The 1,072,353-nt window shown below is 38.9% G+C and overlaps 4 protein-coding genes across 7 annotated transcripts; 1 reads left to right on the forward strand and 3 right to left on the reverse strand.

Moving 5' to 3' along the window:
- The first annotated feature begins 45,132 nt into the window (after positions 1-45,132).
- On the forward strand, positions 45,133-849,121 carry TENM1 (teneurin transmembrane protein 1). Of its 4 annotated transcripts, XM_059050043.2 has the most exons (35): positions 45,153-45,658; positions 61,355-61,421; positions 281,363-281,636; positions 363,270-363,530; positions 365,159-365,215; positions 496,102-496,342; positions 519,968-520,206; positions 552,998-553,150; positions 577,426-577,625; positions 578,782-578,992; positions 584,066-584,167; positions 585,826-586,020; positions 589,765-589,965; positions 656,756-656,941; positions 658,529-658,552; positions 660,586-660,732; positions 672,160-672,376; positions 689,522-689,641; positions 696,173-696,434; positions 706,622-706,889; positions 721,623-721,766; positions 729,596-729,845; positions 737,724-737,744; positions 742,795-743,027; positions 771,534-771,688; positions 803,245-803,611; positions 805,037-805,547; positions 817,376-817,548; positions 818,608-818,843; positions 830,929-831,225; positions 837,608-837,995; positions 838,848-839,035; positions 839,855-840,068; positions 840,648-840,790; positions 845,993-849,121. In XM_059050043.2, exons 3-35 carry the CDS (start codon positions 281,420-281,422, stop codon positions 846,749-846,751), a joined length of 7,380 nt encoding a protein of 2,459 aa, XP_058906026.1. In that variant the 5' UTR covers positions 45,153-45,658; positions 61,355-61,421; positions 281,363-281,419; the 3' UTR covers positions 846,752-849,121. The 4 variants fall into 4 exon arrangements, with proteins under 4 accessions (XP_058906021.1, XP_058906026.1, XP_058906015.1 ...); XM_059050032.2 differs by having other exon boundaries at positions 838,848-840,068; XM_059050038.2 differs by lacking the exon at positions 61,355-61,421 and having other exon boundaries at positions 45,133-45,658; positions 838,848-840,068.
- A 4,408-nt stretch (positions 849,122-853,529) lies between these two features.
- Positions 853,530-875,313, reverse strand: SH2D1A (SH2 domain containing 1A). Its single transcript, XM_059050084.2, has 4 exons — positions 875,097-875,313; positions 861,716-861,779; positions 856,985-857,129; positions 853,530-855,987 (listed from the first exon to the last, which is right to left on the reverse strand). The coding sequence occupies exons 1-4, from the start codon at positions 875,231-875,233 to the stop codon at positions 855,947-855,949; spliced, it is 387 nt and encodes a 128-aa protein (XP_058906067.1). The 5' UTR covers positions 875,234-875,313; the 3' UTR covers positions 853,530-855,946.
- An 11,617-nt stretch (positions 875,314-886,930) lies between these two features.
- On the reverse strand, positions 886,931-888,433 carry LOC136793376 (putative testis-expressed protein 13C). Its single transcript, XM_067023152.1, has one exon. The coding sequence runs from the start codon at positions 888,431-888,433 to the stop codon at positions 886,931-886,933; it is 1,503 nt and encodes a 500-aa protein (XP_066879253.1).
- A 149,398-nt stretch (positions 888,434-1,037,831) lies between these two features.
- Positions 1,037,832-1,037,966, reverse strand: LOC131748024 (thymosin beta-4-like). Its single transcript, XM_059050133.2, has one exon. The coding sequence runs from the start codon at positions 1,037,964-1,037,966 to the stop codon at positions 1,037,832-1,037,834; it is 135 nt and encodes a 44-aa protein (XP_058906116.2).
- Between the last annotated feature and the right edge of the window lie 34,387 nt (positions 1,037,967-1,072,353).

Genomic DNA, 1,072,353 nt, shown 5'->3' on the forward strand with positions numbered 1-1,072,353 from the left:
ATATTTAGGGTGAAATGACTGTCACAAAGCAGGTTAAATTAAGTCCTTGGAAAAGTAGGACACTTGGAAAAGTTTACAGGTACCCCACCCAGGCACAGGTGTCTTTTTCAGAATAGGGAAAAAAACATGTGGATTCTCTCTAGCCACCTGGCCAACCAAAACAATTAGCTTTCTGGGGATATCCTGCCTTGTTTCGTATCAGACAGCTAAAGTGCTCTTCTATGGTTTTTAATTTTTTTGCCAATGGTCCTCAATCCTGCCCTGGAGGACCCACCTCCTTTTTGTTTTCTTGGTTTGTTAAGGAGCTCTGAATGGGATCTGTGGCTCCTATAGGGGTATATGGATGGTTTCAGAGATGTGGTTATTAAACTCCCTGAAACTGTCTACAAATGTGTAAGAATGTACAATTGATTAATTGAGTGTCCATATATATCCAGTGACTCAAAGTTGACTTTGAAGACACAAAGGCATAGAATTATGATGATTATAGTATTTACAATGCCTTACATACTATCACACATCACATACCTTACAAACTACTTTCATACAAGGGTCTATCGATGAAGAGCTTATATCTCAGTTGGGACAAAAAATATACACTTCAATTGTTTAATAAATATTTATTAAGTTTCTACTATGTGCCAGGCTCTGTTCTAAGTACTCGAGAAACACCCGTCAATAAAACAAAGATCTCTGACCTAGAAGATCATCTTACATTCTGCATTTAACAAACATAAAACATGAGAAGAGTTTGAAAGCTATATATACTCTTATGCAAAGTGAATAGCAAAATGGTTATAGGCTGCAGAGTAAAGAACTTATATTTAAACCTCTACTCTTAAAAAAAAGCACTATCTTATATATCAGAAATATCCTGCCTTTCACACTGCTTCCTACTTTCAAATAATGTTAAGGAATTAAGTTTGAAACTTGCCTGGCCCTAAATCCTAGACTTAGCCTTAACAGCCTTCAGTATTTTTTATTATGGATCTTCTCATTCAGGTTGATTGTAGAAACAGCTGGTCTATTTCAACACAAAAGCCTAGAGGTGAAAGTAGCCATGATTTTTTTTTTTTTTGCCTCTTTACTAGAATAATACATTATTTCATAGTGGTACAAACTTAGACCATGTATATTACAAAGTATCTCTTCCTATTTGGGTTTTGTGCCCTGCTGGCACTATGCCTGATAAAAGTGGTAAACAAAGCAATATCATTTTTTCTTTCCAATTAATAAGAAGGTAGCAATTTATTTTTAGGAGCACAGAAAATAGAATGTACACATTTATTTAACTTGTGAAGAATACCAAGAAAAAAAGCATTTGCTGACAAAGCCTAAGAAATTTAGATGGTGATGTATATAAAACCATTGCAGATGAAAGAAATTTTAGTCAAACATATTAATTATTCAATATGTAGTTTCTGGGTTCTTAAAAGAAACTCATGCCTGAAAAGGAAAAGCTGACATGCTAAAATATTATGATGTTTAATTATAAATATTATATTACTAAATATTCTTACTAGTGGACTTTTTATCTTTTGGTCTGGACTAGTCAGTCTGCCTAATGTAAGCTAGAATACAGAATTGCCAATTTGTTCCTTTTAGAGGATGTTTGGTAACCAGAGAGAAAATCTCTTTTCCTTTGTCACGGTTACCCCCCTCATTAGCCACTGTGCAAATGCATGTATTTAGGGGAGTGCGGAGGGCTCAAAACAGAGTATCGCCTTGTCTAGGAGAGAAACAACACTGTTCCTAATAAATGAGCCACAGGTGTCACCTTCATGTACAAAAGACAGTATGTACTGTCTTTGCATCATGCTCGTGACTCAGATTACCAGAACTCTTACCAGTTTTATTCTCCCCCCCACTCCCTTCTACATAGAGTATGTATTAGTTTAGCCTGAATGCTCAGTTCCTAATATTACAGAAGGTGTTAATCTTTTCTCTAAGGGTCAGAATAGGTTCTGGTAAATCATAAAACTGATGTTCTGGGAAGAACTGCTGTTCTAACAGAGTTCTCTGTGTCTTTGTATCTATGGAGGGAAGAGAAATTTTTCCCTTTACTAATTGTCTTTCCTTCTCCTTAGAGTGCCGATTTCATTTAGTAGGACAATTTTAAAACTATTCTTTAGAAAATGATTTTTGTCATTCTTTAAAATATCTAATTCTTATGGGGCTCATTATACAGGTTCTCCAGTGCGGCTTTCTACCCGTGGGACAACACACAAACAACATTTTCTCTTCTCCATTTTCACATCCTTAATACGTCTATACTCTCTACTATGAAAATATATCTACTTTTGCTTTAATCCCTATCTCTTTATCTGTTGTTACCTTGAGGTCTATCATGAAATAACTTTAAATCCAATAAATAAAATCATATTTTTAAAGTGCTCAGAATTGGAAGAATGCTATTACTGAGAAAGTGGCTATCAGAACCCACCTAACATGGCCTTGAGACACCTCTCAGCCCTAATAAACCAGAAGAGCCAGAGGTAAGAGCCCCCAACTCAGAGCTTCAGATGAGCTCACCCGCAGAGTCAATTATCTCTTTGGCTCTTCTCCAGCTGCTCAGGTTCATGGAGCAGTCTGCTTGGGTTGCCACAACAAAATACCATAGACTGGGGTGTCTTAAACAAAAAATATGTATTTTCTCACAGTCTGGAGTCTGAAAGTCCAAGATCAAGGTGCCACCAGAGTTGATTCCTGCTGAGAGCTCTCTCTCTTCCTGACTTGTAGATGGCCACCTTCTCACTATGTCCTCACATGGCTTTTCCTCTGCCTGAAGAGAGATCTTTAGTGTCTTTTCCTCTTCTTAAAAGGCCACCAGTCCCATCGGATTATGGCCCTACCTTTATGACCTCATTTAACCTTAATTACGTCCTTAAAGTCCCATCTCCAAATACAATCACAATGGGAGTTAGGGCTTCAACATACAAATTTTGGGGAGACAACGTTCAGTGCATAACAGTACTATTCTTCTGTATCCTTGAATCTCTATTCTGAGGATTCAGTTCTCCCCCCGCCCCGCTTCCACAGTATAACTTACCTTGGCATGCCTCTTAGGTGACATTAATTGTACTGGGCTTTTCATTTTACTGTCTCTCTATTCCTGGTTCTTGGTTCCTTTGCCTCTATGTTTCAGGTACCACTTCTGTAGGCCTGTGTATTTAGACTGTTCAATGAGTTGTCTCCCCAGCTCTTCCCTCAGGAGACAGATTTTTCTAAGAAATGATAGAATGATTTTTATTTGATAGTAACATTCTAGTTGAATTCCCTTAAAGATAGGTGAACCTCACCCATTACCTACCTCCTACACACCTGATATTGCTTATATGTGAAATCTAAAAAAAAATGGTACAAATGAACCACACAAGCACCTGACCCTGCTCCTCCCTGTCCTGCCGTCAGTTACTGTAACCCTAAATTCCAGTCAGGAAGCCCTGCCCTGTCCTGCCTGACTTCTCTGAATCCCACATAAACATCAAACAAACCACATACCCTATAGTTTCATTTGTTGCTTTGTTTTTAATAATAACCAAAGTAGCACTGCCATTCAGTGGTAACCCATGAAAGCTCAGTTTTTTGAAGGGTAAAATACAGTTATTTTTAACATTGAACCTGAACCTGAAGAGATGAAGTCACTCACTGACAACACTATCATGAGATTTGTTTAAATTAATTAAATTTTTCATGTCTTTTACTAAATTTTAATATATCATTGTTCCCACCCCTCATCAACCGTACTTTTAAAAAATTGAGCCATATATCAGATGATACATCTCTGTACTCTAAACTCTTATATAACAAAATAAATCTTTCCATGGTTTTGTGATATAGTTTCTTCTGTAACAGTTTTTGGAATCTTTTCACTATCAAGTTTTATGAAAATTCCAGGTAAATGGCTTAGATTTTTGAGGGATAAGAAGGTGGCGTGGGTAAAGGAGAAACTATTTCTAATGAGAAAAAGAATCCTCTGAAGAACTTTGTACACCAGTGAATACCAAAGGGAAAATTGAAATTGATGTCTCTGGGGCAAAACAGCTCATATAGCCTTAGGCAAAATTCTACCTACCTATCTGAACACATCTACCTGATGAGAGACTATGTTCCTTGAGATTCTTCTGTTTTTCTAAATGTGCTTAACTTAGATTTCTATATCCTTTGTGCTTTCAGTGGAAATCCTCCAGTAAGAATTGCAGTGATTTAAAAATAGATACTTGCCACACTTTTCTTTGAATAGTTCAGTGGCATCTGACTACAGATTATTTGAAGAGTTCAAATTCCAAAATATCCTAAACCTGCATTGAAAACAAACAAAAATCTATGAGTTCTGTGTGTTCATTGTTAATGTACAGCTCTTGAAAACAAGAATTTCATATGTGTCTATCACAAAATCCAGGAAAAAAAAAATGTGTACTTGATGCTTCAGTGTCTAAAAGACTGCCTGGGCTTCCCTGGTGGCACAGTAGTTAAGAATCCATCTGCCAATGCAGGGGACATGGGCTCGAGCCCTGATCCGGGAAGATCCCACATGCCACGGAGCAACTAAGCCCGTGTGCCACAACTACTGAGCCCGCGTGCCACAACTAGTGAAGCCTGCACGCCTAGAGCCCGTGCTCTGCAACAAGAGAAGCCATTGCAATGAGAAGCCCACGCACCGCAATGAAGAGTAGACCCCGCTCACTGCAACTAGAGAAAGCCCGCGTGCAGCAATGAAGACCCAATGCAGCCAAAAATAAATAAATAAATAAATTCATAAAAAATAAATAAAATAAAAGACTGCCTAATGCTGATGGATGAATAAAATTTGTCTTCAGAATTATTGTTTCTTTAGATCATATTATTTCTTTAATTGACAAGATTTTAAAAATAACATAGATGTTGCAAGAAGATTACTGTGCCAAACCCTTTTTTATGGATTTTTTTCTTTTTAATGTTTCCACACTGATTATAAAAATTATGTGTAGTCATTCTGTAAATTTTGTGAAAATGTATCAGGAAAAGAAATAGCCTTTTCATAAACCCACCAACTTGAGATGATTACTGCTAACATTTTGACAGATTTCTTTCCAAATATTTCTATAAATATTATAGACTTTAAATATATGATTTTTGTATTATTTTAACTTAAGATTATGTCATAAGTATCTTCTTATATTACTAAAAAGGTTTTTTTAAATATAATATTAAATGGCTATGTAATTTTCTTTCATAGGGACAGTCCATAAATTTTTAACCATTCCTCTAATGTTGAGAATTTAGTTTGCTTTTAATTTTTCATTATTATAAATAACACTGTATAAATCTTGATACTTAAATTTCTGTACAATTTCCTCATTATTTCCTCAGGGTAAATTCCTAGATGAGGAACTATTGGATGAATTAAAACATCTGTTGGAAAATAAAAAATACTTAATGCTGAGGTTTCTAACCTCTTTGGGTTTGCAGATACCTCTGAGAATCTGATATAAATTTTGCCTTACTTCCAGAAAATGCTAGCAATTATAGTTTCCTTCACATAAAGATACTATAAAATATTTTTTTAAGTTATGTCTGCCTTACTCATGAAAACACATTGAAATTCTGAAAATAACAAAAAGCAAATTTTAATTTTGCTCAAAAGTAAATTTCAAAGAGAATGTCTTTGTTTCAAATCAGTTTAAAATTCAGATGACAGCACATGCAATTTGAGTCACCAAGTGACTTTTGATGGCCACAAGTGCTGAAAACTCTGACAAAATTATGTTGAATAACAAATTGAATCACACAGCTTTGCTGGATGAAAGTAGACTTGTGTCAATGAGCCTCAGAATTCTCCAGAATTCTTCCAGTTGAAATCATGTCCCAACATGTTGTTTGTTCTCAAATGAATAAAGACATCTTCTGTCAGAAGATGTAATTTTTTACTTCGTTGATGCTGTCCATTTTACTAAGGGAGAGTTTAGAAATCAATACTTCAGAGACTTCCCTGGTGGCGCAGTGGTTAAGAATCTGCCTCCCAGTGCAGGGGACATGGGTTCGAGCCCTGGTCCGAGAAGATCCCACATGCCGCAGAGCAACTACGCCCATGAGCCACAACTACTACCCGCGAGCCTAGAGGCCGCGCTCCACAACAAGAGAAGCTACCGCAATGAGAAGCCCGCACACTGCAACGAAGAGTAGCCCCTGTTCGCAGAAACTAGAGAAAGCCCGCGTGCAGCAACGAAGACCCAATGCAGCCAAAAATAAAGAAAGAAATTTATTTTAAAAATCAATACTTCAGTTTCAACATCATCTGAGCAAGAACTTTCAAAGAATTAGGTAATGTTTTTAAGTATCAGCAAATTTCTGCCTGTAGAAAAATTGACCCAGTTTTGGCAGTCTTGGCTCCACCCAGCAGAAGTTTCTCAAAGTTTGAAAAGTTTGTAAAGTTGCCTGCTTCCAATCCCCTCTTCCGGAGTAGCAAGCTTGGCAAAACAAAACAACAACAATAGCAACAAAATTTTTATGTTTTTTCCATGGCAACCATAGTTGTGACTGCAGGACTTTGAGTGAAAAGATTTTTCTTAATCCTGCGGCCAAAAATCTTCAAATAAACCAAACTGTCATCTATAAGTTAATTAATCAATCAAACACTCTAGAACTTGTTTTGTGGAAAGCCTATGTAGTCAAAAATTTCAAATTCTGTTCACCTTTCTTCACAAAGCCTCTTGAAAAGAAGGTGCTTCCAGGTTCAGGCTTTCAGAAAGTTAACAAATTCTACAATATCTTAGGTCTAGCCAAAAAAGAACAGAAGGGGTAAGTCTCCTGGTGCCAATCTACAGGTGCACCACAAAGATGGCAACTTAGGCTTGGCTGCAGTCTCCCTTTATTTGCAGGGGATACATTCCAAGACCCCCAGGGGATGCTTAAAACAGAAGATAGTATGAAATATATATACACACACATATATATATACACACATGTATATGTATACACACACAGATATATATATATACACATATATATACTATGTTTTCCTGTACATACATATGTATGATGAAGTTTAATCTATAATTTAGGCAACCATTACTAAAGTAGAACAATTATGCCAATATACTGTAATAAAAGTTATGTGAATGTGGCCTATCTCAAATGTCTCATTGTATAAATTTAATGCCTTTTCCATCTTAACTAAGCACTTGTCATGCACTGTGGCTGTAACTTTTGCAGTTTGAAGTGTGACAGCAAAACTAGCATGAATTTCTTTTTCCTTCCTTCTTCACAGTTCTTCTTCACAGTTTCATGGAGAGAAGGTTCGTTCTTTTTTTTTTTTTTTTTTTTTTTTTGGCTGTGTTGGGTCTTCATTGCCTGCAGGCTTTCTCCAGTTGCGGTGAGTGTGGGCTACTCTTCGTTGCGGTGCACGGGCTTCTCTTGCTGCCAGGCTCTAGGCATGCAGGCTTCAGTAGCTGTGGCACACAGGTTCAGTAGTTGTGGCTCATGGGCTCTAGACTGCAGGCTCAGTAGTTGTGGTGCATGGTCTTAGTTACTCCACAGCATGTGGGATTTTCCCGGACCAGGGATTGAACCTGTGTCCCCGGCATTGGCAGGTGGATTCTTAACTGCTGTGCCACCAGAGAAGTCCTGAGAAAAGTTGTTCTTACCATAGATATTAGCAATTTAGAACTTATGAATTGTTTATTTCTGGAATTTTCTATTTAGTGTTTTCGGACCTCTGTCGACCTTGGGTAATAGAAATGGCAAATAAAGGGGGACTACGGTATAGAGATTGAGCTTCCTATACAGTGAATGTGTCCCTCCAAATTTGTAAGTTGAAATCTAATATCTGATGTGATGGTATTAGGAGGTGGGGCCTTTGGGAGGTGATTAGGTCATGAGAGCAGAGCCCTCGTGAATGGGTTTCTTGCCCTTATAAAAGACACCCTAGAAAAGTTCATTGCCCCTTCTGCCATAGGAGGGTGCAACAAGAAGTCCATCTATGAACAAGGAAGCAGGCTCTCACCATACACCAAACCTCACCAGACAGATTCTGCTGGTGCCTTGGTCTTGAACTTCCAGTCTTTAGAATTGTGAGAAACAAAATTTCTGCTGTTTATAAGCCACCCAGTCTATGGTATTTTGTAAAACCAGATGTACAGTCAAGCATTGCAGATACTGTATAAAAGACTACTAAGGGCTTCCCTGGTGGCGCAGTGGTTGAGAGTCCGCCTGCCGATGCAGGGGACACGGGTTCGTGCCCCGGTCCAGGAGGATCCCACATGCCGCGGAGCGGCTGGGCCCGTGAGCCGTGGCCGCTGAGCCTGCGCGTCCGGAGCCTGTGCTCCGCAATGGGAGAGGCCACAACAGTGAGAGGCCCGCGTACCGAAAAAAAAAAAAAGACTACCAAGATTGTTTCCCCTATTGAACTTTTGCTTGGCAAATAACCTTCCATTTTAAAGACAGCAACAACATGTGAGTTTCTAAAAGGGGCTCACAAAAACAGGAATTCTTTTATGACATTAGCATGCATATAACATATAAATACTAGATGCAGTCTGCACTGAGAGATGTGAGTGATGCTATCCAGTTCCAGTTCTTGCTGGAGGCAAACGTTTTAGCTGCCTATTTCTTCATGTCTCATTTCAAAATATTTGAAGAAAAATCATCAATTATGGAGTCGATGGGTTTGACAGAAACACTGCTCATATTTTCTCTGGTTTCCCTAAGTCATAATCCAGTGCAGCCTTTTCCAGAGCACATGGCTTCACCAAATCCCTCAAAGTATATGTGGCTTCTTTTGACTGACAACGTGACAAGCAATCTTATAGGAAAATACTAGAAAGGTTTTTGTGCTGAGGCAAATTTAAGTCCTGGTTATTTCCTTGTCTTTTCAAACTGAACTATCTTTTTAAAAATCCACACTGTTGGCTTCATGTTTCCACTGACAGAATCTTTGGCACATAGTTAAGTATTATGGCTTTGTGTTACATCATATTCAGTAATGAAAGTGAAACCAAAGTACACCTTAAGTATTTTAATACATTATTTTAATTTTTTTGTGTGTTTTCCCACTTAGGCTTGGGCAAATATAAACAACAATATGTCCTGTATTGTTAACTATGTTTTCTTTAATTTAAATTAACATTAAATTGTATGAAAAGTCAGAGCATTGTAATATTACCTGATGTGACCTTTCATTCCACCCCACAGTTAATAACATAGTTAGGATAAAATATTTCAACACAGTTTTCAAAATCAAAGGGAAAATATATTCAGACACATGTAAGTACACACATCTATAGACACACATATATATTTCATACCTCATGACATTTAACATTATTTGAATACATTTTTTCACACAATTTCTAAATAGGAAAAACACTGAAGTTATAGATATTTACACATATATGTTTATGTATGCATGTGTGTGCATATGTGTGTGTGTACACATATAATTTTACCCTGTTAACAATTAACAGTAACTGCTATACACTTTTACAGCTCCTATGAACATGACTATATAGTAGAGATCACAGAATATGGGTGTTCATAATGAGGACCTAGAATCATTATCTCAATTGCAGTTATATTCAGTAGACTATAAATTCAGAGGATGAGTAATCCTTTCTATAAATATTTCCATCAAAAATAAAGTAATTTTCAAAATGCACAGATATGCTCTTTCAGTTTTCATTGGCTAGAACTGTGTCACATTAGAAGTGTCACAGTTTTTGTATTCTATCATGCACTGCAATGAAAGGAAATCAATGCATACTTAGACATTGCTGTGCTTTCTTACTTTGGAAATTTTCTAACTTAAGCTAGGTTCATTGTAAACAAAAGCAATCATCTGTGATTATAATAGCTGGATACATTTTCTTTAATTCCTAACAAGAGAAATAATTCTAGATGTTATAATGTGGCAATAATAAGGATCATATACTGATGGTGCTCATTTAGCATACCGGGCCACCTATATTAATCAGAATAGGCTAGGCTGGTGTAGCATTAACAACCATACCTTAATGGCCTAACACAGAACATATTTAGTTCTCATTCCCACAAAATCCAGTGCGGGTTGAGACAAGTCTCCAGGGCAGTCCCCCTCCATGTGGTGGTGATTCCTGCAATAATTAGACTAAACTCCTGCAATAACTTGACTCAACTATTTATTTACTTATTTATTTTTATTTAAAAATTTTTATTGGAGTATAGTTGATTTACAATGTTGTGTTAATTTCAGGTGTACAGAAAAATGAATCAGTTATACACATACATATATCCACTCTTTTTTAGATTCTTTTAGGTCATTACAGAGTATTGAGTAGAGTTCCCTGTGCTATACAGTAGGTTCTTATTAGTTATCTATTTTTTATTAATTTTTGAATTTTATTTTATTTATTTTTTTATACTGCAGGTTCTTATTAGTCATCAATTTTATACACATCAGTGTATACATGTCAATCCCAATCTCCCAATTCATCCCATCACCACTCCCACCCCCACCCCCCACTACTTTCCCCCCTTGGTGTCCATATGTTTGTTCTCTACATCTGTGTCTCTATTTCTGCCCTGCAAACTGGTTCTTCTGTACCATTTTTCTAGGTTCCACATATATGCATTAATATACGATATTTCTTTTTCCCTTTCTGACTTACTTCACTCTGTATGACAGTCTCTAGGTCCAACCACGTCTCTACAAATGACTCAATTTCGTTTTTTATGGCTGAGTAATATTCCATTGTATATATATACCACATCTTTTTTATCCATTCCTCTGTCGATGGACATTTAGGTTGCTTCCATGACCTGGCTATTGTAAATAGTGCTGCAATGAACACTGGGGTGCATGTGTCTTTTTGAATTATGGTTTTCTCTGGGTATATGCCCAGTAGTGGGATTGCTGGATCATATGGTAATTCTATTTTTAGTTTTTTAAGGAACCTCCATACTGTTCTCCATAGTGGCTGTATCAACTTACATTCCCACCAGCAGTGCAACAGGGTTCCTTTTTCTCCACACCCTCTCCAGCATTTGTTGTCTGTAGATTTTATGATGATGCCCATTCTAACTGGTGTGAGGTGATACCTCATCGTAGTTTTGATTTGCATTTCTCTAATAATTAGTGATGTTGAGCAGCTTTTCACATGCTTCTTGGCCATTTGTATGTCTTCTTTGAAGAAATGTCTGTTTCAGTCTTCTGCCCATTTTGGATTGGGTTGTTTGTTTCTTTAATATTCAGCTGCATGAGCTGTTTATATATTTTGGAGAGTAATCCTTTGTCCATTGATTCATTTGCAAATATTTTCTCCCATTCTGAGGGCTGTCTTTTTGTCTTGTTTATGGTTTCCTTTGCTGTGCAAAAGCTTTGAGTTTCATTTGGTCCCATTTGTTTATTTTTGGTTTTATTTCCATTACTCTAGGAGGTGGATCAAAAAAGATCTTGCTGTGATTTATGTCAAAGAGTGTTCTTCCTTGGGCTTCCCTGGTGCCACAGTGGTTGCCAGTCCGCCTGCTGATGCAGGGGACACAGGTTCGTGCCCTGGTCTGGGAAGATCCCACATGCCGCAGAGCGGCTGGGCCTGTGAGCCAGAGCCTGTGCTCTGCAACGGAAGAGGCCACAACAGTGAGAGGCCCACGTACCAAAAAAAAAAAAAAAAAAAAAAAAAAAAAAAAAAATTGTTCTTCCTATGTTTTCCTCTAAGAGTTTTATAGTGTCTGGTCTTACATTTAGGTCTCTAATCCATTTTGAGTTTATTTTTGTGTATGGTGTTAGGAAGTGTTCTAATTTCATTCTTTTACATGTAGCTGTCCAGTTTTCCCAGCACCACTTATTGAAGAGACTGTCTTTTCTCCATTGTATATCCTTGCCTCCTTTGTCATAGATTGGTCAACCATAGGTGTGTGGGTTTATCTCTGGGCTTTCTATCTTGTTCCATTGATCTATGTTTCTGTTTTTGTGCCAGTACCATATTGTCTTGATTACTGTAACTTTATAGTATAGTCTGAAGTCAGGGAGTCTGATTCCTCCAGCTCTGTTTTTTTCCCTCAAGACTGCTTTGGCTATTTGGGGTCTTTTGTGTCTCCATACAAATTTTAAGATTTTTTGTTGTAGTTCCATAAAAAATGCCATTGGTAATTTGATAGGGATTGCATTGAATCTGTAGATTGCTTTGGGCAGTATAGTCATGTTCACAATATTGATTCTTCCAATCCAAGAACATGGTATATGTCTCCATCTGTTGGTATCATCTTTAATTTCTTTCATCAGTGTCTTATAGTTGTCTGCATACAGGTCTTTTGTCTCCCTAGGTAGGTTTATTCCTAGGTATTTTATTCTTTTTGTTTCAATGGTGAATGGGATTGTTTCCTTAATTTCGCTTTCTGATCTTTTGTTGTTAGTGTATAGGAATGCAAGAGATTTCTGTGCATTAATTTTGTATCCTGCAACTTTACTAAATTCATTGATTAGCTCTAGTAGTTTTCTGGTGGCATCTTTAGGATTCTCTATGTAGAGTATCATGTCATCTGCAAACAGTGACAATTTTACTTCTTCTTTTCCAGCTTGTATTCTTTTTATTTCTTTTTCTTCTCTGATTGCCGTGGCTAGGACTTCCACAACTATGTTGAATAATAGTGGTGAGAGTGGACATCCTTGTCTTGTTCTTGATCTTAGAGGAAATGCTTTCAGTTTTTCACCATTGAGAATGATGTTTGCTGTGGGCTTGTCATATATGGCCTTTATTATGTTGAGGAAAGTTCCCTCTATGCCCACTTTCTGGAGAGTTTTTATCATAAATGGGTGTTGAATTTTGTCAAAAGCTTTATCTGCATCTATTGAGATGATCATATGGTTTTTCTCCTTCAATTTGTTAATATGGTGTATCACATTGATTGATTTGCGTACATTGAAGAATCCTTGCATCCCTGGGATAAATCCCACTTGGTCATGGTGTATGATCCTTTTAATGTGTTGTTGGATTCTGTTTGCTAGTATTTTGTTGAGGATGTTTGCATCTATATTCATCAATGATATTGGTGTGTAATTTTCTTTTTTTGGTAGTATCTTTTTCTGGTTTTGGTATCAGGGTGATGCTGGCCTCATAGAATGAGTTTGGGAGTGTTCCTTCCTCTGCAATTTTTTGGAAGAGTTTGAGAAGGATGGGTGTTAGCTCTTCTCTAAATGTTTGATAGAATTCACCTGTGAAGCCATCTGGTCCTGGACTTTTGTTTATTGGAAGATTTTTAATCACAGTTTCAATTTCATTACTTGTGATTGGTCTGTTCCTATTTTCTATTTCTTCCTGGTTCAGTCTTGGAAGGTTATACCTTTCTGAGAATTTGTCCATTTCTTCCAGGTTGTCCATTTAATTGGCATAGAGTTGCTCGTAGCAGTCTCTTAGGATGCTTTGAATTTCTGCGGTGTCTGTTGTAACATCTCCTTTTTCATTTCTAATATTATTGATTTCAGTCCTCTCCCTGCTTCTCTTGATTGACTCAACCATTTAAACAGAAGGTTCCAGAATTGCCAAAGAAGTAGGAACTGAGAATTGTGCACTATGTCATAAGTGTTTCAGCCCAGAAGTAACACACAGCATGTTTGCACAGCCCTTTGAACAGAAATATGAAGATGACCCCACCTACATGTGAGGGATCTGGGAAGTATAGTTTTACAGTTACTCAGAGGAGAACAGAACTGGATATTGGTGAGTAGCAATAATGTCTACTATACTCTTCTAGACTCCCTTAGAATGAAGAGAAATATTCTTCAAAGAACTGGGAAGGAAATCAAAGACACTATAGTGATCTTTGGGATCCTAGTTAAGGACTCTTGACTTACTTTCTAAAAGTTATAAATCCAAGTTTCACTCAACTGATTCCAATAAGAAACAGAATCATTTAATGAATTTAACATGAATTTTGTGTTTAATTCTCAAGTTCACCGTATACTAACTCTGTGAGCGTGTGTTCTTGAACAAATGACTTAGTATCTCTAATCTTTGATTTTCTCATCCGTAGAAGGAAGATGATAATGCCGAACTTCCATGGTAATTTTGAAGAGTAAATGAGATATTATGGAAAATGAACTAGCATTGTCTCTGGCACACACCAGATTCTTAATAAATACTAGTTCTTTTCTCTATCTCCTCTTCCTTCTTCCCTCACTTTTCTAAATATTAGCCCTTTCCAGGGAGAAGAAAGAACTTGTGTGGTTATAGGATTAAACTCTGAAAATACTAAGGTTGCATCTTAGCTGTTGCTCACTAGTGCATAATCTTGGGAAAATTACTTAAACCTCCTGACCTTCAACATTCTTATCTATAAACTAAGGGTCAATAATTACCTCATAGGGTTTTTAGAAGGATTAAATTATATAACTTCTATAGAATATTTAACAAATTTATCAATAAATGTTGGCAATTATCATTATTAACAATGCAGTGCATCTGCAGATTCATGTCAGAAATTTGGCCTGCTTAAGTCAAGCTTTGGGTAATGCATTAATAACCAGTTATTCAAAATATAACCCATGGACCAGCAGAATTGGCAAATTTTAGGAGGTTGTTAGAAATGTAAACCCTGCCCCAGACGTACAGAATCAGAATCTATTGTTTAAAGAGATTTCCAGGTGATTCTTATACATGCTGAAGTTTGAGAAGCACTGCCCTACTATATATGTGGTGGTTGAGTGTTTTCATGTAATGTAAATATTATCAGAGTGGTGACAAATAGGATGTCCAAGAAGGTAGCACAGCGTTTTGGAAAGGGAATTGAATTGGGAGTCAGAAAATCAACGTTTACATTTGAATCTTCCACTGACAAGCTGATTGACCTTATACAAATAATTTATTTCAGCCCTTTTCCTCATTTACGAAATGAAAGACTTAAACTGTACCTATGGTTCTTAACCAGGAACACACATCAGAATTCACAGAGGGAGTTATTACAAAATATCTGACAAGCCTGCGACACACGAAGAGTCTAGTTCATTAGATCTGGAGGCAACGATCTCCAGAGGTGGGAAGAGTAATAAACTGGAGAGGGGACACCTGTAAAATAACCTCAGAAAAGAGCAGAGGGTGGGAACCTGGAAGCCAACATGCATCATGCAACAGACATTAACAAGCACTCCAGTGCAAGAACAAAATCCCATGAATAAGTCAGGCTGGAGAGCTATTATGCTCAGTGATCTTGTGGGTGTAAAAGAAATTACGTGGGAGAAGCACTTAGCCTAGAGCCTTGCACAAAACAGACTCTCAATAACTTTTCCTTCTCTTTCCTATTTTCCTCCTTGAGGAAGTTCCCAATTCACTTCAGAACTATCTAACTGATTTCCAAATGTGCCCCCTACTTTAACTCATTTAGGTGCAAGAAACTATATATTCTTAAAAAGAAACCTAATAAGTAATTTAGGCAAGTCAAACAGAACAATTAATGTCTTACTTTATTAAACAACAGAGTTTTGATGTTGTAATACTAAGACTTTAGACCAGTTATATTATTTGAGGGGCCCAGTGCAAAATGAATATGTGGGAACTCTTTAATCAAAAAAGTATTTTAAAAAGGGGGGTAGGGATAAATTGGGAGATTGGGACTGACATATACACACTACTATATATAAAAGAGATAACTAATAAGGACCTACTGTATAGCACAGGGAACTCTACTCAATACTCTGTAATGGCCTATATGGGAAAAGAATCTAAAAAAAGTGGATAGATGTATATGTATAACATATTCGCTTTGCTGTACACTTGAAACTAACACAGCGTTGTAAATCAACTATATCCCAATAAAATTTTTTTAATGTAGTAAGAATTTCAAGGCAGTGACAGCAGAGCATTAAACCAAGTGTAGGTCCCTTCTGCACATGGACCCTTGGAGAATGCACAGGTCACATACCCTGCAAGACTAAAGGAATCCTGGACTTGAAGTCTGAATGCCTGGAAAATATGCTAGCTAGGCAACGTTTTTTGCCAGTTGATCTGAACCCCATCACTTTGTTTCTCTGGGCCTTAAAATTTTCCACACCTGTAAGAACAGCTCTGATATTCTATGAGTCTATGGTACACACTGGAATTTCCTAGAAAATACATAACTTAATTTTTCACTCCGTTGAATAAATTTTTAAATGACATTGGGCCCATGAAACAAATTAATTCAGAACTTTGTTTTGCCCTCTGACCTGTCTTTTATTTAATGTGTGTTACTCACCATGGAAGCAAGGCAATACAGGGCTAACATAACTAACAAAAATAAAAAGTATTTTTCCGATGTCTGAGTGCAAAGAATCCAGATTTTTCAGGTAATAGGGCTTATGGGGAGTAGCCAAGCAAGCAGTTGCAGGTGCCAACACTCCACTGGGAGAAGGGTAAAGATTTACATGGAAAAATAGTGGAGGTAAACATCAAAGTCTGGTGTTAATACACACGCATTACTTGGATTCATCTCAATTAACTGAAATATTCAGTCATACCAATAGCTTTGTTCCCATTATATTCAGTTTGCTATAGACTAAAACAGTGACTGTTTCAAAAACACAAGGCTACACGAATGTTTATCCTCCTCCTCGTTATCAAAGACCTTCACTATACAGACTAATCAAAGAGGAGAATTTGGAAAAGCACCAGTGAGACACAAGCTTAGCATGTGTGACCAAGATTAACTCAAAATTACTAGAAGGGAGACAGAAAAAAATAAATTAATCCATACCCCCTGCAAGGGATTTAAAAAGTGAGCAAAAAGCTTGATTAAAAAAAAAAATCTCGAAATCAAAAAAGACTATTTGAACAAAAGCAGCACTTGAACAAGATGAAACAGAATACCCCAGGCAGAACAGAAATGGTATCCACTGGAAAGCTAATGTTCCCCGAAGAAGGAAACTCCCCAGAAATTCAGAACAAAGATAAAGGCATAAAGAATCAAAGTGCACATTAAGAATATTAAATTCTTCTAAGTGAACAAAGTGCTTGATTCATAAACAAGCACAGTAAGGAAGCTCTCTACCGAGTATTGTGTTCTGCCTGAAAATGCAGACGAGTGAAAATAGCCACACAAGGCCATGTGGAGACCAACACCTTACTATGATGTCGCCTTTGCGGTTCATGGCATGGGACCATACTGTAAATGAAATGGTGTCTCAGTGGGGTTGCTATGGACTGAATGTGGCCCATCCCCAATTCACATGTTAAAGCCCTAATGCCCAATGTGATAGTATTTAGAGGTGGGGCCTTTGGAGGTAATTAGGTTTGGAGGAGATCATGAGACTGGAGCCCCCATGATGTGATTATAAGATCAGACCTCTCTCTGTCTCTGCCTTGTGAGGACACAGCAAGCTGGAAGAGGGCTCTCATCATACACCCATTACCACCAGCACCTTGATGGTAGACCTCCTGGCCTCCAAAACTATGACAAATGTTTGTGGTTTAACCCAGCCACTCTATGGTATTTATTATAGCAGCCCATGTTGATGTGGACAAGGATTCTTTTCAGACTTACAGGGATAATATCCACTCCCCACCCCCTGAAATTAAAAGGCATCAAGATAGAACTAACTTAAGCTGTTTTGTATAGTTTTTAAAAGATCTGTTAAACATCATCACTTTTTATGTTTGCTTCAATTTATCACATATTTACTGAGCACTTACTATCTGCCAGGCTCTGCACTAGGCATAGAAGATATAGAGATAAATAAGGCAGGGCCCATATCTTAAAGTACCTTAAAATCCAGTACAGGAGACTATAGGAGACCAGATGGTATTAATACATAGTATACAATCTTTAAACTTCATTTTAACAGGTGCATAATATTCTACTGCATGCATTTGCCAGCGTGGACTAATCATCCTCCTATTGTGAGATATTTAGGCTTTCCCCTGACTTTTAGCAACCATAAGCAATAATGCATAAAATACAATTGTATACTTTATATTTTCCATATATGTGTGAATGCATGTTTAGGGCAAATTCCCATGCATGAATTGGTTTATCAAAGCTTATATATTTTTTAGTTTTTATATTTTTAAAGAACTGTTTTATTCAGATAAAATTCACATAACCACACAATTCTCCTATTTAAAGTGTACAACTCAATGGTTTTTCGTGTATTCACAGTTGTTCAACCATCACCACAATCAATTTTAGAACATTCTCATTACCCGCCCTTCCCACAAAAAATCACACTCATTAGCTGTCACTCCCCATCTCCACCGACCCTTCTGCAAGCCACTAATCTACTCTCTATCGCTATGGATTTTGCCTATTCTGGACATTTCAAATAAATGGAACCATACTGTATATGGTCTTTTGTGACTAGCTTCTTTCACTTAGCATAAAGTTTTTAAAGTTTATCCATGTTGTAGCAAGTGTCAATATTTCATTTCTTTTTGCCAAATAGTATTTTATTGTATGAATATACCATAATTTTTTAACCATTCATCAGTTGATGGACATTTGGGTTGTTTCTAATTTGGGGCTATTATAAATATGCTGCTGTGGACATTCATGTTCAAGTTTTTGTGTGGATACGTTTTTATTTCTCTTGGGTATATACCTAGGAGTGGAATTGCTGGGTCATATGGTTACGCTATGGTTAGCCTTTTGAGGAAGTACTAGACTGTTTTCAAAAGCAGCTGCACCATTTTACATTCTCAGCAGCAGCAGTTGCTTAGGATACTAATTTCTCCACATCCTTGCCATTATTATTATCTTTCCTTCTTATTATCTGTTTTTTGGTTATAGTCATGCTAGTGGATGTGAAATGGTATCACATTGTGGTTCTGATTTGCATTCCCCTGATTACTAACGATGCTGAGTATCTTTCCATGAGCTTGTCATTTGTATATCTTCTTTGGAGAAATATGGAGAAAATTTAGTCAGATCCTTTGCCCATATTTTAAATGGATTATTTGTGTTGATACTGATGTGTTGTGAGAGTTCTTTATGTTTTCCAGATAAACATTCCTTATCAGTTATATGAGTCAATATTTTCTCTCCTTCTATGGGTTGTCACTTCACTTCTTAATGGTGAAGCACAAAAGGTTTTTTTTTTGTTGTAGTCGTTTTTTCATTGGAGTATAGTTGTTTTACACTGCTGTGTCAGTTTCTGCTGTACAGCAAAGTGAATCAGCCATACATATACATATACCCCCTCTTTTTTGGATTTCCTTCCCATGTAGGTCACCACAGAGCACTGAGTAGAGTTCCCTGTGCTCTACAGTAGGTTCTCATTAGTTATCTATTTTATACATAGTAGTGTATATATGTCGATCCCAATCTCCCAATTCATCCCACCCCCCCTTCCCCCTTGGTATCCAAATGTTTGTTCTCTATGTATGTGTCTCTATTTCTGCTTTGCAAATATGATCATCTTTACCATTTTTCTAGATTCTACATATATGCATTGATATACGATATTTGTTTTTCTCTTTCTGACTTACTTCACTCTGTATGACAGTCTCTAGGTCCATCCACATCTCTGCAAATGACCCAATTTTGTTCCTTTTTATGGCTGAGTAATATTCCATTGTATATATGTACCACATCTTCTTTATCCATTCCTCCGTCGATGGACATTTAGGTTGCTTTCATGCCCTGGCTATTGTAAGTAGTGCTGCAATGAACATTGGGGTGCATGTGTCTTTTTGAATTATGGTTTTCTCTGGGTATATGCTCAGTAGTAGGACTGCTGGGTCATATGGTAGTTCTGTTTTTAGTTTTTTAAGGAACCTCTATATTGTTCTCCGTAGTAAAGCCTATGTATAATTTTTAAAATTTGCAAAATTTTCTCTCAAAGGGCTTGACACATGCAGGCATAGAAATAGTACATGCTTCCTCAAACTCACATAATTTTCAAGACTTTTACATATCAATATGATGAGTGAAATATTATATCAAAATGTGATTTGGATTTGTTTTTCACTAAAAATAAATTTCAATTATTTTTTAAAAAATATATGGTACAGGGCTTCCCTGGTGGCGCAGTGGTTGAGAATCCGCCTGCGGATGCGGGGGACGCGGGTTCGTGCCCCGGTCCAGGAAGATCCCATGTGCCGCGGAGCGGCTGGGCCCGTGAGCCATGGCCGCTGGGCCTGTGTGTCCGGAGCCTGTGCTCCACAACAGGAGAGGCCACGGCAGTGAGAGGCCCGCGTACCACCACCACCAAAAAAAAAATATATATATATATATATATATATATATATATATATATATATATATATATATATATATATATGGTACAGATGGAAAGGTAATACCAGTGACAGAAGTATGAACCTTGGCCCTCCACTAAGTTATCAGAAGGAATCTCCTTATACTGTTAGCAGTTTACGAGCCTTTAGGCCTCTTGGCCATACGTTCTTTTTTTTCCCCATAATATCACCTTTGCTAGGTAAAGATACTGCCTACGTGAACAGGACGTAAACAAAACAAAACAAACCTCTCCAAAACAACCCGGTGCCTTGGATGGGGAAGCTAAAGCAATCCTATCGCCCATAATTAACGGCCATCAGTGGACAAGATTGACTTCAAGTAATATCGCAAAGCTAGTGAGGTTTCCTTTGGCTCCTTCTCGCTCTTTTTTTCAGAATCCACCATTCTAGACTCTCAGTACCAACTTGTGCCTCTAGGACCCGAAAAGGAGCTTTTAATTCCTCATCTTGCTCCTTTTCAAAACAGACAGCTTGTTGGAGATCATTAAAATAACAATTAAGGCTACTATGGCATATTGAGCATTTTGTAAGTGTCAAGCTCCTCTCTTAACATTTCCATATAATATCTCATTTAATTTTCACAATCCTAGGAAAATATTTTATTCCTCATTTTATGGTTAAGGAAACAGGCTCAGTGAAGTTAATTCAGCTGATATTCCATAGCTCCTATGTGGAAGAACAGGATTCCAACCCAGATCTATCTAACTTTTAAAGTCCTGTCGTTAACCCTAAAGGATGCTGAGTCTATAAACAAATTCTGGTCGTTGTGTTAATGATTAAGAGTAAAGGAAATTGTTATCTTCTTCACAAGGTGTCTGTATTTCAAAAGACAACATTGGAGAATGCAAAAATTCATACCAAAGGAATGATTCTCTAATGTTGGGATTGCTAGCACTAAAAAAGAACAGGTAGGCACTATTTTTAGCCACATGGGACTATTGACTGTACTTCTAAAACTACATTGGGTAGATAGGCACTTTCTCCACTTGCGTAGAGGCTGACGTCCAGTTCTTTAACCTGTCACATCTTTTAACTACAGCATCCACAGTTTCTGGTATGATAACGGTGGTTGTTTAGTTCATTCATTCATTCATTTAGTCATCCATTTAAGAAATACTAAGAGTCATACACTGTGCAAGGTACTGGAAATGCAATGGTGAATGAGACTGATATTGCCTTTGGCCTCAGGGTTATAGAATAATTAGACATGATGAATTTCTAAGTATAAATATTACTTAGAACATACAGCAATGGCTATTTCTGTCCACATATATATTAGAGGCAAAGATATTCTTATAGCCTAGTTGTAAAATAATCTAAATCACTCTGCAGACATGCTTAGCTTTCACATGAAGAAGAAATTAATTTTTTAAATCCACAAGAAAGTATTGTGAATTAGAAAGCATTCTTCTGCGATGAATTACTTTTTGAATGAGGAACTTTGGAGAATGTTCAAATCAATATGGTTTATCGGGTTCTATGAATTTGGAAAGGAAATTGACTGGATTATGTTAAAAAAAATAAGGGCACTACCTCCCCACTTCTTGTTAAACTCTAGAATACACATCTCTTTAAAAATGAGCAAAGGGACAGGTATTTTCCAAGTCATTCAGCATTTAAATGGATCAATCTCACTGAAAACCATTGAGATTCAAAGATATTAAATGTTTTTAATTAATTAATTAATTTTTGGCTGTGTTGGGTCTTCTTTGCTGCGTGTGGGCTTTCTCTAGTTGTGGTGAGCAGGGGCCACTCTTTATTGCGGTGCGTAGGCTTCTCATTGCTGTGGCCTCTCTTGTTGCAGAGCATGCGCTGTAGGCACACGGGCTTCAGTAGTTGTGGCGCATAGGCTTAGTTGCTCCATGGCATGTGGGATCTTCCCAGACCAGGGCTTGAACCTGTGTCCCTTGCATTGGCAGGCGGATTCTTAACCACTGCACTACCAGGGAAGCCCAAAGATATTAAGTTTTAAAGCAAGGATACTGTTGAATGCAGAGCTTACAGTAAGAAATCTGTAGCAACACATTAAGACTACTTCTTTGACATATCACATTCAGTAGATGCCCTTTTCGGGAGAACACTTAACTCTGTCCATTTAACAACCCATTCCTTGCCTTTTGCTTTTGAAAGTGCACTGACATTTGCCCTTCTTATTTCTGTAAGCAGTGTCACAAAGCTTAATTTCAATCACAAGGTTCAGCAGCTCAGAAAATTTGTACCCTTCCATTCCTCTTGTGATGAAAAGAAATACATTTTTTTCCAGCAGGGAAAGGGGTAATGAGGTAAAGATTTAGTGTTCATGCTTATGAGTGGTTTCTGTGGTTAATCAACTTGTCTTTTTAAAAAGTGTCTTTGTCTATATGTTGCAAGTATAATTGATGTTGATATAAAGCATATTTTTTAGCTTCTGTTAATTTTAGACAAAATTTTATCATTGGTTAATTAGCATTAACAAAACACAAGTGCTACTAACTCATTTAACCGTAATTCATTTTAGTTTCAAACATACTGACAATTTTTGCTTTATTTAAATATTCTGAATGGATAATTCTTTCATCAGTGTTTATTATTTTTCATACCATTTATTTTTCTTTTTCAGTACAAATGGGAAAATGTACTTAAGGAATAAACAGATTCAAATTAAAGTTGAGTACACTTTGTATTAGTTTCCTATGGCTGCTATAACAAATTACTACAAACTAGGTAACTTAGAACAACAGACATTTGTCCTGTTACAATTTGGGAGGCTAGAATTGTGAAGACCGTTTCGCTGGGCCTAAATTAAGGTACTGGCAGATCCATCCATGCTCCCTCCAGAGGCTGTAGGGGAGAATCCATTCCTTGCTTCTTCCAGCTTCTAGTAGCTGTCCGCATTCCTTGGCTTGTGGCCACATCACTCCAATCTCTCCCTCCGTGGTCATACCGCCTTCTTCTCTTCTGTGCGTCAAACTTTCCTCTGCCTCCCTCTTATGAGGATACATGTGATTACATTTAAGGTCTGCCCAGATAATCCAAGGTAGTCTTCTCATCTCAAGATTCTTAATTTAACCACACCTGCAAAGTTCTTTTTTTCCATATAAGGCAACATTCACAGGTTCCAGGGATTAAGACATCGATATCTTTGGGGGGGCCACTATTCAACCTACCATTCCCTTCTGAAGTACATACAGGGCCACATATGATTTCTGTGGGCCATAGACACTTTTGTTATTGTGGTCCGTTCCTCCAAAAAGAAATTTAAAATTATATTTTGACTGGAGTGATATAAACATAAATATTCATATATTCACTGTTATCATTAATATATGTGTATTATTATTGTGTTCATTTTTTCTTCTGATATTAAAAGAAATTAAAATGAAAACATTTTTGTGGACCTCTAAAAGTGCTATGGGCTCTAGGAACTCTGCCTAATGGAAAAGTCAGTCCTGTATATAGAAAACCTACAAGGTCTCTGGACCTCAGCAGCTGATAAAATTGTAAAGTACACAAGCGGTCTTCCCTGGTGGTGCAATGGTTAAGAACCCACCTGCCCATGCAGGGGACACAAGTTCAATCCCTGGCCTGGGAAGATCCCACATGCTGTGGAGCAACTAAGCCCGTGCGCCACAACTACTGAGCCTGTGCTCTAGAGCCCGCGAGCCACAACTACTGAATCCCGCGCACCTACAGCCTGGGCTCTGCAACAAGAGAAGCCACCACAATGAGAAGCCCATGCACCACAATGAAGAGTAGCCCCTGCTCACCACAACTAAAGGAAAGCCAACAGGTAGCAACGAGGACCCAATGCAGCCATAAATAAATAAATAAATTTACTTTAAAAAATAATTAAAAAATAAAAGTACACAAGCTCGGGAAAGAATTATAATATATACATACGTTTCTTAATTGCTCTTGGGTTTTCAAAATTCACATGATTTCTGCTCCAGTTTAGATGTTTTTCATTTTCTAAGCTCTATCATTTTTCTATCATGTAATCATTAAAAAGAAAAAGACAAAATATTTTTAAGGTCTATTTCTTCCATACCTCACTGATATGAAAACTGAGAAAAATAATGTGTATGATTTTTTTTAATGTGATAAAAATTGTTTCATTCTGTGTCATCTCACTGTAGATTCTGCATGTAACAATACATACCCCATTGTGTTTGCTTTCTTTTAAAATTTTAAAGATTAGGTGTAAGAGAGAAGTAACACTAATAACATTGAATTAAATCACACAGCTTCAATGTGACCTGGTTGGACGTCACCCAATTTACGCCTTGTCCAAATTAGGTTTCTCAACAATAATGTTGTTCTACTATCAAATGGTTCATAATTGTTAACACAGTTCATTTGTGGTTTGCAGAACTACATTTCCTTTGGCAATACAAGGAGAGTGAGAAATCATACAAATTTTTATTTTCACTGTGTTATGAAAGATTATGTTAATCAAAAAAATCAAGCTTGGGTATCTAACAGGAAATCAAAGTTTGTTTTTTTCTCCTTTAGTAGGAAAATGCTATTATTATTGTGCATGGCTTTTCAACTAGGAATTCAACAACCACATATTTTTTTAATATGTAAGCTTTGTTTCACAAACTCAGTTCATTAGTTTTAATAAGCTCTTCTGATTTACATAATGCAACAGATGATATTTTATATTATATTTTATTACCTCCAGGACAGTTTTAGCTACACCCAAACTAAAATGTGCTATTGCACATTTTATATTTATTCACTGCTTTCTTTGGGAGAACAGAATGAGTAATTATATATGGAAAGGATAGATGAATATATCATAAAATATACTTATTAAAGACTATTCCTATGTTTATTTTCAAATTGAATTAAATTTTTCATGCTATTATATAGTTTACAACTATATAATACAATACAAATTGTTGTATATAATATATACAATTCTCAGTCTCACATAGTTATGAAATCAGAGTAGCAATAACAATAGTTAAACTTTTGGCTTCACATGTATTATCTCATTCATTGCTCATGACAAAATTTGAAAGTTTCTTTCATTATTCCATTTTATTGGTGAGGACACTGAGGCACAGAGCAGTTAAGTAATTTGTAAAGATCACAAATATAGTAAGTAATGAAGTTGGGATTTAACCCTAAGTCAGGTCTGTCTGCCTACAGAGCTTATACATTTAACCACCATATTATACTGCTTCCACATAGACTATCTTTCCATGTTATTATAATATTTTAGTATTCTACTTTTCTGTTGAAACTGCCAATGATCATACAAAGTTTGCGATGACTGCAAAGTAATAACCAAATTCAATTAGTAAGACACATGTATGTCATGAATCAAATGCAGAATACACTCAGCAAGTTAACTAAAGTTTGCAGTTTAGTGGGCTGAAGAATGGGATTAAAAATGACAAAATTTTGATAGCCTTGTAGATAAAGCTGTTTGTTTTACTTTGTTACAAAGTAACACACTGGACCAGTAACCCCATCAGTTTCATAAATATATGGAAGGCACAAAAAGGATTTGGGCAGAGAAGATGAACAACTCATAACAAATCTGTTGTTTCTACTAAAAAGGATACCAAAGATTATGTCCCACTGAGGAGGTAACAGTAGTGCCACATTACAATCAGAGGACAACATTAAAACATAAAAGAGCCAAAGACTTTAATTGAAAGCACTGTTTGCTATCCATTGCTGTTTTAAAAATGGGGGTATCTCTATTACTACATGATACCAGAAGAAGTAAGATAATAATAATAAGAAAAATAATAATAATACATGTATGAATGTTTGCAGAATGCCAAAGCACTCTTTGGCTCACCCCCTCATGCTGCTCAAATTCACAAATCGTTTTGATACCATAGAATCTAGGAGTTGGAAGAGATTGTGAGAGTTCCTGAGCACAGCTTATGAGCAGTGCAGAGTTTCCCTCTACATTATGCCTGGTAGGTAGATATCCAGTCTCTGCTTAACACTGCCAGTGACAAGCAGCATGAAAAGTAGTCCATTCCATTATTGTACAGTAATTTTGTTGTTTTAGCAGACTGTCTGTACGTCCATTTATTAGGCCTAGTTGGCTTTCTGAAGAAGACAAAATTAGACGTAATCTGTTCTCCACATGACAGTATTTTAAGGTAGCAATTATGTTTTTTTCTCTTCCTTTGGCTAATCACTGCAGATTATGTTAACCACTCTTCATATGGAATGTTTTAATAGAAAGAACATGCAACTCTTAATTTACTTCCCCATTTATTCTGGGCCAAAGATCACAAGATGAACCTTGTAAGTTTAAGAGAGAAAGGAGTCCCCTGTTTCATATCTGCAGCTTTCCCTCAATTCTGAAGTTATTATCTATTTTTTTCCTGAAGCAGATCTCATGAGAAAAACATCTTCCTCTGATATTTCACTATGCATGTTCTTAAGCAATCTGAAAAGAGAATGTCTTTGCCAAAATTCTTACTTGATTCAGAGGCATTTGAATTTGTTGTATCTGATCATGCATCCATGCAGTTAAAAGGTTTTCCACCTCATGTATCAGCCCAGAACACTTTCTTTTAACTGTTGATTATATTGGCTTTGTGCCTACCTTACAGTTTTATCCTCATACTGGCATCAATTACAGTCCGTAGGATGCCATAAACATGAGTTTTTTTTTTTTCCACTGTGTGGATCTGAGTCAAGACGAGGTGAGGAGAAGGCTTGAAAGTCAAGCATTCAAAAATTAAGGATAACCTATCTTTTATCCCCTGAGACCAACATTCTATTCAGAAACCTGAAGCCATTTACTTGTCTCCAATCTTCTCATCACATATGCTTTCTCAAACTCTCAACCCTCTATTGCCTTGAACTTCCTCCTTCCTCCCATTCTTCCAATGGGGATAGGGTTCCCTTCTCCAACCTTCCAACATCTTCCTCCCTTACAACGCTTTCCACTATGCCAATCTGTTTCATGATGAACAACCTACCTCTTCTCCTTTGTTCCTATTGTTTGTTCTCTCCCAAAGACAAGGAAGTTTCCTCTAAGAAGTCCTCTGGAGGAAAAACTACTCATCCTTATGCTTTGGGTGAGGGGAGAGGACAGGGTGTTCCTGGGAAAAAGTATTAGCTAGCTCTCCGTTACTGCTTTCAAAACTTTACTTCACCTTCCTGTTAACGTATCTTGTTCTTGAGGATGGCTTTACCATTCTCTAACATACTCCATTACTATAATCCACAGATTTCCCAGTCAGTTTTCCACTGTTTAGTTTTTAGCTCAATCAGCTTGCAGATGCTTTTTCTGGGAGAGAAGACAGTTATATCTGGAAGTTAGGATGAAACAAACAAAAATTTGTAGGACTGAGTTTGGAGTCTGTTGCCACCTGCTACTGACTCTCCTGAGTATATTTTTTATACATATATATATATATATATATATATATATATATAAAATTCATTGTCTTCATTTATGCTTCCTTGCCTCCTTTTGCTAAACTACCCTAGGCAACAATCAGGATTTGCAAGTAAGCGGTTCTCACCAAGGTCTTCAATGTCTACTTGTTGACAAATCCAGTTGATATATATTTTTTTTAGACATACCAGTCAAAGGCTGTAGGTCATTCTTAAATGATCTCTTACTTTGGCTCTTATGACACTATTTTTCTCTAGGTTATCCTTTTATCTCTTATACTCCTCTGACCATACCCTACATGTTGATGTTCCTCCCATTCTGTCCTAGAGTCTCTTCTGTTTTTACTTTAAAAAAAAAAAATAAATAAATAAATAAATAATTTTATTTTTGGCTGCATTGGGTCTTCGTTGCTGTGTGTGGGCTTTCTCTAGTTGTGGTGAGTGGGGGCTACTCTTTGATGTGGTGCACGGGCTTCTCATTGCGGCAGCTTCTCTTCTTGTGGAGCACGGGCTCCAGGTGTGTGGGCTTCAGTAGTTGTGGCTTGGAGGCTCTAGAGCATCGGTTCAGTAGTTGTGGCACACAGGCTTAGTTGCTCCGTGGCATGTGGGATCTTCCTGGACTAGGTCTCGAACCCGTGTCCGCTGCATTGGCAGGCGGATTCTCAACCACTGCACCACCAGGGAAGCCCCTCTTCTGTTTTTACTTTATACCCTTTCTTTTGGAAACAGAATCCCTTTCTTCTCATCTCACTCCATTCACCACCATTCCCCTGATTCTGAACCTGCCTGTTCTCTCTGGTCCTTCAAGGTTCAGCCCAGGAGTTCTTTCCTCTAAGGACTCTTTCTTGACTCATTTCCCTTCTACCTCTTAGAGCCTCCTACAGTTCTTTGCTTTTAGAATATATATTCATTAGATCTTAACTTTATTTTGTCTTAACTTTTTGAATGTTACTTTCCTTAAGGTCTATGGTATGTTAACTGTCTACGTTTTTTTTTTCCTTGTTTATTCAGTTTAAAAGAGGTCATTCTCTCTGAATGCATCTATTGCTATCATTTCCTCAGTTAGTTCTGCATTGTTAGTAAATATAAAGTCCAAAGCAATGTTTCCCATTGGTGCTTTCTCCTTCTTTCCTTGTGAGGAATTAAATTGTCAACAACAATTAAGATAGGAATATATAAGTGTTTTCACTTTCAGCATAAATAACTCTAAAATATGTATATAGGTGAAACTCTAATCCCTATGATGTCTTGCCTATGTAAGAACTGGGGTATTTTAAAACAGATATCTACCATAGTCTCTGTCTATTTGGGTCGTGTATATATGCTTTTAAAAATCATGTAAATTCTCCCTCTTTTTCCTTTAACCTAATAAAATATCTGCACCACATTTCTACACTAAGATTCTTGGATTTTCAAATGGGTGCTCATTTTGATGAACTGTGTCATAACACAATTCTTAATCTTTATTTCCATCATTGCCTTCTAATTATGAATCACATTTGTAGTAGGCAGCATTCTAAGATGGGCCCAAAGATTCCTTCCCTCTGGTGTACAGGCCTTACATAAGCTCCTCCTCTTAAATACGATCAAACCTATGAATATGATGAGATATCACTTCTCTGATTAGGTTACTAATCAGTTGACTGTGAGTCAATCAAAAGCAAATGGGCTTGGCATAATCAGGTGAGCTCTTTAAAAGAAGGTGAAACATCAGAGAGACGCTTCTGCTGGCCCAGAAAATTCACTTTCTCCACTTTTCTGAGCCTATCACTACTACAGTTTAACAGTGTTTCCCAAATTTCCCTGATGATAAGAATCCATGTTGTGAACCTCCATCAGTGATAAATCACATGACAAGGAAATATGGGCAGCTTTAAGACCCCACACCCAGTGAATAAGGATCTTCAGGAGGAGGGGCTTGGTTATCTGTTTTGTCAATAATTCCTTCTAGTGAATCTTAGCCAGGAAATTGGGGAAATGCTGGTTTATACCATGGTCCAGAAAACCAGCTTATCTTATTTGACACAGCTATGGAACCACCTGATAGGTCACCATATTCCTTAATGCTTACAAAAATCATGATATTCAACTGGAAAAAATGAAAATTCCACTTGTGTCCCAACACCCTCCATTTCCTACCCCAAATTGAAAAATGACTGGAGATTTTATTATTGTTTAGTCTGGTAATAAAACGTATTCTACAAGGCCTCACTATGTTTGGATTTCATCCTCTTCACCCTACTGGTGAGGGAGGTATTCCCACCCTAGGGTTATGGAGAAGGCTGAACACATTACACCCAACACAGGACAGATGAGATTAGAAGCAGTTTATTAATCACATATACTCACAGTCTGGGGCAGGAGACACCATGTGCTATGCAACATCATACAGAGTGGGGATGGGGTTGTACTCAGGAACCAAGTGAAGAACCAGGGGCTGCAGGAAGCAGGCTTTATATTATCAGGAGGGAGGGGTGATCCCTGGTGCCCTTGGAGGATGTGATTGGTTTGTTTGAATAATTCCACAGACTGACAAAGAACTGAAGCTCACTACTAAGGGATAAGCAGGAACTGTGCCTGCTCTCCTAGATAAGGATGGTTGTTAGACAAGGTCCTCCTCCATGGGAGCAGAGTGGGGAGGAAAAATATGGTTGGGTTATTTGAGGCTCTCCTGGTTTCACGAGATACCAAAGCAGCACATAATTCACAGCCTTAATTTTAGGCCTTACACCACACCCAATCTCTAATGAACAGTGGCAGGCAAGACCCTCAGTATACCCTGAATATGTGTACCTAGAAGGGCTTATGCCCCACTTAACCATGCTGGATGAGTGAACCTTTAATGTATATTTACATGTAACTATATTTTATTTGCAATATTGATAACAATAAAAAAATTATATTCTTGACTCCTAGCTGAATGCATATCATGCATTTATCCCCCGTTAAAATATCAAATTTTCAAAATTATTAATGGAAGCAGGATATTAAACTATGTTACCATGAAGTTAAAGTCTTCTTTCAAAATAATTCATTTCAACTGTACTTAAAATATCTCGCAGAATAGAAACATTGAGAAGACCATAATGCATTATATCAAATAAATTTGTGCCCGTCTTATTTCTAGGAAGTTGTTAAAGGACATATTTATCTAAATAAATTTACCCCTGGCTCCAGCTTCAGAAACAAAGAGCAGAAATTAGCCACAAAACTTTTTTTCACTTTCCATAGCACTTGCAAAACTTTTCAAACCTGACACATATGCCCTCTTCTTTTCCTCCCTTTCTGCCCCACCTTATGATATTACCCGCTAGAGGAGGTTGTTTCCTTGGTAAAGAATCATTGCTGTAGCCTTCAATATAGCCATGAGTATGATTAGAGACAGAGCAGTTGATAACCACTGTGTAATAGTATAGTATTTCCCTCCCTTTCCCCCTCCTTCCCTTCCTCTTCCCTCCTCCTTTTTCTCTCCCCTATTTTCACCTTACTATTGTTGCAACTTAATTGAAACTTATAAAAAGGACTTCAGCTTCAGGTTATGAAAGAAGGCAGTAAGATAAATGAGTCTTGAAGTGACGTTCTCATGGCCTAGAGTCGCAAGAGGCTTAAAAGTCTGAAGTCTTAGAGCTGTAGAACTTCTCTGGGGTGGATATAATTCTAAAACACAATTCAGGGTGATCTAATGAGTAGTATTATCAAAACAACCAAACTGAGAATTAAGAATAAGTTTAAAGTGTTGCTTCCGTTGAGGATTTCTGGAATGTTCAGATATTTTCTTCCCCAAAAGCTTACTTTATAACCATAATCTTTAAATATTAAATATTTAAAGTATATCTATAAATAGCTTATAAAGAAGAAAAATAAAGGTATATCTATTTGAGACACAGGGGAAAACATTAGTGTTTGGACCCAGTATTCCTATTCATAGTACCTTTTCCAACTGGGAATAGTGATCATATTTGTGATAGAAGCAACTAAATGAAAAAAACCCTAACTCTAGTGAGCTGAACTTACAAACCTCAAGTTATACAGTAATTGCAAACATTATGTATGTCAATGTAATAGTTGCAAATGTGAAACATGATCTACTTTAAATCATAATTAATGAGATGGGCAGTGGTTCAGAAATGTAATGTTTCCATTTAAAAGATGTTAAAATTCATTACTATATTAGCGTTATATTTTTAAATTTTTTGGACACTGGGTTTAGGCCCAGAGGAATTTTGAAAATCAAAATTGACAGTACATATTTAACTACCATAACCACTCAGCAGTTATGCTCAGCTGCTATATTCTCATCCAATAACTCCACAATCTAGGAACTTCTGTGCATATTGCGATTCCTATGGAAGTTATAGCATTAATGAAATTGAGTTTTAAATTTCCCTAGGCTCAACCTAGACATTAAGAATATAAATGTAAATTAACAGAGAACTAGCAGTCCTGAATACTAACACTCAAATCACATTCATTTCCATTTAAATTTTACGTAGACATCAGGGAAACAATTTCTCCTCCTTTCCTCCAAAGAAATTATATTAATAATTTTGGCAGTCTTCCTGTGAAAGTACAATGTGCAACATCTTTACCTTACTTAGGAAACAGGCATATTGTAAACTAACTTGATAGATCACATTTGCTTTGCTAGTGGACAATTTTAGAGGCTATACTTAAATAGGCTACTCCTGCTTTGAGGAGATTCTAAGTTTAAAAATATGAGTTGAATATACTTACTAACCAATAGTTTGTTAACGGCATATAGTACTACCAGGCATATCAAAAAGAAGCATAAAGTAAATAGTCAAAACAACAACAACTCTGCATAATGATATAACTAGTAGCTCCCCCCATCTTTCTAGAAGATTCTGCCATGATGAGAATGTTGTATGTCTCTTACGTGGCTTTACTCATCCTTCTTTCTTCCTCCTCTCCTTCAGATTAGACAAACAAAAGAAAAGGGGGAAAGAGTAACAAACTGCTGGCTACTTAGTGTTTGGTTTACTTGATGTTTGGTAAAGGAGGGTGTCTACTATAGGTAGACGGACAGGTCCAAGTAGTTTGGGGCTCCTGGGGGACGGGTGGATACCAAGAGCAATCCCTGGTGAAAGTGAAAGTTGTCCAGTGAGTAGCTCCATTCCAAAGTTGTTTATTTGAAACATGTATTAGGCATGGTTGAGTAAGTAGGACAATGAGAGCAAGAAGCTTAGCTTATGTGTCCTAGCTCTTGGGTCCTTCACTCAAAATAATAATTTGATCCTCTTTATCTGCCTCATGGGGGTCTCCCCACCGAATTTCTCTGTGAATTTCTCACATGGACTCTCTTTTCTGATGAAAATTTATTCCTTGGTGTTACAGATAATTTTCTTCTGGGAAATACATTATCATATACTGTTATATAACAACAATCCAAATTCATAATCAATTTTCCAGGGCATTCCTGATAGACATGTGGGGTCATTATAAAAAATTCTGTGTAGTAGAAAGATCTTGAAAGTTCATATAGGTGAAAATTGTGCACAAATACTCTTCTTTTTCTTAACCACAAAAAAAGTTTAAAAAAGAAGGATGAGAGAGGAAGCGGGATGCCTTCCTGGAGAGATGTCAAAACACACTATAAAACAATGTTAATATAGGATGGTATTCATTCAGGAAAGTCAGTCAAATCCATGGAGCATAACTGAGAATTTTTTTAAAAGATGTAGGGCTTCCCTGGTGGTGCAGTGGTTAAGAATCCACTTGCCAATGCAGGGGACACGGGTTAGAGCCCTAGTCTGGGAAGATCCCACATGCCACGGAACAGCTAAGCTTGTGCGCCACAACTACTGAGCCTGTGCTCTAGAGCCCATGTGCCACAGCTACTGAGCCCACATGCTGCAACTACTGAAGCCTGTGCACCTAGAGCCTGTGCTCCGCAACAAGAGAAGCCACCGCAATGAGAAGCCTGTGCACCGCAACGAAGAGTAGCCCCTGCTCCCCACAACTAGAGACAGCCTGCACACAGCAATGAAGACCCAAAGTAGCCAAAAATAAATAAATTAAATAAATAAAAATTTTTAAAATGTATAAAGGTATGCTCATTTGGTTTATAATAAACTTCAGATTACTGAGAAAAGGACGGACCTGTCATTAAAGGTTTTGGGACAAGTGGCCAATCAAATGGACAAAAAAAAAAAAAAAAAAAAAAGGCTGTACCCTAAATAGAAGCCACTAACAAAAATAAACATTAGAGTCATGGTTTTAAAACATATTGAAAATAGTAGAAGAAAAGAATGGATATTCTAAAAATATGTGGGTGGTAAAGTATTCTTAAGCAAAAATACAAAACCCAGACTCCATGAAATAAAAGACTGACAGATTTGACAACACCAAATGATAGACTGAGAGAAGATACTGACAACATATACAAAAGAGTAACGTCTAGAATATAACAGAATTCCAATAAACCCATGAGGAAAAGGAAGATAATTAGAAAAATGAGACAATAACATAGGTACTTCACAAAAGAAATTTTAAAAGGCAATAATCATATGAAAAAAAGTTCAGCAAATATGTAGTAATCAAGCAAATACGTAGTAAAACGTCAATGAGAAAAACCAAACAACAACAAAGCAATAAGATATTTTTGTCCACCAAATTTAAAATGTTTGATGATGTACAATGTTGTTGAGTATAGGGGAAATGCACACTTTCACACACTTTTGCCTTTTTGAAGGGAAATTTGGCAGTATAGAGCTCGGTCTTTAACTCATCACAGCCACTCTTGGAATCCATTCCAAGGAAATTCTCATACAAGTATGCAAAGATTTCTAATGAATAAAAAAAGAACGAATTCAAGAATGTTTATTATAGCATTATTTGTAAAAGGAAATAATTCGAAACTACCAGCATGTCCATCAATTGAAAATGGTTAAATAAATTATAGTACATCCACAAAATGGAATACTATGCAGCTGTTTAAAAAAGGAGATAGATCTGTAGATACTGATATATTGCCTTGACTGATTTTTAAGTAGAAAAGGCAAGTTTCAGAATCCAGCATATAACGTGATCCAATTTAGGTAAGGAAAATGCATCTGAACATATTTATATACATAAATGTGTAGAACTAGGACTAAAGAAATGCATATCAAATTGTCAACAGGGTGAAAGTAGCAGCAAGATTAAGGAGAGTTATAGCAGAGTAGTTAAGTACATAGGCTCTGTGGTCACAGAATTCAGTGGCCTGCTACTTACTAGCTATGTGACCTTGGCAAGTTAGACCTCTAAGTTAAGCTCTCTGTGCCTCAATTTCTTTATCTACAAGATGGTGGTGATATTATTGCTTACCTCAAAGACTTCCGAGGTTTAACTGAGGCAATGTTATTTAAAGCACTTAAAATGAAGCCTGGTCATAGTATAAGCTTACTGTGTAAGAGTGCTATTATTGTATGCCTTAAACATTTTGCAGGAAGAATGCACTCATGGATTTCTTATTATCAAAAAAAAGGAAAAAAAATGAGAATGGGACTGAAATGCTTCTAAATAAAAAAGGGAAAAAAGGAAAAAATTATATCACCTGCACTGGAATTTTAACTATATCAGAATCCAGTAGAACACTGAATTTATAATAATTCATAACTGAAATTGTGCCTGTGGTACAAAGAAAAGCATGGCCACATTATTTTGCAGCTCCTCATATCAAGAGATGAACAGTCTATTTCTCCAGTCCTGTGATTTTCTTTGAATAATAGAACCCAGCAGAAGCAACACTGTGTGTGTTCTAGAGCCTAGGCCTTTCCAGGCCTTGTAGCTTCTACATTTGCCATTCTGGGACGCTGCTCTGACACCAGCATTTGAGGCAGCTGGTGTAGCCTACTCTAGAAAAAGAGATCATGTGGAGAAGAACTGACAACTAAGGCATGCAGACCGCACCCAGTACCTATTCCCACCTTGTACCTTTGAGCCCAGCCAACCCTCCTGCTGAATGTAGCCACATGAATGTGTCAAGGAAAAATCAGCAGAGTAAACGTGTAGTTAACCTACAGAATCATGAGAAATGATAAACTGCTGTTGTTTTAAGCCACTAAGTTTTAGGGTCATTGGTTATGCAACAATAGTTAACTGATACAGAGGATATGGCATCTCATGGAGACACCACACGGAGAGAGGTTAACACCTCAGTTGTTCGTGCCAACCCAGCTAAGTCACCAGACACATAAGGCCATGTGACCTGCCAACTGAATGCAGCTACTTGAGTGAGCCCAGACAAGACCAGCAGAAAAAAATTCCCATCATCTCACGTGCAAAATTGTGAGAAATGGTAAAATGTTTTAAGCTATGAAGTTTTGAGGTAATTTGTCATGCAGCAGTAGATAATTGACATCATATCCAAAAAGCCTAATTTATTAGATACATAGAGAGAATCTCTTTCAAGCACAATATTACCTCTTAGACATTCCCACGGCATGGACTAAGGACTGTGTTAAATCAAGGCACCAGATTTTAAAGAATATGAGGTAGGAAGCTTGATAATTACAATTAAACTTGATCAAAAAAACCATATTACAGACTTCTCTTAATTCTTCTCATTATTTGAATCCTTTGCTTTAGAAATAAAGTTGTTAAATTCAAGATTTATCCCCAGTTATTTCTCAAGGACCTACTATGTATAACTAAGACATATAGAAGGCCATGCCCCTGCCCTTGAAGAAATAAAAGTACAATGGGAGAAATAAGCATCTAAATGACTAACTGTAATACAAAGGAGAATGGGATAAGGGCCAAGAGAGGAAAAGTACTTTAGCAATTCAGAAGAGAGAGAGCATTTCAGGATGGAAGTTCAGGGAGGGCTTCTTGGAAAAGGTAGTAATGGATATAAGTCTGATAAATATGAATAGACAGCTAGAGATGGAGAAGGAGGAGCATACTGGACAGATGCAGGATTCTTTTTACCTATAGAATTTATAGGTTTTATTCACAATTGTACTTGAACGGAAGGATAGACTGCCCCACTGTAACTAAGTGTCCATTTGATGGCCCGTGGGAGAAAATGTACTTTACACAATATCAAGAAAGACAGAGAGGGGGAGAACTTCAAGATGGCGGAAGAGTAAGACACGGAGATCACCTTTCTCCCCACAGATACATCAGAAATACATCTACACGTGGAACAACTCCTACAGAACACCTACTGAACGCTGGCAGAAGACCTCAGACCTCCCAAAAGGCAAGAAACTCCCCACGTACCTGGGTAGGGCAAAAGAAAAAAGAATAAACAGAGACAAAAGACTAGGGACGGGACCTGCACCAGTGGGAGGGAGCCGTGAAGGAGGAAAGGTTTCCACATACTTGAAGCCCCTTCACGGGCGGAGACTGCGGGTGGCGGAGGGGGGAGCTTCGGAGCCACGGAGGAGAGCGCAGCGACAGGGGTGTGGAGGGCAAAGCGGAGAGATTCCCGCACAGAGGATCGGGGCCGACCAGCACTCACCAGCCCGAGAGGCCTGTCTGCTCACGCGCCAGGGTGGGCGGGGCCTGGGAGCTGAGGCTCGGGGCTTCGGTTGGGAGCTGAGGCTCGGGGCTTTGGTCGGAAGCCGGAAGCCGGAAGCTGGAAGAGGACTGGGATTGGCGGCGTGAACACAGCCTGAAGGGGTTAGCGCGCCACGGCTAGCCGGGAGCGAGTCCCTGAGAAAACCATAATTCAAAAGGAGCCATGTACCACAATGTTCATTGCAGCACTATTTACAAAGCGTCCACCAACAGATGAATGGATAAAGAAGATGTGGCACATAGATACAACGGAGTATTACTCAGCCATAAAAAGAAACGAAATTGAGTTATTCGTAGTGAGGTGGATGGACCTAGAGACTGTCATACAGAGTGAGGTAAGTCAGAAAGAGAAAAACAAATACCGTATGCTAACACAGGTATATGGAATCTAAAAAAAAAAAAAAAAAAAAAGGTTCTGAAGAACCTAGGGGCAGGACAGGAATAAAGACACAGAGGTAGAGAATGGACTTGAGGACACGGGGAGGGGGAAGGGTAAGCTGTCACCAAGTGAGAGAGTGGCATGGACCTATATTCAATACCAAACGTAAAATAGCTAGCTAGTAGGAAGCAGCCGCATAACATAGGGAGATGAGCTCGGTGCTTTGTGACCACCTAGAGGGGTGGGATAGGGAGACTGGGAGGGAGACACAAGAGGGAGGAGATCTGGGGATATATGTATATATACAGCTGATTCACTTCGTCATAAAGCAGAAACTAACACAACATTGTAAAGCAATTATACTCCAATAAAGATGTTGAAAAAAAAGAGAGAGAGAGAACCGCAGTAGCCTATAGCATGTAGAACTTCAACCAATGTATTTGGTGTCTTAGAAAATTGATGAACCTACTTTGTGGTAGTATGTGACTCCTACCTATACCCATCCTGCAATTGGAATTCCTTTGGTAATAAAATAAAGTGGTCTTGGAGGAGTGTGCATTATTAAAATGATCATGACTGAAAAAATGTGTTTAAAGCAAATCTTGAGATAAATAAAATCATACCTTTAAATGAAAGGCATGAAGACATATAGGATATGTAAGGAAGATTAGTTCTGTTTTAATTTTTTAATTGTAACTTTCTGATTATGAATTAGTACATACTTATGGAAAATTAAATATAGAAATAGAAAAAGGAAAATTAAAACTACTAACAATCCCATGAATCACTATTAATATTGTGATTTCCTTTTCCTAGTCCTTTCTCCATGCATCTATTTGTAAATAATTTATTTTTAGTCAATTTATATAAATCTCAGATTACATGCTTTTGTAATCTCCCATATTTCCTATTTAAAAATATTTGGGGGATCAGTTCAGTTTTAAACAAGTTGAGTTGGAGGTAATTGTGAAATATTAAGGAGGAAATGTCTAGCCAGCTGTTAGAGGTGGCACCTGGGAGGAATGCTGGGACAGGGAATATGGTCTCAAAGGTATCAAACTAGAAGTAATTATTGCAACCTGGAAATGGGGTGAGATCACCCACACTTTTTACTGGGTTAAGAAAGCAATTGATTTGGTTGGAATAGAATAGATAATTTCAAAATGCATCACAGAGTAGTTGTAAGTAATCATTCTGGATTGCAATGTAAAAGTCAATTTCTTATTATAAATCTAAGACTGAGCCTTTAGGAACAGAAAAATATACTGATAGGAGGGAAACCACAAGCAGTTTTAAGAAAAGAAGAAGATCAGTGGTTGGCACTGGTCTCTGGACCCCTTTATACTCTAAAAATTTTTTGAAGACCCCACAGTGCCGTTGTCTTTGTGGGTTATCTCTATTGATATTTATTTATCAGAAGTTAAAGCAGAAAGAAATTAAATATTTATGTACTGATGCACTTAATATAACAGTAATAAACTTAATACATGTTAAAATAAATACGAGTTTCATGAAAAAGTACTATATTTTCCCAATTATTGAGAAGTTACATTGTTATCTTTAATAACTGGCTTAATAGAACACAGCTAAATTCTCATATTTGTTTTTGCATTCAATTAATTGATGTACATTTGTAAGAGAATGTGAGTGAAAGGCAAATATTATCTTGGTATTATTGTGAAAATAATGTTGACTACATAGACACCTTAAGTCTCTAAGGAACTCCCAGGAGTCTCTGGACCAGAGAGAGGTCAGGAAGAATAAGGATAGAAAAGGGGTTACTATTTGAGAGTTGGCAAGTATCAGAATTTGACGCAGGTAAAGAACCATTGAACTGTAAATCAGATCATAACACATCCTCCCATTGTCCTTAGGGCAAAATCTAAAATCCTTATCAAGGCCCCTAAACCCTTGTATGATTTGGCTCCTTCCTGCCTGCCTCTCCTTCCTCATCTTATGTCACTCTCCGCCACCCGCCACCCCCAGGACACTACTTATGTTCACTACACTCCAGATGCACAGGCTGTCCTTGTGTACCTTGACATTGCATATTTCTCATGTCGAATACCATAGATTCTTTACTCGGTGCCTGGAATGCTAACTACTACTCATTCATGCCTCAGATTAGTAGCCGCTGCCTCAGGGACGCCTACCTCAATCTAAATGGAGTCTCTTCTGTTCTCTTGCCAATACTGTGTTCCTTTCTTTCAGAGCCCTCATCGTGGGATTGGTTTTGTCCATCTCCTGCCAGTGGACTGTAATCTCCACAAAGGCAGGAACAGATGTTTTCTTTATCACTCTCTTCCCAGTACTTAGCACTGAGTAGGCACATAGTAGTTATTCTATAAATCTTTGCCTAATGAAAGTATGAATGAGAGAATGAAGATACGTATGGAGAGCCTGTTTCCTTAATCTGAGAAGAAATTTTCCGTGTTTATTGTGTTGCATGGAAAATGATAGAATATTAGTTCCCAATTTTCTTATAAAATGTGTTTAAAATCTGTTTATGATAGACTATCCTAATAATTGTTAGCATCTAATAGCAATTGTTAATGTATGTGGCTATAAAAGTCTTCTTATGGCCATGATTAAGCATGCATTTTAGAAGCACTAAATGCTTTAGTTATTTCAATACAAATTAATAGTTAACTGTAAGTCGATCATGATAATAATTCACTTAAAAGGTTATGACGATGAGGTCAAAAGTTAGAGAGAAGTTCAAGTGCATTTAAATGCCAACAGAACAATCCTAATTGTTCTATACTCTTTTCACATTCTTTTTCTGGAGTGTCATTTCATCTCTCAAACGGAAATCATGGTACATTTTGAAATCAGTATTTCCCCTTTTCAACAACTGTGATAGTTAAAATGTGCCAAAAAGTAATATTCTTAAAAGTATTTACAATAAAAAGGCAAACACTAGCATAAAGCCAGCTTTCAGATCTGCAAGGGAAGGTACTATGTCATCTTTATGAGGGTACAAATTATTGTTATTGCCATATTTTTATGTGTATGCATATCAAATATAAGTGAATTTCATATAAATTAAAGACCAAGGTGCCATTCTTTTAACTGTCTATAATTTTAAATTTAGGCAATTATTTGAATCCATTATATCAATAATAACAAATGAATTGCCACTACACCCTACTGAGAAACCTTGGTTTCTGAAGGTTATGATCAATCTGTATTAGGGATACATTTTATTTTGAGAGTAAGGTGCAGAGAGTAAGGTGCAGAAGCATTGATGGAGCCCTTCCAGTAAGGGATATTCTGTATGAATGTACACTTCCATGAATAGGGCTTGCTATATGGAATACAAAGCGACTTGCTAAAGCCCAAAGTGAAAAAAAAAAGTATTTTGCTTCTCCTTGGAACTCTAGCCAGAGAAATGGATCCAGAGGATCCATTTGGGTACTAAATAGGGATGGGTAAAGAGAAGACTTTAATTGGCTTGTCTGTGGTTCTCCTGAGGCTTGAGTGTGAAAAATGTGTCTATCTGCTCTGAACATATGGATGCAGAATCATGGCCACAACCTGTTCACATCCAGGCTCAAGTGAACTTCCTTCAATGTGGCTGCTTCCCCCAGAGGGGCCCGTAGCTAACTGGAAATGGGCACTCTAGCAGCAAACTGGTGACTGCAATTTTACAACTCTGTTTATGAAAACTGTTTGGGTAGAAAATCATTAAGCTACCTTTCCTGCTTCCAATCACTGTAGCCAAAAGTTGAGGTGCCAGCACCATTCATAATCTCTGGTAGTTAATCTCTAGATGACACTGTTATCAGTTGCAATAGGAAATAATGGTTCACCACAACAAGTATGTATTGAAGGTGTGCCTTTGAAATCATCTTCCCATTTGTTTGCTTCCCAAGCAACCAAACAAAACTCCTCCATTTCAGATGGTTCACATTGATTTTCTTTATGTAATTGTTATTGACTCTAGTCTTTTAATATTATTGTACTTACACTTTTACTTATGAGGGTACTTTGAAACAAGATTGAAATAAGTGATATTTTCCATTTTCCATTCTTTGCAGAGAATGCAACCTATGGATTAAACAAATACTTAAAAAAATCAAATCTAAATACTATTCTCTAGGACTGAATTGTTCTAGGTACATGGTAACAGTCACTCATTTTATGCTTGTTGATTAGTGAATTGTTCACAAATCTTTGAACATATCTTAGCTTCTGTAATTTCTTTACCTATTCTCAGTGCTGGCACAGTTCCTGGCACATAGTAGATGCTCCATAAGCATTTGCTGAATTGAATTAGGTAATTACATTAGTTCTGGGAATAAATGTATAATGGTGGGTATGCATGCATGTCTGTGGTCTTTGTTAATGAAAAGGCAAATCTCTTTAACAATTCCTAGCAAATTATTTGAATAATATAACCCAGGCAACTGGGTAACTGTCTTATACAGACAGCATGCTCCATTACAATTGGTAATATTTTCCTTCACATTGGCCATTCTGAAACTGTCAATTTAGTGTGGCTTCTTCCTGATATCCACATTTGAAATAGAAATTCTTGGTCCCATGAGCAAAACGACTTAAAAATTCTGCAATTTCCTGTTGCTTAAATGTGTCTGGGGAATCTCTAAAGTTGAATAAACGCTTTAGGAAATCCACCTACAGTATCAGGCTATGGACCTCCAGAAGCAGTAAATCAGTTCTTTGGAAATGGAGAAAAGTCACAGAGCCCTCTGTACTTTGGAATTAGAAAGGGAAACAATGTTTTTGAAGGGACTAAAGGGAGACAGGCGCAGACCAAATGAATTAAGGACCCCGGGGAGCTGCGGAAGATGGATAAGGAAAATGAGAGGGAAGAATGTGAGAGAAAACATAAGGAGGAGGTGGTAGAGGAGAGAGTTTTCTAAAAATGATTAAACAGACTGCCGAATCGCCCGGAGAGAAACAAGCTGAGTCTCCTTTCATGAAATCCCTGGGGATCAACTGTCCCTTCCTCCCTATGTCTTCGAAAAGAGTAACAAAGAGGCAGCCAGTGTGAGTGTGAAGATGATTATGATTTTAAATCGTATATTCCATTTCCATGGCTGTTATGATTTGTCCAAGTCTCATTCTGCCAAAATTCCCTTTTCATTAATGAGGAGCTCTTTCTTTAATCATTGGTGACAGAGTTTCCTTAGACTCAGAGTGTTTCCAGGCACTGGAGAACTAACTGGCCAGATGTTTCTTTTTCCTCCTTCCAGAACTCTTAGCTGGGAATTGGGGAGGTATCCTGAAAGTCTTTTCCCTCCACAGTTCATGGTTCAAGTAGTTCTTAATGAGAAATCTTTATTTTATTTAGGAGATATATGTAAACATATATCTCCTAAATATACGTTTTCGTTTTGTTTTGGAGGAGAGTAGGGGGTTTTAGGAAGGTTCGTTTACATATCGGTGGCTAGACACAGGTTTTATAGCCATCCCTTCCCCGATGCTTATTCAACCGCCCAACAGAGAGATGGTTCTGGAAGCAGTTGCTATGCCCCTACAGAGTCGAGTTGTCATCTTTTGTTTCTTTGTCGGCAGAGCGATGGGGTGGGCGTGGGAGGGGTGATGGTGAGCGGCTGGGATCCAAACGATTCCTGCCCGAAGCTGAAGGCAGTGTTTAAAAAGGGACGATGGGAATAAACATGCTCTTGCTTCCCCGATTCTTACCCTGAGAGTGTTCAGCTCGCTATATTTCCTCCCCTCGTTAGTGTGCTGGGCTTATCCCTCTTTGCAAATACCTGTATCAAAAACCAGGAAGATGGGAACACACGGTTCCGAGATCTATCCCTGGCGTCACCCTATACTCTCTCTTTTTAGGAAACTGAATCCGGCCCCCCTGCTAGGGAGCGCAGAGACCATCCAGACCGGAAGCCGTTCTCACGCAGCTGCCACCACCCAGGGAGTAGAACAGCTGGAAGCTTTGGTGCGCGCCCACCGCGCCGCGAGCAACTCTTCCCGGTAATTAGCGGCAGCCAAGGCTCCAAATGTGCCTTACTGCAACCCCTAGCGGGCTCTTAACTCAGCAGTAGCTTCTCGCTTTCCTGTCCCTGCTCTTGAGGAGAAAAATTACAAACATGCGTGCACACATACACATTCACACATGCCCTTCTTTCTTCACTCAAGGAAACCATCAGTAACGTCTGTCTCCTAAAGATTCAACTCTTCGCGCTCTCTTTTTCTTTACCTAGAGGCTAGCTGTCCCTGCAAACACACACGAGGCTCTCTTCGCTGCTTTGCGCGCCCCCTACCTGCCTACGGCGGGGGTGGCGCTGGGGGGAAAGGGGTCTGGGAGTACGCTAGGCTCCCGTTGGTGCAGCTCCCCTGGCTCGGCACTTGGTATCTCCCATGGTCTTCCTCTAGCTGGGAAGCCAGGAAGGAGAAGGCGACTGTTGGCGTCGCCGCCGCCCTTCACGGAACCGGAGCCAAACCCCAATCCCGGACCAACTTCTCCCACCTCAGACTCACATCTGGCCCAGCCGTGTAGATGCTGGCGGCTGGAGAGTTCCTCCACGCGGGGCGCCCCAAGTCCTGAGCATGCCCAGTAGGACTCCTTAGGCTCCCAAAGCGAGTTTCTGGGCATGCAGATTCCGCTTTTCCGCTTTTTCGAGGAAGCTGAAGACAGCGGGCAGGGAGGGATCCAGGGCTTGGGGCAGCGCGCGGGGTTCGTCCGGGTACTTGCCCTCGTGCCTGGCTGGGTGAGGGGCGGAGCGGGTTGGGGAGCCCAAGGACCTGGGCGGCCAGGCTGGGTCGAAGCTGGAGCGCAGGGCCCCTCTCCAGGGGGAGATTGTCAGCGCTGACCCGACGCGCCGCCAGGAGGCTGCTGCATGTGGCCGGCTGGCCTTGGCGCGCTGGGGTCACACTGTCAGCGGGAGGCAGTCGGCGGTGCTCTCACACGCACGCTCGCTAGGAAGCTTGCGGGTCTCTTACGCACCGCACTCACGGGCTTGGCTTTTCTGGAAGGCGGGGAAGAGGGGGAAAGGAGGAATCCAAACAATTTTCTCTCTCTCTCTTTCTCTCTCTCTCGGTCTCTCGCTCGCTCGCTTTTTTTCTTTTTTTTTTTTTTTTTTTGCCAAAGTTATACTGGGAAGAGACTTTGCATTCTTTCTAAGTCAGTCCTCAGGCTTTACACATCGCTGTAGCGTTCGCGCTTCTGTGTGTGTGTGTGTGTGTGTGTGTGTGTGTGTGTGTGTGTGTGTGTGTGCGCAACAGCGCGCGCGTTTGTGTATGTCATGACTATAAAACACTGTTCCAGGTTGCTTTGGGGATGACAAACACTCCTCCGAACCACCCCTACCCCACCTAATCCTCCGGAAAAAATAGAATCTGGTCATGAGAGTACCCTGGCCGGGAACTCATTGTGGTACGAAATCTAAATTTTGTTGATCCTTATTTCCTTCCTCTGCTTCCACCCCCAGCTTTCTCCTTCCCTCTCTGCACCCTCTAACACCCTGATCTTTCTCATCTCGATTTCCCTTCCTTTGCCCGCTACCTGGTCCCTAAGCCCTCCTCCTCCGGAGCTCCCCCCCCCGCCCCCCCATCTCAGCTGCGGCTAAAACCTGGAGTCTTAGTGGAAAAGGAAAAAAAAAAAAAAAAAAAAAAAAAAAACCTTGGCTGTGGAGCTGTCAAACCGGGCATGCTCAGTAGACAGGGCAGGTTTTTTGGTCTCCAGTAGCGGAGAAACATTTTTTTGCACCACCGCGACCAGCCTTAGAGCGCGGCGGCGGCGGCCACGGCAACATCAGCACAGCCATCAGCCGTGCAGAGGCCCCGCACCCGGGAGCGCGGCGGGCTCCGGCTTAGCCCGGAGTTCACCTCCGAGTGCCCCGGGGGCTGGGCTCACCCCTTCTGCTCGCACACACACGCACACTCTCTCTTTCACGGACACAAACGCGTATACACACTCTCGCACCCACGTACGACCCCGGGCGCAAGCACCCTCCTGGCAGCGATCGTCCGCTGGCGCGGTAGTAGCCAGGTTCGGTCCCTGCCCCCGGCGGCTGCCGGCTGAGAGCACCGCCGCCACCAACCGGAGGAGAGCGATGCGGGGGCCCGAGCGGCAGCTCGAACAGTAATGTGGATTTACAGTCGTTTCCCGCAGGAACCGGCTGAGACGCCTGAGGTCCCGGGCACGGGCAGCGCCCGGCGGGGTTGAGCACCTGGCGAGGGGGCGGGGAACCGCACCTGGGGACGCCATCGAAACTTACGCCTGGACTAGGTAGGTGCGTTGTTGCCGGCTCCCACCTCCTTCCCTGTGGCTCGCGGCCCCCAACCCCCACTTCCCACCCCAAGGACTCCCGGCGAACTTCGCCCCAAGGCTGCAGGCGTTGGATGGCGGTTCCCGGCCGTGAGTGGCGGGCAGCGTCTGCTCTGGGAATCCTGCCTAAGGTGGCATAACCTCGGCTTCTTCTTCTCTTGGTATTCGCCCGGCCCGGGGCTCTGGACCACCCGGGGGAGATGGGAGGTCGGCCTTGTTCGCAGTTCAAGCTTTCAGCGGGCCTTGGGGGCGCTGCCCTTCGAGGGCTCATTAGGCTTCTCAGGCGACACTTTTGCCAACCAACTCCTCCAGTTCTGAAAGGGGGGCCCTTTCCTCAGCTGTCGCTCAGAGCCCTGGCGCTCTAACAAGTGGACCTGGACGCTGGGAAGGGGGGTGGGCTCGGTACGAGAAGAGACAAGGGGGCGCCTCTCCTCCAGCATCCTTTCCACCTGGAGCGTCCGCCAGGGGCTCGGCCACTCGGGTCGCGCTCCTGCCGTCTCTCTGAGAGAAGATGCTCAGGGGCTAGGAGGCACTTTAGTACCAGTTTGCTTTTGAATTTCTCTTTGAACCTCCCTCGGGGAGCCCATGTTCCGGGGGGAACTGCAGGACCTCCTTCTAACCTACGCCGTCTGGGGCCCTACCCAATGCGTCCTTCCTACACCCCAAACTCTGTCATAAGAGTCAGTCATTACGCAGCAGTCGGTGCTCTGGGAGCCGTCGGTGTTGGCTTTAACCACGCGCTTAAGCTGCGCGGGTTTGTGTGTTTTCGCATTTCATCCTGAGACATGGTACCGGCAATCTAGCAGCGGCCAGCACCTCTGCGGACTGCCAAGTACCCACTAGGCATGCCTGAGGAAATGTAACCTCACTTTCTTCCATTCCACAACGGGCGGATTGCCAGTTCAGTTTTAGGATGCTTTTCCTAGAGGTGGAGAAGGGGAGACTGTTAGCGCGACTTGGTGAGTGGATGTGTTTGCAGTCAGGAGTGTATTTTAAGATTTCAGCAAACCCAGTGCAGCCGGTTGTTTACAATTGCGGAGACAGACGATCTCACTCCACTAGTACAAGTCTTCTCGACATCTATTTCGCCACCGGGAGAGTAGGGGCGGGGGCGGGGGCTGGTTTGCAGCTCATGCTTGCCGTCGGCAGCTTTGGGTTTTGCGGATCTGCATCAGTGCTACGGGCGATATGATAATATGGGTAGCTCTTCAAAATGATGCAATTGGTCAGGAGACGTCCTGAACTTTCCCGGTTTTTTTCCCTGGGATGTTAATCCGGAGGAGTATTTGAGGTGGCCCGAAGAAATACAAAGAGAAGTTCCTAGTGCCATAGAAGGGAAATTAGTAGCCACTCGGGTTTAGAAACCAAAAGGAAACGAAACACTCCAGTGGATCCTGTTAGGTACTGTTACATTAGCACTTAATTGATCGCGTTCGTGGTGAGGGTCACAGACAGCTTCCTTGAATTTTAGATTGTTGTTCTATGATTATAATTAACAAACCAGGTACACTGTACTGTGAGAATCAATCGCTACTCTTAACCTGTTTGGGGAAAACATTGCAAATGTCTGCTCTATTATTATCTTTTGGCTGAAATATCCTTGTGCATCTTCTTAGTCCGAAGACTTCCGATTTGGAGCATAGGGTACTCCAGTGCTGCCAAGAAAGATGACAGTCTAAGAAGAAAAGGCTTATGATGATGCTGCTGCTGATGATGAGATCCACAGCTTTACATTCTGCTCCATGGTTACCCCGCATTTGCTTGCTTGCTCACCGCCCCCTCACCCTTGTTCTTAATATTTTCAACGTGGGGAAAAATGAATTTTCATAAGGCATAGTATGACCCTTTAAGTAGTTAACTGGAAGAGCAGAATCCTAGTTTTGCCATTTTTGTCCAAGTTCATAAGACTTTTTATGTGTGTGATGCGTTAAATAATTTACCCTTGCAAAGTTTTTTTTTTAAAGATAGTTAAAAGCTTGCAAGTATGCCAGAGTCATGTTGGAACCTTTTAATGATAATGAAAGAAAGTCACAAGATGCATTTTAAAGGGGTTTGGGTAATTTCTAAAATGAATCCATGCTCTAAATGTTATTTAAAAGTTTTCAGATTGTCCCCCAGAATGTTTTTGAAAAACAGGTGTTTCTGGGAAAACAACTCAATGAACAAATGTTAACACTTGTATAATAAAACCAATAGAGTCTAGTCCCTAGAACCATGCCAGACACATAGTAGAAAATGAGTATTTTTTGAACACATGAATTAGTATTTACCATTAGTTCTAAGTCCCCATTATGAATTAAGAACCATCATGTCATTTGACAAAATATACAATGGAGCTGAAGGAAAGGATGTTTTGTGGAATCATTGTACTGTAAGATTAAGTGAGATTCCAAATATTCAATCAAATAGGTGTGTTAAAAAGTAAAATCAGATTATATGTTAACTACCATCTCTTTCAAAGGCCTAATTAGAAATCTGAGTCTAAAGGTCTCGGTGTTTCATTTCAGCTGTCATATGTGTAAATAATGCTGACATGATCATAGTTTCCCTTATAGTCATTGTACCTTTCTGATGCTTTTAATACAAAGATTCTTGCTGAAGCAGAACAGTCCAACATTCAAGTTTATTCTGTACAATATGACTTTAAATTGTCAAACTGCAAAATATTCTTTTGATATGTTGCCTCTGAAAACAGAAGGCTTAGTGGAAATTTATTTTCCATGACAGCCTTAAAAACTTGGAAATGGTAAGAAGGTTCAGTATTAACAAAGATTTTTTTTCCATTTTATGTTAGAGATAGCAATTAGAGTCCATGTAATTTTTACTTGAAGCTTGCTTTTCTGGAAAGTCCATCAGTTTCAGTTTTCAGTATAGTTATCAAGTACTTGGTATAGATTATGGTTAATAAATTTCCTAAGATTTCCCAAACAAGTGATTTATTTATCTATTTATTTACTTACGTACTTACTGACCTGAGGTTAAAAGAAGACCAGTACTTTGAATACTTGACACAATGATTAATTATTTTAACGAAAACAGATTTTCTTATAATATTCACATATTTGTTCTAGCACTCTCACATACACACACACACTTTTAGAAGCAATCTCATGAGAATGCCATGTGTCAGATATGAGACATGTATAATTTTATTAATATTACATATATTTAAGTTCCTGTCGATTTACCCTTAAGAGTAGTAATCCATGCGTGCTTTTTTTTTTTTTTTTTTTTAAAGAAGCTTCCCATCCTTTAGCAGAGTGGTTTGAATTGGATTACTAGCACAACTACAGGCAGATTAAATGATGAAGAGTATGGTAAGGGATAGTAGTTAGCAGTTATGATCAACAACATATATCAATAGCTAGAAATATAGCTGCTGATTATAAAAAATTAAAAGGAATCAGATTTCAGAACTGTTTCCATATACAAAAACTGCTTTAAATCATCTGCAGATTCTGAGTACTAGATTAAATCACTATTTTGAATTGAAATTAGTCTGTTTCCTTCCCCTAAACAGTAAAACATTCTGAATCCTGGCTTAATATATTATTTCTTTTCCTTTCTGTTTTCCATTGATTTTTTTTTTTTTTTTTTTTTTTAGAACTGAGGAAAGTAAATATCAAATAGAACCAGCTAGAATTGTGCTTAGTTTGAGCAGGTGAATGCTATAAAAGCTTTCACACAGCTGTTGATTATTCCTAACAACCTTGATGGTCCAACCATATGTGTCTCTTCCAAATGTGGTACCCTGTTAGGAAAATTTATATAATGTATAGAGATTTTGTAGTTTGCTAGTTGTACTATGGTACAATTTATCAAGACCAATGAAATTGCTTACATTTGGAACCCATGAAAAATAGGGCTGAGGAAATTGGAATATAATGGCATAAACTGAAAATTGTTTTATAACAATATTTGTACTAATTGTACTGCTAACGTTTCTATATATAATCAAAGCAAACTAGTTTTAATTGGAGCTAGTTAATATTTTTACAATTGATGTTGGATCACTAATGTTTTAAAAATAATAATTTAGAGTCTGATAAATAAAGCCTGTTAAATTCTTATGTAACTTCAGGACACATTTCTAGACCTGGGAGTATAATCTTGGATAATTTACAACTTAAAAAAAATTCTGACTTTTACTTCCTGTCCAGGCCTCTACTTTAGGTAAACAATAGCATATGGTGAAACATGCATATATGCCAACTAACCACTGTCTCTTGGATGATGTTTTCAATGTGATGTAATGATTCTGAAATATTGGGTTCTCCACTCCCACCTACTCTAAGTGGAGTGGAGAAGGTAATTGGAAAATGGACACAGGAAAATGTGTTAAATCATCTCTTTTTATATCAGTGAATTACGCCCTGTGAAGCTCTTACTCAGAGCCTTCATATCTGTGTTTATGGTAGGTATGTGCCAAGATTAATATTTTTTTCCTGAGTACTTATGACAGGTCTCTATGGCTGTATCTAGGTGACACCCAAATATGTGAGTGAAAAGTTCCGTCAACCATCCAGCTGTTTGAGGTGATGCAAACAAACATCTGGTTGGTTGAGAGAATTTTTTACTTAGTTTCTGGATGTTTTGGAGTCATTTAACAGGCTGATGAATCTTAATATCTATGTCAAAAAAGAAAGAAAAACATAAAATGAAACGCTTTAAAATACATGTAGAGACCCTTAAACATTCTTGGGTTACTATAAAATACACAATGAGCCAAATGCCATCCTGAATCTACAGCCTTCTATGGAATGTGTAAGGAGCTGTTGCTTGCATCCCTCAGCAGTGACAAAAACAGAAACACACTGCCCTTTTCAAAAAGCCAGGAAATAAAACACTTTAACTTCAGTTCTACCTCCCCCCACCCCACCCCGCCCCCGGTACTGATTCATCAGCTTAAAGAAATCGACTTAAAGAGTTTGATATGTTGGCTTCTTACAATTTCCTGCACCTCACTTTTCACCGATTCTTCTACTGCCATGGAAACTAGATGGGACAGACAGCTGGGAGTCACTAATTCAGGATGGGAACCTGCTTGTTAATTTAATTTCATGCCAGCCTGTTGGTCCCTGAGAGTAACTGTAAAAGGCTGGGGGATTGAATTTGCGAGCAATAAATGATTAAGAATAAAAATCAGTGCCATCTCTGTCATTTTCCTGAAGATTTTATGCAACCTGCCTTGTCCCTACTCAATCAGTTCTTTAAAAATAATCACAGAAATAGAGCTTTGATTTGTGCATTCCTGTTGGTATTTATGTATATGCTACAGAGAGTTTTTTGTTCTATGAGGACATTCACAGCTGTAAAATAGTTTCATAATAGGTATTACATTGAACAAATATGTTCAGTCAAATTATGATTTTGTAGACTTTGAAGAAGCCTAGTTAGAGATCACAGTAAAGTTAAATATAAATGATGCTTGAATTTTCTGGTAAGATTAGTTATTTTTCCTTTTCAAGTATAAAAACAATTTTATTAATATATCTGTACCTCACTTTTTTTAATTACAGAGACCAAATGGATTTGAATACATTTATTTGAAATCTGTAAAACACTCATTTTACCCATCACCATAAAGCATACTGATTGTTTTAATTTTAATTGACTAAGTTGTCAGTCGATAAGTAGTCAACAATGAGGAAATTACCTTTTAATGTTTCTCATATTCTGTTGTAACATTTTTGTGGCTGATTATGACTTGCAAAATTGAACTTTGGGATCACAAACTCTTATATGAGCTGAATTTCAATCCATGTTAAGCCTTTTGCAATATTATCAGCTATGGGTTCTGATAAACTAATTTTTTTTGTCTGAATTTATAGCTGTAAACAAATTTCTGTATTATGGCTAAGAAAGAGTGATTCCCAAAAAGAATTTTGGTAAGGAAAAAAAGAATGGAGATCTAAATCTATATCTATATTTATATGTCACCAGGTAATTTTCTGTTTTAAAGTGACTATAATTTCAAAATATAAATGTCCCAGACAGAATTATTAAATATAGAATGAAGTAGGATTTAAAAGTTTAGGAAAAGTTGGGAATTGCCTGGCAGTCTAGTGGTTAGGACTCCATGCTCCCACTGCAGGGGGCCCAGGTTCAATCCATGGTCAGGGAATTGAGATCCTGCATGCCACGCTGTGCAGCCAAAAAAAAAATTTAGGCAAAATAATATTTTCATTTTTACATGCTAGGGAATATTCTTGATATCGGTATCCAGTTATTGGGTATTGAATTGCATATATTTTGTTAACTGGTTTATTTTTGTTACTTGAGCTGTATCTGAGTAAAAATACCAAAATATCTGAGTAAAACATGAAAAATTCAGTCAATCATCATTATTGAACATGTAGATTTCCTAGTATCTATCTATGTCATATCTTCTTTGTCATGTCGATTTCCTCTAACCTTTCAGCAGATGCTTGGCATTTGGATGTACAGTGAAAAAAAAAAAAATTAGTCAATCATCTGAATAGTTCCAAAGATCTGATCAATGAATTTTAACTGTTCATCCAAATGATATTGTTAAGATACAGCCTCAGTTTCCCTTTAGAAATGACTGTATATTTACTTTTAAATCGTTTTCCTATTTAGATGAAAGGTACTGTAGATATTCAGAATGTTGATCGCATATATATATATGTGTGTGTGTGCATGTATATGTGTGTGACTTTAAATAGAACCCCTGTATGGTTTTATCAAAGGAAATCCAGTTTCATTTTAATGTTTGGAATCACTGCTTAGTGTTTTTAACTGCCTGTGTGAATGAGGGTTTTTAAAGCAACCAAAATAAAAAATACATTGCTATTAGTTTGCATACATCAGGGAAAATATGGTCGCAGGCTAAGATCAAGGAGAAAATTTCCCAGCTCCAAGGTTTTGTATATATAATTGGTGGATTCTAAGTGTTTATATTACTTCTAATGCCTCTATCTGGTTTAGACACCTGTCAAAGAGAAGGTGCCAGATTAGTTGGACAATTGGTTTATTAGATATTGCCTTCCCTGTGTCCCAGATGTATACAGACATTTTAAGAAAACTCTTCAGTTGTTCAGGGAAATTAGAAAAAGATACTGCAGATGGCCTATCTCAGTAATCCAGGTTTTTTCAGGTACATTTAAAATTAAATGTCCTGAGAGATGATTAATTCAGGAAAGTTATTGATAATGAACTCATGCTACACATCCTTTGCACCTATGATGATGCCTTATTAAAGGTGTCTCAATCTTGCTAATTACCACCTGTGTTTAAATATAGAGGTGTATAAATACACTACAACCACACAGTGGCTGGAAGCTTTCTAAACCCAAAGTGTTCCTAGCTAACTCAATTGCTATCAACAAAATGTTTCTCATCAACATTTTGAATTTATATCTGTGCATTACCCCCCTTTAGCATTAATGATTTTCTTTTTTTAAAGATGCTGTGCTTAATTGCAGGCATTTCAGTGATATTGATATGTGATCTCCTGCTCCATTAACTAGCCCCCAAATATATTTGTATTTATGTGTGGGGGGATGGGATTTTTTGACTAAAGGAATATTTATTAAAAATTATGTGTACATTTTTGATGTGGATTTTGCAAGCATCGTTCACAGAAACATACATCACCTATTTGCTTACTGCATGCCTGAAATGAATATATTTTTGTGATTGTGACTCATATCTTTAGAGCTTTAAGCAATGTAGGGAAGCATTGACAGAATTGCTGTGCAAGTCAAATAAGAAACTCCTTTTATAAATTTCACTAATGAGATCTAGTGACCTCTAAGGGAGAAGGCTGTGCAGTTGATTGGCCACTTGATACCTATTACTTTGACTTAAGAAGGCTCTTGTACCTTGAAATACCAATAACCTCACTCTCTTTTCTTCCTCCCTCCTTCCCTTCCTTCCTTTCTTTTACTTTCTCTTTCTTTCTTTCAGCGATTTCCAAGAGTTGAGGTAGTATATAGATTTATGAGAAAAGAAGCTCTGGGACATTCAAGTTTTTGGAGTGATTATTCTTTTTATTCTTTTTCTAAATCTGACCAATTCCTTAGGTATATACTAGCGAATATAAGTATAAAGTGAAATATTATTTTTTATATTGTTTTTGGCTCATACATTCTTTCAATTATCTTGGGTAGGAGCTAAAATAACATACCGATTTTCTGTATTGGTACCCTTTATTACAGATTTATTCTGTGCATGTATCCATTCATTGTGAGTGCATTTGTGATTGATCTTTCATGTTTAGTCTAATAAAATGTCAACCCTTAGGTGTGACATCATTATTTTTGGTTTCAAATACATGAGTGTTAACACAAGAGTGCTACATTTTCTTCTTTGTTTTGTTCTTTTCCCCTGTTTGAGCCATTGCCTTGATGAAACATTGGACAACTTGTGAAAGTGAGGTAATTTTAATATAAACAATTAGAAATCAGTGCAAGGGAAATATTTTAAGGGTAATGTAACACGGAATAGAGAAAAATTGAATGATATATTTCTGCTAAACATGGAGTAAAACATGTTGAAGAAAATGTGTAAAACAGCACTAGACTTAGTAAGAAGGAAACACTGGTCCTAGACATTTAGCAAATTGCTTGGGGCTGCTTTGTTGTTGAAAAGGCAGAAGAAGAATCAATGTTTACCCAGAGTTCTAGGACAATGGGTCTTGAAATCTCAAGTGTTTTCCACAAAGACTCTCCAAGTCTCATGGACTGGCTTCTTTTTTTACTGAAGACCTCAGTATTACAGGGTTTTGGTTATACATCATAAAACAGTCTTCACGAAGAAAGAACTTCATATGTTCAATCATTCATTCATTGATCAAAACTTTTTAAATATCTCTGCTTACCCAGTGCTACAAAGACATTTTAAAAACTTACCATCTAATGAGGGAGACAGACATTTGAATTGGCTCTTAAAGAATAGCTAAGAATTTTTCAGTCAGAGAATATGGAGACCCACAGTCCCCAGGGCTAAAAGATCGTGAAAGGGTACAAGGCTAAATTAGCATTGGGGAATACCAACCCAGTAAAATAGAGTGTCATTTTATTTCCTACCCAGGTCTGGGGAACAGACGTTGGGGATAATGTCTTATTTTATTTCCTTACATGTGTCTGACACCCAGAGGGGGCTTAGTACATATTTATTGAATGATTGGATGTGTTAGGATTTTCCTGCATGGAGAATTATATTGGAGAATTGTGGTTTTTATGATGTTTATCCAAAATTACACAATGTAATGCATTGTAGCAGAATCTACTGAATTAGATGAAGGGCTTTAAAGTGAGGAGGGCAGGTCAGCAACTTTGAGTTTTAGAAAGATGGCACCTGTATGAAGGATGGGTTGAAGTGCATTAAGAGTAGTAGCAGTGAGACATTAAGGGGCTATGTTGCAACTGTGAGCGGTTATGAAGGTGTGAACCATGGCAGTGACAGTAAAGATGGAGAGGAGGGGGAAAATTTGAAAGCCACTCATAAGGTAACATCAGTGGGATGTGGAAATTGATTACATTTAGAGGCTGAGGGAGAGAGAGGAAAGACACTGAGGCTTTTGGCTTGGAAAATTAGGTAATGCCATTAAGCAATACAGGGAACATAGAAGAAAAAGCCAGTTTGGGTGCGAATGATGAGGTGAGGTTTGGATTTACTTAATATGAGGCACTATCTTGACATCCAGATAGAGATGATTTGTCACAGATGGAAATTACAGACCTGAAGATCAGGTCTAGAAGTAGAGATGTGTGTGTCATCAGTTAATGTAGTAGTTGAAATCATAGGAAGGTGGGTTCACCTAGGGAGTATATGTAGAGGGAGAAGAGAAGTAAGGATGAAATCTCGAGACACACTGAACTAAAGAGGTTGGTGAAGTAAGAGGAGACTTCAAGAGAGAGCAGGTCAAGAATAAGGTCAGAGAGGTAGGAGGCAAACCAGGAAATAATGAAATAGAAGCTAAGGGAGGAAAGGATTTTATAAGTGCCATCTGGGCAAAGGCGTGGAAAGCTAATTCATAAGAGGCAATTAAAATGGCTAGTAAATGTGAAAAAAGCTCAGTCTTCAGTAATCAGAATAAATGCAAATTAGAAAAAATAAATACAAGGGTTTTTTGTTTGTTTGTTTTGTAAGATAATGCTCGGTGTAATTGCTCAAGTCCCAAACCTTAGAGTTTTCTTGATTCCTCTTTTTGTTCACACCTGACATGACTCTACCTTCAAGCCATATCCTTTGAATCATTTGCTTCTCCTCTCACTCACCATTAGTGTTTTAGTCTAAACCACCATCACCGCTAACCTGGACTACTGAAATAACCTTCTAATTGATGCCCTTACATACGTTTTTGCCTCACGTAGTTTTCCACACAGCAGCTAGGGTGATCCTTTTAAAAAATAAATAAGTTCTTCAGATTTCCCCACTCTCTGCCCTCTGATGGCTGGCTTCCTATCACACATAAGATAAAATTTTTAAAATAAGTTAAAAAATCTTTACCATGTCCTACACAGTCCTACAGGATTTGTTCCCTATTTATCCAGTCTCATATCATTCCATTTTTCCCACCAAACCTTGCTCATAACATTCTAGCCAAACTGCCTTCCATTCTGTTCCGTAAACATGAGATGCATTTTTGTCTCTCAGGGCTTTTGCACTTGCTATTTCCTCTGCCTGAAATGAATTCTCACTTCATTCAAGTCTTTGATCAAATTTTCCTTCATCATAGAGGCCTTCCCGGACCATCTTATGTAAAGAGTCCTATCGTGGTTTATTTTCTATGCCTTTATCCGCTTCTGTTTTTCCTCATATTACTCATCAGTACCTGGTATCACACTGTATGTTTGTTTATTTAGATTTATGAAATCTACTAACATACTAGCTACCTGAGGGCATGGACTTGATGTCTGTTTTGCTCACTACTGCATCCATATCACCTAGCAAGCACAGTGCCTGGTACACAGTAGGTGTTTAATAAGAATTGGTTGAATAAATGAATGAATAATAAGGACATGATGAAATGTTAGTTGGTATAGATTTGGCAGTTTGCAGCAGAAGCATTAAAAATGCTCATACCATTTGACCCAGTAATTCTACTTCTGGGAATTTGTCCTAAAGAAATAATGTGAAAGGCAGAAAAAGCATTATTTGCAAAGATTTTCACCAAGCATTATTTGTAATAGTGCAAAAAATGAAGGAACTTAAATGTTCAACAAGGGAATTGCTAAGTGATTTATAGTACGTTTAGACAATGTAATATTTTATGGCCGTTACAGATGATGTTTACAAATATTTTATGATAAAAGGAGAACATTTATGTTATACTATCAAGTGGTAAAGCAGGATACCAAATTATATATACCCAATAGGTAAGAAAAGAAAGACTGGAAAAAGATGCACAAAAGTGCCAAAAATTATTATCTCTGTTTGGAGGAGGTGGGTAATAGGTGATATTTTTCCTTTCTGTATTTTTCAGATTTTCTGTAATAAGTCCATATAACTCTCACTACAGAAAAAATACATTTACAAAACAAAGAGGAAACAAAAACACAAATATAAATATTGCCACCTTACAAGTGAGGTTTAGGTAATAAAAAACAAGGAGTATAAACCTATTCTCCTTGAGAGACGGTGCTGGAGGGAGAGGAATATACCAATTGTAATTGGGGCCAACTGTTCTGTGGCAGCTTTACTTTGAAGAGGTCCACAGCCAGGGAAAATAATTGAGATCCACTGATCCAATCTAGTCTTCACTCACTGGAGAACCAAGGAGGGTTGAGTTTATCATGTCAGGATTTAAACAGGATGTTCGAGGGAGATTAGGCAAGTTAAGCCTTCTTCATATTGCTGTGGAAAGCACTAGCAATTTGCTTCATGTGAAACAGAAGTGATTACTCACTATATTTCTTCATGTCATGTAGTAAAAACAATTAAGTGAAGTTAGACTATAGATTACTTGGCTATTCAGCCACAGTCACCTCTAATGGAAAAGAAGAAAAATAGCATTGACAAGTTTTGGCAGGTCTCATCATTACAAATGCCCATATTGCCAGAAAAAAAAGAAGCTGCAGCCAATAATGTAAACCTAGATATTCTCTAGGCCCTGAGGAAGAAAGTGACGATACAGAGTGTTGCAGCATTAATTGTCTGAGAGCACTGATCATTGTAATGGGGAAACTGTCTCTGTTATTAACACAATTATTTTCTACAACGTCTTTGAGTAAACGTCCCATTGGAAAAATAGAATTAGGGGTGTCAAAGCATGTGTAGCAATATGTAAAGATACACTCATTAGTAAAATAAAGTGTGACCTGTATGCATCCCAGAGTCCTTTGAAAATATAGTGTTAATATAGGTGTTATAGTTATAATTAGTTTATAATTGAGTAATTATTGAAAAGCAAGTTTAAAAAGTCCCATTTTCTAAATGAGTAGGAATTATACTTTTTAAATGCATCTGAGAAAGATATCTATCTATACACACATATGTGCATGTTCATATATATGTATATATATTTTGAACCAGAGTTTTAGACCTTTCTGCTCACCTCCAGTTTATGCATTTTATCTCCATAGCCAGTCTCAAATGATAGTTTCATTTTAAGAAGCTGAGAACTGAAGGATGTAGTATATTATTCTCTAGGTGGGCCCAAACAAGAGGTAGTGGCACTAATGAAAGTTTGGGTCAGATGATCCCTTGATGAGCTTTTCCAATTTGGATTTATGACTAGAGCTTGTTCTGTGAGATGCATTTCTAACATTTGTGGCTCCTGCTGTTTTTGCCTCTGGTATGCATTATTTGGTTGAGTTCAATGATGGTCCTGTCAAACATTCTAACTTGTTTTTTCTCTAAGGGTAGCTAGCCCTCATGCAGTATTAAGACAGTCAACAGTTTCTTTTGTGGAAATGAATTCTTGAGTCGAACAAAAAGGTAAAAGGTGAGGGAAGTGGTACATGTTGGGAACTGGTAAGTGATGGCAAGTAACTTGGGGTATCTTATATAGATCGTGTGAACTGGCCTTCTCTAATCATGAAGGGGGAGATAGACTCCTAAAGGCTTCAGTCAGAAGGCAATTGAGAAGTGAGCAGAGAAGAGCTGTATGATTTTAAAGCCCTCTTGCTTCCCAGTCCTCTGTGGATCTCACCCAGGCAAAATGCTGCATATAGGGCAGTCTGTTTTTTAAAGCAATTTTGCTAGCTGCCTTGCAGAATCAGCCTGATGAGTATGAAGCCAATTTCTACAGACTTGCTCTGGTATATGTGGCAGAAGAGCCAGAAATACTTTTTGTAGTCTAGATCTAAGTACTTTCTGAAATGTCTTCCCTTAAAAGATTCTATCTTAGCACTATTATGGAACTACATGAACACTTGAGCAGAACCATGTCTTTTTTGAGCAACATTAACAGTGATGAAAAATGCACATCGGGCAATTAGATTGCAACTAATCAAGAGCACCACTTTAGTCTATTATGAATGATTTATATATAGTGTACTGGATATGGAGATCATTACTAATAATATTATACTCTATTATCATTGCAAGGTCACCTTGGTGATCTTTGTCAAAGGTGACAATAATGTTATTGACCTACATTTTTAAAAAATTTCATTTAGATATTGTCTTCCGTCTTGATTCACTGTGTAGAAATTTTAAATTGTTTGCCCTTATTACTAAGATTTTTGCCTCAAATATTAAAAAAATAGGTTTGGGAATTACTTGATTGATAAATTGGGGCCATCAGGTTAATTAAGTACCAATCACAAAATATTGGAATGTTAATGTTTTCCTTTTTCTTTATTATTCATCACACCGCCTTTTCTTTTCTTTTTTTAAATTAACTAATTTATTTTTGGCTGCGTTGGGTCTTCGTCGCTGCGTGCAGGCTTCCTCTCGTTGTGGCGAGCAGGGGCTACTCTTCACTGAGGTGCGCAGGCTTCTCGTTGCGGTGGGCTCTAGGCGCGTGGGCTTCAGTGGTTGTGGCACATGGGCTTAGTTGCCCCGCGGCATATGGGATCTTCCCAGACCAGGGCTCGAACCCATGTCCCCTGCATTGGCAGGCGGATTCTTAACCACTGCACCACCGGCGAAGTCCCCACACTGCCTTTTCTAAAATGGATTTTTGAAGAATTTAAAACATGTAGCTTTTTAATATATGGGTGATATAAGTTCATTTTAGTGAAATTAGAAAATAATGTGCTTTTTTGTTTATCAATATATTGTTAACATATTTCTATTTCAATAAAATATATTATATATGTATACACACACACATACAGAGACGGAGACACAGAGAGGTGAAAAAACAACCAAAACTGTAAAAGAATAATTGTAATTCTCCACTCCCCCAGCTCTTCCAGAGTATAGTTTAAAAGCAGCAAATTAAGCCATAAGTAGAGATGATATGGAATGACAATTAATATCCTGACAGTTCTCACATCATATTTAATGGCTTCTTAGTAAAACATCCTATGGTTGTTCCTTCATTTATTTAACCAAACTCCAATTATTGGGCATTTAGGTAATTTCCAGTATTTATGTAAAAACATCATGAAAAAATTCTTATACTTCTTTGTATACATCTCTGATAATTGCCTTATAAATATATAAACATGGATTGAAGGGAACACATTTGGTACGCGGGCCTCTCACTGCCGTGGCCTCTCCTGTTGTGGAGCACAGGCTCCGGACGCGCACGCCCAGGGGCCATGGCACACGGGCCCAGCCGCTCCGCGGCACGTGGGATCCTCCCGGACCGGGGCACGAACCCGCGTCCCCTGCATCGGCAGGCGGACTCTCAACCACTGTGCCACCAGGGAAGCCCAGGAGCACATATTTTTAAGGCTTTTGGTACCTATTGACAAGTTCCCCTCCAAAAATACTGTACCAATTTATATTACTGCTGAAGGGTTTTTTAAAGTTCATATGTTAAACATCTATGTGACTTCATATTGGTCCCTGTATAAATCAGAGAGAGAAGTATATCTGTCAGGTGGAATAAATTAATGGGGATCATTATAGGGTACACTTCCTGCCCTGTTGCCCAGTACCAGGTGTGGCACATGGAGACATATGCTCCATTTTATAACTTGAATAAAGGAAGTCACGTGGAACTGGGAAACCAAAGTGAGGAGACATGGATTCTAGTCCTGGCTCTGCCACTAACCACATTATGTGACTTTATGCAAGCCATTAACCCCTCTGGGCCTCACTTTGCTGAGAATTAAATGAAATGTATATATGAAGGTTTTCTGTAAATTGTAAAGGACTCTTTTAATATAAGAAATTACAATTATTATAAATTGTTTACATTGGTGAAAATTTCTTGAAATTGTGGGCATTTCATCTCAAAATGAGTGGTATATTGAGCAAAAATTGAATAGTATTAAGTTGGAAGAGTCTTTGTAGGTGAGAATTCCAAAGCCCTCCAGGTATACTCATTCGTAATTAAGAAATTCTTGATTAGCAGCATAGTTAATATAATTGTTTGGAGTTTCAAGCAGATCTTTTAAGAAACTGACCCCTTTATCCTTTGTGAATTGCAAAATGAAGCCTTATATTCACAACTCCCATGCCCACTCCCAACCCCCACCCCACGTGTCTCTTTCTTTCCCTCATATAAGGACTGCTTTGGACCTGGTTGTATATATGTTTGAAGGATAATTTGGCCTAATTTGTTTACAGGAATTACAAGGGTGACCTTTATTCAGCTGTCTCCTTTTTGATTCCCATAACTTCTGGATCTATCAAGGTATGTGCATTCTACACTCAAATTTACTTTGGAAATTGAACACATAGATATATAATGTGAAAAGAACAGAATGTTCCACCTTTATAATCAGTTATATTTATTGCGTGCCATGTGAAGAATGAAGTACATTGTTTTAAACTTTAAAAAACCCATCCGGCCGTTGTATAGATAAGCTTGTATCTGTACTCCATAATTGCTTGAGTCTTTGCAAAACCAAATGTGCAGGCCGCCCTCTGTATTTAAACGATTCTGTGACCTTTTCCACACACAGCTACTAAAACCAGGAGACTCTTTAACTAATGGGAATATCTGCAGAGTACAAGGGAACAGCAGTGGCCAATGAGGATGTTTGCTAAACCATTTAGTAGTTAACATTGACTGCAAATAAACATGGCATTTCTCCATAACAATGGCAAAAGTATTTCCATTCAGATAATTTTACTGACAAAACAAATATTTGCCTCCTGAAAAGAATGTTTTAATTTTTTAGGAAAGTCTGAAGTAAAATATCTGTATTGTCATGGTATTACATTAATTTATTTACCCCTCCATTTTTCCTTCCTTTCATCTATCCATCTGTTGAACCATACTTGTTGCAAGTCATTGTGTCTTTTCTTTTGGTAAATATGCCAATGTAGATAGAATTCACCTGGAATATTGAAAAAGTGACTGCTTCTATGTTCAGTCCTATGTTAGGTGAAATATGTGAGAAAATGTGGCAAGATGGGGGAGATTTTCAGATTAATCAAAATCTTCAGTTACTTAAAAGACTTCCCTCATTGCACTTCATTCTTATTAAAAATATTCATCATTGTTAAGTTCTTAGTAAGTAGGGAATAGGAAGCATTGATATTTTTCCTTTAATACCCGTATCTGGCAGTGCTATGTATCATTATTCAAATATGAATTCTCACCCCACTTACAAAAAAAATCAAAAGAATGACCTGAATTTGTGTTAAGTTTTTGGAATCACTTGATACTTCCTTTAAAGAACATTAAACAATGAAATTACATAAAAAATGAAATCTTTAAAATATTGGAATTTGCATTGCCCTTCAAAAAATACAGTACAAATACGTTAAGGGTTTTTTGTTTTTGTTTTTGTTTTTTGATTGGGTTCCAGTTAATTGAGATTAGTCTGTTAGGGAAATTTAAAATGGATTTGCCAGTTTTAACTCTGCACTTAGTTCTATTTGCCATTCTTCTAGAGGTACTGCCTTTAAGGGGATACCATTGCCAAATGTTCATTTCACTACAGGAAAAAAAAAAAAGTAAGATCAGAAAATAAAATGACATTAAAAAAGAAACTTACTGGGAAGGAATAAGAGATTTTTGCATATTGTGTCATTTGTGAAAATTTTCTTAATTTGGTAACTGTGAGTCTGCCAGTTGTGTAATATTAACTGAAAGGTATTTTTTCATACTAAAAAGCTTTAAATGTGTGAAAAATGATGGTCTTGCAAAGCTAATGTGAATGAAAAATCAGAATGGAGGAAAAATGCCTAGCAGGCCAAAAGAATGCACACTTATGAAAATAATTGGCGCTAGATATTTAAAAGGTTCAGAGAGCAGCTACTTTCCCTCCCTTAGAGAGACAACATGGTATAGCAGAAAAGCCCTTGCCTGTCAATCAGAAAACATAGTATCTACTCCCAGTCTTATAAGAGCGATATGGTCCTCCTAGGTCACTTATCTGCTCTGAGACTTGGTTTTCTCACATCTATAATAAAAGCTTTCTTCCTGATAAAACAGTCGATGATTTTTAAAAAATTAAGGGCTCTTCTCAAGTATGCAAAATGGAGTCAAGATTGGCCATTAAGTTGGAATACACACACCAGTTGTTAAAATGACTGCTGCTTGTTTAAGTGGTTTAGTGCATTGGTAATAGGGCATTTATTTACTTTTTATCTTAAAGCAACTGTGTACGCTAACACCATTGCTCACCCCCCTACGCTCCACTGTGCACACCAGTATTGGCATTATACTAAATAGATTCAAGTAGAAGTTTAGTTAGTAGTCTCATTTGCCTCCTTGATAAAAATGCTCAACTTTGGGGTGCTGCTGTGCCTCTCCTCTGTCAGTCTCTTGAAGTTCAGCAAAACTGTATGTTTTCTCCCTCTTGCAAGGTGGTCATTCAAGGTCAAGTATCTCTGAAACTTGGAACCAGCCAAGTGCATAACCCGATGACTTCAGACTCCAATGCTTTCAATCTGGCACCCTTCATGAGCATTGAATTCATATTAAAGCACTTAAAATATATTCTCCTCCATCTACATATCACAGCAATAACACCCTAGGCACAGGACAGTGCCTGGGAGCAAATAACCACTTGGAGTTAATGATCTGAGGGGCAGCTGAAGGTCCATTGACTCTTCCTAGTCAGTCCTTCATCCCTATAAAATGCCTATTCCTGAGATGCCAAGCCTTCAATAATTTTTCTGTCTCATATCAGATTAAGTAGTAGCCATAAATAATGGCATTTAATACATAATAATGAGATGTGGTAATGCAATAAAATGTCAACAATTCTAGTACTATATAAAGATGTCTATTCTGATCAAACCAAGAGAAGGAGTGGTAAATGAAGTTCATGAATCATAATATTTTAGAAGTGACTTTCCCCTTATTGGTTGAAATGAAATATAAGTGAGAATTCATATGGTTTAGGGGAACAGTTCCCTTTCTTTTGCTTCTTATTCCACTGATGAATGATCCATTTTAGAAATAATTTAAAAATACCTCTGACATCTATTTTTAATAGATTTTTAAAAATCGTGTATGTTCAGCTTCCTTCTCCCTTTTTAGCAGTAGATTCAGCTTTCGAGATATGTACAGCTCTGAAATAAGTAACAAATACAACTCTATGATTTTTTTTTCACAGAGGAAGCATTTTTCATTTATTTATTACTGTGATAACAATAAGCTTCCACAATGTGCCAGGCATGGTGCTAGTTGCTGGGGAAACAAAAATCAGTGCGGGACACGGTCCCCAATCACAAGCTATTGATACAGAGGTGAGGACTGACCTATATAGAAAGAAGTAAAATAATCAAGTGTTGTAGGTGTGGAATGCATATGAATTTATTTGCTCATGGCATTCATATTCTTTTTTCTAAATTAAACAATCTTCACACATCAGAACCTAACCAGTAGGGCAGTGAGATGTATAGTCTCAATAACCCCCCACTCAAAAACTCTATAGGTCATGGCCCCCAAACATGTCCATGCTTTAATCCCTGGAACCTGTGAATATGTTGCATCACATGGCAAAGGGGAATTAAGATTGCAGATGGATTTAAGGTTGCTATTCAGCTGACCTTAGAATAAGGAGATTATCCAGGTTAACTCGGCCTGATATCACTGGCTTTGAAGACAGTGGCCGTGAGCCAAGGAATGGGGGGTAGCCTCTAGAATCTGGAGAGAGTAAGGAAAAGGATTATCTCCTAGAGACTCTAGAAAGGAATGTAGCCCTGCTGACACCTTGATTTTAGCCCATCAAGACCCATTTATGACTTCTGACTTAGAGAACTGTAAGATAAGTCTGTGTTGTTTTATGCCACCAAGTCTGTGGTCGTTTATTACAGTGGTAATAGAGAACTAGTATATTGAGGTTTGCCCAGTACAGAAAATCTGGGGAGAAGTCTCTAGTTGTTAGCAATTGCTGTGGCTTGAAAGGTATGGTTTGTGCTGATCTTGCTACACAGAGATATTTGTCCAGTGATTATTTTTCCTGGATATCCATATCAGGCCCCTCTATTAGAAGTACAACCACTATGAGATCCCTGAAATACCTGGCAGTTCTCCTTTGCTCCCACCCGAGTCTCAAGGAGAATGTAGCCCTCTTTCCATCTTCTTCTGTAGACCACTTATGCCCTTTCCTCCCCTCCCCTGCTCTTCATCCCTGTGCCTTGAGGTCTAGGATGCAAGGTTTGTGGAGAAAAGTGGAAAATTATCTTTCTTTCATGGGGTACCTACAGCAGTGAGAAAGATGCAGGCACTACTATCTAATAAATGATCCCGCCAGGGGCTTTACGACAAGCATAAAGTTGGGAATTGAATATAGTATGAAACAGGAGTCTCAAGCTAGTGGCCTACTCCTCAGGATCATTCCTCAGGTATATTTTGTTTGCATCCCAGGACTCTTCTTTTCTTCACTCCTTCCTCCCCTCTCCCCTTCCTTTTTAAAATGCTTATAGCTTGGGTGTGCCCTGTTCAATTCCGTAGTGTCTGCCACCCCCCTACTGTCTTATTCCTTGCTTACCCGACTTGTGTGTTATGATCCTGGTCCCTGTGCTATGGAGGTTAAGTGCAAATGCTTTGGAGTTTAAATAGGTGAGATGATTCAATTCTGCCACATATTGGCTGTACAGCTTGGGCAAGTAGAAAAAGCATAGTCTTTCTAACTTTAGTCTTCTCACCTCTAAAATGGGCTAATAATTATACCTCACACCTCATAGACTTGTGAAGCTTAAAATAGCCTGCACATGACACATAAAGCACTTTGCACATGCAACATAGTACATCCTCAATAAATATTAATTGTCACTCCCACTACTATTATCACCACTGTGAGGGCACAGAGGGGGGTTGATCAAGTCCATCTAGTAAAAGGATGAGAAGCAGGCATCTGAAAAGTTTTCATGGAGAAGGTAATGCTAGTACTGGAGCTGTTCTGTAAGTATGCACTGGTGGGGGGTAGGGACTAGCAATTTGGTATTATCTGATGAACAAATGGTGGAGATGGGCAGATGTTCTATGCAAAAGAAGCAGTGGCACAAAAACACCAAATAGCCTGGTCTCTTAGAGGAACTGCAATCATCCTGTTCAGCTAAAGGGTGATGTAGAAGGTAAACATGAGACAAGATGAGACTGGAGAGGTAGGCTGGGGACAGATGAAGAGGGACTTCTCTGACCTAAGAACATCTCCTTTTTCCGGGAGGCCAGTGTTTTTTTTTTTTTTTTTTTTTTTTTGCGGTACGCGGGCCTCTCACTGTTGTGGCCTCTCCCGTTGCGGAGCACAGGCTCCGGACGCGCAGGCTCAGCGGCCATGGCTCACGGGCCCAGCCGCTCCGCGGCATGTGGGATCTTCCCGGACCGGGGCACGAACCCGTGTCCCCTGCATCGGCAGGCGGACTGTCAACCACTGCGCCACCAGAGAAGCCCAGGCCAGTGTTTTTTTTAACGCTACTATGAACTTTGAAGTTTGGTGTACTGCCCACTGAGCTTTTGTCTTGTCTGTCAGGCAACCCTTGAAACAGGTTTACCTAGGGACACAGCTTAAAAGCCACTTCTATAGTCATAGAGGAACCAGAAAAGGACTTTAATAATCATATTTGTGATATAGAGGGTTCACCCTGGTGATAGTATGGAGAATGGATTGGAGGGGGCAGAACTTCTGATGGCCAGGAAACCAGTTAGGAAGCTATCATTATAGGCCAGATGAGAGATGACGAGGGCCAGGTGGCCATTAGCAGTGGGAACAATGATAAGGGGATAGGTTTGAACAGTGGTTCTCAAACTTGACGGTTTGTTGGAGGGCTTGTTAAGTTGCAAATCTCTAGACCCTGCCTACTCTTGAGTTTCTGTTTCAGTTAGTCTGGGGTGGGGCCCAAGAATTTGCATTTCTAACAAGTTCTCAGGGGATGCTGATGCCACTGGTTCAGGGACTACAGTTTGGGAATCTTGAGGTTTGAGATATGCTAACTGTAGAACTGACAGGCATGGGTCACGCAGTAGATACGGGGAGTAGGGGAAAGCTTTCTGGCTTGGGAGACTGAGCGGATGGTGATACCATTCAGTGTTACTGAGATCAAGCTTAGGCTGAGTTGAAAAATTCTTTTTCATGACCCTAGCAAGGGAAGCTCAGCTAAAAATCTTTAAATAGGATTTGTAGTCAGATGCTGGGCCCTCTTTTTTTTTTTGCGGTGCGCGGGCCTCTCACTGCTGTGGCCTCTCCCGTTGCGGAGCACAGGCTCCGGATGCGCAGGCTCAGCGGCCATGGCTCACGGGCCCAGCCGCTCCACGGCACGTGGGATCTTCCCGGACCGGGGCACGAACCCGCGTCCCCTGCATCGGCAGGCGGACTCTCAACCACTGCGCCACCAGGGAAGCCCTGGGCCCTCTTTTAGATATCTTGACCCTGTACTTTTGTACCAGTTTTTCCCAACCTTACCGCACCGCACCCCAATCCCATTTACCTGCCTTGGTGATAGAAGTGAAAGTAGAGGTCTAGGGGAGGTAGGTTAAGGAGTTCCATTTTATACCTGTTTGTTTAAAGAGCCTATGGAGCATCTAAATGAGGGAATCCCAAAATGATAATTAAAGCTTTAGGATTTTTTGAATTTAAAATAAGTTTATCTCCTTATTTCAGTTTGGTCATCATCTTTTCTTTATGTAAAATCAGAATAGTCAAGGTACAGGTCCTGTAGTTAGATTGAGCTTTCATCTAGTGACTTCCTGTATATTTGCAGTCAATCCTATAAGGATTTCTCAGTGCTAAATTTGCTCGTAGCTGACATTCATCCTTTTTATAGTATAGATCGGTGAATCCAAACATGTTCATTTTTAAATTCCCCTTGAACCCTCCAGTGACCTAGCTTTCTCTATATAGCCGCTTCACCTAAAAGAAAAATCAAAGTATGGCAGAATATCCATGCTGTTAAGTAGGGGAGAGTAAGAGAGTATCATTTAGGTTGCCTTTTTTCCTACTTTTCTTTTCTTTTTTTTTGTGTGTGTGGCCTATTTCAGTAATGGTCAGATTTTTCACCAAAGCCACAAGCTATCTCTGTAAGGTTGAGAGTAGGCAAAGAAAAGATCTTACAATAGGATGAAGTACCTACGTGCAACAGTGAGATGAGGAATAAAACAGCCTATTAGACTTTGGAGAAGCAGAAGAAGTGGATACTAAGCAAGAAGAATTAAACTGATAGACTTGATTTTGTTGCAAGGGGGCAGTTGTACAGGTAAGTCGATCCTTTCTGGCATAGAGTATATCCTTACAGATATAGATAGATAGATAGATAGCAACAGGTAGATAGAAATATATAGATATATATAGATTCCCAATTCACTTGTCAACTTATAGTTCCATGAAACTTTAGAATTATCTTAATTTGGGAGCAGAAATACTTAACTTGTAGATTCAATTCATTTTCTTGTAGCATTTAGCTCTAATCTTTTAAGGAAAATGGAAGTATTGCTTAGTTGGTACTTATTCCTCTACTCCAGGAAACACACACATACACACACACATACACACACACACACACACATACACACACACACACACACAAAACAGTCACAAAACTGAAAACAAAGCCTTGGGCTTTTCCTAAGTGTTTCTAGATAAGCCAGAATCTGAAATGCATCCATTATTTCCCAACAGAAAGTCCAACATTGGATGTTTAAGATATGGAATCAGAGTTAATAGAAATGGCTCTTAGGGTTTCTGGAAAATCTCTTTGAGCAGATGATCTTCCTTAGGAGTGTTATTTCAGCCCCATAATATTGCTAACCTGACAGCCGAAAGTGGCAAAGTGTCTTTTGGGTGAGGCAAAGTCCAGCCCTCCCTCCATCTCACCATTATAAATTTGAAATCACTATTTCTTCAGCCTAACATACTTCCAAAGTATATTGAGAATCATTATATATTATTTTTTAAAAGGTAAAAAAAAATGAAAAATCAATGACAAAAGTTCTGAAATAAGTATAAAGGGGCAATGTAATCCCTTGCCGTGTGGTGCACTATCCGAAGTAGTCAGGGTCTTTTCTATAGGATAGGCATTGAATTGGTGACCTTCAAATATCGTCCTACTTTCGCTAGATGTCTGACATATGTCAGATGAAACTATTCAACTTATATGATTTTAAATAGCTGTTTTCCGAGAACACATCAGCTACCTATTTTGTCCCAGACTCATCTGTACGACTGCATGCGAACTTTAATTTTGAAAGATACACTTTAAGTGACATGGTTGACTATCACTGTGTTTAATAGATGACTGATTTGTTCTCTTCTACCATTTGCAAAATTCTCACCTGGTTAAATGGGTTAGCTATAATTCATAGTGTATGATGTAAACCTTCAATGATAAATTAATGTAAAGAATACAAGTTTTCAATGCCCTTCTTAATTTTATTTAATTTTACACACTGCTTTGTTCAAAAGCACTCTGATTCATGCTTGACTCTTTTGTATCTTGTGTGTGAACACAAAATGAAAGATGCACTTCTTTGCATGCCGTGATCTAAGCTTGCATCTACATACTGTATGATGTGAATGCTACCTATGAGTACTAATTTGCATCAAGCTTATAGTTTTAATCATAAGAGAGCACATGAAGTTACTACTCATTTTATTGTTGACAGTAGTTTGAGGAGGTGGAGGAAGGAGCTGAAAGAAGACTGGTAATCTAAGAAAGGCTGATTTTCAGTTAAGTACATTTTTGTAAGTCATTCTGTCATTTGGTAAACACACAATGATTATTCCTTCAGACAGATGAAATATTCATTAGAAAGAGTAGTGAGGAAATCACAGTACTATTAAAGAATAGCAAGGGAGTGGGAGGCCTGTCAAGAATATTCTGACCCTAGGAAAAAAAAATCAGAATTGCCATAGAGAGGGACCACAGAATGCAAACTTTCAAAAAGGTTATTTCCATAAAGTCTGAGGAAATCTTGGCCTCCATTAAGATTTTTGTCCCTGAGAGCCTGAAGTGTAAGTATGGTATCTGCTTTGTCTGCAGAATAAAAAAGATCTTCACTTAATCATTATCCTGGGAGCTGAACATCCTGCTACATTTGAATAAAAATGCCTACTTCATTACTGATGGGAACACAGAGTTCGGTGTGCCAAATGATCTACAGTAGAGCTTACTGACAGGGGTACCTTATAAATGAACAGGCTGTTTAAAGAATACTAGCTATTAATGTGTTTAGTATTAGATGAAGCCCTAAGAAATCTACCAAATGAGTGCTGTCTAGTAAAAAAGTAGCTCTATCATACCTTTAGGTAAAATGGAAAATGATGATATAGAAAATAGATTTCTGATGCGTCAACAATGCCATCAGTTTTTTTCTCTAGTGAAATCTCTAAAAATGATGGAAAACATAGAGCTATGAAATAATTGAGCTGCAGAGGACCTTGAGAAATCATTTGCTCTAGGCTTCTGCTTTCAAGCATGTGAATGTCTATACAAAGGGTAAGGGAGTCATGTTGTCAGCATTACGAGTATAGAATTCTTTATTTAGCAAATATGTGTATATATATATATATATATATATATATATAATATATATATAACATTTGTGTGTCAGGCACTGTTCTGAGCACTTAACAAACATTAACTGGACACATTTGTCATGGCATTGCTTTTCCCTCCTTCTAGTCTTTCTTTTTTCCCGTATTTTTTCTTAGTACATCATTTTCTGCTTCCCTTTTCCACTGCTTGTTTCTTCGTTTTGCCACAGGCCTTCCTTAGCACTCTTCCAGGGTAATGAGGTTACTGAACTCTAACGTAAGCCTCCTTTTTTCTCATTGCTTTTAAGAATGTCATGTAATTGAAGTCAAATTTCTTATAGAAATCAAAATAGATTATTTTATAATTCTGCCTTCATCTCTGTGACTTGTCATTTTATCTTGGAAAGGGATAAAATTGGCCTAGAATAATTTGATATCCACGTAGCATTGATAGTTACTTCCAGTGTCTTAAGATCATTTCTTTAATGATAGTACTTTTGGATAAGACTAGAATTGGAAAGGGGACTGCATATAGACTATTCCTTAAATAATGATTTCCCATCTTAAATTTCCAGTTTGCCAAATCACATGAGAATCTTTTTTTCTCATTCTTGACATTTGGCAAAAGAGGGTGAATATACTTTCTTCATTTTATATTTTCTCTTCTCATTCTTGAGTTTGTGTTTTTTAAATTTTATAAACTTAGTAGGTCTTTATAAATAATTTTTCATCTTGTTCTCTCAGTTTTCTGCTTAGAAGATAGATAATCCTATATGACTGACATACTTGTATTTTACATAATAGTAGAAAATTCAGTTTTTGACCTAGTATTTAAAAAATCATGTAGAATTTTCTATGTGTTGCTTATTGACACGTGTGATATAACAAATTATGAATAATTGCTTTATGCCAAGAACTATTCCATTCATTTTACACCTGTTATCTCATTTAATCCCCACAATAACTTTATGAAGCCGGTACTACTATCATCTCCAGTTATAAAGTTTAGAAGACTGAGGCCAAGAGAGGTTAAGTAATTTGGCTCAGGTTACATAGAAACTAAGTGGTATGGCCAGTATACAAATATGGTTTCAGCTACTCTTCTATCTCTATTTGTTACTAAATCAATTAAGAAAAGAAATCTAGTTTTAAAAAATCTGACTTGTTTTTCTTGTTTTCTGACTTGTTTTCAAATTCCAAAGTTTGGAATTCCTAAGTTAAGTCATCTGAATATTGGACTGGACCTTTGGATATGGCAGATGAATTTCAGACACCCGCACAGAGAGTGCTTTTATTGTAGAATACCTCAACTAAAGGATCCTAATGTGATGCCTCCAAAGTATAATTCTAGTAGGTATATTCTGAAATATAGTCTTAAAAATGTTTGCAATAGTCTGAATAAAAAGAAAGGAAGAAAGAGAAAGAAAGAAAGGAAGAAAGAGAGGAAGGAAGGAAAGAAGAAGGAAGGAAGGAAGGAAGGAAGGAAGGAAAAGTGAATCAGAGTAACTTGGTTTTTTGGTGTCCCCTAATCTTTTGCCTACTCATATCACCACACAAGTGGTGAGAAGAACTTGTTTGTTTTCTCTTTGCCTGAAATCAGTGTTGTTCATTTCCTGTGATGTTTCCTTGGGTAACGAAAATGGAGATTTCTTCCTAGATTATTTTGTTTCTTATACTCAAACTATGGCTATACTCAAGATCCATTATTTTTCTTCCTCTACCTTTTCTTCCTTGGAGATTTCATCTACCTTTATGAGTCTAACTACCATTTCTTATATAAATTATTTTTTAAAAATCTGTTTCCTGCACTATGGTCCCGTAATGTCCAACTTCCTGCCACATGTGTATGCTTGGATATTCTGCTGATGTGGGAAACGCATCGCGTTTCTAAAGGTGAACATATCATTTTTCTAAGGTTGGAAACATAGAGGTTGGATCCCCTATTCACCTTCTCACTTTCTGTCAGAAATTCCATTATTCTTCTAGCTACCCAGGCTTAAAACCTTGAGGCTTTCTTTGCCCCCTCCTTGTACTTTGCTTTCTGTATATAATCAGTCGCTGTGCCCCATTGGTGGTTCGTAATGTCTTTCACTTCCCTCCTTTCTTTTTTATATCACTGCCCTGAGATTTACCTCTAGTTTAGACAGTTTAGCATCTTGCTCATTAGTGCCCTACCAAAGCTTAGTGTGTTGCCTTGCCCATAGCATGAACTCAGTGTATTTTGGTTTTGTGATTGACTGAGGCACAAGTTCCCTCCTACCTCTAGCAACAACGAGCAAGTCACTTTTGGAACCAGATTTTTTGAAGTCCATCTTTTCCTGCACGTGTGCAATATTCCTTTTGTAGCCAAGTGTGTATATTTTATCAGGGTCAGTATTATATATCTATCTTTCGTGAGCTGCTAGGGGGAAAGGGATTTAAATAGATCCTGAATTAATGAGTTCCAATGCTTTAGAAGGACAATCAGTACAAGACAAATTTTTAGAGCAGTTCAAAGTTCACAGCAAAATTGAGAGAATTCCCATATGCCCCCTGCCTGCCCACCCCCCCAGATGCGCAGCCTCCCCCAGCATCAGCATCCCCATAGTGTGGACATTTGTTACAAATGATGAACCTACGCCGACATGTCATAATCACTTAAATCCCACAGTTTACATCAGCATCATTCTGGGTAGTATACGTTCTGTGGGTTTGGACAAATGTAAAATGACATGAATCCACCATAATAGTATCACACAGAGTAGTTCCACTGCCCTAAAAATCCTCTGTGCACCCACCCCCCATATTCATCCCTCCCCTTCCTTCCCCAGGCCCTGGCACCACTGATCTTTTTACTTTCTCCATAGTTTTGCCTTTTCCAGAACGTCCTATAGTTGAAATCCTCTTCAGATTGGCTTCTTTGACTTAGTAATATGCACTTAAGGTTTCTCCATAGTTTTTTCATGCCTTGACAGCTCATTTCTTTTTGGCCTTGAATAATATTCCATTGTCTGAATGTACCATAGTTTATTTATCCATCACTGAAGGACTGAAGGACATCTTTTGGTTGCTTCCGTTTGGCAATTATGAGTAAAGCTGCTATACGCATCTCTGTGCAGGTTTTTGTGTGAACATAAGTTTCCATTTCCTTTGGAGAAGTACCAAGGAGTGTGATTGCTGGATCGTCTGGTAAAACTATGTTTAGTTTTTTAAGAAAGCACCAAAATGTCTTCCTAAGTGGCTGCACCATTTTTGCGTTCCTGCCAGCAATGAATGAGAGTTCCTGTTGACAATCAGTACATTTTATCTAGTGAGGGTGAGATAATAATCTCCATGACGGTGGAAACTATCTAGACTTTATTCACTGCCAGATCCCCAGCACCTAGCTATGTACCTAGCATCTAGTAAGTATTTACAAATATATGTTGGATGAATTAATGAATAAATGCCAATGTTAATTATAACTATGCTGTCCCCAAATGGGAGAACAAAAGTCTCCTGACGACTTGCCTTATTCGCTCTAATATATTAGACTGAGGGGATTGTACCAAACATACTGAGATTTTTCCACACAGTCATATATTTAAGGCAATAATGGAATCTTTAAGTAGAATTTATGTCCATTCTAAATTATGCTTCTTGTGGGATATCATGGCATGATTCTGCCTGGGCACTACAAATTATATTGATGGGGTGAAATGTGTTTTCATGTCCGTTTGTGAAATGTGGAATGTTATTGAATTCCTTTAAGTGTCATGTTTGAGATGAGTTTAGGCTGGTTTCTTTGAGTTTGACACATTTCAGTCTGTCATCCTGTCCTTAGAGATGCTGGAAATTAAATGGGGATACTTAAATAATTTAATTTATAAGCTTGCTTACAGCTATGTGGTTTATCAAGCCAGATGTCGGTAGCCTCAGTTTCTTGCAGCTCAGATGCTGCCAGAACATAAATTAAAATGGTTTCTGTGTGTCAGGGATTAGCATGTAAAAACAGATGACACCTTCTATCAGAGGGCCAATAGTCTCTGCTGGGCAGTGCCGTTTTTGTTAACCATTGGCTAATTTTGAAAAAAGAAAAAAGTATAATTCACTTGTAATACAAGCTCAATTATATTTCTGGAGAACTCTTGTTTCCTATGTATGTGATGATGTAACTCATCTCTATAACACAAAGTCTATAATAGAAATGTTATTCTGGTTTTATGCCTCTCCCTCCCCAGAAGTCATTTTCTGTTGTTGTTTAAATGCAATAGATTTACTCAAGTTTTTATGATTATATTGTCAACATTTCCAGGTTCTCTTTTAGAAATTGGTATAGACAATTTTTTTTTTTTTACGATACACGGGCCTCTCACCGCTGTGGCCTCTCCCGTTGCGGAGCACGGGCTCCGGACGCGCAGGCTCAGCGGCCATGGCTCACGGGCCCAGCCGCTCCGCGGCATGTGGGATCTTCCCGGACCGGGGCACGAACCCGTGTCCCCTGCATCGGCAGGCTGACTCCCAACCACTGCGCCACCAGGGAATTCCCTAGACAATGTTTTAACAGGGCGTTTTTCCTAGCAAAAAAGTATGCATCTGAGACCTACTAGAGAATGGACTTGAGGATACGGGGAGGGGGGAGGGTAAGCTGCGACAAAGTGAGAGAGTGGCATGGACATATATACACTACCAAATGTAAAATAGGAAGCAGCCACATAGCACAGGGAGATCAGCTCCATGCTTTGTGACCACCTAGAGGGGTGGGATAGGGAGGTTGGGAGGGAGGGAGACGCAAGAGGGAAGAGATGTGGGGATATATGTATATGTATAACTGATTCACTTTGTTATAAAGCAAAAACTAACACACCATTGTAAAGCAATTATACTCCAATAAAGATGTTAAAAAAAAAGTATGCCTCTGATCACATCTTCCCCCACATAAATAGAAAACAAATAGCCTCTATGTAATTTAAGTGAGTTTGTAGGAGACTACTTGAGGTGATAGGCTCAATGAAGATTCTCTCCCAGCATTGCACACATCCACTGTGGGACCTTGGGTAAGTCAGTTTCTCTATCTGGGTTTATTTTTTATATAAAATACGGAGTTTAGGAAAAATCATCTCTTAATTTCCTTGCATGGTCTAGAATTCTTTGAGATGTTTTTAAGTCTTAGGCAGCCTTTATTTCAACTCTCTTTGCATTATTAAATTCTTTCCATCCTTTCAGGCCCATGAAATGTTCTAAGCTGCATGACTCTAACTTGACTTTCCCGTTTTTTGAATTTGTACAGCTTTTATATAGTCAGAATGCAGAATTTTGCATGTTTGTATAGTCATATTTTATCTAATTTGGGGGGGGGCATTAAAAAGATCTCCCCCACTATATTGCAGGAGTTTTTAATATAAGAATATGTCTTATATTTCTCCTATTTCCTTCATTAAATCTGTTACATTATGAAGTACATAAAATTATTAATTGATTTGGATGAGATGTGAATCACTTATCACCTGTATTGAAAGAATTTGGTGTATAAACAAAGATAGCCTCTTTTCATGGGCGGTTGATTCTTTGGTAGCTAAAAAAGGGTATAGAGGCCTCCTCTGAAATTACTGCTCTAGAGCCCTTAAATTGAAGTAATATTCCAACCAAAAAGAATGTTTCTGGTTCTTTATATCTGGGGGATTCCATTTGTGAGAAACAAGTACCTGTTTGGCAAGAAAGAGCTATTTTGGTTATTTTTCTTCTCTGGACCTCTAATATCAATTTTCTAATCCAATCTGGCCAACATAAATTGAGCACACACTATGGTCATGTTCTGTTGTAGACACTGTGATGGGTTTGGAGGAAGACTGGTGTGTGTAAAGAGTGATGGGACATCATTTTTGGCCTCAAGATGTTCACAGTGTGGAAGTTGAGGTACAACTGACATAAAAACAAACAAAACCCCCTACAATATAATGTAAAATGAACAGTAATAGAGGTATATATGAAGTGATTTAGAATCACAGAGAAGGAAGTTTCTGACTGTACCTCATGTTTTATATCTGGGAATATACTATAGAAAGGTGACATTTATTTGGACTTTAGAAAATGACTAGGAACTTGGCTGTTAGAAAAGATAGAAAAGTGAATCTAACTTGGATATATTATAATAAGTAAAAGCATAAAGGCATGCAATCTATGGTATGTCTGAGGGGCCATCTGGTATGGCTAAATTATAGGATGTTTAAGGAAAACGTTTCAGAAGAATGGACTGGAGTAGCAGGCCTGCTTCCTAGCTTATCACTGATCTTCCAAGTACATTTAATTTCCTAGAGGATATATATCATTGAGCATTTTCTAAAAGTGATGAAGGCCATGCAGTGGGGGAGATAGTATACAAGAGGAACTTGTGGAAATATATTCCTTTCTGCCATAAAATTTTCAGTCAACTTCTTCAACTGTTCTATATACTCCACGCAGTAATTTTTTGTCCTTTTCCATTGCATTAGGAATGATGAGATTGTCTTAATTCATTTTAATGACTAATTACAATGGAAGAAACAAGTATGCACCTGAAACTGAAATCTTACAACTCATAGCAGTAGGCAGCCACCCAGACAGCTGACACTACATCACATTCAGGCTTGAATACAGAAAAATTCTTCAGCCAGTTCGGAATGCGGATCTCGCTTTCTTGTGTACTTTTTCAAGTCTCAGTGGTGGATGTCTCCTATTCCCTCAGGCAACCAGGGAATTTAAGTTTACCCTCTTCCTTTGTGCCTACTCCCTGGAAAACATAAAGCCTACTTTCAGAAAAGAAGCTGATAAACTTTGTCATTTGGAACCCTAAAGCGACTTAAGGCTCTGAGGGATGGTCTCCCAGTGCTGTTTGCATTTTAACAAGGGGATAAAGGCCTTGCTTAACTTAAATAACAGACTTTAGAATTCCCTAGTAGTTGCTACCTCAACATTAACAAGAAGTCACTGATAACACTTTATGTCCTTTCATCTTGTCCCATAATATTAAGCTACTTGAGGTTTGATATTTCTTGCAACTGAAATGAGAATATATAGCTAGATTTCTATAATAAAAACTATATGAAGGATTTGATTCTCCATACTGTTTCCCACACTTATTGTTTCCCTTTATAGTAATGAATAAACAATATTTTAGCTGGAGAGAAATCTGCCCCATTGGGAATGAGACTGAAATCACCAAATCATTTCATATAGGCTATTGCACAACTGACAGTGATGATAATAAATTTCAGGACACTGCTGTCTGCTTTTTCAGACTGAATGAAGAAATGGTTTTCCGGGCCTTGGGTTCTTTCCTATAAGACCTTTACTTTGGCTTCTCCTACATGTTGCTGGGTTTAAGAAACTGATCTTTGATTGGCAAGGAGAGTGTTAAGGTTTTGAATAGAAACGTAGCTATTAAGAGAACTGCATTTTTTGTAAGGAAATTAGCATGGGCTCGGGGTGTTTAGTTTTAAGATAAAACTAAATCTCTTAAAAACTATCCTAGGGTCAGATAGGAAATAGATAATTCCGTTACTTTAAAAGCAAAGCTGTAGCCTGACTGAGAAGCAAATTAAGAAAGAGGAAAATAATTCTGATTTATACCAGCCATGTGTGGCCACCATAGCCAGTTTGTTAGTCAGTTCATTGTAATTGGATTGCTGAATTATTTTTTTTCATCTTACATTATTGCCATCTTTAAAAGGAATGTGGTCATTTTTCAGCTTCATGCATTGATAAGTAGGTACACAACTGCCACTGTTTTTCATGTGTGCCTAATTTTTGCCACTCTGCTGAAAAATATGTGACAAAACAGAAGTCAGTATATTGCGTTTTACTTCCTCAGTAGAAAACAGTTTCAGCAGGAAGTACAGTATAATACCTAGTGCTCACAAGTAGAAACGATTTATTTCAGCCTGCAAGTATGCCTGTGCTGTGTGCTTGGCTGGGCACTTGGCACTGAGAGAGAGTGAAAGCAAAAGATGTGCTTTCTTCCCTCAAAGTGTTTATCCTCTAGGATGAGAAGTATGATCTGTACACACACAGCGTGTACTGATTTTCTATGGCCCTGTAACAAATGATCACACCCTGAGTGGCTGAAAATGACACCAATTTATTAGCTCACAATTTCTCTGAGTCAGACGTCTGGGCATGACTTCCATGATTTCTCTGCTCAGAATCTCACAAGGGTGCACTCAGGTTGTTGTCTGGGCTTGTTCTCATCTGGAGGCTAGATTGGGGAAAAAAAATCCACTTCCAACTCCCTTATGTTGTTGTTGGAGTTAATTTCTTTCCAACTATAAAATTCATGGCAGGTTGGTTCTTCAAAGTCAGCCACAGAGAGAGAGAGAGAGAGAGAGAGAGACTCTGCTACTTCAAATCGATGGCCTTAAATGGTGTTTTAAAGGGCTCTCCTGTCCACATTAGGTCTACCCGGGATAATCTCTCTTTTGATTAAACTAAAGTCAACTCATTAGGTGGTCCTAATTATACCTGAAAAATCCTTTTGCCTTTTCCATTTTCTATTGATTAGAAGCAAGTGACAGATTCTGTCCACACACAAGGGGTGGGGATTACATAAGGGCATGACTTATTGGGTGTTATCCTAGGATGTGTTTGCCATGTACAGCAGACACTAAATACAAGTAAAGGCTATACAAGTACCTTGGTCCAGACAACAAATATAAGTGTAAAGTGTGCACAGGGACTGAGGGAACACCGAAAAAATGGGTAAACCCTGCATGGGGGTAGCTCATTTATTCAGCAAATGTTAGTACTGTATGCTTACCATACACCAGGCCCTCTGTTAAGCTCTAAGGCTGAAGTAAATGCTGAATGGCAAGTACCTTAGGTTACTCTTGAAGACAATGTTCAATTCCAGAAAACTCCAGAACCCTATTAGATGTATTTGTCTGAAAAAGAAATACTAAATAAATAAATGATAATAATATGTTTACTTATAGCCATGAGTTCTTTATATCTTGCTGTGGAGGTACAATACAGACAGACACAGGCACACACATAAGCATGTCAACAAAGCAACATAAGTGAGTTTGACTGTATATAACAATCTGCAGATATATCCTCGGACACAAAATTGTGATTGCTTTATTCTGGCCTCTTTATTTAGTTTGTGAGGAAGGTAGGAAATTGTAATGATCCAGGCCAGGGTTTGAAGTTCTCACTATTGAGTCTATTCAGGTAATGTATGTGGTGAGCAAAGAAACTTCTCAGATCAGTCAGGGCATTTAACATATCACTTACAATTTGTTTGACTCTTGGATCTGAATCCTATCACATACACAGAGAAAATTCCACTCCCACTTTACAGAGGAATTCTTTGTCCAGAATTACATAAACAATATAGCAGAAAACAAGGGCAAAAACCTAGATCTCTCTTATTCCAAATCCAGAGTTTTCTATAGGATACTTACAATTTAACAGGAAGGAAGTAAGGTGGAGAGAAAAAAATAGTATAGAAAACAAAAGTATCCAGCTTCTCTAGTTCTATTTTGTAATACAAGATTTCCCATTTTATTCTGTGTTTGGTGGCCCCTTTTTTAACCTTGTTCATTTTGAAGGCCCAAATCATGGAGGTTGGAGTTCTTTACGGAGTCAGAGTATTTATACTCAAGAGTTTATGAAAGTAAAAGTCATTGTCCCTAGAAAGTGTCCTCAGACACACCTAGAGGGACCACTTCTTACGATTAGGTTCTCCATGCCCCATAAGTTTCTTGATATTTCTACTGAGACTACAAACAAGCGTACCGTTTTCACAGTGATTGTAATGATGTGAATATCTGCCCCATTGGGAATGAGACTGAAATCACCAAATCATTTCATATAGGCTATTGCACAACTGACAGTGATGATAATAAATTTCAGGACACTGCTGTCTGCTTTTTCAAATCTACTTTGGGATGTTTGCAGTTCATCCAGTTTTGCCCCAGATTTTATGTGCTAAATATTATTCAGACTACTTTAGGCCAAATGTTTAGTCAGTTTTTAATTTTGTATCCTTACTGTCTGCATCCAGACTTTACATGGTATACTGGAGATACTGCTTAGTCACCTAGAGCTGCCTCATCCTGTCAGTGGGAGAGTGTGCTGGGCACTAAATCCTGAGAGGAATGGGCATTTGCTTCATATAGGTATCTCGAAAGGTAATTGCAAAAGCCCTCTCAGGATTCTATTGCAATGTTCGTTTGTTTTCTGCAGGTGAAGCTCAAAGATTAAACAACAGTGTCATATCTGGCTGAAGCTAACAGCTGCAAACCAAACTAGGTTATGGGGATTTGATTATGGGGAAATGGAATTTATGATTCCATAGCCATTTAGATACCACCTAATATGCAATTTTATCTGTCTTCAATTATTTGTATCTCATTTCACAGACACATTGAAGTTATACCAACCCTTACAGCCAACCATTTTTGGTATCCTGTTTCTCTAAAAATCTCTTTAAGAAGAATAAATTGAAGTGTTTCTAGTTTTTTAATATTTAATATGTTATAGTGTAAACATAATGAGCTTTTCATTTTACACTGTAAGTACGTTAAATTAGTAATCTGGGTCCTTTAATTTCAATTGCTGACTTTATTACTAACTAGCTGGGTGACATTGAAGAATTCACATAACCTCTAGACCTTGGTTTTCTAGTTTATTTCCCAAGGCTACTGTGATGAAAAAAATCAAGATAGTGTGTGCAGAAATACTCTGCATAAAATGAAGTGGAGTGGAAAGAGTAGCTATTAATAATAATAGCAAATGTTGATAACTTGGTTGGGGTTACTATTTAAATTCATATGGTAAATTCATATGGTAAAACTTTTGTAAATGGTGTTCATTCCCTAGTGTGAATATGAGCATTCTTAAGTTAACATTGCTTCATCTGAACCGTCAATGTTGTTTCCTAAAGAGGTTATGATGTTTTAAAGTTATCAGGTGTAAATGAAAAGGGCCAAGTTTCTCAAAGATTCCTAATGATATGTTTTTTTTTAAATAAGGCATTGTATGTTACTAGGTTCTACTTCCTAACAAGTAGGGTACAGAATGAGGAGCAAATATTGGTTTGTTCTGCTTGCAATGCTATTGTGCATCCATATGCATTTCAAAACATGCTCTATGTCAGTATATATCACATGTGCAAAACTTGAATGTCATCAGCACCAAGTCATTTGATTCATTCTTTACTAAGATTGTTTTTCTCTCTAATAGCAAGAATTGTGGCTCTTGAAGCACCCAGAAAGTACCTCAGACCAACCATGATGGCTTAAAAATGTGACTACTTTGTTAATTATAGTAGTGATAAAATATATGGTGAACAGGGAGAAGACAAAATGTTTTCCCAGAAAAAAAAAAGTCCATGTAATTTTCACTACCTGTGTTCTCTGTTGAAGCAAGCTTAAGGAGTTAGCATAATGCTCTTCCTGAATTGTGGACCTGGTACCACCCGTCTCTCAAAAGTTGAACAGAAAAGTAGCTCAGCTTTTGTCTTCCTACTGTCATTAAAAGCGTCTCTGCTTCTCTTCCCCCTACCTGTATCCATGGGAGTCTCACCACATCAAGGAATATTACCTGTCATTGTGATGCCTTTATGATGCAGATGTCTAAATATTTCTTTTTCCACTTTTTATTTCATGCAGTGTAGTAAATTTAGTCTTCCTATGGAGAGGACATCTTATAAATAAAATAATGTCTCAGATCTGCATGTACATTTCTCTATGTTAGTGTCTGATGATTTTGTTTTGAACCATTGGTGTATTGTCTATTAATAGAGCCGAAGAATATGGCAAAAATCCAACTTCCTCCACATTTCTGTTTAATATGCAAAACCAATCCTTCTCCATCCTGTTCTTTCCCGCCTTCTCCTCCTGTGTCTCTTCTATCCTCATAATGGTGTTAAGAATTGGTATAATTTCATTAAATAGAGGTTGTGCAAATTAATACAGAAGGTTTCTTTTGATGGCCCAGATAATGTGAATGAGAATCGTTTTCTTACTGTAAACTAATCTGTAATGATACTCAATGTCATTTGTGTCACTGACAGTTTTTTATGCCAGCTTTAGCAACCCTTGTCCTACTGAATCAAGTCTGTTTTCTAGTCATAAACATGATATTCAGTCATGAATACCTCTTTGGTAGAAGTTGAATGGAGGAGGTGGTTGGTATTGGAAGTAAGCCCTAACTCCTTCTCCAGAAACTTACTGCCCATTGCAGGCTGACCCACTCTGTTATGTCTTCAGCAATAGAACAGTGCCTACAACTATGGTGTACTTATACAAATTAACATTGATTCAGTGGAGAATTAAAGGCACATTAAAGGAAAGGAGATTTTTCTCTGCTATTTACTAAGTGAAGTATAATTTTGAAGGTTGTTGTCACACCTTAGGTGCATTCTTATTCCATTGGAAGAAGTCGATGAGGCAAGTTTACAGGTGTCCATGGAGCATCTACTATGTGCTAGGTACTCTGTTAGGTACTTTGCCAGGTACAGAGCAATAATTTTGACACGTGTTTTTCACGTGTTAACTTTCTGTTCTTTAGATTTTCAGTGAAATACATACTCAGAGAAGATAAACTTAATGCCACTGTAGTAGGTATGGTTGCTTTTGTAGAGGAGTTGAGACACTGGGGCTTGAGGAGAATCTATAATCTGGAGAGATTGAGAAGAAGAGTGAAAATTTTCCATTTGGGCAGAATGACATAATCAAAGGCTCAGACTTTATTTGTAGGCAAGAAAAAATTACTTGAGGATTTTAAGCAGGTATGTGACATGATAAATGATAGTATTGGAGGGATTGAAAGTGGCTTGGGAGGATGGGGGTTTATTGTTTAAAAGGGTATCACAGTAAGCTATGTTTGTACATTACTTAAACAAATGGCCGGTTCAGGCTTTGTGTTCACACGTGACTGCAATAAGTCAAAGACCTAGTTGTGTTGAAATTAAGTGACTTGGAACTGTTGTGAAAACAACCAGTTTGATTGAATTCAGTTGGTTCTCTCCAAATCAGCTCATTATTACAGAAACACTATGTGTTAATTACAGTCAGAAAAAAAATCACTTAAGCTTGTTGTTTCATGGCTCACAAGCAAACCAGCTTGTAGATTACCTAAAAATTTGGCTTTTCAACTGGAAGTTTCAGTGTTGTGTCGATACAGCCTTTTAAGAGTTACATAAGATATTGGCAGGCAGTACTGAGATATGTTAGAATTTCTAGGTGTTAGGAAAGACTTAAGTTATCACCCGTAGCAAAATAAATCCTTCAGCAAAGAAATTACAAAAACCCATATGGTATATTAAATTACTTTCAGTGGTTTAGAATTTGCTAACTTATAAATTAAAATTTACAGAATGGAGACTGGTTGAGGAGAAAAAGGTGACTTAAAAGCACTTTATTTTATATATCATGTTGAAAATAATCCATATTGAAGAATACGCTATTGCTAGGAAACAGTCTTTTCTGAAGAGAAGTTCATTTGTCAAAACCATATTCCAAAGGGTTAGTACCATGCTAAACATTAAGCAGAGGTCATGAATATTTTTTTAAATACTCATTTTCTCAGATCTGAATGATGTTTCAAACTTACTCTTCCTGAAGGAATACCAACCAACTGCTCTATCCTTAATGATATCCTGGGACATCTTTATTTTTGCTTCTCATAGCCAATCTACATAGAATAGTTAGTTATATCAGTCTCTCTTGAACATTAGCTATCAATGCTTTCTAGATAGCTGTTATGATGACATTGTCAATGCTGAGTAAGTTAATCTGGTTGTGACAACCAATGGCAAGGGTTACTCACTGACTAATGGCATGTGCCCTAGGGTAAGTGGGGCAATATGAAGCAAGAAAGTCCCTTTGAGAAAAGAAGCACTTCTCTGTAGCAGTTCTTGCCCAATAACCACATGCTGCCACTACTAATTTATTTCCAGCTTCCAGTTTATAGCTAATCAGTAATACAGCATCCAGAGAGACTAGAGGCAGGAATACTCTTTAAGAGGCCATTGGCACAGCCCAGGAAAGAGTTGACCTTTGTCCAAATTAAAGTATTGGCAGTGCGGGTAGTTAAGAGATGGACATATGATTGAGACATTCAAACTTTGGTAACTCTGGGAATATGCAATGTTAAGAGTGAGAGGGAAGGTAAAATGACTCCAAAGTTTCAGTCTTGGGCAACTGGGAGTGTGGGTACCATTAAATGAAATTGGATATTTAGGAGGTGGAGTACGTTTGTGAAGGGGAAAGATGTTCCATCCTGGACATGTCTTTGAGGTGCCCAAGGGGGTAAAAGTCAACTGACTGTTGGGATTGTGAGATTGGGGTTTAGGTAAGAGATTAGGGCTGGAGATGTAGATATGGAAGTCATCAGTATATTCAGAGTTTGGGTGTTAACTGAATCTGTGGCAATGGATACAATTGCCCATGGAGAGAATATAGAGAGCAAAGAAAACAAAACAAAATAAAATGGACTGAGGAAAAGACCTTGAGGTGCTGGTGGAGGAAGAGTAGCCAATCAAAGAGTTAGTGAAGGGGCAGTCAAAGAGATAGAATGAGAACCATGATAATGTAGTGTTTTGGAGTCTAAGGGAAAAGAGGGAATCAAGAGGTGTGAGGGTGGTCAGCACTATGAAATATTGCAGAAAAGTTGAAGAGACTGAGGACTGAAAAAGGCACTTGGCATTTTGACACTTTGGTGACCTTTATTTCAGGAGCCATTTCAGTGGAGTGGAAAGAGCAGATATCAGATTGCAATGAGTTATTGAAGAAGTAGAAGTAGGAAATATGTGCTAGGGCACATATCATCAGTGATAGGAACTATGGTGATAAAGCAAAAAGAAATACGAAAACTGCCTTAAGGTTATGGATTTTAATTCTGACAGTGCACAAATGCTTCGTTAGGTATATCCCCAAGTCCATATGTTTATCTCCCATGAATCCAGTATAGCACTGTGAAATTCTGTCAACAGCCATTGTAATTTTCGCAGCCAAAACAGGGAGCAACAGAGATGAAGTCAAGGAAGCCATTCCCTTAGTGAATCCTTTTCTGAGTTCCTCTGGGTCTCCCAGCACCTGGCACATAGTAGGCACTCAACAACTGTTAGTTGAATTGAATCAACTCCCTTGAGAATCTCTGTCTTAACACACTGATTGCCTTAGGGAAAAACAGCCAAATAAATGCTTTTCCACTGGCAAGGGCTCACACGTGCTCCCATGTCTTTTGAGAAAGGAGAAGTTGACATTTTTTTTCTTCAGTGCCAGTGTTTGGTACTGGGCTTGTGGTGAAATGCCCCTAGTTTCTTTGTCTGTTTTTTCAAAGCAATTGTAATAACTAAGGACTTCATGCATATTAGCAAATGATCTTAACAGAAACTCCCTCACCTAAATACACATGTATACACACTGACTTAAAGTCTATTGTGAAATGGAGGCTTTTCTGTCTAGAACTGAGAATGATTTAGAGTTTTGTTTCATTAAATATTTGTCATGATTTCTCAGACAAAACATTGCTGACATTCTTTCATCTAACTGGTTTATCATCCAGACTTAAGCATCTGCATCAAATCTACTTAACATGGTTATTATCATTAGAACTACTTGTTAACTTACAAATTCTAAACATTTGTAGTGTCTAAAATTTACACCACCAGTGGTTTTGCATGTTTCTATATAATGTTAAGATTTTTCACATTAGGTTATATACAAGGAAGAACTTTCCGAGAGATCTGTTAAACACTGAAAAGTGATGGAGAGAGAGGAATACATTCATTCTCTAAAAGTCTACTAATGATTTAAATAATCATCATCTCTTCAATAATGGAGTGCAGGGTTCACTGTCAGATAGGGTTGATGGACATGGTAATATGAGCTCCTAAAGACTTTTCTAACTCTTAAATTTAAACGATTATTTAGGTACTTCAAGTGATTTTGGTATAAGACGGAATGTAAATAAATATTTTTTATTATTTAGGATGTTCTCAACTACAAATTGAAAAAAATGCAACTCAGAGTGGCTTTAACAATGAAGAGATTTATTATCTCACCAAAACAAGAACTCCAAAGATAGTGTTTTTCATTTCTGTAGCATAAAGACATCATTTTATTTCCTGCTCTTCCATCCACAATATGTAGAGTAATTTGCCCCTCATAATATCAATATGGCTGCAACAGCTCCAGGTATCACATCGTCGTACAGCAATGCAGAAAGGGGCAGAAAAAAGAATGATTTGTTTCTTGTAAGTCTCTAAGTGCCAAGAAATCTTTCTCATCCTTTTATCCTCAAGAAACCATTCCCTTATATCCTATTGGCTAACATTGGGTCACATGAGTTTTCCTTAGCCAATTGCTGACCAAAGAAAGTGGAGTTACCATAATCTACATACTCTAATCAAGAGTGACACTCAGTGATTGAGTCTGGGTCTGAGTCTGGGCTTGCAGCCTTAGCTGGGACTGAGGACAGGGCTGTGGATGGACTTTTTTAAACAGCTTTATTGAGATATAACTCACAATACAATTCACACATTTAATGTGTACAATTCAATGGTTTTGGTCTATTCACAGAGTAGTGCAACCATTACCACAGTCAATTTTAGAACATTTATATCACCCCTAAAGGAAATCCTATACCCTTTAAGTAGTTACTCTCTAGTCCCCCTTCAACTTTATATTCTATACATTTCTTTGAATTCTCAGAATTTCTCAGTTACTGACTCAAGAAAGATTCAGTATAATAAGCAAACATATCTGGATATAATCATCCTTTTTTAAAACTGAAATATAGTTGATTTACAATGTTATATTAATTTCAGGTATACAACATAGTTATTCAATATTTTTATAGACTATATTCCATTTAAAGTTATTATCAAATATTGGTTATATTGTCTGTGCTATACATTACATCCTTGTGTCTTATGTATTTTATACCTAGTAGTTTGTACCTCTTAATCCCATTCCCCAATCTTGCCCCTCTCCCCACCCCCTCCCCCCGGCAACCACTAGTTTGTTCTCTGTATCTATGAGTTTTCCTGTTTTGTTATATTCATTCATTTGTTTTATTTTTTAGATTCCACTAAAAGTGATAACATACAGTATTTGTCTTTCTCTGTCTGATTTACTTCACTAAGCACAATACCTTCGAGGTCCATCCATGTTGTTGCAAATGGCAAAATTTCATGCTTTTCTATATAATAATAATGAACTACCAGAAAGAGAAAGCAAGAAAACAATACCACTTATAATTGCATCAAAAGAATAAAATACCTAGGAATAAGCTTAACCAAGGAGGTGAAAGACCTATACTCTGAAAACTATAAGGTATTGATGAAGGAAATTGAAGATGATACAAATAAATGGAAAGATATACCATGTTCATGGATTGGAAGAATTAATATTGTTAAAATGTCCATACTACCCAAGGCAATCTACAGATTGCCTTAGTGCAATCCCTATGAAAATACCCAAGACATTTTTCACAGAACCAGAACAAATAGTCCTAAAACTTGTGTAGAACCACAAAAGATCCCAAATAGCTAAAGCAATCTTAAGAAAAAAGAACAAAACTGGAGGTATCAAGCTCCCTGACTTCAGACTATAATACAATGCTACAGAAGTCAAAACAGCATGGTACTGGCATGAAAACAGACACATAGGTCCATGGAACAGAATAGAGAGCCCCAAAATAAACTCATGCATATATGGTCAATTAACCTATGACAAAGGAAGCAAAAATATGCAATGGGGAAAAGACAGTCTCTTCAATAAGTAGTGTTGGGAAAACTGGATGGCCACATGTAAAAGAATGTAATTAGAACATCTTCTCACAACATGTACAAAAATAAACTCAAAATGGATGAAAGACCAAATGTAAGACCATGAATAATCAATTCTATAACTAAAATATGGTATGAAAAATATAACTCTTCAAATTCATTTGGGCTGATATATTAATTACCCTCAGTAGATGGTATGAATGATACAAGAAATGATCAATGTTATAACATCAATTCCCAGAAGACAAGAATATTTGTCAGGTCCATTTATCCCAGGACTGGGAGTTGGGTTTGGTGAAGAATGGCAAAGTTAAATTTTTTTAGAAACATGATCATGTACATAGGAAGACTTATTCAGGAGATGGGGTTGTGAGTCCTGTAAATCCATAGGCCAAAGCTAAATTCAGTCTGAGAATGTCAAGGGGGCTAACATGAGAAGTTAAGGGATTTAAAACCAAATGAGAGTCTATAGCTTCTTTCTTGTGATTAGCAATTATATGCCCATAGTGCTTTATGTGTACCTCCCTGATTATTTATGGGTCATTGTACAATTTCTTTTTTGACTGAACTTGGTTTCCTACAGGTTAGTTGTGCCCTTTATGGAGCTCAAAATCTCACCTCTTCATGTGTTTATGGACTGTTTCTGCCTTGGCTCTCCTACACAGCTTGGATCTCTGAAGATGACTCTAACTCTCCTTGTTTGAATAAGCACATAAATAAGATCAGATACCACTACTTGCCTATCCAACAACCATCTGCTCTTCCTTTTTTGTTAACGTAATATCAGATATTTTTCAGGAATCCTAGAATCCTAGAGTCATAATCATACTTGATATTTTATACATGGAGGGAACTTAAAAGTCATTTATTCCTCATTTTCTAACTGTAGGAACTACATTCAAGCCTATAGGTTTGGCATCTCAAACACTAACCTCTATTAGTAGTCAGGTTCACACTTACATAGTGGTTCCTTGAAACAGGTCTGAGCATCATATTTTTCCTACTAATACCATATGGGCCCTTGCTCTCTCTTGGGAACCTATTAAATCAGAATCTCTAGGAGTGGAACCCAAAATTGGTACTTTACGAGCTCCCAAGAGTAATTAAAATGTGCATCTAGTGTTGAGAGCTGCTAGCTAGTCTAACTTCCTAAAAAATTGCTTTGAGAAGTATGGATATTAATGCCATAAAGGGCTATGCTCGGATACTACCCTAAATTTTTCTGGTTGTTATCATGTAGACACTCACAACCCTTCATCTCTACTCCCAAATGCTCCTTGATACCTCTACAAAGACCATCTTGCCTGGGAAGGACCCTATTGATTCAGTTTGGTATTTTCTGTGATTTAAAAAATATATATTTGTTATCTATGTCAGGATGTAGGTAAGAACACATCCAAAAAAATACTCCTTCCCATCCATAAATTCAATGTCTTTATTTTTGGTTTAGGGATGTGTATCATAGAAAGTTCAGTTTCTTCACATTGGTGTGATATATGCTGTATACATTCAGTTGACAAGATGGGTTTTAGGAATACTGAAGCATATTGAGTATTCTGCTCTTTTACTTTTTATCAGCTAGTGAGTTTGTTCAAATGATGACCCTTTTCCCCTGATTTAGTGAGATTATTGCTCAGATATATGTCCCGTGTAGTGTGCTGGGGAACATATTTTGGCATTTCTAGGTTTTCTTTTGTGAATTGTAATCTAATTAAGCTCTGAATAACATGATTTTATTTTTATACCTTGGTTGTGGACTCCTTTCACTTTAGAAAGGCATTCCAAACACAGCCATCAGTGTTGAATTCATAATGCAAAATTATTTGGAAATTGCAGCATGTTTGTTCACACCAGATAGACTTGTTAGGAGGTCAGCCATTCTTGGAAATTACTCCCAGAGAAAACGATCATCATCAAGTTTTATTACATGTGCATAGTGTAAAGTGCTCCAAAATCTATAAGAGCAACAAAAACGTGATATCAGTCGATGGATACAAGAGTATGTGTAATGTATAAGTGTCTATCTGCATGCAGCCTTGTGCTGAGTACTTGGCTTGTGACCTGGTGCTGCTATTTTCAAACTGTATTGCATATTGGGGTGATCGCTATAACAAGCTGGTTAAACAGAAGTATAACATTGTCCCAGTGCTTCTAATATAAGGCAAACAGTCTATGTCTACATGTATGGCTACCTCAACTCTGCCTGCATATTAGGATCTGCTAGGGAAATTTAAAAAAAATAATGACACTCACTCTCTGCTCTCACCAATTCTGATTTAATTGGTCTGGAGTGGGGCCCAGGCATCAGTATTTTTTTTAAGTCCCCAAGATGATTCTAATGTTGAACCAAAGTTGAGAGTTGCTGGGCTTAACTGTATGCTTTGTGAGGATAGGCCAGTGCCTGACACAATAAATACTTGTTAAATGCAAAGTTATCAGCAGATGAGTTGGTAGAAAGATGAACATTTAGAGTCAGTTTTTTAGGCATTCAAATAGCAACATTTGCTAAATGTTTAATGAGAGCTGTGAGTGGTTACAAAGAATATAATCTCACAAAAGCCCTCATTAGGAGGGTTTCTTAACTAATGGCCCATTATGTTTGTGTCTTGCCTAAAATGCAAAAGTGTCAAAAACAAAAATATACAGGATTTGGCCTCAAGGTGTTTGTAACCTACATAGTTTTACTAATTTTCCATGTTCTCCATTTTGTGTGCTCTCCTTCCTGGTCTTTACTCCCTTAAGAAATGGGAACAAATACTACCTCAGGTGGGTCTGCTTTTTCTTTTCATAATAATATAAAGAGGAGGAAGGTGAAAATATTTTGAGTAAACGGAGCAAGAGACCTCTGTAGAATTTTCAAGGTAGTTTCTAAGTCTGGTAGTAATGTCTCTGGTTTATATTCTTGGTATAACTTCCTATTTTGAGATCTAGCTTACTCTTAATTGCATCTCAGAAACTTCTCCAAACAGAAAATTTTCAAACTAGTTTCCATCTCTTACTCTTTGTCATAACTTCAATGACTTCAGAGTCTTATCCCATACCCCGGGGTTATGACTCCTATTTAAATATGTAAATTCAAGAAATGTAATGCCAGTGCCCTTTCTTTTTAGTATAGATTGGCTCCAAATGCTGGCATAGCTGGGATTTGGTAATTACTTTGGCCTATAGTAAATCTAGTTGGGTAGTGAATCAGGTAACATTTAACTAATTGATTGTATTTTCTTTTTATTAATTCCATGTTTGCAATTGAGTTATGTATGAAGCAGTAAAAACATCCCGCTGTTCTTTGAGAATGGTGTTATATTTTATCACACAGTGTCTTGAGAATACTAATGTTTAAGGAGACGACGTGAGGATTAAAATGCAGTTTTAGCTTATGGAAGAAATACCGCTCAACAATAGTCAATACAACTTACATGCAGTGAAAATGACAATCAACTGATCTATTAAGTGTGGAGACAGATGTCTTGTGTAAAAGATTTCTGTGCCATTGCTGGAAGACGTGAGTGTGCATTATTCATCTCTGCTCAGACACTACATTCAAATCCTTTCCAAGTGTTCCCTTTTGAAGCACTTTCATGCTGAATTACTGTCTGTGAATTTGTGCCTTACATTTAACACCCAATTTGACTTTTAGCAGAATCACAGTACCAGAGTAGGGAGAAACAAAGGGTCAAAGAATAGCTTAATCTGAAAATCCCAGCTTTATGTAGATACAGTTGGTATAAGAGGACTCCAGTGAGGAAGTGCTTTGTGAAAATGAAAGCTTCAGCATGTTAGATGGGGTTATTGTACTCAAATATGCTTGGCATTAAAACACCTTCTTTTTTGCTGATTAGTAAACTTTCTCTGATTACCCATCAAGAAACAGGGGGAAAAAAAGAAGTAACTTTCACTTCTGTTGTAGTAGACTCACCTGAGGAATTTAAGCCAGTTAGGCTTTTTTAATTATTATTTTTCACTCAGGAAATTAATTCAGTTTACATCTAAAAGCGGAAAAGACCTTTTCCTCCGAAGGATTGAACTAGTGTAGAAAGGCCTATAATTAATGCAGTGATTCTGGAAACTGCGTTTGAATAGAATCCCTGTCCCCCCATCCCCCTCCCCCCGCCAGTCATATACCCCAAGGGCATTCTAACAGTTGAAACTCGGAGAACTCAGCTTGTTTTACCTTTCCAGTGTTAAAAAAGAACACTTGGTGGCAGTCCTTCTTAAGCACCAAATTTCCTTGATTTAGCTCTTTCTTGGGGAAACAAGAGTCTCCCTGAAGCTTTTCCTGGGCTCCTGACAGGTTCCTTTCTCCTTTAAGCGGTAACTGAATTACTAAGACATTTCTTCCGGTGAGGAAACAGCGGTTGGGGGACTCTAGCCTTACGATTTGCTTTTTCATTTGAGACTCAGCTTGCTCAGGAAGGAATTGTTTCTTTGGGATTTTAAGACTCACCTCCTTTTTTTGCATTATCACTGACTTAATGGTTCTCTATTCCTTCCCTCTTTTCCCTTTTCTGAAGCAACATTTCCAGTGTGTATACTTTGGATTAGCCTTGTCATATGGTCCTCTTTAATAACATCTACCAGCTTCTTGACCATATAACACATCTTGAATCCAGAAGGTATTTTTGGGTGGCAGTAATCTTGGTCTTCACAAGCTGCCTTCTTCACAATATCATAGTTTGCACAAACTAGTCAGGCAAATCTGCTTCTGTGTATTCCTAGAACTATATGGCTGTAGCTCTCTTCTTTGAAATTTTTTTATGTAATGATGGCTCCTAAGTCATATGGAAAGCTTTCTTTGAATATTGTGAACAGAGATTCAAAGTGCATGTGTTGTTTTTGACCAAATGAACAAAAATAATCATTTTTCTGTTATATAATTCATGTCTTCTCCTTTAATTACAACTAAGTAGTATTCCATACGTGTGACTTTTTTTTCCTCTTCAACCATATCTGCATTGTGTGGGAGAGGAAAAATAATTTCCCCTGTACCTTTCTGGGTTCTTGGCTGAGACCTCCCTTAATAAACGACACGTTAACAGGAGAAGAACAAACAGAAGTGGAATACCATGTATACCTCCTGTATACATGGGGGATACCCAGGAAAACTGAATAACTCCAGGCCCAAGCCAGCATCTTAAATACCATCTCCAGCTAAAGACAAAAGAAGATTTGGGTGGGGGGCAGTTATGGGAGGTTACCAGGGAAAGCACAGTAAACAAGGGTATGGTTGTTATGCAGATTTAAGTCCTTGCCTTCTCCATTGATAAGAGTTTCTAGAGATTTAGAGTCTTGTTTCTCTTCCTTATACAGAGACAGAGACACCCTTACAGATGGAGATTTCCCTTGTAAATACCTCTTACAAAAGGGGTTTTCAAGCTTTCCCTTTGTCTGCTATTTCATTCATTTATTTATTTATTAAAATTTTTAATTGAAGTATAATTGACTTACAATATTACAATATTTAGTTTCAGATGTACAACATAGTGATTTGATATTTTTATACGTTACAAAATGATCACCACAATAAGTCTAGTTACCATCTGTCATCATACAAAATTATTACAATAGTATTGACTGTATTCACTGTGCTGTACATCACATGCCCCTGATTATTTAGTCTGTATCTGGAAGTTTGTACCTCTTAATTTCCCTCACCTATTTCACTTATCCCCCCACTTCCCTCCCCTCTGGCAACCACCTGTTTATTCTCTGTGAGTCTGTTTTGTTATGTTTGTTTTGTTTTTTAGATTTCACATATAAGTGAAATCATACTGTATTTGTCTTTCTCTGTCTGACTTGTTTCACTTAGCACAGTACCCTCTAGGTCCAACCGTGTTGTCACAAATGGGAAGATTTCATTCTTTTTATGGCTGAGTAATATTCCACTGTGTGTGTGTGTGTGTGTGTGTGTGTGTGTGTGTGTGTGTGTGTAATGTATATAGCACATCTTCATCTATCGATGGACACAGATTTCTTCCATAGCTTAGCTATTGTAAATAAGGCTGCAATGAACATAGGGGTGCATATATCTTTTCAAATTGGTGTTTTTGTTTCCTTTGTGGAAATACCCAGAAGTGGAAATCCTGGATCGTATGGTAGTTCTATTTTTAATTTTTTGAAGAAACTCCATACTGTTCTCCATAGTGGCTGCACCAATTTCAATCCCACTAACAGTGCACAAGTGTTCCCTTTTCTCCAACAGTCTCACCAACACTTTGTTATTTGTGGTCTTTTCAATGATAGCCATTCTGACAGGTGTGAGGTGATATCTCATGGTGCTTTTGATTTGCATTTCCCTGATAATTAGTGATGTTGCACACCTTTTCGTGTGTCTGTTGGCCATCTGTATGTCTTCTTTGGAAAAATGTCTGTTCAGGTCCTGTGCCCACTTTTTAACTGGGTTGTTTGTTTTTCTGATGTTAATTTGTATGCATTCTTTGTATATTTTAGGTATCAACCCCTTATCAGATGTACCGCTTGCAAATATTTTCTCGCATTTAGTCGGCTGCGTTGCAGTTCTGTTGATAGTTTCCTTTACTGTGCAAAAGCCTTTTCGTTTGATGTAGTCCCATTGGTTTATTTTTTATTTTGTTTCCCTTGCCTGAAGAGCCTATATCTGCTGTTTCTTACAAATAATCAGCCTAGAATAATTCTTACGCCAAAGAGGCACATTTGGGGATGGTATATTCTGCTCCCCTTCAATTGATCCAGTCATTTCTTATCTTCTTAAACCCACTCACATTCACACACATATTCCTCTGCACATCCACAGTACTTCTGACTCTTCACTGCCTTCCATGGCGTATACTGCCCTACTAGATGAATACACAGAGTAGATTTATTATAATGCTTTCTAGGAAGACACATATATTAAAAGTAAAATCAACTCCTAGGTAAAAATATCTTTTCATATGTTTTGTACAGTGCTTGGACATGAGATCTAAGATGGTATCCTTTGTGACAAATTTCAGTTGATGTTATCTAAGGTTTGTGAGGTCTTGGTATAGTCACTTAGGACAGGGTTTCTCTGCAGGGGCACTATTGATATTTGGGGTTGGCAATCCTTTGTTGTGAGGAAGTTGTCCTCTGTGTTGTAGGATGTTTAGCAATATCCCTGGCCTCTACTTGCTACATTCCAGTAGCATATCCCCCACTAACTGTGACAATCAGAAATTTCTCCAGACATTGTCAAATGTCCCTGTGCAGGGGGTGGGGGGTGTTGGGGACAAAATTTCCTCCAGTTGATACCTACTGGGTTTGAGTATCTTGGGCCTGGCCTTTCATTAAAAAGATACAATCACTTTCCAGTATAAACTATATATACAATACCCTCATGACTCTGAATATACTTCCTATATTTGAAGAGTTAAAAATAGCCTCATCTCTTTTCTATGACTGTGACATGATTATCAAAGTAATTTATAATATCCTTACCCAAGCCCCATTGTCAAGCATTTTCTCTTACAAAGCAATAATCTATAATATACCACAAACAGGTCATCTGTGTCGTTTTCTGCATTGGTCTCTGATCCATGTGTCATGCTGACTTGCCATTATTTTTAAAGCAGTGATGCTAAACTATTTTGGATAAATACTTTCAATGCTTTGTAACTTTGCTGGAAAGATTAAAGACACTTTATTTTAATATTTTGGGGGATTTCTTTTCTACTAAGGATTTTTAACCAGCATTGCTTTTTAAGATATCATGTTCTGATGATTTATTTGTTAAGTGTACCCTTTCAACATAACTGCTGCTATAAGCTTGAGATGCATCGTACATTTTCAAGACCAGTCAGCCCACTAAAATTTCGATTTTTTTCCCGTCACATTTGCAGGAATTTTATACAGACAGATTTCCTGTTTAAAGATAACTTTGATTTTGTATAAACCTCACTGTGCCATTTAAGTAATAAATATTGCTGCATGAACTGGTTTGACTTTCTGCTGAGAACTGCTAAAAGCCTTTTAATAGAAAACAATAGGGAATGTCAAACATTGAATCACGATCTCACTGAAACAATTTTTCTTAGAAAGACTTTCATCACACAGAAGTTTTCTCCGTGCTCAAGTTTTGCTAGAAATTATGTCTGGTTAAAATCTATTGCGATGCTTTGTCCTGCTTGTTTACCCATATTTTTATGAATAAAAAGCATACTTTTAATATGTTGATAGCTTTTAATTGATTAAATCTTTATCTGAAGATATATTTAGAGACAAAACGAGATTACAACTTTATTTTAGGTAAATATTCACTAGGAGATGTGGTAGAATAGCCACATGTATGTTTAATAGTATATGACTGGTTGCTTTGAAGCAAATAAGCTAGAATTCCCCCAAATGAGCCACCTATTTTCACTCTGTCTTCTTGCCAGTCTGTGCCCTCTTACCCAGGCCAGCTGTCACAACAGAGACCATGTGAAAGGAGTGTAGACTCGGCAGAGTTCAGTCACCATAGAGAAAATTTGCTAGAATAATATAAAGTACTAGGTTTATTTACTTTAGTATTTTTCAACTACAATGTGCTTTCTGTGAGTTTTGACTAGGCCTTAATTTTTACAGCTCGTGTAGATCTATTTAGAACAGTTGAGAGGAGGAAATAGAAGTGAAAACCAAATAATAACTCAGATTATTCATTCCGGTTTTACGTAAACAGTCTGTGTTTGCTATGTGAAAAGTCCCTTTTCACAGGTAACCACCATTTTGGACTTTTCCTTATCTCCCTCCCTCTCTTCCTTCCTTCCATTTCTTATAGAAATATTTAGCTAGTGATGATCCTCATTATACATTTTACAAACATGTGTTCGTTGCTGAAATAATGGTATAATTAGGCTAAAAAATAAGAATGTTGTCTGTGTTGGACCCTAGAGGAAGTGGGTCCTCAGACACCTAAAAGATGTAAGTTGTGGTTAGATTGTATGTTATATTCCCTCATTGTACACTTCCATCCTAGTTCAGTGCCTCACATATGAAAGGTACTTTTATTTCCTTTGATTAGAGTATTCTTACATTAGAAGTGAAAAATGATTCTGTTTTCTTCTCCATTTACTTCCTTCAGTGATCACAGTTAACTCCTCTTCCCAGATGGGGACAGAAAAATGTTTTATATAGCATTAAAGTACGATAGCTTAGATATGCTCGATTCCATAGCACTCGAGGTATATTAGAATTTATCCTTTGTTGCATGGAAGTACCTGACTTGTTTGACATCTGTGTCATATGTTCCAGTGTTGCATTGGGACAATTTAAAGTTTATAATACTAGAAAGATAGAACCTCGAATGCCAATTAATGAATTTGGACTTTATTTTGTAGGCATAGAGAGCCATTGGAAGTGTTTTAAGCAGGATTCTGGCATGATCTCCATTTTATAGAGAGAATTTTGGTAGCAGTATTGAAGATGCATTAGAGGGAAAGGATATGGGATGGAAATGAATCAGTTAGGAGTTCACTGCAATTATACAGGTGATAGATAATGAGTGTCTGAATTAGTTCATGGGCAATGTAAATGGAAAGGAAGAAATATTTTGTAAATATGGTAGACAGAACTTAGTAACTAATTACATTTGAGGCATAATGAACAATAGAGAAGAATGACCCAAAGGCTTCAGCTACCACCTAGGGGAATTCAGGAGGAGGAGGAGGAGGAGGTTTGATTGGGGAAGGTGAAGCTGGATGTGTTTGTTATAAGATTACTGTAGAACGCTAGGCATGCAGAACATTCAGAACAATGGAACTGGAGTTCAAGAGAGAATTTAGAGCCAGACACAGATTTGAGAGTCATCAGCATAGACGGGGTAGTTAAAACCATGACCTGAGTGAAATTGCTCAGTGAGAGCATATAGAATTGTGAAGAGTGCAGGGAAGAGGACAAAACTCAGGGGAAAGACAGGTTTTAAGAAGCTGGTAGAGAAAAAGAAGCAGGTAAAGCTAGAGGTGTCATGATCAGACTAGAGGAGAACTAGGATACAGTGCTGCTGAGGGACTTGAAAGAAGAGAATGAGAAGAGAGAAATTAAGAAAGGGAGAGAGATTGAGAGAGAAATTGAGACAGAGAGTGATTGAGAAAGATACTGAATGCTGAAGGGAGAGAGAGAGCAAGAGAGAGAAAGATAGATAGATAGATAGATAGATAGATAGATAGATAGACACACACAGAGTTAGAGACAGAATTTTGAAAGGAAATATAACGGACAGGGCAAATTTTCAGAAAAGACCATACAGGTGAGATGGAATTAAAAGCACAGATGTGGGAAGATTCTTGGAAAATACGGAGGACATTTCTTCCTCTGATGCAGAAAAAGAGTAAGAATAGATGAAAATACATTTTGAAGGTATAGGTAAGGGAATTTGAGAGTTCAGACCTGATGACCCTTGATTTCTATAAGAATAAGGGAAAAAGTCATCCATGACCAAGAGAGTGAGTTGGCCTGAATGAAGTAGGGCTGAGTAAAAGCATCAATGTTAGATTTTTAAGGACCAACGGTTGTTAAAAAAAAAAAAAAAAAATTCCAGCTCCACAGTGGAACCAATCAGCAAGGACATGTGGGTTTTCTCTTGCTTTCAGCTGCCTGTGAGTTTGAAGAGTTAAAAAAAAAAAGAAGAAAACAAAAAACGAAGGAGGGATGGGTGCAGGGTTGTGAACTGGCAGGTCCGATGTGTTGGCAGGTCAGGGGCATAAGGGAACTGTGATTACTGATGAGGGTCAGGTGGGCATGTAAGGGTAGTCAGGAAGAGGCTGCTAGACTAGGATGTGATTGGAGGTTTCATTGAGGTTGAAAAACAGATTTAGCGGGAGTGAGTGAAAAAGTAAATTTTAACGTCTAATTATAATGTTAGAGTCTTGCAGATGTAAACAGAGAGTCTATTATGGCTCAACTAATTTTTCTAACTAAAAAGTAATGTTGAGTAAAACATGAAAAGAATCTTTAGACTCCCATGAAGTGTGTGTGCCTGTGATTAGAGTTGCACAAGTTTATAGGAGTAAAATAAGAAAAACTGAAGCTGGAAATGGAATACTCTTTCTCTCTCTGTATATATATTGTGTGTGTTTATATATACACAAACATATATACATTGTTATATATATATTAATATTTATTATATATGATATATATTATATATTTTTCTTTCAGCCTATTTGAAACAAGAAAAGCTTGAAAAAAATCGATGAATCTGTGTTTAACTGAAAAGGGAAAGATTGGACCTGAGAGAAGCTAACAGAAACTATTAGGGGCTATGCTTAGATTCTTGGTAGGTGGGCTTAGAATTCAAAAATGACTTTTATATATTGAAGAAATGGTTAGAAATCAACCAAATTCAATTATGGCATATTTTGGGGTAACTGGGAGGCAAAAACGAACCATGGATGAGGAAGGTCTGGCTTGCTAATCATGAACCTTCTAAGTTTTTTTACACCTCACTAAATATGTGTTGCATTAACTTAAAATGTGAATAAATTTTCCTTATTAATATGAAAAAACTGCCAATTAACTCTACCCTTCACTCTATTTACCATTAACTCTCTCTCATCCCCTATCCAGTTGGTCCCTGATTATGGTTGATTCTACCTCAGAAACGTCTTCTTGAATTGATCTTTATACCTCTATGTTGATGTATTGACTTCGTGTTTGTGTAAAATTCACATATGTTGCCTTGTAAAATTTGCTGATCATTTGTGCTGATTAAAAGGTATAAAGGCTCTCTCTGAAAAGGGACAGCATTCTAGTTAGTTTTGCTATCATAGTGTCCTGAATCAATATGGTTTCCATGATTAAGAAAGTTAGAAAGCAAGTTGTAAAAATTTAACTTTGTCCTATGCCAGTGAACCCAACCTTGATCAAACTCGAGTTCTCAGATCTAAGAGGGCATTTGTTCTCAGTGTTTTCTGCTTGATTTCCCTCAGTGGAAATGAAATGGATGAGGAATTTTAATTTGTCTTTTTTGCATTCAAATATAAAAAGCCATTGAGTGTTAGTTGAAAATTTATGAAGTGACAGTCTTGTTAATAAAGATAAATGAGATGGCTTGTTTTATTAATATTAAAGTTGCACATAATGTAGCTTTGCTAAATAAATACAAGGTTACATTTTGCAAATTTTGCAAACTAAGAATCTATAGCAATTATAGAGCTTAAGGCTAAGTTGTAATTTTCAGGTGCATTTTATTTGTTGGTAAATTTTTAAAAATTGGAGAATCACTTGGATTTATTTGAAATATTTATGAGAAAATCTGGTTATAGCTTTGATGATTTCCAGTATTTGTAGTGATGTCTCAATCATCATACTTAAACAATGAGGACTAATGTAAAACATACAGGTATCTGGTAATTGAAAAGCAGAAACCTCCATGCTCTAATACAAGTCAGTCCCACCACTATGAACCCCATAAGGGAGTCACATGTTCTGGCTGCAGTGAAATGCTTACAGCCTCAAAGAAAAAATCAGGCCCAGATTTTCTGTGGGAGATGGGAGTTAAAATAATAGTTAGGGGGGAAATGGAAAATGGGAAAGGAGAAAGCCTTGGACATGTCTTCATTTCACTCATTCCTTCATTAAATATTTGTGAGTACTTTTATTATGAGTCAGGTCTATAATGGGTCCTGTGAATAATATATATCCCTTTACTTCTCAAATGTGGTGCTCATGTGCTTCTATGGTATTGTTAGTTGTTTGGGGAATGTGGCTGGATCTTTCTGGTCAAAGTCCTAACTTAGTAAAGATGATTAAGATGTAGAGGTGGCGAGAAGGGAGGAGAGTTATTGCTGAACAAAACTGATGTGAAGAACTTAGCTGTTCTCTCCTTACCTCTTTCCCTTTTTGACTGCCTGCCTAAACTTTCACAATGGATTAGCAAATAGGATGTGTTCTATAGGCAGCACAGGACTTCATTTCAAGTTTTTCATGATTGTTTGGGAAAGTGACAGGCATTAGAAGCCCAGTTTGGCTACACAGGAGGTAGAAGTGACATTTATTCCAGACCATTTTTTTTCTTATTTTAGTTTTGTGATGTAAGCTGTGATTATGAATGTAACTGTTTTATTCAGTGTTTACATTTTTATATATTATCAGAACAAGTATTAATGTATAAGAGAGGAACAATGTAAAAAGTGAGCTACATCTTTGGATTTATTGGAAGGTTAGTTTTCCTAACTTATAAATGACTCAGGATCACTAACAATGCTAATGAATTTGACCAAAAGTTATCATCAGAATGATCCTCAGACATCGTGTACATTTGGATTTAGTAACATACCATTCTGTACATTAATAGGGAACAAAAACATTTCAAAATCATTCTGTTTTGAGGAATTTAGTTACTTCTTGCTCTCTTAAATAAAATGATTTGCATTATGACTCAGAATTCCTCAGTGTCAATAAGATATCAGAAATATTCCTGACGAACTTATGGTTACCAGGGGGGGAAGGGTTGGCAGGAGGGATAAATTAGGAGTTTGGCATTAAAATATACACACTACTATATATAAAATAGATGACCAACAAAGACCTACTGTAGAGCACAGGGAACTCTGCTCAATATTCTATAATAAGCTAAATGGAAAAAGAATTTGAAAAAGAATAGATATATGTATATGTATAACTGAATCACTTTGCTGTACACTGAAACTAACACAACATTGTTAATCAACTATGCTCCAGCATAAAATAAAAATCTTTTAAAAACTCTGAAAAATAAAAGAGTATAAATTATCCATATGTTTTTTGAGACATCCAGGTGTTTAATTTCATGGTCTAGGAAAATTAACCTCTACATTGTCTATTTTTCCCAAATCTGCTATTGATACTTTAGATAATGTAAAGGGAGAAAAAGTAAATGCTATATTAGTCTCTTTTCCAAGACGACTTATGGCTTTTTTTCTGATATTTTTCTTCATGGGATTAATCATTACAGTATTAGAAAAATTCTTGTTTCACAATCTAGACTGTTATGTGCCTTTGCTCTGTGTAGAGAATAGTTAATTTCTCTTTGACAGAATTTCAGATTTCTAATACCTCTATGTTAGCATGTAGGTATTTTGGTGATAGGTACTTTAAAGAAAGTCACAAATGGTTGCACTACTTTTACCTAGTAGCTAACATTAGTTTCCATGGCAGAAGATACACAAGCTATTGTCAGTCTTGACAATATAGAAATAAGATCAGCTTTTCTCAAGAAAGTTTTCATTTAGGTTTAATAATATTAGAGTAACATCCCAGCTGAGTCTATATTGGGAAATCTTTTATGCTCTGGTATCATTACACATTCAGGAATAACAACCTTTCCTTTAAATAAAATTAGAGAGAGTTAGTTTGAGACTGAGTAAAAAAATATATTGGAATACTGTGTACAGTGGAGATACATACTCTTGCTCTGTTGGGAACGCATTTATCTGTGACTCTGAGACTAATCATGTTATTAATAGTCATACACACTCTGGGCAACTTGAAAAACAATCAGTTTGTTCTGTTCCAGAAGGACCCTCTGAGATAGCTTCTCTTGCCTGAAAAACCCTGTTTGACTCTCTTTCTGAGATTATTATTTTTTACATTTTTTGCTTGTGCATGTGTATGTATCCCACAATGATGCTTCATACTTGAACTGTCTTCAGTGTTCATATGCTTTTATCTCATTCTTTTTTCTCCTTTGGTGGACCCTGTCGAGTATTACTGATCATTAACGGACATTTTCTTGGAGAGCCAGTTCAGGGGCCTGCATATTATTTCCAAAGGGTTCTTGCATACCACTGGTCTGGTGAATCCAAGCCCCGACTGCTATTTCCTTTGTATAAGTTTGTTCATGACTGTGTTTGGGCAGCATACACTTATACCAGTATACTTAAGGTAGGTTATATTTTCAGATAGCAATTCTGATCCATGTTAGGATGACCTGAAGCCTTATGGTTATAACTGTACTAGAATGAGATGGCTAGAAATGTGGAAGAGTTAGACTCAAGTGGAATTGCAGACCAGGCTTGACTGTCCATGCCAAGGGAAAGAGGCCATGTTGTATAGCAGTGGGGTTTTACAGCTTTTTTCCTTAAAGAAATACAACCATCTTTTAAAGTAAAATCCTATGTGGAATTCCAATATCTAAAATAATTAAGAAAATGAACTTGCCTGGATTAGAGCAGTCTCTCATCTGCTCTGCCTTCTGCTTGACCTCCTCGTCACCCCATACCTCTCTTTGGAGTCCTGAGTGCTCTGAAAAATGAGATTGAAAACCACTGGGGTAATAATACAATTTTTTTGAAAATCATTGATCATTGACTTTGGAATGTTTAAAAGGTGTTTTTTTGTTGTTTGTTTTGTTTGTTTTTTTGTGTGTGTGGTACATGGGCCTCTCACTGTTGTGACCTCTCCCATTGCGGAGCACAGGCTCTGGACGCACAGGCTCAGCGGCTACGGCTCACGGGCCCAGCCGCTCCGTGGCACGTGGGATCTTCCCGGACCGGGGCACGAACCCGCGTCCCCTGCATCGGCAGGCGGACTCTCAACCACTGCGCCACCAGGAAAGCCCTAAAAGGTTTTTTTAACATTTTAAAATTGGAGTGTCAGCTGTTTAGGAAAGTCATATCAGTTCACATAAAAATAACAGTCCTGCTATGCAAACTGGATGCAAGAAGAATTAAAAACCTGTCCATCTTTACCATCTTAACAAAAGATTAAGTAAATATATGAAAATGTGATGAAGTGTCATGTAATTTGAAAACTGGATTCCACACCTACCCCGCTGGCAGGAGGGGAACTAATTTTTGCTGAGCATCTACGGCCTGCCAGGTGCCCTGCCGTGTGTATTATATTCTCTAATTTAATTCTTACAACAACCCTGGGAGATAGCCATTATTCTTAACAAATAATGAAAATTTGGCTTGTAGAGATCAAGAAATTTATCTAAGGTCACACAGCTAGGAAGTGAAGAATCTGGATTCTGAACCCTAAACTGGCTGGCTGACACCCCAATACCCTTTCCCCAGTGTTATGCTACCTTCCCAATAATATAATGAGGGGAGGCGAGGATATCATGAAAGGGAAATACAAGAGAGTTCTGGAAAATCTGCATAGGGATGCCTTTGACCACAAATGCAGTCTTTTTCATTTACTGCCTGTGTACTGCTATGTTAGTACCTCTTCCTTTCATTTGCAATATATTTAGTATATTCTTTCTCCTTACTCCTTTCCCTTCTCTCTCAGTAGGGAGAGAGTTGCTCAGTCTTAAGGGGGCTAGGTCCTCTTCTCCTCTAGTCAAGGTTCTTTCTGATTACAAAAAATGGAAATTCACTTAAGATAGTAAAGTGGGGAGGTTATTGAAAAAAACATAGAGCTATCTCACAGAACGCAAAGGCAAGACACAAATACTGGGGACTTCCCTGGCAGTCCAGTGGTTAGGGCTTCTCGCTTCCACTGCAGGGGACATGGGTTCGATCTCTGGCCGGGGAGCTAAGATCCCACATGCTGCGTGGCACGACCAAAAAACAAACAAACAAACCAAGAAGACTATATTAGAAACTTAGGCATCTCTTTCCACCTCTCTGCAAGTGCATGGTTTTTCTTATGCCCACTTCTTTCTCCCGGATTCTCACTGAACATCTGCTCTTTCTCCCCCTTAATTGGATTCCTCTTCTTAGTCCTCGGAAGCCTTGGTCACTATGGATGTCCAGGCCCTAACTTGGCATGAGCTTTCAGATCCAGTACCTGGACTTTTCCTCCACATCTCTAGGTTTAAATTCCTGATGGCTTATAATTGGCTCGGCCCAGCTCCGGAAGAGTCCCTCCTTCTGGCATTAGGTATTCACCCCTGGTCCAGTCAGCTATATTGGTGTGGCAGCTCACAGGTTCAGATATAGTCCGTTCGGTAGAGGCTCTAGGTAGGGCCTGAACCCCAAGACATGTCATGTATACTTTCCTTTATGCTGGACTTTGCTTCCACGTGTACTCTTCTCCCCTGTACCCGAATTACTCTAGGATAGGAGGGAAGGAGGGACTGTGGTAGCTAGCAGGACTTTCTCCTACAAAGGAGGTCACATAGTTCCATGCAGGACTCGTAGTAGGAGACATGTTTAGTTCAACTGGACCCGGGCATCCCAGAGGGTGGCAGAGGGCTCAGAAACCTTTGCAGGAAAATAAAAGGAAAACAATGTTCTTGGGTATTTGTTTTTGTATGGAGTCAATCCTTATTGAACTACTTTTTGAATTAGAATGAACAACATAAAAAGCCTTTACCATGTTGAACAGTTGCTTCAGACATGGGTAAGAAACATGAATGTAGTCCACCTTGCCTGGGGTTTTCTTACTTGTGCAAATAGTAGGAAACGTATTTCTATGAATAAGATGTACTGGATGCTTTGTTTCTCGTAGGTTCATCCATACTTGAAAGAGAAGTATCTATAATGCTGCTGCCGTTTAAGGCCCAGGACTTCAAAGAACATCCTCAAACAGTGCAGCCCTTTTATACTCGTGTGTGTGTGTGTGTGTGTGTGTGTGTGTCTATGTTGAGAATGGAGAATTGCAGTGTGAGGCTGGAGTAATGCTTTCATTATAGGCTAATAAGGTTATATCAAACTTTGACCCTTATGATTTAACTGGATGATAAGAGTTGTGATATATAAGGAAGTGGTTAAGATAATTCTAGGGTACATGAGTCTAGTCTTGATGTATCATGTTGTGAGTTTGCAACTCTTTAATTTTCTAAAAAGCCTAAAAAGGCTTCCTTGGTACTCCTCGGGCATCTTTCACTATGAACATTTTTAACTGAGGAAGTAAAGAAGATGGTCATAATCAACAACTTCTCAAACTTGGCAGCATATCATTTTCAGGTTTGAGAGTTTTTCCTGGAGATGCTTTGCTTCTAGATACTACGTCTTGCCTTCCCCACAGTGTCAGCAGGTTTAGTGCTAGCTTAGAGAGGGCTAGCCACTCTGTGGTTGCTCAAGCTTTCCTACCTCAGGGCCTTCATATGTGATGAGTCCCCTAGACTTCATGGATGATGACTTGTCACTACAGGGAGGCCCTCCCCAACTATCCTGTCTACAACAGACCTCCTCATCCCTCCTATTAGCTCACTTTACACTCTCTTTAATTTTCTACATTTTCTTTATCACAATCTACAGCTATTTAATCATTTTATGCTTTATTGAATGTTTTCCCATCAGACCGTAAGCTCTGAGAGGGCAAGGACCATATCTATGTCAGTCACCATTGGTATCCCCAGTGCTTTACACAGTGCCTCGCACGTAAAAGGTGCTCAGTAAGTATTTGATGTATGGATGAATGACGAAAGCAATGGAACACTATCACCCATGATTACAAAGGAGCCACATAAGCCATTGTTTCACTTTAGAAAACATAGAAGAAATCTATTGCCACACTGGCTGTGTCTCTCATATTCACTTGGTTAGTTTTAGTGTCATCCATGCAGAAAGGGATGAGGAATTTGAGCAAATCTTACTACATGGAGAGTCCTCACGCCTACCTTTTAAAAATAATATTTATCAAAGTTTAATATAAATATAGGAAGGCTCCCTTATTATAAATGTGCAGGCCAATGTTTTTCGTACATTGAGCATGTAACCAACACACATATCAAGAAACTGAATATCCCCAATACCCTGGAAGTTCCCCTTATGCTTTCTTCCAATTATTGTCCCTTCAGGGTTAACCACCATCTTGTCTTCTAACAGCATACATTATTTGTCCACTTTAACTTTATATAAATGGAATCATAGTTTGTACCCTTTCAATATCGTGTTTGTGAGATTCATCCATCAGCCATATTGTTGCATGTCCACACTTATTCTTTTTAAATAGTGGAAGTGAATCCCAAGACATAGTGAGAGGCCAAGGTAATGGGAGAAGGAGGTTAGTCATGCAGGCTGAAGATTGGAGATTTATGTGCTGAGGTGAGCCATATTCTATTAAATTCATTTGGCCTTCTTTGCTTCCTCTACCCTTGCTTCCCAAATCTTAGACATGTAGCTTACAAATATTTTCCTTTGGGAAAAATACTTACTGATCCACTGAAGTCCATCTCTCTGCTACTGCAAGAAAATAAAAAATCTTTTGAGCCCATGCTCTCTCCCTGAGTTGTGTCAGTAGTACCACTTCTTTATACCAGGGGCAGCATTTAATTATTGATTCTTAATGCATATGTCCTGAAGGTGTTTATTAAACTGAGTTTTGGAACATTGTTCTTTCCTTCTCAGTGCATTAGGTTATGAGAAGACCTAGGAGGGAGGGGGGAGGGACGATGAAAAAACTGATTAAGTTTCTGGATTTTAACACAGAGACAGATAAAAATAGGATACTATGTGTGATTTAAAATTGGCAAGGAAAGGCCTTCGGGATGAAGAAATCTCTTCGAGTTATTAATCATGAGTTATATGTTTTTGTGACAGTGAAAGGTAGAAGCTTTAATTAAATACACCTTAATAACTTTCCCTTAGAAAATCTCTTTTTAAAAATACATGTGGCATCAAATAATCTATGGAAGGTGAGGAGTAACTCTTCTAGAGTCCAATATAATGAGGAAGCACTCCCTGACAGACAAGGTTGCCAAACACTTGCACAAATTACTGAAGAAAGCTGGGGAATCTGTGGCCATCTGTTCAGCGTTAGTCTCAGGCAAGTGTGCCTGGAGCCAGGGGGCTGGTTGACATGATCTTAGAAGGAAAAGGCCTTTCGCTTTACATTTGATGGTGATTCGGGTTCTTCAAGCCTTAAAAATGCTTTAAAACTTAAGGAATGAAATAAGATGTGCCTTTGGCTCATGCAGTGTGTCTGTCTCCCTCTCAAGCATTTTCAGACTTTATGCCAGAGACCACTTGGAGGCAAAAGACACCATTTATTTTCCTCCTTCCACTCTTAGTACCGCACTTTAAGAAAAAAAAAAGGTGTTGTGCTGTTGCTTGAGTAAAGAGCTATTATTTACTGGGCCTCATTTTTAAATGTTTTTATTGCTTTTTAAAGTGGTCAAAATGACACTTTTAAAACCCACAATTTTGTGTGACCTGCATATTGAACCAGGCCAGACACCACTTGAGAGGTCTTTGTAGGCCACTATGGCTCCATACACAATAGTAATCAATACCACTTAGACTACTTATTGGGTGTATACTAGGTGCCGGGAACTGGTAGGCACTTTACATATATTATCTCATTTAATTCTCTCAATGACCCAGCAAAACAGGTATCATTATTACTTACTTCCCTTATAAATGAGGGAAGTATGTCTTGGCCAAGTCTGATAACTAGCCCTCAGTCACATAGCTGGTTTTTCCAAGCACTGAATTATGAACTCAGGTCTATCTGACTCCAAGGCCCACATTTCTTTCCTGCATTATACTTTCCTAATACTTTGAGAACCCTGGCGTATTTAAAATAAGTCTCTGAAACAAACACAACTGCTGATTTGGATATATTTCTAGACTCAACTGATTTGTTTCCCAGTCATTTTTGACATATTGGTAAGACTGGGTTTTAGAATTGGCTAGTCCTAGGTTTGAAGCCTGCCTTTTCCTCCTGTCACCTATGTGACCTGTAGCAAGTTAGTTAACCTCTTTGGACTTCAGCTTCCTCTTCTGTGAAGTAGATCAAATAATAGAACCAACCTCACAGAGCTAGCTTAAGGATTAAATGAGATGATGCAAGTGAAAGCATATATCAAAATAATAAAGAGCACATAGTAAGTGTTCAAGAAATATTAATAACAATGATACTAGGAATGGTTTTTGAACTCATAGGACCTTTTCAGTCTCTCTTCCCCTGCTCAATATTTAACTTGGTTGCCTCCCTCAGAAGGCTTTTTTGTTCCAACAGGGCCAGAAAATGTTTCTTATCACCCAGAGTTTAGGTTCACCAGTTCAATGGAGGCTGTCATTGCAAAAGAATCTTGTTTCTCAAACTTAGATTTTTTTAGGAGCCTGTCTTCACATCCTTAAGGTCCAAAGAATAACCACAAAAATATAAACTAACCCCAATCAAATCAATTTATATGTGTTCTAGCACTATAAACCTTTAAAATGTTGTAAGAGCAGAATTCACACCTATTTACCTGGCCCTGTGATTCTTATATATTCCAAAACAAAGATTGGGACACATGGTCTAACAAAGAATATTTTTTCAGATTTTTAGTCTGATATATAGGCTAAGATTTATGGAGGTTTAACAATTAAATTGCGTTTATACATTTTATGCATCACTTTTATGGGAAAAAATATAGGAATTCCATAGAGTTGAACTCTCCCGAAGATCAGGGACGTGTGCTACTCCACATCCTTCTTTCCAGTAAAAGCCTATCAGTGATCTTTCGAATCTCCTTGAAAAGTAGAAGGTAGAAGGTGATTAACATCTATTGCACATCTATTGCAATGTTAATAACTTCATTCTAGAGTTTCCTTGGATTTCTGGTGTATAGCTTCACTTGTAGAACTCTTATTAATGCAATGCTCAGTTTACAGAAACACATGCTTTGCCTAAATTTTGGTGTTGATAAAAGTGATGCATATTCAGAGGGGGGAAAAAGATAATTAGCCCCAGGGTTTGATAGACATCATTTAGTAGTCATCCAGTGAATCCAAAATCCTGCATATAACCAATTACCATTGTAACGAGAACTTTAATTTTTAAACTTCCTATCCAATTTCTTTCAATCATTGCTGCAAAACATTTGAGAGCCAACAATGCAGAATTTGCTCTATAGGCCTGTGTTAGAAACAGTCAGATCCCCAGGGAGCTAAAACACAGATCACACGTGTAGAATGATCTTCCTTTTACTCTGAATGTTATATCATTTAGGCTTTTGAAAAAGTTGTATTAATAAGGAGGAAACCCAGCAACTTTCAGTGATAAAAAACACTTTGCAATCATGTTCATAGAATACCCACCCAACACCATTATTTCTCCTGATTTTTCTAAAGAAATTGCACTAACTGAAGTGAATCTAGATAAAGGATGTTGAAGGCAGGGGGTGTTAGTAAGATTCTTGTTTGGTTTCTGCAGGTCTCTCTGTGCCTTTTGCTATTCAGGGCCTTTTCTGCTTCTCCTCCCCCATCAACTTTCCTTTTCTACCTGTTCTTAAAGACATTGCCCTGTTAGTTGAGGGTGATTCATTTCTACTGGTGGTGAAAAGGCATTTTCTTCCACCACTCTGAAGTAGTATTAATCTGCTAAGCCTTCATAAATTTCATTGTGAAGGGACTTAATTTGTTTCCATTATGAGAACTGAGCACATTCAGTTATCATAATCAAAAAGCACTTAACTGCGTGTGTGCTATGCCAAGAGAGTTACAGAGACACATTTTCTGCCCTTTGAGTGTTCAAGTTTAAGAGTAAGTGCCAGGTTTGGTGGATCACTGTGCAAAAGGGCGAGGTGATGTGTGATCTTGGTGAGCAAACTTGGGGTCAGGCTGTCAGTTCAAACCAGAGGACCTGTGTCACAATTGGGAATGTCAGGGGAGCTGGGAGGCCATATAAGAAGTCTAGCCATGATAGGGACACAAATGGAAGCCTGGTTAGTTTGTGTAGATGGGAGAAAGAACTGCATCCAGAGGATCAAGCACAGCTAGAGGGTAGAGGCAGGAATGGAGTCCAAGTACATTCATGTCAGATAAAAAGAAACAGGTGATAGAGTTTTGAGCCAGATTCAAAATAGATAGGCATGTGTACTTAATAACATAGCCATGGTGGGAATCTATATTCCTCCCCTTGCCCTGATTTTAAACAACTTTTCTGATATATTTGGTTTAGGAATACTGGTTTGGGCTACTTCCTCAGGTGAGGCAGGCTGCTACTGATCCTGGGTATTGCAACACAGACTGGGATCCTGGAGTGAGCTCTTGTAATTTTACCTTTGACACCATATTAATATGAATAAACATTCATTTGAAGGTCAAATGATATCCAGTGTCTGAGGGCTACAGTGAATTGGACCTTTTCTTACAATTCCTTCTTTCTTGGCAATGAAATACAGAATATAGGCTGACTCCCATCAAAGCAGCTTTTAACATTTAGAACAGAGGAAACCAATTGGTATCTGAATATAACTTTATTCCCATCTCTTAGTCTCTAAGGACAGTAGATTTCCCAGAAAGGGCTCTTAGATTGTGGTAAATTCCAGGTGATCAGTGAATCTGTTAAGTACAGTGGTAAGTACCAAATTAGTCCCTGTTTAAAAATTTGTTTTCAATTTTTATTTATTGTAAAATATTCAACTTGTACTTCTAGTCATCATTTAGTTTGATGCACATTGGCTACTATACTGGTTTCAACTTAGACAGTGACGTACATTATTTCTTCGTAGTGTCAACTGTGATTTGATAAACAGATACTAGTGCCCTTTCTGGAATAAAGGCAAACATAAGCCCTTGGGTGAGTGAGAGGGGAAGGAGGCAAGGTCTTTAAGGGGATGTTTAACAAGCTGCTAATTACTTTTGATGGCATTATGCCATTGTACATGCATTAAGGATTATCTTGATGTTGAAGCAATGAACCAGAGAGTATCAGTTGGAACCCTGAGGGCAGGAAAGATGATAGGGGAGACTGCCCTAAAGAATTCTGGGGCAGTAAGTCCAAGAAAGTTAGGGCTCGCAAGAGGGAAGAGATATGGGAACATATGTATATGTATAACTGATTCACTTTGTTGTAAAGCAGAAACTAACACACCATTGTAAAACAGTTATACTCCAATAAAGATGTTAAAAGAAAGAAGAAAGTTAGGGCTCCACTTGAGTATAATGAAAATAAGTTCTCAGCGATACCTGAAGAATTGAAGCTTCTCCTGGGTTCCTAAGAAATGGAGAGGGAGAAATGGGAGAGAAAACCACCCACCGTTTGTGCATTTGATCTTCATAATAACATTATGAGTTGGTATATATTATCATCCTTGTTTGAGTAAAGTGGATGCTCAGTTTACAGTTGAGTAAACTGAAGCTCAGAGAGGTTAAGTAACTCGGTTAAACATTGTGGTTAAGAATTAGGGCCCTGGAGGCAGAGGAAGCTGAGTTTGAATTCTAGCTTCCCCTAATTTCTAGCAGTATGACCTTGGGACAGATCATTAAACTTTCTCTGTACCTTGTTTTCACCATCTCTGAAATAACCATTTTAATAGCACCTATAATCAAAGGCATTTTGTGGATATTTAATGACATATGTGTCTAAGTCACTTAGCACTGTCCCATACTGTTAGTAAGTGCTCAGAAAGGGTATCTATCTACTCAAAATCGTCATCATCACTACCCTTTTACCACCCAAACATGTCAGGCACCAAAGCTCTTGCTATTTCCACAATATTATAGTGCTTCCAAGTGGTAAGAGTGTTGGTAAGAAGAGCCAGGGAAAGTCAGCGTTTACAAGCAGAAGATGAAAAGATAAGGCAGTGAGAAAAAAATAAGGGCAAAATTTAAAAACAAAGATAAAGGGAACTGTATACTAAGAGGCACCGTCACTAGAAAGCCACTGACTAGCAATTGTTTCAGGTGCCACACTCAGTGTGTCCTACACTAAAACAACCCCTCCTTTCTAAACCCCTAAGGTCATTAGATTGTAGAGAAAAACAACAACAACAACATGTGATCCATCAATGAGATTGAGCGATCGGCCTTCATTAAGCCCTGTTTGAGAAACCCACTATGTAAAATTCATCTAATATTCTGGCCTGTAACTCAAAGGGGGTTCAAAACTAGTTGTAAGGCCATGCACATGCAGTGGAAAATAATGGTCAACCCAACATGTTTATCTGTCTTAATGACTGAATTCAATCAGTTCCATGACCTCTGAGATGTAAGGAATGATCATTAAGTATTAAATTGATCAATTAAATCTATTGAACTTTCAAATCCATGGATTTTTTGTGTGCCAAATATTATTCAAATTGTGCAAAAGCTATGTGAAACTATTAGGTTGGGCCACTTTAACCCAATTTCAAATCATTTGCCTGAACGTCCATGTTTCTTCTTACAGCACTCAACAAAGTAACCACCTGTGTGCAGATGGAACTAAATTAGCCTGATGAATTCATCCTTCCTGCGATTGCTGGTTTGACCTTCATTTTAATATAAAAGTGAGAATAAATAGGATCCTTTTCACTTGTTCCTCTAGTAATTGATCACCATTTCTACTAATTCATTCTTAGTCTCTACACCATTTTCCAAGGGTATCCAGCCAGATGCCTTCTACCTGAGAAATTCCTGGTTCCAAGCTTGAGTTACTTTCATGAGTATTGAAGTTCAACATACAGAATTATTGGACAATAGCTGATGAGGAGTTAACCATTTTTGGTCAAGTGGGACTTTTAAGTTCTGAGTAGAAATTTCCCACATTCTGAGACTTGGACTTTTGACCTGTGGGGCGGTTGATACCGTAATCAAAGTAGTGTTCTCTTTATTCACTAGGTGGCAGGAGATCCTTAATATAAATGTAAAAGATTTCTATAAATGCATGTTTAGACCAATGCATCAATAAAGCTGTCATTTTAGAGAAAGGAGAATACATGAAAATGTGAGTCCATGAAATATTGAAACAGAGCCTATGAGGAAAGAAATCCTTTTTGTTAAGCACAGCAGTCTAGGATTTAACAATAATAAAACAAGGTTACTGTTCCTTTACATAATGCCATTTTGAAGAAATTCCAGTAGTAAGTTAACCAAAATGGAGTGATAACACTACAGTTTACTAGCATTTTACTATTTAATTTCAGTTTTTATTTCTGTTTTGAGCAGTTGTGTAGCATTTTCTGGTGTCTCTTTTTATAAGGACATCAGTCCTGTTGGATCAGGACCTGCCCTTATGATCTTATTTAACCTTAATTATTTCCTTAGAGGCCCTATCTCCAAATATAGCCACACTGGGGGTTAGGGCTTCAACATAAGAATTTGAGCAGGGGCACAAACATTGAATCCATAACAAACTGCAAGAGCATTACCACAGTAATGTTTAGAGTAACTTTTATTAAGCACTTTTGGGGATGTGTCAGGTACTGCAATAGGCACTTTAAATGAATTATCTCATTGTAGTAGTCAAATATTTTGATAACTTCCCACAATAAATATTTATTTGACATTCACATCACAATCCCATGAGGGTCAGTGAGAGGAGCTCTTTTCCATGCAATTATTTAAAACACAGACTCTTTCCATCTCATGGCTCTGGTTTCCTCTAAGCCCTAGGAGTCTAGCTAGTGGATGATTAAAAAAGAGTGAGGATTGCAAAAGGGAGGTTTTTATGGTCTATGTCTGAAAATGATACTTTACCACTTTTCATTAGCAAGAACTTAATCACATGGTTATACCTAACGTCTGAGAGATGCAGTCTACCTGTGTGTTGAGGAAGAGGACAACAAAGAAATACAGATCTTGGTGAGCTTTAGCAATCTCTAGCATACTCATTTATCTTCACAGTAACCCACTGAGGTAGGTACCATCATTGTGCTTATTTTACCAATGAAGAAAGGATGAGTCATTTGCTGAAAGTAACACAACTACTAATTTGAGGTTGAACTCAGTCTAACTTCAGAGGTTTGCTTTTAAACACTGTGCTGTTCTTTCTGAACTAAGGATAAAAGTATTATTTCATTACTATAGGGAATGTTTGAAATGTTTCAACCATCCCTCAAAGATGTTTTAGCAAGTTGCTATGTTTGGATAATAGATCAGTTTGTTTAGTTTTAATTTGTTTTGTTGCTGAAGGAAGGAAGGAAGGAAACAAAACAGGAAAGAAGAAAGGAAATAAAGGAAGGAGAGAGGGAGAACAAACAAGAATAACAAGCTTTTGGTGGAAGTGTTGGATGCTGTTCATTATAGTCAATCTTATGTGTACTTGTTAATAGAAGCTTATTCACCATTAGGGTCTTTTCCTCACTGGCATAAATTAATAGAGTTACTTTGAATGTGTTTAGGATATGATGGTGATATCGAAGTATATGAAGTCTTTTGTCTGTCCCCCCATAACTACCTCTTCAACAAAGGAGCTTGTACTGTCCAGAGAGACCACGCAAACTCATCTCGGAATCTGAATCCATTTGTCTGTGTTGACCAGAAGTTGAAAGGTCAAGAACTAGGATACTGCTTCCCACTGAGCTAAGAGGTTCCTGAAGTGATCCAAGACAGGAGGGGATAAGAGACTCCCCCATCCCTTTTATCTAAGTGAATACAGTACTGAATATAAATGACAATAGGCTGCCAATTGTTTTTTGTATCTGGGGTGACTTACAGCCACTTGGATTGGGCTTCCTTTCCATTGTACCACATTAAATGGTGCATTGGTTGACTTGCAATATTCAACAAACATCTGTTTTTTCCATTCTTATATTGTAGTTGAGAGTTAAAAAAAATTTTTTTTATTGAAGTATAGGTGACTTACAGTATTATATTAGTTTCAGGTGTACAACATAGTGATTCAAATTTTTATGGATTATACTCATTTAAAGTTATTATATAAAATATTGGCTATATTCTTTGTCCTGTACAATATATCCTTGTAGCTTATTTACTTTATACATACTAGTTTGTACCTGTTAATCCCCTACACCTATCTTTTCCCTCTCCACTTCCCTCTCCCCACTGGTAACAACTAATTTTTTCTCTATATTTGTGAGTCTATTTCTGTTTTGCTACATTCATTCATTTGTTTTATTTTTTAGATTTCACATATAAGTGAAAACATATCATATTTGTCTTTCTCTGTCCTAATTATTTCACTTAGCATAATACCCTCCAGGTCCATCCATGTTGTTGCAAATGGCAAAATTTCATTCTTTTTTATGAATGAGTAGTATTCCATTGTATATATATACTATTGATACATCTTCTTTATCCATTCATCTGTTGATGGACACATGGGTTGCTTCCATATATTGGCTATTGTAAATAATACTGCTGTGAACATTTGGTTGCATGTATCTTTTTGAATTAGTGTTTTTGTTTTTCCCAGATATATACAAAAGAGTGGAATTTTTGGATCCTATGGTAGTTCTATTTTTAGTTTTTTGAGGAACTTCCATACGTTTTCCATAGTGGCTGCACCAATTTACATCCCCACCAACAGTGTACAAGGGTTCCCTCTTTTCCACATCTTTGCCAGCATTTGTTATTTGTGGTCTTTTTCATGATTGTCATTCTGACAGATGTGAGGTGATATCTAATTGTGGTTTTGATTTGCGTTTCCCTGATGATTAGTAATGCTGAGCATCTTTTCATGTGCCTGTTGGTCATCTGTATGTCTTCTTTGGAAAAATGTCTATTCAGATCTTCTGCCCATTTTTTAATTGCATTGTTTTTTTTTTTTGATATTGAGTTTTATGGGCTGTTAATAAATTTTGGAATTTAATCCCAATCAGTCACATTATTTGCAAATATTTTCTCCCATTCAATAGGTTGTCTGTTTGTTTTGTTGATGGTTTCCTTTGCAGTGCAAAAGCTTTCAAGTTTAATTAGGTCTCATTTATTTTTGCTTTTATTTCTTTTCCCTTAGGAGACAGATCCAAAAATATATTGCTACAATTCATGTCAAAGAGTGTTCTGCCTATGTTCTCTTCTAGAAGTTTTATGGTTTCCGATCTTACGTTTAGGTCTATAATCCATTTTGACTTCATTTTTGTATGTGATGTGAGAAAATGTTCTAATTTCATTCTCTTACATGTAGCTGTCCAGTTTTCCTAGCAGCAATTATTGAAGAGAGTGCCTTTGCCCCATTGTATATTCTTGCTTCCTTTGTTGTAGATTAATTCACCATAAGTGACTGGGTTTATTTCTGGGCTGTCTAGTCTGTTCCACTGATCTATGTGTTTGTCTTTGTGCCAGTACTATACTATTTTAATTACTGTAGCTTTGTAATCTAGTCTGACGTCAGGAAGCATGATATCTCCAGCTCTGTTCTTCTTTCTCAGGATTGCTTTGGCAATTCAGGGTCTTTTGTGTTTTCATACAAATTTTAGAATCATTAGTTCTATTTCTGTGAAAAAATGCCATTGGTATTTTGACAGGGATTGCATTGAACCTGTAGATTGCCTTGGGTAGTATGATCATTTTAACAGTATTAATTCTTCCAGTCTATGAAAAGAGTTCATTTTCTTTTGATAGCTAGTACAATACTATCCTAACTCTAGCTAAATTGCACTAACAAACTACAGAATATGAAATTCTAAGCTCCTAAAAGTTATTTTTCTACCATTCAGATGGTATGTTTCTTAAAAATGCCAACATATCTCAAAGACAATTTAATTTAGCCTTCTTGAAGCACAAGAAGGAAGTATTGCTCTAGTAAAGCTGTTCTCCTACCATATTAAGTGAAATCTCTCCAATACTATAATAGTTCTGGTAGCTTTTGAAGGTGGAGGGAGATAAAGTGTTTAGGCAGAGTGTGAAAGAGCTTAAATGTTTCCTCCCTATATTAAGGAGAGTAGCACACTGGGATACTTTCATTTTTTTTTTTTTTTTTGGTGGTACGCGGGCCTCTCACTGTTGTGGCCTCTCCCATTGCGGAGCACAGGCAGGCTCCGGACGCGCAGGCTCAATGGCCATGGCTCACGGGCCTAGCCACTCCGCGGCATGTGGGATCTTCCCGGACCGGGGCACGAACCCGTGTCCCCTGCATCGGCAGGCGGATTCTCAACCACTGTGCCACCAGGGAAGCCCGATACTTTCATCTTAAAATAAATTTGTGTTCTGTGGTTGTTGGTAAAGAGATAGGGAAGTGCACTGGACTGACCTGTTCCATAATTAAAAGCTAAGTCCAGATTGTTGCCTGTGCATATATATGTGGTCAAATGAGCGTTCATAGACAATGACATTACAACATTAGGCTTTCATCTGGTGCTGTTGATAGTAGCAATAATATGGATCAGGCCTGTCTTACCAATTCTGAAACACTTTGTAATCTGAGAAAACATTGAAACCAGACTTGTAGAACTGAATGAGAGATGTGTGGATATTAAAATACTCCATCCAACCCATTTCCACATGTACCATCTGTTGTTTCCAGATGTACTGCTTCCTAGAGGCAGTATTCATGGGCATGGCATTATAACAACAACAAATCGGCATTCCTAGTTCTGGGACTTAATTCCCAGAAATACAAGTTTTCATGGGCTGCACTTCAGGGAATTAGACTCCTCTGTGGCTAGGGACATGCCATTACAACCATGGTAATGGAAATAGACCAATTCAGAACCTATAAGGCATTAGGCAGCCTTCAAGTTGGGAACAGCACAAAGTTTCTCTTATGTGTCTGTAACTCAAGGTAAGTTGAGCAACACTATTAACGTTCCCCCCTTGTTGATTAGATATGCCTAGCTCATTGTAGATAAGGTGTCGGAGGTATCTCTTCTATGTTAAGTTTGATAAGGAAAGTTATAAAACGCTCCAAAGGCTCTAGAGTATATGTTGAAAGCCTCGTATATTGTCCAGCACCTTAATCTGGTGCTGTCTGTAAACCAATGGGCTGTCACCTCCCTCAAGACCACTGCTTGCCTCATTAATACCACTGGAACAAATTATCACTTCACAGCCCAGAAATCTTCTATAGCAGTTGTGGTGATTGATGTAACAAGGCTAAAAAATAATGATGAAATGCATGTTCCAGAAGACAGATTCAAATGGCAGGAGCTTCAAAGGCAATTAAATGTGACACAGAAGGAGTCTTCCTGGAATAAAGTATTTTCAAATAAATGGTAAGATAAGTGTGATAATCTCCTAGACTCACATTACACATAAATTGGCTTGCTATGAATAATTATTTCTGAAGGCTTAGTGTGCATTAAAGTAAAAGTTTAGAAACAGCCAGTTTGAACTATTTTAAAAATATATTTTTGAGTTTAAGATGGGGGAAAAAAAAGCAATGCTTTGGGACTGGCATATAGGCTCATAGGCTTGTGATGGGATTTATTTATTTGTAGCCATAGTATTTGAATGACATCTTTTGATAGGCTTTAAAGTTTCCTGTTGGTTGGAAAGTAAAGAATCATGACTACAGATGTCAAGTTTACCTGCCTTCCTCCAAAGTGAGTCAAACAATTCTTATGATGTATTGATTCTATACCACTAAGTTACTAACTATGCTGTGGGAGGAACCTGCCTACTCAAGAGAGTGCAGCTGTACATTAGACAGGCACATTAAGGTCGCCGTAAAGGGGAAATTTAAGACATGTGGAAGTAACTGGAACAGCTGGGCAATGTTAAAGCACTCTGGCATCTAAAGCCTTGGAAAAGGTAAACCTCAAACTGCCATTTTGGCTCTGTAAGTGCCCTTGTTTTCTTGAAATTTGAACATAGGACAAATAGGTGAGCACTGGCTCAGATGTAGCAAGAGAGAGGTTATTTTTATAGGAATTCTCCACTAAAAGGTTAGTTAATCATAGGACTGGGCTTCCGAAGAGAGTTTTAAGAATAACTTCTAAATAGTAATTTTAAAAAATCATGTTGTTTGAATTTGGTGTAAAATTATCTGGGATTGCATTGGATACTTGTTTAAAGTTATTTCTTCACTAGTCTATTATTAGCCAAACCCAATGAGGTCATTTGTCGATCTCTCGGCAGGATCAAAGGAACACATTTATTTAAGGTAGATTATGTGTCGCTCTCACTCAGAATTATCTAGATATGAGTCAATGCAAGTCAACAACCATTCATTACACTTTAAATAATCAGTTTGACATTTATTTATTTTTAATGATATCTTTACCATCCTTTTCAGTGAAATGATCAAATGATTCAGAAATGTTTTTCTAATTGTTCAGGCCATCATTAACACTGTTATTTACTCTCCGTGGGGGGTTGAAGTGTCCTTTTGAAATAAAAATTAAGGACTATTTTGACCTAGTTCTTTAAAATAAGTAGCACTTTTATGCCAGGACACTGGTTAATATGTAGACCACAGACAGAAATATTCACCAACTGTCAAAAGAGGCTTAGAGGTTATTTCCACTTTCAGATGTCTACAATTCACTAGGTTAGACAAAGGTACATAAACATGAAGCAAGTGACTTTTTTCCTTAAATTGCTTTAGCTTTAAAAAATTGCATTTGCCTCTTAAAAACTTCGAGTTTGGACTTAGGAAATTCTGCCTTTTACTTACCTGTCTTGTTAACTGGTCAGAAATATTGAAAATACATACTTATGTATCATGGATGGCAGAAAACACATATGACTAAGATGACAGCTGCTTGAAATGGAAAAGGCAATACAATGACTTTGTACTTATATGACACCTTTATAGGCTGGTAATAAAGCTCCTTCCTAATCTCATTCTCTCATCACAGCACCCAAGTGATTTGTGTCATAATTATTTAATCTATCTTTTTAAACAATGGAAAAGCCAGAAGATGAACCTAATGACCCAGCATTCATTTTTATTGTTACCTGAATGCATACTCATAGTCATTTTGAAGAAAACCCTGGGTTTTTTAGTCCAATGCAAAACGCATGTCACTAAGTTCTCAGATCTTGTGACGATTGACCAAGAATAGCTCGAGTGTATTTTTTATACTAACTGATTTTAAACAATGTTGAGAATTGGTTGCTTATATAGGGTAGTTAAATTAAAACACAGAGATAAGCCTTTTTAACTGAATACTTGGAAGCACCCCATTCCAAATTAGTCATGTAATATTTTGAGAAAGGAAATATACTTACGTGCACTGAGTGCCTGCTCTGGGCCAAACACTGTCATGTATGTAAACTTATTTAACAGCAACTTCACAACAACATTGTGCGGTAGTTATTTTTATCGCTCTTTTTTATAGAGGAAGAAACCCAACCTCAGAGATGTTAAGGAGCTTCTCCAGTGACACACCAGCTACTCAGTGGCAGAGCCAATATTCAAATGTACATCTGCCTGGTTCTCACTACCACATTACATAGCTTTTAAATAAACGTGGAGAATATGTTTGATAATAGTGGTTATATTGTAATACATTGGAGTAAATCTGTATAATACCATTCATCAAGGTAAAGTATGTGTTTAGTTTGTTAAATTGCTTTATTTAAGCTGCTGGAATAAATTAAATGCATGAATGATATCAGAATGTACAGAATGGAGTTTATTATATTCATGCTATTTTATAAATTATAGTAATGATTTTCATATAGGAACAGTCTACACAACTACTTAATGGAAAAAATAAAGTTATTTGCACCCACACATAGATAAAATTATGGGTTTTAAAGCTGGAATTTCTATCTTCTACAACCTCACATATAAAATAAGCCAACTACCAAAACTGAAAAATGATATTGCTTCAGATTTGAACTATCTGTTGCTAGGTGTGAGGATTGTTAAAGATAGTCTGATGCAAATTACTCTTTAAAAAGAGGACTTAAATTAAATATGTTTAATTGTATAATATACTTTTGGCTTTAGGGTGTAATACAATTATTTCACTGCAATTTAATATTGACATATTTCTGCTGGAGAAAGAGGCCAATTACTATGGAAAGCAATTGTATCATTCTACATGTGTAGAAGTCTTGCAATATAACTGCATTCCTGTTATTTTGCTACTAATCATTTATGAATGTTTTTATTTTTTTTTTTCACTTTCAATTTAAATGACACTTTTTTTGCAGACATAGAAAGCATAGCCTAAACTTAGAAATGTATTTATTAGAAATAGTAACTATGCCAGAAAGTGCAGCAAAATAAGTTCCTATTTCTTTACCAGATGAATCAGTGCTCAGTACCTATGATAACCCTTGAAGTCCATATGACCTTGTAGTTCTGTAAACTCTCTGAGGCCATAGCTTTCCTTTCTTATCTATGAAATGGGGTAATAACTACGACTCTGGGCTGCTATGATAATTACACGATATAGTGTACAAGAGGGTAATGAACAGTGCCTAGCAATGAGTAGCTATCAGATTATTATGGAATCAATTAATGTTTGTGCATATAATTTAGCATTTTTGAAATATGATTTAGGAATGTCTTAAAATTTCATGCAGAAATTGATTTTTTAAATGCATGAACCCTCAATTACACTGAAGCTGCTTTTCAGATCCCTTTGATAGCTTCCCCAACATTGATCAAAATGACATAGACCTCTCAAGAGCATGCCCCTTTACCACATCTTACCCTATACTTTCCCTCTTGTGTTTCACTAGTTTCCCTCTCAAAGCAGAGCGTTTTGATATGGCTCTTTGACATGACTATTTTGATAGAGCATATTGACATAACCACATCTAAATAATACGTTCAAATATAAAATCACTGGTTTTTTTTCCTTCCAAGGATTGTATATCATATCAAACATTACTGAACCTAGTTCTATCTTTACCACTCAGACTGCATGGCTCTTTCTCTTCCTGCTTTACTCGTATTTAAATTGTTTGATTTTTTTTTTTCATTAAAATGTATTGCTTGAGGGCTTCCCTGGTGGCGCAGTGGTTGAGAGTCCACCTGCCGATGCAGGGGATACGGGTTCGTGTCCCGGTCCGGGAAGATCCCACATGCCGCGGAGCGGCTGGGCCCGTGAGCCATGGCTGCTGAGCCTGCGCGTCCGGAGCCTGTGCTCCGCAACGGGAGAGGCCACAACAGTGAGAGGCCCGCGTATCGCAAAAAAAAAAAAAAATAAATAAAATAAAATAAAATAAAATAAAATAAAAATATGTATTGCTTGTATAGTCATAAAAAAGAGAACTATGTAAAAAATGCATACACGTGATTTAACCTCCAAGGGAGAGGGGTGGTTTTGTCTTCCAAAACGATGATTATGAGAGTGCTACCGTATAATGTATGTATACCACTGTGGAAATCGTTAGAAGAATTATTCTCATCCATCATCCCTAGTGCCTTATGGGGTTAGCAAAATCAAGAAACCTACCAAAAACCAAATAGCCATTTAAAAAACATATTCTACTGGAAAACATGACAAATTCCATGATTACAAGGCTAAATCTGTATATCACTAGAGATTAAGTATGACCATTGTAACTTTAAGAGATCATCCAATTTAAAATGGTGACCATTCAGCAAACAAAATGAATTATGACTGATACTCCGTTGTGAGAAGAGCATGTGTGATGAGCACGTGACTCCTAGTCTTATGGCATGTGGATGCCAGATGGTGCCGAAGGCCAACCTCATCTTTTACTCTATTTCTGAGCTTCTTGTCATCTCATACTCTTCCGGCATGTAGATCAGGGATGGGGTGAGGCTCAAAGACAGGCTGAGGATGACTGCTTCACATATTGCTTGCTTTAAAATAATCTGAATATTTAATAATTTTGTTGGTTAATTTTGTTGGTTAAACCTTGTCACATTATTAAAATATAAGGTACCCTCTTCCTTTCTTTTCAATATTCTTGTCTCCTCTCTCTACCAAAGTAGCAAGTGGTTGATAGTTGTTGTGCTACAGGTCGGGGTTGGTAGATGGGGATGGAGTAAAGAATGATGTATGCAGTTGGTATAGGAGGCTGGGCATCATTTTCCTTGATTTTTAAAAAATTTTGATTTCCTGCTTCTGTGTCATAAAACAGGTAAAAATTATAAAATTGTGTAACTAAAGAACTGTAAGATATTGCTAAATAATAAAGAATATTAAAATGTGCTTTTGAAGTAAAAATTAATCTCTATTCAAAGAGAATGTCTTGGAAAATGCAGTGGAAAGGCCAGAACATCTGCAAGAGATACAGATGAGAGAGATTTGGAGAGATATTTGTATTAAAAAACAGGCCCTATTTTTGCAAACAACCTGCCTGACTATAGTTATATAGTAACAGACAAAGATTTGAGTGAGTAGAGTGATAATAGAAAATGCCAATACATGTATATGTATAACTGAATCACTTTGATGTGCACCTGAAATCAACACAACATTGTAAATCAACTATACTCCAATAAAAAGAAAGAAAAGAAAATACCAATATGGAACAAGCTGGTGATATACTTTATTTATTTATTTTTAACATCTTTATTTGAGTATAACTGTTTTACAATAGTGTGTTAGTTTCTCCTTTACAACAAAGTGAATCAGTTATACATATACATATGTTCCCATATCTCTTCCCTCTTGCGTCACCCTCTCTCCCACCCTCCCTATCCCGCCCCTCTAGGTGGTCACAAAGCACAGAGGTGATCTCCCTGTGCTATGCAGTAGCTTCCCACTAGCTATCTAATTTACATTTGGTAGTGTATATATGTCCCTGCCACTCTCTCACTTCTTCACAGCTTACCCTTCCCCCTCCCCATATCCTCAAGTCCATGCTCTAGTCGGTCTGTGTTTTATTCCCGTCCTACCACTAATCTCTTCATGACATTTTTTTTTCTTAGATTCCATATATATGTGTTAGCATATGGTATTTGTTTTTCTCCTTCTAACTTACTTTACTCTGTATGACAGACTCCAGGTCTATCCACCTCATTACAAATAACTCAGTTTCATTTCTTTTTATGGCTGAGTAATATTCCATTGTATATATGTGCCACATCTTCTTTATCCATTCATCTGTTGATGGACACTTAGGTTGCTTCCATGTTCTGGCTATTGTAAATAGAGCTGCAATAAACATTTTGGTGCATGACTCTTTTTGAATTATGGTTTTCTCAGGGTATATGCCTAGTAGTGAGATTGCGGGGTCATATGGTAGTTCTATTTGTAGTTTTTTAAGGAACCTCCATACTGGTGATATACTTTATAAGGCCACGTTGGCCATGGCATATCCCGTACAACAGGGAGATGTTAAAATAGTGTCAATAATTATGCATTTGTTGAGGACCTATGAGCAGTGTGTTTTTATAATGTAATGGATGCAGGCATTTTGATTCTTGCCTTTAGACAACTTTCAGTCTAGAGGGGACCACATGACACTGTAAAGAACAATTTTTTAAATGTTGCTCAGACAGATATTTAAATATTGTTAGTGCATTGAATTGTTATAATCCGGATTAATCCGGAAAAGGTCTCTGAACCAAGTGAACCTTAAGAGGAAATTTCTAGGAAAGGGCTTTGTTACTCGTACTTTTGAATCAGAGGTATTGAAGACTGCTCAAGGAACCCTGCAATCTATATTACCTTCTAAGTCCAGGGTGGAAGAGTGCTGTCATAAGAAAAAGTTCATGAAGAAAGACTGTTGGAGGCTTTGGTTGGGTTTAGTACATGCTGATTTTATGGTAACGGTATGTCATCAACTGGTGCTGTAAAGATTATTACTCACTACTCACACAATTAGAAGATAGCAACCATTCATTTCCATTTTGATCATCTTCATTTTTTTCTAGGATATTTATAGCTTGTAAAATAGGATAACCTGATTAAATTTAGTCCCTTGAATCACAAGGAATTCTAGATTATTTCCTTTTTAATTCTGGGAGAACTTAAGCCATCTGTTGCCTTGAAGCAGAGAGATTTAGTAATCAGGCACAGCAGTAAGAAGGTATTTGTCTAGGGATGCTATTAATTAACAAACTTGGAAAGCATTCTGCATTTCTTACCTTAAAGTCAAAGCACCCCTAACAAGTACATTGGACACTTAGATGAGAAAATCTGTCTTGGGTCAGATGCTCTTTATGTTCTGCTTTGGGTAGTACAGAAGAAAATGTGAATAGAAGGTGTTAGATCCATTACCACGGAGAGAAAAAGCACTAAATGACAAAAATTGTTGATTCTGAGATCCCAGAGAAGTGTGCATTTAGAAAACCCCAATATGTCTAAATAAGTATTATGATATTTTCATATAATCCTTTTTCGTGTAAAAGTAACTCTCCTGGTGTTCCTTCTAATTAATTACTAAATTTAAATTGGAAAATTTGTGCAAAAATTTTGAGGGAATTAGAGAACATTTTTTGTTCCTTTTTAAATCAACTTTATTTAAGTATAATTACATACAATAAAATGTATTCATCTTAAGTACATACATTAATGAGTTTTGATAAATATATATACCCATAAAATCACCACCACTGCTCAAGACTTTCCATCATCTCTTAAGATAGATTTCTTTTTTTTTTTTTTTTTTTTTTTTGCCCCTTCCTGGTCAATTCTGCACTATCCCCAGTCTCAGAGAATCACTGATCTGCCTTCTGTCACCATAGATTAAATTTGCCTTTTCTAGAATTTCATATTAGTGTAATCGTATAGTATTTACTCTTCTGTATATGACTTCTTTCACTTAGAATGAGGGGTTTTGGGGGCTTATTTTTCCATCTTTACTGAGGTATAACTGACAAATAAAAAATTGTGTATGTTTAAGGTGTACACCTTGATGTTTTGATACATGTCTACATTGTGAAATAGTCAGCACAGTCAAGCTATTTAACTTACCTATCACCTCACAAAGTTACCGTTTTCCCTCCCCTCCTTCCTTTCTCCCTCCCCCCTTCCCTTCCTTCCTTTCTGTGAGAATACTTAAGATCTTCCCTCTAGGCAAATTGCAAGTATTCATTACAGTATTGTTAACTATATTCACCTTGCTGCACGTTAGATCTCGAGACCTTATTCATTTTCCATAACTGAAACTTTGTACCTTTTGACCAACATCACCCATTTCCTCCTCCCCCCAGCCCCTGACAACCACCATTCTACTCTTTGCTTCTATGAGTTCAACTATTCAGATTCCATGTAAGTGCAACTATGCAGTCTTTCTGTGTTTGGCTTGTTTCACTTAGCCAAAAGTCCTCCAGGTTCATCCGTGTTGTTGCAAATGGCAGAATTTTCTTCTTTTTAAAAGCAAAATAATATTCCACTGTATATATATGTTTCATATACCACATTTTCTTTATCCATTCATCCATCAACACTTACGTTGTTTCCATATTTTTGAATAGCATGAACAATGCTGCAATGAACATAGGAGTGCAGGTATCTCTTTGAGATCCTGATTTCTTTTCTTTGGATTTATACCCAGAAGTGGGATTTCTGGATCACAGAGTAGTTCTATTTTTAATATTTTGAGGAACCTTCACACTATCTTCAAAAATGGTCATACCAATTTACATTCCTACCAGCAGAGTACAAGGGTTCTGTTCCGTTTTCTCCACATCCTTGCCAGTACTTATCCCTTGTTTTTTTTTTTTTGATAATAGCCATCCTAAGAGGTGTGAGGTGATATCTTATTGTGATTTAGATTTGGATTTCCCTGATGATTAGTAACATTGAGCACTTTTTCATGTAACTGTTGGCCATTTGTATATCGTCTCTGGAAAAGTGTCTATACTCAGATCCTTTTCCCATTTTTCAGTCAGGTTTTTTTTTTTTTTTTTGCTATTGAGCTGTGTGAGTTTTTGTATATATTTTGGATACTAACCCCTTATCAGATAGATGGTTTGCAAATACCTTCTCCCATTCCGTAGGTTGCCTTTTCATTTTGTTGAGTTTCTGTCCTCAAATGCCTCCAGGGTACATAAGTAAATCAAGAATATCCAGTCTAGACTTTGACATCAAGCAGACTAGCATTTGAGCCCCAGCTCTTCCATTTACTACCTTTTTACTTTTGAAAGTTACTTAACCACGCTAAAGCATTGCTTTCTTAACTCAGAATTAATGATAGTGCTTTATGGATATATTATTATTGCTAGGATTGAATGAGTTAATGTATATAAAATGCTTTTATAATAATGACTGCCACATAGATGTTTCCCACAAATGTTAGTCCTTCTCTTCTGTCCCCCTAAGAATTGACTTTATTCTTCAATAAACTTCTATACATCCCATCCTTCCCCAGTCCAGACTATCCTGTATACTACAACCATAGCAATCTCCTAAAAATAGCTTTTGGATCCTACTGTGCCCTGCCACACAGTGTCCAATGGTGTTCTATTATCTACTGGGTAAAATTCAAACTTCTTAGCTCAAAATTCAAGGCCCTCCACAATCTGACCCCAGCTGTTTCCTCCCTACCACTCTATGTGAACAGTTCACTCAAGCTCAATTAGTAGACCCCAGGGTTTCTTCAGTAGGTCAGAGGGCTTGTTGTTTAAGGATAGGGAGGTTTGGTATTGCAGGGGTGGATGGTGGTGTGATGATGGGAGTGCTGATAGCATTTCAGAGAGGGGAGGGCAGGATTGAGAAAAAATTTTCTCTTTTTCTCTCTGCTCCCCTCTCCCAGTAAGATATCCTTTTATGAAGTATGTCCAGGTTGTCTCAGCTAGGGAGTGTTACTTTAAAAGACCAGGTACTGAGCGCCAACTCTGTGCGTAAGATATTACCTTAGAAATGAGGACCAAAGTGACCTGAGAGTTCATCACAAACAGGAGACACACATGAGAACAAGTTTTACAAATTGTAATATGATGTGGTACTACCCTCCTGTGTGTGTGCGCGTGTGTGTGTGTGTGTGTACCCTTGTGTGTGTCTTCTATGGAAACACAGAGGGAGGTGTGGCAAATGGATGTAGGTAATCATTCACTAAGAAGGTAACATTTGAGTGTGAACCTGAGGTATGTAAAATTTCAAGGTGAATAAGAGCACTGAATAATGGTAAGACAGGGAGGACATTTGAGACAGAGGGAACAGAAGATGCAGAAGGATTGAGGATGTGAAAGGGTTCTGTGTGTCCAGGGAATCACAGAATCTAATGAGGTTTCAGTATAGAATTGGGGTGAGGAGGGAGTGGAAAATAATGACAAATGAGGCTCTGAAGGTAGATTAGAGCCGGTTTATGGATCATATTACCGTAATAATTGCAATTATAATTTATTGAACACCTGCTGTGTGTTAAATGCTGTATATACATTGCCTTTTCCAAAGATTTCTATCAGCCATATGAGATATAAGGAATATTATTATCCCCATTTTATAGTTGAGGAAACTGAGGCAGAAAATAAGTAGTTGCCCAAGATCACCAACTGGAAAAGGCAGAGCTAAGACTCAAACCTAGGTCTGAATGACCGCAGAGTCCATGAACATGAATGAATGAGGCAGTGACATTAGCAACATGGATATAGAGCAGGGGGGGTTGCATCCTATGAGGCATCCTATGAGGTAGAAAGATAGTGTTGATGTGGCTTGGTAATTGGCTTGATGTAGAGTGAGGCATAGAGGATGATTCTAAGGTTTCCACCTGGGGAGATGTGGTTTTGGAGACATGGTAAACCCATTTGCATTAGGAGGGAGAGGAGTGGTGGGAAGCATTCATGAATTTGGATTTGGATGTTTCATAAACTTCAGGATCTTCCAGGGGATTGAAGCTGGTCACTAGAGATTTATAAATACACATAGAGAGATCTGGACTGGATATACAGATCTGGAACCATCAGTGTATTGGCAATAATAGGAGTTTAGTGTAAAAGTAAACGAGCGGAGAACCAAGGATAGAATGCTCCTTCCTTTGAAAATTGTTTACATTTTCCTTGCTAAATAGCATAAGCTTCCTAGTGTTATATAGAGTTTTGTTTTAAATCTGTCTGATGTCTGTGGATTATCAGCTACTTGAGGACTGAGACTGTTCTGATTAATTTCTGCACGCATTTAGCAGAGAGCCTTGTGCATAGTGTGAATTCATTATATTGGATTGCCTGGGAACATGGGATGGTGTTAGAGATAGGACGCTGAGAAACCATAAATGAGGGGCTTTGGGTGAGAGCTGTGCATCGGGAGCAATGGAATCGAGGAGAAAGTGTCTACTGCTCCAGTCTTACCAAGGGTTGGGCTACTTACCTCATTTAAATGTGGAAATATAGTCATTTCCAAAAGTATTAATTTTGTGTTTTGTTAAGTAAATATTCTCAGGCTTGATGTTTGATAGAATTTAATGGAGGCAGAGAGAAGTCTTCATTTTGAGCTTTCACATTGTGAAGAAAACTTCCGCAAAGTTTTGACAAACTGATTAAATGACAAACTGAGTTGTTTTTTTTTTTAATTGAAGTATAGTTGACTTAGAATATTGTGTTAGTTTCAGGTGTAGAGCAAAGTGATTCGTATATATATATATATATATATTCTTTTTTTTTAATTCTTTTCCATTATAGGTTATTACAAGATATTGAACAAACTGAGTTTTTATTTGTTTTAAAATTTAGGAATAATATTTCAACTATGCCTCACAATGCAACTGTTTAAATGAACGATTCACTGGTTATTCTGGGATTTGAGAAGACTCAGGGCACCGAATAAAAGCCGACTGTTATTTCATTGTTGCTAAAAGACAAAATCAATACTTGATTACTCTGAATTAGTACATGCAACCATGCAAATCTTTAACCTCAGATTAACTAAATGTGGAACCATGACCCAACCTACAACAGTAACATTTAGAAATAGAGAATTAACTGATGCAGAGCACATTTGGAAAGCGTGCAGTTGCACTGATGCCGAAGCTATTAATAGTTTTCTATCATTCTATCTGAAGCAGTGGCAGAATTATGGCAAGCAGAACGTTAACTAATTGGCATTTCCGTGCTCCTTCCCCTTCTCCCTATCCCTACTACCCATTTTATTTTTTTAAGATATTTTTTGGTGTGGACCAATTTTAAAGTCTTTATTGAATTTGTTACAATATTGCTTCTGTTTTATGTTTTGGTTTTTTGGCTGAGAGGCATGTGGGATCTTAGCTCCCTGACCAGGGATGGAAGCCACACCCTGTGCATTGGAAGGCGAAGCCTTAACCACTGGACGGCCAGGGAAGTCCCCCCTACTACCCATTTTATAACACAGCTCGTAAATGAGATCTGCCTACCCCCAGTGGCATTTTGCATCATAGTAAAGGTTGTTTCCTTTCTTAATATCCCAGATAGTTTTACAAATTGCCATTTCTCATGTCCTGAAATATTCATTAAATCATTCAAACCTTAACAATTGTATATTGAGTACCGGCTATGTATCAGGTACTATAGTAGTACACTAGGCATTGGAGCTGTCGTGGTGAGCAAAACTGGCAAGGATCCTGACTGTACATTCTGTAATGAGACAGAAAGGTAATAGACAAACAAATACATAAGTAAATGAGGTAATTTCAGATTAGTGTCATGTAGACAATAGAACAAGATAACGGGATAGAATGATTTGGTGGTGGCGTTATTGGAGAGCTGGGAAACATCAGCTAAGATTGTTGTCAGAGAAGCCCCCTCCCCATGAGGCGGTGACATTTGAGCTGAAACCTGAATGGGGGGAAGGACTCGGCCAGGCAAAGATATAGAAGATATAGGAGAAGAGGGTCCCAGACGGGAGGAAGAGCAGGTGCACAGACTCCAGGCTGGGAATGATTTGGCAGGTCTAGAGAAGGTCAGTGTGGACGGAGCTAGTGATGGGGTGGGGGGAGTGAGTATATGAGGTGATGTTGGAGAAGCAAGCGGAGTCTGGGTCACTTGGGGCCTCAAGGGCTATGCAGCTTGGGTTTGATTCCAAGGACAGTGGGGAGAGTCCATGTTGGGTTTACAAGTCCGGCTTCTGAGATTTGCCTTTGGGCCCCCTGGTGCCCCTCATCCTGCTTCTTTCTATAGTGAATGACGCCTGGTTTTTACTGTCCCAGAGGAATGCTTGGATCTCCGGTATTCTAGAACCATCCATTCTATGCTGTCACTGCCCCTCCCCAATTTCACCCCTGCCCCGGGAACCCCTCATTGTTCTCAACAGAGGGGCACAGCTGGAACTGGGGGACCAGGTCAGAAAAAGACCCCCCCCCCAAGATGGAAGGTAACATGAATCTTCCTGGAGTAGGTCAGTGCCACTTCTTGCAGCCGAACCTCAAGACAGAGGAGTGAAGGTGCAGCTGCGGGGGGCGGGGGGTGGGGAGTGTCTGACACCAGAAAGGGCAGTGTCTCCAGGAGGGTGTTCATCTCAGAGGGAGCTCATGGCAGAGACCCTGCAGCCAGCATCAGTCATTTCAGCATGTGCTTCGTGAGGAGACAGCGGGAGGATGGAAGCTTTGGGTGTCTAATAAGGAATTTTGAAAAAGGTGTTAGAGACTGAGATTTCTCTACATGTCCAAGGCACAAAGACTACATGTGGTGGCTTTGAGTCCTTAGAAAAGCTGTCTCTATAGTGCAGTAAGGATTTTTTTTTTTTTTTTTGGTTCCACCAGAGTGGGGATAATATTGCCTACTGAATTCTCCAAGCCCCTTTCTCAGATTCTATGCCCACCAAACTGCCTTCTTATTGTTAAAAGTAACTTCTATTTGTACTATGCTCACAAATATTGCCATATATGCAATCTAGTTTAGTCATCAAACCAATCCTATAAGGTAGGGTTTATTATATGTCAAAGATTATGAAATTAAAGCTCACAGAAAGTGCCCCCAAGAAAATATCAATCTTTATATAAAATGTAGGGAAATGAACAAAAAATGTGGTGAATATCTTGTAAATAGAGCCAAGAGGATATTTTTTTATGGATTAGATGTGGAAGATGAATAATATAGCTGCTTTGTCATTGTTACAGACAGAGAAATTGAATGTTAGGGTTAGTCTATAGTTCTTGCTAGAAAGCAGCTATTAATTCTTCCAACACATTGTTGTGTTTAGGTTTCCAACAACTAAAATAAAAACTTTTAGGAAGGCTTTTCTTTTTTTTTTCCTTTCTAGTTATTTCATCCTTGGGGTAGCTCTAGATTAAGTCATCCAATTGTAAGTATTCTGTTTGCTTATAAGTACTGTTTACTAATGTAAAACTTTCTTTTTTAATGTGAGGAAATTGGTTGTTTCCCTTAGTGGGTTGATATGGTTGAGGATGGAGGGAATTGGATCTTTGAAGAAGCTCTCACTAATGAAGAGAACACTTCAGCTATACAGTGACAAATTGGATCCAAGGAGGTCCAGAATTTTGTGAAGGACATTTGACAATATCTTAAATGAAGGATGGAGTTAGAGATAGATCTTAGTTTCCCTAGGCTTTTGTAATCAGTGATGTGCTACATGTAGATCACCTCCCTTTCAGAGTTGTTGGTCTTAAGGAAAAGTTTTGGAAGTAACTGGGAAAGAACAATTGAACTCAGATTTATAGACCTCCTACAATGTGCCAGGAACTGTTGCAAGATTTTTCTAAATATTCTCCCGTCCACTTTCCACAAAAACACTGGGAGGAAATATAAAGCCCTCTTAACAGATGAAAGGATGCTACTCACCCTTAAAGAGTTTAAGGGTGCTGAAGGGACAAAGCTGGTAAGTGGCAGATTCCTGATTCAAACCACAGCCTACCTTCTCTTTACACTACAGCCCTTGTGATGATATGAATGAACTACCTTATTTAAAATCGCTGGTTTGTTTGTAGTTTTAAATGTGCATCATAACTAAGCTTCTGACTGTAAGTCAGTCTTAATTTTACATTAAGCAAGCCATATTGACCTCCCTAACTCTGGAAATTAGATGGTTGAATTATGGAAAGATACTTTATGGAACCACTCTATATGATACTTCATTTTGCTGTCAAGTTTAGGAGCCCAATCCCTCTTAATATCACAGTTTTGGGCTATGTGATTAGCTTTTTCTTGGGATTGTCAAAAATATCTAAAGGGTTATAATGAAAATAGAGCCCTAAAAATGTGAACAATTACACCATGGGACAAAGAGAACTCCAAACACTAGCCAACATGGGAACCAAGGCATCTGATTATGTACTGAGGTATCATTAGACCTGAAGTGTTAGCTCCAAATGAGAACAAAATGGGACTAGAAATGTTCACAGCTTTCATGATGAATTTATAATATTGAAACCAAATTTTTGACTTGGGGTACCATTTTACAATACCTATGTCAAAAAGAAAATTACTAGAGCTGGGAGAATCTAAGAAAAACCAATAAGAACTAAAATGGAGGGCTTCCCTGGTGGTGCTTCGGTTAAGAATCCACCTGCCAATGCAGGGGACATGGGTTCGAGCCCTAGTCCGGGAAGATCCCACATGCGGCGGAGCAAATTAGCCCTTGCGCCACAACTACTAAGCCTGTGCTCTAGAACCTGTGAGCCACAACTACTGAAGCCCGCACGCCTAGAGCCCGTGCTCCGCACAAGAGAAGCCACGGCAATGAGAAGCCCACGCACCGCAATGAAGAGTAGCCCCCGCTCGCCACAACCAGAAAAAACCCGTGTGCAGCAACAAAGGCCCAATGCATGTGGTGTGATGAACTGGGAGATTGGGGTTGACGTGTATACACTGATGTGTATAAAATGGATGACTAATAAGAAAATAAATAAATAAATAAACATTAAAAAATAATAATAAAATAAAATAAAATATGACACACACACATTACCCAATGCAGCCAAAAAATAAAATAAATATAATACATAAATTTTAAAAAACTAAAATGGAAAATCTTTATATTTGGATTTTTTAAAATTAAGAGTATATAAATTCAACACACACACTTACCTTTTGCATTATAGTTTAAAAAATTTTTGATTACAAAGGAAAATATATGTGCAATGTCAAGTCTGCTACCTCAACGAGGATAATTTATTGAGAGTCAAAATGTGGGATTTAAAAATCATTTCAGATTAGAATTATTTTCATCATGACATTTGTTAGTTTGTTTCTTATACTTCAGCAGAAATTTCCTCACTGTTTTGGCTTAAGTTTCCATCTCCAGGACATAATCTTGCAAGATCAGCTGTCACCCTTATCTCTTGGTGACTGGGTACTGAGATGGGACATTATGAACTTGATCTGACAACTTAATAAGATGTAATATGACCTGAAATAGGGGCAGTGCCCTCTCAACTGAGAAAATCTAGATAGGTACAGAATCTTTTCAAGGGTATGTCTAACTAAATTCCCTTTAAGACTTCCCTTTAAAGCATTAAATGTCTTTTCCTGTTTCAAACTAGAATGTGATCAGTTGGAATATTGGCGAGGAACAGGTCATTAGCAAAAACTCCAATGAAGACAGTTGGCTTTGGGTTTGATTTTCCTGTTTTTGCGGTTAGCTTAGCACCAGATGGTGCCCTCGTGAGTTCTGTATAAATAATACAATCATAGGGTTGAGTGATTCTCTACCAGTCACAGACTCAAGCAGAAAATAACACTTGTCTTTCCACACAAGCCTGTGTAGATTCTCTTATTGCAGAATTGTTCTTATGCAGCTCTAACCCTCAAGTTGTTATGGTTGATGGTTTTTTTTTCTATTTCTTTATTGGGCAAGCAAGCAGCCAAATCCTCACTGTGACCCAGAGGGAAGGGCTACTGTTTTGAGGCTCTTTAGCTGTTACATCCATCCGTTGCAGAGAGGAGGAGAGGCAAAGAAGCAAAAATCTCTGCATTTCCTCTATTGTTCCTGAAAAGGAAGAGTGGCCCCAATACTCCCTTGACAGTTGGTACACATTAGGGGGTGAACTGGCTTTGCTTACAGAAGCCCTGTGGCAACCCCCTTACAGGCTTTCAAGGTCCAGCTCAAGTGCCAACTCCAGCCCATGATGCTCAGTGATCTTTCCTCTTTCTCTGGGTTCATATGACTGTTACAGTTTGTTCCTCAAGATCTAGCTCTTCATTAGGTACTCTTTGGTATACTTTTCCCGCACTTCTCCCTTTGGATATATCTTATCTCACCTGCAGGATTCTAAGTTGCTCAAATCTGTTTTCCTACAACCTGAACTACTTAGCACAGAATTGGGCATTTAATAACTGTTGTTGAATTGATGACACATATGTGGGTCACAGCTCCCACGCACTAGAGCACAGTTTTAATGGTCAGTACCCCATTCAATGAGCAGAGTTCATCTATTGTGACACAAGGATTCTAGTTAATTAAGAGTGATAGAGAAAAAATGAAAAACCTCCCCCACTTTTCCCCTTTCACTTTACTGTCCTGAAGATTTGACCCATATAGTAACAAACCACAGAAAAGGTGATGTAGCACACTGGGGAAAATAGGCAGAATCACTAAGAACCTTTCTTCTTTTGAAAGCTGCCTGTATTTTTTACTTTGGAAGCACAAATAACCATACAATGTGTCCGACATTCACAGAGACCTGCAATAAAATTGACCCACTCAAGTGTTTTCCTGAGCTTGGGGCTCCATTTCCAAGTCTTTGTTACTTCCTATGTATTAGATGTTTTGGGTGACCTCAAAAAGGTGCTTAGGAATTCAGATCAGACTATTTAAACCAGTAATTTATTAATTATATGCCTAAATAACTTATTTCACATATTTCCCAAAATATTTTATGGTCTGCAGCAGAGTTCCCAAAGTGTGTCCTATGGAATATTAGTATTTCATGAGATATGAATAGATGCTTCCTGAAAAAATAACTGCTTGCTTGGTTGCTGGGAGAAATGTGACATACTCTGCCTCTCGGAGCATCACATAGCATATTAAAGGCTCCAAAGAGTCTTGCAGCAAAAAGTTCTGTTTAATTTGTTTAACTTGACATTTAACAAACATATTTGATCTTAGGAAGAGAAATAACATTTAGTGAGTATTCTGCGTTAGGTATATATTAGCTTATCGAATTTTCACAATAAGACTCTAAATTAGATATTACTATCTATATTTAAAGATAGGGAACTGAGGTTCCGCTATATTAAATGATTTGTTCCAGATCAAACAGTGACAGAGTCTTGTATAGTGGGTTCTCATGTTTGACTCTGCCACCAATTAGCTATGTACGACCGTTTTGGACAAATCAGTCAATCTTGCCTTAATTTCCTTATCTATGAGTCACATCAAAATAATAATGTTGGTTTAAAGATGAAAGGAATTGAATTTATATTACCATATTTTGACAAAAAAGTGCCACACAAGTAGCATTTGTACTTTACAAAAATAGGAGGAGGAGGAGGAAGAAGAGGGCAACAACTAGTCCCAGGAAACACGTTCACTCATAACATATAATGCTAAGTGCTAGACTTTTAAGAACACACACACACACACACACACACACACACACACACACACACAGCTGCAGCTGCCCTGAATGTTTACCAGAGCACATATATTTCCATTTTGTAAATGCTTTTGGTAAAGATTCTCAGATTCACGGATTGATCAAATTGGGTAGTACAGCATTAAAGCACCCAGTGGTACTGTTTTGAAATGTTAAGACTAGAAATACATTATGACTAGATATTGGAACTTTGATCCTTAACTGCAACTTTCTTTGCTTCTGTGGCTTTAAGCCTCACTCTACCAATTCTACCTTATGGTACCTGATTCTTAGGACTCTGTTGTCTTTCTTAATTTATCAAGTTCACCATATGAGATAAACTCATTTCTACTCAGCCCCTTGCAAGCTTAATTTTGAGTAATTTGGATGTAGATACATTTCCCCCCTAAATTTCAAGAGCCTTTGAAAACGTGTTCTACCTGTAAATTCTACAGATAAATAAATAACACAATGTATAACACATAATTCCAGTTCTCTCCAAACTTACTCCACATACTGACCTGAATGTGGTGATGGGTTTATGACAAAGAGGAAGAAGACTGCTAATTAGATGTCTACCTTGCCAAATTGGAAACTGATTTCCTTGTTACCTAAGCTGAACTGAATCCTGTTTCCAATCTAGAAGTAATTACCAAGGCAGTGCACAACTGAACTGAGGCAGACTGAATTTTGCATTCTGTATCCCTAAACTATCATTAGCTGGTATCATAAATATTGATATATAGTATAATACTCCACCAAGTTTATTAAAAGAATAATTTAAAAGTCCATGGTGGTTTTATCATCCGGGGTTCTACCATTCTCAGAAGTGTGGTGTTTCCGTGGGTTTCCTAGATTTTGTATTTATGAGTTGTTTATGGCTCTGACATTACTTTATGCCAGAATTCATTAACCTTTAAAAAGTTTCTGATATGATTAGGCACTATTGTCACCTCTGGTTTCTAGACACACAGAATGCATCCTAAAAAGAGGAGATGGAACAGATAGCATTCAGATTCACCGAAAGCTGCTTTCTTTGGCCACTTAGTCTCTGAGGTGTAGTGCCAGATGTACTGGAGAGGGCAGAACTGCCTTTGATGTGATGACATTCCAGGTCTTTTGTTAGAGCCTCAAATTACAAGCTTCATTCTCTGATAACTGTGATTTCTTGAAAGGTGTGCATCTGTATCTTTACTGTAAATAATAGAAGAGAAATAATGCCACTGTTTAAAGAATGGTTTCAATATATAAAAAAGGGTAATTGCCATGGAATCTGTACATAGCCTAAACGAGCTTATACTCTGATAAAAGCATTTCTCTAAAGGCAACCGCATGGGTAGGGTAGATTAATGCTACCGTCTGGGTTCTGCTCAATAGAGCTTATGGGACTGAATGGGATGGACAATAAAAAACAAACAGACAGACATAAAAATAAAAACCTCTTTCACTCTTTTCTAAACCCTTTGGTCTTTATGCAGCTCAAAAGATGAAGCAAGTATCAGAAGTACTTCTTAACACTCATTAAATACTGAGTCTCTGCTGCTAAGCAGTGACTTAGGAAGGACTGAGGTTGAAGTAAGATCTATGCTAATATTGATTCTGGCCTGAAATAAATGTTTATGTCCTTGAAGTAATTTGCTGGTGGTTGTTTATTCATTATTTTCTTTATATATTATATAGAAAGTCCTTTGGTCTCCTTCAAGTTCTGGATGGGCTAGTTAGCCATTTTGTAAACCAATATAGTACAATATTTCATCTGGATAAATTAATTTATAGTCTTGCATTGAAATGTAATTAAAATGTTGTTACAACTAGTTTTTAGTCCCTAATCAGCGATTGCTGTTACTCTTTACATGAATTGGATGGTAAATTTCATTAGCTTGTTTTCCTGGGCAAAAGATAGTGTCTAATCACAGTCTCTGATCCACAGAGCTGCAGAACAAAACCTTGGCTTCAGCTTGCTAAGCAAAAGTTTTCCATGCCCTGTAAAGATATAGGGACGAAGATGCTCCTTTTTGCTTTGATAATATGTTTTTCATTTCCTTGATGCTTTCTGTAGGCTTGATAATCCCTACTTATGAACTTGAAAAGAAATAAGGCTATTTTTGGCCGCAATTTAAGCCAATATTCACTTATTTTGTTCTTCCTACATGAGTGTCAAGTACAATTACAATCAATCCATCAGTTTGTCTACCAGTGCGATTTAAAAGTAAATTTCAACATTGAAACTTATCAATTCACTCATTTATTCTGTCACTCAACAAATATTTATGTCTGACTGCATTTTTCAAGGCATTGTGCTAAATATACCTTATGATGCTTTTTGCGAACATAGCAGGACAATTTTTTAAGTTTAAAATTTGAAGTTAATAAAATTAAAAATTTTTAATATCAGATTTTTAGCAGAATGAGGCCAAATTGGTGGCAATATTTATCAGTAAGCATGGTATATTTTCAAAACTTTAATACTTAGTAACTGTGTAAAGAGCAACATATTTGCTGAATTAGTGACTTTTTTAGAAATTTAAATTGCTTGACTGGTAGCCTTTTAAGAAAACACTGACAGACTTTTCTGTAATGGTCTGTGTAATCATGTGATTTACATTGCTAAGCTTTTTTCCTGGGAAGACACATTACCTCAGGATCAAAATAAGAAATACTGTACTATGTTTGTGTCACAGACCTCAATTTTAATACAGTTAGTAAATAAAATTGAACAAATTAAAAATCAGTGAGGCTTTTGGGTTGTGAGAAGGTTATTTGGAATTTTTGGTAACAGGTCTTTGCACCTTAGGTGAGATTTTTAAAAATGCTTAATGTTGCTTTACAACATTGTTTGAATTTGTAGAAATGGGGCTTTGTGATTGTTTCTACACACACACACACACACACACACACACACACACACACACACACACACCAGTTGAGCCTCCAGTTGAGAAAAGAAGGTTGGATTCAGTCAAAACTGGTAGACACAATATAGTTAATGAATCCACTTGTCTAATTCAATGTATACCTTCCTGATTGGTTATGGTGTAGGCCAGCAAAATATTCTGGAGTTTGAGCTAGTTTGTAAAGAAGGAACAGAAAATAGCCTCTCACGTCAACTTGTTATCAGGCATCAGGTCACAACTACCACTCAGTACCAGAAACCCAGTCTTCAGTAGGTAGGCCCAGATGAGGAGCCAGCTTTCTAGTATGAGGGTCAGGTAGTGGTGGCTGGGTGAATGTGGAGACCGGACAGCCCTGGAGCACAGGGCCGCACTCTTCTATGGTGGCTGAGCACACGAAACACGGTGCCACTCTTTAACCAGCTTTTCTGTGACTTACCGGGCTCTTGTTTTCACACTGCTGTCTCTTTTCACCAATCTTAATAATCCTTCTCATAATATTTTACCATTAAGATAGTTGAAAAGATAGCCTTTTTTTCCCTAAATGTCAGTGTGTATTTGTGCACGTGTGTTTATCATACAGCCTGAGTGATTGCATCTTAAATGTATTTTTTTTTAAAGAAGACCATTTTTAAAGTCTTTATTGAATTTGTTACAATATTACTTCTGTTTTTTTACGTTTTGGTTTTTTGGCCATGAGGCATGTGGGATCTTAGCTCCCTGACCAGGGATCGAACCCGCACCCCCTGCATTGGAAGGTGAAGTCTTAACCACTGGACGGCCTGGGAAGTCCCAAGATAGCCTTTCTGAAGCATGTGCTTGTTGGAGAAACTGTTTTTCCCATCACTCTGCTACTGTGGTAGTTCTCCAGAGAAATTTTCCTCACTAGATACTCTGTTCCAGGTGTCATAGGGACTTAGTGCTATGTATTAGGTCTAGTTAATCAGGTATCACAGACTTCCACGGTAGGAGGCAACCTTCTGGTCTTTAGGCCAACATTCATCTGATGTTTGGATGTCTTCTGTTTTTAAAAAGAATCTCACAAGGAGCTCATTGCCTCCTGAGACAGCCCTTATTCAGTGTTTCCTCAGGGGTATCCTCTTTAGTGGCAGTCCCACGAGGTACTTTACAAAAAGAAGTGGTCCATGGTCAAATAAGTTTGAGAAGTAATGGTCACCATTTAGTCTCTGAGTATTCCTACAGAAAATAGACTTGTTTAAATTCACCTAGAGCTTCCCTCAACCGATTTGGTCATGAAACCTCTTTCTCCCATATAACATATTTTAATATCCATTCTACAGAAAATGCTTCAGTATATGTCTTTCCAGATAATACATATTTATTAAAGCAACTTAAAATTGCATTGACTTTTTGGACTCATATCAAGCTGACCTTAGACTCCTTGAGTCTTATTCTCTACTACAACTTGCTGTTCAGTCACATCTTCCTGTTTTGCTGCACTTGGCTTTTTGGATTCAAATATTGGTCTTCTTTTTTACATTTCATCTTATTGGATCCAGCCCACCTCTCCAGCTTGCCTTTTTGGATCCTGACTGTGCCATCCCATACATTCAGCAGCAGTCTGATATCTGTGCTATTCACTGATGTCATGAGCATACCATCTACATCTTTATTCAAATTGTTCATTAGAAATGATGAACAGGACTGGGCAAGGTTGGTATCATTCCATAAACCATCACCCTTTGGTTCTGATTGCTAATTTCCCTAATCAGTAACAAATCCTTGAGAAGAGAATTTCCAGTTGCCCGGGCCTCTGGTCTTTGTGGTTTGCAAACCTTTTTTTTTTTTTCAAGAGGCAAATCATCTTTTCCTATTATTAGCTCTCCCAATTTTTTCCAGAGCAAAACTGGTAATAATTTTGTTTCTAGATATAGTGGCTCATCAACTCTTCATAAAGCCAATGCCACCTCTTTTCAGGAAGTAATGTTGGTCAATATCCTGCTTTATTTTTGCAGAAAATATTTTTGGGATGTCTTATAACACTGGGGTGTCTTTCTGTGCCTAGATAATTTAGTTGGTGTGGTTTCAGTATACTTGTATTGTAATTTTCTATCTGGAGGAATAGTCTTTTGAAATTGTATGCACTAATTAGTGTAGTTTGTAAAATAATAGATATTTTTGAACGTGTGGGAGGTAAGGCTTTCAAATGCAGCATTTAAAAATAATTGCTCTTTAAATATCATTTCACTTAAAAGACATGTATTAATTAATTTTTCTTATAACTGCAGGTTTGGGGTGGTCTATTGTTATATTTATTTATTCATTTATTTTTGGTTGCGTTGGGTCTTAGTTGCGGCATGCGGGCTAAGTTGCCCTACAGCATGTGGGATCTTGGCTCCCCCACCAGGGATCGAACCCGCGTCTCCTACATTGGAAGGCGGATGCTTAACCACTGGACCACCAGGGAGGTCCCTGGGGGGGTCTACTTTAATTAATCTCCGCACAAACCAAAAAAAAAAAAAATCCAATGATTTCCCAAACTTGCCCCAAATATCCTATTTTTAATATAGTTTATTTATATTTGTGCAAGTATACTTGCAAAAGTTTAGCCCCAGCTATTTATTTCCACCAGATCGAATCCTGGAGAAGAATTTTTGCATTATGTGCAAATCACTAGGGTAGTATTATTGAGATTTTGAATCTACTTTTCAGTATCAGAGCATCTTTATATTTTCATTGTTATGGTTGACTTAGAAAGGAGCGTGTTAGAAGCAGTAGAAACCTCAAGTTCTGAGACTGAAAACAAGTGAGTTCATAATTGACACCATGCAATTTTCTAGCTGAGGTACCTGGAATAAGTTATTTAATGTGTCTGAACCTCAGTTCTTCATTTATGAGATGAGGATGGTGATGGATACTTACCTCATAGGATTGCTTTAAAGATTACATGAGGAATATTTATAGAAAGCACTTACCACATTGCTTTACACACATTGAGAATTGGATGAGTGATAATCAATCTGTTCAGTTTCATCTATAAGCAAAACTCTTAAAATGTCCAGAAAAATTTGGCATATTATGTCAAAGTTTTATTTCCACAGCGCTCTGGCAATCAAAATGGTTATATTTCTCCAAAGTCTTCAATTTTCATGATGACTGTGGATTTATATTATCTGAGTCACAGTCATACAACATGGCAGCATAGTTGGAATTCAGACCGTTCTAGACAGTCTATTTCATATAGCCACCATCCAATAATATCCAAAACATCTCAATCACAGCACTTACCACAGTGCTATTCAGTCTGTAGGAAAAAACAAAACAAAACAAAACGACAGGCCCTTTCCGTGGGGCATCTGACTAGTCTGAATTTGTCAAAGTGCAAATGGGCTTTTTTAAGTTAATTTAAGTTTAGGACATGGTTCTGGATATTTTATTTCCCTATCCAAGCCAGCTAGTTTGATTAAAATTTTTTCTGGGTATTTTTCATTTCTTAGGAACAGCCTAAGTTACAAAAATACAGCAGGGTGCATCATGGCTCAGAGTAAAATGTCTTTGGGTAGAGTAGACCCCTATTTAATATTAAAAGGACAATGAGGTTTGTCGATTGAAAAAAAATACACAACCTAAAAGTTGAGAATGATGTTTTATTTGGGGCATTACTGAGGACTGTAAGCCTGGGATACAGCCATGTAGAGAGCTCTGAGAAACTGTTCAATGAGGTGAGGGAGGAGCCAGAATTTGTAGGAGTTTTTGCTGGAAAAAAAAAACCCATGTAGTTGGACATCAAAAGATTACTGCTAATCACAAAAAACAGACATCTCAAGTTAATAATTTTAGTGCTTTTCTACGGATGGGAAGAGGCAAGAGTCTGGGCTAATTGAAATTATTCCTTTGATATAAACCTAAACTATCTAGCGCCAGTATCCTGTCTTTTTCCATCTTGAATTCCCTTCAGGGTGCACCAGGGGCAGGTGGCTTTATGGCCACATCCTTTGTTTACTGAAGTGGCTGGCGATATACAGGATTATTGATCACCAATCCTGTGAGGACCTAAGGTGAAAATACCAGCCAACAGCCCAAGTCCTCTGGAGTGATAGCTCCAGAGAACAAATCCAATAGATGATTTTAGGCAGTCAGCAGGGCCTCACAGATGCTTGTGCGATTTGCTTTGTGTATAAGGATGCCCTACTGAGGGAACATGAATTTGGGTTGAAATTTAGTCTGTGCTCCACTCACTGTGGGCCCTTTGTAGTTGTTCTGCCTGGAGATGGTACCCTGTGGTAATTCCTCCAACTCGAGAGAGTGTCTTGCTCTATTTTGCACAAAGATATTTCTACTCTCATGTGCCTCTGACTGTACCTTGAAGATACAGAACACTTTCATGGAGAACTTGTGCTATGGTAAGGGCTGAAAAGGCATAACCTGGTCCCTCTTGGTTTCTGTGATATTGTGATTTATAAGAAAAATATATATTTGGTCACTTAGATGACCAAAATATATTTCTCATATATATTTGGCCATTATCCATGGTGTCTGGATCTCAGCTCCCCACACCCTTGGAATTTCAAGTGTTGAGCGAGATTAAGGTGTTTTTTGTTATGTTAATGATTGCTTTTGGAAAGAGCCTAAGGGCGGGGGCTGGTTGCTGGTAGAGCCAACCTAGTGATTGAGGGTTGGAACTTTTATTTCCACCCCACCCTCCAACCTACAATAGCCAATGACCTAACTGAACATTACTACATTACGAAGCCTCCATGAAACCCTAACAGGCAATCTTCTGGTTTGGTGAACACATGGAGATTTGGGGAGAATGGCGAGCTCTGAGAGGGAATGCAGGCTTCCTCGCCGTTTTCCACATACCTTGCCCTATGCATCTCTTGCAGCTGGCTGTTCCTGAGTTATATCCTTTCATAATGAACCAGTAACACAGTAAGTAAAATGTTTCTCTGAGTTCTGTGAGCCGCTCTAGCAAATTAATCAAACCTGAGGAGGTGGTCATGGGAACCTCTGATTTATAACCAGTTGGCCAGAAGTACAGGTAATAACCTGAACTTGCAACTTCCCTCTGAAGTTGGGGGAGGGGGCGGCAGTGGGACAGTCTTGTGGGACTGAGCCTTTTACCTGTGGGGAATCTGATTCTGATCTCGGGTGGCCTCGGCCTGCAGCAGCTTGAAGCAGGATTTTGGTTCCCAGCCAGAGATTGAGTCAGGCCGTGGCAGTGAGAGCGCTGAATCCTAGCCACTAGACCAACAAGGACCAGTGGCCAGTGACAAGGCCCTGGCCCATCAGCTGTGTAGAAATGAATTTCAACATACAGATGGAAAGTAGTGAAACAAGTAAAGTGTTTATTAGGAGGAAAAAGGGTACAAGTTGATAGACACTCGGGTGGACTCAGAGAGTCAAGCCCTTGTGGTAGTTTGAATCACTTTTATGGGGCATTTCTCACAGGTTTCCTTTGGTCAGTCATCTTGCTTTGCCTGGTTCTGAGTCCATATTTGGTTTATCTCAGAGTCCTCCCATGTGTGTGCGTGGGCATCATTTAGCCAAGATGGATTCTAGTGAAGAGGCCTATGGGTAGGTTGACATCACCTACTTTGGGTGGCGTCCCCTCCCTTTTTGACGAAGGTCTTCTTGACTTCAGGAATGAGGAATAAGTGGTCTTTTATCTCTTATCGGGGCAGGGCTTAGCTTCTCCTCCCTCCTGTTATTGTCTTTATCTTGGAGAATCTGTCCACAGGGGATGAACTCCAGCTGCTCAGCCTGGGGCCCATCTACTTGCTGCCTCAATTATGTCTCCAGGTGGGTAGTGTCAGAATTGAGTTAAACTGTAGGACACCCAGCTGGTGTTCCCCCACTCCCCCACCCCCGCCCATTGGAAATTGAGTCTCAGAATACCAAAAGAGTTCCATAATATTTCTAGAAATCATACAAGGATCACGTTAGTGTTATAAGAGAAAGAACTGAGACTTTGTAGTCAGAAAGCCCAGGATTTTAATCCTAATTTCAACAGTTACTGCTTTGTGACCTTGGTCAAGTTAATGAAAAATTTGGGATATACGTCATCTTTTTAGCATTTTAAATGACCATATATGCTGTGAATTTTACTAAATTTTGGTGAAATTTTGTACATAAGTAGAAAGAAATGATTTTTGAGACAAATAAATGCTTTTTTTCTTTGCTATTTTAAATGATTGCTGTTTTAAAGCAATTGCTTTTTAAAATGATTGCTATTTTAAAGCGAACTAGTCATCCTGCCTACGATATTTGCTATAGGTAAAAATCACCTCTGGTTCACGTTGACTGATATATATGTATGATTCTTAAAACTATGTGAATTCTGGAATTCAGAGAATCATCTCTTATATAATGACTACCTCTAGGATTTAGAGGGAGTGACTCCCCATGCTGTTATCTGGCCCACTGGGGTCTGAGCTGCAGAGGGGTGATGCCCTACACTACTACATTTTGAATAGCTTGAGATTCAAGAGCAGCAAACCAGGTCACATTGCAACGTCCACTGTGCCAGCCTTACAAGTATATTTCAGAAATGGATAGGTGACCTACAAAAATACTATTCTGTTAACAAAGTTTTTTGTGTTTTCCTGTAATGTTCCAAATAGAGATAGTTCTCTGGGGGAAGAGCCTATTGCATATAGAATACACTTATCAGCAACAATATTCCAAGGTTCTTGTTTACACAGGAATGGGAAAAACCAACTGAAGGTTCTAGGTGGTTTTCATCATTTGAATATGCAGTGTATATAGATTCTGCAGTTGTTAGTCAGGCACAAGTTGTTCTGCAGGAATCCTGAGGTGTAACCTAAGAAATACATAACTAAAAATATCAAGCTCCAATAATATCCCCATAATTCTTACTAGCTCTAGGAATATGAGAAGAAGCCTTACAAAAAATTATTTCCTTTCATGTAAATACTTTTAGTAAACAACATTGAATCATAGAGAATGTTCTGCGTGTTGTTTGCTAGTTGTTTTTATAATTTGATCTGTGACTCATACATTTAGTTCTGTTCCATATATGATCCTTGTTATTTTCTGGTGTTACTTGGGTCAGAACCCATATTAACTTGTAGTTTCCCTGGTTCACAAATTTGTACTTTTGTGGAGCACCTTACTCCCATATTAGACCATAGAATTAAGCTTCATCCAAAAACTGGTTTTCGTAGCATCTACATTCCTTGAAATCACATCTGCAGTTGGGTTTTATGTTCCTGCAGAATACTGTCTTTCAAATGACTACTTTTAATATGTCCTTGGTTTTTTATTGTTGCCTTTATTGACAACATTTTTGGAAGAAATGTTAAATTAGTTCTGCAATCTTTTTGGCTGCTATAAAGTCTACAAACCTTTAACTAAAAAGTAATATTGGCAAAAATAGTAATTTTATAATGCATAAGACACTTAAATTTAATTTGAACTTTCCCTTTCATTTTCTTTTTTTTTGAGTGTTTTTTTTCAAAAATTTTTAAACATCTTCATTGGAGCATAATTGCTTTACAATGTTGTGTTAGTTTCTGCTCTATAACAAAGTTAATCATCTGTATGCATACATATATCCCCATATCCCCTCCCTCTTGTATCTCCCTCCCCCACCATTCATCTAGGTGGTCACAGAGCACCAAGCTGATCTCCTTGTACTATGCAGCTGCTTCCCACTAGCTATCTATTTTACATTTGGTAATGTGTATATGTCAATGTTACTCTCTCACTTCGTCCCAGCTTCCCCTTCCCCGTCCACATGTCCTCAGGTCCATTCTCTATGTCTGCATCTTTATTCCTGTCCTGCCCCTAGGTTCATCAGAACAATTTTTTTTTTACAGTCCCTATATATGTGTCAGCATACGGTATTTGTTTTTCTCTTTCTAACTTACTTCACTCTGTATGACAGACTCTAGGTCCATCCACCTCACTACAAATAACTCAGTTTCATTTCTTTTTATGGCTGAATAATACTCCATTGTATATATGTGCCACATCTTCTTTATCCATTCATCTGTCGATGGACACTTAGGTTGCTTCCATATCCTGGCTATTGTAAATAGAGCTGCAATGAACATTGTGGTACATGACACTTTTTGAATTATGGTTTTCTCAGGGTATATGCTGAGTAGTGAGATTGCTGGGTCGTATGGTAGTTCTATTTGTAGTTTTTTAAGGAACCTCCATACTGTTCTCCATAGTGGCTGTATCAATTTACATTCCCACCAACAGTGCAAGAGGGTTCCCTTTTCTCCACACCCTCTCTAGCATTCATTGTTTCTAGATTTTTTGATGATGGCCATTCTGACCGGTGTGAGGTGATACCTCATTGTAGTGTGGATTTGCATTTCTTTAATGATTAGTGATGTTGAGCATCTTTTCATGTGTTTGTTGGCAATCTGTATATCTTCTTGGGAGAAATGTCTATTTAAGTCTTCTGCCCATTTTTGGATTGGGTTGTTTTGTTTTTTTGATATGAGCTGCATGAGCTGCTTGTATATTTTGGAGATTAATCCATTGTCAGTTGCTTCATTTGCAAATATTTTCTCCCATTCTGAGGGTTGTCTTTTGGTCTTGTTTATGGTATCCTTTGCTGTGCAAAAGCTTTTAAGTTTCATTAGGTCCCATTTGTTTATTTTTGGTTTTATTTGCATTTCTCTAGGAGGTGGGTCATAAAGGATCTTGCTGTGATTTATGTCATAGAGGGTTCTGCCTATGTTTTCCTCTAAGAGTTTGATAGTGTCTGGCCTTACATTTCGGTCTTTAATCCATTTTGAGTTTGTTTTGTGTATGGTGTTGGGAAGTGTTTTAATTTCATTCTTTTACACATAGCTGTCCAGTTTTCCCAACACCACTTATTTAAGAGGCTGTCTTTTCTCCATTGTATACTCTTGCTTTCTTTATCAAAGATAAGGTGACCATATGTACATGGGTTTATCTCTGGGCTTTCTATCTTGTTCCATTGACCTGTATTTCTTTTTTTGTACCAGTACCATACAGTCTTGAGTACTGTAGCTTTTTAGTACAGTCTGAATCAGGGAGGCTGATTCCTCCAGCTCCATTTTGCTTTCTCAAGATTGCTTTGGCTATTCGGGGTCTTTTGTGCTTCCATACAAATTATGAACGTTTTTGTTCTAATCCTGTGAAAAGTGCCATTGGTAGTTTGATAGCGATTGCACTGAATGTGTAGATTGCTTTGGGTAGTATATTCATTTTCACAATGTTGATTCTTCCAGACCAAGAACATGGTATATCTCCCTATCTGTCTGTATCATCTTTAATTTCTTTCATCAGTGTCTTATAGTTTTCTGCATACAGGTCTTTTGTCTCCTTAGGTAGGTTTATTCCTAGGTATTTTATTATTTTTGTTGCAATGGTAAATGGGAGTGTTTCCTTAATTTCTCATTCAGATTTTTCATCATTAGTGTGTAGGAGGGCAAGAGATTTCTGTGCATTAATTTTGATTCCTGCTACTTTACCAAATTCATTGATTAGCTCTAGTAGTTTTCTGGTAGCATCTTTAGGATTCTCTATGTATAGTATCATGTCATCTGCAAACAGTGACAGTTTTACTTCTTCTTTTCCAATTTCGATTCCTTCGATTTCTTTTTCTTCTCTGATTGCTGTGGCTAAAACTTCCAAAACTATGTTGAATAAGAGTAGTGAGAGTGGGCAACCTTGTCTTATTCCTGATCTTAGAGGAAATGGTTTCAGTTTTTCACCATTGAGAATGACATTGGCTGTGGGTTTGTCATATATGACCTTTATTATGTTGAGGTAGGTTCCCTCCATGCCTACTTTCTGGAGGGTTTTTATCATAAATGGGTGTTGAATTTTGTCAAAAGCTTTTTCTGCACCTATTGAGATGATCATATGATTTTTCTCCTTCAGTTTGTTAATATGGTGTATCACATTGATTGATTTGCATATATTGAAAAATCCTTGCATTCCTGGGATAACCCCAACTTGATTATGGTGTCTGATCATTTAAAGGTGTGTTGGATTCTGTTTGCTAGTATTTTGTTGAGGATTTTTGCATCTATATTCATCAGTGATATTGGTCTATAATTTTCTTTTTTTTTTAGTATCTTTTTCTGGTTTTGGTATCAGGGTGACGGTGGCCTCATAGAATGACTTTGGGAGTGTTCCTCCTTCTGCTATATTTTGGAAGAGTTTGAGAAGGATAGGAGTTAGTGCTTCTCTAAATATTTGATAGAATTCGCCTGTGAAGCCATCTGGTTCTGGGCTTTTGTTTGTTGGAAGATTTTTAATCACAGTTTCAGTTTCAGTGCTTGTGATTGGTCTGTTTATACTTTCTATTTCTTCCTGGTTCGGTCTCAGAAGGTTGTGCATTTCTAAGAATTTGTCCATTTCTTCCAGGTTGCCCATTTTATTGGCGTATAGTTGCTTGTAGTAATCTCTCATGATCCTTTGTATTTCTGCAGTGTCAGTTGTTACTTCTCCTTTTTCATTTCTAATTCTATTGATTTGAGTCTTCTCCCTTTCTTTCTTTCTTTTTTTTTTTTTTCCTGGTACGTGGGCCTCTCACTGTTTTGGCCTCTCCCATTGCGGAGCACAGGCTCCGGACATGCAGGCTCAGTGGCCATGGCTCACGGGCCAAGCTGCTCCGCGGCATGTGGGATCTTCCCGGACCAGGGCACGAACCCCTGTTCCCTGAATTGGCAGGCGGACTCTCAACCACTGTGCCACCAGGGAAGCCCTCCCTTTCTTTCTTGATGAGTCTGGCTAATGGTTTATCATTTTTGTTTATCTTCTCAAAGGACCAGCTTTTAGTTTTATAGATCTTTGCTATTGTTTCCTTCATTTCTTTTTCATTTATTTCTGATCTGATCTTTATGATTTCTTTCCTTCTGCTAACTTTGCGGGGTTTTTGTTCTTCTTTCTCTAATAGCTTTGGGTGTCAGGTTAGGTTGTTTATTTGAGGTGTTTCTTGTTTCTTGAGGTAGGATTGTATTGGTATAAACTTACCTGTTAGAACTGGTTTTGCTGCATCCCATAGGTTTTGGGTTTTCGTGTTTTCATTGTCATTTGTTTCTAGCTCTTTTTTGATTTCCTCTTTGATTTCTTCTGTGATCTCTTGGTTATTTATTAATGTATTATTTAGCCTCCATGTGTCTGTTTTTTTACAGTTTTTTTTTCCTGTAAATGTTATCTAGTCTCATAGCATTGTGTTCAGAAAAGATAATTGATATGATTTCTATTTTCTTAAATTTACCAAGGCTTAATTTGTGACCCAAGATATGGTCTACCCTGGAGAATGTTCCATGAGCACTTGAGAAGAAAGTGTATTCTGTTGTTTTTGGATGGAATGTCCTATAAATATCAATTAAGTCCATCTTGTTTAATGTGTCTTTTAAAGCTTGTGTTTCCTGATTTATTTTCATTTTGGATGATCTGTCCATTGGTCAAAGTGGGGTGTTAAAGTCCCGTACTCTGATTGTGTTACTGTTGATTTCCCCTTTTATGGCTGTTAGCATTTGCCTTATGTACAGAGGTGCTCCTATGTTGGGTGCATATAGCTTTACAACTATTATATCTTCTTGGATTGATCCCTTGATCATTATGTAGTGTCCTTCTTTGTCTCTTGTAATAGTCTTTATTTTAAAGTCTATTTTGTCTGATATGAGAATTGCTACTCCAGCTTTCTTTTGATTTCCATTTGCATGGAATACCTTTTTTTTTTTTTGTGGTACGCGGACCTCTCACTGTTGTGGCCTCTCCTGTTGCGGAGCACAGGCTCCGGACGTGCAGGCTCAGCAGCCATGGCTCATGGGCCCAGCCGCTCCACGGCATGTGGAATCTTCCCAGACCGGGGCACGAACCTGTGTCCCCTGCATCGGCAGGTGGATTCTCAACCACTGCGCCACCAGGGAAGCCCTCCCCTCACTTTCTGTCTGTATGTGTCCCTAGGTCTGAAGTGGGTCTCTTGTAGACAGCATATATATGGATCTTGTTTTTGTATCCATTCAGCCAGTTTGTGTCTTTTGGTTGGAGCATTTAATCCATTTTCATGTAAGGTAATTATCAATAAGTATGTTCCTATTACCATTTTCTTAATTGTTTTGGGTTTGTTTTTGTAGGTCTTTTCCTTCTCTTGTGTTTCCTGCCTAGAGAAGTTCCTGTAGCGTTTGTTGTAAAGCTGGTTTGGTGGTGCTGAATTCTCTTAGCTTTTGCTTGTATGTAAAGGTTTTAATTTCTCTGTTGAATCTGAATGAGATCCTTGCTGGGTGGAGTAATCTTGGTTGTAGGTTTTTCCCTTTCATCACTTTAAATATGTCCTGTCACTCCCTCCTGGCTTTCAGAGTTTCTGCTGAGAGTTCAGCTGTTAACCTTATGGGGGATTCCCTTGTATGTTATTTGTTGCTTTTCCCTTGCTGCTTTTTATATTTTGTCTTTGTATTTAACTTTTGATAGTTTGATTAATATGTGTCTCGGCTTGTTTCTCTTTGGATTTATCCTGTGTGGGACTCTCTGCGCTTCCTGGAGTTAATTTACTATTTCCTTTCCCATGTTAGGGAAGTTTTCGACTATAATCTTTTCAAATATTTTCTCAGACCCTTTCTTTTTTTCCTTCTTCTCCTGGACCCCTATAATTTAAATGTTGGTGCGTGTAGTGTTGTCCCAGAGGTCTCTGAGACTGTCCTCAATTCTTTTCATTCTTTTTCTTTATTCTGCTCCCTGGCAGTTATTTCCACCATTTTCTCTTCCAGCTCACTTATCTGTTCTTCTACCTCAATTATTCTGCTATTGATTCCTTCTATAGTATTTTTAATTTCAGTTATTGTGTTGTTCATCTCTGTTTGATTGCTCTTTCATTCTTCTAGATCCTTGTTAAATGTTTCTTGTATTTTCTCCATTCTGTTTCCAAAATTTTGGATCATCTTTACTATCATTACTCTGAATTCTTTTTTAGGTAGGTTGCCTATTTCGTCTTCATTTATTTGATCTTGTAGGATTTTACCTTGCTCCTTCATCTGTAACATATTTTTTTGTTGTTTCTTTTTTTATTTTTGATGGATGGGGCTGTATTCCTTTCTCACTGGTTGTTTGGCTTGAGGTGTCCAGCACTGGAGTTTGCAGGCATTTGGATTGAGCTGGGTCTTCATGCTGAGCTTAGAACCTCCAGGAGGCCTCATTCCAATTAATAGTCCCTGGGGTCTGAGGTTCTCTATTAGTTCAGTGGTTTGGACTTGGAGCTCCCACCACAGGAGCTCAGGTCAACATCCGGCCTGGGAACCAAGATCCCACCAGCTGCATAGCATGGAAAAAAAAGGAAACAAGAAAAAAAAGGAGCAGTACAATTTCAAAGAATAAAAAACAAAATTAAATTAGAAAGATAATAATATAGTAGGAAAAAATAAAATTATAATTAAAACACCTGCAACAAGTTAAAATAAAACCACAACAGAAAAAAGAAATAAAAAATAGGGGGTGTGGGGGGAACAAGCCAAAAGGAAAGAACAATAAGAAAGTATAAAGAATAAAATAAAATTAGAATAGTAAAAGATTTATTAGGAGAAGTAAAAATATAAATGAATCGAGAACAATGAATCAATGAGGTAAAACAGAACACCAGTGTAAAAGAGGAAAAAACAAAGCCTTGTCTATTGGGGTGGAGTTCAGGCAGGGGTGGAACTTAGGCAGGGGTGGGGTGTAGGGTGGGGCGGGACCTAGGCACAGGACCCATGCAGCCAGAAAAGGCCTTGGGGGTGGGGCTTAGGCAGGGCAACATTCAAGTTCAAGCATGGGGCAGGGCCTCTGCTTAGGACTTGAGTGGAAGGGGAGAGGCAGCACATGGAAAGGAGGGCCTCTGGAGTGTGGAGTTCCAGAGTTTGGAGGTAGGGCCCTGAGTGAGGGTGTGTGGCTGGGGTTTAGGCCTGGCCCATTGGAGGGGGTCTCTGAGTGTAGAGGTGGGGCCCTGGCTGGAGGTGTAGGGGTGGGGCTTGGGCTCTGCAGGGCAGGAGGGAGGCTCGAGGGCAGAGGATTTGGCCTGGGAGTCCAACAGGCTTCCCGGTGCCTAAGTGGGTAGGGAAAGAGCTGGTCCCCTTCCCTTCCATTCCTTCGTGCCCCTCCCCACCATCTCCCCCAGGGTCTCCCCCATCCCTGCTGTACCCGTAACTGTGGGTGGGTCCCGCTGGGTGTAGGAACTCCTCCCCTCCCCCAGCCGCCCCTCAGGGGTGCCGGTCCTGGAGGTCCAGCCTTTACTTTTGCTCCCCCTTCCCTCCCTCCCCCTCCCTCAGGACCCGTGCAGGCTGGAGGGGCCTCGGTGGGCAGAGGATCAGACCCGGGATCTCAGCAGGCTCCTGGGGGTCCAAGTGGGCAGGGGAAAACTGGCCACGCTCCCTTTTGATCCTCTGCCCTCCCAGTGGTCCCCCAGTTTCCCCCTTCCGACATGGGATCCTGTCCCCTCCCCCAGCTGCCCCTCAGGGGCGCCAGTCCCATCCTGCCTCCACTTCTCCTCCCCCTTAACTCCCCCCATGGCCCACATCCTACCCAGTCACTGGGGGTTACTCCCATCCCTTTAGGTGTCCGTGGTCCCCCACTGGTGCCTGATAGGTGCCCTAGTTGTGTGGAGTTGCGAATTCCACATCCTCCTAGTCCGCCATCTTGCCCCCCCCTTTGTTTTCTTGATTGAATAGCTTCCTTCTGTTGGGATCCTTAGATTGATAAGCTAGTTAAGCAAGGCATGTGTTTGGTAGATTGTTTGAGTTGTCACATTCTAGAGAGTTTCATTTGATGTGTGCTTTGATTGAAAGAATTTATATACAGGGGTGGGACAAGATTTCTGCAGTTGGTAGGGATTATTTGGACATTTTCTTTTCCTACTTTCATGTGGATATCTTTCTATTCAATACATCACTTTGGCAGATAATGGTGTAAATATCCCAAGCCAAAAAAAAAAAAAAGTTTTAACAATCCTTTGTCCTAATTACCACAAAATCATCCATTTCTCTCCTTAGAAATACTACTCATTTTTTAAATTATAGGTCCACATTAGATGCAAAGGAAACACTTTCTCTTCTATCCTATGTTCCTTAGCTGATAGATTTGGATCTTATGACTATTGTGAATGAACATTGGGCTAGCCCTCCTGACCTCTAGATGGCCTTCTTGGTATTCTGTCTGCTTGGGAGCAGGTTTCTGGCCACCTGTCTTTATGCTCCCCCATGGATCAATTCTCCTGACACTCTGTGTCATTTACTTAACACACTTAACCTACCTGGTCTCCTGTGAGTTGACTATACTACCATTTAACACTTCTCAACTTAGCTGAGCTCTCTGCATTTCTTTTATAAGACAAGCTTCTTTTTCCATTCCTTTCAATAATGGAAGTTGTCAAGCATGAACGCCCTCAACTTTCCTCACCTGTATGTTCAAATATGCTTCAAAATAGGCTTAAATATATGCTCAAAGCATTTTTCCTCTTTCCCTGTTTTTGAGTAACAAACCTGTTTTGCCAGCATTTGCTCATTTGTCCTTTTGCTTTCTACTTTCTTGCTACAATCCCATAATTCAGACTGTCATCATCTGTCATCTTATAACTACCATTGTCTCCAGTCTTGTCCCCCAGCCCACCGATCTATTCTCTTCAGTGTAGCCAGAGTGATTTGCCACTCGAGTGGTAATTTTATATCTCTGTGCTTTCCTCATGAAGCTATCTCTATTCCCTTTTCCTACAATGTCTTACCCATCTTCTGGACATAGTAAGTTCCTACTCATCCTACAAGACTTCGTTTAAATATTGCCTCCATGTGAAGCCTTTTCAAGACCACCTCTAGGCAGCATTCAATTTCTATACATTTCCATGGCCCCGTTTGCATATTTCTGTACAGGGTCTCCACATTGCCTTTGATTATGTGTTTACATGCCTTTCTATCCTCACTAGCCTGGTGAGCATCGTGTCCTAATCATGTTTGTTTCTCAATTTTCTAGCAGAGTGCCTGACATGCATTGGATACTCCATATTATTGAATGAGCAAGTAGAAGAACTACAAGTGAGCAGAACAGGTTTCATTTTGGATAGTCAAGCATAACTTGAAGCCTCAAACTCCAGACACTTGAAAAGATAAACAGCATTACAACAAAATTGGCAAAGTCAAAGTTGGAGATGACATGGATAGTGGCAGAGATAGTTATGGGATTGCTAAAGCCGTACACAAGCTGAGGCGTTTGTGTTGGTGGTGGGGGAGTAGGGGTGCAGGGATAGAAAGAGAAACAGGGAGGCAGAATGGCCGACAATGATGGGTCCCCTCTCCATCCCATGACTTCCACACACGCTTCTAGATTTTCTATCTGGCACTTCCTATAATCCTCTTAGATGGATATAGGAAGTCCGTATCTTTCATTTCTCTCCAGAAATACTTTCCCAAAGGGTCATATTTACCGCTTGACTGTGGTGTTCCTGAATGTCCTTCCTTGTGCTTCTCCATGGTAGAAACACCAAAAGGAGGATGGTTCAACTTACTCCCTTCCTCACCTGCTATCATCATCGGACTCCTCCCATTTGGCTTTATCCCATACAGCATGCCTAATATTTTTATTGACTTCTGTCTCAAAAGACTCTAAATAGATCTAACCACCCACTAAGAGGTATAACATGAGTTTAAATTATGAGCTTCTAAACCAAATGTGTTGAGAGACTGCCCCATTTATTCATTAATTCAACAGTCAGATTAAGAGGACCTACTGTGTGCCAAACCACAGAGTATTCAGAAAAATGTTCATCATGCCCTATGTGGATGTCATATTCTCATATACTAGTTTGAAATGATGCATTCTTCTTGCTTTTTTATTTTTAAGTAGTTTTTTGGAATTTAGTTTCCAGCCATTTATAAGAGTGATTAAAGTTAGGTGGTACTAATCAATAGTCTTAGAGCCAACAGTCTTAAAAGTATCTTAGTGCAGGTAACTCCAAGAAAAGTTTGGCAAAATAGGGTCTTACAAAGTAATTGCTAAAACCATAACAGAGGGATCTTTAACTGTGAGGATGACCCTGATAATTTATGAACCTTCTCTGGAGATCTTTATAAAAGATCAACACCCCAGTAAAATGTTACAGACAATAATAAACTTGCACCAGATGATCTTTTTGAGGTCGTTTGAGGTCTAAGATCCTATGGTTAGAATGCATGCTTGATATCATACATTCTAGGACAAACCTCTATTCAGCTCTCTTATCCCTTTTTTGGCATCCCATTTAGGAAAGTGAACAGTCTTTGGGCTAATTTGGAATACAGTGAGCCCTCTTTACATCACTGGTGATGGGGGAGAACTGTTTTATATCAAGATTTTACTGTGTATAGTGATTTTTGAAGCTATGATTTGACTCATGATATATGAATTTATTCATATTGTAATTTATCCTACTGTAATGAGCTATGTTATGACATTGACATTTAGATGAAGTAGATTTGATGTTAGGAAAAGCTTGTCTGGTGTTGTCTTTATAACCATTTTCCTCCAAGAGGTCCAGGAGTTCAGTTTTTTCCTCTTTCTTCACTATAATCTCCTAATTTTTCTGACCTCTGCTGTTTTACAAAATGAAGTAAAAAAATTAATAGGCTATGTTTAGAATAGTTTTAGGTTCACAGAAAAATTAAGCAGATAGTACACAGATTTGCCTTTATACCCCACCCCCCACACACAGAATTTCCCCTCTTATTAACGTCCTGCATTATTATGGTACATTTGTTACAATTAGTGAAACTTACATTGATTCATTAACTAAAGTCCATAGTTTATTCAGATTTCCTTAGTTTTTACCGATGTCTTTTTTCTGTTCCAGGATCCCATCCAGGTTACCACATTAGAGTTACTTGTCATGTCTCCCTATATTCCTCTTAGCTGTGACAGTTTCTCAGATTTTTTGTTTTTTGATGATTTGGACAGTTTTGAGGAGTATAGGTCAGGCATTTTGTTGAATGGCCTTCTACTGGAATGTGTATTATGTTTTCCTCATGATTAGACTGGGGTCATGGGTGTTTGGGAGGAAGACCACAGAGGCAAATAAAATCTTCTTCACAAATGATCACAGGTACATATTATCGACAAGACTTATTGTTGATATTGGCCTTGCATCATCTTACTGGGATAGTGTTTGTTAGGGTTCTCCACTGTAAACTTACTCTTTTTCCCCCTTTCTATAGTATACTCTCTGGAAAGAAATCATTATGTGCAGCCCACACTTAATGAGTAGAGTTAGAGTCTACCTCCTTGAATGTAGAATATCTATACAAGTTATTTGCAATACCAGTACAGGATATTTGTCTCTTCTCCCCCATTCATTTATTTATTCAATCATTCATTTATATCAGTAGGGACTCATGGATATTTATTTTATACTTTGGGTTATAGTCCAATACTATTTTTTTTGTTGCTCAAATTGTTCCAACTTAGGAGATCTTTCACTTGGTTCCTGCAACCCTCTGACATACTCCCATCAATGTCGGTTATTTTTTTTTTAAGCATTTACTTATTTTTTGGAACAATGGGATGCTCCTGTTTTTCATTTCCATTTCATTTTGTACATTCAGCTTGTTGCTTTTAATCTTACTGATTTTTGTGAAGCTGTTAGATGATCACAGATGACCAAAACAAGCTGATTAATAGTTTAGAAAAGTAGGATGACTTAAGCCTTTACTAGTCTCTCATCTATGACTTCAGATTGCAGTTAACAAGAATTCTTCTTGTGCTTTATGTTGATTTCCCCCAAAATTAAACTGTTTTCTATACTACTAAACTGGAATTTGTGGGTGATGACTTTCATAAATTTACAAAGCCTTCTGTGGATTTTAGATTCACTGAATCAACCTTAGTCTTTAGAAAAAAGTAGTTGATATGTTTGTGCCCAGACATCATAGGCATTAGTTATAATTAATGATTTAGAAGAAGACATTTTTCAGTATAAAATATTGAAAATATGATATATTGTCTAAATAATTGAAAGGCTATATAGATTGATTATGTCCTAATAGTAACTTTAAGGGAGACAATGGACACTGGATATGATAAATAAGAAAATGATTTTCAGAAAAAAACCCACCTTATCAGTTTACATATACTGCCTATGTATACAGAGATTGTCACTTACACATAAGTGACATTAGAGGTGCTCACGATACTACAGTCTTCTCATAAGGTCTGTCAGCATTTTCATTGCAAACTTGCTTTTCAAGGGCATATAACATCTCTAAAATTTCATTTGGGATTTAAACTTGCCAAACACAATTGCAAACTGTGAAAATTTCCTTTGAAAATTTAATCAGAATCATTGTTTTTGTCCCAGTGCTTTGACTTGTGGGTAGCTACTTTCTTCTTGTGTCTTGATAAATGGTTTCTCTCTCATCTGAGAATGATGACTGTGGAATGAGAACATGGCCTTAAATTCTCTGAGTTTGATGGGTGATGTGTAATATCATAACTCTTTGATTCTACAGAAGGCAACTTCCAGCAGAGAATATGTTTCTGAAATGACAGTGTTTCATCTTCCTTTTTTTTTTAATGGCCTATTAATATAGTCCCTGTGGGCTGTGCTATACTTCTCTGTTGATGTACCCACAATAACCAGTTAGAAATTATAAATATGAAAAAAGAGTTTATTGGCAATACTTAAAAATAAATATCTTCAAATTCTAAGGACAGTTTTAACAAGAAAGATATAAGGCCTATATTTTCTTCAAAATTACTGAAATTTCTGGAGAAACATAAAGTAAAATTTGATTAAATGGAAAGATGCATCATGTTCTTGGCTAGGATATCTGAATATCTAAAATATGTAAGTTTTTTCCAATTTAATTTATTTATAGGTTTACAAGTATAGGATATTAAAAATTAATTTGTAAGTTTCATATAAATTCAACAAAAATTTCTGTTTACCTTTTGGACAATGTTTCTTAAGTTCATTTTAGAAGGATAAGCAGATTTTAATAGTTAAAATGTGTTTTTAAAACATCAATAAAAATATTAAAATGTATCACAGAGTTATAATTATTAGTGTGGTAAGGTTGTAAGAATGGAAAGGTGAATAAAATGAACCAGATAGCCTTGAAAAAGTATTATTTTTATGATAAAAAACATGAAAAATGGGGAAAAGAATAATTCAATAAATAGTTCTTTGAAAATTGGCTGTTTGAGAGGTGAGGGAATTTACTGTAGAATCTCAGGTTAGAACCTCACTTCACACTATATGCCTAAATAAATTTTTGAAACATTTGAGTTAAATGTTTTAAAAGTTTAAAAATAAAAACATATAGAGTTGGCTATTAACTAATTTTTTGATGAGAAGAAATCCCAGAAGAAAAGGTTGATGGGTTTAAATCTATAACAACCAATATTTTTTCTTAAAAAATATAATTAACAAAATGAAAAGGCAAATCATAACCATGCAAAATATATGCAATGTATATAACGAAGGCCGAATAATATATAAATATCTCTTATAAATCATTAAGAAAAAGGTGAACACCCCTGTAGGAAAAAGGCAAAGATCTGAGTAGGAAATGCAAAGAAATGCACATGGACAATAAACATTTGGAAAAGCAGATTTTTTTTTTTTCAAAGAGATTATTTCTTGTGAAGTTCTTGTGAAGGTACTGTGAGACAGGCAATCTCCTGTACTTCTAGAAGAGTGTAAATTAATATATTTTTTCTGGAAAGCAAATGGTAATATGTACAAAGAGCTTTACAAAGCTATTAAGCTTTAATCCAGGAATCTTGTACCTAGAAAACAATCAAGAGAAAATGATCAGGATGCAGACAGATATTTGAAAGGTCAGTCATTTTATTATTATTACCAGTGGTGAAAGACTGGGGAAAATCTAAATGCCTACAAGATAGAAATATTCAAAGAAAATTATAGTACACCCATTAGAATAATGTGCAGGCATTTACAACCATGTGGCTTACATGATTTGAGTTGTTATTTAAGTAGGTAACTTTTTCTCATCCTGCACTTTTCATCCTTGAGCCTTATCAAATTAAAAGATTGATATTTGAATCAAGGAAACTTTATAGAATTTCCAAAACTATACACAGGTGCTATTCACTGTTTCCAGTTGGATATTTTGACCTGGGTCAGGACTGTGCTTTTTTGCTGTTTTGTAGGTATCAAATTACACTTGCACTTGCGACCTGCTTAGATCACCTAACTCTGAAAAGATCTCAGAAACTATGTCCCAGCAAAGAACTCAGTTTCTGCTTCCAAGTAGGTACATCAAAAGGTTGATCATTCACTTTCCTGAAACTCTCTTTTCCTTACTGCTGGGTCGCTACTCTTTCTGGTTGTTCACCCATATTTCAAATTGGTCCTCTACTGTCTCCCTAGTATGAAGGGGGAGATAGCATGTAGATCTCCCAAACAACCCTCTGCCATTGAAAATGACTGTGCTTTGGGTTAAGACACTTAATCTATCATGAAACAGAATGATGAGCATAGAATTTGGGGTCAGATATACCTAGCTTTGCTACCAGCTAGGTAGTGACTTTAGGCAAATGGCTTAACCTCTCTGAGCCTTAGTTTGTTATGGATTAAAAGATAAAATATGTATAAAACACTTAGTTCACCGCCTGAGATATAGTGGGCGATTAAAATGGTAGCTATTGTTACTACTATTGTATATCAGGGACTGCAGGAAACAATGCATTTCTAAAGAAAATACTGAGGTTTTTAGGAAAAGGTACTTTATTGTTATCATTAGCAGCTAATGCTACCAGAAGGACAGAATATCAGCTGAGCTGCCAGTCTAAGTACTTAAGTTATAAAGGAAAGAAGTAGCTCTCAGGAAATGTTCCAAGCAAGTAGCTCTTAGAGACTTCATCTATTTCTTCCATTTCTCTATCCCCAGCACCTAGCACAGTTCCCAGCAGGTAGTAGTACACAAAGATTTGTTGAATAGATGGATGGCTGCCTGGCTGCCTGGCTGGCTGAGGTGTGACAAATCAAAGCCCCTGGTAGCCAGGGAGTGGTGTGAAGGAATACAGTGCATGTGTGCCTGGAGAAGAGAGGACATACATAACTGGGAAGAGACGGGAAAGGTAATATAAAGGGAGATGCAAGGGTGTGAAAAGACACCTTCAACTTTTTGAATTACGATCCTCATGTCCTTTATGTTGTTTTCACACCCAACTAAAATAGCATGGAACATACTGTAAGAAAGGCAAACTCTTATGGCCTTACTGATGGACTTGAGAATCCCCTCCTTCACTTCCACCCTCCTAGTGAAAATTAGTGACAAGATGACAAGGCAGAGATTACTCCAGGGAGCTATTTGTGAAGTCTGTGGGGATCCAGAATCTAGGCTAACAGAGCAAAAGGACCATGGCCAGAGTGACCTATTTTCTGAGCCTTAAATTGGGACACATGGTCTGACCAAAGATTTTTTAAAAATATGTGAATGCATTCATGGTGACCATCTCAAAAGATATATATGTCATATATCCTTTAATAAATTACCATTATTGGAAATAATAAAATTCTCTGAAATTAGGGCTGTCCTAAAAAGTTTGGAAGCACATGGTTGCCATGGTGTTTGGAATCTTTTAAATACAAGGATTCTGAGGGGCTTTCAAAAAATTCAGTAATCTCCCAGATTACACACACACACACACACACACACACATTTCTTTATTGTAGGAAGTCCTATGAGGATTTCAGACTGCTAGATTTTTCCATAGTCATGACCAGGTTACAAAAGCCCAGGTAGGACACGTTCAGCTTCAGAAGTGGTGGAGGAGTGGGGGCCAATAGATGTGATGTTAAGCGGACTTGACTGATAAGGGTAACATAATAGAATCTAGACCCCAGGAATTCAGGAGTAAAAATGGGACTCGAAGGGAGGATTAAGCATTTATTGGGATTGGAGTATGATGATTATGTATGCTTTGTAAATAAACCAAAAAGTACATACACTTGTTCAAAGAGAAAGTGAATCTTTGTGGAAAGACCACAAGAGATGTCAGGCTTTATGAAAGAGGAAAAGGGCACATACTTAGTTGGCTTGAAAAGAGAATACTAGAATGAGGAAGGTTTCAAAGACAAAGGTGGTGTCCGCCAGTATTCATTCAGTTACCAGATATTTTTGGCGTGCCCTCCATGTGCCAGGTAGTGTTCTAGGCACGAGGGATACAACAGTAAGCAAGATCTACCAAGTTCCTGCTTTCATGGAACTTGCATTCTAATGGGAAGACAAACAATAAATGAATAAACAAATACATGTATAATGTGTTAGCTAGGGATAAATGTTATAAAGAAAATAAACCAAGACAAGGGGATAAAGAATGGTATAGTGCAGTTGGAGTGTTATTTTGGCTATGATGGTCATCAGGGGCCTTCTTCCTGAGGAGGTGACACTTGAACAGAGACATGAATGAAGTGCAGGAGGCAGCCATACAAAGCCTAGCAGGGAAGGGACCGGGATTGCAAACAGATTGATCAATAAATGAATATGCCCTGGGGTGGTGTTAAGCTTGGAGTGTTAGAAGAACAGAAAGGAAGCCGGTGAGGTTGGGGCTGAGTGATTTTGAAGGAGGCAGGGGCAGTTTGTATGGGACCCTGTAGGCCATGGTGGGGAATTCACTTCAAGTTTGATGGAAAGCCATTGGAGGCCTTTGAGCAGAGGAGTTAGGTGATCTGATTTATGTTTTAAAAAGATTACCCTGGTTGCTGGGTAGGAAGAGACTTTAGGGAGGCAAGAACTGAAACAGTGAGGCCAGTTAAGAGGTTATTGCCATAGTCTAGGTGCAGGCTAATGGTGGTGTGGATGAGAGTGGGTGTGGTGAGGCCTGGCTAGATTCAGATGTTTTGAAGGTAAACTTGATACAATTTGCTGACTGAGTGGCTGTGGGATGGAAGGGAGAGAGGAACCAGGGAGGGCACCAAGGTTTTTGGTCTGAGTAAACTGGGTAAGTAGTGATGCCATTTATAGAGGTGGGGTTATAAAGGTGGGGAAGGTTTGGGATGCAAATCAAGGGACAGATTTTGAACACGTTAAATTTGAGATGTCTGTACTGTTACCAAGTGGCCATTAGGAGTAAGTAGTTGGATCCATGAGTTCAGGGTACGGTCAGGATTGAAGTTACAGTCTGAGGAGTGGATACATAGTATTTAAACTGTGGGACTGGATGTAATAATCTAGGGAATGGGTGTAGATAGAGACAAGCTGCAACAGATATGCATTCCACAGAAATTGCTCTCACTGAGATTTATTTGTTTAGTCAGCAAATGTTTCTGAGCGCTTATTACAGGTTAGGCACTGTTCTAAACTCTGGGAATATAGTGGAGAACCAAATAGAGCTTCTGTCCTTACAGAGCTTAGAATGAAAAGCTGCATGGCTGATAAAAGGATCAGGAGAAAAGTTTCGCCCAGAAAGATAGATTAAAACGTTGAGCTTTACAAAGAATAAAACAAACATAACAATTGCTAAGTCAATATCCTCCAGTTAAACCAGAAGACAGAGAAAATAAGTATTCAGGATATGTGTGGGGAAGCAGAAGAGGATCAGAGTCAGTGACCCCTCCAGAAGTGAGGTTAGGTATCTCTGGAGAACATACAGGCAGAGGAAGCCTTGGGTAGAAGTTTTTGAGTCTATGGGAAAATATCTTTCTTACTCAGGGTAGATGTGGAATAGAAGCACATTCACATTGTGCCAGAAAAGGCATCCTAGGGTCACAAGTAGAGAAAAGATCAAAAAGGCTGTAACTGGTTACGAGCTCAGGTTCCAAAGTCACGTGTGGATTAAAGTGAAAAGTATGGAAAAGTACGGAAAGTATCTAAGAAGTTGCCTGGTATATGGTACGCAGTGAATAAATGTTATCTTATAATAATACTGCTTCTGATGATAATAAAGTTGGAGAATATTCTACAGCTGAGCTAGTATTGCTTTCCATCAGTCTGATATTTCCTCCCAACAAACTGAGGGAAGAAACGGGGTTAATTGAGGCTCATAGGTAATCGATGTCAATGCTTGGTAAATATGTCTGGTTTTGTACTTTTAAATTTCTTTCTTAATTTCATCCTTTCATTTTTCATTGTTTGTGGGTCAAGATCTTTTCATATGTCCCCTCTCAGCTATCTCAGAGAGAAAGAAAATATTTTCTTCAACTGGGCATCTTACTATCTTTAGAGCAGTGCTTCTTAAATGTGCTCAGGAATCACCATGGGATCTTGTTACAATGCCCATCTCAATTCAGCAGGTCTAGGGTGGGGCTTCAGATTCTGCATTTCTAACAAGTTCCCAGGAGTTGCTGATGCTGGTTCTGCTTTCCATGAACCAAACTCTGAGTAGCATTGAGCTAGGAAACCTATCTGGAGAACACTAGAAAATATAGAGCTGGGACAGTCAGTGATGTGAGCCTCAAATAAGTGAGGCACACTTGCCATAATTAATTCTGCTTCTCATCTCAGCCTCAAGTGGTTCTCTCACATTACACCCCATGTAAGGAGAGCATTTCGGGGTGGGGAACCCCGGTAACAAAAACAAGAACGCTGCATGTGATCCCTTACTCCCTCCGTGTTGTCCTGAAACAGATGTGAGTGCACGGCTGTCTACTACAAAGAGAGATTCTGGGGAAAGTCTCCATGGAGCAATATATCTTACTTTTATCATTTTCCTCCTTCTGATGTTTTCTCGATTCCATGAAAAATCACATAATGGGATTTTATTGTAACCTGTTTGAATGGATAGGACAATGGAGAAATAATGTAGCCAAGAAAGTGTTCCCACAACTAAAAGAAGTTTATCTGAGAAGTGTTTGTGGCAAAACATAAGCAACCATTAAAAATGAAATTCGGGCAAGTTGAAAAATTATTCAATATAAATTGCATATTGTTTATCAGAAATATTTGTAACGTACAGAAAGACTTTCATTATGATTATTGAGATAAAAAATGTGGCTTTCAAATATATTGTTCCAATATGACCAGCATATTTTCTTGCAAAAATAGTCCTTCCTCAAGAAAGGCCTCTGATAAATGGAGATTGAAATAGACAGTATATTCAGATACTGCTGAATATCCTCAGATATCTTGGTCTTTTCAACATGATCCACCCTTTTAATGAATAAAATGTTGAGTTTTATCCCATTACTTTAGAGGCATTTATTATCTTTGTATATTGTTCAGTCTTTCTTTGTTGTTTAAAATTGTTTGGTTTTCAATCCACAGCCCTTTAGGAATTTTTTCTGTACTTGACTGATTGATACACGAGGCATTGCCATTGCTACTTATTACCTGTGTGACTTTGGAGAACTAACTTAAGGTCCTGATGTCAGTTTCTTCCTCTGTGAAATGATGAATAATAATAGTCACAGGAATAATAATAGTCCTTAATTTATAGAGTTGTTGTAAGTAATAAATGAGTTAATACTTTAAACCAGCCTAAACTATGACCAGTGTGCTTGTGAACACTTACTAAGCAATTCAAAATATTTTGGATAATCTGATTAATGATGTTAAATGGTAAATCATTTCATATCAGTGCTCATGTTTTATCTCCCCAGCCAGACTACAAATACATTTTAATTATGGGAGCAATATCTTTTATTTTCTGTTTATTTCCTTCAATGCATTATTATTTCTGTATGTTTGCCATCATCACTTTAGATTTGGTTTGCAGATGCAACTACCATGAAGTAAATTATACATAAAAAATTAGAAACTGCTATTAGGAAACGCTGCCATCAATAAGCAAGTAATGAGGTGGGGTAAATGGAAAACATTTTCTCACCAATAATTAATACTAATTATAATAATCCTATTTATCAAGTACCTGCTTTACTGTGTTAGACACTATGTCATACCCTTTGTTCTTCACATTAATTATATGAATTAGAAAGCTGAAACCCACAGAATTTTAGTAGCAAGTTTCAGGCCACTCAAATAGGATTCAAACTGATTACTTACTAATTGCAAATACTCCTTTGCCTTATCCCTTTAAAAAAAATTTGAGATATGATTCTTGGTTAAAACAGCTGAACTGAGTTCACATAACAGTTCTGCTTCTCACTAACCACGTGACAACTTGGAATTCAGAACCCATGTTTGTACAGAAAGACTCTCTAAATCTAAATCTGAGGCTTCTTCGGTTTTTTTGTTTTGTTTTTTTTTGTTTTTGCGGTATGTGGGCCTCTCACTGTTGTGGCCTCTCCCATTGCGGAGCCCAGGCTCCGGACGCGCAGGTTCAGCGGCCGTGGCTCACGGGCCCACCCGCTCCGCGGCCTGTGGGATCTTCCCGGACCGGGGCACGAACCCGTGTCCCCTGCATCGGCGGGCGGACTCTCAACCACTGCGCCACCAGGGAAGGGAAGCCCTCTGAGACTTCTTTGTAAAAGACTTCATCCTTTGCCATTTCCCTGCTAGGCTGCTGCTCTTGCCTCCAGAACCACATGGGTTGACCATTTCCTCCAAATTAGCTAGTTACTGCCAACCCAAGACGGCACATCCTCTGTTATTATGCCCCAGGATTTGTCTTCTTTTTCTTCATAGGTATGAGTTATGATAATGCATTTCTGATTTTCCATTCAGTGAGAATAATCCAAATGTGAAAACATTGTATTTCTCCATCTATTTCAATACTTGGGCTAGCGATCACATTTTAATTAGTAAGTACTACTCTGAAGCAGTGGTCCGGAACAGGAAGAGAATGATCAATACTGCTGGTTCAAGTGCAGTTGTACTATAATGAGTATCTTGGCTATAAATAGGATTACTTCGGTTGACTTATAGTCTTGGCATTGGCAGATTATTAAACCACTAATAATCTCCTAGTTCTACTTTGCCTGGGGCCAATAATTTCAAGAGTTTTTCCTTTCTCTCCTGATCACTTCTATTTCTTACTATTCTTATGGGGTGTGTATTCATTGGGGGAGTTGGTCAAGGCTAGGTATAGAGATGGTGATAGATCAGAGAGTAGGAAGATCCTGAACGTACTTTTTTATGCCCAAGTATCCTTAGTATGAGAATATACTTTGCCTTATATTGATTCAGTCACCTGAATAATATGTGTCTTTAAGGTTTTGATTACAGTTCCTTCATCATTTGCTTTTCTTCCAATTTGAGTATCATTTGCAGACTAGGAAATGTTTTCAATATCCTCATCCAAATAATTACATTCATATAAAAAATCTGTTAATGAAACATTAGCACTAAGGGCTTAATTGCTGAAAAATCAACTCTCAGAGCTAGAAAATTCAGTTAAGGTTCCATGGCAACAAGATCTATTATTAACTGTATGAATGTTATCTAATAACATTTTGAAATTAACATGCTAGTTTAGGTACTTTCAAGACTATATATAAAGGTAAGGTGCTGTTAAAAAAATAAAAAAATAAAAGTCTCTTTAAATGGTTTCTCTGGATGAAAATTTTGGAAAACTTCCAGTTTCTCTCAATTATTTTATTCCTTATCAAATTTTATGCTCGTTTTTCTATCAGTTAATGAGAAAAGGCTCCATTTCTTTTGAAATACGACAGCATTTAATGTCCAAGTCTTATTTCTGTCTCAGTTTTTTCTGAAGAAAAAAACTAGCAGAAAAGAAAAATGCAAACACAAACATAATGACGTGGGATAGTTGCTATAGGATGTGTCTAAGAAGGGAATCCAGGAGAGCAGATTGTCCTTTGAAGGAAAGAATTTTAGACATGAGAAAATATTTTTGCAATTTGAAAGTATGATAAGGATACAAAAGTATCTCAAGTTGAGTGAAAGATATTACATACTTATTTACCACAAAGAAGTGAAAACAGGCCCAGGTTAATAAAAATGAATTTAGGAAGGCAATAAGAGTTTTTAGTTACCACATCATTAATATAAGGCAAAAATGATTGAATATTGAAACTATTGAATGTATAACTGAGGACTTCTAGTAAGCATATTGAACAGACGATTCAGGAGTGGGAAGCGCTGATGAGATTTTTCTCATTCAAACGATGCCCATGCTACAGATGGCAAAACAGGGGCCCAGGGCTGGGCAGCAATTTTTCCAAAGGCACACAGCGAAATAGTAGCAGCCTCAGCATATAGAAGAATGCCAAGCTCCACTCTTCTAGAGAAAAATAACACATCCTCATGAGAGATGATGGTAGTATGCAAACACTGGAAGAAGCATTTATTAGAAACATGCTGTTTATTCATCACTATGCTGTTTAACACAGGGGATCCAAAACAAAAAGACCTGGTATTTGCCCATGAGAAGCTTTTTATCAATTAGGGAAGACAAGGGTCTAACATATTTACAGCAACACCTAGAGGACAAGTCCAAGTTCAGGTAAAACATAAGGCTCTAAAAGACTGCCTGGAGCAGACTAAATACATGTTGTTGGAGCAATTCCGAGTAAAGGTAGATTGTTATGGGGTGAGGTGACTAAGCTATGATGGTGCTTCAGTTGCTGGAAAAGACTGAATATTGACCTTAATACGAGTAAGATGTAGGTTAATATTAAGGAATAACTTTCATTAATTAAAAAAAAATACTGAGCTCTGTTTATACTACTTTCTGGGACTGAGGAGAAGTTAAAGGAAATATAGTAAGTGGTTCTGCCTTACCCACGGTTTCGCTTTTCATGGTTTCAGTTACCTGCAGTCAACTGTGGTCTGAAAATATTAAATGGAAAATTCCAGAAATAAACAATTCATGTTTTAAATTACGTGCCATTTTGAGTAGCGTGTTTCAGTAGCCCCCTCGAGTATCAGATCAACAGGTAACCCTTATTTTGCTTGATAATGGCCTCAAAGCGCGAGTGGAGTGATGCTGGCAATTCTGATGTGCTAAAGAGAATCTGTGGAGTGCTCCTTTTAAGTGAAAAGGTGAAAGTTCTTGACTTCATAAGGAAAGAAAAAAAATTGCATGCTGAGGTTGCTAAGCTCTATGGTAAGAACAAACCTCTCCACAAAACTGTGGAGAAACAAAAAGAAATGTGTGCTAGTTTTGCTGTTGCACCTCAGACGGCTAAAGTTATGGCCACGGTGCATGATAAGTGGTTAGTTAAGATGGAAAAGACATTAAATCTGTACAAGAAGGTATTTTCAGAGAGAGATCACATTCACATAACTTTTATTACAGTATATTGTTATAATTGTTCTATTTATTATTAGTTGTTGTTAATCTCTCACTCTACTTAATTTATAGATTAAACTTTATCATAGGTATGTATGTATAGGAGAAAAGGTATGTATAGGGTTTGGTACTATTCGAGATTTCAGGCATACACTTGGCCTTGTGGAACATATCCCCTCATCACCCCCCCAAGGATAAGGGGCGGGCTACTGTACGTACTTCTTGCTCTTCATAAACTTACGGTTTGGTCGTAGATACAAGGCATTTGTTTTGAAGTGTAAGACATAGATAAGGAAGTTGATGATTAAATACTGAAGGAAAGATGTAAACAGGAAATCAAGTGAATATCCTAGAGTGATCTCAAAGAAGAGGATTAGTGACTACATGGTGATGTGGAAATATTGTGAGCTATGGAATCATACAGATTGTGTTCAAATGCAGGCTCTGATGCTTAGTGGGTGTGTGACTTTGCTGATCCTCTGTTTCTTTATCTGTAAAACTAGAGGTGTAATACCTAACTTGTAGGGGAGCCTGTGAAGATTGTCAATAATGGATGCATTGGTTTGGGACTTCATTTTGGGGTAGTGAAAATGTCCAGAAGTTGATTGTGGTGATGGTTGCACAACTCTGTTAATATATTAAAATCCATTGAATTGTATACTTTAAATGGGTGAATTGTAAGGTGATATATATATATATATATATATATATATATCCAAAAAGTTAAACATAAATTTACCAAATTGAAAAAATTTACTATATGATCCAATAATTCTACTCCTAGGTATAGAGACAAGAATAATAAAAACATATTTGAATGTTCGTAACAGTGTCATTACTAATAGCCCCAAAGCAGGCACAACCCAAATGTCTATCAGCTGGTGAACTGATGAGTAAAATGTAAAATATCCACACAATGGAATATTATTCAGCCATAAAAAGGAATGAAGTTCTGATGGATAAATCTCAAAAATGTCATGGTAAGGGAAAGAAGCCAGATGCAAAAGACCACATATCGTATGATTCCATTCATAGGTAATGTCCTGAAAAGGCAAATCCGTAGAGACAAATAATAGATTAGTCGTTGCCAGGTGCTGGGGGTGGGGACAGGGAGTGACTGCTAATGGGCACAAAGGGTATTTGGGGGGTAATATAAGTATTGTACAATTGGTTTATGGTGATGGTTGCACAGCTCAGTAAGTTAACTAAAAACCATTGAATCGTACATTCCAAGTAGGTGCATTTTATGGTCTGTAAATTATACCTCAATAAAACTGTAATGGATTCAAAGTGTCAAGTAATATATGCTTAATAGATTATAATATAATTACTTTTATCTCTGTTGAAGCAATCAGGGAAGGCCTTCTGAAGAAAGGGACCTTTGATGATGGGTGGTGGGTAGGTTTGGGCTAGATAATGGGGAAGGAAAGAAGGAAGGATAAGGAAATAGTGTGAGTAGTGGCCTGGAGTGAGAAGTAGGCCTAATGTAATGAGTGTTGCTTTAGAGCTAACTACAGTATGGAGTCTACTAGGGGCTCTTGGGAGATAAGGAACTGCTGCAATCAGCCTGAAGACTGGTAGTGCACAGCTGACACATACCAGTGATGAGTAGGTAGAAATGAAGAGGTCTGAGTGATAGAGGACCCAGGTGATAGTGACAGTTTGTCAGCTGGCTGGTGCTGATCCAAACCATTTAGAGGTTGACTTCGTTCGGAAGAGATTAGGTGATAGGATGTGATGCTGGTGGGGTGTGATGTGGTGTGACAGGTGTCTAAGCAGTAACTTACATAGTAAGATCAGTTTTATGTCTGAGCAAGTATGCTAGAAGGGCCAGCCTGAGGAGTCAGGCCCAGAGTGACTAGCTTGGGAGCAGGGAAGGTAGATAGAGTTGTGGAGACATGTAGGTAAAAAAAAGTGCTAAAAAAAAAAAAAAAAGTGCTGATCCAGCTGGCTATGTTTTCTCTGGCTGCTCCGGAATTAGGTAAGAAGCGCTGACTACACTACCTTCCAGTCTTATGAGTTAATTTCATAAGCAGCCCCGTCAACATTATGGCTTTACAACAAATTCAGTGAGGTCTCTGGGGGAGAAGTCTCCACATGTCTTCTCGAAGTTGTCTAGAATTTTAAAGATTTCCCACCCAACTTGAAGCAAATCCTTACAGTGCTTAATCTAAGCGATGTGATAAGATCATGACCTTTTCAGAAATGCCCTTGCTGTCAATCCTAATTCCACTAAATTTTATGTGACAGGGGAAGAATGAAACATTATAAGCTAGTTTGTCAAGCATCTCAGTAATCTACTGTGGCAATAATCTGCTGCAACTCAGCTCTGCAATGATGGGGTCTGGTGAGTGATGTTCTTTAACTTGGAAGGAAATTATTAAGTATTTGGCCATTGATTAATGAAGTAAGAATGCACTAAGTAGACCTTGAAGTGATAAACTAAATAGAAACCTTGACAGCCCTTAGTTCCTCCTGCCCACTATCCATACTGTGATTTATTTTGAAAATGATGATGGTTCATTTTCTTACCCACATACCTCCAGTGACTCAGAAAAACCAGCGTTGACAATCAACAGATACAGAAATGAAAAATACTGCGGGTAACTCCTATCTTGAGTTTTAATCACCATTATAAAAGTGAAAAAAAGTGCCTATAAAGGATTAGAGTTGTGAAAGCCCATCTTTCCTCAAACGGCTGTTCTGATGTATAAATTAAAGAGCTATGCTATCATTTTTTGATAATATAAACATAAAAGATCAAGGAAGTTGAAATTGCATCTTTAGTTTTTCAGGTACACTTTATGATTGGTCATAACAACAAAGTAAGTATGTGATATTTTTGAGTTGATCACCCATTAAGTTTTAGAATGCTTTTAATCTCTTCTTCATCAATGTGTCCCATTTTCCCAAAGACCATAGATACTACAGTTCACAAACTGAAGAAATGGGATTATTTTGGTCATTATTGCTTTTCTTAATATTCTCATGAGTTATCAAGTTTCTTTTCTGTTAAAATTTCCCTCTGTATCCACAAAGATTATTGAGTGCTTAGAGGATTGACAGCATACAGCATATTCGTTTTTCTGCCTCCTGCTTTTGTGCCTCAATGTGATACACAGGGTACAGTCTGAAATATTTGATACTCTTATAGACTAGTAGCTCATGAATCCCTATTGAGGCTTGTTTGCCATGAGTAACTTTTTTTTTTTTTTTTGTCCAGGTTAGATTTTAGCATGTCGTTCCAGACTATATATAGTTTATGAAACTTCTTTCTAGAGCTATTCTCTCGATGTAATCATAAGGCAAATGAATGAAAACCTCCCCCTTCATCATAAAAAGGCTTTACCAAACATGACCATAATGTAACATTCATAATGGTCAAAACCAAATGAGATGTAAAACCGAGGTGGCATGGAAGATTCCACTAGAGATGGAAGGCTTACCAGTGTTGCCTTGAAGTTTCTTGCCTAGACTTCGAACGTTTATTGTTCATTACAGCCCCTCAAAATTTGAATACTACAGCCCCAAACCTTGCTTCATGACAGTCCCTGTGTGGGCAACTCATTTACCAAGAATTAAAATTTCTTAAAAAGAAAGTGAGAAGATACTAGTTTGATAACACAAATCAATTCTTCATATCGTGGTGCTCAACAGGTATGCTTATGAATTACTGATATATAATAGTAGATGGCAGTTCCTGCATTACTGCCACTAAAAGATAAATCTATGATGTATTATTACAGCTTTTATTGTCTCTTAAAACATCATCAGATTGATTTTTAGAGTAGCAAGAATGTAATATTAAATACACAAGATACCCTTCTCATAAAGGAGAGGAAAACCAACCTTCTTTGTGCTTGAGCACTCTAGTGTCAAGATGGAATGACATTTCTGAGAAACTTCTTGTTTCAGCACAAAAAAATGTATACCTATTTCATACTTGACTTTAAAAAATGCAGAGCCAGTTTGTTGTAGAAGAAAAATCACAGGACCAAGAGAAAGAAAAGCCAATGTTTCAGTCCTACCGCTATCACTAACAAGCTGTATGACCTTTAACAAGCCACTTAAGTTCTCTGCACCTTAGTTTCCACCTCTGTACAATTTTATGGTCAAATTAGATGACCTTCAGGTTCCCTTTTGGTTTTAATATCTTATAGTCTAAAATGATTAATGTACATAATACATATGTACCTTATTTATAATTATGTACCTTAGTTGTATGACGTGACGGCAATATAGAAGTGAAAATGAAATAGTCCCTTTCCCTTCACACATAATAGTGAAGGACATGGTTCTATAATCTAGAAAATTCTTGACTAACTAGATACTTAGGGAAAGGGATGTTAATTGAGGCTTTTAAAAAATTAAGTAGTACAGCTATCTTTTATTTCAGTCTTTGTGTTTAAAACATTTTATAAAACTGTAGTCCATTTTACTACCTTCATAAGTACAGTTTAGTGAACATAATTGAGTTTTACTTTAGTATTTGGAATATTTTTTCAGGGTCTCAAGTTCATAATTCTGAAATAAGTCCTTACTGTACAGGAAAAGCAAGAGATTGTGATGGATTTATATTGGACCACACCATTTCTTAGGAGATGAGTTTGGTTTTCTTTAAGTACATTCAAGATATCTGCTTGCTTAGTCACCATGTTTCTTTTTCTCATAAAAGTTGAGTATAGAACATGAAAGAAAATGTTTCATCAATTTGGCTTCAGTTAATTAAGGTTTTACTCTACATAAAATCCTAATTAGTAACATGGGAATCTGGTTGGGTTTTTGGGAATTAGTACATTCAGCTTTCAGTGCCAGGTTTGGTTAGGAACATGGGCTGACTACATGATGGTATCCAGAAGAGACCAACCAGAAAGTAAAGGTAAAACATGCGGGAGTTGCTATTTTTTACCCAGCTTTATTGAGATATAATTGGCATATAAGATTGTGTAAGTTTAAGATGTATTATGCAAAATGGATAAAGAAATTTAAAATATATGTGTTGAGGGAATTCCCTGGGAGTCCAGTGGTTAGGACTTGGTGCTCTCACTGCCGTGGCCCGGATTCAATCCCTGATTGGGGAACTGAGATCCTGCAAGCTGCGTGGCACAGCCAAAAAAAAAAAAAAAAAAAATTAAAACTATTTCTCTCTGTGTGTGTGTGTGTGTGTGTGTGTGTGTGTGTGTATACACACACACATACATACATACACACATATATATTCCAGTTGAAGAAAAAAGAGCAGGAGATAGATCTATCTTTCATCTCTTTGAAGAGCTCTCTTATGGAAGAGTGAGTAGAATTCCACTTGGAAGGAATCTGAAAAATTGTCTATGCCAATACCTCCTCTTATACATATCCATATAATATTTGAATCCCTTCTACAGCATTCCATTAAGTGACTGAGATCATCTGGAGAACTTCTGACGCAGCCCATTCCACCCATGACTGCCCTTGTTAGCTTTTCATTATGTTGATCTCAAATATGTCCATCTGCTTGCTGCTTTAAGCTGTACAGAATATGGCTTTCATACCATACCCCTTTCATACCATAACCCCTCAGATACTTGAATAACAGTTAATCATGTCTTCTTATTGGATCTGATGTTTTGCCCCAGAATCTTAACAAGTAGACTGGTTCTCCAGAGGGTGGAGGTAGCACCAAGAACACTCCACTGCTTAAAATCTGCTGTTGGCTCTCTGTTGCCCGAGATATTGTACCAAGTTCCTTATCATGGCATTTAAGGATCTGCCTACCTTTGGCCTTAATTCCCATTATTTCTCCCATGCCGGCTTTACTCCAACCTCCTTTGACCTTTCTCTGTTTTATTAATGAGTTATTTATTTTGTTTTCATTCATGTCCCTCTTCTAGAATAGCCTTCTTTCCCTTCTGAGACCAGTGAACTTTCAAGTTCAAGGTCCAGGTCAAATGTCCTCTCTTTTCTCAAATATTCCTATGCTTCTCTTCATTCCCATCTCCTTCCATCAGAAAACTATTCCCTAATGTGTTCTTTAAAAAAAAAAAATTCTTTTTTATGGCTGAGTTATATTCCATTGTATATATGTACAACATCTTTTGTTTTGTTTTGTTTTGAGTTTTGGCCACGCCACATGTGGGATCTTAGTTCCCTGACCGGGGATCGAACCCATGCATTGGAAGCAAGGAGTCTTAACCACTGGACTGCCAGGGAAGTCCCCTAATATGTTCTTATACTCACAGCCCATAACTCTTTTAAATCATTTATAACATTTTAACATGTTTAGGTTTTATGTATTTGCCCAGCTGGTATGTGAACTCTTGAGGTTAAATATCGTATCTTGTTCATATTTCTTTCCCATAGATTTAACATATTTGAAAAAAATTAATGTATAAATGATATATAAAGTAGTATTTCATTTCATTGGTCATAAACTTCATTCATCAGTTTCATAGGATGTTACCTAATTTTACCTTTCTGAAATGTGATTCATTCAATCTGTAACTTCTTTTGTTAGATTTCTATCATACACTTTTCTTCTCAACATTTGTCTTTCCAGATTGAAGAACCTTTTTTTTCCCCTCCAGTTTTTTTCTGGATCTTTTCCATAACTGTTGTGGAGCAGACCACTGAGCAGGAATAATTGGGGTAGGGTTGGGGAGAGAGGCACCATGGCAACTGATAGCACCATTCATCCTAGGTGAAAATTCTCAGCATTGTTCTACTACCATCACTACTTCTTTCATTCTTGCTTGCTTCCCGCAGGACAACTTCTGATTCTCACTGAATCACATAGCAGTTGTGATTATTTCCAAGTCAGTGGCTTATTATTAGTTTGTCTTTTTTTGCTCAATAATGCAAATCCAGAGAGTGTCGTCTTTAAAATTATGTGCATTTTAGTGTGTGGTACTAGAATGTTAGTTCTTACTCTTCCTTTGAACATGCATCTTCCAAAGCATTGCAGATCAATTCTAAATCAACTTTTCACTGGAATTTATATAAAATTACAGGATATTTCAAAGCCAACTTTTATTCTCTCAAAAAAGGAGAGGAAGGATGAGAAGGAAAAGTATAAAGGTTGAATGGGAGCCTGAAGTCAGTTTCTTTATGTAAAAGCTTGAAAACAGAAACAGTCTCCTTCTGAAACAAAAAACAAAACAAAAACAAGAAACAACCACCTAGAGAGGCCATTTCAAACTTTGGCAGTAGTAAGAAAGCTGTGGCCTGCTACATAGATTAGACATGATAGAAGTTTGCCTGCCTCACCTATCTTTGAATAGCAATTCCTTTTAATGACTGAACTTGAGTTACTGAAAGCCCCGATAAGTGATAATAGTCGATCAACTGGAACCCAAGAAGTGATGAGCAAGTTGAATGGTTTTTAAAATACAGGGGAGCAATAGGAAAAGCTTTCATTAGATAAACTATATTTTCCCTTCCCTGTCAACAAATAGTACTTCAAATTCTTTAACCTAGAGTCTCTGGCAAAACGTCCCTTACCCAGAAGGCTCCAACATGATAAACTGAAATCTATTTGAACCCCAATGTTATTTTGGGAATAAATGCCCTAAAATGCTTGGGAAGCTCTTCATGTCATTGGATTTTTTATGAGACTGGATTTTCCCCCATATCCCTTGACTTGAATTCTAAGGAGAATGAACCCTTTCTTGGGGGTGTTGAGGCAAGAATGAGCTGTTAACATTTGGTGTGCATCTCTGCAAACCGATGTATTATTATGGTGAGAAGTGAACATTGATCTCTGAGCTGCCATTTCTATTTCTGAGAAAAATTACATTTGAAAGTCACTGAAAATGAAGCATTTATGCTTTAAATTCTATATCTATAAATACTGTATGTTTAGGCCTTTTACTTTTTCCTTATGTGAGATATTTCTGCCTTTAAATAAATGACACATTTAAGTTCAAATATGTAACTAGAAGGAGCTATTCTAATTTGAAGAAACCCTGCTTGGGAAAATTCATAGCAGGCTCACTCTTCTTCTGTGGCCTTTTAGGGCTTCTGACCTTCTGTCTCAAGCATAGAATTTTGGCTCCAAGTTCCTTTTTGGCTTGTCCTGGCATTTGCTCTGCTAAGAGACAGCTCTTTAAAGGATAGTGTGAATTTCTACCAGATTGAACTAATGTTGTAAGAAAGGGACCTGAGTTTAAACCAACCAACCAAACAACAAACAAGAGACCATTTAAAGCAATTAGAACTGGAAATAAAACTATGTTTGCCTGAATTACCGAACTTAAAGTTCTTAGCATTCTCTGAACTGAATATGTAGTGTGGAGTTATTTCATTCAGTTTAATTCACTAAGTCAAATGATGGCTTATTTTCATGCTTTGTTACTGCCTTTGAAAAAAATCATAAGATATTCTTTAAAAATTCACACAATAGTGATAGAATTATAGTATATTTTCAATTTGAAAATGACCTTAGAGACTAATCTGACTGCCTCCTTTCTCAGATGACAAAATTGAGACCCAGAGAAAATGAATAAAGGCAGGTCTTATATAATCTTGGTATCCTCTCAGTTCAGTGATCTTTCCAATACTGCAAGTTGTTCCCTCTGTAGTCAACTCTTTGGGGATTGTAACTTGAAGAGAACAATAATGAAGGGTGTTAAAGGTTGCCACCAAGTTTCTGTTCTTCTTCATTAGCATAAGTAGCTAGGCTCAGAATCAGGCTTATTGGAGGGAGGGACTCTGGGCTAGAAGTCGGTAGTAGATGGAACTGGGGAAGGTTGTCACAGACCCTCTGAGTTTCAGAGAAAAGCTGACCCAGACAGAAATTTATCTGTGAAGTACCCTTAATTCTGTACCAAACTTGTGTGCCTTAGTTCCCAGCTTCCCACCAGTTTGCCTCTTTAAGGCACAGACTTAGGCTTGGCAAAATCCTTATAGGTATGTAAGTCATCTATTCCTGTTGTTTGAGTCCTTTCCACAACTTTCTTGACAAGTGGCAATTAAAAACATGCAGGGATGACATATCTTCATGCTGTTCAACTATCCTCATCACTCTCTTCTGAGCATGCTCTATTTGGTCCATGGCCTTTTAAAGAGGGGGAACCCATAGTTGAATACAACACTCTAAGTATAGTTTGGGCAGCCCAAATTAGATCAAGAATATCATATTTCTCTTCCTAGAGTCTACGTTTCCATTCACACAACCTATGCTCACGTCAGCCACATCATCCTGCCAACTCCCTGTGCTTACAGTCTACTAAAATCTCTTAGTCTCTATACACACACTCTTTTAAAGCCAATTTCTCCCACGAGGTACTTATGTAGTATAGATAGTTTTTAATGCAAACGCAAGATTTTATATATCTGTATGAAATTATAACATGTCATATTTGGTCCATAGTTCCATCCTGGCATGAATTTGGGGCATCATGATTGATAGTATGATTCAACATGTTAGCTATTCTGGCTAGCTCTGTGTCACCTAAAAACTACTTCCTCACCCGTGGCATGGATTTAAAAAAATGTTAACTAGGATGAAGGAAAGGAGATCGCTAGGGACAAATTAACCAAATTAAACCTTGGTATGGTTGTTCATTCATTTATGTGTTAATCGGCACCGTCATTTGTCTCATATATTGTTGAAACTCATCTAATAGTATATCACGAAATACTTTGCAGAATGCTTTGCTGAATATGAAACACATCTACCTATTTCCCTGTTCTGTCAATTAGTCAGCCTGCTCAAAAGGAAAGTGAAGTTAGTCTGTCAAGACATATTCAGAGTTGCCTAGGCTGGCTACTGGTTCTAGATGCATCCTACTCTCAGAGCTAAGTCAGTACTCTCAGAAGTCTCTCATGCGGGCCAAGAAACATAAGTGCTTTTAACAGTGCTTCCTCATGAATCCAGGGCTTCAATTTATTCTTACTAATGATTCTGTTATTCTTTCGAGTTCAAAAATCTCTTTGACAGAAAAGACAGATGCAAAATAGGAGTTATCTACTTAGTGATTCCAGGCTTTGTTTGACAACTATCATCATGACACCACTGACTCGAGCAGGGTTCATATTCACTCATTTTTCATCATGCCCTGGATATACCTTAAAAACCCCCCACCTCTGAATTTTTTGGCCTCCACATCTTTCCTAGGTTATATTAGGTTTAGCTAATTAGACCCTATTCTTGATGGTATGCTATTATCCTCATCTTTTAGCATCATCTTTAAAAAAAGTCTGACTTTGTGAAAAAGTTCCCAATTGTAGCCATATCTTAATCTTAAGGAAACTTCCCTTTTATCTCCTGTCAATAGTACCAAGATAATGATGATGAAGGTTATGAAAATGACAGTGACAACAACAGAAGTATTCTAGGAGCTAACAGCTATTAAGCACTTACTAGGTGCCAAGAGCTATTCTGTTTTAGTCTGTTCAGACTGCTGTAACAAAGTACCATAGACTGGATGGCTTATAAACAACAAGCATGTATTTCTCACAGTTCTGGAGGCTGCGAAGTCCAATATATATCAAGGTGCCTGCTGACTCAGGTTCTAGTGAGGGCCCACTTCTTTCTGTGCCTTCGCATGGTGGAAGGGGCAAGAGAGCTCTCTGGGGTCTCTTTTATAAGGGTCCTAATCCTGTTTATGAGGATTCCACCCAAATGACCTAATCTCCTTCCAAAGGCCCCACCTCCTAACATTGTCCCATTGGGGGTTGGGATTTCAACATGAGTTTTGTGTGCATGCAAACATTCAATCCATAACATATTCATAGTGCTTTTCCCTTGTTAATTCTTAATTTTTACAACAACCCTTTGAGATAAATCCTATCGTCTCCATTTCACACATGAGCATATGAGGGCATAGAGAGGTTAAGTAGCTTGCCCCAAATCCCATGGTTAGTAAGTCTCAGAGCTGGAAGCCCTGCATTCTGATTCCATAGCCTGGGATCTAAACTTTTACTCTACTGCTTGAGAACACAGGTCAGACACTGAAAGGTTGAATTGTCAGGGGAGTTCATGATGCAGTCTCAGAACATCTTACAGGCAAACTTGCGGGGTGTACAGAATTATATACTCTTTTGAACCATTAACCAATTGATCCAGTGTGTTAAAGTCTTTTATCCAGATCTGAGTCATAGTAATTATGCCAGCAGTTTACTATACTGTCTCATCACAAGTTCAATTAAAAACACACGTGTGGGGCTTCTCCGGTGGCGCAGTGCTTGAGAGTCCGCCCGCCGATGCAGGGGACACGGGTTCGTGCCCTGGTCCGGGAAGATCCCACATGCCGCGGAGCGGCTGGGCCCGTGAGCCGTGGCCGCTGAGCCTGCGCGTCCGGAGCCTGTGCTCAGCAACGGGAGAGGCCACAACAGTGAGAGGCCCGCGTACCGCAAAAAGCAAAACAAAAAACAAGTGTGTATCTGTATGGGATGTGTGTTTATCTATATAATCTCCAAAGACAGATGAGAATATTATGTGTTTTTTGTTTGGGTAAACAGATCAACTCGTAGTGTGTTTCAGGTAGGTGAATACAGTTCATTATCTTAGTATCTGGGTAAATCTTGAGGTAAAAATTGATTCAGACCTATTCAAATTTTAATATCAGACTTTAGACAAATCTTTTCATAACAAAAAATAAATGGAGAACATATGATGGCTTAGGTCTTTTATATATAATTATATGGTTCCCAGAGGGGAGTTATAATTGAATTATAAGCTGCCTCATGAGTATTCTAGCCAGTGTTTAGAGAACCACGAAGCAGAGCTGAGCAATTCTTTTTTCACCAGCTAGAATGTGAACAAGACACCCTGTAATTCAATTATAACTAGCCTCCAGGAACTATATAATCATATTATAAAGTAGTTTGGGGAAACAGAGAAACTGAATGTTTTTCAACACATTGTATATGTTTAAATGATAATTTGATAATTTTACTTCCCCTCTCACCTTTCCTGATCACACAGGTATGGGGACACATTTTGTGACATTAGTCTCATGTACTTAAAAATTTTTTTGGAATAAATTATCATCCTGGGAAGTCCTTAGCTTACTCTCCTTTGATTGTAGGATTATCTGTACATACATACACATCACTTAAACTCTTTGGTCCTCAATTTTCCCAACTATAAAATGATATATTCCAGTTAGATGATATTTAAAGTATTTTCCAACAATTAGGGTGCTTCAGAGAAGAAGACCAATAGGATCAATTGATTATTGATTGATCTATGATAAAAATATATATCATATATATAGAACTATACACACACACACACACACACACACACACATATATATATATATATATATATATGTAGAGAGAGAGAGAGAGAGAGAGAGAGAGAGAGTGGGAGTTTAAGGAATTGGCTCACATGCAGGGTAGGCTGGCAGACTGGAGACCCAGGGAAGAGTTAGTGTTGCAGCTTGAGTCTGAAGTCTGGAAGCAAAATTCCTTATTCCTCAGGCCACCTCAGTCTTTTCTCTTACGGCTTCAACTGATTGGATGGATGAGATTTATTCACATTATGGAAGATAATCTTCTTTACTCAAAGTCTAATGATTTAGATGTTAATCACATCCAAAAAAATACTTCCACAGCAACATCTAGACTGGTGTTTGACCAGTAAGTGAGTACTATGGCCTAGCCAAGTTTACACATAAAAGTAACCATCTAAGTCTTTATAGCAAGAGAATTTTATACTATTCGGGGTCTGCTTCTCCGGATTGTGGATTATCTTTTAGGAACGTGAATGTAAATTGGGAAGGTGAAACTTTAGCTCTGGAGCTTTAGTATAATTCAACATTGTCATGAATATAATATATAAAAGTAGATATTTTTATTTGTAACAAACTCATCCTAAGAAATATGCCTTCAGAAAAGAAAAACAACCTGTTTAAATCTGTTTCCTATTGAAGACTTCCTCGAATTTTCTATTCTATAAGTAACCGATGGTACAGTAACTCTCTGTAGAAAACCCACCCTTATCTGCTTTTCCACCATCTTACCATATTACGGAGGTTTCCTCTGAGTAACTAATAGTTGTGGTGGCTATATTAATTTTTAATATTTGAACTAGTTTTTATTTAAAAGTAATGCATACACATGTACATTAATGCTCATAGCAGCACTACTCTTAATAGCTAAAAAGTGGAAACAACCCAAATGTCCATCAACTGGTCAATAGATAAACAAAATGTGGTATACGCATACAATGGAATATTATTCAGCCATAAAAGAGGGTGCAGTTCTGATTCATGCTACAGTAATGATGAACATTGAAAACATGCTAAGTGAAATAAGACATTCACAAAAGACCACATATTGTATGATTCCATGTATATGAAGTATCATGAATAGGTAAATCATAGAGAAGAAACTAGATTGGTGGTTATCAGGGGCTGAGGGGGAGAGTGGGAAATGGGGAATGACTGCAAATGGGTACAGGGTTTCTTTCCAAGGTGAAGAAAATATTTTAAAATCAATTGTGGTGATGGTTGCACAACTCTGAAGAGACTAAAAACCACTGAACTGTGCATATTAAATAGGAGAATTGTATGGTATATGAAATATATCTCACTAAAGTTGTTGAAAAGTAATGTACACATAGGAGAAGTTTCAAACAACACTGAAGAATATATATTGGAAAGTTAAAGTCTCCCTTTCACTCCCATCCCAGTCTGCACTCACCCCAGGACTCATTCCTTACTGGTAACCACTGTTGATATGTCTTGTCTTTGATTTTTCACTCAGTGGTGAAACACTGTTTTGTCCCTTGATTTTTCACTCGATGTTTTAAAACTTTCTGTATCAGCACATATACAGCTTTAACATTCTTTTGAACAGCTGTCTAGTAGTCCTTTATGTGGGTACATCACAATCTTTTTAAACATTTCCCTCCCGCAGAATTCTTAGTTCTTCCCAGTTTTTGCAAAAATGCTGCATAGACATTCTTTCATATCTATTCACAAGACAGTAGAAACATATGCCTGTAAGATAAATTCTGAGACATGAAATTGTCTAGTGAAGGGGAATGTGCATTTTATTTTATTTTTGAATTTTATTTAATTTATTTTTTTATATAGCAGTTTCTTATTAGTCATCAATTTTATACACATCAGTGTATACATGTCAATCCCAATCGCCCAATTCAGCACACCACCACCACCAACCCCTGCCGCTTTCCCCCCTTGGTGTCCACAAATTTGTTCTCTGCATCTGTGTCTCTATTTCTGGAATGTGCATTTTAGATTTTGATAAGTATTGATTGCTTCATTGCCCTATACAATAGTTGGACCAATTAGACTCCCATTGACAGGGCTTGAGAGCACTTATTTCTCCTAATTAACACTGGGTATTATCAAACTCGTTAATCTTTGTCAATATGATGAGTAAAAAAATTTTTTTCTCATTTCAGTTTTTAATTGTGAAGAAAGTTGAACATCTTATATTTTCTCATGTGTTTTCTTCCTGTGAATTTTCTGTATGCTTTGTTCACATTTCTATTGGGCTATTGGTCTTTTTATTATTGATTTGTAAGAGCTCTCAAACATTAAGGAAATTAGCCCCTTGTCTGTCATAAATGCTGCCAAGATTGCCCACTTTTTCATTTTTCTTTATTGTCTGTTTATGACATTTTTTGAATGGGTACTTCTTTTAAGTGTTTGCTTTGTTGCTTTCAAATAGATTGGGATGTACAATAGAAAATATAGTTCACACTAAAATCACACCTTTATGTGACTTATTTTTTTTCGATGAGGCCATGAAGTCCCCTCTGGAGGAAACCCTCAAATTACCAGTGCTGTCAATACTCCACTTCACAGACCCTTGTCCTCATAGATATCAGATAGTCCTTAATTCTCATCCTCAAGTTTAAGGGTATTTTTTGGTTGTTTATTTTTTAATTGGACACAGATTGATCAATAAAAACATGATAACATGGAACAGATTTCAGATCATTTCTCTTTTGCCAGGGCATTCTCACTTCACTCAATATAACAGCTGCCACAGTGCTTACATTATATGCTAATTTAACTCTATTACTCTTTTCTTATATACCAGATAAGAGTCTTTACAACACACAATTTTATAATGGAGACAAAAAGGCACAGAAAATGGTTTAAAGTAGAAAATGCAATTAAAAACGCAGAAAACCTGACAATAGGGTATTAGCTATTAGTACTACTTTCCTTTTCTCTTCCCTTCCTCCCTCTCTTCATCTCTCCCTCCTCTCTCCCTCATTTCTATTTTAGTTTTTTCATTTTTGCTTTTTTTCCCCCTTCCCTCTTTCCTTTCTTCCTCCCTCCCTTCCTTGTTATGAAAGCAATTACACACACAGTAAAAAATGTGTGTGTGTGTGTGTGTGTGTGTAGATAGATATAGATATATCATTAGAAACAGGATACATAAAGTAAAACCTCCCCTACTCTGCATCCCCCCCAACTCTCCACTGAAATGCCCCAGAAGGTACAAGTTTTTTTAATGTATTTTTCTTGAAATTTCCTATGGAAGTACAAATGGGTATGTGGGTGTGGGTGTGCAGTATATCATCTTGCAAGAATATGTGCATACAGATGAGTGTGATTCCCTTAGGAATAATCATCTCAGCCTATACACTAAATCTAGTGCCATCACTGCTAAACATTTTCTTAGGGTTTCTTTCTGACGACTGCTTTTAGACCTTGCGAATTATCATGAAATGTACTCACTGGTGGAATTTGTTTTCTTTGAAGATGGAGCTGATTTGGGGGGAATAAGCAAATGCTATTTGGAGTCAAGTCTGTTGAATATAGGTGTTCAAAATATGTAGTATGACCTTTGATCAAAAACTCCGGAACAGTTAAGCTGATTTTTTAAGCAGCCCATAAACAAACACTGAAGAGAATCATCAAGGAGGAATTGTATTTTGAGTAATGACAACATTGTTTGTATGTTTATGGCATCACAAGACGACAGAATCAATGAAGGAGCCAAGGCTCATTTGAATGTATGAATTCCACTGTACTGGTTTTTGGATGTCAGAGTTCTACTTATAAAATTTGCCTTAATTCCCCTCCTTAAGAGAAGAAGCCTCATTCTAGGTCAGCAGTGTGGTACATCAAGCATAGACTTCTGCTTCTGACAGTAGCCCTGAGGGGTATAATGACAATCGCAGAGGTGAGGAAGAGCCCCCTGAATTTTTTTGGCAGTCTTTAATAACCTGTTGTACAAAGACTCTTTTTTTAAAAAAAGAAACCTATTTTTAAAAGGATGTCTGATTATAGTCTGTTTCTGACACAGATATATTGTTTTAGTTTGGCTTAAATTCATCTCCTATCTCTTCAGAGAAGTAAGATATACATCTTACGACATTCTCTATTATCATTCACATTGAGACACTTAAAAAAACTTTTCAAAAGCTGTCACTTAATGAAATCATTATTATGTCCTAATAGTCAAGAGTTTCTTGCTTCAGGACAGCTGCTATTTTCATTGACTTTGATGGCCTGTATAGAAGCTTAGGATTTAAATTAATGAAAGGCACAATAATAATCTATGGTCCATCTTTCCTAGTTTAGGTAAGAATTGTGGCACAAATAATTGCTTTTTGTTTTTCATTCTGTAACATGTACAAATGCTAGGTGCAGTAGAACTAGGAAAAATATTGCACTGTGATTATAAAGAGGATTTGTGGTACCATGTGTTGGGCATGAAAGAAAGTAATTATAAAAGCCATTCATAAGAAGTGAAACTTGGTTTCTAAATATGACAGGGTAGATAGGAGGAGGCCAATGATTTGGATTCTTAGTAAGAGCCCTGACTTTCAAAATGGAGAATAGTCCTCTAAGTTAACTGCACATTTCCATCAACATATTATTTTTTCAGATGAAATGTGATGGGGCAATCCTGTGCTGTTAATCTTATGTTGTTACTATGTTGCTTTAAATATACAACTGTTCACGTCTATATACAGTGAAGCCCATGTCAGGCAGTCCCAGTTCTTGTTAAATACAGGCTTCCATGTTTCTATTCACTACTTTGTTCCTTTTTGGAGCATGGCCCTTCACTGCAACTGAATGGGCAAAATGTGGGTAGAATCGTCTTCAGATGGTTTGATAGAATTTATGTTGACAAGATGTCATTCCTTCATTCATAAACCATGTGTTGAATACCTACTGTGTGCCCGTCACTGTGGTAGGTGCTGGGAATATAGAAATGAAGAAGATGGCATATGCCCTTGAGGAACTCATAGTCTGAGGACAGAGGTTGGAGTAAGGTGCTGAGAAAGAAGTGTCTTTATGGTATTGATTGACTATACTAAAGGCTTTCTCCATCTCCTCCTCCATTAAATACATAAAAGGCACACCTGAATTCAAATCCCATAATAATTACCTCACAGAATTTCAGTGAGCTTTACAATTTATGCATATAGTGAGACTAGTCTTTTGTGAACAGTCAATAAACGGTAAGTAAGATCATGATTATTAATATATAATTTGCTTATATGGATTGCAGTTGTGTGGCTGAGTTTTTTTTTTTTTTCTTTTCTTTTTGGAAGCATGATTTTTACGATTTAAAAAGTGACAAACGTTAGAAAAGAAAATGACTTTTCCCAAAGCCTTACAAGTGCTTATAGATCATAGCAAACATGCTTTTATGGTGACACATTTCCTGTCTGTCCAGCATGGAATGCATATTACGCTTGCCTTAAACACAACAATTTCATTTGCCACTTAACTCCTGTCTCACACATTTTTCCTTCATACTTCCCTTGTAAGGGTCATGCCAAGGAAAAGTGTGCACAGGAAAACATTACCCTCCCTTCCTCCACATGTCTCCTTTCTAGTCTCTGATATCTTCCCTGTCAAATTGAAGCCTTAAAATTGGACTCACTTTAGGATATGAAAAGCCAGCATTGAATAAAGAAACAGAAATACTTCAACCTGACTTATGGCAGAAAGTTTTATGTGCTGTTTTCCTGTCTCTGTCCTTTATGTCCCTGGTTTCAAGCTTTCTCTACTTAATGTTGAAACATTCAGTCATTGGGAAAAAATCAGCCAAATTAGTTGGCAGTTTATAGACAGATTTTTTTTTAACTGTCTGCATTTCTCGAGCTTTTTGACTTTATGATATGTTGGTACAGACTTAAATGTATCTTTCAAATGAGAGATAATATTTGCGTTGGAGTAGGAGTGTCAACTTAATCACATTTTGTTTTTGTTAACTGACTATTAAGCCTAAATTCAGTTTTAGTTTATTACTAGTAAAAAGCCCAGTAAGTAATTTTACTTCCTTAGTAAATTCAATAAAGACATGGATAGCACACTGTATATGTGTATATTAAGGAATACGTGTGTATCATGTGCCAGCTATTGTGAAACATACTGAGGAAGCAGATAAGATGCTACCTCCTTCCCTCATCTTGAAGAAGGGTCACAGTGTAAATAGAGACTTACTGTAGAAATCTGGTGAGCGCTATGATAGAAATATGAACAGGGCTTCCCTGGTGGCGCAGTGGTTGAGAATCCGCCTGCCGAAGCAGGGGTCACGGGTTCGTGCCCCGGTCCGGGAAGATCCCACATGCCAAGGAGCAGCTGGGCCGGTGTGCCATGGCCGCTGAGCCTGCGCGTCCAGAGCCTGTGCTCCGCAAAGGGAGAGGCCACAACAGTGAGGGGCCCTCGTACCACAAAAACAAAACAAAACAAAAAACAACAAAAAAAAGAAATATGAACAGATAAGATAGGGCAGCTATCTTTTCAATAACTATCATTCATTCATTTAAGAAATATTTTTGAGCACCTACTATATGCTAGTTACTATGCAAAGCATTGGGTAATTAGCAGTGAAAAAACAGACCCAGTCTCTGCTTTCTGGAATTAATAATGAGACAGACAAGAAATAGTTATAAAATTAAAATTGTAATAAGTATGCTGAAGGATAATTACCGAATGGTATAAAAATATATCAGAGGGGACTTCCCTGGCAGTCCAGTGGTTAAGACTCCACGATTCCACTGCAGGGGGTGCAGTTTGATCTGTGGTAGGGGAAGTAAGATCCCACATGCCGTGTGGCATGGCCCCCCAAAAAATAAAATAAAATAAAAAATATATAAATATATTAAAAAATATATATATATATATGGCCTTAAACTCATTCTGGTGGGCAGGGAAGTCTTCCCTAAGCAAGTGACATTTAAGTTGAAAGGTAGAGGAAAGGCAGGAATGATCAATGCAAAGAAAGGACAACAGTTTGTGTTGCATTAGGACAGTGGTTCTCAACTGAGGGTGATTTTACCCTCCAGAGGACATTTGGATATTCATGGAGACATATTTAATTGTCACAGCTTGGGGGTGGGATGCTACTTAGTATCTGGTGCACAGAGGCCAAGGATGCTGCTCAACATACAATGCACAGGGCTCCTCCCTCCCCCAACAAAGAATTATCCAGCCCCAAATGTCAAAAGTGCTGAGGTTGAGAAGCCTTGCATTAGATTCTAATAAAAGAAGGGAAGATCAGTGTACCGGGGAAAAATACAGAAATAGTACAAGAGAAACCTGAGTTCAGTTCAGCAAACTTCATTGAGTATGTATCGTGTACTAGGCATGAGGGTGAAAGACTTCGTTCCTCTCCTTAATGAGCTTAATCTACTAGGGAAAACATAGGTAAACTCCAGAAATAGTACAATGATATAAATAATTATACTGTGCAAAGGACACATTGAGAAGGGGTGACTAACACATTTTGTAGAGGTCAGGAAGAGCTTCCCTACAGATAAGACACTTGAATAGATTTTAAATTGTGAATAAGAATTAATCTTTCTGAAACCTTTGGAATCACTGAGGGCAGAGAATTAGAAAATGGACTACTGGGCTTCCCTGGTGGCGCAGTGGTTGAGAGTCCGCCTGCCGATGCAGGGGACACGGGTTCGTGCCCCGGTCCGGGAAGATTCCACGTGCCGCGGAGCTGCTGGGCCCGTGAGCCATGGCCGCTGGGCCTGCGCGTCCGGAGCCTGTGCTCCACAACGGGAGAGGCCACAGCAGTGAGAGGCCGGCGTACCACAAAAAAAAAAAAAAAAAAAGAAAATGGACTACAGAACCTTAGAAATGGACTAGGGAGCCAAAATTAAGGCTTAGGAACATAAGAGAAGGGTATGACATTCCCTAAGCTAGCAAGCAGGCTCATCCCAGTGGGTCCTGGAACAAAAATACAAATGTAGCCTCAGGCCTGCGAACTGACCCCCTTCCTTGCCATCCGCAGCTCTTTGTAGACAATTTGGGCAAAGAACTGTGGGGCACGACATGGTCTGGATGGAGGGAAAGATCAGGCTCAGTGTGGGCGTGGCTCCCTGGGCTCTGCAACATTCTCATTCTGTGAGCAGGAGAGTGTCTAGGGTCCTCTAAGGTGAGGTGCAAGGCCGGGGTGTCAGCAGCTGGAAAACCCAGAAAATGCAGCTAGAGGCTTGGAGTCAGTTAAGTAGTTACAAGTCAGGGCCCAGAAAACACAGATTACTTTAGGTAATGGATATAGCCTGGATTTAGGATAGCTTTTGGATAGTAAACATGAGACACTGTTAGCAAGGACATCTTCATCCTGAAGCCCCAACCTCTGAAACAACTGTCTCAACTAGAAGCTTCTTGTGTATCTCCTGCTAGTGAAGGAACAAATACAAAAGTATTGTAGATAAGTGAATATTTCTTCAAAATAATTCAAAATTGGGGGTATACAATGTTCATTCTTCTGAAACACTCTTTTTTTTTTGCTGTGCAGGATTGTACCTAGAGATGGTATAGGTGGTTCAGTTGATTGTATCTTGACCCTTGTGTCCATGCTGTAAATTCTGATGTTAATTTAATTAGCTCGTTGTAGATCTATGGAATTTTTTAAGGCTAAAGAGGTCTTTAGAGCTTATATAGTCTAATGGGGCTCAAAATTTTACCTTTTATTTTTTAAGCAACAGAAACTTCTGGTTTTGAGACAGCATAGCCGTAGTGGTGAACAGTGTGCATGGTGGAGCCAGACTGCCTGGGTTCAAATTTGCATCTTTTATTTACTGGCTATGAGAACGTGGGCAAGATCCTTAACTTCTCTGTGTCTCAATTGTCTCATCTGAAAAAATGGGGATCATGTGCTGATTAAATCAGCTAATGCATAAAAAAAGGCTTAGAACACTGCTTGGCACCCAAGAAAGTATCATTAAAATGTGTAATATTTTTCCAAAAAATAATCTTTTATAGAACCCAAACCTATACAGCAGACAAAAGAAAACCATTTTGGTTGAATGGGAGAGGGTGACAGATGTGACAGTGCTGCTCAGCCACACTCCACCCTACAGCCACTACCAATGTGGAGCCATTACTTTTTCTTCCAGTAGAGGCAGTCTGGAGAGACTTTGAAAACCTGGACATAATCTGAAAACCACCAGTCTAAGCCAGTCACCTGTTTTTGCAAATGAGAAAATTGCTTTAGGTGTATTAACTGAGTTAATCCTCACAAGAGTTCCCATTTTGAAAAAAGGTCAATAACTTGCTCAAGGTCATGCGACTAGTAAACTGCAGAGGTGGAATTTGAACCCATGCAGAAAAGCATGTCAAAGGATACAGGTATTTTTACATGTCGGCTCCCACATCTACCATCTTCCCCGAAGAGGACGTTGTCATAGATTAGATATTTGATTTTGAAGTCATCTCAACTTTGTTTAATCTCAATTAAATTAGAGCGTAGTAAATTAGAATATAGTAAACTGTCAATCAAGATTACCTAGTATTTTTCTTTCCTACAATTTTCAGTCACTTTCTACTGTTTTTTTATAATAGTTTCAGCAACTATCATGTCAACATGCTACCTTAAAATGTATTTAATTAAATTTGTGCCACTTTTGGAAAATGTGTCTGGGCGAACAACCATTTCTCTGCTTCTGTTTTCTGTTGGCAAAGCCTGAAACATTTGTGTTCTGCTCATAAAAGTACTTGGTGCTGGCAAGCAATGGAGTGGGAGTTGTATTGTCTGTTTTATTTGAGGGATCTATCCATTGGATTGCAGGTCTTTCAAAAATTTTTAACAATATTGGTCTTCATGTGCAAAATGAACTAAATGTCCTTTTCATATTATTATTGTTATGGTGATGATGATGGTGGTGATGTCTTTGAAGGAGGGGAGAAATCTGGTTGCTTGTTGTGCGGCACTGTGGTAGCAGTTGAGCTTGCTCTCTCCCGTATAAAATGTCTTCGGTTAAAACTGAATGCGTTAAATTTCCCCACTGCATCCAATTACTTCAGTAATTGAAAAGGATAGCATTCCACTGTAATTACGTTTTCTCGTTTCTGCATTTCTTTTAATTTATGGGAAGATAAAAAGTAAAGCAATGCAAAACACAACCATTTGAAGAGCCATTTGGTGCTGTTCCTGTTTGACCCCGTCCAGTTGAGATTTCCAGATTTTCTGTGATTTTGGTCTGTCTCCCTGAGCATGGTTGGTTAGCTTCACTCGTTATTTTCGACAGCACATTAAATGTCCCCTGAGACCCTGCTTTCTGGCTGACATTTGATACTGTTTCTGCTGTCACTTTGAAGAGTCTATACTTCTCCAGATGTTGGGTTCTGGAGTAACCTGCCTGTGCTGCTTGCATCAGAATCATTTAGAAATTACAAGGAAACATGAATGGGAATGTGATTGCATCAGTATTTCTAATGAGCACTTTTTCGCTTCCTATAGATGAAGTAATAGTAATAATAACAACAACAACAACAACAATAATAATAATGGAAGATGGAGGATGAAGGTGAAGGATGGGGAAGAGGAAGATACCATCAAGAAAGTGAAATGAATGGGGGAAATATTTGCAAACCGTGTGTCTGATAAAGGACTTATGTCCAGAATATATAAGGAACTCTTAGAAGTCAATAATATAAAAATAAATAACTCAATTAAAAAATGGGCAGATATCAGCAAGATGGTGGTATAGAAGGTATCACACTCATATGTCTCCTCAGCAACAATAATTTGACAGCCATCCAGGGACAAAAGCACCTTTGTGAGACCTTTGAGCTCCAGGTAGGAGATTATAAAACCTTGGTGGAGTTCGACACTGAGGAGGGCATTTTGAGAAGTCAGGCCCTGCCCAGGTGGCAGATTCCCCAACCATGGTCCCCCAAAAGAGTTCTGTCTCCTCGTGGACTCAGCTATAGCCCTGTTTGGCTTTGGTCCTGCCTTACCAGCACCATCTGCTGAAGAACTTAGCAGAAATCATGCCCACTTGTGCCCCAGATGACAGGCCTACTGAACTCAATCCTGACTGTGACTATGACCCGGCTCCAGTCCCACACAGTCATCAGTCCTGCCTGGGGACTGGGCAGGAGACATGCCTGACTGTGCCCTGAGACAAGCCTTCATATCCTGAAATGGGCCTATGACTCAGTTCCAGCCCTTCTCAGCCATGGGTTGACAACACATGGCAACATTAGCCATGGCCTGCTCAGAGACCGGGTGGGACATGCACCCATCCATGTCCCTGAAGCAGGCCCTGTGACATCGGTCCAACTGCAGATCCCTGTAACTCAGCTCAAGCCCCTCTCAGCCATGGGCCAAGAATATTCTTGTCTACCCAGGAGCCAACTGGGAGCCATGCCTGCCTGTGCCTTTGGAGGTAGAACCGTTGACCTTAGTCCAATTGTGGGCCTTGAAACAGTCCTGTAACCTGGCTCCAGCTCCTTGCAGCCATGGCCTGGGAATAGTTCTGTCTGCCCAGGGACCCAGAGGGAGATATGTCTGTCTGTGGCCCTGAGGCAGGCCTATAATCTTTGGTCCCAATTGTGGGCCCTGAAGAAGTCCTGTTACTCAGTTTCAGCCCCACTCAGCTGTGATCCGGGGCCAATCCCACCCACCCAGTAACCTGTTGGGAGCCTTTCCAGGGACTCAGAAGGAGCCACAACTGTTTGCATACCTGGAAAACAGGCTTGCTGTCTGAAGACACTGGGGAACGCTTGTCACAGTGCCAGTGCTACTGACCAAGGTCCTGGAGGCAGTCTCGTCCACTCAGGGACCAGACAGAATCCACACTCACCTGCGACCCTGGTCATAGGCCCGCCAACCATGCACTCCACTGTGGACTTAAAAACATCCACGTGACCTAGCTCCAAATGGCTTGACTATGACGCTGTACCATCAGATGAGGGACCTGACGTAAAGACGTTACCAGCCCAAAACTATTCCTTAAAGACTGGAAGAGATGTTTGCTTCTTCAAATGCACAAACACCAATGCAGGGCTATACAGATCATGAAGAATCAGGCAAACATGCTATCACCAAAAGAAACTAATAAAGTTTCAGTAAGTGACCCCAAAGAAATGGGGATCTATGAATTGCCTAACAAAGAATTCATATAATCCTCCTAAAGAAGCTCAATGAGTTGCAAGAGAACATGGATAGACAGCTAAAAAATAATCAGGAAAACAATGTGTTAATAAAATGAGAAGTTTAATAAAGAAATATAAACCATAAAAGAGTGGAATAAAAATCCTGAAGCTGAAGAATACAATGATAGGACAGAAAAATTCAGTAGAGAGCTTCAGCAGAAGACTCGATCATGCAGAAGGAAAAGTCATCAAACTCACAGAGGTCGTCTGAAATTAGCCAGTTGAAGGAACAAAAAGAAAAAAGAATGGAAACCCACACATATATAGCTAAAGGAGCCAAGAATATACAATAGGGAAAGGATAGTGTCTTCAATAAATGTTGTTGGGAAAACTGGATATCCACATGCAAAAGAATGAAATTGCACCCTTATCTTGTACCGTACACAAAAATTAACTTGAAATAGATTAATGACTTAAATGTAGGACCTACAACCATAAAACTTCTTGAAGAAGCATAAAGTAAAATCTTCTTGATATTGGTCTTGGCAATGATTTTCTTTTTTTAATGTACAATGCTTTTAGATATGACACCAAAGCACACGCAAACAAAGTAAAAATAAAAGTGTGGGATTATATCAAACTAAGAAGCTCTGTATAGCAAAGGTAACAATTGACAAAATTAAAAGGCAAACTAGGGGAAGGGAGAAAATATTTGAAAATCATGTATCTGATAAAGGGTTAATATCCAAATATAAAAGGATCACCTGCAACTCAATAGGTAAAAAACAAATAACGTGATTTAAAAAATGGACAGAGGACCTGAATAGACATGTTTCCAAATAAGACACAAATGCTCAGTATGTACGTGAAAAGGTGCTCAATATCAGTAATCATCAGGGAAATGCAAATCCAAACCACAATGAGATATTATCACCTCATACCTTTTAGGGTGGTTATTATCAAAAACACAAGAGATAACAGTTATTGGTGAGGGTGTGGAGAAAAGTGAACCCTTGTACACGGTTGGTGGGAATATAAACTGGTACAGCCATTATGGAAAACACTGTGGAGGTGCCTTAAAAAATTAAAAATAAATCTACGATACGATCCAGGAATCCACTTTTGGGTAGGTATCCGAAGAAATTGAAAACGCTAATTAGAAAAGATTTATGCACCCCATGTTCATTGTACCATTAGTTAGAATAGTCAAGACTTGGAAACAATGTAAGTGTCCACTGATGGATTAATGGAGAGACAAAATGTGATTTTATATATAAATACACACACATACACGCACACACACACACACATACAGTGGAATATTGTTCAGCCATAAAAAAAGAATGAAATCTTGCCATCTGTGAAATGGATAGACCTCGAGGGTATTATACTAAATGAAATGAGTCAGACAGTGAAAAACTAATACCCTATGATCCCACTTATATGTTGAACCTTAAAAAAAAGCCCCACGCTCCTAGATACAAAGAACAGATTGGTGGTTGCCAGAGGTGGAGGATAGGGGTTGGGCGAAACAGGTGGAGGGGGTCTAAAGGTACAAACATCCAGTTATAAAGTAAGTAAGTCATGGGGATGTAACGTACAGGTTGCATCTTTGGAAGTTGCTAAGAGTAAATTGTAAAAGTTCTCAACACAAAAAAATTGAAACTCTTTAGTGACAGATGTTAACTAGACATGTTGTGATCATTTCACAATGTATACAGATATCGAATCATGAATACACCTGAACCTAATATAATGTTCTGTTACTTATACCTCAATTTAAAATATAAATAAGTAAATAAAATAAAAGTAGATATTTTCCTTTTTCATAACTTAAAAAGATGATTTCATTTACTTTTATATTCTGTCAGTGATGAACGTTTAAAATGTTACCATTTTATCCTATACACATATCTTTGCCATTAAGACCATCTATGTTTATATGGGATGTTGGGTAGGAAGGCACACAGGAGTTTTGATTCCTCCTCTTGATGAAAAAAGCAACAGCAACAAAAAACATATGTCCATTTTACTTGAGTGTTCAAAGCAGAATTATTCATGATAGTGAAAAAATGGAAATTCACAAAATGTCCATCATGTGATGAATGGGTAAAACAAAATGTGAAATATCCTTACCAGGGAATATTATTCAGCCATAAAAAGGAATAAAGTTCTGATACATGCTGCAGTGTGGGTAAGCCTCAAAAAACATTATGCTAAGTGAAAAAGCCACACACAAAAGGCCATGTAGTATATGATTCCATTTATATGAAATGTCCAGAATAGCCAAATCCAAAGAGATAGACAGTAAGATTATTGGTTGCCACGGAGGGAGGAGAGGACAATGGAGAGTTACTGCTAATGAGTATGGGGTTTCTTTCTCAGGTGATGGGGATATTCTGGATTTAGATACTGGGGATAGTTGTTCAATTATGTGGTTATACTAAAAATCACTGAAATGTATACTTTTTTTAAAAAAAGGGTGAATTTTATAGTGTGTAAATTAGATCTCAATAAAGCTGTTAACTAGTTTTTTTTAAAGGGAGAGCATAATAGCCAACGTTGAGCACTTACTGGATTCTAGGCATTAGGCTAAGCATTTTGCAACACATGATCATATTTAATGTTCGGAACACCTGTATGTGCATAGATAATATACGTTTTCTCCTTTTTACAGATCTGAAAATTGAAGCTTAGTAACATTACTTAAGTTACTTCATAATGTACACAAGGTCCCATAGGCTAAAAAGTCCAAGCACTGGAATTTAACATCTAGATAGCCATCTGGCCATCTTGACTATGACATGTTCTTCCTGCCTATATTTTTTTATAATAACTTTAAGATATAATTAACATACCATACAGTTTGCCCATTTAAATGAACCTCCCATCAATGTTTGTTTGTTTCTTTGCTTGAGTATACTCACAGATATATGCGACTGTCAACGCTAGTCAATTTTAGGACATTTTCATCTTATAACACATACAACCCCTACCCCCACCCCCAGCCCTAAGTAACCACTAATCTGTCACTGTGCTGGTAGATTGATAATGCTACCTGTAGCCACTTGCATCACTGTATTATCTGTTAAAATTGTGTTAGTCGATATAGATACAACCAAGGAATTGAGACCGTAGAGTTCCTTTTAAAAATGGCTTGGAAACCTCCATGGCTAGAAAAGGGCATATCTGAATATGATTTAAATGGACCAAAGGCAAAGGAGGGACATTGCAGGTGTCGATTTGCCCAGTTCTGGAATTACATTATTTTACTGAGGAGCTGGGTCTAACCAAAGAAAAAGGAAATTTTGATTGCAAAAAGTATATTTTGCTTCTGAGCAAGGATACAGAAATTGTTAGGAACTTTCCTTGACTTTGAAATTGGCACAATGCCCTCTAGCTAAATGGTTTTGCTAAGTGGCTTTGCAAGAAAACCTTTCCTACCCTCCTTGTCCCGAAGCTACTGCTTTTCCTCCTGACCCTCTTGACTTCAGTTTGAGTGCATGTCTTCCAGTTAACAAGTAATTTGGGGGAGTGTCAAAAGGTAACTAGTGCCCCCTGGGTTACAATTAACCTAAAAATTAGAAGGTGGAGTTTAAAATCCTCATTAAGTATAAAAAAAAAACATGAAAGGGAGTTTCTAAATTGGAGTTGGATTTAGAAAGTCACCTTTGAATTAATGAAACTGACCGTACTTGACTAAGTACCAGGCTAGGTATTTGAGAGAGGGTATATGCTTGAGAGGGGCTCTGTAGTATAGTTTAGTAGGGATTAGTGGTTTAGGCAAAACGAGTAGAAAGATATTCTTTCTGGGAATCTTTTTCTGTGATCCCACTTACAGTGCACATACTGATGCCCTTGAGTTTTAATTACCACTAATTTCTGAAATATGTTTATGAGTGTTTTATTATTGGAATTAAGAATTAGTGTTTTCTCATTTAACCTGGCCAGATATTTGGCAATGTCATATTGCCCTGAGAAATTCTTCATGATTTATTTTTAAAGATAGCATAATAAATATAGCTGGGGTTTCTAAAAATGATTTATAGTGAACTTGCAGCTTAGTAGTGAATTCTAACTAATATGCATTACTCATAATGGAGGCCTAGAGCTTGTCAACTCTGAGCTAAAAGTGGGTAACAATATTGTTATTCTTATTACGTAAACCTTAAGCACCTATTTTGTGCTTGATATACTCAAAGCATGGTGGATGCTTAAAATATTTAATAATTCAGACCTGCCAGTGTTTTAAAAATAATTCTAAAAATTGGTTCTAAAGGCAACAAGGTTCTTACTCTAAAATAGCATTTAGAATCTCATTTTTTGGAAGTCAGTTTGTGACCTCTAGAAGCAGAAATATATAAATATAATCATCTACTGAACAGGAGACATTGGGGAAAGGATTGAAAAATACCACTGATCTTTTGGAATATTCAGAACTGAACTGTTCCCCCAGAAGTGCACATGCTCTCTTCTGGTATTTCTATTAAATGGTGCCTGGGTAGTAATAAGCCTCATTTACTTATTCAAATGTATTCCTCTCACCCCATCCCCCAACACACACGTTTGAATGAGCAGATACGCTGTGGGTTCCATTGTCTTAACCTTAGTTGCCAGGTTTTTAGGGACGTTCATTTGGAGGCATGGAAGGATTTAGAGGTGGAATGAAGATGACCCCACTGACCCACAGTCAGTAGGCCATGTCCCTTGAGTTTAGAAATGCAGATGACCTTGCCAGTTCCTCTGTTCCCTGTGGCGAACATTTCTGCAGCAGCTGGTTGGGGTTAGGCTTTCTTCTGTATCCATGGAAGAGAGAAAAGGGAACTGACCCATTTGAAGATCAGACCCCTACCTTGGCCTCATTAGTGCTGGGCTTTAACCAATGGATATGGGATTATATAGAAGTGAGCAAGTAGCAAAGGGCAACTAGCAAGTTCATGGCTATATGACAGAGATATAGTGTAGATATCTAGGACATTTTCTTCATTAGGAATGCCTCTGAAAGGCTCAAGCGCTTGAGTTCTTTGGAGAGCCATTTAAGATATCTCATGTGTAAGGTTTCAAACAGATTCAAACTGAATTCAGACACACTGTAGGTTTTTGGACTGAGGTGAAAGAAAGATTTTTAGTTGGTATGAGTTCATGGGCAAGTTTGTCTCTTTTTAAAATGCAGGCATAAAATAACACTTTATAACATAAAAATAACACTTTCTAAAAGGGTAGTGTTTCTGTACTTACTTCCTTCATTCTTTAATAACATCAATAAAAAGTGAACAGATTTGGTTACTTAGTGGACCTCCTCTCAGTTTAGTTTCTATCACCAGAAATGGATTGGCAAAATTTAGAATTTGAGGTTTTGTTTATTTTTAGTACTACTCTTCCAATATTTTGTTTTTTCCAAAGTACCTCCAAGTCAGGAGTGCAAATATAGGAAGTGGTTGCTCTGCTTCTTCAAGAGAAAAAGAAATGTTTCTAGTGTTTGTAAATGGAAAAAGGTATACTAATGCATATGAGAGTTTTCTTTTTTTTGTTTTGAATTTTTGAATTTTATTTATTTTTTTATACAGCAGGTTCTTATTAGTTATCCATTTTATACATATTAGTGTATCCCAATTAGTGTCAATCCCAATTTCCAGTTCATCACACCACTCCCCCCCAAGTTTTCTTTTTTTTAATTGAACTATAGTTGATTTACAATGTTGTGTTAGTTTCTGGTGTACAGCAAAGTGATCCAATTATATATATACTTTATATATATATATATATATATTCTTTTTCATATTTTTTTCCCTTATGGTTTATTAGAGGTTATAGTTCCCTGTGCTATACAGCAGGACCTTGTTGTTTATCTGTTTTATATTATATATAGTAGTTTGTATCTGCTAATCCCAAACTCCTAATTTATCCCACCCCCATCCCCTTTCCCCTTTTGTAACCATGTTTGTTTTCTGTGTCTGTGAGTCTATTGCTTTTTGTAAATAAGTTCATTTGTATCATTTTTTAAGATTCCACATGTAAGTGATATAATACGATATTTGTCTTTCTCAGTCTGACTTACTTCACTTAGTATGATGATCTCTAGGTCCATATGTGTTGCTGCAAATGGCATTATTTCCTTCTTTTTTTCATGGCTGAGTAATATTCCATTGTATATGTATACTGCATCTCATTTATCCATTCATCTGTCGATGGACACTTAGGTTGCTTCCATGTCTTGGCTGTTTTAAATAGTGCTGCAGTGAACATTGGGGTGCATGTATCTTTTCGAATCAGAGTTTTCTCTGGATATATGCCCAGGAATGAGATTGCTGGATCATATAGTAACTCTATTTTTAGCTTTTTAAGTAACCTTCATACTGTTTTCCATAGTGGCTGCATCAATTTACACTCCCACCAACAGTGTAGGAGGGTTCCCTTTTCCCCACACCCTCTCCAGCATTTATTATTTGTAGACTTTTTGATGATGGCCATTCTGACTGGTATGAGGTGGTACCTCATAGTAGTTTTGATTTGCATTTCTCTAATAATTAACAGTAATGAGCATCTTTTCATGTGCCTATTGGCCATCTGTATATCTTCTTTGGAGAAATGTCCAATTAGGTCTTCTGCCCATTTTTGGATTGGGTTGTTTGTTTTGTTTCTGAGTTGTATGAGCTGTTTGTATATTTTGGAAATTAAGCCTTTGTTGATCATATCGTTTGCAAATATTTTCTCAGGAGAGAAAATATTTTAATTAAAATTAAGTTGAAATTAATTGGTAAAACTGTTTTTGGCTTAAACTGAATGAGTCATTGATGTGCTTTAAACTCTCACAAAAATGAAGAATTTGATGGAGAAAAGAATCTGGAGCTGACTCGTGACAATAATTCAGTAACTTGAGTGTTGGGACTATTTTCTACTTTCACTGAAGTCACAACGATGGTCAGAATTTCCATTGACAAGAGTTATGCCTAACTGGCATAATGATTAAGGAATGTGGATTTGCTGAATCCTGAAGATAGATTTGATAATTTCTCTGGCATTTAATGCTGAGCTATAGCCACAGGTAGTAAAACAAACAAACAAACCTTAACTTAAAACAACTTAAAACAAACAAACATCGTTCCACCTTTCCCTTTGGATATATGCATAGGAATGGAATATGTCAATCTACAACCTAGTTTACTTTCAACCAACAACAAAACTAGAGACCACTCCGTAACTTTGAGATTTTGTAGAATATCATTAGTCTTAGGTATATTTAAGAAAGAAATCAAAGAACTAGCTATTAAGAATTGAATCAGTAATGGAATATGAACGTTAGTATAAAGATAATAAAGTCATTGTCATATCTTGTAACAAATTTGAAATTACTAATCAAGTTACAAGATTTGGTAGTATGTTAGCTCTCCATTCCTGCAAATGGTTCAGTTGTCATTTAATGTAGAAGAATATTCTTGTATAATGAGTTGGATTTAATAGAGAGATGTGAATGCTTTCTAGGCTTATAATACACCACGACCTGGAATTTATATAGTCTCTGTTGTGGTTAGTGAGGAATCCTTCTGCCAAAGAGATATATTTCTATTTCAGGGTTTATTAAGGAAGATTACATATGATTTGATGATTTTATAATTGTTAAATCTCTGTAATTTGTTAGATACCTACTCATGTTTAAAGATGAAGGTCAAATTAACCTGTTCCTAAACTTTATACCCAGATATGATTTTCTTGCCTTGTAATACCCTAATCTGTATAGTGTGCTGACCAACCTGTTGTTCAACTCTAGGCCTGAATCTGACTTTTGTCACCTACCATCCATCCCTCCAGGTATTTATTTATTTATTTATTTATTGCGGTACGCGGGCCTCTCACTGCTGTGGCCTCTCCCGTTGCGGAGCACAGGCTCCGGACGCGCAGGCTCAGCGGCCATGGCTCACGGGCCCAGCCGCTCCGCGGCATGTGGGATCTTCCCGGACCGGGGCACGAACCCGTGTCCCCTGCATCGGCAGGCGGACTCTCAACCACTGCGCCACCAGGGAAGCCCCCCTCCAGGTACTTTTTAAATGTCAGCGTCTAGTCAGAGTCTTGAACTTTGTTACCTAATGATATCCTCTTCTAATGGGTTGATCCTATTGCTTTTAAGAGCTCCACTTGGGATATATTATAAAAGAGGAGGAATTTCATATCAATGCCGTCTCCTTAAGTATCTACATATTTTTATTTTCTCCCCAAACATCTCTGACCAACCCCACTACTATGGTGCCTAAAATTCCTTCTTTTTTTTTTTTTTTTTGTGGTACGCGGGCCTCTCACTGCTGCGGCCCCTCCCGTTGCGGAGCGCAGGCTCCGGACGCACAGGCCCAGCGGCCATGGCTCACGGGCCCAGCCGCTCCGCGGCATGTGGGATCCTCCCGGACCGGGGCACGAACCCGTATCCCCTGCATCGGCAGGCGGACTCCCAACCACTGCGCCACCAGGGAAGCCCTAAAATTCCTTCTTGAGAGTTAAGGCATCATTGCTCTAGGAGTCCCATGCAATTACTTGTATTGACATATTTTGTTTGATTAGTTTATCCAAGTCATTTTCATGTTTCTCATTTGAGAGCAGAGTCCTAAGGGAAAGGTTATGTTTTGGCTTGGCTTGGGAATGAGGGGAACAAGTCTGAAGATCATATAATTGCCATTCTGCTATTAAGTGAGAAGACTGTTTAAAATTACTAGTGTTACCTATTAAGATAAACAAGGGGAGGGCTATAGAAACAGGGAAAGAGGACTTAGAAGGAAAAGCAGATCTGCAAAGACCAACATTACTTACTTTACTGTTCTGCCCAAGACTGATTCAAAAATGTAACTCAGCTCATTACTGGCATCCACTTCAAGGTATATTGCTGCTTTTAAACTTAAACTGTTTCTAATTCTGTTATGAAGAGAAATTAATGAACAACCTCAGCTTTTCAGTATTTTTTTAAAGTGCACTAGAGTCATACTTAAAGCTCTTGAATAGAAAGTGCCCATTAATTGAAGTATGGGATATGTGCTGATAAGAGAGGTTTTATTATCCTTTGGAAAGTACAATGAATAATCTTTAAAAGTCATTAAAGCGCACACATTCTACTTGACCTGCTATGTTTACATAAGCTTTGCCAGTATATACCTTTGTGGTTGTATCCTCTTCAATTTTTTTTTTTTTCTATTCTTTCTCCCTTTTATCCTCCTTACTATTCATTCACGCTTCCTTCAGCTGTTCTCATCATTGCCAGGGAGAACATTGTTCACAACAATATATAGTCCCCTGAGTGGTACCATTGAATGGTACCATTTGAGGGATGCCACAAGGTCTACTTGCTAGTGTCTTTTGTTCTGTCCTGCACTGGTGCCTGAAGTTTCCACCATTTTGGTTATGGTTTGTGGCTAAGCCTAAAAAATAAAAAAACAACAAACAAAAAACCCCATATGGGTAGTGCCTATGTCCAAAGTAAGTATACTTACATTTATTTCTTAGAAGGCAGAGAAAAGATTAAATGTTCCATTTCCTTAAGACTTAGGTAACCTGGCATGTTAGAGTTGGAAAGGATTTTTTTTTTTTTTTTTTTTTTTTTTTTTTTTTTGCGGTACGCGGTCCTCTCACTGTCGCGGAGCACAGGCTCCGGACGCGCAGGCTCAGTGGCCATGGCCCACAGGCGCAGCCGCTCCGCGGCACGTGGTATCTTCCCGGACCGGGGCGCGAACCCGTGTCCCCTGCATCGGCAGGCGGACTCTCAACCACTGCGCCACCAGGGAAGCCCTGGAAAGGATCTTTGAGGTCCTCTCCAGTTTTTAATGAAAGTTGGATTTTTTTGTTGTTGTTTCTTTTTGTTTTGTTTCAGAATCCTTTCATTCAATGAGATTTGATATGAAAGTTCAGTGAGTAAAATAGATGAATGAGAGAACATTAGGGCTCACCTTCTCTGGTCATTATCGGTTCCGTGGAAGCTTCGTTCTTCCATTTACTTTAAAATGAACTCATAGTCCCGGAACTTTTTGTGGAGAAAGGTAACACCTATTTTGTTACCTGATTCCTAATCAGGTTACCCTGATTCTGATTCCTAATCCATCCTCTTTCTATCCATTGAACTAGTCCAGTGATTACTTTTTGTTTAACTCACTCAAATTTCTTCTATTCTGTGAAAATATTCATATGAACATGCTACATAATAATACTGCAGTAATACTAAATAGAGAAATGACAACCATAGGGAAAATAATCCAAAGGGGAAGGAATAAGGGTAGTTCTGAAATAGAACCCTTCCTTGCAGGGTCTACAGCTTTTAAGAGAATCTCTGAAATATGGCTAGGAAGACTGGGGAAGGGGGTTGTATTATTAGCAATTTTTATTGTTTTTAATGACTCCCTAATTGACATTAAACAATATTCAATGAAAGTGGCCTTTAATAGAAAGGAGAGTGAATTGTAGGTCAGATTCTCCCAACTCTAGAAGACTACTTTCTGAAAACAAATAGCAATATCTGGTGAAAACCAGTTTACTGAGGTCATGTGCCTAAATTTTATTGCAAAGTTCCAAATGATGAATAGTATCAATTTTTTTCCTTCAGCTCAGATTTTTAAAATCAGAGGAAAGGATGTTATATATGGCAAAACAGATGTAATTAGTGAATCCAAATAGAGCAGTTATTGTGCAGTGAAACAGTGGATCCAAATGGAATCTTATTAATTAAAATATGTCATATTAATTAGGAAGACAGTTGATGTCATAATACGTATCTAGATGTTTTAAAATATTATAACTGATGAAAGTTGCCTATATTAAGCATCTGAATGGGTTTTTGCAATGAATGGGAGATTTCCCAGTTTTTGAGAACTGCAGTCGGAGCGTTAAAGAGGTTCTGACCATGAGGGAGAGAAATAATTATCATATCATTACGTTTAATTTCCATAGAGTTCCAATTATTCGGTTTTTGGTGTCCAAGTTTCTACAGCTTTTCCTTCAGAAACACTTCTGGAAGACATGCAGGCAGGTGAATATCCAGGTTTTTTGGAGGCCTGAGGTTTATACAATTTGGGGTCCCCTCTTTAAAAAAAGAATACAAGATCACAAATGCAAAATTAGATATGAAAGTGAATATTTAGAAGGGGCCTATGCAAGTGAGGTGCCCTGAGGCTTAAGCTTCAAGGTAAATCCACTCTGGCATGCAGAACACACCACTAAATAATTCAGTAGTTGATCAGTGAAGGAAAGGGAAATTTTTCAAAAGCCACAACCCTTTGATATTGGCAGCGTTTTTGATATGCTAATGACATGTATAAATACAAGTGACAAGATTGCAATCATTTGGTCAAAGAAAGATGAAATTATAATGCACAGTTTGATGAGATCTAAATTAGATCAATTAAACTTTGATAGTGCTGTGACAATCTGGTATATCTTTATGCAGTGCATCTTGAGGAGTTTAGTTACAATTATTTTAAATCATTGGTAGTATATTTTTTACCAATGAAATGGGAATTTCCAAGAAATACATTCAGTCTGATCAAGGTTAATAAGAAAAGGCTCAACATTTTCATAAATGCCCTCTAAAACAGATGGTCTTGTATAACATGTAAAATGAAATCTAGGATTAAAGTAATGATTCATTTTTTAATTTGTGATATATAGTCTGCAATTTAATCTAGAATCACTATAGTTTTAGGCATCTGAGTCTATTGTCTGGGCAGTTCACAAAGTAACAGCATCGAGTTGATTTCAGCTTCAATAAGAACCTTTGTACACACACTTTTTTATCTAACAGTTTCAAGTTTAATTATGTCTTTTTTTCTGTAATTCATTAGAAGCTTTTTTTAAGGTCTATGTATATCATTGCTAGCAGAAAAGTTAGAATATATGTTGATGGTTACTAATGGTGGATGAGCACAATTGATTCATGCTTTTGGCTCGCTGAGTAGTACCATTTGTGGGGCACCACAAGATCACTTGCAGAATGTCTCCCCCTCTGTTCTGCACTGGTGCCTGAAATTCTTCTCACCATTCTGGCTATGGTTTGGGGCTAAAACACTGGTCTGAAAACACAAATCATCAGAAAAATTAAGCCTACTGGAAGGAAAAAAACCTTATCTCATATCGATCTATGCCAAATATAAAACTGATAAGAGCTGGGCTATAAATCCAGTTAAAGGTGTGTAGTCAAGAAGAAGATAATGAATGTCATTGGAATCTATTCATACACACACAACTTGAATTTAGGGATATAAGTGTGATAAATTGGCTCATTGGGAATGGGACCTGAGTTCCACTCTTTGACTTGGTTACTAGCTAACTGTATGACTTCAGGAAAGTCACTTGAATTCTGTAAGTTGTCCCTCTCTGTAACACATAGGAATTAGTCCCTTCCAGTGACAAAAGCCTGTTTAGTTAAATACATGTTGAGCACGAAACTTTTTTAAGCTTAGTCTTGTGGAATATTAATCTGGAGTTCTTTAAACTGAGGTCTGTAAGCCACTTGCCACTGATGGGCCTTGCAGTCACCATCTGCTCATGCACTACTAAATTCATATTCACTCTCCCTTTTCTGCTATTCCCTTTTGGTATAGAGGTCTAGGTCAATTACAGTGGTTTCGTGAGATGAAAAATAAATTGAAAAATGACAACTTATAGGCTGATTTAAGATTTTAACTTGAAAATCGTCTACTGTAGACATGCATGTCATACTTCAAAACAGGTGTGAATGTTCCTGTGACCATGATATCTATTGCAGATAGTTAGATGTGGCCCTCAGGGAAAATTATAGTAGAGGTCTCAGTTTAAATAGCAGAGAATGCCATGTGCCTATAATAGCTGTTATAAACAATAAGGTGCTTTTTGTACAGTAAATGTATGTATATAGCACTTACTATGAGTCAGCCACCATTCTGAGTGCTTTAATATATTTACTGATTTACTCTTTTCAATACATCAGTGAGGTTTGGCACTCTTATTATCTCCATTTTACAGATGATAGAATTGAGACACAGAGAGGTTAAGTAACCTGTTTAAGCTCACAGAGCTCAAAGTGGCAGACGGAAGGATTGAACTTTCTGACTCCAGAGTCATATGAATAAAGGAAAACAAAGGAAGGCTAAGCTGTCAAAGGGCGTAGAAACATCTCTGGAAGTAGCCAAGCGAAGCTATTTCACATCTACAAAACTGTATTTAAAGAATATGTATTTATTAAGAGCTACTTATTATAATAATCTAGAAGAGCGGCTAGTATGAGACAGAGAGGAAATGTGAGACAAGCATGGCTGGAGAAGTGTGGAAAACAGGGCCGTGAGGCTCTGTTGTTTTGCTGATTCTGTCTTCCTGCCTTGGAATAATGATTACAGCCCCTGCAGAAATACACCTGTGAATGTGGTGTTCCATATACCAATGTGAAACAGATAAAGTTCTTTCCCGCTTGGCTCTGCCGTAATGTCATGAGGAAGACAGGGCAGCTTATAACAAAAGTCTGGGAGAAAGTAGTGCACAGTACTGAGAACATTTCAAGAGCCTAGAGAGACTAATTTATGGGGAAAGATTAAAAGGATTAATTATATACAGCTTGGTGAAGTAATGAGTAATGAGAAACATGAGACCTGTCTATAAGTATTTGAAGAACAAATATAACAAGGAGAGAAGGGATTTACTTATAGATGAACTACAAACATTAGTTGAAATTACAGAATGGATCATTTTGGTGTATAAACCTTCTCGACAGGTGATATCTACTATACTGTAAAATAGATTCAGAAAATAAAACAAAACATAAAAAGGCCCAATATGGGTTTTAAGAATATCAGGTTTTACAAGAAGGTGCAGTGACGTATATCAAGAAGTGTAGTCTAGGTTAAATACTCTGGTTCTAGAGTCTGATATCCCTTAGAGTTGGGAAGGTCATTGCCCATCTAGCTCATAACAACGTTATAGTGTGAGTTAAGGTTGTTATGTTTTTCTTTTTATTGCCCAGTGGCATGTCCAGTAGTTTTTGTGCCTGGTTCCCTGGATAGGTGTTGCTACAGCAAGAGGGGCACCAGTGAGAATCAAAACCTGTTCTCCTGCGGGAGGAAGTTGTTTCAAGCAGAGACCAGAGGCCGGAACTCAGGAGATTAGGCATTGCAAATTGGGCATTTTACTTAACATAGTAAGTATTCACTTATTTATAGACTGAATAAATGGATGAATGAACAAATCTCATTGAATCAAAATATCCTAATCTGTAAAACATGGTTAGCAAAAAATACATACTCATTAGGTCAGTTAACTACTGCGTGTGGAACCTGACATCTATCTATCTATCTATCTATCTATCTATATATATCTGGTGCTCTCTTCCTTTGACTACTCCCTGCTCTTGCACCCCTGATTATGCCTACCTTATCAGGAGGGTGTTGACAGAGGTCATAATACTTAAACTCCTTGGGGGAAGTCAGGACTTCAGAATGAGCCACTATTGAAGCACTCACTTTTGGATTCAAATTAAGTCATTCTGCACAGAGTAGAAGCCTGACGGTGCCACTGAAAAGAAAAATAAATCACCATGTTTCACAACATTGTTCTGGTAGAAGAAATGAAGGTTATTTTAATAGATTGCCAAAGCATTTGCTTATCCTTTTGATTCTCTATCACTAGAAATCAGCCATGTTCATTAAGTTGAAAGTCCCAGTTGACCATTCGAATATTCTCATAGACACTCCAAGTTGTGGTGGGCATTGCTGTACATGTAAATACAAGTGTATCGTGTCCTAACCTCTCCCCAGTCCCGTGTATTATAGTTGAATTCTGTGTTTTTTTGTTTTTGTTTTTTTTTGCGGTACGCGGGCCTCTCACCGCTGTGGCCTCTCCCGTTGCGGAGCACAGGCTCCGGGCGCAGCGGCCACGGCTCACGGGCCCAGCCGCTCCACGGCATGTGGGATCTTCCCGGAACGGGGCACGAACCCGCATCCCCTGCATTGGCAGGCGGACTCTCAACCACTGCGCCACCAGGGAAGCCCTCTATGGGGTTTTTGTCTTTGTTTCCCCTTTACAATTCTTTGCACATTTTGACACCTTAACTCGTAAACATTTCAAACTAAAATGTTTTTTTTTTAACTCTCAGATGTTTAAAATCAACACAAATATGTTGCAAAACCGTGATGCTTTATTTAGGGTGAAAAATCATTCTTTTTAAAGATACAGTGGATGAGCTTTCAACAAATGCATCCTTAAAATGAGTATAATAAAAGCAATACCAAGCATAAATTACATTCAAAGATAAATCAGGTGGAAATAGAAAATTTTGACTAAGTGCCAACTGCTACATAATGTTGCTAAGACTTAAAGAATACATTTACATTTATTTAGTAAAGATTAAAGGCATCTCTGTTTGTGAAATGTCTATTATTAAGGACCTGCAGTTTTTGTTAGAGTGAGCATGCATTTTAATTGTTTCTGTGGAATTTTAATTATGATTAGATTGTCCTTTTAACCCGATTCCTAGCCCTCAGTCTCCAGAGTAGCCTGAGATAATACACAAGATAGTTCTTGCAGTCTTTTTTTATAAAGTTGTCCATTGAGAGTGACATGCTATTGTTTCTAGTGGAGCACCGTAATGGGAGGACAGCACACCTTCTCCGTTCACGAGGGGTAGGTAGGCCCTGAGACCTTCTTGACTCCCCACGTCCTCAAATATCACTTTAGCATATAATTCCCCTCATAAAATGTAGTAAAGTATAGCTGAAAAGTTTAACAGACCCTTTTCAGACCATTAATGATTCTATAAATATAAGATCAAAGTCATTTACAAAGCCATTTTCTAGCTAAGAACTAGCACTTTCTTTTCACTGCCAGTATTCTCACTAGCAGTTGTTTTTCTTTTCAGGGCCATTTTTCGCACAGAAATAAAGTTAGCTTTTATCACTTCAGTAGACTTGCTGCATACACCCCAACACATATAGAAGGGCATAGAGTTTTGGATGCTGGGTAGTTGGCCAGCTACTCAGTAGCTATACCAACTTTAGTAGACCAGCCTCTCAACACCAAAGATCCAAATTCCTGTGTCAGCAACACACCCAGTTACTACAGGTCATGGACCCATGGAGTCACTTCATGAATAGTCGAACTTGCGAATGTTAAATCCATAAATTCCAAGGATCTACTGTATTTACTACCTTAATGAGCTTGGAAGTCACTCTTCACTGGTTATTAGAGCAGAGTATCAGAAGCATCTGAATCTTAACAGACTCTTGGTGCTAATATCAACTCTACAAAGACATCTAGAAAAATGTTTTACATCATAGGTGTTGAAGACCAGTACTGGCCTTTTTTAAAAGAATCAATGTATGTATATCAGTTCTAGTAAATTTTATTTATATTACTATTAAGAATTTAGAGAGCATTCTATTTATCTGAAAATTAGATGCTAAATAGCAGTATGTATAAGCCTTAACTACCTGCTATATCCAAACACTGTGCTTGGCACTACAGTGTATAAAGATATTAATATAGAAGCTTTCATTTGTTGTTCACTCACCATATGTCAGACATTGGGTAATCCCTTTACATGTATTATATCTTATTACTTTTAATGATGAGCATATGAGGGATTCTCCTTGCTCTTAAGGAGTCTGTAATCTGTTTGAAGTGATAAGTCATAAAAGTTACATCTGATTGGTTCCTTAGGATGGCCTGAGAGGCATAAGCGGTTTTACCCAAAAATAAACTGAAAGTCCAACATCCAGTTTTCCAAGTCAATTGCATTCTCATTTTTTTCCCAAACCAATTAATTTAGAATTTCTGGTAATTCAAGTAGGTGTCTCTGAAATTAAAACCTTTGTATGTCTAATTTTAAATGATTTATAGAATATTATAATGATTTATCAAGAATATAGTAGGATATTATAGTAAAATCTTAATCTTCATTTGACCAATCTGCCTTTGCGCTTTTTATTCCAAAGCTTTTCATTACATATAACAGGATCTTTATCTTCTATTAAGTAGTCTACAGCCCTGTTGGGTTTGTGTTAGTTTGTGAGTTTACTATAATCTTACCAGTGATCTTAGATCAAAATTTCATTTTTTTTCCATGGGAGTTGCAGGCATGAGGCAGTCCCAAGCTTGTTCCTTTAGAGCAGGCTCAACTTACTGAATTAGAATTTGTTGATCAGTGCATATTGATGCCAACTTTTGCAAATGACAATTTTTGGTCTCCCGCCTCCTCTGGTGTATAGTTAACTAAGAGCAGTATAACATAGAAAAATCCTGCAAAACCAAACAGATTGCAGAAGTCTAGCATCTCGGACGGTATGTAGATTTGTTGCTTTTCCTGGAGGACTCTTATCTGTGAAGCAATAAAGGCAGATAAATAAAGTCTCCTGAATTATATATATTGTCTAGGGAGTCAAGAACTCTAGCTTTTAGTCCAGGCCTTGACACAGACTATGTAACTTCTAGCAGGTTACTTTATCTCTAGGGTCCACGGTTTCTGTAGCTATAAAATGGGATGATGATGTCTATCTCATAGTGCTAGTATAAGGACAAATGCAAAAAAATAAAAAAATGTGTTCCTTTCAGAAGAAAGGCACAATATACATCCAAAGTGGTGTTCTTAGATATGCATGTATGATGTGTTTTTTCATTGTTGACATGTATAATGAAAACTATTTGTCATTTTATTTAACCGTTGCAGCCCAACAAGAGGTACAGATGAATAAAATTTGGTTATAAACAAAGGAAGAATATTGTGTAGATGAGCTGAGTACATTTTTCTTCTGCAATGCATGCAGTTTATGATTGTTATAGTCAGGAAGAGGATATGAAAAAAGAAAGTAAATCTGCAGTAATTCAGCACCAATCTCTATAAAGTAAAATGTTCTATAGCAAACGCATGGTTCAAGAGAAGGAACTGCGAATTCCACTGTTTTACCGACCCTTTGTTGTTCCCTGTCTCCTACTACTTATTTCCAGACGCTGCTTTTTCCACTCTTAAAACCCCATTGCTGTCCCTCAGGAGGTTTAGCAGGCTCTACTGTCACAGCTTTTTCTTCTTCACTGATTTTAACATGCAGTAAGGATGATATGATTATCTGTAGAACTATCCTTCCCCTGGATGACATAATAAACATTGAATTTTGGGTTTTTTTAAAAAAATAGATTTCAAGTCAGTAAGTCTTTACCTAGTGTCTACCGTGTATCCAGACTAGTGTTAGATAACCACAAGGGACTGATGGAAAATAACCAACACAGTCCTGACACCAAATAGTTTACATGTTGAGATGTGACATTTTTATGTATAACACTCATGCTATCTTCCCTTTGAACCAGTAAGCTCACTGAGGCCATGAGCCATGTCTCCTTCATCTTGGGGTCTTCACTCACCTTTTGGGAGGGAGAATTCTTCATATACGGGACTGCTCCACACCATTGCATGAGAATTATTATTCTTGGACCCTGTGCACTGAATGCCAGTAGCATCTCTCAGTCACTGTAACAACCAAAACCACCCCCGCACATTTCCACATTTGGGGTAACCGTCCCCTCAACTGAGAGTCACTGTTTTATAGACTCATAGATGTTACCTTGCACATGATGGGAGCTCAGTTAATATTTTCTGAAGGAATGAATTCATAAAACATAACAGTTGGAGAATAATTCAAAAGAACATGAAATCACATGTGAGAATCTTTGGAACAGAATACTGGTACGTTAGGGCTCTGGGAAGCAATACTGTATTATGTTGGGCTGTATGAATTGTTATCTTGGGCTGTGCCTTAAAGGCTAGGTACACTTTGAAAATTGAACGGGAGATTAGCAGCCCCTGTAAGTAAGAATAACAAAATTAAATTAAAGTAAGTTTTGGAAGGTGCCATGCTGACTGGGTTGGAAGACTGTTTGGGGAGATAGTATAAGAAATGTTTGTTTATGTAGGAGTGGACTGGACTGTAGACAGCCGAAGAGTCTAGACTTGAGCCTTGCTCCCAAAGGCTCGCGTACAAGGTTATAACAAGGTGAAAGCCTTATTTTATGAAGATGAATTTGGTTATTTGGGGATAATTTGGATATAAGAAGGCACATAGTGGTGACTAGTGAGGAATTGTTATCATAATCTAGTTGGAAAATATGTCATTCCCTCTTCTTTTTTGTTTTCCCATCCACATTTTTCTTTTACTGTTTCTTCATCTCTTTGGGGTATTTTGATACCAAAATTTGTTAATGTTTTTTTTTACTTCTCCTTGCCTTTCTAGTACCAATGGAACATATTCTATTACTTGCATAATTTTAAAAAATCTGCATAGTTTTATCTTCTAATCTTTATTTCACATTTTAAAACCTTAAAATTAAAGTACTGGAAGATGGAAACAAGAATCAACTCAGTCATCAATCTGCTCTGCTCCTGGGAGAAATGGGAGCATAAGAAGAAACATTTAACTCTAAAATTTAATTCTTAAATATGAGTGGATGAAGTTCACAGAGGAACAATGCCTTCTAGTTTCTGAAAAACAAAAAACTTGACGATGAATTAGACTGTATTAACTCGTGTTTTTCTTAGCAGATTCTTTTATTCAGTTGTCAGTGTTTTAAAATTTCAGTTGGAAGAGGGTTAGAAGAGGGAATGATATATGTCCTTACTTCTCAGAGCAATTGTTACTTACTTAAGGTAACCCGAAAAGGGGCAATATCGTTATTAATATAGCAATATAATATGGCAACAACTCATTAATGTCTATTAATTTACAAAACAATTCAGATTAATAGCTAATACAAGATTCCTAGGCTGGTGATTTAAACTTTGGAAGAAATACATTTCCAAAACATAGTTTTACTCAAGTGCCCATTTATATACAATCAATATACCAATTTCATATTATATTTATCTAGTCATTAAATGTCCCTAAGGGAACATCATGTAGCAGTTAACAAGAATCATTGTTTACAAATTAATGAAACTATTGCATTAATTAAAATATTTAAAAACTTACACCTTTAAAAAAAATTCACAATTTTCTTACACCACTAAGATTTTACCCTCTGTACGTTACACATGTTAACATATAACATTAAGCAGAACAACTGTTAGACTGTTTGGGTAGAGATAAATGAACTTCTGACATCTGTCATATATAGTTTGAAAGAGAATTCTGGGGAAAAGAAAACATAAGATTGAACGTTTTTCATGAACAGGTAGTTAAGAAAGTATGGAATACAAAATCCTACGTGGTATAGGAAGCCACTCTGGTGGCTCAAAACTAGAGTAGTGGCTTTTTACCTTGATAATTAAATTTTCTTTGACATCTTTTTGAACTGAAGTCTTTTGGGAAGCCGATAAAAGAATGGTTAAAGTAAATACATTTATGAAGCAAAGGCAACAATGTAGTTAAGAGTGAGAAATGTATTTTTCCCATAAGAGTTCATTTGAGCTTCATGTGTTCCTAAATGCCAACCTTTGAATCTTTCAGGATTTAATTTTGGTAATATTTAGCTAATTGTGATTCTGCAATTTGAAGAGGGGGAAACAGGCCTCCTAAAGTCTACCGTGGCCAATGTGACCCCTGCTTGGTAACATTGGTCCTCTGTTCTCATCAGTGCCCTACCTTGGGAACTGTGTTGGTCCATGTGTCAACTGCAAGGTTTCTATTTGCCTAGGCCATGGGCAGACTATAGGGATATGCAGTGCCACTTGTTTCCTCTTGGCTTTCTAGGAGGCCTGTGGTGAACTTGAGCCTGTGTTCCCTACAGGAGGACTCCGCAGCTTTCTTATTGTGCTGGTTGCATGAGTTCCAAAAAGTAGAAGAGCAGAGCAGTGTAATATTTACTTTTGAGGTTAACTAAGTTATCTTTTTTTTTTTTTTTTTTTTTTTGCGGTACGCAGACCTCTCACTGTTGTACTGTTGTGGCCTCTCCCGTTGCGGAGCACAGGCTCCGGATGCACAGGCTCAGCTGCCATAGCTCACGGGTCCAGCCGCTCCGCAGCATGTGGGATCTTCCCGGACCGGGGCATGAACCCGTGTCCTCTGCATCGGCAGGCGGATTCTCAACCACTACACCACCAGGGAAGCCCTAAGTTATCTTAAACGTAGGAGAGGAACATGGACTTTGTAATCAGACCAACCTAAATTCCAATCCCAGGTTTGACACACATGAGCTTTGCCATGTAACCTCAGGCAAGTTGCTATACCACTCTGAGTCTAGGCTCCCCATCTGTAAAATGGCCAAAAGTATGTCTGTTACCTGCTAGAATGCTTTGATTTTAAAGTGTGGCAAGACATAAGAAGAGATGGGGTATTTTCTGGATGTTGGAAAGAGTTGATATAATATAGACTGGTTCCAAGAATGGTTAATACCTGTTGTTGAGATTTAGCATGATGATAAAAATAAATAAGAACTATTCTTAACATCTGGCTTATGAATAGATTTAAGGAAAATCAAATAGAACATAGATCAGGATAAAAGTAAGACTTCAATGGACTGGAGCCAGAGAGCCCTCCAGAAGAAGGGTGAAAGAACTACCTATAAGTTCACCGTCAGGCAGCCTGAGGACCAACCTGAAGCCCAGTGTCATCAGTACTCAGTGTGCATCAGGGCAGGACCAGCAGTGTCCGAGGTATTTGCAGAGCAGGAATTCAGAATATTTCATGGCCAGCGTCTATAAAATGGAGGACTATACCAGGAAAACAAGAGTGATATTTTTATCTAATGACAATAGGATTCACATCCATAAAGCCAATTAATTCTCATCACAAATCTGTGGGAGAGGCATGACAGCTATTTTTAAAAAGTCTTTTTTAATAGACAGGAAACAGGTTTGGGGGAAGCAGTGAAAGGATAAAAGGTCAAGCCAGGCCCACCCCTAACATTTGCCAGGCCTCAGGGTAAGAATATATATATTATCATATGACTAAAAATTTTAAAGCTATATATTAAACTGATATACTTTGAAATAAAATGTATTATACCTTCCTGCCTATGAAATTTATCTTCATAGTGACCTAGAGGGTCAGGTTCAAATTTAGAACACTTCTAAGTGTCCTCACATATACACAGTTGACATTCTAGCCAATGTGTAAACTCCATCCACATCTCCTGCAAACAGCTACTTCTTGACCCCAGTGGACCTGGGGATATGGACACAGAAATCATGTCTGCCATTAGGGCTAAGGACTTGGGGAAGAAACCCTTAAAAATCTTGGAAATGGTTTCTAGCTCCTTGGGGAATTCCAGGGTTTTAGACACCCAGAACATACATAGTCTCTCGCTCCCTTCCTCCCTCCCTCTCCCTTATCTTCCTCTCCGTCTCTCTACTGTCTTCTTTATGTGAAGCTTTGGGTAATTACTGTGTAAGATATTTGACTAAAGTCAAATATCATTAAAGGGCATCTTTAACCTAGCAGCAATTCATAAGAAATTTTAAAATTTCTGCTCAGCTCACAATTTTTAGGCTTCTTTGGTTTCTGTTTTAACTGCTGCTGGGTTTTTTTGGGGGGGGCATTAAGATGCATTAATATATATTTAAACCAACTTCTCTGTTCATTTAAATCATTTGATGTTTTATAGAATTTGGTATCTTTGGAGTCAATATTTGGGAATCTTTAGTGGCATGTGAAGTCAGCATACAGCTGCTAAATGCCAACTTAACTAGTACCTCAGTATAAAACTTTTAATTCTGGAAGAGTTTATCCTGGGTTTTTAATGCCAGGCTGGTTTTTAAACTTGGGAGAAATTTTTAGGAACATTGGGTGAAATGGTTTTATTTTCCTCTAAATATTTTTATTAATGATGAAATATGTCAAATATACAGGAATTTCACATAGCAAATATGCGTACACCCATCGCTCTTTTCTCAGCTCAGATCTAACATGTCACCATATTTTCTTTAGATTTATTTTCAGGAAATAAAACATTACAGACAAAATTGAAACTTTTTATGTATCCCCCCGTCTCTTTTTCCTCCCTCTCAAATACAATTCTCAGATGTAACCAGTATCCTGAATTTGATATTTATCATTTTCATGTATACTTTTTTTTCAGCATCCACATAAGTTTTCATTAAATACATATCCCTCGTCAATGGTCTTTTGTCTCTTAACATTGTTTCTGTGATTTAACTATTCTGGTATGTGAGGCTCTGTTTCAATCTGTTAACTTATATAAATGGTCTATTAAATTAATATACTAATCCTCCCCTACTAATAGACATTTAGACTGTTCCTCAAATTTAATTTTACAAACAGCTGCAGTAGAAATTCTCATGAGTGTTTTTTGTGTGTATGTGTGAGAGAGTCTTTTAGAGTATATACCTAGAAGTGGAATTTCTGAGTCAAAGAGAATGAGTATCTTCAACTTTACTAGATATTGCCAAATTGCTCTCCAAAGTGCACGAGGTGAGACTTCCACCATCAGTACCTGAAATTCCTAATTCTCTATATTCTTATCAACATTTATTTTTGTTAAATTTTTGCCAGTCTGCATGCGTGTTATTGTTCCTCACTGATTTAATTTATATGTCATTGATTGCTTGTGAAGTAAAGGGCTTTTTCAGACTTCTTTGTCTGAGAATTGCCTGTTTGTATCATTTGTTTATTTTTCTACTTTTTTTTTTTACTTGTAGTTTTTAAAGAAATAAATCCTGGACACTAATCTTTGTAGTTAGGATCTTTGCAGTTTTTTGTTTCCAAGTTTGTGATTTGTGTTTTCAGTTTGTTTCTTTTGTGTCTTTGATTGATTGGCATTGCAACAGGTTTATAGATTAATTTGAGTACAGTTCATATCTTTCTGATATTGAGTCTTCCAATTCATGAACATATTTTAACTCGTCCATTCATTTATAATCTTTTATGTCCTTCAGTAACTTTTGCAGCTTACTCCTTAAAGGTTTTGCACAGCTTCTGCTGGATTTATTCTTAGGTTCTTTTCAGCTTTTGTTAATACTATAAATAGGATCTTACTTTTTTTTCTATTGAATTATCGAATTGGTTATTACTTGTATAGGGGTTTGCTATTGATTTTAGTATATTGATTTTGTTTCCAGAAACCTTGCTAAACTTTCTTGTTAGTTCTAGTAGTTTTTACTGAGTCTTGGATTTTTTTTTAATGTAGACAGTTATATCATTTGCAAATAATAAGTTTTGTCTCTTTTCCATTTTTATACCTGATTTATTTTCCTTATTTTACTGCATTGTCCAGGACCTCCATTAAAATGTTGAATAGAAGTAGTGAGAGTGGGTGTCTTTGTCCTGACTTTAATGGAAACACTTCCAAAATTATACCATTGATTATTCTGTTTACCACAGGTTTTTAATAGGTACCCTTTAAGAAGTTAAAGGACTACTGCTGTATTCCTAATTTGTTATATAAAAATAGATTTTTAAACATAAATAGATGCTGATTTTGTTAAATGCTATTTCTGTATCTATTCTGATAATATGCATTTTTGTTTCCATATTTGTTAATTTGGTTAATTACACTGATTAATTTTTCTAATGTGGAACCAGCCTTTCATTTCTTGGATAAACTCAGCTTGGCTATGATATATTATCTTTTCTTACACATTCCTGGATTGGTTTGTTCTTTTTTTTTTTTAAGGATTTTTGCATGAGTAAGATTAGTCTGTAATTCTCCTTTCTTAAATTGCCCTTGTCAGGTTTTTTTATCATGGTTATACAAGCCTCAGTGAATGAGTTGGATAGTTTTCCCTCTTTTTTTAGTCTCTGGAACTGTTTATATAGACAGAAGTTATCTATTCCTTGAAAGTCTTATAAATTTTGCATTTAAAATTGTGTGAGCCTGTTGTATCTTAGAGTGGGAGATTTTTGATTACACATTCCATTTGTATAATGGTTATTGTTCTTTTTTTTTTTTTTTTTTGTGGTACGCGGGCCTCTCACTGTTGTGGCCTCTCCCGTTGCGGAGCACAGGCTCCGGACGCGCAGGCGCAGCGGCCATGGCTCACGGGCCCAGCCGCTCCGCGGCATGTGGGATCTTCCCGGACCGGGGCACGAACCCGTGTCCCCTGCATCGGCAGGCGGACTCTCAACCACTGCGCCACCAGGGAAGCCCGGTTATTGTTCATTTTTAATTTTTAATTTCTTCCTTAAAGTGCTTTGGTAATTTACATTTTCCTAAAAATATTCCTTATATCTAATTTTTCAAATATATTTGCATAAAGATGTGTATTGTTATCTTTTATGGTTTTTGTAGTTTTTATTATATCAGTATTTTTTCTTTTTGGTCTTACTTTACCTTTTCTCCTTTTTTATTTATCAGTTTTGCCAAAGGATTGTTCATCTTATGTTTTTTTTTTAAATGAACCAGCTTTTAGCTTTACTGTTCCTTTCTCTGCTTTCTTTTTTCTATTGCAATAATTTCTGTGCATATTTCTATATTCCCTTCCTTTTACTTTCTGTAAGTTTAGTCTGAGGTTATTTTTCTAACTTTTTTTTTTTTGTGGTACGCGGGCCTCTCACTGTTGTGGCCTCTCCCTTTGCGGAGCACAGGCTCCGGACGCACAGGCTCAGCGGCCGTGGCTCACGGGCTCAGCCGCTCCGCGGCATGAACCTGTGTCCCCTGCATCGGCAGGCGGATTCTCAACCACTGCGCCACCAGGGAAGCCCCGTAACTTTTTGAGATAAATATTAACTCACTTATTTTTCCATCTTTCTTGTTAGTTAATAAAGGCATTTAATGCTCTCTCTTTCCTTCATTGTATAACTTTAGGTGTGTCCCATAGATGTTGATACTTGGATTCTTGCTGTCTCTAAGTTCTAAATGTGTTTTTTAATTTCCATTATGATTTCATATTTAACTCATTAGATATTTAGCAGTGCATTTAAAGTTTCCATACCTCTAGGGGTTAAGGACTGTCCTGTTAGCATTGATTTCTTAGTGCTCATCACTGTGTTCAAGGGCTCTCACTAATCCTGTCCCTGAGCCAGTGGGTACTTAGCTCAGTGCTGGTGTCTGTGCCTTGTTCTCTTTTCTCCCTAGGCCAGCAGTTTCTTATAAAACTGTGACCCTCAGGATGTTTTACTCTTCACCTAGCCTGCCTCAGAGCACTTTTATCGCTGACAGTCCTCTGGAACTGAAGTCTTGGTTAGCACCACATGCTTTTGGACTCAGAACCCAGCACGACATTTGCTTCATACCACTTTGCAGTTGCTCTTCTGTTCCTAGTCCAAGGAGATGCTAATCTCATCTTCGAATCCAGCAATGTTTTTTTTTCTGTTTTGCTTTTCCCTTTGTATGAATTATCTATCATTTCTGTGTATTTATTTATTTATTTATTATTTTATTTTTTGTGTGTGTGCTAGGCGGGCCTCTCACTGTTGTGGCCTCTCCCGTTGCGGAGCACAGGCTCCGGATGCGCAGGCTCAGCGGCCATGGCTCACGGGCCCAGCCGCTCCGCGGCATGTGGGATCTTCCCGGACCGGGGCATGAACCCGTGTCCCCTGCAACGGCAGGCGGATTCTCAACCACTGCGCCACCAGGGAAGCCCTCTGTGTATTTAGATTAGAGGGATGAGTCATTTTGACTTCCAGTAGCTTTCATATTGTTAAGGCATTTTATTCCTTTGTAAAGATAAAGAACTGGTATAACATCTTCACTTTCACTTCCCTGCCCCTCAAGTAACAGTATATATACTTATAGCCTCAATTAATCTTCTGTTTTGACTAAACACCCCTCTTCATGCAATGTTGAAAATTCCTCTTTGCTTTATGGTCAGGCAGCTCAATACTTATAGGAACATTGCCCTGGTTTTTTTGGAGCCTTCAGAAGTGATTATTCCCAAATAAAATAATACTTTTGTGTCGAATATTCTCAACATAATTTTTAAAAAACTTTCAACTTTTCAATATAAAACTGAAGGTCATGCTGCCTGTTGATAACCAGCTCACTCAAGTAGCAGTGAATCATAAGGCCAAGCAGAATTGATTGGGAATTGGCAGGACTCCGCATTCTCGGGGCTTATCAGGAGATTTAGTGAAAGCTAATCACTTCACTGCAAAAACAGCTAAAAATGTAAAGATCCCTTTTGCGTTAGGTAAAGCATATTGATAGTAATTAGATGAGAATAATAAAGCTAACTAACTGCATTATTCTAAGCATATTTTAATGGGTAGTAAGAGTATAGGTTTTGGGTTAAAGGAGGCATTGTAGAATGCATCTCCTCTACCAGCATCCATAACTGAGAACAGTGGCTACATGCTTTATACTGAATCATCTGGGAGCATTATTTATACCACTGACCCATCCAGTGAATTTTTTTTAGGTTCTTTTGTCTTTATTCATGAGGCACAATCTACTCAGTAAAAGTGTTTGCATGTTATCATCTGTCATCATCCAATGTTACTCTTCCGGAGCATTATTCCTTTCCAGAATCTTAACCTGCCCAGTTGATGAAGAGCTGTAAGACTCTGGTCAGTCTTCGAAATATATTGTCACATGTTCATGCCTAAAACTTAGCCAAATGGTGGATTTACAACCTGATACTTGTGGCTTTCAGAACTCATGTGGTCTAAAGCTTAGTGGACCACTTATTCCTTTAATCCTGCATATTATTTTTGTACATTCAATATGCAGAATATGTGATGTATAATAAATCTACATTTAAAAAGATAACATAAGAAAGAGAAATGAAAAAGTCTTACAGAATTAAGTTGTATTTCTTGGGGATCCACAGAGAATATATGCACATTTAATGCAGACCTAAGTTTCTCAAATATAAAATCAATTGTACTTTAACTCATACCTCGGAGGGATATATGGTCTGTTTTAGTAGAAAGTGCCTTACTCTAAATTAATTAAGCCCCTTGATGCTTGGGATGCTAAACAGAAAATTTTTAAAGTAATTTTGTAGTAGTCATAGAAGTGGTCTTTAAAAGGTTCATTATATATATATATCATATTTGAGACTGGAGGTTTTAGAGCATTGGGCTATTACTGAAGTTGCTAAGACCAAGCATCAAACTCTGTTTACTGTAAAAATTTTGCTATTTGGCCCCCATATTATAATGCCACCCGAATCTCTGAGGAGTTAACCTAAAACAAGATCATGTATTTTATACATTTTGACCTGAAAGCTTTCATCTTGTATTCAGCCTATTTTTATGGAACCCTGAGCACCACTTCTGCTAGTTCTTTGGCTTCCTCTTTGCAGAGGGACACTAGATGAGGTCAATACCAAGAAGACTGAAACCTGTAGGGTTCTGGTTTTATTTTTTTTCTACAATTTTAGTTTCTTTGGGTCTTTCAGCCACCGAGTATAGAGTCACTAAACTCTAAAGTGAGGTCTTTTTCCTTGTGGAAAAACTACTTATTTGCCCTACAGGGGTGAGGCACATATCAATTATTTGAATATTGGGGTGGAGGGGCTTGATGTTGCTAACACATTCATTTCTAGCCAAAGAAACACTCAACAAATAATTTGCTGAATGAATGAATGACCATATATTGTGCTAGTACTTGCTACAACTTCCTTAATTTTTTAGTGTTGTATCATCATCAGAGGAGAAAAGGATAATAATTTCTGCCATGTACAAGTGTCACGGAACAACTTAGAGCAGAGGTGGGCCAACTACAACCCTCAACCAGATGTAGCCTGCCTCCTGTTTTTTTTGTTTTTTGTTTTTTTGTGGTTTGTGAGCTAAGAAGGATTTTTGAATGGTCGAAACAAAAAAATCAAAAGGAGGATAATATTTTGTGATATGTAAAAATTATCTGAAATTCTAGTTTCTGTGCCCATAAACAAAGCTTTATTGAAACACAGCCATGTTCATTTACTTACATACTTACTGCTTTCACACTACAAAGGAAGAGCTGTGTATGACAGATACTATATGAACTGCAAAGCCTAAAAAATTTAGTATCTGGTTCTTTACATAAAAAAAAAAAGTTTACCAACCCCTGACTTAGAGGATTGATGAAATGGTTCTCATAAAGAAACCAACTAGGGGAAAAACAATGCAATATAAACACAAATCGTTATGACTTTCATTTCTAAATCTGTTGCTATTATTTCTGAGCTATTTGCTTGCAGGCCTTTTTAATGGTAACAGGTGCTAATGCACAAGAATAGAACAATAATTCCTACCATAATTGTCCACATTCATACAAAACTACAGGTATAGCTGCAGCCAGATGTTTAAAGAATAGGAACTGAAATGGAAATGTGAAAGTCTTCACTGGGAACAAAAAAGGATGAATGATAATAGGAATTGCACCAAAGACCTGTTAAGAAGCACAGGCAAAATAATTCTTTGTCTTTAATTCATGTGTATAATCCCTGGGGTGGATTTTTAATAGACAGTCCAACAAAAGCTCAATAAATTTTACTAGACCATAAAGCAGTTTTCTAAGGCAAAACCTTAACTTCCTTAAAATTTACATAACATCAACTAGTTCAAGTAAAAGTTACATTTTATTTTATTAACAATGAGTCATATAGAAAATTTTGGCAATTTATTTACAGTCACAACATAAAACCTTGGTGAGATATTTATATTCTTATGGGGTAAGCGTGTAACATATTAATTCAGTGGTGGAGGGAGAAAAAGAATGGAATATTAAATTTTGAATAATACAAGGAAAATTCGGCAGATTTTAGGACTACAGCCATTTTTAGGACTACAAACTTACAACATAGGCTATCTTAAAACTGCACAAATGGAAGTGAAGTTTAACTAATGGAGTTTGTTTAACTAATGTGGACACTAAAACCAGATACTTCACTCCCCAAATGGGATTACATTTTGGCAGTTACCTAGTTAATTTGATTCATGGGGATTTGTAAATTGGATCATTCAGAGTCCAAAGTGAAATGGTGATTTAAATGCAGCCCAATGGCCTCTGGAGAAATAATCAATTCTTTAGAATTCATCTGAAGACTTAAGTTTTATCCTAATTACTCACCTGGAGAATTAACTTGAATTTTGAAGCATTTGACTAGGAAAAAAAATAAATAAATCTGGGCCTTCCATTTAGAAAAACCCTCCAGGGAACAAGTTTGGAAACATTTGAGCCTAGAAGCGACAGGCCCAAACCCTTTCTTGATCAAAAAAAAAAAAAATTCAGTTATATTGCTTCATGGAGTTAGCAGATCTATTCACTTGTTTATTTAGTAAATATTTATGAAATCTTTCTATATACGAAGTACTTACGGAACTATTGGGAATACAGAGGTAAACATGTGGATAAGACAAATAGGTTCTCTGCCTCTTTGGAGCTCACATTCTTGTTGGGGGAGATAGATGAAAACTGTATTTAAAGAACTTGTTTCAGGAAGCAATGAGTTTCATGTAATTTTTAAAAAAAGGTCATTCCACAGAGACTGAGATAAGAGGTACTACTCTATGGTCAGCAAAGGCCTCCCTGAGGAATAGCTTTTGAGCTGAGACCTGAAAGATGAAAAGGAGCTGGTCATGGGGAATCTATAGAGAAGATACATGGAAATATGTGAAATTAACCCCGGTATGGAAGCAGATTTCATTCCAGAGACTATTTGATTTTGCTCAACATTGAAACCCAACCTATGTCTTCCAATCAATTCTCAAAAACACCTTCGAGGGACAATTATGACATGGATTTTATTGCTATCATTATTTTTGTTAGATTATGATTAAGATTTTATAACTCTTAGAGTTAAGGGATGTTTTCACATATATCATACCATTTGAACCTCAGGTGGTGTGGGTCCTAATAATATCCCCATTTTATAGAAAAGAAGACTTGGCATTCAGGGTGCTCAAGTAGCTTACCCAAATCTGCTCAGAGAACAGTTTAGTAATTGTGCACATAGGGCCTTGAATTCAGACTTTTTGTTCCAAATTTCCACATTGTTCATTTTATTATACCATTCCATCTTAAGCTATACCTAGAATTATAAATGTCTGAATACTAATTAATATCCACAACAGACAACGTATTTCTGTCTGATAAAATAAGATGGTTTAATATGTGCTACTTAGGAAAAACAATCAGAACGAAATTTTTCATCTGAAACTTCACAATAATTTGTGATCAAAATAGAGGATATGATTGATTTTATATAGTATCACACATGATTACCCATGTTTAATTTTATGGACTTCCTCTTTTCAAAGTAACTCAACATGTGTAAATATCAATATTGTTATTGGTTTATTTTTTAATGGGGAATGGTTCTTTGAACATAGAATTAGTCATAGTGTAAATTTGCAATTCAGTGCGGTTTGTTTGGTTTATTTTCTGTTTTGCTTTATTATTATTATTTTTTTATGTTTTTGTTTTATTTTATTTTATTTTTGCTGTACGTGGGCCTCTCACTGTTGTGGCCTCTCCCGTTGCAGAGCACAGGCTCCGGACGCGCAGGCTCAGCGGCCATGGCTCACGGGCCCAGCCGCTCCGCGGCATGTGGGATCTTCCCAGACCGGGGCACGAACCCATGTCCCCTGCATCGGCAGGCAGACTCTCAACCACTGCGCCACCAGGGAAGCCCTTGATTTTATTCTTGAGCCTCCCTGGCACTAATGCTAAAATGCCTACCTGCAGTGGCCTGGGTTTGTGGGGTATTCATTGACTGTATGTCCATACTGAAGTAGTGCACATTGTCTTATGTGCAAAACACATTTGGCTATGGTTGACAGGATTTTCATTTTCCATTCACAAATGTAAAGCATTTTCAATATAACACAAGCCTCAGCACAACAAAATCAGCAATTTATGAGAGTCATACAGCTCTGCTTACCTTTCATTTGTCAACGGTTGATGTGAAACATCTATATTGCTTGTTCAATCTGTTAATTGTATGTTTTCATCCAAGCTGAACTGACAAGCTAAGATCTGTCCACTCATATCAGTCTGCAGGGAGTTGCTTGTCAATAAGGCCTTTAAACTGCTTTACATGTGACCTATAATTCAAGTGATTCTTAATAAAACAATATTCAAAAGGTTAGCTACCCTTCAACATTACAGTTGTGACACACTCTAAAGAAAGGATGTAAATTTCAAAGGCTGCAGTGTCATCATCTCTAAGGTTTGTAACTTAGTTAATTTTAGATGGGTTTAGTATTAGTTTTGAGGAAGGAGTTAGGAAATTTACCATCGAAATAGTCTGCTTTTAATTTTTAAATTACTCAGACTTTTACAGAGAGTTTGGAGAAGTTTGGATAAGTAACGTTGTGAGTTTTAGAGATGTTTTTTCCCCTATAGATAAGACCTGAAAAGTCATTTCAAAATCCAAATTGTAGAATCTTCGAACCAGAAGCATAGTGGACTATTAGCCCCTTGAGAGGAGTGTCTCAACTGATTAGCTCTGGGTCTCGTGTATAAAAGGTGCTCAGTAAACAACTGATGAGTAAGTCAGTTGTCTAACATTATTATTTACTATTTTTGAACCTGGGGCCCAAAGAGGTGAAATGACTTTTACATGGTCACACAACAGGTTAATGGTAGAAGACGAAAGAATTGAATCCCCTTTCACTCACTGCCCTTTGCTCTACAGCACCATGTTTCTTTTAATTAATTTACCTTGCTTCCTCAATCCTAATTTCCAATGACTTGGGTTGGGTAGGTGATTGGCTATTTAGACTCTGTCCCAGTATAAGGCTGCACTCTCAAAACAAAGAAAGTATAGATAATATATCAAAGCATATATATGGAGCTTTTAAGGTTAATAATGATTCCTCCATAAAGGGGTCAGTTTTTATTTTATAGGTTGGATCTCAGCAGTGACAGCTGAAAGTAATGTGCAGCACAGCTTTTTCTCATTAAAGAGCTATTGGGCAACATTGGGAGCAAGAACATTTTCTGAATAAATGATCAAGTTGAGTTGCTTGCTCTGATATATTACATGTATGCTCTATGATATATTGCAGAATCCCTTGGGAAGTGTTATCTTATTGATGCACTAGAGGGAAGGTTTCACTAAGTGTTGCCAGATAAAATACAAGATGCCCAGTCAATTGTAACTTCAGAGAAACAACTAATATTTCTTTTTAGTGTAAGTATGTCCCATCTGAGACTTAGTTGCTGAATCTGGCAATCCTAGATTATCTACCATGTAAGGTTGTCTTGATTTGCTTTTTGACAGCCTGCTCTTCATTGTTTGATTTTGATAGTGGTGGTGATTGCTTTGCTCTCTGTTCTCTTTACTGTGTGTCAGTGAATCTTCAGAGCATCACTGTGGGCCAGTTGCTAATGCTAGCAATTTACAGGACCTGTTAACAGATTAGTGATCCAGGCATAACAGAAACCTTTCCCCAGAGCCTTTTGGGAGCTGGGGCTAAACCTTTGAACTATTTTTTAGCCTATTCAAACACATATCACCTTTTAGGAAACATAAAAACTTATGGCCCTGAACTCCCTTGAGAGTGTTATTTTCTGCAGATTCTTTTATGAAAATATTTAATCTTTTCCATTTTACAAATATAAAATTATATTAAGATAGTAAGTATGCTTTTTCAAGTTACACTCCATATAACATTGTTCTTGAGATTTTGAAATCCAACCCTGGAGAATTAGGCCCCCAATTGAGAATCAGTGGTCTAAGAGATGCCAAAACCAATCAGTGAAAAGTCAAGTAGTCAATCAAGCTACCCATTTAAATGTTTCTCTTTCTTTTTTGCTAAATCAGTGTTTCTCAAAGAGTAACTTCAACAAAGGTTAAATAATAATTATATAGTTATTTTAATGTGTATTACAAAATTACAGTTTTCCATTCTGTTGTAGAGATAGAAAGCTTCACTTTGGAAACCACTGGTCCATACGAAAGCCCAGAAATAGGGAAGCAGAAGACTGCTGCCTTTAAAAATGGCCACATACAAATCTGAAAAGCCTTTTATTGTTAACAAGTGTAAAATTATAATACCTTGCATTTTTTCTCAGTTTATCTTTTCAATACTGGGATATGATTATATTATTCCCATTTTGCAGATGAAAAAGCTAAAACTCAGAGTGGAGAGATACCTGGTTAAACTATTGAGGATCAGATCATAATCTTTATTATAAACCATAGCTTGTTTCTATTTCTGTTGAATTAATTTTAAAAATTACATTATTGCACATTTCTGTGCTTCAAGTGTCTATTGATATATGAACTATTAGATTTAAAGGAGGAAGTTTTTATGAGATTAATATCTAGGCAATTACAGCTCTAGGAAAGAAGCTTAGAGATATGTATTATTTCTCCTTGTAGATATTTGTTTTATTTTCATCCAAATGATAGGTTTAGCATCATGCAAAAAATATGTAATAGCAGGGTTTTGTATTGTATCATCCACTTGTGGATTAAGCTTGCTGAAATGCTGTAGCAGCCCAGGGTTCACATGCTTAATCGGGTTAGGCTGTTGCCTGCCAGTTAACTAGGACTTACTGACATTTTTCAGGTTGGATAGCGCTGTGACTCAGAAATCTTTACCCTTTGATTTAATCAACCTAAAATAAATACCAAACTTAAACTGATTTCTGAGTTTACCACATAATATCACTCAAGCACAGACCATCGTTTATAATTGTGGTGTATCCTAGCCTCCTAAATAAAGGAAAACACAAATTACCCCGTGAAATTTTTTGGTGGAAAGGTGTGAAAACACCATTTTACTAATTGACATCCAATATTATCTCTTCATGTTAACCAAAGGCAGAAATGAATAATCAGGGTCTTTAGTGGTTACTGTAATATGAATTATGTATTTTAAGGTTATTGCAGATTAACGTATTAAGCACTGATTATTATTAAAATTAAATACTAAGATATTTATCAGGCTCACTTTAAAATTCACTGTCTTGAAACAAAATTTCTACGGCAATAAAATTTAGATAAAATGTCTAAAATTCTAACCTAAAGCAAGCATTTTGTAGTTACTCTACATTTATGATTGCCCATCCCCATTTGCATAGACGTCTTGATTTTTGAGATAACCAGTTTTGTCTTTTCTGTTTATCATCATATAAATCTAAAAATGTTACCAGCTCCTTTGGAGATGAGGGACAGTGAGGTGCAGGAAGATTAGGTAACTTCATAAAGGACTTCTCGGAATCTTCATCTTCAGCCAGCACTAGACAGAATTGTAGATATTGAATATTTTGGTGTTCTGTCTTCCAGATAAAAAAAAACATTCATAGAAAAAGTGAAATGTTGCCTGTTAACTAGGTAGTCAATCTATACGATGCCCAACTTTCAGATACTTTGAAAATATCTGGTTGTTTATTTTCATCTGTAAATCAGACGCTTGACAAGCGTGTTGCCCTAGCCATCTCGTATATTTTTAGATAAAGGTAAAATACCATGTTAATCAATCAACTAGACACCAAATGACCTCAGCTAATATCCGTGAATTGTTTTGATCTCATGCACCTCCATCTTTGGTCTTGTGCCGTATCAGTGTTTTCATGTTTCCTTCCTTTAGCCTTTATTTAAATTGATTTTAGGGATAACAAAGTATAAATCGGGTTAAATATAATTCTCACTTGATTTAGAGTGTTTTTTGCAAATATAATTATTATACTATTCTGTGAATATCTAAGTCACTTTCCAATTTACTATAATGAGATTATCAAGATATATATCAAAAAGAACACTTTAATTAAATTATTACAACCGAAAAAAACTGGCTCTGGGCATGATGGTATGATTAAATTATTATAATTATATGATGCTTTTATTTTAAAGTACCATTATAAATATATTTAATTTGAAAATCTACTTTATTATTTTAAAGTTGTAAGGAGCCAATTCACTTCTACATGGGTAGTCTCATTTTAATATTTGAAAGTGGACAGGAATCTGTTCTTAGTTTCTATCACTGGAATATTACATCATTTTTCTTTGAAAGTTTTCTTCAACATGTAAAGTAAAGCAAACCCTAGATGCTCTTAGTGGAGCATTTATCAAAATGTTTTCTAGAGATACCCCTTAAACAACAAAAATAATACACACACACAGCAACAACAACAATCAAAATTTCATCGTTTAATACAATGGAGAAATACAGCATACAAACTGTAATATTATCTTGGAGATTCCCAATGTATATTAGTTAACTAGAGGCTCTATAAAGTTCTGCAACAAAGAAAACTGTTTATTTGAACCAGGGTTTCCCAAACTTATTTGACCGTAGCAGTCTTTTTGTGGGTGTGTGTAACACCTATTAGCATCCTAATGAATGAGTATTACGAGGAACACACTTTGGCTAATGCTGACTCAGTCTAATTTCTTTCATATTCTTTTGGAATGAATTTTGAACAGCAACTTAGTTTCCTGGAAAGGGCATCGAGCTAAGAGGCAGGCAAGTTGTCATTACCTTATTCCTAGTGCCTAGCCCAATGTCTGACACGGAAAAGGGATCCATCGTTTCTGTTCTGTTACAAACTTGCCATGGTATCTCGGACCAGTCTTTTGAACATTTTAAAAATTTCTTTGTCTTAAAAAAAGGAAGATCTCTTGACCTACGTTCTTAATCAATGTTGAGAAAATAGAAATTTAAATATTTTGAAAGTAAAAGTACAATATAAAAGGTTATGTTCTTTTTATATACAGAAATACTTCGGGGAGAGATATTTCTGGGATTTACTTTAAAATACTCCAGCAGGGCTTCCCTGGTGGCACAGTGGTTGGGAGTCCGCCTGCCGATGCAGGGGACGAGGGTTCGTGCCCCGGTCCGGGAAGATCCCACATGCCGCGGAGCGGCTGGGCCCGTGAGCCATGGCCGCTGAGCCTGCGCGTCCGGAGCCTGTGCTCCGCAACGGGAGAGGCCACAGAAGTGACAGGCCCGCGTACCGAAAAAAAGAAAAAAAAAAAAAAAACTCCAGCAAAAAAGAAAAATAAAGCAAAATGTTAATAATTATTCAATCTAGGTGATAGGTATGTGGGTGTCTATTTTACTATTCTATTTTTAATCTATGTTTGAAAATTTTTTGAATTAAAGTTTTAAAAATTAAAAAAAATGGTATGCCCTTTGTAAAGCTGGAGTTATAATTTAGACATGTTTGCATGATTGTACAGAACAGGGCATAAGATTACAGAGAAGCATGCCTATTTTGCCATCTTGTCCTCCCTGTAACCTAGGGCAGACAAATGTTGAACTATCATATCTGGTTAGGGTGATCACATCAGAATTTTTCTCTGTGTAAAACCAACTGATTGAAATGAGATTTTTTTTTTTTCACGCGGGCCTCTCACTGTTGTGGCCTCTCCCGTTGCGGAGCACAGGCTCCGGACGCACAGGCTCAGCGGCCGTGGCTCATGGGCCAAGCCGCTCCGTGGCACGTGGGATCTTCCCGGACCGGGGCACGAACCCGAGTCCCCTGCATCGGCAGGCGGACTCTCAACCACTGCGCCACCAGGGAAGCCCTGAAAGGAGATTTGAACTTAAAACCTTAGGCTGATTATGACCGTGCTCTAGCACAGTAATTCTCAAAGTGTGTTCCTTGAATCAGCAGCATTGACATCATCTGGGAACTTGCTCAAAATGCAAATCCACAGGTCCTATCGCAGACTTACTGAGTTAGAAACTCTGGGGGCGGAGTCTAGAAATCTGTGTTAACAAGCCCCCCCAAATGATTTTGATGCATGCTCAGTTTTTAAAGTCACAAATCACTGCTCTAACCTATAGTGTCGATCTGCATAGACTGGAGTGCAGTGTGAAAACTCTCTATCGTTAGCACTGTGTAAATTCTCTCTTAACTCTATACTAATAGGAAGAAGTTAACAGAGATTGTATCATTGCTTGACTTAACCTGCTGCTTCTCCATCTTTTGAGGACTGTTTACACAGGGTGAGTAGATTGAAGTAGGAGCTGAGAATGTGTCTACTATCTTGATGCCCTGAGAGCCTTGCTGCGTGCCACGATAGTCCCATCCACACAAGGCATGCTTATGGCATGCACTGAGAGCCTTTCATTGTGCAGGTATTGTTAGACGAGAGCCTTTCATTGTGCAGGTATTGTTAGACACATCTTCTGAGTTGTTGCGGACGGCTTATTGTTTTTTTGTGACAGGGATATTCTCTAGCAGGGTCTGCTTATCTACAGATGATGGCTCGCATCCCATCTCCATGCCCACAGCATATATAAAAGCACTCAAGTTACTGGATCACAGAGTTTGGGTTCAGTTACTGTTTAACTAGAACTAGTTACTAAAGTAGAAATGTCCTTCTCAGTTTTGATAAAAAGCAAAAGGAAACCATGGTCATCAGGTTGAGGCTTCCAAAAATTATAAAGCAGCCCAAACTCTGTCGCTTGAGGCTTTATGGTAGAGGTGGCTAACATCTTATAACTTGAAAATAAAATCCTAAATGAAGCTTCTGCAGAGGAATTCACAATGCTCTATATTCCTCTATTAACTTGTTGAATTAGAGAAGAGGAGAATTATTTCCATACGGGGGGGTGGGGGATTGATGAGAAAATGGAAATTTGGGAACTTTTCTCTAATTGCATACTTGGCATTATATATGTATTCTAAATGCAAAGCAATATAGCCCTCTGTTCTTACATTTCTTAATGAGGAAGGCCATTTTGTTGATCGTATTTCACTTTTTTTTTTTTTTTTTTTTTTTTTTTGCGGTATGCGGGCCTCTCACTGTTGTGGCCTCTCTCGTTGCGGAGCACAGGCTCCGGACGCGCAGGCTCAGCGGCCATGGCTCACGGGCCCAGCCGCTCCGCGGCACGTGGGATCCTCCCGGACCGGGGCACGAACCCGTGTCCCCTGCATCGGCAGGCGGACTCTCAACCACTGCGCCACCAGGGAAGCCCGTATTTCACTTTTTATGCTAACACTTGGCAAAAGTTCTTCCCAAATGTTCATGGACAGGTAATTTCCTCAAACCTTCTCCCTATTTCTGTTGCCCCATCAAAAAGTGGCAGAAGCTTTTGGCTTCGTAGACGGAAGGCCATTTTGTTGATCGTATTTCACTTTTTATGCTAACACTTGGCAAAAGTTCTTCCCAAATGTTCATGGACAGGTAATTTCCTCAAACCTTCTCCCTATTTCTGTTGCCCCATCAAAAACTGGCAGAAGCTTTTGGCTTCGTAGACACCATGGCCATTTCTAATCATGACAGCTGTAGTATGTGATTTACTGGCGCTATCCTGCTGGCAAATCAGGGGCATGTTCTCACTTTGTACAATGAGTCAGTATTGCAATAGGTTTTATCATTTACAATGTTTCCTTTCCTGCCTACTTTAAATTTATTCAATTCTCGAGCAATTAGGACTGTGAAAAATTTCCAGTTCCATTTAACAAATCTCTTGGGACAGTCAAGAGTTAAGTCAAGTTATGAAGAAGTGAATTGTAGAAACCAGAGGGCCCTTTAATTAGTTAGTAGAATCACTTGGGTGTGTAAAGGAAGGACCCATTTACTGGGTCTTTCTCTGGCAGTTGCTACAACAGAGTCTAGTAAAGAGGAAAAGATGAAGGAGCAGGTCTTATGGAAGTGATTAATTTTCTTCTTTTACTTTATTTTCATCTAAATCTATATAAAGTATTTTAACTGAAACCCATTTGGAAAGGGCTTTTGTGAGTCACATGTACACCAATAAATGCTGAGGCTATTTTTAAGTTTTATCGAGGTATAATTGACAAACAAAAATTGTATAATATTTGAGGCATACAACATGTGATTGGCTATATGTATACATTGAGAAATGTTGATCACAATCAAGCTAATTAGCACAGCTATCACCTCACATAGTTACCCTTTTTGTGTGGTGAGAACGCAAGATTTACTCTCAGCAAATTTCAGGTGCAAATTTCAGGTGCACCGTAGAGTATTGTTGACTATCGTCACCATGCTGCAGGGTCCCCAGAACTTATTCATCTTATAACTGGAAGTTTGTACCCTCTGACCAACATCTCCCTCATTCCCCCCACCCCCCAGCCCCTGGCCACCACCATTCTTAATGATATTGGGGACTCTGGCAGAAAACCAGGCTTTCAGTCTAGGACAGGTTACAGGCCAGTTTGCAATGAACAAGGACAAGGTTCAGGAGATTTGGGGGTACCAAGACACTTTTGAGCTTTGTCTTAAGCAGGAAAGGACCCTCCATCACTCAGGGGAAGGGAAAGCGACTTAGAGGGCAGGTCTGACTGAGGGCCTTTATGTACACAAGGCAAGAACTCTTTTGTTGGCCCCAGAAGGCATTCTCCACTTACGGTATGAAAACATTCACTGAGTTCAGACCTTAATTAATTAAACAAATACTTATTGAGCACCTTGCTCTCTAAAGAAGGAGACAGACAATATATAGCAATTACAGTATAAAGTGATAGGTGCAAGGATGGTGCAGGAAGCCCAGGTGAGAAGCACCATGCAATTTAAGGCCTCCTTCATTGACTAAACAAATATTTACTGGACACCTACTATGATCCTGGCACAAGGTACTGAGAAGGCAGTGATGAATATAAAAGACAGGACCCCTGCCTTCCTGGGGCTTATAGTCTGGGAGGGATGAAAATTCAATAGCTAGAGCTATACTCCCCAGTGTGATCAATTTCGTCATGGGGGTGGGGGGCTGGGGGTAGTGTAGATAGATACCTTCCTGATGAGCACTAGGGCCTCATGCTTTGACCTGAAGTGTGTGCGTGTGCCTGTGTGTGTGTAACCTCTTTAGACAAATAGAGGTAAAGGTATATGTAGAAGTATATACGAAGTTAGGGTAAGTAATACTGCTGTAACAAACCACCCTCAAATCACAGTGCTTAAACACAATTTAAGTTTATTTTTTTGCTTACTTCTTAGTCCAATGTGGATTGGTGGGAGTAGGAGTTAAGGGACTCCACTCTAGGCACCCATGCTTCTCATTTTGGTACATAGTAGCCTTTTCCTACCCTGAACTGTTTTGTATCCTTGTACGGATATAATCTTATTTCTCTAACTGGGTTTCTAGCCACCCGTAGAATCTTAGACCTCTTTGTCTCCCCAGTGCCTATCATATGTTTGTTGAAGATAATTTTCTAAATGTGTGTAGATTATTAAATCAAATGATAGAGCACATTTAAAGTGAGTCGAATCGTAGATGGTTAAAGCAGGGGAAAAAATTTGCACATCATTTAGTCCCAACTACCTCATTTTACAGACAAGGAAACTGAGGTCTAGCAAATAGTTCTAAGACTATCATTTCGGTCAATAAATCTCACCTGACACAGTCAGCCAAGTGTGTCCTAACTCGTATGGAAAGGATATTGTGGGACCAAAGGAGATGATAAAAGGTAGCTAACTATGGTGGGCCCTGCTTCCTTTTACTTTGCAAGGGAGGCTGGACGGGTGTTTTAGTTAGTCCACATTATTCACTGTTTCTGATGCTTGGATTCGCCTCCCTCATCTCATAAATTTATATGTATGAGGATCCTTTCAAATATATAGCAGAATTTGAAAAGAATTGAAATTAGACAAAAATAAATAAAAACAAGGTCACACATGTACGTATGGGATGACTGGAATACACTCTTAGGACAGCGGGCAAGCCCTTGGCAGGCTTGTAAGCAAAGTCCTCTCTGGAATTTAATCAAGACACTAATTTGAATTGAAACAGGTGGGGGAAAAAATTGAGCTCATTCAAGTACAGTAAATTGAATTCCAGTGGAGTCAGTCTCTGGTTGTGGTTAGAAGCCTTTGGAAGTCTCAAAAAGAAGAAACAGAACCCTCACCCTCATAGAGTCAGCAGCTCAAGGTGAGTTTGGGAAAGGCTTTATTTCAGAATATACTTCTTAGATGGCTGGGCTTGTGGGCCAGCAAGAAACCATCTGGCTGCAACAAATACAACATGTACATGGTCATTTCTCATTTTATATGAAAAAGCAGACTCAAACAGGGTTCAGAATTTTCCATACAGTTTATCACTTAGTGAAAAAAAACAAACTTACTGTTTTGATATTAAGGCAAACATCTTCTGTTCATACCAGACTCTAACTCGATGTACACTAACTTGCTCCTCTCATATTTGTAACATATGCATTTTGGAAGTATGATGGTTTTAAAGGAATTCTGGAACTATAAATTCCACAAAACAATGTAATTTTCTTTGTTCATGTATTCTATATTTTTCTATTCTGACATAAATAAAAAGATGGCCCCAGTGTTCAGAGACTTCTGTTATTCTCAACCATGAATTTCAGATGAACTTTCAAGTTTCAACATTTTCCTTCCTCTAGGTCAGATAATATTTTCAATTATTAAAATCATAATCTGGAAGATAAGCATAATTTTTGTAGCTTACTTGTAAATTTGTAATTTTAATGACTTAGTTTATGCTGAACATGAATAATAAACTATCACCTATTGAACCTGGAGAACACCAGAAGTTACTAATATGATTTACAATGCACTGTGAAATGGGATTCATTATTGTCTTGCATTTTAAAGATTTTCAGTAGAGTAGTGTAAACAAGTATTTAATTAAGGAAATAGCAAGGATTTTTTTAGGGCCATATTTTATATAGAAAATAATTATCCAATAACCAAGGAAACTCATACTTGGTAAAAAGAATTCTGTGCATGTACTGAATTCTACCTGAAAACTCGTTCATCCTTTTGAAAGCCAATAAGGCATTTCTAAAAGCTTATCTACACGCTGCTGATGGCCCCTTTTCGATCTTGCCAGCTCGCCCTGTCTTTAAAGCAAGGTCAGTGGGAGGGCCTTTACTCAAGGGAGAGAGAATTTGAAGTATCCATGTTACTTTTCTTTTCTTAAATTGCCTTTGTAGAGCAAGACATTTATTAGTGGGCCTTGACAGATCCTTGAGACTTACAAAATCACAGGTGGAGGGATAATAGGCTAACTTTATTTTTTTTCTACTTTTTTTTTTTTTTTTTTGGCTGCATTGGGTCTTCGTTGCTGTGCGCCGGCTTTCTCTAGTTGCAGCGAGCGGGGGCTACTCTTGGCTGCTCTTGGTTGCGGTGCACGGGCTTCGCATTGCGGCGCTCGGGCTTCAGTAGTTGTGGCGCACAGGCTTAGTTGCTCTGCAGCATGTGGGATCTTCCCAGACCAGGGAATGAACCTGTGTCCCCTGCATTGGGAGGCAGATTCTTAATCACTGCGCCCCAGGGAAGTCCCTAGGCTAACTTTAGATCATGCTCAAACTCCCCAGCTAGCATTCATTGGCAGCCCTCCTCCCCCTGTAATCTGGGTCTACCGTACTGTCTATGTTTGTCTCTCATTGTTCTCTGATATTAACATCTGCTTTTGTTGATGTTTTGTTTAAAAATGAGTTTCAGGTGGGCTATTTCATGGATTAGAATCTTTCTCAAGTCTATTTTTATTAACTCAAGTCAGATTTTTCTACACTACATGGAAGATCTTTTCCCTTATTTACTGAAATTTCCCTCGTTCTTCAAGCCCAGGTCATTCCTACAATCTCTCCAATAAAGCCCTTGTCAGCTAGTCTAGTCCTTACTGATCTCCACATAATTTGAATACCCATAGTATTTATAATGTATCTGTGCATGGATATCCACATGTAGGAATATTATTCTCTAATGGTCTTACATGAAATGCGTGATATAAAATGTATAACCTCTTAATTTTAATATAAAGATTTGCATTTTAATATGAGCGCACATACTAGAACCAGAATTTATAGAGTTAGGTTTTCTTCTAGGGAAGTTATTGCTGATTTTAAAGATGCTGCCACTGCTCCAGAATTTGGGAGGAGTGCTTTCAGAGAAAAATTCCATCATGTTCTTGATCCCCAATGAAATTGTATAGTTTGATAGCTTACTTCATTTGACAGACTTTATTCCAATTTATTTATTTATTTTTAGGTATTTACAAAATTTAAACTTCACCTCAAGGATCGAAGGTTTCCACTAGTGAATAGGATGAGTGTGTTTCAGGTTTAGAACACAGTCACTAAAAACAGAGTTTTGAAATGTTTGCAGCAGTGTAATAAGTATATGGCTCCCTAAGGTGACTACTTTGAACAAGACAGTCCTCATTTGTTTGTATAAATTCTGCTGTATCGTTAAAAATCATCCATGGTTGCTGTGTTCTCGGGAGGCATACGTTAAATTGCCTCAACCAGAATGTAACCTCATGCCTCAACCTGACATTTAATCTCAGGAAACTTACTTAAGTTCTCTGTGCCTTACTTTTCCCATAAGTCAAATGGTTATAATAAGGCCTGTCTCATAGGATACTGTGAACACTAAATACGAATACATAGAAAGCAGTTATACATTGAGCCTGCCATGCAGTAAATATTCAGTAAATATTAACTGCTCTTGTTATTGTTAACATTGGTTCTTTGTAAATCCTTGTTCATGTCTACCTTCTTTTCTCAAATCCTCTGGTCACATTTCATATTTTGGATCCCAGTCGTCTTATGTTGAGTGACCATGCACAACACTCCTGCTAAAATCATCTTTATCTGTTTCCGAGCTTTCTCTTATTCTTGAAACCTCTCAGTAGCTTCCTATTTAATTCTGTTCTAACTTAAAACCCCTTGATGCCAGTTTCAATGCTTATATCCTATTACACTCATTGAAGTCAGAGGCTATACGTCTTTATGGTATCTAGTAACATCATGTAAATTATGTTAATAAATAACAGTAATACCATAATGAGCTACATTGAAGAACAAGCAGCAACCAGAAAGGCACTTGTGGGGAACAATTTTTTTTTTCTGAAATGAAACTCCCCAGTTCAAAGCCACATGGTGATTGGCCATAATGTAGAATCACAGGTGAAGCAATTGAAAAACTCATCCCTTCTAAAATAAACATGGACAACTGATGCTGTTAATAAACAAACTCAGGGATCGTTGCCTTGACCTGGTACATAGATGAATACAGTGGTTTAGGAGGTGGAGGCTTTCCAGAGTGGTTTAAAAAATGGTCAGATGTTGTTCTACTTGAACAACCTTACTATCCATGTTGAAAATGGGACAAGGGAGCAATCAGATCTAAAGTCGAAAATTACAGCCCAGTTTGTGTTCAGGTCTCCTCTGTGTCTTCGTGTGGTGTCCAGAACGACTGCCTCACACCTGATTACACTAACTGTACCAGGGAATTTGAGACTTTGGCATTTGACAGAGCACATGGTCAAAGTTCTTATCATTCACTTGACCTAAATTAATGGAAGCATTTGTGATGAGAGCACACCAGTTATGTTAAAGCACATTAAACTGAGACCTTTTGTCTCTGCAGAATAATGTTCTGTTTTGAGATTTCTCATTACACAAAGTAATGAAACAGCCAAATCACTATGTACATCTGCGTTTGTTGATACTTGACATTTGGCTTTAAAGTGAGATTTAAGAGGACCCATATTTAATCTGGGTTGGACTCTCCTGTGATCCAATTTATTTGCTGCCATTTGGATTTCATTTCTATAGTTGAGCATCCTGTTGCCCCAACATAAAATTAAAAGGCCTTCTTCCTTTAATTAATTATACTTACCATATTCTCTACCATTATTCAACTCATTCACCTTGAAGAGTTGGAATTAACTGTATCTCTGGGCCATAGACAAATGGCACTCTCAGCTAAAGTTGTGCTTTGGAGAGGTTTTGGAATAGAGTTGCTAATTGCTATTGGCTCAAATTCAAACTCCTTAATCTACTAGCATTTCAGACCTTCCAAAATCTGGTCCCAATTTGCCTTTTCCTTTCATAAATTCTCTTGTAAGTTCCCTGCACAAGGTAGTTGCTTTATAAACCAAGTATGTTCCTCCTTTTCCCAGCTTTCCTTGTGCTTTAATCAAGCTGCTGTCTTCATACTTCTGTGCTTTCAAACTACCTGTCTTTTAAAGTCTACTGAAATCCCACCTTTTCTTGAAAGTTTTCCTTGTAGTATAGCCTCCTCTACTCTTTCCCTCTTTACTTTAATCTCTTTGGGGCTAGGTGCTAGATTCTGCTGGCTAGTTGATAAATGTTTTACAAAGATAGATCTTTTAAACAAGATTATAATGGCTAAAGGGGCAAGGACCACATCTTATTCACTTATAAATCCTCCAGAGTGCCCGGCACAGTGCTAAGCATATAAACAACACTTACTGATCTATGATCGAGTGGTTGATTGGCCTGATGTACCTTTGAAATTGTTTATTTGATGAGTATATATTGCCTACTATAAGGAGGATTCTGAGAAAGTGAGAATTTCATGATGAATGAAATACAGGGTTGAATTTCATTTGAAAATGCAATTGCATTATTCTGGAAGGATAAAAGTGGTTGGTTGGTGTGGTGGTGGTAGTTGTGGTGTTTTTATTTGTTAGTTTGGGTTTCTTTTGTTGTTGTTGTTATTTGGTTGTTTGCCTTTTAGCTGTAATGGAATCAGTTAATCCCCTTCTGATTTAACATGGAATCTGTTGGTAAGCAGCTGTTAGGTTTCTAATCCTGCAATCCAGAAAATAAAATTGGACTTTCGACTGGAATATCTATTTTTAGGAGTGCTGTATTAGACATATGTTTTCATATGGACTACTCAGAACCAAACTACATCTGTAAGATAGTTGCTAACATAGGGCAACCTGAATAAATTAGGTTTTTGTGTCACTAAAATATTTTCAGGGACTTAAGAGGGTTTGCAAAAAGCTAGGTCAAGAAGTTAATATGGGGAAGTATTAAAGAATTTGAAAGATCAGGCACCTATTAGATGATTTTAGTACTTCAGGATTATAACTTGGATTTTCTAAAGAATATGCACAATTCTCAGATTTCACTATTAAAAGTCTACTTATGAGTTTAAAATAAAAACCTTCTATAAGCAGTTTTTCCAGAAAAGCATTTCATCAATTTTCTTTATTATGTCACTTAGCTTTAAACATCTAAAAATGTAAACACATATTTCCACTTATGTTTTTTTAAGGAAGAACGGTGATCTGTTTTATTTTTTCCTTCCAAATAAGTAACAACTTAGTCTGTGAAAGGTTGTTTGTGATGTTTCTATAAAAACATTAGGCATCTTAAAGAAAAATGAAATTCAGAAACCCAGGTCAGCAAACTGAAAGTATTGAGGAAAAACTTTCAAAAGAAACTTAAATGCGCTTGTAATAGTACTACATTCTTTCCTTTTAAGGTTAATGCTCAAATACTTACCTTTAAAATTCACATATATACATACTACTTTGATGATAATAAAAACACTTTGTGCTCACATTCTTTAAAGCATGTGATTTATTGTTCTACCAACCAGTGGGACTGAGTTACTAATGCATTTGTACACTCCCCTTGGTGAAAAATGTCATACATATGTGTAGCAGCTGGCAGAAGTTAAGGGGTTAATATGAAGCCAAGAAATAGAAAAATGTCCCAATCCTGTGTTGTTGGCCTAAATAGAAGCAGCATTGTGCCATGAAGAGTTCCAAACTAAGACTCAGGAAACTTGAATTCTAACTCTGTGAACTTCTGGAAATTCATGCATTAATTTATTAAATTAATAATTATTGAGCTAAGGGCAGGCATTGAGCTGGATATTGGGGCTACAGTAAAATAAAATAGACAGGATCCCAGCCCTGATGGAACTTACAGTCTGGTGGTGAAGACAGACATTATTAAAATAATCACACATCTAAACTATAAAACTGTACCTGTGATAAGTACGTGAAAGGAAAGATACAGTGCTAAATAAAAGCATAAAATAGGGGAATTTGAACAAGTCAGGAAGGTCAAAACAAGCTTCCCTGAAGAAGTGATGATTAATATCTGAAGGTACAAATTAGGCAAAGAGGGGGAGGGAAGATCATTCCAGGCATAGGAAAAGCATGTGCAAAGGCCCTGTGGTGTGAGGGAGCTTGGCAAGTTTAAGGAACTGAAAGCAAGTTAGAATGATTAGAATGGAAAGAGTGAGGATGCAGGTGGAACAAGATGAGACTGCAGAGGTCTGCAGAGGCTAGATAGTCTAGGGCCTTTTGGGTCACATTAAAAGTTTATTGTTCATCCTAAGATCAATCAGAGGCCTTTGAAGACTTTTAGGCAGAGGTAAGTTGTGATCAGATTTGCATTGTGAAAAGATCACTCTGACTACAGCATGAAGAGCAAATCAGAGTAGGGCCAGAGAAGAAGCAGGGAGAGTGCTTAGGAGACTGTTGCAGTGGTACAGGGGATTGGTGGTGGCAGCTTGGACTAGAGTGGTGGCAGTGGGGAGAAGTGGAAAGATTCAGTAGGGAAGACACGAAATTGGAAGAGCTTAGACTGGATCTAGGGATGATATAGAGGGGTCTGTTAGATGACTGTGGATTTCAGGCTTGTCTAACTAGGTAGATGGTGTGTTGTTCCTTGAAATGAAGAACACTGTAGAAGAATTGTGATTATTTTATGGGTCCAGGAGGGTAACAAAAAACCATGCATTCTTAAATCAGATATATTGAATTGAAGTCATTTAACCTGTTTGGGCCTCAGTTTCCTAATCTATAAGATGAGGGTGATGATTCATTGAGGTCTTGGTCTCCTCTAGAGCAGAGGTTAGCAAGTTTTTTCTGTAAAGGACCAGACAGTATTTTTGACTTTGTGAAACATGCAGCCTCTGTTGCAACTACTCCACTTAGCTGTTGTAGCTGGATTAAAGCTTTCTACCTCAGTTATCAGGTATAACGTCCTTAGACCACATCAACATAAACCTGCCAACTGATTTGATCAATTGCAGGAAATAATCAGTCAATTCAATGAATGACTGTTTGTATATTCAGTTAATGAGTCAAATCAGTAAAATTAATTGAAGCTGTAGACTTGAATGGACATAAGTATATGTATTATGACTATAACAGACCCAGCTGCCAACTTAAGGGGTGGCAATCAGGAAGGTATGGATTACCTGAGGGCTGTACTAGGCATTTACTTTCTGAATAGAAGTTACTGTTTTTGCAGATGTTACTTCCTGTTCCAGTCATGGGTGTTGCCGTTGCCTCTTGTTTTGCAGCCTCAAATTAGTGGGACAGCCCAGGTACATAAATGATATGTGTGTACGTGCACGTTTGGCAAAATAAAACTATATGAAGAATATTATATTGTAATCTGATTTTTCAACTTAATGAATGTTTTGGACATCTCTTAATTTTATAAACTTTTTCTGTTGAAAAATGCTTATTCTTAGCTTCGTGAATTGTCTGTATTTAAGTCTCATTTGGCTTTATCCTTGCCACTCAAAGTTTTCTGAAATAGTTTCCTCTCATCCTTAATTGGTATATATCTTGTCTGTAGCCACTGCTCAATAAATGTTTGGAGGGGGCTTCCCTGGTGGCGCAGTGGTTGAGAGTCCGCCTGCCGATGCAGGGGACACGGGCTCGTGCCCCGGTCTGGGAAGATCCCACATGCCGCGGAGCGGCTGGGCCCGTGAGCCGTGGCCACTGAGCTTGCGCGTCCGGAGCCTGTGCTCCGCAACGGTGCGGGAGAGGCCACAACAGTGGGAGGCCCGCGTACTGCAAAAAAAAAAAAAAAGAATAAAAAAATGTTTGTGTGGGAATGGGGTAGAAGCATCATATAATGTACTCCCAAAGCTCAGAAGATTTAAGTTTTGAATAATATAGTATTGTTGATGAAATGGTTTTCTGCTCCTCACCATTAACAGGAATGATCAATGGTTAACCATGAACATGATTTATGCAATAGGTGTGCAAAATGAGGCTTCTGAGTATATGGACTATGGCAGTTGGGTGAATAATTGAGTATCTCAGGAAAAAGTAAAAATTTTAATCGAATCATACCCATAATTCATCCTTATGAAATACTAGTTCGTTTCCATTCTTTACAACTTGTCATGAATGAATGTAAGGAAGCTAAGCCTAAAACCAAAGATATTTTTCATAAAATTCTTTCCGTTTGAGACAGGTAGGTTGACATTTCCATGATTTATTTAGTGAGATACTTTTACTTCATGCTATATTATTGTTATTTTATATTTATTGAACACTATAGACTGAGATGGTTGCAGGGGGAAAAGAAGGGAGTTTGTCAAGTCTTAGTTGACACCAATTCTGAGCAAAAGTTTTGCTCTAGCATTGAGTCAAAGCCACTGTCTCTGCCTATCATGAGTGGAACATGACCAGCGGTGAGGGCAAACTAAAGAGGCCAAAATCTGGAAGCCAGGCAGATGGAGAGGGACTAGACAGAGCATTACAAAAAACCAGGAAGGCTTGGTTGTGGGGAATAAATAGAAGGAAATCTAGACATGTAGGGAATTGTCCTCAGGGAAACCAAGCAGTAAATAAAAGTCTAAATAAGCAAGTTTAACATGTATCAGAGAAGGCCAGTGACAGATATTTAGGTATTCTGGTAGTCGCTAGATGTCAGGTCTAGCTCTACCAGGAGGTGATGGGGCCTGAGATTCAGAGCCAGCATTCCATTCCCCAGAAATACTAGAGTGAAGGTACTAGCCATGACCGGGGAACTGTAGTTTTAGGCTAGAGAGTTATGAGAAGGCAAGACAAAGACTTGGTTCCTGGAACTAGGATCATAGGTGGGGCTTAATTGTAAAGGAGCAATAGTGAAATACTAAGAGTTCACAGGGTTAGAGCAAGTCTAGCAGCAAAGTTGATTGGATGCCAGACACTTGAGTCACTTAGAACTTAAAAAAATTTTTCCACTTGTCTAACTGGTCCCAGAGTCAAGGATGGGGGGGGGAGCATTGAACACAAATGTGGGTACCTAGTGACACTGGCTGCTCATATTAGAAGAATATGGAGTCAAGTATCCTATCATTGTCCGAGCAGGATGATAAGCTTCCCTTTTCCATCAATCATTTGACTGAAAATGATAGAGTCATAAGAACAACTTTGCTACATGAATTTGAATGCTCTTTCTCTTCCTCTCTGTCTCTCTCACACACACACACACACACACACACATGCACACGCACACGCACACACACCACTTCCACTCTCACAAATATATGGATCCACAAGAAGACAGCAGAGCCAGCCTCAAGTGTACATAGTCTTGTCTGTGGTGAGCTGTACTCTCCCCCAGCTGTATCCATTTCCGACTGTGACTGGCCTGAAATTGCTGCACTGGCTGCTCCTTTGGGAAGAAAAAGAGATGGTTGCTAAATGGTTTCTTTGAGATATTCCAGATATTTAAGGGAAGACACAGAAGAGGTAGCAAGTGTCGCTTTGTTCAGGGCTAGTCCTGTACAAAATTCTTAAGCAGGGGTGAAATCAATCGATGTTTGCCTCTCTCCCACCTCCCCTTTCATACCCTTCTTCCCAATTTGGCAAGTCTACCAAATTATATTCAGACTCCTCTGCATAATAACAAAACTCCCAATCATACAGCTTTAATCTCCCTATTTAGCTTTATCACTCCATGCTTTCCTATACTGTCCCTCTACTTCAGACAAATAGACCCAACATTCTGTGAATAACATCAGCATATTCCCACTACGCTGCATTCGCTCAAACTGTTCCCTATGCCTAGAAACCCCTCTTATTTATATCATGGTTCTTCCACTTACTGTGTGACTGTGAGCAAGTTATTTCACCTTCTGTAAACCTTAATTTCCTCATGTATAAAATGGTAATAATAGTCCCTTTCTTGTAGGGGGGTTGTGAGAATTAAAGGAGAAATGAATAAAAAGTGCAAAGCACAGTGCCTGACACATAGAATATGTTCAATATATAATAACTCTAATTAGTTTTATGATCATATCTTAAATACCCTATCTCTTTCATGAAATTTCTTCTTGATATTATTTCATGTGCTTTGGACCTATTTCAACATTTCCTTTCACTTCTAGAATTAACTTTTTAATTAACTGTCACTCAGTGATAATAGATAATTGTGATATTGTGATTTATAATAAGAAATAGATATTTAGTCTTCATCCACTTTTTCTGGCACAGAGCTCCTAAAACCCTCGGAGTTTCCTAAGTGATGAGAGCAATAAAGGCATCTCTTGTTATGTTCATGAGGTGACTTTTGGACCTCACCTAAAGATGGAGACTGGTTGCCAGGAGAACCAACCCTGTGACCACAGGTTGTAACTTACAGTCCTACTCCCCTGACTTCTGGGGAGGGGAAAGGGGCTGGAGATTGAGTTCAATCACCAAAGGCCAATGATTTAATTATTCATGCCTATGTAATAAAACCTCCATAAAACCTCAGAAGTATGGGGTTCAGAGAGCTTGCGGGTTGGTGAACACGTGGAGGTGCTGGGAGAGGGCATGGAAGCTCTGCAGCCTTTCTTCACACCTTGCCCTATGCTTCTCTTCCATCTGGTTGTTCCTGAGTTATATCCTTTTATAATAAACCAGTAATTAGTAAGTAAAATGTTTCTCTGAGTTCTGTGAGCTGCTCTAGCAAATGAATCGAACCCAAGGAGGGGGTCTTAGGATCCTCTGATTTACAGCCAGTTGGTCACAAGTACAGGTAACAACCTGGACTTGCAACTGCCATCTAAAGTCCAAGGAGTAGGTCATGGGAATCTCCAGTCTATAGCTGGTCTTTCAGAAGCACAGGTAAATAGTTTGGGCTTGCAACTGCTGGCCAGAGTGAGCAGGGGGGCAGTCTTAACCTGTGGAATCTAATGCTGTCCCCGGGTAGATAGGCGTTAGAATTGAGTTGAATTAATTGTAGGCCACCCAACTGGTGTCCTGAGAAGTGCTTGTTTGTGTGGGGACTCACCCCCACTGCCACATTGGAATTGGTACCAGAACCAATTTAATAATAATAATAGCAGCAAACATTTTTTGAGTTCTTATGTCATGCCAAGCACAATATTAAGCACTTAATGCATTATCACATTCAGTCTTTACCACAATTTTGTGAGGGAGGCACATTCTCTGTCTTTCCAGGCGCCAATTCTTCTCCATGTCTGTGAGGAAGGTGAAAAATGAATTTATTTTTGTTTCTAGCCTTAGTGACTAACATAGTGGCTGTCATGTTATAGGCACTCAATGGAAGATTACTGGTTGAGGGAGTGAATGCTGTTCCTTTGCTGCTCAAACTCCACCACCACCACAGTGCTCTACCTAGGTTTCAACACCTGAGCTCATCCCTAGCTCCACCCACATTAAGTTGTATCTTTCCTACATTAGATACCCTCAGGGCTTTTGTTTCTGCTGGACAGTTGATAAATTAATCCTGATAGGATGATAACAGCAGATAATTACTGTGAGTATGTTAATGTGTCACCCCTCCTACATACATTATTTGCATTTTAATGGAGGAATTCTGGAGATAATCCCTTAAGGCAAAAGACTGAATCTTGCCAGTAAGAAAGCCAGAGTCAGTGCCAAGCTGCAGTTGTAGGGGTGGGGAGGAAGGTGGTGATGTACATATCTCAGAAGTGACACCATATAGACAGCTACCTACTCCACTTATGTGTTGTGCCAGCTTTGATGAGTAATTTTTAAAAGCCAGAATTATGATCTATGGCTGTCCTTCCTTAGTATTTTATTAGATTTGTGGATTCTCTAGAGCAAAACCTCAAGCCCTTTTGGGCAACGATGAATGGCTAAGCCTAATAAGATGCATGATGCTGTGAAATTAGATTAATTAGCTAGGATTTGAATTGAAATTGTTTTCCAGATAAAATTTATCCAGAATGTATTCTTATGAAATGTTTGTTTGCAGTGCATACAGTATGCCACTTTGAATGTAATTTTTCTCTTGGTACTGGGAAGGGGAGCATGTAGTGGGACATCTTAGAAGAGGAGAAAAATATCTCACTCTATACCTTTCTGTTATCCAGGAGGCTTCAGATTAACTCACCATGGTGTATTCCATTTGGGGTCAATTATATCTTTAAGAGGTTTTAAGAGTAACCTTTAAAAATTGTATTTTAAAAAAGAGGTCATAAGAAGTATATTACCACAGATTTTAAAAGGTTTGCTAATTTTACCTTGCTAAGATATATGCACATAATCTGCTTTTACACATAAATGATTAATTTTGAGGTTGATGGAGTTAGATTATTTTCAAATAATATGATGATGTCAGTTACCACAGAGAATTAATTAAATTTATGCCAAATGGATTATTACCCTAGCGTGAATGCTTAAGATGGATTTATTCAACAAATGTTTGATGAATACCAACTATGTACCAGAACTGTGAAAGGTGTTATGGGGAATGTAAAGATTATTAATAAGTGAATACGTTTCATATATCCTCAAACCAGACCTGGAGTTTAAGACTTTTTTTCCTGCATGATGCTTCTTTAAGAAATTGCTTCCATTTGGTTCCATTGGTCTATTTGTCTTTTCTTACACCAGTACTATACATTCTTGGTTATTGCCATTTTGTAATGCATTTTAAAATCAAGTAGCATAACTCCTTCAACATTGCTCTTTTTCAAGATTGTTCTGACTATTCTGAGTTATGTATTTTTCTACCTAAATTTTAAAATCAGCTTGTCAGTTTCTACCAAAAAAAAGCCTGTTATTTTGATTGGGGAGGCAATTTGGGGAGAATCAACATCTTAATGATATATATCCATGAACATAGTATATTTCTTCATTTATCTAAATATTGTTTAGTTTCTCTCAGTAAAATTTCATAGTTTTAAGCATAGAGGTCTTGCACATTTTTGTTAAATTTTTTCTTAAATATTTTATGTTTTTGTTTATGCTATAGTTATTGGCATTTTAAATTTGATTTTCCAGTTGTTTGTTGCCAGTATGTAGAACTACAGCTGATTTTCATATATTGATCATGAATCATGTGACCCTCCTAAATTCACTTATTCGTTTCTAGTAGTCAATTTGTTAGCACCTTAGGATTCTCTATGTATCCTGTAATTTGCAAATAAAAGCAGTTTTACTTCCTTCTTCAAAACCAGTATCTCTTTTATTTTGTATTTTTGCTTACCTTATTGCATAGTCTAGGTCCTGTAGTATAATATTGACTAGAAGTGGTGAATCCATACATCCTTTGCTTGTTCCTTATCATAGGAGAAAAGTGTTTAGTCTTTCGTTATTATGATATTAACTATAAATTTTTTATAGATCCCCTTTACAGGTTGAGAAAGTTCCCTTTTTTAATACTTTGCCAAGAGGTTTTTTAAATCATAAATGAGTATTAATTTTTGTCAGATATTTTCTGCATGCATTTTTTGAGGTGATCATATGAATTTTATCTTTTATCCCCTCAATAGTGTGAATAACACTGACTGATTCTTGAATGTTGTATTAACCTTGCATCCCTGTGATAAACCCTATGTATTTATGATTTATTATCCTTCTTTATATATTGCTTGATTACCTTTGATAATATTACATTGATGATTTTATGTCTATGTTTATGACAGATAATGATGCATAATGTTTTTTCTTGTAATATCCTTGTCAAGTTTGGGTATTGGTGTTATAGTGGCCTTGTAAAATGAGTTGGGAATCTTTCCTCCTCTATTTTCTGAAATAGTCTAAGATGATTATTATTTATTTATGTTTTAAATGTCTGATAGAATCCACCAGTAAAACCATCTGGGTCAAAAGTTCTTTTCTGAAATTGGTTTGAAAACTACAAGTTCAATTTTTTTTTTTTTAACATCTTTATTGGAGTATAACTGTTTTACAATAGTGTGTTAGTTTCTGCTTTATAACAAAGTGAATCAGTTATACATATACATATGTTCCCATATCTCTTCCCTCTTGCATCACCCTCCCTCCCACCCTCCCTATCCCACCACTCTAGGTAGTCACAAAGCACAGAGGTGATCTCCCTGTGCTATACGGCAGCTTCCCACTAGCTATCTAATTTACATTTGGTAGTGTATATAAGTCCATGCCACTCTCTCAATTGGTCACAGCTTACCCTTCCCCCTCCCCATATCCTCAAGTCTATCCTCTAGTCGGTCTGTGTTTTAGTCTCGTCCTACCACTAATCTCTTCATGACATTTATTTTTCTTAGATTCCATATATATGTGTTAGCATATGGTATTTGTTTTTCTCCTTCTGACTTACTTCACTCTGTATGACAGACTCCAGGTCTATCCACCTCATTACAAATAACTCAGTTTCATTTCTTTTTATGGCTGAGTAATATTCCATTGTATATATGTGCCACATCTTCTTTATCCATTCATCTGTTGATGGACACTTAGGTTGCTTCCATGTCCTGGCTATCGTAAATAGAGCTGCAATGAACATTTTGGTACATGACCCTTTTTGAATTATGGTTTTCTCAGGGTATATGCCTAGTAGTGAGACTGCGGGGTCATATGGTAGTTCTATTTGTAGTTTTTTAAGGAACCTCCATACTATTCTCCATAGTGGCTGTATCATTTTACATTCCCACCAACAGTGCAAGAGTGTTCCCTTTTCTCCACACCCTCTCCAGCATTTATTGTTTCTAGAGTTTTTGATGATGGCCAATCTGACTGGTGTGAGATGATATCTCATTGTAGTTTTGATTTTCATTTCTCTAATGATTAATGATGTTGAGCATTCTTTCATGTGTTTGTTGGCAATCTGTATATCTTCTTTGGAGAAATGTCTATTTAGGTCTTCTTCTGCCCATTTTTGGATTGGGTTGTTTGTTTTTTTGTTATTGAGCTGCATGAGCTGTTAGTATATTTTGGAGATTAATCCTTTGTCAGTTGCTTCATTTGCAAATATTTTCTCCCATTATGAAGGTTGTCTTTTGGTCTTGTTTATGGCTTCCTTTGCTGTGCAAAAGCATTGAAGTTTCATTAGGTCCCATTTGTTTATTTTTGTTTTTATTTCTATTTCTCTACGAGGTGGTCAAAAAGGATCTTGCTGTGATTTATGTCATAGAGGGTTCTGCCTATGTTTTCCTCTAAGAGTTTGATAGTGTCTGGCCTTACATGTAGGTCTTTAACCCATTTTGAGTTTATTTTTGTGTGTGGTGTTAGGGAGTGTTCTAATTTCATACTTTTACATGTACCTGTCCAGTTTTCTCAGCACCACTTATTGAAGAGGCTGTCTTTTCTCCACTGTATATCCTTCCCTCCTTTATCAAAGATATGGTGACCATATGTGTGTGGGTTTATCCCTGGGCTTTCTATCCTGTTCCATTGATCTATATTTCTGTTTTTGTGCCAGTACCATACTGTCTTGATTACTGTAGCCTTGAAGTATAGTCTGAAGTCAGGGAGCCTAATTCCTCCAGCTCCATTTTTCATTCTCAAGATTGCTTTGGCTATTCGGGGTCTTTTGTGTTTCCATACAATTTGTGAAATTTTTTGTTCTAGTTCTGTAAAAAATGCCAGTGGTAGTTTGATAGGGATTGCATTGAATCTGTAGATTGCTTTGGGTAGTAGAGTCATTTTCACAATGTTGATTCTTCCAATCCAAGAACATGGTATATTTCTCCACCTATGTGTATCATCTTTAATTTCTTCCATCAGTGTCTTATAGTTTTCTGCATACAAGTCTTTTGTCTCCTTAGGTAGGTTTATTCCTAGATATTTTATTCTTTTTGTTGCAATGGTAAATGGGAGTGTTTTCTTAATTTCACTCTCAGATTTTTCATCATTAGTGTATAAGAATGCCAGAGATTTCTGTGCATTAATTTTGTATCCTGCTACTTTACCAAATTCATTGATTAGCTCTAATAGTTTCCTGGTAGCTTCCTTAGGATTCTCTATGTATAGTATCATGTCATCTGCAAACAATGACAGCTTTACTTCTTCCTTTCTGATTTGGATTCCTTTTATTTCTTTTTCTTCTCTGATTGCTGTGGCTAGAACTTCGAAAACTATGTTGAATAAGAGTGGTGAGAGTGGGCAACCTTGTCTTGTTCCTGATCTTAGTGGAAATGGTTTCAGTTTTTCAGCATTGAGAACGATGCTGGCTGTGGGTTTGTCATATATGGCCTTTATTATGTTGAGGAAAGTTCCCTCTATGCCTGCTTTCTGCAGGGTTTTTATCATAAATGGGTGTTGAATTTTGTCAAAAGCTTTCTCTGCATCTATTGAGATGATCATATGGTTTTTCTCCTTCAGTTTGTTGATATGGTGTATCACGTTGATTGATTTGCATATATTGAAGAATCCTTGCATTCCTGGGATAAACCCCACTTGATCATGGTGTATGATCCTTTTAATGTGCTCTTGGATTCTGTTTGCTAGTATTTTGTTGAGGATTTTTGCATCTATGTTCATCAGTGATATTGGCCTAGGACATTCCATCCAAAAACAACAGAATACACATTTTTCTCAAGTGCTCATGGAACATTCCCCAGATAGATTATATATTGAGTCACAAATCTAGCCTTGGCAAATTTAAGAAAATTGAAATTGTATCAAGTATTTTTTCCGACCACAACGCTATGAGACTCGATATCAATTATAGGAAAAGATCTGTAAAAAATACAAACACATGGAGGCTAAACAATACACTACTTAATAATGAAGTGAACACTGAAGAAAGCAAAGAGGAAATAAAAAAATACTTAGAAACAGATGACAATGGAGGCATGACCCAAAACCTATGGGATACAGCGAAAGCAGTTCTAAGAGGGAAGTTTATAGCAATACAATCATACCTTAAGAAACAGGAAACATCTCGAATAAACAACCTAACTTTGCACCTAAAGCAAGTAGAGAAAAAAGAGCAAAAAACCCCCAAATTTAACAGAAGGAAAGAAATCATAAAGATCAGATCAGAAGTAAATGAAAAAGAAATGAAGGAAACAATAGCAAAGATCAATAAAAGTAAAAGCTGGTTCCTTGAGAAGGTAAATAAAATTGATAAACCATTAGCCAGACTCATCAAGAAAATAAGGGAGAAGACTCAAATCAATAGAATTAGAAATGAGAAAGGAGATATAACAACTGACACTGCAGAAATACAAAAGATTATTAGAGATTACTACAAGCAACTCTATGCCAATAAAATGGACAACCTGGAAGAAATGGACAAATTCTTAGAAATGCACAAGCTGCCGAGACTGAACCAGGAAGAAATAAAAAATATGAACAGACCAATCACAAGCACTGAAATTGAAACTGTGATTCAAAATCTTCCAACAAATAAAAGCCCAGGACCAGATGGCTTCACAGGCGAATTCTATCAAACATTTAGAGAAGAGCTAACACCTATCCTTCTCAAACTCTTCCAAAAGATAGCAGAGGGAGGAACACTCCCAAACTCATTCTATGAGGCCACTATCACCCTGATACCAAAACCAGACAACGACGTCACAAAGAAAGTTCAATGTTTTTAATAGATATGGGTGTAATTAGATTTTCTATTGCTTCTTGTGTAAGTTTGCCAATTTTTAAGAGAGTTTGTCCATTTTATCTATGTTTTTATTGCTGTAAAGCTGTCCCTATCCTATTTAATGTCTATGGGATCTGTATTGATATCCCTACCTTCATTCCTGATATGTCTTCCAGTTTATTTGGTGGTAGTGAAGAAATAGGTCAATCCTGAATTCCATAGCCAGTGCTTCTTAAACTCTAGGCACTTGTTTTTCCTTCTCTTCAATAATCCACCACTCCATCCTTCCCAAGATTCTACATTACCCAGAAAAACCATTTAAAAAAATATTTTATTGAAGTGTAGTTGATTTAAAATGTTGTGTTAATTTCTGCTATACATCAAAGTGATTCATTTATACATATATATATTCTTTTCCATTATGGTTTATCACAGGATACTGAATATACTATAGTCCCCTCTGCTATACAGTAGGCCCTCATTATTTATCCATCCTATATATACTAGTTTGCATCTGCTAATCCTAAATTCCCAATCCTTCCCTCCCCCACCCCCAATCCCCCCTTGGCAACCACAGATTTATTCTCTATGTCTGTGACAGAAAAAGAATTTTTTTCTGTATAAACTACTGCTGTTTTTTTTCCAGGGAATTTTTAATCATTAAGAAACGATCCATTACCTTGAACCAATCAAACCTGACTCCAAAAATAGCTACCAGTTTGAACTTTAAGCTACAGTAAGTTTTCAGATTGTTTGAGGAACAACCAAATATCTGGTGTTAATGTAAATGCTTGAATTAATCAGCCAGAGTTCATGGTTCTGGAGACTGTTTTCTAAATTCCCAGGGGGAGAAACATAAATGTTGTTAGGAAGTATAAAATCTTTGCTGAAAATTACATAAATGTCTTTGAAGATAGTCTTATGCCATCTTTTAAAATTAAAAGATATATATAAAATGGAGAGCATGTGGACAATATATATCATCTATAGTTCCAGCATCTTAACTGCTGTCATTTTCATGCATTTTCATTTGGTCCTTTTTAGGTGTTTCCATTTGGTCCTTTTTATGCACAGATTTGTTTTGACTTAGTTACAAACAATAGGATATATTTCTTTTTCCTTCACTTAACAATATATCATATACATGTCTTTAAGTCTCTACATAGTTTTCGTTGCCTTCACTTTTTTTTTTTTGCGGTACACGGGCCTCCCACTGTTGTGGCCTCTCCCGCTGCAGAGCACAGGCTCCGGACGCACAGGCTCAGCAGCCATGGCTCACGGGCCCAGCTGCTCCACGGCATGTGGGATCCTCCTGGACCGGGGCACAAACCCACCTCCCCTGCATCAGCAGGTGGACTCTCAACCACTGCGCCACCAGGGAAGCCCTCGTTGCCTTCACCTTTAATGATGGCATCATAGTAAATCAAGTGGTATACCAAAATATAACTATTTCCCTACTTTGACCCATTGGATTTTTCCCCAAGTATTTCAGTTCTCTAAACAATGCTGAGATGAACATCTTCATATATATAACTTTCCCCAATATTTTGTCTCTTTTAATTAGGATGGGTTCATAGGGGTGAGATTATAATCAAGTGTTAAATAGGAAAGCCACCAGATTCTTTTTTAAAATTAGGCTAACTACAGAGACTGTGATCATGAACTTCTTACTGGAATTCCTTACATGTTGAAAATGATGATTAGTATTATTATCATGGAACCTCAATTTGGCATACTAAAAAAAAATTCTTGAGAGCGAAAGGTAAGATATAGTATAGCAGAAACACAGGAAAACTTTAAGCCTTTCAAGATCATGGATTTATAAGGAACCCAGGTCTAGGGGAAGGATGTGGTGAAGGAATCGTAGGGCAAGGTGTACAGTTAATTCCCCAGAAGAGTAAGAAGACATGTAGCCTCTTAAGGCCTGCTGCTGAGAGAGGTGAGATAAATCCGCTGGGAAGGCCCTTGTTTCATAGAAAAATCACTTAAATATTCTCTGTAAGAATTCAAAGCTTCAAATGCTTCTAAGGTTGTTGGACATTATACTGTCTTGTATTCAGAGGGAAACGTTTATAAGAGATTGCCTAAAAGAGAGTGTTGTACGATCAAGTAACCCCTAGGACAGCAGCCTCCACACTTGAGTCCAGGAGGCTTTCAAATTCTTCCTCAGCATAAGGTTTAAGTATTATTATGTGAAAGTGACAACTCCATTTCATTTCTTAATTAAGAGGAGAAAGGTCACCCTGACCATCATGCTCAGAAAGGTTCTTGAAAAAAATTCAAAAGTATATTATGTAATAACATTGGGCTAGCCTTTCCCAAAGCAACTGTACACCTTAGTTTTTCATTTTCACTGATGGAAAGGTCTTAGGTCAAAGAAAAGGGAATATAAGAAATAGAACATGAAATAACTCCTTGTTTAATATATATCTGATTATCTGATTTTGAATAGAGCTATTATTAGTAGTATTATTTTAAAAATTAATAGTGATCACCTCTCCTTATATTTCCCCTACTGTGTCAGCTCATACACCATTCTTTCTAACCTATGTCCTGAATGTCAGTAAGAGATTGCAAACTTTTAACTACCAGATTTCCCCCCATCACTGGCACTGCAGCTGAGCACATTTGATGTGCCACATTTAATTTTCCATGCTTTCCAGAATGATGTTTGAGTTGTGATGTTGTGTAGAAATGTCAGGGCTACTGACTTGTCAGCCTCATTATGCTGTGCTTTTCCCAAACGTTAATTACATTGCACAGAGACCATGTGTATTGTTTTCAGTTTTTTTCCCCTTAAACTATGAACTTTGAATTGCTTTAAAAATTAAATGCAGCCAATTAGTGTTTATAATATTCTCTTAATTAAGCACAGTTGGAGGTCCAGGCTACGTATTATATGAAACACTGACAGCATTGCCAAAAGATAGCCCACACCCAGTTCATTTTCTGTGACAAGGAGTTTGTAAATGATTACAGCTCATGCCACATTTGTCAACCTATGTGTATTCTGATGTCAAGATACTTTAGAGATACAAATGACTACTTATCTCTAAGCATAGTGGATGTCATCCATGTGTTAGTCACAGTTGCTCATGAGTAAATGTTTTAAGGTGACACTGCATCAAAGAAAGTTATAGTGGTCCTAGATGGTGATTCAGAGGTCTGTGTCTTGATGGCAGTGTTTTTATAATTTCAGTATGATTGAATAATCAGATGCCCAGCTTAATCAGATAATATGCTTTGTAGCACTTCCAAGGAATGAGAATTTAGTAAACAATATTTAAATGTAAAACTTCAATGAGTGGAGTACAGTCTTTCTTTGAATATTCAGAAGGCACTTCCAGTTGAGGCTCTTCTTCCGGGTCATCATTAGAATTATCTATTATAGTACTGGCTGAAGCCCCAATCAAGAGAGATATCTTACTGACAGAATGCCAGAACACAGAGTGTTGACTGTAATTCACATGCTTTGTTGATGACAAAAGGGTCAGAGTCAGTTACTGTGGGCATTTTTAACCTTAGATATTTGAAACAAACACTAAATGAGACTCCATGAAAAAAAAATTCTAGAAATACCAATTCCTTCTCAGTAACTTGAGGCCAGTAGCTTCTTCAGGACTCTTACAACATTGGCAGAGGGAGAAAGGAGCCCTAGCTTTGTATCACTGGATCCTATTAGAGGAATTTTATATAAGCACAGGAATACAACAATTCATAGGAAGTTACAAATTCTAAACCTTATTCATCAGTGTTAATTCATATGTTTAAGTAACCAGTGATGTAACACTGAGTCCCTCTGAGGCTGCAGAGGGGAAAAATCTGATCATTTGTTAGTTTCTATCTAGAGATGAGCTCAATTCTCCTCGCTTAATATTAAACCCATGGAAGACATTCCGTGAGGATTCAGGCCAGTCCTGTCTCTGCCCTAAGGCTTAAAGGATCATGTCTGGCTAGAACTCAGCCCTGTAAAGTTGGTGGTTGCTGGAATACTTTGACTTTAGAAGCACAAAGGAAAGCACTCTCTAGTCACAGGATGTCTTCTTTTTTTTTTTTGCGGTACGCGGGCCTCTCACCGTTGTGGCCTCTCCCGTTGCAGAGCATAGGCTCCGGACGCGCAGGCTCAGCGGCCATGGCTCATGGGCCCAGCCGCTCCACGGCATGTGGGATCTTCCCAGACCGGGGCACGAACCCGTGACCCCTGCATCGGCAGGCGGATTCTCAACCACTGCGCCACCAGGGAAGCCCAGGATGTCTTCTTAATGGTCTACTATGGGGCTTATTTTTCAAAACTAGAAATTAATACCTTTAGTCAAAGATGCTGAATTTCCAAAAGCCCTCTGTAAAAATTAACTTCGTCTGCTAGGGATAACCCATTTAGTTCTGATTAGTCATTAATCACTTTGAATAAGTTGTTGACAGGTAACATCTGGAAAAGACATGAGAGAAAGGGATATCAAGTAACCTTTGATGAAAGAGAGGAAAGAGGGGTAGATTTAGAGTGGGGATGAAGGAAAGGTGCTGTAGTCAGATCTTTTATTCAGTCTGGGAGCAGCAAAAAGCTACTGGAATTCCAAAGAAACAAGGGGAAGGGATCGTGGGTGTGGGTGTGGCTGCTCAGGCACCTATACAAGATTGAGAGAGAGAGAAAAGCTTTACCTACTGATGGAAATCTATGAGAATTGGCAAATTATTATTGAAGACTATTGTTATTCTTTAATTTTCAATATTGGAAATCCCTTCCTTTTCTTGATGTGATTTTATGACTCTGTCAAATCTTCATATAATTTCTTGCATACATTGTCCCCTTGTCAAAATTTTGCTCCATTTTAAGCAGTGTGATTGAGTGAGGGCTTACGTGTGGCTCAAGTTTGGGTTGGTGACTTTCTCAACCAAATCTACTTATTCATGATTCATAAAATGAGATGTGTTTATATATGTGTAGATTTCAAGCAGTATGTTAGGCATTTTGCTTGCTTCTGAGATACATGGAATTAATAAGTAAGCTACTAAACCTCTTTAGGCCTCTATTTTCACACCTGTAATAGGAAGAATAAGATGATGATGATATCAATGACAATGATGATGGCAGCCACCAATGAGGAATGAGTCCTTATTCTGTTCCCCACACTAGAATAGGAACTTCACATATATTATTTAAAAATAGTATGTGATATCCTTTTCCTCATTATAATATTAGAATGTGTTCATTGTAAGAAAAAATAAGATGATAAAAAAACAGTAAAAATTTGCCTTAGTGCTATTATTTAATAATTAACCTAAGAATTCTACCATCTTATCCATTGTTCATACCTTGATGATATATATACTTTCAAACTTTTTGCTACAAAATACATCCAGCGTTTTTTTGTTTTGTTTTGTTTTGTTTTGCGGTATGCGGGCCTCTCACTGTTGTGGCCTCTCCCGTTGCGGAGCACAGGCTCCGGACGCGCAGGCCCAGAGGCCATGGCTCACAGGCCCAGCCGCTCGGCGGCACGTGGGATCTTCCCAGACCGGGGCGCGAACCCGCGTCCCATGCATCGGCAGGCGGACTCTCAACCACTGCGCCACCAGGGAAGCCCTGTTTTTGTTAATTCTCACATCAACATTGCAAGGTAGATATTGTTATTCTAATTTTATAGATGAGCAAACATGAAGTTAAGCGAATGGAAGAGATGGTAGTAGAACCCAGGTCTGTCTGACTCAAGAGCATTCTCCAGTATGCTTCTTCTCATTCTTCTGTAATAGAGGTATTTGAGGATACATACTCCTACCTTTAGCCAAGTAGACGTCTGCACTTAGACTGAACTCCAAAATATTTCATTTCTTCCCCTATACAAAACAACTTGCCAGTAAGGAGTCATATGCATGTAAGACAAGGTTTACCAAATAAAAAAGATTGACCATACCTGCTGGAGGACCAAGTGACACTGTCATCCAAAGTGACAGTGATATTTCTGGAAAAGTCCCCTGTCTCACTCAGTGAACCCCTTCACTTAAACAGGAGGTATTTTCCCTGAGAGTTTTTATTAAACTGATAGCAAATGTTCTTGTAACAGATAAAGCAAAATTTTCTAATTCTTAAAAAATCTACAGAAATGTCTTCTTCATGGGACTTCCTTGGTGGTCCAGTGGTTGAGACTCTACGCTTCCACTGTAGGGGGCACGGGTTCAGTCCCTGGTCGGGGAACTAAGATCCCTCAAGCCATGTGGCGCAGCCAAATACAAACAGACAAAACCAGAAATGTCTTCTTCAGATATTCCACAGTGCCCTGCTCTCCAGCATCTTTCCTCCCTGTTAGAGAAGAAGTAGACTCACTTGCAATGATTAGATCCTTTGTATCAAACTAAGGGCTACTTGGAGATTTTACAACCTCCGAGGGCAAAAAGAGCAAAGATATTATTCTGCATAGGAGCCGTTAGCTACTTTTGCCCTTACGCTTTTAGTATTCCTGGTTGCTTCCTGGTTTAACTTTCATTTTCTTTCCTGGGGGTTACTTTCATTTTCTGAAATTATAAACCCCCATTCTCTAGCCAGAGAGAAACATAAGGCTCAGTTGTATCCCCACTTTCCTTGAACTGATGAAGAATACAGATGACCACCTAGAGTCCTTCTCCACAGTGGATAATCTGGATAGTTTGTACCCACAAATGGGTCAAGCATATTGCATTCAGTGTTCCATCAAGTCGTGCCAAGTCCATGCTCTCACAGGTTTAGATTTTAAAAGAAAGGGCTAGGAGGTTGGTGCATTTCCTGGCATGGAGTATACCTCTTAGTGAAATGAAAGACACTTTGCAGACCAAAAGCTGGCATGGAACATACCTTTGATTTCATCAGCAAGCATGCCATATGTCACAAAATTCTACTGCTTCCTCCCTGTTATTTCATCTGAGTGCCTCTTTCCTGCACATGGCTCTCAGTTGCAGTTAAGTAAAATGGATAGTACAGTTAATTGATGTAAATAACTTGAATTCATTTGGGCCTAAGTTAGTTATTTGCTAAATTAACAGTATTCTGAGTTTGATACTCTTTATGGGAGGTAACATGTTATAGTGAAAAGAGGAACAGACTAGGAATAATGAAACCTGGGTTCTCGTCCAAAGTCTGCTACTGCCTTGCTGTGTTTTGCAAATATGTGAGGCTCTTTTTTCTCATCTGAAAGTGGTAGTAATAATATCCTGCCAACGTGCTATGTCAGAGGGGTGTAAGCATATAAATTGTAATATTGTGTGTGAAATTCAAAAGTTGAAAATGTCTAAAGTGCTTGCAAAGTGCGAGGTACTCTTAATATATACCTTCTAATGAATGGCCAAAATAGCCATGCATATATGAACGTGGATAGGAAAAGCAGGAAGGACAGTAAAAATTTCAAGTTTTCCACACAAAACTTGTCATTCCTAATATTCTGGTGAAAAAGTAATACATCCTCAATGTAGAGAATAGGGAAAATATAAAGGAAATAAAAATCATTCATAGTCACACAACACAAAGATAATTGCCATTAGTATTTTGATGTATTTCCTTTAAGTTTTTAATTTTCAAAAATATAATTGGTAGTAAACCTCTGTGTATGAGGGGTACTGCTTTTCTGGTTAAAAACTAATAGAAGTTAATTATAGAAAATTTAATAGTTCTCTGTAATCAACCCCTCTTCCCATGAAACTAGTTTTAACAATTTTTCAGTATTTCAGTTGTGTACTTTAGTTTTTTCATTTAACATTGTATTCTACTGTTTCCCCAAATCATTAAAAATTCTCTGAAACTATTTTAACTTTTTAGTATGTAAAATTTTAAATATATATTGAAATAGAGAGCATGATTGAATGAATCCAATATTTAGCCATCACAACTTCAGTAATTTTCCATTCATGGGTAATCATGCTTTGTCTACACCTCACTCATATCCCTCTGTTGCCTCCCTAGATTTTTTTTGAAGTCTAAGATATCATATCATTTCATCCATAAAACTTTAGCATATAACTACAAGATATAAAGACTCTTCCTTAACCTAATTTTGATACTATATTGCACCTTAAAAATTAACAATAAATCTTTAATATCATCAGATATGCTGTACATTTTCAGATTTCTCAGACGATCTCATAAATGTATGTGTAGTTTTTCATTTCTTTGTTCAAATGAGAATCCTAGTAAGATGTACACATTACAATTTATAGCTATGTCTCTTAAATCTCTTTCAATTTCTGTATTTCCCCTCCTGCTATTAATTTTTTTCCTTGCAATTTATTTGTTGAGGAAACTGCATCATTTCTCACACTCTTGATTTTAATGTTTGCATTCCTGTTGCATTATTTGATGTGTTTCTCTGTCTTTAGTATTTCCTATTAACTGGATGTTAGATCTGGACTACCACTGGTTAATAGAAATATAATGCAGGACACATATGTAGTTTTTAAATTCTGGGAGCCACATTGAAAAAGGGGAAAAAAAACAGGTGAAATTAATTTTAATAATATATTTTACTTAACCCAATATGCCCAGTTGTTATCACATCAATATAAAATTATTAATGAGGCATTTAAAATAGTTTTTATTATATTCTTTGAAATACTAAGCAAAAAAGCTATAAATCCCTAATGTGTAGCATTTTTATAAAGTCCTGCCGTTAAAAGATCAGTGATTTGGGCTCGATTTCTGGCTGTGGCCTAGTAAGGATCTACAAAACCACTTCCTAAAAAACAGCTATAAACTATGAAGCTCTACAAGTTGACGAAAACAACCATTTAAGCACCCTGGAAATCAACTAAAAGCCTCCAACAATCCAAAAGGCACCTATACTTGAGTAAACTATTGGACTTTAAGTAATAGTAGTGGGACTCTGTGGTTTTTTGGCCTGGGAATACTCGTGCTCTACGCATACCCCTCCCCACTTCTTTACACACACACAAACACACACACACAGACTGGTCAGTGCCCATGGTGGGACAGGCAGTAAGAATTGTAGCTGCACTGCCATGGTTGACAATGGTGCACTTCATGTGGAGAGGTGCACGATGCCCACGTCCAGTGACATTGCTGGTATAAGTGATCATCTCAGTGGAGTTTGACCAGTGGGCCAACCGTTCTGCTAATCTGAGATTGTGGTAAGCATATTCCTGTCTGAGACTGTGCACATGCGCAGTAGGCAATGGAGACTTGAGAGAGCCTCAAGGCAGCTCTATTTATCAACCCTGAGGCAGTGCACAGAGGAGACGCGAAAAGGCCCAGTGGAAAATGAAAGCTTTGGCAAACTTAAAAATGCCATGAACTTTGAATGTGCTCCCTTTTCCACACACAGATCCATGGGCAGAAGATAGAACCCTTATAGATTCGAGGTGGTTGAGGACAGCCTCTTTGCAATTATTGACTGATCACAAAGCTACAGGGACACAGAGTTCACCCTTAGGAAACCAAGCTTAAAAAAGAATATAACAAAAATACTGACCAGAGAAATTAGCCGAACATCATCGGGTGACATATTGCACAGATTTTGCCCAGGCGGGTTAGTAAATAAATTTAAAAATCAGCAACAGTTACCTTCAGGGGAAAAGTCAGAATCCAGAATTGTTATATTTCCAAAATGTCCCGTTTTCAACACAAAATTATGAAATATGCAAAGAAAAAAATCAGTCAATATAAACTGTCTCTTAATATCTCCAGATGTTGTAATTAACAGACAAGACTTCAAAGTAGCTATTATAAATATGTTCAAAGAAGAAAAAGAAACCATGAATAAAGACAATGGAAATTGTGACAAAAATGAACAAACTAGTGATTTTCAACAAAGAAGTAGAAGTATAAAAAGAACGAAATGGAAATAATTGAAATAAAAAATTCACTAGAGGGACTCAACAGCAGATTCAAGATGGCAAAAGAAACAATCAGTTAACTTGAAGATTGATCTATAGAAATTATTTAATCTGAAGAACAGAGAGAAAAAAGAACACAGAAGAATGAACAGAGCCTCAGGGACATGTGGGACAACATTAAGAATGCAAAAAAAACCCCCAAAACAAAACAATACCAATATATACATACTATGAATCCCAGAAGGAAGTGGAAAAAGAAAGGGGTGGCAGAACATGCTTAACAAAAATATTTGCAAATTTAACACAACAACATACAAAAAGGATTATGTTCAGAAATAAAAAGGACATGAAAGACTGATAAATGCTCCAACATGGATGAACAAGAGCATTATGAAAGCATTGTGAAAGTAGCCAGATGCAAAAAGACCACATATTGTGTGATTCCATTTATAGAAAATGTCCAGAATAGGCAAATCCATAGACAGAAAGTGTATTAGTAGTTGCCAGGTGCTGGGGGGGAGGTTGAATTAGAAGTGACTGCTTGATGGATTTAGGGATTATTTTTAGGATGATGGAAATGTTTAAAAACTGGATGGTGGTGATGGTTTCACAACCCTATAAGTGAACTCTATAAATGTTATATAAATTATATATCTAAATAAAGCAGTTTAAAAAAGAAATAGTAAACCAACAACAGAAACAAAACAAAAAGATCAGTAACAATTGACTCCCTGAATATTATTTTTTCAAAACAATAGATAACCTAGGATTACTATATTTACAGTTGCAAAAGTCATTAATTAATAACCATAACTGTATAAATTGTTTTGCAGTTTACATGGGGCTTTCATATATTTCATATAGTTTATTGGAGTCATCTGCCAGTACTCTGGGGGAGGAAGGTCGTTTAGCCTTTATTATGCAAAAAGGAGAAGAGGTTAGCTGATTTATCCAATGCCATACAGTAAGTGACACAAGATGGGCCCAAACTCAGACTTTCTGACTCCAAGTTCAGTGCCCTTTCTGCTGTATTATATCAACCCCACTCTCTGTGGTAGCAACCCAATTGGACACCCAATTACATTGTACTACTCCCTGTAGGTAAATATGGAAACAGATATTAGAAGAGGGAATCACAAAGGTGAAAATTACAACTCAATCTGTGCTGTGTTCTTACTGAGCATTTGTTGGTAGGGAGGCTGAGGAAGTCTAGTAAACTTCCGGCTTGTGGCCTGAAATGGTGCAGAAATCTGTATCAAACTGATCACACGTTGACCCAGCAACACCAAGCCTGTTTTAGCCCTCTTTCATCTGGGTGTCTAGTAAAGGCAAAATGTGGTAGGCAGGAGAAATTGTGTTGGAGATTTATACCCAATAGCATTTGCAGAACAGCCATGTTTTTATAGGTTTACTGGTATCACTGATGGCATTGTAGGACCCTTCCACTTAGATCTAAATTCCTCCTTTCCTGGGCATCTTTATGCCGTCCTTGTCCGTGAAGCTTATTCTCTTTGTTACATATGCAATACCTTTCAGATGCTTTGTAGGATCTAGAAGCCACTTAGTCTCCTTCTAAGCGGCTAAACTGCAAGCTAAAATCTTGCCTGAGTTTCCCACTCTGGTTCCAGCAGCTTCCTCTGAATCTTATTTCGAAGAATCTGTGACCCTCATAGCAAAGAGATTAAGAGTACAGGCTATGGAGCTGGACATTTTGGATTTGAATTCTAGCTTCACTAGCTGTGTGATCTTGGTGAAATTACTTAACCTTTCAGTGCTTCTGTTTCTTTATCTGTCAATGAGGAAAACATATCTCATTATGAAAATTTTGAGGATTAAATGCAATCATGGATGTATATTGCTTAAAAGAGTTCCTGGATCTTCTTTTTAGTCCTTTTACTTCTGAGAATAATAAGAATAATAAGGAGGAGGAGGGGGAGGAGAAGAAGGAAGAAGAAGAAGAGGAAGAACTATTATTTAAGCAAGCTGAAAACTTGAACTTATACTACAGGCTTTCCTCTGGTACTTGTTTTTTAAAACTTTCAATCATATTATTTTCATGTGCTAGCCGTAACAGCCCTGTGAGGCTCGTAGGATTAATGATATTAGGTATTTTCCCCACTTTACAGAAAAGAAAATAGTGGTACACTACTTTGTCATAAAGCTGGGTCTGGAACACATAGCATTTGCCCAAAGGAGCAAAATACTTGGTGCAAAACTCAGCAATCATTATTAACCCCTGTATACACCTCTAAAATTAAGTCACTAAAGGGTCTACATCTTTGTAGCATATGTTATGTTAATTTGATTAGCTTCTCTTCCACCTAATAGTTAACATAATTGAATTTGAAGTTCAAGCAGTAAGTAGTGAAAATGTTTCTGCTCCCAATTGTTTTACATGAAACTTGAGAGGGTTACTGATAAAGTGTGAATTTCACTGAACTAATGTAGAAGATGGATGGCAACAGAAAGCTATGATTAATATTTGCTATTTGCAAACTATGGAAGAAAGTGATATCTCTGGTTGTTCAATGTCATATTTAAAGCCTGTTACTTTTCAAGATACTGTATTAAATTTGATGCTACATTTTGGATAAGGGTGTTAATGCTAAAATTACTATGAAATTTACAAAACCCCAGTGGATTTCATTGTAAGAAAAATGAATTGACTGTGATTGTTTATTTGGGGAAATAAGCAGCTATTGTTCTTCTCCAAAGAGTGAAAAGGCTTTTATACGTTGAGTTACCTTCAGTTTTTTTGAAGTGTTCCCCATATTAAGTGTTTAGCTGATTTACATAATCTGCCACAAAGGATATTGAGAAGTTATAAGAGAAAGATAATTTGAAATTACTTTAGGTAGTTTTTGGAGTTCCAAAAGAGGGATGGTGTGATGCAGATAGATGTCACTGCAACTCAGAGATGTATTATTATTTTCAAATTACTAAGGTATAGAGATGTGCTAGGTATTTGTACACAATTTAAAAAAAAATCCCTGCCTCAACAAACTTGAAATATGAACCAGAGATTCTGGGCCCTCATTTTTGGCATGTGGTAGGCTGTTGCCATTTATCTAATGGGATATTATGAAATACTCAATAAATCTTTAAAATTATGATATATATTGTTCCAGTTCCCAAGAACTTTGACCAAACGTCTGTGTGTGTGTGTCTGTGTGTCTGTGTCTGTGTGTGAGTTTTGGAGTCCAAGTTCCCTAAGCAGCAATGGGGAATACGAAATTAGAGTGTCTAAAATAATTGGTCTAGAATTCTAGATGTTTTTCTTTTAAAATCATTTTCCAGATTAGAGTGTTTTGTGGAGTCTGGCAACAACTCCAACTTTGCCATTCATTATTTCTTCTCTCTCCCTGCTTGTCTCATGTGATCTAGCATCCATATCCATAAAAGTGTTTAGAGTTTTTATCCAAAAATAATGAGAAAAAATAGACACAAGAAGCCAGAAGAAAATAGAGCGTCTACAGAAAGAGATGTGAGATTAATCATCAGTATTTAGTTGTGGAATTAAATGACTTCCATTTTTCTTTTTCAAAATGGCCTAAAGAGCCTGCCAAGGCACTGGGAGGAAATCCACTGAAGCTGTTCTCACAACTGAGGCAAATCAGTTTTAGAGGAATATTTTTCCAGGAGGGACCTTTCATGCTTCCATTGTAAGACTTTAAAAGCACTAATAGAACAATTAGGTTAAACAAACTCATGTGAACCAATGCGGTAAACAGAATTTCATTTCAGCTCTTGAGTGTTACCTCTTTGATATAATTGGATATCTGTGTACCACAAAAGCAGTCTACTTCTAAAGGTATCATTTCCTGGATAAGAAGCCCCATATGCAGTACGTAAAATTCTCAGCCTATCTCCTGAAAAATGATGATTTATTTCTCTTTTTATTTACTAAAATGTTATAGTAGCATCCATGAGACACCATAATACCTGGCCAATCCCATAACAAAGCAAACTAGTGCTTTAGGCTTTATGTACCTATCTAGGCTCTCATCATACACATATTGATAGGTTTTCTTTTTTTTTAAAATAATAGAATTCAGTCAAACTACAATTTATTTGGTGTATAAGTAAATGAAGTCAATCAAACAGCTGCTGGGTAGTTAGATACTAACAAATTGTTTTCAGAAAGACTCTTGGTTTTATCAAGTTTGTCATATTTTTCTAAAGCATCTAAAGCAACCGATTTATGTCCAGCCGGTGATCATGCTTTCCTCTTAGTATAAAGTTCATTCATCTAAAAAGGACAAAAATAAAAAGGGCAGACAACGAACTATGAAAGGCAGTTTCAGCAAATATTATAAAGGCTTAATTTATTTGCCGTATTGTACCAATATAGTCTAATTTTTTTTAGTTTAATTTTTTTAAAAAGTCACTAAGGACCCCAGTAGATAAATGCGCACAAAAGCCATAAATGGTTCACAAAAGAGGATAAAGAACTAGCAAACACATGCAGAGGAAATATTCAACATCACTAATAATCAAGGAAATGCAAAGTAAAAGTGAAGATACCTTTAATTTACTTATTTCAAGTAGACATTAAAAAATAATACTCGGGCTTCCCTGGTGGCGCAGTGGTTGAGAGTCCGCCTGCCGATGCAGGGGACGCGGGTTCGTGCCCCGGTCCGGGAAGATCCCACACGCCGCGGAGCGGCTGGGCCCGTGAGCCATGGCCGCTGAGCCTGCGCGTCCGGAGTCTGTGCTCCTCAACGGGAGAGGCCGCAAAAAAAAAAAAAAAATAATAATAATAATAATACTCAAGGTTGACAAGGGTACAGCGAAACGAGAGTGTTCCCATACATTGCTAATAGCAGGGTAAATCATTATAATCCTCCAAACCCTTTGACTCATTAATTCAACTTCTTGGCATCTACCCTAAGGAAATAATAAAAAATATCAAAGATGTTCATGTTATTTTTATATGACTCCAGTTAGAATGCTTGTAAATAGAAAGGGAAGAATATAAACACCCAATAATAGGGGAATGGGTGTGTAAGTTACAGTACATCCACCCTACACTGCTATTAAAAATGATGGTTACACAAATTCTACAGAAACATGCAAAAAACATCTACTGTGAAGGAAACAACATGAAAAAAATATATGTGTATATTATGACTGTAAGGAAATGGGCCAGAATGACAGCAGTCACTCTTACAGGCTGGTAGGATTATGGGGGAGATTTCTCCCTCAATTTTGCAAAGATGCAAGTGATTATGTTACTTTTAAAGCTTCCCCCCACGTGCCCCAACAGTTCACTACTTAAATGCTTACTTAAGAAAAACAAAGACAGGTGAGGGAAGAATCAGCCAAGAGTTCACATTTACTTCCTAAGTCCAATGTCTTCTGAGTCAGTCAATCTGCATTAAAATAAAAGGTCCCTATTAAGGAAAATTATTGTAATAATTCCAAAGAGTACGACCCCCCTTTTGCTAGCTGTTCTCCAGGTACTCGGTGGCCTCATTTGGTCTTGTCTGGTGTGCTATGAAGGCCTGTTTTCCTTGGGCAATATGCTCTGTACCCTTTAATTTTTTTTCTAGGGTGGAGTGAGCCTTTTTGGTGAAAGCCCCAACAGTTGCTATGAGTAGGACAAGTCTGTTTTCCGATTTGAGAGGGCAGCCATATACGATAAAAAACAAGATATGGAAAGAAAGTAACAGGAATAGAGGAAGAGGAAGAGAGGTTATCCTCAATGCATAGATGTATACACAGACCCACGGATTCAAAAGTAATATTTTACTTAAACTACCCTATAATAGATTGGAATGAGTGTGAAGGGTTGGGAAAAGGGAGGGGAAAGGAAGGAAGGCGAGCTGATAGGAGGAGGAATGATAAATAATGTAAACTTGGCTTTGAATATACCCACCATTTTGGGGGGCAATCAATTTAAGCTTCCCTTCAATTTCATATACAATCATGGGATTTTAGAGCTGGAAGAGCTCTTTGAGATAATCTAATCTCCTTTTATATTTAGGTAAACTAGAGGCCCCAAGAGAAGGAAGATGATGTACCTTAGGCCACTATTCCAGGTATTCTTCTGAAAGACAAAGTGGAATAGTGATCAAGAGTGTGGCCTTTGGAGACAGATTGTATGAATTGAAATCTCAGCTCTCCTGCTTACTAGCTGTGTGACCTTGGGCAAGTCACCTAACTGTTCTGTTCCTTGGTTTTCTTTATAAAATGGGTATAAAAGTACTACCTACCTCATAGGGTGCTATAAGAATGAAAAGAGGTAATATATGGAAAGCATTTACAGCATTGTCTGGTAGACCTGATACCTGGTAACTGCCCTGAGTTAGCTGCTGCTGGGGCAGCTGCTGCTTTTGTTGTTGTGATAATCCTGCCATTCCAAAGCCCGTGATTTCCCCATACCAGATTGTCTCTCCATAGCCTTATGTGACTAAAGAAATAAACATAAAACCTCCTTGGGTCTCCTCTGAAGTCACCTTGGAGTTATCTTGTTAGCAAGTCGAAAGTGGAAAACACAAGGGTAAACCACAGGTGGTGACATTTGAATTTATACTATGTGATCTATCTGAATGGATCTTCTGCAGTAGCAAAGATAATTGACTTCTTTGTTTTTTACTGTTACATTAGCAGCATGCGTATACCTATACAATTGCTTTTTTAAAAAAATTTATCATCAAAATAATAGAGAAATAAAAAATTATTTTGATGTGAATTGCATTATATGTACCTTTGGTTTTTCTACGAGTTGATAATGTCATCATCATGTCTAAATGACATTGGCTTGTCAGTGGACCTCCAGGCACTGAATGAAAAAGTCAACTAAGCAGATATGAGCCTATTCTTTAGAGTATTTAGAAGAGAATCTTTTCAGAATTATTGTGCTTTCAAACTTTGTTACATTTAAAATATTAATCTCTTTCTTAATGTTTTACCACTTTTTTATTTTCAAAAGGTGAACTAGTTTTGAGTAACGTCAAGCTCTGTCTCTCAAGACCTTGGTAAATCTTACAGTTATATACTTTCACAGCTCTAGGCACACGATTATGTATGCCTCCGTATCATGTGTCTAAAGAGAGATGGAGTATATCTTCTGCCATCTCTGTCTACTGACGTAGATTTTAACATAAGAAATTGTGGTTGAGGGTCAGGGAACAGGGAAAGATTATTTTCTCTTCGTTTTTACCAATTCGTGGTGTAAGATTGTTTCCAAGGGACACTCAATGATTATAGCTGTGAATAGCTGGGATTAGAACTTCAAGAATGGTTCAGAATGGCTATAGGAATCTCTCTCTCTCTCTCTTCTCATCTCATTTTCATGTTGCAAGTACACATACTGAGGGAAAAAAGAATGTCTAGATTTCCATACATAAAAATACAGGTGATTTTAACATGATAAATCATAGTAACCAAAACACAACGTTAGGCATTAAACTGAGATGTTTTTCATTTTTAAATTTAATTTGTCAGGTTCGAGTGGTGTAAATTTATAACCAGCTGAGGCTTAAGAGGGAGCATTATTTTGGCCATACCTCTGCTATGTTAATCCCAAGCAGAGTGAACCAAAGATTTTGCTGAAAGAGCAAGTGAGAGATCGGAAGTGTGCTTTAGAAAATAAAATAATATCTATTTATCTCCTTATTATAACATTTTATCAAGCATGTTATTGTTATTTTTAATTATAAGGTCCTTGATTAATATTTTTGCATTATCAATGACCTTATGTGGAAAATAGCTCTCCAGCCCTGCTCAGTAAACTTTCAGTCGTTAATGAACAAAGAACTGTATGTGTTGGTTAAAATGAAGTGAAGTGAATTTTATTGATGCCTCCTTTTCTGGGTGAAAGTCCAATCTTCAGCTGCAACAGTGCATCTCGGGAAGTCTGCTATTGGTACGTTTCTCACTTTGCACTGTTCGTAGCTAAGACAAGGCCTAAAATCCAGGAAACTGTTTACTTTCTGAAGAATATGCTATGGGAACTTAAGAAGAAAGAGATTAAAATTGGCTTTAGATGCTCAATGGAATTTCAGTGGTTGTGGTGATGGTGTTGGTGATGAACAAATAAGCAGTCCTTTCGCAATATCTTCATCTTTGGTGCTCAAACATTACTTTGTCTTTTTTTTTTTTAACATCTTTATTGGAGTATAACTGTTTTACAATGGGGTGTTAGTTTCTGCTTTACAACAAAGTGAATCAGTTATACATATACATATGTTCCCATATCTCTTCCCTCTTGCGTCTCGCTCCCTCCCACCCTCCCTATCCCACCCCTCTAGGTGGTCACAAAGCACCCAGCTGATCTCCCTGTGCTATGCAGCTGCTTCCCACTAGCTATCTATTTTACATTTGGTGGTGTACATACGTCCATGCCACTCTCTCACTGCATCACAGCTTCCTACCCTTCCCCCTCCCCATATCCTCAAGTCCATGCTCTAGTAGGTCTGTGTTTTATTCCCGTCCTACCACTAATCTCTTCATGACATTTTTTTTCTCAGATTCCATATATATGTGTTAGCATATGGTATTTGTTTTTCTCCTTCTGACTTACTTCACTCTGTATGACAGACTCCAGGTCTATCCACCTCATTACAAATAACTCAGTTTCATTTCTTTTTATGGCTGAGTAATATTCCATTGTATATATGTGCCACATCTTCTTTATGCATTCACCTGTTGATGGACACTTAGGTTGCTTGCATGTCCTGGCTATCGTAAATAGAGCTGCAATGAACATTTTGGTACATGACCCTTTTTGAATTATGGTTTTCTCAGGGTATATGCCTAGTAGTGAGACTGCGGGGTCATATGGTAGTTCTATTTGTAGTTTTTTAAGGAACCTCCATACTATTCTCCATAGTGGCTGTATCAATTTACATTCCCACCAGCAGTGCAAGAGGCTTCCCTTTTCTCCACACCCTCTCCAGCATTTATTGATTCTAGAGTTTTTGATGATGGCCAATCTCACAGGTGTGAGATGATATCTCATTGTAGTTTTGATTTGCATTTCTCTAATGATTAATGATGTTGAGCATTCTTTCATGTGTTTGTTGGCAATCTGTATATCTTCTTTGGAGAAATGTCTATTTAGGTCTTCTTCTGCCCATTTTTGGATTGGGTTGTTTGTTTTTTTGTTATTGAGCTGCATGAGTTGCTTATAAATTTTGGAGATTAATCCATTGTCAGTTGCTTCATTTGCAAATATTTTCTCCCATTATGAAGGTTGTCTTTTGGTCTTGTTTATGGCTTCCTTTGCTGTGCAAAAGTGTTGAAGTTTCATTAGGTCCCATTTGTTTATTTTTGTTTTTATTTCCATTTCTCTACGAGGTGGGTCAAAAAGGATCTTGCTGTGATTTATGTCATAGAGGGTTCTGCCTATGTTTTCCTCTAAGAGTTTGATAGTGTCTGGCCTTACATGTAGGTCTTTAACCCATTTTGAGTTTATTTTTGTGCGTGGTGTTAGGGAGTGTTCTAATTTCATTCTATTGCATGTAGCTGTCCAGTTTTCCCAGCACCACTTATTGAAGAGGCTGTCTTTTCTCCATTGTAAAACCTTGCCTCCTTTGTCATAGATTAGTTGACCATAGGTGCGTGGGTTTATCTCTGGGCTTTCTATCCTGTTCCATTGATCTATATTTCTGTTTTTGTGCCAGTACCATACTGTCTTGATTACTGTAGCCTTGTAGTATAGTCTGAAGTCAGGGAACCTGATTCCTCCAGCTCCATTTTTCATTCTCAAGAATGCTTTGGCTATTCGGGGTCTTTTGTGTTTCCATACAAATTGTGAAATTTTTTGTTCTAGTTCTGTGAAAAATGCCAGTGGTAGTTTGATAGGGATTGCATTGAATCTGTAGATTGCTTTGGGTAGTAGAGTCATTTTCACAACGCTGATTCTTCCAATCCAAGAACATGGTATATTTCTCCACCTATTTGTATCATCTTTAATTTCTTCCATCAGTGTCTTATCGTTTTCTGCATACAGGTTTTTTGTCTCCTTAGGTAGGTTTATTCCTAGATATTTTATTATTTTTGCTGCAACGGTAAATGGGAGTGTTTCCTTAATTTCTCTTTCAGATTTTTCATCATTAGTGTATAGGAATGCCAGAGATTTCTGTGCATTAATTTTGTATCCTGCTCCTTTACCAAATTCATTGATTAGCTCTAATAGTTTCCTGGTAGCATCCTTAGGATTCTCTATGTATAGTATCATGTCATCTGCAAACAGTGACAGCTTTACTTCTTCCTTTCCGATTTGGATTCCTTTTATTTCTTTTTCTTCTCTGATTGCTGTGGCTAGAACTTCGAAAACTATGTTGAATAAGAGTGGTGAGAGTGGGCAACCTTGTCTTGTTCCTGATCTTAGTGGAAATGGTTTCAGTTTTTCACCATTGAGAATGATGCTGGCTGTGGGTTTGTCATATATGGCCTTTATTATGTTGAGGAAAGTTCCCTCTATGCCTACTTTCTGCAGAGTTTTTATCATAAATGGGTGTTGAATTTTGTCAAAAGCTTTCTCTGCATCTATTGAGTTGATCATATGGTTTTTCTTCTTCAGTTTGTTGATATGGTGTATCACGTTGATTGATTTGCGTATATTGAAGAATCCTTGCATTCCTGGGATAAACCCCACTTGATCATGGTGTATGATCCTTTTAATGTGCTCTTGGATTCTGTTTGCTAGTATTTTGTTGAGGATTCTACATCTATGTTCATCAGTGATATTGGCCTGTAGTTTTCTTTCTTTGTGAGGTCTTTGTCTGGTTTTGGTATCAGGGTGATGGTGGCCTCATAGAATGAGTTTGGGAGTGTTCCTCCCTCAGCTATCTTTTGGAAGAGTTTGAGAAGGATAGGTGTTAGCTCTTCTCTAAATGTTTGATAGAATTCGCCTGTGAAGCCATCTGGCCCTGGGCTTTTGTTTGTTGGAAGATTTTGAATCACAGCTTCAATTTCAGTGCTTGTGATTGGTCTGTTCATATTTTCTATGTCTTACTGGTTCAGTCTCGGCAGGTTGTGCATTTCTAAGAAGTCCATTTCTTGCAGCTTGTCCATTTTACTGGCATATAGTTGCTTATAGTAATCTCTAATAATCTTTTGTATTTCTGCAGTGTCAGTTGTTATATCTCCTTTCTCATTTCTAATTCTATTGATTTGAGTCTTCTCCCATTTTTTTTTTTTTTGATGAGTCTGGCTAATGGTTTATCAATTTTATTTATCTTCTCAAAGAACCAGCTCTTAGTTTTATTGATCTTTGCTATCATTTCTTTCATTTCTTTTTCATTTATTTCTGATCTGATCTTTATGATTTCTTTCCTTCTGCTAAATTTGGGGTGTTTTTGTTCTTCTTTCTCTAATCGCTTTAGGTGCAAAGTTAGGTTGCTTATTCGAGATGTTTCCCGTTTCTTAAGGTAGGATTGTATTGCCATAAAATTCCCTCTTAGAACTACTTTTGCTGCATCCCATAGGTTTTGGGTCGTCGTGTCTCCATTGTCATTTGTTTCTAAGTATTTTTTGATTTCCTCTTTGATTTCTTCACTGATCACTTCGTTATTAAGTAGTGTATTGTTTAGCCTCCATGTGTTTGTATTTTTTACAGATCTTTTCCTGTAATTGATATTGAGTCTCATAGCATTGTGGTCGGAGAAGATACTTGATACGATTTCAATTTTCTTAAATTTACCAAGGCTAGTTTTGTGAATCAATATATGATCTATCCTGGAGAATGTTCCATGAGCATTTGAGAAAAATGTGTACTTTGTTGTTTTGGGATGGAATGTCCTATAAATATAAATTAAGTCCATCTTGTGTAATGTATCATTTAAAGCTTGTGTTTCCTTATTTAGTTTCATTTTGGATGATCTGTCCATTGTTGAAAGTGGGGTGTTAAAGTCCCCTACTATGATTGTGTTACTGTCAATTTCCCCTTTTATGGTTGTTAGTATTTGCCTTATGTACTGAGGTTTTCCTATGTTGGGTGCATAAATATTTACAATTGTTATATCTTCTTCATGGATTGATCCCTTGATCATTATGTAGTGTCCTTCTTTGTCTCTTGTAATCGTCTTTATGTTAAAGTCTATTTTGTCTGATATGAGAATTGCTACCCCAGCTTTCTTCTGATTTCCATTTGCATGGAATATCTTTTTCCATCCCCTCACTTTCAGTCTGTATGTGTCCCTAGGTCTGAAGTGGGTCTCTTGTAGACAGCATATGTATGGGTCTTGTTTTTGTATCCATTCAGCCAGTCTGTGTCTCTTGGTGGGAGCATTTAATCCATTTACATTTAAGGTAATTATCGATATGTATGTTCTATTACCATTTACTTAACTGTTTCAGGTTTGTTCTTGTAGGTCTTTTCCTTCTCTTGTGTTTCTTGCCTAGAGAAGTTCCTTTAGCATTTGTTGTAAAGCTGGTTTGGTGGTGCTGAACTCTCTCAGCTTTTGCTTGTCTGTAAAGGTTTTAATTTCTCCATCAAATCTGAATGAGATCCTTGCTGGGTAGAGTCATCTTGGTTGTAGGTTTTTTTCCTTCATCACTTTAAATATGTCCTGCCACTGCCTTCTGGCTTGTAGAGTTTCTGCTGAAAGATCAGCTGTTAACCTTATGGGGATTCCCTTGTGTGTTATTTGTTGTTTTTTCCTTGCTGCTGTTAATATGTTTTCTTTGTATTTAATTTTTCACAGTTTGATTATTATGTGTCTTGGCGTGTTTATCCTTGGATTTATCCTGTATGGGACTCTCTGTGCTTCCTGGACTTGATTGACTATTTTCTTTCCCATATGAGGGAAGTTTTCAACTCTAATCTCTTCAAATATTTTCTCAGTCCCTTTCTTTTTCTCATCTTCTTCTGGGACCCCTACAATTCGAATGTTGATATGTTTAATGTTGTCCCAGAGGTCTCTGAGACTGACCTCAGTTCTTTTCATTCTTTTATCTTTATTCTTCTCTGCAGTAGTTATTTCCACTATTTTATCTTCCAGGTCACTTATCCGTTCTTCTGCCTCAGTTATTCTGCTATTGATCCCATCTAGAGTATTTTTAATTTCATTTATTGTGTTGCTCATTGTTGCTTGCTTCCTCTTTATTTCTTCTAGGTCCTTGTTAAATATTTCTTGCCATTTGTCTATTCTATTTCCAAGATTTTGGATCATCTTTACTATCATTATTCTGAATTCTTTTTCAGGTAGGCTTCCTATTTCCTCTTCATTTGTTAGGTCTAGTGGGTTTTTACCTTGCTCCTTCATCTTCTGCGTGTTTTTCTGTCTTCTCATTTTGCTTATCTTACTGTTTTTGGGGTTTCCTTTTTTCAGACTGCGGGTTCGTAGTTCCTGTTGTTTTTGGTGGCTGTCCCCAGTGGATAAAGTTGGTTCAGTGGGTTGAGTAGGTTTCCTGGTTGGGGGAACTAGTGCCTCTGTTCTGGTGGATGAGGTTGGATCTTATCTTTCTGGTGGGCAAGTCCACGTCTGGTGGTGTGTTGTGGGATGTTAGTAGCCTTATTATGATTTTAGGCCGCCTCTCTACTAATTGATGGGGCTGTAGTCCTGTGTTGCTATTTGTTGGGCATAGGGTGTCCAGCACTGTACGTTGCTGGTCCTTGAATGAAGCTGGGTCTTGGCGTTGAGATGGAGATCTCTGGGAGATTTTCGCCATTTGATATTGCGTGGAGCTGGGCGGCCTCTTGTGGACCAGTGGACCAGTGTCCTGAGGTTGGTTCTCCCACCTCAGAGACACAGCCCTGACGCCTGGCTGGAGCGCCAAGAGCCTTTAATCCGCACGGCTCAAAATAAAAGGGAGAAAAAATAGAAAGGAAGGAAGGAAGGGAGGAAGGAAGGAAGGAAGAAAGGAAGGAAGAAATGAACAAAGCAAGAAAGGAAGGAACAGAGGAAGAAAGGGAGGAAGGAAGAAATGAAGGAAGGAAGAAGGAAGAGAGGAAGAAAGGGAGGAAGGAAGGGAGGAAGAAAGGAAGGAAGGAAAGAAGGGAGGAAGGGAGGAAGGAAGGAAGAAAGGAAGGAAGGAAGAAAGGAAGAAAGAAAGGAAGAAGACCAAATTAAGTCGGATAACATATAGCTATTAAAATAAAAAATAATTATTAAGAAGAAAAATTTTATAAAAAAACAAACAAAAAACGGGTCGGTCAGAACCCTAGGACAAATGGTGAAAGCAAAGCTATACAGACAAACTCTCACACAGCAGCACACACATACACACTCACAAAAAGAAAAAAAGGGGAAAATAATAATATATCTTGCTCCCAAAGTCCACCTCGTCAACTTGGGATATTTCGCTGTCTATTCAGGTTTTCCACAGATGCAGGGCACTTCAAGTTGATTGTGCAGCTTTAATCCGCTGCTTCTGAGGCTGCTGGGAGAGACCTCCCCCTCTCCTCTTTGTTCGCACAGCTCCTGGGGTTCAGCTGTGGACTTGGCCCCTCCTCTGCGCGTAGGTTGTCCTAGGGCGTCTGCTCTTCGCTCAGACAGGACGGGGTTAAAGGAGCAGCTGATTCGGGGGCTCTGGCACAGGCCGGGGGGAGGGAGGGGCACGTATGCGGGGCGAGCCTGTGGCAGTAGAGGCCGGCGTGACGGTGCACCGGCCCGAGGCGCGCCACGCGTTCTCCCAGGGAAGCTGTCCCTGGATCCCGGGACCCCGGCACTGGCGGGCTGCACGGGCTCCCGGGAGGGGCGGTGTGGAGAGTGACCTGTGCTCGCACACAGGCCTCTTGGTGGCGGCAGCAGCAGCCCTAGCGTCCCACACCCGTCTCTGGTGTCCTCGCCGACAGCCCCGGCTCGCGCCCGTTTCTGGAGCTCCTTTAAGCGGTGCGGTTAAACCCCTCTCCTCGCACACCGGGAAGAAAAGGTCTCTTGCCTCTTCGGCAGCTCCAGACCTTGTCCCGGACTCCCTCCCGGCTAGCCGTGGTGCACTAGCCCCCTTCAGGCTGTGTTCACGCCGCCAACCCCAGTACTCTCTCTGGGATCCGACTGAAGCCCGAGCCTCAGCTCCCGGCCCCCGCCCGCCCCGGCCGGTGAGCAGACAAGCCTCTCGGGCTGGTGAGTGCCGGTCGGCACTGACCTCTGTGCGGGAATCTCTCCGCTTTGCCCTCCGCACCCTGTTGCTGCGCTCTCCTCCGCGATGCCGAAGCTTCCCCCCTCCGTCACCCACAGTCTCGGCCCGCAAAGGGGCTTCTAGCGTGTGGAAACCTTTCCTCCTTCACGGCTCCCTCCCAGAGGTGCAGGTCCCGTCCCTAGTCTTTTGTCTCTGTTTTTTCTTTATTCTTTTGCCCTACCCAGGTACATGGGGAGTTTCTTGCCTTTTGGGAGGTCCGAGGTCTTCTGCCAGTGTTCAGCGGGTGTTGTATAGGAGCAGTTCCACGTGTAGATGTATTTCTGATGTATCTGTGGGGAGCAAGGTGATCTCCACGTCTTACTTTTCGCCATCTTCTTTCTTCCTCTTTTTAGTCATTTCATTCTGCTTTGTAGTAGAGTTGTTTATTTATCACTTATATTACATAACAACTGTGAGTTTCTTGGGGGCAGCGACTATGGCCTATTCATTTCTATATTCTCTCTGGCCCCTCTTGTGAGTCTTGGCAATGGTTTATTCATTTCATTTAACAGGTATTGATCAAATGTCTACTATATGCAAGGCACTGTGCTCATTTTGGGGATATAGGAATGAATAGAACAGATAAAATTATCTACCTTCATAGAGGTTGCATTTTAGGAGGGAGAGACAGGTGGCAGACAATAAACAAATAAAATATACAGTATATCATTTAGTGACAAGTGCTATGAAAGACAGGAAGGAGGATGAGAAATTACACTTTTCAGTGGTTTACAATGAGAGGTTGCAAAAGCCCTGAGGTGGATTCATGCCTGGTATTTTTGGAAACAGCAAGAAGGCTAATACATCTAGAGTGCGTGAGATGGGGAAAATATCAGAGGATGAGTTTGGAGACGTTAGGGGAGGGAGAGGTGGACATTGTAGGGGTCCACCTAGGTCATTGTAAGGATTTCAGCTTTTATTTTAAAGGCAGTGGGGCGCCATTGCTACTTTGGAGTCAAGAAGAGACATGATATGACTTAGATTTAAAAGCTTCATTCTGGCTGGACTGTGGGGAACGTGCTATAAGGGACTGATGGTGTAAGCAGCAGATAAATTAGGAGGCTATTGCAATAATCCTGGTGTGGTAGTGGGGAAGTGGAGAGACGTTGTTGGATTATGGATATATTTCAAAGGTAACACCTACAGGATGAACTGATAGATTGCATGTGGCATGTGAAAGACAGGAATCAAGGATGACTTCAAGTAGTGTGGCCTGAGCAAACAGAAGAATGAAGTTGCCATTTACCAAGGTGGAGAAGACTATGAAAGGAGCAGTTTTGGGAAGGGAAGCAGTTTTCAACATAGTAAGTTTGAGATACTTTTTAGATATCCAAGTAGAGACATTGAGTAAGCAGTTGGATATTCAAGTCTATGGCTCAGGGAAGGGACCTATGCTGCAGCTACAGATTGGGAGACTGAGAGTGTATAGTCAGTATGTGAAGCCATGAGATGGCATGAGCTTAGATTATTGTTGAATCATCAGTATATATTCATTTATAATACTTTATCTGCTTTCTCTCCAAGGATGCTCAACTCTGCTGTCAATTCAACCAAGCTAGGTGTCTCCGTGGGCCACTTAATGGAATTTGTAGATTCAGGAGTTAAACAGTTTTTTACTATGTATGTGCCTAGAGTAGTGCTAAGTGGTATGGGGAACATAAACAGGAATAAGACTCAGAGTCTGCCTTCAAGGACCTGGTTAGGGAACTAAGACTTCAACGGGTGAGACTTTGCTCATACTATGAAGCATTATGTACCATTGAAGGCATATCAGTCAATCGATAAGCTTTATTAAGTGATTTCAGTGTTCTTTTTGCTGTACATGCATTAGAAATTCCAAAAAGTGAGATACTGTACATGATAAAGGAGCCACTATCTAGATGCCTGAAGATTTCTTTGACAATGCATATGGTGAAGAGCTGAAGAAAAATAAGGGAGTCATTTTCACTGCAAAATAAAATCATGGCATTATTTGGTTTCCAGCTAGATTTCTTTAACATTGTATGAAAGGACCAAGTTGCAGAGTTGCAACAGTGGATGAAAATGATGATAAAATAATGCAGAGAATGAAAGTAAGAACATTTTGACAGGACTTTAAACTTTTCAGAAGACTTTGACGTCTCAGGTGGCGTTTGATCTTCTCAAACCGCTCTGTGCTAAGTAAGGTGGATAATGCCTCTATGGGTCTTAAGAGCCTTAGTGGCTCCTAGCTCAGCATTCTGTGGGGAAGGGGGGTTCTTTCAGTGATTTATCATGAAGTGTTAAATCTCTATTTCTAAACTCAATTTAGATCCTGCTGTTCCTACACCAGTATACTCACCAGAAGTGTTGTTTATATCCTCTCGGTACTATGAAGAACAAAAATTTACCACCACCTAACTCATTAAAAATGCTCTGCAAGCCTGAGGCACAGAAGCCACAGTATGAACACATAGAGCTCAGTCCCCCTTAAGGACACTTTATTTCATGAGCCTCTCTAACTCAGAATCATGCTCTTCCTAAGAGACCCTTTCTTTTTCTTTTTTTTTTTTTTTTTTTGCGGTGCGCGGGCCTCTCACTGCTGTGGCCTCTCCCGTTGCGCGGAGCACAGGCCCTGGAAGCGCAGGCTCAGCGGCCATGGCCCACGGGCCCAGCCGCTCTGCGGCACGTGGGATCCCACCGCACCGGGGCATGAACCCGCGTCTCCTGCATCGGCAGGCGGATTCTCAACCACTGTGCCACCAGGGAAGCCCCCAGAGCCCCTTTCTTAAATGCAATATTAAACCAGAGGCAAGTATGTGCTTTTTTCTGAATGTAGTTCTCTTACCAGTTTTCATTTCAGATGTAGGATATGCTGGGTTAATATTTGTACTTCTGGCCACTTTCAAATCTTATAATGTTTTTTTAATCTGACCACAGACTTTAACATTAAAAACATGCACACACCATAGAACAACGCTGTCCTTTATTTGCCTTCCGATACAAATACTTTTGAAGGCTCTCTTTCACCTTGAGTATTTTCTAATACTGCTACCTCCAGCTTAATCCTAACTGCTTGACAAGGTATGCATGTAACACAGTGTTATTATTGCCTCTGGCTAGCTTCATATCATCTAGTTTGTCTTTTGCTCCCCTCCTTTGACAGTATTATCAGGACCAATTATGAATCGGCCAGATGCATTTTCTCGCAAAAGGACAAATCTAAAGAGGGCTTGTGTTTTTCCCTCTTTCTTTCAGGACTGCTTACATTAAAGGAGTTCCTTTTTTCATGAAACTGAGCTTGCTTAATCAGACATGGAGCAAACAGACTGCAAACCCTATCAGCCTCTGCCAAAAGTCAAGCATGAAATGGACCTAGCTTATACTAGTTCTTCCGATGAGAGTGAAGATGGAAGGAAACCAAGACAGTCATACAACTCCAGAGAAACTCTGCAAGAGTATAACCAAGAGCTGAGGATGAATTACAATAGCCAGAGTAGGAAGAGGAAAGAAGTAGAGAAATCTACTCAAGGTATGTTTTTATTGGATTTTTATAGCTAATATTATTTCTCATTAGGGAATGCTTGTATGCATAAACATAAGTTTCAAAAACAAATTTGCTGATGTTAACTGGTTAATAATTCGCACTACTAACATATGCTTAGTGACTCTGTTTCATATGCCAATCCAGCTGAGGTTGTCGGATTGTGCATGAATTTGGATGCAACAATCCTCTTATCAGAGCATTCAAAATTTGTCTAATCCTACAAATAGCCATTTACAGACTGAAGGATAAATAATTTATAGTAAGATGAAAAGTAAACAGCTAAGTGCTTTTCAAGCCATTGCCTATATGGGACAAAAGTCTCAAATAAATATTTGGCATCTAAAAGAGCTTTAAAAAGGTTAGTGGGGGGCTTCCCTGGTGGCGCAGTGGTTGGGGGTCCACCTGCCAGTGCGGGGGACACGGGTTCGTGCCCCGGTCCGGGAGGATCCCACGTGCCGTGGAGCAGCTGGGCCCGTGACCCCTGGCCGCTGAGCCTGCGCGTCCGGAGCCTGTGCTCCGCGGCGGGAGAGGCCTCAGTGGTGAGAGGCCCGCGTATCGCAAAAAAAAAAGGTTAGTGGGGACTACCAAGCAAAGGTCCAGAAAGTTTGTCCACAGAATGCTGAAACCTTGTGCAACACAGTCCTAAGGGAAGGTAAGAATTGATTGGAACCCTTCCTACCACAGCCATAATGTGGGGCATATCCTTTGGACAGCCTTGGTTTTTCAATTATGGATTGACAAGACAGTTTCTAATAAATAGAAAACAGGTAGATAGAAATATTATTTCCTTATTTCTTTTCAATTGATAGATACGCGTATTAGACTATTTTAACTACACAGGAAAAAAAAGATACTGACATTGGCACAGGTTACTTTTTTTAAAAAAGAATAAGTCTGTGTTGAGACTTTTTAAAAAATTAATTTGATTATCTAGATCAGTGGTTCTCAAAGCATGTACCCTGGACCCACAGACTTGTTAGAAAGGCCAATTCTCAGGGACCACCACAGATCATGTAAAGTGTGGTTATTACAAATGAAAATTGCTGTATTCTAATTAGTATTGGAATCTTATGTTAGAAAAACTTTAAACGGAGCCAAAAATTTAAGATATTCATACCAACACTGAGATATACACTAAATGTTTATATTAACTATGTTACTCATTTTTTAGCTCTTAACATACTTGCTAAAGGTCTTACATCTGTCTTTTCAAGTAATTCATTTTAATCTCCCCTATTTATCCAGCTAAAGACTGAAACTTTGTTATGAGTAATTTTATTCTTCTGTGTAACTGGAAATTGGAAAATGTCTTCTTATGGGAATTTTTGAGGTGTGTTCTATTATGCTTTAAGAAATGTGTAGTTACCATTAAAATATTTCTCTATTAAGTTTGTCTTTACAGAATATGAACTTACAATTGTGAGTTGTGGTTTATGGAATTAGAGTGTAGAGTGCCTGACCTAATAATGTTGTGAATTTAAATAAGAATGTATTTCTGGTGACAGTTTGTTCTAAAAGTATAAGCAATTTTATATTAAGTCAATATAAAGAGCTAGCCAGCCTCGGATTTTGTCTCTCTGCATTGTGATCAAAATGAATTTTGAGATGAGAGAAGTTTGTCTTTAAAGATGTCATCCTAATTTCCCTTTAATAACCTATCATTAGTCAATAAGTTTATTTTTTAACATCTTTATTGGAGTATAATTGCTTTACAATGGTGTGTTAGTTCCTGCTGTATAACACAGTGAATCAGCTATATGCATACATATATTCCCATTTCTCCTCCCTCTTGTGTCTCCCTCCCACCCTCCCTATCCCGCCCCTCTAGGTGGTCACAAAGCACAGAGGTGATCTCCCTGTGCTATGCGGCTGCTTCCCACTAGCTATCTATTTTACATTTGGTAGTGTATATAGGTCCATGCCACACTCTCACTTTGTCCCAGCTTACCCTTCCACTTCCCCGTGTCCTCAAGTCCATTCTCTACATGTGCATCTTTATTCCTGTCCTGCCCCTAGGTTCTTCAGAACCATTTTTTTTAAGATCCATATATATGTGTTAGCATATGGTATTTGTTTTTCTCTTTCTGACTTACTTCACTCTGAATGACAGACTCTAGGTCCATCCACCTCACTACAGATAACTCAATTTCATTTCTTTTTATGGCTGAGTAATATTTCATTGTATATATGTGCCACATCTTCTTTATCCATTCATCTGTTGATGGACGTTTAGGTTGCTTCCATGTCCTGGCTATTGTAAACAGTGATGCAATGAACATTTTGGTACATGACTCTTTTTGAATTATGGTTTTCTCAGGGTATATGCCCAGTAGTGGGATTGCTGGGTCATATGGTAGTTCTATTTTAACTTTTTTTAAGGAACCTCCACACTGTTCTCCATAGTGGCTGTATCAATTTACATTCCCACCAACAGTGCAAGAGGGTTCCCTTTTCTCCAAACCCTGACCAGCATTTATTATTTGTACATTTTTTGGTGACGGCCATTCTGACCGATGTGAGGTGATGCCTCATTATACTTTTGATTTGCATTTCCCTAATGATTAATGATGTTGAGCATCCTTTCATGTGTCTGTTGGCGATCTGTATATCTTTGGAGAAATGTGTATTTAGGTCTCTTGCCCATTTTTGGATTGGGTTGTTTGTTTTTTTGATACTGAGCTGCATGAGCTGTTAGTATATTTTGGAGATTAATCCTTTGTCAGTTGCTTCATTTGCAAATATATTCTCCCATTCTGAGGGTTGTCTTTTTGTCTTGTTTATGGTTTCCTTTACTGTGTAAAAGCTTTTAAGTTGCATTAGGTCCCATTTGTTTGTTTTTATTTCCATTTCTCTAGGAAGTGGGTCAAAAAGGATCTTGCTGTGATTTATGTCATAGAGTGTTCTGCCTATGTTTTCCTCTAAGAATTTTATAGTGTTTGGCATTACATTTAGGTCTTTAATCCATTTTGAGTTTATTTTTGTGTATGGTGTTAGGGAGTGTTCTAATTTCATTGTTTTACATGTAGTTGTCCAGTTTTTCCCAGCACTACTTATTGAAGAGGCTGTCTTTTCTCCATTTTATATTCTTGCCTCCTTTATCAAAGATAAGGTGACCATAAGTGCATGGGTTCATCTCTGGGCTTTCTATCCTGTTCTATAGATCTATGTTTCTGTTTTTGTGCCAGTACCATACTGTCTTGATTAATGTAGTATAGTCTGAAGTGAAGGAGCCTGATTCCTCCATCTCCGTTTTTCTTTCTCAAGATTGCTTTGGCTATATGGGGTCTTTGGTGCTCCCATACAAATTGTGAAATTTTTTTCTAGTTCTGTGAAAAATGCCATTGGTAGTTTGGTAGGGATTGCACTGAATCTGTAGATTGCTTTGGGTAGTATAGTCATTTTCACAATGTTGATTCTTCCAATCCTAGAACATAGTATACTTCTCCACCTGTTTGTATCATCTTTAATTTCTTTCATCAGTGTCTTATAGTTTTCTGCATACAGGTCTTTTGTCTCCTTAGGTAGGTTTACTTCTAGGTATTTTATTCTTTTTGTTGCAGTGGAAAATGGGAGTGTTTCCTTAATTTATCTTTCAGATTTTTCATCATTAGTGTATAGGAATGCAAGAGATTTCTGTGCATTAATTTTGTATCCTCCAGTTTTACCAAATTCGTTGATTAACTCTAGTAGTTTTCTGGTGGCATCTTTAGGATTCTCTATGTATAGTATCATGTCATCTGCAGACAGTGGCAGTTTTATTTCTTCTTTTCTGATTTGGATTCCTTTTATTTTTTTTCTGCTGATTGCTGTGGCTAAAACATCCAAAACTATGTTGAATAAGAGTGGTGGGGTTCCCTGGTGGCGCAGTGGTTGAGAGTCTGCCTCCTGATGCAGGGGACACGGGTTCATGCCTCGGTCCGGGAAGATCCCACATGCTGCGGAGCAGCTGGGCCCATGAGCCATGGCTGCTGAGCCTGCGCATCTGGAGGCAACGGGAGAGGCCACAACAGCAGTGAGAGGCCCGCGTACAGCAAAAACAAACAAACAAACAACAAAAAAAAATTTGCGTCCGTAGGTCTGAAGTGGGTGTCTTGTAGACAGCATATATACGGGTCTTATTTTTGTACCCATTCAGCCAGTCTATGTCTTTTGGTTGGAGGATTTAATCCATTTACATTTAAGGTAATTATCAATATGTATATTCCTATGACCATTTTCTTAATTGTTTTGGGTTTATTATTGTAGGTCTTTTCCTTCTCTTGTGTTTCCTGCCTAGAGAAGTTCCTTTAGCATTTGTTGTAAAGCTGGTTTGGTGGTGCTGAATTCTCTAAGGTTTTGCTTGTCTGTAAAGCTTTTAATTTCTCCGTCAAATCTGAATGAGATCCTTGCTGGGTAATCCTGGTTGTAGGTTTTTCTCCTTCATCACTTTAAATATGTCCTGCCACTCCCTTCTGGCTTGTAGAGTTTCTGCTGAAAGATCAGCTGTTAACCTTATGGGGATTCCCTTATGTGTTATTTGTTGTTTTTCCCTTGCTGCTGTTAATATGTTTTCTTTGTATTTAATTTTTGACAGTTTGATTATTATGTGTCTTGGCGTGTTTATCCTTGGATATATCTTGTATGGGACTCTCTGTGCTTCCTGGACTTGATTAACTATTTGCTTTCCCATATTAGGGAAGTTTTCAACTATAATTTCTTCAAATATTTTCTCAGTCCCTTTCTTTTTCTCTTCTTCTTCTGGGACCCCTATAATTCGAATGTTGGTGTATTGAATGTTGTCCCAGAGGTCTCTGAGACTGTCCTCAGTTCTTTACATTCTTTTTTCTTTATTCTACTCTGCAGTAGTTATTTCCACTATTTTATCTTCCAGGTCACTTATCCGTTCTTCTGCCTCAGTTATTCTGCTATTGATCCCTTCTAGAGAATGTTTAATTTAGTTTTTTGTGTTGTTCATCATTGTTTGTTTGATCTTTAGTTCTTCTAGGTCCTTGTTAAACGTTTCTTGTATTTTCTCCATTCTGTTTCTGAGATTTTGTATATCTTTACTATCATTACTCTGAATTATTTTTCAGGTAGACTGCCTGTTTCCTCTTCATTTGTTTGGTCTGGTGGGTTTTTACTTTGCTCCTTCATCTGCTGTGTATTTCTCTGTCTTCTCATTTTGTTTAACTTACTGTGTTTGGGGGTCTCCTTTTCGCAGGCTGTAGGTTCGTATTTCCCATAGTGTTTGATGTCTGCCCCCAGTGGGTAAGTTTGGTTCAGTGAGTTTTGTAGGCTTCCTGGTGGGGGGCACTGGTGCCTGTGTTCTGGTGGATGAAGCTGGATCTTGTCTTCCTATTGGGCAGGTCCACGTCTGTGTGTTTTGTGGTGTCTGTGGCCTTATTATGATTTTAGGCAGCCTCTCTGCTAATGGGTGGGGTTGTGTTCCTGTCTTACTATTTGTTTGGCATGGGGTGTCCGGCACTGTTTCTCTTTGGTCGTTGAGTAGAGTTGGGTCTTAGTGTTGAGAGAGATATCTGGGAGAGCTCTCGCTGCCTGATATTACGTGGGGCCAGGAGGTCTGTCATGGTCCAGTGTCCTGAACTCAGCTCTCCCACCTCAGAGGCTCAGGCCTGACACCCAGATGGAGCACCAAGACCCTGTCAGCCACATGTCTCAGAAGAAAAGGGAAAAAAAAGAAAGAAAGAAAGAAAAATAAATAAAATAATTAAAATTTAAAAAATTATTAAAATTTTAAAAAAGTTTAAAAAGTAATAAAAAAGAGCAACCAAATGAATTATCAAATCCACCAATGATAACAAGTGCTAAAAACTATACTAAGATAGACAAAAAAAAATCAGAAACTAATCAGTTGGATACAGCTAACCCCAAGTCTACAGTTGCTCCAAAAATCCACCTCCTCAATTTTGGGATGATTTGTTTGATTTGTTGTCTATTCAGGTATTCCACACATGCAGGTTACATCAAGTTGATTGTGGGGATTTAATCCGCTGCTCCTGAGGCTGCTGGGAGAGATTTCCTTTTCTCTTCTTTGTTCGCACAGCTCCTGGGATTCAGCTTTGGAGTTGGACCCGCCTCTGCGTGTAGGTCACCCTCTGGGGTCTGTTCTTCGCCCAGCCAGGACGGGGTTCAAGAAGCAGCTGATTTGGGGGCTCTGGCTCACTCAGGCTGGGGGGAGGGAGGGGTATGGAATCCGGGGCGAGCCTGCAGCCGCAGAGGCCAATATGACGTTGCACCAGCCTGAGGCATGCCGTGTGTTCTCCCAGGGACGTTGTCCCTGAATCACAGGACCCTGGCAGTCGCGGGCTGCACAGGCTCCCGGGAGGGGAGGTGTGGGTAGTGACCTGTGCTTGCACACAGGCTTCTTGGTGGTGGCAGCAGCGGCCTTACCATCTCATGCCTGTCCATGGTGCCTGTGCTGATAGCCGTGGCTTGCGCCCATCTGTGGATCTTGTTTAGGCAGTACTCTGAATCTCCTCTCCTCGTGCACCCTGAAACAATGGTCTCTTGCCTCTTAGGCAGGTCCACACTTTTTCCCAGACTCCCTCCTGGCTAGCTGTGGCACAGTAGCCCCCTTCAGGCTGTGTTCACACAGCCAACCCCAGTCCTCTCCCTGGGATCTGATCTCCGAAGCCTGAGCCTCAGCTCCCAGCACCGCCCCCCTGCCCCGGTGGGTGAGCAGACAAACCTCTTAGGCTGGTGAGTGCTGGTCGGCACTGATCCTCTGTGTGGGAATCTCTCCGCTTTGCCCTCTCCACCCCTGTTGCTGCGCTCTTCTCCGTGGCTCTGAAGCTTCCCCCCTCCACCACCTGCAGTCTCCGTCCATGAAGGGACTTCCTAATGTGTGGAAACCTTTCCTCCTTCACAGCTCCCTCCCACTGGTGCAGGTCCCATCCCTATTCTTCTGTCTCTGTTTTTTCTTTTTTCTTTTGCCCTACCCAGGTATGTGGGGAGTTTCTTGCCTTTTGGGAGGTCTGAGGTCTTCTGCCAGCATTCTGTAGGTGTTCTGTAGGAGATGTTCCACATGTAGATGTATTTTTGATGTATTTGTGGGGAGGAAGATGATCTCCACTTCTTACTCCTCTGCCATCTTGAAGTGCTCTCTACTCATTACGTTTTTATTTAGCACTTGCTATGTGTCAGGCCCCAAGTCAGATGCTGGGGATGGAGATGATCATGATAGTTTCTGCTTGTAGGAAACTCATAATGTGGTGGAGAAAATAGACATCCAACAAATCTTTACAATTAAATGTAGTAAGTACTTTTACAGATAAAGTGCTATGGAAGTACATGGGTGAGTCAGGGTCCATAGAAAGGTGATGTTTGATCAAGGTCTTAACATTTGAATAAGAGTTTACTAGGAAAAGGACATTCGAAGAGGGTAGATTAGCAGGTGCAAAAGCATAAAACTGTGAAAAGGCCTAGCATGATGAAAATCTCAATATGAAAAGAGTGAGGCGCGTTTGAGCCAGATGACAAAAAGTCTTGCATGTCCAATTTAGGAGTTCCTTTTTTTCTTTAAACTTTTTTTTTAAAAAAGTTTTTAAGTGATAGAGAATTTCACGATGAATTATAATTTTTAGGATGATAATTGTAGAAGCAAATTGTAGATGTGTAAGCAGCAGTATAGAAGATTGATTGCAATTGGGGAAAATTGGGTGCAGGGAGACAATCTATGAAGGGACTGAATTAGCCCAGGCTAAGAATGGTGATGAATGTCTAAGCTCTGGCTGTATCAGTAGAGCTGAAGAAACATATTCAAGAGGTATTAGTGTGGTAGAATTGATAAGACTTAGTAATTGATTACTTGTCGAGGTTGAAAGAGATAACAGAGTCAAGGATGACTCTAAATTTCAAGGTTGGAAAACTGGGAGGATGGTGATCCATTTACCAAGAGAAGTAAAATAGGAGTGGGTTTGGAAGGGAAGAGAATGAGTTTCTTTCTGAATGTGTTAAGTGTAAGTTGCTTGGGTGACATCCAGGTAGATTTTCCTGTCAAGCAGTTGTTAATGTGTGCCTAGAGTTCAGGAAAGATCTGGACTGTCGATATAAGTAGATTTGAATTCACAGGTTTCTTATAGTATGAGATGCCTAGGGATGGATGAGATTACCCAGGTAGAATGTGTAGAGTGAGACCTGAAAAAAGTCAAGAACAAAAACCTGATTCTATCATCCATGAAGTGAAATAAATATGTTTTCAATCTATTTAAAATTTTTAACTAGCACCATCCTTTGCTATATTGACTTATGTAAAGTATAAAGATCCAGGAGGTGAAGGTCTAGAAACTTAGGGTCTTCTTGCCACTGACTTCATGATCTTTAGAGATACCTAGGAAGGAAAATATGTGCCTCTTTGGGGGAGAAATGAATTAACCTACATTAGGCAAAATTGTGGGCCCCATGATCATCTTTTTTGTGAAGTCTGGAATCCTCTTTGTTGTTCTAGTCCATATATTGCTACCTATGTGTAAAAAAAAAATGTTGATTTTTCACAAATATATGGTAGCATCTTGCATCAACCTAGCTAAAGGTGAGCCTGACATTATTATTATTATTTTATTTATTATTTTTTTTTGCGGTACGCGGGCCTCTCACTGTCGGGGCCTCTCCCGTTGCGGAGCACAGGCTCCGGACGCGCAGGCTCGGCAGCCACGGCTCACGGGCCCAGCCGCTCCGCGGCACGTGGGATCTTCCCGGACCGGGGCACGAACCCGTGTCCCCTGCATCGGCAGGCGGACTCTCAACCACTGCGCCACCAGGGAAGCCCCAGCAATATTATTTTTAAGGAACAAAATTCTCAGAAAATCATTGAGTTTTAAGATAGGAAGGAAGAAAAGTAACATAGTGTTGATTGGGCACCTGCTATAGTGCCAGACACTGTGCTAGATGCCTTTTAAGCTCACCAGCTGTGCAGCCTTAAGCAAGTTACTTCAGCCCTCTGAGCCTGTAAAGTTCACTGCAAAGTTGACTTCATCATCATCATCATCAACACCATAATCACAATAATAAAAATAAAAGTAGTAATAATGATAATAAAAAAACTTGAATAGTGCCTGCTCTGTTCCAGGACTCTGCTAGATGCTTAAATTTACTCCTCATGCATGCCTTATGAGATATGAGATGTTATCTCCAGTTTACCAGTGAGGTAACTGAAGCTTGGAGAGAAATACTTTGCCAGTTTCTGCAGCTAAGAAGTAATAAGAGTTGGGTTTGGATATCAAGTCTGTGACTCTCATATGTACATCATGAGGTTGTGATATGGATTAATTGTGATCATAAGTGTGAAAGTTTTTAGGGACTCAGTAATTGTTAGTTTCCCTTCACTTCCTTCCCTAAAAGCCTTGTCAGCCTCTTTGTGTTCCGATGACCAAGGGTTTACAAGGAGGTTTAAAAAGGCTTTCTGTTCTGATTTTCTTTAGTAAAGGGTGGGTGATATGCTATGTCATTTATAATGAAATATTCCTGAGTCTGTTTGTTGTTTTCCACTTTTTAGGGAAGTTACTGTGTCATTCAATTCAGGGCTTGTTGGGGGGAAACATTAATAAGAGGAAATACTTGATCCCATTTGAAAGTATCTTCATATTCTTACCTTATTTGCCAAGAAAGCAGAATCCCCCCTCCGCCATGTACACAGAGTGCTGGATTTTAAAACTGGTTTTCTTATTTTCCAAAAGCTTTCGAATTAAGAGATGGACGCTGATCTAATATTATTCACAATTCTTTGCTAATAGGATGAATGAGCCTTAGGCAAGCTTACTTTATATGATTTTTGGTAGTTCTGATAGCAGGGGTACATTTCCTGGAGGCACATAGGCTAGCAACCTTCCCAAGCAGCCTCACTTCCAAGGGAGGCATCCGTTAACTAAGAAATTAGTATAAAACAAATGAAAAAAATTATGGATATATAAATCAAGGATAATAATTTTAGTTATGAGAATTGCCCTATAATTTTAATAACAGGTAAGATTAGTTTTGAATATAGCCATTTTACTGAAAAGTAATTATGAAAGAAAGTCACCCATGCATAAAAAAAGGTATAGGGAGGACCTATTACAAATCCCAGAAGATCGTGGACTCCTGAGATACTGCAGCTGACACAGACATTTCATTTCTCCCTTCTTAACCTCTCTTTTGTGGCTTCTCTTTCTCCTAATATGTTTTTTTTTAACATCTTTATTGGAGTATAACTGTTTTACAATAGTGTGTTAGTTTCTCCTTTACATCAAAGTGAATCAGTTATGCATATACATATGTTCCCATATCTCTTCCCTCTTGCATCTCCCTCCCTCCCACTCTCCCTATCCCACCCCTCTAGGTGGTCGCAGAGCACCGAGTTGATCTCCCTGTGCTATACGGCTGCTTCCCACTAGCTATTTTACATTTGGTAGTGTATATATGTCCATGCCACTCTCTCACTTCGTCCCAGCTTACCCTTCCCACTCCCCATGACCTCAAGTCCATTCCCTACATCTGTGTCTTTATTCTTGTCCTGCCCCTAGGTTCTTCAGAACCATTTTTTTTAAGATTACATATATATGTGTTAGCATGCTGTATTTGTTTTTCTCTTTCTGACTTACTTCACTCTGTAGGACAAACTCTAGGTCCATCCACCTCACTACAAATAACTCAATTTTGTTTCTTTTTATGGCTGAGTAATATTCCATTGTATATATGTGCCACATCTTCTTTATCCATTTATCTGTTGATGGACACTCAGGTTGTTTCCATGTCCTGGCTATTGTAAATAGAGCTGCAATGAACATTTTGGTACATGACTCTTTTTGAATTATGGTTTTCTCAGGGTATATGCCCAGTAGTGGGATTGCTGGGTCGTATGGTAGTTCTATTTGTAGTTTTTTAAGGAACCTCCATACTGTTCTCCATAGTGGCTGTATCAATTTACATTCCCACCAGCACTGCAAGAGGGTTCCCTTTTCTCCACACCCTCTCCAGCATTTATTGTTTCTAGAGTTTTTGATGATGGCCAATCTGACCAGTGTGAGATGATATCTCATTGTAGTTTTGATTTGCATTTCTCTAATGATTAATGATGTTGAGCATCCTTTCATGTGTTTGTTGGCAATCTGTATATCTTCTTTGGAGAAGTGTCTATTTAGTTCTTCTGCCCACGGTTTTTGTTTGGTTGTTTTCTCCTTTCTGTATTACAACCTAAACCTAAATCTCACATTATCGCCATCTGGTGGAAAAAAACTAAAACTGCCAATCTGTATTTACCAAGATTACATGGGAGCAAAGCTTATCTGTCATCCATCTATCCATCCATCCATTTTTTCAGTTACTCATTTATGCATCAAACATAAATTTAGTGTCAACTGTTCCAGGTACTTTGTTAGGTGAATGCAGTTCATCTTGAAATAAATGGGCACAAGTGACTATTATTTTCCTCTTAATTGCCTGTGGCTAATAAGCCACTTCATCCCACAGCAGAAGCTGCTCAAACAGTATTGCCACTTGTGGGTTCAAGGTGTAGACAGAAGCCCAGATTTGAAAAGCACATTTCTTGACTCTTATTTCAAGCACTTATCAGTAGTATACACTATTGTTGGCTTATGTCTAAACAGTTTGGATAACAGTTCCTACAAAAATCTTGAAAGAACTCAACCTCAGAATCTGTATTTACATGGTAAATATCACAGATAGCAGATGTAATATAATGTTGCAAGGCCTATGAAATGAAAATTTCAACAGCATTTGATCACCTGTGATGAATTTTCTGCTGTAAGCATGTTATGCTTCTAGTTGTCACACGTTTCTAGCATAAAAATCTATAATGACTGCCCAAAAAATTAAACTCTAAGAGATAAGTAAGTTATTTAGCAACAACTCCAATTTGCTCATGTCTTTCAGCCTGTATAATTTGTTCATGGAAACTGAATCAATAAACAATTATTTATATAGCATCTAAAACTGGTATGTGCCACTGCTCTCTCTACCTGTCCCATGGCAGACATCCCTGATCAAACAGTGGTGCTCTTTCTTGTTGAGCCCAACTGCGGCCTCATCCTTATCAACACAGCATTCCATGCAAACATTGTCAGTCAATTAGAGTTGGCAAGAGAGATGAAACCTATTTCCTATCTATGGTCTGCTTATCTGTGCCAAGTTCTGTGTTAAACTCTGAAGGTATAGATGAATAAGAAGCAATCTTTGCCCTCAAAGAATTCGGAGTATGTTTAGGAAGGCAGGTATAAACCAGCTATAGTGCTGCAATATGATTGATGTTGCAATAGTGGTGTAGGTAAAGTACTATGAGAGTCTAGAAGCTAGAAACATGTACTCTCTTTGGGGAATGATAACGATGATTATAAGTGAAATATCTAATATTCATTAAGCACTAGGCATTGAGTAAGGCACTTTAGATGGTTATGTTATTTAATCTTCCCGATATGCTATGAGGTTGGGATCATTATTATCCCCATTGTAAAGATGAGTAAAGTGAGGCACAGAGTTGCTAAATAACTTGCCCAATATTATAGAGGTAGTAAGTCATAGGACTGGAATTGGAACCCAGGCAGTCTGACATTAGATCCAACTGCTGTATGCAGAGATAGCTCCAAATTCAGATCTTAAGTTCAAGGAAATGGTGTCACTGTGTGTGTGTGTGTGTGTGTGTGTGTGTGTGTGTGTGTGTGTGTGTGTTTTACGCATCCCAGTGTCAGCACTGTTTCTCAGACCAATTAAATCCGAATTTTCAGTGGTGAGACCCAGGCATTAAAAAAATCTCCTCAGGGAATTCCAATGTGCATCCAGATGAGGATCCACTGCCTTAGAGTAAACAGTTTCAATAATCTTAGAGAAAGATGCCAAATCCAAGGATTTGAAGAGTGAGTACAACTGAATATAATGACTGGAATAAGGCTCTACTGGAGAATGTTTCGGAACCTCAGGTGGAAGGAAAGGCTTTGAAAGGGTTCATTGCTTCCTCTGAGATAGGAAGTAAATTCCAAAACAGAGTGGCAAGTGTTGAAGTTCGAGTCTTGGATAAAGGAGGGGAAGGTTGTCTGCTGAAAGTGTGCCTCAAGTCAAGAGCTTCACATGAGTAATGAGGGAGGTTTTTGACCCGGCTAAGATGGAGTGTATATACATATCTGCAGCTCAGGTGAGGCAGGATGGAAGATGGAGATGTGGGAATATTAATGACAATAAATATTATTGACCACTATCTGTCAAGTAGTCTGCTGAGTGGGTTTGCATATCGCTTGTATTTAGTACTTGTCATAACCCTATGATGTAGTGATAATCGTCATGACCCCTATTTTATAGAAGTACATAGCTTGAGTAAATAGCAGAGCTAAAAAATAAATTCGTGACCGATGTTCTTTCCACTGCATGATTAGGTGCAGCCCTAGTACCTGATGTCCACACTGTGCTCCAAGCTTTCAGTATTTGTTCTCATTTGAAAAAATGGTTTCCAAACAGCATTGAGTGCCAAACTGAAGTTGGAAATTCTTTATTTTGGGGGGTGCCACTCTGTAACAGATTTAAAGGAGATAGGGTATTTACTTTATGTGTTAAATTTTCTTCTTCTAATGAAAAGGGAACTCCAGACTCTCCTCTATATCGTTACTGGGATCTTTATAAAAACACAAATCAGATCACACCATTCTTCTGAAAATCCTTCAGCATGTCCCAATGCCAAGAAGTGGTTCTTCACAGCAGCGGGTGGAGGGGGGCGCACTACTAAATGCCTTGAGAGTCTAGTCAAAGCTCTGTATCTTCTTTGCAGAAAAAAATGCACACACACACAATATCTGCCATGTATTTCAAGGGTTTAAGGAAGCTTGAAGTCATTCCACATCCGTGGACCATGGGTTAAGATTCTCTGCTAAGGGAATTTCATCTCCCCTGAGTTAATGCAACTTAGATCTTCCACGATCTAGTACTAAAAGTAGAAGCTACAAGGAGAAGCTGTTGGGGGTGGAAGGCTCAGCCCCTGAATTTCACCTTCCCTTGGCACTCAGTCACCTTGAGTTATTATGTTCATCATCAGCTAGGAAGTTTTCTACCCAGTGCTAAATCCACAGATGGTCTGCATTTTGTTTCCGACAAGGGAGACAATATTTCCTTATATAGACATTTATATAACACACCCCTACGTACAAATGATTTTAAGTTAGGTTGATGTGTGCAAAAATATATATTGCACAGGTAAGTTTGGAAGCCGACTTTGGAGAAGGGAAGAGAACCAAATAGGTGGAAAATTGGAGGAAGGATATTTACAGTGATGCACTATAGAAGTTGTACCTTCATGCAACCTTCAGGAAGTCCTCATTTCTGTAAAACTCTCCTTTGCTCTTCATCATTTAGCCACGAGTATAGATAGCCACAGTCAGTCACAATTCGTCACTTCCTAGATACCAAGTCATTATCAAATGGGAGGTTCAGCTAGTAGGGCTAAATTTCATGGAAGTAATGCTCTATATCAATTCTTTAACTTTATAAAACAATACGCAGTTACCACTAATTATAGACATATTACACAGTGTGGTTTTACTTTCGACCATCTCTCTTGTTGATGGACACTCTTTATCCAGGAATAGCTAGGTCAGTTTCCCAATTCTTCAGCCTTGCTGCTTCTGAGGCTACATGGCCTTTTGCTCTCAGTCTGAAAATATCTCATCTCTGCACACTCATCCATTTCACCTGCCTATCCCTGAGCCCACTTTGCTTAATACTTTTTTTAACCCTTTAATGCTTCTTTCTCAATCTAGATTTAAACCTACACCACGGTATGGAGAATAATTCTGGTGTTTTCTTCTTAAATAACTCTTTACTCAGTGGAATTACGTATTTTCCTTTGAGGATCTACATGATTTCAGAAGGAAAAGACTGGCTCCCCGGCTGAGTGTCACAGAAATGACTATGCCCTGGGAAACAAAGCAACTGTCCTCTTTTTAGGTGCATAATTTGGTTCCTCTTTTTGAACTGCTTCAGCTACAGGGCAGGCTCAAAGGGGATATATACCCTGGGGTTGTGAAGACTGGGGAAAAAAAGCTTTGTTCTTTTCCTTTTAACTCTTTAGGGCCCATTTATTATATGGTTAACACAAAGGCCGGACAAGGGTAAGTCAGATCATTTGAATGACAAACATGATAGATAACATGACTGAAGCAGAGAGACTATTGAAGATTGATGAAAAAGGGAGGTTGGTGAAATATAGAAGAAAGCAGTTGCTAAACCTAAAAAGTGAAGTAAAGGGGCATGGATTTGTTTCAATACATAACAGGGAAGCTGTGGCATCTTGAAGCATTCATAGAGTTGATTGAGACTATATCCATGTTACATGTTGATTCTCTTTTATTACAAAGATTTGAACAAGATTTCAGCATTGACATTTGAAAATGTAGCTTTATATTTCTGTGAACAGTAAGAAACAGTTTTAAATATCTGCAAAGGAATGACTGTGAGGTATGCCAACATGTCCGGTCAGGAAATCGCCCTGTCAGAAGACGGTTATTCTGCTTTTTTGGTCATCTATGATGCAGAACTAGCTCCATATACAAATAAGTTCTATTTATTATCTTCAACACTTTTCTTTCTCATTATAATTCTGAAAGGGTCTAGAGGTGACAGAAGATAAATCTTGAATCTTCTGGAACCTTGGAAATATTCTCATTTGAAGCCTTTATGCTAAAAGCTGAGGATTCTGCTATCCCGTCAGTATAAACTGAACCATATGCAGTGCTATCTTGGTGCCCCGTCATTCCTGTAACACATGAAGTATTTAATTTTATTACTCTTGAGCCTTGCCTTTAACTGTTTGAGCAAATGACCGTTTGTGTCTTTTATGTCATGTAAGAAGAAGTTAGAAATGAGCTCAAAGGCAAAAAAAAAAAAAAAAAAAAGAAATTAATAAGGACACGCCCAAACCTTTCATAAAATTTAAAGGTTTAAGGTAAGATTCATTTCTCTACCTTCAAGTAAGACATTTACAAGGCTTCGCTACTAAAGTCCAATTATGTCTCCTCATTAATGGTTCAAGTCTAGAGTTTCAAGAACAGTTAAAAAAATTATCACATTGACATACAAGTAGGCTGAATGCTAATGTGTCTGAAATTAATCAATAAATATGGTCCAAAACCACCTTCACTAATTGGAAAAAAAGTAATCTGTGGTATTGAAAAATGAGAGTCACAGGAAATGCAGAATTTTATTGTACATTTTCTATGTATAAATACACATATTTATATCATATACTTTGTGATCATCATTTATATGTATGTAACATAATTTATAGTTTTATATTTATATAATTTATATATGTAACTTAAAGAAACGGTGAGGTAGATTAATTTTTAATGGAACGGCTCTCTGATTCTTTTCCTATTGATTGCATTTTCTTAAGCAAGACATACTTGTATATAATAATGGAGAGGCAAAACAGAAGAGAAGCTATATGAAGTAGCATCTAAAATTCGAACATGGATACATGCCTCCTGTTTTTCCCGTAGTTTCCCGCTCCAAATGCTCTAAGCTCCAAGTACGCTCAGCAAGTGTTAGTGGCTGGCAAACTATGTGTTTCTCAATTGTTCCTCTCAAACTACCTCTTATATAGATGGCAATAAAGCTGATTTCTGCTACATCCTAACTGTAACACACTGCCAAGTCCATCAGTCAGCATGCTGTTTCCAAGCCACACTGTGATTGGCAGGGCCAATATATATGGTCAATGGGCTATGCAACCTGTCTGATCTATTTGACTTACAATTGGGCTGGCTATGCCATCTTTCTGCCACCATGCTTTTGGAATTAACTTTAGAGCCTAGAACAGTATTTGGCACATAATAGGTGTTTGATGAATATTTATTGAACAAATGAATTCATTAAATGTGTCGCACTTAATATTCTCTTCTGGTAAATTAAATTTGTAAGAGGCTCAAATTTGAATTTTGCCCACCTTGATTGCTATATATCTTTTTTACTTTTCATAGAAGAGTATTTGATAGCTTTAGTGTATGATGCTTTGTCTGAATGGTTTGTAGTCTTTGCCATACCATAAATAACAAGTTTAGATAAAATTGAAATATAAGTTCAAAACCTTTTGCAGTTAACAACAGCTAGCATGAAATTCATTGACAAAAAGCTTTCTAAAATGTGTGAGTCTTCTTTTTTCCCATGCGTTAGTTTGTAGAGTTGGATTTGGATGTGGGATTGGTTTAAGTGACTTTCTGTGTATGAGCAGGGTGTTATTCTGATCAGTTACTTCCAGTTTTATTGTACTAGGCTATAGATGTAGAAGCTGATGAAGAATGACCTCAGTGTAGAAATATAGAAACAAAGCTCAGAGGTGGCTTTGTATTGTTCATATTTATCTCATTCTTATCAATGCCAGCTGCCAGTGATGAGTGGAAAGGGAGATAATTCCAATTAAATGAGACTGCCTCTTATTTAGACTTTTAATCGTGGTCACACTGTACTAATAAGATGATCTAAAAGGTCTATTTGCAATTCTTATTTGCACATACTTAAATATTGTGGGATTGAAATGTACATTTCAGTATAAAGTCTGGAGCTCACGTTGTTAGGATTCTGCCTTCCTAAAAACACTGTGAAGGGCTGTTGTCCTGGATTTGTAATCTTATGCGATGTCCAGATTCAACAAGAGTACCATCAGAAAGTTACCTTTTCAACAAACTAAACAAACTCTCATGAGTCATTCTCTTGGTAAAACACTTGAACTTCTGCTAAAATAAAGCTTAAAAAAATAGAAGCTGTAAAAAGGAACCCAATTAAGCAGTTTTTATTACTCGGGCTCTGAACCAAAGTTCAAAGCACTTAAAATTGAATCACAAGGCTGCCAAGGACCTTCAGAGAACATGCCTTCAGGCAGGAACACACTAAACCTACCCCTCTAGGAGTTTTGTGAAATTTGGTTCTATTTCAGTTGTATCACCAAGCTTTGGTAATAGTGGGGTGTGTTGATTTTTCCCTCCCTATGTAAGTGTAGCAATTCTAATTATTCATTCTTTATACCCTAAGTCTCACCAGAGTTCAACGCAGTAATCATTGTTTTCCAGAGGAAGCATTCAATAAGTATTTGTTGATTATTGATTTTGAAGGCATCAAAGAATTTGTACCGTTTTCTAGTGTTTGACAATGTTTATTGCTGAGCATATTTTACCAGAATTCCACAGGTAGAACTTTAAGCCCCTTTCCCCTTGTCCCATCCTTGGAGATTATGGATTAAAACCAGACATTATTAACCAGTAACTGGGCATTTTTTGTAGTGTAATATTTTGCACATGGTGAGCCAGGAATTGAATAAATATTTATAAATTGAATTAAAAAGTTGAATACCTTGGTTTTGATGTATTTGTTGATAAATTATTCAGGATGGTATAAGAGAAAGACTACTGAACTCACAGTGATTTACTTAATAGCCTAGCACAGTGTCATTACAGAATAAGTGCTTAGTAACTATTTCCTCAAAGAATGAAGGCTAACAAAGACAGCACAGTAGGACCCTGTGAACAATTGTATTTCAGCAAATAAATGCTCATGCTTTCCCATTTTCAAGAACAAGAAGAGCTAATATTTATTATGTGTCAGACACTGTGCTAAGCATGAACTTTTAAGACAACCCTATGACATTTAGACACACTTATAATCCCAGTTCACAGGTGATGAAATTGAGACTTAGAGAGGGAAGTTACCTTTCCCAATATGACACATCTAGTAAGTGGCCTAGTTGAGACTTAAACATATGTCTGCTGGATACTAACGATCATGTCCTTTATTTATTTTTAAAACACAGGGTAAATACTTGCTTTATTTATAAAAATATTTATTTATTTATTTATTTACTTGGCTGCATCAGCTCTTAGTTGCGGCACGTGGGATCTTTAGTTGCGGCATGCGGGCTCCTAGTTGCGGCACACGGGACCTAGTTCCTTGACCAGGGATTGAACCTGGGCCCCCTGCGATGGGAATGTGGAGTCTTAGCCACTGGACCACCAGGGAAGTCCCTAAAGGTCATGTTCTTAATCAATATACTGTGTATATAAAATTCATTCATCAGATATAGTAGTTGATGTTCAAATAGGTCTATAATAGAAGATGATGCTCTTTACCTACCATTAGAAATATCTGTATGGTTTTCCTAGATATAGGGAAACACCCTGAGACTTCTTCCCTTTAATGTCAGGGATCCACTGTGATTGGCATCAGGCCAGCATGGCTGCGCATGACTACAGTGTGTGCCATGGCCATGGGACCGTGTTCTTTTCTTTGTCAGAATAGCTATCTAGGATTAAGGTCAAATTCTTGACTTTATTCTAACATTATGCTCTAACTACTTGAATTAACTGAGCCACAGGTAGTGTACTCACTGATAAACAATTTATTCCAGGCCTTCAGTTTAACAGCCTTTTTTTTTTTTTTGAAATTCATACCAGCTGACTTTTGTTTTCTCCTTCCTTCTGCCTCATTGAAGTGGTCTATCAATCTTCAGACTACTGACAGGTGTTTTTCAGTGTCTGAATGTTGCATCATTTCATTCTCTACTAATATCTACATGAAATCCAACATTGAGGTTAACAAGTTTTCTAACGTCTAACCCTTAGAGTTCTTTGGCATCTTTAGTAAATGCACTTGTCAAGATCACCAAGGCCTCCACGTTGCTAAATTCAGTGGTCAGTTCTTAGTTCTCATCTTGACCTTTCAGCAGCATTTGACACGGTTGATCACTCCTCCTTCCTCTTCACTTGATTTTCAGGATATCTATATTCTTCTGAGTCATCCTATGATTCTCTGTTGGATCTTCCTCATCTTCACAACCATGAAACATTGGAGGGCCCGAAGACTTCTTCTCTCATCTTTAAAAAAAATTAATTAATTAATTAATTTTTGGCTGTGTTGGGTCTTCATTTCTGTGCAAGGGCTTTCTGTAGTTGCGGCGAGCGGGGGTCACTCTTCATCGCGGTGCGCGGGCCTCTCACTATCGCGGCCTCTCTTGTTGCGGAGCACGGGCTCCAGACGCGCAGGCTCAGTAGTTGTGGCGCACGGGCTTAGTTGCTCCGCGGCATGTGGGATCTTCCCAGACCAGGGCTCGAACCTGTGTCCCCTGCACTGGCAGGCGGATTCTCAACCACTGCGCCACCTTCTCTTATCTTTGATACACTTATTCCCTCAGTCCTATCATCCTGTCTTATGATATTAATAACATTTATATGCTGAAAAAAAATTCACAGCTCCGGCTTGGAACTTTCCCCTCAAATTCAGATTCGTATATCCAGCTGGCTATTTTTCATCTCCACTTGGGTGGCTGATAAGTATCTCAAACTTAACATATCTATACCAAACACCTCTTGTTCTCCACCTCACATTCTCTCATCCCACCTTTTTATTCCAGCTGTTACTGCAGCTACCAGCTGTGTGCATATGTACACTACCAACATCTCCTCTCAGCTGCACCAGATAGCTCTATTTCCTGCCTTTTCTGCTACCTCTGTGTGGAATGCCTGTGGCAGCCCACTCAGTCAATCTGAAGCATGTGTAAACAGGGAAGTGCGAGAGAGTTAATATGGCATGGGACAATTCCTGACCTGTAAGAGACAGAAAGCCAGTCGTGAATGTCTCCCTCTTCTAAGTTCAAGCAGATAATCTTCCAGGCATTTTACAAACTCCTCAGAGGGCCCCCAGTAAGATTAAGCTTCAATTACCCATAGCTGTGACTGGCTCACCCTTGGATTGACTTTCCATACTGGTCTTCCATTCCCGTTTGGGAATCACTTCCCAAAGTTCACTCCCGGCAACACAATCTCTTGTCTCAGGTTCTGCTTTTTGGGAAACCTGACTGAGACATTATTCAAAACCAAACTCCTGGTTCTCCCTCCATAACTTACTTCTCTATCTCAGATTATGGCAATTCTTATTCCCAGGTCCTCTTATCAAAAACCTTGGTGAGGTCACTAACCTCGTCTGTGTTATCCAGACCTTGTCATCTCTACCTTCAAAATAGGTTCAGAATCTAATTTTTCCCACTTCCTCTGTTACTCTCCTAGTCTAAGCCAGTATCATTTTTCATATTGATTTTTGCAGTAGTCTTCTAACCTGTCTCCCTGCTTCTGCCCTTCTACTCCAACATTTATTCTCAATACAATTGTCAGAATGATAATTTTAAAACCTAAGTCAGATCATGCCCACCCCCCAGTCAAAAGCTGCAATGGCAGAACTTCCCTGGCGGTCCAGTGGTTAAGACTCTGCGCTCCCAACGCAGGGGGCACTGGTTTGATCCCTGGTCAGGGAACTAAGATCCCACATGCCACACGGTGCAGGAAAAAAAAAAAAAAGCTGCAATGGCTCTCCATCTAACTGAGAACACAAGAGTCTACAGAATGTGGTCTCCCTTCACATTTGTGACCTCATCTACTACTAATTTGTTCAGTCGTCCTGCTAAAACCACAGTGGCCTCTATGATAGTTCTCAGTACAGGCATATTTCTGCCTTAGTGCCTTTGTCATTGCTATTCCCTCTGCGTGGAATGTGCTTCCCCTTGATAACTACTAGGTTTGGTCTATCACCTGTGGAGGTCCATACTCAAATGTCACCTCACGGTGAGGCATCCCCTGGCCATACTACTGAAAATTACAATCTTCCCCCCATACACTCCTTTTCTGCTTTTTTTGTTTTTCATAGTTCTTATCACTTAGGTGACTGTATAATTTATTGTCCAAACTGGGACTTTTTTTTTTTTTTTTTTTTCGTGGTACACGGGCCTCTCACTGTTGTGGCCTCTCCCGTTGCGGAGCACAGGCTCCAGACGCACAGGCTCAGTGGCCATGGCTCACGGGCCCAGCCACTCCGCGGTATGTGGGATCTTCCTGGACCGGGGCACGAACCCGTGTCCCCTGCATCGGCAGGCGGATTCTCAACCACTGCGCCACCAGGGAAGTCCAAAACTGGGACATATTTGAGAGTGAAAGAGCTCACTAGGAAAAATCACACTAGGACCACAGATATAAGCCAAGACTGTTTAAGACAACGGAGATACTATGGTCACTCTACTTATCACCATCTGACATACTATTCTGCTTATTTTTATTTATATTTTATATATTTATACTTACTATGTATGTATACCATAATGTATAATTAAATACATAGTTATTTTTATTTTTACTATATTTTACTTTACTCTATTTTCTATCTCCTCCACTAGAATTAAGTTCTATGAGAGTAGGACTTTTTGTCTGTTTTGATTTCTGCTGAATCCTGGTACTTAGAACATTGCCTGGAACATAGTAGGCATCTGATAAATATTTATTGAATTAGTGCAAACCCACTAGAAGAGTGTCCTGTACATAATTAGCTCTCAATGAATATTAGTTATTGTTACCAATACTTATTATTTATCATCAAAGAGAAGTGATTGCTTTTAGCTCTGACTGAGAATGGTGTATTTTGGGTGGCATTACTCTATTTTATTTACTCTCCAGTAATATTTTCATGGGCCGCCTGTATAGAGATGCTTGCAACTGCCAAATAATTTTTATTGAAATGGCCTGCTCTCCCCCAGTTTTTTAATCAAGATGCCTCATAGTTGGGTGACTTACAATCCTTTGTGATTCCTGACACACTGATGAACTCTTCTTTTATTATACGTCAGAGCAGATTAAAAAAATTAGGTGGTAAAACGTTGTAGGAAGTTCGTGTTTTAGAACATTGGATTAGCTTATTTAAAGTCCACTTGTGAACATATTTTAAAAAAAGCTTGAACTTCTAATTGTAATAAAAAGTAGCACATCTCTTGTGCACTTTTTCCAGTTGGGAAATGTGGTTAAAAATATCTTAGAAGAGTGATTTTGAGTTCTTTCAGTAGAGTTCTAGAAATGCAAATTCAGGTAATTATAATGATCAATCATTTACTGGTATGTTAATTTCTTAATGCATTCAATTTATCAGCAGCAGGTTTTTCCTAATTCTAAAGAAGCAACGCTTAATTCTCTTTTTACTGATTAATCGTGGAGAATTATACTTCTGGCAGTTGACAAAGGGACTTACATGGCTTGCTTCAATACCATTCAAGACATAGGTAAATAATAAAAGTAAACAATTCATGAGAAGTGGAAACATAATTAACAGCAATCTTATAAATGTTTGTCTCCTCTTGCGAACACCTTGGCAAGCTATGGCATGAGCTTCCAGTTTTCTTTGGATGAGAAGTACTTGTTAGCTAATCAATGTATAATCCCAGATGCTCCGTAAACATTAAAAAATTGACATTAGCCAATTAGATAATTCAATTGGACAAGCATTTATGGGGCATTTACTGTTCAGAGAATTTCCTTTTGGTCACAGTCACAAATTAAATACAGCAGCAGCCCTTTGTAAAGCTAATGTTTGGAAGCATAACTGGTAGCTTTTTTATTTTGGCTTTTGTCTTACTGAGCCTTTGTATTTCAAGGCACAGGATTTCCTCTATAGTATATCTGTAGCCTTATAATCGTGGGCTGCGTTGTAACAGGATTGTGCTTTATTGAGATAGAATGGATGCATTGAAAGTTCACTTGGTAACTTCTTTTATTTTAATACAGAATTCCATGCCGAGAAGCCTTGTCTTCTAACCTTTTGTGCAGATAGTGTCCCTTATTCCCATTTGCCCCCTTTTGGATAGCCTCTACTATATTGTCTACCAGAAAGATGACATCGCCGGGTCAAGACTCATGCTTTCAATTTTGCTTCATTCACTCACTGAGTGACCTTAGGTCTTCTTTTAACTGCCTTTACTAGTATATTAATAGTCACCTGGGGTCTTGTGGCACAGTTAATCAAAGTCCTAAAAATAATTTGAAATGTGCAGCCCTCCCTTCTGCCTCTAGAGAGAATCTTTGAACCAAAGAAGAAAAGTGAAATGGAAAGGGAGATTTGCTAAGATAATCAACAATATCTCTGTGTGATGATTTTGTTTTTTGGCAACTGGCCTGTCTGATCCTCCTTAGTCTCCTAAAACTGAAATACTCATTTCTGAGATTCTTCTTTGTAATTCCTCATTTGAAGAACAGACCTTAGAAAATGATGAGACTGACACATATTTGAAATAAAAATAATAAAACTGGTGATATTTCTTTATGATGCCTGAGTTAAGGTACAAGAGAACAGCAATGACTTCCAATATATGCTAATCATATAATATCGGGCTTGATCTGCATATAGATAAGGTTCAGAAGAACTGATTGAACTCTAGCAATATCCAAATTGTAATAAGAAGTCAGGCAAGAATTTAATTCTCCTCTAAATTACATTTCCATCTCTTTTTCTCTACTGTTTTACCTCTTTGTCTAATGCTATTACCAATATTCAGTGACTTCTTATTGCTACGAATAGACTTCTACTTTACTTAGTTAATTACAGCCTTATCAAAATAACTTTGAAACATTCAAAGGTACATTTTTGAATCATTTATAATGAGCCTGGTGGGGGGAAAATGTACAGTCCTCAAGGTGGACTTTGGTGTATTTTAAACACATTCCTGTACGTTGGGGGAGATTTCCTAACTTTTGTGGTTTCTGTTGGGAATGTAGTGGGCCCATTGGAAGAGTAAAAAACAGGTTGAAAAGTTCCCAGTTAGGAAGGCGTTGCAATAATCCAGAGGAAGAGATGATGAAGAGCTTAACGTAAGCATTGAATTTCTGAGTAAAGAAAAGGAGACATACATGAGAGAGAAATTAGAGTTTGCAGGACTTGGTGGCTGACTGGATGTGGGTGATGAAGGAGAGAGAGGAGTGAAGGTTTCCATCTTTGGTAAGTGAGTGAAGAGGGGTGCTAACAATTAAGGTAGGGAAGCAAGAAAGACAGAGTTTTGGAGAAAAAGTGTTCTCATTTGAACATGACTTTGCAGGTTTTCTAGGTAGAAATATCTAGTATGAAGTTAGATATAAACTTGGAGTAGTGGTGCTGGAAAATGGATTTGGGAGTTGATGTATAATTGATACATGAGATTGGATATGATCACACAGAAAGAGCATATACAGTGAGAACACAGAAAAATGCAGATAATGGACAAAATCATAGTGTACACAAACATTTAAAGGACCGGTAGGAAGAGGAGCCCAGGAAAAGTGCTGAGTAGTTAGAGAACTAGATGGGGAATGAAGACAAAGTGGTATTACAGAAGTCAAAACAGAACAGAATCCAGAAAGAGGGCATAACAGTATCACATACGAAAAAAGGTCTCTGAAATCTTTACCAGATTTGGCAATTAGGAGTTCATTGCTGACTTCACCAAGAGAGTTTTTAATGGAATAGTAAAGGCAGAAGACAGATTCCAGTGGATTGAAGAATGAGAGGAAAGGAAAGAAGTAAGTACAAGCTTTTGATATGCTTGGCTGAGAAGGGATGGGATGGTCAAGGATAGGGGCAGTAGCTTAAGAGGGGCACAGGTTCCAGGAAGGAATTTTTCTTATCTTGTTTATTTATTTTATGGGAAAAAAAGAAAAACTTGAGCATGTAGGCTGGCCTAGTCCCGTATCTCCCACAGTGGCAATGAATAAATATTTGAAGTGTGAATGAATGGATGTTTATACAATGAAAGAAAAGGACTAATGAAGAAAGAAACTTTTAAGTGATAGGAAAGACAGGTAATAACTGATAGAGCAAGGTCCTGGAGAAAGCCAAAAGGGAGGGGACCTGGAATATAGATGAAAGAGTTAGTCTCTGAAACATGAGAGAAGGAGGGATAATTGAAGGCATTCATGATGTCTCTTAATATCTGTTTTCTGTGTTAAGTAGAAGACAATGTCATTTACCAATACTCAGTGAGAGATAGTTGTGAATGGAGTGTAAGACATTAGCAGAGTGAATAATTAAGACATTGAACAGACTAGGAATAAATATGCTAAGTGGTATGAGGATTGCAAGGAAGGTTAACATATAAATTAGGATCTTGGTTTTAAGTGATAAAAGTCAACTCAAACTAACCAAAGCAGAAAAGGGGAACTTATTTGTTCAGAGAATTTTAGAAAAAACTTTTGAATATCAAACTTTGGAAAAGGTAGGGTTGTGACTGACACCAAAAACAACTAGAGCTAATGAACCAAATATTACCAGCATAGTCTTTAAATCTTTCTAGTGGTCTTTATATTTAAGCTTCATTTTCTTTTATGCACATAGAATTTCTCCAGAGTCAGAAACATGGCTGGTAAGGGCTCATGAGCTTCTTCTCTTATAGTTCTAGCCACCCCGAGAGAAAAGGATTCTATTCTATGGGCTCTAAGTCCTAAAACAGTAAGCAGGACTCTGATGACTCCTGCATGGTTCAGTTGCCTACTTCTGGATCCATCAGTTATGACCAAGGGTGGGACCTGTGAAATGTACCTTGATTGATAAAACTTGGGTCAGGTGCTCACACATGAACTGATCAACTGTGGCAATTCATCACATCAATTCAATAAGTATTTATTGGGTGCTTAGAATGTGCCAGGTCTTGTTGTAGGTGTTGGTTACACAGTGATGAAAAGCATAGACATGGTCCCTATGGTCCCTACTTCTGGGAGCTTACACTCTAGTAAAGGGAGGCTGATAATAAACAAGATGTTTCTGGCTATTGATGGACTGAATAAAGTAAAACAGAATGGGGCTGATAGACTGGGAGAATAGGAAGATGTCCTCAGCCTTGTGGTTTTTGAACCACCAAATTGAAGAGTAGGTTTTACGGCCATGATAAAATCCATAGATAGAAGGGTAGGAAATCATTGTCAGAGGAGGATTTCCTAGTTAAAGGTGTTGTAATGCCCTTTCTCGTTCAGATGAATATTTGTTTTCATATTTTTACCTATGTCTAACCTACATGCTTGAATACTTTGTTAATGTACCCAGTTTCCAGGAACTTTCTGATGTGGGTTCAAAATACCCTCTCTTTTTCTCCCTCCATTTTTAAACTGTGATCTTTTCCATTATTAAACACTGGCTTTTTTCCCAGGGATGGTACTGAAGAAGAAAATCAATGACATATCTAGCCAGCCGCCTTGGACTGAATGGGCATTCAAATAGACTCCAAGGACCAAGTACAGATGGTGATTTATTGTGCATACAACTTCTACAGAATGCCTTCATTTGAGCATTGTTGTATATACAATTACTTAGCAGAATGCTGCAGTTTTACAATTTAGCCAGGAATCTGTGGAGAGATTATGTTCACTAAGAAATCCACAAATGCAGTTTTCGCCCTTTTCAGTAATTCTTCAAACTCTCAGTAGTCTTTTACATGAAGAAAAGAGATTTCAAAATAGTTCTTCCTTTTTACCATATTTCTCACTATCGTCATCCTTATGCAATTCTTATTTCAGAGCCAATTCTAATTTATTAAACCATGTTCTTCTCCTGACATGTAGGTAGATGGAGTTGCTAGATGCAAATCACTTACTGTGGCTATTGTGAAACCTAAAATTGTGGTAATCATCCACACATATCACAGGCCTGCTCATTGTAAAGATCGTTTTTGGCAATGTTTATATGATACTGAAATAGTCGCTTGAAAGTTGAACAGTTTAAATAAACCAGATACTTGACATCTCATAGGCAGAAAAAACACGAGGGCACTCCTAAATTCCTTTTTCTTATTGAAAACACTTTGAATTACCCAAGTTTGTCCTTATAATTTGAAGTTGAAATTGTAAGGGTATTACTACCTTTAAGAAGGTATTTTCCAAATCTTGCTTTATCTCTCTGGTCAAATATTACCCCATTGCTATGCTATTTTGGGGATGGCACCCATGTCCAAGCATTTACGAGTTTATATTATATTCGTGTTTTATAATATTATGGAGAATGGGTTGTTTACAACTGAAATTAAATTACATTTTTCTTTGCACCAACATATATGGCGTTCTATCACAATGTATTTTCTTTAGTAATTTGGCTAAATTTCAGAGAAAAAAACCTGTTAATCATTTTAATAGAAACCCTTCAGAGCACTCCTTAATGCAAACAATACACAGTCAAGATTAATAGAAGCTATAAATAAAAAGAAGCTGTGATAGTATTGATAAAAATCAGCTCAGCAAATGAAAATGAGGAAGTTCAATAACAAATAATATACTGCAATGACATAGCCCATCGAGTTGCTATATGAGGCAGCATGAATAATAGCCCTTGATTTATTTATGCACCTTACAGTATGATCAGCATCTTGGATGGTAAGCTACTAGAAGGGATAATCAAACTTAGTATACATACAGTGTTGAGCCTTGTACCACCCCTAAATTAAATGTGAATGTGCATTCGATGCCGCATGCTAGTGCTTCTCCTAGTGTGACTGTGCCCATCGTCACTGACTACGTTTCCAGTTCTCATTAGGGTTTTTTCTTCTTATCTATATTTTCTCTGTGCTTTCTCAGGGAATTTCTCCATTTGAATCTCAGTGTGAATTTCCTAATGGAAAAGTTCATGGTCTGTGTCTGTTAATACGGGGAGAAGCCCTGACATGAGCATCGTTTATTTGTTGAGCATTGCAATAGGCACTCTTGGAATGATACAAATAACATCTACAGTTGCTACTCTCCACGTATAGAGTCTATTCTCCATATACAGGAGGAATAAGCACATACCTGTGGAGGAGTTTACAGGCAGTTAAATATAATTTACCAAAACAAACAAAAAATAGTTCCATTTTATTTTTAACTGGATCCATCCATTTATGATAACAGTTCTTATACATATAGATTATCATAGTCATTATTGATTCCATATTACTATATCATTTGTTAAATGAATGACTGAATAAATGGGTGAATGTTTTCAGTGGTTCTTGCCAATACTTATGGGTGAGGTGTGGTGGATAAATGCTAAATAATTATAGGTCATTTTAAGAATTGTGACTAACCACTAAAGATCTATTTATTAAGAACACCCCTCCCCCATGATTAACCATATTTTGCTTTTGCACCGAAAACAGTGTCGTCATTATTTGTACTCTCCATCGGGATCTGTTATGCATTTGCTTAGGATTACATTTCAACATACTGCAATGTATGTGCTGACTATTGTGGTACATGAAAGAAATATAGATCCTACCTTCATTGAGTTAATGGTCTACTAGGGGATATACACAGCAAACAGTGTTGTAAAGGTAACCAACAGAGTGTACTGTTAGAAGATGTGAGATTGAGGCTAGAGGCCTACTTAGTGTGTTCAGGGTTGGCCTGTCAAAAGAAGTAATCTTTAAACTGAGATAAGAGAATAAGAAAGAGCCAAGCACGTGAAGAACCAGGGACAGAGCACTGTGAGCAGCGGGAACAGCATATGCAGAGTCTCAAAGTCATGCAAAAGGTTGGTTTGTTTTAGAAACTTTAAGGAGACCTCTGTGGCTGTAGTGCAAAGAAAGAGGGAAAAGGTGCTACTTGAAGCTGGGGAGATAGGAAAAGACCACACTTAGGGCTCTGTAGGTCATGCTAAAGATTTTAGTCTTTCTCTTAAGGGTAATAGGAAAATATTGATGGGTTTTAATCTGTAATAGGAGGGGATTTACACATTTAAAAGATTATTTTGGCTGCTGTTTGGATAATTACTGGAGAATACAAAAGATGGATAGGAGAAATCAATTATAAAGTTATTGCAGAGGTTCATGTAAGAGGTAAAGCTAGAGGGAAGTGGACTGAATTGATATATATATTCTGGAGATACAACCTATAGGACTTTCTGTTCCAGGTTATATTTAAGTGGAGAGGGAGGAGAAGAATCAAGAATGAGTCAGGTTTCTGGCTGGAGCAACTGATATTAAGAAGAATAAGAAATGAATGGGTTTTAGGGTGTGAATCAAGAATTTTGTTTTAAACATCGTCACATAGAGACACTCATTAGATATGTAAGAATATAAATAGGTATTTTTATTTACTAGACAATGATGTAGGAAGTTCCGAAGTTTCTTCCATGAAAATAATTGACAAGAGTGGTTTGGCTGTCATGCTTTAATTAATTCAGCAAACATTTGTTGAGTCTCTGCTATGTGGCAGGTATTGTACTAAGCACTAGGAATAGTAAGTCATAGTCACTGCCAATAAGGAGTTTATTATATCTAATGAGGAGACTGGAAAAAAACACATGAATAATTTAAAATCCAATGTGATAATAACAGGAGGAAGAACATCTAACTCCAATAGGGGGTTGGAAGGGTAAGGGAAAGATTCCTGGAAATATGATATCTCAGTTTGGTTCAAAAGTAAAATCCAGCCAGGCACAGAGAAGCAAAAGTCATTCCAGACTATCTTGATTGGAAAGAATTGTGTCAATAACGGACTTATGATAAATCTGGAAAGGAGGATTTTAGTATTTTTCTGACCACACAATATTTTATGTCTATACAGTATGATTATTGAATATGTCCCCAATATCAGAATCGTAGAAGTGAAAGCTGTTAGAAATCATCTGGCATAGCCACCTAGTTTTGTAGGTGTGGAATTAGACTGAGAAAAGAGGCCTGTCTAAAGAATCAATTCCACCGTTACTTTTTCGTTTACAAATATTGGAAGTATGCTGTAAATGCAAAGTCTAAGTGGTGCCCCAAAGCATTAATTTTTTTTATTTTATTGTTTTCCTTTTTCCTTAATTTAATTAATTTATTTATTAACATCTTTATTGGAGTTTAATTGTTTTACAATGTTGTGTTACTTTTTGCTGTATAACAAAGTGAATCAGCTGTATGTATACATGTATCTCCATATCTCCTCTCTCTTGCGTCTCCCTTCCACCCTCCCTATCCCACCCCTCTGGGTGGACACAAAGCACCGAGCTGATTTCCCTGTGCTATGCGGCTGCTTCCCACTAGCTATCTGTTTTACATTTGGTAGTGTATATAGGTCCATGCCACACTCATACTTTGTCCCAGCTTGTCCTTCCCCCTCCCCGTGTTCTCAAGTCCATTCTCTACATCTGTGTCTTTATTCCTGTCCTGCCCTTAGGTTCTTCAGAACCATTTTTTTGGTTTGTTTTTTAGGTTCCATATATATGTGCTAGCATACGGTATTTGTTTTTCTCTTTCTGACTTACTTAACTCTGTATGACAGACTCTAGCTCCACCCACCTCACTGCAAATAACACAATTTCGTTTCTTTTTATGGCTGAGTAATATTCCATTGTATATATGTGCCACATCTTCTTTATCCATTCATCCGATGATGGACACTTAGGTTGCTTCCATCTCCTGGCTATTGTAAATAGAGCTGCAATGAATATTTTGGTACATGACTCTTTTTGAATTATGGCCTTCTCAGGGTATATGCCCAGTAGTGGGATTGCTGGGTCGTATGGTAGTTCTATTTGTAGTTTTTTAAGGAACCCCCATACTGTTCTCCATAGTGGCTGTATCAATTTACATTCCCACCAGCAGTGCAAGAGGGTTCTCTTTTCTCCACACCCTCTCCAGCATTTATTGTTTGTAGATTTTTTGATGATGACCATTCTGACTGGTGTGAGGTGATACCTCATTGTAGTTTTGATTTGCATTACTCTAATGAATAGTGAAGTTGAGCATCCTTTCATGTGTTTGTTGGCAATCTGTATATCTTCTATGGAGAAATGTGTATTTAGGTCTTCTGCCCATTTTTGGATTGCGTTGTTTGTTATTTTGATACTGAGCTGCATGAGCTGCTTATAAATTTTGGAGTTTAATCCTTTGTCAGTTGTTTCATTTGAAAATATTTCCTCTCATTCTGGGGGTTGTCTTTTCGTCTTGTTTATGGTTACCTTTGCTGTACAAAAGCTTTTAAGTTTCATTCGGTCCTATCTGTTTATTTCAGTTTTTATTTCCATTTCTCTAAGAGGTGGGTCAAAAAGGATCTTGCTGTGATTTATGTCATAGAGTGTTCTGCCTGTGTTTTCCTCTAAGAGTTTTATAGTGTCTGGCCTTACATGTAGGTCTTTAATCCATTTTGAGTTTATTTTTGTGTATGGTGTTAAGGAGTGTTCTAATTTCATTCTTCTACATGTAGCTGTCCAGTTTTTCCCAGTACCACATATTGAAGAGGCTGTCTTTTCTCCATTGTATATTCTTGCCTCCTTTATCAAAGAGAAGGTGACCATATGTGCATGGGTTTACCTCGGGCTTTCTATCCTGTTCCATTGATCTATATTTCTGTTTTTGTGCCAGTACCATACTGTCTTGATTACTATAGCTTTGTAGTATAGTCTGAAGTCAGGGAGCCTGATTCTTCCAGCTCCGATTTTCCTTCTCAAGATTGCTTTGGCTAATAGGGGTCTTTTGTGTTTCCATACAAATTGTGCAATTTTTTGTTTTTGTTCTGTGAACAATGCCATTGGTAGTTTGATAGAGATTGAGTTGAATCTGTAGATTGCTTTGGGTTGTATAGTCATTTTCACAGTGTTGATTCTTCCAATCCAAAAACAGTATATCTCTCCATCTGTTTGTATCATCTTTAATTTCTTTCATCAATGTCTTATAGTTTTCTGCATACAGGTCTTTTACCTCCTTACATAGGTTTATTTCGAGGTATTTTATTCTTTTTGTTGCAGTGGTAAATGGGAATGTTTCCTTAATTTCTCTTTCAGATTTTTCATCATTAGTATATAGGAATGCAAGAGATTTCTGTGCATTAATTTTGTATCGTGCTACTTGACCAAATTCACTGATTAGCTCTAGTAGTTTTCTGGTAGCATTTTTAGGATTCTCGATGTATAGTATCATGTCATCTGCAAACAGTGACAGCTTTACTTCTTCTTTTCCTATTTGGATTCCTTTTATTTCTTTTTCTTCTCTGATTGCTGTGGCTAGAACTTCCAAAACTAGGTTGAATAAGAGTGGTGAGAGTGGGCAACCTTGTCTTGTTCCTTAGCTTAGTGGAAATGGTTATAGGTTTTCACCTCACAGAACGATGTTGGCTGTAGGTTTGTCATATATGGCCTTTATTATGTTAAGGTAAGTTCCCTGTATGCCTACTTTCTGGAGAGTTTTTATCACAAATGTGTGTTGAACTCTGTAGAATGCTTTTCCTGAATCTACTAAGATTATCATATGGTTTTTATCCTTCAGCTTGTTGATATGGTGTATCACGTTGATTGATTTGCATATATTGAAGAATCCTTGCATTCCTGGGATAAACCCCACTTGATCATGGTGTATGATCCTTTTAATGTGCTGTTGGATTCTGTTTGCTAGTATTTTGTTGAGGACTTTTGCATCCATGTTCATCAGTGATATTTGCCTCTAGTTCTCTTTTTTGGTGACATCTTTGTCTGGTTTTGGTATCAACATGATGGTGGCCTCATAGAATTAATTTGGGAGTGTTCCTCCCTCTGCTATATTTTGGAAGAGTTTGAGAAGGATAGGTGTTAGCTCTTCTCTCAATGTTTGATAGAATTCACCTGTGAAGCCATCTGGTCCTGGGCTTTTGTTTGTTGGAAGATTTTTAATCACAGCTTCAATTTCAGTGCTTGTGATTGGTCTGTTCATATTTTCTATGCCTTCCTGGTTCAGTCTCGGCAGCTTGTGCATTTCTAAGAATTTGTCCATTTCTTTCAGGTTGTCCATTATATTGGCATATAGTTACTCATACTAATCCCTCACGATCCTTTGTATTTCTGCAATATCAGTTGTTACTTCTCATTTTTCATTTCTAATTCTGTTGATTTGAATCTTCTCCCTTTTTTTCTTGATGAGTCTGGCTAATGGTTTATCAATTTTGTTTATCTTCTCAAAGAACCAGCTTTGAGTTTTACTGATCTTTGCTATTGTTTCCTTCATTTCTTTTTCATTTATTTTTGATCTGATCTTTATGATTTCTTTCCTTCTGCGAACTTTGGGGGTTTTTTTGTTCTTCTTTCTCTAGTTGCTTTAGGTGTAAGGTTAGGTTTTTATTTGAGATGCTCCTTGTTTATTGAGGTAGGATGGTATTGCTATAAAGTTCCCTCTTAGAACTGCTTTTGCTGCATCCCATAGGTTTTGGGTCATTGTGTTTTCATTGTCATTTGTTTCTAGGTATTTTTTGATTACCTCTTTGATTTCTTCAGTGATCTCTTGGTTATTTAGTAGCGTATTGTTTAGTCTCCATGTTCTTTCTATTTTTTACAGGGTTTTTTTTTCCTGTAATTGATATCTAGTCTCATAACATTCCAGTCGGAAAAGATAACTGATGTGATTTCAATTTTCTTAAATTTACCAAGGCTTGATTTTTAACCAAAGATATGATCTATCCTGGAGAATGTTCCATGAGCACGTGAGAAGAAAGTGTATTCTGTTGTTTTTGATGGAATGTCCTCTAAATCTCAATTAAGCCATCTTGTTTAATGTGTCATTTAAAGCTTGTGTTTCCTTATTTAGTTTCATTTTGGATGATCTGTCCATTGTTGAAAGTGGGGTGTTAAAAGTCCCCTACTATGATTGTGTTACTGTCGATTTTCCCTTTTATGGCTGTTAGTATTTGCCTTATGTATTGAGGTGCTCCTATGTTGGGTGCATAAATATTTACAATTGTTATATCTTCTTCTTGGATTGATCCCTTGATCATTTTGTAGTGTCCTTCTTTGTCTCTCTCTTTTTTTTTTTTTTTTTTTTTTGCGGTACGCAGGCCTCTCGCTGTTGTGGCCTCTCCCATTGCGGAGCGCAGGCTCCGGACGCACAGGCTCAGCGGCCATGGCTCACGGGCCCAGCCGCTCCGCGGCATGTGGGATCCTCCCGGACCGGGGCACGAACCCGTGTCCCCTGCATTGGCAGGCGGACTCCCAACCACTGCGCCACCAGGGAAGCCCCTTCTTTGTCTCTTGTAATCGTCTTTATGTTAAAGTCTATTTTGTCTGATATGAGAATTGCTCCTCCAGCTTTCTTCTGTTTTCCATTTGCATGGAATATCTTTTTCCATCCCCTCACTTTCAGTCTGTATGTGTCCCTAGGTCTGAAGTGGGTCCCTTGTAGACAGCATATATATGCGTCTTGTTTTTGTATCCATTCAGCCAGTCTGTGTCTTTTGGTGGGAGCATTTAATCCATTTACATTGAAGGTAATTATCGATATGTATGTTCCTATTACCATTTACTAAATTGTTTCAGGTTTGTTCTTGTAGGTCTTTTCCTTCCCTTGTGTTTGATGCATAGAGAAGTTCCTTTAGCATTTGTTGTAAAGCTGGTTAGCTTTTCCTTGTCTGTAAAGGTTTTACTTTCTCCGTCGTATCTGAATGAGATCCTTGCTGGGTAGCGTAATCTTGGCTGTAGGTTTTTCCCTTTCATCACTTTAGATATATCTTGCCACTGCCTTCTGGCTTGCAGAGTTTCTGCTGAAAGATCATCTGTTAACCTTATGGGGATTCCCTTTTCTGTTATTTGTTGCTTTTCCATTGCTGCTTTTAATACTTTTTCTTTTTATTTAATTTTTGATAGTTTAATTAATATGTGTCTTGGTGTGTTTCTCCTTGGATCTATCCTGAATGGAACTCTCTGTGCTTCCTGGACTTGATTTTGAATATTTCCTTTCCCATATGAGGGAAGTTTTCAACTATAATCTCTTCAAATATTTTCTCAGTTCCTTTCTGTTTATCTTCTTCTTCTGGGACCCCGATAGTTTGAATATTGGTACCTTTAATGTTGTCCCAGAAGTCTCTGAGACTGTCCTGAATTCTTCTCATTCTTTTTTCTTTGTTCTTCTCTGCAGTAGTTATTTCCACTATTTTATCTTCCAGGTCACTTATCAGTTCTTCTGCCTCAGTTATTCTGCTCTTGATTCCTTGCAGAGAATTTTTAATTTCATTTATTGTGTTGTTCATCATTGTTTGTTTGCTCTGTAGTTCTTCTAGTTCTTCTAGTTCCTTCTTGTATTTTCTCCATTCTATTTCCAAGATTTTGGATCATCTTTACTATCATTATTCTGAATTCCTTTTCAGGTAGATTGCTTATTTCCTCTTCATTTGTTAGTTCTGGTGTGTTTTTATCTTGCTCCTTCATCTGCTGTGTGTTTTTCGGTCTTCTCATTTTGCTTATCTTACTGTGTTTGGGGTCTCCTTTTCGCAGGGTGCATGTTCGTAGTTCCCGTTGTTTTTGGTGTCTGTCCCCAGTGGGTAAGGTTGGTTCAGTGGGCTGTGTGGGCTTCCTGGTGGAGGGGACTGGTGCCTGTTATCTGGTGGATGAGGCTGGATCTTGTCTTTCTGGTGGGCAGGGCTGTGTCTGTTGTGTGTTTTGGGGTATCTGTGAACTTAGTATGATTTTAGGCAGCCTCTCTTCTAATGGGTGGCGTTGTGTTCCTGTCTTACTAGTTGTTTGGCATGGGGCGTTCAGCACTGCAGCTTGCTGGCCATTGGGTGGAGCTAGGTCTTAGTGTTGAGATAGAGATCTCTGGGAGAGCTCTTGCAGATTGATATTATGTGGAGCTGGGAGGTCTCTGGTGGGCCAGTGTCCTGAACTCAGCTCTCCCACGTCAGAGGCTGGGGTCTGACAGCAGGCCGGAGCACCAAGACCTTGTCAGCCACATGGCTCAAAAGTAAGGCTGACTAATAAATAAATAAATAAATAAAGCTATTAAAATAAAAAAATAAAAAATAAAAGGAGAAGAGAGCAACCAAACCAATAAACAAATGCACCAATGATAACAGGTGCTAAAATCTCTACTAAGATAATAATGAAAATCAGAGACATGTCAGTCACAGACAGCAAATCCCAAGTCTACAGTTGCTCCCAAAGTCCACCTCCTCAATTTGGGATAATTCATTGTCTATTCAGGTTTTCCACAGATGCAGGGTACATCAAGTTGATTGTGGGGATTTAATCCGCTGCTCCTGAGGCTGCAAGGAGAAATTTCCCTTTCTCTTTGTTCGCACAGCTCCCGGGGTTCAGCTTTGGTTTTGGCCCCACCTCTGCGTGTAGGTTGCCCTCAGGCTTCTCCCCCCCCCCCCCCCCCGCAGACAGGATGGGGTTAAAGCAGCGGCTGTTTATGGGGCTCTTGCTCATTCAGGCCAGGGGGAGGGAGGGATACAGTAGTTATAATTGGAATGTGGGGCGAGCCTGCAGCGGCAGAGGCCAACATGTCATTGCAACAGCCTGAGGTGCGCTGTGTGTTCTCCCGGGGAAGTTGTCCCTGGATCATGGGACCCGGGCAATGGCGGGCTGCACAGGCTCCCGGGAGGGGAGGTGTGGAGAGTGACCTGTGTTCGCACACAGGCTTCTTGGTGGCTGAAGCAGCATTGTTAGTGTTTCTTGCCCATCTCAGGTGTTCGAGCTGATGGCCGTGGCTCATGCCCGTCTCTGGAGCTCGTCTAGGTGGTGCTTTGACTCCTGTGGGCAGACAGGAGAGGAATCCCCTCACCTCACTCACCCAAAAACAATGGTCTCTTGCCTCTTCAGCAGGTCCAGGCTTTTTCCCGGACTCCCTCCCGGCCAGCCGTGGCGCACTAGCCCCTTCAGGCTGTGTTCACGCCGCCAACCCCAGTCTTGTCCCTGGGGTCCGACCTCTGAAGCCCGAGCCTCAGCTCCCAGCCCCCGCCCGCCCCGGCGGGTGAGCAGACAAGCCACTCGGGCTGGTGAGTGCTAGTCGGCACCGATCCTCTGCTGAAACTCTCCGCTTTGCCCTCCGCACCCCTGTTGCTGCGCTCTCCTCTGCGGCTCCGAAACTTCCTCCCTCCGTCACCCACAGTCTCGGCCCGCAAAGGGGCTTCTAGCGTGTGGAAACCTTTCCTCCTTCACGGCTCCCTCCCACTGGTGCAGGCCCCGTCCCTAGTCTTTTGTCTCTGTTTATTCTTTTTTCTCTTGCCCTACCCAGGTACGTGGGGAGTTTCTTGCCTTTTGGGAGGTCTGAGGTCTTCTGCCAGCGTTCAGTGGGTGTTCTGTAGGAGTTGTTCCACATGTAGATGTATTTTTGATGTATCTGTGGGGAGGAAGGTGATCTCCTTGTGTTACTCCTCTGCTATCTTGAAGGCCCCTCTCCCAAAGCATTAATTGAAACCACTGAATTGTTCACTTATCACAAGAGTATTTTATTCTCAGGCAGATTGCGTTTATACCCCGATTCTGCTCTGTTATTTTTCCCCCTTAATTCACAGGGAATAATGTGAAGCAATCCTTCAGTGAGTGGTATATGCAGTTAAACAGTCTGTTTAACAATATAGGGCAACATTAACATATAGTCTTTCAAAAGAATGTTCTTAATTGTTAAGAATGTTAAACATTCTCTTTACCTCCTAAGCCATTTATGTTTCCATTTCTTCCACAGGACATACCAGTGTTTTGGGGGAAAGATGAAAGAACTGACTATTCATAGTTAAGTTACATTTGGTTGTCTCTTAGTCCTTTGTTTCTACTGCCGCTCTCCTTTGCCAGACTAACTCTGTTCAGCGGTACCATTGATTTCCTACTTGTTCTGCCACCATTGTTTCTAGTTTTGTACATACTAGGAAAAGCAGCTCCTCACAAACCATATAGTCAAAATAATACAAAAGCAGAGAACAACACAGTTTTCACCTTCTTCCTCTCCCTGTAATGCCAAACACAGTATAAATGAGCTGAAAACTAGCAAAGAGGGCAAAATATGTCACAGTAACATCAGTGTCTTCAGAATCAAAGGAAAGGATTGTATACTGGTCCTCACTAATTTAGACCAGTTGAGAAGAAGCTACTCAGAATGTTTGAATGTATTAGTAAGAATTGCAATCTTATTACTCTAAAATATAGAGAATCAGCACGCTTGTGTAATGCAAGTCCATGCAGTCTCTTTGGGGTAAGATTGTGCTAGTATCTGACAAAAACAAAATGGAATCATCTTAAATCTCTGTCAGTAGGGACTGGTTAAAAAAAACCAAACAATTCTTCCATATAATGGGATACTATGCAGCCCTTAAAAAGGATGTGGATGGATATATCTCCAAGATATTATATTGTTAAACAAAATTAACAAAGTATAGAATAGTCTATGTGAAAAGTTCCCATATTTTAGTTAAAATATATTATACATATACACATATAAAAAATACACATGCACTATACTTTGATCCACATATACAAGGTGCACACAGACAATTACAAACACATTTAGGTGTGTATATGCATAAAAGATACACAAATATTCTTAACTGTTACCTATGGAGAGTAGCGCTTAGGAACAGTGATAGAGGAAGTGTCACTTTTCATTCTATACTTTTTTTTATTCTTTTGGAAATGTTTACCATGTGCAAGTACTTTTTTTTATAATGAAAAAGTATGAAATAACATGTGAAAATATTTGTATGGAATATATATCATATAAAATAATATACATAGTGTTATATAGCTATATCAAAATTATGGAATAAGATATATCAAAATGATTTTTAAATGCAGAGGAACTTAAACTGGGTAAATAAAGTGTGGCCAAATAGAGATTCTTTGGTGTCTGCTTTAATGAACAGGTAAGAATGATTACCAATTGTTGGAAATGTAAATGCATGCCTTTAAAACACTTTTTAAAAGGATTATTTTAAATAGCTGAAGCTTTTTCTCTTCAAATTTTAATTTTGCAATTAATTTGTCTTACGTGTATTTTTTCACTAATAGTAAATTTCTGACAAAGCCTGTTGGAATTTTAACAAATTCTGGATTTGTAGACCATGAAAGAGGATTTTACCCATTTTTAAAAATTAACAATGGATAATGTCTAATCCCTCTTTTAAAGTACCCTTTGAAACACTGAATTGAATATTGTCTAAGTTGAGAAGTCACTCAAGATTGCTCTAATCACCCTTGATGTGTCTTTAGATTTATTTTTCCTCTTTGAAATCATAGGTATGTTCTGTTTGGTGAGCCAGATGCTTACAACTTTGGGTTGTTGAAAGAGGGCTTTCCCCGTTGGTAGACTGTGGGTGCCTTTCTTTCTGTGGCTACTGGCCTTTGGCCTTTTAGCTGCTCATTAACACCTTCCTGAGAGTGCTGGTAACTGAAAGCAGAGGTGAAATACAAACTGCTGCCCCCAGGATAAAACTCTAGGAGGAGGGTTCTATGAAAACCACAGGTTAATTTTCTCTACTGCTACCACATGAATAATCAAGAGTCAGAATCTGTAGAGTTGGAGGATTTGGTTTTACGATTACTCCTGGGGTTATTTTTAAACAGAATTTATGATTGATTTGAACATGAACTCACTAAGTGTACTGACTTTATTATGGAACACATTCAGAGGCACCTCTTGGAATTTTTTTTACTCTGGCACTGATTCTGATCTTGAATGGAAGTACGCAGAGATGCCTGAAATTTAATTAAAATAAAAATTTTAAAATTTATTTTTCTGTTTGCGTCATAGGCAAGTTTAGAAAAAACCCCACATGAGTTGTGATTTATTTCATTTTAATCTCTAGGGACTTTAATTTCCATATTAATAAGAATATCTCCACTGATTCTTCTACTCAAGAGTAAACATAGTAACTGTGACTCATGCTGAAGGTCATATTTGGAATCTCATATTTCCCCTGAGTTTTGGTTACAAACATTCTTTCTGGGATTCTTTCTTACATTTGCAAATCCTACCCATCCCTCAAGGCCTAACTCAAGTCTCCTGCCTTTGATAAAGTCTTCCTTCCCCACTTCCGCATGTATTGTGCACTGCCTTCTGTGAACTTCTATGGTTTTTATTGTCTGACATTCACAGTCTTGCAGTTGACTGTTTACTACTAACTTAAGCATTGTAATAAAGCTTGTCTCTCCAAAGAAATGGTAGCTTCCTTAAGGGTAGGAACTGTAAATAGTTCTAATTGTATTGACATAGAGGTCTGTTGAATTCCTTATAGAACCTAACATAGAGGACCTAGTGGGTGCTCAGTAATATTGGATTTATTTTTAGTCCATTTTCAGGCTGTTACAGAAGTTACATTAAAAATTCTTTATATCTCACTATTGCCACTGTCTCAATTAGTTCCATTGCTTACTATATCTTTTTATTTTTTTCTTTACAAAGCAGGACAAAATATTGCCACTGATACTGAACTCTAGTTTGGCTTATCTGCTGGCAGCAGGCTTTCCTGTAGGGCACTGTGAACGTTTACAAAGCTAGTATAGCTAATCTGTTATAGAGCTGTCTTACCCTTTTGGTCTGATTTATTTTCATGGGACTGCAGTATTCTCTAGGTGACTGTGGAAGCTCAGAATTCAACTTTTGCAAGCATCAGTGACCAGGTAGTAACTTTGTGGACCCAGAAATTATGGCATGTTCACAAGTGACCATCTACACTTTTAAAGGCCAAACACTTCCTGTGGTGACAAAGGGCCTTTTGGCCTCTTTATCTACCCTGCCAGTCCCAGTAGGCCTCATGCCACCTGAGCTCTAATACCTATGTCATATTTTAATATAGCACATAACAATTTATCTTCTTTCTCCAACGTAGGCCATAGAAAATGTTTGCCTCCCTCCCTCTGCTCAGATCTTTAAGAAATGTCCCTCTATCTGCCAGAAAAAAACAACTTGAGATACTATGAAATTTGAGAGACCTGCGTGGAATCTTATGCAAGCCAGCCCTGCCAAGGAAATAACTCCAGAGGAATCAGGGACAATAGTTCAGGGTCGCGAGAGGAATCCTATCGTGCGCTTGGGCGTTTTCTGCTGTTTCAGCCTCATGGTTCCTCTCCCTGAAAAGAACAGGTGTGCCTGACAGCAGGTGTGTTTGTTCTACTTTTCCTATGGCAGCTGTCACTCCCCAGGTAACTCCCTTTTCCAGGTGGTGAATTCTTACAACCCATCATCTTCTTTCCTGGCTACCATTACTTTAAAAATGGTTTGGCTGTCAACCGCCATCGTTGGACTTTATATTCTGTTGAAATGTCATTGTTGTCATTGTTGGTTGGTTTTTTGCCTTTGTGTTGTGGGTTGATTTTTTAAAAGGGAAAATATGTCTTCAGATGGATTCTATTTACAGTTCAGACAAACTTAATGTTTTCCTTTTAAAAGCCTCCATGAAAGTCTGCAGCCCTCTTTGATTTGGATTGTTTTGAAGGCTTCTTCTGTGACAGCTTTGGGTTTCTCCATTTTTGCCTTTTCCAGTAGATCTTGGGATCTGTCCTCAGTCAAGACACCTGCTGCTGGGACCGCCAGTCACAACATGCTTGGCTTTTATCCTCCCTTGTTTCTATTCATAGCGTGTACTTCTCATAACTCTAAAGGACTATTTGATGCCCCCATGTTGTTTAATATCTACATGATTAAAGCAGCTGAGAGAATTAGCACATGTCCTAAGCCTAAGGAAAAATCCAGTCCCGAGGAAATGATATTACAGACCCAGATCATTTTTAATAAGTACCGCTGCTCAATCTTACCTATGCCTCTGTTGGGCTCCCTTGGGCATTTTGTAGATATTTGAGAGTTAGCTTTAAAGGGATACTTTCAGGCATGCACTCAGCTCTCAGTATAACAACATTTACTGAGCCTGAACAGTGTGCCGGACCCTTATAGTGGTCCCCTGGTAAGATACAAAAGAAGCAAGCATACCTTTCCACACTCAAGGAATCAAGGGACCTGGAACTTAAGATGAACTGAGGGAGATAGAGTGCATACAAATAAAAGGCTTATGTGTATTTTGAAGGCACCGGATGGGTAAGAGTGAAACAAGTGCCCATCGGGTACATAAGGGGGGGATGCATAAAATGAATGTGTGATCACAGTTAGAAGGAGGTAGGTGTCTTTAGTGAGATCTTCAGAAGAGTGAAGGGTGTGAGTGGAAGAGCTTTTCTCATGAGACTTTGCAGGGACTTCAGTAAAGGTGATGAATGCACAGTGCAGAAAACAGGTTTGTCTTCTGATAGAGTTATAGGATGATAATAATAACTGCTACTATTTATTGAATTTTTACTCTGTGTCAGTGTAAAATGAGTGGAAAAATTAAGAGAACAAGAAAATATAAGCTTTAGAGAAATACATTGTTTAAAAAACTTTTTGGCTGCGCCACAGGGCTTGCGGGATCTTAGTCCCTTGAACAGGGATTGAACCCAGGCCATGGCAGTGGAGGCGCACAGTCCTAGCCACTGAACTGCAGGGAATTACCAAGAAATACATTCTTGAAGTGTTAAGTGTATGACCATGGGTTGCAGTCTACCTGGGGAGGTGGGTGGTGTGTGTGTGTGTGTGTGTGTGTGTGTGAGAGAGAGAGAGAGAGAGAGAGAGAGAGAGAGAGAGAGAGAGCTCCAGAGACAGATGGAAAGGGAGAGGGGCAGAGAAACAAAGGCAAACAAAGAGAGACAGAGAGAGGGAGAGAGAGAAACTTGGAGAATAGGGCAGGGTCTGGGAATTAGGGGTTACAGTATAGGTGAGTAGTAAGTTAAATGAGGAAAGGAGTACAAGAAAAGAGAGTGTGTTCAAAGAGAAGAATTCATAGTTCTAGATCTTGGAGTTAAATTCTTTACCTTCTGAATGGATTTGTCAGTGAAACCTTGGACTTATTTTGCTCATGCATAATGAAATAGAACATTTAAATTTGAAAATAGTGTTTTCACAGAAAATAGTGTTCCTTTAAAATGCTAAATTCTTGACTTCTAGAGTATGTCCAGTTTTTCCACATATTTGTAATCCATGGTTAGTCTAGGGCATAGCCTATTGGAAATAGAATGCCAAAGCCATGTCAGAAAACTAAGCAGGTAGAGATTTGCAGTGAATTATTTAAGAAACTCACATCATCACATTACACATGGCTTAGCTGTATTATGACACTGGAAAAGCTGGCATAAGAGCCTCCTAGAGCACCAAGTAATATGCCTGAGGTCCCTTTCCTGCAGGTGAATTCTCTAGTGGCTGTTATCACAATTTATGCCAGAGGCTTATTTTTATGCAGACATAATCTCTGGCAGAAATTTCACAGCCTCTGTTGACAAAACTGACAGTGTCTATCGGCCCAGGCTACTAGACAACACCAGCAATCAGTTAGCAGTCAGCAAATATTTATTATGTCCTGACCACGTGCCTAGCACCAAGCTGGAAATGAGGGGGGTATAAAAGAAGAGGCATACACAATCCCCTCAAATACTTTACTCTAGTTTGAGCAACTGAGCTGACATGCTTAAAGTAACTAAAATAGTGACAAGCCTATATTGAATCAAATGCCATGTTGGGAGAAGGGTGAGTATTTTAGGATGTTAGCAAAGGGAGAGATCAGTTAGCTCAATAGATTGGGGAAGTCTTCATGAAGGAAATAAACTGGTCCTATAACTCAAAAGATAGGTAGAATTTAAAGAAACAGAGTGGAAAAAGGAAATCTGTTTAATTCAAGGAATCTGAATAATTCAAAGGAAGGCAAAGAAGAAACCTGGTGTTTTTATAGTTTAACAAGGAGACTGGTTTGATTGGCATGGAAGACAGGTTTGAGATCAATAGAAAATAAGGTAGGGCCAGATTGTCAAAGGACCTTAACAACCAGGTCAAATATTTTGAATTAAATATATTGAGAAACGGGGAACCATTGATAGTTGCAAGATAGGAGTATAGCATGATCATTAAGGGAGTATCTTAAGAAGGTGAATATGATACTGATATACAGGACAGGTTAGAGAGGGGAGAGAAGGGTATACAAATATTACCATAGCTGTAAAAGAAGCACATATTTGACTTGAATCCCACCTTTCAAAGAAATCATGCAGGTCATTCCCAACAAAGTCCTAGATTCCATTGTTAGAGGGACCATGCACTTACCTAAGGGTAGAAAATCTCCAGTTCTTAATTTTGATTTGGTTTCTACAGATTTCCTTTTAGGAATTATCACTCCTTTTTATTAGAGCTACTGCTCAGATTTTCTCCATCTAAGGCTGATGAAATAGCTTGGCAACTCTTACTGTAGGAAAAGTGGAGTATATAAAAAAAGATGGAGTTCTTTTGTTTGTTTGTTTTTAGGAGAAACAGTATATTTCAAGAGGAAAATATAAGCAAATCAAAATAATTTAGGTGGGTGACCCAAAACCCAGGATGTAGCTGAAAATAGAAAAGCAAACAGTGCCATCCCAAAGAAAGACAAACTAGAATAAGAAGATGGGCACTGCAGAGAACTCAGGACATAAACTAAATATCACCGGAATTATACATAAACATTAAGACAATTAGTTATTTCAGTTTTGATTTATGCACTTGGTTATTTCCCTGTTAAACTTTGTAAGCGTAAACTTCGTTATATTTATATCATCATCAAAGGGTACTTGATTGCTAGATTTGAGGGAAGGAAGTACTTTTCTTTAAAAAATTGGAAATGAAGACTCAGGAAAGCTACTTCTCCAATGAAAACCTTTTAAAGATAATTGATATCAAGAAGAGAGGTTAATTAAATGACACTGTAAGGGAAAAAGTCAAGTATATCTTTACTTATTTGTCTTTTGCCTTCCTCTCTTCTTCCCCTACAGCATGATTTCTTTCCTTTCGACCAGTGGTTCTCAACGCTGGCTGTACACATTAGGATTTCTATGGGAACTTTCAAAAAATTTCACTGCCCGGACTCCACCCTAGATTAATTCAAGCTTTGGTATTTTCCAAAGCTCCCTAGGGAATTGTAATAGGTAGCCAGCATCTTTCCCTTTTCCCTCCTTATATAGTCCCTTAAGGCATAACACTTTTTGCAAAGGACATATATTTTAACGAGACTAAAAAGTAATGTTACACTGATGATTGAAAGCTCTCGAGGGCAGATCCTAGTTTTGTTCCCTTTTATGTCGCTCACTGGGCTGTGGTCAGTAAAGTTCGTTAAATTAATATTTAGTAGAGGTATAAGTGGTAACTGGGTGAGGGGCAGGAAAAATCCAGATTGTAGGAGGCACTCGTGGTGGCTCTAGCGGGAAAGTCCTGGCTAGATCCTGTGGATAGAAAATGCCACTTTAGAACTGTAGTCTATTGCTAGATCTTTTCGTTATTTGTATTGTGACTTTAGGTAAGGCACTTGTCACTGGATGTCTCTGATCTTTGTAAAATGAGGAAAAATAGTTTCAGCCCCATCTACTTCACAGGGTTGATGTGCAATTCAGTTGAAATTTATAGTTATGAGTGTTCATTTGACAGTATTTTTAAGTACAATAAGCTAGATATATGTAAAATTGTTATTATGATTTATAAAGCCAGCGAGTAGACTTTTTGTCAGGATGAAAAGCCTGGAAGAATCAATAGAGCACTATAAGTGCCTTTAACCATCAAATTCAGTAGAAGTGAAAGAAATAAACTGTTTTTGAAAGGCTTCTTTCCTCAAAGGTTGTGTTCTCTGTAAAGCTGAAAGAGGATTATGTCCATGTAGGACATTATGTAATTTTGGCAGCTTTCATTAGTGCTATGGAAATAATCCTAAAAGAAGAAAGTTGATATGAATTTAAGTTCCAGGTACAGTTATTAACTTGCATTTTGAACTTGGGCAGCATACACATACATGTACTTGCATTTGTTTATTCATTAAAGGGAAGGAGTCAAGGCATTATCATTTGTTGAAATCATTAATTAATCTATTCAGCCTTTATGTATTCAACACCTATTATATGCCCAGCAATATTTTAGAGCCTGGAATAAAGTAGTGAAAAAAATAGACACATGCCCTACCCTCATGAAACTTACTTTCTAGTTAAGAGGTGGGGCATAATATAACTACAGGTGCACAGAATTACTATTGGAAAAAAATAGAGAAGGGTAGGGTCATAGAGTGATGAATGAGGCTAAAATAGTGGATGTTTTCTATGTGTAAAGATCCACTATAGGTACCTCCCATATGTTATGTTTATATAATCTTCATAAGTATCTTATGTCATATATGTTATTACCTTTGTTTTAAGGAGAGAGAAACTAGGCTCAGAGTTTAAGAGACTTGCCTAAGGTTACATAGTAGCTATGTAACAGAATTAGAATTGAACTCAGATGTACCAGAGTTCAAATCCCATTTTCTTTCTGCTACATGTGGCTAAGTACTTAAGTGACTTCATCTATGTTTCCATATTCCTTTCTGTAAAAAAAGAATGTTGGACTTGATCAGAAATTTAAATCTGGCATGTTATGCACCCTATATGTCTTGCAGATAGTAACATTTAAAAAATTGAAGTAGTTAACATTTAAGTAAAGTATTTCATCTACAATTATTGATTTCCAACTTGTCTTTAAGTATTGGAAATACTTAACGCCCCCTCCGGGCCTGTATCACCACTTGTCAACACCAGCTGAAGCTGGCAGTAGCACCTCTTTCAGACGGAGTATGTTCTCTGGCTCTCCACCAATCCTTATGGCCATAACCCACCCACTTCCCTCGCTTAGATTACTTACTTGCCCAACCCATGCAGGTATTTGAATGTCACTCGCTAGACCACATGGTCTGAATAGCCCCTTCCAGTTCCAAAATATAATCCAACGTTGAAAATTCAGTTATAAGCGTTATATTTTTCTTTTAAGCTTTTAACTATTTATTTGACAGTCTTAGCTATATTTCAGTGAGTTTTCTTCCTTCATGTATTTCTCGCTTTGCTTATATTTTATGGTTTAGCAAACCATGTAAGTGGTAATCAAAACTGCACACTAACTCCTTTAGTTTTCCATTTAAAAATATGATCCAGTGAGTCTTTATGAAGGAAAAAAAATGTGAGACATGCTAAACACGTTAAGTCTCAAGCATGCATATAAAATATAAACAGCATAATTAACAAGTAATTCATAATGGTTGTTGAATTCTGCCAGTGTGGAAGCATGTAAGCCAGTTTAGAAGTCCACGTTTTAGTTAAGTCTTACTCACCATAACCTTTAAGATCCAAATAATTTATTAAGCTAATTTTGGCGAGAAGAGAAATCCAGTGATAATACTGAAAAGTGTGTGGGAAAAGATCTCTTTCATGAAAATCAATCAAAGTATAATTATTCTTAAGCACAGCATTATTAAAATGTACTTCTATAATATAAAAGTTTTTATTAGTATTCTGTGAAATAAGGTACCCTATTGCATTATTATGTTAAATTCTTTCTCTTTCCATATTTATAAGATTTATAGCATTTATTTTATAGTGGTAAACAATGGAACCTCTGCTAGAGTCGGAGTGAATTACAGTTGTGTTTAATGTTATGGGTACAAGTTGCTTTGTCATCTCACAGGCCCAATTATCTGTCTGTATAGTTGCCTTAGAGCTGCCCTGAGGCACAATCGCCTCTAAGTCTTCGTGGTTGGTGGTTCATACTCTGTTGTTACTTGTTTGATTTCACACAGGTGTAGTAGGAGCTCACTTACATAGGGCAGGGTGAAGTATGATGTGAAGTCCCCTTCCCTTGTCCCAGCCACAAATGTCTCCTTATGTAGCCAGACACAATGCCTGGGATTCCCAACCTTGGAGAGCCATTTCTTTGAGTAGAGTTATTGTTCCCTTTTGGAAAGCAAAACCGCTTAGGAAAAAAGGTGACGCCATTGTCCCCCATATAAATAATATATGTTTCATTAACAGCATGAACTTGTTCATTGCTTTGCCTGCCAAAGTGTCATGGAGCATAGAGCAAGTCCCTAGGGGAACAGGACACAGAACAGGTAACTCTTAAGGGAAGAGAGAGAATAATTGGATCCAGATATAAGATATTCACCAGGGAGGTCATGCCTGGAATGGGGCTCTTTGGTGGAGAGCCTTGAACAGTCCATCCCTGGTTGGGGATAAAGAAAAGGGACAGTAAAATGGGGAGGTAAAAGTGAAATAAGGTTAAATTTCACCTACTTCCTGCTACTCCCTCCCTGGGGCTAACCCTCATGTTATCTGTTGGTTATAAATTAAAAGGATAGTAAGACTTCAATTAGTATTAGTGCTTGAGGAATGGGCCACTATAACTGAAAGCTTTTGTTAATTTAGACTGAGATATACTGTAAGATAAAGATACCAGTAAAGTTGCAAATTGCTGTGAAGGGGCAGGTAAGGGAGAAAAAGCCAATTTAAAAATTAAATAAGAAAATGTAAAGAATAAATAACAAAGGTGAACATTAATATCCTTATTTAATTCTTGAATTGACTTTTTCTCTTTATCCATCTACCTCTCCCTTCTGCCCCCAGTAATTTGGAAACGTACCGTTATCTACATTTTACAATATTGTATTAGTTTTCTGTTGCTGCTGCAATAAAATTACCACAAACTTACTGGGTTTAAACAACAAAAATTTGTTATCTTACACTTCTGGAAGTCAGAAGTTTGTAATGAGTCTCACTGGGCTAAAATCAAGGCATCGGGATTAAGACATAGACATCGTTGGGAACCATTATCCTGCCAACCACAAATATAATAAATATAAATTATTATACTGATTAAGACATTGGGTTTGTCACAATAATAAAAATGGGTTGACAGCTCTTATTCCTGGAGTAAAACACACAGATTTATAAATTTTAACTATGTATGCTTAAAGGAGAGAAACATTAAACAAAATGGTGAAAATGTTTCAAAATAAAGAAACAAAGGGGTGTAAGAAAACTTTCAGTAAATAGTGAGTAGAGTAGAGAGATGCCAGTATCAGGTAATGTGGCATTTAAGGCCAAAAGCATTAAAGTAGAAACTACATGTATTCATTTATTCAAGAAATATTTATTATACATAACTTTGGAACGATACACAAATGATTTGGTAAAACTCCAAAACAGTTGTGGGATGCAACTCTCACCATTTGAAAAATAAGCAGGCAAAAAAGTAACAATACAATGTATTTGAATAATATAATTAAGAAACTTGACCTAATATTTTGACAAATACATAGAATTATAGACTTTAATGGAAAAGAATACACATTCATATCGTATGCCCTGGACCATTAAAAAAAAAATTGATCATGTACTTTGCCACAAGAAAAACCTGGATAAATTCCCAAGTAGAGAACTGACAGGTGACAATCTCTGATGAGAATTTTAGAAAGCTTAGAAATAAACAATACAAAATATGACAAAAAAGTAAATAGGAATAAACCTTGGAATCGTAAAGTACTTTTTGTAAATAATTTTTGGATGAGAAAGGAAGTCTAAACAAATTTAAAATTATTTAAAAATAAACAAAAATCAGATTGCTTCATAAAAAGCCTAAGGATATAGCTAAAAACAGCACAAAGGAAATTTTATAGCATTAAATGAATTTAAGGAAATATTGGAAAAAAAACATCCAATTCAAGGGAACAGAAAAAGAAAAAATATATCTATCACATGAAAGTAGTCATACGAAACTAAGGTAAAATTATTTAAAGAATTTAAAAGCCAAAAGTTGGTTCTACAAAAAGATGTGTAGAACAGGAGTTCTTTGTTTTACACTTAAACATACACTGATACATTTCCTGAACTCCAGGAATAACGAGAAAATCTTGCAGTGTTCCTGGCCGAAGGAGCAAGTTATCTACAAAGAAAAAAATTAAGACAGGTATTCGTTTTCTCATCTCTATTGTGGAAGCTAGAATATAATGTAATAGCATCTAGAAATTTCCAAGTAAAGAGGACAATCCAAGCATCTTATTCCCCAATCAGGATATCATTCACCTGTTTGATTCAGAGAGAGATGTTTGAGGATGTACCAGAATTCAGAAAGTATATCAGTGTCAGACAGCATTGAAAAAAAATATTTGAGAGAAAACTCAAACCAAACAATAAATTAATCAGAACAGAGACCTCAAGGTGAGAGAAGATAAATAAGGGAGGAAACAAGGATGAGCAATGAACTTCGCTCTCTGGAAGAATATTTAAATCTAAATAGAAAGGCAGATTGCTTCGGATAAAGGTCTAAATTAGTATTCTTTAAACAGAAAGGATATTTTATAAGGGAAATGTAGTAACATTCAGAACAGACTCTCCTATAGAAATATGAAATCTAATTTAAAACTCTTCAGTAAACATATTTTAAAAAGTAAAAAAGAGGGGCTTCCCTGGTGGCGCAGTGGTTGAGAGTCCGCCTGCCGATGCAGGAGACACGGGTTCGTGCCCCGGTCCGGGAAGATCCCACATGCCGTGGAGCGGCTGGGCCCGTGAGCCATGGCCGCTGAGCCTGCGCGTCCTGAGCCTGTGCTTCACAACGGGAAAAGCCACAACAGTGAGAGGCCCGCGTACCGCAAAACAAACAAACAAACAAAAAAGTAAAAAAGAAACATGAATATATTTTATTTAACTCAATATATCTAAAACACTTCAATGTGTAATCAGTGTAAAAAATTATTAATGAGATATTTTGCTTTCTTTTTTATGCTAAATCTTAGGAACCCCACATATGTATTGTATACTCGTAACGCATCTCATTTCAGACTAGCCACACTTCAAGTGCTCAATAGTCACAGGCTACCATAATTGGACAATGCAAACCTATAACTAAAAATACTAAACCATCTCAGCAAAACATAAGAGTTGGGGGTGAGGAAAAGGGGGGAAGTAACAGCACTCAGAAGATCTCATGAGGTCAGGAAGATAAGGGAGAAAGATATTGAATGTAATATCGTTTTTAGGGTTAACAATAATAAGAAAAAGAAACAACCTGGATATCTAGCAATAGAACACTAATTTAAATAATTAATGTCACATTCATAACATCGAATATTCCTAGATATGGAAAGCATGAATTAGATGCATATCCTATCATAGAAGAACATCCATATTATATCATTAAGTAAAATAAACAAGTGTAATGTAATTTATAAAATATCCCATTTTCATAAACATAAGAGGAAAGTCTCTTCATGTGTGTCTATATATTTGTATATATGTGTATGGGCCTAGAGAAAGGTAAGGAAAGACAGTCTCTCTATAATGAATATCAGTTGCCTTGTAATGGGATTGGAGGAGGCAGAGAAGGAGTTATTAATTCATTTTGTCTTTATGAACATCTGTATTGTTTGAATCGTTATAATGAGGAATGTTTTGGTAATTTCAAAAACATCTTATATAGTATAAATGGATTGAGAAAGAGAAATAAACAGCAATGGCTCTTGGTGACTAGAAAGGATTTGATCTCTTGATGGAGTCAAAGCCTGAGTTAATAGCATAATTCAGTCACTAATAAAGGGAGGGTGGGATTAAAGGTGAAAAAAGTGTAAAAACAATTCTGTTATATAGAAGGCCTTCCTAAGCAAAGCATGAAACCCAGAAGCTGTAAAGGATAAAACTTGACAAATTTGATAACATGGGAATTGAACACTCATAAGCAACAATAACGGAGAAGCGATAGGGTGAGAGATAATATTTGGCACATATAAAATGCAACAGGATAGCACATTCCATATACAAATGAAAGAATTACATATTACCAATAAGTATATTAAAAGATATTCAAATAAAAAGAATATAAATACATATCAATAAAATGCAAATAAAAATGAAATAACATTTTTACCTTCTTATTTGGCAAAAGGAACAAAAAGATGACTAAGATCTACTGTTGGCAAGGACATAAGGAAGCTGGCACTTGGGCACACTGTTGGTGGGAATGTGAATTAGAATAATCTTTTGTAGCATAACATGGCAGAACCTAACAAAACTTAAAAAGCATATATGCTGTGACCCAGGAATCAGGCTTTCAGGAATATATCTTACATGAAAATAGCAAGAGTGCAGAAAGATGTCTGTACAAGGAGAGTCACTGAACTTTGATTGTAATAGTAAATACTTCAAAACAAGCTAAATATGCAGGTATGGTTAAATAAATCATGATATCCTCAGACAATGGAATTCCTTGCAAGTGTTAAAAAGAAGGAAGTAGATCTATATATTCTGACATGGTAAAGGTCCATGATACAGTATTGAGAGGTGAAAGAGACAAGTTACAGAACTTGTGATATATATCAGTTAACATGATGCTTACAGAATGAGGAATTCAAGTAAATCCATATGTTTGGTTGATTCAGGGTTAACCATACTTTAAAAAAATTTCAACCTTTAATTGTTGAAAATATTTTAAAAATGATTCCTTTTCTGTCTGTGTGATATCTAGGAAACATTTCTGAACCCTCCTTCTATGACTGTCTGGTAGTAGAAGAAAGAGACAAACCAAAGAACTACTACAGGGCATTGAATAATGAGTATTTAGTAATGAGTAAAATAAAACTAAATAGAAGACTAAGTGGTTAGAACAAGACTTTGAAAAGAGATGATTTGAAGTGAGCCTTGAAAAATGATTATAACTTTCAACAGGCAAATATAGAGAGGTTGAAGTTTCTGTGCAAGAGTCACTTGAGTGCAAAAGTGGGAATTTAAGGACAATATTCAAATACTGAATAGCATAGGTGTGGTTGGAGTGTAGGTACTTGAAGGCCTGCCTTCCTCAGGCTAGGCAGGAACAGGCTTTAGAGTGAAACAGATATGTTTCTAGCTCCATTTTAATTCTATTCTAAAATTCTAGCTCCATTTAAAAAAATTGGCAATGTTACTTAACTTGCCAGGTTACTTAGCTTGACCCTGTTCTCTCATCTGTAAAATAAAGTTAATAATGGCTACCTCTCTGAGTAACTGTGATGACTATATCTTTAAATGTGAAATCTATGTAAAGCTCTTTCTCGGCACAAAGTAGGCCCTTACTGAAGTCAGTTCCCTTCTCTTCCTTGACATTGACTTGAGTAAGGCCTCTTTCACTTGGCTGAATAGGTAATGGGCAGTATATTTTTCTTGGAATTTCTCTTCAGGCTTAGAGCCCCACCATGACACTTTTCCTTGCTTCCGTTAGAAAACTGACTGCTCGCTGACTCAAGTTTTCAGCATCTTCATCGAGTTGTCTTCCTCTTCCTAATTCTTATATGTAAATATTAATTCCTGTACTTCAGAGACAGCCCAAGCCAGGATATGAAACTCAGTCCAAGGAGTTTGGATAGAAAGAAGGAAGAATGTAGACAAGGTTTTTGTTTGGTTAACCTGAGCTGAGAAACCAGCATCACAATTGGATTTGAGATTTGAGTCCCGATCAAACTACATGTTCCCTTTCTGTTTCATTCCTAGTGGGCAGAGCTGATGTCAGTGTATAGAGAGCTCTGAGTATATACATGACCTGGCTACCACAGAAGGGTGTTGAGCCAAGCGACTTAATTTTACTTGATAAAGGTGAGAAAGTCAGATGAGCCAGTGAATGTACTAGAAAGAAGCAGAGGGTGAATAAGTTAAACAGGGGTGTCCAGAGTTAAATCATATCATGCGATAGCAAAATAGTGTGACCAGCTAGCAGAACAAGCACATCAACAGAGTTTATTGGAGTTGAAGAGATAAGAAAATTAAAAATCTACAGGAGGAATCTACCACAATTCAATTCAACAGACAGTTATCAGGCACTGATTATGGACCAGGCTCTCCTCTTGGTCCTGGGATGTACAGGGAATACACCCAAGGACAGTGAAAAATCCAAGTCAAAAAACAAGAGCCAGTAAATCTGTGTGGGGTTAAGGGATGAGATACAAACATCCATTAGCAGAGACTTGACCATGAAGATATTTTCCAAATCCAACTCTACAACTATTTCCTCTGATTTTTTTTTAGTAGTCAGGACTCCGATTGCAGTGATGGAAACCCAACCCCAACTAGCTTAAGAAAAGAAAAGAATTTTTTTGGTTCATCTAACCAATCAACGAGGTGGACATGGTCTTAGGGAAAGCTAGAACACAGGCCAGAACCATGGACTTGAGGACAGTCAAGACCTCTTCTTAAGCCTAGCTCTCTCTGCATGTCAGCTTCATTGTGTACAAAAATTGGAAATCTGGCTGTGCTGACTGCTCTGGGCCATCAACCTACCTAGCTGACTAAGAGGAAAGCGTCCTCTTCTGCCTATTTGCAGAAAACATTTAAAAAGCAAAGGAAGAAAACCTGAGGACATACCTGGATTGTCCTGGCCTAGGTCCCAGACTAGATCAGCTGTCCACCTCTTGAATAATCGCTGTGGCTAAGACTGCAACAGAAAGGTAGGAGCTTGTTTTCCAAAAGCACAAGTCTAAAATGGTGATAAAAAGAATGGTTTCCTTAAAGAAGTGAGATTACAGATAGAGTGGTCACTGGGAAAATCACTGTGAGCCAGTCATTCAAGAGTGTGGCAGTTCCATTGGGCAGGAACCTTTCTAAACACAGCTGGTCTAGAGATACTGAAGGTTGGCACAGGTATTTGGAAACTCTAGGCTGAAATGGAGACTACATGAGCGATTGTGAGAGCAGCAAATACCAAGAGGCATGTCTGGACCACCTCAAGCCTTCAGTTGTTCTCTATTGCCTACAGAATAAATTCTGAAATACTTATCTTACTAATTAAGGTCCTTCATAATATTATCTTTCTTTTCACCCTCTATATGAACTCTCTAATCCAGCCAGACTAGTGTATTTCCTGAGCAGAGAACCATGTGCTGAAGCTACTCTCACGCTATCATCAGTCCCCTAGATTTGACATCCTCATTTGCATCTGTCTGCTTATGTTACTGTCTTCACTTAGAATGCTTTCCCAATGCAATCCTTTTTTCACCAAATATATATTGATGCTTCTTTGTATAAAAAGTTGTTTTGGGGCTTCCCTGGTGGCGCAGTGGTTGAGAGTCCGCCTGCCGATGCAGGGGACGCGGGTTCGTGCCCCGGTCCGGGAAGATCCCACGTGCCGCGGAGCGGCTGGGCCCGTGAGCCATGGCCGCTGGGCCTGCACGTCCGGAGCCTGTGCTCCGCAACGGGAGAGGCCACAACAGTGAGAGGCCCGCGTACCGCAAAAAAAAAAAAAATAAAAAATTAAAAAAAAAAAGTTGTTTTGGACACGGCTATATACAATGATATACAATGATGATCAAGACAGATGTGGTCCCTGCCCTCAAGGAATTCACACTCTGGTCATGTTAGACAGTCATTGCATAATTATATGAATAATCCAAAAATTATAACTGTGGTAAGTGCTATGAAGAAAGAAGGACCTAATCTAGGCTGAAGGGCCAAATAAGTGAGCTGAAATCTGAAAGATAAGAAGGAATTAACCAGGTAAAGAGTAAAGAGATGGGAAGGAGAAGAGGGAACGATATGTACAGATATCATGAGGTGAAGAGGAGGATGACACATCTGAGAAAGTGGAAAAATTACAAGGTTGCTGGAGGAAGAGAGTAAGAGGCTAGAGAAATAGATAGGGAGCCAAATCATATAGGGCTTTGAACAGTATATTAAGGACTTTAGGATTTACCCTAAACATTACAAGGAAATATTGAAGGGGTGATGTGGTTAGTTTTATCATATCTTTGGTGGCTATGCAGAGAGTGGATTGGAACGGAACAAGATTAGAAACAAGGAGACCAGTTAGGTTACTGCAGTCATCTAAGCCAGGGATTACTGAAAGTGGCAAAGGAAAGAACTGGATAGGTTCAAGGTATACTTAAGAGATAAAAATGACTGGGTTTGATGTTGTGTTGAATACGGGGGTGGGGGGATGCCTCCTAGGATTCTGGCTTCTGCAATTGTGTGGTTTCATTCACTAAAAGGCAATGCCAAGAGGAGGATCCGATTTGGAGGCAATAATAGTCATATTAGCTTTGGATATTTTCTTTTTATTTGAGGTACATTTTAAGCATCTAAGTTAGATGACAGATGAACAGTTGGATATACAAATCTGGAGCACAGCACTCATTCAGACCTTATCCATTCATTAAATCCTAGCTTAATCTACCACCACCATGAGATGTCACCAACCTATTTTTCTCTCTGACCTTCCTCTCCTCTCTGCTCTCCTAGTACTTATTGTCTGGACCATTCATTGGGCTCCAGTTTTATACTCTACCATGTGTATCTTCCTTGAAATTTGAGACCATGTTAGATTAGACTATGCTTCACTGCCACCACTAGCTCTACATGTAGTAAGAGTTCATTTTACCTGTAACAAAGTGAATGCATAGCCTTTCTGCTACTAGGTAGTATATAGTTAGAAGTAAAAGGTGTTAAATGACTGGGATTTGAATTTTGACTTCACTTCTAACTAGCAATGGTGGCTATAGTCAAGTATTTTAACCTCTTCTCAGTTTCCTCATTTGTTAATTCAGGATAATACTAATACCTCTCTCAGAGAGTTATTGTTAGGATTAAATGCATAATGTCTGCCAAGTGCATAGCATAGTGTTTGGCACATGGTAAGCATTAGAGTAACTGTTTGTTGTTGCTGTTGTTGTTATTATTATTTTGGTAAGGATCAGAAGGTACCATAATTTAATGTGACATCTAGTGGGCATCAGCCGTCAATTTGTTCTCATTATCCCTGGTTGGAGCTTGGCTCCTGGTTTTAGAGAACGTTCTAGTGGAGCCAGTCTCTTGGGTTTCAGAAAGCATAAGTTAAGGTATGGCTGGAAATCACAATGTATTGAGTTGTGTGCACATGTGGCTATATGTACATAAATATGTACCTATTAATCATTTTTATTAAGAGGACCCATTGCTTATGGTGCGTGCCATGTACTGGTTTTAATGTTGCTAACAACTAAAAAGAAATCACTCATTTTAGAGGAGAGAAGCATATTAACTCTTTAAACTAGTAGGGGGTGCTTTTATAAATTACTTGTTCCAGTTGCCTTAATGGTGCCCTAGTCACCACCGCCCCCGCCTCCCCCCTCCCAGTAATGTATCTCTGAAGACTAAGTAGTTTTCTGTCACCTCACCAGGAGAACTAGGATATTTCTTTTTTAACATGAAGAGCCTTGGGAGGCCGTGTGGATTTTTTCCCCTTATTTAAATTAATGAAATATTTATGTATGGAATCATGTTGGAAATGTATATAAGTGCATAGTAAACATAAATTGCTACCTCTGCTTATAAAAATCCAGTGTCTCTTTTAAATGAATAGTAGTAGTAGTAAAAAAAAAAAAAAGTTATGATAAACGTTTTTCCAGTCTTTTACATACCAACGAGTCTAATTTTTTTTTTTTTTTTTTTTTTTTTTTTGCGGTATGCGGGCCTCTCCCTTTGCGGAGCACAGGCTCCGGACGCGCAGGCTCAGCGGCCGTGGCTCACGGGCCCAGCCGCTCCGCGGCACGTGGGATCCTCCCGGACCGGGGCACGAACCCGCGTCCCCTGCATCGGCAGGCGGACTCGCAACCACTGCGCCACCAGGGAAGCCCCCCTCAACAAGTCTAATTTTATGCTTAAATTATTCTACTAATTCTTATTGTAAAGGGCTTTTTTATTGAAATGTGAATTTGGAATCCAGTTGCATTTTTAATATACCAGTAGATAATATATATTTCAATTTCATATATGAATAATTAGAATTCCAAATGGCCTTTCCAGTTTTCTTTTCACACTTCTCCTAAGGCCCATCTGAATTTTACGTAGGTTAAGAAATAAAACTGATTTCCTAGATGAGTGAAAGTTATCTTTCTATAATTTTAGCCTAATGCTAAAATTAAACTCTTCACAAATCGACTGTTTTAAATAACCCTGCCCAGACTTGAAATTCTTAGAGCAACTATTATTTGGTATTTAAATGGGACAACCTATCCAGAATGTACTTTTTTTATTGATTATATATCATGAAGTAGAACAGTGATATGCATATCATTTTATAGATAAACTGTGGAATAATTCAATTTTTCTCTTCCTCCCCACTACCAAATCCCAGTCACTGCAGGCTAGCCTCCCACTTCCTCCCCTGCACTCAAGATTATTTTAACCTCTCAAATATTCAGCCAAAAATAGTTTTGGAAGCAAAGTGAATACATATAGCAGGGCCAAATGTAGCATATCTCAGCCTAGCTTCCTGAGGTTCTCAACTTCCCTGCTGGAGGGTGCACAGAAGACATTGTTGTCACATAGTAGATTCAGGTGTTACAAGAAGCTAAATTCCTGCATGTCACTGCTTTCATATACACAAGGTTTAATGAAGCCTCTGGAAAGACCTTAAATTAATACCCAGTTGAAATACACAGACAATAATACACAGATTAATATACAGATGAAAATCTGTGTAATACTGAGACTGAGTTTGGTCTGAACACCATTCTTACAAATTTATTCCAACTAGAATATGAGCTCCATCATGGCAGGGATTTTTGTCTGTCTCGTTCGTTGCTTTTTCGCTAGTACCTAGAACAGTGCCTGCCACATTATATGGTTAATAAATATTTGCTTTAAAAAATGAATTTTCTTACATTCCGGATGAAAACTTAGAGCTCCAGAATTTCCAGGATGCTTCATAGATTTCTGAAAATTTCTTAAAATTTGATTATTTGTGTGTAATGATTCTGACACCCTTACATATAAGGCACAGTAAGCAGCATGGGATATAATTTGAGACAAGTAAGGCCCTTTGCAAACTGGCCCCTCTACCTATACGCCTATAGCATAGACACAGCAAATCATTTGCTATTCTTTGAATTTACCATTCCTTGCACATACCTTTGCCTTTCTCTCTGCTAGAAATGCTCTTACCACCTTTTTAACTTGCCAGAGGCATATTCATCCTTTTTTAAGGTGGGACTCAAAGTATCATCTCTTCTCTGAAGCCATTCTCAATCTTCCAGGCAGGAGGAGCCCCTCATGTCCCTTGGACTCCACAGTCCTTTATGCATGAATTTGTCATGGCATTTACCTCCTTGTCCTGTCATCATTTCCAGGTCTGCACTAGATTGTCAGCCCTTCAAGGGCAGAGGACATGTCTTTTTTCCCTTTCTTTCTTATCTGCCTGGGTCATATCATAGTGTATATCACACAGTAGGTGCTTAATAAATGCTTATTGAATAACTTATGAACTGAGTGTATGAAAACTAAAGGTGGGAGTGTTCTATAAAAACTGATAATATATAATTTGGCATGAGTTTGGAAAAAGTAAGTATACTAAACCTGGCTTAGATTTATCAGATTTGCTAGCACGGTGCTGTGGCCACACAAAGGGACAGTTGAAAAAGAAAGAGAATAAACACATGGAGTTAAAGTTCTAGGCAAGGAGGTGACACAGCACAAATAATGGATGCTGGATATGGAGTCAGAGAGGCTAACGGGCAAGTGGGTGGACAAAAGGAACAGACCTACCTTCGAATCATGCCTAGGACAAACCTTGGAACCAGTGAAAGAGCCAGTGACTATGTCGGAAGTGAGTATTCAACTAAGCAGATGTTCTGTCAATACAACATCAAATCACTGTTTGGCTGTTTGTGTAGGTTGATTTTTTCCCCCAAGGTGATGATTTGGTGACTGAATGGCGTTAAGTGTTCAGGCGTTATGTAGACTCGTATTATATCTGTCCTTATATCATTAATGTCGTTGGGCAATTCTCATAGACCGATTCACCCGCACATCTTTCCAAAATCTGTAAAATGAACACAATTGCATTCGTGTATATAGATTGACCATTGTGTTTTAAGTGCCTGAAATGTTCGTTTGCTTGTTTGGGTTAAATATTTAGGGCAACGTTAATAAGGAATTGGGCCATATGAATTTCCAATTCAAAAGCATTAATAATGTTATTGTTGCTGTTTGTATTTGCTTTCTAGCTTTAAGAGGTTTTGGAAAACACATTTTGCAGAAATCGCCTGCAGTGTTAGCACTAAATGATAGCTAAAGAGAAGCATGCCTTTATCTAATTTCATACCTCCTTGATAAATTTAAAATAAAGAGAAACTTCCTCAACATTTAATCAGAAACTGTGGAATATTTTGAACTCAGAGCCATTCTCTGAATGCTGTAATACATGACAAGTTCTGAATGTAGATCACTGATTTAGCCTCAATCTATTTAGCTTGAAATGGTAATGCTACCTTGTAAACAGGAAATGCCCCCAATTTTGATCTGATTGTCTCCTCTGGCAGGGTGATAATGTGATGAAGTAATACTCCAACACGCATTTCCCAATGAATAATATTCCTCTGAATTTTGTTAATGTTAAATAATTTCAAAAACTCAAGGCAGCTGCTGTGAGCTCGGGAACTAAACACAGGAGAGGCCAGCATTTTATTTGTCCGCCTGTAGACACAGATGTTGTTTGTGTTGTCTGGAAGCCTGGAATATCCTCTAAAATATCACTGTTATTTTCAGTGACTTAAAGTGCCATGATGGTGATGAAGTGAATCCATAAGAATTTGTACAAAGTGAAATAGTACTTCAAAAGGTATACAAATATATTAAACTCTTATAAGAACAATGAGCTTATATATGCATAGTTTAAGGATCTCTTTTTCATACTGTCAGTGACAAAGGGAATGCTCATTGCCTCCCAGCTGCCATATCCCTCAAAGTATTTTGGCGGCTGGCTGTGAAAATCCAGATGGAAACCGCAGCGAGGTGAATGAAACCTGGGAAGACGAGAAGCAGGAAGTTGTAGCACAAGCCTCATGAACACTGTACAAAAGAGGAAAACTAGGCTGTGAATTCGAATGTGCTACTTATAACTTCATATGCTGTATAAGGTGATTAGGACTCAGTGATAAAATTGTTCCAAGTTGGCTTTGCCACTTGGTATCTATGTGGCCTTGGACAATTTACATAGACTCTCTTTGAGCCTCAGTTGCTTTATTTGAATGATAGGGATAATAATAACCTTTCTCACAGGGCATACTGTGAGAATTATATAAAATAATGTATGTCTTGGGACCTGGTACATTGAAGATGCTAAATTTACGTCTGGATGTGATCTTGGTGGCCTCGGCCTGCGGTGGCTTGAAGCAGCATCTCAGTTCCCCGACCAGTGACTGAAGCCAGGCTGCGGCAGTGAGAGGGCTGAATCCTAGCCACTAGACCACGAGGGCCAGTGGCTGGTGATGAGGCCCTGCCTCGTCTACTTTGGAGAAAAGAATTTCAACAGAAAGACGGAAAGTAGTGAAACAAGTAAAGTGTTTACTAGGTGGAAAAAAGCACGTGTGGATAGACACACGTGGGCAGGCTCAGAGAAAGAGTCACGCCTTTGTGGTAGTTTAAATCACTTATATGGAGGCAATTCTTCCGAGTTTCCTCCGGCCAGTCATCTTGCTTTGCCAGGCTCTGTGTCCATATTTGGTCTCAGTCAGGGCCCTCCCCTCTGTGTGCACGCATCTTTTAGCCAGATGGATTCCAAGGGTTTCTGGAAAATAGACCAAACATATTATGGTCTGGTGCCCCCCTCCCTTCTCTGACCTCTGAGGAGCCTTCCTGTGCATGTGTAGTCTGGGAGGTCTCCTTGACCTCAAGAAGGAGAAATATGTGGTCTCTTTATCTTTTATCCAAGCAGGACTCAGCTCCTCCTTGCTCCTGCCATTATCTTTATCTTGGAGTATCAGCCTGGGGCCCATCTGTCTCCTGCCTCAGATGTACTTTTTTTTCAATACATGAAAAAAAAAGCAAAAAAAAACCCCTGCATGTTCCTTGGTAGCTTGAGTTCCATCCGCTTGTGCCCTAGGACTGGAGAATGTGTACTTTGAAATCAGAATTACTAGTCCAAGTGTTTAAGTCTAAAACCTTGTACTTTGTCAGTTACAAATGAATTTCCTGGTAAATGAGGTAGATTAGTTTTTCAATTTCCACAGCAAATAGAGAATGGCCTTTCTTTCTAAATATAGGTTTGTACAGGTAGGATTGTAATGTAAACACAACTCTCAAAAATAATTCTATTAGTTCAGTTGAACTGTACTTTAGAATGAGGTCAATACTGGCCCTGATTGCTAGAGTATTTGAGTATTGTGCTGCTGTTTCTGTATAATAACCTATTCTACCATTGACTATATATACACTGTGCTACTAAAGAGCCCTTGTAGAAATTAGTGGTAAACAAAGGGGACATTACTAACCTCCCATTAGTGAGAGGTAGCTTTTGAAGGTTAGGGCTGCATTTGCACTGAGTTAACCATTTCCTCTCATCTAAGTCTTCTTTGAAACAAATAACATGCATTTGGACAGAATAGTTAGCCAGGATTATGTGAGAAATCTATAGCTGTAGACTAAAACAAAAGCAACTAGCCTGTTAAGGTAGGAATGGCAAATGTGTGTCACTGGTATTGAGTCCACCTGACCTGTCGCGGGACTTTATCTCTGAGCTCAGATTGGCCCATGAATCCTTCCTGCCACATTAGGGTCATACCGAATTCGTTGCTCATGTTTGCATCAGTCTGTAACAATCAAAGCATTCAGGAATTTTAGTGTCTAGAATCGAAGCCCTTCTGATTTCACCATAATGAAGGCAAAATGGCAGACAAGTCAAGAGAAATTCACCTGTCATTTCCCTCATTCAAGGCGGTTTGTGAACACAGATTGGTTTTTCAGTCTTATCAATTATGTTACTTTGTTTCCCTGCTCCCAGTGTTCAATTGGGACATTTGAATCAGGCAAACAAAACATTCTTGTCTTCGCCATTTTCTAAAAACTTGCTTATTAAGGTATAATTAATATACAATAAAGTGTACATATTTATAGTGTGCAATTTGGCAAATTTTGACCCATGAAAACATCACCACATTCATCATAGTGAGCATATCGGTAACACCCCAAAGTTTCCTCTTGCCACTCTGTAATGCTTTTTCCTCTACCACTCCCAACCTACTCCACTACCAGGCAACCTGGGATCTGCTTTCTGTAGATTAGTTTGCATTTTCTAGAGTTTTACATAAATTGAAGCATATAGTATGTAGACTTTTTGACCCTTTAAAAAAATCCAGCATAGTCTGATATTTACCCATGTTTTTGTATGTATCGATAGTTCATTCCTTTTTATGGCTCAATAGTAGTCCATTGTATGGTTATATGAGAGTTTACAGTTATTCACCTGTTGATGGCTATTTGAGCTATTTCCAACTTCTGGCTATTACAAATAAAACTGTTGTTTATGTACAAGTCTTTGTATGGACACATGATTTCATTTCTCTTGGTTAGATTATATGATAGGTGTAAGTTTAACTTGATAACACATGAAGATCTAATTAGCCCTAGAGCAAATGTTGCACTCCACCCACCTAACAAGGCTTAATAGCAAGACCCAAAAGGATAAAACCGTTGCCAAGTCTAGACCACACACCAAAACAAAGTTCAATAATAGATATAGGAATGCAAAAAAAACCCTTTTTGCGTACTCTACTCAGCGCTCATGAATTATGAGGTTTTTCACTCTGGTTGAGAACAGGGACTGTTTGCAGTCCCGTTTCAGATTTGCAGCCCTGTTTCAGATTCAAAGTTGCTTCCTTTAATCCTTTCAGATGGTTCTTTCTCCAGTCTCAAGTGGTTTCCTCGCATCCACTTGCCGTTCCGGACTCCGGTGAACATCCAGGGGGACCCTCTGCAGACCTCTGGAATTTTCTTTCTCTGCAGCTCTCTCCTCTTTGGTACCCTGTACTGCCAACTCTAGCTGTCTTGGCTTTCCCAGACTACCAGGTCCGTCTCCACAACTCAGAGACTGCCTGTCTCCCCCTACAGTCTCCCTCCCCTGTGCTAAAGCCTGGAAACTCTTTGCAGGCAGTAAGCTGGCACACTCATAGGGCTCATCCCATTTGCTTCCCACATCTCAGGGATTACCGTCTTTTTTTTGCCCAATGTCTGAAAACCATTGTTTCATATATTCTGTCTGGTTTTTGTTGCTGCTGTTTCAGGCATGAGAAGAAATTTGGTCCCTGTCACACTGTCTTGACTGGAAGTGGAATTCTTCTCCAGAATTTAATGTTTTTCTCTAAACAGAATCCAAATTCAGAAGTCCCTGATGAGTATCCTAAAAGTTCTTTCTACAACTTTTGCCCATTTGGAAAGTTTCTTCTATCTCTGGGGAAAAAAAAAGACACATTCTCTGAGTTCATGAAAACAGAGTCTCTCAGAGGAGCCACCTATTTACTCCAGGACACTCTACAAATTTGCCAAGATAGTAATTTCTATCTGGTATATGGGATGGAACCAATGGGTAAGAAGAACAAAAGAAGTTTTGACTCAAGTCAGCTGAGAGATTGTCTTCTACCAAGGCTTTGTGGCTGGTTTGATCAAAGGCCTCCCAGTTCTATACCCTAGGGTATATTTTGAAGAATTTTAATAGGAATTAGTTTCCCAATTCTTTAAGCCAAAAAGAATAGTGAGGACAGCTTCCTTGGTGAGACTATCTCAGTCAGAAGATACAAGTACAGAGAACTTGTTCCCCATTAGTTTAATATTGCTATAAATTGGGTTTTTTCCCTAAATCCACAGCCAGCGTGTTGCTGTCTTTCTCTTTCTGCCACATTTGTGGAGCATCAGTCAAAATGTATAGCTAATTTACCAAAATAGCAATTTTTCAATTTGCAGTGGTAGGCATTGTTGTATGTTAAATAAAACCATCTCATATGTGTCAGAATTGGATTCAAGAATTTAACCCTTTCAAGAGTGGTTTCATATTAAGTACTGACTTTAAAACTTTGGTATTTTATGCTCACTCCTTGCCTTGAATTATTCTAAGGCTGGAAGGGATGGCAATACTACCATATATTTATATGTTCCTTCATAGATCATACAACACTTTGCAGAAATTATCTCATTTGATTTTGAGAGATACTAAAAAGTTCAGAAAACGCTAGGATCCGGAGGTCTGATTCAGGAGGTAATACAGATGATATACATATAGAGAAAAAAATGTAAAATCAGGCTTAAAGCCATGTAGTAAAGCATAGAAATGCTATAAGGAAGGATGAGATTATTGGGAGGAGGGAGAAGAAAGTCAGAGAATATTTTGTGAAGGTACTGACCCAAACTGGATATTAGGAATTAGATTGGTGAAAAATCAGAGGGCTGTATTCCTGGTGGTTGACACAACATGTCCAAAGATACCGAGGCACAAATAAATAGGTCGTCTTTGAAAGATGGTAACAGGAATCCCCTAATGGAGGAGAATGTAGTTTATTCAGTAGTTCTTTGTGGACAGTGACTCTGGTGCACAGTTCTACCTTGACATCTTTACTGAATCATCACAAAATAAATGCTTACAGATTAGGGCAGAATGTTATAGAAGTCACATTGTTTGCTTTTAGGAGTATGTGTTTGAAGCACTCTCAAGTGTTTTTAGTGGTCATCTAACTCTTTAGCTCACTGTTCTCACTTCTCTAGATGAAATTGTGCTGCAGATTAATGCAGTTTAACACACACACACATACACATACAAATACATACATTAAACAAACAGCTTCACATACTTTGTGAACATAATGAAAATATGGAAGTATACATGGAAGACCACAGTAGTCAATAAGGATTCAGGCTCCAAAGTGATATGAACAGCCAGAAAATTGGACCAGCACAGGTAAGAAATGAGAAATTTTTAGGGCCATTGAACATCATGCATTTTCAGTGTTCAGTAGCCCTGAAAATCTCTCATTTCACCAGGAAGTCTCAGTCTCATTTGAAATGTTGAAATAAAGAGAACATGCACAGGTTCTCATTGATCTAAATTTCTGCTGAAGTCCAGGACCTCCCACCATCTTTTCTAGTCCTTGATTCTTTTTCCAGACTCTTGTTATGAAGGCTGTAGAGTAGGCCTCACCTTTTTTTATTGTAGTGGTCACCGCTGTCTGAGTTAGCTTCAGAGCAAATTCTCCTGTCTTATGTGAGTACAGTCTAAGTTGGACCCTGCACTAAGATGAATATTAGTTCAAGGAAATAAATAGAAGTTGTTTATTCCCACATCAAATTGCCTTCCTTCTTAGATTGCTGAAGGATATTTTCATCTTTCTTTTTTTTTTTTTTTTGGCTTCATTGCTTTATTTCTTTTTTTCATCGGTGAACTTTGTTTTATTTTTTTTAACATCTTTATTGGAGTATAACTGTTTTACAGTGGTGCGTTTGTTTCTGCTTTACAACAAAGTGAATCAGTTATACATATACATATGTTCCCATATCTCTTCCCTGTTGCGTCTCCCTCCCTCCCACCCTCCCTATCCCACCCCTCTATGTGGTCACAAGGCACAGAGCTGATCTCCCTGTGCTATGCGGCTGCTTCCCTCTAGGTATCTATTTTACATTTGGTAGTGTATATATGTCCCTGCCACTCTCTCACTTCGTCACAGCTTACACTTCCCCCTCCCCATATCCTCAAGTCCATGCTCTAGTAGGTCTGTGTTTTATTCCCGTCCTACCACTAATCCCTTCATGACATTTTTTTTTCTTAGATTCCATATATATGTGTTAGCATACAGTATTTGCTCTTCTCCTTCTGACTTACTTCACTCTGTATGACAGACTCCAGGTCTACCCACCTCATTACAAATAACTCAGTTTCATTTCTTTTTATGGCTGAGTAATATTCCATTGTATATATGTGCCACATTTTCTTTATCCATTCATCTGTTGATGGACACTTAGGTTGCTTCCATCTCCTGGCTATTGTAAATAGAGCTGCAATGAACATTTTGGTACATGACTCTTTTTGAATTATGGTTTTCTCAGGGTATATGCCCAGTAGTGGGAATGCTGGGTAGTACGGTAGTTCCATTTGTAGTTTTTTAAAGAACCTCCATACTGTTCTCCATAGTGGCTATATCAATTTACATTCCCACCAGCAGTGCAAGAGTGTTCCCTTTTCTCTACACCCTCTCCAGCATTTATTGTTTCTAGAGTTTTTGATGATGGGCATTCTGTCCGGTGTGAGATGATATCTCATTGTAGTTTTGATTTGCATTTCTCTAATGATTAATGATGTTGAGCATTCTTTCATGTGTTTGTTGGCAATCTGTATATCTTCTTTGGAGAAATGTCTATTTAGGTCTTCTGACCATTTTTGGATTGGGTTGTTTGTTTTTTTGTTATTGAGCTGCATGAGTTGCTTATAAATTTTGGATATTAGTCCTTTGTCAGTTGCTTCATTTGCAAATATTTTCTACCATTCTGAGGGTTGTCCTTTGGTCTTGCTTATGGTATCCTTTGCTGTGCAAAAGCTTTTAAGTTTCCTTCGGTTCCACTTGTTTATTTTTGGTTTTATTTCCATTTCTCTAGAAGGTGGGTCAAAAAGGATCTTGCTGTGATTTATGTCATAGAGGGTTCTGCCTATGTTTTCCTTTAACAGTTTGATAGTGTCTTGCCTTACATGTAGGTCTTTAACCCATTTTGAGTTTATTTTTGTGTATGGTTTTAGGGACTGTTCTAATTTCATACTTTTACATGTAGCTGTCCAGTTTTCCCAGCACCACTTATTGAAGAGACTGTCTTTTCTCCATTGTATATCCTTGCCTCCTTTGTCATACATTAGTTGACCATATGTGCGTGGGTTTATCTCTGGGCTTTCTATCCTGTTCCATTGATCTATATTTCTGTTTTTGTGCCAGTACCATACTGTCTTGATTACTGCAGCTTTATAGTATAGTCTGAAGTCAGGGAGCCTGATTCCTCCAGCTCCATTTTTCGTTCTCAAGATTGCTTTGGCTATTCGGGGTCTTTTGTGTTTCCATACAAATTGTGAAATTTTTTGTTCTAGTTCTGTAAAAAATGCCAGTGGTAGTTTAATATGGATTGCATTGAATCTGTAGATTGCTTTGGGTAGTAGAGTCATTTTCACAATGTTGATTCTTCCAATCCAAGAACATGGTATATTTCTCCACCTACTTGTATCATCTTTAATTTCTTTCATCAGTGTCTTATAGTTTTCTGTATACAGGTCTTTTGTCTCCTTAGGTAGGTTTATTCCTAGATATTTTATTCTTTTTGTTGCAATAGTAAATGGGAGTGTTTTCTTAATTTCACTCTCAGATTTTTCATCATTAGTGTATAAGAATGCCAGAGATTTCTGTGCATTAATATTGTATCCTGCTACTTTACCAAGTTCATTGATTAGCTCTAGTAGTTTTCTGGTAGCATCCTTAGGATTCTCTATGGATAGTATCATGTCATCTGCAAACAGTGACAGCTTTACTTGTTCTTTTCCAATTTGGATTCCTTTTATTTCTTTTTCTTCTCTGATTGCTGTGGCTAGAACTTCCAAAACTATGTTGAATAAGAGTGGTGAGAGTGGGCAACCTTGTCTTGTTCCTGATCTTAGTGGAAATGGTTTCAGTTTTTCACCATTGAGAATGATGCTGGCTGTGGGTTTGTCCTATATGGCCTTTATTATGTTGAGGAAATTTCCCTCTATGCCTACTTTCTGCAGGATTTTTATCATAAATAGGTGTTGAATTTTGTCAAAAGCTTTCTCTGCATCTATTGAGATGATCATATGGTTTTTCTTCTTCAGTTTGTTGATATGGTGTATCATGTTGATTGATTTGCATATATTGAAGAATCCTTGCATTCCTGGGATAAACCCCACTTGATCATGGTGTATGATCCTTTTAATGTGCTGTTGGATTCTGTTTGCTAGTATTTTGTTGAGGACTTTTGCATCCATGTTCATCAGTGATATTTGCCTCTAGTTCTCTTTTTTGGTGACATCTTTGTCTGGTTTTGGTATCAACATGATGGTGGCCTCATAGAATTAATTTGGGAGTGTTCCTCCCTCTGCTATATTTTGGAAGAGTTTGAGAAGGATAGGTGTTAGCTCTTCTCTCAATGTTTGATAGAATTCACCTGTGAAGCCATCTGGTCCTGGGCTTTTGTTTGTTGGAAGATTTTTAATCACAGCTTCAATTTCAGTGCTTGTGATTGGTCTGTTCATATTTTCTATTTCTTCCTGGTTCAGTCTCGGCAGCTTGTGCATTTCTAATAATTTGTCCATTTCTTCCAGGTTGTCCATTTTATTGGCATACAGTTTCTTTTAGTAATCTCTAATAATCTTTTGTATTTCTGCAGCGTCAGTTGTTACGTCTCCTTTTTCATTTCTAATTCTATTGATTTGAGTCTTCTCCCGTTTTTTCTGGATGAGTCTGGCTAATGGTTTATCAATTTTATTTATCTTCTCAAGGAGCCAGCTTTTAGTTTTATTGATCTTTGCTATTGTTTCCTTCATTTCTTTTTCATTTATTTCTGATCTGATCTTTATGATTTCTTTCCTTCTGCTAAATTTGGGGTGTTTTTGTTCTTCTTTCTCTAATCGCTTTAGGTGCAAAGTCAGGTTGTTTATTCGAGATGTTTCCTGTTTCTTAAGGTAGGATTGTATTGCTATAAAATTCCCTCTTAGAACTACTTTTGCTGCATCCCATAGGCTTTGGGTCGTCGTGTCTCCATTGTCATTTGTTTCTAAGTATTTTTTGATTATCTCTTTGATTTCTTCACTAATCACTTCGTTATTAAGTAGTGTATTGTTTAGCCTCCATGTGTTTGTATTTTTTACAGATCTTTTCCTGTAATTGATATCGAGTCTCATAGCATTGTGGTTGGAGAAGATACTTGATACGATTTCAATTTTCTTAAATTTACCAAGGCTAGTTTTGTGAATCAATATATGATCTATCCTGGAGAATGTTCCATGAGCATTTGAGAAAAATGTGTATTCTGTTGTTTTGGGATGGAATGTCCTATAAATATAAATTAAGTCCATCTTGTGTAATGTATCATTTAAAGCTTGTGTTTCCTTATTTAGTTTCATTTTGGATGATCTGTCCATTGTTGAAAGTGGGGTGTTAAAGTCCCCTACTATGATTGTGTTACTGTCAATTTCCCCTTTTATGGCTGTTAGTATTTGCCTTATGTATTGAGGTGCTCCTATGTTGGGTGCATAAATATTTACAATTGTTATATCTTCTTCTTGGATCGATCCCTTGATCATTTTGTAGTGTCCTTCTTTGTCTCTTGTAATCGTCTTTATGTTAAAGTCTATTTTGTCTGATATGAGAATTGCTCCTCCAGCTTTCTTCTGATTTCCATTTGCATGGAATATCTTTTTCCATCCCCTCACTTTCAGTCTGTATGTGTCCCTAGGTCTGAAGTGGGTCCCTTGTAGACAGCATATATATGCGTCTTGTTTTTGCATCCATTCAGCCAGTCTGTGTCTTTTGGTGGGAGCATTTAATCCATTTACAGTTAAGGTAATTATCAATATGTATGTTCCTATTACCCTTTACTAAATTGTTTCAGGTTTGTTCTTGTAGGTCTTTTCCTTCTCTTGTGTTTGATGCATAGAGAAGTTCCTTTAGCATTTGTTGTAAAGCTCGTTTGGTGGTGCTGAACTCTCTCAGCTTTTGCTTGTCTGTAAAGGTTTTAATTTCTCCATCAAATCTGAATGAGATCCTTGCTGGGTAGAGTCATCTTGGTTGTAGGTTTTTTTCCTTCATCACTTTAAATATGTCCTGCCACTGCCTTCTGGCTTGTAGAGTTTCTGCTGAAAGATCAGATGTTCACCTTATGGGGATTCCCTTGTGTGTTATTTGTTGTTTTTCCCTTGCTGCTTTTAATATGTTTCCTTTGTATTTAATTTTTGATAGTTTGATTAATATGTGTCTTGGTGTGTTTCTCCTTGGATTTATCCTGTATGGGACTCTCTGTGCTTCCTGGACTTGATTGACTATTTCCTTTCCCATATGAGGGAAGTTTTCAACTCTAATCTCTTCAAATATTTTCTCAGTCCCTTTCTTTTTCTCATCTTCTTCTGGGACCCCTACAATTCGAATGTTGATGTGTTTAATGTTGTCCCAGAGGTCTCTGAGACTGACCTCAGTTCTTTTCATTCTTTTTTCTTTATTCTTCTCTGCAGTAGTTATTTCCATTATTTTATCTTCCAGGTCACTTATCCGTTCTTCTGCCTCAGTTATTCTGCTATTGATCCCATCTAGAGTATTTTTAATTTCATTTATTGTGTTGCTCATCGTTGCTTGCTTCCTCTTTATTTCTTCTAGGTCCTTGTTAAATGTTTCTTGCCATTTGTCTATTCTATTTCCAAGATTTTGGATCATCTTTACTATCATTATTCTGAATTCTTTTTCAGGTAGGCTTCCTATTTCCTCTTCATTTGTTAGGTCTGGTGTGTTTTTATCTTGCTCCTTCATCTGCTTTGTGTTTTTCTGTCTTCTAATCTTGCTTATCTTACTGTGTTTGGGGTCTCCTCTTTTTAAGGCTGCCAGTTCGTAGTTCCTGTTGTTTTTGGTGACTGTCCCCAGTGGATAAGGTTGGTTCAGTGGGTTGAGTAGGTTTCCTGGTTAGGGGGACTAGTGCCTATGTTCTGGTGGATGAGGCTGGATCTTGTCTTTCTGGTGGGCAGGTCCACGTCTGGTGGTGTGTTTTGGGATGTTAGTAGCCTTAATATGATTTTAGGCAGCGTCTCTGCTAATGGCTGGGGCTGTAGTCCTGTCTTGCTATTTGTTGGGCATAGGGTGTCCAGCACTGTACGTTGCTGGTCCTTGAATGAAGCTGGGTCTTGGTGTTGAGATGGAGATCTCTGGGAGATTTTTGCCGTTTGATATTGCATGGAGCTGGGAGGTCTCTTGTGGACCTGTGTCCTGAGGTTGGTTCTCCCACCTCAGAGACACAGCCCTGATGTCTGGTTGGAGCGCCAAGAGCCTTTAATCCACATGGCTCAAAATAAAAGGTAGAAAAAATAGAATGGAAAGAAAGAACGGAAGGAAGGAAGGAAGAAAGGTAGGGAGGAAGGAAGGAAGGAAGAAAGCAAGGAAGGAACGAAGGAAGAGAGGAAGAAAGGGTGGAAGGAAGGGAGGAAGAAAGGGAAGAAGGAAGGGAGGAAGAAAGGAAGGAAGGAAGGGAGGAAAGAAGGGAGGAAGGAAGGGAGGAAGGAAGGAAGGAAGGAATAAAGGAAGGGAGGGAGGAAGAAAGGAAGGGAAGGAGGAAGAAAGGAAGGAAGAAATGAAGGAAGGAAGGAAGAGACGAAGAAAGGAAAGAAGGAAGGGAGGAAGGAAGGGAGGAAAGAAGGAAGGAAGGAAGGGGGAAAGAAAGGAAGGAAGAAAGGAAGGAAGGAAGGAAGGAAGGGAGGAAAGAAGGAAAGAAGGGGGAAAGGAAGGAAGGAAGAAAGGAAGGAAGGAGGGAAGAAAGGAAGGAAGAAAGAATGGAAGAAGACAAAATGAAGTAGGATAAAATATAGTTATTAAAATAAAAAATAATTATTAAGAAGAAAAATTTTTTTTAAAGGGGTCGGTCAGAACCCCAGGACAAATGGTGAAAGCAAAGCTATACAGACAAAATCTCACACAGCAGCACACACATACACATTCACAAAAAGAAAAAAAGGGGAAAATAGTAATATACCTTGCTCCCAAAGTCCACCTCGTCAACTTGGGATATTTCGCTGTCAATTTAGGTTTTCCACAGATGCAGGGCACTTCAAGTTGATTGTGGATCTTTAATCCGCTGCTTCTGAGGCTGCTGGGAGAGACCTCCGCGTCTCCTCTTTGTTCGCACAGCTCCGGGGGTTCATCTTTGGACTTGGCCCCGCCTCTGCGTGTAGGTCGTCGGAGGGCGTCTGCTCTTCACTCAGACAGGACGAGGTTAAAGGAGCAGCTGATTCGTGGTCTCCGGCTCACTCAGGCCGGGGGAAAGGGAGGGGCACGTATGCGGGGCGAGCCTGCGGCGGCAGAGGCCGATGTGACGCTGAACCGGCCCGAGGCGCGCAGGCGCGCCGCGCGTTCTCCCGGGGAAGCTGTCCCGGGATCCGGGATCCCGGGACCCCGGCACTGGCGGGCTGCACGGGCTCCCAGGAGGGGAGGTGTGGAGAGTGACCTGTGCTCGCACACAGGCCTCTTGGTGGCGGCAGTAGCAGCTCTAGCGTCCCACACCCGTCTCTGGTGTCCTCGCCGACAGCCGCGGCTCGCGCCCGTTTCTGGAGCTCCTTTACGTGGTGTGCTTAATCCTGTCTCCTCGAGCCCCAGGAAGCAAAGAGGCAAGAAAAAGTCTCCTGTCTCTTCGGCAGCTCCGCGCCCGTTTCTGGAGGTACTTTACGCGGCGGTCTTAATCCCCTCTCCTCGCGCACCAGGAAGCAAAGAGGGAAGAAAAGGTCTCTTGCCTCTTCGGCAGCTCCAGACTTTTTCCCGGACTCCCTCCCAGCCAGCTGTGGCGCACTAACCCCTTCAGGCTGTGTTCATGCCGCCAACCCCGGTCCTCTCCCGGCATCCAACCGAAGCCCGAGCCTCAGCTCCCAGCCCCCGCCCGCCCCGGCGGGTGAGCAGACAAGCCACTCGGGCTGGTGAGTGCCGGTCGGCACCGATCCTCTGTGCGGGCATCTCTCCTCTTTGCCCTCCGCACCCCTGTGGCTGCGCTCGCCTCCGCGACTCCGAAGCTCCCCGCTCCGCCACCCACAGTCTCCGCCTGCGAAGGGGCTTCTAGTGTGTGGAAACCTTTCCTCCATGGCTCCCTCCCACTGGTGCAGGTTCCGTCCCTATTGTCTCTGTTTATTCTTTTTTCTTTTGCCCTACCCAGGTACGTGGGGAGTTTTCTTGCCTTTTGGGAGGTCCGAGGTCTTCTGCCAGCGTTCAGTGGGTGTTCTATAGGAGCAGTTCCACGTGTAGGTGTATTTCTGATGTATCTGTGAGGAGGAAGGTGATCTCCGCGTCTTACTCTTCCGCCATCTTCTCTAGTCCCCCCTCATCTCTTTCTAAATAAGATTGGAATCCCTTTTGATTTCTTCTAGGTTCCTATCTCATCTCCCTTTTGACTTTATGCTATAATTCTGTGTCCTCCTCTGGTTTGAGCCATTTTTACAGATTTGCAAATCAGTATACTTTTTTTAACTGTTTATTTTATATTGGAGTACAGTTGATTAACAGTGTTGTGTTAGTTTCAGGTGTACAACAAAGTGATTCAGTTATACATATACATGCATCTATTCTTTTTCAAATTCTTTTCCCGTTTAGGTTATTACAGAATATCGAGCAGAGTTCCCTGTGCTATACAGTACGTCCTTGTTGGTTATCCATTTTAAATATAGCAGTGTGTACAAATCACTGTACTTTTGAGAGAATCTTTTTTTTTTACATTAACGTAGTCTTTTAACTATGTTCTGGGATGGCTCCAGTTAGCCAATATCGGTCACAAAGGATGAATGTTTATACTTCGGGCTTTTAACTCTGCCAGATTTTTTGCCTTACTTTTCACTATGCTGACAGATGGGGAAATCTTGAAAATTAAATAAGGCAAAATTGGTAGGTCCTGAGTACCGAAATAATGGGTGCATTTGGAACAGTGAGGGGGGAGATTAGGTTTCAGGAAGCTTAGTTATTTAAGTCATCTGATATCCACAGGCTCCAGACTTGCATGTGGGAGCACTCCATCTCTCACTCTGGTGCCCCAGAAAAGGCTGATGAGCCCTGAGCAGAAAAACAAAGGTCAGGTCTGGGTGGTGTGCCTTTCATACTCTGTTGTCATTTGGACCTTTAAAAAGGCTCTCTGTGATACTTGCCAAAGGACATGACATGGTCCTGTTAACCACTCTGCTCAGTGCCTAGTACAGTACTGTGCATTTGATACAGCTTTTTCACATAGTAACAGAAGAGGAAATTAAATTGGGCTAATTTTCTAAGACTAGGAGAAATCAGAGAAGTCTATTTGTTTTGTTTTCTTGACTTGAAATGGAGTGGATGTTCAGCAGAGCTGTGTTTAAGTAAACTTAGATGAACTGATTTGACAATTTGATATCATTTCCCCTTCAAAGCCCCCAATCTGAGAAATATAAAATGGTACACAGTTGGGAAAATTATCTGCCTCCTGTCTAGTGTTGTTCCTCCCTTCCTTCCTCCTTCCCTCCCTCCATTCCTTCCTTCCTTTGTATTTCTTGCTTAAGACTGTAATAACTCATTGTATTTTTCCCTAGAGCCAGTAATGAATTATTAGTGGGGCTATAGTATTTTTTTAAATTAATTAATTTATTTATTTTAGTTTTGGCTGTGTTGGGTCTTCGTTTCTGTGCGAGGGCTTTCTCTAGTTGCGGCAAGCGGGGGCCACTCTTCGTCGCAGTGCGCGGGCCTCTCACTATCGTGGCCTCTCTTGTTGCGGAGCACAGGCTTCAGACGCTCAGGCTCAGTAGTTGTGGCTCACGGGCCCAGCTGCTCCGCGGCATGTGGGATCTTCCCAGACCAGGGCTCAAACCCGTGTCCCCTGCATTGGCAGGCGGATTCTCAACCACTGCGCCACCAGGGAAGCCCTGTAGTATTTTTAATTGTGTGGTTTTTTTATTCACTATGCCATAGAGTACAGTTTGTAATAGCCATGTTTATAAACTGATAATTACATGTTTGATGAGGAACTATTTATTAAGTAGACTTTTTACATGATATATTTTAGGTACTCTGTTTATTAATAATCTTGCAATTCACAATGGATACCTAGGCTGTATGAATACTTTAACATAGCAAGACTTGTAATCATGACACAAGATCTTATTTAGCTAATGTGACTGATTGTCTTTCACAGTAGAAGTATGAATAGCACTTGACTCATAAAACCACTATTTCTTTTCCCATTCCAATTTGAAAATATTAACCATTCCACATTTTGCCATAACAGGCTTAAGTTATCATTACAGAAATTTATAGAGGTCAAGGGAGGTCACTTAGAGATTTGTTTCTAGTTGGACCTGAACATTTTGCAAGTGAGAAAACTGAGGCTCCAAGATATTAAGTGACTTACCCCAAAACTGCATGGCTAATTAATAACAGCTGTCTTTGCATATAGTCTGTAAGGCTTGTTATGAATTACAGTAATTAAAGCTAACAATTTTATCCCCTCTCCCTCTTACTTATTTTGGAAATGGACTACACTCTTTGGAAGTTATATTCCAGGTCACTCAGGTCATGGCTAAGATCTACCATGCTTTTTGGCCTCCAGTTATTTATTTGGAGTGTGATGACTTAAAGCTCCATTTTCAGAGGAAGTGTGGATGGGTAGAATTTAAAGAAAAATAAAGTCTTGAGCTCATCAGAAACTCAGAAGTTCTAGAAAAATGCTGATATAAGTATTACTTTCCCTTTCAAGTTCTGATAAATGACTTCTCCAGGCTGAACACCTGAAGATCAATCCCTAGATTCAGAGAGAATATACAATAGTTCATTTGATTCAGCACTTCATAGAATTTTTTAAAATTATTAAATTATTAGCATTAATAGAGGCCTAAAGTGATCCTTCGTGCTGCCAATCCACTCAATCTAGTCACATGATTTCCAACTACAGAATGTTCTCTTAGCTTCTGAAAGCTGATCAGTGATCAGTTTCATCTTCAGTTTCCCCCCTAAAACTGGTTTTCGAAAAATGGTTTTCAATAATGTTCCTAGGAAAAAAGTGCTCCCTAGAGGATCAGTGAGAAATCATGAGTCACTTAACCTTGATTGCCTCTTGACTTATAAATAAGCAAAACAGAATTTTGACTACATTTTTTGTTCATATTACATGTGCTTTCTTCCACTAGGAGGAAAAAAGCAGGGCCTCCTTCTGGCTCAGAGACCCTTAGCTCCACCTATGAACACTAATGGATTCTCTAGTCTCCTCACTCTCTTACTATCTGGTGGGGTACAATCCACTAAAAAAACAATTATAGAGGTATAATTGAAGTACAATAAACTACACATACTCAAAGTGTACAATATGATAAACTTCGGTATGTATACACATGTGTAGCTATTGCCATAGTCAAGATAGCAGATATTTAGATCATCCCAAAGGTTTCCTTGTGCCCCTTTGTTCTCCATTTCTCCCTTATTGTCTTCCCCAGATAACCATTGATCTACTTTCTGTCACTATAGGTTGGTTTGCATTTTCTAGAACTTTATTTAAATGAAAACATGCATTACATACACATTCTGGTGGTCTTTTTTCACTCACTTATTTTGAGGTCCATGCATCTTGTTATATATCAATAGTTCATTTTTTTTGACTGAGTAGTATTCCATAGTGTGTATATACCACAGATGATTTATCATTTCAGCTATTCATAGACACTTGGGTTGTTTCTAATTTTTATCTGTTAATGAGTAAACCTGAACAACCTCGTACAGATTTTTGTGTGGACAGAAATTTTTATTTCTCCATGATAAATGACCAGAAGTGCCTTGCTCTCCTGTTGAATTTAGCTTTACCTTTTTAGGGAACTGCCAAACTGTTTTCCAAAGTGGTTGTACCATTTTACTTTCTTACCAGCAGTGTATGTAGTTGCTCCACACTTGGTGTGATCAGAATTTTTTAGCCGTTCTGGTACGTCTGTAGTTGTATCTCATTGTGGTTTTAGTTTGCACTTTCCTAATAAATAATGAGGTTGAGCATCTTTTCATTCACTTATTGGTCATTCCTGTATCTTTTTTTGTGAAGTATCTCTTCAAACCTTTTGCCCATTTAAAAAACTGGATTTCAACTCTTTATTAATTTGCTCAGATTTTGTCTCCTACAAGGCTGCAAAATAGGTTTTCTTTACAATAAGAATTAAATACATGTTTGTAAGGCCCACATACATCATTCACTTGGCAACATCTGTGTCTGTTTACTCCTGAAATGTAGTTTCTCATGTTTCCAGTCTATCCATTTAAATGGTAGATATTCTAAGATTGTACTTACATTTCTCTTGTGACTAGCTTTTTGGTAAGAATAGATCTATAGTAAATCCATTGAACTTTATCTTCTCTAGGGAATCTGTAGTATTTTAGGTAACAAGGTTATATGTGCAAGGCTAAAAACATCCACTTATGGTGCTTTGTAAGTGCTTTATAGAAAATGCATCCTGTGGGAATTTTGAACGCCACCAAGACATTTGTGTATTTAAGGAAATAATTTACAGTGGTAACATTGATTTCAAGAATGGGAAGCGAGGCTGTTCAATGAATAACAGTTACTGTAAATAAGTGAAACTTTTCCTTTTCTTTCTTTCCTTATTTATTTATTAATTTCTTTCTTTATCATTAAAAAATGAACAACTGATAACTTACTTGCATTGTTTCATTCAAAAGTTATTTATCGTCAAGGCAGTGTACTTTTATCTGACTGTATCTAAGAGAATGTGGGGTTTAGTCTTTGTATTCAAATCATAGTTCCAACAGAAATCTTATGTAATTTTTTATCATGTTACACCACATTTCCTTAGAAGGGAACACATCCATGTTCAAGTTTCTTTTTGAATGGGAAACAAATCTCTTTAACAAAGAGGGATTGTGCTTACATCCATCAGTGATCATTTTTAAAAACTTCTCTGTTATCTGAAATGACAGGTTAGCCATGTATTTATTTTTATGTGCTCATCCTTTTCCAATGAATGTCTTTACTATGACTCAGATGCTCATATTAAAATCTTTGGAAAGTCTCATCTCATATGCCATCGTATGAGTGAAAATAAATGAAAGTCTGTAAATTTATTTCCTAAATATTCCTAAAGTAAATTTAATTCACTAAAGTAAATTTAATTCCTAAAGTAAGCTTAATTCCTAAAGTAAATTTCCTAATTAGTGCCCTGAATCCATGGCAAGTACATGGGGGGTTGGGGGGGGGGCAGTTCACAGTAATTCAGTTCAAACACTTTCTTGCTTGTGTCTCCAAATAGAATTTGAGCTGTTGTTGAAAAATCTTTGGTAATGCCACAATAAGGTTGCTCTCTCACTTCTCCCCTTTTCCTGGCTCCCACTGATTTCAGAGAAATCTCTAGAGAAGCAGTTTTCAAAGTCCCTGGACAAATAGCGTAGGCCTTACCTGGGAACTTGTTAGAAATGCAGATCCTCTGGCCCTACTGCAGACCAGCTGAATCAGACACTGAAACTGTGGGTGTGGGGAGGGCAGGCCCAGCAGTCTGTGTTTTGACACGCCTTCCAGGTGATTCTGAAGCATGCCAAAGTTTGGGAACCACTGGTCTAGGGGAATGAAGGAAGTTGTGAATGCAGGCCTATATAAAATTCCTTTCCTACAGCTCCAAGCTGACAGGTTCATGATGAGGTTGCTGTAGCAACAGCTGCACAGTAGGACTGGATAATGAAACTTTGTGAAATTAAGAGGCATGAATATTAACCAATCCCATATTCTAGATCACTAAGATTTATATTGGGCAAAATGGATTTTTACTTTTAGCCTTATGTCAAGAAGCACAGTTTCATAAGGTTTTAGTTTGACAAGTGGAAACCATGCCATTTTTTAAATAATCACTCCTATAGAATTTAGACAATTTTGGTAGAAAAATAGAATTATTCTTAAAGACATTCATCACAGGACTTCCCTGGTGGCACAGTGGTTAAGAATCTGCCTGCCAATGCAGGGAACACGGGTCCTATCCCTGGTTCGGTAAGATCCCACATGCCACGGAGCAACGAAGCCCGTGCACCACAACTACTGAGCCTGCGCTCTAGAGCCCGCAAGCCACAACTGCTAAGCCCGCGTGCCACAACTGCTGAAGCCTGCGAGGCTAGAGCCCGTGCTCCACAACAAGAGAAGCCACTGCAATGAGAAGCCCGTGCACCACAATGAAGAGTAGCCCCCGCTCGCTGCAACTAGAGAAAGCCCGCACGCAGCAACGAAGACCCAATGTAGTCAAAAATAAATAAATAAAAGTAAATAAATTTATTAAAAAGAAAGACATTCATCACAGAAATCATAAGTAACATCCTCAACAGTGACGTATAACCCTGAAAGAATTTATAATTGACTTTTCATAATATAATATAGTAGCTTTATTTACCTGTAATACCTGTTTCACAGAACGCAGTGCTGGGTACCTAATGGCTGTTGAATAAGCATTAAGATTTAATTTGTTAAACCCTTGTTTGACAATTACATGTCACCAAAATTGCTATTTTAAAAAATATCTTTGTATTCTGTACTCTTCTTTCTAGTCTATGGTCAGTCTAAATTCTAGCACTTTCTGTATTCAAAGAATTAAATTCATTTTAGGGTTTGCATTTTATTGATATGTGCTAAGGATTAGATGCGCTCAGTTAAGCTTCTTCCTGGCCAAATGACATACACTGTCTCTGATGTCAGTCTGAGAAAATTCTATATAGTGTACAACATCCCCGGATTACCTTATCTAAGTATTACATGGACATTTCAGATGATATGTCTTGGCATGTGGTCATTTTTCATTAACTTATTAAGGTCTGTTAAAGCATCTTTTCCCCTTTTTTGACACCTTGCCATAATTGAATGCAAAATTGACTGTAAGACTGAATGAATGCCTGATATTCATGCAGTAAGTTGATGGGGCTTCCTTGGTGTCTAGCAGACACCATGCCCCGATGAGTGTTTTAGGAAAAGGGGCTCTGTTGCTATCTAACATTGGCTATGGACAAGTGACATCTACCCTGTGGACTTCATTTTCCTCAACTGGAAACAGAAGGGATTCATTACAGCATCTCTAAGATCTTAAACATTTTATGATTCTAAGACTTAGGGGAAATTGGGGGAGAGAATCCAAGCCTTGAAGCACTGCTGAGGTGCAATATACAATTGAAAGTTTTTTTATGTATTTCTTGAAAGAATGAATGAAACAGAATAATTAGCATAAAGTCAGCCTCATACTTCTTTGGAGACAATGGAAAATAGTGATGTTAAGTACTCTTAATTTTAGAGTTTAGAATAATGTGTTTTAGGAAAAATACTTTCCAAAAGTATACTTAAACTTAATGTTTTTTCCTCAGAGTTTTCACATTGAATTATTTATTCTTAACCCTAAGGTGTATTAAATACTTAGAAAAGCCAATAATTTTAATATTTTAAGCATAGGGGTGCTCTGCAGATCATATATATTCTTCCTAGAAGACAAATATCTGTTAAAGGACAGCTCTCTACACTTTATACTCCCCTGCACTCACGTATTTCATTACATTTGTGCAACCTAAAATTGTAGGTATAAAGCTATTTCGGGCATGCTTTTTCCAGAACCTTGTAAGAATCAACAGGAGCATCATTTTAAGCTACAGAAATGCAAAATAAGCACAGAATCCTAGCTACCATAAATATAAAGTCCAGAATTCTAACTTGGCAAAGACACATAAATACTAGCAATGGGGGAGAGGGACATAAGGACAAAAAGGTCGAATTTTACCAGGTATTTCTGTATGTTTATAAACCTTTTCTCTGAACTTTGTGTCTTCTCAGAGATGGAATTTTGTGAAACCCCTCACACTCTGTGCTCTGGCTACCAGACAGACATGCACAGTGTTTCTCGGCATGCCTACCAGCTAGAGATGGGGTCCGACGTGGACACGGAGACAGAAGGTGCCGCCTCACCTGACCATGCGCTGAGAATGTGGATAAGGGGGATGAAGTCAGAGCATAGTTCCTGTTTGTCCAGCCGGGCCAACTCTGCATTGTCCTTGACCGACACTGACCATGAAAGGAAGTCTGATGGAGAGAATGGTAATAGAACTATCTATATTGTTTACATAAAACTCAGAGAGGATGCAGGTTTTAGCCTTTGATTTGTTTTCCTTCCCTATGTCTGCCTACCCTTCATTTCGTCTGCAGAATGGAGATGCAGGTTACCAGGGTCCCATGGACAAGGCATGTACCTAAGTATCTGGCAAATAGACACATTCATTTACAATAATAGATGAAGTACTTTTTATTTCTGGTGATTCCCCCAAGGGAAAGAAATCTCATAGAGTCAGCAGTATTGTGCATGTCTTATTCATTACTCACCTTTTATTTTCATCTTTATTTTCCTGTGCAATACTAGTGATATTTATTTTAGAAGTACTCATGTCATGTATTTTGGCTTTGTATCAATATATGAACAATGAGACGAACGGCTGTATAGCAAGCTTATTCTGTATGTGCTCTCTATTTTGATTCAGATTAACCTGTCAAGTGTACAGACACAGGCAAATTAACCAGATTGGACTGAAATGATTAAAAAAAACCAGAGGATAAACATCAGCCATTTGCCAGACAATAAGTAGTAACAGCAGTATCATGAAATTGTAGTTATATATTATTTTCTTACAACTTTTAGACATGGAAAAGTTTTGTCATTTTGATTTGTTGGGAAGAGGTTAATTTATTTTGTTGTCTGCTTTTCTGTCCCCACCGAAGAACAAAGTCCTTTCATAAAAATCACATTAATGCTTATTAAACACATTAATCTCATCTCCTCCTCATTCTGTTTGTCTAAATTTGACAGGTCCCATCACCATGACCACAAAGCCTGGTCTGTTAGCAGTGGCTAATAAGTATTTTCTCAGGTGCCAGAGAGGTAGCCAGTAGCCCTGTACCTGCAGCTTTTTCTATTCTATCCTCCTCTGCCTCCTTCAGCCTGTAGGAGACATTGGCTGCAAGGATATAATCAGGAATGACATTTGTAATATCACTAAATATCCTATCACCAAATACCCTTGAGGGTCTTGATATTTTAGGTTTATTTTCATGTATGTATGTATGTATTGTTGACTTAGGCGAGGAGTGTAGAGGAGGTGAAGTGTGGAAGTGAGAAGGGAACATATTTGATCTATGTCATGCATATTCATGTAAGTGAAGCAGCATTAAGATGGAAGTTGGGAGACTTGGACTAGTCCCTTCAGTTTTGGGGCTTCAACTGTCAAACAGGAAAAATAACGACCAAATTTATGTGAAATGGGGTGGTAGAGGCTCTCCTGTATTTCAAAGACTTATTGTTCTTCCTCATCTCACTCCTGACATAAGGAAGTTATAGCCAGTTCACTGGGTTGAAACATTAAAATAAAAGGAAGGAATTTCCCCGTAGGGCTCCACCATTCTTCTACTCCTGCAAGACCCTAGGTATGGGGTTTCTTCTGGGATGATGAAACTTCTGGAATTAGATAGTGGTAGTAGTTGCACAACTCTGTGAAAATACTAAAAGCCACTGAATCGTACACTTTAATAAGAGTGTGAACATTATGGTATGTGAATCATATTTCACTGAGTTTGTTATTTAAAAAATACTACTGGATGAAGGGTAAGGAGTGAAGATTGAAGAATCCCAGATGACTTGGACAAGGATTAATTAGTAAAAATGTTTGCTATTACAGGTTTTAAATTCTCTCCTGTTTGTTGTGACATGGAGGCTCAAGCTGGGTCTACTCAAGGCAAGTGTTTCCAAATATTTGATGACAAATTATTTTACCTCACCCCATCCCTGACACCCACCCTACAACATTCAACCCTGCCCGTATGATAAACAACACACAGGCCTGGTTAATTAACCTGTCAAAGATTAGTTTATTGGTAGCTTGTTGGTTTGCTTCCCTCTGGAAGACTTCAGGTATGTGTATGTTGATAGTAATCAGGAGGTGCGGGGGGAGCTAGGTAGAATAGGGAAACGTTGATTTAGCATGAGGGCAGAGATTTAAATCAGGTTGGGTTGGTTTTGGCCTCATGACTTTCTGTTCTATCGATACATTATCTATGATTTTTTGCATGACTCTAGCCATTAACATAGTATAGTTCAGATACTGTCATAACTTTACACCTAGCAAATGGTCTTGGTCTTTTCCTTCCAGTGCTCTGGCTTGGCTTAAGAATCACACGATACCCATGTCATCAATTATAAATAACACCTTCCAATGAAGGAAATGGCGTTCATTCTTTTCTGTAGACCTGTTTTTATACTGTGTCATTCCTCAGTGAGGGGGACATTGGTGTCCTTTTGCTTTTGCCTTCATTGTGCTCATTGGGCTTTGCCCCTTTGCAGAGGGATACTGAAAGCAATATTTATTAATGATTTTAATGAAAATCAAACACTTTGTAGCAGAGGGAATCCTCACATCTGACCACAGGGCAATGACTCAAAATAAGCGAGGAACTGGGGGAAATGGATCAGAGGGAAGATATATTAGAATCAGCTTCATCAAAATGCACATTATCCTCCCCTTCTTCCACCATGAGAAGTGCTTACTGTGATGAGCCACTATACACACTGTGCTCACGTGCCACATCCCTTGGCTGTGTTAGGAACCTTCAGGAATGTTTGGGGCTGTTCCGTTTCGTTTCGCCTTCAGTCTATAATCACTTCAGTCTATAATCAACCATCTACCTTGATCATGTAACACTATTTACTGAGACAGAGTTGGAAGACTCAGGAGTAAAGGCCGTGTATCCTTTCTTTTCTTTATAGGTTTATTTTCCTTATGATTTATTTTAGGAACTGGATGCGCTACCACAAAATTGGGCAGGGCGTCAATATAAAACTATGATCCACTCTGCTAAAAACTAGTCCTTAACTGTAAGCCTCTTTTGACCCAATGTGCACCTCCAAGGAGGATTTCAATAGAACAGAGTGATAAAAAGTTTGTATTGTGAAGCCAGACAGCTTAGATTTAAATCCCAGCTGTGTGATCTTGGGAAAGTTGTCTAAAGTTTCTGTGCCTGAACTTCATCATTTGTAAAACAAGGAGAATATTACTATCTACCTCTAAGATTTTGTGATGATTGAATAAATTAAGGTATATAAAGGTTTAGAATAGTACTTGTAACATATAAGTACAATAAGAATGTTCACTATTCTTACTGATCAGCACTTCACAATTTCCAAACACACTTTTAGTATCTTTATCTCATTTCATCCTCATGACCCATCTGTGGAATGATTCTATTGTTAACAGCATTTTACATAGGAGGAAGAGTTAAACAGCAATTCAGAAACAAGTTAGCTAAATACAATTGATTGTTTTCCAAATAGCCACTTTTTTCCTCCCTTGGATCATGAATAAATATAAGATAGGAACTTGAACAACTTTTCTCTACTCAGAGTTCTGTAAGGTTTACTCTGCTCCTACTAGTAATTTTCAGTAAGGAGTATACAATTTGGAATCTTATGACCTAGAGTAAGATTTCACCAATTTCGATTCCAAAAATTTTTCAGTCAGTGCTAACCAGGCCTGGCCTGCCTTCAACATTTCCATAGATTCTCACAGAGGAGGTTTGAGTTGAGAGTGTAAATGGCTTTTCTAAAAACATGTTAATTTGAAAAAACAAGTTATTTTTAACAAATTAACATTTGTGTGCAAATGTGGCTATTTATTTCCCATTGATCTCATACATTCATGAAAGCAGGCCTAGCAAGGAATCTATTTCAGTAATTTGAGTTTCTATATACTATGTTTGAAAAGAGTAAATAGCTTAAAATCTGGGGGATTTATATACTTCACTACCTCAGACTCCATGCCACTCCATCCCTGTGTTTCAGTTAGTGTCAAGGACATTTTATTTTGTTTCTGTCTTCCTATACATTCTGATTTTTAGATTATTGATGAGGCAATGGACACAATATCATGGATCGGTTTAGAATGATTTAAGCTTCACTCCTGTAAATTTGAGAGAGAAGTGAAGATAGGGGAAATTGTTAATTTGGGTGTCCTGTTCAACTGAGAAAGATTCTGAGATGTGATTTCAAAGACACTTTCAATTCTATCCATCCTGGGCTATGATGTCTTGGATTTTCTACTTATATTTCCAAAATCATGTCTATAAGGACTTATTTCTTTCATTTAATTAATTGATCAAGGCTTTGAAAATATTTATTTTTTCTCATTTTCGTAAACTCTATTTGGTTACCCTTAATTGAATTGAAGTTTCTGATATGCTTTAACCCATGAAAAATTAAAATAAATAACCTTCCATTTCAGTACTGAAACAGACTGAGAGGTCTGCAGTACAAGGAAGGGAGAGCAGCAGGTAACAGAAGAGAATGTGGATTTCTCGTCTTTCACAGGGCAATCAGAACACTAATGCACTTTATTTCCGTTCCCTGAAATTTGTCCTAAGTAAACCCTTTGTTGTCTATTGACGCTTAATAGGCTGTTAGGAAAAATGCAGATTTACTCAAGTTAGCTTCAGCCGGAGGCCCATGAGCAGGACACTTTGATATCAGTCATAATGCTTTATTCATTTTACTCCTTTTCTACTCCCATTCCACGTTACTACCACCCTTACTATTCATTATAGTCTAATACTTGAGTTGTGTATTTTCTATCTTCATGATGGTTTTTAATAAGTACTAGATAGGAAGCTGCTTGAAGACAAAGCCTGGTTTATTCCATATTTTTGCTTCAGTACTTAGCCACTGGATCTGGAGCCCAGTAGGCACTAAATAAATGAAAAATATGCTTTGCTCTGAGGGGAAGAATTAAAGCTGAGAGATAATATATTTTGTAGATCTTCTCTAATAGAAATGCTACAGTGGGTCAAACCTCTGGTCATCTAACACACAACTCTGCCTCTGACAGGTGATCCAGTGGGCTTTTCTTAGAAGTATTTGGCAGTCCTACTTGAGCATTAGCCTCAGTGATTAGGGTGTTCCTCAATAATTACATTTGACTCTACATTAGGTTGGAGGAAAAAACTATATCAGCAGCTAAATCTGAATAATCAATTTCCAAGAATGTGTTTTTCACATATGGCCTAAATGAAACACTTGGATTAGAAAATGTGAAAATGAAATTGCTTATCAAGAAGCTAAATAGAGGGAAATAGGTAGAGAAAAGACATTTATAACCTTTAACTAATAAAGTATAAGCTGCAAAGAAATTATTTATGGCTATGCTCTTGTTGATAATGCTATTTCTGTGTAAGCAATATTTATTGCGCACTTACTCTTTGCCAGGCTCTGTATTGGAGACTGGGGATATATAAAAGATGACCAGTACACGATCTCCACCCTCAAGGAATTTACGGTCTAGTGGGCAAGATTGATGCCCTATTAATTAGGATTGTTTATTATTATTTATTATTGTTATTGCAGGTAACAGCTTGAGCTAACTTAAAGAGAGAAAAACAAATTCATAAAAAGGGCATGTGGATGCTTCATGGGACCAGGACAAAAGAAGGAACTAGATTAGAAGAATTGCCTGGGCTTTGCCTCTTGCTTCTGAATCCATTTCCTTCAGTCCTGTCTCTGCAGATTTACTTTCTCTAAATCTCCATCCACAAGGCAGGAATAAAACCTCATACAGTTCTCCAGTTTATATTTCTTCTGTTCAGGAAAGAAGTTGAGATTAACTGGATGTTTTTCAATGCCATTTCTAAATTCCAATGAGACAGATTAATTTTCCCAGCTTGAGTCAGATGTCTACCACTGGTCCCATCAGCTACAACCAGGGAGTAAGGTCAGCAGTACAAATGTTGCTTTCTGGGAACCCATCCACTGGATTCTTGGAGCAGTTTGCAATGCAGGCGGTCAGAGTCAAGTGGGCATGTATCCCCAGGGAGGTCTACCAGAGAAGATAAAGAGCTAACTTTAATACGATTTAGTTAGTACCCTGATAAAAAAAAATATGTGAAGCCTGCTATGAGAACACAAGGGATGTGAAATAATTTATTAAAGTAAAAATTGTTGTATTAATGCAATCTAAATAACAATGTTCTCCGGACGGTGAGTGATTAAGAACATGGACTGTGGTATAACGTAGACCTAGGTTTGTGCCCTGGTTCTGCCACTTTACTGTGTGTCCTTGGACAGGTAACTAAAGCTCTCCAAGCCTCAGTTTCCTTGTCTGTCAAATGGAGACATTATCTATTTTAGTTTTTGTATGTGAGGATTAAATGAGAAAATGGACATATAGCACTTTATAGTGTTTTATATTAAATTAAATGCTCAATAAATCTTAGTCGTGGTTATCTTTCACACAACAAGAATTTATTATGCATGTATTGTGAGGTAAGTGCTACAGGATGAAGTCTCTTTTATCAAGGATTAGCCAGACATGCAGTGTGGCTTCTGAAACATCTGGTGTCCCAGGAAACTCTAGCATAGCAGAGTTCAACCTACCTTCTCATTTCAAACTGGGTAAAATTCCTTGTACTTGTCTTACCTTAAATAATACATCATTTTAATAGCCAACAATCTTGTTCTGCTAAGTAGAAAAGACTATGATAGGGAATTCAATGAAGCACTTCAGACCTGGCTGAGGGTTAACTTTGTACTATTGTATGTCCTATTGTCATTGTAGTAGCCCCTTAAGTAGAGCTGGGATTTCAACTACTCAGAAGCCCCGTTGATTTCCATGATTGTTGGGCAGCTGAGCTCCCTATGCACTGCTCAGGAACTTTACAGGTAACGCATTATCTGATACAATCCCACGATAGCCAAAAAATCCGTTAGTAATACTCCCTATTGCTTCTGTACTGCATAAACCTGGTAATATACCATGTGCTACCAATAAACACCATACCATCACAGCCATGCATTTGTCGTTCTCAGAACCTGAATTGCTTCATCGGAACAGCGGGCAGGAGTGGTGAAAAAATAGTTAGCCTAACACCTGGGTTTCTTGAATGACATGTAATAGTTATACCCAAATGAGGAGTTATGCCTTCTGATATTTGACCATGTGGGGCCATTCATGTGCATTTAATGGAAGGGATTTGTTTGTTTTACACTTCTTTCTTTTGCTTTTTTTTTTGTTTGTTTTCCCTTGGTAGTGTAAGTTATACAGGACACTTCCATAGCCATGATAACAGTTCCTTGGGAACCATCTAAATGTCGAAGGAAGTGTGTGAAACAATGCAATGACTTGGTAATAGCTTTGGCAGGAACCCTGCCATATAACTGACATCCTAATGGCTCTGTTGGACCCATTAGGCATGTATAAGACAGTGCAGATGATTTTGTAATGGCTCCTTTGGAGATGTTACACAATCAGAGGAAGAGTAAGTCATTGGGATTACTTTATGTATGGGTGAGACACTTCTGTGATGACCATGATACTCTTACAGTTGAAAACAATTTTGATGATATTGAAATTTCAAGCCATTATAAAGTTAATATAACAAGCTTATATTTTCCTTTTTAGTAGGAAATTTTAACTACTATTTTTTTAGTATGAAAGTAATATCAGCTGATGGTTTAAAAATTAAAACAGTAAAAACATGTTTAATGTGAAAAATCATCTCCCTCTTTACACTTCTATATAAAGTATAAAAGTCATAGGATTACAAAGATTCCATCGTGCATATGCAAGAAAATAAAAATTATTAACCAGCATATAAATCTTTTAGGTAATTTTTTAACTAGGACTTCCAATTGTATCACCAGGGCAAGAAATTATCAAGACACTCGTGAGAGGTAGCCAGTGTTAACAGTGTATTATGTATCATTTCCCAAATGTTCTGTACGTGTACAAATGGGATAACATAGTAAAAAAAAGACCAATAACTTTTTTCTAGTTAATATTATACCTATATAATATATAATATTAAATATATAAGTATATAATAATAAGTTATATCTATATAATATATATAATATTATTATCTAGTTAATATTATATTTTCCCATGTTTGCAGTATAGATCTGCCTTATTCTTTGTTTTTTTTTTTGCCATGCTGAGTGGCTTGCGGGATCTTAGTTCCCTGACCAGGAATCGAACCCAGGCCCCGACAGTGAAAGCGCCGAGTCCTAACTGCTGGACCACCAGGGAATTCCCCTGCCTTATTCTTTTTAATAGCTGTATAGTATTCTGTTTCTGTATGTATCATTTTTTACTTAGTCCTCTGTTTATGGAAATCTAGGTTTCCAGGGCTTTGATATTAAAAACAATGCTGTACTTAACATCTTTGTACACATCTTTTTGCATACCTGTTGGATAATTTCTTAGAAGTAGAAATGATGGGCCGAGGATATGTACATTTGACATTTTTTATAGATATTACCAAATTTCTCCTTTAAACAACCAGTTTATCTTCCTACTAATGCTATATACTACAATGCGTCTATTTTCCTGTATCCTTTTTAACACTGGCAAGGAATGAAAAAGATTTCTAAAACCCAATCTGCTAGATGAAATATGGTATCTTTTTGTGCTGTTATTTTGCAATTTACTTATGAGTGAGCTTGGGCATCTTTTTGTATGTTAATGGACCATATACATTTCTTTTTCCTAAATGGTCTGTTGACATCCTTTACCAATTTTTTCTATTTCTTTTTAAATTAATTTTTTAAGTTGAAGTACAGTTGATTTACAAGGTTGTACTAATTTCTGCTGTACAGCAAAGTGACTCAGTTATATGCATACATACATTCTTTTTTTATATTCTTTTCCATTATGGTTTATCCCAGGATATTGAATATACTTCTCTGTGCTATACAATAGGACCTTGTTGTTTATCCATTCTATATGTAATACAAATTTTTGTATTTCTTACTAATTTTCAAGAACATTTTATATATAAGAGGTAAAAAAAAAAATATCTTGAATGCATTATGCATTTTTCCTAGTTTGTCATTTGCCTTTTGAAATAGGTTCATATGATGCATTTGTGTTTGTAGATATAGAGCTTTATATTTTTAAGTGGTCAAATTCAACCATCTATACTTTATAGCTTATGGAAGTATATGAAGATTAGATAGATAGATAGATAGTAGGTAAAGATACAGATATAATTGTTAACAATATTATAATGTCCCCAATTCTAATAGTAAACTGCTTGAAAATTTATTTTAATTTTAGGTAAGACTATAAATACTTACATACAGGTCATAAATCTAGATGGATGGTATGCATGCATGTAGTTGGCATCATGGTGATATTTACCTGAAAACAGACTTCAGTGTGGAAGTAGTTTCAGTATAAATACAGCATAAATAATATAATTTTAAAATTAGATTTAGGTTAGACTTCATGATTGATCTTGATATATTGTTTAATCACTTATTTATTAGTACATTAAATAATATACTAATGAGTAGTGTACTAAGAAGCCAAAATGAGTTAATGTGGGGAATTCCCTGGCAGTCCAGTGGTTAGGACTCAGCACTTTCACTGCTGAGGGCCCGGTTTCAATCACTGGTCGGAGAACTAAGATCCTGCAAGCCGTGAGGTGAGGCCAAAAAAAACTCAACCAGCCAACCAACCGAACAAACAAACAAGCAAAACCCAAAATGAGTTAATGTGCTTACAGTACATCATGTTACTTTATAAGGATCCATGCAAGTTGATATTTTAGTTGAATTAAAACATAGGCATGTTCATAGTATTTTAAAATATATTAGTTAAAATGAAAATATGTCTCATAAAAATCTAGAACTAATGAATAAATCCAAGAGCCAATTCTGGGATGGTGGGGCAATAAAATAGATAAGACAATCAAGAAAATGGGAGAAGATAAGAAATAAGCATGTCAAAATAACTATAAATAAAGAGGCAACTGATTCATAAGAGACTACTTTGTGTACTTCTTTTAAGATATGCTTGAAAACATGGGAGGAATAGATGATTTTATAGAATAAATATGAATGACCAAAATGCTCTGAGAAGGTAGATAAATATAAACTTTCTAATTTATATTATAGAAATAAAATTTCTAAAGAACCACCCAAAGCAAAAAACGTAGCAGATCTAGACATTTTCATAGACAAAATCTGCCAAAACTGTAAGGGACACATACATCATTTCAATGCTACTTAAATGTTTTCAGAGCATAACAAAAGTGGAAGCTTCCAAATCTTTTTTTAATTTTTTGAAAGGAAGAAAAGCAATGAGATCTAAAGCAGAAAAAGAAATCACAAAGTCTACAAACCAGTTGTAGTTGTGAATACTGATGCAAAATTTTTAAGTAAAATACTGGCAAACAAGGTCCAGCGATATAGTAAAAGAATAATACACTACAACTAAGTGCAGTTCATGCTAGGGAATGTAAGGATAGTTCAATATTAGGAATTCTGTTACTCTAATTTATCATATGAATAGATAAGTATAGACAAACCATATGAAAAGTTGCATAGATGACAAAAAGGCATTTCATAAAACCCAATGTTGTATTAAAAAACACATAATATTCACTCTCTGCTTGATACTGTTAAGTATTTTAGATATTAATGAGTTTAATTCTCACAACCACTCTATGACTTAGGTACTAATAACATCCCCATTTACAAATGTGGAAACTGAGGCACAGTGAGGATAAGTTGAAAGTCATTTAGCTAGTATGTGGCAAAGCCAGGATTTAAACCCAGTCCGATTCCAAACTCTTGCATTTATCCACTATAGTATACTACTGCTCATTAATTTTTGATAGAGACTCTTAATTTTAAAAAATATATAATATATATAATTTCGTATGTAAGATCACAAAATCCAGTTTTATTCTAAGTGAGGAAACACTACAAAGATTTCTGTTAGAGTCAAAAACAGAACAAGGATGTCCACTTTCACCAATTACTTTAAACTTATAATGAAGGTAGCAACTGTAGCCATGAGAAGAGAGACTGAACTGAGAGGAATAAAATTAGAAACAATGAGGTCAATTATTATTTGTAAGTTATACAGTTGTATATCTAAAAATATCTAAGAAAACTGAATAATAAATTAATACAAATGATAAAAATTCAGTAAATTAATTTGGTATAACATTAGGACACCAAATTAATAGTTTTCTTCCATACAAATCACAACCAATTAGAAAATGTGGTTGAATAAATTATTACTTTTACCAAAGCAACAATGACAACCAAAATGCCTAGGAATAAACCAGCAAAAAGACCAAGACACACACTCATATACACATACATTTACACACACAAACACAGACACACACACAACAATGCTATTGAGGAATATAGAAGACAACATGAATAAATGGAAAGCCTTTCCCTGTGCTTGGATGATAAGTATCACTATCATAAAATTCTCCCTAAATTAATCTGTAATTCTAACATAGCTCCAATAACAATATCAATTGGTCATATAAAAACTCTGATTTACTGGCGCTAATGTTCAAATTGGGGGAAAAAAGCCAACATGCAACAATACCTTGAAAATATTTGGAAAAAAAAACATAACGTTGTGATAATAAGTTTGCCAGATGTTTAAATATATTTAAGTTCATTTTAATTAAACTAATATTCTAATACATGAATAAAGTGTTAGAATGGCAAAGGAAGCCTGCAAATGGACCCAATACAAATAGGAATATAATATATGATAATGATAGCATTTCAGATCAATAGGGAAAACATGGATTGTTTAAAAAAGGTGTTGAGACAATTGGGTAGCTGTCGAGAAAGCAATAAAATTGATTCTCTACCTCACTCCCTACACCAAAATAAATTCTGGTGAATCAAATTTTAAATGTGAAAATAAATAGTAGAAGGAAATATGGGAGAATTTTGTCCTAACCTTAGAGTAGGAAAGCTTTTATAGATATAGCAACAAAAAAAAAGAAAAAGAAAAAAGAAGCCATAAACAAAAATGTTGTCATGCTATCTTTATTAGCATCCAAAGACAAAGGGTTAATTTCTCTTATGTAAAAAGTACTCATAGTCAATAAGAAAAAAGCCTCAACAATAAAATGAAAAATAAAGTGACTCTAGACCATAGAAAAGGAAATAAGAATGGTTCATGAGCATATGAAATATGTTAACCTCACTCCTAAGAGAAATGCATAATAGAACTATGTTATTTATCACTGATCACATTGGAAATAAAAAATTTGATAATATACTTTGTTGGTAAATGTGTATAAAATGTTGGTTATAGGAGTATAAATAGATACAATCTCTATGAAAGAAAATTTGGCAATATCTAGCAAAAAATATACCTCCTTTTACTTAGCAATTTCACTTCCTGGAATGTGTCCTACAGCTAGTCAATGGGTATGCAGTGAAACGTGTGAGGATGTTCATAGTAGCATCATTTGAAATATCAAAAAATCAGGGATATCAATCAAAATGTAAATCAATAGGAGGGTAGTTGTATAATTTATGATAGAGTCATGCAATGGAATACTCTGTAGCCTTACAAAGAGTGAATATACATGGTGGAAGGAGAAGTGGAATGCTTTAGCAGGAATTGCACAGGGGGATTTCAACTCTATTGACACTATATTTATTTGCATATTTATTTATAATATTTTATTTCTTAAACTAGGTGGTGGGGTACATTGGTGTTTACATTATTGCTCTTTATACTTTTTTATGAATGTCTGAAACATTTTTTCATAAATTTAACACAAACAAAATGAGACAACTATGATCGAAGTAAAACAATCTTCAACATACATCATTAAACAAAAACCACAGGGTTTGAGTCATCGTATACAGAAATGGCCTTTTTGTCTGTGACCCAGAGTAAGAAATAAAATTTACATTGTGACCCAGTTCTCAATGAATCTATAAACAAAAATAAAAACTAGAAAAAATTTTCATAAGACAATACTACCCTTACTATGAACAGTGCACTCTGACATTTTCTGTTGTTTTATTTCATGTCATTCTAGTGTTAACTGTGATCCAGTAAATTTATTTCTTAACCAATTCATAGGTCACAACCTGCAATTTAAAAACTGTGGTGTCCGGTACACTACACTTGATGTGTGATTTTTAATGGAACAACATGTATATATGCTTGTAGATGTATAGAATTTCTCTGGAAATATTAACAATAAATGGATTATTCTGATTGCATTTGTGGAAGGGAACTAGGTAACTGTGGGATAGGGTTGGAGGGAGATTTATTTTCATCTGTGCTCTTTTGTACTTATAGAACTTTGTACCATGTGTTATTAAAATTTTTAATTTAACATAACTAAAAAGTAAATAAAATGACAGTGGTATCAAGGAGGAATGAATCCAACTCACTTGCTTTCTAGACCACTTTTTAAAAATTACCAAATGTAAACTAGATAGCTAGTGGGAAGCAGCCACATAGTACAGGGAGATCAGCTCCGTGCTTTGTGACCACCTAGAAGGGTGGGATAAGGAGGGTGGGAGGGAGATGCAAGAGGGAAGAGACATGGAGATATATGTATATGTATAGCTGATTCACTTTGTTATACAGCAGAAACTAACACACCATTGTAAAGCAATTATACTCCAATAAAGATGTTTAAAGAAAAAAAAGAAAAATAACCAATAATTAATTGCTGCTTACAGGGTTCTTTCCAATGTTTGAAAATAAATGAAAAAAATAAAAGCTTCCCTAAAAAAAAATGAGCACAAGATTGTTAAATATTCCCTTTATGGCAATCTCCAGGTGTAGCTCTTGATTTATTTCTTTAACACAGCTTTTTTGGTGTGTGTTCCTTGTAAAAATAAGATGAGAAACAAATCTGTTAGACCAAGGGTAATATTTTGCTCTTTACATTACTATTAAGTCACTTGCTCATTTTAACTGTCATTATGAAATCAGAGACCCATCTATGGAAGAGCCATATTCTTCTATTTACTTGGAAAAAAGCTATGTTTGGAGATTGTTTCTGTCTTACAGATAAAGTAAGGAAGGCATGGAAGTATTGTTATCCAGCCGACCAGCAGTTTTATGTTTAAAAATTGTCTGCCAAAATTAGATGTTTTAAAACAAAGGCAGCTGAGAATTTCAAACCTTTCATGTACTATATACCATACTACTTTCCTCTGAAACCAAAAACATGTATTTGTCATTTAACAGTTTCAGCGGTGTACACATAATTGTGTTTGCATGAACAAATGACTATTATACTAGGCAGTTGACTTTAAATAGCATTTCTTTATTCTCCAAGGTCTGTATTTTTAATTTTTTGTTTTCAGTTTTATTCTCCTATCATCTAGAAATTTGTGTTTAAATAATTTTCATTTATTTTGTTGTTTGTAAGTGCAAAGCTAGTTTTTTTGAGATAACTTATCTTTTATTTTCATTGTCCCTTGGCAAGTTTATATTCGCTGAAATAATCCTGCAGCTAGAGAGATTGTGTGGCCTGTAGAAATCTTCTGTGCAAAAGTTTAATAACTTTTACTATGAGAAAATTGGCAGCCTTGTGAAATAATTCAAGCATTTCTCTTCTACCACATTTTTTATAAACCTTGGGTTACCTCTGCTAAAGTAGGGCCAAGACAAGAGAAGGTTAAAACTAAGGGAGTATCTCATTTCCTGATGAATTCGTGAGTTCTCTGTGCTTACTTCACCTGGCTTCCAGATTACCATGCTCCTAGTTTTCCTCTTATCTCAGTAGTCACTTCTCTGTGTTATTAGCTGATTCTTCCTCTTCTCTCTGACCTTTTAATACTGCAATGTCCCAGTTCTTTGTCCTAGAGTCTTCTCCATTTACACTCACTCACTGAGTGATCTCATTTGGTCTTGATGCTTAAAACACCGTCTAATACACAAATGAGTCCCAAATTCATATCTCAGCCAAGACCTCTCTTCCAACATCCACTTTCAACTTACTTGATGATTGCACCTTGATGGCTAATGGGTATCTTAAATTTCACTTGTCCAAAACTGAGCTCCTAATCCTCCCTCTACTTCAAACTTGCTCCACTTGCAGGCTCGCCCATTTCAGTTGATGGAAATGCCAGCCTACCACTTGCTCAGGCCAAAAACCTTGGCATCGTCCTGAAAGCTCTCTCACTCTCACACCTTACATCCACTCTACCAGCAAACACTGTTCCTTTACTACCAACACTACTGCTATCACCCTTGTCCAAACCACTGTCATCTCTCGCCTGGTTAATACCCCCAATAGGTCTCCCTCCTTCCTAGAATGGTCCTTTTAAAATGTCAGTCTACTCTGCTTAAACATATTGCAGTGGCTTCTCATTTCCCTCAGAGTAAAATATTTACAGTGGTCTAAAATTCCCTCCCTGATATCTCTGTGACCTCACTTCCTTCTACACTTCCCCTTATTATTTCTGCTCCCATTTCAATGGCATCTTTGTCCCTCTCCAGAAAAACGGGAGCACACTTCTGTCTTAGGGACTTTGCCTTAGCTAAGTCCTCTGCTTGGAACTCTCTTCCTCCAGATCTTGCATCTTTAACTCTCACACATCCTCAAGTCTTTGTTCAGATGTCTCCTTCTCAGTGAGGCCGACTCTGACCCATACTATATAATACTGCAACTTTCACCCAACCCCAAACTCCCAATACCCTTTACCCTGCCCTTTTTTCCCCCATAGCATGTATCATCTTCTATATAATTTACTTATGTACTTGATGATTGTTTATTGTCTGTTCCCCCCATCAGAATTACAAGTTCCACAAGGGCTGAGATCCTTGTCTGCTTTGTTCACTGAAGTATTTAAAGCTTCTGTCAGTAGAATAGTTTTGGACACTTAGTAAGTATTCAACAAATATTTTGAACAAATAAATAAATATAGAGATGTAATTCTTGCTATATATGTTTTGACTGTGTCTTTGCACAGAACTGAATAACTGTTTTTGATTGATTTGAACTGTTATTTCTTGCACAATTGATTTTCTTAGCACCTTGTCTATATGCGTAAACCAATTTGGTTTCTGAATGATTTCATCAGTCAGCTCAATAAACTCAGTAGTTTTTAAACCCCTTTGTTAATAGTTGAATCAGTCAGACCTGTTTACTTGTTTCCTGGATTTGTTTAGTTTCAGTTTGTGAGGACTGTACTGGCTTTTATAGGTAAAATATTCAAGCTAATTTATGCATGGAAAAACCACTTCAATTGATATGCCAAATCAATGCATGTAGACATAACCATATTCAATCACAATTAGACTACAAGTCAAATGAGTATTGTAGGAGAACTTTATAGTCAGCATAGTTCGTTTTAAGACTAAGAAATAGCAAATACCAATCGGTTGCGTATCCATAAATAAATAAGTAAGCGCATACATATATCTTTTTGAGTGATTTATGAAAATAAGCAAGTCAAAAAAAAAAAGAACATAAGCAAGTCAATCAAAATTGTCAAACAGTTTGATTCATTTAAGACATTGCCTAAATTGATATGTTGTCTGACTGAATTGCCTGGTCATTCTGGTGGAAGTTATTGAACCTTTTGTTTATGAAGACACAACCATATTTTGTCAAATGACGCATCAATCGATTTTTTTAAAAACCATTCCAATTAGAATTGATCAATCAATTCAGTCAAAACTGAAATGTGAGTCTATAGGACAGTCAAGTCTAAATTAAAACTAGGATAAGAAATTATATGAAGATGTTAAAGTGAGATTTTACTAATCCTGAGTCATGTCAGAGTTTGAGGAAGTGTCTGTACAAGTTGAAAAAACAGTGGGAAATGAAATTTCAACATTTCAGCCTTGAAAGAGTCATGAACCCATCAACTCATGACATTTTCACCAGTTCTCCCATACTTACTGGTGTCAAAACAGTGCCACAACCGATATTGAAGTACCTCAGGAAGGAAAAGCGAGACAAAACCAAACAAAACAACCACAAAAAAGAAAGAAAGGAAACAGTAGCTCTATGGATTAAGTACTTGATATATATGTGTTTACTTAACCCACAACATATGTACATAAATTATTTTAACCTTTGGCTGCTTTCATTTTAGTCCTGGATCTGTAGGATACCGTTTATTAATTTGTATAACTTGCACAGGAAGCAGTAAGGATTTGGAAAGTAATTTTATCTTTTCCCTCAAGTGTAGTTTTCTCCCTGAGCTCTGTCATTTGTACATCAAACTAACACTGCCATTTTTATCAGCTTCAGCCACAAGAAGGTTTATCAAGGTGTTTCTGTTTCACTTCTTGTTTCTAAGCAGCTGCCTAGAACTGGAGTCACGAGTCTGCTAAATTGGGCAGTCATTTGGAACTTGTTTTTATCACGTTCTTCTAAGAACCATAATTTTCTAAAAAGAAATTAGCCCAAGGTAAATCTCAGCAGAAAAGTGGTTTTTTTCTGATAATGGTTTGCCTCCAGTGAAGAGGTTGGTCTTTACCCACAAGAACTAGAAAGAATAATTTGGACATATTTTCTTGCACCTTATACCTTGGGCCTGTGAGACTTAAAGAAATATCTTGCCTTCCAACAAGTTAAGTTGCAGTTGTTCCAGATTGAATTAGTGTAAATAAAATAGAAAGAAGAGCCCTAGCAAATCAATACTGCATTGGTAGTAAACTGGAAAATACTGACAAATTATCCTTTTAGGCCTTAGCGAGGTTTAATCTAAACATCGTTTTCTCCTGACAGTACGAGAGAGAAGAGGGTAATTTATTACACAGTCCTGATATGGATGAGAAAAGACTGCTGCTTGTTCCTAACTGTTCTGGCTCTTTCCCTCTCCATGCCAGTTCAATTCTTGTTTTGCTTCAGAAAATCATTCTCCAATAATATATTTATAGGTCTTGTAACTTTAATGCATAGCAATTGCTGCCTTATCATGGTGCATTTGAGTACTTGCTAGCTTGTTTAAGAATGTAGATTTTTAAGTGCCCCTTTGAAGCTCAGGTGTCTCTTAATCCCTGCACGAAGCATGTTCTTAAAAAGCGTCATATGCAAGTCTTTTCATAGTTTACCTGCTGTAGGGGATCAGTATATAAACTGATTTTTTAGAAAATCTGGTCACATTATCATGCCAATAATTACCCTGCTTCAAAGTTGATGATTTTCATGACTTGGGCTTTTTGTCTGCTGGATTTATTTAAGGTGGCCCCTATTTCTAGTGCAGTTAAAACTTATTAGCCATTTGCAGAAAAGGAAAAATTTGTGTTTTTTGATGGAAAAATATTAATATTTAGTGTTTCTTTCAAGTTTCTTACGATTTTAATTGTATCATCATATAACTCTTATTCCATGTGATAGGTGTGAAGTTCAAATATGTGTGGGAGAAAAAATTAGGTCAGCAATTTGTTCATCTTTTTTTGTTAAATAAATTAGTTGTGTTAAATGTCACATTTTCTAACATGGATATGATAAAATAACATTTTTAATTAACCCAAGAGGTATATGGACATAAGAAAACCAAACACTTGCTCCAGGCAGGATCACTTCTCAAGATACTGCATTGTGAACAATATTTAAATTATTGGTTATATTTATCCCATGTCTTTTGCAAAACTTGAAGTCTTATATTAACAGTGCACCTCAACAGTTAGAGTAATAAAGAAATGAACCTCAAACTTTTCACACATTTTGGGGATAGTATATATATTAAGTAGTAATAAATGTTTTCCTACATGATGTAACCCATACCAAATTGAAGCCTTACTATGTTTAATTGCTCATCTAGACTCCATATTTAGACTCCCAGGTACCTCTAGCCAAAAGAGTAAAAAATTAAGATGGAAATGGTGAACATATTTACAAAAAGAGGAATTTTAGTAAGAAACTCAGTTAAATTTAGTTTTATTGGTTCAGAAGGGAAATAAATTTCTTTTGGAAAACATTTTCTAAAAGAGAAAAATGTATTATGGATATATGATTGGACTATTAAATATAAATGTTGCAATCTTAATCTTCTCTAGATCAAGCCATTGTGACAAGATTTCCCTATATAATTAGTAGCATGCTGCATATGCCAGTGAGTTAACAAGAGGAAAAGAATCAGTTTGATGCCTTAAACATAATTAACTACAATGTATGAATTTGCTTTACTTCAGATATTGTATGAAACATTATTACCATTTTGTGAGACTTCTAAAGTTATTAAACACTTTAAAATTCCCTTTGAGGGCAAGGTGTTGTTATAGGAAAGATACAGGGAGGTGTTGTGTGGGGAGAGATAAGGATTAAAAACAAATGTGGTCACAGGCCTTCTACTTAGCAACTTGTTTACTTGGACCTAATGGTGTTGATAAAAGTAATTCTGATGGCATTATTAGCCTACCTCTATACAACTAGGCCAATTGACCAAATATCAGTATTTTTTTCCCAATTGTCAAGACAGCCAATCACCACCCGTTTGATCGGATCACTGCACAGTTGATTCAATTCATTAGTTAAGATTGCTGAAATAAATCACACTTGGAGGAAACTCAAATGTAAGTTAGTAGGCAAGTACCATGTGGTGGAACAGTTCCATAAGAGCAAGCTCATCAAATGATTTCTGCAAGTCATTATTTATATCCAGAATTGATTCAGTGAGTAAAGTCATTTGAAGGGTCTTAAAGATACAAGTAGAAAAAGATGTTTTTAGCAATTTAAAGTGAAAACACTTGTTAGCATTTATTAAAGAATGTTTCAACACTAGAATTTATTTATTCAACAAGCATTTGTCAAGCACCTACCATATGCAAAGGACTGGGGACCCTAGTCCTAATGAATAATTAGGCATTTTCCCTGACTTTGAAAAGTTCACAGTCAGCTGGTAGGGTGGAGGAGCAGACAAACTAATAATTATGGTTTGATGTAGTAAGTTTTATAATAAAGATATAAGCAAAATGCATGCAATGAAAGCATAGAGAATAAAATAACAAACAGGGGAAATCTGGGAAGCCATCACACAGAAGGTGATATTTGAAGTATGAATACAGATTTACCAGGCATAAAAGGAAAGGAAGGATATTTCAGGCAGAGTGAACTGAATGTGCATAAGCACAGAGGCATTAAAGGGCATGGCATATTTTAGAAATTGCAAGAATTTGAGTCTGGCTAAGTGATAGCATACTAACAGAGACAGATAAAAGATGATACGTCAAGGTAATTTGGGTACAGTTTGCAAGGGCCTCATATGCTTGGCATTTTTCTCCTGAAAATATGGAGCTCCACCAATTTGTTAATGTGATAAGATTTGTACTTTAGAAAGACAACTTTAATGGCATTGCAGAATATTGATTGGAATTCATTCACTAATTCAACAGTATTTATTGAATACTTACCATTTGTCAAGCAAGTGGTAGAGATAAAAAGACCAATAAATCATAGCCCCTGCCCTAGAAAACTCAGCCTGGTTAGAAAGACAGATATGCAGATTACAATTCAACACAATATGTCCTTTATTATAACTATGCCCCAAATACAATGAGAACAGAGAGCAAAGAATGCCTAAGTTATCTTGAGGAAGTAAGATAACGTTTCAGAAAGTATGTTGACAGTTTAGCTAAGACTTAAAGAAAAGTAGAACTTTGTCACATGGCAGAGAAGAAAGATATTGTGGCATAAGGAAAATCTAGAGGTGACTTACATTTTTACAGTGGCATAGTAAAGTGGACCCTGCCCTTTCTTTTCTCTAAAATTACCCAAATACAAAAGGAGAATGAAAAGCAGAATAACCTTATGTCTGAATCACAATGAGTGGATAAAGCCTGCCAAGTGCCATAATGATCAAGGAGTGTGGGAAGATGCCTAGAGATGACTAGTTTTCAGACAAAGCAGAGCATACATTCCCAAAGTAATCAGCTCATACTGTGAAATAAACCAATAATCCTTTATTTAGAAAAATGAGAATAGGGTTATAGACTGTTGGTGGAAGCTTCCATGGGCCAAAGGGAGTTCAAGTCTGAATAAGGAAGCATGTACATACATCATCTTTGCAGTAATCATTTTGAGGAATGATAGAGGAGAGGGATTGAATTTTGAGTAGCCATTCAACTTCCAATATTCATTGACTGGAGATAAATAAAAGCTAAAACAATTGTCTCTTTCTGTTGCACAAACACACACACACACACACACACGCACACACACGCACACCCCATGTTGAAGGATCTTTATTCTGAACCAGGGAAAATTTCTGTTAGTCAGGAACAGTGCATTATCCTGTCCCCTACCTGAACCTATTACTAATAGCTGGTCTAGAAAGAACTAACCTTATTCAAAGATGAGTAAGAATCTAAATGGAACCAGAACATAATCTATACAAAGGAACTAGAAGAAAAATTAAAAATAGGGAAAACAAATGGCAGTTAAGCACTTGCTAGAGAAATATGACCCACAAGCAGAAAAAAGTTGGAACAAACAATATAGCCATGAAAGGACATAGTATATAAATCAGAGAGCTCAAAGAGAGTGATAAAGTTATAATCAAACAACATAAAGGGAAATAATGTGAGACAGTGAAGCTCATGAAAATAACAAAAGAGCAAAAAATAATCATGAAAATGAATAAAACATTGGAAGCAGCAGGAAGGAGAACAGACACTGCCAAAAATACAGTTAAGACACATGAAGAACAGAACAGAAAAAAGCAAAAGAAATTAATGGGATAAACAAATAGTTTTAAAGAAATAGAAAGTCAAATCTATTTAATGTGGACAAAGTAGATCCCATCTAAGTGCACATGTTATTCCCAAAGACAAGAACCAAACAAAAGTAACAAAAATATTGGAAGATAAAATTCAAGAAAACATTCTAGAAATTAACTTGAATTTGTAGGTTGAAAAAGCACAACATATCCCAGGAAAAGTGTTAAAAGGATGATCATTGAGACACACACTGGTAAAGTGTTGAGACTTCGAGAATCTTTAGCACATCTAGGTAAAACAGGGTGCCCTGAGACTACTTCACAATAAAGTTCAACACTAGTAAATAGTGAATCAGTGCCTACAAAGTCATTGGGGTAAAAAATAGAGCTCAAGAAATGTGAGGCAAGCAAGGTGTCTAGACCACTGAATTTAAGGTAGCACTCAATCTCAGGTGCCGACACTACTGTTCACAAAAGAGTTAATGCCTTCTTGAATTCTGTACTCTAGGAGCCTCACTTGCCTCTCCCTAATACCAGCCCCAGTTACTGGCTACAAAAGTATATAATATTTTATAAATATAAGTAAGTAATTTATAACTGCAAAGGTAACCATTCGTAGGTAATAGTAGAACTAAAAACAGAATACAAAACTTCCACATTATCAGAAGAAATATGCACACATAATACACACAGCAGAGAAAATATATACCATATCAATTAAGAGAAAAGAAGGCACCACTCTTAGCTCCTAGAGACACCTCTCAGGTCTTTGTCCTATAGCCTCTTCCATCTCAGCAACAGAGAACCTTCTTCACATTGAATCCCTTCTACTTCCTAATTTCTCTTATAATAAATTTAAACTTCCCTTCCTGGCATTTAAAATGGTCCATAATCTGAGTCCTCTTCATCTCTAAGTTAATTTCAACAATGTGAAAATTCTGTTATGGTCAGCTCTGTCTCTTTTTGATTTTACCTAGATTGTTCTACTGAGAATAGGCTTGAATCTTTTCTCTACTTAGGCATATCCTACCCTTTCTTCAAAGTGTATCTCATATATGGGGTCATCAGGAGTCTGCTTGTTATGTATTCTAGCCCACACTGACCTTTTCTTAACTCCTGCAGTACTCACATTTCGTTCTATCTCTGTTTTCTTAACTCTGTATACTATCTTTCATTGTTCTCTTTATGTGCGTGTTTGTGCACGTATTTTCCTCTGTCCCCATATAGTCTATAGGCTCCTAGACAGTAAGAATGCCTTATACAATCCCACAGGATTTAGCACAATGCTTTGTCTAATGTAGACATGCAGTATATGTAGTTATTCATTGATTTCAGGCAATGAGGCTAGTTTGTAATGTATTTGTTAGTCAAAAGGACCCTTGTTGATGCCTCTTCAAGTCAGACAATAACTGCCTTACCTGTCTATTCTGTAAATACATATATTTAATGAACTGTTACTAACCTAAATACATTATATGTTAGGCTCTTAGGTCCCTGTTTTGTTTTTGTTTTTTTAATTTTATTGATTTTCTTTTAAACTTTTTTTTTTTTTTTGCGGTATGCGGGCCTCTCACTGCCGCGGCCTCTCCCGTTGCGGAGCACAGGCTCTGGACACGCAGGCTCAGTGGCCATGGCTCACGGGCCTAGCCGCTCCACGGCATGTGGGATCTTCCCGGACTGGGGCACAAACCCGTGTCCCCTGCATCGGCAGGCAGACTCTCAACAACTGCGCCACCAGGGAAGCCCAACTTTTTTTTTTTTAATTAATTCATTTTTGGCTGTATTGGGTCTTTGTCGCTGTGTGCAGGCTTTCTCTAGTTGAAGCAAGCGGGGCCTACTCTTCATTGCGGTGCACAGGCTTCTCATTGCAGTGGCTTCTCTTGTTGCGGAGCATGGGCTCTAGGCACACGGACTTCAGTAGTTGTGGCACATGGGCTCAGTAGTTGTGGCTCACGGGCTCTAGAGTGCAGGCTCAGTAGCAGTGGCGCACAGGCTTAGTTGTTCCACGGCATGTGGGATCCTCCCGGACCAGGGCTCAAACCTATGTCCCCTGCACTGACAGGTGGACTCCCAACCACTGCACCATCAGGGAAGCCCCCTGTTTTGTTTTTTTCCCTCTTCCACACTTGTTTCCATATAGGTCTGTTTGGAAACAGAGAGGTACCTCTGATTTTGCTGAGTTAAGTTTTAAGTACATTTTTGCAATAATCCTATGTACTGCAAATACTAGGGGGTGGTGGTTTTGCACTTGAACTGAATTGATGAAGTGAGAGGCAGTTAAGGCTACTGTAGCAGGATGGATATACTTTTCAAGTAAATTGTACTTTTTCTTGTGGTTTCTAGGAAGTCTTATTCTCCTTACAACAAGCATCTGTATTTTTCCTTATTTTCTTGTATAAGTGTGTGTGTATGTATGTGTGTTTGTGCATACATGCATTAGTAATCTATATCAGTTAGTACTCTTCAGTTTGAGAGTGACGGATCACCTGATTTAATCCGGCCTAAGGACGAGGTGAATGTTGGACTTCAGGTTTATATTTGGCTTCAGATATGGCTTGATCAGGGCTCAATTTATGTCACCAAGATCTAATTTATCTCTGTTTCTTGGCTCAGGTCTACTCTTGGGGTCTTAGCTACATTGTCAGGCTATGTAGTGGTGACAGAAACTTTTCTGGAGCGGGGGGGGATATCTTCTTTCCCAGAAACTCTAGGAAATGTCTAAGTGCATCTCATTCCCTCTGGTTAGTGGTTAGTCATTTGCCCAACCCTGAACTAATCACCATGGCCAGAGGAGTGAGATTTGCTGATTGTTTAAGCCCATTAAGGGCCTACCTATGGAGCTGAGAATGAGATCAATCTCATCCAAAACATGAGAGTTGTAGAGGGGTAGTTTACAAAAAATTATTTAAGGTACAGTTTTACAAAAAGAAGGTTGAAAAGTACTGGCAAAAACAACAGCTCATCAACACTGTTGGGCTTAGTTGTTCTTTCTCCTGACCTGTGCTTAATATTGATACTCAGATTGCTACTGAGCCTCTTGTTTTTGAAGAATGTTCTTTGTTTTTTCAACAGCTTTATTGAGATATAGTTCACATGCCGTACAATTCACTGGTTTTCAGTATAGTCACAGTTATATGCAACCATAACCACAGTCAATTTTAGAACATTTTCATTACCACAAAAAGGAACTTCTACCCTTCTACCCTTCAAACCTCTAACTCTGTATCTCCCAACCCTATGAAACCACTAATCTGCTTGCTGTCTCTATAGATTTGCCTATTCTGAACATCTCACAGAAATGAAATCATATACTATGTGGCATTTTACATCTGGCTTCTTTCCCTTTGTACGTTTTCAAGGTTTGTTCATGGCATAATATGCATCAGCATTTCATTCCTTTTAATTGCCAAATAATGGTCCACTGTATGGATACAACACATCTATATATCTATCCACCAGTTCTTGGAAATTTTCACAGGGAGTTTACCCTTTTTTCTTTTATGTTTCTTTTGTTCCATCTTGCTGAATTTTTTTTTTTTTTTTTTTTTTTTTTTTTTTTTTTTTTTTTTTTTTTTTTTTGTGGTACGCGGGCCTCTCACTGTTGTGGCCTCTCCCGTTGCGGAGCAGAGGCTCCGGACGCGCAGGCTCAGCGGCCATGGCTCACGTATCCAGCCGCTCGGCGGCATGTGGGATCTTCTTGGACCGGGGCACGAACCCGTGTCCCCTGCATCGGCAGGCGGACTCTCAACCACTGCGCCACCAGGGAAGCCCCTTGCTGAATTTTTTTTTATCATCTTGGAGATTCATAGGCATCTATATCATTTTTCCCAGTTGAGAAGTATTTGTTCTCCTGAGAATGAGATAAATGTGGTTTTCCCTCAGAGGAGAATAATCTTCTGGTCATATCTGTGGTCATGAGTAAAGCTTTTCTCTACTCTCTGTGAGATGTAGAGCAGCTCCTAAAACAGTAACTTTCACACTTTTTTGGCAGTGATCCACCATAATAAATACATTTTCCATTGCAACCCAGTAAACACATAATATATATGAATATACTAAAGTTTCACAAAACAGTTCACCAAACACTACCTACCAATGCACTGTCATATCCTATCCTATTCTAGTCTATTCTTTTCTACCCTTCCCTACAATATTCTTTTGTTTCAAACTGTCCTTCATCACCCCATGCACTGGTTTCACAACCCACTAATGGATCACCACCTGAAGATTCAAAAACACTATCCAGAAAGATACTTTCTCATCTTTCTGAGGTAATGGCTAAAGAATGACTTTTTATTGTCTGATACCCATCAAACGTTTGTGGATAATAGAAAGCCCCTGTGATGACAACTCTGTTCTCAACCTACTGACCTTGAGAAGCAAAAGAGTAATTATTGGCATAATTTGTCATGTTGGGAACAATTAGAGTAACTGTGCTATGCATATTATTCCCTTCTCTTAGGAATCAACTTCCCTATTATGACCCATAATATTTCTTTTGTACCAAGAATCTAAGACGTTGTTACCATGACAAACTCTTTATGGGACTTCCCATCCGTGTTTTATCTTATTTCATTTTGTTATTTGTCATGTGCACTAAAATTTATTTCCTTTTTTTTCAATTGCAGTATAGTTGCTGTACAATATTATATAAGTTACAGGTGTGCAACATAGTGTTTCACAGTTGTTTTTTTTTTTTTTTTTTTTTTGCGGTACGCGGGCCTCTCACCGCTGTGGCCTCTCCCGTTGCGGAGCACAGGCTCCGGACGCGCAGGCTCAGCGGCCATGGCTCACGGGCTCTCAGTTGCTCCGCGGCACGTGGGATCTTCCCGGACCGGGGCACGAACCCGTGTCTCCTGCATCGGCAGGCGGATTCTCAACCACTGCGCCACCAGGGAAGCCCTGTTTCACAGTTTTTAAAGGTTATACTGCATTTATTGTCATTATAAAAAAAATTGGCTATATTCCCTGTGGTGAACAATATATCCTTGTAGCTTATTTTTTACATAATAGTTTGTCCCTCATAATACCCTAACCCCGTGTTGCCCTTTACATTCCCATGAACAGTGTACGAGGGTTCTCTTTTCTCAGCATCGTCGCCTACATTTGTTATTTGTGATCTTTTGGATGATAGCCATTCTGACAAGTGTGAGGTGAGAGGTGATATCTCATTGTAGTTTTGATGTGCATTTCCCTGATGGTTAGCAATGTTGAGCATCTTTTCATGTGCCCCACCTGTATTTTAAAGGATGTCTTAAGGTGACAAGGTTTCTCTGGAGTGACAAGTCCAAAGGAAACATTAGTAAAATGTTCCCTATGGAAACTAGAATAACCTGAAAGACCATTGAGTTTTTTTTTCATATGCCCTGCTTTACTAAATTTGGTTTTAATAGTTTAGGTTCTAGAAGGAAGGATAATTGCCAGTTAGAATTGAAATAGCTGTGAATAAAATGTGTGTCTAGGACACAATATGATAATATATAATAGCAACCTATTTTTTTAAAACTACAATTCCTACAACCTTACATAGCACCTCTTCATGGTTCCTAAGTAGAAGAGTACTCTTATTCTCTTCCTATATGACATTATTGCTGAATTTACTCTTTTCCCCTTCCCACACTTCTCCCCAAACACATATAACCTGGGAAAACTGCTCTAAAGTACCTTCCTACCTCGTATACACAAACCTTCCTTTCCCCTTATCTTTATTTCCTATTCCTCCCACACCACCCCGTCCAGAGTCTTCTTTTCTCTCTTATACTTGTGGCCTTCATTTCCAAAAGAATCCAAAATGTAAAACTGACAGAAAGTATAATCTGGATTAGAGGGAAGGGCAGAAACTTCAACTTCCCTTTTTTCTTCTTTACTATCACCCTGATCTTTCAGAGAACTTAAGTTTTGATTGCAAAATTACTGCGAAATCAAAACTGAGAAGTAACCACACACAGTGAGGGCTGAGGGAATCCTACAATGGAAGAACGTAAAGATATTAGAACCCTCCAGCACGTTACATGTTCTTCACTTTATTTATTCAAACTCTATCCTTTTTAAAATCTATATTTCCAGCATGGGTCATCATAACAGCTCCATCAAACATCCACTTTTAGCCTTTTTTGTACCGATTTGTTATTTCTTTGGGTGGAGAATTTCACACAAAGCACTGCATTTAAGTAATGCCCAATAATGGCAAAGAAAGATGGTTTTGTTATATATATTTTCTAAATGGCAGATAATGCCCAAATAAGGTAAGAAAAAACATAGATGAAAAGTTTAGTATATGCTTCTATAGTCAAGCTTTATCCTGATTTCAGTTAAGAACTATGACTTATAAAGGTAAATACAAGAATGTAAAATAAATGAAAGTTGTCAAATGTATGGTATGTGAAAATATACTATGTAAAGTATAAGTAAGTAAAGTGAAGTATATGAAAGTCTCACCTACCTGCAAAATTGCAAACATGCTTTCATTTATTCTTGGGGACTAATGACTTTCAGCCAGAACATCTCAAAATAACACTAATGCCAATTACATATGTTAGATGACTATGAAGTGGACTTGAATTAATGAGTTTTTTTACTTTAGTGATGTTGGCTAATATTCAGTCTTCAAGTATAAAATATTCTTTCCATGTTCATTTCCCAAAAAACCATTTTTAACCCCATTCAATTTTACATTTTTCTCTTATCCTACCAGGCAGAGTTTAATGCAGTATAGCTGGACTCGTGTTATCTTTTACTGAATAAGTTTATCCTACTTGCCCAGATTTAATGCATTTTATTACTTTGAAAGTCATTATTGAAACTTAAACGTGTTTTCCACTATTTTACCTAATAACAGTTGAGAGTATCTACCCTCAGTCTTCATGGATTATTCCTTAATTTTTTCAGGTCTTTACCTAATGCTAACCTGCTCCGTGAGTCCTCATCTTGACCATGTAATCTAAAATGACAACTTTGGATTCCTTACCCGTACATGTACACCCTCTCCCCCTTCTCTGTTTTAGTTTTGCCTTTAGCCCTTGTCACCATCTAACATACTTTAACTTGTCTTCTCATTTATATCTGCTTTCCCCACTAGAATATAACTCCATAGGGCAGGGATTTTTGTCTGAATCTTTATCGGCTATAACAATGTTTGGCACATAGTAGGAGAAAAATAAGTTTATTGAATCAAATGAATCAAATAAGCTGTAATTTGACTTCTATTTCCACTATTCTATTAGTCATAAAGATCACTAACATTTTGGCTAACTCCTCATTTTAGTTCTCACCCTACTTAAACTTGCCATAGAAATTAGTACTAGTATCCAATTGTTCCCCTGGGAAAAATGATTTCTCTAGGTTCTCCAAAATTTTTAGACTCCACTGATGTCGCTTCATCATCCTGCTTAAGGTCAAGTGGAAGAGTAGTGAGATGCATACTAGGATAGGAACATTTGAACTTGATTATGGGTTGCCTGAATATCATGAATTTATTTTTGCATTGGGTATGTGTGTGCCTAGGCACATGCGTGCCCCTTAGATACAAGATATATTTTGCCCTATTATCTGTCCTTTTCTATCCATTCTCATCCTAAAATGACCAGATCTAAACCAAAAGTTTTCTGGAGTCCTCAGAGAATCTATCTGGTTATCCTCTTGCATTATCCTGTAATATTCAACGCTGTCCTTCTGGAGTCTACTCCATTCACTTTGACCTCAGTCTCTGATCTCAGGGTCCAAGTTATACATTGCACTGATTCTGAAGGGAAAGCAGAAAGATGAGAGGTCATAAATGGGATAAAATGTGGATCACAGAGATCATTTTCTTGATGTGGCAACAATTTTCAGCTGGTAAGGTGAAGAGGCAGTAAAAGCAGCAGTGCATATAGTCTGCAGTTTGAACTGCAAATTTGAGCCATAACGTTGGATGTCCCTTTTGCTTTCTGGTTGTCTCTTTATTCAGAAGTCTATGTTAATTAAACTTTGCTCTCCTAGTGTTTGAATGTCAATTCTCAGTGCCTGCGGTAAGAAAATCACAACCTATAAAATCAGTCAAAATGCACATTCTAGAAGAGTAATCACAATTGATAATGATATTTCCTAACATCCTTTTGCCCTTAGTATTCCTGATATTTTCTGTACTGTATATTTCTAATTATTATCTGTGGAGATTAGTGGTTTGCCCTTTGCTTTCTGGCATGGCACAGTGTACAAATGCTTTGTGGTAGGACTTTAATTTGTTCATGATGACATTCTTTCTGCCTTTGCCCATGGGAAAAATAAAATTGAGTCATTCTTCCTCTGGCCTTTTTCAGCAACATATCCTGTCAGTATGATGTTTATCTCAACTTGCCTATTGATGATTACATTGATTGTGTCATATTCTGATATGCAGCTCTATGCTTCTGGCTTTTTAGTTTTGTAGGGTTTACTTCCTTTAAAAGGAAGTCCATGTGAACTTAAAAAGTCACTGATCTCCTGATACTAAGGAACAGAACTACCCTTGACATGGGTTATCAACCACTACTCTATCTGGTGTAACTCAAAGAGGAAATTATGTGAATGGCAGAATACATAAAGCTGTGTGGTATTGTAGCCAAGTTCTACTGTTAATAACTCTTATTGAGTTTTTATTTTAAATCACTGGAAAATGTAACATATTTGAGAGGAAAGAAGCAGCATTTGATCTACTATTTGGGTGGATTGCCAGACTACCATCTTGTTTTTTAATCACTGATTTTGAATGTATTATCTGAAAGTGAAGTGACTTTTTTAAACGTTGGGTCATTTGTTGATTTTTCTTTTCTTTTTTTTTTAGTCATGTTAAACACAGATTTGGGGTATGAATCCTGGCTTAGCTACTTACTAGCTGTGCCACCTTGGGCAAATTTTGTAACCTTTTAAAGCCACAGCATCCTTATGTGTGGCCACTTCATAGGAGTCATGTGAGGATGTTGTAAGATAAGGGATGTAAATGCATAGGGTAGTGCCTAACATACAGAAAGTGATTTATAAAGTTTGCATGTATGTACTCATTAGTGATTCAGTGAGAGGGAGTTGGTAGACAAATTAGCTGATTGAGTGCATTCTCTTGTCTTCTACTCCTTACTGTGACATCAGACAGATTGTAAAACAACGTAATTGTATTAGTTTCCTATTGCTGTGTAACAAATGAGCACAAACTTAAGGACTTAAAGCAACAAACATTTATTATCTCACAATTGCAATGAGTCAGGAGTCTGGGCACACTCAAATGAATTATCTGCACATGGTCTTACCAGGCTGAAATCATGATGTTAGCTGAGACTGATGTCTCATCTGAGGATCCTCTTCTGAGCTCATGTGGTTGTTGGCAGAATTAAATTCCTGTGGTTGTAGGACTGACTTTCCTATTTTCTTGCTGGCTATAAGCCAGGGATCACTCTCAAGATACCAGAGGCTACTCTCCAGTCCTCGCCACATGGCCCCCTTGTTGGTATGCAAACTCAGGAGTTCCCCAGGTAAAATCTGAAATGCCCCCATACGATGGAGGGCAAGGAGAGACTGAAGAAAGACGCAGACCACTCCAGATTGGTAGGTAGCAGTTTTAATAAGCAAGGGAACTTACACACAAGGTTTGTCTTGGGTGGCTGCAAGATGAGTAAATCTCTGCACCAATTCACCAGAATCTTAAAAGTTTACATACAGGCCTTAACTGGGTTTGGTCACTTATACCATCCAGGTGGTCTCCACAACATTTTACTTTCTCAAGGCTGCTTCTTTGAAAGAACTCCTACTGTGTGAACTGTGGGCAGAACATACAATCCAAGGGCAGGGGAAGGGATGAGGAGCGTCTGATTGCCCAGGTTCAGCTCCAGGCTTAATTGGCGGTCATGTCTTTTCGATGACCTCCTCCAACACCGCCTCCATAGGCCCATTCACAGCATGGCAGCTTCTTCACAGACAGCATCAGAGAGAGAGAGAGAGAGAGAGAGAGAGAGAGAGAGACTCTCTATTATATGCTGGTAAAATGAGTCTTACATGTCTAAGTGGTAATATAATTAGGGGAGTGCTATTCCATCACCTTTGCCATATTCTATTGGTTAGAAGCAAGTCATAGGCTATGCCTACACTCAGAGGAGGGGGTTATATAAGGGCATGAACATGGGGGACATTCTAGGGTCCATGAGCCACAGTACTCAAAGAAGTACAGTAAGTCCCTACATACGAATGAGTTCCATTCCAAGAGCTAGTTCGTAAGTCTAATTTGTTTGTAAGTCCAACAAAGTTAGCCTGGGTACCCAACTAACACAACTAACATGGCTATATATTACTGTACTGTAATAGGTTTATAATAATTTTCACACAAATAATACATAAAAAACAAACACAAAAAAGAAAAAACATTTTTAATCTCACAGTACAGTACCTTGAAAAGTACAGTAGTACCAGCTACATCACCACTTCTTTTATGCTTGCTTCCAGACATCCTGAGCTTGAAATAAAGATACTGTACTCTCTACAGTATTGTACAGTAAAGTACATAGAAGCACAAGCACTTGTAGAGGATGCACACATGTGACAATGTATGCCAGACACATGAACTAACTTACGTGATATAGGATACATAGTGCTAAAATGTCCTCCCCAAAGTCCGCATATGTTTACAGTCCTACCAACAGTGTGTACACGAGAGTACCCATTCTTTTTCAGAGAATAGCCTTTTCCAAAATCAGTAACATGTTAACATTTTAGCAACTCCATAGGGAGAGCAGTAGAAGTCGATGAGCATAGGCATGAGTAGGAGTGGGAAAGCACTGGAAACGATGGGCAAGATTCGTGCCCTTTTGCCTGGCCACAAAAAACTTCAGTATACTAATAGTGTTTGAAAATGACTTTCAGGGCTGTATTATATCAAGAGATGCTATCTCTTGTGGTATATAAAATTAGAGTACTCATTCTAATTCAGCCCACATTATGTACACATACCTACATAGACGGGGAGAGAGGAGGAGGAGGGAAAGAGAATGAGAATGGCTCATTTAGAGAGTGAACATTTTGGGAGTATAAAAAATATCATGGAATGTTGGTAATGCATGTTATTAACTCAACAGCTCTAAGAGTCCTTCTTCGAAGCCATTTCCAAATCACCTATGATTACATGATTAGAGACCTCTTAAAACAAGGAAAATAGTTCTGTAAACTAGGTTCTCTCTCAGAGTACTAAAAAGCCTGTTGAAAGCTATCATGTAAAAAAGTCACAATACATAACCCCCCAAAAAGAAATACAGTGGCCTTCATAATATATAATAATGCTAAAAGATACACTGTCGGATGGTATTTCTGGGGCTGCATGGAGATTTTTCAATTTGCTGATTACAAAGCCTACTCAGAATACCAAGGCTCATTCCAAACCATTGTGGCTTGTTGAGACCCACATTTCTTGTTCAGTCTTCTGAAAGTAATTATGAATGCTGCAGAAATGCTCAATTTTATCCAATTTCTAGACAACTCCATTCCAATAGCTACTCCAATTTAGTTTTTCTGTTTTGAATGAGAATGTACAGGAGGAATACAACACGCAAATAAACCTTGTTTCTCCATGCTTTCTGTTTTGCACACACACACTTTTAATTAATTTTATGTCGACAATTTGTGGATCGATCATGTAAAGTGGTAATCTCGGCTTAGTCCAATTTGTTTAATTACCCCGAATTACATGTCCAATCCGGAAGTTATAGACACACTACACTGCCAACGCTGAAAGTTGCTGATTAGAGGACAGCATCGGTGAAATGTTTTGAGAGATTTGAAGATATTTTTAATACAGGCAGCTTTTCAAGGAGTGATTAAACAAGATGTATACCATTTCTTAAGTTTAGAAATAATGATTATTTCCAATATATTCTAATTTCTCAAAATACGTTAAAGTGAAACCCTAGTTTAGAACTATGCACTGAAAAAGATAAACAGTCAGTGTGTCTAGGAAATGCTGCTTACCATATCCTTCTCTTCGTAATTGATGATACCTATCAGCATATTAAAGACTCTGAGACGTCCTGTAATTAAGAAACCTGTTAAACATGTGTTTAACACAAAGTTTCCCAAATTTATTTGCATTGAGAACTTTTTTCTCTTGAAACACTCATGAACATTCCCATGCATTAGGAAATGCTGATTTAAGAGATATCATTACTAGTATTAGAATTACTTAGCTGTAAAATATTTATTTCAACATTTACCATGCTAGTTTCATGTCATTCCTTTTGATTCATTTGATGAAAATTTTCATTCCTTTTAAAAATACAAATATATCTCAAAATAATAAGATAATATACATTTGGCTGGCAAATTGATGGCAACTTTTGTTTATAAAACTCATCATAAAAGCCTTCTTAATTAAGATTGTTGAATTAGCCATGCAATAGGGAAGAAGGTGATTCTGGATAACCACACCCCTCATTTCAAAAGATTATTTGATTCATGTTTAATAAAAAACACAGCCTACAGAAGATGGCATTTGATAAACCCTCATCTTTGAATTTATTTTTCCTGTTATCATTGTAGACTTTGCTTGTGAAAGATAATCTAAGGGCACCTCGGGAATTTGATAAAGAAGGGCTGCTGGGTCACCTTCATCCAAGTGATGAACTGATAACTGTGATTGAAAACTGTAGTCAAGGGGCTTCCCTGGTGGCGCAGTGGTTGAGAGTCCGCCTGCCGATGCAGGGGACACGGGTTCGTGCCGCGGAGTGGCTGGGCCCGTGAGCCATGGCCACTGGGCCTGCGCGTCCGGAGCCTCCGCAACGGGAGAGGCCGCAACAGTGAGAGGCCAGCATACCGCAAAAAAAAAAAAAGAGAATTGTAGTCAACTTAAAACAAAATGAAGAAGGAAATTACTGTCAAATGGAAGTGTAGCTTTGAAGCTGAACCATTATAAATTGTATTGATGGGGAGCCTGCACCTGAGCGACAGTGAATCACTTCACTTGGATTATATTTAATAGCAATTGGAAATATTCTTATTCCTTATGCTTTTATCGTATGGCACTTTTTTTTGGTTCAGCTCAGAAAGTCAAGTTTATTAGGAAATAAATTTTCAGTGTTTCATACATTGTCTTTAAAGAAACAGTGGTCGCCACCTGCCGCTTGACACCCACTGAAGTCGTTTTTCTTCCCAGTCAAAAGAAGCAGGTCAGCAATTTCCTAGCAGGACGAAAGTACTAAAGCTTCCTTTTTCCCCTGCAGTATATCATGGGCAAGGCTTACACCTAGTCTGATTTGGGGCATATATCTTCCTAACCTCCCTCCAAGTACCCTGCTCCCCCCAAGAAGAAAAAGAAAAAGTATTTATACAATTGTCACAAGGCCTGAAATTTCATATTACCTTCTCCTTGGGGTCTAAATATATTTTCTGTGAAAGGTACATTATGGCCAAGTGCTTATTCATGCAAAACTTTTATCACTTCTAAGCCTTCGTATAATCTGTTGCCTGTGCCTGAAACATTCTCCTCCTCTCTCTTCTCCCACTATCCACTCACCCATCTCCTTCCCAGCCTACCAGACTCCTGTGCAGCCTTTAGATCTAAACTTCAATGTCAGTTTCTCCACGACTCTTCCCATACCCCCTCCCGTACACATCCAGTCGCACCGTGTAATTTCCCGGCCTTGTCAAACTTTTTTTTTTTTTTTTTTTTTTTTTTTTTTTTTTTTTTTTTTGCGGTATGCGGGCCTCTCACTGCTGTGGCCTCTCCCGTTGCGGAGCACAGGCTCCGGACGCGCAGGCTCAGCGGCCATGGCTCACGGGCTTAGCTGCTCCGCGGCATGTGGGATCCCCCCGGACCAGGGCACGAACCCGTGTCTCCTGCATCGGCAGGCGGATTCTCAACCACTGCGCCACCAGGGAAGCCCCTTGTCAAACTTTTTTTTAAAAAAGTATAGGTCCCAGTGTTTTATAAAATGAGACAAAATGTTAATTTAAACTTTTTAGAATAATTGTGTTTCTTTTATTTTTAACCCCCTGGTCACCTGGAGTGCTTATTATACATGCCGATTTCTCAACCACAGCCCCAGAGATTCTGTATTACGTGGCCTATGCTGGGTTCATGAACCTCCCGTTTTAACAAGCTGCAAAGGTGAGTGTGACGCAGGTGGTCCATGGATCTCATTTTGAAAAACAGTGGGAGATTGGGAGTGATAAGGAGAGAGAATGCAATGTAAATATAGTAAAATAAACACCATCTGCATCAAGCCAATTGTAGATACTTGCTTAAAAATACAATACCAAGTGGCAGATAGTTTATTTTCAAGGGACCAGGTGAACAACATGTTTTTACCTCCAGCACAACTTTTATTCATGTTTGCCAGAGCTCCACAGTTAGTGACACATAATTTTTCAACATGAAGTATTAGTTCTGTGGAAGGGCCTGTGGTTAAAAGCCTTAGCTATCATTAGCTATCAGAGTGTATGCAGTCCTTTACAGGAAGCACTCAAAACGTAGTACAAAATGACCACCCCTCCTCCTCCACTGCGACCACCCCATTCAACCATATAGTCTGTCAAGACTGAGAAATTGCTGCTGGGAGCACCAAAGGGAATGTTGCAGGGGAACTTTCCCTTAAAGATCCAATGTAGATCTATAGACTGTAGCCCATGCATTTATAAGAACTTGAGAATAACTTGGGTCAGTATGTGTCTATTTAAATGCCTAGCAACAGATTCTAGTATTGAATTATTAGATACATTGGAAATGATAACCACGAATACACATTTACAGTAGTTTGTGTGCTAAAAATAGTTAAGTATTTCTATAGTTGTGTGCTCTTGGAAATTCCGTTCTACTTGGCTAGAAGGTCCAGTGCCGTAAACTCTAGATGTAGCAGTAAAGGAGAGGCTTTGCCTATGGTAAGTAAAGATTCCACAGAGCACTGAACTAGAGGAAGTAAGTCTGTTACATTAACTGTGCATCTAGAGAGGAAGGTGAGGCATAATGTACTTCCACTGTGAACCAAACGAGGCGGCAGGGAAGTTGATAAAGTCCTTGATTCCACTCTGGCTGCTAATGGTAATGAATCATTGAATGCATCTGTTCATTGCATTCCTCGGGCAACCCAGCAGGAGAGGACCATAAAACATAAAACCTCAAGGAAGTTAAACAAGAACACAAACTGGAACACTAAGAAAAGTAGGCATCTCAGTGAATGGATCTATGAGTACCACATGGTGCCGCTTAGGAGGTAGGGGAGCCCAGCGGAGATCTGCGTCATTACTTACACGGATTTATAAAGAAGAAACAGAATCAAGTTTGGACCCTTCCTTTAAAAAATCAGTTTTTTTGGTTGAAAGAAAACTGCTAATGATATCTGAATTTCCTCCCAGTGGGCTGCTGCAGTGTTTTATGAAATAGGTGAAAAATAAATTGATTAATTAGCTTCCACTCAGCTTTGAGCATTGTTCAAATTAGCTGCAGAACAACTAAGGAGGAGTTGTGCGGTGAGGATCAGATCTCCGAAATGGGGGAGGTTCTGATAGGGATAGGAGGAGTGGAGAGGCAACAGGAATCAGCTGTGGCTAACACACTCCTAGGCTCCGAATGAAGTGACAAATAGCCGTAAGAACGAGGGGTTCCAGATGAATAGAATGCCGGGCAAAGCTGCTCCAAGAGTTAATGGCATAGGTCTAGAAAAGTCGAAGAGAGTGCAGCTTGGATAAAAAGAAAAAAGAAAAAAACCACTATCTCATTTTGAAAATGAAACAATGCTTAGTGGGAACAAATTTTATTTGTTAATTACAGGTAATAGAAATGCTGTTAGCTATCTAGTTCTAATATGGCTGGTGTGCCAATAGGAATACTTAGTATATGATTACTTCTGTTACTGCTTGCATTTGAGCTCAGATAAGGCAAAATGAATGACAGCATTTGAGGCTTTCATTAATACAGATATGTTCATGCTTGATGAGGGGACCTGAGGTTCGAAAGAAGAGGTGGGACTATGTAGGCAGTGGCATCGTTTGATACAAGGGAACCCGAATAGAATGGTTGATGGTAATGGTGTCAAATAATTCTATGCAGTTTTTTTTTTTCCAGAAATTTATTCTAACTGTATTCTGACCTTCAGACTAGAAATCCTGAGTAATTAACTTAAAAACGAAACCAGTGTGTTATGGACCGAATTGTGTCCCTGAAAATTTAAATGTTTAAACCCTAACCCCCCAATGCGATGGTATTTGGAGATCGAGCCTTTGGGAGGTAATTAGGTTTAGATGAGGTCATGAGAGTGGGACTGTCATGATGGCATTAGCGCTCTTATAAGGCGAAACACAGAGAGTTTGCTGTCTCTGTGTTTGCTCTGTCATGTAAGGACACAGCAAGAAGGTGACCATCCGCAAGTCCTCACCAGAATCCGTCCATGCTGACATGCTTATCTCAGACTTCCAACCTCCAGAACTGTGAGAAAACAAATTCCTGTTGTTTCAGTCACCCCATCTGTGGTTATGGCACCCAAGCTGACTAAGACACAGTGTAGTTGCCTTTCAACTTCCAACTTAGTTTCCTTTTCATAAATAGAGCATCGGCAAAGGAGTCTGCTGCTTGGGAGTAAAGAATGGACGATGTTTGCACATCAAACTAATTATTTCAAACCCATGAGTCTATCTCATTTTTCTAGTCATTTCCCACATCTCTGAGAAATTGTCAGGCCTTGGGGTTTTTTTCATTGATTCATTTATTTATTTCACAAATATTTGTTAAGTGCATACTTTGCATCAGAGGGTTGACTAGGCATTTGGTCATGGTAATATGGATTTCTAGGCAGTAGACTGAGAGCATGGAAATCCCAAGGTGTGATGAAAAAAATATCAGAAGAGACATAGAAAACTTAGGGGGAAGAAAGGTAAACACCTGTGTCATGATTTTGTCTACACTCGGCTCTGATAACACTGCAGGGAAGACATTAAGTGCTGCAAACTTGGAAATATTTCTAGGAAACCACATTGACTTTCTAGAGGCCAACTGCTCAATGGCAAGTATAACTAGCTATTGAAAAACAGATCACAGACATAAACACTATTATATATAAAAGAGATAACTAATAAGGACCTACTGCATAGCATAGGGAACTCTACTCGATACTCTGTAATGGCCTATATGGAAAAAAAATCTAAAAAAGAGTGGATATACATATATGTATAACAGATTCTCTCTACTGTATGCCTGAAACTAATACAACATTGTAAATCAACTATACCCCAATAAAAATGAAAACAAAATGAAACAGATCACAGAGAAGCCAACCTAAAGTGATTATTCATGAGAGACAAAGTTACTCAACATGTTCTTGATATGTCCTGGAGATTTTGTTTACAGATCTTCAGAAGTTTATATAATCCCCAGCAGAGTCTTTTGTTTCCATCAAAGTGATCCTGGCATCACACATCTTCCTGTTCCGTAAGTGGGTGGTGGTTTGAGAGCATCCAAGGTGATTGATAAAGACATAGTAGGTCTTGACCACAGGTAAAAGGACCAGTAGGTGGCATGTTGATTCTGTGTCTATCAAATCCTCTCCAAATTCATTCCTTTTTTTTCTTAATCATTCTCAGAAAGAAGCAGCCAGATTACTTACCTGCTAGCCAAGATGGGTCACAACCTATGCTCTGCATGCAGAGCTTTTGAGAAGCCCCAGGTTACTGGGAATGATGCAGAAGCAATTGTACATGATTGGTACTCCTCTGAGCTGAGTTTTGTCCACTCTTTTCTAATAATGGGGAACACATGTTGTGTACCAAGGAAGCCTTTTTGCCTTTGCAGGAGTCCAGGAGTCCTTGCTTTCATTTACAGAATACAAGCTCCCTAAATATTGTAGGTAGGTTTAGTTTTAGTTTAAATTCTATTGCTTATCTGGTTGCTCTCCTGTTTTCCCTTTCTTTAGCCAAAAGGACAAAAGACGGTGTGTTTATCTAACTGTGTGCTTTACACTGAGGTAGGAAGGCATCAGGAAAAATGCTTTCTCCACCCAACTGAGGATAATGTTTAGAAACAGCTAACTATTTTCTATTTTTGTTGCCTGTCGTTTTACCAGAAGTATCTAGTTATATGGAAAGGTTTTATTTTCCTGAGCCCTTGGGTATAAACTCTCTAGAAGTAATTTTAGGCATAGAAATATCTTATCCATGGTGACTAAGTCCCTATTTTGATCAACAAAAAAGTGTAAATCACCTTGAAATAAGCAGAGCGAATCATATTCTAACCTCATTCCTTTTTTGCTAGAGAAATCGAGCTGAAATGTAAAAGTAAAATGGCATATTAACTTTGCTGTAACATATTGATGCCTAAGTAAAATTATAATATGTGTGTGTGTGTGTGTGTGTGTGTGTGTGTGTGTGTGTACCTGAAGATATGTATGCATATCTCTAGGTATTTTTAGCTCTTTTCACTTGAGGTTGTCAAATAGGCAGTTGGGTACTGATTATCACATATTTTAAGCATGATCTGATTAACCTAAAGAGAATAGATCAGCAGCTTTTTGGAATATAAGGCATTTCAGAGGTGTGCTACATTCATTGGCAGATTTGTATGATTTTTGAGCTATATGGCAGGCCCTCTCCTTTATCTTTTTCACATTTATCTACAAATGTGCATTCAAGAAGTTAGTCCTAAGCCGTTTCTAAAGTTTACCATCTAACATAATTTGTACACATAAAGATACCTTAGAAGTCATTCTGCGAGTTAAATAAATGTCTGAATGTTTTTTCCATGTTTCTGCTATGTTTATTACTAAGTCTCATTGCAAAATGAATAGCAAATACTCATAGCTCAGGGAAGGTTAATCGGGAAATTTAATAAATACTTTATAATCATATTATAATCACTGTGAAGTAGATGAATCTCTAGGCCCTCCCAAGACAGTTTATTTGATGGGGTTTGGGTACCAAAAGAACTTATCAAGATGGCCTTTGACTGTGAGGGAATCTTATGCCACGTGTTCCAATGACATCATTATCATAAGGCTTTTGTGTAGCACCGTGCATTTATCTAATGATGAGTATCCAAGAAAAGAAGTATATTTTAAAAGTAGTGTCGATATTATCATCTTCATTTGAAAGATGGAAGAACAGAGGTCCAGAGAGGTCAAACCACATGTCCAACTTTTAAGAAGTCATTGCCAGAGATTGAATTCTCAAGGCTCCAATCCTGTACTCTATCCACTCCTGTCACTCAGCTGTAAAGCCAAGGATTTACTATAAGCAAAACTAAAAACATCGGGATCTCCTTCACTTATGATATGCCAAAGAGATAAGGTCCAGTCACTTGACAGAATGGATTGAGACTGATTACATATGAAGGACAGGGGCCAGATGATTTAAAAGGACTTTTTTTTTTTTTTTTTTTTTTTGGTCTGTGCCTAAAATGACCACTGATGTACTTCATTTAGAAAAAAGTGCTGTGAAGATGTTTCATTAATTTCCCTGCTCTGAATATGGTATCCTTTTATGACTAGCTGATAAACATTTTCATTGGATGAACAGAGCTGATGATGTCACTTCTGTCTCATCAGCAACTCTCCATTGCCCTTTTGTACAGAGGCACTCCATTTTCTGTCCCTAGTCTTTTCTAAAGACAAACACAGACCTTATTTTTCTGTATGGAACCTTTTAACCATATCAAAAAAGTGCAGAAAATATAAAATTTATGTGTCCACAACCAATATTAAATCTATATTAACATCTTGCCACATTTGTTCCACAATGCTCTTTCTTTTTAAAGAAATAAAATGTTAAAGACCAGTGTAAAGCTCTACCCCCTCCTTTCCTTCCCAGAGTTAACCAATTACCACTGGAGTTTCTTCCTCTGTAAATTGCCTCACTTTGTCCTTTTCCTGTTTCTTCTTTTGAGTAATTAATGTTTTTCTAATTGATTTGTAGGAATTCTTTATATATTCTGGACACTGATCCTTTGTCAGCTGTATACATTGAAAATATCTCCTCTCAGTCTATGGCTTGTCTTTTCACTTGGTTTATGGTTTTGTAACCTTTTCCAATCTTTTTCTTTTATTTCAGTTTTCTGATGGAAAACGAATTATGGAGAACTTAGCTTCATACCCTATTAAGAGACAGATGCCTTCTGTAAATACAATTGTTTTGATCTTCCTGTCTTCCATGTAACTTTCAAACTTAAAAAAAAAAATCCAGCTCAAATTCTAAAACGATTACTGCATCTCTATGATTACAAAGCAAAATAAGATTAATTTTGGATTGCACTGATGTGGTGCACATTTATTTCTTTTCCTCTTGGTCTTTCTGCTTCAGCACAAAAGCTAATTGCTTATGCATTTACCAGGCCCATCTGCCCAGGTGGAGGAAGAATCTCTCTATCTAGCTAGAGCACTGCTCTTCTTCACAAGTTTGACGAGCTGGTATGCCTGGGGGATATGTCTGAAGTCTCTCTGCTCATGTTTTATCCTGTTTGATTTCATTTTCTTTAAGTGTGAGCAATGTATTTTCTGTTTGTGAATAACATTAGGGAGCATACTTTTCCAATACACATCTGTAAAATACAAATTATTTGGCAATGCGTTTTTGGTTTTTTGCACCTTAACTATGCAACAGTTAACATCCCTCTCTGCAGTGTTGCAAAACTGTACGTGTTTTTTTTCCCCTGTCGAACCTATAATTAAAATGAAGCCGCCTTTAAAATGTTTTCCCATTGTCATCATCCTTGTGAGTTTCAGTAATTCCCTTTTGTTATCCCATAAGCCCAGTAGACATTTTAGGTATGGAAGAGGCTGTGTTGCATTCACTCAGATTTGATTGTTTCAGGTTCCTGATGGATGGTAATATGATATGTTTAGAGGCCGCATTTATATGGTTTGAGCATAACCCATTTTACACTTCACTGATTTTCACCAAGCAAAGAACATTTCTGCCTTTGTTTCCTAGGCTGATGGAGCCATATTCACATCTTTAGACATAATTGCCTTCAAGGGAAAGGAGTAGTTGGTTTTTTTCCACTCTGTTTTATTAGAAGTATGTGTCACTGGACCAACTGGTCAAGACAAGAGCGAGTAAGAGAGAATTAAGATCTATGTGTTGTTGTTGAATGGCAAAACTTAAGGCTCAAACTACAATCTAGATTATACCAGGTTGAGGCAAGTGAGCAGCCCAGGGACATAACCTGATGAACATCACAAGTCATGGGATTAACAAATTGGAATCAGTAGAGTAAGAGTCCAAATCCAGATAGAGAGCAAGGATCCAAACAAATCCTTGAGGAGTGACGAAGATCCAAACTTAGAAAGCCAGAGCACTAGGAAGTAAAGCAAAGATGAAGTAATAGCAAATCAAGAGATTGCATGGAGGCCGTTTTCCTAAGTGTTTTAAGTCTGATTCTAGGATGTGACACATCACAGAGGACTAATGCTAAATCCAAATATCAGGAAACTGTCTACTTTTATGAGAGGGGCAGTTCAACAGTCAGGCAAATAAGATGGTGGTGCAGAATATTTAGGTGGTTGTTCTGCATTTTTAATCTTTATATATTTTCTAGAGCTTGGATATGCAAGAGGTAAAAAATTACAAGAAAAATGTCTCCCTTCTCAAAAGGATAAAGATTTTATTATGCTTATGTAGAGATAAAGGGTAGTAGTCAGGCTGATTACAAGTACTCTAGTGAGGAGTGGGAAAAGGAGGGAAAAGGTAGGAGGAGAAAGAGGAAGAAGATACCAAGGTTTTGAAGTAAGGGTTGTAAGGGAGCTGGGAGAGAGACTCAGACACTAATGATGAAGAGGGGGTTGTAAAGGACCTGGAGATAAAAGAGAGATGGCACTTTGAAAGGAGGGAAGGTGTATTTTCCTACATAATCACAAATATATTTATCATTTGGGTATATATGTACTCTTCTGTACAAAGTACTGATGTGGGCCTAGGAAGTGATATATTTTATTTATTTTTTTATTTTTTTAAAATTTATTTATTTATTTATTTATTTATTTTTGGCTGCACTGGGTCTTCGTTGCTGCGTGCAGGCTTTCTCTAGTTGCGGCGAGCGGGGTCTACTCTTCACTGCGATGCACAGGCTTCTCGTTGCGGTGGCTTCTCTTATTGTGGAGCACAGGCTCTAGGCATGCGGACTTCAGTAGCTGTGGCACACGGGTTTGGTTACTCCGTGGCATGTGGGATCTTCCTGGACCACGGCTCGAACCCGTGTCCCCTGCACTGGCAGGCAGATTCTTAACCACTGCACCACCAGGGAAGCCCGAAGTGATATATTTTAGATAACAGTTCTTAAAATCCAGTTATGTTGAACCTGCTTTACTGGTCTGACATGAGATTGTGATTTAAAATGTTCACCTGCTTATCCCTTAAACCAATATCACTAAGCCACCTGTGGTCCGTGGAAAATCATTTTATTGGCAAAGTCGTCATGAGCCTTTCCAGAGCCCACGCTATGTATTTTAAACTGAATTTCACCCCCTCCAAAACCATCCCTATTGTGCATGCAACAGCTGTGCCTCTTTCCTATGTCCTTGAAGCAACTTTTAATGAATGGCGAAGTGAGAGGATTCCCCTGAGGAGTGATATTCCAATGACCATTTTTCACTTCTGGAGCCCCATTTTTGCTGTTATTTCTTTAATTTTAGTATTTCCTATTACGTTGAATCATTTATGAAGGTAACTCTCTGTGCCAACTCTTAGTGACCAGCAAACTGAAAACAACTCAGTGACCTCTTAGAAGCTAATGTGGGGAATGTGTCCTATTGCTCCCAATAGCATGGGAAATATGAACACTTAGGGTAAGATGTTAATAAAAACTAGAGTCAAATGTTGTAATGAATTCATTCATAGAGCAGGAATGTATTTTAACATTTTGCAATATATATGAAACATTTATAAATATCAACTAATGTATATTTAATGAACATGGCAAGGATTCTACTGCCTAATATCCAAACATTATACTTCATAATTATGATCTGCTCACTGGGCAACATTTTACAGATGAGAGGTCATGGCTGGGAAAACAATTTCTAGAAGCATAAGCCCCAAATGTACTTTTCATAGCATTTTAGCAAATCAGATTACTGTATTTACCCATGTTCATCTCTAGCCCTTAATTTTGAAAAGGAAATAGCCTTTATTATTGTTGCTTTAGCCAAAAGATATTTACTGAGCACATCCTTTGTGCTGAGGAGTCTTAAAGGACAGATGGGAGTCTAGGTCACGAAACGGGGTTGACCTTTTCAGCCAGCGGGAATCACATGTGCAAAAACCCAGAGGCATGAGAGCATGGCATTATTGGAGAAACTAAGGCCAGCTCAGTTTACCCAGAACAAAAGGTACCCGTGGGGGAGTTGAGACTAGAGAAGTGGGCAGGGACTACTTTACCAAGGGCCTTCCTTCTATGTCCTCTGTGGAATTTGGACTTCATTCTAAAGTCAACGGGGGGGCTTCCCTGGTGGCGCAGTGGTTGAGCGTCCGCCTGCCGATGCACGGGACACGGGTTCGTGCCCCGGTCCGGGAAGATCCCACGTGCCGCGGAGCGGCTGGGCCCGTGAGCCATGGCCGCTGAGCCTGCGCGTCCGGAGCCTGTGCTCCGCAACGGGAGAGGCCACAACAGTGAGAGGCCCGCGTACCGCAAAAAAAAAAAAAAAAGTCAACGGGGAACATGCAAGTGACATGATTGCATTTGCATTTCAGAAAGCTAAATCTAGCAGCAGCTTGAAATAAAGACTGAATGAGAGATAGTTAAATCTGGAGACAAGGAAGCCAATTAAGAGGCTGTTCCATTGATCCAAATGAGAAATAATGGTTTGGACTAACATTGTGGAAGATGAAATAAGGTGACGGAAGAGGCAGCATGGTGTGAGCATGGGCTTCAGAGTCTGTCAGAAATAACTATTAATTCCAGCAATTACCATTTACTATCTCTGTGGCTTTCAGAAAGTTATTAACTTCTTTGAGCATACAGTGATGTGGCATGGTGCCTGGTGTGAGCTTTCAATTAATAATTAATATTATTTTACTATTTGGATGCTGTGATCTACAGAAGTTGGTAACCAGTTGTACCTAGGGGTTGAAAGAGAGAACATAATCTACAATGACCCCCAAGTTTTCCCTTCAGATAAAGTTGTCAATGGCAAGCAAAGCCCCTGAGAAGTTGAAGAGTTGGTATAAATGGTTGTTTCTCAATAATGAGAGAAAAAGTATACAATCTTATTTGTACATTTATATTTGGGGATATGGCTTAAAAATAGGAACAGTGTCTGGTGACTATGGGGTAGAGAACTAGGGATAAAAAGAAAAGGTAAGCAAGATAGATGGGACATTGAGGTAATGAGTTATTCTTTGTAGGAAGCTAATGGACAGTTTTAAGCATGAAAGTAATGTACTAAAAGTATGAGAAATATTGTGTGTCATAGAATCATAGAATCGTAAAGCCAAAATGAACTGTAGAGTCTGTCCAGTTCAATTGCCAAGCCTACAACTCTAAGAATCCACTAAGCACATAAGCATCTCTACTTGTGGTTCACTCAATTCAGAATCTCCTGGGCAGAGCCTTTTTGGAAAGTAAGGTGGTGATTTTCCATGAAATGCTTCTCCAGACCTAGAGGGATCATTTGATAACCACTCATAGATCTAGCACTGAAAAGTGTTAGTAAAAATCTCTTGAGCTGATTCAGCCTATGTTTAGAAGTTCATCTTTCTCTCTACCAATTTCACCTGTAATGTGTACCTAACTTTTAGCTTTTGGCTCTTGGTAATTTCCACCTATCAGTACAGGACATAAAATTTCTATTGACCTTTCTTTCAGCTACTTTTATTTTTTGCTATTTCCATAAAAGACGTCCTTTGATGGCCACAAGACATGTCACCAAAACCTTTTTTCCTATTACATCTAATATTGTCAATAACACCTAATGTGTTCATTGCATACTTACTATCTGCTAGATACTGTTTTAAGTGCTTTGCGTATATGAACTCCTCTAATCCTTACGTGAGAGAGACCCTATTATGTTTCCCATTTCACAAAAGAGGAAACCAAAGTCAGAGAACTTCAGTAGTTTGGCCAAGGCCACACAGCTAGGAAATTGCAGAGCCTGTATTCAAACACAGGCGGTGGCCGTCTGACTCCAGAGCCAGGCTCTTACCCTCTCATCATACTAACTAATATGTTTTGCTGGCTAAGAAACAGACATTGTTTTGAACATTACACAGCACTGTTCTGTTCAGGTATGATTATCACTCCCTTAATAATATTTATTTCTCTCATTTTCCTCTGCTAAACTTTTCATCCAGGCATTTATTTCTGTTTTTTTTTTTTTTTTTTTTTTTTTTTTTTCGTGGTACGCGGGCCTCTCACTGCTGTGGCCTCTCCCGTTGCGGAGCACAGGCTCCAGACGCGCAGGCTCAGCGGCCACAGCTCACAGGCCCAGCCGCTCCGCGGCATGTGGGATCCTCCCGGGCCGGGTCACGAACCCGTGTCCCCTGCATCGGCAGGCGGACTCTCAACCACTGCGCCACCAGGGAAGCCCATTTATTTCTGTTTCGCCAGTTGCCTTAAGATGCATATGTTTTCATTTGTTCAAATTTTAAGTTTTTTATTATGAATATACGCCCAGGGCAATAGCAAGGGTTGCATTTTTTAAAAAGGAAGGGGGTGGGGATAAATAAGTAAATAAGCACCCTGTGCCAGGATCTCCAGGGACTCTGGAATGTGATAAAGCAAAACAACGTTAAAAATTCATACTAGTAACTCGGGTTGTATATTATGCATGGCAACTAAACTTTTTAGTGTCTTGGCAAAACCCTGGGGTAGCAGAGAAGTACCTCAGAGCACAGAAAGTGCATTTGAAATGGTAATGAGAAGTGAGCCGTGTGACAAAGTGCTAGTCATTGAAATATTTCTCTGAGATAAACATGTACTTGGAGAGGTTGGAAAGTCACTGACTGCTGCCATATCTTGAAGGTTTTCCTTTTTCCCTCCCAAGCTATGCTTAGGTGACTTCACAGAGGGCACAATTTTCATAATGCAATAAATGCCACTCCATCTGAAGCTTGATGCTAACATTATTAGTTCTCAGAATGGGAATTTGGGGTTTCATAGTTTTAAAACAGCAGTCCTATATTAAAGTACTTCCAATGTTTAGAATCCTTTAAATACTACTCCGTTTTGAAGACAATTCCAAAGTTCTTCTTCATCATGGCTTAATAGACTATAAACTTGCTTTTTCTGTGGACTGCTGGCTAAACAGTGAGTGAAGTTCCTTATATAACACATTTCTGTTGGTTCAAAGTTCATTAAAGTCTCAGCCTTCTGGTCACTGATGAATAAAATATGATAATGAAAAAGAAGCAGCTTCCAAATTTGCAAGAGTCATCGAGTACCATTTCTCATCACACGCATATACACTTCAGTATTCAGTGCAGCCTGTGAGATACTGGTACAGTGAGTGAGCTGCCTTAAATCAGCAGGAACTTCCAGATGCTCTAGGGTTTTGTTCAGAACTCTTGAGTAAGAGATTAGGAAAGAGAGGCTGTCTAGGGAAGCTCTAAGTTCAGGCCCTAAGAGAGGCAGAAGGCTGCAGTGGATTGTGAAAACGAAAGAAACAACCTCCAGAGGTAGAGCAGTCAGGGGACAGAGAATGAAGCTGTGAAAATGTTGTGTTGGGAACAAGGAAAACAGTCAAGGGACTTTCAGATCTTCAAAGATTGTCCTTCACTAAGACAAAGACAACTATGGACTTGCCTCCGTGCTAAATCATCACAGCCTATTACTCCCAGGAATACCTGAAAACTTGGAACACAAACAAAACCAGTCTGGAACTCCAGTGTCTTTTGACATGTATATGATGCTCTTTGGTCCCCTCCCGAGGGCTTGTGGAGTTCAGTATCCTAACTTTGTAGCCAGCCTCGTGTGTGTAAGAGGTGGGATTGGTTGTGAATAAGCTCAACAACCTGTTTAGAAAATGCCTTGAATATTTTCATTCTTCAAAGACCATAGGCCTTCAATCTGTCTGGAAACTAATGAGGTCACATGGGCGTCAGCACTCAGATTTCCCTAACATCCCAATAAGCACTCACAGGCTTTCCCTGCAATGTGCAGGATCATAGCTTCTCGCTGCCTTTGTCTCTCTGATTATTTCTGGAATCACCCAGTACCTTACATGCTCGGGGCCAATCCTTTCACGGTTTTCTGCTCTGCCTTTCTATTGCCATTGCTGCAACTCATGCTACACTCTTTATGTAGCCAGTTGCCCCTTCAGGACTCCGAATGTTACCCACCCCTTCAGTGTACCAAACTCTACCACTACTTCTCAGCCCTTGCTGTGTTGCCAGAGTCATACTATGTTCCACACAGAAATGAGCAAACTGTCCCTCTCCCCTATTCTATGTCAATTTTTGCCACCTGGTCCCTGAAGCATCACCGCTTACTTTTGTTCAATCCTTCATGAACACAGATTCTTCCATTTTTGTCAGCAGCCCTTATTAACATACAGGCTCCCGGGGGCAGGCAGAGAAAATGTGTTACGTCAGGCCAGGCTCAGTTCTCCATCTCTGACCGCCAGATATCCCTCACTACAAATTTCCATACAATACATGTACTCAAAGATCTTTCCCCCCTACTCCCTAATTCATTCATACAAATAAACTCCCATGCTTACTCTCAGTTTATGCTAAGTCAGGACCGCCTAACCACCTAACCTGGGATACCTAGTGCCACGGATACTTACTATGTTTGAGGTACTGGGGCCAAATGGTTTTTTCTAGGTTTTATGTGCTATTTGAAGAAACATGAGGAATGAGTATTTAAGAAGAGGTTCTTTGGGTTTTGTTTTTGTTTTATGGGGAGGTGGGGTAGAGGTAGATTTCTGAACGGAGCGATTTCACCCTCCCTTTTGAATCTCTCACCCACTAGCTTTTGTTGCCTTGGACCTTTTAAAAGTAGAGGCCACTGGTCTCATATATGATGCCCCTGAGACTTGAGATATGTTGCTTTGAAGAATGTAATGTCTTAGAGGACACGGACTGTGTCTCCTGTGTATCTTTCCATCATCTAGCATGCGTGTACTCTCAATGAATATTAAACAATAAGGTATGACCCTCTTAACCATAAGAGATGATTTCTCGTTTTGAGATGATGTGCCCTGGGAGTAAAGGATGCTTCCTTCATTTTCCATGGCTGTCAAACTGGCATCTTTCATCAACACTAAATTCCCTTTTAAGTAGTGGAATGCCTTACATGGTGTTAACAGGAAATCTCTCAGCACTTCTAGCTATTTGTTGAAAAGAAAACAACTCTCTTTTTTTTTCAGATACGTCTTGCAGAAAAGCATTTCCCAAATAAAATACAAAAACGTGGTATCATATTTAGAGGGAAAGAAATAAGGCCCAGAATCATAGTGCCAGTTTCAAGTTTTCCTTAATGTTGCAAAGGTGATTATTTTCGCCGTAATCTTCTTCTGGCTGTTAGCCCAGGATGGCAAGCTGCATAGTGCCTTGTTAAATAAAAGAGAGGAGAGACTTTCTTGAGGCCATTTTTTTCAGAGGATTTGTACATATGTGTGTGGGAAGAGTGTGGGTAGAATCCTCAGGACAAAAATTCCCATCTACTACTTTCATAATAATTCATGAAAAAATGGAGTTCTATCACTTGTTATTAATTCAAGCCCTGGGAATTACTCTACTCATCAATATTGTTTCCAAAAAACATATAAATATCATGGTGTGTTTCAAGTCACCGAAGAACTTACATTCTGTGGTTTCTTTCTTCCTTTCTTTCTTTCTTTTTTTCCTCCTTCCTTCCTTCCTTCCCTCCTTCCTTCTTTCTTTCTTTCTGTTGGGAGTCTGTTGCTTCAATAAGGAAAGGAATGGGTACGTGTAGAATGGGTTAGCTCCTTGCCTTCGGTGTCTTTGATAATCATCCTCTACATTCCTTTTGTCTAATCAAATGTGTACTGTGCTAAAAAGAACAGTTTATTTGGAAAGGGTCTAACTGGCATGAGCTGCCGTTGCTGTCACGCTGAAGTCCCGCTGACAAGGCTGAGGTTGGCAGAGAAACAAATAAAAGCAACTGATAAATGTCAGAAGTGAGTTGTAGTAAAACATACTGTTTGTTTAATGTTGATAAAAGGGCAGGTGGAAAGTGCATCAAATTCTCTTCTCAGAGAGTTCTTGACTCATAAATTGCAAATGCTTGCCAGAAATTAAATTTATCTCTTATTTAGTCATGGCTAAAACAATTGGGTAGTGAGTATACCAGGAGTATAGCATACAGCAGACACTGCTTGTATTCCATGCTTGACTCTAACAGATCTGAGAATTATGAAAAATGTGTTTCCAAAGAATGATATTCTAATGTATCCTTTAGCCATTATAAATACTTGGATTTTAATATCAGAGCTGAAGCACTGTAGTATTCCAGGAAATAACCCTAGAGTAAGATAAGTCACTGCTTGAAATGCAAATATCGTTGGAAAATAAATGTGTGTAAATGGTTGTTAATCAAAGCCTGTCTTTAAATTGATTTGATTTACTTTCAAATTTCTGAGATCTGTTACCTTCCATTCTGATTGCTCTGAAATTGACCATGACTCCTAATGTTTTATCTTAAGTTTTTAATTTCTTGCTTTCTTTATATCATCTGACAGTACTAGCACTGGGGCCCTTTCTATTTTAAGGGTCACCTTCTTTTGAAATACATACATAGAAAGAAAAGGATTGACTTTCTATGTGAATAATAATTTACCTTTTCTTGCTTATTCTTTTAAATCTGTGTTCACTATATTGACTTTTCCTAAAGGGGAAAATCTGCGACTAGTTAAATCAGGGCCAAAATATTTTGAACTGCATGTTAATTTTTTTTTTTTTTTAATGCAGTGAGGCTAGATAATAGCCTTTGACTTGGCATTATAACCAGGCTCTTCTCAGGATAATAAGGGCACACACATGCTGCTTATCTGATTGACACTTTTTTCAGAAGCAGGAGATAGTTTTATTGACTTTGGTGTAAATCCCAGCGTCAGGGCTTCCCTCATATAAAAAATAATAATGTGAACCTTGGCTGTTGGGAAGGTCACAGACTTTGGATCTGAGCCAAAGGTCTAAGTTTTATTTGGGGCTCCCAAGCAAAATTTTCACACAAGAATTCCTCAGATTCACTTCACTGCAACATAATCGCATTTTCACTCCCTCCCAGGTTTAGCGTGAGAGGCCCCTTTGTCGCATGGGGCTGCTTGGGCAGTATTTATGCTTCCATATTGACTGCCTGCAAGCCTCTCAACCAGAAAGTGAAAGTCATCCAGGTGGGCTTGATAAAAATCAGAAAACCCACATAAACTTTTTAGCAAATTCACTTTTCTTGCCTTGCTTTGCTCTTGTAAAGAATCTGCAATTTGGAGAGAAGTGACACATTTTCGCTATTTGAAACAACACTAATGTAAGAAACAACCAAGGGATGTTGCAGTGGACAGAAGTGTGACCTTCACAAATATTGGTTCTGTCAATAAAACAGAGTCCAAACCTTTGCTGTCAGGTGATTTAAAAATGTTATTTTTTCTGATTTTTGAGGAAATAGATGATCACTAGAAAATTTAGAAAGCACAGAGCAATACATTTCAAAAATACAGAAAAGTATAAAAGTGGAAGGGGGAAAACTTTATTTTCCCACAACCCAGAAGGAACAATTGCCAATGTTTTGGCTTATTTTCTTACAGGTTTTTCATTTTTTATTTAACGTGTATCGTATTATTTATATCATATCTTGCCTTTTGTTCAACACTAGTCACATGTAAGTTATAATACCAGTAAACAACTTTTTGGAAATTATTTTAATGGCTCTATCATGTTCTGTAATTTACTTAAATATTCCCTTGATGCTGGATATTTAGGGCGTCTCCAATTTTTTGGTATTCTGAATAATTCTACACTGACTACTTTTTGCATGAATTTTTGCATACATTTCAGATTATCTCCCTAGGAGAGCTTCCAGCAATAAAATACTAGGTCAAACAGAGGAACATTTTTAAGATTTCTGTTATTATGGTTTCAAATTAATTTCCAGAAAAACGTAACTAATTTATATTACAGATAACAATGTATGAGAGGACCTGTCTCATTACTCACTTTCCCCAATGCTGTTTTAATATTTTTTTAATCTTTGTTAATTTTGTTGGTAAAGGGTGGTTTTGTGTTTTAATAACCTTTTTGCCTTTGATCAATTTTCAAACTAATATAAACTTGATGACAGACCTGAAGGCCAGATCCTGCACCACAGGCTCTTCTTCAGGAGGTGAGACATGTTATTTACAGTAAAAATTGCCTATTCAGTATTGCTGCATATTTGAAATGATATAAAAAGTATATCATGCACACATATTTTATATCAGTTAAATGCAAAAAATGGTTAATTGGGGATTAGGACGGTTCAAATGGAAAAATGCTTGCATAACTAATGCCTGATTCTTTTTTTTCTTTTCAATCATGGATATCATAACCCATAGACTTAAGAGTAAAAACATGTAGAAGAAAAAAAAACATGCAGAAGTTGTCATCCTGAATTATTTGGATCTTTGGGGATTGATAGTTTCTGCCCAGTTTTCTATCTAAAAGGGGATAAAGACAGTTGACTCGTGTGAAAGAGAAACTTGTCATTTTCTACTTGTTAGAATATCATTCAATTCAAAATCAGTCTATAGTATAACAGTATTTTCCAAATTATCACGTTTCTGGGAAGAGCTTGATAGAAAAAAATGTTAAGCATTGTCTTTCCCGTGCTGGAGTGCTTTGCTTTGGTTTGGTGTGATGTTTTGTGGCAAGCCTGAATGTGCGATAAATGTTTTCTTTCAACCAGACCTGGAAGCATGGGTAGAGAGTTAAGAAATTAACTGTATCTGGTAATAATAATAATAATATTTTCCTTTCCTGTATTTCATCACCTTCCCATTTCATTTTTTTATTTCAGCAGAAGGAAATGTGTGTAATGAGAAAAGAATTTCTGTCCTTTTTAAAATTTTATTTCTGGTAAGGAAAAGTTTGGGATGTGAAATCAGTTTATTTCTAGAAATCCTCTAGTTGGAAAAAATGCTGTCCTTTAATAACATTACTGGCCTTAAAGTGTGGAAGGTAAGAAGTAATAATGCAGGATTGACATATATACACTATTGATACTATGTATAAAATAGATAACTAATGAAAACCTACTGTATAGCACAGGGAACTCTACTCAATGCTTTGTGGTGACCTAAATGGGAAGGAAACCCAAAAGAAGTGGGGATATATGTATACGTAGAGCTGATTCACTTTGCTGTACAGTAGAAACTAACACACTGTAAAGCAGCTATACTCCAATACATTTTTTAAAAGGAAGTAATAATGCACATTAGTAATATTGCACATTAAATGGATTGTGTTTGTAATTTTCTAAGTTACATCCCGCTATTGTTTTATTTGGACATGATAAGAGCATCCTGGCAGTGGTTTGGAGCATGGACTTTGAAGTCAAACAGACTCAAAGTCTCAAATTCGGATGCTGCCCCTTACCAGCTGTGTGATCTTAGTTTAAATACTTGGAAACTAAGTTTTCTAATCTGTAAAATGGAAATCATAGTAATTTAAAGACTGGGGATGAAAATTATAAGATTATTTGGAATTAAGTACACACACATTTCATTACATGCTGCCCATGTAAATGCATGTATGTGATACTCCCTCTTATACTTACCTGTTTGGTTCTTCCTTCCATCACGTGGCTACTAACCCCACTTCATGTGTTTGTTTTGTGACCCTCCCTGAAGTGCATGAACAAAAATGTCTACAGTGGATATAGCAGCTAAGAAAAAGATATGCTGACAGGTGCAGAGAGCCATAGTCCAGGTTATTTGCTTCATTTACCTTTTAATTTTTTTATTTTTTGGCCACGCCGTGCAGCATATGGGATCTGGGTTCCCAACCAGGGATGGAACCCGTGCTCCCTGCATTGGAAGTGCGGAATCTTAATGACTGGACAGCCAGGGAAGTCCCATTGCCTCATTTACCTTTAATTGGCTGAGCTAAAGAAGCAGCAATTTTCTTTTTAAAACGTTTTAAGAAAAATTTTGACAAAAGCAAACTCCTCTTAAAATATCTTATTAAATAATTGATACGTATTTTTACCCCCACATTTTGTGTAATTAGGTATAAATGAAATAAATGTGAGGGAAGAAGGAGACATAGAGACAGGAGGGAAGTCCTATAATGGAGGTCTAGTTAAATAAGTTAGGGTATAGCCGTACAGCAGAACATTATGCAGCATTAACCATAACGCTTCAGAAGACTAATGACATGAGACATTTTTCATGATGTGTTAAGTGGAACAAAAGCTAATTATAAAACAGTGTCTAGGTAATGATCACGATTTCTTGGAAAACATAATTATATGTGTTTTAAATCAACCAGAAGAATGTCCACAAAATTGTTTATGATGGTCATCTCTGGGCAATGAGTGTATGAAACCTGCATTACTTTCATAAATGTAAAATATTTTCAGGTAAAGGAAGAAAACAAACTCTGTCAGGATAGTATATTCCCATACTAGCCTTTTAGGCTCACAGATAAAAAAACTATTATTTAGTGTTTTACACTTTTGTCTTTTCACTTTCCTCTTTGCCTGGCACAGGGAATTGAGAAATGTTATTGAATGCTGATATATCAAAGTACAAAGAATAAAATAAGTTCGTTAGACTGTTTGCTCAAACTTTCCTGTTTTACATTGATTTAGAATGCTAGGAAAAAAAAATAATAAGTCTCAGCAGGAAAAAAAAAAAAAAAATCTCAGCCCAAGATCTCATGCGCAAATTAGTAAGCATATTTATTGATTTGTTTCTGAGTAATTTCTTTTAAAAGTTTAGGTAAATTTCCATTTTTACCAATGCCTATTGCTCCTTAGTATGAAATATAACACATAGGTCCCTGCCATATTGTAAAAATGATGGTGACACGTGAGGACAAGTGAAAGAAAAGCAGCTTAATATAACAGTGTAGGTTTTCGACTCCAAATGGTTCTTGGCCTATTCAGTGCCTGACTCTGCTAAGCTTTTGTAAAGGGACAAAAGTTGTCACGAAGGAGCACTTTACCACAATCCAGTCAGGGGTTGGTCAGCAGTAAATGTAAACTCTTTAAGGTAACTAACATGCATCCTTTATCTTCTTTGGTGCTATGAAATGCTGGAAACAGAAAGCAGCATAAGACATAAGATAGCAAGGTCACAGGTAAAATTTGTTTTGAGGTCAACTTGTCATCGATTCTGGGACCTAGATTCTTTTCTGCTTCTGTTGCCTATGCCAAATATGTCCTTGCTCCAGGCTCACTCAGCTACCACAGTGGATAATAGACAAACAGCATGAAGCTCAAATGTTTCAGTCCTTCATTCAGACAATAAGCAATTCTTGAGAAAGGCACAGTACTAGCACTTTAGAGGTTACACAGGAGAATAAACATGAACTCACTCTCATGAAGTTTGCTCTGGTAGAAGAGATAAGACGTACACAAACAAAACTTACTTTATGAGGTTAGAAAACGAGAAGTCCCATGAGAAAGGAACAAACAAGGTTATGTTCAGCTAGCGGAAGCTTGGAGGTAAATGGGGAGAAGATTTGTGGAGAAGTTGCATTTCAGTTATGACCCAAAGTATGGAGAGCATGTTGGCACAAGTACTAATAAGCTCTTTAAACACTTTCTGGTGTGTAATAAGTTTCTGGCATATTTGTACATTTATTAGGGTAAAAGCCTTAGCTGCTGTAACAAAATGACCCAGCAAAGAAAATTATTGCATTCTCATGCAACGGTCCAAGGTGGGTGAGCAGACACCTCTGCTGCACACAGCCATGCCGAGACCCAGATTCATCTCTTCGTGGTATTCCATCATCCCTAGGGCCACTGTTATTATCTGGATAGTTGAAACTTCTCCTACTACATCCTAATTCCAGCAGGCAGGAAGTTGGAAAGAATGCAGGAATATACTTGCAATGTGTTAAGGCTTCCATTGGTGAGCACATGGTCACCTGCTTGAACTGGGGCTGGAAAATGTGGTCTCTGGCTGGGCAGTCATGTGATTTCTATAAATGTTACTCAGGAAGAAAGAGAAGACAGATTTTGGTGGATAGAGTTTGTAGTCTCTGCCACAGCTATTATTCCTATTGCACAGTACACTATTATTTCCATGCCATAAATGGACCACAGTGATCTGAGATGACTAGTCCATCTCCCTAAGCAGTGAATTTTCAATTATGTAAGTGACTCAAACCCAAGATATTCTTGTCACTATATCTATAGAATAGGATCTAAACCATTCCCAAGCCTAGCTCAAGCTATCACTGAGTAAACTTCCTTGACTGCTTACAGCTCATATCTTTGCCCCTAAGTATCAGGCTGTGAAGCAATGGGTTCTAAAAGAGTGAATTGCAAAACCAGTGCATCCACCAGCACCAAATGCCCTGCTCTTTTGATTAATTCATTTCACAATAGAGTGGCAAGGGAAAATTGGTTGAAATATTTTATTCTATACTAAATTCTTCTCCTTTGCCTTTTAAAAATCACAGAAAAAAATCTTCAGCAGTTCATTTTGAAACTTCAAATAATAGTTGTCTATTTGTGAAATATTTTATAGTAAATTAAGCGGGTAATAATCAATGCATAGAAGTTTATAGCTTTCACAATGTGTACTTTTCTAATTGTTCTAATTTTTCATAGTCATCTTGGATAAGAAGTAGCGCATCATCTTATCCAAGCTTGGGGATTATACCAAGTGAACGCTGCGCAGAAATGTCTATTTTTAAGCAACTTTTCATTCTGTATCCTGTTGACATAATGATTTATTTGTAACTCAGAAATGGAAGGACAGGAAGCCACCTGTCTGTAGTGATCACTTGTCTTATGGAATTTTAATTGCAATGCTAATTCAGTCTTGGAGTTAGATAGTCAACTAAATATGATAAGTACAAGATATTGATAAATGACAAATAAAGGAAGTATTTAGTAAGTCACTGGGAAATCTGTTTTATCTTAATGTGTTGAGAAATTTGAAAATTAGGAGAAGGAAATAAGAGCATATTTATGAAATTTTATATATTAACGGCTGGTCCCAGATATTATTCTAGACGTTGTAGAGGGTTACGTAAATGAGGAAGAGTGAACTCAGCCTTTGGTTGATCTTTGCCTTTATCAAATAGAAGACAACATATACTTACTCAAAAGGACAAGGCAATATGTTAAGTATAGGTTATATCAGAAGAAAAGGACTGGCCTGTAAGGCAGGAGATGTGGCTTTCGGGATACCTTCCACCTGAGTATGTGACTCTGAGCAGGTTTCTGCTTCTCTCTAGGCCTTAGTTTCCCCACCTGCAATATGAGGGGGTTGCATTAAGTCGACTATGATCCCAAAGAGATTATGTGGTTATTTGAATTATGTAGCTGTACACTTAATAGAAACTACCTACCGATAGAGAATACAGAACACTGAGGGAAAACAATACAAGTGTGAGAAGTTCACTTTCCCAGTAGTGATAAGATTTAATGGGAGAAATATTATCTAAGATTTTTCGAGTGATTGCTTTCAGTGACCTTCAAGAATGCTTCTAATGTGAGGACTTTATGACTACTGTTGGGCAAACAGTGAGATCTCTCTTCTCTCTGAAACCCCTAGAAGATATAAATTGGATGCTGTTTTCACAACTGAATCTCTACTCATCAGATGAATTAGAGAGAACCCAGATGGAAAGAATAAAAATTGAAGGTCTGTGTGTGTTCAACAGTAAAGGGGCGGGGGTTGGTTCTCTGACTTTGGGTAAGATAATAAACTCTAATTTATGTAATCAGAATAAGAGAAGACATGAAAATAATGTATGACTTACTGAAAAGTGTTAAGTAAAAGCCAAGCAGAAAGAGAAATGAGTTGTCTTGTACAGGGAAGAACTGGAATGAAAATGATGGGCTGCATGTCAGAAAGTGAAATTGGGACGGCAACACTAGGACAAAAATACATTGACCGATATATGAAAAAGGAATGGGGCTGGAATATTTTGAATTCATATGGCCCAGTATCATTCAGATTAACTTAAAAAACTTGGAGCTTGAGAATTTCATGGTGATTGTGCGTGAGAGAGAGTGAAGGTTAGCAGTAATTAAAGAAGGGGAAGAAGTTTCTTACAATTATATAGGCCAGAAACATGTTCTCCTACTCTCTCAGGCATGATGTTCTTTTGCCTGTTGCCTGAAAAAGACTTTGTATTGGAAAAGTTTCCATTATAACACTCTGTAATAAAGAAAGAATTAGAGCTTTAGACTCTAGGTGTCAAACGATTGAGACCACATGATCTAGTGGCAATTCTAGACTCTGGTCTACACTCTGCCAATGACATCAATGACATGTCAAGCTTTTAGCCAAGTCACTAAACCTATCTATATAACTTTTCTCATATAGCCAATAGGGATTGCACCTCATGGAGTTGAATGTCATAAGAATCAAATAGGGGGTATATCACTTTGAGATTTTTAAGTTGCTATAAAAATTCACCAATTTCTTGTACCTTCTTTGCTGTCCTATTTTTTTTTTAATTTTAAGTGACTTGGTTCATAAGATTGTGCAATGAAAATATTTTAAAATTTAGGATTGGTTGGAGCACCTGGAAGTTTTGAAATTCAGATACATTTCTCAAATTATTTCATGCAAGTCCTTCTTGATATTGCTGTTAATAATAAGAATAATCCACAGCCTGATTAAGACCAGGAGGCACTGAAATTTGTGGCTGGATTGTTTAAAACTTTTTGCATTAGATTAAATTGCTACCTTCCCGGGAATCATTTATCTTCATGTCATCTTTATCTTATTTTGTCCAAAATTGGCCTGGGGTGTATAGCCTTGCAATGACCTTACTGTGAGGTTACTATTTGCTCTTAGGCAAATTGTTTAGTTCTTCTTTAATGTTTAAAGTATTCTTACACAACCTGACAGCTTTCTGCTGTGGACTGACCTGAGCATGCAGAACTTTTAGGGTTTTTTTAATAAGTAACGGTAGCCTCTGGAGAAGTCTTGAGATGATTGAGGGTTACTCTCTCCAAAATCTCACTATCAGGTTATAGTAAAAGCAAATCTCAAAGCAAATCCTGCCATATACACATATATTATTTAAACATTTATTAGCAGTTCAGCATATAAAACAGTTTGTTCAGCGTGTTCTCTAAACTCAAGGAAATCCCAGTTCACTGTCCTTTCAGGTGCTTGAGAGATTCAGCGAGACAACTTCTCTAAGAGAGTTCTAAAAGATATTATGGGTTAATCCTGTCTTATAAAAGGTGCACCTGATAGTGAGAAGACTGTGTAATCATGGTATTAAGTTCAGAGATGGTGTATCCTTGGTTGTTGGTTGGTTGAGAAATGACAATGATAAGCATGATAAGAAAGAAGATAACAATAAAAGTAGCAACCACATTACCACATCACATTTGCATCCCCAAAAGGTAAATTTCATGAGGGCAGGAACTTTGTTTTATTTACCAGTCTGTCTCCAGCACCTAGAATTGTGCTTGGAACATACTATAGGCACTTAGTAAATTTTTGTTGCATGAACAAATGAACAACAGCAACCGCTAAAAATTTCAGTAACTGATGGGCCAGGCACTGTTCTAGGCATTATCACATTTACTGACCGTATAAACCTATGTGAAAAGCAAGTTAAACAGAGTAAAGCTTTTACTAATATAAATGTTCTAGAAATGAAGTATATTAATTGACTGAATTTTATGGTTAACAGAGCATCACACTTCAATTCCTTTATATTTTAACCCTTTTCGTTGCAAATTAAAAAAAAAAAATCAGTGACTTTCCTGCCTCACTAAATAGAATCTAGAGAACATTCTTGAATTTTTGATTAGCTGATTGAAGGTTTTCTCAGGGTCCCAGGAGGAGCTTCAAGCATCAGTTGTTTCACACAGAATCATAAATGGAGAAGGTGTAATACATTAGATTAAATGCATAAATAATCTCATAACATTCTCTAGAAGTTGTTTTTTCCTTCTCTCCAGTGTGGGCAGGGTTACGCTGTTAACGTTTTAATATAGCCTTGTTTTCCTCCTCCAGTGGTCTCATGGAGAGCCAGTAGTGCACAGTGGAGAAAGCACAGGTTTTGGAGTATGGAAAGATTACATTAGAATCCTAGTTCTGTCATTTAGCTGTCTTGTAATTTAGGCAATTTTCTTAACATCTCGGAGTCTTAGTTTCCCCTTCTGTGAAATGGGGAGAATCCCACTTAGTCTCAGGTTTGTTGTGAAGATTGAACAAGGAGTGTATGTAAATCACATAGGTGCTGCTGCTGTGAGAATCTCATGCACTCTGAAAGGCAACTTAAAACATATATCTTGCTTTAGAAACACATGAAGTATGATGCCTAGGCAAGAGAATATTCTTTGAAAGTTGACAAATCTTGAATGGGCTGTATACAAATAATTAATTACAAAAGTACTTTGTTCCTTTTATAACAAATGACAATGATAAAATACTAATCCAAAATAACTAAGGTAATTTTTAAAGTTTTACAGCAAATGGTCCATTTTATGAATTCTGTATAGTGAAATCTATTAATCCTGAAGCTATTAATTATTTATGATTATGAGTGCAGTGGCTAGGCTACATCCCATTGCTCTGTGTAAGGTGATAAGAAAATTCAGACATAGAATAAGGTGGCAAAGAGCATAAAATACTTGAGGGAAACCAAAGTGTTTTCAAACACTTTATAAGCACTCGTTTACAAAGAAATAACTGATATGCAAATTGTGAATCATTCTTCTATATTTCCAAAAGCAAGTGCTTAGGATTGTTTCTTTAGCCTATGTTGAACTCTTGTATATATTTTAAATATGTTGCGTGAACACATACACAAATGCATACACACATGCACACATATATACATACATGCGTGTATTAATCATTTGCTTTTTAAATGAACTATAATTCTGATGAGTCTTTTTTCAGATTGGTCCGAAAGAAAGATTATTTTGTTGTATTTTATCATCTCCTTTCTTTCCAGCATGCTAATGTAATTACCATTTTATGCCCAACGATTGACTTTGTCATTATGACAGCTGTATGATTTTCATCTTTGTAATCATCTCTTGATACATTCACAGACAGAGTAATTTCCAAAATATTTAGAAAGAAACAGAAACATGTTCCGTTCATTTTCAAACTTCATACCCAATTTATTTTCATTAACACAGTTTTACAAGATTTTAAAATACTTTTACTTATTTTCAAATATGTTAAACCCCTAAGTAAAAGTAATTTCCTTTAAAATTGCTTAAAATTTGAAACAAATACTATTTTTTGCACAGAGGAATCCTCTCAGCTATTTTACGTGCTTTTGTTTCATACGAGTGCTTCTAGTCTATCTAATGTTCAAATAACTATTTGCCAAGTCTTTTCAGATTGTTTCATTGAACGATTCTGTTTCATCGAACAATTCACAATGTCTTAAATCAGTTTTATTTCCCTGAGTACAGTGTTTAGATAAACTTGGCTTTATTCACCTAAACTACTTCTTTTTTAATTAACAGAGAATCTTTTATTATTGAAAATTATCTCTGAAGTATAAAATGCTATGTACATACTGATGGTATTTTAAAGAAAAAAAATAGAATCTATTTAGCTTCTGCCCATAATTTTTCTGGCAACGATTTCAGAGAACAATAGTCATTTAAAATTTAATATTGTCTGGTGTTTTGTAGAGTCCCAATTAGAACGTTATAATTTACTGTATAATGAAATTAGTGTTGGAATAAAAATCCCTGGATTTAATAGAGTACGTCAACTGTGTCTTGGTTTTAGGAAAGTTTCCTTAATGTATTGTTTCATGCGACCAAATTGAAAATTGACTTTATAAACATGGTAGAGCACTGTAAGTTACATTATTTTCTGTATTTATTTGTATTTACTTGGGCTACAGCATATGATTTGGTGGAGGATAAGTAGAGAGTTAACCTTTTATTTTATGCACATAGGCTCCGTGGAGTATATAAACAAGCATTTCTAAAACCCTGAGTTGACTCTGACAGACCCAAGTTATTGATGTAGTAGCCTGCCAGCCATTTACAGTCATGCATAGCCTCTTGAATTCCTCATTAGGAAATAATGAGGAAACAGTCATAAATACATTCAACTGATTATGCATTACTACTGGTGCTTGCATTGCCTTTCAGTACTGGTTAGGACTACTCTAGAGTTTTAATTAATAGTTTCCAGCACTTGCTAATGGAAACATTAGATATATGCCATCAAGGCAGACATAACTTTTTTGTTTGATTTAGTGAAAATGTTAAATCCTGTTAAGACTTGGTTACCACAGGACTAACATTGGAGATTACTTTCAGTGTAAGTTCATGCCCCTAGGATTCAGTTAAATAAGACTGGTCAGACTCTATGACATAAATCACAGCAAGATCCTTTTTGACCCACCTCCTAGAGAAATGGAAATAAAAACAAAAATGAACAAATGGGACCTAATGAAACTTAAAAGCTTTTGCACAGCAAAGGATACCGTAAACAAGACCAAAAGACAACCCTCAGAATGGGAGAAAATATTTGCAAATGAAGCAGCTGACAAAGGATTAATCTCCAAAATTTACAAGCAGCTCATGCAGCTCAGTAACAAAAAAACAAACAACCCAATCCAAAAATGGGCAGAAGACCTAAATAGACATTTCTCCAAAGAAGATGTACAGACTGCCAACAAACACACGAAAGAATGCTCAACATCACTAATCATTAGAGAAATGCAAATCAAAACTACAATGAGATATCATCTCACACCAGTCAGAATGGCCATCATCAAAAAATCTACAAACAATAAATGCTGGAGAGGGTGTGGAGAAAAGGGAACCCTCTTGCACTGCTGGTGGGAATGTAAATTGATACAGCTACTATGGAGAACAGTATGGAGGTTCTTTAAAAAACTACAAATGGAACTACCATACGACCCAGCATTCCCACTACTGGGCATATACCCTGAGAAAACCATAATTCAAAAAGAGTCATGTACCAAAATGTTCATTGCAGCTCTATTTACAATAGCCAGGAGATGGAAGCAACCTAAGTGTCCATCAACAGATGAATGGATAAAGAAGATGTGGCACATAGATACAATGGACTATTACTCAGCCATAAAAAGAAACGAAACTGAGTTATTTGTAGTGAGGTGGATGGACCTGGAGTCTGTCATACAGAGTGAAGTAAGTCCGAAGGAGAAAAACAAATACCGTATGCTAACACATATATATGGAATCTAAGAAGAAAAATATCATGAAGAGCCTAGGGGTAGGACGGGAATAAAACACAGACCTACTAGAGCATGGACTTGAGGATATGGGGAGGGGGAAGGATAAGCTGTGACAAAGTGAGAAAGTGGCATGGACATATATACACTACCAAACATAAAATAGATAGCTAGTGGGAAGCCGCCGCATGGCACAGGGAAATCAGCTAGGTGGTTTGTGACCACCTAGAGGGGTGGGGTAGGGAGGGTGGGAGGGAGGGAGACGCAAGAGGGAAGAGATATGGGAACATATGTATATGTATAACTGATTCACTTTGTTGTAAAGCAGAAACTAACACACTATTGTAAAGCAATTACACTCCAATAAAGATGTTAATAAATAAATAAATAAATAAATAGATTACTCTGAAAAAAGAAAATTAAAAAAAGAAGACCCAATGCAGCCAAAAATAAATAAATAAATAAATTAGATTTTTTTTAAAAAAGAAAAGATACATGTACCTCAGTGTTCATAGTAGAATTTTTTACAAGAGCCCAAGATGTGGAAGCAACTTATGTGTCCATCAACAGATGAATGGATAAAGAAGACGTGGTATATATATATATATATATATATATATATATATATATATATATATATATATACAATGGAAAATTTCTCAGCCATAAAAAAGAATGAAGTTTTGCCATTTGCAATAACATAGATGGACCTAGAGGTTATCATGCTTGGTGAAATAAGTCAGAGAACGACAAATACTGTATGTTATCACTTATATGTGGAATCTAAAAGGTAAAACTTAATGAATGACTATAACAAAACAGAAACAGATTCACAGATATAAACAAACCAGTGGTTACCAGTGGGACGAAGGAAGAGGGGAGGGACATGACAGGGGTAGGGGATTAAGACATACAACTACTATGTATAAAATAAATAAGCTACCAGGACATATTGTACAGCACAGGGAATATAGCCAATATTTTATAATAACTTTAAATGGAGTATAATCTATAAAAATTTTGAATCACTATGTTGTATACCTGAAACTAGTATAATATTTTAAATCAACTATACTTCTTCAATTTAAAAAAAAGGGAAAAATGACTTTTTAATAATAGGAAACACATGCACGGAGGAGTAGATATTGTAATGTTATTTTTGAACCATATGAAATTGATGTTTCTGTATATCAAAAACAGTTCAGTATTGGCAATTTCTTATAGTTCAACCTAATGTAAAGGTTATCCAGTAAAGATAAATATCTCCCATTCCCCCCCTCCCAGTTTCTCTGAAATCAACGATACTAGGTATCTTTCTAGAGATATTATGTAAATATACAATCACATATGCAGATATATTCCCTCTTTTGGCCTAAATAGAAGCACACTATACTTACTGTTCTACACCTTGTGTTTTGTCATTTAGCAGTATCTTAAAGATCTTTATTTTAAACAGCTGGCAAGTTTCCAGTTACACAAATGTACTATAATGTGTTTACCAGTACTGCTTTAAGTTAGTTTCATTCATTTACTATTTTTTTTCATTTTTTTATTTGCTATTATAAAAACATACTATAGTTAATATTTTTATGTGTGTCATTTTATACATGAAAAAGTGCTAGAAGTAGAATTTCTGTTCTGAAGTATCTGTGCATTTTAAATTTTGATAAACATTGACAATATTTGTCAAATATTGTTCAATTGCCATCAACAGAAGTTAGATGAATTTGATTTCATCACCAATGTGTGAGAGTGCCAGTTTCCTCAAACACTTGCAAACACAGGGTGTTATCAAACTTTTTGAATTCTGCCAATCTGATAGAGTCAAAATCCAATATTACTGTATTTTCACTTTGCATTTTACTTACGATGAATGAGAGGGGGCATTTTTCATATGTCCAAGAGCCACTGACGTTTTATTTTCTATAAACCATATTGTTTACCACATTGGATTGTTGGTCTTTTATTATTGATTTGTAGGGTGCTCTTTGTATATTAAGGAAACCAGTCATTTATTTGGGATTTGATTTCCAAATACTATTTAGATTTTATTGTGTTTCTTTTATGTTTTTAATGGTGTGTGTGTGTGTGAACAATAGTTTTAAAAAAATGTTCTATATGGTTTAAAAATACCTGTACTGGGAAAAGCAGACTATAGTTACTAATCAAGAAATCTGAAGGAAAAAAGTTTTAAAATTGGCTGGCTCCTTTTTGATGTAGTTGGGAAGGTTCTATTGGTCTGTTTTATTTTAATCAAAACTACTTACTTTTATCCTTTATTTCAAAATTTCTATTGTAGATTTTTAATTCTAAAAATGATTTTGTATAAGCATTCATTGTATGCTTGGAAAAGTGTGTCATATAAAATGCATAAAAATATTTTTTCTTGTTACCACAGTGTATTCATATAAATGTAAAAATAGAATAAGAAGAAACAAGAAAACCTTTCAGCATAATTTTTTGTTGTGATCCTTGTTTCTGATTTGTGGAAACAAATTAGAAAACTTTTTCCAAAATGGATTATAAAAAGTTATCAAATTTTATGATACTGATCATTAATTCCTACTGATAAAGTCATGATATTTGTTAGGTAGTGGTATCTATCTATAGGAACGTAAAATAAAACCTTAATATTTAGCAATGATTGAGATCACCTGTTTCTTTTCATTCTGGCCAAACATGAATATTTTAAAAGTCATCAATAATGACACATTAAATGCTTTCTTATTTTAGCTGCTTTTAATTTTTCAAATACTATCTTGAGCACTCATTATTACATACCAAGCCTATTTGATAACTGTTAAGAAATGATTTAAGTGGTTGTTAGTTATTAGCACAAATAATTTCATTTGTGTTCCAAAGCATTTTCTTAGTGTCAAGTTAAATTTCTGTCTGGTTTACATCCATGATATCACAAATATCTCCCGAAATCATTCATTCCTTTATTCACTCATTATGATAATCACCATAATTTTATTGAGCATTTATTATATAGGCACTGTGCTAAGGGCTGGAGATACAGCTCCACTGAGGTGCATATGTTCTGGCTTATTTAATGAAGTTGCCCTTTTGTATCATCATGACTCTCCAGCTCTTCTATATAATACTGACTCCATTCCTCTCTCACCTCTTATTACCCTATCAACCTCTGAAAAACTAGTATGTTCCATTTTACCATGTATCTCATTTGATTTGAATTTCTACCTCATTACGTCCAAATTCTTCTTTGAGGCTTTCAAGGTTAGAAATATCATCTGTCACTTCCCTTTGCATCTATTTTGATATTATTTTCCTATGACTCCTCAACATATTTGCTCTTGCAATAATCTCCTCAGCACAGCACACTTCAAAATCACTCTTCTCATTACTCATGTTGTTCTTCTCACCTTATCTGTTTTCTCCATCCTTCAAGGGTAGCATGTTTCTGAGTGAGAAATACACATAATGTCATATCTGGATTCTTGTCCCATATCTTACTAGCTCTTAATAACTATGTGACCTTGAGCAAGTTAAAAGAGATAAAGCAGGTAGCATATTTCCTGGCACATAGAAGACACTAAATTTTTTTCTCTCCAGCCTCACTCCACATAGTTTTCGATGAAGACTTCACTGAATACACACTCCTCTGAACTAATCTCTCTCTCCTCTTAACTGCAAAGACTCCCTGTGTCACACAAACCAATGCTATCTTGCGGTGATGCTATTTGTAATTTTTTTTTTCTCCCTAACTAGATTATAAACATCTTGAAGTGAAACTTTTCTCCTTGTACGTCTACTACCCCCCTCCCCAAAACACGTGTTATAATGCCGAGGATACCAGGCACTCAATAAATATTTGGTGGTTAGTTTGTCTATATGTGAAAATAGGATAGCAGTGTCAAACTTTCTTCAACTGGTAACATATAATTCTAGGAACACATATAATTTGAGGACCAGGTACTACTTTTTTTGTCTTGTTGTGGTCCCTGCTAATTTCTATTGGTTTATAGATGACTGGATACACAAATTTAGCAAGAACCATTTTGTGACTCACAAAATCTTTGTCATTCAAAGTCATTTTTCAATACCTCTTAATTGGTTTTAGGATTGTAGGGGAAAATGGAATAAAAACTGTAGTGATTTAAAATATCATAGGATAGAGGGACCAGGAAATTAACATATTTAATTACAGATTTTGAATGACTTCAAAGGAAACTCAGTTTTTTTCAAGGGATTAAGCCAGGAACTGGGCCCTTATTACAGGAGGCCACTTGGGCCTCCATTTAGCCAGTTACTGGCACATTCATTGACAGGAATAGTTTAATGATTGTGAATAATCACCAAGCGTAGGAAATAAGGTCCTGTTTGAATCATAAAGCTTTTAAACATGAAAAATATTATGCATTTGTTTGAGAATGGTGAAATGAGTGAACTAATTTCGTATAGTCCTACCAATTATGAATGTGTTATTTCTGGCAAGTAGGTCTCTTTAAAATTGCATATGCTTAGTTCCTTGCCAAGGAGGTGAGAGAAAAACATTGTCAGCGTCTTTATACCCAGCTGAGGCCAGGTGTTGTTCATAATGCAATTACTGCCAATTAATATTTTTAAAAACATTAAAGTCCATGGGAACACAGATATAGCACCTATAAAATTTTTTAAAATATATACCTCTTAGTACTTTAGGTTCATAGAAGGCATATAATGTATAACTTGTACTTTTAATTACACAGTGCATCAAGTTGCTATTCCTTTGCAGAATGTCATGTATGCCGTTAGAATGGTAAGTAAAAAGTACATTGGCTGGTTACTGATCATAGCCAAATATTGAGATTTTATTATGGGTTATAATATTTATGCAGTTCCTACCGTGTGTAAAGAATTGCATTAAGTGCAAGGCATTCTGCGATAAACAAGGTAGAAATGGTCTGTGCCTCACGGAGCTCATAGTCTACTTGGGCTCCACAAATAAACACACAATAAACATACAAATAAGCACACAAATATATTAATATCGTTATTAGCCCTCATGTGAAATGAGAGGGTGCCATTTGAAAACATGATGGGGTCAAGTGGACACAATTTGGGTAGAGTTAGGAAGCTATCTATTAATAAGCAACATTTCAGCTGAAACCCAAAGGATGAGCAGGTGATATACTAGTGAAGAGAGTGAGGAAGAGCATATTAGCAAGAGAGAACAGTGCTTAGGAAGGCCTTGAAGCAGGAAAGAGCTTGATGTCTTCAAAGAACTGACAAAAAGAATACAAGACCCACTTCAAGGTAGTGGTTGCCTCTGGGGAACAAGGGAGCAGAATAGAATTTAGCCGAGGTAAGAATGGGACTTCAAGAGAAACTGTAATGTTTTAATTCTTTAATAAGAGATATGAGGCAAATATGATGAAAGGTTGACTTTTGTTAATTTCCCATGGTGGATTTATGGATGTTTGTTATACTACTCTCAGTACTTTTCTGTGTGATTGAAATACCTGATCAGTGAAGGGAAAAAGCAAATGAGAGGAGATGGAGTTGAAAATTTCTTTCAGTAGCATAAACTGGGTTTAATTTGCTAGAAGGTAGAGTTGAAATTTTTAAATCTATTTTTGCCTCAATTTAGTCTTTAGAAAAATACTCTTTATATGCTTGAGGTAGTCAACATCCTTAGCTGCTCCTGACACTTATTAGGAAACCCCGTTACCTATAGATGACGTAAATACTGTGATATTAATAGATGTAACACGGCAATAAGCACATCTTTCTGCCGCACCCCCACTCTTAGGTCCCATAATTTGTTTTTATAGTTATAAGACCACTTGGGGCTAAAACAGTGGGACTTAAATAGTGGGACTTTTTCAGGTAGCCAAATCCCTGTATTAAGAACAACTAAATAAGCCAATCCTGCATCAAATGCTGTTAACACCTAGCTAGCTCAGTTATAGTGTTAAGACTTTAATTACGTTCCCAGGGAAAAATAAATCATGCCACCCTCTCTGAAAACTGCAGTCAAGTAAATAGGAGATCCTTGAAAGGAATTTCTTGAATTGTGGTATTTTAGGCTTTATCAAGGTTTTATACCTGGATTAACAAATCTCTAGGAATATCTAGTGACTGAAAAGCTGGAGAGAAAAAGATTCCTATAAATCATTTTGTGAAGCCCCCCAAAACTATGTGATATGGAAAACCACTTAGAAAATAATCAACTGGAAATTGCTCTTGTTCATCTACTCACCTACGTGAAAATGAATTTGGGACTAAAGCTTATTTTGAGAAATGCACATGATGGGTTTACAAGGGGATATGGGGATATATGTATACATATAGCTGATTCACTTTGTTGTACAGCAGAAGCTAGCATGACATTGTAAAGCAATTATACTCCAATAAAGATGCTTAAAAAATAAAATAAAATGAAGATACACACACACACACACACACACACACACACACACATTTGCTAGAGCATCTGGGGAGCTCAGCTAAGCCCGAAGCCTTTTGAAACATAACCAAAAAGGCTCATGCAGTTAAGGTGCTTCTTCCTGAAAGCTTCTGTCAACAACACTTTGCTTGCCAAAGTAGACTTCACATCTTCTAATTGAGTAAATTATAAAACTTGATTTCTTTCTTTAGGATTGGTGGCTATTTCACTTTCTTTGATAGAAGAACTGGAAACATATTGACAGATGTTAAGAGTTTCCTTTGTTTCGTCTCCTGAAATATAGCTTACTTCAGAAATTGAGAAGGCGGAAAATACTCATGCCTCTCTGACGAGAAATACACCAGGGAGACTGTTTCTTCCTTTTCCCTCAATGACAGAAACATGGCGAATTGTTAATAAAAGTTGTCAGCAATTGAAATTCTTGACATGACTTGAAAAGAGAATTTGCATGAGACACCGCCACCCAAACTCACATCCAGTTCACTCAGTAGGACTAAATTTCAGTTCAACAAATATTTGAGTCATTACCATATACAAGGCACTTCATGGGCTAAAACTGAGTAAGGTACAACCTGAATACACAAGGAGTTTATAGTCTACTTGTGGAGATGAAATACAAATTCTACTTAACTTTGGAATAGGAGTAAGAATGGGAGAGTGGGACATGCAAAGGTGGCCAGGGAATGGGAAATGGCTATATTTTTTTCAATTTCTAGATAAAACGGTTCCAGTTAGACTGATGCCCCTTATTCTTATCACACTTTCATGGAAGACAAATTAGTAGAAATCTAGAAATATTCATTGTAGTTTAAATGGCTGTTTTAAATACCAAAGTGAAATTAATGATGTATGATTATCTTTTACAATCCAGGGAAACTTTTGTTTTCTTCATAAAGAGTCCATTTATAACAATGAATGTCAAGGTCCCGTAAGTATAAATCTTACAGTTGAGGTTTAAATAACTGAGGTTGTATTTGCTACTCCAGAAGATATAGCTTTGTACATTATATTTTATAAAATTTCAAGCAGAAATTTTATTCTGTTTGACAAAGTATATCTTCCATATTTAGTATAATAATGAGCTCTCCCCAGCAGAGCACAACATTCTTGAAATCTAATGTTTGATCCTGGTTGCAAGACGGTGGTACTCAAGGTACTTGTTTTAGAAAGAAGAAAACAGAAAGGTTATCCTGTGTTCTTAAGGTTGAGAAGTCCTGCTTTTATAAATTGACTTGGATAGAAAAGTGCATAAAATATAATGCAAAGGTCATAGGGGTCTGTTATCTGTTCCAAAATAGTGATCCCTGGTGGAAAAGCAGTGTAGTGCATATTGCCATGTGCTGCAAAATGAAAATGTGTTATACCACCCTTCATAAGCAGGACCTGCTGAACTGAATAAGCACAGATGTACTTCAAATTAATATTTAATCTGATACCAAAAGCCCTTAAAGGAGTTAGGGATATGAGTTCCCCATAAGAAATGACTGCTTCCTCACAGACAGCAATTTTGGTACCAGAAGATAACACAAATAAGATTCTCTTTAGGCTTAAATAGTAAGTCTGGAGGTGAAAGTATATTACTGTCTCTATTTTGAATTTTCTAAAAATTTCTTAAAAAAAAAGAAAAAAATATTTTTGAATGTCATGGCACAGATCAAATCTAAAGCTAATAAAGTGACTTTGATTAAGAGACTATCTCACTCCTTGAGAGTAGATGAGAGTGACGTTAAATTGACATCATTAGAATATTATTAGAATGAAATAGAACCAAGTAACCCTTATTGATCTTTAAAAGGAAAGTGCCTATAATAAAGTTACTATTCTAATTTCTTTTTGTTGCTTTTTGAGGCCATCTTTAGAAAATAAATCCCCAAGATAAGTTTGAGTCCAGAGCCATCTCATGCCTTTCATTTTAAACTTAATTTTCTTCCAAGATTTCAGCATCTCATTACATATTAGGTACTCAGAAACTACCACCTTAGGTTAAAGTGACATTTCATTTCTTAGGGTGTTTTTTTAAATTATTTGTAAAAGGAATGACTGAACCTACTATTTCAATGGGAGGTTTAAAGCAAAGACATTTTGCAATATTATAGGTATTAACTGGAACACGTTGTATGACAGTTAAAAGCAGGCAGTATTACACTTACTGACTGTCATGTTTAAAGTATTAGCTCCTTCTGAAGGATAGTTAGCTTTTAGATAATCAAAATGACAAGTGGGTGTTGTACTGAGATAACTATTTTTAGATGATGGGTTGGTCTTATACATGGTGGCAATGAGAAGCTATGTACATCTTTCAGTTTTAGAGGAGATATAAAAACATGTTCCTTCCCAACCATTCACTAAACAAGTATTGAAACATACTATTTATTCATATATTTGTTGAGCACCAACTACAGTCAGACACTGGATGTGCAACATTGAATAATGCTGCTTATGGAGCTTATATTCTAGTGGGAAAAAGAGGGGAACATCAAAGAAACAAAGACAAATTTTTGAATTAAAGATGTAAGTATTATGAGGGAAATATACAAGATGTGATGACGCAAGGGTAGGGTGGGGAGAATCTTTCAAGCATAGGCAAAGGACTTGTGGGAAAAGATGACCCCATCTAGGGACTGCTAGAAGACCAGTGTGCCAAAAATGTGATGGACTAGGTGGAGAACAGCTCAGCAGGAAACTGTAAGCTAAACAGCAGTCAAGTCACAAGGCTTTGGAGGCCCTGATGATGAGTTCAGACGTCTTCCTAAATGCAATAAGAAGCCTTTGAAGGGATTTAAGCAAAGGAAGGGTGTGTCTAGGGCTGGTTATTGTACAAGAAATAGATGGAAGGGGGTAAGATTGGAAGTAGGGGACCAAGAAGGAGATTACTGCAGTTATTCAGGTGAGACATGAAAGTAGCTTGGAATAGGAAACAGAGAGAAGTGGATAGGTGCAAGATAAATTTCTGAAGGGAAGCCAATAGAATTTGGTGATGAATTGGATGTAGGAGGTATGGAAAAAGGTGAAATCTGAGATAATTTCCATTTTCTTGCTTAAGCAACTGGGTACCTTGTGGTGTCACCTAGGTAAGATGAGGAAAAGAGTGTGGTGAGATTGAGGAAATCAAAAGTTATATTTTAGGGATGTTAAATGCATGTTTCTGAGATACCCAGACTATATCTTAAATTTCAGTTGGATATACAAACCTAGGCTCTAAGAGTTCTGAGTTAGCCTTCAACTAACTGGGAGGAGTCAGCAAACAGCCACATTTAGAGTCATCATTTCTTGATGATAGTCCCCGAATACTTACCCCTTTGGATTCAGGCATTGAAGGCTCTACTCAAAATACCTGCACCACCTCCATGGTAGCTGATCATTCCAGATGCTGTCTCATGGCACGGACTTGAGAGAATGAATGGACAAAGGAAGAATGAGTTTTGTTGGGATACAGAAAAGTTTTTTAAAGGGACTCGATTATAGTTTTATTTAAGAAATTTGGGTGAGATTTCGTAGCCAGAGGGGCAAGGGCCACTTGGGAGGAAAAGAGGAAGCTGTAAAGGAAAGGGGGTTTTAAAGAAAGAGGGAAGGGCTTCCCTGGTGGTGCAATGGTTGGGAGTCCGCCTGCCGATGCAGGGGACACGGGTTCGTGCCCCGGTCCGGGAAGATCCCACGTGCCGCGGAGCGGCTGGGCCCGTGAGCCACGGCCGCTGAGCCTGCGCGTCCCGAGCCTGTGCTCCGCAACGGGAGAGGCCACAACGGTGAGAGGCCCGCGTACCGCAAAAAAAAAAAAAAAAAAGAAGAAGAAAGAAAGAGGGAAGGAAGTGCTCTAAACTAAACTTTGAGTCATTTCACAACTTTGCATAGAACCACGCCTACTACTAAATATTTATATGTAAATTATTCTGAATTCTTCTTTATTAATAAGAATTGCAAAATTTAGTGAACACTTACTATATGCCAGGCACCATTCTAAGTACATGAACTAACTCATTTAATTCTCTCCAAAAATCTATGGGATATTTGTTATTTGACCACTTTTACATGAGGAAAACAGGCCCAGAGAGGTTCAGTAATGCCTAAATTAACAGAGATATTAAGTGGTATGCTAGGATTAAAACCATGGTAGTCAGTTTCCAGAACCCTTGGTCTAAACACTACACTATACATTTAAGTTTGCATGTAATATAAAAATGTGATTGTAAATGGCCTTCTGTATCTCTAATAAGTCGGTCTTTCAACATGAGTGCCACTGACATCTTAATATTATTTTTCATTCTGTAAGCTCCACGTATTTTTACAGCATGGAGAATAATTGTGATGATGGTTCTGTAACATGAAGATATCTGCTTCCTGGGCTACATATTTCGTGATTTTTATTTTACTTTATTTTATTTTTGTTTTCTTTTCATATTTCCTAGCTCTTTGCCCTTTAAAAACAGTAACCAGAGCAGTATTCACTGGTTGGGATAGAAACCACCACACAATTCTGCAACCCTGTTATACTGACCATAATTTATTGATGAAGTCTGCCATCTCAAACTCTTTAACCGTATTTCCTCCCACGGCGAGAAGACTATAAAATGATTTTCTTACCTGGCACATTTAATTCCAGAAACTTGTATCTAACTAGTATTGTGGTGAACAACCTCAGCAGCTGTGCCAGATTCCGAGCCATTTTACCCCATAGAGAGAAATGAAGTATGCTAATTGGCTAGTCTATATATTATAATATTTATATATTTAATGGGATAGTTTTAAGTTAGTTTGGTCATATATTATATTTAAGCCCACGTTTAGAAACCAGTCTATTTTCTTGAACTAACATTCAAGAACTACCCAAGTGTAGAGCAAAGCTTGATTGAGATGTTTAAAACAAAACAAAAATGATCTTTTATTGAGTTTAAAGTTATATGTTAATGACTGGCTGTGTTTTAACCTCAAAATACTTAAAAACTCATTGAAACTTTATTGTAATCAATTGATTTTCAATTTACTAATTTGAAGGTGTTTTGCCTTTTTTAAATGTTTTTTAAAAAATCTTAAAGAAACCTTTTTCTTTTTCCTTATGCCTGGGTCCCATCTGTCCCTGTGCCTATGGTCTTGCCCTTTTTCTTTTGCAAATGATCTATTTCCCTTTTAATAAATATGTTCCCAATTTTTATAGTAAATATGAAACCGTTTGCTCTTATTCTGTGGCTGAGAAATGGTAAAAACTTATGACTCTAAAGAGTTTATTACTGAGAAAGTCTGTCTCTTGAAGTTATTGATGGATCTTTGCAAAAATTATGAGAAATTTTTCTCTTTTGATCGTCATCAACAGTACTTCAGTGGAAGGTCGGTTTAGAGGTAATTCCTGTGTCACTGACATGTTTTCTTAATGCCCTGACCAAATAATAGACAAAATCTGTAAAACAAAATGACCTGCAGTTACTGGAAGCTTGCAAGCTATCAGGATTCTCGAAATCTACCTACGGAATACTTAGCATACAATTTTTATTCAGCATCGAGTAGGAAAAGAAAATGCAAATTCTCTCAAAGAAAAAAATGTATAAGGAAAAGTGTTGGGGAAAGGCGAGAGTATGGGATTTAGGGAGGTGGAAAATCAGATTACTTGAGTTATTGAAATGATTCAGGCTGGCAAGTTTCTAGAAATACTAACAGTTTCCCTCTGAGATAATTCAGTCCTCCCGAAGATAGGTCGGAGAGAGGAAATATTGTACTATCTGAAAGAAATAAAATCCTTGCCTGGCTCCAGCCTTCATAAGGAGGTTAACATTTCCCTGAAGGCTCGCTATCACCTCTGGAGACACAGTGTGATGTGTCCTGGGGGGTATATTTTACACACACACACACACACACACACACACACACACCACTAAAATAAGATAGAGAAATAATGACTCCACTTATTCCCAGCTTCTGACTGAAGTATGCCAATCCCATTGCTCTCATAATACAGAAAATTAATATATCCTGTCAGGGCCACATGATATGAATAGTAAAATGCTGTGAACTGACTGCATATGGAAGAGTCAGGAAACCCACTTTGATCTACATTTTTGATGTTTGATAATTGCGCTTATTATCGGGTCCTTTATACTCTTTTTCTTTGACACAAGATCCATTATCAGTGACAGCATGAGTGTGAGTATGGGTTTGATTTGAAAAACTACTTAAGATGAGGTAATGGAAAAGAAGCTTTTTTTTGGTCCGTGCATATTAAGAGAATGGGAGAAAATTAAGTCTCATACAATGCCTCACTTGAATTATTTCTCTTTTATGTGTGGTATTGTTTGGGTGCCTTATGAAGTTATTTTTTTTAAGAATTTGTTTCCTAATGAAATATTTCGTATATACATAGACTGTGATTTGCTTTGATACCTTCATTCTCTGACAAAGCATTGAGTGAATAAAGAAATGATGGCCACAAAGAATAGGACAGGTCATGTAGCCAACCTTTGTAGCTTCAGAAATCATTATAAGTAGAATTCAAAAGAGGATGTGGATAGGGCTAAAACCAAAACACAAGTTCATACTTATAGCAAGACAGATAATTGGTAAATTCATTAATTAGGATTCTTTCTGTATCTGTTAATCTATTTTAAATAACACAGATTACCTTGATGCAAGTCATTATTGGCAATTAATATGTGATAATGTATTTGAACTTTACTGCTTGCCTAAATTTCACAACAAGGACCAAGGCTAATTTAGCACTTTAATGTGGAAACTTGCACATTAATAAATTAGTATTCATCACAGTAGACGCCTAGGTAAAATGCTGATTCATTCATTTACTTCTTGTTTGTCTCTGTTACTAGCATTACCTACTGTTTGGTCATTGGCTGTAAATAGTGTATATATAAATAAAAATGAGATAAATAATACATAGTCAAATAATAAAATTATAAAACTCTTTCAGCCAAAGCTAAATGCTATTCCTGTAGTTGTGCTTTTGAGTTTTTCTTTGCTGTATGGAAGAGAAAATAAACTTGTCCTTAATCAAGTTAAGTTGTATTTAATTGGGGGCAGCTAATAGAAATAATAGTCCTTAATGTTCCTCTTTTCCACTGACTATTCTTTTTCTAGATATGTTCTCAATTAAAGTTTCTGGAGAAGTAGTATTCCTCACAGCTTTTGGAGAAAATGACACTGCATTTGGAAATGGTTTATGAAGTAGCTTTTTGTAGTCCCTGACTTTCTCTGACTGTACCCAATGATCAGGTGAAAGCATTTTATAAAGTATAAAGCAACACACAATTGTCATCAAGTGTTAGGAAAAGTAGAATATGGGAGGGTATGACAAAGTGCAGCCACAGACTTTCCAGATGAAAGCCTTAGCCAAATTTGTGCTGCCTTAAAATTGCTAGTCTGTTTGTTCCTGTTCAAGTGCGTGTACTTTTACATTCTAGCTCCTTATTTCACTGTTTTCTAGATTTCTGTAAATCATTTAGCACATCTTTAGGGAACTGGGAGGAGGTTTAAAGTAGTTTTAATTGGAAACTTATAAAATAATATTAAAAGTTTGTGGGGAAGGAAAAACAATTTTCCCTCTACCTTTCTAGGGTCTTGGCTGAGAGCCCTACCCCCATAATAAAAGACAGATTAACAGGAGAAAAGCAAACAGAAGTTTAATAATATGTATACCTTGGGAGATACCCAAGAAAACTGAGTAACTCCCCGAAATTGCCCAAACCACCAAGTTAAATACCTTCTCCAACTAAAGACAAGAAGATGTTGTGGTGGCATGGGCGGCAGTTATGGGAGGTTCAGGAAAAGCACAGTAAACAAGGGTAAGGTTTTTATGCAGATTTAAGTCGTTACACTCTCTATTATAAAAGCGTTTCTAGAGATTTAGAGCCGTCCTTCTTTCCCTGGTACAGACTGGGAGATACCCTTACAAATGGAGATTTTCCACATAAATGTAAATATCTCTTACAAAAGGATAACTTCTACTTGGTTTTAGGAGCTTCTCTAGTGTGGTTTGATGCTGTTATTTGAATATGATCTCTAGGGACAAGCGAGAACTTATTGGGAAGTGGCGACCCTCCAATACCATTTTTTTTTTAACATCTTTATTTGAGTCCAATACCATTTTGATAGAGGTTGACCCTGGTACTAAACTATGAATATCAGGCTACATCAGGAGTATTACTAAAGGCAGGGCCTGAAGTCAGGGAATTAAAAGAAACTGGAAAGAAACCAAAAACAAACAATCTGATCTCAAATTCTGCTTATAGCCAATAACATCAAGACAAGATTTACAAGAGGATAACTTTTCCCAAAGTTTGTGAAATCCTTTAACTGAATTAATTCCATATGGTGAAGGTACACACAAAATGTTTATAGAGAGACATTAATTGTTAGTAGGATTACACTTCCCAGTTTCGCAGAATATTAACTTTGATGCCTGATCAATACCATAGCTGATGATCTCAGATAATTCAGTTGCAACTAATATGCATCTGCTTTTGTACAGAAGTGTTAACAATTAGAACCGCAACGAAAGGCTGTATAACATTTAAAACTGAGATTTGTATTGGGTGAGCAATAACATTTTCATTTAAATGATAGAATAAGGGGTATTGAATGAAATTACTAATGTTTTCATGAACACTAAGAGGAAAGTATAGAATTCCTGTGATTATAGAACTATTAACCTCTTTCAAAGTGAGATTTTGGTGTCACATTTTCATAGTGAGTTACATTATTTTTTAAATACATTTATTTATGTACTTATTTATTTTTGGCTGCGTTGGATCTTCTTTGCTGCACACAGGCTTTCTTAAGTTGCGGCAAGCGGGGGCTACTCTTCATTGCGGTGCACGGGCTTCTCATTGCGGTGGCTCCTGTTGTTGCAGAGCACGGGCTCTAGGCGCGCGGGCATCGGTAGTTGTGGCACGCAGGCTTCAGTAGTTGTGGTGCACGGGCTTAGTTGCTCCGCGGCATGTGGGATCTTCCTGGACCAGGACTCGAACCTGTGCCCCCTGCATTGGCAGGCAGATTCTTAACCACTGCGCCACCAGGGAAGCCCCATTATTTTTTTTAAAGAATAGAAAGAAGTCTCTCCATCCCATATTTGCATTGAGTTGTTGTTAGGCCATGTTCATTCCTTTGCTTTGTCTTTCTGACTTGCTTTTTGCATTATCATGGATAAGAAGAGGAAGGGCAAGCATTGTGTAATAACTTGCTTTGTCCATATAAATAGTGGCTCAAATGAAAATCTAGCAAGTTGTTGGACCATGACAATATTGCGTACCATATTAAAACTCAGCTATAGGAGCACCAGGCTTCCACTGGTTTTTCATTTCTGCTTTGTAACAATTATATATATTTCTTTTAAGCTCTTTCACTTGGATACAGTTGATTTCCAAAATGTTCAATTTGTGGGTAGTGTTCACTTAAGAATTTCCTGAATGTTTGGGAAAATAATTTGAATGTTGACTGATGGTCCACTGAATCCTTTGAAGTTGACCACACAGTCTTCCTGCATACCATAAACCTAAATTGGTGTGTATAGGTATTAGAGGGAGTAATCTACAGAAAAAAATACTTTATTTTGTAGTACAATTTATTACAAGTTCATTTTAAATCATGTGGTTAAATTATAATTTAACAGAGCACTGATTATGTATATACACTTGCCAGAGCATATATGTTGCATACGGAAGAGATATGTCTGAAAACTCATTGGCAAAAGCAAATATCCTTTATTAATTTGTCTTCCTGTATAAATATCAGCTGCTTCCCACTTTGAAAATGCAGAGTTAAGGTAGAGAATATAGAGAGGTTTTCTTTCCCTGCTTCTAAGTAGGATGATATCATAGTGAATATATGTTTTGCTTCATAGTCAACATCCTTACAATGTACATTTTCCAGTTTTACCTGGAAATTCCCTAGAACATTTGTATCTATCTATCTATCTATCTATCTATCTATCTATCTATCTATCTATATATATATATATATATATATTTTTTTTTTTTTTTTTTTTTTTTTTTTTTTTTTTGCGGTACGCGGTCCTCTCACTGTTGTGGCTGCTCCCATTGCGGAGCACAGGCTCCGGACGCGCAGGCTCAGCGGCCATGGCTCACGGGCCCAGCCGCTCCGTGGCATGTGGGATCTTCCCGGACCAGGGCACGAACCCGCGTCCTCTGCATCGGCAGGCGGACTCTCAACCACTGCACCACCAGGGAAGCCCTATATATATTTTTTATATTCAAAAGTAACACTGGTCTATTACACTAATAATACAATGCATGAGCTATATATAGTTCCTACTTGAGCCAAATGTATTTTCAGCATGAAGCTCCTATAAGAAGTTCCAAATATTCATGGACTAGAGTAAACACAGTTGAGCAAAATGCAATATTTGTGAATAATTTGAAATTTAACCTACTTGGATATTTTTTTGGGGTGAATGACAAGATAGAGTCATTACCTAGAAAGACTGGATTGCAAATCTGGGCCTCTTGGGGAGGTACTATCCTATACCACTATTTGGCACATTAAGTCGATTTTATTTTGTTATGACATCTAGAGTTATTTGACCAGCAGGAGTCTGCCTTTCCTTAGCCAAACTCATAAGATACTGATGTATAAAACCAGCAGGTAAATTGATTCTTTTAAAATGTGAAATATAGCTATTAAACAGGTTAAAATATTCTTGTCAGTGGTCCAAGCATTAATTTCCTTTGGGAAGCTACATGGGAAATCAAATGATAACCAGAAGCCTTCTTGTGTAGGGGTAGAAAAACCTTTCCTTCTTCCCTTCTAGGTTCTTTGGCTCATCTAATAACTAAAATGACACAAGATAGATCAACAGGAGAAAAACAAATTTCATACATATAGGAGCCCATACAAATACTCATATACCATCTTGAGCTATGCTGAAGGGGGTAGGGGTCTAGGGCCTCAGAGGGAAGGAAAACAATTCACAGGAAGATGAGGAGAGCAAATGTTTGGCAAACAAATGTTTGCCATGCCATGCAGATAAGGCTTTGTGATACAGAAGTTCTCTCTGGTAATAGCTGTCTTCCTGGTACTGGCCCCCTACCTCAATTCTTCTAGGCAGTTAAGGGGGAGTTAAAAAGCTTTTCCTGAGTCTACTGGTCTTAACTGCCTTCATTTTAAAACAATATACATGGGGCTTCCCTGGTGGTGCAGTGGTTGAGAGTCCGCCTGCCGATGCAGGGGACGCGGGTTCGTGCCCCAGTCCGGGAAGATCCCACATCCCACATGCCGGGAAAATCCCACATGCTGCGGAGCGGCTGGGCCCGTGAGCCGTGGCCGCCGAGCCTGCGCGTCCGGAGCCTGTGCTCTGCAGCGGGAGAGGCCACAGCAGTGAGAGGCCTGCGTACCTCAAAACAAAAAACAATACACATGCCAAAGTGTTACATTTTGGGGCAGTGTGTTCTGCTCCCCCTCACTTGACAACAGTGGATTTGAGAGAAAAGAGGAGTTAGTTTGGAAGATCAAACTGAATATCCCAGTATGGGATAGACCTAGTCTGATGTCAGATACTCAGGTTCCTGAACCAGGGGACCCCTTTAACTAGACAAAATGGGTAAGGGGGACAATGATGAATTCTTCCTCTCTTTCCCCTTTTCTATGACTCATGTTTCTGATAGCATGTTCTTTCTTCAGATAAACTACTATAACTATATTAGCATGTCAATTTAATCACATCTGGCTGTTCCTGAAATACTTGACCACTCAGTTATAGATTATTGTTCAGGATGGGTTTCTTCTACAAATAACTGATCTCATTCATTACATATTTTCCTAATTTCCTTCTCAATTAGTGGCCTTTACTTTTAAATTTGAGAAGATACCTTATTTTCACGTTCGTATTGCTTCCATTTCTCAGCCTTGAATTATTGCTGCATCCCGCACTTCACGCATAGGTGAATAGCCAAAGAATAGATATATACATAGCCACATAATCAAGACTCTTGATAGCAAGTAACAAATGTAAACAAGAAAAGTGGGAAACTGAATTTCTTATAAAAATATAGGGTCATGTCAGAGACCCCAAGAACATAAATCATTATAAGGCCTAATGAGGGACTGGAACCAGGAATTGGAAAAAAAAATCAGTAACTCCCAAAGTCTCAATTTCTCCATGTATTTCTCTCTGCAGATGAGTTCTCTTTGCTTAAATCTGTACATGGCTGGGAAGGGCCACACCTCTGATGATATGACATCTCAATTTAAAAACTTGACTGAGACTGACTAAGGCTCTGTTCTAATTCTAAAATCCCAGGAGAGATATCTAATTAGTAAATCTTGGATCAGAGGCCCACTGCCAAGATATTTAGCCCTCAGAATATTAGAAGAAGAATAACGTAATTGTCACGGGAGCCCTTTCTCTGTAGGTGCTGGTCAGTTTTCAAACAAAAGGGAGGGTGAACTAAGCAAATACCCCCAAATTGACTGTTACCTATGAAGAGGGTAATGAGAATTAGTCATGTTCTTGACTTACACATCCTCACCTTTTAGTTCAATTATTGTAATTTTTACCTTAGAACTTCCATTTGTCTTTTAAAATATTTTCTATTTCTCTGATGAGATTTACTTTCTTTCCATTTATTATAAGCATATCTTCCTTCATATTCATGAGCATAGTTACAATAGCTACTTTGAAATCCCTGTCTGCTAATTCCAGCATCTGGGTTACCTTGGGGTGAGTTTCTATAAGGTCATCTTTTCTCTTGAGAATGGGTCATTTTTTCCTATTTTATGATATTATTAATTTTGGATTATATCTTGGACGTTGTGATTGTAATGTTACTCCAGGGGCCATGAGTGCCTGGGTTTCTCATACCCCACCACAGGGTTGCAGCAGAGGAGGGAGGAACATTTTATGATGAAACAAGAATTCTGTGAGGGGGGGAGTTGGCGGTGGAGGAGGGTGAGGGGTGCCGCCCATAGGCCACAAATCTCTACAAGTGCCTGCTATCCCTCTCCTACTCCCCACCCCAGCGCCAGTCCAACCCCTTCACCCCCAGCTGCTCCTAGGACTAGCCCGAGGGCAGGCAGGTGGGAAGGGGGTGCCCTGAAACCAAACTGGAAGCCCCATCTGCCTCCCAGCTGGGGCCCCTGGGCTGGGGGTCTGTGGTCAAGCCTTATTCTGTATTGGGGACGGAGGTTGGGGGGAGGGAAGTTGGGGGCTGCTGGAGAATGTATCCAAAACAATAAAACTTTGGACCTTTGGATGCAAAAAAAAATGGATTCTGTTATATTCTGCCAAAGAATTTTGATTTTCTTTTTCCTTTTTATCTTTAGCAAGCAATTCAATTTTTTTTTTCACTCAAACAAACTCTGCCTCAGCAAACTCTGCCTCTTGGGTTGCAGCTCAAATCTCAATTCAGTTCCTTTATTCTCAGTTGGAGTCTGCCCCACACATGCATGGCTCCAGGGTCAGCCAGAGATTGGGGCAGAGTTTATATGCAGAATGTGGGGTGTAGCTTCTCTGTTTCCTTTTGGAGGCTCCCTCTTTACTTTTCAGTGACTGTCATTGCCTGAACTCTGTCTTCTGGTTCTTCTTTTTTTTTTAAACTTTATGTATTTATTTTTGGCTGCATTGGGTCTTCATTGCTGCGTGCAGGCTTTCTCTAGTTGTGGCGAGCAGGGGCTACTCTTCACTACGGTGCACGGGCTTCTCCTTGTGGTGGCTTCTCTAGGCATGAGGACTTCAGTAGTTGTGGCTTGCGGGCTCAGTAGTTGTGGTTTGCGGGCTCAGTAGTTGTGGCACACGGGCTTAGTTGCTCTGTGGCATGTGGGATCTTCCCAGACCAGGGCTAGAACCCGTGTTCCCTGCATTGGCAGGAGGATTCTTAACCACTGTGCCACCAGGGAAGTCCTTGTCTTCTGGTTCTTTAACTCACGGATACTAAGAGTTTTCTGTCAAAGTTTTTGCCACTTTTTGCAGCTCTGACCACTCCCTACCCTCAGGTTAAAAAAAACATAAAAAATGGAAACTCACTCACACTTTCTTTTCTTCCAAGTTTCGATTCCCCACCAGAATCTGCTTGCCTTTGTTTAGTCTCCAGTGCCTAAGGTCATTGATTTTTTTTTTTAATTGAAGCTTGTCCAGTGGTTATTGTCTATAGGAGGGCAGAGTAAGGTAGAAGTTTACTCAGCTATACACTTCTCTTCACTTATTGGATAACTCTCACTGCTCTTTATGATAAGTTAACTTTTTTCATTTTTCAAATTAATGTTACACATGTTTACTGTAAAAACAATATAATAAAAGTAGATAGCATGTGTATACCACTTAATTTGTGCTAGGCCCTGTTCTAAGCACTTTATATATATTAACTAATTCATGAAATCGAGTACCACAAAATGATGTAAAGTACATTTAAAAGTTTAACTTCTCCTGTCATTCTCCTCCCTGAGAGGTGAGTATTCTTCCTGATATTTTTGACACAAATGAGATTATACTATGTATCATCTTTCTGCAATGTTTTTTTTTCACCCTCACACTATGTTATAGATATCTCTCCAAGTCACTTTAAATCTTGAATTATCTAAAATAAATTTGCTACTACTACTACTACTGCAATCCACACACACAAACACATACACACTCACAGACTGGGTACTTTCAGAGAAAGTTGCAATGGTCATTTTTATGAATGAATTTTTATGGCTAGGGTAGCATCACTAACTAATTTTCTTTTCCTCCTCCCTTAGGTGGTTAAACCATGCCCATGACCAGTGTCAGAATACTGAGATCTAGACTATACATTTAACCAACTGTCCTTATTTTAGTCAAATCATTTAAGTCTACATAATCATTGTAAGGCTAACAATGAAATAATATATATGAAAAATACTCTGAAAAGTTTAAATTGCTAAATAAACCAAGTAATATCAATTCAACCTATATTTCTTTAGTGATTACTGTGTATAAGAGTCTGTGCTGATTGCTGGGGTTTATATGAATAAATGAGAAGCAATCCCTATCCTCAAGGTGATAGCAATCTAGTTTTGAAAATAGGCATATGAACAGCCAAAATGTATTTCAATTTAGAAATAAAGTTCATGCTAATGATACAGATTTTTTTTTAATGTGTTATGGGAGTGCCAATGGGAAAGCAGTTGATTCTGACACAGAGGAACAGAGAAAGATGCCTTCAGAGATGATGACATGTGAACTGGACCATGAATGATAAAAATAATTTCAAGTATGCAACAGAAGAAAGAGAATGGATTCTAAGATGAGGGAACAGCTTGGATGTTGGCATGAATGTATTCTTTTTCTTCTGAGAATGCCAACTACAGTCATTCATTGTGGTTGAAGCAGAAGTTACGGTATATGACCGTGGGAGGGTAAAGGATTTAAAGTAGATTTAAAGTAGAATGAGACTGGTAGAGTGATTCACATTTAGATTATAAAGGGCCTTATACACGTCCTTCTAAGGAATTTGTGTAGAGTATGATAGCCAATGGGTGAAGGATTTTGACCAGAAGAATAGCATGGTGTGTTAGTTAAGACAGTACCAGCTTCTGTTACAAACTAATCTAAAAATGTACACTGGCTCAAAAATAGTAATTTCTTTCTTGTTCATCTAAATGCCACCTGAGAATTCCTCATTAGTAGGCAGTTTTCCCAGGTTTGACCCAGGTCCCAGGCTCTTTCCACTCTATGGCTCCACTGTCTTCTACACATGGCTTGAAAAGTTGCCATGTTTGTCTGCATTAAGCTAGAGGAGGGGAGAGGGGCAAATAAGATCATGAATAGGAGTTTTTTATGGATCAGACCTGGAAATGGCGCCCAACACTTCTGTTTTCTAGACTCAGACATATACCTAGACCCATCTGTAAGAAAGGCTGGAAATTGTGGTCTAACTGTGTTCCTTGGAAGACAGAAAAGATGGTGAACAGCTAGGTAGTCTGTGTCCTGCACAGTCAGATTTAGTTTCTAGAAAGCATATTCTGGTGGCAATGTTACTGCTAGATTGGAGGGGAGGATACTAAAGGCAGGTTGTTGTAATAGTTCAGATGAGACATAATGAGGCCCCTCAGGCAATGCCTAAGGCATTTACAGCAGGGTAAAACAGGGATATACTGCAGAGGCAGAATTAGGTGACTGGGATTTTGGGGGCGGGGAGATTGTTAACATGAACAACCAGATGAACGGTGAATTCTCTATTTCATGTCAATAATGCACATCCAAAAGTAAAAGGTTGCTTTATTAGACTCATAATTACTGAGTGCTTAACTGATCGATGCCCTTTACTAAGAACTATAGGCAAATAGAGTAGAAATATATGATAGAGCCGTTTCCCTCAAGGAGTTTTTCATCTGTCCGGGGAGGGGGAATACACCGAAAGAAGAATTTGAGAATTTTGTGTGTATCAGTAACATAAATTAATTCACCACAAACTGAATCCAGAGTGCTAGAGATATTCAGGGGAGAGTTGTGATCAGGGGTACATAGGATCATTTGGGCTAAGTTTGGTGTTTAGATTTTATTCCTTCATTTAACAAACATGTATTAAATGTATGATGTGCTTGATAACTGTAGTGCCTGGCTCATAAAGGGGCTGAATTAATATTTTTATTGAATTAAATATTCGTTGTTTAATGAGACAAATAAGACACAGTCTTTGCTTTTGAGGGACTTATTTGAAATAAGTAATATGTTCAATAGGATTAACATACAGGTAAATCAACTAGTACGAAAAAGTGTAACGGTTGGTAGGATAGAATGGTCCAGTCAGGGCACAAAAGAAGGAGTGTTCAGGAAAGTATTTGTAAAGGAGACCCTTGAGCTTGTCTTGAAATAAGAGCGCAGGTGACCACACAAACCAAAGATGAAAGATGAGTGAAGAAAGGTCTTTCCAATACAGAGGCAAAGAAGGAAAAAGGACGAGTAGGCAGAAGGTGAAGTATAGTGCTCCTGAGGGTAAGAACCAAGTTGTGTTAATATCTGTACCCTCTTGCCTACCATAGTCCTTAGTCCTTCGCAGACGCTCAGAAAGGTTGGATTCTATCCCTGTATGCATTTTCGTAGTCCTTGCTAGTATGTTTAGTTTACTTCTCTCCAACTTCAGACATCCAAGTAATTAACAGAGGTGGTAAAATAATGATTTTTCCATCAGTAGTTGAAGGCTCTGCTTGTCCCTGCTGGTGACCTCGCTTTGCGTTCCCCTAAGGCTACAAAGTCATTTGCCAGTGTATGTGGTTGCTTTAAATCACAGTTGCAAACCATCACTGATATAAGCCTTCTGAATCCCAATTTCTGTTCAAAGTGAGATGCCTAACTGAAATAATAGTGTCACCAAATACCATCTTGAAGTCAAAATCAGATTGAGGCAACAAATAAAGTTTTATGTGATGTGAATCACCAATGGTTTGAATTTCTCTTACTGTAGCAGAACTATATTTCTTAAAAGCTAACAACCATATTTTCTTAGTGAAATTTACTATTTGAAGTATGTAAGTACCCTTTGGTCCTTAAAGGGTAATGATTTTAACCTGGAATATTTCAGAATAGGATAATAAGTAAAGAAATGAGCACTTGGGCAAGGTGTTTGAAAATGTAATTTTATTTCATTGGAATTTGGGTATCTATCCTCATTTGTGTGTTTATGCATAAAATAAGTATCTATTGTAATTTAAACTTTGTGGTTTAATTTTCCATGAGCTCAATTCCTAATCTACCTGGGCAGAATTGATGCTCTTTTAAAATGAGGTATACCTAAAGCTTCTTTGGTGTTTTCCTACTAATATATACCTTACATTAATAAAAATAGGGTAGGGTGAATATTTGATGTCAGACAGACTCAAGTTCAGCTCTCAGGTTTGCCACTTAACTAACAAGGTAGCCTTTCTGAGCCTCGGTTTCTTCATCTGTGTCCATTTGGGTTGCTATAACAGAATTCCATAGACTGGGTCACTTATAAACAACAGAAATTTATTTCTCACAGTTTCAGAGGCAGGGAAATCCAAGATCAAGAAAGCAGCAGAACCAGTGTCTGGTGAGAACCCACTTCCTAATTCATAGATGGCCCTCTTTGTACTGTATCCTCACATGGTGCAAGGGAACTCTGTGGGATCTCTGTCTTTTTTTTTTTTTTTTTTCGGTCCGCAGGCCTCTCACTGCTGTGGCCCCTCCTGTTGCGGAGCACAGGCTCCGGACACGCAGGCTCAGCGGCCATGGCTCACGGGCCCAGCCGCTCCGCGGCACGTGGGATCCTCCCGGAGCGGGGCACAAACCCGCGTCTCCTGCATTGGCAGGCGGACTCTCAACCACTGCGCCACCAGGGAAGCCCCTGTGGGATCTCTTTTTAAGGGCACTAATCCCACTCATGAGGGCTCCACCCTCGTGACCTAAGCACCCCTCAAAGGCCCCACCTCCTAATACTATCACATTGGGGATTAGGTTTCAACATATGAATTTTGAGGGGACAAAACATTCCTTCCATAGCAGTCTGTAAGTAATAACTACCCTCTTGCAGGATTTTTTGAAACTTAGAGATTATATTGTGGAAATCACCAAGTATGAGGTGTTTAAAGATTGGAAACTTCTATTGCCGCCAGTGTTGTTCAGTAGAAACCTACAAGAAAATTGTGCACTATGCCTACTGACCTTAGCATTTCAAAAAGAAGAAAATGGAAATGGATATCCTTTGAATATAGAGGTATAAACTTTTCATGGTTTCCTATCTTTCTTGCAGTCTTGCCAAGAAGGATAGCTACCACCTGTGCCCACAATTATTAGAGGAAGGGACTAATTCCCTCATATAATGCAAGGCTACTACTGGAACAAATGTTTATGGGTTTTTTTGGTTTTTGTTTCTAATGTGAATATAAACTTCAGCCCTTCCTCAAGACACTTTATTACAATCCATCAAAACATGACTGTAAAATACTGGTTGTTAGAATAAGACTCTCTACGACCATTTTCCAGAAAACTGTTTTAATAAATCTGTAGATTTTCAGTATACTCAATGATCCATAGTGTCCCAATGTGAATTGTCACTCCCTGGGGTGGTGCACTCTTTTGTAGTGTGCAGCCTCCCGACCATTACACAGTGACCCTGCCAGTATCCACATTTTTTAATGAAGATGAACTGTTTGGGTAATTAAAAATGGCAGCTAATTAAAAATGTAAGTTTCACTTTAAAATTTTTACAAAATCTTTAGGAATTGTTTTCAAATAAAGCATTAAAACTACATAGATTCTTGAATTTCAAGGGCTTCTCTGTAGGTAAGTAAAAGAACAGAAATTCAGCTGTCAACAAAATTATAAGCAGATTAGGTGCTATCTATGAAGTTAAATGTAAAATTTGTAATAATCTTCCAGGAGGTGATTGAGTTGAATATAATTTACGCACATTGACAGACGAAATTCCTTCTTTTACTTTTTTTATGACTTAAAGTATATTGGAACTATAAATGCATCCCCTTATGGGGATATATGTTATATGTATAGCTGATTCACTTTGTTATACAGCAGAAACTAACACAACATTGTAAAGCAATTATACTCCAATAAAGATGTTAAAATAATAATAATAATAAATGCATCCCGTTGACTTGTAAACTGAAGTACCTTTAGAATATTGAAAAACCAAGGCAGCATTTCTTTCAGTCCTTAAAAGCAAATTTTTCACAAAAGTTCCACTCGGTGGAACAAAAGTAGTTTGCAGTTTAAGAGGACAATTAAATAATCCTGGCAGTGAACTCCGTTTTGTGAAATGAATTCACTGAGTAATGAAAACCAAACCAGTACAACAGGGGTCAGCAAACTATGGCCTGTGGGCCAAACCTGGCCTACTGCCTGTTTTTATAAATGAAGTTTAATTGGATCACAGGCACGCCCATTCATTATGTATTGGTTGCTCTGGAGAGTGAAATACTTGGACAGAGACCGTAAAGACCTGCAAAGCCCAAAATATTTACTGTCTGGTCCTTCACAGAAAACGTTTGCTGACTTATGCAATATTAAGTTATTTCAGGTAAATGTTAAATTCTAATTTAATATTTCAATATTAAATTATAGGATTATGGAAGCAAATTCATAAATATAGGGAGAATATTCTACACCACTTTATTTTTAATTTTTTTTTAATTGGGGTATAGTTGCTTTACAATGTTGTGTTAGTTTCTGCTGTACGACAAAGTGAATCAGCTATATGTATACATATAGCCCCTCCCTTTTGGACCTTCCTCCCCATCCCACCCATCTAGGTCACCACAGAGCACTGAGCTGAGCTCCCTGTGCTATACAGCAGGTTCCCACTAGCTGTCTGTTTTTACACATGGTAGTGTATATATGTCAATCCTAATCTCCCAATTCATCTCCCCCCACCTCCCCCCCACCCCTGTGTCCCCATGTCTGTTCTCTACATCTGCATCTCTATTCCTGCCCTACAAATAGTTCATCTGTACCATTTTTCTAGATTCCACATATATGCGTTAATATATGATGTTTGTTTTTCTCTTTGTGACTTCCTTCACTCTGTATGACAGACTCTAGGTTCATCCACCTCACTACAAATAACTCAATTTTGTTTCTTTTTATGGCTAATATTCCACTGTATATATGTGCCACATCTTCTTTACCCATTCATCTGTCGATGGATATTTGGGTTGCTTCCATGTCCTGGCTATTGTAAGTAGTGCTGCAATGAACATTGTGGTACATGACTCTTTTTGAATTACGGTTTTCTCAGGGTATATGCCGAGTAGTGGGATTGCTGGGTCATATGGTAGTTCTAGTTTTAGTTTCTTAAGAAACCTCCATACTGTTCTCCATAGTGGCTGTGTCAATTTACATTCTCTCTACACCCTCTCCAGCATTTACTGTTTGTAGATTTTTGTATGATGCCCATTCTAACTGGTGTGAGGTGATACCTCATTGTAGTTTTGATCTGCACTTCTCTAATAATTAATGATGTTGAGCATATTTTCATGTTCTTCTTGGCCATCTGTATGTCTTCTTTAGAGAAATGTCTATTTAGGTCTTTCGCCCATGTTTTGATGGGTTGTTTGTTTTTTTGATATTGAGCTGCATGAGCTGTTTTTATATTTTAGAGATTAATCCCTTGCCAGTTGCTTCATTTGCAAATATTTTCTCCCATTCTGAGGGTTGTCTTTTTGTCTCACTTATGGTTTTCTTTGCTGTGCAAAAGCTTTTAAGTTTAATTAAGTCCCATTTGTTTATTTTTGGTTTTATTTTCATTACTTTAGGAGTTTGGTCAAAAAAATCTTGCTGTGATTTATAACAAAGAGTGTTCTTCCTATGTTTTCCTCTAAGAGTTTTATAGTGTCCACTCTTACATTTAGATGTTTAATCCATTTTGAGTTTATTTTTGTGGATGGTGTTAGGGAGTATTCTAATTTCATTCTTTTACATGTAGCTGTCCAGTTTTCCCAGCACCACTTATTGAAGAGACTGTCTTCTCCATTGTATATTCTTGCCTCCTTTGTCGTAGATTAGGTGACCTAGGTGCGTGGGTTTATCTCTGGGCTTTCTATCCTGTTCCATTGATCTGTTTTTCTGTTTTGGTGCCAGTACCATGCTCTCTTGATTACTGTAGCTTTGTATTATAGTCTGAAGTCAGGGAGCCTGATTCCTCCAGCTCCGTTTTTTTTTCTCAAGATTGTTTTGGCTATTCAGGGTCTTTTGTGTTTCCATATAAATTGTCAATTTTTTTGTTCTATTTATGTGAAAAATGACATCGGTAATTTGATGGGGATTGCACTGAATCTGTAGATTGCTTTGCGTGGTATAGTCATTTTCACAATATTAATTCTTCCAATCCAAGAACATGGTATATCTCTTCATCTATTTGTGTCATTTTTTATTTCTTTCTTCAGTGTCTTATAGTTTTCTGACACTACTTTACTTTAAATGTTAATTGTTATCAGAAAGGGTATTGAAAATTAAACAGAACATTTTAACCTCCCTGTTGTAAAACCTTAATGCACTCAGACATAATACCACTCAATGGCATCAAACAAATGCCAATACTGATATCAAGCCATCCCACAGAGGGAGCTATTGTGACACTCAGAATCTGAGGGAGAAGCAGAAAGTCAGTTCTGAAATACAGGAGTTCAGCATCAGGAAGACAGGGAAACAATTAAATGGAGTGGTACTCAGACTTTATTTGCAGAACCCTTTCTTCAAACAAAATTTCAAGTGGAAAGGCAAGATATGAAAAACAAAGAAGTAAAGGTGGTGATGAAGCTAGGGAAGATGAGTGTTAAAGTTCTGCTTGCTTGGATCCCTCTCTTCTGTCTATCTCTTCCGTGGAGAAGAAGTATGTATTTCCAATTAGCAGTGTCTTACTGAAAGTGAATCAGAAAGCTTACTCAAAGAAATGGAATATGTGTGTCCAGCCCATCTAATTTCCAGCATGTCCTGATAGGTTTATGCTCAGTTGCTGTCTCTCACTTATTTTGTCCTTTGTTTTCCTGTTATGAAATACTTGTGACATACTGAAAAAAATGTTGTGTTTAATATTTACTCATCAAATTTTGTAAAATGTTAAACCTAGTAAATTTGCACATGAACAGAGATATAGTTTGGAATGCTTTTCAGCCAGTATTCATGGGAAAAGTTTATTATTTCTTTGAAAAAAACAGTATTTTTTGACATTCTGTTCATGACATTAATATGTTTTTCTATGTTTAATTGATTAAACCAGTACTATAGCAAGAATAATAATAACAACAATAATAACAAGAATAATGATAACAATAACGGATGTGACTTACTGAGTACTAACTATATGCCAGGTACTATTTGCAGTATGTTCTGTGGGTTAATTCATTAATCTTTACAAAATTCCTATGACCTAGAATCTATTATTATCCTCATTTGAAATTGAAGAAGCTGAAACACAGAGTAGTTAAGTGTCTTATTCAAGGTTACCTAGCAAGTGAGTGGCAGAACTGGGATTAGGCCTTTGAACTAAGTCTGGCTATAGTGTGCTTTCTCTCACAATCACTACTATTTAAAAAATTTTTTATTGGAGTATAGTTGATTTACAATGTTGTGTTAGTTTCAGGTGTACAGCAAAGTGAATCAGTTATACATATACATATATCCACTCTTTTTTAGATTCTTTTCCCATATAGGCCATTACAGAGTAGTAAGTAGAGTTCCCTGTGCTATGCAGCAAGTTCTTATTAGTTATCTATTTTATATATAGTAGTGTGTATACATCAGTCCCAATCTCCCAATTTATTCCTCCCCCCCTTATCCTCTGGTAACCATAATTTTGTTTTCTACATCCATGACTCTACTTCTGTTTTGTAAATAAGTTCATTTGTAGTCTTTTTTTGATTCCACATATAAGCGATATCATATGGTATTTGTCTTTCTCTGTCTGACTTACTTCACTCAGTATGACAATCTCTAGGTCCATCCATGTTGCTGCAAATGACATTATTTTGTTCTTTTTTATGGCTGAATACAAGAACAACTAAATGAAGAGGAGTAAGCAATTTATCTGAAAAAGAATTCAGAGTAATGATAGTAAAGATGATCACTACTTTTTAATTGTTATCTTTTCCTGCCCTCTATTGAACTGATTTTATTCTTTTCTCCCTCTATTAATAATTATCCATTTTAATTCCATTATTTTAGTAGATAACTTTAATTTTTATCAGCCTTTTTTGGCTTAAAGTCTAAAATTAGTTTCTCTACCCTTTTCCTTAATAATAGATGGAGCTTAGAATGCTTTAACTTGATCCTCCCCTCTTCACTTACATGTAATTATTATCTAGTTTTTTGGTACCACTTTCTCTTAACACACCAAAACTATTTATTATAATATTTCCCACATTCAGTGTTCATTTAGATTTTCCCATGTGTTTACCAGTTATTTTACTCACCACTCTTTGTAGCTCACTCCTTTTTTCTAGACTCAGTTTTATGTTTCCTGAAGTGCCTCCTCTCATAGTGCTTTCAGCAAGGGTCTGTTGGTGGTAAATTCTCCTTCCTTGTCAGAAATTGTTCTCATTTCAGCATCAGTCTTGACTAACAAATTCACTAGATATAGAATCCAATATTGACAGTTTTCTCTAAGCATTTTGAAAAAATTCTATCAGTTAGATTGCATGGTACAAGTAATATAATATCCAGAAATGATGGCTTAAAATATAGAGATATGTATTTTCCTCTCATAACAAGTAATCCAGAGCTAGGCAAGGCCAGCGTTGATTAATTGAGAAGCTCAATTAATTGAGAGCAGCTGATTAATTGAGAGCTGTTGATCAGCTTCTCTCTGACTCTTTTGGCTTGTCTGTTTTAGTTGCTAAATGGCTAACAACTCCAAACATCATGTCATCACAATGACAATGTCCAGAGGCTGGAGAGAACAGATTTCTCCTTGTCTCTCTCTATATATATCAGATAAGATAATCTTTCCCAAAAGCCTCTTTCAGACTTCCTCTCTGCCAGAAACATGTCCACCCTCTAACCCAGTCACTGGCAAAAAGAGAATGAAATACCCTGATTTGCTTAAACCAGTAATGGAGCTCAGGGTGGGGTACATCTTTCATACCCGAACAACTAAGGGTTCTGTTAGCAATGCAGAAGAGGTTAATGACTGTTGGGTAGGCAAACTACAGTGGTTGCCACACATTGTCTTACAGCTCCTGTGGTGCAATTGAGAAATCAGCTGTCAGTCTAATTAAGTATACATAGTTCCATTGTAGGTTATCTCTTTCTATCTAGTTGTTTTAAGATTTTCCCTTTCTCTTTGATATTGTGATAATTCACATAATTCAAGAAGCAGATGCCAAGATGGGATTAGACGGGCAAGAGTTTTTTGGAAGTCTCTTTGAAGGATACAGGAGAGAGAGCTGAAGCCAGAGAGGATTTTCAGACCAAGATGCAAGGTCTGTCCTGTAGGGGAGGAAAAATTGAGTGGGAAGAATTTCATACTACAATGTGGATCCAGGAAAGTTTTAGCCAGGCTGATGGAGAGTCCTAGAATCAAAATTACAATTAAAGGAGTCCCCCATCTGGCAGGAATGGCCTGCATTAGTACCTAAACCTCATTCATTCATTGCCTAGGAGTAGGCCTTAGCATGAACCTGGTACTGGATTCAAAAGGGCCAGAACTGGGCTTCCCTGGTGGTACCATGGTTGAGAGTCCGCCTGCCAATGCAGTGGACACGGGTTCATGCCCCGATCCGGGAAGATCCTACATGCCGCGGAGCGGCTGGGCCCGTGAGCCATGGCCGCTGAGCCTGCGCGTCTGGAGCCTGTGCTCTGCAACGGGAGAGGCCACAACAGTGAGAGGCCCGCGTACGGGAAAAAAAAAAAAAAGGGCCGGAACTGGTCAATTCTGCACCCATAGCAGATCTGTGTGGTGCATTTTCATGGCTGCCTCAGATGGTCTTTAGGTATGGATTTACTTTTATTTTTCCTGCTTGGGGGTTGTGCTTCCTGAATCTGAGAATTTTCCCAGAACCTGAGATTCTTGAATCAGTCTTGGGAAACTCTCAGCCATCATTGCTTCTTCCCATTTTCTTTATTCTCTATTGCTAGAACGTTTATTAGAGCTATATTGTATCATGTCATTCTGTCTTCCGTGACCCTTACCCTTTCTTTTAAAGTTTCCATCTCTCTATCTGTCTTCACTGCATTCTGTGTAATTTCCTGAGACATTCAAGTTCACTAATTCTTGCTTTATTTGTGCCTTACTTGCTATTTATCTTGTCCTTTATGTTTTAGTTTCCATTGAGTTTTTCACTTCAATATTATATTCTTTTTAATTTTAGATTTTCTCTTAGTACTTTTTATTGTCTACATGATCTTCTTTTTTAAAAATACTGCTTTGTTCTTATGTTTTCCATTCTTCATTTGACCATTTTAAACATATACCTTTTTTTTTTAACATCTTTACTGGAGTATAATTGCTTTACAATGTTGTGTTAGTTTCTGCTATATAACAAAGTGAATCAGCTATATGTATACATATATCCCTTCCCTCTTGTGTCTCCCTCCCACCCTCCCTATCCCACCCCTCTAGGTGGCCACAAAGCACCGAGCTGATCTCCCTGTGCTATGCAGCTGCTTCCCACTAGCTATCTATTTTACATTTGGTACTGTATATATGTCCATGCTACTCTCTCACCTCATCTCAGCTTACCCTTCCCCCTCCCCATGTCCTGAAGTCCATTCTCTACATCTGCATCTTTATTCTTGTCCTGCCCCTAGGTTCTTCATAACCGTTTTTTTGTTTTTTTAGATTCCATATATTTGTGTTAGCATACAGTATTTGTTTTTCTCTTTCTGACTTACTTCACTCTGTATGACAGACTCTAGGTCCGTCCATCTCACTACAAACAACTCAATTTTGTTTCTTTTTATGGCTGAGTAATATTCCATTGTATATATGTATGTGCCACATCTTTTTTTTTTTTTTTTCCTTTTGCGGAACAGAGGCCTCTCACTGTTGTGGCCTCTCCCGTTGCAGAGCGCAGGCTCAGCGGCCATGGCTCACGGGCCCAGGTGCTCCGCGGCATGTGGGATCTTCCCGGACTGGGGCACGAACCCATGTCCCCTGCATCAGCAGGCGGACTCTCAACCACTGCGCCACCAGGGAAGCCCTGTGCCACATCTTCTTTATCCATTCATCTGTCGATGGACACTTAGGTTGCTTCCATGTCCTGGTTATTGTAAATAGAGCTGAAATGAACATTGTGGTACATGGCAAACACGTGGTTGGGTGCAGGTGCACAGACTTTTTTTTTAAACATCTTTATTGGAGTATAATTGCTTTACAATGTTGTGCTAGTTTCTGCAGTATAACAAAGTGAATCAGCTATATGTATACATATATCCCCATATCGCTTCCCTCTTGCATCTCCCTCCCTCCCACCCTCCCTATCCAGCCCTCTAGGTAGTCACAAAGCACCAAGCTGGGGGCAGGATAGGAATAAAAACATATGCTTTTTTACAGTCTTTAAATAATGGCACTGTTATCTGAAATTCTCAGGGATCTAATCTTATAGTTTGTTGAATCTGTTGACTTTTGTTTAGGTGAACTGTTTCCTCATATAATGTTTAACTTTGGATTGTGATCTTATTTGCAGTTGTCTCTGCCAAGGCCTCCAGATTCTTCTATATTAAAGTCTCATATTGCTAATTTTGAGACCATACAGAAATTGTAAACCCAACTCTATTCGTGTTTTTTTTTTGGCCATGTAGTGCAGCTTCTGGGATCTTAGTTCCCCAAACAGGGATCAAACCTATGCCCCCTGCAGTGGACGGACAGAGTCCTAACCACTGGATGTCACGGAAGTCCCTGTAAACTCAACTCTAAATCCATGCATGACATAGACCCATGCTTATGAATTCTCAGGAATGAGTGTTTTTTATTTTCACCTGGAGGTCATTCCAGGACAGAAAAGATTCTTGCTTGTCCCCTTATGCCAGTGGTCAGACTTTTTTTTTAAATTTAATTTAATTTATTTTTTTTATACAGCAGGCTCTTATTAGTCATGAATTTTATATACATGAGTGTATACATGTCAATCCCAATGGCCCAATTCAGCACACCACCATCCCCACCCCACTGTGGATTTCCCGCCTTGGTGTCTATACATTTGTTCTCTACATCAGTGTCTCAACTTCTGCCCTGCAAACCAGTTCATCTGTATCATTTTTCTAGGTTCCACGTATATGCGTTAGTATACGATATTTGTTTTTCTCTTTCTGACTTACTTCACTCTGTATGACAGTCTCTAGATCCATCCACATCTCTACAAATGACCCAATTTCGTTCCTTTTTATGGCTGAGTAATATTCCATTGCATATATGTACCACATCTTCTTTATCCATTCATCTGTCAATGGGTATTTAGGTTGCTTCCATGACCTGGCTATTGTAAATAGTGCTGCAATGAATATTAGGGTGCATGTGTCTTTTTGAATTATGGTTTTCTCTGGGTATATGCCCAGGAGTGGGATTGCTGGATCATATGGTAATTCTATTTTTAGTTTTTTAAGGAACCTCCATACTGTTCTCCATAGTGGCTGTATCAATTTACATTCCCACCAACAGAGAAGAGGGTTCCCTTTTCTCCACACCCTCTCCAGCATTTGTTGCTTGTAGATTTTCTGATGATGCCCGTTCTACCTGGTGTGAGGTGATACCTCATTGTAGTTTTGACTTGCATTTATCTAATAATTAGTGATGTTGAGCAGCTTTTCATGTGCTTCTTGGCCATCTGTATATCTTCTTTGGAGAAATGTCTATTTAGGTCTTCTGCCCATTTTTGGATTAGGTTGTTTGTTTCTTTAATATTGAGCTGCATGAGCTGTTTAAATATTTTGGAGATTAATCCTTTGTCCATTGATTCATTTGCAAATATTTTCTTCCATTCTGAGGGTTGTCTTTTCGTCTTGTTTATGGTTTCCTTTGCTGTGCAAAAGCTTTGAAGTTTCATTAGGTCCCATTTGTTGATTTTTGTTTTTATTTCCATTACTCTAGGAGGTTGATCAAAAAAGATATTGCTGTGACTTATGTCAAAGAGTGTTCTTCCGATGTTTTCCTCTAAGAGTTTTATAGTGTCTGGTCTTACATTTAGGTCTCTAATACGTTTTGAGTTTATTTCTCTATATGGTGTTAGGGAGTGTTCTAATTTCATTCTTTTGCATGTATCTGTCCAGTTTTCCCAGTTCACTTATTGAAGAGACTGTTTTTTCTCCATTATATATCCTTGCCTCCTTTGTCACAGATTAGTTGACCATAGGTGCGTGGGCTTACCTCTGTGCTATCTTGTTCCATTGATCTATGTTTCTTTTTTTGTGCCAGTACCATGTTGTCGTGATTACTGTAGCTTTGTAGTATAGTCTGAAGTCAGGGCGTCTGATTCCTCCAGCTCTGTTTTTTCCCCTCAAGACTGCTTTGGCTATTCAGGGTCTTTTGTGTCTCCATACAAATTTTAAGATTTTTTGTTCTAGTTCTGTGAAAAATGCCATTGGTAATTTGATAGAGATTGCATTGAATCTGTAGATTGCTTTGGGCAGTGTAGTCATTTTCACCATATTGATTCTTCCAATCCAAGAACATGGTATATCTCTCCATCTGTTGGTATAATCTTTCATTTCTTTCATCAGTGTCTTATAGTTGTCTGCATACAGGTCTTTTGTCTCCCTTGGTAAGTTTATTCTTAGGTATTTTATTCTTTTTGTTCCAGTGGTAAATGGGAGTGTTTCCTTAATTTCTCTTTCAGCCTTTTCATCATTAGTGTATAGGAATGTAAGAGATTTCTGTGCATTAATTTTGTATCCTGCAACTTTACCAAATTCATTGATTAGCTCTAGTAGTTTTCTGGTGGCATCTTTATGATTCTCTATGTATAGTATCATGTCATCTGCAAACAGTGGCAGTTTTACTTCTTTTCCAATTTGTATTCCTTTTATTTCTTTTTCTTCTCTGATTGCCATGGCTAGGACTTCCAAAACTATGTTGAATAATGGTGGTGAGAGTGGACATCCTTGTCTTGTTCTTGATCTTAGAGGAAATGCTTTCAGTTTTTCACCACTGAGAATGATGTTTGCTGTGGTTTTGTCATATATGGCCTTTATTATGTTGACGTAGGTTCCCTCTATGCCCACTTTCTGGAGAGTTTTTATTGTAAATGGGTGTTGAATTTTGTATCACATTGATTGATTTGCATATATTGAAGAATCCTGCTTCCCTGGGATAAATCCCACTTGGTCATGGTGTATGAACATTTTAATGTGTTATTGGATTTTGTTTGCTAGTATTTTGTTGAGGATTTTTGCATCTGTATTCATCAGTGATATTGGTCTGTAATTTTCTTTTTTTGTAGTATCTTTGTCTGGTTTTGGTATCAGTGTGATGGTGGCCTCATAAAATGAGTTTGGGAGTGTTCCTTCCTCTGCAATTTTTTGTAAGAGTTTGAGAAGGATGGGTGTTAGCTCTTCTCTAAATGTTTGATAGAATTCACCAGTGAAGCCATCTGGTCCTGGGCTTTTGTTTGTTGGAAGATTTTTAATCACAGTTTCAGTTTCATTACTTGCGATTGGTTGTTCATATTTTCTATTTCTTCCTGGTTTAGTCTTGGAAGTTTATACCTTTCTAAGAATTTGTCCATTTCTTCCAGGTTGTCCATTTTATTAGCATAGAGTTGCTTGTAGTAGTCTCTTAGGATGCTTTGTATTTCTATGGTGTCTATTGTAACTTCTCCTTTTTCATTTCTAGTTTTATTGATTTGAGTCCTCTCCCTCTTTTTCTTGATGAGTCTGGCTAATGTTTTATCAATTTTGTTTATCTTCTCAAAGAACCAGCTTTTAGTTTTATTGATCTTTGCTATTGTTTTCTTTGTTTGTATTTCATTTATTTCTGCTCTGATATTTATGATTTCTTTCCTTCTTCTAACTTTGGGTTTTGTTTGTTCTTCTTTCTCTAGTTCCTTTAAGTGTAAGGTTAGATTGTTTATTTGAGATTTTTCTTGCTTCTTGAGGTAGGCTTTTATAGCTGTACACTTACCTCTTAGAACTGCTTTTGCTGCATCCCATAGGTTTTGAATTGTTGTGTTTTCATTGTCATTTGTCTCTAGTATTTTTTTATTTCCCCTTTGATCTCTTGGTTATTTAGTGATTCTTCAGTGATCTCTTGGTTATTTAGTAATGTACTGTTTAGCCTCCATGTGTTTGTGTTTTTTACATATTTTTACGTGTAATTGATTTCTAATCTCATAGCATTGTGGTCAGAAAAGATGCTTGATATGATTTCAATTTTGTTAAATTTTCTGAGGCTTGATTTGTGACCCAAGATGTGATCTATCCTGGAGAATGTTCCGTGTGCACTTGGGAAGAAAGTGTAATTGCTGTTTTTGGATGGAATGTCCTATAAATATCAATTAAATCTATCTGGTCTATTGTGTCATTTAAAGCTTCTGTTTCCTTATTTATTTTCATTTTGGATGATCTGTCCATTGGTGTAAGTGAGGTGTTAAAGTCCCCCACTATTATTGTGTTACTGTCAATTGCCTCTTTTATAGCTGTTATCAGTTGCCTTATGTATTGAGGTGCTCCTATGTTGGGTGCATATATATTTATAATTGTTATATCTTCTTCTTGGATTGATCCCTTGATCATTATGTAGTGTCCTTCCTTGTCTCTTGTAAAATTCTTTATTTTAAAGTCTATTTTATCTGATATGAGTATTGCTACTCCAGCTTTCTTTTGATTTCCATTGGCATGGAATATCTTTTTCCATCCCCTCACTTTCAGTCTGTATGTGTCCCTAGGTCTGAAGTGGGTCTGTTGTAGACAGCATGTATATGGGTCTTGTTTTTGTATCCACTCAGCAAGCCTGTGTCTTTTGGTTGGAGCATTTAATCCATTCACGTTTAAGGTAATTATCAATATGTATGTTCCTATGACCATTTTCTTAATTATTTTGGGTTTGTTTTTGTAAGTCCTTTTCTTCTCTTGTGTTTCCCACTTAGAGAAGTTCCTTTAGCATTTGTGGTAGAGCTGGTTTGGTGGTGCTGAATTCTCTTAGCTTTTACTTGTCTGTAAAGCTTTTGATTTCTCCATCGAATCTGAATGAGATACTTGCCGAGTAGATTAATCTTGGTTGTAGGTTCTTCCCTTTCATCACTTTAAATATATTATGCCCCTCCCTTCTGCCTTGTATAGTTTCTGCTGAGAAATCAGCTGTTAACTTTATGGGAGTTCCCTTGTATGTTATTTGTCGTTTTTCCCTTGCTGCTTTCAATAATTTTTTTTTGTCTTTAATTTTTGCCAATTTGATTACTATGTGTCTCAGTGTGTTTCTCCTTGGGTTTATCCTGTATGGGACTCTCTGCGCTTCCTGGACTTGGGTGGCTATTTCCTTTCCCATGTTAGGGAAGTTTTTGTACTATAATCTCTTCAAATATTTTCTCGGGTCCTTTCTCTCTCTCTCTTCTCCTTCTGGGACCCCTATCATGGGAATGTTGTTGTGTTTAATGTTGTCCCAGAGGTCTCTTAGGCTGTCTTCATTTATTTTCATTCTTTTTTCTTTATTCTGTTCCGCAGCAGTGAATTACACCATTTTGTCTTCCAGGTCACTTATCCGTTCTTCTGCCTCAGTTATTCTGCTATTGATTCCTTCTAGTGTAGTTTTCATTTCAGTTATTGTATTGTTCATCTCTGTTTGTTTGTTCTTTAATTCTTCTAGGTCTTTGTTAAACATTTCTTCATCTTCTCATTCTTTGCCTCCATTCTTTTTCTGAGGTCCTGGATCATCACTATCATTATTCTGAAAGGTTGCCTATCTCCACTTCATTTAGTTGTTTTTCTGGGGTTTTATCTTGTTCCTTCATCTGGTACATAGCCCTCTGCCTTTTCATCTTGTCTATCTTTCTGTGAATGTGGTTTTTGTTCCAGAGGCTGCAGGATTGTAGTTCTTCTTGCTTCTGCTGTCTGCCCTCTGGTCTCAACTTATTCTGCTAGTGTTGGAAGGTCTCCTGCAGAGGTGGGGGTTGGCTGTGGCTCACCGTGGGGACAAGGACATTGGTAGGAGAAGTTCTTGGAAGTACTCCTTGGTGTGAGCCCTCCCAGAGTCCACCATTAGCCCCACGAAAGACCAGACTTTTTTTCTAACATACCCTTTTTTGTCCTGTAGCATATACAAAGGTCCATATATATATGGGCAACTCCCTGCCTTGCAAAGACCCAAAGCCTACCTCCTGCCTGTCTCACTTTAGCCTTAAAACCTATGTCCTTAGATCACCACCTGAAGGCGAGCTGCAGCATCAACTCCTGGGCATGCCACTCTTGTTTACAGTTCCCACCTTAGCTTTGGCTTTTGTTGTTTTTTTTCCTACTTCTTCTGAATGCCATTCTTCATGTGAATAGATGTATGCTATGTTCGTCCAGCATTTCTATGTATTTTGTAGTGTAAAATTTTTGGTTTTCTAGTCTACTAGTATTTCCAGAAGCTGAATTCTTAATTCTTCCTCTATACTATCTCCCTGTAGTTTGGTTTCAAAGCATCAAACTTCACTTGCCATTGACACATCTTCTCTTTAAAGTTTAAGAAATCATTTTACTAGAAAAAATCTTGATTCCTCTAACTTCAGAGAAAACTGTTGTGCTTCCAGGGAAACTAGAGAGGTCTCAGACATGCTAGGTAGAGAGATGCTTGAAAATGTTTTGACCAAGCTTACCATTACATCACTGAAAAAGCAGAGGTCTTTTTTAGAGAGAGTACTTGGAAAGGCACATTGCTCCTTTTTTAGCATAGGCCATTGTTTCAAGGAAATTGCTCTTAATGTTATCTGTTTTCTATCATCTGGTAAGAAACAGTGAGGAAATAAGCCTATTGTGACCCAGTTGGCTAGTTTTGTAAGTTATAAAGTTTTATTTTGTCAATATAGACTTTTCTTAAGAAAGTTTATGTTACTGAATCCTGTAAAAACTGGGTGAAAAGAAATCAGCTGCTAGATTATTACCACAGATTCCAGGTCCTATCTAGTGACAAATGCAAACTCAGGTCCATACAATTAACAAAAATAAAAACGGGTTCATTCTTTGATATAATTGACACAGAATGACATATATCTGCCTTTCAACATCTGCTTTTTAATAAGGTATCTCCTTTACAGTATGTTGTGATATTGTTTTAGAGTTCCTAGAAAGGAGATTTTAAATTGTTATCTACCAAGTATCTATTGGAAATTAGAGATTGGCTTTTTAAAATGTTTACAGCTTTTATATGCCATTTAAGGGACAAATTTTTATTTAATTTAATATAGCAAAATCTCATAATTTTAAGACTTACATTGACAGGGTTGAGCTGAAATTTACCTTGAAATAGCCCATGAAAAGGGTACTATGAAGATTACAGAGAGCTTGTTTCACCTCTTTAAGAGCATAAACCATTTTAAGCACATTAAAAGCAGTAATAAGAATACAATAGACATTTCTACAGGTTTTGTTTATCCGTGACCCTGAGTGCCTCTGTAGGACATTAGTAGTAGCAACATATTTGCAGTTCACTTGAAAGTAAATGCAACATACTTGTATTTTAAATATGATTCAAACTTAATAATGAAACTTGACTCTTTGAATTAGGCTGAATTCATAGAGGCGAAAAATATTTCTACCCATTTCCTTAAATGTAAATATTTTATAAACTGAGGGAAAGCAGTTTCTTTTTCTTAAGCTGTTCTTAAGGAATCATTACATTTTCATCACTCACACCTTTGGATTCCATTTTTATTTACAATCCCAAATCGAGCTGCTCATGTCTCTTCTCTATTTCAAGTAATCTTTTGTCTCATTCATTTTGAAGATGTGGTCAGAGACAGGGTGTGAGTGGATAATATTCAATGCAAACAACATGACTACACGTAATTTAAAGCATTCACTGAATTTTAAACTGACATTTAAGGATCGCTGTGGACTAATTTATCCTGCCCTCTTCAGCCTACATATTTCTTCTGTGCATAATTCCTTCTTGAAGTTAATGGGAATTTGGCATGTGGCAGGAGTACATGTTTCATGAAACGGGAATCTGGGACCTGTCATTTGATAAGAATTCTGCTTCTACCTTAATTGGTCTGTCCCTGTAATGTCTTTCACTATACTACAGCAGTGTAGGTAGGCCTTCCATTCCAATGTGAAATGAACTATTTTAAAATGCAAGGTATATGTGGGTTACCATGAACAGAGGACAAGTAGTATGATCTATTGGACTGAAGATAGAAGGATTTTGAAATGCTGTGCTTACTGAACATAACATAAAAGTGAAAATTTCTATGTGCTGCATTACAAACATTTTCATTATAACACATATTTTCGCTTACCCATACAAGTAAGCCCTGGGAAAACATCTTAATTATGCAATGAGCTTCAAGACTAGGACTTTAAATCAAAGGGAAAGTAATGGCTTTTCTAGTTTTTCTTCAGTGCTGTGCACACTGCCCTGCCTTTTTCATGATATATATATTTTCTACATTTTCCATTATGCAGATAAGTATTTCTTATAGGTAGAGTGAAATAATTTTTAGCATCTAAAACATTTTCAATTAATTATTCGTAATTTGCCACCACATTGAATAAACTGTAATATATATGCAAGGGAACACTCTGCAGCTTAAATGAAAAAAATAACAAGGAAGATTTCTATGCACCGATATGGAATGATCTCAAGATGTATTTTTCAGTGAATAAAAGCAAGATGTAAAGACGTATGTAGGGTGTACTATATTTACATACAGAAAGGGAGAAAATAATAATATACATTCATACATTGTGCATTGGCATGAAAAAATACTGGAAAGATGAATAAGAAGCTAGTAAAAATGGTTACCTGCAGGGGTTGGAGGAAGAATGGGGTTGGTCGGGAAACAAGAGAAAATGAAACTTCTCAGTGTATATATCTCTGTATACAGGTTGGGGTTTGTTGGTTTGTTTTTAGTTGTGAAACGTTATTTATTGGAATCAGGAGAAAAGGAATTTACCAATACCAATACATAAAATTCTTTTTTACCTGTTGATCCTCCAGGAATACATAAGTGTACATGTTGGATCTAGATTTTTTTCTTGGCTGTGCCACTAATTAGCTATATGACCTTAAGCAACTCATTTAACTCATCTGGACTTCAATGTTGTAAAATAAGGAATTTAGAAGAGATGGTTTCCAAGGTCCCTTCCAGCTCTAGCATTCTATGAAATGCAAATAGGTGACAGCATAATATGGGTATATATAAGTCAACTTCTTAAGGACTGGAATTGTGTGTGACTGATAAGAATATTTATTGCTGCTCTAGGGTGTTCTGTTTTGGCTAATTTTTCTCCAGAAAAGGTAACAGTTAAAGTGAGTTTTCTTACTCAGGCAGATAGATGCCTATATATAAATTACCTTTTGAAAGTAAATATAAATTACCTTTTGAAAACCCAAATTTACTGCTATGCTAAAGAGAATTTCTTTTAACGTTGGGTAAAAACTTTATACAAATATTTTTTTAAGATACCGTAAGTGTACTAACACAGTTGAACTCAAAACATTGACTTTAATTGTTAATCAGTATTTTGATAAGCTTCTGAGTCTTTATTAAATATGTGTTCATGTTTGATATCCATTCTGTTTAAGCTTCAATTATTTAATTACAGGTCTTGATATGAAACTAATCATGCATATATCCATACGAAGCTTGCATACTGACAGGATAAAATCATTAAACAGTCATTACTGTAAACTGACGTTGGCCTGAAATTTTTGCAGTTAACGGGGGAGTTGATGCTTGATGAACAATCCAATTAAAACTGGCAACAAAAGACCTAAAATGTCAGCCAAATTGCTTTTTAATAGTCAATGCAGCCGTCACAAAACATAAACATTAAAGTCCCCATAGAAGCATAAAGCTTCATGGTGAAACAATTCTAGAAAACGAATAATAATTACAGCATCTTGAGGATTCTTTTAATAGATGTGCACTCATTAAAAGTATTTCGTTGGTTAGAATCAGATGATAAAGTATGTTTTGCTGAATACTTCTTTATATTTGTTATAGTAATGGTTTTATTTAATATTAGATAGGTATAATTTCTATTATTATCAAAAAAATGTTATTTTAAAAAGGCATTTTACTAACCTAGAAGGCAAGGTTCTGAAAAAATACACAATATGACTTGCTCGCTCCTCAAAATATAAAAAAAATAATGAATCCTCGGTTACACTGAAGTTCAGATGAAAAGGCAGGGAAGCCCGTTGTGATTTCTACAAGTAACCTGAAAGCAATAGCCAACATTTAGACTCTTGAGGCTCTGGGTAAATACTGAATATGTGAATGGTTTAATCACCTAGATGTTTTCTACTATCCAACAGTTTGGTTTTTAGTTGAACACACAAGTCCAAATATTTTTTTGAATTTTTCACCTTTGGTTCAGGTGCTTCCCACCTGGAGGCCAAAGTGTTAGATTTTTATAAAAGATTGTCTTGTGTGTTATGAGTAATCCAACTTCTCCCTCTGTCATTACTGCCATCTTTTTCAATAAGCAGAGAAAGAAATTGTGAGGTTTTTATCTTTGTGACATTATAACACAGGAGAAAATATCAAATGGCTCCTAGGGGAAATGTTTAAAGCATCAGGGCTTTAATAATCTATTCATTTTTTTTTCCAATAAACATTTGCTGAACACTTATTATGTGTCAACATGGTGTTGACCACGCTAGAAATCTGGAGCTGAGTAAGATTTGGATACCTCCTAAGCTTTCTATTGAGTTGAAGGGTAAACATGTAAACAATCAGCTGTAATACAAGGGAGAAATGTGTGAAGAATTCAAATGAGGAAAATAAAAAATACTTGTCTCTCAGATTCACATGTGAGTTCGGAATTCGTAGCCTACCATATATTTTTTGAAAATATTTTGTAACATAGATATACATAGTAGAGCCCTCAAACAGATGGCACCCTAATACATTTATGTATTAGAATATCTGTCAATTAAATATTGCCTTCCTCTACAATCATAGAGTGTAATTTTTTTGTGCTATGAAGGGTAAATTGGCATTCACACTTCTCCAGCTGTGGTTTCTCTGTTTTCTCTTTTGAGGAAGTTAGTGCTGTGTTTTCAGAGCAACAATTTTTTAAAAATCCCTCAAAGGAGTGATAGACACGCTGGGACTTCAAACTCTATTAGCTGAAACAGTGAGGAGAAAACCCTATAGGAATATAAATGAAACTTTAGTGGTACCATATCACAAAATACTAAATGACCCAACTATCCATGAAAAATGGCTTATCTTTTCATTTTTTTCTTAATACAATGATGACTAAAATTTGGAGGGAAAATTCTAACACGTAGGCTATATCTCTAAGCCACCATCTCAGCCTATGGAAAAGTAAAAATGCCTTGGTCTGTATCTTGCACATAATCAGATAAAATGATGTCAGCAATTTGATTAAATGTTGGTTTGAACAGACCGAATCAGACAGCTCTTTTGCCGATGTATGGACCACAGAATAATAGATAGAAATATAATCTTCTGCCCCTAAATTAACATTTTAATATTCAGGCATTTAGAAGAGAACAACGAAGCTTTCAGTGTGAAAAATAATAGATAATAGATGATAGATTAAAATTCTTATGACCTCTTGTAAAATGCTTTGTGTTTTGCATTTGCAAAATGCAAAATGTCCATTAAAACTAAATAATATATCTCACATATTTAGCAATGAATCAGGTGTCTGTTATGTCCTAGGCATTGTTCTGGGCACCAAGGATTCAAGAATGTATAAGACAGAGACTTCACCTTCAAGTACCTCCTTGCCTAGCTGAAGAAACTCACACAAAGAAATAATTATAGTAATGTGAGATCTCTGATAGATAAACTGTAATAAGTTATGTGAGAACACTTGAAAAGGCATGGATGAAGGCATCACAGAGGAGGTAACATTGCCTAGAAGACTTGAATTCATCCTTTAAGACCCAGCTTCATTGAGGAAGGTGGGAGGCTATGGCATCCAAGCAAAGGAAGCATGTACAAAGTTATAGAGACATGGAAGAGCATGGCCTGTATGAAGTGGAGGGACAGGAGATAAAGCTCCCGGCACTCATATGCTCTACTAAGGATTTTGCACTATAGCTTATAGACCAGCGGTCCCCAATCTTTTTGGCACCAGGGACAGGTTTCGTGGAAGACAAATTTTCTATGGACCGGGGGGTAGGGGTGGGAGGGGATTGTTCAGGTGGTGATGCGAGTGGTGGGGAGCGGCAGATGAAGCTTCGCTGGCTCGCCCGCCGCTCCCCTCCTGCTGTGCAGCCCAGTTCCTAACAGGCCACGGACCGGTAATGGTCCACAGCCCAGCGGTTGGGGACCCCTGTTATAGGCAATGAAGAGCCACTGTATTAATCGTAACTAAGAAAACAGTTGTGGGTTCATTCATTTTGATTCTTCATTGATAATACATAGATGTAATTAATTAATTCCAGAGCTATCAGGTATTCTTATTTTGATAGGAATCAAATATTTGAATTCCAGGGTGTTACCTATACTCAGTGTTTCCTACGTTACCCTGAATATGTTTAGTCAGGTAAAGATTTTCTAAGATGATTTCTTAGTAAAGCATGATTAACATTTTTTCCCATAAAAGCTTGAATATAGTCAGTTTCATGTCTATATAGAAGCCCTCAATTTTTAAATATAATATTCAAGTAGAACTCTTAAAAGAGGTCAAACAATGAATTTACCCCACATAATTAATACCTAACTGAAGGATTGCCGGAAAATACATTTTTATTATCCACAATTATTTTAATGTTAAAACCCAAAACATGGAGACTTTTGGCATCATAAATTACTTTTGAGCAACTTGATTTAATGGGCGACATGATATATTGACCAGTGACTTTCAATGTACTTTTCTCAAAATTTCTCACAGAAATATATTTTACATTATAATAGACAAAACTGAAACAAAAGTTTCAGGAAACACTTCTTTCCTTTACTAAACAAATTCTTACTTTCAGTAAAAAAATGAAATCATGGAGCTAATGCTCTATGATATATTCTGTTCTGTTCTATTTCATTCTTTAAATGCTGGTCAAACTTGGTCTCACAACCGATCAGTAGGTCATAACCAGAAGTTTAAAAAGCACTGTCATAGATAGATTAGTTGAAAGAAAACTGGATCTGAAGTCAAAAGACTACTGGATTAGAAGTTGAAAGACTTGGGTTCTTTTCCTAGTCCTCTTCACTATTTACTACCTCTGTGACCTTGGCCAAGTCAGTTAACTTCTCCATTTTTTAATATACAAAGTGGGGATGATGCCTTCTGTGTCTATGTCACAGACTCCTGTTGTGAGGAACAAATGAGATAATATATTTCAAAGTGCTTTGCAAACCGTAAAACACTATGTAGGTGTAAGAAGGTGATATCCATGAAATGAGACTATACTTCATTGTTATGTATTTCGTGTGACTTTGGCGAACCTTTTAATCCTTCAAATTCGTTCTTGAAAAATAATTTCCTTGAGGGTATCTCGTCACACCAGATATATATGAAAATAAGACTGACAAAGCGTTTCCCATTCTGAGTAAGAGGCAACAGTGACATTAGTTCAATACAGTTTACATTTCTGGCCTCTCAGAAGAGAACCTGATACAGATCACCACCCTTTAAACAAGGATACTTGTTAAAATAATGGGAGGAATGCATGGCTTCATATTATGTAATTTGCTTATATGACACATCTTTTATGATACATGGTACTACTGCTAAAGTTAGCCTTTGGCAAAGATATGTCATAAACACGTTTGCAGAACTCTAATAGAAAGAGAGAGACAGGCAAGCCACTCACTTGAAAAAGCAATGTTTAGTAAAATATTATTATGAACTGCCTGTGTTTGGTTCTTGCCTTGCTACAAATGACCTGAAATTCAATATGACGTAATGACCAATTGCCCAGTTTTCTCCATCCTTCCAGCAAGCATTTATTGAGGGCTGACTCAATAAGTGGCACACTGACTGTGCCACACTGCAGGTACTAGTGGAGTTATGAGAAAAAAAGAAGCCGTGGTCACTGCCTTGCAAAGAATTTATGGCCTGTTAGGGAAGGTAAAACAAGTACATAAACACAAGGCACAATATTAGGCTGTTTTGGTTGCTTGAAACATACACTTGCTCAGAGTAGCTCAGGTGATAAGGATTTATTGTCAGCGCGCATATCCAAAGACTGAAAATGAATCCAGCTCTAGAAACCTCAGCAGTACAAATTTGTGAATCTTCAACCTAGGCTTCTGCTGTTGGTATGACGCAGTGACTGGCCTCGGTGTCTGCTTTTCTCTGTGACCATCTGCTTCTCTCCCCGCCACCACCTAGCTTCACATGTCTTAGGAGGTGCTGAGAGCATAAGAGGAATACAGTGCTGTAGGAGGTCAGAAGAGAAAAACATTGCTTCTTTATTCAGATTTCAAGGAATGCTTAATGAAAGGAGTAACATTGGTAACTGGCCTCGGAGGAGTGGGATGTAGACAGAATATGGGATGAAAGAACACTCAAAGTGGAAATTCAAGTATGAAAATAAACATTCAGAGATGGAATACACTAATTGTCTGTTAAATGACAAACATTGCAATTTGGTTGGAGAAGAGGAAGTATGGAAAGGTAGACTGCAGCAAAATGATGCCCTTTTAACCTCCCAAATATATTTTTTTAAATTTTGAATTGAATTGTAATGTAACCAATCTCTATATACATATTAAATTATAATAATATATTTTATAAAATGATTATATATATAAATAGTTTTCCATTTTAAGAAACAGTTTGTACAGAGCATACTTCAAAAAAATGTCTTCCACTGGCCTTTTCTTCTGTTTATTTTGCAGAAATTGGAAGACATTTGTCACTCCATTGACAAGGTTATTTAGTGAGGCACAGCACTAGGCAGCGTGTGGACTGATAAAATAAGAAATTCCCTGTCTTTAGAATTCACCATTTAGTTGAGGGACAAGACAAAGCACAAACACAGACATAATGTTACGTATCAGAAGCAGGTACTTGTAGACAGCTGTCACCAAGTGCTTGCATAATCCCTAACCATTGTATACAGGTAGTACTACCCAACTCCCTTATTAGCTTTCTTGTCCCCTCACCTTTTTTCAGATCCCTTCCTCCTCTACCCTTCAGCAGCACAAAGAGACACCTAACTGGTTCTCAGGTTGAAATATCTAGTCCTGGGCTTAAAGGCCAACAATCAATTGCTGCCCACCCCCAAACTCGTCTGACTATGTTGTTCCCATTTGTACTTAGCCATGCTCTTCTCTCCAGAGTCTCAGACTTATTCGTCATTGGAAAATACTGTCTTAGGAGGATCTCAGAGTCTTTCTTAATAGAAGGCAGAAGAGCAAACAATGAATCACTGATAAAATTTGATTGCCTTTGATAAAGTAACATGAATAAGAGCTTAACACATAAATTCCTTGATAAGTGTTGGGTCAAAGCTTAACCAAACCCTGCAAATAAGTTATATGTTAAATAGTTGAGATGCACTAGCAAAAGTGTTTTATTTTTCTTACTAATTCTCCAAGAAATAGAGGCTAACTAATTCAAGGTGACCTGATTACAATAGGATTCAACAAAGTCCCAGTCTGTTCCAGGATAGAAAGGTATCTTCTTGATTCTCTTGAATGCCCTCCAGAAAGAGAAGACCGCATCCACACTTATTCCAACTTAATTTCAAACCCAAGTGATACCTCTATGCCTATTACGTAATTCAATTATTGCCATAGCACTGATCACCTTGTAAAGCACACATATAAATGGCTCTGGAAAGAAACAGAGACGTGTCCTCACATGAAACTTAGAATATTTGTGGAGTGATTGTATATAGATTAATGATGTGGCCATTAGTAGAGGCAGCTCTACTGAGAATAGCAGACAGGCTTCTACAGAGACAAAGAACCTCATGTCTCACCATTTCTTCAAATTGACTCTAAGAAAATGTATGCGTATGTGTGTGTATGACGGCATGATAATAGAAATAAGCTTTCTTGGGGCTTCCCTGGTGGCGCAGTGGTTAAGAATCCGCCTGTCAATGCAGGAGGCACAGGTTCGATCCCTGGCCCGGGGAGATACCACAAGCCGTGAAGCATCTAAGCCCCTGCACCGCAACTACTGAAACCTGCATGCCACAACTACTGAAGCCTGCCTGCCTAGAGCCTGTGCTCCGCAACAAGAGAAGCCACCGCAATGAGAAGCCCGTGCACCACAACGAAGAGTAGCCCCCGCTCGCCGCAACTAGAGAAAGCCCGCGCGCAGCAACAAAGCCCAACACAGCCATAAATAAATAAATAAATAAATTTAATTTAATTTAAAAATAGAAATAAGCTTTCTTATGTAAGCTGAAGATTTAACATGTAATTTGGTTTTATTGAACTTCTTTCTAGTATCTTGGATTAATAATATTTATGAGGTATTAAAACAAGGTACCGTTAGTTCAGTATAAAAAGTTATAATAGATTCATGGAAAATAATTTACAGCAATAAGAAAATATTTCTAAAATGAATGGACTTGGCACTTAAAAAGCTATGGTCTTGTAATATGCTTTAATTGTATACATGTCTGTCCCCCATGCTCCGGCCCCCAACCCATCACACTGTGAGCTTTTGAGAGCTGTGACATTCACTTTCACCATTATATCTTGTGTATAAAACATGCCTAACCCTTAATAAGTAGTCTATAAATGCTTATTTAGAGAATTAAATAACCGGGTTGGAGTAGGGAGAATATTAACTCAGCATTAGCCTGTGTATAGTTTTTTGTCCCGTCTTTTATCTCATTACTTGCTTCTGCCACCTTGCCATTCCCACATGTCATTCACTAAGCCACCAACAAACTCTGATCCCTTTCACTCAGGCCATTTCCCTTCCCTATCACTCAACTTTTTTGTGAAACCTTATAGACTCATCTGTTCTCTCACTCTCTCTTTTTAACTGTATCACTCTTTACTGTTCCTTGCTGGTTAAATCAGTTAGGTTCATATGAATGTGCTTCCCCTACCCCTGGGTCGGTTGTATTACCTTCTCTGATGACCACCCATTGTTTCTTAGGGTGATTTTTCAGGCCAATGCCTATGTTAGGGGAAGGGTGAAAGGGTTGAATGGCAGATCTATGTCTGTAATCTTTGGAATGAGGTTAGTCAGTAAAGAGTACACAAATGTATCTTTTGTTCTTCCTTAGTTCAGCCTGTAGTGTGTTTGGGGAAAGACATAAGATGCTGATCATTTGGTATAAAGGTGGAAAGTGATTATGACATGGAGTAAAGCTACCTTCATCAGAAATGCCACTCTTGTTTGACCGTGTGATCTTGGACAAATAACATAAATTTTCTGTGCTTCATTTTCGTCTTATATTTAAATGTATTTCTGTATTGCACCAGCAACTATAAAATCATAATAATTTACCACATCTTATAATGGGAATGATATGTAAATAGAATGATGTTTGCACTTCTCTCTGTGTCAGAGAACTGAGAGTAATTAAATACAGTAGAAAACCATTTACTCGGGAAGTCTGAGACCTGATCTGTTCTACATTAATTATATCAGTGTTTAGATATCCTAATTCTAAATGAGCATAACAATTTTTAAAGGGATGTTAGCTCATAAATTATGCCGTATAGTGTGGGATGGTAAAGTATAGTGAGAAATAATTTTTTAAATCAACAGTTTTAGGAAGTATGAAACATAATATGGAATGCAAGATATGGTAGAAAATAAGATTTTAAAGCATGAGTCTTAGAAAATGTTTATTTAGTGTTTATATATTATTATCCAGATCAATTAAGGAATATGTTGGTGCTAGGGGCTGAATTGTGTCCCATCCCCTCTCCCAAATTCATATGTTGATATCCTAACCCCTAATGTGATGGTATTTGGAGATGAGACCTTTGGGAGACAATTAGGTTTAGACGAGGTCATGAGGGCAGGGTCGTAATGATGGGATTAGTGCCCTTATAACAAGAGACACCAGAGAACTAGCACTCCTTTTCTCTCTCTTTTCTTTCCTTGCTTTTCTTTCTTTCTCTCTCTCTCTCTTTCTTTCTTTCTTTCTTTCTTTCTTTCCTTCCTTCCTTCCCTTTTTTTTTTTGCCTCTGGATAAATGATATTTCTAGTCTCATCCAAATCTGATTTAGATGATATTTAGATAAGAATTTGGACTTTAGACTTGAGTTGATGATGGAATGTGTTAAGACTTCTGGGGCTGTTTGAATGGAGTGAAAATATTTTGCATGTGAGAACATGAATTTGGGGGGACCAGGAGCAGAATGCTATGGAATGAATTGCATCCCTCCAAAATTCATATGCTGAAGCCCTAACCCCCAATGTGATATATTTGGAGATGGAGCCTTTGGGAGATTATTAGGTTTAGGTGAGGTCATGAGGGAGGGGCCCTAACGATGGGATCATTGCCTTAAGAAGAAGAGATATCAGAGAGGTTTCTCTCTCTCTCTCTCTCTCTCTCTCTCTCTCTCTCTCTCTCTCTCTCTCTCTCTCTCTCTCTCTCTCTCTCTCCCCCTGCCATGTGAAGACACAGTGAGAAGGTGGCCATCTACAAGTAAGACCAGAAACTGACCATGCTGGCACCTTGATCTGAAACTTCTATCCTCCAGAACTGTGAGAAAATAAATTTTTATTGTTTAAGCCACCCAGTCTATGGCATTTTGTTATAGCGGCCTGATCTGATGAAGAGAGTTGGCTGCTTATCCTTCTATTTATGTAAATATTTGGCCCAAATTTTCCAAATGCGATCACTTGTTTTCTCTTTCCATTGTATAAATTAAGGAATAGGCTGTACATATTTACACAATTCAGTGCATTAAAACTATTCTTGCCCATTAAAGCATAAATGGCCAAGAACACCACAATTCTTGTATTACCAGCAAGATCCATGATGATGGATAAAGATTCAATTAGTGGGGGAATGGCATGACATTTTTCTTGAAGTAAAAGAACATACAAAATTTACCATCCTAACCATCTTTAAGTGTACAGTGGTGTTGTGTTAGCTATGTGCACATCGTTTTCCAGTGGGTCTCTTTTTCATCTTGCAAAATTGAAACTCTATACCCATTGAACAGCTCCCCAGTTCCCCTCCACCCTTGGAAGCCACCATTCATTTTCTAATAGTTTAACTACTACTTTAGATATTGCATATAAGTAGAATCATGCAGTATTTTTGTGTCAGGCTTATTTCATGTATAAAATCCTCAAGGTTCATTCATATTATAGCATACAACAGGATTTTCTTCTTTATTGAGGCTGAATAGTATTCCATAATATGTATATACCACATTTTCCTTTTAATTCATCCACCAGTGGACATTGACGTTGCTACCACATTTTGGCTATTGTGACTAATGCTTCAATAAACACGGGTGTGCAAATATCTCTCTGAGATCCTGTTTTCAATTATTTTGGATGTCCAACCGGAAGTGGGATTGCCAGATCATACGGTAATTCTATTTTTAATTTTTTGAAGAACCTCCATACTGTCTTCTATAGGACTGCAACATTTTACATTTTTCCCATCAACAGTTCACAAAGTTCTAATTTCTCCATGTCCTCACCAACACTCATTATCTTCTATTTTTTGATAGTGGCCATCCTAATGGGTATGAGGCGATATCTCATTGTGGTTTTGGTTTGCATTTTCATGATGATTAGTGATGGTGAACATCTTTTTGTAGCCTTGTTGGACATTTGTATGTATTCTTTGGATAAATGTCTTTGCAATTCCTTTGCCTATTTTAAAATAAGATTTTTTGTTGTTGTTGAATTATAGGAGTTCTTTGCATATTCTGTATATTAACCCCTGATCTGATGTATGGTTTGAAAATGTTTTCTCCTATTTCATAGATTGCCTTTTCATTCTGCGGGTTGTTTCCTTTGCTTCACAGATCGAACAATCATTTAAAAAGTAATTTTTAGGAAAAATATGTTGTTCTGATACTTCTGCTCATTGGATTCCTGGATAAACAAACTTGTTGTAATGTTTAGGGCATTAGGGGTTTGTTTTTGGTTTTGTTTTTTGCTTCTTTTTTAATTGAAGTATAGTTGCTGTACAATATTATATGTTACAGGTATACAATGTAGGGATTCACAATTTGTAAACTTTTTATACTCCAATTATAGTTATTATAAAGAATTGGCTATGTTCCCCATATTGTACAATATATCCTTGTAGCTTATTTTATACCTAATAGTTTTTACCTCTTACTCCTCTACCCCTATATTGCCCTTCCCCACTTCCTTCTCTCCACTGGTAACCACTAGTTTTTTCTCTGTATCTGTAAGTCTGTTTCTTTTTTGTTTTATTCACTAGCTTGTTGTATTTTTGAGATTCCACATATAAGTGATATCATACAGTATTTGTCTTTCTCTGTGTGACTTATTGCACTTAGAATAATACCCTCCAAGTCCATACATGTTGCTGCAAATGACAAAATTTCCTTTTTTATGGCTTAATATTCCATTCTATATATATATACCACATCTACTTTATCCATTCATCTGTTGATGGACACTTAGGTTGCTTCCATAGCTTGGCAATTGTAAATAATACTGCTCTGAACATTGGGGTACATGTATCGTTTTGAATTAGTGTTTTTGTTTTCTTCCAGTATATACCCAGGAGTGAAATTGCTGGGTCCTATGGTAGTTCTATGTTTAGTTTTTTGAGAAACCTCCATACTGTTTTCCACAGTGGCTGCGGAAATTTACATTCCCACCAACAGTGTACAAGGGTTCCCTTTTCTCTACATCCTCACCAATGTTGGCTATTTGTGTTATTTTTGATGATAGTCATTCTGACAGGTGTGAGGTGATATCTCATTGTGGGTTTTAAAAAATATATTTATGTTATCTTTGGCCACGTCAGGTCTTAGTTGCGGCATGCGGAATCTTTCATTGCAGCACATGGGCTCTTCTTTGTGGCGTGTGGGCTCTGTAGTTGCCGCACGTGGGTTTAGTTGCCTTGTGGTGTGTGGGATCTTAGTTCCCCGACCAGGGATCGAACCCATGCCCCCTGCAGTGGAAGGCAGATTCTTAACCACTGGACTACCAGGGAAGTCCCCTCATTGTGGTTTTGATTTGCATTTCCCTGATGACTAGCAAAGTTGAGCATTTTTCATGTGCCTGTTGGCCATCTGCATTTCCTCTTTGGAAAAATGTCTATTTAGTTCTTCTGCCCATTTTTAAATCAGGTTGTTTGTTTTTATGATGTTGAGTTGTATGAGCTGTTTATACATCTGGGATATTAACCCCTTATCAATCATATCATTTGCGCATATTTTATTCCATTCAGTAGGTTGTCTGAATCAGTAGGTCGTTTTGTTGATGGTTTCCTTTGCTGTGCAAAAGCTTTTAAGTTTAATTAGGTCCCACTTGTTTATTTTTGCTTTCATTTCCTTTGCTTTAGGAAACAGATCCAAAAAAATATTGCTGTGATTTATGTCAGAGTGTTCTGCCTATGTTTTCCTCTAGGAGTTTTATGGTTTCTGGTCTTAATTTAGGCCTTTAATCCATTTTGAGTTTATTTTTGTATATGGTGTTAGAGAATGTTGTGTTTTGGTTTCTTTTCTTTTTTTTAATATATTTTCAGGTCTTTCAAATGGAAGTGCAATACAAATTACATTAGAATGGTTGTGTTACAAAGAATACAGTCATTGATGCATAACAAGTTACTAAAATCCATAAAATATAAAATAACGTTTAATTCCTCTTTAAAAATAAAAGCCACCTCTAATATCCCTAGCATTTTTAGAGTTTAGATTTTGACATATCCATGAAGCATTACACTATGGATTTGTATAATATAGCCAACCATTAGAGCTATTTTACTGAGTGACATGTAATGGTACTACTTTTAGGGTTGCTACTTGAACTACCCTAACTTAAGCCATCCTCATGATTATCCACTGTTGTAACTCTTAACACATATTTAGTAAACGAAAATCCCTACATGTGATTCATAGTTGAAGGAAATCCATTTTATTTTAATAGCATGTGCTTGAAACCAATTTTGTACTCTCCATAAGTAGAGATGGTCATCATGAGTGCCAGTTGTACAAGAATTTATTTTCGAGCCATAGTATTTCATTAATAAGTATGACTAGGTTTTAACGTGAAGAAAGAAAAATAACATAAATAAATTGCTCAGTTGTCTTTTTAAAGCAAGCCCATTAAGCAATCTCTTCTGATATTTTCAGGATCAACTTCGGATAAAATGATATACCAACTAAGTTAAAGACTGTTAATAAGGATCACATAAATTATATAGACACTTCTGAAATGAGGATATTTGCTACTGAGAATTAAAAAGAAGCACTTAATGATGTGTGAATGAGCATACTGAACTGGGTTTACAAATAGAGTAACCCACTACCTAGATTTCATAATGAGTTGTTACATAGCTAATTCAGTCACAGCACTTTATCTTCATTGGTTGCAATAAATATGAATGGCAAGTGTGATAGAAGCACCGTTGGTGTGATTTGCCTGGAATCCCAGGAGAGATGGCTGAGTGGCAGCTAATGGAGTTAGTTCAATACTATGGTATCGAGGCCTTGGACTAGGTTCTTTACTTCATTAAGCCTCATATTCGTCATCTCTAAAGGCAGAACAATATATGACTTTAAAACAATGCATTTTCTTCAAAGAAGTGGAAATTAGTCATCGCCTCCGAAGACTTTCATAATTCCACATTCTTAACATTTTTTTCATAGTCCAATTTCACAACATATTAGTTATGTGAGCAAGAGGTACAATAATAGAGTATAAAAGACAAAAATTAATAATCCTAAGAAGCAGTAAATGAAGCTGAGGGTATCTCCACAGTTAATGTGTGTAGACTAATGTTGTGTTTTCATGGCACCAATACAATTGATTAAAACTCTTTGTCAGTTATTTCATTTGGATTATAAAAAGGCTCTCACTTGATACAGTCTCCCCTCCCCTACCCCCCAGAATTACTCATGTTTTTTTTTTAAACATCTTTATGGGAGTATATAATTGGTTTACAATGGTGTGTTAGTTTCTGCTTTACAACACCCATGTGTTTTAATGACATATCCACCACCATAGTCTCTGTGACAAACTGACACTGTGTAAATGATTCCAGTCGGAAGGCTGGAAGAGGTCTCAACGTGCAAGTAGCCATGCCTCTCTGCATCTTGAGCTGCTCTTCCTAGAGAGAAAGGGGATGAGTTTTTCTTTCCTTCTTAGTTCACAGGTACATATTTTAGCAGCAGCATCAACTATGTGAATACCGGTAAGCTTTCACTGAATCCTTTTAAAGAAAACGGTTTTCCTAATCTAATTTCATAATGATAATAATTACAATAATAATTATTTTGGTAACTAACGTTGAGGACCAGGCACTGTGCTAAGTACTTGGCATACAGTTCTGGTCTGACGCCCATGCTTTTTATATGTACTAGGGACTATCATTAATATGCAGTGTTTTTATATATGTATATATATGGCAAATCATCTACCCCAAATTAGGTTACAAAATTGATCAAATATCATTGGCATATAATGCGGATGTTGGTCTCAGTGCCAGTACAACAAAGTTCCTGTGTATGTATTTACAATGAAAGCTATACCTATGGGACCCCATACTTCTAAGTAGTCGTCATAGTTTGTTCGCTGATATTTTCGTGTATACTATTTGTAAATGTCTCTGAATATTCTTGACACTTTAACCAGCTCTCTACAGTTCCTTCCCTCGTGGAGTTTTATGTACTTTGAGGGACTTCATTGAAAGGCAGTTTTTTTGCAGCTTGACCCAGTGAATAAAGCATCAGATAATATTCTGAAGGCCTTTGAGAGATGCCAGTGAAAGCTGCTTCCTAAATACAAAGCACTAATGTTGTATTCATGAAAATGGTTTTTCTTCACATCCTTTGCTCTAATGTTAAAATCCCAGGTGTTATCATTTAGAAATAGAGTCTGTTATCTGAAGTAAAAGGGACTGAGGGCATAATAAAGCTAATCAATAGAGAGTGTTTGGTGTGGATTGGAGGAAGAGGAAAGGATAGGATTCAACTGTTCTTATATTGACTCATGATTTCAATAATAGCTTCTTAGAACTGTTGGGAAGAAAATAAGAAACGTGTGAAAATTGTAAAATATTTTTTAACTATAATAGAGAAGTTTTAAATAATCAAAAAGCTTAGAATCAGATAGATATTCTTCTTAGGTTACTTGCTAGCTAGTGCCTGAATTTTATAGATTTTGTTGGATTCAATAACTGATCATTCATTTAATAATATTGTTTAGTGGTTACTATGTGCCAGGTACTCTACTAAGTGTTTTATACACATGACCTCGTTTAATTTTCACAAAAACATTAAGAGATGTTTAGTACTATCCCTATTTTACAGATAAGGAAATAGAGTCTCAAAAAGGTTTGATTGCTCAACATCAAACTGATAGTAAATGGCAGAGCTATGATTTAAACTCACATTGATCTCATCTTAATGTGTATCATTTGGAAATGTCAGGATGTACTTACAAATTTAAACAAGTTATGTTCAGATAGAGTTCTCTAAATAAGTAGATGAGTAGTAGAGAAAGTACTCTATACTTCTTTCACCTTATTGAAAATAAACAAATGAAACCAAGACACCCTCTCCTTTGTCTTCTGCTACTGAATGAAAGGTGTTCCATAACTAATTAGGTTTAATTCCCTCTCTGATTTGGCTCCTCTATCATTTCTTTTGAACATTATAAGCAGTAATAACATATTAGTAAGATATGAGCCCTACTTTTAAAAAAAGTATATTTCTTTTTTAAAAATTTATTTATTTTATTTATTTATTTTTGGCTGTGTTGGGTCTTCGTTGCTGTGCACGGGATTTCTCTAATTGCGGCGAGTGGGGGCTACTCTTCGTTGTGGTGCATGGGCTTCTCATTGCGGTGGCTTCTCTTGTTGAGGAGCACAGGCTCTAGGTGTGTGCAGGCTCAGTAGTTGTGGCTCGCGGGCTCAAGAGTTGTGGCTCGCGGGCTCTAGAGCGCAGGCTCAGTAGTTGTGGCTCACAGGCTTAGTTGCTCCAGGGCATGTGAGGTCTTCCTGAACTAGGGCTTGAACCCGTGTCCCCTGCATTGGCAGGCGGATTCTTAACCACTGTGCCACCAAGGAAGTCCCCCCCTCAAAAGTATATTTCAATAGTGGTTCACACTTGACCTTTTATTTCTATACCTTGACCTGCAACTGACTTTTTATGATTACTACTAGAAGGCCCTGTAGTATACTGTGGCCCGATTTGCCCATGTAAATCCCCTAAGTGGGAATAAATGGGAAACACCTAGAACTTGTATTGTGCAGAGAGATAAGGGGACATTTCCCTAGTGTGGCCATAGCAAGAATTTGAAGATCAGGGAGCTGGTTGGACATTTACCCTGCATGATATGACTTGAGTCACAGAATTATGCTTTACTTAAGCGGTTTCCAAATGCTAATGAATCTGGGAGTACAAAAGACAACAATCCTGTAATACTATGTTCTTTACCCCGTTAGACATTTCACTCTGTGTAGGCTACCAACCACCAAATCAAGGCTTGCTTTCATGAAGTACAAGGGAGGCAGATGGAGCCATGTACACATGCCTGTGTTCAAATTTTATTTAATATCTTTTGCAGTGCTTATTTGCAGTTGACAAAGCAAACTTGAGTCAAGTCCAGTTTGTCATCACACCCCACCATGAACCCAGATCACACTGCAGTTTGCCCTGGTGCAGACCCCCCTTATTAATACACAGGAAGGAGCTTCTGTGCACTCATTCACTGATTTCAGGCACTACAAGAGGTCTCTTTGAGAACTGCTTCACATAAGCAACGTGTGTTTTAATCCTCTGTCCCTCTCAGCATCTCATCTATCATACATAAAATGTTTCCCCTGAGTACCATTTGAAAAAGGTTATTTAAATGACCTTAACTAAGAATTAAGTTGCTTAAGATACTTTCTTAAAGGAAACACTATCAATCACTACCTGTGAAATATTTTCTTAATTTCTAGGATTACCATTTATATTTATTTGTTACTGCAGTCTCAGATATTCATAGTTTCCTCAACATATGTTCTCATTTTTCCTTCTGTTTGTGCAGGCTGACACTCTTCCTCTTGAGACAAGTTAATTTTTTAGTTTTCCTAAGGCATCTATACATTGAATCTCAGTGGGTGAGGGTTGGGAGGAACTTGTCTGAATTCACCAGTTGTTCATTCAAGTCTAACGTTATATTAATAGATTTCGCTAACTTGCTTATTTTTGATGGACCTTTCACTTGATCCACTAGCAGACACATCTCTACCAATATATCAGTATATTTCCTAATTGAGCTGCTTTCTCATGACTTTATTAGCCGTCTTCCAGTTAATGAAGTCTCAAGTGCAATCTATACATAATTTGAGGATACATGTGAAAAGACGTCATTACAAAAGAATTTTTCAGATAACTTTTTTGTATTCTGGGCGATGTTCATCCAGAATGTTGCATTTTGTTTGGGGAACCATAAAGACCTAGTTAAATTGGAGGGAGTCCAGGGAGATAAGCAGTAATGTAATTGAGGGAATGAATCAGAATTTGAAGGAAAAATAAAATGAGTTAAATATGCATAGCATAGCATAAACAAAGTTTATAAGGCAGGCTTAGTAATAGGTCTTAATGTCGGCACCTCTCCAGAAATTAACTCTATTTAACGTCTCACTAAAATAACATGTTGAAAAACAAGAAAATGAAAGTTTGCAATAATGAGTGAATTAATCAATGAACATTTCACAACAGTTCAGGCAGAAAACTTCAGATACAGGCTGTGCCCACACAATGCCAAAACAGCTGGTAGGAATGTGAAAAATTCAGTCAAATAAGGTATTTGTCACCATCAAATACTCTCCCACCATAGTGGCTATAATTGGTTTTTTAAAAATAAATTTAATTGAATTCAAACTTTAAAATTTTGAATTCATTCAAATTAATTAAATTTGCAAACAAAATTATAAAGCTGTATTGAATAAAATTATGAGCTAAGTGTGTGGGAGCTATAAAGATGATTCAGACCTGGGTCTTGATATATGACAAGTAGATGCAACGCTTGATTGTATGACAGAAGTAAAACATACTCTCTCCTTCCTGCAGAACTATTGCTTCTCAGCCATACCTTTTGGGAGATTCCCTCAGTAATCCAAAAGATATCCTGCAGCAAGGTTGATGGAAGCCAGTAGTGTTTTATATCTCACTTCTCCTTTTTTTTGGCTCCAGTATATTTGAATAACATGTACATGTATCAAACACTCCTGTGAGAATGCTAAGATTTTTTTCCCCAATTCCCCCCTCCCCATTTTCTTTTTTGGGGGTGAGAATAACCAAACTTTCATCATCCCTATGATATGCATAGACTCATTTTACAAGCATGTGATATGGAAATGGTTTATGGGACCAAAGTTGTACCCAATTACTAGCACTAACTCTAGCCCCACCCCTTTTTCTCCCATCCAGGAAAGCATATCCAAATGTAACTCAGCGTGTATTAGAGGTATCACCTTGAATTCACTTTCATCTACCATTTTTAAAATAAATTGTCTGTGAACTTTAGTCCGCTATTGTAGTAACAGGCGGTTGCAAAACATTGGTTTATTTAGATCCTGTAGCAGAGAACTGCTGAATTAGATCAATAGACCAAAACATGGGTGAAATTTGAGAATCATCTGGGTCTTGTAAATACTGCCATAACAGTGCTGTCTCTTCCCATTGTCCCTGGTGGAGACTACGTATGTTTTCAGTCTCCAAGTGTAGATGTTGGAACCCCTCTCCACCATTCGACTGGGCATCCGTGGATCCCTGTTGTTCATGGGGGGAGGACCTACAGGGTATGGGGGAACTTTCTCATCAAATAGCCAGACAATGATTGTTAGATGGTGTTTAATGTAACATTATTAATGGTTAATAATAAGAACTTTTTCTTCAGTCTTTTTTTTCCTAGTTCGCCATTCTTTCTTTTCATCCTCTAGGAATTTTTTGTCTTTTGCTTTTTGTTTTTTATTACTCAATATAGTTTGCCCTCATTATTTAACATATGGTAGTTTGAAAAATATTCTTCTTAGAGCTTTAGACACAGTCACAATGTTTTCTTAATTTGTGCTTCAAACATTCAGAATTCCATTTTCATAAATAACATTAGAATGATTTTCATCCATTGCTTTTTGAACAAATATAGGGTGACCATTTTTAATAGTCTAATGAAAAATGAAGCTCTGAAAATGAAAACTTTGTAAAATTCCATAATATCTGTTATTAGCTAATTTATTAAATGATTCACTGTCAATTAATTCATAACCCTCCATTACCTACTTGCAAATAAATAATGAACTTGAGGACTGAAAATAATTGAAATACCTACATACGACTTTAGTTTGAGTATAAACTAAATATGAACTTTTAAGGATCATTACTTTTTTATATTTTCTTTTTGATATACTTCACTGACTAATAATGGAAGCCACAGCATCATTGTCAGCATAAGATAAAACAGGGCAATTATCTATTTCATGTTTCATACATAATAGATAACAGAGTTTCCTTCAAGACCATAGTGAAAAAGGCTTTGGCCGACCACTAATTTTAATTGTTAATATCATATATTAATATTTAGAATTTGACATTTAAAATTTCAAATTGTGTCATGAAGTAGAGCTCTTTACCATTCTGCTTAGAAAAATAAATAGGTAATAAATGTATTGGCTTCATTTTTCTTTTCTTTTTTTAAACATTGCCAAATTACTCTAAAAACATAAGCAAAGATACATCCTTCTTGTATTTTCACAACCAAGAAAATTAGATAGTTTACATTTACGTTAGTAATTTAAGCAAAATAGCATTTAGCCACAGTCCTCTCTCTTTTTTTTTTTGGTTGTAAAGTCCTAGTTTGTTTGTCTTAATCTATGTCAGAGAGTTGACTGAGTTAACAGACCAGGCATTTATTGGCAGGAATATTGACTATTATGCCTGAGATTGGCTAATTGCACTATGTAAAGCCAATACAGCATGCAGCACAGTTGGGTTCCCCAAAAAACAGACAAGGAGAAATGGATTGCGGGAGGGCTGCCTTGTGGATATTTAACTCTTTGTTATGCTTGTACAACACACTGGAAAACAGGAAAAGAGATTAATGAGACCTAGAAGATAGAAAGCTTAGATTTTCTGGAGGTAGACTAGCACATCCTTTGAAGATAAGCATCAGCTTATGGAGAGACTGAAGTGCAAATATGTGTTTCAGCACAAACACGTCAAAATATAGATGCTTCACTGTTGACCTTTTTTTCTAGTGGTTGTATCGAAGATCAACTTAACTGACAAAAATTAATAGAGCATACTCTCTTACTTGCTGGCTTAGTGAGAGGACCATTCAAAGTCCTCAAAGGGATGGACTTTACAGTCTCAAAGATAGTACAAAACACTGCAGGGCTCAGGAGCAGGCAGAGGGCAGTAATCCAGAACCCAATTGAAACCATGTAAACTGGATGACATTATAATTTATTATTGTTGGCTTTCCCCCCAGGGCTTCTGTGACTCTTCTCCTGCAGTCATCTGCTTTCATGGCGAATTCTCCTCTCTGTTTCTCTTTCCTTCTGCCTCTTTCTGTTATTTTCTATGTCTCACTCATTCACATGCCAATACATACACACAAATACCTATTAAACATTAGCTATGTAATAGACTTTATTTCTGTTCTCAATCTAATGGTTTATTTAACTAATGAATATGCTTTTATTAAAGGTTGTTAGTATATTAATATTAAGGCAGTATTATTTGAGCCAGAAGAGTAATAAGGTATACTTGTTCAATTTTCTTTGGAAAACCAATTTTCTTACCTTCATATTCTTTGAGCCTCTAATAATAATTATAAGGTTAAGAACAGAAATGTCCACAGCCAGATACACTTAAGACTAATTTGATGATCACTGAACACTATCAAGTTAATGGATATTAGCCATAACATGCAAACGTATAAACTATGTCCTCACTGGTTGTGAAAGCTCCTTGTGACAAGTACTATAAAGTAGTAATATATTGATACATTTAGAATTAGTAGGAATAGTTAATATTACTAATAAACCTCTCTTCTTTCTTTTAAACCTGTTTTTTTTTAATATCCCCTTTCCTTCCTGGGAGGGAGAACAGCTCAGAAAACCAACCCAAGGAACCAAAGGCTTACAATTGTCCTCAAGAGACTTGGCATAAGTAGTTATGGCCATAACCCTTGGTGCCCTGATGTTCTTTGCTCATGTAGATTACTAAGGTCTTCAGAAGTATTAATTAATTTTGCCTTATAAGAGTTCAGAGAGGTGGTTAAATACTAATACAGCCCCATAATCCTTTATCCAAAATCTTTGGGGTCCACTTGTTTCAGAATTTAGAATTTTTCAGACTTTATAAAGGCAATGGCATAAATATATACTGTCTATTGTGCAACCCCTGGATTGGGATGTGGGCCAGCACCTCTTAATAAAATGCATCAGTATTTTTGTAGCTAAAGGTAGGAGAATTCACTAAATGAAATACATAGACTGTAAATACCCTCATATCAGTTCTGGTTAGGTTTTCCCACCAATGAGTTAGAAAAAAACCCTCCATTTTCAGACATTTTTTCAATTCCAGAATTGCAGTCAAAGCATTGTGGAGCTATCCCTGCTTTGGCCAATGGGATAATGAAACAAAGACTAAAGTGAGGAAGTACAGACATGTTCTCTGACCTTCTGTGACCTTTTCCTAGAACTATAGGAATATATGTGCCCCCTTTTGCAACGGATACTGTATAGTGACTTTGGGAAAAAACATATTTTGGGGTGTATTGTCGTAGTGTCACTATAGAAAAGAATGATCAATGAATTAATTAAGTACATGGAGTTTGAAAAACTAGGCCTGTGTCTACTTTGGTCAGATTGTTCAAGAAAAATTATCTATTTGACTTTACCATATTAATGACAATATTTTGTTTAACACCTACTGAAAGTTATATTTTGCCTGTACAGTCAGTTCTGCTACAGTGCATGTTTTGAAAACATTAATTTGTTCCCATGCTATTGGTATACTTGAGAACAATTTGAACATAAGAGAAATTGCATGTTTGCATATGTGCAATTCCATCTGTTAAAAATACTAGGTGAATGCAGGAAACTGCATACAGCAGATAGCGCCATGGAGCAATGCACAAAATGCACACATGCTTACATCTGAAACATCCACCAGCTAACTTCGTTCACCACATGTATTAGAAGCCTTGCCCATCCACATCTGGTGTTAGAACTTTCTGTCTGATTCAGATAACCCTCCTTCCACCACTTCACAATAACTCACAAGTTGCAACCCTTCTGACACCCACTTTCACAAGCACATTCAGGTATTGTGCCCAAACCCCATTTTTCCCATAAGCCCCTTACCCATGCATGATTTTGTGATAAGCAATGAATTTTCAAAATGCAAACATCACCTGATAGCTGAATTGACCGTATGTGTTAATGAAATGAAAGGGGTAAAACACCCTGACGGATACCTTGAGAAGTTCCCACACAGTGTTTCTGGGCAGATATATTCTAATTTCTGGTGAAAAGTTTCTCTAACACATGATCCAGAAGAAGATTTATTTGCAGAAAAAGAGAAAAAAAAAATCTATGCATGACAACTTTCCTCTCCCACTTACCTTTTGACAACAAGGATAATGTTTTTTCTGAAGGCTTATACTTCAGTTAACAGCTCTGCCACACCTAAAATGCCTTGGATATAGAGTTTAGAGGACTCCTAACCCCCCGAGAGATTTTCTTTCCAAGTTATTTTAGGACCTTAAACCTGAAACTGGCTCCCATCCAAGTATATTATGTGAATTAGACCTTTCCATCTGAAAACTTAATTTACTTTCAGAAAGCTTTATAAGTATGTCTGGATACCCATATTTGCATAATCACTACTCCCCGCTTCTCCCTTGCGTCTCTCTCTTGGGCACAGAGACGTATGGTAGCCAGATACATTTGGAAGTGAATGCATGTGACTCTTAACCCCTTGGAACTGGTGTTCTAGAGCTCCTAACACTGAACCCTAATGTATTTTTTATTAGTATTTAATGTTGAGAAATCCCATTTCATGGAGCCCAAGGATTAAATTACTTCATTTGGGAGGGAACCAGTACATTCCCCATCTTTTTCCTGAGGTGAAAAAAAAGAATGAAGCCAAGATGATTTGCATTTCATAAAGGCTTAAGGTCCAGATATATTCCACTCAGTCCAATATTCTGAATTTTAAAGACAGTATTAACAAGTAGGGAAACCTCTGCATATTTAAAATGTGGAAACAAAATAGACAGTAAAATAGATATAATTAAAAATATACATATATATAATCAAAATATATGTTTTCAATACATATAATCGATATATATAATCATAATGACTATACAAAGCAGTACTACCTGTGGAAGAAATGATATAATATGTTATAATAATAGAATGATTCTACTTCTCAATGAAGTAGAATTTTTATCATTTTTCATAATTAGAAAGGAGCTGCAAAGATTTTGAGGAAATCCAGCAAGCAGTAAATCCAAATGATAATGAGTGATCCTTTCTTTTGAACAATTGTGCTGAACAGGAACTTTCTTTCGAACAACTGTACTGACAGAAACACCTACTCATTAGGCTAGTAGATGTCACACGTGTTGCTTGGAAGGTGTTCTGAACACAAGACCTAAAATTGATTCCTTTTCTAACTCTGGGCTCCCACCTTTTGCTTCCCTTCCTTGCATCACTGAGTTCATGTATTTAGGTGACAAATCTGTAGAGTGTGTCACTGCTGCTCTTTTCACATCTTGGAGGGCATGATTTTAAGCACCCTCTTCAGTGTATCATTGTCCTTCCCCATGGCTCTGGGAGAGATGTCACTGAGACCTCCAAGGGGGAAACCTAGTGCTCTATGAGCTGTCTAGAAATCCAGGGGCTATATCAGAATGAAAGAGCCAAGGGAACCTTAAGGGTGGTTCTCTAGGTCCCACAGACCAGTGAAACACTTTTCTATCAATAAAAACTTCTAGGGATCTTACTCTGTACCCAGCACTGTGCTCAATGTTACGTGGCATTCAAGAAAGGCAGAAGGTGATTTGCTCTAAGAGACATGTTGTCCCTTTGGGGAGATAGGACAAAAACATGGAATAGCAAGGGAATGTTGTAAAATTGCAAACTCAGAGGCCAATTTTATGATTAAAAATAGTAAGTGTTGAAGTCAGAGAAGAGAGTCATTTATTTTCTAGAGTAGTATAATGCAAAGAGTTCTGGGCTGGGAATCATCAGACATAGGCAGGCAAATTCATACAAGGCGAATGACTTTGAACAAATCACTTCACCTCTCTGAGCCTTGGGTTCCTCAGCTGTAAAATGGAGAGGGAATGAGGGAGGGCTGAACTAGGTGATTCCTATGGTCAATTCCAGTCTCTCTTTTTTTTTTTTTTTTTTTTTTTTCTCGACCGTGCTGCGCTGCTTGCGGGATCTCAGTTCCCTGACCAGGGATTGAACCCAGGCTCCTAGCAGTGAAAGGGCGGAATCCTAACCACTGGACCACCAAGGAATTCTCCAGTCTTAAAGTTTTATACTCCTGCTACCTTCAAAAGACAGTCACTGACATACTACGTCTGAGCACATTTTACATGAATTGAAGTTAATTATTAGGAAAAAGGATTATCATCTCCATTTTACATATGAGGGGGTAAAACTTCCAAACGGTAGAGGCAGAACTCAAACCCAGGTTTTTTGTACCCACAAGTTCTGTGCCCTTTCCACTATGCCGTGCTGCACACCATTACACCACTATGCATTCCTTTGTAACGGTCTAAGAGGGGAGCAGACATAGAAGCAAATAACTGCAGTGCAGGTGGTATGTCATAAGTGAAGAATCCAGAAAATGTGGAGGAATCTGTATCTCTGTATCTTAAGGAAGTAAAGAGAACTTGTATTACAGAGATCTGCAAGACAGTGAACGGAGCATTGGCCAGAGTCAGGAGGCGTGGGTTCTGATCTTGACCATGCCACTAACTTGCCAAGTGTCTGGACAAGCAATTGTCTGGGCATCAGTTTTCTCATCAACAAAATGATCGTCTCCCCAGGTGTTTTGGGTTCCAGCATTCAATGCTTCTTTGAGCCCCAAGGATGGAAAGCATGCTTCTGGTTAAGGTTATGAGTATGAGCCCAGAGGTTTAAAAATATTAACGAGGGCTCCCCTGGTGGCGCAGTGGTTGAGAATCCGCCTGCCGATGCAGGGGACGCGGGTTCGTGCCCCGGTCCGGGAAGATCCCACATGCCGCGGAGCGGCTGGGCCCGTGAGCCATGGCTGCTGAGCCTGCACGTCCGGAGCCTGTGCTCCGCAGAGGGAAAGGCCACAACAGTGAGAGGCCCGCGTACCACAAAAAAAAAAAAAAAAAAAAAAAAAAAAAATTAACGAGATGTTAAGTACTTGTGATGATACTTTTAGTGGATATGGGATTTGGGCTGGGCCTGGAGTAATGGGGGTGATTTAGAAAATTCACGAAGCCTTTTAGTTCCTTTTAAATATACAAGGGTAGCTGACTTTCTAAAGGAATTCTTTGTGTAAAATGAATGATCACCACTCCTTATCTTTTGTACAGTTCCGTTCTTCCTATAGCAAGCTTATTTAAAGGGAGAGCCACCTGTACTAGAAAACACAGCCAAGAATTTGTCATGCTCTTGGGGCACTAGTATCATTTTAAAATACGAAAATGATGCCAGTGTCTTCAAAATTCAAGTTTGAGGTGGAAGGGTTGAAAAGAGTGATTTTTTTTTTTTTTTTTTTTTTTTTCTGTGATCAGCCACTGCAAAGTGAATCTCAGCACAAACCCGCTGAGCCCTTTGCTGGGCATCGAAAGCCTCTGGCATTTTTCTGCGTTTCAACTCTCAGTCATTTGGGAGGTGGGACAAAACCATGCTGTCTACAAAGTTCATCTGGAATGTGCTGGTGTTACAAGAAATCACTTGACATCTACTATGTTTCTCCCATGAAAGAGAGGTGGTTATCAACTACAGTAGTGATTTCTTTTCAAAAAGGTTTAATTGGGGTATTTCTCATGGGCCAAATTCTAACTTACTGTGTATACGTGTGCCTGCCAGGAAAACAGAGGAAAAATACCAAACAATAGCAACGACAGAACTCTGAGGACAGCTGTCCCAGGCTGCCCCCTCTGCAAACAGGCAGAAAGAACAGTTTATCTGCTGCCTGAGCTGCAGCTAATATGGTAGAGCTTCTAGAAAGGTGTGGCAAAGGGGGGTGGAGTGTGGACTGTGCTTTGCATGGCCATGGAAATATGTGTAACAACCTGAACAAACTCCTTCTAGCCTCCCTTTTATAAGTAGCACTCTGAGTTGGGGGGCTGGCGGAGAGATTAGTCTCACACAGTTGAGTTACACACTTGGGAGCTGTTTTTCCGAAGTGTGGATTTGCTCCCGTGTAGGCAGGCTAGCATTCCTTTCCTGAGGAAAGCCAGAAGGTGGCCTTATACTTTTATTTGAAGTGTCGAATGATCTTCCTTGCAACAAATTTGTCCCTTTCACTGGTGTTTTCCGAAGTGAGACTTTTGCAACCGATGGAAATCGGCTCACTTCTGTTCTGTAATTCAGTGTCTTGTTGATGATTTATTTGTTCAGTAGCAGAAACGATGACAAATTGTGTGAGGCGGCCTCATTTACTTTTGAGCTGCTATAGCCCTGAAGAATTTACATGTAAATGCGACTGTGAATGTTTTACATTTCATAAGCGTGCAGCACGTGTTTTTGTAAGTTAAGTGACATTTTTACAAGTAGACTGAACTTCAGACTCTCCCCCCACCCCACAGGTTATATTATTCTGAAATCCTGATAAGTCTGCCATGCTGTTTTCCTGCCTGCCAAGTGAGAGTCTGTGTCTATTTTGTGTTTTTCTCCTTCTCTCCTCTTTAGACATGCAGAGCAGCTCACACAACCAGTTCACCTTCAGACCCCTCCCACCGCCGCCGCCGCCTCCGCATGCCTGCACCTGCGCCAGGAAGCCGCCCCCTGCGGCTGACTCTCTCCAGAGGAGATCAATGACTACCCGCAGCCAGCCCAGCCCAGCCGCTCCAGCTCCCCCAACCAGTACACAGGATTCAGTTCATCTGCATAACAGCTGGGTCTTGAATAGCAACATTCCGTTGGAGACCAGGTACTTGAGCTATTATCGATCCCACTGAACTTAAATATTGACACAGGATGATTCCACTGAGTGCAAAAATGCATAGACATCTGCAGAGATGCACAAATACTCACACAGATACACACCCAGATGCCTGGGCAAAAAGGCAGACCCCTCCACAGGCACACCATCTAGATCCAGGCACAGCCACAGGCCAAAGCAGACGCCCCCCGGGTAAAGAGGAAACCACAGATGCATCAACACCCCTATGGTGGACACCCACAAAAAACATAGGAAACCAAGCAATTACCCAAACGGTCATTGTATCCTCGAAGGAAAAGACAATCGTCCCTTGTTTTAAGATGCTGCGATATTACAGGAAAGTCCAGACACAATTGGAGGAACAGCGATAGTTTACATTTTATTTAAGATTCTTTGACAAAGTAAGTTGCCTTCAAACATTTTTTAAAAGGATTTGCTCCAGGGCTTCCCTGGTTGCGCAGTGGTTGAGAATCCGCCTGCCGATACTGGGGACGCGGGTTCGTGCCCCGGTCCGGGAAGATCCCACATGCCACGGAGCGGCTGGGCCCGTGAGCCATGGCCGCTGAGCCTGCGTGTCCGGAGCCTGTGCTCTGCAATGGGAGAGGCCCGCGTACCACAAAAAAAAAAAAAAAAAAAAAAAAAAAGGATTTGCTCCATTGGAAGTCCATGTGTAATTTCAAAAACTTCATTCTGCCTTTAGGATGAAGTTTGATCCTTTGAGCAAAAAGTTTGCCTCTGTTTTTCTGTTGCTTCGTATATTAGGTTCCCAGATTCCTCCTCAGATCTTTGTCAGGTGATCAAAGTTCTACTCCTCCACAGTCCTACGTGCCTTGATCATAATAGACTCTAGCACTAGATGCGATTAATTGAGAAATTATTCATCATTTCTAGTTCCTCTCTCAAGTCAAAAATTACAACTTTCTATTAAAGTAGAATAACATTAACTAATAAAACATAGTATTCTGTTATCTTGTTAAACTGAAGGACTTCCCCTTGTCTTCTATATGTCGCCTTTAGATCTACCACCAAAGCTTTTTCTAAACACATTTGTGTGTAAACACTGTAGGTATAATATATCACTTCAGAAGCAATGTCTGGTGTCAACTCTGATCAACTTCTGTCCCAATAATCTGAGAATTGGAATGGAAGGGGGAAGAGTAATAAACACACATTATAAGACTATTTTTCTTTAGCAGCATATTAACTTAAATGCCAGCCATAGCATCAGAAATATGTCACCACCAACAAACTGATGGCACTGTGGCCCAAATCCAGGAAACTCTGTATCATCCATCACTAACTAGATTAAATAGTTTCATAAACTGATATTTCTAATCTTTCCCAAGAGATAAAATAGCAGTCAGCACCTATGGTGAAGATAACTGAATTATCACTGTGCTAGTGATAAGGTTTGTGTATTGTTCCTTTTTCTTTTGATTTTTAAATTGAAAGGCAGGGAAGCGAACAAAGTGAGAGAAGCAGAGAGCAATGTATATCTTCAAGGAGTTTTCACTAACGGTGGTGATTTACTCACTCTTAATTCCTTTGCAGGGCCTAGTGATAGCTAAGAAAGCAGTGGGCCAATCTGGTTAACTAGCAATCTTGATAAGCAAACACACTTCTTTCATCTAAGAAGCCAAATAACAGGAAATCTGGAAGGAGGGTGGGGAATGGGCTCAGGCAAATGGGGAGAGAAAACTCTTCTTATTTGAAATGTACATCTAGGCATGTTTGTACAAACTGCACCCACGGACCTTCTGTATCTATGCAAGGAATGTATTAATTGGTCTCAGTTTCATAAGACGCAGAGAAGAACATAAGTTTTCATGTGAGACTGAGCAGAGAGAGAGTACCTTTTTAGTACATTTGAAAATATATTCAACATCACAAAGTTGAATTTTAAAAAACCTAGAAACCCTATCAGCTTGATCAGCAAGGATTTTCCAAATATATCCTTTACAGTGTTCATTTCACACGTAGTCAATAGAAGGTAACTCTGTGAGTACCCTGGCGCTTAATTATGAGCTGTGTGACATACCGCTCTGAGCCTCAGCTCCCTCATCTGTAAACATGAATATAAAATTGCCTGTCTCGGGACTTCCCTGGCGGTCCAGTGGTTAAGACTCCGCGCTCCCAATGCAGGGGGCACGGGTTCGATCCCTGGCTGGGAAACTAAGATCCCGCCTGCTGCACAGCGTGGCCAAAAAATAAATAAATAAAACAGTGGATATGTAAGCCAGCCATACTTCGATTTTTGAAAATAAATAAAAATGCCTGTCTCAAAAGATTGTTAAGAAGATCAAGCTAGTGTAACAGAATGTGCCTCATACATCATAAAGCATTATAGAATTTAAAGGTAATCTTGCTCTCCCTACTAAGTAGTTACCTGCTTCTGCCTAAATATCTCCAAAATAGGGAATGGACTCATTCCTAAGGCATTCCATTTCATCTCAGACAACTACCGGAAGAGTCTTATTGAACCAAAATCTCCCACCTCTTAACTCTACCCATTCCTCCCAGGTCTAGTTCTAGGGTTTCACAAAATAAATAAAAACCCCCTCACACCCGACAGCCCTTCACTGTTGCTGATACTTCTCTACTAAATGTTTCCTCAGTTCCTTCACTTGCTCTTCGCATTAACTGGTTTCAAATCCTCCATCCTGGTCTCTTCCCTTAGGACATACTTCAGTCTGTCCAGACTGCTCTTGAAGTGTCACGGCCAAGGTTGAATGCAGGTAGAGGTTATTAGGCTCTTTGGTTGAAAGGAGCAGAGGTCATTCACATTGCCTCAAATAATTGAGAACATCTTTTTAAGACTGTTGCCTCTCCCTGGGAACCCAGGAAATACTGGTCAACCCACAAGGAAGGATAAGGCCTATAGATCTCTGGCACCGATATGACTCAGCAATTCTCTGCAGTTTTGCCACTCTCTGTCTTTTCCTTTGCCCAATAGCTTATGGTCAGCTTAATATTTCTTTTGTCTACCACATGGTTTCTACCTTCTCACAGCAATGTCAGGTTTTCATTGCACTAAGTGACTCCAGGTATACTTCCCAGCACCTCTTACTTTATCGCTTCAGTGCCTGTCCCATTGCTACCTGCCTAATTCTCCTGCTAGCTCTAGGTTTAAAAACCTAAGAGAGTGAATTGGATTAGCCCAGTTCATCCCTCTTATACCAGGCAGTGTTTAGGTTTCTTGGCAAAGCCCTGTCAGTTATTCTCTCAGTCAGTTGAGACTAAGGGGAGAGAAAGATCATGTGATTTAAAAAGCAACAGCATGGACACCTGTGGCTGCCCCTGAGCAAAAGCTGGGAGCAGATCTGATGTACCTTAGATGGAAGTCTCAGCACACAATCAAATTGACTGACTCATTCAGGAATTTGTGCTGTGACCAACAATCAGATGTCTCCCCTGTTCTAACTAAAAGTTCCTCTTAATGCCGTCTACTCCAATATCAGCATTTTTGGTGAAGACATAACACTACTGATACACACCAAAAACACTAAGTAACTAAATTCTTAAAACTTTGCAACGAGTTCTGAGGCTAAGCCACATTTTAGTTATTCTATAATTATAGAGTTGGTGGGTATTTTAATTGTGTGTTGGGGATTGGGAAGGTGTAGGTGTAAATAGGTTTAGAGGTTTGATTTGGCCTAATTTGATTTCATCTTGTTAACCCGTGGCTATATGGCTGAATTCTAATTCTGCCATACAAAGTATTGGGCTGGCCAGAAAGTTTGTTCGGGTTTTGCCATAAGACGTTGCAAACCCGAACGAACTTTTTGGCCAACCCGATATTTGCATTTTATTGCTCTCATAACTGTATCATCTGTAAGTTTGTTAGGTATGTTTTCCTCATTTTTATGTACGTCATTAATAAAAATGTTATATAGGATAATATTAAGGTCAGAGCTCGGCGGCATGCCACTGGAAACCTCCCAGCAGGTTGACATTTATCCATCAGGCAGCATTCTTTTACTAGCATACAACCCACATTTCTCCATCTTGTTCACAGGCATATCATGAGAGACCTTGTCAAATGCCTTGCTGGTATCCAGATAGAGAGTGCCTACATTTTTACTGATCTGCCAATCCAATAATGATATCAAAAATAGAAATGAAATGAGATGTGTCTAACATGACTTGTTCTTAGCGAATTTATGCTGCCTTCTGACGGTTACTACTTTTTTCTTAAGCGTTAACAAATCATCCTTTAAATAACCTGTTTTAGGATTTTGCACTCAATCAACATGATGTCCCTTGCCTAATCTAAGGACCCCATGTGCTTTCTGTACCTTTTCAAAACCAAAGCCAAAACTAAGGTCTCCAGTCTTCTGACATACGTCACCCATACCACAGTCCCAAAACTTTAGCAACTATGACTGGACCATCCAATCCACAAGACCTCTCACCACTCTGCAATGTAATTTTAATTCATTTAGAACAGTTGAGTGCCGTCTTAGGGACACCTTGCCTATCTTAGGCTTCAGTTTATGGTTATGATATTGACAACCCTTTTAAGTCTAGAATCATTCTTTTTCACAAAAAAGATACAGTCATTCGATATTATTCCATGAGTTGCATGTTTATCCTATCCTTGCTCTTCTTGCTCTAAACGTATTTTTTAAAAACTGTTCTGTCATCTTTAGCCGGTATTTTTCAACCTTTAGGGTCATTTTGGGTATGAATCTTCTTGGCATTTCACCACGCCCTCTTATATTTACTTATCCTTGATTTTCATCTCTTTATTTCAGTACACGTTCTTTAGAAATCAAAGCTGGATGGAGAGCACCCAGTACAGGCGCACTGGTTTCAATAGTCAGCAAAGCTCCCCAGCTGACTCTTAATTCATCTCCTATTTTTGTTGTTGTTTTTTTTTTTTTTTGCGGTATGCGGGCCTCTCACTGTCGTGGGCTCTCCCGTTGTGGAGCACAGGCTCCGGACGCCCAGGCTCAGTGGCCATGGCTCACGGGCCCAGCCACTCCGCAGCATGTGGGATCCTCCCGGACCGGGGCACGAACCCGTGTCTCCTGAATCGGCAGGCGGACTCCCAACCACTGCGCCACCAGGGAAGCCCTCATCTCCCTTTTTTAGAGTGTCTCTGGGCATGGAATCATACCTACTTCACTTTAGAGAACTGCTTTCCTAAAGTCTAGGATTTTGCTTCATAAAGTACTTGTGAATGCTCAGCTAAAATGGTTGCTTTCTCTAAAGGTTTCTATTGCCTTCGACTCACCAGTTTCTCTTTTTGAGTCAGTGAGAGAAACAAATATCCTTATCATTTTCTCTACCTTCTGGGACGTGGAGTTGTCAACAGTGGAGGTTGAAAACTTGTCAGATGTTGGCCTTTAGTTAAAGGATACGTCTAGCGGATGTCTATGGAGCTGAAACCACTCATGTTTACTACACCTACTCTTAGAACACTTTTGGAGCATCTGTGTTGGAGCATCTATTTCCTCCATCTGGCCAAGTGGCTTATTGTAGACTCCCTGATCTCTTCACCAAAATGAATCGTGCTTAAAGATTTTGCTGTGATATTCAATACTAGGGAGAACTTGGATCTGATATTAACATCACCACTTCAACTCACAACGACAAATCAGAATTGTGTGGAGGAGTCAGGCCAGAAGAATGGGTAGCAACTCTCTTCATTGATCTTTAGCATATTCTGACAGATGGCTGTGGCTTGTTATGAGGCTAACTGCCCTTGGTGGCTTTAGGCCAATGTGACAGTTAACGGGAGCCAATGGGTTATTTTTACAAAAGAAGAGCCAGGGCCATTGGCGGAGGAGATGTTGACAAGGAATGTTAAGAGAAATGAAATCTACATGACCAATGCTTGTTACCAGACTTATAGAGCTAGTGTCTATCTTGGGGAAATAAGAATCATTTGGAAGAAATATTCATTAGTGGTAATGGCAGTGATTTAAATGTCTATGGGATAATACTCTTTAAATATTAACCCATAAATGTAAGGTCTCTAGTGGTAGTTATCTTTATTTTATAGTACTACTAAAATCTACCTAACATTTATAAGTAGGTTTTCTTTTTTCCACTAGGGTGTTTGCTGTGGAAAAATAGATTCAGTGATCATTTTTTCCAAGCTCAGAATATACATATTCAGTGCTTAGATCCAACAATATCACATGCTTGAATCCTTTAACAGCACTGGGGTTAGCAAAATCTATCTTCAGCCACAGATTTAAAGATTCTTTTTAATACAAGAAAAGACTTCGTAGGACTAATCTATGACCTATAAATCCTGTTTACTACAGATGAACAGGAATCAACCAAGCTTTTCAGCCTACACCAAATGATGGATGTGGAATATGTTAAATTTACATGAAGGAGAACTCTGTAGCCTTTAAAATGTATTTTACATATTGAGAATAAAAATATATCTACAGTAGTCTATTGCGCTTGGACAGTGAAAAGCAATATTTTAGAGATTATCATGATACAGTCTCTAGTCACTTTGGTGGTGGTATTATTTTTTTAAATGCTTTTGAATTGACTATTTATAGTTTCAATTGAAAATTAAAACCATAGGCAAACATAATGTGTTTCATTTTATAAAGAAAAGGAATTTCACTATAGGTGAGATGAAATCTGATTTTAATATGGAGAATATTTATTTAGCAATCTAAATGTGAATCTAAACAGATGTTTTTAATTTAAAACTGAGGTTTATAGAAGTTGAAAAATGTACCACAAGGTCACCATTTAGTATGTAATGAGGCCAGCTCATGATAGACGTGGATAATTAAGAATTTCATGGGTAGACATAATAACTGAATTTCCATGAATGATGGAGGAAATACTGAAAAACCTATAGGAGCGTTTAGTGTAAGAAGAGGACAATAAACCAAACCGTGGAAACACTTTTGGGGAGTCCATGAAGGAGAGAAAGCCAGTACAGGTGATTGAGGAGTAATCATAGAGTAGAACAAAACCAGGGACAAGAAAATTTCAAGGAGACAGTGATCGTGATTTCCAAATGTCTCAGAGAAATTAAATAGGATGTGGATGAGAAAACGTCATTGATTCTGTCCATTACAGGCTTCTGGATTTTTAAGCAGCTAATTTCAGAACAGTGGTAAAATTGAAGCAAGACTGCAGTGGGTTTGAAGAATTGGTAAGAGGGAAGAAAATGGAAATAGAAGGTAGAGTACTGTTTTGAAATGGAACAGTAGATTGAGAAGAAGCTGAATCTGGGTAAAATGTCCTTATAAATTGGAAGGAGGAAAAAGAAAAGGGGAAAACTACATTTAATAAGGAGGTGCACAGTAGTCACCAAGATGGTGATGTGATTGACAGAAGGAAACCTACAGACCAAGTTAGAGATCAAGTTTCCTTAATGGTAAAGAATATGGAAACTTGCAGAGATGATCACATAATGCTGAGGAAAACTGCATGATCCCACAGTGGTACAGGCATCCTGGGTTGCCAAGTCTCAACAAGGGCATACAACTGATAATGACACTGCCTTTGGGGAATAATGCATCCCTTAGGTGCAAAAAGTTGGTCTTTGCTAATCTCATACTAGAGGGAGGTATTATACCCTGCTTATTTAAAGTTGACTTTCAAATATAAGTCACATTTCCAAGGGCAAGCAGCTATTATTGGCCCACCCAAGATTATAATTCAGACTTCTGGTCTCCACCTGGCACGCAGTCCCCTGTTGTTGATGAAGGTACTCAATAGTGACGTATGCGCAGGGCCTCATTGATAACATAAATGCTAACTTATGACTGTTTCCGACTGAACTATCGAAATATCAAGTACAATATAAAAATATCAAGATAGCATCGATTCTTTCCTTTTGTGGCATTATATTAGCCTCCTAAGTAAATTGATTTTCTTTTCGAAGAAAATATTTGTAATCTGCTATTTCCCCCACCGTTCAACCTTTCAACTAAAATAATTGGTTGTTTCTGGTCTATGACAGTCAGATCTTTCAAATTTGTCACTTACCATACTGAATAGTATCATTAACTTAGTTTTATAACACCATGGCTGGTTGCTTTTTAGTAGATACGCTTGTAGCTAAATACTTTTCCTTATTTGTAATACTCAAAAGACTCAGATTTTAGATAATGTATTGTATATATGTGCACGTGTGTGTGCACACACATGTAGGCATATGTATATATATAAGTATGTATGTATAACTAACTACTGTCCAAAGTCCTTTCACTCGTTATCTCCTTTTAAACTCTTAACAACCCTGGGAGGTAGACATAATAGCAATCATGCCCAGTTTAAAGATAAAGAAGCTGGGTCTTGGGAAATTTTACTCATTTCTCCCCGTGGCAGTTTATTACAAGATTTGGAGCTAGGGTGCAAGTGTCCATGCAACCAATCCAATATTCTTTGTACTATAACTATTTGCCTTTGGAATATAAAGAACCCCAAGTCATCCCTTTTTGTCTTTTGGTGAATATTTATAGTTCAGTTAAATTTCCCTGCCTGGAGACATAATCTAGGTTTTATTCTATTTATATTAAAATCTTGATGAGCCTAAATGCCCAGAAAACTGGGGGTTCTGGTTAATTGGATTTGCTGGTTAGCTTAAGGTTAAATAGAACTTTTGAAAAATTACCATTCTTGTTGAAAATCATTCTTAAATGTGAATCTACTTTCCATTTTAATCCAAATGATCATAATTTAAACTTTTATAATTGAAAATCTTACAGTAAGTGAGAGTTGTCATTTTGGACATGATTTTCTATTGTACAGCACTCTAGAGGTAAAAGTTATTGTAGATAGGACAAAATGTCTAGCAGTCCTGGGATATCCTTTGTAAATTTTGGATGGCCTCTTGTGAGTAGTTGAAAAAGCACTGAATTTAGAGTTAGAAATCATGAGTCCAAGTCCAATTCTGCCACTAAATAGTTGTGTGACCTTGATAATGTCTCTTTCTTTTTTAAAAATGTATTTATTTTATTTATTTATTTTTGGCTGCGTTGGGTCTTCATTGCTGCGTGCAGGCTTTCTCTAGCTGTGGCGAGCAGGGGCTACTCTTCATTGTGGTGTGTGGGCTTCTTATTGCAATGTTGCAGAGCATGGACTCTAGGGCATGGGCTCAGTAGTTGCAGCGTGCGGGCTCCGTAGTTGTGGTGCGTGGGCTCAGGAGTTGTGACTTGCAGACTGTAGAGCGCAGGCTCAGTAGTTGTGGCGCACGGGCTTAGTTGCTCCGCTGCATGTGGGACCTTCCCGGACCAGGGCACGAACCCGTGTCCCCTGCATTGGCAGGCGGATTCTTAACCACTGTGCCACGAGGGAAGCCCCGATAATGTGTCTTTCTTTCTCCCAACTTCATTTTACTCAACAGTCCAGTGAGAGAATAAAGCTAAATGATATTTGAAGTCGTTTCTGGCTTTACTAACTGTTATTCTCTGGCTTTTGCCTTCTTGTCATTTGCTCCTTGACTCTATTGAGCTTTCTAGTTAGTTGGATTCTAATTAATTGCAAGATTACTAATTCTAGGTGAGGTCCCCAACAAGTCAGATAAATTTAAGTTGAGAAGTCATGATTCCTTTCAGAATTTCCAGTAGCCAAGAGGAAATGAGGAAACCACTATATATCCCTGTGTGTCAGAGGGTAGCGATAATGCCAGGCAAGTATAGTTAAGAAGGCAGTCTTAGGCCAGTGCAAGACGAGTCTATGATTCCGTTTTGCCTGATACATAATCGGTATTCAGTAAAAGTTTGCTGAATAAATGAATTTAAGAACAAAACCCTTCATAGAGAAAGGATTCAACATGCAACACCTTATGCAGAAATTTATCTCGCCTTGGGTCATATTGTGAAGCAGCAGTAGTTTCTATATTTTCTTTCATATTGTCATTCTCTGTCTAATTGTGAAATAAGTATAACTTCATTTTTGTGTTTCTTATTCAAAGGTAAAAATACAATCTGTTTTGGGTTTAAGTTCCAATCAGCCACTTCTGTATCGCATTGTGTAAGTTCATGATAATTTTTTTCTGTGTAGTGACAACAATGCAGAGAGAAAATAGGCTCAGGTTTAATAATATATTTGCCAAATGGAGATGTATGTTTAGAGGTCAAAGAAGTACATGAAATCACTATACTCTTGAAGTTGGTCTTACCTTGTTGATCTTTGTGTGTTGTCCCTGAATAATTAAAGTGAACCAATCTTTCTCCTTTGCGTTATTCAATCCGCTCAGCAGGGAACCAGGGAGAGACTATTTCTGTGGAAGGAAGACCTGGTTTCCACAAATTCTTCTATGCTCAAGTGGGAATATAATCACTGAGTTTAGAGCATGGCACAAAGCTTGCCACAAAATTTGACTGTTTTCTTAGGTGGCCTAACCTGAGGGGAGTTAATGTTATTTCATTTGCTGTGATTATTATATATTGTGCATGTTTGGTTTTTTTTAATTTATTTATTTTATTTTTTGGGGGGCTGCATTGGGTCTTCATTCCTGCACGCGGGCTTTCTCTAGTTGCGGTGAGCGGGGGCTACTCTTCTTTGCCGTGTGTGGGCTTCTCATTGCGGTGGCTTCTCTTGTTGCGGAGCACAGGTTCTAGGCACGTGGGCTTCACTAGTTGTGGCATGCGGACTCAGTAGTTGTAGCTCGTGGGCTCTAGAGTGCAGGCTCAGTCATTGTGGCGCACGGGCTTCTTTGCTCCATGGCATGTGGGATCTTCCCGGACCAGGAATCAAACCCGTGTCCCCTGCATTGGCAGGCGGATTCTTAACCACTGCGCCACCGGGGAAGTCCCAACTGTATATGGTTTTTTTTTTTTTTTTTTTTTTTTCCAAACTGTATATGTTTTAATCAGTAGTTCAGGTTTGGGATTTATGTCTCATGACAGGTTCATGAGGGGTACAGTTTGAAAAGCAATTTTAAAAAATTCTCTTCTCCATATTTCATAAAGATTTCTTATTTGGTCAGCAGCGTAAATGTTGGAGGTAATTATGAGTGAGTTGTATACGCTCTCTGGCCCTAGGGTTCAGGATATTTGTTTGGATAATAGAACAATACCAAGAGCAGATAGATAGTCTCAAGGGAGGAACGGCTGTGAGCTTGGGGAAAAAGGCAAGAAAATCTTTCTCTGAGAGTCTTTAAAGAATGACAGATTCCTTCCCATAAGGGCATGGAATACTTCAAAACTGCATGTTCCAATCGGAGGAACAGTTTTCAACCAAGGTTTCTCAACCTTGCCCCTGTTGATATTTCAGCCTGGATAATTCATTGCTGTGGGAGGCTGTCCTGTGCATTATAGGCTGTATAGCAGCATCCCTGACCTCTACCCATTAGATGCCAGGAGTCCCCTCTCCTCAGTTGTGGCAACTAAAAATGTCCCCAGACATTGCCAGATGTGGGCCCATTTGTCCCCAGTTGAGAGAAACACCCTTTTAGATTAATGGTTAGACAAAATCTATTGTTTCCTTACCTGCTCACTTGACTCACCCCTCTTCAGACTCTTGCAATTTCTTTTTTCCCTTCCCACCTTCCCCCTTCCTATTCCTTTCTTCTTAAGCCTTTGTTGGAGGGTTTAGATAATTCTCCAGTCTATAACATAATTGGGGTTGGAAACCACCGCTATAGATTCAATGTTTGTATCGCCCCAAAATTCACATGTTGAAAACTTAATGCCCAAGGTGATGGTATTAGGTAGGGGTTTTCGAGGTGATTAGGTCATGAGGGCAGAGCCCTTGTTAATGGGATTAGCGCTTTTATAAAAGAGAGCTCAGATCGCTCCCTACCCCCTTCTGCCATGTGAGGACACAGCAATAAGTTGTCAGTCTGCAACCCAGAAGAGGGCCTTCACTGGAACCCTACCATGCTAGCACCCTGATCTTGGACGTCCAGCCTCCCAAACTGTGAGAAACAGATTTCTGTTTGTTATAATCCACCCAGTCTATGGTATTTTGTTATAGCAGCCCAGACGGAGTAAAACAACCGCTAAACTAAATCCATTTAGTCAGTGTATCGTTGCTGACTAATAGCTAGACAGCCTATAACAAGGGAAGCCAGAGTGACCCCCAAAGCAACTAACAAACGATCTCCTACCCTTGCACATACCGCCATATCTATCATCTACCTATCTATCTATCTATCTATCCATCATCTACTTCTCTATAAAATTTCCTTTCTTATTCTATTCCCTTCTCTTCCCCTACACTCTTCATTCTTGATATATTCACTCTTTATTCTCTCTTTCCTATCTTTATATCTATACCACTCTTGGGCGTTTCTTAGCTCTTCTCATATTTCTAAAAAAACTTACATGAGAACACAAAAGCCTGAAAAAAAAATGGCACATTTGGGAAACCATATATGACATAGGATGTTCAGAGCTTAGAGAGCATGGGAGACAATAGCTGAGGTGAGGCAGAGAGGCCTGCAGAGGCCAAATTATGAAGGCTCTTATAGACCTTCATTCAAAAACAGGAAAAACACAGGAAATCAGAAAGAAAAATATATCTACAAATTCTGTTACCCAAAGATAGTTACTATTAAGATTTCCACAAGTTTTCTTTGGGGTTAGATTTCTGCAGGATAGGGATTCGAAATTGGAATTGTTGTTGTTGTTGTGTGGGAAGGGACAGCACGTAGTTGTGGTTGAATTCTGAGTTTTGTTTCCCAACATGGAAAATCACTTATTGCCTTAGAAATTATCTGGTTAACGGGAACAGAAATGCTTTAAAAAAACCAAATCTCGTAAAAAGGAGGTTTTAAAACATGATACGGGATAGTCTCACCGGGAAAGGACAGTGAGTAGAACAAGACCTAATGAGAGCTAGAGCTGTCCCCATTGTCCTGTTGCTTTCTGGGGCCACATGTGTGCTTCTCTCTGCACACATGCTCTATTCTCAGGCTTCATTCTAAGTGGGATTTTTTCATCTGTTCCCTTGTTCTGCTGCAACTTCAGCTCTGGCTCAAAATGACCTTGCATTTTGGCTTTCCTAGCTGACAGGTTCCTGTGTCTAGATTTCTGAGAGAGAAGTCAAGAGAGAGAGAGAGAAAGATGGAGGGGGGGGGGGGGAGAGAGAGAGGAAGAGAGAGGGGGGAAGAGAGGGAGGAAGAGAAAATATCATTAAATATCATTGTCTCTGAGGTTGGATGTCCAATTCTGGTCCAATTAACTATGCCTGTGAGCAGTGGAGAGTGGGTTTGGGAAGGTCATGGATAGGGATGCTCTGTCCAGGGCTCTTTGCAGAGAAACAAAGGTCAGCATATCTAATATGCTTTTATGGTTAAAAATTCTTAATATTTTTTATGACTTCATAACCTTCCATGGAATGAATGGACTAGACTCCTTCCATATTTGAATCTGCTCTCTGATGCAGAAGGAGACTGAGAATCATGGGTGGGAATTTTTTAGGGCTGAAGACTGGAAGTGTCAAACACCACTTTTCCTCACCCTTCACATTTCACTACCCAGAACTTAGTCACATGACCATACCTAATGGAAATGGTGACTGGGAAATGTAGTCTATCTGTGTGCCCAAGAGAAAAGGAGAACATGGACGTTGGTCAGGAGTGGACAGTTTCTGCCTCAGGCCACATCTTTGAGTTTTGAGGCTGATATTTCAGTGGACAGCCGTGCCCTTTGCCAGTTTGTCCCTTAGAGAAATGTTATGCTGAATAGGTTAGAGGACTGATTTGAGTGGCATTTCTTATGTTATTTTATAGCATTATAAAAAACATTCTTGCCTTTATTATACATGTATGAGTAAGACTTTCAGAGAAGTGAAAGCTAACGAAAGCAAGTGTTGATCAACATCCTTTAAAAGTTGCATTAGAATGATAATCTAGATTTTTAACCTGAAGAGCTTAGTGGTAAACTCTCAGGTTCTGTCCTTATTATACTCCTTCGTATTTAGTTTGAAACACTCTCTCTTTAAAATAAAATGTCTTTGCTAATATAGATTACAATTCAATAAAAAGAAATGATACAGAAAAGTATACCATGTCAACTGGCTCGTAAAATAAACGAGGATAATACATATCTGAGGAAAATGAGGGTGAATAAAAAGGTAATTAAGGTATATAATACTCTGCCTGCTATCCACTCCTCTAAAAAGAGAAATAAATAAATAAGCCAAGTAACCAGTGAAGACCAATTCTACAAAATCAGCAGGTTGCTCTGGTGAGTAAAACTGGGAATGGACTTTCAGCTTTTGCAAATGGAAACATAATTGAATTTCTTTACAAAATGAATGAAATTCTCTTAAATCTTAGAAAATTTGGGGTCTGGTTTAATTTTAAACATGTGCTAATAAATTTTGCCTAGGTTCCATGTTTGTTCCCATTTAAAATGGTTCCCTGGTGGGAAGTGAACTCTTGAAAACCGTGGGGTGGCATTTTGTTATGCCTTCATGGAGAAGATGTATAAAATCATAAGAGGATTGAAAGTCTCACCCATCAGTAGCTTTCCAAATTGTTTCTAGTTTGAAATGATTACAGCTTCCACACCATATCTCGGGACCTAAATTACCTTTAAATACAAAGAGAATGAAAAAATGGTAAGATTACTAATCTAAGTAAATAATTTTTATATGTTGGCCTTATCCTTTTAATACAGGAATGTTTACATTAATAGAAAATACTAATTTGATCTTTACCCTTCAAGTGGTGTAGGGTTTTTTAATATCAATTTTTAAATTAAAAATTACATCTACAGGGCTTCCCTGGTGGCGCAGTGGTTGGGGGTCCGCCTGCCGATGCAGGGGACGCGGGTTCGTGCCCCGGTCCGGGAGGATCCCACGTGCGGCGGAGCGGCTGGGCCCGTGAGCCATGGCCGCCGGGCCTGCGCGTCCGGAGCCTGTGCTCCGCGACGGGAGAGGCCACAGCAGTGAGAGGCCCGCGTAACGCAAAAAAAAAAAAAAAAAAAAAAAAAAATTACATCTACAGAGTATGGATTTAACTTAGAGAAAGAGAATGAGAGGACGACTTGAAAGGACATTATTATGAAGTGGAGGATAATTGTTTATTTTTCATTTATTTTGGAGTCTACTAAAGCATCTTGGTCAAACATTATAGAATACGTAGTATTTTCTTTCTCTAGCATTTATATATATGCCATATATATTTATATTTATATATATTCCAACCCTACTAGCTCCAATGTATCTCTAAATGTCCTGTTACAGAAATGTTTAATTTATATAGGAAAGTCTGATACACTGTTGAATGAAAAATGTTCTGATGTATTCTAAACAAGGAGACATGACAATTAGTTCACTTTCATAAGTATGTATCCTCCTAATATCATTTGTCAATTCTGTAATTAAAAGAGTTGAAATAAATATTTCCACTAAAACATATTCAGTGGAATAATACGCTCATATATGTTCATTCTGAACAGAGAAATGCCAGATGATCATGTGATTTAAGAAGATTTTATTACCTTAATGATTAGCCGTAAGAGTGACATCAGGGATATCATGAGTTAGTATGTGCACAGTGGTTAAGTAAATGGGTTTCATTGTTCGTGCATAGAAGTAAAAATGTCCATTGAGCACCTACTCTTTGTGAGGCACAATTCTAGATTCTGGGGACACAGCAATAAATAAGACAAACAGAAATTTCTACTCTCATGTAGATTGCATCCTAGTAATCAAAAAAACTGAAGTAGATTCTATCATTTACTGGTTGCGTGATCTTGGGAAATGTATTTAAACTTAGTAGCTCAACCTCAGCCTCCTAAACTATGACATGTGGATAATATCATCTACCTTATAGGGTTACTTTGAGGATTCAGTGAGAAAAAAAACCCCGCAAATTGTTTTAGCAGAGTGCCTGGCACATAGATGTTCAGTAAGTGGTCATTGCTATTGCCATTATCATTCACAGTGATTATTTCTAATTATTAGTATTTTTATTAACAATAATTCTTTCCTTACTCAGATGTCTCAAATATTGATGAAATGTGACTCAACTATTTTTTTGACTTATTTGTTTATTTTAGATTATGTGAAAATAAAATGAAAGCTTGTAATTGTCCTTTTATATTCAGGAAACCAGGAGATATTTGCTCACGAGTGCAACAGTTATTTTAGAGTCCCCAAGCCTCATTTATTCTGTACAGAGAATCAAGAGCCTTTTAGAAAAAGCAAAAACATCATGCAAATCAATATATATTCATTGAGTACCTTTGAAGTATGAGACAAGGAACCTAGAAGTAGACTTGGTCACTGCCCTAACGGAATATACAATCCAGAGGCAGTTGAGGAGGTAGGGTAGATATTACTTCTGATTAAAAGACAAGAGGGAATAATAGCCATAAAAAAGATTTTTTTTTTTTTTTTTTGTGATACGCGGGCCTCTCACTGTTGTGGCCTCTCCCGCCGCGGAGCACAGGCCCCGGACGCGCAGGCTCAGCGGCCATGGCTCACGGACTCAGCCGCTCGGCGGCATGCGGGATCTTCCCGGACCGGGGCACGAACCCGTGTCCCCTGCATCGGCAGGCGGACTCTCAACCACTAAGCCACCAGGGAAGCCCCATAAAAAAGATTTTTAAAAGAGCTCTCCCATTAGCTGCTAACTACCTCACTTGGAAAATCACATGAATACCAATCTAGACCATAGAGTATTACCATTTAAGAATAGATTATAGAACTAAGGCTTAAGCCTAGAAAACTTAAGGTTTAGATATATAACCTGCAAGTATATTTTTTTAAAAATCTCTTAAAAATTATGAACAACATGGAGAGGCTATAAACTTTTTTATGAACACTTGGCATATAAGGTTTGAATGGGACATATGGACAGGGTGACTTAAAATTTGGAAGAAGGAAACCTAGGGCAAATGAAATGAAATCCACCTTTATATAGCTGTTAATAAAAAAAAAAAAAATGTGTTACCCCCAAGAGGTTGTCCAAGCTGATAATACCATTTAGGCTCAGACAGAGTTTGGATAAATCCTCTTTTTAGGAGCATTTATCCTAAAAAGGAATATCAAGAATAGGCTATTTTATGCAAAAACTAGAGATGTTGAGGTTGATATCTTGCCAGTAACCACGCTTTGCCACAAAAGAACACTAGATATTCACTAGATATTCTTGTCAGAGAAGAAAATGGGGCTGACTCAGCATGACATTTTCTTCTATTTTCTCATGTTTTTGGAGGCATAAGAATGAATACCTATGAATAGACATTTCTTCAAAGAGGATATGAAAAACAGCCAACAAGCATATGAAAAGATGCTCAGCATCACTGAGCATCAGAGAAATGCAAATCAAAACCACAATGAGGTATCACCTCACACCCATTAGGATGGCTATCATCAAAAAGACAAGAAATAACAAGTGTTAGCAAGGATGTGGAGAAATGGAACCCTTTGCACTGTTGGTGGGAATGTAAAATGATACAACTACTATGGAAAACAGTATGGAGGTTCCTCAAAAAAATAAAAATAGAGCTGACATATGATCCAGCAATCCCACTTCTGGGTATATACTTAAAAGAATTGAAAGCAGGATCTCAAAGAGATATTTGCATACCCATGTTCATAGCAGCATTATTCACAGTAGCCAAGAGGCGGAAGCAACCCAAATGTTCATCAACAGATGAATGGCTAAACAAAATATGGTATATACGTACAATTAATCAGCCTTGAAAAGGAAAGAAATCCAGCCACACGGATAAAACTTGAGGACGTTAAATTAACTGAAGTAAACAAGTCACAAAAAGACAGATATTGTGTGATTCTACTTATATGACATATCTAAAATAGTCAAATTCGTAGAAACAGAAATGAGAATGGTGGTTACCAGAGGCTGGGGAGAGGGGGAAAGAGGAGTTGTTTAATGAGTGTAGAGTTTCACATTTGCAAGATGAAGAAGTTCTGGAGATCTCTTTCTCAATAATGTGAATATACTTAATACTACTGAACTATACACTTAAAAACGGTATAGGATGGTAAATTTTGTGTTCTGTGTTTTCTATCACAATAAAAATGCATTTAATACTTTTTTTAAAAGAATAAATGCCCGAATCCCGCTATCCTATCTGAATGTGATTTGGCCCTAACACCTTGACTCAAGGCCTTTTTATTGCAGTCTTCTTCTTTATTATTTTTTTTAAATCAACCTCAGCTTCTAACTGGAAGTAAGTTGAATTCCTTCCTCTGGGTATAAAAATTAGTCTGTTTGTAGCTAAGGGAATGCAGGTTTAGAGACTCATAAGTATGTTTACAAGATGTAAAAGAAAAACTTCATTGGTTATTTTTGCATCTGTTGTTAGAAAGCTGTAGATTTCTGTCTATTTCCTATAGAATTTCAAGTGCCGCATTAAATCACATCATTTAGTGCTAACAGATACCCTCAGAATTATGTTGTATGTAGGGTTTAAGAAGAGAAAGTACATTTTCCCCTTTTTTATAGATGATTTTAAAATCCTTACAGGAACATTTGTTAAATTCCCATTTACCAGCACTGGGTCTCATCAGTCTTAAAGATTTTTTTTTTTCAATTTCCTTATATGCCCATTTCCTTTTGGCAATATCTTGCTTTTCCTTTTTAAATTTGAAATTGAATATTAAAACAGATGCAAAGAAGAGTACTACTTACACATAAACTCTTGAACTGCATTTTTATCATTTCCTCTGTGGAAAAAAACCCAATTGTATGAAATTGATAGCAACATTTTAGTCTATCCTCAGGTCCCCTGGGAAAAGCAATGTGCTTAGACAGATGATCTGATTTTATGAGCACATAGCTGAAGTCTAGCAGTGTGCATTTGTCTTTATGCTCCTACTTTTTTCAGGGACTGTGAAAACACATTTAGGCAGTAGTTTCGCTTTCCAACAATGGACTGCAAAGCCTTTGACAATACATAGCATTTGCATTGCTGTTGTTCATGATGCACATCAAAGTATAGATCACTTTCAGCAGAGAATCTTAATCTCAGCTTGTTAATAAGAAAACAGGAACCTTAGTATATGAACTCATTTTATTATCCACCCTCACTGAGGACTGTGATTTGGATTCCACTCAAATATGAATTAGTTTAAATGTTGCTCTGCTGCAACTGTTGAATTTATTCATTATGTTGTAATATTTTACTTATGAAACTGCATTTGGAAATCCTTTGGTATATATCAAGATGAAATTACAGTGCTCAGGGATATTGATTATTGCTTGTAATTGCCATCATAATAGCCAGCAATTCTCTGTCTTTCTTTGTCTTTCTTCTACCTCTTAATGATATACCAAACCAAATCAATATCCAGCATATGGGGCCACTTACACTGTCTCAAAAATCCAATTGTTCTCCTTCATAAATATGCAAAGGATCGAAGATTTTTATCTCCAAACATTGAATTAAAAAAACCCCATACTGCTAGATTTCTCTTCTATCCCATGGGAACATATCAGAGTGTTGCTGTATAGGATCAGCTATATGCAAGTGGCATATTATCGCCTCCAGTGTAACCACAAAGTTGTGGTGGGGAAATGGGGAGGCTTCTCCACTCTGCTGTTTGTAAAGTGCTATACTTCTTCCTCAACTAGTAAATTAGATGGCCAAAGGGGAAAACATAGGCTGGGAGAGATAACCAGACATTAAAGAAGAAATCTACCTCCTTATGACATGGAGGTGATTGATTATTTCAGGGACTAAAGAGGAAGTACAATCAAATGGAAGAAACATAATGCTGTGAGTCACTTTTTCGATAAAATATGTTTATTCTTATTTCTACTACATACTGTTTGTCCATTCTGGGGATACGTTAAGTGCCTTTAGAAGCAGCAATAACTCCTTTACAGTCTTAACAACTGAAGACTAGCTTCTTTCTAATGGTTCCCCGTTCATTCAAAAAAGTTAAGATGGTCTTTAAAACTTACTATGAGAACATGTGACATACAGAAAAATAGATATGTATTATGAAGTACTGTTTGAATAGATTGTATTTGGTTCGCCCTGGTCAGTTAACCCAGAAGATTAGATAGAACCTGGTGGTAATCTGGTGAAGACTGGTTGGCAAGTAGCACAGTGTAGTGGAAATACACTATTTTGCAAGTCCTCGATTCTAACTACATTGATATCATTAACTACTGATGTTTCTTTTAAATAATCCACTTTTATTCTCTGGGCCTCCATTTCCCTAACTGCAAAATGAGGGTGTTGGGCTGCTAGCTGATTTCTGAGATCCCTTCTAACTCTGTGATTCTGTAGCCATCATTCTCACGTTTTTCTCTCAGGTCCCAAAGGCAACAGGGTAAAAGGGTGGCTCAATCCAATATCATCCACATGCCAAAATCAACACAAAGCATGCTTCTTCTGTGCCCTCTAAGGCCTGGATTCAAAGCTTCATGTGTCCACCAACTGCAGAACCCTGATATACTGTACTGTAATGTTGTGGTTGAGATCAATGGCTCTGGAGCCAGACTGCTTGGACTTGAAAGTCGGCTTTACCAGTTACTAGCTGCGTGACCGTGGACAAATTACTTAACCTCTCTGTGCACTGGTTTTCTCATCTGTAAATGTACATACTTACTGGGATTGTTGTGAAGATTAAATTCTATAATGCTTTCTGAATTAATTAGAATAATGTCTGGTACAAGTAAGCACTTAATCAATGTTACCTCTTATTATCATTATTAGGGTAACTATTATCATTACCACTTTGCTCCTACTAAACCTCTTTTGATCTCTGTTTCATCATCTGTAAGATTATAATAATAATATCAACCCCACAGATGTATTAGGATCAAAATATTGCATATAATGTACCTACTTTGGTGCCTGGCTTTTCTAGGTGCTCAATAAATTATGTTCACATAAATAGAACCCACTATTCATGTGGTTGGTATTCGTCACTGCATTTTTCCCACTGATCCCAATCCCAATCTTTTTGATACCAGTTACAAGAACAATACAAGCCCAAGGCAGAAAACTTCAAAAAATACCCCTACTATCCAAAGGTAACACAAATTATTATCTTTCCAGGAGCATATATATTTTTTTATTTTAAAAATTGTATTCTATTGCCCATATTGTTTTGAAACCTACTTGCTTTTACCTGGTGATAGCTGTAAACACTTTTCCTAGTGAATAGATATTCTTTTACAGTGCAATTTGTAATGGTTGTATAGTATTCTGTATAGCATGTTTATAGAATAATATACTTACCCAACTATCTATTAATGAGCATTTGGGTGTTTATCTTTTGCTGTTATAAATAACACTTCAATGAATGACTTTTTATATACATTGTCATACACATCATTTCCTAAGGATAAATTCCTATAGGCTTAATTTTTGGACAAGGAATATGCATATTTTAAGTCTTTTGTTACGTAATGCCAAATTATCTTCCAGGAAGGCTTGTGAATCTCCACTCCCCTCAGCAATCCTGCCCTTTAAATAACCCTTATCCTCATATACTAAAGGAAAACTCTCTAATGTGCATATTTTTCATTAACTGGCATGCTGACAGTTGTTTTTTTCCTTTAAACACATATGCTTTTGTTCTTTAAAAATGGAAGCTAAAATCAGTCTTAAAATATTCTTAATGATTTATGCATTTGGGCGTATGTGACATGTACAAGGTGATGTTGGCTCTTTGCTCAGTGGAATGGTCTTGTGATGTATTACATGAAAATGTGGCACCAGAATGTTTTTTGTTTAGCAGAGTGTATTTTACTGCCTCAGGCAGCACAGTAGAGTAGATTGAGGACTTTGGAGCTGGAATGGCTTGAGATCCCATTCTGGCTTTGTTATTCACTTCCTAGGTGGATTTAAGCAAGTTACTTAACCTCTTTTGGCCTCCATTTCCTTAAATGCACAATGCAGATAATAATGTAGCCTATTTCATATGAATGAATATTAACTGAGATAATGAGTGTTTAACACAATGCATGGCACTTAGTACCCGATAAGGGTAAAGTAGTGCACAAAAACATATTTTTATACCAACTCCTTACATGTGAATAAATCACTACTGTTTATGAAATACCCATATTACAATAGTCATGAGCTGTCAATAATCGTCCTCTAGTAATTCAAACATGACAGCAATATGAAGTTCCAGGACAGGCAAAAGTAATGTAGGGTAGAAAAAATGCAAACTAGTGGCTGCCTCTGGGGGTTAGGGAATAGGGATTTACCTCGAAGGGCAGGAGGGCACTTCCCGGGGTGATGGGAATGTTCTGTATCTTGATAGGGGTTTAGGTTGCACAGGTGATTGCATTTGTCAAGTCTCAGTAAATGTACACTTAAAATTTGTGCATTTCATTGTGTATAATTTTTTATATTATATTTACATATAACAGTTTATAATTTTAAGGTGTCCAACATGTTGACTTGGTACATTTATATATTGCAATACAATTGCCATTTGTAGTGTTAGCTAGCACCTCTGTCACATAATTATCATTTCTTTCTTGTGGTGGGAATAGTTAAGATCTACTGCCTCAGCAAGTTTGATATTTATTTTACATTATTATTGTCTATAATAATACTGTGCATTAGATCTCCAAGACTTATTTATCTGCTAGTTGCAAATTTGTAACCTTAAACATCTCCCTATCCCCCACCTCTCAGCTCCCGGTAACCAACACTCTGCTCTTCGTTTTAACAAGTTCATGGATGGACCTCAAGGATATTATGCTGTGAGATAAATCAGACAGAGAAAGACAAATACTGTATGATATCACTCATATGTGGAATCTAAAAAACTCAAACTCATCATGTATAAATTTTACATTAAAAATCTATAAAAAAATTATTGAACTCTAGATAATAATATGAAAGTTGAAATATGTGAAGGCTAAGTGTACCGATGTATGCAGCTTACTTTGAAATGCTTGAAAAAGGAAATAAAAAATGAAATGTTTTAAAAAATGATGGACTAAGATAGGAATGGAGAGGTGGATAAATATGTGATAGAGTGAATATAGTCATATGTTAAGTATAGAATCTAGTTGACAAGTACATCTGTGGTTTTGGGTTTGTTTTTTTATTTTTAAAATTGTTTATTTGATAACCATCTTTTAAAATTTGAATCTAGCGTTTTTAAGGCCAGTGCTGCTCAACTGGATACGCACATCAAACTTACCTAGGACGTTTTATTAAAATATACATGCATAGGACCTACTCCAGATTTACTGGATCTCTTTACTTGATATTCTCTTGAGTAGATGTGTGTTTATTACAAAATTCTTTCCTTTGGCTGTATGTTTGGCAATTTTTATAATAAAATATTGGGTGAAAATATGTCTGTGAAAGCTAGTCTCTAAATAAAATACTGGTCTCTAGGCCATTCATATTATCAAAATGCCTGATGATACTTCTCTTTCTGTTTTTGAGTATTATATTTAATGAAAGGGAGAGTATAGTGAATACCATCAAATGTGGAATGTTAATGCTCAGAATGTGAGAATTTCATTAGTCAATAAGTCAGGGAACAGAAGACCTCTTTCCTCCTCTTAAAAATCTAAAATAGGAAAACAAGAAGGAGACCACCAATGGTGCTTTGGAGTTAAGTGTTAGGTGTATGAAAATTTTGTTGAGTTCCTCCTAGTTCCCCTGTGCTTTGTCATAGCGTGATTGTTTCAAATTAGTGGAATTTGTATTTCTGTAGCAAGTGGCTTTGGTTCTGATAGCCCAAACTTTTGTTTCCTTTCCGCAGGCATTTCCTGTTCAAACATGGATCTGGTTCCTCGGCCGTCTTCAGTGCAGCCAGTCAGAACTACCCTCTGACATCCAATACTGTGTACTCGCCTCCTCCCAGGCCACTTCCTCGAAGCACCTTTTCCAGACCTGCCTTTACCTTCAACAAACCCTACAGGTGCTGCAATTGGAAGTGCACAGCCTTGAGCGCCACTGCAATCACAGTGACTTTGGCCTTGTTACTAGCCTATGTGATTGGTAAGCCCTTTTTTCCATGCTTCGCTTTTCTTCTTAATCAAAGTCTTGTTTTGCTTGTGGTGGAGTTGGGGGTGGGGGGCTTTCTCTCTCTACTCTGCGACCTACAAATTTGAACTAAGGCTTAGTATTATCAATAACAAATAGATTTCTAATTAGGTTATTTATTTATTTTTTGGTACTTCCTAACCTTAAATACTGCTGAGGAGTGTAAGGATTGCTCTTTGAGAAGAAATATTTATACTACTAGCACAGTCTTATTGATTGCAATTACTGAAGTTAACCATTTCCCCTTCAATTAAAAGGTTGTTATGGTTTTCTCATTAGAAGTCTTAAGTACCAATCTACAATAGCTTCTTAAATTATAGTTAAACAATAATACTGCTACCGAATTTTCAGGTAGCAATTTCGTTAAAGTAGTAGTTACTTGGAAGCTATCGGAAAATCCAGGGCATAATCTCTTTCCAAGAATGCAGAGTTTTACACTGGGACTAAAAAAATGTCTTCTTATTTTCACTAGGTAAATGGCTGCAAAATTGTGTGGTTACTGTGTTTGTGAAGGTAAAAGAGAAAACAGTAGCGAGGCACACTTTCCACTTTTAAGAAAAATGTTGTTCTTGAGGCATCTTGATCAAAGTCACCCTTACTTGATAGCAAATCGTATTGATTTTTCTGGCTGGCATTTTATTTTGACTGAACATTAATTTCCTTGTCTGAGTGGTTTTACAGTCTAAGATGTAAATTAACTTTAAAAACATGTATTTTGTGGAAGCATTGTTCCTAGAAGAATAGCGTATCATGGTAGAAAAAAAATTCTAAGTATGTTACTTGTATCTTCTTTTCAGGTTTAGCCTGATTTCTTAAATGAAGGGGAATTACCCACAAAGATACATTGAATATGATTCTGAGAGATAGATTAAAAAGGGATTTAGAGTTTCTTATAATTATAAAAAAGTAAGTTTTGTTGAGTCTGATTTATTAAAAAATGTGAACAATAAGAAATTTCCCATAACCAATAAGAGTCACAGAACAAAGGGTAGTAAGTTAAATAAACATAGATTTTGTAGGGGAGTCACTGATAATGTCAACAGTATAGGATTATAGCCTCTATTGATGTTCATGATTATTTCTTTTCTATTTTCATCGTACAATCTGAATATGTTTGAACAATGCTTCTATTAAATGTGGATAATATTAACCTGTAATATCAAAAATGTGTCCTTTATCTCAGACATTTCAGTGTAACCCAACATGCATGTTTATTTGTTTTGTAATAACGTTTAATGAGGAATAGCGCTGAAGGAATGGAGGTCGGAGATGAGAAAGTACTGTCAAATAACCAGGGTTTTAATATGGTATCATTCAAATCAAGGAGTAATTTGAAAAGTTTAACTACATTAGAGGCCCTTTAAAATGTTATTGTTCCACATGCCATGTGGTGCGGCCAGAAGAAAAAAGAAAAGTGAAAGCAGAATGTTTCAGTTATTTCAAGGACTGCCTTTTTAAATAGGGTAAACAATGGCATATAAATCTGATATGACCGTAAGGCCGTATAGTACAGCGGTTATGAGCATGGACTTTTCAGACCTCTGCCACTCCTTAGGCATGTTACCTTGGGCAAATTATTTACCCTTTTAAATCAGTTACTATAACTAAAGAACTTGGAATAGGACTTAAAACACAGTGAATATACTATAAATGTTAAATATTATTGTTGTTGTTGTTACCATTACTACCTACATAATCATTATTCACTATTAAAATTCACTGGTTCTCAGAATTAGCCATTTTATTCATGGCTGTACCCCAGCACCAAGAACGGTGCCTGGCACACAGCAACCCTGTCGGTAAAAGTTTATTGGAAAAAACGAATTATGCTAAGCAGTCTACTTGTGTTAGCTCATTGCATTCTCAGAACAGTCCTTAAGGTAGCTATCAGTATTAAATCTCTTTTATAAATGAGGAAACTGAGGCACAGCCAAGGTAAGCGATCACATGGAAGTCACAGCACTGAGAAGTAGGGATCCTGAGTTTTGGGCTTAGGCCTTGCTGCCCTTCTAGCACTGCAGCAGACCTTGCAGTTCATTTACTTCTTGGTCTACTAAGTAAATCCACCATTTCTTTTCTTATTAAATCACAAATTAAATTAGATTTACCAGGTCATCCATTGCAGTAGTTACTGCAACTGAGATTTGCGGATCAGTGAGAGATATCCGATGAAATGCTTTTCTGTGTGACTTTGAAAATGCAGAAGTATCAGGCTAAATACTAGCACAGTACGTTGAGTGGGTTCAAAATGAGGAGATGTTGATGGCAAACACTGGAACTTTGTTCTGAGTTCTGTCATGGACTGGACATTATGTGACTTTGGATAATCTCTTCCTCCACTTACCCCATCCATCACTGACCACCTCAGGAGGGCACAGGAAGAATTCATAAAGAGGCATTCAAGTGAAAGATGTCACATAAGAACTGTAACATACAAGATGATTTTTAAATGGCTTTCTGTGGTTGAAATAAAAAAAGTATTATATTTCAAAATATGAAACCATTTCACTCTCAACTCTTGCTGAGTCTGTAAGAGTCATCTGGTTATTTTTCAGTCCCCCTTTGCAGTTTCTGTATAACCCAAGTAAGATCTTTCACTGAAACTATTTACCGCTTCTGTTTCCCGTGCAAATTCCTTTCTGCTATTTCATGTTCCTCTATTATCCATTATGCATAACCTTTAGATATGAATGGCTATAGGCTGTGCTGCCCTCAATCCACTACGGGAAATCACATCAATATCAATGGGACATCAATAGATGTTCTGTGCATTATGGCTCTGTAAGTGGTCATTGGAAAGCGGTGGAAATCCAACAAGTGAAAAGTCAGAGCTGCATTGTTCAGGCAACCAGCCCCATCCCCACTCCTACCCACTATACCTTTTGGGTTAGCAAGTAAATAATTTCTTTGAATAAGTTTTGAGGTCATAAAATTCAGTGAAGGGAGGCATGGAAAGATACTGATTATATGAAGATATTATGGAATGGCTATTGTCATCACTTCCCCATAAATCTGTAATATTTTCCATCTGAGTCAAAAAATATGTCCTTACGCTTCATCCTCTCTGATATTTTGGCATCAGTGATGTATCAGTGCCAGTCAGAAGCACATTTGCTTGAATTTACAAGCCATATGAAGTAGTAGTCAGGAAGACAGGTGAACATTTGCAAGGCATCAAGAGGAGGCGAGGTTAAGGTGCTTCATCAATGGTTGTGAAGGGCACAAACTCAGCTTCTCTGGTAATCTTTGATGTTTGGATCAAGTTTCCCCACAGTCAGCAGTTTGTATAAGAGGCAATAGAAACTCATAAGAATACATTGTGCCTGGGGTCAAATGGACTGTTGCATTGAATGAGTTGGGGAGTGGGGATTTCTGTCTCTCAAACCCAATATCATCAGTTAATGATATCAATGTTCTTCTTCTTTTGCCATGAAATTAGTAGTGATTCATACCACCTTCAGGGGTTGCAGGTAGTGTCCAAACTCTACAGATGAAATAATTTAAGTCCATGAATCTCCTTGCCATGGCATACTGTATAGCCCACATGTAGAAAGTTGACCAGAATGGTTGTTAATACAGAATTAGGAGAGATAGAATATTGAGCCCAATTCTGTGATTGAAAGTTTAGGGATAAAACTATTCAAGAGGGCAAAGGGCCTACTGCACCTTGCTCTCTGCATCAAAATTGAGTAACAATGATTTTAGTGCTTTCTTCTGCCTCCTTTATACTAGTCCAAATTGCTCTACTTTCTAGGGCTGTTATGACGGTGGAGTAAGAACATGCTGAAAGTGATAGAATGAGAGGAGTGGAGTGTGTTTATTTTGCCTCCATCACAAAAAAAAAAAAATGCAAATACTTTATAATACAGGGAAGAAACAAAATAGAGTAAGGCAAATTTTGATTTTGGAAAATTCAAGAACTTAGTTTTTTTTTTTAATGGAGAGAATTGAAATGGAGTTTTTTTTTTCCCCATCAGATCTAGATAGACAATGCCCCTTCCCACAAAGTTTGCTAAGTATAGATAAATACACTTAACGAAAACCATCTCTTTCACTTACTAGTAGCTTCATTAATGCCTCTGTGCCTCAGTTTCCTCATCTATAAAATGGGAATGTTGATAATACCTTCCTGATAGATTTTCTTTTTAATTAAATGAAGGGAAACATGTAAAACACCCAGGACATTGCTTAGCAGATCTAAGTAAAGATTAATGCTTATTATTAGTGGAACAGGATTATTTTTAGGATTATTAATTTGAGCTGAGTTAAGCATAATGAGCATACAGTTTATCCTAACATAAAATACTTTTGTTTCCCTTCCTCCCAAAGTCATCTAGAACAGTTTTTTCAGAGCTGGAATGTCTGTTTCACAAGAATCCTCTAATGGGTTTGTTGTTTCCTTCTGCCTGGTCTATAATATCTGTAACTTTCCCTTTATTTTACTAATTTCCCTTTTCCTTGGTGTTTTGGCCCTTCAAATGGTTTTGTATTTCTATCTGGAGGCCATATCTAGGTTGAAACACATTTTCTTTAAAATGCCTTATAGTTTATAACATTCAAGAAATGACTCAGCATAAAATGCTAAAAAGCATTTTACTTTATCCTATAGACCATTATCAATCCTTCTGGTGTCACATTTATACTTATTACTACTTTCAGTTCACTCTTGTGGACCCATTTACGATAATGATGGCGGTTTCTGCGTTAGCATTGACTTTGCCTCCTACCCATGAATCTACCAACTTTCTAGCAATCTCTCTAGGCAGGGATCTGGAAAATGGTGGTATAACTTCAGTCTAATTATAAATCTGCCATCCATGCATTTATCAGAACTCTTCTTTAAAAAAGGTTTATATTTGCATCAGACATCACCTTTTTGGTGTAATGTGTCCCATAAGTTTTACCCCCATTATGTTAAGTGGCACTTTTACCTGTCATAAATAAAAGTATAGATTCAATCTGAATTAAACATACTAAAATGACAGGAAGAACCTATGCCACATACAACTAATTTCAGAACCATAGTTAGCACCTATTGCTGAAAATGAAGGCACTTTAATGAAAGGCAAATACTATACTTCTTTTTTTTTTTTTTTTGGAACTCTAGCATGCTGTAGATTTAAGACATAAAGAGATAATTTCTTAGGTGAGTGCGTAGTGGATAGTAAACATAAGTCTTGCATCAAGAGATTATTGTTTTGTCTCAAGGAGAGGTATTCACCCTACTAAGTACTTCCCATACACCACTGTCTAAGCCTGGGTAGAGAAATTAAAACGAGGCTTTGAGAAATATGGGTTTGGCCAAAAAGTTTGTTCGGGTTTTTCGTACCATCGTATGGAAAAACCCGAATGAACTTTTTGGTCAGCCCAATAGATAAAGATCCACTGGAAGGCGTAGTAAAAGAGGACTGGACAGCATGTTAGTAATTTTGGAGGTTTACATGCTTAAGAAGTTTTACAACAGCAAGAATCAATCTTGCAAATTCAGGGGGAAATTTCTCTCTCAAGAAATCTCTTTCAAAGTAAATAATTTGAATTCTTTTTCATAAAGGAAATTTCACTCCCGTTTAACTTAGTTTCTGCTCATCCAAATTATATATATACGATACATATATAGATATGTTATATGAATATTTTTAGACCCACATTGCGTAAGTCGTTAAGCTATACTTACTCTGAAGTGAATAAGAATAAACTAAATTAGAGCAATGGCTTTGAAACAGATGGCAGGTTAACCCATTTTAAACTTCAGAAATGTGACTGAATTTTCATATAGAACAGCCAGAATGGGGAGGGCCAGGATCACCAGCAGAGTATCTGATTTATCACAGTCAAAACAAAGAGGTGGCATCTTACAGGGTGGAGACACATACATTTGGAGCTTAGCTATATTCCCTTTAAAGCGAGGTGAAAAAGCATAATGTGTTTTATTAAATACAAATGTATTGGAAAACCTGAGGCCGCACGAATGGAGGATGTGGTGGCAGGAAATGAAGATAATAAGCAGGAGCGGATCGTGAAAGGCATTTTAAGTCATGGTAAGGAGCTTGGAATTTATCCTAAGAGCAAATGGGAAGTTTTTTATGGTTTTTCATTAGGGCAAGAAAGTGATTTGCTCAAATTTACATTTAGAAAAATCACCCTAATGGCAGTATGGAAGTTGGAATTGGCAGACAGGACCAAGTTGCACCAAAACGGAGGCTTGCAGGGCGAGTGCAGAAAGAAGACAAAACAGATAAGGAAATTATAGGTGCTACTAATAATGTTTTTAAAGTGATCAAAGTATCAAACTTAGTAGGGAAGGCAAATAGGAAGAAGAAACTAATGGCATTCTAAACAGGAGATGGGTCCAAGTGTCTAGAACTATCAGTGATATCGTAGGGTAGTTATAGCTGTGAGCGAGCTGAATAGCTAAAATGAGACGGTCACAGGCTAGTGTATCAGAATTTTAGATTTCAGACTCGGAGCATAAAAATGTGACTCCCCTGTATATTTTAGACCTGGTTAAGGAACATATATGAGGACTTCCTTCCAGATGAATCATTTGTTCAGGGAAGATTAGATTCTTAGCTAGGGCTAATCTCACAAGGTGGTCTTCCCTGGGTAGACTCACAAGCTCACCAAAGTGTGGATAGTATTTAAATAAGAGCACCACATTATATTGGATCCTCCAGTATAGACAAGACCCATGTGGAATTCTAGATCACAGTATGGCCCCTCAAGATCTCCTTTCTTGGGGATTCTGTTGATCTCTATGGGATAATAATGAACAAATTAAGAGGGTCCAAGTTGACCCACTGTAATTTTCTGCTGATTAAAACCTCATTATAGCTTTGCCAATCTAATTAATGTAGACCTTATATAACAAATTATAGTTAACATCTAGAGTAATTGCTTACCATGAGAGTTTCTTAGGAAGGGCCTCACAAATATCTCATTATCACGTTGAATTGGCAACAGGAAGTTTTTAACTGGAAGAAAAGACTTATGGATATGGTGCTTTGTAAAAAACAAAAACTCTAGATTCCATTTCATTTCTTTTATATTAAATGAGCTTCATGTCCTGATCAAATGATCAGGAGACTGAAGGCTAGCATATGTACATAGAACATCAGAGGAGGTTGTGAGTTCTCAGATAAACTAGTTGTGGCTATGGCCAAAAATGAGTACAAATGGGATTTTGACAGCAAGCAATCTGTGCTGTTCTACCACCTGGTACAGAAGAGGCAGATTTTGCTTTTTGATATTCAGAGGTTTCACCAAATCAACTAGCCCCATTTTTTTATGTTGTAGATAACTGTTTCAACCTTAATTCAGTTTTGCCTTTTGTTCCTTGAAGGAAGAACCTAGATTTCCTTTGACTTGAACTTTATTTTAATTAAACATAGATGTTAAATATAGCAAATAACAATACCACAGAGTGCCTTTTCTGTATTCCATATGTCCAAGTACTTTGCAATATTAACTAAGAAAATTCTGGAGTTAAGTGAAAATAATATCAAGACAGAGTACATGTTAGACTTTGAATTTTACTCGTAGCAAGCAACCAAGCTAATACTGGGTGCACAGTGCTTAAGAGAGATGCCCGCTATTAAGAAATTAGGAACAAGTATACTTTGCTATGAAAGAAAGTGGAAATTTTTGAAATGAAGCAGTTTTCATTAAAAGATCATGTGCTGCCTCCAGACAGAATCCTGATAAATCCAAACCCTCTGAAGTTATCAAACAGTTTAGTAGTTTCCCCACCACCTCACAGAGAGGCAGTAAGTTTTTTTATATCATTGACCTTGGTGGCAAAGCTAGCATTAGTCAACCCATGAGTAGTTGAATGGTCAGATGACTTTTGAACCTAGTTGAACTATTTGGTTTTGGGGAGATGAAAATTTTTATGCCAGTGAGAAAATGTGGTAAAGCATTGCACATGCTCGGTGCTACTCCAGGCTGTAATAGCACATGCTCAAGGATTATCATATAGGATATTGCAGACGTGGCACTAGTTAAGACTTACCAACATAGAAGGCTGTGGGAGTTTTTGAAAGCCAGATGGCACAATAGATTCTTCCTTTGTCGTGGCTAAAACACAGCCTGTTCCAAGATTGAACAAAACCCAAATAAACCATTAGTGTCTTTGGTTTCTATTCCTGTCCGCTGTATATTATTATTTTGGTTTCCCTGACCAAATCCTGCCCTTGGATTAGCTAGCGTAAGTCTCCTTGCTGACAGCCACCAATCTAGTCTTTTGAAACAGTGAAATATAAAATGTAGAGATAAGAACCCATCAACAGAGGGAGAAAAAAAGCTAAATTTTAAAAATAAGAGATGCAATGTGCAATCAAGATCAAATATATAAATAAACATTCACATTAAAAAAAACACATGAGTTTATGGGGTCCAGTGATGGGTATGTCTTTTGGCCCAAAATAAAGAGAATTAATTGTTAGCATACACAGCAAACTGGTGAATATAGTTCTGTTTTTATTGGAAATAATAGTGTGTGTATCTTTTGTGATTTGAGTAGGTAGGAAAGAAAAATATTTAGATTACTTACTGACTATCTCAGCAGCATTCCCACTAATGAGGCCAAGGTCATGGGCTCAGTTACTATTTCAACCTTTTAGCTCTGTTCTAAAGCCCACAGTCTCAATCTCCCTTTTTTCTCCATCCCCCAAATCAGAAACCTAGTCCTGCCTTCTACCCCCTAACAAAACCTGAACTCAGAAATGAATTTGATAAACTAGGCAGGTTTTGCTTGACACACACAGAATTTGTTAAATGCTGCCAACTAATTTAAAAACTTAAGTCTAGAGATTTTACATAAAATCTCTGGTTTACATAAAATTTCTAGCATCTCTTTAAAAATAAAAAGATCTGCCATTCCCAGATGTGCATTCACGCATTCATCCACACATTTTTGAGTACCTATGTGCTACACACTATTCTAGTCTTTTGTTTTGCAAAAATAATATGAAAACCATTGACTGCAGCTAAATAGGGGCTGCTCCCAAAAGGCGCATGAACTCTCCAGTCCATCAGAGTAGCCATACTGCTCTCTTCACTTTTTTATACTACCTGCCTTCCTTCTCGGTTGGCATTTACGCTTGCAACCTATGTAATAAGATAATTCACACTGAAGTAAAAAGGGCTGTGACAAAGAAAATGTATTATATCTCCCCAAGATTATTTGCATTTTAACAGAAGACAGAGTCGTATGCCAAGAATGGCAAATCTCTGACATTGTCATTGCTTCCCTGTCCCAGACCCATGGAAGATATAAGCAATCAAAGCAGCAAACATTCTTTCCTGCTGAGTCTAGATTCTGCAATTTGAGTTTACTCAGAAGTTGGAATATATTTGCCATCTATCACTACTTTCAGCCAAAGAAATGAGCTACTCATTATGAATTTCCTATCATTAGAAGTTTAGGAGGAGGAATTATGTAAGGGGCAGAAAAATATAACACAATCACCCTATTAGTAAATCTGACCCTGTTCACAGTTACTAATGGTAGCCCTAACCATGGCCAGCTATCTCATAGATGCATGGAATTGAACATAAAGAACAGTGACAGGTAAATTTAGAACACGTCTTCATTATTAGAGCCTCATTTCAAGTGAATGTCCTGTAAATACTGGGTACACAATGTTCAAGTATATGTTTCTGCATATGTGTTGTATAAATGTAAAAGTAGATATTAATAGTGAGTTCTGAGTTCCCGTAGAATAATGCTGGCTCCTTAAATTCAAATCTCTCCACACCATTCTCCAGAAAGAAATTCAGATCAGCAAGGAGAGCAAATAAAACCACACATAACCCACTTCAATAGCATAACTAGGAGATGGAATTCCACACACTTCAAATTACACATAAGGAGAGAAAAAAATACTCAAAAGAAGCAGAGCTAGCTCTGCAGCCCATGCCAGAGCCAAGAGTGAAACGAAGACTAAATAGAAAAGAAGATGTGAGAGCTGGGGCCTAGCGATGGCAGAATTGATAAATTAAAATGCCCTTGGGGGCTTCCCTGGTGGCGCAGTGGTTAAGAATCCACCTGCCAATGCAAGGGACACGGGTTCGAGCCCTGGTCCAGGAAGATCCCACATGCCGCGGAGCAACTGAGCCCGTGCACCACAGCTACTGAGCCTGCACTCTAGAGCCCATGAGGCACAACTACTGAGCCCACACGCCACAACTGTTGAAGCCCATGCGCCTAGAGCCCATGCTCCTCAACAAGAGAAGCCACTGCAATGGGAAGCCTGTGCACTGCAACGAAGAGTAGCCCCCACTCGCCACAACTAGAGAAAATCCACATGCAGAAACGAAGACCCAATACAGCCATAAATAAATAAATAAATAAATTTATATTTAAAACAAAAGACCAGATAGTAGTAAATATTTCAAGCTTTGCAGGCCATACAGCCTCTATCACAACAATTCAACTTATACCCCAAAGCAGCCATAGATAATCTGTAAATGAATCAGTGTGACTATGTTCCAATAAAATTTTATTTATGGATGCTAGAATTTGAATTTCATAAAATTTTCATGTATCCTGAAATATTGTTATTCTTTTGATCTTTTTCAACCATTTAAAAATGTAAAAGCTGGAATTCCCTGGCAGTCCAGTGGTTAGGGCTCTGCGCTCTCACTGCCAGGGGCCTGGGTTAGATCCCTGGTTGGGGAACTCAGATAACAAAGGTGAGGACAACGATGGAGAATTGTATTAAAATGTTACGTATTTTTGATAAAGTAGTTATTACAATTAAAGCTTGGGAGAAGAAAAGAAAAAAGTAAAATAAGCTCAGTGATTGTCACATAGAGAGTCAAAGAGTATAATTTAAGCTGACAAACCAAATAGTAGAAAGCCAAGCAAGCAGAAGGGGGACGAAGAGCTTTATAAAAAGTAGTAGCATAGGGCTTCCCTGGTGGCGCAGTGGTTGGGAGTCCGCCTGCCGATGCAGGGGACACGGGTTCGTGCCCCGGTCCGGGAGGATCCCACATGCCGCGGAGTGGCTGGGCCCGTGAGCCATGGCTGCTGGGCCTGTGCGTCCGGAGCCTGCGCTCCGCAATGGGAGAGGCCACAGTGGTGAGAGGCCCGCGTACCACACACACACACACAAAAAAAGTAGTAGCATAAAGGTAATCAATAGAACAACAATACAAACCTTCTTAAATACCAAAATAAAAATATTTTAAAAATTTTATTGGGGTATAGTTGATTTACAATGTTGTGTTAGTTTCAGGTGTACAGCACACTGAATCTGTTATACATATACATACGTCCATTCTTTTTAGAATCTTTTCCCATCTAGGCCATTACGGAGTACTGAGTAGAGTTCCCTGTGCTATACAGTAGGTCCTTATTAGTTATCTGTTTTATATATAGTAGTGTGTATGTGTCAATCCCAGTCTTCCAATTTATCAAAAGAATTTTTTTAAAAAAACAAAGAAACAAACTACATAAAGAAATAAAATAAAATTAACATAACACTGTAAATATAACAAAATAATATGTTGAGACTGAACATATCTGTCATATCATCAGTAAATGTAATTGGGTTTAATCACCTATTAGTAAAAGGAAAAGATTTTCAAAAGAACTTACAAAGCAAAACCTAACTCTATGCTGTTTAGAAGACACACCTGAAATGAAAGGAGTCAGAAATGGCTAAAAATTAAAGGATAAACAAAAGGTTTATCGGGCACATGGAAGAAGCAGTAAGAAAGCAAAGCTTATAATCTTTCTATCAGACAAAGTAGAATTCAGGCCAAAACCCATTAAACACAACAAAGAGGATACTCTATAAAAAGCTATGACTATCTATGCACAAATAACAACTGCCTTTACAAAACAGAAACTGTAAGAGCTCAAGGAGAAATAAACAAAAACAACTAGTAATAGGATATTTTAACCCATCACTCAGGTCACATGGATAGAAACTTATTAAGTATATAGAAGACCTAAAAAAGCAAAATCAATAAGATAGATCTATGGCTGTATATTGAACTTAACACCCTGATAATAGAGAATATACCTTCTTCTCAAGTACTCATGGAACTTTCACAGAATTTGATCATGTATTAGGTCACAACAGGAACCTCAGTGAGTTTCATAAAGTAGAAGTTACACAAACATCATTCCCAGATCATGGTGAAATGAAACTGAAAATTAGGACGAAAATTTTAAAACCAGGAAAGTCCTTCCACCTGGAAATTAAGTCTCGGGTAAAGGGGGAAAGGAAACTTTAAAATTATAAAATTTCTAAGAAATAATGATAATGAACCCAGCACATGTCAAAATTTATGGGATATAAGTAAACCATTTTTAAGAAAAAATTTGTATTGGTAAAAATAAAAGAATGAAAATAAAGCTTAAAAAGCCATAAAGTAAGCTAGAAGAAGGTTCAAGAAAGGAAATAATAAAAAAAAGCAGAAATAAATGGGGTAGAAAACAGAAAAATAATAGAAAAGTGTTGTTAAAAATCAACAAACAGGCAGACCACAAGCTACCTTAAATCAAGAGGAAAGGGGGAAATGTATGCAAAATAAGAAATGACGGGAAATATCCATTGATACAGAGGAAAGTTTAAAAACATGGTAAGTGGCTACTTTGCATGAATCTCTTTCACAGGGGGTGTAGCATTCTGTACACCCTCCAGCAGTGTGTGACAGTGCCCATGTCCTGATGGACTTCCCATCAGTGTGTCAGAAGTTTTTGAATCTTTGTCAATCAGATAGATTAGAAAGGGTACCTTGGGGTAGTTTTAGTTTGTATTTCTCTTATTATGAAAGAATATTCAGTGAAGCTGAATATCTTTTTGTGTGTTTAGGGATCTTTTTTTGTGAACTGTATGGTCATATCTTTTGTCCATTTTTCCTTTGATTTTTTTTTTTGTCCCCTGTCTCAATTTTTAAGAGTTCTTTACATATTAGGAAGATTCACTATCCCTCAGGAGGATATATTCTAAGGAAGAAAAACACAAACTTTGAACTTAGTAGGATTAATTCTGGTAGTGGCATTGGTGTAGTAACTCTAATACTTACTTTGTGTGTCTTGTACAATAAGCAAATGAGTAAATACATTGATGTTATTGAGAATTTGGTTCACTCTGTGAAAAAGGAGATAAAAATATGGGATTAGGGAGAGAAAGAGCTCTGTGGTGCTGGATTAGAATTAGGAATATCAATATACACTCATTCTTTTAAAAACATACATGCATACAGATATATGTACATGTGTATATGTGTACATACACACACACACACACACACATTAACAAAGATAAAATCTAAAAATTTTGTTCTCTGTGTCTATATCCTTGCTCTGTTCCCTGAAAGGACTTAAAAACAATGACACCTCAGTAGTAATGAGCATACCTTAAAACTAGACTTTGGTTTCTAAATACATTTCCTACTGAAAGCTCCTTAGAGAAATGGCTGATTCTAGGCCTGTCAGAAAAAGTCAGTGCAAATTAAGCCTGGAATATCTTGTGCTAGAAAGCAAGGAAGAGTTGAGACATGTCAAAATGACACAGAAACCAATTTGGAGGAGCTCCCACTGGCCAAATTTGAGTATGTAATGATGGTAATGGATTATACATTGAATGACAACAACAAAAAAAGAATCTGAGTCTATTGTAATACTTTAAAAATAAAAGGCACTTAATTTCTAGAAATAGATCTGAATTGTATTGTAATTCGTGTAGATCCCTTGATGCATACTCATAGTATCTTTCAAATTAGGTATTATTATTTCTAATTTATATGTGAGAACTGACAGTCAGAGAGGTTAAGCAGCTTGCCTTCAACCGCACAGCTAGTTAGAGGAAGGACCATCACTCTTAAGGCCTGTCTGACTTTTCAAAAAGAGCCTATCCCTTATTATGCTAACTGGCCTCTAAAAATGAGCTCATATAACAAATACTGTTTTATAACCTGCTTTGGGAACATCTTTTTCTATTATTTAACATTTTTCTACAACATTATTTTTAATTGCAGCATCATCCTCTACTGTGTACAGTCACTTATATAATCAATCCCTATTTGCTGGACATTTAAGGACTTTTCCTTATCTTGCTGTTGTATACAACATCATGTTGAATATCGTTGTTTTAAAATTTACTCAGATCCTTTTCTTAGTATAAATTTCTAAACATGGAATTGCTGGATCAAAATGTTTAAAAACATTTCCAACACTTTAGGTATATATTGCCAATTTGCCCAAACATTTTGCAACAGTTTACACTTCTGCCAGCAGTACACAAGAATGCTCGTTTCTCTGAACCCTTGAAAACTTTTGATATCGTCAATTATAAAAAAAGAAAAAAAAAGCCATTTTGACAGGCAAAATGATATTTCAGTGTTTTAGCTTGCATTGTAAAATTACCACTGTGGTGGAACATTTTATTTATTTATTTATTTATTATTATTATTTGTGTGTGTGTGTGTGTGTGTGTGTGGTACGCGGGCCTCTCACCGCTGCGGCCTCTCCCGTTGCGGAGCACAGACTCCGGACGCGCAGGCTCAGTGGCCATGGCTCACGGGCCCAGCCGCTGCGCGGCACGTGGGATCTTCCCGGACCCGGGCACGAACCTGTGTCCCCTGCATCGGCAGGTGGACTCTCCACCACTGCGCCACCAGGGAAGCCCGGTTGAACATTTTAAAATGTCACTGCTAACTTGCATTTCTTCTTTTGTGAATTGCCTGTTGATATCTTTTGTCTGTGTTTCTACTAGAGGGTCAGCTGATATTTATTGATTTAAAAGGAATTTTATATATTAGAGATTTTGACATAAACTGCATATTTTAACATTGACTAAAAAAGAATCAAAATTACAATTTTAAATCATAGGGAAAAAAAAATAAAACTGAGAGACTGCCGTATTCTTTTCCCACATCTCCTGAAATCCTGGCAAGACATTTCAGGAAATAGTAAAAAAAAATTTAGACCCATTTTCACTAATTATATGAAGTTGAGTAAACTTCCTACAGCCTACCTTTTCTTTAAAGCAAAACTTGAATCTGCTTCAGAAATAGAAAACAAGGCTTGGACAGCAAAGTGATCAGTTTTAACAGAAATGCTAAGAAGGTTGAGATAAAAAAGAAAACAGATTGTAAAACCAGTAGAAAATATATGGTGTATACTTCACTTACATGTAACCCAGTAATCCAATAAAATAATCAGTGTCCATATAAAAAGATGATTCTACTCATGTTCTTGTATTTTGAACTGATGAAAGATTGTTAGAGAGCTTCCAGTTCTCTCCTGTGCACTTACCTGAGAAGGACGGATGAAGTTAGTTTGAATAATCCTTCTGTGGGCAAAGAGCAGAGTTTTCCTCTATGCAAAAGCAACTGGTTGGCATAAAACTTTAACCTATAACATTGGCCTCATTAGCCCAATATTCCAACCAAATTACTTCAATACAAAGTGTCAGTGACTAGCAGAAATGGATCACATCCTCTCTTGGTCCCAAATAAGAGAGAAGCTGGTCTCTGCGTGTCCTATAGGGCAAAGCACTTCCTCTCCAGCTTTTAGCTTCCTCTTCTGTAAAATGAGATTGAACCAAATGGTTGGTCTGTGGTCTTTTTGTTTGTTTGTTTTGCTTTTTCCAAAAGAAGCTTTTAATTTTAGAACAAGTTTAGATTTACAGAAAAGTTGCAAAAATAGTACAGAGAATCCCCATGTACTCCTCATCTGGTGTCTCCTATTATTAACATCTTCTATCACCATGGTACATTTGTCACAACTAAGAAACCGACATTGAATATTACTATTCACTGAACTTGACACTTGATTTAGATTTCACCAGTTTTTTCCCCAATGTCATTTTCCTGTTCCAGGATCCCATCCGGGATAGGATATTACATTATGTGTCATGTTTCCCTAGTCTCCTCTAGTCTGTGACGGTTTCTTAGATGACCTTGACAGTTTTGAGTAGCAGTGGTCAGGTTTTTTGCAGAATGTCCCTCAATTTGAGTTTTGCCAGTGTTGTTCTCATGTTTAGACTGGGGTTATGGGTTTGGAGGAGGAACACTACAGAGGTGCATTATCATTGCATCATATCAAGGATGCATGCTATCAATGTACATACTATCACTGATGTTAACCTTGATCACTCAGCTGAGATTGTGTTTCTGGGTTTCTCTACTGTAAAGTTATTCCCTCCCTCTTTTCTAAACTATTAGCCTGTGGTTTTTTTGTTTTTGTTTTTGTTTTTTGGGGTTTTTTTTTGGCGGTACGCGGTCCTCTCACCGCTGTGGCCTCTCCCGTTGCGCAGAGCACAGGCTCCGGACGTGCAGGCTCAGCAGCCATGGCTCACGGGCCCAGCCGCTCCGCGGCACGTGGGATCCTCCCGGACCGGGGCACAAACCAGTGTCCCCTGCATCGGTAGGCGGACTCTCAACCACTGTGCCACCAGGGAAGCCCTAGTCTGTGGTCTTTTTGAGCTCTGACATACCATGATTTTATTATGTTACATACAGATTCCCTTACCTGCACAGATCGGTTTGCTAGAGTTGCATCCGTCACCCAGGCATGTATACTTGTGCTGGGTAACTCAGCTGAAAATTTTCTTGGGACCCATTTCATACTATATGGCTATGTGAGAAATCTCCATTATGTTTCATAGACTGAGACTCTAACCACTTTCTTTGTAGAAAGTGCACTCTACATTTCTTAGTAAAGAAATGATGACTTTACACATTTTAAGGATGCTCTGATTTTTGGAAACCTTTTACCAAGAGAACCCCCAAATCTACAACTTCCAAATCCCCGTGATCAATATGATGGAGGGCGAGGAGAGAAATGAATGTCTGTTCTAAATTAAGTCGAGGATTTGGAATTAGGAAATCAAGTGATGTGTGTGTTTGTCTGAATTCTGCTGTAGAGCTGTATGAAGATGGCAGCTGAAGTTCTCTTAGACACTTGAGTCCCTCTATATTGCTCTTGCCAAAAAAAATGCAACTACACAAACCTCGTTTAGGGCAAGAAAGCAAAGGATGCAGTGGGCAAATGACCTTCTGCCTTTCTCCACTTCCAGGATAGTTTTGGAAAGGCTAACTTAAGGGGACAGTTAACCAGGCCTAATAATAATGGTTAACATTTATGGAGCATGTATTATGTACCAAGCATTTTTCTAGGTGCCTTACATGTACTGCCTCACAAGGTCCTCCCTAGAACCCTATGGAGAAGGTGCTATTATTATGCACATTTTATAGCGAGGATACTGAGACACACGGAGATTGAGTAACTTGCCCAAGGTCACTATGATACTAACTGTAGCAGAGTTGAGATTTGAAACAAGACATTTCCGCTCCAGACACATGACAACTGCCTCCCTTTAGATAGAGTGTAAAGCTCCAAGAGGGCAAGCTTTTTTGTAACCAAGCAGTTACTGTTGTATCTTCAACACGTAGGACAGTGTCTAATACCTAGTAGTCGGCCAGCAAATAATCATTGCATGAAGAGAGGGAAAGGCTTGAGGATCCTGATCGTGAATCAAGCCCAAACACTTGTGACTCTTCCAGAAGAACACCATCATGATGCCACCTCAGAAAACTCGGAACAAACTGGGCCATTATAATCTCCACCAGCTCATTCTCTGTATCGCCCCACCTGATCAAATCTTATAAGGCAGCTAGAAGGGCTTGGTACATACCCAGCTATAGTTTTCTCCTACTCATCTGTTTTCCACCTTCTCTATTATATATTCTGACTCCCCAACCTCGTCTGAACCCTACTCTTTAATGCTAACTCTGAACAAGCAGGTAATGGAAAAGGTTTTAACATCTCAAAATCTGAAAGTTTGCAGAAGAACACATGCCAGGTATCTATGGCTGTGAGAAAATGATGCCAGATCAGGAAAGTGAGTTTCAAAGCATCAGCTACCAGGGGTTGAGGACATAAATCAATGAATACATTCCCATTTTTTAAATTTAAATACATTCAGGTCAAATGAGTAAGAGGAGGAGAGAGCTTCTGTGTAAGTCTGTTTCTCACTTTCCATAGTCACCAGTTTTATATGGATCTTTTTAAAAGAATATGCATATTATTACCAATAAGCATTCAACCAGGAAAGAGGATGAGAGAGACTGTTTAGGAATCTAAGAGACTTCCATCATCAGTAATGATGAAGTGATAGGCAATGATTTGGACCATAGCGAAAGGGAGACTTCATTGAGCAGAAAATGAAGTAAAATGAGAAAGAAAAAGAAAATTTTAAGGAAGAACCAAAAGTGCTGAGTCCTGGCTAAACTGACATTTTTGCTGCATTATTCATTAAGGTGGGGGTTTTTTTGGGGAAAAAAAAGGTGTCCTGTCATTATGCTGCTTATTTCTCCTGACTCCACAAAGCAAATAATAATACAAAAGTAAATAAGATTTGAGTTATGGAGAACACTTATTGGTGCTATGACTTGAGATGAAAACACTAAATAATTGTGTCTGTCTGATAAGAAATACACAGATGGGCCCGTTACACAACTGCAAATGGAGATCATATATTAACCCTGTGATAAGGTACCCAAATAGACATGTTATTTATAAATATTGCTGCAGCCTTGGAATGGAAAATATAAAATACATAGTAAATGAAAGTTTTAAGATAATATAATATAGAACTGGGATATTAAGATGATTTATTACCTTGATAGAATCTTTTCTAGCTTCGATATTGGATAAAACTAGGACCGTACTAAGGCAAAAAAAAAAAATGTATGCTGCAGTAGAGAATGTTTCATTTCATTTAGGAGAGGAAATGTAGGGATTCAAAGGTGGAGCAACAAGAAAGGTGTCCTTGTTACATCTGTTTTACTGTCTCAGTCTTTTCTTTAATTGGCATTTAATTTTACTGTTTCACTGTGGCAGACTAGCAAAATGTGTTACGTAAAACTGTTCAAATTATAAAACGTGCTTTTTTTCACTTTTGTTTTAATTAATGAAGTCCTTCTTTCAAAGGAAATTCTACCCATACCGGACATGACAGCTTTTAAAAATGTTTGAAAGGAATCTCGCAGCCATACTGACTCCATTCAAATTGCTTTGAAAAGGAACATTTAAGTATGCTTTATTTATGTTTATGATGTCGTGCAACCACAGATAATATTTTTGGTAGAAAATGTATATGTATAACCCTAGGAAAAAAAGAAAAAATTTGAATGAAACTGCTGAAGCAAAAGTAAGGTACCATAAATAAACATGCATTACCTCCTCTATTTAGTTCTTAAAAAATGTTTCTCTGAAAACTAATGGTTTTCAATCCTGCATGTAATCTGGTTATTACCAGGATAAAGCCAAGATCTGAAGGTGATTTATCAAAAGGCTATATAGTTCATTCATATACCAATTTGATGTTTAATGTAATGAAAATGGGATTTATTTTAAGATGGAAAGATAACCTGGTTTCTGTAATGTTAGCAGTCACTGCATTTAATTCAAGTAGCATTTATTTTTGCAGTGATGTTCCTTATTGTGGAAGCCTCTTGCTTCACACGATGTCCACTGAAGTATTGGTCTGGTGAAATTGCTTCCAACAGGAGTTAACTTGAAAGCCTGAAGTCATCAGGGGTCACCATCTGAGTAATGTACCTGGTATATTTTTCAGGAAGGGAACTGTCCAACATACAAGTAGATCTGTAGCTTTGACAAGCTTTGGAAGTAAAGTACAAAAGCAGTAGCATCCCTTAGCCTGAAGGAACATGAAGCAAGATATGTAAGGGAACTAGTGGGGAAAAAAATTGCTGACAAAAAGGAAAAACAAATTACCTTGAAAAATATCACATGCTTTTGTCTTGGCATGATTCGAAACTTATGACATCATCTATAATGGGCAGGACTTTTATCTGTAAGACATATTTCAAATTTTCTAAAATTTATTTAGTCAAATTTGAAAATAGCACCAACAAATTTCTTGTAATAAAAAATATAGCATCCTTAGCTGACTATGTGTGCAGTTTGAGATGCACGATGAATTTCTTGAAAGCAGACTTGTATTTGCCTTGCAAATATTGCAATTTCAAGGTTACTTGTGTATTTATTATCAGAGCTCTATTTACCTTGTTATTAAGAGGATTGGAATATTATCTGTAAAAGAGTGGACACAAAACACCAAGAGATACAGAGTAACATGTAAGGTTTCATATCTTCTGACACTGGCATTATGAAACTATTCCAATAAATTTAATTGCCTAAAAAGAATTCTTCCCAGCACCCACATTTTCCTGATTCAGATATTTCAAGGATAATTTTTGAGGCCGGGACATTTCAAACTATATCTGTGGAGCTTTTGGACTCCCATTTCCTTTCAATCAAAAGAGTTCTGGGGCTTCCCTGGTTGCGCAGTAGTTGAGAGTCCACCTGCCGATGCAGGGGACGAGGGTTCGTGCCCCGGTCCGGGAAGATCCCACAGGCCGCGGAGCGGCTGGGGCCATGAACCATGGCCACTGAGCCTGTGCGTCCGGAGCCTGTGCTCCGCCACGTTAGAGGCCCCAACAGTGAGAGGCCCGCCTACCACAAAAAAAAAAAAAAAAAAAGCAGCACACACAAAAAAGAGTTCTGTTTTATCTTTTGATGGGTTTGAGGGTTATTTATATTTAATTGCTGGATTGTTCTGCTGCTTTAAAATGTTTTGAAAAGCCCTATTTTAGACAGAAAACAAAAATTAAAGAGATGGAATAAAAGAATGCATCTATCCATTCAGCTTTTTAAAAGGTTTGTTGAGCACCTACTATTTTTTTATTGCAGAACAATATGTGAATACAGTATCATTGTAAAAGATTCTAACAATACTATGAAAATGTTGAAGTTCCCCCAGCTCCCCACTCTAAAGATCAATAATTTGATATAAATCCTTCCATTTCTCTTTCTATGCATTTACATACATAGAGATTCCTTTTCTTTTACTTAAATAGGGTCATTAGATGTGCCTTGTTCTACATTGTTTTTTATACAAATTTTAGAGCTCTTTCTATGTCAGTACATACAGGTCATCTAGTGGTGTGCTGATAAATGTTTAACAACCAGCTGTCTGGGCAAAAAAAGCCTTGATTTGCAACATTTGCTGATTCCTGGAGTGTTAAAACACCCACCATGGTGATTTCAACTACCAATGTGAAGTCACTGAAGGTGGAATTGGAAGAGATGTGCACAGTTGGCTCTAGCCCACCACTGGGTCAGTCCTTTCTCTCTCTCTCTTGTTTTTTATTTTCTTTTTGGCATCTTATTTTGAAATGCATTGAGACTTACAGAAAAGTTGCAAATATAGCACAGAATTCCTGTAAACCTGTCATTCAGTTTCTGCCAATAATAACATCTTGCATAACCATAGTACAGTTGTCAAAAGTAAGAAATTAGCATTAGTATGATGCTATTAACTCAGAGTTTATTTCGGATTTCTTCAGTTTTGCACTATTTGTTCTACTTGTTCCAGGATCCTATCTAGTATACCACATTGCATTTAATTGTGATGTCTTCTTAGTGTCCTCTAATCTGACACTTTGTCAGTATCAGTCCTTTTGATTCTTACGTAGGATTTTATATTATGGGTTTACCATTCTCTCATAGATGGATATATTGGTGGGGTTTTTTTTTTTTTTTTACGATATTAACAAAATCATTATATTAACAATGCTGTTTTGAACGTCCTTGTACATGCCCGTTTATGCGCGTATAGGCATACTTCAGCAATATTGCAGGCTTGGTTCCAGACCACTGCAATAAAGTGAGTCATATGAATTTTTTTGTTCCCCAGTGCATATATTACTTATGTTTACACCATACCGTAGACTATTAAATGTTTAATAGCATTATGTCTAAAAAAACAATGTACATACCTTAATTAAGAAATACTTTATTGCTAAAAAATGGTAACCATCATCTGAGCCTTCAGCAAGTCATAATCTTTTTGCTGTTGGAGAGTCTTGCCTCGATGTTGGTAGCTGCTGACTGATCAGGGTGATGGTTGCTGAAGGTTGGGGTGGACGGGGCAATTTCTTAAAATAAAGCTATGATGAAGTTTGCCTCACTGATTGACTCTTCTTTGACAAACGATTTCTCTGTAGCACATAATGCTGTTTAATAGCATTTTACCCACTGTAGAATGTCTTTCAAAATTGGAGTCAGTCCTCTCAAAACCTGCCCCTGCTTTATCAAATAAGTTTATGTAATATCCTAAGTCCTTTGTTGTCATTTCAACAGTCTTTACAGCATCTTCACCAGGAGTAAATTCCATCTCAAGAAACCACTTTTTTTTTAACGTCTTTATTGGAGTATAATTGTTTTACAGTGGTGTGAGTTTCTGCTTTATAACAGGGTGAATCAGCTATAAGTGTACATATATCCCCATATCCGGTCCCTCTTGTGTCTCTATCCCACCCCTCTAGGTGATCACAAAGCACTGAGCTGATCTCCCTGGGCTATGCGGCTGCTTCCCACTAGCTATCTATTTTACATTTGGTAGTGTAGATATGTCCATGCCACTCTCTCACTTCATCTCAGCTTACCCTTCCCCTTCCCCGTGTCCTCAAGTCCATTCTCTACGTCTGCATCTTTAATCCTGTCCTGCCCCTAGGTTCGTCAGAAGCATTTTTTTATTTTTGTTTTTTAGATTCCATATATATGTGTTAGCATACGGTATTTGTTTTTCTCTTTCTGACTTACTTCACTCTGTATGACAGACTCCAGGTCCATCCACCTCACTACAAATAACTCAATTTCGTTTCTTTTTATGGCTTAGTAATATTCCATTGTATATATGTGCCACATTCTCTTTATCCATTCGTCTGTCGATGGACATTTAGGTTGCTTCCATGTCCTGGCTATTGTAAATAGTGCTGCATTGAATATTGTGGTACATGACTCTTTGAATTATGGTTTTCTCAGGGTATATGCCCAATAGTAGGATTGCTGGGTCATATGGGTGTTCTATTTTTAGTTTTTAAGGAACCTCCATACTGTTCTCCATAGTGGCTGTGTCAATTTACATTCCCACCAACAGTGCAAGAGGGTTCCCTTTTCTCTACACCCTCTCCAGCATTTATTGTTTCCAGATTTTTTGATGATGGCCATTCTGGATGGTGTGAGGTGATAACCTCATTGTAGTTTTGATTTGCATTTCTCTAATGATTAATGATGTTGAGCATCCTTTCATGTGTTTGTTGTCAATCTGTATGTCTTCTTTGGAGAAATGTCTATTTATGTCTTCTGCCCAATTTTGGATTGGGTTGTTTGTTTTTTTGATATGGAGCTGCATGAGCTGCATGTAAATTTTGGAGATTAATCCTTTGTCAGTTGCTTCATTTGTAAATATTTTCTCCTGTTCTGAGGGTTATCTTTTCATCTTGTTTATGGTCTCCTTTGCTGTGCAAAAGCTTTTAAGTTTCATTAGGTCCCATTTGTTTATTTTTGTTTTAAATTTCCATTTCTCTAGGAGGTGGGTCAAAAAGGATCTTGCTGTGATTTATGTGATAGAGTGTTCTTCCTATATTTTCCTCTAAGAGTTTGATAGTGTCTGGCCTTACATTTAGGTCTTTAATCCATTTTGAGTTTATTTTTGTGTATGGTGTTAGGCAGTGTTCTAATTTCATTCTTTTACATGTAGCTGTCCAGTTTTCCCAGCACCACTTATTGAAGAGACTGTCTTTTCTCCATTGTATATCCTTGCCTCCTTTGTCATACATTAGTTGACCATATGTGCGTGGGTTTATCTCTGGGCTTTCTATCCTTTTCCATTGACCTATATTTCTGTTTTTGTGCCAGTACCATACTGTCATGATTTCTGTAGCTTTGTAGTATAGTCTGAAGTCAGGGAGCCTCATTCCTCCAGCTCCATTTTTCTTTCTCAAGATTGCTTTGGCTATTCAGCGTCTTTTGTGTTTCCATGCAAATTGTGAAATTTTTTGTTCTCGTTCTGTGAAAAATGCCATTGGTAGTTTGATAGGGATTGCAATGAATCTGTAGATTGCTTTGGGTAGTATAGTCATTTTCACAATGTTGATTCTTCCAATCCAAGAACATGGTATATCTCTCCATCTGTTTGTATCATCTTCAATTTCTTTCATCAGTGTCTTATAGTTTTCTGCATACAGGTCTTTTGTCTCCTTAAGTAGGTTTATTCCTAGGTATTTTTTTCTTTTTGTTGCGATGGTAAAAGGGAGTGTTTCCTAAATTCCTCTTTCAGATTTTTCATCATTAGTGTATAGGAATGCAAGAGATTTCTGTGTGTTAATTTTGTACCCTGCTACTTTACCAAATTCATTGATTAGCTCTCGTAGTAAGAGACCACTTTCTTTGCCCATCCATACAAAGCAACTCCTCTTCTGTTGAAGAATTATCATGAGATTGTAGCAATTCAGTCACATCTTCAGGCTCCCCTTCTAATTCTAGTTCTCTTGCTGTTTCCACCACATCTACAGTTACTTCCTCTACTGAAGTCTTGAACCCCTCAAAGTCATCCATGAGAGTTGGAATCAACTTCTTCTCAACTCCTGTTAATTTTGATATTTTGACTTCCTCCCATGAATCACAAATGTTCTTAATGGCATCTAGAATGGTGAATCCTTTCCAGAAGGTTTTTAATTTACTTTGCCCAGATCCATCAGAAGAATCACTGGCTATGGCAGCTATAGCCGTATGAAATGTATTTCTTAAATAGTGAGACTTGATAGTTGAAATTACTCCTTGATCCATGGACTGCAGAATGGATGTTGTGTTAGCAGGCATGCAAACAACATGAATCTCATTGTACATCTCCGTCAGAGCACTTGGGTAACCACATGCATTGTCAGTGAGCACAAATATTTTGAAAGGAATCTTTTTTTCTGAGCAGTAGGTCTCAACAGTGGGCTTAAAATATTCAAGAAAACATGTTGTAAACAGATTTGCTGTCATCCAGGCTTTGTTCCTCCATTTATAGAGCACAGACTGGGTTGATTTAGCATAATTCTTAAGTGCCCTAGGATTTTCAGAATGGTAAATGAGCATTGACTTCAACTGAAAGTTACCAGCTGCATTACTCCCTAACAAGAGTCAGCCTGTCCTTCGAAGCTTTGAAGCCAGGCATTGACTTCTCCTCTCTTGCTATGAAAGTGCTAGATGGCATCTTCTTCCAATAGAAGGCTTCATCTACATTGAAAATCTGTTGTTTAAGGTATCCAGCTCATTAATTATCTTAGCTAATTCTTCTGGATAACTTGCTGCAGCTTCTACATCAGCACTTGCTGCTTCACCTTGCACTTTGTTGTTATGGAGATGGCTTCTTTCCTTAAACCTGACAAACCAACCTCTGCTGGCTTCAAACTTTTCTTCCGCAGCTTCCTCACCTCTCTCAGCCTTCATAGAATTAAAGGAGGAGGACTTGCTCTGGAGCAGGCTTTGGCTTAAGGGAATATTGTGGCTGGTTTGATCTTCTATCCAGACCACTAAGACTTTCTCCAAATCAGCAATAAGGCAGTTTTGCTTTCTTATCATTCACGTGTTCACTGGAGTAGCACTTTTAATTTCCTTTAAGAACTTTTCCTTTGTATTCACAACTTGGCTAACTGGTACAAAAGGCCTCTCTCAGCTTTCAACATGCCTTCCTTGCTAACCTTAATCATTTCTAGCTTTTAATTTAAAGTGAGCGACATGTGACTCTTCCTTTCACTTGGACACCCAGAGGACTTTGTAGGGTTAACTGGTCCAGTTTCAATATTGCTGTGTCTCAGGGAACAGGCAGGCAGGAGGAGAGCAAGAGAGATGGGAGAATGGCCAATGGAGCAGTCAGAACATACACAACATTTATCGATTAAGTTTGCTGTCTTATATGGGCACAGTTCATGGCACCCCAAAGCAATTAAGGTAGTAACATCAAAGATCACTGATCACAGATCACCACAGCAAATATAATAAGAATGAAAAAGTTTGAAATATTGTGAGAATTACAAAAATGTGACACAGAGACACAAAGTCAGCAAGTGCTGTTGGAAGAATGGTGTTGATAGACTTACTGGACACAGGGTGGCCACAAACCTTCAATTAGTAAAAAATACGATAGCTGGGAAGCATAATAAAGCGAAATGAAGTAAAGCAAGGCATGCCTGTATGTGATTATTTCTTTAGTGCAGATTCCCAGAAGTAGAATTCCTTGGTCAAGGAACATTCCCAATTTAAATTTTGATAGACAATCAATAGCAATCACAAAATTGCTTTCCAAAGCCGATTTACCACTTTACAGTCCTATCAGCAGTGTTTAAGCAAGAGTACTTCTTGACTCCCAGGTGCTGAGTTAGGTACCAGGGACAAAAAGATGAAGAAGACATGATACCTGCCCTTTCAGTGCTTAAAATGATGAGGCATTCATATAAATAGGTATCTTCAACATAGCATGGTGGGTTCTATAATGAGGTGCTAAAAGAGAAACACCATATCTCTTTGTGAAATGTTCTAGATAGTCAAGATCAGTACTGTCCAATAGAAATACAACCCACACCACATATATAATTTTAAATTTTATAGTTGCCACATTAAAAACAGAATAATAAGCAGATGGAGTTAATTTAAATATATTTTTAATTTAATGAAATACATATCCAAAATATTAACACTTCAACATGTAATCAATATAAAAATTATTAATTGGATAATTTACATTCTTAATTTCGTACAAAGTCTTCGACTTTGACTAACCACATTTCAAATGCTTGAGAGACACATGTGGTGAGTGCCTGCCATATTAGACAGTACAGACCGAGGTCATTCAGCATGTATTTCCTACATCTACTTCTGAAGCACTTCTGCAGTCTCTCCCTTATAAGTGAATATTTGCCTTTTGAAGGGGCATGGAATGGGGAAGCATTATCAATTATAAATATTACCAGAGACCATCAGTCTTACTTAAGAGAAACAAAGACCAACATCCTAACAGAGAGTGTAAAAAAATAGCTGCAGAGAGGCTTGGAGGCTCCAGCCTATAGAAATATGCAAGTTAAGAAGAGCTTCTTCTCATGAAGTCAGGCTGCCTTGAGATCCAAGATGCTTGATTGAGTTTGACAATTGGGGACAGCGAGATACTCCATTTGTTACCTTAACTTTGTAATAAATTTATAATTTCAGAGCATAGCTCTTTGCAATTGGATAAAACAAGAAGGATAAGAATTATAAAATCTACAGGACTCAGCACTAAGGAACATTTGTGAGGAGAGCATTAGGGACTGCCATTCTTAATCAGCTGAAAAGACATTACTCTCGGAATATCTGAATAGGCAGACACATTCTATCCGGCCATTGAACTTTAGTGAAGTGCAAATAACGGAACTGGTACTTCCTGAGAGATCTGGCTAGTGTCCAGCCTTGCTCATTGAGTATGTATATTTTTATATATGTCTTTACGAAACAGAGCTTTGACTTTGTTTGGGGTCAGGAGTAGTTATATTAGACCTACCAGAACCAGTAGTGCTCATTTGTAGGTATATGTTGGGGCATGTGTGACTTTAGTCTTATTACTTTCTATTCATTTGTAGTTTGTGGTGACCAGTTTGTGAAGTTGGTTAGAGCACAGAGATAACAGGATTATGGTTCCAATCCTGTTTTTGAGTTTTCCTGCCACTCTTCTCTTTCCTAACTGAGCTCTGGCCACACTGAGCTCCTTAGTGTTCTTCACATACTCCGTACAAGACTTCAGGGTTTTCTGTAATTGCTGTTCCTTCTTCCTAGGAAGTTTTTCAACTAGATATTCATATGGCTTCACTTTATTCAAATCTTGGTTCAAATGTTACCTATTCCAAGAGACCTTCCCTGACTACTCGGACTTATTTTTTTCCTTTATAGCATTTGTAACTACTGGACATTATTTCACTTATTTGTTTCTTTGTTTCTATATAGCCATATTATATCACATCATATATTTATTCATTGTCTGCCTCTCTTAACTTACCACCCTCTTACATGAGTTCTGGGAGGGTAGAGATTTTTTTTTAAATTCACTGCTGTAAACTTAGGAAAACAGTGCCTGGCACAAAGTAGGCACTCAAGAAATTCTTGTTGAATCAGTACATGAATATAACTTAACACTGCCCTGTTTGTTCATTACCAGTTGTACCCTTATTTCTAACCAGTGGGCTCATAATGTTTATACTTGGGTTTAGGGGACTTGCTTAAAGTGTGGCTATAAATACATAGCATAGATCTGAATGGTGAGCTACTAGAAGGTAAGGACTCTGTATCTTCCTCATTATGCATCCAAGGCCAATATGCAGCCAGTAGGTCCTGGTCAGGATATATTGGTTGTTTACATCCAACATCCATATGGGTCAGCCAATACCTTTGCAGTCCTGGCTGTTTATTACCTTTTCCTGTATTCCCGACATTCCCTGTGTGCTCAGCATATGCTTTGAAAATACTTGTTGAATGAATCAATAAATACATCCCCATAATAGAAGTATTGCCATATCTTTCTACATAATAGAAGTATTGCCATATCTTTCTAGTGGTATGTTGGTATATCCCAAAGTTCAACATAGTTTTATGTATTGGTCTTAGTGTGAACAAAGTATTATTTATTTCTAACAGAACTAAAACACTGGAGTTATTTAGTTACCTCAGTCTACCCTGCACTTAAATGCACTCTTTGATTTCCTTTCACAACTCAGTATATGGAAGTTCAGTTTGGAGGAGAGAAGAGACCCATAGCCTTGCCATAGTACCCATAGTCTGTAGCAAGTAATTTTCATTATGTATTCATACATAGGTACATCACACCAAAAAAATGGGTACATTACAAACAGCTCGTTGCCTAGAAAAGGCATAAGTAAACTCAAAAAATTATAAAGCTTTACCACCCTCAAAAGGTATTTGACTAATTGTGCATACCTCTTTATCTGTTATGATTGGCTAGAAGCAGTCCATTTCATTTGATGGTGAAAAATTAAACCTTATTTTATTATTTTGAAGTGATCCTCAGCACATGTATTTTCTCTCTCATTGTTAAGTGCCCTCAGGAAACTGGCTTAACCTAATAAAGTATATAAAATAGCCCCCTTGATCTGCAAAATGAGAACTACTATGCCTTTTGTTCCTTATGGCCCATCTAATTTCAAAAAAGTAACTGAACCAAGAAAGTCAAACAATATAGCTTCTAATATCCATCATATTCAAATTATTTAGGGGACTGAGTAGACTGAATTTTCTATAAAGCTGATAAATACCTTTAATTGGAGCGAGGATGTTAAACCAACTGTACTTTGAATCTTTTGGCAAGGAAATCTCAGGGATGTCCCTAATATAGCTCTATTAGCATGCCATACTGTACCTTACTCAGAACCAGTATCATTTGAGTTTCAGTGGTTTCCAGTAATTGCAAGAGAAATTCATCAGGCAGTACTGGCCTTAATCCAAAGAAAAGGGTAGAAACCAATTAAATGCTTAAAAGTTTTAAGGATAAATTAGAAGGTAGGTGTTAGAAACGTCTTTAGCTCAACTAAAAGTGGATGAATGATTTTTAAATAGGCTATCTGGCTAGCTCTCCTGTTCTCGGTTGCTAATTCATGTGCTATGTATTTGTGTTAGACATATAAATTAGCCCCTTTCCGTCTGCCTAGGAACATAAAGAAAAATATGAGATGGCTTATGAACAGATACACTTTTTTTTTTTTTGCCTTTTGGTAAGATTTGGTTGATTTGAAAATTGCAGTAAGAAAACAAATAAAGGATGCCCCCAGCTTCTGTCCGAGGCACTGTTTTCTCCTACCATTCTCTCCACTCAGTAATCTCATTTGCTCTCACTTCAACTGTTGCTTATGTGCACGTGTGATTCTGGTCTTGTCCTAGACCTAACATTTCTCCAGAACTTCAAACTCCTGTGTCTGACATGACTATCTAGATAGCCTATCAGTCCCTGGAACCTGGAATCTCCAAATATTAATTCATTGTATTCCTCCCATCACCTCACCGTTCCCCAAACCAACTAGTAAGCATTCAACAAACACATATCCAGCACCAGCTATTTGTAGCTAGTGCTGAGCTAAGTGCAAATTCCCTAACTCTGTTAATGGTTCCACAGGCTCAAAACCTTAACCGTTTTGGATTCCTCCCTTTCTGCCACTCTGTCCTATGCCCATCCCCAGCACACCTACACACATACACAAGCATGCAAGCACACACCCACCCACTCATACACAGAGCTTGTTGCCAAATCCTGAAATAACATTTATGCAATTTCTCCTTAAGGAATCGCCTTCTTGGCATTCTCACAGCCACGGCCCTAAATGAGACACTCATCATTTTTCACCTAGATTATTGCAGTGCCATCCCAATTTGTGTTCTTGCCACATCTTTAGGCCTCCAATCCATCCTTCTCCACACTACTACTGGATTTATCTTTCTACAGAGGGTGCTCTGATGATATCATTTATTTGCCTAGAAACCGTCAGTGTTCCTCATTGCTATTAAATTAATCTTCCCGAAGAAAACTGATCATATCCCTCATCTGCTCAGAAAATAGCAGTGCCTCCCTGTTGCCCAGTAAATTGAATCCAAATACCTAAGTGTGGCATTCAATGTCCTCCACAATATGGCCCTTATCTACCCTTCCAGCCTTAACTTCCACTAACTTCTATACGTAGCTAAAACTCCAACCAACCCCGTCAACTTCCTTTGCTTCAAATACATCCTGTGCTTTACAAAGTCATATTTTGTTCAACCTGCCCCCTCACCCCACCCATTGTTGACACCTGCCCCACATATCCTTCAAGGTCTATCTCTAATCCTACTTCCTTCATTAAATCATCCCTGATCAACCAAGCCAATTTTAATCTATTGTTCCTTTAAACCATTTCTTTTAAAACAAAAATTTCTTTTTTCCCCAGATGGCAAACATCACACATGTTCATTGTAAAAAATATAGACAATACAGAAATCATAAAGAAGAAAATTAAAATCCTCCATAAACCCCGCATACTTTTACTATGTTGCAATACATCCTCCCAGCCCTTTCTCTCTCCACACAGCAACATATGCGCGCCTGCGCGCGCACACACACACACACACACACACACACACACACACACACACACACACACACACAATGTAGATCATACTATTCATACTGTTTAGTAGCCTGATGTTTTTCATTTCATGCATCATAAATATTTCCCATGCCATTACATAGTCTTCTGCAACAAGATTTACTAACTGCTTAATCTTATATTATTTATAATATCAGTTATTTAATTAATCTCCTTTTGATGAATATTTAGATTGATCATAACTTTCTACTAGTTTTTAAATGTTACAATGGATAGATTTGTGGTTTGGTTCACATTCATAGCTAATTCATAGAAATTGAATTGTTTGCTAAAAGATTAAGCCAAATTTCAAGCTTTCTTAATAAATGGTGCCACATTACCCTCCAAAAGGTGACTGGTTTTTTATACTCGCATCAAGAGTGTATGAGAGGGCTTCCCTGGTGGCTCAGTGGTTAGGAATCTGCCTGCCATTGCAGGGGACACGGGTTCGAGCCCTGGTCCGGGAAGATCCCACATGCCGTGGAGCAACTAAACCTGTGCGCCACAACTACTGAGCCTGCGCTCTAGAGCCCCCGAGCCACAACTGCTGAGCCCGTGCACCACAGCCACTGAAGCCTGGGCGCCTAGAGCCCGTGCTCTGCAACAAGAGAAGCCACCGCAGTGAGAAGCCCATGCACCGCCACGAAGAGTAGCCCCCGTTCACTGCAACTAGAGAAAGCCCCCGTGCAGCAGCAAAGACCCAACACAGCCAAAAATAAATAAATAAAATAAATTTTTTAAAAAAAGATTGACTTAAAAAAAAAGTGTATGAGAGTGCCCATTTTCCTGCATGCTGATCAACACTGAGTATTTTTTAATCCTATGATAACAATTTTTTTAAAATAAATCTATTTAGTTTTGGCTGTGTTGGGTCTTCGTTGCCGCACGCAGGCTTTCTCTAGTTGCGGCGAGTGGGGGCTACTCTTCGTTGCAGTGCAGAGGCTTCTCACTGTGGTGGCTTCTCTTGTTGTGGAGCACGGGCTCTAGGCACATGAGCTTCAGTAGCTGTGGCTCGCGGGCTCTACAGCGCAGGCTCAGTAGTTGTGGCGCACGGGCTTAGTTGCTCCGCAGCATGTGGGATCTTCCTGGACCAGGGATCGAACCCGTGTGCTCTACATTGGCAGGAAGATTCTCAACCACTGCGCCACCAGGGAAGCCCTATGATAGCAATTTGAACCTCTATTACCTCAATTATTCTGTGTATTATCATTATTTTATACTTGTATTACTTCCAGCTCCTACCCTAATAGGCATCTAGATGTTAACATCTGCAGTAGCTATCATAGGACCTTATGCATACTAGGCACTCAGGAAATATTTGCTGAATTGGATTGAACGAGGGCCATAGAGAAGGTCTCTCATGTTCTTGCGATAGCCTGTCCACCATTACTCTGCGGTTTCCATGTGCAAACTAGAGTTACACGATTAAGGGAAATGGAAGAGGAAGGGGTCACAGCACTGAGGAGCAGAGTCCAATCCCACTGTAACTGCTTAACCAAAATTTCAATTTCTGCTATCACTGGAATAGCTTCAGCCTCAAAATTTTAAGCACTGTTTGGGAAAGTCACTACATGTGTGATGTGGGTATCAACTCCAGGTTGCTTGGCCCAGCTGAAAGAAAACCAGTCATGGCATTTTTGGGTGGAAAGGGACAGCTGGTTTAGAGACCTTTTTGGCAAGTTTGGAATAAGTTCATGTATGGCTTGTTTTCTTGCAGCAGTTCATTTGTTCGGCCTGACTTGGCAGCTGCAACCAGCTGAAGGACAGCTCTATGAAAATGGAGTTAGCAAGGGGAACAGAGGGACTGAATCCATGGATACCACTTACTCTCCAATTGGAGGAAAAGTTTCCAATAAATCAGAGAAAAAAGGTACAGTGGTCAAAGTGACTGATTGATTATTGATTACTTTTCTTCTAATTTAGTCATTAGAACCAAACCTGGGATGGTTTCACTTCACATTAAATTTCATGATCACTTGAAAGAAATACTCTACGTGGACAGAATAAATACATGTAAATGTCTTGTGAAAGCAGATTTTCCTTCCTCTAGTGCCTTGAATATAAACCAATTAAACTTTTCAAATATGTTGGCAATTTTGAAAATAGATAAATATTTACGGGATGGAGGTTTCAATACCATGGAAATTGCATTTCGCATATAAGTACCCTGAAGCAACGTGGGATTTTGATTAAGTTCTCTGTGTCCAAGCCCAGCATTTATATATAACACTTTACAAAGGGTATATGGAAATTTCTTCTGTTTATAATAAGAAAATGCCTTCTATGTGTAATACAAGGGCGAATGTTTATGTCAAAGTGGGGGAATATGAATATTTTTCCTAGTTGGGAAACATGAATTCTTCCTAGTTGGGGAAAAGAGAAAAGCACTTTGAGTACTGAATTGTTAAATTTAACCAACATAAGCTTGAACTACCTGACGTTTACAATAAATGTCACAGTACTGTACCAACAGTCCCAACATTTTATTCATGTAGAATGATCTTAGTCTTAATATTCAAATATTGAAAATAACTGAAAATTTGTATTGTGATTTCTCTTGATATAAGATACAGTACAGAGGGCCTCGAGCCATGTAAAATATCGAGATGTCCATTCCAAAAGTAGAAATTGAAAACAAAACGTATAGCCAGTACTATCCTAAATATTTTTAGATTAAAGATAAACAGATGAATGAATGAATGACCCAAACCCTACCCTTAAATTACGAAGCTTGTAATTTTATAGAGGTGGAAAATCCGTTTGGGTTCATTAGTTGAAAATAAGAGATTTTTACAGTTGTTTCAATGACTACTCTTGTGTTTTTAGTTCCTTCTGGGGAGTTATTTGTGGGGTTTGTTTTATTTTTGTTTGCTTTTGAAAAAGGAACTTTGCTTTGGTCTATGCTTCAGTAAAAATTAATGCTTAGGGTTCAGGAAAACATTATGGTTTATTCCAGTTTTCAATTCACAGTGCAGTTTGCTTTATGTCCTTTAGAATTACTGTTTCTAGCCTGGGCTGAACTTTCCCAGCAATTTCATTGTTGCTGCTGAGAGGGGCTGAGGGTAGTGCAGGGGTCAGAAATGGCAGAGGAAGGGGTCTGAATACACTTGGACATGTTCTCCGTTACCTTCTCTCCTGCTATTTGATTCCTTTATATCTGCAAGTACAAGAGCCACCATTTGGTATCATATGCTTAGGGATATTTTTAGCCAGTCACACTGAAAATCAATCATGAATTATCTGTTTGATGAAACTGAAGCATACAAGACAGCAGAAGGTCATCACATAGTTGTCATCAGAGCATACTGACTTTTTTATTCTAATTCAGATTTCTAGAATTCCTTTCCAAAAAATAGTTTGACGATGATGACTAAACTGTATTAAACAGTTACCATGTGCCAAGAGTTACTCCAGACACTAAACATGTATTTATATCATGAAAGTAATGCTTATGGTCTTCATTTTCCAAATGAGAAATAGAAGCACAGAGAGTTTAAGTCATTTGCCCAAGGTCACAGAGCTAGAAACCGGTGGTCTGATTCCAGAGACTTGTCTCCTAACTTCTGCATTATACTGAAATCCACACATGAAACATATATGAAAACCACAAAAGACATTTTACACCCTGAAAACAAAGCCCCAGTGTCTATTCATGATAGATTTTAGGTAAATTCTGTATTTTAATGTGTTGTGACAAGTTTCATAAATGGAAAATGTTTTTAAGTTTCTGCTCAATTACAACAACAAGCAGGCCAAACCAATTTCTTTATTAAGAAAAATCATTAAAGGTTGATGCCATATATACCAAATTATTATCTTAAACTGACTTTTTATGGAAGTGTGGACAAAACGTTAACATTAGCTGCACATCGTAGTTCTGTTATATTATATTAGGTCTTTACTGTGTATTACTTACCAAGTAAAAACATAGCTCCTCTTTTATAAAGTCCTGTGTATATATACTAAACCAAACCTTGCAGAAGCTGTAATATACTATAAGGATATTTTCAGATGGTCACCTGGATCCTTTTACAATTTTCTAGACATGACACAACCCCATAAATACAGTTCTAAACTCGAAAACCAGGTTATTCTTTTTACACTGTTTTCTTTACTCTCCTAGAGGGTTGAACAGTGTAGCACTGTAGTTAAGAGCCTGGACTCTGGAGTCAGGTTTGGCTTTGAATACTGACTTTGTCATTTGCTGGCGCTCCAACCTCAGGCAGCTAATTGACACAGCCTTGCTGAGCCAGTGTCCTCACCTGCAACATATGGATGATAATATAGTACCTGTCGCATAGAGTGGTTGTAAGGAGTAAGTGAGACAATGGATGTAAAGCGTGTAGCACAGTGCCAAGCACATTGTTTAATTTAGCAAAATAATTATTATTGGGTCAGATGATTGGAAAATTACCTTGTATTGGCATCCTATTAGATACTATAGATTCTGCTTTCAAACTGACATCAACTTTTTTATGAATGATGGCCTCCTTAGGATTTAGATGTTTTCTCTCTTTAAAGTTTGATTTCTCTTTACTTACCAATTTAACATCTATTATTTTTAAATTATCATCACTTTCATCATCAAAGGCATGGATAAGTAGAATGGCACTTTAAAAATAATCAAATTCTACTGGAATGGGTTCCCCATTAACAGTAGCTATATGTATCTGCTTCTCATTAGGAGATGAAAGAATTTTCTCACCACTTAATTTTCAAAATGAAAGAAAAAAAGAATATGTGGTTATATATATTTAGTATGCTAAAATTTCTTTTTAAAATTTCTTTGAATAATTTAAATGTAATTTCAAAAAGAAGATATAAGTCACAGCCATATGTCAGAATCTACCAGAAAAATCAGTTATCAATTGTTCACTAATGTAAAATTGAAAGTATTGCAGTAAAACAGGCCCAGCTACCTTAGAAGCTTACAAACTAGTCATAACTCACTCTTTCTCTTTAACTTGTAAATATTATGTAACACCTGGTTTAAACAGAGCAGGGGATATGAACAAATGAAAGGCTTGTTCCTAGACCTGAGTCATGTAAGGTCCATAAATTGAACTGAAAATAATTACAGTGTAATTTATCAACCAGTATAGAATGTTAAAATCTTAAAGATTATCAAATCCAATATCATTATTTAAAGATGAAGAAACTGAGGTCCAGAGGGGTCAAGAACACACAGAGATGGTGGCACAGTGGTTGAGAATCCGCCTGCCAATGCAGGGGACACGGGTTCGAGCCCTGGTCTGGGAAGATCCCACATGCCACGGAGCAACTGGGCCCGTGAGCCACAACTACTGAGCCTGCGCGTCTGGAGCCTGTGCTCCGCAACAAGAGAGGCCGCGACAGTGAGAGGCCCGTGCACCGCGATGAGGAGTGACCCCCGCTCGCCACAACTAGAGAAAGCCCACGCACAGAAACGAAGACCCAACACACTCAAAAATAAGTAAATAAATAAATAAATTTAAAAAAAAAAAAAAGAAGAACACACAGAGAACTGGGACTAGAACCAAGGACTCCTGGTTCCACCTCTTCTGTTTTCTCTTCTGTTATTATAATAATGTAACACAATCTAAACATGTAAACTCCTAAAGAGGTTTTCTAAGGGGGAATCAAAGATGGAAACTGAGCTGGTAAGAAAATTAATTTTATTCAGGCTATTGCAATAGGGAGAGCACCCCAGGTTCAAAGATCAGTTTTGCCTAAGGCTTTTATAGGAGGAGTACATGAGCTACACGCGTGATGATTTACTGTTGAAATTGTTTTGTACTCAGGGCAAATCTCAGTGAGTCAGATGAACAGGAAATGTTTTCTCTGTGTCTAGCTAGTTGAAGGGGAACAAACAGTTCTAAACTCCGATAATTATTTATGAAAGAACGGGAAATTGGAGGGTCTGCATCTGGTTTTCCAGCAGCTTCCAGCAAAAGGGGAAAGGTCTGTGTTCAGCCTTGTCACAGGTAAACAAAGGAGTCATGTGCAATTCTTATGGGAGTCCTGAGAAAGAATGGACAGAGAGCTTTCTCTAATAAGTCATAGGGAGAAGTGTTTTCAATTTGGTTATTTTTGCTTATTTATTTGTTTGTTTTGTGGTAAAGCCACTTCCTAAATCATAAAAGGGTGGAAGGATATCTGAAAGCAAAAGGTTGGGGTAATCTCTTAACCAACTCTGTTTTCCAGGGGCATAGGGCTCAGGTAAAATCCAACATTGTCAGTAACAATCTGAATGAGAAAGAAGTTTATTGGGTATGGATGAGGGTACTGAATTCCTGCAGGTTGGACGCCCAGGAACAAAAAGGGTGGGTGGAGAGACCGAAAACTAAAGGACACTAAAGACAACCTTTATCTCCTTTACAATTTTTGCAAAAGGCTGGCCTTGGGAGGAAATGACATTTCTTTTAAGTTCATCCTACAAAATCTATCTCCGCAAAGTTGAAGGGAAAAAAAGGCATTTTCTAGTCAATGTCTGCTGAATATACGACCATGTAAACAACGTATAGCTGATTGATATGACACAATTTATAGCCCGTCATGAAGATGCTTCAGCCAGGATCAAACTGTGACTATAGCTTCACCTGTCTGGGCTCCAGTTTCTCCTCTGAAAAAAAAAAGGGAGTTGGCTTTGCAGGGAAGGAAAAATAATTTTCCCTTTACCCTTCAAGTTCTTGGCCCTCGTAATAAAAAGAAAGATAAATAGGAGAAAAACAAGCAAGTTAAATAACATGTGCACCTCCTGTTTTCATGGGAGAGACCCAGGAAAACTGAGCACCTCCCCCAAATGACCCAAGCCATCACCTTAGATACCATCTCATCTGAAAACGAAAGATGTGAGGGGAGTCAGTTAAGGGAGGGTATCAGGAAAAGCACAGTAAATGGAGTCTGGGTGTTATGCAGCTTTAAATCATTTCCTTCTCTTTTGATCAGAGTTTCTAAAGATTTAGAGTTATCCTTCTCTTCCTGGTAGAGAGGGGGAGACACCCTTACAAATGGAGGTTTCCCTTATAAATCTTGCAAAGGGTGACTTTTAACTTGTAATTTTTAACTTGCTAAAGGGTCTCCTGCTAAAGGGTAACTCCTATTCACTTTTCAGATCTTTTCCTATGTCTGCTGTTTCGTAAAAATAATCAGCTCAAGATAATCCTTATGCCAAAGAGGCATATTTTGGGGTGGCAAATTCTGCTCCCCTTCAGCTTGCAACCCTCTGCGGGGGAGAGGTCATGGGAAGTGAAACACTTTTTGCAAATGAAATCTTACCTCGCAATTAGAAATATATAGCACATAAGAGCCACCTTTCTCCAGATAAGGTGAGGGAGGGGAGCAGACTCCTGCCACCCCTCTCTTTTCCTTACCCTTTCCTTTCTTTTCCTCCATTCTCTTCCCAGCCGCTAAGGCTTTGACAAAGACGGGGTGATGCTCAGTAGGACTAGCTTATCTCTAAGATCCCTTCTAGCTGTATACAGTATGAGTCCGTGAATTCGAATTATGCAGTTAACAAAGAACAATTAGCCATTCCAAGTAAAAGTTGACCTCTTTTTGCAAAAGGGGATATACTCCTGGGAAGCGGTTGAAATGTGTGTCTGTAAAATTTGTAAATCGCGTTTTCCCATTTAAAGTACTTGCAGAGAATTCTGTTGTAATTCAAATAATTAATTAATTCCCAGTTTTCTGCGTTATAAGTTTCGGGTTTTGACATGTATGTAACAATAATCATATTCACTTAGAGAGCCTTTACAGTTTCAGAATACTTTAATGTCTTTTATCCACATAACAGTTTTCTGCTGTAGCAGCTATTGTCACCCTTGTTTTACAGTTGAAAAGGAGAACACAAGAGGGTTAAGTGCCTCGCCTTGCATAATAGACATAACTACAGGCAGAGCTGAGATTAGGATCCAATCTCTTTACTGCTATCTCAGCACCCTTTTTTGGGTCTCTTCTTTCTTTTTTGAAAAATTCTCTTCTCAAGGCCAGTTGTTTAAGTAACAGCTGTCTTGATTAAAGATCTCAATGCTAATATGCCATTTTCTGCACTGTTTTTTTAATTGATATATTATTGTCCTTGTAATTCCTTTTAAGTCTTTTATTCTCCCACTACCTACATTACCATATCTTCCCCATGTCGATAGTCACCTTTAGTTACACCCTTCCTAGTCCCACTACCAATATAAATAGTCACCATATCCACCATGTTTTTATCAATTTTCTCTTGCTGTATCCTTAACATCTATTTTCTAAAACATTCCGGTTGCCATCACTACTTAATTTCAGACGTATACTTAATCTTCTCACCTGTCTCCATAGTGTTCTGCATTTTCTATTTCAAAAGAATTCTTTTGAAATATAGTTGATTTACAATATTATATTAATTTCAGGTGTACAGCATAGTGATTCAGTATTTTTACAGATTATACTCCATTGAAAGTTATTAACGAGATAATGGCTGTAATTCCCTGTGCTATACAATATATCTTTGTTGCTTATCTATTTCATACATAGTAGCTTGTATCTCTTAACCCCATATCCCTAATTTGCCACTTCCCTCTCCCCACTGGTCACCATTAGTTTTCTTACATCTGTTAATCTCCTTCTGTTTTGCATATATGTTCATTTGTATTATTTTTTAGATTCCATATAAAAGTGATATCATACAGTATTTGTCTTTGTCTCACTTATTTCACAAAGCATAATATTCTCTAGGCCTATCCGTGTTGCTGCAGCTTGCAGTATTTCATTCTTTTTTATGGCTGAGTAATATTCCATTGTATATACATACCACATCTTCTTAAGCTAGTCATCTGTTGATGGGCACTGGGGTTCCTTCCATGTCTTGGCTATTTCAAATAGAGCTGCTGTGAACATTAGGGTGCATGTATCTATTCATTTTTCCATTTGTTTACCCAGGAGTTGGAATGCTGGATCACATGGTGGTTTAATTTTTAATTTTTTGAGGAAACTCCATACTATTTTCCACAGTGGGTGCATCAATTTACATTCCCACCAACAGTGTACAAGTATTCCCTTTGCTCCACATCCACTCCAGCATTGATTATTTGTTTCTCTAGTAATTAGCAATGTTGTGCATCTTTTCATGTGCCTGTTAGCCATCAGTATATCTTCTTTGGAAAAATGTCTGTTCAGGTCTTTTTCCCATTTTTTGATTGGGTTGTTTGACTTTTTTTGATATTGAGTTTTTTTTTTTTTTTTGTGGTACGTGGGCCTCTCACCGCTGTGGCCTCTCCCGTCGCGGAGCACAGGCTCCGGACGCGCAGGCTCAGCAGCCACGGCTCACGGGCCCAGACGCTCCGCGGCATGTGGGATCTTCCCGGACCGGGGCACGAACCCGTGTCCCCTGCATCGGCAGGCGGACTCTCAACCGCTGCGCCACCAGGGAAGCCCTGATATTGAGTTTTAAGAGCTGTTTGTATATTTTAGTTATTAACCCCTTGTTGGTCATATCATTTACAAATATTTTCTTCCATTCAATAGGCAGTCTTTTCATTTTGTCACTGGTTTCCTTTGCTGTGCAAAAGCTTTTAAGTTTGATTAGGTCCCACTTGTTTATTTTTGCTTTTATTTCTGTTCCCTTAGGAGGCAGAGCAAAAAAAATATTTCTATGATTTATGTCAAAGAATGTTCTGCCTATGTTCTCTTCTAGGAGTTTTACGGTTTCAGGTATTACATTTAGGTCTTTAAGCCGTTTTGAGTTTATTTTTGTATCCAACTTGTGTATTTTTACTTTCATTTCTTTTCCCTTAGGAGACAGATTCAAAAAGATATTGCTGTGATTTATGTCAAAGAATGTTCTGCCTAAGTTCTCTTCTAGGAGTTTTATGGTTTCAGGTATTACATTTAGGTCTTTAAGCCATTTTGAGTTTATTTTTGTATATGGTGTGAGGAAATGTTCTGATCTCATTGTTTTACATGTGTCTGTCCAGTTTTCCTAGTACCACTTGTTGGAGAGACTGTCTTTTCTCCATGGTATATTCTTGCCTCCTTTGGCATAGATTAATTGATGATAGGTGCATGGGTTTTATTTCCGGGCTCTCTATTCTATTTCATTGATCGATGTGTCCGTTTTAGTGCCAGTACTGTGCTTTTTGATTACTGTAGCTTTGTATTATAGAATGAACTCTGGGAGTGTGATACCTCCAGCTTTGTTCTTTATCCTCAGGATTGCTTTGGCAATTCAGGGTCTTTTGTGGTTCCATATGAATTTCAGTATTATTTGTTCTAGTTCTGTGAAAAATGTCATGGATATTTTGATAGGAATTGCATTAAATCTGTAGATTGCTTTAGGTAGTATGGACATTTTAACAATATTAATTCTTCTAATGCAAGAGCATGGGGTATCTTCCCATTTCTTTGTATCATCTTCAGTTTCCTTCATCAATGTTTATAGTTTTCAGAGTATAGGTCTTTCACCTCCTTGATTAAGTTTTTCCTAGATATTTTATTCCTTCTCTTTCTGATAGTTAACTATTATTATATAGAAAAGCAACAGATTTCTGTATATTAATCTTGTATCCTGCAACTTCGTGGAATTCATTTATTAGTTCTAGTAGTTTTTCGGTAGAGACTTTAGGGTTTTCTATGTAAAGTATCATGTTATCTGCAAAGAGTGACAGTTTTAATTCTTTCTTTCCAATTTGGATGCCTTTTATTTCTTTTTCTTGTCTGATTTTTGTGGCTAGGACTTCCAATACTATGTCAAATAGACATGGTGGGAGTGGCCATCCTTGTCTTGCTCCTGAATTTAGAGGAAATGCTTTCAGTTTTACACCCTTGAGTATGATGTTAGCTGTGGGTTTGTCATAAATGGCCTTTATTATATTGAGATTTGTTCTCTCTATACCCACTTTGATGAGAGTTTTTATCAATGGATGTTAAATTTTTGTCAACTGCTTCTTCTGTGTCTATTGAGATGATCATGTGATTTCTATTTCTATTCTTCCTCTTGTCAGTGTTGTGTATCACAATGATTGATTTGTGAATTTTGAAGCATCCTTGTGTCCTTGGCATAACTCCAACTTGATCAGGGTGTCTGATTCTTTTTGTGTATTGTTGGATTTGGTTTGCTAATATTTTGTTGAGGATTTTTGCATCTATATTCATCAGAGATATTGGCCTGTAATTTTCTTTGTTTGTCATGTCTTTGTCTGATTTTGGTATCAGGGTAATGGTGGCTTCGTAGAATGAATTTGGGAGTGTTCCATCCTCTTCAATTTTTTTTGAGTAGTTTGAGGATAGGTATTAGTTCTTCTTTATATGTTTTCTAGAATTCCCCTGTGAAGCTGTCTTGTCCTGGACTTATGTTTGCTGGGAGTTTTTTTAATTACAGCTTCAATTTCACTACTACTGGTCACTGTGTTCATATTGTCCGTTTCTTCTTGATTCTGTCTTGGCAGATTATATCTTTTAAGAAATTTGTCCATTTCTTCTAGGTTGTCCAATATGTTAGCATACAGAAGGGTCTTGTTTTTTTAATCCAACCAGCCACCTTATGTCTTTTGATCAGAGCTCTTAGTCCATTGACTCTTAAAGTAATTATTGATAGGTATGTACTTATTGCCATTTTATTACTTGTTGTCCTTCTATTCTAAATGACAATCTTGCTAGGTAAAGTATCTCAGGTTGCAGGTTTTTCCCTTTCAGGACTTTGAATATATTATGCCACTCCCTTCTGGCCTGCACAGTTTCTGCAGAGAAATCAGCTAGTAGCCTTATGGGGATTCCCTTGTATGTGAATCTTTGTTTTTCTCTTGCTGTCTTTAAGATTCTCTCTTTAACTTTTGGCATTTTAATTATGATATTTCTTGCTGTGGCTCTGTTTGGGCTCATCTTGTTTGAGACCCTCTGTGCTTCCTGTACCTGGATATCTGTTTCCTTCTTCAGGTTTGCGAAATTTTTAGCCATAATTTCCTCAAATACGTTTTTGATCCCCTTCTCTTTCTGTTCTCCATTTGGAACCCCTATAGTGCAAATGTTGGAAAGCTTGATGTTATCTTAGAGATCTCTTAAGTTGCTTTCTTTTTTTTTTTAATTTGTTTTTCTTTCTGCTGTTCTGATTGGGTGATTTCCATTATTCTATCTTCCAGACCACTTATGCGTTCTTCTGTATCACTTAGTCTGCTATGCATTCATTCTAATACGTTTTTTTATTTCAGCTTTTGATTATTCATTTCTGATTGGGCTAGTTCCTTGTTAAAATGTTCATTGTTTAGATCATTTCTTTTCCGTAATTCAGTTAACATTTTTATACCAATGTTTTGAATTCTTTATCTGATAAATTATTATCTAATACTTTATTTCTGTTTCATTATTCATTTTTTCAGGACTTTTCTCTTGCTCTTTCAGTTGAAAGTAGTTCCTCTGCATTTTCATTTTGCTTAACTTTCTCCGTCTGTATGAATTTAGGTGAAGCAGTTACCTATTGTGGTCTTGAAGGAGTGTTCTTATGTGGGAGCAGCCCCATACAGACTGCTTGTGCCCAACGCCTTTGATGGGAGGACTGGATTTGACGTGGATACAAATCACATCTTTCCTCAGGGTGTGCTGGCAGCTCTCACCTTGGTAGGGTGTGGGGCTGGAAATGGAGGAACTAGAGCTGCTCAGGGTGTGAGGTGGGACTTCCTCTCTGCTCAGTGGTTATCACTGCCCTGTCAGGGGCAGGGTCTAATCAAGTTGCTGGAGCAGAAGCCCCAACGGTTTGACTCGAGCTGGCTCTGTTTCAAGTGTGTGATTTTCACTCTCCCCCCACTGAGACCTTTGCCCCAGAGGAGGGGAGTGCTGAAATAAGTGGGGCCCATGTGCAGACAGAGGTCTGATGCACTGACTGTGTAGGTGTCTGAGGCTCCACTCAGATGCAGCCTCGGGTGCGAGACCCCTTCGTTTCTCACAGTTGATCACTGCCCACTGCCTCCACCACCCCTGCCTCCTTGTGGAACTGCTCCACAGGTCCGGCGGGACCCACTTGGACTCTCTGCGTGTATCGAGTAGTGAGCTGCAGTAGAGCGGCTGCCGTCAGAGATCTGGGCTGCTTCTGAGACGCTGCCTGAGTAAGTGTCAACAATAGCTCCACCCGCGCACTGGATCACCTCTGCGGCCCGCGATCTAATCTTTTCCCCTGTCATATCAGCCCCAGATCCAGTGCCGTGCTATGGCGTGGAGTGAGCGGGGCCAGAGCGTTCACTCAGCTCAGGCTGTGGTGCAAGGCATGGTGGTCTCAGGAGACCCAGCAACTGCTGGGGCAGACCTCACAAGCAGAGTCCAGGCTTCACCAGACTTTCTATCTGATCCAGCGGTCCTCCAGACAGCAAAGGGGGCTTGTCTTCTCCGCAGAGTACCCATGGACTGAGACGTCCAGTCTGTGGCTCGACCTGCTCACTCCCCAGGGCTGGTATCCACCTATGTGATGTCCCTTTTCCTCCAATTCCCCTCCCAGGTGCACAGGTCCCAAGCCGAGACTTTTCTCTCTGTCCTACCCGATTATGTGTGTATCTTTCTTACAACCTTGGTTGTACAGGAGTCCTTCTAACCAGTTTCCGTTTAGTTTTCAGTGAGGATTGTTCTCACATGTAGATGTATTTTTGATATGTTGGTAGGGGGATGTGAGCTCCCCGTCCTCTTACTCTGCCGTCTGTATCTCCCTCCTCTCCCTAAGAGTACTTTGCAAATCTTACATTTCACACCAAAGATCTAGGTTCCCCAAGCACTCCCTCCTCCTCAAAGGAGAACACATACACTTGCACACACGCAAGTACCCTTGGGAATTGAAAATTAAACAAGAGCACAAAATGCACCTTTCTGACCTCCTTTCCTTGTAGACTTAGCTGAAGAGGGGTGTGTGTGTGTGTGTGTGTGTGTGTGTGTGTGTGTGTGTGTGTGTGTTGCTTGATTTTTGGCTTTGTTTTGTTTTCTTTCCCCCTATGGCATAGTTACATTTGGAGGCAATTTATGCTATAACAGTTGTGGGCCCTGAATAACAGGTTGAATTCTAAATTTACTTACAGTTTCACTGATATTTATTTCACAGACCCAGTCAGTAAGTGGAGATTCATTTTGTGGTACCAAAGTAAAACACTGCACCAACCCCACCCAGGTAATCATTGTGCATTCAGATGGAACACAGTCCCGCATTATAATTCTGTGGTTCTTCAATATTCGTCCATAGGACTTGTGGATATTGAAATGCACTCAGTTGCCCTTTGAGTCAGCCCATAGTTGCAGTATCTTTTACTTAGAGGATATTAGAGCCTAGGATATTGTTGTAGAATTGCAAATAATTCATATAAGCACAACAAACCACATGAATAAAATAGTAGTAATGCACTAACAAAGACAACAGTGTTGGGAGCATAACATTATTAGTTTTAAAGATTGATGGCAAATTACAGTAAATGTTTCCTATAATGCTATATAGATGTTTCTCTAACACAAGGTTTCAGGGGGCCCAGCCAGAGTGCTGCAGCTTGTTTTCAACTATATTAAATCACTTTATCAATATACCTCAGTTTTAACAAAAGCTTTTCTAAAGCATACTGGAGGCCTGACTTCTAAAAAGATTTATGGGAAGGGTTCACTGTGCTAAAAGGCCAACTTTTTTTTTTTTTTTTTTTTTTTTTTTTGCGGTACGCGGGCCTCTCACTGTTGTGGCCTCTCCCGCTGCGGAGCACAGGCTCCGGACGCGCAGGCTCAGCGGCCGTGGCTCACGGGCCCAGCCGCTGCACAGCACGTGGGATCTTCCCGGACCGGGGCACGAACCCGTGTCCCCTGCATCGGCGGGCGGACTCTCAACCGCTGCGCCACTAGGAAAACCCAGGCCAACTTATTAACAGTATAAAAAAATTCATGTTCAATGTTCTTGGCCATATATGTTTTACGTTTCATTCTTGTTTCATTTTAATCCTCATTTTCCTTTTTTTAAAATTTTTTTTTAAACATACCTTTCCTGTGATGCCTATGAAATATGTCTGCCTTTTGGTTCTTCTACCCCAGTAGTCTACATCTGACAGAGGCGCTAAATGGTATGGTATAGAATGACATATTTATCCTCCTGGAGTAGTCCTTTGAAAGCTACGGGATCTTCCCATAACATGTTTATAACGTCTTAGTTTTTTGAAAGAAGCAGTCCATTGTAGAAATTTATCAGCCATGTGTATATCTAATCCTGTTGAGTGTCCAGTTATATCTTTTGGCCTGTATTATTTTTGGAGGAAGTTCAAACATTTACTAGCTTTTTCGTGAAGTCAAGGTAACTCTAGTATGTAAAATTTACTTTTGAAAATAAAGTGCTAAAGTTCCAGGATCTAATGCACAAGTCTGCAGTTTTTCCTATGCATAACTTTGACAATCCCATAGATAATAATCACGAATCCCTTCTTAGCCTTTGCTTTTCTAACACTAAGAGTCTTTGCTTTTACTTCTGTACTCTACTTGTAGCTCCTATGCTCCCTTAGTCATTTGAGTTGCCTTTTCCTATTTCCATTTTATATCCGACCAAAGGTGTCTTCACCAGGACTGTACACGGATACCGTCTTGCCATTGCCAGTGGTTCAGTGAGAGGGAAGAATACATGTAAAAAGTTGAATTGTATGACATTCTTGACCACCTCAGACCCTCCATTAAAATAATATCAAGGGAAGAAAAATGAAATCTTCGTATTCAGAAACATAGAGTAGAAGCTCATGATTTTTAATGCTACTTTGAGTCAAGGTACTATTTTAACTATAGTAAGTACTGTGGAAAGTTAAAAAATGAAGCAGAAGACATAGCTTTTGCCCTTGAGAAAGTTCCTATTAAATAGTAGAGCTGGAAGAAACATGCACACATACACACACAGTGCAAAATAACATTCAACCAACTGTTGTACAGAAATAGAAATAAGATGGTTAGGTGACTAAGAGGCTTAAAAGAAAGAAGATGAAAAGATGATTGTTATTACAGAAGTAGCTTGAGCTGAGCCTTGAGAAACAAGAAAAATCAATCCTAGTTGACCTTAAAGAGCGCATGTTTAGGAGACTGGAATGATAGGGTGGTAAGGGGGAAATGCAGGTGGTAATAGCCTACGTGGTAAATGAATAATGAAGCAATGGAGTCAGCAGATGGAGACAGTTTGGCAAGGAAAGGAAGGAGATAAATAGTTTGATAACTAGATAAAGGGGCAGTTGTTTCATTTTATAACTTTTTTTTATTAAAGAAGAGAGACGTGTGGTTGTTTGACTATACAGAATAAGAAACCAATAGAGAGGGAGACATTGAGGGTGCTAGTAAGAAAGGAGATGGTAAAGGGACAAAGTCTCTCAGGAGGAGAGAAGGGGAGGGAGGAGCCTCAGAGATAAACTGACACCAATTGTATGGCACACTGTATGAGAGAGACATTTTGATATTGTGGAAATAAGAGGTAGGAGTTCAAGAGGACACAATACATTCAATAGATGTTACCATCTGTTATGATTACTATTATTATTACTCTCTGTAATGAGTTTTATTTGTGAAGAAAAGTTGTAATTTTTAAAAAATTTATTTATTTGGGGCTGCATTGGGTCTTCGTTGCTGCGCGCGGGCTTTCTCTAGTTGCGGTGAGCAGGGGCTACTCTTCGTTGTGGTGCGCGGGCTTCTCATCGCGGTGGCGTCTCTTGTTGCGGAGCACAGGCTCTAGCCACGTGGGCTTCAGTAGTTACAGCACACGGGCTCAGTAGTTGTGGCGCTCGGGCTCTAGTGCCCAGGCTCAGTAGTTGTGGTACACGGGCTTAGTTGCTCTGCGGCATGTGAGATCTTCCCAGACCAGGGCTTGAACCCGTGTCCCCTGCATTGGCAGGCGGATTCTTAACCACTGCGCCACCAGGGAAGTCGCAAAGTTTTAATTTGATATAATTATAGATTTTCTGGATTCTCAAAATGTATCAAAATCTGTAGCAATATGACAACCCATGAGAACTGGTGCCTATGCTGGTGGCTTCTCTTTCCCAAGACCTGGCACAAGGAGATATATAACCCCCTTATTACTCTCAGCTACGGGATAGGAGGGTCATAATATATTTGTCTTTATTAAATGCCTGGTAGGTAGATGTCAAGAATTTAGACAGACGTGACTGTCCTGTCCTCTGGGAACTAATATTCTAAGATACAAAGGGGGAAGCTACAGAAAATGAGCCATGACCTGCCCTCCTGCCACTATCCCAAAGTCCAGAAGGATGTGATCATAGTAACCTACATATAACAAACATCTAACATTGTATAAAATATAGAAAATAGGCGTCCCTGCTGTGAACTACCAATTACATGTCCTAAAAGTACTGGCCAGGAGACAGTTCAGCTTCTAGGTAACAGGTGACCTTCTAATACCATTTGGAAACACATCAAAACTCTTATGACAGTGCATGATAGTTTGTGTGAATGTGTGTAGGTTATCCATGGCAATTTATACCTTCCAACCATATTTTTTGTAATAGCTTTGTTGAGATATACGGTTGTATGATTAGAGGTTTTTTTTAAGTGACAGGAATATGTACATCCATATACAGTTGTCCCTTGGTATCCACGGGGATTGGTTCCAGGACCCACCCAGGGCCCAAAATCTGTGGATGCTCAAGTCCCTTATATAAAATGGTGTAGTATTTGTGTATAACCTATGCACATCCTCCCATATACCTTAAATCATCTCTAGATTATGTATAATACCGAATACAATGTAAATTCTATGTAAATAGTTGTATACTTGAGTGCAGCAAATTCAAGTTTTGCTTTATGGAACTTTCTGGGATTTTGTTTTTCTGAGTATTTTTGATTCACCATTAGTTGAATCCACAGACATGGAACCCATGGATTTGGAGGGCCAACTGTAATTTACATACTATATAATTCACTGATTTAATGTCTACAGTTCAGTGATTCTTAGTATATTCAGAGTTGGGTAGCCATCACTGCTATTTAATTCTAGAACATTTTCATCACGCCAAAAAGAAACTTCATAGGCACTGGCAGTCACTTCCTATCCCCAGCTCTCCCCAGCCCCTGGCTACCACTAATTTACTTTCTGTTTCTATAGATTTGCCTATTTGTACATTTCATATAAATGCGGTCATAATGTGTAGCCTTTTCTTTTCTGGCTTCCTTCACTTAACATAAAGTTTTCAAGGTTTGTCCATGTTGTAGCACGTACCAATACTTTGTTCCTTTTTATAATATTCCATTGTATGATATTCCACTGTATGGATATAACGTATTTTGTTTATCCATTCATTAGTTGATGGGTCTTTGTGGATTTTCACCTTTTTTTGGCTGTTATGAATAATGCAGGTATGTGTTCGAAAACAGATCTATAGAGTCAGAATGCAATTCAAAATTAGTCCTTTAATTAAGGGTAAGATTTTAACAATGCCATTTTATTTCTGTCTGAGAAGATGTATGCAATACTGGATAAGATACTGTACTGGAATCTGAAGTCTGTCAGTGTGTGGACATAACTATTTACACTTATACAGTAGTGTATTTCTCAAGTGTAAGATTAGTTAATGGACTTTTCTACACAATCAGCTATTATCATTGTCAGTAAGACAGAGGTATTTCATTGCTGAACATATTTTATTCACAGTCAATTCCCAAAGGTCTATGTATGTAGATGATTTCAATTCTTCCTCGTACCAAACCTTGTACTGAAATGTCAAAATAAATGATCAACAGTACTAAATAAATTATCAAGATTACTATTTTATTAATTCACTGTAACAGTATTTACCAAGTGCCTACTATGTACAAGGTTCATTCTTCCTTTTCTTTCTCCTGCGTACTCCTGGGTATAACAATATAAAAGGCATGTGTAATACACCATCTGGAAAGTGAGAGTTGAATACCAAAGCCACTTGATTGTGTCTTTTGTGCTATAGGATGAAGTGAAGGGGAAATAGAATCTTAAGGCATATTTCTTTTTCATCTCTTTGGACAACATTCCCTTCAGTTAAAACGGTACTTTTCTAGCTTAGATACTTTTTATGGAATTTGCAAATGTCTTTAAAAGACTTCTAAGATTGCTGTTATAGACACAACCAAAGCCGTTAACCTAGTCATTTTTACACAAGGACCTGATAGTGGAATCTTTTAAATAACCATGTGTCAATGTCTTCTACTAATGTCCCACTGAGTTTTGCACAGAATCATTGAATCCAGTCTAGCTATATTAAGTAGAAAAAACAAATACATGTATATGTCCAGTTATTTACCCCCTGTCTTATAAGGACAATGCTATTAAAATCATGTTATTAGTTGTCAGGTATGTGTCTGAACGAAGCTTTGGTTTAGTCAATAGAACCACTACATATGATGTCTGTCACCAATTCCAGCCTCTGTATTTTATCTTTCGAGTAGCTTGACCTTCTCCTTTGGCACCATCAGTTTGCCATCCTTCAACCCAGCCTATCTGCAATTGTTTTTTCCTACTCTGCAGTTGATGCCTGTGTTGCAACCTATAAAGAGAGTGTTTAGCTCAAACTAAATTGGTGGATGTTGGTGAGACTGTGATAGCTACAGTACTTCACAGTCTGATATAATCCGTGGCTGTCTGCACTTCATCTTGGATTTGTGCAAGGAAGTGCCTGTTACTGAAGAATATGACCCCCTTGGGCCTTCTGATATGCTTCAGTAAAATAAGTGATTAAATGATAATTAAAACATGAGTATTAAAATGATAATTAAAACAAAATCTGTACCTTAGTGCTGTATTTTAACTCTGCCATTGACGATTTGCAAATGAAGGATCAGAACCAGTGTTAAGTTTGTCCAAAATTATTCCACTTACCTATATTGATGCAGAATTTCATCATGAAATCACATTACATATTGTTTTTCTGCGTGTAATTTCCTTCTCTTTAGTTTCCTCCTTTGAACTACATTAAGAAAAATAATGAAATAATAAATTAACCAATAATCATTACATTGTAATCCATAACTAATTTTGAGAGAAGTGAAAAAGGAACAGTCTATTTAGTGAAGTAAATTGCTAACAGATATCTTCCTTTCTGATGCATTAAGCTCTAAAAGGTTAGGGTCTGAGAAATTTTCCATCTGCAAGCTGTGAAAATTTCTCTAATACCAAATCACTGCAAAAAGCTTGCTTTGCTATTTTTATTTAAGTTATAGCCCACATGTTCATTCATGTTGTCACGTCTCTTTACCTACCTTGTCTTAACTGTGATGCAGGCTCTCAAAGGGTAAGACCATCTTCTTTTAAAATCATTTTTATAAATGACATATATATATGCTTTGGCTATTTAGTAATGCTAATAACTAGGAAACTCCAACAACACAACTTCATGAGTTTCTTTAGATTTGGTGAATAACATTTAAGTGACCTTGTTATGCAATATATGATGCTATAAAATACAGAAGGGAGAGATGGTGTAGCGTTCGGTAAAGCTCATATATAAAGGTTAATGTCCATCAGCGAGTTTTGTCCTGATTTTTAAAAAATGACAGAATCTATATTCATTGGAGACTGTTCACAGCATCTTTAAAATACTGTTTGCTGAATCTAAAACACTTTTTGTCACTTTTTAAAAAATTTCAAAGTGAATTTATTTGCTGTTAATGAGCTAAATACTGTGGCGAAAATCTACATTGCACAGCACCAGGAATGATGACATTTCTAGATACAAATAATAACGATCATTTATTGAGCACTTGTCATGTGCCATGCTGGTTTTTTTTTTAAATTTAATTTTATTTATTTTTTTATACAGCAGGTTCTTATTAGTCATCCATTTTATACATATTAGTGTATATATGTCAGTCCCAATCTTCCAATTCATCACACCACCACCTGACCCCCCCGCCACCCCCTTGGTGTCCATATGTTTGTTCTCTACATCTGTGTCTCTATTTCTGCCCTGCAAACCAGTTCATCTGTACCATTTTTCTAGGTTCCACATATATGAGTTAATATACAATATTTGTTTTTCTCTTTCTGACTTACTTCACTCTGTATGACAGTCTCTAGATCCATCCACGTCTCTACAAATGACCCGATTTCATTCCTTTTTATAGCTGAGTAATATTCCATTGTATCTATGTGCCACATCTTCTTTATCCATTCATCTGTCGATGGACACTTAAGTTGCTTCCATGTCCTGGCTATTGTAAACAGTGATGCAATGAACATTTTGGTACATGACTCTTTTTGAATTATGGTTTTCTCAGGGTATATGCCCAGTAGTGGGATTGCTGGGTCATATGGTAGTTCTATTTTTAGTTTTTTAAGGAACCTCCATACTGCTCTCCATAGTGGCTGTATCAATTTACATTCCCACCAACAGTGCAAGAGGGTTCCCTTTTCTCCACACTCTCTCCAGCATTTGTTGTTTGTAGATTTTCTGATGATGCCCATTCTGACTGCTGTGAGGTGATACCTCATTGACGTTTTGATTTGCATTTCTCTAATGATTAGTGATGTTGAGCAACTTGTCATGTGCTTCTTGGCCATCTGTATGTCTTCTTTGGAGAAATTGAACCTAAAACATTTTAAATTCTTATGTTTATAATATTGTTTGCATGACCAGATGATGCATTTTAACAAGTGATAAAAGCCCCTAATGAGGATAGCAGTTGAACAAACTGACATTAAATTGAGAAGGGACGTGTCCACATAAACATGGTCTGTTAATTACTGCTGATTGAAGAGATTTGTCTGCTCCAGGACCTTAAGAGTTAAATGTATAATCAACCCTTTAGGGACCAAACTGTTCTGCCTCACATGGAAAAAAGTAACTTCCACTGAAAAATAAGGTCCTCAGTTGGTCATTTATCATCTCAAAGGGCATATTTTATTATAAATGTCAATTCCACAAAATTATGTGTCCTGTAATACATAATTATGTTCAAAATTGCATTTGAAATCTATTATTAACAGTTAACAGTGAACATTCTTAAAATAGTTATTACTCTTAGCTTTAACACAGAAAGCAGTAATGGAGGTATTTTAGGGAGTTAAAAGCTGCAAGGCATTGGCCTCTGAATAAAGCCACTGCAGGTGTGTTTCTTAATGGGCTGTTAATTTTATAGTGGGTGAACACAAAGGACAGAGACCACGTGTGATTTTAAACTGTGTTTGGTGTGGAAAAGGAGTTGATGGCTGCAAAAATATAAAGGCAGAGTGAAATGAGGCCAAATTGAACTTGCCTTCCTGAGATGTAATCCTCCTTGCTTAAAATCAAAGCAAACTAATTCTTGCCCCTCTGCTTCTCTCTCTTCCCCCCACCCCCACCACATAATAAAGGATCCCAAGAAACTTACATTAAGCTAGCACAGCTGAAATAATTAGAAAATATGGCAAGAAATAATAAAGACCTGATACACTAACATTCTCTCATACTAACCAGCTCCTTCTAGGTTTCCTGTTTTTGCTACTGTCACTAAGTCACTCAAAATTACAATTCTGACCACCTGCCGCATTCCCCACATGTAGGTTCCCACGGTCCTCAGAACCTTGCTTCCCAGCATGTGGGCTGTGGACCACCGAAGCATGGGCATTAGTTGGGAACTCGCAGGATCTTAGTTTCCTGACCAGGTATTGAATCCGGGTCCCGGCAGTGAAAAGCACCGAGTCCTAACCACTGGACCACCAGGGAAGTCCCTACACATTCCAGTTAGAGAAGCACTGCTATAGAACTGTCCTTTACATTGTCTTCTTCCATTATTTTCTTTTTTTGTCTTTTCTTCCTGGGGAAATAATTTGTTTTATTATTATAAATAACTCTCTTTATATTTTAGATATGTTTTTTGTAAGAAACATAATTAGATTTTACTTCTTAATTCTGAATGGTGGTTCTTACCTTTTAACACAAACGTTTAGTTAATTACTCTTTTGTTTTTTAAACATCTTTATTGGAGTATAATTGCTTTACAATGGTATGTTAGTTTCTGCTGTATAACAAAGTGAATCAGTTATACTTTCTATCTTCTTTTATGTTTTCTAATCATCCTGTCTAGTCTGTCTTCCCCTTCTTACCTTTGTTTAGATAAATTATTTTTATCTCAGTATTATTTTCTCTATGCTAGTTCAAAAAATAAATTTTTATTTTTTAGTATTTATGCTTGAAATTATAAGATTTTTAAAATTTATAATAATCTGAAGTTAGTTGATATTTGTACCATTCTTTAGGATAATCCAGTTTTACCCTTCCCAGATAATATGTGATTTTTTTAAACATTATTGAGGCATAATTGACAAATATGATTGTATATATTTAAAGTATACAGCATGATGATTTGGTATACATATATATTGTAGAATGATTACCAAGATCAAAATAATTAAAACATTCATCACCTCGCATAGTTAACACAGTCAACTCGTGTGTGTGTGTGTGTGTGTGTGTGTGTGTGGTGAAAATGCTTAAGATTTACTAACAGCATTTTTCAAGTATACATTACCATATTATTAGCTATAGTCACCATGCTGTACATTAGAGCCTCAAAACATCTTATAACTGAAAATTTGTACGCTTTGACCTACATCACCCCATTTTCCCTCCCTCCAGCCCTGGCAACCACCATTCTATTCTTGTTTCCATGAAATCGACTTCTTTCTGTCCGCCTTATTTCACTAAGCGCAATGCCCTTCAGTTTCATCCATGTTGTTGCCAATGGCAGGATTTCTTTTTTTTTATGGCTGAGTAATATTTTATGGCTGAGTAATATATATATATATATATATATAAATATATATATATATATATATATAAAATCTCACATCTTCTTTATCCATTTATCCACTGAAGGACATTTAGGTTGTTTCCATATCTTGGCTATTGTAAATAATGCTGCAATGAATATGGGAGTGCAGATATCTCTTTGGGATCCTGATTTCAATTCCTTTGGATATATACCCAGGGGTAGGACTGCTGTATCATATGGTAGTTCTATTTTTAGTTTTTTGAGGAACCTCCATACTGTTTTCCAAAATGGCAGTACCATTTTGCATTCCTACCAACAGTACACAAGGGTTTTCATTTTCTCCACAGCCTCACCAACATTTATCTCTTGTCTTTTTGATAATATCTAACCGAACAGGTGTGAGGTGATATCTCATTGTGATTTTGATTTGCATTCCCCCAGTGATTAGTGATGTTAAGCACCTTTCATATACCTATTGGCCATTAATATGTCTTCTTTGGAAAATATATATATTCGAGTCCTTTGTCCATTTAGAAAAATTGGATTATTTGCTGTTTTGCTATTGAGTTGTACAAGTTCTTTATATATTTTGGATATTAATGCCTTATCAGATACATTTAGCCTTCCATATTCTCGGGTTCCACATCTGCGGATTCAACCAACCTTGAATCAAAAATATTCAGGGAAAAAAAATTCCAGAAAGTTCCAAAAAGCAAAACTTGAATTTGCCATAAGTGAGCAACTATTTACATAGCGTCTACATTGTATTAGGTATTGTAAGACATCTAGAGATGATTTAAAGTATATGAGAGGATGTACATAGGTCATGTGCAAATACTTTGCCATTTTATATACGGGACTTGAGCATCCACAGATTTTAGGATCCGTGGGGATCCTAGAACCAATCCCCCACAGAACTGAGGGATGGCCGCATATGGTTTGCAAGTATTTTCTCCCATTCTGTAGGTTGCCTTTCCAATTTATTTATTGTTTCCTTTGCTGTGCAGAATCTCTTTAGTTTGATGTAGTCCCACTTATTAATTTTACAATTGACTGGAATGTACTTTTTCCACATGAGCTGTTGGTTCTGCCCTAAATTTAGATCTTCATGTCATTCACCTGAATTATTGCCCCATAATTCCTATATCGTTCTTGTGCCTTCCTGCTCTAAAGCATCCTACTTTCTGCCTCAAGATTAGCCTTTTTTTAAAAAATTTATTTTTTTTCGCTGCGTTGGGTCTTCGTTGCTGCGCACAGGCTTTCTTTAAGTGCACCTAGCGGGGGCTACTCTTCATTGTGGTGCGCGGGCTTCTCGTTGCGGTGGCTTCTCTTGTTGCAGAGTGCGCGGGCTTAGGTAGTTGCAGTACACGGGCTCAGTAGTTGTGGAGCATGGGCTTACTTGCTCCAGGGCATGTGGGATCTTCCCAGACCAGGGCTCGAACCTGTGTCCCCTGCATTGGCAGGCAGATTCTTAACCACTGTGCCACCAGGGGAGTCCCAAAATTAGCCTTTCTAATGTACCCAAACCTCTCCCCTCTTCCTAAAAACGTTTAATGGCTTTCCATCCTTTACTAAGTAAACTATTTAGGACTGGCTCTCAAGGAGGTATAGAATATCATGCCGTCCTTTCCCTCCAGCCCTCTCTCCAACTGCTCCTGTCTATATACACATACCCTGCACCTTAGCTTTACAGTTTCCCTCTTTGTTTTGGTTCAAGCTGTTCCCTTCACGTGGAAAATCCTTCCCAACAGCTCTATTGAAATCCTTTCCATCCTTTAAGGCCCATCTTCAGTACCCCTTCCCATACATAGGCTTTTCTGATTCATTCATTCATTGAATAAATATGTACTGATCACATACTATTTGCCTATATTTTTCTAGTTACTGGGGATAAAGCAATAAAACAGCCACAGCCTCATGGACCTTATATTCTATCAGGAGAAAACAGGTGATAAACAATAAATAAATAAAACATGTGCTATGTTAGGTGGTGATAAGTGCTAAGGAGAAAATTAAAGAATATAAAGGGGACTGAGACAGCTAGGAATGATGAGTGTCCTCCAACCAAAACCTTTTCCTTCCTTTGTATACCCAGCTCAGGTATTTTCCTTTACAATGTGGATATTTTTGTACTTGTCCTATTTTCTCTCTTATATTCAAAGTTCCTTGAGAGCGAGAACTGTATTTTACTCACCTTTGTATCTCCTACAGCTACCAAGACAAAGCTCAGTAAATAATGGTTAAGATGACTCAAATGATGGAAATAAATGCAACAGTAGTTTAGAGGAAAGAGAGACTGATATAGTGGTTGGTTATGGAAGGCTCCTTGGAAGATATTAAATTTGGGTAAGGTCTTAAAAGATGGGTGGGGTGAGGAGGAAGAAAGAGCTGAGTAAGTGTTTTTGATATACCTGTTCTTGAAAATCTAAAAACCATTGCTTTATAAATTAAGATTAATATTATGTTTACTTTTAAAACCAGTGTTTCAGAAGGGACGAGCAATAGACACCGGAGAAGTTGACATTGGTGCACAGGTCATGCAGACCATTCCACCTGGCTTATTCTGGCGTTTCCAGATTACTATCCACCATCCTATATATCTGAAATTCAATATTTCTTTGGCCAAGGACTCTCTGCTGGGAATTTATGGCAGAAGAAACATTCCACCGACACATACTCAGGTATTTGATATTATAGGTATTTCTTGACCCTTTTAGAGAGTGGTGGGACGAACAGGTTAGGGGTTGTGACTTGCAGAGTACGTGGGAGTCAAAGGTGAAGGCAGACAGTTTTTGTAATGAGCAAATATCGAGAATAATCACAGTCAAGCGAATGAAAACAGTGGTCTTGAGAAATAAGGACTCGCATTTAGCAGAGCAGATTCAAAAAAGGGAGTTTAAGAAAATATTCTTGCAACTTGAGTTCTGCTTCCTGGAACAGGATACGGTCAGGAGCCTTCCCAGCCCCCTCCTCTTACTTAGCTTTCGTGCCCACACCTCCTCCGCTGCTTCCATACATTCCCGACCTGTGGTCCCAATAACGGAATGCAAATCAAGAGGGAGATGAGTCCAAAAGGCACGTTTTGTCTTGCAGCTAAAAATTTTCCCCTTGTTATTGTTAATAGAAACACAAATATGTAAAACCTCTATGGTTTACAAGACCCTTTTATAAACCTTTGCCACATCATTTCCCTTAATTTCCTTCCATTATCTCTTCCTTACATGAACCCATTTGAGGCCCTGCTCCATCTAAGAAGTAGCAGAGGGAATCATAACCATCTGGGGCTTGGGATACATGTGCCATGTGCTTGTCCACCGATTAGGAAAAAAAAAAAAAGGACAGGGTCCTTGAATATTTAAATATGTTACCACAAAGGTAATAAATTATGATGAATGTTCTCAAATTTCCAACTGTTCATTTATTTGTTTTAAAAACTGTAAAACTCTTTAATTTGTAAAGAAGATCATGGTAACATTTCAAGGGGGATGTCTATCTTCAAGTATCTTCTATCAGATACTTTAGTAAAATATCAAGATTCTCTTACCTAATACTAAATAAGAATTTTTATATTTCTTGGTTTATTATTTTTAAACAGTTATTTTTAATACTCTACAACCAAAAGGTTTATAACGTTTATAAATATAGTAGAGAGTTATTTTTTTCAGAATTAATAATATGCTTTTGGGTTTAGATATCCTTAAGAATGAATAACTTCTTCTCCCACTTTGCCCACCTCCAAAGCAAAGAAGTATGAAGTAGCACAGTTGAGGTGAGAGATGTTTATCAGCCTTTAGAAGTAAAAGTAGCGGCTCATATTTGTGTTTGTATTTGTTCCAGTTTGATTTTGTAAAACTAATGGATGGAAAACAACTGGTCAAGCAGGACTCCAAGAGCTCTGATGATACCCAGCACTCCCCTCGGAACCTGATCTTAACCTCACTGCAGGAAACAGGTTTCATAGAGTATATGGACCAAGGGCCTTGGTATCTGGCGTTTTACAATGATGGAAAAAAGATGGAGCAAGTATTTGTGTTAACTACAGCAATTGGTAAGCTGCCTTGGCGATGATTTTGAATTGACAGTATAACTCTAGAAAGACACAATCAGTGATGAAAGTGATACAGATGTTATTTAAGCATATTGCTCATTCTACCTTAAAGTCATTACTCGGGATAGGTCACAATGAGAAAGGTTTATACTGTTGTTGTCAGTAATGTTGTTTAAATGCTGATTAAGATTTTTGTTTCGTTTGTTTGTTTTGTTTTTTTGCGGTACGCGGGCCTCTCCCGTTGCGGAGCACAGGCTCCGGACGCGCAGGCTCAGCGGCCATGGCTCATGGGCCCAAGCGCTCCGGACGCGCAGGCTCAGCGGCCATGGCTCACGGGCCCAGCCGCTCCGCGGCACGTGGGATCTTCCCGGACCGGGGCACGAACCCGTGTCCCCTGTATCGGCAGGCGGACTCTCAACCACTGCACCACCAGGGAAGCCCGCAATTACCGTTGGTTTTTTTTGTTGTTGTTGTTCTTAAGATTTTTTAAATGCTCCTTTATTTGCTGCTATTTTAGGTTACTTGCCATGCTCCTTTCTATATGTTTTCAACAGGAATACTTACCTGGATAATATTAATAAATACTATTACCGAGAATACACAGATGAACAACTTCATGAAGAAGGGAAATAAGCAAGAGAAGCCCTGTTAATTTAAGTTCTATTAAAAAAGAAAAAGCGAATAAATACCTTTTTAAATGAAAAAACTAGCATCAATCCAGTTCTTCTTTACAACAACTGATTCTAGAACCATTAAGATTTAAAAATACTACCTAAGAGTAGAGAAGAGTCTTAAGGATAATAACCTGGGTCATTCAAAGTTCTTTCTTTAGAATTGTTTAGTTTAAAAATCATCACAATGGCTCTTTCACTGCTCTCGGAGCCTTTTAAAGCATGTTCTTTTTAATACAATGTCTCTACACACTGTTATTCACTTTCACCCTACTTAATCAGAGATAGCAAGCTCTTGTCATTTTTTTGGGTGAAGTCATTCCCCATAACCCTTTGTGTGAATAAAGCTGAGATCTTTAGCAAATTTAGAGCCCTAAGGGTAAAGAACTCATAGACACAGTATTTTACTGTGTGAATTTTCCTAAAACACATGTCTTTTAAAAGAAGGGAAAGCATCTTACAGCTGTCAGTCTTCTATACACCTCTCACCACTTTATCCTTTAGTTAACCTGTTCAACCATATGTTTAGGAAATTGTGTTGACTGTTAATAGATATACCATCTGCTCTTTATAACAACTATGTTTTAGTTTTACTTGATGCTGAAGACCTTTTGTCAGTAGAAAATGGTATTCCAGCTGCAAGATTATCAAAAACTTTCCTCTAAAGTAATCAGAAAGGCAATAAAAATGCACTGATGATTTTCCCCCTAGAGAAAACTCCACTGATCTTACATCTCCAAAAGACAAAGTGTTTGTTAAATTAGAAAAAAAAAATATTTTAAGTCATGACACTGTTTTGCCACTCAGAGATTCAGTGGGGCAAATTCAGCGGACACACCTTTCATATTTGTCCACCAAGACCTAATGCAAATACTAATGAGTTATGAGAGGTTGAGTTTCTCCTAAGAAATCAGAGGAATTAGAAGATTTAAAACATTTGTGAAGAAGATTTTCTCTCTTCCTGTTATCCTTACTCCTAAGCTCAAGTTAAAACACTAACCAAGCTATTAACCTTTCAAAAATCAATAGACCCAGAAACATGCTTGAAGTTTTTTTTCCTGTTCCTTACTTCCTCCCCCCAAAGAACCTAACCTTTGAGATATAATTTTCTATTATCCAGAGATGAAGCTGTTAGCTTCATCTGCAACAACATATTTGCTTTTCCTTATGCAAGTCAGTTTCTTCACTTTTCTGTTGTCTTTAAGATTAGAAGCAACAGAAACATTTCTCCTATAATTCCACTTAAAGAGAATCCAAGTAAATTTTCCAAAATGTCAAAGGTATATAAGTTATTCACTCTAAATTCTCCCCATTATTTTTATGTTTTTGTACTTTATCTTAATCATAGTAAAAAGAGGATAATGTATTTGATTAAGCAAATTAAGGTCTGTATGAACTTTTCTAAATGTTGCTCCTTTGTCTATTTCATGATAATGTTAGAATCAGTTGATTGATCTTAACTATATTTGGTCTGCTACTCATAGGGATCAAAACAGCATTAATAACTAACATTTATTGAATGACTAATATAGGCTAGCTACTAGCCTATATTATTATATGTTATTTTCTAGCTGTATAGACACTTATCAATATCCCCTAATCTCAGCCAACCTGTTCAATAACATGATAATATATACCATCTATGGAGTGCCATTCTGCCCCAAGCACTCTACTGGATGCTTTACATTCAGTTATCTTGTTTGATTCTCATCACAACCCCAATAGCATAGGTATAGTGCTATTTACATTACAAGTAAGGACTCAGAGGCTTGGGATGAGTAAATAATTTGGTAAAGTCCCACAGTCAGCAAGTGGCAAAATTGAGATTGGAGACACTCAGTATCTCTGCTTCCAAACCCCTGCCCTTTAGACCATACTCATTCCATACGATTATTTGTTAGCTTTGGCTTTTCGCATGAGAAAACCTGCCAGAAGCCAAACCCATCGTCAGAGCAGATGCAGAAACCAAGGGGCTTTAGGCTGTAGCATAAAAACGGGGTTTTAAGCATAGAACTTTAAAATGATTCTCAACTCTAATGAACTGGTGTCTAGGAAGTGAGTCTGAAGTAAGATTTAAAAGATAGAAGGCAAACTTCCTGGAGGCCAGTATAAACAGAAAAGCACATTCTTTTTCATCACTAGTTATTTATGTGTTTCTGCTGTAGCCATCCTCCTTCTGGAGTCCCTAGGCTATCCCGATGTCTCTTTGATACCCAGTGGAGGTGGCAGCTTCCAAAACCTCCTATATTGCCTTCTCTTCTCATTTGCATTGCAGGTGTTAAGCTCTGTGCAGCATTATGGGCCCAGGAACGGTTCTTAGATAAGTCAATAAGCTGTAGGGATTTTTATTCATTTTGATAGCAAACTTTATTAAACATTTTTTCTACCATAGCTACATTCCCACAAGGCTGCTTCCATAAAGTTGTCAATAGGACCTGGTGTGAAATTAAATTCAAGTATATTTACCTTTGAAAGCTTCCTCCATGGCCTCCTATTAACCATCCAGGGCAGGGGAAATCCAAATGTAGATTTAAGAACTGCCATTACTTTTTGGTATAAGAAAGCAAGATAAGAAAATAGATAATAATTGTTCCATCTCTGAATGAAAAGAGAAAAAAGACCCTTTGTGCCTTTTCGTAATGACCTTTTAAATAAATTAATGATTTTCTGAAAATAACTAATGTTTTAATGAATTAAAAATGGTTAGCTCATTGTCAAATGTTACATTCCTGCCAGCCCAGTTGTTCAGCAAATGCCACATTTGTGTCAGTTTCTTATCCAGTTCAGTTTTCTAGCACAGGGATCAGAAAACAGGCCACCATAAACCTGCAAAAAGGAATTTGATGTGTTCACACAGATGTCAGAAGAATAATCTCTGATTGATAATAGGGTGGCTATCCACATAGCCACTGGATTCATTCTCAGCTTTCTAAGAATCACCTAAATGGACTAGATACCACGTTCTTCCTCTTGCTTTTATTGCAGAATTCCAAGTCTAGACTAGAATTCCTCTAACCTGGAAATTTACTATCTGAAGCGTTGGTTCTCAATGCTTTAATTCGGTCATCACCTGCAGAGTCACCTGAGGTATTTGTTAGAATGTAGATTACTGGGCTGCATCCCTCAGAGACAAATTCAATAAATCTGGAGTGAAGCTCAGGTATCTGCATTTTAAGTGCCTCAGGTGATCCTACTGATGATACAGGTGGTCAAAAGGCCACAACTGAAGAAATGCTATTTCCCAACTCTCTTTATAAATTCTCATAGTTTAATGGAAGATGCCAAGACTACTTACTAGAACATTTCCTTCTAATTGGAAATAGCTTATCCAAGTGAAACTAGATGAAGTAGATAATTTGGATTGAAAAGAAAAAACTGGTACATACGAGAAGTATGAGCGTAATGGTCTAGAACATAAAAGTTAGAATCCAGGGGTGCTAAGTTATGGAAAACTTACAGGAAGGAGTAATGAGAAGATTATTTTTTTAAACTACAGGAGTAAAACATGCATATCATAATAGTTCATGGACTTGGAATTTGATGCTATCATACTCAAATACAGTTTTAAACTAAAAACGGTATTTAACATCATCGTCAGAGACTGATTTTTGTATAACTTTATACCTCTTCAATCGAGTTACTTAACACAAGACTTATCAAAGTACTGTTGCATTGCACATCTTTATGTCAACACAACTACCTATGGGCACCTTCAAACCCTTCTCAATTCTCCTGAAACCTATTCTTCTCTAAGAATGGATTGAAGGGAAATTAGTGGCAAAGAACTGATAAGCATTTACAGTCAAGAAAGCATTTCTCAACAAAATACTTAGGTTCTAATGCTTTTAGTGGTGGTGAATTTAATATGAACACTTACTTTAAAAGCTCTCCATTGTCACTTATTAATGAAAATGAAATACTGATTATGATATTTAAGCTGTCAGGATAGTAGATTAAACATTTTAGGTTCTAGAGAAGAAATTTTTATTTGCTACAACCTAAATTTGAAAAATAAACAATAGACTTCGTCTTCTGGGTTACATTTTAAAGCCCATTTTGCTTTTGAGAAATGACCTATAATCCTCATACATTTTTAGCTTTATCATGAATGTCTCATAAGAATACCACTCATCTAGACCCTTTATGCACTTTAGAGGTGAGGTTCGTTTTTAGTTCCACTCCTGAATAGCCAATTCAGCAAATCCAGGGCGCTTTTAATAATTCGGTACTGCATATGACATCTTACAGAAATCTTTGGCATCTGATTTTAAATAGTAAGTGCTTTGTAGACAGCAGAGGGCAAAGATTGTTACAGGCCCAGAGTTTTTGCAATTTAGAAAAAATTAAGGACTCTACAATCTATAGGTTTGTTCTTTTTTTTTCTTTTTCTCTCTATTAATAGAAATAATGGATGACTGTTCGACCAATTGCAATGGAAATGGAGAGTGTATCTCTGGCCATTGTCACTGCTTCCCAGGATTCCTTGGGCCTGACTGTGCTAGAGGTGAGCTTGCTCTGTTATACTGATTGATTAGGGAACTCAATGTCATTTGAGAACTCAGAATTAGTAGCAATAGGAGGAAGAGGAGGGACAGGAGAGGCAGTAGCAGCAGCAATAGCAACAACACCCGAACTGCCACTACCAAAAGCTGAGCACTTTCTCCGCCAGGCACTGTTCTAAACACTTTGCAGTACTTCTTTTAATTCCTACATCCTACGATAGTCCTACGATGTAGATCTATTATCACAGTTTTATGGGCAAAGAAATAACCTCAGAGAGGTGAAATACCAAGGTTATCCAACAAGCTGGGATTTGTACCTGGATCCTCTGACCCAACCACTCCATGATACTTCTATTCCCTTCATAAACTCATTTATAATGGATGAACTTTAAGAAAGGGCAGAGTGGGTAACCGGTTATACACACCAAGGTAAACTGGAAGGGGTGGGCAGTCACCAAATCGGTGAGTAGCCTAGACAGGAAAGACTGGAAAGGCAGAAGTTAAACTTTCAAACTTTACTAGACTTAAACTAGACTTGCCCATAGTTTAATTCTTGAAAAGCTGTAGATAAATCACACTGTTTTCCCCATAGACTTCCAGTTATTACTTTAGAGATGTTTTCTGCTCATTCGCAATGTGTTCGTAAAGTTCTCAGTCTGCTAATGCTTTAATCTCGGGTTTCTCAGCCACTCTGTTTCTTTAGATTAAATTCTATTCAACAGAGAATTCTTTTTTTTTTTTTGAATTTTATTTTATTTATTTTTTATATAGCATGTTCTTATTAGTTATCTATTTTACACATATCAGTGTATACATGTCAATCCCAGTCTCCCAATTCATCCCACCGCCACCACCCCCACCCACCCCGCTTTCGCCCCTTGGTGTCCATACATTTGTTCTCCATCTGTGTCTGTATTTCTGCCTTGCAAACCGATTCATCTGTGCCATTTTTCTAGATTCCAAATATATGCGTTAATATACGATATTTGTTTTCAACAGAGAGTTCTACAGCAATTGCTAGGTTCCCAGTTCTCTGATACATCTTGAGGAGGTGGGAGGTAGAAGTAGAGGTGATGGCTGCTATTGAAAAAATGAGTAAGAGAAGATACAGGCCCTGCCCTCAGGAAGCCCATATTTTTAATAAGGAGACATACAGTGACAAAGCAGAGTGAGTGTTCTAATAAAGGTCTGCACAGTGTGGGATAGGCACAGACATCTGTCCAGCATAAATCTCTTTAAATGCACACCTTTTTAAAGATAACATTCTATAATGAGAATAACTCCCTACTAGTTTTACAGATTTTCAGGGTTTTCTTCCTGAAAGTAGCATACATCTGCTTGAGGAAGAAAAACCATAAAAGAGAAAAATCCTAGCTTATAATAATGATGATAATAATTGTTTAAGAGTATGGTGGAATCAAAAGCAAGTACTTGAAGTAATTTCTCCGCTCAGGATGTTTTTATAATTTATCTCTCCCCCAGTCCCATAAGAGGAAAATTCTGTTTGTAATCACAAACGTGTGCCGATTTAATAAAGGCTAAGACAGAAATAGTACAATTTTTTTTACCAGAAATATTATATGAGAATCAATAGAGAATTGCTCTTTGGAGATTTTAAAAGCATTATGAGAACATTACAAGTTCATTTGCCAACCTTCAGATTCGTGCCCTGTGCTGTGTGGTGGGAACGGAGAATACGAGAAAGGACACTGTGTCTGCCGAAATGGCTGGAAGGGGCCAGAGTGTGACGTTCCAGAAGAGCAATGCATTGACCCAACGTGCTTTGGCCACGGCACCTGCATCATGGGAGTCTGCATCTGTGTGCCAGGATACAAAGGAGAAATATGCGAGGAAGGTCAGAGCCCTGTGTTAATCTATTGCTCCAGGCTTTTCTCTCACTGAATTGTCCAAGGTGTTATTCTGGGTTTCTAGTAGAGATGTAAGTGATCTTTGCAAACCATTAAATGCTCAACATGTCTACTTAGTACATGGAGCGGGGGAGTTCGTGTCTCTTCTGACAGCCTCTAATATTAACATGAAGCTTTATCTGTGGCCCTTGCAGAGCAGTAGTGAAAAATGGCATTTCCCCCCTCGTTTTAACACTGTTTTATAACTTGAGAATTTCCATACTGATGATTTTAGGTGTTAATTTACATGCTTTCATTATTACAGAGTGCACTAGGCTACATCTTACTTTAAAGCACATCATAAAAATAATAATACGTGCACATTTGGAACCATTTCACAAATGTTTTCTTTGGGAGTGATTTGTAATTACCATTATTATTATTGCTTTATATTGTTTATTTTTACATACCTCCTGCTGAAACTTGACCTCCATGCCTGAGGAAGTAGACTTACCACTAATGAGTATCGAGGCAGTGCCTTTATATTAAAATTCACCCCAAAGGAGCCTTTACACATACACACACAATAGTTTTATCATTTACAAAACATACTTCAAAATAGTAATAGTTTTATAATTTAAAGAAGACACATTGGAAAATAAATTTACTAGTAATCAGACCTTTTTCATGTCACATTCCTCAAATAAGACTGATTTCAGAAATAATATTAAACCATTACCATGGGAGATGGTCTCATCACAACTGTTGTTCAGGAAAGAGACTGCTGAAAATGCACTATAATTGCTTTTTAAAGATGGCTCATTGATACTATTACACAGCATTTTAAAGGGTTTAATCTCATTCCACTCCATGAGCAAGCCAGAGTTTAGCTTCCCACTTCCCAGTAGCCATAGTAGAATTTTGGTGTAAAGATTGTATCTGTTCCAATATGAATGTCATTGGGCCTAGGGAAGGCAGTAGAGTTCCTGAGTTACTTTTGGAAGCTGTTTTTATGGGAATTCATCTGCAATCATGATATTTAAGTTGTACATTCAGATGCTATATGGACATACAGACTATTCACCAAAAAATGGTGTCTATCACAACATCTACAATCTGCCCTGAAAACCATTTAACCTAATTAATTTAGACCCTTCTAATTAAAATTTTGTAAGTCATTGAAAAAAAGACTTAGCTTATGTTTGCCTTCTAGCGGCCACTAAGAAAATTTACAGAATAACCAAGATAGCAAAGAATACCATGTTTAAAGGTATAAACTTTTCAAATACAGTTTTTTAACAAAAAATATTTTAAGTCAGACATCACAAACCAGGAGCTCACAGGTTGAACTGGGCCCATGGATGGGTTTTGTTTGATTCACAAAGTGGTGGTGGTGGTGTTTTTGTTGTTGTTTAATGTGACGTATTTCCCAAAATTTAAAATAGAGAAATGTCATATAAAAGTCTCTGTTTCCAGCTTCTCTTGAACAACTAGAAAATCTGGTAACCTTGGGCCCATATTCCTATGTGGTGGCAATGATTGTAGCCAATTAGCAGCAGCTTCCTTTAAACTGGACACTTATTCCCAGCACACCCTGTTTGGTTTTTTAATTTTTGAATTAATGTACTTTATTTTTTAGAGAAGTTTTAGGCTGATATAAAAATTGAGCAAAAAGTACCGAGTTCCCATATAGCCCTCACCCCTACACACACACACACACACACACACACACACACACACACACACACACACACACACAGTTTCCCCTATTATTAACACCTTGCATTAGTAAAGTACCTTTGTTACAATTGATGAACCAATATTGGTACATTATGATTAGTAACTAAGTAAAGCCCATAGTTTACTTAGGTTCACTACTGGTATTGTGCATTATATGGGTTTTGCTGAATGGATAATGTCATGTATCCACCATCATGGTATCATCCAGAATCATTTCACTGCCCTAAAAATCCTCTGTGCTCTACCTATTTATCCCTCGTCCTACTCCAACCCCTGGCAACCGCTTTTTACTGTCTCTGTAGTCTTCCTTTTTCAGAACGTCATATAATTCGAATCACACAGTATGGAAATTTTAAAACTGGCTTATTCCATTTAGCAACATGAATTTATCTCCTCCATGTCTTTCCATGGCTTGATAGCTCATTTACTTTTCACTGAATTTCCATTGTCTTGATATACCAGTTTGTTTATCCATTCATCTATTGAAAGACATCAAGGCTGTTTCCAAATTTAGGCAATTATGAATAGAGCTACTGTAAACATCCATGGGCAGGTTTTCGTGGGGGTGTAATTTTCAACTCATTTGACACCCTGTTTTCTTACATCCAGCCCATCTCATTCATGTATGCTACCAACCTGGTCCTTTCAGCCATATGACTTTGTGCCTCTTACTTACGTATGACTTGCCTATTCATTGAAGGTAGCCTTCTAAAAAAAGAAACTATATTAAGTTAAATACTATTTCATTTTTTAATGAAATTTATATATTTATATAAAAATTTATATATTCATTTATTAAAATAATTTATTAAAATTATTTTGATGTAATAAAATTACCTCCTTCTGAAACAATATTCTACATTTTAGACTTTTCCTCTCCCTCCAAATAATGAACGGATGAAATCAGATGTACCTTCTGGTGTTTATTTGCTGATTAGCTCAGGTATTAAAGCATTGTGCTAATGATCCTGAGATCATGGGCTAATTATAATGGCAATAACACTAATTATAATACTGCTTAGTTAGACTTACTCTGTTCCATGGTACACGCCACACCCTAAAAGTAGGCCAGTCTTGCAGATGATGGCAGATCGTATCAGTCTATTTCCATTGCTGGAAAAGTAATTCAAAGCATACATCCTCATCATCGTTAAGTTATTTTGGTCTCATCTTATTTGTATGGGAAGATCAGAAATTTGGAAATCAACTTTCCCATTTCCCATGGGATGGTCACTCAGTTAAAAGCACAAAATGATTTTCCCCAAGGCAAACGTAGGAATCTTCGTCTAAAATAGAGTGTTTGTTAGAATGTGTCCAAAAATTTCCAGACTTCACAGAATCCGAGACAAATATAATTGAGTCTGTGATATTCTAAAGCATTGAAAACTATGTCACAGTGTCCTGGTAGAAGGAGAAGCCACGAGGAAAAGAATTTTTAAATTACATTAAAAATGTTGCATTTTCAGTGCTTCTTAGGGATAAATGAGAAATTATAAGAAATTGATTATATTGTATGATTTCATGAAACAGCAGTCACCTCACCTAATACCTTAAATAATCCAAACTTAAATATATATAAAAACTCCTCTAGACACATCAAATAAAAGCCATTTCTGGGAGCTATGATTCCAATTTCAGAAAAGACAAGGAATGACTTACTAAAAATTCTTGATCTTTCTTACAAAGCCAAGGAATTCTTATTGAAGACCCACACTGGTCCACCAACCCATTTGCGTGGGAGTACTATACACTGCTCATAACTTCACATAACATATGTGTGGTTTCCTTCTTCTAAATTTAGGTTGCAACCTTTATGATAGCCTACCATGTTTTTAAGTGCTAATCATATTCTGGTTTGAACACATCATTTACATGAGTCATTTTATTGCCTAATTAAAACAGCATAAATGATACAGTATTAGGAAATCAATGTATCTCGGTTTCATTGTCCTAAGGTAAACTGGCCACACCTGCTTACTTTCAACCTTTTCCCTCCTTTCTGGTGCCTTCAGAGGACTGCTTAGACCCAATGTGTTCTGGCCATGGCATCTGTGTAAAAGGAGAATGTCACTGTTCTACTGGTTGGGGAGGAATCAACTGTGAAACTCCACTTCCCATATGTCAAGAGCAGTGCTCAGGACACGGGACTTTTCTCCTGGACACTGGAACATGCAGCTGCGATCCCAAGTGGACAGGATCTGACTGCTCAACAGGTATGTCAGAGTTTTCTTCTTGTTCTTCTCCCTTCACTCCCAAGTTCTTACTGGTCTTTACCTTAAGGTAGTGTCTCTTAAATTCTGATCTGTATGCCTTCATGGGTTATAAAGGGCTTCCAGGTATTCCCTAGGCTAGTATTTTACTGGATTTTCATATACAACATCCTGCTGGGTTTTTAATCGCATTTTTCATTGTCATAGTTCTGCAGTTGAATTTCTGTCCTCGTTCTGTATTCTCCTATAGTTATTTCATCCATTCTCAAGTCTTTTGTTATCAGTTCTATACAGATTATTTGAAATCTATGTCTTCCCCAAATTTAAGTAGTCCTTCCTTTCCAGCCATCTGCAGAATATTTACACTGGGTGTCCCATCATGTAAAAACTCAGCTTAGCCAGGCACTTTACTCTATTTCTATATTGCCATGTTCCTCCCCAATTACTAGTCCCACAACTTTGCTTCTCTACCCTAACCTCATCCACAGTTCTCCGTTGTCTATAGAAAACCTTCAGATATCCTAGCCTGTTATCAAAAGCCCAGTACAAACTATTCCATATCTCTCTCTCCAGCCTATCTTCTACTTCTGCTTCCTGCATAAACCCCTCCTTCTGCTAAAGTCATCTGTATGCTGTCCTTACCCCCACTTTTCTTTATGCCCTTTCCTCAGCAGGAATGCTGGTCCCTCCCCACCTATGAAAATTCAACTCATCCACCCAGACCAACTACAGTTTTAGCCATTTTATAAAACTTTTCCTGATCACATCAACAGGATCCTCTGAAATCCTACCGTACTCATTGCTAGAGAATCAAAAAGGCATTGTGATGTAGGTATTTGAGTGCATGACTTGTTTTTCCACCTAAACCAAAAATAAGGGGTCGTTCTTTATATATTTTTTCTTATCCTCAGACCATGTGCTCATTAAGTGAGTAGAATTAATAAGTAATAGCTCTTACAAAGCCTCTGCTGATGAATTTTGTTGAGGATGTAAAATGGCACGTGATAAGCAAGAAAGACAGGTGCTCTGTGAGCACCTGAAATAGTTGTGAACCAAAAATCTTCAATCCTATACTATAAAGAAACAGGAGAATCGCTCTGTTAGGGGAATTAATTCTAACCTAATACTTCACTGTACAAAATTTTGTTGCCTCACATAGAAATAATATGGGAGAAAGGATTGCATTTTACAATTTCAGAAAATGATTAAAATGCTAAAGACAGTGTAATAATAACTAAAATGCAGATCTTAAAAATCATTCATTTATACACTTAGCAAATATAGTGTGCCTACTATGTGCTTGGCATGGTGCTTGGTGCTGGGGATATAGTGATGAACAAGATGGACGTGGTCGTTGCACACAAGGAGCTAGTGGAGGACACACATTGAACAATTAGAAGATAGTTAACAAAAGGGAAGTAACTGCATATTAGGGGACTGTACAGTATAGCTCTAACCTGATTATTAATTTATTTACTAAATGTTATTAAACACCTTCCATCCTTCCATGTGTCAGATATAGTATCATGGCCTAGAGCATACACTTACATAACAATTATTGTGTATTAGGCACTTTTCTAATTGTTGGACTTATGTTCACTTAATCTTCATAACAACCCTATGAGATAAGTACTGTAATTGGGCCCACTTTACACATGAGGAAACTGAGGCACAGAGAGATTAAATAACTTGCCCAAAGTCACCCCTATAACAAGTATCAGAGTCAGAATTTGGACTGAGGTATTCTGGCTTCACACTCCATGCACTGAACCATTGTACTATACTGTCCTCTGGGAGCCCATCACCTAATTCACCATGTATAAAGAGGTATCATTGCTAGGCTGTGTCCAAGGCCATGTGCTGCAGAGCACAAAGAGGGGGGCATGGGTTATTTCTCTGAGAAGAAACCCTACAGCCAAGAACACTTTGGAAAAGTCTTTTTTAAAAATTTATTTTATTCAAGTAGAGTTGAATTACAATGTTGTGTTAATTACTGCTGTATAGCAAAGTGATTCAGTTATACATATATATGTATATATATTCTTTTTCATATTCTTTTGCATTATGGTTTATCACAGGAGACTGAATGTGCTATACAGTAGGACCTTGTTATTTATCCGTTCTGTATATAATAGTTTGTATCTGCTAATCCCAAACTCCCAATCCATCCCTCCCTCACCACCCCCGTTGGCAACCACAAGTCTGTTCTATATGTCCATGAGTCTGTTTCTGTTTTGTAGATAGGTTCATTCTTGTCATATTTTAGATTCCACATATATGACAGGGACATAATAGGGGCTCAATAAATGTTTGGCCAATGGACAATTAAATGAGGAGGTTAGAATGGTGCCCTAGCTCTCACATCTAGGGGCAAACTGCTTCGCCTCTCTGGCTTCAGTGCACTAGAATCCTTAAGGATGCTGAGACAGGTGAACTAGATAGAGGCTACCACATTTGTGAAACATTGAACCACATATCTCTACACTTCTTCTATTAAACAAATTTTCCTTGAGCACTTACTATGTGCCATGTGCTAGCTCCTGGGATACATCAGTGAGGAATACAAAGATTCCTTCACTCGTGGAGCTTGCAGTCTGGCTGGGAGAGATAGACAGTAAACAATGAACAAGAAGTGTACAAGTTTCTGAAACATGAGGAAACTGAAGACCAGCGAGGTTCGATGACTTGTCCAAGGCCATAGACCTGGCTAATTTGCAAACATGCAAATAGAAACCAGGGCTGTTGATTTCATTCTTACATCTAGCATTCCTTCTAGCCTCCACCCTCACGCCCACCAAAGGAAGAATTAGACAAGGAGCCAGGGACTCAGGTGTATAGATTAGCTTACTGAAAAGGGAAAGTTCAAGGAGATGAAGAGCATCAAATATCAAGTGCATGAATGACACATTCTTGTCCAGATACAATGTGGATTAAATGTAGACTAAATTAGGATGCAGACTAAAGCCACGTTCATCCATTCTAGACCCAGTAGAAAAAACACTGGAAGCATCTCTTGCTCAAAGAAGCAAAAGAGTGAATAAGTATGATCCAAAACTTTGCAGCCTTTCAGGCAAAAGGCTTCCTAATAAAACTACCAACTTGAAAAATAGCGGGAGGAAATGCCTTCCAAATCTCTGGTGTCATGGTAGGAATAGTCCTTAGGTGATTTTTAAGCTCCATAAAGGTTGTTCCCACAGAGCATACTTAACCATCGAGATGATCTCACTGTGCAGACTTTTAATTGAGTGTGCTCAGTACAGGATGCAATTTAACATCCGATTCTTATAATGGATCATGTCATTTCAAACGTGGTGGATATGCTCTTTGCCATTGATCATTTTCTTCCTCTAAGCACGTGACGCTTAGCTGTTAGCATGTTAACTGTGCTGCTCTGATACCAAGGGGACTGCAGTGAATGGTTTACTGATTATTTTCAGTCTGTTTTCTAGGTACATTGAGTATTGTTAGTGGCAGTGAATTGATACATGATATAGGATTCTTTAACCTGAAGGTCTCATGGTACTTCACAAAGGTTAACTCATTAGTCTTTAAAAATACCTCAAGAGGAATACAATAGAAGCTAGTTATAACATAGTTTAGATTTGGATATACCGCAGGTCAAATCATACTCCCTTAAAATAGAACTCCTTGCCATGAAATCTCAGTAATACATTTAGCCTATACTGAAGATACCGGCCTTGGCTTCTAATATCAGCATTGTAAAATGCATCTACTACATGTCTTTCATAAAATCTGGCTTCTCCTGGTCGCATAGTCTTTGAAGGGGAGCACAAAAGCAGAGTTTGGAGCTTTGTACTCCTTTCTTCCTGATGAAACTTCCTCTGAGTCACCCTGTCTATTCTTACTCTCAGATAACTGACTGTGAAATTCATAGAAGGTAAGCGTTCACAAAGAGAGGACAGCTTCTGCTCTTTCTACCGTAATTACTTCTCATTATACTGGATCTTAGAGCTGGATTAATCAACTAGAGAGATGGAACATTACGCCCTGGAGTATTTCTGAACCTCAGATATACATATATATATATATATATTTTATTTATTTATTTATTTATTTTTTGCTATATAACAGAAATCATCTGAGGTACTATCATCATGTACCCCATCCAAGCAGGGTTAGTTCCTGAAGATCCCATAAGGCTTTGTTATAAGGATATTTGTTTTCAGGCTATCCTATGACATGTGGCCATCTTGTCCATCAGAGAGATGATACTGCGTGTATGTATTTGTGTGCATGTGCACCTGTGTGTCTATTCACAGCACAGTGACTTTGAGTAACAAATTTAACTTCTTTGAGTCTCAGCTGCCTCATTTTTGAAATGGTAGAAGATTAGCCAAATGGCCCTTGCAGCCCCTTTCAACACTGAGATCTATGACTCTTGATACTGTTTATTGAGCTGTTGACACTGATTATGAATGGTTCATGGATGCAGTCCATAAACTCTCTTAACTCCATATTGTTTATGGTGGGGAAATATTAATTGTAAATAGTTTTGTTTTCATTATAAGGACATCCATACTTTGATATATAGACCATGCTGTTTGAGAATCTACTTCTATTTGTAGAGATATACATGCACACACACACATAAACATGTGTATATATAACAATGTCTCGTTATGCTTTTAAGTGCTGCCTAATGGATGGTGATATGCATCTACTAATAAAACGGGTAATTAGAGGAGGAATTTGTAAAAGGCTCATATAATTATTATTGCTAGGAAAACTTTCCTTGATTACACAAGTATCATATGCTTTTAAAACATTATTAGTTTTCCCCTTTATTACAAGTGCCAATAATCAAAAGATTTTCATCTGATTCTACACACCTATCACATACAATGCATCACTTTCCTGCAATTTCCAGGTATTGATTAGGCCATTTGAAATGATTAGTGTGTATGCTGTATTCTTCCTACAGATATTATAGTAACAGCAGGGTTGTACCTGCCATTTGATAAAGAAGCTTTGTTCAAAATCTAATGTACATGCTGCGGGCACAACGGTAAAGCCATTCATCATATGCCACTGAAGAGAAAAATCCACTCATATATAAAGTAACTAGCATTAAGTAGCTTCAGTAGAAAAGAGATAATCAATGTACCCAGATTAGGAACCTAGGATTGCAGGTACTTTTCCCTCTTCAGTTCGGGGTACACACTTGAATTTCTTAGGCACAGTAGCTGAGTTCTCAGAAGAAAAGTTTCTATTAATTAGTAAACAATGTTAATATATTATAATGCTACAAATTCCCTGGACTTAAAGAAAAGCTCAAATATAGACAACTAGTCACCGAAACATGATGGGAAGTTCTTTTTAGTGTACAGGGACAAAAGGCTTATGACTAATTCCTGTGTAAGCTTAATTATTTTTAACTTGCATTCAAAGTATGACAACCTCTGATCAAATTTATTTTAAATTAATTCTTTTTCTACTCAGTAAAAAAATAAAGGGTAAACCTTAAGGTGACTCTGATTTGATTGATTTAATAAAACAAACCCCTGCTTGGAACATAGTGGCTACACCATTAACACTACAGTGAGGTCAAAACATTAACTGTAGATTTACTGAATCAGTAAGTGAAGTTCATTGGTGGCACTAGAAATACAACCCAAGAGCATCCTTAATAGAATTTCAATTCAAATTAAGTGTGTAAGATGGAATCCACATAAATATTTTTGAGAGGTAGATATGAAATGGAAAAAAAATCATACTATTATCATGATTTCCTAGCAACACATCCTACTCAGAGATGGTTTGACACCCCCTACGTTTTTTTTGTCTCAAGTGAAAATAGAAATTGAACCCCAAAATATTCTCAGATTCAAAAATCCCTTCTTTTTATAAAAGGGAGTTCATTTAATAGCCATAAGATTATATATACAGTGAGGTGATTCAAAGCGCATCAAATATCAAATGTTTTCAAAATACGTCTTTTACATTCTGTTCTGAGACAATAAAAACCATGCCCGTACTGCCATCATTAGCAGGCTGCAATGCAAAAATCCAGCGAAACTTTTGACAATTTGACAAGTTTGAAAAAAGAGGTACATTTGCAGCTTCCTCTCTGTAAATCTGAACTAACTCTACTGACTGTTCCAGGACATTAAAGCTTTAAAATTGTTTTTCAAACCAGGGACATATATTAAAATAAGGTGGCAACTGTGAGGCAAGAAAATGTCATTAAATAAGCATGAGTGTGAAGATGCATGCTTACTTACACGGTTAAAGTACAGTTAATAATAAGGAATGCATTTGGACAGACCAATAGGGGCATCAAAAGAAAAGAGGAAAATTCTGTGCTTCACTATTAAATGCATTCCTCTCATCTGCCCAAAGTCTTATTCTGAAGTCCAATTCATTTTCTATTTGGCATTTTTCTCAATTCACATTTATCTACATGAAATGAAAACAGACCCAGAAAAGGGTGTATCTAAAAGGTGTATCTGGCCCTGTAGGTGAGATCCTGCAGGGCAAGTGGCCACCTGAGTGCCCACCCCCACAGTCTGACCTGCCGCCTGCTTCTCTAGTGGAGACGGCTGAGAGAGCTCAAAGGAAGCCAGAATTCAGTTGTGCACAGTCGGTGGCCAGGACATGGACAAGGGTCAGAATAAGTTGTCCCAGTCCTGTGCAAAATCAAAAGATTAGAGATATTGAAGAGCACCCCATACATCTCCCCCAAATAAACTGTAGGATACTTCCACTCCTGTAATGAAAACATCCTGCGTTTACCTGTTGGTTTTAATTTTTTCTCCAAATACTTACATATCCATTTTCTTCGCTTCATTATTATGGCCATAATCCGGGGTCATTATTAGAATGTGGATTGCATATTGAGCTTTGATGATACAAAATAGCTCCAGGACTGTTCCAGAGATTTGCTCTACATGTATTCTTCTGAGTCATTGGAAAGAAGAAGAGGCATAGGAAGGACAGAGATTAGTCCTTCATTAAAGAGTAAGGACAATACATTTTTACCCAGAAACTTAATAAGGTGGAGCTCATAGAAATTCTGAATGGGTACTTGCCTCTGCTATAAAGAACTTGACTTGTACTTGTACTTCCACATTCCCAATAACCTAGCAAACAGGTTTCTGTTACTCTCGTAACATCCATAAGGTCTAAGCAGGGTTGGAATAAGTTTCCTCATTTTATAGCTGAAGGAACTAATTTGCTGTGAGACACAGGGAAAAAGTTACTTTATTGTGTATGCTTCAGAGTTGAGGTTGGCAATAGAATTCACAGCCCAGTGTCCTATCCTAAGGATCAGTGTGGATTAATTTTGTTTTTATCCTGCTTGTGACTTGCAGAGCTTCTTGAATATAAAAGTACCCATGTCTTATATGCACTACCAAATGTAAGATAGATAGCTAGTGGGAAGCAGCCGCATAGCACAGGGAGATCAGCTTGGTGCTTTGTGACCACGTAGAGCGGTGGGATAGGGAGGGTGGGAGGGAGGGAGACGCAAGAGGGAGGAGATATGGGGATATCTGTATACGCATAGCTGATTCACTTTGTTATACAGCAGAAACTAACACAACAATGTAAAGCAATTATACTCCAATAAAGATGTTAAAAAATGAAACCCATGTCTTTCATAAATCATAGAAAATGTTTAGTCATCATCTCATCGAATCTTGATTTTCCCACTTGCTCTGTTACCTCCTTTCAGAAGTTCCATTACTGTCCCACTCTGGCCCCTATGTCTTTTATTCTTTTTCCGATTTTACATTTCTTTGTTTCTCTGTTGTTTTATAGGTGATTTCTTCAAATTTGTCTTCTGGCTCACTAAATATCTCTTCAGCTGTGTTTATTAGGATGGTTAACCCTTCCATTAGATTTTAAATTTCAGTGATTTCTTTTAATTTCTAAAATTTTAATTTAGTTTTTTTTCAAATATGCCTCATTAATTTTTGGCAATTTCTTGCTCCTTAATCTTGTTTTTGTTTACTCTCTTTTCTTTAAACATACTAAACATAGTTATTTTATATGCTATATTTGAAAATAGATCATGTTAAGGCTCTGTGGGTCTGGGTCTGTGGTTTCTTGTTTCTGTCAACTCTTGCATATGATGGCTTGCTTTTTTGATTCTTTTATTTTTTTAATTGTTGGTTCAAATATGTTTAAATTTTAAGTCTGGGGAAGATTTACGTTTGCTTCTGTCAGAACCTGTCTGCACTACAGATCAGGGCAAACTTTATTTTTTTACTGTAGGATAGTTGACTTACAATATTATATGGGTTTCAGGTGTACAACATGGTAACTATTTGTACTAATTTAAAGTTTAAATTAAAAATCTCAGGTTACAGTTTTTCAGACCATACAGATAGTACAAATTCAGGCCCCAAACCCCCATGAAACTTGGCTAGTCGCCATGAAGTATCAGAGGAGGCTTGTTATTTAACATCCTCAGACCCAAGCCTGAGACAGATTATTTCATTCTAGTCTGTTTCTGCAAGGCACATTTTCATCTAGATTGGGTTTTTTTTGTTTGTTGTTATTTTGTTTTTTTGCGGTACGCGGGCCTCTCACCGCTGTGGCCTCTCCCGCTGCAGAGCACAGGCTCCGGATGCGCAGGCTCAGCAGCCATGGCTCACGGGCCCAGCCGCTCCGCAGCATGTGGGACCTTCCCGGACCGGGGCACGAACCCGTGTTCCCTGCATCGGCAGGCGGACTCTCAACCACTGCGCCACCAGGGAAGCCCTAGATTGGTTTTAATGTGGATCCCTGATCCTGTGCAGGCCCAAGGTTCAGCCAACAATCTGTTTCCCACTCTGGACCCTCACCAGAACTCTAGGTCACCCAGATCAGCAGATGCCTCTGGTGTGCTGACATACCTCTGACTCTCCATATAATCTTAAGCTAATCGGCCACTATGGATCTCAATTTATACATCTGCAAAATGTGTTTTTCAGCTAAATTCGCATTTCAATTTATTTTTAATAATTAACGTTTTTCACTTTAAGTGGAGAAAAAATATTTAAGTTCTAATTAAATCAAGAATTTTTTCTACTAAGGTATGTGTGCACACATTAGAGTCCAACAAACCTAGAAGAGTTTATTCCAGCTAGCAAAATGGTTCAGTCAGTGTGCATTGGAAGAATGTTCTCAGAAGTATTGTTCAAAAGATATTTCTGAAGCCATAGCAGTCAAAGTTAACGGTGGTGTCAAGAGTAAACAATTTCAACAATCAAAGAGAGCTTCCCACACTTCTCTGCTAGGTCCATTCATTTTTAAAATTGAATTCTGCATGTCAAGCAGTGAAAGGCAAAGCATTCTAAATACTACTGCCTGCTTTCATTTCTAACCATCTTTGTTTATTTCTTCTTTGACAGACTTTTGGCATAATCATGGAATATTGACACTAGATTAGATCTTAGAGATCACCTAAGTTTGCCCTTCCTTTTATAAAAGAAAACTGAGACCCAGAAAGGTTGAATGATTTTGTGTAAGATCAAGTAGCTAATTAGGCGTATAGTTAATATGAGAGACAAGTCTCGGGATTTCTGGTTTAGACCTTTTGTCCAATATACCATTCAGAGAGCCTTGTTCAAATTCAACAGATGTTACCTTTCCATTGTCAGCACTGCCACTGAATCACTAGAAAATTGGCAATGAGCATATATACAGGGCAGGATCCCAGCATCTGTCTCTTCCTTGACTATCAGAATGTTATGATTTAGGGGAGAAGTAGGTTGATGAAAGTGATCTGAGCCAGTGTTGGAAAAAAAGAAAACAATGTTATGAAAATCGTCAGAGAAAAATGAACTCAAACCCCAGCTCTGCTTCTAAGAGTTACTGTGTGACCTTGAGTAAGTTAATTGGTTTCTCTGAGCCTCTCCTGTAAAATGGGGAAGTAATTCTTACTTTGAAGGGTAATCGTAAGGGTTAAATGAGTTAATATATGTGAAACACCTAGCATAGTGCTTCTCCCATAGTAGACGTTAAATTATAATAATAAATGGTAGCCATTATTGTCATTATATTTCAATTCTCATTGTAAAGACACATTTCAAAGACAAATCTTTTGTAAGTAGAAGATAGATTAGTAGCTGTCTCAAAGAAATTCATTTTCAGACGTGGTAAAGCTGAATTAATTTAAAGGAGTATGAACATTCTTCCTATTCCAAAGTCATTACATTTTTTTTTGGTCCCTTCCCAAATGGTATTATTTCTTGTGTTTGTAGAATAGATGTTTCACTGAAAAGTTGGCTAAAAAGTATTTATTCTATCTCTTCACTCCCTTTACTTTAAGTCCTGCTATTCATCATAAAATCACATTCAAGGAAAATTTATATTCCTGATCTGTCTGCTAAGATTAGGTTCAGTAACAGGAAATACCTCCCTCAGGGGAGGCAAAAAAAGAGTAGCTTTAACAAGATATAACTTTGACCTTACTCTCACACAAAAGAAATCTAGAGGTAGGCAGACCAAGGCTTATATGATGACTCCAGAAAGAAAGTTTCTGCTGGCTCACACCTCTAGTATCCCTAAGATGGGACCCTTATCCTCATAGTACACAATGGCAGCCAGTGCTCCAGCCACCACATCTTCATTTCAGGCAAAATGAAAGAATGGAGGAGAAAAGGGCCTGTCTCCTCTCTTTTAAGGCGACTTCGTTGATGCTACTTCTGCAAACATTTATTTATATCTCTCATTGACCAATAATTAAATCATGTGACCACACCTAGATGCAAAAGAAGCCAAGAAATGTAATCTTTATTTAAGGAATCCATGTGCACAGCTAAATAACATCAAATTTCATTGTAGTTTTCTAACTTCCAACCAACACATCAGGGCAACAAGATCACTTCTGTGACTCACCATGTCCTCAACATAAAGCCAAACCCATAGCTCAATGGAAATAAAACTTTCTTTGTATTGGGACAGTGAGACACTTTGCCTGCGATCCTCTTCAAGATTTAGTATGGAAAATGAATTAAGGTATCTCCTTATTAGTTATCGTATTGATAACATGTTGAAATGATAATATTTTTGACATATTGGGTTAAATACAATATATTATTAACATTAATTTCACCTGTATTTTAAAAAAATTTAATGTGGCTACTAGAAAATTTAAAGTTACATCTGTGGCTTGCATTTGAGGTTCACGTTATATTTCTATTGGACAGCATTGCTCTAGCATATGGCAGTATTAAGTTTAGCCTGGAAAATATAACTAAATGTATCTTCTAAATTAAACTGAACATAATATAGCTAAATGTATCTTCCAAATTAAACTGAACATATTCAGATAGCAAGGCAACTTGAATAAGTACCTTGTAGTATAGGATTGTCAACAAAGTCAGCTATATGTGGAAAAGGTTTACCAAAAATGATGACTTGGGTTTTAGTATAATTGATCAACAATCCTTTTTGGCACTAAGACACCAAGGGCAACCATTATTAAACCCAGTTCTAGTTTATGACAATAAAACCATAAGAAAGACGTATAAAGGAATGCTTATACTTATATTTCCTAAGACAGGAGAAGCATCAAGTCATTATACTCAGAGTTCTGCAAAATATGATAAAGAATACAAATGTGGGACAACAGTAGAATAATTAAATGCCTAATGATAACCTACTTCTTGTATAGAACATAGGCCTGCGAAGCCCAGACTTTTAATCTCTCAAGAAGGAAACCAGCATATGTTTTAAATAAAATGTCTAATGAAGTAATAGGTTTCTAACTTGGATGGACGAGAGAGTCTTTACGTCATAAAATGAGTTAGAACACTCTTGAGTCCAGCCAGAAAACCTATAGAGATAATAAACAAACTGGCACGGATTAGAGCTTGTCATTCAGAGTGGCTCTTGGGTGGTTCTTCAACCATGAAATCTTCCTCAGATGCTTTATTTAGCTTGATTGTTTAAAAAATCATGTGTGCTATATAAGAGGGAATTACTAAAACATAGAGGTGGCTCGGGATCACCAAGTTGTCAGTTGTCATCTGAGATGCCATGACCTTGCTCTCTAAGTACATACCTGTGTAACTACCACAGACCCTGGCCTCTTTACAGGATGGAACAACCAAATTCAGATCTTTCCATAAGGTCTTAGGAAATCTGAGTTTTTACTTAGCAATAAGCTTTTCATGAACACAGCTTGACTTTGATAAAAATCCAATGGCCTCTTTTTATTTAGGAAGGTCACCACATTTGTTTTTCTCTATCCAACATTCTTGGCAAACCAGATACTAGGACAGTAGAGACAGAGAGTATATCCATTTTAATTATAATCAACCCGTTCATAATGAGAGATGTCCCCCGCTTAAGGACCATGAGGGAAGGATTGAAATGGTCCTTGGGAATCAATGGATTACCAATAGTGTGTGATAGCTCCCAGTCCATCTCAATCCTCTCAGCCTCCTGGCATTGTTAGTCTAAACATAAATGCAAAAAAGCTCTAGAACAGCTATACCAAGGGTTAGAATAGTGACAAAATTATTAATTTCTGCCTTTTTCATAATATGCATCTAAGCAAGGTAGTGAGAAAGAGAAGCTAATCCTAGTCAATAATCCTATATAGCAAATAAGATCTATAATGTTGGCCTCCAGGCTAGATACAGACAAAGTTTCTTGTACATTTATCCCACATCCTACTCTTCAGTACCAGCAGGTTTGGTGCATAAAAACATTTTTTATGTGTGAGGAAATTTCCTTTTGGGTTAATACATCTCCCTCTAAAAATATATGTCTCTCTGAAAGATTGGTTCATGGGGAAGCAACCCACATAGTCCCTGAAGACTTCTGGTAGGAAGCAATAGGATCCACCACCATCCTAGAATTCAACTCTTAAGATATGACTAATTCTACCATAAGAAGCAGAGAATGGATAAAAGTTTAAAGATGATTTTAAAAGGGCCATATATCTAAGTATATATCTAAGTAAACTGTATGCACCTTGACAGGAGGTACACAAGGTATACAGGAGGTATACAAGGGTAAAGGCAAATCATTTCCAGATTGTCAGGGAACTGAATCAGGACCAAAAGGAAGACAGTCCAGTATGTAAGTCAGACATTCGATAGCGGTTCACCTTACCTCTGCCAAGTTTTGTAGTTGTTATTGTTTCTTAGCTAAGTGGAGAGAGAAAGAGGCAAAACTCTCATATATGGGAAGATACCTATGTTAAACACAAGGTCTCATGAACATGTTTAAACCAATCAGAAAAGACAGCGTAACAACAGGGTCTGTACCTGTGGAATTCCAGCCTGGGATGTACCAGAAAAATCCTGGTCATCAAAGAACACTTTGGTGACTCTGAGGACTCTATTTTATAGAGATAGATACAGCCAATATAATTATTATATAGTACATTGTCTGTTGAAGCTTCTACCAACACTGGACTAGTTCAACCTAATCTGGCAGACAAAAACCTCTGTCTGCAAAGTTGGAAGACCCCCTATTTCTGCAAATGTATTAGACATACCTTTTCTGGCCCAGGTAATCTGTACCATGGCGGGGCTCATTAATGACTATAATGATGATTATGTTAATAATAATAGTGACAAAGATATTAATTTATTGAGTTCTTACTATATACGTGCTTTACAAATATTATCCATTTAATCTTCATGAGAAGTCAGTATTTCCAAAGTATTTTCTATACAACTGTTTACTGCAAGATGTTATAGACCAACAAAAACCATTCTATGGTGAAAAAGTAAAAGGAGAAATCTACGTGTTAGCTCCCACTTGAAAATTCACAAAGCACATTCTCATGTTATAGATTCTAAAAATTCCCTGCGTAAGGAAAGCCGTCTACCAGAGCTTCCCACAAAATTTTGATCAGTAAACCCAGGTTTCACCTAACATTTCTTTATATCCTGCGGAGATAGAAGTGTTCTTTGGAACCACTTTGGGAAAAGGTCCTATAGAATGCTATCATCATTTTATAGATAAGGAAATGAAAACCTAGAGAAGTTCAGCAGTGTGCCTCAGATCACATAGCCATTTGGAGGCAGAACCTTTGAAGCTAGGTCTATTTATTGCCAAAGCCCATACTCATAATTAACTGTAATGACTCAGATAATTGTTATTACGTATTAACTGTCTGTTATGTTCAATATGCTATATGTATATTGCCTTTCATCCTTGTAACAATCCTGCAGTGAGAGTACTGTTATTCCCATTTTATAAATGAAGAAAATGAGGCTTGATTAGATCCAATGACTTACCCAGACCTTGCCAGAAAAGCTTATCCAGGGCTGTCAACAGGACTGTAGAGCTGGCCGGTTCTGGTTATGTAGTCTTAAGCAAATTACCTAACCTCTTGAATTTTCAATGTCAGTATCTGTAAAATGGCTGTAATATCTCTGGCACATAATGGTTAGTAAATAGTTTCTAAAACAAGTGTAATCAAGCCAGTATGCTTTGAAATAAACACATAGCGAGGGACTTCCCTGGTGGTCCAGTGCGTAAGACTCTGTGCTCCCAATGCAGGGAGCCCAGGTTCAATCCCTGATCAGGGAACTAGATCCCGCATGCATGCCACAACTGAGTTGGCATGCTGCAACTAAGGAGTCTGCATGCCGCAACTAAAGAGCCCGCGTGCCACAACTAAGACCTGGAGCAGCCAAAATAAATAAATAAATAAATAAATATTTTTTTAAAAAAACACATAGTGAGGTTTAACATCATTGGAAGTATGGTTCATGAATTTATTCATTACCTCTAAGGTACATGTGAACTTGATATCAGTCAAGTTTTTAGGCATCATTAGAGAAAGCAGTTGAGGGCCAGAGAGTAGCAGGCAATCAAATAAACCGCAGGCCCAGGGAGGGAAGATATAAATTCTGTAAAGGTCATACTTTCAGATTCAGTCAAAAAGGTTCAGCACAGTGTAATACAAAGAACACAATTCAGTGTCAGACAGACTGAGTTTGATGCCAGCCTCACCCCTAATTAGCCACATGACCTTAAGCAACTCATTTAACTTCTCTGAGCAACAACACCTCATCTCAAACATGGAATTAACACTACTTTGCAAGGTTGCCATGAAGATTAAATGCGGTAATGTATGTAAAGATTCTAGCACTGAGCCTGGCACTCATGACATGGTAGGTTTGGCCCCTAGGACTTTGCCTTCTACCTCCTAGAGTGGCATACTTTAACCAACAAAAGGGAAATGTATCGATGAATGGGGTCTATCTGGTCCCAGAAATGTGCCTGGCGCCCTCAAGATGGTCTGAAGTGGAAACGATGTTAATTACAGTCTTAACTATCAATCTCAAAGTATCCTCAATTGCTGTGAAAGTGACATGTGTCACTAAGAATAAGGAACCCAGAGAGAATAAAGTAATCCAAAAAAAATTTTAAAGCAACGGGGAAGGAACATTTCCCAACTTTGGCAGCTGATTTACATCTATTAAACTGATATAACCAGGTGCAAAATCCTGGGGCAAAATTTAAATATCGCTATTTTTTCCCTGCAAATTTTCAAGCAAGGTATAAATTCTGTGCGTGTTTATGCAAATATCTTATAGATGTGTTATAGATACACTTGGTGGGGGGCATTTCCCCCATTCTATGCTGAGGCTAGAGCACACTCTACTGACTGCCTAAATAAAAGTGCACATAGCATTTAATCTCCAAGCACATATTTAAACCAGAAAGTCACACACAAACATGCTCACAGCCACACAAATGCACAAACACGCGTACACCGAAACACTCATGCACACACTCTTAAACACACTTGTACTCATGAACACACTCTTCTTTATTTCAGATTTTAAAAAGACATTTATTTTTTTTAACATCTTTATCGGAGTATAATTACTTTACAATGGTGTGTTAGTTTCTGCTGTATAACAAAATGAATCAACTATACATATACATATATCCCCATATCTCCTCCCTCTTGCGTCTCCCTCCCACCCTCCCTATCCCACCCCTCTAGGTGGTGACAAAGCACCTAGCTGATCTCCCTGTGCTATGCAGCTGCTTCCCACTAGCTATCTCTTTTACATTTGGTAGTGTATATATGTACGTGCCACTCTCTCACTTCATCCCAGCTTACCCTTCCCACTCCATGTGTCCTCAAGTCCATTCTCTACATCTGCGTCTTTACTCCTGTCCTGCCCCTAGGTTCTTCAGAATCATTTCTTTTTTTTTTTTGTTAGATTCCATATATGTGTGTTAACATACAGTATTTTTCTATTTCTGACTGACTTTACTCTGAATGACAGACTCTAGGTCCATCCACCTCACTACAAATAACTCAATTTCGTGTCTTTTTATGGGTAAGTAATGTTCCATTGTATATATGTGCCACATCTTCTTTACCCATTCATCTATTGATGGACACTTAGGTTGCTTCCATGTCCTGGCTATTGTAAACAGTGCTGCAATGAACATTGTGGTACATGACACTTTTTGAATTATGGTTTTCTCAGGGTATATGCCCAGTAGTGGGATTCCTGGGTCATATGGTAGTTCTATTTTTAGTTTTCTTAGGGAACCTCCATACTGTTCTCCATAGTGGCTGTATCAATTTACATTCCCAACAACAGTGCAACAGGGTTCCCTTTGCTTCACACCCTCTACAGCATTTATTGTTTGTAGATTTTTTGATGGTGGTCATTCTGACTGGTGTGAGGTGATACCTCATTGTAGTTTTGATTTGCATTTCTCTAATGATTAGTGATGTTGAGCATTCTTTCATGTGTTTGTTGTCAATCTTTATATCTTCTTTGGAGAAATGTCTGTTTAGGTCTTCTGCCCATTTTTGGATTGGGTTGTTTGTTTTTTTGATATTGAGCTCCATGAGCTGCTTGTATATTTTGGAGATTAATAATTTGTCAGTTGCTTCATTTGCAAATATTTTCTCCCATTCTGAGGGTTCTCTTTTCATCTTGTTTATGGTTTCCTTTGCTGTGCAAAAGCTTTAAGTTTCATTAGGTCCCATTTGTTTATTTTTTATTTTATTTCCATTTCTCTAGGAGGTGGGTCAAAAAGGATCTTGCTGTGATTTATGTGATAGAGTGTTCTGCCTATGTTTTCCTCTAAGAGTTTGATAGTGTCTGAACTTACATTTAGATCTTTAATGCATTTTGAGTTTATTTTTATGTATGGTGTTAGGGAGTGTTCTAATTTCATTCTTTTACATGTAGCTGTCCAGTTTACACAGCACCACTTATTGAAGAGGCTGTCTTTTCTCCATTGTATATTCTTGCCTCCTTTATCAAAGATAAGGTGACCATATGTGCATGGGTTTATCTCTGGGCTTTCTATCCTGTTCCATTGATCTATATTTCTGTTTTTGTGCCAGTACCATACTGTCTTGATTACTGTAGCTTTGTAGTATAGTCTGAAGTCAGGGAGCCTCATTCCTCCAGCTCCATTTTTCTTTCTCAAGATTGCTTTGGCTATTTGGGATCTTTTGTATTTTCATACAAATTGTGAGATTTTTTTGCTCTAGTTCTGTGGAAAAATGCCAGTGGTAGTTTGATAGGGATTGCATTGAATCTGTAGATTGGTTTGGGTAGTAGAGTCATTTTCACAATGTTGATTCTTCTAATCCAAGAACATGGTATGTCTCTCCATCTGTTTGTAACATCTTGAATTTCTTTCATCAGTGTCTTATAGTTTTCTGCATACAGGTCTTTTGTCTCGTTAGGTAGGTGTATTCCTAGGTATTTTATTATTTTTGTTGCAATGGTAAATGGGAGTGTTTTCTTAATTGCGCTCTCAGATTTTTCATCATTAGTGTATAAGAATGCCAGAGATTTCTGTGCATTAATATTGTATCCTGCTACTTTACCAAATTCATTGATTAGCTCTAGTAGTTTTCTCATAGCATCTTTAGGATTCTCTATGGATAGTTTCATGCCATCTGCAGTGACAGTTTTACTTCTTCTTTTCCGATTTGGATTCCTTATATTTCTTTTTCTTCTCTGATTGCCATGGCTAGGACTTCCAAAACTATGTTAAATAATAGTGGTGAGAGTGGACATCCTTGTCTTTTTCCTGATCTTAAAGGAAATGCTTTCAGTTTTTATCCATTGACAACGATGTTGGCTGTGGGTTTGTCATATATGGTCTTTATTATGTTGAAGTAAGTCCCTCTGTGCCTACTTTCTGGAGGGTTTTTATCATAAATTGGTGTTGAATTTTGTCAAAAGCTTCATCTGCATCTGTTGAGATGATCATATGGTTTTTCTCCTTTAATTTGTTAATTTGGTTTATCACATTGAATGATTTGCATATATTGAAGAATCCTTGCATTCCTGGGGTAAACCCCACTTGATCATGGTGTATGATCCTTTTAAAGTGCTGCTGATTCTGTTTGCTGGTATTTTGTTGAGGATTTTTGCATCTATGTTCATCAGTGATACTGGCCTGTAGTTGTCTTTCTTTCTGACATCTTTGTCGGGTTCTTCTATCAGGATGATGGTGGCCTCGTAGAATGAGTTTGGGAGTGTTCCTCCCTCTGCTATCTTTTGGAAGAGTTTGAGAAGGATAGGTGTTAGCTCTTCTCTAAATGTTTGATAGAATTCACCTGTGAAGCCATCTGGTCCTGGGCTTTTGTTTGTTGGAAGATTTTTAATCACAGTCTCAATTTCAGTGCTTGTGATTGGTCTGTTTATATTTTCTATTTCTTCCTGATTCAGTCACGGAAGCTTGTGCATTTCTAAGAATTTGTCCATTTCTTCCAGGTTGTCCATTTTATTGGCATAGAATTCTTGTAGTAATCTCTCATGATCCTTTGTATTGCTGCAGTGTCAGTTGTTACTTCTCCTTTTTCATTTCTAATTCTATTGATTTGAGTCTTCTCCTTTTTTTTCTTGATCAGTCTGGCTAATAGTTTATCAATTTTGTTTATCTTCTCAGACAACCAGCTTTTAGTTTTATTGATCTTTGCTATTGTTTCCTTCGTTTCATTTTCATTTATTTCTAATCTGATCTTTATGATTTCTTTCCTTCTGCTAACTTTGGGGGTTTTTTGTTCTTCTTTCTCTAATTACTTTAGGTGTAAGGTTAGGTTATTCATTTGAGATGTTTCTTGTTTCTTGAGGTAGAATTGTTATTGCTATAAACTTCCCTGTTAGAACAGCTTTTGCTGCATCCCATAGGTTTTGGGTCATCGTGTTTTCATTTGTCATTTGTTTCTAGGTATTTTTTGATTTCCCCTTTGATTTCTTCAGTGATCTCTTGGTTATTAAGTAGTGTATTGTTTAGCCTCCATGTGTTTGTATTTTTTACACATCTTTTCCTGTAATTGATATCTAGTTCATAGCGTTGTGGTCGGAAAAGATACTTGATACGATTTCAATTTTCTTAAATTTACCAAGGCTAGATTTGTGACCCAAGATATGATCTATCCAGGAGAATGTTCCATCTGCACTTGAGAAGAATGTGTATTCTTTTGTTTTTGGATGGAATGTCCTGTAAATATCAGTTAAGTCCATCTTGTTTAATGTATCATTTAAAGCTTGTGTTTCCTTATTTAGTTTCATTTTGGATGATCTGTCCATTGGTGAAAGTGGAGGGTTAAAGTCCCCTACTATGATTGTGTTACTGTCAGTTTCCCCTTTTATGACTGTTAGCATTTGCTTTATGTATTGCGGTGCTCCTATATCGTGTGCATAAACATTTACAATTGTTTTATCTTCTTCTTGGATTGATCCCTTGATCATTATGTAGTGTCCTTCTTTGTCTCTTGTAATCATCTTTATTTTAAAGTCTATTTTGTCTGATATGAGAATTGCTACTCCAGCTTTCTTTTGATTTCCATTTGCATGGAATATCTTTTTCCATCCCCTCATTTTCAGTCTGTATGTGTCCTTAGGTCTAAAGTGGGTCTCTTGTAGACAGCATATATACGGGTCTTGTTTTTGTATCCATTCAGCCAGTCTATGTTTTTAGTTAGAGCATTTAATCCATTTACATTTAAGGTAGTTATCGATATGTATGTTCCTTCTACTATTTTCTTAATTGTTTTGGGTTTGTTATGGTTGGTCTTTTCCTTCTCTTGTGTTTTCTGCCTAGAGAAGTTCCTTTAGCATTTGTTGTAAAGCTGGTTTGGTGGTGCTGAATTCTCTTAGCTTTTGCTTGTCTGTAAAGGTTTTAATTTCTTTGTTGGTTCTGAATGAGATCCTTGCTAGGTAGAGTAATCTTGGTTGTAGATTTTTCCCTCTCATCACTTTAAATATGTCCTACCATTCCCTTCTGGCTTGCAGAGTTTCTGCTGAAAGGTCAGCTGTTAACCTTATGGGGATTCCCTTGTATGTTATTTGTTGTTTTTCCCTTGCTGCTTTTAATTTTTTTTCTTTGTATTTAATTTTTGATAGTTTGATTAATATGTGTCTTGGCATGTTTCTCCTTGGATTTCTCCTGTATGGGACTCTCTGCGCTTCCTGAACTTGATTGACTACTTCCTTTCCCATATTAGGGAAGTTTTCAACTATAATCTCTTCAAATATTTTGTCAGTCGCTTTCTTTTTCTCTTCTTCTTCTGGGACCCCTACAATTCGAATGTTTGTGTGTTTAATGTTGTCCCAGAGGTCTCTGAGACTGTCCTTAATTCTTTTCATTCTTTTTTCTTTATTCTGCTCTGTGGTAGTTATTTCCACTATATTATCTGCCAGGTCACTTTTTTGTTCTTCTGCCTCAGTTATTCTGCTATTGATTCCTTCTGGAGAATTTTTAATTTCATTTACTGTGTTGTTCATCATTGTTTGTTTGCTCTTTAGTTCTTATAGGTCCTTGTTAAACGTTTCTTGTATTTTCTCCACTCCATTTCCAAGATTTTCGATCATCTTTACTATCCTTAGTCTGAATTCTTTTTCAGGTAGACTGCCTATTTCCTCTTCATTTGTTTGGTCTGGTGGGTTTTTACTTTGCTCCTTCGTCTGCTGTGTGTTTCTCTGTCTTCTCATTTTGCTTAACTTACTGGGTTTGATGTCTCCTTTTCACAGGCTGTAGGTTCATAGTTCTCCAACCCCACCCATTAGCAGAGACTGCCTAAAATCATAATAAGGTCACAGGCACCACAAAACACACCACCGGTCATGGTCCTGGCCATGAGAAAGACAAGATCCAGCCTCATCCACCAGAACACAGGCAACAGTCCCCTCCACCAGGAAGCCTACACAACCCCCTGAACCAACCTTAGCCACTGGGGGAATACACCAAAAACAACATGCACACAGTCTTTAACATTGCATAATCACACATATACTGAAATGTACCATCGCACAGTCATGCATGCACTCAGACACATGCTTGCTCACTCATACACACCCCTGCACACTTGCACACTTCCACTCACACACACAGAGTGTATGTCCATTTATAAACAATATTGTCATTAGTTTGAATAAGAAGAAAATTATTTTATAAAATCCTCAACCTAAGCTTATTTTATGTGTCCATTGAACACTTAAGAATTTATTTACTTAGGTTACGTTCTACATCAGAGAGGGTAGAGAATTTTAGAGGCTGTAAATTGTCTTCATGCCCTTTTGACTGTTAACTCTCTCTCACTCTACCTCCAAATACAGAACATCTTTAAAACTGAAGTGCTTTGGGAAAAAAATGTAAAATTCTGTAATAGTTGTAAATTGGTATGTGCGCTGTAGAGTAATTTAAAATCATTAGAAAGATGAATTTTTTAAAGTAAGTGCCTCACAAGAAAATGAGTGAAGCAATATCACAGTGTATTAATGGAGCTCGAGACATCTTAAAGTGATTTTGAAATTAAACATCAAAAACTGAAACTTGAAAAAAGAATAATTAGGTAAACCATTATATGTATCGCAATCAAAAAGAAAAAACCTCTTGCAATTTAGGAAATTGCGAATTAATGGTGTCAGTCATCCTGATTTGGCAAGGGCAGGGATTGTCAATGAAAAGAAAACATATGTCTACTTAAAATATTCTTGAAAACTGAGCTGTGCCCAGGGTTTGCTGCTCTGTTTTGGTTTCTGGTGGGACCTTCTTTTGCTTATATTACATATCGGTGTAAGAGGTACATTCTGCAAAGGACTTGCAAACCTCTTATCAGTGGAAGACTTGACCCTGTGATCTTTTTGCAAAGGAAGGTGGTGACACTAGCCTGGAGGGGATGGTCAAGCTACTCATCACCTCTTTTCCCACCCCTAATATTAGATTGAAGTGTATGAAATTGCTGATATTTGACCTATAAATGTGACATTTTCATACAATTCAACCTAATATTTTCAATAAAACTAGATTTCGAGGGAAGGGAGTGCTAATTATCTGGCACAGAAGTGGACTTCTTCTGACCCCAGCAGTATACTGAAAATAAAAGTGATCTCAAAATCATTTCTGAGACATGTAGCTAGTTACTTAATTGCTAGTAGCTCATGTGTTTAAAAATGGGAATAAAACCAACCTGTCACACATAACTCAAAAGTTAACTGGATGAAATTAAATAGTAGGTATGTTTTTAAACAGTCCAAATTACAATACGAATAAACTTAAGTGCATCCTCCCTTGTCTGGATCTTTCATTCATTCAGGCTGTTCTCAGTGTGTAAGCTAGCTTGCCCAAAGGGTTTCTCCATTTTTACTATCAGGGCCAAATATAATGCTTAATAATTTGAAACATCTCCATGCTGAAAACATTTATCTTCAGCTACCCCTGCATAAGGAGGATTAAGAAATCTTCAACTCTATCTGGATTTCTCTATTATATGGATTGAACCCAGTCTCTGTCAATACAGGTACCTACAGTTTTGTTCTATTCTATTCTTCTCCTATCTCCTTGGGTCTCTAGCAACTCCTGTCGAGTAGAGTGACAAGATACAATCTACTGCCTTCTTCTAGGTAACTCCTCCTGTTATTTATTCTTCAGGGACATACTGGTGATATTGCGTGCTTTGTTTGGTTGTGACCTTGACCATTTATAGTAATTATCTCCATAAGAAGAATGATTTCAGCTCTGAAGAAAGAACTTACTCAGGCTCTGTGTAAGGCAACAGGCTTATATTATGCACCTACTATGTGCTAAATCCTATGTGTTGTGAGAATGGGACATACAAACAGAATGGTAATCCAAACGGTATGCCTGTTATTCAAAGGAGAGAGAAATCAGCTGCAACTTAAATGTGCCATAGTATCAGGATTGTTAGGTAAATTAGGGTGCGTTACAATGAATACAGTTACAATGTTTACAAAGAATTTTTAATTTATATTAGAAAGTTCTCAAGATATAGGAAGTCCCAAAGTAAACTAAAAAAATGTATCTAATATGTCCATAAAGTACAGAATGGAAGGAAAGATGCCAAAATATCAGTAGCATTTTTCACTAGACTGTGGGGGGGGATGTCTTTTTCTTCTTTACTCTTTTCTGTATTAGGGACTCACAGGATTTAGGAATGTAGAGAGCAACATACTTTAAAATTCTGGGCAAAAAGACACTTGAAGATAAGTTAAGGCCCTTGTTCATTCAGAGAAAAGAGAGTTTGTAAGAGACTTAGTAATAGACTTCAAGTACTTGTAAAGTTTTCAGATAAGGTATAGGTGACCAGGTGTTCCCAACCCCATAAAAAATAGAGTAAAAAGATATAAGTAAAATACAGCACAAGAAATCAAGTTTGGCCATATGGGAAAATTTCATAGGGGGAGGAGATCATTTAAAAATCAGAATTGCTTATGATGGCAAATCATGGCATTTCCTTTTCCGGTGATTTGAACAGCAATTTGTTCATCTGCCTATGAAGATTCAGGAACAATCTGGGCAGTCTCCTAAAGGCAGAAGGGTTAACTGATTATAATCTTGAAATTACTTCATCCTTTGATTACATCTTTTGTTTTGTGCCCTCAGAGCACATGGTATAACTCTGGCCTCTGAACATTATACCCTTTATTATGGGGCCATTCTGTTCAAATCCATCTTGATAGTCTCTAGGAAAGTAACTGGAGAAGAGGCTCAATTCACTAGTAATCAGGGAAATAAAAATCAAAAAGAGACTTCTTTTTTCACTCATATTGGTCAAAAGTGTCTAGAAACAAGTGTTCTTTCACTCTCCTTGTGGGTGTATTAATTGGTACAGTCTTTTGTCAGTATCTATCAAAATTTAAAATGCAGTTAACCTTCACCCCAGTAATTCCATTTCTAAGAAATATCCTAGAGAAATACTGGCACATGTGCACAAAGAAGCATTGTTTACAATAGAAAAAAAGTGTACAAACTATCTAAATGTCCATTTGTAAAGATTAAACTATATAACATCCAGACTAGGGTATGCTATATACCAAAAGAATGAGTTAGTTCTAAATGAACAATAGTATTGCCTTAGAAATATTTCCAAGTTCTAGAAAAATATATACAATATTATACCATTTAGGTTAAAGTACTGTTTAGGCATGTATCTCTGTGTACGTATATTAATTTATTACATAGAAGGATGTCCAGAGAGAATTTTTATCAAAGAGTTATTGGTGGTTACCCTCTTGAGAAGTAACTACAACTGGTGGCTCAAGATGTATTATTGTTTTATCTGTAGTCAAAAGTTTTACAATGAAAATGTATTTTTTAATTACTTGTAATAGTATGTAATTAAAGACAAATAAAAATTAGGAAACGGGTATACAATATAGAAATGGAGGCAAATGTTTAAAATAGACGTTCAGGGCATTTGACAAGGAAAAAAACTAGGAAGATTAGGCTAGAGCTAAAAAGGATGGTGGCAACAGGGTTGTGGGGAGAGACAAAATATAGTGGGAAAAAAATCACGCTTACAAAAGCAAAAAAAAAATTCTTAAGATTAAATAATACAAAATGTGCAGAACTGTGAAGAAAAGTATCAAACTACTGAGTAATGCCCTACCAAGTGTCAAAATGTGTTATAAAACTTAAGTAAATAAAACAAGTTGGTATTGATGCCTGAATAGACACATCATGGAATGGGATAGAAAGTCTAGAAAGCAACTGAGTACACATAAGAATTTGGAGTATGATAAATCAATAAGGATAGGATGGATAAACCAATACATTCCAAAAAGTTTCATCCCAGCCCAAGCAGCATGAAAGTCTTACCACGTCTCTCTGAATAAGTAGGAAAATGATGGGTAGAATAGAATTCCCCAGAGTAGGAGTAATTCCACAGCGTAAAGAAGTTTGAATGGTACTGGTTTAAATATACTGATTTTTCATGGTTCTTAGGTTCTATATTTTTACTTAAAGATTTTACTTTCCTGTGATGACACAGGAAATGATAGGGGAAATTCTCAAGGATGAATATGTTTGTGAATAGAAGCCAGGTATTATTTTCCTTAATATATAACCCTCACTTTCATTTCATCCACAGCCTCTTGCCTCTTCTGGTGAATTTATAAATAAGGTCTCATTGTCCAGGAATCTCAGTATTTCTTACAGACTCTAAAAGAACTCCGGGAGGGGGGAAACTAACTGGTGAACTAGTTTCCTTTCTGGGAAAAAAAAATCATCATCATAACAGGAACAAAAGCTTAATTCAAGTCTCCGAGGAATTTAAAGTAAAAATCATAGGGCAGCAAGATGGAAACCCCTAGGTTTTTGGAACCAGTCCAAGCTGAACCAGAAGGGCCTAATGCAGTCATTCATTGATTTGAGAGATAGGATATGTCAAAGGTATTAGAGTTACAACGAGGCAACCTACAAGGCAGAGGCTAGCCTGCCAACCTTTACTTGATCATTTGCTGCTTGATATTACCGGCAGGAGGATCAGAAATATTGCCTCTTCCCTGCCCCCTTTCCTCTTTGTGTTATATCTAGTCAATTCTCAATTCCCCTCTGCTTCAGCTCCAGTTATCTCAAAAATAAACCTTCTCCAGAAAGCCTACCTTTATTACACATATATCATTTTCTTCATACTTGGCACTGTTCAATCTAGTCAGGCATGAAAATTAGGGAGGGATGTTTAGAAATCCCGTAGTATCCTTTTGTCTCAAGTCACCCTTGGCATTCCTATTTAGTGACACCTATTCAGTGACACCTCTTAGGACATATGGCAAGATACTAAGCACCTTAATTTCTGCTTAAAAGAAGGAAACATAATTAACATCAGTAGTAATGATACTCAGAACTTTGGCATGATCCAAAGGAAGTCTAAAAATTATACGAACAGCCTAACGACTGAACTTCAGATCCTGAGGAGTCTCAGGATTCTTCTAAAGACCACTTTCCCTTGTTAGATGCTTTTTTTTGCTTAGCACCAGGGCCAAAAGCGGGGAGGACTCTCAGTAAGGTAGAGCCTCCCTCCTTCAGATAGAAATATCTTGGGCAGGTAGGGGGTTTTTTTGTTTGTTTCCTCTTCTCTGAATTCCTATGTAAGTTCTTTCACTGATTCATTCTATAGATATTTAACAGATACTCACTCTATGCCAGGCACTGTGCTTACATGATGCAGATTCAATGGTGAAAAAATCCAAACCCATTCCCTCCCTTCATAGAACTCACACTTGAGGTGGTCTGGTACATAGAGACCATGCATTCTATTTCTACCGTAGCGCCCTCACCGAGAATAAGGACTCACTCCCTTGTTGAATATGTTTCTTAAAGCTCACTTGAATGTGCCTCTGAAATGACTGGGGTGCTTATTGAACATACAGATTTTTACACTCCCCCCTCCCCCCACCACAGATTCTATTATGGGAAGCCTGGGATGGGGATCAGTTATCAGCATGTTTAACAAGCTTCCCAGATGATTGCGATGCAGATGATAGAAGAACAACACGTTGAGAACACTGCCTCCACTTTTGTTCATAGCTAATTAGTATTTCACATATTTTAATTTAAGGCAATTAATTTTTGTTCAGTCTTCTCTGGACACAGAAGACAGATGCTTAGCATCTTCTTTATATAAGAAGTCTAGACACAGCCCGGAATTGACCATTTTGTGGTTGATTTTGGGCTTTCTTTCGGCCATATTAATAGCCAGTTGCTGTGCAATCTATCAGAATAGATATGTGGTCAATTCAACCATTAAGATGTCCAACGAAATAACTGAGTTGATGGTGCCATGCTAACACTGAGACAAAGTCTGGCAAGTCACAGCAAGGACGGTCTTTTAGTTCTCTCCTAATCACGGTGATAAAGCTTAAAGAAGAACGCTCTAAGTAATTTCTATTGAAATGGTTTAATTTTTTGATCCACCAATGGCTGATTCAGATCTGAGTGTTGACAACTAATGGTGGCAAGGAATATTTATGTCCTCATCCCTAAAGGAACATAATAATGCCATTAATGCCAGGATTAAATGACATAACATGTAAAAAATGTTTATTACGTGGCTCCAGTAGGTGCTCAATAAATATATTTTCCCCACAGAATGATCCAGACTTCATAGAATTTAATCTGTATTAAAAAGTCATTAAGTAAAAAAAAAAAAGTCATTAAGTAGTTGTGATAGTAGAATATATGACACTACCAAAAACCAAAATAAAAAGATAAAGTAAGAGAAAACACTTAGGTAATATATGAATTATCTTTCTTTTTCCACCTTATTTCCTAGAAGTTGTTAGCTTTTGTAAGAGATTTTGGCTTTTAAAAATGCTACCTTACCTTTGTGTGGCATTGCACTTTTCAAAGCTCTTTCCCAATCATTATTGCACTTGATACAACAGTCCTGTAAGGAAATAGTCTTACCACTAGACAGATGAGGAAACCAAGGTCCTGAGAAGATACATGATTTGCTCAAGTTCACCCAGTCCATGAAGTGCCTCAAGTAAATACTAAGTTTCTTGAGCGAGTCCAGTTCACCCTGTGTACAGGTTGTTTAATAACTGAGATCATGCTTGAGTATCAATAAAGTGTGTTTGAATTTCAACACCTTTCAATTCAGGGTTTGAAGCCACGACACTTTCGTGAAGAAACATATCTGATCTAGGCGTGAAATGCTACCTCAACCAGTATTTACTCAACTGTTTTGATTGTCCTGCTATACTCAGTGCTACACATTTTTTAAAAAGTAAATATAGGACTTCCCTGATGGCACAGTGGTTAACAATTCTCCTGCCAATGCAGGGGACACGGGTTCGAGCCCTGGTCTGGGAAGTTCCCACATGCTGAAGAGCAGCTAAGCCTGGGCACCACAACTACTGAGCCCGCGTGCCACAACTGCTGCAGCCTGCGCACTTAGAGCCTGTGCTCCACAACAAGAGAAGCCACAGCAATGAGAAGCCCACGCACTACAACGAAGAGTAGCCCCCTGCTCGCCACAACTAGAAAAAGCCCACACGTAGCAATGAAGACCCGATGCAGCCAAAAATAAAAATTTATGAATGGATTAATTAATTTAAAAAAATAGGGCTTCCCTGGTGGCGCAGTGGTAGAGAGTCTGCCTGCCGATGCAGGGGACACGGGTTCGTGCCCCGGTCCGGGAAGATCCCACATACCGCGGAGTGGCTGGGCCCATGAGCCATGGCCGCTGAGCCTGCGCGTCTGGAGCCTGTGCTCCGCAATGGAAGAGGCCGCAACGGGAGAGGCCACAACTGTGAGAGGCCTGCATACCGCAAAAAAATAAAATAAAATAAAATAAAAAATAAAGAGTACCCAGGAAACTTCCAATGCATTTGTAATTTTTTTAAAAAAGTAAATATAAATCTTTGTATTATCATTGATACACATTGCTTTCTTCTTCCTTTTGTGGAAGAAACGGGAATTAAGAATGCTGTAGAGAAGATGGATTCTAGGCATAATGTCACATAGTTTATAGTTACTGGCCTAATAGTGAATCTTCGGCCTGTTCTTAGCAAAGAGACCCTATTTTGCTCTTGGAAATACCTTTATCATAACTTCCCAGATAGGGGCATTTGGCCCAATGCACTAAGCAAACCAAAACACACACAAAAGAAATTACCCACGCTATGCCCAGATTTTATAGATTTAGATCCTGAACCATTTGGCTTTGACCATCTCATACCTCAATTCTTGTTTTTTTTCTTCAAACTTCTTTAATCATGATATTTAACCCCCTTCTACATTTATACCTTCAACCAAATTCCCTCCAGTTTGAAGCATGTTCAATTCCTCCTAGTTTCCATCCTTGGTTCTGCCTTCTAGTTACTGTTCAGTACGTCTAAAATGCTATCTGGGTAACCTCCCTTCTAGCTTGAATAAACCCTGGCTCCTTTCCTCCTGTATGCCATCCTATGTGCAGCCACCCCATTTCAGTGTAGTCTTGTTGTATATGCATGACCTAGAAGTGGAAGAATTGGAGATGGTTTTCATGGGCCAGCAAGCATAGCATGGAGCTTCTTGGGAGGTAGATAATATTAACTTCTTAGGTGCAACGATTTATACCACGGCTAATTTTTTAGATTGCCTTGACATTCCACACATTAGGCTGTCAAAAGAGAATCTTATGTGAGGGCTGCATCCTTTACAAGTATAATAGGGGCAAACATGGCCACCCCTAAAATTTGTGCTAAAATTTGTGGAGCCTCGAGCAAGGATACAAATGGTGACCTGCCTATGTCCAGACCTCCTTCTCCTCCCAGCACTATCAATGAGGGGTTTCATATGGATGTTCCTGGATACACCCTATCCATATACCACGCCCTCTCACCCCCAGAAAACAATTGTCCTTCGGCCATTGCTCAAGCTTAGTGGTGCACATATTGGCAATACATTCCCTACTAGGCAGAGTCCTACATAGTAGGCTCAGGCCATTTAGACAGGGAATTCCAGGCTCCCAGCTGCCCAGGAAGTGGTCTAATGGGATTGGAGATGCAAACTCCAGGTAGGCATATACCATTGACCCAGTGAACTTCTTGCCCCAAAGGAGGAGTGTAGCTGTAGGAAGGCCAGGTGGGGCCATTCAAAATGGGCTCAAAGGAGACCCTGGTTGCCCAGGTCTCAGGGTGATATATATAGTGTCTTGGAGGTTTTAATATTGTTAAGGCCCAACCATCTAGTGCTACAGTAAATACATTGGGGAAAAGAGTTTTGTGATTCAGGTGAGATGTTATCAGGCAGTGAAATGAAATAGAGGATGAGATGGGCAGATTTAAAGGTTACAAAAATAATTTGAAGAATGAAATACTTTATGACCGCCTGACCTATATTATAGTTGGTGCTAACATTTCCTACTGTCTCTTCATTTTGTGCCTGGATTCTGTCTGAATTTTCAAGGACACTTGGTTTTTTTAATGGTTTATTGAAACTAGGATACTACTCTGTTCTTCTTTTATTTTATTTTTGTAATAAGTTCAGTGTACATATACATTAAAATCAAGTACACTGGGATCAGCAGGTGGCCCTTTCCTGGATTTTCTCTACTTTATTTCTTGCCCTGGTCATTTCTATTTTTTCTTCATAATGCCTCAGGCATAGGAAGCAGGGAAAGTTTAAGGTGATGTAGGTGACTTGAGGCATTATAATAATGGATCAGAAAGTGCTTGGTAAAGAGTAAAGTTCTATACAAATGTAACTTGTTGATCATCTTAGCAGGCAGCATCTTTCTGTAGCAAACTTGCTTCAAATAGTACCCCTCACTCAACACCAAAAGGGAATTTTGGGCTAAGGCCTTCACTCAGCTTTACAGAATGTAGAAAGCAAAGAAAGTTAACATCTAGGCAATAGAATGGAATATGGATTTTCTTTTCTTTCCTGCTCTGGGAAGAAAATGGACTGTGGGACTAGTAGATTGATTTGCTAAACTCTTGTATGATCGACTGCATATGTGTTATATGTGAAAAGTCTTTGCATTCATGTGTGAACACAAAATTGATATGGGAATGTGCTTAGATGATAGATAGATTGATTGATAGATAGATGATAGATAGATAAGTAGATGAATGGATGGATGGATGGGAGTGAGAGAGAGGCAAGAAGGGAGAAAGGGAGAACATTCAGATTAATAGGTCCTCCTCTTCCCTCTATTTCCCCAACTTGGAAATTATAGGCCTTGAACAAAAATATCTTTATTCTGTGTATAGTTATGTAATCAGTTGTCATTTCAAATGAATAGCACAATAAGAAATGTCTTCTCTCTTGGAGATTTGCTGTTGGCATGCTTTTTATCACCACAGTTGGGGATGGATGGATGACACTGCTGGAAGGAGAATTCTGGGTTTAATTCCTAGGAAAAACATTGTCACGTATGTTTGCAGTACAGAATATTGCTTCAACCTACTAGATTTCAAGCTTTTTATTCTATCTGATCTACCTGAAGGCTATGACAGGCTCCTGCTCTCAGTAAGGATAACTTTTCACAGTATAGATTCTTAATAGGGGGTAGTTATCAGAATGGGTGTGGTAGAGTGGGTATAGTTTGAAAAAGCTCCCCCAGGTGGTTTTGATATGTCCCCCAACACACACACACACACACACACACACACACACACACGCCTTGAATCACTGTTCTAACATTTTTATTCTATGCCTAAACAAGTGCTCCTGAAATATACATACTCTTTGATTTTTTTCTGTCTTTATTGAAACTTCCTCATAAAAGCTGGTGACACTGAATGACCTTTCTTATATTCAAAACGATCATTTTTCTTCCAGCCATAATCCAATAAAAGAATTTTTGTTTTCTGAACAAATCACATTTTAGAATTCAGCAAGGATAAAAACTTACAGGCATATTTTATTAAAACATTTACTCTTGCATATAAGGCAAGTTGCTTAGTGGTAAGAGGCAGCTGTGGAGTTCAAAATGAATCTAAAAATGTGTACCTCCTTTGGAATTTAGTTTCTATACCATGCTGTGCACTTGAGATTTAGCATTCACTATGGGTAACATTATGTGCACCTAATACACTATGACATAAAAAGTCACAATACTCTTGAGGATTGGGTATCACAGTGGGAGAACCAAAGTATAGTGAGTAAAACAAGAGACAAAGAATAGATCATTCTGTGATTTGCTCCCATTCTAGCTTCCATTTTATCTCATGACCCTGAAAGAGATTATTGGTCTTCTTATATGTAACATAAAGATACTCATTCTATATGTTTGCTTTGTATGTGTATTGGGGCAGTGATTTTGAATTGTGTTCACTAAATCCTGAGGTTCCTTAAAAGATACCTTACTATCTTCTAAAAAAGCAAGGGGTTCCATATATATCTATTAGCATACAGTATTTGTTTTTCTCTTTCTGACTTACTTCACTCTGTATGATGGACTCTAGATCCATCCACCTCACTACAAATAACTCAATTTCATTTCTTTTTATGGCTGAGTAATATTCCATTGTATCTATGTGCCACATCTTCTTTATCCATTCATCTGATGATGGACACTTAGGTTGCTTCCATGTCCTGGCTATTCTAAATAGAGCTGCAGTGAAAATTGTGGTACGTGACTGTTTTTGAATTATGGTTTTCTCAGGGTATATGCCCAGTAGTGGGATTGCTGGGTTGTATGGTAGTTCTATTTTTAGTTTTTTACGGAACCTCCATACTGTTCTCCATAGTGGCTATATCAATTTACATTCCCACCAACAGTGCAAGAGGGTTCCCTTTTCTCCACACCCTCTCCAGCATTTATTGTTTCTAGATTTTTTGATGATGGCCATTCTGAATGGTGTAAGGTGATACCTCATTGTAGTTTTGATTTGCATTTCTCTAATGATTAGTGATGTTGAGCATCCTTTCATGTGTTTGTTGGCAATCTGTATATCTTCTTTGGAGAAATGTCTATTTAGTTCTTCTGCCCATTTTTGGATTGGGTTTTTTGGTTTTTTGATATTGAGCTGCATGAGCTGCTTGTAAATTTTGGACATTAATCCTTTGTCAGTTGCTTCATTTACAAATATTTTCTCCCATTCTGGGGGTTGTCTTTTTGTCTTGTTTATGGTTTCCTTTGCTGTGCAAAAGCTTTTAAGTTTCATAAGGTCCCATTTGTTTATTTTTGTTTTTATTTCCATTTCTCTAGGAGGGGGGTCAAAAAGGATCTTGCTGTGATTTATGTCATAGAGTGTTCTGCCTATATTTTCCTCTGAGACTTTTATAGTGTCTAGCCTTACACTTAAGTCTTTAATCCATTTTGAGTTTATTTTTGTGTATGGTGTTAGGGAGTGTTCTAATTTCATTCTTTTACATGTAGCTGTCCAGTTTTCCCAGAACCACTTATTGAAGAGGCTGTCTTTTCTCCATTGTATAGTCTTTCCTCCTTTATCAAAAATAAGATGACCATATGTGCGTGGGTTTATCTCTGGGCTTTCTATCCGTTCCATTGATCTATATTTCTGTTTTTGCACCAGTACCATACTGTCATGATTTCTGTAGCTTTGTAGTATAGTCTGAAGTCCAGGAGCCTGATTCCTCCAGCTCTCTTTTTCTTTCTCAAGATTGCTTTGGCTAGTCGGGGTCTTCTGTGTTTCCATACAAATTGTGAGATTTTTTGTTCTAGTTCTGTGAAAAATGCCAGTGGTAGTTTGATAGGGATTGCATTGAATCTGTAGATTGCATTGGGTAGTATAGTCATTTTCACAGTGTTGATTCTTCCAATGCAAGAACATGGTATATCTCTCCATCTGTTTGTAACATCTTGAATTTCTTTCATCAGTGTCTTATAGTTTTCTGCATACAGGTCTTTTGTCTCCTTAGGTAGGTTTATTCCTAGGTATTTTATTCTTTTTGTTGCAGTGGTAAATGGGAGTGTTTCCTTAATTTCACTTTCAGATTTTTCATCATTAGTGTATAGGAATGCAAGAGATTTCTGTGCATTAAAATGGTCTTGAAGAACCTAGGAGCAGGACGGGAATGAAGACACAGACCTACTAGAGAATGGACTTAAGGACACGGGGAGGGGAAGGGTAAGCTGGGACAAAGTGAGAGAGTGACATGCACATGTACACACTACCGAATATAAAACCGATAGCTAGTGGGAAGCAGCCGCATAGCAAAGAGTGATCAGCTCGGTGCTTTGTGACCACCTAGAGGGGTGGGATAGGGAGAGTGGGAGGGAGGGAGACACAAGAAGGAAGAGATATGGGAATATATGTATATGTATAGCTGATTCACTTTGTTATAAAGCAGAAACACACCATTGTAAAGCAATTATACTCCAATAAAGATGTTAAAAAAATTTTTTTAAAGCAAGGGGAAGTTAAATAGGTTTTTATGTCTTCACCATTTTATATTTGTTTTATATAAACAGGGCTTCTAATTAAGATTTCATTTGAACAAAATGTGTTGTGGTAGACATATTAGTGTTCACCAAGATTCCAGTTGTTTTCTCTCATGGGGCACGGGGCCCCTATGTAATTAGGTATGACCGCATGATTTGCTTTGGCCTATGAAATGTGAGCAGATGTTAGGTGTAACACTTCCAAGGCGAAGCACTTAAGAACCATTGCATAATTCTCCAAGTTCTTTTATTCTGTCTTGGAAAACCCTAAAAGAAAAGCCTCATGTCATAATGGCAGTATTCTAAATAGTGATCAGAACATCACCTCCTGAACTACTTTGCACATGTTGCATAAATGAGAAATAAGCTTCTGTTGTTTCAAGCCACTGAGAGCTGGGGGCTCATTTGTTACCTGATCTAACCTATACTGACTAGTACAAGAGTGACCTTTCAGAGCCACTTCTATAATGGAAAGAGCTGAATGTCAGGAGCCCTAGATCTAGTTCCAGCTCTGCCACTGACCACCACTGTGACTTTAGTCAAGTCACTCATTTCTTTGAGCTTCACTCTCCTCTTGTTTAAAAAAGCAGAGGGACTTCCCTGGCATTCCAGTGGTTAAGACTTCACCTTCCAATGCAGGGGGTGCGGGTTCAATCCCTGGTCAGGGAGCTAAGACCCCACATGCCTTGGGGCCAGACAACCAAAGCACAAAACAGAAGCAATATTGTAACAAATTCAGTAAAGACATTAAAATAAATAAATAAATAAAAATTAAAAAGCAGAAATAAATAAGCTGCATGCTTCATAGAATGTTTAGGAGATAAAATGAGATATTAGATATGAAAGAATAATTATTTAGTTATAGTATCATTTTATTAACTCTAACCAATATAAATGTTTGCAAATCAATATAATACTGAAAATGTCTCCAAAGGGAAGAACAAAAGACCAAATTCCTAAATGTTTTCTCCCAAGTGCCTAGTACCTCCCCCGGTAGAAAAGATCTTATGTAAAGGAGGCATCATCCCTTTTCCAAGCCACTAGTGTACCTAAATCTGGCTGACTCATTTTACTAAGGATCCACCAAGAAATAATATTTCCTGTTGAGATTTGACTACACACACTTAGTAGGAAGAAACGCAAGACATGTCATAATCAAAGAATTTAGATGGCAGTAATCTTTACAAAGCTTGTAAAAGACCAAAAGACAAAGATAGAATTCATAGCTTTTCTGTATTATGACACAATTACTACAAAATAGATTCTGAGGACACTGAGATTTGGACATTTAAAATACATGTTCCTCTTATAGTTATTTCGTATGTTCAAAGGTAAAGAGCAAATACCTACTTCCTAAACTGTATAAATTTGTATGTCATGGAAGACAATCTTTTTCCCTATTCATTTCTGAATTATTAGTTCCTATTTTTGCACACTATAAGCAGAATCAGATGATATTTTGAGCGTATACATTGGCAAATTTCTGAAGGGGTCTAAACCAGTACAATGAAACTGTTATAGGATTTTCAACAAATTATTCTGGGCCTCTTTTTTTCAATTATCAAAACAAAAATAGCTATCCATCTCTAATGAGGTGATGATGTGCCTATGTTAACTTGGGATAGAGAATTAGAAAGCACAGTGAGCTATTGTGAGAAAGCCCTCACAAATCGATTATAGGAAATAGCAATTATTATCTTCTGATCACCCACAGTGATCACAACATGGTGCTTACCGGCATTAATCTTTTTTTTTTTTTTTTTTTTCGGTACGTGGGCCTCTCACTGCTGTGGCCTCTCCCATTGCGGAGCACAGGCTCCAGATGCGCAGGCTCAGCGGCCATGGCTCACAGGCCCAGCCACTCCGTGGCATGTGGGATCCTCCCGGACCGGGGCACGAACCCGCGTCCCCTGCATCGGCAGGCAGACTCCCAACCACTGCGCCACCAGAGAAGCCCCCGGCATTAATCTTTATTGCCTAGACTGCCCTGGTGTGATTCCAGGGTAAAATTTATGTCTGAATTTTTAATATCTACCTCTTATGGTGATGGTATATTTACAGCCATAGCCATATGTTTTCCTTACCTTCATGCTTCCTTGGCTTTAAGCATCGATCTTATATTCAAGAGTCATAATCCTTTGGGACAATGTTGCTTTCTCCTGTATTCCAGCTGAATTATTTCTCCCAGTCTCAACTCTTTGTGTGCTTCTGCACTCCAGGTTTCAAGTACACTTAACTCCAGTGAGGGCAACCAAGGGTTACGTGAGCATGAGACAGAGGCAAGTCTGAGTTATATCTTTGTTTGTTTGTTTGTTTGCGGTACGCGGGCCCCTCACTGTTGTGGCCTCTCCCGTTGCGGAGCACAGGCTCCGGACGCGCAGGCTCAGCGGCCACGGCTCACGGGCCCAGCCGCTCCACGGCATGTGGGATCTTCCCGGACCGGGGCACGAACCCGTGTCCCCTGCATCGGCAGACGGACGCTCAACCACTGCGCCACCAGGGAAGCCCTGAATTATATCTTTTGATGAATTCCATTTCCCCGCCCCAAGTCCACTAGAAATGATGGAACACAGTTCCTTCAGTATTGCCACAATTTTGATTAAGCATGTTAAAAGGCTTATTGGCTGCGATTTGAACCCCTGGCAACAACTGTCTTACAATTTCACTTGTAGCATGCCTTACTCAAAACCAAATGTTTTAGAGAACATGTGAGAGAAGAAATAACAGCACTGGTTCAAGGATCTGCAAATCCATCTCCTCTAAAAGCTTAATTTTTAAAAAGTTGATCTTGGCTTGGGAGACTCTTATATCTTCAACAACTATGTCAGTCTAATTTTCCACCCTATCAGATTAAGCTTTTTTTCATTCATTGTAAACGATTTCCCACGATATCCTTATTTGATCTGCCAACTTGTACAATCTATGGGCCCTAGGGGGGACTGCGGAAGGCAAGTTCTACTATTCAAAAACCCCTTGTGTGTTGGCCACAGCATAATTGTATTTCTGCTTTACACCTATATCGTGGTTGGGTAAACAAAGTTATACCCAATGGTGAATGAGTAATCCTTTTCAGTAGTATCAATTTCCAGAGCTTTGGCCCCATGAAATGAAATATCTGTTAGTATGTTTACCATTACCAGTCCAACTCATAAGACTGTATTGATTAGATTTTTGCACTGCAAAAATACCATCTTAAACCAGAGTGAAATCAATATGGGTGTGTATTTTTTATATACAAATTGGATTTAGCTCAAAAAGAATATTCTTTGTTGGAGCAGAAATAAATCTGGAAAGAAAATCTGATAAAGCATCCTAAAATGAAAAAAAGTTTACCCTTCCTGGTGCTTTAGTCCTTTCCCCTGACTATTAATCTGAGCTCAGTCCCTGCTGTCTGAGTGGAGATTTCTTTTCTGTTCAAAGCAGATCAATGTTTGCCCAAATTAGGACTTGAGATAACATCATCAGCGTGCAAATGCCTTCTTTAGATTTAAATGACACAATAGCGTTCCATTCAGCTCTTTGGGAAGCAGCACAGACTGAAGTACAAAACAGTCAGTGAGGCTCCTGATGGCAGTGCGCTTACTGTAAAGCACAGAAGCTCTTTTTCTTGGAGCACTTAATGCTTCAGAAACATCCCACCAGATGGGGTAGGATTATTTCCAGAAAGCAATTAAGGCAGTTACTGGAGCGATGGTAAGGCATCACTGTGAGTAAGCAAATAGCAAAGTTGCAGCCCCTCAACTTGTACTAGTTTTCATTTGATTTGGTTAAAGCTGAAGTTCAGAGATAATGAATGTGGATTTGGAAAGCTGAAAAGTGATGTATATTAACGCTGAATGTGGACTTCCCTTGCATGAGGGAAACTGCAGCTTATTCCCCAAATAATTTTCTGAGCACTGTGCTAAAGCTAAAGACAGCATTCCCTCGTTCCCTTATAGTACTAACAAGAGCACTTTACGAATAAAATCCCAGAGCCCCTCTTCCTGGGCTCCTCTAAATGTTAGCTGACTGACTCTTCTCTCGATATCAACTGATTCGCATATGTACTTTATCTTCCCCATGGCTGCTACGCCTATTGTCCCCATCTCAGGAAATGCAATTTTGTTCTTCCAGTAGCTCATGCCCAAAACTGTGAAGTCATCATTCTCTCTCCCTTCCACATCCAGTCTACCAACACATCTTACTGGCTCCATCCTCAAAATATATCCAGAATCTGACCACTTCTCACTGCCTATGCAGCTAGTATCCTGGTCCCAGGCCACCATCATCTCTTGCCTGGATTATTGCAATAGCCTCTCACTGGTCTCTCTGTTTCCACCTTGTCCCCCTAGAGTCTATTCTTAACACAGTGGTGCTTTGTAAGTCACATCATGCCACTCTTCTGCTCAGAACCTTCTATTGTCTTCCCATTTCAGAGTAAAAGCTGATTTCCTGACCACAGTTTACAAGGCTCTACACAACCTGTTCCCTCCCACTCCCAGGACCTCTCTCACACCATCTCCTCTCTCCCTCATTCACTCTTCTCCAGCTACATAGTTTGGACTCTGTCCTCCTTGTTATTCCTCAACACTCTGGGCCTTTCCATTTGCTATTCTTTCTGCCCTTCCCCAAAATGGCCTCAAGGCTTTCTCACTTCAAGTATCTGTTCAGTTGAAACATTATTACTAATTGATACATTATTAGAGAGACCACCCTATGTAAAATGGCAGCTCCTCACCCTCCATCACTCTGTCCCCTTATACTGCTTTAAGTTTAATCACAGCAGTTATCACCACCTGAAATATTCCATATTCATTTATGTATTGTCTTCCTTACCCATACCCCCTCCCCATACACATACATTTCAGAGTATAAGCTCCACAAGGTAGAAATGATCTGTTTTGATCTTTGCTGTATCTCCAGTGCCTGGAACAGTACCCTCTAGCAGCTAGAACATTCATAAAATACAGGCATGTTGGATCCAGACAAAATCTTAAACATTAACTCATCTAATAATCTGCCTTCCTCCCCTTCCTTTCCTACCTTTCACCATTTTGCAGTTGGTGAAAATAAAGCTCAGAAATATTAAGACTTGTCCAAGGTCATATAGATAATAAGAGGCAAAATGAGGACTAGAACCTTCTTATTCCCAATCTTGTATTCTCAGTGGAACACCTACACATCTCGTAACAGCCAACTGGGCAGCTTGAGGTTACTGAGAAAGGATTCAGATGAAGAAGATGATAAAGGCTCTTAGAGAGGGAAAGAAGAGAGGGATTGAAGAGTGCTTGCTCCCCCAAATCAGTGGCTCTAAAATATTAGAATGCATTAAAATTACCTAGAATATTGTTAAAAGGCAAATTCCCAGGCCCCTCCCTCACATTTTGATTCAGTAGATCTGGAGTAGTAGGGCCCAAGAATCTACATATTTAATGCATCTCCAGCAGGCGATCTGGGGGCCATATTTAGCTAAACTCATATCATCCAAACGCACCAGGTTTAGGGTGACAGTATATGGTCTTGTTGCAAAGGTGCCACAGAAATTATTTTTAAGAAGAAAAACATCATCACATTGCTTCATTTAAGAAAGCTTGGAGAAAATCGCATTGTCATTTCCGTACGGAAGTGGTTTATAAATTTCAGACGTTAATACACACTGCCACAGTAAGAATTCAGCTTTTCAAGTCAGCAAAAGTAACAGAAGATGAAACAAAGTCTGCTTGGTTTGATATATGATGACAAAAGTATGTATGCTAATTAAAACCCTCTCACTTAATGGGAACTGTGCATTTATTAATGATGCATGACATTGGCATTCCAGTGGAACAGTAGATCATGTTCCATATTATCCAATACATTGTATTACAGTAAACACCCCAAGGATTAATAATGTTTCATTATGGGAAAATGGAGTTTAAAATCATTGTTAGGTTACTGGACAAGTGACATCAGTCCTCAAAGGCTGAAAATACAACACAGAAAAGCAAACATTACCAAAGACAAAATTGGCAAAACAAAACCAGAAGGGTATTCATAAATTTTAGGTAGCTGTGCTTTCAATATTGGGAAAAGATACTGAAGATTAGAAAATGGAATTTGCTCCCAAAGCTCACCAGCAATTCTCTTGCCCCTTGACTCCATATATAGATCACACCTGGAGTTATTTGAGCAACAGACCAAAGGAGAAAAAAAGTTGTTTTATGTGTGATTTTTAAGGTAAAACTTTCTGTTGGACCTAAGAAAGGACAAAACTGTTCTTATACACACAAAGCCACCCAGTCAAAAGTAGTAAAATTCACCCCTTTTATTATCTGTAGTGAAAGAAAAGCCCATCTAGTATGGTGAAAGTGGTATTGAATTTAGAGAACACTTTGAAAACTCATACTCTAGATATTAAAGGCCAATTTTCCAAAATGCAGGCTCCTTTCTGGTTGGACTCAAATTGATTTTTCTAAGAAAATTTGGAGCCTGACACTTTGACTTCACAGTAGTTCCTGGGGCTCCGTCCTCAGGGCTTTTTTTTTTTCTTTTCAGGCTGGAGGTTTTTTTTATTTTTTATTTGAGATGGCCAACTAGGGTATCAAAGAAAACAATTTTAGTTGTTGATAAAGTCTCCAGAAAACCCTGAGAGTCCTTTTAAGGTATACACATGACCGGTTTCTCTCTTTACACGCTCAGGGCTTTTTTTTATGAGCTCCATGTAGAGGAAACCTAACATTGGTCCTAAATGGGTTATCATATTTGTCCTGGTCTAGGGGTGTTCTTCAGAAATAGAAAGGGCATAAAGGGGAGAGATAGGAAGGGAATGATATGATATGACAGTCGGTGTGCTAAATACGTTCATACATATCACCTGTTTATTTTTAAAATATTTATTATTTATTTTTAATATTTATTATTTTATTTTTAAAAATATTTTATTTATTTATTTATTTATTTATTTATTTGGCTGCTCCGGGTCTTAGTTGTGGCACTTGGGATCTTCATTGCCGGTGTGGGATCTTTAGTTGTGGCATGTGGGATCCTTAGTTGCAGCATGCAAACTCTTAGGTGCGGCATGTGCGATCTAGTTCCCTGACCAGGGACCAAATCCCAGCCCCCTGCATTGGGAGCGCAGAGTCTTAGTCACTGGGCCACCAGGGAAGTCCCCGTATCACCTGTTTAAAACAACCCTTTTAAGTAGCTATTTTTAATCTCATTTGCCAGATTAGGAAACTAAGATTAATTTCTGCAAGTCCACACATCTAGAAGATGGCAGTTCCAGGAGTCAAATCTAAGTCTGTCCATCATGAAAGCTCATATGATTCCTGTATATCAAGATTATTCTGGTTTATTGTTTAAGCTTTCAAAGTGTTTGCACATATTTACACCATATTTTTGATATTCCTGTAAATTAGGGTAGGTGATAGCATACTCCTTTTGCAAATGAAGACATAAACTCAGAAAGATTAAGTCACATATCCAAGTTCATGTGGATTATAATTAGCAGATCTGGGACTCCCAGCTGGGTCTCTTGATTCTACATCACACATCAGTGACTTTGTACCTAAAGATATGTTTTTGCCCCAACGCTTTAAAAACTGATCATTTGGGACATTTTAATACAGAAAAGTAAAGAACTCTATCCCTTGAAGGAATGAAATTTTGGAAAAAAGCAATGTGATTCTGTTTGAGGAAGGCAACATTTGAAGATATCTCATACATAGAGAGAGCTTAAAAATATAGGATTGAACCTACTACACATTAGTACTCTCTTATGTCATTGTTAGCTTCTGAAATAAATAAAAATATAATCAAGAGATAATGCCAAAGGAATGGAAGGTGTCTAAGTAGAAGAATTTCCTATGACAGCTGAGCAATCCACATGTCAAGGCAGAGCAGAGGTGCCTTCATTTTTGAGGGGGAACTGCTGATTTTGAGATGGCAGCACATCACTGTGTCTTTTTTCCATTATGCTAAATAATTTATGTAGATTAAATAAATTTACAACAGAAGTTAGTGCAAAGGTGTGAGAATAAAAGAGGAATATAGTCAAATTAAAGGGTAAAAATGTTATTCTGATAATGTAATGATTTTATTAAAGTGTCATTTGCATATATTATAGAGCAAATAGCTTAAATGAAAAAAAGAAAAATTGGGCACATTAGAATAACATCCCAATTTAATGTTGGCTGCAGTAAGTATGGTGTTGCAAAAGTTACAATTTTTCTGCTTTTGTCACCTCTGGTCACTTGAACTAAGTGATAAGAAGTCTTGTAAAGCTTCCATTTCATTGTGATGTACACTTGGGCTTATTATATAGCAATGCTATCTGAATTTAGATTGTACTTAAAAATGAAATTCCCTTTCTTATCCAGCCAATCAGAATACAAGTGCCTACCAACTGCTGTAGGGCATCCAAACTACTCTTGAAAGCAGTCCAGTATAGGTGTTAAAAGTGTGGGCTCTAGAGACAGACTGTATGGGTTCAAATCCCTGCTCTACTGCCTGGTAGTTATATGACCTTAGGCAAATTGCTAAGCCTTGATCCCTTCATCTGTATAGTGGGGTTCGTAACAGTGCCTCTATCATAGAGCCGTTGTGAGAACTAAGGAAAAGAGTTCATTTAAATCATTTAGTACAGCGTCTAGTATCTAAAATTCCCAATAAATACTAGCAATGGCTATTACTTTCATTATTCTTGCTTAGAGCCAAGAGATGTACAGGTTGAGAATACTTTATGTGGTCTTGATAGCTACAGTAGAACCACTGTTTGTTTAAATAATGATAGAAATGTATTCTCTCACAGTTCTGGAGGTTAGAAGTCTGAAATTAAAATACCAACAGGGAAGCACTCCCTCTGGAGGCTCTAGAGTAAAAATCTTTCTTGCTTTCTGCAGCTTCTGGTAGCTGTCAGCATTTCTTGGCTTATGACATAATTCCAATCTATGCAGCCATCTTTACATGGTCTTCCTTCTCTTCTCCTTTTCTGTCTCTTAGAAGGACACTTATCATTGGATTTAGGGCCACCAGGTTAATCCAGGATGATATTATTTCCAATTCCTTAACTTAATTACATCTGCAAAGACCCTTTTTCAAAATAGGGTCAAATTCATAAGCTCTAGGGGTTATGACAAGGACATATTATTCTACTCACCACACTAGGTAAAACATCTGTAGTTTCATTTCCTCTGCCTTCATCAACTCTTCGAGTGATACATCAGGGAAAGGGCTTTTTCATTCAGGCTGCTATAACATAATGCTACAGGCTGGGTAGCCTACAAACAACAGAAATTTATTTCTTACATTTCTGGAGGCTGGGAAGTCCAAGATCAAGGCACTGGCAGACTCAGTGTCTGGTGTGGGCCTGCTTTCTGGTTCATGGATGATGCCTTCTTGCCGCATCCTCACATGGCAGAGGGGCTGAGCTAGCTCTCTGTGGTCTCTGTTATAAGGGCACTAATCCCATTTATGAGGGATCCACCCTCATGACCTGATCACCTCCCAAAGTTCTCACCTCCAAATACCATCGCACTGGGGATTGGGATTTCAATATATGAATTGGGGGTGGGGTGTGAGGACACAGTCAATCTATAGAAGAGTTGTATCATTTTGTCTTTGTCTCAAAGACATGATTTCATCAAAATTGTGAAAATAGCAAAGTTTATCTTCAGTGGCCTATAACCTCTCCCTAGGCTCTTGCCTTCCCCTATGTGGCTCTTCTGTCCTGTTCCTCTCCTCTACACATAGCACCCTCATTCTGCCTAGGACACCCACCTGCCATCCCCCCAAGTCTTCTTTACCCTGAGCAGCACCTCAAATTCAAGACTTAATTTTCTCCTTGCAAATTCCCAGTAATCTCATTATCATTTATTTTAATAATGCTTTTTAGTGCATCCTCCTGAAAATCTGGTAAGGAAAATAATGTCAGCCTTAAGATTAAAATTTGTGAGAAAGCTGACACACTGGCTAAGGGTTCTTTTCACTAGATCAGTCAGTGACTTTTGAACTCCATTTTTGGCAACAGAAACTTCCAGTTAAATCTTCTTCAGAGCCCCAATAAATAACACAGATAACAGTGGAGCTGTTCACGTGGACATGGAGGTATCTGAACTGTAATGGGATAATATCTTAGTTGTTGAGATTTCAGGCACTAGCTGCAAAGGAGTAGCTGTCCTTTGACTCCAGAATCAATATATTTAACCCATTTGTAATGACACTGAACAGATAGGACCTTCTCAACCTAAAATCTGTAATTATGTGCTAGTGCTTTAAAGTTCTCATTAGTGATTTCAAATGATAAGCAAACTAGGGAACATTACTGTAATTTATTGAGAAGAGCAAGATTTTCAGCTTGGAGAGTATTCAACTTTAGATTTATTCTGACACCTCAGAAGTTTACTAAATTATAGGTTCAGTGGGTTTTATTTTTTCCCCATCAGTAAAAGGTTACAGAATTTCTATATAAATAGTTCATTTAAGGGAGAATGCACAAATACTTATGTCCCCCGAGTTCCAATGCAAATGGTCTATCATTTCAATCTCCCTTGCAAGTACTCTAAAATCCCCTGCCCCATTGGGCCTTCCTGGCAAAACTCAAACAAGGAACGATGTCACCCGTTAGCCTTGTCCCTGTCTGTACCCAGCAGCCAAACTCTGTTGGAGAAAAATCACCATTTGTGTAGATTGGCACCAAGAAAAATTCACGATCACCAACCTCACCTGGGCCCTCAACAGTAATATTGCCCAGCAATACTTTTCTCAAACTTTCAACTTCCTCACTGTCCATTCACTCTCAATGGATGACCTTGCCTCCTACCTCACAGAGAAAATAGCCATCACATGAGAACCCTCTCAATTTCCTGCCATCACATCTTAAATAAGATTGCGCCCATGCCCTCTTTCTTCCTCCTGTCAAACGTCAGTCCTTCTACCTGTGCTCAAGACCCTACCCCTCTTTCATTTTCTCTCCCATATAAGTTTAACTCCGAAGTTTCTGCTATATCTTTTTCAAGAGCTTTTAAACATGATCTTGTCTTTCTCATTTGAGAAAAATTTTCATTTGGAATCCTACATTCTCTGCTAGCTAGCCAATCATCTCTTTCCTCCCTTTCATGATTCAACTTCACTTCTCCACTTCCTCCCATTCATACTTCTTTTTCATTTTGAAACAGTCACAAGATTACAGAAAATTTTAAGTACAGAATTTTAAGTAAAGAATTTCCCCCTGGAACATATACAATTAAGTTGTCGACCCCTTTCCCCCAATTCTTTTATTGTCTATTTCCTAAAAGAAGGATATTTTTCTACATAGCCACAATGCAGCTATCAAAATAATGAAATTAACATTCAGACATCACTATCATGCTCAGAGCCCATTCATGTTTTGCCATTTGTCCCAGTAATGTCCCTTATAGCAAAAGGATCTGGTTCAAAATGAAGCATTGCATTTTAGTTGTCACGTCCCTTTATTTTCCTTCGTCTTGGAACAGTGCTGCAGTCTTTCCTTGAGTCTCATGACTAACATTCGTGAAGGTTGTACACCAGTTGTTTTGTAGAATGATTCTCAATTTTAGGTTTCCTGATATTTCCTCATAATGAGATTTAGGTTATGCATCTTTGGCAAGAATATCACAGAATTAATGCTGTGTTCTTCTCATTGTATCCCATCAGGTGGTGTCCATTATTGATTTGTCCCACTACTAGTGAAGTTAACTTTGAATACTTAAGATGGTATCTGCAAGGCGTCTCCATTGTACTCTCCCCCTTTCCACGTGTAATTAATAAGCATTTTGTGGGGAGGTACTTTGAAACTATGTATATATTCCATTACTCATCAAACTTTCAATTTATACATTCACTTTTTTATATCTGTTTGAACTCATGGTTTCCCCTATAATTCAACGAATTATATTTGTTGCTATTTTTATTTTGATACTCAAATTGTTTTGTTTTGGCCAGTGATAACCCCTTCAAGCTGGCTTTTGTGTCCTTTTGACATATCCTCATCATTCTTTGAGCACTTCATTACTTTCTGGCACAATAAGATGTTCCAGTCTCATTTTGTATTTTCCCTGTTCTAGCCCTGGAATCTTCAGAGAGCTTGATTCCTTTTGGTGTAATGGTATTTAGAAGTCAAGTTCTGGGTACTAGGTATGTTCATTATTAGACCCTCACAGTGAACAGGGCTAGGGAATATACACATACATTTACAAGCATAATATACTTATTTACATCGATATTACTTCATTTATCTATAGAAAACTATGAATCTCCATTAATAGTTCCAATTCCAGTCCAACAACACAATGTTTATTCTAGTTTTCTCCTTTTTCATATTTGTACGTCTCTTCTCTGAAAGAGTTTAGCCTTAATTCCCTTATCCGTAATATATGTACTCTTAATATATCTTAATATATATAATACATATATATGATATGTACTTAATATCTGTCATTCATCAACCTATTGATTCAGGCTTCTACCCCCCATCACTTCACCAAAACAGCTGTCACTCAATTTACCAGTGATCATCATTTTACTAAATACAATGGACACTTTTACGTCTTTATCTTACTTGACTTTTAGTAGCATTTGGCATAGCTAACTGCTCCATATTTATGGAAAACACTTCCATTGGTTTCTGTGATGCTACATTTTTCTGATTTTCTTCTTACATCTATGGCGACTCCCTCTCACTCTCCTTTGCTGGATCTTCCTCTTTTACTTGACCTTTAAATGTTAAAGTTCCTCAGTCTTAGGCCCCATTCATTTCTCGTCTTAGTCTACATTCATTCCCTTGGCTTCAATTACTATTTTTACTTGGGACTCACAAATTTAATCTCTAGTCCTAACCTCTATTAATTCCAGACCCATAAACCCATCTGCTTACTTGATATCTTTACTTACAGGCACCTCAAGTTAACATGTCTAACCCTGAACTCATGATCTTCCCCCGAAAACTTGCTCTTCCTCCATTATTCCCTATATTGATAGAAATAGCCTAACTACCCATACAGTTACCCATGCCAAATCTAGACATCGTTCATGGTACCTCCATATCCTTTACCCCTGTTTTATCTAATAATTCACTAAGTCTTATTGCACCTACCCTAGGCCTAGCGACCATCGTCTGTCACCTGGACTCTTATAACAGTCACCTAAATGATCTCCCTGAATCTCCTCTTCCTTCCACCCCATTCTCTATATTGTATCCAAAGAGACCTTTTTAATACAAATCGGATTTTTGTCATTTCCTTACTACCTTTCAATACTTTTCCATTGCGACTACTATAAAGTCCAAAATTTTTAGCAAAGCTTACAAGGCCCTGAATTCTCTGACCTCTGTCTTTTCTCCAGTCTCATCTCACACCATTCTACTCCTCTGTCTTACTCTGCTTCGAACGCACAGTATCTGTTTTATCTACCCCATCACCACACGCATATACCCACGTATCCTATGGGTTTCAACTTAAATACCAGTACCCGAATGAGGTCAAAATCCTGACATCCTCAAATTAAATTAGGTCACCCTGTTACATTCTTTCATTGCACTTTGTATTGTCCCTCCATAGTACTTACTGCGGTTTCTAGCTACATAGTTCTTTGAATGTTTATGCAGTAGATTTTATGCTCATGAAGGCAGAGTCCATATCTATCTTTATTGTTATTTCACCAGTTAGCACATTGTGCTTAACTCATGGTACACATTCAACAGATATTTATGAGATGGATGAACGGATAGAAAGTTAAAAGTAAGTAAAAAAGGAAGGAATGCTGATCCTCCCAAAGACAAATATTTGGGTAAGAGATTTCAGTCAAACATTTAGATATATCCAAATAATCACATATTTTAAGTTTACATAAATATAAACAAACTACTTTTTAAAGTCAGGAGGAATAAGAACCAATTTGATTGGCTGGCTTCTAATCATTTCACTTGTGTCATTCAGAAATCACTCTGTGATTTTGAAACGTTTTCTTAACTCAGTTGCTCAAAAATGAATTTGGATTGTGTCCTGGATACAGCAGGAAGGTAATTTAAAGAACCCATGAACATTGTTGAAATTATCATGCAAGCTTATTAAATGTAATGTATATTTAAATTGAAAAAAACTGTCTTTATTAAAACTAGATAGGTGAATTTTTACAGCTTCCAGCACTAAAATATATTAGCTTTGAGAGTCAGGTTAGATTAATTTCTAACTTTATGGAAATCATTTTTATTAAAAAGTAGAAAGTTAAGAATTTGACAGTTACAGGGTTTGGATAACACTAAAGGGGTCATTATTTAAATATGCAGGAAAGTAAAATCAGAGTGCTTTCATGATAAAGATGATTTGTTTACTATGTGCTCATTTTTAAAAGCTGTTTTAATATTTAGGCTTGTTAAAGAAAATCTGAAATGTGGTTGACTATATTAGAGCCTAAATAAGAATTTTGATTTTCATTTCCTTTTATAAGAGCCAACCAAACAAATCTCAGCCTGGACTTAGATGCTAAAATGAAAAAGATTAAGGGGTTATTTTCCCTTATAATATAAGTGATCAAAATATTTGTTTTTTATTTGCGAATACATTCTATAATTTTCAAGTTAGCTGATATTTTCTACTTTGATAAAAGAATACTTCACATAATTGTAACTTATTTGCTGATCATTTATATTTCATATTGTTTCAAGTTAAAGGACACTTTGGTTTCTGGGGGTGATTGACTCAGAGGTGGATCGAAACATTGTTTTCCCCAGGAGGTAGCTGACAACAGAGTGAGTGGAAGCCACCTCTGTCCTTTGAATCTGGATTGCTCTTGGTTTGCAAGTGACTTGGGAGGTTGTAACTTGTGAGAACTGACTTTTGAAGTTTAGGCAAAATTTAACTATACTCACATTCTAGGCCTTTCAAACCAACAATTGTACAGAATGAAGTCCTCACTAAATGAGGATAAGAATGAAAACAGAGATTCAGGTATCTACCAGAGAAACTTTGTGGCTCATAGCCACTGGTTGTATCTCGTTACTTTGATTTATTGTTAATCTCAGCCAAGAAACTCTAGCTCCGTGCTTCTTGACCACCTAGAGGGGTGGGATAGGGAGGGGAGTGAGGGAGATGCAAGAGGAAAGAGATATGGGCATATATGTATAGGTATAACTGATTCACTTTTTTATAAAGCAGAAACTAACAAACCATTGTAAAGCAATTATACTCCAATAAAGTTATAAATAAATAAATAAATTCAATTGGAAACATAAAAAAAAAAATCTACCAACAATAAATGCTGGAGAGGGTGTGGAGAAAAGGGAACCCTCCTACACTGTTGGTGGGAATGTAAATTGATACAGCCACTATGGAGTACAGTATGGAGATTCCTTAAAAAACTACAAATAGAACTACCATACGACCCAGCAATCCCACTACTGGGCATATATCCTGAGAAAACCATAATTCAAAAAGAGTCATGTACCACAATGTTCATTGCAGCTCTATTTAGAATAGCCAGGACATGGATGCAACCTAAGTGTCCATCGACAGATGATGAATGGATAAAGAAGATGTGGCACATACAATGGAATAATACTCAGCCATAAAAAGAAACGAAATTGAGTTATTTGTAGTGAGGTGGATGGACCTAGAGTCCATCATACAGAGTGAAGTAAGTCAGAAAGAGAAAAACAAATACCATATTGTTACACATATATATGGAATCTAAAAAAAAAATAAAATAAGGTCCTGAAGAACCTAGGGGCAAGACGGGAATAAAGACGCAGACCTACTAGAGAATGGACTTGAGGACACAGGGAGGGGGAAGGGGAAGCTGCTACAAAGTGAGAGAGTGGTAGTGTATATATGGACATATATACACTACCAAACGTAAAATAGATAGCTAGTGGGAAGCAGCCACATAGCACAGGGAAATCACCTCGGTGCTTTGTGACCACCTAGAGGGGTGGGATAGGGAGGGTGGGAGGGAGGGAGACACAAGAGGGAAGAGATATGGGAACATATGTATATGTATAACTGATTCACTTTGTTGTAAAGCAGAAACTAACACACCATTGTAAAGCAATTATACTCCAATAAAAATGTTTAAAAAAAGTAAAATCAGGGTAAAAAAATGGGATTATGAGTAGAAATTAAAAGGTAGGTTATAAATATTTTGAGTTTAAGGTGATGATGGCCTAGCCAAGTAGAAATATGTAGCATGATATCTGTGGAATTGAAAGTAAGTCAAGGATTTTAACTTTGTCTTAATATAGCCAGGTTAATATACTCCCTACCCATAGCTTTCCCATAGTACAGTACAACCTCTCTGGAATGTTGATATTGTGGAACAAGGATAGACATGAAGTCAAATTCTTTATATAATAATAATCCCATTATTAGTTCTTAGAAGAGTGAATATGGCAGCTTTGAGGAAACATATAAAGTATGCCTCTTAAAGTTCAGCTGACACTAATACCCGTACAGCCTTTTAAATAAACATTTTAGTGATTGCCATAGAGTAAAATTATAAATTAAAAACTAAATGTATTAAATAGCACTAAATTGTGCATTCAGATGATATATAAGGACATTTATATGCCTTTGTCTTCATTGTGCAGAGGATTTTGTTGACTCTGGATTCTTTACATTTCATTTTTCCGTGTCATATTTATTTATAGGGGTAAAAAGAAACTCTAGGTGCATGGTCTGCTGGGCAATGATGGCAGCTTTGTAAATATGTATGCAGCCCTTCCCCAGGTCTTTGACAGAAAGCTGCTTTCTGTGCCTGTGTAATGCCTTGAACACAGCTTACACATCAAGGATGCAGGTGGAGCCTACCACAGTTTCAGAGATTGCGTGATGACTGCTAGCCTTGTCTCTCTTGTGGACTCCAATTAGACTTCATTTTCTAAATCCAGAGAGCCCTTAGCAAGAGTGTTGAATGGGGTAAAAACAACTATATAAGCTTTCTTTCATTCAGAGTAAATTTTCCAGTCTGCATGAAGTGTCCTTCCAGCAAACAGCTTTGGCTTCACCCCTGAAGTATGCTATCAGATGTGTTTTGGAGCTTGGATGTGTCTGAAGATCTCTCAGTCCATCATTTGTAGAGCTTCAGGGAACATAGACCTTTCTGTGCTCACTTGGAAGGCTTATTGCCTCAGAAAAACACCAAGCAGGAGTTTTAGATGTGCTTAATGAAATTCATTTTGGGGAGAAGAGAGGTAATATCAAAATTTTTTCATGAGGGAAGAAGAGGTCTAATATCAATCAGAAGGAAGAGAAAGTTCTCCTTAGCACAATTTTAACATTATGTCTAATCATGCCAAAAAGAATGTTAAACATTATATATAAAGAACAGCTTTCTGACTTACCAATACTTTTTAAGTAGCCACTCTGAGCCAGGATGTAATGATAATTGCTCCAGTAGTATTTGTATATAGTTTAATGAGTGAGGGCACTGTTTTATGAGGCCAAGGCCATGAGTTTGATACCTTGATGAGCCAGTTAGGCTTGCCCTTTTAGGTGGTCACAGACTGCAAATAGGGTAGCAACGATGAGCACAAAACCGTGGATAGACTGACACAAACTTTTCCACAGCTGAACAATCAGTTCAGAGCACAGGGCCTGCTACAAATCATATGTTTGGAGTTTCCAAAGTTAATATTTTCTCCTTAAGGGTGATGGGGTTACCCTGACAATCTGGTACCTGACTGGGTCAAGTGAAAAGCAGTTGTGAGACAAGTGTCTAGATATCAACATTCTTTGCCAATTGGGGATATTAGTGGATAGACGAGTATGCTGGGTTCATAATCAAGGGATTGAGACAGTTTTGCATCTGTAGCCGTGAATGAGTAGAAATTCACCTCAGCCTCAGTGTTTCCAGCTTTTGATCACTGAGTTAAACAAAATATGATCTGTAGAGTTATGGGAGAATATTTCATTTGGCCGAGAAGCAAACAGGATTTATTCCAAAGGAAAGAGTCTAGCTACTGAAAAAAGCCAGTTGAGTATTTTATTGAAGTCAAAAGTTGTAAGCCAGGCATGATTTTTTTCTGTCCTGTCAGGTTTTTCACATTTACCGAAGAACAGTTCACCAGTTTATAAAGGAAACCCAAAGCCATGTGATAACCATAATCCATGAAACATTAAGCTGAAAGTCAGTTCAACTTTTGATCTTCACATACTAGATTCCTTCAGATTTAGTTCTTATCCAAGAATTTGAGACTCATCTCAAGAGTTTTATAGGCTGGAGTGTGTTGTTGTTACTGCTGCTTCTATGTTGCTATTTGTACAGAAAGAGCTAGCTGACATGTATCATTTGTAGTCTCTTCAATCAAACTGTTGTTCAAATGTAAGACAGTGTTCAGATTACCAAAATATATTGAAGCTCATTGTAATGTTGGGGCTGAAAGACAAGTGTTATGCCTATGCCATAGGTTTCTGTGTTAAAATGAGAGATACACTATTACACCTGAAACACAGAAAATGTGATACATGGCCCACAGTGAAACCAAATCTTTGTCATAGCAACGTACTGATAAAGATCGGGTGGAGGTGGTATTGAATTTAACTCTGTGCAATAAAATAGATAATATGTTCCCAATCGCTTTTCAGAGAAACAGGGACCCAAAACGTGTGTGTGTATGCATGTCTATGTGCGAACCTGCATGTGCCTGAACATGTGTTCTACCAAGTTGACAGTTATTTATAATAGTCCCACTCTCAAGTAGAATGTCTGCCACCGAGGAATGCAAGGACCCGTAGTAGTAAAATAAAAATGATTCAAATATTTGAAAAATAATACCAAGTACACAAACCTTTATTCTTTTTTGTTTTGTTTTGTTTGTTTTTTTTGTTTTTGCGATACGCGGGCCTCTCACTGTTGTGGCCTCTCCCGTTGCGGAGCACAGGCTCCGGACGCGCAGGCTCAGCGGCCACGGCTCACGCGTCCAGCCGCTCCGCGGCATGTGGGATCCTCCCGGACCGGGCCACGAACCCGCGTCCCCTGCATCGGCAGGCGGACTCTCAACCACTGCGCCACCAGGGAAGCCCCTTTATTCTTAATAATATTTACTATTCTTGGTTGATTCATTGCTTGATTTTAGGGAAGAGCCTGGGATGCACTGTAAAAACTTTTCCAGTCCTTAACCTGCTTGACTTGGTACTTCTCACACTTATCAAATCAACTTACTTTTTTTCCTTACTCTTATTTCCCATGTTAATCACATAAAACAATGAGAAGATCTCATAGTTTCCCCAATAAAAATTGTATGATAGTCTATCAAAGAGAAGGTCTCTATCTATTCAGGTTCGTTCATTCCCAATTCTTGATTCTCCTTATGCTCCCAGCCTGATTTCCTTTGATCTTTAACTGATTCTACTAGATGCTGAACAAGTGGACATGTAATACTTCCTTAATTTTCATGAATTTTTACATCAAAGGTGTCCTTTCTTTGTTTAGAATGCCACATTGAATTGTTGAAAATGTTACATAAATGTGTATTTTAGAGCCTAACTAATACTCAGATTTAATATTTCAGGGTGTCCAATATTATCATTGTCTAATGTTGGGCACAGCCAAAGTGCTAAGAATAACAGAATTTACTTTACTGGGAACTTTTGTCTAAGAAGTAAACCTAAGAGAAATGGTTCTGAGGGAGGCTCTGAAGGATTTACTGTTTAGTCAAATTGTTCTTTGTCAGCCTGCAACAAAGAAGTGTTCCAGTTGTATCCTAGTTCAATTTATACAAGTGTTGTTCATTGTTGACATGCATAAAGAAACTTATTAAAAATGAAACGTCTCAATAGAACTTTCAAGTGTCTGCCTATATTTTTCATGTTCTTTTCCAATACATTTGCACAAAAGAATGTTTATATTTTAGCATTCTTTTGTCATATTTTGTAGCCTGTAATGTTAATGTATTTTCAACCAGATAGAAAATATTACATATGGAATAGGACTATTCATAAGACAAATATATTAGAGCAAATATCATTTCTAGCATGTGTATAAATTATACAATTGCCAGCGTCTGTTTTCTGTTAGTCCTCCCACGCCCACCCCACTGCTAATCATAAAAGATTGGGATTGAAAAGCATCTTAGTATGAGTCCAGAAACTCCATTTGGAAATGGAGGCAATTGCAAGAATGTTGATGCAGTTCAAAGTGAGGAATGCTTCTTGTTGAAGATCTGCTTCTCCATGTGTAGTAATTTATTTCTTAAGAGGATTCCCTAACTCATGCGGATATCGCTTCCCACCTGGATCCTTGCGGTGCTGAAACTGTCAATCAGCTTAGTAGTTGTGGCTTATGTCTGTGGGGGGTTTCGTGTTGAGGTTAAGTCACGTCTCCACTTATTTATTCAACAGGGTGGTCCCTAAAGACAGTTGTTTCTTTTTCTTTTTCTTGCACTGTTTACAACATTTTATTAAAGTACAAAATTGTTGGAATTAAACTAAATAGAAAAACATAGTAAATATTTACAAAAACACTGAACACCACCCAGGTCACACACATGTAACAAATACAGGAAGGTTTTTAAAAGATTACAAGTCGAAAATTATGGAGATTTCCCCAAATGGATATAACAGCTCACTGCTGAGTATGGCATCAATATAATATGTAAGGTCTTTGAGAGAATGCTGTCCCCGACTCTTCTGCAATCTAGTGCCTCCTAGAAATTTGTTCTTTGGGAGATTCAGACTCAGAGGCAGCGAGAGTGGACAAGTTGTTTCTTTTGTGCGTGTGTGTGTGTGTGGCAGCGTCCTGCAGCATGCAGGATCTTAGTTCCCCGACCAGGGATCGAACCCTCGCCCCCTGCATCGGAAGCAAGGAGTTTTACCCACTGGACCGCCAGAGAAGTCCTAAGACAGTCGTTTCTTATCTATTCTTTATTTCTTTTCTTTCGGATATTATTACTAAATATTCCAAACACATAAAATAACATAATGAACAACTGTAAACCCACAACTTAGCTTTAAAAAGTAACAAATACAAGGGTTTCCCTGGTGGCGCAGTGGTTGAGCGTCCGCCTGCCGATGCAGGGCACACGGGTTCGTGCCCCGGTCTGGGAGGATCCCCACGTGCCGCGGAGCGGCTGGGCCCGTGAGCCATGGCCACTGAGCCTGCGCGTCCGGAGCCTGTGCTCCGTAACAGGAGAGGCCACAGCAGCGAGAGGCTCGTGTACTGCAAAAAAAAAAAAAGTAACAAATACAAAGAAGTCACTCTTGTGCTTACAGTCCCCTCCCTTCCCTGCAGTGGAAGCCACTACCTTAAATTTAATCATTCTTGTCCATATTTTTAGGCTTTTACAAATATGTATATACCCATAAAACTGTATTGTTCTGCATATGTTTAAATTTCATATGAATAACTTGCTTCCTTCCATTATCATTATGTTTTTAAGGTTTATCCATTTTGAGGCATGTACCTCTACTTTATTCAACTTAACTTCTGTATTTTTTTGCATTGTATGAATACACCAAAATTTATATATCCATTTTCCTATTGATGTACATTTAGGCTGGACACACATACACACACACATACACACATCAATGAATATACTTCAAAATGTTCTTAGTTTTTTCTGTCTCATATGGATTTTAGGATCAGGTTTTGAAGCTCTATGAAAACGGTTGTTGAATTTACAGAACTAGTAGAGGAAAATTGACCTCTTAATGATATTGAGGTTTGTGAGCCATGAACACAGTGTATCTCCCCATTGATTGAGTCTTGGTATGTGTTCTTCAAAAAGTTTTAAATTCTTATATAAAAGAATGTTGAACTTTTTTTGCTAGATTTGTTATTATTATGAATGAGATCTTTTAAAAACAATTACATGTTCTAATTGGCTGTTCCTGATATATAGGCAGGCTGTTGATTTTTTTCTGTTGATCTTGTTTACAATAACTTTGCTATCCTCTCTTTGTGTTTCCGTAGTTTACCTGTATATCCAATTTTGTGTCTTCTTTTCCAGACATTAAACATTTAATATTTTTGGTTGCCTTATTGTGCTAGCTAAGTTCTCCAGTACCACATTGAATTCGAAGCAGCAGTTAATTGTAGTACTTCTGACTTTAAGGGAACTCTATTATCTTATTATTGTTTGACACTTACTTTAGGATTTTGGTAAATCACCTTTATCATATTCAGTAAATTCCCTTCTAGTTCTATTTTGCTAAGAGATTACATCATAAATAAGAGCTATTTTATAAATATATAATATTATATAATAATCTTTCCATATATAAGATGATAATTTTTCTTTAATACATTATGAAATAAGATTAAAGTGAAACGGATTAATTCAATGATGAATTGCATTAATAGATTTTCAAAAGTTAAACCATCCTAGCAGTCATGCTTACTTGGTTGTAATTTTCTATATGTGTGTGTGTGTGTGTGTGTGTGTGTGTGTGTGTGTGTGTGCGCGTGTATGTGTGTGCATTGCTGTTTTGATTTTCAGATCTTTTATTGGAGATTTTTGCAGCCATGTTTATAAGTGAGATTGGCCTACAAAACAGTCCCTTCTTCTTTACTTACCTTATTTTAGAACTAGATTATAGTAGTCTCATAAAATGATTCAGGAAGTCTTTTCTCTTTTTGTGTTCTCTGGTGTGACTTAAAATAGAGATTATCTATCTGTCTCTTAGAAGTTTGGCTAAATACACCTGTAAAACCATCTGGGCCATTTTCAATGTCTATAAGGTGTATTCAGGCTATTTCTTCTCAAATCCTTTTTTTTTCTTGAAAAATAATCTACTTCATCTAAGGTTTCAAACTTACTGGCATAAAGTTGTTCATAGCACTCTCTCATTTATTTTTATATTTTAATCTTTAATGCTTACTTGTATCATTTCCTTTCTTATTTCTTGTTCTACTTTGTCAAAGCTTTCTCTATTTTATTATTCATGTCAAAGACACAGATTTTGGTTTAGTTCATCTTCTTTATTGTTTCTTTGTTTCTCATTTCATTAACTTTAGCTCTTACTTTTGTTGTTTCCTCCCTTCTACTTATATGTAGTCTTTTTTCTAACTCCTTTGGTTGGATGCTTTCTTCATTAATTTTCAGTTGTTCTTCTTTTCTACTAAATGTATGAAAAGCTGTACATTTCCTCTAAGTTACTGTCTAAGCTGTATCCCACAGGTTTTTATAAATAGTATTTTCCTTGTTATTCAGTTCCTAATTTCCAATATAATTTTTATGTGATTCATAAATTATTTTAAAGTATATTTTTAAGGAACACTTTTCTGCATTTTTTTCTTCTGCTTTTTATTTATTGATTTCTAATTTTAGTACATTTTGCTGAAACAGCATGATCTGTATGGTGTAGAATCTTTGTCATTTGTTGAGCCTTGCTTTGTGAACTAATAATTGTCAGTTTTGTGGGTATTCTGTGTGTTCTTGAATAGAATATGTATTGTATAGTCATATGTTTGGGGTTCTATATATGTCCATTATATTAAAGTTGTTAATTGTACTATTCAGATTTTCTACATCCACTAATTTTTTATCTTCTTATTCCTGATGTTGAAATTTTCAATTTGTCTTATTATAAGTATGTCGAGTTTTGCTTTATATACCTTGAAGCTGTATTTTCTTACAGGATCAGGATTGTTACATCTTCCTGGTGAATTAATCCTTTTATCATTTTATAATGTCTCTATCCATAATAGTGTTTTATACCTTGAAATCTATTTCATCTGATAATATTATAACTATATCAAGTTTCTCTTGGTACTTTACTACAGTGCCTTTTTTCCCTTATTGCTAACTTTTCTGTATTAGTGTATTTCATCACATCTCTTATTAACAGAAGGAACATAACTAGATTTTCTTCTTCACTCAGTTCCAGAGTCTCACTCTTAAATTGCAAGTTCAATTTGTTTTTATTTACTAGGATTACTGACATGTTTGGAGTTATGTCCTATAATCTTCTTTTGTGTCTCCTATTTACATCATTTATTTTTTCATTGACTTTTACCCTTTTTCTGCCTTTGCTCTGATTGACTGGGTTATCTTCATTCTTATTTCTCTTTTTCTGGTTAGGAAGTTATATATTCTGTTTATTTTCTTTTGATCATTATCTTTATTTTTTTTTAAGGAAGGTTTAATTTTTTTAATTAATTTATTTATTTGGCTGCTTTGGGTCTTAGATGAGGCACACGGGATCTTTGTGGCATGTCAGATCTTTCGTTGCGGTGCGCAGGCTCTTCATTGCAGTGCGTGGGCTTCTCTCTAGTTGTGGCGTGTGGCCTCCAGAGGATGTGGGCTCTCTAGTTATGGCGCGTGGGCTCTAGAGCACGCGGGCTCAGTAGTTGCGGCACGTGACTTAGTTGCCCCGTGGCATGTGGGATCATAGTTCCCCGACCAGGGATCGAACCCACATCCCATGCATTGGAAGGTGGATTCTTAACCACTGGACCACTAGGGAAGTCTGTGGTCATTATCTTTAATTTCTTAACATTTCATTAAAATATAACACACGCACAGAGAAAAGGACAAAAGTCCTAACTGTACAGAAAAGGACAAAAGTCCTAACTGTACAGCACAGTGAACTATCCAAGTAAGAAACACTTGGTAACCACTGTGAATATACTCTACCACTGATAGCGTGTTTTTTTCTCTATCTTTTGATTAAAAGAAATTCTTAATTTTGATATAGTCCAATTTATTGTCTTTTACCTGTATGGTTAGCATTTTTGTGTACAGTTAAAAAAAAATTTTATACCCTAAGATCATGAAATTGTTTTCTTATGTTGTTCTAGAAGCTTTATCAGTTTATGTTTAGTACATTCTATCTGGAGTTGATTTTGTATACGGGGTGAGGTAAAGGGGAATTTTTTCTTAATGGATATTCAGTTTCCCAGAACCATTTAATATAAAACAGTAATCATTCCCCACTTGCCTACAGTACCACCTTTACCATAAATCAAGTGTCCTTATATGTATGGATCTGTTTTAGGACTCTATTTACTCTCAGTAGTCTATTTGCCATTGTACCAAAGCCCACTGTCTACATTAACATAGCTTTATAGTAAGTCTTACTATCAGCCAGAGTACATCGTCTCACTTTATTCTGCTTCTTTCTTTGGCTGATCAAAATTCACATAAATGTACAAACACACACATACACACACACAACTGCCAAGATATTGATTGGGGTTGCATTGAATCTGCAGAAGAATTTGGGGTAAATTGGCATCTTTAATTTTGAGTTTTTCAATTCATGAACATGTTATAGCTTTCCATTTATCCAGGTCTTCTCTAGTTTTTCTCATAAAGTGTTATAGTTTTCCAGTATAGGTCTTGCAAACATTTTGTTAAAATTATTACTAGGTATATGATATTGTGATGCTATTGTAAATGGTATTTTAAAATTTTCTCATTGTTTGCTGTTGATATATAGAAATAGCTTTTTTATCTATATTAACCATGCATCTAGAGATCTTGCTAAATTCCCATATTAATTCTAATAATTTATACAGGTTCTTTTTGTAGTTTGTACATGCACAATCATACTATCCATGAATAATGAATTTTTAAACATTTTTAACATCTTTACTGGAGTATAATTGCTTTACAATGCTGTGTTAGTTTCTGCTGTATAACGAAGTGAATCAGCTATACATATACATATATCCCCATATCCCCTCCCTCTTGCATCTCCCTCCCAACCTCCCTATCCCACCCCTCTAGGTGGTCACAAAGCACCAAGCTGATCTCCCTGTGCTCTGCGGCTGCTTCCCACTGGCTATCTCTTTTACATGTGGTAGTGTATGTATGTCAATGACACTCTCTCACTTCGTCCCAGCTTACCCTTCCCCCTCCCCATGTCCTCAAGTAGTCTATTCTCTACATCTGCATCTTTATTCCTGTCCTGCCCCTAGGTTCTTCAGAACCTTTTTTTTTTTATTCCATATATATGTGTTAGCATACAGTATTTGTTTTTCTCTTTCTGACTTACTCCACTCTGTATGACAGACTCTAGGTCTATCCACCTCACTACAAATAACTCAATTTCGTTTCTTCTTATGGCTGGGTAATATTCCGTTGTATATATGTGCCACATCTTCTTTATCCATTCATCCGATAATGGACACTTAGGTTGCTTCCATGTCCTGGCTATTGTAAATAGTGCTGCAATGAACATTGTGGTATATGACTCTTTTTGAATTATGGTTTTCTCAGGGTATATGCCCAGTAGTGGGATTGAAAGGATGCTCAACATCTCTAAACATTAGAGAAATGCAAATCAAAGCTACAATGAGGTATCATCTCATACTGGTCAGAATGGCCATCATGAAAAATTCCACTAATTGGCTTCCCTGGTGGCACAGTGGTTAAGAATCCACCTGCCAGTGCAGGGGACACGGGTTCATGCCCTGGTCCAGGAAGATCCCACATGCCACAGAGCAACTAAGCCCGTGCGCCACAACTACTGAGCCTGTGCTCTAGAGCCCGTGAGCCACAACTACTGAGCCCGCATGCCACAACTACTGAAGCCCGCGCACCTAGAGCCCGTCCTCTGCAACAAGAGAAGCCACTGCAGTGAAAAGCCCGTGCACCACAACGAAGTGTAGCCCCCGACTCACCACAACTAGAGAAAGTCCGTGAGCAGCAACAAAGACCCAACGCAGCCAAAAATAGATAAATAAAATAAATAAATTTTTTTAAAAATCCACTAACAATAAATGCTGGACAGGGTGTGGAGAAAAGGGAACCCTCTTGCACTGTTTGTGGGAATATAAATTGATACAGCCACTATGGAGAACAGTATGGAAGTTCCTTAAAAAACTAAAAATAGAACTACCATACAATTATTTTATTTATTGCTTTTCAATTTTTATACTTTTTTTCTTTTTCTTGCATTATTGCACTGGTTAGGACCTCTAGAATTATGTTGTATAGAAGTGATGGTCATAGGCATCTTTTCTCAATCTCAGTAATAGAAGAAAAGAATTCAACATCTCAGTACTAAATAATGTTTGCTGTGGGGTTTTTGCAGCTAATATTTATCAGTTAAAGTTCCTTTTGGTCTTAATTTGCTATAAGTTTTTATCACAAATGAATGTTTAGTATTTTATCAAATACTCATTATATATCTGTGGAGATGATCATATGAGTTTTCTCTTTTATTCCATATACATGATGAATTACAATGATTGATTTTCAAGTTTTAACGCAATCTTGCATTTCTAGAATAAGTACAAATTGGTCATTATACAGTTTCCTGTTGTGTAATACCAGTTTTACTGTGTTAATATTTTGTTTAGAGTTTTTGCATCCATACTTATGAGTGAGATTGGCCTGTATTTTTTCTTATAATGTACTTGTCAGAATTTTACATCAAGGTTATGTTGGACTCGTAAAGCATATTTGTGAAGTGTTTTCTCTTTTTCTATTCTTTGGAAAAGTTTATTCAAGATTGGCAGTTTTTCTTCCTCAAAAGTTTGGTATATTTACAAATGAAGTCATCTGAGACTGTAATTGTGGGCGAGGGAATATTTTTCATTGTTTATTACGGTTTTTTATAGAAACTATTCAGTTTCTTGTTTTTCTTGTGTTTATTATTGTAAGCTGTATTTTTCTAGGGATTTTTCCATTCCACTGAAAGTTTTAAATGTATTGACAAAAAGTCGTTTGTGATATCCTTTTATGATGTTTTATGTCTGAAGGATCTGCAACAATGTCATCTTTTTCATTCCCGATATTAGTTATTTGGGTCTTCTGTATTTTCTTCTTGGTCAGTCCCCATCAGGGATTTATCAGTTTTATTAGTCTATGCAAATCATCAAGTATTGGCTTTGTTGATCCTTTCTATCATATGTTTGTTCTTATTTAATTAATCTCAGCTCTTATTATTTTCTTCCTTATACCCTCTTGGAGTTTACTTTGCTCTTCTTTTTCTAATTTTTAAAAATTGGATGCTTGGGTCATTGTTTTCCAGGTGGTTTTCCTTTCTACCTTATAAATTTTCCTATACATAGGGACTGAGTTATATTACACAAAATTTGATATGTGGTACCTTCATTTTCATTCATTTCAAAATATTTTCCTATTTCCATGATGATTTCTTCTCTGTTCTGTAGTTCATTCAGAAGTCTATTTCTTAATTTCCAAATTATATAGATTTTATAATTATCTTTTGTTACTGATTTCAAGTTTAATTCCATAGTAGGTAGAAAACATGCTGTATATAATTTCAATACTTAGAAATACGTTGAGACTTGCTTTATAGCCTAGCATGTGGTCAATATTTGTAAATGTTCTATGTGCACTTGGAATTTCTGTGTATGTTGTAGTTATTTAATGCAGTGTTCTGTATGTATCAATTGGATCAAATTTGTTAATCATGTTGGTCAAATATTCTATATTCTTTCTAAGTCATCTGCTTATTCTGTCAGTTAGTTAATGAGAAACGGGGTCATAAAAGTCTCTGACTATAATTGTGAATCTGCCTTTTTCTCTTTTTTGTTCCTTCAGTTTTGCTTCAGTATTTGGCATGGTGTTTTCTTCAGTATTGGAAATGTCCTAGCCATTATCCAGTCAAGTATTTTTTCTGTCCCCATGAGACTGACAAAAAGCTTTACCCAACCTTTGAGCCTTCCAGCTACATCTACCAGAATTGACAGAGACTTCTAGAAAAGAAGCATCCAAAAATATCAGACACCTCTCTGGGTTTTCGTTTTTTCCTGGACCTTGGCCCAGCAATTCTTTACCCTTTTGTGAATTCTAGTAGTAACATCCAACAAATTTTAAAATATATTTTGTCTAGATTTTCTAGTTCTCATTGGAAGAGAATAGTAAAAATTACTTAGGTCACAATCACTAGAAACAGAGCTCCACCTTTACATTTTTATATGCATACTTGACAAAGTATCTCTTACCTAACTCCTGAAAACTACAAGGCTTTAGAAATATTGAACACAGGGCATTCCAATTCCATTGCATGTATTATGGTAAGGTAATATTTTATTTCACTACTGGTTTTTTTTTTTTTTTTTTTTTTTTTTTTTTTTTTTTTTTTTTTTTTTTTTGTGGTACGCGGGCCTCTCACTGTTGTGGCCTCTCCCGTTGCGGAGCACAGGCTCCGGACGTGCAGGCTCAGCGGCCATGGCTCACGGGCCCAGCCGCTCCGCGGCATGTGGGATCTTCCCGGACCGGGGCACGAACCCATGTCCCCTGCATCGGCAGACGGATTCTCTACCACTGCTCCACCAGGGAAGCCCTTCACTACTGTTTTCTAAGCCCCCAATTGTTATTGTTGTTGATGTTGTTGTTGTTACTATTATATAGTCAATGCTTCTTTGCCATCTCTCTGGGCTAGTGGATAGTTTATTAGTCCCCATCTCATTGAGATTACAGCTTTTCAGGGGCTGTCCTTGCTTTCTGCAGGAGTTTCCATCCAGCTCCCCATCTTAAATAGGCCAAAGACCTCATCTCTTTTCCCTTTGTGGACACAGATACCCAAGCCCCTGGTCATTACTGGGTATAATAACCCCTCTACGCTGCCAGAGGGTTGACTTATATGCTTATGTCTTTGACTGTTAGCATCCTCTTTGCTTCCAGTGTTTGAGAATTTCTCTTTCTTGTGAGCTAAGACATGCAACTTTAAAAAATATTACATTATATTCAGAATTTCTAAGGGTTTATATCAAGGTGGTTTAAAGATAGCCTAGTCTGCCATTTTGCCAATACTGTTCATCTAGTTCTGAACAGTGAATGAATACTAGATGAATACTATTTCATCTAGTCCTACTACTTTTCAGGAAATCATCAGAATGATGTACTCCTATGTCTAAAATTTATAGTTGTATAAAGCAATATATGCAAAATGTTTGCCTCTCATTGTTTCAGTCAGCTCTGGCTTGATTGGCTTTGATCAATTTAGCTTTCTAATCTTAGAAAGGCCCTTTCAGTTCAGGTTTTCGTGTCTTGAGGGAGGCCATTAAGGGGAGCAGAATTACAATATCAAATTCACTGTAAGAACTGAATTTTAAAATTCAGATTATCAATCATAGATTCAAAATCAAGATATAGAGTGTTGGTGCTAATTCAAGATTAACCTACTTGAGCTACCATTTATTAGGCTAAGTCCCCCCTTTTTGGTATTGTCTGGGTCCTAGACTTTTCTCACAACCTGGTGATCCCACACACAGTTTTCTATTCACTCTTCCACCCAGTGCAATCTGGCTTTACAACTACCACTTTATCAATACAGCTCTTCCTAAAGTTACCAACAATTTCCATGTGGTAAATCCAATGGGTACTTCTCTGCCCATGTCTCACTTGACGTCTGAGCAATATTTTTTATGAAACTGAAACCATTAGGTGGCACTTCAGGGGCTCCGAGGAGCTCCAGTTCTTTATATCTCAACGCAGAAAGAATTCAGCAAGAGGCAAAGTGATAGATAAGAAGTGATTTATTAGAATAGGACAGTTGTGAGGCTTACAAGCAGGTGGGCGAGAGGGTGCCACACCCCAAGAACTTAGTGGGCTACAGTTTTATAATCAAAGGAAAAGTGGGGAGGGGGAGAAAACCACCTTCTTCCTCATTCTTGAATAAACATCAAAATTCCATCGTCATCAGTTCCTCCTCCACGTTGGGTGGGGGAGTTTTCTTGTCCCTACATGGTCAAGCTGGGACTGTCATGGTGCAATGGAAATGAGCAAAAAGGCAGTAACATATACTAAAATATGTTAAATCATTTCAGGTTTTAGTATAATGTCACCTTTTCCTTATATTTTTGTTTTTAGTGAGCGCAGAGGAGTGTGTCCTAGTAATCATTAACTTACTGAGCTCACTGGGAAGGATGTGGGTCGCATGCCACCACTGTTTTATTGTTTGGGGGCATGTCTCATGTTTCTGTTAACTGGTTTTGTTGCTACCTGCTTGGTTTTGTGGTTAAGCAAACCTGCTTTCTTGAGTGATCGTTAACTTATAGGGGTCTCCTATACTTTTTTCTTTACTTATAATCCCCTAGTGGGATTAACTGTTAAATCACCTACTTTGGCCCTTTACTCTGTCCCTATGATAACTACCCACTTCTTCTTGAAAAAGTGTCCTCTTCTGGCTTTAGCTATACCACAGTCTATTAGATTTCCTCCTATCACTCACTGCCCTCTCCTTCCCAGTCTCCTTTGATGGTTCCTCTTTTTCTACCTTATCTTTAAATCACGGAACACCTCAGGGCTCATTCCTTAGGGGATATCATCTGGTCTCAAACTTAGATGCTAAATACCACCTATATGCTAATGGTTGCCAATTTCATATCTCTAGCCCTGGCCTGTCACATTCATATATCTTACTGCTTAATTGACATCTTCATTTGGCTATCTATATGTTATCTCAATGTTAATCTGTTTGATCTTCCACCTTATTCTTCCTTTATCCTTCTCCATTTTGTTAGTGGCAGCATTATCCACCCATTTGTTTAAGCCAAAACTTTTATTTTTTTCCTTTCCTTCATTTCCTATATCCCCTCTTAAGGAATTCATATTGGTTCTACCTCCAAAATATATCTCAAACTGCCCAATGACCCTGTCAGGTATAAATATTATTACTTTCATTGTGTAGTTACACAAGCAGAGATTAAGAAAGCATGTTAGTAATTTGCCTAGGGATAGGCAGCTTTTATGCAGAGGAATTCTTATTCTAAACCGTTTACTCTTTCTATGATATCTTGACCCTCAAAGAATACTTGTGAATGAATTAGTGAATATATTGATCCAGATAGTAACAAAATTCATAATCATGGCTTTATCAGAAGAATATTCTCACCTACTGAAAAATAACTCTGCTACCTATAGAGTAGAAACCTTTGTTACATAAGAAGAGCTTTGTTACATGTAATATAGGGTAATACTCATATCATCATATGTCAATATCTATCAATCTATAAAACCAGTTTAAGAATTTGAGACTATGAAAGATAGACAACTTGGCTTCCAGAACATTTTCCATTCAAGGATATGTGGCCAATTGTACCCAAAACCTATTGCATTCTTTCGATAGGCTTTTATCTCCGTTCTGCTCCTCCAGCAAGGGAATTTTATGAAGAAACAAGCTAGCCAAACTTTTATTTTGGTTTTCTACTGTCATGATTTTATTAATATTCAGTGTTTCTCAAAAAAAAAGTCAGGGATACAGAAGAGAGAAACTGGGCAGAGCTAATAATACACCTTGATTATATTGGCTAAATATTGAATGGCATTTTGAGATAAGAAGACTGTGTGTTGTAATCAACCAAGAGTCATTTTAAATCCTTAAAATAAATGCAAATATCGTTAGTATGATCAGAGAAAGCAGTTGATTACAGTCACTGGCAGCTTTACCTCTTGTATATTATGAATTTTATTAGAAAGTTATCATCTATCTGATTGTAAAACCCGAATGAAGTTAGGGCACTGTGTGTTTTCCCCAGTGATTTCTTGTAGCATCACAAAATCCCTACAACATTATCTGTAATCTTAATGAATGTTTAGTGAAAGCTGCTTGACATTTGTTTGGCACTGACTTCATTTCTAAGCCTTGAGCGCTGTTATCATTTTGTGGACTGCTCAAAAACAATATGATTTAGACTTTATTTTATACATAGAGATATAACTACCTTTTTAACAGAGTTCCTTGTACATTTACTCAAATGCTAGAGGGCTTTGTGACATTTTGTTTATATATTTTAAATACAGGTATAGACTGAGATTTTGGTAATTCTAATGTGTTTTTGAAAGAGTAGACTCTGGTTGTAATAAAATATGTAAATACATCTTCTTTGTTGAATTCCCCACAGAGCTCTGTACCATGGAGTGTGGTAGCCATGGAGTCTGCTCAAGGGGAATTTGCCAATGCGAAGAAGGTTGGGTAGGACCAACATGTGAAGAACGCTCCTGTCATTCTCATTGTGCTGAGCATGGCCAATGCAAAGATGGAAAATGTGAGTGTAGCCCTGGATGGGAGGGCGACCACTGCACAATCGGTAAGTACCACCATACTTTGAACAAAGTAAATTGGATTAATTGAAGAAGTAAAGCAGTCTCGCAAGTCAATCACCAAACTGTTTGTAGAATTTGAGATGGGGAAGAGGAAAGAAGTAGGAGGGCTGTGGCCATAAGTTTGAAAGTTTCCTTAACTGGGAGGTTACCTGTTTTGTTGATAATATCTTACTTATTTCTGTGTCTTTTCCTTTCTCATTACTTCATTATTCTTTATATTTTCTGCTTTCAAGTGCTTTGAGTTACTCAAATGAAAGATGATACATTAGAATATAGTGTCATTAGTTAATAAGAAAAGTGCTGTTGTTGTAAAGGTAACATTCACTGGCCATTTTTCCTTGTGAAGAGTATAGGTTGTTTTGGTTGAAAGCACTTAGAGGCAGTTTCATTAATTGGGGCTACTTTATCAGGGGCCATTCAATATCACTAAGGGCTGTCTTTAATGTGTATAAGGAAGACACTCCTGACCTGCCTTCAATAGAACATCTGTGTTGAATTGTTTATTGGGTAGTATAGAGAGTTCGTACTGAGGCATCCACCCTCTCTCATCCCTTGTCACCAATTTCACTAATTTTCAGGCTGCTTCCTGGGAGAACACCTGTGGGTGTGAGAAGGTCTATGTAATAATTAATCTATCACGTGGTCTTCACACCATAAAAAACACTACTAATAATGAAAGTTTCATTTATAAAGTACTTTTTTCTGAGAAAAATATCAAAGCCCTTGACACACACATGTATCTGCCACAAAGGTTCCCTGCATATACAGAGGGACAAGTATGATTACCATTGTTCAGCTAAGGAAAGTGGGTCACAGAATGTTCCAGTGTCATTCTATGAGCACACAGAAAATTCATACAGTGCAAAAACAAGCGTGGGCCTCTGGATACACACACATTTCATTGTTTATGGGCTTTTTTTCCCCTCTACAAAAAGCTGTACTACAGCTTTCATTTTTAGGTGATTTTTGTTATAATGGTTGGAACCTGCCAAAGTAATGTATAATATATATAATATATATAACATATACTTTTAATAAACTGCATTACTACTCAACTACAGTCAGTCTTGTTCTGTGACTGTGGAAAATACTTAAGATTCATTAAAAAGGTGGTGAGAGGTGAGATTCAGGTGCAGCTTAAGTAATTACTACATTCCTGCACTAGAGTAAGTTTATTGCCTTCACATAGGAGGATTTAAATATTGTCATGATTATCAAAGGTGGTTACTCCAGAACTCCCTTCTAAAGATATTACTAATAAGAAGTTCAAGCTAGCACTCCTTCATGAGTTATTACTGAAATGTAAAAATGCAGTTCTTATACTTTGAATGAAATATGATACTTTTTTAGGAAGCCTAATACAGTTTCTTGCAGAAAAGCCATTAATATCTTTCCCACAGAAAATATTATTCACAAACTACACAGGCCAGTGTACCAACTTTTGAGCTGCAGGCATTTCAGAATTCACAGTTTGCTGTTCTCCCAGGCAACAGGTGGTAAACCATTAGTACTTGTTGTATAGCTTTGGTCTCCCAGAAATTCATTCAATCACTCTTTTCCCCCCTTTTTAGCTCACTACTTAGATGCTGTCCGAGGTAAGCCCGTTCTCTCCAGTTTTATAACAGAAAAATATTTTTAAACCGAAAATATGCACGTGGGAAAGGAAGTGTTGGTGGGGTTTGGGTGTTGTTTGTTGTTGTTGTTTTTAATGTTGGCAGTCTTACTTAAGTGCAGTATTGTCAGGTTCATGCTGTCATTGATTTAAAAGTAATTTGCTTTCCCAGTATCAAAGATTTATTTTTTGCCGTCGAGTTTAATAGACTGATAAGCAGTTTTAAGAATTATTTTTCTTTGTCTTGATGTCGAGGGGTGTGTGTGTGTCTGTTTATATGACAGAGAGGTAATTATTAAATGAACTAGGTTTAGGTAGACAGCTTAACTTTTTCTCTAACATAACAATATAGCTTTAAGTCCGTGTAGAGTATCCTTACAAAGGCAGAAGAATTATTCCCCTGTTAGTACCTCATCATCCATCCCCACCAGGGATCTGTATTCGATAGAGACTGCAAGGGTTTTTCTGTCAGATTTCCTGGTGCCTTTCATTACCTCAGCCTCCGAAGGTTGAAAATGTCCTACTCAAATTATTCCTAATTTCTCTTTATCCGCTGTATGTGCATGAGAATGGAACTAGACAAATTTCTTTCTTAATCTTATACATGTGCGTGAGCAATATATATATAATCTTTTCATATTTTCTAACAGCCATCTGTCATTTTATTTTAAAGTCTTTTCTTCCTCTGGTCTGTTGAGAGTTGCTAGGAAAACCACTTGCAAGAAACACTGGATTACTTCTACAGATTTTTTTTTTAAATTCTTTTGCTTTTTATACTTCTGGAATTTCCTTTCAAAGACAGAAGATGGAAAGAATATTGATTGGACTCTCTCCTGTAAAATCCAAATCTGGTCCTGCTTTGCTGCTGGGGAAATTTCCAGAAGCTATATGCCATTACTGCTCTCTCTGTTCATCTGCCCACTGAGCACATGAACCACTGGTAGAAAGAGTAGGTCATCCCTGAGAAATTAAAAGTCTAAATAGAGACCATCGTTAGTGTTTGTGGTTAGGGTTATCAAGGGATAGAAGTCATTTAAGCGTTATAATTTCCTCTTGACTATATTTATCCAGTTATTCTCAAGAATTCTGAAAGTCTAAATTTGGTGTGCATTAATTCCATAAATATTTGTTAAGCACTTACTACAGGTGTACTGTTACGCTAGTTTCTGAGAGAGATACCAGATAAGTAAAAAAATCAGTCCTTAGCTTCCAGATCAAAAATAATCCTCAAGAGAAGAGCTGAATAGATGTAAAGCAACTGCAGCACATTTCTAAGGCAACATGTGAGCAATTAATGGTATGGTCTGAACTGTATACCAACAGACCTAAGTCCTAAAGCAACATATCACAAGGGAAAAATCAGCACAGAGTAGCCGTAGTTAGGAGAAATCTCTCTTCATAGAAACTGCTGTCGTTTCCCAACTTTTTGGCCATAACTAGATAAAATATCATCCATCCAGGGGCTTCCCTGGTGGCGCGGTGGTTGAGAGTCCGCCTGCCGATGCAGGGGACACGGGTTCGTGCCCCGGTCCGGGAGGATCCCACGTGCCGCGGAGCAACTAGGCCCGTGAGCCATGGCCGCTAGGCCTGCGCGTCCGGAGCCTGTGCTCCGCAACGGGAGAGGCCACAGCAGTGAGAGGCCCGCATACCGCAAAAAAAAAAAAAAAAAATATCATCCATCCAGTTTTGATTGAGATGAGGAGATACCTTTTTCGAAAAGAAACAAAAAACATGTCTTGTCCCCATCATAGTTTTTATCCTGTCTGAATCAGAGGTTGGGAATTGGCGTTAGCATTCATAATGCTTAATTGGCTCTCTAAGGAAAAGCACAGCAGCGTAAGGGAAAGCAAGTTCCCCGGGAAGGTGGTATAAGCAAGCGAGCTCCTCTTCCGTTTATTCAACACCTCATCTGAATGGAGCCCAGATGATTCGATTTTTCCCTCTAGGCAGATACATCATTGTTGGCCAGTCCCATTCTGATGTCTCTGAATTTTTTACTCTCTGCTGTCTTTTCAGATGGCTGCCCGGGGCTCTGCTTTGGAAATGGGCGATGTACCCTGGATCAAAATGGTTGGCACTGTGTGTGCCAGGTGGGTTGGAGTGGGACAGGCTGCAATGTTGTCATGGAAATGCTTTGTGGAGATAACTTGGACAATGATGGAGGTGAGTCATTTATTAAATGTTCATAAAAGAAAGGAATAGCCCAGCCTCTAACACAGTGATGACCAATCTGGCCAAGAGTGAAAATTAGGAATCCTTATAAAGTCATACCATTTTGTAAATCTCAATTTATTGAATATTTACAGTAACCAGGCAATATTCCAAACGCTTTCCATGTATTATATCTCATTTAATTCTCACAATAATGCTATCAGGTATAGGTACTATTTTCCCTGTTTACAAATGGGAAAACTAATGCTTGGAATGGGGATGGTAAGTGACTTTTCCAGGATCACACAGCTAGAAAGTAACAGAACCAAGGTTCCAATTCAGGGCTATATGACTTCAGTTTCTGTTTTCTTAATTGTTACAACCATGCTGCCTCCCATATCTGTGGCATTTATTCTACTAAATTAACTCAGCATACCACTGTCTAAACTGTCAGATGCTAGTGTAGCTTGCACTATACACATCGTGAGGCAGTTTTCTTTGTTCTTAGTTATTTAGAGCTCCCTCTTGTGTCTTTACCTTTTAGTACCACTTTACATCTTTCAAAGGACACAGCATCATGACAATTCACAGTAGAATATTTTACATTTAATTCAAGAGCTGCACATGTTTTAGAAAGCCATATGTGGCTCCAAGGCCTCAGGGTAACCACTTCTGTTTTAATCAAGCAAACAAAGGCATCTAATACATTGTACAGTCAGGCCTCAAAACAGCCAAATCACCTCAGAATGAGCCTAAAACAACAAATCCTCACTTTCCACTTACTTTCTACTCAAGAAAACATGAAACTGACAAAAAAAAATTATTTCTAATTTCTGTATATTAACTTAAAATGAAGTAGCTTTTAAAATTTGACTCCTCAAGGTTTCTATTTGTGCTTAGACAATTATATACCTTTTCATTTGAATCCAAATGGGGCTTAAAACAATAAGGTAGCAATCATCGTTTAAGCACCAAATTAGGTGTAAAAGTGTCCTCTTTTATTGTTCTGGCTAACAGTTTACCTTTGAAAGTTATAAGACTTTATGAATTTTAAGTAGAAGCAACTTTCTGATTAAGAGCACAGGGCTTTGAAGTTAGAATTTCTGGGGTCAAATATTAGCTCTGCTATGTACTTCTGGCTGTAGGGTTTGGGAAAAGTTTCTTGCTATCTCTGTGCTTCAGTAATAATAATAACTGATATTATTATTATTATTATAGCTGATAATAATAATAACTGTCTAATAGGGTTGTTATAAGAATTAAACAAGATAATTCATGTGCACTACTTAAAGGATGATAAACTATACCAATCAACTCACACATGCACACAAACACACACACAAACACACACACACACTAAATTTAGGATAACAGACCATTTTCTGAAGAGACTGTTTACTTCCTATCTAATTTGAAATTTTTGTTGGGGAGGCCAGAGTGAGATTTTCAATTAAATGGTACACTAATCAACCATTTACTTGACTTCTATGATCCGCCAAGACTCATTTTCTTTTTTTGGTTTTTTCAAGACTCATCTTCTATACCCATCATTCTCAGTTCATCATTTAAGTCCCAATTCAAGCCATATCTCCCATGATACCTCTGACATCCACCACCCCAACCTACCATGGTGTTTATCATATGCACCATACCATCAAGCACTAAATTATATCCTGTCTATATTGTTTCCTTGTTACATGTTAAGTATGACCCAGAGTCCATAGTTCGATGCCCAATATAATTACTAATATTAGCTCACTTGTATTCAGGGTTTACTATGTACAAGGCACTGTGCTGAGTCCGTTATGTGAATAATTTCACTTAATCCTCATGAGGTAGAAACTACTATTAACACTTCTTTACAAATTAGGAAACTGAGGCACTGAGAAGTTAAATAAATTGCTCAAGATCACATAGAAAGTAAACGATAGAGCCAGGGTGTAAACCTAGGTGGTCTGCTTCATTCCAAAAAAGATTGGAGGCAGTAATGGAGATTTCTCAGTTGATATATTGATTAAAATGTTATGCTCAGAAAATACATTAACAACCTATGCAAGTATAATTTCTTTATTTCTTTCCTTCTCTATTTGTTTTTGGCTGCATTGGGTCTTTGTTGCTGCACGCGGGCTTTCTCTAGTTGTGGTGAGCAGGGGCTACTCTTTGTTGCGGAGCACGGGCTCTAGGCACGCGGGCTTCAGTAGTTGTGGCTTGCGGGCTCTAGAGCACAGGTTCAGTAGTTGTGGTGCACGGGCTTGGTTGCTCCGTGGCATGTGGGATCTTCCTGGCCCAGGGTTCGAACCCGTGTCCCCTGCATTGGCAGGCGGAATCTTAACCACTGTTCCACCAGGGAAGTCCCAAGTATAATTTCTGACTCAGGGTTGAGCTAAAATAAGTTTCCTGCTTAATAAAGTACAGCTTGATAAAAATAATTGAATAATTGTCAAGCATTTTCTATGGCCTCAAGGTCACCTCAAGGGAGCCAATTAAATATTAATGAAATAATGGATTATCAATTTTCAATATCTGTGGTATATATAGATACAAAAGGTATAGAAGATGTTGCTGAATGTGTGTTGACCTATGAACATTCCTTTAAAACTGTGTATCTATGTGGGAATCAAAAATCAAAGACGCTGATGTGTGTTTAGTGCATTTTTATGATTGTCTCTTTAGGGGGTAGCAGGGGGAGGCTCCTTGAGATATTCAATTACCGTTTTTTCCTTTGGTAGGATTAAGATGATACTGATGACAAATAAATATTTAGTTCTACTTTGAGATGGAAAGATGGATTAAATAACCTCTGAAAGCCTCATGACTAAGATTTTGGACAATAAATCCATTTTTATACTGTTTAAGTAACATCCCTAAGAATATATTAAATGCCCTTCATTTGGTGGTCTCAGCTTTCCAGCTATCCAGAATGGCTGGATTCATTTCCAGCCATCCAGAATGATTGTATATGCCTAATGATTAATATTTGCATACTTGTTTGTGCTTGTATGTGTGTGAGTTTTAATTAAATCAGAAAGTGCCAATTGAACCTTTTGGGGGAAAAAAAAGTGGTCCTAATTTTTTTAATGTTAATTCTTAAGAAATCTTCCCAGTCAAAAAAAAAAAAAAATCACTTTCAAGCAGTTGCTTCAAGTAGCTCTTCCTGATTACTCCATATCATTGCTGATACTTAAAGAATGGCAGGATTTTTTTTTTTGCATTCTAATCAGCTTTGAATACTCATTAGTATTACTGCTACTTCCTGAAGCTTTGACTTTAGTTACACTCTGATTCAATGCATTGTGACTCTTAGTAACTAATTGGGCTCATTGAATATGTGGGTGACACAGGTCTAGGAGCTACCTAAGAGCTCCTTGAATAATAAAAACAGAACTAAGAATAACCCTTGGATTCTTTTCTTAACATGAAAAAAAAAAAATTGAAAACTGTCTTTTACATTGTATATTTAAGAACTAATTACTACAGAAATCACAAATCTATCAAATGTCTTGACCTCATGTATCCCTTTAGTCAACAAGCACATACCATGGACACAACCTTGTGCTTGGAAGAGGAGACTTAACCTTATGGTGACCACATTTTCATGTGTTCATCATGTGTCCTGATTTAGGGTTTGAAAAATATAATCACCATACATTACACGCACATATGAAATGACATGAGAAAAAAAGTTTAGGCATTATATTAACTGAATCAGAATAGCTAAAACAAAGAATAGTGAGAGCAAGCTAGAACTATCAGATGTTAAAATACTATTTTAAAACTATGGTAATTAAAACAAAATGGTAGTGATGTAAGCATAGACAGATCAGTACAACTGAATAAAAACTTCAGGAACACACCCCGGTACAAATATTTAGGATATTATAAAACCAGCATCAAAAATCAGTGGGGAGGGGCTTCCCTGGTGGCGCAGTGGTTGAGAGTCCGCCTGCCAATGCAGGGGACACGGGTTCGTGCCCCGGAGCGCGAGGATCCCACATGCCACGGAGCGGCTGGGCCCGTGAGCCACGGCCGTGGAGCCTGCGCGTCCGGAGCCTGTGCTCCGCAACGGGAGAGGCCACAACAGTGAGAGGCCAGTGTACCACAAAAAAAAAAAAAAAAAAAATCAGTGGGGAAAAGAAACATTATGAAATAGGTGGTGCTGATACAACTGTTAAGGAAAAAAAAAACTTAGATTTTCAATTCATATCATATTCCAAAAGAATAAAATAAATAAAAACACTCCAGCTGATTAATGAGTTGAAGGCAAAAGAAAACTCAAACACAATTAGAAGAAAATATAGGTGGTAGATCTCAAGATTGGAAAGGACTTCTTAAACATAAAAGCTAGGAAAGAAACCATAATAGGAAAAAAATGATAAGTTGGACTTCATAAAAGTTTCCAACTTCTTTGTATTCTTTGGCTCAGTTTATAGACCATCCGACATCTATTTGGAGATACCAAAATCTGCATTGTCTGATATGGTAGCCACTAGCCACATATGACTATTTAAATACAATTTAAATAACATTAAAAATTCCATTTCTCAGTTGCACTAGCCACATCTCAAGTGCTCAACAGTCACATGAGGCTAGTGTCTGCTGTGTTGGTGCACATCTAGAGCATTCCTATCAATGGAGAAAGTTCTATTGGATAGCACTGATCCAAATGTTTGACTCAAATATTTACCTTTCACCCAATTTTCCATTCATTCATTACTACTTTGTGCCGAGTATTGTGCTTGACACTGAGGAGAAAATGTCAAACAAGTTTCTGCCTTCATGGAGCTTACGGTTTAGGTATTAAACAAGAAACCACACAAATAACTATATATTTATAATTGTTTAGAGTGCTATAAAGTTTTTAGAGTGCTATAAACATGTATAGCAGGACCTAACCAAGTCTATGTGGCAAGGGAGGCCTCACATGAGTCAGGGGAAGAATGTTCCAGGCCAGGGAAACAGCATGTACAAATGCCCTGAGGTGGAAATATACTAGACTCTTCTAGAAAGTGAAAGGTAAGTCATTGTGGCTGGAATACATGAGTCAGGGAGAGATTGGTGGGAGATGAGAATATAAAGGTAGGCACTGGCCAGATTATACAGAACATTGTAAATTTTTTAAGATCTTCAGCTATCAAAGGTTAGTTTAGTCCCTCAAGTCATAGAGGAAGGAAGGTGACTTCTGATACTGTGGAACGATTGTCACGGAGGTTAAAAAAGGTGTACAATAAGAATGTTTAATCAAAACAGTCCTTCTCCCCCTGATCTTTTAAGTGTTTGTCACATGTTTGTCCAAGCTTCTCTTATATAAACTCTTCCGGTGGTCCATATTCATATTCATTGGTAAAATCAATAAGTTAATTGCCTAAAAGATAATGATCTTCTAGGAATCATTCTTCATAACAAGTCACCATTCATTAAGAACAATAGCTATTTGCAAGCCTGTTTTATGATGCGGTGTTTCTAGATCTAGAAGTCAGCACCATGGGTGAATTATGAACACATATAAGCTCATGGATCAATAAGCCTCATGTTTTGAATGTCACCAGCATGCTGCAGGGTTTAATAAATAGGAAAATGAAATAGAAGGAGCAATGAATTGGTAACATTTGCTCTGTTTAAGGTCCCCTCTCCGCATTTACTTTTAAGATTTGGCTGGGAAAAAAGACCTGGCAACAGAAAACATATTCCTAATTATTCTCTTCTGACCATACCCCCCTCATTTCCAAGGAACCCATTTATTAGAAGATCATCACTTAGTTATGAGAGCCTAAACTGCCAAGTGATTCCAGATACGAGTGGAAGTTGGAACATCTAAACTCTATAACTCAGTTAACCCCTCTATAACTGGATCTGTCACATTATTTATCGACTAAGACTAGTAATACTTGACATCTTCCTACTTTGTAGTGGTGAAAATGCATGCGAATGTTTGAAATACAGTAATATAAAGTGTGTGATAAAGGTGTGGTATCAATGAAGAATCTATTTGTAACAACATATTTTGATGCATTCATTGAACATCTGTTAATCTCTAGGTGCATTTATAAATGTCCTAAAAATAGGACTTTTAGGACATCCATTTATTCATTCAATAAATATTTATTGAAAGCTTACTTGGGGTCAGGCACTATTCTAGTCATTGAAGAAATAGCAATGAATAAAAAAGACTAAATCTGTGTTCCATGGATCTTATATTCTAGTTTTGAGAGGCAGACAATAAACTGAAAAAATTTTTAAATAGTCTGATAGAAGATGGTAAGTGTTATGGAGAAATTGTTTTTTAAGCAGGTTATAAAAGGATAGGAAGTGTGTGACAGAGATGGCATTTTAAATAATGTGGCCAGAGGAAGCCTTACTGAGAGGGTGGCATTTGAGTAAAGACTTAAAGGAGGTGAGGGGTGAGCCATACTGACATTGGAGAAAAGAAGATTCCAGGCGTAGGAACAGTGGGGAAGAGGGTTGTGGGATACGGTAATGGGAGGTGCGCTCAGAGAGGTAAGAGAGAGACGGTAAAGAACCAGACTGTGAGGACGTAGGTCTTGGTCAGGACACAGGCTTTTATTCTGAGCAATTTGGGAAGCCGTTGATGGCAGGTGGGGAGGACGTGAACATTTGTGGCATATAAACAATTTACTGTCCTGATGCAGAAAAAGTAAATGTATAGGTTATAGCAATAACAATGATTTGGGCAGTTCCAGTACTAAGTGCACTTGAACTTCTCCCACTTTCTTTTTACCAATACAGCAAAATACGAGGGTGAAAGTCAGCCTGAATAAATGAAAAAAATGAATTAGAGACTATTTCCAAAGGAAATACAGTCATAGTACCTTCAATGCATATAATGGCAACAACTAAGATACCAGGAGTGCCTAGTAGAGGGCCTGCTTTAGTAAAAATTTATGAATGATTTGTAATGAATCCATTGTTTGTAGGTTTCTAAAATGCCCGAGAAGATTTTGTTCAACTGAATCACTGGAATGATCAGCCCTTCAATTTCTTTTTCACTATGAATTTGCTTGGTAGACGCTCTCTTCTATCGATGCTGAAAAGGTGAAGCTTCAGTCCAGCCCCTGTCCAAATGATAACAAATTCTGAATTTGTGAAATTCAATGAATAAAGATTTACTGTAGCATTAGTGTCTGTTTAGAGCCACATAGATTCCTACCTACCTGACAACCTAACCAAGCAGAGTTCACAAAATGAACACATTCTAACGAACTGAATATGCTACAGAAAAGTTAACTGCCCTCTGGCCAGTGATAAGGCAACTTAAATAGAAGTGAGTCTGAACATTTTAAGGTGCCACGGCAGACCATTGGCATCTACCCCTAGGACTCTATCCCTAGACTCCTTGTAGTCTGTACAATCTATAATTTGGTTAATGGCAAGAGCTAACATTTATCGAGAGTGCTAGCTACTAAACACTAAGCACTATGCTGATTTGATTATGATAGCATGTGATCCTTACAACAATTCTACTCATCCCATCTAGTGGATGAGGAAACTGAGAATCCAGGAGTTGCACTGATTTGTCCAGGATCGTGTACATTGTAAGTGGCAAAGTCCAGATTAGAATCAAAGTCGTCTGACCCTTTGCCACTTCATGTGTTCTAAATACTACAGTGATCAGGCACTTAGAGGTCTTACAGCCTAGGTCAGTAGTACTAGTCATACTGCTTGGATGGTGATGTCGGACGTGTGATTTGTAGACAGAGCACTGGGTGTTAATATGACTCCCATATTTCTTCCAACCACATTCAGCTTCCCTTCCTTTATTTGTACAATGGAGATGAGAATGTCTACCTAAAGGGTTGTCACAAGGGTTTAGTTAAAATACTACATGCAGAAGTACCTAGTGCCATACCTGACAAATGCTAACTAATCTACACGTGTTGCCAAATCCTTTTGGATAGCCTGCCATGGAACTGGCTGTCCGTTTTTATCAAGCTGATAATATGAGTGCTCTCCCTAAGAGGATATATATTTGTAAATCCATTTTAAGGATTAGGAAAACGTGGGTTTTCCCTATATTGTTCATATTCCCTTGTCCAACCCTGCTTTCAACCAAGGCCATACATCTAGTAGGTAAAAGTTTAATAGTGAGTGACTTGATCATGTACAGAAGAAACCAGTGTCCTTGACCTTTATCAACCCCAACTGAGCCAGCTGGCAGAGTCCCTAACTGGCTGGCAAAGCTACGATCAGTGAATGCCCTGTTTAGTCCTTCAAGACAATTTAACCTCCCTTTTATTTTGCTAGCTTGTATTTGTATTCCTTTAAAGGGAACAGGCCCTAAAAGTAAAATAAGCTAACATTTGATATGTCCATATCTGACACCTTGAGCCTGGCTGTGAAGGGTGCCACAGCTTCCAATTCAGGGCGATAAAAGAACCATTAACAGCCAAAAAGGGAAAAAAAAAAAAGAAGAAGAAAAGAAACCCACACAAGCAGTGTGATATCATTTGCACTTCTTTGTAACAGTCTAGACATACTGTATGGAGTGTTATCCAATGTGATAATTGGTAAGTAGATCTTTGCCCATGTACTGGGCTTACCTATGAATTATAATTCGGGGTTGCATACCATTATTGGTCTGCTCGCCTGCAGCCTTTCTGGATTCAACAGAAGTCTTGCTGTTCTCAGAAAACAGAGGTCTTAGAGGGTCAGCCCTGTATAATAGGCAATTAGTGAATGTGAAACATTAACTTGGAATTTATAGCATATGACTAGATGAGAATGTGAGTCCCAATTTTGAATTGGCTCTGTGTTTCGTTTTGGAATCCGGTTTTGAAGATCGTTTGGGGATTACTATTTATTTAAAATCTATTCTTTTTCAAAAATAAGTCAGAATTGTGTGGTTGACAGGTCGAAACCTGTGAATGCTCATTATTACTACTGCAGTTGCTGCCAATTGAAAGATAAAGGTGACTGCCCATCTGAAAAGCAGTTTTTCATTGTTTATATATTATGCATCAATTCCAGACACCAGAAAACTGTCTTAATCAGATTGATATTTTTGCCAGCTGTCCAGCGCCTCCAGATGTTTAACTGGCAGAGTAAAGAGATAATGTGCTAATAGGAGGCTGAGAACAATGGATTGGAGAGAGAGGTGATAGTGGCATCTAAAATCTATAGAAAGTCTGTTAATGTAATTTGCTGAATGAGGGGAGAGAGGGGAGCAGAAGGGAACTTCTTAGTGAAACGAATCCACACAAAAGTTATTCATCAGTGAAAAAGAAATATATATACAGAGAAGTAAAAATCAGGGGGCAGAAATACGCTGAACAAACAGGGTAGGCCAGAAAGCAGCAAACTGCATTTTAAATCAAAGTAGTGTCTATGGTACAGGGAATTTGAAAGGACCTCATGTGGGGAAGAATATTTTCCAGGGTGCCCTAGGGCTACTGTTCCAAATGCCTGCTCTCTTGGTGTTCCCGACTTTCATTGCCCCCAGCTGTGGTACTTCCCCCTCCAGCTCAACAGGGGCAGCCATGTAAAGGAGAGCGAGCGAGCAAAAGAGCTGCATGAAACCGGTGCCAGTAACTTTCATCATCAGCCTTAAGGAGCAGGTGATACATCTGAACCTCCCTATTCCACTGCAAGCCAAGAAGATGAGCATCTTTATATCTACCCTTGTTAAACATCTGAATTAGAGCTACCGGTCTGCGTTAAGGACCATGGAAGGGCTTTAACTTTTTTCTTTTTCTTTTTCTTTTTCTTTTTTGCTTATTGGGTGTGGAATGAAGTGTCCATATATGCTCAAATAATCACTCCAACCCCTTCTCTTTGCACTCAATTCTTACAACACTTATTGCAGGTTTAACTAGTGTAAGAGTCAGCTGTTTTATGCACCTATTCCTCCCACTAAGTTCTGAGCTCCTAAAAACAGGGAAAAGGTTCTTTTTACCTCTTTCCTTCCCCAAGCACCTAACACAGTGTTGTGCACCTACAGTCAGCCCTTCATATCCTCAGGTTCTGCGTCCTTGGATCCAACCAACCACGGATGAAAAATACTTGGAAAAAAAAAGAATTCCAGAAGGTTCCTAAAAGCAAAACTTTAATTTGGCGGATGCCTCATAACTATTTACATAGCATTTACATTGTATTTACAACTATGTACCTGGTATTTACGTTGTATTAGGTACTATAAGTAATCTAGAGATGAATTAAAGTATACGGGAAGATATGCGTAGGTTATGTGCACATACTATGCCGTTTTATATGAGGGACTTGAGCATCTTTGGATTTGGGTATCCGCGGGGGTCCTGGGACCAATCACCCTCGGATACCGAGGGACAACTATATCAGGTTCTCAACAGTCTCCCCTCCTCTTATAACCCCTGTGTCCCACATCATTCCTCTACCAAAGAATGAAGCTTTTATGTGATTTATTTGTTGGAACAGCCATGGATTCAGGAGTCTGGAGTAAATGGTGAAGGCCTAGGAAATGAAAGAGAGCCATTCATCACTATATACTGGAAATTTCTTAGTATTTGCTTCAAATAACTGAAGTTAGGAACAAGTAAGCTCTAGTCACTTCCACAGGTTCCTAAAAAAGTGGTTCTGAAAATTTAGTATGGTTCAGAATCACTCAGATTAAATATGGCATAATCCTGGGCTCTGAAGTAATTCTGCTTCAATAGGCGGGACTCAAGAATATACAAATTTCGGGCTTCCCTGGTGGCGCAGTGGTTGAGAATCCGCCTGCCGATGCAGGGGACGCGGGTTCGTGCCCCGGTCCGGGAAGATCCCACGTGCCGCGGAGCGGCTGGGCCCGTGAGCCATGGCCGCTGAGCCTGCGCGTCCGTAGCCTGTGCCCCGCAACGGGAGAGGCCACAACAGTGAGAGGCCCGCGTACCGCAAAAAAAAAAAAAAGAATATACAAATTTAATAAACTCCCCAGGTAATGGACTACAGATTTGAAAATCAATACCCTGCTTTAGACACTTTGTCACCATCAGAATACCAGCTTCTATTGTGGGAATTAGGAATAAACAAGTATATTGGGAGAATTTTTTAAAAATACAAATTCAGATGGGCAAGCATTTGTTAAATTATGTGTTCATAAATGTACATGATGTGAGAAATTCATAAAAATTATAAGAAAGAGTTGCAGTCCCAGAGGAATGGTCTTGCTGAGGAAGAAAGAAACTTCAAAAGAGTGATAACTCACAGAATACTCTCTTCAAACGCTAAACAACGTAGTACTGCTGGAGGATTCAGGGAAGATTTATGAACAAAATAGTTTGAATTTCACTGGCGTGCCATGTAAATTCAGAGTGGGTGGTGATAATTCATGAGAGACATGTGAATCTAATAGATTCTAAACTCAAACTGTGGACCGTTACCTTTGGCTATATTCTAGATATTTCTCCATTTCGTGCATTTTATTAACTACGTTGTTTCCCTTGACACTAAATTCCAAACATTTCTTTTCAGACGGTTTGACTGACTGTGTGGACCCCGATTGCTGTCAACAAAGCAACTGTTATGTAAGTCCTCTCTGCCAAGGCTCACCAGATCCTCTTGACCTCATTCAGCAAAGCCAACCGCTCTTCTCTCAGCACACTTCAAGACTCTTCTATGATCGAATCAAATTCCTCATTGGCAAGGACAGTACTCATGTCATTCCTCCGGAGATCTCGTTTGACAGCAGGTATATATGTATTTATTCTATTCCTTAATGAATGGTCATGTTTTTCCTTAACCGTGAAAGGAAGATACACACACACACACACACACACACACAAAACACATGATGTGTATTATTCGTAGTAAAGTATAAATGGGGCTTTTTTTTTTTTTTTTTTTTTTCCTGGTATGCGGGCCTCTCACTGCTGTGGCCCCTCCCGTTGCGGAGCACAGGCTCGGGACGCGCAGACTCAGCGGCCATGGCTCACGGGCCCAGCCGCTCCGCGGCACATGGGATCCTCCCGGACCAGGGCACGAACCCGCGTCTCCTGCATCGGCAGGCGGACTCTCAACCACTGCGCCACCAGGGAAGCCCTAAATGGGGCTTTTAATGACAAAAACAGAAGTATAATTTACAAATTTATTGTTCAGCTTCTGGATTGATCCCTTGAAGAATTCTTGAATTTCAAAAGCCAAATTTTAAGGGGTTTTTTGTGTTTTGGTTTTTGGGGTTTTTTTTGTGGTACGCGGGCCTCTCACTGTCGCGGCCTCTCCCGTTGCGGAGCACAGGCTCCGGACGCGCAGGCTCAGCGGCCACGGCTCACGGGCCCAGCCGCTCCGCGGCATGTGGGATCCTCCCGGACCGGGGCACGAACCCGCGTCCCCTGCATCGGCGGGCGGACTCTCAACCACTGCGCCACCAGGGAAGCCCAGCAATGATATATTTTAGTTATTAGCACTAGATATAAGTAAGTCACTGAAGTCAACATTTCTGACCTCTTAAAAATGTTCATGCCTTGTTCATACCACAGTTCAACATGTTTAAATATCGTTATTAAACTGTAAGGATGTTTATCTCTCAGAATAGAAAGTCCTGCAGTTGGGTTTGGGGGTTGGCTGACCTAAGGGTTCAGTAACATCATCTAGGCCCCAGGTCCTTTCCATTTCTCTATTTTACCAGCTTCAGCATAAGCTTCATTCTTAGGTTGGTAGCAAGATGGCCGTGGCAGCTGCAGGTTCACTTCAGACACAACAAGGACCAAAGGAAGAAAGAGAAAAATATTCCCCCAAGCATGGAATATAAACTCTTCCCTTCACTCTGACTGTTTCTCATATTTCACTAGCTTCTAGATTATTACAAACAGAAAATTTTTAAAAAATTTGGAAAGTATTTGTCCAGGAGCTCCTGTCTACATCCCACCCACTCAGTTGCATCCTGGTGGGTGTTATCAGGCCCCAAGAAAAACTCGGTCAAGAGTTTATATTGATATGTAAGAAAATCACAACTCAATCTTGACCTATACACACTAGGAAAGGGAAAAAAAAATGATGTGCGTGGAAATTTAAAACACTCAGCATCCTTCTCACAGATTGTACACTAGAACTGTTATTGAAACTTAAATCTTTCTCATGATGTTTATTATGTGCAGTTCTAACCTTTTAAATCTTTGACAGAACCCCAAACCAACTGCCAATGCATCACAAGAAAGGCCTTTTCTGCCAGGGGATCTAGTCCAAGTTTGCCTTCTACCAAGAGACTCAGTCATCCCCATTTTGAAGTATTTCCCCCAGCTCATTAACAACTCTGGGGTAATTTCAAATGGCTGTAGTCAAAGTAATTCTTGAGATAGTGAAGCCTTACTTATTGCACACCAGAGGAACAAAGGAAACAAAAAGCATTATTCATGTTTAAGGAAAAGTCAGTCCAAAAGAAAAAAAAAAAAAAAGAGGTAAATGAAATAACCACCGCCATGACACGGAGATATGTATTAAATGACTCACTGAACTCAAGTAAAGGGAGAAAGTCAGGACCTGAGAGAGACAGGAACCAGGTCATTGTGATCCAGAGGAGGGCGTGTGAGCAATAAACTTAGAAAAGTGAAGAGAAACTCCAGCCCCTGCGGTTCAGCTTCATGCTTCAGCAGCATTGCCAGCCACTCACAGAGTGAACAAGCCTATTACTTGTGGTACTTAATGCCCTTCTCCTCCTCCTGGTTTGATTGAGTTTTCCTCATTCTTTTGTAAAAAGCTCCAAGTTATCATTTGGCTCTGTAAGTCACATTTGAATTCACAACGATGGGCTCCTTCATCCAGTGGTCTCCGCTCTACCACACGTCTAATCTGTCAGAAAAGGTGCAGGCCTTTTCCAAGGGAAACAGTTGAGGACAAGCAATGTAACTATATTTCCTTTAAAAAAAATCAATGCATGCAGTGTTATTCGGGTTATCTCTGGATAAAATCAATCCAATTCTGATCACGTAGAGTATAAGTAATAATAGGTACATGCTCTTACATCTCCATAGTACTTTTTAGTTTGTGCAGCTCTCAAACATACATTATTTCATCTTATCCTCACAGTATCCCTGTGAAGTAGGTATTGTCTCGGTGCATTTTATTTTATTTATTATTATTTTTTTTTTTTGCGTACGCGGGCCTCTCACTATTGTGGCCTCTCCCGTTGCGTAGCACAGGCTCCGGACGCGCAGGCTCAGCGGCCATGGCTCACGGGCCCAGCCGCTCCGCGGCACGTGGGATCTTCCCGGACCGGGGCACGAACCCGCGTCCCCCGCATCGGCAGGCGGACTCTCAACCACTGCGCCACCAGGGAAGCCCGGTGCATTTTATATATGAGGGAATTGAGCTTCAGAGAGATTAAATAACTTGCCCAACATCACACAGCCAGCAAGTTTGTATTGTAGCAACTCTTGTAATCTTTCTGTTATACCACTGCTGCCCCATTTCAACTTGTCTTTAAATGAGCCTAGTGACGCAGATCTCATTTATACTGGATGAATGACATCTGGGTTAACACAAGAAACTTAGAAACCGAGCGATATTGTAAAATCCAGCTCATTTTAACACATTTCAGAGACATAATTTACAAACTCCGAGTCAACGGTAATGAGCCTCTTGGTAGAAGAACACTTTTGAACAACTGGGAAAACAGGCCTTTGGCTACGTGTAAATTGTTATTAACCACTTCTTATGTGTCAGGTCTCTTCCTAAGCTTTTACATGTGTTATCTCATTTAATCCTTACAAAAACCCGATATGGTAGGCACCATTCTGATCCCCACTTTTGAGGTAAGAAAACAAGAACTGAGATTTCAAGTGAGTCACTTGCCCAAGGTCACAACCAGTGAGTGTCAGCGCCAGGATTTGAAACCAAGCAGATTCATATTGAGAGCCTGACGTCTAAACCACTATGCTGAGCCACTTTGGCTACTTAGAAAGCTCTGCTGAAGACTTATGACCCTTATCCATCTGTGACTGTGGTGTTGCTCTCCTCAGACAGATCTAGAACACTTAGGTACTATAATCAGGGGAACCATTCTCCTCTTTGGCTTTTGCCACCTAATTGAGTGATAGCTGAGTATGAAGAAGGCATTGCCAAGGGGCTCATTTGCCTACTGGCAAAATGTGACCTGCACGGAGGACTTGCTGCTGAGTGTTGCCACCATCAGAGGCCTTTGAGCTAAAAATGGTGGCATATAGGTGACTAACTGTTGCAAGGACAGATAAAGGTTAAATAACTGTGCATCCTTGTGCATCCAAGTGAGACGAGCCTTTCTTGTTCTGAGTTTGCTGCACTGGCATGTGGAAAGCACATGGAATGTAGACCTCCTGTGCCCCTGATGGTGTAATGTCACTGGGAACATGCTACTTGCCCACGGTAGAGTCTCCAGCAAGCCCAAGTCAGTTACCATTTTTTCCTTAAATACATTTTACCCTGTAGCCTGAGTTTCTTGTTTTCAGTCGACTCCAAACATGACTACAAAGTAAACCACATATTCTGCATGCCCTGTATGACTTATTACTTTTTAATAATGTAAATAGGTGAACAGAAGCAGTATTGATCTTCAGTGTCTAAGCATTTAATCACTATTAATAATGGAAAAGGTTTTTATAAATATGTAAAAACAAAGAGTACATTAAACTAAACGACAGCGGTAATTTGCAAAGCCAGACATTTCACTCATCATCACTAATGGAGAAGTGCATTTAAAAAACAAAATCCTACTGGGGTTAGTGCAACCGCTGACAGCAAGGTCTGGCCAAACTCATTTGTCTGTTCTGTAGCCATGAGAGGCTGATCCCCACATCAATCCATGTCAAGTGTCTACATCAGGCATTGCTTAATATCAGCCCACAGATGTATTTTGTTTGGCCCAACATTTAGAAACTAAGAGATCTAACATAAAAATTGGAATGTCTTCCTTCTCTAGAAAATTGACAAAGTTTGACATCTCTAGTAGATGCCATCCGGAGCTGAGGGCCAGTTACCCCTCTGGAATGACTATGACATGCCTCTCTAGCTCACTATTCAGTTTCCCTTGCATCTGGCTCACCTCCCTCACTTTTAAGGTCCTGCCTGGCCCTGCTGGCCTTTGAGTTCATAACCTCTGGACTACACAGCTTCTATAGCTTTTCATGGAAAGGCCACAGTGTTCATTTTTTTCTTTCTGATCTGTTTCCCTGAGAGTCTTTAAAAATCCAATCTTAACTCTTTGCTTAATTTTTGAACCTTTGCTGTGTTGGTTTAAAAAGAGAAAAAAAGTGACCGAACATAAGCTAAAAACCACATTAATGGAAGGATATTTCCCCCCTTAGTTCACTGGGGGACCTGTGGACACCTCATGAATAAGTTGGTGTGCATTCTTCCTCACATCTTAGAGTAATAAACCCCCAGGTCCCACCATAGTAGAAGCAAAATGTCCACTTTCTGTGAGAAAGATGTGTATGTTGAGAGACATTTGACGATTGTTTGTCACTTCGAGTAAGTTTTAAGAACAATTTAAAGATCTAAAACTTTGCACAGCTGAGTAGAGCTTAATCTTAATGCTCTGCTAAGGTTGTATGGGGTTGTTAGGCATTCGTGTGTCTTTTCCCAGTGACCCAAGCCTTTTAATGTGTATTTAAGGAGGCCAGTAAATCTCACATTTAAACTCACCCGTGTGTACTATGTTTCCATTTATGTGTCCATCTTTGGATGGGTGTGGTTGTGGCTGCCTCTTATGCCTGCTCCTGGTGGGATCCCTAGCCTTCGTTGAAAAGTTCTAGAGTTGGGACCAAACTTAATCCAGCACTAAGCACATAACAGCACTGTTAACATGCTACAAAATGAAGAGGTTTAGCAGGGTGATAGGTTTCCTCTAGTGCTAACTTTCTGTGAAGTTGCTGTATTTCAGTTTCTTGCTCCACACTGGGAAGTGCAATATTTAAGTTCTGAACTGTCCTCATTGCTAAAATCTAAGTTCTTTGAGGACAAGGATCCAGTCTGATTTGTTCTCTCCCTGTTTTGATTATCTATCACTGTGTAGCAAACTACTCCAAAACATAATGGATTAAAACAATTTATTATGATTACATTTCATGATTCTGTGAGTCAGAAAAAAGAAAAGAAATACTTTTCTTTTCTTTTCCCAGGCAGGGAAAAAAGAAAGAAATTCAGACAGGGTATGGCCAGGATGACTTGTCTTTTCTCCATGATATTTGGGCTCTCAGCTGAGATAACTCAAATAGCTGGGGGCTGGAACAGCTGGACGGCAGCCAGGAATCCCTCTTTCTACCTACAGCCTCTCTACTTGGGTTTCTTATGGGCATGGCAGCCAGTCTCGAATTTGTCAGAGCTCTTATATGGTAGCTCAGGGCTCCAAGAGGGAGCGTTCCAAGAGACAGGAAACAACAAGATGCCAGTCTCTTAAGGCCTGGGTCTAGAAATTGTCCCAGTGTCCCTTGTGTTATATACTGTTTATCAAATTAGTCACAGAGCTTGTCCAGATTCAAAGGGAGGGTCATAAATCCTACCTCTAGCGGAGAGAAGTATCAAAGAATTTGTGGCCATCCTTAATCTACCATACCACTGTATCCCCAGATCCAAACACAGCATCTGGCAGAAAATTGGTAAGGAAATGAGTGAGTGGCTTAGTTGTAGTGATATTGAAGTGCTCTTCTCATATTTGCTAATGAAAAACTCTTTTTGGTTGCCTAGAACACACAGATGATATTAGGACCTCAAATAAGTCAATTCCCAAATGTAGAAGCAGCCTAAAGGTAAGATTACTGTTCTCCAAATAGCACAGGAACAAATTCATAAAAGATGAAGTGATTATATAACAGTAGCAAAGTAATTACTCTTTTTTTTTTTAACTTATGAGACATTCCAGCACTGCCAGAGCCTGTCCATAATTGACATCATTTATAACTTTGTGTAAGCATCAGTAATCCTCTCTGCCTTCAGTGGGCTAGATAATCAAAATTTGAAACCAAGAAAAAATTAGAAAATAAGGAGCAATATCAGGAAGTCAGTAGGAATACTGCTGTTAACTGGCTCACTTTGGTGTTCCAGCTCATGAGAAAACCAAAGACAAGCACCCCAAAACAAATTGAGGTACCACAAATGCCTTGAGCTTGGCATTCTTGGCAAACTCTTTACCTACCCAAGTCCTTCCCTTCCTTTACTATACCCCATTCAATAATGAAATCTTGATTCATGCACCTGATTATTCATGATACCTGGCAACAGCCATGATTACTATCATAACTTGTTTAATAAAATACGCCTTTCTGCACTTAATTGATCTGGGAACGTATACCATTTGAAATCCTGTGAATGGCAAAATGAGTTATTAAATCAAGAATGAGGTTAAGGCGAAGGTTGCAGGAAGATGATCATTGCTGTTGATCTCGGATTTGATGGAGACTTAAGAATAACCATACTTGACAGACACAAATTACTGTTTTTTTAAATGTACATTTTATTGAAATATTAGTATTTCCAGAGTAACTGAGAACTTTAAATTTCTCTACAAGAGATACCAAAGTCCTCTGCTGTCTTTAATGTAATCTAATATCCTCCTATCAACTCATTTTTATAAAGTGATGAGGATATGTATTCACTCATTTATTCCACAGATATTTCTTGAGTCACCCACTCTGTGCCAGGAACTGTGCAGATGGAGGTAAACAAAAGAAACAGAGTCCCCTTATTCACAGAACTCCCTTTACATTCTAGTGGTGGAAGCAGTCCAAACATCAAGTAGTACATAAAGAATTAAATGAATTACAAATTGCAATGAATTCTGTGGATAATGGAACATCAGGGAGCTTGGGGTTCATCAACTCAGGGTCCCAAATTCGACTGCTTTGATGAAGCAGTCAGGTAACCATAATGGATGTAAGGCAAGGTATTCTAGCAAATGAGACAAAGTCATTAAACAATTACAGAAGTGAGACTGACCTGGAAGTTTTCAGCAGAAACTCAGGGATGGGATGAATTGACTCAGGTGAGCTTGAGGAGACTCTTAGATGACTTGCAAAAAAAAATACAAAGCTTATTTGGACGGTGAGCAGCTTAACTATTTGCAGGAAGTTTCGCCCTTTGACATCTGGGCCTATAAATAATTTTAGTACAATTTGAAATGTTTGTGTTAAACAGATGAATTCAAGGGGAAAGAACAATCATCCAAAAAAAAATTCCCATTTACCACACTGAAAACATTCCCATTTAACCACATTTTGGCGTCATTTGTAATGATAAATCCTACAGTTTCTTTCAAGATAATCCACATTGGGGAAGATTAATCATGTCACTCTTGAGATTGATGAACATGGCAGTGTTTACTTGGTTCACGTAGTGGCACTGTCCTAGGCTCTGGCCTACGGCAGACAAATTGCCTTCCCCATACAGTCTAGTGAGGAAAACTGACAATAATGAAAAAGGTAAATGTCAGGTAGATATAAGTACTGTCAAACGAGATAAAGAAAATTTCGGGACAGAGAGTGACCATTTTAGACAGAGTGGTCCGGGAAACCCTCTCTGGGCAGATGACACTGGAGCAGAGAGCTCATAGCATTCATCTATATGTTAGATGATCTTGGCAAGAATGTTTCCTGCCACCTGGACCCTTCTGCAGCAGCTTATCAAACAATCCAGAGCCTGGCTGTCACTTTTAGGGCCCACTGAATCAAGATTCTGTGGCATTGTGTGAAACAGAAAGGTAGAACAAACCTTTCTCAAGGAATTACTACATACTGGTTATTGTACCAGGTTTTACTGATAAATGGATGGGGTGCCTGTCCTTCAGGAATACATTGAGAAAAACTGAATACCTCAGACAAACTGAATGGTCTCTGAAAGAGAAATCAGCAACAGCCCTCGACCATTTAAGTCATGAAAAGAATTTTTAAAAATAGCAGATTGTCATCAATTAGTGTTGACCCTAAAAGAAATCAGATACGTAGAAACCACATCCTGATTTGGAATTATGAAAAAGAAGAGGTAAGGAAAGCTTATATTTTAGAATATTTATAAGGAAATGCAATGTTATTACAATATTAAAGCATTCATTGAGTTAACATTCAGAGTCTATGTACAGGTATCCCCCAGAAGGTCTGTACCTAATCACTCATAATTTTGCTGAGGAACAAATTTGAATTCATATGCTTTGTGTTTAACATTTTTATGAATCTAGTAGTTAAGGACCTCCAAGTATACTTACTAGTGGCAAATCTTTGTGTATTTTTAATCTTAAGAATGTGAAAGACATTATACCAGGTACACAGCTAGGGGTTGATAAACACACAATGCAACAATTGCTGAATAAATTGAATAAACTAAGGACTGGGGGAAGCTCTTTCTAAGGCATCAGCACCTGCAAATCTATCTTGTGTTCACCTTGCTTTCTAAAGTGAGGCACTGCACATAACCTGCCCACATTTGGAAAAGGGACCCAAGAGTGGTTTGGCTCTGCCATGATTCCTTGTGAATCTGTCTGTCTTCCCATGTTGCTTTTCCTAAGCAACCTCCTTTGCTTATCGCTTCTGTAGTTGTGCCAAGTGAGAAGTAAGATTGCTGCTACTTGCTAATAAAGCACTTTGATCTCGTTTATGTGAAAGGTGTTACGTGTGTGAAGATGGGATCTCCTGATTTTCAGACAACTGTTTTGTCTAATGCTAAAGTTCAGGAAACATGTTCAAGACACATTTAAAAACTTACAAAGTGCTGAAGGTTCCAAGATTTATAGTGCTGACTAGCTCCTGAAATCAGCAGTCAATACCTAAAGGTACCAAAAAAGAAAGAATGTGTGACTTTCACTTCTTTGCAAATGCTCTTGGGCAAAGAAATCTGAGCACAAATCTTTCAAAAGCTGTTCAATTGATTATTTGTGATATTTTGAAACTCCGATGTTCTGAGGTACTTAATAATAGTGATTAGTAATACCAGTAGCTGTCTACAGCTTATCTCAGTGTGAATAGGTGTCTTCTAATATTTTATGTATCTTACTTACTGCTCAATTAGGATTGAAATTCGCAAGGCTCAAATCCTTAATACCTACTTCTCAGCCATACGATTTGCTTGCAGTGACTAGCTAGTTCTGTCATCTTATCTTGTCCCTGGAGAGGGCAGAGTCAATGCAAGTCTAGGGAGAAAGAACGAATGACATCTTGTGGTGCATCTCCACCATACACTCTGCACGTAGAAAGTGCTCAGCAGCTGGTAAATGTCTACAAAGTAGTGACATCCTATGGATAGCGCCATCTTTGTGGGTGAGCACTTTCTTTTCATCTGTAGCCACATTATTTACATCTTGACTAAAAAAATCTACAGCTTAGGCCATTTAGAGTCCAGGTCAAAAGACGTCCACCATTTCTACCACTTACCAGCTGTGTTATCTTGAGCAATTTTTTTAACCTCTCTGAATGTGTTTCCTCGTTTTTTAAAACAGGCTAATAGTAGTACCTACTCAGGGTTATATTGATGGTAAGTGAAATAAAATAAGGAAAGTGCCTGGCATGGTACCTGACTCATAGTAAGTGCTTAATATCTTATTTATACAAACACACACACACACACACACACACACACACACATATATTCTTTATATATATATAGGGTACATAATAGAATATAATCTGAAAGGTCCAGTTCAAAAGACAGTCACTTTACTGGGTTACTTTTCTGTTACAGCATCTTTGTGAATTGACTGGGGATAAGACAGGGAAGAACTATCACTCACTTTCCTGAAGGAACAAAGGAGGCTGAGAGTAATCTCATTTCTTAGGAAAAGTCACATCGATGATTATTAACAAGCCAGAGCTAGAACTGGCTTGAACAGTTAGGCCACACTTTTTCCTCTTGGAGGGAAGAGTAATCCATGGCCAGACTATAGCCAACAAGACAGACTTGCCCTGTATTTAATGACTATCCATTATTTGAAGGGCAGATTCCCAAAGAAGTGACAGGAAAGGTTAATGAGGTTAACAAAACCCCATAAGGCTGATTACAAGATAAACCATTTGAGTAATGTGGAAAACAGGACAAAAACACACCAACCAAAAAAATAAAATAAAACTTGAGACTATTCAAGAGTTGCAAGGGCTTCCAGGGCAAATATTTCAGGATTCAAATTCTGGACAAAAATAACCATGTGTCTAAATGAAGCAAACTGGCACTTCTGCAGTCCTGAAAATGTGACTGTGTTGTCAGTTTTCTTATTGCTTCAAAACACTTGATCTTTTTCCCATTACTTCGGGGATTTCAGGCATCCAAAGCAAGCCTACTTTTGACAAGCAATTACCAGGGCAGATGGGAAAATAGGCACCCTACCTCAGGGTGAGTGCCCCCATTTTGTTTTACTTGAAACATCACTAGCCATGAGGAAAATAATTCTGCTTAAAAAGCTATCTGCATTTGCAATAGCACCACCTTTCCCAAAGTCCTAGAATGTTGATGGGTAATGCTCCCAGCTGCTTTTAGTGTTGCCCATTTGGTAGGTATTATTTATTTGGGCTAGTGACCAACTGAGTAGGATTAAATCAGCCTGCTCTATTTAACTAAAAACTAATGAGATTTTATTGGGTTTGCATATGAACATTCACTGCATTCACATTTTCAGAACATGAAAACAGGTTTATGCTATAGAAGTAAATATTTTCATGGTACTGTACCAGCTTAGATAACATACATCAAAAAAATAAACTAGCATGTGATGTGTGGAAACCCCCAAAATATCTGAATATTAGAACCCTCAAATGTATTTGAGTTATGAAATACCAAATTGTAATTACATGCTTGTATATGAAGGAATAATGGCGTTAGTGTTCATAAATTAAGCATTTGAGGAGGACCATTCATTCATTCTTTCCAATCACAGGGGTACTATTTAATTCCCTGAAGTAGTCAATTATCAGACAAAACTCTCATGCTGAGAAGGTCATAATTCACAATCCAGAATGCTGGCTTCTAATAAATGAACTGTGACACAGGAACCTCAAAGTGGTCTCTGAAACCCTTGAAATAGTGCTGTGGGATAGGCTGGAAGTATTTTACAACTTCATATAAAAATATTTGAGTTGAAATTCGATGGAGCTTTCTTGAGCACATGCTGTGTACACCAGGCACTGGGAAGGACAGAGGAAAATCTTACCATCCTTACCCTGGAGTGACTATCTAAGAAGAAAGACAGACCTATATAACTCTCATCCAAGACAGGCTATGACAAGTGCAATAGCACAGATATGAGAATAGTAGGGCTGGGGAAGAAATTAACGTTTATTTGGGACAGATAAATCAGGTTACGACACATTTTTCCATTTCATAATCTCTGAGTTCGAAGGGATCCTACAGTTCATCTTGTAGTCCAACCACCACTTTGTCATGACAGTTTCAACATGACCCCCCAAACTGCAGCTTAGCAAACCCTATTCCAGAGGTTTGTATGGAAGCATTAAAAATTCATGCCTCGGATTTCATAATGGTGAGATTGTGAACCAGTTGGTGACTTGCCTGCCTTTATACATGTGGTTTACGCCTCCTGGCTCCTTCCTCGGGAGTTCATACACCTTGATTGGCTGAGTATATACTGTTTTTGCTTGCCCTAAAGTTCCGTCTTTGGCAGCATCAACATCACTTGGGAACTTGCAAGAAATGCAGATTCTCAGGCCCCACTCCAGACCTGTGAATCAGAAACTCTGGAGGGCAGGCCCGGCAGTTTGTGTTTTAACAAGACTTCCAGGTGATTCTGGTGCATGATCAAGTTTGAGAGTCACTGGTGTATACGAGAGAAAGATAACCAGAAAGGACTGAGGATCAATACCACAGTCCCAAAATGACACTCTTAAAAGAAGATCCTTTATTCATTGTGTGCCACGGTGGATAAGAGGGCATCATAAGCCCTTTGTCCCAACCGCTCAGAGGTATTTGCATTCCAGTAGCGCCCCCAGAAGCAGCAGTGATTTAGCCCAAATGACACAATCTACAGCTGTGGAACGTTACGGTATAATAAGCCCGCGGAGAAGATGTCAGGAGAACCATGAAACCACACCTCATATGCAGCAGGTTTGTGTCCCTTGGAGATTTGAACCAACTGACAGCTCATGGAGGAATTTACAGGGCAGGATTCCAACGCCACTGAGCAGAGGATTCACATAGCCTCTCTCAGCCCAGTCCTTCTCAATGCTATCTCTTGACCAGAGCTGTCAGCTGTGGAAAGGATTTCATCTGTTCCTGTGGAAAAAAACAACCTAACCTGTCCACCTGCTGCTAGATCCCCTGCTGGCCAGGTCCTTGATTTTGAATGTTACCCTTCAAAGGTTGCCTATGCTCCTGTTAGCAACAAAAGCAAATAGCTATAACTTCCCTAGCCCTTGAGCCTCATTTTCCCTACGAAAGATTTTAATCAGAAATACCATGCAGTAAATTACATCTTCTTTCAGCAATTTAGTTTTCAGCCTTGTTTTTCAAACCAACTTTTGTGCTTGAGGTTAATGTTTTTTGCCCGATGTGTTGAATGAATATTAGAAATTTGACACCAAAGACAAAAGACAACAAAGAAGGGAAGAGGAAAATGAAACCAAGAATTTGTTGAGGGCTAGGGATAATTTGACTATGCCACGAAAATAGCAAATACAGAATGAATTAGACCTTTTGCATCAGAACTAACAAGCAGCTTGTTAGTTAAATAAGGCTCTCGGTAAAGTGTACTCTGACTTGCCTTTCCCAAGATGCCCTGTTCTTCAGACCAAGCTCCAAACACCTAGAGGATTCAGCATTGAGTTAAAGGGAGAAGCAGTTCCTCTGAGGTTGCTGCTTTAGCATAGTGACAGCAGGTAGACAGCTTGGCCTGTATTATCCAGAGAACAAGAAAAGAGACACTTGTGAGGGGTGATCTTCCCCGTACATGTTTTTAAAGTCACATTGGACACGTTCATCCAAGTTCAAGTTATCTTGCTCTAACAAGTCCTTGTTTTTAGAGGTTCAAGGAAGCAAAATATCCCATCCAAGTCTGTGGATCAAAGAAGGAGAGCCCCGGACAAAGACGGAAAGCATGCAGTACCAGCCATTGAGAGTACACAAACACACACACAACCAACACAAAAGACAGTCACACTGGGCACATACCTGCTATACACATGTGCAGGGCCAGCTTCATGATAGTCCAGACAGTAGCTTCTATAATCTAGTTTGAAAGGTTCAGAAGAGTTCCGTATGTTATTTAATTGAAAAAGTTTCAGGAAAAGACAGGTCCTTAAAGGTTTAGGACACACGTTGAACTTTTTCATGTGACAAAAGTTTAAGAGTTCAAGATGTTTCCTCAGGACAGACCAAGGACAGGCCAAGTATGACTGCCTCACTTAAAGGGTGACTTGAAGAAGCTGGACAGGAAACAGGGAGGCACCGCAAATGGACATGACAAAAAACATGGAAAGTAGGATTGTGGGATTACTGAAGACAGACCCCAGCCATAGACGCCTCACTACTTCAGCAAGGACCTAACCTAGGAAAAAGGTGAATTATGCAGGCCACCTTGGATATTGGAAACATAAACAAGCAGATATTATATACATGGGGGAGAAAGTATATTTTAGTGGTTGCGTAAATCAGGAAAAATAAAGCAGATACAAGGCTACCACCCACAATTATGAAGAAAATTGAGTTTAGAAGCTGGAGCTCACAAAGTGGCAGTTGTACTGTACGAAGTGGCACAATACACCATATCTGCCAAGACCATATCTGAAGGTTCCCTGAGGCCCATCTGGAGCTGGAGTAGCCTTGGGAAGCGAGCAGACTTGAGAGCATTCTTTTTGAAATGGAGAGTTTGCCTGAGAAGATTTTTTTTTTCCTAGGTTTCTGCATGCAGTGCCAATCCAAATTACTGCCAATTAAAAAAGAATAATACTGTCCCGAAATTTAGACAACTTATACTGACGCAGGATGACTGATGTTGGTCAAAGATTATAGTAGGTACTAGTAACCCAGGAATGAAAGGAGCTAAGAGTTATTCTTGTGAAAACTGGATGACATGGAGTGTGTAAATAATGGAAGCAAATGCAGCAAGATACAGGGAATCTTAGAACATTTAAAGTCTAATACGTTACAAAGAGAGTTCAATGCTGATAAATGTAAAATAATAAGTTTTATGGGGCTTTATCATATGCTGTAAGTTGGTGTGGATCATAAAATATGAGGAATAAAAAAAAGTAGGGGAGTTGAAAGACAAGTCTGCACATTATTTATGAATGATGAGTGAAATGAATGAGAAGAACAGGTAGACAATGTCTTGAATAATGATGACTTTGATGAGTCGTTATCACACAAATCTGTGCGCTTCATAAAATATGAGAAATATTAAAGAGCAGAGGAGTCAAAAGACAAGTCTACTCGGAATGAGATACAGAATGAAGGAAGAGAAGAACACAAGAGAAGTGCACAGAATAATGATGACTTTTATGAGACTTTCACTCACCAGCCTGGATCCTTCATAAATATAAGCTGTATAGAAAATAAAAGAGCAGCAAAGAGAAGAGACAGGTCTGTGTCTGTCATAAAATATGAGCAAATAATGTCAACTAGGCTTGACAAAATAAAAACAAAAATAGTTGAGCCTAGTACAGCTGTGGGAAGACACAATGTGTAGATTAATGTGAACAAATAAAATAAGCGCGTGTAGAATTGTCTTGCCAATAGGGAATCAGTGACCACCTAAGTAGGCGTCATTGTTGAAAAGCCCACCTTGTTAACTGGTAAAGCCTTGGCAAGTTCATAATTACCCCCTACCACACCCTCCCAAAAGCCATCAGCACATAGGGCTCAGGAAGCAATGTTGAACTGATCTTCAAATGAAGGTGGCCTCACTAATGCACGTCTCTTCTCAGCCCCTCTGGCTCTGATGCTTATGTAGTTTGCAGGAGATTTTCTCAGCTGGTTTCTACTTAATCTATACCCAGTTTGTCAAATTTTGCTTTGTAAAGACCTCCGAAATGTTACTGTATAAAACTAGAGACATCCTTCTCTTTTCGTGTCTTGTTACATTGGATTTAGAACCAGGCACCAGATCTGTCAGGATTAGTTCAAAATCCAGAACTCGGTGACTTTCAAATATCTTCTCTATTAGAACAAATGGGATTTCAAAATCTCACAATTTCAAAATCTCCCCAAAAAGGAACTGGAAGAATCAGACAAGGCAAAGCACGTGCCAGTGTGCCATTTGCATGCCATTCAGAACCATTATTTACGGAATTCATAAGATGGACAGCTCATTGGAAAGAAGAAACCCACTAATTTAGGTCAGAACTAGGAATGTCGGTCTGAAGAGCTCAATAAAGACACTAATAGCAACAATTATACTAGCTTAGCTTTGTGCAGTACTTAATGGCTTATAGTTTGTGTTGGGGGAAGGCTTTAGGTGATGCAGGATAAATCCTATCAGTATAACATATCCCAGTTCCTCTGATTGCAATAGAATTTAGTAGTGATGTTTGTTGGCTATAACATATAACACAAGCTTTGGCTGGTAACTGTCTTTTGCTTTTTCACAGTTTTGTTTTTTTTTTTCTCTTGAGCGATCTTTGTGGCCAAGAGCCTTTAGACACATTGCCTTGACTTGCTGATTGAAAGAATGTGTAATGCCAGGGTGGAATGATTATGGTTACTTTGGAAAGTCATGTTTGCTCAAATCACATGGCCCCTTTTAATCCAAGATTGAGCTTGCCTGGATACCCTGAATCTCACTTGGTGAAAAAAATGACATTAATGCCCTAGGAAAAATCATTGACCCTGCCCCAACCTCTTCAACCCTACCAGCTCCAGCTATAAAATGCACGTTCTAGAGCTCAGGGCTGCCAAGGCTAGGACTGGAGTCTGGTGAGGCCCCTTCCCCCCAACCCCAATAACAGCAGACAAGTGAAAAATATGTGCTTGGGGGTTGCCCCTGGACCCTCTTAACTGCCAAGCTCCTAAACTTTGTTTCAACTTGTTGGCCAAGCTAGAGCTGAAAGTATACTCGTTTTAGTGGACTATGTCCCTGGGAGACAGCTCTGTTAAGGGCTAGTCTAATGGAATCCCCTTATTTGGCAAAGATGAAACTCATTTGTTTAAAGGGAAAAATCTCCTGAAATATTTTATTTCAATCAGGCCAGAGAAACATGGTACTATATAGTCAGGGACCATGTCTCTTTTGCAGACTTTAACTGTTAAAATTTGCCCAACTAAGTCTGCTTTTTTTTTTTTTTTTAATTATTTTTCCAGAAAAAGCAATTTGGCAATATGTATTAAGAGCCTTAAAAGTGTTCACACCTATGTATGTAAATGCATAGAAAATGCCCTCAACAAAATGATATCGCTGATTACCTCTGGGGAGAAGACCAGGAACTGGGAGGGAGGTGGTCAGCAGGGACTTTAGTCATGTCTACAGTGTATTTATGTATTAACTAATTTTCATTTTAATTAATTTTAATAAGAGAAAAGTATCTTTCCATGACTAGGACTACCTCCCAAGGAAATAATAAGAAATTCAATGCAGAAAGAAATAAGAAACAACTAAATATCCTAAAATAGGGACTGGATTAAACAAGGAATACTGTTTTAGGGCTATATTATCTAATATCAAAATGATATATTAAGGAATTTCTAATTACATTGGACAATGTTAATAATATACTGCCAACTTAAAAATATCAGGATTCAGAACTATACCGAGTATAATCCCAATTTTTATTGGTAAAAAAAGATATTCATACCGTCACCAAAATGTTATTAGAAGTTACTACTCGTTGGTGAAATTATTGTTTTCTTTGTTATACTGAACTGTGTTTTCCCAACTTTCTCCAACTTGGCTTCTAGAATCTAGTTTCAGCATCCTTTTATATTTGCCTTTGGTCTTGTGTTGCAGGCGTGCTTGTGTGATTCGAGGCCAAGTGATGGCTGCAGATGGAACCCCTCTAGTAGGGGTGAATGTTAGTTTCTTGCACCACAGTGATTATGGGTTTACCATCAGCCGGCAAGATGGAAGGTACGTCAGTATTGCTTCTGATCATTGTGTGGGCCAAATACCGACTTCTAGCCATGAGTCAAACCAAGGCTCAAGTGATACAGTGTTTATAAGCCTATCTACGTTCAATCTGTATCTTAAAAAGTCATTGGTATTATTTATTTCCTCTATTCCCCATCTAAATCAAACCAAGTTTAACTTCTAACCAACCCTGTACTATTACCATCAAGTCTTCCTGAAACCCTGGCCATATGGAAAGTTGTCTAGCCTTCATCTAAGCCTTCATCATTTATAAATCCAGATTCCAAATCCAGTGAGATGATGCAGGTAATGAAGCATTGAACACCTAGGCTGTTCTTTCCATGATAGCCTCAAAATATTTCAGAGATAAAGTTGTCCAAAAGGTTTTTTCCAAAGGTATACAATTCAACCACATTAAGACATTAAAAGAAAAAAAAAAAAGTGTCCTCCCTAGACTTCCTATTTTACTAGTGGCTCTAACAGGTCAAAAAGCATGACCAGCTTAACCAATTTCCCTTGGTGTCTATATAACCATAGTGATTTAACCTTAAGCACCAACCACCAAGCTGCTCTCTAAGGGCTTCCCCAGTTTCTCAGAGACCTGGAAAGCAAGACCACTAGTTAAATCTTTTCCTCCTGGAAAAGGATTTGCTCACAAAAACATTTTTGTTGCCATCCTTCAGGTAGACATTTGTTTAGAATATTTGAGTCAGTAGGCCCACGTGTCCAGCTTAAACGTACCTATTTATGATTCTCAGGAACATTGTAATGATGGCTTTGAGGTGCCCTAGTCTCCAGGTGGCTACCCTTGAAATGTCCTACTGATAACCAGCCGCTTCAGTACTCATATAAAGAGACCTATTGCCTTGAAGCTTTCTCACAGTGTGAGAGACTATGTCATTTCAAGAACCTAAAATCAGACCTTATTATTAATCCTAGCCACTTCAGAATTGTTAATTGTTCAATTTGGGCTATGCTGAATTTATTTTTTCAACTGCCTCTCAAGAAAAGGCTTACAAAAAATAGTTAAAGGAGATATTAAGGAAGAGTTTTAACTTACTTAAGAAAAACTTTTTAAGATTTTAGAAAATTATATGAATTATTTGTATGTAAACTATATTGCTAATTAGTAATGAGCCGTCTATTCGTTATAACAAGCTCAGCAGAACTACTCTGGGAGCATCTAGTCTGTATATATACATATGTGTATATATGTGTGTATATATATATATATATATATATATATATACATATATATATGCAATAAAAGCTATTTCCTTTCAAATATTCTATAATCAGAGCTCTCTACTAATTCAAATGGACTTTTCTCTCAATTAGATTGAATGATGGAATTTTGGTAGTTCATGTACCAGTAGCTGGTACAGAAGACTGGCCTCTCGCTTACCAGCAGGTTCAACCATGTGCCAGAAATTGAGAAATGGATTATTTCTTTAAATAGAATATGCCCACAGGGACATTTGGCTTCTCATGGAGAAATGATGGGCCTTACGTTTTTTAGCTTGTGTACAAAGGTTTCAGTGAATTATTCGATATTCACAAAAGAACCTAAAAGAAATGTGATGTCTAAAAAATCTATAAATTTTCTGTTTCCAGTTTACAGAAAGCATTAAAGAGGGACAATTTTTATTGTTGTTTTTGTGTTTTTAATCTTAAGTGAAATGCCAGGACCCTCCCACTGAGCTCACTGTGAGAACTAAGTTTATATAGATGACAGATACTAGCCAGAGTCCCCTCTGGCAGTAACTCTTCCCTCAGGCTCCACAAAGGGTGTAGGCATTCAAAATATGTGCCCCCAATGACAACCGGACAGTCCCACTATCATCTCTTAGACATAAAGTGACAGTGTGATGAGAGTTTCCATTTCTATGTCTCTGCTGGTTGCTCCCTCAGATTGAGTTAAGTACATTTCAAAAGTAGAATATCATAGGGAAACTACAGATCTTCCTCAGTTTATGATGGGATTGCATCCCGATAAATCCATAGTAAGTTGAAAATATTTTAAGTTGAAAATGCATTTAATACACCTAACCTACCAGCATCATAGCCTAGCCTAACCTACCTTAAATGTGCTCAGAACATTTCCATTAGCCTGCAGTTGGGCAATATCATGTAACACGAAGCCTGTTGTAATAAAGTATGGAATATCTCATGTAATTGATTGAATACGGAACTGAAAGTGAAAAACAGACTGGTTGTGTGAGTACAGAAGAGTTGTAAGCATATCGGTTATTCACCCTCGTGATCACGTGGCCAACAGAGCTGTGGCTCGCTGCGCTGCCCAGCATCACAAGAGAGTTTCTATTGCATATCGCTAGCCCGGGAAAAGATCAAAATACAAAGTATGGTTTCTACTGAACGCTTATCGCTTTTGCACCATCATAAAGTTGAAAAACCCTAAATCAAACCATTGTAACTTGGGGACCATCTGTATACCTGAGGGCAAAAGGATTATAGAAAGGTTGAGGTTAGCATTTAGATACCTAGTGGACAGGGTGTGATATGCAAAATGCTGTGAAGTTCTGGCTTTCTGTCTCCAAATCTCAATCCCACCTCTCTGCCGCTGTGCCTTTTGTTCCCATCAATGGTATCACTGCTTTGGGTTAAGTTATTGACTCTTTCAAACTCCCTGTTATATGCAAATATGTTATGGTGGCTGGAGAACTAATTACCCACATTATCATCTGTCTGCACAAGTTAATTGACAACTTTCCCTAGGGAACCAGGAAAAGTCTAGGTCATGAGACCAAAGTGATGTATAAAAAGCAGAAGGCAGGATGGGAGTGGAAGACGGGTCCCTCTAAAAGTAAGAAGAGATTAGGTATGCAGATTGGGAGAGGCCAAAGTAGCAGAAAAGAAAAAAAAAGGCAATTCTAAAGGAAAGATGATGTATGAGTATCTACTGTATTCCTTGCATTTTCATACATATTCTGTTTCATCCTCATAACAACTTTATGAGATAGGAATCATTATTATCATCCTCCCCATTTGGCAGATGAGAAAACTTATCCAAATTAACACAGCTAATAAGGGTAGAGCCAAAAGTTGAACCCAAGTAATCTTGCTCTTACCTTCTATGATTTACCACCTTCAACTTAGATATGTAACAGATGCTCATATTAATAGTTCAGCTAATGATAAGCAAAATAGGTGAAGCACTGACATTCTTAGAAGATTCTTGAGAGCATTAAAGGTCTCAAGAACTTTGTTCGGAAGACTTTGGAAGATGAAGAGAGGGTTTCCTCTGTTTCCCCTCAAGGTAAGAGTTTGTTCATTTACGGATACCGTAAGGCAGAAATAAGCATTTTACATAAGCTACAATAGTCTTCCATCTGTGAATAGGGCTGGTCTGACTTATTACGGATTCACAGTCTCCAAACAAATATGCCCTCTCCCTTGGGTGTTTTATGGTCACTCTCACGTGACTTTGTAAGCTGTTCTTATTGACTCTTGCCAATGGAGACCATTTGTGGTGGGGGGATTCCCAAAGGAATTAATCATCCAGAGAGCATTCTATTGGGCATTGCAATAGTTTAGATGGATTGTTGGCTACAGATCCACCTTCCACCACCATGGCAATTAATGAGTCACCCAGACAGTGTTTACTATATATAATAGCTAGGTGGGAAGAGGAGAAATCAGTCAGGGTTCTGCAGAGAAACAGAACCTCTGTGTGTGTGTGTGTGTGTGTGTGTGTGTGTGTGTGTCTGTGCGTGCGCATATATGCATGTACATATACATGCATATGTGTGGATATACATATGTATATACACCATATATGTATATTATACATATACACATAAAATACCTATTATGCATATGTATTATACATGTATAATACATATATTATATATATGTATAATATATATACAGTTGGCCCTTGAACAGCATGGATTTGAACTGCATTGGTCCACGTGTGGATTTTTTTCAGTAAACTTGTATTACAGTACTATATGATTCGCAGTCTGTTGAATGTGGATGTGGAACTGTGGATATGGAGGGCCAACTGTAAAGTTATAAGCAAATTTTCAACTGTGTTTGGGGGGAACCCCAACCCCCACGTTGTTCAAGGGTTAACTGTATATAAAGAGAGGGAGAAAGAAAGATTTCAAGGAATTGCTTATGTGATTGTGGGGATTAGCAACTCCAAAAACTGCAGGGTAAGCTAGCAGACTGGAATCTCTCGGTAAGGAGTAGATGCTACGTCTGCAGTCTTGAGGCAGAAATCCTTCTTCCTCTGAAAAACTTCAGTTTTGCTCTTTCAACTAATTGAATGAGGCCCTCGCACATTATCAAGTGTAATCCCCTTTACTTAAACTCAGCTAACTATAGATATTAACCACATCTACAAAATACCTCCCCAGCAACACCTAGATTAGTGTTTGATTAAATAACTGGGTACTGTAGCCCAACAAAGTTGACACATAAAACTAACCCAACACAGGACGCTGAGAGTAAGTTCCCAGGAGAACTTAAAACTCAGTGTCTGCTTATGGAGATAATCAAAAACTGGCCTAGAGTTCATTTGAACTACAAGAGAAAACATCTGTAAATTTAATAGGGCAATGGATCTGATTTGAGAAGAAAGTTAACATTTGTTGAGTCCCTACTATACGCTTGGCTCTTAAGTCTTTATCTCATTTACTCACTTACGGTAGTAGCTGAGTGATAGACCATATTAGCCCCATTTTACTAATGAGGAAACTGAAGTTCATGAAGGTTAAATAATTAGCCCGAAGACACAAAGTTAACATGGCAAAGCTGAGATTTGAACCCAGGTGTGTATGAAGCCAAAATCACATTCTTTCTACAAAACAAGAAGCCTGGCCTGTCTGCTTAATCTTTCTAGAAGTAGAGAATAATTCCCAGGTACATATGCTCTTGTTTGGGTAGTTTATTTTTTGTGTGTGTTTGCATTTGTTTTTGTTTTCAAATAAATAAGCAGTTCGGTTTTAAGGACTCAAGAGCTGAGGTTTGGGGGAAGTAAATAAACTTGCCCAAGGACACAGTTGAATCAGTGTAGAATGTGAACCAGAGAAAAGCTCTCTTGACAAGTAATGTAGGATTTTCCCCCGCTATGCTTGCCTTAAACTGCTCCTGTATTATCATGAATTCAGCCTCTCTGTCTTAAACCGTAAGCTGTTTGGGGTTTTCTTTTTTTACTTCAAACCTAAATTATTTTCTAAAGCTAATGCAGTTCTTCAAATCCTCTTTTTGGAAACTGCCTTCATATTACAGCTACTTGACTGAAAAAGCAACAATAAAAAATATAGTATTAGCTATCCTTTGTTACTGTCCACTTATCTTTACATGAAAGATTTCTGCAACAGGACACAATTGGTAATACTATAATAAATATAATAAATGTCATATGAAGGGAGTGGTGAGATATCCATAATTAAGTCTGATTCACTATCAGAGCATTTTACCATTGAAAAGTGTTTTAAGAAAGGTCTTTTTATTTTTTAACACAGAATTGCTTACATCTGTCTCCTGTGGATTTAAGTTGCTTTGAATATTAAGGAGCATCCATTGCCCTTTATCCGTTTTTAAGATATAATGATAAGAATTTATCATTATCTTGTATACATAGTATTTTATGCTTTTTGAGTGCTTTCAAGTACATTATCTCAAGACATCATTGTACTTAAAAGAGCAGGAAGGTAGAGCCATCTAGTACAGAATGAACTGAAATCTGAGTCTATTATGCTCCAACTGAAGACTCATTTCAGAGACCAGATCAAGGGATGGACTTACAGAAGAGGTAGTCTTGTTTAGTCAGAGATATGGAAGGAGTTGTCAGTGGAGATTGACAGGGCCCATTACAGACGTACTTACAACAGGAAACGAAGAGGCATTCTAGAGCGAATCAGAAATCCTAAATCTAGAGTTCAAGTAGAATCAGGAGCCAAAGGGGGTAGCCAGATGTGGAGGGTTCAAGCATGGTATTGTTCAAGCATGTTTCACTGAACAAATTTCCTCAGCTGGTATCTCTCTCCAAATGCCATCTCAAAGACACCATCAGGTTTCTGACACTATGTTTGTGACCATGAACAAGGAATTTAACCTTTTGGCTCCTTACTTTTACTGAGTTAGGTTATAGGAATTTTTTTAAAGATGAATAATGCAGCATATTACAGATGTTGCTTAATGTTCAATGGCCATCTTTCAGTTCTCTCTAGCACAGGGAGGAGCAGTGATGTCAGATTTGGCTTTGCAGAAATACATGCAGTGATTTTGTTTAAGATAGCATTAAAATTGATTTATAAATCCTAAGTGAATATCAACTAGTGATGTGGAATTTTTTCTCAGAAGTCTACTGGATAGTGAAAAAAAACTCTCCATGGAATGAATATTTCGTTAGACGGAATAGAAGGAATAAAATAGAGAATACAAATGGATATAGTCGCGTCCCTAAAGAAGGAAAGAGCACTGAAATTACCTGTTTTTTAAACTTGAATTTTATTTTAGTTGTTCATTTGGTTGAAACTATCTTCTGTTTTTCCTTCTCAGCTTCGACCTCGTAGCTGTCGGTGGTATCTCTGTCATCTTAATCTTTGATCGGTCACCTTTCCTACCTGAGAAGAGGACACTCTGGTTGCCTTGGAATCAGTTTATTGTGGTGGAGAAAGTGACCATGCAGAGAGTTGTATCAGACCCACCATCCTGCGATATCTCCAACTTTATCAGCCCAAACCCTATTGTGCTTCCTTCACCACTCACATCATTTGCAGGGTCCTGTCCAGAGAGGGGAACTATCGTTCCTGAGCTGCAGGTGGGTACATTGACCTTGAAAGTATAAAATAATAGTATCCATGGGGTGCTCCACAGTGTATAATGGCTAGATTCCTTTTCCTGGTACTCCTGCCAGCCCTATAATGTGCTGCCCTTTATTTTTCAAGAGAAGCCTTCCAATGTAATCTCTCCGGCACACATTTGCAAGGTGATTGGCCGGGGCTATAAGGTGCTATCTCTGGCCATGGAACAAAGCAAGATGAACTAGCTGTCATGAGGATTAGACCCAAAACCTTGACCTGATGAACACTGTGCTCAGAAGAACAAAGCTTGCTGGCTCAATACTGATAACAGTATAATCAATGAGGTGGGACCATCTGCGGTTCTGAAATTAAAGCTCCTTAAGAAATCTAGTTTTCTTCCACTCTAATTCGTGTCCGCTGTTGTTCTTAGAAGTCATGACAACTCCTCTTGTTTAGCTGTGTTTAGTAAAGGTAGTCGTCAAGCCTATGCATTTTCTCTAAAACTGCTTTTTAAGTGTTCAAGCTTTATAGTCAGAGGAAGACATTTTTGAAACTTCATATTTTAGGATTCCTGAGCTTTTTTTTTAACATCTTTATTGGAGTATAATTGCTTTACAATGGTGTGTTAGTTTCTCCTTTACAACAAAGTGAATCAGCTATACATATACACATGTTCCCATATCTCTTCCCTCTTGCGTCTCCCTCCCTCCCACCCTCCCTATCCCACCCCTCTAGGTGGTCACAAAGCACAGAGGTGATCTCCCTGTGCTATGCGGCAGCTTCCCACTAGCTATCTAATTTACATTTGGTAGTGTATATATGTCCATGCCACTCTCTCACTTTGTCACCTCTTACCCTTCCCCCTCCCCATATCCTCAAGTCCATGCTCTAGTAGGTCTGTGTTTTATTCCCATCCTACCTCTAATCTCTTCATGACATTTTTTTTCTTAGATTCCATATATATATGTTAGCATATGGTATTTTTTTTTCTCTTTCTGACTTACTTCACTCTGTATGAAAAACTCTAGGTCCATCCACCTCACTACAAATATCTCAAATTCGTTTCCTTTTGTGGCTGAGTAATATTCCATTGTATATATGTGCCACATCTTCTTTATCCATTCATCTGTTGATGGACACTTAGGTTGCTTCCATGTCCTGGCTATCGTAAATAGAGCTGCAATGAACATTTTCGTACATAACTTATTATGAATTATGGTTTTCTCAGGGTATATGCCCAGTAGTGGGATTGCTGGGTCGTATGCTGGTTCTATTTTTAGTTGTTGTTTTTTTGTGTGTGTGTGGTACACGGGCCTTTCACTGTTGTGGCCTCTCCCATTGCACAGCACAGGCTCCGGACACACAGGCTCAGCAGCCATAGCTCGTGGTCCTAGCCGCTCAATGGCATGTGGGATCTTCCCGGACCGGGGCACAAACCCATGTCCCCTGCATTGGCAGGTGGACTCTCAACCACTGTGCCACGAGGGAAGCCCCTATTTTTAGTTTTTAAAGGAACCTCCATACTGTTCTCCATACTGTCTGTATCAATTTACATTCCCACCAACAGTGCAAGAGGGTTCCCTTTTCTCCACACCCTCTCCAGCATTTATTGTTTGTAGATTTTTTGATGATGGCTATTCTGACTGCTGTTGAGATGATATTTCATTGTAGTTTTGATTTGCTTCTCTCTAATGATTAATGATGTTGAGCATTCTTTCATGTGTTTGTAGGCAACCTGTATATCTTCTTTGGAGAAATGTCTATTTAGGTCTTCTGCCCATTTTTGGATTGGGTTATTTTTTTATTGTTGATATTGAGCTCCATGAGCTGCTTGTAAATTTTGGAGATTAATCGTTTGTCAGTTGCTTCACTGGCAAATATTTTCACCCATTCTGAGGATTGTCTTTTGATCTTCTTTATGGTTTCCTTTGCTATGCAAAAGCTTTTAAGATGCATTAGGTCCCAATTAGGTCTCTAGTAGGTGGGTCAAAAAGGATCTTGCTGTGATTTACGTGATACAGTGTTCTGCCTATGTTTTCCTCCAAGAGTTTGATATTGTCTGGCCTTACATTTAGGTTTTTAATCTATTTTGAGTTTATTTATGTGTATGGTGTTGGGGAGTGTTCTAATTTCATTCTTCTACATATAGCTGTCCAGTTTTCCCAGCATCACTTATTGAAGAGGCTGTCTTTTCTCCACTGTATATTCTCGCCTCCTTTATCAAAGATAAGGTGATCATATGTGCGTGGGTTTATCTCTGGGCTTTCTATCCTGTTCAATAGATTTATGTTTCTCTTTTTGTGCCAGTACCATACTGTCTTGATTGTAGCTTTGTAGTATAGTCTGAAGTCAGGGAGCCTGATTCCTCCATCTCTCTTTTTCTTTCTCAAGATTACTTTGGCTATTCGGCATCTTTTGTGTTTCCATGCAAATTGTGAAATTTTTTGTTCTAGTTCTGTGAAAAATGCCACTGGTAGTTTGATAGGGATTGCACTGAATCTGTAGATTGCTTTGGGTAGTATAGTCATTTTCACAGTGTTGATTCTTCCAATCCAAGAAAATGGTATATCTCTCCATCTGTTTGTATCATCTATAATTTCTTTCATCAGTGTCTTATAATTTTCTGCATACAGGTCTTTTGTCTCCTTAGGTAGGTTTATTCCTAGATATTTTATTCTTTTCATTGCAATGGTAAATGGGAGTATTTTCTTAATTTCAGATTGCTCATCATTAGTCTATAGGAATGCAAGAGATTTCTGTGCATTAATTTTGTACCCTGCAACTTTACCAAATTCATTGATTAGCTCTAGTAGTTTTCTGGTAGCATCCTTAGGATTCTCTATGTATAGTATCATGTCATCTGCAAACAGTGACAGCTTTACTTCTTCTTTTCCAATTGGGATTCCTTTTATTTCTTTTTCTTCTCTGACTGCTGTGGCTAAAACTTCCCAAACTATGTTGAATAAGAGTGGTGAGAGTGGGCAGCCTTGTGTTGTTCCTGATCTTAGTGGAAATGGTTTCAGTTTTTCACCATTGAGGACAATGTTGGCTATGGGTTTGTCATATATGGCCTTTATCATGTTGAGGAAAGTTCTCTTTATGCCTACTTTCTGGAGGGTTTTTTATCATACATGGGTGTTGAATTTTGTCAAAAGCTTTCTCTGTATCTATTGAGATGATCATATGATTTTTCTCCTTCAATTTATTAATATGGTGTATCATATTGATTGATATGCATATATTGAAGAATCCTTGCATTCCTGGGATAAACCCCACTTGATCATGGTATATGATCCTTGTAATGTGCTGTTGGATTCTGTTTGCTAGTATTTTGTTGAGGATTTTTGCATCTATGTTCATCAGTGATAATTGGCCTGTAGTTTTCTTTCTTTGTGACATCTTTGTCTGGTTTTGTTATCAGGGTGATGTGGCCTCGTAGAATGGGTTTGGGAGTGTTCCTCCCTCTGCTATATTTTGGAAGAGTTTGAGAAGGATAGGTGTTAGCTCTTCTCTAAACGTTTGATAGAATTCACTTGTGAAGCCATCTGGCCCTGGACTTTTGTTTCTTGGAGGATTTTTAATCACAGTTTCAACTTCAGTGCTTTTGACTGGTCTGTTCATATTTTGTATTTCATCCTAGTTCAGTCTCAGCAGGTTGTGCATTTCTAAGAACTTGTCCATTTCTTCCAGGTTGTCCATTTTATTGGCATAGAGTTGCTTGCAGTAATCTCTCATGATCCTTTGTATTTCTGCAGTGTCAGTTTTTACTTTTCCTTTTTCATTTCTAATTCTATTGATTTCAGTCTTCTTTTTTTTCTTGATGAGTGTGGCTAATGGTTTATCAATTTAGTTTATCTTCTCAAAGAATCAGCTTTTAGTTTTATTCATGTTTGCTATCATTTCCTTCATTCCTTTTTCATTTATTTCTGATCTGATATTTATGATTTCTTTCCTTCTGCTAACTTTGGGTTTTTTGTTCTTATTTCTCTAATTGCTTTAGGTGTAAGGTTAGGTTGTTTATTTGAGATTTTCTTGTTTCTTGAGGTAGAATTGTATTGCTATAAACTTCCCTGTTAGAACTGCTTTGGCTGCATCCCATAGCTTTTGGGTCATTGTGTTTTCATTGTCATTTTCTTCTAGGTATTTTTTTATTTCCTCTTTGATTTCTTCAGTGATCTCTTGGTTATTAAGTAGTGTATTGTTTAGCCTCCATGTGTTTGTATTTTTTACAGATTTTTTTCCTGTAATTGATATCTAGTCTCATAGCGTTGTGGTCAGAAAAGATACTTGATACGATTTCAATTTTCAATATGATCTCTCCTGGAGAATGTTCCATGAACACTTGAGAAGAAAGTGTATTCTGTTGTTTTGGGATGGAATGTCCTATAAATATCAATTAACTCCATCTTGTTTAATGTATCATTTGAAGCTTGTGTTTCCTTATTTATTTTCATTTTGGATGATCTGTCCATTGGTGAAAGTGGGGTGTTAAAATCCCCTAATATGATTGTGTTACTGTCAATTTCCCCTTTTATGGCTCTTAGTATTTGCCGTATGTTTTGAGGTTCTCCTCTGTTGGGTGAATAAATATTTACAATTGTTGTATCTTCTTCTTGGATTGATCCCTTGATCATTATGTAGTGTCCTTCTTTGTCTCTTGTAATAGTCTTTATGTTAAAGTCTATTTTTTTCTGATATGAGAATTGCTACTCCAGCTTTCTTTTGATTTCCATTTACATGGAAGATCTTTTTCCATCCCCTCACTTTCAGTCTGTATGTGTCCCTAGGTCTGAAGTGGGTCCCTTGTAGACAGCATATATACAGGTCTTGTTTTTGTATCCATTCAGCCAGTCTGTGTCTTTTGGTGGGAGCATTTAATCCATTTACATTTAAGATAATTATCAATATGTATGTTCCTATTCCCATTTTCTTAATTGTTTTAGGTTTGTTATTGTAGGTCTTTTCCTTCTCTTGTGTTTCTTGCCTAGAGAAGTTCCTTTAGCATTTGTTGTAAAGCTGGTTTGGTGGTGCTGAACTCTCTTAACTTTTGCTTGTCTATAAAGGTTTTAATTTCTCCATAGAATCTGAATAAGATCCTTGCTGGGTGGAGTAATCCTGGTTGTAGGTTTTTTCCCTTTCATCACTTTAAATATGTCCTGCCACTGCCTTCTGGCTTGCAGATTTTCTGCTGAAAGATCAGCTGTTGACCTTATGGGGATTCCCTTGTGTGTTATTTGTTATTTTTCCCTTGCTGCTTTTAATATTTGTTCTTTGTATTTAATTTTTGATAGTTTTATTAATATGTGACCTGGTGTGTTTCTCCTTGGATTTTTCCTGTATCAGACTCTCCGTTCTTCCTGGACTTTATTAACTATTTCCTTTCCCATATTATGGAAGTTTTCAACTATAATCTCTTCAAATATTTTCTCAGTCCCTTTCTTTTTCTCTTCTTCCTCTGGGACCCCTATAATTCGAATGTTGGTGCATTTAATGTTGTCCCAGAGGTCTCTGAGACTGTCCTCAATTCTTTTCTTTCTTTTTTCTTTATTCTGCTCTGTGGTAGTTATTTCCGCTATTTTATCTTCCAGGTCACTTATCCATCCTTCTGCCTCAGTTATTCTGCTGTTGATCCCTCCTAGATAATTTTTCATTTCATATATTGTGTTGTTCATCTCTGTTTGTTTGCTCTTTAGTTCTTCTAGGTCTTTGTTAAATGTTTTTGTATTTTCTCCAGTCGATTTCCAAGATTTGGAACATCTTTACTATCATTATTCTGAATTCTTTTTCAGGTAGACTGCCTATTTCCTCTTTATTTGTTAGGTCTGATGGGTTTTTGCCTTGCTCCTTCATCTGCTGTGTGTTTTTCTGTCTTCTTATTTTGCTAAACTTACTGTGTTTGGGGTCTCCTTTTTGCAGGCTGCATTTTCGCAGTTCCCGTTGTTTTTGGTGTCTGCCCCCAGTGGCTAAGGTTGGTTCGGTGGGTTGTGTAGGCTTCCTGGTGGAGAGGACTAGTGCCTGTGTTCTGGTGGATGAGGCTGGATCTTGTGTTTCTGGTGGGCAGGTCCACGTCTGGTGGTGTGTTTTGGGGTGTCTGTGGCCTTTTTATGATTTTAGGCAGCCTCTCTGCTAATGGATGGGTTTGTGTTCGTGTCTTGCTAGTTGTTTGGCATAGGGTGTCCAGCACTGTAGCTTGCTGGTCGTTGAGTGGAGCTAGGTCTTGGTGTTGAGATGGAGATCTCTGGGAGACTTTCATTGTTTGATATTATGTGGAGCTGGGAGGTCTCTGGTGGATCAATGTCCTGAAGTTGGTTCTCCCACCTCAGAGGCACAGCTGTGATGCCTGGCTGGAGCACCAGTGCCTTTCATCCACACGGCTCAGAATAAAATGGAGAAAAAGCGAGAAGGAAAGAGAAGGAAAGAAAGGGGGGGGGGAGGGATGGAGGGAGGGAGGGAGGGAAGAAAGGAAGAGAAAGAATGTAAAATAAAATAAAGTAAAATAAAATAAAATAAAGTTATTAAAATAATTATTTTAAAAAACATTTAAGTGATTAAAAAGAAAGAAAGAAGAGAGCAACCAAACCAAAAAACAAATCCACCAGTGATAACAAGTGCTAAAAACTATACAAAAAAAGAAAAAAAAAAAAAAGGACAGACAGAACCCTAGGACAAATGGTGAAAGCAAAGCTATACAGACAAAATCTCACACAGAACCATACACATACACACTCACAAAAAGAGGAAAAGAGGAAAAAATAATATATCTTGCTCCCAAAGTCCACCTCCTCAATTTGGGATGATTCGTTGTCTATTCAGGTATTCCACAGATGCAGGGTACGTGAAGTTGATTGTGGAGATTTAATCCACTGCTCCTGAGGCTGCTGGGAGAGATTTCCCTTTCTCTTCTTTGTTCGCACAGTTCCTGGGGTTCTGCTTTGGATTTGGCCCCGCCTCTGCGCGTAGGTCGCCTGAGGGCGTCTGTTCTTTGCTCAGACAGGACAGGGTTAAAGGAGCAGCTGCTTCGGGGGCTCTGGCTCACTCAGCCCGGTGGGAGGGAGGGGCACGGGTGCGGGGCGAGTCTGTGGCGGCAGAGGCCGGCGTAAGTTTGCACCAGCCTGAGGCGCACCGTGCGTTCTCCCCGGGAAGTTGGCCCTGGATCCCGGGACCCCGGCACTGGCGGGCTGCACAGGCTCCCGGGAGCAGAGGTGTGGAGAGTGACCTGTGCTCGCACACAGGCTTCTTGGTGGCGGCAGCAGCAGCCTTAGCATCTTATGACAGTCTCTGGGGTCCGCGCTGATAGCCACGGCTCGCGCCCGTTTCTGGAGCTCCTTTAAGCAGTGCTCTTAATCCCCTCTCCTCGCGCACCAGGAAACAGAGAGGCAAGAAAAAGTCTCTTGTCTCTTCGACAGCTCCAGACTTCTCCGGGACTCCCTCCCGGCTAGCCGTGGTGCACTAACCCCTTCAGGCTGTGTTCACGCAGGCAACCCCAGTCCTCTCCCGCATCCGACCGAAGCCCGAGCCTCAGCCCCCAGCCCCCGCCCGCCCCGGCAGGTGAGCAGACAAGCCTCTCGGGCTGGTGAGTGCTGGTCGGCCCCGATCCTCTGTGCGGGAATCTCTCCGCTTTGCCCTCCGCACCCCTGTCGCTGCGCTCTCCTCCGTGGCTCCGGAGCTTCCCCCTCCGCCACCCGCAGTCTCCGCCCGCCAAGGGGCTTCTAGTGTGTGGGAACCTTTCCTCCTTCACGGCTCCTTCCCACTGGTGCAGGTCCCCTCCCTAGTCTTTTGTCTCTGTTTATTCTTTTTTCTTTTGCCCTACCCAGGTACGTGGGGAGTTTCTTGCCTTTTGGGAGGTCTGATTTCTTCTTCTAGCAGTCAGTAGATGTTCTGTAGGAGTTGTTCCACATGTAGATGTGTTTCTGATGTATTTGTGGGGAGGAAGGTGATCTTCACGTCTTACTCTTCCACCACCTTGAAGCTCCTCCTATAAAACTCTATCTTTTCTGCCCCCTGTGTGGCCTCAATAACTTGATAGTTTCCAGCTCCCCCGATATTCCTCTTTTTTTTTTTTTTTTTTTTTTGGTACGCAGGCCTCTCACTGTCGTGGCCTCTCCCGTTGCGGAGCACAGGCTCCGGACGCGCAGGCTCAGCGGCCACGGCTCACGGGCCCAGTCGCTCCGCGGCATGTGGGATCTTCCCGGACCGGGGCACGAACCCGTGTCCCCTGCATCGGCAGGCGGATTCTCAACCACTGCGCCACCAGGGAAGCCCATCCGATATTCCTCTTGATTGAGTGCTTTTTCAGTATACCATGACCCCAGCCTCACGCAGAGCTGCTCGCCAAGCCTGGGCCGGGTCCTGGTGCCCAAGCTTGCCTGGCCTCTGCGTGGCCACGCACTGCAAAGGGGGCTCTAGCTCGCCGCCGCCTCCACCGTCCACGAGGGTGCAACCGCGCCTGAGCTGCTGGGCTGGGGCACAGCCAGGAAGTGGCAGCCTGAGGATTTTTCTTTATTGATCATTCAGTATTTTCATTTCAAGTCTAAGTCATTCAGATAGCCATAGTACAATTTTCTCAGTATGTTATAGAAACATTTTAATGGTACTTTAATTTTAATATTTTAATGATAGTTTAATGTCCACCAAAATGGACTCATAAATCAGACAGATCCAGGATTCAAGTATACTCGAGAAGAGGTAAATGAACAGTCAACGATTGAATTGGTTTTTTCTTCCATCACAGCATCCCCACCAGCTGTTAGCACTGCCCAGAGGATACCACTTGAGAAAGGCTCACAAAAAATAGTACTCTCCACAAAAAGGAGTCTGGAGAGTTGCCACTCCTGTCTTTTCTATTGTTTTCCTGAAGAAAGGAAGAAAACACTAGATAGTATTTATTGAGTACCTTGGGCGGGTACACCAATCCTTTCACAGATATTAGGAAGCATGGATCTCTTTCAATACAAGTTTTCAAACTGCTCTAGGATTGCATGATTACTTAGGGAAATGAAATACCAAGGTGGTAAGTGTCATGCTATCCTTCACTATTGTACTTCTGCCAGCATCTAAGAAGAGAGAGCCAGTGGACAGCTTTGGTATCAAATAGCTAATGTAGAGGAAGAAAAACTGGGCAAAGAATAGACAAAAGGGATTTGTGCCCTCAGAAAGAGAAGAATGACTAGAAATCCTGGACAATATGAGATAGAGTGTGTTTAACAATCAGTTCTACTATGTGCACCAGTTTGGAAAGGAAGAAGGGACAAGGTTCTGAGATAAAAATGAATAAGGGCACAAAAATGTCCACACTATCCATGTCCCCTTAAATGTGTTAAATAGGGTGGGCTCTTTCTTCAGCTGTATTTGGAAAGTTGAAAGTCACAGAATACAAGTTGTAGTTTTAGTGACCACTTTTGGTTAACTCCATCCATGCTAATAAACAAATAAGTAATAGTAATTAAGGAAGCCAAGAGTTATTTGCACCCTGGGACCAACGTTTGTAAAAGATTTGCAGAGGAGTTAATGGGAGTTATTTGCTTCTCAGTCACAGGTGCCAGCTTGGAAAAACTTGTTCCTAGCTATCGATACATCCAAACACAGAGAAATATGCAAGCAAAATTTGATTAAACAGTTGGCCCTCGGGGTCATTGCAAAGCTCCAAAGAAGGCAAGTTTGATGGCATCAGGAAAGATTACTTCTAGGGACACCATAATCTCTGTTATAAAATATCACTTGCTGGACCTGCTTCCAGAGTCCTTCCTCTTAGAGAGCTTAACCTGAATAAGAGCTACAACAGTAGTTTGTGATATATAACGTAACACATCGAACAAGCTTTTGTGTCTGAATATATGAGAAAAAAACCTTTGATGGAACCCATATCACTGAAATCCTTGACATTCAGCAGTGTGATCTCCAATTCCTACAAAGCAATTTTTGGAACATTGTTGAAAAACCAAATTTGTTATTTTCACAGTCTCTCCTGGCAGGAAAAAAAGGAGAGCCATCCTCAGGATAGGCTGGATGTCTTGTCCGCCTGCAGATTTGGTGCAAAATTCGAAACCTATGGTCATGTAGCCTCACAAAGATTCTAGACCAAACGCCTTGACATCCATAATCCCTTTAAGCTCTCTCCTTTGGCATGTTTCTAAGACAAAAGCATGCAGTATCCTTGCCTACCTGTGACCGCTGATAAGAGCCAATGTGACTTTTTTTCTTTCAGGTTGTACAGGAGGAGATCCCCATTCCTTCCAGCTTTGTGAGGCTGAGTTACCTAAGCAGCCGCACCCCCGGGTATAAAACCCTGCTACGGATCCTTTTAACGCATTCAACCATTCCCGTGGGGATGATAAAAGTACACCTCACAGTAGCTGTGGAAGGGCGACTCACACAGAAGTGGTTTCCTGCTGCAATTAATCTTGTCTACACGTTTGCTTGGAACAAGACCGACATCTATGGACAGAAGGTTTGGGGCCTGGCAGAGGCTTTGGGTATGTTGAAATAATTCTGTGTAAATATCAGTGTTGTGTTCACAAAACAGAAAGTACTAGCTGCATATTAATTTGTATTTGGAATAATTATGGGTTTTCTTCTATTTGAGGGATCTAAGGCACTTTTTCATTTAAACACTCCCTTTGGGCCTGTTTAGAGTTCCCTTTTGACACATTTTTGCTTCAAAACGATTTTAGTTCCTCTTTCATGATGGCTGCATACAGTGGAATCACACAATATCTGACTTGTAACTGTCTCCAGAGCTCAATGTTGCCTTCTAACTGTGACCTTTGGTGTGGTGTTCTTCAGGTCATGTTTTCATATTTGACATTTAGACTGTCATTTCCACTCAGAAAATACAAACTTTTAACTTACAGGCGTCTCCACGTACTATCTTTTATGTCTAGGATAGTTAGACTCCATTAACTTGTTACTGTGGTAGGTTAAATAAAAAATCATCCTGCCTTCCTAGTCCTTTTGACTTTAAAACCTAGAATCTTACAAATAGCGGGACCTTAAGAGGTCCTTGGGGGTCTGTGGTCTTCAGATATTTAATTCCTTCAGACAAACAGCATTTTTTAAAACTGAGACTAAGATAGATTTGCCAACATTTTATTTTGCCAAGTAAGAATATTTTTTAAAGGAAAAGAAAAAGCCCCTACAATCTACTATTGCCTACCACTACTATAATTTCATCAAGGAGGAATACGTTAACATCAAAAAAAGGAATAGTCTGTCTTAAGAAATGATAGTAAGCAATCTAATACTGATGCTCAGAGAGACAGACAGATAGGCAAACAGACACCGATGTCTTTATTTCTCTCTGTCTGTAGAAGACAGTGAAAACTTCCTAAGGGACCTGACAGGTCTTCGGAACCATTGACTCTTGTGCCTTCAGGCAGTAGCTCATGGAAACCACCCTTGGACAGATGAGAATACTATTTTTAAAGTTCTCCAGAGGAGATCTTTTCATATTCTCTCTTGGAAGTGTCTATCATGGTATAATTCGCATATAACTGACCTATATTTCTTAGACTACAGCGTGTCAATTTCCTCTCTTTCTTTCCAGAGGGAAGCATAGGGAGGGGAAAAAAAAAAAAAGACTGGTGACTCTTCTTTGCCCAAGAGACCCTCATATATTTAAATAATCAACTCATCTCTGTTGGGCTTTATTAGAATGCAAGGACCATGGAGTGGTTCAGATTTCCTCACTTAGTGAGGAATTATTGTAACGACACAGGGGAAAGTAAGGAAAGAACAAGAAAAGGCATCAGCAGCCTCAAAGGTGGGCCGCATCAAATTGCAGCCTGACTCGGGATACATTGTGGTCCTAGAAGATCAGCATCTGCTCTATCAGCTGAGCAACAGCTCTAGTTGTCCCCTCTGCAGCAAGAGTCCACTGCTTCCCACCATGGTGACCCAGCCATACTGGTGACGGAGCTCATCACTTCTCCTGTGGTACTAACTACCCTCCTTTTTCTCTCAGCTCTTACCAACTCCATGATCTGGTGTCTTGCTCTGTATCTTGCATTCAGATCTCTCTTACAATATCGGGTTTTGTCAGCCAATCACCATGCGGTAGAGAACGTCCGAAGGCAGAGCTCTACCGTTAGGCTAACTACCAATGAGGTCACTGGCCAGCCTGTGGAGTCCTGCCCAATCCCTAGTTCAGTGAGTGTAGTGATGAAGAGAACGACTCTGGAGCCAGACTCCCTCCCTGAGTTCAAATCATCCCTTCTCTACTTACTAGCTATGCAACACTGGGTAAATTACTTGATCTCCAAATGCCACAGGTTTTCCATCTATTAAACGGGTATCAGAAAGAGAATGTTACAGGTTATTATGCTATGAGGATTAAATGAGTTGAGTGAGTGCTGGTTGCTGGTATGGTCAGCAGATTGGAATCACAAGGTATAAAGCATGGCGCCTATGCAGGTGTTTGTTGCCTCAGCTTCTCTCATAAGGGAGCTGTGGGCTTACCAGGTAGGTACAGTGTTAATTATTCTCCATTTGCCCTCCCAGACACGCACGCACTCACGCACGCACGCACGCACACACACACACACGCAGTCTCTTCTGTGACCTTCTCTGTGCTTTGAAAGACTGGCTTCTATGGACCACACTTCCTGGACTCCTTTGCTCTCCGGCTTCCCTCTTGATCTGGTCAGTGGATGGTACCATCAGGAGACAGCAGGGTGGAAGGCGAGAGAGGTCAGGGTATTTATCCCTCTCCCCGCTTCACTGCAGTTCTGGCAGTGAGTACACTGGACGATGGAGCTCCTGTTGAGTAGCCCCTCCTCCAGATCCCCAAGCTCTCTCTGGTCTCCTGTATCACTCCCTCCCCTTAGCCCTCTCTGCAAGCCCAGACAGCTTCCCAATGTTGACAGTCCCCGGGTGGCTCACGACCCTTGTTGATTCCCGTCACCCTGCTCACGCCTCTTTAAATAGTCCCTTCATACAGCTCTTTGCTGTGAACACTTCTGAGTGTGATATCTGACTCCTGCTGGGAGTCAGATATCACAGCCTGGCTGATGCCTCCTCAAAGCCTCATATTCCCCTCTCCAGGATATTATCCTAAAGCCTTTGCTTCACTAGAATAATCTAAAATTCCTCTAACTTTTCTCCATAGGGCTTTGTTTTCCAATTCTTTATGGCTTTCCTCAGAACCCTTGCCAAGTTGTGAGATTTGGGGGGTTTTGGGTTTTATTTTTTTACTTTTTTCTTAAGTTGTGACACTTAGCAATTTACCCAGTACTCTGATGAAGAGCTGACCAAGGCAGTGTCTTGCAGTCATTTCTTGCTAGGGTTCACATAAATGCAACTCAGCCTGACTTTTGGTGTTTTGGTTTTTTTTTTAGTTTAGTTTATTAATTAATTTATTTATTTTTGCTGTGTTGGGTCTTCGTTTCTTTTTCTTTTTTTTTTTTTTTTTTTTAATTTTGTGGTACACGGGCCTCTCACTGTTGTGGCCTCTCCCGCTGCGGAGCACAGGCTCCGGACGTGCAGGCTCAGCGGCCATGGCTCACAGGCCCAGCTGCTCTGCCGCATGTGGGATCCTCCCGGACCGGGTCACGAACCCGCGTCCCCTGCATCGGCAGGCGGACTCTCAACCACTGCGCCACCAAGGAAGCCCGGGTCTTCGTTTCTGTGCGAGGGCTTTGTCTAGTTGTGGCAAGCGGGAGCCTCTCTTCATCGCGCTGCACAGGCCTCTCACTATCGCGGCCTCTCTAGTTGTGGAGCACAGGCTCCAGACGCGCAGGCTCAGTAGTTGTGGCTCACGGGCCTAGTTGCTCTGTGGCATGTGGGATCCTCCCAGACCAGGGCTCGAACCCGTGTCCCCCACCTTAGCAGGCAGATTCTCAACCACTGCACCACCAGGGAAGCCCAGCCTGACTTTTTTTTAAAAAGTAACAGCTTTATTGAGATATAATTCACATACCATAAAGTTCACCCATTTAAAGTGTACCATTCAGTGGGTTTTAGTATTATCACAATGTTGTACAACCATCACCAACATCTGATTCCAGAACATTTTCATCATCACCCCACAAAGTAGCCCTATAGACACTAGCAGTCACTAGTCACTCCTCCCTCTCCTCCAGGCCCTGGCAACCACCAATCTCCTTTAAGTCGCTATGGATTTACCTTTTCTGGATATTTCAAACAAATGCAATCATATAATATGTGGTCTTTTGTATCTGACTTCTTTCAGTTGACATAATGTTTCCAAAGTTCATCCATGTCATAGCAGGTGTCAGTCCTTCGTTCCTTTTTATGACGGAATAATATTCTGTTGCACAGATATACCACGTTTCATTTGTCCATTTATCAACTGGTGGACTTGTGGGTTGTTTCCACCTTTTGGCTATTGTGAATAATGCTGTTATTAACATTTGCATACAAGTATTTGTTTGAATACCTGTTTTCAATTCTTTGGGGAGTATACCTAGGAGTAGAATTGTTGGGTCATATGGTAATTGTTTGACTTCTTGAAGAGTGGCCAAACTGTTTTCCACAGTGACCGCACTATTTTGTCAACCTCACTTTATGCATAAAAATGTGTTATACATCTTCCTTTTAAATACTCCCAGTGCTGAAGATTCTAAAATTCTCCTCCTTGCTGTAGTTAAGCACTCTTAATGACTTAGTTTCTGATATATCCATGGATGACTGAATAAACAACTAAAACGCAAAGAAAAGCAAAGATGTTCTAGTATTCACACCAGTGAGGAAGGCTTCATCCATATTGTTTGCCTATGGATGTTGTTTTACTTCCTATTTCTACAGTTATGTTCCTGGTCAAAACTTGCCCCAGCATTCTGACTGTAAACATGGCCTTAATTAAAATGCTGAAATATATATTGTTGGTTCCTTTTTAAGGCTAGTAACAGTAATAAAAGCAAGAGACAATTGACCCACTCAGAAATATCCAAGGGAGAGGGAAAATATGTTCCTCGTGGTGTTTTCTGTGTACTTTTTTTAAAGTAGAGAAGGAAAATTGGCAAGGATCCCAAGGAAAATAGCCAAAATAATTTCAGGTGTGGTACCTAAGATGGAATATGGATTATTTACCTTGTAGGAAGTGTTCCTGATAACTTAATCATGGTTAAAGGGATTTTATTTACTACCTAATCTCCGTTTCCATCTCTGCGGAGACTAAGGGAATTTTCTTGACAGTGGTAAAGCATTAGGATGAGTCGTAGAATGAAGGTGGACAATCTACTTCTCTGAAGATGGATTGTGGGTGCCTTAAGAATATAGCAGACAATAAATAGTTCAGGTGATAAATGGATGGAAACAAAGGGATCAAGTATTTTACCATGGAATTCACACCTTAATAGATATGATTGAATCGAAACAAAGAAGCAAACCTTTAGTTGTACTCCTAGCCATATTTTATAATCACTTAACTGATGTGAGAAGAAACAGACTACATTTTGCACCAGATATTAACAATGGTGCTATATATGACACTTCTCAGATTTGCTTCAAATTCAGAAATCCTAGTATAGGCTTTTGGTAGGTAGAATAATAGCCACCACCTCCCAAAGATGTAAATATATTATGTTACATGGCAAAAGATAATTAAGGTTACAAGTGGGGTTAGGGCATCATCATCATCACAAGGGTCCTTAAAAGCGAAAGAGGGAGGCAGAGGGGAGGTCAGCGTTAGAGGATAATATAACTATAGAAGAAAGGCACAGCAAGATGCACTTTTGCTGGCTTTGAGGATAAAAGAAGGGAGCCAAGGACCAAGGAATGTGGGTGGCCTCTAGAAGCTGGAAAAGGCAAGGAAATGGATTCTCCCTTGGAGCCTCCAGAAGGAACTCATCACACTGACCCCTCGATTTTAGCTCAGTGAGACCCTTTTCAGACTTCTGACCTCCTTATCTATAAGATGATAAATCTGTCTTATTTGAAGCCTTTAAGTTTGTCATAATTTGTTACAACAGCAATAGGAAACAAACCTTGACTGCTATTCTTACAGTCCCACTTATAGCTAGGATTTTGATTAAAACTATGGCTTGAAAGGTCTCCCACTCTTCTTCCTTCCCATGCCAGTTAAATATGAACCTCTCCCACCCGTTTCTGGGTGATGGAGAAAGAGATCAGATTTAAACAACTGAATTTGAAATGATGGTGAATATCTAAGTTGAAATGCCCACTTAGTGTGAAATGTGGGGCTCTTGTTTCCCCCATGGCTCAGCTGTGGGAAATTGGTGTGATCTCTAAGGGCTAGAGTGTCACGAAAGAAGAATAGATTGTTGAGAGACAGGCAAAATGAGAAAAGGAGTACTTGCGATCCTAGGGTATCCCACCAGTTTTTACAATGACACAGATTTTGCAACTAGAGGGATAATACCAGAGTGAATAAATTACCAACAGAGGTTGTGTGAACTAATTCCTTGGAGAAGTATCAATGGCAGCTGATAAGATTGATTAATCCAAGTACAGTATTGATCAAGTGGAAGAAGAATAAAATCTCCCTCAGGGTTGAAATACAAAAACCACAATCACTAGTTCATCCGGCTTAAAGATTTTGTTGTCTGATACACAGACAAGACTCCTCTGCTAAAAACTCCATGTGAGCATTTGAAATAATTTAGCCTTAGTACTTTATTCTCTGGCTCTAAATAAGGTATGATGTCTGGAAATCATTGTAGATTATTTAGTTTCTTTCCCAACTCTGCTGCTTGCAAAACAGTGTAAAAAAAAATCATTTTTAAGTTCACAGTGCTGTTAAAATTCTAGAGATGGCTTATTTAATTTGACAAACTGGCTTGTTCAGGGGCTCTGATCTGCATCCATTATATGAATTTTGTCAAAATAATTCCCTATGTCCGCCTGTGTCCGCATACCTTATCAATATATAATAATGCATTCTGCCTGGTCTTCATTTTAATTAAATTAAACTGCAGTGGTTTGGAGTCCTGGAAGTGCAGGAAATCAGCCATCCGCCTTTAGTAGCACTGCTATAAACAATTCTATTTTTCTTCAAGGTTATTGGCAACAACAATTGTTGCATAATTATTTAGTACAGTCGTTTGGCAAGAAAGAGTGGTGTTTCAGGGAGAACTAGACTTCCTAAAGGTTCACGACACAACAGAGTCTGTCTAAATTGTGTTAGAGAGAAACAGGGGAACATTAATGGTAATAGTTCTTTCACATACATTTTCTCATTTTAATCCTTATAACATTCCTGCCTGATAGGTAGGGCACGATGAATACGATCTTCCTGTTACAGAGCGGGAAACTGAGGTTCAGAAAGAACAAGTGACTTGCCGAAAGACCTTTCCAGAGCAGGGATTCAAACTCAGGTCTTCCGGTCCTGAGTTCTTCATGCCTTTTACTGCTGCCTGTCTTCACTAAAGGGACCAACCCACTTTACTGAGTACCCAATGCAACGCCCCAGTGGCTTTCTGTCAAAGAAGCTAGCAGAGATAATAATCTTTCATCATTTCTCTCCACTCATGAATTCGTAATCATTAACTGAGAGCAGGGCTGTTTTATCCATTCAACTTTATAGGCACAGCACCAAGGATATGAGTTTTTCAAGGACCTACAAAAATCTTCACAACCTGAAAAATAAATTTATTGGCACCAAAATGTGCAAAAAAACCCCCAGGAATCAACATTAATAAATCGTTGAAATAAATGTCTGCAAAATGGAGCATTATGTCAGCTTGTCAACTCCAACTCAATTTTCACACTTACACATGAAATGTGTTTAATGTTGGATATGGGTTGTGGGTTGTATCCATTTTAATATTTCTGAGAAAATGTGAGCTCAGCCCTCCGAAGAGTACCTAGAGCTTACTAGGGTTTTTAAATGACCCTTGATTGACACTCTGGTAAGCAAGTGGTCTGTGCCCATTTCAAACTGCTGGTCACACCCAGTATTAGACTGTGAAATCCATTTGGTGAGTCAATCAATATTTTTCAATGGAATAAAATGGAATGGAATGGAATAGAACATAAGATTAGAATAGAATAGAATAGAATAGAATAGAATAGAATAGAATAGAATAGAATAGAATAGAATAGAATAGAATAGAATAGATCAGAATGTAAAACTATGAGGAGAGTATGGTTTTGGAAAACTTCCTTTCACTTATACGTGTGTGTATGTGGGTGTATCTTTACATGTGTGTTAGGTCACAATTAAATGACTTTCAGGCTTAAGAATTTGAAAGCCATTGGCAAGGTAATATAGTCAAGAGACAGAAAAATTAAATGATTTACCAAACCATATGGTTTATTTTCCAAGTCAGCAATTATGACTGTTCTTGCCTCCCAGTCCCCTCTACCAACCCATCTCAGGGCATTATGGCGATATCTCTTCAAGATTAGGTGACCATATATATAATTTGTCATTCAAACCAATATACTCTTGGGAGTGAAAGAGGGTGCTGTTAACAATAGCATAACTGGATACTGTTTTGGTCCAACCAGGATACATGATGCTTCTGCTTCAAGGTTATCCCTAGCTTCCAATGCTTATACCTTAAATTCAGAGCAAATAAAAGTTTATTTAAAGCACTTCTGAATCATGGGTCTTTCCCTTAATAGCTGTGATCTAGCATAGAGGTAAAAAGCACTTGCTAAGAAGTGACTGTGTTTGAGCTCTGGTTCTGCCATTTACTACTAGTCAGATGACCTTAGACTAGTCACTTCACCTCTCTGAGTCTGTTATCTCATCTATCAAATGGGAGTAAATATATCTTCCTCATGAGCTTGCATGAGTCTTCAAATTAGGTAATATACACAAAAATGTATTTAACTGTTAGGTGTTAGGCAAATGTAAGGTGATATTATTTTAAGGAGGCCATGGATGAAAGTTCCAAAAGGCAGGTAACCCTTCAGGGTATGGCCTCTTTGACATGACGAATTATCCTGCCCTGTGTAATATCCACTGTATCTGCAGTGCTTAGCAAATCACCTGCCTGGCACATAGAACTGCTCAGCGAAGGTTTGCTGAGTCATTAAATAACCAGCACCTTTCTTTCCATTACAATATTGCCTCCCCTTTAATCAATCACATTGTTTCAAAGGATAGCTAGTCCATTTTCAAGGTGAATCTGTTTCCTAAACCCCCTCGGAAAGAAAAGTGCCTAAATACTGCTAGAAGATAGTAACCTTCTGTTTTCTTTTGTACTGGGTGAGGGGCGGAGGAGCGGGAAAGGGGAAGGGGTTGTTCTTCATTTGTTTTTGTTTTTGTGGTTTTTTTTTTTTAAATTATTTATTTATTTATTTTGGCTGTGTTGGGTCTTCGTTTCTTTGCGAGGGCTTTCTCTAGTTGTGGCATGCGGGGGCCACTCTTCATCGCGGTGCGCGGGCCTCTCACTATCGCGGCCTCTCTTGTTACGGAGCACAAGCTCCAGATGCGCAGGCTCAGTAATTGTGGCTCACGGGCTTAGTTGCTCCGCAGCATGTGGGATCTTCCCAGACCAGGGCTCGAACCCTTGTCCCCTGCATTAGCAGGCAGATTCTCAACCACTGCGCCACCAGGGAAGCCCCTTCATTTGTTTTTGATGCACTACCCAGACACTGACTGTCTAGCCACCCTGACCTTCTTTCAATCTCCCAAAGATATGAAACCTCAAAGCCCTGCCCACATGCCACGCTCTCTGCCTAGAATGTTCTTCCCTGTTCTTCATGAGGTAAACCCCTTCTACATGAAGAGGCTTTCCCTTGTCTTCCCATTCCAACTTAAATTCCCTCGTTACGCTGTCTCATAATACCCTGCACTTTCCCACCACAGCAGTTATCATGATTTGTGTGTGTGCGTGTTGTCTTGTTTCATATTTGTTCCTCTCACTCGAATGTGACCAACGTGAGCTCCACGGGGGGGAGTGCTATCTTGTTCCGTCTTGTTCATTCTCACCTCCCCAGTGCCTGACAACAGGAGGTACACATTAAATATCGTGAATTTGTTCACCCTGCCTTCTGCGGTACACAGGTCATCCGGGTTCCAGGTTCGCTTTTATGCAGCTAGGCTCGGACAAAGCAGCCCGAAAAAAAAAAAAAATTCATAAGGCAAGTTGTCAGTGTACAGGACCTCTTGGCCGAAGCGCTGTGTGGCTACCTCACTCCTGGATGCTTTTTACCTTTTCTACCTGTATTTTCTCTTCATTCAACTACTGTGTCGCTTTTAGCACTTATGATGTTTAAACTGGTAGGGTTATTTTTGTAAACTGGTAAGGTGCAGATCCTAAGTAAAGTATTACCAAATCAAATCCAGTGACTCATTAAAAAGCTAATACATCATAACCAAGTACCGTAGAGTGTATTTTAGGACCTCAGAGATGGTTCAGCGTTAGGAAATGTATTGCTATAATTTACCACCTCAGTAGATTAAAGGAGAAAACTATGTGAATATCTCCGTAAGTACTGAAGAGGCACTTGGTAAAAATTCATCACCTGATTCTGACACTCTTAGTAAGCCAAGAATAATAGATAAACAAAGCATTTCAGGCCACTGGGCAGTGTGTCAAATTGAGGAGCCTCTGGGGTTATCCTCTCCTGTGAGAAATCACTAGAGAATAGGAGAAAGTGGAAGCCATTCTGGGAGCAGGTACCCGTTCTCAGTAGATAGCATTTCATCTGTAGTTTTTGTCTCTTGTGGATGTGGCCTTCATTTGTTTTGTTAGGCCTCTTGTCTTTTATTGTTGTTGTTTCATATTAATCTACTATTTTAAAAGAATGGGAAATATTTCTTGCTCTATGTAATGATTTCCTTTCGGCAAGAAGGTTTCGATCTTGTTGTTACTTACCTTTTAAATGTGATGAGATTATTTTTAGATGTTCCTTGAGTTCGGGAAGGTAACATAAATTTCTCACACTGACTATCAGGCTACTTTTAATTATATATTGCCTTCATAAAGGCAACCATTATGAATTCCAAGCCTTAGCCTGAAGCTGTTGAAAATCATCTGCTTAATCTTGTCATATTTTGCACACCAGCTTCATTGCACGGCATCTTTACCTTGGCTACTTAATGTCAGTCTCCTATCGCAGCCCTTATAGGTGAATGTCACAGTCACTAAATCGGCTGTCAGGAGCGTTGTGGCCCTCCACCTTCTTGCCGTCCCCGCATCACACTAATGCTGCTGCTCTGATAAGTAGAGTGCAATTCAGTTACTATTTTTCTAATGTCACATGGCTTTGGGGGAGCAAGCTGCAGTCTTTCTTTATAAGCCAGTAGAATAAAGTCCTCTTTATAATTATAAGCCAGTGTTATTGCAAGATGGCTAACAGTGAAGTCAGGTGCGAATCCTGTGACCAGAGGACGGACGGCGTCCTCTACAAAAGTAACAGGCCTGTCTTGACAATCAGTGATTCTTGGTTCAGGAACATCCCATTAATATCTCTGTGTCAAGGTGAGGGAGAGAATATGGGAAGACAGAAATCCACGGAATTAAGGGTGTCACAAAAGAGGCAGTCACATGGTTCAGAGAAAGTATTCTGCCATATTAATGGCTCTTTCTCAACTGCCTTCCCAGTATGTACACACCAGCATGGGACCGCTATACCAGCCCCTGGGGAGTATAGCCTGGGACGCCCTCCTTCCCCACCTATCTCCGCTCACTGCCAGACTGGTCTGTCCTCCACAGCGCCTCTGAAATGTTGCTGAATAATTCTTCTTTCCTTCCTATTACACTGTTCTTCCCAGGCCCCACTGCAGAAGGCCGGAGGCTGAATCCTTTGCCTACACCATGCTGTGCTGATGATCAGATGTGATAGGCACCAGGCCACTTGGGAAGTGGTAGTGGGTCCACTCTGCTTATTTAACTGAGACTCAGCTGTCACAGTACCAGGCAGAGTGTAATGTCGGGGCTCAGCCTTTTCAGTGCCAGCCCCTGAGTAGCCCCTTTTTTCCCCCATATTTAATTCTATGAAAAAGAGTAGGCATTCAGTGCGTTACAGTCTGCTTCCACGAGAGGAAGTCTAGGATTGGTTGCTACTGTATTTACCAGTTCCTTGTGCACTTGGAGAGCAGCTCAACTCCGTGGGGTGAAACGTCTGCCTTCTCATACACCGACTGCAAGTTCCAGGATTCTGTTAAAGCAGCTGCTGTCAGAAAGAAACCTTGCCTTGTTACTCTGAGCAAGGAGCCACATACAAAAATACCCCGACACACAGCCATTCTCATTAAAGTCAGTTGGAATTTTGGACAAGCCTTAAGTATAAATCATAACATTATTAGCTCATAGAGTTTTCTCAGGAGAAAGTAAATCTAATAAAAATTAGAGGGAACTTATTAAGTGGCCGCCTTGTTGCTATTTGCTATGACTAGGGGAAAAAAATAATATAATTGTGGGGTTTGCAGCCAGTGCACATTTTTGTTGTGGGCTAGAGAGCAATTCAGACCTGAGGAGGTGAAGAGGATGTCTCATTACCATTGCACCGAGGAAGGATCTTTGTTCCTGAGAGGGAAAAAGCAGGCTCCAAACCACCATCGGAGGTCACCAGGGCACACTACTTATTTGCAAAACTGCACAATCACCTTCCGGAGAAGAGATTCTAGGGGAGCACATCAGGCTTAAAATGTATAAGAGGCAGATCCTGACAATAGCAGGGAAGGAGATGTGGCTTTAAGGGAACTTGTAATCATTATCGTGATTATTTATTAATCAAGACTTTTAAATGTTGGCAAGAGAAGCAGAAACTGTGTTATTCTTCACACCAACATGGCCCTAAGTGTGCTTTCTCACCCCCTGATTTTTCCAACATGAGATACAGTCCTCTCTTTGGCTTTTGGGTTTGATTCCCCAACTTGAACTGATCAAATACAATCTTGAAAGAATGCACTTTAGAATCATAGAGTGAAATGCTAAAGGGGGACTATAAGAATTATCCAGTACAGCAGTTTTTGATCTGAGATCTCTATTTAGACTTCAGGAGGTCAGTGAACCCCCTAGAATTATATATAAAATGTTATGTGCATATGCGTTTTTCTAGGAGGAAGATCCATAACTTGTATCACATTCATAACAAAAGGTTCCCTCACCCAAAAGGGTCTAAGAACCACCAATTCTAGTCCATCCTCTCCCCTCCTCGTTTGTTACCAATGAAGAACAGACTCCCAGAGATGGAGAAGAATATGCCTGCAACCACACAGCTAGTTAATGACAGACCCAAGAATTGAAGTCTTTTCTGACTCTAGGTCTGAAACCAGCCATTTCCACTATTCCAGAGTTGTTTTAGCAAAGCACTGGGGACATGATAAGATATCAAGGAGACTGTAGACAGCAATGATTTGTGCCACACGTGTAACCTGAACTAGATTACCTTTGAGATCCTCTTCACCACTGAAATTCTGTGTTTCTATCCATCTTAATAGAGAACAGCATTGAACCAGACGATCCCAGACTAATTTCCCTTTAGAAATCATTTCCACTGTATGATTAGTCTTTCCTGCTCCCTATTGATCTCCTTTGCTAATAGTGCTTGGTTAGGGCTAATACTAAATTGAGTTTGCATTCCAAGAGTCTTCACCAGCTGATGGCAGGGTAGAAGGGCATCCCCATCAGGACCAGCTACATAATTTGCAGGGCCCAGTGTTAAATGAAAATACCAAGCCTCTTGTTAAAAATGTATTAAGGGGTTTCCCTGGTGGCGCAGTGGTTGAGAATCCGCCTGCTGATGCAGGGGATGCGGGTTCGTGCCCCGGTCCGGGAAGATCCCGCATGCTGCGGAACGGCTGGGCCCGTGAGCCGTGGCCGCTGAGCCTGCGCGTCCGGAGCTTGTGCTCCGCAACGGGAGAGGCCACAACAGTGAGAGGCCCGCGTACCACAAAAAAAAAAAAAAAAAATGTATTAAAGATTTCAAGACAGTGACAGGAGAACATTAAACCAAGTATGGTGCCCTTCTAAGCATGGGCCCCTGTGTGACTGCGCGAGTCACACACCCGTGAAGATGGTCCTGATCGCTATCAAAGCTTTGATGAAGGGGGGACAAAGAGAAGTCAGCCTGTGGTTTAAAATTGGCCCCAGACGACCCCCAGAGGTAACAAGTTGTATATTCACAATCATAAGGACTTTTTGGCTTATCTGTGCATGTGCTTACACACACACATGCACGTGCACACGTATATCAGTTGGACTAAAATTACCATCTTTTCTCTTCACCTAATGCCCAAATCCAAAGCTAGTCTGCTTGAATTTTTCCTCTTAGGACCTATTGCACTGACATTGTTTAAGCACACATTTTCACGACCAGTTTTCATAACCAGATGACCAAAAAAGAAATGAGTTCTCCAGGGGCATCTGAAGAGTCAGGTAGAGGCAGGTACTCGAAAGCAATGGCACACGACCAGCTAGGGATATTTTAAGCTGCCAGAAAGGGGGAAAAGCAGCTTTGGGGTATGCAGTGTAATGAGCCAATACTCTCAGGCTTAGAACATTATGAGGACACAAAGCATTTTAAATTCAAGAATCAGAACTCTGGGGTTCCAACAGGTGAGCAGATTTACCAACTGAGAAAATGGTTGGGACTTGGTGTACTTGAGTTCTACATATTTCAGTAGAGCAGAGGCACGGCATACTGGGGTTCCCAGTTTAATGCACGACATCCGTGCTTCATAAGGGTTGGAGCCAAATGTTGGGTGATGTCCCATTGGTTAGAAACCAAAGTCTAACATGCACAAAGTGGAATTTACACTCACAATGCTTGTAGCACTCTAAGCAAACTCAGACTTCTTGGCAGACTAAAGGCCAGTTAGCATGGGAGAAAATATAAATGGGTGCATCGATTTTTATTAGCCTCATGTGTAGTCAGTTGTTGTATAAGTGACCCAGTACTCCAAAGCCGGCTTCCTAAGTGCATTTTGAACTCCAGAGAGATCAGAAAACAACTTGCCCTGCACGTCTACTACTAAGGTAAAGAAAGAAATTGTACCACCACAGCTTAAGCCTTCAGGGAGCTTATTTCTTCAGTTTTACAACACAGCCTCTTACCCAAAAGCCCATACTAAAGCTGGATGTCCAAAACATATGGTGCATACCTAATGACAGCCTCAGTGAGTCACTCATTCATATATTTATCCAATATGCACTGACTGATCGCTTTTGGATGCCCGATGCTATGCTAGGTGAAAAGTATTTGTGGTCGAATTTCAACCCAAATCAGAATTCAATAGCAAATGTGTTAGCCAGAGGCTTACCAACCAGGGCAAAAATGAAGCAAATCTTTTTAAATGTTCTAATGTGTTATTAACTCTTTGTTTGCAGTGTCCGTGGGATATGAATATGAAATGTGCCCTGACTTTATTCTCTGGGAAAAAAGGACTGTTATCTTGCAAGGTTTCGAGATGGATGCTTCTAACCTAGGAGGCTGGTCATTGAATAAGCATCATATTTTGAATCCTCAAAGTGGTAAGCACATTTTTGGATATTTATTAATACTATTTTCCTAATGCTATATACATATATATGTAATACTTATTGCAGAAAATTTGGAAAAGTACAAGGAAAAAAGTACTTAGAAGTCCACCACCTAGAGACGACCACATTATATTTCTTTTCAAATGGATCTGATTTTAAATTAGTGCTAGTAGAGTGAGACCTCTTCACAAAGTTATATGAAACTGGGTTTTAAGAATCATCTGTCGGGGCTTCCTTGGTGGCACAGTGGTTATGAATCCATCTGCCAATGCACGTGACATGGGTTCGAGCCCCGGTCCGGGAAGATCCCACATGCCGTGGAGCAACTAAGCCCGTGCGCCACAACTACCGAGCCTGCGCTCTAGAGCCCGCGAGCCACAACCACTGAAGCCCGCGCGCCTAGAGCCCGTGCTCCGCAACAAGAGAAGCCACCGCAGTGAGCAGCCCACGCACCGCAACAAAGCATAGCCGCCGCTCACCGCAACTAGAGAAAGCCCACACGCAGCAACAAAGACCCAAATGCAGCCAAAAATAAATTAAATAAATAAATTTATTTTAAAAACATCATCTGTCATTACTGTGCTATCCCCGGTGATTAACCAGTTTATCTGACATTGTAACCAACGTCTAAAAACTGGAATAATAATTGCCGTATTTCATATGATCTAAGACACCATCGATTATAAGTACACTGTTATTTTATGGAAAATGCTGTCAATTAAACAGTGACACACGTTGATCGCAAGATACATACTTTTTCCAGAGATGTGAAAATAGGAAGCAAAATGTGCATCTTAGAATTAATGAATCATCTAAGTGATACGGTTTTCAAAGAGTTTTAGTGAACTCTGTCCCATTTTAAACACAACCCTGCAGTGTGTGGCCTTAACCGCATTTAAAAATCAAGGCTCCGAAGCTGAGTCACGTTACTTTCCCAGTAAGTGGCCAAGCGCTGTCCATGGTGCTCTTTCTCTATGCCAGTTTTTTTATCCACGTAAGTGTCAGTATACGCAGTAAGAAGCTAGGGGTAGAGTAAAGGAACAGTAATGGGTAATAGAGAAAAAGAGGTAAGAGGAACACAGAGGAAGAAGAGAAAGAATCTGGGAAAAGAGTACAGCTCTGGACTTCACTTAGTTTTAAGCCTCCTAAGTCCTGGACCTAGGAAAGAGGGAAAAGCAGTGAGAATCAGGACACTCTCATCTTCAACCTTTGCCTTCTTTGTACCACTTTTCCTGCTGTCACTTTCTCCTAGTTTGTAATTCAACTGTTAAATAAATCAGGAGAGGAGACCACAGGTGGCCCTCAAGTCCACGCTTCTCTCAGACGAACTGATTTTGCTGCCCTGGTTATAAATGCTTCATCCAAGAGATGAAGCTGGGGAACCAATCGTTGGTGTTTCCATCCAGCGTCATTTGAACCTCTACTGGTAACTTTTCACTGTGAAATCGTATTCCTTTTCATCTAAAGAGGCAGATTCTAACCAACCTTTAGTAGAATGTGTACTTTGGGTTATTTCTCCAGGACTGGGGAAATGAGTGTGTATATGAGGCAGCTACACCCTTCCATCCAGCTGCCCTTGTATCCCTCTTACCTTTGTGAAATAGCTGGCTACGGCCGGGTTATCTTGTAAGGCCATGAACTGACCAAGGCTAAGAGATCCCGTTTTATAACCGCACCTATGGTCTTACTCATTTGCACTGTAGTTAAATCACCCAATCCAACCAGCCACACAGGCTGGGAAGTCTTGGTCGGCAAAGCTAACCAGGTTTCCTTCAACCACAGAATGAGACCACCTACCAGAGTCCCAGTGTGGGCCCTGAAGATGGAGTCCATTGCCATATGCCCTTGTTATACCTCCTTCTCCCCATTCATGGAAGATCCTAAATTCCACTTCCAACTGTTTGTTTTTTTTAAGAGCAAAGATTCAGGCACGGATATAAAATGTCAACTTTTTTTCTGTTGTCAAAAGGAGAATCACAGTTTTAAAAGTATAAAAACGAAAGGGCAGATGCCACTTATTAAATTATTAGGCTTTTTGTTTTGATTTGAAAGAGTTTGACATTTTAAGCAGCCGTTTCTTTTCCACTCACTTTTATTGGCTTGTATGGATTGTCTCTTTCAAATGCCTGTCATTGACATTAAACACAAAGTGGAAATGACCTCAATCCAGCCAGCCCCCAGCTGTGTGCTCCCAGCCCTACATTCTCTTACCATTTGCTTCACCCAGGTTTAAAAATTCAGAACAGAGGGGAGCCATTCAGAAAGTTGGCTTTAGGCCCCCCCCCCCGATTTCCACAAATGTGTCCTTTTCACCCCTAATTCACCAGTAATTGGTTTTTAGGTAGTAGGTACCAAGTTATTCCTGGGAATCTTTTTAACAGCTTGACTGAAGTATAACTTATACACCACAAAATTTACCCATTTTAAGTGTACATTTCAATGATTTTTAATAAATGGTAGAGTTGTGCAACCATCACCAGCACAGAGTTTTATTTTTTGTTTGTTTGTTGTTTTTTTTTTTTTTCTGTATTTTTGTGGTATGCGGGCCTCTCACTGTTGTGGCCTCTCCCGTTGCGGAGCACAGGCTCCGGACGCGCGGGCCCAGCGGCCATGGCTCACGGGCCCAGCCGCTCCGCGGCATGTGGGATCCTCCCGGACCGGGGCACGAACCCGTGTCCCCTGCATCGGCAGGCGGATTCTCAACCACTGCGCCACCAGGGAAGCCCACCACCACAGAGTTTTAGAATATTTTTATCACCCCAAAAGATCCCTTGTACTCACCCCAACCCCACTAAGTCTACTTTCTGTCTCTTTCTGAGAATTTTATTCTGAGAAAGAAACCTTACTTAAGATCGATTTTTTAAATGGAAGATTTGTTCGTTTTATCATCTCATTTGTAGGCACATTGTATTTCTAACCAAGAACTGGTCACACTTGCCAGGAAACAGATCTGAAGGCAGCTCTACCAGTGCCTTTCACCCTGCCCTTGGACACGAACACGTCTCTTGGGACATTTTCAGAATCTAAATCCCACCCATAAATGCAGTTTTAGAAGCAGGAGTGGTAAGTGTGAAGGAGCAGCTTTGAGAGGACCAATTAGAAAGCAATGCTCTTTCCCCCTCAGGTCAGACAGTCTTTTCTGACTGATTAAGGCCAGAGCCTAACTCTTTAGGCACCCCGCTTTTTTGATCTGAGACAGATAGCAGATTAGAAACAAGAATCTATCTTCCCCCAATTTCCTCTCGCTGGTTAAAAAGACACCTGTAATTAGATTGGATGTCTGCTACCATTCAATTCTGCAGTTTTTCTTTGGCTCCAAAATCATTATGCAGCGGGTAGTTTCTAGTAGGCAGTGTTTTCAGACCATTTGTCATTTCAGTTGCAGCAATTGTATTTACCTGACAATTAACCATTGGTTGTGGAGTATTGTTTCCAAATATTATGCCTGATATATCGAGATGGTTCCTGCTTTCACTGTGAGATTAAAAAAAAAAAAACCTAGGAACTTGCGGTTTTCAATATCATTCCTTCAAAATACATCTTCTTAGTGATTACAGAGAGTACATATTTATTCTTTTAAGATAAATCAGTTCTTTAAAATTATGCCAGTTGAGTGTTTAAAATTATTAGAAAAAACAATCCAGGGTTCTAATTGGGTATTGTCATCTGTCTGAAATGGATAAAGAATTTCCTTTAACTTAGCCTCCAAGATAGGACAGTAGTTTGTTGGCAAATGGTTTTAGTGGGAGGACAAGTAAATTTCCATTGATCACGTTGGCATATCTCCCAGTTTGTGTTTATATCCTCTCAGTCAAGTCCTAAGAGAAATATGTATTGGGTCCCATGTTGTTCATAAGCCTGAAAAATGGTTTCTTCTTTGAAATCAGCATAAAGCACCACCCACTGGCTCCCAAGGGGAATTTTTATTTCAAGCTTATTTATAAGCTTCAAAAGAAGTTCTGAGCAAGGTAGCAGGAAGATATGAGTAGTGTGTTTAAAAATATGCTTAACTTACTATACAACAGACTTGACTTTTTGGCAGAGAAAAGGAAAACTTGGGGGAGAAAATGTGCTGTAGGGCTCCAGCCAGTGGGGTTTCTTTGTTGACCGTAAACAAAACACCCAATCCTTAGCAGGAAGTTGGCCTTCATATACGTAAGGTGTCGTAGTATCAGGATCATTTGATTCTGTTTTCAAAATGAACATGTGTGGCAGAATAAAGTGGAAAGGAGGCAGCAGTAATTGATCAAGATTTCTAGGAACATAAACAAAATATTTTCAAAGCAACCTTTTGCAGAAGAATTGGTGTTAAATCATTGTTGCTAGATGGTATGCCCCGGTTCTATGTAATGGAAGGTTAAACAGATTCTTGAAACAACAAAAACACCCTTCAAAATGATCTATCTTGGGCTTCCCTGGTGGCGCAGTGGTTGAGAGTCCGCCTGCCGATGCAGGGGATACGGGTTCGTGCCCCGGTCCGGGAGGATCCCACATGCCGCGGAGCGGCTGGGCCCGTGAGCCGTGGCCGCTGCGCCTGCGCGTCCGGAGCCTGTGCCCCGCAACGGGAGAGGCCACAACAGTGAGAGGCCCGCGTACCACAAAAACAAAACAAAACAAAACAAAATGATCTATCTTTCCAGGGCAATACAAAAGGGGTTTGCCCATTTTTGTTTTGACTGCTTCAGCTTTAAACAGGAATGGTAATTTCAGTACACGGGCACTTTAGTACCTTGCATGAAAGCAGGACATCAATTGTTGAGATGTAATCAGAAAGTACATTGCCTTATGTTTTATTTCCTTTAATCATTCTTCTTCTTTGATGGAGTGCTGGGCTTTCTAATAGAAAAGAGGAGTTTTAGAATTGCAGGCTTAGAAGAATGGTTTAGAATAGCCATCTTAGTTTTTAAATTGCCAGGAGCCTGGTAATAACATGTCATTTTGAAGGTAATTGTTAACTATACCATTATATTGATATTAAAAAAAAAATGGAGATCTATCTGTGAAAATAGATGTTAATAGCAAATCTGCTATTTCCAAGCCCATAATTGGAAATATTTTTGAATGATATACCCCGCAGTGCACTGCTGAAATACTGACATGCTAAACAGTTGGTTTTCTCATTTATTAAAGAACATATCATAGTCTCATTGGTGGATATTCAGTGAGTGATCATCAGGAGATTTCTCATTCACTTTCTCCCAATTCATTTAAATTGCAGTATTGATCACATTGCAGTTAAGTATTTTTTGAGAAATGAAATTCCATCCTATTAATCTGACTTAATTATTCTAAATCTTAAGAAATTTCTTTACTGCCTAATAAAGTTATTAATAAAATAAATAAGAAAGTAGTGAGCCCCAAGATATCTATCTCATGGTTCTACAATGAAAGACCAATTTTGGGGGGCCTAAGCTCATAGCTGCTCCTGCAGATCATATGTTGAAAAAAATAGCCAGAAATCACCTTGGGAGGGAAAGTAAAAATTACTTTAGATTTGAAATCCAGAGGCTATATGAGTATGGGATTTCTGTTTCCTGGAAGGCCCCTTCTAGGTTCATATTTGGTGCCATGGTTTTGTGCATGTTTTACCCTCTTATCTATTTTTGCCAGCAACGTTCCTATTTCAGAGTGATCAGTAGTTTCTATTGTAGGACTGTGGGACTAAAAGTTGGAAGAAGACCGAGGGAGACATTTCAGGAAATGTTTAGGAAGAGTAACAGGTAGCCTGAGGAGATAGATAGCAGGGGTCATGGGAGAAAACATAAGGCTGGACAGGATAACTGCATTCATTCGTTTGCTGTCAGTTACTTCAGCCTGACACACTGGCATGCCTTCTTACCACATGGCTTTGTTTTTGTTTTTTTACCTGTCCTGGCTCATTCTGGGCAGACTTGAGCTATTTAGCACAGCAGTACTTGTTCCCTGGGTTTTCTGCCCAGGCTCAGCAGGTTTTCAGAATCATTGGAATTTGGACAAGGAAAGTATAAGAGACTCAAAGCCTATTTTCAACATTTACTGAGCACTTATAACAACTTGGCCACAGGGATGGACACTGAAACGCGGGAAGGAGTAAGACAGAGGGTGTGGCTTCAAGGAGCTCATGTTCTAATGGGGAAGATAGAGAGGTCATGGAAACTGTATCATACATGTGGCAAGTGTTATAACAGAGCTATGGAAAACTGCACATACAGAGGAGGGAGTAACTAATTCTGGCTGGATAGAGCATTAGGGAAGAACTGAGCTGAGCTTTGGAGGATAGGTAAGAGTTTCCCAAGCAAACAAGATGAGGAAGGCATTCAGGATAGAGGGACCAGCAAAGTACAAAAGCAGAGAGGAAGGACTTCCCTGGTGGTCCAGCGGTTAAGAATCTACCTTCCAGTGCAGGGGACGCGGGATCGATCCCTGGTCGAGGAACTAAGATCCCACATGCTGCACAGCAACTAGAGAGAAGCCCACGTGCCACAACAAAGACCCGACACAGCCATAAATAAATAAATAAATAATTTTTTAAATAAAGCAGAGAGGAATGGAAGCATGTGAAAATACTTGTAAATAGTTTGCTGTAGCTGAAGCTCAGGATACACACGAGAGGGCGACGAGACAGAAGGCTGAAGAAGGAGGCAAGAGCCAAATCATGAAGGACTTCGTATTCCTTAAGAATAAGGAATGGACCCCTTACTCCACAGAGGGTATGGAACTATTAAAAGATTTTAAACCACAGATTGAAATAATCTCTATGACAGGAGTGTGGACAGTGGTTTGGAGATGGGTAGGCATGGAGGCCAGGAGACCAAGAACTTAAGACAAACTGAACGAAAGCAGTCGTGGTAGGAATGGAGACCATGCAACTGGTTCAACATATTTTAGGAGAGAGACTCAATGGGGGTTTAGTAATTAATTAGGTTTAGAGAGTGAGGAAAAGAAGAGCCACAGTGGTGCCCACATTCCCAACTCGGGTAAATACACACCTGGTGATACCACGAGGAGAAGCAGGGTTTGGTAGGGGAGTGCAGAAAAATAATGCGTTCAGTTTTCAATTTGTTGAGTTTGAGGTACCTGTGAGGCATCCAAGTGAAGAGATCTACTAGGAAATTGCACGTCAGGTGAAAACTCTAGACAGGAGAAAGTTTCAGCATAGAGAGATGGGAGTTAAAGCCGTGAGAATGGATGAGATTGCCCAAAGAAAATGACTGCAAAGTATTTTCCAGCATTCTCATAAGTCAGTATCTCTATTTCCTGCACTGATGATAGTGAGATATGGTCCAAAAGAGTGGAAAATTCAAGTCCTTTTCTTATATCTTTGAAGTGCATTCTAGCAATATGATTTCTTTTCTTTTCACAGAAGTAGATTACCTTCCTGATTGTGTTTCGCTAAGGTTAATATTAAAATTGACTGATACTCCCTTTTCAGGAACCCGTTGCATAGTGCAGGTGGTTTGAAGTCAGACAGGTGTGTGGCAGGCATCAGAAGAAAGCCAGCCAGAGATGAAAACTCAGCCACGGATGATTCACAGAGCCCAAAGTGAACAGGAGATCATTAAAAGTTAGTCATTAAATGCTTCACTGAGGCATTTAGGATCAACATTAAAGGGACTGGGTATATTACTCCATTTCACAGATGGGCAAACTGAGGCAAAGTGTTATGCTGCCATTTGTTGTAGCTGTGCAGTTAAATAAAACCTGGGGCAATGTGCTTCACTCTCAAGTTCTTTTATAGCAGGCCAACGCTCCTTCCTGCTTTGAACAATGAGAAATTAAAATATTCGCTGAGAAAATTGTGTGGTAATTTTTTTAATTCTTTTTTTTCCCCTTGGATCTAGGAATCATACATAAAGGGAATGGAGAAAATATGTTCATTTCCCAGCAACCTCCAGTCATATCAACCATAATGGGTAATGGACACCAACGGAGTGTTGCCTGCACCAACTGCAATGGCCTCGCCCACAACAACAAACTCTTTGCGCCCGTTGCCTTAGCTTCTGGCCCTGATGGTAGCGTGTATGTTGGTGACTTCAATTTTGTAAGGCGAATATTCCCTTCGGGAAACTCCGTTAGTATTTTGGAATTAAGGTAAGTCTCCTCTAATCTCTATGCTTGCTTAGTGGATAAGGAAAAAGCAAGAATGAGAAAACAGGAAGAGACAAGGCATTGCCAGAAGGAGCAGAAAATGCAGCTGCCCATATTGTAGTACTGAGCTAAGATGCAGGAATAGGGACAAAGACATAGGTCACCATGGCTACTTGTACTTGAAGAAACCTTTGAGCGCTGCTTTGGAGAACCAGGAAGTGTTGACATCCCTGTATGTGTGGCCTTCCCTGGGTGCATTCCCGTCACTGACGTGGATCTCAGTACTTCTGAGTGCTCAGGTAAGTCACTCAACCCCTGCTCTGGCCACTATGAAGACTGATCAGAAATATCTAGTATTCATTCTAGCAGGTAGAGGTGTTGTCAAATCCAAAAGGCTAAATTTTCTAAGTTCCCCAGGTCCAGTCTTTTGAAGTGATCAGTTCAACAAAAGGAAAATGGCCATCTGTGTTTGTGTGGCATTTTGGGGAAGGATTACTTTTTTATCCTTAAAAGCTCTAATCCTTTGGAAAAAAATGATTAAAGCATTCATCTTTAGGCTTTCTCCCTCTGTTTTAGGAATTTTCTTGAGAGTACAAAGTATTTTGGCACCTTTTGAAAGGAATTCATACCTTTTAGTATTTCATATTTTGAAGTTACACAAAGATAGCAAGTAAATAGACCATGGCTTAATCAGCTTTATTTCTCCCTTTCTGAGGGTATAAGACACAAATATATGTCCCCTGGAGTCCTAGAAAAGGAAAACATCCTCTCTCATTGCAGTAGAGATAAACAGACCTGTTTCCCTTTCCCTGGGTAAACTGGTAGAGCCTTTCTTCTCATTGGTTATGACAGCTTTATCCCTGACACATGCCTTCAGGGCATTAGGCTGAAATTTTCCCTATGTTCCAGAAGACTTTGGCGCCACTCTATAAACTATTCCACAAAACAGTTCTTGCCTCATTCATCATCACCTCATTGACCTGAAAAGTAGTGACTGGGAGAATAGAGACAATGATGGAACAACTTGTATGTACGGAGCACAGTCAAGACCAGTGAAAGCACATGCAAAATCTTGGGTCATTTTCATTTAACACTCATGTTGACACAAACGTGGAAATTTGAATACATAAGGACAGTCCTCGAAATTTTTCAGATTCTCGTGCTTTGCTTTGGAATCTACCTCCCATTTCTCAGACTGAGTTAGTCTTTCATACCTAGCTGGGGAAATCTTCTAGTCCCAAGCCCCCATCCATTTTTCACATTAATTCACTCCAGTTTTAATACATTTCTTAATTATAATTGCAAACGCTGTCACAGAGAACAAAGCTGTTAAATCCCTTGACTGATAAAAAAATAGATTGTAAAATTAAGATTTTATAAAGATAAAGCACGTCTACAGAGTCTAGAGAGGTACTAATTCATAGCACCCTGCCCTAATCAAATGTTCATGTACCTCGGGATGTCATACCTCACCAGGATTTGTCATTACAAGTACTATATCCCTTTAGGCACCTACTTACTGGAAAGTCAATAAGGAAGGCCAAGACGGTTGTATGCCTGGATTTGCAAATGTTTTATACAACATTCTATGTTGCTTGCAAAATCCTAGGGAAGTTCTGTCTACCTGACTCCGAACATGGGTGGAGCATTCACCATCTGAATATTTGCAGGCATGCAGATCTTGGCCATCGGGTAGACAGAGACCTTGTCTTGCTGACCCTATATAGCCAACCCTATAACACCTATATCGCTAGCCCCTATATCTCTAACTCCTCAGAGGAAAAAACCCATAGGATTATCTATAAAAACAAAGAAGAAAACCCAGCTAAATTTAGTCCTTTCCGTTGTAATTTAAATGCAAATTTACCTAAGGTGGAGCAATTGTCATTCATCAAGGAGATTCTCCCTCATCAAGGATCCTTAACAGTTCACAAATTTGAATTTTAGTCCAAAGTACCTTATGACCTTCAACACAAAGTCATTTGAAGACTAAAGTAGAATAACTTGGACCCTAATTGCAGTGATTTTCTCAGTATAAAGGAAAATTCATTTCTGACGGCGTGAAGTATTTTCCAATCCCTCTATTCCTTCTTACTCCAAAATACTGCTCTCTCTCACTGTCACAGCTCTTCAAATGCATAGGCGAGTGCACACCATGAGCTCATACACCCAGGCTCTCACTTAGCCTGAGTCTCCCTAGCTGGGTCTTCTGAGCTGACTTCCTGAAGAGCAATTCTTCCTAACATTCTTTTTTTAAATTCTTAGATCTTTTTGAGAATCTATTGTATGTATCGGCCTTCTCCCCAGAAAAAAACATTCACACAAAATTCAGGGGTCACATATTTTCCCTCCCCTCACATTCCCCCCACTGTGGATGAAGCCCTTTCATAGACTCATGGTTAAGAGTCCCTGCATTAAGTTCAAGAAGGAAAAAATAGCTCTTCCTTCTCTACTCCAACATTCCTCTGACTGGCCATCGGAGAAATAAGCTGATTGAATATATATATATATATATATATATATATGTTCATTTTGACCTAAGTAACAGGTAACTCCCTATTTGACTGCAGTCAATACCATCCACCCAGTCTGTGACAGCAAACATTATCAGTCATGTTTACTCAGAAACTAATATAGTTCTTATTAGATTCACTTTTTTTAAAAAAAGTATCTATCCTGATCCGTAGCCTATACTGTACACATTGCATCTTTCACATACAATTGGTGAATTTTTATATTTGCTTTGTAACTTTTCCAGGCTTAAACTTCCTGGGGAGAAATAAGTTGATATAAGGGGCTTTGCTAGCTTAACAACCATAATGTTCATTTAATTCTACTGTATATAGACAGAAACTTCATTTTGTACTAGTTTTTGGTTGATGTTGAAATCGGTTAATTAATTTAATTGCCCCCCTCCAGTGCATATTAGTCATTTTATTTGGTTGAGTCATCTGTTTCCTTGGAAACACAGACTATATATAGTCATTGTGTTATCGGTTGCATTTAAAGCTGTGAATGAAAGAGCAATATCATCAATAAGTTGTTACAGAACATTCTAGATCTTCACTCTCTGTCAGGTTATTCATTATATAACGTAACTACTCTGTTTTCTACTTTTCTATCTATAAAATTGGCTTTACGTTAATATTTGAGCATCCTCTTACATGTCTTATACGGTTTAACTTGTTTTAAGATCCACAGATGTGTACTTCTCAGCCCAGAGTTTGATGACATTTTGAGAGGACATAAAGCTTGCTCCTACTGGATGCCCTTCTAGATTTCCTTCTCTTTCATCCTCTTGTTCCATTTTGGGCCACATTGAACAATTCCAGATGCCCCCTGACATTTCAAAGATTAGAAGACTATAGATTTTTCCTCTCAGCTCTACCGATCCAAACTGTCCCCAATTGAGTTTCTTTCATCTGACCTCAAAAATAATTTCATTTTCATTGGTGGATGATCATTTATTTCCTCAAGCTGATCCCCCATTGGCTGAATGGAGAGGGTAAGGAAAAGTCAGTTATGTGATTATTATTAGCAACATGCCAAGAGCAACAATATTATTTCTTGTTATTTAAGTGTATAGTATCCCTTTGCCTGTTTACTGCAGATTTCATCTGCACATATACATCTTAGTGCTTCCTTCCAGTGAGAAATCGAGATAAAATAATAAAGAAGGGAAGCTTATAAGATCATGCAATTAAACCTGAGGGAGTCTCAAAAATACATTCTGTGAAGATTTTTTTTAAGGTAGATTTATTTCTATATGAGATAGTTTAGGTCTAGGTATCCCTAGTGACTTGCTTCTCATGTTAAAATTTTAAACACACACACACACACACACACATATTTCAGTAACACAAAAGTGATGGCACAGATTTGTGAGCTTAGCGATAGAAAGAGTCCTTATATTGCCTTCATGAAACATCCACTCAGTAGTGGCAAATGTTAACATCTGAAGCACAGAAGCCACTTCCCTCGTTTGCCTGAGAAACTTTCACAAGTGTAAAGACAGATTACCATAGGTTCCTGAGCTTTCGCTTCTTCATTCTCAACATCCCCAAGTCCTTCAACTATTTCTCATCAATCAATGACTCTGTTTCCTCTTCCTTTGATTATGGCCTCAGGGTCATTTTTCAGTTTTCTAAAACTTACATGGATAGTTATATAAGTAAAAACAGGAGACATCATGTCAAGTGCTTTGCAAGAATTTAAATGTGAATATCCTCTTGCCCCCCCTCTCATCTTCTAATTTCACGAATCTATTAGAAAACTTATTAAGCATAACTAGAAATGACTTATTCTTTATAAAAACCTCATGCTGTTATTCTTCAAGATGCTGTTATTCTCCAGATATTTATTTTGTCCTTTCCTTAAAAATGAAAGAAAGAAAAAAGAATAAGAGCCTGGCAGATGCTTCTTGGTGCCTTGAGTAATTTGGACTTGACAAACGTCAATGTGACATGAAAATTTCTCTTGAGATTTTACTGTTAACTTTTACAGTGACTGGTTAATATTTCCTACATTGTCCTCAGGACTCAACTCCTGTCATTGACTAGGGATTGAGTAGAACTGGAATAGCACCCATTTAGGGGCAGTTAGCATGCCGAGGTGCGGTGGAACTTATAGAGCACTCTGCTGAAGGAGCACGTGGAATGTGGACTTTGAGGGCTCTGAAAATATCTGAGAAATGACCAAGAACCTTCCTCTTGTCAGCAGCACTGGAGCTACAAAGACAGAAACAAACTACATGTAGATGAAATAGGTGATTACCTTGCCAGTGTAATCTCATGTCTTAGCGTTGACACTCAAAGGCTCCCTTCACCTCACCCCAAAACATCTTCGCTGGCCTTCCACAGTGCCCCAGTTTCCACTCTAAGAAATGTGTTCCTCTGAGTTGAGACATTGCCTCTCCAAGAGTCCCCAACACAGGAACCTGTGTTAGAATGACCCATCAAGCTAAAATCATCATTAAGCCCTGGGCATGGATTCGTTTGTGAGATTGCTTGGCAAACTAACTGCTAGCTGAAAGCAGGACCCTAAACACAAGACAGGTAAGTTGAGATAAGGCCAAGGGACAGAGCCAGAGAATGAGAAGGACAGTCTTAGATGAGGGTTTGCTGAAGTTGGAAGATCTAAGAAGTCCACGAGTGACAGGAGTGGGAACTCGGTCTTCAAAGGAAGACTACCATATGGGAAGATGAGCAGGCAGGGAAGTCCGTTCTTTGACCTCAGATATTTCTGGCCACGTATAAGGGAAGAAGCTGAAAACAGCCTGAAGAACAAGCAAAGTGCTGCAACCAACACAGAGCAGGCCAGGCAAACTCTCATGACGACTGGTCACGAGACAGCAACTCCAAAGTTGGCATGTCCCTTTTTTCTCCATCCCCCACCTCACTGGATGTACAAAGGATAGGTCAGAAATGATGCTAAGTGAAAGAAACCAGACACAAAAGGATACGTATCATATGATTCTGTTCATATGGAATGTCCAGAATAAGCAAATCCATAGAGGCAGAAAGCAGATTAATGGTTGCCTGGGGCTGGGGGAGCCGGAGAAATGGGGAATGACTGCTGATGGGCACAGGGTTTCCTCATGGGATGATGAGAATGTTCTGGAATTCAGTGATAGTGATGGTCGCACAACTCTCAGAATGTGCTGGAAACTGCTGAATTGCACTCTTTAGAAGCGGGAATTTTATGGTTTGTGAATTATATCTCAATAAAACGTTTTTAATTAAAAAAGAAGAGACGGCCCTTTTAATCATGTAGGTCCTGAACAAAATCAAAGATCTACTTAAAGATCCTACCATCAGGAGCATTTCTTGCTCTAAAAAGATTTGCCATTCCACTCCTTTCTCCGAACTCACCGCAAGCTTCAAGTCAGTCAGTTGCCAGGTGGTGATGCCCGCTGACGGGCCCAGGCACTTGTGAAGCGCTCACACACTGACACCTCAGCATGCAGTCCATTGCCAGCTAGACAGCAGACTTTGGTGGTGGCTCAATCCTAAATCTTTAACTAAAAGTAATTCTGGGACAGAACAAGGTCACACATTGGAAATAAGTTCCATCATTTTCACTTCCTCCCTCTGAGATGTTAATGAGAGAAGCTGCTCTGCATAATATGGGACGTCTTTCCAAATTCACAGTGACATTATTGGCAGGGTCAGAAGGAGCTGCAAGAAAGTCAGGCCATCCCCCTCCCCACACCTTGCCATCACCTAAGAATTTCAGAACCCTTTCTGGCCACACAAATGGTTCTGTTCCATGAGAGTCTGTGGTAGATGAAACCATGCTTTAATGAGATCCTTTTAGTATTTTTACAACTCAACTTCCTTCAGGAAGATCAACCCTGTAAGGGTGATTAGAGCCAGCCTCAAGCACACTCACCCTGTAATTTAGAGACCCCCAAAGCAAGCAAGTGTCTGGAGACAAAAAAAAAACCTTAAAGAGGTTCAGCTGTCTGGGGCCAGATTTCTAATCACATCTCCCCACCCTTACCTTTTGATCTTTTGTGTCAACCCAGGGGATACCCACCCTTTTGAGGTGGCCCCATGAAACAGAAAAGTCAGTGGATCCTCACCATAGCCCAACTAGTAAAATCCCAGAAAGATTCTCTTTTAAAAGACTTGAATCAGTAGTTGCAGATGGCTTCAAAAGAAATCATTTTGTATCCTTTCTTCTTTCCTGATGTTCCAAAGAATAAGAACATTTTCTACTTTAGATAAAAAGATTTGTTATCTTCATGTTTTTCAAAATGACATAAGGGCCAGGTTTAAACAGATTTTAAAATTTAAATGACTGTATTTCGCAGGTGATTATAGCCTTTTAAGTCGGGGCAGATTTGACCCAAAGTCAGGCCTGTCCACGGACTGCGCTCCCGGTGTGAGAAGACCCATGCCAGGTCCCAGAGTGAAATAGCCTAGGTAGTGCCCTGGGCCAAGAGGCTTACAGATCAGGGGGTCCCCAGAGCGCTCTGCTGCTTCTGACATAGTTCTATTTTGCCCACCCCGGTTGCCCCCATGGTGCATGGATAACTGGACAACACAAGGCCCTAGGAGTTTGATGTAAATGGTGTTTTATCGAAGCTATTTTGATGCAGCAGTTTTGATGCCAGGGACATTCTGTCACGGTCGAAGAGAAAACTTTTATCCTTTCAACTTGTTAAATTGTTTAATATTGCTAAATAATGTGCTAATGTTCACAAGAGATGTCCCGATCTTATCTCTGCAATCATATAAGTGGCTTAAAGTTGGGTTTGGGATGTCTGTTGCATGCAAGACTTGATAATGAAAGAGTTTGCATTTTGATAAAGTGGCTTTCAAAATAACTAATAAGAACCTGCTGTATTAAAAAATAAATAAAATAAAATTCAAAATTTAAAAAAACCAGAAAAACAAAATAGAGCCTAGAACAGTCAGGACCCTTTGCAGTGGCTACTTCTTCAAAACCTAGCCCAGTGGTTCTTAAACCTTATTCTGCATCAGAATCACCACCTGAGTTTGTTCAAAATGGAATTCCTGAGAATTCCACTCCCACTTCAAGATCCTGATTCATATGACTGGGGAGAGCCCCAGGAAACTGCGTATGTGGCAAGAACCCAACCGATTCCAATGAAAACAGTCCCGAGTGAACTTTTTGAAAAAACTGCCTTGGAGCTTTGCCCACCCACCAAGCAGGATATTCAGTCACCTTGACACCATTTTAGGAGGAATTGGGTCCACTTTGGCTTGCACATCTAAGTGATCCCCGTGGAGTCCCTCTAATAGCCGCAAGCTGAGTTAGGAATAGGTGTGTCTGGTTAGGTTTGCCTTGTTGAATGATACTGATGACTCTCTGTTTGCTTTTACTTGCCACTCGTGGATACCTTGTGCACCCTAGAAACAGAGATACCAGACATAGGTAAGCAAATCACATGGGTGACTACCTAATGCCCCTTCTTGCCTAAGACACCACCTCCTCATAATGCATTAACAGGGAAACTTCTTAAGTAAGGTTAAAGGCATAATGTGAACATGAACTTGGAAGTTATAACTGAGGTAAGTGTCTTCCAAAAGGAGAGAGCTCCACTAAGTGGGAATTTGCTGGAGGATCAGAATATACCAAAAAGAAAACAAGATAAGTGAAAGCTGGCTGTTCAGTACTTCATGGGAAAGCAAAACTTTCAGGCTTATGTTTTCCTTAGGTGATATCACAAGTGAGTCTGTAAGTTCAAATAGATTCGATGTTTTCAAGTTGCAGGTAGAGAGAGAGGTAGCACAGCAATCTTCCTGCTTCCAGGAATGTAGTTGACGTGTGTATTAAGAGAGAATGCCCATGATGACCTTCTTGAATAAGATTTTTCCATTTTCCTCTTATGTGACCTCATGGTTCCTATTTTACCCCACCAAAAAAATAATAAACTTTAAACTGACCATTTACTTACAAGGGCACTATAACTCTGAAATTAGTCATAATGAGTATTTGTATTCAATTTGTTTATGCATTACACTTGTCAAAACTGTTCTAAATTACCTGAAATTGCAAAGGAGAAAATTGAATTTGTTCACTTTCAAATGCCGATTGTCATCAAAATGGCACTGATAGGGTTTGTAATTTGGATTTGGTTTGGGAGATGCCACTTCCGAAATACCAGTGCGCAAGATCAGCCTTGCTACTCTGGCATAACTGATTCCTTAAGCAAATTAAATTGGTTATCAAATTGCTTACTGGTAAAATGTTGTCCAGTATTAATTATAAGCACTAATTGCCCATTTAACAATCCGTGTGATTTTAACTAGCATGAGTGAAGGGATCTTTGCTAAGCTGAAGGGCATTGCTTGAATATAAAACTGACCAGAAGGTGACAATAAGTGTAACACTGAAGCTGTAAGAGAAATCTTCACGTATCTCAAATCGCAATAAGCGTTTATAGACACAAGGGATTAGAACAAATTGGAATGTAGTCCAGTGGTTTTTCTTTCTCAGGTTTGGCATGTTTTCACAAAGTAGAAAGAAACAATCTCCAAAGAGCTGACGTGCACTTGGGAAATGGCATGAAATGGCAAGAAATTACATCTCAATATAGGAGACAGTGATACTGATTTTTTTTTTTTTTTGCCACTTTCAGAACAAGACTATTCTTGTAGGTATTTATTTTGCATACACAGTCACATATGATCTAATCTAATATTAGTCCAAGCACAGGCTTGTTGGTGACCCTGGGTGAGCCTTCTATGTGTCTGGATTTCCCCAGCTGAGGTTTGAGAAGAATGATAATTCCAACTTCCCTCACAGGCACATTGGGGGTATTCAATAATAAATGAATGGAATGCATTCCAAAGTGCTTTTGTGCAAATGACATTTCTCTTGGAAAAAGAGCCTATGAACTTTTCCTAAACAAAACACGATTGATCTGGCTCAGTTGAAACTTCCACAGTCTGACTACCAAAGTATTGAAGGTTGTTTCAGGGAAGGGTTGTGACCCCTTCTGTATTCTAGAAAGATCTAAGGGCACTGGAAAATTTTTATTCTGAAGGCAAAAAGTGCAAGTAAATATGTCAAAACTTTTACTCAAACCCCTATTTAAGCAGTCTTTGCTACAGAGATGCTTTGTCTGATATGACTGCCAAATCAATTCTGGAATCTGTTGGGACCCTTTACAGTTTATTTACAGCAGCTGTCATGGTGGTTCCAGGGTTGAAGATGTCCCTGGAATCTACCGGATTCTCTTATTTGATGAAGGTAAGTAGAAAAAAATCAAGTATTCCAAATGGATTTGATTTTTTTCCAATTAAAACCATAAACTGGGTCTCAAATCAGTATTTGCCAGCCTTACTGTCACTAATATAAATATGCTTAGAGGGCAAATGCAATTACAAATACAATCAGGAACATGCCAGTCCTTAAGAGTATCTTAATTATTCTAATGACCTTCTCCCCTCCATTTTGCTTGGCTAAGTAGCCAAGGCCTGAACTCCTCTATGTCTTAGTTAGTTTCATGTCCTACAGTCTAGTTCAGCACTTCCTGAACATCAACCCTGTCAGACCCTCTGTTAGCACTGAGGTAGAGAGAGGAATAAGGTTCTTGCCTGCAAAGAGTTCACAGTGTAGCTGGAGAGAGAGAGATGTGGAAAAAATAGTGCTTACACCCAGCACTCAGATGTCAGTTTCTAATACCATTCTTCAATAAAAGGAACCAGGGGTCCTTGGAGAAATGATTCATTCCAGTCCTGGAGCAGGGATTATACAAGATGAGCCTGCAACGTCTTGTACTTCCAGAAAGTCAGGAAGTGCTCAAAGAAAACCAAAACGCGCCGACGTGGATGGGGGTTTATGAGGGGCACATAAGCCCACAGAAAGAGCTCCCAATGGCTAAAGCTGGAACAATTTGAGCAACAAAATAAAGTCACATTGGAGTTTAATGCAAAGTATAAAGCAAATATCCATGAGTCCATACTGATATAAATAAATGGTTGAGTTCATAAGTAAATGGAGGAGAAAAGATAAGGTTCTCACGCAGAAGAACGCCAAATAATTTATGTAGCTACTCGACCCTCAAGGAGGTGGAGTATAACTCCCTACTCCTTAAGTGTTGCCTTGGCACAGGGACTTCCTTCCAAAGAATACAGTGTGGAAAGTAAGAGAGAAAGTAAATTTGCAGAGGAGGAACTTGACAAACACTACCTCAGCCAGGCGATCGAGTTCAACATCAACAGTAAGTCATGTTGATATTATTACCCTTGATTTGATTTGATGAGAATGGCACTTTACCCTTGTGGTCTTCCTCCCCCGAACCTGTAATCGCTGTCTAACTATGAGAAAAAAGAAAAAGCAGACACATTGCAGTGGGGGCATCCTACAAAATATCTGACCAGTACTCCTTAAAACTATCAGGGTCATCAAAAACAAGGGAAGTCTAAGAAACTGTCACAGCCCAGGGGAGCCTAAGGAGAAGAAGACTAAATATGATTTGGTATCCTAGGTGGAATCCTGACACAGAAAAATGATATTAATTAAAAACTAAGGAAATATGAGGAAAGTATGGACTTCATAATTAAAAAAAATAATGCTACTACAATGTGATAGCTGCTGCTAGGTCACGTGTCCCTCCTATCTGCTCATTTCTCTCCCTTTCTACTTCTGTTGTAACAGTTGGGTCATAGCCTATTTACTGATCTGACTCCCCCACTAGACTGTGAGTTTCATGCAGCAAGGGGCTGTATTGGGCACACAGGTAGGTCTCCAGACCATAGCACGGTTCCTTGGCACATTGCTTACACTTAGTAAATACTTCTGAATGACTTGATGAACAAATCCACAATACAGAAATGGTGTTACCAAGCAAGGAGCGCAGCTGAGAGATGTCAGGACCTTGGACTAATGACGGTGGAGATAAAGAGAAGTGGGCAGATTGGAAAAGAGTTTAGGAGGTAGAATTTTTTTTTTAATGATGTTTTACTGGATATGGGGAATGTTAGAAAGAAGGAGCAGTAAAGAGTGGCTTCTGGTTTCTGGCTTAGACCATTGGGTGTGAGGCAGAGTGCTGTGCAGCGACCACGTTAGAGATAAGATAAGATTGCTCTCCTCCAAGTTCTCGTGGTTTACTGGGGCATACCAATACATTTTTTTAAAAGTAATATGATGTGTGATCCCCGAGAACGGAGGTAAGCATAGTGCAAATAACCGAGCCTAGACATTTCCAGAAGGCTTTCTTCAGAAGATGATGCCTGAGTAAAGCCTTAAAAGGTTAAAGAGAATTAATTACTAAGTGAAGAAAGGAATGTGCACCACACCAAGGAACATCGAAAAGTCTGTACAGTTTTTAAAGATGGGAACCAAATGATCAAAATAACCCTGGAGTCAGTATAGGGGAAAAATGGATTTAAGATTTCAAAAACACCTCCTATGGGCAGGACTATAGAAAATATTCCAGGCCACCGATGATAAGAGTTAGAGGCTAATGTGATGGCAGGAGGGACAAAGCTTCTGAAAGCTTGTTTTCAGGCACAGTTAGGCACAATGTGTAGAGAAAAGGGGAGAGTAAGGGTCAGACTTCCATGTTGGGGGCTTGGATGATATCAGCAGTACATGAACCTTGAGATCAAGCAAAATGTCCCCCAAACCAAAGTTGCTGCAGCTATTGGAAAAATGATATTAGGAGTAGTCAAAACTAATGAATGAGCTCAGCCACGTATGCAGATAAAAATAACACAAGATCCTATGTAAATATGTAACTGAAGAGTTTCAGGAATACAAAATCCAATCAAGGTAACTTGAGTGTCACCTTTTGGAGGTATGAATGATTGTAATTATAAGCAAAACAAGGTCAAATATGATCACTTCTATTATGTCCTGAAAAAGGAAAAGTGTATTAGAGAAGAACGGTGGTCAGCTAACAAAAGGAAGCTTGGAGTGGAAAAGTATCTCCAGCACAGCCCTCCCTAAGACACACTCCTCACTTTTTGTACATGCCTTTCAATTTCCAACAGGACCCTGGGAGGACAGTAGTGGCTGCAAGTGAGGCAGGAAGCCCAGGAGACAAGAAGTAGGTTTTTGAAGGACAGGGAAAGCAGGAAGAGAATAGCTTCTGTTTGGGATTTGTTGAGTTTGAGGTGACTTAGACATCCAGGCAGTCATCTAGTAGGTAATTGGAGAACTGAGGGGGGTATGAAAGGTATGTATGAGAAAAAGGATCTCCTGGGATTTTCTGTCTTCTGCTTCTTTCTCTACCCCCAAATGGACGGTATTGGAATATCAGGAGCATTACAGGTTAGCAGTACGCACTGAATTGTTTTTTAATCCCAGACCCATTGCTAGAAAAACAAAGAGGTATCTATCTCCTCGGTACATAAGGAAGATACATTAATTCTTTTATCTCTTAAGAGAATTTTCCATTTGTGACAAAAGGCAGACCCCAGGGAGTGTATGCTGAACAAATTGCTTTGAATAACTTTACTTTTCTCTTCCTTAGCACAAGTCCTGCTCACAAATACTATCTGGCTATGGACCCTGTGTCTGAATCACTTTATCTATCAGACACCAATACCCGAAAAGTCTACAAGTTGAAATCTCTTGTGGAAACAAAAGATTTGTCCAAGAATTTTGAAGTGGTGGCAGGAACAGGAGATCAGTGCCTTCCCTTTGACCAGAGTCACTGTGGAGACGGAGGGAGAGCATCGGAAGCCTCACTGAACAGCCCTCGAGGTAAAAATTTAAAATCCTTTGGTTATCTAAAGGTTTCATTTGACTTCGCAGAATCTTAAGATTGTTATCACATTGTAGTCCATCCATCCCAATGTACCTCTGACAGACGTCATCTCTGAAGTCTATCTCGGATGATAGGCACACCCAGGACTAATTTTTAGCCAATATGCATTAGTATAGTCATAACTGTTATTAAAATATTGGAATGCTTCTTTTCTGGTTGATAAATAGTTATTGCCCAGAACCCTCTGCCTCCCGGACACCCCAGCCTCTCCCCATGATCTCCTTCCTGGAAACTCCCAATAGTCCAACAACTAAAGGGTTAACTCCTGGCCAGCAGAGAGCCTCCAGGAGGAAGGCTTTAGCACTGTGGCCTGCACTGGTTTGGGGTCAGGTCTGTGCCACCTTCTACCGCTTTCAAATATATTTAGTATCTCACAGACTTTAGACATTCCTGGCTTTTCCTTAACAACCAACCTTTAATGAACCTATCTTCCATTAATTTATCTAAGTCATTCTTTTTTTTTTTTTTTAATTTATTTTATCTATTTATTTTTGGCTGCGTTGGGTCTTCATTGCAGCGTGCGGGCTTAGTTGCTCCGCGGCATGCGGGATCCTCCCGGACCAGGGCCCGAACCCATGTCCCCTGCATTGGCAGGTGGACCCTCAACCACTGTGCCACCAGGGAAGCCCCATCTAAGTCATTCTTGAAGCTATTTATATTTTCAATTTATATCACCCCTAGTATGACAAATTCCAATTTTTTTTTTTTTTTTGGCCTCCTGTGAGAGCTTGGCCTTACTATTATTATTTTCTAAATCCAGCTTCTCAATCTTTAAGGGCCAACCCTTAATTCTGTTGCCTGGGATTTGTAAATAAATGTGTTCTTCCAGTCAGCTTCATGATTTTATAGACTTGGATCATATTCCCATCTTAGGCCACTAAGCTGAAGGATAGTCAACTTTTAAGTCTGTCGTCATATATCATACACCCTATCTCCTTAATTATTTAATCATTCTTCTCTGTTCCTTCTCCAAGATGTTGTGTGTATGTGTGCTTTTATTTCAGCAGGTTTTATGAAGTATTCATTGTAGTGGGTTTTAAGAAACCAATGTGCTTTTTTTTTTAAAACTATTACACAAATAATACACAATTGTTGCAGAAAAATTAGGAAAGAGAGAACACCAAAAATGTTTTTAATTGAGGTCACCCATAATCCTACCACATCTAGAAAACCACTGTTAACATTTTAGTGTATATCCTTCTAGACTTTTTTCTATGCATATCATATATTTTATTCTCTAATAATGGAATCATATTATAGAATGCTGTTCTGTAATCTGCTTTTCATACTTAATGTATTATGAACACCTTTCCATGCCAAAAAATATAGTGAGGTCAATGTGTTTAATTTGTTAGATGGTCAACTTACTATTTCAAATATTAAGAGGTTACTCTTTAGCTATTTGACATTTGCCATATGGGGATTAAATTTCAACTACAATCAGAGTTTAAAGCCTTCCCTTTTTTCAACGCCATACTCAAGGCATGTGTCTTTCATAAAGCCCCTCTGGCTAGCCCAGACCATTAAATATGAATTTCTTTAAGAGTGTCTCCACTACCCAATTAGCACCTGAGTATATTTTTCCTTCTTTTACTTTCCAGTCCTTTCATGAATGGAGTGTTTTTTATTACCAAAGTGAGCTGCTTGAGATGAGAAACTATATCTAATATTTCTTTTGACCCTTCCCCACCTCCTCAGCAATATCTTGCACAGTGTGAGATCCACTACACATGCTTCTTGTGTAATTGACCAATTAGGTAACTCTTATCCGTACCCAAGTATTCCTAAGAGGAATTTCAATGGCATTTAAAGGGGATAACCTTTTTTCCCTAAGGGAACATAAGCGTCCCCACCCATAAGTATCATGGTAAAGTGTTTGGGAACGTTTCTTTTTTCCTCTTGTACCTGTGCTCGATCCTTACACATAGTAGGTCCGCAATAAATATTTGATGAGTGAATGCATAACTCAGGTGCAACATATAATCAGCTCATCTTTCAAGGAAATACATCAGGCTGGGTCCCACCTTTTACCCAGGTTTAAAACGCTTACAGGTATTATAAGGATTTCTGCATGAGAAATAGGGAGGAATCAAGCTTGTATTGTGCCTGAAATTGACATCCTCCTGAGTTGCTGCTGGTATTGAAAACCACTCATCTCACCTACCACATTCAACCTGCCACATAGAGGATGAATGTCAGCTTTTCCAAATAAAGCAAATAATTGGTTCACTGAAGCTCTGCTTTTTTTTTTTTTTGGCTTGGAAAGCAGCAATAATAGAGTCCTGATGAGCAGGATTTACATGAACTCTGGAAACGTCAGTAATGAGGGTGCCAAAATTTATATATCTATTAAAGTTAACATTAAACTAAGTTTTTCTTCTTGTCATAGCTAGTAGCGCATTTTCCTTTGGCTTGACTTACGCAGCCTACTATCTGAGCGTGGCTTTTACAGTAATCTGGTACACTTTATTCATCCCAAAGCAGTAAGGGGCCCTAAGAACAGCTGGCCCAGTCTTCAGACAGCTGAATGTCTAATCCATCCAAGACAGCTCTCACATAATGTACTAAAGCTGTTGTTGGCAACATCTGCTCTGATCCAGTGAGTGAATGAGGATGTTTAAAGGGAGGGAATGTGTGACTCACACTGAGTCCATCACATCTCCTTCAACCATATTCACAGTGTTTGAGGACCCTGTTAGTGATCTTCGAAATCACTCAGATGGCAGAACCTATGTCCAGACATCGGTTGATCTGAAAATGCTGGTCAGAACACTTAGGTGCCTAGCTAGGGCACCTGTCTGCACGCTGAATCTAGACAGCACTTACCCTTGGCAGTGAATCAGAAAGGAGGTTCTCATTATATGGAATGCTGCAGGGCAATTTCATAGACTTCCGTAGAGGAAGGAAATATCATGCAAGAAGTCATTAGGGCACGGTGTGCAAATTGAGAGGAGAGTATTGCTAATTGCTAATTATGTCTTTGAGGTTCTCCTGCAGGTTCTTTATCTCTCAAGAAAGCCCAATTTGTTTGGTTTTTTGGCTTTACAGCTACCATGAACATCAGCTCCTCCGTCCTTCCCCCTTAGAAGACAGCAAATGTTTAATGGATTTCTTGAAGGAGAGGTTTGATTTTTTTTCTCTCCACCTAGAAGCTAATAAAGAAAAACTGTAGATCAGTAGAAAATGGAAATGTACATCTAGGGAGTATCATTTCTAGGTTAGGAAAGAGAGCTCGCTCTAAGCCTTTAACAAGCAACATATTGCAATTACAGGCAGGCTCTCCAGCATGTCCTTAATTATGCAAGGTAAGTCAAATAAATGTTAATCTGTAAGACAGCTAATTTATTTTCTGAATCTATTCTAAAAATAGGATGAAATAAAATTTGCTTTTGAGATCATTTGTCCTAACGTTGGAATAAATTATCAAATGGGATTAAAATCAGTCAGCAAAAGGTCAGAAAAAAAAAAAAAAAGGTCAGAAGCCATGGGATTTTTTTTTTTTTTTTTTTTTTTTTTTTGAGAAATGGCAGCAAATTGTGATGCATACTGGGTTAGGGAGCCTAGGCTTTCGTGTTCAATCCATGTAATGCCACTCTTTCTTGGAAAGTCACCGTACCTCCCTGAATGCTGAAGTAGACTTACTGATGCCATTGACTAGTTTTGTTACATTGGACTAGTCATATACACACTGGGTCCTGAGGTTGCACAGTTGTAAACTGAAGGGCTTGGGATGATCTCCCTCCCAGCTCTAATGTATTAAAATAACCATAGCTCTAACTTACTTAGTGTCTACTGTGTGCTGTACACTGTGTTAGATATTTTACACAGGGTGTCTCTAATCTTCACGATTCACAAGGTAAATAGTATTATCCCCATTGTAAAGATGAGGAGATAGAGGCTCAGATACCTTAAGAAATTTATCTAGGGTCAGACAGTTTACAGATAACACTGGAATTCAAACCAGGTCTGCCTGACTCCAAAACCCATGAGGTGGGGTGGGGGGCAGGGTAGCCTTCCCTTCAGCTAAAATCCATGATCTCTGTTGGCTTCTCTAGGAGGGTAGGAAATAGTGGAAAATGCTTTTCAATCTAATGACATGTATTCAGTGAAAACAAAATATTTTCATTTGGAAGATGAATGACTTTCAGTCCAGTTTCCTTTTCCTATTAAAACGATTTCTCTGATTTTTCTGACCTGATAGTGTACCCATAGTGCACTCCGTAGCATTTGCATAATCTGTAAATGGAATTGTTCAAATAAATCTCCAGGAAACCTTGTCACATCTCTTTGGAAGATTCTGCAATTAGGAACTTCAACTTTTTCTTAAGAGATGGAGTCAGGAAACCTTAACTTCATTAAACTGACTATAACTGGTAGCTAAAAACTGTGTTTAAAGGGAAAATGGAAGTACCCCTGAATAGAGTTTTATATAAGATAGCCCCTGGGTACTTCTCCTGGGAAGAAGTCTTTATCTGATCCAGTTTTACGCACTTTGATTTGAATCCCAGTAAAGAGAAACATTTGCCATTTTACTCATCAATACTTCAGTGTAATGGGGCAAGGAAAAAAGTTTAGCCAAGTAGTTGATGGTGTGCTAATCCCTGGCATTGTATATGAGTTTGAACTGACTTTGAAAGATGCTTTTAAAACGTGCATCGATGATGTAGTTGAAACTTAGGTTCCATTTATTATTTTTACTGCAACGTTCTTTAATTCTACAGAGAACTCAAACTAATGAGTCATGTAATAGATGACCAAGTACTTAAGCAGAATGTGAAATGCTACTAGGTGGAGATATAAAATAAAAATTTGTGACAAGCTGAATACATTTATTTTTTTTAAGTAGCTGCAGAGGGTGAAGGAGCGACTGGACAGGATGAAATTAATCAATGACTTAATTTGGTTTTCTTGAACCTCACCAAGGAGTATATTTCTATTTTCATGTGCATCTTTAAGCATACTGACCTCAGAACTCAGCAGGAATTGGGCAATATCCCCACAAAAGCAAACAGCCCTGGAGCCACTCCCAAGGAGGGAAATCATTCTTAAATCTTGATGGCTTCCAAAAGTGTTTTTAGGTTATTCATGACACTAATCACACAGGAGTTCCTTTAACTTGATTGGCAATAAAGAAAGCTGGGTATGATAAAGTCTAGACAAAAACAATGTTTTTGTCCCTACCCAGATCTATCCGAGGCGCATCCTGAAGCCCTACTGATTCCCCTGGTATCTAAATGCTATTTTGAAAGGCTAAATTTGGGGTTAGTGGAAAGATGGTAAAACTCTCATCAGTGACATCTTGCTCATGTAACTGGTATCTATGAGGGAGAGAGTATAGTGCACAAACACATATGAGAATGTTCTTTTGGTTCTACTATGCAACTAGGGTGCAGTAAGACTTTTCCTAAATTCCTTTAGTACATGATCCATTATGGTGACATAACCATTTGGATTGGCACCAGGGCCAGCCCTCACCAAAATTACAGGCAAGCTGCAGCATGAGTAAAATGAATGGTGTATTTGGGAAACTATAAATAATCCAGTATAATTAAAGTAAACGTATTTGAGGGTTATAGGAGCAGGGCAAGAATAAGAAGTTTGCGTTTTGTCCTGCAGGCAAAAGATTTGAAGCAGGAAAGTGACACGACCATTTGATGGATGCATTTTTGATAGATTGTTTTGGTGACAGGGTAAATGCACAGGAGCAAGGCTGGGGCAAAGAAATCATAGGGAATGCTAATATTTATAGGGTAGGCAACGGAAGGGGATCTAATGAAAGAGACAGAGAGGAAATCTTCACAAGAAAAGGAAGTGAACAAAGAAAGCTTGGTATCCAGGAAGCTAAGGGAATCGTTTGTTTCAAGAAGGTGTGAAAAACAATATCAAATGTCACACATTTGTAGCCATTGGATTAGGCAACGAGGAGCTCATTGGTTGACCCTGCCTTTGGTGGTCTGAATGATGGTAGAGGTGGAAGCCAGATTTCAGGCATTTGATGAGCCAGTGAGAGGTGAGGAAGTAAATATGATTAGTGAAGATCATTCTTCTGAGAGGCTTGGATGTGAAAGACAGAGTGATAAGTAGTAAGAGGACAAGGCTCTCAGGGGAGGCTTTTCCTGTGGGAGACATGGCAATGATGATAGGTAAGTGGGAAGATACAGGAGACAGAGGATAAATGATGAAACCAGATCTTGAGGAAACTGGAGCAGGCCTTGAATGGGAGGGGAGATTGAAGAGACCATCCTAAGATAATGTGTAGGTGTAAGGATGAGAACTTTGTAGATAGAAGGTGCTAGAAAGTTGATGGTACTCCATTCTGATAGCCTCAGTGTTCTAGAGAAGTGGGTCTATTCTGCTAAAAGTGAGGAAGTACAGTTAGGCCTTGAGGTATGTGAGAACGGTTTGGAAACACTACTTACTGAAGTCAGCTTTTTGGGTAAGATCAACATTCTACCACCCATGCCAAATTCCCAGCTCAGTGTCAAGACATTTCCTGTGAGAACTTTCCTCCCACATCCTTGTCCTAGAATCAGAGACATCTTGAGAAAAATATGTTTGACAAAGCCTTAGAATTCAGGCAAAATATTTGTTCTTTATTACTCAGTGATCCTGTGCTGTTTCCACTCCTGGGTATTTCCTTCCTAAACTATGTTATTGGTCTCTCAGTTTACGGTAGCTACACCTGATGACGTAGGACCTGTGATGCAACCAGAATGAGAGCTTAACTTGTTATTTGCACAGTTAGTCTAATGCATCTGCTTATGAATAGTCAAAAGATGTAGACCTTACATTATGTCAGCAGCTGGAATCTGAGAACCTTTCTGCCTTTTCTGTCACAGTCCTAAAGGCATAAGCTGTTGGTGGAGAAGTCAGACAAAAGGAAGGCACTTACATCTAGCCTTGGCTAATTGGTCCAGGTCACATCCATGGTTAATACAGCAGAACTTGTATTAAGTTCATTCAGGTCTTATAAAGCTACAAATACATCATTAAATGACTTTTTCTTCTGCATTTATTTTAATTTTCATGCATGTATAGCATTCTAGCAAACAGATAATACTTTAGAGGCCAAATACCATGAGAGATAAGTTCCCAGGTTCTGGAGTCAAGCAACTGGATGCAAATTCCAGATCCACGACTCATTAAATGTGTGACCTTGTGTAAATCACCTAGCTTCCCTGAGCTTCAACTTCCTCATCTATGAAGTCAGAATACGAGTAATAGTGCCTACATGAGAGTGTTTGGTAATGCGGGTGAAGTGCATTGTAAAGCACAGTGCCCAGCCTGTGGGGTGTACACATTAAGTGTTACCTGCCATTATGATCACGCTTGCTGTTTGGTTGCTAATACTAATGCTGCTTATAATAGTGACCCAAACGTGGAATAAGTTACTTTTAAAGGAGGCAAGTTCCAAATTGTCCAAGGAGACTTGGTCATTTCTAGAGTAGAATGGTGCCACAAAAGAAGCAGGAGTCAAGGTAGGGTGGGATTCGGGTACTATATGTGATTTGATTAGCTGATCCCTCCCGACCTTGAGATGCAGTAATTCTAGTGCTGGTTCTTTCTACATGTTGTATTTTGAGGAGCCCCCGCCCCCACCCCCGCACCAAGACCCATGTAACCAAAATAATTCCCTTAGCAGCCTACCATTAAATTCATTCCATGAGGGTTTTCTTCGGATGTGAACTTCAGTGTTGAACGCAGGATATTGCCTAGGAGAGCAACACATTAATTCCTCATTAAAACACTTTATGGGGGCGTTAAGGACATGGAGCACAGGATGGATGTGTCTGGATAGATGAGCTCACTGGAGGGGGACAAGCCAAGGTGGCAACTACTCCAGGTAGCATGAGGAAGGGTGGTGCTAGGTATCGGGCAGAAGGGCGGCAACGTGGAGAGAGATGGGAGAACAACGATGATATACTTCTCCGCAGTATTGTCTAGAATGAAACTTCAGCCCCTACAAATCAGGACAGATAGAATGGAATTATGATTCTTCCTCTTTTTATTTGAGATCACTAGCCCCCAAAACTTTCCTTGTCACAGCCCCTTCGGTGTCACACCTTTCTTATCTGTCCGCTTAAGTGTCACCTCAGCTGATTAAAAAAAGAACCCCTCTCCATCAAACAAAAGTGACAGGGATCACACACTAACAGACTGCAAATCACTAAAATCATATTTTGAGTGGTGTATTATGGTAACCTATAAATAACTAATTGCGTAAAATTGCTTTAGTAGTTTCTAGATGGCAGCTTTAATTAAAAGCGCCAGAGACATTTAGAAGTTTAGAAATGGATGGCATGTAATTTGCCCTTTTACCAACCATAAAATGGTAATTAAGGAATTTGATTCACTTCTTCCTATTAAAAGTTTTATGAGAATAGCAAGTTCCTTCTAAATACAGTTTCTCTTCAGCAGAAGGTAGTACGTTTGCTCTATCAGTCTTCTCCAGCAGGGTAAGATGTCTTAATGTACAAATTCTTCAGAAGTTAATTAGGAAATTTCTTTCAGTGCAAAATGTTTGTTTTGAAGGTTCTAAACCATGAAACTGTATTAGAGCTAAAGCTTTGATCATGGCCCCATATTGCTCCACCATCAGTACAAGATGGCCCAGTAATTTCAAGTTTACCAAATGCATGGAGCTGACTGTAAAATCAGAGAAATGAGGAAGTCATTTCCTGGTGAGTCTAGCATGCTTTGCTGATTCTGGAAGGAATCTGAAATCTACCATGAGTTGACTTCCCAGGGAACCAAGAATATTTGCTCCACAACAGAGGAGTCATCAGAAGATGTTTTTAGCTTCATTGATCCTCCAGCCATACTGGATGAATTAGCAGGCGTAGAGTGTAAAACTCCAACAACATGCAGCAAACCTATATAACTTTGGAAATCCATTATTTTAACATCATCACAGGCTAAAACACAGCTGGAAACGGAGTCAGGGAGCCCATTTTTATTTTATAATTGATCAATTAATTGCGTTTTTTGGCCATTTCAGACAAAGGATTAGAGATGGCACAACAGAGGGTATTTCGACCAGCATTTTGAAGGTACTAATGACTTAAGTTATGTGCACATAAGACAACTGCTAAGTTTTTTTTGTAAGTCAAGCAGATTCTCAAGTGAACTGAATCTAACTAAGCAGCAAGCTAGCAGTAAAGGAGAGGCTGTTTGAAATGTCTCCTCTTCATTCCCTCTTTCAGGGACTCCCCTGGCTAACTCTGAGCCCCCTCCCTGAAGCCCTCAGCCTGTCTTCCCGAAATAGAAATCCAGCCTTTCCCTTCCCTCTCCCCTAGTCAGAGCTGTGTGGGCATACAGTGGTGTATGCTAAAGGGAGACTGGACAATGGGAAGAATATTTTATCCTGACATTGTTTACAATTTCCAGTGAATGGGGATAGTAAACACAGTCCTGTTATTCATCAGTTTTATTATTGTTTTTAATATTCCTATCAAAAATGCACTCCCCTCATTGTCTGCACCCGGAACAGACCATTCCCATAGCCCCCAAACGTGCAGGTATAAGGAAAATACTCACAAAATAATATTCAGTGGAAAGTTCAGGATACAAAACTATGTACTGTATACTGCTACATCTGTAAGGGGGCAGGGGTGGTACATATGTACAGAGAAAAAAAAAATTGAGGGGAAGTTTATCTAAATGTTAGCAATGGGACTTTCCTGGCGGTCCAGTGGTTAAGACTCCACGCTTCCAAGGCAGGGCACGTGGGTTCAATCCCTGGTCAGGGAACTAAGAGCCAACATGCTGTGTGGCATGGCCAAAACAGTTTTTAAATTAAATAATATAAATAAAGTAAATGTTAGCGATGATAATTGCTGCATAAGGAATTTTGAGTGATTCGACCTTGTTCTCTTTCATTTTCTGAGCATTTATTATTTGTATAATGCAACAAAAGACAAAGCATATTATTTTAAGACACACACACATTCTGTCCTGTCCTTTGACCAACCTCTGAGGACCCAGGTCTCTTTGCTTTCATAAATGACCGCTCTCCAGAAAGGGTCTCATTAGTACTGATGGCTGCCAATGGGTTGCTCTCATCTGAGCATGTTACTGGAGACCTGCTGGAGGGGCTATACCATCAGCCAAGGAAAAAAGCTCAGTGGAAGACCTTGAAGGCATCCTGGCAGGCCCATGGTAAAAGACATTTTAATTATATTTATTATTTTTTAAGAAAGAGAAATATAAAGAATACAAATTAAAACGGCCTATAATCTCACCATCTAGATAAGCCCCATTGATATTGAAAGATAAAAATATGAAAGTAATATATGTCTGTGGTTTGAAAGTTGGAACTCTGTAGAAAAGAACAGAGAGAAAATTCTAGGCTTCTTTACCACAGACACACACACCCCAGTCCCTCTCTCTAAAGGTAACCAGTGTTAACAGTTTCTTGCAATTCCTTTGAGACCTCTATATGTATTTTTCTCTTACATAAAAGGAATCATATCATATACATTACTCTTTACCCTCCTTCTTTCATTTGATTATATTCCTTGAAGATCTTTCCATAAAAGCATGTATTTATCTGCCTCTGTTTTTAAGAGATGTATGATATTACAACATAGGGACATACCATAATTTATTAAGTAATTTGCTTCTTGATTGATGTTGTTTTTTAAAAAAATCCTTTATCACTGTAGCACTGCATTGAACAACCTAATTCATGTGTTTGGGAACACTTTTGTGAGTATATACACTGGATTAATTTTCAGCAGTAGTAGATATTACCAAGTTGCCCTCCCAAAAGATTGAACACATTTACACCGATAACGTGTAAGGATGCCCATTTTGCCATACCCTCAGCCACACTGAGTATCGTTAAACCTCTTAATATATGCCCATCTGATCAGTGGAAAATGGTATCTCATAGCTTGTAGCTTTAATTTGAATTTCTTTAATTTTAAGTGAAGAGGAGTGTCATTTCATATCTGTTATGACCATGTGTATTTCTTTTCCAGTAAATTCACTTTCATATCCTCTGCCAGTTTTTCTACTGAGCCGTTGATCCTTCTCTTTTGAAAATTAGGAAGAGCATCCCTTTGTCTCTCCTATGTGTTGCAAATATTTTCCAAGTTTGTCATTTCCTTTAACAATGTAGAAGTTTTCTAACTTTATTTGGTCAGATTTAGCAATACATGCAATATATGTCCTTAAGGTCTCTAAAGTTTGTGTCCTTCAAGAAGAGCCTTCCTGTAGTAAAGGTACTTTTAAGGCAAGTGGGCAGGCCTTTCAATGACCTTTAAATCATACTCTTTGTATTTCCCATTTGGGCCCCGTGAAATCTGGAAAACTTAGGAAGTGTTTAGAGTAGTTAAAACCAGAGACTTTGGAATCAGGCAGGTAAGAATGAGTTCGAATTTATTACTAACATCTCTGAGCCACTGTTTTCTCATCTGTAAGATGGAGACAGTGCTCCTACCTTCCTTATAGGGTTATAGAGGATAAAATGACACAGTATGGGTTAAGCCAGTACCTGGCACAGATTAAGTACTAAATAAAGTGTGATGAATGAGAAGGAGGATAAGTAAATAATTTTTTTAACTAATATTAACTGGATTGTTTTCAAGACTAGTAGTAAACATTTTGGTTTCAAAATTGTTTTACTGTATTCAAATTCTCTTCTGTCAAACTTTGTTGATTGTATATACACAGCCCTACTTTAATTCTCTTTGCCTGCAAAATACATTGTCCAACTAAAGGGAAAACTTGCAACTATGTTTTTAAAATAATTGGAGAGAGGTACTGAAGGGAGCTTGGCTGAAGAAAAATGTATGGAAAGTCACAAGTACACATGTGTATAAGGAGACGTGCTTTGCTGTCATTACAGTATAAAAAATGGAAACAACCTAATAATCTGTCAATCGGGTTTGGTCAAACGATGGAATATTATACAACAGTAAAAATGAATTAACTAGATGCCCGTGTAAAAACATTAATAGTCACAAAACATAAGGTTGCATGAATGAAAGAGAAAATTGCAAAATAATATATATGATGTGATATCATTAGTATATTTTTGTGGTAAAATATACAAAACAAAATTTACCATTTTAACTTTTTTTTTTTTGGCTGTACCTTGCGGTTTTCGGGATCTTAGTTCCCCAACCAGGGATTGAACCCAGGCCCCGGCAGTGAAAGCGTGGAGCCCTAGCCACTGGAGCAGGGAATTCCCCCATTTTAACCATTTTTAAGTGTACGATTCTGAGGCATTAAGTACATTCACATTGTTGTGCAACCATCACCACCATCCATTTCCTACATAAATTTTTGAAGCATAAAAACATACTGTATATTATTTTTTGACATATACATATGTAGAAAATGTATAAAAACATGCAAGGGGATCACACTAACTGCAGACTAGTGCTTACCTCTGGGGAGAGAAGGGAAAAGGGAACAGAGATAAAGACATGGGTTTTGGCTGTATTCATAATATTTTCTTTTTTTTTTAAAGAGCTGTATGAAACAAACGTTAACACCTATTAAGTTGGGGTGGTAGATGCATGGCAGTGCATAATGATTTTCTGAGTTGTCGACCATTTGAAATCTTTCATAATTAAAAAAAAATGTTTGGGCGTCCCTGGTGGCTCAGTGGTTGAGAGCACGCCTGCCGATGCAGGGGACGTGGGTTCGTGTCCCGGTCCGGGAGGATCCCACGTGCCGCGGAGTGGCTGGGCCCGTGAGCCATGGCCGCTAGGCCTGCGCGTCCGGAGCCTGTGCTCCACGACGGGAGAGGCCACAGCAGTGAGAGGCCCGCGTACAGAAAACAAACAAACAAACAAACAAAAAATACAAAAAAAAAATGTGAAGTCAGAAATACGGTTTAGAAAACAACTTGCAAATTTATACCTGAAAATTCCATTTTAAAAAGTGTTTGTTTTAAATAAGGCTTTCACTCATACAGAGGCAGTGTTCAAAATATTGAACAACCTTTAAAGCACAGGAGCCAACATATCAGAACATACACCAGCTTTGGCCCTGGAGTAGGGTCTTCAGGGACCCCTGCAGTGGCCAGTATTAATCCCTTCTTTTCTGAACTGATTGGATGTGAGTGAGGCTCTTCCATTAGCTGCAGAGCTCACCAACACATCTAGCGTGTGTCCATATGTGGAGTTCCCTAAATGGCTGACACTGAACTTCCTCAATATTAAAGAGCCTTGATATAATGAGTCAGCTTTATCGTTGACCGAAGAAAGTCACTGTTCCCTTGGGAGTGAGTCCTGGGCCATTTAAAGTTTCTCTCTGAGGAATTAAAGGCTTAATAACTCAAATGTGAGGTTGTCTTTAAGCCCCAAATATCAAAGCCTAGCCAGGAAGCTGCAGTGTTTTTTGCTCTATTTTTCTTCCAGTTTCATTTACTAGCTATTCCATTTGGTCTTTCAAAAGGCTTGTTAGACTATATAATAGGTTTTTGGGGAAAGGAAGGTGGGTGGGTGCCCCATTTTACCAGTATTTGCTCAGGAAAGAAAGCTGATTACAGCAGTAATTCCCCTTAGAAGGCAGGGATCATTCCTCCTTGTGGAAGGCGTCTCTAACCCAAGGAAATTGAAGCCGTGGTAATAGATTGATAGGTCTTGCTTTGTCCTCCTCCCCACCACCACCCCCAGTCAAAAACCCATCAGAATGCCTTCTGCCAAGACTACCTACTTTGGTTTCTATAATCTTTTCTCTGTGTTCTCTTGAACAAAGTAAAACCAGAACTGTAGGCAGTCAACTGCCCCAGCCCTACCTTAGGGCTTGAGGTCCCTCAAAAGGTGCCTCCCACTTTTCCCAGAGTGGTAAAACTGGAGGCATCTCTGGGGAGAGTGGTCTGAAGAAGGGCTACTTTTAAATCTTCTGATTTTAGCCTGTTAGGCTTGAAATTTTTGAGAACCCAGAGGTCAACACTTAGCACCCTCAGAACCTTTCTTTATGTGGTGGTGGGGGGGGGTGTTCATTTTTGTTTTCTGTTTGTTTGGTTGGGTTTTTTTAGTTATGCTGGGCACTGTTTTATTTCCCAAGTATATCTGGTCTAGTTTTAACAGCATGACTTTATTCAAATAATCTATTTGAATGTTTAAAATAAATTAGTCAATTAACACATGACCAAAACCACTGCCTTCTGAATTGGCCCTAAATTGATATCTTCCTAGTTCCTGGAAATGCTGAATATATTTTAAACAGTTGAATTAAGGAACCATTGCAGCTGCGAAATGTTATCTAGCAGTATTTGTAAATGCCTGTTTCCTTTTGTTTTACCTTCATTAGACTCGCTGGCTGTTATTAATTTGTTTTTTTCTAATTGCTCAAATTGTCCTCTTTCTAATATAGAGCTTAGTCATTTATTATTCTATAAACACATAAAGCACTTCGGTATGGCAGGAACTATGCTAAATGCTGTCATCAAACACTGCAACCATCTCTTGTTACAACAAAGATCTCCTGGTTATCAAGCAGGTGTCCAGAGGTGCCATCATCTTAACTAATACTTTCAACGTATTTAACTAGTGTCAATGACCCACTATACTATTTATAAGACTCCCACTGGTTTTAGCTACTCTGTCAGAGCCATGTCATGCTCCTGGTATATCTTATTAGAAAAAGAACCCTGTTCACTGACCTTCAGTGTTTTGTTAGGCTTTTCAAGCAGCAATCTGGTCTGCATTGGGAAATTTGGAAATTATAAGTGTAGTAAAAAGGCTTGATCCCTGCCTGTGAGTGAAATATGATCTGGTTAGGGAGACAAGGGAGGAATTGTCAGAGGAAACAGTAATCAGCATTAGGTTGTGTGATATAAACTGTAAGCACTCGAGGGACTCAGAGAATGGAGAGCTGGTTGGGATTTGGAGAAAAGGGGAGAGGAAAATGAGCAGAAGTGGGGAGAGGTGAAAGAAAGGAAAGGAATCTGAAAAAGGACTGGACACGTGGGTAAAGAAAAACTGGGAACTGGATTCTAACCTCTCTTCCTGGTAGGTTTAGTGAATAACTGATTCACTTTGTTGTACAGCAGAAGCTAACACACCATTGTAAAGCAATTACGCTCCAATAAAGATGTTAAAAAAAAAAGAATAAAATATCTACAAGTTAAAAGAAAAAAAGGAATGAGATCAAAGAACAAGGCAAAGAAGTAAGGGTAGGGCAGTGGAGAACAGAGAGGCCACCTAAGTGGGAAGTGAATGACTCAGCTCTTCCTACGAAGGTTGGTCTGGTCTTGAAAAGAGGGAAGAGATATGGGAACATATGTATATGTATAACTGATTCACTTTGTTGTAAAGGAGAAACTAACACACTATTGTAAAACAGTTATACTCAAATAAAGATGTTAAAAAAAAAAAAAAAGAAAGAAATTTCCAGAATTTGAGGGCCTTTATTTAAAACATGAAATAAAGAGGCTGGAAGAAAAACAAACAAACAAAAAATGGCCCTGTCTCAGTATGTAAGATGCATTCTTGAGTCTAGTCAAAAAGCCTCACACTCTTAGTTACAGGCCAAGCTTTAGATTTGCAACTTAATGACACATACCTGATGTGATCCTCATTCCTACCCACTTATATCGGTGGAATAACACATCTCTTCTAAGAGGCTCAGATTTCTGCCATCAGACAAGATTGATGAAATTGTTTGATATACTCGACAAGGAAGTACCTCCATCAAGATATTTGCAAGTCTCTGAGTTAGTTTATATATTATAATTATTGAGGTTAGGCTTTGCACTGTGTCTTAAAAGATGAGTAGGATCTGGATACTAGGAGAGGGAGAGGGGATTCCAGGCACAGGAGTAGTGCAGGCAACTATGTAGTGATAACCAGGGAAGGAGAAAGATGTGTTTCAGAGACAGTGAGTAGACCAGTTTGACTGGAAAAGTGACACAGGACCCCTGTACAGACTGCTCGTCACCATCAGCAGGGAGGTGACGCTGACAGAATTGCACAGAGGGTTCCTGCCGTCTAGGGCAGGCTGTGCTGAGGCAGGTCACCATGTAACATAATCCACAGCAAGATGCCAGAAAACTAACAGTTAATCAAAAACAGAAATATTAACACCACTTGTGTTAACCTTGCAAAAAGATTTCACAGACTATTCTGTTCCGATGTGATTTTTATTTGGTCTTTACAGGAATCCACTGACATGGGCATCTCAGCTTTTCTTCTCGCAATTAGACAAAGGCAAAACCCCAAGGGCTGGGAGATTATGTAAATTTTTGAAAGTCACAGGCAGCCTCACAACAGGATCTCCTCGTAGCTTCTACCCCCAGACCCTTCCCTCCTACTCTCATAGCTCTCCTGAACATGTCTGGGTAATTGAACTTAGAGGAAAAAAGGTGGGGAAATGGCCTTGGAAACCCCAGTCTCAATCAAGACAAGGCCAGAGATGTCACCAGCCCCCTTTGAACAGCGAATCCCAGTTTTTTTCAATACCTTTCAACGTAACCTTCTTCTGCACTCAGATTGTCAAACTTGTAGGTCAGAGCGTGGAAAAGAAAAAGTCAAAGAGTTGTTTGTCTCATTAGACAACGGCTTTGCTTAATTTTTTTCTTTTACTCAGCTGTCAGATTTGTGTCTGCTACTGTTCTAATATATTTTTGATTGAGCCCAAATTGGTCCTCCTAAGTGTCTCTTTAAACCTCATTTCAAAGGTTCGAAAATTGTATTCACAGTGTTCATCACCCTGCCTTTCTGACTTCCTGAACTTCTCTTCTAGTGTTAGCTTCATTAGTCAAGATGTACGGCTGTTGGAAGAATTTTAAATGGGCCTTCCGCGTTGTGTTTGAATAGATACTACATGCAAATAACTTTCCTGCAGAAATTTTCATTCTTCTTGAGTTAGCCCACTATTGTGAATAGTAAGCACTGTCAGACTTAATTCCTCATATCCTCCTTTTATTGAGTATTCAGGCCAAGGTATTCTACTTAGTTTGCTTTTTTATCAGAACCTCTTGGTCGTTCACATATCTTGAAAGAGACTCATTTTCCCCCGGAGTGTAACAACTGCAATTAGTTTTTTGCTGGTCCATGGGCAATAAATGAACTTTCCCCCCTCAAGCTAATTGTTCACCTGAGGTTCTTGTGAGGTGGTTTGTTTCCTTAGGATGACAAAGGCATTTCTTCAAAATGTATCTGAGTAGTGTCCCAGATACAGTTGCTTGATAATTGAAGAATTTTTTAAGGGGGGGATATAAAATATTCAGCTCGTGTCCAATAAACCTCGTTTATCTTAGCCCATATGTACTGAGTCCCCTTAAATCTCAGCCTACAGGCATCTTTTGAGCAAGAAGTCTAGCACAAAAATAAAACATGAGATATGCATTTCAACTTGAACTAGAACTGTCTATTTAACCCAATCGCTTACACACACACACACACACACACACACACACACACACACACACCTCTATAAAGCAAGGAAAAATAACTCAAACTACCCCTAGTGTCTGGTGTCTCAATCCCTGGATGGCTAGTGATACAATGCTTGCTAAGCATGCAGCTTCTTTTGTTCTCATCAAGATCAAAGCTCAGAATTTATGACAAGTTCATCAAACTTAGTCAAATCAAACCAGAAAAGTAGGTGTTCAAGCTGAACTTGACTTTGCTCTTGCTCTGCCACCCTTCTCTTCCTCATCCTTCCTTCAGGAAGCTCTCCCTCTTTAGTATGGCGGAGACAATGCTATGTATTCAGGCCATCCTATCTATTTTTCTTTCTGAGAACAGAGCTAGATTACCTTTCCCAGCCTCCACTGCAGTTAGGTGTGGGAAGAAGTGATATATGCTACTTCTAGGCCTGGCCCCTAACAAAACCTCTGTTGAGCTCCTTTATGGAGCCCCCGCCCCCCTCCCTCTAGGCTGGCTGGATGCAGCGTACCCACTGGAAGACTCCAAGGCCTAAGAGATTGACAAGCCACTAGATGGAAGGAGCCTGGCTCCTGAGTCACTGCTAGGAGCAGGGATTTCTCCTATCCCACAGGCAACCTTTACTGGACTGTGATGTGAGCAAGAAATAAACAATGTTGATTTTATGTAATGTTGAGACACCAGCACGACCCCCAGCCCAGGCTCTCCCTGAGCCAGTTGCACAGCATGGAACTTCATTTATTTGATTCTTTGGATGAAAACTTTAGCTATGTTTTAAAAGCTTGAAGGCTTTTACACCAGTAGTTCAGTAGCGCAGTATTTCCCCTAAGGTAACAAAATTGTTTTCAACCTCTGCCTTGTCTCTGTGGTGAATCTAACATCTGCCACTGACCCGGGTTATGGACTTAAATCTTCTACTATGTCTGTCCAACATGGAAGAGCCTAAAATGTTGAAGCAGAGTCTATGTGGAAATCTTTGTCTATGGTTCTAAGGCTTAGAAAAGTCACTTTCAGAAAGAATTACAGCAATGACTGAGCAATTAGGACACCACTTAGCACCACCGTAAGACTTCACCCTCTTCAAAGGGCTCTCATTTCATTGGCTCTTGTGAGCTTCACACTGTTTTAATCCTGTGCAGTAGGTAGGGGGTGGGTTAGGAAATCAAGACAAGTCCTACAGCTAATCTGTAACAGAGGTCAGCCTGAAGCCCAGATCCCCTGATGTAACCCTGGAGCCAGTGTTCTCTCTGCTTTCCCTTATGTGGTCCAGAGTGAAGCAAATTAAGGTGAAATCTTGAGATATTGCTATTTCCTTAGAACTCCTAAGATTAGAGTACAGTTGGAAGAGATCGTAAGATCGTAACACAAAGCTGTGTTGATAGAGCAAAGTGGATTTGCAGGGAACCCGAGCTATTCAGTGTAGCTATCTACATGGATGAAATTCAGTTGCAGTTAATTTGATCCATGGTCCTTATGCTATTTGCTCGGAGTGGTCAATTCCCCTTTCTCCCATATTCTCATCATCACGAATTGATAGGGGGCTGTACCCCTCTTAAAGGTCTTTGGAGAAAGAGATTACCATTGCCTCCTTTCTAAACTCATTTTTAGAGAAATTCATATGCAGATCCTGACATCGTGGCATGCTTTGATTCAAGATAGATGTGCTTCATTATAGATGTGTGGCAATTAAGCCTATAATTCAACAAGGTTTATTGAACATTTGTGCCCGGGTCTACTGGATTTGTTAAGATATAAAACTAAAGCATAAAATCCAGTTCTTCCCCTCAAGGAGCTTATTGCCTAGACAGAGCATGATTGGATAATTCACATTTGAAAAAAAAAAAAAAAGAAGCTTCTTTAGGTTAGAAAACAGAGAGACCAGGAAGTGGAGTTTGCAGAGAAGGCTTCCTGGAAGAGAAACATCTCATAAAAACCTTAGAGGATGAACAGGATTTGAATTGGTGGTTGGTGAATGTAATAGTGAGGCCAAGCTAACAACTATATATTACACACACACACACACACACACACACAAAATCTCAATGGCTTAACAAAATAGTCATTTATTTCTTGCTCACATCACAGTCCAGTAAAGGTTGCCTATGGGATAGGAGAAATCCCTGCTCCTAGCAGTGACTCAGGAGCCAGGCTCCTTCCATCTAGTGGCTTGTCAATCTCTTAGGCCTTGGAGTCTTCCAGTGGGTACGCTGCATCCAGCCAGCCTAGAGGGAGGGGGGCGGGGGCTCCATAAAGGAGCTCAACAGAGGTTTTGTTAGGGGCCAGGCCTAGAAGTAGCATATATCACTTCTTCCCACACCTAACTGCAGTGGAGGCTGGGAAAGGTAATCTAGCTCTGTTCTCAGAAAGAAAAATAGATAGGATGGCCTGAATACATAGCATTGTCTCCGCCATACTAAAGAGGGAGAGCTTCCTGAAGGAAGGATGAGGAAGAGAAGGGTGGCAGAGCAAGAGCAAAGTCAAGTTCAGCTTGAACACCTACTTTTCTGGTTTGATTTGACTAAGTTTGATGAACTTGTCATAAATTCTGAGCTTTGATCTTGATGAGAACAAAAGAAGCTGCATGCTTAGCAAGCATTGTATCACTAGCCATCCAGGGATTTCATTTTCCCGTGATGGAGAATTGTAACTAGATTTGATTATCTTTGGTTTCTCAGAGATTATAAACCAAGACATAACTTCTTTTTTTTTTTTTTTTTTTTTTTTTGCGGTATGCGGGCCTCTCACTGTTGTGGCCTCTCCCGCTGCGGAGCACAGGCTCCGGACACGCAGGCTCAGTGACCATGGCTCACGGGCCCAGCCGCTCCGCGGCATGTGGGATCCTCCCGGACCGGGGCACGAACCTGTGTCCCCTGCATCGGCAGGCGGACTCTCAACCACTGCGCCACCAGGGAAGCCCAAGACATAACTTCTTTTTAACTGGACTTTATTTTTTAGAGCAGTCTTAGGTTCACAGAAAAATTAAGCAGAATCTTTATACACTGAAACTACTCTGTCTGATACTCTAAAGTAATAGCATGGAAACATGCTATTATACATTTGTCCACACTCAGACAGTGTCCAACACCACGAGTGAACCCTAATGTAAACTATGGTCTTTGGATGATAATGATGTGTCAGTGTGGGTTCATTAATTGTAACAAACATACCAGTCTGGTGCAGGACGTTGATAGTGGGAGAGGTATGCATGTGTGGAGGCAGGGGGTTTATGGGAAATCTCTGTACCAGGACATAATTTTTAACGGCAGTACTAGTTATTAGATTTATTCTAAGTTCATGGATCTTGTCTGCTCACAGCAGCCTCTTCACTGACGATATATTCCTCTTGATTGTCCTCTAGCAAGCATCATAAATTGGCAACTCAGGGAATAAATCTGGTTCAAAATATAATTCATTTGTCCCACTCTGTGTCTTTATTAAAAAAAAAAAAAAGATTGAGGGCATTTAGGCAGGACACGCTTTTTTTAGTTAACTTTTGTTTCCCCTAGAACTTGTATAATCTAACACCTGACCTAACTTACAAACTAATGTCACCTGCCTGTCCCCTGATGACATATGAGTCTGTGACCCTTGTTTCTGGGGTCTCCTTTTTATTTAATAGATCATAAAAAATAGTCAAGTTACCAAAGTCCCCATCACATGGAAACTCTGGGTGCTTTCCTGAAACTCACCAGCTCTGTAGGACTGAAGCTGCAGAATATCTTTGAAGAATAATTCTGAAGAGGTCCAGGAGCTCTACAGGAATATAAGAATTCTTAGAATTTCAGGGGAGGGATTGTGGATCACTTTGACCATCCAACAAAAGCAATGGACCATCTCCCCATGACGATACACATACACGAACCATTTTGCAGATAATTTCATGGAGTTTCTGGACCCTCAGAAACCATTCTGTACACAACTCCTGTGGTAAAGTGATTGATAGCCCCATTTAGGCTACATGGGATAGTGATCAAAAGAATGGACATCGAAAGTCAGACAAACATGAGCTAAATCTAGCATTGGCAACCTGGAGTTAGTCATTTGACCTCTGAACCTCTCTTTCCTCTTCTAAAAAATGACATTAATAATAGCTACTTCACAGGGCTACTCTGAGGATTAAAAAGAGAAAATGTATGTAAAGAGTCCAGCACAGTGCCTGGAATATCTTAGTATTCTCAGCAAATGAAAATGGTTATTATTTAGTGATACTAGTCAGCCTTAATGGGTTTTTTTGTGGTGCTTACCTGGATTTCACACTGGGCTCATCAGAAATTCAACATAGTCCTTCAGATTTCCACTTACGTGTGATTTATAATCTGAGACAACGCCAGTGACCTTCAGTTCCCCAGCCCATCCCCCAAGGCTGCTCCCATGGTACCAGGGACTTGCCCCAAACTAGTGCTTATCTCAAGGCACTGTAATTGCCTGGGTATTTCTCCGTCTCCCTCACTGGTTTCTGAGCTTCTCACTGTTTTATAGTCTGCAGTAGTCCCAGTGCCTAGCACAGTGCCTGACGTATAATAGGTTCAAAATAAATCCTGAATAAATTAATAAGTGAGGACAAAACCAACTTTCCCAGTAAACTTTTAGGAAAATAGTGCTGTTGGAGGTGGGAGAGCTCTTCGTTCACTCTGCCTTGCCTGGAAGGCTAAAGCTTTGAGAGGGTCAGGAGGAGCAAAAGTGAAGACAAGTGGCCTTACCTGTCTTTCTCTCAATCACAATCCTTGGTCAACTAGCCCACGAATCTCCCGTTCCTCGTGATGTCTCTGAGTGCCTTCTGAGTCTTGAAAGGAAGGACGCATTAGTCTGAATGCTTATCATTTTTAATTTGTTTTTAAATTCTTTGGAAATTGACCTTTACCGTTAGAATATCGTGTAACTGTATCTGATTAAGTAACTCACACTATTCACTTGCCCTGTAATGTTAACGGTAAGTTTATTAGAGTCTCTTATTTGTGAACTCCTGTTCTCATTGTTAACCGCACAGTGAAATCATCTCAGCTGGTCATTAAGCTCTGCTTCCTTCCAACCCTAGTAACACACAGATATTTGTAATCCCTCCAAATTCGAGAAGCTCCATTTAGTGTCTGCCTAGCAAGATAACAGGCTTATTGTGCAGAAGTAACTTGGCCCTTTCTGATTTGGGTAGGTAATTATAAGTGGACAGTGGTTAGCTCAGTTGGGGAATGGACTTTTCTGCCTAGTGGAGAATTTCCATATAGACCACACATATGATACCAATTTTCAGAGAATTGAAATGCACAGAAACAAAGCAAAAAATTTAAACTCTCTTTGATTTAAAGGGCACTTTATGATCAACTGGCTAATGTCAGCTACACAATTCAGCACACTCAGTATTGGAGATTGAGCTGATGCCATATCGCACTTAGGACGTTCCCTGAGAGTTTATTTTAACCATTTACCTCTGTCTCATAAAATTAAAGAGCAGATTGTGGCAGGAAAAAAAAAAAAAAGCTGTATTTCAGTTTTCTGGTTGCTAGGGCTGTAGATGGAGAGAATTTTATGACTACTTTCCAAAGCTTATATTCTGAAAGAAGGTTCATTTTTAATACAGAAATAATAAAAATGTAGGTGGCCTCAACAGCTGTAATTTTTATAAATTAAATGCAGAGATGCCTTCTGCCGACATTTGAAATTGGCATTCTGCACAGCCAAAAACTCTGATCTTCTCTGTTATCTAATTTGGGATTTTAGCTACTATTTCCAGGCTGTTAACCTCCACATCTGGACTCTCAGTGATACCACATCAGGTTGCCCCTGCTGCTTCAGTATCGATCAGCAGCATCCTCTTCCCCAACAGGTGATAAATTTATTAGTAACTATCCAGGCTGCCCCAGCTTTAGGCAATTGTCTTCTTAAGAATTATAGTATTTATTCATTGGAGGATAATAAGACAAGGGAAGAAGTCAAATACTTTCGCCCGTTAATTTGCAGCTGTTTCATACAGAGCTATGCTTCACAGAGAAAAGAGCCTGCAGTTCAGATATTATATAATGTCCCCTACTTTGCATAAGGCACTGCGAATAATTTTTTTTTTTTTTTTACAAGATGCACTTTATTTATGAGTAGGTTCCTCCATAGAAAGAGCTTGTTAGGGCTTAATGCTGATGAATGGAGACAGCACCATTCACACTTCCAGGCTGTGGTCTGTCAGTGCTTTCATTATATGCACTAATTTACAAGGATTTATTTATTTTCTCACAAATGTAAAAGTGTGCTCCAAGCTAAACATGCTGTCTGGGCATCTGAGGGAAGTGTATTCCTTGGTTGCTCGTCCCACCTCTATGCCACCCACCCTGCATCACTGCGTAACCTTGTGGTAATCGCACAGATCTATATATTTTTTGCTTGCTCTAAAAAGGAATACTGGTTAAAATTTTAAACCCTGGAAGTGAGTCTTTGCAATGCAGTTTAATTCCTTTCTCGTTCAAAGACTGTGCCTTCCATTGTATTCTAAGTGCTAATGAAAACCCTGTCAAGTAAACACATCAAGGGACGTGACCGCTGGAACACATTATGTCCACAGCATTGGATAACAAATTTTGGAAATCTGCGTACAACTATATCAAAATCTGAACGTCATATTGAATCTGTAAGATCTTGCTAGCCCCAGATGGCTTTATGTGCTCTGAAATCACTCACGTCCCCATCTCTGAAGAATAAAACTTAAAATAGACTGGGCATGTGCTACCTCCTCCCACTCGGTCTGACAAACAGTAATGGATCAGACTGCGTCATCAGCATCCCTGGGCTATAACGATGCTCATTATGGGCGATGACCAAGCCCCCTCCTGCTCCCCAGCCAAGTAATGGCAGAAATAATTCTCTTTTTCTTTACCCATGATTTCCAGTTTGCTTTTTAACCTCAGTGAAAACTAAATACCCTTTAAACCTCAGCAGCGAAGGGTTTGTAAAGCTAGTTGTTTGGGGAATTTGTCTGTGTGTTGGTTGTTTGGTTGGTTCATTGGTTGGGGTAGGAAAATGAGAGGAAATGAAAATGTGTACATATAAAATATGCCTAGATGCATACATAAAACACCTATCACACAGTCCCTCAAAGCCCTTTCTACTATTTCTTTTTCAACTCCAAACATCAGTATAACCCAATTAAATTTAATTAAAGAATCTCAAAAAATTGGAGTATTTTGGAATTTGGACCGCGATTAAAGAAATTGCTACACAAATATATGAGAGGAGAGTATCCTACAAACTGTCAGCCAAATAAGCCCCAAAGGCCAACAGCGAGGATTTAATAAGCCTCATCTGTGGAGTTCAGCTGACAGGAACAGAGAGGGAGCAGTTCAGTGTTTGGAAGTTCACAAAATTTTAAAGTGGGAAAACCATGTAAGTCCAAGATTATCCTCCCCAGATCAGGCCAAACTCCACCCTCTGACGGGGGTGAGGAGTGTAGTAGTCAAGGAACAAAATGGTCCTCCCTGATGTCAACATAAAGATGTGTGTTTCGGGCTTCCCTGGTGGCGCAGTGGTTGAGAGTCCGCCTGCCGATGCAAGGGACACGGGTTCGTGCCCCGGTCCGGGAGGATCCCACGTGCCGCGGAGCGGCTGGGCCCGTGAGCCATGGCCGCTGCGCCTGCGCGTCCGGAGCCTGCGCTCCGCAACGGGAGAGGCCACAACCGTGAGAGGCCCGCGTACCGCAAAAAAAAAAAAAAAAAAAAAAAAAAAAAAAAAAAAAAAAGATGTATGTTTCTGTACTGCTAGTTTCTGTAGGAATACATTTGTCTATACCTTTTGGGAATCTGTTTCAATTTTCAGGAATCTGATTCTCTAAGTTTATCATCTCCCAGTTAGAGCAACACTTTCCCAGCACTCCTCTGAGTCTTGCTTTCCATGTACCTGAATTCTTCGTCCTTTGGCTCGCACAGAACTTGGCACAGTGCCATTCAGTATGCATTTGGTAAATAATTCATGATTTCATACACTTCAAGACTGTCTGCTCTTAGCCTTTCTCTCTCCAGTTGTGAGTCTTGATCTTTCAGTTCATCCTCTTATGACAGCCAAATTTCCAAGTTCACATTCAGTGATATTGAATACAGAGGTCATAGAAGGTGATCCCAAATCATAGGCCTGCCACACACCAGACCAAATTCTAGGCATTTAAGAAGTTGATTTCGCCAAAACACAAAGAAAAATATAAAGGAGAGATACCCCTTGATTCATCTTCAGTCCAAATATTTTGGAGATGAAAGAAATGTTCCTGTGCCATCATCCTTTGACCTGCCGCAGTCTTAAAAGTCTTTTTAAAGACCTTCTTTAAGGTCTTTATGCCACCAAAAATAATAAAGGGACTTATTGACATGGAATTCCCCTTGTTTGGACATGCTGGTTTCTTTGGAGAACTCACCAAAACGTAGATGACTTTAGAGGCATTCAGGGAAAGTTAAGATGAATCTGGGGCTTCCCTGGTGGCTCAGTGGTTGATAATACGCCTGCCAATGCAGGGGGCAAGGGTTCAAGCCCTGGTCCCGGAAGATCCCACATGCCGCAGAGCAACTAAGCCCGTGCGCCACAACTACTGAGCCTGCGCTCTAGAGCCCGCGATTCACAAGTACTGAGCCTGCATGCCACAACTACTGAAGCCTGTGCACCTAGAACCTGTGCTCTGCAACAAGAGAAGCCACCACAATGAGAAGCCCACGCACCACAACAGACCCAATGCAGCCAAAAATAAATAAAATAAATAAATTTATTTTTAAAAAATGAATCTGTAACTCTTATAGATGTTAAGGATGAATACTTCATGAGGAACATCAGGATTAATCAAAGTACATTATAAAGTCAAGCCTTAATATTAACCTCCTGCCAATGAATTAGCTCATCTAAAGGCAGTTTATTAAGATGGGTTTATAAACTGTCTTTAGATGAGTTCACTCTTTGCCAGGAAAATTATTGCACGCGTGTGTGTGCATGCACGCATGAGCACTAAAAGGGCATGCTGGTTATCACATATCGTCCTAACTTTAACGTACATTCTGAGTTTCACAGGGTCTGGATAAAGGAGAACTAGGGGGCTTCCCTGGTGGCGCAGTGGTTGAGAATCCGCCTGCCGATGCAGGGGACACGGGTTTGTGCCCCGGTCTGGGAGGATCCCACATGCCGCGGAGCGGCTGGGCCCGTGAGCCATGGCTGCTGAGCCTGCGCGTCCGGAGCCTGTGCTCCGCAACGGGAGAGGCCACAGCAGTGAGAGGCCCGCGTACCGCAAAAAAAAAAAAAAAAGAAGAAGAAAAGGAGAACTAGGAAAAGACTAAATTGTAAACTAATTTTAAAGTAATACCATGTGGTTATTTTCAAAGTAGCAAGGGAAGCAGGAGTTGAACCATATGTTCTTTATCAGTGTCTGACACTTTTTAAATGCATTACTTCATCAGATACTTACTACAACCTAGGCATAGAATAACCAACTCATCCGAGTTTGTCCAGGACTGTCGCAGGTTTAGAACTGAACCCTGCCTCAGTCCCAGGCAAGCCAGGACAGTTGGTCACTTTAGCCAAGTAACGCAATAAAAGGTGTTCTGAGACCAATTTCCAGCATGGGGAGAACCACCAACACCACCAAGCAATTCTACACCAGTTGGGTGTCCTACGATTTCACTTAATTCTGACGCGATCTACCCGTAAATAGTATCAGATCCCACAGGTTAAGGGGTGAGTCCTGCAAGCCTGCCTCCCCCCAACACCACTTCACATGCCAATCACGAGTCCAGGTTGTCACCTGTGTTTCTGACAGAACTACTGTAGATAGGAGGTTCCAACAACTCCCTTCCTGGGTTCCATTATTTTGGTAGAGCGGCTCAGCTAACTCAGAGAAACAGCTTACTCACTAGATAACTGGTTTATTATTAAAGGATGTAACTCAGGAACAGCCAGATGGAAGAGATGCATGGGGCAAGGTGTGGGGAAAAGGAGAGGAAGCTTCCAGGCCCTCTCCAGGTGCACCACTCTCCCCAAATCGCCCTGTGTTCACCAACATGGAAGCTCTCCAAACCCTGTCGTTTTGGGTTTTCAATGGAGGCCTCATAATCATAATTGATTAAATCATTGGCCGTTGGCGTTTGAACTCAATCTCCAGCCCAGGTCAGGAGGTGGGACTGAAAGTTCCAATCCTCTAATCACCAGGTTGGTTCTCCTGGCAACCAGCCTATTCTTCGTGCGGCCAAAGTCACCTCATTAACATAACAAAAGTCACCTTTATATCTCTCACCACAGGCGATCCCAAGAGTTTTAGGAGCTCTGTGTTAGAAAAGGGAACGGTGAACAAAATTCTTTATTATAAATCACAATATCACAGGCAGATCATCTTTTCCATATTTTACCAAAGAGGAGGCTGAATGACTCAATCAAAGTCACACATCAGTAGTAAGTGGTGCATTCAGTATTAGAACCCCAGCCTTCTAACTGCTTTTATATATTTTCCAAGAAACAAGACTGTAATTAGCAAAGTGTGTAAAACGGTGAGAATTTCATTGACTTATTTTTTCTAGAGGCTTAACCATTCCTTTTGTAACACCATAATTTTGCTCTCCAGCTCCCCTCAACAGATAATACAGAGAAACAACTCAGTCCAGTTTATCAGAATTATTACAGACTCTGTTAACTGAGTGTGAATTGATGAAAATAATTTTAATGCTTTCCAAGTCAGTTATTTCTAATGCAACTATGAAAATAAGCAGCGACCTATGCATCTGCACTCTAAAAGAAATGTAACGTACACTGCCTCCCCTGTCTTTTCCCATTTGTCTTAGAGGATTTTTTTTTTTTCTTTTTGTGGGAGTAAGCAAGTATCAGGGGGGTGGAAAATGTACAACTGGACAACAAAATTATTAGACTGGCTTTCTCTCCACATATCATATTTTGTCGTTTCTTCTCAATACACAGAGGAGCAAATGTGTGTCCAAACAAACCTCTCCCGTTACTGTTCTGTCTGTGCTGAGCAAAATTGAATCCATATGTCTTTAAAATGCCTTTTCATTTCTATGGCTTCTTTCAAAATACTGATCTCGGTGCAAATGTGGCCCTCTAGACTACTAATGCTCAATTGCTCTTCCCCAACAGGCATCACAGTTGATAGGCATGGATTCATTTACTTTGTGGATGGGACTATGATCCGGAGAATTGATGAGAATGCTGTGATCACAACTGTAATCGGCTCAAACGGTCTGACTTCCACGCAGCCACTGAGCTGTGACTCGGGAATGGACATCACTCAGGTAGGCACCAATGGTTTTCAAGCGCTATCACCATTTGGCATCATGGAAATGGATAACAATGTTCTCATACAGAAATTAGGTAGAAAGGAAGCCTGGCGTATCCATTATAACACCAGATAGCAGAAGTTTCTCTTTATGTAAGTTACTTTTTTTCCTCCTCAGAAAAACTCAGTTGAGAGAAAAGAGTAAACTAGGATGGGAGTAACACTGGGTGGAATGTTGGCATGAACATTAAAGTCTTTCAAAGTTGAATCCTTTAGAGGGTAAGGCCAATTTCACTTATTGACTATGGTCCAAGATATGTAAGTTTATTATTTTTGAATAATACAATAACTCACATTTGGAGAAGTACTGACTACTAAAGTCTGGAAATCTTTTTAAATGAATATATGAGCATGACTTATTATTCATGTCGATGTAAATAGCTATTTCTGGGGTGGTTTTTTGTTTGTTTTTGTGGGTTTTTTTTGAAGTAAAAGCAACATTCCCTCTGAGATCTATTTTACATGTATTTAGGAAAGCCTTTTGCCAATGAGAATAAAAGGGAAAATTCACTGTAGTTCCCATCTGAGTTCAAAATTCTGATTTTACCAGAATTATGCAAAATCAGGATTAGACCTATAGAGATTACAGAGCATAGAGCACAGTCCCAGCACCTTGTGGATGGCTTTCTTAGCTTGCAGACACGAGCAGGTGGTATGTTCAGTGAGGGAAACAGACTAGACAGTCGTCAAAGGGACCTTCAAACTAACATTCCATGAATCTATGACTCTGAAGAAGTAGATTATTTATCTTTTCAAATGAATCACAGTAGAAGTTGAGAGTTTTAGAATTGGTTAGTGTATCAGAGAGGATGGTTTTGACTGCAAGTAGTAAGACACTTAACTAACAGTGATTTGAACAATAAGGTTTCATTAACTCACATAGTGAGATGACCAGAAGTAGGCAAAGATGCCGGCAGATTTCCTTCTTGTGTCACATTGGCCAGAAGTGAGTCACTGGAACTGGGTCAACCTCCCTGAGCAGACTGCTACCTAATTCTAGAACCCAAATCAGGGTTCTGTTAGCAAGGAATGAAGGATTGCTCTTCAGCAGGCAACCAACAATATTCTCCACAGTTAGGGTGCCCCTGCCTCACCCCAGAACCTCAGAAAATAGTCAAATAGAGTCAACTACAAAAATAAAATAGGAATTGGAAGGCCTGGAAAGCTGACAAAATGAATGAACCCTCTTTAAGAGAGATAAGAGTGGATCAGGCTATCAAGTCCTAGAGCAGCCTAACTTCCCATGATGCAAAGTCCTGCGGGAGGCAAGCAAAAGGACCATCATTTATGGCAGTGAGGAAGGGCTGAATGTGTTCATATGGAGGAGGGGGACGAAAGAGAGGAGATGCACGTATATGATTCACTTGTGGGATAGTTTTAACTTAAAACGGAGCACTTAGTACTGCAGTCAGTCAGCTCTAAACAATTTATCTGTTTCGGTGTGGAAACTTATGCTGAAAAGGGAATTCTTTGTCTAAATAGAGCAAACGTAGGATCCTCATCACCATGAGAAGGTCTTTTTCACACGACACCTCGCAAGCAGTAATTGCCACCGTAAAAGCTACCTCATCCCTTTCAGGTTGGCATGTAGAGTGCAGCCCACTGAACAGGAGACAGAGTCACAGTTTCTCTATGGCATTTCATTCCAAGCCTCAGTTTCCCTGACGGTAGCCCCCTTCCCTTTTCCGTACACAACATCAGCTTGAGAAGAACAGTTGTTTTGGGGGGAGAGGTGGGGAGGAGATGGAGAGTTAAGTGGGGTGGGTCAGGGTACATGTTCGAAACCAACAGTACAGCCTGGGAGAGAAATCAGGCTTCACGTCCAAATTATTTGGCTTCTCTCTCCGCTGCTGTCCCTCGCTTCGTGTTGTGTGCTTCAGGCACCGTAAAGAGTATCTAGCATTTTTCCTCTTAGGCCGGCACAGGACAATGAGGCTGGACTGATGTCTACTTCAGTGTCCAGAGTATGACCTTCCACTTTTACTAGGAGCCTGCTTCTCATGGCCCCAATCCTTCAGACTGGAACTTTTCTTCTGCTGGTCCAAATCCCCTTCCCTACCCTCCTTACACCTCACCTCTTCCACGGGACCCTTCCCTAATGCTTCTAATCCTCTCTGTGGTCTCATTCCCTTCCTGGAATTTAATATCACAACGTTTAATATATAATCCGCTCTCTGTTGCCAAACTATGTATCCAACGAGTTTCCCACTGTACCTTCTTTGGACACGCGTAGTAAGTGCTCAGCAGGCATAGTTAACACATATACCAATATGAAAAAGACACTATGGTACAAAGAACATGAAGGAGTTAAGTGCGGACAACGTGGTGAAGGACCTTATAAGCGTGATGGAGTTCCAGTTTTATCCAGTGGGCAATGGGAAGCCAATGAGAGCATTAAGCAGGAAAATGCATTTTTTAAATAGTCTTAAACCTGGAAATACATTTTTAGAGGAGCATTCTAGCTGTAGTACAGAGAATCAAGCGGAGGGAAACAGTATTAGAGGCAGGGAGACCACTTAAGAGGCAGTCAAAGCAATATAGGTGTGACAGGGACAAAACATCAATAAATAAATGATTAGTCCCTTTTCAAGAAACTTCAGTGCAAATTAAATTGCTTTCCAATTTTTTTTTTTTTTTTTTTTGGCCGTTCAGGTGATATTTCTTTGAGCTACAACTCCGTGGTGACCCTGACCGTGAAGCTTCTCAGCTTCATGCGGGTTACACAGGCACGCAATGATAATGGCCAAGCCTAAAGTATCAGCAGCGTGGATTAAGAAAGCTAGACAGGGCTTCCCTGGTGGCGCAGTGGTTGAGAATCCGCCTGCCGATGCAGGAGACACGGGTTCGTGCCCTGGTCCGGGAGGATCCCACGTGCCGCGGAGCAACTAAGCCCGTGAGCCATGGCCGCTGGGCCTGCGTGTCCGGAGCCTGTGCTCTGCGACGGGAGAGGCCACAACAGTGAGAGGCCCGCATACCGCAAAAAAAAAAAAAAAAAAAAAAAAAAAAAAAGAAAGCTAGACAGATTAGTGAAATATTGGAGCTACAATCAAAGAACTTGCTGACTGACAATTTTGGAATTAAGGAAGTATGTGTATAGTGGTACCATTCACTGAGATAAGAAATACAAGAAGAGGAGAAGCAGGTTTGGGTGAGGGGTTTATTTGGGGGCAAACGGAGTTTGAGGTACCATTGCATGTTCAGGTAAATACATCTGGCAGGCAATGGGATATCGAGGCCTAAAATGAAGATGAGATTTGGGATTATCAGTTTTATCCCATGGTAATGGCAAATCGGGAAGTGGGTGAGATCTTCCAGGGAGGGTACATAAGCAGAAAAAAGAAGAGAAGGCTTCAGACCAAACTCCAGCGATATCAATATTCAAGAGAAGGATGAGGAATAGGAACCCACAAAAAGGAGACTGAGATGAAGAGACCTGACAGGTAGGAAGAAAACCAGGAATGCATGTGGTCCAAAAACGCAAGGGAAGCAAGCTTTTCAAAAGGAAGGGAACGGTTAATATCAAATGCTGCTTAGAGGTCACGTAAAATAAGGTATGTTGTTGTTTTGTTGTTGTTTTAAGAAGCCATTTGGTTGGACAGCATTCGTGACTCTGATAAGAGTGCCTTTGGTACAGTGCAATTTAATTGGAGTTGGACTGCAGTGGGAGAGTGGGAGGTGAGGAAGTGAAGAAAGTGAAAATAGGTCACTCTTCTGAGATGTTTGGCTGGGAAGGGGGAGGATCTGGCATTGAAGCAAGTCAGCAGCCAGGTGCGGCACAGGTGGACAAAAGCTGAAAGACACCAAAGGAAATGCTCTGGGTCAAAGTGTCTACCGGGAGGAAAGCCAGCGTGTGGCACAGCTTCCCAGGTGCTCAGCCTCTGGGGACAGAGTTTCCACTGTCTGTTTAGACAACGGTGGCAGATTGGGAACTTAGGTTTCCCATGCCTCTGCTTAAGAACATGGGCTGTCTTGAGCTGGAAGGAAGAAAGCTGAGTGGGGAGCTTCATAACACCTTCCAAGAGGAAAGCCCCAGTTGTTTATAGTGGTACTTACAGTGATCCAGCTGAGCTTACACAGTACTCAGTTTTATATTTCAGTAAATCAAAATATATTGATGGGTGAGGGTAGAGACAAACGTCTAAATGAGAGCGCACAGATTCTGCGGACAGGCACGGACAAGAGAAAAACTAGAGGCCTGTGCTGCAGCATGAAGGTTTGAATCAGACCTTACGAAGAGCTTACTGATTCTAAGACAATGTGGCAGTATCATACATTATCAAAAGATCTTATGGAATCCCCACCTTTTAAAGCAAATGTTGGATAGCAGTAATCTATGAATGCTTGGAATACAGGCCTCTCTGGAATCAGGAAGATGGATCAACTGTTTTCTCAAGGTCCCTTACAACATCATGAAGGTTTCTCTACAGAAATATAACCCAATTGCTAAAGTTCCTTGTTAACTCTCCCTACATTTCAAAACCAAAAGGTCCTGGGCCTTCTCTGGCTGTCCAGTGGTTAGGACTCGGCACTTCCACTGCCTGGGGGGCCTGGGTTCGATCCCTGGTCGGGAAACTAAAATCCCACCAAAAAAAAAAAAAAAGTCCCCAACATGGGAAGGCCCATTCATGCTAGCATAGTATAATACCTTTGGAAGCTGGGACGTGATGCCTTTGTTTTCTGTTCTTTTCTGAGGCAAACCTGAGCCCCTGGGAAGAATCAGTCCTCAAAAGCGTGCCCTAATCCTCAGCAGATTATGAATATTCTTCTTCTGTTAATTCTAATAATAACTGTGACTACTTATTGAGAGCTTACTCTGTGCCAGGAACTATGCTAAGCATCTTACTCACACTGTTCCATTTTATCTCCACTATCCAACCACCCTTGAGAGAAGAAGCCACCCTCCCCATCTGCAGAGAAGAAAACTGGTAGTCAGAAGGGTTATGTATTGTGCTATGACCATAGAGTTATTAAGTCCTACAGCCAAGAGTTGAGCAAAAACTTTCTGACTCCCAGTGTGCAGTTTTCCCACTTCTGCATTTTCAGTGACAACTGGAGATGACCAAATATAATTGTATTTAGTGGGTGACAAATGTCATTTGGCTGAGGAATATGCTGTTTATTCCCAGAATGTGTGTTTAGTGGCACTTAGGAAAGAGTTTAGTAAAATCTAATCATCTCAAGAAATGAAATTTGCTTTGACAATAAAAATCAGTCATTTGTTCAAAATCAATATGTTTTTTTGATTTACTGAAATGTGAAACTGAGCTCTCGGTATAAACTCTGAAGCACAACTGCCCATTGTAAGCACTGCTATCAACAACCAGGCCTTTCACTTCAGGAGATGAGTTGATTATGAAGAGACTGGGCTCTTTATTTCCGTTGCTGCTTTTGACTCATCTTGCTCTGGTAACTCACTTCCATCTCGTGCCTGACTAGGATGGAATTGAGAGTTGGACCAAGTCTCTTGGTGCGCTAGCAAATTTGAGAACTGACTTACTCCTTGGGGCCAGCCCAGCGCTCTCCCCAAAATCAGCCCAATAGCAGATGCACAAGCAACATGGACCTCTTGTAGGCAGATCATCCTGCTGACCCACTGACCATAATGTGCACACTTTGATTATCCAATACCTAACCAGTCCTCCGTATATGCTTGTTGGATCATCTTTATAGTACAAAGCGCTTCCCCAAAGCACTCATTTGTCCGATGGGCCTAACAAGTGGAAGGAGGCATCATTCATGGTTATGAAAGAAGAACAGTATCTGGTTCTTTGGAGGAGCCAACCTTGACCCCATGCATTCAATCTATTGAGCTAGTCTACTGGGAATTCTCCTCCTCTCCCCAGTCGTTCCCTCCGGAATATTCTCACCATTTAGTAATAGTCCAGCCTCTCCTCAAATGCCTCTTGGGATAGGGAACTCACTACCCTTCCCCAGCAGCACATTCCATCTTTGAATGTCTCTGACTGATGGAAAGCTCTTCTGGGATCCCTCTAATTTTTTAATCTTCCTTTAACTTTCACCATCTAGTCTTTACTGCAGCTCTTTAGGCCTCGTGGAATGAATTAATCTGTCTTCTGTGAAATAAATACATTTGTGAACCAAGCACTATATACTGAGTACTTTCATATATATTATCTTATTTAATCCTCATGACAGTCCTTCAAGGGAAAACAAGGTTCAGAGGAGTTGAGAAACTTGGTCAAGGTCACACAACCAATAAGTGGCAGAGTTGAAATTTGAACCTGGTTGACCTGATGCCAAAGTTCACATCCTTTTCACCAAACTATTATACCAAACTGCCTTCTCCACATGACAGCCTTTTCAATATATGTGAACAACTCTCTCAGGCCTCCTAAGTCACATTCCTGATTCATTTAACTGTACCTCACTTGCCACGGTTTTGAGTTCCTTCACCATTCTCCTCATTCTTCTCTGAACATGTTCCCATTTATCAATATCTCTTTGAAAGTGAGGCTTCCAGAAATGAGCAAAATAATCCCGATGTGCTCTGACTAACTCAGAGGTAGAATGAGGACTATCAGCCCTCTTTCTATACTCTCTGTTTCAGGTCATTCTGCCTGGTGGTTTTCAGAAGGACTTCTGCCAAAGAACATTTCCTTCAAACAAAAGAAGTCCCCATTTATAAAACTGATGCAAACAGCAGATTCAAACAAGAAGTAGTATCCTAGAACCTTCTCTGTTCAAGCTCACTCCCACCCAGTGGTAGTTTGCATGGCAACCCCCAGAGCACTTGTGCAACATGCTAGGGAAATAAAGAGCACAGGTTAAGAAACCACAGTTAAAGTTGAGTTGGATTTTTGGACACTTTTTTGACGTACAATGTGATTACAGAGGACTAAAAATTCACATGTCTCTCATCCCCATATCCTCATCTTGTACTTGCACTGTTGGTTTTTCGATTGTTTTGACTGTGACCCTCAGTAAGAATTCTATTTTACACCATTATTCAGGATATATAGTTGAAATAAAAGTTTCATGAAACAATACTGACTTACCCTTACTACACATACATCATAGTACCGGATCTTATGTTAGTCTGTATTCAATTCCATCTCATTAGATTCAGTCCCTATCTTTGTATTCTGCTATTATCCAATATCTTCACTACCCTTCCCAGCCTTGTGTCGCCTATGGACGTGATGGATGCCTTCTATGTCTTCATCCATGATAAAAACTGGTGGATAGACAGGCCAAGATGAAATTGTGGCACCACTAGTGTACTCATCTCTTACACTGTGAATCCATCTGTTTGAACTATCACCTATGGGTTGTGATTCATAGTGGATCAGGAAAGCAATATGATGGCCTATGACTAATTTTCAAGAAAAATGAAATAGAACCAAAAAAAAATCAGTGCATCATGTGTGGTAAGGGTAAATATGTATTGTTTCATGCAACTTTTATTTCGATTGCATATCCTGAATAATGGTCTAAAATATAATTCTTACTGAGGGTCACAGTCAAAACAAGCTTGAAAGCCACTACACTCACCTATATTTCCCCTAACTTATCCACAAAGGTATCATAAGAAACCTTACCAAGTTGGTAACTCTGTTTAAAAGAAAATAAGAATCCCCTGACATAATTTGTTTCCAGCCATAGTATCTATAAACACCATTTCCTCACCTAAGAACTAAGAAACAACTGTTTAATAACCCATTCCAAGACCTTTCCTAAATCAACATCAGGTTCCCTCCTTACAGTTTGTGGGGCACATCTTCGGATTCTTCCTGAGGTCAGACCTACGTTTAACCACCTCTAATTGTCCAACTCATCTTCTACTGCCCAGTATTTCTCAGTAATTGTAAAACTTGGTTCTAAAAACTCGTTTGCAATTCTCTCTAAGAGGTAATTCTTTCTGTCCAGGAAACTTGAACTCAGTTTAAAGAAGTTTGGTGCTATTTTACATTCCCTTCACCCATCTTGGACTTTAGTAACTTTGACTCAGTGTTCTTTGTGGTCATTCTGTTTAACAAAGGAAACAAAACTTTCCTCTCTCTCATCCATCTGCATTATACGACCTGCCCCAAGCCATGGACCTTTGCCTTCCCTGATACTCTTCAGGTCTCTATGTGCCTGAAGAAAAACTATTTTCTATTGTTCTTTAAATTTTTTGCAAGTCTCAGATACCGTAACCACAACTGTATAGAAGGAGAAATATAAGCCTCCTCTTTGAAATCTACATGTCAATTCAATTTTGTACAAGTGGATTCAGCATTTCCTGTTGTTTTGAAAAACTACGTATAATAACATTCATGCATGAAAAGTTACAGCAAGCCAGGGAGAACAAAGAAAAGAAACAGTAGTTTTAGTACAGAAAAGGCACCTTCTTTTCCCCTTTTTAAACTCTTTCCTAATGTGCCTCATCGCCTCTTCTTCTCTCCCCTGCCAACCTTTTCATTTCTACAGAATGTCCTCCATCACCCTGAGTGATATGGATGCTACTGAAACTCAAGTTCTTCAGGGGTTACTTGCCTTTCTTTGTGCACTTCCATCACTCTCCCATGTGCACACTGAAAGAGAACAGAATTAGATCTTTGGAATGAAGGCCATTACAAGTGAAATTCCCTGCAGGGACAGACTTCTGAATTTTGTGAAGCTCTGTAGGGAATCAAGAAAATATGAATTATAATAAGTTTCCTTGAATAAAGGGGTTTCCCGGGGAGAAAAAAAAAAAGTTTATTTTAAAAGTTCTTGGCACCAGAGATGAAAATCTCACCACCTCCACTCCCTCCACCACACCCTCCCAATGCCTCAGTGACTATGGAACCTATCTCACTGTCAAAGCAAAGAAACGGTCTGCGGCCACACTCCAGATAATTCAGACCAAGGGATGTGGGGTGGAAGGAAGGAGTGACTTGCCCGTAAATGGCAAGACAGGGAAGATGTAAGCAAGTTAATCTGAAATATCTGTAAACACCTCTGTCAGGAGCCAGCAATGCCAGTGGGCAGCAGGGACAGCTAGGTGGGAGTAAAAGAGAGGTGACAAAAAGGATAAGAGAAGTTTAGGGAGTGGAGAATGGCTCAAAGAACAGATTAATGAGGCCCAGGGAGTAGTAAAATGAAACCAAAAAAGTTATTTGACAGCCCTTGTGCCAACCATTTACTTCATCTGATTTGGCTGATTAGTTTAAACAACTGAATCAACCTTTTTTTTTTTGTCCTTGCCTTGTGGCACGTGGGATCTTAGCTCCCCAACCAGGGATCAAACCCACGTGCCCTGCAGTGGAAGTGCAGAGTCTTAATCACTGGGCTACCAGGGAAGTCCCTGAATCAACCACTTCTATAGTGACCTCCAAATAATGAACTGGATGGTATTAAAACATATCAGGAGAAAGAAAATCCGCTACATACAGCCAATGGAATATTATACAGCCTTTAAAAAGAAGGAAACCTTGTCACATCCTACAACAGTGGCTGAAACTTGAGGAAATGCAAAGTGAGATAGACCAGTCACAAACAGACGTATACTGTATGAGTCCACTCATATGCAGTATCTAAAGTAATCAAAATCATAGAGACAGAAAGTAGCAAGGTAGATACCAACGGGAATGGAGAGAGGGAATTAATGTTTAATGGGTATAGAGTGTCATTACTGCAAGATGAAAAAGCTCTAGAGATCTGTTGCCCAACAATGTGAATATACTTAACACTACTGAACTGCACACTTAAACAAGGTTAAGATGGTAAAACTGTTATGCGTGGGGTTTTTTTTTTTTTTACAATAATAATGATAAACTCATACCAACCAAACCTCCAATGGATTTTCTCACTTTCTTTCCCTATTCTCATGCCTGGACAGCATCAGTAGAGCAGCAGTCTTGCTGCTCTGCAGTCGGTTCTTGCAGCAGTCCAGATATAAGCATCCTAAGTCTGGAATGTTCTGCTCTATTCATTTGAGCCACGTGCGCTCTGTCAACCCACATCAGTCACAGCCAGTCCCTCCCGAGGATCCAAAGGCTCAATGGGGGAGGGGGAAGTGCTACTCTCTAAGGTAAAGAGGAAGCTTAGTCTACACCAACCGTGGCAGGAAGGCGCTGCTAACTTAGCCACGCTCTTCTCAAAGAGCTCAAAATATCGATAACCTTAAATGTGAAAGTACTTAAATTAGAGAGTGATGACAATTGACTAAAAATGAGCAAACTTCCTGTCAGACACGGTTATAAGCTTGGAACAATTATTCACTTCTTCAGGAGTACTAAGGCATATTTTACCAGTTCTCTGGACAATTTCCTAATCACCCACTTCCCTTTGACTAAGGTAGCATGTCTAGTAGAAACAACATAGCCAGTCCTGGGTGTGAGTCCAGATTCTGCCATTTATTAGCAGTGCAACCTCACGCAAGTTACTTAAAGTCTCTGTGTCTGAGCTTCCTCAACAATAGAAAGTGGGATAAAAGCCCGTATTGTCTCCTAAGGCTATTGTGATAGTTAAATAAGAAAACAAATATGAAAGACCTTTGTTTTCTGAAAAGCACTTGCAACTGTAAATTGTTGGTGTTAATCAGAAGTGAAGAGAGAGGTCATATGGCACTACATGTAACCTTGGCTTTTGTTTCCCTTTGCCCCACCAGTTAGGTGAGTGGCATGTGGAAAGAAGGTTTCACAAACCTCCAACTATATAGCAATCAAATTATACTGTCACACAGCATGAGATGGCAGTTAATGTTGTTCAGATTCTGATTTGACAACAGCATCAAGAGCCATAAAGAAAGTTGACTTTAGGAGTCCCTAGTGACTCTCCACATTACTCACCTGTAAAGGAGTGATCCATTAGCGGTTATGGCTAGAAATTACAAAATAGCACTAAATAAACAATGCTTCTAGTTGCCATTTCTAGATTTGAGGAAAAGAACATCTATTTTTGAATCATTTATTCTGTTATCCTCTGAAACATGGCAATATATTTTTTTTCAATGTTTTATTTTTTAATTTTTTGTTAACATCTTTATTGGAGTATAATTCCTTTACAATGGTTTGTTAGTTTCTGCTTTATAACAAAATGAATCAGCTATACATGTACATATATCCCCATATCTCCTCTCTCTTGCGTCTCCCTCCCATCCTCCCTGTCCCACCCCTCTAGGTGGTCACAAAGCACCGAGCTGATCTCCCTGTGCTATGTGGCTACTTATCATTAGCTATCCGTTTTACATTTGGTAGTGTAGATATGTCCATGCCACTCTCACTTCGTCACAGCTTACCATTCCCCCTGCCAGTGTCCTCAAGTCCATTCTCCATGTCTGCCTCTTTACTCCTGTGCTGCCCCTAGGTTCTTCAGAACCATTCTTTTTTTAGATTCCATCTATATGTGTTAGCATACGGTATTTATTTTTCTCTTTCTGAGTTACTTCACTCTGTATAACAGACTCTAAGTCCATCCACCGCACTACAAATAACTCAATTTTGTTCCTTTTTATGGCTGAGTAATATTCCATTCTGTATATGTGCCACATCTTCTTTATCCATTCATCTGTCGATGGACACTTAGGTCACTTCCATGTCCTGGCTATTGTAAATAGAGCTGCAGTGAACATTGTGGCACATGACTCTTTTTGAATTATGGCTTTCTCAGGGTATATGCTCGGTAGTGGGATTGCTCGGTCTATGGCAGTTCTATTTTTACTTTTTAAAGGAACCTCCATACTGTTCTCCATAGTGGCTGTATCAATTTACACTCCCACCAACAGTGCAAAAGGGTTCCCTTTTCTCCACACCCTCTCCAGCATTTATTGTTTGTAGATTTTTTCATGATGGCCATTCTGACTGGTGTGAGGTGACACCTCACTGTAGTTTTGATTTGCATTTCTCTAATGGTTAGTGATGTTGAGTATCCTTTCATGTGTTTGTTGGCAATCTGTATATCTTCTTTGGAGAAATGTCTCTTGAGGTCCTCTGCCCATTTTTGGATTGGGTTGTTTGCTTTTTTTGATATTGAGCTGCATGAGCTGCTTGTAAATTTTGGACATTAATCCTCTGTCAGTTGCTTCATTGGCAAATATTTTCTCCCATTCTGAGGGTTCTCTTTTCATCTTGTTTATGGTTTCCATTGCTGTGCAAAAGCTTTTAAGTTTCATTAGGTCCCACTTGTTTATTTTTGTTTTTATTTCCATTTCTCTAGGAGGTGGGTCAAAAAGGATCTTGCTGTGATTTATGTCATAGAGTGTTCTGCCTACATTTTCCTCTAAGAGTTTGATAGTGTCTGGCCTTACATTTAGGTCTTTAATCCATTTTGAGTTTATTTTTGTGTATGGTGTTAGGGAGTGTTCTAATTTCATACTTTTACATGTAGCTGTCCAGTTTTCCCAGCACCACTTATTGAAGAGGCTGTCTGTTCTCCACTATATATCGTTGCCTCCTTTATCAAAGATAAGGTGACCATATGTGTGTGGGTTTATCTCTGGGCTTTCTATCCTGTTACATTGATCTATATTTCTGTTTTTGTGCCAGTACCATACTGTCTTGATTACTGTAGCCTTGTAGTATAGTCTGAAGTCAGGGAACCTGATTCCTCCAGCTCCATTTTTCATTCTCAAGATTGCTTTGGCTATTCGGGGTCTTTTGTGTTTCCATACAAATTGTGAAATTTTTTGTTCTAGTTCTGTAAAAAATGCCAGTGGTAATTTGATAGGGATTGCATTGAATCTGTAGATTGCTTTGGGTAGTAGAGTCATTTTCACAATGTTGATTCTTCCAATCCAAGAACATGGTATCTCTCTCCATCTCTTTGTATCATCTTTAATTTCTTTCATCAGTGTCTTATAGTTTTCTGCATACAGGTCTTTTGTCTCCTTAGGTAAGTTTATTCCTAGGTATTTTATTCTTTTTGTTGCAATGGTAAATGGGAGTGTTTCCTTAATTTCTCTTTCAGATTTTTCATCATTATTGTATAGGAATGCCAGAGATGTCTGTGCATTAATTTTGTATCCTGCTACTTTACCAAATTCATTGATTAGCTCTAGTAGTTTTCTGATAGCATCTTTAGGATTCTCTATGTATAGTATCATGTCATCGGCAAACAGTGACAGCTTTACTTCTTCTTTTCCAATTTGGATTCCTTTTATTTCTTTTTCCTCTCTGATTGCTGTGGCTAAAATTTCTAAAATGATGCTGAATAATAGTGGTGAGAATGGACAACCTTCTCTTGTTCCTAATCTTAGAGGAAATGGTTTCAGTTTTTCACCATTGAGAACAATGTTGGCTGTGGGTTTGTCATATATGGCCTTTATTATGTTGAGGTAAGTTCCCTCTGTGCCCTGCTTTCTGCAGGGTTTTTATCATAAATGTTGAATTTTGTCAAAAGCTTTCTCTGCATCTATTGAGATGATCATATGGTTTTTCTCCTTCAATTTGTTAATATGGCATATCACATTGATTGATTTGTGTATATTGAAGAATCCTTGCATTCCTGGGATAAACCCCACTTGATCATGGTGTATGATCCTTTTAATGTGCTGTGGCATTGTTTGCTAGTATTTTGTTGAGGTTTTTTTGTCTCTATATTCATCAGTGTTATTGGCCTGTAGTTTTCTTTCTTTGTGACATCTTTGTCTGGTTTTGGTATCAGGGTGATGGTGGCCTCATAGAATGAGTTTGGGAGTGTTCCTCCCTCTGATACATTTTGGAAGAGTTTGAGAAGGATAGGTGTTAGCTCTTCTCTAAATGTTTGTTAGAATTCCCCTGTGAAGCCATCTGGTCCTGGGCTTTTGTTTGCTGGAAGATTTTTAATCACAGTCTCAATTTCAGTGCTTGTGATTGGTCTGTTTATATTTTCTATTTCTTCCTGGTTCAGTCTTAGAAGGTTGTGCTTTTCTAAGAAGTTGTCCATTTCTTCCAGGTTGTCCATTTTATTGGCATAGAGTTCTTTAGTAATCTCTCATGATCCTTTGTATTTCTGCAGTGTCAGTTGTTACTCTCCTTTTTCATTTCTAATTCTACTGATTTGAGTCTTCTCCCTTTTTTTCTTGATGAGTCTGGCTAATGGTTTATCAATTTTGTTTATCTTCTCAGAGAACCAGCTTTTAGTTTTATTGATCTTTGCTATCGTTTCCTTCATTTCTTTCTGATCTGATCTTTATGATTTATTTCCTTCTGCTAACTTTGGCGGTTTTTTGTTCTTCTTTCTCTAATTGCTTTAGGTGTAAGGTTAGGTTGTTTATTTGAGATGTTTCTTGTTTCTTGAGGTAGGATTGTATTGCTATAAACTCTCCTCTTAGAACTGCTTCTGCTGCATCCCATATGTTGTGGGTTGTTGTGTTTTCATTGCCATTTGTTTCTAGGTTTTGTGGATTTTGGGGGGTTTTTTTTGCCTTACACGGGCCTCTCACTATTGTGGCCTCTCCTGCCCCAGAGCACAGGCTCTGGACACACAGGCTCAGTGGCCATGGCTCACAGGCCCAGCCACTCCACGGTATGTGGGATCTTCCCAGACTGGGGCACGAACCCGTATCCCGTGCATCAGCAGGTGGACTCTCAACCACTGTGCCACCAGGGAAGCCCTCTAGGTATTTTTCGACTTCCTCTTTGATTTCATCAGTGATCTCTTGGTTATTAAGTAGTGTATTGTTTAGCCTCCATGTGTTTGTATTTTTCACAGATTTTTTTTCCTGCAATTGATATCTAGTCTCATAGCATTGTGGTTGGAAAAGATACTTGATATGATTTCAATTTTCTTAAATTTCCCGAGGCTTGATTTGTGACCCAAGATATGATCTCTCCTAGAGAATGTTCCATGAGCACTTGAGAAGAAAGTGTATTCTGTTGTTTTTGGATGGAATGTCCTATAAATATCAATTAACTCCATCTTGTGTAATGTATCATTTAAAGCTTCTGTTTCCTTATTTATTTTCATTTTGGATGATCTGTCCATTGGTCAAAGTGGGGTGTTAAAGTCCCCTACTATGATTGTGTTACTGTCGATTTCCACTTTTGTGGCTGTTAGTATTTGCCTTATGTATTGAGGTACTCCTATGTTGGGTACATAAATATGTACAGTTGTAATATCTTCTTCTTGGATTGATCCCTTGATCATTATGTAGTGTCCTTCTTTGTCTCTTGTAATCTTCTTTATTTTAAAGTCTATTTTGTCTGATATGAGAATTGCTACTCCAGCTTTCTTTTCTTTTTGCATAGAATATCTTTTTCCATGCCCTCACTTTCAGTCTGTATGTGTCCCTATGTCTGAAGTGGGTCTCTTGTAGACAGCCTATGTATGGGTCTTGTTTTTGTATCCATTCAGCCAATCTATGTCGTTTGGTTGGGGCATTTAATCCATTTACATTTAAGGTAATTATCGATATGTATGTTCCTATTACCATTTTCTTAATTGCTTTGGGTTTGTTATTGTAGGTCTTTTCCTTCTCTTGTGTTTCCTGCTTAGAGAAGTTCCTTTAGCATTTGTTGTAAAGCTGGTTTGGTGGTGCTGAATTCTCTTACCTTTTGCTTGTCTGTAAAGGTTTTAATTTCTCTGTCGAATCTGAATGAGATCCTTGCTGGGTACCGTAATCTTATTTGTAGGTTTTTCCCTTTCATCACTTTAAATATGTTCTGCCATTCCCTTCTGGCTTGCAGAGTTTCTGCTGAAAGATCAGCTGTTAACCTTGTAGGGATTCCCTTGTATGTTATTTGTTGTTTTTCCCTTGCTTCTTTTGATATTTTTTCTTTGTATTTAATTTTTGATAGCTTGATTAATATGTGTCGGCCTGTTTCTCCTTGGATTTATCCTGTATGGGACTCCCTGTGGTTCCTGGACTTGATTGACTATTTCCTTTCCCATATTAGGGAAGTTTTCAACTATAATCTCTTTAAATATTTTTCAGTCCTTTTCTTTTTCTCTTTTTCTCCTGGGACCCCTATAATTCGAATGTTGGTGCATTGAATGTTGTCCCAGAGGTCTCTGAGACTGTCCTCAATTATTTTCATTCTTTTTTCTTTACTCTGCTCTGCAGTAGTTATTTTCACTATTTTATCTTCCAGGTCACTTATCTGTTCTTCTGCCTCAGTTATCCTGCCATTGATTCCTTCTAGAGGATTTTTAATTTCATTTATTGTGTTGTTCATCATTGTTAGTTTGCTCTTTAGTTCTTCTGGGCCCTTGTTAAATGTTTCTTGTGTTTTCTCCATTCTATTTCCAAGATTTTGGATCATCTTTCCTATCATTACTCTGAATTATTTTTCAGGTAGACTGCCTATTTTTTCTTCTTTTGTTTGGTCTGGTGGGTTTTTACCTTGCTCCTTCATCTGCTGTGTGTTCCTCTGTCTTCCCATTTTGCTTAACTTACTGTGTTTGGGGTCTCTTTTTCACAGGCTACAGGTTCATAGTTCCCATTTTTTAGGTTTCTGCCCCCAGTGGCTATGGTTGGTTCAGTGGGTTGTGTAGGCTTCCTGGTGGAGGGGACTCTTGCCTGTGTTCTGGTGGATGAGGCTAGATCTTGTCTTTCTGGTGGGCAGGACCGCGTCCGGTGGTGTGGTTTTGGGGTGTCTGTGACCTTAGGATTTTAGGCAGCCTCTCTGCTAATGGGTGGGGCTATGTTCCTGTCTTGCTAGTTGTTTGGCATAGTGTGTCCAGCACTGTAGCTTTCTGGTCGTTGAGTGGAGCTGGGTCTTGGCGTTGAGATGAAGATCTGTGGGAGGGCTTTTGCCATTTGATACTGCATGGAGCTGGGAGGTCTCTGGTGGACCAATGTCCTGAACTTGGCTCTCCCACCTCAGAGGCACAGGGCTGACACCCGGCTGGAGCACGAAGACCCTGTTAGCCACACAGCCAGGTATGTGAGGAGTTTCTTGCCTTTTGGGAGGTCTGAGCTCTTCTGCCAGCCTTCAGTAGGTGTTCTGTAGGACTTGTTCCACATGTAGATGTATTTCTGATGTATTTGTGGGGAGGAAAGTGATCTCTATGTCTTACTCCTCCATCTCTTGAAGGTCTCTCCCTCTGGCAATATATTTTTTAAAAATTAAATTGTTTTTGTCTACTTCTTGACCTAAAAGAGGTTTTGCTCTCATTTCCAATTCAGCACTACACTTGGAAAACAGGCATGAGAATTTTAGAGCTGGTTACTTATTCCTCCTTATGAAGGCTAATTCAGTAAATGACCCAATTGTTGATTAAGTGTCATCGCTTTTTTTAATGTGAAAGCACTTGGAAAAGTATGAACTGCTTTCCAAATATAAGGGATGATGTAAGATGTTAATTGGCATCTTCAGGAAATATTTTCTGTTGATTCATCATACACTTGCTAAAATGGGAGGATACAAGAACAAAATAAGTCTGCAAGGTGTTTATTCTGATCTTGTAATATCTGTGATTGTCAGTCTGTATTTTAAATGCATTCCTGGATAATGTTATTTATTGCTCATTCAGTCCAGACCTACTCTCCTTGCTCTGTCAAATGCAGGAAAACACCTTCTGGAACTGCAAAGGAGAGCCAAACTTTTCTCTAATCCTTTAATAGAGTGTGCAGGAGACAAAAATCAGGCCTTTACGGTAGATTCTCCTTCATAATAATATTAATATAAAAAGTCAATAAAGTTGAATGGTTGGGAAAACAGACCACCTGGATTTGAATCCCAGCTCCACCACTTGCTAGAAGTGTGCCTCTGGGAAAAATTCCTTATCTGTAAATGGAGATGACAGTGATACTTTTCTCTATAGGGAAGTTGTGAGGATTAAATGAGAAAATACTGATATATAAAAAATCACTTAGCAAAGTACCTGGCTCATAAATGCTCAGTAAATTAGGAGGAGGGGGAGCAGCAGCAGTACCTTCCATTCACAGAACAGAAAACTGAAGTGATAATTTACAGAACCAAAATATAAAAGGACCAAGAAGTTTGGAACTGCTATAGAAATTGTGTAATCTTCCCTTCTGTCCTTTGTACATAGGGGTACCTTTTGCAGAGAGGCATGCATAAACCTGTATATGAGTTTATTGGGCTGTATCAAGCATATGCTCCAGAGACTGGTCTTAATCTACTGTGACCTTCACAGAATGTTTCATGTGCCTAATGCTGATGTGACACTCTATCTAGATCACTTAAAGCGTGTTCACTGCAGTCATTGAATGGTGCCCCAAATCCTTCATTTTCTTTCTACTTTCAAGAAGTGTCACGCGGACTGTGGAGCTAGGGTTGGAATGTAGTGTGAGTTTCATACGTCTGTGAATTTGAGATGTATAGATTTTAGATCATCTTCCATCACTTTGAAATCAAGAGGTAAAGAGCAGCTCATTCAGTGGGTGGCCATCCTAGGTGGGTCAGTTTCACAAAAAAATTAAATATGAAAGTAGTTAAGTAAGACGACAGGGTTTTTCTAGGTCAATACGAAGAGTATGACTCTCCCAAGACAAAACAGAGGCTCCCAGCTAAGTGGAAAATCAAAAGGAAAGAAGTTATGAGGCTAATATATTCATAATAAGAAAGAGAGCAGTGTCCTAGAATTTTTGAAGCAAGTTTAGTTTATGAGTTGCTTTGTCTTTTTCTTTTTTTTAATCAAGATATTCAGGTTCCAAGCATGTCAAACAGTTTTAAAAAGTCTAATTTTATACATTAGACTTGTTAGACCCAAATTTAACAAAATCATAAACTGGGAGAAGCATTACAATAAAATTACCCACAGAGTTGCTTTCTTTCTTTTTTTTTTATTTGGCTGCGTTGGGTCTTCGTAGCTGCGCGCAGGCTTTCTCTAGTTGTGGCGAGCTGGGGCTACTCTTCGTTGCAGTGAGCAGGCTTCTCATTGCGGTGGATTCTCTTGTTGCGGAGCACAGGCTCTTGGCGCATGGGCTGCAGTAGCTGTGGCATGTGGGCTCAGTAGCTGTGGCTCGCAGGCTCTAGAGTGCAAGTTCAGTAGTTGTGGCACACGGGCTTAGCTGCTCTGCGGCATGTGGGATCTTTCTGGACCAGGACTCGAACCCATGTCCCCCGCATTGGCGGGCTAATTCTCAACCACTGTGCCACCAGGGAAGTCCCAGAGTTTCTTTAAATATCAAGCATTTCCCTTCTCCAAATTCATTCAAACTCTTTTTTTTTTAACTGCATTTTTAGGCCTACATCTCTTAGGTAAAATCACAATCAGGGTAGAATAGCCTATTACCCAAGATATTTGCATTGCTCCCTCCAAAGTGAATGCTCGGTTGTTTATATAAGAAGTGGAGTTAAAAAAAAGTTTAAAAAGTTTAAAAAAATGTTTAAAAAAATCCGGCTGGTAAAAAAAGAAATGTAGTTTGCAGAGTCCCAAGCCCAGTATCACAAAGCAGTGTCTTTATTGTGGCCTCTCCCATTGCGGAGCACAGGCTCCGGACGTGCAGGCTCAGTGGCCATGGCTCACGGGCCCAGCCGCTCCGCGGCACGTGGGATCCTCCCGGACTGGGGCACGAACCCACGTCCCCTGCATCGGCAGGCGGACTCTCAACCACTGCGCCACCAGGGAAGTCTAGGTTCTTATTAGTTATCTATTCTATACATATTAGTGTATATATGTCAATCCCAGTCTCCCAGTTCATCCCACCCACCCACCCCCTGCCGCTTTCCCCCCTTGGTGTCCATACATTTGTTTCTCTACATCTGTGTCTCTATTTCTGCCCTGCAAACCGGTTCATGCAAAGCAGTGTCTTTAAAGGGGTGAGTGTGGAGCTGGGAGACAATAGCTCACTAACTTAACACAGTGTGCAAGGAGGTGTTGGATTTCCATGTCATTGTTGCTGCCGGAGTCACTCAGATATGCTTACGGTTTGGATGAAATGTTAATTAGAGTGGACTGTTTGCCACAGAAGATTTCTTCATTATGGAATCCATAAGAAGCTGTTATGGGGAGACCTCAACCAGAGCTGCTCAGTTTGTTTGCTAGAGTGATTCTGACTCCCCTCTTGTTGAGGCTCGGGTACTCAATATGCATCACCATTTTTTTGCTTTTGTTCAGGCTCAAGTCCGTAGCCTGCCTGCTTCCTTAAATGATTCTGTACACATGGTAAGTGGTCAGGTGGCCAGTCTCCAGAGTTCTAGAAGCATGAAGCCTGAGCTGGGCCATCTGTTGAGGATGTGCTGTTTTGTATTACACACAAGGAAGTGGTGGGCAAAACCCGGAAGTGCGCTGGAGGCCTAATGAAACTAAGACCAGTTAAATCTTCCCTCTAAGTGTTCATTAGGCCATCTGTTCTTATTAGTGTCCTTATCATTTGGAAACATTACAGAGTTAAGATGAGACACAATCTGTGGTGGAATTCTAGTCTAACTTGAAATAAACTTTTGAGTAGAGCAGTCATGACTTGTGACATTTCTCTTCCCATTTAGAACCCTGCCCACTTCTAAAGATCTCCATGGTGAAATTTTCTAATAGTTCCTTCCTGAAATATTATACCGGAAAACAGGGTTAGCAGTAGCTACAGAAATGAAAACATAATCTCAGAGTGGCTGATCAATGAAATCAGAACATTTCATAAAAGCAGTGCAGTCTTACTTCTGGCCTGTAAATTGCTTTAGGTGCCAAAGGGAATTGGAAGCTTGGTCTATCCTGTCGAGCCAATACTATAATATTAACAACCTGCAACAGACAAGTTTCTGCAACTGCTCAACAGGAAGAAACGCTACTCCAAATTCTCTCAGAGTGCATGGTCTCATCGCCTGGTCTCACACTGGATTTCATGTTACCTTGGACTGTTTCTCTGGTCATCTCCCCTTCTGTATGTGTATCTCCCACCGTGCTGGCTATACACTGGGAATTTAAGAAATACATGTAAAATTAACTTGAAATAGAGACACAAAAGAAAAAGCAAAACAACAGTAAAACTTTCATGTTCCTCTCCCCGCCCGCAGAAGTGCTGAAAGTGTTAAGTTCTTTGACTGTAATGATAAAACCCAAGATACAGAGGGATACAAAGAGTAAATCGGCAAGTAGCATCATGTACAATATGTTCTTACAATAACAATCAAATTTACAAACAAATTAGCTGTGGAGTCTGAAGGACATTCTGTAGTTTTCACACTGGGCCTTCGTCTCCTGCTGATAGATGACTTTGACTGTAAATTGAAAACTGGAAGTGGTTAAACATTCTGTGTATTCACGAGTGCCATTTCCAAAATTGAGGCTTCGGAGAGGAGATGCAAGAAAGGGTGATGGAAACTCAGAGCAATTATGCCTGTTATGAAGATGAGGTAGTGGCAATTACACAGCAGACTCATACAGTGTGTACGTGCTGATTGCTCTGAGGGAGCCTCTGAGAACAAACTTTTATAGCACCCATCAGGCGCTGGGTCTCTAGAGGAAGGAAAGATTTTCAGCCACTCGGTCAGTGTGCTTCTGGACAGAGCTTATGGCCCCAGGAACCATCTTGGAAGGGATACGTGCTTTTTTCTTAATGAGGCTGAACGAAACACTTATGTAACAGAGTGGTTTCATTCCCTGTTTCTTTCCTATTCTCAAGCTTTTTGGTGTCAGGACCCCTTTACACTCCTAAAAATTGTTGGGAGACATCAAAGAGCTTTGCCCTATGTGGGTTTTATCTATTTACCTTATTAGAAAGTAAAAGTGTGAATTTTTTTAAACACAAAGCTATAGTAGCCTCAGGCGCCCTCTGGAAAATTCCATTATATACTCATAAGAAAGTACAAAAGGCAAATAGTATTAAGAATAATTTTGACCTCACAGACCTCCTTGAAAGAGGCTCAGGGATCCCTGTAGTCTGCAGACCAAAATGGAAATACCATATTTCCTCAATTCTAAGACACCATGTATTCTAAAACATAGCATCAATTTGATAACTTTAAGCAGTGAGGAGAGATGCTCCATTAAATGTATGTGTTGATTATAAGACACAACCTCACTTCAGAAAATTTAAAATGTGGAAGGGGTAGGAAATACGCTTCTTGAGATTGAGGAAATATGGCAACTCCCACTAACCTCAGTGGGTCTCTGGAAACCCAGATTTACTGACCGAAAAATGTTGATGAAAATTCGGTTTTTTTAGAGCGAATTTGTGTTTTACAATTTTTAAAATGCGTTCATGGACTGAAGATGTTACAGTCAGTGAGGCACTAATGTTTTCATTCAATAAACACTTGCCAACTGTAATACCAGATACTGGAAATACAAAACCGAGTGAGACCTCATTTCTGCCCTTGAGGACTCACAGACCTAATAGAAGACAAAGGAAGGCAAACAAATATTTATAGTATAATGGAGAAGCATTGGATCTGAATGAGTCGTGGATCTGGAAGAACAGCTTGAAGTACCCAAAGATGGAGCCCTGGGTATTCAGGAATGATTGAGGTTAACCACTAAGTTTAAGCAATTAGTCATACTCATAACACAGGGCTGCCCTAGTGGACTTTGGCACATGTGTCAGTCTCTTTGGGACATTAATTTATGTCAATTTAATTTAATTTTGCAAACACTGGTGATCTATCCAGAGAGGTAAACCTAGAAATTTGTTAGACCGGATTGACCATATTGGTATAGTCAGTAGCGCCAGTCAAAAACAAAGCCTAACAGAACATTTTCTTGGTTGTGATTGGATTCAGCTGAGAATAATAGAGCCCCTTCCCCCTGACACACACACACACACACACACACACACACACACACACACACACACACCAGTGACATAAGCAAGATAGCAGCCAAACTAGTATAGTCCAGGACTGAATGGCAGTTCCACGAGGTCATCTGGGACCCAGGCTCCTATAATTCTGCCTTGCCCACCTGGCACAGAACTTCCATTTTCATGGCCACCTCATGGTCTAAGACATCTGCTAAAATTCCCACCACTTATATCCATATTGCATACTGGAGGAAAGGGCAAAAAGAGGCTCCTTCCAGTTGGGTCAGCTCTCCTTAAGCAGCATCAATTTAAAACTGTGGATACTTCCACACCTCCTCTTACATCTTATTGCCTTGAACTTTATCACCTGGCTACAGAAAACTGCAAATCAGGCTGGAATGTCTTTGATTCTAGATAGCAGTGTGCCCAAATTTTAAGATTAGCGCACTAAAGGAGGAGGAAAGAGTGAAAGAATGATAGGGTAGGTCTAGAACGAGTAGTCTCTGCCGCAGGCATCTTAGTAACCACAAATTCAACATTTTGTTTTGACCCTGATACTGTCTGAGCATCTTCAAATTTCTAAAAGCCATCTGGAAAAAGTTTGGTTTGGGGCACTTGGAAAGCACAATGATACTTTTCAGAGTGGTGGCTCCTATTGATCTTGCTTTTAAAAAGTGTAAATTATTGCAAGATGAAACATACCAGCTCTGCTTTGGGGGGCTTTTGTTTGTTTGTTTTGCTTTGCTTTGTTTTCTCAACTTCCAAAATGTTTTTGAAACATTGGGGTAGGTGTGATTTAATCTATAGGCTCTGCAGCAAAATGATTCTAAAGATCAGTCCAATTGTAACTCTTGATTAGATTGATCCTCATCTGCAATGAATAATCTGACTTACATGTCAGTTATTCTGATTGGGCAGCCATGGACACAGACCAGGCTGACACCTTTGACCAAAGGTTGAGGGGTTCCTCCAACTCTCTAGCCGTTATGCAGAGAAACACAAGAATGTGGGTCTGAGATAATGGGAAATAATTTGCCGGTTGGCGAGTCCGTATAGTCTTAGTGTATTTCATCTTCTAATAATTTCCGCTTTTTAAAAGCAAGATCAGGGCTTCCCTGGTGGCGCAGTGGTTGAGAATCCGCCTGCCGATGCAGGGGACACGGGTTCGTGCCCTGGTCCGGGAAGATCCCACATGCCGCGGAGCAGCTAAGCCCGTGAGCCGTGGCCGCTGCGCCTGCGCGTCCGGAGCCTGTGCTCCGCAATGGGAGAGGCCACAGCAGTGAGAGGCCCGCATACCGCAAAAAAAAAAAAAAAAAAAAAAAAAGCAAGATCAGTAAGGGCCATCACTCTCAAAGGTGTCATCGTGCTTTCCAACTGCAGAAAACCAAACTTTCTCCAGACGGTTTTTTCCCTCTTTTATAAATTTGAAGACGCTCAGACAGTATCAGTGTCAAGAAACGAGAAGGCCATTTGAAAACTGACAAAAAGCATGGGGAAGTCTAACGTGGAGTGGGCAGAACACCTGGAAGAGAGCATCGCGTCCCGTCACTGCATCTTCCCCCAGGTTGGCGTGCTACGGAAGCGATAATCGTACGCTTCCTGGAAATTCCTGCTGAAGAGGCCTCAGAGATCAAAAGCAGTCACTTTTCAAATGAGCCACAGGCTGGAAATGTACTAAAGGCGGGAGATGAGACGTGTCCTGTTTAGGATAGGGAGGCAGGGCCGTTTGGGAAACAGCTGGATTCTTCAGCATAGTTGAACTTGGAGAAAAGAAGTTATTAGCACTTGGCAGCAATGGCAAAATATAGTAACAGTCATGATGTGTTTCTGAGGCTTTTCCATGAAAAGGAATTTCTTAAAATGGATGGAGTGGAACAGAAGCAGTCTGCTGCTCTGGGTCACTAGCAACACCCTGTATCTATTAGAAAATGAAGGAAATGAAGTCGGCAGAAGGTTGTCAATTACATGAGGGCAGGGCCTAGTCTGTCTTGGTTAGAGCTGGCTCCTTAGTTCCTAGCATAATGCCTCAAATGGGATAAAGAGCCATTTATTGGCAGAAGAAAGGAAAATAAAGTAGCATGTTCTACACTTGGAACTGCACCAAGAGTACTGTTACAAATAACAGTGGGGAACCCAAGTAATAAGCTGAAATATTAGCCATGAAATTGGCTGACAAATGTATGTGAAATAATATATCCCAATATAAGCCAAATGTTTCTTGGAGGACGCATAACTTAACAGGATTCTGAAGCAATGGAATAAATGAACAAGGAGGGAATGGCTGGTGACAGAGAAGCAAGGGAAACCTTGAAAAAGCATGATGATGTGACGGCACTTAAGAGTTCATGAGAGGGACTTCCCTGGCGGTCCAGTGGTCAGGACTCTGCACTTCCATTTCAGGGGGCACAGGTTCAATCATCCCTGGTTGGGGAACTAAGATCCCACAAGCCGTGAGGCACAGCCAAAAAAAACCCCAGAAAATCAAATAAGGGTTCATGAGATAGCCAAAGAATAGAACATGTCCGTAGTCAGACAGGAATGAGAAGGAATACAGTCATGTTCCATAATAAAAAGTAGCCTTTACAGAGCTCTTTCTATGTACCAGGTACTGTGCTAAGTGCTTTATGTAGATTTTTTTTTGTATAATTCCTATAATAAATTTTTGAGAAGGTATTATTACTATACCCAATTTCTAGATAAGGAAACTGAGGCTCAGAGAGGTTAACTGATTTGCTCCAAGGTCACAGAGTTTAGCAAATAACAAAATTTTGAACCCAGGAAGTCTCAACTCTGAAGCCTGAGCTCCTAACCACTTCCTTCTACTACATCTGAGCCTTTTTCTGCGGAGAGAGTATATAGCTTCCATCAGATTCTCGAAGGGCTCTGTAAATCCAAAAAAGTATGAGAAACAGTGTAGCAGACTCTAAGCCCATGAAGGCAGGGACTATGTCTGTCTGAATCAGCAGTCAGATGTTTGCGAGCCTGGTGGAGGGACAGCTATGTTAATGTGTGAATGTACTGGTGAAGATCTGGCCTCCAAATTGATTCTCCTGCATCAGTCTGGTCTCCCTCCAGCCTGCTCCCCAAACTGCAGCCTAAGTAATCTTTCTAAAGCCCTAGTCTGACCGTGTCAACCCCCAACTTTAAAGTTCTTCACTGACTCCTCAACACCCTCCGTTCAAGTCTAAAGTCCTTAGCCTACACAGCCCTTCATGGCTTAATGCAGTGGTTGTCAACGAGGGACAGTCTTCCCCTTAGGGGGACACTTGGTAATGTCTGGAGACGTTTTTGGTCGTCACAGCTCAAGGGAAGCTACTACTTGCATTTAGTGAATAAAGGCCAGAGACGCTGCTAAATATCTCGTACTGCACAGGACAGGCCCCACAACAAAGAATCATCTGGTCCCAAATGACAATAGTGCCTCAGTGGAGAGACTTAAAATGAGTCCCCGGCAAACACTGAAACTTCATTTACCACCACTACCTACCCTGCTTATGCTCCGACAAGCCCAGACTGCGGTGAGCTCCACACTCCCATATGGTTTCGTGCTTCTGTGCTTTTTGTTCTGCTGAGATCACTCTTCCCACCTTGCTTTTTCTCAATACCTTTGCTTCATCCTTCAAGATTAAGTTTACACTTCTCTTCTAGGAGTATTGCCCCAAACTTCCTCCTCTGTGTTCCCATGTCACCCTGGGCACACATCTGTTGTGTCACTTAACCACGTGATATGGAAATGACCTGTTTCTGTATCTGCTTTCTGTCACTTGACCGTGAACTCATAAAGGGCAGGGACCTTTTAAATTTACCTTTATAATAGTGCCTGAGACAGAGTAAGCACCACAAAGCATTGAACTGAAAGATAACAAATGACAGAGAGAAAGACAAATCACTCAACTCCTAATGAACTTTGACCTTCTCAGCAACAACAACAACAACAAAGGTTGAAATCAACCTTTAGGGTGACTCTAACCAGGTAAAGGGGAGGCCAGACTTGGTGAGGAGAACGTGAAGAAACATGTCCACTCTTCTAGGTGAGGAATCAGATGGCATAGAGGCGAAGAGCAGACATCTGAAAATGGGGATATTGATAGTTTCTTTCTCAAGTGATTGCTCTAAGCATATAAAGTAATAATCCGTGCAAAGAGCCTGATATGTAGGAAGCACCCAATAAACGGTAGTTACTTTTATTAAAGGCTCAGATGAGTGGGCCTGTAATTTTACAGATGTTATCGGTTAGGACCAGTTCAAAGGAAGGGGCAGCACCTATTTATATTTTAAAAGTAGGTCAATTTAAAGGAAAATATTAAGTCAATAATAGTACAAGTGGCGGACAGCTAAGGCAAAATGCATGAAGCTGTTATGTGGACAACTGAAGTCTGGGAAACGGAGCTGAAAAGAAACTATATTGAATGGTAACTGGACTAGGTTCCTTCTAGCGCTAAAGGTTTATGACTTTGAGACCATTTTTCATGTTAATACCATTTGCTATCCCATACTTTGTCCAGGCACTGGGCTCAGTACCTTGCCTCCTTATCACAATTAATCCACGTAATATCTCTGAAAAGTAGATAGACTATCATTCGCTTCTTTTCCTTATTGCAGATGAAGAAATCAGAGACTCATAGAAGATACCTCCTTTGCCTAGGGTTACACAGTAGTATGGGAAGGAACCAGCCCTGAAACTGTTAGGGAGAGCCTCGGTTTACAAATTATGGTCTGTGTCTACAGTGTGGAATAACCGAGGAATTTTCTAGTTTAGTCTAATCAAGGGCTCATATTTAGATATTGCTGTTACACGTGGATTTTCCCCGATAGGATTCTGTTGCTTTCTAAACTACTACTTAGGTCAAAATTAGCTGGCTCTTTCAACCAGCCATGGGACTGGCTGACCTGAGAGCCAAGTGCCTTCCAGGCAGATTTTCAATTAGCAGAGGAAGACACGGTGCTGTCAAGGCTGGACATCCAGACCAAGAGCCCCTTTCTGCTCTGGGTTATTTCTCAGGGAAGGTTGTTGGGAGATGGGCACATTCTACCAGCTGGCGGCTACACCAGTGACCTTTAATGCTAGTTTAGCTTAAATACATTTTGACATTTCAAGCAAATTAATGTATTTTTACAAGGTGGGGCAACGACCACAAATTAGGCCAAATGGTTTGCCTGCAGGCCGGGTGCAAAGATTCCAGAACCTCACTGCTGTTCCTTCAGCTTTCTGCCCCCACCACCCCCCCCCAAAAAAAATGTTTATTTCTCTCCACCTGGACAGATGCCAATGGCCCCCAGGGGTTAACCTTAGCCCCACCTCAGTAGTCTATAATCCTGGGGTCTCCCTGCAACTAACAGATGCTAATTCTGTCAGCAGGAAGGAGCTGCAGACTCCAATCCACATGTTGTGTGTTATGGAAATGCCTTGGTATAAAGCACCAGTTCCTTGAAAAATTACGTGGAGAAGGGAGTATCTAACATGAGAAGCAGATAGAAGGAACTAACAACCTACGAGAGGTGAAAAGGTCCAGTTTCTGAAAAGACAGCCTCTAGACTACTAAGTAGCCACACAACTTTCATCTGAGGAGTTTTCAGAGACAAATCAAATGGGAATTAAAGGGATTCTGTGTAGCTCGGACGGAAAGTGTCTCAGAAGCACAGAGGCCACTTTAGTCACGGGAAACTGCCAGAGGGTGACTTATTTGATGGAACAGAAAACAAACAGACACAATAGCTGGTGTATTTTTGAGGCAATTTTAAACCTAATAAACATGACACCAACAGTGTTGACTTAAATCAGCTTGGGCGAGTTGGAGAATTTAGCAGCTCATCTTCCAGCTACCAGCCTTTATCTCAGAGGCGGCCTTGACAGCAGAGAACAGAGTCCAAACTGTGTCCTTCTCTGACTTCTGCCAGGTGTGTGCCGTCCCCGGCCTCTGCCCCGGTCTCAGCTCTCAGAGTGGGGATAATTAGAATGTCATTTCTGCCAGCTTTGTTTTTTCTGGGTCACTGACTTCAGACTTGATCAAAATACGAGTGTTGGACTGAAATCAATTCGTTTCCTCTTCCTCAGCCAGCCCCAGCTTATTTCCTGGGAGACTGTGCTCCATAGGCTCAGTGCACACACACAGCTTCTGTACCGGCCCGATGGTGTGTATAGAGGTCCCGAGTGAGGGCTGTGGAGGGGTCCACAGCGCAGGCACTCCGTCTCCCTGCTCTCCCTCTCCGTGGCAGGGCGCTGACATGCAAGGGCCTCAGACAGACGTGCTGAGGAACACATCACAGCAAACTGCTCTGGGAGCTGTTACGGCTGGTGTTTAATGTTTATCCAATGGCCTCAGTCTGAAAGGCTCTGTAGAACATGCATAACAGAAGCTCAGCTTTATACTCCATTAGCATTCAGATTCCTAGCTGTCCAGAGGCATATGGTACTGACCAGAGAAGGCCAGCCTATGTCGAGGCTGAGGGCATGTAGAGACAGGAGGATAGGTTGAGGCTGCTGGGTGTCTGGGAGAGACACTCAGAGACAGGGGGCAAAGAGCCCCAAGTGGGACAAGAGGGGAGGTCAAAGACAACCTTTGTCTTCTTTATAACATCACCAGTTGCCCTCCATTAAGAGACAGAATTAGAGAGAAGGGCTTTATCTCAGACTGGCCTTTGTCCATTTCATTCCTGAGTGGAAGGCCTCTTCCAACCTGGAAATAGTGGGCCTCAGAATGCGATGATGGCGTATATCTTGTTTTCAGACTTTCGGATTCAATGAGAAAAGCAAAGCTTTCCTCGGGCTTTCACTCAAGGCAAAAAGAATTGCAGCTACATTACTGTTACTATCTTGTCCAGGAATGGGGCAGACTCTTCTGCCTTTGCCTAGCCATAAGAGAAGAGAAATAAAGTACAGAATAAGTGAGTGGTGGAGTTGAGAGTGCACGTAACATAGTTCTCTGAGAAGTGCCCGGTGATAAATAGCAGCTGTCGAGGAAATGTCAGGGTAGGCATTGGGCTGACTCCTGTGTCGAGAAAGGAACTAGAGTAGATCCGTGTTTGCTTGGCCTGTGTGTCCCAGTGCCTAGCACAGCACTTGGCACCAGCACGCCACACACACACACACACACACACACACACACACACACACACACACACACACACACACACACACCAGTCCTTTTGCTTCTAACTCCTTAATGTGTCTCAAATCCATATACTTCTCTCCATCCCCACTGTCGCCAACCTAATTCAGGCCACCATCATCCCTCACCTGGACCACTGCAGGAGCCTCTTAACTAGCGGCCTGTTTCCCATCTCACCTCCTCCTCCTCACTCACCTCCTCCAATATGATCTCAACAGCAGACAGTGTGATCCCTCTAGAACCCAAATATGATTATGTCACATCCCTACTTAAAGCCATCAGAATAAAACTGGACATGTACATCTCTCCATTACCTGGTGTATTAGTCTGCTGGGGCTACCACAGCGAAACACCACAGACCAGGTGGCTTTAACAAGAGAGGGAAGTTCTGGAGGCGGGAAGTTCAAGATCAAGGTGTCGGCAGGTTTGGCTTCTCCTGAGATCTCTCTCCTTGGCTTGCAGACGCCCATCCTCTTACTGTGTCCTCACATGGGCTTTTCTCTGTGCATACACATTCCTGGTATTTCCTTCTTCTTATAAGGACCTGAGCGCCCCACCCTTATGACCTCATTGAACCTTTATTACCTCTTTCAAGGCCTCATCTCCAAATACAGTCACACTAGAAGTTAGACTGCAGCATATGAATTTAGGGGGGCACAATTCAGTCCTGATACCTAGCCACTGTCTACCTCCTGATTCTCACCGATCACCTCTCTCATCACTCAGCCTATATTAGCGTTACTGAATTGTTTGTAGTATCTGGATGGGCCATACTGTCTCTAATCTCTGAACCTTTACCTGTGCTTCTGCCTCTCCCTGGATTGCCCTCAACTCTGCTTCCAGCCATTTCCACCCCATTCCTCTCCCACTGGTCATTGCACACCCTATTTAGGTACCACCTTCTCTGGAAGTACCCTGCCTCCTGACTCCTAGTCTGGGTAAAGAGCGCTCACATCTTCCCTGCTGCCTCCTTCTCATGACATGGAGAGTAATTGCCTGATGGCTCTCCAAGGGTTCTTGTAGACCGTGGGGCATTTGAAGACAGAAGCTGTGTCATTTGGGGGATCTTTTGAATGCCCAAAGCCTAGCACAAGGCTTAGCGCAGAGAAGGTGCTCAGCAAACATCCAATGAAAGAACAAACCAACCTGTTTCTTTGCTGAGGAAAGAAGGATATGGAGTGAACCAGGTCAAGCCACGTGAGCGGTGCATTACAACTTAGGATTCCAAATCCCCAGCTGATGAACTGTACCTGAGTATTCCACAAGACAGACGCTAGGTCTGTGCCAATGAAAGGTCCTGTCCCAAAAGGTTGCTGGTAGAGTAAAATCGGGTTTCTCCAGCACTCTGTTGTCCAGATGCCTCTATGACTTTGCTGTTCCATGCATCTACAGAGCCGTGGGAGAGATTTGCGTCTCATCGTGCCACAGAAACCCTAGAGCAGTGGCCCTCAAACTTTATTATGCTTCAGAGTCACGCGGAGGACTTGTTACAACATGGCTGGCTGGGCTCCAACTCCAGAGTTTCTGATTCAATAAGTCTAGGCTGGGGCCTGAGAATTTGCATTTCTAACCGGTTCTCAGGTGATGCTCTTGCTGCTGGTCCAGAGACCACACTCTGAGAAGGATCCTTCTGGAATTATAGCAGAAAACAATTCACATTACGTTGGAAATGGCATAAATGGTAAATGTGTTTACCAGAGCACTTAATCAACTGTCCTTCCGAACTTTGCCAGATAACACCAACACTGCTGAAATTCATGAGACGGGGAACCAATAAACCAATTTTTCTTTCAAGGCAAAACGGCCCCGCAAAGATATTGTAACCTAATGGTGTGTGTTCTGTTCTTTTTGCAGGTGCGATTAGAGTGGCCAACAGACCTTGCAGTCAATCCCTTGGACAATTCATTGTATGTCTTGGATAACAACATTGTGCTTCAAATTTCTGAGAACAGGCGAGTGCGGATCATTGCAGGGCGCCCCATTCACTGCCAGGTGCCAGGCATCGATCATTTCTTGGTCAGCAAGGTAGCGATTCACTCCACTCTGGAGTCGGCAAGGGCCATCAGTGTCTCCCACAGCGGGCTGCTCTTCATAGCTGAAACAGACGAGAGGAAAGTAAACCGCATTCAGCAAGTTACCACCAACGGGGAGATCTCCATCATGGCTGGCGCCCCCACTGACTGTGACTGCAAAATCGATCCCAACTGTGACTGTTTTTCAGGTATGACCTTTTTAGCAATTCAGCAGCTCCCCCTCTCTGTTTGCAAAAGAAAAATGTGCATCGGAAAAGTCAAAAAAAGAACAAAAGTATTACTTGTAAACATTGGTGTGAGGCGGTGGAGAAAGCAATGGATTGGGGGTCAGACCGCTTAGTATCTGGTCCTTGTTCTGCAGCTGACTCACCGAGTGATCCTAGGAAAGCCATAAAGCCCCTTCATGACTCACTTCATCTGCTAAGTGGAGAGACCACGTGTCTCAGTTATATCACCTTGCTGTTTTGAAGATAAACTAGTATAATAAAAGATTTGGTACTCTAAGAAGTTAAGACCACTCTACAAATGTAAGATCATGATATTATTTGTGCTTTGGAGAAAGGGAAGCTAGGCAAAACCTACATTTACTGATTTAGCTAAGGGAAAAATTACTTCCAGTAAGTGACTGGTTTCCAGATTAACAATGTGTGCTATTTGAAACCCGAAGGGAGTAGAAGCAGACTGCTTTCGGGATACAAGGGCAAAATTCAATCTCACAGTGGACGGTTCTCAGGCCATTAGACTGCTACTTACCTTGGTTTTTTTTTAATCCAAAATTTTCTCCATAACCATTAGTGCCCTTTACTTCCAATTGAAATGGGGTGGGGGGGAGAGCCTTTTCTCCAAAGCATGGAGTGGATATTCCAGACAGTAAACAGTCCTGTAAATGTCAATAGATGCATTTATTGCTGGTACGTGGACATCCCTCCATGCTGCACGCAGCCCTATCAAACTGCTCATCCACACCCAAACGGTTCTTGTAACCTTTGCCTTTCCTTGGGACAGAGGAATCAAGAGTGAGGAACTCGGTCAATATGACTTTTGATTGATATTTCCAATGTTTTCCTAGACAACTAGTTCTATAGTTTATTTTGCTAATTGGCATCTTTCTTTCAAGGCAAAACCGGAATGTTTATTCCAGTTACCAAATTTGATGTTCTGAATCATTGTCGCACTTGCAGACTTAGTGTACTTTGACAATGTGACAATGAACGTTAACAGAAGAAAGGTGTCTGGGCGCAGTAGGACTGGAAAGCCCTGAGATAGATGCTATGCGCATGGACAGGCGGAAGTCTCTGGCTAGATTTGGGGTGGCTGTCATCATTTGCTGTTTTTGTATCTTTCAATGCAATAGATACAGAAGAGCAGGATGGACGATCTCACAAAATTGGTGTTAACTGAGAGAATTGCATCTCACTGTTCATCTTTAGTGGCACTGGCTCAAGAATTGTGAATAATGGGTTTCAGATATCCAGCTGGGGCATGTGGAGAATGTTGGTTCCCTGACTGTTCCCTTTAAAATGATTCCTGATGCACAGCGATTTCTGTATATGGTATGTTTGTATAAATGCTTGCGACCACAACTATTAACAATCAGGGTCTTTCTCCCACAGGTGACGGTGGCTATGCCAAAGATGCAAAGATGAAAGCCCCTTCCTCCTTAGCAGTGTCACCTGATGGTACCCTCTACGTGGCAGACCTTGGGAATGTTCGAATTCGTACCATTAGCAGGAACCAAGCCCACTTGAATGACATGAACGTTTATGAGATTGCATCACCTGCTGATCAGGAACTGTACCAGTTCACTGTCAATGGAACCCACCTGCACACCTTGAACTTGATAACGAGGGACTATGTGTATAATTTCACCTACAATGCCGAAGGCGACTTGGGTGCGATTACCAGCAACAACGGCAATTCTGTGCACATTCGCCGAGACGCAAGCGGGATGCCCCTTTGGCTCGTGGTGCCTGGCGGGCAGGTGTACTGGCTGACCATAAGCAGCAACGGAGTCCTGAAAAGAGTGTCAGCCCAAGGCTACAATCTGGCCTTGATGACCTATCCAGGAAACACGGGGCTTCTGGCTACCAAGAGTAACGAAAATGGATGGACAACCGTTTATGAGTAAGTTTCTAATTCTCAACGCGGGCTTTGTTAGGTTTCTATTTGCAATTGTATTACAGTGGGAAAATGACTTAGTAATTGCTGAGTGTTGCATGCTATTTTCTCCTAACAGCCACAATAAAAAAAGAACAAGCCAAGGAGAAAATTTTACCCAACTCCTAGGCTTCGAACCCATTTCTCCGGAGCACTTTTGCAGAGCATGATAATAAAAACATAGGCTGAGTGAAGAATCAAGCGTGGCGCTGCACGAGACAAGAATGAGGCGGAAGTCTAGGTGCTCGAGAAATTTACAGCATAGCTGGGAAAACAAGGGAAAGTGTCATTTAAATGACAAAACTAGAAAATAGTTCTAAAGTAGCAAAGAAGCAGTGTAGTTTAACTAGTATTTATTGATCCCCGTGGGGTTGAATGAATGAATGAATGTGTGCGCAGCCCAGCCCAACTCAGTTTAAGTTGTGAAATGACGTGGGTCAAATGCTGAAACAGGAGAAGCTGCGCTCCACTGGCTGCTTCTGGGAAATGTGCAGTCAAAAGCTTCAGTAAAGGGCTTCCCTGGTGGTGCAGTGGTTGAGAATCCGCCTGCCGATGCAGGAGACACGGGTTCGTGCCCTGGTCCGGGAAGATCCCACATGCCGCGGAGCAACTAAGCCCGTGAGCCATGGCCGCTAGGCCTGCGCGTCCGGAGCCTGTGCTCCGCAACGGGAGAGGCCACAGCAGTGAGAGGCCCGCATACCGCAAAAAAAAAAAAAAAAAAAAAAAAAAAAAAAAAAAAAAAAAAAAAAAAGCTTCAGTACAGGCCTGGGCCCTGCCCCCAGTTTCCCTGCACAAGGCAAAGACTCCAATACATTTGGGTATTCACAGACCGGATGTGTGATAACTCTGTTTCACTGGGAATTAACAGAAGGTGTGTCTGATGGCAGGCTACTAGGATGTGTCCTGTCGTGGAAATAGAGACCATCGTCCTTGCCTTTTAAGGCTGGACAACGTTATTTGCAAGTCAACCCATTTAGAAAGCTAGTTTGCAAGCACTCGGCAAGCATCTTCCCCACGAAGGGAATTGCTGAATTTTTAACCAGTTTACCAAGTGAAGATAATCCATGGAACTGAACCCAGAGCCTGAAATGGCATTCGAGTTGAGGAACGTGAGAAGCGGAGATACTAAATACGAGGAGTTCCAGGTGTGACTCTTCCGTGAGAATGCAGGGACTATAAAGAGAAAAGATCCCACGAAACCCTCCTGAGGAAAGGGACAAAACAGTTGGCCTTCAAGTTTTGGATCATTTCCCAAAGAAATGCCACTTATACAAAAGAGCTGGACAGCTATTTTAGTTTCACTGAGAAAAATGTATTCAGTTTCTGTTGCACGTCCTTCTCTATTTCTTGAGAAATTTCTCTTACATCTTAATAAAGGTAATAAAAGCTACTGTTGGGCTTCCCTGGTGGCGCAGTGGTTGAGAGTCCGCCTGCCGATGCAGGGGACACGGGTTCGTGCCCCGGTCCGGGAGGATCCCACGTGCCGCGGAGCGGCTGGGCCCGTGAGCCATGGCCGCTGAGCCTGCGCGTCCGGAGCCTGTGCTCCGCAACGGGAAGGGCCACAACAGTGAGAGGCCCACATACCGCAAAAAAAAAAAAAAAAAAAAAAGCTACTGTTCACTGAGGGTTTACTATGTGCTAGGTCCTAGGGTAGGTGATTTACATAGAGTATTTTGTCTGCTCCCCAAACTAACAACATGGGATACGTGCTCCTGGCTTGCCTGTTTTATGGATGAGGAAACTGAGGCCCAGAATGGTGAGCTTGTCCTGATTCACACAGATGTCCAGGATTCAAACTGCAACAGGCTGACTCAAGAGCCCACATTTTGAAATATACTACCCTTAAGAAAGATAAAAGTTCTAATGAGAATATCTTTTTTTTTTTTTAATTCACGCAAGATCACACTGCATCTGAAATTAGACACGTAACTATTTTGAAAGCTAATGGTTAAATTCAGTTAAGCAACAAGAATGGCGGAATTATTAACTAGTTTTCAAAATAACCAGTTCAGCCATTCACTTATTTACCAATCATCACATTGTACACTTGAAATACATGCAATTTTATTTGTCAATTATGCCTCAATAAAACTAGAGGAAAAAACCCCACAAAATAACCCGTTTAACCATTCATTTATTTATTCAACAAATATTTGCTAAGCAGCTAGTATATGCCTGGCAGTTTCTGGTGCTGGGGATATAGCTGTGAACAAGACAGATACAAATTCCTAACTTCATAGCGCTTACATTGTACTGGAGGGAGACAAGTAAAATGCACAGAACTTCAGACAGTGATAAGTTCTGCGGAGGACATAAAGCAGGGTCAGGGGGAATATCAAGATTTGGGGGCACAAGGGGTTTTTATTTCAGGTTGGGTGGTCAGGGAAGGCCTCACTCAGAAGGTGACATTTGAGTAAAGGCCCGTAGGAGGTGAGGGAGTGAGTCGTGTGGGTATCTGGGGGGGAGGAAGGGGGAAAACATTGCAAGCAGAGTGAACAGCAAGTGCAAAAGCCCTGCAGCAGGAACAAATCTGACATGTTCATGGAATAGTAAGGCAGCCACTGTGACTGGGGTGGAGTGAACAATCGTAGTAGGGAGACGAAATCAACGAAGTGGCCAGGGCCACTTCACACAGGGCTTTGCAGGCCTCTCTAAAGACTTTTTGACTCTGAGCAAAAGGTGGGACCACTGGAGAGCTTCAAGTAAAGGAGTGACAGAATCTGCCTTACTTTTTTTTTTTTTTTTTTTTTTTTTTTTGCGGTACGCGGGCCTCTCACTGTCGTGGCCTCTCCCGTTGCGGAGCACAGGCTCCGGACGCGCAGGCTCAGCGGCCATGGCTCACGGGCCCAGCCGCTCCGCGGCATGTGGGGTCCTCCCGGACCGGGGCACGAACCCGTATCCCCTGCATCGGCAGGCGGACTCCCAACCACTGCGCCACCAGGGAAGCCCCTGCCTTACATTTTTAAAGAATCACTCTGTGTTGAAAACAGACTGTATGGTGGAAGTACAGGCACCTAATGGAGGGAGGGGGGCTATTGCAATAGTCCAGGCAAAATGGTGACTTAGACCGGGGAGTGAGGGCAGCAAGTGATAATATTCTAAATATATTTTGACAATAGAGCTGCCAGGACTGACAGATGGGATGTGGAGTATGAGAGAAAAAAAAAAAAAAGGGTCAGAAATAACTCCAAAGTTTTTGGCCTGAGCAAGTGGGTGTTGGACTTTCCATTTACCAGGATGGGGAAGACCAGGCAAGGAGTACATGTTACTGGGTGGGAGTTCAGGGTTGGATATGGTCAGTTTAGACATCCAAGGGACAATATCAAGTTGGCAGTTGGATTTATGAGTCTGGAATTGAGGGGAGAGGCTGGAGATGTGAAATGTGGAGATCCAAATTTAGCGCCCACCAGTGTTTTGACTGTGTTTAAAGCCACGAGCTCTTCATGGAAACGTGAGTGTAGTCAAGGAAGAAAAGAGATCTGATGATGGAACCTAGAGCACCCCAACATTGAGTTGAAGATACGAAGAGGAGCCAGCAAAAGAGACTGAGGAAGAAAGTCCAGTGAAGTAGGAAGAAAACGAGGAGAGTGGGCCGTCCTGGAAGCGAAGTAAAACAAGTGACGCAAGGAGGAAGCAGTGATCAGCCATGTCAAATACTCCTGATAAGTCAAGTAAGATAAGCACGGAGAATGACCGTTCCATCCAACACTGTGGAGATCACTGTTTACCTTCACAAGAACAGGCGCTGTGGCCACTGGGGGACAGAAGCTTTAGCAGAGGAGGTTTAAGAGAGAATGGATACACACATGTTCATAGCAGTGTTATTCATAACAGCCAAGAAGTGTAGAGAACCGTGTCCATCAAGTCATGAATAACCAAACGAAATGTGGTAAATCCATACAGTGCGATATTACTCATCCATGAAAAGGAATGAAGTTGTGGTACATGCTACAGCATGGATGAACCTCGAAGACATTATGCTAACGGAAAGAAGCCAGACACAAAAGGACAACTATTATATAGTTCCGTTTATACGAGATATCCAGAAAAGGCAAATTCATAGAGACAAAGTATAGCAGATCAGCAGCTGCCAAGAACTAGGGAGAGGAGTGAATGGGGAGTGACTGCCAATGAGTACGGGGTTTATTTTGGGGGTGATGGAAATGTTCCAGAAACGGTGCTGATGGTTGCACACGTTGTGAATGTACTGAAAGCCACTGAGTTGTGTACTGTGTACTTTTAAATGGTGACTTTTACGCTATGTTACTTCTATTTCAATAATAATAATCGTGATAATAAAGAGAGCAACTGGGAGGAGAGTTCGGGGACAACGAGTGAAGAACTCTTCTGAAGAGCACTGCTGAGTAATCAGAAGGAGGTTTTTGTGTTTTTATTTTTTTTTGCGGTACGCAGGCCTCTCACTGTTGTGGCCTCTCCCGTTGTGGAGCACAGGCTCCGGACGCGCAGGCTCAGCGGCCATGGCTCACGGGCCCAGCCGCTCCGCGACACGTGGGATCCTCCCGGACCGGGGCACGAACCCGCGTCCCCTGCATCGGCAGGCGGACTCTCAACCACTGTGCCACCAGGGAAGCCCCAGAAGGAGGTTTTTTAAATGAAAGAAATAATGGTACATTTGTGTGCTGATGAAAATAATCCAATACAGAGGGGAAAATTCATGATGTCGGATCGTTTGTGGTCCCGGCGGATACTTACAGCAAGCGGAGCCCAGGCCTGTTACCGGGACTCGGCTGGCAGTGAGAAGAAAGTAGCATCTAACATCATGGTTGTTGGGTAACCGATCTGGAGGCATTAAGAGATGAGAAACGCAAGCATTCACATGGGGGTAATCGTGGAATTTTATGGCCCCAAGGAGACATCAGAGGTCACTTTACAAATACGGAAACGGAGGCCCAGAGTAGGGGACCAATTTGCCCATTCGCGTTGCTGGTTGGCTGCGTCTAGAGTCGGATCTTTGAGCTTCTAGCCCACTGCTCTTTCCACTACGACCCCGCTGCCTTCCAGAAAAAGTATGAGAGCGCCATGAAAGAGAAAGGGAGGCGGAATATCCGTTTCGCCCTTCTCCCACCTTCTCAAGTCCAGCCAGTATTATGCCGAAACCCTCTGTGGAGAGGAGAAGGTTCCTCTTCCTCCTGAAGCAGTGCATTCTGTCCCCAACGGAAGGCTGTCCCTGTCGGTTCTTGCCCGTACATATGGGAGTGAGCAATTTCCCAACCTTCAAAATGAAACTAATTCTTCCCAGTTTACTCCGTACACACTCTGGCTTCTTTCACTTTTATCCTCCAACGCTTTAGCCGGTTCTGAGCGCTCCTTCGAGGTTTTCCTTCTCCTTCTGAAGCCAGGGAGCACCGAATCGGACCTACTCCTCCAGTCAGGATCACAGCCACGCTGAGGTCGGTAGAAGGCGGCCTTGGGCCACTGTTACCAGGCCCTCCTAAAAGAACTTGAGCGTTGCTCTGAGGTGAGAGGGAGGCTGCCTTCTTTGGCCAAAAGGCGACAATTCCTTTGCCAAGGTGGACATCAGATTTCTGTTCTGAGACGAGAAACAGAAAAAGAGAAACAGAAGCAAAAGTTGGAAGGATGGAAGCCTGCTGCATAGAGGTAGCTAAGCCAGTAATCCGTTCAACTTCCGGTTGGGATGTTGTTTAAATAGTTCATTGCTTTTCATAATTCCATTTGACTTGGACCAGGATCAAAGTTGCACACCCCAAGTATTAGTACTTGATGCTTGACTGCCCCTAAGTGTCCTGAGTGTCAGGGGAAAAGCTGACCACAGAGAAAGGGCTAACAGGGAGGTGACTGTCAAAGCAGAACTAGGAACGAGGCAGGGGTTCTGGCCCGAGTGGCTGGCGGGCTCCCGATTGCAATGACCCTGCCCCAGCAGAGGCTGCAAGAATAGCCAGGCTGCCCTTGCTTGTTTCGCAAGCATTTCCCTGGCAAAGGCTTCCGCTGCGCTCAACTGAAAAGGTCCCAGACTGAGGCCAAAGTGTCAGTTTTGTCACTGCTGCCAGTGCAGGCCGAGCTGACAGATCCTCAGGCCCTTGACCTTTGTGGGAGCCTGATCTCTTGCTCCCTGGTTTTCTGTGTTCTCTCTATCCCGGGACTTGGTTCGCACATTCCCCACCCCCAACCCCCCAAGAAAACGCCATTCACTGACAACTTGGAAATGCCCTCGCGATAGCTCTGGGTGCCTTCTAGGCTGTTTTACATATGCTCGGTCTTATGGAAGATGGCTGACGGGAGGTTCTCGCTCCTCCCTGATAAGATTAGCGGAACGGGGGTGGGGGGGGTGGGGGGGCGGGGAGCAGGGAGGCGGGGCAAGGTAAACAAGGCACGTCTCTGGCTGAGATATTTGCCTAAGCAGAGGATGTGATTCCCATGCAGAACTGGTTATGTAAGTGAATAGTCAGTCCAGACACGTCGAAGTGTTTCCAGTGCTTTCGAGAATCTCAGAGTAGGGAGGGAACGAAGGCACCACGTGGTCCAGGCCCCTGCCTCTGGGCAGGTGAGGGATTTCATTTAAGCAAGAAGAATGTAGAATTGCCAAGAGTTCCTTCAGGACTCCAGAGACAGACTGGACACCTTTGCTCAGTTCCCTCCCCTTGTGCTTTATGCCCTTGATAAGGCTCAGGAATGGGCAGAGAGAACTGTCGTGGCTCATGCTGGGGAGAGAGAGCTACCAAAGAGAAAGGGACTGAATGGAAGGAACAGCGGCTGCTGGCAGAACGAGCTTTCAGAGCCTGGCTGGCAAGATGAGCTGCCCCTCACAGGACGTGCGTGTAAGCTAAGCCTCCACACCGCCTGGGATGGCTCTGTCTGGCCTCTCACCACGCTGACTCTCGTACCCACCCCTTCCTTCCCATTTCCACCGGCAGATCCTGTTTCTCTCGTTCAACAAGTATGTGCAGTGAGAGTCGGCTCTGTGCCACACACCGAAAATACAGAGGTGATGAGACACTGTGTCCTCTCTCTAAAGATGCAAGAGTTTCCAACCTAGGAAGGAAGGCTGGTCCCAGTGATAGGCAATCACAATGCATTTCACAAAGGCAAGAGGCCACCACCTTCGCTTACACCAGCTGAGGCGTTAGCCTCCCAACAGGTTTCCCTGCTCCATAGCTTCCCTTCCGAGATCCACTGCCACCGAAGACCTGCTTGAATCATACTGGTCTCCCCCTGAAGAGCTTCCTATGCCTCTCCATTGTCTACTGACTGCATGCTTTCCTCCAGAGCCTGGCACCCCAGTTTCCCTGTGCTCTGCTTCCAACGTGCCTCTCCGGCCTCATCTCCCACTCCCCTCCGAGAGGACCCTTGTGCTCCAGCATCACGCTTGCCTCGAGGGCCATCCCAGCAACCGGTGTGCCTGCCTTTGGAATCCCTTCCTCCCGTCCCAAGTCTCTACCTATCAAGGGACTGATCTCCAGCTACCCTCCAGGACTCAAATACCACCTCCTTCTCTCCTGCTCAGCCCGCCTGGAAATAACTTCTGCCTCTTCTGAGCTTCTGCAGCTCCTTGTTTATAGAAGTATATGGCAATATTCTGGCATCAGAGTGATCTGTGCGCACATCGTATCTACGCTACTAGACTTTGAATTTCATTCGCCACAGTATGCCCAGTACCTAGCACAAGACGGATGTTTACTGAATGAAGGACGGGTGAAGATAGAAGGGCATTATGGACTTGGGCTGAATCAGAGGAAGCCACGTGAAGTTATTGGTGAAGAAAGGGTAATCCAGTTGGTCAGGTTTCTGGCATGAGAGGGTAAAGAGGGTCTATTTCCTTTCAAAAAAAAAAAAAAGTAATGAATTTTCCTTCTATAATCTTCAATATTTTCTTAAGAGCAAAGATGGAGGAGCTCCTCGTTTTTTCCCTGCATGGTTTAGCTCTGGCTTAAATCATCCTCAAGGGAAAGGACACAGGCTATCCCTTGTGAGAAAATATCAGACCAAATATATTTTTAATAATGTGTAAATAGCATGTCCCCTAATATAAACTCTACGTTCCTCAAGGACAAGAATGAATTCTGAATTTCCTTTACAGATGTTTCCTTTGATCCACGGGGACGCGTGTGTGCGCACGTACACAGTGGAGCTCTGTAAAGTCAGGGACGGGAAGGGATAAGGTGATGGCAAATCTCCTCTTACCAAACTCCCTCCTGATGACCACGAAGGCAACACTCAATGCCTGATCACACACAATTCACCAACCCGCATTTGCAGCCCAGGGTAGGGAGGGGGAGTGGGGGCAGGGAGGTGGAAGTTACAACCCTGTTATGGCCTGAGGGGATCAGTTGCAGCATATTGGTCTGTGTTCTCTGCACCAAAGGATGCAGGCACCAGAGGGAAACCCACAGAACAGCATAAGAGATTTTGATTAAACTTGTTTCTTTGACATTCAGTCTGGAAACATGCAGTCCCCTGTGATGGAGGGGAAACAACAGCAAAAACAACAACAAAAAAAACCCTCAAGCAAGCCATAAGAAATCAAAGGCTTCCTTTATTTCTTATCCAGTTTGCAGCAATCTTTCCAAAGTTGTGGCATCTGCCTGTTGCTCTTCCTTTGAACAGGACCCCACAGAAGAGACTTGGGCCTGTAGGTTTTGACCGAGCCCAGGAGAGGCACCACACTGCAGACACCACCAAATGCCATTGCTTTGGCTGTGGCTAGCAGAATTGGGGTGGGTGAGTGTACTGGGGGGTAGAGTGCTTTGTTTTGGGGGTTCTTTTCCCATCGGTTTTACTGAGATATAATTGACATACAGCACTATATAAGTTTAAGGCATGCAGCATAATGACTTGATTTATATATATATTGCAAAATGATGACGACAGTAAGTTTAGTGAATGTCTGTCTCATATAGATACCAAAAAAAAAAGAAGAAGAAAAATATTCTTTTCCTTCTGATGAAAACTTTTAGGATTTACTTTCTTAGGAACTTTCATACATGCCACACAGCAGTTAGCTATTGTCGTGTTGTACATTGCACCCCCAGTACTTATGTATCTTATGACTGGAAGTTTCAACCTTCTGACCACCTCTGTCCCATCCCCCCGCCCAGCCCCCGCCTCTGGTAACCACAAATCTGATCTCTCTTGCTATGAGTTTTGTGTGTTCGGGTTTTTCGTTTTGTTTTTTTTTTCAGATTCCACCTATAAGGGAGATCATACAGTATTTGTCTTACTCTGTCCGATTTATTTCACTTAGCATAACGCCCTCAAGGTAGAGTGCTTTGTTTATGATAAAGTCAAATGTACACTTTCAAGTAAGGAGGCTTATCCGGCCACAGAAAGGAAATCAGACAGTACAACTTTCTAGCTCTCTAGCGCCTGGGCAGGACTGTGGGAAATTCTATCTTATCCCCACCCCACTGCCTCTCTCAGCAGACAAGGAGCCAGGCAGCAGCCTCCCAGCTCCATCTATCCAGGGAATTACACCGCAGGCCACTGCTGAGGTTCATTCAGAAGTGTGACCTCCGCTCATGGATGGCTCAGTTAGCATCTGGTCTTGTCATCTTGCCCTCAGAAGTGGGCACGACCACCGCCGTCCCCTTTCAATGAAATCTTGCTTTATAACAAGGGGCTGTGTGACTGGGAAAGAAAGAAACTGCCCTGAGCTGGAAAGCCCGTTGGAAACCTGCATGCGTAGCATCTTAGGTCAGGTTTCCTGGAGGAATAATGAAGAGTGACCTTGCCAAGTGCTGAGGAAACCCTTTAGAAATCAGGAAAGGGAAACCAATGAGGCAGAGTTGCTGGTGATGGATGTGAAACAGAGAGGGACTGCCTGAGTAGTCCAGGCCGTGGGACCACAGTCTCCCTAGTGAGGGGGGCCTGCAGCAGCTTCTTTCTGTCTGCTGCCTGGAAACTCCTCCCTACAGGGAAAAGCAGGGTGGTACCTTGCAAGAATCAATGGATATTGTTTTCCTCTCCTGGAAGGAAGACCAGGCAGACAAAGTCGGGGCTGTGTTAGGTGTTCAGGCCCTTCCATGCCCCTTTCTCATCAGGGGTCGTCTTCTTGCAGCCACAGAGCCCCGAGCAGGCCATGGGCAAACGGGCTGAGCGGGGAGGGCGGGGGGCGTATTTTGCCATTAACCCCAGGCGCAAACAGCACCCTTCAGCCTTTCCTCGATAATGAGGCCTTAGCAGCATAGCTGCAACATGCCAATAACCTTTTTGACTGAAATCCATTTAAGCAAAGGGTGCATCCAATTAAACAACTAGGGCTTGCCATATCTATGATGTCAAATGACCTATTTGATTAGTTTTATTTGCACGCCTGTTTTAACTGATAGCATGTGCTTGCACGTGCGCACGCTCATGTACACACAGAACTGAACTTGAGACGCCATTGTGTATAGCCTCAAGTTCAGTTGTGTCCTATAAAATAATGTCTAGCCCCCTTTTCCCAAGCCTACCAAAGGCTGGTCTAAGTTTTAAAATCTCAGCAGCTATCCAGGCTGAGTTCTTTAAGGTGTAGTGGATTAACACTGAATCACTAGGCCATTTTGAATAATTTTGGAGGGAGAAGGCAGTAGAGCCAGACTCCACCACTGTGTCCAGGCTGTATCCTGCTCACTTTGGGTTAAAAGAATATAATTGTTTAACATTTTAAAAGCAAATAAAAGTACTTAGGGCTTCCCTGGTGGCGCAGTGGTTGGGAGTCCGCCTGCCGATGCAGGGGACACGGGTTCGTGCCCCGGTCCGGGAAGATCCCACGTGCCGCGGAGCGGCTGGGCCCGCGAGCCATGGCCGCTGAGCCTGCGCGTCCGGAGCCTGTGCTCCTAGGCGAGGGAGGCCACAGCAGTGAGAGGCCCGCGTACCGCAAAAAAAAAAAAAAAAAAAAAAAGTACTTAACTATTTTGTAATTTGCAACTTGAAAACAGTAATGGGTTTCCAAGTGCATGTCCTTACTTTTAAAGAAGTGTTTGTTTATTTTTCATGGTTCTATTGGCAATAAAAGAACAACTCCACATCAAAAGCCTTCAGGGAAGCAGTTTCCATTTGGAGGACAGTGAGATTGCCAATAATTCTGATTTTTTTAAAAAAGTCAACTCACAAGACTATATTTCTAGATATAGGTTATTGCCTATTATCCCAGGTCATTATTTTTTTTGGTCGCTTACTCATATAGGCAAATTACCACACATTATGTACTATATTATAAAAAGATTAAAAAATTAAGTGACACTGAGATCAGGGGGTTCCAGAATGTTTTAATGAACATGTTTCCATTGTCTTCTGTGCTTAGTCATTTTGTTGGAAGAATGATTCATTCCTTTCAAATTTGGCAACTTAAAGAGCAGCAAATATAATTTTCCTATCACAGTGCAAAATCAGTTTATTGGCCTTCTCAGGCTGGTGGGGGCGGGGCGGGGCAGACAGTCATGCCTCCTTTTTCTTTGTCAACAGCACCCTCTGCTGGTCCTTGTGACCCATCACATCTGATGGGATCGACCCAAATTGCCAACGGAGGGCTCCCTGCAACATTGCACACAGCAGGACATGATTCATAAATCAGTTTTCCACCCTAGTGATTCATTACCAGATATATTTTTTCTGTAAAACAGCACAGCTCAAGGAAGTCATCAAGAATTCAGAAGCAGCAAAAAATACCTTCGTTTGATTAATCATCTCTCTGACCTTTTTCTTCTTATTGAACAAGGTTAATAATACTTGTTATCACTCAAAGTTAAACTGTATTAGCTGCCAAGTGATTTTTATTTTGCAAAAGCCTGTTATCACTGCCAAGAGACTTCAACATTGGGATTGGTTACATTCCTCAGGTATGACCCCGAGGGGCATCTGACCAATGCAACGTTTCCCACTGGAGAGGTCAGCAGCTTCCACAGTGACCTGGAGAAGCTGACAAAAGTGGAGCTAGATACTTCCAACCGCGAAAACGTCCTCATGTCAACCAATTTGACAGCAACTAGTACCATATATATTTTAAAACAAGGTAAGAATATTTCCAACTTCGCCTGACTCTAACAGCATCTCTCTTACTTCTACCATCAAACCTCTGCACACCGTCAATGACTAGAATTCACTTTTGGCTGAGAAGATGGCTTCTCCTCCCGATATTCCAGCTATGGAGGCTGAAACCCAGACAAAGTCACACCTTTCACAAAGTTCCTATAGCAACGTTGGGCCACTAATCCCTGTGGGAGTTATGAGGTTAAATCCCTGCCAAATCTACTCTTCCATCAAGTCATTTCCCAACACGCAGCTGTTTGTAAAGCTCTTTAAGCTCTGATTGGGTTGTATGAAAGAAATGGAGTCTGTGTCCCATGTGAGATTAGCATTCTAGAGCAATGCTGACATGGGTGAATAAAAAGGATGAATGAGGATACACACCAAGCAGGAATATAAGGGAAATGAGAGAATTAAAAGCTCATTCTGTTCAAAGAGAGGAAAGTAAAGGAACGGAAGGAAAAAGAAGGAAGGGAGAGAGGGAAGGAAGAAAGGAGGGAAGGAAGGAGAGAGGGGGAGAAAGAGAGGAGGAGTAAACAGGAAGGAAGGGAGGAAGGGAGGTGGATTTGGAAAGAATGTCTTGGAAGCTGAGGGAAGTGGACACAGAGAAATGGCTTTCTCTCTGCCCAGTCATTACGGACTCTTTCTGTTGTTAGGCTGAGCTGAACTTCATACTCTGCTCATTCTAGCTCCCAGCATATCAAGCGGAGGAGGCCAATCCACCAAGTCAGAAAGGGAGTTTGAGAGGGAATTCTTTAAAACTGAGAAAGGTTTTCAAAACCAAAACAGCCTGCAGTATTTACACAGGACTCTTTTATCCAAGAAACAAGACAGCCCAGCTGTGGAAATAACAAGACCCAAATGGACAGAGAGCATGTCGGCCCGTCGGAGTGGTTGTCTAGCCCAGAGGGCAGTTAGGTCCACGGCACCCCACCAGCTCATCCTTTCCCAAACTTACCTCCTAAAGCTAAACTTGTCTCTCCTCTGCTTCTGTGCTTCCCTTTCTTCCCCACCCCCCCTTCCCCCTTTGCTCCTGTGTCTGCAGAAAATACCCAGAGTACCTATCGGGTGAGTCCAGACGGCTCCCTACGTGTCACTTTTGCCAGCGGGATGGAGATCAGCCTCAGCTCAGAGCCCCACATCCTGTCCGGGGCGGTCAACCCCACCCTGGGCAAATGCAACGTCTCACTGCCCGGAGAGCACAGCGCCAACCTCATCGAGTGGCGGCAGCGTAAAGAGCAGAACAAAGGCAACGTCTCGGCTTTTGAAAGGAGGCTGAGGGTGAGGCGCGGCCTGATAGAAGCTGGACGATTGGTGCTTGCGTTTTGAAAACGGCAGAGCCTCCCCCATTGGAAGCCCCATTGCCCCAAAGCCCTTCTAGCTGACTCACTAGCTTACATGATATACTAATTCAAGAGAGGGTGCTAATGGCTGATAATGGTTCAATATCCTGAAATGAACATTCTAATAGGAGCTTTCTTTCTTTTTTTTATTTTTATTTTTTTAACATCTTTTTTTTTTTAATCTAACCCTATTGCTTTTTTTTTTTAACATCTTTATTGGAGTATAACTGCTTTACCATGGTGTGTTAGTTTCTGCTGCATAACAAAGTGAATCAGCTATACGTATACATATATCCCCATATCTCCTCCCTCCTGTGTCTCCCTCCCACCCTCCCTTTCCCACCCCTCTAGGTGGTCACAAAGCACCGAGCTGATCTCCCTGTGCTATATACGGCTGCTTCCCACTAGCTATCTATTTTACATTTGGTAGTGTATATATGTCCATGCCACTCTCTCACTTCGTCCCAGCTTACCCTTCCCCCTCCTAACAGGAGCTTTCTTTGTCATTAGCCAGCTAAAGTGCTCTGACAGTAGCAATTTCAGGCCCCAAGAACATCTGGATGGAGAAATGTGTTCAGTCGGGAGGCCCTCCAGAATCCCTCACAGGGCCTGGAGATGGTCAGCAGGTCCACTGAGCTGTCCCAGACCCCTGCTTTGGGGTAGTTGATACTTCATTTGGAAAGGCCAGGCAGGCACACACAGAAGGATGTGAGACATCAGGCAACATCTGGACAAAGGCAAGATAAAGGGCGAGAACAGTGAATGATATCATTGTCATGTATATACATATTAAGGGCCAAAGGGGTCAAGGACGAGATTGGGCTAAGGGTGCTCAGAGACAGCTGCCCGGGGGAAATGAAAGATTTGGGGGTTTTCAAGTCCTCACCAAGCGCTGTTCACCACAGTTAACCAGGGATCTCTCAATCAAAACTGCCTTTCTGCAGCACACGAAGCCTACAGACACCACAGCGCTCTGTCTACCCGTCCCTTCTTGAACATGAGCCAATGTTAGGCCGGCGTGACCAACTTGCCAAGTATAGCGACACTCACTATCAGCCCGAGAGCAGCTGCCAGCCCGAGGGAGATGATCCCTCACTATTGAGGCCTGCTTTGAGCACCTGTGTCATGCCTGGGATACCTGGAACACTTGCATTCTCTTCACTCACAGTACAATTTCACTCACAGTAAAAACTGTGGTAACCTCTAGGCTGCGGCAACGCAACGCCAAACAACCACCCAATTCCAGTGACAAGCCGTCGAGTCAGTCCCATGGCTTGATACGGACAAAATGATCTACACCAGCGCTCACTTTCCAGCCAGTTCTGTTGGTAACACAAAGACACAGACTTCCATGCTTGTTTTTTGTAACAGCTACTAAGGCTGTCTACATGCACAAGTCAATTTGTACGTTTTGATTCCATTGGCCAGAATATTTACTAGGTAGGCCACTGAATTGGGAGGTGAAACCAGTCCAAATAGTCAAACCTGTCTGTGTGGGAGCAGTGAGGGTTTCTATCAGAGTTCTTCTAGAAATGAGATCTCCTGGGTAGAACCCTCGATGGGGAAGTCTTACAACCGGCTTAAGAAATGCCTTTATTTTCATCACCTGTGAAATGAGATGTCCTACTAGAGAAAAGTCAGAATTATCTACGTATGGCTCGTCAACCTCATGGACTCACCCCAGAACAATTATATCAAATCAATGGTCTCGTAGTGCCTCCCCAGCTTATAGTCTGAATACAACGTTATGAATCATATCATATACTATGTGACTTTGGGATTTTATATTCTCTAGGAGAACTCATTCTATACTATGTGACTTTAGTATTTTCCACTTTCTACGATCACCCACCCTGTTTTCTCCCTTCCGTAGCACGGATAATGGAGAGAGACTATAAATTGTAATTTGCACCTCGTATCCCAAATTATTCTTAATACGGAGAAGCTAATGGTCATAAAACATATGGGGGCGCTTTCGTGTTGAGTAGAGTGAAGTGTTATTTAGTTAATACCATTTATAATTGACCCGTTTCCCATCCCGTGGTAGAGTTGAGCAGATTTGTGGAACGGTTTATAAGGGCAACAAATTCAGGGCCCTCTCCTCTATGACTTCTAGGGTTCTTCCTGAGGTCCTGGGACTGAAGAATGGCTAGGTGGTGAGACTGTACATGTCCCTAGAAATCTAACAACAATAACAATCCTTTACATATGTTTAGTGCCTTACAATTAATAAAATGCTTTCATAGTCAGGGTTTTATTTGATCACCACAACCATCCATTTTTTTTTTTTATAAATTTATTTATTTATTTATTTTAATTTTTGGCTGCATTGGGTCTCCGTTGCTGCGCGCAGGCTTTCTCTAGTTGTAGCAAGCGGGGGCTGCTCTTCGTTGCGGTGCGTGGGCTTCTCATTTCAGTGGCTTCTCGTTGCAGAGCACGGGCTTCAGTAGTTGTGGCACACAGGCTCAGTAGTTGTGGCTCACGGGCTCTAGAGCACAGACTCAGTAGTTGTGGCACACAGGCTTAGTTGCTTTGCGACATGCGGGATCTTCCCGGACCAGGGCTTGAACCCGTGTTCCCTGCCTTGGCAGGCAGATTCTTAACCACTGCGCCACCAGGGAAGTCCAACAACCATCAATTATTGTTATTCCCAGTTTACAGATGAGGAGACTAAGGCCCAGAGAGGTTAAGTGATTTGCCCAAAGTCAAACAGCTATTAAGGATCCGAGCCAGCACTAAAATGCAGGTCTTCGCCTAGCGCAGCACTCTTTCCACTACATCATGCTGTGCTGCCTTGTTCCTTAAAATAAGTAATCTATAAATCATTGCCCTGCTCAGTAGAACCACCTTGGCAGGGCCTGACTCCTCATTTCAGTGCTGACAAAAAGAGACAAATAATCGACTCTAACGTACTGGCAAGTGTGGGTGGTGCGGGACAACTGGCTGGCCTCTGGACAGGCAAAGTGTGGAGGCGGCAAGAGGAAGGAGGCTGTTTAACTGGGTAATTCGTACCTGCTCTCCCCATCCTTAGGCACTTTGGCTTATATTACTGCCTCAGTTTCCCCAGATTAGGCATATCCAATTTAATGGAATGAATACGCTCCCCCAAAGCAGGTGTGGATCCAGTTTTAACCAGGCAAATTCATTTTCCTTACTGACTTTATTATTTCATAGATGGTGCCCCCTTCACTTATGGTCGCTTTCGAGGGGCAAGCTGATGACACATGAGATGTAACTTTCTCTCTCTCTGGGCCAAATATGCGGTGACCCATTTGTAAACATCCATGTAAAGATTAAGGCTCTCTGGTGCCCTCAAGTACCTGGAGACCTTGCACTGAATCTTCTGTTTCTCCTGGAGGAGCTGCCATTCCAGAGCTCTTCAGACAGAATAACAGGTTCAGATAGTCACACAACATAGAAACCCCTGCTGTCCTGGGGGAAATAGGGCTCCTCTTTGAAAAACCACACAGAGGTGTGCTTGTAATTTGCAATGTGCTTGGACAGCAGGTCATAAAACACTAATTGTTCCGGCCCAGAATGACAGGTTCGTTTAAAGGCTCCCTTGGTAAGATAATGGACATCAAATGTTCCCCAAAGCTACCTATCACATCCACCCCAGATCTTCTAGGTGGAAAGAAAAAAAAAAAAAATCAGAAAATGATAGACCTCTCTTGAAGATAAAGCAACAAGAGTTGCTTTTCTCCAACCATCTGTGATTTTCTTTTTTCATACACACTCGGGGTCCTCTTCAAGGTGAGGAAACAAACTGCTGGGAAACATGATATCCTGCTTAGCCTGAGCAGGCAAGGGATTTGTTACCTCTGGGCCATCCTGCACCAGCTCCATTAAGTGAAATAAATCACATTAACATCCTGAAATTTCATTTATTTTAAAAAGCCATTTCCCCTCCAACCTGAGTTGTGTTTGAATCATCTTCCTTGCAAAGTACTTTCCCATCCAGTCTATGTACCTTCTCATCTGCTGCAGCAGTCTGTCCCCATAAATACATTTCCCTGGACAACAGAGAAATTAGACATTCACCAAAAGCACACTGGCTTAGGAACTACATCCAGATTGCACCTTGCTGTGTCCGTGGATAATAATGCTATTAAATGAGACTTATCCCAGCATTGGACCTCAGAGCTCTTTACAAGATTTCGCAGACTGAGATGTGAGGTTACAGCAAAACTCCAGAACTGCAGCCTCCTTTATTAAAAAAAAAAAAAAAAAAAAAAAAAAAAACACCCAAGAAGCTTAGCACTTCAACCCAAAGTCATCAAATCAAGTAAGATGATTATGTGTTTACAAGCAAAATGAAGCCAAGACTAATCTAAAAACCCTCACGATTGATTGTTTTTCTCTCCATTCAAAGATAACTGAGAACATGGTAGATTTGTTTTGAAATGCAGCATGTGACTGTTCATACGGGAGCTGAGCTCTGAAAGGGGGAACAAGCCCAGGTGAAACACAAGGTCCCAGGCTGACAAATGATGGGGAATGTGGGAGACAGCCAAGAGGGTTCCAGCGTCTCCTTCCTTTCTCAGAAAATGTGTTTGCTTCACACTGTTTTAACTTCGTTCTCCCTAGGTTTGCTGGAGGGTTTCATTTTGTGAGAATTTAGATAAGGAGCCTGCTTGCAGATAGATTCATCTATTTTTAAAAATATATCTGCAGCTCTCAGTCCCAAGTAACAGTGCATTCACCCCTAAGGAGTCACCTGGAGACAGGAGATTTAAGGCGTCAAGGCCACTGGGCAGTGTTGGTTTTGGGGGTCAGGGGATTCTTGGGGCCTTCAAATCACAGAAATTTACTGTGGTTTGTAAATTTAACAAATTACTATATTTGTTAATCTTGGGTCAACTCCACAAAGATAGCTAGACAGAAAGTATTATTTCACACACTATTTCACTTGTATATAAGCATTAATGATTTGGTGTTAAAATTTTTAAATGCCTATTGAACGTTTACCCAGATGAATTTGCCAATGGGAGAGTAATTAAACAAGAGCAAATTATTTTAGTGCACAAAGTGTCCAAGTTAAATGGTATGGCAGAAATCAGGTGAGAGGAATGAGTGAGGTTTTGAAGAAGAGCTGGTATGCCCATAATTTTACACCACTTTTCCCATCTATAAAATGAGGGATATGAGCTATACAGTCTCTATGATTATGACTAGTAGTATTATTACCATTAATCATAATTATAGCAACTAACATTCATTGAAATCTTATCTGTGTATGGCCATATATTAACTCATTTATTACTCATAACACCTTATCAGGTGTGTTTTCTTATTAACATTCTCACTTTACAGATAAAGAAACCAAGGCACACAGAGGCCACACAGCTAGTAAAAGGTGACACAGGATTTGAACCCAGGCAGTCCAGGTCAATAGCCCATGTCGTAAGATTCCCTCTGGCACTAAGATTCCGTGGGCTGGCAAGGTAAAGAGAGTGCCTTGGGAGGAAAAAAGAAAAAAGAAGAAAAACAGGTATAAAGAAATTCCCCGTGGAGCAGTGGAGGCTGATGTTAACACTGCATACATGCCCTGTTCATTTGTAGGCAACTGTGAAACACAAGCAAGCCTAAGTCGGTTTTGATTGTCAGCGTAGCAATATCAATAAAAAAAAAAAATCTGTAGAATTGTATTGATCGATTTCTAAAAATCACGTACTAATTACCTTAAAACCAGTGAGAATAGGGTAGCGTGTACCAATTAAAAAGCAGCTGTGACTCTGTCCATTCCCACAGCTTCATGGAAATTAAATACAGTGCATCTCCCAAACTGTAATGTGGTTATTTGGCCCATCTCACTTATTCACCTTTCAACTTCTTCAGCAAAAATCAAACAGGTACCTCAGTTGCCTTGTGAGTTGAAATGCTAGACAGCATCCTTGAAAATTCAGCCTTCTCCTCCTTTATTCTGAAGGAAATCAACTGCCGTGATTGGAGCTTAGAGTTTAGCAGTGTGTGTGTGTGTGTGTGTGTGTGTGTGTGTGTGTGTGTGTGTGTGTTGGGTTGAACCATAGGAAACTGCCCTTTTGGTAGGCCAAAAACACTCAAATATCAGCAGTTGCCTATGGACCAACCTAATATATCTTTATCCTACTAATTGAATGAGTCTCAAATTGCAAGGGGTTGAAAGGACTTTCTCTTAAGCAATTAAAACTCAAACTCCTAGGAAAGAGCAAGGAAAGGATCTGAGGGGAGGCAGAGGACACTTTTCTTTGGAGCTTCTGCCTGTACCCACCCTTCGCAGGCACTTTGATTTCTGCTGGCAACAAAATCCATGGCTCCCCGGTGCATACTCTTTCCTCTTTCCTTTCTGGTCGAAGTGTGAACAAAAAAGCAAGCCCTTCTCCTTACTTCTCTTCAGCAAAGCTAAAAAAAAAAAAAAAGCCTAAAGAGAACCAAAGAATAAATTAAAGCATAAATACTTTCCCTATTAAAAAAATTACCAAGTCCAACTTTCTTACTCCAACATACAACTCATCAGTTGCCAAACTCAAGTGTCTTGCTCGGTGTCCAAAGAGACTCTTTTTTTTTTTTTTTTTTTTTTTTTTTTTTTTTTTGCAGTATGTGAGCCTCTCACTGTTGCAGCCTCTGCCGTTGCGGAGCACAGGCGCCGGACGCGCAGGCTCAGCGGCCACGGCTCACGGGCCCGGCCGCTCCGCGGCACGTGGGATCCTCCCGGACCAGGGCACGAACCCGCGTCCCCTGCATCGGCAGGCGGATTCTCAACCACTGCGCCACCAGGGAAGCCCAAAAGAGACTCTTTTTAACTTGGGGCTATTCTCAAATGTCAACCTTTTCTTTGCCCCTCTCTTTTCCAGGGCAAAGATTGGTATAGATTGTTTGGAGGAAGAGCCAAAATAAGGATTGATGACCCACACTTAGGTCAAGGACTATTATTGTCTTTCAGGCAAACAAGAGTTTGTATGAACGTGTTGCTTTCCCACACTTGCTCATGACCCCAGCAGTCAGAGGTGGTCAGCCTAGCATTCTTTCTCAAAGCCTTCTCACATGTGGGTTCCATAGGAGGCTTGCAGGGTGGAGGGCTGTGGCATCTTCAATTCCTTCATCCCCTTTCAGCTCTTAGCCGAATTTTACATTATCTTCCAAACGTGACTTTAAAACTAGCGTTCCAGCAACATCTGAATATCCGAGTGCGTTAGCCATAAACAGAAGCATGGATGCAGAAGTCTTGACAGGCAGGGGAAGAACATTAGGCAGAGTTTTCTTCTGCTTGCTTTGTAGTGGATTTTTTTTAAAATTTTATTTATTTAGTTATTTAGTTATTTATTTTTGGCTGCATTGGGTCTTCGTTGCTGTGCGCAGGCTTTCTCTAGTTGCGGCGAGCGGGGGCTGCTCTTCGTTGTGGTGCGCGGGCTTCTCATTGCGGTGGCTTCTCTTGTTGCGGGGCATGGGCTCTAGGCGCGCGGGCTTCAGTAGTTGTGGCTCGCAGCCTCAGTAGTTGTGGCTCGCGGGCTCAGTAGTTGTGGCTCGCGGGCTCTAGAGCGCAGGCTCAGTAGTTGTGGAGCACGGGCTTAGTTGCTCCATGGCCTGTGGGATCTTCCCGGACCAGGGCTCGAACCCATGTCCCCTGCATTGGCAGGCAGATTCTTAACCACTGTGCCACCAGGGAAGTCCCTGTAGTGGATTTTTAACAGTGGTCCCTGCTTGTGTAGCTGTAATGACTTTATTAAGAAATGTGTTCTTGAGTAGTAAACTTAATCTATCAGACAAATAAAACCACAAATTTAGTTGAACTGGAAATCACTTGTTACTTTGGCTCTTTAACTATCATTATAACATAAATTGTAACAGTTACAACCGTCTCTGGGAGTACATGGATATTTTACAGCTATTGTAAATGAACAGTATTACAGTTAGAGATATGTGGCTATAAAACCACAGGAAAGGTAGTAGAAGAAAGAACACCTGGTTTCGTATAGGTTTCCAAGCCCTGTGTATCAAAAGACAGGAAATACGCTCTTCTCTATCACCTTTTAGGTGATAACAGCAGTTTGCTGTGTATTTATGCACCATGGCACTGCACACATTGGCTACAGATGGTTAAGGAGTCATGTTTCCCAATCTGTGGCTCTATTCCCTGAATGAAACCTACCCCTGCAACTGACAAGACTTCCTCCCAAATAATTGGAGTATCTAATTACTAGTCTTCTGGCATTCATGGCGTGGAACATTTGCTGTGCTTTTTTATTTTTTTCTTGCAGAAGCTCAAAATTAATGGCAAATATCATTAGCCCCAGCTGGCTGATGAAGAAACTGAAACCAAAAAACGTTGAAAATAGCAGACAATTCATAGAAGACGTACATGTGGAGAATAGACGTTTAAAAGGGTTCAACCTCATTAGTAACCAAATAATTGCAAATTTAAACCACAGTAACATACCATTTTCCCACCCTCATATTGGGAAAAGCTTACTAACAATGACAACACTCAATGGTGGTAAGGATGGAATGAGATGAACTATTCCACTGCTAGTTAATAAGAGCATAAGTTTGTAAACCTTGGTGCACCATGAAGTAATATCTCGAGTTGCATCAGGAGTCTTTAATATGTTATCATTTGACCCCGTAATTTCCCTTATACAGTTTTGTATTAAGGAAATATTTATTTACAAAAATGTTCAACAAAACATGAAAGATAAAAGAAAAATGGAAAACAAAAATTCTAATTTCCAACAATAGGAGAAAGGAAAAATAAATGTTTATCATGTAGAAGATATTATGTAACCACTAAAATCCACATTTTAAGAGTATTTAATAACATGAGGAATGCTGAAGATAAAACATTAGCTGAAAAAGTAGGACACAAAACTTTAAGTACAATTCTAATTGTATTCTTTAAGTGTATGGACATAGATTATGCAAAAAAAAAAGGGGGGGCATGAAATGCTGCAAAGTACTAGCAATGATTCACATTGAAGGATGGGCTTACTGGTGATTATTTTCTTTGTATATTTCTATATTTTCCAATTTTTCTGCAATGAAAAAATATCACTTTTATAATGGGGGTAGAAGTTAAGGAGGTTATTTTAAAAAGCAAAGTGCACAAAATTACTGAGCAAAGGAAAACCAGAGTCTGAAATGAGAATGCTGGCTTTGCAGTCATGCAGACCACTAAGATAAAAACTCTGGATCTCATTTAGATGTGGAATCAAAAAAAAAAAAAAAAAAAAAAAAAAAAAAAGAGGTCATAGATACAGAGAACAGATTGGTGGTTGCCAGAGGCAGATAGTGAAGGGTAGGCGAGATGGATGAAGGGGGTGAAAAGGTACAAAGCTCCAGTTAAAAGATTAATAAGTCCTGGGGATGTAATGTACAGCATGGTGACTATAGCTAATACTGTTTTGTATATTTGACAGTTGCTAAGAGAATAGATCTTAAAAGTTTTCATCACAAGAAAAACAAAATTGTAACTACATATGGTGATGGATGTTAATTAGATTTTTGTGGTAATTATTTCACAATATATACAAATATTGAACCTGAGACTAATGTAATGGTATATGTCAGTTATAGCTCAATTTTTTTAATAGCAAAAAAAATTTTAACAAAAAATTTTTAAAAACCTCTTTCTGAGCCAGGATTTTGAAATTGGACTCAAGACCCCTAAAGGTTTCACGTTTGAGTTTCAGATCCCACTTGAGATTTTGTTTAAAATGGTTATTTATGTACTTATGTGCATTCCTCTGGGGACACGGTATATAGCTTTCAGATATTTAAAGGAATCCTTGACCACAAAAATTATAAATGAACAGGAAGTTTAGTTGACTAGCTAGTGAATCCATTTAGTCCGACTATGATTAATGTAGTCAAATCCTAATGTTGGTTTTTTTCCCCTACCTCATTAAACAGATATTTAATATTCTGTTCAGGATCGTGTTGACAATTCCTACAGATATAAATCTAATACACCAAGCTACAGTCCTTGGAATCTAGCACATGGGCCCATTCAGAAGCCTAACTAAAATGAGAAACGTAATGATATCTAAAAACAACAATACCAATATTATTTTTACACGTCACCAGGTACCCGTATATGTAATCTCATTTAATTCTTAACACAGGTGTGAGGTGCAGAGTGGTAAATATCACTCCCTTTTCACAGATAAGAAAACTAAGGCCTGAATACAAGAGGTGGCTGGTGCACAGACAAGCAGCTAATTCATTCTCCTGACTCCCGAGAGCCACAGTTGTTTATACTTCTCAAAGCTTCTCCTTTTTTATTTGAAGGGGAGAAGACTTTGCCACCCCAAAACCTGCCTCTTTGGTATAAAGATTATTTTAGGCTGATGGAGAAAGCAACGACTTAAATCTGCATAACAACCTTACCCTTGTTTACTGTGCTTCGCCTGGTCGCCTCCCGTAACTGGCTCCCTCCTCACACCATGTTTTGTCTTTAGTTGGAGACAGTATATAAGGTGGTGGCTTGGGCCGTTTTGGAGTTACTCAGTTTCCCGGGGTCTCTCCCATGTGTACAGGAGGTATACATGTTATTAAACTTGTTTGTTTTTCTCCTGTTTTTATTACAGGGTGAGAGTGAGGGGCGGGGGGGTCTCAGCCAAGAACCTAGAAGGTTCCTTCCAGATATGCTTGGACCCCCTTCATCCAAAAGAAAAGTCTTTTCCTTGAAAGTTGGGTGAAGAGTGCATGGCTACTGTATCATTTTTGCAACTTTTTTTTTACATATTTTATTTTATTGGCCGCACTGTGAAGCTTGTGGGATTTTAGTTCCCCGACCAGGGATTGAACCTGAGCCCTGGGCAGTGAGAACTTGGAGTCCTAACCGCTGGACCGCCAGGGAATTCCCCACTTTTGCAACTTCTTGTGAGTCAGACTAGTCCCACGTAAAAAGTTCTAATAAAACAAAACAAACGACTCACTGAAACTTAACTGAGCTAAACTAAAATAAACAAATTTTTAAAGCCCTCCCCTTGGCCTCCCACCCACCTCCTTCAAAGGCCCTGTCTTCCAGAGCCTTCTTCAGCTCTGTGTTGTCATCAGCTTGCTGTAGCAGTTGCCGGTGGGAGTAGCAGGCATTGGCATTACTAGCTGAAGAGTAGAACAGATCGTGTCAGTTGTCCAGTTGCTTTGAAAGCCCAGTAAAAGTGGCCTTTTTGCCAATCTAAAAACTTTTTAACTAAGCCGTTCAGTTATTTGGTTATCTTGTGTAGACCAGGCTGAATTTCCTCAGAGGCAGGATTTCTCTAGGACAACTTCAGGGCTGTGAAGTACACAGAGGGAATGCCGGCATGCAGTCAAGGAAGCCTAAGACCAGAACCAAGCCGAGCTACTAATTGTTTCTAAACTTGGTACCCAGATTGAACTCCATGCTCTAACCTCATTGAGTAGTGCCCACCCTTGCAAACACTGGGGGACCTACCAGCACCTGCCACATTTACCTTCTGGCCTCCATGAAAACATTGCTGAGTGGGCTTCCGTCTCCAGGAGACAATCTGAGTTGCTCTGTGTTCCCCCGTGATAGATGTGAAGTAATAAAGCTCCATGCCCAGAGGAACAGGAAGCCAAAGAAGGGAATCTCTGTATAAATGAGAGGGGGCTCTCTATATTCGTTGTTTTCTGATTTCTAATTATGTAAATAACTCACCATTTTATGTTTTAGCCACTTCATTGGTAAAAGAGGGGGAGGAAATCCCGTTCCTTGGTAGGCATCTGACTCACATAAAATAAGATTGTATAATCGCTGAACATTGTATCAGCACACTTGAGGCTTGGGTTGGGAAAAAGCAATCAATAACGGTATGTTGAGGAGCTGGCACATACCAGTAGTTAAGACATAGCCACAACCTTCCAAGATTGTACGGTCTGCTGGGAGAATAAAGCCAAGTGTCATCCGAGGAGAAGTCAGGCAGATTCAAAGACAAGAGAGACCCCATTGCTGGAGAAACAGAAAAAGCTTTTCGATTGTGAATGCACTTGATGAGGGGAACTAAGGCAGTGCTTCAAATGTATTTCCTATGTCTTTTTTGTAGGCCCATAACAGAAACCTGCTCTCCATAGATTTTGATCATATGACTCGCACAGGAAAGATCTATGACGACCATCGGAAATTCACCCTTCGAATTCTTTATGACCAGACTGGACGACCTGTTCTGTGGTCTCCCGTAAGCAGATATAATGAAGTGAATATCACATATTCACCTTCAGGATTGGTGACGTTTATTCAACGAGGGACATGGAATGAAAAAATGGAATATGACCAGAGTGGAAAAATAATTTCAAGAACTTGGGCTGATGGGAAAATTTGGAGCTATACCTACTTAGAAAAGGTAAGCATGTAGGGGAAATAAACTAGTTCTGGGTTCCCGAATGAGAATATTGAAAGCAGCGCTGACTACCCACCTTGCTGAGGGCCTGCAGGAGAAAGTCTGTGCTCTGGCTGTTCTGCTCTATAGAAGTAACAACAACAAATTATACCTGTAAGGATAATCTGTTTTTCAGCTGAAAACTTTCCCCAAGCCCATGCTCTGCCAGGTACTCTTTCAAACTGAAGTCAGGATAATGGCTTCGATTTCTCCTCATTTGAGCATATTTGTTCATGCTCCTGAAAATGTACCTTTATTATTATGAAAGCTCACACTGAAGTAAAATGGGTAGAAAATTATAAAATTGTGTGTTAATGTATCACAGCTCTGGAAAAGAGCCTCTTACACAGAGGATAAGGACTTCTACTTTTGTTAGGATAGTCAGTAAAGGTTTAGCGGTGTACATTTGAGGACTAATTTTCCCAAGTAATCAGTCTGAGGAAATGGTAGCAGTGGGGCCTCGTTGGTAATAGTCCTTTGTACGCAATGACTCTCCAGTAGCATCTGTAATAGGAGCTCGTGGCCTCTGTCTGCTCGGAATGGGCAAGGATTTTAATCCCATCACTGGATCCATTTGTCAAACATCATCCCCCCACAGCAAAATGATTTCTAGCCGGATCAGTAGCAGAAGACAATAAGAGAAATTGATCTCTATCTGCCATCTCAATTTCTGATGTCCTAAGATACTGTCTCTTTTTCCCCAAATCTATCCATTCAACTTATCAGTCCTGAATTAATCTCTGGGAAAATTGGAAGATGCCTTCCCTTGAGGATTCAAGGGTAGTCGGTGCAAAGTCACCCCTAGAAGTTCTTAGAAAAGTGTGTGCCAGCGGTTGTATGTTATTATAAAACTATTGTATTATTTCCCAGAGTCAGTTGCTGGGGAATTTGCCCAGTTGGGAATGCCTAGGAGATAAAGCAGAGCTCCACTTGGGAGCCAGGGTAAAGGAGGGAGTCCTCTGCTGTATCCACTTCCTGTCCTTTTCTGCTGAAGAAATCGACGAACTCTCTAATCTGTACTCTACACTGGGAACATCTGAATTTTACAGAGTAGATCTTTTAGCTTTTGAATTTTAGTAACAAGGATGATTGACAAAATCGTATGACTACTGTCCACGAAGTGCTAAGCTTGTTACAAAATTTACTGAATCCAAATATTTGGTGTACGTTCACAGAGGCAAGGCGTGTTATGATGACCATCATGTGAAAAACAGATGCCACTGATTCTAGCAGAATGTAGGCTGATCAGTTTTTCCAGGAATGATCCTCCCACAGGTCTACGTGTGGCTAGTGAAGGAGCTGGCACGCCTTATGAGTGTGTACAGTTTTGAGGAAATTCCCTGGTGGTCCAGTGGTTAGGACGCAGCACTTTCACCGCCAGGGCCCAGTTCAATCCCTGGTCGGGGGAACTACGGTCCCACAAGCCGCAGGGCACAGCCAGAAAAAAAAAAAAAAAAAGTATTTACGATTTTGAACTCAGCCACAGCCTCATTAGCGCTACAGTCTGGCCACTGAGCTAACTGCCTGTAGACAGTTGCTTCTACGTAGAACTTTCCCTTTAGGCCCTGCATATAGTTATTTAGCCTCTTCTCTGACACCAGTGAAGCAATTTTATTGTTCCCCTTTTCTGGATTAACCGATTATTTCATCACAGTTATTTCAGCAAAGAATGATGTGAAGCAAACTTTGCATACATCCGTTTTGCTACAGAGACTTACTTGGCAAGAATTCTTTAAAAACAAAACACAACAAAGAGAGCTCCCTGAGACTCTCAGTGTCTGCAGTAGACAGAAATAAGACCTTATTGTCACAAAACAATGTATGGAGAAGAGCCCCAGTGACTTCCAAAGACTAGTTAACTGACCAGTGAGACAGCCAAATCGCTTGTGCCTTTTAGTTGACTTTTCTCCCTTTCTTTTTTTTTTCGGGCCTCTCACTGTTGTGGCCTCTCCCTTTGAGGAGCACAAGCTCCGGACGCGCAGGCTCAGCGGCCATGGCTCACGGGCCCCGCCGCTCCGCGGCCTGTGGGATCTTCCCAGACCGGGGCACGAACCCGTGTCCCCTGCATTGGCAGGCGGATTCTCAACCACTGCGCCACCAGGGAAGCCCCCTTCTCCCTTTCTTGATTTCACATTTAATTTGTTCTCTAATTACAAGATAGCCCCTGACTTAAGCAATGCTATTATGCAAAACTCAGAACCTACAAAACACATAATTATGGAATGGTTCTTTACTTTCCAAAAATCATCTATCATGAGATTGATTTTATTAACATTATTATTACCAGTGATAATAATTAATTCACCGAATAGAAGCAGCTATTAAATGAAACAACAATATAAAGCACCCAGCACATCTAGTCATTCAATAAAAGTTAATTCCTTTCCATTTAAATCGTGCATTCTAGTATTTATTCTAGTATTTATATAAGTCAAAGAACTTAAAGGCTGGCAGTTACTGCTACTTGAAGGTAAATTAAAACAGGAAAGAATGGAAGGAAGGAAATTAAAGCAACTTTGAAATTGTGATTCTAGAAAGGAAAGGTAAAGAATATTCAATTTACCAAAATCCAGTTAACATGTAACTTTTCCAGTGAGGTGATGAGGTTCTGGGCCTCCCCGTGCTCTTTTTAAGTCCTGTCTTTAACATGGCCTTTGCTGGAACATTCTTTCACTATGTCTGGGGCAGAGCAAGACAAAGAGGCTGGATCTAGTACTATATTTTGAAGTAAGAATTCTCAAACTTTAAAAATATAAGTCTCTTTTTATACCTCAAAATACTTCTGGTAGTACCTCTGTAAATTTGCTTTTGCCATCCCTATACCATGATATATTAAAAATCAAACAGCAGATATTTCACCCTTAATGTGCAGACATTTTGTAAAAATTGTTTGACTTCCTCTAGAGTAAGTAAAAATTACTCGTATCATTTTCATGCACAATGGTTTGTAGCCATTAGGAGAAAAATAATTATTTGGCTAATAGCTGCAGTGGCTTAAATGATCTCATCTCTATTAAAAATAATCAATTATTGTTTCTTAAATTTTCTCTGTGCGGTCGTTAATTCTCTACCTTGATTTATGAGCCTTCCCTGAGTTAATTATATTTTGAAGACTTGTGGGGCTAAAATTTTGTATTACAGTAAATTTACATTTACATCTTTCCGTTTCCTAAAATCGTTCTTAAGAACTTCATTTAAAAATACATTTAAATATATTTTATAATCATTTAATAAGATGCTTTAGTCTGATACATTTACACAAAATTGCCTCTTTGGGGCTGAAATTTTCAAAGGCTGCCTCGAGGGAGAGGATGCAGCCTTTGGCTTGTGCTTCCGGGTGGCCCCAGACTGCCATCTGGTGGTCATTCGAATGCTTTAATTTTTTCAAATTCCTGACATTTCTCATTTCTACTCGTGTTCAAGTGAGTATACAGCCATGATTGTTCTTGTTTTCTTCTTTACAATGATGTCACAGTCTTTTCGGATCTCACAATCAATTTTTTAAAAATACAAAGTCTTGGGCTTCCCTGGTGGTGCAGTGGTTGAGAGTCCGCCTGCCGATGCAGGGGACACGGGTTCGTGCCCCGGTCCGGGAAGATCCCACGTGCCGCCGAGCGGCTGGGCCCGTGAGCCATGGCCACTGCGCCTGCGCGTCCGGAGCCTGTGCTCCTCAACGGGAGAGGCCACAGCAGTGAGAGGCCCGCGTACCGCCAAAATTAAATTAAATTAAATTAAATAAAAATTAAATTAAATTTAAAAAAATAAATAAAAATACGAAGTCTCCCATTCCATTGTTTCAGCTAATAAGAAATGGCCTTTTACCGTATAGCTGCTGCACTATGGGCATTGGATGGACTCATAAGTATTGTGTGGTGTTTTTTGAACAAGCTGATAATAATGCCCACCCAAAGTGAAAAAGCAGGCAAGTGAGAGCTAAATGCTATTCTGGCAACGCAACGGTTACATTCATGAGATTTCTAATCACATCATCCACATTCTTGCCATTGGCAGGAAGCTTTAAAACAGACCAGGGAGCTTTCGCGACAGCGCAGCTTCAGCACCCCCCAGGAACAGGGTCAGGCAGTGGTTTACTGCAGCGCAGAGGGGGAGAGCAGGGAGAGAACACAGTGGCGATGTGCTATAAATGTGTGGCAAGGCTGGTACAGCGACTGGAAAAGGCCTGGCCCAGGCAGGCTGGTACTAGATGATGTGTGCAAGCCATATGGTGATTGTCCCTGGCCCACATCACAGGTGACAGATGTCATTTGTCCATGGCAAATTGACAGAAGAGAGTGGAAAGTAGCTGAGAAATCTGGCTTTCAGCATAGAGGTGATGCAAAGGCATTACCCATCAATTTCCTCCCAGGTTCTGTTGAGTTCTGCCTTGGTCAAGGACTCGGTGGTCCCTTTGTGTCCTCGTGCCCACGCAGGAGTTCCAAGTCTCCAGCCTTCTGTTCAGCAGATTTTCTGGAGCTGCAGGGTGTCCACAGGTGATGAGGTGATAGGATTTCCACACAGCTCTGTATCCCCAAGCAGAGTACTTGGTGGAAAAGAAAGAAAGGATAAGCGAACAAGCAAATAAGTGCTGGCTTTGACTTCACAGTACTGACATGCGATTCCATATCAATTCTCAGACGAGCAGGGATGACATGCAGTTTCAAGAAGCATGTTCAACATTAGAGTATAATTTCATACTTAGAAGATTTAAAAGTACATCGTATATGCTTATGTAATTCATATTCATAACTATTTATGTAACTTATATTTAGAAAATGAAACGATACCTATTGTTTTCATAACAGAAACTTCAGAAAATAAAGCTCAACTAAACCTTTTTGCTTGATAAGCCAATTTTCAAGAAAGGAGGGGTAAAAGCTCCCTTAGGGAGATATATCAGAATTTCCAGGGGTGAACAATTTTTATTTTTATTAAAAGATGAGATTTAAATGCTTTTCAGTTAGAAATAGGGTTTGAGTTCTCCCTAAAATAGTGTTCTTTTTATGTCTATATTTAAAATTAAAATAAGATAAACCAATATCAATGAAACACCCATAACGTGCAAGGCGTTATACCTCAACAAATAACTGTTACTGAAATACAGATCAGTTTGGGGGAGAGGGCTTGCATATCCAGAGAATTCTTCACTTTTAATGGCATGTTTCCCTAATATAGTTTAAAACATGAATCGCAGAGCAATACAGTAGTCCCCCCTTACCTGCAGGGGATACGTTCCAAGGCCCCCAGTGGATGCCTGAAACTGTGGATAGTATGGAACCCTATATATAGTGATATTTCCTGTACTATCGGGCGGGTAGCATATACAGCGTGGATACACTGAACAAAGGGACAATCCACATCCTGGGAAGGACAGCATGAGATTTCATCACACTACTCAGAAGAGCGTGCAATTTAAAACTTATGAATTATTTATTTCTGGAACTTTCCATTTAATAGTTTCAGACAGCAGTTGACTGTGTGTAACTCAGAAAGCAAAACTACAGATGAGGGGACTACTGTAATAGTAATATTTTATATACAACTTTTCAGAAAGACATCTACTCTGTAAAGCCAATAAATATTTTTTGGTGACTAATACTTAATACGTGGCATGCCCTGCCCCCCATTTACCTCCCTCCAATCCACCTCCACATTGAAGCAATAGTAACCTTTCTGGAATACCTACTGAATTGCCCTGTCCTTTGATTTGCTTTCAGTGTTTTCCTTGTTGCCAGCAGGTTAAAGTCCAAACTCCTTAGCGTGCCTTAGAAAGCCCAGTGTGATCTAGATCCAGCCTACCTGCCTGGTCTCATCTCTTGCCATTCACCCACCCCTTCCAACACACCCATACTCTGGCCACACAAAATTCCTCCCATTCCCTGAAAAAGCCATGTTCTCTTTCTTATCCTGACCCTCACAATGCTATGCCCTGTGTCAGGAATACTGTCCCCATCCTGCTCCACCCACCTCCCTGCCTTCATCTGGCCAACCCCTAGTCACCCTTTAGGTCTCAACTCAGATGTCCCAGTCTCCAGGATGCCTTTCTTGACCTCTTAAGTCTGAGTTAGCTGCTCTTCCTCCACTTCCCATAAGCGCCCTGTACTTCCTCTGTCATAACACATTTCACACTATACTATAATTGTCTGGTTATCTGTCTTTCTCTTCCATTAAACTGTAAGTTTAGGATAGACACATTATTGCCCACTACTGTATCCACTAGGGTCCACCACAGTGCGTGGCACACAGTAAGTGCTCCATAAATTTGTGTTGAATGGATGAATGTGTATTTTCTTCAATCTCCTGAACTCCAGTGGTACTATTATGCTGTCGTGCCTTTGTCTCGTTTCAGTCTGTGATGCTTCTCTTACATAGCCAGCGGCGTTATATCTTTGAGTATGACCAATCGGATTGTCTGCTCTCAGTCACCATGCCTAGTATGGTGCGCCACAGTTTACAAACCATGCTTTCAGTGGGCTACTACCGGAACATCTACTCCCCACCAGACAGTAGCACTTCTTTTATCCAAGACTATAGTCGAGATGGCCGACTACTACAGACCCTGCAGCTGGGGACAGGGCGCAGAGTTTTATACAAGTACACCAAGCAAGCAAGGCTGTCCGAGATTCTCTATGATACCACCCAGGTCACATTAACATATGAAGAGTCTTCTGGAGTGATTAAGACAATACACCTGATGCACGACGGCTTCATTTGCACAATCAGATACAGGCAAACAGGTTTGTTGTGAAAGGGTGGTGATGTATACAACCACATCAGTCTTGTGAAATTTTTGCTGGCCACAGTCTGAGATATAAGCATTAACAACCTATAGACATTCAATTCAACCAAATTTCACTTGCATTATCAAATTATCTTCCATTGAAAATGAAAAACGTAAGGAACATGAAAGCTGATTCCTTAAAAACATACAGTACATTTCTCTTTCTGCGTCTCAGCTCTCAAAAAAGTTGAGTTCTAGGTACCTAGTCTAACTGTGTACCGGTCCCTACTCACCTCCAAATCTTCCCAAAGATGCAGCTGCAAGATATGAGTCTCACTGAAACTAACTCAAGCCCTATGTAACCTCAATAAGCCTCAGTTGATGGCAACATGTCTTTAAAAGTCACAACTTTTGATTATATTTCATCCTTTCGGTTTATAAAATGCCCAAATCCAGTTACTTGAATGCTTGAATTGGTCAAAACCTGACCCTCTGACTTTGTAGCACAGGTTAAGTAAACTGCAAGTATTTTTGTCAGTAATTATTTTTTTAAAAGCATGTTTATAATATCAGTTTCATCACCTCAACTACTGGATGGCTTATTACTTCTAAAGTTCCTATAGTTAAATTATCCTATAACTATAATATACAGTATTTAAAATTTTTTTCATATTTGGTGACCACAACTATGAGAATATATATATCTATGAGATGAGATGCCCAGGCATTAGATATCAGAGGTCAATCTCTAATATTTTATTTTGAATGTAAAAGCATCCATATTAAAGAAAAGAACACTAGAACTTTCTGATTGTTCAGTATTGAGCGCCTAGCTTTGTTCTCATTATTTTTATTTTGATCCCTTCAGGACCTCTTATTGGGCGCCAGATTTTCAGATTCAGTGAAGAAGGCCTTGTGAATGCTCGGTTTGACTACAGCTACAACAACTTCCGTGTCACCAGCATGCAAGCTGTGATAAATGAAACCCCTTTGCCCATAGATCTGTACCGATATGTCGATGTCTCTGGTAGAACAGAGCAGTTTGGAAAATTCAGTGTAATTAATTACGATTTAAATCAGGTCATAACTACTACAGTGATGAAGCACACCAAGATCTTCAGCGCCAATGGACAAGTCATTGAAGTCCAGTATGAAATCCTAAAGGCAATTGCCTACTGGATGACTATTCAATATGATAATATGGGCCGAATGGTAATATGTGATATCAGAGTAGGAGTAGATGCCAATATAACAAGATATTTCTATGAATACGATGCTGATGGGCAACTTCAAACTGTTTCTGTAAATGATAAAACCCAGTGGCGTTATAGTTACGATCTGAATGGCAACATCAACCTCTTAAGCCACGGGAATAGTGCTCGTCTTACTCCTCTCCGATATGACCTCCGAGATCGCATCACCAGACTAGGAGAAATTCAGTATAAAATGGATGAAGATGGCTTTCTGAGGCAGAGGGGAAATGACATATTCGAATATAATTCTAATGGTCTGCTGCAGAAAGCCTACAATAAGGCTTCTGGCTGGACTGTGCAGTATTACTACGACGGGCTTGGGCGACGTGTCGCCAGTAAGTCCAGCCTAGGACAGCACCTCCAGTTCTTTTATGCAGACCTTGCCAACCCCATAAGAGTTACTCATTTGTACAACCACACGAGCTCAGAGATTACATCCCTGTATTATGATCTCCAAGGTCACCTTATTGCCATGGAGCTAAGCAGTGGTGAAGAATATTACGTAGCCTGTGATAATACAGGAACCCCGCTAGCCGTGTTCAGCAGTCGAGGTCAGGTGATAAAAGAGATACTGTACACGCCTTATGGAGATATCTATCATGACACTTACCCTGACTTTCAGGTCATCATTGGTTTTCATGGAGGACTCTATGATTTCCTTACTAAATTAGTGCACCTGGGGCAAAGAGACTATGATGTTGTTGCTGGTAGATGGACGACGCCTAATCATCACATATGGAAACAGTTGAACCTCCTTCCTAAACCATTCAACCTCTACTCTTTTGAAAATAACTATCCAGTTGGCAAAATTCAAGATGTTGCAAAGTATACCACAGGTATTTAAACGGTGTAACACTTTATGCTAAGGTAAAGAGAAAACTCGTTTATCACATAATCTCAACGCCTTTGTAAATATGCTTCCTCTTCCTGCCAGCTAGCCCACAAGTTATTGTGCAGTCACTCTCTTCCTTAGTCTTCTAGAGTGAGCAGAACTGTGTATGGTGTCATAAAACATGATGCTTTTGCATCCCAGTACATTTTCTCTTTCCTTTTAAGCTTTCTTTTTGTAGTTTTCCCTCTTAAAAGTTTCTACGAATAATTTCATAGAAGAAAAATTAGGATTTTGTTGCATCAAGTAAATCTAATATCACAGTCTGTGTGGCCTTATTACCACTACCACATTGAGAATTTCCACACAGTAAACTGAGCTGATCTCTGTGATTATCCATGAATTAAAAGGTTTCCCTGGGGAAAGGATCATATGTTTTGGAGTGGGTGACATAAGGGGGAGTTTATCCCTAATTTACCATTGGCTAAACATACCAAAGGCAAGAGAGGCATCTTTCAAGCTTTCCACAAAAGTTGTAAAGTATGGGCTTTAAAATCTTTTTGTCTTTTAAATTTGTGTCTCACAGACATTGGAAGTTGGTTGGAGCTATTTGGTTTCCAACTACACAATGTACTACCTGGATTTCCCAAACCAGAATTAGAAAATTTGGAATTAACTTATGAGCTTCTACAGCTTCAGACAAAAACTCAAGAGTGGGATCCTGGAAAGGTTAGTATATGTTTTACCATCTCTATTTAGCTGAAAAAAACAGAAGAGCATCCAACACCATGAAACATATATTTGCTTACTTATGTTTGAGTCTTCTTGAATATTCACTTAAATGTCCATGATTAACGAGGAGGTAGAAAAAAGCTTCCATGAGGAAAGGATCAGAGAATTGGAGCTTTGGGAAAAGAAAAGACTAACATGTGACTTGATGACTGCTGCAGAGGAAGAAAGTGGAACTGAACTTTAACAATTCTAAAGTGGGCTACCAAGGGCAATTATGGAGGGGGACTTCCCTGGCGGTCCAGTGGTTAAGACTTTGCCTTCCAATGCAGGGGGTGTGGGTTCAATCCCTGGTGGGGGACCTAAGATCCCACATGCTTCACGGTCAAAAAACCAAAACATAAAACAGAAGCAGTATTGTAACAAATTCAATAAAGACTTTTAAAATGGTCCACATCAAAAAAAATCTTTTAAAAAAAGTGGCAATTATGGATTCTATATAGAGAAAATTGTTCACTAAGAGACCTAAAACATCAGATCTCCAACTGCAAAATAATTCAGGGCATAGTGCACAATGAGCATGAGAATAACAAATGAAATTATTATAATAAATGGGACTTCCCTGGTGGACCGGTGGTTAAGAATTTGAGCTTCCATTGCACAGGGCACAGGTTCAATCCCTGGTTGGGGAAGTAGGATCTTGCATGCCTCATGATGCAGCCAAACAAAAAAATTATTCTGATAAAGAAAAAGTATAAAAATACAAACACATGGAGGCTAAACAATACACTGCTTAATAACGAACTGAGGAAATCAAAATATACCTAGAAACAAATGACAATGGAGACACGACGACCCAAAACCTATGGGATGCAGCAAAAGCAGTTCTAAGAGGGAAGTTTACAACAATACAATCCTACCTTAAGAAACAGGAAACATCTCAAATAAACAACCTAACCTTGCACCTAAAGCAATTAGAGAAAGAAGAACAAAAAAACCCCAAAGTTAGCAGAAGGAAAGAAATCATAAAGCTCAGATCAGAAATGAATGAAAAAGAAATGAAGGAAACGATAGCAAAGATCAATAAAACTAAAAGCTGGTTCTGTGAGAAGATAAATAAAATTGATAAACCATTAGCCAGACTCATCAAGAATAAAAGGGAGAAGACTCAAATCAATAGAATTAGAAATGAAAAAGGAGATGTAACAACAGACACTGCAGAAATACAAAAGATTATTAGAGATTACTACAAGCAACTGTATGCCAATAAAATGGACAGCCTGGAAGAAATGGACAAATTCTTAGAAATGCCCAACCTGCCAAGACTGAACCAGGAAGAAATAGAAAATGTGAACAGACCAATCACAAGCACTGAAATTTAAACTGTGATTAAAAATCTTCCAACAAACAAAAGCCCAGGGCCAGATGGCTTCACAGGCGAATTCTATCAAACATTTAGAGAAGAGCTAACACCTATCCTTCTCAAACTCTTCCAAAATATAGCAGAGGGACGAACACTCCCAAGCTCATTCTACGAGGCCACCATCACCCTGATACCAAAACCAGACAAAGACGTCACAAAGAAAGAAAACTAGAGGCCAATATCACTGATGAACATAGATGCAAAAATCCTCAACAAAATACAAGCAAACATAATCCAACAGCACAATAAAAGGATCATACACCATGATCAATGGGGTTTATTCCAGGAATGCAAGGATTCTTCAATATATGCAAATCAATCAACGTGATACACCATATTAACAAATTGAAGGAGAAAAACCATATGATCATCTCAATAGATGCAGAGAAGGCTCTCGACAAAATTGAACACCTATTTATGATAAAAACCCTGCAGAAAGTAGACATAGAGGGAACTTTAGTCAACATAATAAAGGCCATATATGACAAACACACAGCCAATATCTTCCTCAATGGTGAAAAACTGAAACTATTTCCACTAAGATCAGGAACAAGACAAGGTTGCCCACTCTCACCACTCTTATTCAACATAGTTTTGGAAGTTTTAGCCACAGCAATTAGAGAAGAAAAAGAAATAAAAGGAATCCAAATTGGAAAAGAACAAGTAAAGCTGTCACTGTTTGCAGATGACATAATACTATACGTAGAGAATCCTAAAGATGCCACCAGAAAACTACTAGAGCTAATCAATGAATTTGGTAAAGTAGCAGGATACAAAATTAATGCACAGAAACCTCTGGCATTCTTATACACTAATGATGAAAAATCTGAAAGTGAAATTAAGAATACACTCCCATTTACCATTGCAACAAAAAGAATAAAATATCTAGGAATAAACCTACCTAAGGAGACAAAAGACCTGTATGCAGAAAATTATGACACTGATGAAAGAAATTAAAGATGATACAAAGAGATGGAGAGATATACCATGTTACTGGATTGGAAGAATCAACATTGTGAAAATGACTCTACTACCCAAAGCAATCTACAGATTCAATGCAATCCCTATCAAACTACCACTGGCATTTTTCCACAGAACTAGAGCAAAAAGTCTCACAATTTGTATGGAAACACAAAAGACCCCGAATAGCCAAAGCAATCTTGAGAAAGAAAAATGGAGCTGGAGGAATCAAACTCCCTGACTTCAGACTATACTACAAAGCTACAGTAATCAAGACTGTATGGTACTGGCACAAAAACAGAAATAGAGATCAATGGAACAGGATAGAAAGCCCAGAGATAAACCCACTCACATAGAGTCACTTTATCTTTGATAAAGGAGGGAAGGATATACAGTGGAGAACAGACAGCCTCTTCAATAAGTGGTTCTGAGAAAACTGGACAGCTACATGTAAAAGTATGAAATTAGAACACTCCCTAACACCATACACAAAAATAAACTCAAAATGGATTAAAGACCTAAATGTAAGGTCAGACACTATCAAACTCTTAGAGGAAAACATAGGCAGAACGCTCTATGATATAAATCACAGCAAGATCCTTTTTGACCCACCTCCTAGAGAAATGGAAATAAAAACAAAAATAAACAAATGGGACCTAATGAAACTTAAAAGCTTTTGCACAGCAAAGGATACCATAAACAAGACCAAAAGACCACCCTCAGAATGGGAGAAAATAGTTGCAAATGAAGCAACTGACAAAGGATTAATCTCCAAAATTTATAAGCAACTCATGCAGCTCAATAACAAAAAAACAAACAACCCAATGCAAAAATGGGCAGAAGACCTAAATAGACATTTCTCCAAAGAAAATATACAGATTGCCAACAAACACATGAAAGAATGCTCAGCATCATAAATCATTAGAGAAATGCAAATCAAAACTACAATGAGGTATCACCTCACACCATCCAGAATGGCCATCATCAAAAACTCTAGAAACAATAAATGCTGGAGAGGGTGTGGAGAAAAGGGAACACTCTTGCACTGCTGGTGGGAATGTAAATTGATACAGCCACTATGGAGAACAGTATGGAGGTTCCTTAAAAAACTACAGATAGAACTACCATACGGCCCAGCAATCCCACTATTGTGCATATACCCTGAGAAAGCCATAATTCAAAAAGAGTCATGTACCAAAATCTTCATTGCAGCTCTATTTACAATAGCCAGGACATGGAAGCAACCTAAGTGTCCATCGACAGATGAATGGATAAAGAAGATGTGGCACATAGATACAATGGACTATTACTCAGCCATTAAAAGAAACGAAATTGAGTTATCTGTAGTGAGGTGGATGGACCTAGAGTCTGTCATACAGAGTGAAGTAAGTCAGAAGGAGAAAAACAAATACCGTATGCTAACACATATATATGGAATCTAAGGGAAAAAAATGGTCATGAAGTACCTAGGGGTAAGACGGGAATAAAGACACAGACCTACTCGAGAATGGACTTGAAGATACGGGGAGGAGGAAGGGTCAGCTGGGACAAAGTGAGAGAGTGGCATGGACATATATACACTACCAAATGAAAAATAGATAGCTAGTGGGAAGCAGCCACATAGCACAGGGAGATCAGCTCGGTGCTTTGTGTCCACCTAGAGGGGTGGGATAGGGAGGGTGGGAGAGAGGGTGACGCAAGAGGGAAGAGATATGGGAACATATGTATATGTATAACTAATTCACTTTTTTGTAAAGCAGAAACTAACACACCATTGTAAAGCAATTATACTCCAATAAAGATGTTTAAAAAAAAGAAAAAAAAAGAGAAAGTATACAAGAGTAATGAAGCAAAGTAATAAATATTACAGAGAGAAAGTCTCTGGAAAAATAGGAGCACCAAAACCTTCAAGGTTCAGCAGATAATTCCATCACTTAATGAGGTACAAATGGAAACAAGAAAGAACTTTATCTTTCACTTGAAAGAAAGAGGAATATCTGTGTTTGCCAAAAAAAAAAAAAAAAAAAAAAATGGCTTTAACGAAATAAAACTGAAACTTGGGTGAGAGGGCTTGAAATTCAAGTATAAAAATTATAAAGGAAAGGAAATTCTAAATAAGTACTATAGGCTTATCCCTTTTTGTAAATACATATAACATGTAAATGCTTTTTGTAATTAAACGTCCTGAAAAAAGTTTAACAAAATGTTGAGAATTTCTGATGCTTTGTAATGGATACCTGGAGGTTCATTATTCTCTTCCCTTTATTTCTTAGCATGTTTGAAATCTGCCATAGTAAAAAGGTTTTTTTTTAAAATCCACATAAAAAGATCCATGGACTTGCTGATTTGCCCTTGTGATTTATAAGGTCATAAGCTACTTGAAAGCAAAAATGATGCCTTATACCGTCTCTTTATACCTCACTGTAGCTAATGTATTACTCTACATCCAATAAGAAACAGCTAGTCAGTGTCCGTTGAATGGGTAAAAATAAAATGTCTTTGTTTGGGAGGAGCTAGACCCACTTAAGTGCCTTTTAGCTCTGCGATTCTATGGTATCAAGTTTGAACGTATTTGCTTATGCTTAACTCTTAACTCACCAAGATATCAAGAAATATATGCCAGGTGATCAAGTCACCTGTTAGTCTTTTCCGAAGCTCTGGTGAAGAGATTCCAAATTTGGCTTGTTTTCAAATCACAAACCAGCAAATTAAAGAGAGAAGGAAGCAACCTAGCAAGCCTTTGCTTTCTACAATCACCAAGCGTATGCTAGGTGTCTAATCGTCTGCTGCCTTTGCTCTTTGCCTTTCTTCTTTCCTAGACCATCCTGGGTATCCAGTGTGAGCTCCAGAAACAGCTCAGGAATTTCATTTCCTTGGACCAACTTCCAATGACTCCCCGATATAATGACGGACGGTGCCTTGAAGGAGGGAAGCAACCAAGGTTTGCTGCTGTTCCTTCTGTTTTCGGCAAAGGTATAAAATTCGCCATCAAGGATGGCATAGTAACAGCCGATATTATAGGAGTAGCCAATGAAGATAGCAGGCGGCTGGCTGCCATTCTCAATAATGCTCATTACCTGGAAAACCTACATTTTACCATAGAGGGGAGGGACACGCACTACTTCATCAAGCTTGGGTCTCTGGAGGAAGACCTGGTGCTTATCGGTAACACTGGGGGGAGGCGCATTCTGGAGAATGGTGTCAATGTCACTGTGTCCCAGATGACTTCGGTGTTGAATGGGAGGACTAGACGGTTTGCAGATATCCAGCTCCAGCACGGGGCTCTGTGCTTCAACATCCGGTATGGGACAACTGTCGAAGAGGAAAAGAATCACGTGTTGGAGATCGCCAGACAGCGTGCTGTGGCCCAGGCCTGGACTAAGGAACAAAGAAGGCTGCAAGAAGGGGAAGAGGGTATCCGGGCATGGACAGAGGGGGAAAAGCAGCAGCTAATGAGCACTGGGAGAGTACAAAGTTATGATGGCTATTTTGTTTTGTCCGTTGAGCAGTATTTAGAACTTTCTGACAGTGCCAACAATATTCACTTTATGAGACAGAGCGAAATAGGCAGGAGGTAACAAAAAAAATCTCTGCCTTTGCGTCACCAAAGACTGCCTGTTTTTAAAACATAAAATGGTTTATTGTATTGGTTTTCTAGATCAGAACTCTGTATATGTAAATATGGAGGAAAAACATATCCAACTGCCTTTCAATGTGACGGAAGATGGTATTTTAATATTGTTTGTTTAAACTCTTTAAGAGATGACAGAGATTTTTAGTTCTTGTGTGGCAGTATTCAAAATAACACAAGTAGAACTCAAACAACTAACAAAAAAATTTTTTCAGCAAGCACCGCTTTCGATTTGTGGAGCCATGCAGATGTTCAACTATAAAGAAAGAACCCAAGGTTCCCTATGTCTATTGTGACACGTGGTTTCATATTCAGCTTTTGGCAGAACTTGCGGGCTATTTGAAAGGTGGTGCAATCATATCTGAACCTTGCATTTCGAAAGACTGCCAGCTCTTTCACGTGTTCCAGATCTGTTATAGGAAACTTTGAAAGAAGTGTAAAATGTCCTTGGCCACCATCTCCTAGAGTCAGGACCCATTTGCCTTTCGTCCCTGATGATTCCTCCTTGCTTGCTGAAATAGATGCCATGTTGTTGTGCTGTGTTTTGGCGTGTGGTGGCTGGGTTCTGTCTACCACACTTCCCCGTGGGTGTGGTCACTCAATCCAATTGCCACTATTTGCTCGTGTGTACATGATACCAAGGCAACTGGCCAATGTAACTCCTCCCACCCAACTTGTTTTGACTACATTTTGTACTCAGTTGTCCAGCTGTATTGGTGTCATGAAAACATAGCCTTTATTAACCTGGGTAGGAATTTCTCATTTATATATAGGGTGTGTTTTGGTCATAGTTTCACATTCGTGATTCAGTATTTATACACTAATCCAATGGTTTTGTGCACATGAAAGGTAATTTACTACAAAGTGTGATTCTGGTACAAAAAAAAAAAAAATAGGCTTTCACAGGCATGCATGCCTGGGATGCCGACACATTACGCTCACTACTACTGCAGAAATTCACAAGAGCCAAAACCTTTAAAAAAAAAAAAAAAGAAATAGACATAGTACTAAGGTGAAAAGAAAGTACCAAAGGGAAGACCGAACTAAACATCACGGGAAGTTGCTGCCACATTGTTTCACCCCACTTAGATTTATCTTTCAAATGTGCAATTCTGTAGTGAACATCTCCCAGCCATAGTCAGGAAATTTAATTAAGTGAGCCCTTTCCAACCTAAAACATTTCAACTAATTATAGAGAGGCAGACTATTTTTTACTAAGATAATTTATATGGTTAGTTATTTCAGTTCTCTGTCTTTGCCCATTTATTTTTGATTTAATCATCTCTCCTGCCTAGGAAAATAGCTATTTTCCAGGAAGGGTTATTTTGTTGTACGATCATTTAAAATGCAGAAAAAGATCAGGATTAGTGTTAATATCAGCTGCAGTTTCTCAATCTGTATGAATCCTGTCGTAAAAGAAGCCCCGGGTGAGCTGGCAGTTTTGTGCCCAGTGACAAAGAGACAGTTTGTAAACTGCTGTGCAATTGTAAGTTACCACAAATGAAAATATAGGACAGCACAATGTGGCCTGTGGAAAATTCTCCTGAGCCAGCTTCAGCACTTTCATCACCAGGTCTGGACACTCACTGTGTCTGAAGGAGAATTTATGATGGAATATCGCAGTTTGGATTCTTCCCAGCCACTACCTAAATGTAGTGTGGGGTCATTGCCTTGCTTTGTGAAGACAGTCTTTTTTGAAAATATGCAAAGTCAAACTCCAGGCTCACATGAAGGTTTTTAAAGAGTCTGGCTCCTAACTACACAAAGTAGAGTGAGAGAAAGGCAAGGGCCCACTGACAGTAGGGGAGGGTGTAGCCAAACATTTCATTTTCAAAACCTTCAGGTTGGGATTACACATGTATTCCAAGAGAGAGAAAGAATTCCTGATGAACTCATATTGGGGGTTTTTGCCCTGAATCGGGCCTGTGTTAATGGTATAGTATTTATTCAGGACAGGATCTAAAATTACCAGCAAACCTGATGAAAATTTGAATACCTCCACACCAGCCTAAAAATGGACCTTAAGTTCCTAGAACCTCTGATGTTCTTTTAAATCAATGGAAAAATAACTTATGAACTGTATATAAAGAGTGCATTCATAAATGTGATGATGTATTTTATCACTAATCCAAGATGTCAATATTAGAGTCTATTTTGCTTATACTTTAAGCGATTATACTTTTTTGCAATCCACTGATGATGTATCATTTTCAAACTGCTTTAAATATCCATTAGAAACAAGTATTTGAATGCTTTTACTTAATAGTAATTACCACGAACTGTGCATTTCTAGTTTGAAATACATATTTATTTAATTTGTGCCTTTAGTTTCTTAAAGTTATATTTGTATTATATTCAGAAAATGCACTTTTTAATCACTTAGAGCTGTGGTTTTAATACTGCCTTGAACTATTACTGTTCTCTTTACCACTTCCAAAGTTTTTTAGGAGGAAAGAGAAAAACACCCAAAATGTTAGCACTAATGAGTAGTAAATCTAAGAGAAACATTTTGGCATTTCTTAATAAGAACATGGAGATATTGAGTACATCACTTCCTAGTCATGTGAATACAAAGAATGCCTTTATTGACTTGTAGTTCTGAAGTTTAAATTAATGAAAGAACAATTCATTTGTATTTCTTGATGAAAGTAAAAGCATTTTAAAGAGAAATATATGAATTTCTCATACCCAGAAGACAGGTGGCTGACACTATACAGCCACACACCATTCAAGTAAGTTCAAGTGAGAGCACAGCAGTTGGGCTCTCCTATGAAGAATATTCTGGGCTGGAGGCAGGGAATACTCCGTGGTTGTTTCTTTTTCCTAGTTAGGCCCATTTTATTTGTGCTTTTTTTGTTTTATTTTGTTTTGACTCTTGCACTACAGTCTAGAGATCCAAATGAGCTGAAAAGTTCACAGTTGAACAGACATTTAGATATATTTATTTTTAGTTGTCATTCTAATCATTACTGATTAGAAGCATGATTCCTGAAGGAAAAGGAAATAAAGCCCAATTCATACTAATTTTTAGTAAAACACTCACCATATAAATAGGCATATGTTTTATTTTTAACCCAACAAAATAATGTATAAAATAAGCGTGTCCTTTACTGTCAATTTATCTAGAAGATCTATAATATATAGACTATATATATAATATAATAGATACAACATAGCCAAATGTATGAAAACTTAACTATGTATAATTTGGAATTCACATGCTATGTAGAGAGGTATACAATTAATTCTAATTTTTGTAAGATTGTTCTTTTCCATTACTGTTGACACAGGTTCAAGCATCCTATCATGTTGTTTCTACTTTTTTTCCTCTCTTTCCTTTTTTTAAAAAAGTTGTTAACCAGACCAGGCCCTACTGTAATAGCACCTAAGAGAGTCAGGGCAAAGTTTTTGCATTTATAAAGATATGTTCCTGTAAGGGCAACTGTAATGGAGTTCAGTGGTAATGGAAGCAAAAGTACAGTAATCAAGTATTGAAGGGAACTTTTGGAGAGACTGGAGTGTATTATAGCTTGTGGAAAAACAGAAGGCTACAGATTGGATGCAATGTTCTTGTGTTCTTAGAGGAACTCACATACACATAGCTGACCTGACTAGTACTTCAGATCTCAGACTGCTCTTCCACAGCCTTCTGTACGGTTCTTTATTCTGCAAAAAAACAAAAACAAAAACAAAAAAACAACAAAAAAAACAAAACAAAGAAAAAAAACCAGAAAATAACAAACAACAACAAAAAAGAATTCAACCACAAAATAGTGACTGTTTCAGTGTGTCCTTCACGTGAAAGCTATTAAGGACCAAATATACTACTGTGTGTAAGAAGAAATTACTTCCTAAACAGTAACTGAAAATAGTTAGAGTTAAACTTGCTGTGGATTTTGTCTTGGCAGTTGTCATCTTACATTATTTGTCAAAGGAAACGTGTTTGGCAGTTAAAAAATCTTTCCTTAGATTTAGTGGTGGACTTTAACCTCTTAAATAAATGTTAGTATATCAGATTGTGTCCTTGAAAATATTTTACTTGTATGATTCATGACAATGTCGAAATCTTTACTATTCTTCTGGCAAAAGCATCAGTAAGAAAGAAGGTGAAAAAGAGAAGTATAGCCTTTATGTCAGAAAAATATTCTTTTTAGCTGCTTACTTTCTCATGAGAAGTAAAGATGTTTACAGTGTATGCCAAGATTTTCAGTTTCTATATAACAACAGTTAGAAGTTCTAATCATACAGGAAATTGTGTTATAATGGCCTCAGCCATGTTGCTAGGAAACAATAGGTTCCAGTTTTGTATTCCTTCTCTCAATCCTGTGCTGAAAAGTGACTGGATACTATACAGGTTCATGTTCTCTGGCTGCAGTTAAATGGTCTTTTGCATTTTGCTCTGGCTTTCAGGCCAGAAGCATGCATTTTTCTACAAGAGCATCACAACAACATGCTGTAAATATTTAAAGTTAAACATTATGTGTCGATATTTGAAAGAAAAAAGTACTTTGAATATTTCATTTTTAAAAAATAAAACTGCAAATGAACACTGTGTCCCATTTTATTCATGCGCCAAACTGCATTCTCAAGTCAGTCTGGTCACCTGAGATTTGAAAAGTGGCTCCCTAACAGGGAGCAATAAAACCACATCACCTTGAAAATATAGGTGCAGAAGTCAAAAAGGCACTAATCCTAAGCAGACACCTCTTCACTTTTATTTTTCATACATATAGGATCTCTGACACAAATGACCATTTAATAAAATTTTTTTAAAAAAAGAGTAGCTGTTTCAAGTTTAAATGCCTCTAGGCTAGGACTCATAAAGGTTCTCTCTCCTGCTGATGCCTTTCTCAGCAATAGAAAGAAAATTAAGAATTGAAAAACAGGGGTGGGAGGGAGCTGGGAGAGCAAGGCAACCCAACGCATTGGCAAAGAATGAATGGGGCAGGGGAGGCTAAAACTAAAAAACAACAACTCTTCTGAGGCCCGAAGTCCTGCGCAGTTACAATGGCCATTGGCACTTATTTTTCACAAAGACATTTATGAGTGACACTGGGAAGGCTGGCCAACAGATCTTCCAAAATTCATCTTGATAGTAATGGGGTACCTATGGTCCAAAAAGCCTGTTACTGAAACTTGCTTGGAATCCTGGAATTTACACCATTCTGAAATGCCCTGCTGCCTTTTTATTCACTGATATATACAGAGATACAGTGAAAAGATTGACAGAGCAGAAGACAATCCTGATGGTTTCAACACACCAATCAGCAAAAAGCAACGGGGGTGGGGAGTGGAGTTGGGGGATATTAGTAACACCAGATTGTTTTTTCAAAATATGCATCCCACCCTCAGTACAAAAAGAAAGAAGCAAGAGCTCCTACGTTGCGAGAATTATAAAGGAGATCAGGGATTTCTCCATGTTCCTTCCCTATTCACCCTCACTTTTAGAGATCTTTAAATATCAATGCTATTTAAATATTTAGTAATATTACTACCGTAAATTTATATAATTCTAGCATCTCAGTAATCCTGTTAGGTGAGCAAGACTTAATTGTTCCTACTTGGCAAATGCAATACCAGCAACAGACTGACTTGCCTAAGGTCACTGGCATAATCAGTGACAAAGCCGAAAAGCAAATTCAAGTCTCATTTGCTATGTTGATGGGCTCTCTCCAGTCGATCAGGTTGTATTCTTTCCACATAAAAATATGCATTTAAAAAGCAAATGACCTAATGATGAAAATTCAGCCTTTTACTACAAGTTGGGCCAATGACCCCAAATTATGAAAGTGTCCAAACTGGGCAGCTTAACTTCACCCCGAGCTGCAAACTGCAAAATTATGGTGTCCCATTTACTGCAAGGGCAAACATAGGCGACAAAGTTGAATTTATAGCCCACTAACAGGACGACTAGGCATCTGTAACCTTGAAATGCTCAAGGGCAAATCTGGGTTTTATTATTAATAGACTTTGGATTCTGAACTCAATAAAGTGAATCAAATAAAGCATAAGCTGATGTCTAAACATTCTTAACAGATTTTAAAGCTGGTTCTCACATTTTAACTTCTCTATCCATTCTACCACAAATAATATCTTAAATCCAGCCCTTGATTTATACTAGAAGACTTAATCAGAGGCATCCTCTGTAGACCTATTCTACCTATGTACTACCACAAAGGTTCCCTGCCTGTAACAGCCAAATGGACAATTACCTAAGCTTGACTCCCTACTGACCTTATCTCTTCAGAACAAATTTCAGAGAAAATGAACAAGTATTTGATAAACTGTCATGTTCCTTGTGGGCTTGCTGACACACATTTTTTTCTGAAGAAAGGTGTGCACTTAGAAATATATGTGCATTTTTCTACCTTTACTCAGCATCTTACAGGTATATGTTAACATGGCAATATTTTCGATATGGCAAGGATACGACCTTTCTGTAAAGGTGCAAGCTATTATGTACTGAGAAATAGCAAGGATGCTCATGCCAGGAAAGAAAAAGTGCAAAAAACTTGATGAATAAAAGGCCAGCAAAAGAAGACAGTGGGTAGGCACATCAACTGGAAAATTTGACAATAGCAAAATCAGAAAAGCACTTACCTTTTTCAGTGAATCAGTCCAATAAGGTCAGTAAGATGACCTGCATCGATGCTTTATTTAGTATATGAGTAGCACCTATCTTTGAATATTTTTGAAAGGAATATTTTAAGACAAATTAGAAAAATAAAGCTTTCAAATACTTTATTAAAATATGAAAAACCATAAATAATTCAAAAAAGCTTTTTCAAAAAAGGCCCTGGTAAAGGAACATGCAAACAATTCATATATTTAGGATTATTCCATAATGAACAAATTAGAGTAAAAAATAGTTACCCCTATTAAAATTTAAACCCAAGCTACAAATAATTAAAAAGTATCTAAACATATACATTTTATTTGGCAAGTCAGCTTTCTGAATTCCTTTACAAGTTAAAGTGATGCTTTTACTTCTAGAAATGGTAACTGGAGCACAATACATCATTGTGGCCATACTCCACCTTTATACTCCCATAGCATCCAGGTTAAATGCTCAGAAATCAGATGTTGCCAGCAGAGAGAAGAGCTTTGTCTCTTGGCAGTTCGCTAATTATTAACCAAGCTCACCACCTCTCACATACAACCCAGAATTCCAAGTTACTGGTTTATAATGAAACTTATAATGAACCAGCTTCCTATGGACCATGGGCCAGAGTATTGGGTTAACTCATTCTTCCTTTAAAGACAGATCTACCTAGGGAACCCTTGTACACTGTTGGTGGGAATGTAAATTGGTGCAGCCACTGTGGAAAACAATATGGAGGTTTCGCAAAAAACTAAAAATAGAGCTACCATGTGATCCAGCAATTCCACTTCTGGGTTATATATCAAAAAAAAAAAACAAAAACACTAATTTGAAAGATACATGCACCCCAATGTTCACAGCAGTATTATTTACTGCCAAGCTATGGAAGCAACCTAAGTGTCCATCAACAGATGAACGGATAAAGAAGATGTGGTATATATACACAATGGACTACTACTCAGGCATAAAAAAGAAGGAACTTTTGCCATTTGCAACAACATGGATGGACTTGGAGGGTATTATGCTAAGTGCAATAAGTCAGACAAAGAAAGGCAAATACTGTATGATATCACTTATATGTAGAATCTAAAAAAATACAACAAACTAGTGAATATTTTAAAAAAGAAGCAAACTCACAGGTATAGAGAACAAACTATTGATTACCAGTGGGGAGAGAGAAGGGGGGAGGAGCAATATAGGGGTAGAGGATTAAGAGGTACAAACTATTCTGTATAAAATAAGCTACAAGGATATATTTTACAATACAGGGAATATAGCCAATATTTTATAATAACTATAAATGGAGTAGAACCTTTAAAAAAAAAGATCTACCTACATGTTGGGACCCTCACTTACCATGTACTTATCACCTTTTATTGTTATTTTCTTGTCTTTTTTTGTTATTGTCTTTTATTGTCTTTTATTGCTACTGTTTTCTTGTCCAACTAGGCAGGGGGCTAACTGAGCGTGGAGGCCAGGTGTTTTTACTTCTCTACCCCAGTGCTATTGTGTTTGCTGAGTGAATGAATTCTATGAGGCCTGAAGCAACTTGACGTATAATTGAATTGTAAGAGTCATGAAAATATAAATGTGAGAAGAAAATACCAATACCCATCACTGCCTACAATCTTGGCTCTCACTTAGGTTACAATTACTTGGAATTGTTTAAAATTAATGTAACCTGTAAGCTTCCAATGGTCTTGTAGGGCCACCTGATAGGGAGACTGCTTGTAAATCAGCTACTCATGAGCCACAGCTGCTGAGCCACAGCTGCTGTTTTTACATGGCAACTACTGGGGCGGAGGTAAATGAAAAGAAGAAAAGTCCACTTCATCAGATTTGTAATATAATTTCAAATCCTGTAGCATCAAATGTAATAAACATTTAGAGCATATTTTAAATTACGGGAATTTTACACTACAGATTGGTCTGTGGATTTTACTGTCCAACGTCAGAACACTAGGCAAGAAGGTTGCTTTCAGAATTAAACAGAAATTCTTCACTCTCTATCTAGTACTTGTTTTTAGCACACAGTGCACAGCTTCATATATCCCCAGACAGCCTAAAACACTGTAGCTATTGGAGAGCATAATACCTAATGCACATGACAAAGATGAGGGACACGAACCAGCTTCCTGCCATATAATCAAGCAAGACATTTGAAAATCAGTAGCTATCAAATAATATTTCACTAAAAGTGGTGCTTTTGAGAAAAACTGAGGATTATTTTTATTTATATTTGGCAAGAATTGACATTAATCTTTTATAAAGTATCATTATGTTTTCAATCATTTCCCATTTGTAAATACAATAACTGAAAATAACCTGTGGAATTATTTTTCCCCAATCCTCATTTCAAAGCTCCTCATTATCCGAAAAGTCCATTTCAGCTTTAACATCATGCTAGATGCTTCCATTACAGGACTATGATGGTTTTAGAAATACTTTTGTAGCTCACTGAACTGTATTATCTATTATATATAAGACTTAGCATATATTTAAATTATTGAAAATAAAGTACAAGGTGTGTTTTATTTTTCTTCACGGTGCTTTCAGGAAGACATCAGGATCTTCTCTTCTCCCTAATGAAAAATAATAACAAAAATCAAGAAGAGATAAACTTACAAGCTATTAAAATTACAGGTTAACTCAAACATAAAATTTCCAACTGCATAAAGTTCACAAAGATACAATCCAATGATATAGCTCAAGCAACTAGTATTTAAAACTGTTATAGAGAATGGAATACTGAGCCAATTTTTAAATTGGAATTCTATTTACATTTCTTTTAAAACAGCTAACTACTCATTAATTTAATTCACCACTTGAGTCTGAGTCTAATTGTCAGTTTATGCCTGAGCCTGGGTCCCTGTCAAAAAAGGAAATAACAGCTCATTTTATTTTATCATAAATATTTATTGTTTCAATCAACGCGTATCCTCTTAACTCCAGACAGATGATTAACCCCTTTCAATAGATATCAACTATCACAAATCTGACAGCTGAGGACATTGGCTAGTATTCGGTGATTAGCTTGACACGTCCACTAAAATAGCTTTGCTCAGGAGATGTAACAATTTGCGCTAGTGGAAAAATAAAGTCTACGAACTTCCCTTCCTTTGCTACAATAAAATTTTATTAATTCAAGCACCACAAATTCAGAAATCGGGATCACGTGGACCAAGCTAACATTAGCCTTTCCATCCCTGAAGGGAAAACACTGTCTGATAATAAGCAAAAGTAAAGGACAAGTCCAGATGTTCTCTGAATTGTCCCGTCTTTCAAATTATTTGTGTCTGAATTAGTGAAGTGAAATGGTACTCATGGAGCGACAAAACAGACGGGATAAGAGAGATTAAAATGTTGTGGGCTCATGGAATTTTTTATATTTTTGCAGAGTTTTATTAAAAGTTTATAGTATAGCATGCGGAAATCATAGCATGTGAATAGCCCCCTCTCACTGGGGCTGCTGGCTCCATCTTCTTTCTCATTGCATTTTTCTATAACTATATGTTTATGACTAGGGTGACTCATAGCCCTAAGCTTCCAAACCTGTCAAAAATAAACAGTAAACCATACCTGTAGCACCCTGTGTACTTCTAGCTGAGGGCTTCTTCTCAACTGGATACTGCAAAGGTATTATAATACCTTGATCTGGCTTCTGAAATGCTGAAATGAGATTTTTTATTTTCCGGAAAAATCTTTTATGTACCCCAGGTGCTGTCTGGAAAATAAAAGGCCAAGCAGATTATTCATCTACCTCATAATGATACAAAAAGGGCCTACAAAATGTGCAAGGGATGCTTAGAGAGGTAACATTTGTGTAACTTGTTCCAATATTTGAAAACATAAGGAAGAAGGAAAAACAACCTTCTAGAAGAGCTTACTTTTGTTGGCTGAATTTCCCTGCAAGAGGAGCTAATGAGCTGTCATTTCAGTTCTCCCGAGGGTGGTATTAGTTTGTACAAGTTCCTGCTCATTGCCCTGCCCTGCCTGCCTGCTACCCATCATACATCCCGAACCTCTAAGGGTATACAGGCCATTACCCGCAATGAATTCACCAACAGAGAGGATGCAGTTAAACAGAGAAAAAAACACAGATCCTGCAGGTCATTAATAAAAAAGCCTAAAGAACCAAAAAAACAAAAAGCAAACAAACAAATAAAACAACTACAACCCATCCTCCCTGCCATCATTCCACAATATAAAATGCTACACAGGAAATTAAAAATTGGCTGTTATAAGGCACACAATGCAGGGCTAGTTAGTCCTCACAATCTTTCACTTCACGATATGTCCTGCCTCATCCTACGCATTAAATGTTTTCCTCCTTGAGAAACTTCCCTATCCTCCCCCAAATTGCTCTTTGTGTCAACACTTCACCGTGACGAGGTTTTCTCTATGACACGAAAATGAAAGACTAAGGTCACCTTTATTTATTTGTTTGGTTTTGAAGGGATCATTATTTGCAGGTGACTATTAAAATGTACTCCTCTTCTGACATCAATTCTCTTGTAAAGACACTACTTGAAATCAACAACAATTTCCTGCAAAAGCTTATGAGCCAAGCTTTAAGCATCAGCTCAAAACTGTCATTTTACATGAAATAAAATAGTATTGCTACAAGCAATTGAACAATGACCAGTTTTTTTAGAAAGCTGTTTTTCAGCTATTCCTTCTAGAAATGCTAACAAACAAATAGCTAAAGACAGCACACTGTCTACTATAACTCTTGGTCATTTCCTACACTGGGGTAAAGAGTTTTTCATTGAAAACACTGAAAAAGTTCTTTTTAGCTTTAAATTAGTGTCAGCTCATAGGCTCACACAGCTACTCAGTAGATACAGAATACTCTCCCACTCAGCTCCAACCTTACAGTCAAAACACCTTCCCAGAACTCTATTGAGACCTCATCCAAAATAATATGGTCATTCTTACAGGGGTCCCAACAGTTCTTTGGCTCCAGGATAGAATCTCCAAATGTCAAAGGCAGACCATAGGCACAAAATAACCTTCTTATGTCTTCCTTAGAGTACTTTTTCATTTTCAAAGCACTTTCCCATCTCTTGGCAGTTATTGGCTGATTTGGTTACTCCCATTTGACAGATAAGAAAATGGAAATACAAAGAGATGATTCAGCTTGCCCAAGGTCACACAGAGAACCAGAGGCAGAACTGCCTCTAGATCCCAGGACCCAGTCTCTAGCCTTTCAGATTAGGAAGATTAGAGACCAAATAGGTTCTAGTGAAGTTAGAGTCTAGTGAAGTTAGAGTCAACCAGAAGAGAAACTAATCCACTCCCCCGGTGTGGAAAGATCTCAAACCACACATCTTTTTACCTGTTCTTGTGGCTTGTAAAACCATTTATCAACAGAAGCATCTTTTTTATGAGGATTTGTATGCAGTTAACACTTGATTCTCCATGCTAACGGAGAGGAATAATAGCACTGAATGTAAAAAAGCAATTTGAATTTGGCATGCAATGTTGCATTGGCAAATAAATGACTGAATTTATAGTGCTTTGCTTAGCTCAATAAGTAAAATTATTTAACATCCACTGATCTACTGATGATCAAATATCCAGAAAAGCCCAAAAGCACTGAAGTCAGCAGGGGGAATGTTAGTACATTTTTTATAATGTACCGCAGACAATGAACATATTAATAAATGATAGGTGACTGTATGTGGAATTCTCTGAATTAACAATTTGGCAAACTTTTAGCCTGAGTCACATGAGATAAATTAATACACTAGGTAATGATGAAAGCTAAAAGTCTACCTAAAGCTAGAAAATCACATAATATTTGTCTTTCGTAGTTCAGTGGATCCAGGGTTCAATTTCACTCCACTCTTTGAAACAAACTGCAGACGCATCTAGATTTCTAGCACAATCTTTGCACAGAAAATTTAGTGCTACTGTCAAGATTTTTCCCGCAATGTGGCAAACTAAAGCATTGTTCCAAAGAGCAATATAAATATCTGTTATTTACCCCATTTTGAAAATACATTTACCACAAGAATGGTACAACTGACATCTCCCATCCTGTCACTGAACTCAGCTATTGTTCAAATTTGCACATTTCCCATACAGTCATTTCTTAGTTATCCATGGAAACATGCTTTGGATCACAGCTGGTCTTCAATATGCTCTAGAGAAATTTCTTCCAGTCAGGTGATATGAGCTCTGAGAATATACACTAGTTTAATATTCACCATAGGAAAACATAACTAGAAGGCAAATTTAGTAGATAGAAAAAAAATGCAATATGCATTTCAAAAATAAATCTAAAGAGTTTGTTTTTTTTTTAACTGTTTTCCCTTTGGAGAAAACATGCCAATCTTCTGCTCTCTTGGTGCAGATAATTACAATATTATTAGATAAACGGGTCAGACCAGACAACAGAATGAGAGAGCATTTGTGTTCAATAAGCCCTTTCTTCCCTAACATGATCACAAACATGTAACAATCTGCATATGATGTTATACTTGAAATGGAAGAAAACAAGTTTAAAGAAAACGTTACCTAAGCCCTACTAATTTAAGATCCTTTCCATAAAGAATATTCTTCAGCAGCTGAAGGCTACTTCTCTAGGGAGAAGGGCGATTTCTGGTCAAATTATATACAACTATATATGTATATATCATACACTACTATTCCTCATAATAAATGAAATTTAATTTCCTATTCAATCATCTCTGCAGTGATGCAGAGAACTTTTAAAAATAAACGGGTATAAACAGTTTTGATTAGAAATAGTACTGCATTTCCTCTAATTAGAATGGTAGCATCAATTATCCTGATATAAAGCAACAATGTGTTTGAAAACTTGCCCTAATTCATCTCAGTAGTTCAAAACATTTGTAGTCTGCAATTTGTGCTTTCTAGTTCACTGGTGCATCTGTAAAGGTTAGAGCTATTTTACCTTTTTTTTTTTTAAGTCTAGACTTCAGAGTTTCTTAAATGCATAGATTGATTGAGTTATTAATAGAGGTTGATATTAGCATTTACGTTTTCAAACAGCTCATAATGAAGCGCTTTCATTATAAAGACGGACTGTTTTTACAAAGAGTCAGAAATCAGAGAAAGCATTTGAAGTCAGAAGTTTCCATTGTAGACCCCTCTACTTTGCTAGCATGGTAATATATTGATACTACCCTGGTAGGTGGAAAGAGATTCACTCTGCAGGCATTTCTTGGAATGGTACTGTGACTTTCAAATGTTTTCAAAGCCATCAGAACCCATTTTTCTAATGAAATCTTTCTCAGAGCCCCAGTTGATAAGCAAAATAAAAGGGACTGCTCAGATTAAAGACAAATTGGGGACCCAAAGCATACCCACACATCCTCCTATTCTTCTGTAGCTCCCTGGGCAACTCCAAGGCACTCAGATGAAAGAACCTTAGGATTTTGCAGAGCATAGCTTAAAAGTCACTGGAACGCTCCCTGTCTCTCTCTTTTCTACCTATCCTTGTCCTTCCCATATGGCTAAGCTGGGAGTCCCGCCTCCACAGAAGAGCAGCCTTGATTACCCTAATACTTGGAAAATCCTCTATTCTTCAAATGCTTGTGCTAGATAGCACTCGACTATATACAATCATATTGTTCAGCAACTTGGGTGAGTTCCCATTTTTGAGGGCTTGCTTGCTAGTCCTGTGGCTAAGAGCTTTCTTTATATGCATCATCTCATTTAATCTTCAAAATGAGCCCTATGAGTAAGGGACTATTTTTAGGCTTATTTTACAGATGAAGAAACTGGTTCAAAGAAAAATTAGGTAACCTACCCAAGGTCATAGACCTCTCAGAAAAGGGATTGGGGGTAGATAAGACCTGGAACACACATCCACCTGACAGCAAACACCAGGCTCTCACATTGCTGTTTAATTCATGTTGTATCTCTCAAGGGTCTTACAGGCTCTTAGAAAACAGGAGTCATGTTGTTTAATCCCCCATAGAACCAACACTTGCGTTAGTATCATTTGGTAAATAATTGTCGATTTGATTTTTTAATATATTTTTGATACACTTTCTAAAATTTCACATAGGCACTACGAGTGTGACACAATCCTTTAACTTTGTTATCTTTCCCCCAAAGTGAGACCACTCCATACAGTGGTGGCTGAACAGAACTGGGACCAAAATTCTCTAAAGGCTTCTTAATGATCCATGAACCACTTTGGATTGGAGCTTTAGTAATTTGAATCTGATGAATATTTGGGGAATGTAGGATTTGACGGCTCTTTTATAAAAGCAGTCTAAATTTCAAATACCTCCCTGATACCCCCAGAAGCAAAAATAAATAAAAGAGCTATACCTCGGCACTCCAAGAACCTGTTTCTGTCTGGGACACTCGGTATGTATAAATGTAACCTTGATACCTGTGAAAGAATAAACTTCCATTACTGAAAAATTCCAAAAGAACAATGGATGCTCTAAATTTGAGCTTCAACTATTACATATAAATGATACATATACTGGGACACATGTATATTGCACCACTGCATTCATAGAAAGAAAAGCCTGTGGAATCTAACTTGCTTGCATATTATATCTAGCTAATCACAGTTTCTAGTAAGCCTTCTTTATCTTTTTTTTTTTTTTTCAAACGAGGGAGCTCACACTTCTAAGGATTTGTCAAGGTGAGAGATTGTTGGGACAGAAAGAAACTAGAGACCTGTTGTAATTGGAAAAATTATGAATTATTAAGCAGATTCAACAAAGCATAGTAATATTATTTTTTGAATACATAGAGAGCCTTAAGGTGAAAACATTTCACTGGGGATAAGGTACTATCAGGCCCACTTAAAATAATAATATTAATTATAAATATAATAAATGTGGTATATTTCTATGCAATTACTATTACTATATAACTTTATAATACATTATAATATGGTACTAATAGTAATTCAAATTAAAAAGGGGTCCTGCTAAAGTACTTGAAATTAGCTTGTCCTTTTAGATGGGGTAAACGTTTTCCCCCATTATTCACTGTGTATGCATATTGTATATCTGTACAGTTGATTTCTACTACATGCCAAGAGTTTTACATGTTGTATTAGTTTGCTCAGGCTGCCATAGCAAAATACTAGTCTGTGTGGCTTAAACAAAAGAAATTTATTTTCTCACAGCCCTGGAGGTTGGAAATCCAAGATCAAGGTGACAGTAACATAGGTTTTATTCTGAGGCCTCTACTCTTGGCTTGTAGGCAGCCACCTTTTAGCTGTGTTCACATGACCTTTTCTTTGTATGTGTGTGTGTGTGTGAAGAGAGAGATCTCTCTTCTTATAAGTCCACCAGTCCTATTGGATTGGGGCCCCATCCTTACAACCTCATTTAAGCTTAATTACATCCTAAAGGCCTATCTCCAAATACAGCCACACTGGGGGTTGAGCTTCAACATATGAATATGGGGGGAGAGGGTACATGATTCAGTCTATAGCATTCCAACACTGGTACCTCCAAATTCACATCCTTCTCACATACAAAATATATTCATTCCATCCCAACAGCCTTAAAAGTCTTAAACACATTCCAGCATCAACTCTGAAGTCTAAATAAAGTCCAAAGTCTCTTCTAAATATCATCTAATGGGATACAGGTGAGACTTGGGGATGAGTGCTGCTGAGGCAAAATTCTTCTCCAGCTGTGAACCTGTGAAACCAGACAAGTCATGTGCTTCCAAAATACAGGAAGACAAGCATAGAGGACAGATATTCCCATTCCAAAAGGGAGATATCGGAAGGGGAAAAGGGGTGACAGGTCCCAAAAGTGTCCAAAATCTCATAAGGCAAATTCCATTAAATCTTATGCTTGAGAATAATTCTTTTTGGATTGATGCTCTGCCCTCCAGGACCACTGGGTGGCACTGTCACTCCCATGGCTCTGCAGGGGCAGTCCCACCCACTTGGTTCTGTTGGGCAGCTGACCCCACCTTTGAAATCTAGGTGGAAGCAGCCTTGCCCACCTGGGCTTAGGCACTCTGGGCCTGTGGTGGGAGTGGTAACCCTGATGATCTCTGAAACAACTTCAGGATCATTTTTTAAAGCATGTTTGCAGCCAAAGTTCACTATCGTCCTGTCCTGTTCCCTTTGGTCCAAACTGACAGTGTCTCTGATGCTTTGGTCCAAACTCTATTCCTGGCTTCTGTTGAGATGACTAGTTAACATCATGGGTAATCTCCTTAAGGAGTGATTATGCAGCCATTTCCTTGGCATTCTCTCCAGACCAAGCTTCCTCATTTTTTGCCGTATGAATAGGCTGAGAATTTTCCAGATCTTTGTATTCTGGTTTTTTTTTTGCTTAACAATTCCTTCTTCAATTCATGTCTCTCCTTTTGCATTTTATTATAAGTAGTCAGGAGGAACGAAGCTATTCCTTCAACACCTTGCTTAGAAATCTCTCCAGCTAAATATCCACTTTGCAAGTTCTATCTTCCACAAAATACTAGAACACAGTTCAGCCAAGTTCTTTGCCATTTATAATTAAGAATGGCTTTTCCTTTAGTTTCCAACAACACGTTCCTCATTTCCATCTGAGACCTCATCAGAATGACCTTTAACATCCATCATTCTACCAATACTGTGTTCACAGTATTGGTAGGCTTTTTCCAGCATGCATCTCCAAACTCCTCTAGCCTCTACCCACGACCCAGTTCCAAAGCCACTTTCATATTTTTAGGTGTTTGTTACAGCAGCACTCCACTTCTCAGTGCCAAAATCTGTACTAGTCTGCTCAGGCTGCCATAACAAAATACCACAGGCTGGGTGGCTTAAACAAAAGAAATTTATTTCCTCACAGTTCTGGAGCTGGAAGTCCAAGATCAAGGTGCCAGCCACATAGGTTTCACTCCAAGGCCTCTTCTCTTGGCTTGTAGACAGCCACCTTCTTGCTGTGTGCTCACATGACCTTTTCTTTGTGTGCATTCCTTGACAGAGGGTGCTCTCTCTCTTCTCGTAAGGCCAGAACGCTATTGGATTAGGGACCCACCCTTATGATCTCATTTAACCTAAATTACCTCCTAAAGGCCCTATTTCCAAGTACATCCCCATCGGGAGTTAGGGCTTCAATACATGAATTTGATAAGGACACAATTCAGCCCACAGCACATGCATTATCTCTTTGGGGCCCCACAGTAATCCTATGAACTGTATATTGTGAAATTGATTTTATAGATGAGGAAACTGAGACTTTGGGACGTTAAGTAACCAAAGCCACACTACAAATCAAGCATCAAGGATGGGATTTAAATCAGGCCTCTTTGACTCTAGAGCCCTGGCTTTTGGTCCCCACACTGTAATGGATATAGATTATTTATTATATTTTAGTATCTATGGTACTGCTACTTAACTTGCCTAACAAACCTTTGCTTCCTAGAAAAGTATGGTAAACTTTATGCTGAATTACTTCAAATTATGAATCTGAATCTTCACAGAGTTTCATTTCAGACATTTTCTGATTGCTCTTCTTTGGCACAAGTTTGGGTCAAAATATGTCTTTGATTAGAATACATGCTGGGACTTCCCTGGCAGTCCAGTGGTTAAGACTTCCAATACAGGGCTTCCCTGGTGGCGCAGTGGTTGAGAGTCCGCCTGCCGATGCAGGAGACACGGGTTCGTGCCCTGGTCCGGGAGGATCCCACATGCCGCGGAGCAACTAAGCCCGTGAGCCATGGCCGCTGGGCCTGCGCGTCCGGAGCCTGTGCTCCGCAGCGGGAGAGGCCACAACAGTGAGAGGCCCGCATACCGCAAAAAGACTTCCAATACAGGGGCACAGGTTCCATCCCTGGTTGGGGAACTAAGATCCCATATGCAGCATGGTGCAGCCAAAAATTTTTTTAAAAAAAGAAAAAAAAAAATACATGCTAAAGTCTGGTAAAATTAAATGTGTTTAAACCTAAAATAACCTAAAGTATCTCAAACAGGGTCAAGCTTGAGTAACTGACCTCACTTACCATTAATCCCCTATAGAACTAAAAGTCTTTATGTGGGTTAAATTACTATATTTTTAATCACTATCCATCAGTACTATTACCCAAAGGATGAAAAAATTAGGTCTAAAACACTCTACTCAGGTTCATTCGATTTGTGAAACCCGAAAAAGGGTCAATTTAATTTGCTGGTGCAATTACAGGAAATGTTTCATTTTTGTTGTAAAGGTGTGCCAGAATATTTGGATCATATATGAAATAGCTTGATATATGCATATAGTATACTTTTTAGCATATGTAATATGCTAAATAAATATAAAATATTACATTGTAAAGTCTTTTGTTTTTTTAAGCAATTGAAATGTACCTCACTGATTTCAGTAAGTACACTACAGGGAACAAAGCAAGAGCTTTGATTTCCATTTTTCACCATGGGAACTCCAAACATAAGGGTTTAAGTGGTTTTCTTAAAGTCGCACAGCAGAGAATTCCCTGGCAGTCCAGTGGTTAGGACTCGGTACTTTCACTGCCAGGGCCCGGGTTCAATCCCTGGTCGGGGAACTAAGACCAACAAGGTGCTGAAAAAAGAAAAGAAAAAAAAAAAAAAAGTTACACAGCAAAATGGAGGTAGGAGCAGGGAAATAGCATAGGCCTTTAGTTCCATTTTCCCTATGGGAAGAGATTGATGGCAATAATTCAGTATCATTAAAGGTGTTGTGGAAATGCATTATTTAAAATTTCAGCAACGATGCAAACAAAATCATAGGCAACCAGTTTTCCACTTTCTCAAACAGTGGGTTTCTAGAAGATACAATGAATCTATCTCCCTACTATCATTCAGCCTCATTTAGTCAAAATAAATGAGTCTGTTTTGAAAATGATTTCCTAACGAATCTGATCTTATCGCACTTTCAGTTAGGCAGCAGGAACCTGAGTACCACTTCAAAAGTCCTTACCTCCTTCAGTCTTGAACAACCTGGTGCTAGTGGCGCATAAAACTCGTTGTGATTAACCCATCCAATTTTAACAATCTCCTACTCCCCAACTCCTCAAATTTCTGAATGAGCAAAATTGTTTCACCCCTCAAACAAGCCAGCAGTTCATCTCTTCCACTTCCAAGTTGCTGAGGTCACTGACCAAAGATCCCCTGTAGCCAACTCTCTTTGATATACTCTCATATACCACTGATGGAAGAGATTTAAAACAGTGCGATTCAAATTATGTTCCCAGGGTAATAACAGTGCATCACCTGGGACCCTGCTAGAAATGTAGAATCTCAGGCCCCACTCCAGAATTGCTGAGTCAGAATCTGCATTTTTTTTTTTTTTTTTTGGTGGTACGCCGGCCTCTCACTGCTGTGGCCTCTCCCGTTGCGGGGCACAGGTTCCGGACGCGCAGGCTCAGCGGCTGTGGCTCACGGGCCCAGCCGCTCCGCGGCACGTGGGATCCTCCCGGACTGGGGCACGAACCCGTGTCCCCTGCATCGGCAGGCGGACTCTCAACCACTGCGCCACCAGGGAAGCCCCAGAATCTGCATTTTAACAAGATTTCCAGATGATTTGTAGGAACGTTAAAGTTACAGAAGGATTGATTAAAATACATGGAAAATGCTCACACCTCATTGGGAATATTGATGACAATTTCTCCAAAGTCAAGCTGGCTTCTTTCACCACCCCCATAGTCACTCAATTTCTTTTTTTTTTTTTTTTTTAGTCTATGTTTTAAGAATGAAATTTGGGGCTTCCCTGGTGGCGCAGCGGTTGAGAATCCGCCTGCCGATGCAGGGGACGCGGGTTCGTGCCCCGGTCTGGGAGGATCCCACGTGCCGCGGAGCGGCTGGGTCCGTGAGCCATGGCCGCTGAGCCTGCGCGTCCGGAGCCTGTGCTCCGCAATGGGAGAGGCCACAGCAGTGAGAGGCCCGCGTACCACAAAAAAAAAAAAAAAAAAAAAAAAAAAAAAAAGAATGAAATTTGATTTAAATATAAGCTGAAGCTTTTTCAATGCTTTTGGTCTTCACAGAACAGTGTTTCTGAACTTTTTACTCCTTCTTCCCCAAAAAGATTTCATAGTTTTGTTTTCTGTAGCTTGTATTATGAAACAATAATTCTATAATACAAAAGTAAATGAAAATATTGATTATGTTTTTTCCAAACTACACATGCTCTCTCCCTGTTCACTGAAAAATCACTCTTTTAGGAAATAAATTGACAAATTATAACAAGAGCCATAAAACTGTGCATATTTTTACCTAATGACCTTCTTTATCTTCATACACTCTAAGGAATCAAATGGAAAAAGCAATTTGACAAAGATTGTCATAGTAGTTCTATTTTAATAATGAAAAATGGAATTAACCTAAGGAATGTTACTCAAAATAAGGAAATGGCAGCAGAAAGAATGGTTCAAAACTATACCAAAGTTCAAAGGTATTAGAGAGCTACATTTTTCAAAAAATTTTAAACATCTGGACCATGTTGATATAAAATGATGGTATGTGAAAAAAGTGGACACAAGGAGAGCCACCACTCTGATTACTGTTCAAAACTATCCCCATATGTATATAAACTAGAAGTAAATTTAAACTAATATAAATGCATCCTTGCATATTAATTTTCCTTTTTTTTTTTTCTTTTGGCCGTGCCACGGCATGCGGGATCTTAATTCCCCGACCAGGGATTGAACCCGTGCCCCCTGCAGTGGAAGCACGGAGTCTTAACCACTGGACGGCCAGGGAAGCCTTGTAATTTCCCTTATAAAGTTATACGAGTGACTAACAACATTTTTTTAAAGAAACAGAAGTAAAATTACAATTTGGAGCTTTACAAATCTAGCCTAAGCAAATCACAAATCAGAAAAATATCATTCATCTTTGAAAACTGTTACGTCCCTTTTAGGATTATTTTTCCTCTGACTCCCCATTAATATAGACAAACCAAGAATGTAGTGTAATTTTAACTTCCTTCCTCCATCAAACCTTTTGTCACACTTGATGATAAGCCTGGAATTTTAAATTTATCATGAAAAAAATCTAGAAAATAAATAATTGGTAGAAAACAATAGAGATTTTGGTTGTTGTTGCCATTAATTAATTTTCTTAAAAAAACAAATATTTTGCATTTTAATGACTACAAAGCATGTGTTGATTCAGTCCCTGCTAATATTAAAATTTGCCTTTATTTTTTCAAAAGCGGTCCCCAACTCTTAAAAAAGTGTTCTGGTTAGAAAGAGACAAGAAGAAAGCAACCTGACTTATTTTTTCTTTTCTCAAAGGGTCAGCATTGGGGACAGATCTTGCTTTACAATTGACAAAACCACATCAATTCCTTCTTTGTACCACTTCAAGGACTATGCAAAAGAAAAGGTTTAGGTACATCTGACTTCTTCATGACACCACAAATAAAGCAAGCTAGTGCCCAGGCTGTCTATGTCTATACAAACGAATGTTACATGCAAAATTCAAGGCACAATTATAATGTGACTGTTTTTTTAAACAAATATTTCAGAGCTTTTATACCCAGAGGAATGGTATCCTATAGAAAGTCACTCTGATCCAAGAAGTTTTCGAATTTCCTATGGCCCAATCTTCATTCTTTCAGTGAATTTGAATTTTCAGAACCATCAAAAGTCATTCAGCTTCAAGTATGATGGTAAAACTATGTAATACCAGTTTCGATGAGTCATGACAATAAATATAATCTCTTCTTCCCTTGAAGTGCCACAGAACGTTTTATTTATGTACTCATACGATGGTCTAACTTTGTCTCACAATTATTTATGGAGCTTTTATTTATATTAACAAACACCTACTACATATTAACTTTATAGATGTTAACTCATTCAATAATGCTCATAACAACTCTATGAGGTAAGTACTGTAGTATTATTATTGCCGTCACCCTTTCCACAGATAAGGAACCTGAGACAGAAAGTTTAAGTAACTTGCTCAAGGTAAAATAGCTGGTTAAGGGCCAGAATTGAGATGCACACCCAGAGGGTCTGGCTGTAAGATATGGGCTCTTAACCATCTTTCTATGCTGCCTCTCTCTTATATCAGAGGGAATGAGTTAACAAATTGATCTTAAGGTGAATCCAAAAGCATAGTTCTCAAAAAAGGAGGGAGTCTGCTTGGCCTTACGACCGGAGAGAAAGGGCAAAGGAAGGGGTTAAAGCATAGAGACAAGATGAGGAGAGCCCAAAAGAGGTCAACCTAGGCTTCCCTTTTGCTTTAAACTAAATGACATCTTCAGACTAATCTTGCAACTTAATTTTACATTGTCAACCAGAGTCAGCACTTGATTTATTGGCCCGTGAATTGTCCATTTGGTGGTTTGTGTATTGCACATTTAATCCTAGGCTGGCCTTCAGGCTTGCTCTGCCATTAATGGATTGTACTTAGATAATCCAAAGTAATTCTAGCGGCCTCAATTATCATGAAGATAAATGTGGTGCTAACACACATATCCAACTGTTCAAAAATTAACTAACTTTTATAATTTCTCATTCTTCTGTTCCCTGCAATTACAACTGATAAGCTGGAGTTTTATTTTGTCACTGTTCCTTCACCCATTTCTCCAGTTCAATTGTTTGATAGGCACTTTATTCCCAGTCATCCTTTAAATCTTAAAGGACAAAAAGATAATTATCCTTTTATCTAAAGACATATATGTCAAATGACTTCATTATGTGTCCTTGAGGCTAAAGAATATAATAGCATTTCTTTTTCCAAATCTTCCATCAGATAAAAGTAGCAAACTCAGATATGTACAGAGGATGTACAGAAATGAACTATTTCTTCAGAGTAATTATTTTAAATATTTTAAATTTGTTTTTCTCTTATCACCATCAAACTATCCCAGTGGGCATTTAGGACTTTCCCAATGGCTGTCTACATTAGGGGTGAAAAGGGGAGAAATGTTAGGGCTCACATGTACCTTAGTGAAAAGAAACTTGATATACCTTGAAAACCAAAAAGAGCAAAATTAAATTAAATTTAATTTAAACGATTTGCATTAATAAGAACATTTAGTATACAGGATGGATACCAAAAAAACCCATAAAGTCAGTAGCTTTCCTGTTGCAAAAGAAAATATAGTGGGAAAAGATTCCATTCATGATAGAAACAAAAAAATAGACACATACATTCATACTCACAATAACTAGAAATAAACAACAAAACTACACAAGACCTATGGGAAGAAAACTACAAACCTCTATTGATGGATATAAATGAAAAAATTAATAAATGGAGAGACATATCAGGTTTTTGGATTAAAAAAAGACTAAATTCTTTAAAGATGACAATTCTTCCTTAACTTAATAATGAGTTTAATGTAACCCCCATGGGATTTTTTAAAATTTAACAAAATCATTCTAGATTTCATCTTGAAGAACCAACAGGTAAGAACAGCAAATAATTTTTTTAATGTATTAAAACATTATCATACTATATATAGCGCTAGTGGTACAAGAATAAATAGATCAATTGAGCCAAATAGATAACTGTGAAACAGTAACTGTTATATGTAAGAATTTAATGTATAGTAAAGTAGGCTAATAAATCAATCAGGAATGGAAGTTCTATTTATAAATTATTAGCTATTTTGAAACAAAATCAAATTAGATCCTTTCTCCACATAAAAATATAATTCCAAATGGAATTAAAGAGTTAAGTGTAAACTAACCAAACCGTAAATTTAAAACAAAAATTGAAGTGAATTTTTAATTTTTTAATTTTTAATTCACCAAACTGAGAAAAGATACTTTCAATAGATCAAGGATTAGTATATAAAAACTCATAATGTGTTAAGAAAAATAGTAAGATCCAAATGGTTAAATAGGCAAAGTACACAAAGAGCCAATTCATGAACAAGGAAATACAATAGTTTACCAACCATATAGACAGACACTCAATCACTAAAGAAATATGAAATAAAGAGTGAGACACCAAATTTCAAGAAGAATTTTTTTTTTTAACAAGAATACCCATTTCGGGGCTTCCCTGGTGGCGCAGTGGTTGAGAATCCGCCTGCTGATGCAGGGATCACGGGTTCGTGCCCTGGTTCGGGAAGATCCCACATGCCGCGGAGCGGCTGGGCCCGTGAGCCATGGCCGCTGAGCCTGCGCGTCCGGAGCCTGTGTTCCGCAACGGGAGAGGCCACAACAGTGAGAGGCCCGTGTACCACAAAAAAAAAAAGAATACCCATTTCTAGGGATGGTGCGGTGAGACAGACACTCTCATGCAGTACTGGTGAGCATATATATAAACTGGAATAACCATTTAGGAAAAAATATTTGGTGATCATGTATACATCAAGAATCTTAAGCTGTTCATGTTTTCTGATCTAAAACTTGCACATCTTGAAATTCATTATAAGGAAATCATCATAAATACAAGGAAACCTTTATGGATTGAAATATGAATCATGATGGAATTTATAATAGCAAAAAACTGGAATGATTCAAATGTCTAAAAATAGATGACTGGTTAAGGAAAATATAGTTGGACTGGTTGGACTATCATGAAATCATTAAAAATAATGTTTTAAAATCATTTGTAAGAACATTATATATAAATGTGTTTTTTTCACATTAAGTGGAAAATGCAGCAGGATACAATTGTGTAAGAGCACGTGTTTATGAAGCAATTTGTTTTATTAAAATATAGAAGAAAAACCACTTAATTTTCAACAATAATTGTCTTTAGGTTATGAAACTATAGATGATTTTCCCTCATTTCCATTATCTACATTTAAAAAGCTTTCTACAATATGAATAAGTGTTTAGGAACTATTTTTAATAGACTTATACCAAAATCTAGATTTACTTATTGAAAATAATTGGAAGAAAAACTTCTCGCTTTAAATGAAGGTGAGCAATCCTATAAATGGAAAATTTCTTTAATACTTTATGAGATTCGATTTCCCAAAATGAACAGAGGAAAAGGCCTTATCTAAAGGCCATGACTGGGGGTTCAGACCTGGGGAAAGGAGCAAACCTAGTTAGAAAGTATAGTTTAACGTACAGTTCGAAAGGCACATGCAATGTGTTATTTCTACAATAAAAATACGGAAACTGAAGCTCAACCAAACCTTCTTGGATAATGAGAAGAAACAAAAGACAGATTGAGAAACTATTCTGAGTGAACCCTACAGTCAAATATATGTTTGTTAGCTATACCTTGCTGTTCATATATATATGACACCATTTACATTGTTATTTCGGCTGTATATCATAACCATAGATGTTTTGGTTTAAAATGAGTATGTGGTTTGTTTCAAAATAAAATTTGATTTTGTTACCACAGTGTAGTACTAAAAAGGAGGAAATGAAATGTCTGTGTTTATCAAAAGGGATCCTTGGCTCAAAAAAGGCTGAGAAACTGTCGTAAAAGGCAATGTATCCTTGTGTCTTTCCTCTGGAGCAGTCTGGCTGAGGCCTCAGTGTGCCCATTGAAAGATATGCTAGGGGGACTCCCAATTTGCCGACAATTTTCTGCTACTTCATAAGGAGGTTTGCACGGAGAACTAAGAGTCATAAGAACTGCATTTATGCAAGATTTACTTTGGGTGACAACTTAACTTGAGAATTTCCCACCTGCCTAAATTAATACCTTATGTGGTCCTGGCCTATGTGGGGAAAAAGGCTAAGATTATCCTTCTCTCTTGCATCTTTTACCAACTGTAATCTTATGCAGAAGGTAGAACACACATTACTATTCCTGTTTTACAAATACGGAAACCAAGACCCAGAGAAGTTGAGTGATTTCCCCAGAGTCCACACCCTGGCCTCCTGATATCAGCCCAAAAGCTTTCTGCAGTAAAGAACAGTACTTGTCTTGACAGTTCATTCGTTAATTCAAAAACGTTTATTGAGCACCTATTGCGTGCCTCGCCATGCCTGTTACATGCCAGGCTGTGTCCCTGGTGTGGGAGACAACGTCCCTGTCCTCACGGAGATTACATTTTAGCAGGAAAGCCCAGCAAGACATCAGTAGACAAGCAAATGTCAGGTAGTTTAAAGTTCCCTGAAGAAAAATAAAGTGATGGAGTGTAACTGGGACAGGGAGAGGGCACTTATTTTAGATAGGATGGTCAAGAAGTCCTCTCTGAGGCAAGAGGCAAAAGGAATAGTTAAGTGCAAAGATGCTAAGCAGGGAGCAGCTTGGCAAGTTCGAGAAACAACAAAGAGGCCAGTGTGCCTGAAGTCTTAGGAGCATCCTGCCACACACTGTCCCCTGCTCTTCCACCCCTTCCCAGGCTTCTTTTGTACCTTATTTTTTACCTCTAGGTTAAGGGGCCCATTACCTCCTTTGTCAGCTTCCCTAAAGAAGCCCCTTTCACCAGGCTACTCACTCCTCCACCTTCTTTTGATAAGAAAAGAGCCTAGGAATACTAGTTGGCTTTCACTGACGGTCTCCAGTTTCCACTTGGGAAAAACGATAATATAAAGAAAATGTAAGATCTGAGCCCAATAGCTTGCATGTATTGCCCTGGAAGCTTTTATAACAAATGTATCCAGCGTGGCCTGAGAGTTGCCACAAACATGTCTTGACCGTTTAAAAAAAACACAATAAACAATGAAAATCCTCTAACACCAGGCTCAATACAATCTCTCTTCAATGACCCAGAAGGAACTTCAAAACCTTGCAGTGTATCGTCAGACACCGAAATTACTACCAAGCATTTTCCCTCATTTTGTTTCTGTCTAGAAGCTACTGTGCAGGGGTGGTGTTTTCGTGGATGTTTCTGTCCTGCTAACAAAGAGTGATCGAGCTAGGTACTTCTTTAGAAATGCCCTGTGAGTACTTAAAGATATAGACGGAAAAAAAACAAAGCATATAATAATAATACTGAGTACCGAAAGAAATAGATTGAAAAAAAATAATAATATAATAATAATAACAATGACAGCAGCAACAGCTTACTTTTACTGAACATTTAGTATGTGTCAGGTCCAGTGCTAAATTTGTCACCTGCATTATGGCATTTAATCCTCAGACTCCTATGAGGTAGGTAGCAATATTATTTACATTTTATGGACAAGAAAACTGAGGGGCTGAGAGGTTAACTTGCCAAAGTCAGCACCAGACCAGCACAAGATTAGGTCTCAGATCTGCCTGACTCTGGAGCCCTGGAGCAAAGATGAAGGTGCACCTGATTCAAAACGAGGCGTTAGAGTAAGAGATGCTTAGGCAAAGAGCAAAACTGAATCATACAAGGGTGTTTTCCCTCCATTCCCTTTATGACTATTGTCAGTCCAAGCTTTTATCAAGAAAGGCCCTATTTCTGAAACCCTCCTTCCTCCTGCCAACTCCTCTAAAGAAGACTCAGTAAGTAGATCCAGAGAGGTGGTTTTATTCAGAAACATCCCTCTCTCTGCATCCTGACCTAACTGGTATTGATGCCTTAAAGTAATAGATTCAGTTTCTTAGTCTTCTTCCTCTCCTTGAATTTGACGTTCCTTTGGGGAGGCACCTCCCAAGCCATTTCAAGAGAGCTGGAGAGAGAGGCTTTTCCTTCCCTGAGGAGCTGGTGGCCCCGAAGCTGGCCGCTCCACCATCATCACGGGCCTCCACCTTGCTGGCCTCTATTAGAGGTCAAAACTGAAATCGGGAGCCTGAGTCCTTTTGGCAGCAAAGGTAAATTCTAGACTGCGTTTCCCCACCCCAAAGGGCTTCCGCAGGAGGCCCAGGCGTGAAACCCCCAGGGAGGGGCCTGGGCCGGGCCTGGGGGCGCGCGGTGGGCAGTGGAGGCTCCCATGTACTCACAGAACACACAGGCAGTACACTCCCGGGACGCTCTCGCTGTCCCTCAGCAAATAGCTGCCGTCCAGACCCGTGGCGAGCAGGAGCTTCTCCCCCGTCTCCCGGCTGATTTTGCCATGATACACAGCCACCGCGTCCATGGCCTGGGCAACTCTTGGGAGGACTGAGGCGTGGGACGGCAACCCGACACGAGTCAGCCACCCGCCTCCCAGTTCAGCCAGATGTGCAAAAAAGAGAGAGGAGTGCCCGAACAACAGGATGTTGTCGACCTGCCTGAAAACCTCCCTCTCACAGTTCAATTAAAACCAGCTCAGCAGTTTAGCAGCTTGGTTATTGCCATAGGGTTCGATCCCCCTCCCAGGCCCACCCACGCAACACAGGGGTCGGATGGACAGGTGGACAGAGAGGGGAGGACCATTGGAAGAAGGTCTTTGCAAGATTTGGCCTGTACTCCCAACGCACGCAGACGGGAATGCTGGGTAATGCTCCTGTCCTTGCAGTTTTCCCGGGGGGGCCACCATGACTTAGCTTAACTAACTGACTTAACTTAATTAACTTAACTAATCAGTCCCCAAAGGGGTTGATGATAGGGGCAAGTTGTACATGACCTTCGTGTGGGGCAGAAACATACTGACAGAGGATGAAAGGCCCCAGGGTTCTGAGACCAAAACACAGAAGCTATCAGTACTGTCGGTGAGCACTCACCGCTGAGCACAGCCAGGAGGCTCCTACAGAATCAGGAGTAGCAAGTGAACAGCGGACTTGGGACAAGTGCCTCCTCTCGCCTGCCCCCGCCCTCCTCTCTGACTCCCCCTAGCAATCTCCAGCAATCTCGATCCTGAACAAATCAAAGTTTCCCAACCTTTCGTCCAAGATCCCAAAGTGCTGGTTGAGGTACAAAAATCAGTCTGCATCCAACAATGTTCCAGATTTATCTATTTGATGGGCCTCAGATGAGAGAATAAACCATTTAATTGGTGCTTTGTCTTTATGTGGACTTGTATGTGCCCTTTGCTGTATAGGGCCCACCTTTCAGCATTTGGGGCATTGAACTTGTTTGAAATCACACTGTGAGTGTTGAGAATTGTGTTGTAACTTTTATCATCTGTTGTTAATAGAGAATATGGTTTTTGTTCAGTTGATGCTAAACTATCATAAATTTTTTTAGAACCTTTCAACCTTTATTTCCTTCTCTCTTCTATTTCAAGATGTGCTGTTAATATTTCCCCTAAACTTCCTCCTTTTTCACTAGAACAAGACTTTTTGTTTAATGTTTGAAGCTGAACGGTCTTCTACATTTTTCCTTTTGAGTATGTAAAATAATTTTTTTTTTTTTTTTTGCGGTACGCGGGCCTCTCACTGTTGTGGCCTCTCCCGTTGCGGAGCACAGGCTCTGGATGCGCAGGCTCAGCGGCTGTGGCTCACGGGCCCAGCCGCTCCGCAGCACGTGGGATCTTCCCGGACCGGGGCACGAACCCGCGTCCCCTGCATCGGCAGGTGGACTCTCAACCACTGCGCCACCAGGGAAGCCCCTAAAATAATTTTTTAAATTGGAATTTAAGTAGCCAAAGTTATGTTGTCTGTTGTATCTCTTCAACACCATCAGCACCCAGTTCCTTGAGAACCTGGTACAGCTGGGAGCCCAATAGGAGAACAATTTTTAAATCTTCACTAGTCCTACCGATGGATCAGACGTGCAGAGCAGCCTTACGCCAAAAGCCAGATATTTGCTGTCCATCCGCTAGGGTTGAAAACAATCCTCTCCGATTTCAGTGGCAGCTCGTAGTTAGTCTCCTTGATTGATGCATACTCGGCCTTAGAATCTATCAACCTTGGTACATAAACTGTTAACATAAGCCTCCTACATTCATTTGCAACACCAAGAATAAAAAAAATAAAACAGCATTCAAGATGATGTTGGGGGATGGCTCTGGGGAACTGAGCCAAGATTGTCTCATTATCTTCCTACCTCACTTGCTTACGGCCAACTCCACCTCTCACCCTTTTTCATGCTTTGGGTCAAGGAAGAAACTGATCTGATAAGTGAATGCATACACCAATGTTAAGGACTTGAGAAATTAGTCCACACTGAACTCTTTATGTTTTGAGTGGGCAAAGGATTAGCCCAGAGATTAGTGGGCAAATGATTAGCCCAGAGTGGTGGAATTTCAAACCCGAAAGGAGAAGATAGGGAAGGGGATCCCCTCCTTCACTCCCTATGGACGACAGCCCACCTGTGAGGTGAGTTGTGAGAACATTCAGCATCACATAGGCAAAACCAAAACCTAAGCTTTTTTGTCTCTGAACAACCCTGAACAAATCATCCACAAATTTAGGAACACAGCAGCCTCAAGCTGACAGCAAAAGCGTACCATGCATTCTTCTTTTCGTTCTCTGTTTTGTCCTGTGTTGCTAAAAGAGCACGCCTGTCAAAGCAGCCAGGTACGATGGGGTTCAGCACAACTAAAACTGTATAAAAAAAGGAACAGATACATTATAAGGTAATAGTACAACTCTCACATCCAGTCCCTCGCCCGTCATCTCACAAGCAAGCTGACAGCTGAGCCAGCCCACTACTGCACCGTTGATGAAAAATACTATCTCCACCCTAGTGCTACACCAGTACTAAACCTGACTTTAGCAAATTCAAAACCTCATGCTGAGCTTGAAGTATAGAGAAAGAAGAATTGTAATGGCTTTCTTCTCTCTCACCATACCCACAAGAGAGGGAAGGACAGAAAATACAAAGGGGGAGCAATAGAGAAAGACTTAGGAAGAAGGGGCCCCGTAATACAAATATAGTTCCCTTAGAAGCAGAATTATCTGATTGTCTGTCTCCCCCACTAGAACATAGGGTCCATGATGGCAAGATTTTGTGTACCTTGGTCACCAATGTATCCTCAGTGTCTGGAACATATTAGATGCTAAATGTATTCGTTGAGTGAGTGAATGAATGAGTGGAATTAGTGCTCTCAAGAAAATAAGAGGAAAAAATGCACACACACAAATTTGGTTCTACGTGCCTCTGGCCCACTTTTGAAATAGCAAGACGAATTGGACGCACTGGTCCAGAAATTATGAGAGTCTGATTATACTCCATATTTTGCCATTAAATCACTTCCTCTCTCTGAGCCTCATTTTCTCTATCTGTCAAATGGAGTTGAACCAGATGACCCCTAACGCTACTTCCAACTTTTAACATTCTGCGCTTTAAATGAAAGCCAAGCATACTTTAGAGAGAAGCAGAGGGGGAATTGAATGAACTCATTTGTGTGCAAGAAGCAGGAGCTGTTTCCTCAGATCTTACCCAATAGAGGAAAGATTTTTGTTCTTGTTGTTTTTAAATAACCTAAAAGATAAAAACCATGAGGTAGAGGAAGAGAGCTTCACAGCTTAAAGCAAACGACAACCTTTTAGAATATGGATGCCATTTAAATCAAATATAAAAGCATTGACAAACTGTCAGCCAAGGTCAAAAGTATCTTCTTATCTAAACTTGTCACCTCCTGAGGTCTCTGAGAGGTGACAGCATTTTGTTTGTGGATGCCCTGTCTGAGGTGCTAATTGTCTTCATTTCAAATGCCCTAGGCTATTCTCAAACCCAGATAGATTAAAAGGATGATGGCAAGGGTGGTTAGTTTTATAGAGTGGATTTGACATTTCAAAATCTTTTTCTCTAACCTTTCAAACCTAACTTTGTTCTTCAACTAGCTCATCTATAGGTGTGAATTCTCCTGTGACAGTGTTATGATATTGTCACCTGTGGTGAGTTTACACATTCTCTCTTACTAAAATTCACTTCCTTTACAAAAAACGAGAAAAGAAAAAAATTACAACATCTTTTTTAAAAAAAGAGCACCTCCTTTTGATAATATGTTGGTTTACCTATGAGGTTAATTTTCCTAACGCCCTTTTGTAAGTGAAAATTCAGAAACAGTGTTGTGTTTATTTAAGCCTTCTAAAAATATGTTTATTCTTTCAGCCAACATTTATGAGCATCTACTGTATGATGGACACTCTGGTAGGTAGGTACTTAGGTTAGACAGAAGAAAAGCATATACCTGGTCTCAAGTAGCTCATAGTCTAGTGAAGACAGACAAGCAAACAAACAATTACAATTAACTCAATAAGAGCTGCGATAGAGGGAAGGATGGGGCTCTAGAGGCACAGTAATGGGCCATTTAACTCAACTTACATCCTAAACCTGCACAACCTGCTCGAGACAGCAACGTCTTTATCTTTCTGTCTGTTATGTACAGTTCCTTTCACTCGTCCTAAGTTTACCTCCTTCATGACTCAGAAGGTACTCCCTAACTCTAGCTGAAACTCTGCCTGCTTCTGAGGTTTTATTCTTGGAATAATAGCTAATATATGTTAACTGAATACTACATTCCAGGCTTTCCTGCTAAGCACTTTGCATATATTATCTCATTTATTTATATCAACAACCTTATGAAGCAAATACTATTATTATCCCCATTTTACCAATGGGGAAGCCAAAACTCAGAGAGCTTGGGTAGCCTGCTCGAGGTTTCACAACTGGTCAGTGTGAGGCCTGGGATTTGAACACAGCCTGCTGACTTCAGAGCCTGTGCATCTCACCGTATCCTCTTCTGTCTCCCAATATTAATTCTGAGGTCACTGCACCGGATTGGTCAGGCTTCAGTTTCCTATCTAGCAACTGTAATTTTGACTTCTAGAATATTCTTCTCACACTTCTCAAGTGTCAAATGTTCCTATGCTCTGACTTGTAGCATGTCTATGTCTATCTATATACGCCTTATGAGATCAGATACACTGTTCTATCCTGGGCCTCGCTGGTCAGTATACCTTGGAAGGCTCTTCCAGAGTCAAGGTCTATTCGTCCAGGCTTTAGGATCTGGGATCTGGGTCATCAGCTTATCCATGCGAAGTAATACATCCCTGAGTAGTTTGTTTGTTTGACTTTTAAGTGGTCTGGACATCTTCTATCCTGGGAAGACCTGGATATACCGGTAAAGTCTTATCGCCCAATTCTTTTTCTACACCAAATGAAGGCCACTCCTAGCCAGTTTTTACTTATCTTTCCCTGTGAAGATAAAATGAAGTGACATATGTGATGTGCCTGGAAACTAAGAGACACTCAAAGTTTCTTTTTCCTACTAGTCTGTGAACTCCTAGAAGACAGGGATGATGTCGTATTCCTCTTTACATACCCAGATCCTAACACAGAATCTACACCTACTTAGCTCCCTTGCTTTCCCCTTCCTCTTTCCCTTCATAGAGAACCCTTTGCAAATTTGTCACAAGGAGCATATCATTTCTGACATTGACTTCTTTCACATTCACTGTTTATCAGTGACAATCCTGTGGTCTGCCTCATTTGGGTTTATAGAAACAACTGTTCATAACTCACATCTCAGCACCTGACAGACAAATAAATCATCATGTAGCCCTTTCGGTCTCATCAAACCCATCGCCTTTGGATTGTGTCTGAGTCTTCTTTCTACCTCCCTTCATCCTGGCTGGGGGCACTCAAGGTATGATATCAGGACAAGAAAATATCACCTCTTTGTAAGGGAGCCTCCAGCTTTCCTTGTAAAAATCTATTCTCTTTCTTGGAGGCTCAAAAATAAAGTTCTACCACTGATGCTTAAACTAAAAGATTAAAGTCCAAGAGACTATTTTATCCATACTTTTTTTTTTTTGCCTGAACATTTTTTAGGAAATCTCTGATGCTTTGAAACATGGATGACCACTTTGATCTATACACCACAAACACCAAAATTTGGCAAAGGAATGGAATGAAATGGACTTTATAAATGTTTCCCTAAGCAGCTTTGTAAATACAAATGAAATATTATAGCCCAGGGACTTCGCTGGTGGTCCAGTGGTAAAGAATCCGCCTTCCTATACAGAGGACGCAGGTTCGATCCCTGGTCAGGGAACTAAGATCCTACATGTCGTGGGGCAACTAAGCCCGTGCGACACAACTACTGAGCTTGCACGCCTCAACTAGAGCCCATGTGCCACAAACTACAGAGCCCATGCGGCTCTGGAGCCTGCGTGCCACAACTAGAGAAGAGAAAACCCGCACACCACAACGAGAGCCCGTGTGCCGCAACGAAAGATCCCACATGACTCAACGAAGATCCTGTATGCCGCAACTAATAAGACCCAACACAGCCAAAAATAAACAAAATAAATAAATAATAAATAAATCTTTAAAAAAAAATTATATCCCAGCAAGCAAAATAGCTAATGGTGGATTTCTGAATGAATTTTGCAGTTACAGATGCAACATTGGCATTATTTTTCTTTTCCTTCTCTATAATAAATATGTCATGAAAAAATGTTAGAAACATTGATCATCGGGGAGTTCAATAGTATGAGTCTTTTACAAAGCAGGTCATATATGTTCTGAAGTTTCAAAACTCTCTAGACAATATCAGGCAGTTTAGTGGTAAAAGTGTGAAATTTTCAATATTTGCTCAGTCTTTTCTTTCCTGGAACCAATATGGCTCACTGAAATGATCAAAGTAAATATACATCAAACAAAAAAATAAATGAGATTAAATATCCTAAAATTTTTACTTACAGACAAAACCCTCAGAGGGCTCTTTGTAATCATTTTATAAACACTGGAGTATGGTTTATTGCTGCCTACCAGAAAAGTAATCACAACTTTCTGCCTTGTGTGCAATTATTTTTGTAACGTAGTACAGAATGAAGAATAAGACATAAAATAGTAGATATAAACATAAAAACAAAAAGCTGCAGAATGTCACAAGTGAAACTGTAATACTACATATTATTTTGAAGTAAAACAAACTCAACTTTTCTAGCAACTGTTTCATCAAATGAGGGCACAATCTGAAACCAGCTGGCTATCATGGAAGCTTTGCAAACTAAAATGGTCCATACTGAACTTGGACTGCTCTAAAATCCTTTAGCACTTACTGGTATTTAACATGTATTAAAACTACTAGCTTTCTATACAACTTGTTCCTAACTTGTGTTTCCAAAGTTCACAGAAGTTTAAAAAGGCAGTAGTGATGGATTCTGAGGTATTGTCAGTATTACAAACAGCCTAGTAAAATGGTCCATTTGCCTGCGATTAGGCTTCATGTAACAATAATAATATTCATTGAATCCTCACAAAAATCCTAAACTTAAATGGCAAGTGGCTGCTCTTAGCTGGAATTGTATCAACCTTGTGTGAGGAAACTTTATACAGGCTTTCTTAATTTTTAAAAAAAATTTATTTATTTTTGGCCGCATTGGGTCTTCGTTGCTTCACGTGGGCTTTCTCTAGTTGCGTCGAGCAGGGACTACTCTTCGTTGTGCTACACGGGCTTCTCATTGCAGTGGCTTCTCTTGTTGCGGAGCACGGGCTCTAGGCGCGTGGGCTTCAGTAGTTGTGGCACACGGGCTCAGTAGTTGTGGCTTGTGGGCTGTAGAGCACGGGCTCAGTAGTTGTGGCGCACGGGCTTAGTTGCTCCGCGGCATGTGGGATCTTCCCGGGCCAGGGCTCGAACCCGTGTCGCCTGCATTGGCAGGCAGATTCTTAACCACTGCGCCACCAGGGAATTCCCAGCTTTCTTCATTTTAACTGAGAAAATAATCATTTATTAAATAATGCTGTTTGATGCACAGAATCCTTCGAAAACCAACATCTACAGGCCAGAAAATATGTTGGAAAAATTGAAGAAAAAAGACTGATAACTGGTGTCTGGTGTATATTTGTCTTATTTCTTCTAACAGAACAGGAGATCGCTGAGGGCAATAATGATCACCTTCACAGAGTCTAACACGCTGCCTAGTGCATAGGAAGTCTTCTTTCCACGGATGCTGTTTGCTTGATCTGTAAAGTACCATGATTTTAAAAACATCGATTCCATTACCATTTGCAACAAGAGTCTGGAGCTTTTGAAGCCTCCTTTCCCCCTACTTCCTCACTGAAAAGTATATATGCATATCTATTGGACTGTTAACAGCTGGCACAACACCCACTTAAAAACTGAGTAATTCAGACAGACTTTAGATAAGCAATCAAGATGGCCTCTACCTTAATAGTACTGAACTCGGCTCAAAGACCTTTTCATAAGGCCAGTCTGCTGAATCAGACACAAGCCACTCCTACTGCCTAAATTACCATCCCCCCACTTTTTATTTGTTTGCAGTCCTGAGATAATAAGTGGCCCTACTTACTGGCAGCCTAGATGATCACATATCCCAAAGCCTGAGAGGTTCTAAAAGATCAGCTCCTGACCACCAGACTGCCACTATGCCTCAAAGTCTCTCCATTATAGTCATTTCATTGGGCTCAGGCATTGATAATCCATGTTAACATACAAATATATTACTTAGTAAGGGTAAAAGGTTAAGGCAGTGTGATATAATGGAAAGAGCACAGACATTAGAATCAGTAAAATTTTATTTGGAAGCCAGGCTTCACCAATTCCCAAATTTGGCTATTGAGTTGCCACATCTATAAAATGGGGGTAATAATATTCACGTTGAAGAACTATTAATACAGGTGCCTATTATACCTTACAGTCACCAAAAGGGTAATGTGCTTCGAGTGCCTATAGCACATAGTAAGCACTCAATGGTATAAATGATCTTATGACCATTAATAATCCCTTATACTCATTACCACAGCATCCAGAGCAAAACCCTGAGGGCAGGGAAAGGGAACAACCACTCACTGGGCCTCAGAGAAGTTCAATGACTTGTTTAAGTTCACACAGCTAGTGAATAGAAGAGCAAGTATCTGAACTCAGGTCTCTCTAATTCCAAAGCCCAGGTTCTTGCCTAAGAAACCTCCTGCCTTTTCTTGTGTGTACCCATTCGAGAAGAAAGTAGTGATTTGACAGCCTCAGTTATTCAGGTTGCTTTGGAAAAAGTCAGCCCTAAAAGACTGTAACCATATTAAACTATATAAAAGCTATGCACAGGGTGAGTGCTCTCATGTAGACCTAAAAAGGCACGCCAATGAACAGCAGAGTCCATTTGAAACCATAAATTGAAGCAAATGTAGTGAGATCTAAAATGATCTGCTGGTACACCAAAATAGATTATGCTGGAAAATTCCCAAGTCGCATCTTCCCAGAATTCTACAGAGCTATCAGCATACACAAGCGTATCACAAAGCCATTCTCCAACCCAGAAAGCCTAGCTTTGGGTTGATGTCCCTGACGGTCCCCTTCCTCCCCAGCACCCTCCCGACTTACCCAGGCCTCCTGGTAATCAGGACTCCGAGGGAAGAGAGAATGCTGGTGGGTCAGGTTCACGTCTGTTCTCTGCCCCTTCCCTCTCTCTACCCCAAGCAGGTAGCCAGACTCTACCCCCCTTTGCCTCAGGGAACATTTGTCTTGTTAGCTGACTGTCTACGCCTGGCTGTTCTCCAGAATCCTGAGCATCTTGATGGGGTTCTGCATAGGAGGGAGGGGGCAGTGCCTCGCAGGGCAGAAACGCAGGAGGGAAACTTCTGCTCAAGGGACCTCTGGGATACAGGGCCTCAGGGAAATGGCTTCTCGGTGCATGCAGGGAGGCTGGACACCAGGCATTAGGGCTCCCAGCCTAGGCAGAAACCCCCTCCTCACCTCACCTCTCGTGCCCCACGGGCCCAGGAGTAGTAGAGATGCCCACCTTCAAGGAACAGCGGGGACTGGACAGTGAGGGGAGCAGGGACAGTCACAATGGATTGAAGACCCTGTAGAAGGCCCTCCCCCTCCCATTCTTGAGTAACTCACAGGAAGAGGAGGGGCCCTTCAATAGCGAATGAGATTGGATTTTCCGTTACCTCAGTGGGATGGAGGGAAAATGCAGATTCAAACTGCCGCTTCTGAGCAAACCTGCCCCGAGGTACACAGAAGACACGGCAAGTAAGTGCACACTCTTTGTTGCTAGTTAGAATCAGAAAACCTCTGACAAAGGTTGAGCTTGGTGAGCTGGAATCTCCTGGGGAACTCGAGGACACCTTTTGCTCAGACTGGAGGCTGATCTGACTTCCCACCCGTGGGCTCCACTTGCCTCTGAGAAGCTGGCAGAGAACACACCAAGTGGAAGAGAAGGGCCCAGGAGCATTCTCAAGAGTGCTTGTCCCAGTCCAGTTCTATTCTTAATCCAACTAGTCCTCCCAAGAGAAGCGCCATCCATAGCACGATGTCTGTCCTTGGAATCCATTTAGTTCTTCATTCACTGACCAGAAAGGGGCTTGGGATGGTGGCTGCCTGAAGCTGAGGCCTCAAACACTCCCCCAAGCACCATCCTTCTTTAAGACAGTCGCCCAGTGGTCTTTCAGGCAACCAGGAGACCAGCTGTCCCTCTCAAGGGAGGAAATCAGGAGAGTATCAGAAAAGTCCTGCCTGCAATTTTGTTAGGGCCACTTTTCCACTCTTTGCCGCTACTCATTTGTCTCACATGGGACCAGTGAGATGAGCAGTTCGGCAATCAAGTCCTTCCAATTAAAGTCTCTTTGTTGCCCCCGGAACTGCAAAAATATCTGGATGTTGTATCAATTAGGTTTACCTGAAGGTTACAATACATGCAAGACAAATAAGTCACCTCTGATCTGTGATGTATCTCAAATTATGGTCTCTCCTGTCATCTAACCAAACTCACTAAAAAGAGTTATGTGTGCACTAGATAATACCATATAATTCTAGCTCTTATCATACACTAGGCAATAACTATTTAATTACTTACATGAAAACCAACAAACTTGCTATCATCTATAGTATTTAACACTGCAACCCCCCACCAACACTTCTGAATTAATTCCATGTCCCAACAGAGAAATTAAATCCTAACAAAATTATTTTGCCCCCCTTTTCCCCCTAATAAGTGCCAAAGCATCTCTTCTTCCCTGACTTCTCACTCTTCTTGGCTTCAGCCAGTGGTGGGGGAATGGGGGTCTCACTGAGGTGTAGGTCAGTCAGAAATGAAGTTATTTCTTTAGGCTCTTGGAAGATCTTCTAATGGGATAGGTTCAGATTCTTCAGCAACAAGCATATTCTGTTGGGCTCAGAGACACAAAAATAGGCCCTCACCTATAAAACTTAAAAACAAGAAGAAAACATGAACACTGCAGTAGGTTACAAAGGAACAACAGCATTTTCAAGGAAAAGCAGTGCTCCTAAAATTCCTTATAGCTTATAACCAAAAACACATGGCTGTTCCCAGGCAAAGACATGGTGTTTTCAGGAAAAGAAGGTTAATAAAACAGACATGAGTGAAAAAGAAAATAAATTCTTCATGACTTCAGCATCTCCAGGGTGTCAACGAATTAGCGTCAGCCATCCAGAATCCAGCACCTGCAAACTTACAAGAAATAAGGAGAAATCCCTTAATTTAAAAGTGTGATACTCAAAGTAGTATATCTTTGTTAAAATAAATGTACAAAATTAGAATATAAATGTGTGTGTATATATATTTGTGTGTGTACTCAGATGATAAAAATTGCTTAATTTGGGTAATGGGATAATGAATTATTTTATTTTATTTTCTATTTCATGATTTTGGTTTTCTGTGAAGTAAATGAATTACTTTTTGATCAAAAGAGGGGGGGTTGGGGTTTCCCTGGCGGCGCAGCGGTTGAGAGTCCGCCTGCCGATGCAGGGGACACGGGTTCGTGCCCCGGTCCGGGAAGATCCCACGTGTCGCGGAGCGGCTGGGCCCGTGAGCCATGGCCGCTGCGCCTGCGCGTCCGGAGCCTGTGCTCCGCAACGGGAGAGGCCCGCGTAACGCAAAAAAAAAAAAAAAAAAAAAAAAAAAAAAAAAAAAGAGAGAGGGGGTTGTTAGGAAATTGGTTTTTCTTTGGAGTGTTTCCATTCTTACTTACCGTCCTGAAATTAGTGGGTTTGTCCTGGGTCCGGGCCTCCACTCTCAACTGCCTTGTAGACTTTCTTGCATTTATAGCACGGCTTGCGCAATGGAAAATTCATGGCTTTACACCGTGGGCACTCGCAACTCTTAGGACTGACGTATGAGGCAGGCGTCCCCTGATGCTGGGAACCTGAGGCTTGTTTCCGTTTTGGTTGCTTGGCCTTCTTTCCCTGAGGCTGCTGTTTCTTTGGTTTTTTTCTCACATCACGGCTTGTGCTGCGTCCCAGGGGAGATGTCCCCTGGGAATTCTCTGGACCTTCTTCTTGGTTGTGGCTCTCGCTCTTCCCCAGGGGGTACTTTTCCTGGGGCAGCACTGGACATTCGTTCTGGCTGTGGCTCCTGCTGTCTCCCAGGGGGGCTGTCTCCCGGGGCCTCCCAGGATCTTCTTCCTGGCTGCAGCTTCTGCTGTAGTAATGGGCCCCCAGGGAGGGCATCTGCCCCCAGGGAGGGTAATCTGCCCCCAGGGAGGGCATCCCCTGGGGACCCACAGGATCTTCCTCTAGTCTGTGGCTTCCGCTGTCCTCCAGGGAATATTCCCCCTGGAGGTTCTCAGAATATTCCTCCTGGCCACAGTAATTCCAGTCATACGGTAGGGCCATCTCTTCCTGGGCCCACAGGCCAAGTGGGTAGGTTCCCGGAGTAGAGTTCTGGGGTATGACTGATGCTATTGTTGCTGCTGCCGCGGCTGCTCCCTCCATAACTGCTGAGGATGGTAAAGATGTCGAGCACTGGCATCCCGCTGGGAATGGCACGTGGAATGGGAATGGCTGTGGCACCAGCACTGGCACAGGGTGTTGCATCACCTGGGCCCAGAGGCTCTGGGATCCCGGTACATAATCCCCAGCTGCTGGGGCTGCCATCTGGCCCTCTGACTGAGGCATACCCTGTGCCCCCGTAGCTACCATATTGCCCAGTTCCCCTGGATCCATGGTCCATGCTGTGGCCCCAAGCTCCTCAGGTCGAGGCTGAGGCACCACTTCATGGGCCAATGGGGCTACATGGACCGGTCTCTCGAGCTGGAGCAGCTGCCCATGCAACATATCTCGCTCATCCAATGCCTGCTGCCAGGCGGCCCACGTGCCTCGTAGCTGCACTGCTGCCTCCTCGCGCTCCTCGCGCAGGCGCCACAGCTCGGCGGAGAGGGCCCAGGAAACCGCCTCGTGTTCCTCTACCTTCTCCTGGAGCCACCAAACCCAGTGCGCCTGCTGCGCCTGCTGCTCCTGCTGCCTCGCGGCCACACGCACGCTCAAGGCCAGCGCGCTCCAGGCACAGGCCCTCTTGAGGGTGCACGGCACCTGCGGGTCAGCGATGATGACGCGCAGCGCATCCTCTACCTCATTCCAGGGCCGCGAGGAGAAGGCCACGTAGAAATCGGGGCCGCCCCCATTCATGAGGACTTCATTGTTGATGAATCTGATCACCTCGTTGTGGCGGAACCCGCTGGCATGGTCCCCAAAGTCCACGGCCATGGCCGCTGCGGCCTAGTCAACCAACCGCCTCACGGGAGATGCCGCCCGCCCCCGCCGCCCCCGCCGCCCCCGCCGCCGCCGCCGCCGCCGCCGGTAAAGCCCCTCACCTCCCGGCTCAGTCCTCCTTCAGTTCTAGCCCAGTCCTGGCCTCCTCCTCGGCCTCTTTCCTCTGTCACGGTCCGGCTTTCCTCACAGAAAGTAAAGCAGATCCCCTCACCGCGCCAACCCCTGCCGGCCGACGGCGTGACACGTCACAGGAGAGGACATGTCACAGGCGAGCACCGAGTGACCCCGCAAGGCCTGCTGGGACTAACCTCGCTGCCAGAGCCCCCCTTCCGGGTGAGCAGGCCGGAAGCTGCACTGGGTGCCACAGTGAACCTTTAGAAGGCGTTACTGTTTCTAAGAATTTCAGAAGAACAATATCCAGCACGGTGGAATGAATTCCTAACTGGGTGGATCTGCATAGGTGGGTGCAGTTCTACTTTCGTCTCAGCTTCATCTTAGTTCTTAGATACACTTCAGACCTTGAATACAGTCAGTCCCACTGTCAGCACACTTCCCTCAGCATCCTGAACAGGTGAACTTAGAATCCTTGTCATCAAGAAAATCCGGGGAATGAGCCATGAATTTTTCCTGAACTCTCCCTATAATTTCACTCTCATGTTTACCTGATCAACTCTGTTCTCAGAAGGTGTCTCTCTTATTCTAAACTAAATGCTTCTCTCATGATCTGTGTTTTCCATACAGGAAATGCTAAAGGAGTTCTGCAGGCAGCCCTAAATGGTAACTGGAATCCACACAAAGAAATAAAGCGCACACTAAAGGTAACTACCTAGGTAAATACAAAAGACAGTATTACTGTATTTTGTGACTCCTCTTTTTTAATATAGGACTTAAAACATGACCGCATAAAACAATACAAATCTGTCTTCGTGGGCACACAACGTATAAAGGTGTCATTTGTGGCAGTAACAACATAAAGGGGGTGGAGCTATACAGGAGCAAAGGTTTTGTATACTGTTGAAATTGTTTGTATTAATCCAAAATATACTGTTATAAGTTAACATGTTAGTTGTAATCCCCAGAGCAACCACTAAGAAAATAACTTAAAAATATACAGAAAAGAAAATGAAAAGGAAATCAAAAAGGTAAACTACAAAAAAAGAAAAGAAAGAAAAAAATCAATGAAACCCAAAACAAGGCAGTAATGGAGGAATGGGGGGAGATATGACATGTTAGAAAAAAAATAGCAAAATGTCAGAAGTCCTTCCTTATCAGTAATTATATTAAATGCAAATAGATTAAACTCCAGTTAACAGGCAGAGATTGGCAAAATGGATACTTTTTTAAAAACATGATCTAAATGTATATTATCTACAAGAGATTCATTTTGGATTCAAAGACTTGAATTGGTTGCAAGTAAAAAGATAGAAAAGGCTATTCTGTACAAACAGTAATTAATTAAGAGCTAGAGCAGCTCTCCAAATATCAAAGTATACTTTAAGACAAAAATTAGGATTAAAAAAGAGGATATTATATAATGTTAAAAAAAGGGTCAATCCACTTAGGAAACAAACTCTTAGTTACCAAAGGGGAAAGACAGTGAGAGGGAGGGATAAATTAGGAGTATGGGATTAACAGATACACACTATCACTTATAAAATAAACAAGGATTTACTGTATAGTACAGGGAACTATAATCAATATCTTGTAATAACCTATAATGGAAAAGAATCTGAAAAAAGTATATATATATATATATATATATATATATATATATATATATATATATAAAACTGAATCACTTTGCTGTATACCTGAAACTAACACAATAGTGTAAATCAACTAAACTTCAATAAAATAAAATAAAAAATTTAAAGGGTCAATCCATCAAGAAGGTATGTCAGGGCTTCCCTGGTGGCGCAGTGTTTGAGAATCCGCCTGCCGATGGAGGGGACACAGTTTGTGCCCCGGTCCGGGAAGATCCCACATGCCGCAGAGCGGCTGGGCCTGTGAACCATGGCTGCTGAGCCTGCACGTCCGAAGCCTGTGCTCCACAACGGGAGAGGCCACAACAGTGAGAGGCCCGCATACCACACACAAAAAAATAATAATAAAGAAGGTATGTCAATTATAAATATATGTGCACCTTATATATGCACCTAAAAACGGAGTCCCAAAATACAAGCCAAAAGTAGACAGAATTGAGGGGAGATAGAGGCAGTTCTACAGTAAGAGTTGGAGACTTCAGTACTCCATTTTCCATAATTTATAGAAAGACTTGATAGAAGATCAAGAAGGAAATACAAGACTTGAAAAACACTATAAACCAAATAGACTTAACAAACATCTGTGGAATAGTCAACCCCAAAACAGCACACTACATATTCCTCATAAGTGCACATAAAAGATTCTCCAGGATAAACCTTTTGTTAGGCCACAAAACAAGTTTCAATAAATTTATGAAGATTGAAATCATACTAAGTATGTCCTCTGACCACAATGGAATGAAATCAGAAATTAATAACAGAAGGAAATTTGCAAAATATACAAATATGTGAATATTAAATAACTCTACTAAATAACTATTGGGTCAAAGAAAAAAATAACAAGGAAAATTAGAAAATATATTGAGATTAATGAAAACAAAAACACAACATACCCAAACTAATGGGACTCAGTGAAAGCAGTGCTCAGAGGGAAATTTATAGCTACAAATGCCTACGTTTGAAAAAAGAAACATATCAAATTAATAACCTAACTAGCCCACCTTAAGGAATTGGAAAAAGGAGAGAAAACTAAACCCAAAGCAAGCAGAAAAAAGGAAATAAAAATTAGAATGGAGATAAACAAAATAGAGAAGAGAAAAAACAATAGAAAAAAATGAAACAATAAATGGTTCTTCAGAAGGATCAACAAAATTGACAAACAAATGGACTGTTCAAGAAAAAAAAAGATTCAAATTACTAAAATCTGGAATGAATGTGGGACATTTACCATCAACCTTACAGAAATAAAAAATACTATGAACAATTATATGCCAACAAATTAGATACCTAGATGAAATGGACATATTCCTAGAAACACAAAAACTACCAAAACAGATTCAAGAAGAAATAGAAAATCTGAACAGACCTATAAGAAGTACAGAGATTGAGTAAGTAACCAAAAACCTGCCAACACAGAAAAGCCCAGGACCAAACAGCTTCCCTGGTGAATTCTACCAAATATTTAAAGAGGAATTAACAGAAATCTTTCTCAGGCTCTTCTAAACATATAAGAGGAGGGAACACTTTCTAACTCATTAATGAGACTAGTATTATGTTGTTACCAAAACCAGACAAAGACATCACAAGAATAGAAAACTATAGACCAATATCCTTTATAGATATAGGTGTAAAACTTAACCAGATACTAGCAAATGGAATCCAGCAGCACATTAAAATAATTATAAAACATGACTAAATGGGATTTATCTCAGGAAAACAAGGATGGCTCAATAAATATTGATGTAAAACACCATATTACTAGAAAGAAGGAAAAAACCCACATGATCATCTAATAGATACCAAAAAAACTTTTGAAAAAATGCAACACACTTTCATGAGAAAAAAAAAAAAAAACTCAAAGAACAAAATAAAAAGGAATGTCCTCAACCTGATAAAGGGCATTTATGAAAAACCCACAGCTAACATTATACTCCATGGTGAAAGACTCAAAGCTTCCCCGCTAAGATCAGGAACAGATAAGAATGCCAGTTCTACCACTGCTGTTCAACATTGTCCTAGAACGTCTAGCCAGAGAAATTAGGCGGGAAAAAGAAAAGCTGACCAGATCAGAAAGGAATAAGTAACACTGTTTCTCTTTATAAAGGACATGATCCTATATAGAGAAATTCCCAAAGAATCCACAAGAAAGTTACTAAAACTAATAAACAAATTCAGCACAGTGGCAGGGTACAGGATCAACATGCCAAAATCAGTGGTATCTCTGTACGCTAGCAATTAGCGATTCCATTTCCAGAAAATTAAGAAAATAATTTCACTTTCAATACTATCAAAAGAATGAAATACTTAGGAATAAATTTAACCAAAGAGGTACAAGGCTTATACACTGAAAACCACAAAACATTGCTGAATGTGAAGGAAACCTAAGTAAATGGAAAGACATCTCATGTTCATGAATTGGGATGTCAAAGTGATCTACAGATTCAATGCAGTGCCCCAACAGACACTTTTCTTTTCTCGCAAAAATGTACAAGCTGATCCTAAAATTAACATGGAATTTCAAGGGACCCTAATAGCTAAAGCAATCTTTAAAAAGAAGAATAGGGACTTCCCTGGCAGCCCAGTGTTTAAGAATCCACGCTTCCACTGCAGGGGGCCCGGGTTGGATCCTGGGTCAGGGAACTAAGATCTCGCATGCGGTGCAGTGCGGCCAGAAAAAAAGAATAAAGTTGTAGGATTCATGCTTTCATACTTCCTGATTTCAAAACTTACAAGGTTAGAGTATCAAAACAGAGTGATACTGGCATAAAGATAGACATGCAGATCAATGGCATAGAGTTGAGAGTCCATAAATAAATCTTTCATCTCTGGTCAATTGATTTTTGACAAGGGCACCAAGACCAGCCAATGGGAAAGGAATAGTCTCTTCAACAAATGGTTTGGAGATAACTGGCTATCCACCGGTAAAAGAATGAAGGTAGACTATTACCTCAGCTCATATACAAAAATTAACTCAATTTTTTGGTTTTGTCTGTTGTTGCTGCTTGTTATTGTCATTTTAGTTACTTTTCTAAATTATTTTTGTAAAATTTCCATTTATCATATGTGGCCACTGAAATCTGTGTTCCATTAGTTTAGTGGTCAACTAGTGTATTGACAGAGTATCTATAAACACCTAAAGCCCAATAATATTTTTTAAAAGAATTTTTAAAACTCTCCCCACTCTGAAGATTGTCTGGGTTGGGACACGCCTTCAATGCTTAGCCAGGCTATTTACAATACTGCCCTCACCTTTACTTCCTGCTTGTGCAAAGCCTGAAGGTTAGCCAGAGGTGAAAGTTTAGGATCTTTTCTGAGGGTTAGGCCTTTTCTGAACATGTGTCCAGTCTTGGGCATATGCATGGCCTTCTCAATTCCCTGACTTAAGCAGGAGCTTTTAAAAACCCTCACTCCCTTGTAGATTTCCTCTCCCAAATTCTTTCTTACCAGGCTTTTTGATCTGTCTCTTGCTTGTCCTGACTGCTATCCCTTGCCCCAAGCTGCTCTGGCCAATACTTTTGCCTTCAAGTGCTTTTGGCAAATGCCACTTGGGAAGCCACCCCAGACCTGGGAATGCTCTGAACTGGGTGAAACAAAGGCAAGCCCTTGTGTGCCAGTCCTTCCAGGAGCCACTAGACAGATTGAAATAAACAACCACAATTCTTTGAGAATAAGGTCTGTAATTGTTCCCTCAGGTACTCGGCAACCTGCACCAGGGGTACAGGCTGCTGTCTTCATGGCTGCCTCCCATCTGGTGTGTGGAGAAGGGTTGGTAGACAATTTAAAACACCAGAGAACTCTCTTGCTGCAATGCAGCAGCTTCTTTCTTCGTTAAGCTTTCCCCTGGTTGTTATAAGTTTTCAACTAGACTCCAGAGTTCTGTAAAAGTTGATTCTGACAGGTTTTGCCAGCTCATTAGTTGCTTTAATGGAGGGATGGAGCCCTGGGGTTCCCTACTCTGTCATTTTTGGTATAAAGAAAGCTATCATAGCCCCAAACCATTAATAATCCAAGTAAGATTAATTTCATCTCCTTGTCATCTCTCATTCATCCTTCCAGCTCAGCTATCACCTCCTCCAGGAAGACCACTCTACAAGCCATACTGTAGTTAGTTTTTTATTCTTCTTTTTCACCAACTAGACCTAGTTGCTCCAGAGCAGAGACTGTATCCTTTCATTTCTGGATCGCTAGCACCAAACATAGTTCTACTTACATGATAGCGCTTATAAATGCCAAAGGGAAGGAACAACAGAATAATGGAAGATGGGGGGAAAGAAAGAGGGAGAAACTGACGATTCCATGACTTCTATAATCCTGTTTAAAATTCAAACTGAAACCTATAAGGGGATGTCCTTGTCATGGTTTCAATTTTTTAAAAAAGTAATTTTGGGAATTCCCTGGTGGTCCAGTGGTTAGGATTCTGTGATGCGACCACCACCTCCCCCAAAAAAGTAATTTTGTTATAGACATACACATCCCTAAAGAAAAAAATTCACCATAGCCAAACTGATGCATGTATCTTGTGGGGAAGTGCTTTCATACAATGTTAAACTTTATAACAACGTCAAACTATTTTTAAATTAATGCAACAACACTTCATAAATGCCAAGGTATTTTAAAATTATTAAATTTAAGATACATTTGACCTTTAAGACCTTTATGGAATCAATTTCCACTGTATTGAAACAGGAAAGTGATAGATAATGGCCTGTAAAGTGAGATTTTAAAAGTAACCTGAGTTATCATTCTTGATGAAACAATGATAACATCACAAATACCACCACACTTTACTTTGCAGGTGTGCAAGTTTGCAAAGTGCGAATATATGTTTACAAGAGAATAGAACAATTCAATTGCATAAATTAATCAATCTGAGAAACCACATTAAAAACATAGCTAATTTTTACATGATTTTCAGTAAGTTCATATACTTTCAATTTTAGTGTAACCTCTGTCACAAAGCCTTCATAACAACTTTAAATGATAATCATTGATGATAAAGGAAGGAAAATAACATTTTAAAGTTCATCATATTAGTATGTATCTACGCTTGTGCAGATTTAATCTCCCAGGAATCAGAGGTGGTAAATAGAATAGAGAAAAAGCGTATACAGTAAATATAAGCTATATATGCTGAGTACTGAGGAACAGTTTTATACTGCTTTAGGAAAATTTACACCTTTTATTACGTAGGCTTTCTTTTCTTGTACTTTGCACCCACAGTGACCTCTGTGATATAACTGCCCAGAAGATGCCAAAAGAAAAGAGAGGAGGCACCTGGGCAGTTAATCTCAGAAATACTAGAGCCACGTTCCCTGAATTCTTTTCCCCATGTGAGCACAATACATGGGCAGGAAACCATAGTAGATAATCAACCCAAGTGTGAGCAATAGCTGAACACAATATCACATTGTAAGTAAACATAGATTACAATTAATTTCATCTGACCCATATTGACAACTTGCATAGTTATTATCGTCTATATGGTAAAATTAGCCACGAAGAGTAAGCAGATTCTGTAAATCCATTTTACACAAACTGCACTTTTGTATTTCCTTTCTCCATGTTAGTTCTCAAGTATCTGTAAGTGACATCACTATTGAACATTTTCCCTGAAATCACTCACAATTTTATGTCTTCCTACCCCCATTCCCACCACAAACACACTCATATACACAACCTCTTACATCTGCTCACATTCCAAGGTGCCCTGGAGAACTCAAGGAGGCAGGAACTCTGGGGCATTAAGCTCCAGCTGACTGACTGGCTGGCAAGTCATGCTTGGATCACCACACTTGGAGGAGAGGGCAAGGACAGATGAGCCATCAGCCAAGTGCCGCGGTGTGAAACAAAAAGGAATGGACTCTCAGCCCCCAAGGATCTGAGAGTCTTAAGGTTGGTACAGAAGGTAGGGGGCTGAAGCAGAAGGGGAGGAACCAAGTAAGTGGCAGATCTGTGAGCAGCTAGTTATCTCAGGGCAAGCACAGGCTGACTGGTACAGAAAAACTGGGGATGCAGCCTTCGGGAAGAATCACTGGACTGGATTTGGAGGAAATTGACAGGCCCTTTTTGCCCTAGCAGTTCTTAGAAATAGCTTACCAAGAGCACCATCTCCAAAATACATTTATATTATTAATATAAATTCATTTATACTAGAGTGTAAAATGACTACTGCTCTGGTTTTGATCTGATGGCAAGGAGGAGACTTTTGAGGGCACTGGATACCTAAAGGTCAATAGGCTATAGCTGATGACTGAATAACAGGAAGAGGTGAAGTCAACTTTTGTTTTTCTCTCGTGAGGGTAGCACTGACAAGCCTAACCCCACGCCACCTCACAGCCTTTTTGTTTTCAATGCCACTTAAGGTATCCCTGTGATTTTTCCATAACCTTTTTGACCCTTGCTCAGTGGGTTCCATTTAGCTATTAGAAAGAAATGGGCAACAGGCAGTGCTGATAGGACTTTATCCAGAGTTCCCGAACCTGAGAAGGACATAAAGCCATTGGTAGAAGAAATCAGTTATCCTTCCAGACTTGCCTCAAGGCTGAGAAGAGAGGATGGTGACTTCTTCACCGGCTCTGCCAGGGTCTGAGTTCCACACTCCACTACTGTCCTGCTCTTCACAAGTCAGTGGCTAGGAAGACAGCAGGCCACTCTAGAGGCACCACCTCTTTCTATGGAAATTTGAGATTAAAACCTTGTACCAGATAGGGGCGCTCATTACCCACCACCCCAAGAAACACAGACTTATACAAACGCTTCAGGGGAGACAGACAGTGTACCCAACAGAGCAGCACAGTGAGAGGGCAACGTTCCAGCCCTGCTCTCTCTGCTCGGGGCATGCTCGGCGCTGTACACTCACCAGAGGTGTTTCTGCTCTGAAGTGCCACCCATCATCTCTCTCTGGAATGCACTTTTTCCCATCTGCTCTGACCCAAGCTGAGTGAATGCTTTGGACACTTTCTTGCTGGTAATAATAACAGCTGTGATTTATGCTGGTAATAATAACAGCTGTGACTATGCAAAAAAACCTCACAAACTATATATTACCTCATTGAATCCTCATAACAACTTTATGAATTACAGGTACAATTATTATCCCTTTTTACAGATAGGAAACTGGGGCTCATAAAGATTAAGTAATTTGCCCAAGATCACACAGCTAGGAAGTGGTGGATCTAACACTTTGGTGAAGATGGCATACTTGTTTTCGATCTTTTTCTTTAAAGAAATTTAATGTTAGTGATACAACTAAAATTCTCTTCCATCACATTTTCTCCCTCTCTCCCTTCCTCCTTCTTTCTCTGAAAGTAACCCAAGTTTGGTGTATATCTTCCTGGGTATGCTTTTATAAATATGTATTTACCCATAAATAATATATAGTATTACCTCTGTGGTAAATGGTATCAACTGTTTTCAAACTTGCATTTTTCACTTTACATGATATTTTCTAAATCCTCATATGTTGATAACTATAAATCAGTTCATTCATTTTTAACTGCTGTTTAATAGTTCACTCTATGAATGTGCATTTTCCAGTTTTTTCACCATTAGCAACAGCTGTGATCAACAACACTGTACATGTCTACTGGTGTATATATGTGAATATATGCCTAGAAGTGGAATTTTCCCCATACAGGCGCCTCCAATTTTATTATACATTGCTGAATTTTTCTCCAGAATGGTCTTAACAGTTTATAGTTCAGTCTGATTACAAATACAGAATTTCTGCATTTCAGAACTTACTAAACAGAGTCATCTGTGGGGCGCGGCAAAGCGTTGCCGCAAAGCAGGGTAGAAAAAGCTGAGTCATCCATCCTGTAGCCAGTGCGCATGCGTTGAGATATGCTAACAAGGTTTTAGAGCAGTAACCAGTCCGAAGGCGACGTGTAATTATGCCTTCGATATGAACCAATCAGAGACTTGCACAGTATCCCGAATCTTATATAGGCAGCTGCCGTTACGGCTGCGGGGTCTTCCTTCCATCTTTCCTCAACCAAGCTGTACTCCAATAAAGTGTGATACGAGAAGAATCTAGCGTGTGGCGACTGTTATTCTGCTGGTCAGACGCAGCTCGCCATAAGTGGTGCCGAAACCCGGGAATCGTTGCACCCCGCATGGAGGACCGATTCAGAACTCGACACACGGAGTGAACCGTCGGAGTGAACCGTCGGTGAGTAGTCCAGTCAGGTAAATTTTCGCTTTCACTTTTGTTCCTTTTGTTGTCCTCGCGTTCTTCCTTTGTGTGTTGTCGGCGTGGCCGAGTGCGCACCCCTGGTCGGTAAACAGTTCGAGTGTTCTCCAGCTGCTTTCAGTAGGAAACGGCAGTATGGGGAATAGCTCATCTGCCGAAACTGCCATTGAGTTTCATGAACCCATTCAAGCCTTATTGAGAGATAGGGGATTTAAGCTGTCACAGAAAGCCATAAACAAGTTATTACAAGATATTGATGGCGCTGCACCCTGGTTTGCAGTGTCTGGCAGCTTGACTGTTCCATCATGGGAAAAACTCGGAAGAGATCTAACTGAGCACAGTAAGCTGGGAGAGCTTTCTCGGGGCACCCTCCCGTTGTGGAGGTTGATACACTCGTGTCTCAAAGGGGGAGGATGTGAGGATATAATTCAAAGGGGACGCAAGGCTCTTAGTATGTGTCAAGATAGTGCGTCAGAAGGCGAAAATGTAGGGACTACTGTAAATAGGCCTAAAAATCCAAAAAGAAGAAAAGAAAAACAAGCAGAAAAACAAGGGCCGGCGCCAAGATTGTATCCGCTCTTAGATGAGTTTAAAGCTTTACATTTATCTCAGGAAGAATTGAATCCCAAAGAAGAGGCAGCTTTAGAAGAGGCAGCTGCAGAGTATGAACGGGGACAGTATGGGAGTTCCCCGTGTGCTCGTCCGCCATTATATGCCCCCGCTGCGGCACGAGCTTCCGCGCTTGTATCACTTGCCTTATTAACTATAAATTTTTTGAATGTGCATGATGATGATAAAACTGCTGCAGAGCGTCATGTGGCATTGACTCATAAAGAATATAGTACAGTGATGTGGAAAGATGTGTTATCCAACCAATGGAAAGGCCCGGATCGCGTTATTGCTCGATCCAGGGGATCTCTTTGTGTCTCTCCACAGGATCAGGACCCGATTTGGGTGCCGTCAAGACTGACACGGAGCGTGGAAGAGAAACTCGAAAGGGATGCCGAGTGTCGCACGGATGATGCAACAATGGATGATCATGCACTCAATAAAAGCAGAGTGATCGGAAGATTCAAATATTGCGGCTTAATGCTACCAAACTGGAGCCAGTTACTTTCGGGGACTTTACCTCTTGGCTCTCCTCTGCTTTCTCCTTTTTCAGAGAGTGGGTGGGAGTAGCTACGTTTGCAGCCTGCTGCCTGTTTGGGATTGTGCTATGTCTCTGGTTGGTCTGTCGAATTCGTGTCCGAGCGCGTCGAGATAAGGTTCTGCTCACTCAGGCGCTTTTGGCTATCGGTGAAGGTGATTCCCCTGCTGCCTGGCTCTCTGCCCTGAATAATCCCAGATGACTGCCCTTGCACGGAGAGGCCTTGCTGCCATTGCACCTCCATAGGGAGCTCTGGTTTTAGGTCTCGACAGCCCTTGCACCCTGCCGCCCTATGATGGCATTGCACGCAGGAGGGTGTCGTAGATGTGCCATCGACAGCCCTTGCACCCTGCCGCCCTATGATGGCATTGCACGCAGGAGGGTGTCATGGATGTGCCAGTGGAAAACTGCCGTTGAACCGTGAGCACACCATGGTGTGAGCATGTGTACCGGCAAAACTTCACTGTGCTATAGTAAATAAATAAGGGGGAGATGTGGGGCGCGGCAAAGCGTTGCCGCAAAGCAGGGTAGAAAAAGCTGAGTCATCCATCCTGTAGCCAGTGCGCATGCGTTGAGATATGCTAACAAGGTTTTAGAGCAGTAACCAGTCCGAAGGCGACGTGTAATTATGCCTTCGATATGAACCAATCAGAGACTTGCACAGTATCCCGAATCTTATATAGGCAGCTGCCGTTACGGCTGCGGGGTCTTCCTTCCATCTTTCCTCAACCAAGCTGTACTCCAATAAAGTGTGATACGAGAAGAATCTAGCGTGTGGCGACTGTTATTCTGCTGGTCAGACGCAGCTCGCCATAGTCATCTTAAACATAATAGCAGAGCTGAGACAACTGATGCCTAAGAGAAACAGTGTAGGATAGTGGTTCCCAAGCCATTGGTTCCCATCCCAATGTTCAGTAGAATTATCCAGTGGACTTATAGAATGCAGATCTCCAGGCCTGGCCCCAGACAAAATGCTCCTAGGTGATCCTGATGCAGTTGATCTGTTAATTAGAGTTTGTAGACCACTGGTCTCAGCTACATTCTGACCATACACTCAGTATTCAAGATTTTTTTCATCTTTAACCATATGTTAATTTAGAGACTATTAGAAAGCAACACATATGGCTGCATTAGCTGCTCCCCTTTACACATTACCATAGAATATGTGTTTGGCTGTCATAGAAGAACCATGTAAGAATTGGGAGGGAAGAGGGTTGAAATTAGGTAATTCTGTTTCATTCTGCTGTATTCTGTAATAAGATTGCTAATTAAGAAAAAATAGTCTTGTTTTCACTGCCCCAAATTCATCAACAGCAGCCAGACAAGGAAAGGGGAAGAACCTTATGCTGTAAATTTTCAAAAGAGATAAACAGGGGAAAAGAGTATCTGGTGCTTCCAAACCCACCTCCATTCCCATAATTAGTACTGAGGAAAGAAGGAGTGTTCACAAAAACCTGACAACTTTTCATGAATTTTCTTCAATTTATAGAGACATGGCATGCAAGGATGAGTAGGAGTAAAATTGCCTAATTTTTCCTGAGTCAGTTTTGATAAGTAATATTTTTCTAGGAATTTTCCAATTTCATCTAAAGTTTTCAACATAGTCTTTTATAATATACTCTTATCATCTCCTTAATGTCTGTGGCATATGTCGTGATGTCTCATTTTTTGTTTTTGTATTTTCTTGATCAGCCTTGCTAGAGATTTGTTAACTTTATTGTTCTTTTTGTAAGAACTTCTGGTGTTTCTGGTCTACTCTGTTGTATTATTAATTTATATTCTATTTCATTAATTTCTGTTCTTACTGACAATGTTGAACATTATCTGAGCTTTGTGCTCCCACCCTTTAGTACTCCAGCTAACTTGCAAAGGACCACCCTGCCCTCACATATCCCTAAAGAAGACACACCTTCTCCACTCTTCCTCAACACTTCAAGTAAGATCCATGTTCATCACTCCTTGTGAATCTCATAAGACTTACCTACAATTCCCTTATTTACCTGCTTCTATAAAACCCCAGACCCCTTCCTTCTGAGATATTCTTAAGGCATATTCACCTGATTGCAATAGCTTGTATAAAATTATCTCCTTAAATGTCCAGTGATTTTGTCTTTCACATCATCTTTATTGTTTTCTTCCTTCTGCAATCTTTGGACTAATTTTTTTTTAACTTTATGAGCTTAGCTTTTTAAATTTCAACTTTTCTTCTTTTTAATATATACACTTAAGGCTGTAACTTTCCCTCCAGGTACTACTTTAACTGCATCCCACAAATTCTGATATGTAATATATTCATTGTTGTGAAGTTCAAAATATCTCTTAATTTCCAATGTCTTATTTGATCCAAGTCATATTTCAAAATCTATTTCTTAATTTCCCCAATGTGAGGGTTTTCTGGATATATTTTTGTAATTCATATCTAATTCAATTGCATCAAAGTTGGAAAGTATATTCTCTGCGATTTTAATTATTTGAAATGTTAGGCATATCATTACAGCCCAGTTCATGATCATATTTGATAAGTGTTCCACATGTCCTTGAAAAAAATTATATTCTGCAGTTTTTGGTATAGTATTCAATATCCTTTCATTAGCTCAAATTTGTTCATTGTACAATTTGAGCAACAAAATAAATAATAATATTGGATTATAACTCAGAATAAAATAAATATCCATGAGTCTCTACACATATAAATAAATGATTGAATAAAATATAAATGGAGAAGGGACAAATCTCCCATGCAAAATAATTTGAAATAAACTATGTAGATACCCTACCCTAAAAGAGGGGGAGCATAACACCCCATTCCTTGAGTGTAGGCTGGACTTAATGGCTCAATTCCAAAGAATAGACTATGAAAAAGGGAAAATAGTAACTTCACAGTGGAAAAACCTGGCAGACACCACCTTAACCAAGTGACCAGAGTTAACATCATTGGTGATGTGTCATATTGAAATCACATACCCCCCTCATAAGATGCAAGAGATGGGTACTTCACTTCTATGGTGTTCTTTCCAAAAACCCATAACCCCAGATAAATCATGAAAGTTCAATCATGAGAAAATATCACATCAAACAAACCCAAATTGATGGACATTCTACAAAATACTTGATCATTCAAATTTAGCCAAGGTCATGAAAGACAAAGACTGACAAATTGTGACATACTGGAGGAGACTAAGGACACATGACAACTAAATGCAATGTGGTATCCTGGATTGGATACTGGAAAAGAGAAAGGACATTAGTGGAAAAATAGGTGAAATCTGAATAAAGTCTACACATTAATTAACAATATATCTACCAATGTTAATTTCTCAATTTTTACAAATGTACTATTGTTACTTAAGATGTTCATATGCATAGAAGCTTGGTGAAGAGGATATGGGAACTCTCTCTTTGCAACTTTTCTATATATTTAAAGTTATTCCAAAATTAAAAGTTTATTAAAAACACATTTATTTATAGTATTGTTCAAATTTTATACACACACACACAGAGGGAGAGTGAGAGAGAGAGATTTTTTTTTCTGCCTGTGCTGTCAACTATTGAGAGAAGTATGTTGAAATCTACCACTGTGATTGTGGATTTGTTTAATTTTCCTTGTAGTATTCTCAATGTTTGCCTTTATGTTTTGAGGCTGTTATTAGGAACATAAATATTTTACATTTTTATATCTCTTGGTGAATTGAACCATTTACTTGTATGAAGATTCCCTTTTCATCTCTAGTAATGATTTTTACCTTAAATTTTATATTGTCTATTATAATATTGAGCTTCCATGCTCTTTACCATTTTCCCTTCATTTTTGACATGATAATTCCCTACTGTGTTGTCAGTTTTCAGTGTTTTTGAGAAGGTGTCATTCATAATGCCAAGACAATTCAATGGGGAAAGAATGGTCTTTTCAACAAATGATGCTGGAAAAGCTAAACACATGCCAAAGAATAAATTTGGACCCCTACCTCACACCATATACCAAACTGAACTTAAAATGGATCAAAGACCTAAATATAATAGTTAAAGCTATAAAACTCAGGATCCAATGGGGTGGGTAAATATTTCACAGTAGAACACAAAAAACTTTCATCATAAAAGAAAATATTGATAATTTGGACTTTGTTCAAATTAAGAACTTCTGTCCATCAAAAGAGACCATTAAGAAAAGGAAAAGACAAGCCACTTGTAATACATATATACCAGCGGTCCCCAACCTTTTTGGCACCAGGGACTGGTTTTGTGGAAGACAATTTTTCCACGAAAAATTGTGGGGGGGAGGATGGTTCAGGCAGTAATGTGAGCGATGGGGAGCAGCAGATGAATCTTCACTCGCTTGCCTGCTGTTCACCTCCTGCTGTGTGGCCCAGTTGATATATACAATAACAGACTCATGGCAGACTAAAGAAAGAACTTCTACAAATCAACAAGAAAAAGACAGACAACCCAATTTTTTAAATGGCACGTCACAAAAATACTGAATAAGCACTTCACAAAAAAGATAGCCAAATGACCGTTAAACACGTGAAAATATGTTCAGCATCATTAGTCATCAAGGAAATGCAAATCAAAACAATGATATACCACTAAATGCCTATTAGAATGGCTGAAATTTAAAAGTCTGACAGTACCAAGTGTCCACAAGGATGTAGAGCAACCAAAACTCTCATACATTGCTTATGGGTGTGTAAATTAATGCGATCACTTTAGAAAACTATTCGGCAATATTTTCTAAAGCTTAATACTAGCCCACTCCCAGATCCAGTAATTCTATTCCTAGGTATATAGCCAAGATAGTTGATACCCAAGATAGTTGAGTGCATGCCCTTCAAAAGACATGCACAAGAATATAATAGCAGCTTTTTTATAATGGCCACAAACTAGAAACAAGTCAAATGTTCATCAGTAGTAGAATGAATAAATAAATTGTGGCATATTCATACAATGGAATATGAGCAGCAGCAATAGAAAAGGACAGTCTACTGCCACACACAAAAACATGGTTGGATTTCACATACATAATGTTAAACAAAAGAAGCCAGAAACAAGAATAGGGCTTCCATTTATATGAAGTTTAAGAACAGGCAAAATTAACGAGTTGTAATGTGATGAAAAAAATGGCCACAAACTTTTTTGCAGCTCCTGCCATCAGGAAGTAGAGTTTATTTCTCCACTCCTGGAATCTGGGATGGCCTTGTGTCTTACTTTAACTGAAAGAATGCAGTGGGGGTGATACTGTACAACTTCTGGGCAATTTGCTGTGCCTTCTTGCTGCCCAGAGATCTCCGTGTGAAGCAGCCCAGTCTAACCTCTTTGAGGATTAAATACCATGTGGAGAGTGGGGCCCAGCTGACAGCCAGTACCAACCACCAAGTACATGTATGACACCATCTTGGGGGCCATCCAGCTCCAGTCAAGCTGTCAAATGACTGCAACCAAATGAGTGACCACAGGTGAGACCAGCAGAAGAATATCCAGTTGAGTCCAGCCTAAATTCCTGACCACAGAATTATGAGCAAATAAAATGGTTGTTTTGTTGTATTGATCCACCAAGTTTTGAAGTGGTTTGTGATAGACAACTGATACATTGATATAAGACAGAATACCGGTTACCCCTTGGGGGTGGATATTGACTGCGAAGGAGCATGTGATAGCATGGTAGACTTATTTCGTATCTTGATTTGAGTGGTGGTTATGCAGGTGTATATTTACACACTACACAGGTGTATATTTATATAAAGTTCATCAAGCTATACACTTAAAATTTGGGCATGTTTTATATGTTAAAACCAATTTGTTTTAAAGGCAAGGTCCAGTTTGGTTTGGTTCTCCCTGAGTTTGGTAGGCAGAATAATGCCCCAAAGATGTCCTAATCCTTGGAACCTGTGAATATGATAGGTTACCTAGAAAGAGGGAATTAATGTTGTGGATGAAATTATATTTGCTAATCAGCAGATAGGGAGATTATCCTGGATTATCCAGGTGGGTCCAATGTCCTTAAAAGGGGAAGCAGGATGCTGAAGAGTAGAGTCACAGGGAGTTGTGACTACAGAAGAATGATCAGAAAAATGCAACATAATCTGGCTTTGAAGATGGAGGAAGGGGACCATGAGCTAAGGAATGCAGGTGGCCTCTAGAAACTAGGAAAGACAAGGAAATAGATTCCCTCCTAGAGTCTTCAGTGGGAACTAGCCCTGCCAGTACCTTGATTTTAACCCAGTGAAACCTATTTCAAACTTCTGAATTATAGAACTGGAAGATCCTAACTTCTTATTGCTTTAAGTCACTAATGTTTGTAGTAATTTGTTACAACAGCAATAGAAAATGAAGCAACTGACCTCAGTGGATCTAGTTATAGCTCTTAGTGGCCAGCAATCTCATTGTACACCTAACTCCTTCCTCCCGAGTAAGGCAGCTCTAGGGGGGCCAGGGCAAGAACAGTTCTCTTGTGCACAGCCTCAGGAAACCAAGACCATGGGCTGGCTTCATGGGTGTACAACTTGTGCAGTTGCACGGGGCCTTATGCTTAGAAGGGCCTCGCCCTTGGTTTAATGCTTTGCTGTTACTGTCTTGAAATTCTTAATAATTTTTGAACAAGGGGTCCTGCATTTTCATTTTGCACCGGGCGCCACAAATTATATTGTCAGTTCTGTTGCCACTCCCTACACCCCTCTTTACTCAGTGCCAGCGCCAGCCCACCAGACCGGCCTCTTAAAATTGTTGGTAAATTTATTTCATGGGTCCTATTATCCTTCCCTAGCATTAGGCCTTAAAAATGGCCACTCTCTCTACCTTGATAGATCCTCCTAACTCCAAATCTTAGGACAGAGAGGCTGGACATATAATTCTCTCCCCTCCCCGGACTTCTCATGGTGACTGGCCCACCCTTGCCCCAGACGTATGTACATCTGTCTGGCGAACATGTGCATAACTGAGATGGCCTCTCAAAGGTGTGCTCCATGGTGCCCTTCTGACTGCTTGTATGGAAAGTAACTGGCAGCTTCTTTCTCTGAAGAGGAGAAAATATAATTATAGTCAGCCCTCGGTATCCTCAGGGGGTTGGTTCCAGATGCTAAAATTTATGAATACTCAAGTCCCTTACATAACTGGCACAGTATTTGCACATAACCTACACACATCCTCTCATAGACTTCAAATCATCTCTAGATTACTTGTAGTACCTAATACATTGTCAGTGCTATGTAAATAGTTGTAAATACAATGTAAATAGTTGCTGGCATGGCAAATTCAAGTTTTGCTTTTCGGAACTTTCTAGAATTTTTTTCTAATATTTTTGATCAGTGGTTGGTTGGATCCATGAATCTGGAACCTGTGTATACAGAGGGCTGATTGTATATTGGATAGGACACCCACTACATGTAGAACAGTAGTACTTGGTGATGTTAATAAGTGTGACAGAAAAAGGAGTTATATGGCCAAGGAACTTTGTCAAACTGAGTTTAAAAAATTAAACAGCTTTTTTTTTCCTGGAGGACTTCTCAGCTCTCTTAATGTGCTAAAGGACATTATGACTCTCCAAAGTGGGGATTGAGGGAGAACTAAAGTATGTAGTGCTTCACGAACTTATTTGACAAGGGACCTCTTTTCTCCTAGGGAATCATGCAGGACTAATTTTCCACAGAAAAAGGTTAGGGAAATTGTCTCCTAAACAAATTAAGCCCTTACCAGGCTGAACCTTTAGTTTATCTCCTTTTGCATTAACTATAACCTTGCAAACACATACCTAAGTGAGAAGACTTTCTTTGTCTGTAACTCCTCCCTTCCACTGCCCCTCTGCTCACATATATACTCTATACAGAAGGACAGCAGCCTAGAGAGTAGAATTCAAATTCATGCTTCTTGAGTGAGGTGATGATGGTGATAATGACGACGATAGCTAACGTTTATCAAGCACTCATTCTGTACCAATAAGCTCTGTTCTAAGCACTTGTCACGTATCGGTTTATTTAATACCATGGCCTAGTTTTAATTAATACCCTGCAGGAAAAGAGAATACCCTGCATTTGTAATGCAGGAGCCTCAGTTTACAATTGATAAATCTCAGTGGACACCGCTGATGGTAGACCCAGCGTTTTTTTTGTCACAGGGTAGCAGCATTTCCAGTGGCACATCTCCACCCAAAGGATTAGAGAATTCCTTTTCTGTTCATAAAACGAACAAACCAAACCAACCAAACAAACCTTATAAAACCAACAGCAAACTACTGACAGCTTAATTGTAAACCTGCGGGAGATGAAGCTGAAACACCTGGCATTTTTTCCATTCAAATATACATCAGTGAATGACTGATGATACTGCCGTTCAAGAAAACTAAGATTTGTTCTGGAAGCTGGGAACTGATTACTCGAGTGAGCGCTAAAGCAACTGCTGGGGGAAATATGCTCTCAGCCTCTGAAGTTACACTCAGGTCATAAAATATTTCTGTGAACACATGTAGAGGATGTTCAGCTAATGGAATATTGAACACACAAAGGAGAACTCACTTGGTTTTTATCGTTTATATTAAAAAGTAATAATAAAAGCCAACATGACGGCTGTTACTCTCACAACAAATACCTTTAGGACACAAATTTCTTCAGGCCCCTCTAGCCTGTGGATACTACAGAACTAAATGTAATCACCAAATTTTACTGTTTCTTCTACTCAGTGCACCCAAAACCCCAACTTCTTCAATTAAGGGCCCTCTAGGCATTCCTGGGGAATGGATATCACTTGCGAGCACAAACGACTCTAACCACTGTCTAATCAACCGCCATATGGTTTCTGCCATTTCTTCTACTTCTACCTTCCATACCCACTCTCTTCGCTGGGCATTATGGCATCAGCCAGGCACCACTGTCCCCCTCTAGTCATCTTCTGCCATCTTCTACCAGGCTTCTCGATGTCTCATTGAAGCTGAGGCACTGGAGTCTCGAGATGTCAGATCTGCATGGTGCTGTGTGGACAAGTGGGGAAGAAGGCTGCTTATGCCCTATTATCTTTTTTAGTGAAAGGAGGAAGAGTGGATACTATAAGTGAGCTAAAAGCCTCATCATTCTTATTGGGAGCATGCAGATATCGTTTTCATCATAAGCTACCAAAGGGGAGCAGAATTAGCAACATGAAACTATACCTCTTTGGCATAAGGATTATTTTAAGTTGGTTTTTTTTTTAAGAAACAGGAGACACAGGAGAAGCCCTGAAAACCACATAGAAGTTACCCTTTTATGAGAGAAATTTACATATATTAGAATTTATTAGGGAAATCTCCATTTGTAAGGCACTCACCTCTCTCTTTCTCTCTGTCTCTCCCCCCCAAAAAGGAGGGGAAGGTGACTAAATCTTTAGAAACTCTTACTAATGGAGAGGGCAATGACTTAAAGTTTCATAACAACCTTACCCTTGTTTACTGTGCTTTTCCTGGCAACCTCCCATAACTGCCTCTGCCCCCAACATCTTTTGTCTTTAGCTGGAGATGGTATTTAAGGTGTTGACTTGGGCCATTTCAGAGTTACTTAGTTTTCCTGGGTCTCTCCCATGTATGCAGGAGGAATACATGCTACTAAACTTCTGTTCATTTTTCTCATGTGAATCTGTGTTTCATTACAGGGAGGGGTCTCAGCCAAGAATGTAGAGGGTAGAGGGGAAATAATTTTTCCTCCCCTACAGTACTCAGTCTCACATTTAAATGGACAGGGAGACAAATCTGAGTGATTCTATTTTCCTTAAATAGGAGTTCCTGACCTTTTTGTATGCCATGCACCCCTTTGGCAGTCTGGAGATCTCTATGGACCATTTCTTAGAATAATGTTCTTATTTGCATAAAATAAAAAACATCAGATTACAAAGGAAACCAATTATGTTGAAATACACTTTTTCAAACAATTTGGGTGTTTTTTGTTTGCTTTGCCTCGCTGCGCGGCATGTGGGATCTTAGTTCCCCAAACAGGGATTGAACCTGTGCCCCCTGCAGTGGAAGCACAAGTCTTAACCACTGGACCACCAGGGAGTCCCTATCAAACAATTTTTAAACACAAATTTTATATATAATATATGTATAATATAATATAATATAATATATATGCTTTTATATATAATGTAAATATATAAATATTATATAATATATATTATATATAACATATATGCTTTTTATATATAATATAATATATATGCTTTTTATTAGCTTGTTAAATAAATGCTTTTTATTAACTTGTTAAATAAATGATCTAGCAGCAAGTCTAACACCACAATAATTCAAAGTAGTGCATGAGTAAATAATATTTTAAGACATTTGAAAAAAATTGCAGTGTGGTATAAAAATATCTATGATTTGTTTCCATGACAGAGTGACAGATACTGCTACTCCATTGTGGTTTGTTGCCTATGTTCATAATTGGGGGAAAATGCTAAATTTCAAAGCTGTAATTGTTTTCCCTTCCAAGTTCACAGACCCCATGAATTCTATTCCTGAAGCCTAGGTTAAGAATCACTGCCTTAGAATGAGTTCTCTTTAAAGAGTACTTATAGGGCCTCATGCTAAAAGACTTATAGCTGCCCATCCCTGCAGTTCATTGCATAAGCCCAGACAAATCCAAATCCCAGCCAGAACTCAAGCTGGGAACCCTACTATATTTAGATGAAATGTTTTTAAAATTAGATGGGTCTATTATTAGGATATTTCTACATAATCAAGAGATCTCCTTGACTGGGTCAGTTTTAACCTTACATTGCTTCCCAGTATCCACAGTCCCTACCAATCTACCCACCACACTGTGACAAGAGTGATCATTTAAAATGCAAACATGATCGTGTCACTCCCCTACTTAAAATACTTGGCTCTTCTGGCCCTCTGTCGCTTTCAGAAAAAAGGCATTTCATAAGCATGTTTCCACATGTTAGCCTACCTCCTTCCCCTACCCAACCACAGTTTATACTATAGTAATTCAAAATCATTAAACCACATGCAGTCGCACATATATACCTACATTTGTACATACCATTTCCTTTTCCTGGAATGTCCTCCCACCCCATCCTCACCCAGAAAATTCCTTCTTGTACTTTAAAATCCAGCTCAAGCACTAACTCCTCTGAGAGAAGATGTCAGGCCTTCCCTGGCCTCCCTGGGAAGAGTTTATTACTTTCCCCTATGTGCTACCACTCACTGAACCTTGACTATACATATAGTGTGGCACTTATATAAACTAGTTTATTGAATGAGCTAGACACAGTAGGGTGTAAGCAGAAAGCAATATAATTCTTTCACACCACTGCTTCACACCACAAGCTCTGTGGAATCATTTTTCCCCACCCCTGCATGAAATTTCAGACAGAGCTCATACCTTTTTCAGTCACTCTCAGATATTAAAAAATAGTTTTGTTTTTTAGGCATTAAAAATTCCGGTCCAGTCTAATATATCACAGCTTCAATCTGTCACCTATTTCCAAGCTTCTCCCCTCTCCCAGCTCAGGTCTAACTCAGCCAGGAAACTTGCAGTGGGGGAAGGGTATGGAGTGTTGTTGTCTTCCCCCCTCATCCATTTTTCTCTTTTATCCCTCCTCCCCCACTCACTGTACTGCCTCAAACCCCGCCTCCCGGGTTGAAGCACAGGAAAGGACTAGAAGGAAGGACCGAAACAAGCTTTCCTTCACTGGTTCAATTTTAACCTGGCATTGGAGAGTGTCGCAGATGTCCAAATCTGATACTTTCTCCAGGGGGTTACTTGGAACTCCCCTGTCACTGGAGATCTCTCACCAGCAGTTTCCTTGGCCTGGGCAACACCTCCTCTGGCTGGCCTTGAAACTGAGCAGGACCCTATGGGGCCTTCTTCAGTACAAAAGCCTCTCTGTGTCCTGTTTCTTGTTTGCAGGAAAAAGGTTTCAGCCTCCTAGACCTTCCCTGAGTACCAAAGGGCAAATTCAAACAGTTACTAATCAGGGAAGGGAAGGAATGCAGTCAAGAACAAAGGAGGAGCAGTCAAGAAGCAATAGTACAGCAATAAAGCAGAGTCCTAGTTCCTCCTCAAGAACTATACATAACAATTTCTTTGAGGGAGTTCCCTGGCTGTCTAGTGGTTAGGACTCCACGCTTTCACTGCCATGGCCCAGGTTCAATCCCTGGTTGGGGAGCTAAGATCCCACAAGCTGCCCAGCATGGCCAAAAAATATGTATATATATTGGGTTGGCCAAAGAGTTCGTTCATTTTTTTCATAAGATGGCTCTAGTAGCACTTAGTTGTCTTTAACTTCATTCGAAACAATTTTGTTAGATTGTACTGTGACAACTGTCATTTCAGCGTTCATTTAAAAAAAAACTTATCAAAATTGGTGAATTTTTGTGTAGCCATTTTAATATTGAAGATGAAAGAGAAAAATCAACATTTTTGGCATATTGTGCTTTATTAAAACGCAACTGAAACACACAAAAAAGATTTGTGCAGTGTCTGGAGAAGGTGCTGTGACTGATCGAACATGTCAAAAGTGGTTTGCGAAGGTTCATGCTGGAGATTTCTCACTGGACGAGGCTCCACCGTCTGGTAGACCAGTTGAAGTTGATAGCAATCAAATCGAGACATTAATTGAGAACCATCAATGTTATACCACGCAGGAGATAGCTAACATACTCAAAATATCCAAATCAAGCACTGAAAATCATTTGCACCAGCTTGGTTATGTTAATCACTTTGATGTTTGGGCTCCACATAAGCTAAGAGAAAAAAACCTTCTTGACCATACTTCTGCATGTGATTCTCTACTTAAACGTAACAAAACCGTTCCATTTTTAAAACAAATTGTGACGGGTGATGAAAAGTGGATACTGTACAATAATGTGGAACGGAAGAGATTGTGGGGCAAGTGAAATGAACCACCACCAGCAGCACCAAAGGCTGGTCTTCATCCAAAGAAGGTGATGTTGTGTATATGGTGGGATTGGAAGGGAGTCCTGTATTATGAGCTCCTTCCGGAAAACCAAACGATTAATTCCAACAAGTACTGCTCCCAATTAGACCATCTGAAAGCGGCACTCGACGAAAAGCATCCAGAATTAGTCTACAGAAAACACATAATCTTCCATCAGGATAACGCGAGACTGCATGTTTCTTTGATGACCAGGCAAAAACTGTTACAGCTTGTCTGGGAAGTTTTGCTTTATCTGCCGTATTCACCAGATGTTACACCTTCGGATTTCCATTTATTTAGGTCTTTACAAAATTCTCTTAATGGAAAAAATTTCAGTTCCCTGGAAGACTGTAAAAGGCACCTGGAACAGTTCTTTGCTCAAAAAGATAAAAAGTTTTGGGAAGGTGGAATTATGAAGTTGCCTGAAAAATGGCAGCAGGTTGTGGAACAAAAGGGTGAATACATTGTTCAATAAACTTATTGGTGAAGATGAAAAATGTATCTTTTATTTTTACTTAAAAACCAAAGGAACTTTTTGGCCCACCCAATATATATATCCTTGAGTTCTTCTGCAGGAACTAATGTCCCTATCCAGGTGGAGAATGGTAACTTCAGGCTGAGCACAGGATTCCTGGAGCACCACCCTCTTACCTCACCACCAACCAATCAGAAAAAAGTGTTCATCCTGTAGCCCTCACCCCAAATTTTGCCTATAAAAACTATTTCCCCAAAAGCATTGGGGAGTTAAGGTCTCTTGAGCATGAGCCACCCATTCTCCTTGCTTGGCCCTGCAATAAACCTTTCTCTGCTCCAAACTCCAAACGTTTTGGTTTGGCCCCACTGTGTGTTGGGCACGTGAACTTATTTTGGCAACAGCCTCTTTCAACTCCTCTGTTCCTGGTTTCTGTCAGTCCATTCCTCTGTTGCAGTCACTTCACACCTCTGAGTATTCTTCTTAGGGGACATCCCTTATAAGATGACCCAACTCTAAATTCGTACCATGGGGACTATTTCTGGCCCCTCAGAAACAGACAGCGTTGCCCATATGTTGGTGGAAATACAGCTCTCTGCAAGTGCAGCCCCTTTCCTCTGTTATCACAGGCTGATTTAGCCATAGCCTCTCTCACCTTAAGATTTTGTTTTCAGATGTAAGTCAGTTGCCAGTCCCTGCAAATGTCGATCCCCAGAGAATACATATCAAGCCATTGGATTGTTTCTCTTGTGGCATCATTCCACTTAAGTGAGTGGGAAGTACCTCCTCCACTCCCCCAGGAGCAGGAAAGACTCCAAGGCATTCTTAAAATTCTCTTCAAAATCATCCTTTCTACTACTTTTCTCTCAATCATTTCTCTGGCTAAGGGGCCACAGATCATGTTTTGGAAGTCATCCTTTAGCAAATTCCATAAAGATGGTGTGTCACCTTGCTATAAATATGCGATCCCTTTGTTTTCAACTTTGGATTCTCATCTAAAACCAAAACAGGAAAGTTCTATCTTAATATTTTTTGCATAGGACTGCATTCACTGCTGCACTATGAGCTCCTTGACACCAGGAAATAAGTTTAACTCACTTTTATGCCCCCAGAACCTAGCATAGTATCTGGTATAGGGAAGGTGCTCAAAACTATTTGTAGACTCAAGATACTGAGTTCAAGATATTGACCTATGTATATGCATTGTTCACAATCCCTCCAATAGTCCACTAAAATAAAAATACAGCAGTACATAAAGGACTAAACCTCTAACAGGAAAAGAATGAGTTGAAGGTGAGGGGACTGCCAACAAAAGAGGTTCCAACAAATATCTGGGAGAGGAAAGTGGATATGAGCAGGTTGGCAGGTGAAACAGATGGATGAAACCACAGTCTAGAATATATTATGAGGAAGCTACAGAGGAGATGGGAGCCAGCCTGCCTGGCAGAACCCTGGAGATACTCTGGGCTCTGAGACAGCAAGTACAGAAGGGAGCAGGAATGAGAAGTGGGGATTTAAACTGGGGAATTAATTGAAGATTTGTAAAACAGAGCAGCTGCGTCAGTCTCCACCACCAAAATCCTCCCCAAATTCTTTGCCCAGAGTACCAGTTACTGGCATCTGCCAACAAGCAAAAAAATTTAAAACAAAACAAAAACTAGAGGGCTTTTATCTAAAAACTAATGAATATGACAGAGAAAGTTAAGACTTCTAGTTTGGATATCAGCTTCTCAGAGAAATGCCCTTTTCACTGGACATTTAGAGGGATCATAGCCAGACAATCAGTTCCCAGCTTACCAACCCTGAAATAAAGCTTGCCAAGCCTGCCTTACCTCATAAAGACTTCCCTGTCAGAATTCCCAGTCAGCCATTAGAGAAGAGAGCTACCTGGAAAACAGACCTGCTTTACCTGGGAAACAGACCTGGTTTCCAAAACAGCAAAAAGAAAACCCACATCAGCTACCCAGTAATTTTTCTTTAAAAACAAATGGACAGGGCTTCCCTGGTGGCGCAGTGGTTGAGAATCCGCCTGCCGATGCAGGAGACACGGGTTCGTGTCCTGGTCTGGGAAGATCCCACATGCCGCGGAGCAACTAAGCCCGTGAGCCATGGCCGCTAGGCCTGCGCGTCCGGAGCCTGTGCTCCGCAACGGGAGAGGCCACAACAGTGAGAGGCCCGCATACCGCAAAAAAAAAAAAAAAAAAACCAAATGGACAGGGTAGTGACAGCACCAAAAATTGCAGAGTGGGGGACTCCACTGCTCCATCCGTTCACAAAAGCAACTATTGAGCCTGCAAAAACTGTCAGAATCAACTTTTGCAGAACTCTGGAATCTACTCAAAAACTTAAAACATACAGAGAAGGCTTGGTGAAGAAAAAAGTGGCTGCTACCTGGTAAATGAAAGAGATACAGCATTTTAAATTGCCTGCCTATCATCCCCCAATCTCCAGATTGGCGGTGGCTCCAAAGATGGCAGCCCACACTCCTAGAGTAAGTCGTTAGTACCAGAGGAGCAACAAAACTTATTCTCAAAGATTTGTCCATTTCTACCTATCTGGCAACCCTTTGAAGAACAGGCACAAAGGCTTGTCTTTGTTTCACATGAGTCAGAGTATTCTCACAACTGGGACAGCTTCTTAGGTAGTATTTACCAAAAGCAATTAAAGGTACAGGTATTGGCTGCAGCAGATTGTGGCAAGGGGCAACAATGGGGACAAGTAATAGACCAAAACATATAGGAAGGAAGAGGTTATGAAAGGAGCTATGTGTGGATATAATGGATTTTGAAAGCTCCCAGATATTCCAGGGAATTGAGAGGGCCATGCACATACCCAGGGCTGAATGCCTAAACAGAGAAGGCCAGAGAAGACGGTAAGCTTCACTTATGGCTGACCTTCAGGCTCTGTATAAGCATGAAGTGAAAGCTGAGGCAGAGTTGTAAACAGAGTTGACAAAGCTAATATGTCAAGAATGGCAGCAGATTTTTTTTCCTTCTCCGGCCCCAGGCATTTAAGAAGACTGTCAACACACTAGCTTACCACCAAGCTCATAGATTGTAGACGTCATTGGCTGCACAAAATGAAGAATAGAGTCCATACAAAAATAGTTTAGAAAAGTCACTAAACAAACAAACAACTATAACCCAAAGCAAGTAGCAACAAAAAGCCATGGGAAGGGGAGAGAATGTGATCTCCAGATGTACCACATTAATATTCAAAATGTCCAGTTATCAACAAAAAATTTCAAGGCATGCAAAGAAACTAAGTATGGCCCATTCCCAGGAAAAGATGATATCAATAGAAATTGTCCCTGAGAAAGCCTAGACGTTGGACTTAACTAAACAATGACATTAAATCAACGTCATAAATATGCTCAAAGAGCTAAAGAAAATCATGGACAGAGAACGAAAGGAAACGAAGAGAATACTGTATCAAATAGAGAATATCCAATAAAGCAAAATAAATTATAAAAAAGAAACAGGGAGGGTGGCAGGGAGACGCAAGAGGGAGGAGATTTGGGGATGTATGTATATGTATAGCTGATTCACTTTGTTATAAAGCAGAAACTAACACACCATTGTAAAGCAATTATACTCCAATAAAGATGTTTAAAAAAAACAAACAAAAAGCAAACAAACAAAAAAAGAAACAAATAGAAATTCTGTAATACAATAACTAAAACAAAAAATTCACTAGAGCAGTTCAACAGATTTCAGCAGGTAGGAAAAACGATTGAGAGAACTTAAAGATAGGTTCTGGGCTTCCCTGGTGGCGCAGTGGTTGAGAGTCCGCCTGCCGATGCAGGAGACACGGGTTCGTGCCCTGGTCCGGGAAGATCCCACATGCCGCGGAGCAACTAAGCCTGTGAGCCGTGGCCGCTAGGCCTGTGCGTCCGGAGCCTGTGCTCCGCAACGGGAGAGGCCACAACAGTGAGAGGCCCGCATACTGAAAAAAAAAAAAAAAAAAAAAAAAAAAAAAAAAAAAAAAAAAAGATAGGTTCTAAGGAGCAGAAAAAGAAGAATGAAGATAAATGAACAGAGCCTAAGGGACATGTAGGATACCATCAAGCATGCCAACATAGGCAGAAAGAGAGAAAGAGAGATAAATGAGCAGAAAGAATATTTGAAGAAATAATGGCCCCCAAATTCCAAAATTGGATGAAATATATGAATCTAAACATCCAAGAAGCTCAACAAACACTAAGTAGGATAAACTCAGAGACTCATGCCAAAACATATTATAATCAAATTGTTGAAAGATAGATAATCTTGAAATAAGAAAGAGAGAAGTGACTGATTATGTATAAGGGATTCTCATAAGATCAACAGCCAATTTCTCTTTAGAAACCTTGGAGGCCAGAAGGCAGGACTATAAAATATTTAGAGTGCTGAAAGAGAAAAACTTGTTAACCAAGAACTCTATTTGGCAAAACTATCCTTCAACAGTGAAGAAGAAATTAAGACATTTACAAATAAACAAAACCTGAAGGAGTTCATTGCTAGTGCACCTGCCCTATAGCAAATACTAAAAGGAGTCCTGCAGGCTGAAATTAAAGCACACTAGACAGTAAAAGCCCTATAAAGAAATAAAGAACACCAGTAAATGTTCTTTACATACAGAAGTAAATATAAAATCCAGTATTTTGCATTTGTAAGTCCTCCTTTTTTCTTATATGATTTAAAAGACAAATGAATAAAACAATAATTATAAATCTATCTTAATGTGCCTGCAATGTATAAGATGTAATTTGTGCCAATATCAACATAAAGGGAAAAGGACAGAGCTGTAGAAGATCAGTTTTATATACAACTTTTGCATAGTAATGAAGACAAGTTAGTATTAATTCAAATTCTTTGTTATGCATTTAGCATGTCAGTTGTAATCCTCAGGATAATCACTAAGAAAATAACTAAAAACATAGGGAAAATAAGTGAGAAAGGAATTGAAATGGTACACTGAAAAAAATCAATGAAACGTAAAAGAAATCAGTAATAGAGGAATTGAGGAGGAAAAAGATATATGGCATAGAAAACAAAATGACAGAAGTCCTTCCTTATCAATAATTACATTAAACATAAAGAAATTTAACTTTGCAATTAAAAAACAGAGATTGGCAGAATGGATAGAAACACATGGCGAAACTATATGAAGTCTGTAAGAGACTTACTTTAGATCCAAAGACACAATTTGTAATTGAAAGGATGGAAAAAGACATTCCATACAAATAGTAACCAAAAGAGAGCTGGCTTGGATATATAAATATCAGACAAAATAGTCTCTAAGTCAAAATTTTATGAGACAAAGAAGGACTTTATATGTTGATAAAAGTCAACCCATCAAGAAGATATAGCAGTTGTAAACATATCATACCTAACATCAGAGCCCCAAAATATATAAAGCAAAAATTTACAGGAATGAAATGAGAAATAGTACTACAATAATAGTTGCCATCTTCAGTACTCCCCTTTTAATTACAAATAGACAAAAGATCAATAAGGAAATGAGGACACTATAAACTAACTAGACTGAGCAGATGTATATGGAACATTTCATGCAAAAGGAGCAGAATGTATATTCTTCTCAAGTGCACATGGAATATTCTCCCAGATAAACCATATGGCAGGCTACAAAATAAGTCTCAATAAATTTGAAAAGTTTAAAATCATACAAAGTATCTTCGCTGACCATAATGGAATGAACCTATAAATCAACAACAGAAGGAACTTGGGAAAATGTACACATTTGTGGATACTCTCAAATAACCAATGGATCAGAGAAGAAATCAGAAGAAAAATTAGAAAATATTTTAAGATGAATGAAAATGAAAAAACATAACAACTTACAAGATGCAGTGAAAGCAGTGCTCAGAGGGAAATTTATATATGTAAACATCTACAATAAAAAAAAGAAGGAAGATCTCAAATTAATAACCTAGCTTTCCACCATAATCAATAACAAGAAAAAAAAGGGGAAACTAAACTCAAAGCTAGCAGAAGGAAGGAAATAAAGTTTACAGCAGATATAAATGAAATAGATAATATAAAAACAATGAAGTAAATCAATTAAATCAAAAGTTGGTTTTCTGAACTTTGAAAAAAGATCAACAAAATTGTTAAACATTTAACTTGATTAAGAAAATAGAAGATGGAAATTACTAAAATCAGAAATGAAAGTAGGGAAATTACTACCAATTGTACAGAAAAAGATGCTCAACATCAGTAGTCATTAGGGAAATGCACATCAAAACCACGAGATACCACTTCACACCCACTAGAATGGCTACAATCAAAAAAAGAGAAAATAACAAATGCTAATGAGGATGTAGAGAAATTAGCACCCCCATATATTCCTGGTAGGAATGAATATGGTAGCCACTGTGGGAAATAGTTAGTGATTCCTCAATAGAGTTAAACATAGAATTATTATATGACCCAGGAATTTCCTCCTAGAAATATACCCAAGAGAACTGAAAACATATGTTCACACAAAAATTTATAACAAATCTTCATAGCAGCATTACTCATAGTAGCCAAAAAGTGGAAACAACCCAAATGTCCATCAACTGATGAATGGTTAAACAAGATGTGGAATAACCATACAATGGGATATTATTCAGCCATAAAAAGGAATAAAGTCCTGATACATGCTACAACATGGATGAACCTTGGACTCAAATGCTGAGAGAAAGAAGCCAGATACATAAGGCTACATATTATATAATTCCATTTATATGAAATATCTGAAATAGGCAAATCCATAGAGACAGAAAACATATCAGTGTTTCCCTGAGGCTTGGGAGAAGGGAGAATGGGTTGTGACTGCTCAGTGGTATGAGGTTTCCTTTTGGGGTGACAAAAATATTCTAGGACTAGATGGGGTGATAACTGCACAACATTTTTAAAGTACTAACTATCTTTCTCAGATGGTAAATTTCATGTCATGTGTATTCCTACCACAATTTTAAAAAATGGGCAACTTAACCAATTGATCAAAACTAATATTACCATGGATACAACATAGAAATGAAAATGAACAAATGACAGCTATTCACAATCATTTGATGAATCTCACAAAGACTGAATATAAGAAGCCAGACATAAAAGAATATATTCCATATGATTTCACTTATATAAAGTCCCCAAATGAGCAAAATAGGTTTTTTTTTCAGTTTAACCATACTCATTTATAATTTTTCAAGTATACTGAACATTAATTTTTTAAAAAAATACTGCTGGTGGTTGAGGGGTTTTTGAGCAGTGTTTTTTCTGAACTAATCATTTTATTTATTTATTTATTTAAAATGGAGGTATAGTTGATTTATAATATTGTATAAGTTTCAGGTGTACAACATAGTGATCACAATTTTTAAAGGTTATACTCCACTTTTAGTTATTGTGAAATATTGGCTATATTCCCTCTGCTATACAATATGTCCTTATAGCTTATTTATTTTGTGCATGGTAGTTTGTACCTCTTAATCCCCTATCCCAATATTGCCCCTCCCTTTTCCCTCTCCCCACTGGTAACCACTAGTTTGTTCTCTATATCTGTGAGTCTGTTTCTGTTTTGTATATACATTCATTTGTATTATTTTTTAGATTCCACATATAAGTGATATCATACAGTATTTCTCTTTCTCTGACTTATTTCACTAAGCATTATACCCTCCAAGTTCATCCATGTTGTTGCAAATGGCAAAATTTCATTCTTTTTTTATGACTGAGTAGTATTTCCATTGTGTGTGTGTGTGTGTGTGTGTGTGTGTGTGTGTGTGTGTGTGTGCAGTATATACCACATCTTCTTCATCCATTCATCTGTTGATGGACACTTAGGCTGCTTCCATATCTTGGCTATTATAAATAATGCTGCTGTGAACATTGGGTGCATGTATCTTTTTGAATTAGTGTTTTAGTTTTCTTCAGATATATGCCCAGGAGTGGAATTGCTGGATCATACATATGGTAGTCCTATTTTTAGTTTTTTGAGGAACCTCCGTACTGTTTTCCACAGTGGCTACATCAATTTACATTCCCACCAACAGTGTACAAGGGTTCCCTTTTCTCCACATCCTCACCAACACTGGTTATTTGTGGTCTTTTCGATGATGGCCGTTTTGACAGGTGTGAAGTGATATCTCATTGAGGTTTTGATTTTCAGTTCTCTGATGATTTAGCAATGTTGAGCATCTTTTCACATGCCTGTTGGCCATCTGTATGTCTTCTCTGGAAAAATGTCTATTTGGGTCTTCTGCCCATTTTTCAATCAAGTTTTTTTTCTTTTTTTTGATGTTGAGTTGTATGAGCTGTTTATATATTTTGGATATTTACCTCTTATCAGTAATATAATTTGCAAATATTTTCTCCCATTTAGTAGGTTGCCCTTTCATTTTGTAGATGGTTTCCCTTGCTGTGCAAAAGCTTTTAAGTTTAATTAGGTCCCATTTGTTTAGTTTTACTTTTGTTTCCTTTGCTTTAGGCGACAGATCCAAAAAAATATTGCTACAATTTATGTCAAAGAGTGTTCATTCTGCCCGTATTTTCTTCTAGGAGTTTATGGTTTCCAGTCTTACATTTAGGTCTTTAATCCATTTTGAGTTAATTTTTGTTTATGGTGTTAGAAACTGTTCTAATTTCATTCTTTTACATGTAGTTGTCCAGTTTTCCCAGCACCACTACTGTACTGTTTTGATTACTGTAGCTACAAGCAAAATAATTTTAATGCTAGATGTCTGGACAGTGATCATTTTGAAGGAAGATAAGGAGTGGTAATTGGGAGGCTATATGATGGAAACATTTGGGAGGTTAGTAATGTTCTTTTTTTGACCTGGTGGTAGTTATATGGGTTTGTTAACTTTGTGATAAATTTATGATCATTTTACTTTTCTCTACATGTGCTGTATTTTAATTAAAAGATTTTTTTAATTTATTTTTTTGGCCACGCTGTGCGGCTTGTGGGATCTTAGTTCCCCAACCAGGGATTGAACCTGGGCCTTTGGCAGTAAGAGTGTGGAGTCCTATCCACTGGACCACCAGGGAGTTCCCATAAAAAGTTTTTAAAAATTAATAAAAACCTAACGTTGCCAATCATGGGAAGGAAGGAAGGAAGGAAGGAATGAAGGAAGGGAGGGAGGGAGGAAGGAAGGAGGGAAGGAGGGAAGGAAGGAATAAAGCCAATATAAAACACCAGAAAAGTTTTTTAAATGTACAAGAAACCACATTCCAAACATCAAACAAACTAAATCAGTATAAGTTTTATTCAACTGATGTAATAAAATACTATAAAATACACACATACAGAAAATTCATTTCACCTTGATAGCAGGATCCATAGAGAATGTGATGTACTTTTTTTTTTTTTTTTTGTGGTACGCGGGCCTCTCACTGTTGTGGCCTCTCCCATTGCAGAGCATAGGCTCCAGATGTGCAGGCTCAGCGGCCATGGCTCAGGGGCCCAGCCGCTCTGAGGCATGTGGGATCCTCCCGGGCCGGGTCACGAACCCGTGTCCCCTGCATCGGCAGGTGGACTCTCAACCACTGCGCCACCAGGGAAGCCCCAATGTGATGTATTTTTAACACAGATTGGCTTGGCCTTTCTTGGCCCAACATTACATGACTCAGTATCGAATAACAATTATATGAACTTATATAATTTTTTACTTAGTTTTCTAATTTTTGAGTTGGCCTGTGGACAAGGCATGAAACATGTGGTTGTATTTGCGAAAGGATTTAGTCAAGAAAGCTGAACCATTATATGTATTATGGAATAAGAGATTTGTTGTAGGAATATAACTTTACATAATTGGGAAAGAGACTGGGACAGTAAGGATCAGAAAGAGAGTTGGAAGATCAGGGGAAAGACACAAAACATCCAGGCATGTCCTGCTGTCAGAGTGGGAATTCACAGGATTGATGATGGAGAAGTCTATGGAAATCTGTGTGTGTAATATGTATAAAGACACATATGTATATATATATGTATGTTTTGAATATGTGTATAAAACATACACATGTGTATGTGTGTATATGTATGTTTATATACATATTTTACATATAAATATATTTTATATTTTAAAATTACATATATATACATATATATGTAGTGTGTGTATACCATGAGCCATACTTATACTAAAAAATTATCCATTGTTTTTCTGAATTCAGTTTAACTGGTGTTCTGATTTACCTGACAACTCACAGCCCTAGCGTGGGATAGCCCTTAGTCAGCAAGTCTGGCAGTTGGGAAGAAGAGCAAGACTCTGAGTTGGGGGAAAGCAAGGACAAGCTGGAACTGGCAGGCACCTCTGCATCTGGCTCTTACTGCACGTAGCAACAGCCTTCAGAGAGTGAAATAGCTGCTTCATTTCTCCCTTCCAAATCTCGAACAAATTTCTCTTTTGGCCAATTCTAACCTGGTACCATAAAGGGAAGAACATTCTGAAAAACATAGTTCCAGCTTAGCCAAGCTGATAAAAATGACAGAGAATTGCAACAGGTCTAATATGTTTAAATCACAGGAACTGTGCCACTGGTTAACCCAATAGTAGATGAGGGTGATTGCTCTTCATAAATCTATTCCAACTAATGAATGGAAAAGAAATTATAAAATTAAAATATCACCATTTTGCAACTTCTACGGCTTAATAGATATAAGCATTAAGCGTCAATAGCTGCTAGCATCACAAAAAGAGACGGCCAGACACTATATGCCTCCCATATTCTTGCCAAACACCACCTATAGTTTTGCCAAAGGAATCAAACCTGAGTTTGATCCAGTCTCTGCATTCACCTGCCAATTTGCCAGAAACACAGAGGACAGAGAAACATGTTGGATTCCACCATGAGTGTGAAATCAGCAAAAGCCAGACTGGGAAACGACACATTTTATTCTCTGAGTTCATTGAGAGTTAAATTGTAAAGAAAAGAGAGGGATAAAGGGTGAGCCTAAAGATTAAACAAACTTAAAAGATATATCAAAATGTGCATATTTTAATGATAAAACTATTTTTAAAACACAAGGAAGCAATTATTCTAGAAGTCAGCATAGTGTTTTCTTAGGACAGGAATGAGGGGGTTGCGACTGGGATGGGGATCATGGAAGGGCTTCTGGGGTAGCTGGCAAAGTTCTGTTACCTGATCTGGGTAATAGTTATAAGAATGTTCTCTTTATAGTAGTTCATTGAACTATGTGTTTGTTTTGTTTATTTTCTGCATCTTTTGATTTACAATAAAATATTTTACAAAAAGCAATTTGGAGGAAACAGACTATTTGAGGGAAACTTTAAAAAATATTATTAGTATCTTAATAGAGATAGCATCCACAAAACAAAACATGGCTCTATAAAAAAGGAACATTTGGAGAACAAAAAGAAAGGCTGTTAGAAATTTAAAACTGGGTAACAGAGTGAAAAAAAATAATTAGAATGAAAATAAAGCTCAAAGATAAAGTTGAAGAAATTAGAGCAAAAAGATAACTAAGTTCTGGCCAATGAGATATCAGTGGACTATATCCTTTGAAAAGGAAACTGGCTATCCTCCACCCCTCATTCCTCCTTTCCACGGCTAGAGTGAAGAAGTCAGGCTCATTATCCAGTTTGAACCATGTAGACATGGACTACACCATAGGGTAAGGATCAGCAAACTTTTTCTTATAAAGGGCCAGAAAATAAATATTTTAGTCTCTGTGGGCAATGTAGCCTCTGTCCCAACTACCCAGCTCTGTCACTATAGCTCAAAGGCAGCCTTGGACAATATGGAAACAAATGGATATGGCTGTGTTCCAATAAAACTTTATTTATGGACACTGGAATTTTAATTTCATCTGATTTTCACATGTCACAAAATAGTCTTTTTTCCCCAATCATTTAAAAATATAAAGACCACTCGTAGTTCATGGCCAAAACAAAGAAAAACAAAACAAACAAAAAAACAACAACAAAAAACAAGTGGTGGGGGAAAAAAACCAACAAGTCGTGGACAGGATTTGGCCTAGGACTATAGTTTGTGGATCCCTGCCCTAGGGAATGTCAGAGCATTATGACAGAGGAACCTGGGGTTCTGAAACAACTCATGGAACAGAGCCAGCTATCTGAACTGAGCTCTAGACTACTACATGAGAGAAATATACTTCTATTTTGTTTGGCCAGCATATTTTGTATCTCTGTTATATTGATTTAGTCTAAACTCTAATACAAGGCACTCTTACAAAGTCTCAGAGAAACTGAAGTTAAATAATTGTTAATAAGCTACTAAAGCATTTGATGAGGAAGAGGGGGAGGGAGCCACTAGCAATTCCACTTCTAGGTAAATACCTTAGAGAATCTCTTACATATGCACATAAGGAAACTAGTATAAGAATGTTCATTGCTGTATTTCTTACAATAACAAAACTCAGAGCTACCTAAATGATTATCAGCAGGATAATGGCTGAATAAATTGTGATATAGTCATTCAGTTGAATACTATAGAGAAGTCAACATGAATGAACTAGAGCTACGTGTATCAACATGGAAAATTTCTCAAACATGACTGAGCAAAAAGCAAGTTGCAAGATAATAAATACACAATGATGCCACTTATGTAGTTTTAAAGAAAACTAATACTAAATATCATTTATGGATATGTATACATTGGAAGTATATACTATGCATGGAAATGTTAAATATGAAGTTTAGGATAGTTCATGGGGTGGGGTGGGGGGGCAGGGAAGGATGGAGGAAAATGGGGCCCTGGAAGGGTACAGGAGGTGCTTCAACCATATCTTCCAGAATGATCACCATGAAAAATTTAGTTACCATCTGTCACCATACAAAGATATTAGATAATTTTTTACTATATTCCCTACAGTCTATATTTCATACCTGTGACTCATTTATTTTGTAACTGTAAGTGTGTATCTCTTAATCTCCCTCACCTATTTCTCTCATGCCCCACCTCCTCCCCTCTGGCAACCACCTGTTTCTTCTCTGTATCTATGACTCTCTTTTTGTTTAGTTAGGTTTGCCCATTTTGTTTTGTTTTTTAGGTTCCACATATAAGTGAAATCATGCAATAGTTGTCTTTCTCTTTCTGACTTATTTTACTTCTCTAGGGCCATCCATGTTGTTGCAAATGGCCGGATTCCATTTTTTATGGTTGAGTAATATTCCATTTTGTGTGGTGTATATAAATATGTCTCTTACAACTTCTTTATCCATTTGTCTATTGATGGACACTTAGGTTGCTTTTATATCTTGGCTATTGTAAATAATGCTGCCATGAACATAGGGATGCATGTATCTTTCTGAACAAGTGTTTTCATTTTCTTTGTATAAATACCCTGGAGTGGAATTGCTATATTGTATGGTAGTTCTATTTTTAATCTTTTGAGTCATTTAATTTACTGTGTTAATTTTTTAAAAATCAGAACAAACAAAATTAAATGTTTGTTGAATGAATGGTGAATTCATGAATGTATACATCAAATATCCTGATATTTTGTATATTTGTAGTTTCATCTTGATGTTTAGATTCACAAAGATTTCATGGCTAATTATTCAAGGCTAGCCAACATAAGAGCAGTAATAAATTCACTCACTGTCCTTTTGTTTATACATCAAACAAGGTCTCTAGTCCAAATATCCAGGAATGACAAACAGGCATTTCTCCTACTAGTAAGGTTTCCAAACACAATTAATTAATTAAGATATATATGATTTGCATCATATAGACCTATAAAGGTTATAACCAGGTAGTGAGCACTGCCATCAGGAACTAGTATGTCAAATGGGGGGGGGTTGTCTGTTTGCAGTGTACTCTGGTGGTTTGTTGGTGGTAACAATGGATGATGCATGATAAAAGGTGATAAGGATGTGAAAGAAATCCAAGCAAAAGAAAATGGCAGTGAGTGGAACAGAAAGGCAACTTACTTTTGAACAAAAACTAACTAATCAAAAGCTGGATTTGCTCAGTGATGTCTAGGTTTTATAACTAAACATTTATAGCCATATTTTTTAACTCTATTGTTACCTAAAATTCCTATAGGAAACAACCCCAAAACTAGATAGACAAATTGCATTATATTTATAAAATGAAATACTGCATGTCAATTAAAAAAACAAACTATTTATATGCACAAGAATATGAATGAATCTCAAAAATATTATTCTGAGTGAAAGAAGCCAGACATAGAAGAGTACATACTGTTTGATTCCATTTAAATCAGGTTCTACCAGCAATCCCACTACTGGGCATATACCCTGAGAAAACCATAATTCAAAAAGAGTCATGTACCAAAATGTTTATTGCAGCTCTATTTACGATAGCCAGGACATGGAAGCAACCTAAGTGGCCATCAACAGATGAATGGATAAGGAAGATGTGGCACATATATACAATGGAATATTACTCAGCCATAAAAAGAAATGAAACTGAGTTATTTGTAATGAGGTGGATAGACCTGGAGTCTGTCATACAGAGTGAAGTAAGTCAGAAGGATAAAAACAAATACCGTATGCTAACACATATATATGGAATCTAAAAAAAAATGTCATGAAGAGATTAGTGGTAGGATGGGAATAAAACTCAGACCTACTAGAGCATGGACTTGAGGATATGGGGAGGGGGAAGGGTAAGCTGTGACGATGTGAGAGAGTGGCAGGGACATATACACACTACCAAATGTAAATTAGATAGCTAGTGGGAAGCTGCAGCATAGCACAGGGAGTTCACCTCTGTGCTTTGTGACCACCAAGAGGGGTGGGATAGGGAGGGTGGGAGGGAGGTTGACAAAAGAGGGAAGAGTTATGGGAACATATATATATATGTATAACTGATTCACTTTGTTGTAAAGGAGAAACTAATACACTATTGTAAAACAGTTATACTCAAATAAAGATGTTTAAAAAAATAAATAAATAAATAAATAAATCAGGTTCTACAACAGGCAAACTAAATTATGGTGGTATCAATCAGAACAGCAGCTGTGGGTCAGGAAGGATTTACTAGAAAGTTTCAAGGAAATGTTATTCATCTTAATATGGAGTAATGGTTACACAAGTGTATACATTTGTTAAAAATAACAACAAAATCCACCTCATTGACCTATACATTTAAGCTATATGCATTGTATTTTATGCAAATTATATCTCAAAAAAGCTGATTATTAAAAATCCCTATAGGAAAAATAGCATCATAATTATGAGGCTGAAAACTCTCTAGCCCAGAGATCACAAACTGGCAGCCCACAGATGTATTTTGTTTGGATTCCATTTTTTAAACTGAATTAGTTGCCAACATTTGGAAATTGACATTAAAGTTAAAAAAAAAGGTCCAGCTTCTCCTGAAAAATCTTGAGATATTACAATATTGGGCCCACATTTTTACATGACAATAATTTGCTGATACACCTGCCCTGTTACACAAAGCACGTACTCTCCTTTCTCCACAGCTCCCACCACTGGATTGTCGTACAGCAGACCAATTTCATTCAATCTCTATTTTCTGTCATTAGACAGGAGCGGCTAGAGATGGAAGAGCAAGAAAGGAAAGTGCACAGTGCCAGAAGCCAAGGGAAGAGAGAATTTAAAGACACCAACAGTGTCAATTATTACAGAGAGAGCAAGGCAAATGAGAACTGAGAAAGGTTCTGGCTAATTAAAAGGTCGCTAGTGGTTTCAGTAGATACTGGGAATGGAGGCAAGATTACAAGAAGTTAAGGAGTAAAGGAATGGTTAATAAATAGGAGAAGCAAGTGATAGAAGGATGATGGAATATAAAGAAATAACCAATCCTAATATCTAAAGTCTATCACCAAAGTTCCCTGGGTTATAGAATAGATCATTTCCACATGCATCTTCTTACATCTCTGCTCCAAGAAGCTGAGGATAGAATGGGGAGCAAATATAGACCCTGTCCCCCCCCTCTTAGAGCTCACAGTTGAGTGAAATGATACCAGGTAATAGTCACGTTGAAGGTGGGATAAAACGGAAATGCAAAGCAAAAGGTTAACAAGAAAAGAAAAAGAAGAAATCAAAATGACAGTTATTACATAGAAAAACAAGGATAAAAATGGAAACCTTCCAGTTTATTTTTCAAAGTAATCATAATCCTTACTCCATGCTGATAGCGTGTGTGCACACAAACATAAGACCAATTTTAGCTATGAGTATATGTGCAAAAATTCCATATAAAGTACCAGCAAAATGAATCCAACAGCATGTAAAAAGAACAATATGTTGCTAAATATGGTTTATTTCAGGAATATAATGAATACAATGAAACCTATGCGTACTATTCATCACATCAGTGAAGAAAAGGAAGAAAGTATTGTGTTTATAAACACAATGGCAATAGTACATTTGTTTAATTTCACTTTTAAAAAACAGAATGAAAAATATCTCTTGGTAAACTTGAAATACAAGGATGTTTCTTTATTAAGATAAAAATGTTTTTTAATCCAAATGCCAAAATCTTACTTAAGGGTAGAACACTAGAAGCATTTCCTTTAAAGTCAGGGACAAAACAAGAATTCCCCCTACAATCAGCATTATGTACATTTTCTAAAATTGCAGGGGCTTCCCTGGTGGCTCAGTGGTTGAGAGTCTGCCTGCCGATGCAGGGGACATGGGTTCGTGCCCTGGTCTGGGAGGATCCCACATGCCGCGGAGCGGCTGGGCCCGTGAGCCATGGCCGCTGAGCCTGCGCCTGCGCGTCTGGAGCCTGTGCTCCACAATGGGAGAGGCCACAACAGTGAGAGGCCCGCGTACCACAAAGAAAAAAAAATTTGCAACTAGTAAAACATGAAAATGAATTTATAATATTTATTTAAGTGTAGTTGATTTACAATATTGTGTTAGTTTCAGGTATACAGCAAAGTGATTCAGTTATATATATATATTCTTTGCCATTACAGGTTATTACTAGATATTGAATATAGTCCCCTCTGCTATACGGCAGGACCTTGTTGTTTATCAATTTTATATATAGTAGTTTGTATCTGCTAATCCCAAACTCCTAATTTATCCCTCCACCACCTCTTTCCCCTTTGGTAACCATAAGTTTATTTTCTGTGTCTGCTAGTCTGTTTCTGTTTTGCAAATAAGTTCATTTGTATCATATTTTAGATTCCACATATAAGTGATATCATATGATATTTGTTTTTGCCTGACTTACTTCACTTAGGATGATATTCTCTAGGTCAATCCCTGTTGCTGCAAATGGCATAATTTCATTCTTTTTTATGGCCTAGTAGTAGTATTCCATTGTATGTATATACCACATCTTCTTTATCCATTCATCTGTCGATGGACATTTAGGTTGCTTCCATGTCTTCACTATTGTAAATAGTGCTGCTATGAACATTGGGATACATGAATCTTTTCAAATTAGAGTTTTCTCCAGATGTATGCCCAGGAGTGGGATTGCTGGATCATATGGCAACTCTATTATTAGTTTTTTAAGGAACCTTCATACTGTTTTCCATGGTGGTTGCACCAGTTTACATTCCCACCAACAGTGCAGGAGGGTTTCCTTTTCTGCACACCCTCTCCAGCATTTATTATTTTTAGACTTTTTAATGATGGCCATTCTGCCAGTGTGAGGTGTACCTCATTGTAGTTTTGATTTCCATTTTCTAATAATTAGCAATAATGATCATATTTTCATGTGCCATGGCCATCTATATGTCTTCTTTGGAAAAATGTCTACTTAGGTATTGTGCCCATTTTTTATTTTTGTTGTTGTTGTTGTTTGTTTTTTGCTGCCCTGCATGGCTTGTGGGATCTTAGTTCCCTGACCAGGGATCAAACCTGGGCCCTCGGCAGTGAAAGCGCAGATTCCTGACCACTGGACCACCAAGGAATTCCCAGCTTGTTTGTTTTTTTGTTATTGAGTTGTGTGAGCTGCTTGTATATTTTGGAAATTAAGCCCTTGTCAGTCACATCGTTTGCAAATATTTTCTCCCAGTCCATAGGTTGTCTTTTTGTTTTGTTTATGGTTTCCTTGCTGTGCAAAAGTTTATAAGTTTCATTAGGTCTAGGTCCCATTTGTTTATTTTTGCTTTTATTTCTATTGCCTTGGGAGACTGACCTAAGAAAACATTGCTACAATTTATGTCGGAGAATGTTTAGCCTATGTTCTCCTCTAGGAGTTTTATGGTGTTCTATCTTATATTTAAGTCTTTAAGCCATTTTGCATTTATTTTTGTGTATGGTGTGAGGGAATGTTCTAACCATTGATTTACATGCAGCTGTCCAGCTTTCCCAACACCACTTGAAGAGACCGTCTTTTCTCCATTGTATATTCTTGCCTCCTCTGTTGAAGATTAATTGACCGTAGGTGCGTGGGTTTATTTCTGGGCTCTCTATTCTGTTCCATTGATCCATATGTCTGTTTTTTTTGCCAACACCACACTGTTTTGATTACTGTAGCTTTGTAGTATTGTCTGAAGTCTGGCAGGGTTATGCCTCTGGTTTTGTTCTTTCTCCTCAGGATTGCTTTGGCAATTCTGGGTCTTTTATGGTTCCATATAAATTTTAGGATTATTTGTTCTAGTTCTGTGAAAAATGTCATGGTTAATTTGACAGGGATCTCATTAAATCTGTAGATTGTTTTGGGTAGTATGGCTGTTTTAACAATATTAATGCTTCCAATCCAAGAGCACGGTATATCTTTCCAAGAAATAAAGTATTTTTAATAAAGAAAACATCACATGGAAAGTAAGTGGTACAGTCCAAATTAATGTATTAGAAACAATTCCCTCTGCTCTATCCAATATGAAGATTTGAAAGCATAGGCTGCATTAAAGATAAGAAAATTCAACTTCTTCAGTGGCATGTGCTAAGTGAGGTCTGGACTCCCAGTTGATCAAGAATGTGAGTGTATCTTTGTTTATAATGAACCTGGATCTATGGAAGGATCATCTGTCTAGGAAACATGCTGCATAAGCTAGAAATGGTTAAGAACATACAACCTATGTGTGGCACCTCCATGGGTAGATTTTACTTATAATGTTTAATTTTACACAAATGTTTAATATAACAGGATTTTTTATTACATGCAATTATCATAGCAAGTAATAATTCTCTTTATATCTAATTCTAAAGCACAAATATCCTTTATTAATATTCATTTTATTCCAGTGTCATTTGTAAATTACAAATTTATTTAGAAAATATAGAAAATTCATATATACATTATAAATCTACAAATAAATTATTCATTAAATGTATATTTTATAAATCTACATTTATTCCTAATTTATTTTATAAATAAATTAGTAATTTTTTATAAATTTGATTTGTAATATTATAAACAGAATTTGTTTATAAAATATTAATTTTAAGTATAAATATATTTTTAACAGATATCATATAGCTTATTTATAGAATTAATTTCTGAATAATATTTCTAAAATAAATTATTTTATAAATGGTTGATAAAAGAGGGAGAAAGGGGGCATTTTGAGGCATTTCTTTCTGGATTCCTGGTTTCCCATTTTGATCTCCAAAAATCAAAGGAAAGATTCAATCACTAAGGAACGAATAGCTTCCTCATTGTGTATGCTTCAGTGGAGTGCATGCCTGATTAGTTCACAGCTGTTTTAAAGTCATAAGAACTAGATTCATTCTCAGCACTCACTAAATAGCAGGGGAATGGGGAACCAAGACACTATTATTTATTACATTTAACTGCTCTGTTCCTTCCACACTAATGGTTGAGCCTCTTTCAGTTGCAGTAACAGAAAGAAGTAACAGCATATATACAGTAGGATAATATCTCATCGCTTCTCTAAGATTTTGAAGCTCATTAAAAAATATATTGTCCAAATAATCTAGCAATTGTTTTTATGGTGCATCCATGGAATGAGACATATTCTGACAGCACATCAACAAAGTGTCAGGCCCTGTGAGAGATACTGGGGAATTATTCACACCATTCTGTTCAGTTTGCTGCGGTATTTTCTTACAAGTTTTTTTTTTAATTTGATTGTAAAAGTTTGCTGTTTCAGAAGGCTCCTTCTGGTTCATAAAACTATGTCACCAGCAGACAAGAAGGTGCTTGACTTACTATGTGTTTATTCAGTATATTCAATTATCAAGTTATTGAAATGGAAGGTATAGAGAAGGGCATCTAAGACAAAACCCTGCTTTATTCTACTTCCAATTACAATTTAAACTGTCAGGTATTTCTACTCACTCTTGATTCTTATAAGATTGTCTTTTTTTTTCTAAGAAATTTAAAATGTATATAAAACTTCAGAGGATAATATAAAAAACACATATTTTCATTATACAGAACTGAGGATTGTTAACATTGTCATCAGTGCTTCAAGTTTGCACGCATGCACACACACACTGGTGCACTGCAGCCAGTTCATAACTTATTCTCAAGAGCTTTTTGTTAAGTTTGGAGAAATTTTGAGAGCTGATTGCTAAATCTTTGGTAGGTTGAAATTTTCCATGGTGGGAGTACTATACCATGGAAGTCTACAAATGCTATAAATCAGGGTTTTTTTAATTCCTGGAGAAACAGTTGTTAAACATTTATCAACACACTACTGCTTATATATAAAGGAAAGAAAGCCCTTACAGGTAAATTCAGCTTGTCTCGGACCCACACTCCCAATCCCATTATCCTTCCCCCTCCTCAGAGGCAATTGCCATCATAAATTTGGTGTATGTTATTCCAGAACATTTTCTATACTTTAAATACATTTACATGCATCCATAAATAACAGAGTATATTTTTGGTATGTTTTAAAATGTACATATATGGCAACTTGCTTTTCTCATACACCATTTTGTTGCAAATGGATATAGATCATTCCTTTCATCTGCTATTTAGAAGTCTACATATGAATATACAGGTTGTTTCCAATTTTTCACCATTAGAAACAATGCTAAAATGAATGGCTTTTGTCCATATGTACATGAGTTATCTAGGTATTTACCCAGAAGTATAATTGCTAGGTTATGTGCACAGTGTCAAGTTTACTACGTATTGTCAAATTCCTCCCTCAAGTGTGCAAAACCAATTTATGCTCCTACTCGACAGGAGTGAGTGAGAATTCTCTTTGCTTCACATTCCAGCCAATAATTGGTACTGTCAGACTTTCACTTTTTGTCAGTCTGATGGGTACAAAACGACTTCTCATTGTGTTTAATTTTCATTTCCTTGATCACTAGTGAGGGTGAGCATTTTTTCTCCTATTTACGGGCCATTCGTGTTTTCTACTCTATGAATTCCCTTTCATTTGCCCATTTTTCTATTCGGTTGCTTGCCTTTTTGGTCTTGATTTATAGCTCTCAATATACTCTGGATACTAATACTTGTCTTTTCACTTTGTTTATGGTAAGTCGTTTTGTTTTTGGTGTTTTGGATGGGGTGAGAGGCAGGTGCATTTCATCTCTGTGAGCTCTTTGAGGACGTGGTCTGTGGGCCTAGTGGTCAGAGGACTTGTCTCACTTGCCCAGGGTGATGACACACCCAAAAGACATAGTTTCCAAGGCCACAAGTTCTGGCTGGCGGCAGATCTAAAAACAATAGACTTACTGTGTCTACTCCAACCAGTTTTTTTTTTTTTTTCAATTGCTCCACATTGTCTTTCCTCTAGGCCTTTGCACATGCTGTTTCCTTCACCTGGAATGCTCTTTAGTCTCCTGTCTGTGCCCCAGAGCACCTTTTACATTCCCTCTCTTAGCACTCAGCACATTGTACCGCAATAACCTCTTAGCTTGTCTGTCTCCTCCACTATCTGCCTTTGTAGCTCTAGCGCCTAGTAGAAGTCTTGAGAGAGTTCATTGCTTAAAAAAGAGAAAAAGGGTTGTTGAGTGAATGAGTGATTGAGTGAGTGGGTATGCTAAGACATTGTGTGCCCCCCACACACACATATATACACACACTATAGGGGCAGCTATATTGAAGTTCAGAGAATGTTTCATTCATTCATCTAGCAACAAATTCCTAACACTTGCCAGGCACCTGCTAGTGATATGGACCCTTCCCTCACCAAGCCCACCGCCAGATGGGGAAGACAGACTCATACCTGCCAAGCACAGTACAGTGACATGAGTGTCTTGTTGGAGAGAAGCACAGAGTACCGTGAAGTATGCAGAGGAAGGACACTTATTCCAGCCGTGAGTGGGAAGGAGTTTGGAAAAAGATCTCTCAAAGATGGAGATCAGCCAAGAAGAGATGATAATTCAATAATCAGCCTCTTAATTAAAAATGTAAATGAAATTCTCCCTAGCAATTCCAGGGGCTGCTATTTGGCTTTCTTAGATTATGTCAATAAGTGAGTCTGACCAGGTATTTTACTCCTTGCTTCAGGTTATAGCAGCACCTATCAGTGAATTCCCAGAACTAGAACTCCACCCACCTTGGATAACGGATTAAACCCAAGGATCACCCGCTGCCCCTCCCCTGCTCACTCTATTCTCCATTTGTCCCTTCTAGCTACAAATTTCCTCATAGCCCCATCTTCACCAACTCTCTGCAGCCCCTTCCTATCACCAGGCCAAAAGAAACACAGTCATTCCACTACAGTCTGCTCCCAATCAGTGTTTCCTTGGTGCCAGGTATGTACTAAGCACTGGCTAGGCCCTGAGAACTGAAAAATGATAGGAGCCAGCCATCAAGGATCTTAGGGAAGAGCTTTCTAAGCACAGAAAAACGCTAGTGCCAAATCCTGGTAGTGAGATAAAGCCTGGAGTGTTCTAGAAACTGATAGAAAGCCAGGGAGACAAAAGCATAATAAGTGGGGGGTACAGTGGTATAGGATGAATCTATAGAGATGGGAAAAAGAGAGGAAATGGTAGGTTTTCCACTAGGATTTTTTCTTCTTTTTCTTTCATGGCGTCTGCCAGTTCTCACCATAAAGTTGGGGTAGAATAAAGTGTGTAGTCCAGCCCTTAGGGATAATCTGTGCCCTTAGGGAGGATCTGCACACTGTCAGGATTTCTAGGAGAAATCCACAGATAAGAAAAGTTCTGTGTCTTATCAAACGGGAACTTCAGTCCAAGGAAAGCAGGGTAAGAAAGCATAAGAGTGGAAGAGCTAGAAACCTGTTGCTCAAGGTCTGTCACCAGCCCTCTCCAGCCCTGGTTCCTGGGCTTTTCCTGAATCACATTGCAAAGCTTTTTTCATCTCTATCCCCAGAGTAATCAGCATCCAGGCGTTAAGACCCAGGCGTTAAGGGCCAAAATGACGTACACAGATTGGAGCACGCACAAGTTTATTTGTGACTTGCTGTCTAGGACTTAGGAACGTGCACCTGCATGGGAACAGTCTTTACTCCCAGGACAAGAGACAGCTTGCACATCTCTAGTTAGGAGTCATTTCAATTGAGCATTACATCATTGACAAGGCATAACAGCCTCCTGGGTCCCTTTGCTATTATTCAAACATCTGTTTCCTCCCACCTCCCCTTGCCTTCTTCTGGGGTCCTGGAGCCCTCTTTTGCACATGGCTCCCTTCCTGAAAAATCAGTCATTCTTATTTATTTTCCTGGAACTGGAGAAGAGTTGAAAGGTCTGGCCCTCTCCCTTCCAGGCTCTGCCTCTCAACTGTTAAGGCCTCTACAAAGGTGTTGGAAACAGAGGGGGCTTGTCTTCTCTCAGGGGTAAGAAACACTGTCAGAACTTTGCTTAGGCTTCTACTGTGCTCACAATGCCTACTGTATGCTTGAACACAAGGTTCCTTGTCCAGGGCCTCATTTCTTGATCTCTGGTCTGTTGAGAGATGCAGGAGCATATGTCTCTGATGGCCATGTTTTGCAGCCAGCTGAAGTCTCTACTAGTCCAGGGCAGGCAGTCTGCAGCGAGGTGGAGTGCCCCAGATGACCAGCCCGAAGAACCAACCTTCCTCTCAAAAGGAGCCAGGGCTTTGCTGTAGAAATGTGCCAGAAACCTCTGAGACCTCCTTCTCAGAATTTAGAAAAGGCAAAAGCAATCACTGGGTCTTTATTACTAATAGACATCCATCACTAGAGTAACAAATCTCATACAATTTACCATTGAAATGGAATGTTTAAATCAAGCAATAAAAGATGTTTATCTATATTCAATTTTGGATCTCCTTATATAGAAGGAATTAGATTTTCATCAGGTGATTTTTTTCACGTCAGTACACAGCTCCCTCCAACCTGTTCTATATCTGATATGAAGCCAAATACTTTTCAATAGTACTGGGAAAAACAAAGAGAGAGGAAGTCTGAAAAGCAACAATGGATCAAATATGCATTTGTTTGTGATTCTATGTAGGTAAAATTCTACCTCACCTCTCCCTCTAACTCCTGAATCTGCTGGGAAGGCAGATGGCACCAGAAGGAAAAAAGTGTAATCGCATGCCCAAAGCATAAAACCCCCATTTGCCTTTCTCTTTCTTATTTATATAAAATAACTTGGTCCAATACTAATGAAAAGGATGTACTCCAAAGCCTTTTTATCCCCATAAAGAGCTGAAAGAGCCACCTAAACTCCCAGTATGGAATTTGAGATCACTCAAAATACATTTTATTTCAGAGGCCCTTCAACCAATGTTTTTCTCTTCACAGGCACATTTCTTCATGTCCCTCTACACCCACACATTCTCATAGTTCCCTTTAAGAAATGTGTCATGAAAGAGAAAAGTTATCAAGATTGCATTTTATTTTTTCAGCTTTATTGAAGCATAATTGACAAATACAATTGTAAGATATTTAAAGTGTACGTTTTGATGGTTTGATATACATGTACACTGTGAAAGGATTCCTCCCATCTAGTTAAACATCAATCACTATATATATATATAAATATGTGTGTATGTATATATATATATAAAAAGTTCCACTCTTTTAGCAAATTTCAATTATACAATACAATGTTGTCAACTATAGTCACCATGTTTTACATTAGATCCTCAGACCTTATTCATCTTAGGACTGACAGTTTGTACTCTTTTACCAATCTCTGCCTATTTCCCCACCTCCCAGCCCCTGGCAACCACTTTTTTCACTCTGTTTCTATGAAACACAGTTTTTAAACCTGGGCGATTCTACTTCCTCCAGTCTGCTCCCTTCTCCCTTGGTGGGGCCTCTGTTGGATCTGTCCGGCCTTTTTTTTTTTCCTTTTAACTTATTGATTGAAAGTCATATAATATAAAATTAGCCATTTCAAAGTAAACAATTCAGTGGCATTTAGTACCTTCACAATGTTGTACAACTAACTACCTTCTCTGTGTAGTTCTAAAACATTTCCATCACTCCAAAAGGAAACCCGGTACCCATTAAGCAGTTTTCCCCATCTCCCCTCCCCCAGCCTCTGGCAGCCACCGAGCTGCTTTCTGTCTCTGTGGATCTATCTATTCTGGATGTTTCATATAAATGAAGTCATACAATATGTGACTTTGTGTCTGGCTTCTTTCGCTTAGCATAATGTTTTCAAGATTCATCCACTGTGTAGCAGGTATCAGTACTTCATTCTTTTTAAGGATAAATACTATTTCATCATATGGATGTATCATATTTTATTTATCCATTTATCCATTTAGTGGACTTTTGGGCTGGCTTCTCATCTTGAGCCTCCTCCTCTTGTAATCATGAAAGTCTTTGGATCCTGTCTGTCAAAGTAAGTGTGGCAGAACCTTGTGATCTATATGGAACTATAGTCAACTTATGGAAACCTGAACCTTTACCATCTTCTAACCCAGTGGTTTTCAAGTGGGGGCAATTTCAACCCAACCCCTTGGCCCCCTGGGGATACTTGGAAGTATCTGGAGATATTTTTGGTTGTCACAGCTAGGGGTGTGCTACTAGCATCTAGTGGGTAGTGGCCAGAAATGCTGTTAAACGTTCTACAATTCAAAGGACAGGACCCACAATAAAGAAATATCTGGCCCAAAATGTCAACAATGCCTAGGTTGAGAAACCATGTCAATTTAATCTAAGAGATTAGCTGAGTTGCCAGAGGTTCCAGAGAGATTTGGTAGGATAGACAACTGCTCATAGATCTAATCACTTTGTCTTGAAACTGCAGTTATGTATAAGACATTCATGGTCAACATACATGTACTGAGCACCTATATATGAGCCCGATTCTGGCCTGCCTCAAAGTATTCACAATATAACCATTCATTATAATTATTATTATTATAATTATAAAAAATAATTAAAAATAATAAATAATAAAATAAATAATAATAAATAAAATAATTATAATTATTATAATTAATATAATTATAACCATTCATTTATGTAATATATATTATACATAAGATGTTATAAAGCTAATAAATTTGCTTCCTAAGGGTATGAGGTTTTTGAGTCTAGCTTTTTAAATTGTGGAAACACTGAGAAACTAGTTACTACATCTACAATATATTGTATTAGTATCATTTCAACACAATAAACCAACTTATTTAATTTGGCATCCCTCAATTTACCCATTCCCACTCCTGTGGCTTAGTGCCCCAGGCTCAGCTACTTGTGTAAGAGATTTCACAGTGGACTGTATAAACCTTAAATCCCAACTTTTTAGACTACTGAGTAATTCTTTCATTTCTTTTAAACAGAAAAGCCACGCGTTTTCTTGCCTTCTTTTTTTTTTTCTTTTTAATTTTTTGGCTGCACCACACAGCATGTGGGATCTTAGGTCCCTGACCATGGATTGAACTCACACCCCCTGCACTGGAAGCACCTTATTCTTGTTGTGGTGGTTGTTTTGTGTGTTTTGAGGTTTTGGGTATTTGTTTATTTAATGGGAAGAGGGAGAAGTTTAGTCGCAAGGAAGAACAAGACATTATTTGAAAACCCAAACTGTTAACACAGGACATGTCAAAACCGTCTCTCCACTCTCCACCACTGTGAAAGACCATATATGGTCCCCAGGAAATGCAGAATGTTCACATCTATCACCCTCCCTTTTCCCGGCCCATGCCACATTGGTTTATGATTAAGAGGAAATCTTGACTGTCTAGGCAATACCCTAAGTGTTATTGCAAAGCAGGTAGTTGGTCCTGTTGAGATTTATATCACTTATTTTACTGCTGCCATGGGAGATTAAAATTAAATCATAATTTAAAATATTTTCATAAAGGTTAGGTAGGCATGTTTGATTTCTTTATTGCTCTATTGAATGTCAGAGGCTAGAGCATTCACAGAGGACTGACAGTGAGGAATGATGGTATTTATAAACCAAATGTCATTAAGTTTACCTTTGAAGAAGATGCATTCTTGACTTTACCTAGAAAATTATGCACAAATTAATTCCTACGATAAACTAGTTTTTTCCACACTAAGATTGTTATACTCTACTTTAAAAACCGTAACAACAAAATATGTCTGAAGCAATGAATGATTTTGCCATTACAGGGTTTCATCTAAGCTGGGTACATATGCAGTCAGGAGCACACAACCTCAGGAGGCTCCCGAACAGTCCTGGCTTGCTCACACAGCTGAGGATAGCAGCAAGACCCTAAGCCAGACTGTAAAATTTTTCTTCAGGGCCCAGATCTCAGGTTTCTGTGTTCTTTGTACCCATGAGGAAAGGTAAAGTCAGCCAGTACAGAACCTGGCCCAGTGACAGAGCCAAAACTTTCAGCAAAGCTGGTTACATGACATGAGGATGGGAATCTCAAGGAGAGAGAATTCAACTAGAGAGCATGGGGCCTTAAAATGGAAGCAAATTTGCTGGATAGTGTATGTGTGCATGGCTTTCCTGTAGTACTTCTCAGCACCTTTAATATCCTAATATGCACTGTTACTCTCTAAGAAAGGGGATGGTTTATTCTGCAAACATATTTGACCATTTATCAAGGTATATCCACGGGCTTCCCTGGTGGCGCAGTGGCTGAGAGTCCGCCTGCCAATGCAGGAGACACGGGTTCGTGCCCTGGTCCGGGAGGATCCCACATGCCGCGGAGCAACTGGGCCCGTGAGCTATGGCCGCTGGGCCTGCGCGTCCAGAGCCTGTGCTCCGCAGCGGGAGAGGCCACAACAGTGAGAGGCCCGCATACCGCAAAAAAAAAAAAAAGGTATATCCACATCTTGTGGGACCCTATGGTTTCGTGGAACATGTTTTGGGAAATGTTGCCACCGGAACATTATATGCAGAAGTCAGCAAGGCATCTGATAAAGTTCTTATAATATTCTTGTGAATACTATAGAGTAATGAGAACTGGATGAAAACTGGATTGTAGGGTTGCCACATAAAATACAGGACACCAAATATTGCATGGCACATACTTATATTAAAAATGTATTCATTGTTTATCTGAAATTCAAAATTCAAACTTAATTAGGCATCCTGGGTTTCTTGTTTGTTTGATTTTGTTAAATCTGGCAACCCTACACTGAGGAGGTTCATGAGTCTCCTAAACAAATCTATTTTTTCTGTCTTCACAAGATACATTTCATCCTTAACCAGAAGCCTCATCGTTCTCTCATGAGGCACAGTCCAGAAAATTAGATCCTGCCCAACATCAGGAATGTGTTCAACTGTCAATTTCTTGTATCTTCCATTCTCTGCCAAGATCATCCCTTTCACCCTATGAAAGGAATAAAAATGCTACCTATAACTCCCAAGCCCTTCAAGTTTCACATCCAACTTCAGAATCACTAACAAACCAGTTCAGTCTCGATTATTTCATTTGTTCCCACATGAATCAACAAATGTGGATAGAGGTCAGTGAGCTTGTCAAATCTCGGCAGAATCTCTGTTTTGTGGCTGTACACTCCAGGAAGAAGGAACATTGTGGCGATCCTGCATTGCCGTCTGTCCTCCTCATTCATTCATTGAACAAACAATAGCTCCCGATCACCTAGAATGCACCCGGCACTGTGCTAAGCATTGGTTATATACAACAGCTAAACATGACAGACATGGTCCCTGCCTGCATAGAGGTTATAGTCTAGTGGGGAGGGAAGAAGGGAAAAATAAGTAATAAACTAGATTATTTCCGATAGTGATAAGTTGCTTTGAAAGACATTAGAGGAATATGATGCAGAGAGTGAATAGGCTGGGGAGAAACCAGCTACATTCGAAGGGATGGTCAGGGTAGGCCTCTTTGAAGACATAACATACATATAAGCTGAGGGATGAAGAACTAGGAGTTAAACATGCCGAGAGCCAAAGGAAGAGCAATCCAAGCAGAACACAGGCCACAAGGCTTGTTCCCAGAGTTAGTAACAGGACCAATGCTGATATGGCTTGGTAAATGCATCCTGTAACCCCCAAGATATCAATCCTCACCCCATGCTTGCTTTCACACTCTTTCCACTAAAGGACAGTAACTTAAAAGGCTGAAGTGTTGGGGCTTCCCTGGTGGCGCAGCGGTTGAGAGTCCGCCTGCCGATGCAGGGGACGCGGGTTCGTGCCCCGGTCCGGGAGGATCCCACGTGCCGCGGAACGGCTGGGCCCGTGAGCCATGGCCGCTGAGCCTGCGCGTCCGGAGCCTGTGCTCCGCAGTGGGAGAGGCCACAGCAGTGAGAGGCCCGCGTACCACAAAAAAAAAAAAAAAAAAAAAAAAAAAAAAAGGCTGAAGCGAGGGAAATAGCACCAAAAATAGGTCAAGAGAGAACAGAGAGGCAAATGGCATTTTGCCTCTGTTGCCATTTAATACAAGAGAGAAAACACAGAGGCAAGGGCTGGAAAACAGTAGTTTTATCACATGTAACCTTTATTTTCGGGGAAATTCTGGAAGTTCTCACCTAAACCTACTGTGATCTTTCAGATTCTCTCTCCCTGGCTTGTTCCTTGGGAAAACTATGGAGCAGTGTTTTTTTGAACTCAGCACACAAACCAGATGCTTTGGCTCTGAGCAGTGGAATGAAAATGATTCCCAAAGCATTTTGGGAACTCTCCCCCCCCTAGATTGAGTAGCAAAAACAGCAATAGTAATTAGTCCTCAAGCCCATCTTGGGCTCGAGTTGTTTACATGTATTTTTAAATGACTTCCAAATTACCTGCCCTCTGAGGTGACAGAATGAGCAACTGTTTTCTCATATTTTGGTGTGGTTTACTATGAGGTTGCTAAAAGTGAAGAAGGCGGCTAACTGAAAATTTGAGTGTCAAATACCACAAGTAAGAGACACACACTGACTAAGGCAGGTTGTTTCAGAGTGGTACTTACAAAATGTAACACAGTGAATGTAGGCCAGATATGGAAAAGAAGATAAGCTAAGATCCAGTGTTTTAATTATGTATGAAAAATATATCAAGTTACTTTAGTTCGCAGATGAGAGGAAAAGGTGTTATTATTGCCAAAAGGTGCTTTTAAGGAAGTTTCAAACAGAAAAGGACAGATTAGGGGCTCTTTAGCAACCTGGCTGGGTGTTTTCCAAGAACTCTTTTGAGGCAACGTCAACTTGTGAATGTACCATTGGCTGACCTTCAGGCTTATGATCTCGGGAGCCTTATTTTGTCAGCATACCCAGAGTAAATTGAATCTCCCAGAAGTCTCACCTTTAGTCATTCAACAGTGTTCCTTAAGAGCCTTCTGTGTGCCAGACTCTGTGTTCTAGGCAGTAAGATGTAATGGTGAGTAATACAGATATTAACAAATCCCTTCTGATGGGTGCATTCTTTTTCAACTAAGTTAGTACATTTACAACCTAATTATCTCTTTTTTAAAATAAAATTTTTAAATTTATTTATTTATTTTTGGTTGCGTTGGGTCTTCGTTGCTGTGCACGGGCTTTCTCTAGTTGCAGAGAGCGGGGCCTACTCTTCAACGTGGTGTGTGGGCTTCTCATTGTGGTGGCTTATCTCGTTGAGGAGCACAGGCTCTAGGCACGCAGGCTTCAGTAGTTGTGGCACGCGGGCTCAGTAGTTGTGGCTCGCGAGCTCTAGAGAGCAGGCTCAGTAGTTGTGGCGCACAGGCTTAGTTGCTCCACGGCATGTGGGATCTTCCCAGACCAGGGCTCGAACCCTTGTCCCCTGCACTGGCAGGTGGATTCTTAACTACTGTGCCACCAGGGAAGCCCCCTAATTATCTCTGATTTCACTGATCTGTGAGGTCACACAACCTTTTAATAACCAAATCTGAGCATTATCCCACTTAACTACAGAAAATCTAATCTTTTACCAGATTTCCCTCCCCGGGAGTCTTTGAGAGTCCCTAAGGAATACTTACACATTCCTTAGATCTATCCTACTTATCCAGCACAGCAAGTGTTCGGTAAACCATTATTATATGCGTGAATGAATTTTGATATATGTTTAGGTTTACAAAGCACTTTCGTGGTTCTTTCATCTTAATCAATCACTTACTATGTGCCCTGCAGAATACATGGCACTGTGGGTGATAGATAACTCTCCCTGCCTTCAGGGGGTGTCAAATCTCATTTGTGGAAAACAAATATGCGACATACAACACTTAGCTAAGAATCTGAGCAGTATAGCTAGTGAGCATTGTACAAGAACTCAGTGGGCATTCAGTAGCTAGGTAGAGTGTCACATTTGGAAAGGGGAGATCCCTCCCTAGCAAAAGGAAAAGATAAGAATTTGGGCTGTGCATAGTGCTTAGAGCCCAATGGTAAGACCCGTCTGGCTGGAGCAGGAGGCATGGTAGGAAACAGATTTGGGTAGGTCAGATGTGGCCAGGTTAAATGTCAGGCGTTCAGTGCCAGATTCAGGACTTTGGGCTTCACTGGCAAACAGGGAAGAGCCATTTTTCAATGGTGTTTATGCAGAGAGAAGCATAATGATATTGCTAGCACTGGCCTATTAGGGTTGAAGGAGAGGATAGAGCCAAGTATTGCAAACTTTACTAATAAAAAGTGATACCACTGATGGAAATGGGAAGCTTTTTGTTTTTCCCATAAAGTGATGAAACTTGTATAAATCTATGAAAAGAGATGCTGCACTAAAATTTGAGGTTAGAAAAAATTCAGAATGCTGTCCCAGAAGAAGATATTTTGGTGGGTTGAAGGAGGTAAATTGATTGAAAGTTTCGAATCTCAGCTTGCACTAGATTCCTAAATCAACCTTGTCCTGATATGTCTTTCCCACTATTTCTATTCAGTTCAGCAAGTACTAACTGAGCACCTAGTGTACTCTGATCTCTGTGTTAGGCAGTGTGGGGATAGGAAAGAAGCATAGAGCATCTAGCATGGTCCCAACCATCAGGAGGTAAGAATCTGGGGGATAATGCTGTTGTTCTTAAGTACCTGCTCTGGACCAGATTCGTTACTAAATGCTTCCCATGAATTGACATGAATTTAATCCTCTCAACCACCCTGTAAGATAGGTTTAGTACAGTCAGCCCTCCATATCTGCAGTTTCAACCAACCATGGATCGAAAATATTCAGGGAACAAAAATTCCAAAGTTCGAAAAAGCCAAACTTGAATTTTCTGTGCATCAGCAAATATTTACATAGCATTTACATTGTATTGGGTATTGGAAGTAATCTAGAGCTGATTTCAAGTATACAGGAGGATGTGCGTAGGTTATATGGAAATATTATGCCATTTTATGTCGGGGACTTGAGCATCTGCAGATTTTGGTATCCACAGGGGTCCTGGAACCAACCCCCCATGGATACCAAGGGACAACTGTATCTTCATTTTGTGGATGAAGGAACTACGATTCAAAAAAAAAGATTAACCAAAAAATTGGTTAAATTACTTGCCCTAAGTCACAGTCAGCAAGCAACCCGTGGAATCAGGATTCAATTTAAGGTCTGTCTGATGTTCTTGCTTTTAACTATTACTCCATTATCCAGGGCTTACGTGCCTAAAACAATTAAGGAACAATACCAGTTAATACTGCTCAGCACTTCTCATTCCTCTTTATGGTCTTGTGTGCTCCGTGTGACTGGAGGCAGGTTCATAAGGAGAATGAGATGTGCTATAGAATGTTATCTTGGGATGACCTTTCCAAGGATTAAAGGTGGGTCAAACTGGAGATGGAGAGCGTCAAAAAATTTCAGTCTCACCATACAGTGGTACATTTCTCCCTCTCTAGTTACTGACCCATATTCATTCTCTAGTACCTTTCCAGCTTCTACTCTTTCACTTTAACCCATCTTTAGACCTCCTAGATATGTAGCCTTTCAGTGGTCCACCTTCAGCCAAGGATAGAACACAAAATACCTATAGGAGTGGAGGGGGTGGGAGTGGGTAACATGTCCCTTACCTAATGTCAGTTATCTCACCCAGGCTCTTGATAAGAGCTAGGGCAGACAATTCAAGGTTATGTTCCCTATCAAGTATCTGGAGCACGTAGGTAGTCTAGTTAGTCTAGTTCAGTGGCCTCCAACTTTTTAACACAATTAAGTTTAAAAAAGGTGTATAGTCCAAAAAAAAGGAAATATAAATTTATTTACAAATTATATATACATACTACAACTATACTAATGGATTGAATATATCATGATATAAACATACACAAAATATGAATTTTAATAGGATGAGAAAAGATAAAATCAGTCGTATTTAAAATAAAACTTTAGGAGGGAGGGGCAAGATAGGGGTAGGATATTAAGAGGTACAAACTACTATGCATAAAGGAAATAAGCTACAAGGATATTCTGTACAGCATAGGGGATATAGCCAATATTTTGTAATAACCTTAAATAGAATATAATCTATAAAAATTTTGAATCACTATGTTGTACACCTAAAACTAATATAGCATTGCAAATCAACTATACCTCCATAAAAATAAGTGAAATAAGACTATTTTTATTAATGGTACAAAAATAATTTCGTTCTCACTTAAAAGTATTATTCAGCTTAATTTATTAAATGAGAGCAATATGACAACACAGTTTAATTTTTAAAATCTTATATCCATTTGAAGGACTGGTTCTAAATTTAGGTTATTTCAATACTAGGTTTTACTGGATATCTTGGTTGAAAAAGAATGGACACAAAGATACATAGATCCAAACAAAAAAAGTACATCATTGTCTTTGCTTAATGTATCATCACAAAAGCAGTTTTAAAGATTTCATACTCCGGGGCTTCCCTGGTGGTGCAGTGGTTGAGAATCCGCCTGCCGATGCAGGGGACATGGGTTCGTGCCCCGATCCCACATGCCGCGGAGCGGCTGGGCCCGTGAGCCATGGCCGCTGAGCCTGCGCATCCGGAGCCTGTGCTCTGCAATGGGAGAGGCCACAAAAGTGAGAGGCCAGCATACCACCAAAAAAAAAAAAAAAAAAAAAAGATTTCATACTCCAATCATTCAAGGGTTTTTGTTGTAATTTGTCTAGAATATTTCCATATTTCCTGATGTTATACCTGCAAAATTCTTCATTTGGAAAAGTTTTAAAGAGGTTAGAAATATTTTTTCAATTTTTAAAAATTATGCAGATACCAGAGATCTTTCTTAGGTGACAAAGCAACAAAACCACATAAAAGATAGAAACATTTTCCAGTATCCATTTTTTAAATACACTTTTTTTAAAAAGCAGTTGCTTTCCACTCATTAAAAGTCACCTTGAAGGGAAAGATTAAGTCTTTTTCTTTTTAAATAATATCTTCTGGATATCATATTATTGCCAACTACTTAGCAAGTAAAAGTCAGCAAATGTGTAATACTTGTTTTTGTTTAAAAGAAAAGAGTATAACATCTCTAAGTTCAACAACTTTTCAAATCTTTTCCTCAAAATAACTCGTGAACCCTCTGGGTGGTACAAAAGATTTCCAATGGTCATTCTCCCTACAAAGTATTCAAAAGACTCAACTGTTTAAGAGTATATGAGCCATAACCTTCTCCCTGCACAGGTGGACCAGAGCGTGTTGCAATATACTGAAAGCAAGAACAAGTGAGGCCACTGCTGAGAACCACTTTGAATTGTGAAGCACTCATTCTTCCTTCACGGTGCTGATGGATATATGTGACACATCTAACTCAGAGATCCAAGTGAGGGGAGCAGTGTCAATCCAAAGATTCAACTTTAGCAAGGCTTAATTTCTTTCTTTTTGAGATAAAAATTCAATATAAATTTTAATGTTTTCCCCATACTCAAATAGGTCATCTTGCACACCCCCTGGGGGTCCATACAACTTTCTTCCACTTTGGAGACCACTGGCCCAGGTTACTGATTACGTGCAAGCCATAAACTTTGAAGCCAAATGACTAAGTGGGTGGTAGGGAGAGTAATTAAGAGAGTTGAGAAGCTCACACAGTGTCCTTAACCAGGGGAAGGCCATCCTAGGTCTGCTCAGAAGTGTGCTGAAGGAGTAGCTAAGACAAAATAGGGTCAGTGGCTAAACTTAATACTATCAGGTGCTAAAACGATATTTTCAATTCCATACTGTGAGACACTCTTATGAAAGTAATAGACGTTTCTGAGAAAGAAAAGCTAATAAAGAAATTTCATATAGAATACAACATATCTAAAATATAATTGTTAGTAATTACTAACACTTCTAATGCTCCCTATAGACTCAAAGCAGTCTCCCATTGATTAACTTGTTTAATCATCACAGCAAGCCTATGAGATATATGTAGTCTCATGCCCACTTCATAAGTGAGGAAACTGAGGCCCGGAGGGAAGACTTTACTTGCTCAAGGTTGCGCACCTACAAAATGGCGAAACCAAGCTTAGGATTCAAGTGTCGCTGCTCTTCCTTCTGTCCCCAGCCTAACATGGCACACAGCAGCGCCAATCTGGGACCAGCAGCTCAATTCCAACACAAAACTAATGAATTCCACTTCAGGAACTCCTCTAATCCTCCTTGGGTCCTTGCCTTCAAATCCTAAACAGAATGGCTTATCCTGGACCCCTGACTTCCCAGACACTATTAAACCCCCTGAAAATGTCCACTTTGCTATCTGTATTCCTCAGTCTTCCAAGGCCCAGGAGCAACTCTGGAAATATACTTAGTGCACAAAAGCCACATGCAGCGTGGGATGTTTTCACCTACAGTGTATGCTTAAGTTTATTCTTCCTACCAGACTATAAAGGGTTGCAAAGTGGCCTGTGGTCCATTCATTGGGGATACGCATTGGTTCTTCTTAGTTACCACATGACATTTCCTAGGACTGGCAGGCAATGCACAGAGTAGGAGCTACTGCAAAATTTTATCAACTATGACATATGTGGATAGAATAAAGGTGAAAATATTAAAATTCCTTTGGATTTAGCACTTTGAAACTTAATGTAGCATCCTTCATAGAACTAATTTGTTCTTCAAGGCAGCTTATTAATGGAAAAAAGAAATGGAATATTCCTGAGGGAATAATTTCAGTACAGATGAAGGTCAGCTAGTCTTTCCTTTAAAAAGTGTTAATACCTCAGCATGGCACAAAGTAGCATGGCACTCATTTAGCAAATTTACATACATACTTACATATACACACATATGTATGAGTTATGCATATACACACAAATATATATATAGTTGAAAAATTAACACACAAGAAAACCAGAGTACTCTTAATAATTAGAGAAGCTATAGAGCATCACAGAAAGATATGGGTTAAACTGAGTATGTGAACCTGGGCAAATTAACTCTCAGTCTCAGTTTCCTAATCTTTAAAATGGCAAAATAATAATATCTACCCCCATTGGATTATCGGGAGGATAAAATGAACTATTACATGTAAAATCCTTAGCACACTACCTGGCAATTTGCCCTCAATAAATGTTAGCTTCTTAAAAATTGATGATTATTAGCTATTATTATTATCATTATTATTGTAAAAGCAAGAAACTTAAAGATTCATTTCTTCTGGAGTGAATTGAGATAAGCCTATGTTGTCACTACAGAAAGTTATTTAGCCTAGAGAAGGCTTGAGGAGTATGGTCCAATGGTCCATGAAGGGGTTGGATGGGGACAGCGCTGAGAAGCTGTTCTCATTGTAAATGAAACACTGATCAAGGAGAAATGAGCAAAATTCAAGTAAGAGGGACATGGTTGGAAATAAAGTTTCCTGACTTCCCTGGAAATGGAGCAGGCTGCTGAGAAAGCCAGCGGGGCCCCAACCCTAGATACCACCCAAAAGTTACAAACACCCATTCATCTGGCAGAAAGTAGGTTTCAGGTCCCAAGAATTGTATTTATGAATCTCTTACACATCACATGCCCACCAGCTGTAATGGGAAATTTCCATTATCAGTCTACTGGGAAACCATACCGGAACCCTGGCTTCTGCCTTTGACAAAGCCCATTCACATGACCGCAACAGTAGTTCTCTGCCCCGGCACCATAAAGATCATGATCGCCAGGCACCTTCCCAGCACCATTATCACTTTCACCTTTAAATGTCATCATCTGAAGAAATTAATGGGCACATTAAATTTTCCACCTGCAAATGAGCAAATCCAATTTTTTCAGATGACTCATGGAGAAGTAATCTGAATTTTCCATCCAACATTAAACTCAGAAAAGCCAACACCACACCCACATGGGGTTTTGATTTTCTGTACCCCAAACCAATCTGAAAAGTACATTTCTTTCTGAATACAAAAGGCTCAGTTGTAGAATTAACAAAGCGAGATGGGATTGGGAGATGATAAATTAACTATTTTAGGTCAAAGAGGTGTCGATGAACATGGCATTCCTTTTTGTTTCCCCCCATGGCATTCCTTTTGGCCTTAGATTTTAAGTTCCATAAAGCTCCTTCTTTGTAGGTCCAATGCTCCTACTATATTCTGAGGGTTAGACAAGACTCTGGACCGATTTTACTTGTACATTTCAAGTAGTCAAGTCCAACATTTATTGAGATCCTGCCCATCTTCATAGCTTCTTAGAGTACATTTTCCTTCACTTTCAAACTGGGAGCTTTATGTTTTCCCAGCTTAGTGAGGTTGGACTGATTGCTAAAAATAGCTTGGAAAGAAGACCCAAGAGGCAATTTTGTTTTAAGAAGTAAGGTCAGTTTTCAGGATGCAAGGCTGGGCCATACCTAGAGTACAGAGTATAAACAACACAATCAGAAAGCTTTGCTTTTCACATCAGTTCATTTGCTTAGAAAGGGTGGGGCTTCTGGCATGCATCACACACACCAGACAGTCCTGCTTCTAACCTAAAGTATCTAGGTTATTTGTAGAGAAGTGATAACTTCTGTAATGGCTAATCTCTCCATTCACGTCATGGGCTTCACACTCCTAACTTTGCCCCCACTTTCTGGAAATCATCGAGATAGGAAAGAAAGCACTCATGCTATAGCCACATGGAGAGCGTGAGTTATATATATAAATTGTGGAATCTTTTACCAGGTATATTAGTTTGCTAGGACTTCCATAATATATCACCATGGGCTGGGTGGCTTAAAGAACAAAAATTAATTTTCTCACAATGCTGGAGGCTAGAAGTCTGAGATCAAGATGTTGGCAGTGTTGTTTCTTCTAAGACTTCACTCTTTAGCTTGTAGATAGCTGTCTTTCCCTGTGTCTTTACAAGGTTTTTTTCTGTATACATGCATGTCTCTGTGCTAATTTCCTCTTCTTATGAAGACCCCGTAATACTGGATTCAGCCCCACTGTAATAACCTCATTACAGTTTAATTACCTCTCTAAAGACTCTGTCTCCAGATATAGTCACATTCTTTGGTATTAGGGGTTAGGACTTGAACATATGAATTCTGGGGAGATAATTCAGCCCATGACCAGGCTTTTTAAAAATGTATGTTTTATACGTGTGGGTTTAATAGCTTTACTGAGGTATAATTGACATACAATGACTGAAAGTAAGTAATATGTATAATGTTATAAGATTTGACATATGTATATAGTCATGAAACTTTTGCCACAGTAATCAAGATAATAAACTTCTTCCTCATCCTCAAAAAAAACCCCGAAAGCCCTTTGAGATGTTCAGGACAGCGACGCTTCAGTGGGCCATCTTCTTGAGCAAATCTCTGCGATCAATCTGATATCTCAGAGAGTAAACCATTGCAGACACCAAACGTATGGTCAATGAGCTGAGATATATACATGTGCACTAAATACTATCATTGTAATCTGTATGGGGTCAGCTTTTGCGAACACACTGACTCTTAGCATGCACACACATGCACACAGATACAGACAGACAGACAGACACACACACACACACACACACACACACACACACACCCCTACCCTATCCCATGGGTCCTATTCTTCCCTCTAGTTCTGCTAGACTAATTCGATAAACCCCTCCCCAGCAAGTCTCTGATAACCGTTTCCACCTTAATGTATTGGTGTCCCTCCCCATCCAGCTCCCTATATTTTTGAGAGAGGCTCCAGAACAAACAATATATTGTTTCTTTCTCTAATGGGAAGTTCAGGCCTTGGGGCTTGCCTGTAGGGGAAGAATTTGGCAAAGGAAGATCCTTTCCCCACACCCTACAAATCACAAGGCTTAGGTGACTGCCTGTGCCCTCGACATAAAGCTGGCTCCAAGTCCAAACACTCACATATGGTGTCCAGCTGTCTCTCACTTCAGAGTCAGAGACTTGGCCTTCCTCTTGTCTTCCACAACCTACATTCCATCACCTCCTCATAGATCACTGATGGGAGCCATATGTTCAGAATTTACATGTACTGTATTCATAATGGAAAATTCTAGTTAGACTTCTGCGATAGATATCTGGATGTCAACTTTGTTAAATTTCTCTGGACACAGAGCAAAGCCATTTGACAGTCATATGTCTCTCAACGTCTTACAAAAGTAAAATGATAATTTTTTGTACTTAGGTAGACTTCCTTGACTGTAGAGTCTGAAGACTTTTGTAAATATTCTCACAAGCATGTGATTCCCTTTCATCTGTTTAGCCTATTATATCACTTTCAGAGGCAAAACTTAACTCTTTACATTTCTAAATACATTCCAACCTGTCCTCACACAGAAAGATATATACACATACAAGTTGTGTGTCATCAGTTGCAGAAGCCTTTAGTCAAGCCTAGACAGATGTTTCCCCATCTCCTGATCTGTGCCAGATTTGCACTTGCTTATACAGTGTCTTATATGGTCCTCTAATTGCTTCCAATGTTTTAAGCTGATCTTGCCAAGCATACTGTAACATCCTTGAAGCCCTGGTCTGCATGTGATACTTCTTACATAGCCTGCAGAACTTACCATGGAGGTGAGCATCCGGTAGGAACTCTAGAGTAAATGAATGGTTGAATCAAATTCATCTTCTTAATGTATTCTCTTAAAATATTGGGTAGAACATTTTAAAATAAAATCAAGGCATATGAGTGGGAGGAGAGTGTGAGTATAAAATGATAGCACAAGGAAGGTTTCTGGGGAGATGGTTTACAGAAATCTATACATGTGCTAAAATTCATGTAACTGTGTACTTCCCCAAAAGTCAATTTTAGTGTATGATAATTTGAAAAACTAAAAAAATTTTAAATCAAATCAAATAAGTGAATATATTTTACTTTAAGTACTGTTCTCTAACTAATCTTAAAACTTACTCTAATCCTTGGTTTCCTATCCAGAATTGAGTAAAATGTTTCTTTCAAATCACAAACACCTTTTATAAATCAGGGACAATCATCACATAGGTTTCAGACACCTCTCCTCTTTAATAATCATCTGAATGATGTCAGAGGTTACACTATCCAAACTGATCAAAGGAAACTGAAGTTCTAAGAAGTCTATTAAAATGATAGTGCTTAGACTAGAAGCTATTTTAAATCCAGTGCTTTTTCACTATACCACAGAGGTAAAATAATATAGGATTTGTCTGTTTATATGTTAATGTCCTTCCTCATACCACAGAGGATTTGAGGCAACTTATACATACTTATGTATACAAACTTATACATACAACACATTACATGTAAAAATTATATTAACTAAAAATCAAAATTGGGAGGAAAAAAAAGCAACAAAGCCAGAGGGCAGAATAGGACATAGATATTCAGGCCATAGAATCCTACATGGTTAATAAAGTTGGAGCTTCAAATTTGGCTCTGAACATCCTGGCAGCCAAAGCAATATGATCATGCATGATTATTTACCAGATTTGTATTATCCATGAGGAATAAAAGCATACCAGTTCCTCAGGATAAAAAGTTTTTCCTGGCACTTAGTTCTAAAATTTCTCATGTGGGGATGTCATATGGAGGATGCTGAATAATAGAATGGATGGAGTCTTCAACAACATCCTTATAATGTATTTAACTGTTTCTGCAGGATTCTAAAAAAAAATCCTGTAAAAATTATTCCTGGGTCAAACAAGTTATGCCTTTAGCAAATTAACTGCCCCCCTCTGAGCCTCAGTTTCCCCATCATTCCCTACCAGCTCTGACATTCCTAGACTGTGACTTAATTAAATCTTGGCCTTCCACCAACTTATGTGATCTTTTCCAATCCATCTTCATCGCATGTGTATATGTTTGTATGCTGGATATATCTTCAGTGGTCTAGGTCATTCAGTTTCTCTTTCATTTCACATCCTCAAACAGGGCCAACCTCAAATGTACACATAACAGCTTGCAGTCTGATATAATTGTTTAGTGATTAAAAAGTCCTCCTCCCAGTCTCCCCCAGTACTACTCCCCTAAAAACCCCAAAACAGTAAAACATTCTCCACAGGCCCTGATGCCTGAAATTGTGCTATCCCTTGGCCAAAGGGTAGGAGATAGGAAGAAAATTGACAACCCACTATGCGCTAGATACTTTTACACAAACTTTATCTCATTAATTTTTTACAACAAGGTATTATTATCCCAATTAAGAAATAGGCTTATAAATGCTGGAGAGGGTGTGGAGAAAAGGGAACACTCTTGCACTGCTGGTGGGAATGTAAATTGATCCAGCCACTATGGAGAACAGTATGGAGGTTCCTTAAAAAACTACAAATAGAACTACTATACGACCCAGCAATCCCACTACTGGGCATATACCCTGAGAAAACCAGAATTCAAAAAGAGTCATATACCAAAATGTTCATTGCAGCTCTATGTACAATAGCCAGGACATGGAAGCAACCTAAGTGTTCATCAACAGATGAATGGATAAAGAAGATGTGGCACATATATACAGTGGAATATTACTCAGCCGTAAAAAGAAATGAAACTGAGTTATTTGTAGTGAGGTGGATGGACCTAGAGTCTGTCATACAGAGTGAAGTAAGTCAGAAGGAGAAAAACAAATACCGTATGCTAACACATATATATGGAATCTAAGAAAAAAAATGTCATGAAGAGCCTAGGGGTAGGACGGGAATAAAACACAGACCTACTAGAGCATGGACTTGAGGATATGGGGAGGGGGAAGGGTAAACTGTGACGAAGTGAGAGAGTGGCATGGGCATAATACACTACCAAACGCTTAGGGTGGATAGCTAGTGGGAAGCAGCTGCATAGCACAGGGAGATCAGCTCGGTGCTTTGTGACCACCTAGAGGGGTGGGATAGGGAGGGTGGGAGGGACGGTGATGCAAGAGGGAAGAGATATGGGAACATATGTATATATATAACTGATTCACTTTGTTGTAAAGCAGAAACTAACACACCATTGTAAAGCAATTATACTCCAATAAAGATGTTAAAAAAAAAAAAGAAATAGGCTTGTGGTGGATTCGTATTCTGTCAACCTAGCTAAGCTGGAACTAGGGTCTCTAGAATTTCCTTCCTTATTCCAAATAATTTTATCAGGGCCATGAGAGAGATTTTGCATGAAATTTGAAAGATGGAAGTGAAGTGGCAGCCATCATTTTCTTATGCCCAGATGGTAGGGGCAGGGCGCCAGGTGCTATTCTAGCCTAGGCATGCTGCCTCTCCTCTCCTGGCTCTTGCTTTTGGAGTGGGGCAGTGTCTGAGCCCCCAGCAACTGCTAAGCCTCCTCCTTCAGCCCCTCTGACTCAGGGGCCAGGTGTGAGTTTAGTTCCATAATGAAGCACACCACCTTCTCCTGCAAGACACCCCCATCTTTGAATTTGGAGACTTAAAAGACTATGAGAGATTGATGTGGATTCCAGTTTGTTTCATGGGTTCCAGCTGGTCCTCATAAGTTCTAGTTTGACCTTGCTCTCCTCTACTTCACATTCATCTTTCCAGACTATCTGTCCTGCTGACTTCAGGCCCAACACCAAATGCAGAAGCAACAGCCTGATGCGAAAGTTTAATCCGATTCCACAATTGTCGAGAAGGTCAAATCCTCATGATAAAGCCTTTGTTTTATATTACTCCTAATGGTTCTGCTTCTCTAATTCAACACTGAGTGATACAAGGCTCAATTAAGTAAAATTATTCGCCCAAGGTCATAAAGCTAGGAGCAGAGTTGTAAATTCAAATAGGTTTATCTGACTCTAAAGCCCACGCTTAATTGCCTAAGAATTAAGAATTTCCTGTTACCTAAGCCCTGATGAGAACCAGCACTGATTTTTCCAGGGAGATAGTAAGCAACTGTACTCAGAACTCCAAACCCCCATCATGCTTTATTTTCTGCCATAGAACTTATTTAGCATACTGTACAATGAACTACTATATTTTGTTTATTGTTTGCCCAGTCCACCAAAATATAAGCTCCATGAGGGCAGAAATGTGGGGGGTTTTTGTTGTTCATTGATATATCTCCAGTACCTAGAAAAATATTTTGCACATAGCAGATGCTCAATTAATTTGTATGGCTGAATGACTGAATTTATATCATACCAGTCAACAGGGACAGCACTTTGGGGTAATAAAAGCACTAAAGGAATCCAAATTTAGTCAAGAAAAAAGTTATTATAAATGTTGTATCAATCTCTCTTGAAACAAAAGCTAATGGTGATAACAAAGCATTTTAATAGTGTCGAGAACTCATATCAACATAATGAAAAACCACCACTAATAACAACACAAAAACCTAAACAAATATATTGTCCATGGTAACCTGCTGTCTCTGACACTAGCTCTGACACTACAGTAAAGCTACATTTTGAAATATTCCTACTTGCAAGTCAGTCATTGTTGACTTCTGGCCTTTTTCTCTTTAGGAAACAGCCAGAAAACAGTAGAAAGAAGCACAGGTGCAGAATCATAGGCTGTCACAGCTAAAAGTACTTAAAAGTTAATCTTTCATTTTACAGGTGAGGAAACTGAAACCCTGAGAGAAGTGATTTGCCTAAGGTCACACAGCTGGATCTAGGTCTGGGTCTCCTGCGACCTAGAATCAAATCTCTACTGTATTGTGACCTCTCTAAGCAGCAAAAGGAGACTAATAGTATCTACCTTAGAGTTGACATCAGAATTAAATGAAATAATACATGAAAAACACTTAGCATGGTGCCTCACAGAGAGTAAACATGTCAGTTACCTCTCCCTGCCAGACAGACACGCAGACACACACACCCTGTAGCCCATCAGTATATATCTTTCCTCTTCTCTCCTGGGTCCCCTACAACTCACACCATCTAAATAAGCTTTTCTACTTATTTTAACTCTCTTTTGTGATGACAATTCTGAAATCACTTTAAGAATCTAAAGAACCCAAATAAAAATGCAAATTTCAGAAACAGGGACACTTATTTGCTGAATAAACAGATTCATAGCTGGGTTTCTTTAGCTAGCATATTCCACTGGCATATTTAAAATTGGAATTGTTCACCAAAAGTGCATTTACTGACTACCATTTCAAGATGAAGAGCAATGGCAGAGTTCCAGGCACACCTGCATTCATTTCAAGCCATCTGGAAAATTCCTGACATCCTCATTTCCCTCAGTGTAAGTTTGACAATCTCTATGCTGTTGTCTGCCCTCCAAAAGTTGATGAAAAGGAAAAGAAGTCACTTTTCAGGGGGTGTCTATTCTGTAAAGGCTTTAGTAGAATCTACCAAATTTGGCATTTTGCTATAGGTGCAAATTGAGAAATGGTGGAATGACTGGCAGCAGAGCTGGGGCGGGGGGTAACGCACTGCCAGCTCTTTCCTCAAATCTCATTCTGTAGATGACCTTGTCTTCTGCCACTTCTTAAAGTTAACTCTCTTAGGGTTACCTTGAAGATGTTACTAGAAAGCTGAATATGCTCTCCACAGTCAGTGGAAAGTCCATCCAGAAAACCATAATGAGAACACGTACCTGTCTGATACTTCCAGAGCAAAACTGAATTCATGTTCCTAACTATTTCCAATCAGCAATCACTAGTAGTCTGTCCTAAAAGACTGTCCTTCTCCATGTCTATCAAACATAAGTGCATCTCATCTTGTGTATGCTCCTAGGGCCCTGTGACAGGCCAGAGGAACTAAAATTCTCAGCAAACACTGCAGTACTCTAGTGGCAGGGCAGAGGGGAAAAAGAAAGTTATGCTCCAGTCCAATTCCTCATCCATTGCAGGACAACTATAGTGTGGCATTGCACTAAAGCCATAACTAGATCCTCCCAGACACCCCCCCAATAGAGGCCACTGCTCCCATTTCCCATAATCTTTCTTTGGACCTGAGACTTGCTATGTGGCAAGCATGTAAGAGGACCAAAGGCAGGTAATGAAGCCAGGCAACCACATTCTACCTATGGGCTAGCCTCCAACCATTCAAAACATTTGGTGTTCAGAAGTTTTTAAAAGTATTCTTCACATGACCAAAAAAATACCATAAAATAGATGCTTTTGGTCATAAAGTAATACTTAAGATATGTAGAGTCTCAAGGAGCTGGGTTAAAATCCAACTTCTAGCACTACTAGCTGGGCATTCCTAAACAAATAACTTTATCTCCCTAAATTTCAGTTTCCTACTCTGTAACATAGAGATGATAATTATACTGCTACTTCATGGGATTGTTGTGAGTATTAAACATAATATATGTGGTACGATGTCTGCCATCAACTTTATAACACTTCTGCATACACAGTGTGATATTATATATGGGACAGTAGGTTTTGGCTTTACTTCTAGGGTCAGTCATTTGCCCTCATCAGGATATAGACGGGGGAAGGGAGCCAGAGTGATAGCAGAAAGGGCCACAATACAGAGCTGATGACCACAAGTGTTTCTGTTACCTATATCTCTGACACGGAACCTATACTTTGGTAATTAGCATAAATGTCAAAAATTTGTTTCATTGATGCCTGCTAACTTGAATGATAAATATAAAAATTGGCTCTAACTGGTTAAAAAAATACCGTAGAGACATTCCCACCCTTGCATGAACAGGGTATAAGAATCTAGCAAATCTTGTAACCTCTCTGTACCATTAATGAAAGACATGAAAATATCTAAACAGCCTTATTCCAGACATTGATTTAAAATTTTTTTCTTGGTTGTCTAATGTCTATTATAAGGCACAAAAATCCTGCTTCTGGGAGGAATGTCACTGAATATAGAAGAATATAGGACTACAAGAATCCTCCCTAAAAGCAACTAATGACCCAGCAAGAACTGCCAAAATCAACTTTTGAAGAACTCTTGAATGCAAAATCGAAAACTGACAATAACCAGGGAGAGATTTGAAGAAAGAGGAGGCTGCTTTGTGGTAATAGAGTGCAGTGTTATTTTAAATCACCCACCCACCACCCCCCACACATCAGACTAGCAGTGGCTGTGCAAACCACAGCCTGCACCTCTGATGCAGATTGCTAATGCCAGAGGGAGCAATACGGACCTTATTCTCAAAAAATTGGGCCTTGACCTGTAAGGCATTTCTCTCAAGAACCAGAGCCCAGCTACCCTTTGTTTTGCCCAACTCTGAGTTCCCAGTGGAGGGCAGTTTACTGGGCAAAAGCATTCAAGAAGGTACAGGTATTAGCTGAAGCAGTCTGGGGAAAGGAACATTTGCAACAAGAAATAGACCAGGAAGTCTTGGAAGGAAGAGGTTGGGAAAGGAGCTACATGTGGGAATAAAGGCTTTAACAAGCTCCCATGTATACCAGGGAATGGAGGAATGCATACACATGCCCTACATGGGATGCATATTCATAGAAGGCCAGAGAAGACCCTAAGCTTTAATGTCTGGCTAGATTTCAGGCTCTATACAAGTAGGAAGTAAAGACTAAGAGTTGTAAACAGCCTGGCTAAGCATTGAAGGAGAACCCCAACACAGAACCAACCTGCAAAGACTAGGAGAGTAGTCCTTTTTCTTTATTTATTATTTTTTCTTCCTTTTATCTTTTGTTGGCTGTAGGCATTTAAGGTAACTCTGTCAGAACACCAGCTGACCACTAAGCTAACAGAACAGAGGCTTCAGGGCCACAAATAACAAAGAATACAGACTTTATGAAAATAGTTTAGAAAAACCCACAACAGGCAACAACAACAAATTCTGGGTAGGGTGGAAAATCTGTTTTTCAGAATTGCCACACTATAATATTCAAAATGCCCAGTTTTCAACAAAAAAAAAAATTCCAAGGAATGCAAAGATACAGGAAAGTATGGCCCATCCACAGGGAAAAAATGGAAAGCATTCCTTAGAAAACCTAAGTGTTGGACTTAATAGACAAAGACTTTAAGTGAACTGTCAAATATGCTCAAAGACTTAAGGAAACCATGGACAAAGAACTAAAGGAAACCAGTAGAACAATGTCTCAATAAATAGAGACTATCAATGAAGAGATAGGAATTATAAAAAACCAAATGGAAACTGAAATGAAAAATCCACTAGAGGGGTTTAGTAGCTGATTGAGGAAGTAGAAGAAAGAAATAGCAAACTTAAAGATAGGTCAGTTGAGATTATTCAGTCAGAGAAGCAGAAAGAGAAAAGAGTAAAGAAAAATTAATAGAGCCTAAGAAGCCTGTGGGACACCTTCCATTATGTACCAACAGATGCATAAACAGATTCCCAGAGGGAGAGTAGAGGCAGAAAGGAGCACAAAGAATGTTGGAAATAATAGCCAAAAATTTCCCAAACTGGATGAAAAACATGACTCTGCACATCCAAGAAGCTTAACTAAACCCAGTCATGATAAATTCAAGGAGCTTCACAGCAAGAAACATAATAGTCAAATTGTCAAAAGACAGAGACAACCTTTATAGAAGCAGCCCATCACATATGAGGGAACCTCAAAAGATTAATAGCCAATGTCTCTTCAGAAACCATGGAGGAAGTAGGATGACATATTTAAAGTTTTGAAAGAAAAATAATGTAAACCAATAATTCTACATCTAGCAAAACTATCCTTCAAAAGTGAAGAAAAAAATTAAGGCATTTCCAGATTAAAAAAAACTGAGGGAGTTCATCACCAGTAAACCTGCCATACGAGAAATATTAAGGTGAATCCTACAGAATGAAATGAAAGTGCACTAGACAACGATCCAAAGATACATGACAAAATAAAGAACAATAGTAAAGGAAACTACATAGGTAAGCATAAAAGCCAGTGATACTGCATATATGATTTCTAGCTCCTTTTTATCATTCTTTTCTGTCCCCATATGATTTAAAAGACAAATGTATAAAATAATAACTACAAAGCCATGTTAATGGGTACACAATATATAAAGATGCAATTTGTGAAAATAACAACACAATGTAGGGGCACAGAGATGTAAAGGAGCAGTTTTTATATACTATTGATTTTATTAATACTAAATTAGTATTAATTCAAACTTGATTGGTATAAAATTAAGATATTAACTGTAATCTCTAGGGTAAACTCTAAAGAAAAAAACTTTAAAATATACAGGGGAGTGCTTCCCTGGTGGCGCAGTGGTTGAGAGTCCGCCCGCCGATGCAGGGGACACGGGTTCGTGCCCCGGTCCGGGAAGATCCCACGTGCCGCGGAGCGGCTGGGCCCGTGAACCATGGCTGCTGAGCCTGCGGGTCCGGAGCCTGTGCTCCGCAACGGGAGAGGCCACAACAGTGAGAGGCCCACGTACCAAAAATAAATAAATAAATAAAAAATAAAATAAAATATACAGGGGAAAAAAAGCCAAGAAGGGAATCAAAATTGTACTCTAGAAAAAAAATCAGTTAACCATAAAAGAATGTAGTAATGGAGGAATTGAAGAAAAGGATAGGTCTAACCCAACAACCAAAGGAGAAAAACCCAATGAAAAAAAATGGGCAAAGGATCTGAATAGACATTTCCCCAAGGAAGATATCCAAATGGCCAACAAGCACATGAGAAGGTGTTCAACATCATTAATCATTATGGAAATGCAAATTAAAACCAAAATGAGATACCACTTCATACCCACCAGAATAAGTATAATTTTTAAAAATATTAATAACAAGAGTTGGTGAGGATGTGGAGAAATGGGAACCCACATAGATTGCTGGTGGGAATGTAAAATGTTGCAGTCCAGTGGAAAGCAGTTTGGCAGTTTCTCAAAAAGTTAAACATAAAATTACCATATGACTCAGCAGTTCCACTACTAGGTATATACCCCAGAGAATTAAAAACAGGAACTTAATCAAATACTTGCACATGAATGTTAATAGCAGCACTATTCACAATAGCTAAAATGTAGAAACAACCCAAATGGCCATATCAATAGATTAAAAAATGTGGAATATACACAATGGAACTATACTCAATATCCTATGGTAAACCATAATGGAAAAGAATGTTTAAAAAAGAATGTAGCAAGAGGGAAGAGATATGGGGATATATGTGTATGTATATGTATATGCATAGCTGATTCACTTTGTTATAAAGCAGAAACTAACACACCATGGTAAAGCAATTATACTCCAATAAAGATGTTAAAAAAGAATATATATATATATGTATAACTGAATTACTTTGCTATACAGCAGAAATTAACACATTGTAAATCAACTATACTTCAATAAAAATTAATTTTTAAAATGTGGAATCTGTATACAGCAGAATATTACTCAGCCATAAAAAGGAACGAAGTACTGACATATGCTACAGGATAGATGAAACTTGAAAACATTATGCTGATTTTCTGGACCAGCGTCCTGTGAAGAAATCTGTGCCTTAGTTGTGCCTGTGCAGAGCAATGATTCCTTCACCTTTTTCTTTTCTCCAGTTACCTTTTCCCATGCTTCCCAGTCTCAGCTTTATCCTAACAACAGTATATAGCAAATAAAAAGACTGTGACAACAGAGGGGAGACAGAAGCATGAAGAACTACAATCCTGCAGCCTGTGGAACAAAAACCACATTCACAGAAAGATAGACAAGATGAAAAGGCAGAGGGCTATATACCAGATGAAGGAAAAAGATAAAACCCCAGAAAAACAACTAAATGAAGTGGAGATAGGCAACCTTCCAGAAAAAGAATTCAGAATAATGATAGTGAAGATGATCCAGGACCTTGGAAAAAGAATGGAGGCAAAGATCGAGAAGATGGCAAGAAATGTTTAACAAAGACCTAGAAGAATTAAAGAACAAACAGAGATGAATAATATAATAACTGAAATGAAAACTACACTAGAAGAAATCAATACTAGAATAACTGAGGCAGAAGAACGGATAAGTGACCTGGAAGACAGAATGGTGGAATTCACTGCTGTAGAACAGACTTAAAAAAGAATGAAAAGAAATAAAGACAGCCTAAGAGACCTCTGGGACAACATTAAATGCAACAACATTCTCAATTATAGGGGTCCCAGAAGGAGAAGAGAGAGAGAAAAGACCAGAGAAAATATTTGAAGGTATTATAGTCAAAAACTTCCCTAACATGGGAAAGGAAATAGCCACCCAAGTCCAGGAAGTGCAGCAAGTCCCATACAGGATAAACACAAGGAGAAACACGTGGAGACACATAGTAATCAAACTGGCAAAAATTAAAGACAAAGAAAAATTATTGAAAGCAGCAAGGGAAAAATGACAACATACAAGGGAACTCCCATAAGGTTAACAGCTGATTTCTCAGCAGAAACTCTACAAGCCAGAAGGGAGTGGCATGATATACTTAAAGTGATGAAAGGGAAGAAATTACAACCAAGATTACTCTACCCAGCAAGGATCTCATTCAGATTCAATGGAGAAATCAAAAGCTTTACAAACAAGCAAAAGCTAAGAGAATTCAGCACCACCAAACCAGCTTTACAAAACGCTAAAGGAACTTCTCTAAGTGGGAAACACAAGAGAAGAAAAGGACCTGCAAAAACAAACCCAAGGGCTTCCCTGGTGGCGTGGTGGTTGAGAGTCTGCCTGCCGATGCAGGGGATGCAGGTTCGTGCCCCGGTCCGGGAGGATCCCACATGCCGCAGAGCGGTTGGGCCCGTGAGCCATGGCTGCTGGGCCTGCGCGTCCGGAGCCTGTGCTCCACAATGGGCCACAACAGTGAGAGGCCAGCGTACCGCAAAAAAAAAAAAAAAAAATTAAGAAAATGGTCACAGGAACATACATATCGATAATTACCTTAAACGTGAATGGACTAAATGCTCTAACCAAAAGACACAGGCTTGCTGAATGGATACAAAAACAAGACCCATATATATGCTGTCTACAAGACACCCACTTCAGACCTAGGGACACATACAGACAGAAAGTGAGGGGATAGAAAAAGATATTCCATGCAAATGGAAATCAAAAGAAAGCTGGAGTAGCAATTCTCATATCAGACAAAATAGACTTTAAAACAAAGACTATTACAAGAGACAAAGAAGGACACTACATAATGATCAAGGGATCAATCCCTGAAGAAGATATAACAATTGTAAATATTTATGCACCCAACACAGGAGCACCTCAATACATAAGGCAAATACTAACAGCCATGAAAGGGGAAATCAACAGTAACACATTCATAGTAGGGGATTTTAACATCTCACTTTCACCAATGGACAGATCATCCAAAATGAAAATAAATAAGGAAACACAAGCTTTAAATGATAGATTAAACAAGATGGACTTAATTGATATTTATAGGACATTCCAAACAGAAACAAAAGAACACACTTTTTTCTCAAGTTCTCATTGAACATTCTCCAGGATAGATCATATCTTGGGTCACAAATCAAGCCTTGGTAAATTTAAGAAAATTGAAATCATATAAAGTATCTTTTCCGACCACAACGCTATGAGACTAGATATCAATTACATGAAAATATCTGTAAGAAATACAAACACATGGAGGTTAAACAACACACTACTTAATAACCAAGAGATCACTGAAGAAATCAAAGAGGAAATCAAAAAATACTTAGAAACAAATGACAATGGAGACACAATGACCCAAAACCTATGGGATACAGCAAAAGCAGTTCTAAGAGGGAAGTTTATAGCAATACAATCCTACCTTAAGAAACAGGAAACATCTCGAATAAACAACCTAACTTTGCACCTAAAGCAATTAGAGAAAGAAGAACAAAAACACCCCAAAGTTAGCAGAAGGAAAGAAGTCATAAAGCTCAGATCAGAAATAAATGAAAAAGAAATGACGGAAACAATAGCAAAGATCAATAAAACTAAAAGCTGGTTCCTTGAGAAGATAAATAAAATTGATAAATCATTAGCCAGACTCATCAAGAAAAAACGGGAGAAGACTCAAATCAATAAAACTAGAAATGAAAAAGGAGAAGGAACAACTGACACAGCAGAAATACAAAGGATCATGAGAGATTATTACAACCAACTCTATGCCAAAAAAATGGACAACCTGGAAGAAATGGACAAATTCTTAGAAAGGTATAACCTTCCAAGACTAAACCAGGAAGAAATAGAAAATATGAACAACCAATCACAAGTAATGAAATTGAAACTGAGATTAAAAATCTTCCAACAAACAAAAGCCCAGGACCAGATGGCTTCCCAGGCGAATTCTATCAAACATTTAGAGAAGAGCTAACACCTATCCTTCGCAAACTCTTCCAAAAGATAGCAGAGTGAGGAACACTCCCAAACTCATTCTACGAGGCCACCATCACCCTGATACCAAAACCAGAAAAAGATGTCACAAAGAAAGAAAACTACAGGCCAATATCACTGATGAACATAGATGCAAAAATCCTCAACAAAATACAAGCAAACAGAATCCAACAACACATTAAAAGGATCATACACCATGATCAAGTGGGATTTATCCCAGGGATGCAAGGATTCTTCAATATATGCAAATCAATCAATGTGATACACCATATTAACAAATTGAAGCAGAAAAACTGTATGATCATCTTAATAGATGCAGAAAAAGCTTTTGACAAAATTCAACACCCATTTATGATAAAAACTCTCCAGAAAGTGAGCATAGATGGAACCTACCTCAACATAATAAGGCCATATATGACAAACCCACAGCAAACATCATTCCCAATTTTGAAAAACTGAAAGCATTTCCTCTAAGATCAGGAATGAGGCAAGGATGTCCACTCTCAATGCTGTTACTCAACATAGTTTTGGAAGTCCTAGCCACAGCAATCAGAGAAGAAAAAGAAATAAAAGGAATCCAAATTGGAAAAGAAGAAGTAAAACTGTCACTGTTTGTAGATGACATGATACTATACATAGAGAATACTAAGGATGCTACCAGAAAACTACTCGAACTAATCAATGAATTTGGTAAAGTAGCAGGATACAAAATGAATGCACAGAAATCCCTTGCATTCCTATACACTAACAACAAAAGATCAGAAAGAGAAACTAAGGAAACAATGCCATTCATCACTGCAACAAAAAGAATAAAATACCTAGGAATAAACCTACCTAGGGAGACAAAAGACCTGTATGCAGAAAACTCTAAGACACTGATGAAAGAAATTAAAGATGATACCAACAGATGGAGAGATATACCATGTTCTTGGATTGGAAGAATCAATATTGTGAAAATGACTATACTACCCCCAAAAATCTACAGATTCAATCCAATCCCTATCAAATTACCAATGGCATTCTTTACGGAACTGGAACAAATCATCTTAAAATTTGTATGGAGACACAAAAGACCCCGAATATCCAAAGCAGTCTTGAAGGAAAAAAACGGAGCTGGAGGAATCAGACTCCCTGACTTCAGACTATACTACAAAGCTACAGTAATCAAGACAATATGGTACTGGCACAAAAACAGAAACATAGATCAATGGAACAAGATAGAAAGCCCAGAGATAAACCCATGCACCTATGGTCAACTAATCTATGACAAAGAAGGCAAGGATATACAATGGAGAAAAGGCAGTCTCTTCAATAAGTGGTGCTGGGAAAACTGGACAGCTACATGTAAAAGAATGAAATTAGAACACTCCCTAACATCATACACAAAAATAAACTCCAAATGGATTAGAGACCTAAATGTAAGACCGGACACTATAAAACTCTTAGAGGCAAGCATAGGAAGAGCACTCTTTGACATAAATCACAGCAAGATCTTTTTTGATCCACCTCCTAGAGTAATGGAAATAAAAACAACAATAAACAACTGGGACCTAATGAAACTTCAAAGCTTTTGCACAGCAAAGGAAACCATAAACAAGACGAAAAGACAACCCTCAGAATGGAAGAAAATATTTGCAAATGAATCAACGGACAAAGGATTAATCTCCAAAATATATAAACAGCTCATGCAGCTCAATATTAAAGAAACAAACAACCGAATCCAAAAATGGGCAGAAGACCTAAATAGGCATTTCTCCAAAGAAGACATACAGATGGCCAAGAAGCACATGAAAAGCTGCTCAACATCACTAATTATTAGAGAAATGCAAATCAAAACAACAATGAGGTATCACCTCACACCAGTTAGAATGGGCATCATCAGAAAATCCACAAACAACAAATGCTGGAGAGGGTGTGGAGAAAAGGGAACCCTCTTGCACTGTTGGTGAGAATGTAAATTGATACAGCCACTATGGAGAACAGTATGGAGGTTCTTTAAAAAACTAAAACTAGAATTACCATATGATCCAGCAATCCCACTACTGGGCCTATACCCAGAGAAAACCATAATTCAAAAAGACACAGCCACCCCAATGTTCACTGCAGCACTATTTCCAATAGCCAGGTCATGGAAGCAACCTAAATACCCATCGACAGACAAATGGATAAAGAAGATGTGGTATATATATACAATGGAATATTACTCAGCCATAAAAAGGAACGAAATTGAGTCATTTTTTGAGATGTGGATGGATCTAAAGACTGTCATACAGAGTGAAGTAAGTCAGGAAGAGAAAAACAAATATCGTATATTAACGCATGTATGTGGAACCTAGAAAAATGGTACAAATGAACCGGTTTGCAGGGCAGAAGTTGAGACACAGATGTAGAGAACAAATGTATGGACACCAAGGGGGGAAAACCGTGGTGGGGTGGTGGTGGTGGTGTGCTGAATTGGGCGATTGCGATTGACATGTATACACTCATGTGTATAAAATTGATGACTAATAAGAACCTGCAGTATAAAAAAACAAAGAAACAAACAAAAAAACAACTAATACTAAACTTTCTTTGGGTTATTTGTATGGAAATATGTTAATATAAATGTTTCAGACATTAAAAATAAAGACTGTGACAAGTTGAAAGGTACAGCACAGAATAAAGGAAAAATCTTTATCTAAAAAAAAAAAAGAAAAGAAAACATTATGCTAAGGAAAGAAGCCAGACACAAAAGGCCACATGTTGCATGATTCCATTTATATGAAGTTCCCAGAATAAGTATATCCATAGAGACAGTAAGTAGATTAGTGGTTTCCAGGGGCTGGGAAGGGGGGAAGGAGAAAGTGAGTGGGGAATGATTTCTTAATAGGTATAGGATTTTCTTTGAGGATGATGAAATGTTCTGGAATTCGTGGTGATGCTTACACAATATTGTGAATGCAGTAAATGTCACCAAATCGTACACTTTAAAATGATTAATGGTTAATTTTATGTTGTGTGAATTTTACCTTAACAAAAGGAATAATTTTTTAAAATCCTGCTTCTGAAATATGGTTGTACCTTCTTTCTGTGACCTTTCTTAGGCATGTTGTGGTCAAAGCCTTTTAAATGACAGGGATATTAATTGCTGGGACACTATCAAGCTTATAGAACTGGTTGCATGAAATATTTTGTCACTGGTGTTAATGAATATTCATTTAATAAATATTAATGTGTATGACAAAATTTCATCATCCAAGCCTTTTTTCAATATAACCTCATAGGGAGATTGTGAAAAAGTGAGACCCTCACCCATCTCAAACTCAAACTTCTTTGACAGCTCCCATTATCTCCAAACAGATAAACACAGATACAGTTAAATTGACTAAGGCCAGTTTACAATACATGGTAAGTGTTCAAAGAATGTTCATTGTTATTATTATGTTTTGAAATGAATTTAATTATGACATTAAAATCTGCAAAAACAGTGAAAAGGGAGGGGTGTGATTTAGTTATAGTGCAAAAAAGAGAATTTCTAAATAAATCACATATAACCAAAGTACAATCATATGGAGTACAGGTTCCAGAAGCCCACCACCACCACACATGCAGAACTATAAACGCTGTAAGGAGAAGGCTGGGGAAGCCATCAAATACCTTTAGACAATAATATAAATATTATGCTTAATCACACAAGCAAATTTACCAACTCCCAGTGGTTAAAGAATGTTCCCCTGAAGCCAGATTGTGTTTAAACTCCATTTAAAATAACACATCCTAAGCTGTTAAGGCTTTTCACTTTCCTAAGCATGCTCACTCAGCTAATCATCTTATTCTCTCCATACCAGTGTGAGATAGGTAAGGCAGGCATTATTCTTATTTTACTGTTGAGGAAACTGAGGCACAATGAAAGGGAGTAACTTGGATAAAGGTACACACAGACTCAGGTCTTCTAATTCTCTTCCCAGAGCTTTTTTCAACTCAACTTCCAATTATGTAGATTCAGGTTCAAATGGGGTTCCATGCAAGGAGAATATCACAATTGAGATAAAGAATCAAACAACTAAACGAAAGAAACCAAACAGTGTAAAGCCACAGAGCAAAATACATGACACATTTTTCTCCAAAGAGTCACTCACAGTTTTTTTGTTTTGTTTTGTTTTGCTTTTTTGTTTTTTTTGTCCATGCTGCATGGCTTGTAGGATCTTAGTTCCCGACCAGGGATTGAACCCCGGGCTCTCAGCAGTGAGAGCGTGGAGTCCTAACCACTGGACTGCCAGGGAATTCCCAGAGTCACACTTTTCTTAATCTCCATTTGCAATATCATCTTGCAACAACTTTGGTAACACTCAGAGGCAACAGCCAAATAGAGATTCAAAGGAGAAAAATCATACCACGACCACACACAACTACTCCACCCACTCTACTGGAAGGCAAAGCCATTGGCCTTTACTGATGTGATGAACAGGTCGCTGAATGCAAGTTCAGTGCCACAGCAGTTCAGGCCTCCACCTTGCCCCAAGGGTGGAAGCAATACAAACTGGGGTGGAGATTCTTCCATCCAAATAAGATTCTGGCTTGAAACTCAGTGCCGGGAAGCAAGCATGAAAGTTGCTGACAGGAAGGGAGGTAGCAAGAAGGAAGTAACTCTGCATGGAAGCTCCATCCCCTTAAGCTGTAGACAGTTCTTTCCTCCCAGCTCCTATAGTACTTTTAGTGTGTGCTACTAAGTACTTACAAAATTAGCAAGCATGTGTGGAATACCTTCTGTATTGGCTCAGTGTACCATAGGAGAATTCAGAGGGCGTCAGAGACAAGTGGCAAGTACGGTGCCTGCCCTTCAAAGAGCTTTACTATCAAGTTGGGGAGAAAAGATACTTATATCCATGAAACAATGAGGCCAGGGTACAGGGCATTAGATTATAAAAGGCAAAGTTATGTAGTAAAGAGTAGGCAACATAAGAGGTCAGAAAAGAGGCAGGGAGAAAAGGAACTCATTTAATCCTAATAACCCTACAAGGTAGAAACTAGTATCATCCCCACTGTACAGATAAGAATCTGTAACTCAGGTTATGCAAATTGCCCAGGAAACATAAGTAGTAAGTAGCAGAGTCAGAAGTTCAACCAAGAGCTGTCTGAATGCAAGAGGATTGGAGTAAACAGAGAATGCTTCCTGGAGGAACTAGGGCTTGAACCAGGCCTTAAAAGATGTGGAGGGCTTGACATTGGAAGGGCCTTGAAAACAGGTAAGAATCTGTAACTGTCAAAAGGCAGAATCACATGCAGAAGGCACTATCTTAGGAATATGCAGCTACAGTGATATGCATAATGACCCAAAGAGTGAAAGACTGGAATCAGGAAATCGGCTAGGTAGCTGCTACAGAATGCAAGTGTGCAGTGCTGTAGGGCAGCCTGAACAAGGATAGAAGGTGATATGATGGAGTAGAATTAAAATGATGCAGATTAAGGGTAAAAAAACCAAACAAAAAACAGGGTGACTTTAAAAACAGGGTGGATAAGAGAAGATTCCAAGAATTTGAGCCTGAAGTACGCTGAGAATGCTGGTACCACATGATAGAAATAATGTCATCAGGACGGAAAGTAGGCTGGAACGCTTGGTTTGGAACAAATTGAGAGTGAGGTGCGGACAAAAACTCCAAGTAGAAATGCCAGAAGGCAGTTGAAGAAATAGGTCAGGAGCTCTGATAAAGTCAGAACCAGAAGCGTCAGTCTCCACATAGAAGTGCTAGTTGAAATCATGAATGTTGATTGGTTACTGTGGCAGACATTGTGCTTTGCCTACCACAAAGCTTTTCCTGGTTTCTTCTTTGCTTACAGAATCCCAGTTTTGTCCTATAGCAGATACTTGTGCTCTTAAGGGAGGCTAGGCATGCCTCTGCTGCAGAGGAAAAAAATCAGAGGGAGTGGTCTAGGCCAATGGTTCTCAACCTTGGCTGCATAGGGGAGTCATCTGGGGAACTTTAAAAACATTGATGTCCAGATCCTACAGTCAGATTCTGATTTGATTGCTCTAAGACATGCTGGGGCATGGGTTTTTATTTATTTATTTTTCCATAAATTTCTTCCTTTCTTTTTTTTTTAAACCTCTTTATTGGAGTATAATTGCTTTACAATGGTGTGTTAGTTTCTGCTGTATAACAAAGTGAATCAGCTATACATACACATATATCCCCATATCTCTTCCCTCTTGCATCTCTCTCCCACCCTCCCTACCCCACCCCTCTAGGTGGTCACAAAGCACTGAGCTGATCTCCCTGTGCTATGTGGCTGCTTCCCACTAGCTATCTATTTTACATTTGGTAGTGTATATAATGTCCAGTATATATGTCCATGCTACTCTCTCACTTCGTCCCAGCTTACCCTCCCCCCTCCCCGTGTCCCCAAGTCCATTCTCTATGTCTGCATCTCATAAATTTATTTCTTTATTTTTGGCTGCGTTGGGTCTTTGTTGCTGCACGCAGGCTTTCTCTAGTTGCAGTGAGCAGGGGCTACTCCTTGTTGCAGTGTATGGGCTTCTCACTGTGGTGGCTTCTCTTGTTGCAGACCACAGACTCTAGGCGCGTGGGCCTCAGTAGTTGTGGCACACGGGCTCAGTAGTTGTGGCTCGCAGGCTCTAGAGCGCAGGCTCAGTAGTTGTGGCGCATGGACTTAGTTGCTCCACGGCATGTGGGATCTTCCTGGACCAGGGCTTGAACCCATGTCCCCTGCATTGGCAGGCAGATTCTTAACCACTGCACCACCAGGGAAGTCCTGGGGCATGGGCTTTTAAAAGGCTCTCCAAGGTGATTCTCATATGCAGGCAAAGTTGAGATCCACTCATCTAAACCAATCATGGTAGTTTCATTCCCCTTGTCAGTAATTGACTTAGGTAATTATAGCTGATGGGTCCCAAGGGGAAGTTGGGTGGGGGTATGTAAGATGGGTTTTCTTACTCATAAAATTAAACACACTGCAGGAAACACCTTTTTTAGATGAACATCATCATTTCTACATGTAATATGTGGAACTGCTACAACAATCTTGCAATTCTGCAGGGGATATGCTAAAGATAGCAGATGAAAAGATGGAAAATGGCTGGGTTCTTAATGAGGTCCTTGAGCTACTGAACTGAGCAATTCTGGGAGCTCTCTACCTTTAGATATATCTTTTTATAATAAATAATATTTGTTTTTATGGTTTAAGTCATCTTGAGTTTTCTGTTACTTGCACCTGAAAGCGTCCCACTTGGAAACACATAGAGATGCCTCTGCCATGGATTTCCATTAAAAGATTTCACATATATTTCATAGTAGATATTACACTATATTGTGTTCATTGATTTCCTGTCCATCTCCTTCCCTAGTTTGAGTTCTCAGAAGGATTGTATCTAATACATTTCTGTATCCCCAGAGTGCAATTTAAGTCTCCAAACATAAATAAATAAACATTAAAAATGTTTGATGGATGGATGAAAGAACACATAAAGAAAAGAGAAGAGTGGCAATGACTGTGTCTTCAGGAGAATTCATAGTTTGAATGAAGAAAAGAGAGAGGGCTTCCCTGTTGGCGCAGCTGTTGAGAGTCCGCCTGACAGTGCAAGGAACACGGGTTTGAGCCCTGGGCCGGGAGGATCCCACATGCCGCGGAGCAGCTGGGCCCGTGTGCCACAACTACTGAGCCTGCACTCAGGAGCCCGCAAGCCACAACTGCTGAGCCCACGTGCCGCGGCTACTGGGGCCTGTGCTCCACAACAAGAGCAGCCCCCCCTTGCCACAACTGGAGAGAGCCCTGCACGCAGCAACGACAACCCAACACAGCCAAAAATAAAAACAAACAAATAAATAAATTTTAAAAAAAGAGAGAGAGAGAGGGAACCGGGAAGTACAAGAGATGTGGCCAAAGGGATAGAAGGAAAACTAGCATAGTGCTTGGTCACTGGAGCCAAAATATTTTAAAAATCTAGTAAGTTAGGGTAGTCAATGGGAACAAGAAAAACATGGGAGTGAAGAAAAGGCTATTGAGATTTGGTGAGAAAAAATGTCTGGGAACTTCTGGCATGTATTTTCCCAAGCAGACCCAAAACCTCATGCGGAATTATTTCTCAACAATCTGAGTTACTTGCCCTCTGCAATGGAATCTTTAGCACAGTCAGGTGCTTAAGTAGTCAAAGTAGTGTTTAACGGAATTTCAGTAACTCCATCTTCAGTTTGGTTTCTGGTGACATCATCAGCTTTGGGGACCCTATACCCAACAGAAACTAGATCAAAGTCAAGAATTATTACCATCATGTGTTAAAATATCTTTAGAGAAAGAGAAAAAGAGATCAAATTTTCTCTGTAGGAAAGTGAAGAACTTTGGGTGTCAATTTCTGCAAACGCAGAGCAGCACCTGTCACAAATATGTCTGGGTGGCATGAAAAGGTCACCTGCTTGCAGCCTTACTTTCTGGCTCACAAGTCGACAGGGGGTTTCCCAGCATGGTAACACTCTCATTTAAGACATTCTGGAGCCCTAATTTCCATTTCAAATAATAGATTATCTCTACTTTCGATTAAACAAGTAACTTTAACCCATTGCCATGGAATTCCTCTACATGACTTTGGTCTCTGAGAACTGCATGTTTCTGGGAAGGAGTCTTGGGGAAAGTCCCCTTCTTCAGTGCACAAGCCCTTCCTCTTCTTCCATCCAGGAGCTTTTGCCACTGCCCAGCGAGAGCATTAGGTCGTACAGGTAGTAAGTACCCTTTGAGAATTCTGTGAGATGTATAGGAGCCCATTCTGACCTCTAAACAGTTAGCTGAGAAGTGTCAGGATCTCCCCCAAATTCAATGAAGTTTGACCTTAGCACAGTCTCCAAAGACTATGATTGTATTAGCATGTTTAATACCATAGTCCAGTGTTTCCCATTGTTTCCTGTGGTAGGTAAAATAATGACCCCCCCCACCCCACAACAAAGATATCTACACCCTAATCCCCAAAACCTATGAACATGTTAGGTTACATGGCAGAAAGGACTTTGCAAGTACAATTCTGTTAAATATGTTGAGAGGATTATCCTGAATCACAAGAGTCCTTATAAGAGTGAGGCAGGAGTGTCAGAGTCAGAAGATGTGATGGCAGAGTAGAGGGGAAAAAAGAGGGGAGGGATTTAAAGTTGCTATTCTGTGGACTTGAAGATGGAGAAGGAACGTGGGTGGCCTCTAGAAGTTGCAAAAACCAAGGAAACAGATTCTCCCTTTGAGCCTCCAGAAGGAACACAGCCCTGCTTACACCTTGATTTCAGGACTCCTGAACTATAGAACTGTAAGATAATACATTTGTGTCATTTCAAGCCCGGAAGTTTATGCTGAGCTGTTAACAGCAATGGTAGGAAACCAATATACTTGCCGTCATGACTTCTTTTGAAAAATACAACTAAGTGGTCAAATAAATTTGTGATCTCCAGCCTTCTATCAGAAATTCGCAGTGCATGTTAGTTCACTAAAGGCTCTGAGAAATCCTGTGGAAAAGAAACCTATTTAAGTTTAACTCATGTTGATTTGGAAAACATTTTTAGCTGCAACCATCAGCTATCATCCGGCAGAACTAGGTTCCTTTCTCAGAACACTTGTTTGAGGTAATTATTGCATGATAATTTGACTGAAGCTGAAGATAGATGTGTTAACCAAAGAAGAGCTTAGTGTGGAGATCTAGAAGGTGGTGAGTCAAAGAACAAGAAACTCTCAATTGTTGCTCAACTGGTCCAGAAAAGCTCATTCTCATAAACAAATATGAGTATTTAGTCTTTGTTCTCTGATCTGTTCCTAGGGTGGGGCTATCACAGGTGGATGGCAGATGCCATTGAGATAATTCAAGGAATTCCCCTAGTTTTCATTCCTTTCTCCCCAAACAACCTTCTACTATCATTAAACTTCCCTTTAACATATGGCCTGACAGGCTGACATGCCAACTCCAGTCTGATTAACAGTTATCTGCACCCCTGAAAATGAATAAGTTGGAATTCTGGCTTTGGATCGCTATCACTTGTGATTTAAATTTGGTTAGCATGAGTCCATCCCCAGGAGATTACTGACCTCTAAGCATCTCTAACAAAATTCAGTTTCTGGGCCTAACTATTACCCTATGAGGTCCTGCCTAAATTGCCAGACAGACAAACGTTCTTAATGACACATCCACCCTGCCTAATTGCCATATCCCTATCTGGGGTAATTTCCTTGTCCATAACAGCTCTGTCACCATGTCTAGGAAACGCTCATTGAAAGTGCATTCAGTTGACTGAGTTCACCTGCAGGGGGAGATCAAGCAATATTGGACATGAACAGAAAAGGGCCACAGGGGCAGAGAACAAGGACAACTTGGGACAGATATGAGGATCCTCCCTTTGGACCAATGCAATGAATGTAAATGAGGCTACCATATTCATTACCTATACTAAAGGGAAGACGTCAGAGCAGAGATGACAAACAGTACCATGTACCAGTTCTGATCACTTGGTAGAAGGAAGATGGAATGGTGAGTTAAGATTTTGTGAACAGCTGTTGTCTTCCTTATACTTCATTTCAAGGACTTTTCCCTTTCCTTCGTCTTTTCACATGGTATCAGTAGGAACTACTTGTTCCTACAACACGACTTGCAGCCCTCTGTCCATGGTTTTGTAAATCCCTCTTTTATGAGTTACATTTGGTTAGCCAAAGTTTATCCCCAAGAGACTGGATCCAGGGCTGGACACCTAACCCAAACTGAGCTAGTAAGTTCCCTCCAAGAGGATGTGTGAATCAAGAGAGATCAGTTTCTCTCTCTGGATGGGTCAGATTCAAAACATGTAAAACTTGGGTGGTATTAGCCACCAGATTTTCCTCCATATGGACTAGAAAGAGAAAGGTGACCTAATATAAGAGAAAAGAATGAATACAGTACAAAGAGGTAGAGAAACAAGTGGTAGAGAGAGAACCCAGATAGTATTTATCCCATAGTCCCAGTTCATCTCTGAAGTTCACTTACATTCACTTGGGTTTTGTGAGACACCCCTGTCTATACTAAAAAAAAAAAAAAAAAAAAAAAAAAAAAAAAAAAAAAAAAAAATCCCCTTTTTGTTTAATCTGTAAAATTGGGATAATAACTCTACCTTCTATGGTTTATTTAAAAGAGTCTGTGAATTTGAAAATTTATAAAGCCTTTAGAACCGTGCCTGGCACATAGTAAGTGCTAGATAAGGATTTAAGTTTTTCTGTCACTTGCAACCAAGAACACCCTAACTAATAACAGAAGGATACAAAAGGCATGCCCAGGCTCAATGGGAAAGAGGGCTGTGATCACATAACAGTGTCTACCATGAGAGCAAAAGAGAGAGGTGACAACATATATATATTATGCATAAGAAGTACTTGCCACTTCACCAACTCAAAGTACAAATTTTAACATTTCTTTCAGTGTTCAAATTATTATGACTGAATTTTTATATGCCCATACTGACAGAAAATTCAGCCTTTATCTTGGGGTCCCTTAGAACACAGGGTATCAGACACACCCCCTGAGACCACAATAGTTGGCCCTCTGTATCAGTGAGTTTCACATCTGCACATTCAACCAACCACGTATTGAAAATATTTGGAAGAAAAATTCCAGAAAGTACCAAACACTAGAACTTGAATTTGCAACGCCTAGGTAACTATTTACATAGCATTTACATTGTATTTACAACCATTTACATAGCATTTACATTGTATTAGGTATTATAAGAAATCTAGAGATGATTTAAAGTATAGGGGAGGATGTGCTAGGTTATATGCAAATACTATGCCGCCATTTTATATAAGGGACTTGAGCATCTGAGATTTTTGTATCCGTGGGGGTCTTGGAACCAGCCCCCCATGGATACTGAGGGATAACTGTATACAACCTTGACTGCGGGGCCAGTTATGTCCCATAAGGATGATGGGACTTGATTGCCCCAGACAAATGTTTCTAAATAAAGTAGGCTGTAGCTCTTCCAACTCTTTCATACACATGGATCTTTGCTTGTGGCTTAACTTTGTTCCTGGGAGGGGCTATGTTGAGGCAGATTTTGGTATCAGTGGCTTCAAAGACTTGGCAGAAATGTCTCCCAATCCCCCTTGTACCACAGGACCTCCAGTGCAGAGGCCAGCCACCTGGTTCTGGCTCCTTCTACCCTCATAGTGCTTTTTTTTTTTTTTTTTTTGCGGTATGTGGGCCTCTCACTGTTGTGGCCTCTCCCGTTGCGGAGCACAGGCTCCGGACGCGCAGGCTCAGCAGCCATGGCTCACGGGCTTAGTTGCTCCGCGGCACGTGGGATCTTCCCGGACCAGGGCACGAACCCGTGTCTCCTGCATCGGCAGGCGGATTCTCAACCACTGCGCCACCAGGGAAGCCCCCTCACAGTGCTTTTTATCTCTGGAGCTTTGTTACCCTCTCTCGAACCCTGGAATGGGCCAGGGCCACCCTAGTCCATCCCGATTATGTCACAATAACTTTGGGCCTCAAGTAGAAAGGGTCAGGATCTCAGTCAGAAATTCAGGATCTCAATCTCAAATAGAAATCCTGATACTCCTTATACAAATTTCCCCCATTCCATGCTGACAAGTGTCAGTATCCTATGACAATGGACATGTAGTCATGTCTATTTTTGTAACTAAAGGGCCATTCTGTGACTTGCCCAGAAGAAAGGAAGAAAGCCTCAAAGTGAATCAGTGCCTTCACATCCCTGGTTTAGAGAATGGAAAGACACTGGCACCTAGAGGAAGGGACAGAGGTGGAGTAGTTAAAGTTGATGTAGGTACAAACAAGACCAGAAGCAACAGATCCAAACCACAATTTTGCTTATCATCAACCTAACACAGTCAAGAGGGATTATGCAGGGAGGCAGCTGAGGGCAGCACGGGTGAACTACACTCCCCTTGAAGGAGCACTGCCTGGGAGCCCCCAGACCTGCTGCAAGCAGTCTGCGAAGCTTTCTGCTTGCTTACCATCAACTTGGCAACAAGAACTTCATTCCCATTGGATGTATTTATTGAGGCTGTGTTAGAGCAGTGGTTCCTCAAGTGTGGTCCCCAGACCAGCAGCACCCAATTACCTGGGAACTTGTTAGAAATTCAAAGTGGGGGGCACCTCCCCAGACTTGCTGAATCAGAAACTCTGGGGGTGGGAACAAGCAGTCTGTGTCTTAATCACCTCCAGGTGATTCTGGTACACACTCAAATGTGATAACCACTGGGCTAGATCTCTTTTAATCCACAAGCTCCGTGCTCTGTGCTGAGGTGGGGTTGCCAGATAAAACACAGAGCGCCAAGTTGAAGTTGAATATCAGATAAACAACACTAATTTTAGTGTAAATATGTCCAAAAAATCACATGGGATATATTTGTTTTATTGCATGTTTATAAAGGCATGTGTTGTATATCTGGAATTCAAATTAACTGGGCATCCTGTATTTTTATTTGCTAAATCTGGCAACTCTAGGTGGGGAGACTCCAGGCAGGATGATGACGACACAAGCCTAGCCCTTGAAGGGAAGTACAATTTGCCACCCCGAAATGTGCCTCTTCAGCACAAGGATTATTTTAGGCTGATTATTAAACAGCAGACACTGGAAAAACTCTAAAAACCGAGCAGAAGGTACCCTTTTGTAACAGACATTTACATTTATAAGGGAAATCTCCATTTATTAGGGTGTCTCCCTCTTTGTACCAGAAGGGAAGGATGACTAAATCTCTAGAAATGCTTATCAATGGAGAAGGCAATCACTTCAATCTGCATAACAACCACACCCTCATTTACTGTGCTCTTCCTGATATCCTCCCATAACTGGCCACTCTCCCCCCCAGCATCTTTTGTCTTTAGCTGGAGATGGTATTTAAGATGGTGGCTTGGCCCACTTCAAGGAGTTAGTTTTCCCGGTCTCTCCCAGGTATACAAAAGGTACCCATGTTATGAAACTTGTTTTTCTCCTGTTGATCTGTTTTTATTCCGGGGTGGGGAGTCTAAGCCAAGAACCTAGAAGAATAGAGAGAAAATGATGCCTCCTACACACACCCGCAAGGGTCCCCCAGCTCAGTTGGGTGTGCAAAGCTTTGACATGATAGCAATTACAAAGAGCAAGCACCCCAGAGTGTAAAACTTAGATCTCGGGGAATTCTAAACAAGGGGGGTCGGGGGGGGTGCTGTAGGATAAATCAGAAAATTTAGGAATTATATTCAAGTTCACAGTTCAGACTCCAGAGGTCCCAGCTTCTGTAGTTTCTGGCCATGAGAATTTTTTCCCTCTCTTTGACCAAACTCCTGCCTTGTACCCATAAGGTGAATTGGAAAAAGGCATCCTTTCCTTGGGTCACCTGGTTGTGCAGCTTGGTGCATGGATCCTGGGCTGGAGTTCAGCCCCCATGGGCCCCCTCAGCTAGGCACAAGCTGCACAGCCCTTTGTGGCAGCTCTGAGCCTACTGCCCTTGTGACGCGTCCTCCTATTTGCTGGCTGACTTGGATTCATTCCAACTGCTTACTTTCTGTCTGCTTTGTTTCAGGGTCCGGGCTATCAGTTGGGGGGGCCTGCCCCCCACCACCCAAGGCTTGCTTTTCTAAAGCCACGTTTGTCAAAAGCATCCGTGTGCAAATTCCTTTGTTCATAATGGTGGCATTTAAGTTGAATTGCACATGAAATTGTCTTGCTAAAGAAGCAGCTTTCTCTATATAAAAGGGGGCAAGAGAAATTGAAGGATCTGATTAGTTAATAAGAATTCTGAGTAGTGAAATTCCAAATTAGCATAAAACAATTTCTCGTTCAGAGCACGTGCAGCACCAGAGTAAAAGAATTCTTTTCTTCCTCTTTTTTTGTTAAAGCATTTTGTTCTAAAATAGTATAATCACAATAAGACATTCCAATGTGTGAATTATAGTATATTAAGTCATGACTAATTGCATTGATTTGCATTCAGCGTTTTTTAACATCTGTGTGGTAATTATCCTAATCCAATTTGTTATGCAGAATACAATCAATGTTATGTATGTTAGTGTTTAGGGCCCCGGCACAATTTCCTATAATAAAACAGAATGAAATACAAAGGTAGCTCAGGTGGAAAAACAGGCACATCTTTTATAGATATCAAGCTCCCTTTCTTGATCTCCAAAATTAGCTAGGGGTGGGGGGCAGCAGAGATCAAACAAATTTAATTAGCATTTTAAAAGGAGGCCCAAGAAAAGAGAGAAAGAGCACGTGCGCTCCAGAGAAGAGCGAGTGAGAGCAAGCTATATTAAACCCTCAGGAAGAAGACTTTTTTCTAACAGGCTGTGGCTTTCAGAAGCTGCCAGAAATAATGTCCTGACCTTGCTTGATAATGAACCAATGAGACCATGTTCTGCTGACATAGTGCTATTTCAGTAAGGGTTGCATCTTACCTGAGTTTAAACCTTTCATTTTTCTGTTCTTTTAGGAAAAAGATAGAAGTCTGCCCGATAGCTCCCAGAAAGTCCTAGGAATCTGGGGCATAGACAACGTATCCGAGCCAACCTTAGGCACAGGCAAAGAAAGCAGCTATGTCTGTGTCAGTTGTAGGGATACTAGAGAGCCTTTCCCTCACCACCTCTGGACACACGCACCACGAACACGAACACACACACACAGACACACAGACACACACACACACACAACCTTGCTGCCACCTCTCAGATGTCTGAATTTCCTACTTTGGAACATCCAGTTCTTTAACTTCTGGATCTGCCCCCTTTAAAAACTGCCAATCTGCCTCATGAAAAGTACGAACCTTAGTGAACAGCCTCTTGCAGAAAGAAGAGAGTAGAGAGAAGGTGAGGGTACCAGATGTCTGAGGTGGAACAGACGCTCTGAAGGGGTTAAAGAAGAAAACAAAGACCTGAGAAGCAAAAGTGGCAGACATTACAAACACTCTTCACTTACTTTGCTATTTTGCTGAGTACACAAGTCCTGGCACCCTGCAAATGTGGACAGAACCCATGTCTATGGGGAGAGGGAGCAAAGTAGACATCGGATCCCCTCCAGCATTCTCCCCACCCCCTCCCCAACAATCAGTTCCCATTCTCTTTCTATCGCCCTTTTGGTCAGTCCATCGTGTAAACCTCTGGGTCCCCAACCTGGCTGATAATGAAGGTCACCAGGAAAGCTTCTTAAATATATAGATGGGTTCATCCCCACATCAATTCAGATTTAGCAGGTATGGGGCCCAGGCATAGGTATTGTTAAAGCTGCTCCACAGGTGATTCTAATGGACAGTTCCACCTGGCAACCACCGGCATCAGCTTAGGTTTCCCACCAGGTATGCTTCCCCGTGCAAAATTTGCCTGGGCAAATGGAGGTCACAGTGGTGTGGCAGATGCCAGACATAATGAGCAAAGCTATGCCCCAGCAGACTAGGCCTGAAAGAGACTCCCTCCTTAACCAAAATTTAGTCAGGCTCCTCTAAGCCCTCTTTTCAACTAGACCTCCTCTTCAGCCCTGTCCTTGGCCTGCTTTTGGCAAAGAATCCTGCTAAGTCAGTTTAGTGGAAAATTCCCCCACCCGAGATATCTGATCACCCTTGATGTCTGATCAAGTTCCTACCCCTCACCTTTGATTTCTAAGTCTTTGGTTTCCCTTTAGTAATAATACTGTTAAGCCAGCTTAGCAAGAATTCCCTCACCTTTAGTCTATCTTAGCTAGGGCTGCTGTAACAAGCTACTACAGACTGGATAGCTTAAACAACGTTTATTTCTTACCATTTTGGAGGCTGGAAAGTCCAAGATCAAGAAGCTGGCAGGTTCAGTTCCTGATGAAAATCCTCTTCCAGGCTTGCAGATGGCCTCCTTCTCACTGTGTCCTCACATGGGAGAGGGAAAGAGGGAAGAGGGAGGGAGGGAGGGGTAAGGGGCTCTGGCCTCTCTTCCTCTTCTTAAAGGGACACTAATCCCATCATGAGGGCCTCACCCTCATGACCTCATCTAAACCTAATCACCTCCCAAAGGCCCCACCTCCAGATACCATCACATTGGGAATTAGGGTCTCAACATATGAATGGGAGAGACACAAACATTCGGTCCATAACAACATCTAATCAAATTCCTCTTAGTAATTTTGCATCTACTTACCCCCTCACCCTGCTCATTGGCTATAAATCTCCACTTGTCCTTGTTATATTAAGAATTGAGTTCAGGGACTTCCCTGGTGGGGCAGTGGTTAAGAATCTGCCTGCCACTGCAGGGGAAATGGGTTCGATCCCTGCTCCAGGAAGATCCCACATGCCGTGGAGCAACTAAGACCGTGCACCACAACTACTGAGCCCACGTGCCACAACTACTGAAGCCCGCACACCTAGACCCTGTGCTCCGCAATAAGAAAAGCCACTGCAATGAGAAGCCCACGCACCACAACAAAGAGTAGCCCCCACTCGCTGCAACTAGAGAAAGCCCGCACGTAAAAATGAAGACCCAACGCAGCCATAAATAAATAAATAAACAAATTTATTTTTTTTTTAAAAAGAGTTGATTTCAGTCTCTCTCCCCTACTGCAACAGTCTTAAAGAAAGTCTTCTTTACCATTCTAACAAGCCTCAGAATAACTTTTAACAGGCCCTTAAGGGAAAAAAAACTACCTCTGCCAGGCACCAGGACTCCATTTTAGCCAACTATTCTCTGGCTAGTCAAGGCCTGCTTCAGCCCACTAAGCAGGACCCCAATGGCTCTACCCAGGTGCCTAATATATAAGTAGGAAAGACTGCTAAGGATTGGCAGTCCTTGATGGGCATTTGTTTGCAGTATCTGTGAGCAAAGTTATGAAATTCCCATCATTCAAACAAGCATTTACTCCAGGACTTGCCCTGTGCTAGGAAATGGGGAATAAAACTAGGCCCCTTTGCTCTCAAAACTCATAGAAAAGCAGGGAAGGCAGACAAGTAAACAGATAATTACAGCACACTTGAGAGCTGTGACCAGCTTTTTGTAACCATTTGCTGGAAGGTGGGGAACCAGCTATTGTGATTAATTGGCACAAAGTCTTCCTTGGATCATCCCTCTGAGGTAATGCCTTCATCTTGTTTACCCTGCGGAGCTGCTCCTGCTTCCTGCTTATCTTTCTACAACAACATCCCAGACCACACCCTTCCCCCAGGGTTTCCTTCTAACTCCCAGCACACAGACCCTTCCACAGCTAACCTTTACCTACAAGATAAAGCTCAAATTTGTTAACCTGCTATTTCAAGCACCCCATGGTCCTGAAAGGATGGCTTAATCCCCATAAGCATTAGCAATCAGCAAGGCATGCTGGACATCTAGCTCAGGAAGATAGAAGACAGGGCAGCACAGAACATTCCCTGATTCCTGTGTCTATGCTGGACCTTGGCCAGTGGTGAGAGGTGGGTTATGCTGGAGGTGAAACAGCAGGGAATGGGACAGGGCACAACCTTTAAAAGAATGACATAGCCATAGGACATGACAAAAACTGGTTAGAACCAAATAGGTACAAGATGGTGGAAGATTTGACTTGCAGTAGACCTTGAGCCTCATTATATGCTCATTGTAATACAGTAGCATATGCTAAATGACACACCCACAGGTACTATGACAGCCTCTGAGGAGGCTAACCATAAAAGGCCAAAAAGTGGCCAGTGACCCAATTCCTGGAAATCCCCACCCCTTCCCCCAAAATATCAATAGTTGGAATAATCCTTCCACTCATTAGCCTATGCAATTACCCAGGCCATAAAATCTAACCACCCCATATTTTGGGGCCTCTCACCTTCTAAGATGGCCCACACTCTGTCTGTGGAGTGTGTTTCTCCAAAGGCCATTCTTGCCTTTTGAGACAGATGACATTCCATCTGTGGAATGTGTATCTCTCTAAATAAATTCACTTCTTACCTATCACTTTGTCTCTCACTGAATTCTTTCTGTGATGAGACATAAAGAACCCAAGCTTCATTAAGTCCTGAGACCAGGTGTGTGATCTCAATTAAAAAACCGTGGGTTCAAGTCCCAATCTGGATTGCATGGTTTTAGAGGGGCTTTCTGACTCCAGGGAAAGAGAGACTGGGCTAGAAGGGAGGAGCTAAGGAAAAAAAAGTGAGGCAGAAGAGAGCCTACAGAAGCTACTAGTGCTATCAACCCCTATAATCACCTCAATGCCATGAAGAAGCACATCATGCCAGCTGTGGTGCCTCCCCTTCCCGGCAACCAAACTTCTCTACCTTCTCCCCAAAGCAAAGGAGACAGCAGGATGGGCTTACTAGAACCTTTGAGAAGCAGAAAGATAGCCAGATATCTGGGATTCCAGTCAGGCACCATTCAAACACTACCTTGCAAAGAAACCTTGAGACCTCTATCAGCCTCCATCTCCTCACCATTAAAATGGAGACGGGGAATTCCTTGGAGGTCCAGTGGTTAGGACTTCCTGCTTCCACTGCATGGGGCATGGCTTCGATCCCTGGTCAGGGAACTAAGATCCCACATGCTGCACAGCGAGGCTGAAAAAAAAAAAAAAATGGAGATGATACTGTCATCCTCCCAACTTCCTAGACAGCAGGTGAGAGTAAAGACAGACCAAGGGCTCAAAAATGCTCTATCAACTGCAGCTGGCCAATCAGGCATGAGAGTTCATTATTATTATTCAGATAGGCCAGCAAGGCATTTTGAAAAGGTTTTTTTTTTTTTTAGATTTATTTTTTATTGAGGTAACATTATATGTTTCATGTGTACAACATTATGTTTTCTCCTTCTGTATATCCTCAGCATGCTAACCACCAAAAATTTAGTTTCTATCCATCACCATACAGTTGATCCACTTTACCCATTTTGCCCTCACTCTCACCCTTCCCCCTCTGGTAACCACTACTCTGTTCTCTGTATCTATGCCTTTGTTTTTGTCTTGTTTGATTTTTTTTTATATGCCACATATGAGTGAAAGCATACAGTATTTGTCTTTCTCTGTCTGACTTATTTCACTTAGCATAATACCCTCTAGGTCCATCCATGTTGCTGCAAATGGCAAGATTTCATTCTTTTTTTTATGGCTGAGTAATATCCCATTGTATATATATACCACACCTTCTTTATCCATTCATCTGCCAGTGGACACTTAGGTTGTTTCCATATCTTGGCTATTGTAAATTATGCTGCAATGAACATAGCGGTGCATGTATCTTTTTTAGTTAGTGTTTTTGTGTTCTTCAGATAAATACCCAGCAGTGGAATTGCTGGATTGTGTGATAGTTCTATTCTTAGTTTTCTGAGGAACCTCCATACTGTTTTCCATAGTGGCTGCACCAATTTACATTCCCACCAACAGTGCGTGATGTTTCCCTTTTCTCCACATCCTTGCCAACACTTGTTTCTCACCTTGAAAGGTTTCATAACAACACACATGAGGGCAACAGGTTGCTTCCAAGAATAAGAAAAAGGAGAGGGGACAACCCTGACTCAGATGTAGTCTCTCCAAGTCACCTCTCACCCAGGTGCTGGGTATTTGGTAGGATACTTGCCATCTCCCTCCCTCACCTCCTGTCAACATGACAGCAAAGCACCTGCTGTACCAATCACAGATGCCAAGACCTACCCACAGATAACCATTCCGTGGCCTCCCCATTCTTTTTGAAAACTTGTCATTATCATTCTCGAAGTTCTGGTCCTGGCACACCCTGAGAAATATCCATTTATGAGAGGCATTGTGCTGCTGAAGAACCCTTGCAAACCTTCCTTGCAACTGAATTTGAACCTGCAGACAGGACCACAGGCTAAAGATAGAAGTAACTGGAGTGTGTCTGGTGTATTTGTAACTTTTCAGCAAACTACTCCCCACTCATCAAAACTACCCCACCCTCATCTCAGGGCCCTGCGGGGGAAGAATGGGCAACACTCTGCCCCATTGACATTGACATGATATGTTGGCCAACGAGTCAACAGCACACTCACTTTGAAGGGGAGGAAGCATCTCAGACTTCCTGCAAGGTCCAGAGGAAGATTTATTTTAGGGGTGGAGGGACATAGAGTTTTGTCTGTTTCCCTGTAGATAGCCACCTGCTAATAAGGAGGACCCTACTTTGTAAGGCCTCTGAAAACCCACAAAAATCTCCTTTGGTAATTACTGTCCATCACTTGGCTGCTGGCCCCAGTCATTAGGAATTTTGTGGTATTGCCCGTAAATCAGTGTAGCGGAGGAGAGCTGCTGCAGACTTTGACACTTATTTGGAAGCTCCTTTATTTTTTTCTCCTCCTGTAGGCAGCACTGATTTGATAAGGGCCAAGGTCTAGAGACAGAAGTAGCAAGGGGCTTAACAGCCAACACCCACTTGGCATCTTTCCTTTCACTGCCATGACGAGGCTTCCAGAGGGGTCTGCAGGCTTAACACAAAGTCCCGAACAGAGGCTGTGGCTTTTTAAACATCAAAGTGTAAGTAGGGGTCTGAGGTCAGGTGAGCCTGGCTGGGGTGGTGGAGGGGGCAGCAGGAGTGAGTCAGCAGATGAGACTTAGCTCGGAGTTTTTAAAGGGGCTAAAAATGCTCTCCTTTTACCAGTCAAGCTAAAAAAAAAGGGGGGTGGGGGTGGGAATGGGACAGAAAATTGGAGAGAAAATTAAGAGGAGACCAACCCAGGAACATAGGGAGTTGTACTCAGGTTGTTCTCTGAGAGGGCCATACCATTTAAATGCCTTTTAGCCATTTAAAAGCACAGAATCTAGCTGAGTGCTACACAATATAACTCTCTGTGATGATGGAAATGTGTTACAAATACACTATCCCATATGGTAGCCACTAGCCACATGTGGCTATTAAGCACCTGAAATGTGGCTGGTATGACTGAGAAACAGAATTTTAAATTTCATTTAATTTTAATTCATTTAAATTTCAACTTAAATAGCTACATATGGCTAGTGGCTACCATGGACCAGCACAAGTCTAGAGTTACCAAACTCTCTGAGTTCAAATCCCAGAGCTGCCTCTTATTAGCTGGGAGACTTTGGCAAATTATTTAACATCTCTGTGCCTCAGTTTTTTCATCTGTGAAATGGGAATAATAAGGATTCTCACAAGACTGTTATAAGGATTCTAAGAATTACTATGTATAAAGGGATTAGACAAGTGTCTGGTGCTTAATAAGTGCTATATATAATTGTTTTCCAATTAGAGACACTCAGTAGAGCAGCATTCCCACAGCCACTGAGAGGCCTCTGCAGAGAAAGACCTTTCTCTGCTACAGAGATAGCAGGTGGAACTCACTCATGCTTCTTAAGCCAGACTTCAGAAGAGATGCATTTCAAATCATGGCCCTTCTCCTGAAAGACTGGGAACAGTGTGTGTGTGGTAGGGTGCAGAAGGAAGTGCTCAACCCTAGTCACTGTCTGCAGCTAGCTCCTCATCACAGTCACACAGAATGCTCCTTGTCCTTCCAAGTTCATCCCATTACGGATATGTGAGAAAATTCAGACAGATGTCAGCATCCTCAGTATTGGGAGACAGTGAGGTGTAGCCATGGAAATCTGAATTCCAATCCCAGCCTAGCCGTTAACTTACCAAGGTGAGGTTGGGCAAAGGACTTATCTTCTCTGAACCTCAGTTTCTCCATCTATAAAGCAGGGGTATATTAATTCCTCTCTTCCAAGATTGGTATGATGATTGAAGGAAATGATATAAGCAAAGCACTTAGCACAGCACGTGGTAGCTACTATTTTTATTATCCATTCCTGTATGTTGGAATGAGAACCAATCTAAAGTAAATAAGTGAGTGAAGTTCTTTCACAATCCATCACCAACAATTCTCTGAGCTCAGTTGGGGATAAGGCAGTCTACTTCCTATTGCCCAAAAAAGTGGAAATTAACTGTAAAGCCAGGGCTAAAACCCATTCCTACTGCCTCCTAGCCCCAGGCCAGGCAAGCACCACAGAGCCCTTTCAAAGGGCTGCTAATTTCTGATGGGGTTATAGAGTGTTTTTTGCATCAATCACTCTCAGTGTAGGAAACAGAAGTGCAAGTTACTTCATTAAAAGCACTCACACATAACTGGATGCATTTACATATTAAGCAGGCAACTGAGACTCTAATCTTTCTATTTTATGTACGGCTGTAATCATTACTCAGCATCAGAATGCTTGTTAAATACTCAGGATACTACAGAGAACTCTCAAACCTTTGCTAAGTACACGTGATGATTTGAAAGTGCTCCCATTCACAAGCTGGATGCAATCTTCCCTCGACATCCCTTGCACCCTGGTGACCATGTGTACAGGCACCCCTGGAGAGCATTCAAGTTGACCCGAAGCATAGACAGAGATATGTCTATGGTTCTCTTGGGCCTCTGATGTTTGATGTAACTGATTAGGTAACTATTACACATAGGGAGCAGGTCTCTATTGTTTTGTGCATCATGTTGTTGATTTGGAAATGGAGCAGAGAAGGGAGACAGAAAATTCCAGCACTCTGAGCAGCACACAGGGACTATTGAGGGTCCAGCACCATCTGCAGCTGTGGGAGGGTCAGCAGTGTGGCTCAGCAGAGTAAAGGAAGGCAAACTGAGTGCCTCTGAGAAACTTGGCCTTCTTATAACACTGTTGCATCAGACCAGCCCTAAACTCAGCCCCTCCACTTGAAAAATAACTCCAACTCAAAACCCAATCCAGACAAATACAAAACCAGACAAAGGTGTTATAAGAAAACTATAGGCCAATATATCCTTCGTGAACACAGAACAAAAAATGCTCAACAAATTATCAGCAAATCGAATTTAGCAATACATAAAAAGGATAATACCTCATGACCAAGTAAGGTTTATCCCAGAAATACAAGACTGGTTAAACATTTGAAGATCAATCAGTGTAATCTGGACTTCCCTGGTGGCGCAGTGGTTAAGAATCCGCCTGCCAGTGCAGGGGACATGGGTTCAAGCCCTGGTCTGGGAAGATCCCACATGCTGCAGAGCAGCTAAGCCCGTGCACCACAATGACTGAGCCTGTGCTCTAGAGCCCGTGAGCCACAACTACTGAGCCCGCATGCCACAACTACTGACGCCCGCACACCTAGAGCCCGTGCTCCACAACAAGAGAAGCCACCACAACGAGAAGCCCACGCACCACAACAAAGAGTAGCCCCTGCTCACCGCAACTAGAGAAAGCCCACACACAGCAACAAAGACCCAACGCAGCCAAAAATAAATAAATTTATATTTTAAAAAATCACTGTAATTTACCATATCAAGAGAATGAAAAATAAAAGCCACGTGATCATCTCAATTCATGCAGAAAAGACATTTGACAAAATGCAGATCCATTCATGATAAAAACTTTCAGGAAACCAGGAACAGAAGGGAACATCCTCAACCTGATAAAAGGAATCTATGAAAACCCCACACCTAACATTACACTAAATGGTAAAAGACTGAAAGCATTCCCCCTAAGGTCAGAAACAAGGATGTCTGCTCTTGCCACTTCTATTCAAATTGTACTAGAGATTCTAGCCAGGGCAATTAAGCAAGGAAAAAGAAATAAAAGACACAAAGACTGAAAAGGAAGAAATAAAGTTGTTTTTATTCACAGACATCATGATCATCTACCTACAGGATCCCAAAGAGTATACCAAAACTACTAGAACTAATAAGTGAGTTTAGCAAAGTTATAGGACACAATATCAATATACAAAAATCCATTGTATATCAACTAGAAATTGAAATTTAACAAGCAGCACAATTTACAATAGCATAACAAAAATGAAATACTTAAGGATAAGCCTAACAAAATATGTGTAAGATTTGTATGCTGAAAACTATAAAATATTGATGAAATAAATTAAAGAAGACAAATAAATGGAGAGGCATACCGTATTCATGAATCAGAAGACTCAATAGGGTTAAGATGTCAATTCTCCCCAAATTGGTCTATAGATTCAACACAATCTCAATCAAAATCCCAGCAGGCTTCTTTGTAGAGATTGACAAGATGATTCTAAAATTTCTATGGAAAAGCAAAGGACATAAAAGAGCCAAAACATTTTTTTTAAAGAACAGTTTGGGAGTTCCCTGGTGGTCCAGTGGTTAGGACTGTGCTCTTACTGCCAAGGGCCTGGGTTAGACCCCTGGTCAGGGAACTAAGATCCTGTAAGCTGCGAGTTGTGGCAAAAAAAAAAAAAAAAAAAAAAAAAAAGAACAAAGTTGGAGGAACTATACTCTCTGATTTTAAGACTTACTATGAGTCTACAGTAAACAAGGCAGTGTGGTATTGGCATAAAGACAGGCATATATGGAACTTCCCTGGTGGCGCAGTGGCTAGGAGTCTGCCTGCCAATGCAGGGGACACAGGTTCCATCCCAGGTCTGGGAGGATCCCACATGCCAACTAAGCCCACGAGCCACAACTACTGAGCCCTCATGCCACAACTGCCGAGGCCCACGCACCTAGACCCCATGCTCTGTAGCAGGAGAGGCCACCGCAATGAGAGGCCCATGCACGGCAGCGAAGAGTAGCCCCTGCTCACCACAACTAGAGAAAGCCCGTGAGCAGCAACAAAGACCCAATGCAGCAAAAAATAAATAAATAAAAATAAATAAATTTATTTTTTTTAAAAGATAGACATATATATCAATGGAACAGACTAGAGGGTCCACAAGTAGATCCACATATGTATGGTCAGTTGATTTTTGACAAAAGTGCAAAAACAATACAGTGGGAAGAAGATAATCTTTTCAACAAATGGCGGACTTCCCTGGTGGTGCAGGGGTTGAGAATCCAATGCAGGGGACATGGGCTCGAGCCCTGGTCCAGGAAGATCCCACATGCCACGGAGCAACTAAGCCCATGAACCACAACTACTGAGCCTGCGCGCTCTAGAGCCCGTGAGCCACAACTACTGAGCCTGCGTGCCACAACTACTGAAGCCTGCACATCTAGAGCCAGTGCTCCGCAACAAGAGAAGCCACCGCAATGAGAAGTCCGTGCACCACAACGAAGAGTAGCCCCTGCTCACTGCAACTAGCGAAAGCCCACGCGCAGCAATGAAGACCCAACGCAGCCAAAATAAATAAATAAGTAAACTTTTTCTTTTTAAATGGCACCAGGACAATTTGACATCTATGTGCCAAAAAATGAACTTCAACCCTTACCTCATATCATATACATATATATAAATTAATTCAAAATGGATCATAGACATAAATGTAAAAGCTGAATCTATAAAACTTCTAGAATAAAACATATTCAAAAAGAAAACTCTGTGACTTCTGGTTAGGCAAAGATTTCTTAGATACGACCAAAGAAAGAATGAACAATGGAAGAAAAAAATTAATACATTGAGTTGCATCAAAATGACAAACTTCTACTCTTCCAAAGGTTGGCTTAGCAAATGAAAGGTGAGCCACAGACTGGGTGAAAATATTTGCAAAACACACATCTGATAAGGGACATATACCCAGACTATATAAAGAACTCAAAACTCAACCATAAGGACACAAACAACCCAATTAAAAATTAGGCAAGGGGCTTCCCTGGTGGCGCAGTGGTTGAGAGTCTGCCTGCCGATGCAGGGGACACGGGTTCGTGCCCCGGTCCGAGAAGATCCCACATGCCGCGGGGCGGCTAGGCCCGTGAGCCATGGCTGCTGAGCCTGTGCATCCGGAGCCTGTGCTCCGCAATGGGAGAGGCCACAACAGTGAGAGGCCCGCATACCGCAAAAAAACAAAAAAAATTAGGCAAATGATTTGAATAGATCACCAAGGAAGAGACACAGGTGGCAAATAAGCACATGAAAGGACCCTCACCATCATCACTCATTAGGAAAATGCAAAGTGAGCTAAAATTCACATCTATTAGAATCACTAAAATTCAAAAGACTGTCCAAGTATTAGCAAGGATGCAGAGCAACTAGAACTTTTATGCATTGCTAAGGGAATTCAGAATGGTACAGCCACTTTGGAAAGTTTGGCAGGGTTTTGTTGTTGTTAGGTATACATTTACCCTATAACCCAGCAATCAACTCCTAGTTATTTACCCAAGAGAAATGAAGATATATATTCATGTAAAAACCTGTATATAAATATTCATAGCAGCTTTGTTAATTATCACTACAAGTTGGAAACAACCCAAATGTCTATCAACTGATGAATGTATAAAATTATAGTACAATCATACTGTGGAATATTACTTGATAATAAAAAGGATTGAACTAAAACATGGATGAATCTCAAAAGCATTATGCTAAATAAAGGAAGTCAAACTCAAAAGTATACATACTCTATGATTCCATTTATACAATATTCTGGAAAAGGCAAAACTACAGAAATAGAAAATAGATGAGTGGTTGCCAAAGGTTGGGTATAGGGGCAAGGGATTGACTGCACAGGAGCTCAGAGAACTTCTGGGGGGTAATGAAAATATTCTATATCTTGATCGTGTTCATGGTGACACTACAGTAGACGTTTGTCAAAACTCATTGAACAGCACTTTAGAAAGGAGAATTTTACTGTATGAAAATTATACCTCCATAAACCAGACTTTAAAAAACATGAATCATATTGTGAGCCTATGGTAGAGAAAAGGTCTACCAAGCTTGTCTTTCTTAGCTTGTTTTCCATACTGAAGGTATGCGTGTTTGGGGGGAATGTCACACATTCAGAAAGGACCTCCATCCTTGCCCTGCTTGCCAGAATGCCATCCTTGGGAGGTTTACGTTTTGAAATACTATTTAGGGAAGAATGGAGGAAAGGGAGGAGAGTCAGTGTTGCACAGTAGTTTAGGGCACAGGTTTTGACATCAGACCCATGTGGGTTCAAATCCTAGCTTTGTTATTTCCAACTTCTGTGACCTTGGGTGAGCCACTTAATGTGTCTGAGCCACAGTTTCCTCATTTCTAAGACAGGAGCAATAATACCCAGTTATCTCCCTGGGTAACTAAGAAGCTCAAATAAGTAACATAAGTGAAAGTGCCTGACACCGGGTGTAACATAGTGATAGGAGATAACATAGGAAGTAATGTATATGAAAGTGCTTGATAAATGATAACCAATTTTATTCCTAAATCGAAAGATGTGCAGTAGAAGGAGAGCAGTCTGGCTGGTAGGAAAGTTACATGGGAGGGGTTACTGCCTCCCACCTGCAACCACACTCAACCCTGCTCTCCACTTGTGACATTACCCATTCAGTGGGTGACCTCTATTCTGGAATTTCCGGGACAGCCACAGCTCTGGTCCATCCGTTCAGGGGACCACATGTCAGAGTTGGGGTAAAAGGGGGACTGTAGTTAAGGGACACATTCCTAGCCTCTCCCTTCCCCACCCTCTTCTTTTCTTTCCTCTCCATCCCATCAATGGGGATTCGCTTAGACTTCTTTCATATGAAATCCAACAGAACTAGGAAGGTAAATCTTCTGAGGGAGGGGGGGGCGGGGGGGGGAAGAAGGCAACAAAAAGGCCACTCACCTCTGTACAATACATTTGAACCCCAAGTGGAAATGGTTGAGAGATCACCGCTGTTCCAGTTATCTGTGACGCGCTCCCCTCCCCGCCCATACCTTCTCCCGTCCTCCCTCCCCCTCTTCCCTCCCCTCCCTTCTCCAGAGGTGGCTATGGTTGAAAAAACAACATTTGTCTCCCAGCTGATCAACTGGGACTGAGAGGAAGGCAAATGAATTATTTCGGTTCAGCAGCAAGTGCGAGCGTGGGTTTTTCAGCACCCGCCCCCCCTTTTTAATTAATGAACAATCTGGCCCATTGCCGCTCCCGTAGGTATGCAAAACAGCTTCTTCATTTGAAATCCCTGTTTGTTGAATGTACTCCACGGGGCACAATCACATTGCCGCCCCCTGTTTTGCATAAGAAACCGCTGTTTCCAAGATAAGAATCTTTTCATTTAGCCGTCGTGAGCTCATCCTTTTTCCTGTGCATTGTGGCTCTGGCTGCTTTGAGTCAATACCCAAACAATGACTGCCTGCGCTCGCTCCGGCATCCTCCTGCCCCCAGCCCCTGAAGACAGAAGGCTGTGGCCTCCGGAAGCCTGCCTAGGCAGGCAACCCAAGTTCTTTTCAGGCCTCAGATGTCAAGAGGGCAAGAAATAAGAAGATTCGAGAGCTCTGAAAATCTTCCTCTGCCTTCAAAGCAGACCCTGGGAAAGAAACCCTGAATGGCATGGTGTGTATGGCAGGGGGCGGACAAGCCCTGCCCCGGGATCGTGAACTTAAACAGCCTGGGAAATCTAAGGACAGGGAGTGAGGCACCCACAAAGGTGCAAAGCTGCTCTACCACTCCTCCTCTGTCCCTGGTTATGAGACTGCATCCTGTCCCTGCCCTTTGGTTTGGAACAACACCCATAGCAAAAAACCACACAATGGCGCTGCTCTCAAATTAGAAACTGGAAGGGGCCTCACGTACTGTGGAATCCAAACCCTTTCCTCTTTCCGCACGTAGGTAAGTTGAGGCCCGGGGAGGGGGAGCACCTTCGATAGTTAGTTGAAGGGGTATGCGCTAAAACCCCAGTGTTACTGCTGTTTATTCCACCACACATGGCTGCCTCTGGAGGGAATCAATAACATTTGTGTACAAAGCGCTGAGGACAAAGATAAGACAGAAGATTAACTGAGATCACGGTAAACTACAAAGCCTATACAAACAGTAGGGGTTTTATCGTTAGCCTCCTCATTTGGAGGAGAGGATATAGTGCAACAAAGAAGCTTTAATCAAACCATAGATAACGGACGTGTATCCAGAAGGAGGCCAGGTGCACGGAGGCCCGCAAGAAATGGGCAAGACAAAGGCCGTGCCTTCAGAGAGGTTGAGAGGATAGAACGTTTTGTCTCTGCAATTGGATCATAAATCCCTTCAGGGCAAAGCCTATGTATCCTTGGTAACTTCTAGCATAGAAGAGCTCACAGTAGGAGTCTAATCTATCCCTGATGATTGGTTGGTTGACTAGGAGAGACAAGACCTCCCACGCTGACTCTGACGTGTTCCCAGCATTGCTTTTTCTCCATGTTTGGTGGAGAGGAACCTTTATTACATTTCAAGCAAACAGTTCCCCCAGGGCCCTGAGAAAGCTCCAGTGATTCCCAGTGCGTTTAGCCTTCTGTGGCCCTCAAGATGGGAGGGAGGCATTTTCCTCCTGGGCACCAGAAGTAATGTTTCAATGCCAGGAATGATACTGCTGAGAAAAAAACCACTGCATGGAGTCAGAAGGAAAGCTTTCCCTCACCTGCTTATCAGTTTGGGGGAACATAAATCTTATATCATCGATCTAAAAGGAGCACTAGAGCAAAAGGCCAGAGACCTGGGTTCACATCCTAACGTGGCCCCTCACTAGTGTCAGGGAGGAGAAAATTTCTCTCTTCCCCTCTTGGTTCTTTTCGTTGGTCAAATAATTTAAATGACATAAAACAAATTAATAGGAGGAGAAAATCAGATTTAATTTTGTGCATATGGGGGCTCCGTAGGACGATGAGGGTATATATGTCATCCTGGACTAAGGAGAAGGGGGTAAGGGTCTGGGACTTCAAAGGGAAGGAAGGCAGTTCACGGGAAGATGAAAAAGAGCAAATGTTTGTAAACAAATGTTTGCTGGGCCATACAGAAACAGTGGGACACAGAGGGAAATTTTAACAAACAGACTTTGCTAGGTTCCTCCCTGTCCACCACACCTAGTTCATATTGTGCTGTAGTTATCCATGGTGATAATCTCCCTTCCTAGAACAGGTCCTCTATGTAAATTATTTTAGGCAGTTAGAGGAGAGATCAAAAGTTCTTCCTGAGGCTTTTGGGCCTTGTTGTTTTCAGCTCAAGATAATCTGCATGCCAAAGTGGCACATCTTGGGATGGCCTGCCCTGAACCCCATCAGTAGTTGTGAGATTTTGGTGAATCACCTCTCCTCTCTGGGGCTCAGTCTCCTCATCTATAAAATGAGGGCACTGACTAGACCATAGTTTCTCAAACTGAGTTTTGGAAGTCTCTTTTCAAATAGCTGGATTTGGTGAGGGAAGGTGAATATATAATAAAAGAGGTACCTGGTGGTAAAAAGACAAGGAGTGGTACATCCAGACAATGGGATATTATTCAACACTAAGAATAAATGAGCTGGGACTTCCCTGGTGGTCCAATGGCTAAGACTCTGCACTCCCAGTGCAGGGGGCCAGGGTTCGATCCCTGGTCGGGGAAATAGATCCCTCATGCCACAACTAAGAGTTCGCATGTTGCAACTAAAGATCCTGCATGCTGCAAATAAAGATCCTGCATGCCACAATGAAGATCCCGCATGCCTCAATGAAGATCTCGCACACGGCAACGAAGATCCCATGAGCCACAACTAAGACCCAATGCAGCCAAATAAATAAATAAATATTTTTTAAAATGTTTTTTAAAAATAAATAAAAGTAAGTGAGCTGTCTAGCCATGAAAAGACATGGAGGAAGCTTAAATGCATATTACTAAGTGAAAGAAGCCAATTGAAAAGACTACACACTGTATGATTCCAACTATATGACATTCTGGACAAGGAAAAACTATGGAGACAGTAAAAAGATCAGTGATCTCCGGAGGTGGGGATGGGGACAGATGAACGAAGAGCACAGAGGACTTTTAGGGCAGTGAAAATACTCTGATTGTTATTATAATAATGGATACATGTCATCATACATTTGACCAAACCCACAGAACGCACAACACCAAGAGTGAACCCTAAGGTCAACTATGGACTCTGGGTGGTGATGTGTCAATTTACATTCATCAATTGTTGGTAATGGGGGAGGCTATGCATGTGTGTATCTTCCTCTCAATTTTGTTGTAAACCTAAAACTGCTCTAAGAAATCAAGTCTATTAAAAAAAAAAAAAAAAGAAGAAGAACCACTGGACTGAATAAGTGTTTCTAATTATAATATAATATTTCATGATTCTATGAAATCTAATGTGTTCATGGAATCTGCTTTAAAAGGAACCAGGTTGTTTGCTATTTAAGACAACTCCACTTCCAGTTAACTTTGGTGAATTGAACACATGCACTTAGCTCCTTCCTGAGACCCCACAAAAAAGACAGTAAAGGAATTAAAAGGCCAAACACCATGAGGACAAAGGAAATGGGAAGAGAGGCTACAACAGGCAAGACCACACCCTCCCCCCACCTACCTCGAACAAAATGTGGAAACTAGAAAATGGATAAATGAGCAGTAACTGATTTAGCAGACTAGAGAAAGTTGAAACCTAAGGAAGCTATTTGTACTGCAAACCCCAAGAGTCTCAAGAATTAAATGTACCAGGTATCTCTGAAAGTGGGAGTATGGAATCAGGATGATTGATTGAGCATATTTATAAGGAGCAGCTAGTTCCCAGATCCCTCCATCTGAGTAAAGGATGAAACACTTAAACCAAGCACAAGATGACATTCTGAAAATAGGGATTAAGTTAAAGTCTGCATTCTGATCATTGAGACCTCCGGTCCCTTTCCTTGGCTCAGTTCCCCAAAATACTGGCAGCCAAAGTTTACACACTCCAAGTTAGAGATTGGAAGATTCTGCTCTGGGAAACTGACTGAACCCAGAGAAATAAAACAGAGATTATACTGGAAAAATAGGCAGTTTGTCAAATTATGTAGGGTCTTGTAGGTCATATTAGAGTTTTTGGATTTTAGTCTTAGGGCTGGAAAATAATCCAAGGGTTTGAAGAAACAGAACAGCAAGATCAAGTTTGCATTTTTAAATGATTAAAAAGGAGCTAGTGGGGATGTTCAAAGACCGAGGACTCTGGACCACATATGGGCCAGTTTCAATCATGTTAAAACACAATTGCTCACCTTCCCTTTCCATCTTCCCTTCCAAGCTTGGAGGAGTCAGTGGCAGTGAAGAGAGCTGCCTCGTGGAGACACATCCGTGGTATGCCTGATGGTGCCTGAGGATATAGTGCTAGGGAGGGATACAAGAGGTGCTGTATGGAGGGATGTCAGTATTATCCCCAGTGGCACCCAAGGGCATGGGATGGTAAGGGGGAGAAGAGGGGAGCTGCATAGAGATGCATTGGAGGTGTGCCTGTTAATGCCCCAAAATATGGGTTGTTGAAGCAACATAGGATGCCACATTGAAGCACATTGGCAACGTGCCTGCTGATATCTGAGAATGCAGAGTGCTGGTGGCAGGGTGCAGGGGTGGTAGGTGGAGGAGAAAAGCTAGTGTCGTTGAGAGACTGGTTATATTAATTGAGCAAAGAAGTGAGGATTATATTGAAGATAATAAGCACCAGGTTTCTTACTGTTGGAGAATATAGAAAAATCATGGAAAGGAGCAAGACCAGACGGAACCCCAAGATTCTGAGTTGAAATTGGAGGGTTTTTGTGTGTGTGTGTGGTACGCGGGCCTCTCACTGTTGTGGCCTCTCCCGTTGCGGAGCGCAGGCTCCGGACGCGCAGGCCCAGCGGCCATGGCTCACGGGCCCAGCCGCTCCGCGGCACGTGGGATCTTCCCGGACCGGGGCACGAACCCGTGTCCCCCGCATCGGCATGCGGACTCTCAACCACTGCGCCACCAGGGAAGCCCCAAACGTGGAGGTTTTGATATGAACCCATGCTTTTTTTTAACATTAATACTCAGAGAGATGGAGAAATGTATTTATCTATATGTGTGTGTGTGTATTCTAGGCCCTCTGACAGACTAGCTCTATCTATAAGAGGACCTAGAGGCAATGACAGCCTGTTAGCAATGAGCACACCAAGTACCCAGATCATGGTTTATATGTACCACCCTCCACTAAAGAAAATGCGCAAAAAATAATGGGAACATGTCAAAAGAATACAGCTACCGCCTTGGAAGAGGCTCCCAATAGTCAAAGGTGGGACAGTTTGAGCATCGAAATAAATAATGATAGTAATGGATTACAACCGATTATATAAAATTGGAATCCATGAGTCCATATTGATACAAATGAATGAATAAACAAATGGGGAATGGGGCAGACTGTATTTTACAAAGAAGCCCACCACAATATATTCTATCCTACATGCCATTCTTACAATGTGATGTTAACATCTTTCCCACTGAGTGGTAAATGCTATGTCCCCTCCCCTTGAACCTGGGTGGATACTTGTAACTTCTTTAAACGAGAGAGTACAATGAAAGTGAAGCCCTGTGACTTCTGAGGTTGTATCAGAAAAAGGCCATGCGCTTTCACCTTACTCTCTTGGGATGCTTGCTGTTGAATCTCAGTCACAATGCTACAATGAAAATCAAGCAGCCACATGGAGAGGCTTCATGTAGTGGTTCAGGCTGACCAACTGAGGTCCCAGTCGACTGCACTGGTTGATACATCACCTTGCCCAGATGCAGATTCCTGAACTAGATCAATGATTATTGTTTTAAACTACTAAGTTTGAGAATATTTTGATACATAGCAATAGAGAGAATCCTGTTTTTTCTTTATAGTAGAACGCCAACTGATAAATGTAGAAAGATTAACAACAGAACTAGAAAATCACTATTTGGCCACCATGACAAATAGTGGTTGATTCAGGAGGCTAAGGGTGGCTGGTGGAGGATTGATGAGGAACAGGACATTGGCATAATCTGGGAATATCTCCCCACAAAATACTAGTTACAAAGAGAAAAAAAGTAGTGTCTTTATGGTGGAGAAACCTGCAGACACCAACATGACCAGGTGATCAAGGTTAACGGTACCGGGCTTCCCTGGTGGCGCAGTGGTTGGGAGTTTGCCTGCCGATGCAGGGGACGCGGGTTCGTGTCCCAGTCCGGGAGGATCCCACATGCCGCGGAGCGGCTGGGCCCGTGAGCAGTGGCCGCTGAGCCTGCGCGTCCGGAGCCTGCGCTCTGCCACGGGAGAGGCCACAACAGTGAGAGGCCCACGTACTGCAAAAAACAAGCAAACAAAAAAAAGGTTAACGGTACCAGTGACAGGACAGGTTGGCATTGTGTGCCCTCCGATGTGATGCACATGAGAAGAGCACAGCATCACTTCTGGGATATTCCTGCCAAGAAAACATGGCCTGTGTCTAGTCCTAAGGAAACATGTGGGTCATCCTACAAAATGTAAAACCAGAAGTTTCTAAAACTGCTAAGGACATGAAAGATAGGAAGAGACTATGGAACTATTTCAAATTGGAGGACCCTGGGGACTTCCCTGGCAGTCCAGTGGTTAAGACTCCACTTCCCACTGTAGGGGGTGCAAGTTTGATCCCTGATCCGAGAACTAAGATCCCACACACTGCACAGCATGGCCAAAAAAAAAAAAAAAAATCAAATTGGAGGAGCCTCAAAGATATGACAACTCAATGCAACACATATTCCCGATTGGAATCCTGGACCAGAGAGGAAAATGAAACATTGCTGGGTCAGTCTGGGGACCATAGAGGGAGAAAGAGAGCAAGTGAGCACAAATGCAGTGAAATGTTAACACTTAGGAAACTAGATGAAAGGGATGTGGAAGTTCTTTGTACTGCACTTGTGACTTTTCTGTAGGTCTGAAAACATTTCAAAAATACATTATTTTTCAAAACCACACAATTGCTTATTTTACCAAACCATTTCAGATCAAAGGCTCATTGCTTAATTTCAACCTCTCAACCAATTGTATTCGTCAGGGCAAAGAGGTAAAGATATGGCATGCCTAACCCCAAACCACAGGTATGCAAATCACATTGCTAACCAGGCCCCAATTCATACTAATTCATCAACATTTCCATGCCCAGTGCTGCATCAGCTCTCTCAAGTCCAACTGAGACAGCAGCGTTTGCAGACTTCACTTCCAATGTCACAGATGCTCATTGCACAAAACAGCCCCACCCCTGCTGTGATGTAACAAAGAGGTACTCCTTTGTGGTAATAGTCTTTATCTGTCATCTGTTAGTCTTTGGCAAAAATGTAACATATCTCTTCAATGTCCCTCTGATTTATTTTCTGCATCACTCTTCCCCTGTCACCTCATTCTCTGCTCCTGCTGGCCTGATGGCTTAGGGGGTAGTTTTGAGGCTCGCCCTCCTCAGTTAGCATCCTACATGTAGGGTCTGCCCTGTCTTCCCCCAAAAGTGTCCTGCTCCTCAAACACATAAGTTTTTTTCTGTTTTTTGTTTTGTTTTATTTTTGCTTTTTTATAAATTTATTTATCTCATTTATTTATTTTTGGCTGTGTTGGGTCTTCGTTGCTGCACGCGGGCTCTCTCTAGTCGCGGCGAGCGGGGGCTACTCTTCCTTGCGGTGTGCGGGCTTCTCATCGCGGTGGTTTCTCCTGTTGCGGAGCATGGGCTCTAGGCGCGTGGGCTTCAGTAGTTGTGGCATGGAGGCTCAGTAGTTGTGGCTCACGGTCTCTAGAGAGCAGGCTCAGTAGTTGTGGCTCACGGGCCCAGCCGCTCCTCGGCACGTGGGATCCTCCCGGACCAGGGCACGAACCCGCGTCCCCTGCATCGGCGGGCAGACTCTTAACCACTGTGCCACCAGGGAAGCCCAAACACATAAGTTTTACAACAGGGATATCCAAATAGTAACTATATGAAAGAACTTAGATAATACGAGTAATTATAGAATACAAATTAAACCACAATGTGGTTGTCATTCATTGTAAGTTAGTACAGTCTTCATGACAGCATGATGGTAATATATATTGAGGATCATGAAAATATTCATGCCTTGTGTCATGCATTTTGATATAATAACCCTACTTTTAGAACTTTTCCCAGAAAGATTATTCAGAAGCTAAAAAGAGTATTATTTGTGATAATGAAAAGACGCAAATAATATAAATGTGTGGTATGCATGTATTCTTTCAACAAATATTTACTGAGAACCTACTATGAACCAAGTATACAGTAGAACAGAGTCACGTTTAAATATTATGATAAATTGACACAATGAAATGTTACATTACTGTTAAAATACTGAGTACAAAAGAAATATTCATAGGAAAGCGTTCATGAAAATGTAAAGTCGAACACAAAATTTCATTTATTTTTTTAAAGCAGCATTATTTTTTTTAATGCTTCTTTCTTTATTATTTATTTATTTATTTATTTATTTTGGCTGCACCGGGTCTTACTTGCGGCACACGGGAGCTTCGTTGCGGCATGTGGGATCTTTACTTGCAGCATGCAGACTTCTTAGTTGTGGAATGTGGGATCTAGTTCCCTGGCCAGGGATAGAACCTGGACATTGGAAGCATGGAGTCTTACCCACTGGACCACCAGGGAAGTCCCAGATGCAAAACTTTATAAACACTATGTAAAACTGTGTACAAACTATAAATTATAATAAATCCAGAAACTTCATTAGATGTGTAAGTATCTCATTTAAATGCTCACAGAAACTCTAGTATTATTGCCCCCATGGTACAGATTAGGAAACTGAGGCTCACAGGGATTATGAAAATACAGTACTAGAATGTTAGTTCCAGAAGCTAATGTTTTTGTCTGCCTTGCATCCCCAGTGCCTAAAACAGTGCCTCGCATACAGCAGACACTCAATAAATAGTTCTTGACTGCCTGAATTAACTAAGCCATGATTTGGACCCAGTGTCCCTATCTGAAATAAGAACTTCACTCAAATAAGCTAGACCCACCAGGACCATGGGGGAGTGAGTACAGAAATGAGTTTAGGTAGCTTGAGTCCTTCCTTGTGTGGTAAGGGCCTCACAGCCAGGCCTCTCCTTTCCTTTCTCGTTTACTGCCTGCCCTCTGGTGGAGGTACTAAGGAGTAGCAGGAGTCAAGGAAGAAAGGGCCAGGGTCATCTCTGATTGGACAGATTACATGTCTTATCTATAGGTAATTAACATCCAGTTTTGTCTGTTTCTTTGTGGTATGGAGACAGCTACACAGATTTTCACCCAATTTGCAGGCTATGTTTAAGATGGTGTGATTTCGAATGCATTGTATTGACAAAACTAACTTTGGGGACCCTGGAGGGTGCCTTGGTTATTTTTTCCTTTCTTAGTGAATTATGTGGCCCATCATTTGAAAGGTTTGCGTGACTTAAGAAATGTACGCCTTATGAATTTTGCTAAAATAAAATGTCATGGATGAAGAGGACATTCCAAAATTGCATTAGTTTTTCAAACTTACTAATTTTAATTTTGTTTTTTCTCTGAACACAAAGAAATTAAATACCACAAAATTCACACCAAAGCCTTGTAATAAATACTAGCTTCACGTCACCAAGAGCATTTTTAAATGAGAATTTTAAGAGAGATGGAAACCCAATTTGAAAGGCATACCCATGTGAGGGCCAGTTGGAAAGATAGGCTCTTTCAAGGGCACATGAAAGTGCAATGAGAAGAATGCTTGGTGGACGATCAGGAGAATCATGTTCTTTCACAGGCAGTTGAAACCGAAGTCCAGTTCAAAGAGACACTTGGCCACTGATCAGGAGATATGTGAGCTGTGAATTCAGATGCTTCTGCTAGGGAAAATAGTGCCTTTAAATTTGAGCTCCAAATCAATTATGCCAAGGAATCTACACCAGTTCTATGTCTGGAATCTGAAAGGAGAGCCTAAATGTTCCAATGAAAAGGTCATGTCGGAGCCAATTACTAAGCCCCCCAAATTGCTAAAATCTTTATTAATGAAGCAGCATCCAGAATTCCAAGATCTTTAAGATAATATCAGAGCTTAAACTGTATATTTCCATGGGGTGAAGTAGAGAGGAATCAGTATTTAACTCCCCCAAACCACTCGTTCCTTCAAACTACCCCTTCATCTTTTAAATGCCTGAAATACCGAGTATCTTTTGCCTCATGGCTATTAATAAATCACAAGCACAGATGCTTCAAATAATCAACGTTGTTTTGTGATGGAGCTACTTCTCATACAGGCAACACTATGTACTGTGTTCCTGAGTGGTTAGCAACAGGGATCTACTCAAACCTCACCAGAATATAACAATACATATGACCTCCAAAGAAACTCATTACAAAGTTAAAAATTATTACAGCTCTGAGTTAAATATTTCAGTTAGAGAAAAGTATTACAATTCCAACATTCATGTTTTTATTGTTTCTATTAAACTTTATTTAATGGTAGTTAATAACTAACTCTCAGTGAAGCACTGGGAGTTTCCTAGAGTCTCTTTCTTTCCTGGCACTTATAATGAAGGCTTGTAGAGTTAACCCCGGGTTTTCTCTCTTATTGACAAAAAGAGATCAGCCTGTTAAGCACTTGGAAAGCCCTCCCCTCTGACTAGCACAGTGCTTGAAAAATAGTAAATAATAAATATCTGCTGAATGAATGAATGAATCACCTTTACTATGTGAATTGGGGTTTTTTGGTTGTGAATAACAAAATCCAATTCTGGTTAACTTAGGGAAAAAAGAGGGATTTAATTGAAGGATAGATACAGGGGAGCAAACAGGTTTAAGAAAAGGCTGGTGAACCCAGCTCTCCAGAAACTAGGGCAGAAACCAGGCAACTCCAGAAGGTGTTGAGCAAGAACTGCTTAGCATTTTGTCTAGTCTCTACCACTCTACTCACTAGCCAAATCCAAGTGGAAGCTTCTAATTGACCCAGCTTGGGTCCACATCACTGCTCCTGAGTTAGGAGAGGACAAGGTATCTTTAATATTCCTGCCAGACTTTATCCATTACATATAGAGAGAATTTCCCAAAATGAAATTGACGTCCTCTGGCCAAAAGTAGGTAGAATGGATGCAGGAAAGGAAGGAGAAAGGAATAAAGTATTTTTCTAAGGGCTAAGTAAGAAAGTACTTAGGAAGAAAGTACTTAAAAAGTAAGTTCTTAATAAGAAAAATTACTAAGTAATGTTTTTAAGTATTGCCCTTGAGGTCAGGCCTCCTGGGACTCTCTATGGGGGACAAGTCATTGACCCCAAAACAGGGAACTTGCTTTCAAAGGGATATTAAAGTGAGAGGGGCTTTTGCTATCCAGTATCAATATAATGCAAGGAACTGAGAGGAGGTTTCGTTGTTTCAGAAGAGTTGATACACTATAAAATGTAGGCAGGTACAATGAAATTCACCACGTGCATTCTCAGTAGGGATACTGAGTACACAAGAGGCTGTGACCTGAAAGACCTAGTCATAGTTTGTAACTCATTTAATGATCTTTATTTAGTAAGACTTAACCACTCTTGGTCTTTAACTTACCCATCACCAAAATGAGGTTAATAATACTTGCTTCACTCACTGTATTAGTCAGGGTTTGTGGGAGAAACAGAACCTATAGTGTGTGTGGGGGTGGGGGTGGGGGGGTGTATGTGTGAAGAGAGACAGAGAGAGAATGAATGACAGAGAGAGACCGATTATAAGGAACTGGCTCATACCATTACGGAGGCTGAGAAATCCTAGCACCTGCAGCTGGTGAGCTGGAGACCCAGGAGACCTGAAGGTGTAGCTCCAGTCTGAAAGTCAGCAGGCTCAAAACCCAAGAAGCACCAGTGTTTCAGTTTGAGTCCAAAGGTAGGAAAAAACAGATGTCCCAGCTCAAAGGCTCAGGCAGGAGGAGTTCTATGTTACTCACACAAAGGTCAGCCTTTTTATTCTATTCAGGACTTCAACTGATTGGAGGCCTTCAGTTGATTCCCACCCACATTAGAGAGGGAAGTTTGTTTCTGTTTCTCTGGAGAATGCTGACTCTAATACAGATTTTGGTACAAAGAAGTGTGGCACCTCTGTAACAAATACCTAAAATGTGGAAGTGGCTATGGAACTGGGTAATGGGTAGAGGCTGGAGGAGTTTTGAGGTGCAGACTAGGAAAGGCCTAGATTGCCTTAAAGGGACTGACGGTAAAAAGTGCGAATGTTAAAGGCGATTCTGGGGAGAGCTCAGAAAGAAAAGAGGAGAGCTGGAGAGAAAGCCTCCATCTTATTAGAGAACACATAAATATTCATTAACAGAATGTTAGTAGAAATATTATTAAAGTTCACGGTGTTGAGGTCTCAGAAGGAAAGCAAGAAACAGGTTATTGGAAACTACAAGAAAGGTGATCTCTGTTATAAAGTGGCAAAGAATCTGGCTGAATTGTGTTCTAGCGTTCTGTGGAAGATAGCATTTATGAACAATGAAATTGGCTATTTAATTGGGGAGATTGCTACGAAAAATGTTGGAGGTGTGGCCCAGGTCCCCCTGGCTGCTTATAGTAAAATGTGAGAGGAGAGGGAAATTGAAGAAGTTGTTAAGCAAAAAGGAATCAGAACTTAAATATTTGGAAAATTCTCACCCTGCTCATATTGCAAAATATGAAAACGGAGGTTCTGAGGAGAACATGTACAGAGTGGCTAGACTATCACTCAATAAAGACATGTTGGGATTAGACAAGCAGAAACACTGCCGGTTCCCACTGAAGGGGGAGAGAGGCTTCAAAAAGAAAGAAGGCCGTTGAACTTCTTGGGTTCTATAGGGGTGGGATCATAGAGCTATCTGGCTGGGAACGTGTGTTATCCTTCCACAGAAGAGAAGAATGACTAGAGATCATTAGGGCCACCGCCCCCGCCACAGTGCCAGGGGACAAACTTGATTCCTCCTCAGTTTTTGAGGGTAGGCCCACCTCTCAAGTTTCAACAGACCAGGTTGCCACAACCCGGAGCAGAGCCACAGGGGCTGGAACACCAGCCAGCAGAGCTTCAGGGGTGAGAACACCACGTAGGGCCATGGGGACAACACTGCAAACCCCAGGTGGTCTGGATGGCAGGCTTATTTTCAAACCTCAAGGTCTAATGGAATTTGCTAGCTTTCAGACCTGCTTGGGACCTGTCACCCCTTGCTTCTTTCCTATTTCTTCCTCTTGGAATAGAAATGTCTGTCCTATGCCAGTCTCACTGTATTTTGGAAGCACATAACTTCTCTAGTTTCACAGGTTCACAGCTGGAAAGGAATTTTTGCCTCAGGATTCTCATACCTGAGCCTCACCCAGATCTGATTTAAATGATATTTAGATGAGATTTTGGAATTTAGAGTTGATGCTGAAATGAGTTCAGACTTTGGGGGCTATTGAGGTAGGATGAATATATTTTACAAGTGAGAAGGACATGAATTTGGGGGGACAAAGAATGCAATATCATGGGTTGAATGTTTGTGTCCCTCAAATTCTTATGTTGAAACCCTAACCCTCAGGGTGGCTGTACTTGGAGATGGGGCCTCTAAGGAAGTAATTAAAGTTAAATAAGGTCATAAAGATAGGGCTTTGATCTGATAGGATTAGTGTCCTCATAAAAAGAGACACCAGAGAGTTCTCTCTCTCTCTCTATCCCCATGCACACACCTAGGAAAGGCTGGGTGAGCACAGAGGAAGAGGGCAGCCATCTGCAACCCAAAGGGAAAGTCCACATCAGACACCAACCCTGCTGGCACCTTGATCTTGGATTTCCAGTCTCCATAACTATGATAAAACAAACTCCTGTTGTTTAAGCCACCAAGTCCATGGTTTTCTGGTTTGGCAGCCCTAGCAAACAAATACACCCACCATGAAAAATGTTGAGACAATCAAATAATTTAAGAGATACAAAAGTGCCTTGTGGGGAAAATAGTTAAAATAACTGCATAGGTATAAATATCATTGTTTTTATGTCTATAATTCAAATAGAATAGGCTACACTGACCATCAGTTGTTACAGAGGAATCTCTGAAAGACCTAAGTGTGAAAGACGACTACATTTTCAGTGTTATTATCAAAATATGTACAGAGAACATTTCAAGTCAGTGGGGAAAGCATGAATTATTCAATGAATTGTGTGGGACCATTTGGAAAAAAATAAAGTTAAACTCCCACTTTATGCTAAACATATAAAAATTCTACTTCCTTTTAAAATCTACATTTTATAAAAAGCTCAATAAGATTAGAGGGAAATGTTGAAAACATTTTTATAATCTTGGGATGGAAAATATCTTCTTAAGTTTCAAATTCAGAAGCCATAATGGAAAATATTAACAGATCATACTATGTAAAAATGTTCAAATTCTGTACAGCAAAAAATAATGCAAACAAATTTAATGGACAAGCAACAGACTGGGAGAAAATATTTGCAGCATATAAAACAGAGGATAAATATCCACCAAAGGGCTTCCCTGGTGGCGCAGTGGTTGAGAATCCGCCTGCCGATGCAGGGGACGCGGGTTCGTGCCCCGGTCCGGGAAGATCCCACATGCCGCGGAGCGGCTGGGCCGGTGAGCCATGGCCGCTGAGCCTGCGCGTCCGGAGCCTGTGTTCCACAATGGGAGAGGCCACAAAAGTGAGAAGCCCGTGTACCACAAAAAAAAAAAAAAAAAAAATCCACCAAATATAAAGAGTTTCCACAAAGTAATAAAATACCAACTATACAATAGAAATATAGTCAAAAGATGTAAACAGGCAATTCTTTTCATTAGAGGGTTTTAATACAGTCACAATGTTGAACAACCATCACCACTTTGCAAATTCCAGAACATTTTATCATCTCAATAAGTAACCCATTCCTCTCTACCCCAAGCCCCTTGCAACCATTAATCTACATTCTATATAAATCCACAATCTACATAAATCAGGGATCCCCAACCCCAGGGCCACAGACCAGTACTGGTCCAAGGCCTGTTAGGAACCAGGCCACACAACAGGAGGTGAGCAGTGGGCGAGCAAGCAAAGCTTCACCTGCTGTTCCCCATAGCTCCCCATCCCTCACATTACTGCCTGAAACAGTGCTCACATTACCCTCTGAACCATCCCCCCAACCCAGGTCCATGAAAAATTGTCTTCCACAAAACCCGTCCCTGGTGCCTAAAAGGTTGGGGACCGCTGACATAAATGTATGGATTTACCTATTCTGGATATTTCATGTAAATTAAATCATACAATGTGTGACCTCTTGTGTCTGGCTACTTTCACTTAGCATAATGCTTTTAAGGTTCATCCACATTGTATTATGTATCAATACATACGTCATTTTTATGGCTGAAATTTTCCATTGTATGGACATACCACATTTTTCATCTATTCATAAGTTGATGGACATTTGGGCTGTCCAAAAACACAAGTTTTTGTGTGAACATATATTTCTAAATCTCTCAAATATATACCTAGGAGTGGAATTGCTGGGTCATTTGGTAATTCTGTTTAATTTACTGAGGAACTGGCAAACTGTTTTCAACAGCGGCTATACCATTTTAAGTTCCCACCAACAATGTATGAATGTTCCCATTTCTCACATCCTTGCTACAACTTGTTATTTTCTCGGATTTTTTGTTTGTTTGTTTTTATATAGCTATCCTAGTGGGTATAAAGTAGTATCCCATTGTGGTTTTGATTTGCATTCTCCTAAAAACTAATGATATCAAGCATCTGTTCATGTGCTTATTGACTGTTTGCATATAATCTTTGGAAAAATGTCTATTTCTTTGCACATTTTAATTGGTTGTTTTTCTTTTTGTTGTCGAGCTGTAAGAGTTTTTATATATTCTGGATGCTTATCAGATATATGATTTCCAAATATTTTCTCTCATTCTGTGGATTGTCTTTTCACTTTCTTGGTATTATCCATTGCAGCATAAAAGTTTTTAATTTTTATGAAGTCCAATTTATCTGCTTTTTTTTCTTTTGTTGCTTGTGCTTTTGGTATCATATTCAAATAACCATTGCCTAATCCAAGGTCACAAAGATTTACACCTGTGTTTCTTTCTAAGCATTTTATAGCTCTTACATTTAGGTCTTTGATCCATTTTGAGTTAACTTTTGTATATGTTTTAAGATAGGGGTCCAGCTTCATTCTTTTGTGTGTGGGTATCCAGTTGTCCCAGCATCATTTATTGAAGACTATTTACTCTCCATTGAACAGTTTTGGCAGACTTGTCAAAAATGAATTGACCATAATATATGGGTTTATTTCTGGATTCTCAAATCTATTCCTTTGGTCTCTATGTGTGTACTTATGCCAGTATCACATTGTTAAGATTACTGTAGCTTCGTGGTTTTTTTTTTTAAGAGTTTTAAAAAATTTATTTTTCTTTATTTATTTTTGGCTGGTTGGATCTTCATTGCTGCGCACAGGCTTTCTCTAGTTGCGGCAAGTGGGGTCTACTCTTAGTTGTGGTGCGCGGGCTTCTCATTGCAGTGGCTTCTCTTGTTGCGGAGCACAGGCTCTAGGTGCACGGGCTTCAGTAGTTGTGGCACGTGGGTTCAGTAGTTGTGGCTTGCGGGCTCTAGAGCGCAGGCTCAGTAGTTGTGGTGCACGGGCTTAGCTGTTCCGCAGCATGTGGGATCTTCCCAGACCAGGGCTCAAACCCATGTCCCCTGCACTGGCAGATGGATTCTTAACCACTGTGCCACCAGGGAAGTCCTATCCTTCATTCTTTTAATATGAGAATGTTAATTAGAGAATATTAACATCCTCTAATATGGCATATTACATTATTTAATTTTCATATGTTGAAACCATCCTTGCATACCTTGGATAAATTCCACTTGGTCATGGAGTATAATTCTTGTAATATGCTGCAGGATTCAGTTCGCTAGTATTTTGTTGATGATTTTTTTTTTTTTTTTTTTTTTTTTTTTGCGGTATGCGGGCCTCTCACTGTTGTGGCCTCTCCCGTTGCGGAGCACAGGCTCCGGACGCACAGGCCCAGCGGCCATGGCTCACGGGCTTAGTTGCTCCGCGGCATGTGGGATCCTCCCGGACCAGGGCACGAACCCGTGTCTCCTGCATCGGCAGGCGGATTCTCAACCACTGCGCCACCAGGGAAGCCCTGTTGATGATTTTTACAACTATATTCATAAGGGATGTTAGTCTGTATTCTTCTTTTCAGTGGGATCTTTGTCTGGCTTTGGTATCAGAGTAATACTGGCCTCATAGAAGGAGTTAGGAAGTGTTCTCTATTGTTCTATACTTTGGAAGAGTTTGAGAAGGGTTGTTGTTTCTTTCTTTAGTGACTTTTCTGAACTAATTTTGTAAGGTTTGTATTCTTTGTCATGTGTGGCCACTGAACTTCTTCCATACACTTAGTGGTCAGCTAGTGATTTAACAGAGAATTCCTTAAATGCCTGGAACTACAGCAACAATCTCCTGGTCTGTGCAGAGGGGCTCTGTGTGTGTTGTGCTGAGCCATCAACTAGCAATCAGGCAGTTTACAGCTCTGCCTGACCTTCCCTCCGTGTTTCCAGATCCTCGAGGTGAGCCATAGGTGAGAGCTTACAACCTTCTCAGATCTTTCCTGAGCATCTGCACAGCCTTGGGCATACATGTGGCCTTGTAGATTCCCAGGAATACATAACTTTTCAAAGCTCTTTTCCGCCAAAGCATCTCATTTCCCAGCCTCTCCTCCCAAGCTTTTCAGTTTTCTATTGTTTGCTACTACTGTTATCGCTTACTCCAGGGAGCAGCAGCTAAAAACACTTGCCTTTAAATATTTTCAACCAATATCCCCTGGGTAACCACCTTAGCACTGGGAAAGTTCCAAGTTAGGTAAAATTAACACAAGTCTTTTGAGCTAATCCTCCAGAGAGATACCAGATAGGTCAAAATATTAACCACAGTTCTTTGAGAATAAGGTCTGTTCTACTTCCTCCAGTACTGGGTGCTTGTCCCAGGAATATGGGCCCTTGTCTTCAAGGCCACTGCCAAGCTTGGGGTAGGGAGTGGTACCAGGGTAAGTTTAAACGCCACAAATCTCTCTTACTGAGATTCAGATACAGTTACTTGATTAAGTATTCCCCTGGTTGTTTAGTTTTCAGAGTTTTGAAAATTTTATTCTCACGGCGTTCACAGGTTTTTTCATTGTTTTTATGGAGGGATGGACTTTTGGAGTTCCCTGTTTTGCCATTTCACTGATGTTTCAGGCAATTCTTAAGATGAAAAATAGGTGATCACTTGTCATGAATACCCGGTGTTCAACCTCACTAGTTATTAGTGAAGTGCTGATTAAATTGAAATTATCCTTGGTCTATTAGTTAGCAAAAACTAAGAAGATTGAGAATATCTAGTATTGACAATAATGTGTGAGGAAATAGGCCCTCACATGCTACTGGTGGTATATGAAATAATAACTTTTAGTGTGTAGTTGGTAATAATCTCTCAAATTTTTCCATGTGAATTCCTTTTAACTCAGTAATTCCACTTCAAGGAATTTAGCTTATGGATTCACTCACACACATGCATAAAGATATATTTACAGGGATGTTTTTTGCAAGATTGTAATAGTGAAAATCTGAAGGCAAACAGGGGTGCCCAATAGCGGAGTGGTTAAGTAAATTATGGCATCACAGACCCTGCAATATACACCCTATGGTGACAGAAGTTCCAACCTAACATCATCGGCAATTGGCTCCTTCCTCTGCCCAAATCTCAGATGGGGAGGCCAAATATTCTTATCTTATAGTGTCAGTGGGGAGGGTGAGAGAATTTGGGACTTGGAGGGGAGAGCAAAATCAGACAGCAAAATAGCCATGTAGAGGGAAACGGGGCATTGGAGATGAGTCCCTTGTCTCCACTATTGTTCTGATTCGATATCCTCAGATTCAGCCCATGAAAGCAAGTAATAAACCAAGATGTGAAGGAAAAAAGAAAAAAAATAAATAAACCAAGATGTGTAGTATAATCCCATTTGCCTGTGTGTGTGTGTGTGTGTGTGTACTGCATACATGTATATGTATTTATGTATGTATGTAAATTCATTTTAATAGAAGTGGATGGAAACACACAAACTAATAACCATAGCTACCTCTAAGAAGAGAAATGCGGGAATGGGGAAGGAATGAAGGACTCTCACATTTTACTCTATGTAACTCTATGTTATTTGAACCTTTAGAACGGCAGTGAATTCAGCTCACTAAAAAAAAAAAAAATCATCTAGTTCAAAAACTTGTTTAAGATAAGCTTTTAGACAACATTAACACACGTTGGGATGGGGGAAATCAGTAGTGGCCCCATTACTCTAGCAGCAACAAGCATAATTAGAGAATGCCAGAGCCCAGCGTGAATTTATAGATCACAACCTCAAGAGATGCGACTCGCCCAAGTTGACATAGTGAGTTAGTGACAAAGTTAAGTATACAACCCGGGTCCCCTCAATGCCATAGGAAAACTGTATTCGAAAACCAGAGAGAAAACTGGAAATGATAGTAGGAACCAGTGAACCACTAAATCTGAGACGTGTGCCACCCGGTCCTCCATCTCAGCGAACAGGGAAAGAGAGAAGGACAGAGGCTTGTTATGACACCACGGGATGTATCGGGTTGGAGGTGTTCAAGAAGAGGCTGTGCATTTTGCCTTCTCTGAGGCCTCCAGTGCTGGTACCTGTCACTTAGAATTCCCCCAAAGAGCTGTTTGACAATTAGAAAAGGCAATTAAGCACTTTAACGGTATCTGCGGAGTCACCGACTTTAAAAGAGCCCCATGCCATGTTTCGCTCTTCGAAGCAGCAGCAGGAAAAAGCTGTTCTCTCTCTTCGAGATATACCTTTTTACTAATTGTTTTACTCGGAGAAGCTAGGAGAGGGGTGGCAGAATCCAACTCTGGCTCATTGGAGTAAAAAGGGAATTTACTGGGATGGTCTGGTCGGTGGTACACTGGTAAATACTTAGCAACCAGCACTTCAGAATAACAACAAAAATGTGACTCGTACGGTTTACTTATTTCCATCATATAAATACTCCCACCATGGCCAATTGCAAGCTACTAATGTGACATTATCTGGTTCCCAAAATTCCTGAAAAGTTAACAATAGGCCCTCAGAGCTGATAGGGAGAAGCTCTCAGGATGGAAGGGAGACAGCAGAAGGCCAGCAACTAGGCAGTAACCAGAGGGTCTTCATAGCAAGAACTACTCAACGTCACAGTCGGGTCACCACCATATTAGCCTCTCTACGCAGACCTCTATACTGCCCCGACCACCTCTCATAGGCTTTTTGCGCTGTAGGGGGAAAGTCACTCATTCACCTCAATATCCATAAACTATGCAATCCAAAACTAATGCTCAGGCCACACACTTACATCTCAGAACACCCTTACTTCTGGGCCCCAGTTCATACTTGCAAGCCCCAACTTGCAAGGTGCCTTCCTGCTAGCTCCTAAGCTGTAGAAAACGAGTTTGCAACAAGAAATTGGGGCAACATCTAAATTCAGGGTTTCTTACTGCTTTTTGTCTTTTGAAAACATTTTCTTATGGAAAATTCCCACACACATATAGAAAGTAGAGGGGAAGAGTACAATGAACCCACGTTCTCAATAATCATCGACTTATGGCCAATTTTGTTCCATCTATATTCCTATTCTTTTTTTTTTTATGGAAGAAAAGCATCACAAGAAAGATCAGAAGAGTGGTTAAGACTGTTACTTGGAATTGGAATAACCTGGTAAAATAATAATAGTTACAACTTTCAGCGAAACTACGGGTGAAGTGCTTTACATAAATTATCTTGTCAGATCTTCATGACAGCCCCGCTAGATTGGCATTATTATCTTAGTTTTTCAGATGAGGAAATTAAGGCTAGGAAAAGTTAAAAACTTGCCCAAAGTCAAAAAGCATTAGCAGAGTCAGAATTCAAACCTGGAAGGTTATAAACTATATTGTACCCAAAGTGTTATTGGTGGTTGCCACAGGATGGCAGAATTGTGGGATTTTACTTTCTTCTTTTTGTTCATTTTCCCTTATTTCTCTAGAATTAACATTCCTGGGCAGCATATCGGTGCAGACACGCCGGTGGGCTCTAAGATGTTTTCTTTCACAGGCACAACTGGTTTGCTGCCAGTGCATCCCTTTGAAGCAGCTTCAAGAAAATGCAATTAAGCAAGCTTCTGGACTTTTTTTGGTGGGGTTTGTGAGGAGTAGAAGTGAGCTCAACAGTCATCATGGAGCTATTGCTATCATGTTCTCAAATGTGGTCTGAGCTCAGTGGACTACGTTCAGATAAGCATAGCATCCCGGCCAAAGAAAGAATCCTTCCAACTCTCTTCTGCACCGGTCTCACAGCCAATTTGGCAGAGAAGGGACCTTCAAGTACTTGACTGAAAAAAAAAAAAGGGCTTCCCTGGTGGCGCAGTGGTTGAGAGTCCGCCTGCCGATGCGGGGGACGCGCGTTCGTGCTCCGGTCCGGGAAGATCCCACGTGCCGCGGAGCGGCTGGGCCCGTGAGCCATGGCCGCTGAGCCTGCGCGTCCGGAGCCTGCGCTCCGCAGCGGGAGGGGCCACAACAGTGAGAGGCCCGCGTACCGCAAAACAGAAACAAAAAAAAAGCAGACTCAGAGTGGACCTTGAGGAACAGCTGAGGGAACTGGGAAGTATGTCTAGTCTGAAAAAGAGATGGCTCCAAGGTAGAGGGGAAGGAACGAGGTCAAGCAGAGTCTGAAGCTTGTTTTAAACTCTTGAATGTTGTATAAAAGAGGAATTGACTTCTTCTACATTATTCCAAAAGGCAGAATAATTCATACCTTGAGAACACAGCAAAATGTAGTCCACAAGCAGCACTAGGAAGGGCTATAGTTGGAAATTTGCTAGGCCCCCTGTGATGGGATATAAATAATTGAGGAAAGGTGAACTTCTGGATTGAGCTGAAGGTCTGGGGATGAACTAAGCTGGCAGACATGTGATGAACAGCTCACTTCTGTCCACCCAGGATCCGCGTCGCCTGCACTTCTTAGGATTCTGTTGTACTGCCAATCACTAGCACACAAGGATGTGCATGTGACTCGAGCTAGACCAACTTAACTCCCCCTTCTAGGAATCTGACTCAAGGGGAGACACATAAGTGCCGAAGGAGATGGCCTGTGGTCAGGGTGGGTCCTAGAGCCTGGGACAGAGCTGACACTGTAGCTCAGGAACTGGATGATCCCCTAGTAAATGGTCCCAGCAGGGGGAGTGCATCAGTCAGGGTTTAATTCAAGAAGCAGAGGCGCTAGGAGTGGCTCTAGCCACTAGGAGCCACTATACCTACATATATATCCTGTATATATGTAGGTTATATGGGTTTGCTACAGAGATTTGACATTATCTAATTGTGAAAGCTGGTTAAGCATTCTCTGGATCTCTAGCAGACTGTGGTCTTTGCATCAGATATTCCAGCTTGAAGTCCACAGGGCAGGCGGTTGGCACGGGAAGATGGATGTAAAATGCAGCAGAGCAAGGACACGCTGAAACCCACAAGCACAAGCTGAAGCCCAGGAGGACAAACCAAAACCCGCGTCAGTTCTGGTCGCCACTGACTTTGGTAGTATGCGTGTCCTGAGAAACACACACACCTGTCCCAGGAGTTGGAGAGGCTGAAGAGAGAGCCGTGGGAAGGTAGGGCAGTGGCAGGCCCAGACTGCCTCATACCAACGAAGTGAGTCAACAGATGAACAACATGTATGAGCTACAAAATGGCTACTGCTTCATTTCCACCTTGCAGATGTCACACAAGAATCGGTCTTCCCTACACAGGGAAGGAAATTCTGGGAAAGGTAGTTCAGCTTAGCCAAGTGAACTGCACAGTAAGGAGAGAAGTAGAGGCTGGAAACCAGGAATGGCCTGATGGGTAGACTTCGGGCTAATAAATGTTACAGGAATAACTGTCAAACAACTTGAGTTATCTGATAATCGTTTTGACTATATCATAAGTCAGGAAGCTCCTCACCTCTGGATGTATTCAAGTAGAGATTTACAGCCAAAATATTTGGAATACTTAAGACAGCTAGGATCCACACTTTGTTTTTAGAACAAAAAACATCATTCATCTGGTAGATGAATCAGAGGAGGTAAGACTTAAGAAAGGGAGACTAGGGACTTCCCTGGTGGCGCAGTGGATAGGACTCCATCCTCCCAATGCAGGGGACCCGGGTTCGATCCCTGGTCAGGCAACTAGATCCCACACGCGTGCCGCAACTAAGGAGCCAGTGAACTGCAATTAAGGAGACTGTGAGCCGAAACTAAGAAGCCCACGAGCCACAACTAAGGAGCCTGTGAGCCGCAACTCAGGAGCTCACCTGCTGCAACCAGATAAATAAATAAATGAATAAATATTTAAAAAAAAAGAAAGGGAGACTAGCTAGAAAGCTATTTCAGTAACATGGGGGAAAGGTCATTTCCTATTACTGCCGTAACAAACTACCACTAATTTAGTGGCTGAAAACAACAGAAATTTATTCTATTATAGTTCTGGAGGCCAGAACTACAAAATGAGTCTTATGGGTCTAAATTCAAGGCTTAGGCAAGGCTGATTCTTTCTGAAATTTCCAAGGGAGAATCTGTTCCCTGCCTCTTTCAGCTTCTGGTGGCTGCCAGCATTCCTTGCCTTGTGGCTGTGTCACTCCAATCTCTGCCTGCACAGTCACATGGCATTCTCCTCTTCTATGTCAAATTTCCCTCGGCCTCTCCCTTTTAAGGACACTTGTGATTATATCAGACTCACCCGGATAATTTTCCCATCTCAAGATTGTTAATCATATCTGCAAAGTCCCTTTGCCATACAAGACAACATTCACAGGTTCCAGGGATTAGGGTGTGAATATCGTGCGAGGAGCATTATTCACCAATCACAGGTAGTAAAAACAAGGAAGGCAGCTGTAACTCTGGGATCTCAAATCTACATGACTCAAATCATGATAGAATTATTAACACAAGTAAGAATATCAACAAGAAGTGGAAACAGTTTAGAGGAGAAGAGTTTAGTTTGGGCTATGTCATATATAATATGAGGGATTGATGGGACATCCGTATGGAGATGCCCAGGAAAAAAAAAAACTAGAAGCTTTGGAAAAGTATCTAGGCTGAAGATAAAGATTTGAGAGCATGTACAGAGATGTGATAGAGGAAGAGTATAAAGCCTTTGAAGGTAGGGCTTAGACACTTATAGTTCTATCCTTGGTGTCTAGAATGGGGTTTGGCACATAGTAGATGCTCAACAAATGTTCACTGAATGAATGGATGAAAGTAAGCTCCCAGAGGAGAATGGCAGGGGTGGGTAGAGAGTATGGATGAAGGAGTGAGCTTTGGCTGGAAGGAGAAAGCTTTCTTCTTCGAAACAAGCAGTAATAAAAGGATGAAGAGGCAGCTATGCAAACTAATTTTGAAATGGACAGGATATATTGCAAGATCTCACCGGACAATTTGGGGATTACAAAATGGAAGGTGAAGTCATCAGTAAGAAATGTGACTGGGATTGGATTGAGGTTTGAGGAAAGTAAACCCTAAAATGTCAGGACTTGAAAGGACCTTGGAGAGTATCTACCCCATATCCCTCATTTTACAGATAGGGCTTAGAGAAAGGAATGTCTTTTCTTGGGTCACCAAGCCAAATAGAGTTTGGTGCAATTCAAGCAATAAATATATATTGAGAGGACTTCCCTAGTGGTCCAGTGGGTAAGAACCTGTGCTCCCAATGCAGGGGACCTGGATTCAATCCCTGGTTTGGGAACTAGATCCCACATGCCACAACTACAAGTTTTCAGGCTGCAACTAAGAGTCTGCATGCCACAACTTAGAGCCTGCATACCGCAACTAATACCCGGCACAGACTAAATAAATAAATAAATAAATACTAAAACATATATGTGTGTGTTGAATGCTGACTCTATGCCAGGCACAGCCTATGCCAGGTGTGGCAAGTACAGTGGAGAACAAGGCGGACTTAAGCCCTGGCCTCATGGAGCTTTTAGGATGGTGGGGAAGACAAAGTAAGCAGGATGCTAAATTCTATGGTGGGAAAAGCTTAAGTTGCTTAGGGGAGCATAGAGGAGGAAGCATGAGGGTCACCAAGAAATGAATAGTGCAATTGGTGAACTGGAATACCAGCCCGGCTGAGGGTAGACGGTATCTTGTCTGTTAACCGGGTAGCAGTTTCATGACTTAAATGATATTTATAATTCCGAGGAGAAGAAAAGAAGGCAACTCCCAGGACCTTGACTCGGTCCAACATTCCTTTGTATTTGGCTCTTTTCTTCACATTCCCCAGGCAGACCAGAGCCACAGGATGGGGAGGATTTCAGTACATTGAGTGATCAACTGGTGGACTGAATCCTATACATCTGGGCAGATGAGCAAATAGGGAACAAAATTCAAAAGTGTTGTTCTACTTGTCCAAGGACACCAGGATTAAAGAAGCTGACAGAGCAAGGATTAGCTTCCCAAAGAAAATGAGGTTTGCAATGAGATTTGATGTCCACAACAGGCAACATTAACAGAGAGGGCAGCCGAGTTTGTTCCACTCTTTTAATATGTCATCACATCTCTCTTACGGCCAGTTGTGCCAGAAGCCAATAATAACTTACGGCAATTATGTTTTGGAAAGTAACAAATTAAAAGTGTAAAAACAAGTATATGCCATTTATCTAGCGTGAAGTAAAACAATTAAACTTCTATTACTTTCCTAATTAAATTCTCCCTAGCCCCTCACTTTACCTATCAATCATTGGAATACACTTCTGCCCTCTCTAGAGCGTGTCCTCTCACAAGAGTTCAACAAATCTCAGGGCTACATATTCATTTCAGAGGGTCAGTGCTGGTTTCTGTTGCTTTGAGGAAAGAGAGCTGGAAGCCTGCTCCGTCCACCTAGGAAATGTTTTCTTCAGCTGTTGTCGCTGTTTCTACAGCATGGCGTTGCTAGGAGTCTAGCAGTCCAACCCCATCCCTGGTGTCATGGTGGTTGAAGCTTGCACAGGCACAGAAGCGTCTCCGGGTACTGGAGGGCGTAGCAGCAGAAGTGTTATATTCAGGTGTGGGCAGGTCACGCCTCCTGTAGGCCTCAGCCTCAGAGCCTGTCAAGCCGAAGTAGTAGCAAAAGCCTCCATCTGCATTCAGATGAAGAAACCAGAACCCTCTGCAACTCTTTCTCTGGAGGAGATGAGTTAAGTTTCTCAAGGAAGACGGTTCGAATGCTGGAGGGACTTCAGAGCAAGTACTGCGGGGACTTGAGAGAGACACTGCAAGGGGACACCCCTCTTCTGAAGGCCTAAAATGGTGAGACTTCCTCCCGTCCTCTTGTGTAGTTCTTGTGAAAGATAAAGCAGAGCTTCCCGACTGACGGGCCTTGGCACACTGGGTGTTGCCAATGGGTGAGAAGTGGGCAAAGGATTTTTTATCTTCTCAGGGTTTGGAGCAGTGACACAGGGCTTGGGGGAGCCAGAGCCCCCAGGCCAGTCACCACCAGCTGCACCACCAGGACAGCGATTTGAAGGAGGTTAGGGGAGAAAGTGAGGAGGGGAGCTGCTGGGTGGCACAGCTCCAGGTACCAGACTCAAATCCATATCTTCACATGCCACATACTTAACATCTGTTTGATACACCCTTTTCCTTGCATTCAAGCTAGCCACATGCGACTGCATGTGTGTGCTGCAACTTGACATGAAAAGGTTCGATTGGAATTGAAATCCATTTGTGTCATCAGAAGATATTTCATCACAGTATTTATCAATGAAAGAAAATGAAAAGCTGTTAGACTCTAAAGATAATTTCAACTGTTGTAAACTTTGGAATGACTGTAAAACAGTTTAAACTGTCTTTATCACCTACTTGTGGGGACAAAACTCCTTGTCAGTGGTGACCTGGAAGAATTCAAAGAGTCATCGCTAAAATCCGCTAAAATCTTGATAGGGAATTGTACATAATCATTTCAAGCACAACACCAGATGTAAAATGTTATATTGAAGGAAGCAACCTCAAGTTTTTCATGAAACATTTTTGAAAATATTTTACTTATAAGTTTGACATAAATATTTAATATCTTCTTGAATATTTTCTATTCATTTTTCTTACCGTAATTGAAGGATACAAACAAGTAATGAATGTTGTCCCATATAGACACCCACAAATCCCCTCCAGCTTACCCGCAGGTGCCATACAAATGTAATCACTTTCGGGGCTTCCCTGGTGGCGCAGTGGTTGAGAGTCCGCCTGCCGATGCAGGGGACGCGGGTTCGTGCCCCGGTCTGGGAGGATCCCACGTGCCGCGGAGCGGCTGGGCCCGTGAGCCATGGCCGCTGCGCCTGCGCGTCCGGAGCCTGTGCTCCGCAACGGGAAAAGCCACAGCGGTGAGAGGCCCTCGCACCGCAAAAAAAAAAAAAAAAGTAATCACTTTCCATTTGTGTTGTGATGTAAAAGAGTTGGGAAACACCAACATAAAGTCACATTAAAATAAGAGTCAGAAGAGGGAGAGTTGCTTAAACCACTTCATTAGTCAGGACTCAGTTAATTGTAAGTGGTAGAAGTTCAACTCAAACTAGCCTCAGCCAAATAAGCAATGGGGGTGGGGGAGTACCTTTATTGACTCAAGAACCAAAAATGTATAAATGGCAGGGGTGGAGCTGACCTCAGTGACGAGTGGCTGAAGGGACACAAATACCATTAGCTGGCTCTCTCTCACTATCTCTAGATCTCCATTTCTCTATTTCTCATGGCTGCTTCTCTTGGAATGTTTACTTTTCTACCTCCGGCTGTCAGATTTTCTACACAAGGTAGGGAAGAAGGCTTTAAACACATCTTGGCTTATATCTTTACAGCTCATGTCCTATATTAGTATGAAAAATTCTGGGGAAGGATTCTGATTAGTCTGCTTCAGGTCAGGTGGTCACCTCTTGACTAAGGGTACAGGATCTGTTAGCAAAAGAATAGTCACTGAAGGAATCATGACTCAGATAGCCGTTGAATTTTTGTTTTACAAGACCTACAGTGTAGTTCAGTATGCCTCTGGTCTGGAAGAGACAGGATTGGAGGGTTTCTGGAAGGGAGTTGTATCAGCTTACAGATTACCTTCCAGGATTCCAATTGTTATAGGGCTGAGAGGGCACCAGTCCTACCTGGCTTAATTATTAGGTGAAGCCACCAAATAGCCTGAGAGGGAAATTACAGATGGACACATGGCTCCTCTAGCATAACAGACTTTCGGATTAACATCCCCGATTTCTCCTCTGTATGGTAGCAAGGCCCTTGCTACACCTGTGTTTATCAATTAGGATAAGCTAGGATCTGCTAGGGTAACAGCCCTCAAATCTCAGTGGCTTCAAATAACAAATATTTATTTCTCACTCATGCTTTATGTCTGTCATGAGTTGGCAGGGCTCTCTGCTCGTTAAGATTGCTTATGGACCCAGCGTGATGGAAAGAGAAAGCTCCAGAGTCCTACCATTTGTAACTAAGTGCTCTGGTCTAGAAATGACATATCATGACCACTGTCTTATTCAGCTTGGGCTGCTATAACAGACAACCATAGACTGGGTGGCTTAACAGAGATTTATTTCTCACAGTTCTAGAGGCTGGGAAGTCCAAGATCAAGGTGCCACCTGATTTGGTTCCTGATGAGAATTCTCTTCCTGGCTTGCAGATGGTCTCCTTCTCACTGTGTCCTCATATGGGAGGGAGAGAGAGCATCTCTCTTGTGTCTCTTTTCTTCTTCTTTCTTTGTTATTCATTACTTTACTCGTTTTTAATTTTTTTCACATCTCTTCCTATAAGGGCTCTGCTTTCATGACCTAATTACCACCCAAAGGCCTACCTCCTAATACCGTCACAATGGGGATAAAGGATTAAGGCTTCAATATATGAATTTTGAGCGGACACAAACATTCAGTCCAGAGTAACTACTCACAACCTACATAGCCCCACCCAACCCCAAGGAGGCCAAGAAGTGAAATCCTACCATGTGCCACAGAGAACCCAAAAAAGTGGGTTGATAGCACTAATGTCTACAACACTGGTTTACAACTGTACAGATTGGAAAGTGGGTGGTTAGAACTTACCAAGAATAATTACATGAGTAAGTACTTTCTCAGGATTATTGTACCTGACCTTAGAAGAATCCAATATGAAAAATGCAAATTATTAAACCTGATCAAGTATGGGTTACTTATTCACAGTACATGAATTATCTAGTTTACAAAAGGATCCAGCTTAGAATCTCCTTAAAACTTTGATCTTTTTTAACACAGGTAAATGTTTATTTAGAGATCATTTACTAAAGAATTCTGCAACCCTTGTGTTGAAACTTAGGTTAATTCTTATCACGAACCTTTGAATTTTTACTGTACCTTGCCTAGCTCAGTGTTTCTAGGACATAACATATAAATGAATCCATAGGTGGTTCTCTGGGGTGAGTTGTAAAGGGTTCATGGTTAGTTAAACTCCAGGAGAAGACTAAAAGGCACAGTGAAATCAAAACTGTGACATTCATTATACAGAGGGTATGACAAGAGTAATCTCTTCCTCCAGATGTAAAGCGCCCCTTTTCCTTTTCAGAAGTGGCTGGTGGGATTTTCCAAGGAGACTCTGTAGTTGACATGTTTACACATCAAAATGAATAACAAAGACCTGGGGAGAAACTTTATTCCCACAGCAAAGTTGTTATAACAATAACCCAGTATTAGCATATGGCCATGCCTGCACTCAAGAGGACACCCCACACCACTATAAAACAAGGGCGAGAGCACGCTTCTCATCCAGTTATCTTTGCCAGTGAGCCTCAAAATCATCAGCAACCAACCAGCCAATCACAACAGCCAAACTTTGCTACCTCTGGCAAGGTGAGCTAAACAAAGCATTCAATCAATCTCCCTGCATACAAACTTTCAATCAGCCCCTGGGGCTGCTGCTTTATCTACTGGTAAGCACTGGACCAGCAAAGTTGAAGGCCTCCAAAATTAGTAGAAAACTTGGCACCAGTCCTCATGGAATTGGCATTCCACTTGAGAGAGACAGATGTGATATTAAGAAAAATTTTAGGAATCACTATGTTATGCACCTAGAACTAACATAGTGTCATAGGTTAATTACACTTTAATTTAAAAAAATCTCTGTGATGCAAGAGGCAATGGCCATGACACTGAGGACCCAAAACTGAAGAGGAAATGCTGTAGGTAGTGTAAATGAATAACTATACTAGTGTAAATGAATAACTAGTCACTAGAAAGTGATTCCTGCACATCTTTATGATAACATTTATTACATTGTGTTGAAATTGTCTAAAAAATTTTGTAATTACAAGTATGAAAAAACAGCCTTCATCTACACAGGCAGTACTACTAACCTACCAGGAACACAAGCACCACCACTGCCCTATTGCCTCATCCTCCAAGCCCTGAACTTGGCTGCTTTGCCCTGTGCATACCTGGAAGATTGTGCTGCATGTATGGGTCAAATTAAACAAGAAAATCGGTGGGCGTTCCTTCCCAGGAAAATTCAGCAATTTCTTTGGAGGCTGAGGTACCGGGAGAATCCTGACATCAGGAGTTACAGAATGTCTGACATTCATTCATTCCTTTACCTAGTAATTCATTCACAAATGTTTATGAACACCCATTAGTTGCTAAGCCATGTGCTAGGCATTGGACAAGACAGACGTGGTGGTCTCTGCCCTATGGAGCTCATATCCTGGTGAGGAAGACAAATAAACTGTCTTTTCTCCAGGGGATGGAGAGAGCCCACATGACGAATGACCTTGTCAGTGCTGACCAGAAAGTTCCAGGCTGGGTGATGAAGATTACATTTGCAGTGAATGTCAAAATTGCAATTATGTTAGGCATTAAATCTAGGTTTGGTATCATAGGCCTTAGCAAAAGTGGCGCTATTTTGGGCCTGGAGCTTTTCTTTTTAACAAGGTAGTGGAGAGCCTTGCAAACCATGAAATCAGAACTTGGACTTTATCCTAATGGCAGTAGGAGTGGGAGTGAGTTTTTCTAAAAACAAATGGCTCCTTCCTCTACACCGTGTGCCACAGCCATACATCTGACAGGCTTGTATTTTGTGGCTAAGAACCATACATTTCCACTTATGTTTTATGACACAATAACTTGCAAGACAGGGAAAGAGCCTCAGTTGTGCGCCTCTGTGGTACAGACTTCTCACGCTCATTGATGTCTGATTCTCCTCTCCTTCCAAGCACATAGGAGATTACACTTCTCCATCCATCATGAACTTGGTCAGGGCCATATGACAAGTTTGGCCAGTGGCTTACAGGCTGAAGTGGCATGTATCACTTCTGGAACAGAGTATTTCATTGCTTGTGCGAGATCCTCAAACTCTCTTTCTTCCAATGTTACATCAACTAAGGTTAAAACAACCAGATGTTTAAGAGGGTACGATTAACGGATGGCAAAGTCCCCATCAGTCTGGAGGGAATAGTTACCACACAGAGGTACAGTTGCACTAGGAAGTCCCTCAGACCTACATTGGATATGAGAGACAAATACATCTTTGTTGCATTAAGGCACTAACATTGGGAGTTATTTGTTACCATGTCATAACCTAGAATATACTCAACTAATGTCCCTACAGACTTGGAGGGACAGGAGGAGGCAGGTGGCCAGCTTTAACCAAATTGTCCATTCTTCTCCTTGGCCTAAGAAGCAGCTGACTCCCTCCCTCCCCTCATCCTTTTTTTCTGATGGATTTTCTATTACACAGAGACACTCTCCCTCCATTTCCCATCTCTACCCACTATACAAAATTCCTCGTGTTAAAACGAATTGTTCTAGGGCTTCCCTGGCGGCGCAGTGGTTGAGAGTCCGCCTGCCGATGCAGGGGACACGGGTTCGTGCCCCGGTCCAGGAAGATCCCACGTGCCGCGGAGCGGCTGGGCCCGTGAGCCATGGCCGCTGAGCCTGCGCGTCCGGAGCCTGTGCTCCGCAAAGAGAGAGGCCACAGCGGTGAGAGGCCCGCGTACCGCAAAAAAAAAAACAACAAAACAATGAATTGTTCTAAAACTCAATATTTTAAGATGCTTCTTTGAAATATCCTGTACTTATATCAAATAATGAATGAAAACTTGCTAGACAGTTAGCACTAATTTTCAAATTTAAAAACCAATAGAGAGCCCCTTCAAGTATGACCCTCTTTCTTATTCATCTTCTTCCATATTCATTATTCTTCCTATTCAGTAAACGCCTCAGCTTGGGCTTCTTAGCCAGCCAAAACACAAAACCAAAACATGTAAAGCTAAACAGTTGACTCCATTGTACTAAGGGCAGTTAACCAAAACAATTGCATTTCTGGCATGTACTGGTAGAATGGAAATAGCATCATTGGAATAAAATATTGCCACACAGGTGCCTGTTTTTTATAAACAAATGTGTTGGCAAGACCTATTCGGCAATAGGCAGCTTTTATGAAAGGCAGCATTGCAGGTTACCAACTTTTGTTCCATTTAAACTATCCAAGGTTGGGAACATGAACAATGGAGGAAAGAGTCAGTTGGACTCTGCCTGTTATGATGGAAAGTTAGCAAGGTGCCTAGAATGAATTGTGAGGCCTAGGAATTTGGGGAAAATATTGGTGCATAAAAGTTGAGAAGGTTGTTATTTACAGAAAACAAGCACAGAGCTCGGAAACTAGAAATGTGAAGCCATCTTTAGTTCAAACTGTTCCTTCCTGGGGAGAGGTTGGGGAGAACCCTTGAATGGGCCCTTCAGTTCCATACATGCAAAGCAAATAATGATACTTTTTGTTTGTTTGTTGCGTTTTGTTTTTTGGCTGCGTTGGGTCTGTGTTGCTGCGCGCGGGCTGTCTCCAGTTGAGGCGAACGGGAGCCACTCTTCATTGCGGTGCGTGGGCTTCTCACCGCATTGGCAGGCGGATTCTTAACCGCTGCGCCACCAAGGAAGCCCCAGATGCTTTGTTCTTGAAGGAAACTATGAAGCAACCTGAATGAAGATGTTTTTAGACTGATGAACTGAGTTCTTTTTGGTAATGTAAAGTGTTGCAAAAATCGTTGGGTGTAGTTGAACTAGAGTTACCTTATGTTTCTGCAGGTTTTTGTTTCGTTTTGTTTTGTTGCCCTGAAGAACTGTCCTTTGCCTTATAACTACTGCTTATTCTTGTGGAAATATATCTTCACATACAGGAGATGAGGAATTGAGCCTGAAAGAACAGACAGGAATGGCTCTCACCTTGCAGAAGAGATAGAAAATAAAATGGGATGGAATTAAATGCTAGCTTCCTAATTCTGGTCATTGAGGGCTACATTATTTGGACAACCCTCCTACTGAAAACAACCGAAAACCCTGGATAAAAATATAAAAATCACCATCTTAAAAGCATAAAAGACCCAACAAGACAGTGTGGAACTACCAGACCAAAAGTAAAGGGAAAATATTCGCCAGAGAGGTGAATAAGAACAAAAGGAACTTTTTCCCTGGGGGTTTTTGACAATTCCAAAAATTTCAAATTTTCACATTGGAAACTCACAGAACAAGTGGCAGCAGGACAGAAGTCAAAGCCCAGAGCCCTCACAAACAGGAGACTCTCCCCACAATAAGCTTGGACCCCAAAATGCTACACCCTCAGGGAAGTGGTGAACCAGAATTGGGACAGTCCTTACATAGGATACAGCCCAAATCTGACTCTCTGGGTCATTCTGAGAACTTCAGTCCTTGAACTAGACTTAAGGCAGTCCCATATTGCTGGTACCCCCAAGTGCCTAACAGAAACAAATCCATATCCTCTTCGGAGGAAGACACCTTTACTCTTTTTTTTTTTTTTTTTTTTTTTTTTTTTTTTTTTTTTTTTTGCAGTACGCAGGCCTCTCACTGTAGTGGCCTCTCCCGTTGCGGAGCACAGGCTCCGGACGCGCAGGCTCAGTGGCCATGGCCCACGGGCCCAGCCACTCCGCGGCATGTGGGATCCTCCCGGACCGGGGCACGAACCCGCGTCCCCTGCATCGGCAGGCGGACTCTCAACCACTGCGCCACCAGGGAAGCCCTACTCTTTTTTTTTTTTAATTGAAGTAAAGTTGATTTACAATGTTGTGTTAGTTTCTGGTGTACAGCAAAGTGACTCAGTTATATATACAATATATATGTATATATATATTGTATATATATATACATATGTATACATATATACGTATATATATGTATATATATACGTATATATGTATATATATACGTATATATATACATATATATGTATATATAGTATATATATATACATATATATGCATATATATGTGTATATATATATATTCTTTTTCATATTCCTTTCCATTATGGTTTATTACAGTATATTGAATATAGTTCCCTGTGCTATACAGTAGGACCTTGCTGTTTATTTTATATTTAGCTGTTCGTATCTGCCAATCCCAAACTCCTAATTTACTCCTCCTCCACTGCCTTTCTCCTTTGGTAACCATAGTTTTTTATATCTGTGAGTCTGTTTCTGTTTTGTAAATAAGTTCATCTGTGTCATATTTTAGATTCCACGTACAGGTGATATCATATGGTATTTGTCTTTCTCTTTCGGACTTACTTCACTTAATATGATAATCTCTAGGTCTATCCATGTTGCTGCAAATGGTATTATTTCATTCTTTTTTATGGCTGAGTAGTACTCCATTATATATATATATATCTCTGTGTGTGTGTGTGTGTGTGTGTATATATATATATAAATATATATAGGCCACATCTTTATCCATTCATCTGTTGATGGACATTTAGGTTGCTTCCATGCCTTGGCTATTGTGAATAGTGCTGCAATGAACATTGGGGTGCATGTATCTTTTCAAATTAGAGTTTTCTTTGGATAATATGACCAGGAGTGGGATCACTGGATCATACGGTGGGTCTATATTTAGTATTTTAAGGAACCTCCATACTGTTTTCCATAGTGGCTGCATCAACTTATATTCCTACCAACAGAAAACACCTTTACTCTTGGTCTCAAATTATTCTTACAAAAAAATTAAATACAATGAACAACACACAGTCCAAGATGGCCAAGCACACAAAGAAACTAGACTCCAAGAGCAAGAACCAGTAGAAATAACCAACAAAATCAACATTGCATTTTAAACAAAGTTCAAAAAACATGATACTAAATAGGCTGCAAAAAGGACACCTGTTTATAGCAGGAGAGCTGAAACAAGAAGGCAGAGAATCACCTTGTTTGACCTCAGCTGGGAACATGCACATCAAGTGACTCAAATTTTTTGCCACTCTGCGCATGTCCAGGAATGCCCGCAAAACACTACAAAGTATTAAATTTGCCGTGACAAATAAATTTTGGCAAGTAGGTGAATTTGCAAGTATGGAATCCACAAATAATGAGGATTTACTGTATTTCATAAGAGTTCCAGAGAGAGAGGAGAGAAAGATTGGACAAGACAATATACAGGAAAGTAATGACTGAGAATTTTCCAGAACCTATGAAGGACAGCAATAAACAGATTAAAGAAACCCGATGATTCCCAAGCAGAATAATCATAAAGAAAGATACTTCTTCACACATCACAGACAGGACAACTAAATGTACGATGGTCCTGGGGTGGTTCATGGATTTTTAAAAAATGTGTAAAGGACATTATTGGAATAATTGGGGAAATGCAAATGTGGACTTAATATTTGGTAATAATATTGTATTAACATTACCATCCTGTATTTTTTTTCTTTTGGGGTACGCAGGCCTCTCACTGTTGTGGCCTCTCCCATTGCGGAGCACAGGCTCTGGACGCGCAGGCTCAGCGGCCATGGCTCACGGGCCCAGCCGCTCTGCGGCATGTGGGATCCTCGCGCACCGGGGCACGAACCCGTGTCCACTGCATTGGCAGGCGGATTCTCAACCACTGCGCCACCAGGGAAGCCCTGTAATAATTATTTTGTGGTTATACAGGAGAATGTCTATGTTCTCAAGAGATACATGCTGAAGAATTAGGGGTGAAGTGTCATAATATCTGCAATGTACTCTTAATTGGGTTAGTGCTAACAAGAAAGAGAAAAAGAAGAGGAAGAAAAAGAAGGAGAGAGGAAGAAGAGGAGAGGAAGAGAAAAAGGGGGAGAAAATGAGAAGAAGAAAGAAAATGTAGCAAAACATTAACAGTTAGTGAATCCAGGTAAAGAGTATATAGGCTGTCAATTTCTCCGTAGGACTGACAGTTTTCAAAATTAAAGGAAAAAACTATACAAACAAGAACAACAATAAAATAAAGCAAAATTTGATACTGAGTGAAAAAGGAAACAATAAGAAAGTAATGATGACACTGTTCATTTTTTACATGTACTTTTTGGTAATTCCAAGTTTAAATTTTGAGATGAAATAAAGACATTTCTCGACAAGCAAAACCTAAGAGAGCTTGCTAGCAAGAGACTCACACTAAAGGAAATTCTAAAAGACATACCTCAGGCAGAAGGAAAATTATTCCAGATATAAAACCTGAGATTTAGAAAGAAATGATGATCAAATATATATATATGTATGAGTACATAGGTAAGTGTAAGTGAATATTGACTATATAAATGATATTAATAATTCTTATGGAGATTTGTGAAAATTAAATAATAATATTTAGTAACATGATACATTTATCCCAATAAGAAAAACACAGGCTAATTTCACTAACAGAACCCAATATGCCATAATTGGATATAATCATGAGGTATAGTGTATATCAAATATGAGTAATGGAATTTTTTAGCATAGCAACTTGTTTAATGTATTATAAAAGGAAGAGCTAAAAGGAGAAAGCTTAAAATACAAGGTTTTTAGGATTAATATTATGTGAAGCAAAATTCATTTTAAACATGAGTCTCTAGAAAAGGCAAATCTTTTTGTTTTAGATTTTTGAAACATTTTATTTTGACATAATTTCAGACATAAGAAAGTTGCAAGAATGCTAAAAAAGAATTCCCATATACCTTTCACCCAGATTCCTCAAATGTAGATGTATTACCACAACTCTCGCTCTTTCTCTTTATTTACACATACACACAAAGATAACTAGAAAATGTCCATATGCTTAGGAATTTGAAAATAGACTTCCAAACAACTCAAAGGTTAAAAAAGGAAGAAAGAAATCATAAATTATATTAAAATAAGAAAATATATTGAACTGAATGATAACAAAAATTCTAAGTATCAAATCTTGTGGGATTGTCCCACCAACAAAATTAAACAGATATTGATAATTTACCTTATTTGCTTTACATCTTTATTTATAGTTTAAAGTTTTCTTTGTAAGAAATAAAATATTACACATATATCCCTTTACCTCCTTTCCTTCCCAGAGGTAACTACTACTCTGAAATTGGTATGTATATTTCCCATGTATGACTTGCACTTTTACCACCAATAAATGCACTCATAAACAATAAATAACTTTGTAATATCATTTTTTTAACTTGTGGGAAATATTGCTTACAACAAACCTTTTTAGCCTTAACTATTAGAATGAATCACATTAAATTGCCAATATTTGATCATCATTTTCCTATACAAAAGACAATTTGATATAGCCCAGCCTATATATGTATGTATATATCCATGTATATATATACAAGGATGAAAATCAATGAATTAAAACAAAAACCAAAGTGCAGAAGAAAGAGAACAACAAAAAAAATAGAGACTAGTGACATAGAAACTATACATAAAATAGAAAAAATCAACAAATCCAAATTTTTTGAGATAAATAAAATTGGCAAAATTTTGGTGAGATTATTCAAGGAAAAAAGGAAGAAGACATAAATAAGGAAGACAAGATCAGAAATGAAAAGTAGATTTCATGCATATGTTGAAAACACTTTTAAAAGGGACTTCCCTGGTGGCACAGTGGTTAAGAATCCACCTGCTGGGCTTCCCTGGTGGCACAGTGGTTGAGAATCTGCCTGCTGATGCAGGGGACACAGGTTTGTACCCCGGTCTGGGAAGATCCCACATGCTGCAGAGCGGCTGGGCCCGTGAGCCATGGCCACTGAGCCTGTGCATCCGGAGCCTGTGCTCTGCAATGGGGGAGGCCACGACAGTGAGAGGCCCACATACCACAAAAAAAAAAAAAAAAAAGAATCCACCTGCCAAGGCAGGGGACACAGGTTTGATGCCTGGTCCAGGAAGATCCCACATGCTGTGAAGCAACTAAGCCTGTGAGCCACAACTACTGAACCCACGTGCCACAACTACTGAAGCCCGTGCACCTAGAGACTGTGCTCTGCAACAAGAGAGGCCACCGCAATGAGAAGCCCACACACTGCAATGAAGAGTAGTCCCTGCTCACCACAACTAGAGAAAGCCTGCATGCAGCAATGAAGACCCAACTCAGCCAAAAATAAATAAATTAATTAAAAAATAACACTTTTTAAAAATAAGCAAGATAAAAATTACTGAAACTGACTTGAGAAGACATAGAAAATTTGAACAGATCTATAACAAGTAAAGAAATGTTATCAGTAATCAAAAAACTTCCAGGGACTTCCCTGGCAGTCCAGTGGGTAAGACTCTGTGCTTCCAATGCAGGGGGTGCGGGTTCGATACCTGGTCAGGGAACTAAGATCCCACATGCTGCAGCATGGCCTAAAAAACAAACAAACAAAAACAAGGGGAAAAAAAAAAAACCTTCCAATAAAGAAAAGCCCAGGACCAGATGTCAATACTGGTGAATCTTACCCAACATTTAAAAAATAATTAACACCAACCCTTCTCAAACTCTCCCCAAAAAATAGAATTAGAGAGAATACTTTCTAATTCTTGAGGCTAGCATTACCCTAACACCAAAGCCAGACAGAGCCATCACAAGAAAGGAAATTTACAGACCAATATCCTTTATGAATATAAATGTAAAAATCCTCCAGAAAATACTATCAGACCGGATTCTGCAGTGTATCCAAATGATTATAAACCATGACCAGGTGAGATTTATCCCACAAGTGCAAGGGTAGTTCAACATAAGAAAATCAATCAATGTAGTAATACGCCACATTAGTAGAATGAAAGAAAAAGTCTACACAATCATCTCAACTGATGCAGAAAAAAATTTACAAAATTTAACACTCTTTCAGGATAAAACACTCAGAAAACTAAGAATATAAAGGAAATTTCTCAACCTGATAAAGGGCATTTATAAAAAATTCACAGCTGACATCATATGCAGTGGTAAAAGACTGAAAGCTTTCCTCCTACATTCAGGAACAAGACAAAGATATCTCTTCTCCATTGCTATTCAACATAGTACTGGAAGTTCTAGTCAGGTCAATTTGGCAAGAAAAAGAAAAGGCATCCAGGACTTCCCTGGTGGCACAGTGGTTAAGAATCCACCCACCAATGCAGGGGACATGGGTTCGAGCCCTGGTCCGGGAAGATCCCACATGCCACGAAGCAACTAAGCCTGTGCGCCACAACTACTGAGCCTGCACTCTAGAGCCTGCCAGCCGCAACTACTGAGCCCGTGTGCTACAGCTACTGAAGCCCACGAGCCTAGAGCCCATGCTCCGCAACAAGAAAAGCTACTGCGATGAGAAGCCTGCGCACTGCAATGAAGAGCAGCCCCCACTCGCCGCAACTAGAGAAAGCCTACATGCAGCAATGAAGACTCAACACAGCCAAAAATAAATTAAGTAAATAAATCTATTTTTTAGAAAAAGCTACAGTTTAAAAAAAAAAGAAAAAGAAAAGTCATCCAAATTGGAAAGGAAAAAGAAAAATTTATTCACAGATGACATGATCCTGTATACAGAAAATTACAAAGACTACAGAAAAATCTACTTAGGCTAATAAGTAAATGCAGCAAATTTGCAGAATACAAGATCAACATCCAAAAATCAATTATATTTCTATGCATTAGCAATGAACAATACAAAAAGAAAATTAAGAAAACATTTGCATTTACCATAGCATCCAAAATAATGAAATCCTTAAGAATAAATTAAACCAAAGAGGTCCAAGACTTGTGTACTGAAAACTGCAAAACATTGCTGGATAAAATTAAAGAAGACCTAACTAAATGGAAAGACACCCCATATTCATGGATTGGAAGGCAATATTGTTTAAGATGGCAATACTATCCAAAGTGATCTGCAGATTCAAAGCAATCCCTATCAAAATTTCAACGGCCTTTCTTGCAGAAATGGAAAGGCCCATCCTCAAGTTCATATGGAACTGCAAAGGACCCTGAATAGCTGAAACAATCTTGAAAAGGACAAAGTTGGAGGACTCATACTTCCTGGTTTCAATACTATGAAGTTACAGTAATCAAAAACAGTGTAGTATTGGCTTAAGAACAGACATACAGACCAATGGGACAGAACTGAGAGTACAGAAATAAACCCACATATCTCTGGCCAATTGATTTTCAACAAGGGTACCAAAACCATTCAATGGGGAAAGAATAATCTCTTCATCAATTGGTGCTGAAACAACTGGATAGACATTTGCAAAAGAATGAAGTTGGACCCCTAACTCACACCATATATAAAAATAAACTCAAAATATATCAATGACAAATATAAGAGCTAAAAATCTTAAAATTCTTAGAAGGAAACATAGGAGTAAATCATGTTCATTAGCAATGTTTTCTTAGATATGACACCAAAAGCACAAGAAACAAAAGAAAAAAATAGTTTAGACTTCATTAAAATTAAAAACTTTATGCTTCAAAGAATACCAGCAAAAAAAGTGAAAAGAAACCCTAAAGAATGAGAGATATGGGCTTCCCTGGTGGCGCAGTGGTTGAGAGTCCGCCTGCCGGTGCAGGGGACACGGGTTCGTGCCCCGGTCCGGGAAGATCCCACATGCCGTGGAGTGGCTGGGCCCGTGAGCCATGGCCGCTGAGCCTGTGCGTCCGGAGCCTGTGCTCCGCAACGGGAGAGGCCACAGCAGTGAGGGGCCCGCGTAACATTAAAAAAAAAAAAAAAAAAAAGAATGAGAGATAAATATTTGCAAATCATATATCTGATAATGGTATTGTATTCAGAATATATAAAGAACTCTTAGAACTCAACTGCAACAAAAACAATTTAAAAATGGACAAAGAACTTGAATAGACATTTATCCTAATAAGATATACAAATGGCCAAGTAGCATATGAACAGATGCTCAACATCTTTAGTCATCAGGGAAATGAAAATCAAAACCACAATGAGACACCACTTCACACCAATTTATTTTTTTATTAAAAAAATAAAACACAGAAAGTAACAAGTGTTGGTGAGGATGTGGACAAATAGGATCCCTCATACATTGCAGATGACCATATAAAATAGTGAAGCTGCTGTGAAAACCAGTTTGGTGGTTCCTGAGTCAGTTAAACATAGAGATAGCATATGACCCATCAACTCCCCTCCTAGGCATATGCCCAAGAGAAGTGAAAACATTCACACAAAAACTTGTAACAAACCTTCATAGTAGCATTATTCATAATAGCCAAAAAGTAGAAACAACTCAAATGTACATTGACTGATAACTGGATAAACACAATGTGATATATCCACATAATGGAATATTATTCAACCATGTAAGGGAATGAAGTACTGATACATGCCGCAACATGGGTGAATCTTGAAAACATTACGCTGAGTGAAAGAAGCCAGACACAAAAGGTCATATATGATTCCATTTATATGAAATGTCTAGAATAGGCAAATCCATAAAGACAGGAACCAGACTAGTGTTTGCCAGTGTGGCTTATGGGAGAGAGGAATGGGAAATGACTAATTAATGGGTACCAGGTTTCTTTCTGAGGTGATGAAAATATTCTGGAATTAGACAATAGTCATGGTTGCACAACACTGTGGATATATTAAAAACTACTGAAATGGTATACTTTAAAATAATTAAAGTGATGAATTTTATCTCAATTAAAAAAAATTCCTAGGGCCATTAACTCTGATTATGCGAGACTTAACTACTGATCCAATATGGTGTCTGGCACCTATTATATGCTCAATAAACATTTATTGAATGAATGCTCAAATGAGTAAATGAATAAACAGAAATACCCATCAAGCATACTAGATTGTAATCTCCTTCAGGACAGACATTTTTGTCTGTTCTGTGTATTTTATTCATTGCCGTATTTCCCAGTGCCTGTAACAGTGCATAGCATGTGGTCAGTATGCAATAAATACTTCCTGAAGGAATGGATAAGAGAGTTTTGCTGATTTCTTATAGGGGCTATTGCCCTGGTGGGATCACAATAGTCTAGGGTCTGATCCTCACTTCTGGAGGTCTAGAAACTTTGTTCAGTCAGGGTACAAAGACTTGCTCAGTCTCTACAGAACCACTGCACATTAATCAAACTGGCAGGAGGTTCTTTTTTGTGGTAGGGTGCTGGTGAAAAGAGTAACTTGAACAAATTATTATTTTCTTAAATCAAAAAGAAAACTGCCATCTTCTTCCCTGTAGAGGAGATTCAGAAAATTCTGTTGGATCACATTCATTCAGGGAGAATGTCTTGAAGAGTGCCTCTCTCTCAAAGGAGAGGAGCGGAGCTAGCTAATACTCTAAATAAAGGGATAACAGGATCTTTCATGTCCTCACAACATCTGCCCCTCAGGCACGCAGAGCTGGGAAGAAGGCCATAGAGCGTAGAGCCTTCTGGGATGGAAGGGAATGAGAAGGGAACTGCTTCTCCACCCCCAAGTCAATACAATTATCAGTCTTCTCAATTTTTATCAATTTAAGAGATAAAAACGATCTCAATGTTGTATTAATCTGTATCCCTTTGACTACTAGTGAGGTTGAGCATTTTTTGTGTGTCCATTGACCATTTGGGATTTTTTTCTAAATGAATTACTCTCTCATATATGTTGAGGAAATAAAACCACAGCCTTGGAAATTTTGAAGTATGGCTTTTGTCACGGATCAGCATGGAAGAAGAAATGAGAGGGATTGAGTGAAACCAACCAGAATTCAGCAACTATCGCACTCTCAGATCTTAGCACATCACTTCTACATTTCTTTTCAAATGAGTACGAAGATCTATCCCCATATCTTTTCATGTATTCTTTTGGGATCCACAGGAAAGGGAGGGCATTGTGCTCACAAGTAAACATATTTCAAAAGGTAAATGTACATTTGAAAAGCAGTTCAAGTATACATTTTGAAAACAAGGGCAGTCAAAATAAAGACGGCAAAATATTCATCTGAACAGAGATTCAGATATATGTATTTGAGAAAATAGTCTTGGTCCAGAAAAACAAAGGAGATTTAAAAAAATAAAGTATTAGAGGATTTTTAGTTGAATTTTTTAAACATTTATAATACTTGACAAAGTTATTTGATTATGGAGAGACTAATCAGGTAATCAACATCCATTGGCCATTTTTTAATTCTGGTGCTGGGCTTTTTCTTACTGGATTTAAAAGAGCTCTTTATATACTAAGTAAAATTTCTCTTTATCATAAATGTTACAAATATTTCCCACAGATCATTGTTTTTATTTTAGTTTTCATGTGCTATTAGGAAGCTATACATTTTTTTCAGGTTTTAAAACATTTTATTTGTATATTTAAAACAATCGTGCATTCCAATAATTAAAATCATTTGAACAAAAAAAAAAAATGGCACTCCGATTAAACTGCATTTTACAGCCCACAGGACACCGTGGACCGGCTTGCTTTTTACTCTAGATTTCACTGTCGTCCCAACCAGCTTCCTCCTTCACCAAAAAGCAAGTTCTTTTCCTTCCTTGCCAGCCAGACAGGTGGATGGGAGAGGCAGGCGCAGCCTTCGTTGTCGGTAGTTGTCCATTCTTTGATGTGAAAAGACGCAGCCCAGTCATTTAAACTTGATCCAACCTCTTTTCACCTTACAAAATGAAACAGCTAAAATAAGTAAAATAAGAAGGCAATGCTTGTGGAATGTACAGTACATACTGGTGGCACATGCCTCATTACGACTCTCCTGCTTGCTTCTCCTGTTCAATCGTTTCTTTTGAAGGCAGCGGATTTTTCTCTTGCATTTCTGTTTTCTTCAATTTCCACTTATCGAATTTCTCTATCTCAGCCGTATCAGGTTTGGCAGACATGGCTGCCGAGAAAGCAGAGCGAGTTGCCAGCGAGCGAAGTCCAGCCTGCGCGGTGGTTGCTGCTGAGTAGGAAGCTATACATTTTTTGTTGTTTCTGAGTTTAGGATAATATCAATAGTTTCAAATATCTTCCCCACCTCCAGATTAACGAAATGTTTACCTATATTTTCTTCTAATCTTTTTGTTTTAATATTTAAATCTTTGATCCATCTGGAATTTATTTGGTATAAGGAATGAGGAGGGATCAGTTTCCGCCCCCCCCCCCCACCCCGCCCAAGGCTAACTATTGTTCCAGCATCATTTCCTGAAAAGTCCATCCTTTCTATACTGGTTTGAAATGCTACTTGCATCATGTAATTAATTTCCAAGGAGATTTGGGTCTGTTTCTGAACTCTTTATTCTAATTTATAAATTTTCAGTGTTCTATTTTTCCAGTTACCATTTTATTTCTGCTCACCGCTCTAAATATTCCTCTCCTGATATCATGGTATCTCTAAGACCAAGTCAGAAAACAATTTGGTAAGCATGAAATGAGAATCAAAAGAAATACATGGCTCAGGAATATTTCATCCAAGCTATATGTACCATCCTTGCCCAACGAGAGAACACACCTCTCTAGTGATCAGTGGTATACAAAGCCCTTTTGTGATCTAGCTCTTGTCCCTTTCCAACATCATCTCTGGCCAATTCTCATCCTTCCCTCCCATCACCATTTGCCTATAAGTTCCCCAAACATCTTGTCATTTCACATCTTCTTGTCTTGCACTTGCTATTCATTCTGCCTGGGAGCTCTTCTCTTCCTTGTCCACCTGGCAAAGTCCTATTCAAACCTTTTACACGCCATCACACATATAAATTTTCTGTCATTCCACCCACCCCATGATGTCCCTTAAAAGAGTGAACTCTTTGAGGCAGGGACTAGCTTATTCATATTTGTATTTCCGATACCTAAAACAATGAGCACACAGATGTTCAACTAATGTTTGTTGAATGAAAGAGTTAATTCACTTGATCTTAGCCAAAAGGCCGAGAAGCGATTGAAAGAGTTAATTCAAATCATGGCAATGTTTCCATTGTTATAGGTGGTTTTTTTTCTTCTCTTTTTTTTAACATCTTTATTGGTGTATAATTTCTTTAAAATGGTGTGTTAGTTTCTGCTTTATAACAAAGTGAATCAGTTATACATATACATAACAAAGTGAATCAGTTATACATATACACATGTCCCCATATCTCTTCTATCTTGCATCTCCCTCCCTCCCACCCTTCCTATCCCACCCCTCTAGGTGGTCACAGAGCACCAAGCTGATCTCCCTGTGCTGTGCAGCCGCTTCCCACTATCTATCTAATTTATGTTTGGTAGTGTATATATGTCCATGCCACTCTCTTTCTCCCAGCTTACCCTTCACCCTCCCCATATCCTCAAGTCCATTCTCTAGGAGGTCTGCATCTTTATTCATGTCTTGCCCATAGGTTCTTCTGAACATTTTTTTCTTTTTTTAAAATTCCATATATATGTGTTAGCATATGGTATTTGCTTTTCTCCTTCTGACTTACTTCACTCTGTATGACAGTCTCCAGGTCCATCCACCTCACTACAAATAACTCAGTTTCGTTCCTTTTGATGGCTGAGTAATATTCCATTGTATATACGTGCCAGGTATTTGTTTTTCTCTTTCTGACAAACTTCACTCTGTATGACAGTCTCTAGGTCCATCCACCTCACTACAAATAACTCAGTTTCGTTCCTTTGGATGCCTGAGTAATATTCCATTGTATGTATGTGCCACATCTTCTTTATCCATTCATCTGTTGGTGGACACTTAGGTTGCTTCCATCTCCTGGCTATTGTAAATAGAGCTGCAATGAACATTTTAGTACATGACTCTTTGTGAATTATGGTTTTCTCAGGGTATATGCCCAGTAGTGGGATTGCTGGGTCGTATGGTAGTTCCATTTGTAGCTTTTTAAGGAACCTCCATACTGTTCTCCATAGTGGCTGTATCAATTTACATTCCCACCAACAGTGCAAGAGGGTTCCCTTTTCTCCACACCCTCTCCAGCATTTACTGTTTGTAGATTTTTTGATGATGGCCATTCTGAATGGTGTGAGATGCCATCTCATTGTAGTTTTGATTTGTATTTCTCTAATGATTAGTGATGTTGAGCATCCTTTCATGTGTTTGTTGGCAACCTCTATATCTTATTTGGAGAAATGTCTATTTCAGTCTTCTGCCCATTTTTGGATTGGGTTGTTTGTTTTTTTGATATTGAGCTGCATGAGTTGCTTGTATGTTTTGGAGATTAATCCTTTGTCAGTTGCTTCATTTGCAAATATTTTCTCCCATTCTGAGGGTTGTCTTTTCATCTTATTTATGGTTTTCTTTGCTGTGCAAAAGCTCTTAAGTTTCATTAGGTCCCATTTGTTTATTTTTGTTTTTATTTCCATTTCTCTAGGAGGTGGGTCAAAAAGTATCTTGCTGTGATTTATGTCATAGAGTGTTCTGCCTATGTTTTCCTATAAGAGTTTGATGGTGTCTTGGCTTACATTTAGGTCTTTAATCCATTTTGAGTCTATTTTTGTGTATGGTGTTAGGGACTGTTCTAATTTCATACTTTTACATGTACCTGTCCAGTTTTCCCAGTACCACTATTGAAGAGGCTGTCTTTTCTCCACTGTATATTCTTGCCTCCTTTATCAAAGATAAGTGACCATATGTGCGTGGGTTTATCTCTGGGCTTTCTATCCTGTTCCATTGATCTCTATTTCTGTTTTGGTGCCAGGACCATACTGTCTTGATTACTGAAGCTTTGTAGTATAGTCTGAAGTCAGGGAGCCTGATTCCTCCAGCTCCGATTTTCTTTCTCAAGATTGCTTTGGCTATTCGGGGTCTTTTGTGTTTCCATACAAATTGTGAAATTTTCTGTTCGAGTTCTATGAAAAATGGCAGTGGTAGCTTGATAGGGATTGCAGTGAATCTGTAGATTGCTTTGGGTAGTAGAACCATTTTCACAATGTTGATTCTTCCAATCCCAGAACATGGTATATCTCTCCATCTATTTGTATCATCTTTAATTTCTTTCATCAGTGTCATAATTTTCTGCATACAGGTCTTCTGTCTCCTTAGGTAGGTTTGTTCCTATATATTTTATTCTTTTTGTTGCAATGGTAAATGGGAGTGTTTTCTTAATTTCTCTTTCAGATTTTTCATCATTAGTGTATAGAAATGCAAGATATTTCTGTGCATTAATTTTGTATCCTGCTACTTTACCAAATTCATTGATTAGCTCTAGTAGTTTTCTGGTAGCATCTTTAGGATACTCTATGTATAGTATCATGTCATCTGCAAACAGTGACAGCTTTACTTCTTCTTTTCCGATTTGGATTCATTTTATTTCTTTTTCTTCTCTGATTGCTGTGGCTAAAGCTTCCAAAACTATGCTGAATAATAGTGGTGAGAATGGGCAACCTTGTCTTGTTCCTGATCTTAGTGGAAATGGTTTCAGTTTTTCACCATTGAGGACAATGTTGGCTGTGGGTTTGTCATATATGGCCTTTATTATGTTGAGGAAAGTTCCCTCTATGCCTACTTTCTGGAGGGTTTTTTTTTTTTTATCATAAATGGGTGTTGAATTTTGTCAAATGTTTTCTCTGCATCTATTGAGCTGATCATATGGTTTTTCTCCTTCAGTTTGTTAATATGATGTCTCACGTTGATTGATTTGCGTATATTGAAGAATCCTTGCATTCCTGGAATAAACCCCACTTGATCATAGTGTATGATCCTTTTAATGTGCTGTTGGATTCTGTTTGCTTGTATTTTGTTGAGGATTTTTGCATCTATGTTCATCAGTGATATTGGCCTGCACTTTTCTTTCTTTGTTACATCTTTGTCTGGTTTTGGTATCAGGGTGATGGTGGCCTCGCAGAATGAGTTTGGGAGTGTTCCTCCCTCTGCTGTCTTTTGGAAGAGTTTGAGAAGGATAGGTGTTAGCTCTTCTCTAAATGTTTGATAGAATTTGCCTGTGAAGCCATCTGGTCCTGGGCTTTTGTTTGTTGGAAGATTTTTAATCACAGTTTCAATTTCAGTGCTTGTGATTGGTCTGCTTATACTTTCTATTTCTTCCTGGTTCAGTCTCGGCAGCTTGTGCATTTCTAAGAATTTTTCCATTTCTTCCAGGTTGTCCATTTTATTGGCATACAGTTGCTTGTAGTAATCTCTAATAATCTTTTGTATTTCTGCAGTGTCCGTTGTTACATCTCCTTTTTCATTTCTAATTCTACTGATTTGAGTCTTCTCCCTTTTTTTCTTGATGAGCCTGGCTAATGGTTTATCAATTTTGTTTATCTTCTCAAAGAACCAGCTTTTAGTTTTATTGATCTTTGCTATCGTTTCCTTCATTTCTTTTTCATTTATTTCTGATCTGAGCTTTATGATTTCTTTCCTTCTGCTAACGTTGGGGGTTTTTTGTTCTTCTTTCTCTAATTGCTTTAGGTGTAAGGTTAGGTTGTTTATTTGAGATGTTTCTTGTTTCTTAAGGTAAGATTGTATTGCTATAAACTTCCCTCTTAGAACTGCTTTTGCTGTATCCCATAGGTTTGGGGTCATTGTGTTTTCATTGTCATTTGTTTCTAGGTATTGTTTGATTTCCTCTTTGATTTCTTCAGTGATCTCTTGGTTATTAAGTAGTGTGTTGTTTAGCCTCCACGTGTTTGTATTTCTTACAGATATTTTCCTGTAATTGATATCTAGTCTCATAGCGTTGTGGTCGGAAAAGATACTTTATATGATTTCAATTTTCTTAAATTTACCAAGGCTTGATTTGTGACCCAAGATATGATCTATCCTGGAGAATGTTCCATGAGCACTTGAGAAGAATGTGTATTCTGTTGTTTTTGGATGGAATGTCCTATAAATATCAATTATTGTTTAATGTATCATTTAAAACTTGTGTTTCCTTATTTCTTTTCATTTTGGATGATCTGTCCATTGATGAAAGTGGGGTGTTACAGTCCCCTACTATGAATGTGTTACTGTTGATTTCCCCTTTTATGGCTGTTAGTATTTGCCTTATGTATTGAGGTGCTCCTATGTTGGGTGCATAAATATTTACAATTGTTATATCTTCTGCTTGGATTGATCCCTTGATCATTATGTAGTGTCCTTCTTTGTCTCTTGTAATAGTCTTTGTTTTAAAGTCTATTTTGTCCGATATGAGAATTGCTACTTCACCTTTCTTTTGATTTCCATTTGCATGGAATATCTTTTTCCATCCCCTCACTTTCAGTCTGTATGTGCCTCTAGGTCTGAAGTGGTTGTCTTGTAGACAGCATATATACGGGTCTTGTTTTTGTACCCATTCAGCCAGTCTATGTCTTTTGGTTGGAGGATTTAATCCATTTACATTTAAGGTAATTATCAATATGTATATTCCTCTGACCATTTTCTTAATTGTTTTGGGTTTATTATTGTAGGTCTTTTCCTTCTCTTGTGTTTCCTGCCTAGAGAAGTTCCTTTAGCATTTGTTGTAAAGCTGGTTTGGTGGTGCTGAATTCTCTAAGCTTTTGTTTGTCTGTAAAGCTTTTAATTTCTCCATCAAATCTGAATGACATCCTTGCTGGGTAATCCTGGTTGTAGGTTTTTCTCCTTCATCACTTTAAATATGTCCTGCCACTCCCTTCTGGCTTGCAGAGTTTCTGCTGAAAGATCAGCTGTTAACCTTATGGGGATTCCATTGTGTGTTATTTGTTGTTTTTCCCTTGCTGCTTTTAATATTTGTTCTTTGTATTTAATTTTTGACAGTTTGATTAATATGTGTCTTGGCGTATTTCTCCTTGGATTTATCTTGTATGGGACTCTGCGCTTCCTGGACTTGATTAACTATTTGCTTTCCCATATTAGGGAAGTTTTCAACTATAATCTCTTCAAATATTTTCTCAGCCCCTTTCTTTTTCTCTTCTTCTTCTGGGACCCCTATAATTCGAATGTTGGTGCATTTAATGTTGTCCCAGAGGTCTCTGAGACTGTTTTCAGTTCTTTTCATTTTTTTTTCTTTATTCTCCTCTGCAGTAGTTATTTCCACTATTTTATCTTCCAGGTCACTTATCCGTTCTTCTGCCTCAGTTATTCTGCTATTGATCCCTTCTAGAGAATGTTTAATTTCATTTATTGTGTTGTTCATCACTGTTTGTTTGTTCTTTAGTTCTTCTAGGTCCTTGTTAAATGTTTCTTGTATTTTCTCCATTCTATTTCCAAGATTTTGGATCATCTTTACTATCATTATTCTGAATTCCTTTTCAGGTAGATTGCCCATTTCCTCTTCATTTGTTTGGTCTGGTGGGTTTTTACCTTGCTCCTTCATCTGCAGTGTGTTTTTCTGTCTTCTCATTTTGCTTAACTTACTGTGTTTCGGGTCTCCTTTTTGCAGGCTGCAGGTTCGTAGTTCCCGTTGTTTTTGGTGTCTGTCCCCAGTGGCTAAGGTTGGTTCAGTGGGTTGTGTAGGCTTCCTGGTGGAGGGGACTAGTGCCTGTGTTCTGGTGGATGAGGCTGGATCTTGTCTTCCTGGTGGGCAGGTCCGTGTCTGGTGGTGTGTTTTGGGGTGTCTGTGGCCTTATTATGATTTTAGGCAGCCTCTCTGCTAATGGGTGGGGTTGTGTTCCTATCTTGCTAGTTGTGTGGCATAGGGTGTCCAGCACTGTAGCTTGCTGGTTGTTGAGTGGAGCTGGGTCTTGGCATTGAGATGGAGATCTCTGGGAGATTTTTGCTGTTTGATATTACATGGGGCCAGGAGGTCTCTTGTGGACCAGTGTCCTGAACTGGGCTCTCCCACCACAGAGGCACAGCCCTGATGCCTGGCTGGAGCCCCAATAGCCTCTCCTCCACACAGCTCAGAGTATAAGGGAGAAAAAGAAAGAAAGAAAGAAAGAAAGAAAGAAAGAAAGAAAGAAAGAAAGAAAGAAAGAAAGAAAGAAAGAAAGAAAGAAAGAAAGAAAGAAAGAAAGAAAGAAAGAAAGAAAGAAAGGAGATAAAATAAAATAAAATAAAATAATTAAAGTAAAAAATAATTATTAAGAAAAAAATTTTTAAGTAATTTTAAAAAAAAGGACAGACAGAACCCTAGGACAAATGGTAAAAGCAAAGCTATACAGACAAAATCATAGACAGAAGCATACACATACACACTCACAAAAAGAGAAAAAGGGAAAAAAAATATATATCATTGCTCCCAAAGTCCACCTCCTCAATTTGGGATGATTCGTTGTCTATTCAGGTATTCCACAGATGAAGGGTGCATCAAGTTGACTGTAGAGATTTAATCCGCTGCTCCTGAGGCTGCTGGGAGAGATTTCCCTTTCTCTTCGTTGTTCGCACACCTCCCGGGGTTCAGCTTTGGATTTGGACCCGCCTCTGCGTGTAGGTCGCCTGAGGGCTCCTATTCTTCACTCAGTCACAACGAGGTTAAAGTAGCAGCTGATTCAGGGGTTCTGGCTCACTCAGGCCGGGGGGAGGGAGGGGTACGGATGCAGGGCGAGCATGCGCTGCAGAGCCTGGTGTGACACTGCAGCAGCCTGAGGTGCACCGTGTGTTCTCCCGGGGAAGTTGTCCCTGGATCCCGGGACCCTGGCACTGGCGGGCTGCACAGGCTCCCGGGAGGGGAGGTGTGGAGAGTGACCTGTGCTCGCACACAGGCTTCTTGGTGGCGGCAGCAGCAACCTTAGCGTCTTATGCCTGTTTCTGGGGTCCGCACTGATAGCCGCAGCTAGCGCCCGTCTCTGGAGCTCCTTTAAGCAGCGCTCTTAATCCCCTCTCCTCGCGCACCAGGAAACAAAGAAGGAAGAAAACGTCTCTTACCTCTTCGGCAGGTCCAGACTTTTTCCCGGACTCCCTCCCAGCTAGCCGAGGTGCACTAACCCCTTCAGGCTGTGTTCACGCCGCCAACCCCAGTCCTCTCCCTGGGGTCCGACCTCCAAATCCTAAGCCTCAGCTCCCGGCCCCCGCCCGGGAGTAGGCAAGCCTCTCGGGCCAGTGATGCCGGTCGGCACCGATCCTCTGCGGGAATCTCTCCGCTTTGCCCTCCGCACCCCTGTTGCTGCGCTCTCCTCTGCGACTCCGGAGCTTCCCCCTCCGCCACCCACAGTCTCCGCCCGTGAAGGGGCTTCTAGTGTGTGGGAAGCCTTCCTCCTTCACGGCTCCCTCCCACTGGTGCAGGTCCCGTCCCTAGTCTTTTGTCTCTGTTTATTCTTTTTTCTTTCACCCTACCCAGGTACGTGGGGGAGTTTCTTGCCTTTTGGGAGGTCTGAGGTCTTCTGCCAGTGTTCAGTGGGTGTTCTGCAGGAGTTGTTCCACGTGTAGATGTATTTCTGATGTATCTGTGGGGAGGAAGGTGATCTCCGCGTCTTACTCTTCCGCCATTTGAAGCTCCTCCTCCGTTATAGGTGTTTTTATACTGCCCTGAGGTGGTTTGCATTCAGCAATTTTTCAGAAAAAAGTTTACTCCAACCAATATATCACTCCTTTCCACCCCATCCCAGTGGTCTAGTACACTTTACTGAACTGGGTAGGGGTGAGGATGAGGACAAAAGAGGGAAAAGGGGGGAGGGGAAAATAAGCAGTCTCAATCAGCAGAACCATATTAGACAATATCAGTGGAGGGTAATAGGATTCTATTTCCATGTGTATTTTTCTGAATTCATTGCTAGTGTAAAATAAGGCATGCCATAAGAGTAGCAGGGTATCAATACTGTAATAACAGGGTATTGAAATTCTTGTAATGGAATTAAGTCAGATATGGTGCCGTTTTGATTGGACAAATATTTTAAAATAATTGAACTGTTTTCTTATACTGGTAGGTACCTTATGCTATAGTTTTGAAACTAGAGACAGTTTCTCTCATAAAATTATGTTCATTTGGGCCCAAAGAGACCTTTACTTGCATGAGCTACATTTCTAAAAAATACAAATTTTAGTAGCAAATGTGAGCTTTAAAGTCGTCTCAGAATTTTACTAAAAATATGGCTGACATAGAAAAGTACTTATGCATTCAAATCCCTTCTCTCCAGGGACTAGTCATTTTAATCTGGTTTAGACACACAGTCCTTGGAGTCAATTGTACTGTATTATAAAATGACAAAGGTTGACTTGAATTCTGTCAAATTGTTCTCCAAGTTCTCCGTGTAATTTTTTAATCTCAATATTTCACTTTAAAATTTTTCCTCTTGATTTATCAGCATACTTTCCACCATATATACAACCACTATCTAATTTTATAGAAACAAAAGAAGGTGAGGTTATTACCAGGTGATGAAGACATGGTTGATTTCTGTTAAAACCAGCAGTGAAAACTCCATAATTCATTTTGTTTCTCTTAAACATATTTCTTCAAAGTGGAATATATAAAGACTTCCTTAAAACCTAGTGTATTTACTTTGCACGACCTTTTCTTTTTTTTTTTTTGTTTTGTTTTTGTTTTTGTTTTGTTTTTTTGTGGTATGCGGGCCTCTCACTGTTGTGGCCTCTCCCGTTGCGGGGCACAGGCTCCGGATGCGCAGGCTCAGCGGCCATGGCTCACGGGCCCAGCCGCTCCGCGGCACGTGGGATCTTCCCGGACCGGGGCACGAACCCGTATCCCCTGCATCAGCAGGCGGATTCTCAACCACTGCGCCACCAGGGAAGCCCTGCACGACCTTTTCTGATGGTATTTTTCACAGAATGATGGAGGAAATAGGAAGGTTTATCTGGATAAATTGCTTTGAACCAGTCAAAGCAGGCAATCTAGCCACTGAGTTATTTCCACCCTCTGATGGTTTGTTTGGAACAGCTGAGGAGGGCTGAGCCGTAGCTTTGTATATTTCACTTTGGCAGAGCTGTTCAGCCTCCACCACTGGTCTCATTAGCAGACATCAATTGGCAGGTGGCTAGGATGTCACTGAAGAGAAGGGAAGCAATGTGATGTGGTAGGTGGTAAGCCTCTCTGTAACATGGTGCTCATGGTCTGTTTTTACTTCCTGTCTCGGTCTTTTAAAATGTCCTATGTTTACACTGTCATAGAATAAATAGAACCATGACATATTTTACCAGCTTTCCCCCACCCACCATCTTTTATACATGGGTAATCTGATCTCATTAAACTGAGAGACATTCATGCTAATCCCTGATGTCATCACCATATCTTACAACAAATACTATTGAACACCATCTTGGCCAGGCTTGGTTAATAATACCGCAAAGCAAGGACTCTAATAAGAAATTTCCTGGCATCAGACCAGCCGGAGAGCTATTTTGGGGTGGGAGGAAGAGGCTACACAGATGACTGGCTCTTCTGACGGAGTTAGAGTGTCTTTTTCTCAGTATGTTCCCTAATCTTGGTCCTTCAGTCAACTGAAGATTTATTTACAGGATTCTGCAAGAATGAGGAAAGTTGGTATGAGTATAAGCCTTTATAGGACTTTAAAAAGAAAACAGAGGATCACGTAAAATAAAAATTTTTTAAAAAGAAAAAGACAACAGAGGATTTAATCTTTGCCATTAAGACTTTCACAGAAGCTTTCTGAGAACCGAAGTTAAGGGAGACTTCAGAACACTTCGCAACAACCTGAACTAAGTGAGGTAACTTCCAGTGGCCTCTCACCATCTCATTCTACACCTCATCATTCACCTCCACAGACCCCCAAAGAGGCTATTGCCCATACTCTATACTCAAGATCTTTTCAGATTTCTCATCCAAGTTTACCCGTCTCTAGGATAAGATAAACCAATCTATGCTAAGGTATGCTTGATCATACAGTATTCCAAAGAGCAGTTGTAGGGCTTCCCTGGTGGTGCAGTGGTTGAGAATCCGCCTGCCGATGCAGGGGACACGGGTTCGTGCCCCGGTCCAGGAAGATCCCACATGCCCTGGAGCGGCTAGGCCCATGAGCCATGGCCGCTGAGCCTGCGCGTCCGGAGCCTGTGCTCTGCAACGGGAGAGGCCACAGCAGTGAGAGGCCCGCGTACCACAAAAAAAAAAAAAAAAAAAAAAAAAAAAACAAAGAGCAGTTGTGCTCAAATAGGGTAGTCCAGATAGCATATACTTTTTTCAAAAGGAATTTGTGGAGCAATGTTTATAAAAATGACCAGAGGAGATGAGATTGTGTCTTTTGGCCCATCTATGGTGGGGCAGGAGCTGGAGGTGCTGGGCTTAATTAGATCACTGCTGCACAGATTTCTTCAAACAACTTCCTTGTTGAGACACAGTAGTTGGACTTTTAACCCTATGCCCTTCCATAGCCCCTACAGTCTTCATACTATGTAAGATAAAACTAACACCAGTATGCATTTGCCCCATTAATAAAATGGACCTTGGGCTTCCCTGGTGGCGCAGTGGTTGAGAGTCCGCCCACCGATGCAGGGGACACGGGTTCGTGCCCCGGTCCGGGAAGATCCCACATGCCACGGAGCGGCTGGGCCCGTGAACCATGGCCGCTGAGCCTGCGGGTCCGGAGCCTGTGCTCCGCAACGGGAGAGGCCACAACAGTGAGAGGCCCGCGTACCACAAAATAAATAAATAAAATAAAATAAAATAAAATGGACCTTGAATCAAAAGATAAACAAAAAGTTTTAATCCTAGACATGAACTCCAGTAGAACTTAACATCTGTACTACTTGATATTTAATATACTCCCTTGTAGTGTTGGTTTATTTTCTCATAGACTCATCTTCCTAACTCAAGTGAGGGTTGAGACCACATCCAGTACTTCTTTTCTGCCCATGATACTTAGCCAAACCTATGCACAAAGTAAATATTCAATATTCTTTGAGGAATTGAAGCAACATTTGATGATGAACTCTACAAGGATGTTCAATATCACATGGTTTGTGTGCTTGTGTGGGTTTCACACAACAGTCAGATCTCTTCTTTCTGCTCTGCATTATGGTTATCACCATTTCCTTTAGTAGATAACCTCTGAGGTGTCTGCATAGCTCACAGCACTTCTTGTTTCTCTCAGTACTATTCTACTTATATGGATAGGAAGCCACGCTTACACTATGTGACTCTGCCTCCATGGTTTCAGTTTATTAGACTAAGGATCGTGTCTGCCAGAGTTAGCCAATCAGATTTTTCTCTCTGGGGAATTTTTCATGGAGCCTAGAGTCAGACAGTCAGTCTCTGTGTAGACAGAGAAGCCAAGAAAGTCATTCTGCAAAGAGAAGCAAAGATGAGAGGCCAAAAGAGAATATGCTTCCTGGGTTCCTTGCTGGCTTTCTGGTTCCTGGTTCTAGTTTCCGCCTGAGACCCACCTACGTTCTTGCCTGTAGATACCATGAGGCCTCCACCATTTCCTTTTTGTAAATGACAATGTATAGGTTTTTTGCTTAAGCTGGCTTGAGACACTATTTTCATTTTGGATGATCTGTCCACTGGTGAAAGGGGGGTGTTAAAATCCCCTACTATGAATGTGTTACTGTCAAATTCCCCTTTTATGGCTGTTAGTATTTGCCTTATGTATTGAGGTGCTCCTATGTTGGGTGCATATATATTTACAATTGTTATATCTTCTTCATGGATCGATCCCTTGATCATTATGTAGTGTCCTTCTTTGTCTCTTATAATAGTTTTTATTTTAAAGTCTATTTTGTCTGATATGAGAATTGCTACTCCAGCTTTCTTCTGATTTCCATTAGCATGGAATATCTTTTTCCATCCCCTCTCTTTCAGTCTGTATGTGTCCCTAGGTCTGAAGTGGGTGTCTTGTAGATAGCATATATATGGGTCTTGTTTTTGTATCCATTCAGCCAGTCTGTGTCTTTTGGTTGGAGCTTTTTTTTTTGCGTTACATGGGCCTCTCACTGTCGTGGCCTCTCCCGTTGCGGAGCACAGGCTCCGGACGCACAGGCTCAGCGGCCATGGCTCACGGGCCCAGCAGCTGCTCCACGGCACGTGGGATCTTCCTGGACCGGGGCACGAACCCGTGTCCCCTGCATCGGCAGGCGGACTCTCAACCACTGCGCCACCAGGGAAGCCCTTGGTTGGAGCGTTTAATCCATTTACATTCAAGGTAATTATCGATATGTATGTTCCTATTACCACTTTCTTAATGGTTTGGGGTTTGCTTTTGTGAATCTTTTTCTTCTCTTGCGTTTGCCACTGAGAGAAGTTCCTTTAGCATTTGTTGTAAAGCTGGTTTGGTGGTGCTGAATTCTCTTAGCTTTTGCTTGTCTGTAAAGCTTTTGATTTCACTGCCACTCCCTTCTGGCCTGCAGTTTCTGCTGAAAAATCAGCTGATAACCCTTGTGTGTTATTTGTTGGGGGATTCCCTTGTATGTTATTTGTTGCTTTTCCCTTACTGCTTTTAATATTTTTTCTTTGAATTTAATTTTTGTTAGTTTGATTAATATGTGTCTTTGTGTATTTCTCTTAGGCTTTATCCTGTACGGGACTCTCTGTGCTTCTTGGACTTGGGTGGCTATTTCCTTTCCCATGATAGGGAAGTTTTCCACCATAATCTCTTCAAAAATGTTCTCAGACCCTTTCTCTTTCTCTTCTTCTTCTGGGACCCCTATAATTGGAATGTTGGTGCGTTTAATGTTGTCCCAGAGGTCTCTGAGACTGTCCTCAATTCTTTTCATTCTTTTTTCTTTATTCTGCTCCTCAGCAGTTATTTCCACCGTTCTATCTTCCAGCTCTCTTATTTGTTCTTCTGCCTCAGTTATTCTGCTATTGATTCCTTCTAGTGTATTTTTCATTTCAGTTATTGTGTTGTTCTTCACTGTTTGTTTATTCTTTAGTTCTTCTAAGTGTCTGTTAAACATTTCTTGTATTTTCTCGATCCATGCCTTCATTCCATTTCTGAGATTTTGGATCATCTTTACTATCACTACTCTAAATTCTTTTTCAGGTATGTTGCCTATTTCCTCTTCATTTATTTGGTCTTGTAGGGTTTTACTTTGCTCCTTCACCTGTAACATATTTTTTGTCATCCTTAAAACTGCAGGGGGACCCAACCATCAGGAGTCCCCCAGACTTTTGTGAGTTTTACCTCCTGGATCTCTACCAGGTACTCATAGTGAATGTCAGAGAACAATCCCCTCCTGCTTCCAGCAAAGGAGGGGAAAAGGAAATACGCTGGAGCATTCTTTTCTCCTTAACAAGCTCTGCCCTCAGGAGAAACTATTTAATAACTAAAGCCTAACTTGCTGGGGTTTTATCAGAGCCTAACTGACCTGGGGAAGGGAAATAAATACAGCCAACTCTAGCCTTCCACCTGGGAAAAGGGAAATACCCAACTCCAGTCCACTCAAGCCATCTTGTCCCACCTAGTGGGGAGAAAAAATACCTGAGAAGCACATGTGAAGTTCACAGTCCAGAGGGACAGGTCTCCCTTTAAATCTGAGATCTGTCAACCCCCCCCAAAATGCACAACCTAAAAGGTGAGAATTATGTTTTATTTGGAGGAATTTCTGAGAACTTAAACCCAGAAGACAGCCTCTTAGATAGCTCTGAGGGACTGCTCTGAAGAGGTAAGGGAGGAGCCAGGATATATAGGAGTTTTTGCAACAAAAACCAGGTAGTTGGAACATCAAAAGATTGCTGTTAATTAAAGAAAACCAGACATCTCAAGTTAATGAATTTAGCACTTTTCTAAGTATAGAAAAATGTAAGAGTCTGGGTTCATTGAAATCATTCCTTTGATATGCACCTTAAGGGCCAGTATCCTGCTTTTCTCTATCCTGAATCCCCTCAGGGGGCACAGTTGAGGGTGGCTGCAGTGGCTGAAGGCTTGATGACATCTTTTGTTTACTGATATTGCAGGCAACATTCTTCCACAGATCTAATACAGGACTATAGAGTCCATCCCCTTCCCCACACCCTATCACCACACCACTAAAGGCCTATTTACAGCCATTCCTTTTACACAGTACATCATACCTGCCTATCAAGAAAAAATTACAAGACACTAAAGGGCAAAAAAACAGTTTGAAAAGATAGAGCAAGAATCATAATCAAACTCAGACATGGCAGGGATGTAGGAATTATCAGGCCACGAATTTAAAACAACAATGATTAATATGCTAAGAACTCTAATGGATAAAGTAGACAGCATCCAAGAACAGATGGACAATGTAAACAAAGAAAGAAATGCTAGAGATCAAAAACACTAACAAAAATGAAGAATGCTTTTGATGGGCTTATTAGTAGACTAGAAATGGCTGAGAAAAGAATCTCTAAGCTTGAGGATATCTCAATAGAAACCTCCAAAACTGAAAAGCAAGCAGATAAAAGATTGAACCTACCCCCCAATATCCAAGAACTGTGGAACAACTACAAAGGATGTAATGTTTGCATAATGGGAATACTGGAAGGAGAAGAAACAGAGGAAGGAACAGAAGAAATATTTGAAACAATAATTACTAAGAATTTCCCCAAATTCATATCAGACACCAAACCACAGACCCAGGAAGCTTAGAGAACATCAAACAGGATAAATGCCAAAAAAACTACACCTAAGCATATTATTTTCAAGTTACAGAAAATTAAAGATAAAGAAAAAACTCCTGAAATAAATCAAAGGGAAAAAAAACACCTTACCTATAAAGGAGCAAAGATAAGATTTATATCCAACTTCTCAGAAACCCTGCAAGCAAGAAGAGAGTGAGTATATTTCAAGTGTTGAGTGAAAAAAAAAAGAAAACCACCAATCTAGAATTCTGTACTCTGTAACAGAATCCTTCAAATATGAAAGAGAAATAGAGACTTTCTCAAAAAAACAAAATTTGAGGGAATTTGTTGCCAGTACACTTGCCTTGCAAGAAATGTTAAAGGAATTTCTTTAAAGAAAAGGAAAATTATAGAGGTCAGAAACTCAGATCTATATAAAGAAAGGAAGAGCATCAGAGAAGGAATAATTGAAGGTAAAATTAAAACTTTAATTTTTATTATTCTTAATTGATCTAACATATAACAGTTTGTCCAAAATAATAATAGCAACACTGTATTCAACTATTATGCCTGTGTGTATGTGTGTGTGTGTGTGTACATGCACACCTCAGACATATTGCAACTTCAGTTCCAGACTGCAGTAAAGCATATATTGCAATAAAGCTAGTCACACAAATTTTTTGTTTTCCTGGTGCATATAAAAGTTATGTTTACACTACAGTGCAGTCTATTAAGTGTGTAATAGCATTATGCCTAAAAAAACAATGTGTATACCTTAATTTAAAAATATTTCATTACTAAAATATGCTAATCATCATTTGAGTCTTCAGCAACTCATTATAGTAACATCAAAGAGTGCTGATCATAGATCATCATAACAAATATAATAATAATGAAAAAACTTCAAATATTTCAAGAATTACCAAAATGTGACACAGAGACACAAAACGAACAAATGCTGTTGAGAAAATGGTGCCATAGACTTGCTCGATGAAGAGTTGCCACAAACCTTCAATTTGTAAAGTACATACTATCTATGAAGTGCAATGAAGTGAGGAGCAATAAAATGAGATATGTATACGCTTATGTATAAGTGAAATAAATGACAGCAATAATACAGAAGACAGGAGGGATGTATTAGGATTATCTTGTTATTATAAGGTACCTGTACTACCTGTGAAGCGGTATAGTCTTATTTTAAAGTGAACTTGGATTCGTCATAAATGTATATTGCAAACTCTAGGGCAACCACTAAAAAATATTTTTAAAAAAGTATAACTGATATGCTTAGAAAGGAGAGAAAATGGAATTATATAAAATGTTCAGTTAAAACCATAAAAGGCCAAAAAAGAGAAGACAAAAATAGGAAAAAAGAACAAGGATAACAAGTAAAAAACAATAACAAATATGGTACATATTAATCCAACTATATCAATAATCACTTTGAATATCAAGAGTCTAAATGCAACAATTAAAAGACAGAGATAGAGTGGATTGAAAAAACAAGACCCAACTATATGTTGTCTACAAGAAAGCCCACTTTAAATATAAAGACACATATAAATTAAAAGTAAATGGATGGAGAAAGATATACCATGCTAGCACTAATCAAAAGAAAGTAGGAGTAGTTATATTAATTTCAGACAGAGCAGAATTCAGACCAAGGAAGCTTATCAGGGAAAAAGAAGGGCATTACATAATGATAAAGGGGTTGATTCTCCAAAAAGACATAACAGTCCTTAATGTGTATGTGCTCAAAATCAGAGCATCAAACCAGTGAGGCAAAAACAGATAGAACTGCACAGAGAAATAGATGAAACCATTATCATAGTTGGATACGTCAACACCCCTGTATCAGAAATAGATCCAGCAGGCAAAAAATCAGTAAGGACAAAGTTGAACTCAACAACACCATCAACCAGTTAGATATAATGGACATCTATAGACTACTTCATCAAACAACAGCAGGATACACATTATTCTCAAGCTCACATGGAACATTCACCAAGATAGACCACATTCTGGGCCAAAAACCACACCTTAACAAATTTAAAAGAGTAGAAAGCATACAGTGTATGCTTTCCGACTACAGTGGAATTAAGCTAGAAATCAATAACAACAACAACAAAAGGTAGATGGAAAATTCCGAAATACAACCCATTTCCAAATAACACATGGGTAAAAGAAAAAAATCTCAATAGAAATTTGAAAATATTTTGAACTAAATTAAAATGAAAACCTAACTTGTCAAAATTTGTAAAGTACAGTAAAAGCAGTGCTTAGAGGGAAAATTACAGCATTGAATGCATATATTAGAAAAGAAAAAAGATGTAAAATCAATAATCTAAGCTTCCACTTTAGCATACTAGAAAAAGAAAAGCAAGTTAAATCCAAAGTTAGCAGAAGGGAAAAAAATAATAAGAATTAGAGCAGAGGGCTTCCCTGGTGGTGCAGTGGTTAAGAATCCACCTGCCGATGCAGGGGACATGGGTTCGAGCCCTGGTCTGGGAAGATCCCACGTGCCTTGGAGCAAATAAGCCCGTGTGCCACAACTACTGAGCCTGCTCTCTAGAGCCCATGAGCCACAACTACTGAGCTTGCGTGCCAAAGCTACTGAAGTTTGTGCACCTAGAGCCTGTACTCCTCAAGAGAAGTCACCGCAATGAGAAGCCCGCACACTGTAATGAAGAGTAGCCCCCACTCACTGCAACTAGAGAAAACCCACATGCAACAACAAAGACCCAACACAGCCAAAAATTAATTAATTAATTAATTAATTAATTAATTAAAAAATAATTCGAGCAGAAATCAATGAAAATGAAAACAGGAAATCAACAGAGAAAATAACTGAAACCAAAAGCTGGTTCCTTGAAAAGATCAATGAAAGTGATAAGCCTCTAGCCAGGCTAATTAAAAAAAAGAGAGAGGATGCAAATTACTAATATCTGGAATGAAAGAAAGAACTATGGATCTGATAGTCATTAAAAACGTAACACAGGAAGGCATACCACCAACAACTTTATGCCAACAAATGTGACAACCTAGATGAAGTGAACCAATTCCTTGAAAGATACAATCTACCAAAACTCATGTTAAGAAGAAAATAGACGATCTGTGGTGGGAATGTAAATTGATACAGCCACTATGGAGAACAGTATGGAGGTTCCCTAAAACAACTAAAAATACAACTGCCATATGACCCAGCAATCCCACTACTGGTCATATGCCCTGAGAAAACCATAATTCAAAAAGAGTCATGTACCACAATGTTCATTGCAGCTCTATTTACAATAGCCAGGACATGGAAGCAACCTAAGTGTCCATCAACAGATGAATGGATAAAGAAGATGTGGCACATATATACAATGGAATATTACTCAGCCATAAAAAGAAACAAAATTGAGTTATTTGTAGTGAGGTGGATGGACCTCAGAGTGAAGTAAGTCAGGAAGAGAAAAACAAATACCGTATGCTAACACATATATATGGAATCTAAAAAAAAAAAGGTTCTGAAGAACCTAGGGGTAGGACAGGAATAAAGATGCAGACGTAGAGCAAGAAGCAAGAACTACAATCCTGCAACCTCTGGAACAAAAACCACATTCACAGAAAGATAGACAAGATGAAAAGGCAGAGGGCTATGTACCAGATGAACGATCAAGATAAAACCCCAGAAAAACAACTAAATGAAGTGGAGATAGGCCACCTTCCAGAAAAAGAATTCAGAACAATGATAGTGAAGATGATCCAGGACCTTGGAAAAAGAATGGAGGCAAAGATCGAGAAGATGCAAGGAATGTTTAACAAACACCTAGAGGAACTAAAGAACAAACAAACAAGAGATGAACAATACAATAACTGAAATGAAAACTACACTAGAAGGAATCAATAGCAGAATAACTGAGGCAGAAGGGGTGGAGAGGAACAATATAGGGGACAGCAAGCAGAAGGTACAAAGTATTGTAAGATAGGCTCAATATGTATTGTACAACACGGGGAATATAGGGAATATTTTGTAATAACTGTAAATGGAAAGTAACTTTAAAAATTGTAAAACAAAAACTTTTAATTTAAAAAAAAGAAGAAATAGATGATCTGAATAGGCCTATATCTATTAATAAAATTGAACCAATAATTAATAACCTTTCAAAACAGAAAGCACTAGGCCCAGATGAATTCTACCAAATATTTAATACCAATTCTTTACAATCTCTTTCAGAAGATGGAAGCAGAGGAAATACTTTGTAATTCATTGTGTGAGACCAGTGTTACCCTAATACCAAAACCAGAAAAAGACATTAGAAGAAAAGTACAGACCAGTATCTCTCATGAGCATAGATGCAAAAATCCTCAACAAAATATTAGCAAATCAAATCCAACAATGCATAAAATGAATTATACACCACAACCAAGTGGGATTTTATCTCAGGTATGCAAAACTGGTTCAACATTCAAAAATCAGTTATTTAACCCATCACATCAATAGGCTAAAGAGGAAAAATCACATTATCATATCAGTAGATGAAGAAAAAGCATTTGACAAAATCCAACACCCATTCATGACAAAAACTCTCAGTAAACTAAGAATAGAGGGGAAATTTCTTCAACTTTTGTAGAAAGAATATGTACAAAAATCTTATAGCTAACATCACACTTAATGGTGAGAAGCTTGGAGCTTTCCCACTAAGAACAGGAACAAGGCAAGATGTCCCCCTCACCACTGTTTTTTAACATCATAAACTCTAGCAAATGCAACAAGACAAGAAAAGGAAATAATAGGTATACAGATTGGGAAGGAAGAAATAAATTGTCTTTATTCCAGATGACATGATTGTCTATGTAGAAAATCTGAATGCATAGACCAAAAAAAAAAAAAATAGAACTCCTGGAAATAATAAGCAATTATAGTAGCAAGGTTGCAGGATACAAGGTTAGTATACAAAAATAGTCAATTGCTTTCCTATATACCAGCAATGAATAAGTGGAATTTAAAATTTTAAATGCAATGTCATTTACATTACCACACCAAAAAATGTAAAACTTAGTTATAAATCTAACAAAATATATACAAGATCTATATAAGGAAAACTATAAAACTCTGATGAAAGAAATCAAAGAACTAAATAAATAGAATGATATTCCACATTAATGTATTGAGTAAGACTCAATATTGTCAAGATGTCAGTTCTTCCCAAATTGACCTGCAGATTCAATGTAATCCCAATTAAAACCCCAGTAAGTTATTTTGTGGATATCAACAAATTGATTCTAAAGTTTACATGGAGAGGCAAAAGACCCAGAATAGTCAGCACAGTATTGAAGGAGAGAAACAAAGTTAGAGAATTGACAGTACCCAACTTCAAGACTTACTAAAAAGTAGTCAAGACAGTGTGGTATTGGTTAAAGAACAGACAAGTAGATCAATGGAACAGAATAGAGAGCCCAGGAATAGATCCACATAAGTATAGTCAGCTGATCTTTGACAAAGGAGCAAAAGGAATACAATGGAGCAAAAATAGTCTCTTCAACAAATAGTGCCGAAACAAGTGGACAACCACGTGCAAAAACGAAAAAAGAATCTAGACACAGACCTTCAAGAAACTAGCTCAGAACGGATCACAGATCTAAATGTAGAATGTCAAACTATAAAACTCCTAGAATATAACATAGGAGAAAATCTAGATGACCTTGGATTTGATGGTGACTTTTTAGATACAACACCAAAGGCACAGTTCATAAAAGGAAGGATTAATAAGCCAGACTTCATTAAAATTAATACTTTTGTGCTCTGCAAAAGACACCGTCAAGAGAATGAAAAGTTGATTCACAGACTGGGAGAAAATATTTGCAAAAGACATATCTGATAAAGGATTGTCATCCAAAATACACAAAGAAGTCTTAAAACTAAATAAGAAAACAAAAATCCTGATTTTAAAAAATGGGCCAAAGACCTTACTAGCCATCTCACCAAAGCAGCTATACAGATGGCAAATGAGCATATGAAAAGGTGCTCCACATCATATGTCATCAGGGAAATGCAAATTAAAACAATAATGAGATACCACTACATACCTGTTAGAACGGCCAAAATCCAGAACACAGACAACACCAATTGCTGGCAAGGATGTGAAGCAACAGGCACTGTCAGTCGTCGCTGCTGGGAATGCAAAATTGTACAGCCAGTTTGGAAGAGAGTTTGGCGGTTTCTTACAAAACTAAACATACTCTTCCCATACAATTCAGCAATCATGCTCCTTGGTATTTACCCAAATAAGCTGAAAACAGGTCCACGTAGAGACCTGCGCACAGATGTTTATAGCAGCTTTATTCATAATTCCCCAAACTTGGAAGCAACCATGATGTGTTTCAGCAGGTAAATAGATAAACTGATACATTTAGACAATGGGATATTATTTAGTGCTGAAAACAAATAAGCTATCAAGCCGTAAGAAGACATGGGAGAATCTTAAATGTATATTACTAAGTGAAAGAAGCCAATCTGAAAAGGCTACATACTGTATGAAACCAACTATATGACATTCTGAAAAAGGCAAAACTATGGAGATGGTAAAAAGATCAGCGGCTGCCTGGGGTTGGGGGTGGGGCTGAGGGATGAATAGGTGGACCACAGAGGATTTTTAGGGCAGTGAAATACTCTTTTCGAGACTCTAATGATGGATACATGTCCTTATACATTTGTCCAAACCCATGGAATGTACAACAGCAAGAGTGAACCCTAATGTAAACGATGGACTTTGGATGATAATCATGTATCAATATAGATTGATTGATTTTAACCAAATGTATCACTGTGGTGCAGAGTGTGGATAATGGGGGAGGCTATGCATGTGAGGGGGCAGGAGGTATATAAGAAATCTCTATATCTTCCACTTAGTTTTGCTGTGAACCTGAAACTGCTCTAAAAATTAAAGTCTATTAAAAAATATTCAGAAAACATTTTCTTCAAGCAGTGCACAAAACTGACAGTGCTGAGAAATTAGTGTTCCTGCATCATAATGTCAAAATTTTTTAATGTGAAAAACCTCTTTTTTTTTTTTTTTTTTTTGTGGTACGCGGGCCTCTCACTGTTGCGGCCTCTCCCGTTGCGGAGCACAGGCTCCGGACGCGCAGGCTCAGCGGCCACGGCTCACGGGCCCAGCCGCTCCACGGCGTGTGGGATCTTCCCGGACCGGGGCACGAACCCGTGTCCCCTGCATCGGCAGGCGGACTCTCAACCACTGCGCCACCAGGGAAGCCCAAAAACCTCATTTTTAAACAAAAATTTAAAATCATTTCTCAATAAAATTTTGGACTTACTCTTCTATTCCAGAAGTTTTTTCTACGATAGTGTTATTTAGTTTGGGCTTTAGCTTCGGGAAAATATTGTTTTTAACATGTGGCCGTATAGCATTTTGCCTACATGTATATTCAGTGCACCTCTAGTCACCATGTAAACAAGAACAGCACAATCACTAGGAATATTTCACTTAACCCACTGTAAGTTTTCTGATTCATCCAATGGGCATGTATTCTAGCTCGTCCTCAGTTTAGGTGTACCTTCATAACTTAATATCACTTTCAAAAAATCAAAGTCACCATTTTGGGTAGACATTCCCCAACATTTATCAAGTTCAGCACTAACAATCTTATTCAGTAAGTCAATTCATTCGGTTACCTGCGCATACCTTTTTCAACTAGTTTCTCTTTGGTGGCTGGCTCATCAGGAAGTCACACTGTTCAAAGCTAAATCTTTAGGTGGATAGACCTGGAGTCTGTCCTACAGAGTGAAGTAAGTCAGAAGGAGAGAAACAAATACCGTATGCTAACACATATATATGGAATCTAAGAAAAAAAAATGTCATGAAGAGACTAGGGGTAGGACGGGAATAAAACACAGACCTACTAGAGCATGGACTTGAGGATATGGGCAGGGGGAAGAGTAAGCTGTGACGAAGTGAGAGAGTGGCATGGACATATACACACTACCAAACGTAGGGTGGATAGCTAGTGGGAAGCTGCCGCATAGCACAGGGAGATCAGCTCGGTGCTTTGTGACCACCTAGAGGGGTGGGAGAGGGAGGGTGGGAGGGAGGGAGACGCAAGAGGGAAGAGATATGGGAACATGTGTATATGTATAGCTGATTCACTTTGTTGTAAAGCAGAAACTAACACACCTTTGTAAAGCAATTATACTCCAATAAAGATGTTTAAAAAAAACAGAACCTACTGTATAGCACAGGGAACTCTATTCAATAAAAAAAAAAAAAAAGCTAAATCTTTCCTGCTGTTCTTTTTTCATGGCAGATTTGGTTACTGCTTTAAATTTTTTCCAGCCTAAAATTGCTATAGTGTTGCTCTCTACTTTAGAATTTGGGGATCTGACTCATCTGTGTGCTAAAACAAATCCCAACTTAATTCTCGAGACTTATATTGGCCGTGACAGTGAGTATTCCCTTGGCCTGCCTTCACACTGAAGGGCAGTGGCTTTCTACTCCAGGATGGGTTCTTGTTTGGCTCATCTTTTACTCAGGCTGGCTTTTAAAACACATGGCTCTGTACTTCGGCAAACACAGACTAGTTGTGCTCTAAGCACTTGTCAGACCGCATACCCTGAAACCCACAGTTGCTCAACTTATCAAAAGCTCTGCTGAGAGAAATCAAATTTTATGGAGGATTGCCTGAAGGCTATGAAGTCCATCCATTTCTCTGGTCTAAAATTTATCCCGGATAAAAGTGTACCCCTGAATACAAGAAAACTGTATCCCTGGACTGAATTGCTTTGGCCCCGACTTAACTGCTTTTAAAAAAATTGAGATATAATTCACATACCATAAAATTCTCCTATTTAAAATGTACAATTTGGGCCTCCCTGGTGGCACAGTGGTTGACAATCCGCCTGCCAATGCAGGGGACATGCATGGGTTCGAGCCCTGGTCCGGGAAGATCCCACATGCCGCGGAGCAACTAAGCCCACAAGCCACACTGCTGAGCCTGCACTCTAGAGCCTGCGAGCCACAGCTACTGAGCCCATGAGCCACAGCTACTGAAGCCCGAGAGCCTAGAGCCTGTGCTCCGCAACGAGAAGCCACCGCAGAGAAGCCCACGCACCGCAACGAGGAGTAGCCCCCGCTCGCCGCAACTAGAGAAATCCCATGTGCAGCAACAAAGACCCAACAGAGCCAAAAATAAATAAATTTATTTTAAAAAATAAAAAATAAATTAAATGTACAATTCAATGTTTTTTTAGTATATTCACAGAGTCGTGTAACCATCACCACAGTTATTCTTTGGAACATTTTCATCACCCCCCTCCAAAACAAATCCCACACCCCCTTTCCCCTCACCAACCACCACCGTCATCCACTGCAAACCACTTCTCTTTTCTCTTATAGATTTGCCTTTTCTAAATGGTTCATGAATGGAATCATCCAATATGTGGTCTTTTCTGACTGGAGTCTTTCACTAAGCATATTTTCAAGGTTCATCCATGTTGTAGCATGTATCATTACTTCATTCCTTTTTTATGGATGAATAATATTCCATTTGTGGATATGCCAAATTTTACCCATTCATTCATCAGTTGATGGACACTTGGGTTGCTTCCACTTTTTGACTATTGTGAATAATGCTGCTGTGGAACTAATTTTTTTTTTTTGGCCACGTTGCATGGCTTGTGGGATCTTAGTTCCCCTACTAGGGATCGAACCTGGGCCCCTGCAGTGAAAAGAACCAAGTCCTAACCACTGGACAATCAGGGAATTCCCTGGAATTACTTCTAATGAATTGCACTTTAGCATTACACTAGTAGCTTACACTGAGGGATATCACAAGAAATATACTAGAAATGTGAGATTTTTGACAGTAAGTAAAATTTATTGCCCAGGATCCTATTTATAAGAATGCATAAGAGTTAAGCTTAATCTGAAAAACTGTTTTTGGTTTAGATGCTTAGAGACACTGAATCCTGTAACTATTTTTTCACTCTTGGTGTTCACTTTAGAAAGCATGGAAACAAGTTTATGGCCCACTTCTAGCAGGTATACAGGACCTTGATTTTTTACTTGTAATTGTCTTTTGTCCCGATTGCTTGCCTATTTTTATATTGTTGTATTATCCTTTTTTGAACAGCATGGGGTATAAACATTAGTGGCCATTTAGCCCCCTCTACAAGTCATGACTGAACAGAAACAAGGCCTTGAATATTGAGAGAAAGCAAACTAGAAGTCATTTGGGCAAGAGGACCATATACACATCCTCTTAAATTTCAATAACTGCCTTCAAGGCAGAGGTGGAATATCGTAAGTTACCAAGACATAAATAAAAAATTCATTTTACCTTTATCCACATTTTCTAAAATGGGATCCTAGAAATAGTAGAGGTTCTTCAGTTAAATGTTTTCTACCAGAGATTCAAACTACCTACAGAACTCATTTGTTTTTTTCATCCATTTCACATATAGGGGTTCCATGTAAAATTTCAGTTTACAAAATAGTTCTAAAATGTTTGAAAGATCCCTGGGAGTGAGAAAAACAAGAGACAGGTAGTTGGAAAACTTGGGTTTGCCCTTAACTTGCTTTGTTATTCCCTGGGCATGCTTTCTTCTGTGTAGAAAGAGGTGAGTTGGATTAGAAATTTCTGAGGTTCTTTCCAGCTCTGCCACTCTATGATAAGTCAGAAAAATTAAATAGCTTTCTGAATGCAGCCACACTACCAATTATTTAACAAGGCAAAATCTTATTTAAATAGATTGCATTGATTTAAGTTTGAGGAGTTCTGCCGTAGGGGAAGTGAATAAGCCATCAGTGGTGTTCTTGTTGCTTTTTTACTTAAACTCTTGAATTAAAACTGTATGTATTTTTTAAAACAATGGTAAATTAAGTGGTCTTCCAAAACCGTATACTGTCTGCGTATGATCCGTGAACTACCTAGTCTCTTTATTTGGTACTAGGAACAGATTGTTAACCTTCCTTGTTTCCACGGGCCACATAGTCCTAGCTTAAAGCTAGGGATAGGGCTTCCCTGGTGGCGCAGTGGCTGAGAGTCCGCCTGCCGATACAGGGGACACGGGTTCGTGCCCCGGTCCGGGAAGATCCCACGTGCCGCGGAGCGGCTGGGCCCGTGAGCCATGGCCGCTGGGCCTGCGCGTCCGGAGCCTGTGCTCCGCAACGGGAAAGGCCACAACAGTGAGAGGCCCGCGTACCGCCAAAAAAAAAAAAAAAAAAAATGCTAGGGATAAGTGATTCTTTCTTCCCTCTCCCTCTCTTCTTCTCCTCCCCTCCTCCACCCTTCCTCTCCGCTCATTCCTTCCTGTTCAACATTTTGCTATGGAGATTTTCAAACACAGAAGTTGAAAGATTTCTACTATGAACACTCATATACCCACCACCTGGAGACTACAAGTGACATTTTAACTACACGTATCTATCCATCTAATCCATGAATTACTCTTATTTTTGGTACATTTTGAAATAAGACAGCATTTCATTTCACACCTAAACACTTCAGTATAAATATTAACTAGAGTTAACTATTTGTTTATGGTTTTTGTTATTAGGTAAAATATAAATAATGTGAAATGCACAAATCTTAAGTCGAAGTCTATTTGAGTCACACAGGACAAAGTTTATCCATCACCACATATTGTTTGCTTGTGTTACTGTCCAGTCAATGCTGGCCTCTACACAGTGGAGACAACCACTGTTATGAATTTTTCCACCATTTCTTTTTATTGCTGAGTCATATTTACTGTATAAATATACCTCGGTTTACTTATCCATTTTCCTGTTGATGGAACTTGGGCTTTTTCCAGTTTGGGGCTATTATAACTAAAGCCGCTATGAATATTCTTGTTCAAGTCATTTTATAGACATATGCTTTCACTTCTCTTGGGTGAACACCTAAGAGTAGAATTGCTGGATCATAGGGTATGTATGTGTATGTTCAGTTTCCTAAGAAACTGCCAGACCTTTTTCCAAAACAAAATAGCAGTTTCACTTTCTCCACATCCTTGCCAATATTTTATGCCGTCAGTCTTTTTGATTTTGACCATTCTGGTGGGTGTGTAGTGGTATCTCATTCTAATTTGCATTTCCCTCATGACTAATACTATAGAACACGTTTTTCATGGGTTTTTTTTTTTTCCCATTCGTCTATCTTTCATGGTGAAGTGTGTGTTCCAATTTTTGCCCATTTTTATTGGGCATTTATTTCATTTGTCAGGAGGTTTTTAAAAATATGTCTTGGATACCAGTCCTTTTACAGACATATGTTTTGTATTTTCTCCCACTCTATAGCTTGCCTATATATTTTCTTAATGGTTTCATTTCAATAGCACAAATTTTAAATTTTGATGCAGTCTATTTTATCAATTTTTTCTTTGGTAAATAGTTATCTATGTCCTAAGAAACCTTTGCCTACCACCAAATAACAAAGATATTCCCCTCTGTTTTCTTTCTTTCTTTTTTTTTAAGATACTGATGATGTATTTTCTTTTCTTTTTTTAAAAAATAAATTTTATTTATTTATTTTTGGCTGCGTTGGGTCTTCGTGGCTGCGCGCAGGCTTTCTCTAGTTGTGGCAAGAGGGGGTTGTTCTTTGTTGCAGTGCACGGGCTTCTCACTGACGTGGCTTCTCTTGTTGTGGAGCATGGGCTCTAGGGGCACAGGCTTCAGTAGTTGTGGCACATGGGCTCAGCAGTTGTGGCTCGCAGGCTCTAGAGCGCAAGCTCAGTAGTTGTGGCGCACGGGCTTAGTTGCTCTGCAGCATGTGGGATCTTCCTGGACCAGGGATTGAACCCGTGTCCCCTGCATTGGCAGGCAGATTCTTAACCACTGTGCCACCAGGGAAGTCCCTCCCTTCTATCTTCTTTTAGAAGCTTTAGATCTATAATCCATATCAGATTGATTTTGTGCATAGTGTGAGATAAGGGTTGAGGTTAACCAGTTATTCCAACACCATTTTATCCAGTAAGATAGCAGAATATAAAATTAAGATACAAAAATGAATAGCCTTCATATACACAAGCAATAATAGGGGAGATAATGGTAGAGGAAAACCCCATTCAACTTGCAATAATGAAGATAAAATACTTAGAAATAAACTTAACAAGAAATGTGCAAAACCTATGTGAGGAAAACTTTAAAACGCTCCTGAAAGATACAAATCAGACTTGAACAAATGGAAAGATACCCCTTGTTCTTGACTAGAACAGCTTAACATCATAAAGCTATCAGTTTTCCTCGTGTTAATTTTTAAATTTAACGCAGTAAAATACGAAAAAGTAGTTGCAGAAAATGGCAGAACTTCTCACTGTCAGCCTGGATAACCACATAGGAGTGACATCCTAACCTCGAACAGCTACCCTGGATTATAGAAGAGCAGGAAAAAACCCTCTTATGTAAACCACTGTATGTAAGCCATGGTTGGATCTTAACCGCAGGGTATCCTGCACCAACTAGTACAGATCGGGCACCTTAAAGCGGCATGCTGCCAAACAAAATAAAGTATTGGCCGTTGCCCAATTCAGAGGTGGCTATGGAGAATAAAGAACAAGGAAAAACTTCCAGAAGGAGGATAAGGAAGACAAAGGATAAGGAAATCCCATCCAGAGTGCAGAACGAGAAGCTGAGCAAAGGACTTCCTCCACGGCCATCCTTCTGTTTTCTGGATGTGGCTCATTGTGGATATTCTGGCCATGCTGCACTATTCTATATTGGGTGTTAGAGGATATCCATCTGCATCTGGACCTGATGGAGAAGACTGAGCATAACGCAGATAAACTAAATTTTGAGTTGCATGTAGTAACTGGATAGGACTTTGGATTGTTTCCCTTGGGGAATGGGGCAAGCATGTCCTAAGAATGGCAAGAGGGATATAAAGACTGAGGCAGAGAATGTCATTCCTCCCTTCTTCCTGGGCATATGGCTAGGCTCCATTTTCCAGCCCCCTTGCAAGTTAGGTGTGGCCATATAACAAAGTTCTCTGCAATGACATGTGAACAGAAGCGGTGTGTGTGATTTTCAGGCGCACGTCCATGATCTCTCCCCACCTCCTGTGGGCTAGAATGGCGATGACCAAACAACCTTGGAAGCCATGTATTAAAGATGTCAGAGTTGCCTGCCATTAGCCTGTGTCTTTCAACAACCACACAGAGAAAAGGCACCTGCCAATTCAGTGGTTTAATACATAAATTTTCTCCCGCTGGTAGCAATTCAAATTGCTATTGAGTCTCTCCTTGCAACAGCTTCGCCTTCTGAAGTTAATACAGAGGCCACCGGGGCTCTCAGAGCAGACAATTCTTAACAAAAGGCTTTTGAAGGTGCTAAAATCCGAAGAAATGCCAGATAAACCTTTAAATGCTATGGAAGGGCCAGTTAAATGTGTCTACACTTATACTGAAACTTGGTACAAAGGACACTGGTCCCAAGAGATTTAGAATCAGAAAATGAATCTGACCCAAACAGGTTTTGGCAGGCGTGAAATCGAGTGCCACGCTCTGCTCCAAGCTTAATCTTAACACCCCAACTCACTCTCACTCACTCTCAACTCACTACCAAAGCCATTTGCAAAGGAGGAGATGATGAAATTGGTTGCTTCACTAACAAGGAAAGCCAGGAAATCACTGGCAAGTTTCCATGTGGCATAAGCTAGACCCTGACAGCTATGGAGGTTGGGGGCTTCATATGTAATGGTTATAAGTTACTACTGCACAGGCTATGGGAAAGCCACATGGGAACAGCCTTCTGTCGGTTCCCTGAGAGATGGCTGCCAAAGAAAGGCAGCCCCAGAACTCCACCAAAAGGGTGCGATTCTCAACCTGCCATCAATGAGTTAGCTTGGGGCACAGAGTGAGAACTGTGATTTGGAGGAGGAAACAAAGCTCTGTAGATAGGTTAGAGGGATTATGGGTAAGGAAATCCAGGAAAATGAAGGTTACTGGGACATGGAAGAGTTTCATTGGAGTGGTAGGAAGGCAGGCCTGATTGGAGAGCTTTCAAGAGAGAATCAGAGAAGAGGAAGTCCAGACAGCAAAAGGAGAAAAACAGGGCAGTGGCTAAAGGGAGCTGTTTAATCCAGGAAATGCTTTTTTCCCTAGTTTTGAAGATGGAAGGTTTGCATGTTGTTAGGAATGATCGAGTTGAGGGGAAAACTGATAACGCAGGGAGGGGAGAGAGGGAAATCCAGTGTCTTTGATACAGGGACAGTTTATCCACTGTAACAAAAGGAAATGCAGTGTATACAAATAGAGGCAAGTAGCTGGGTACATTTAGTAGCACAAAGATGAAGAGAGGTGGTTTAAGAGCATGAATGCACTGTGGAATCAGATGATGGGTTCAATCTAAATTCCATCACTTTTGAGTTATGTGCCCTTAGGCAAGTTGATTTAACCTGTGCATCATTTCCTTATCTGTAAAATGTGGATAATATCAACTAGAAATCTGACGTAAGAATTAACTACCAGTGAAGTGCTTTGAATAGTTTGGCATACAGTAAACATCCAACAAATACTGGCTGTTATTTCTTCAAAAGTAGTTATAATTTTGCTGTAAGTACCATAAAATTATTTAAAGGCTAACTTGCTAAAGATTCACTAAACTCCTCCTGCCTATCCTGAACTTAAGATGGAAGAGGTAAAATAAAAAGCAAGTAAACTTACTGTAGCTGACCCTCCATTTTAAGTTTGCACGATCAGCCCCAACCTGACTTCTACTGAGGAACCTACTTCTCAGGAATTTAATACAACTACACAACTGAAACTGTAGGAAATGTTATTATTTTTCTCAATGGTAGAATAAGGCCTAATGTGACTAATCCATATTAGTACACAAATCAATTTATTACAGCTCATTTAAAGGCACACTACTACTATTATCTTGGATATTTGCCAATTCTGAGAACACTGCATTTAACAATGAAGTGACCAAAGGTACAGCTGTGAATGCCCTTTTTCTTTTTTAAAGCTGATGTGAGGTAGTGGGTGGCCAACTATCTTCCAGTTTTGCCCCACCCACCCCTAAGTGGCTACTCAATAGTTCTTACATCCATGATGGCCACTTTTTAAAAAATTGAAGTACAGGTGACTTCCAGTGTTGTCCATGATGGTCATTTATGCTGTGTCCCCTTTGCCTGGAATTCTTGACCTTGGTCACGCTGCCCCCATTTCACCTAGCCCACCTTTCAGCTTTTAAAATTCAACTCAAGTAGCAGCTTTATTCATAATAGTCAAAAAGTGGAAACAACCCAGATGTCCATTAGCTATTGAACAAATAAACTGTTGATACACAGAGTATGGATAAATCTCAAAAACAGGCTGAGTGAAAGAAACCTGGCACAAAAGGATATTGTATGATTCCATTCATATCTAGTTCTAGAACAGCCAAATTTTATCTATGGTGGAAAGAAAAGAGTTGTTGCAGAGGGGATGAAAGCAGAGATTGATTGGTAAGGAGTACAAACGAACTTTCTGGATTGATGGTAATGTTCAATATCTTTGATAGGGGTTTGGGTCAAACAGCTGTAAGCATTTGTTACAACTCAGCAAATATATACTTATAGTTTGTGTATTTCATCATATATGAATTTTATACCAAAAGGAAAACATGGTGAATATTAAACTCCTAATGATAAATGCTCAAATATTTAGGGGATAGTGTACCCATGTTTGCAATTTACTTTTAAATTACATGAAAAAGACATATTGATAGATGGACATATGGTATAGCAAGAATGTAAAATGTGTTCACTGTAAAATTCAGCGTTGCTGTGTGAATTTTTTTTTTTTTTTTTTCCCGCCACGCCGGCCTCTCACTGTTGTGGCCTCTCCCGTTGCGGAGCACAGGCTCCTGACGCGCAGGCCCAGCGTCCATGGCCCACAGGCGCAGCCGCTCCGCCGGACCGGGGCACGAACCCGTGTCCCCTGCATCGGCAGGCGGACTCTCAACCACTGCGCCACCAGGGAAGCCCGAAATTTTTCATAGTAAAACGCTGAGGGAAAAACTCAAGTGTCAGCCTTATAGGAAGCCTCCCAGAGCACACCCACCGTAAGTGCCCCTCCTCTGGGCTCCCATAACACACAGTAAAAATATTGAACTTACCCCATTTTATTAGTTCTGCATCTGCACCCCAACGCCCAGCAGAACTGTAATTAACTTGAAAACAAAGTCTGTCTTCTTGGTCTCAGCAGCTAGCACAAGGCCAGGCACACAGTAGACAGTAAGATTCGTTGACCTGAAGTGATGCTTAGTGAACTCATCTCCTAGTTTCCTTATAATCAAAGACCTCGGCTCATTTTCTTTTGCTGAATCATTACAGCTCCCAGAATAACCTATCTGACCTGGAATTCATCCATGTGAATCCTTACAAGTTCCCTTTTTGGCAAGATTTAAGACATCCCTTCTGCTTAATCCTACTCCTCTTCCCCAGTCTCTCAACTTTAAAAACTATTAACTAGTAACTATCGATGCGCTGAGGGCTCAGATTTAATTTATACTCTTTACAGAAGCCAGCTGGGTAGCAATTAAGGACTATGTTGACTCATACTACTCAATTCTATAGCCACCTGGACTCCTTAAAGATGCTCCATTTCCTCACCATGGCACAATGAATATGTGCCATTTTATCTTTATGCAATTATCTATGTAATCCTTATGTATCAAATAGTTTCAATACTGCTAGGACTTAATGCAGCCTGACTGTCTGGGCTTGAGTGCCAACCGCATTACCTACTAGCCATATAACCTTGCCCAAGGTGGTTTTTTTTTGTGCTTCATTTTCCTCACTGCCTCCTGATTGAAAAAAAGAAAAAAAACGTCGAGGGGAGGGACAGGGGTGGTGTAGGGGAGGGGGGATGATAATAACATGTTTCACCTGTTGTCATGAGCCTTATTAGTAAGTTACTGCATGTAAACCAAACAGTGCCCAGCTTTTAGCTGTCATTTATTATGTTCAGTTCCACATCACCAATGGCAGAAGACTGGGTTTGTATCTACAAAGTAGCCTAAACAGTGTGCCAGTGTTACATTGATATAAATCATTTTTTAAGAGTACAATGCAGGGCTTCCCTGGTGGCGCAGTGGTTGAGAGTCCGCCTGCCGATGCAGGGGACGCGGGTTTGTGCCCCGGTCCGGGAAGATCCCACGTGCCGCGGAGCGGCTGGGCCCGTGGGCCATGGCCGCTGAGCCTGCGCGTCAGGAGCCTGTGCTCCGCAACGGGAGAGGCCACAGCAGTGAGAGGCCTGCGTACCGCAAAAAAACAAACAAAAAAAGAGTACAATGCAGGGTGGTGACTATAGTTAATAATACTGTATTGTATATGTGAATGTTGCTAAGAGAGTAGATCTTAAAAGTTCTCACCATATACACAAAAAATGGTAATTATATGAGGTGGTAGATGTGTTAACTAATCTTTGTGGTAATAATTTCACAATATATGCATGTATCAAATGTTCATGTTGTACACTTTAAACTTACACAATGTTATATGTTAATTACATTTCAATAAAGCTGGCGGGGAAAAGGGGTACAATGCATGGAACTCCCTGGCGGTCCAGTGGTTAGGACTCGGTGCTTTCACTGCCATGGCCTGGGTTCAATCCCTGAATCTCTGGCCAGGGAACTAAGACCCCATAAGTTGCGTGGTGCAGCCAAAATTTTTTTAAAAAATTTTAAAAATTGGGCTTCCTTGGTGGCGCAGTGGTTGAGAGTCCACCTGCCGATGCAGGGGACATGGGTTCGTGCCCCGGTTCGGGAAGATCCCACATGCCGCGGAGCGGCTGGGCCCGTGAGCCATGGCCACTGAGCCTGCGAGTCCGGAGCCTGTGCTCTGCAACGGAAGAGGCCACAACAGTGAGAGGCCCGCGTACCGCAAGAAAAAAAAATTTTTTAAATTAAAGAGTACAATGCAAATCTTAACACGTTAAAGACTAAGAGTTTTCAATAAGAATTCAATTAGTAAATTCTTTTTCAATTATGGG

The sequence above is a fragment of the Kogia breviceps genome, chromosome X, assembly GCF_026419965.1.
Source record: "Kogia breviceps isolate mKogBre1 chromosome X, mKogBre1 haplotype 1, whole genome shotgun sequence".
Taxonomy (NCBI): Eukaryota; Metazoa; Chordata; class Mammalia; order Artiodactyla; family Physeteridae; genus Kogia; species Kogia breviceps.

Bases quoted from the DNA above. Each gene is read 5' to 3' on its own strand.
- SH2D1A (XM_059050084.2), bottom strand. From the start codon at position 875,233: ATGGACGCGGTGGCTGTGTATCATGGCAAAATCAGCCGGGAGACGGGG. The intron at 861,780-875,096 runs GTGAGTACATGG...ATTCTTTCACAG, and splicing joins GTGTACTGCCTGTGTGTTCT to GTATCAAGGTTACATTTATA. The intron at 857,130-861,715 runs GTATAGCTCTTT...TTTATTTTCCAG, and splicing joins CAGGTTCTTGGAGTGCCGAG to ACAGCACCTGGGGTACATAA.
- LOC131748024 (XM_059050133.2), bottom strand. From the start codon at position 1,037,966: ATGTCTGCCAAACCTGATACGGCTGAGATAGAGAAATTCGATAAGTGG.
- LOC136793376 (XM_067023152.1), bottom strand. From the start codon at position 888,433: ATGGCCGTGGACTTTGGGGACCATGCCAGCGGGTTCCGCCACAACGAG.
- TENM1 (XM_059050038.2), top strand. From the start codon at position 281,420: ATGGAGCAAACAGACTGCAAACCCTATCAGCCTCTGCCAAAAGTCAAG. The intron at 656,942-658,528 runs GTAAGTACCACC...CCCCCTTTTTAG, and splicing joins GGGCGACCACTGCACAATCG to CTCACTACTTAGATGCTGTC. The intron at 840,069-840,647 runs GTATTTAAACGG...TGTGTCTCACAG, and splicing joins TGTTGCAAAGTATACCACAG to ACATTGGAAGTTGGTTGGAG.